Genomic DNA, 929,300 nt, shown 5'->3' with positions numbered 1-929,300 from the left:
AATGAAATGTAAAATTCGAATATAGGTGTTCATTTCTTATATATAATGTTTACAACTATCAATTTTAAGAAACCTATCGAACCCTATTTTGCTAATACCGTAAGGTTCATTTTAATTTTGTCAGTGGCTTATTGATAGAATCAAGGCTTTTCATTATTTTTCAGCAAGTAAGTACCTAAGGTTGGTATTTCACCTGTCCGTCCGATTTCTTGGTCTAATGTGCATTTGCGTCTCACTCTCTCATTAAACAAAATGTGAGACGCAAATACACATTTGACAAAGAAAAATGCTAATATAGGTATATCTAATGTTATTGAGACGTCCGTTTTGCAGCAGCCATTATAAAGTAGGCTACCACATCATGTCACCTTTCCACACCCCCAATGTTATTTATTGACCACAGTAATGTTTCCGTAACAAAATATACATAAAAACGTACAATAACAAGTTAATAAACAGTTAAAACAGCCCAGGGTCCCCGTAAGCCACGACGTTTACGATCAAACTTCACTCGTAAAGTTTTCTATAGCAGCGCCAACTTATTCATACGACGACTAAATTTGGAACTAATTCTACTTGAAATAAAAAGGTCATATCTATTGAAACCGTGTGGCCGTGTGATTTTCTTTCAAATACCCCGTATCTGATATTTTATGAATTAACTGATTGAGTTTAATATAATTAATTTATAGTTCAATTTCGAGTTCTAAGCGATTTCGGCAAACATACCATGATACCACCCATACTATAATATATAGTATCGTACTATATTTTAGTCAATTGTACTATACATATATTATACAAAAACAATATAGTACGAAAAATACTATATTTTCATAACTCAAGAAAGGGTTATACAAATGTCACCGATATCACATCGTATGCGTATTGGATTTTTAATTCGCCTCAAATCGGCGTCCTATATATTTTTTTAATACAGTTGCTCAAAAAGTGCTACTTTACGTAGCTGTTTAGCGTGCGGAAAGTTGGTTTTCGCGAATTAGTGCTTTTCAGTTTTCCAATTTTTTTAAATTTATTCTTGTTCCAATTCATGACTACTTATATTGATGAGTGTTAATATTAGTTTCCTTTAAACGTCGTAATCAACAAAAAAACCTACTATTAATGTAAGAATACGAAAAAAATACATATTTTATATTTTATTACTTACCTCTCTATCATTATAACACGTCTGTTTTTTATATATTGAATATTGAAAAACCGTTCTTAATAAATTGCCTGAATGGAACGGAACGCCTGTCAAAGAAGAGGCGTTTTTTCATTCTGCTTTAAGTTTCCAAAGGCAACATTCGATAGTTTTTATTACACAAATAATCGTAATTAACGAGATTTGGGTAATAATAGTACAATGTTTTATAAGTTATGCCGATGACATGGTACTGCTGAGCCCATCGGTCGGCGGTATAAGAATACTAATTGAGAAGTGCGAGTCTTATGCCCAAAAACATAACTTACGATATAATGTCGCGAAAAGTGAGTACATGGTTTTCAAGGCGGGGAGCAGGTGCCCATCATACGTCCCACCCATTCGTTTGAATGGCGAGCAGCTGAGGAGGGTATATTCATTCAAATATCTTGGGCACTTGATCACCGACGATTTGCGTGACGACGCGGACATTGAACGCGAACGTAGGGCATTAGCTATTAGGGCTAATATGATCGCCCGTAGGTTCAGCGGGTGTACAGCGCAAGTTAAAATAACACTTTTTCGAGCGTACTGTACTTCGCTGTACGCCTGCAGCCTCTGGACGAAGTACACGCAGCGTCCTATGAATGCCATGCGTGTACAGTACAACGACGCGTTCAGGGTACTGTTGCGTCTGCCGCGATTCTGCAGCGCGTCGGGCATGTTCGCCGACGCGCATGTGGATGGTTTCCACGCGACGCTGCGCAAGCGCTGCGCCGCGACGCTCCGAAGGGTGCGCGACAGCCGCCACAGTCTCCTGACCGTCGTGGCAGGGAGATGGGACAGTGCACTTATTAGGCACTGGACCTCCCAACATCTTAGTTTAGGTACTAACATAGTAATTTAAGTATAATTGTAACTAACAAAATATGGATTGTACTATCGTCCGAATTAAATGATTTTTTTTTTTTTTTTTATATTTACATTTGTTTCTGTCTTATAGAACATGCATTAAAAAAAACTTTCATTGAAGTGGGTTCAATATTAATAACACCCAGCTAAAAAACACCTCTTCATAATGTCAATGTCAATGATGTCACAGAATTAATAATATAAAAGTTTCGAATTCCTTACTTGTTGTTTTTCTTATTTTTTCGCAACTGTATTTAAAAACGTCGTTCGATACACGTGCGGAAATTTCATTCTTCGGAAGTAATGACATACTTTCCGCACTAGCATCGAAATGTACTATTTTCCAGTAAATACTATATTTTTTCAATATTTTGCCAAAAATACTATGTATGTATAGAAAAAAGGTGGCAAACCTACATGATGGCCGCTGATAAAAAGCCGAAAATATGGCGGAACACTGTAAGCACTATTCAATAACCTGGGGTTAACCGGTTAAACCTGAAGTTAACATGGTTACCAGTACAATTTGACACTGGGTTAACTCTAACCGGTTAACCCCGGGTTAGTGGGATGGTGCAAGTGGCCCTAGTGCCCTTACAGTTACATTTATAACATTATAATTTTTATTTTTTCTAGGTATGTTTAGTTTTAGTAGTTTCATTCAAAGTGGCTCCAGTAACAGAAAAACTCCAAGAAAGTAGGCTCCGCTGGTATGTTATGCGCCAAGATGATACCTAATCTGTGAAGACTGTACTTAACATTAATACAGGACCTAGAGGAAGTGGCAGACCACCAGCCACTTGGTGGTCAACCGTCGAAAAGGATTTGAAAGCCCACAAGTTTTCACCAGTCCAGTGACAACCCGGGATAGAATATCTTGGCGCCGATGCACAAGGAGGCCCGACCCCAGATGAACTGGGACAGAGGCAGGATGAAGAAGACTAAGATGTTTAGTTTTAGTAAATTTGCCGACACAAAGGAGAGGAAGTGGAAGACCACCTGCCACTTGGCTGACGACAGTCGAAAAAGACATGAAAGATGTTAATACAGACGCTGAAATAGCCAAAAACCGTGTATTATGGAAGAAAAGGACAAGAAAGGCCGACCCCAAGTAAATGGGAAAAAGGTCAAGGAGGAAGAAGAAGATATAGTCATAATTTTGTTTTATACAATTTATGTAAGTAACTAGTATATTATTAATCATCTTTTCAATAAAGATTTGTACCAATGTGTTACAGTGACTGTTTTTTGCCGCAAGAAGCAACGTTAATATACTTTGTCAAGCAAATTTTGTCAGTAGAAAGAGGCGCGAAATTCAAATTTTCTATGGGACGATAATCCTTCGCGCCTACATTTTTTAAATTTGCCGCCTTTTTATACTAACAAGATTTGTTTGACCAACTATAAATAAAGTTCTAAAGTCCTGTACGATTCAAAAACACGTCATAGGCCACCAATAGGGTACCAACCAATCAACGCTAAATATAATATTCCTATCCATTATGGGACGAATTTACAAAAAAATCTAGTTTTATTTTCATGAACTACCGACTGCGAACCCATTTGATGATATTAAAAAATACTCACTCTTCCCAAGCATTTCCGCAACATTACACCATGTTTTAAATATCGAAAATCCATATCGTAACCTGTGTTAAAGGCAAAATGCAAATTCCTTTTGTAAATAAATAACCCACACGTGTTCCGCCATTTTTAATATTTTCCGAAAAAATATGGAATAAAAAGGAATTTTACACGATGTAAAAAGCGGACATTTTATTTATATGCTGTTATTATTTACGAGTGCCCGGGTTGAGGGTCAGCAAAGAACTCTAATGTATGGACTGGCTTGGAACCCAGTTGAAAACGGAAATGATAACTCAGGTAAAGGTAACACTACAGGTAACCTAAGGTAATGTTGGTATGTAAGTGGTTTTGTTTACTACAGTGGCGCTGGCGCAGCGTGAATCAGCACATCTGCGAGACCATTTTCAATGTGTTTCCCCAAAATAATAAAAAGGTTGATGGCTTTGCGAGGCTCCCCTAAGTGCGAGGCCTGGGCGAAGGCCCCATTCGCCCACACCTAGCTATGCCACTGTTTACTCATCTAGCTTATTAAGGTGCGTATTCACTATAAACAATGATTGGGATACACTGTTTCTGAAACACTGCAGATATTTACAAAAACAATATTTCAGCTCACCTATGTGAGACACACTATTGTGGACGGTCTGAGATACAATGAACTTGGCGATAAACAATAGTGTTTACCGCAAAGCTGTTTCTGTGTTTCAGAAACACGTGGATTTTTGTCTCCGAAACCGTGTTTCTAAACAAAATGTTTATAGTGAATACGTGATACGTGGCTGTGTTATTGTCGTATGTGTGTGTTTTTTTCAGCAGGTTTTAAGTAGTTGTGCTTTACGTTTACTAAAACTTAAGGATTTGCCACACTGGATGCGTTCTGTGGTCAGCGGTCAGGTCAAACCCTTATGTATGAACAACATTGACAGCAACCTTGTTGAAGCTTGACCTGACCGCTGCCCGCAGAACGCATCCAGGATTTGATTTGTTTTAACTCGGCTGTATTAAAGTTGGTTATTTGCTTCGTAAAAACTAATTAAATTAAGACCAAATTTAAGATTAATTGAGTCACAAACACACGTCTTTTATCAAAGTAGCTAAATATTGGTTTTTATATTACCTTTTTCAACCTTATCTAATTGCAAGCGCTATAAGTGTAAGTTGTGGAAAATTTCCAAAAAGTTTTCGGAAATTTCAAATCACAGGAAATGAAGGAAACTTTAATTTTGAGACTGGAGAAATTGCGATCTACATTACCTACGAGTACCTATAAAAATATGTTTCCAATATTTTTCCATGTGAAAATTTCGCAATTTTAGAAACTTTCCATGGGCACATCTTTGCAAGCGCGTCCATAAGTTTCAAAGGTCTATGTGTAAAATTTGTTTTAATATCGAATGGCAAAGGGACGGGGATGAGTAAGAGCGTTTTCACATTGTACGATCCGATATCTGATGCCGAAAGGAAGTAAAATGTAAGATATAAGGCCTTTCCATCGGTTTGCCGCTGTCTTTGTCACATTTCGCAAGAAAGAACGGGAAAGAACATACGCGACAAGTGTCAATTTTGATCGAATTTTGTCGGTTTTTATTTATTTTAAAAACGTTACCTTACAATATCGAAATTCTAAAGCTATGAAATTACTATTTACGTTAAGATTGTTTTTTCTTCTTTTTTTGTTTATAGTATCACATAATAAATAACCGAGTAAAGTAGGATTAAAAGTCCGAGTTAGAGGTTACTTTGGGAATTAATTGTATCGAGCGAAGTGTCATAATTCGTGTATCGGAAGCTATGTTGTTAAAGATAATACAGTCAAGAACTACATATATTTTTTCCACGTCTACGAATATCAACGCCTCTTAGAAAAACATGATCATATAAGGAGATTTTTCGCCTTCTGGCTCAGGGAACCGCCATAAGTGTTTCTCTCTGTTTATTTAAGCATTTAATAAATCATTATTACTAAAACCGGCCAAGTGCGAGTCGGACTCGCGCACGAGGAACCCTTCGTGCGCTATTACGCAAAAAAGGCAAAAAAACCACGTTTGTTGTATGGGAGCCCCACTTAATTTTTTTTTCTGTTTTTAGTACTTTTTAGTGGCAACAGAAATACATCATTTGTGAAAGTTTCTACTGTCTAGCTATCACGGTTCATGAGATACAGCCTGGTGACAGGCAGATGGACAGACGGACAGACGGACAGCGGAGTTTTAGTAATAGGGTCCCGTTTTTACCCTTTGGGTACGGAACCGATAATAAAACGATAAATAAGGCAGAAAAGGCGGAATTAATGCCAATGGCAGTCTCCTGCGGGCGCAGCATGGTTACACTTTTTATCGCCTGTCACTATGTCCGTCACTTTCGCACTTACATACTTGTTAGAACGTGACAAGCATGGTGACAAGCGATAAAAATGCGACCGTGCTACCGCCGCAGCAGCTGTTTTTGTCATAGGCGCCTTCCGACATCAGATATCGGATCGAACAATGTGAAAACGCTCTAAGGCTGTGACCTGTGACCTTGGCTGGTAATCAAGGTCAACGTTTTGGCACAATACAGTGCTTTGTATCGTGTTTCAGCCTATTGTAAGGGAGCTGAAGTATTTCCCTAAAATGTATACCTTAATGTGAACAAAACAGGTTAAAATACAATGAAAACAAAGAATCAGTACTTACTACCTACCTACCTACCTACAAGTGTCCCAAAATTTCCATACATTTTTCAAACTTTCCTTTTTGTTACCGCCATACAAAGTATATGGGGAAATGGTAACACAATAGGAAAAAAACCTTGGGACATTTTTGTATCCCATTAGTATCGAAAGAGCTCGTGATTCTGAGTAGAAATAGAAATAACACAAAAGTTGCAAAAAAGGTCACATAAAAAAAATGTCAAAAAAAAGAAACGTTCTACTGCGGTACTATCATAGTAAATTTTGTAACCCCAGTAAATTCACTGCCATCTGTCGACACACTTTAAAACTAAAAATGAATATTTATAAAAATACGATAGAATGTATTTAAATATAGATAAAAGATTTTTTTTATTTGCATTAATTATTTTTATGATTTTGACCCATGTTCTTTCACTGATATGCGTTAAAATTGTTAAATAACAAACGAAACCGTCAACGCCATCTATACGACTGTAGGCCAAAACTAGTAGCGCCCTTTGAACGAGAATCAAATTCAAAATATTTATCAGTACGGTTTTTACTCACTATTATTTTTAGTCGCTTTTGGCGACATGTTTCGGATTCTTTGGGAATCCATCCTCAGGCACGACGAACAACCGCCGCGGACACTCGTGCCTGAGGAGGGATTCCCAAAGAATCCGAAACATGTCGCCAAAAGCGACTAAAAATAATAGTGAGTAAAAACCGTACTGATAAATATTTTGAAATATGTCTCACGATAGTTTAAGTGAGAATCAAATTTTCTTGATTTTCGAGGCACGTTTTTTCCTTAGACTGTATCCATCTATTACGGAGTTATATCTATCTTTGGTTCTACTATATGGGTGTAACAAGTATTCTTGTAATAAAGGCACAGTTTAGTATCACATTCTAGTTCCACTAAAATATTTTGTAGATAATAAATATCTACTACCTATTATTACGTTTGTAATTTTACCAATAAAGGAATATGAATATGGATATATTTACAGTTCGCGATCAAAAGAATAAATGACAAGACATAGGGGAAGGTTGCTATCATTGGACCACTTAAGTTCGCTGCCTTATAATTTTATTTACACAATTCATGTAAGAAATTAAAACAAGTTTGATAATTTTGAACCATTGAAATATATTTATTCGTTACCTTACAAAACTATGAAAACGGATTATATCGCGTATATTGAATTTATAATACATCCCGACCAAAGATAGATATAACTCCGTAATAGATGGATACAGTCTAAGGAAAAAGCGTGCCTCGAAAATCAAGAAAATTTGATTCTCGTTCAGAGGGCGCTACTAGCTTTAGCCTACTGTCGTATAGATGGCGTTGGCGGTTTCGTTTGTTATTTAACAATTTAAACGCATATCAGTAAAAGAACATGGGTCAAAATCATAAAAATAATTAATGCAAATAAAAAAATCATTTATCCAAATTCAAATACATTTTATCGTTTTTTTTTTTTAAATCTACTTTTTTAGTTTTAAAGTGTGTCGACAGATGGCAGTGAATTTACTGGGGTTACAAAATTTACTATGACAGTACCGCTCTTGTATAAGTTACTCTATGATCCCGACTAACTAACGCGGACGGAACAACGGAGTAACTATCGCAGTAACCGAAGACAATATTTCGATACCTTACAGACAAATGAATACAGTTTAATAATCTAGGAGAAAAAACGTGAAAAGGATTTTTCGCACTGTTGCCTTGTTTGGACCAGGGTCACCTTGATTGGACCACGGAGTCACCATCAAATCCATCAATGGACTTAATTTTTTTTTGCTGATGGCCCAATCAAGGAGGCTAATACAAATTGACATTTTTATTTCTTTTAATATATTTTTTATTTTTTATTTGCGTGGAAACAATTATAAGTAAATAAATATATAAATGGAAGATAAGTACATGACGTATGGCAGCCTTCTTTAGATGACATTTTAAAAACTGAAAATGAAGTTGCCATGATTAGACCGGTCCGATGATAGGACATACATGCGGTCCATTGATAGCAACTAGGTATCAAATAACAAAAAAATAAAAGTAACGAAAATAACTTGGCCAGAAACTATTATTATAAATTTAATGATTAATAGATTTCTAACCATCATACGTCAATACACTCAAACAAATGCAAATATAATGATACTTATTTACATCGCCAACGCTCGAAACACACTTGCTCACGTCACTCGTCGCCGAGAAGCGCGGCACGACGCGACTGAGGAAGCGATGGGGCCGTTCGCTCAAGGACACCTTGTACCTTGTCTATCTCTGTCTAGCATGCGTAGGTTTTAAAATATTTAGATGGTCCATTCTAAGCGCTGGTCCAATGGTAGCAACCTTCCCCTAATATATCTCCTTTTGTTAAGCTTTATAAGAACAGTAGATACTTTTGACGCATAGTCTCTACGTTACTTTTGATATTGACTGTACTTATCTACTCTGTGTTAGGTACAGTCGACATGAGTTACGGCAGTAAATTATCATCCAGGAATGCGAACGATCCGAGAGACGGAACAATTATTCCAAGGAATGCGCCGTGGAACGGGAATGCTGGCTATTCTGATAAAATACTTATTGTCATTTCTCTTGTAATGGCATCTTCAATAAGAAAATATACAAAGCATTTACTTACATAAAAGATATACAGTTATACTACTAAACTAAATTAATAACTAGCTTAAATCTAAAATAGGCCCTTGAGGCATTGTGTCAAGGATGCTGGCGGGGCGGCATTTCCTCCCCTGGTAGCAGAGTGACGTCAGCGACGTCATTATGACGTCGCTCACGTCATAATGACGTCGCTGACGACATAATGACGTCGCTGACGACATAATGACGTCGCTGACGACATAATGACGTCGCTTACGTCATAATGACGTATAACCCTAACAGCATTTATACGTCAATATGACGTCAGCGACGTCACTATGACGCCATAATTACGACATTATGACGTCGCTGACGTCACTTTGCTACCTGGGAAATGCTACCTGAGTCGTTTTATTGCAATTATAGTTTGTGCGAGGAAGCCGCCAGCTCTTCGGTCACCAGTTACGTCAACCAGACGTCATCAAATAAGACAGGAAGATATCTAAATATATAAAGTTAGTTAAGACCTATTTAATTTTAAGTCATATAATTAGTCGAAGTTCGAGTCCTTTTGAAATTAATAGAGACCTGAGTCGTGCTTTTAGAAAACTCTGAATTTATTTACAAAAATTCAAGACATAATTGTCTCCATATCAAATTTATGGGATAAAGGATGACTCACGTTAGACCGGGCCGTGTCCGGGTCGGAGCTTCCGGCGCTTCGTCTTCTATGGAAAGCATCACGTGATCACCTGTCATGTCATAGAAAAGTAAGCGCCGGAAGCACCGGCCCGGACACGGCCCGGTCTAACGTGAGTCATCCTTAAGGGTTCTCCATACAAACGTAGTTACGTTCTCATTTTAAAATAAGTAGGTAGCTAGTTTGCTCTGAAACTGTGCTTACAATAGGATAACGTATATCTATGTCTGTAATTAGTTTATGTAGCTTCAGATACATAGTTCAAAATATACAGCTAATTGAGGTTTTTCATACAAAAACTTGTTTTTGCTCTATTTCCTATCCTATTGTAAGTATAAAGTTTCAGAGCAATCTAGCTAGTCGTCTCAAAATGAGAGCGTAACTACGTTTGTATGGAGAACCGAGCTTGCCGGATGCCGGGGACTCATAAGTAGCCCTAAACAGATTTAAAAACTTGACCTTGATTAGACCGAAGAGCTGGCAGCTTCCTCGCTCAGCGTATTAGTTTAATATTCCAGCGAGGAAATGCTGCCAGCGTTTTCGGTACTATGCCGCAGGGGGGGGGACATGTACTATGAAAATAGGAACACATATCTGTGATGAACACACAAATAGATGTTCTTTTACCGGGATTCGAACCCGGGACCTTCTGCTCCGTAGGCAGGGTCCGTCTAAGCTAGGAAGCTGTTAAAAAACTTTGAAATAGAAAAAACCGGACAAGTGCGAGTCGGACTCGCACACCGACGGTTCCATAGTTTTTAGTATTTGTTGTTATAACAGCACAAATACATCATCTGTGAAAATTTCAACTGTCTAGCTATCACGGTTCATGAAATACAGCCAGGTGATAGACAGACGGACAGACAGACGGACAGACGGACAGGCGGACAGACGGACAGACGGACAGAAGGACAGACGGACAGCCAGACGGACAGAGGAGTCTTAGTAATAGGATCCCGTTTCTACCCTGGGTACGGAACCCTATAAAACTGGAGCGTTTTTCGTGGCCGGTGTCTTTATACTGGTCAAACTTTATAGAAAATGATGCTCTTTATGAACAACCAGAACACCGTCGTCACCGTGTAATAGGGAGACTAATTTATTACTGTTTACGAAGAAAACTCGCCGTAATGAATATTTCTTACCTTTCTAACTTTTTCTGGCTATGACTGAAAGCACTTATATCATCAACTCGGTGTTTGTCTGGCAGTTTATGTTCTTAGGGTTCCGTACCCAAAGGGTAAAAACGGGACCCTATTACTAAGACTCCTCTGTCCGTCTGTCCGTCTGTCTGTCACCGTGATAGACAGTTGAAATTTTCACAGATGATGTATTTCTGTTGCCGCGGAAAAGTAAGAAAAAGAAAAAGTAAGGAACCCTTGGTGGGCGAGTCCGACTCGCACTTGTACGGTTTTTTATAACTTATTTTAGCAGATAATTCAGTCGGACCATGGTAAGTCTGCATGGTATTTGCAATGACAAGTTGTGGCAATGATATGATGATGATTTAATATTGAATTTCTGTAAAAATGTTAATAAAAAATAAAAATAAATCGGACGATAATACAATCCATATTTTGTTAGTAATGATGACATTAAATGACTTACCTACTTTGTTCTCCTTCTGGGGGCCGATTTTTGAATTTTGAGCGCCTATACCTTCAATAATATCTCCACTACTATTAGGCACTTAAATTCTACTAATAGAATTGAAAACTAGTAGTCAATACCACTAGATTCCCAATATCTATTGCTCGTATTTCTAAATTATCAATTCTTCCCATAGACTTTCTAGTGACGAAATCAACCGCTCGAAAGTCAAAAATCGGCCCCCTGTTCAATTTAATATCAACAAGTTACAGTTGGTGTCTGGTACTTTATCTAATAATTTTCTAATTGTAATCTTTATCGTCCTATATCGTCAGGTGACAAGCAAAACACTAATTACTGAAAAATTATTAAACAAAAATCCACCTTATTCGAATAGGTATTCATTATTGGTAAATATATGGATTCGGAAGTAAAAATTCTGTTTATAAAGATTTTATGGCACGTGGGCGGAGGTCGAAGGATATGTATCTCTTATCATCTTATGGCCAGGCATCGTAAACTGCGAGCGAAATCCATTGAAATGACGTATGACAACCAGTACTTTAATGGATTTCGCTCGCAGTTTACGATGCCTGATATATTAGGAAAGTGACGAGTACATTCAATATTCTAAATCTAAATTATATAATTGATTACAGCGCCACCTATGGACTGTCTCAATAAAAGGTAAAGGGAGTCCCATAGATGGCGCTGTTAACACAAGTTATAGTTTTTTCAGAAACCTTGACCCCGATTCCAATTTAACAACTTGCTATAGCGTCCTAAGGCCCAGCCATACAAAGGAACAATCCAAAATTTGCTCCTGAAATTTTAACCTATAGTGTAGGAAATAGAGTTGATTTTGCGATGTTGGAAAATTGAACGAAAAAAGCAAAAGCGACTCCAATGAGGGCTAACGCGTATGAATTCGCCGCTAGGGGCGCTAGTGTAGATGGTGGTTTTTTCCATAGTTCGAAATGTCAAATGTCACTTGTCACTTCAATGACTGACCACCAGAGGCGCCAACTGGTGAGCAAAAAAACGATAGCCGATTGAATAGGATCTAAACTTCATCGAAATAAAGAGGTACTATAAGTAGGAACTTAGGCCTTAGGAGGATACTTTTGATCTTTACGACCTTTGAGATAGCTCATGCCAATTGGTGCATTGCATGTGAAATGAAGTGAAAGTCGCACGTGAGATGCGCGCCAGTCACCAAGACGATAGTCAAGGTCGTATCAAAACCATAACAGATTGTAGAATTAGAATGGACCCCTTTTATTAACACATACCTAGACCGTTTTACGTTATTAAAGAGCCTGGCAAGCTCAGCCGAATTTCACCTTCCCATACAAACGGAGTTCCATTCTCATTTTAAAACTACATTAATAGTTATTCATGAAATAAAACTATGAAAACGGATTATGTCACCCGTTGACCACGAACGCTGTAAAGGGTTCGAAACGTCGTGATGTATTATAAATTCAATATACGCGATATAATCCGTTTTCATAGTTTTATTTCATACATTATGAAACTTTGCGCATACAACGACATGAGGTATATCTAGGTCTGTAATTAGTTTTATAGCAGTTTATAAAACAAACGAAATAGAGCAAAAACAAGTTTTGTATGAAAAACTTAAATTCGCTGTATTTTTTAACTATGGTATTTGAAGTTAAAACTAATTACAGACTTAGATATACCTTATCCTATTGTAAGTACAAAGTTTCAGATCATTCTAGCTACTTGTTTTAAAATGAGAGCATAACTACGTTTGTATGGAGAAACAAGCTTGCCGGATACCCTTTATAAGTATTAAAACAGAATTCAGAATATAATTTATCATCATCATCATCATGTCAGCCGATAGACGTCCACTGCTGGATATAGGCCTTCCCCAAGGCTCGCCACTCCGAACGATCCTGTGCCTCTCGCAACCACCGAATTCCCGCGACCTTCACCAGGTCGTCGCTCCATCTCGTTGGAGGCCTACCGGCAGTTCGTCTTCCGGTACGCGGACGCCACTCCAGAACCTTCCGGCCCCACCGGCCATCAGTTCTGCGAGCAATGTGCCCCGCCCACTGCCACTTAAGGTTTGCAATTCTGCGAGCTATGTCGGTGACCCTAGTTCTACTGCAGATATCATCATTTCTGACTCTATCACGCAGAGAAAATAATATATAATAAAAACAAAATTAGTACTAAAAGTTTATCACCACGATTCTGTATAAACTTTCAATATACCTATAATATTCATAACTTGATCGCCGCTTAAAATAAACGCAATAAACTATTTCTCAATTTAAAACGAAAACATTTTCATATTTTCGTTCAAAAATATAGTTTTCAGTTAAACTTGGATGTAATAACGCGATGCGTTTAAGTTCATAAAACCCACGGCACAGACTACCCTCAATAGATACATTATCTCTCTCACAAAAGACCAAAAAAATGTTTTGGTACAAATTTTTATCGCTAACTGTATTTTTCTTTCCACAGCTTACTGATACTCATGGAGACAATACTAAAAACCCCAAACAATTAGGTTGCGTTGTTTTATCACAGTTCCTATGGCCACCTCTTGTCTTCATCATCAGATCAGCTCGATGGTACCATGCTAATTACTATTGCATTGTCACCCGACTTACATATGTATGCAAATTTTCAACTTTTTTGTAATTTTTTACAAGTTTCATAGCTTGTAAAATAGTCACGTGACTTTTTGTAGCAATGTTCATCCCAATACATTTCCCCATTTCGTTTACGTTTATAGCGTTTCTTGTAATCTTTTACAAGTTTCAAAGCTTGTAAAATGGCGCGGGTGAGGATTTCGACGTTAAAATAGTCACGTGACTTTTTGTAGCAATTTTCATCCCAATACATTTCCCCATTTCGTTTACGTTTATAGCGTTTTTAGGCCCCCATGCGCAAGGGCGCTCAGTACGGCTACCATCAGTTTGGCACTGACATAAACGCTATCGAGAACGTAATTTACTTTCTATGCATCTCGCTCGTACTCGCTTATTAGTGCGAGCGAGATGCATGGCGTTTATGTCAGTGCCAAACTGATGGTAGCCGTACTGCATTCTGAACACTGATTGGACGTTTGAGGTTGCTGTTGCATGGGATATGGGATTGGAGTTTGACGATCTCCAAGCCGATTAACTCGCTCTCTTCTTCTTTTGTCACTGAATAGATTTGATTGTATTTGTATTAGGACAATTACACAGTGTGATTTAGATGAAGGTTTAATATCTAGATTTAGAATTAAATTTACATTAAATACAATCGATCAAAAGGTACATTAAAATAAAATACATTAAAATTATCTATAAACTAAATTAAAACTAAACAAAGCCACAACCTCAACCTCATAGGGATAAGTTCGCCTTTGTACATCTTATTATTTGTACCATGTAATTTTTAATGTGTATATGTGTACAATAAAGAGTTTACTACTACTACTACAACCTAGTCAAACAACTCGTCCCGCGCCCTTCCAGACGCAAAGGTGCCCATCACGCTCGCCGCGTTGCCGCGCAGCCTCTGCATCAGGAATGACCCGGAACGAGGGTTATGACCTCTCTCCCTCAAACGCCGCCCCAATTTATGTGATTTTAGAATGAAACCTACCTAAAAACGCATTCGTAAGCCTTTATGTCATTGAACTCGTCAATTCACTTAGTCAAATTGTTAGGTAACTTTTGTAAATGTGCTCTATCTAGTGAATAAAAGCTGAGTGTTGCCAGCGAATCGCGATCATAATTAAAAAGTTGCCAGCCCCAACTTCCAGCGGCGTTTTTCTATTTTTATTCCCTAGTTGTTTACGCATTTTTTCGTCCGAAAAGCTATCACTGCCGTGAAAGTTGCGCTTTGGGCGTAATTCGAGTTTTAAATCGAATGCACTTCGTTAATTACTTGTCGAGTGTCGTATGATGACATTTAAAGTTGGTAATACTTCAGTTTTTAAATTAAATGGATTCAGTCCATTGGGATAATTTAGCCAGTGTCAAGGTATAGGGAGCTATAATATAGACGAATATTGTACGGTTAGTGCAAGACTTGTCTTACTTGACTTATGGTCCTATATCCCCTAGATGGGGCAGAAGGCATCCACAGTGCTCCGTCATCCCGTTCGGTCTTGAGCTTCGCGCTTCATTTCGCTCCACGTCTTGCCAATGGTCGCCGCCTCTGCGATGATCGTCCGCCGCCAGGATTGCTTAGGGCGACCACGTTTCCGCTTTCCTTGGGGATTCCAGTCTAGGGCTTGCCTCGAGATGTGATCCGGGCCCCTTCGGAGCGTGTGGCCGATCCAGTTCCACTTGCGGCGTTTGATTTGCTGGTCGATCGGAGTCTCACCGCAACGTTCCCACAGATCTACGTTGGATATTCTCTCGGGCCAGTACACCGAGGATACGGTGCAAGACAGTGTACGGTTATTAGCTCTTGTAAAGCGATAGCAGGACTATACAAGAGCCACTTGGAGGTACTTGGCGTTGACGCCAGAACGGTGGATAAACTCGTATCTAGAATAATTCTTCATTATCCGCACATTAGTTTATTGCATGATAAGCTATCAGTATTACACTTTAAACAAAGTTAATGAGCAAAAACAAAATAAATAATCACGACTTGATATCACCACAAATCATTTTGACAGTTCTAAAAAAAACTGATTTGACTAGTAGGAGAATACCCTATTTTGGCTGTTTACACAAAATGACATCAATAAAATGTATCCATTCGAAATAGCGTGAACAGACACTGATATTTAAAATAAATACATTTCACTGCAAGCTTAATGTCTCGTTTTGTCTACAATTCGATAAAATCACCAGCGACCGACGATTGTAATAAAATCTCTGAACTTGCGTAATAACATTTGTCGCGTTACGTCCTCCTCCACGTATATGGAGGAGTGCGCAACGGAGCAGGGAGTGTAAAGAGTGGTAAAAGAGAGAAAAGAAAATTAAAAAAGGTAGAAGTAAGAGGGGTAGGTTCTTTATTCACAGGCTTGACCTAAAGTAAAACGTCAATATGACACGCTAACAAGACAGCTTTTTGGTAGAAAATGGAGAATAAGTGTAGTCTTCTTGCAAAATGCGCACGTTTGGAGTGGCGCGCAGTTAACACGCGTCTGGAGAGGCGTGCCGGTAAGGCGCGGTGGAGCAAGCGCTTGTAGAGGCGTGCTGATAGCACGCGCAAGGTAAGGCGCGCTGGTAGAACATACTAGTAGAGGCGTGCTGATAGCACACGCAAGGTAAGGCGCGCTGGTAGCACACGCTTGTAGAGGCGTGCTGCTAGCACACGCAAGGTAAGGCGCGCTGGTAGCACACGCTTGTAGAGGCGTGCTGATAGCACGCGCAAAGTAAGGCGCGCTGGTAGCACCCGCTTGTAGAGGCGTGCCGATAGCATGTGTAAAGCGTGCTGGAGCACGCGCTTGTAGAGGCGCAACTTCATGGTAAAGAATTTAGAATAAATTAACCGTTTGACGGATTAAGTCACTCAAAGAAAATAAACATGTCAAAGAAAATTTATAGGTGAATTAGCTGCGAAATTATAATAAAAACATGAAATGCATAGAAAAACAGCAAGGTAAGTTCCAGGAATTATGGAACAGTAAGCTAGGCAGAGGTCTTAGTCTTCGCGAGAGCTTTGAGCATCTCCGTAACGTTATCCTTTGGATTTCAGATGCGGATCAAAAAAATAGTAATTTAAGGAGCCAGAGAATGCAATTTGAAAGGTTCGATCTTTTGGATTCTTACACTAAAAACTATTCTTACACTACAGATTAAATTGATCGAATTTACACTTTTTTATGGTATCTACACATGCTGTAAAAAGGAATTCGAAATTTGTATGAATACATAAATCATATATTTGTAATTGAAAGCCGAGTTAAGCAAATAAGTACCTAAACAATTTCGAACCTATGCTGAAAAATCTAAATTTAATCGAGATACTATCAGAAATTCCAGATTAAAGTTTCCCCAGTTCTTACGGCTCACGGCTTGGAGGATATAACCAAATGGAGACGCCTTGTCAGTCAATTTCTGTACAAAACAGTGCCGATTTTTGCGGGGGAGGGGCACGTCAAATGTATACGTAACGTAAAAATAGCCATGGCCCATGTCCGATAAACGTCACTCCATATACAATGTGTTTGACCAGAGGGGATCGGCTGGTAATGGCCGTCTCCGTTTGGTTATATCCTCCAAGGCTCACGGTGTATATAACCCAAGATTGGCGCACTAAAATGTTTCACAACTCCACCAGTTTCCTTACAATAATACATTATTGTATTACAATCTCTAATACTTGTTGTTAAACCAATGTTGCTCTAAACTATCGGCGCTCACGGCGTTTTCCAATAAACATAATAACCACCGTATGTGCATGAGAAAACACAATCAATTTTACACCTTGTGTTCAAGCTTTAAGGTACATATTTGAAGATTTTTTTGTGAAGTATGTGTTGTAATGTTGTGTGGTGGAGCATCTATTAGCTACTAAATACAATAAACAGATGGCCGGGCGGGGTGAAAGGAAACGAGCAATGGGGCGTTTGTGTACGGAAATAGACTTTGTAACTACTGTTCCTGTTTCATTTCTGTTTTTTATTTATATAATTTATAATAGGTAGCTGCTGGCGAGCAAATGAGGCGGTATACTACTAAATAAGTTACTGTTAATAGTACTTACTAGGTTTTTTATATATTTATTTCATATTATACTTATACGATATATAATTATATATATATTCTTATAAATAGTACTCAACCACATTGTATATACAATGTCAAACGTTTTAAATAATAGTTTAGACAGCGAGTTTTTCTCTCTCTCTTCTTCTAGCCTTTATGATTCTTTGAGTGATGCGTCAGACGTGCCTGATTTGGGTGAACGTCTGCAACACACATTTAACTCTTCAGGCAAAAACTTTAATGTTGTTCACATCAATGCGCAAAGTGTGCCGGCACACTACCATGAACTACTCTCGGCCTTCGAGTCCAACAATAATATTCACGCTATTCTCATTTCAGAGTCGTGGCTGAAACCTTCTCTACCTTCTACGTATTATCCATTGCCAGGGTTTTGTTTGATACGGAACGACCGGACCGGCACTCGTGGGGGTGGATCGGGAGCCGTCCGCGGTGGTGGTGTCGCCATTTATATTAGAAGTAACCTTGCTTGTAGGATAGTCGCACAGTCACCATCAGTCTATTCAAACTCTGCCGAGCATCTTTTTGTAGAAGTCACCTTACATCATTCCAAAATTCTTCTAGGCGTTGTTTACAGCCCTTCTTCCAACATAAATTATTTCGATGCTCTGTATGATACATTAGCTGATATAACCCCTCAGTTTGACCATAGTATTCTCATGGGCGATTTTAACACCTGCCTCCTTAAAAATGATCTCCGCTCCTCTAAACTTTATTCTCTTGCTTCGTCCTTAAACCTAAGCGTTTTACCTCTCACAGCTACACATTTCCCGCATAACGGCCCTCCCTCTTTACTAGACCTCATTATTACCTCTTCTCCAGACTTAGTTTCCTTTCATGGTCAGTTTAATGCTGCTGGCTTCTCCAACCATGATTTAATATACGCTGCTTTTAAAATCCGTCCTCCAAAACGAAAGCACAAAATTATAATGCGGCGAAACCTGCGGGACTTGGATTTGCAAGCCTTTTATGCTGACTTATCTAGTGCAGATTGGCAAGGGTTAGATCGTCTTGCAGATATAGACATGAGGGTGAGGGCTTTTAATGATATGTTGCTTGCGACTTTTGACAAATATGCGCCGTTGAAACCTATGCGCGTTAAACACTTTCCTGCGCCTTGGCTCACGCCGGATATTAAACTACTGATGGCCAAGCGAGATCGAGCCCGCGTAAAATTTCGATTATACTTCGCGCCTCGTCCTCGAGATTAGTAACTGAAGATATATATACACTTGTAGTTACGCCGGTAGGTGTCACCACTCTGCACTTAGTTTGGAGTTATTTTTAAATTTTTATTTTTTAACTAGTGGGTATGCCTAGATTCTACCTCCCGGCCGCCATCGCTCCGTCCGTTCATACGCTTTCTAGTGCTCGACCACTCAAGTCACTTCTTAGAAATTTAACTAAGTTTCTTGTTCGTGGAGTCTCGCAAAATGCCGAAACGTAAACGTATTAAGAAATACGAAGATGACATTGATCATCTACTGCATAAAGTTCGAAAATTAAAACGTAAAATACGGAATAGTGAAAGTGCTTCTTCACACAGTGGTTCCAATGAGGAATTTATACCACAAGAAACAGGTAAGTCTTTTTAATTTTCGCTTGTGCAAATTTTAAGTTGGCCAAGGTTATTAAACCTAGGTATACGTGCATTCAGATTTAGCCATTGGGGATAAATCAAAGCATAAATTGTATCGGTTGGCGTTCAGTTCATTGGGAACTGATACCTAACTAAATGATACGTATCTATTGACTGTATAGAACCACAGTACGAGTTCATACTTGTACATACATACATCAATGCACTCCGATTAGCCGTTGGGGCTAAGTCGACGCATGGTATGACGGTTGGCGTACAATTCATTGGGATTTGTAACCTAACTTTAAGATGGGATAACATGCGTTATCTGGTTCAGTTCAGATGATTAGAATATTACTATTCACTATTCAGTAATAATATATTTGAGTTTATGAGTAAAAAATAGTAATTTATATATGATTAATATATCAGTACGTTTACCTTAAATATAGTCGTGAAGATTTTCTTATTTAATTCATTTTGCTTTTTAAATAAATGAGTAAGTATATAAATATAAAAGCAAACTAAGTATTGCTTTTTGTTCTCAGCATCACCGGTTTTACGACCAGACGATTGGTTTCCGGAATACCCGGATTATGAACTGAACTACGATCCATACAGTCAGAGTGACCAATATAATGGCGCTGAGTATCTGGAAGACCCTATTGAGGCCGATAATTGTCCTATCGAGGAACCTCAGAATTCTGTTGAAAATGTGATAAAGCCTACTGAGGCTCAGCAAAGCGCTACACGGACTAACACACAGGCCGTGACAGATACAAGCGGCAATGCCGTACCCGGCACGAGCTCCAACGCCATAGCCGGCACCAGCTCCAGCGCCATGCCCGGCGCAAGCGCCACTGCCATACCAGGCACAAGCACGTCCACTGTTGAGCATGCTGACGATAATAAAGTCGCTGACACAATCGATTTGGACGATGATGTATTGCAAATTCTGGGAGATGACCCCTCGTCGGCCACAATATATGGCAAAGAGGTACGTGCAGAAATAGCTACCCGTTTTACACATGTAGCCATAGAGGGTATAACTAAAGAAATCCGTAAAGACCTCCTTAGTAAATATCTAATCCCTGCTAATTGCGTGAAAATAGGCGCGCCAAAGTTAAACCCTGAGATCAAAGCTGCCATCTCAGAAAACTTTGCTAAACGAGACAAGGGCATCGAGTCCAAGCAAAAGGAAATGGCTAGCGCGATATCATGTCTTGGCGAAATAATTACATCGCAATTAAATTCGAAAGAGAAAAATAACGACCTGTTACAAAAACTTATAGACCTCGGTCGTATTTTGTGCGACTTACAATACGCAGACAGCGTGACCAGACGCAATTTTATACTTTTCTCATTGAAAAAAGATCTCAAAGACCATCTGGCGAATACCAAGATAGACACTTGCCTATTTGGCGAAAACTTGACGGAAACGCTTAAATCAGCGAAAGCCATGATTAAATCCGGCGGAGAGATAAAAGCTCCTGTTCCTAAGCAGCCCGTAGCGCAATACAGGCGGATGAAATCCAGTGTATCGCGGCCTTTAAACCGCCGAGGCCCAGCGCCGCGCAGGCCGCCGCCGGGCCCGCCACCGCCGGCTCCGACTCCGAGGGGTCGCGCGCCTGCTCCCCGCGCGCCGCCTCCCCCGGCGCCGCCCGCGCGCTACTACAGACCGTCGTACACGCACCAGCCCCCGCCGCCGCCGCGCCACTACGGCCACTACTACTAGACACAGTTAAGTATGCCGGCCGTTTATCACTATTTCATGAACAGTGGGCGCTCATTACTAGTGACCGCACCATACTTTCATGGATAGCTGGCTATAAAATCAAATTCTCTGGCCCTGTTGTTCAACATTCTTTGCCCTCAGCGCCAGAATATTCTGATATAGAGAGGTCACATTTTGTAGATGCCATTAACAACCTTTTGCAAGCAGGTGCTATATCCGAGTGTAATCCTTGCGACGGACAATTTGTGTCCGGTATTTTTCTTGTGCCGAAGCCGAACGGAAAAATGCGTTTTATACTCAATTTAAAACAGTTAAATAAATTTATAAAAACTGATCATTTCAAGCTCGAGGATTTGCGAACAGCCGTTAAGCTTTTAACTCCGGATTGCTTTATGGCTACGCTTGATTTGAAAGATGCGTATTTTTTAATAAAAATTCACGAGGAATCAAGAAAATACCTTCGTTTTATTTATGAAAATAAAATGTATGAATTCAACGTTTTACCGTTCGGCCTCAACACTGCGCCTTATATTTTCACCAAAATCACAAAGCCTATTGTAAAACTATTACGTTCCACAGGCCTCCTCTCTACCCTGTATCTCGACGATTGGTTACTTTTCGGTCAAAGTTACGAACAGTGTCTAGAAAACGTAAAATTAACAACAGAATTATTAATTTCGTTAGGCTTTATTATCAATCAAGAGAAAAGTATACTTACACCTATGACGTCATGCAAATTCCTAGGAATGATTATCGATTCACGTCGTTTGCGACTTAGTTTACCTTCTGAAAAACGAGTGCGCATAAAATCTGAGTTAGAACTGTTTTTAAAAATTAAGCGATGCAAGATTAGACAGCTAGCAAAACTAACCGGCCTACTAGTCTCAGCGTGCCCGGCTATCGAGTACGGATGGCTCTATACGAAGGAACTGGAACGGTGCAAGTTCCTTAACCTACAAGGCCACGATAATTATAATCGTGCAATGAGTATACCCGAGTCCATCCTACCTGACATACATTGGTGGCTAATGAATATCGATAATTCCCATAGTCGCATTCGCACGGATAATTACCAAATTCAGATATTTTCTGACGCCTCAACTACGGGGTGGGGGGCAGCCTGTGGGGGTGATACGGCCAGCGGCCAATGGTCTAGTACTGAACGAGAAAATCATATAAATTATTTAGAGCTGCTGGCCGCATTTATTGCTTTAAAAATTTACGCATGCAATTTGTACAATTGCCAGATACTCCTACGATTAGATAATACTACCGCGATAGCGTACATTAACAGAATGGGTGGTATACAATACCCTCATCTTACCCAGGTTACGAGAGAGTTCTGGCAATGGTGCGAACAAAGAAAGTTGTTTGTGTTTGCATCTTATATAAGATCCCGCGATAATGTTATAGCTGATTACGAATCAAGGAGATCACATCCGGATATAGAATGGGAATTGGCTGATTGGGCTTTTAATGAGATAGTGTACAAATTTGGTTTACCGTTAATTGATTTATTCGCAAGTCGTATAAATAAGAAATGCGCAAAATACATTTCCTGGCACAAAGACCCTGATGCCTATGCGGTAGACTCGTTTACTGTAGCCTGGACAGGCATGTTCTTTTACGCTTTCCCACCTTTTTCGATTGTGCTGAAAGCTCTTCGAAAGATTATTTCAGATAAAGCTACGGGTATCATGGTCGTACCTTTGTGGCCAACACAACCATGGTACCCTGTCTTTCGAAGTCTCCTTGTTAGCGAAGTCATAACTTTTCAGCCATGCAGCAATGCTTTAATTTCTCATTCCAGTTCCCAACGAATACACAACTCGATTACCCTGGTTGCAGGGATATTGTGCGGGTCGCGCTATCGAGAAGAAGCCTACCACCATCCTCAATGGACATAATGTTAGCATCTCTATCACCAAACACGATAAAACAATATGATGTTTGCCTTAAAAAGTGGTGGCGCTTTTGTAAAAATAATTCAGTCGACGTATATGACGCGTCTATTCCGACAGTTGTCTATTTCTTGACCAATTTGTTTAATGAAGGTAGTCAATATGGTACATTAAACGCCTGTAGATCGGCCTTATCTTTAGTCTTAGGTCCAACTATATCACATGATGACAGGCTTCAGAGATTCTTCAAAGGCGTTTTTCGTCTACGACCTCCGACGCCTAAGTACAATGCAACTTGGGATACCAATCTTGTATTAAATCATTTGAGCGATTGGTTTCCTAACGATACATTAAACCTCGATAGGCTTTCAAACAAAACGGTTACATTGCTGGCTCTCACTACGGCTCACAGAGTCCAAACTATATCAAAAATTAATATAAAAAACATTGAAATAACTTCCGAATGTATATCTATTAAAATTCCAGATATTTTAAAAACATCGAGACTTGGCTGTAAACAACCTATTATATATCTACCCTTTTTCCGCGAAAACCCTTCCATATGTCCAGCGGAATCGCTTTCTGGCTACTTGAATAAAACAAAGCCCTTAAGAATATCTGACAGCCTGTTCATCGCTACTAAAAAGCCTCATAAACCAGTAGGCTCACAGACGCTCAGCCGATGGATCAAGCGCACATTGAGCGAGTGCGGGGTCGACACGGCGGCGTTCAGCGGGCACAGCACGCGGCACGCCGCCGTGTCGCACGCGCACGCGAGAGGCGTCAGCGTCGACGCCATTCGCAACACCGCAGGGTGGAGCGGACAGTCCAATACTTTTGCAAAGTTTTACCAAAGGCCAATTTTAAGCAACGAAGACTGTCTGTCTCTGGCGCTATCCGTTTTAAATAAATAATTAATGAAAAGGATATCCAACTCATCCCGTATCGGTTGATTATTAAAAAACTGCTAAGCTTTTAAGAATATGATTAGCAAATAAGAATCATATTTAAAGATCATTCATCACAGATCTTATTAATTATGATAAATGTGTTTTACATAGTCCTTGATATTGTAAGAAAATTGTACCAATTAGTATAATGACTAATTGCGACTTCAGTTTTTACTTATGTAATTTATTTCTATTTCATGCAATAAATGATTGTAATATAATGGTATTTAAGGTGTTTAAGATTGACATCCTGCCATTCCTGCCTATAGTGCCCGATCCTAGCTGATAGTAACATATCTACATATCAGTAGATTTTTTGAGTATCATATGTATAAATAAAATTATATTTTATCATGGCCGATTAGGTATTTATATAGTACCTATAAATTGTCTAATAATATATAAGAATATCGTCATTGATTGATGATCTTTTAGAAAATATTACTCTCAAAGTCTACAAGTGTATATATATCTTCAGTTACTAATCTCGAGGACGAGGCGCGAAGTATAATTAATGATTAAACGAACTTACCTGAAGTGAAGTTCTATCATAATTATACGAAGCGCCTCGTCCGAAGAGATTAGTAACATAGCTCCCTCCCACCCATCGCTTCGCTCATCCCCTTACAATGTTATACAAAATACATCAATCAATGTACTACCATAATATATGTAAAATATTTCTCTCAACTTAATGAACGGACGGAGCGATGGCGGCCGGGAGGTAGAATCTAGGCATACCCACTAGTTAAAAAATAAAAATTTAAAAATAACTCCAAACTAAGTGCAGAGTGGTGACACCTACCGGCGTAACTACAAGTGTATATATATCTTCAGTTACTAATCTCTTCGGACGAGGCGCTTCGTATAATTATGATAGAACTTCACTTCAGGTAAGTTCGTTTAATCATTAATTGAATCCCTCTGATGATAATCGCCAGAAGTATCTGTCACTGCGTAACCGCTGCAACAAAGTCTGTAGGGAGTCAAAGCGTCGATACATTCACAGCTCAATTGAAGACTGTCCCCCTGCGAAGTTATGGAAGTTTTTAAAATCCCTTGGCTTGGGCAAATCTCAATCAAGTTGCTCTAGTTTTCTCGATGTAAACGGTATTAATCAATTTTTCAGTATTTCGCCGGTAACACTTGATCCGTCAGTTAAAAGTTCCACCTTATCGCTTCTTGCGACTACTACATCTAACTCCAATTTAGAATTTTTTGAGCTCGGCTGTATTTCTGCACAAGAGACACAAGCAATCCTCAAAACTATCAAGTCGAAAGCCGTCGGTGACGATAACCTCAGTGTAGATATGCTCATGCTCGCGGCGGATTTCATCTCTCCTATCATTTCCAACATTATAAATTTTTCCCTATCCACGGGCACGTTTCCGGCTTCCTGGAAGTGTGCCCATGTCACCCCTCTACCGAAAACCTCCATTCCTGCTTCTTTCTCCCAATATCGTCCTATTTCCATTCTTCCTGTAGTATCAAAAATTATTGAACATTATGTTAATCGCCGTCTCCTATCCTATCTTAATAGAAATTTGTTATTTAACTCATTCCAATCTGGATTCCGCCCCGGGCACAGCACAGTCACCGCTTTAGTTAAAGTCACCGACGACATCCGGTTTAATATAGAGTGCAAAATGCTAACTGTCCTTGTTCTTCTCGACTTCAGTAGTGCCTTTAACACAGTGGACTTTGACATCCTTCTGGGCACACTCAGCAGTCTTAACATATCCCAAACCACTTTATCCTGGTTTCGTAGCTACCTTACTGGCAGACGCCAGCGTGTCAGAGTCGACGACAAGCTGTCCGACTGGTGTGAGCTTTCCGCTGGCGTCCCGCAAGGAGGAGTACTTTCGCCACTTCTTTTTTCTATTTTCATTAATGGTATCACGAAAGCACTTACGTCATCATACCATCTTTACGCGGACGACCTACAGATTTATGCAGCGGCTAATATAGATGATCTTGCTTCAATGATTACTCAAATCAATTCTGATTTAGAGTCCATACGGGATTGGGCGTGCAAATTCGGTTTGAAGATTAATGCCCAGAAGTCGCAGGCAATTGTCATTGGTGGCCCTTACTATGTAGCTAAGCTCTCAGACATGGTGATACCTGACATTTTTTTTGATGGGACTAAAATCCCCTTTTCCTCTACTGTCCGAAATTTGGGTGTCATCATGGACCAGACGCTTTCCTGGGAACCCCACGTGGCTGAGGTGAGTAAAAAAATTTTTGGTTCCCTACACTCTCTTCGACGACTTCAGAATTTCCTCCCTCTTCGTACCAAACTGACTCTTGCCCGCTCTCTCTTGCTCCCTCTACTAGACTATGGTGACATTGCGTTCTTGGATCTTAATGAGGAATTGCTGAATAAACTTGAGCGCTTACAAAATGTCTGTATCAGGTATGTGTATGGCCTCCGTAAATACGACCACATTTCTAATTTTCGTAAGCAGCTCGGGTGGTTACCGATCCGCCAGCGCAGGGATGTGCATGTTCTGTCGTTGCTTTTCAACATACTCTTCAACCCCTGTTCCCCATCTTACCTAACCGAGAGATTTAACTATCTGGCTGAAGGAAGTGATCACCGCTTACGTTCTAGTGCTAATCTTACGCTTGCTATCCCTTCGAATAAGTCTCGAACGTACGCAAATTCATTCACAGTGCGCGCGGTGAAGTTGTGGAACGAGTTGCCCCTGTCGCTCAAACGGTCCCGGTCTGTAGCATCACTCAAAGTTAATCTGAAAAAGCTTTGGCTTTCCCACGAACTGTGATTTGGTTGAGTGCTAATATATATATATATATTATTTATATATTATATATATATATATATATTTATTTAATATTTATTTAGTACTATATATTTATGTATGCTAGTACATATTTATTTTATTTCATAATGCAATTGATGTATTTTAGTTATTCGTAGACGTTAATATTGTAGTTTTCCTTCTTAAATATTATTGTACGTTCTGTAAGTTTGTCTATCTATCTAAATCGAATTTTCCACTCATTTACTCTAAGGTTAGCTGGAAGAAATCCCTTATAGGGATAAGCTCGCCTTTGTACCTAAATTTATATGAATTTCATGTTATCAATTTTTGTTTTGTACAATAAAGTGATTTACTACTACTACTACTTTTCCAAAAGCATAAAAGCGATCAAATTGAATGTGAAAGTCTTTATTATTCAAATTAGGTATATCATGTGAGCATGCGGTCGAATGCAGATAGCGAGCGGATTCGGCACTCGTTGGTGGTTTTAGACGGTAGTCCTCTGGTTAGTCCGTCATCCCTCCTGTACCTCTTCCATCAGTTGCCAGAGTAAATTTCACTTACTTTAAGTGAATAAACGCGCCGTACGTCACATATTTACGTCGGTTTACGTATTATGTGCCCAACTTCACTCCACTGCAAACGATGCTGTCCCTTTCTAAGTTATACTAAAAAACAGAGCAAGAATTATATCGGAGTATTGTACAGCGCCTCTAGGTGTCACCTAAAGAACTAAATATCAAACGTATGAGTAAACGGTAAATTACCTATCGAAATCCTTAGCAAACTACCAGTTTTGACATTGACATATTTACTCACGTCTACGCGGTCAACGTAATTTACTTTCTTGTATATATGTATGTGTTTATTGTTAATTTAATATTAATAATATTATTTAAGCTATCATATAATGTTTATAATTCTCTGAATTCAAAATTCTACTACTAGATATAATTATACATATATACTCATACTACTACTAGATATAATTTTACAAACATATCAGGGCCTACCGCGAACACCGAAGTTTGCAAGTTGCAGGCATTTTTCTCTGTCACACTAATTATTTACGCTTTAATTGAAGTAAAACAACAATCCCTTGTAAACGGCCGTACAGAATTTTCTCTTATGCGATTGACTTATCTGAGAATACAAAAGTCGTGTATTGATTTTGGCGCGGAAATGATATCCCGTTTTTCTACAAAGTTTAACGATTTTACCTTGCCTTCGTTGAGTAATACGTGGACACATCCCTTCCCTTCACAAGAAACGACTTCATCCATAGTTAATGTAGCCACTTTCATAAGTTTTACAAACAAATTAGAGGACAAATTGTAAGTACAAACGCGTAACTGAACAAGGCCACATCGACTAAATAATAATATACTTGAAGTTGATTATTAAACACGAACTATGCAGCTAACTTCATACCAAATAAAATTGCTATAGTTTGTCAAACATGAATCTAGATTCATGCTCATTTCAAACATAGACAGAGAGAATCATACTATCTTTGTCTTTCACTGGTACTAGCACCCAAAAGAAAAGGATGAGTATAGTTTTTTTGTTCTTATTTACTGCCAATTTGGTTTAACCAACTATAGTCGGTAAATAAGGCCCCATAACCACGAGAGTTTTTTCAACGCGCGTTAAAAAAGCGTTTGAATGACAAATGGGTAACCATGTATGTATTCACACGAAGGCGGTTTTTAAGCGCGGCGCTTTTTAGGGTTCCGTAGCCAAATGGCAAAAAACGGAACCCTTATGGATTCGTCATGTCTGTCTGTCTGTCCGTCCGTATGTCACAGCCACTTTTTTCCGAAACTATAAAAACTATAATGTTAAAACTTGGTAAGTAGATGTATGTTGTGAACTGCATTAGGATTTTCACACAAAAATAGAAAAAAAAATTTGAACTGAAACTCATTTTTTTTTTCATCAAACCCATACGTGTGGGGTATCTATGGATAGGTCTTTAAAAAATGATATTGAGGTTTCTAATATCATATCTTTCTAAACTGAATAGTTTGCGCGAGAGACACTTCCAAAGTGGTAAAATGTGTCCCCCCCCCCCCTGTAACTTCTAAAATAAGAGAATGATAAAACTAAAAAAAAAAATATGATGTACATTACCATGCAAACTTCGACCAAAAATTGGTTTGAACGAGATCTAGTAAGTAGTTTTTTTTAAATACGTCACAAATCGTAAACCGCAATTTACCTTTCACTCACATTTCACATAAAAAATACATTGTTTTTGACGACCGGTCTGGCCTAGTGGGTAGTTACCCTGCCTGTGAAGCCGATGGTCCTGGGTTCGAATCCCGGTAAGGGCATTTATTTGTGTGATGAGCACAGATATTTGTTCCCGAGTCATGGGTGTTTTCTATGTATTTAAGTATTTATATATTATATATATCGTTGTCTGAGTACCCATAACACAAGCCTCCTTGGGCTTACCGTGGGACTTGGTCAATCTGTGTAAGAATGTCCTATAATATTTATTTATTTATTATTTATTATTATTTATTGTTTAAATTGTGTAATGTACGGAACCCTCGGTGCGCGAGTCCGACTCGCACTTGGCCGGTTTTTATCGAGCACTGTTCGATTTTCGGCGTTGAGCGTTGGCCGTAAATTGAACTGACCATACGGAACTCCGTGTATCTGTTCTCACAAGCGTTATAAAAGCGCCGGCGCTGCTGTCAGATGGGTCAGATGGCTGTCGAGTGTCAATCTTTGGTGTCAATCGTCATGGCTCTGCCGAGACGCGTTTGAATACATAACGCATATCGTACCATTCGTAACAAATAACTATGTGGGAGCTCGATCCCGAATTATTAATTCAAGAAGTCGAGTCCCGACCATTTTTACCGGAATACGCAAATAAACTACTTAAAAAATGAAGCGTGTTTTTATTACTACACTTCCACAAGGCAGGGACTGCAGGGAGTAAGCGTTCATATGAACATAAATATCACAAACGGTAAAAAAGCTCCAACGTCGGGTTTTAACGCGACGCTTTTTAAGCTCTCGTGGGAATGGGGCCTAATCTAATATGTGTTCAAAACGCGAATTTTAAATGTTATACATATATACATATATATATATATATATATATATATATATATATATATATATATATATATATATATATATATATATATATATGCCTATGCACCTCTTGCTAAACCATAGTGTTGTTTTGATTACACATGATTTTCTGTATCAGAAACTGTATGTGTGAACTGGGTCTAATGACAAGCAGATTAGATCCACGTAAAACCAACCAAAAATGGTATTACTATGATAATCTAAATTATCAAATCTCATATTTATTTACATACAAGATATATACAGTGGTACTACGTAAACGAAATTAATAACTAGCTTAAATCTAAAATAGGCCCTTGAGGCATTGTACCAAGGATGCTGGCGGCATTTCCCCGCTGTATCGCAATGCTGATACGTTGTGCGAGAAAGCCGCCAGCTCTTCGGTCACCAGTTAAATCTCATATAGTCTTATTTATATACTTATATATGAAGTTAGTATGAGATGTAGTTATTACTGTTAGTTGTACATACTTACCAAATATGCTACAAACCTATTAAACAAAAAATACCACTTCATTTTATTATTATTTATTACAACCTTGGAAATATTGTTGCGTTCCAGAAGGTACATAATCTACCTCTATGACTATATAACATTTTTAGAATTTCCAGAGTTGCCTGTGGCCTGTTTTATTTACAAATTGCATTGATATGTAGTTCGAAGCGGTTAAAGTACCTAAAGATTACTCAGGTTTAGGTGATTTATCAACTATACATCTAACTTTCACTACCAACATATTTTGTTCTTATTTAGTTTTTAAAAAGCACTGTATAACACTATATTCTTCAGATATCTTCCTGTTTTTATAATTTCTGAATGTGTAATGATGTTTACTGGCCAAGTCACATCCAGAATACTGCACATTCGGCCACATCAGATGATGTGGCTGTGATCATACAGTTCCATAGCTGTTACTTAAGTTTCCAAGTTTCATCAGCTACTATCATTGTTGTTATACTCCTGAAAAAGAATAAGTTTATAGGTTACGCGTATTTAGGTGTAAGTTTACTGCTACGTACGTTAAGCATTATACACATTCATACTTTATACATTAGTCACTAATCATATGGTATATTTACCTTGCATTTTGAAAAGGTATCGAGACATCATAAAGACATCGATGGACAGACATGGCAGGTTGTCTGATAGGATTAGGCCTTACAATAACACTCCATCATTATATTTGTGGGGTTGTTTTCTTGGAGGAACAAAAGTTTTACTATAAGGCGTTTAATTCGACCGAACTTTACACAGTGTAGTTATTTATTTTAATATTATTTTCTAAACGGGCACTTGCCTCTTGTTTGACTGTTTGACACTCTTAGCGTACGTTCAAATACTTCTGTTTTTTCGTGGGTAAGTTGTGATAAAACTACAATGATTAACTAAGCATATAAATGATAATTTAATCGGAAATGCATTTGTAACATGATATAACGGTAATAAACATCCGAATAAAAATATTTCGTTCAAATATTGTTGTTTCCAAGTTAACAGAAATGTCACATCGAAAACGCACGTATTTTTCGATGACATCTGTCACGTTTATTCGCGTAAACGGCGTAAAGTATTTACCAAGAATAATTCTGGCTCAGTTTTCTTTACATAGTTAGAAAGAGAACGTTTTAGGTGTGAAGTTAGGCATGTATCGAAAACTCACGTTAAAACGTTTGTGACTCATGGTGCCAGTTGATTTTTTTAGTTTTTTACGTGACCGGTAGAGGCACTGTACAATTACTCCATACATTTTCCTTAACTTTCTCACTTTCGACTGTCATTTACGGAACTCATGGTAGCCGTACCAGGTGGCATGCGTAAACGCATTTCCCCAACGTTAAAAAAAAGGTATATCATGTGACATGTGCTACTTAATCATAATTAAGTTTTTGTTAAGATATGAATTTATTAGGATAATTATTTTGTACGTAATCCATTAAACGCTAATCACAACACGTTGTTGTTTAGCCGCTTTTCATTACATGCAAGGGGGCCTAGCCAATATGACAATGATTTGCGCCGTAGCAAACGAAATGCTCCTCTCTCTATCGCACTAATATGGGAGTGATATAGACTAAAGTTTTTCGTTCACTGCGCAAACAATCGTCATCTTAGCTAGGCCCCCTGGAAATCATGTTATCGACTACGACCGTAGCATCATTTCCTCAAAGGTTGACTAGAAGTGATCCCATATAGGGATAAGTTGGCCTTTGTTGTATTTAGTTACTCTCACCCGGTAAGGACCTTTTTTTTCTATGATGTATAGGCAGGCGTTTGACCACGATCCCACCTGGGGCCCATTTTTCAAACGGTATAAGTCTAATATTATTAGTGTGTTGCCATGGGAACTCATACGACTTGACAGTTTGTGGACTAATCATATTAGTCTAATACCGTTTGAGAAATGGGCCCCTGATGGTAAGTGATGATGCGATCTACGGTGGAGCACGCTTACCTTACACGCACTGTGCATCTCGTGTTTTTTTTCTATGTAAAATAAAGAATATACATACATACATAAAACCACCATAAAACATGATTCTTCACTTTTCTTTATAATGGAACAAAATCCTGATCTACATACAACGAATAATGAGAGACAAATAAGTACAGAATACATTAATATAAAATGAGATAACAAATAAGAAAAACCGGCCAAGTGCGAGTCGGACTCGCCGACCGATGGTTCCGTACTTTTTAGTATTTGTTGTTATAGCGGCAACAGAAATACATCATCTGTGAAAATTTCAACTGTCTAGCTATCGCGGTTCATGAGATGAGATACAGCCTCGTGACAGACAGACGGGCAGCGGAGTCTTAGTAATAGGGTCCCGTTTTTACCCTTTAAACTCTAAAAAAAAGTGTGTGCGTGTAATCTTTACGCGCGATTGAAGTACAACTTCTTTGACGATGACGTATATCGCTATGTTGGCACTTTGACGTGTTTCCTATTGTGCGTGTCACTACTGAACGTTACTTCCGTCAGAAAAATATCTGATTTACCCTCTAGTGGCGCCTAAAGAAGCTTTACTTCAAAAATCCGATTTGTAATTAACTGCGGCTTTAAAATGGCATTATCTTCATAAAGAACTCACCGAAAATCTCCAATTTGCATTACAAGAACACCGAAATCCCATGATCGGTAAATTAAATTAAACAAAATTTGTTTAACCCTCATGCCTTGAAACCCTCGCAACGACTCAAGATTCCATTTTTCGAACCAATTTAAATTTTGGAATCTTTTGCTTGCTCGGGTATCAATATGAGCACGAGAGGTCAAACAACAACTTTGCCCCCTTTGTTTTACAAATAACTATTACACGATGTCATCTTACTCACACTCATGTGGTCGCGACCCTCAGCCATGAGGAACCAATCAATCAATCAATCAATCAATCTTTAATGTCAAAAACACATACAACCGAGGAAGAAGAAGCACAAACTAAGTACCAAGTTTCGTTGTATACACACACAACCGAGGAAGAAGAAGCACAAACTAAATACCAAGTTTCGTTGTATACACACACAACCGAGGAAGAAGAAGCACAAACTAAATACCAAGTTTCGTTGTATACACACACAACCGAGGAAGAAGAAGCACAAACTAAATACCAAGTTTCGTTGTATACACACACAACCGAGGAAGAAGAAGCACAAACTAAATACCAACTAAGTACAGAATACATTAATATAAAATGGGATAACAAATAAGAAAAACCGGCCAAGTGCGAGTCGGACTCGCCGACCGATGGTTCCGTACTTTTTAGTATTTGTTGTTATAGCGGCAACAGAAATACATCATTTGTGAAAATTTCAACTGTCTAGCTATCGCGGTTCATGAGATGAGATACAGCCTCGTGACAGACAGACGGACAGCGGAGTCTTAGTCCCGCGGGGTCCCGTTTTTACCCTTTAAACTCTAAAAAAAAGTGTGTGCGTGTAATCTTTACGCGCGATTGAAGTACAACGTACAACTTCTTTGACGATGACATATATCGCTATGTTGGCACTTTGACGTGTTTTCTATTGTGCGTGTCACTACTGAACGTTACTTCCGTCAGAAAAAAATCTGATTTACCCTCTAGTGGCGCCTAAAGAAGCTTTACTTCAAAAATCCGATTTGTAATTAACTGCGGCTTTAAAATGGCATTATCTTCATAAAGAACTCACCGAAAATCTCCAATTTGCATTACAAGAACACCGAAATCCCATGATCGGTAAATTAAATTAACGTTTTATATTAAAAACAAGATAACGTTTTCCTTGAGTGGGAAATCGTAAATTACCGCCTTTGGAAGTCCACCATAAATCCACGGGGCGAATCGGCACAATAAACACCTCGGCGGTATCGCTATCGGGGTTAAAACCACTGTAGATAGGGGGAACAAACAATAAATTAATTACAGTTTAAAGTTTGCTTTGGAAGTTGGAAATAGGTTAAGTGAAAAGGTTTTTTTTAAAGAAAATTGGTACGAAAAAAGCTAGTGGAACTAAACGCAAATACCCCATGAAAAATGCCCGTTTGGTGATAAAGACAAAGCATGGCACTAACTATTTTCTCATTCCTCTTATAGGAATCGCAATAAGACTATCTTTCTCTATCAAAGTGTGTCAGGCCCTTGTATTTTTCAAAGGCTACAAAAGCTCTAAAGGGGCCCACTGACTATCAGTTCGCCGGACGATATCGGCCTGTCAATTAGAACAAAAATTTGACAGTTCCGAACAACTGACAGGCCGATATCGTCCGGCGGACTGATAGTCAGTGGGCCCCTTTAGAGCTTTTGTAGCCTTTGAAAAATACAAGGGCCTGACACACTTTGAAATTTTTGCCACCAACCATACTCCGCGTAATGGCTTTATAGGCTGGCTGGAAATTTGGCTGTTTCATACATTCCGACTGATATGCCGCTGATTTTTATGGGACAGCCAAATTTTTTTTCGCGATTTCGGCATTGGTCTCATAATAAAAGTTGTTCAGTATGACCTATAAAGTCACTAGGCTGAGTACGGCTAGTGCTTAAAATTTCAGCCTGTTAGAAAGATGTTTTTAAAATTTAACCTCTAAGGAGTTGAAATAGCTTGACAGTTTCTAAAGACCTTTAGAAAGACAAAGTCGCGGGCGTAGCTAGTTTATAATACTAAATATGTAACAATTCTGCTTCATGGAAACAGCTTGGAACTTTGGATGCAAATTTCTCTATGCGATGTTTAATACATAAGTTTAGAAGAAATCATTGGCACGTGCCAGGATTTGAATCCATGACCTCCGGATTGAAAGTCGGACGTTAAATCCACTCGGCCACCACCCATTCAGTTTATACAATGTTCAAAAAACTTACATTACTTTACATTGCACAAAGCAAACTGGAATATCTACTCCGCTCCGCTACACTCACGATATGGACTAAGAGCTAGTCCCGAAAAATGGCACGAACAATTTCATAAACATCTTTACAAGCCGTAGTTGCAAAAATGTCTTTTCACCACTCCAGGGGCCCGTTTCTCAAAAGCTTGTATCTTGAAATACAAGCGGATGTCACTGTTTGACAGCTTTTGTTAGAAAGGCTCTCATGATTGTTTAAAAACTGATAAGAAAGTTGCATTGTATTAACATGTGAGTAATCAAATGCAAATTTATCAATATTTATTAAATATTTATCATTAAAAGTAAATTCTACCAGAAAACATACTTTATTATGTTTGATTAATATGATAAATATTTAATAAAACATTCATTTTGAATCGATTTGCTTTGATTTTGATTGCGAATTTTACAGTTAGTATTTTCCTTGTGTTGGTGTGGTGAAAAATTTTGCGTTTCACTCGGTGGCAAAATTTGTTTAACCCTCATGCCTTGAAACCCTCGCAACGACTCAAGATTCCATTTTTCGAACCAATTTAAATTTTGGAATCTTTTGCTTGCTCGGGTATCAATATGAGCACGAGAGGTCAAACAACAAAACTTTGCCCCCTTTGTTTTACAAATAACTATTACACGATGTCATCTTACTCACACTCATGTGGTCGCGACCCTCAGCCATGAGGAACCAATCAATCAATCTTTAATGTCAAAAAGACATACAACCGTGGAAGAAGAAGCACAAACTAAATACCAAGTTTTAATAACAAAACTTCTGTGAGACACAGACATATTAAATATATTAATAACGGGTCACTCACGTGTTTTAAGTCGAAAACGCTCGACATGTTTCACTCCGTATCGAGGAACGTCATCACCGTCGACGCAAGCTCCTGATAACGCTCCTCGGTACGGAGTGAAACATGTCGAGCGTTTTCGACTTAAAACACGTGAGTGACCCGTTATTAATATATTTAATAAATGATTATTATTTATTATTTATTGGAAACAATGTAAGTTTACAGTTTAAAACCAATTCACTTACATGCTAGGAGTACAGATATGAGTAGGAACATCAAATACCAAGTTTCGTTGCTCTCATTACCATGTACCAATTTTTGAGGCTAGCTCTCCGTCTAATACGAGATCGCGATCGCGGGCGTGTCAAACGGACGTAGCGTTTACGCCACACGCCACACGCCGCACGCCGCACGCCACCCGGCGCCATCTTGATAGCATTGACACTTGTAGATCGCTGTGGAATTTAATTAGATCTGACGTTAATAAATGGACAGATTTGATCTGTTGGACAGATAATTAATTTTGGTGCGTCAGTTGTACGTATGGTTAGTAATAAACTGAGTACATACAATCAGCATTTATATTCGTGTATGAAACAACCAAAAGTGTCTGGACCCTCGAATTTTCCAAATAGGAATATATTTGCAGTTTTCGTTCATAGGTGTTTACAATAGTTTAATTAAGCTTAGAATAAATTTTAAAGTGGAAAAATTACTGCCCTGGGTGAGACTTGAACTCACGGCCTCTGGATAGATACTCCAGCGCTCTGCCAACTGAGCCACCAAGACCTTATCCATAGTCAGCAAATCTTCCCACTATATGGGTCTAGGGGACCCTAGCGACATCTACCGTAAGAGCGTTACACTTCTTAAACGGCCACCGGAGTTCCAAGTCATATTGGAAATTCACCAGTTACGATGTGCTACCCATTCTAAATTAATTTTTAACAAGCAGAAACGTCTGCGATCGATGCTATTAAGCTTAGAATAAATTTAAAAGTGGAAAAATTACTTCCCTGGGTGAGACTTGAACTCACGGCCTCTGGATAGTTTAATTGTTCTACATATAAATAGGTACATATATGACATCATTATATAATATTCCTAGCATTTTCCGGATTCATGACTCATGACACGACTAAAGGTCGAATCAAAATAAGATGCAAACGTTATCAAATTCATCAAATTGCTATACTAGTGTTAAACACTCGCTGCACGCGAAGCAATTAGATCGTCAAAGCCGAAGCCTCAATCCATCCATACTAATATTATAAATGCGAAAGTCTGTCTGTCTGTCTGTGTGTTACCTCTTCACGCTTAAACTGCTGAACCGATTTAGTTAAAATTTGGTATACAGATAGTTTGAGTCCCGAGAAAGGACATAGGATACTTTTTATCCCAGAACTCACCCCTCAAGGGGGTGAAAAGGGGGGTGGAAATTTGTATGGGGAATCAATAACCGCTGAACCGATTTAGATGAAACTTGGTATGGGTTTGAGCTGTGGGAAAGGATATAGAATAATTTTATCCCCGAAATCATCCCTTAAGGGTGTAAAAAATGGGGTGGAAATGTATAGTGTGGACCAATTCGGGGGTGTAAAAAGGATGTATTAAAAAGCAGATTTGTTTAAGAATTAAGGTATTGTATTGTATTGTAGTTCGGGCGATTTTCCGCAACTCGACGACTGGCGCCTATTTTGCGTGACATGGGGGTGGGCTAGTCCTGCCAGCCCAGCTCCTCGAGGAAACCTATCAAACCTTAGATGTTGAGTAGGACCTCGGGGAGGTCTCTCGGGGATCCGAGATGTTTTGCCCTGTATGGGGCCACTCCGCTGCACTCCAGCACCACGTGAGAGGCTGTTTCTTCTGTCTCCATGCATCCTCTGCATAGGGGACTGTCTGTGACACCTAAGGTACCCAAATTACTAATTCCACGCAGACGAAGTCGCGGGCAAAAGCTAGTGTGATATCAAAACAAAATCTGTCCATGAAAAATATATCTACCAGAGTATGTACGTCACTCCATACAATGCTATAATACTCAATCTAATAGGATTAATTGTAGGAAAAAAGAACACGTGTTTTTTTCTATAATTAAATATAAAAAAGCCTTTGATCCTGGCTTGGAACAATGTTTGAAATGGGAAAAACGGGACTAACTGACTGTTCTGTCATTTTCACCAAAATTTGTGACTGCCGATAATCATCAATTAAAAAGTTAAGTGATTAAGGTAAAATCGTTACAGTCCGATATTTGAATTCCGATCGCTCGATTTCGTGTATTTCGTAAAATACTATTTCCAGTACTAGGCATTTTAACTGTACTAATAGAATTGAAGAAATAAAAGAGTGGTCAATATCAGTAGATTCCCAATTTCTATCGCTTGTATTTCAAAAATAAATAGCATTTCGTCGTTATAAACAGATTTTCGAGTGACGAAATCTAGCGCTCGAAATTATATGGATATGGTAGTAGCCTTCACTGACCAATTAAAAAATCGGTCAAGTGCGAGACGGACTCGCGTATGAAGGGTTCCGTACCATTACGCAAAAAACGCCAAAAAATCACGTTTGTTGTATGGGAGCCCAACTTAAATATCTATTTTATTCTGTTTTTAGTATTTGTTGTTATAGCGGCAACAGAAATACATCATCTGTAAAAATTTGGTGACAGGCAAACGGACAAAAAGACGGACAGCGGAACGAAACCCTAAAAATAAACTTTTATACCTAATATACCTATAATCTGTACGTACATTCTCGTATGTGGGATTCTTTTAGGAAGACATATTGAGTGCTGGAAACCCGCACGACGGGTTCTCTATTCGTAGTCGCTTTCCTCTTCAGACCGGGAAAATGCTGGGATCGGCTACGAGCCTAGGGCTACGAAATCGTTAGCAACACATTCACCGCTGAGCTACGGTCGTAGCGCTACGTCGTAGCCGATAACATGAATTTCCCGGTATGTAGTGGAAAGTCGTAGAGACAAAACGACAACGTTTAGTGCTGAATGGGTTAAGCGTGGTTAGAGGGAGGTGTAGAAATGTGAGAGAGGTATAGAAATGAGAGAAAAGTATAAAAATGAGAAAGAGAGATAACAGGTTCCTTTACACGTGTCAGCAAGAGTTGTCTGCCTTTGTGCTAATTTACCGATCGCTGACTGACTCTGGTTACTCGGCCATAGACCATGTGGGGTGAGAGGGAGGGATAGAAATGAGATAGAGAGAGGTAATTCAGGTACCATTAGACGCGGTCAGCAGGAGTTGTTTGCCTTTGTGCTAATTTACCGATCGCTGAACGTTACTGGTCACTCGGCCATAGACCATATGAGGTGAGAGGGAGGGATAGAAATAAGAGGGAGGTCATTCAGGTACCATTAGAAGCGTCAGCAGGAGTTGTTTGCCTTTGTGCAAATTTACCGATCGCTGAACGTTACTGGTCACTCGGCCATAGACCATATGGGGAGAGAGGGAGGGATAGAAATGAGAGAGAGAGGTAATTCAGGTACCATTAGACGCGTCAGCAGGAGTTGTTTGCCTTTGTGCTAATTTACCGATCGCTGAACGTTACTGGTCACTCGGCCATAGACCATATGGGGTGAGAGGGAGGGATAGAAATAAGAGAGAGGTAATTCAGGTACCATTAGACGCGGTCTGCAGGAGTTGTTTGCCTTTGTGCTAATTTACCGATCGCTGAACGTTACTGGTCACTCGGCCATAGACCATATGGGGAGAGAGGGAGGGATAGAAATGAGAGAGAGGTAATTCAGGTACCATTAGACGCGTCAGCAGGAGTTGTTGCCTTTGTGCAAATTTACCAATCGCTGAACGTTACTGGCCGCTCGGCCATAGACCATATGGGGAGAGAGGGAGGGATAGAAATAAGAGAGAGGTAATTCAGGTACCATTAGACGCGGTCAGCAGGAGTTGTTTGCCTTTGTGAAAATTTACCGATCGCTGAACGTTACTGGTCACTCGGCCATAGACCATATGGGGAGAGAGGGAGGGATAGAAATGAGAGAGAGGTAATTCAGGTACCATTAGACGCGTCAGTAAGAGTTGTTTGCCTTTGTGCTAATTCACCGATCGCTGACGGCGGCTTTGCAGCTTATTCAGATGAAGAGCGTTGAAAAAGGAAAGATAAGTAATAAATAAATTAAAAACCACTGACACAACTTACGACAACCACAAGAGGCCTGAGACTGGGTAACGGTGGTTCAAACTGTTTGTCTTCTTACCCAACTATAGTTAATACTACCAATACTGAGCAGGTATTATAGAACTCATTGGTACACAGTTTCAATACATATCCAAGTATCAAAAACAATGTTCTTTTTAGTTTTGTGTAAGTTATATCTAAAAAAAATTAAAGATATTGATTTAGATCTGCGTAACTCAAGTAGGTAATAGTCGCGCCTAGATATTTATTTATTTAAACTTTATTGTACGATATAAAATTGTACAAAAGGCGGACTTAATGCCCTAAGGCATTCTCTACCAGTCAACCATTGGGTCAAACAGAAACGTGTAGTTTGTGCAGGATTGTAGAAAGCGAGAGGAAATATGAAACACAAATCAAATTATTCTAAACAATATATATTTTATTTATACACTAAAGATATTAGTTATTTTGGACCATATAGTTGCAATTTTGGACCAAAATTGGGTAATTCTACGGTATTTAAATTAAGACAACCACAAAAGGCCTGATCTGGTCTAGATTCGTTGATTTTTTTTGGCATTTGCCCTTGATGACAACGTGTAAAAATTCAATATATAAAAAGTAACATTTTTCGTTATCCCCCCCTTAATGCTGCCGAAAAGTAAACTACTTAGCTTCACCGATACTCTATAGCCGACCCAGCGCGCTGAGGCGCGAGACGGATAGTAACCTACATATTTTATTTTATCGAAAAGTGAACTAGCTTTACTAATACTCTATGGCCGACCCAGCGCGCTGAGGCGCCAGACGACATGTAGTAAGTAGAAACCTACATATTTCATATAATGCTATCGAAAAGTGAACTAGCTTCACCAATACTCTATAACCGACCCAGCGCGCTGAGGCGCGTGACGATGGATAGTAAGTAATCTACATAATACTATCGAAAAGTGAACTAGCTTTACCAATACTCTATAGCCGACCCAGCGCGCTGAGGCGCCAGACGACATGTAGTAAGTAGAAACCTACATTATTTTTTAAATTTATTTAGGAAACAAACAGTCACATACAGATAAGTTTAAACTTGCAGATATGCAATTAGACCTGTTCCATTAAATATAAACTAATGATATTGATAACAAGTAGAAACAGGGCTTGTTCGGCACTGCCTATAAATAGGAAGATACACAAAAGTAACAATTGGATATTTAATTTAATGCTATCGAAAAGTGAACTAGCTTCACCAATACTCTACAGCCGACCCAGCGCGCTGAGGCGCGAGATGATAGCGTAAACCCCGCGAACTGCTGCATCAGGCGCTGATAAACGAAAACAATTCAAAAGGATTTATTTCCTGCCCTAATTACGATGTAAAAATTGGGCCAGGTTTGCGAAACTGTGTTTTTTACGGACACCTTAATTAATATCATAGCTCGGGAAGGATAGATTTAAGCCACAGAGCGGACACGTCATAGGAACGTCGTACGGAGGCCGATTAAAGCTCGTCACAGACGGGGCGATAATATATCGGCCGATATTGTCAGATACCGACAGATACTGGCAGATATCGGCGAATATCGCTAGGAACACATACGCAACGATACCAAAATATAATTATATCGCTGTCTATATAGCACCTACATTGTGAGAGAGACGAAATTTGCGATGTTGCGATAAAATATCGGCCGATACCAAAATTATAATAAATAGGTCCACACTAATATAATACACATACACAACATACATAATACACATTTTTATATTCTCTTTTGCATCTTTTTTTTTTTTTTTTGAACCTGACTTGGGCTCTATTGCACTAGGGCAATTAGAGCGGTAGGACTGTGTGGGGGGATGGTAACCTGGGGAAAATCCAGGACCCTTCCGCATCACACGAGACGGTTTTGTTACGCTGGAATACTAAAGAGTTTTCGCTACAGCGCTGATCGTTTGAGCGGTCTCAACCTGATCTGAGGGTGTAAAGGGAATCTAGCTAATGGGAGTTTTATCGCTGGTTCGCTACAACCTAGCCTAGCCGAGAAGACTCCAGCAAGAAACTCAGCTAGGCCCGACCAGTAATAACATATACTAATCTATGGGCCCGACGACTGTCGAAGTGATGGTAACCGGTACGCGGCGGTACCGGGTTGATAACGGACTGAATGTGTCGATGTGGTCGCGTGGTGGACGTCTCCGCCGGCGGGCAAGCCTTTGTGTACGCGTTGTGTCCGCAATGGACGCCGCACGCTCAGCGGCCATCCTAGCGATGGCATGCATTTTTCTACTAATAGTGGACCTTATTGTAAGGGTATAAGGTCCACATATATTTACTTTAGGTTGGCTGTTACAGTACAGGATGAGCCAATACAGTACAGGATGAGCCAATACAGTACAGAATGAGCCAAAAATACTTTACAAAACTTTTTAGGAATAATTTTCTTACGCTTTTAAGGCCGTTCCGTCGGTTTGCCGCTGTCTCTGTCACATTTCGCAAGAAAGAACGGGAAAGATCATGCGCGCCAAGTGTCAATTATGATCGAATTTTGTCGATTTTTATTTATTTTTAAAAATGTTACCCTACAATATCGAAATTCGAAAGCTATGAAATTATTATTTAAGTTAAGATTGTTTTTTCTTCTTTTTTTATTTATAGTATCACATAATAAATAACCGAGTAAAGTTGGATTAAAAGTCGGAGTTAGAGGTTACTTTGGGAATTAATTGTATCGAAGTGTCATAATTCGTGTATCGGAAGCTATGATATTAAAGATAATATAGTCAAGAACTACATATATTTTTTCCACGTCTACGAATATCAACGCCTCTTAGAAAAACAGGATCATATAAGGAGATTTTTCGCCTTCTGGCTCAGGGAACCGCCTTAAGAAAACTTTTTTTACTCTAAGAACAAATTAAATTACTTTCTATGAAAATATTATAATTTGTGTTTTTTTTAAGTAGACACACTACTATTTAAACTATAAACTGAATTAAACACTAATAATGGACACTGGAGGCTTTGGTAATTTTTTCCTTCGTATATGACATTTATTTTAGTTTTAAACTTTTTTTTTATTGTAACTGTATAGATATTCTTCTAGGACAGTGGTGGGCAAAATTTCTTCACGGGGGGTAGGGGGGGAGGGGGGGGCAGAAAGTTTAAGAAATTTCAGAGAAGGGCCAGAATTTCAGTGAAAATGCATTTTTATTATTTTGCGGGCTATGCGGGGTGACCTTAGCCATTCGACAAACCCTGAAATCCCACGTGGGGTTACTCCTCAGGAATGCTCTAACGTTAATATTTGTGACGTTTTCAACCAAAAGGTACCACATTGTGACTTGTCGATAAGGTTGATTTCAAATTGAAGCTATATGGAAATAGCGCCTTATTGACAACCAACAAGAAGTACCCTTTTGGTTGAGCATGGCACTTTTTTTTAATAAGAACAAAAGATAAAAAAATACATTTTCAAGTTATTTCCAATAATCGACAACAAAAAGAAAACATACTGTGTACATTGGTAGTGCTTTTGATTTGTTCGAAAATATGCGGCAATGATTCACCTTTTAAGTTTTGTTCCTATTCACCCCAGCCATCCCTATTCACCCCGGTTGACGATATCTCAAGAAAGTTTAAATTCGATCACCTTGTATAATGTTTTAAGGACAATTTTTATTTTACGCGTGTCTTTATTGAGGGCGGGCGATATAAAACGTGGCCTCGCAATAAATACTTATCGATAAAATACTGAAAAATATGAATAGTATTCTAGATTTTATCGGGCTTACTATGTCCGTTTTATTCATTCTTTGTCACTTTGCGAGGAAAGTTGTAAAAATTGAGATACAATAAAAATTGGGATTGGGGGGGTAAGTAACAATGTTTTACCGTTACCGGTGTAACGTATAAAATGTAACTGCAATGATTTTGGCACGGTGTTGCCTCTCTGTCGCACTCTCTGTCGTACATAAGTGTGACAGGGAGGCAACACCTCGACGTCAACATGAAACGGGGTAATTCGGGTTAGGTCGTGTTGGCTTACCTGTGGAAATGGAAATTAAACAAAAATAATAGGTACCTACGGGAAAAATAATAGAGCGTGATAATCGAGAATTGTTGCGCCAACGAAAAAGTTTTACGAAAACGTAGTGTTTACCGGGGATAGTGAGGATGACAAACGCCAATCGAAACTTAAAAAATGTATCAATACACCTTATAAAACAAAGTCTCCCGCCGTGTCTGTCTGTCTGTGTGTATGTATGTTCGGGATAAACTCAAAAACTACTGAACGGATTTTCATGCGGTTTTCACCTATCCATAGAGTGATTCTTGAGGAAGGTTTAGGTGTATAATTTGTTAAGGTTTTTCGTAACCCGTGCGAAGCCAGGGCGGGTCGCTAATATACGATACAGAGAGGAAATGCCGCCAGCATCCTTGGTACAATGCCTCAAGGGCCTATTTAAGATTTAGGCTACTTTTTAGGGTTCCGCACCTCAAAAGGAAAAAACGGAACCCTTATAGGATCACTCGTGCGTCTGTCTGTCTGTCCGTCTGTCACAGCCTATTTTCTCCGAAACTACTGGACCAATTAAGTTGAAATTTGGTACACATATGTAAGTTTGTGACCCAAAGATGGACATGTAACGTAAACATGTTAATTTTAAACACGGGGGCCACTTTTGGGAGGTAAATGAGAAAATTAAAAAATAAAGTTTGTCAAACTATATCGTGTTACATATCAAATGAAAGAGCTTATTGTGAGAATCTCAAATATACATTTTTAAGATAAATAGTTTAGAAGTTATTCAAGAAAATAGGCAAAAAATTACCATTCCCCCGCCTTTATCTCCGAAACTACTGGATCAAAAATTTTGAAAAAAATACACAAAATAGATCTTTACCTATAGATCACCGAAAAACCTATTAGAAATGTGCAGTCAAGCGTGAGTCGGACTTAATTACTTAGTTTTTAATCCGACCCCTACGGGTTTTTTAAAGACATTTCACATAAAAAATACATTGTTTAAATTGTGTAATTTACGGGACCCTTGGAACGCGAGTCCGACTCGCACTTGGCCGCTTTTATTTCCCCTGATTACCTCCTAGATATCAAGCTGTGTGGAAACCTTTTCAGTGATACCTATTATAAAGTGTTTACATGAAAGTAAATTCTATTCTAGTCTTCCATACATACAAATGTTATTTAAAATACTTCTACCGTGTATATGTACAGTATGTAATGACAAACGTTCAGTTTGTTTGTTCGCGACACTTAAATTTATCGCGCGAATTAATTCTTAATGAGTTCCTCTCCCGTTGCGCCGACTAAAGCCTACGGCGCGTTTCCATTGACACACGTCCTCCGTCCCCATTCCCATCCCCGTGGTGCCCAGCCATGATGATAATCTTTGATAGTGTAGTGTAGTGTGTGTACTATGCCTCACCCCCGCACGTACGTAGCTGTAGGATAAATACCATGTATAGAATAGAATAGAATAGTTTTTATTCGTAAACACACAGACAATAGACATACATTAAAAGAACATAGTGAAAATAATGTGTCACGATATGTACGCGTTATTTTAACAGAATATATTCGTATTTAGACACCAACAGTTGTATCATTCACTCCACAACTCACATGGCGATCCTGCCAGTGCAGCCTTGTGCTAGACAGTTGAAATTTTCACAGATTATGTATTTCTGATGATTAGATTAGATATTTATTCTCATAATATGAAATTACATTATACATTATCCTAGACTAATCTACATGAATTTATATTATGATTGTCTTGACTAGGTATTTACTATTTACATAACATTATTTAATAAATTAATAGATACAAATCAAAAAAACTAATTTAAATTAATTTTTAATTAAATGTTGCCGCTATAACAACAAATACTAAAAACGGAATAAAGTAAATATTTAAATGGGGCTCCCATACAACAAACGTGATTTATTTTTAGAAACATGACATACATACTTTTATTCCTTACAAATATGGCACATAATGGCGGCGCGTGCACTACTTAGAAACTATAGTCACGTGACTTCTCTGTTAGCTCCGGCTGTGGAAAAAACCTGCAGTAGTTCCTAAAAAGTACCTGGACCCGGTTTGGACCCGGTTATGTCCTTAAACTACGTCCGAAAGAGAGGAATGGGCACTGTTAATGTCATCTCGGTTTGTGTGGTAGGGCACAGCACAGCGGATGCCATTCCAGATCTAAAAGCAGAGCCCAACCTTACAGAAAACTGCAGCCAAATAACACTAGAAGGGTCTACAATGAGTAGGGACTCATAGTGTTGTGTTCCTGCCGGTGAGTAAGGTTGTCAGAGTAGAATAAGTAGTGTACAAGGTTTCTAAAGGATCCTTTCACGATGGGGCACCTCTGAAGTCGCAAGGGGGCCTAGCCAAGTGACAATAGCTGAAAGAAAACGCTAATCGAAAGTGAATTAATGTATAGAAATGATCATGACTTTTCGTAGCAACTGTCATCCCAATACATTTTTTCGTTTCGTTTGGCGTTTGCCGATTTTTTTCTTCCTTATCCTAGCCTCACTATCTGTCGATTCTAATCGCCGAGGCAAGAAGCCTGACGACATCTAGTTCAAAAGGTGTCAACAGAAACTTCTCTCTGAATCTGTCAATGTGTCGTGTCGTGTGAAAATGGACAACCGTCACTCGTCTTATCGCTCCAGCCTCTCGAGATACTAACGGCACGATCACAACAACACAACTTACAACATCTCAGCATTAACATAATGTTGTAATTATTACTATCGTGGTGTAGTTTGAAGTTTGACGACAATGGTGTTGGTGCATCGCTTTTCAATTGTCTTGGAACTGACAAACATTTGATATTAAGAATTATAACCAATTGTAGATCTGTTACTATTGTTGTTGTGATTGTTGTTAATGTGTGACACTTTCAAGATCCACAACGGCCGAGTTGGGAAGTGGATCGGCTCCGCAGTATTGCAGTAGGTGACGACAATGGTTTTCTTTGCCGGCTTAAAGCCGGTATGTCGTCGTTGTACGGTCGCATTTTTATCACCTGTCACCATGCCTGTCACGTTCTAGTATGTAAGTGCGAAAGTGACAGGTATAGTGACAAGTGATAAAAATGGAACCATACGGCCACCGCTGGTCTCATTCTTTGTCTTGTATTGTCATGTCGAATTTCAACTTAAAATGTCGGCCGTTCCAAATATTGCATGTCAGCCAGCCAGTCAGTCATTCTTTGTCAGCTCACCACGGTGGTTAGAAGCCCCGGCGGCAAGGCTAATATAAGCTGGTCAAGCAAATCTTCATTTATTTACATTTATTGTCATTTATTGTCAGACCACAGGTAGAAATATAAAAGATGTTAATGGTCTTGTCAGTAGAAAGAGGCGCGAAATTAAAAAAAAAAATATGGGACGATATCCCTTCGCGCCAACATTTTTTAAATTTGTCGCCTTTTTCTACTAACAAGATTTGATTGACCAACTATATTATAATTATATCTGATCGTGATTATATATTGATAGTATAGTAGATTATTGAACACCTTTAACTAAGGTGTGAACTACTGAAATCTGAAAATATCAGGTGATTCATAGAAAACATCTCGTCACTGAAACTTATAATTATTTTACTATTAAATAGCTATTTTTTATGCTTCCGTTTTAACCTTTCACTTGATGTCTTCTCAAAACAGCATCAAAAAATCATAAGCGGTAAAAATTAACTCGCATTTGCTCATGCTTTACAAAATCGACACTCGTAATTGCCTAATTTCCACATATATGTATTCTCACATGTCAAATCAGTAAAGACTCAACACAATCTCCCCAAACTAGTAAAACCACATTAGATAACATAGTTCTCTTAACATATTTCTCGAGTTCATAATTCCCTCCGCGAATCTAACGGCACACGAATGTCTGAATGATGCATGCCTGTCGTGGCGGTGACGATAATTAGCCGCACTATGAATAGCAAACAAGTTGGAGGTGTGCTGCAAGTTACAAGCAAGAAAGTGGAGTAACTGCTTTTTAGAAGCCGGTTAAAAATGTATCAAAATTACACATCTGTCAATATTAGCTTTAATTTTGTCCACAATACAAACAAATACTTGTAAAATCATGAGGCCAAAATATAGGCCTCGTCATCCCAAAACAACATCATATATTTCATATATATGTCATATATCTTTATTGCGATCATGTTCATTACAGATGGTACAAAACATTTTGAAGTAGGTACATGATACCCCGTTAGGGCACTGCTACAATCTTAATACTAGGTACTGAACTATTTACAAATAATAATACATTATTGAACTAGGAAATTGCTAAATAAATTATGATAATAAACAAAACTTTGGTTAAATGTGCATAATTACTCATTTATAATTGTATATTTAATTCATCATAAAAGCTCAACAATAATAAATAATAACATCAAAAGCATAATTAAAACCTTTGAGTCGTATTTGTTCAAAATATACTAAACTAATATTTTAACTCTGTTATAATTCCCTTCGCGAATCTAACGGCATACGAATGTTTGTATGATGCATGCGGTCGTGGCGGTGGCGATTATTAGCCGCACTATGAATAGAGTCTTATGTCTTCTTAATTGTCTTTGATTATATTAAGTTTTTTTAAATTTAATTAAAATTGCATTCGGCTGACGCTAAAGTATTAACGGCCACTTGCGCCATCCCACTAACCCGGATTAAGCCGTTAAACCGTTAACTCAGTGTCAAATTGTACTGGTAACCATGGTAACTCCAGGTTTAACCCACCGGTTAACCACGGGTTAGTGAATGGTGCAAGTGGCCCTAAGTTGCTCAGGAGTTAACCGCAAGCATTAAAGATTTACAACACGTTATACACTATACTTACGTGGTCTCAACTAATAAAACTGCAATATGTTTGTATAAATCCTAACGCTGCGCCTTACGTAAACTAACAACTAGCGAACGCGAAGCGAAGCGGCGCGGCGGGCCCAGCGCGGCGCGGCGGGCCCACGGCATACGCGTTCGCAACGAGATCGCCCACGTAGGACACTTCTATAGGTATCAAAGGATTGATTCACCCCGCGCCGCATCGCCTACGTCGTAGTACGCTGTGTAAGGGTGGCGAGATTAAACTTGCAATAACTAGAGTGATTCAACCCCGGTGCTGTGATGGCAAAAGACTGCAACTAGTTTTGAAGTAAAATGAAATATTAAATAATTTCACGGTTTAGACTCATTCGTTTTAGTCACTCGCGCGACATGTTTCGGAGAGCCTAGGTCTCCTTTCTCCTAATACCTAATACCTGTTAAAAATATAACAAAAAGCATAAGCAAGGGACGAAAAGAAAAGCATAAAGCTTACAACAGAATAGTCGATAGTATAGACTTTTACAAATCCATCGGTGTTAAAAGCGCGTTGCCAATATTTTTCTTAAAATTCACTTTGTTGACAGGTGGTTTTTCTTGCACGCAACATACCGACTAAGTTCTCGGGAGCTTTGGTAGCCATCGGGAACACAAAACAAAGCATGTCTATCAGACAACACTACGTAAGTAGCAGTGTTATTATGTTCTTCCGTTGTGAGAGGCTGCTTCAGTGGTGTCAGCATGGTTGCATTTTTATCACCTTTCACTATGCCTGTACTACTATACTTTCGCACTTACATGAACATTGTTAGAACGTGACAGGCATAGTGACAGGCGATAAAAATGCTACCGTGCTAAGCCCGCTGATTCCATCGACTAGAAATCTCGCTGTTAATAAATATGTCACTCTTGTCCACGCGTGCACGCTTGACAAACCTAATTTATTTACTTCGAAATATATTTGCTCGATGTTTTATTTCCCTAATTTTTGTTTGACCATATTTTTCCACAAGTTAAATTTACCAAACTATTGAAAAAGGCATCCTGTAGAAGCCATGGGATTAGGTTAGGTTAGATTGGTGACCCTTCTAAAAATTCAACGGTATTTAGAAAAAACGCGTTCGGTCATTCGGTCAAATGAAACTTTCGGGATTTTAATAAACGGATTTAAAATTTATTAGATTATTTTAAACCGGGTCACTCACGTATTATTAAGTCGAATAGCTCGACATGTTTCGGTCCAATTTAAAATCCAATTTTTTATTTAGGATTTAAAATTTACGGAAATGAGATAGCCCTTGCACATACTACTTGTTTGGGCTAGTCATATAGAAGCAAAGTGAGTAATAACCACACTTTTACCTGTGGATATATATCTTTAGTCACTACAGACTATAGTATCTACAGTCACTTTAAAACCCATCACTTGTCTTAATAAATAACACACAGACTTAGGTATTATTTATTTATTTATTTACACAAAGGGTGCTTACAAACAAAATTCATGCATCGCCAAACTGTAACCAGTTTGTTGGCGATTGTATGTGTCTGATTTAACTAGTTTTTTTCCAAAATGTTTATTTTTTACTTACAATCTTATTCTTTCTGGCGGCAGCTCATCTCCTAGCTACTTTATGACTGAGTAAAATAAAATATGTTTTGCTATGATGAATTTGCTTGATGTTTCCATCTAAGTTGGGTTTTAGATTTTAGATAGACATCTGATGAAAGTAACTCAATTTTAATATTAATAGTGCTTCAATTTAATTTTATTAATCTGTGCGGTTTATTTCAGAGCCTTTAAAATTAAAAATTAAAAAAAAAATTTATTTCAGACATTGTGTCCATAAAAAATGTTAGTTGTAATACAAACTTAAAAGGCTATGTTAGTGTTACATGTGAAAGATAAAAGCAACAACAAATAATTTAAAAAATAAAATAAAAATAAAATAAAAATAAAAATAAGTGTTCCACTGACAGGGGCAAGCAGTAGATATTTTTATTCACTACCTGGCCCTGCCAATGACAACATCCACCCAGTACTTGGTTAGCGGGCAGTCCAGGCGCTCCGCTGACACCCTCAGCATACTGTTGCTGCTGCCGCGCACCCGCCTTAGCATCGAGGCAATTCTTTTCCGCCTAATAGCGAAAAAGTCATCCGCCCGCGCCTCGGCAAACATGGCTGATGCACTGCAGTGCTTCGGCAGCTTCAGCAGCATCCTGAGGATGTTGTTGTACTGCACCCTTAAGGTGTTATAGGCTCTCTGTGTAAAGCTTACCCACAGGCTGCACGTGTAAAAAGTTTGACAATATGCTTTAAAGAGCGTCAACTTTACTTGGTCGTTACAGCGTGCAAACCTGCGGGCAAGCATATTCCCCCTTACTGCCATCGCCCTTCTTTCCCTCTCTAAATCCAGATCGTCATTTAGTTCCGCAGTTAACATGTGGCCCAAATACTTAAACTGGTTCACTATCTTTAGGGGTTCGCCCCCCAGCATGATCCTAGGCGGGGTGTCTGGGTTATATTTTTTTGCCTTAAAAATAAGCACCTCGCTTTTATTCGCATTATATTTAAGACCATGCTGTAGAGCGTAGCCCTCGCACACTCTAAGTAATATCCTAATGGAGTCAACCGACGGACCCAGCAGGACCATGTCGTCTGCATAACTTATGTTATTGAAACAGATATCCCCTATATGACAGCCGACATGCGTCCTGCTGAGCCGTTCGATTAACTCATTCACATATAGGCTAAATAGGACGGGGGATGACAGCCCCCCCTGCCTTACACCACATTTCAGCCTATACACATCAGAGTCCACCCCAGCCCATCTTACGCGATTGACCTGGCTGTTGTACCAATATTTTAATAAAGCCACACACTCCCTAGGTAGATCGGTTTTCTGCAGCTTGTCCCACAATATGTCGTACACAACCAGGTCAAAGGCTTTGGACAAGTCCAGAAAACACGCATAAATAGGCGTGTTTCTGTCCTTGTAGTACCTGACAGCCTGCTTAACGCACAATATCGCACTTTCAGTCGACAGACCTGGCCTAAAGCCGAATTGAGCGTCGTGAATTTTAATATATTTACAAAGCTGCGCGTTAATCAGGCTGTCAAGCACTTTCGCTATTACAGTGGCTAGAGAAATAGGTCTGTAATTCCCCATGTCCGAAAGATCACCAGTCTTGTTTTTGACCAACGGAATTACCACTGTACTAGTAAGTTGCTGGGGCAGATAGGCGTGCCTCATACACAGAGTGAAGAACATAGCCAGTACTCGCGGCAAGTGTACCCCAGCGTACTTGAGGTGCTCGATGCTGAGCCCGTCATGTCCCGGTGATTTACCCCTTTGCATGCTTTTAATGATTTTATCAACCTCACTAGCTGTAAATCTCAGGGAGCATTCACCCGTGCCAGCCTCAGCATCTCTCACCCCTCCCACAGTTGAACGCAGCAAGGGACTTACGGCAAATATCCTGCTGAAATTATCTGCGATAGCCTTTCTGTCACTCTCCCCACCCACGTTCACAGGGACCCCAGGCTTCGTGTTAAGTTTATTTGTGTTTTTCCAGAAAGCTTTAAAGTCCTTAGCTGTCCGGTTAGAGGCAAGAATATCACTCTTAATTTGTTCTTGCCTGTCCTGACACCATTTCAGCTTGGACTTAAAAAGCTTCCTGGCTTCACACATGTCCCTGTAGACTGAACCTATTTTAGGCCTGTTCGCAGACACCCACACTAGAAATTTCTCTCTGGCATCCCTGTGAGCATGAGCCACGTACCTGTTCCAACCGGCCACATGTCTACAGCGCTTCCCCTGCTTTTTCTTGCTAGACTTTTTTGCTGCCTCCGTCAGGGTATTCACTATATAACTATGTATATTATCTAATACTACTTTATGCTTAGAGTCGCTACATAGCTTATCCGCGCACGACGTTAGCTCAGCAGGAAAGTCCAGCAATTTTAATTTGCTGTGACAGATTGTTTGGTAGAGCTCCACTTGAGCTGCTTCTCTTTCACCCCAAAATACGCCCTCATTCCGTGACGAAGAACTAGAACTATTGCATACAATCTCAATTTTTTCCAAGTCACACTCTATTATAAGCGGCAGATGAGTAACTATTTATTAATCTGTGGCAGATGGTCGGACCAATACACGTCGTATTCAACCCTGACATTTCGCACTGTTTTTCTCGCTGCCTCTGTGACAATGCAGTGATCCAACCATCTGTCACACCCGTGGGCTTCACTCGTAAAAGTATACGTCTTAGAGTCAGTGCCCAACAGTTCAAGATCTATACAATGCCACCTTTGTGTTTCACAAAACTGCAATAGTTCATTGCAAAAAAGCTCGTTAGGATGCGCATTAAAGTCACCTAAAATGTACACTGCCGCAATACCTGGATTATCCTGACTAATGGCACTAATTTCACTCATACACTCCGTGAATAACGGTAAATTATCCGGGGAATTTACTGGCATATATACACTAAATATTAGCACCTCAGTATTTGCCCTTGTTATCTTAATGGCCGCTAGCCGCACACTACCGCACTTCACCACCGATACGTCCTTAAACACCGTTTTCCTCCATAGTACAGCTACTCCTCCGTGCGGACGCCCAGTTAGTAAACCGGCTCCGCAGTCGACCGCCGTAGTTCCTGTGTACGCGAAGTCGCTGTGTACCGTACCGAGCAGTGGCAAGTCGTGCCCTAACAGCCATGTTTCTTGTAGCAATAGGACATCAGCTAATTCACACAACTCCCTTACTCCTTCTAAAGACCTCTTTAGCGACTTACAGTTAAAACTTATCATCCTCTTTGCCTTTGCCGGCAGCCGACAGCCTTTGGCGGCAGTATTTTTATAACTATTTTAGTTTTGTGATTTAAAACTAATGATGTTCCTATGGAATCTATCAGAGCTTTTTTTGAAGATTGGATTGGAAGTTTTTTTTTCTATGATTTTGAGTAATTTGACTAATGTTACGGGTGTTTTACAATCGATATATATTCATATTCATATATTTACATTGGATATATATTCATATTCATATATTTAATTGCGTCCATGTTCATTTTTACATCGCATGGTATGGTATTTACTTAGTTTAATATTTAAATCTTTTTAATTTTATTCTGTTTGACCCTTCACCACCTCAATCTTCGGTTTAGCCCACTGACCATTTGTTTCGTTATTTTTTATTATAGGACATTCTTATCTTACACAGATTGACTAAGTCCCACAGTTGTGTGTTCAGTTGTGTGTGTGTGTGTTGTAGTTGATTGTCTAAGTTTGTTATGTTTTAAATGTTTAAATAAATAAACATAAGTGCAACCAACATACGAGACACTAAAGGGACCCACTGACTGTCAGTCCGCTGGACGATATCGGCCTGTCAGTTGTTCGGAACTGTCAAATTTTTGTTCTAACAAACAGGCCGATTTCGTCCGGTGGACTGATAGTCAGTGGGCCCCTTTAACTTCTCGCCTTCAGCTAGGCCAGATCGCGTGTAACAGTCCATTAATAATGCGTCTCGTTTTACTTAACTTTGTTTGCGTATAAATATTAAATGGCGAAGGGACAGGTCTCATCTCGTGGCGTCGTGGCATCACTAAATAACCAACTAGTTTGGTGATAAGTAGCATCTCTAGTTGAATCCTCTTTATATTTTTAAAATAAGCAATATGAAACAGTTTCTTATAGATCTAGCACTATACGATAACAAGATGTTTAAGAAAAAGTTACTTTTTCTCACTGAGCGCAGTGAGCAAAATGTTTTTTTTTTAAATAGTTAACGCTATCTCTATTACTGAGCTCGTTCACTTACCTGTCATTCTGTTAAACATAAGCCATTATTTCTTTTGTGTGAGCGCGTGGCCTTTGTGCCTGAGCGCGTGGCCATTGTGTGTGAGCCTCAGGCACAAAAAGGGCACGCGCTCACACAAAAGAAATAATGGCTTTTGTTTAACAGAATGCCATTGTTAGTACGTAAGTGAACGAGCTCAGTAGAGATAGCGTTAACTATATAATGCTTCTTTTCTCGCAAATTTTGTGTGCGTATGAATATTAAATGGCGGAGGGACAGGTCTCATCTCGCAGCGTCACTAATAAATAATCAACAATTTATTGATAAGTAATCTGTAGTTGAATCTTCCTTTATATGTCGTGATGTGCCCTAGGACGAACAACAACAAATTAAAATAATCATGAAAACTTCGTTCGCATCGAAACGGATGACGGCAACTTTCAGAAGCAAAGTATTTCAACTCAATTCCGTAGCCGTATCCCAACCCAAAATAGTATAGAACTTTGAAGCGTTCATTCAAAAACTGAGACATAATTCACAAAACCTTCAAAGCTAGTCTCCAGTATAAATTGATCCCTTTATCTATAATAAATATGCGTGTTCTGAGTCCAAACTTGTACTAGCTGTGCTCGTAGTATAGAAGCTCGTGAGAAATCGCCTCATTTCTCTTTAATTACTTTTCTATTGGTTCGATGATTGATTGCTAGCAGTTTCGTGCTTCCATTGTTTATTGTAGATAAGTCTTTGACGGTTTAAATCGGCGTTAGGTAGAATTTCCATAGGGTGTTTCACTTACAGTCTATTCAATTGGTCTACCGTGGATATATGGATATACGTGGATATACGTGGATCAATAGTTAATCCATTGCTACTAGAATATGTTCATTTTAAGGTACCGACGCCATTCGTTAGAGCTACTCTCAGACCTCGCATTTCACCCATGTTCGTAATTCCTAAGACCAGCACAATGACACTAGTCACTAGTCCTCTATTTATCGCACTTAACCATATTAATAACATAATTTTACATAATCCCACTCTTGACATATTCTCGCAATCAGAACCGAAATTCCTAGCCACAGCAGCCCGCTACCTAGAATCAATATCCACGCCCACAACTATTAATATTAATTAATTTAGTGATAAGCATATTATTTTAGTTTTAAGTACATATATGTTTATAACCCATAACTTGCATGTTTGGTTTAACTGTAAATGTAAAGTTGGTTAATAAATAAAATAAAAATAAAAATAAATATTATTGTTTATCTACACACATATCATAAACCCTCTATAATGCCTTCAAAATCCGTAAACAATGGCCAACATTAAGATCTGTTTTGTTACAGCAAATTTTTTATCTGTGAAAATGTTATTATTGCTAAATAATAACATCGATTTCGATAATATTATTTTATTCAAATTTCGTACGTCTCTGAAAAACAAAGAAATTTGAATTGACCTTTATTCTAATATCAGTCGAGATGACGTTTTATTCGAAATGAAATGTCAATTGCATACAAATTTGACAAATCTCGCTTGTTAGTTGGTATCGAACGATATGGCAATCGACCCCCACTCTAGTTTGTCTCTGAATTAAAAAAAAAACTACGGATGCGTGACATGCGTGAAAAAAGTTTTCTTTGCCGCCATTTGACGTGCAGTTTATCTTTTAATTAGTTTGTAAGTAAAAAATAATTTGTTTTGTTGTTTTTAAAGTAACTCCAGCAAAAGTTTCGTGTAAAATGTGCGATAAAGATATTTCGGAGACGCCACCTCATATCCGTGAATTCCGCCAGAAAGCAGCTATGCCCCAATGTCGGCTGTAATATGATGTTAGTGAATATATCATAGAAAGTTTATAATATGTGTGTAGATAAAGCAGTGTATGTAACTGTACATAATTAGGCATTAAAACAATCGTGTGATTCTTTTATGAAACTCACTACGTTCGTTTCATAAACCCACACTCGAGCTTTAATGCCTTTCATTATGTAGCAGTCACATAAACTACTATTTATCCCCTTTTACGGTTCCGTACCCAAAGGGTAAAAACGGAACCCTATTACTAAGACTCCGCTGTCCATCTGTCAGTCTGTCACCAGGCTGTATCTCATGAACCGTGATAGCTAGACAGTTGTAATTTTCACAGATGATGTATTTCTGTTGCCGCTATAACAACAAATACTAAAAAGTACGGAACCCTCGGTGCGTGAGTCCGACTCGCACTTAGCCGGTTTTTTTACAAATACATAAGTCAAAGACAAACGATTCATAGCTAATTCGCCAGTATCGCGATTATGAAGTATGAGTATAAGTATGAATCTCATGATCATACAACATTTTCCGAGACTAGCTCTCTGTCTATACTAACAACATATCTAAGATCTCAAACAATAAACGTTATCACCTCGACTTTGACTTTCATTGTGATATTCATGCCACGAAAATTGAGGCAATTTGAGATAGGTTACAGATAAACACGAGTGTTAAGCGCTGAAGTTTGTATCGAAAAACGATTTTGATGATAGGGTGCCTTTAGTTTATGTAATCTAAAATAAGATAATAAGTGTACGGAAAAACAAACCTATTATAGTATGTACATACATTTTTGAACATACTTTTATTAGGCTTTGGGGTTCCGTATCAAAAAGATGAAAATAACCCTTAAATATGCGACTCTGTCCGTTTGTGCAAATTTCAACTCTAAAAACTTTTAACAGTAAAAAAAGTTATGGAGGAAAATGTACAAAAAAGGAAACGAGTCCGACTCATTCTTTAAATCTCAGTTTAGTTATATTTATAATTTATTTTATGAATATAAGTAATTCAAAATTTGAACTTCAATGTCACAATTTAAATAGCACATCTTAATTTGACAAGCCACAGATAAAAGGATATAATACCCCGGAAATACAACCGGGGAAATTCCTAAGCAACATCACTGGCCACTGGCCACGAGCCGAGAGTTGACCCGCGGTGACGTAATTACTTCCCGCAACCCTTATTACGAACAAGATTTTCAGGTTAAATCTAAATTTTATAAAAGTGACTATTTTTTCTGCGTTTGACATTGTTTTTAAGTCTCAGAAATAACATCAAGTTAATATAAAATTTACCTAGTACTCGAAAGGGATTTTCAGGCGCGGGGCGGGCGGGGGACCTGCGCGGTAGCTCCGGCAGTAAGCGCCTACCGCCCGTACTGAGCGCACGTCGCGTGTGTACCGCAGCCTACTCTCCCGTACAATACAACCGTGCAAAGTGCAGTGATAGTGCGTTTTGGATGCCATGTGATAAAAACAAACAGTTTTTCTTGTTAACTGTGTAACGAGGAGTTTGCGTGATTGGGAACCAATTAGGTTGGTATATGTAACCCTGTTAGGGTCGGCGACTGGTACCGGGCCCGGGGCGCCGGAAGTGGCTCGAGATGTCACGTGAGATTAACACTTAAGTGTGCTGGTTTTATAGGTTTCTGCGAGTATCTTTATGCGTTAAAATCTCTTGGAAAACTCGTGCGTGTGACGTTTTAAAGTAAAAGGGACCGCGAAATGTGCATAATTTGTTCGAAATTTAAATTAAATTCTAAAATTATTATATTGTGATAGATATGTTGATATATGCCGATTTAAAGTAGATCATAACTAGATAACAATTAAATGAAGTTGTAATACAGTTTTCTTTTTAAAAAACTGTTGAAGTTGGAGCACAATTACCCAGTGGGGAGCAAAGTAAACACATTTTAAGATTTAAAATAAATTAAGGGTAATTAAATGCTAATGTCAAAAAAGTCATTAAAAATCGATCTTATAATGCGGTACTTTACGAAAACTTGACGAAAAAGCTTTGCCTGAAAACGTTACATGTGTGTGATTTTCAGGATTTTCTTGATTTTTCAGAACGTATGTGATTTTGAAGTGAGTGAAGATATTAATGCGTGCCAGTACATACTAATACTTATAATATGCGTATACATATATGACGTTTTCAATCAAAAGGTACCACATTGTCGCTTGTCGATAAGGTTGATTTCTAATTGAAGCTATATGGAAATAGCGCCTTACTGACAAGCGACAATAAGTACCCTTTTGGTTGAAAATGGCACATATCTATATAAGTTAAATAAAAGCTGAAGGCGAGAGCGCTTGTAAATCATTAATCAAAAATGATACAAAGGTGAAAAAACATGTCTTATTGCAATACGTGCACCGTAAAGATAGCCTTCGGGATATTGATTTTCTTTCATAACACGATGATATGGGCAATCTGGATAATAAATTATACATAAATAACCCAGTTAAAATGCAGATACACGTATATCAAATAAATCAAAACACTCATAATTGTTGTGTAGGGCAGACATTTTTAAAGTGTGCTCCGCGGAGCCCTGGGGCTCCCGCAAAGCCTCTGTCCCGGGCTCCGCGAGAAAAAACGGAGAAAAATTCTATATCCAACTTTTTTTCATTGTATATCTCTGGTCCACACTCCACAGTTGAATCCACAGACTAACGAAATTTTTTATTCGTCTGTCAAATATTTCAATTTCCAAAAGGGTTCCGTCACCAAAAATGAGAACCGCTGGTGTAGGGTTTTTTTGAAACAGCCTGCGACTGATTCTGTAAATCCTAGGTATTTTGAAAGCACATATATGTGAAACACCGATTTAAACTTTCACGATTTTTACTCATTATTATTCACAACGACGGGACTTAATCACGGGTTTTTACGCGATTAAGTCCCATCGTTGTGAATAATAATGACATATATGTGAAATTCATATTTATAAATAATTAGGTATAACCAATGTTATGTTTGCTACCTTAAAACTGTTACTACATCGCTTTCCATCAGGTGATCCGTCTGCTCGTTTGCCTCCTATTTCATAAAAAAAAAAAAAAACATGTTTTTAGCTTACGTAAGCTTATAAATAAAAATCGGCCAAGTGCGAGTCGGACTGGCGCACGAAGGGTACCGTAGCATTACGCAAAAAACAGCAGAAAAATCACGTTTGTTGTATGGGAGCCCCACTTAAATATTTATTTTATACTGTTTTTAGTATTTGTTGTTATAGCGGCAACAGAAATACATCATCTGTGAAAATTTCAACTGTCTACCTATCACGGTTCATGAGATACAGCCTGGTGACAAACAGACAGACAGACGGACAGAGGCGTCTTAGTAATAGGGTCCCGTTTTTACCCTACGGAAACCTAAAAACAGTCGATAGCAATTCAATTATACTCGTAGTTAATAATTAATAGCAATACGGTAATATATGGGCATTTATGTAATGTTTTTCACATTTAGGTTATTGTTATTATAACTATATCTATTTATTATATCTTTGTGATTATTAATGGTACTCATTATATTTCTCAATTCCTTGGTATTGTCTGATGTTGACACAATAGACCGCGAGCCAGGCGCAAATTTTGTCAGTCATCGCCTCCCGGGCGGAAACTCGTATAGCGGTTAACGGCTATGTAAGGTGAACCCTCGTGAACGTCAGCTGCCGCTCCGTTGGTGGGTTGAGGAATGGCAGCCACCGAAACCGCGATACAACCGGCTGACGATTTGTTTTATTAACAATAGCATCTAAACTATCATCTGACAAAGTATCAAACGGGAGGCGATGACGCCGATGACTGAAAAGAATTTTCTTTTTTTACATGTTCATGTGACCAGCGAGTTTTCGCCCGGGAGGCGATTGGTCATGGAAATCTGTTCCTGGCCCGCGGTCTACAATACGTGTTTGTCGAGACAAGGGAAGTTACAAGAAAACATGAAAGCTTTGTTCGTCTACTGAATAATGCCTTACGGCATTAGCAGGCCAATTCGTATGCTGATATCAGAATAATAACTGAATCATGTGATTTAGTTATCGTACGGCTCGCCCGCAAAAAACATGTACGGACAAGTACGAGAGAAATCATTTTGATGTTTGTGTAAGTTCAAATCGGAAGGCATGACACCAAATGGTAACAGGTAATGGTAAGGTTGCCTGGAAGAGATCGCTTTTTAGCGATAAGACCGCCTGTTGTTTACCTCCGCTTGTGTTTATGTTTTCTTTTGTATTGTTTTCTTTTATTGAGGTGTGCAATAAAGAGTATTTTTATTGTATTGTATTGTAGACTGGTCTCCCGCGATACAGGCCTAGTGCAATTTCCATGTTTCATCTTATAATATTTCTGTAGCTTATTTTTTATCCAATATGCTTTTCATCGATCTCCCATACAAACTTCCACTCCCCTTTTCACCCCCTTACAGGATGATTTCTGGGATAAAAACTACCCTATGTCCTTCCCCGGGACTCTTAAACTATCTGTATACCAAATCTCAACTAAATCGGTTCTGCGGTTTAAGCGTGAAGAGGTAACAGACAGACAGACACTCGCATATATAACTAACTTGTAATATGCGTATACTTATATGTAAATATTTTACGTGAGTATATAAGTTCTCTCAAAAACAAACCATTTCTACAAGCTTTTTAATTACTTGCAATGTACCTAGTACCTACGTATCTAAAGGGCTTATTACACTTGGCTACATTGAGTCATCCTAATTGTAGACTGCTTAGGATAGGAAGGATTCTCCTGATTACACTGTTCTAAATTCTAATTTAGAACCTTAAATTTAGCAAAGTGCAATAAGCCCGTATTATTATACCTATCCTAACTAGGATGCTAAATCATTAGGATATCCTTACTTGCTAAACACGATTCCACGAATCCTAAATTTAGCAGTGTACACAATCATATTAAGTTTCAAAACTATATCACATACACATCCCGAAATAGTGAAAATGTTAGTATGTTATATATTTGTGATCTACTCACAAAACCCTTTCATTTAGTACCCCACATGTTTAAAAAAAAGTAAAAAAGTTTGTACCAGGGCTCGGAACCGGTATTTTTTCAAACCCCGAAATTGCCCAATATTTTGAATTTTTTTATGCTCATTACGTAGGACTGAATCATGTATTTAGGAAACAATTTTGCATTATTAAAACGTCCCATTAAAAATGAAATTATAAACAAAAGAACGAAAAAGAACGTAATAATACCGGTATTTTTGTATGGAGCAAATACCGTTTTCCGACCCCTGGTTTGTACTGCCGACTTTATGACGTCACAGCAACTACCACTTTCGCGCTTGTCATCTCATATATTTGTATTCAGGACATCATACTGAATATACTGATACCAAATATACCCATGTCAGAGACGACATGAGCGAAAAGTAACCTAAAGCCTGTTCGGCCACCCTACTAAATGTGACGCTCTTAGGAAAATGTAATAGAACCTGAACTAAATTAATTACTCAACCAAGAAACATAATTTACACAAACGATCACCACAATTTAAATTCTATTGTCAAGAGGGTAAGGTCGAGATTGAAAGTGATCGTATTAATTAAGCTAAATAAATACACGCATGGTATTAGGTTAGATTTAGTTACTATAATTATTACTAGAGGCACCCAAGATTAATAAATATGGTGAAGCGATATATTAGGGCATGTCTCCATGTGCCTACGTCATTAATAATTAAACCAACTGATAAAATTCATAATTAAAATATATAATACTAGCTTTTGCCCGCGACTTCGTCTTCGTGGAATTAGTAATTTGGGTAAACCTTAATTCTTAAACAAATCTGCTTTTTAATCCATCCTTTTTCACCCCCAAATTGGTCCACACTATACATTTCCACCCCATTTTTTACACCCTTAAGGGATGATTTCGGGGATAAAAGTTATTCTATATCATTTCCCACAGCTCAAACTATCCCCATACCAAGTCTCATCTAAATCGGTTCAGCGGTTATTGATTCCCCATACAAATTTCCATCCCCCTTTTCACCCCCTTGAGGGGTGAGTTCTGGGATAAAAAGTATATGTCCTTCTCAGGGACTCAACCTATCTCTATGCCAAATTTCATCTAAATCGGTTCAGCGGTTTAAGCGTGAAGAGGGAACACACAGACAGACAGACAGACAGACTTTCGCATTTAAAATATTAGTATGGATTAATCCGAAAATAACTGTCAGTCATTCGGCCACCAGCTATGGTGTTTCGGTTACCATTTTGGCACACCTTTCTGGGTGCGTGCGGCAGACATCCAGCCCAGTCCCACTAGCTTAGCGTTCTTGACACCTACATCTACAATTCGAGTTCTGGTGTGCAGTTTATCTCTTATTCCTCGGTCCCTCATTGCGGACCGCGACCATGTATACTTCTTCATAGTGTGCGGTCATAAGCCATATGGTTCACGCACTGCATGTTGCCGCCATCCACCCTCTTCCCAGCATCAGACCTCTCGTGGGTGCTTTTCCCCACTTGCCATCCATTTGACCCAAGATAATCTGCCTCTCTACTCATACTCATATCATCATCATATCTCATCATATCATCATATATGAGATGCATGTAATTACCTAGACTTAAGAAAAATGGAGTGCCCTTACAGGGTGTCATGTACCTACCATCCTCAAATCGTAACACCTAATGTATTATGACCATGACTGCAATGCAATACAATAAAGAATATATTTCTAGGTCATGCTTTTTAGACCGCATGATCATCATCTTCCTCGCGTTGTCCCGGCATTTAAAACGGTTCATGGAAGCCTGATGGGGTACGGTTGGCAACTAATCCCAAGAATTGGCGTAGGCACTAGTTTTTACGAAAGCGACTGCCATCTGACCTTTCAACCCAGAGCGTAAACTAGGCCTTACTGGGATTAGTCCGGTTTCCTGACGATGTTTTCCTTCACCGAAAAGCACATGTAGTTATTTAGACCGCATGATATGACCAAAAAAGCTAAGTGCGCGTTCTTTACATATTGTAGAGAGCCGTGTGGAGATTTCAGGTCTTCTAGGGTGGACTTATTGGTTCTCATAGCCGTCCAGGGTATGCGTAGGAGTCTTCGCCAACACCACATCTCAAAAGCGTCGATTTTTGCCCAGTCGCTACTTTATAGTGCAACTGTTTATAGTTTTATAACGTTTAATTGATTTGCCTTGATGATGAACTCACAAATTCTTACACAGTCTCCGAATTTCTCTGAAAATGTCAAGTGACTTTAAAATTAAGTTCTACATTCAATGACTCCTACATCTGGAAATATTGGCAGCGACAACTTAACGAATCGAATCGAGAATTTCCAAACATTTTCATAAAGTTAAGAAAGACAAGTTCCTGCCGCCTACAGAATAATTCAATTAAGGAATTGGAGTGACAATAAGTAAGTTTTCGATTTCGAGAATTATATACAAGCTATTGCTTTTAAAAATGCGCTGGGGGCCTACTGCGAATCACTTTCGACGTGTTGCCTCTCTGTCGCACTTGTAAATTTGTACGTAAGTGTGACAGAGGAGTAACACGTCGAACGTGGTTCGCGGTAGGCCCCCTGAGGGGCTTTTTTCGATTCTTAAAGGCTATATTTAAAAAGTGAAAGTTTTCTGATATCCAATATAAAAATCTTCTTAACATTTTAGCTCAGAGCAGAGCGTACGAGTAAAATCGCATCGAAATAACAAAGTCAACTAAAAACCCGCGAAGTTAATTAATTCGTTCCAAAATCATATTTACAACTGTTCTGACAGGTGTCTAAATATATACCGGCGCGGTGGCTGACAGCTATCCGTGTCAAGTCAGTGACAAGTTTGAGTTAGTCGGTCAACATCTTAGAGGATATAACCAAACGGAGACGCCATGTCTGTAATTTTCTGTACAAAACTGTCGATTTTTGCGGGGGAGGGGAACGTCAAATGTATACGTAACGTAAAAATGGGTCTCTATTGTTTCCCATGTATAGTTTTAAGTCATAAAGTATTGTTTGTCCACAGTTTAGTCAGTCATAATTTAGTTTTTCTCAGAAACGCGTAACTTTTCAGGATTGCCATAAAACAAACCTAACCTAACCTACCTAACCTATAGGATAACCCGAGGAAAATCCTGAAAAGTTAACGGTTTCAGAATTATGACTAATGATAATATGACAATCATTACATTATGACTTTCAATAATTATGTTAAACAAAGGGACCCCCGTAAAAATAGCCATGTCAGATAAACGTCAGTCCATACATTGTGCATGACCATTTGCTGCCTATTTTCGACAAAGGGGAACGCCTGTTAATGGCTACTCCGTTTGGTTATATCCTCTAAGGTTTGTGTTTGTGAATGATGAGTGAGAGGATTTCTGGTTGAACTTCAAAATGGCGAACTCGTCTCGAGAATATTTTTTATTGTTGTTTTAAGTGTAAAGGCATCCGCTAGCTGGCGCGGGTGAACGGAGCAGGCAGGCGCACGCACGTAAAGCTCCCTCCAGACTATGTGCGTGAATCGCGGAGATAAAATATATTGACGTATCACTCCACAGTCGCATAACTTTACGGCGATTTCGCAGTTTGGTTCGCGCCAAGATGGCGGAAAAGCATCAGCTGATCGAGTTTAACTGTCATGAATCTACGGCATCATACGTGCTGTAGCTATTTTTCCATTTTGTTTTGTTGTAAAACCGTAAAATATAGCCGCTTAATATAACATAATTAATATTTACCTTGTCACAGATGAGCCAACATTGTGTGCAAAGTCTTGCAAGTTCGCGCTTCGCGTCTCCTTCGACGCGGGCCAAAAAACCGACAAAAAACGGGGAACAAGGCGCGAACGCGTGAAAAATCTGCGCAATCGACACCACACTTACCTACGTCCGCGTCTGGCCTTAGAATCCATCGCACGCGTCCGCGCCATCGCCAGCGGCGTTCTACTAGCATTTTGGTTTTCATTTTGTTGGGCCTCTGTAAGTAAACATTAGGCCCAACAAAATGCCGTACCAAAATGCTACTATTAGGGTTGCTCATATTACATATTTTTCGTTAACGCGCTCACCCGCTTCGTGCAACCGCGCCAGCAAGCGGACGCCCTAATTGATAACTTATACAATGCATAACTAACGTGGAAGTGTGCAGCTAATGGAGAATTAGTCTTAAAACGCGTTTAATCATTCTTCAGTTAAGACCTGGCAATCGAGCTATTACCAGGCCTGGCTCACGCCGCTACAAGTACATGCGGCCTACACCAAGTTTGGTGTCTAGCAGTAGTAGTTGCAGCGCACCGCTACGGAACGGACGCCTGCTCGCGATTGCGCCACCTTGCGGTCATAATCTGTCGTAGATGCGTTTTGTTAGAGAGTGATCCTTCTGTACCTAGAACTATTGTTAATTCTGTGCTATTACTAAAAGCTACTACAGAACAATGTCATCAAGTCATGCTCTGCGAGTACACTTTTGGCATGCGCTAAATCATTATCAATTTCATAGAAACCATTATAAAATTATGACAACGTATTTCGATTTTTATTTTATAAATTAATTTTATCTCTATTTTAATATCTCTATGAGTTGGCGGGCTTCATCAGTTCATTACATTACAAATAAGAGCCGCGAAATGGTAAAAAAAAGTCAGATAGTATTCTTGTTTAAAATAGCACGTTGAACGTTTTATGTCACAATTTCAGTGAGTAAGCAGATATTTTAGTCGAATGGCCAGTAATTTCTCGGCTTAATGGTCTGAGAGTACCTAGAACCAAAGATAGATATAACTCCGTAATAGATGGATACAGTCTAAGGAAAAAACGTGCCTCGAAAATCAAGAAAATTTGATTCTCGTTCAGAGGGCGCTACTAGCTTTGGCCTACAGTCGTATAGATGGCGTTGACGGTTTCGTTTGTTATTTAACAATTTTAACGCATATCAGTGAAAGAACATGGGTCAAAATCATAAAAATAATTAATGCAAATAAAAAAAAACATTTATCCATATTTAAATACATTTTATCGTATTTTTATAAATCTTCATTTTTAGTTTTAAAGTGTGTCGACACATGGCAGTGAATTTACTGGGGTTACAAAATTTACTATGACAGTACCGCTCTAGTATAAGTTACTCTATGCTAGAACTATAGAGAAATATAAGTAAGGAAAGAGCGCTAAAGATACACCAAAACGCGAGTTATTTCGTAGTCGGCATCTGGCGTCAAGTAGTGGATTTATTAATACCGCTAGTTGACACTAGATGTCACGAGTATCGCGACTGACGAAAAATGTATTGCTAAAACAATTTACAACTAATGTTACAAGCAGAGCGAGTTAAAAATATAATTCCAGTTAATCCGGTTATAATATTAGCTGAAAATTGTTGAGCATTAGACTTATTTCGTCACGACATCTATTGTCAACTAGCAGTACTGATAAATTCGCTACTTGATGATAGATGTCGACTACGAAAATAACTCACGTTTTGGTAAGATAACTGATGTATGGAGTTAGCACTCTTTCCAAACTTAGATAGATTTCTCTATGCCCAGATCACACACCCACAATATTCACTAACAATGTAAACCTTATAGCAGACATATGGCCTACTTCTGCTCAGATAGAGCCAGACCAAGCTAACTCTGCAGCGATTTTGAAATCACAGACTGTGCGAGTGTTATTTTAAACGTCATAATTACATAGAAGTTACGTTGTGTGTGTTTGACGTAAAGTCAGTGTGACTTTCTCCATACATTTTTTATTCACTACAAGTAATAATAAAAAAAAAAATTTTTCTTGGTACAGTCGCCATCAGATATATCAGAGCGCCCGAGGTGCTCAAAATATCTGAACACGCACTCTAACGCTTTGACAATAGAGGCGTGTTCAGATATTTGTGAGCACCTCGGGCGCTCCGATATATCTGATGGCGACTGTACTTAAAGTCATCAAGTCAAAGGTTAAATGACCGCTGTAGTCGACCACAAGATAAGAGATTCCTCGTCCTGTTTTTTGCTCAATATTGATTCTTATGGACGTTAGAGCTTTATGGTGGCCAGACCGTTTTTTAATCAAATTTTTCTTTATAAAAATTGAGCTAGTTTTTTTTATTTTATACCACGACGGTGGCAAACAAGCATACCGCCTGATGGTAAGCAGTCACCGTAGCCTTGGACGCCTGCAATGCCAGAGATATTACATGCGCGTTGCCGACCCTTAAAAACCTGTACACTCCTTTTTTGAAGAATCCCATACTGTAAGCCCCTCGGGAAAACCTCGGCATGAGCTCATTCCACAGCCGAAGCGTACGCGGGACGAAATTCCTCTTAACCTTTAGTTTGATTGCTTGTGTTGAATAATAAATGTAAGAAGAATAGAGTGACGAACTTTCTAAAAAAAGTTTATCTAACACTGATGACACCTGCTATTTACATCTTTAAAAACAAAGATATGGCCAAGATGGTGAATAAAGTGAAGTAAGGTGCTATTAAAAAAGACAGAAAATTTCGATTATATCGAAAACCACGACTTTTACTAGATCTATAAGTACATTTTCTGGTGCCCTGTAGATGGTTAGAAGGTTATCCATAAATTTTTAGGCCCCCTTTATACAACTGTATATATATATTCCGTCGCTGGTTTCCATCAATACAGTTCGAACCGTTTTCAAGAGCTATATTAATGTATGAAATACAAATTATGCTCGTTTAATAGTAGGATTAAGTTGAGTGGCCAGTAATTCAGCAATTAAACGAGTCCAGACATGTTTAGTATCGTAATTAATCTCTCCACTGAAATCCTAATTAGTTTTGAACAGATACTCGCGAGTGAAAATTGGTTTGCTGAAAGTGCTTAAGTATACCTATTTATGATTTCATGGAAACTAGTAACATTTTGCATTTTAATTTGGCGTATCACCATTACTAGATCAAACATAATTATTTTATAAGACAACATCACATGTGTTATTTTATCCTCGTAAGTCTCATGTAAAATTTTTCGCTTTTGAATTTGGAACTTTCTTTTATTTCTATATGAGTTCAAAACTCGAATTTAATTTGTACTTGTACAAGTACACGGGGACCTACGAGGTTAACCAGCGCCAACGTTACATTGTATAGGTAGCGTAGCATATTACACACACACATATATATACATCAGGGTGTCCTTAGCCATTGGACAAAGCCGAAATGTACATGTACATTAGGTTATTTAGAATTAGTATACAAAGTATCATAACAACCGGTGTAGCGGTTACGAAGAAATTAACAAATTACGATTTTTTACTTTGGAGCAGCCTATGTATTAATAAATAGCTCTTGAGGTAATAAATAGTATGAAACCTTCTTCGACCTTATTGATTATCTTTTTTATTTATGACATTAATAAGATTCTGACTTTAGACAAAATGTCATTGCCTCACATTTTCGAATAAGTTGTTAAAAACACTGCCAATGATTAATACAGTATGTTTCTTTTTGTTGTCGATATTGGAATTAATTTTTGTTTGAAAATTTTTTTTTTTATCTTTTGTTCTAATTAAAATAATATTAACGTTAGAGCAATCCTGAGAAGTAACCCTACGTGGGATTTGCGAAAAGATTTTTTAGGACCATTGTTGTTACTTACACGTCTTTGATAACAAAATGTTATTAAAAATGAAAACTATAGTAATTTAACTAAAAAAAGTATTACCTTATAAAAAAAAAGTTGGCCTTTTTAGGGTTCCGTACCGTACCCAAAGGGTAAAAACGGGACCCTATTACTCTCATCTCTCCGTCTGTCCGTCTGTCACCAGGTCACTGTATCTCATGAACCGTGCTAGCTAGACAGTTGAAATTTTCACAGATGATGTATTTCTGTTGCCGCTATAACAACAAATACTACGAGTCCGACTCGCACTTGTCCGGTTTTTATTACTTGTCAGTCAAATTATTGACAGATTTAAGTGCTAGAGTACAAAAACTATTTTGTTGGTAAATACGATTAAAATAGTTAACAAAAAGAAATATTTTAATAACTTAATGGGGTGATATTATTACGTTTGGGAGCGACAGGAAACTTTCGATTTAGTGTTTAATCGAAAGTTAATCACATTTTAATGTCTGCCTACGCTATACCTATATATCCGTGGCCATTATTTTTCGATAAGTGCTAGTTTGTGTTATGTTACAAAACTTATTATTATATTTATCCGATGTATAAAGAAGGGAGAGTGTATATTTATTTGTTATACAGAGTGGCCAGCGACCGAGGAAAAGGTGGATGGACTGTGTGAAAGATGATATGAAACTAACGCAAGTGAATGATGAGATGACGGGTGACAGAGAGGTATGGAAGAAAAAGACATGCTGCGCCGACCCCAAGTGAATGGGACAAGGGCAAGCGAATGATGATGATACAGGGTGTCCAGCGGCAGATTACCGATTTCAAAATTTGATTTAAAAAAATCATATTTGAATATCACATTTTCACTCCATAAAGTTTTTACGCGTTTTTCGAAAGTTTGTTGGCAAGCGATACATTCGGAGTATTCGGACCAATTCGTTTTAGTTGTGCGATCTGATTTAGAGCGGTACTGACCTGTCAGTGCCAAAAGTGGTATTTCTTCAACCAAAAACGTCACTTCAGTATCTTATAGAATCAGATCGCATAACTAAAACTCGAATTAGCCTGAATATCACTAATCCGTAACACTCATTAAACTATAACACCTCAATGTCTCCCCGCACCTCGCGTTCAAAAATTATATGAATTTAAAGTCGGAAATCCGCTGCTTGACTCCCTGTATTTGTACATATCGCGCGGCATTGTATTTATATCGGAGCATCGTTAACGATGGCGTAAGCGCCATCGACACTAAGGTCCCTTTTCATAGAAAATGCCGCATATATTCTTTGGCATTCCCATTATCCTAAACGACGTAGTAATGCCGTTCGGTTTTTTCAGTTGTGGGAATGAAAGGCGTAAGTTGTATCGTCAGTGGTGTAAAAATATGAATTAATTGGTTTTGATTTTTTTTGTTCGAACTGTCCACACCTTAAATTATCTCTTCTGTCTGAAATTAGGCTAAACTCGCATAATTTGGTGACACGCCTAATTCGGTGATACAAATTTTGAAGCATGACACCCAGGAAAGCTAGTGAAATAGGGCCTTTTAAATGGGACCTCACGGCTTCACGGCTTCGGCGGCTTTGCCGTGAGGCCCATTTAAAAGGCCCTAATTCACTAGCTTTCCTCGGTGTCATGCTTCAAATATTGTATCACCGAATTAGGCGTGTCACCAAACAATGCACCAAAAAACGATAAACAGATCTCTGACTGTAAGGTATTTAAGCGCAAATTAAAGGCTTTTCTTGTAGAAAAATGTTACTACTCTATCAATGAATTTGTAAATGACATATTTTAATTTGTATCGCTATAGTAACCTTTTTTATTAAGATTAATAATTATGTTGTTTTTATTGACTATTTTATTATATTTTATGCATTGTGAATGACATACCTATAATATCAATTGTTGACATTATTATTATTATTGTATTCGTAGAAGTCATTAATTTAGTATTAGAATATTTTTTTTGTTGTTTTTTACTGTGAATGACTATTTTTAATGTGATTATTTCAAGTGTTTAATGTATGTAATCATTTTATATGCATGAATTAATATTCGACACAATGTATATTGTTAAGAATTAAATAAAAAAAAAAAAAAAAAAAAAAAAAAAAAAAAAAAAAAAAAAAAAAAAAATGCGAGTTTACCCTAAGTTACAGCGACCCGCCGCTAATAAGCTGTTTCCATACAATAGAAATTACACTATTTTAAAACAGCATTCTTAAATTACATGAAACTTTGCATGAACAGTTACGGTCCGGCCACGACATTGCGTGGCGGCGGCAGCGGCGAGCGGCGGCCATAGGTGGGAACGAAAGGTCCGATCGCTGTGTCTCGCTCCAACCTATGGCCGCCGCTCGCCGCTGCCGCCGCCGCGCGATGTCGTGGCCGGGCCATAAATGCGACATATATCTATGCGCGGCGCTGTGCGGCACAAGAATATTCAGTACAAAAACCGGCCAAGTGCGAGTCGGGCTCGCGCACCGAGGGTTCCGTACTAGTATTTGTTGTTATAGCGGCAACAGAAATACATCTGTGAAAATTTCAACTGTCTAGCTATCACGGTTCATGAGATACAGCCTGGTGATAGACGGACAGACGGACAGCGGAGTCTTAGTAATAGGGTCCCGTTTTTACCCTTTGGGTACGGAACCGCCTTTCCCGCCCTTACTGCAAAGATGTAAACTACAGTGTGATTTTAGAGCGTTCCTGACAGATAATAAAGTCAACCGATTAAAGCCTTGTAAACTTGTAAACATCCGTTTGAACATAGAGTAACTTATACTAGAGCGGTACTGTCATAGTAAATTTTGTAACCCCAGTAAATTCACTGCCATCTGTCGACACACTTGAAAACTAAAAATAAATATTTATAAAAATACGATAAAATGTATTTAAATATGGATAAATGACTTTTTTATTTGCATTAATTATTTTTATATGATTTTGACCCATGTTCTTTCACTGGTATGCGTAAAAATTATAAATAACAAACAAAACAGTCAACGCCCTCTATACGAGTGTAGGCCAAAACTAGTGGCGCCATCTGATCGAGAATCAAATTTTCGTGATTTTCGAAGCACGTTTTTTCCTTAGACTGTAAACATCTATTACGGAGTTATATCTATCTTTGGTTTGAATTACATCCTTACGAACTAAACTAACAAATAGTTTTAAACTAACAAACTCCCTTGCACCGTTTATCTTCAAGCCGGGATCATTCAAACTATACAAATATACCAAGTAGTTTCTCGCGTGATTACACCCTTAATGAGTTGTAAGTGTGAACCTTAAGTTGAGGCAAAGATCATTAAATAGACTATTATTTTCGTAGTCGACTTCTCGCGTCAAGTAGCGGAATTATCAGTACTGCTACTCGACACTAGATGTCACGTGTGTCGCGACTGACGAAAAGTGTATTGCTCAACAATTTACAACTAATATTATAAGCAGAAGGAGTTGAAAATAGAGTTCCGGTTAATCCGGTTATAATATTAGCTGAAAATCGTTGAGCATTAGACTTTCCGTTCGTCGCGACATCTATTGTCGAATTGCAGTACTGATAGAGTGAATAGACATCTTTTAGGTAAGCATGATCCATCCTAGACTGCATCGGCACTTACCATCAGGTGAGATTGCGGTCAAGTGCTTGCCTTTTTGTAATAAAAAAAAAAAAAAAAAAAATTCCGCTACTTGACACTAGATGTCGACTACGAAAATAATAGTATTTTTTTAACAATACTGATGTATGGAGCACTATGTCTACTTAATTCTCTTTTGTTGAGTAGGTAGGGGGTATATTCCAATGGCGATTTTGTGTAGTTAGTTCGAATGGGTGATTGGGTGTGCGTAAGTCCGATGATTTGACAGAAAATGTAGAATAAGTACGGGTTGATGTTATAGATATGACATAGGTTCAGTTGCCATTAGATATATCGTAGCTGCCAAGGTACTGAAAATATTTGAACATGGACTTTAAAATTTTACTAATAAGTAATAAAGGCTTTGTTCAGATATTTGTGCCACCTTGGCCGCTCCAATATATCTGATGGCGATTGTACTACAGATATCATTTATTTTACAGTGAAACTTATAGAGTTAGACCAAGAAAAGTTTGGAGAGATTTTGACAGCACACGCAGTGCATGATTTCATAGAAGTTTGATGTTTAAAATAACACCTGTACTGCGTGTGCTGTCAAAATCTCTGCAGAGTTTTCTTGGTTTAACTCTAATAACTTTCAACTCCATTTTCATTCCTACAAAGTTGATTATTAGTGGAGTAGTCATTTTTCTAATTTAATATAAGTTTGTACCTATATATTTTTGTTTAGTATTAATATAGTATATGATATATATTTTACCGGCGACACTAATTATGTGTATTACATTCCTTTTTTACACAGAATAAATAATTGATATTCTTTTCTGCTACGTATATTAAAAAACCGGAGTCGGACTCGCGCACCGAGGGTTCCGTACACTACACATTTTAAACAATGTAGTTTTTATGTGAAACGCGAGTGAAAGGTAAATTGCGGTTAACGATTTATGACGTATTAAAAATAAACTACTAGAAGTTACAGGGGGGAGGGGGGGGGGACACATTTTACCACTTTGGAAGTGTCTCTCGCGCAAACTATTCAGTTTAGAAAAAATGATATTAGAAACCTCAATATCATTTTTGAAGACCTATCCATAGATACCTACGGGTTACACACGTTACGGGTTTAATGAATTTTTTTTTTGAGTTGCAGTTCTAAGTATGGGGAGCCCCCAAAATGTATTGTTTTTTTTTTTCTATTTTTGTTTGAAAATCTTAATGCGGTTCACAGAATACATCTACTTACCAAGTTTTAACAGATAGTTCTTATAGTTTCCGAAAAAAGTGGCTGTGACATACGGACGGACAAACAGACAGACAGATATGACGAATCTATAAGGGTTCCGTTTTTTGTTATTTGGCTACGGTACCCTAAAAATGCTACAATGGAAAAAAAATCTACAATCTGATACTAACTTAATGCCTTTTCGGTTCAAAAATTATGTGATGTGTTATTTTCGTGTCACTAAACGTTCGTATATCGTTATACATAATCGGTGACAGTTAAGGTTATTTTATTTCCATACGCTAGTTATATTTACGTCGTTACGGTATTCATTTTGTATTGTTGTGGTTATTGGCTGGTTCTGTAGAGGCTATTACGTGTTCGTCGATAACGGAATGATTAATGTTTTGGTGATCGTTATGCTTTTTGTCCTTAGCTTAATACTACCGGTTTGTTTGTATGTCTTTGTTTAAATTTCTTTTAGAAACATAATAAATACAGGGTCATTTTTGACTAGTGAGCCATATTTGAATATTTTAACAAACTATTTTTTTTTGCGTTTGTGTATTAAAGCGAAAGGAGGCTATTTTGAAGACAATGATTTTTTGTTTGTCTCCACTGCGCCACTGAATTTAAATTGTTTAAAAAATATATTTTTACTACACAAAAAAAAAAAACTTTATTGCGTAAGACACAAAGCATTGATTACGAGTTTATATTTATTTTAAAAATTACTTTTGTTTATTAGTTTTAAAAAAATGTTTCGAAAGTCTGCACTTCGGGTTTTGCTTCAATATTTAGAAACATTTCTTTTTTTTTGTAATTTTTCGTTATTATTATTGCTTGTAAAAAAGTTACATTTAAAAGTGCCCCTGTTGTCTATTTGCTGAATAAATGTTTGATATGTTTGTTTGATTAGAATATACAAATAAATTGTACTGACTAAAGAAGATTTTTTACTTCGGATATTGTATAGGTATTTTGGAATGAATGACTAGATCTATTTGAAAGCGCCTAAATGTACTTAGTGTGTAGATAAGTTCTATTTACACATAACTAATTATACTAAATTACTAAAAAAAACCGGACAAGTGAGAGTCTGACTCGCCTACCGAGGGTTCCGTACTTTTTAGTATTTGTTGTTATAGCGGCAACAGAAATACATCATCTGTGAAAATTTCAACCGTCTAGCTATCACGGTTCATGAGATACAGCCTGGTGACAGACAGACGGACATCGGAGTCTTAGTAATACGGTCCCGTTTTTACTGTTTGGGTACGGAACCCTAAAAATGTTTCAACTGACAAATAGAATGAACTGTTCATATAAGTTTTTTTTCAATGTACTGAATCCTTAAAATGAAATAATTTCATATTAGCGCATAACAACATCTAAGAATTTTTTTTCACACGACGATTTGTCATAGTAATTTGAATAAGAAATACCTCAAGTTCGTTGACCTTCATATAAATTAACGTTTCACACATGAACACAACACTTTCGCTAGTTCAAAATAAATAAATCCAACTATTCTTATAACAATGTAAATTAAACCTTATTCTTACCACGTTACGATTCATTTCACTTCTCATTAAATCAGCGAAGGAATTCACATAGCGTGCGTAGAACTCCTTCGTATGATGGAGTTACGCTATATGGAACTCTATGTGTAAAGTTATAAGGTGCTATTTATTTTACGTTAAGGCTTCGTAGCGTGCGCGTAGAGGCTCGTAGCACGGTCGTTGCTACGGCGTAGCAAAGCTACGGAGGTTATTGACGTGTCACAAGTCACATTAACTCTGACGGCCCAATTCGAACAATGTTTATATCACAGCGCTACGATACCCATTTTTTGTGACATATAGAGGATAGTTCAAACTTACAATGTGACATCAAGATGAAAGCTAATTGATGTCAGTCGCCCGAGCGTCTCGTTCGCGCCAGTACATGTACAGACAAGTAAGAGAGAATGCGATGCGATGCGAGGGAGCAATATATCTATCTTTAAATTGGATGGATGGATGTGAATGCTCGGGACTGCGGATGTCATGTTTTAGAATTATAATTTTTTGTGTTTAATCGCTGAAGTCCCTAGAGAAATGCCTCAAGATTGTTAATTAAAATTTTGGCAACCGTATTGTGATCTAAAAAAGCGCTATGACTTTTCAAAAACTCCCTTCTCTTGAGCCTACTGCACCATGAGCAAGTAACGGTACCAAGAGTCGAGACTAAAAAATAGACAGCTCGCATGAGCTCAAATAAAAACCTGCCAAGCGCGAGTCAGACTCGCGCACGAAGGGTTCCGTACCATTTCGCAAAACACGGCAAAAAAATCACGTTTGTTGTATGGGAGCCCCATTTAAATATTTATTTTATTCTGTTTTTAGTATTTTATTGTTATAGCGGCAAGATAAATACATCATGTGTGAAAATTTCAACTGTCTAGCTATCACGGTTCATGAGATACAGCCTGGTGACAGACGGACAGACAGACAGACAACAAAGTCTTGGTAATAGGGTCCCGTTTTTACCCTTTGGGTACGGAACCCTAAAAAGCGCTATGACTTTTTAAAAACTCCGTTCTCTGAGCCTACTGCACCTTAAACAACTAACGGTTCCAAAAGTCGAGATTAAAAAACAGACAACGCCTCGCATGAGCTCAAAAATACGGCACCGTATCCAAATCCGGCCATTGAATATGCAAACTTTGCGGACTTGGCCCATTTTTCACGGGCAGGAAATTAAATCTCTTCATTGTTTTCAAGCGGTTTATGCGAAGGTTTTTGGTCATTCTAATGATATTAAAATGCTGGGATTCATGGTAGATTTCATTTTCAGTTATTATATAAAACGAATTTCTGTTTAACCTGTATACGAGCCCCGATGCAAATTAGTTCGTCTAGTTCCACACAACAAATTTGTTTATTCTAATAAATTTTACACATTAAGATAAAATGACCCAGTAATGGGAACCATAATAGTAATGTTTAATCTAGTTTATTTTGATCGTTTGATAAAATTGCATGACTCTTATTGTAAAAAAAAATTACTTTTCAAAAACGTTCTCCAAATCATATTGTCCTCTCCTATAGCACTGCTGCATGCATGGACTCGAAACAAAATTGTCAGTACATTGGTAGAGCTGTGCTGCTTTTCCTAGTAATAGCCCTTTTCACATCTGTTATATTCTTCCCCGTCAAATAAAAAAATAAAAAATCGTTATTTTTTTTCTTTCAGTACAAACGGTATTTCTTGTATTTGGATTTAGTTATTGGAGAATATTACCATATAAAATTAAACTACATTAGCATTGCGCATTACAAGCGCAATCAAATAATATTCCAGGGAATTTCCAGTCGCAAATGTATTCCTTCACTCGGCTCCATAAAATAAAATAAAAACATTCATGGGTAATTGTGTAAGATTTTATAATAAATAAATAAATATTATAGGACATTCTTACACAGATTGACTAAGTCCCACGGTAAGCCCAAGGAGGCTTGTGTTATGGGTACTCAGACAACGATATATATAATATATAAATACTTAAATACATAGAAAACACCCACGACTCAGGAACAAATATTTGTGCTAATCACACAAATAAATGCCCTTACCGGGATTCGAACCCAGGACCATCGGCTTCACAGGCAGGGTCACTACCCACTAGGCCAGACCGGTCGTCAAATAATAAACTTCCAAATATCATTACTGAATTGTCTGTTAATAAATTTATAAATTATGTAAAACGTAAGCTTATCTCTAAAGCCTATTATAGCACACAAGACTACATGAATGATGAAACACCGTACGATTAAGTGTGATTGAAAAGAATGAATTATTTATTATTATGTTAATAATGATGAAATTCATAATTCAATGAATACCTATATTACTCGTAGGTAATCCGTATTTTTGACATTTAGATTTATATTCTAGAAAGTTTCTAGACTAGTATTTTTTTACAATTTTTGTGTTTGACGATCCTTTTTTGAAATTCTTATTATTAAGTTAGACATATCTATAATAATTCAATGTTTTTAAGAACAATAATAACTTATTATGCATCAATAAATTGCTCTGATATTTAGATTAAGGTAATATTTGTAAAACTTGACAATTTAAAAGTGCTTGTTGCTGCGCCTATTTGAATAATGATTATTTTGACTTAGATTATGACTATGGTATGTATAGATTTTAGAACATTAATAACACATATTAAACATATTAATAACGGGTCACTCACGTATTTTAAGTCGAAAAAAAAACTTGACTCGACTTAAAAAACGTGAGTGACCCGTTATTAATATTTTTTTTTTAATTTTTTTTTTAAAAGTATAACACATTTTAAACCACTATACAAGTTTCGCCAAACTTGCGTTTAACGGCGAAATGGTGCACTCATTTTCAATGTTAGTACCTTAATCTAAATTTAATGATTAACTTATCTTACTAAGGTTAATACTTTAATATGTTTGTGTCTCACGGAAGTTTTGTTATTAAAATTAATAACACCTCTTTAAATTTATTTGCACACTTGTACTAGCACAAAGAATTTATCATAATTATCTAATAACAAGCTAGTAGCAAATATTGCACCATTGAGTCAGAAGCCTTATAGAATCACTCACGAGTCCAGATTTAAAATAACTTACAAAATGTTTTTTTTTTCTAAGAAACTGATGTGCTTTTCTGATCCAAAACGAATCGAAACACAGGCCAATTCGAGTATTAATTATTAGATATGTTGCCTATATGATACTGATCTGTCTGACAAAAGTGACATTTCTTTAACCAAAGAGGATATAATAAGATAGAGCTGCGGTACTGTCTTAGTAAATTTTGTAACCACTGTAAATTCACTGCCATCTATCGACATACTTTAAAACTAAAAATGAAGATTTATAAAAATATGTTAAAATGTATTTAAATATGGATAAATTATTTTTTTATTTGCATTAATTATTTTTATATGATTTTGACCCATGTTCTTTCACTGGTATGCGTTAAAATTAAAAAATAATAAACGAAACCGTCAACGCCCTCTATACGAGAGTAGGCCAAAGCTAGTGGCGCCATCTGATCGAGAATCAAATTTTCGTGATTTTCGAGGCACGTTTTTTCCATAGACTGTATCCATCTATTACGGAGTTATATCTATCTTTGCTTCAACCAAAAACGGGTTTTCATACTGGAAACAGATCTAATAAACTATAAACTGAAATAGATCATATATTAAAGAAAAAGTGACGAAGCCCTCCAGTGGTGAAGGCCGGATTCGAACCGGCGTCTTTAGCAATCCGGGCTAACGCCTTGAACCCCTAGGCATTAGCCTAGCGTGGCGGGGTGCCCTAGGGGTTCAGGGCATTAGCTCGGATTGCTAAAGACGCCGGTTCGAATCCGGCCTTCATTACTGGAGGGCTTCGTCACTTTTTCTTTAATATGACATCTATGGCGGTCAGCAAAATATTATCGGCGCGTGTCGATAACTTAGTATGTATAAGTTAGAGCACGCGCTGATTCGGTTAAGATAATGTCTGTACCGCCGTAGATTAGAGATGTATAAAACACTTGATTATGGTTTAATAAATCAGTCTAAGTCTACCCGTCAACGGTACCTTTTACTCACCCAACCACGTTCCTCTAAATCATCTTTCTCAGTTTATAATTAATATATTTAGTAGTAGTAGTTTGACTGCTTAAAAAACACTAATCAAAATATTTAATAAATTAAAGTTGATTTGTTCCGAAAGTTATGCGCAGATCTAATAATAACTTAAACTCGAATTGGCCCGGCAATCGGAATAAGTAAACTTCGCAACCTGTAAATGTGAACATTCCCTGAAATTACACTTTTTCAGTTGCACCTGCTCCCGAAACCTACATGTTCATTAAATGCGCGATATTGCCCGGAAATGTGTACATTTCTGGCTTGTCTGGTAAAGGTTTCATTTCCCGTTTAGTCTTGAAACAATATGAATACTTTTGTGAAACTTTTATTATTTAGCTTCTAATTAACATAATAAATGTAAATCATCAGTAAATACAAACAGTGTGTGTCAGTGTGTTTGTATCAGTAAATACAAACGTAATACTTAACAAAAAACTCGCCCACCGAGGGTTCCGTACTTTTTAGTATTTGTTGTTATAGCGGCAACAGAAATACATCATCTGTGAAAATTTCAACTTTCTAGCTATCACGGATCATAAGATACAGCCTGCTGACAGACAGAAAGACAGCGGAGTCTTAGTAATAGGGTCCCGTTTTTACCCTTTGGGTACGGAACCCTTAAAACCACTGTAGTAGGGTGGTTCACGTTTGTATGGGAAAAAATTCAAACTAGCTAGAAGAAGCGGCACCGCTTTTGATAAAATACGCCAAGTTTTGTAACCTTATCTCAACTACAAGGGGGTACTCAACCAATTTGATTTTTTTTACCGTTGTATGAAATAAAATAAAAAAAATTTTTTAGATTTTATTTAGGTAATTATATGTCTTAACATTATTTGAAAATGTGATTTACAGCTTAGTACTCGTTGCACAATGTACTATTCTTTTGTAATTGTTATAATCTAATGTTAACCAAGATACCGACTGTAGTATTTATTAGTGTTTCCTTTTTTTATGTATCAAAATGAAAGAGCCCTTACGGCCTACACAGAACAAGCATTATGTATAAATTTATTTATTATACTTTTAACATTTAAAAAGTTCAAATTATAATACATTTCTGTTATTATGATAAAACACTCATAATTTAAGCGCTCCCAAATCCCGCCCTCATAAAAGCGGTTAAAACCATAACAATTATCTGTTCAACCGCCAGTAAATTACGTAATACAATAAATCATACAATACGTCGACGGGAACGTTAATTGCCCGGGCCGTAAAATTTCCTTACCGGCCGCTGTTCACTAATACGCAAAAGCTTACTAAATTGCACGAAATGAGGGCAATAGATTGAAATAGAATACATGTCCTAAATTTAGAGGCTTCTCGGAAGAAACAGTGGGAGGTATAAAAGAGGCGATTTTCCAGGGTTTCAAGCGGGAAATTGCTAGATGAGTCCAATTCCAATGAATGAAAATAAAAATATTTTTTTCATTTCTTATGTCCTGAAATGTCATTGTTGTTCTGTGAAGTGTGCAGAAAGTGATAGGTACCTACGTTTCTGCTCTAGGGCGTTTTACTTTCCAAGTACGTTTTTAATATTTTTCTTACGATAAGCAATTAAAATTTGGTTTTAAATGGATTTGTTGTATAGTTTTCATTTTGATATTTAACTCCCCGTTCCCTAAATAACGATTTTTTTTTATTGAAAGTACCCTCAAGATACTATAAAAGTTTATACCTAGTCATGTTTTATTTTTTTAATACACATGTATTTTACTTTCCTCGTATTCGAAATGAAAAGTAGAGTAACTCGAGTGAAAAGCAACATTTCAGTCTCGGACTATCGGCACTCTCACTGCGTTCGAGTGCCAAACTACCTCGACTGAAATGAGTGCCTTTTATCCCTTTGTTAACAATCTACTATATAACACTAAAATTACAATTACTAGGTATATAATTAACTTTGGTACCCGCACTAGGCACGCCGGTATCGCAGAGAAATGGTCATCAGATAATAATACTTGAAGAACTTTGTTAAGAAAAGAGTATTTTATTATTTCATAAAGCGGGGCTCCTATAATCTGCTAAGCAAACTTTGCTGAGAACACACCTGCATTTCAGTAATCTACATTAATTTTACCTGACTTCTGATAAAAACTCTCGAGTAACATAATCGATACCCTTAAAATCACAAAGCCGACAGCAGCAGAAGAATCAGCAGGCCATACAATATTTCGTAACTTTTATTTCCAAGCAACCAAAAGTGTTAATACGAATATACAGTGGAATCCGTTTATTATGACTCCGCTTATACTGACCAACCGCTTACTATGACGTAAGTACTGTATGAAGTTTTTTCATATAAAATTATTTGTGACAAAGTCGGATAAGATGACTTCGCTTCCCAGGTAGCAAAATGACGTCAATGACGTCAGCGACGTCATAATGACGTAATAATGCCGTCATTATGACGTCGCTGACGTCATTTTACGTCATTTTGCTACCTGGGTTATAGTGACAAATCGCTTACTATGACCTATAAATCCTATTTTCATGAAATTATTTCCGGTTATACTATTGTCACATTCGCTGGTTTTCATGGTCGTCCCCATCTCTTTCCCTGCGAGGACGTCGTTTGGTGCGTGCGTGACGTGTATGCTGTTTTAGTTTTGATTCTCAGTGACAAGTTGAGTGGTACAGGGTTAATAAAACTCATCTCTTGCAAAGAAATTTGAGATTAATTTGGAAAAGTTAACAAAAATAAGAAGTTAATCCACTATGCTTTATATGACATCCGCTTAGTATGACGTTTTTGTCACTTCCCTTCGATACTTCGATGTCATTATATGCGGATTCTACTGTATATATCAAATTGAACAAATATCAAAGCGGCTTAAGATCTGAACCCGGAAAGGGTTTACACGGTTCAATGAACCCGGGAAGTGGATTTGGATTTCTTTCACTATTGTAGATAGGGTACGTATTCCATTTATGTATTATCTGTACTTGTCTTTGATGTGAATATTATACTATGTACTAGCTTCTGTACACAACTTCTGCGTAGAGCGGTGATGAAAATAATCAGTTTTTGATTTCAGTGTAATATGTTCTTTGTCACATTCTTGAAATTGACCTGAAAGTCTGTAAATATTCTACCTATTTGCATGTAATTTTTCAGTCACGTTTCGTCAATTAAGAGAGAGAATGTTTTCTTTGTTATATTTCAATAATAAGTTCCAAACTTTCTTAATACACTTAGCTAATAGTTTCAACTCTTACAACCTTTTTACAACTATTTAACAATTCTAAGGTTTCATAGGTATCTTAAAAAGGAACACAAAGTTTTCCGTATGTCAAGGACCTTTTTCAAATACAGTCTTTTCTTTACACGTGCGCTCTGATTTTGGTTTACCACCCCGTCTGACCTCAATATCACTTAACTGAAACCATAAAAAGAGGCCTCGTAGTCTAGCTAGGATAAGTACTCTGTTCCCAGGCCTCCCTATTCAGGTACGATTTTAAAAATTCATACGCTAACCAACGTAGCCAACCTCACAAAGTATAGATTATATAAAGGGACCAGGCTGAAAATCAGCGCTGGATATATGTACACTATATATCTGGCACAGGCTGAGACTGGTACCCATTGCCTATAACGGTATGAAATTTAAATGAATGTACCTACCTACTATGTTTAAAATGTCCAACTTCTTCGTATTTTTATTACTTAATTAAGGTTTAAGGAATGTAAGATTTCTAGTTAAGGCAATAAACATTTTTATCTTTATCTTTAGATATAGGCAATACCTACATACTCGTACAGTCAACAAAATAAATTTCAAGGTAGACCTTGAACCATGTCATAATGAATCAATTTGTTTTTATTCTACGACAGTCCTACGAGTGATGCATGTCATGTATCTAGTAGTTAAAGCGTCTAGGTTCCATTGTGGCCTAGAAATATTGGTTGACTGTACACGGACCATTTGTGCCATTTTCAACCAAAAGGGTACTTATTGTCGCTTGTCAGTAAGGCGCTATTTCCATATAGCTTCAATTAGAAATCAACCTTATCAACAACTCACAATGTGGTACCTTTTGGTTGAAAACGTCGCATTTATTGAAAGGTATAAACTTTTTTTTATCTGGTAGGTAATCTACTTAGAATCACAAGCTCTCACTATTGTGCACGGAGTACAACCGCCGCGGACACTCGTGCCTGAGGAAGGATTCCCGACGAATCCGAAAGATGTCGCCAAAAGCGATTAAAAACAATAGTGAATGAAACCGTGCTGATCTAAATATTTTGAAATATGTCTCACGATAGTTTAATTTCGATTAGGTTTTAAGTTTTTTTAATTTACTCCGTTTTGGAACTAGATTTCAATGCTCGATTTCCACCAATAGTCTAAAACCACAAACAATTAGATCTCTCTATTTTCCCATGAAATTGAAACCTCGTTTTTAAACTGCAAATTCACGGGCACATTTGAAAAAACAATATTCTTTTTAACACTTCACAGCACAAATTTATTTAGCTTTTTTGTATTTTTCAGTTCAGTTTTCAGGCAGTGTTTCAGCGCTCGTCTACTTTATTTTCCTTTCAGAATAAGGAATAACAAGTTCTCTCTTGCCAACTTAAAAGTAGGCTAGGAGGCGTATTCAATTGAATACGGGATGAAATCATCCCGTATAAAAACGAAATAACAATTACAAACACATTAAATATATTAAAACCGGGTCACTCACGTTTATAAAGTCGATGATTGCTCGATATGATTCGCTCCATAACGAGCAGCATTTAATTTTTCAAAGAGCGTTCGCGTTGGTGGCCCTAAACAGTTGACGATGAGGTGGTTTTATAAACGTGAGTGACCCGGTGGCCCGATGCTGATGACTGTGACGCAGATGATGAGGTGGTTTTATAAACGTGGGTGACCCGGTGGCCCGACGCAGATGACGGTGACGCAGATGATGTGGTTTTATAAACGTGAGTGACCCGGATTTAATATATTTAATGTCAGTGCCTCACGGAAGTTTTGTTATTAAAATTACAAACACGTTCGATTAAATATAGTTTGGCAATAATGCCTTGTCAGTGGAGTCCTAAGCCTTAGGAGTAGACTACCATTATCTATTTTTCTTGTGCTGCTAGTATCAGAGAAATTTAAAATTCAAACTGGTTTTTCTTAACAACGGACCTGTATAACTAGTTTCGTCATGTTCTTCTGTCAGTTTTTCTATCCCTGTAGTTTTAGTATGTGCTAGATATCAATTTAGCCCACATATAGGCAAGTGCCATTTTCAACCAAAAGGGTACTAATTGTCGCTTGTTAGAAAGGCACTATTTCCAAGCTTCAATTAAAAATCAATCTTATCAACAAGCGACAATGTGGTACCTTTTGGTTGAAAACGTCACATATTTGGTCGTAAAATAATACCTCGTTAGATCAGCGCAGGCACAGAATCGAAGATAATTCTAATATAAAATCTACATCGTGCTGCATGAACGTCGCTCCGTCTGTTATTTCAGCATCCAGGAAGCCCAATTTGAATTTACATTTCGATATCAAAATGATGTAGTTTTGTTATCATTCGCCCGCACTGCAAGAAATGATTGCATAACTGTAACAAAATATTTTGTTACTACTTATCCAAAAATTGGGAATTGCGAACTATGTGTTATACCAGCCAACAGGTCGGTTTATTACAACGAAATCAGTTGTAAGATATTGATCAAAATTAAACTTAAAATCAGTTAGTTTCTGAATACCTCAAAGAATTCGGCTATTTTTTTTTCAGTGCGTGCGCCTCGCTTACACCATTACATATACGAACAAGTATAAGTGAAATGCACACACGAAAAATAACAATATGATATCATTTTGCTATCGGAATGTAAGGTCGAATTGGCCTCCCGAAACTCCCAATAAGGTATAGAAAGATCTGAAATTCAGATGCGTTCAGGGGTGCGTATAATTGAAGGGGAGTCAGAAAGGGTGAAGGAAAACTTAACAATTTTATTGCCACGTATATTTTAGAATGTTTAAGAGCCAATTTTTAGTGTTCCGTACGCAAAGGGTTAAACGGGACCCTATTACTAAGACTCCGCTGTCCGTCTGTCTGTCACCAGGCTGTATCTCATGAACCGTGATAGGTAGACAGTAAAAATTTTCACTGATGATGTATTTCTGTTGCCGCTATAACAACAAATACTAAAAACCGGACAAGTGCGAGTGGGACTCGCCCACCGAGGGTTCTGTTCCGACCAGAAGGAGGAGCCCTTCAAACCTACCAAATTTTATCAAATTCTGTTCAAAAAAAATTATCGACTAAAGGAAAAAATCGGTAAAAAAGACAATTTGTACAACTTCAACGACTAAATCTATCAATTTTACATTTTTGCTCTAAAATCGTTACCGGGCTCTTGAAGCCGACTCTTTCACTCGGATTAACAAATACGTTTTGGCTTTCTTTCACTAGTCATTATTCAACGCCTTCAGGGTGCTGTTGCGTCTGCCGCGCTTCTGCAGCGCGTCAGACATGTTCACGGACGCACAGGTAGACGGTTTCTTTGCCACAATAACGGCCCTGCCACGACATCGCGCGGCGGCGGCTGCGGCGAGCGGCGGCCATAGGTGGGAACGAAAGGTCCGATTGCTGTGTCCTGCTCCAACCTATGGCCGCCGCGTGATGTCGTGGCCAGGCCGTAAGAAAGCGCGCTGCCGCGACGCGTCGCAGTGCTTGACATTAGCGACAGTATCCTGAGTGTGATAGCGGGTAGGCTCGATAGTCGCTATATGCAGCACTGGTCGAGCCTGCATCGTTTCCTAGCTAAGTATGTATTGTAGATATCTAGTAAGCAAAGTAATAATTAATTGTATCTAACATAGTTGTTAGATACAAAAAATAAAGAGTACATCTATGAGAAAAAACAAAGTTACAAGACGCACTAACTCAAGCCTTCAAATTAAAATGGCGGTGGGCAGGACACATCGCACGGTACAAAGACCATAGATGGACAATATTGGCAACGAAATGGAAAGGCCCTATTGGCAAAAGGAAAGTAGGAAAGCCATATAAACGATGGCTGGACGATATAAAAGAAACTGCAGGGAAAGACTGGCTAAACAAAGCGGAAGACAGGCAGAAATGGAGAGAATTGGAGGAGGCCTACACCCAAATAGGGGTCCAAATTAAATAAATAGATAGTAAATAGAATACATAAACCTAACACTAACTATTAGAAACTTACTAACCGATACGCTAAAAATTCTAATGTAAAATAATTGTAAATTGGAAATAAAAGGCTTTTTTTATTTTTATTTATTTTAACATAGTTTTTTATTATTACGTGTTTAACATGCAATGTAAGGCGAATTGACACTGTCACGGTGTAATTAAGGAGATAACGAGGCCATCATTTTTAAAAACTTGTTTTTCGCAATCATCTTCCTCGCGTTGTCCCGGCATTATTGCCACGGCTCACGGGAGCCTGGGTCACGCTTGGCAACTAATCCCAAGAATTGGCGTAGGCACTAGTTTTTACGAAAGCGACTGCCATCTGACCTTCCAACCCAGAGGGGAAACTAGGCCTTGTTGGGATTAGTCCGGTTTCCTCACGATGTTTTCCTTCACCGAAAAGCGACTGGTAAATATCAAATTAAATTTCGTACATAAGTTCCGAAAAACTCAGTGGTACGAGCCGGGGTTTGAACCCGCTACCTCCGGATTGCAAGTCGCACGCTCTTACCGCTAGGCCACCAGCGCTTGTTTTTCGCAATAATGTAATAATATCTTTAAGGAATGTTTATTCCCTACCTTACGTATTTGTACAAGCAAACATCCTTAGTAACAAAATACGTATATTTATAGTGAAGGAGAGTGTGTTGTCATTCTTATTTTTCGTAATGTGATATGTATTTACAGATTGGTATCGAATAGCAACGGTAAAGTGTGAAGGCATACGTTTGTTTATTAACGCTTTGTTAATGTAATATAAAAGTATTAACCTTAGTAATATAAGTTAATCATTAAATTTAGATTAAGGTACTAACATTGAAAATGAGTGCACCATTTCGCCGTTAAACGCAAGTTTGGCGAAACTTGTATAAGTTTAAAATGTGTTATACTTTTTTGAAAAAAAAAAAAAAAAAAAATAACAATATTATATAATACTAGCTTTTGCCCGCGACTTCGTCTGCGCGGACTTAGTAACAGCAGCTAAAGTATAGCGCCTGGACAAAATTTCATAGCAATTATTCAATTTGAGCATATTATGCACACAAATTAGCAGACACTTCATTAATTATCTCAATTCCACCCCGCTTTTTACTTTCTTAAGGAATGATTTTCGGGATAAAAACTATCCTATGTCCTTCTCAGGGACTCAACCTATCTCTATGCCAAATTTCATCTAAATCGATTCAGCGGTTTAAGCGTGAAGAGGGAACACACAGACAGACAGACAGACAGACAGACTTTCGCATTTATAATATTAGTATGGATTGTACCTAAAATAGCCAAATTAACATTAAGTATATTTACCAATCAATCTCAGAAAAGTTAAGAAAGCATATAGAAGAATTAATGTAAAAACCGGCCAAGTGCGAGTCGGACTCGCGCACCGAGGGTTCCGTACTTTTTTAGTATTTGTTGTCATAGTGGCAACAGAAATACATCATCTGTGAAAATTTCAACTGTCTAGCTATCACGGTTCATGAGATACAGCCTGGTGACAGACAGACGGACAGACGTACAGACGGAAAGACTGACAGATGGACATACGGACAGACGGACAGCGGATCCTTAGTAATAGGTTCCCGTTTTTACCCTATGGGTACGGAACCCTAAAAATAGGGTTTATTTCGCCAGAATAAAATATTTTATTTATTTATTTTATTTATATGTACGAATGTGACGTTGGATATGTGGGTAATTAAAAAAATAACAGGAAGCAAATATAATTGTCACAGATTAATTATTTAACCTTGCTTTTATAATGGATTTAATGTTTTCATTAAAAAAAATGCAAAATCGACTTGCTTTGCCAACTTTTTACAATTCGTTAAAAGTGTAAACTTTATCAACTGAACACATTAAATCGTCGGACCTTTATTTGTACAAAGTAAATAAATAAATAAATATTATAGGACATTCTTACACAAATTGACTAAGTCCCACGGTAAGCCCAAGGAGGCTTGTGTTATGGGTACTCAGACAACGATATATATATATAAATACTTAAATACATAGAAAACACCCAGACAGGAACAAATATCTGTGCTCATCACACAAATAAATGCCCTTACCGGGATTCCAACCCAGGACCATCGGCTTCACAGGCAGGGTCACTACCCACTAGGCCAGACCGGTCGTCAAACACACATAAAACTTAACATTATTTAACCTTGTAAAAATGGGCCCAAAACTGGTCCCTGTGGGACTCCATTGCAAAAGTAGCTTCCGTCACTGGTATTCCAATATTCTACTGATAGTGCCTCGCCTCCCTGTTTAATAAATATCATACACAATGCCAATGTGACTGAAAAGTAGGCCTTATTCCCGCCATCATTTTCATGCGGAAATATATTATACATAAATGTCAGTAAGGTTCATTCTTAAATGCACGTGGCATTTAAAAATGCCTGTTATCCGTGGGGAGCCAAGCTATTTTCGTACCTAGGGCATTCGGATTATTTTCCGTTTCGTGGAAATCATTATGTCAAAAAAAATATCTCAAGGGATATATTTCATTTTTTGTCTATGTTGATAGACAATTATGTACATTATATATTGTTGTACGAAATATTATCTATCGGGCACGTTTCTTCAAAGGCCTTTAACCTTTTTTAATAAATCATCCATTGAGTTTGTTGAATAAATTGGGCTTACATTTTTAATTGTATACAAAGCTCGGAGGCTCTTCATCTACAACAAGTATAGGTATAATGTTCCCTTGTATTACATTATTATTGCCTTCGCAGAATATTTACCTACCATTTTATATGAAATGTTTATTATGAATTCAATATTCCATTAATTAATGTCATTAACGGGTCTAATGCGATTAAATTTCATTATATTACCTTTTAGACCCTTTTGATGACATCAATTATGTGTACAAAACGCGAGAGTTTAAAGTGTTTAATATTTCATTATTTATCAATTTTGTATCTCATTAATACTCTTCGATTCATTGTTTATCTCTCTCTCTCTCTCCCTCTCTTTCTTTCTCTCTCTCTATTTCTTTTATATCTTATTAGGGTTCCGTACCCAAAGGGTAAAAACCTGACCCTATTCCTAAGACTCCTCTGTCTGTCTGTCTCGTGAACCGTGATATCTAGACAGTTGAAATTTTCACAGATGATGTATATCTGTTGCCGCTATAACAACAAATACTAATAAGAGTTTTGAATGATTCACGGTTAGTTTCACTAGACTTATATTGACGCCGCCGACGCGCAAGAATGAGGGTAGACAGAGCGCTGTCTACACAACTTTGACACCCACCCGCTATCTTCAGTCACCCGTGAACATGATGCATGTAACTGCGTCGAAATATCGGGAGCTCACAAATAATACAAAAGGTAATCACGGTCTATATCCCGGTCAATATAAGTCTAGTGAAATACTAATAAGTACGGAACCCTCGGTGGGAGAATCCGACTCGACTTGTCCGGTTTGTTTTCACGCCTCTGTCGTTTCGAGTGTTTAAGAGCAAATTTTTGTTGCAATAAGCATTATACCTACTACAAATTTAATAAGAAAAATAGCCGTGGAAGTGGAACATAGATCAGCTATGCGCGTGCGCCCGTAAGGGACGGAACATACGCAATGCGACGATATGATTGGTCGATTAGATTTGTAGCCCACCATAAACCATACAAATTTACGGTGGGGAATAATAAAAAATGTGAGACTGTGACAGGGACAAACAATAACAGCGCTTTCTCTGCTACTCCTACTGAAAGATACATAAGACTATCCCGTTCGGTCATTTCCCCCTACCCCTCATGCCCGATCCAGTTTTTTTTTAATACTACGTCGGTGGCAAAGAAGCATACGGCCCGCCTGATGTTAAGCAGTCTCCGTAGCCTATGTACGCCTGCAACTCCAAAGGAGTTACATGCGCGTTGCCGACCCTAACACTCCTCTCCCTCGTTGAGCTCTGGCAACCTTACTCACCGGCAGGAACATAACACTATGAGTAGGGTCTAGTGTTATTTGGCTGCGGTTTTCTGTAAGGTGGAGGTACTTCCCCAGTTGGGCTCTGCTCTAGATCTGGAATGACATCCGCTGTCCTGTGCCCTACCACACAAAGCGAAAGGTCAATCACAGTGCCCATACCTCTCTTTTGGACGTAGTTTAAGGACATACCCCGGGTCCGGACGTAGTTTAAGGACATACCCGGGTCCAGTTATACTAGTTATACTAGATTCATGCGGTGGAAGAACATAACACACTTAATCCTTCATTGACCTTGATAGGAGATATCCATCCATTGTTCAGACGAATTCCGTGTAAAGGCTTAGGTAATCAAAGCCTACTTGACTCGAGGATAAGGGTATCATAGTTACAAATTACTGCCTACGCCCTATTTTATCGATACCTTTGAATATATTGGCAAATATAACCAACGATATAACTAACGGGCCAATTCGAATACTGATCTAGATATCAACTAGATATCCACTAGATATAAAACAGAAACGATAACGAGATATTTAAGAAAACCATGTCAAATTTGACATTTCCGCGATTCCGAATGTCCTCTTGAACGATCTCTTTAAGATTTTGCTTTGATTTTTTTTTGATTTGCTGGAGATATTACTAAGACATCCAATGGATATCTAATAGATATCCCAAAACGTCACAATAATTGTAGCGTGAAATGACACTTGGTTTCTCGAATCGAACAGCAAAAGATAACTAGTTGAGAACTAAACTATAACGTATCTATTAGATCTCGTATTGTTCTCGTGTCTAGTAACTATCACGTAACTCAGTGGTAAATTACATATATTTTTAGTCCCAAATTGGGATATATTTTCAAACTTACCAAATTTTATCAAAAGGTACATATTATTATGTTTTTAATAAAACAAACTGACGGCCTGATTCGAACTTTAAGATCCGTCAAAATATTGCTAAAGATACGATATGGATCGGATATGTCAGTGTCAAAAGTGACGTTTTTGTTTGAAGAAACTGACACTGCAACTGCAATACCGAACATTCTCCTCACGTGTGAAAATCAAAAACCGACATTGGCAAATTCACCCTGTGCAAAATTGCAGGGAGTAAAAGCCAGATAGGAAAAAAAAAACTGACAAACTAAAAAAAAATTGACGTAGGTATTTTACAGTTCAAATCAGAACACTGATTTAAACTTTCACGATTTTTACTCATTATTATTTACAACGACGGGACTTAATCGCGTAAAATAAGTTTTAAATTTACCTCCAACGTTAGCCAGTCTTCTCCGAGACCACGGGGACAACGCCGTCCTCGAAACGTCGGAGGTAAATTTAAAACTTTTTTATGCGATTAAGTCCCGTCGTTGTAAATAATAATGAGTTCAAATTAGGCCGATAGAATGTGGCATCAAGTGGGACGACTGATAATTATATTGCTCCGCTCGTTGCTGTTTTAGTAATGATTTAGGTATACATATTTTTAAACAATAATCGAATTTAATTTAATTTAATATTTAATTTAATTCGTGTTGCAGGCGTCCGTAGGCTACGGTAACTGCTTACCATCAGGCGGGCCGTATGCTTGATTGCCACCGACGTGGTATAAAAATTTTTTTTTTTTATAATTTCAATTAGTAAAAAATTTTTTTTTTCCATATTCGCGCACGATTTATGTTCTTAGAATCTTACAATAATGGAGTATAGTACAGAATCTTATATGGAGGCGAAACCATCATTTTGTTCTTACATTTTCCCTTTCTTTAAAAACAATAGTCATTCCTCCTGACAAGAAAACGTAACAGATATTTCCGAAACAAGAACACTAGAAAAAACAATCAACCAACCCAATTCCCATACTGTTACCAACATAAAGTTCCCAATTCCCTTACAAAACTGTTTACCCTCATTAGGAGTAAATGGAACACCCTCTATAAGCGGGAGGGGGGCACCTGGGTAATAAAAAGCGGGGAAAAAAACTCGCTTTGTGTGGCCTCTATGAATACTATATGAGACCCCATGTGCGGGATGGATGTACACTTTATTTTGTGCAGATAGGGCTGGCAAAAGTTGGGATTTTTCTGGATGTCAGAAAGTTAAATTGTTTGTAAGGTGGCAGCGAAAAAATTCAGTTTTTTGCTGAAAAAATGTAAAATATCCAATTTTAGTTTACAAGTTTGTTGTTTTTTAAGTGATTCTTGTGATTTCTCCTTAACCACTTTGATGATGAAACAGGGACCCTGGTGTATTTAAATAAGATTTAGCTACTGTTTGTCTTTTGCGTAGCGGTTTTCAATCAAGGTATCAGCCGACGGTCTTTTACCACGACCAATGAGGATATAATAAGATAGAGCGGTACTGTCATAGTAAATTTTGTAACCACTGTAAATTCACTGCCATCTATCGACTTACTTTAAAACTAAAAATGAAGATTAAAAAAAATACGTTAAAATGTATTTAAATATGAATAAATTATTTTTTTATTTGCATTAATTATTTTTATATGATTTTGACCCATGGTCTTTCACTGGTATGCGTTAAAATTATAAATAACAAACGAAACAGTCAACGCCCTCTATACGAGTGTAGGCCAAAACTAGTGGCGCCATCTGATCGAGAGTCAAATTTTCGTGATTTTCGAGGCACGTTTTTTCCTTAGACTGTATCCATCTATTACGGAGTTATATCTATCTTTGTCACGACATAGTTGGCTGACGATTAGTACTATTGTCTGACAAAGTTTCAATGGATGCGAAGACTAAATAAATTTTTCTACGTGTTTTGGTGGCTGCCGTTCCTCAACCCACCAACGGACTGGTAACCACAAACTATACACAGATACTTACTACGCATCAGACGGACAACTTTTGTACTAAGGATTTAGCCAATAAGAAGCTTCGACTTTAGAAAGTCACAGCTACTTTTTAGGGTTCCGTAGCCGAATGGCAAAAAACGGAACCCTTATGGATTCGTCATGTCTGTCTGTCTGTCCGTCCGTATGTCACAGCCACTTTTTTCCGAAACTATAAGAACTATACTGTTGAAACTTGGTAAGTAGATGTATTCTGTGAACCGCATTAAGATTTTCACTCAAAAATAGAAAAAAAAAAAACAATAAATTTTGGGGTTCCCCATACTTAGAACTGAAACTCAAAAAATGTTTTTTCATCAAACCCATACGTGTGAGGTATCTATGGATAGGTCTTCAAAAATGATATTGAGGTTTCTAATATCATTTTATTCTAAACTGAATAGTTTGCGCGAGAGACACTTCCAAAGTGGTAAAATGTGTGCCCCCGTCTAACTTCTAAAATAAGAGAATGATAAAACTAAAAAAAATATGTGATGTACATTACCATGCAAACTTCCACCGAGAATTGGTTTGAACGAGATCTACTAAGTAGTTTTTTTTAATACGTCATAAATCGTAAACCGCAATTTACCTTTCACTCACGTTTCACATAAAAATATATTGTTTAAATTGTGTAATGTACGGAACCCTCGGTGCGCGAGTCCGACTCGCACTTGGCCGGTTTTTTTTATATTGAAGGATGGAATTGTAGGCAAAGGCGTGCATATTCTGCCATGTTATAATGGTTCATTGCTGATAACTGACATCCACGAGGGTTCATTACACGTCGCCCTTAACCACTTTATGAGTTATCGCCCCGGATGCTATTGGTCACGGAAATCTGTTTCTGAATTCGGTATTTTGTCTACATCCTGCTTTCATGAATACGACTACTACCATCCATACTAATATTATAAATCCGAAAGTGTGTCTGTCTGTTATCTCTTCACGCTTAAACCGCTGAACCGATTTAGTTGAAATTTGGAATAGAGATAGTTTGAGTTCCGGGGAATAGATAAAACGGTCACTAGATTTTTTGGAAATAAAGTCAAGATTCGATCTTAAAAAATGAAAACATGGATCGCATATGAATCACTGTCCCTTATTGCATATTATTTATTTTAACTTTATTTCCATATTATACGTCATCTTATCTCTGCCGCTGCTATTTTTGCCGCACTCTTCCTTACAATCACAATTAACTGGCAGTACTGGCACCATTAATAACGTGCTTTTGTTTTGCACAACCAAGCAATTACAATCTTTATTAACAGCCCAATAAGGTCGCCATCACATTGTAGACATTAATTTTCATTGAGTTAAAATAGTGTTTCATTTCGAGCTCTATAGCTTTGGTATAAGGTCGGAAATGGTTGAGTTTTTTCGTGTATTCCGGTGCTCTGTTTGCGGTTGCTTTAATGAGAACAATCAAAACTTGTGCTGCATCTCTCTGCAGCAACGTGGGGATTGGCTACATTGTGTGCATAAAACTGCTTTATCATTTGCCGTTTAACATTCGCATTATTTTGCTAAAGAGACATTAAAACTTATGGTGGATGCAATGATCGTAATTCTCGGCGCGGTGCTCAGGCAAAGTGGTTTATTGTGCGAAATGTTCGATCATTACTTTTATATGCATGCAATTCAGAAAACATTGCTATAACGTGGATAAAAATCTTAAAGGAGAGAATTTTCGTTGGCGCTACGTGGTCGTCGCATCTCTTGAGACTGGGAAAGGTTTTTGAACTTTTTTGTCTCAGCGGCCATCTGTTTTATGTGCTGGGGGACAGTGACTAACTGAGCTATGTCTATGAGTTCTATGACCTTGAAATTCGCTACTTTTTATCTTTATTGCCACAAATAAAAGCCCGACAGTGTGCTTTAAATTGTATTTTGTGCTCATAATGGTACTGAAAATTCAAGTTTTGTAAATACAGGCCCGAGAATTTTAAAACCTAATTATGTACCGTTTTGTACACAATATTTTTTCTATGACAGCAGCAAACACATAAAATGATGAATAAAAATTGAAGTAACTTAACCATTAAAAAAATGCAACAGTTGTACTATATATTACAGCGGGGTGCCACAGAAAACCAGCGCTGTGGTATTTATTTATACCAGAGCATATGCTGAGTGGCGTCCTTTTGTAGCCACTATAGCGGCGCCAAAATTTGTTGTTACCTTACCTTACTCCTTTTTCTATAACTACCATTGTACCTAGCTTTAAGTGTTTAGTGAGTAAGTTCTTTTTTGTAACTGAGGTGGCGCTGTTTGTAGAAGGTCTTTACAATAAATGTCTTTTCTTCTTTCTTTTTATTATTAGTACGACAAAGTAAACTTCACCACTTTTGTTCTGTTGTATTTGTTTTATCTCCTTTGTTACTTGTAAATTATATCTTATATTTTATCGCGTTGTACGGCATAGCCATTTCTTATTCTTATACACTTGTTGTTGTCAATAATGACATTGTCAAGTACTGCCATAGACAGTAGACAAGATGGCGCTGGTCGCTGCTGCAAAGGCTGCGTTCAACTTACGGTTGGGCCGTGTCGTACGGCTGCGATCGTGACCTTCGGGTCAGCATTATGCTGAGGCGAGACCATTTCGTGGTAAACTTCAACTCCTACCTATTTTATAAGTTCCTATAGCTTTAGTATACTTTTGTATGTAATTTTAGTTTTAAGTTTATCACGAATAAAACATTTGATTTGATTTGATTTGATTTGATATTATGAATAAATTAATTTTGTATCAAGTAGAAACGCTTGCGAGCGATGCTGTGAAGATTAAAAACAAATTTAAAGTGGAAAATTTCTCTGTCTTGGGTGGGACTTGAACGCACGACCACTAAATCGCTAGCCTAGTGCTCTACCATCTGAGCTACCAAGTCCTTACCCCTTCCATTATCCATTTTTCCACTTTTAATTTGTTTCTAAGCTTAATCGTATGAATATTCATAACTTTTATAAGATGACTGCTAAGCAGCTGTATTATGATTAGGGAATTCATGCAAACCGGTTTTTATTTGTATGAAATTTCGGTTGATAACCGGTTATTAACCGGTTTTTTCTTCATACAATTAAAAACCGATTTGCATTCTCTAATTATGATCCTATAGACAAGTGCCGCTAGGCCCCCGCATCGCGTTTCAAATGAAGTTGATTTATATATCACTGTCAGTCATATAATTGACAGATGGAAGTGCTGGAGTACGAAAAATAAAATACACTTTATTATAATAAACAATGAAATCTCCTTAAAAGATGTCACATAGCCTAAAATCGGCTTTGTCTTTCTTGTGGCTGAAATCCTGAAGGCCTTTCAGCGTAACACTTCATTAGCCGACGACGTGACAACAGTACTTTATTTTTTTCAGTACAAACAGAGTAGATTAATAAAAAGTAGCCTATCTTCAAACAAATATGTATATGAGAAACACGCTATGAGATCAGCGCTAGCCTGGATCACTTAGGATTTGTAAGGCGAGCAATAGTTGCATAAGAAATTTTACCGTTCAACGTGAATTCATAAAATTTCGAAGATAGATTACTGCCTTCAGTGCTTATAACTTTGTTTCAAGTGTCTCCGACATTATAAAAAGCCTCTCATAATAATAGTCCTCGTGTAAGCTATTCGATTTGGCATCTTTAATGTTTATTTTTAGGTTCGAGCCATTTTTCGTGGTTTTGAGTCGAACGTTCGGAATTTATTCTCATTGATCTTTTGCGGTATTTGCGTTGGGTAAATTCATTTTATGCCAGTTCCTGCTGGGCTTACGAAGTTAGGCTCCCTTTTTCCTGTTAAATAATATGTAAATAAACTGATAAATGATGAAAACTGTGAAGAGTGGTTGACTGGTAGATAATGCCTTTCACCTTACGTGACGATAGCGAAACGGCCAAGCCACATATTTTATCTAAGGTGTAGAGTTTGTGAAGTTAGGGCTTGTAGAGTTAGGAGCTTGGCTCTACAAGAGATTTGATAACTTTTTAACAGTGCAAGCCTTATGGTTTCATCTTGGCAAAATTTCACATTAAAATGTTTTTGGTGGGATACAATTTATAGAAAACATCTAATATTAAAATATTTACACAAAACTCAGAGAAACTGGCTAAAACTCGTCACAAACGTATAAAGTCTTGTATTTCTTACAATCATTAACAAGTCAGGCTACCCCATAACCGCCCTAGAGCGTGGAGAGACTTCAAAGGCATGCCACCTATTCCGATTGCGTACCAGAGCGCGGGCGCAGTTGATCAACGCCATACTTAATTAAACAAATAAATATTATAGGGACATTCTTACACAAATTGACTAAGTCCCACGGTAAATTTAAGAAGGCATGTGTTGTGGGTACTCAGACAAATATATGTATTATACAAATTCTTAAATACATAGAAAACATCCATGACTCAGGAACAAATATCTGTGCTCATCACACAAATAAATGCCCTTACCGGGATTCGAACCCAGGACCATCGGCTTCACAGGCAGGGTCACTACCCACTAGGCCAGACCGGACGTCATAATACGTCAAAATACCGGTCGTCATAATTTAATAATACTTGAAGTTGGACTTGTGAATTTCCTATTTTCTTTTACTACGTCGGTGAAAAATAAGCATAGAGCTAGACTATGTTAAGTGCCTTGGGGCCTACCCAAGATGACGATCGTACATCGACAAACTGATCGAAAATATCACAACATGACAACACACAACACAACACAACATAATAACATGAATAATTTTAAAAACGTACTTTGCATCCCAAAATATCCATTTTATGCCAAAAATGTCTTACATCATTATGGAAAAGAGCATACTCAACTGCTGGATTGATTTATATCTAACATAGCTAAGAACGACCTTAAGGAAACCCGCTTCCACGTTAAAAAACCGCATCGAAATCCGTCCATCCGTTGAAGACCTACGATGCCGCAGACAGACAGACATTGGCGGCAAACATATAACACCCCTTATTATTCACAACGGGACTTAATCGCGTAAAATACGTTTTAAATTTACCTCCGACGTTTCAAGGACGGCGTTGTCCCCGTGGTCTCGGAGAAGACTGGCTAAAGTTGACATCAACATCTTCTAGGCGCACTTGGTCTTGTTTGGTGTTGTTATATAACACCCCTCTTTTCGCGTAGGGGGTTAAAAATATATCGGGATGACAGATGCAACGAAGTCATGTGATCATTTCCATACAATTCACTTTCGATTAGCTTTTTCTATCAACTATTATCATTTTGCTAGGCCCCCTTGCCTTTACCTGCAGCTCCAAAGTTCTGACATGGTTACTAACCTTTTAAAAACCTTGTACTTTTTGAAAGCTATTGCAGTCCCTTGAGAAAACCTCGGTAGGTTCATTTCACAGCCGTAGCCAAAAGCGAAGTATTTCGGTAACTTTTTGTTTTGTTAACAAGGGATCCGCGTAATTTGGGAAGGAAAATCCTGAAAAGATTCTTAAGATCCTTCTATCCGACTACAAGTTTTTGTTGTACTAATGGAAGACCTTCAGGTCTTAACAACTATTCGAGAGTACCTTCTATTAACTTGAACTTAATGAAGCTAAATTACTTAAATCAATTTTGCGAAATTCAGCGCAAAGCCTTTCGTATCCTGCGGGCGCAGCACGGTTCCACTTTTGTCGTCTATCACTATGCCCGTCACTTTCGCACTTACATACTTGTTAGAACGCGACAGGCATGGTGACAAGCGATAAAAATGCGACCGTGCTACCCCCGCTGGGTTCTGTTCCGATTTATTCAATGGCTTATATCAAAATAAGACCAATAAACTTATCGCTAGTGGAATAATTTATTTACCTAAATCATGAAATGTATTTGAAAATAACGCGTATTGTCTTGAATCGCACTCATCGAGTCTTCATTGATTCATAGAGAAATGACTCAATGTTTCAATTTCAAAATGCCGTCTAAAATGAGATTAGCCTTAAAAATTAAGACTGCAAAAACTTTGGGAGGCCAAATCAACATACTCGGGGTTTTCGGTGCAGGAATGAATTAACTTTGTAAAGTAGTTATCAAACTATGAATTAAAAATAGATAGTAAGCTCCAAATGAGCTAGAAATGTTTTTACCTATTTATTTATTGACTAGTGTCAAACATTCTTGCACCCAAAACCTCTAGGTATTCTAATCAAATCGTAATTTCTTTTTATCAAACGGTTATGGCCATTGGTTGAAGAAATGTTACTGTTGACAGCTGAAATCATACCCGTAATCATTTGATAACAAGAATGTACTGTGAATAGGCCTCAAGTTTTAACAACCACTGCTTTAGTTCATCCCTCGTTCTCGGTAAGGGATCAGAATCAAACTCTAGCCAGGGTTCGGTGTATAAATAGAAATGAAGCGAGAAGCAAATGGCGAGAGATGCCGCGGCAACAGACAAGTTTATGCCAGCTATTTGGAGAATAATAACTATATTCGTTTGTCGTAAATAGCAACATGTTTTGTGAGACGTTTTCATGGAAGTTACAAGTAAGAGAAGACAGCAGATTCTGACTTTAATTTGCGAATAAGATCAACTTTGGTATGCACACCAACTTGGTAACGCTTGATATGCTTGCTTGCTTGGTATGTCGTATCTATTACAATTTTATCAATCAATGAATCAATTTATAAGTAATCAGGACAAATATATTTTTAGATTATTTGAAAACGGGTCACTCACGTATTATTAAGTCGAATAGCTCGACATGTTTCAGTGTCATGTGTGAGTGACCCGTTTTCAAAAAATCTAATATTTTTGAGTCTGACTGGAGTTTTATAATTAATTATATTTTTTTATATTTTACTTATATCAAAGATAGATATAACTCCGTTATAGATGGATACAGTCTAAGGAAAAAACGTGCCTCGAAAATCACGAAAATTTGATTCTCGATCAGATGGCGCCCCTAGTTTTGGCCTACACTCGTATAGAGGGCGTTGACTGTTTCGTTTGTTATTTATAATTTTAACGCATACCAGTGAAAGAACATGGGTCTAAATCATATAAAAATAATTAATGCAAATAAAAAAATCATTTATCCATGTTTAAATACATTTTATCGTATTTTTATAAATATTTATTTTTAGTTTTAAAGTGTGTCGACAGATGGCAGTGAATTTACTGGGGTTACAAAATTTACTATGACAGTAGCGCTCTAGTATAAGTTACTCTATGCTTAAATAATATTTACTTCAGGACACTATGGATTGGTTACATCTGTGGTAGTAAGATATTGACGCCCCGTTAAATCCAAGAATGAACGATACGCATTTACCCGAGGGCAGCGAAAAAAACGCTCAGTTTTTCCACACGGCACGGCACGACACGCACGTGTCAATTTCCTGTGCTGTCTTTTTGTTTTACGATAATAGCTAACAAGCAAACGGCTTGATGGTAAGGGATCTCCAGCGATGTAGTAAGCGCATTGCCGCCCCTAATAAAAATACTGTTGTTGACAGGTTAAGGGACAAAATAAGCGTCTCCCAGCCAACATAAGTGTATCCTGGAGGTTTAGCAAGGGGCGTAGCTAGAGGATATGACTCCCGGGGCAGTCACCAAATTTGCACCCCCTGACGACTGACAAATTTTACCCGTTTTGGCGCCCTTGCTCTTTATTCTTTATTCAAACAAACACAAGTATAAGTTTACAGCGACCTACGCCAAGACACTTATACTGTTAATACATAGTCAGTATCATAAACATGTATACATTTTTCGAACTACGAGTATCTCTAGGAACTTAAATTAAACATACATACTACAAAGTTACATAGGTAGAGTTTAAAAAAATCCTGACACTACTTTGTAAGGACGGCCACTTGTCTGCGAATATGTCTGCGTTTTGGATTGAAGCTAAGAAGTTATTTAGTAATTCTATTGCTCGGTACGTGGGTGCGTTTGAACCGTGATAGGTGCGGACATTTGGATATGCGAAAAGGTTTCTGGCTCTACGTGCGCTACGCCCTACTGCAGCTATGTAGTTGTCTGGGGTAAAAATACGCATACGCTCCAGAACAGATGGGTTGTCAATTTGATTTCTTAGAAGTAGACAGTAGTGTAAGGCAAGCGTTTGCTTACGCCTTAGCTCGAGAGACTCCAACCCTACCATTCCCAGTACAAAGGATGACGGAAATAAGTACGGGTAGTATCCATAATACCTTTTGTAAAGATGTCTAGTAAATTTACGTTGGACGCGCTCGACCATGATGTTATACTTTGCTTCCCGAGGGTCCCATGCGATGGAACTGTACTCAAGCTTGCTACGGACATAGGCATTATATAGAATTATTGCAATTTTTGGGTCACGAAACTCTGAAGTCGTTCTTATAATGAACCCTAAAATTTTGTAGGCACTTTTGCAGATATTTGTAATGTGAGAGTGCATGTTTAGCTTAGTGTCGAGTGTTAACCCTAGATCTTTTATTTCTGTTACTCGGTCAAGGGGAATGTTTGTAAGAGTATATGTCTGGAGGATAGGATCTAGAGACCGGCTAAAACTTATTACTTTGCACTTAGATTCATTTAGGTATGGTTCGTAGATTTCAAACAGTCCCCTTTCGGCTTATCCTTTGTCTATTGTTAAATGAAACCGCACGTGCTACTTACTAGCATAAAAAAATGGTATGGCCGTTTTAACCAGTTATTCAATTACCACTCTATGGAGATTGCAATAAGGTTTAAAATGAACTAATGGGAAAACATATTCCTTAGCTGTGTGGTCTTTGCGGTTACTGAGTGCCGGCAAGTCGAACGCTACAGAACCAGTCTAAAATGTGTCATCGATATGCGTAACAAAGGCGCGTTATCGGAGAGCGCACTTACACTGGTTTTTTTAGCGTTGGACTAGCCCGCGCTCGCCACGATGCACGAACCAGGTAAGGGACAGAGACGGATTGCGATTAAAACATTTTGATGGATTCATGACAAGTATGTATTTACATATTTAAAACAAACAATAATAACATTTTTTTACTAATCAGTTAAATAATAACATTAGGTAATAATCCGTTTTACAAATAATCAACTATTAAAATATTCCTCTCTAATGTTACAGACTAAAAACTAAAACTATATTTAACAAAATTAATACATATATGCCCTTTTTAAACAATATCGGCTTTTTTACAATATATAGGTATTACAGACAAATTTTTAATAAACTAAAATAACGTTTTTTTATACAATGTAAATAATAAACAACCAGTCAAACAGTAATGAGTTATACATACATAAAATATAAATTACTAACTAAAAATATAAATAAACATGCATTGGTACAATATAAATAAAGATGTAGATATATTCAATTAATAAATAACAAAAATCACGACTACTTTTTTTAACTAGTTTCTTCATCTTCGGAATCTTCTGTCACATTAATTATGACAGAGGGGTGCCCATAATCTCGTTTCATTTTCTTTTCAATCTCTACAACATGCCTGCAGCAATTTTTCCATTGGCCACTAGTGCTGTTGACGATGTCTCTGATGTGTTTTAGCACCGCCTCGCTAAATTTGGGATCAGTGTTTCTTTTCCTGACACTTGTTTTCAGATTATACTCTGATATTAGCGCCTTCCCATGGTCGAAATATGAAGGTGGTCTTAGCGCTTTCCCACGGTCGAAAGTAGACGCTGTGATTAGCGCCTTCCCACGGTCGGAACATATTTACAATCGAATTATAAATATGCGATCGAAAGTCCAGTAAAACACAGCCAGGGGTCGAACAAAACTCAGTACACCAAGGTCCAAACAGTAGCAAGCAAAATCCAAAAAAACTGAGCCAGGTCGTAATAAAAAGAGCAGTCGTAGAATAAAGAGCACATGTACTTAAAGCGTGAACTTAAGACACTGACAAAAGATACCTAATCCAGCTTTGTCCTTACACTTATCCCCAACCCCTTGGTATTCATCACCGGTCAATCAGCATTCCTCTCCAAACCTCAAATTCCTCAACAAACAAAAAATAAACCAATATTCATTAAATTTAGCTGCTTCCGCAATTTAAATACTACCTAAAACGATGTGCTCAATATGATTACTTAGGTGTAAACAACTAATATGACAACAAATATTAAAAATCATACGCTTTACAATAATAGATGCCAATTTATTATTTAGTTGCCAAACTATCATTTCAAGATCCCAATTATTATTTTTGTGGTTTGAATTTGATGCTAGTTTTTTTAATAATATGATGCTTATATTTGGAGTTAATAAATTATTGGCCTTTAAAATATTAATACACGGCCAAATTATATTATTATATATTATGCCCAATGAAAGTTCCTGTTTAATATTTTAGTTGCCCAGTGAATAATAAGCCTTAAATAAATACATACTTGTCATGAATCCATCAAAATGTTTTAATCGCAATCCGTCCCTGTTCCTTACCTGGTTCGTGCATCGTAGCGAGCGCGGGCTAGTCCAACGCTATATACAAGCGGTTTGTTTTACTCCAGCTGTCGACCTCGTTGATTGTTTGCTGTAGTACCGTACAGTCGGATGCATTTACGACCGGTTGAATTATTTTAAGATCATCCGCATAGAATAGTGATTCCACACCTGATATATTACTATAACTTCATAAGTATGGATGTGTCATCGTGTGCTTTCTTCTCATCCGATTGTCATCAAAACGCGTTTATGTACACACATAATGTGTACGTCAACAACACCGACATTAATGCGATTGAGCCGAGATTAAATCCGATTGATTGCTGCTTGCTGCCGCTCTTGGATGGCGCCCGGGGCACTTGACCCCTCTCCCCCCCCTAGTTACGCCACTGGGTTTAGCAACCTTGCTTACCAATAACCGATGCCCTATGGGCCGACTTTTGTTTCGTGATACAATTATTTTGTTAAAATATGAAAAGTTTTACCTTTGCTTCGGAATTTGCTGTGTTTTTTGATTGATGTGTCTAAAAGCTTCTCATTTTGGGCGGAATAAATGCTAAATTTAATTTTCCGTTGACATGCGAATATACAATAAAATCGCGCAAATATTGTACAGAATAGGGGAAGCGTGCGACTTTCAATCCGGAGGTCGCGGGTTCAAACCCCGGCTCGTACCAATGAGTTTTTCGGAACTTATGTACGAAATATCATTTCATATTTACCAGTCGCTTTACGGTGAAGGAAAACATCGTGAGGAAACCGGACTAATCCTAACAAGGCCTAGTTCCCCCTCTGGGTTGGAAGGTCAGATGGCAGTCGCTTTCGTAAAAACTAGTGCCTACGTCAATTCTTAGGATTAATTGTCAAGCGGACCCCAGGCTCCCATGAGCCGTGGCATAATGCCGGGATAACGCGAGGAAGAAGAAGAAAAATATTGTACAGAATAGGGAACTCTATATATCTCGTATATAGGTACCTATAATGTAGCATTTATCTACAGAGTTAGTAGCATTGCTATTATGGCTGGGGCCTTCTGTAATATGGAGTGCTTCTCCGGTTAAGCTGCTCCATATTCGAGCGAGATGATCCTTTAATCGCCAGCGTGCACTGACAGTTGTACGCTGCGCGCGGCGCCGGCGCAAGTGCTTTTATTTATAGATCATTAGGCCGGTTCACACGATCCGTTAGATTTACATTGATCGTTGGCACCCGCCTCACCATGTTTTATCCTTTGTTTACATTCCGACGGTTTTACTGGCGTATCAATGAACTGGTTAAATGTTTTGTTCGTGTGAACTGTAAATCTAAATAAGTGGGTTTATTTGTGGTTAAACGGCTCAATCGCATTAATGTCGGTGTTGTTGACGTACACATTATGTGTGTACATAAACACGTTTTGATGACAATCGGATGAGAAGAAAGCACACGATGACACATCCATACTTATGAAGTTATTAAAATCCCTGCTACCTATCCATACTAATATTATAAATGCGAAAGTGTGTCTGTATAGTTACCTCTTCACGCTTAAACCACTGAACCGATTTAGATGAAATTTGGTTTAGGGATAGTTTGCGTCCCGGGAAAGGACATAGGGTAGGTTTTATCCCAGAAATCATCCTTTAAGGGCGTGAAAAGAAGGGTGGAAGATTGTAAGGGGAATCAATAACCGCTGAACCAATTTAGATTAAATCTGGTATGAAGATAGTTTGAGTTGTGGGAAAGGATATAAGTTTCTACTTAGTTTAGTTTTTATCTCTAAAATCATCCCTTAAGGGTGTAAAAAGGCGGAGAGGGGCAAAAATTTGTATGGAGAGTTAATAATTTAAATATTAAGTAGGGAATAAAATACCTATTACACTAATTCCACGCAGACGAAGTGGCGGGCAAAAGCTAGTAAATTTCATTTTCATTAAATCTTCATTATCATCCTACGCAAACGAAGTCGCGGACAGAAGCTAGTTAAGTATAAGTACCTAATTACTTATGAAAAAATATCCAAACTGATTAGAGTATAGGCTTTTTGTACGGATTATGTCACGTATAATGATTGGAGTAGTAACCTGCGGGAAGGCATGACAAAGCACGACGACCTCTGGTTGGATCACCTTAACCAGAAACGAATTCGCAGAGCTGCTGGACCACCCCAGGAGTCAAGACACATCTGTGATCGGTGCGGCAAGAAGTGCCGATCGGCCATTAGTCTATACAGTCACCGCAGTCGATGTAGACTGTAGACTATCTCCTCAAATACCTCTAGTCGCTGCAACTATCATCTGTAAAGATGCTGTGGCCAATGGATGAATGATTAAGCTGTGTAAATCTCCCACCTGGGCAAGTCTCCCGGATGCCCCCTATGACTAAGCGACACCAAAAAAAACGCCCTAAATACAAATGTGTGAGACGTCTCTGTGTAATTATGTCTGCTGAATCACTTGGCATTCGAGAAATTTCTTAATTGGTTTGGAAGGGAAACTTTTTACTAACTATGATACACGCATCCACACATATAACTGTTGTATATCATTAGCAACGAATCTAATAAAAAATAAAATCAGTCAATTTTAATAATCGTTTTAAGTTCGTCGGAATAACAACGGATTCGGTACGGTGATGGTAACGACGGAATATATAAAGTTGTCGTCAACAATGTAAAAAACTTGCAAACAATACCTACGTTATTTTATATATTTTCTTATATAAACCATGCTACGTTTCATAAGTTCATAACAAACGCAAGAAAGAAGGAAAACGCTAATTATCTTACAAAACCACATTATTTGATAACATGTTTTATCGTGATTCTTAAGAAAAAGCCGCATTTTATGTATGCAGGGTAAAGAAATGATGAAAGAAAAATAAACGATGGCATGTGTAAAAATGTGGTAAAGATATAATAATGGAAACGTTCTCAACGTTTAAAATGTCTTGCATAATTCTGTAGATTGGTTGAAATGCGTGGGTGTTTCTAAAGATGAAAGCAATGTATTGCTTACTATGTTCTCGACAATTTTACTCTGTGATATTTACTCAAAATGCTTGTAGGTATTGTAAACGACTGGGAATGAAATACGGGTTCAACTGCGGAATTGTAAATTGTAGAAATGACATCTGATCAATCTGAGATAAAGAAGCAAAGACAATGTGGGGAAGACCGTCATAATAAAATTTAATGCAGGAATAACCATTATGGGGCACGAGTTCTCGTATTTGTATAGGGGGTACATACGTCATATTTCATATTTCATATTTATTTATTGCAACCATGGTTTTATAGGTATTACAAATTCTTGGTAGTTCCACATGGACCCCGTGGGGGCATAGCAATATTACATGCATACTTAGGATCTAATCTTAAATCTATGTGTATAATATAAAAGTAGGTCAATTTAGTAGTTTTTATACATATAAGCCGAATTGAATCAGATAATTGTCAGTGTATTAAATACAAAAATAAACGGGCAAATAATTATTATTAAGTGATGTCAAATTATATAAGTATTAAAATAATAAGAATGTAAATGTTTTAGAAATAGGATTAATATTAGAGTGCAATATGTCAATAATTTGATTCACGTCGCATTCCTTAGGGAGTTTAGAAATAATTTTCTTATTTATACATCGTTTCCAAATTATACATTGTTTCCAAAATGTCAAATATTGTTTTATATACCGGATGGGGCCTGTAACACAAGCAAATAATTAAATCATAGACTGTTCTCCTCAAACGGTGACATACATCCTATTTTTCATACAACCTACGCCATTATCATTGTCATTGAATATTCTCAATACATACATTAGACTAAACTTTAAACACGTTATTAGTAAAACTTGTTCAATATGATCTACATTGTGTATTTACCGTAAAGTATAACTAAACGAAAAAAAAACCACCATGTAACTTAATTAAGAAGTTTCAAATGATTCAGCAGCTGCAATTAGTCGGGGGTGTCTCACATTTGTTAAGATCATGTGGTATTAACATTATACATGTTTAGACTCGAGCTGTTACGGTTCTACTCTTATTTCTTGTTTATCATTATCTGTCACATGTGATAAAATAAATCACGTTCTAAACTTCTGTAGGTGACAATGCCTCTGAACTAAATTAATAAATTAAAGACAAAACACAATAGTTACATATAACAAAACTTCCGTGAGACATAGACATATTAAATATATTAATAACGGGTCACTCACGTGTTTTAAGTCGAAAACGCTCGCCCCCCCTGCCGCTACCGGCGCCCGCGCCGAGTCATCGGGCGCGGAGGGCTGCGGCCCGCAGTCTGCGCCGGTCCGTCACCGTCGACGCAAGCTCCTGATGACGCTCCTCGGTACGGAGTGAAACATGTCGAGCGTTTTCGACTTAAAACACGTGAGTGACCCGTTATTAATATATTTAATAGTTACATGCAGTCGCTATTGCATCTCTAAACATCTACAAGTTACTTACATGCTAGCTACGAGTGAAGCTGATAACACGTGTTTTTCCGCTTTGTAGCGACAAGCGCCTAAGAATAGAGAATCCGCCTAGCGGGTAACTGGCAGTGAAAGTGTTATGACTTGGCTTGTACTCTAAACTAAATGAGGTGACACTGACAGTCTTAGGCGGGTAGTAGGAATTGTACGTTCAGAAATCTGATCCAGTGTGAATTCTCGTTGATTTTTTTTTACTCTGAATGATTGCTCTAAAAGTCATGATCAAAGGCACGCTGATAGCGCCTACTTCGTTTAAGTACAACAACGTTAAGGGGATCCCATGCCCCAATGACCTTCGATCTGAATCCCTTAGTTTTCTAATGTTTTTTAGCTTATCATATTAACAGCAACGGCTTTAAGCAATACAGTATCCCATATTTACTTCAAAGTTCATTGTTTTCGAGATATTTGGCATTAAAGTTGAACAATTTTAGGTCAAAAAACTGGTTTTCTGGTCATCATTTTGTGTTAATGAGTTTAAAATTAGATTAAAACAAATTTTTAGAGACGTCAAAGATGAACCCAAATATGTAGATTTCGTATATGTAAGATCTTTCACAGCCATCGAGATACGAAAAGTGTTTTTTTTTTCAATGATAAATAAATAAGTATTCATCTTCAAAATCCGGTAGACAAAAATGGAGATAAAAGATTAAAGAACCGATATCCGTGTCTTATAATTCTATATCTGTAGTGCAAAAGTAGGAGATACGATGGAAAACTTGTCAAAAATCGATGAAAACCTCGGGTAGCCCCTTAAACTAATTGTTTATTGTCAGCTGCCGAGAAAAGGTACCCCACGTCCATACCAATTTACTGAACTTTGTATGCAGGGTGGGTGTCTTTTCTCTGCCGCTGACAATGCAAGGTAGCAAAATTGTTGTTTAACTTCTCGTGCTAATTTGAACCACGAGTGTTGCGAGTGGTTCGAAAAGTGGAATCTTGAGCGTTGCTCACAAAATTTCCCGAGAATCGGTCTAGAAATGCGACCTGTAGAGCTGAAACGAGGAATTAAAGTATGGCAGTGCCATGTTTGCCCTGCATGCTTTAATAATAAATGATGTTATTTTGTTTTTATTCCCGTGTGTATGCGCAAATACACTACCTACGGATAAATGCGAGCGCGAATGATAAAAACCATATCATTTAGATATCATTTTGACATCGAATTGTTAATCTGATTTAACCTGTGCATTGAAATGCCCCTTTCTGAAAACATCTCCCAGTTACACGTTCATGAATCATGATTATAACTTTTCAACTTTCCGTAATTTACACGCAGACCACTAATTTCGCCTGAAACTAGTTTTTCTCATCTAATTTAATATGGACCTTTCTCGCCAGGCTGTGCATTTAAAATTTAAATTCAGCTAGATAAGGAGGAAATTAAGCTAACTGGCTTAATTTCTACGTGAAGTAAGAGACTCTGGGCTCTGGGCTGTGCTTTCGTCAAAAATAAAGTTTGGATTATCGTTTGCACTTTTGCAGACATATCTGCTCGGTAAAGAATAATTTAGTATGGTTATTGCACACTGTTGAATTCCAAATATACATAATTGACTCCGGTATTATACCATTAAGACAGAACATACTTACGGTAAGTGTCGCTATGTGCCTCCCTAGGCATGTAAACAAAAGGAAGGAATGAAGAAATTCGCCCGCTTCTGGGACGCTTCGCTAGTTCAGTTAGTTTTAGAGCAATTGGACCGGTGTCAGGCGTGGCTCACTACGCGATTTCGTCGCGTCAAGTACGTGCGGCCCACACCAATTTTGGTGTCTAGCTATAGTAGTTGTCGCGCACCGTTACGGAACGGACGCCTGCTCGCGCTGGCGCCACCTAGCGGTCATACATACATACATACATACATATAATCACGCCTATTTCCCGGAGGGGTAGGCAGAGACCACGGATTTCCACTTGCTACGATCCTGACATACCTCTTTCGCTTCCTTCACTTTCATAACATTCCTCATACACGCTCGCCGGTTTAGGGTGCTCTTGACCTGGCCTTTCTTCAGGATTTCCCCGATCTGATCAGAGAAAGTCCGCCGAGGTCTGCCCCTTCCAACTCCCGTTTCTACCTCTCCCTTATACACTCTCTTTGTTAGCCTTCTTTCACTCATTCTTTCCACGTGTCCAAACCATCTCAACATACCTTTCTCAATTTTTGTCACTACATCTTCGCTCAGTCCACACTTTTCCCTTATCACACTGTTCCTAATTCTATCTTGTAATCTCACACCACACACACTTCTCAACGCTCTCATTTCCACTGCATTCACTTGGCTCTGATGCCTCTTCTGCCATACCCAACTTTCGCTACCATACATAAGTGTAGGCACCAGCACCCCTCTATGCACAGCCAACCGTGCCTTTTGCGACACCTTCTGGCTGCTCATAAAAGCGTTAAGTGCCCCATTCACGCGATTTCCAGCACTCACTCTCCTTTCAATATCTTTATCTTTGTTTTGTTAGAGAGTGAATCTTCTATACCTAGTACTATTATTTATTCTGTGCCGGTGTTCCAAACAGTTACAAGTTCGATTCTTGCCAGAAGAATCTATTTATTTAGTTGAAATGTAAGGAATCGAATGGTACCTTTTTAATATTTTTTTATCTTAGAGGTGTTGAATTTTTGAATTCTTTTTCTGTCTATAATATATTGTGACAAATTGCTCATGAGATAGTAAAATTTAACACGTGTCATCCCTATTTCATCCGAAACAGTACTCGTATTTGCCTGTAAATATAACAATGCTTTATTACCATTCCGAAGCGAAATTTACTTAGTAATTTAAACTGCGAAATGTAACTACACTGTCAGTTTGTTTTTTGCATGCAGAATATGTTAGTTTAAGCGAAGGCCGTAATTGGAGCGGGCTCCAGTATTTGGGGATCGTTTTCAGCTCTTTTATGTGAACTATTTAAACACAAAAGTAACAATTTAGGGAACAAATGAAATTGTTTTTATCATTTCATGATTTGTGTTTTTTAAGTTGTCACACTTCTATATATAAATTATTAACTGAAATGAACGTCATCTCTTAGTCTATGAAGTAAGTTTTTTAGGGTTCCGTACCCAAAGGGTAAAAACGGGACCCTATTACTAAGACTCCGCGGTCCATCTGGCCGTCTGTCCGTCTGTCCGTCACCAGGCTGTATCTCATGAAACGTGATAGACAGTTGAAATTTTCACAGATGATGTATTTCTGTTGCCGCTATAACAACAAATACTAAAAAGTACGGAACCCACGGTGCGCGAGTCCGACTCGCACTTGGCCGGTTGTTTTAATATTGGCAAGGTGCGAAGTCGGTTGAGAGATAAGTGGCGCTGATTGTCTCAAATACACGTAACGACGGCGACGAATGTCAAGCATGCTAGCGGCAGCCGTTGGAACTAATTTTACTCCATAAGATTCAACGTAGAAATGCCGACAAAATGAGGTCAGCACCAGCCTAGTAACTAGTGAATAGCCATGGAGCCCGATTCTAGGGGTTTGTAATTTTGTAATTATTTATTTATTTATTTTATTTATTAGCGTAATGCTTAATATAACGCGTTTTCGAGAGTCGGATTCGCGTACGAAGGGTTCCGTACCATTACGCAAAAAACGGCAAAAAAATCACGTTTGTTTTTGTTTTAGCTTCAATGTTTATTTTATTCTGTTTTTAGTATTTGTTGTTATAGCGGCAACAGAAATACATCTGTGAAAATTTCAACTATCTAGCTATCGACCGATCCAATCGCTCTTAACCAAGGTTACAAAGGCGTATCGTCGCTATATTTACTCAACCTCATATCTGCAACAATCATTTGATAGAAATGTCGCTTTTCTTTCATTCGGAATACGGGTGTTTTTGTCATCAAATGAGTGTTGCAGATACGAGGTTGAGTAAGTATAGCGGCGGTATGTTCCTAAAGGTCGCAAGCTCGAATCTTGACCAAACTGGTAATTTATTTTATTTTTTCTTTAATTTAAAAATTCATAACGTCTAACTCCAAAACAAGTAATTGAAATCAGAAGCTGGCCTCTTAATAATCCCTTATAACACGAAAACCTAGTGGCCCGGCCTTGTGGTACAAAAATACATTCCAAAACAACCTCATTAATACATTAACAATACTAAAAGCTTAATCCTCATTATCTGCGATCCAATCCCTGTTTAACTTAAGCGCCTCCTTCAGTACAAAAGGGATTATCTTCTTAACCAAGTCACTTACGACCTTTTTTAAAGCCCGTTTTTAACTGGGCGCAGTTAAAAATAGCCGTCTTTATTACTCCCTAGCGCTTAGCGTTTAATCACGCTATTTCTGTCTCCGTCACGCGGTGATTTATCGGCCTCGTTACACGCGCACGCGTCACTTTGAGACGCATGTCAAAAACAAAAGAGTAACGGAATGTTTGTGCGATTTTGGGCGCTGTGGGTTGGTGTTAAGGTTGAAAATTGAATGTTTTTGTGTTTTGTGTGAATATTAGGAACGGGACTAGATTAGTTCTGCAATTATGAAGCTGTTTTAAGTGCAATAATGTAATAATGGGCAACTGTTTGGTTCCAATTTCACGTTAGTTCAGCGTTACGTCTATGAGGTTACCATAAGGCAAGCTTTTAATTTCACCAACGTGGTACATATGTGGTATTTTCTATAAAAAGGGACCTTATTGTCGATGGCGCTTAGGCCATTATAAACGATAATCCGAAATAAATACAATGCCGCGCGACGCTGTGCGGCGTAAGCGCCATAGACAATAAGCTCCCTTTTCATAGAAAATGCCCCATATACTCAGTGGCGTAACTAGGGGTGGGGGGGCAGGGGGGGTGGGCAAGTGCCCCGGGCGCCATCCAAGGGGGGCGCCAATATGGGCAAAAGGCAGCAGCAGGGAAACTTTTGTCAGTCGTCAGGGGGCGCAAATTTGGTGACTGCCCCGGGCGCCAAATCCTCTAGCTACGCCCCTGCATATACTTAATCAATATAATCATATAAGTATATACTCGTACAACGAAATTGACATCCGCGTCACAGCTTCCTGAGAAACGAGGAAAGAATCTCAGAATAAATCTTGATTATGTTTGGTAGAATTAATCCTGGTCATTTCGGTGGACGGCCGCGTTTGATTGACTTTTTATTAACCGCGGGTTAGCGGTCATAACCTCTAGTTGTGTTCATGTCATTGGTTAGTAAAAAATCGGCTTTGTTGGCTTAAGAAGATTCTTATATTTTCATTTCATTTCATATATTTATTTGCGTCAAACACATAAAAATGCATGATAATACAATTTAAAAATAAAAAAACAGAGATTAAGACAATACATATTAGAAATAATAATACACACACACATAACTTAAAATTAGACAGGTAAGTTTGACAATAATACATTAATATAAGGATCACAAATAATAAAAATTATGCAAAAAAAACAATAATAATGTCAAATCAAATATCAGATTATTATAGTAAAACAAAATGCGTTAGAATTGTAATAAAAGAGATGTCAGGTACATTGGTCAAAAACTTTTGAATCCTTTAAGTGGGTATATAATAGTATATATCCTTAGCCTTACTTAATATTATAAAGCGAAATTAACTGTCTTTCTGTCTGCTGTTAGCTCATCTAATTCATGCTTAAACCACTGAATCGATTTAGATGAAATTTAATATGGAGAGAGTTTGCAGAGAACTGGGCAAGAAACAATAAATGGGGCATTATCTATGAAAAGGGACCTTAGTGTCGATGGCGCTTACGCCGCACAGCGTCGCGCGGCATTGTATTTATATCGGAGCATCGTTAATGATGGCGTAAGCGCCATGGACAATAAGGTCCCTTTTTATAGAAAATACCACAAATATTTCTTTTAATCCAGTGCGGCTGTCCCTAGCCCATATCAAATCCTTGTAAGGGACAAACTCAAAATTCGTTTTTTTATGTTATTTAAACCCACCCAGTAAGGCCTCACCCGACACATTTTATGTTTTTACGCTCTCCTGTAAAACTTGGTCTGAAGCACATGGTTGGTTGTTTGGCTTGGTTGGTTGGTGGCACTGGGTTGGTTGGTTTGGTTTGGGACATCCGAGCAGATGTCTGCAAGCGATTCAAAAATTTTTTTTGAGTAATTGGACCGCTGTTTTAAAAGTTCGTGACGTGCGTGCACAGCTTTAACGCGCTTTGATCGCTTTTGTAAAACAAACCACGAGGTACCCACCATACAAATTTTGTTTTTCTTAGGGAATAAATATGGTTTGAAAGGTCTTTATTGTCAGTTGCACTCTCCCTTCACCATATCTTGCTCCCACCAAATATTTGAATATAACGGAGATGCACAGCGACTAATATCAAAAAGAGCAATTCGTAGTCCCAATGTCACTACAGAGCTCTGCTCCATAAAACAGTAAACAGATTCATGAAATGAATACAGTTTAAGGTCGTTCCGTCGGTTTGCCGCTGTCTCTGTCACATTTCGCAAGAAAGAACGGGAAAGATCATGCGCGCCAAGTGTCAATTTTGATCGAATTTTGTCGATTTTTATTTATTTTAAAAACGTTACCCTACAATATCGAAATTCGAAAGCTATGAAATTATTACTTAAGTTAAGATTGTTTTTTCTTCTTTTTTTATTTATAGTATCACATAATAAATAACCGAGTAAAGTTGGATTAAAAGTCCGAGTTAGAGGTTACTTTGGGAATTAATTGTATCGAGCGAAGTGTCATAATTCGTGTATCGGAAGCTATGATATTAAAGATAATATAGTCAAGAACTACATATATTTTTTCCACATCTACGAATATCAGCGCCTCTTAGAAAAACAGGATCATATAAGGAGATTTTTCGCCTTCTGGCTCAGGGAACCGCCTTAAGTGTAGCAATATGGCACGCAAAACGTTTCAAACTAGCTGCTGGGTTGTTATTGCTGTTTTATTAGCGAAATGTTGTTTTAGCGAACACTAGGTTAGATTGAAGTATGAATTTGGCCTTCGCAATGTTGCGGATTTTCAGTCGTACTAATTTGATATACTGCCAAAGAGACTTTGACAACAGACGGTGAAAGTCATCGAAGGTCACCAATGTAAATGAAAAGAAGAGATTTCGCAACTATAAACTTTTTTATTACAAAAATTCTAAAAAAGATTGTCAAAGGTGCAAGAAAAAATATTTTGATTGTAGCAAAAACATTAACATTTAAAAAGGACGAAAGATTGCGTAGCATTTCAATAAACAATGTTTTGAAACTAGTAGTTTACATGACTGGCACTGACATTTTATTTGATTATACACGACGTACGCGTGTTACCCTTATCAGGCATAATATTGTTTGTCAGAAATACACTTTGTATAAACCCCCACCACCACCACCTAAATATTATGCAATACATTTATCTGCCAAATCAATATTCTTTTAAAAGACTATTATGAACATCAACATTATGCCAAAATATGGTTCTGGATTATAAAACTCTGCGAAGTGAATGTAATGCTAGATGATGCGAAAGGTAATTCTGCCAAACAACATTTCTGCCAAGTAGCATTATGCAATACAAAAATATGTCAAAAAACTTTCTGCAACAATAGTGAACCGACGTATGCATATTATTGCTATATATAATATAAATAATAATAATAAATTCACTTTTTTCATTTGATTATATGAGCTGCTTATAGCGACACTATCACAGGGCCAAATAGAATCTTGTCAAGCTTTAAATTCTTACCAAACGTTTTCGTCTCAGCAAATCCTGGTGGCATATCGTTAGTATATTCATATTCATATTCATTTTATTTGGTAATATTTAATTACATGTCAACCTTAATATAAAATATATTACACATAGCATTATTATTATTAGAGCGTCTTATACTATGTATTAGAGAATAACTCCCTATGGTCGTAAAACGCCTGCTCGAAAAGCCTTTTTTTGAGCTTAGTCTTAAGTATAGGCGCACTTGGTGCAGCAGTAATGTCAGCCGGTAGGTGGTTGAGCACCTTACGACCCATGAGTTTATGTGAGACAAGGGGCAACTTTCCAGAGCGAGCGCTGCGGGTCGCGTACCTGCGCGTAGCCACATCATTGATCCCGGGTGTCGCATTTACCTCTTCTCGCGTAGTCACTGCCATTTGCAGGATTAAAAGTGAAGGCAATGTTAAAATACCTAATGATTTAAAGTGGGGTTTCGCCGAGTCCGTTTGGGGTACGCGCACTATGGCTCTTATTGCGCGTTTTTGGAGTCGAAATGCCCTCTCCCAACCGGCTGCCGTTGCCCACAAGTCGACTCCATATTGGAGGTGCGCATGCACGGTCGCGAAGTTGCAAGATCAGAGATATAATTGCAGTTTTGAGCTTCAGGTTTTTTTTTGAGGTTCATTGCCCGGTTTTTGGACATATTGTTCTCTTCAACTCCTGTGCCTATGTCACGTGACATGATTTATTTTGCCAAGTGTCTTGTGTTCTCATATATTGCTGCGTTGTGTGCCGCGTACTTATAGCGTTAACTGGAGACGAAGTCCTAACTTCATTCCGCATAAGACCCGCAGTCATAACTCTGCCGCATGTCGCAACGCAGTATAATACTGTAATAGATTAGGTTTTTTGCGCAGAATTTACTAAACTGAAATGATGTTTACGTAAAACTGATTGGATTGAATGCTATTTTGAGCATAAAAACACAAGACTGAAAGCTAACGCTTTTGATTTACATTTAGTAGTACTGCTTAGTTACATGTATACATGGATTTTTTACAATTAGAGGTTGACCCCCGTACCAGCAAGTTGAAAATACAGATCTTAAATGATGTGCATTCTTTTAAATATACCTACTTAAAAGAAATAAACACTTTAATAAAGTAGGCACTGCTTCAAATTACACCCTTAGGGGGGTCCCTTTGTTTGACATAATTATTGAAAGTCATAATGTAATGATTGTCATATTATCATTAGTCATAATTCTGAAACCGTTAACTTGTCAGGATTTTCCACAGGTTATCCTACAGATACGTTAGGTTAGGTTTGTTTTATGGCAATTCTGAAAAGTTACGCGTTTCTGAGAAAAACCAAATTATGACTAACGAAAATGTGGATAAACAATACATTATGACTTAAAACTATATGGGAAACAATAGAGACCTATACTTAGGTTTTCTAAAAAATGTATCTTGTACGAATGTTTGTTTTCCCACGCGTTTTGCAAATGAAATATGTACGTGAATAATGTTACTTTATGTTGACAAGATAATAGCAGTATGAGGAAATTGCCGCCGAAAATACAACGAAAGAATATTTATCAAAAATACAAATTACCGTTATTCCGCAAGAAATATGGATGAGGAATATGTAGCAATAAAATTTAAAATAACCTTAGTCGAATTTAAGCCGTCGCAAGTCACACTCACTCTACTTAATATCAAACCAATTTAACGGGTGTTTTAGAATCTGAATTGGACTCACGGTCTGCTTTCGGCCTCTTCAAAACTTAGGCGTCATGTCATATTAAACTTAAAAACATTTGAAATAAAATGAAAATATTATTATTATGGCATTAATATGGGTTTCGTACCATTACGCAAAAACAGCAAAAAAATTACGTTTGTTGTATGGGAGCCCCACTTAAATATTAATTTTATTCTTTTTTAGTATTTGTTGCTATAGCGGCAACAGAAATATATCATCTGTGCAAATTTCAATTGTCTAGCTATCACGGTTCATGAAATACAGTCTGACAGACGGACGGATGGGCACCGAAGTCTTTGTAATAGGGTCTCGTTTTTACCCTTTAGGTACGGAACCCTAAAAATACTTATATTCGGTAAACTCCCTTAGATGACACTTACCTATTTCGTATTCCTTGATGATACGAACAACAATAATTCCATCTTATTTGTAAATAACCCACGTATCCCGTAATCAGGGTGCCCATAAAACCTATATTTTTTATGGATGCGCTTTATGATGGCTCTAGTGCTCGACTCAACAGTTGGCCTGGCTCGGGCTGGCTCGAGCTTTATTGGCGGTTAACGCTGGATTGAACCGGTTTACTCAGTTTATGGCCCGATACGAATGTTTATTAAAATCGGAGGCGTTGCGATCGGATTTGTGATGAAATGTATTGTTTTGGCTGCGTGGGATAAATATATTCATTTTTATTTTATTTTCATTTTTCATTTTATTTCATAAAAGCTTGTCTTAATCGTAAGTTCAATTCTGAACCTATCCGCAGCCGCTTTGACGGTTCCGCCTGTACTATAAACAACTTTAAAAATTTCGAAAAAAGGTTCTCAATATTTGGGGACTTGTTTAATGAGATTGGACCGATTTGGAAATAGTTATTTGTGCAACAAGAGAGGAAAGTTGGTTTTTCTTGCGAGTGTTTATTTTGAGTCCCGAGAAGCGAAAGATTCTATAATTGAATCACGAGCGAAGCGAGTGATTCTAAGGTAGAATCTTGAGCGTAGCGAGGGGCTCAAAAACACGAGATGTAAAATAAATTTGCTCTCGTGTTGCACACATAATTTTTCACCTCAGTAGTGAGAACATATTAAAGGTTAAAATGTATTTCGAATTACACAGAATAAACAGACAAAAAGTATTATAATATGTACGATACGATAAGATAAGATACGATACGATACGAGACCGGACCGGACCGGACCGGAGCGGACCGGACCGGACCGTACCGTACCGTACCGTACCGTACCGTACCGTACCGTAGTATTAAGTTCATGGCCTTCACTAAATTAAAAAGCTACATTGTTTCACTCCCTGGAGTGAGGAAAGTCGCACTTTCCTCACTCCAGGGAGTGACGAAAGTAGGCTTGTTCGAGCTGCTGAGGTGAAAATTATTTTTTCGTTTGAAAGTGACTATATCACAGTTGGTGCCATTATCGTTACTCATTAGGTAAGGATCTAATAATGGAATCCTGAAAACATCGAGGGAAATCTTCCTATACCTAGTTACTTCTTGTATGGTGGCACTACTTACGAAGACCATAAAATAATGGCACTGTTCCGTGTTAGGACGTGAAATATTAGTAATTTAATACCACTTGTGATTTCAGTTTTAGACTTGAATATACAATTGCAAATCCTTGGCTTTCCGTGAATAAGGCAAGAACTTATTTTCAAACGTGTGAATTTATTTTTTGCTGCGAAAACTTTCACAACAAATGCCAGTGACTCAAAAAACAATTTCAAACGAAATTCACTTTATTTTTCCTCCTCACCCAAAACGAAATTGTGAACCTAAGCTTATTGCCAGCAAATGCCTTTAGATACAAAACAAAGAAACGAAATAAACATTTCATACCCATATCACCTTTTAGCTTCAGCAGACAATAGATTTCTTCTCCCCAAGTGTTATGTGTACACACTTCACGAGTGATACATATTACTTCCTTGCTATGCTAAAAAGTCGTATCATTATATATGTTGCATAGTAACATACGACGTTTTGGTATATGATATGATATTGGGTTACGTAAGACCCTAAGCGCGAATGTTTGCCTTGAGGCATTGATACATGAGGCAAAGGGGTAAGCACATACACGTATGTACCTATCTATATAGTTGGCAGACTCAAGTGGCAGTGAGTGAGTACTTGAGCCCGATTCAAATGTAACAACTTGTTACGGATTTGATCTTATTTTGATACGACCGGGTCTCTATTGTTTCCCAAAAAGTTTTTTTGTCCGCATTTTTGTTAGTCATAATTTGTTTGGTTCAGAAACGCGTACCTTTTCCGGATTGCCATAAAACAAACCTAACCTAACATATCTATAGGATAACCTTACGAAAATCCTGAAAAGTTAACGGATTCAGTTTTAGGACTAATGGTAATATGACAAACAATACATTATGACATATGATGTGTAAAGCCTGACCAGGAATATATGATCACGCACCATGTTACGGAATTTCACTGAAACAATTTTTTTCATACTATACTGAACTGTCACCCTATACAGCGCCCAGCGCAATAGCAGCGCCCTCTTGACAGTGATCATATATTACTGGTCAGGTTTTATCTGTATATACGTATACGTAGTTATAGGGCGCCGTATATACCTATACGTAGTTATAGGGTTACTAAAATTATGAATACCCAGCAATCTTGAGGCTTTTCTCTTGTAACTTCATCGATTCAAAACCTGATCAAACAACTTTCGCTAGATAGAAAAAATCACTGGTGTAGAAGGCACCTTTTTGCCCTCTCGTTAATAAATAAATAAGCTCCAAGAAAGTCGGCTGAGGTGGTTTAGGCATATCAAAAGAAGGTCGCCCGTGGACAACAGAGCCCTTACGGCCGGCCACGACATCGCGCGGCGGCGGCAGCGGCGAGCGGCGGCCATAGGTGGGAACGAAAGGTCCGATCGCTGTGTCTCGCTTTAACCTATGGCCGCCGCTCACCGCTGCCGCGCGATGTCGTGGCCGGGCCGTTAGCTTTACTTTACCAGGCCCAAACAGGAGGGGCAAACCAAGGCAGCGGTGACGTAATGTCATTAAGATTTAAACGCCTGTGGGTTAGAGGAAACCGATGTCCAGGATAGAGCGAAGTGGAAGGAAAAAAGTTGGAAAGCGGACCCCGTCACAGTACGGGACAAACGCTAGGAACATGATGATGATTAGATCGTTATTAATCGAGTTTATAGACAATACTCGTTTGCTTTTGGTCCCCAACTAAACAAGGTCAGTCATTCATATTCTTAAGAGACAGTAGTAATCACTTTATTGTACAAAACACAGGTTTACAAAAATACAGTAAATCAGTGTACTACGTAGGCGAACAACACGCGAACGCGAAGCGGCGCGAATCGGCGCGCTGCGGCGCGGGGTGAATCAATCCTTTGATACCTATAGAAGTGTCCTACGTGGGCGATGTCGTTGCGAACACGAACGCCGCGCCGCGTCGCGTTCGCGAGTAGTTCGCTTACGTAAGACGCAGCGTAAGACATTCTTAACCTTTTCTCAAAAGTTGTCCGAACATATAATTAAAAACCCAGTTTGGTTTAAAAGCATATCGCCTTGCTGCTTCTAGTGAAGTATAAATTTTTTGTTAGACATCTACTCGCAAAATTACATTTTATTAAATTTAATTAAGGGAAAATTCAAAAGTTCACCCTCGAAACTCTCGAATGAGATTCGAAGTCGCGAACTTCTGCAGGCTCAGTAAGCTTTTCCAAATCTTGCCCAAATCTGTTCAGGATTTGTGTATGATGAGTAATAAAACAAACATTTTTTTATATAACTAAGAGGCAAACGTACAGACAAATCGCTTGATGGTAAGCAATTACCGATAACATGGACACCTTCAACACCAGAGAATGCAAAATCGTTGCTGGCCATATAATCATAAATCATAAATTAATTATTTGCATGAATAGGGTTTCAAGTTTCTCCTAAAAATCCTAGTTTCATAAAGATGGGATTACGCTCTATTCTTGAAGGTTTGAAGGTCGTATCGGTCCAGAAATACAACGAGTGAGAGTTCATTTTACAGTTCCACGTTTCAAATATTAATGGAATAGATTTTAGGTATATTGTATTAACTACTTACCAACAGGTAAATATATCACAAAAAATGCGACAAATTTTCAATCCCAAATTCCTTTTCAAATCCTAACAAACTCCACAAACAAATGGGGATTGACAACATTGTGCGACCATTTTGCTAAACCGAACCCATTAATAAAGGACGCCGCTATACATTTCACATAAGCACGTCCCTGTCACCCTTGTAGGGCTTCGTCACGTAAAAACCACGATTTATTTTCGCGAAACAAAACTTTATTGGGAAAGTTGGGGATTCATTGCGCGTTCGAGAGATCTTGAAGAGTTTCGATCGGAACCTTCAATATTGCGGAGGATATTGGTTTTTCAAAAATGGAGGCAGTTTTTTTTTATTTTAATTCATAACTTTATAGGAAACTTAATTGTTTAGAAACAAATACGATGACATTAATAATCGAGTTTATAAATATAGGAACTCTCTACCTGTCACTGTCAATAGATTTTGCCCCCTATAAAGTCCGATGTCTGGTTGTTATTATTTACTTACTTATTTATTTATTAAAACTGGCAATACATTAAAGTACCAATGGCGGACTTAAATTTTATTCTTAGTGCATCTCATACCAATATTTATGTATGATCGAGATGCACGGACGAGTTATGTAAAATGAACCAAATATCAATTAAATCGGCCTCCAAGTAAACACATGAATATTTTCATCATTCAAGCTGAAATCACAAGGCACAAAGATGCGGAGGTATTAAATATTGTCATTTCATCATTTGTACCTATTGTTCTGAAATGAAATGATAATATTAGCTAGGTACTTACCTGTATTTACTGTAGAATACAGATGATAGCTACGAAATACCAGAGTGAAATAGTTCACATTATTAAAACAAAAAATTAAATATTACAAAATATTGCGTAATTTCACAACAACCATTAGCTAGAGCGTTTTAGCTTGAAATCATTTGGTAAATAGAAAAACTAATTAGTTTACGGGGAAACAAGGCCATTAATGTTTTCACGGGAATTTTATTCAAAATTTATTGCCATGTATAAGTTAAATTTGGCTGGACTATTTCCGTCGCTAAGAAACCCGGACAAGGCCGTGTGGGAACACGCATAATGAAGGGGTCCGTACCTTTACGCCACTTTTAGTTATATACATGGTATAATAATATACTCCGCCTGGTACTCTCTTCCGAGACTCGCGAACGACGTGACTGACACAAGACTACGTCATCGTGAACCTTTTAACAGCACAATGACGTAGGCTTCTGTCAGTCACGTGGTTCGCGAGTCTCGGAAGAGAGTACCTTGTTTTATTATACCCTGGTTATATATAAGTGTGGAGGAAACAAATTGAAGGGGATTCTAACTTCAAAACTGTTTAAATTCGTGAGTCTAAAGGTACATTAAAATGTACATATTCGTTGCAATCCAATTAGAACCTTTCATGAACTAAAGGTTGTCATTGTGGACATTTCACCGGCCAAGATATTTACAACTTGAGATACAACTTCCGTCCAATTTTGTTTCCTCAAAGTTGCTATAGGTACAAATTGAATAAAACTGAATTGTCCTTCATCGTAAACTGGCAAATTGAATTTCAGGGCAAATGAAACTGAAAGCGGTTATAATATTCGTTAGCTTTTAGCTTAACAAACAGGAAGCATTTTCAAGCGAATTTTTAAACATGAAAATAGATTTTGTAACTATGATTTAAAATGTAGACGCAAACTGACTGATTGTTAGCCTTGTGTTTCTGAAAGGCCTCGCAGTTTGTTCACACTCGGCCGGCAATTGCCTGATTCCTGATCGTCTAGCATGAGTTGCGATATTGCGCGCGAGTCCATACTTAAAGTCGTGCAAGATGTATGGAGTCGTGCGTGAGATCGCAACTCATGCTAGCCGGTCGACTTAAAACTTATTAGTCTATTATTATAATTATACTACTACTTCTTTGTATACTCAAGTCTTATTTAATACTTATATCTACGAGCATAAAGGACTGTAAGCACGAAGAATTTTATACAGAAATTAGGCCAGTCCGGTTTCCTAACAATGTTTTCCTTCATCGAAAAACGACTGGTAAATATCAAATGATAATATCGCGTATATCATCATCATCATCATCATATATTTAAGAGTTATACTCTTGTCGGTGGAGCGATTTCCATATGTGTCGGTCCTCTGCCTTCTCCTTGACAGCCTGATACGACACGACGTTGAGTTTTCCCTTTACTTGATCTATGTATGTTCTCCCTTCAATTATGTTATGAAAATTTATCGGTACGAGTCAGGATTTGAACCCGCGGCCTTCGGATTAAAAGTCGCACATCCTTACCACTAAGCGACGATTATTGATTGCCTACTCAATACATTGCAATCCGCACTCAAATACTCCAACTCGCACGAGCGATCCATTAGCAGGCAACGGAACATGTCTGTCCAAACAGTGTTGCTATGGCGGATAAACAACCTGTGCACTGTGTTGCCAGATGCAAGGACAAATCGAGCAGCGATTCCGGTTTATGACAATGAGGACTACTTCAATTCAATTCAATCACCTTACCACTAAGCGACGCTTATATTTACCTAATGATTGCCTACTCAATAGATTGCAATCCGCACTCAAATACTCCAACACGCTCGAGCGATCCATTAACAGGCAACGGAACATGTCTGTCCAAACAGTGTTGCTATGGCGGATAAACAACCTGTGCACTGTGTTGCCAGATGCAAGGACAAATAGAGCAGCGATTCCGGTTTCTGACAATGAGGACTACTTCAATTCAATTCAATCACCTTACCACTAAGCGACGCTTATACCTAATGATTGCCTACTCAATAGATTGCAATCCGCACTCAAATACTCCAACACGCTCGAGCGATCCATTAACAGGCAACGGAACATGTCTGTCCAAACAGTGTTGCTATGGCGGATAAACAACCTGTGCACTGTGTTGCCAGATGCAAGGACAAATCGAGCAGCGATTCCGGTTTTTGACAATGAGGACTACTTCAATTCAATTGAATCACCTTACCACTAAGCGACGCTTATACCTAATGATTGCCTACTCAATAGATTGCAATCCGCACTCAAATACTCCAACTCGCTCGAGCGATCCATTAGCAGGTAGCGGAACATGTCTGTCCAAACAGTGTTGCTATGGCGGATAAACAACCTGTGCACTGTGTTGCCAGATGCAAGGACATATACTTAAACTCAATAGGGTATTTGACTGTATTTAAAATAAATTATTTTACACCATGCAAGTAATAAAGCACCAGAAGATTAATAGAAACACGTAGACAGCAGTTATTTTTAGACACAATTTCTATTTTAAAACCCGTATAAAACTATAAAGAGTAGATTTGATCGTGACGTCACATGCTAGTGTTTCATATAAATTCCATATTAGCAAAATCGTTTTAACAGTTCGAAATAAGATAGTGTCATACCCTATTCAATCATGTATTAATAAAATCACAATATTACACGTCACAGCATAGTTAGTTAGTTTTGCTGGGCATTTTCCGCAACTCGACATCCAATGTGCCTATTTTGCGTGAAACGAGGTAGCGCTACTCTAACCACCCCAGCTCCTCCACGAAGCCTAGCAAGGTATACAGGTTGCTAGTTGCTTCCTTTAGTGTGCATGGATTCCCTAGGTATTTGCTCCTATATACTTCTACCTGTTTACAGTCTAGGAGAATATGTTTTGTTGTTTCTTCTTCTGCCATGCACGCTCTGCACATGGGGGGCTGCACACGTCACAGCATAACTAAAGACTGTTATGTGAACGATTGAGGAATAGATTTCTTTTTCTGCAAATCTAATTCCAGCCCACTTTAACTTGAAAGATATCCCTTAAAGGGATAAGTTCGCCTTTGTCCTGCCTATCCTTTGCCATATTTTTGTTTTCACGGTTAATGAGATAAGCCTGGTGACAGACGGACGGACAGCGGGGTCTTAATAATAGGGCCCCGTTTTTACCCTTTGGTTACGGAACCCTACAAAGACTGTACCGGTGTAGTGTAGTTTGAGTTGAGTGAATCACAAAAATAAAAGTTTATAACATTATATGTATAAATGTGCCATTTTCAACCAAAAGGATACTTATTGTCGCTTGTCAGTAAGGCGCTATTTCCATATAGCTATTTCGACAAGCGACAATGTGGTACCTTTTGGTTGAAAACATCACAAATATTGGTTAATCCCTAGTTAGCATAAAGAATATTCCCGTGAGTCTCTGTCCAGTACCTACAGCTGATAAAGCGCCGAAGCTAGGGATGTAACAATGCACGATTTTGCCGATACGATACCGATTTTTGAAGTAAATAATCGGCGATACCGATAGGTACAGATACCGATATCAATGGCGTATAGTAGTTAGTTAATAAATCAAATAAATAAGGAATTATATACTTAATATGCATAAAACATACTTATAATGGACACACGATTTTGTGAAGTGTGAAAAACTGTAAAAAAATAAAGAAAATGCTAAATCAAAATCAAAGAAAACATTTATTTAGGTAACCATCAAGCAATCAAAGCAAAAGTAAATCCAAATCAGTAATTATAGTTCACTTTAGAAAGATTTTTGTTATGGAAGAACAGTTTTATTCAAATTATTAGCAGCGTCGTTTATTTCGCGAGCTTTTCAAACTGTGATATCGGCTGTATTTAAATCGGCGATGCCGATATATCGGCCTGCCGATTACATCGGCCGATATATCGGTATCGGTATCGTTACATCCCTAGCCGAAGCGTTCGCAAGACTGCCCCAAATCTCTTTGTACTTTGATTCCGGCTCTCGGTATTGCACGAAAATAAACTTTTAATTTTCTCTCTCAAAGCGAATCTGGCTGCGCATTCCCACTGCATAACTAGGCAAATGCTCAGGGTAACCAAACCAGTATTACTGGGTGTGAGCTTGAGAGCCATCCCACACTAGCGTCTCCCGAGCCACAGACTAAGTAATAGTATTATCATACAGAACGGCCACGCACCGCCCCGCCCCGACTCGAATTACCTCGCCCCGCGACAGAAATCTGGCGGACTTCTGGCGTACTCTCAGTACTATTTTTAAGCAACTTACACTATGACGCATGACGCGTGTACAGACGTGCCGTTCACACATAGAAACGCAAGTGATTTTTGATGTATAGCGTGTCCGCCCTGTGCCCGAGCGTCGGCGACTCGGCTAGTCAACTCTATGGCTGCTGCTCGACGCAACGGTGGCGCAACTGCGCAGCGACGCTATTTTCCATAGCGCTGACTGACGCTGACGCTCAAGAGACGCTGGTGTGGGGTGGCCCTGAGTTTTTGGAAGAACTTTTAATTTTCTCTCTCAATTCCCTTTGCCTTGTCAGCTACCTAAATGCTCAGGGGAGCTGTGTCTTTGACATTCACAAGGAGCCCCAGGCGCTAATATCGATTTAATAATTTACATTTGTCTTCCTTTATGTATCTTCATTTGCATGTTTGATATTGAAAAATAATTATTAATACTTGCTATGTATGATTTTATAAAATGTACTGTATGAAAAAGCTGTTTATAAAGGCATATCATCCAAGCTTCAATCAATATGAATCAATCAATCAATCAAACTTTAATTGATAAAATAGAAGTCCGGAGTCTAGAGCTTATTGTTGATTGATTGATTTAGTTCCGACGGTTCAAGGACAATTTGGTGACAAACCAACTATGTACTACACGGTCGAACTAGCTAGGTCACATTGGTCGGAAGCCTCGTTTCGTTTCGTACTTATGGTCTATACGGGCCTTTGGGTGTCACGTCGACCAATCTGTGATCTATTGTGATGGCCCTTTAAAGTTCATTGCTAATGCCCGTTGAGTCCAGAAAATTCCAGATTCTTTGGGCCGTAATGTTCTGTACCTCATAGGATTGCAGTACGTGCCGCCCTAAGTGGATACTTCTTTTTGACATTAGTTGTCACCAGGAACAGAAATGTGCATTGCAGTCTCCTCTGACTCCTGGCAGAACCTGCATGTCGCATCTTATTTCTACCCAATTTGAAACATGTGTTTGTTCAACTTACAGTGTCCAGTCAATATTCTAGTCACTGCGCAGGCTTTGTGTCTTTTGAGACCTAGAAGCTCCTTAGCAGTTTTGCCGTTTTACCCTTTAAGAGCTTACTTACCCGTCTGTTGAAAACGTCGCCCAATGGTCATATTTATTGTATGGACTGACATTTATCTGACAGCCATACATTTGACGTGGCCCTCCCCCGCAAAAACCTGCAGACTGTTTTGTACAGAAAATTACAGACAAGGCGACTCGCTAGCACTCGTTCGCCAATGGAATGTAGGCGTGGTCGGATCGCGGTCACAAAGGCGGCTAAAAGGCGGTTGTTTAACGGACTTTGTTTGAATTCGGCTATTTCAAGAGTTCTGTTTTCAAAATTGTAAATACTTACATCCGTGCATCCTGTGAAAAACGGTTATGACATCTGAAACGAGTTCACTGGGTGTCAATTTAGATTGGTGTCTGAATGAACTATTTCAGTTTGTTAGAAGAACTATTGTATATAACACGTTATAATATAGTACTTGGTAAATAGCCCATTGTAGAAAGGTCTTGTAACTACCACGAAATTGCATGATCGGTTAATTTTAATGCCATAAAACTAGGATTTAAAAAGGACCAAAGCAACTGTGTTTATGGCATCGGGTTACAAGAAAATGTTAGTGGTCTGTTAGCTGTAGACCTATAGACCTCGCAAATCTGGAAGACCACCATTTTGAAAATAAAAAGAAAAACAAACTGTCTCACCAAGAAATAATAACAAAATAAAACTTTCTCACAAAATTAGAATAGGTTGAGAATTGTAACCCGAGGAGAACATCCTTACTTACAAAAGCATATAGTCCAAACTGGAACGGAGACCTTCGCTACGCTCAGTCAATAACTTTAAGTCATCATTTTCTACATTTAAATTGCTTGTTTCTGAATGAACGCCCTAAATATATTACGCCCATTTAGTTTTCATTCTCTCGATTTAGTTTTTAGAGTTTAGCGAATCAAATGAAACGTAAATTTATTGCAAAATATCTCTATTGGACCAATAGTCACGAAATGTTCCGCTCCGCGTACGCACGAGTTAACTAAAACATCAGACTTAATATTTTTTCGCCGCGAAAAAGCTGATCGGTTTTTTCGTCAAATTATCCGTTAGCGGTCGAAAAGCCAAGGTGTCGAACAATAACTGAGAATGATGGAAATTGATGACTCAAATCGGTGACATGGGTAACAATTAAGTAAATTATATTGTAGGCTTGAAAATAAATCATTTGTTTTACTATGTCTGCCGTTATAAAAGCCGGGCCGGGAACATCAAATCACACATCAAAGTGCCAGCAGACGAAAATTTGCGCCTTTATTTGAGGCAGTCTCAAAGCTGTTGCTTATTTTTTAAACTTTACATTATGGTATGTACGTTGGTTCCAATAAATACCATTTATACACTGTCATGACTCATGACTACCACCGTATACTGGAATTAGTTGAATCGCGGGGAAACATTGATCATCGATTTTGGAGACATTTTTTGAACCAAAAACGTCACTTTTGACACTGATATATTAGTATCATATCGGAAACAGATTGAAAAACTAAAATTACACGCCTTTCATTCAAATCCCGTTTCTCCTACTTTTTAAGTTAAGGATGTCCCTGGGGCGTTTTATTAGCCCCTTGGAATTCCAATATGGCCGACGCAACTCGCCCGGCACTAATTATTTCTGCTTCGCTTCCTATTTATTTTTGGAACTCTAATTATGTGATGTTCGAAATTTGGCGAAATTAACTTGAAAGTAAATGCTAAAATAATATTAATGTATTTTGTGTTACGGGTAATTTTGATTACACAGGTCCATTGGGATTACTTCGAAGGTTTAATTTTGAAAATAGCAAATAGCTATAAAACCAGAAGCACTTTATGCCTTAACAACTCTTACGTTATTGCAACACTTACCCAAATATCTAAATAGGGGTCATCCATTAATTACTTTTCACGTTTAGGGGGGGGGAGGGGGTCAAGAAAATGTGACAAGGGGAGGGGGGAGTGACAAACTTTGTGACGTCACTTTAAATTATTTTATTCGCTGTACAGTTAAATCACAAGTTTTTGGAACGATAATCGTTTTATTCGTTTAATTTTCTTTCCTAATCAGTTTTGGGTTATAAAATTACTAAAATTTCTTTTGTCAACTATATTTTGAGAAAATATTAATAATACTTAATTCGATCTGCCGATTTTATTGAAAAAATGTGACGTCACACCAGGGGAGAAGGGGTTTGCCAAATGTGACCAAGTGTGACAAGGAGGGGGGGAGGGGTCAAAAAACCTCGAAATTCGTGTGACGTAATTAATGGATGAACCCATAGCTTACTGTGGCTATAGTACAAAGTGCTTCTAATAGTTTAGAAGATATTTGTCATTTTCAACCATTCCAATGCTTTTCATTGTCCTTCCTCTAAGCACCTTTTTATCTAAGCTTCGGTTGTATCATAAAGGAAACTCCTTTAGCAAACTCCCAAGTTGGTGCGAGCACTAGCTTTTACGAAAACTTCTACCATCAGACCTTCTACCCAAGGGGGCCAACTAGGTCTTATAAATTAGTTGCCAAGCGGACCACATGCTCTCATAAGCCATTGCATAAAGCCGGTAAAACGCCAGAAAGGTGATTATCGAAATTAAACTATCGTGAGACATATTTCAAAATATTTAGATCAGTACGGTTTCACTCACTATTATTTTTAGTCGCTTTTGGCGACATGTTTCGGATGTTTTGGTGTAGCGGATGTTTCGTGCCTGAGGAAGGATTCCCGAAGAATCCGAAACATGTCGCCAAAAGCGACTTAAAATAATAGTGAGTGAAACCGTACTAATCTAAATATTTAGAAAGGTGATTAACAAAAATACTAAGAAAGGGGACGGGAACTCAATTTGATTACATATAAGTAGCTTGTTAATTAGCGTATTATTTAACTATGTCATAATATACCATAGCTTGTATGCTTATTTGCCACCTGCGTGACATAAAAAAACAAGTTCTCATTTATTTTTCGGTCACATACTGCTTTCAAATGAATGATACATCTCTGCTGAATTGCTGGATTCTCGTCTGTTTCCGAACGTGATATCAATTTTAATAATGGTAAGCTGCGAATGACGGACTTCGGTCTATTAAAAACGTGACCTTTATAAATTGTTTACTCGCATACTGTAATATTGTAGCGGCATAATTGTAGTTTATGTGACAGCTACATAATGAAAGGCATTAAAATACATGTAGGATTACTCGCTTTCAACTTGTTTCATAGAAACATCACACGAGTGTTTTAACTTATAATACTTATGAAATAAAACTATGAAAACGGATTATATCGCGTATATTGAATTTATAATACATCCCGACTCACCTCACATCCCCGTTCGTGGTCAACGGGTGACTGAGGAAAAATTACAAAGTGCAAAAATACCCACATACTAAAATAATGAACAATCATAGACTACAAACTTTAAGGCTGGTTGTACTTGCAAAATCGGTTCATAAGGCTAGTTATACACTACAATTATTTTCAAGTAAAGATATATATATACGCGATAAAAACTACGCCGGCTCCAACCCTACACCACGGACCCGACAAGATTTAATTCCCTCCTAAATTGTAGGAGGGTATCCCAATATGGGACCGGCAACAAACTCGGCGGGACACATCTTTTCAAAACATCAGAATGTCCAGCATCATCCAACACTAAGGTCTCACAGTCTATGTCTCGCTTGCTCCTTTATCAGATGGACTACAGGATCCCAAGCTGGTGGTAGAGAAAAAAAAAAAAATTATAATACCTATTTAATTATGATCGGTTACGTACACTACTTTATCTACACACATATATTATAAGCTCTATGGATGTGTCCAAGAACCGTAAATTACGGTTAGCATAAATCCCGTCACAGACGGAGAGATAATATAAAGATACGGCATCTTACGATATCTTTAACGTACTATATGACAGTCTACACACGAAGCTGTAATATATATTTTGGTATCCTTCGATATCTTATCGCAAACCATCTTAAGTTACTTTAAGACGTTATAGTTCGATATATTACGATATACTTTGGTATATTTCGTCTTGCTTAGCGTACGTACGCTACTCGTAGGTTCGCTATCCCTTTCAAAGGGTGCCGTACCCTGCTTAGTCTTATTGACAGAGCGTTAGCGAAGGTCTCCGTTTCAACTTTGGCAATAATGCTTTCGTTTGTTCGGATGTTCTCCTCTAGAGCTCGCAATTCTCAGCCGATTCTCGTGAAATTTTGCGAGCAGTGAATTTAAGAAATGCCTGTATGAATTTTTGGTACAAAAAGCATACTATTCGATAATGGAGTATTTACTGGACATGTTTTGAATTTAAGTTGTTTTAGTTTTAAGTACGCTCTTATTTTTGTTTGACATTTAAGATACTATTTTCATTTGACATCATGTTATAAATAGTGCATGCTCCATCTCTTCTTGATTATATTTGTACGCCAAATGGCAAAACATAGTGAAACATAAATTATTGTATAAGATCTATATTTAACCTATGTTTACACATAAATAAATTTTGATCTTGCAGACTATGTTTAAATAGATTTTCTAATACAGTTGCTCAAAAAGTGCTACTTTTCGTGGCTGTTTAGCGTGCGGAAAGTTGGTTTTCGCGAACTAGTGCTTTTTACTTTTCCAATTTTTTTAAATTTTTACTTGTTTCAATTCATGACTACTTATTGATGAGTGTTAATATTAGTTTCCTTTAAACGTCGTAATCAACATAAAAACCTACTATTAATGTAAGAATACGAAAAATATGCATATTTTATTACTTACCTCTTCATCATTATAAGTATTATAAACACGTTTATTTTTTAATGTTGAAAAACCGTTCTTAATAAGTTGTCTGAATGGAACGGAACGTCTGTCAAAGAAGAGGCGTATTTTCTTACTGCAAGAATGTTTTAAGTTTCCAAAGGCAACATTCAATATTATAACTATATTTAGGTAATAATAGTACAATGTTTTAATATTTACAACTGTTTCTGTCTTATAGAACATGCATTTGAAAAAAAAAACTAATTGAAATGGGTTCAATAAAAATCTAGTCTAGTCGAATAAAAGCTAGAAAAACACCTCTTCATAATGTCAATGTCAATGATGTCACAGAATTAATAATTCGTATTCCTTTCCTTACTTGTTGCTTTTCTTATTTTTTCGCAACTGTATTAAAAAACGTCGTTCGATACACGTGCAGAAATGTCATTCTTCACTCGTCCCGAGTCTTGCCATATCTCGGTATTCGTGAAGTAATGACATGCTTTCCGCACTAGCATCGAAATGTACTATTTTTTCCGATTAATTTTCTGGAAATTTTAAGTGTTTTTGGTTTTAAGTTATGCTCGCGAGGTCTACAGCTCACAGAGCCATTACTTTACTTCCACTGAAGCTACGCTAGCTATTCAAATAAAGTTGTGCCGGCTCTAACCCTACACCTATGCCCTGAGAAGATTTAAATCCTCCCTCAATTGGAGGAGGGTATCCCAATATGGGACCGGCATCGGCAACAAACTCGGCGGGCCAGCACGTCGCAAGTTTCGCGCGGCGTGCCTATTCTTTTGTTCCTTTCTGATTTCCTGGCTTTACGCTCTTAATTATTATGCTTGAAATAATGATATGTGGTATTTTCTATAAAAAGGGACCTTATTGTCGATGGCGCTTACGCCATTATAAACGATGCTCCGATATAAATACAATGCCGCGCGACACTGCGCGGCGTAAGCGCCATCGACAATAAGGTCCCTTTTCATAGAAAATGCCCCATATAATGTTACCCATGTTGTTGCAGGTGCCGTGCCGTGTAGAGCTGCGAGCCAAGTGCGCGAGTGAGTTAGTGTAGTGACCGGGCATGTGGCGGTGAAGCGATGCGCGAACGGTGCCGCGGCGCGGCGCTCGCGCTGCTGCTGCTGACACACTTCTCTCCAGGTTAGTGTGGTTTAGTTGGTTATTATTAGCTTTAAATGTTGCTTATATGTGGGAGAAAAGATGACGACAATGATTGGTAAGAGCAAGTTTGGTTATAAATATCTTATTTCAAAATAAATATAAAACATGTAAGGTTGTGTCCGATACCTATAAAGAAATGGCATAAACCATATTTTCAGGCTAAACACCTATAAAAGGCACTTTTAAATCAAAATCTAATCAAAAAGCATTTATTTCGTTAAATAGTACATCATAACACTCACCGTATCACTTTTGAAACATAATATTTAAAATATATGTTGCAAAATGCCGATTTCTTATAATGTCAAATTTGCACATTAATCGTTTCGATATTCTTTTTAAAAATCTATTCAGAGAACGATAATTCATTATCTATTATTGTTTCGGCATATTGTTAAATAAATGATACAAATTAACTTCTTCTAAAAACGAGTTTCGTTTTGACCTACTCTTAAGTGAAACTTTTGAAGGTGTCATTTATAACCTTAACAACTTGGTTTCCACATGTTCACCCTCGGAAAGGGCGGAAGCGGTCATCCTACTACACAAATCACGTAGTATCACTAATGTCGCTATAAACGTAATGAAATAGATCCCGCATAAAGGGGCTCGCGTGCATGTAATTTACTAAGTGCCATTTCAATGTGACCAAATTGCGTCACAGCAGACGGACACGTAATATGATAATTCGTAAATTGTTTTATCCGAAAACTTTCTTGGCACTCCGATCTTTATTGAAATTGAAAAACGCGGGGCGGACCGGGTTGCATGAATAAATTCGATAAAATTTACTTAATCGTAAAAACTTGGGAACATTGCTGTTCAGAGTTCGACCCGTGTGTTTTTATCAGTAGCGCAGGCACGGGAGTCAAATTTTTGGATAATATAGTATAAGGTGGCCTCAAGATCTGTCAATCTCGTAATCCTTTATTCGTCGCACTGTTTGACATAGGCCACCATCATTTTACAAGTCCTAATTGTAGCTTATTACTGTACACCGCCCCCCCAGGTAGCACAGTAGCTGTATAGCAGCCGAATAATGTCTGGGTAACAGCAATACCTGTTACTTGCTGTTACCGAGACATTATTCGGCTGCTATACAGCTACTGTGCTACCTGGACCGTCGCTCAAGCTTTGCTTAATAACCTCCTAAGACCCAGCAATGTGCATTACAATGTCACTCCGTTGCAACCTAATTTGAACCTTTCTTAAATAAATAAAGTATCGTTTATTTTGTTTTAGGGCTTTCTTAAACAAAGAAAATGTATCCCAATTAATGCAACAAGGTTCAAATTAAAAATAGGAAATGGTGGGTTAAAAACTAATTACGTTTCAAATTTGGAGCTTGTGGGTCTGCTAGAAGTACCTTAGAATTATGATGATCGAGAGTGAGTGTGGCAGTGACAAAACTAAGGAACTTTGACGTGGAATATTTCTTAACCTACATGTTCAAATTACATGTTATTGAGAATATATCTAAATCATGTTATGCTCTATATATACGTCATTGTAAATTCAGGGTTCTAGCTTTAGCTATCACAAAATTACAGTACGTTGAAAATGGCCTGAGTGGCTTCGAGAAAAGGATGGTACAGTCGTGCCTCTTTGTTTTGCTCGACTTGGCGACTAGACAGCCAAGTCGAAGTGAAAGGCCTCATTTTTAATCATGTTGAAGTTACTTTTAACTTAAATTTTAACTGGTTCCCCTGAGGCGAATCTTCGCTGTTTCTGCCAGCAATGGGAACATTGTTTCAGGACTTTACTGACCCAATATCGTTTGAAATTTGATGATATCGCGCTCAGATATTGAATATTAGCCTCTCCCGTACAGTATTGCGGGGTGATGTGATTTAGTGACCTTTCGGACCTTTACGGGTCGCATTTCTCACGTGTTATAAGCTTGTTACGAATGTCTTTGAGCACTGGGTTCCTTCACGAAGGAGTTCAGATGTGAAGAAAGTACTATTATGGAGGTAAAAATTGTATACTAGATCAACGTGAAGGGAATCATTATCGTTGGTTACTTGGTTTTAATGAGGTAAATATTTCGAGTTATAGGGATTTTGGGGTATCAAGCGAAGGGGATAGCATTTTACTAGATCAAAGTGAAGGGAATCGTTGGTTACTTTTGGTTTTAATGAGGTAAATATTTCGAGTTATAGGGATTTTGGGCTATTAAGCGAAGGGGATAGATTTGACTTACCGAGGTTCCACTGTCTTTGAACTCACGGCTTTGCGTGGTTTTTGCCAAATTAAGGGTTAATAAAAATTTCCTTTTGTTTCGATGGAGAATTGGAGATGTAATATTGAGTAAGTAATTGGATTCCTAAAATAATTTTAACTGAGACACGACGATCTCACATCGTGTAATCGCGTTGTGGCTCTAATGAAGCAAAATACATCCCGACGTTTTGAATCCTTTACAGCGGTCTTGGTTAACGAGAGACTGATTCAAATATTATTCGTTAATATTTATTGTAATAGTAAAATACGGAACTTTTACTATGAACGTTTCAGTACCTCTAGTGTACATTCGATAGCGTGACGTGACGTACGCGTTTGCGTTAGGTCTCCTTTTGTATAGGATTTTGAGTTTCCAAAACGTCCCGCTTGGAGCGCTGTTCTAAATCCCATACAAAAATAGATATAACGTGCACGGCTGAGGAATGTTAGGAATGTTGGGCGTCATGAGAGAGTGGTGTCATTTTGTACGTACGGGTGCGGCGCATACCCCCCCCCCCACTTCCTCGACCTCCGAATGCACGGAATTGGCGCGCGGACAGTACACCAGAGCACAGATTATATTGACTAGGGTTTCTGTTGAATGAACTTTTGCTTGCGATATTTCCGGATTGATACGACCTTCAAACCTTCAAGAAAAGAGCGTACTCCCATCTCAAAGGCCGGCAACGCATTTGCAACCCCACCGGTGTTGTAGATCTTTTGGCGACGGTAAACGGTTTGAATAAATTTACCAAATATAAAAAAAAATCGCATCGCGAAAACGCACGATCGATATCTCTCATCCTAAAATAGCAAAGCTTATTAGCATCCCACACAAAGGAGCTGGTAATTATGACTTGCGATTTTCATCACAAAGACATCGTAATAAGGTCCATTGTGCGGCCAGCCGACCATGTCAGCCATCTTTTGTGGTATAATGGTATTATAAAAATATTATTCAACTACCCGTGTAACATTCTCAAGGCCGTGTATTCTCATCTAAGACACATCTAACTTTTAGGTGAACCAGTGAACTTTGACCTTGAGATCTATGACAACTATGCGTAACTCGAGGCTACTTTATACTGGACAGAAGCAGTCTTGCTTTGTTCCTTAAGCTAATATTATATCCAAGATCTCCGTAATAAAAAGGCGGCACGTCACTGTTATGAGAGTAAATGTGGTATTTTCTATAAAAAGGGATTATTGTAGATGGCGCTTACGCCATTACTAACGATACTCCGAAATAAATACAATGCTGCGCGACGCTGTGCGGCGTAAGCTCCATCGACAATAAGGTGCCTTTTAATAAAAATGCCCCAAATGAAGATCCTTTCCTCCTAAAATCTGAATTTTTATCATGTCTTAAATAGCTACGGTTGATTTTTTCGGCTAAGACTTTTCGAGTCGGTCGAGTTTTCCTTGATTACGAAAATATCATAGGTACAAAGTTGTTTAACATGTAAAATATTTCCAGTATAGATGTGTTGCCAAGCCCCCAATATCTGCCTTTACATAAGCGAACCTTTTTAACAGAATTCGAATCTTTTTCTTGATAAAACATTTGTTTTACATAATTATTTCACAACAGACGATATTGTTTACCAAAGGAAAACTTTAACAGTAATTATCTCTTTAAAACCCAATATAAAAAAACACTTAAACGAACGTTGAAAATATACCGCTCAATAACGTTTATTTTTGCTCATTACTCACGTTGTTTGAGTTTACAAAAAGTTGATTTCAACTGCTTGCCGAGCGCTATGTGAAGTGAACCCGATACCCGGGGTAATATTCCTTTTTAGGGTTCCGTACCTCAAAAGGAAAAACGGAACCCTTATAGGATCTGTCTGTCTGTCCGTCTGTCATAGCCTATTTTCTCCGAAACTACTGGACCAATTAAATTGAAATTTGGTACACACATGTAAGTTTGTGACCCAAATACGGACATGTGACGTAAACAAATGAATTTAAACATCCCACCTTTGGGGATAAGTAAATGAGAAAATTAAAAAATAAAGTTTTTAAAACTCAGAAAGAGCTCGTTGTGAGAATCTCAAATATATTTTTCTTGTAATTTTAAAATAAATAGTTTAGAAGTTATTTAAGAAAATAGGCAAAAGATTACCATTCCCCCTCTTTATCTCCGAAACTACTGGGTCTAAAATTTTGAAAAAAATACACAAAATAGTTCTTTACCTATAGATCACAGGAAAACCTATTAGAAATATGCAGTCAAGCGTGAGTCGGACTTCTTTAGTTTTTGATCAGACCCCGGATTTTTTCACTCACGTTTCACATAAAAACCGGCCAAGTGCGAGTCGGACTCGCGCACCGAGTGTTCCGTACTTTTTAGTATTTGTGGTTATAGCGGCAACAGAAATACATCATCTGTGAAAATTTCAACTATCCAGCTATCACGGTTTATGAGATACAGCCTGGTGACAGACAGGCAGACGGACAGACGGACAGCGGAGTCTTAGTAATAGGGTCCCGTTTTTACCCTTTGGGTACGGAACCCTAAAAAGTAAGACTTTAAAAATACGAAATGGAATTTCGGTGCATTGGCATTTAAATGATGAATCCAAGTAAGGAGGCCACAGTACACTGGATTGCCTGAGCCCGTGAAACAGCCGTGAACGGAAATAACGGCAAGTTCACCTACAAGTAATTATAGCGAGCGAAGTTCGAGTTGGCGGGACTTGGCTGGGAGCACTACGTGCCTACTTTTTGGGAAACTAAACAAAAATTTTATTGAACCTTTGGAAGTTGCACGGTTGCGGTGAGATGTTAAATAACGCAAATACCAATTTAAAAAAAACCGGCCAAGTGCGAGTCGGACTCGCGCGCTGAGGGTTCCGTACTTTTTAGTATTTGTTGTTATATCATCTGTGAAAATTTCAACTGTCTAGCTATCACGGTTCATGAGATACAGCCTGGTGACAGACAGACGGACAGACGGACAGCGGAGTCTTAGTAATAGGGTTCCGTTTTTACCCTTTGGGTACGGAACCCTAAAAAGATGAAATATTATATGCAAATTAGTCTCTGTGTAATGTGCTATGTGTATATTGTTCCACGCTTATAACATCAATAAAATATATTTTGTGTCAAAAATGTCACTTTTTGACAAAACGCGTATTGAAATGACAGGTCTCAAAACTATTTCCGGTGGTCAACAATAAGTAAATATCGTAATTAGTAATTACATAAAGCAAAGCATTTCACAGAATTCATTGACACCCACAGTTTTTGCCCACGCTCGTTTTCATTGAATCGTCCGCTAAAACTTTTCACTGCAATATTTGAGCTTTAAGTTTAATACACTAAGGTTGCAATTAGAGCGGCTCGTTTTACAAATCTGCTCCTAATCATTCTTAGTCCGCCAACGACACGACAGTCAACTGTCAGAGAGACACATGTAGTTATTTATTACTACCATCGTTTGCGGTTAACTGAAAGTAAACTTTATTGGAAAGTGATAAGGTCTTTGAATACCTAGTCGTTTAAGTGTTGCTTAGTACAGGGAGTCTGGCGGCAGATTTACGATAATAAAAAAACCAATAAAAACCCGGCCAAGTGCGAGTCGGACTCGCGCACGAAGGGTTCCATACCATTAAGCAAAATACGGCCTAAAATCACGTTTGTTGTATGGGAGCCCCACTTAACTAATTCTTTTATTCTGTTTTTCGTATTTGTTTTGTTGTTATAGCGGCAACAGAAATATATCAGCTGTGAAAATTTCAACTGTCTAGCAGCTATCACGGTTCATGAGATACAGCCTGGTGACAGACGGACAGACAGACAGACGTGATTTTTTTGCTGTTTTTTGCGTAATTGTACGGAACACTTCGTGCGCGAGTCCGAGTCGCACTTGGCCGGCTTTAACCTTTGGGTACGGAACTCTAAAAATATGAATGCGGATTTCATTTTGTGTAAATTACATTTATATGTTTGACGTTTTTGCTTGAAGAAATGTCACTTGTGACATTGACAGATCAGTATTATATCGAATAACTACAACTGGAATTGGCCTGAACATTCCAAAAATATATTACACGCCTCTGAGACACAAGGTCGTTTTTAGGGTTTCGTACCCAAAGGGTAAAAACGGGACCCTATTACTAAGACTGTCCGTCTGTCCGTCTGTCTGTCTGTCTGTCTGTCTGTCTGTCTGTTTGTCTGTCTGTCTGTCTGTCTATCTGTCTGTCTATCTGTCTGTCTGTCTGTCTGTCTGTCTGTCACCAGGCTGTATCTATTCTCATGAACCATGATAGCTAGACAGTTAAAATCTTCACAGATGATGTATTTCTGTTGCCGCTATAACAACAAATACTAAAAACAGAATAGAATAAATATTTAAGTGGGGCTCCCATACAACAAACGTGATTATTTTGCCGTTTTTTTGCGTAATGGTACGGAACCCTTCGTGCGCGAGTCCGACTCGCACTTGACCGGTTTTTTTAACGTTAGCTTGTATATAATGATGTTTGTGACTGTTCAGTTTTGACAGGTTTTTTAGGTGTTTCGTGGATATTTTCGGATACAAGAAACAGATCTCGAAAATGAAACGTGTCAGACGCGAGGCAGATTTAAAACAGGTGAGGTGTTAAAAGTAGATGTTTTATTTAAATAGATAAACACGTGTATGTTCTAACTTGTTAGATAAAAAGTCGTAAGTTAGGTTATTTTTAGGGTTCGGTACCAAAAAGATAAACAGCAACCCTTGTGATGCGATTGCAACTATGCGACCTTGGTCGTCTGTCTCTCACATCGATAAATATCTTGAAAACTCCTTATTCTTAATACACTCTCACATATTGTGTGTGACGGGTATATATTGGTATGTAATAATCAGCAATGTGTCAATACACTCAAGGTCTATTAACACATTGCTTATTATAACATCATTTTTGTATATGACTGTTTGTTGCCTAAATAAATAAATAAATAAATTTTCATTTTTATAAGGTACTGATTAGGCCGCCTAATAGAATAATATGGACTTGTATAGTTATGTTTCAATTGAATTGACCTTCGTGTATCGATACCGTTAATAAAAATGCATGTAGGTAATAAAGTACTTGAGTAAGTAATAAGTAGGTAAGTAAGTGGTAGGTGGCTAAGCCATTAAGTAAATTAAGATTGCAAAAACCGAACGTTTTTTACATTTTGAATATGGAATGCTTAAATCAAACACTACAGGCCAGACAATCGCCAATTTGGCCACTTTCACCAATTTTAAATTTATGGTAATATTTGAGCGCTCTAAATTAAAAAAATGCCCCCAAACGCGAATACTAGGTCACAAATTGGGATTCTTGCGTCCTCACCCTATTTTATCGGTAATATTGGTCATAATCGGAGGTCAAATTCGGCGAGCCATATTTGGCGTTTGCGTCCGCACAGCCTGATTTTATCGGACAATTTAATCAGATTGGCAAAACATTTTCCCCGTCTGGATAGGCCTTACTAATATATAATAGAAATATTAGAAATAAGACCATACTTAGCGTACAATCTATTAGAGTGTAGATTAGGCTAAGTCTTAGAGTAGATTTTGTAATTTCTTTTTTTTTTGAAATAGTTTTTTTTTTTTACTGCAACTTCATCAAAAAAATTGTACACTTTTTTCGTGTATTTCTTAAACATACTCCCCGTTAAGATAATTATTATTACTTAAATACTGAAAAATAAAGTATTTATCATAGTTTTAATACAGTAATATCACAACAGGAAAAACCGAAAAAATCACTGTCTACAGTCCTGTCAATAAGCGATAGCTTTCTCACAATGCGACCACAAATAAAAGATTCCCAAACTTACTTTGACAGTTTGAGAAGTTTGAATATATAGCTTCACTATCCCCTGTCAGCAGCACCTGGACGCTTGACAACTAACACTCCCTAAAGGGCTTATATCGTCGCTATACTTACTCAACTACATACTTACGACTAAAAAAAAAACTTACTTAACCTCGTATCTGCAACAATCATTTGATAGAAATGTCGCTTTTCTTTCATTCGGAATACGGGTGTTTTTGTCATCAAATGAGTGTTGCAGATACGAGGTTGAGTAAGTATAGCGGCGATATTCGAGTTGGAGGGTAAAATCCTCGCTTGCTTCAATGACTCACGAATTCTATCGTACATCTGACATCAGAATGATATTTGAATCATGTTATTTAGTTATCGTGCGTCTCTCTCGCACCAATAAGTACATGTACGAGCGAAATGAACGATAACTGAATGGCATTAGTTACTGTCCGCGCGCGAATTCCGTGCACGGCTGAGAAATGTTAGGAATGTTGGGCGTCATGACAGAGTGGTGTCATTTTGTACGTACGGGCGCGGCGCACACCCTCCCACTTCCGCGCCCTCCGAATGCACGGAGTTGGCGCGCGGACAGTAGATGTCATTCTGATATTAGTGCACGTTCGGATTGGCCTGTTAAACGGACTAATCAGTAAAAAAAGAGTCCTGACCGTGACCACCAGCCATGAACCCGGTTCGGTGGAGAGGGATGGACAGAGAACGCTTAGCAACCGAAATCGAGTAAAAACGTCCCCAGAGCGCAGGTGGGCGATCCAGGAAACTCCCGGACAGCCCCCAACTTCACCCACTTTGGCGAAGTTCGAGATAGTTCGCCAACTGGGACCGCCGCTGTATGGAGTTGAGGTTTAATTTTGCAGATCAATGCTTGCCACTAGATGGAGCTGTTGCACTGGGCACTAATGTAATTAGTTTACAGTACATAATAGTGCTACTTTCCCGCACTAGTGCGGGAATAAGCACTTACCGTGCCTATGTCAAAAATTTAAAGGGACATATGTACTGTAAGGCTTTGTACGATACATGTGCGAATAGGTAATTCGCAACTCGTATCGATTTAAAACACTCAGGATTCTCGTTATATCTACGGGTCTTCTTGCCGGTTTCATGCCCTCTCCGGTGAGGTACATATGTGCCGACGATCCCAAGGGCACTGGCACTGGCACTGGCACAGGCACAGCACTTGCTTCGCTTCACAGATGTCTTCGACGGTCTCGCTCGCACCAGTACATATATACGGACAAGTACGAGCGAAATGCGCGATATTTAAATGACATCAGTTAGACATTTTTCTGATATCAGTTTAACTGTAATTGGCCTGCAAGTCTTTATCAATGAGGAAGAATAATCATCTCTGATTAAAAAAGTAGAAATTTTGTTCATACTTTACGAAGCCGTATTAGCGTTGAAAAAACCGGGAAAATTTCAAAACGGCTCGTTTTTTTCAAGTTTCTTTCGAAAAAAACAATGCAAATTTCAGTTACAATACTTCCGAATAAAAGAATAAAGCTGAAAAAACCAAGTTTTTTTCAAAACTGTAGTTTTCAATATTAAGTATATTAGGAATTTAAACAGATAGGTTAAGGTTGCATGTCTAATGTGTTTGTTTATGGCATTGACACTGTCATCACTCATCAGTGGCATTGTGTGTGACGTATTAAATTTTTCTGAATAGAACTGAAAAGTAAAAAACCGAAAAGAAAGAAATTTTGTAAAATTCCCGAAAAAAACATTTTTTTTTCCGGAGTTTTCATTCCTAAGCCGTATCTAGTGGAAAGCAATCCACGTCCTGCAGCCAGTGCGAAGCGAAGTGGTTTTTTGATTGAAATGAGTTGAGGATGTTGGATGTTTAATTTGTCAGAATGTTTGCGGATGCACCGCTTTGTAGTTCGTACATTGTGCGGGGTTCGTGTAAATTAAAGCTGCTACTTCATTTGTTTCATTAAACTTTATTTGTTTCATTAAAATTTTGTAAAAGGATGTGCGAATGCTTGATTTTGACATTTTCGTATCGTAAAGGATGACTCACGTTAGACCGGGCCGTGTCCGGGCCGGAGCTTCCGGCGCTTCGTTTTCTATGGAAAGCATCACGTGTTCACCTGCCATGTCATAGAAAAGTAAGCGCCGGAAGCTCCGGCCTGGACTCGGCCCGGTCTAACGTGATTCATCCTTAAGGCTGCTGTTTCGGTTAGTGCCACAGATTAATAAATAGTTACTACTAGTGTGGACTATGCGGCCAAACAGACGCATATAAAGTAGGTACTCTGCCTTGGAACCAACGCGACACAAGACGGTTATGTAATTTCTAATATTATAGAGTCAAGAGTCAAAATATTCTTTATTCAAATATAGGCCTAGCAACAAGCACTTTTAAATTGCCAAGTTTTACAAACCTAAACCTAAACCTTACCTTAAGCTAAATATCAGAGCAACTTGTGCCATTCTCGAAAGGGTACTAATTGTCGGTTGTCAATACGGCGTGAAACGGCGCTATTTCCATATAGCTTCAATTTGAAATCAACCTTATGGATAAGCGACAATGTGGTACCTTTTGGTTGAAAATGTCACTTTTATTAATGCAGTTATTATCTTAAAAACATTGAATTATTTTAGATATGTCAAACTTAATAATAAGAATTTGTCAAAGGGATCGTCGAACACCAAAATTGCATAAAAAATACTAGTCTAGAAACTTTCTAGAATAAAAACCTAAATGTCAAAAAATACGGATTATATAGGTATTCATTGAAATCGGTTTGACTATAATTATTATCTAAAATATTATTCGATGAAATATTTATTATTTTCAGAATGTCATGAGATGTTGGATATTTACAGTTGCTAAAATAAATCATAGATTATTAGATGGATAATGAATTAACTAACACTCTTAATTAACAATTTTACTTCAAGGATTAATTACATTTGTAAGGCTAAAATGTTACTAACAAAATATGGATCGCTTTTGATCTGAAATAAAGTTTTTTTTATTATGATTCAGAAATGACAATTGCTAACACTTGAGATACCTTAATTAATCATTACCACTGAGCCACCTAAGGGCGCACCAGAGAGCGGATCAGCTACACGCTAATAACGCGAATTAGAAATTGCCTACTCCAGAGCACATAGTCGCTGTGGCCGAAATCGGTCAGCAGAGCATCATCAGCACCATTGGTACGTTTCTGTCTCCGAAACACCGGTCTAAGTTCATAATTTACTTAATCGTAACCAGTACAACGTACTGTACACGTGCCATGTTTCTAATTAGTACGGGATCCTGTAATTATTACTGCTAATAGACGTGGAATAACTCTACTGTAACTGCCCGGGGCTAATATATGCCCTCTTCTCCCAAATAGGACGCTTGTTTAGTAACGTATGATGCGATGCCAATTTGATACACTGAAAGAAATGTTTGCATAACAGGAAATAATTATTTTGTTACTTCTTACATAAAAACCGGCCAAGTGCGAGTCGGACTCGCGTTCCAAGGGTTCCGTACATAACACAATTTAAACAATGTATTTTTTATATGAAACTTGAGTTTGGGTCGGATCAAAAACTAAGTAATTAAGCCCGACTCCCGCTTGACTACAATTTCTAATAGGTTTTCCTGTAATCTATAGGTAAAGATCTATTTTGTGTATTTATTTCAAAATTTCAGATCCATTAGTTTCGGAGATAAGGGGGGGGGGGAAGGGAATGGTAATTTTTTGCCTATTTTTTTGAATAACTTCTAAATTGTTTATCCTAACATTAAAGTAAAATTATATTTGAAATTCCCATAATGAGCTCTTTCATTTGATATGTAACACAATATAGTTTGAAAAACTTTATTTTTAAATTTTCTCATTTACCCCCCAAAATTAATTTGTTTACGTTACATGTCCGTCTTTGGGTCATAAACATGCATATGTATACAAAATTTCAACTTAATTGGTCCAGTAGTTTTGGAGAAAATAGGCTGTGACAGACGGACAGACAGACGCACTAGTGATCCTATAAGGGTTCCGTTTTTTCCTTTTGAGTTACAGAAGCCTAAAAATTGGGACTGCGAACACCGGCCTACAGGTCGGTTTGTAACAAAAAAATCGGTTTTATGATATTAATCACAATTTGTGACGTTTTCAACCAAAAGGTACCACATTGTCGCTTGTCGATAAGGTTGATTTCTAATTAAAGCTATATGGAAATAGCGCCTTACTGACAAGCGACAATAAGTACCCTTTTGGTTGAAAATGGCACATCATTTAAGCGATTTCCATACAAAATTTAGGTGTCCAACTGGCGTGACTGAGCGTCCGCGAACGTGTAAAATAGTTTTAAAATTTAAAACTGTAATTCTAAAATAACCTAACTTCGCCACCCGTCCCAAACTTCGCCTATATTTTTTTTTATAAAAAATAAAATAAATCTTATTCCTAAATATGGAATTACTTATCTCCAACGATACAATTTATGATACCATAATTCGCGATTCTGAATACAGCTTTCGCCAGTAAATATATTTGCTATTTATGAACTATATTGGAATTATAACAGATTAACAGAGCCTTGTTTAATTAGTTATTGTTACGTTATAATAATATAGGTATTAATTTAACGTATTTTCAGAAAAGAGAAGGTTACCTTCCAAAAGTGTATCGTAAATACCAATATTTTAGTTAATTAATTTAATTATGAGGCCTAAATATCTTTATAGACTGAACGATAAATAAATTTACATATTTAATTTGCAATTTATTCATGAGCAATAGAAATTTGTGTTTACAAATTTATTTATACCAAAATGCTAAAGGCTTATTATTATTCAGGCAGCTGAAATATTAAACAGGAACTTTCATTGGGCATATAATAATATAATTTGGCTGCCAATAAATTTATATTAGCCTCAAACATAAGCGTCATATTATTAAAAAACCCAAAAAAATTATAGGGACCTAAGTGATAGGTTGGCGTTTAAAATAATGAGTTGGCAACTAATATTGTAAAGCGTATAATTAAATTTTTTTATTGTTATCTAGTTGTTCACACCTAAGTAATCATATTGAGCATATCGTTTCAGTTAGTATTTTAATACGAAAGCAGCTAAATTTAATGAATATTGGTCACGTTTTATAATAAAACTTCGTTTGTTTATGAAAGCGGGTAACAATGTATACATTATAATTATATATATAATTATATCCGCCAAAGGAGCAAAGCTCATCCTCACTTCTTAGACACATGGCACACCATGAATAAGCGGGCATCCCGCTCGTTTCTTCCCAGAACGTGCAGAATGTGGAATGAGTTGCCTCCTGAGGTATTTCCTTTGTGCTACGACATGGGATTCTTCAAGAAGCGGGTATTTAGGGTTCTCAAGGGTCGGCAATGCTTAAGTGGCTCCTGTGATGTTGCTTACGTCCATGGGCGACGATGACTGCTTCCCATCAGGCGGCTCGTCTGCTCGTTTGCTGACTATCACATAATAAAAAAACTATATAACGGCTTTATCTATCTTACTGCGACATATCCATGCCAAATTGCAGCTTTGTAGCACTAACGATCACGGAGCAAAGCCTCGGACAGACAGACAGATGGACAGACTGACAGACGGACATGGCGAAACTATATGGGTTCCTAATTAACTACGGAACCCTAAAAAAGGGGTATAGTAAAATAAATAAATAGATTGACTAAGTCCCACGGTAAGCCCAAGGAGGCTTGTGTTATGGGTACTCAGACAACGATATATATAATATATAAATACTTAAATACATAGAAAACACCCATGACTCAGGAACAAATATCTGTGCTCATCACATAAAATAAATGCCATTACCGTAATGCGTAATGCGTAATGCTGTACCTTAGTAATGTATGTATTGTGATAATGACATCGATGTAAAACAAATTCAAATCGGCATGATTTCGTAGTTAACCTCATTGTAAGCATACAATCTGTAATAACAATGATTTAAACGGAAAGATAGTAATCAAAATACCAAACAGGTACAAATGACAAATAGTCATGCCACTGTTACAATACGGTAATTATATCCTTACAGGTTTTTACCACGCGACCGTGGCCCATCATTTATACCTTATTTGGCCTTAAGGGTGATTTTTTTAGGGGCTACTGTCTTGTGCTTCGTTAGTAAGTTTATTAATTACGTAAATCAAGTAAGTATTAATTAGGTAATTAAAATCAAATTATATGAACTGATTATATCGAGTTTGATTTATTTAAAATACATCCCTACTATTTGAACCTTTTACAGCGTTCGCGGTCGGTCGATATAGGAATTAAGGTCAACATAGGTGTCGTTTTCAAGCAAAAGGTACCACATTGTCGCTTGCCATTAGGTCGCTGTGACAGGTTTTTCGTGTAGATACTAGCAATTTTCGTCCTTATGGTAAGCGAAAATGTGGTACCTTTTGATTGAAAACGTCACATAGGTCTAAGACGCACTTAAAAAAAATGTAACAAATTTTGCACAAAAGAGAAAAATATATAAATTGCTTCTAAAAATGCGCAATTTTATTTTTGAGGGAACTCATGGCTTTTTTTGTGTTAAAACTCACGACAAATTAAAATTCAAAAACATCATATCCATCTCACTCACGCTTACGCTCAGTGAGAGTGAGACAAGAACACAAACCTACGGGGCCTTAAGCTTGCATTCCAAAATCAATTCTCAATTTCTCAAAAATATTTGTACAATGTTTTCCCGCGATTCGAAGTAACCCCAGTTTACGCTTACGATTTAGTCGTAATAGTAGAAAAACACCGTATTTCAAAATATTTGAGTACATTTCATCTAGAATAATCAAAATCAGCACAAAAGCGATCCTTCGATAAACCCCCATGTTGAATGATTTCAGTATAATACCATTTTCATATAAAACATTGGATTAAGCAAAGATAAGCTTATTAAATTTTAAGGGATATTAACACTGTTTCAAAATATTTTATTTCGTAACCCAACATGATGTTACATCATAATTACGGTGCTTATTATGGTTTCTAATTAGGGGACTAGTGCCATTTAAAATTAAGGAAACCGGTTTTTCCTAATTACCTCTTTTCAGTGCGAATTGAAAAGGTTCGCAACGCCTGTAAGTAAAAGTGGAACAGGTTAAGACTAAAATGGTGCGATTCGGGAAATGAATTAGAGATTCACTAGATACGAAATAGTCAAGATATGTGACGTCCCACGGGTAAAGGTACCATATCGTCGGCCTAAATCGCATACCTCGTAACTCCATTTTTTTTGAAAATCATGTTTTGACACTTTTAGATAGTACTATTCTGAACGCATCTAACGGCAAAACTCTTAAATACCAAAAATAAACCGTTTACGTTTAAAAAGCAAAATAGAAAACCTCGCAACTCCCGACCGCCATTTTTGTAAAAGAAATACCTCGTATCTCCCCCCGCCGCCACTCCCATCAGTACAGTTTGCGATGGCGTTGTGACAGCTCGTCAGTTTTGCGTAAATATTTAGGAAGAAAACGGGTGCTGAATAACAGGTATGCGTAATAAGGTACTACGATTTTACTGATTGTTTATTCTTAATAGATATTTATCATATTTAAACACATTAGACTATTGAAAATGTCGTTTGGTTGCATGCCATGGACATACGAGGTTTGCTTCGCGTGGATCTTTACTCATGAAGATTAGATACGTGGTTTTCTGCTGGCAACTAGTTTCAAGAGCTTGCCTCTGGAGGCACCTTGTGGACACAAAAAAATCGCTTTTCAAGCCACGAAATCGGCTCATCGTCATGAGAACCGCTCATCATAAACCAGAAGCTTTGCCGCATAAAATGTGTGTGGATCAATGTGGCTCTACAGTCCTCATTTCGGGATCTGACTGAGATGCGTGCGAAGCGTAGGCTATAGAAGGATTTGATTTCAGAGAGAATCCCCGACCGGGAGGACACAACAGCCCCATCAGTTGTGGTCAACTTCGTCAGGTGGCTTCTTCCAAGGGACTGGACAAAAACTTTTGACCCCCAATTGCTTGCTCAATGAAGCGTGTATTGGAGCACCGGAAGTCACGTCGTACTAGTTTGCCGATCTTCTTGTTTAGAGCCCGTCGCTGTGAAGATTTCTTCCACCCTCCCTCCCTTCCTTCTTCTTCTGCCACTTGGCAGGTGGGTCTTTCCCGTCGTTCCATTATGAGCCTGAGGGTTTCCTCTGAAAGCTTCGACCTCCCGGCTTTACGCTGTATTTCGCAAGATCTCATACCTTCTTTCCTGAGGATTCCAGCCACATTTTTGAGGGTCTGGTTTATGTCAACGGCATTTGTGCTTTCCACGGCAGCGAATCGATTCTCCAGGTTCGACTGAAATGCTTCAGATCCTACCATGGTTTGGAGCAGCCTAGGTCGGAAGTCGGAGCCTGGACTTATCAAACGGACACGTTCGAGCTTATGGTTGTATTCAGAGAGCCTCTAACAAGTCGGTGATCACTACCGGTGTTGAACCTGTTGATCACTGAGACGTCTCTGAATATATATGCTTTTTGTCGGTTTCGATGAAATTGTTCTCATTTTTTGTCATAGTATCTGGGCTCCGCCATGTCCACTTCCTTTGGAGCTTTGTCTTGAATAAATAAATAAATATTATAGGACATTCTTACACAGATTGACTAAGTCCCACGGTAAGCCCAAGGAGGCTTGTGTTATGGGTACTCAGACAACGATATATATAATATATAAATACTTAAATATATAGAAAACACCCATGACTTAGGAACAAATATCTATTCTGTGCTCATCACACAAATAAATGCCCTAGAATGGTTGAAGAACGAATTCATCAAGAAAAGCCCCTCTCTCGAGGAAGTTGACAAGCATTTGCCCTAAGCCGGAATCATAGGTGATTCCGGCTACCAAAACCATGGGATCCTACTACCCACTCGCTGCAATTCTGTACTCCCACTTTAACGTGTGAAGCCAGAGGAGGCTTTTCTGTTTTTAAGTTTAATAAATATTTTTTTAATTTGCAAGTTATTTTTTTTTAATCCACAATTACCTTGTTGAGATCAAAAGATTATCCTCTATTTTTACGGATTTTTATAGCAAAACTCTTAACTCCCGATTAGCTTTCCAGAAATTTTGAAGAAAAACTCGTAACTCCAAATTTTCCAGGTTCAGGTGATTTAAAAAAAAATAGGTTTTAACAATCTGATGGCTAAATTTAACTTCACATTATCTAAAAAAATACTAAGTAAGTCTTCATGCAAAATTTTTGGTAATGAAGTTTTTTGTGCCTCCTGTAAAATTTGGTCAGATTGAGTTACGAGGTTTGCGATTTAGGCCGACGATATGGGGGTTGGAGCTTACGCTATTATTAACGCCGCTCCAATTAATATTGGATGGCGCTTACGTCGCATAGCGCCGCAATAATTTGGTACCTTTTGCCGTGAAATGTCACATATCTTTACTCTATTTCACATCTAGTGAATCTCTAATTAGCCTCATGCATGAAGTTTATATTTGAACGAAATATGTTTTATTCGGATGTTTGTTACCGTTATATCATGGTACAAATGCATTTCCGTTTTTAAATTACCATTTAATCACTTAAAATTATAAATAAAAAGTACAAAAATATGCCCGCGAAAAGCTAGTGAGCGAAACGCTCGAAACGCCACGTGACGTCACGCGTTCGACAGATTAGTGTCATTAGTAGCAAACGTCAGTTGGGCCGCCCAACGTGTGACGTCATCACGCTCTGTCGAATTCGCGCCAAAAATTATGAGCGTTTCAACCGCTCAAAAATTTTCAACATTTTAAATATTTTTTAATAAAATAATGTTAAGGTTTACAAAAGTATTTTTATCATTTCCGGTGTTCCAACGATATAAATTATGAATCCAAAAATAAAAATAAATTCATGCATGGAGCTAATTCGTTTCTCGAATCGCGCCGTATATGGGTCGGTCTTCGTTTAAATCTTCCTTGAGTTTACAGTTTAGATATTACGTTACTAGTTTCAAAACGTTTTAAATAATATTTTCTTTATCTTATCTTATATCTTGAAACGAGCAGTTCTTGTATATCTTCGTCGAGCGCCCCAGTGTCACAGTAGTATGGAACTCCTATACTAATTAGTACAATAACAGGGCGTACTGGTGTGTGCTACTGCTGTGTGATACTAGGGCGCTCCAAGGGTTAAATATAATATTTTAAGATTTTTAAGCCCTGCTCGTAGGCCGGTAGGCCGGTAGGCCTCCAACAAGATGGAGCGACGACCTGGTGAAGGTCGCGGGAATTCGGTGGTTGCGAGCGGCACAGGATCGGTCGGAGTGGCGAGCCTTGGGGGAGGCCTATGTCCAGCAGTGGACGTCTATCGGCTGACATGATGATGATGATGATGAAGCCCTGCTCGCAATCCCTTTGCGTCGACCACTCATTCCCGTGTCCTAATTTTGAACCTTTTATGAATGCTCAGTGAGTTCGGCGGAGGGAGACAATATAATCGATACTGATGCAGTCAAAGACAAATATAACCCTTCGTGTTACGGAAGTTTTTGAGTTTAATTGCTGGTAAAGACCAGTAAACTTTTCTATTTTAATTAGGTTAGTGATTTATTAGTTTGAATTATCTTTCATAACTTCAACAATTACAAACAACTAAGGCAAGTTGTAGGTTATAACTAACGAATAATTTCAAGTTTTGAGTTATATTGTATTTATACACGTCTTAATAAAAGTAAATACCATTTGAACGAAAACATGTCTCAATGTTTAGTTTTTTATCGTTACCCTGTACACCAGTATAATTTTAGTATAAAATAGTTAGCGATAACTTCGGTATAAAATTTTCTTTTTCTATAGTTTTTCTTTTTATATTTAGCTTTAATTTATTTTTAATATAGTTTTATTTTATATTAATTTAATTTTTAAGTAGATGTTAGCGATATAGCCGAGGTATCTGACGAACAAATTTTTAAACAGAAATACATTTACAGTTATTGAGGTGAAAACATTTAAAACCCGCGGAATGGTCATATCAGCCGTCGCAAGGTTATTATTCTTATTCTTATTCTTAAGGTTCGCGCGGCTAAATCTTTTGCTCTCTTTTAATTTGTTGGATTTACGCCCTTAACGATTGTGACCTTGGCTACGCCCCCTGAATGAAATTTTAATCAAAATTTGTATTTTATCTATACAATACTGCTAAGGGGAGAGCTGGCTAATAACCGAGACATAATACTGAAGCCGTAATGTCTCTTGTAAGGTTTCAGTTAAACGACACATGAAGACTTGTGTTTCTATGCCAGATTTCTTTTGAAAAGTGATATTTGTTCTCAATATGTGTTACTTTAATTATAAAACGCTGAGAGTGCTGACTCCATACGGAGGTGAAATCCGACTTTCATACACCAAACATTAAATTATATTTAGAATTTGAACCTTGTTGGTCTACTAGAAGTACCTTAGAATTATGATGATCGGTGAGTGAGTGTGTCAGTGACAAAACTAAGGAACTTTGACATGCAATAATTCTTAAACTACAAGTTCAAATTGAATGTTATTGGGAATATATTTAAATCATATTATCCCCTATATATCACCGGAAATTCAGGGTTCTAGCTTTAGCCAGCACACAATTACAGGACGTTGAAAATGGCCTGAATGGCTTCGAGAAAAGGATGGTACGGCCGTGCCTCTTTGTGTTGCCTCACATGGCGGGGGCACTGCTATGCCCACAGATTTGAGTCATAAATAAAAACTGATAATGGACATAATATATCTCCTTTTCCACCCTTTTTCGTTTGACTTGTTATATATGCCACAAATACACATATAACAGAATCCCGCTTTCCCCGGCCTCGTTTACACGACCGTCCATGCTTAAAAATTCCCAATTAAGGAAGAAAGTTGAGCAAAAACCTGTAAAAAGGGATGGATTAGGCTTTTTGGTGAAAGGGACGCAACGTTACAGGCCGATTCTGTTTTTAATTTTTTTTGTCTCACCGAGTATGTTGCCGGTCCCATATTGGGATACTATCCTCCAATTGAGGGTGGATTTAAATCTGCTCGGGGCATAGGTGTAGGGTTAGAGCCGGCGTAGCTTTATTTGACGTTCATAAGCGCAATATAATATGCATACTTGAATAATAAACTTTCTTTATCTTTTTATCTTTCTTTGCATATTTATTTGTAATTTATTTTATTTATAATTTTTCGTCCCTAATAATTTATACGAATGTAGAAATACAGCGCAAACTAGACCGCCAGAACCGATTCTTCCCCCTCCCTTTTTGGGGGCAAAGAGTTAATTTCTTAGCTAGGGCATTAGATCAGCTAAGTATGAACTAAGGAACAATCGTGCTAAGCGGCGTTGCCTGAGACAAAAGTGCATAGGGTCAAGGCGGAAACAGTGGCTCAGCTCGAACAGTGGCTCAGTCGCCCAAATGTCGCCTCTCACGTGCTGAAAATAGGTTGAGTGAGCCACTGTACCCGGCCTTTTCCTACCGAGCCACTGTTCCCTCCTTGACCCTACTGCTCCATATATTTCGGCACAAGTACTTCCCTTACTAATATGGGTTCCATCTTATTTTAATATGATTTTGAGTCAGCGTGCGCCGCTGCACCAATCAGCGTAAGCCATTAACGCTGATTGGTGCTTACAAAATGAAATCAGAAGTCGTCGCGTAAGCATACCCCGGGGGTTTAGGTGCGGAAAGCCGGGAACGTTTTACAATAAAAAATAGGTAGGTACTGTAGGTAGGTATTTTTACTTAAAAGTGTACTACTTGTTTTCAAACCATAAACTTTTGGGATATTTCTACTTAGAATAAAGAGGACTATCGATTTAAAAAGAAAAAAAAAATGTCCCCAAAAAAGTATTAGTTTTGTAACGCATCTACATTTTGTATGGATGGACCGTTACAAAACTGACACGCAATGTATGAAAACCTACGGAACTCTTTTTTCTTAGTCTCATTCAAAATAGTACTCGTGATTCTGAGTCTAAATAACCCAAAAGTTGATGGTTTTTCGAAAAAAAGTAAATGGTACCATTTTTCAAAAAAATCACAATTTTGGTTCTCTTGGACTTTAGCAGCGCATTCAACACAGTTGATTTCGACATTCTCTTAGCCTTTTTAAATCATTTTAATGTTTCACCCACTTCATTGTCCTGGTTTCGCAGCTATCTCTTTGGGAGGCGTCAGAGGGTTCGAGTTGACGATAATCTTTCTGATTGGTGTGAACTTTCTTCTGGCGTCCCCCAGGGGGGTATTCTCTCTCCATTGCTTTTCTCCATTTTCATAAATAACATTACTAAGTCTTTAAAATCTTGCTACCACCTTTACGCAGATGATCTGCAAATTTATTCAGCTGCCAACCTTGACGATTTCGATTCCCTCGTAAGCCAAATTAACGCCGACTTAGAATCCGTCTGTTTGTGGGCTTCATCTTTCGGGTTGAAAGTCAACGCCATGAAGTCGCAAGCGATCGTTTTTGGAAGTCCTTATTACATCTCCAAATTGTCTGAGCAGGTGGCACCTAGAATTTTCTTTGATGGTATACCAATTCCTTTCTCACCCACTGTCAGAAATCTAGGGGTCACCATGGATCAGACACTTTCCTGGGCGCCTCATGTCACTGAATTGAGCAAAAAGCTGTTTGGATCGCTCCATTCTTTAAGGCGCCTGCAGAACTTTCTTCCACTTGACACCAAAGCCATGCTCGCTCGCTCTCTGTTACTGCCTTTACTCGACTACGGCGACGCTGTGAATCTTGACATGACAGAAGAGCTCTTGGACAAGTTAGAGCGCTTACAGAATGTCTGTATAAGATTCATTTTCGGCCTACGGAAGTTCGATCATGTATCTTACTACCGTCATAAACTCAATTGGCTTCCAATCCGCCGCCGCAGAGATCTTCACACTCTTTCTCTTCTCTTCAATGTTCTTTTTACACCTTCTTCTCCTGTATACCTCTCTCAAAAATTTCAATTTCTGGCTGAAGGCAGTGGCCACCGTCTCCGTTCTAGCGCGAATTTATCACTTGCCATCCCCTCTCACAAATCTCGTGGATACAACAAGTCCTTCGCAGTGCGTTCAGTGAAGCTGTGGAATGAGCTGCCAGTTTCGCTCAGACAGGCGCAATCGCTTGCGTCGTTCAAGGAGAGGTTAAAGAAGCTGTGGTTATCTGATTGACTAATGTGCCTATATTTGTATTGTATGTTGCTTTATATTTTTCTACTTTTTTCCAATTTTTAGTGTATTTTCCCCATTCCTTTTTGTGTAATATATTATATGTTTATCCTATTAATTTTGTATGTATTTATATCCTTTATCTTTCTGGTACCTTGTTGTACATTTTGCTACATTTGTCACCCTCTTTTCACTTTCTCCTCTCATCTACTCAAAGGTTAACTGGAAGAGATCCCTCATAGGGATAAGTTCGCCTTTGTACATCTTATTATTTGTACCATGTAATTTTTAATGTGTATATTTGTACAATAAAGAGTTTACTACTACTACTACTACTTTTCTGAAAACCCCCAGGTACGACACCCATCTACAACATCAAAAACAGAAAACATTTCTAAGCACATTTGACCCCGACTCAATAAGAGGGGTGTTATATGTTTGACGACAATGTCTGCCTGTCTGACTGAACCACAGGGCGGACACGCTATACATCAAAAATCACTTGCGTTTCTTTGTGTGAACGGCACGTCTGTACACGCGGCATGCGTCTGTGTGTTGCTTAAAAATAGTACTGAGCGGCCGGCAAACGGCCGTCAATCTGCTGTCGCGGGGGGAGTTAATTCGAGTCGGGGCGGGGCGGTGCGTGGCCGTTCTGTATGATACTATTACTTATTCTGTGACTGAACTGTCTGTCTGTGGCATCGTAGTTCTTTAACGGATGGACCGATTCCGATACGGTTTGTTTTACGTGAAAGCGAGTTTCCTTGCGGTGGTTCTTAGCTTGTGTTTGATAGAATTTGATCCAGCAGTTTGAAGATCAGCTCTTTTATAAAAAGGATGTAAGGCATTTTTGACATAAATTAGATTGTTTTGACTTAATGCGTAAGTTAATTCAATAGTTATTAATTCATAGTTTGGTAACTTTTTTCAAATAAACAAAGATATAAACACACGAACGGCCTGATTCGAACTTTAATATACGTCAAAAATTTCAAATTATATGTCAGTGTCAGAAGACTCAGAAGTGACGTTTTTGTTTCTAGAAACATCCGATCCATATCCAAAACTCCGGGGTAAGCTCATATATATCAAGGCATTGCAGTCGCACATTAGGGCGCGTGAGATGATAAGACCAAACTCGTATCAAAGTAAGATGAAAACCATAACAAATTGCTAGAGCAGAATTGACCTCCGGGACGGCTACGTAATAACTGCCTTTAGAATTCATTTTTGAAGCGGTAGCCATGAGGGGACTCATTTCAGAGCGGCTTACAAGCCGAAGGAAAAATTGGAAAAGTAATCACAGTTTGAAAACCGACGCCAGGCTGTCTAACCAATGTATTACCTAGTTTTTTTTTTAATTTTCTGTGTCTGATCTGTAATTCTGTTTACTCTATGTCTAAGATAAGGTTTGAGGTATTTTTTCTGATTCTGACATTTAAAAAAAATGTCCTAGGTACTTGTTTTATCTTGTGTAAAACCACTCGTCATATCAATCTGTTGAGTATTAGGGATCCTGTTTAGTGTCTAATTTGTATTGTTATCTTTGTCTATTGTATTGTCATATATTATAGGAATTTTAATGTAAATTAAAGCATCTATTTTCGTTCTGCCTTAAAATTTTATTTTTATACTAGAATCTCTCTCTCTTCTTTGTCGTATCCTCATGATTGACGTGACTCGACTGTAGACACTTCACCAGTGCTCTCCAAGCCGCTTTATCCCGATATATATAGTGCATTCCACGAGAATGTCCCTTACGAAATGCCGTTCTTCTAATAGTTCTGAAAAGGCTGAGAAAATGATATTGGGTCTGGTAATATTTCATGAATTTGCTAAGAAATTGACAGTATATTCTCGAGCTTTACGGATTTAATTGAATTAGCTGCCATACAAGGCAAAAGCATTTCGTAAGGGACATTCTCGTGGAATATTAAATCACATTTAAAATCGGGTCTATCGCGAATTTAAATGTGATTTAATATATGTTCAAAACGCGAAAATTTTAAATGGTATATTCTCGTGGAATGCCCCATATGCTAGCCTGTAATGTCCACCAAATTCGCCTAATACGTCTATCCCATATACTAGGACATGTAATATGTGCAGAAGCAGATAAATTCTATTTTTCGTGAAAAATTCTATTTTTCGTTCAGCTTGGAGGTAATTTGTCTGATGAGAACTGATGGCGGCAGTTTGTACAGTCGCCATGAGATATATCGGAGCGGCCGAGGTGCTCAAAAATATCTGAACACGCATTCTAGCGCCCTTACAACAGAGGCGTGTTCAGATATATGAAAATTTCAACTGTCTAGCTACCACGATTCATGAGATACAGCCTGGTGACAGACGGACGGACAGCGAAGTCTTAGTAATAATAATAAATAAATAATAATTGGGTCCCGTTTTTACCCTTTGGGTACGGAACCCTAAAAAAGTTAAATAAAACCTTGAAGAAACTTCTTGGTCCATCTTGCAGTTGGCGGTTTCAACTTGCTATCGGTACGAAATAAGAATACTAATTTCAAAATCTCGCTGTCATTACATTATTGTGTTGTTGTGTGCGTGACTTTAAATTTCGTGGCCATACCTATACCTATGGATGGTATAAAAATAAAAAGGATGTCAATCTCTATATATGAAGTGTCCATCAAAAAACAGTAAATAGGCGGCGCCACCCAGGGACCGGCCCGCTATCCCTTATAGGGGTTTTATAAGGGTATTGCATAAGGCTTAACTCACCATACCCTTTGCCAGACAAAACCCTTTGTTTTGCTTTTAAAAACCCTTATATAAAGCTACCACATTTGAGTAATCGGTAGCCCAAATACCCTTACAACTTATCAGCCGCTCACCACCACCTTGCATATTGCTTATAAGGGTTAGCCTTATAAAGGGCTTCCCTTTTAGCATATATGCGTGCTAATTTAAGTCGTCTACCTTGTTCATAAAGCACACATTACTTCGAATCCGAGCGATCGTCGGCGGCGACGGCGGCGTTCTTTGACTAGCACGTATTTTCTTTCCTTTTCATACACTACCGTAGATATATACTAATCCTGTCTCTTTCACGCAAATAGAAACCTTTATAAAAAGCGCTTAAAGATAAGGGTAACCCTTATTAAGAGCTAGCCTTATTTTTGGTTAGCTTTTCGGTAAGGGTTAGTCAAAGGTAAGGGTATGAATGGGCTTGCAGTTCAAAAGGGAAAGTCTTTCAATGTGTTAGCCGTGTTTAAGTGTCGCCCATTGAAAGGGTTTTATCGCGAAAAGGGTTGTCCGGTCCCTGGCGCCACCATACACTGAAGTACCTAGACCATACACCTAGTATTTTATATAGATGTGCACCCGTGCGACCGTGAGGGACAGAACATACGCAATGCGGCAAAATTAAAAACACGTTTTAACATTCCTGACAGCATACCAGAAACAACCTATACGTAATTTGGTCGGGTCATTTGCTGCCCCTCCCCCATTTCATCTCTTCGATATTATACCTCTATGGTTCATGTCATAGAGTCTCCTATATAACAATACTCTTTGGTCTCAGAGCCTACCTAGCACCACCGGAGAGATTAGGAACTATTATTTACAGCTGAAAGCTGATCACTTTTGAAACAATTCTACCATAAGATATTGACATCCTTTCTATACCATCCATACCTATACCTACCTCAATATCAAATCACGAGACTCAAGAACACCAGACGAATGTCGTTGAAGACCTATAGTGCTTCATCCAACTGTAATCTAAGCTAGATTTCTAAACTTTAATCTAAATAAAGCTGCGGTCTCACTAATCGCAAATCCATGGTTTCTCAAACTTGTAACCGCTTCTCCATATAGTTAAACGTAGTCCCCATTTTTCTACCTTTAACTATATGGAGAAAGTTAATTCCCCCCGAAAGTTAAATAATTGATGCATCACCTAACAATGATGTTAGTATTATAACTGTTCTACCTAAGAGATGGCCAGGGGGCGCCACTAGCCTTCGGGAAATTGTCATATACTTGGAAATTTCGACCTATGCCACCGTGACCGGATAGCCGAGCGGTTCAGGCACCTGTCCGGTAAACGGGGTACGCTGGTTCGATTCCAGCTCTGGACACTGGAGGCTTTTAGTCACTTTTTCCTTCGTATATGACATTTATTTCAGTTTATAGTTTAAATAGTAGTGTGTCTACTTGGAAAAAACACAAATTAAAATATTTTCATATAAAATAATTTAATTAGTTCTTAGAGGATGTTAGTATTATGCTCAAATTGAATCATTGCATTTACATTTTATTAAGGCGTTAGAAGTTAGAATTGTCTCTCAAATAAGGGTAAAAAAAGAAGCTATCCAAAATACTAATTCTACGCAGACGAAGTCGCGGGTAAAAGCTTTTTTATAAAGACACTCCAATGAAGTAGCAATTTTTAAATTTCGATTGGTGTTCGTCGAATGATTGTCATATTGGCTATGGTCCCTGTGATACTGTGTTTTGTTGCGTTACAATCTGGCGAATCCGAGTATCCCAGTTTGAGAAACTGTCTCGAATTCCAATCCCTGATAAGGACACCAACACAAACTCATCTTATTTTCCACTGCCAGAGGGTTTTGCCTGATTGTATCAAATCTTTTGAAGCCGGGCGCGATATCACTGAGTAATAAAATTGGACTGGTGGTTTCGTTTGTGACTTTTCTTTCTGATTAGAGATACAGTTGTTATTATAAGACCAGCTGATTTAACTAGGGAACAAATCATATTATTTTTATGAAATATTTGGATTTGTTTTTTTAAGAGTCCCGGCAAGCTAGGCCGAATTGCACTTTCTCATACAAACTTAGTAGTGTTATTTTTAAAATTATGAGTGAAAATCGTGTTAGTTTAAATCAATAAACTATTCGCTCTCATTTTAAAACTTCTTTTTTAAAATAAATTAATATAAAAAAAACAAAAAACAAAATGTGCTAACTTAAGGTTTTAAGGCACTTTCCCTCCAGGGCCCATTCATTCTTTCCACACTGTATAGCGGTCAAACATCCACCTTTCTCTGCGTCAGACTTCAAAAACATCTGCAGAAACAGAAACATATTAGCATTAGCACTAACATAACTCATTTACCACTGAAATTCCAGCATCTTATAAAGTACAAATTTAACCTTTGACAAAAAGCCTTAACACCCTCGCCTGGCTCGAAAGTAATAGACCGCGAGCCAGGCGCAAATTTCGTCAGTCATCGCCTCCCGGGCGAAAACTCGTATAGCGGTTAACGGCTATGTATGATGAACCCTCGTGAACGTCAGCTGCCGCTCCGTTGGTGGGTTGAGGAATGGCAGCTACCGAAACGCGTAACACGGTCTTTCCACCGCGATACAACCGGCTGACGATTTGTTTTATTAACAATAGCATCTAAATTATCATCTGACAAAGTATCAAACGGGAGGCGATGACGCCGATGACTGAAAGGAATTTTCTTTTTTACATGTTAATGTTACCAGCTGACGATCTTTCCACAGCGATACAATCGGCTGACGATTTTGTCTATTCACAATAGCATCTTAAACTATCATCTGACAAAGTATCAAGCGGGAGGCGATGACTACATTTTTTTATAGACTTTATTTGCTGCCATTCCTCAACCCACCAACGGAGCGGCAGCTGACGTTCACGAGGGTTCATCATAGCCGTTAACCACTATACGAGTTTTCGCCCAGGAGCCGATTGGTCATGGAAATCTGTTCCTGGCCCCGCGGTCTATAATGTCTACAATTTTAATCGCCTGACGATAAAACGGCCGTAATTGCCGCTAAGTTCAGGGCTTGAGGGAGGGGGAGAGGGGAAGCGGGGAGGAGGGGAGGCCTCTTAGTACGGCTACAGTTTGGGAATAACAGTAAGAAAACATGCAATCATTCTTTTGGGCTGATTTACAAAAACCGGCCAAGTGCGAGTTGGACTCGCGCACGAAGGGTTCCGTACAATTACGCAAAAAACGGCAAAAAAAACACGTTTGTTGTATGAGAGCCCCACTTAATTTTATTCTGTTTTTAGTATTTGTTGTTATAGCGGCAACATAAATACATCATCTTTGAAAATTTCAACTGTCTAGCTATCACGGTTCATGAGATACAGCCTGGTGACAGACGGACAGACAGACAGCGGAGTCTTAGTAATAGGGTCACGTTTTTACCCTTTGGGTACGCAACTCTAAAAATGCGCCCGAACAATTACGAGAATAATAACTTTCAGGCCAATTCGAACTTATACTGATATCTAAATGATGTCATTCAGTTATCGTGCATTTCGTTCGTACTTGTCTGTCGTCTTAACAAATAATGGCGCGAGCGAGACGCACGATAAAAGATTCACATCATTCAGATATCATTCTGATGTTAGTAAGTAAAGTAAAGTAAATGTGGTATATTCTATAAAAAGGGACCTTATTGTCGATGGCGCTTACGACATTATTAACGATGCTCCGATATAAATACAATGCCGCGCGAAGCTGTGCGGCGTAAGCGCCATCGACAATAAGGTCCCTTTTCATAAAAAATGCCCCAAATTATTCTTTAGTGTAGATATACGTTCGAATTGGCCTGTTTGTTTTAAAGTAGTATATATAGGCATAGAGTAACTTATACTATAGCGGTACTGTCATAGTAAATTTTGTAACCCCAGTAAATTAACTGCCATCTGTCGACACACTTTAAAACTAAAACTGAAGATTTATAAAAATACGATAGAATGTATTTAAATATAGATAAATGATTTTTTTTATTTGCATTAATTATTTTTATGATTTTAACCCATGTTCTTTCACTGATATGCGTTAAAATTGTTAAATAACAAACGAAACCGTCAACGCCATCTATTCGACTGTAGGCCAAAACTAGTAGCGCCCTCTGAACGAGAATCAAATTTCCTTGATTTTCGAGGCACGTTTTTTCCTTAGACTGTATCTATCTATTACGGAGTTATATCTATCTTTGATATAGGTAAGTACCTCGCTTATCATTTACGTTACTTATAATGCTCTTATTCATACTTAAAATTAAGTTACTAAGTATTAAGTATTATATACGTACCTTGAAAATCTCCTGGGAAAGGAAATTAAGTCCTCCCACGTTGGACGCCCACAACCTTTAAATAACAGCCAAAATTTCGCCTAAAGTATATGCTTTCACTAAAGCTCGATACTCAATCATTTGTGGTATTTTCTATAAAAAGGGACCTTATTGTCGATGGCGCTTACGCCATTATAAACGATGCTCCGATATAAATACAATGCCGCGCGGCGCTGTGCGGCGTAAGCGCCATCGACAATAAGGTCCCTTGTAGAATATAAATATAAAAGATTTCAATTCATGTTACCCTGTTGGGCGCAGTCAATAAGGAAAAAGTCACTAACATACTAAATAATAGATTATAGTATACTAAACAAACAATTAAGGATGACTTATGTCAGAAAGGTCCGGGTCCGGGCGGAGGCGCTCGACACTATTTCTGTAGAAAGCATCACGTTATCACTTATAATAGAACCTCGGACCCGGTCCGGTCTACTGTGAATCATCCTTAAATCTGCGTCCAGGGTCGCAAATGGACGTCTCAGATCCTTTAAAAACCTATAATAATCTTTTTAATACAGTTGCTCAAAAAGTACTACTTTTCGTGGCTGTTTAGCGTGCGGAAAGTTGGTTTAGCGAACTAGTGCTTTTTACTTTACAATTTTTTTAAATTTTTACTTGTTCCAATTCATGACTACTTATTGATGAGTGTTAATATTAGTTTCATTTAAACGTCGTAATCAACATAAAAACCTACTGTTAATGTTAGAATACAAAAAATATGCATATTTCATATTTTATTACTTACCTCTTCATCATTATAAGTATTATAACACGTTTATTTTTTAATGTTAATAAACCGTTCTTAATAAGTTGTCTGAATGGAACGGAACGCCTGTCAAAGAAGAGGCGTATTTTCTTACTGCAAGAATGTTTTAAGTTTCCAAAGGCAACATTCGATATTGTTTTTATAAATATACGATACACAAATAATCATAAATAACGATATTTAGGTAATAATAGTACAATGTTTTAATATTTACAATTGTTTCTGTCTTATAGAACATGCATTTGAAAAAAAAACTTTCATTGAAGTGGGTTCAATAATAATAACAAAATCAATTCTAGTCGAATAAAAGCTAGAAAAACACTTCTTCATAATGTCAATGTCAATGATGTCACAGAATTAATAATATAAAAGTTTCGAATTCCGTTCCTTACTTGTTGCTTTTCTTATTTTTTCGCAACTGTATTAAAAAACGTCGTTCGATACACGTGCGGAAATGTCATTCTTCACTCGTTCCGAGTACACATATCTCGGTACTCGTGAGGTAATGACATACTTTCCGCACTAGCATCGAAATGTACTATTTTCTACTCCAGCACTCATAGATACCCTACTTTTTCCAAGAAGTCTAGGTGCTACTACTTACTGGATTCGAGAAAAATATGCAAAATCGGAATGAAGATTCACTCTGTGTTCACACTCTTCATTTCTTGTTGGATTATTTCACTAATTCATTATTCACTTTTGATTCATTTTGTGTTCAGACGTGTCAATGAGTGAAAGATGAATAATGAAACACGAAAATGAACATAAAAAAAAACCTTCTGATTTCATCTTTCACACTTTGAAAGCCACACCTACATATTAAATATAACATAGAAATCCTTATTGAAATGCAAGGTCTTTAATCACAAAAAAAAAGGTAATCACGGTCTATATCCCGGTCAATAAAAGTCTAGTGAAACTAACCGTGAATCATTCAAAACTCTAATTAGGTCTAAGCAATAAGTATTATATACACTGGAACGGTACGGGTCAGTACGTCTTTGGCGGTCAAAGGATTGTTTTGTTTTCGTATCTACAATGAATGTTTATATTGTATTGTACTGTATTAGTGACCCAGATTGACCCACGGGGGTGCGATTAATCTAATTAACGAGGTGTTTCCGTTTGTTTGTGTTTACGGAAACGGGAGACAAGCTCGTCTTCCGGTGTCGCGCGGGTTTATTAATCAAACCAAATTTATTCTGTGCCTCTGCGTATCCCGTTTTTGTTTAGATTTCTTGAAATGTTTCACTTAGGGTGCCGGATTGCTCATTCGTGTGGAACACGCTATTATATACAGGCTGGCTAAAAAATAAGTGCATTCCCGTTGCCAGGGAGGTATTGGGATTATACTGAGCAACTCGCGAAAAAAAATTACCCTCCCAAAGAAAATGGACCAGCTAAAATGTATGAAACAGTCAAATTTTTTTTCGCGATTTCGGGGTTGGTAAGTAAAAGTTGCTCAGTATAATCCCACAACTTTCCTGGACACGAGAATGCACTTATGTTTTAGTCACCAACTTCTCGCTAAGATATTTTCTTTGCATAAGAGTTTTTAGCAACTAACTACGGAAAAGAGGAGGAGGCCTTGAGGCTTGGGGGAGGCCTATGTCCAGCAGTGGACGTCTATCGGCTGACATGATGATGATGATGATGATGAACTACGGAAAAGTAGTATTAAAAAGAGCGTACTCCTATTTTAAAAACCGGCAACGCACTACAACGCATCGTTTGCCTCCTATATTTCATAAAAAAACTTGATATATGTAAGGTCAAAGAGGGAACAGTGGCTCGGTAGTAGCTCGGCAGTGTACAGTGGCTCACTCAACCTAATTTCAGCAGCAGCAGCGAAATTTGGGCCACTGATCCACTGTTCAAGCTGAGTCACTGTCTCCGCCTTGAACCTATTTAGGTATGTTACGAAAATATTCATGTGAGCTCAGCTTTGATTGTATGAGCGGCTTTTTGTCGTTGGGTTTGTGTGACTCTAAAAATAAGATCTCATTTTGATATCAGTACATCTAGCTTGCATTTGTTATACTGGAGCGAGAGAAATTCGTTAGTAATGTCAAAATTATATGATAATGATATTTATTAGCAATGCTTCAGTACACTGAGAGTTACAACTCTTGTATTGTAAACAGAAATTAGTTACATATATCTCATTGTAAAGTAGAACAAACTACCAAATAGTGCGATGGAACTATTCCTTTACACATTCACCCATTACAGGTGGCAAAATTGGCAAAGTTACGCCGTCGGCCAGCCTGCCCGTTTTACAACTATGTCGCAGTTAACTCAAAGTTGAACCATGTTTGAACATAAGGGTATTCGGACTGAAATTGGTATTGTATATTGAACTCTATTTTTTAGGTAATAAGGACGATAGTTGGTAATTAGAGCCAACTAACTCACTACTTTAATAGTAAAGTGAGTTGGTATAGGATTTTTGATGAAGGTAAACTTAATATTGTCTTCGGTTACCGCGATAGTTACTCACCCGTTGACCACGAACCCTGTAAAGAGTTCGAAACGTCGGGATGTATTATAAATTCAATATACGCGATATAATCCGTTTTCATAGTTTTATTTCAAAGGTAAACTTAATTTCGAATGCGTAACTTTATAATGCTTTGATTTCGATTGCTTGGATACTTCAAATCAATCGTACTTCGTACTACGTTTTATTACTAAATTGTCACCTATGACTTTAGTGTTTATGTTATGTACCTATTTTAATTAATAAGCTGGGTCAGGCGTGGCTCACTCCGCGATTTCGTCGCGTCTCTACAAGTACATGCGGCCCACACCAAGTTTGGTGTCTAGCCATAGTAGTTGCCGCGCACCGCTACGGAACGGACCTTGCCGTCATATCTTTCGTAATAGACGCGTTTTGTTAGAGAATGAGCCTTCTGTACCGAGTACTATTATTTATTCTGTGGCTGGGTGCCTTATATGTCCGGCTTTTAAATGTCCGGATGTTCTCCTCAACACGTTGCATTTCTCAACCAATTCCCGTAAAGTTTTTTGAGCAGTTTCATAGATGAATATGTTCTTTATCGATTCTATATTTTTTTTAATGGCGGATAAATGGGGGTTCACGAGGTCTACAGCTCACAGAGCCACTAGTATATGTGACGTCCTCAAGCAAAAGGTACCACATCGTCGCTTGTCATAGGATTTTCGTATAAAGATACAAGCAAATTTCATCCTTATGGTAAGCGACAATACCTTTTAATTGAGAACGTCACATATACTAGTGGCGTCACATATTATGGAGCTTTAATATCTTTGCTGCGGCAATTATTTAACTCGTTATAAAGTTAATCATACTTTGCATGGGGTTTTTCAACCTACCACCGTGAACGTGTAACGCAAACGAACGTGAAGCGAAGCGCGCGAAGTGAATCAATCCTTTGATACCTATAGAAGTGTCCTACGTGGGCGATCTCGTCGCGAAAGCGAACGCCGTGGGCCCGCCGCGCCGCGCCGCGCCGCTTCGCGTTCGCGAGTTATTCGCTTACGTAAGACGCTGCGTAAAACTCTGGTCTGTATAAGATGAATGCGTTTGTGCTAAATTTAAATTAAATAAGTCTATTGTATATAATCTTTCATATGAATAAGCATTATTTAATTTTCAAATAGTGTCATATGTTACACCCGGAGCGCTAAACAAAGATAACAAACCAAAACAAACAAACAAACCTTCGTCATTGGGCACGTGCCATCGCGATCATGGACACGAACACTTTTGTCAAAGCGTCTCTTAAAAACCGTTGAAAGCATAGATGGCAGGATCCTTTATGGGTTATTGTACCTCTTTGAAAGCCTCAATCGAGTGGTTTGTTTTTCCTTTTTATCCGGTGGTTTTTCTTAGCATTGTACAGCATTCTTAGTATTTCTTAGCACTTCAAACCCGCCGAAGCGGGAGCCAGAATTTCTGGTTATAAATTACAAAATAGTAGGGTGAAAATTATTTTCGTTGCCTTGTTAGGGTCCCGTACCCAAAGGGTAAAAACGGGACCCTATTACTAAGACTCCGCTGTCCGTCTGGCCGTTTGGCCATCTGTCCGTCTGTCCGTCTGTCCGTCTGTCTGCCTACCAGGCTGTATCTCATGAACCGTGATAGCTAGTTGAAATTTTTACAGATGATGTATTTCTGTTGCCGCTATAACAACAAATACTAAAAAGTACGGAACCCTCGGTGCCCGAGTCCGACTCGCACTTGGCCGGTTTTTTTTGTCCCAAAATTGTGACGGAGTGGAACTTTTTGTATGGGGTGAAATTTACATAGTTTTAAATTATTCTCAAGAGAATTATAATCTACAGCTAGAAAGACATGCAATAGCACTCAATTTTTTTTTGATAAAAGACAAAAATAGAAGCGTGACAGTGGTTAGAAACAAGACAACGAAAAGAATTTTGACCCGGTACGAGTATATTGAAGTTTGAGTGTGCAAGTAGTACAGACCTGGGTGGAGAGGACTTCATTTTTAAGGTTTTAGTTTTATATTAGGTAGGAAGTCCTGACAACTACATTGGGATTCCAACCCAAACAAAATTGAACTTGATATCGTATCGTAGGTAAAATAGGCAAGGGAAAGCCTTGTTTGAAAATTGAAACTAAGTATTACAAATTAATTATCACATCAACGCTTAAGGGTCCCCGGTAAGCTCAGTTCTCCATACAAACGTAGTTCCGCTCTCATTTTAAAACGACTAGCTAGATTGCTCTGAAACTTTCTGCTTATAATAGGATAAGGTATATCTATCTATGTCTGTAATTAGTTTATGTAGCTTCAGGTTAAAAAAAATCATCGAACTTAAGTTTTTCATACAAAACTTGTTTTTGCTCTACTTCGGAGAGTTCGGAGCTATATAAACTAATTTCAGACCTAGATATATCTCATGTTATTGTATGTGCAAAGTTTCATTAAAATCCAACACGTAGTTTTAAAATGAGAGCGGAACTACTTTTGTATAGGAAGGTGCAATTCGTCCGAGCTTGCCGGGGACTTAACCATTTGACTGCCAAATTCGTACAGCCCAATATCAACCTTCGTGCATTTCGACAAGGTTTACGATAACGCGTCGCACACAATAGGTGGCGTTTAAAGGATTCAAACTTCCGTATTTGAACAGCTAAGGCACGCAAGTTCCGTGTCTGTGTTCGTGTTGACACGTGCCGAGTGAGTTGTCAGGTGTGTTTGTGACAGAACGATGACAATCAAAACTCACGCAACACTTTATGTACGTAAATGACCCATGCCACGGAAAACTTTAAAATTAAGTCGCACGAACGTAGCCGCCGCCGCCATACAGTTACGCTCCCATTTTAAGTACACCTAGATACCAACTACGCAAAATAGTAGGATTAATAACAGGACATAACACACTAAACAACCACCTACATAATATGGATAAAACAGACAGCCCCATGTGCAGAGCGTGCAGAAGAAGAGGAAACAGCAAAACACATTCTCCTAGACTGTAAACAGACAGTCTAGGAGAATGTGTTTTGCTGTTTCCTCTTCTTCCATGCACGCTCTGCACATGGGGCTGTCTGTGTAGAAGTATACAGGAGCACTGCCAATACCTAGGGACTCCGTGCATACAGGAGGCAGTTAGCAACCTGAAGACACTGCTAGGTTTCGTAAAGGAGCTAGGGTGGCTAAAGTAGTGCACGCAAAATGGTTGTCGATTTGCGGAAAATGCCCAGTATTACTAAGTATAACGACATTCTAAAATAACATGAAATTTGACATGATCATCCAAGTAACATACATATCTACGTTTGGTACTAGTTTTCGTTACTAGAATTTGTAATACGAAAACATGAGATCGAATTGAAGTTTTTTTTATTAAATTAAATTATATTAAATTGTCATTTATTTCAGGCCTAATACACCCATATGTGTTAGTAACTTACATAGCTAATAAAAATAATGTTAGTGATATTACAAAACAAATTAACATGCAAATTAACTAATGACTAGGAGCTAACTTAGGGCTAGGACACACCGGATGAGCCTTATAAATCTAACATATTACCACAAATTATCATCATTTTTGACTAGAAAATGTAACAAATAATTAAAACTCAACACAATACAATTCAAATTAAATAATTAAATTAAAAATTCAATAAATAAAATTCAATAATAATTAAAATTACAATTATTACAATTAAAATTACAAGTATTCACATTTGTCAAATTTTATAAATTAAAAACACAAAAAATATTCAATAGATAATTAATGCTAATTAAGACAACGCAATCCGGAGTGTGTTACCAGTTATAATTTACAAAGCTGGAGTGCATATTAACCCAGCTTTGGAGCATCGGTGAATCCCATCTCTCAGCAAACTCTCTTAGGATGCTATTTGGACTCTCCTTCAGCCTACCGAGCAATGAGGCACAGCGCTTCCTCATGATCGCATGGAAGCCATCCACGCCTGTAAAACTTCTACTCACTATTTTCTATGTGTATCAATTATAGTAACAAAACCTAGTACCAAACATACTACGTAAATTTTAATTTAATTTAAGCTTGTCGTTAAAAAAGGAGAGCTTAACTTCGATTATGTATGTATATATGTATATGTATAAACTCTTTATTGTACAAAGACATAGAACACAAATATGGCACAGAAATAGGCACAGGGATAGGCATAGGGATTATTTAATTATTTGATAGATAGATTATTTAATTATTTGATAGTTTAATGTTGTTTACCAATATCTCTTTCAATTTTGCTGGGACGTCAGTCTTCCGTGACCACAAGCTAGTGTAACCTAGCCGAAACGTCGGAAAAAAGGTAAAATAATGAAATTAATCGCGTTAGACCCGTTAATAACCTTAATTATGTGTACAAAATTTCGATTGTATGGCAGCGGTCAGGTTCGTGACCCTTAATTAGAGTTCAAAGCTGCAAGATAAGTATGATTCGCATAATCTTAAATAACCTTAAATTTCCTTAGCTAAAATATTTCCATAAAGGAGGGCATATGGTGACAACCACTTAAGACCTTCGCCTATGTAGAATTACGTAACAGATTACGCTATCCTTATAACGTTCTTTATAGATCACATCTAATAGACTCCGCAACATGATGCTTTAATTTTATGTGACTTACCTCTTCCTCTTCAAAATAGCGTACCAATTAGATATGAAACTGGATGTTCCTTGGTTGCAACTTGCATGTACATAGTACTGTAGTTAAAAATGTTCATTATAAGCATTTGTGACGTTCTCAAGCAAAAGGTACCACATCGTCGCTTGCCATAAGGACGCGCTGAAAGGATTTTTGTTTAAAAATACGAGCAAATTTCTTCCTTATGGTAAGCGACAATGTGGTACCTTTTAATTGAAAACGTCACATTTAATAGAATAACATACAAAATCTTATAATGGACAATGGATAATTATTATAGGTATTGAGGCTTTATCTAAGGTGATTTAAAACACCTTAACGCGCTTTAAATCTTAAAACTCTAATTAGTGTTTTGTTGTTACTGAATCCGGACACTTGGCAGCTGTTCGGTAGGCATCTAGTATCTACCTACCTGCAGTATTACCTGGCATCAATTTATTGGTGGACTATGAGTGGAAGGTCATGTAGCTTCAAAAGGTTCGTGGACACATTATGACTAAAATACATTCACAGTGGCTAGCACTCTTGCTGTTCGGTTTACAGTAAGCTGCAGATATAATTGACCCCCTACATGGAAACTTGTTTGCAGGGGTGTCAGTTATCTCTGCAGCTTACTGTATATGTGACCGCGTTCTCCCCTTTAGGGCGTTATGCCGGATGTCCCCTAATGGCGGGACGTTATCAGCGGAAACTCATAACTCAGTTACACATAGATACATTCCAAGCATCAATAGCATACACTCCTTCTAGTGTATTACCTGGCAGCTATTTATTGGTGGACTACGAGTGGAAGGGGATACCGCCGTTTAGCCAAAATATTTTTCGCCAAATTTCACTTCCCAACAAACTTATGGCATCAGTTTCATTTCCCAAATGAAATTTTAGCAAGTTTTTTACTACGCAACCATTACATTTCCCAACCCCATATTGCGAAATGAAAATGACGTACTAGGTTAGGTTAGGTTGGATTATGAAAATTTGCGAAATGAAATTTTGCCAAATGATAATTTGCGTAAAATAGTTTGGGAAGTAATACTTTGGGAAACGATTTTTGGCAATACATTAGTAAACCGAGTGGAAGGTTATGTTCAGCTAACTCCAAAAGTGGACACAAGGTTGCCTTTTCGCGGTGTACATACGCCATCTAGTGTGTTTGTGAGCCCGTTCTCCCCTTTAGGGCGTTACGCCGGATGTCCCCTAATGGCGCGACGTTATCAACGGAAAGTGATAACTCAATTACGCGTACATCAATCATGGCGTCGCTAAATGCCGCGGTCAAAGGATACGTGCCCGGATTTTGGGGTTGCCTTAGATTTTCTTATAAATACTTACTGATACAAGATAAAAGTTGTAAAATGTGTTATGAAATGAAGTATAAGTTGTGCGTGAGAAAACCATAAAAAGCCCTTCGGCCGCGTATGTAACCGGAGTTTGGTAACCAGTTACCTAAGAAGAAAAAATGATCCTCACAGGATACTGGTATCCAAGTGATATATTTTTTTCCTTTTCTGATACCTATATGATTGTTCGTAACTAGTATCCAGTAAGGAATAAATAATACTCTTATGAAACCATGAGTGATCCCTTTAGGAACAAAATGTTGAATTCTGAACTTAACTAGACGGAGCCCCGCTTCGCGGGACGCCTATTTATCTTATATAATATGACAAAAGTAAACGCTTTGCTATGAATTATTAGATTCATCATTTAACTATACATTTATATACAGGGTGATTTCGGGGTCGTGTAGAACAAGACATCATACAGAATTTAAAGATGAGCCTAATGATGTCGTTAATTATTGTTGATCACCAATAATGATGATTATTTTTCAGATGACAAGTAGAAAAAAACATTTTTGCATACAATTTGGTCACCCTATATATATATATATATATATATATATATATATATATGTATATGTATATATATATATATATATATATATATATATAATTCATATTTTGTCATATTTGTCATTTAACTATACATTAACAAAATTACTTTTTTTTGTTTCAGGTAACCAATTAAGTAACATGGCGACCAATTAAGTAGCAGAAAATAACTCCTAAAAACCGGACAAGTGCGAGTCGGACTCGCCCACTGAGGGTTCCGTACAATTTAATTTAAACTAAATTTTTTTTTACAAATTTATAGTTTTGAGATTAAATTCATTTATAGTTTTCACATTTTTTCCTTTACTAGTAGTGAAAGACGATATTACTTGCCAAATTTCATAGTTCTAGGTCTGATAATGTGGATCATTTTACAGTCAGAGAAAGTGGTCGTGACCCAAACCCAGAAATCATCCTGTATATTTTGTTAAACCACTACCACTACCACACACTAAGCCAATGCCGCTAGATAGATAAATCAAACCACGGTTTCACTTTAAATAACTAGATTATATTTTGGTCACCTTACTTTACGATCATTTGTTCACAGTTTGCAATCCAATAACAGAATGGCACTCGGACTTCTTGGTATCGGTTACCGGTAAAACACATCCCTCCTACTTCGTTTTAATAAAAGAGCGCGAACGGAAACCGCTAACCAATTCCAAGTCAATTACAGTACTTTAGTATCATTGGAGGAATTAAATCATTTTATTCGTTCATAGAATATGTCTAAATTGATCTAATTATATTTATGATAATGTAATTTGCTATTTAACACACTTATAACTTTTAACCATTGGACAACACTTTAGTACCATATTTGCACACTAGGGGATTTCACTCGAGTTTACTTAGTCAAAATATGACTATTAATTATAAAGACGCTTACAATTTTAAGCCGCATTCACATTTGTGTATCGGTTTCATACATTTAATATGGTTGCGTTCACATTTGTCTGATGCCTGATGCATCAGAGAAATGTTAACGGGCTGTTTTTTTTCGTAAATTTAATAAAAAAATTGTAAGTTTGAAGACCACCTTCTGAACGGATTAAACACTAAATCCGATTTGGGACAAATAATGTAATTCACCGTACAATAAAATCTTTAAGTTTTTGTAAAACAGGGGAAGATTTTTTAGGACATACGGTACATATTGTAAAGAAAATGAAACTATTCACCAACTTTTACTATAACTGACTAACCTCCTCTCCACAATCGAGCAGAAAGGAAAAAAAAATCAATGCACACAGAAATAGATTGAACCCCACTTAAAAGAAACCTTTCTACTTATCTCACCCTACCAAAAGGTATTCGTGAGGCTTCCACACTGTGCGGGATAAATCACAGATATCATCACTAGATGGATTATACATTGATCTTGTTATGTCTCACTATAACTTAATCCATACTAATATTATAAATGCGAAAGTCTGTCTGTCTGTCTGTCTGTCTGTCTGTGTGTTACCTCTTCACGCTTAAACCGCTGAACCGATTAAGTTGAAATTTGGTATACAGATAGTTTGAGTCCCGGGGAAGGACATAGAATACTTTTTATCCCAGAACTCACCCCTCAAGGGGGTGAAAAGGGTGGTGGAAATTTGTATGGGGAATCAATAACCGCTGAACCGATTTAGATGAAACTTGGTATGGGGATAGTTTGAGCTGTGGTAAAGGATATAGAATAACTTTTATCCCCGAAATCATCCCTTAAGGGTGTAAACAATGGGGTGGAAATGTATAGTGTGGACCAATTTGGGGGTGAAAAAAGGATGGATTAAAAAGCAGATTTGTTTAAAAATTAAGGTACCCAAATTACTAATTCCACGCAGACGAAGTCGCGGGCAAAAGCAAATAATAAATAATTCAGCCTGTACATATACGTCCCACTGCTTGGCACAGGCCTCCTCTCACGCGCGAGAGTGCTTAAGCTATAGTCCCCACGCTAGCCCAATGCGGATTGGGGACTTCACAATTTCCCTTGAATTTCTTCCCAGATGTATGCAGCATTCCTTCACCGAAAAGCTAGTGGTAAATATCAAATGATATTCCGTACATAAGTTCCGAAAAACTAATTGGTACCTTAATCCATTGCAATAAGGGAAAAAAATGTATACATATTTATGAACTCGACTGTACGAGCCAGGATTTGAACCCTCGACCTCCGGATTGAAAGTCGGACGTCATATCCACTCGGCCATCACCGCGTTTTTTCGCTATAACTTGTTGGGTCAAAATGTGGGTAATTATGAACAACCTTAGGGTCCCAACCCCGAAAACACAAAAAAATGCGTCAGTGTCGTGGAACTGTCGATTGGAACGAAGTTAAGAAAGGCAGTTGACACACTGCTTTTCACATCACATATGAGGAAATCATTTTCATGTTCGTTTTCGTGTTGGTGTCCGTGTCCATGTCCTTGTTCTTATATATATAAATTGACGACTACTTTGCATATTTGGTAGTCCTGTGTTCGAATATACTCGCATCTTTATTCTCTACGTATCCTCGCTCATCTCTGGGAAAAACGCAGGCATATGAAATGAGTAATTATCTTGCATTCTATTTCAATAAATACAGTGATAGTGAGTCAAAACTTTAAAATGCGGGATCTACAGAAGGAAGTCTATGTAAATACGCAAATGTCAAAGCAATGTCGTCAAAGGATCTGATATGTACAATTGTACATAATGTAAAGGACAATAATACATTACGAAATTGAAATCGTAGTGTTTGATATGAGATATCGGTTGCTTTGATGTATTTGGAGTAGTTTTAATTTGAACTAGCGACCCGCCCGGCTTCCAACGGGTAACACTAAACCTTCCTGAAGAATAGCTCTATTGATAGGTGAAAACCGCATAAAAACCGTTCAGTAGTTTTCGAGTATATAACGAACATACATACACACAAACAGATAGATGCGACGGGAAACTTTGTTTTATAAGGTGTAGTGGTATAGAATATACAGGGTGGCTAAAAAATAAGTGTATTCTCGTTGCCAGGGAGGTTTGGGATTTGAGCAACTTTTACTATGGGACTAACACCGAAATCGCGAAAAAAATTTGGCTGTTTCATACATTTTGGCTGGTCCATTTTCTATGGGAAGCCCTCAAAAGTGGCCCCCATGTTTAAAATTCATTTGGTTACGTTACATGTCCTTCTTTGGATTACAAAATTACATATAGGTATGTAAATTTCAACTTAATTGGTCTGGTAGTTTCGGGGAAAATAGACAGATAGACGCACGAGTGATCCTATAAGGGTTCCGTTTTTTCTTTTGAGGTACGGAACCCTAAAAATCGTAATTTCTTCGTAACCGCTCCACCGGTTGTTATGTTTTGTTTGTATACTGATTCTAAATACCCTAATGCATAATAATATGTACATTTCGGCTGTGTCCAATGGCTAGGGACTTTCTGTATAATATTTAATAAGTTTGTTTCGCACGGTGGTTTTATTATTAAAATGTACTATAATCACTGTTATAAGTAACTCAATAAAACAGCGGTATAACATTGGAATACCCAAATCAATATCCCAATATAAGTCCCAGTAAATAAACCTAGATAAATACAAATATTGTATGACTCCAGCAATGACCAATTTTCCGACCTTAGCCAAAAGGGCTGACCACCGGGTCACTCGGTCATTTAGGTCGATTGTCTGTTCGGTAATAATGGCTATAGTTAGCTATATAGTTTATAGTTAGATTTCTAGAGACAGGTAAAATATAGAGTTTTGAATGATTCACGGTTAGTTTCACTAGACTTATATTGACCGGGATATAGACCGTGATTACCTTTTGTATTATTTGTGAGCTCCCGATATTTCGACGCAGTTACATGCATCATGTTCACGGGTGACTGAAGATAGCGGGTGGGTGTCAAAGTTGTGTAGACAGCGCTCTGTCTACCCTCATTCTTGCGCGTCGGCTGCGTTCACTTTCAACGTTACCAACGGTCGCATTCACACTTGTTGGTCCGGTCGCGTTCACAATCGTTGGTCTGTCCAAACACACTACACTCACGGTGTCACTACGCGTGTTTGATTCGGATATCACTGGTTAATACAAAAGGTAATCACGGTCTATATCCCGGTCAATATAAGTCGAGGTAAAATATAGATTGGAAGTTGCCATTCAAAGTAGGTAGGTAGAGAGTCATGGTCAATGGGCTATGACTCTCTCTCAGATATTTACAACGTACCTACCTTACAGGTGATTATGCTTTCCCTAATTAGAATAAAACAGTTAGTACCGATAAAAAGAACAAATAACATAAGCGCATTCAAGCGCATTACCCACGTGAATCGAGTACAGCCACGTATTCACCATAAACATAAACATTTTCGTTTAGAAACACGGCTTATAAACAATGTTTCTCAGAAAATGTATGTTACTCAATAAGAAATGTTGTTTATAAACTATGTTTCTAACCAAAACTAGCTACAGAGCAGTATGTTTCGTGGCCACTCTACTCAATGTGCTTGCAACACGGCACTTCAAACCATAGCGCACCTACTGCGGCCTACCGCAAACTACGTTCGACATGTTGCCTCTCTGTCGTATTTGTAAATTCGTACGTAAGTAAGGCAGGGAGGCAACACGTCGAACGTGGTTCGCGGTAGGTCCTCTGGCATGCCCTACGTCCCGATCTGAGGAACGCGACAGTCAGGGCTTTTAGCACTGTTGCTTTCTTTTCTTGGCATCCACTGTTTAAGGAAACCTCGCCACAGAAGAAGTTTGTTTGCTTTGAATCCCCGCGACACACCATCCGGCGACGAGTCATCACACCTATAACTAGGGTTCGACGGTTAGAGCTCAGAACCCGGACATCTCAACAGGTTTGTCGTGTCGCGGTGCCGCGTGCGTCGCGGGCGGCCAAAGACTTTAAAACTTTTAAACCCGCACTATAGTCATACTTGTTATGAACAAAATGCTGCACTTCATGATAAAAGCAAGCCGCTTTGCACAGTGATAGTAGGGACCAAACTGAGCGATTTGACCCGCAGCAGCGGCAGTTTCACCCCTTAGGAACAGAGATGGCGCCACTTCTTTAAAAAATATTTCAAAAAATTCTACAAGCTAAACCAATGAACCGATTTAAATGTTTAATATCTCAAATGAAAGCGCATTATATACATTACTTTTTAAAAAATACTCAATAAATATATACTCAATACTTTTGATAAAAACGGGAATTTTAAGTTTGTTTTTTTACTCGATTGATAGTTTTTACTTGATTTCTCAAAAAAATTGTATGAAATATGAATAGTTTAATGCATGTATATATTACTGAATAAATAACAAGTATTTTAAAAAAAACCCGACACCGATATCTCTCATACTTCTCGAAATATGAAAGTTTGAATGTGAGTGTAAATTTCTTCAAGATATATTCCAAATAATTCTACAAGCTAAACTATTCGACCGATTTTAATGTTTAATATCTCAAATAAAAGCTCATTATATATACTACTTATAAAAAAATATTTAAATAACATATACTGAATACTTTTGGCAAAAAATGGCATCTTAAGTTTTTTTTCTTACTCGATTGATAGTTTTTAATTGATTTCATAAAAAAAAATTATGGAATATGAATAGTTTAATAAATATATATATAGTACTGAGTATATAAAAGTATTACAAAAAAACCCGACACCCATACCTTTCATTCTTCACGAAATATTTAAGTTCAATTATGCACGTTCTTACAAATAAATTCTTTAAAAGAAATCTTCAACTGCAGTAAGTGCACTGATTTTAATATGAAATGTGTCATATGAAAAGAAATCACCCAATTTATTTTAATAAATAAAAAATAAAAAAATAAAAACTGAATAAAGTTTTTTCCTGGTGCTGAATTACAAAAAAATATAACAAATCTAAAATTAGGAATTATTTTTATTTAAAGTGACTACATTTGTAAACAAAAAACTTAAATGTCCTCTTCGGGTTCACCGGTAGATGTAAAACTGAAAAAAAGTCGTTTTGAGAAGTACTCGTACCATTTCAATACTACAAAATCACCGATCATACATGAACTGGTTGCTGTAGATTACTGTTGGAAAATTTATGTGCCTGTAGATTAACTGTTGAATTATTTTTGTGCCTAGTTGATTACCATTAAACCTATAATTTTGTGCCAGACCTATAATCAGTGGTCAGCATGCAAAATAACTGGATTGAAAATTACATTAACTTACTTTTGATTTGTACAGCCACCTTTGCATGATTTACACTGGGCTGTGCATGGTAAGCTGACGCGACGACACTCACAACGCATAGTTTCGCAGCCAGATTTGCAGCCACAATGGTCCAAGAGGTTTAATTGCGACCAAATCGCTGTAACTGCCGACCATTCCGGAGTCCAACTCTCTTTTTCCTCAGTCCATCCCCAAGAAGATGGACATGGTATGGAAACTTCTGGTTTCATAGCGTTTCCCCATATATGGCCCGCTTGGTAAGCGGCTCGAAGTTCATGTTTATAGAGAGCAGCTGATGTAGGTGGCAGGCTTGACACAAGCTTGTTTTTTGAAGCAAACAAATATTTGTGAACTTCATTTATGTTTATGTGTTCCATTTGGCCAAACAATAACACAAATCTAGGGTTACTTTATACTAAAATTAAAATATGTAGTTACACACCTGACAACCGACAAAATCAAAAACTTGAGTTGACATACTCCTATTTTCCCGTCTTTTTATAGTGGCCAGAGAAAGGCAGCTTGATCTGAACGAATTCCTTCAGTACGAAAACCAAATTTGTCCACCTTCGTTGTCAGTCAATGGAGGGCGTCTTTCAGGGAACAAATCTGATTTGGCCGAGAAATTAGAACCTGCCAACCCTGCCACCTACATCAGCTGCTCTCTATAAACATGCACTTCGAGCAGCTTACCAAGAGGGCCATATATGGGGAAACGCTCTGAATCCAGAAGTTTCCATACCATGTACATCTTTTTGGGGATGGACTGAGGAAAAAGAGAGTTGGACTCCGGAATGGTCGGCATTTACAGCGATTTGGTCTCAATTAAGCCTCTTGGACCATTGTGGCTGCAAATCTGGCTGCGAAACTATGCATTGTGGGTGTCGTCGCGTCAGCTGGCCATGCACAGCCCAGTGTAAATCATGCAAGTGTGGCTGTACAAATCAAAAGTAAGTTAATGTAATTTTCAATCCAGGGTTATTTTGCATGCTGACCACTAATTATAGGTCTGGCACAAAATTATAGGTTTAATGGTTATCAACTAGGCACAAAAATAATTCAACAGTAATTTACAGCAACCAGTTCATGTATGATCAGTGATTTTGTAGTATTGGAATGGTACGAGTACTTAACAAAACGACTTTTCTTTTTCAGTTTTACATCTACCGGTGAACCATATAATTTAACATCACCTAATAATAGTTATTTGCCCGTTTATTTTTGTATTTAACACACTGACAATTATCTGATTCAATTCGGCTTATATGTATAAAAACTACTAAATTGACCTACTTTTATATTAGTAGTAGTAGTAGTAGTAAACTCTTTATTGTACAAATATACACATTAAAAATTACATGGTACAAATAATAAGATGTACAAAGGCGAACTTATCCCTTTGAGGGATCTCTTCCAGTTAACCTTTGAGTAGATGAGAGGAGAAAGTGAAAAGAGGGTGACAAATGTAGCAAAATGTACAACAAGGTACCAGAAAGATAAAGGATATAAATACATACAAAATTAATAGGATAAACATATAATATATTACACAAAAAGGAATGGGGAAAATACACTAAAAATTAGAAAGAAGTAGAAAAATATAAAGCAACATACAATACAAATATAGGCACATAAGTCAATCAGATAACCACAGCTTCTTTAACCTCTCCTTGAACGACGCAAGCGATTGCGCCTGTCTGAGCGAAACTGGCAGCTCATTCCACAGCTTCACTGAAAGCACTGCGAAGGACTTGTTGTATCCACGAGATTTGTGAGAGGGGATGGCAAGTGATAAATTCGCGCTAGAACGGAGACGGTGGCCACTGCCTTCAGCCAGAAATTGAAATTTTTGAGAGAGGTATACAGGAGAAGAAGGTGTAAAAAGAACATTGAAGAGAAGAGAAAGAGTGTGAAGATCTCTGCGGCGGCGGATTGGAAGCCAATTGAGATTATGACGGTAGTAAGATACATGATCGTACTTCCGTAGGCCGAAAATGAATCTTATACAGACATTCTGTAAGCGCTCTAACTTGTCCAAGAGTTCTTCTGTCATGTCATATTATACACATAGATTTAAGATTAGATCCTAAGTATGCATGTAATATTGCTATGCCCCCACGGGGTCCATGTGGAACTACCAAGAATTTGTAATACCTAAAAAACCATGGTTGCAATAAATAAATATGAAATATGAACCCGAAGAGGACATTTAAGTTTTTTGTTTACAAATGTAGTTACTTTAAATAAAAATAATTCCTAATTTTAGATTTGTTATATTTTTTTGTAATTCACCACCAGGAAAAAACTTTATTCAGTTTTTATTTATATTTTTTTTATTTATTAAAATAAATTGGGTGATTTATTTTCATATGACACATTTCATATTAAAATCAGTGCACTTACTGCGGTTGAAGATTTCTTTTAAAGGATTTATTTGTAAGAACGTGCATAATTGAACTTAAATATTTCGTGAAGAATGAAAGGTATGGGTGTCGGGTTTTTTTGTAATACTTTTATATACTCAGTTCTATATATATGTTTATTAAACTATTCATGTTCCATAATATTTTTTTTAAGAAATCAAGTAAAAACTATCAATCGAGTAAGAAAAAAAACTTAAGATGCCGTTTTTTGCCAAAAGGGTTCAGTATATGTTTTATGAGTATTTTTTTATAAGTAATGTATGTAATGAGCTTTTATTTGAGATATTAAACATTGAAATCGGTCAAATAGTTAAGCTTGTAGAATTTTTTGAAATATATTTTGAAGAAATTTACACTCACATTCAAACTTTTATATTTCGTGAAGTATGAGAGGTATCGGTGTCGGGTGTTTTTTATAATACTTGTTATTTATTCAGTAATAGATACATGCATTAAGCTATTCATGTTCCATACATTTTTTTTGAGAAACCAAGTAAAAACTATCAATCGAGTAAAAAAAAAAACTTAAGATGCCGTTTTTTGTCGAAAGTAATCAGTATATCTTTTTTGAGTATTTTTTTTTAAGTAATTTATATAATGAGCTTTCATTTGAGATATTAAACATTTAAATCGGTTCAGTGGTTTAGCTTGTAGCATTTTTTGAAATATTTTTTAAAGAAGTGGCGCCATCTCTGTTCCTAAGGGGTGAAACTTGCGCTGCTGCGGGTCAAATCACTCAGTTTGGTCCCTACTAGCACTGTGCAAAGCGGCTTGCTTTTATCATGAAGTGCAGCATCCGGGCAAAAAATGGCCATAACAAGTATGACTACTACAAATGAAGCCCGGCCCGGGCGCTCCCCAGATGCCCCCTAAACTAGGAAAAATCCGGGGAAACCCGGACGGATGGCAACCCTGCCTATAACAAATAACACATCTTTCCCCTTCGACAGTCCTTACAATTAACTGGTCACTGATATCCATTGCTAGATCACATTGAATCTGCGATGCTATTGTCCAACAAAGCTAATCTAATTGTCTGGGACCGTGTTTGGGCTAGACTAACCTAATTTCATATTGTCTCACGCTATTATATTCCTAATTGAAGAAAGTTTATAACCTACAATGGTGTACAGATTTAAGTTTAGTTGTGAAGAGTTTTATTGTGGGCACTTGCATTGCGAAGTTGTAGTTTAAAGGTTTAAACCGTCAGTTGGGATTAAATGTAACCAACTAACTAATGCTATGACCATAATAAAGTTCATGCTCTTTAGAAAAGTTGATTTAAAGTACAATGATCTTGGTTAACTATGTACCTATTTATGAACTATGCATAAGCAAAACTAAAAGATGGTAACAGTATCTACATTACCAGTCACTAAATCAAATTAATCCTCGTTAAGTCAAACGAGATGTGAATTCGACTCAAATTCGAATAACAAAAGCACAGCTCGAGCCCGACTCAATTGATTGCTCTTCACTATATCACTACGGCCATAAATAACTTGCGACAAAAAGGCGCCTAGCGTGCGATTCTAAGCATCCACTGCGAGTGTAAGTATGCACATATGGATTGGACAGAAACAAACGGCCAAGGAAGTAAACTTTTATTTCACGGATTTTTTTTGGCTACGGTGATTATAATAAGTAGTTGATGATTTTTTATTTTTTTATCGAATATTTTTTTTGGTTAGATTGGGATTTAATTTGCATATTTTAAAGAGCTCCTTATTCTGATTGGAATCGAAACGAAATCCGGAAAAAAAGTAATAGTAGAAAGATTTTTCAGAACATACGGTGAAATTGAGTTTAGGTATATTGAACAGAATATTTAAGTAGGTAAGTATATGGATGCGGTCGTGGCTGCCGCTCTCGCATTGGACTTACTAGTCATTTACGTAAGTGCCGCAGTGTTAGGGACGCTGTTTGAACCATCATTTAATTGTTGAAGGCCCATAATGAAGTATATGGAACTCTGACGAACTCTGATATGGCCCAGGTCCTAAATCGTTAATTAAATCTATTGAAATCAAAGATAGATATAACTCCGTAATAGATGGATACAGTCTGGAAAAATGTGCCTCGAAAATCACGAAAATTTGATTCTCGATCAGATGGCGCCATTACCTTTGGCCTACTCTCGTATAGAGGGCGTTGACGGTTTCGTTTGTTATTTAACAATTTTAAAGCATATCAGTGAAAGAACATGGTGTCAAAATCATAAAAATAATTAATGCAAATAAAAAAAACATTTATCCATATTTTAATACAATTTATCGTATTTTTATAAATCTTCATTTTTAGTTTTAAAGTGTGTCGATAATTGGTAGTGAATTTACTGTGGTTACAAAATTTACTGTGACAGTACCGCTCTATCCTATTAAGGGGCCCACTGACTATCAGTCCGCCGGACGATATCGGCCTGTCAATTGTTCGGAACTGTCAAATTTTTGTTCTAACTGACAGGCCGATATCGTCCGGCGGATTGATAATCAGTGGGCCCCTTTATATCCGCTTTGATTGAAATTAAAGTAATAATTAACTCTTCGCCTAATACAACGTCGTTGGAACGACTTAAAAGGTGTGAAGTAAGTATGCACATATGGATTGAACAGGGTATAAATGCGCTAAGAAAGTTTTTTTACTAAGTATTTCTAGCTCATGCGGTTGATACTACCGACTTTATGAGTTCAAGAGTACTTTTAATAAGTTCACTACTTGCATTCCTGTTTGCTCAGTACTTTTGAGAAACCTCTCGTAGTTTAAGAAAAAGTTTCTCTCTTCTGACTCAGTTATTCTGCCGTACAAGTTTTTAGAGTAGAATTTCTAAGGCAGAATAATTACAAGTTAAATTTATGGTTCTAAAATATTATTATTTTTTACGCACGTAAAAGTTTTTACTTTTTATCAAATATGTTAAACTATGGTAATATTTATTTATTCATCATCATCATCATTAATTTAAGAACCGAGCTCATGTCGGTGGAGCAATTTCCATGTATCTCTTTGCTGAGCCTTTCGTTTGACCGCCTGATACGTCACGACGTTTATCTTTTCCTTTAGTTGGTCCATGTATGTTCTTCTTGGTCTCCCTCTCTTCCGCCTTCCTTCTACTTTCCCTTCCACAATATTTTTTATGAATTCGTCGTGTCGTAACAGGTGCCCAACCATCTTCCCTCTTCTGCTCTCAATGATTTGCAACAGCAAATTTATTTATTACCCCTGTCTAATCATTGTCCCTTTTGGCATTATTTGGGGGTCATAGTGGTGAAATACCTATTTAATAGTCAAGTCAATAGATTGTACTTTAGAGAGTTTACCCTATACCTATGTAGAGGTATGTCATTAGGGTTCCGTACCCAAAGGGTAAAAACGGGACCCTATTACTAAGACTCCGCTGTCCGTCTGTCCGTCTGTCTGTGTGTCACCAGGCTGTATCTCATCATGAACCGTGATAGCTAGACAGTTGAAATTTTTACAGATGATGTATTTCTGTTGCCGCTATAACAACAAATACTAAAAAGTATGGAGCCCTCGGTGGGCGAGTCAGCTAAACAATATTTCCTTTTCTAGACCCGGGTGTATTAAATTATTCCATAGAAATAGGAAAAATAAGAAAATCGAGATGTTTCTTTGTCCTCTTGTTCTATCAATAGATTTAGTAAATAAAATATTCTCGTTTAGGAAATATAAGGCCAATATCTATATGACAATGTGACGGTAATACGTAATTAGGAAGTATTATTGGGTATACATTATTCATACGAATTCGATTTGTGGACTGTTTCGTACTTTTTGCCTTATATTATTAGTGTATTAGCTTTCTAGTAATTTTTGTCGGGAATTCATCACAAACATAAAGGGCTAAAGGTCATTTAGGCCTAAGGGTTGAGTTGGGACTTTAAAAAAATGTCTTAACTTAGGTCGTCTAGGTCACATTGTCGTAACCTTTAATAAAAACCGGCCAAAAGCATGTTGGGCTAGATTCTGTTTTATTAATAGCCTCAGTTAAGAAATCGGCGCACAGTTTAAAAATCCCGAATAATTGAAAATTGAGTCAAAAATAAAACAATGCTTACCTACCTAAATTTTGATTTGTATCGTCAAAGGTAAGATGTTATTGTATATTTATGTCGTGAAAATAGTCAGAACCGTGACCCCTAAAAATTTCTTGGCCATCACTACAGAAATTAATTTAATTCCTTTTGATAAAGATTGGAAAACAATTCTAATTAACTTGCTTTTTTCGCAATTTTCTCTTTGATAATTCTTTGTAACAATCTTAGAAAATAGTTTTGCAATCCTAGGCATCATAAGTAATTAACGTTTTTCTGAAGTTTTTAATAAGTTTACTGTGTTAATATTTGCCTTTAGTACCTTTAAAGGTACTAAAAAAGTTATTTTCATTATTTAGACAACATTTAATTTGATGTTGCGTCTGAAATGTAAGGAATTATATATATTTTGCATATCATTTTTATTTGCAAATACTTTATAAACTTTTTCTTACCATATTTGAGTGTCCCACTGCTGGGCAAAGGCCTCTCCCCTGGTATGGAGATAACTCCCGATTTTGTGTTGAAATTAGTTTAAAAACTAAACCAATTTCCGTGGCAAACTGTTTAAATACATAGTATATTCCTCGAAGGTAGCCCCCAACTATCTGGATCTCGAACTACCGGCATAACTCGGGCAATTAATGCCTCCAATGAAATTCAACGCCGAGTTAGTCGAAAGCATATTCGCACTTAAAAAATCTCATCTTAACTCGTTACTTTTGATATTTTCTATACGATACTTGATATAGTATGAATTATCTCAAATGATTTTAAGGCCCAGACCCTAATCCGTTAAACAAAGGCCTTTGTTTCTTTTATGAAGAGGCGCCTTAGTCGCGTGCCGAGCGCGTGTCAAAGCAACCGTGTCGTTAAAAAGCAACTATCGTGATGAAAAATGTAACAGCTCATTCTGAGATAACGAGTTTGGGTAATGAAGGACGAACGGTTGCCTGTGTGGCCTCAGAATACATAGCTGCCACATAAATTTAAACCATATAAATAGGACGGTAAAATTTATTTTTAAACGAGTTGGTTCCTGTTCAGTCAGTAGCGGTAGCATTGGTAACCGCTGAACAAAAGAAACAAAGGCTTTTGTTTAACAGATTAGGGTGTGAGGCGTAAAAATCATTTGAGAAAATTCATACTATACCTACAACTTCAGAGGGGTTGCAAGTGTATTGCCGGCCTTTAAAATGGGAGTACGCTCTTTTCTAAGAGGTTTGAAGGTTGTACCGGTCCGGAAATACCCGGCGACACTTCATTCTACAATTCCTCAGTGCCAATTGTTTAGTAACACCTACACAGTCACCTCTCAGAGGCACATTATATATTGTACGGTGACTTTCATCCCTTCACCATATATATACTAGTGGCTCTGTGACCTATAGGCCTGGCGACTTGATACGCATGACAGATGACGTATCAAGCATGACATAATGTCCCTCTGTTGAAGGCTTCTGCAGGTGCATGGCCTCGTGCAGTTTTAATTGCACAGGTGTAGTAATTTAAGCACACCATGTAGCGGGGAAGGGCCCTGAGGTCTCATGCCTTCAACTTTTGCCGTCATTATAACTCCAGGCTATCCGGTGAGCGACGTTAGAGGTGTACGAAGAATGAGAGTATTTTGGTCTTGGAATATTGTTGACAATCGGTGTTTTATGCGTAGGTCTTGAAGTTTTCAAGTCAAGTCAAGTCAAAATATTATTTTTTCAAATAGACCTAGCAACAAGCACTTTTAAATTGTCAAGTTTTACAAATATTACCTTAATCTAAATATCAGAGCAATTTATTGATGCAGTTATTATTGTTCTTAAAAACATTGAATTATTATAGATATGTCAAACTTAATAATAAGAATTTCACAAAAGGATCGTTGTATTGACTGATTAGTACGTATTGCCATAGAGTAACTTATACTAGAGCGGTACGTACTGTCATAGTAAATTTTGTAACCCCAGTAAATGCACTGCCATCTGTCGACACACTTTAAAACTAAAAATGAAGATTTATAAAAATACGATAAAATGTATTTAAATATGGATAAATGATTTTTTTTATTTGCATTAATTATTTTTATGATTTTGACCCATGTTCTTTCACTGATATGCGTTAAAATTGTTAAATAACAAACGAAACCGTCAACGCCATCTATACGACAGTAGGCCAAAGCTAGTAGCGCCCTCTGAACGAGAATAAAATTTTCTTGATTTTCGATGCACGTTTTTTCCTTAGACTGTATCCATCTATTACGGAGTTATATCTATCTTTGGTATTGCTAAATCACCACGCACCACATCTCAAACGCGTTGATACGCTTGTTCAAGTTTGCTCGGTAAGTCCATGTCTCGAAACGTTTGAATAAATTATAAACGTGCGATCGAGACTCGGTTTTCAAAGATCGAACAGGCCTCCCGGCCTCGTATTGTTGCAATTGATTTACTGACCTTAGATATCGGTAGCTTGTTCAAACACTTTGGAATTCTATTGATACATTTGGAGGGATTTGAAATGTGTTGGTATTGGAGTATTCCTAGCTCCTAGTTTATTGACAGTTCTGTTGAATGGATGTTAAATGTAGTAATGTTTAGTATTATAGTTACCCAATTTTATACTAGATGTCGCTGCTCTTTCGGCTACTTCGCGCTATTAAAATATTGCTTTAGCCCCTTATAAGGTAAATTTGGTGTCTGAATTTATGAATATAATTAAATATGTTATGTTAGTATGTTACCCTCTGTTAATACAGCCCATATAGCATTAGGTTTTTACTTTCACCTCTGTTAATCAGGAAGAAACTGTAGTTGTAATATTGTATAGCTTAGGTCGGAGTGGCGAGCCTTGGGGGAGGCCTATGTCCAGCAGTGGACATGATGATGATGATGATGATAGCTTAGCGTTAGTTAAATTTTTTCATTTGAATTATCAATATATTTTAATTTGTAACTCGATAAAATAAAACTATCTGGTAATAAATAATACTACACAAATGTTTTGAGAAACTTGAATTTATTCTCAACCGAAGTAATTTATACTTAAGCACGTCTAAAGTGACGTTTTTGGTTGAACAAATGTGACTTTTGACACCGTCAGTTTAGATTTGATGCATATCTAATCCAGATCTAATTCATATCCTGTTATTAAAATCAGCATACGCATGTCAGTTCAAATCTCAAACTTGTTAGTTTGATAATGTCCTTATTTATTTCTTCTTAGTCATATTCTTCATTACAGAAGGACGTGCCATTGAAATTTTTAATACTATTCGAATTTAAACTATTGTGAGACATACTAACTTTAAGCTAATTTTGCTGTTTCACTCGTGTCTCTATTGTTTCCTATATAGCTTTATGTCATATTATTGTATTGTTTGTCCACATTTTCGTTAGTCATAATTTGGTTTTTCTCAGAAACGCGTAACTTTTCAGGATTGCCATAATACAAATCTAACCTAACCTATCTATAGGATAACCTGAGGAAAATCCTGAAAAGTTAACGGTTTCAGAATTATGACTAATGATAATATGACAATCATTACATTATGACTCTCAATAATTATGTCAAACAAAGGGACCCCGTATTACTCACGTATTTTTAGTCACTCCAGCGCGTCGCCCCATCAGTGGACTGTTATTGTTTGAAAATTGCGGCTCTCCGAAACATGTCGCGCGAGTGACTAAAAATACGTCTATGAAACCGCAAAATTAGCTTAGTTTTTATACTATTGTTCCAATTTGAAGTCTCCCGTCGTTTAAAAACAGGAAACTCCGCCAACATTTGTCTTACAAAGGAAAATAGGTCTTGTCAACGAAGTATCTGTTCCTATACAAATAAATATAAATTCTGCGCAAGAATGTGGGCACATGTAATTAAAGGCTTTGCAAACAGACGCCAGAGTACTATAGTATATAATACAGTAATATATCTTTAAGGCCCACGTACACCATCACACTAACCCGGGTTAACCGGTTAAACCTGGAGTTACCATGGTTACCAGTATAATTCGACACTGGGTTAACGGTTAACGGTCCCCGGGTTAGTGGTGCAAGTGGGCCTAAGTGGAAATACTTACACACTTTGGCCATGCAATGAGCTAACAACGATATGAGCTAAAATAAAAACATTGTTATATGCCTCTCTATCGCTCGAATATTGAAGACATTCAATTGTTATTATAACGTTGTTATTATACTTTTTGTATGTCATAGTTTATCACGAGAAGCGCTGGTGGCCTAGCGATAAGAGCGTGCGACTTTCAATCCGGAGGTCGCGGGTTCAAAACCCCCGGCTCGTACCAATGAGGTTTTCGGAACTTATGTACGAAATATCATTTGATATTTATACCAGTCGCTTTTCGGTGAAGGAAAACATCGTGAGGAAACCGGACTAATCCTAACAAGGCCTAGTTCCCCCTCTGGGTTGGAAGGTTAGATGGCAATCGCTTTCGTAAAAACTAGTGCCTACGTCAATTCTTAGGATGAGTTGTCAAGCGGACCCCAGGCTCCCATGAGCCGTGGCAAAATGCCGGGATAACGCGAGGAAGATGATGATGAGTTTATCACGAATAAATGCGATGATTTCTGATTTGATTTCAAGTGTATGAGAGGCAAAAAAAGAAATTTCGAATTTTGATTTTATCTGGCATGACATGGGTTCTCTCGTCATTGCAGTTCTTACCTTTTAATTGGTATTAATTTAAACAAGATGTAAAAACTATCTTGCGCAAAACATACAGGCTGCAGCATTAAAGAGACGAAATGTATTGTTTAAGAGGACGAGATTATATGTTAATGGAATACAGACGACGAAAGCCAACGTTATTCCTTAGCAGTTCGCAGAAATGATGAGACAAATCTGTTGACGCACTTGACGAGATTTGAATTTCCAGCTTAAGTACTGTCATTGTTTATTTACTCTGCAGACACGCTTGGGGACGAGGCGCAATTACAGATCCGTTTATTTTAGTAATTAAACAATCTAAGGCTTCATGTTGGAGAATATCTAGATATTCTAGAACATGTTTGATTATTCTAAACTTTTGGGTCAGTCCGGGATGGGTAGTAATTTACATTTGGTCGTTTCTGAGAACGCCTTATAGTCGGTAATTTCGGTGGCCTAGTTCATTCAGTCCCTTATCCATCCGGTAACGCCTCGAATAAGAGTCACTCCGACTCCGACACTCATCAGCTAGCTTAGTTTCTTGCTGGATTTTCTTGGCTAGGCTAAGTTTAGCGAACCAGCGACAGTTTAGCGAACTCTCATTAGTTCGATTCCCTCACCACATCCACATTAGGTTGAGTCGCTCACCTGATCTCGCTGGAGCGCAAAGTAGTATTCCAGTGTAGTAAATTGAAGTGTGGAGCAGAAAGATCCTGGTATCCCCAGGTTTCCTTTCTCCCACATAGCCCGATCACCCTGCTGCTCCAGAAGTATAAAGCCCATGAAAGGTTAAAGAAAGGTGGCCTAGTTTGTGCATCTTCTGAGTAACATGGAAACAATAACGTGCGTCCTTAGGCTATAATGCCTACTTTCCATCAGGCGAGCCGCAGGACAGTTTGCCACCGTTGTAGTTTAAAATTGTTAAATGTACTTAATTGTAAAATACTCGACTTCGAATGGATAACTATTTTTCTTACCATACACTTTTTAAGTGGCGGATACACCAATGATACTTAAGGGGTTCATTGTGATATTTATAAATACTTAACTTCGTAGCTTTACTTTTCTTTGCATGTTCATTTTAATTAATGGTTTGCTATTCAATAAAATACAGCTAAAGCCCGATTCAGATAAAAAAAAATGGTTTTGATCTCATTTTGACACGACCGTGAAGATTGCTCACTAATTGGTGCATGCAAAATAAAATTAAAGTTGTGTGGGATACGGGCCAATCACCAATGCAGTGATGATTGTCTTGGCCCAAAACGATGATCATGGTCATGTCAGAACCAACTCAATTGCTATGTAACAAAAAGGTTTATAAAAAAAATAACAATTACCATGTTAAAAGTGTTAGCACCTGAATCCCGTGACCTCCGCTGCCGGTTCCGACTGAATAAAACTACAATCATGGCGGCATTTTATAAAGTTTTTTATTGTTAGAAACTGGTGCTCAACGGATGCGAACTTTATAGCTCATTGTCCGTGGGGACCTTACACTGATGCCTTATTCGTATACGTTTTATTACGACAAACAGGACATCTAAGTCAAGACTAATCCTAGCAGTCGTGATTTCGGTGGTCTCTACATGTTATGATTAGATTTCTAAACGTGAAAGGCTTTATTATTCAAATTGGGCATATTGAATTCACTTATATATATAAGTCAGAAACTACCAGCGGTTCTAACCTTAATTAAAATTTAATGGTATTAAAAAAAAACAATAAATACAAGATAATAATAGTCATGAGAACGTCCAAAGACGCGAAGAAGACCACCCGGTAAAACTGGCCTTGAACCTGCCTGTAACCCAGCCACGCGGCCATGGAAGACCACCCGCCACTTGGCTGACGACGGGCGAAAGAGACCTTAAAGAAGCTCAAATTGATTCAAACGCCGCACGCAATCGTGCTCAGTGGAGGATGCGGACGAGGAGGGCCGACCCCAAGTAAATGGGACTACCGGTCTAGGGGAAAGAAGAATAGTCATGAGAATGTGCAAATAGAAATTTAGCAGTTACCTATGTGTATTAGATACCAATTTTTTTTTATCTGTATGATTCCGCTTCTATTTTATTTAAGTATGCTATTACTTTGCCATGCCTTCCCGCAGGTTACGATGCCACTCGGGTCTCATCTCCGCGCGTTAGCTGAAATGCTGAAGCCATTTATGTCCTGTTCATGCTCATCCCCGGCAGTGTAACCGTACCTGAATAGTAATTGATGAGTGCGCAGGTGGCGTTACATGTTCTACAACATTGTATTGCCGACAATACCCATTGCCTGCACCGTTTGTACTGAACGTGATATATGTTTAGTTTGAAGGTATTTTGAAGCCATCAATTTAAGTTAATGCCTTTGAATACGCTTTAGTAATGCTGTAGAAATTGATGCCCAATTTGAAGCAGTGACAGCAATGCACAACTTTTGTTTAATTTGAAAATGTACTTCGTCCATGGACACCTCTGGAGTTACAGGCGTCCATAGGCTACGGAGAATGCTTACAATCAGGCGCGTATCCTTGTTTGCCAGCGACGTAGAATAAAAAAATAATTCGTCCATGTAGATCTCGTTAAATACTTTTTACTCAAAACTTATATAATTTATTCATTTATCACAATAATATAATCAAATGTCAAAAATGAAACAAAAATACATAATAGTTAAAAACACACCTTAAATAAATAAAAAATCTTTAAACAAAAAAAAAAATGTAACACCTACTTAAACATATCTTGGGGTTCAACTTCAAGAATTATTTACTAGTGGAGTGTGGAGTTTTACAATACTTGATCCTACCTTACAAGGTTTACGTTAGGTGTTTTCTGTCAGTATTTATATTAAGGAACTTGAAAAGGCTGCCCAGCATCAGATTCAAAATATTCTTCATATCCAAACGCAAACGGTTTTAAAATTATCATTAATAAATATACCGCAGTAAAAATCTTTTTGAACGTATTTTTGAGCTTGCCAATATGACAATTAACATTCAACACGAAGGTCCATATTGTATCTCAATGTTGTTTAACTATTCCAACTATTACCGGCAATATTGCCCAAGTTAAGTCAGATTGCGGGCTAAACCGTTTAGTCATGAATTGTTCAACTATTTAGAGACGGTATTGTTCACGTTACGTTTAGTCGGTACACGAGTACAATAAGATAGTCTGACGAACGATTGGGTGGCTCTGAATAAATTGAAGCAGTTGCTTGTCAAATTTCAGTTTAAATTAGTTCAGTAAACACTATACACAGTATACACGCATAAGCGGTTTAAGGAGCATTTTCTGTACCTACCTAGTTAGACCAAGCTAACTGCAGTGGCGATCGATAAAAAGTAGTTTTTGCAAATCAGTTTGTGACAACACAGAAAAAAAGAATTAGATAGTCTTGATACTTGTGAATCTACCATTAACCGATTGTGAAAATGACGTTCATAAGATTAGTAGGCCTATACCTATTATTTACGAGTAAGCAATACAAGCAAAAAATCGTTGGGATGGACGTATGGTCATACACCAGGCGGACCGAATAACCTTAGAGACTAAAGCCACATTACAGTTTAGAGGGCAAAAGTGCCCACATTCGTCACGTCCGCCAGTCAAGAGTATACGACAAAGAAGAAGTGCCATAGAAGTCGGATTTTGTTATACATTCTGGTACAGCAATGGTGTCAACGTCTTTAACTCACCAGCGCCAGCGTGGTCTCTTTTACACTCTTTTACACTTTTGCTAAGAATTTTGCTTAGACATTCACTTGACCACTAATGCCTATTTTGCGCTTGAATCTAGAACAAGCCTAATCTAACCCCAAAGTGCAGATTTGGCCGCTCAAGGGCTCCTAATTCGGAATCTAAGACATTCTGAGGCGTTACTTAGTCGCAAGTGCAGGCAACTATGCCGATGTCGGCAGAGACATGGCAAAATAGAACAGCTTGTTTACTTTGGTATAATCTGAACGTTTTGTTATTCGAATATCAATGTCAATATATACCATTGAAATAATTATCTTGAATGTGACATTTGTGCTGACATAGGCATAGGTGCTGGGGACACCAGGGAAAGAGGCCGACCGCTGATAAGCTGGAATTCCGACCATCAAAAAAGACTTACTGACGCAAGGCTTGACGCCGGATATGACATACATTCCGTGCCGGCTGAATGTGATGCCGCTGATTTCTATGACACAGCCTAATTTTTTTTCGCGATTTTGGCATTGGTCCCATAATAAAAGTTGTTTAGTATGACCGATAAATTCACTACGCCTCTGCGTCTGCGTGCGTTTTTTATCAGCCATGCTCTTATGGCTGATAAAAAAAGAGTTCAACCTATATGAGTCTCCGGCAAGCTCGGTTCTCCATACAAACGTAGTCATTTTAAAACAAGTAGCTAGTTTGCTCTGAAACTTTGTACTTACAATAGGAAAAGGTATATCTATGTCTGAAATTAGCTTATGTAGCTTCAGATACCATAGTTAAAAAATACAGCGAATTTACGTTTTTCATACAAAACTTGTTTTTGCTTTATTTCGTTTGTTTTATAAACTGGAGCTATATAAACTAATTTCAGACCTAGATATACCTCATGTCATTGTATGTGCAAAGTTTCCAATCCAAAACGTAGTTTTAAAATGAGAACGGAACTCCGTTTGTATGGGAAGGTGAAATTCGGCCGAGCTTGCCGGGGACTCTTAAGACGCTCGTTAAATCCCAGACGCGTAGTTTGCCATCTCTGACAATGTTAAGAGAAGTCGGAATGTGAAGCCGCAGGCAGGATATTAAACCCTCGGATTTATGTTCTAGTAATTAACGCTCAACCTGGAGCGGATATTGCGCGGTTTCGCCTAATCTCGACGCCAACTTTGATTTCACTATTGCTAAGTTGAATATTGAGCCGCAGAATTGTAAGACAAATATATGCCTGAATGGATTGGATATGGTATTAGATATATAAAAAACCGGCCAAGTGCAAATCGGACTCGCGCACCGATGGTTCCGTACTTTTTAGTATTTGTTATAGCGGCAACAGAAATACATCATCTGTAAAAATTTCAACTGTCTAGCTACCACGGATCATGAGATACAGCCTGGTGATAGACAGACAGACGGGACAGCGGCGTCTACTTAATAGGGTCGCGTTTTTACCCTTTGGGTACGGAACCCTAAAAAGAAGCCTAAACTGGTACTGCTACACTGAAAAAAATGCTTTCATAACAGTAACAAAACATTTTGTTTATAAATATTTACACAAAATACAACATTTGATGATACCCGTCAATACCAGACTGGTTCATTATTGGGTGATGCGTAATTAACGATCGAAGCTTGCGTGTAGCGTTTGGCGTATGGCGTGTAGCGTGCTGATCGATCATACAGGGTGTCCTTAGCCATTGGACAAACCCTGAAATCCCACGCAGGATTACTTCTCAGGAATGCTCTAACGTTAATATTTTTTTAATTAGAACAAAAGATAAAAAAAAAAAACAAAAGTTATTTCCAATAATCGACAACAAAAAGAAACATACTGTTTTAATCATTGGTAGTGTTTTTGACTATTTCGAAAATGTGCGGCAATGATGACATTTGTCAAAAGCCAGAATCTTATTAGTGTCGTAAATAAAAAAGATAATCAAAAAGGTCGAAGAAGGTTTCATATTATTTAGCACCTCAGGAGTTACTAACACATACAGGCTGTTCCAAAGTCATCGTAATTTGTTTATTACTTCGTAACCGACACCGGTTGTTATGATACTTTGTATACTGGTTCCAAATACTCTAATGCATATCAAACCAATCCAATTCAATCATCGAAGCCCCGCGTAGGTACGCAACGCGCAGCGCGCGCGCCGGAATGCTGCCCCACTCGCATCGCACAAACTTGCAAAAACTAAAAAGCTAGCACATGTTATAGGTCGAAAAGTGTATAATTGCCTTCCGCGTGAAATTGTTACTGCAAAAAGTGCGTCAATGTTTAAAACTAAACTCAGACAATGGCTCCTCGAGCAGACGTTCTATGACCACAAAGAGCTTTTTATAAGTAAACCCATGTCATAGAATAAGAATAATATTGTATAATACCTACATATTATAGTACCTATTGACTTGTAATTTTATATTATTAATAAATGATGGTTATGATTATGATTATTATGTACATTTCGGCTTTGTCCAATGGCTAAGGACATCCTGTATATTTTTGAGCGTTATTAACCCCTGCGTATCAAAAGCGTAAAGGGTGTGTGATAAATTTTCACGTCATTGTTATCATGACTTTATTTTTTGTCCATGAAATATTTTGGGAGTATACTTAATAAATGTACAGTCAGAATCAGTGGTAATGGATGAGATTACGCGTCAAAAGTATGTATACACGGTGGCAAAAAAATAAGTGCATTCCCGTCGTCAGGGAGGTTTTGGGATTATACTGAGCAACTTTTACTATGGGACCAACCACGAAATCGCGAAAAAAAATTTACCCTCCCATAGAAAATGGACCAGCCAAAATGTATGAAACAGCCAATTTTTTACCGTGTATAATAACAGTACCCTCACCATGAGTTTGACGCGACTGCGTCAACTTAAGAGAGATGCACTGTGACTGTGAGTTAGTTTACGCAGTCACTTGCGAATATGACAGTCTCTAACTCGTGGTAAGGATACTTTTATCTATGAGATGTACAAAAAGATACATGTATCCATTTATGCAAAACAAATACACATCGTGGCAGTTACATTTGAAGACGTTGTTCTATATTTGTACTGTAAATACTTTCGCAAGATCTGTCATTTAAATTCTCTGCATTAATTATATGATTATGTACACCAAAGATAGATATAACTCCGTAATAGATGGATACAGTCTAAGGAAAAAACGTGCCTCGAAAATCAAGAAAATTTGATTCTCGTTCAGAGGGCGCTACTAGTTTTGGCCTACAGTCGTATAGATGGCGTTGACGGTTTCGTTTGTTATTTAACAATTTTAACGCATATCAGTGAAAGAACATGGGTCAAAATCATAAAAATAATTAATGCAAATAAAAAAAATCATTTATCTATATTTAAATACATTCTATCGTATTTTTATAAATCTTTATTTTTAGTTTTAAAGTGTGTCGACAGATGGCAGTGAATTTACTGGGGTTACAAAATTTACTATGACAGTACCGCTCTAGTATAAATTACTCTATGTGTACACTGAAGTGGTAAAATATGGGTGCACACATCATACTCAAAAATATGCCCCCATAGCTCTTACCTATGTCAGCGAATTAAGAACTATGGGCCATATTTTTGAGTAAGTTATATGCACCCATATTTTTACACTTGACTGTACTTAGGTTTGAAGAAGTCGACCTCGATTTAAAGTAAATAACCGGACAACTGCGAGTCGGACTCGCGCACGAACGGTTCCGTACCATTACGCAAAAACGGCAAAGAAATCACGTTTGTTGTATGGGAGCCCCACTTAAATATTTATTTTATTCTGTTTTTAGTATTTGTACCGAAATACGTCATCTGTGAAAATTTCAACTGCACGGTACACGGTATCACGGTTCATGAGATACAGCCTCGTGACCGACAGACGGACAGCGGAGTCTTAGTAATAGGGTCCCGTTCTTACCCTTTGGGTACGGAACCCTAAAAAGGAATTTATTACAGAGCGAGTAAGACCACCATTTTATTGTGTGTATAATTCCAATACAAATTTTATTCAAATCCGTGATATTATTCATGCCATTTCAAGTCTTATTCTTATTCTTATTATTTTCTTACGTAAAACAAAAAGAAACCAAAATAATTCATCTTAAGCTTGAAAAATCAGCCCATCACCCTTTCCATTACGAAACAAAACACACCATGGTCATAATGTAATAAACTGAAGCGGTTTAAACCCCTTGGCCCCTTGTTTACGTTAAGTAAAAATAATCTGTCCGCCATCTTGAAGCGGAAGTTCACCGAAGTAAACAGTGGCCATCGGCTGTTTGTCTTGCCAACTTCTGTTGTTAATAGAGATGCAACGGATAGTTGTTTGGCCCGATACCGGATACCGGATATTCGGCCTGACCATCGGCCGAATATTCGGTAAATGGCCGCCGAATGTTAGGCCGGCGGAATTATACCTACATTTCGGTTTTTCAGGTGCGGATTGTGCAGGTTTTTGACCTGTTTCGTAGTGAACTTTCGCGCAGACTCATTTTTAGGTTTGAAATGAGTGAGTGGAATGTTTAAATTGTTTTAAAATTATAAACGAGTACGATTATGACAGTGACTGTTTCTTAAATCCAGTTTGTTTAGGTACTCCGAAATCAAGCAAAGTTACTATCCGGCCGGATAGTGGTCACTATCCGATGTCCGGCATGATATTAAAATAAGGGCCATATAGGCCAGATACCAGATAGTAACCGAATATCCGGTGCATCTCTAGTTGTTAATGCTTAGCTTACGCGAGTCGAATATTCAGTGCACTAACGTACCTGCGCTAAACAAGGCCCGGTTCTTAAGGAGCCCACTGACTATCAGTCCGCCGGACGATATCGGCCTGTCAGTTGGAACAAAAATTTGACAGTTCCGAACAACTGACAGGCCGATATGGTCCGGCGGACTGATAGTCAATGGGCCCCTTAAAGCTTGCCTGCTTTCAAAATTTCGTACTTTTATAAGTGGGATTCAAATTTTAATGTCGTTTTTAAGGTTCCGTACCTCAACAGGAAAAAAACGGAACCCTTATAGGATCACTTTGTTTTCGATCCGTCTGTCTATCTGACTGTCTGTCAAGACCCTTTATCTCGGGAACCCGTGTATCGAGTTGAAATTAAGACCACTCAGGTATACAGTCCCTTGAAACTGAAAAAATCAAACTTTTAAGTTAACGTAAAAAAAATAACGGCCGTTTATGCCGCAAAAAACGTAAATTTCGCCACTCAAGGGAATCAAAATTTAGAGGGTTATTATTTATAGTAATATCGTCATTGTGAAAACAAAATGTGAAAACAATTAATTTGTAAAAAATAAAAAATAACAAAAAAATTGTAAAATTTTTACGGAACTCTCGGTGGGCGAGTCCGACTCACACTTGTCCCGATTTTTGAATTTAGATTATCAGATTTTGATAAAATTGGGTGGATTAAGTTCCCTATTCTGTACAAAATAAGCGCAATATCACCGTATGTCCTACAAAATCTTTCACTGAATTTCGAAAACGTATACAATTTTCGTAGCTCAATAGAAATTTTCATATTTTTTTTTTGTCCCTGGATTTCGTTATTATTCCAATCAGAATGAGGAGCTCTTCAGACCTACCAAATTTTATCAAAATCTGACAAAAAAAAAATCGACAAAAAAGCCCACAAAAAAAAGGTGGCCTTCTTTGGTACCGTAGCGGCATGAATTGTTCTGTACACGAAATGTACATTTTATTTAATAGCGTGACGTGATGCGTTTGCGTTAAGTGTCATTTTGTACGGCATTTTGAGTTTCTAAAACGTCCCGCTTGGCGCGCTGTTCAAAATCCCATACAAAAATAGACATAACGCAAACGCGAAGGCACGTCACGCTACCGAATGTTTACACTAGTTTCGGAACTGGAGGTTTGACTCACCTACGCTCTTAGGCGTGTGGAACAACGATTCTGAACTTGGCACAGTAAGTACGGAACAGTGGTATAGTTTTTGTTGACTAAAGACGTTTGCTTAAAGCTGGAAGAACAGTGCGGTGCATTGTCTACTGAACGATTTATTGTATTTTATTTACTTTACTAACACTTTCAGTGCCAGGCACCCACCAGGCGCCCCATTTACAAATACAAAATGCATACACCTAGCGTATTGACAGTGTATGTTTGGAATTTGATGTTTTTTTTGTAGTTTCCAAACGTGATTGTACTAAAATAAGTAATTTTATTTATCTATATTTTTTATCAATTGACAATGTACCTATTTAATATTGTCTTCGGTTACCGCGACAGTTACTCATGAAATAAAACTATGAAAACGGATTATATCGCGTATATTGAATTTATAATACATCCCGACGTTTCGAACTCTTTACAGCGTTCGTGGTCAACGGGTGACTCCGGGGATGTATTATAAATTCAATATACGCGATATAATCCGTTTTCATAGTTTTATTTAATGTACCTATTTATTAAAAAAAAATGAATGTGCTGAATTCCTTTCTAATCATGGTTTATAATTAAGTGTCTAAGATCTGGGGACTACACTGATTGTGATAACAGGTTATGAATTTGTTATAGATATGATCTGTCATCTGTCAACACTGACATTTATTCAGAAATTGAAAATTTTTATACTATTTAAGTCACTTTTTCAGAAATTATCCTCGTCAACTAGGGATGTGTACAAACTTTGTATAAAAAAGTACCAACTATGTATATAGTTAGAATTATTTAACGTATCCGAATTTCATTCAATTTAATTACTAAGGTTTCATGTCATGTCAATTTAGAAAATAAATAAACTTGTACATATACTGTATTTGAATGTTACCTACTTAAAAGCTCTTTCTGCAATTCGGAAACTCTTAAAATAATTCTTGACTTAGGGTCGGTTGCACTACTTAAACAGTCTGTCACTGTTAAAGCGCTCGCGAAATTTTATTGTATGGAAATTTTCATAGTTCTCTGTCGAGTGATGTTAATCAGACCTTTAATACGTGTGGTTGGTGCAACTTACCCTTACTTTACTAACTTTTATTTGATGTAATAACCTAACCTGTTCGTCAAAATCACTGGACGTCCGTAAATGTTGTTCTTAGTTAGTTTCTCCACTAAAACTAACCTTAACAATAGTTAGCTTAGTTTGTTGTTTTAGGCCTCCATTTGTTACGAAGATTGGTTTGCGTTGCTAATCGTGTAAAAACTTAATGTAAATGAAGGAAGTTTAGTAATTAAGGGACGTTTTGGTGAAAAATTACGGGAAAATAAGGCTATTTGTAAGTGTCTTAAGTTTGTCTATCTGTCTTTCTGTTATCTGTTTACTTCTCACGCGCCCACGCCCGACTTACCATCCATATTAGGGAATAAGTATCTAACCTCTGAGTGCTCACTTCATATAGGTATCACTTTTATTTTTACATATTAATATTCGTAGCATTTCTTATAAATATAAATATTTTCGTACCGATATGTCTTCCAAGAAAGACTATAGAAGTGTATACTTTAGTCGTGTTTTTTAATACACATGTGTTTTAATTTCCTCGTATTCGAAATGTAGAGTGTTTAACTCGGGTGAAAGGCACCATTTCAGTCTCAAACTACCTCGACTGAAATGAGTGCCTTTCATCTCTGTTAACTATCTACTATACCAGATCTGTCTTATTGTAAAATCAGAATTGGATTGGGTTATCTCTTTTTTTAATTGAATAAATAAATATTCATTACATAGTTGTCACACAGATCAACCTAGCCCCAAACTAAGCAAAGCACAAGCTCTATATATATTATTATGTAGTTATCTATTATAAATACATACTTATAAACATAGAAAACACCCATGACTCAGGAAAAAATATTTGTGTTCATCACACAAATAAATGCCCGTACCGGGATTCGAACCCAGAACCATCGGCTTCACAGGCAGGGTCACTACCCACTAGGGCAGACCGGTCGTCAAAACACTCAAAAATAGTCAAAATTGAAACTTAATTTCTCATACACATCAAAGGTGATTGACAGTCACAAATGTCACAATGGAAATTCCATTAAAACACAAATAACAAATACCAGTTTCATAAACCATATTGAAATTTGATCCGCCGAAAAGCCGATTTCTATTGAAAATAACAGACGCACTTTACTGTACAAATATATCATTGGTTCTGTCAAAGGGGGTATGTGGAGTGTGGAGTGTGGCAGGACTAGTGTTGTACCACATATGTAGTACCACGGGAATATTCCTGTTTTCGGGAATATATCATTACAGGCTTGCCCAAAAATTTGTTGACAAAAAAACATGGGATAGTTTTTTTCTTACACATCTTTTACAAAATGTAACAAAAATTAAAACTGCAGTTCATGTAACTGGAACAAATCGTATACTACGTATTTAAAATATTCTCCTTTGTATTTGAAACACAAACGCAACCGTTAGTTAACCCTTTACCTACGGGGACTTTGAAAACCCAGTCACCGCTCAATACGGGCATGTATTGGCGAGAGTCAGCGGTTTGACATAATTTCACTTACTTGTAACTTACAGCTACGTGCTTGAAATTTCACACACACATTAAGTATAATATGTTTTATTAATAACTAATCACTTGGTGTATTTATATTCACTAATAATTCTTATTTGACGCTTAATATTAATCACTAAGAAATTGAAGAATTTTAAGTTACTGTTAGCGAATTTCCCAAGATTAAGGTTTAAAGTATTAGTTTATTATATATGTAACACAACTAAACACTTAAATAAGGATAATTATTCAAATATTGCAAAAAATCAATCACTTAAAATGTTGCACAGAAACAGATTTCTGCTACTGATGAACAATAGTGATGTGCGCATATCGACACAATTGACGATATTTCTGTAAGTACGGGATATAAGCTTAGCAAGTTATGTTTTTAATAAAAAAAAAATATTACATTCCAATATTTGGACAAAGAAAAGTGTAAAAACTAAAAATAACATTCAAATCACCCACACGTCTCACTCTTACAACAAGTCGATGAAATATAAAACAACACTAGGTCCGCCATATTGAGTTCAATTATTTGCGCTTCTGCAGTACGGGTGTCAACCCCAGTTGACAGCAAAAATGCGGTAATTTTAAAAATATGTTTATGTCAGAGCCATCTAACGAAATATTATGATATTTTTTTCTTTGCACCTATATTAATCCCAATGCATAATATGACCGCTATTACCAAGACACAAGGTCTCGTTTCGATTAAAATAAATATTGAACATGAACCTATCTTCGATCAACTATAGTTGACACCCGTACTGCAGCAGTGATGCCTTACTGGCAACTCTGGTTGACACCCGTAGGTAAAGGGTTAAAATTATCAAATATGTACAGTAAAAAAAAAACTTAGTCAACATTTGGGCCACACTGTATGAAAGCTCTAGTTTGATATAATTACTTATTGAAGTTTCATATATTTCATATATCTTTATTGCGATCATGCTCATTACAGAGGATGGTACAAAACATTTTGAAGTAGTTACATGATACCCCGTTAGGGCACTGCAACAATCTTAATACTAGGTACTGAATTATTTACAAATAATACATTATTGAACTAGGAAATTGCTAAATAAATTATGATAATAAACAAAACTTTGGTTAAATGTCATTCATATTGCATAATTACTCATTTATAATTGTATATTTAATTCATCATAAAAGCCCAACAATAATAAATAATAACATGAAATAAAAATAATTAATTCTTTGGACTGATAATTAATCTATTGTATTATCTGATAAAAAATCCTCGACTGTATAAGTTAATATTTTATTGTGTGATATGACACATAGTAAGGTGTAAAACAATTAAAGGTACGTATTTCATTGTAAGTATTTGTATGCGTACTAAAAACGTTAGTCTAACTTAAGGAAAAAGATAATCCGTTAGTAAAATTTTGTCTACGAAACCCTCCGTGCGCGAGTCTAACTCGCATTTAACATGTTTTTGATTACGTGTCTGTATCCAAATTAAGCATAAAATGGTATAAATCTAATAAAAAACCGGCCAAGTGCGAGTCGGACTCGCGCACGAAGGGTTCCGTACCGTTACGGAAAAAAACAGCAAAAAAATCACGTTTGTTGTATCGGAGCCCCATTTCAATATTTATATTATTCTGTCTTTAGTATTTGTTGTTATAGCGGCAACAGAAATACATCATCTGTGAAAATTTCAACTGTCTAGCTATCACGGTTCATGAGATACAGCCTGGTGACAGACAGACAGACAGACAGACGGACAGACGAACGGACAGACGGACAGCGGAGTCTTAGTAATAGGGTCCCGTTTTTACCCTTTGGGTACGGAACCCTAAAAAAGAGCTAACCAATGTTATTTGTTGACGTTATTTTTTTCAAGTGTCAAAATACTGCAATGGGAATGGTGTACCTATAGTATAAATTGGAATATTATAAATGTTATAATGTGATTTATCTTTTGTTGAACACAACAAAAAACGTGACCCAGAAACGACACATGACATTATTATTAACTAAAAAGAAATTAATTGCGTTTAAAATAAATATACAATTGTCTTGCTAAGTCTCGCTTCAGTAATTATTAATGCCACATCCCTATTCTCTCAAAAAGGGCATATGGAGTATGGCACCACATTAGTATTGCTGACAGCTTTACCGTTCACTGTGAAAGCAGAAATGACGACGGAAATAGAATAGTCCATAAAAAATGTAGGCGTATACTGTTCAGGGTGCCTAGCCAAGGTGACGACAGCGAAACGCTTTGTCTCTCTATCACTCTTTCTTTAGTGCCACAGTGACAGTTGACGATTGGCATGTTGGCTACGCACCCAGGTAATATTACTTTACTATTTTTAGAACTAAGTGGGGTTTAATCGTTTTAATAATAAATATTGAAGCGTCGAAATCAATGCCAGAATGTGGTCAGGTCAATAAAGGTAAGTGTAGCTAAGTGTGGTTGGCCTTTACATTAGGATTTAGGACCTGTTTAGACGTTTATTAGTGTTTATAGCGAGTTCGTACACATGCTATTTGCGTTTAGTCACCTATTTTCGTAGTAAAATCGAAGCGTCTGTCTGTCAGATATCTCATGCCTTTCTCTTACAGAAATATCTTACTTGGAAACATAAGCTCCACAGTTTGAACCACGACCTCAAGTTTGAAATGCATTGCATGCCTCGGGTACCAGGTAAGATCTGCAGATTCGGTAGGTACTTAATAAGCTGCAGATCTGTATCTATCTGTATGTATCTGTCACCAGGGACTAGCTCAAGGTGACAGACAATATAGTTGATCCCTTCTTAGTAGATTTCTATAGAGGGGCCATGGTCTTTGTAGATTAATTAGCTTATTACAACTGTTTTTACTCATTATCACAAGACCAAGTGCGGGTAGTTTGAAAAACTCACGCAGCTAGATGTCGATGTCAACTTTAACCAGTCCTCTCCGAGACCACGGGGACATCAGCGTCCTCGAAACGTCGGAGGTAAATTTCAAAACTTAATTATACGCGATTAAGTCCCGTTTTTATAATAAATGTGGTATTTTCTATAAAAAGGGACCCTATTGTCATTGGCGCTTACGCCAGTATTAACGATGCTCCGATATAAATACAATGCCGCGCGGCGCTCTGCGGCGTACGCGCCATCGACAATAAGGTCCCTTGTCATAAAAAATGCCCCAAATAATGTGTAAATATCGTGAAAGTTTAAATAAGTAAACAGTTTTTACTGTTTGCTACTAAAAGTGGCAATCAATGTGACACGCATTACTTTTGGTGGAAGGGTTTTTGTTAAATACGTGTATCACCCGGAATCGCAGGTAGTTAGTATTAAAATTAACATGGCAGAAGCTGGTTAATTACCGAATAATTTGGAAATATTTGCGTGTCAGATGTTAAGTGCAAATTACACAAACAATTAATTATTTATGCCCAGATCGGATGACACGTGTGTACTAATTAAATATATTATTCGAGAATATTCAGGCCGCGATGTAATTATTTGTAACTTGAAATTTAATGTACTTTCTATAAACATGTTCAGAAAGTTTGATGTATGGTTGAATAAAAATTGAGATGAATTAAAATACGATTAAATTAACGTCGAATTAACATTGTCTGTAGTTGCAAAAGTGCATTTGATTTTTCGCTAGTGAATATTCACTTAATAACTAATTATGACATCGTTTTGTGTGAGAAATGTTAGCGTATTCACATTCTCATTTGTTTGGTAGTTCTGCATTAAGGGCCACTTGCATCATTCACCAACCCGGGGTTAACCCGGGGTCTTGGGGTTTGTAATTAATATTTTATATTAGAAAACTTTATCATAGGTATATCACAAATAGTGTACCTTTCTGACGGTAGTACAATTTTTCATATATCTCTTACTGAAAATTATATATTTACATAGATATTATGATTCATCCTATGCAACTTCTAACACTGATTTTGTTCAGTGTAAAAAAAAAAAAATTAGCTTTTTTATTTTTATTTTTCATTTTCATTTTATTTTATATTTATATTAATTTCGTGCAAAAAAAATCATGCATTTAAGGGATAACAAATGTAATCCAAAACGTAAGGATTTTAGCTTCTAGAACAAATTTAGTTTCTGAATCTCCCACACTCCCATTGAATATCTCGTTGTATAACTGTTACACACAGTTCTAATATTGTTACTCCTAGTTTACTGACAGTGCCTATACCATTTACGATGTTACTCTAATCAAGGCTTGCATTCACCATGCGTGTCTGATTCGCTCTCCGACAGCCCATTCTGCTGTCGACGTTGCAACGTAGCAACAGATATATATAACTCCGTAATAGATGGATACAGTTACAGTCTAAGGAAAAAACGTGCCTCGGAAATCACGAAAATTTGATTCTCGATCAGATGGCGCCACTAGCTTTGGCCTACTCTCGTATAGAGGGCGTTGACGGTTTCGTTTGTTATTTATAATTTTAAAGCATATCAGTGAAAGAACATGGGTCAAAATCATATAAAAATAAAAAATGCAAATAAAAAAATCATTTATCCATAGTTATTTAAACTTCAACCATTTGTCAAATGACTTAAAATCCTTGGATTGTCAAGGTTTTAAAACCAAATTATTTAAGTGGTGTTTACAAAAAAATGTTCTACTCGGTTAATGAACACTTTGTATCCACCAACGCCTAATAACTGTTATAATATTTTATTATTATTATTACTTTTTAGGTACTGCATTACCTTGACATATAATTGTTATGAAAATTTTGTGTTGCCACTTTTCTGTATGCATGACATTGACCTGTTATTATTATTCTCTATTATTATTATTAATACTTATTTTTTAGTCTGACATTTTTATACTTTTATTTTAATTTTATAGGTTTTAATGACATGCACATTGAGAGTCAAAGAGTATTGTACGCCAAATTCAGGCTGATTGTGATGTAACCAAATACTAACCCTACCACCATTTATAACCACTCACATTCAAACAATAAAAAAATGTATTTGTATTTTGTATTTGTATTAAATACATTTTAACGTATTTTTATAAATCTTCATTTTTAGTTTTAAAGTATGTCGATAGATGGCAGTGAGATTACAGTGGTTACAAAATTTACTATGACAGTACCGCTCTATCTTATCATATCCTCTTTCGTAGCAACAACCATTACTGTCAATAGATTGAAATATACATGTTTATTCGAACTACCATTTGATATAATTCATTGCGTGTAAGGCATAATGCTTACTATTATTATATGTTAATTCCACCATTTGTAGTATACATTATTATATTGACAATTATTATTAAAACATTTAGTTAATTATTATTAATCAGAACTGTTTGTACCTAATAACTAGATCACTCCCGTCACCCGTTGACCACGAACGCTGTAAAGAGTTCGAAACGTCGGGATGTATTATAAATTCAATATACGCGATATAATCCGTTTTCATAGTTTTATTTAACTAGATTACTATTATTAGTAAATCACTATTATTAATTATTTATTATTGACGTGTAAAATTGGTTTTATAAATAAATTATTATGATTATATTTGCAGCTGCTTCACGAAGGAAACCCAAGGAAATCTGCATACCTACAGATGTAGGATGAATACTTTATTTAAACTTACGCAGAGGGCGTACGGCGCTCTGCGTGTTCAATACAATGATGCATTTAGGATGCTGTTCAGGTTGCCGCGGTATTGTAGTGCCTCAGCGATGTTTGCTGAGGCTCAAACAGACTGTTTTTATGCCATCATGAGGAAGCGATGCGCGTCACTCCTCAATCGCAGCCGAAACAGCACGAACAGCATCCTAAGTACGCTGGCGCAGCGTTGGGACTCGCCCCTAGTCAAGCGGTACATGCAGCTACACGCACCTGTTGCTGCTCCGCCGCGAAACTTATAAATGTAATGTTCTGTTATGTAATGTTTTGTTCTGTTTGTTTTGTCCAATTGTTTGTTTTGTCTAATTAATTGTAATACTAACTCTAGATTAAGTTATTGTATGACCTAACGGTTACGGACCTATTGTATGGACGTCAAGTTCGAAATAAAGAATTTCATTTCATTTCATTTAAAGAAATATAAAGCTGTATATCTAGACGCCTATCTCTATTGTGCTTTCTTAACTCATCATAATTTTACCAGCATCGTAATCTAAACTTTATTCCTCAGATTGTTCAGTATATTTTTCTTTACTGAACAATATGTTCAGTTAATTAGGATCATCCATCAGCCCGAGGGTCTCTGATGGTCGATTGATTAAGTTGGTGTTGTCATTTTTTGCACTGATTGATCCTGTTCAAGATATAGGGTTTTGAAGGAAGGCTTTATTAATTTGGATAGCTAAAAAAATAGAAGTAATCTTACACTGAATGTGTTTATACGCCATCAAAATCGTAGCGGCCAAGGTGCTCACAAATATTACCAACACACCTATCACACTCTAACAAAGATAGATATAACTCCGTAATAGATACAGTCTAAGGAAAAAACGTGCCTCGAAAATCAAGAAAATTTGATTCTCGTTCAGAGGGCGCTACTAGTTTTGGCCTACAGTCGTATAGATGGCGTTGACGGTTTCGTTTGTTATTTAACAATTTTAACGCATATCAGTGAAAGAACATGGGTCAAAATCATAAAAATAATTAATGCAAATAAAAAAAATCATTTATCTATATTTAAATACATTCTATCGTATTTTTATAAATCTTCATTTTTAGTTTTAAAGTGTGTCGACAGATGGCAGTGAATTTACTGGGGTTACAAAATTTACTATGACAGTACCGCTCTAGTATAAGTTACTCTATGCACTCTAATCACTCTATTAACACGCCTCTGTCTCTTGACAATGCGCTATAGTGGTTCCGTACATTACACAATTTAAACAATGTATTTTTCATGTGAAACGTGAGTAAAATGTCTTTAAAAAAAGTCGTAGGGGTCGGATCAAAACCTAAGTAATTAAGGCCGACTCACGCTTGACTGCATATTTCATAGGTTTTCCTGTAATCTATAGGTAAAGAACTATTTTGTGTATTTTTTTCAAAATTTTAGACCCAGTAGTTTTGGAGAAACAGGGGGGGAATGGTAATTTTTTGGCTATTGTCTTTAATAACTTCTAAATTATTGAAAATTTATTTGTTAACGTTACATGTCCGTCTTTGGGTCACAAATTTACATATGTGTACCAAATTTCAACTTAATTGGTTCAGTAGTTTTGAAGAAAATGGGCTGTGACAGACGGACAGACAGACGTACGAGCTTTTTTTCTTTTGAGGTACGGAACCCTAAAAATCCAAAATAGCTGACTCCATTCCCGCTTAGTTTCCTTGCTGTAAGTAATAGAAACTTGCTAAACTAGATATGGCCCAGATCGAGGAGTTTAAATTCATGTAGGTACATAGAACTGAGAATCACTGATCTTGATAAAGAGTAGTTCAAAATTTATACAAATGTAAAATTATTCAATTAAATTTGATTCACTAAGTTGCAATATCTCTCCAAAGTGCTTCCGTCGGATCGCGAAGCGTTACGAGCGGAAATATCGCTTAGCACTAACTCTGTTATTACAATTACGTCGATCAAGAAATACCCGGTCTGCATTAGCTTCTTGAAGTAGGTAGTTAGATGTTTTGCTCGTGAGAATTTTACATTATATGTACTCGCTGTTTTTTAAACTATTAAGATACATACTAACAGCTCCAGAAATACTTACCCATTTTATGAATGGAATTCATTCATAAAGTGGGTGTAGACTTATACAACTCGCTGTCTCTCGGCTGGGCTTTTCACTGAGGCGAAAATGATCGGAGATGAGAGGAAACGTGTGGAGATCAACCAGTAACAATTATTGTAATCCAGCGGAGCGGAGAAATTACAACTAATGCTATTGGTTGATTCCCGCACATCTCCTCATCTCCGCCTCAGTGAAAAGGCAACCTTATTCAGTCTATAGGTACGCTTCACATCGTCCACTATATTTTTATTAGAACAACGGTAAATCCGTGATTTGTATGTTAGCGCCATCGCCGCTGTCTGCCGCTGTCTGCCGCGGTTCCGCGGCCCGGATACAAGGACGCAATTTTGGTCGCTTGCCGAGCAGAGGGCCTGCCGTGAAAATCTAAATTTTTTAAACGGCCTCTTCACTTGAAAGAAATTTATATTTTTGATTTTCGCGGTAGACCCTCAGGGTTGATCACTCAGTACCAGTCGTCGTAGGTACCGGTATAAAAGTATAATATATATTAGCTATAGTTGTAAAGGTGGGACCACATTCGTATAACTCCCTTCGTGGTAGGGTCGCTTACTGCGCTATACCTCAGAATAAATAATATTACTTGGCTACACTTAACTACGCACTTAAGGCCGTTCCCTGAGCCAGAAGGGGAAAAATCTCCTTATATGATCATATAAGGAGACGTTGATATTCGTAGACGTGGAAAAAATATACGTAGTTCTTGATTATATTATCTTTAATAACACAGCTTCCGATACACGAATTATGACACTTCGCTCGATACAATTAATTCCCAAAGTAACCTCTAACTCGGACTTTTAATCAAACTTTACTCGGTTATTTATTATGTGACACTATAGGTACCTAAACAAAAAAAGAAGAAAAAACAATCTTAACTTGAATAGTGATTTGACAGCTTTCGAATTTCGATATTGTAAGCAACGTTTTTAAGAGCCCGTAGTCGATTTGAAAACGCGCGAAGATACGACTTTTACACAGTAACCGAACGCCGGCCGCTGCTTGAAATAACGCGATCGCCTAAACAATATTGATACTTTCGCAACATTATGCGTCACTTTATAACTTTAATTAGGTTAAAATAAAACTTTCGGTAAATTTGATATAATCGTTTATTACTCTTAACAATTTACCTATGTATTCATATAATACATACAAATTATATAGCATGATGATAATGATTTGCACTAAGGCAATATCTTATATATATATATAATCATCTTACTCGCGTTATCCCAGCCTTTTTGCCACGGCTCATGGAAGTCTGCTGGGGTCCGCTTGGCAACTAATCCCAAGAATTGGCGTAGGCACTAGTTTTTACGAAAGCGACTGCGATCTGACTTTCCAACGTTCCAACCCAGAGGGGAAACTAGCCTTTTGTTGAAATTTGGTATACAGATAGTTTGAATCCCGGGGAAGGACATAGAATACTTTTTATTCAAGAACTCACCCTTTAAGGGGGTGGATATTTGTATGGGGAATCAATAAACGCTGAACCGATTAAGATGAAATGAGGTATGGACATAGTTTGAGTCCTGGGGAAGGACATAGGATAGGTTTTACCCCAGAAACGGGGGGGGGGGGGGGGGGGGGGGGGGGGGGGGGTAATGGAAATTTGTATGGGATCCAATAAAACCGATTTGGATGGAATTTGATATTATGGAGATAGTCTTAATCGTTGGGAAGGGTGATAATAATTTTTATTTCCAAAGTCATCCTCTTCTCTTCTCCACTCTTCTAACACTCGCTCAACGTGTGGTTGGTTGTACGATGAATACTGCTCAAGACCTGGAACACCTGAAGTGCTGCTGGGTGCAAAGGGTCAGGGGTAACACTCGCTCAACATGCCGCTGGTAGTGTGTAGTGTACGATGGATACAGTTCAAGACCTGGAACACCTGGAATGCTTCTGGGTGCAAAGAGTCAGGGGTAACACTCGCTCAACGTGCTGCTGGTAGTGTATGATAGGGAAAGCGCCAGACCTGGAACACCTGGAGTGCTGCTGGGTACAAAGGGTCAGGGGTAACGGGTAACACTCGCTCAACGTGCCGCTGGTAGTGTATGATGGGGAAAGCTCCAGATCTGAAACACCTGGAGTGCTGCTGAGTGCAAAGTGTCAAGGGCAAAGGGTGGGTAACACTCGCTCAACGTGTTGTGGGTAGTGTATGACGGAGACAGCTCAAAACCTGGAACACCTGGAGTGCTGCTGGACGCATCGGATCAGGGGTAAAACTCTTTTAATCTGAAGTTGGTAGAGTATGCTGTAGGCAGGTTAAGTTCTTCAAGACCTGGAACACCTGGAGGGCTGCCAGATAAAGCAGGCACCTGACCAGAGCTACCACACGTTTAACATGCAGTAGGTACTGGGGGTTAAAAGGGGGTGGAAGTTCTGATAACAATAAATGAACCTGAGTTCCACTAAGTACAGCCAGGGTTCATCATCAGCTCTATCTTGGGTACTGCTCTCCCATTTGCTCATCAAGACGTGTCAGAAGACCAAAACAGCGTGTGCCTATGTTGCACCAAACCTGCGTTCCACTAGGTACAGCCAGGGTTCAGCATCAGCTCCATCTTGGGTACTGCTCTCCTAATTGCTCATCAAGACGTGTCGAATAACCAAAACAGCGTGTGCCTATGTTGCACGAAACCTGATTTCCACTAGGTACAGCCAGGGTTCAGCATCAGCTCCATCTTGGGTACTGTTCTCCTAATTGCTCATCAAGACGTGTCGGAAGACCAAAACAGCGTGTGCCTATGTTGCACCAAACCTGCGTTCCACTAGGTACAGCCAGGGTTCAGCATCAGCTCCATCTTGGGTACTGCTCTCCTAATTGCTCATCAAGACGTGTCGAATAACCAAAACAGCGTGTGCCTATGTTGCACGAAACCTGATTTCCACTAGGTACAGCCAGGGTTCAGCATCAGCTCCATCTTGGGTACTGTTCTCCTAATTGCTCATCAAGACGTGTCGGAAGACCAAAACAGCGTGTGCCTATGTTGCACCAAACCTGCGTTCCACTAGGTACAGCCAGGGTTCAGCATCAGCTCCATCTTGGGTACTGCTCTCCTAATTGCTCATCAAGACGTGTCGAATAACCAAAACAGCGTGTGCCTATGTTGCACGAAACCTGATTTCCACTAGGTACAGCCAGGGTTCAGCATCAGCTCCATCTTGGGTACTGCTCTCCTAATTGCTCATCAAGACGTGTCGGAAGACCAAAACAGCGTGTGCCTATGTTGCACCAAACCTGCGTTCCATTAGGTACAGCCAGGGTTCAGCATCAGCTCTATCTTGGGTACTGCTCTCCCAAGTGCTCATCAAGACGTGTCGGAAGACCAAAACAGCGTGTGCCTATGTTGCACCAAACCTGCGTTCCACTAGGTACAGCCAGGGTTCAGCATCAGCTCCATCTTGGGTACTGCTCTCCTAATTGCTCATCAAGACGTGTCGAATAACCAAAACAGCGTGTGCCTATGTTGCAGGAAACCTGATTTCCACTAGGTACAGCCAGGGTTCAGCATCAGCTCCATCTTGGGTACTGCTCTCCTAATTGCTCATCAAGACGTGTCGGAAGACCAAAACAGCGTGTGCCTATGTTGCACCAAACCTGCGTTCCATTAGGTACAGCCAGGGTTCAGCATCAGCTCTATCTTGGGTACTGCTCTCCCAAGTGCTCATCAAGACGTGTCGGAAGACCAAAACAGCGTGTGCCTATGTTGCACGAAACCTGATTTCCACTAGGTACAGCCAGGGTTCAGCATCAGCTCCATCTTGGGTACTGCTCTCCTAATTGCTCATCAAGACAGACCAAAACAGCGTGTGCCTATGTTGCACTAAACCTGCGTTCCACTAGGTACAGCCAGGGTTCAGCATCAGCTCAGCTCTATGTATACCAAAACCTTCTCCAGAATGTAACACTTTTCTAAAAACCGCATCAAAATCGGTTCAGCCAAATGCGAGATAATCGCGAACAAACATACATACATACATACATATACATACAAACATACGGGTCAAACTGAGAACCTCCTTTTTTTTGAAGGCGGTTTATAAACAAGTATTTACAACCCAAGGATTAAAGTTTCTGGTCGCAGTTTACACGCACACAGTACAGCCAAACACGCAAACAAATATAACTTTTTACACGGCGAGCGACGCACACTATGATAAATAACTTCGTCGTCGTCGATGCAACGTGCGGAGCCGATCAACAAACGTCCTGCCTCTACCAGCTCCCGCGCGGGACTGAGGCCGCGAGCGCGTGTGACCGATGTTATACCAGAAAAAGGGGAAGTATTTAAAAAATCGTCAGAAAATAAAAGTTGCAATTTAAATAAAATGAAGTACAGTAACAGTTTAAGTAAACATTGCAGATTATTTGAGTATGCAATCTACGTCGAAAATAAGTAGATTTTCGGAGAAATTGTCACTTGTTTTGAGGTCATTTCTGGAGAAAATTGAATTCGTTTAACTTTCATTTCCTCGAACTCTAAGTCATATAACAACAATGTAATCTGATAAACCTAGAGTACAGAATATGTGTAATACAAATTTACCATTTTTAACAGTCCAAACTTTACGAAATTTACAAATAAGAGCATCAAAGTCAGTGCTTTACACGCGTTTACCTAAACGTCCATCAGAAAAAAATTCATTACTAATTTAGTAAGCCTTTTTTCAAAAAAATGATCTGATTAACCTAGAGATAAGAAGTCGTGCTAATAGAAACCAGTACTTGTTATTTCAATTAGGTAACAAAAGGTGTACAATTTCACAGAAGAAATCTATCAACTTTACATTTTTGCGACTAAAATCGTAACCGGGCTCTTAAAAGTCGACAAAATTCGATCAAAATTGACACTTTTCGCGCATGGTCTTTCCCGTTCCATCTTGCGAATTGTGACAGTGATAGCGGCATTAGCGGCAAAGCGATGCGACTTCACTAGCGACGTCCCATTTGTTATTTATTAGGTATGAAGTACACTGGTTCACGCATGAGAATATCCACGCACTGGATGAACCACAGGCGACCAGAATCCATCATCGGATTATTGACTGGCGGTATATCGCGACAATTACAAGCTACAGTTCGCGAAAATTGTTTTCGCCAAATATTTATTTCCAAAACATATTCTATGTGGCATTTTGAAAAAAAAAGTTATTTTGTTTTTTCAGCTAAATAATACTGTCATAATAAGGTTTAGGTAGGTGATTTGGTAACACACCTGCACAAGTGCATGCAAGTGCGTATGCACTTTTGCAACTCACTGTACATAAAACAATAAACTTGTGAAAGAGGAAAAGGTGCTGAACGTTAAGAAGAACCAGTCGCATCGAGAGGATTCCGCCATTGCTACAGCATTAAGGTTAGTCCAGTGCATGGTAATCCCATCGGCTATTCTATCTTGTTGTACCGTTTGTTACCGGCGAGTGTAGATATTTATGCTCGATCCAAATTGTTGCGAATTGGCATTGCATCTTACCCAAAACCGCGCTATTTTGCAACATTTTATTGGTGCCGAAACCAGGGAACGACCTTTTGACCTTTATTCACACTCGGCCTACCAATTACCAATTTTACTTCGTAACTTTTCTAGTCTTTCTACCATTGTCGTTCGTACTCGTTTAATATCCTTACCTACCGTGTAAACGAATTACAACGTCAATTTATCGCGTAATTACGAAGTTAAAATCAAAAAGTCTTTGGTTCATTTTATCTCGCTACCCCATCGTTTACCGGATAAAAAACTGCATAATAATTTCACTAAAACTCGAAATATACCTAATCGTTGTTATCTAAATAACAAAATCATTTCCCATTACATCATAAATAATCGATTTATTAAGTAATTCTATAATTTTTATAACGTTAACTACAACTTACAATATTCCCTACCGACGAATATTCGAGAAATCCGCGTCCCAGTGTAACGAGATCTCCGTCTCACGGAGTTTTGTACGTAGTTCAATCTTGCGTTTAGTTGGTCTTCTCCCGTGGTTTAAATAACCACATAGTCGTGAACGTGTGTTGTACTCAGGTGTTCGGAATTCGTATAACTCAACTCATTTTCTTATTTCTGACCGCTCGACTTATCGGATTAAAAATTGTCATTATATTTTTGGAAATCCAACTTATCGTATTAATAACTGTGAAGGAAAACAGGTATTGTATACTTTTTATTTATTCAGTTTGGTATTTCCAAATCTCCAAAATTTTATATTGGACTTTCTGTCATTTTTATTTTATATTGACTATTCCGATTATCGCTAACCGTACCGAGTGCCACTTGAGTGCATTTTCGTATAAATTGACTAAGTTGATAAATTTTACCACATTAATTCCGCGAACTCGGAGTGCCGGTTTTAATAGTTGCCGCGTTATACAAACATCGAAGCTAGTTTTATTTGTGCTATCACTGATAACGGATAGTGTTTTTAAATACGAGCTTGTTGTTTTAGCGTATATTATTTGCGTATTAGTAAACATTGTTTTCTAACCTTAAACAATGTCTTATCTAACGAGGCGTAAATCTAAATCCAATGTAGGTAAAAAATGTACCGATACAACTTATACTGTCAACAACCTACCGAGTTTACGACGTAAACGAACTATAGCGTATAACCGTATAGCGAAGGCTTTGGAAATAGGGACCTTAGCCAATACCGATGAGTCACAAGTCGAGTTATTTCTTTCATATTGTCAGGAGATAAAAAATATCGCTGATAGTTTTCAAGAGTCTCATCTTATCATTTCGGATCTATTAGGGGATGGTGTCGACGACACTGAGAACGAAATTGAGGAACGATTCGACGAAGCGTATTTTAACGTAGTTGCCATACAGCGTAAATTTTTACCGTGTTCGTCTCAACCACCGGATATTTCGAGACAGGACATTACAACCGGGTCGCATAGTAGTAATATGCGACTTCCAAAAATTTCGCTACCGACCTTTTCGGGTACCATTAAGGAGTGGCCCGAGTTCATCGCGACTTACAATGCGCTTATTCACGAATCGACCCTTTTGAGTGAGATTGAGAAGTTTCATTATTTAGTGTCCGTTTTACGCAGTGACGCGTTATCGTTAATTAGAACGTTTCCTGTTGCAAGTGAACATTATTTAAGTGCATACAATGCTCTTAAGTCCCGGTACGAGGACAAACGCGACTTAGCTTTTACGTGTTGGCGTGACATTTTGGATGTCAGTTTTAAAACGGCTAGCGCTCAAGATTTCCGACACGCGCTCGATACAATCGATGAAAATCTAACTATTTTAAAACAGTTGAAGTTACCGACCGAACATTGGGACTTTGTCCTTTGTTATAATATTCTGGCCAAGTTAGATACAAAGCTACGACGCGAGTTTGAGGAAAAACACGCCAACGTGGAGATGCCTCAGTACAAGCAAATAAGGGCATTTTTACACGCGAAAGGCGAAGCTTTGTTGCGCGATACGCACTTTACCGCCGTTACTTCTAAAAACACGAATACTTCTAAAGAGGCAACGGGCACCATACAGAAACCGAAGCGACATAACGTCACACTTCTCTCTTCTACCGTGGACCCCCTTCCAAAGGGTGGTGACAAACAAGAGGTGAAACCGAAAGTTTCGGGAACTCCGAAGGGTTCGGGAAGTCCGAAAGTTTCGGGAACTCCGAGGGTTTCGGGAACTCCGAAAGTTGTCAGAAAATGTTCCTTCTGTGGTGAAGAGCACCACATCTCAGCCTGTAAGGCCTTTCTAGCTAAATCGGTGGATGAACGAATGGCTGTTACCACAGAGAAGAAATGGTGCTACAACTGTCTTAACGCGTCTCATTCAGTGCGACAATGCACATCGATATTCTCTTGTCAGAAATGTCACCGGAAGCACCACACTCTGTTACACCGAGAGCAAGCTGCCAGCAGTCCCGAACCTTCTGGTGAAAAATCAAGCTCGGTCGTCTTACTCGCTAAAGAACCGTTGACTCCGTCCGATTCGCCTTCGAATACGACCGTACTACTGGCAACCGCGCTTGTTCAACTTCGTGATGCTTCAGGCGAGTTTCAGACATTCCGGGCGTTATTCGACACCGGAAGTCAAAATAACCTTCTCACGACACACGCGGCACAACGGCTAAAGTTGAAGCCTACACCGACTAGTGAGGGGCCATGCGGGCTAGGGGGTGCACCCGCAACAGTGACTGGCAAGGTCACATGTGATGTAGGTGCCGAGGACACCGTACATTTTCGTCTGAAAATGTTCGTTTCACCGCACATTTGTGACGAACAGCCAATAGGAAGACTCAATACGAATGGATGGGATGAACTCAAAACATTACCGTTAGCTGATCCTGGTTTTGATATTCCTGGTCCAATTGATGTCTTGTTCGCTGCCGATGTCTTTTCTGAGTCACTTCTCGACCAACGTTTGAAACGCTGCGTCAATAAACCGCGTGCTCTCAATTCTGTCTTCGGATGGCTGATTGTCGGAAGGATCCGACTTGCATCGTCGTCTTTATTAAGTGTACCGTCACCTAGTAAGGATGAGAGCTTAAACAATATCGTTCAACGCTTCTGGGAAATCGATACCGTTCCACAGTCTTCCCGATTAACCCCAGATGAACAACTCTGTGAAAATAGTTTCACCAACGAGCATTACCGTGACGAGACTGGTAGGTACGTAGTCTGTCTTCCCTTCAAAAATAACGCTGAGCCGGTGTTTGAAGGCTCTCGGGAGATAGCATTACGACGCTTCCATGCTATCGAAAAGCGCCTTTCTCGTGACCCAGACTTGAAACAACAATATGTTGAGTTCATGACCGACTACATCGAAAGGGGTCACATGTCATTGGTGCCTGCTAAGCACATGGGTCAAGGCAGGTATTATGTGCCGCATCATTGCATTTTGCGCCCTGAGAGCGCCACAACGAAGCTTCGCGTTGTTTTCGACGCGTCAGCTAGAGATGCGCAGTCCAAATCGCTTAACGACTCGCTATTGACAGGCCCAAAGTTACAATCCAACATTGCGGAGATTCTTCTTCACTATCGGGAGCACGAAGTGGTCTTTATGGCCGACGTGCGCCAAATGTACCGTCAAATTAACGTTGCTCCGCATCACCGGGATTACCAGCGTATTCTCTGGCGAGCTCACCCAGATGAGCCTCTTCAGGAATACGTATTGAACACCGTAACGTACGGGGTCTCCTCGGCTCCGTTTCTTGCTTGCCGAACGATCCAGCAATTGGCCAACGATGAAGGTCATAAGTACCCGAAGGCCAAAACCGTTCTAACTTCCGATATTTACGTCGATGACGTCGTTACCGGAAGTTCTTCGCTGGATGACGCTTGTGACATCAAGTCACAAATTATCGCACTTTTCAAGCTCGGCGCTTTTGAGCTACGAAAATGGGTAAGCAATCGACTCGAACTTCTAAGGGATTTGCCCTCAGAAATGTGTCTTTCGGACGCCATCGCATTTACCGAGGCCGAAGACACCACCGTTAAGGTCCTTGGCCTTAAATGGGAACCCGCTTCAGACTCGTTCGTTTTTAACGTCCAACCGTCTAATCAACCGTGTACCAAACGAACGATTCTAAGTGAGGTCGCCAGAATCTTCGACCCTTTGGGTTTCTTGTCTCCTTTAACAATCCAAGCCAAAGCCCTGATCCAAAAACTTTGGATTCTCGGCTCTTCATGGGATGAAACTCCTCCTCCGGAAATCGTTTCCCAATGGAGCAACTTCTCTCAGCAACTTCCTCAGATTAGGAAGCTGAAAATTCCTCGTAAATTCACCATCGAAGGTGCTCAATCGTATCAGTTGCACGGGTTTTGTGACAGTTCTGAGGTAGCGTATGGCGCCGTCGTATATCTACGTGTCACCGAGTCTGATGGCTCCGTTCGCATCCACCTTGTTTGCGCCAAGGCGCGAGTTTGTCCCCTCCGGAAACAATCTTTGCCGAGATTGGAACTGTGTGCAGCAGTGCTGCTTGCTGACCTCATCAAGTTCGTCAAGGACACGCTACGGCTGCCTGTCCACGAAACCTACCTTTGGTGCGACTCAACCGTTACATTGGCTTGGTTGCGCGCTCCGTCCTCTCGTTGGGTAACATTCGTCGCCAATCGTGTTAGTCACGTGCAGGACATTGTGCCTACCGCTTGCTGGAGACACGTTCCCTCTGGAACGAATCCCGCAGATATCTGTTCACGAGGCCAGTTGCCTCGGGAACTCTTAACCAATACGCTATGGTGGGCGGGCCCAGAGTGGCTCTCTCAATCGCCGTCCGAATGGCCAACAGATATATCGAAGGATCGCAACAACAATAACGTTGTACTTTCCGAACAGCGCCGTGTAACTCTCGTAACAAGCCAAACCGAACCTATCAAGCAAACCTCAATAATCGATCAGCTGTTAGAGAGATATTCGTCGTTGGACACAGTCTGTCGCATTCTAGCGTATGTTCGTAGGTTTTGTGCCAACGCGCGTGGCACTGCTTCACGATCTGAAAGCCTGTTCATAACGGACATCGAACGCCATCGCGCGCTACTAGAAATCGTCAAGCATTTCCAACATCGACATTTTTCCGATGTCATATCGAAACTTAAGTTGCGACAACAGCTACCTCGTAGTCTTCGCAAACTAAATCCGTTCCTAGACGATCAAGGTATTCTCAGGGTGGGCGGACGACTCGCGCGCTCCGGCTTAGAATTCGAACATAAGCATCCTGCCCTGTTGTCTAGAAAGTGTGTACTTACGACACGCGTAATCGAATCCGTTCATCGGAAAAACCTTCATCCTGGTCTAAATACGACTCACTATTTAGTCCTGCAACAATTCTGGATACTCGCGGCTAAGCGAGCGATACGACACCAGCTTTCGAAATGCATCCGTTGCTATCGTCTTCATCCGCAGCCTCTGCAACCGTTCATGAGCGACCTTCCTGCCTTTCGAGTCAATCAGGCTAAACCGTTTTCTGAAGTCGGCGTTGATTTCGGTGGTCCATTTCGCATCAAACTCGGGTCCCATCGCGGCGCGAAAATCGATAAGGCTTACTTATGCCTATTTGTATGCCTAAGCACAAAAGCTGTGCATTTGGAGGTAGTGTCAACGCTATCAACCGACGGCTTCATCGCAGCTCTACGTCGTTTCGTCTCCCGTCGTGGACGGTGTAACATCATACATTCGGACTGTGGTACGAACTTTGTCGGCGCGAGCTCACAACTAGCGTCATGTATCGAGCGAGCCTCGCACGCAGAACGTATCGCGTTCAAACGCAACCCCCCATCCGCTCCACACTTTGGAGGGATATGGGAGATCCAGATTAAGGCCGCCAAGACACATTTATATCGCATCGTTGGCGACCAGGTCTTAACATTTGAACAATTATCGACATGTTTCACCCAAATTGAATCGATTTTGAACTCAAGGCCTTTGTGTCCATTAAGTTCCGACCCTAACGATCTGAACGTCCTCACCCCCGGTCACTTCCTGACCCTAGAACCCCTAACAGCAGTCCCAGACTCTGACTACACGGACGTTAAACTTAATCGACTAGACCGGTGGCAACTTATCCAAGCGTTCCAACAGCAGTTCTGGAAACGCTGGCAAAATGAGTACCTACACGCCTTAACTCAGCGGGCAAAATGGACCAAAGACTCAACACCGTTAACCGTAAATTCACTCGTACTTATTAAGGACGAGAACCGACCTCCTCTTCATTGGCCGTTGGGACGAGTTGTTTCTCTCCATAACGGACCTGACGGAGTAGTTCGGGTGGCTACCGTGCGAACCGCAAAGGATAACTTAGTTAAAAGGCCCCTGGTCAAACTATGTCCTCTTCCATCCAAATAATCGCTTCCACCGAACAGCGTTCCCTAGTTTTAAGATTAGTTTCGTACATCGTAGTCTTACTAATATTTAAGTAACGTTTTCTTTTTCATTCGGGAAAATCCCATTGGTATTTTGGTGGGCGGAATGTTCCGTTCTTAACGTTTAGTTTTAAGTAATTAATCAAAATTCCACGCGCTTCAATCCGTTTATCGATGCAAAGCCAAAACGCACTTCAAAACGATACAATATAGACATTTTAGCCAATAGGATCATCCGAAATTACCCGGATGCATGCTAAGGACAAGCTCAGCAGAGCCTCTGTTGGCGAAAAGAGGAAGTAACGAGACGCCCGGAGCGTGCGGATCGACCGCTATCGATTTAATCTATTTTTATGGAATAAACCTCCAAACCTAAGTGTTTTGGTGTTAAAACGTGCGTGACAGAAGACCTAAGACGTTTAGCGTACCGCCGGCCGGTGTGTGAAAGAGGAAAAGGTGCTGAACGTTAAGAAGAACCAGTCGCATCGAGAGGATTCCGCCATTGCTACAGCATTAAGGTTAGTCCAGTGCATGGTAATCCCATCGGCTATTCTATCTTGTTGTACCGTTTGTTACCGGCGAGTGTAGATATTTATGCTCGATCCAAATTGTTGCGAATTGGCATTGCATCTTACCCAAAACCGCGCTATTTTGCAACATTTTATTGAAAATAAATTTAAATAAATGCTTGTAAAAATGAAACGAATACGCTTAGCCGGTCGCTTGATCATCAACCACTTATTTTTCTAAATACATAAATAAAAAAAATACGAAATTTACAGTAGGCACCTAACATATAAATACTGGGGGGATCAAACCAGGGACCTCAAAGGGAATATAGGTTGGAGCGAGACACAGCGATCAGACCTTTCGTTCCCACCTATGGCCGCCGCTTGCCGCTGCCGCCGCGGCGCGATGTCGTGTCCGGGCCGTTAAACTCACACCCCACAGCCCAGCCTAAGTAACATCCCTACTATACCTACCCAAGATTACACGCGTGTACACTAATGTGCAGGCGCTTCGCAATTTCCGCAATCGTTCAACGCCCGGAAGCAATAGGACGTATGTGCACACGTGCACTATTAAATCTGCATGTAGATACGGCCTTACTTATATACCAACTCTAACATTGTAACGCAAAACGGCTTATGTGACAAAGAAACTCGTATGGCGATTGCACGGTAGTTTTGGAGTTTAGTAAATGTGGATCCTTAATAGGAATATATTGGTTGTTAAGCTCTTTTAGATTGGTGTTTATAGGAAAACACGTGTTAGACTGATGTGTTTACGGAGAGGCTGGGTGGAAATGTCAATTTATGACGTTAGTTTCACGTTTACTTGAACCAGTAGTTAGATTTTTAGCGCTAGGTGCACCTTGACGCTCGTCTTGAGGATTGGAGCGCATCTCATGCACTTTCACTTCATTTTGTATGCACCAAATGAGCTTCAATATCGTATCAAAATAAGATCATAGTTGTAACAAGTTGGTAAATCTAATTTAGGCTCATGGGTCACATACTTAACAATTTTGGGTTTCATTAACTAAAAACACGAGTGACTAAAAATATGTGAGTAAAATCGCAAAGTTAGCTAAGTTAGTATGTCTTACGATAGTTTATATTCGCTTATTAATTGTACTTCCTTTCGATATTGTTGTTTTGTTTTCCAAAATAAACATTCCATTCTTACCTTCAAGACACCTAACTCCATACACTTGTAACATAAATAAACGGTATTTACAGACAAATTACTAACAAAGTCGCATAACAACCGCTTTTGCCGCCACGCCCCCAAATTACACCCTCAAACGAAATAAGTTACTGTTAACCTTTAATTTACCCCCTTTATTTATTTTAGGGTCTCTTTTAAACACAGGCTTACGTATAATGGGTTTTATTACACCGACAAATGATTCTTGTAAAGGGGCCCACTGACTATCAGTCCGCCGGACGATATCGGCCTATGAGTTAGAACAAAAATTTGACAGTTCAGAATAACTGACAGGCCGATATCGTCCGGCGAACTGATATTCAGTGGGCCCCTTTACACCGACACGTCGCCGCTCTGTGCTAAGGTTACTATAGTTGGTCAAACAAAATTGGCAGTAAATAAGAACAAAAAAACTATACTCATCCTTTTCTTTTGGGTGCTAGTACTAGTGTAAGACAAAGATAGTATGAGTCTCTCTGTCTATGTTTGAAATGAGACAGTCCTTTGACAAACTATATATACTGGCCACATATTTTCTTAGTCCTCACTTGGATGGGGCTGACGCTGACAATGTATGAAGTAAGGTCAATACGGATAAGTGTGGCTGCGAGGTAAGTGTGGGAGACCTTGACATTAGGGCCTGATTTCAATGATTAGTGTTTATTGTGAGTTCATACATTTGCCACTAAACGCAACTCGTAATAAACACTAATCAATGTGTAATTTAAAGTACACACTTATCCGTATTTCACAGTTATCCCGTATTTATCTTAGGTATAGTTAACGCTATCTCTACTGAGCTCGTTCACTTGCCTGTACTAACAATGGCATTCTGTTAAACAAAAGCCATTATTTCTTTTGTTTGAGCGTGTGGCCTTTGTGCCTGAGGCTCACACTCAATTGGCCACGCGCTCAGACACAAAGGCCACGCGCTCACACAAAAGAAATAATGGCTTTTGTTTAACAGAATGCCATTGTTAGTACAGGCAAGTGAACGAGCTCAGTAGAGATAGCGTTAACTATGTCTATGTACCTTGTATATTTTATCAACATTTATTTTCCTTCCCATTTATTTAACCGTGTAGAAGCTCTTAGAATCCTTTGTTTTAAAAGGGATTTTAGTGGCAATTTAAGTTTATGTATGATAGAAAACGGATACCTTTTATATTTTATCACGGCTAAGAAACTTACGTACAGTCGCCATAAGATATGACTGTGACAAAGCTTCTTGTGTAAATTTTGTAATTTTGGATATCAGTAAGCATTATACGCGTATTAAAGCGCTCTGATAACCTTATCGTCTCTATCCTTATACTAAAGACTCTATCAGTCCCCTTTCACCGCTCTATTACTACGCTAGTTTGCTCGCTATCGGCAGATTATGCTAATCGCCGTGTATGTAAAACCGATTAAAGCCGACGGAAACACCCTGCACATAGAAGACATGCTATAGATTCACTATGAAGCATTTACGTAACTTCGATGTCACCATACAACACACATAACTATAATATATGTTAGCACAAAGCAGCAGCAAAAGTGCTAACGTATAATATAATTATGTTAGCACTTTTATACTTTATACCTATAACAATATTTTTTTTGGAAATACATAGTTATTGCTGTTACTATCACACTATTTTAAACATGTTCAGCGGGCTTAGCACGGTCGCATTTTTATCGCCTGTCAGGTTCAAACAAGTATGTAAGTGCGAAAGTGACAGGCATACTGACAGGTGATAAAAATGCAACCGCAGATGTTCTTACAACCTGAAAAACATTGCCACTATCTGCCTCTAGCTGCCAAAATATCCTTTTTCGTGTAACATACATTATTACAACATATAATATATGTGAGGTCAATGATTAGTATTTATAGCGAGTTCATACATTGGCTACCTGCTACTTGCGTTTAGTGGCAAATGTATGAACTCGCATAAGCACTTATCAATGTGTAAACAGGCCAAAATGTGAAGGTCAGCCACACTTACCCCGCAGCCACACAATTACTTATTTCTCTATGCCCCCGTATTGACATTTACGCAATATTGTATACGTATATATAACTGTAAGTATATAATATAAGGAAGGCATAGAATTACCCGGAAATTGTGCAGGGCTACAATTCCCAGAGCTTTGAAAGCTCACGCAACCTTCATGCGAAAATTCAAATGTGAAAGTACTGTGTTTTTCTGTTATAATAAAATACTCTTTTCAACACACTTGCTCAAAACGACGTTTTTATTCCACCGATTTTTGGCTCATAATCCTAGATATTAAACACGCGTGCTCTTTCAGTGTATTATTCCACTCGTGCTTTTTCATTATATTATCCGACTGAGTTAAGAAGGTAACTGATTGCTAATAATATGCATGGAAAGGGAGCCTTCTTTAATTGGTCGGACTGGCGGGCACCGGCGCGCCCGACCGCCTGCGCGGTGGCAGTACGAGTATGACAGATGCAACACACAATACTAACTGTTTCAACTATTAAAATTTGATTAATATGAAAGTTTCTTTTTTTCTCGCAAGTGTGTTGAAAAACGTCGTATGAAACGCGTGTGCATTGGTCATTACACACATCGGCTTTCTTATTGCGCCAATAGCGCCAATATCGCCTCGTGTGTGATAACCAACTTAGCACACTTGTATCATAATGTACTATTATTACACACCTCACACAGTTTGCAATACATGTACAAAATCATATTAATACAATTGGATAAAGGTAACATCAGGCGGTCATTGTTACTTCTTCACGCTAAAACCATCTTATTAATAAAATTTTACAAGCCTCTTTTATATTGATTTAAACTAACACGATTTTCACTCGTGATTTTAAAGTTAAACCAACACGGGACTTAATCGCGTAAAAACTTACGTTTATTTATGGCCTGACGTTACGAACGTGACGTTACGTTCGTGGTCACAGGCAGACTGGCGAGGAATTGTATCAACATCTTCTTGCTGCGCGGGTTTTGCGAACTACCCGCACTTGATCTTGACAAACGTAAGTTTTTACGCGATTTAGGGTCGGTTGCACCAAACCGTCTGTCACCATTTTACCGTTCGCTAAATTTTATTGTATGGAAAGTTTCATAGGGCTTCCGGTTCGAGCGCCATCTTGATAGTTAGCATCGTGATTAATTACTTTGTTTTTTGCTCATTAATATTGTTTAAAGTGTAATATCGATAGCTTATTATACAGTAAACTAATGTGGTAGTGTGCAGTGAATGGAGAATTAATTTTGAAGCGCGTTTAACCACCATCTTGGAGTCAACGGCCGGTAGTCCACGTGCTTCTTGTAAAGTCTAGCTATCGATTTACAAGAGCTAACAAATCACCGTACACTGTCTTGTACAACCGTACAATTTTTGTCGTTTTTAAACCTCTTAATACCTTGATACTGGCGAAATAGTCCCACTGGGCTGAAGCCATAATTTTAAAAGAAGAAGAAGAAGAAGGAAAGTTTCATAGTTCTCTGCTACTTGACGTTAATCAGTCTGTTAATTGTTGTTGGTGCAACTGGCCCTAAGTCCCGTGTTACTTTAAAATTATATGCCTCTTTTAGTTAATTTATGTTTAATGCCTTTCTTACAAAAATTTGTTTTTTTCGAAATAATAAATTAGGACCAACGATAATTAGCTATTTGAGGCTTGATAAACAAGCAAAGGAGAGAAAGTACAGTCGGCAATGAAAGTGTAACGATAGTTATTTGTGCAACAAGAGAGGGAAGTTGGTTTTTCTTGCGAGTGTTTATTTTGAGTCCCGAGAAAGCGAAAGACTCTATAATTGAATCACGAGCGAAGCGAAACACGAGATGTAAAATAACTTTGCTCTCGTGTTGCACACATAATTTTTCACCTCAGTAGTGAGAACATATTAAAGGTTAAAATGTATTTCGAATTACACAGAGAGAAAAAAAAGTATGAAGTGGCAGTTTATGGCCTCCACTAAATTAAAAAGCTACTTTGTTTCACTCCCTGGAGTGAGGAAAGTTGCACTTTCTTCACTCCCTGGAGTGAGGAAAGTCGCACTTTCCTCACTCCAGGGAGTGACGAAAGTAGTCTTGTTCGAGCTGCTGAGGTGAAAAAAATATTTCTGATGTGTTTAACTCGTCAAGTGTCGCGAATTGCGTAGCTTATGAAATTTTCACGTCGTTGGAACGTAATCTCAGGCAGGTTGACGCTGTGAAGTAAGGCATAAGCAGCGTAAGGCTACGTTAAAACATTTTGTGCTTTAATATTGCTTGGTGACGCTTTGGAAGTGAAGGGATTTTAGCAAACTCGTAATTTTTAAATGTAGGTTATTTCTAAGTACTATAGGGACCATGCGCGTTGGAGGGTGTGCCATCTTGTGGCCTGAATCGGAACCATGAACATGTACATCACATGTACATTGACACTTAATGCCAAAGCAAGTGCTTCCATCTTGTGGGCTACTTTGGAAGCATAAACTACACATTTACGCCTCGCGCCAAAAATCTGACGTCTCCTGTGTGCCCCCTACAGTTTATGCACGCTGCCTATCATGGTGTAACCTTACGACAAGTAGGTCCAATATTGACTTTTATGTTCATCTGTCAAATTCCGATCTGATATTAAAAAAAAACCGTATGTTCTCAACACGTTCTCAATGCGTCCCTCTTGCAGTAGTACGAGCGAGATGCACTGAATCTAGATGTAGTTTATAAAGGTATTATAGTATATAAATATTACTAGTTTGTATATTGGCGTTAGTATTAGAATTTATATTTAGAAATTTTTTTTTTCGCATCGCACTGCAATCACCTTAACAATTTCTGTTTGGCCCAGTGGTTGACTGGTAGAGAATGCCTCAAGGCATTAAGTCCGCCTTTTGTACTTGTTCTTGTGCAATAAAGTTTAAAATAAATAAATAAATAAATCTACAATGACATCAAATTAACATGTTTCTGTTTGAATATGCTTTATATATTTCCTAATAGATCTTTGATATTAAAAAGTTACCTCGGCAAGCATATTTTCCTGTTTGTTTACTCTGATAAAAATGCTGACCTTACCATTACGTTAGAGATTTCAAGACTTTTTGTTCACAACACCGACTTTTTGTCCACAACGCCGAGTGCACGAGTGCTCCGCGCCGTCTAACGATGATTGATTGACGCGGTGTCGTTGGCCGAGTGAAATTTTAAAAAATGTCGGTTTACTCCATTGTATTAGCATTGATGCCCTAGTCCTGAGTTTTTATGAACTTTGAGTTTTATTGTATCATTTTTTAACTGCAATTGTATTCATTAAGCTTCATTTGTGTTGTGCAGATTAAAATATATTACGGCGTAATTTAACAAACTTGTAGAGCTTAGACGTAGAGCTGGGACTACAATACAACTAAATACATTATTTTATTTCGGGCTCATACAAATCCTATGTTGTTAATAACTGAGAATATCCTATCAATTTCGACTAATATCTTTGATATCAATATTGAACACTTAATCGTTAAAATAATTGTATTTAAAGCAGATTTTGCTAATTTAATTTAGAGGGTTATCATGTCATCCTGCATATATTAAAACTAAAATAAGTTATTTCCGGTGTTGCTACAATGTGTATTTATTATAATTTTTTTGTTACAGTGACAAGTGACGTCGCCGGCGGCGCGCCGATCAACTCTCTTCCAGGCGGCGTCGCCGCGCGCCTCGCGCCGTCCTTTGACGCCGCCACGCCGAGAAACGTCACAGCACTAGTGGGCAAGTCGGCGTACCTGAGCTGCCGCGTGCGGAACCTTGGGAATAGAACGGTAAGTTGAAATTAAATAAAAGTTTATTCGGAGGAACTGTACAGTATATGTTATAAATATTAAACATTGTTGTTCCGTAATTGTTAGGGTGACTGCTTTAGTTATTGGCCGTTTCTAACAAATCAGAAAGAAACAAGCCAATAAAGGTCTTATTGTTAAGAGTGGCCAGTACGAGTAACTATAACCAGTCACCCTACGTTATACCATAAATTAAGACATGTGAAAATTGTTTTTCCATGACATGACAAAGCCATGTATGTGAACATCAATTGAGTGCATGCAATTTCTAAATTATGAAGCATAATTTATTATAATAATAGTTAATGTCATAATACTTTTATGCTAAAATAATAAAGCCTAACAGTTAAGGTAATAGTCATGTTTTATAAAGATATATATAGGTAGATGCCGGCGGCGTTTGTCTTACGCCATCTTTCGGCAGCGTCGGCGCTGTTATGCTGTGATATGTTACAACACTAGTAGTAAATACATATTATAGTAGAAGTCTGGATATTTTTTAGGGATTATTAATGGAAGTAAACCTCCACTGTTCATGTGTATATCTCTTAGCGGACATGTATACATGAATCATAGTGACCAGACTTCCAGGGTTGTCCGTAACAAATGCCTGTCTGTAAATCTGAGTCTCGAAAACACATAGTAGACAGTTGAAATTTTCAACAATTGACTACAATTGAAATTTTCAAGATTGACTCGAAGTCTCATTTAAAATAAAGAGACCTTCAAGAAAAGAGCGTTATTTCAATCTTAAATGCCGGCAACGCACTTGCAACCCCCCTGGTGTTGCAGGTGTACATGAGCGACGGTAATGGCTTACCATTTGACGATTCCTCTGCTCGTTTTCCTGATATATCATAAAAAACCGGCCAAGTGCGAGTCGTACTCGCGCACGAAAGGTTCCGAATCTATAACAACAGCAAAAAAATCACGTTTGTTGTATGGGAGCCCCATATTTATTTTATTCTGTTTTTAGTATTTGTTGTTATAGCGGCAACAGAAATACATTATCTGTGAAAATTTCAACTCTCTAGCTATAACGGTTCATGAGATACGGCCTGGTGACAGACGGACAGACAAACAGACGCGTCTTAGTAACAGGGTCCCTTTGTGTACGGAACCCTAAAAAGAACATTAAACGACATTCCAAATGAGTGATTAGTTTCCAAAAAAATACTTTCTCTGCTGCGCATAAATAACGATTAATAGTTACCTTTTCCGTCTAGAAATACCTTTTATCATAAGGCGGAAAAAAATCATTTTTATCCCTAGCAATAGACAGACGCAGTTCCCCAAGTTTCCTTTCGTAACAAGCAGAGGGAAGATCGCAATTATCTCGAACAATTAGAGGGCGCCGGCCGCAACGGAAACGCAACGGAGACGCAGCGTGGGGCGGCCATTATAGGTCAGGCTTGGAAGGATATTCGCTGAGATGGGTTTTGTCAGAAGGTATTGTTATAGAAGTAGATGTGCGTGGCAAATATTTCTGTTTGTTGATATTGCACGGAAGTCTTTATGAAGTAATTATTAAAGTAAAGCTTCGTTAGGCGCGACTGGAGGATCTCAGATTTTTTTCCTGACGGAAGTAACGCTCAGTAGTGACACACGCACACGGCGTCAAAGTGCCAACATAGCGATAAACATCATCGTCAAAGAAGTTTTACTTCAATCGCGCGTAATGACATTAATTATTTGGTATAGATAAAATTTTCTCTACTGAGCTCGTTCACTTACCTGTACTAACAATGGCATTTTGTTAAACAAAATCCATTATTTCTTTTGTGTGCCTGAGGCTCACACACAATGGCCACGCGCTCCCATAAAAGAAATAATGGCTTTTGTTTAACAGAATGCCATTGTTAGTACAGGTAAGTGAACGAGCTCAGTAGAGAAAATTTTATCTATACCTAAGTTGTTCTTTAACTAAGTACACTTGACTTAGTTAAAGAATGAGATTACATATATTATCTGCCCGAACCCTTGGAAAACATTCTTAACCCTCTGCGTTAGTCTAAAATTTATTGTGCAAATACACAAAGACTCTTTCATAAGTTTAAACTTGGTTATTTCATAAATAATTATTATGATAATTCGGTAACATTTGTTGCGAAAATAAACCTCAAAAGTGAAGTTTTAAAATACCCCATACCTTAATTATTATTATTTTAAATCACAATTTACACTGAATTTAATTTGAAATTCAAAAATAATTTTAAAAGAAGTATGTACTAAAGGCCGTTGCGAATGAATGCAATTATTTTGTATTGATGATTAATGACGAAATCGAATTCAATATTCAAAACGATCAGAACATACGGAGCGCCGCTTTGTAGTGGAACGCAGCGCGTTTGGAGTTTTGTGACGATGACAAATCATTCAAAAGTCAGGGTCGTCTTTTCCTTAACAGGTTGCTAATTAGAAAAGTAATGCTGTATTACATTACTTTTTCGAAAACGTAATATTACACCGAGATAATAATGACATCACACGGTACATCGCCGGAGCGTGAACAGCGCTTGGGCGCGCGCGAAATGGCACTAACTTAGTGCGAGTGGGATAACAAAGCGATGATGGCATGGCGAACAAACATGATACTATCACAATCCGTCCGTTGGCTCGTTGGGTGGACGACATCCGGAAGATTGCGGGTCACTTCTGGATGAGATTAGCTCAGGACCGGGACAAGTTGCGTACTGGAAGAGAGGCCTATGCTCAGCAGTGGGCGATAAATGATCACAAGTGGCACTATACATTACGCGCACTCTGTATATACTTGAACTGACCATTCATATCGGCGCGTCAATCTATATAAAATCGTGCGGTCGTTCGCGCTCGCCTAATGAGTGATGTTTAAAGTAATGGTTGACTTCTCGGAGTGATACGTAATGCCATATTACGCATTCGAGAGATATCTCATTTGATATTACGAGCATTACCTACACATGTCTATAACTAATGTGATCTTACCTGCACCATAGAGAAATACGCCTGCACGAACATTAGGTATTTTCTCAATAGGGTTGATGATAAATGTTGAATTTTATAACAAAATCTAGAGAATGAGCAATTCTACACAATAATGTGGACACAAAAATTTTAAAAATACGAACCTCAAAAATTCAAAATTTCGTGTTTTGTTGCTTCCAAATAAGAGAAAAATAATGGTTACATTCGATTTAATTTTAAAAGATTGTACATAAACGCAATATTTCACCATCACAATCGTTGCAAATACGACCAGGGGCCACTGGTCGCGATTCAGTCGTGTTTTAACAAAACGCGCTACGAAATCGATGCAATAAGTCGCCGTGTGTTACTTCCTCAAAGGTAAACAGATTTTAAAACTCAGTTCGACGACGTAAACAAATAGTGCAATAATATTTCATATTAATTAAATACTCAAAATACGATTGTCGGTAGATCGAAAAAGCTCTGTTTACGACGCAGTCTGAAATGATCTGTTTTTTTTATATTTTTGTACTGAACATTATAATCCCGATTAATCTCCGTAATATTAAAGTGAAATATTATATTGTTTAAAGTGTATTTACACGTCTCGCTCGTTCAGCTGCGTAACTCGGCCCGGAACTTTAACCTGGTTTCATTTAGCGCCACTTGCACCATCCCACTAACCCGGGGTAAACCGGTTAAACCTGGAGTTACCATGGTTACCAGTACAATTTGATACTGGGTGGGTTGCGCTCCCTTTTCAGTAGGTAGGTAGGTTTCCTAGGTAGGTATTTAACCTTGTCCACCAACTTGCAATGGGCTGAAGCTCAACAAAATAGGTGGTACATAGTATGGCTTGATTTCAATGATGTCAAAGCGCAGGCCCGACGCATTCATCCAGTTTTTTTACAATTTTAAGCGCTAAATTACGTGACAATTAACCGCCGGCTGTGACTGACGGCCGCTCGTAAAAAACGCACTGATTCGACAAAATCCGAAACAGTGGCCCCGGCAGATTACAAATGGCGTCATTTTGATAAGGCCGTGTATATATTTTTACACTTTTTTCCTCTTTAATATGATTAAAATATACCGGTTGATTTTTATGACTGGGAGGTGAACGGCTGTAACTAAATTGCATAGGTTAACTTCGTGAAACTGTATTCTAAGAAGCAAAATATATACACCTCCTCCTCGAGTGGGGTCTCGGTAGCTTAGTTGGCAGTGCATGGACTCGTAATCCAGAGTCGCAGGTTCGATTCCCGCCCGAGACAGTGATTTTTCCACGTTTAATTTATTTCGAAGCTTATACTGTATAAGTACCTATTCGGTATTCAGCCGAATAACGCGCAATGCTCGACCAACCGTCACCGTTTTACCGTTCGCTAAATTTTATTGTATGGAAAGTTTCATAGTTCTCTGTTGCTTGACGTTAATCAGTCTGTTAATTGTTGTTGGTGCAACTGGCCCTTAGTCGCGTAAAACTCGCGCGCCTAGAAGATGTTGATGTCAACTTTAGCCAGTCTTCTCCGAGACCACGGGGACAACGCCGTCCTCGAAACGTCGGATGTAAATTTAAAAATTATTTTACGCGATTAAGTCCCGTCGTTTTGAATAATAATGAGTAAAAATCGTGAAAGTTTAAATCAGTGAATTGAAGAACAGAATTTTGTTTGTTCTCTCCATTTCCAATCCTCCCTGTGCTGAACAAATCCCGCCAATCCCGTTGGAACGAATCCAAGTCGTCCGGCCATCTCTTTCTCGAGATCTGGCATGTTGTACGCAAAAATATTGTCTCGTATCGCGTATAATTAATTTAGAGTACATCTCGATGCTTCGAACCTGCTGCTGTTGGTCGCTGTTGAGTAACTGTTTACCATCAGGGGATTCGTCGTAATGGCCCTCTTAGAAGTAATTTATTAAATTATTCCAGGAACAATTTCTTGCTATTTACCTAACAAATATTCACAATGACAGAAATCCAATATCTCATGAACAATAGCACCCTAATATGCTTATCTCGAGCTTAAATCAATCAAGTTCCTTTAATAAGCGTTAATTACGAGCGAGAATTTCACTCGCAACGAGTTTTGTTTTACGACTTTGTTTGTGAAAGGGGGTGGGAAATGTTTTGAAGGAGGAAAAACGCCCGTTTTTATGACAAAATTTCTGTTTGTGATAATATTGTTTAATACTTTTAATTAATTAAAGAAACTTTCCTCTCTGCACCAATTGTATTTATCTTTGGGTGGTAGAGAATGCCATTATCTTGTGTAATAAAGTTTAAATAAAGTAAATTATGGCATGTAATTAAGAAGCTAAAAATTTTAAAAATAGATACCTAGTATTGCCTGAGTAGGTATGGGAAAACGTTTTCATGCCCAAAAAAATTAAAAATGCTTGAAAATGTACTATATTTGAATGTCTGTGAGTACTAGAAGATGTCTGTCACAAACTTTTTCGTATATATTTACAGTCAAGTCAAGAGCGAAACCACGGATTCTTTGGTAAATTTCAATACAGATCGATCCACATTACTATTGACTGTATCTTTACAACGAAAGCGATGGGTTATGGGTTGAGAGCATGGGCTGCCATTTCTGGGCTCCCAAGGTATGACGTCAAAGGAAATGTGAATTGTTTGATGTTTTCGCTATAATCATTAAGTTTTAATACAGTTTCTAAAGCAATAGGTGTTTGGATGAAATTGGGAATGTTTGAAATCTTCGACAGCCTTCAATTCTGTTAATGTATAATTATGAGACCAATGGTATCTAAATAATGACATGTATTGTGTGTACATTTATTGGGCGAGCGTGACCAAAAAATCACATCATTTAGATTAGCGTTTCTTTTTTTTTTGCCTTTTTTATATTGTGACCTTTTTTGCCACTTTTGTTTTTTTTTTTACTACGTCGGTGGCAAACAAGCATACGGCCCGCCTGATGTTAAGCAGTCTCCGTAGCCTATGTACGCCTGCAACTCCAAAGGAAGTGAAGAAAGGCTCTGGCAACCTTACTCACCGGCAGGAACACAACACTATGAGTAGGGTCTAGTGTTATTTGGCTGCGGTTTTCTGTAAGGTGGAGGTACTTCCCCAGTTGGGCTCTGCTCTAGATCTGGATTGACATCCGCTGTCCTGTGCCCTACCACACAAAGCGAAAGGTCATTCACAGTGCCCATACCTCTCTTTTGGACGAAGTTTAAGGACATACCCCCGGGTCCGGACGTAGTTTAAGGACATACCCGGGTCCACTTTTGTGTTATTTCTAGTCAATATCACGAGCTCTATAAAAAATGTCCCAAGGTTTTTTTTTATTGTGTTACCATTTCCCCATATACTTTCTATGGCGGTAATAAAAAGGAAAGTTTGAAAAATTTATGGAATATTTGCGACACTTTTTTTCTCCTTTAAGGATAAAAAGGGCTCGTGATCCTGACTAAAAAGAACACAAAAGTGGCAAAAAAGGTCACATAAAAAATGGCAAAAAAAGTCCCCCCCGTTCAAAACCATGACAATATTTTTTAATATCAATCGGGCTTCTTGTCGTTTAGCTATCATTAATATGTACGCGTTCTCTCTGATCTAAAATGTATGGTTTGTAACAACTCAATCTTCAGCGGTAACCATGAATTGAGTGCACATAAATATGTAAGTGAAACTGAACGTTTCGCTTTGAACTTGACCACATTTATTTGAATTTCAAAGTCAAATTTTCGTTTTATACTATGGATTACAAAAGAGATTATGTGACTTCCGTTTCTAGAATAGATATTTTGTTTTGGATTTGAAATTTGAACCGGTATCGAGATAAGTATTTATAGATCCTAAACCGAAGCTTTGAGCTGGATTAGTATTTGTCTCCTGAACTGTGAAGACAGATTATTCATTTGTATTTGAAGACAAGGAATAATTATTGAAACGGGATTTTTTGGAAATAGTTTTTAGTTTAAGACAATAATAATATGAAGCATATATTCGTATAAAAATAATGATTATATATGTAAACACATTTGTTTGTAAAAACATTGCTTTTTGCGATTTTACGATATTAGTTTCTTATAAAGTTGTTCGCCTTGATTGCGTCCTGCGCGGTAGCATGGTCGCGTTTTTGTCGCCTATCACCATGCCTGTCACGTTTTTATCACATCAATATCTTCTAGCTGCGGGAGTTTTTCGTTCTAACCGAACTTGGTCTTGTTTATCAACTTGAACGTTTTACACACTAGATGTCACTCGGTCGACACAACTCTGAAGATAGCGATTAAGTCCCGTTTTCGTAATTATTCATACGTAAAACGTGAAAGTTTAAATAAATCAGTGTTTACGTATCATTATTAAGTAAACACTAATGATGTAACTGACGCTGATGCCATGCACTCTTATACATACATACATATAATCACGCCTATTTCCCGGAGGGGTGGGCAGAGACCACGGATTTCCACTTGCTACGATCCTGACATACCTCTTTCGCTTCCTTCACTTTCATAACATTCCTCATACACGCTCGCCGGTTTAGGGTGCTCTTGACCTGGCCTTTCTTCAGGATTTCCCCGATCTGATCAGAGAAAGTCCGCCGAGGTCTGCCCCTTCCAACTCCCGTTTATACCTCTCCCTTATACACTCTTTGCTAGCCTTTTGTTAGCACTTTTGTAAACTGAAATAAATGTCGTGTACTAAGAAAAAAATACCAAGGCAATTTTGTTATAAGTCCAAAACCAAATATACCAATGATATTGAAAGGTCAACAACCTTAGATACTCTGAAGGCATTAGAAGTTTTGAAATAAAAAAGCCAGGTCATCCCCTAATGAGTTAGATGGACGTGGGTAATTAGGTCTAACTGCCAAACTCAATCAATTAACGTGAAATGGTTCCCCTGTCGATAGGTTTTCGATTTTTACGAGCCGATTTTTCGAGATTTTTAGTTGACTAAGTAATTCATGATTGATGAGATGTTTTAGGGTTTAAATATATATTTTGATGACCGGACTGGCCTAGTGGGTAGTGACTCTGCCTGTGAAGCCAATGGTCCTGGGTTCGAATCCCGGTGAGGGCAATTATTTGTGTGATGAGCACAGATATTTGTTCCTGAGTCATGGGTGTTTTCTATGTATTTAAGTATTTATATATTATATATATCGTTGTCTGAGTACCCATAACACAAGCCTTCTTGGGCTTACCGTGGGACTTAGTCAATCTGTGTAAGAATGTCCTATAATATTTATTTATTTATTTATTTTTAAATAGCTTTTCTTGTGTCCCACTGCTGGGTAAAGGCCTCCCCTCTGCCGCCACTCATCACGGTTTCGTGCATGGTCCCGCCAGTCGCTGCAAAAAGCGTCGAGGTCATTCCGCCATCTCTTTGTTGGTCTGCTTCTGCCTGACTAGTCTGCGGTGTCCATTCAGTAGCCAGTTTAGCCCACCGATCCGGGTGCATACGGCAATTTTTTTTATCAATCAGATTAATGTGAGTAATTAAAATGAGCAGGAGGCATATTTTGCTACTGACACGTTACTGATATGATTTACTACGAATGATGAATTCAGTTGAAGAATCCAGATAAAATTCATAAACCGTTATTACAGTCAGAATGCGCGTCCTCTATAAATTGAAGATATCAAAGAATATCTTGTAACTGCGTTGGTGGTCCAACAGACAGCGACCAACGCGTGCTCTCTCTAAAATGCTCCTCGTTATGGACCGAAACATGTCGAGCAATCATCAGCGAGCAGTGCTGGCAGCGGCGAGTGAGCCAGTTTAATATATTTAATATATCAGTGTCTCACGGAAGTTTTGTTATTAAAAATATATGGAATGGTTTACGTCATCTACGAAAACACGGCACAAAGACAGTAAATCAAAGCAAGATGTTTGTTACTCCCAGACAAACTGCCTTGAAAACTTTAATAGAAAAGACAACAAACATAAATTATACTACTTATTGGAATACATTACTTTAATGCATAATGTGCTTCTTAACTTCCATTTTGTTTGTTTGTCATCAGTCTGTTTAAGACATTCAAAAAGCCGTTAGAAGTTTTAAAAGGATTCCTTGAAAGGGAAACTAAGATCGTAAATCTGAAAACTCATTTTCTTTGATACGTGAGCTACAGAGGTTGTATTTTACCGCTTTAGTTCATATTTATGCTTTAAATCGAAAGTATTAAGAAGAGGAAAGATGATGTCCATTGTATGGAGAACCAAGCTTGCCGGGGATTCTTAAGATGATCGATTACATTATTAGTATTCACTGAAAATATTTCTACCGTATTCCTCATAGGTACACAACCGGAGCTGCAAGGCCTAGTTTGCCCGTATGACCTATTTTATACTGACACTCGTATGAGTAAATAGCATAACTTTATACACGATGCCTTTATCCATTTTAATACGAATTTAGTCAAATGGGGTGAGTAGGGTTCGCGGGGAGAGTTGGGTTATGAATGGGGAGAGAAGGATTGAAATGGGGGTGAGATGGGTTTTTAAGGCTACTGCTACAAAAATAATGTATTCCAATTTAAAATAGCTATAGTAATACTCATAATTAAAAAAATCGATCCAACAATCTTCCAAAATCACCCTTGTATGAAAACCCATCTCACCCCAATTACGAGGGACTACGGGGGGAGGTGGGCTTTCCTGTTTATCGTTAAAGTTATGAAATGGAACTACCCAAAATAAAATAAAAACAAAAATACAAACGTCCGCAACACTTATTATATATACCATTCAGTTTGCATACGTAAAAATAAAATGTTATCGAGGTTTGAATGTCAGTTTTGCTCCTACTCATCCCATTTTACGGTACTCACTCAGGCACTGTTAGTGCTTGAAAATAGAGACCTAGGCTCTCCGAAACATGTCGCGCCAGTGACTAAAAATACGTGAGTGAAACCGCTAAGTTAGCTAAGTTAGTATATGTCTCACGATAGTCTTCTATTGTTATTTTATGGCCATTAAAGTATCTAAGGTTATAAAAATCTCAGATTTAACAGATGATTATGCAAATTAATTCGCAAAACATTACATTCAGTTAGCAAAACAACTTTGTTGGAAATTATAGTTTGACAAATAAACCTTGGAAGTTACATAGTATTTTGTCCATTAAAGTCAACTCAGAAAATCGAACAACTCTTTATAAACTAAACTAGATTATTGAGTACAACTTAACTGTAGCCAAAGGCACAAGTTTTAATCACTGTACTTTTACTAATAGTTCAAACTTGATAACTCTTGTTTGTACCCTTTTATTAACGGCAAACTTTTTAAGTGAGTTTTCGTACTCTGAATATGTCTTTCTTCATAATTTTATTTTTGATTTGCTGCCATCTGTATTAGTGTGTGCTTTCCGGTATAATCAATAACAAATTATCTTTTGGTCAAACTAGCCAGTATTTAATCATGTTTTGGCATTTTTAGGGTTCCGTACCCAAAGGGTAAAAACGGGACCATATTACTAAGACTCCGCTGTCCGTCCGTCTGTCTGTCTGTCACCAGGCTGTATCTCATGAACCGTGATAGCTAGACAGTTGAAATTTTTACAAATGATGTAATTCTGTTGCCGCTATAACAACAAATACTAAAAACAGAATAATATACATATTTAAATGGGGCTCCCATACAACAAACGTGATTTTTTTGCTGTTTTTTTTTTCCGTAATGGTACGAAACCCTTCGTGCGCGAGTCCGACTCGCACTTGACCGGTTTTTTGATTAAGTAAGTTAATATTTAGGCTAATAAAACAGTTTATCTCACGTATTTTTATTTTTGTCTCTTATGCGACATCTGCCGCCAGCATCGAAGTGTTGTGACAGTGTAGTGGACATACTGAGTCCGTGCTGTGTATCGTTACAAGTGTTGGGTGACCCAAACCCGCCAACGTACCCGCCTACAACGACAGCGCGACAGATCATTTCGTGATGGCATCAATTTTGTTGTAGGTATTATTAAAAGATAATTAATTGTAACTGTACTATAAGTACCTACCTATAGTTATGTAAATATGCAAAAGCAAATTTAAGCTCAATTGGACACAAATATGTGGTTAACGGCATGCACATTGAGAGTCAAGAGTATTGCACACCAAATTCTGGCTGATTGTGATGTAACCAAATACTAACCCTACCACCATTTATATCCACTCACATTCAAACAATAAATAATTTGTATTATATTGTATTGTATTGTATATTTTTAACTGTATGTATGTTTCTTATGCGAACTGCCAAGGAGTGGAACGCCCTGCCCGGGTCTGTGTTTCCGCATGAGTACAATTTGGAGCTCTTCAAGGCAAGAGTTAATAGGTATCTCATAGGTAAGCGTGCTCCACCGTAGACCACATCATCACTTACCATCAGGTGGGATCGTGGTCAAACGCCTGCCTATTCATCATAAAAAAAATAAAAAAATAACTATGTTTATCTAAGTGAACCCTAACCTTATACAATAAGACCATCGCACATAAAACTACGATTAATATATATAGTAGCTTCCTGGGTGCGGCTTTCAAAGGCGAGGTGAGAGTTTCGCAGATCCCGACAAAGAAGCGACCAAAGTACCTAGCCTCAAAGGACTGAGGCAAGGTTGATGAACTAAAGATCAAAGGGTTTAAAGGCTTCGTTACTTATGACGTCTATTTTATTTAAAAAGCCTACAGTTCCTAAGTAAGTTAGAGTTATAGAGGCACTGTTAGTGCTTGAAAATGGAGACCTAGGCTCTCCGAAACATGTCGCGCGAGCGACTAAAAACACGTGAGTGTAACCGCTAAGTTAGTTAAGTTATAGAGTGATCTGTCTTTGTCTGCTTTGATTGACGTTGGTTGAACTCACCCCGAGTTTCCTTAATTAAAATTTTAATCGAGACAAAATAGAGTCGGACCAAGCAAACTTTGCATGGCATTTCCAATGACAAAGTGTGGCCAACTGGCCATGTCATCATTAATGGCAATTTGTCACTTGACAAGTTGACACTATCTCAATTTTTTCTGTTCAATTCGGTCCAAAGTTAGCTTAGGCTGACTCTACTATGCCATTGCTATTTGGACCCTGTAAGGTTATTAGGTTAACTCGGCGCCGTCGACTGGACAGAAACGGCTTTGGACAGAGTAGCATGGCGGTCTTTGGTGTCGGAGGCCAAGATCCACTTCGGGTCGTCGCGCCACAGCAGTAAGTAAGTAAGTAAGGCTATTAGGTTAGAGCAGAAACAATTCTACCCCTAATATCCTCCTACCTCTAATTCCCGCCTTGGCCACCGGTGGACTTGGTGTATAATATATATTTCAGCTTTTCAGTTTATAAGAAACAATTCTAAACGTAGAATTTTCTCCGCTGTCCCACAAGACGGCATTTTTATAACCTTAAGGGTACAAAGGCCTTATAACTTTACTGCAGATACAAGTTATTGTATAAATTTTCACAATCTCAGAACATTAAATATAATTCGCCGAAACATAAAGCGAAATGCGTTCAAGAGTCCGAAGAGCAGGCTTTTGAACTGGAAAGGACCGTTATGTTTTATGAATGCAGTTTAACACGTTCCCTGTGTATGCATCATATGTGTAGCATTTTAGGGTATATATGATACGTGCATGCATCACGGATGATGCACGACCCCTTGTAAACTTAAAGCATTACCAAAATTTACACGTGTGAGCTAGATGTTTTTTATTTGCGTGCACATACTGGCCACGAAAACTTTGACAGAAAACACGTGTGTCCGGATGACATTTTCTATAATATTTCCTGGTTATGGCTGTTACAAATATTAACACAAAAAATATACATTTTTATTTTAAATAACAAAACACAACGAATTAATTGCATTTAAAGCACACGATAATTTAAATAAAATAATAATCAAATAAATTTGTAAAAACCTAATCAGAAATTCCTGGAATTTTTCTTTAATGGCAAACATTGTAGCATCGAAGAGACACTGCTTTTTACTCATCAAATACTGTCTGTTTGCTTCGCCTTTTTGCTAGCTTCTGTAGGTGTCCTCCCTGTTCACTGAGTGTTCAGGCATCAATTTTTAGTACTCAACGCGTTTTCTAAAAATTGTATTGTTACGGCGTGGAATTTTGGTCAGTTCATGGTGGCGGGATAAGGTAGATTTAATCGATGGTCCAGCCGAAGGTTCGGTACCTATCTTTAATGGCAAAAAGATAGCTGATGACTATTTCGTGGCCTGTCAAAAGAGACTGCATTACAAATCGCAACAGACATCAAATCAGCCGCAATTTTTTATACCAAAAACAAGTCTTGCGAACAGGTGATGAGGTGATGACTTGTCAGCTGATCAGCTAGCTATATCATGCCTTTCTTGGCGCGATTATAACCTAATACAATTTTTGTTGTCATAGTTTTCCTTTTTATGGCATAGACTAATGTAGACCACAGATATAAATCCAAGAAAAATTACAAATTGCCTTAAAACGTGTATGAATGATATGTGTGATGCACTGAGCAATGAGCTAGTACGTGCATACGTTACATTGTGGGCACCAGTTTAAAGCTCATACGTGTATGCATCACATATAGGCACCAGTTTGAAAGCTCATACGTGTATGCATCACATGTGGGCACCAGTTTGAAAGCTCATACGTGTATGCATCACATGTGAGGCACTCGGGAAAATGGGAAGATAGGAAAATCGGTCCTCATTAATGGTGTTTTTATACATAAATATATTAATATATACTGTATAAAAGGTATTTACAAAAAAAGAAAAATGCACGCGAGGAGTCGATTTCTTGTTCCCAGTTACACAGGGAACGTGTTAACCTCGAGAAATGGAGGATTTCACCCGAAAATAGGTGTTTCTTATGCAAATGGATTAGAAGCATGAGCTGTAAAGAGGAGGGTGGAACTGTGCACGGCTATCTGATTCCCAAAAATGTTTCATCTCGACTTAGGGTTGCCATACGTCAGGTATTCCCCTGACATGTCAGGATTGTTCGTCCCTTGTCAAGATTTTTAATCCTTCGTCAAGATTTTTAATCCTTCGTCAGGATTTTTGGACCTCTGTCAGGATTTTTGGTCCTTTGCCAGGATTGTTGGTTCTATGTCAGGATTTTTGATCCTTCTTCAGGATTGCGGGGGACTTGGCGAGTGTCAGGGTATTTCAGAAACCTCAACTAACCACTAGAAGCTAGCTTTTTAGCTTTTAACAGTTGGCTAGAGGAAAGGGAAGGTTATGCTAGTAACTACAACGTATTATTGTGAGTTTAGAATAAGGTATTAAATGATTTGGATTTTGAATAAATGACCGTCCAGGAAATGTCAGGATTTTTAGGGTGATATCCGGACTTTTATCAGGATATTCCATTTTTTCATCTCTCAACCCTATCTCGACTGAGTTATGTTGTAACTGGTTGTCTTGATATCAGGAGACAGCCATGCGTAAATGGGTGTTAGATTTACTCGTTGTCATTAGAGGTGACGACAAAAGTTAAATCTATAAACCCAACGTGGAACGGTCCAGTATTATACATTGTCGGATTATCTATAGAATCTACATAAAACTGAACATGAGAGCTTAATTTGTTAGTTGTGACTGGAAAATAAAACCATTATTATAATATGATGCCTTGATCTGGTGATCTTACTATCAAATTATCAGGTTATTCGGATAATACAACATTTAAAACTTTCGCGTTTTGAACATAACCACCACCACAAGTGAAACCTGTGTTGAAACGTTGGTAAATAAAGGTAACAAAATAAATTCGCATTAGACCCAGTTGTAAATGTGATGCGTGTATTCGGATAATAGGTTACAAAATTCATACACCCAAGTTAGCGAAACATTAATATTATGACCACATTGATATGATATGATATGATATGATATTTATTTATTTCATAATATTAAATTGCATTATTTATTATGTCAGTATATATATAAGAATTAATATTATGATCGTCAAGAGTACATTATAAAATACGAGATATCAAATAAAATACCGTCCAATGTTCTTTTCCAAACAGCTATATATTTTTACGACCTTATGTTGCGATGAATTATATGCCCCGTCGCCTTATATCTCCGTTACTATTAAAAGTATCAATATAGAATCTACTACCGCTTGAGACGGTACGGCTGGCCTGAGGCAGGACGTGGTATATGGAGTTTATAAAAGAAATGGGAAGTGGTTTGGCGAGTAGCTGCGGTTAAATCTGAAATATAAATAGAAGAAACAGTGAAATATAAAGAAGTAATAGAAGTTAAAAAAAAAACGAACAAGTGCAAGTCGAACTCACCTACCGAGGGTTCCGTACTTTTTTGTATTTGTTGTTGTAGCGGCAACAGAAATACATCATCGTGAAAATTTCAACTGTCTAGCTATCAGGGTTCATGAGATACAGCCTGGTGACAGACAGACGGACAGCGGAGTCTTAGTAATAGAGTCCCGTTTTTACCCTTTGGGTACGGAACCCTAAAAAACGGTGTTAGTGTTTGTTAGGTGTGAATCAAGTATAAAACAGATAACTAAAAAAGAAACAACGCAAGTTAAAACTGCTCAGGCAATGAATTTTCGTACAAATTTGCTAGACTAGGCCGGCAAAATGATCTCAAGCGCACGTCACGCTCACATTGAATTTGTACCTATTATTGGTTTCTTAAATTATACTTTCACGATTTTTTTATAGCACGGATAGTATTTGCGGGCCTTGTGTTCATGAAATGGCTCTCGCTCTTTATATCGCACTCGGCCGGCAAGACCCTCCGTCTTGGTTTTAGGGTTCCGTACCCAAAGGGTAAAAACGGGACCCTATTACTAAGACTCCGTTGTCCGTCTGTCCGTCTGTCACCAGGCTGTATCTCATGAACCGTGATAGCTAGACAGTTGAAATTTTCACAGATGATGTATTTCTGTTGCCGCTATAACAACAAATACTAAAAAAATACGGAACCCTCGGTACGCGAGTCCGACTCGCACTTGGCCAGCTTTTATAATAGTAATGTACTATTTTTTTAATTTGTTCTACAAGGAACGTGCAACACAGTTTTCCTTTTAGGTTAGTAGATAAGTACGGTAAAATCCGTTAGGTTGTCAGGAAACTCGGTCTACAGTATAAAACTTTAAATCCTTTGTAATAAACTAAAGTATTATCCATGAAATTGGATACTGGACGTTAAAGATAAAGGTAGTTTATTATTCAAGTAGGCATATTACAATGCGCTTATGAACGTCAAATAAAGCTACGCCGGCTCTAACCCTACACCTCTGCCCCGAGAAGTTTTAAATCCCCCCTGAATTGGAGGAGGGTATCCCAATATGGGACCGGCAACAAACTCGGCAACATCTTTTCAAAACATTACATCTTATAATTAACATGTATTACGAGTAAATGAGAAAGAAATACAATTTAAATTACTGTTAAAAGCACTAACTCCGTAAAAGTGAGTTTAAGGAAGTGTACCAATTAAACATCCCGACTCTAATAGGTATCGTTAGCTGCTGTTAACAAAAATTACGCTCGTTACACCGCTAAAGTAGTTGTTCCGTGTGTGTTGATGGCTCGATCAACAGGTGATGCAATTTTGTATATAATAAAATAGGGTTTTTGACTGATAGGCTAAATCCACAGTTCTGGAATGACGCTTAAGATTATTGAAGTGTGTAAAAGGGAAGCCATTACAAGCAAGAAAGAGGCAGACTACAAATAAAAAAACGTGACCACTTTTGAGCCTTATAGCGGCCACTCGAATGTACCAAAAACCAAGGAGCGAACTGGAAATGAAAAATCAAGCGTACGAAAATACGAAAACACGCGTATATACATATCGACGCGCCAAAAAAGTCAATTAAAAGTTTGCAGTCACTGAGGACAGTAATAAATACGCATAATGATATTTAGTGATATTTTCATTTTATTTATATCTGTGTGAAATTAAATAGACAATCAATAAGGCTGAATAGCGTAGGTATAACTTTCGTTTAATCCGGTCTTGTTATTTAATTTATACTCGGCAAATAATTTGAAAATCATCTTGATCGAGCTGTATAATTCATTAGTAAATGACGAGAGAATTTATTTACTCAGACCCTTTCCAAAGTTAATAAACTCTAATAGTCGATTGAATCTGAAATTAAATTAATTCTCAAACTCCGAACGGTTTACGTGAACGCAGTTGTAAATGACAGAGCAAACTGCGAGATACAATTTGCGCGGTGTTGATATTAGACAGTCGAGAGATGGTCAATGTAAGGCACGTTGGACCGTGTCCAGCCTCCCGGGGGGTGGGACTGTCCCCCTGAGACAGGACACACGGGCCGGCAATGCGAACCGATTGTTGAGGGGTTTCATACTCGAAGATCATAGCTTGAAATTTTATCTAATATTGAGTTTTTCGATTTTATTGGCATTTATCACTAGTTCAGAAAGAAATACACTTTTGAAACAAGAACTATCTAGTTCTAACATATCTATGTTTCAACAGATATATAACCTACATGTATACCTATATACCTAAGAGTTATAATCTCAGTAATAGTTCAAGATTAAAATTATTTAAAATTCAAGATTGAAAGTCTTGTGACACGAATTTTATTACACGAGTCAAGATTTACAAATTGAATCACAACTGACCTTTTTTATTTGATTAATTGTTATTTGATGCAAGAAATTAAGAGCCAACAGGAGCCGAGACCAAACTCAATTTTGAGATTTGAAAGAGAATATCGTCGTCGCGCTGACGGGGGCGGTACCGCGTACCGAGGGACTATCCCAGTGTGTGTGGTGCACGCACACCGACGCGCACGTTATTTGCGCTCCTCGCCGGCCTCACGCCGCTCGCGTTTTTAGTAACTAAATTCAATATCCTTCTACAACCTGCAATCTAATTAACATTTCGAGTTACAGAAAAGTAAAAAAACATAACATAACATGGACATACAAGAAAACATTGTTGTATAAAAACATACAAGATAACGGCTGTTAAATTAATCCAATTAAATATTTTTAAATATGATAAACAAAAATATTAAATTATAGTCGTGAGTATTTTAAAAGTAAAACTCCCTTATACCTTGATTTTAAACAAAGTATTTTACTTATAACTTACTTGGTTCGTATGAATTAGTGACATACCTAATTAAAAATGAAAGCTATAACTCCCGCGGGAACAATATAGGCCTTTTCCCTTCAGTACACCTGCATGAAATAAGATCTTTTCGAGCAAGCGTCTTGAAAAACAAATTTGCCGCTCTCCGGCTCCGTTGAATAGAAAAAAAGAAAGCCTCAGGTTAGATAAAATTATCATAATAAAGAAACATGTGACATGTGATATTTCTTACTTTGATGTAATTATACAGTTTTATTGATGGTCCGTTTTTTTATTTATGTGTCAGATTTTGATAAAAATAGGTATAAATTGAAGAGCTCCTAATTCTGATCGGAATAAATATGAAACCCAATAAATAAATAAATAATAATAAATATTAAATCAATATTATAGGACATTCTTACACAGATTGACTAAGTCCCACGGTAAGCCCAAGGAGGCTTGTGTTATGGGTACTCAGACAACGATATACATAATATATAAATACTTAAATACAAATAGAAAACACCCATGACTCAGGAACAAATATCTGTGCTCATCATATCATATCATCGAACCCAGGACCATCGGCTTCACAGGCAGGGTCACTACCTCCTAGGCCAGACGACCGGTCGTCGCCCAATATTTTGGGACAATAGTCTAGTCTACAAAAGGTTCAAGGTGGTGAAAAAAATAGTGTAAGCTGTTCGCATAAAAAAACCGCAAATCGATGTACAGGTTAGCCGTTTGGTACACGTATATACTAGTCAAAACAAAAATTTTGACCCGCAGTTCCTAAAAAAAATTCCCTTAGGAGGGGAGTGCTGAAACCTTTTTTTGTATAAAAAAAAACTTTTTTTTTAAACCTATCGTATACTTCTCATCTATCATACGAAAGGGCTTTTTGAAGCGATTCTGAAAATATACCACATCATTGCATTTTAGCCATTTTTAGGGTTCCGTAGCCAAATGGCAAAAATCGGAACCCTTATGGATTCGTCATGTCTGTCTGTCTGTCGTCCGTCCGTATGTCACAGCCACTTTTTTCCGAAACTATAAGAACTGTTGAAACTTGGTAAGTAGATGTATTCTGTGAACCGCATTAAGATTTTCACTCAAAAATAGGAAAAAAATAATTTTAGGAGTTCCCCATACTTAGAACTGAAACCCAAAAATTTTTTTTTTTCATCAAACCCATACGTGTGTGGTATCTATGGATAGGTCTTCAAAAATGATATTGAGGTTTCTCATATATTTTTTTTCTAAACTGAATAGTTTGCGCGAGACCGAGAGACACTTCCAAAGTGGTAAAATGTGTAACCCAGGGGGGGTTACACACTTGGGGGGGGTAACTTCTAAAATAAGAGAATGATAAAACTGAAAAAATATATGATGTACATTACCTTGCCAACTTTTACCGAGAACTGGTTTGAACGAGATCTAGTTAGTAGTTTTTTTTTAATACGTTATAAATCGTAAACCGCAATTTACCTTTCACTCACGTTTCACATAAAAATACATTGTTTAAATTGTGTAATGTACGGAACCCTCGGCGCCCGATTCCGATTCGCACTTGGCCGGTTTTTTCTTAAATTGAAAGAAAAAGAATTTTCAAAACATACCAAGTTTGGGCTCCTCCAGATACGATATGGCTGATTTTTTTTGTACAAATGATACGTGATATCCTCATATGTAACCCCAAAAAAGCAATAAAAATTTTATTTAGTTTTTTTTTTCAATACAAAGTGACACAGTTCTACTTAACCCTTTAACTTGACCCCAAACTTGGTGTGTTTTGAAAATTCTATTTGTTTTAATTTACAAAAAAATGGCTAAAATGTAATGATGTGGTATAATTTTAGAATCGCCTCAAAAAGCCCTTTCGTATGATACCACACACGATAGGTTTTTGGAAAAAAAATATGTTTTTTTTTTCATACAAAAAAAATGTTTCAGCATACCCCTCCTAAGGGATTTTTTTTAGAAACTGCGGGTCAAAAATTTTGTTTTGACCTCTTAGTATGCGTGTGCCAAACGGCTAACCTGTACATCGATTTGCGGTTTTTCTTTGAAATTGGGCTTGTACGGCTGCCACTAATAGAGATACTAACTCCTAAAAATACGTATGATACCTCATTGGATTCAGAATGATGTCTAGAAAAATGTATTCGAAGCGTTTATTCCCACATAAAAAAAGTTCAAAGCTATTAACAAAAAACGGCCAAGTGCGAGTCGGTTCCGTACCATTACGCAAAAAACGGCAAAAAATCCCGTTTGTTGTTTGGGAGCCCCACTTAAAAAAATATTTTATTCTGTTTTTAGTATTTGTTGTTATAGCGGCAACAGAAATACATCATCCGTAAATATTGCAACTTTTTAGCTATCACGGTTCACGAGATACAGCCTGGTGACAGACGGACAGGCAGATTGACAGACAGACAGACAGATATTATTTTAAAGGTATTAAATATTCTTTTAAAAATTAGGAAATAATATGGTGTATTTAAAACATATCATGGAATATACTACGGTTATAAATTGATGTTATGTAAAGTAATTTTTTCAACAAGTTAGGCAATTATTAAGTAATATTGTCTTCGGTTACCGCGATAGTTACTCATGAAATAAAACTATGAAAACGGATTATATCGCGTATATTGAATTTATAATACATCCCGACGTTTCGAACTCTTTACAGCATTCGTGGTCAACGGGTGTCACCACCCGTTATTAAGTAACCACATTTTTTTCGAACTTTCGTCTTTGTTGTAAATTAAAAAAAAAAGAAAATAATTGGCGTAAAAAGTATTTCGCCTCGTGGAGCCCCTTTCATGAGATCACGTCACAAAAGTTTTAATAAAATTAATACTTTGTTTAAAATAAATTTTTGAATAATAGTGAAAATTGTAAAATATAAAGCAATATAATAATACGTACTTAGAACTGATACTTTTCTAAATAAAGAATGAATAAACTAAATTGTGTAATTAATTTTTAGTGCAAATCACCACAATTTGCTTCTAAAGAGCAAATCTGTGACCAAAAATTATATATAGTTTTAATTTTTCGTTCGTATATTCAGATTTGTGTATGAAAATGTGAAACTATTATTTCTAAAATAAATTATTCGTCCCTAATTTACACAAAATTTATACCAAATTTGATCTCATATCAAGAGATAGGTAGAAATAGAGGCAAACTGGACCGCAGAAGCCGACTTTTCCCCTCCCTTTTTGGGGGGTAGCCAGGACTTAATCTCGTAGCTAGTGCGTCAGCTCAGCTTTGTATGAACCAAGGAATAATAAATAGTGTTAAACGATATCCCCTGAGGCCAAAGTGCATACTCACTTTACTTACTTCGCCTACTAAGAGGCAAATCGCGACTTTGTTATGGTTTATCGATAACTTATCACATCACTAGATTATCGACTTTCAATGTCGACTATTGCCCATCACTTTTCTGTCCGTGTACGTATTTAGAAACTTGACCCCGCCCCTAAAATTAGTGCGATAAGGACAACTGCAGCTTAGGCGAAAATTCCTGCGTAAAAATCTCAAAAATCGAGGTTTCGTACTCGACTGTTTCCTCCTCCAAAACTTAAGCAATCGTAACCAAATTTGGAAATCTAAATGATTATGAAATTGTCTGTGTCGGACTGTTTTGATTTTTTGGCTAATTGATACCAGTTTTGAATACCACGCCTCTCATTGCGGCATAGTCAGCGAGGCCATTTTTGGCCATGTTTGAAGGGCTCTAGCGCCTTAAAAAACAAAAATATCAAAAAAAGCAAAACACACCGACACAGATATTGACAATATTAATCTGTGTTGAAAAAATCATTCCTCTAGCTTCAAAAACCAGGGAGGAAACAGTCGAGTACGTTTGTATGGAGAAATGACCACTCCTGTTGGCTCTTAATTCTTGGCCCAAGATCAAGACATTTTATTTCTTGAAAGATGACATTTTCGAATTTCCATCGAAATTCGAAATGTCTTGAAACATAAATAATATTCCTTGGTTCAGACATTTTTCATCTGGGTTTTTTTGGTGAAAGAAATTATAGTCTGCATAAATCTATTAAGTAAACGATTTATATGTAAAGTTTCAGGTGTGTAAATACCAGTATGCCTAGCACATGATTGGCGCGACAATATCTCGCCGCAAGATAGAAAACCCATCTTTTACTAATTGTATGAATTAAAGGGGGACGGGTAGTCTATCTCGCGGCGAGATATTGTCTCACCAATCATGTGCTAGCCCGGCTGTGGTATGAATATAAGCTGACATTATTGTACAAAAATACATATTAAAAATTACATGGTACAAATAATAAGATGTACAAAGGCGAACTTATCCCTTTGAGGGATCTCTTCCAGTTAACCTTTGAGTAGATGAGAGGAGAAAGTGAAAAGAGGGTGACAAATGTAGCAAAATGTACAACAAGGTACCAGAAAGACAAAGGATATAAATACATACAAAATTAATAGGATAAACATAATATATTACACAAAAGGGAATGGGGAAAATACACAAAAAATTGGAAAGAAGTAGAAAAATATAAAGCAACATACAATACAAATATAGGCACATTAATCAATCAGATAACCATAGCTTCTTTAACCTCTCCTTGAGCGACGCAACCGATTGCATTGACTTCTTAAACAGATTTTATCTCCCTCCGCCGCGATATTTGTCTACATATCGCCCCGTGTGTCATCAAAATCGATTGGTCTCAACATCTTTGAATTATCGCCCAAGACTGCTAGATACACCGTCTTGTCGTTTATGTGCGTGATAAACTTGTAACTGGTCGTTTCCCGCGGTCCAGGTATGCTTTATGGGAATTATGGGTGTTCGTATGAAGGTTTAGTGTAGTGGTCCAATCACTTTCTGTTATACGACATTTACAATTGTGATGTCATCAAATTTTGTGGATGGAGAAGTTAGAGTTTTTACTTTTTAGCGTCTTGTCGTTTATGTGCGTTATAAACTTGTAACTGGTCGTTTCCAGCGGTCCAGGTATGCTTTATGGGAATTATGGGTGTTCGTATGAAGGTTTAGTGTAGTGGTCCAATCACTTTCTGTTATACGACATTTACAATTGTGATGTCATCAAATTTAGTGGATGGAGAAGTAAGAGTTTTTACTTTTCAGCGTCTTCTCGTTTATGTGCGTTATAAAACTGTACCGCTGTGCCGCTGTTAACTGTAGGCCGAGCACATGATTGGCGCGACAGTATCTCGCCGCGAGATAGACTACCCGTCTTTTACTAACTGTATGAATTAAACAGCCGGGATAGCACATGATTGGCGCGAGAGTATCTCGCCGCGACATAGACTACCCGTCCCCCTTTAATTCATACAGTTAGTAAAAGACGGGTAGTCTATCTCGCGGCGAGATACTGTCGTGTCAATCATGTGCTCGGCCTACAGGGACGGGTAGTCTATGTCGCGGCGAGATACTCTCGCGCCAATCATGTGCTAGCCCGGCTGGTCGTTTCCAGCGGTCCAGGTATGCTTTATGGGAATTATGGGTGTTCGTATGAAGGTTTAGTGTAGTGGTCCAATCACTTTTTGTTATACGACATTTACAATTGTGATGTCATCAAATTTTGTGGATGGAGAAGTTAGAGTTTTTACCTTTAGTGTTGCATTTTTTTATATTAATGTAAAGTATGAAGGTTGTAAGTGACAAATAGCGAGTTATTGAAATTCAGAGTATTAGGCGAGCTCTTAAGTTAATAGCCACAGTTTATTACATAAAGCGTGTGCTAAACGGTCGCTGACAAGCCTTCAGACCGTCTGACCTTGGTCTGACCTTGGTAATGTTTGTAAGAAATTTTGTTGGAAACAACTGTCTATACCGTCCGTCCCGACCAAGGCCACGCGGTCCGAGGGGCTTGTCGGCGACCGTCTAGCAAGGGCTTAAAATGTCAATGTCAAAAGAAACGTCAGTATGGTCAGATCATAGCCATAACAAATCCAGATCTTCATCATCATCATATCAGCAAGAGGACGTCCACTGACTGACATAGGCCTTTCCAAAGAGTGCCACAATGACAGGTCTTGCGCCACCCGCATCCAGCGGACTCCCGCAACCTTTACCAGGGCATCAGTCCACCTTGTGGGGGGTCTACCCACGCTGCACCTTCCGGTACGTGGTCCCCACTCGAGAACCTTTCCGCCCCAACGGCCATCGGTTTTACGTGCAATGTGCTCCGCCCACTGATTTCCACTTTAGTGATTCGGAGGAATCTAGATCTTATTGAGAGCCTATTATTGCAATCAGAATACGTCTCCAGCTACCATATACAGATACGTAGTGAAAGCAACCTGAACCAAATTATATACATACTACGTATACGTACTAAAATTTCTCCATTTGACTGTAATACCATAAATATATAGACTCACGCCACATAATCCGCCCTTTTTTCAACATGTTTCATAAAAGACTTCGCAGACTCAAGATAAACACGAGCACGATTTATTCCATGCAAACAGAAGGCCGATTTTGGTGCAACAATTTATCATGGTTTTCATCTTATTTCGATACGACCCTGAGCCGTGTAACCCATTGACCGCCAAAGACGTCAACTGGTTTTCGGTGACGCACGCGATAGGCGTGGCGTTCGAAGGGTTAACAGGCATCTTACGCGCACCAATAAGTGCAAGCGAGATGTCTATATCAAGCAATCAATCAATTTAATTTAATTCAGACATAAATATCCATAAGATTGTCAGTATAGATGATATAGTAACGGAAACAATCATAACTAATCATAAGATACTAACAATGACGAATCGGAGAAGACCGAGACCACGGGGACAACGCCGTCCTCGAAACGTCGGAGGTAAACTTAAAACTTATTTTATGCGATTAAGTACCGTCGTTGTGAATCGTGACAGTTTAAATAAGTGTTTTTTAATCATAAGATGTTAAAGAGAAAATTTGGAGTATTTAGTATTTCACCGATTTCTGTGAAATTTCTACCGCTTTGCGCATTAAAATTAGAATTTCCTTCTCGCGTATTGTGATTTCGACTGTTTAACGAAATATACTGCAATTAGTTTCAACATGACTAACAAATTGAAACTATGGTTTTTTTCTCCTATTATAGACAATATGGCGACATTTATTAAAAAAAACAAACAGAAATTAATGAAGCATCAAACCTAAGCAGCTCTATGACTCGTATTTATGGTTAATTGTTGTCAGTGTTTTAACCCTTTAGACGCATAATTCCAAAAACGCAAAACGCCATTCATACGCGAAACGCCAAAGACGTATATTGCCATTCTGTTAATGCCAAACACGTGGAATGCCAAAGCTGTATAAAAACCAAATAAGCATAATGCCAAACATTTAAAAAAACCAAATACGCATAATGCCAAAAGCTAATGACACCCAGCAAATTATTTGATATCATCCAAACCTTGTTTTCGTTTTTGTACGAAACCCTTCGACCCGTTCTAGACGGAGCACCGCTTCGCGGGGCTCCTATTTCTGGGCGGTTTGCCCTTCGGGCATCTGAAGCTACCTAACGAACCTAACCTACCTACCTACCTACGCTTTTTTCCACAAAGTGTAATGTTTTCACGGATGTCACACTAAATCAATAGGTCGGTAGGTTAGGTTCGTTTGGTAGCTTCAGATGCCCGAAGGGCAAACCGCCCAGAAATAGGAGCCCCGCGAAGCGGGGCTCCGTCTAGTTAAGTTGCCAAGGATATGTACTCATACAAAAATTAAAAAATCTTGGAAACAGATTGATCTGAACTCTGACAGTGATCTGGCGTTATGCGTTTTTGGCATTATGCGTTTTTTGGCATTCTGCGTTTATGGTATAAAGCGTATTTGGAGTTCTGCGTATTTTTTTTTAAATTACGCGAAACGACAAAATGGCGTTTTGCGTTTTTGGCATTATGCGTCTAAAGGCTTTTAACTGATGTTAAATATTTACTTATGGCGTTATTCATAAACGCTTATTATTATATTTATTAAAAAACAAACGTTACTGGCCTGAATTAGCTATGAATCATTTGTCTTTATCTGCGATAAAGCGCAGCTAGTCCAAATGGACGCCCTGTCTATGTAGTATTTACAAAGATAAAAATAAAGAAGCTAGTTATTTGGGCAGTCCGGCTGTTTGTAAAGCCCTTTGAAATACGACTACGCAAACGAGTTACAGCGATAATCCCTTTGCACGTAGACAGCTGCAGATTTAGGTGTATTCGTGGCATATGTCGGGATTTACTGGAAAAAGTGAACAATTTCATGTACTTCCCTAAAACGATGTGGCGAAAAACGGTCGACATTTCACACCAATATGTCCAATATTCACATTTTAAGTAAATAATTTTAAAAATAAACAATAAATTTTCTAAATAATTATTCATAAAATTAATAAACCTTTTGATTTCATACATACATACATGCATACATATAATCACGCCTATTTTCCGGAGGGGTAGGCAGAGATCACGGATTTTCACTTGCTACGATGCTGGCATACCTCTTACGCTTCCTTCACTTTCATAACATTCCTCATACACGCTCGCCGGTTTAGGGTGCTCTTGACCTGGCCTTTCTTCAGGATTCCCCCGATCTGATCAGAGAAAGTCCGCCGAGTTCTGCCCCTTCCAACTCCCGTTTCTACCTCTCCCGTTTCTCTTCTTGTAAATGTAGTATTTTCAACTAAAAATGGTAATCGACTTCTAAGTGGATTACTCGGGCTTGTCTCCCCGTATAATCTTTCGTCTATAAACCTACCTACTTAAATCTCCAGCCTACCTCTTTCATTCCAAACAAGTACTCGTATACAAAGCGAAAGTATCCAATAAGTGACTCCACTATTGTGGGTTGTGGGCACGAACGAAGCGGCCGATAAATCTCTCATCTTTATCCGCGTTGATTTATCTGGGCGCTCGAGGATTAGTTACTTCTTTTCTTATACTGGATGGAGACTGAACATTTCGTCGTAGCCGTAAAATAGGTACCTACATTTTGATGTAAAAATAAGTTTTTGGTAAAAATTTAATTTTTGGTACAAGCTTTTATCGCTCACTGTACTTTTCTTTCCACAGGCAACTAATAGTATCTATCAGAGACAATTCTAAAAGCCCCATACACGAATTAGGTTGCGTTGTTTTATCAAAGAGTTCCTATGGCCACCTCCTTTTTCCATCATCAGATCAGCTCGATGGTACCATACTTTGCATTGTCACCGGACTTACATATTTATGGAAATTTTCAGCTTCATCGGAAACCGGAAAGTGGGTCAAATTTGACTTGCAAGATTTGACCCATACAAACATAGTTACATAGGTACATACATAGATTGCAAGTTACATAAAAGCTTGTAATCATGTCATTCGCGCAAGGATTACCTTGTTCTTACATCCCGGTCAATTCGAACAACGTGATAATTACTAGATACGAGAACAGTACGAGATCTAATAGATACGTTATAGTTTAGTTTTCAACTAATTATATTTTGCAGTTCGATTCGAGAAACCAAGTGTCAATTCACGCTACATTTATTGTGACGTTTTGGGATATCCATTAGATATCCATTGGATGTCTAAGTAATATCTTAAGCAAATCTTAAAGGGATCGTCCAAGAGGATATTCGGAATCGTGGAAATGTCAAATTTGACATGACTTTTTAAATAACTCGTTATCGTTTCTGTTTCATATCTAATGGATATCTAGTTGACATCTAGATCATTGTTCGAATTGGCCCGATCTATTCATCGACGCGAGAAAGGTAACAATATGATATCAAAATGTAAGTGTCAGTTTAGGGCATGCAAAATCGTTTTCCGGAAAGGTTTCAAATTTCCCGGGACTGAGTCAGGATTAGCCCTGGGATTCGGGAAATCGGGAAATTTCGAGACCGAAAATGAAAAGTTTCATTTTGAAAACAAAAAATACACTACGTATTTTTAGATGTATCGATAGATAAGACAAACAACCTACATGGAGACATATTAGGTGACATGATGACATCATATTAAGAACCTATCCAATCAGCGAATGTGCATTCAGTAGAGAAAAACAGTGCAAATTTGCCATACGATAAATAAATAAATATAAAGGCACCATATTTCTGAGACATACTTGAGATTGGGAAGAACTATTGTAATCTAACGTATGCCGTTTCTTAACCGGGGCATAGACAGAGGTTATAGATTTTAAATCTCTAAAAATTGCATTGATACCGGTAACGACTAAAACCCACAACTGACACAGAACACCAGGGTGGGTCACAGTTTATCTTCAAGTTATCGTTGGTTTCTATAACGCAAGAGATCAAAACTCTGATTCCAGAAAATCCGCTTATTCAGCGAATTTAAATATTATGCAAAATATAAGTTCATTTCGTATCTGAATCGTGATACGTTTCACGGATAGAATGTAGAAATTGTGAAATTATATTTGATGATTCCAAATCCAAACATGAAGTTTCTTATTACTTACCTTCAAGAAAAGAGCGTACGCATCATAAAGCCTGGCATCTCACTTACAACTCCTTTGGTGTTTCGGGTGCCCATGGGCGACGATCATCGCTTATCGTCAGGCGATTCGACTGCTTGTTTGCCTTCTATATTGTAAACAGGTGATGGGCCGAAGGTGAAAATTCTCGTTACCAGTATTCTTCCATGTACTTAGAACTACCTACTATAAAAATAATAAGAGGTATCTCTATTACTTTTCTCTACTGCAATCTGTAGTAACTCGAGATGTGTTCGTAAGTGAGTTAGGTAGCAGGGCCGCGATTGGCCGTCCGTATCAACACACGGACAGATTTACGACTAAGGGGAGGGCAACCTTGAACTTTCCTTGAGGTGCTCTCCAAACAACAACGTGTTTTCATCTTCTTTTTGAGAACATTTCTGCAAATAAAAAGACGCTATTGGCACATTACTGCTTTTGATGTCTCTCGATTACATTTCCAAGATATTATAGATAGAGTGAGAAAAGACCAAGTTAAATAGAATTTGGAGCATTTGGAGTTTTAGAGTTTTTTGATCAATTGTGCACTATTGATGAATATAATAATGGTTAGCGCTTTCGGATCATTAAAGGAAGTCGCGGTTGGAATCCGGAAGCTTTACTACTCGCCTATCAATTCTCCAAATACTTCTCACAAAGCTACCAAACTGTGGTGCACACACTACAAAACTTATCTCCCATTTGTCACTCCACTAACCACAAACATGCGATTGTGCCGAATTTGCCGGCGAATTTAACAATCTCCGTCACGAACGCCAATTATTACTAACTAGTCACCAACTAAGCAATCACTCCGAATGACCGAAGACTTGTCAAATCATTCATAGTTAGTTCAGTTAAAAATGGAGAAACAATCAATTTTATATCTTATCTTAAAGCTGTAAGGTTTAAGGTTGCTCAAAGCAATGCAATTCATTCGAGTGATTTATTAGCTCGTGAAAGGCGATCGGCTGTGTCTACATCTAATTGCCATTGATAGACAATAGAAGGCTTTGCACAGAGAAAAATATGAAAATATCCTTTATAGTCTGGACAGCTATAGGTCAATTGATTTTGATCATAAATATTCTGGTAAAACTTTGATGTTTTAATTGAATTTAGTAAAGGAAAAGGAAGTGACAGTAGCCTCAAACAAGGTATTCGATGGATTGGGTATGTAACTCAATAGCGATCGCAGAAGCTAATGCATGCTGATGTATGCAGATGAATGTGTGAGGGCTATATATACACATCTATTCATTATATACATGCATTTATATGCGGAATTTAGGCATTTTTTCCTGTTCTCCCTAACAAAACGGTATAGTCGAACGTGTTGACTAAACACTTGTGTATCATGTCCAAGAAACAACAGTGACTGCAGATTTCATTGAATGTGCGAGTTCTTTCCTTCAGCTCATAATGCATGTTTTTCAAGTAACTACACGATACAAAGCATTTTTTTTCTTGTAACGTCCCCAACAAAACGAATGTGTTGGTCAAACACTTGTGTATCATGTCTTAGAAATAGGTCTGCAAATTGTCGCAGATTGAATGTGCGAGGGCTGAGGCTTTTACTTGTGCTCGTTATATGCGGACGCGTGTTGAATCGCATATGGCGCGGGTAGCGCCCAATACAACTTCCATTGTTTTTGGAAGCTTCTTCAGATGGTAAATAAATATTTTTTTATGAATAACCTTATAGTATATATATAGTATAGCACTATACGGAAGCGAAACGTGGACAATGAGGCAACGTGATAGGAAAAGGCTGGAGGCTTTTGAGATGTGGTGCTGGCGCCGAATGGCAAAGGTCAGTTGGACGGAGAAGAAAACAAATGAAGAGGTTTTACGCATGGTAGGAGAGAAGAGGAGTTTGTTGAGAACCATAGAAAATAGAAGAGGAAAGATGCTTGGACACCTGCTACGACACGACGAATTTATCAAGAACATAATTGAAGGGAGAGTTGAGGCAAGGAGGCGGAGGGGCAGACCAAGGAGAACATACATAGATCAAGTAAAGGAAAAACTCAACGTCGTGTCGTATCAGGCTGTCAAGGAGAAGGCAGAGGACCGACACTTATGGAAATCGCTCCACCGACAAGAGTATAACTCTTAAATATATGATGATGATGATGATGATGAATAACCTTAATTTTGTTTATGACGATAAAAACTAAGAATTGACAATTTTTTGGTACGACACCATAATTGGTAGAGGTCTTCCTAGTTTATTCTAGAATCATGTTTCATTAAGCAAAGTTCATCAGACTCTTAGCGCCACTTGCACCATCCAACTAGCCCGGGGTTAACCCGTTAAATCGCTAACCCAGTGTCAAATTGTACTGGTAACCATGGCAACTCCAGGTTTAACCGGTTAACCCCGGGCTAGTGGAACGGTGCAAGTGGCGCCTGGAGTATTAACTATTAGTCATTAGGAGTATTTTTGTCGAGTGACTAAAAAATCTGTAACTGTCATAAGTAATCCAGTAACTTTGTCGCCTTTTGTAATGGACTTCATTTGCATCAAGTCCGCTAGTTCTGATTGTTTGCAGACTTGTTTATGATGTTGGCTCAATGAATAATCCAAGTTTGAGACCTCGAGACGAGACGTTTTTTTTTAGATTTGGGCGATTATAACCCTAAAGGACTAGTTTTTGATAGTACCTTCTCAAGACGTTTTTAAAGTAGACTAAAATCGCTTCAATACGATACTGTACTTGTCTCTACAGATCTAATAGTTTCCGAGATAAAACCTTTCAAAAATTTTATTTTTTTGTACTTTAACTCGTAGGCTAGTTATGTGAGTATGCATTTTTGCCTCAGGCGATGCCGCTTGGCACGATTTAAGGTCAAACAAAGCTGATTTGGCCCGGTAGCCATGAGATCGTACCGGGCCTACCCCCCCAAAACGGCGCGGGGGGGGGGGAGGGTCGGCTCCCCAGGTCCAATTATATATTCATATTCATATTTATTAATAATATACACATACATTACACGTCAAAATACAAGATACAATTACAATTAGTGGAATAACAATTAAAATTTCAATTTATTTCAACATCGAAACAATAAAAGTAAAATTATTTACACATGTTCAAAAATGTAATTAACAAATAAATACTATCATATTATATTATATTCTACATTTCCAATAATTCTTGTAAGTCATAAAAGGCGTTGTCAATTAGCCATTTCTTCAATTTAATATAAAAGACATTATCATGTGATATCACAGTTATATTTTCAGGGATAGAATTATATATTTTTGGGCCCATAGCATAGGTCGTTTTGGCAGATTAGGTCAGTCTGAAGCTGGTAGTTTCGAGCGTCCCTCTGTTCCTGTTTCGTAAACATCTTAGGTTACCCGCCCTAAGAGGAAACAAGTTGAAGTTGGTTCTTACGAACTTCACGATGTTAAAAATGTACTGCGATGGTAATGTCATTATTCGTAATGATTTAAACAGTTGTCGAGCCGGCGAGCCGGGAGGGGCGTTGGCTATTACTCTTACAGCTCGTTTCTGCAGCACAAAGACACGACGCCAGTCAGCGGCGACACCCCAAAATTCGAGACTATAGTTAAGCACATAATGGAAAAGCGCAAAATAACTGCTACGCTCTTGGGCCTGTGGAAGAATAATAGACAGGGACATAATTATATTATATACCATTTTTATATCATTTTCATTTAAGTTCGATAAAATTTAAATCATTTTCATTGGTGTCGTTACTTTAAATATTCACCCAAACGAAAATTAACTTTTTTAATAAATTTAAAAATGGAAAAATTACTGCCTTGAGTGAGACTTGAACTCACGGCGTCTGGATCGATACTTCAGCGCTCTGCCAACTGAGCCACCAAGACCTCATCCATAGCCAGCGAATCTTCCCACTATATGGGTCAAATAAATAAATAAATATTATAGGACATTCTTACACAGATTGACTAAGTCCCACGGTTAGGTAAGCCCAAGGAGGCTTATGTTATGGGTACTCAGACAACGATATATATAATATATAAATACTTAAATACATAGAAAACACCCATGACTCAGGAACAAATATCTGTGCTCATCACACAAATAAATGCCCCTACCGGGATTCGAACCCAGGACCATCGGCTTCACAGGCAGGGTCACTACCCACTAGGCCAGACCGGTCGTCAAGGCCAAAGGGTCAAAGGTATTTTAGTTTACCTAATTTCATAGAATTATTTCGTTTCTGACAAAATTATAATTTAAAAGTTCATACAAATAATAACGAATCCAGACTAAATAACAAGCTTGAGTTTTACAATACCTTGAGTTTCATTGAAATTGGCGCAAATTAATTAAAATAAGGATAGCATTAGGTAGGAGAGTAAATTAGGCTCCGGGGTTTCGTTAGATTTAATTTTAAGGAATTTAGGTTTATTTATTTTTTAGGTCAAGCAATAAGAAGGTATAGAGGGAAATGCTGGGAACACAATTTTTTACTTCGTAGCTTTGTTTGGACTAGTTAGGAGATGAATATATCAAAAGTCCCCGACCGTAACCCTGGTGCTGAAGGGGTGAGGGGGGTTTGTAGGTTCAATTTTTCGGTTTTTCGATTATATCTCGGAAACTATGCGTCTGAGCGACATGGCCACTGACAGATACAGCCTGGTGACAGACAGACAGACGGACAGACGGACAGCGGAGTCTTAGTAATAGGATCCCGTTTTTACCCTTTGGGTACGGAACCCTATAAAGCAAGTAAGTAATTGCCACGAGAAACAAATTTTTTCGAGTAACTGAAGATATATATTTCTATGCTCAATGTGTGGTAGGTTCCAGGAAAAAGATGGATTTGACAAAAATGTTTTTCTATAGAAATCCTAAAGCCCTTCTAAAGCCTATGGAAAAGTAAAATGATTGTCGGAATTTCGAAACTCGCATACATAAGCAATGTTATTTGAAAAATGTTTCAAGTAACAAACGTACTTCCTAACCTAATCCAAAATTAACTTCCTGGCTCGTATTCATGGAGAAAGCGCTGACACAGTACTACATGTTGAAACAGTATCTTGACTTAGGTACTGTAAACTCAGATACCACATTAAACTAAAAAAAAAAACAACAAAAAATAATTTAATTAGTTCTTAGAGTGTCAGATACCATTAGTCCACATCACACAACTATGGTCCAAATTCAAGTTCGTGTCAAACATGTATCAATATTTTTAAAATAATATTGAGTGGGTGATATAGAAAGAAGTATATCTTAAGCTCAACAATCAATATATGTAATTCAAATAAGCTTGTCAATAATAATTAAAGTTGTTTTATACGCGAATAGCGCGAAAGGAATATAATGTATTAGTAGGGTGACGAAACAGGTTTTAGGTTACAATGCATTCAATATAATATCCTGAATACAAATATATGAGAGGATAAGCGCAAAAATGGTGGGGGTAGTTATTATTATTATTTATTGTTGGGGTGTTGAGGGCCTGTGAGTGTCACGTCGACCAAGCAGTGATCTATTGTGACGGCCCTTTAAAGTTCGTTACTAATGCCCGTTGAGTCCAGAAAATTCCAGATTCTTTGGGCCGTAATGTTCTGTACCTCATAGGGTTGCAGTATGTGCCGCCCTAAGTGGATACTTCTTTTTGACATTAGTGGTCCACAGGAACAGAGAATGTGCATTGCAGTCTCCTCTGGTTCCTGGCAGAACCTGCATGTCGCATCCTGTTTCTTCCCAATTCGGAACATGTGTTTGTTCAACTTACAGTGTCCAGTCAATATTCTAGTCACTGCGCAGGTTTTATATCTTTTGAGCCTTAGAAGCTCCTTAGCAGTTTTGCCGTTGAACCCTTTGATTAGAGCTTTCGAGTGTTCTTGTCCTTTGACGAACTTCCACCAATCGATTGCTCTCGTTTTTTCTATGTTGCTGAGCAGAGAGTATGCATCCCGTTTTGTGATTCCACAGAACGGTTCTGGGCCGACCAGGGGTGTGTCTGCGCCCTTTCTAGCAAGTTCGTCCGCTTCTTCGTTTCCGTTAATGTCGGAGTGCCCTGGTACCCATCTAAGTATGACTTTGTTGGAGTTAGCCAGTGCATTTAGGTTTGTTTTACAGTTCTGGACTAGTTTTGAGTTTGACTCGAGGGAATCTAGTGCCAGCAGAGCAGCCTGGCTGTCTGAGTTGATGTAGATATGATGGTGTCTTAGGTTTCTATCCAGGTTAAGCTCCGCACATTTGTTGATGGCGAAGACTTCTGCCTGGAAGATTGATGCCTGTGTGCCCATGCTGACGCTAGCTCTGAGCTTAGGTCTCTCACCATAGATCCCACATCCTACATCATTGCCTTTCTTGGAACCATCCGTGTACCAAATATGGCTTCCCTCTTCGACGTACATTTGGTCGTTGGTCCATTTGTCTCTAGGAGGGATTTCTACTGTGTACAGTTTGGTAAAATGACATTCGGTGTGCGTGTCATCAGTGGGCATGCTAAGGGTTCTATTTGCAAAAACCCAGGCCTTTAGTTTGGTTAGTGCTTGAGAGCGCCATTTTGGCCTGTTTAGCGTGCATATTCTGTAGACGCACTGCTTGGCCTCCTTTTGCACGTGCAGGTGGAGTGGTGTAATGTCCAGCAGTGCGTCTAGGGCCGCTCCCGGTGTCGAGGAGAAGGCGCCTGTTGCGGTTAAACAAGCCGTGCGTTGCAGGCTGTTTAGAGTATCTATCGCCGTCTTTTGGCTGGTTTTGTTACACCAGACTGCGGAGGCATAGGTGATAATGGGCCTCACTACCGCTGTGTACAACCACATAGCAATTTGGGGTCTTATGCCCCATCTTGCTCCTGCCATTCGACAGCATGACCACATGGCCATTTTTGCTTTTTGTATAATATTTCTCAAGTGAGGGTTCCAAGTTAACTTTTGGTCGAAAGTGACCCCTAGATACTTGACCTCTTCTGAGAACGGTATTATTTGTCCATTAAGTCTTGGTTGTGTAAGCTTTTCCAGCTTTCGTTTCCTTGTGAATGGTACTATTACAGTCTTGCTCGGATTAATGGACAAGTCATTTTCTCTACACCATTTGAATATAGTGTTTAGAGCTCCTTGCATTAGGTTGGAAATCGTGTGGAGGCAAGGGCCTTTGACAATGACTACCAGGTCGTCGGCATATCCCTGTGTGTCATAGTCATGGCCTGACATAATTGCAAGAAGTTGGTCCACTGCTAGGGTCCATAATAGTGGGGATAGAACGCCTCCTTGTGGACACCCTTTTGTGGTATAAAATTCATGCTCTATGGTATTGAGGGTCAGAGTGGCTACTCTGTTCGAGAGCATGCTATGTACCCATCTGGTGGTGGTTTCGTCTACTCCCTTTGAATTCATACCATTGAGTATGGTCTCTGTGGGCGTATTGTCGAAAGCACCCTCGACATCAAGGAACGCACATAGAGCGGTTTGCTTTTCCTCTAGGGTTTTCTGCACCTTGTCAACCAGGTCGAGTAGGGCAGTCTCCGTAGATTTCCCCTTTTGGTAAGCATGTTGGTTTACACTTAGTGGTCTATCCACCAGGTATTTCGCTCTAATGTGTTGATCAATGATTCTTTCCATCGTTTTGAGTAGGAACGATGTTAGACTAATAGGTCTGAAGGATTTAGGTTGTGAATAGTCCTTTTTCCCTGCTTTTGGTATGAAGCGTACCTTGACCCTAGTCCATTCATCTGGTATAATTCCCCATGCAAAACTTGCTCGGAATATTCTGGCCAGATGCGGGAGGAGGAGTTCCTGTCCTTGCTGTAAAAGCGCCGGAAATACTCCATCTTCTCCTGCCGATTTAAATGGTTTAAATTTATCCAATGCCCATCTAATTTTGTTTGGTCCGAAAATGTTAGTTGCCAAATTCCAGTCGATATTGCTTGCCCTGTGGTTTCGAGAATTCCTTTGGGCGCAAAGTTGTGTGTTACTGGTTGAGTACGAACCGGGGAAGTGGGTGCTTCTGAGCAAGTCCAGAGTTTCCTCTTCTGTGTTCGTAAATGTGCCATCTGGTCTTTTAAGAAGACCGAGATAGTTGGTTGGTGTCTTGGAGAGTATTTTGTGAATTCTCGCTCCTTTATGAGTTTGGGCAATCTCTTCACAGAACTTCCTCCATGACCTTCTTTTTGCTTTCCTGATTTGTTTATTATATTCAGTCAGCGCTCTACCATACCTTTCCCATTCATTCGGTGTGGTCAAGTGATTGAATATGCGACGTGTGGACCTACGGAGATTTTCTAGCCTTTTGTTCCACCACGTCGTTGTGTTAGTAGTTTTTGACTCTTTCAGTGGGCAGCTTTGTTCGTAGGCCCTACGTATGCCTTCAGATATTAAATTAACTGCCAAGTTGAGAGACTCTGGGGTTTTGACATATTTTGGGACATCCTTTAGACGGTATTCGAGGTCGGCCTTGTAGGCTTCCCAAGACGTTTCTTTTGGATTTCTACGCGTAAGTGGTTCCCTATCTAGAGAGCCTTTTACCCTGAACAAAATATGTCTATGGTCCGACATTGAATTTTCGCTGCTGACACGCCAGTCGGCTAGGCAGCTCGCCGCCTTTTCAGTAGCGAAGGTTATATCTAATACTTCTTGCCTAGCTCTAGTTACGAAGGTGGGCGTATTGCCCTTATTCAACAAGTGCAGGCAATTAGTAAAGATAAATTGGGATAGTAACTCACCCCTTTTGTTGATTCCAGTGCTCCCCCAGATGGTGTGGTGGGCGTTGGCGTCACATCCCACAATAAGTTCCGCCTTTTGTGCCTGAGCGTACTCTAGCACTTTAGTCAGTTCTTCTGTGGGATCTTGCTTCTCTCCGGGCAGGTAGGCGGAGCAGACTATCACCTTGCGTGCTCCTCTCCCTTTGAGATCGACGTAGGCAGCTACTTGGTCTTCACTGCATAGTTCTGTAACAGGCAAGAAGTTAATATTTTTGTGAAATACGATGCAGGCTCTCGGTTTGGCACCTTTTTCGTAGATCAGTACCTTTCCTGCCCTGTTCAGTCCTGGTGCCATGGACTTGGTGTTGATCCATGGTTCTTGAATGAGAGCGATGTCCAGGCCATTTTCGCCAAAAAGCTTTTCAACGACCGCTGTGGCCGCTATGGCGTGGTGGAGATTGGCCTGAAGGAACATCACCCCCCTACTTACTACTGGTAGTAGTACTTAGTACTGGTGGTGGGGGTAGTTACTGTGACGTCATAGTGTCGGCAGTACAAACTTTTTCTTTTAAACAAACCATGTGGGGTACCAAATGAAAGGGCTTTGTGAGTAGATCACAAATATATAACTTACTGTAACATTTTCACTACTTGGTCCAACAAAATTAGAAAACGTTCAAAATTTCACAATCCAGAGTTGACTTCGAACTGCTTTAAAATGAAAATGACTGAATGGATTATTCCAAATTTTACACCCTATGAATGTGAATATCCTCTATATAATCATCTTCTTTAGTTAATTTCGAATTATAAGTTTACTATAGCTTTGGCGTGGAAATGTAGGAATCGTGCAATAGTGCTAACCACCAATTGTTTTTGTTAATATGTAGCTACTGGTGAGAACCTGTAATTGGCTTTTTGTATCATATTTATAAAACCTATAGACATGTTAACATAACATAATAATAAATAAATAAATAATTCCTAAAAATGTATTAAAAAAATCAAAATTTATATAATCTATGTCACTATCACAATTCTGACGAATTCAACCACACATCATATGTCAAAAACCGTCCAGCCGTTTGGGCTGTAGGGCGTGCCAAATAAATGGACATATATACACACACACGCTCGAAAAACATTACCCTCCTTCTGATGTAGTGGGTAAAAATACGTTTCTAGTAAAATAATAGTAATAAAATAGTACTTTTACCCGTACGTATAACCTTCATCATCATCATAACTTAAGAGCTTTGCTCTTGTCGGTGGAGTAATTGCTTGCCAATGCTTTCTTTCCTGAGCCAGTCTTTTGATTTGCTCGTACGATGCAAAAAACATTCTGACAGCATCGAACCGCCCAAAAGTTTACAAAACCATCATACTACAGGACACACCCACAGAACAAATCATCATCATCATCATCATCATGTCAGCCGATAGACGTCCACTGCTGGACATAGGCCTCCCCCAAGGCTCGCCACTCCGACCGATCCTGTGCCGCTCGCAACCCCCGAATTCCCGCGACCTTCACCAGGTCGTCGCTCCATCTCGTTGGCAGAACAAATCAATTGGTACAAATATTTAAGAAGCGTGATAACCAATGACTAGATGCACCGAAGACATCAAGCAGATAACCTTAGCTCTTACTTAAAATTCCCCAGTCACTTAACTGCGTGAACAACGGTACTTTAACTGTGACTCAAAGTACCGTCGAGTATAAATCAAATCCGCGCAGCGGCGCCGCACAAATTATGCTACATCGCGAACATATATTATTAGAAGTTGGTTCGGCTAATTTATATCACAGGGAGTTCTATTGGATACTAATATTTTGTACGTGGGGAGATAAGGATAAAGCCTTTTAGGGTGGGCGAGTGATTACCCGACTCGGCTAAGTGTGGATGCGTGAGTGGAATTCGTTTTTAATGAGGGCTGTCGTTTTTTTGCTCACCAGTTGGCGCCTCTGTTCAATCAATCTTTAAGTAGTATGGCTCCATCGGTATTGTCGATTAATTCGCCAACGTCAAAGTGGGATCCACGTGGGATCGAATTAATATTTCTAGATTTTCTTCAGCCAGTGTACGGTAAATAAAATTATGGGCCTCTAGGGCTCTAGCCAGACACGGTTAGAGGTAAAAATACCAAATGCTCTTAGAGCACGACGTTGTTCGGTAGTTATTGTTGTTGTTGTCTCGTAAAACCGATAGCTGGATTTTACGAGAAGCACGTGGACTACCGGCCGTTGACTCCAAGATGGTGGTTAAACGCGCTTCAAAATTAATTCTCCATTCACTGCACACTACCACATTAGTTTACTGTATAATAAGCTATCGATATTACACTTTAAACAATATTAATGAGCAAAAAACAAAGTAATTAATCACGATGCTAACTATCAAGATGGCGCTAAAGAACAGCTGTCAGTCATTGACGTGACAAGTGACATTTGACATTTCGAACTATGGAAAAGACCACCATCTACATTAGCGCCCCTAGCGGCGAATTCATACGCGTTAGCCCTCATTAGCGGTTCCTGGTTACCCAATTCCAGAAGATAAGGGCATAAAGACTTAATTCGAGAATATGGGTAAATAAGTCTAACTTTGCTTTTGTTGAGTGGATGTTCAGATATTGTGAACACCTTGGCCGCTCTGATATGGGGCATTTTCTATGAAAAGGGACCTTATTGTCCATGGCGCTTACGCCGCACAGCGTCGCGCGGCATTGTATTTATATTGGAGTATCGTTAATAATGGCGTAAGCGTCATCGACAATAAGGTCCCTTTTTATAGAAAACACCACATATATTTGATGGCGAGTGTTAAAAGTTTCCGAAAAACACGACCTAATGTGATTTGACATTGTACTGTCGCCATCAGATATATCGGAGCGGCCGAGGTGCTCAAAAATATCTGAACACGCACTTAACGCCTTGACAATAGAGGCGTGTTCAGATATTTGTGAGCACCTCGGCCGCTCCGATATATCTGATGGTGACTGTACGAGATGGTACATGAGCAAATGTAATGACATCAGTCAAAAGGTTACAATTGAAAGCCAGTACAGAAATTACCTCGTATCTAAAATCTTCGTTAACGGAATATGAAACTAAGATTAAAATATAGATGTGTAATATAGTAGTTAGAAGAGTGGCAAAATAATCGAATTTAAACTATCGTGAGACATATTAATTTAACTAACATAGCGGTTTCACTCACGTGTTTTTAGTCACTCGCGCGACATGTTGAACATGTCGCGCGAGAGACTAGAAACACGTGAGTGAAACCGCTATGTTAGTTAAGTGGAAATATAGTTATATATTTTATATTTAAAATATGTTTTATTAGCACTTAACAACATACATGATCTATTTTGAACATATATTATTTGAAATAATAATGAAGGTTACTAATTTAACTTCGTAATTAGAAAATCTCTCGTTAATTATTTTTTAATTTTAAGCAAAGATCGCTTTATAAAACGTTAATTAACTTTCTGATATACATGTCATATAACATTTTAATGATTGTATATTACACAATTTTCCTTATTTAGGGCTGAAAATACAAATATAAATAAGTACCTTATATATTACATGTACGTTGAATGTAAGTAATTAAATTAAAACGAATTAATATTGGCAACAACTAATTAACTCATTATAACATAAAATTTTCAGTTAAATATACTGGGTAGGTATTAAACGTTTCAAAAAGCAAACATGAATGTCGTTATTTAAACGACTGGCCTGAATTAGCTATGAATCGTTTGTCTTTATCTGTCATTTTGACTTATGTATTTGTAAGAAAGGGACAAAACATAATTTAACTTAATCAGGCCCGTAAAGTTTTATGATTAAGGAGGAAAATGTTAAACGATTTTCAATGCCTCCCGGCCCGATTCGATCAATGCTTATAAGATGTCACAGCGATACGATACCTACTGATCTGTCAGTGTCAAGTGATATTTTTTTAAACAAAAACGTCACTTTCGTCAGTATCGTGTCCCTATGACATATTTTAAGCATTGTTCGAATCTGGCCGTCCATAATTTTATTGATCTCTTTTATTTTTTTTATACCACGTCAGTGGCAATCAAGCATACGGCCCGCCTGATGGTAAGCAGTTACCGTAGAATATGGACGCCTGCAACATGGAGAAGAGCGTACTCCCATCTTAAATGCCGACAACGCACTTACAACCCCTCTGGTGTTGCGGGTGTCCATGGGCGGCGGTAACCGCTTACCATCAGGCGATCCGTCTGCTCGTTTGCCTCCTATTTCATATTAAAAAAAAAGATATTACACGCATAATAACATTTTTCACTTTTGTATAAGGTTGGATGTTTTCTCAAAACTGAGATAATATCTCAGTTTTGAGAAAGCAAAATTAAGTGTATATTATACACTTCATTTTGCTGACGTTCCCGTGACACAAGCGAACCCGGACCCAGACCCGGACCCGGGTATGTCCTTAAACTAGGTCCAAAAGAGAGGTATGGGCACTGTGAATGACCTCTCGCTTTGTGTGGTAGGGCACAGGACAGCGGATGTCATTCCAGATCTAGAGCAGAGCCCAACTGGGGAAGTACCTCCACCTTACAGAGAACCGCAGCCAAATAACACTAAACTCGACTCATAGTGTTGTGTTCCTGCCGGTGAGTAAGGTTGCCAGAGAGGAGAGGAGTGTTAGGGTCGGCAACGCGCATGTAACACCTCTGGAGTTGCAGGCGTACATAGGCTATGGAGACTGCTTAACATCAGGCGGGCCGTATGCTTGTTTGCCACCGACGTAGTATAAAAAAAAACATACACTAACATCAGAATGAAATTTGAATCATTTTATTTGGTTATCATGCGTCTCGCTCGCAACAATTCAATACAAATACAATACATACCATTACGGAAAAGTACGAGCGAAATGCACGAAAACTGAATGACATCATTGATATCAGTTCATCAGTTTGATGTGTGTTTGAAACACTACATTTTGGTATCATAATGATGCCATCTTGTTATCATTGGCGAGTGTGCTTGTACTTATTCGTACAATTGGCACGAGCGAATAATAACAAAATCAAGGTTCTTTTTCCTCTGTAAAATAAAACCGCCCAGACCAATTTGAATTTACATTTTGCTATCAAAATAATGTCATTTTGTTATCATTCGCTAGTGCGCTTGTACTTGTTCGTACATGTATTGGCACGAGCGAATAATAACAAAATTTCGTCAAATGTGCCCCTAATGTAAATTTCATTCGAAAGCGTGACGTGACGCGCGTTTGCGTTGTGTCATTTTGTATGAGATTTTGAGTTTCCAAAACGTCCCGCTTGGCGCGCTGTGCAAAATCCCATACAAAAAAAACAACGCAAACGCCAGCGCTCGTTACTGTATCAAATGAAAACACTAGGGGTTCTGGCCTCAGCCGGGCTAGCACATGATTGGGGCGAGAGTATCTCGCCGCAACATAGACTACCCTTTAATTCATACAGTTAGTAAAAGACGGGTAGTCTATCTCGCGGCGAGATACTGTCGCGCCAATCATGTGCTCGGCCTACTGCCACAGAATAAGTAATAGTATAATCATACAGAATGGCCTCGCACCGCCCCGCCCTGACTCGAATTACCTCGCCCCGCGTCAGCAGATTGACGGCCGTTTGCTCTCGGCTCAGTACTTAAGCAACTCACTCACACAATGACGCATGCCGCGTGTACAGACGTGTCGTTCACACATAGAAACGCAAGTAATTTTTAGGGTTCCGTACCCAAAGGGTAAAAACGGGACCCTATTACTAAGACTCCGCTATCCGTCTGTCCGTCTGTCTGTCTGTCTGTCCGTCTGTCACCAGGCTGTATCTCATGAACCGTGATAGCTAGACAGTTGAAATTTTCACAGATGGTGTATTTCTGTTGCCGCTATAACAACAAATACTAAAAACAGAATAAAATGAATATTTAAGGGGGGCTCCCATACAACAAACGTGATTTTTTTGCCGTTTTTTGCGTAATGGTACGGAACCCTTCGTGCGAGAGTCCGGCTCGCACTTGGCCGGTTTTGATGTATAGCGTGTCCGCCCTGTGCTACTGCCTATCAAGCACGTATACGAGTACATGACGCCTGTAGCCGGGTAAAAGACGTCGTATTGCTCGTTGCCTCTCGTGTAATGGCCGCTACCGTTCGGAATTTCCCGAACCTCCTTTGACCTGAATACTGCCTCTAATTGTGCCTCGTACTGGGGTAACATTCCTATAGCTTGGAGAACGGACTTGTACAGAGTCAATTCGAAGTATAAAAATGTCTATCTGATACTAAAGGGGCCCACTGACTATCAGTCCGCCGGACAATATCGGCCTGTCATAACAAAAATTTGACAGTTCCGAACAACTGACTGGCATATATCGTCCGGCGGAATGATAGTCAGTGGGCCCCTAAATTATATTAACGATCTAGCATTTATGTAACGAGGCAAAATATCAATAACATATTAATAAAAGAGCAAGATGAGGTTTTAATAGTCGAACCTTAGCCGCCGCCATACAATCAGTTTCGCTCTCATTCATTCAATTTAAGAGCTGTGAGCAGGGACCGGACAACCCTTTCCGCGATAAAACCCTTTCAATGGGCGACACTTAAACACGGCTAACACATTGAAAGACTTTCCCTTTTGAACTGCAAGCCCATTCATACCCTTACCTTTGACTAACCCTTACCGAAAAGCTAACCAAAAATAAGGTTAGCTCTTAATATGGGTTACCCTTATCTTTAAGCACTTTTTATAAAGGTTTCCCTTTGCGTGAAAGAGACAGGATTAGTATATATCTACGGTAGTGTATGAAAAGGAAAGAAAATACGTGCCTAGTCAAAGAACGCCGCCGTCGCCGCCGACGATCGCTCGGATTCGACGTAATGTGTGCTTTACGAACAAGGTAGACGACTTAAATTAGCACGCTTATATGCTAAAAGGGAAGCCCTTTATAAGGCTAACCCTTATAAGCAATATGCAAGGTGTTGGTGAGCGGATGATAAGGGTTTTGTAAGGGTATTTGGGCTACCGATTACTCATATGTGGTAGCTTTATATAAGGGTTTTTAAAAGCAAAACAAAGGGTTTCGTCTGTCAAAGGGTATGGTGAGTTAAGCCTTATGCAATACCCTTATAAAACCCCGATAAGGGATAGCGGGCCGGTCCCTGGCTGTGAGCTCTTATCGGTGCAGCGTGATGAAGTTGTCTTCCGTCCGAAGCCAGCCCCTTAGTGTCCTGGTACGACACGGCCCCTACATTTCCTTTACTTGGCTCATATAGCTTTTTCTTGGTCTTCCCCGACCTCTCCTTTCATTTATTTTCCCTTCAATGATACTTCATTTTAATACGAAATTCATAAACCTACTAGTAATATTAAATTTGACGTGAACATTCAAGTAACATATTATAATTATATCTATGTCTGGTAGTAGGTTTCATTGCTAGAAATTGTCCGACCGTTTTCACTGAGGCACAGAATGAATAAATACTACCGTACAAAAAATAAACTTCCTACAAAACCGAACCGAGTTTGCCCGAAGCGAGGAGATTTGCACCCCTGACTGAGGCAGAGACGCGCTGAATCTGAGAGAAGATGAGAGGAAGAGAAGCGGAGAGAGGAATAAATCAATAGCATTGGTTGTAATCCACATCTCTTCTCTTCTCTGCTGGATTAAAACCAATGCTATTGGTTGATTCTTCTCATCTCCGAGACGGACAAGGTCTCTGTAGAAATGCAGCTTTATGCGTAGGTATTGGGACAGTTTCATTTTGCCTTTCTGTGAATAGCCTGAGTAGCCTGTTATAACGGGCACAGGGCGGACACGCTATACATCAATTATCATTTGCGTTTCTATGTGTGAACGGCACGTCTGTGCACGCGTCATGCGTCATTGTGTGAGTTTAAGTTGCTTAAAAAGCTCGTCAATCTGCTGTCGCGGGGCGAGGTAATTCAAATCGGGGCGGGGCGGTGCGTGGCCGTTCTGTATGATAATACTATTACTTATTCCGTGTCACGGGTCTCTTAGTTATTCTAGACTGGATTACCCGACACTTTGACTCGCTCTCTTCAACGAATGGAATACACCGCCTGTACTCCTATTGTCTTTTTTAACGAAACCTTTAAAGCTCTCTCAATGGCTTTTTGAGACCCCTCCCTCTCTGCAGCCCAAACACCGAGATAATGTGTTTCCTTTTGTCTATTGTGCTCCGTGATACCTATAAATCGCTTCTTTAAAAAAAGGTCTTTGTTATTTTCTCGCGATTTTTGCACGAAATTTTGCTTTTCGATAATTTTAAAAGGTTACATCGTTTAGAGTAATTAACAGAGTTGATGGGGCATGTTTTAAAAAGGTAGAATGTTTTATTTTTATCGCAAGAATTTTTTTATTCTGTTTACGTTTTATTAGCAAATATTATTAAACGCTTCTAAATGTCAACGTACTTAAGTGTTTTCCTTCATTCTTAAAATAAACTTTGTTTAAGGCACGTTTAAGGATATCCAGTAGAACCTCGATAATCCGTACACAGGCTAATCCACACGTCGCTGTAATCCGAACTTCAAGTGACCCCTTTCTTTGAGGGACAAAGCCTTGGTCAATAAATAGACGGCAGACTAAATTAGATGACTTCTAAGAACGATTTCGCACTTCACATCGCAATTATGTAGTGTTAAGGTAATATTGTCTTCGGTTACCGCGATAGTTACTCATGAAATAAAACTATGAAAACGGATTATATCGCGTATATTGAATTTATACGTCGTCAACGGGTGACGGGTGTCACCCGTTGACCACGAACGCTGTAAAGGGTTCGAAACGTCGGGATGTATTATAAATTCAATATACGCGATATAATCCGTTTTCATAGTTTTATTTCATAGTGTTAAGGTACTTTGTGAATAAGTTTCTTTGTTTTCGCAATTCTGGAGTCTCATTAAATATATTTTTAGAATATTACTTATGTTTTATACTACTTACTATAATCCGAACGCTCCGTGAGTCCGAACAGGCGTTGTTTTTATGAAGTACGCATTATCGAGGCTCTACTGTATTTTTGAAATTTGTAAAATATTTAAAGACACTCGTAAGAAATGTTATTAGATGCGATTAACTTTCTCTAATACGAAAATAATTTAATATTATTGCTCCAAGCTGTTCCAATCACAAAATTCAATATTTAAATATTTCATAATTTCGTTGCCGTTTGCAAAAAATTATACTAAATTGTAAGTTCAGTTAGATTTTGTAAAATACATCGAACATTTATTAAAAAAGTTTTTAAATTAATAAATCGGTTTTAGCAATAGGTAAAAATCTATCACGATAATCATCATTGTACGCAATATCGAGGTCAGAAGCTCGTACGAAATAATTAAGTGATTCGCATTTTTTTTATTGCACGAAAATTTGGAAAAATTTGCCGCTTCGGGCAAGTTTCGAACTTGCGACCTTTTGGAACACCGATTCAATTGCTCTTGACCAACTGAGCTACCCAAGATCACCAGCGTGCGAATTTTTCCATTCCTCGCTGCGCGTCTCCCTAAGGCTCCTAAATAAAGGATGGAATGGAAAAATTGCACGCTTCTGGTAGCTCAGGGTGCCTAGCCAACGTGCCAATCGTTAACGCTCCGTAGCGCAGTCATCTCTCTCTATCACTCTTCTTAGTGCAACAGGGACAGTTGCGATTCGTTCGCTACGGAGCGTAAACAATTGGCAAGTTGGCTACGTAGCAGATTAAGAACTGGTTGGACTGGAGTTCCAAAAGGTTAAATTCGAATGTTGCACGAAGCGGTGCGCGATTTTTAAATTCCTTGAATTTAGATTTTTTTTAGTATCGCTCGCAGACGCATCTGCTTGATAAAAATATAGTAAGTGCTTACTTACTTATTCCGTTGGCTTAGCGACCCAAAATGAGACTTGGCCTCCGAAACACGACAGCACCACTCTTCTCGGTCCTGCGTGAACTCTTGCCAATTGGTGACTCGAAGTTCGCGCAGATCAGCCTCCACCCTGTCGCACCAGCGATACCTGGGGCGTCCAATAGGACGTCTTCCTGCTGGGCGGCCCAGGTATGCTCTTTTCACGTTCCGATCTTCCATTCATTCATTCAGTAAGTGCTAGATAAAAGTATTTCGCACTTGAACATTCACACGTTCACGTATCTTTGGAAGAGATTGTCAAAGTTTCCCCCCTAATATCGATAGCGTGTCCGAAATATCACTTATTGTTTCGCAGTTGACCGAAATATCCGCCTAATTCCTTGATACGTTTGTGAGGGCTCTGGCAATTGTTTGTCTGAACAAAACTGAAAGAAAACTGAAGAACTTGAGGAGCAGGTCAATCAGTAACAAATAATAAATAGAATCAGGTGTTACTGTGCGGAAATCCATGTATATTATCTACTATGTTAATCCGTGAGATAATAACGTAGGGTAAACTTGCGTTAATTGGTGACACGCCAAATTAAGTGATACAAGTTTTGAAGCTAATCACCCAGGAAAGCTAGTGAATTAGGGCCTTTTAAATGGGACCTCACGGCTTCACGGCTTCGGCGCCTTTGCCGTGAGGCCCATTTAAAAGGCCCTAATTCAGTAGCTTTTTTGGGTGTCATGCTTCAAATTTTGTATCACCGAATTTAGGCGTGTCACCAAATAATGCGAGTTTACCCTACTAGCACGTTATTACCATGAGTGCTTACCCGTTATAATTTCTTACTTACGTATTTTTTGCATGCAATTAATGCACTGAGTTATTTATTACTATAGAAAAACCATACCAAACAATGAAATGGTCGCAATCACAACCTGTAACCACGCGATCAAAACGCGCGAGATTCACGCTCCGCTTCAATGGTTTGATGTCAAAACAACATCAACTCATAGCGCAAAATTACTGGTTCTCTGTGCCGGTTCTATACGTAAGTAATATTAGTTCATTGAATTAATGTGAAAAAAATACGCAAATAAATATAGGTACCTAACAAAACATGTATTTTTTTGGTCAGCTATGTGAGTCGATCTGTAAGTTCTGTAACGTGTGCTCTGCGGGGCAGTTTGAAACACTTACGGGGCACTTTGATTCACGTGCCAAAGTACCCCAAAATGAGGTATCAAAGTGCTCTGCAGGTGGGTCCGAATTGAACAAATCCCATTTAAATAGAAATAGGTATTTTTTGGTAAAACCCTTATCACTTTTACTACTTTTACTTTGCTTCACGTGCCAAAGTACCCCAAAATGAGGTATCAAAGTGCCCTGTAGGTGGGTCAGAATTGAACAAATCCCATTTAAATAGAAATAGGCATTTTTTGGTAAAATTTATATATCACTTTTACTGGCTACAAATTTCACAAAAAAATATATAATTTGTATACTTTAGTAAATTTGTCGTCTACCAAGTACAAAAAAATTGTATTTTAAGTTCATTTTGGGACCTAAAATCAATTTCAAAAAAAGGTGTACCAATCTGCCCCGCATCCCCCTACTGAGTGCTTCGTCGATATACATTCCCTTTCTGATTTTAGCAGAATTTTAAAAACAGATGGAACATGCTTAATACTCTTCAGGAGCAATAAAATGGCCACTTTATATGGAAATTTCCACGTAAAACTACCCCTTTCATTGCTGAAATCCCTTTGTTCTATTTTACAGAGTATTTTATTGTATATTGATTCCAGAAACACGGATTATTGTGGATAAACCTTTAACGTATAGGAGTACGTTTAAAGCCAGAAAAATATGAATTATTGTCAGTCTGAAAACTGAATCAACTTTCAAGCGATTTCCGTAGTAAGGCGTGTCGGACCACTGATACAAATTCACAGCAAGCCTTACCACACTCGAGGAGTACGTTTAAAGCCAGAAAAATATGAATTATTGTCGGTCTGAAAACTGAATCAACTTTCAAGCGATTTCCTTAGTAAGGCGTGTCGGACCACTGATACAAATTCACAGCAAGCCTCACCAATACACTCGAGGAGTACGTTTAAAGCCAGAAAAATATGAATTATTGTCAGTCTGAAAACTGAATCAACTTTCAAGCGATTTCCGTAGTAAGGCGTGTCGGACTACTGATACAAATTCACAGCAAGCCTCACCACACTCGAGGAGTACGTTTAAAACCAGAAAAATATGAATTATTGTCGGTCTGAAAACTGAATCAACTTTCAAGCGATTTCCGTAGTAAGGCGTGTCGGACCACTGATACAAATTCGCAGCAAGCCTCACCAATACACTCGAGGAGTACGTTTAAAGCCAGAAAAATATGAATTATTGTCGGTCTGAAAACTGAATCAACTTTCAAGCGATTTCCGTAGTAAGGCGTGTCGGACCACTGATACAAATTCACAGCAAGCCTCACCAATACACTCGAGGAGTACGTTTAAAGCCAGAAAAATATGAATTATTGTCAGTCTGAAAACTGAATCAACTTTCAAGCGATTTCCGTAGTAAGGCGTGTCGGACTACTGATACAAATTCACAGCAAGCCTCACCACACTCGAGGAGTACGTTTAAAACCAGAAAAATATGAATTATTGTCGGTCTGAAAACTGAATCAACTTTCAAGCGATTTCCGTAGTAAGGCGTGTCGGACCACTGATACAAATTCACAGCAAGCCTCACCACACTCGAGGAGTACGTTTAAAGCCAGAAAAATATGAATTATTGTCGGTCTGAAAACTGAATCAACTTTCAAGCGATTTCCGTAGTAAGGCGTGTCGGACCACTGATACAAATTCACAGCAAGCCTCACCAATACACTTGAGGAGTACGTTTAAAGCCAGAAAAATATGAATTATTGTCGGTCTGAAAACTGAATCAACTTTCAAGCGATTTCCGTAGTAAGGCGTGTCGGACCACTGATACAAATTCACAGCAAGCCTCACCAATACACTTGAGGAGTAGGTTTAAAGCCAGAAAAATATGAATTATTGTCGGTCTGAAAACTGAATCAACTTTCAAGCGATTTCCGTAGTAAGGCGTGTCGGACCACTGATACAAATTCACAGCAAGCCTCACCAATACACTCGAGGAGTAGGTTTAAAGCCAGAAAAATATGAATTATTGTCGGTCTGAAAACTGAATCAACTTTCAAGCGATTACCGTAGTAAGGCGTGTCGGACCACTGATACAAATTCACAGCAAGCCTCACCAATACACTTGAGGAGTACGTTTAAAGCCAGAAAAATATGAATTATTGTCGGTCTGAAAACTGAATCAACTTTCAAGCGATTACCGTAGTAAGGCGTGTCGGACCACTGATACAAATTCACAGCAAGCCTCACCAATACACTTGAGGAGTACGTTTAAAGCCAGAAAAATATGAATTATTGTCGGTCTGAAAACTGAATCAACTTTCAAGCGATTACCGTAGTAAGGCGTGTCGGACCACTGATACAAATTCACAGCAAGCCTCACCAATACACTCGAAGAGCGATTTCCGGGTTTATTAGACGAACTCAGGTCAAGGGTGTTTGCAATTAGTAGCTGGATCAATCGGCGAGCACTAACGAGCGGGGAGTACACGATCTAGTAGGGCAACTAGGGCATCAGTTTCTGTGAAAACTTATTTGTAAGGACTTGCTGATTGAAACAACGACATATTGGAGGTGTTCTTTATTCTCTAAAGCGCTATCCTACTCTAACATTATTGTTTTTACATATATCTATCCTTATCACTCTTACGGGGTTATCACATATCGATTGTGAGTACTATGGTTCGACCTGAATATCGACTTTGCCCTTTAAATGCCCTTTGAAATTTAATTTGAAAATAATATTTATATTATTTTAATTTTAAATTTCACATCTCTATTACCCTTACATATTGATTCGAATAAATGCGATCTTCCATAATATAATCCAAAAACCAGTGCTATACATTCTTTTTCATTTCTCATGCTCTGAAAGAGGGTCATTGTTGTTCTAAAAGGTGTGCAGAAAATGATACGTGTCTGCACTAGAGCATTTTACGTTCGAAGTACGATTTTTTTAATATTTTGTACGATAAACAATTGAAATTAGAGTTTAAATGGATTTGTTATACAATTTCCATTCCGATATTTGACTTTTCATTCCATAAATAACGATACTTTTGCTTTAATTGTTAATTGAAAGTACCTTCAAGAAATATTATAAAAATGTATACTTATTCATGTTTAAAAAAAACACATGCACTTTACTTTCCTCGTATTCGAAATGAAAAGTAGAGTGTTTAACTCGGGTGAAAGGCATCATTTCAGCCTCGGACTATTGGCGCTCTCACTGCGTTCGAGCACCAAAATACCTCGGCAAAAATGAGTGCCTTTCATCCCTTGGTTAACAATCTACTATTAACAGCGCATTCATGTATGGCTAAGACTTGTTATCGAATATTTCTTCCGTTGTGCATGTTCACTTGCAGTTGCCCCGAATTTTTTCCTCGGTCTTGCATTTACACAGTGCACGCAGAGATCACCATTACCAACAAAAATATTTCCGTTGGAACTGAAGGTGGAGATGAGTCTTTATTGTCACTCCGCTTGTTCAAATATTTTTGACCCGATTTGTGTAACCCATGTAAATTTTGCTGGCTGTACCTGAACGTTGCCATACAGATTGATAATAAAATTTATCTGGATTTATAAAAAAATACTTATTATAGCAGAATATGTTTACACATCAATGAATATTTACCTTTTAATCTGCACAAATTACGTGAATAAAATACGTGAATTATTTGACTGGTTTTTCAATGTATGGCATAAATCTATCCCTGTCCAGGTCATATTCTATCTAATCAAATATGAACCGCGAACTCTTAGCTACCAGTACGTACAGCAAGAAGGTTATTAGCGGATTAATGTCGCTGATTGGTAGTTATTGACATTATATTATGCATTTCATCTATTTCACAACATATGATTACAGAACAAATTACATTAGTCTCAATTTATATGAATCTACGTCAGAAATTAATTTAAATAATAGGGAGATAATCCAAATAAATTCATTTCATGAATTATACATTATATGAAAAAATTCCGCTTGGAAGGATCGTCAAATAATAACAATTATACAGTTAGGTGAATAAAATGGGTCGTCAAGCAAAAAGTTTCTCAATCGAAGATTGAATGTTGTATCGGATGTTTCTGTCCTCATTTCTGCAGGTAATCGCTCATAATGTAGGCGTAATTGTGTATTGTGTGCAAATTGTCCCGAGAATTTGAACGGTAATGTTATCAAACGCGGCTTCCATGTTTTATTTCCGTTCACTGTATTAATGTCACTCCAATATATACGAATACTCGTAGCACGTACGTCGCTAATGACCCTCGTTATCGCTCGTTCAATATTTTCCAATTACACTTCGAGTTCCTTATCATTAACGAGAGAGTTGAAGCGGCACATTCCGAACATCTCCGTTATGCATTTGTTTATGTTGGTGATCATTAGCTTATGTGTTGGAAACTTCTGACGTAGAATTATGGTTCCTATCAGTTCATTCTTATATGGAGGAGCTGTCACGTAATACTATTATGTTATACGTTAGAACAAGCTATTTGCTCTATGATAGACCTGACCTGTACAATTTTGCACCAGGGTCTCGAAGGGGAAGCAAAAACAAATACCGTGTTTAATGATAAACAGACGTATATCAAAGATATATATCTCCGTAATAGATGGATACAGTCTAAGGAAAAAACGTGCCTCGAAAATCACGAAAATTTGACTCTCGATCAGATGGCGCTAGTACCTTTGGCCTACTCTCGTATATAGGGCGTTGACGGTTTCGTTTGTTATTTAACAATTTCAACGCATATCAGTGAAAGAACATGGGTCAAAATCATAAAAATAATTAATGCAAATAAAATAAAACATTTATCCATATTTAAATACATTTTATCGTATTTTTATAAATCTTCATTTTTAGTTTTAAAGTGTGTCGATAGATGGCAGTGAATTTACTGTGGTTACAAAATTTACTATGACAGTACCGCTCTATAATATTATATCCTCTTTGCGTATATTTATTCTACTACTAAATCTCCACACACACCTCAAAATAATACAAGAAACAGCTTATACAATTATGTTGAACTAACGTTCGCTAGTTTGATGGAGGTAACAGCGCCGTCTACCGGGACATTGGGTAAACCGTTTGAAGCTTTGAACTAGGCGTTTTATACATACCTATAATTTAGACAAATAACAAATTAGAAGCGTACCTGGGCCGCGTAGCAGCTAGCTAGCAGAAGGATATGATTATTATGAGAAAAGCAAACTTCTTCTTCTTCTTATTCTTTGTCCGTCCCTGCTCTCGTTATCTGGGGTCGAGTCTCCTCACATTAATTCTGCGCCAGGCCCGTCGGCTGGATTGTCGGTTTTGGCAATTGGGTTTCCTTGAGGTCTCTCTCTATGTTAGACCACCAGGTCAATGGCGGGCGGCCGATACCTTTCTTACGTTCTGGTAAGTTTAGAGCGATTTTTACCACATGGTCTTCACTGCGTCTCATTACATGGCCATACCATCTAAGGCGAGACTCTGCCCCTTTTTGTGTGAGGAAAGCAAACAAAAAGGCTTAGTTACTGGATTAATTGCACCTAAAGTAATTTCGAAATTAGTAATTTAACTTTTTTTTTGCTTTATTCTCAATTTGTCCATGTCCATCCTAATTTATTCAGCGCAATAGTTTTACCAAGTTTATTACAATTTGAAAACATCTTGAAAAAAAAAATCAATTATTTTTCACCAATTCAATTACCAAAAAAAAACACGATAATTAACGATAAATCTCACCAATAAACCTTCCAAATAAACAGCCTCAAAATGCTAATGAGGGATGAAGATACCTGGGGGACTCAACAAGTCCATATAATGGTGGATTCAGCGCAAGGCACGTAGGACACTGGGATACCACCCATAATTAAAGTAAGGATGGAGTTAAAAGGTGAGCGAGTAGCGGCAAACTGAAATGGATGTCATATCTTATACCTTTAAACGAGCAATTCTTGTATATATCTATCTATTTATATATTTCGGGGATCTCGGAAACGGCTCTAACGATTTTGACGAAATTTGCTGTATGGGGGTTTTCGGGGGCGCATAGTTTTGAGTTTTTATATGTTTTCAGAGCAAAGCTCGGTCTCCCAGATATTACTAAAGAAAAAGTGACAACAGCCTCCAGTGGCGGCGGCAGAATTTTCTTTAGTATGTGACATCTATTTCAGTTAATAATTTACACATTAGTGTGAAGGTACTACTTAAAAAACACAAATCAAAATATTTATTGAAATAATTTGAATAGTTCCCAAGGCGGCGGAAAAACTAGAGAAAGACAATAGTCCTGTTTTTAAATATCACACAAAAGAAAGTAACACAAATGACTTTGTGTGACTGATTCCTCGATTGATGCTCTTAATAGTAGTAAGTTCAATATGGCGAATACCGTCTTCCGTTTCCGTTTCCTTTCTGACTGTATCTGACCAACGTACATACTCGTACGTATATTTATAAATAGTTCTGGCAATATGGCGGTCTTTCTAGCAATAAATTGTATATATATATATGCCGATCTTCACTAGGTACATAAACATTAAGATGAGTGGGGAATAACTTGACGTTCGTCGAGTACGAGGTATTCGGTTTCCAAACCCGCCAGTCCATCAAAGGCGTGTCCTTACCCAAAGCAGGCAACGTTATAAATGAACCGCCTATCACGCCATCTAACGGGTCCATTTGAAAAACCCCTGGACGGTCCAACAAAAGAATTGTTCTTATCTCCAGGCTAATGCAGGATTGTTTGTGAAATTAAAGCCATTTGAACTCAAGGGTCAAAGTGGCTGTGTAAGGGTAAAATAAAGGGTTTTTAAGAATGCGTATAAACAGTTCCAGTGCGTATAAAGGTAACTGAACAAGGAACCCGTATAAACAGTTCCGTTATGTCTGTTTAGACTACACTAGAAGTAAAGAAGCTCATCTTAAAGTTACAGACTATTGGGCCAATTCGAACAATGATCTAGATATCAACTAGATATGAAACAGAAACGACAACGAGATATTTAAGAGTCATGACAATATTGACATTTCCGCGATTCCGAATATCCTCTTGAAGGATCTCTTTGCTTTTGATATTACTTAGACATCCAATGGATATCTCAAAACGTCACAATAATTGTAGCGTGAAATGACAATTGGTTTCTCGAATCGAACTGAAAAAGATAACTAGTTGAGAACTAAACTATAACGTATCTATTAGATCTCGTATTGTTCTCGTATCTAGTAATTATCACGTTGTTCGAACTGACCGGTATAATTGCGAAACTATTTAGGTAATAATCCTTTATTAAAACGCTGTAAGCGTACTTATTTGAAAGATTGATCTGTAATTCTGTATTGGGGACATTCCAATAATATATATATTTTTTTACTTTTCAGGTAAGCAAAGAAGTTCTCTACAAATTCAAAACTGTGCAAACTGTGCAAAGTGTAAGTATGCGTTACTTTTTTGGGATTATACCTCGTTTTTAGGGTTCCGTACCCAAAGGGTAAAAACGGGACCCTATTACTAAGACTCCGCTGTTCATCTGTCACCAGGCTGTATCTCATGAACAGTGATAGCTGGACAAATGAAATTTTCACAGATGATGTGTTTCTGTTGCCGCTATAACAACAAATACTAAAAACAGAATGAAAGAAATATTTAAGTGGGACTCCCATACAAGAAACGTGATTTTTTTAACGTTTTTTTTTGCGTAATGGTAACCCTTCGTGCGCGAGTCAGACTCGCACTTGGCCGGTTTTTTAGCATTAAGTAGAAAAGAATACACGATCTTGACGTGTCCTATTTTTGATTATTTTAAGGCTATCATCCAAACATATGCTAAACTGAAATGAATGTGATATACTAAGAAAGGCCAAAGGCCTCCAGTGCCCCAGGCTGGAATCGAACCAGCGTCCTCTGCCATTGCGGCAGGTGCCTGTGCCATTCGGCACACAAACAAATTACAATACAATACAAATCCTCTTTATTGCACAACCTCAGAATAAATGTACATGGAAACACAAATAATACATGAAGACAGAGGTAAACAACAGGCGGCCTTATCGCTAAAGGGCAATCTCTTCCAGACAACCTTTAGGTAGTAGAGAAATGACACACATAAATTAACCAATTAGGAGGTGCAATAAACTAAGTTAAAATATTTATCAGTACAGTTTTTACTCACTATTATTTTTAGTCGCTTTTGGCGACATGTTTCGGATTCTTTGGGAATCCATCCTCAGGCACGAGTGTCCGCGGCGGTTGTACGTCGTGCACTGCCCGCGCCGCCCGCCTCGTCGCTCGTCGCTGAGGATGGATTCCCAAAGAATCCGAAACATGTCGCCAAAAGCGACTAAAAAATAATAGTGAGTAAAAACCGTACTGATAAATATTTTGAAATATGTCTCACGATAGTTTAAGTGCAACTAAGTTAAAACTAAATGGCATTAGAAAAAATACCTTAAAAATTAATGTATTTTCTGTAAATAATTTAATTTGTTCTAATACTTTTAACAAACAGATGTTCTTTCTAACAAACGTTTAACGATAGGGTAACGGTGTCATTATTGGAACCGCCTTTTTCCAAAGGCCTTGGCCAGAAACATCACGTCCCTAGTAATTGGGGACCCTGTAAAGAGCCCTTTGAAAGGCCAGCCTATAGATATATCTAAATAGGCCACACAAATAAGCCTTATTTGCCCTTGATCGATCTTCATGTATAGAATATAGGTACATAATATTTGTAAATATATGTATATGTGTGATATATTTTCTAATTTGAATTATTTTAGAAGTTAAGTCAAATGTTTTATTATACTTATTATTTGTAATTTATTTGTACTTATTTGACTACGACGTGGTATAAAAGAACTTGCAAATCATTAAAAAAATATTTTTTATCATAATATTAACATAATAGTCGTAGAATAATATTAATAACTATATTTTAGCAATGGTCCACATCATTTACGTCAGAAAAGTTATGATAAGATAAGATAAAAGATATTTATTCATAACGATCACAACACATGTACGAACATGTACAGATAACAACAGCAAGAGAAAAAAAACAAGTGTGCATCACGAAATGGACCCAACTCAGCATAATACTAGAGCTATACAGCCAGCGCTGGTCTTCTGTAGGGCCCATTCGGTGATGCCACGACAGATATGCATATAAGTTCCCACACAATTCACGGTAAAAGATATCTAGGGTCTATCTGAATATGTAGTATTTTCCATAAAAAGGGACCTTATTGTCGATGGCGCTTACGTCTTTATAAACGATGCTCCGATACAAATACAATGCCGCGCGACGCTGTGCGGCGTAAGCGCCATCGACAATAAGGTCCCTTTTCATAGAAAATGCCCTATATAATGTATGTTCTTTACCATTTGGTATTTTGGTAGGTATAAGGTAATAGTGATGTTGAACTCGCTACAAATGCACATGAACATACTAACCATCTTTTTTAACTACAGCCGATTATAATACATTCGCAATCCGTGAGGCGTCTAAATATATGTCTGTAAACCACCCCTACCGCGCTGGCTCGTTAATTCATCCCCATTAGCGCTGTAAGGGTGGATCACAATACTAAATAAGTACGAATATAGAACGGAAAAAAAATAGGTATTAATTATGCTATCGACACAATACTTGTAATTAATAAAGCGTCTCATGTTTCGTATGAAGAACGCAAAAACAATATTTTTTTATGAAAATTAACTACGTAATCGAATAAAATAAAATCATACATGAGCATAGGACAGTACGTAAGGGACATTCGGACCCATTTTTTGAGTTTCCGAGCCTGGTTCTTTCTTGGCTTTCCTTTTTATAGTGTAATATTGGTATCATCTTAAAGCTGCTTGTTTTCTTAATAAACTGTTTAATTTACTTTTACTATAATACGCAAGTCGACAAAGTAATTCGGAATTAAAGCAAATATTTCGTAAGCGATTCGCATGCAAAATACGCCAATACTTTGTCCTACACTAGGCATTGCATAAATAAAGAGTTTTGTTTAAAATAACTAGATGAAAAACTTATCGTTTTTCTGGAATGCTCCATACCGTTATCTCGCTTACACACTTCTATTTCGTAACTACGTAACAGTCAACAAAATTCTTTCAGATTCTGATAACCGCGAAACACAATCAAGAAAAACCTTACACAGAACCAAAGGACAATAAAAGTCAAATAAATTGTAGGTGAATATTCAATAATAGAGGCGTCCCAGTTACAGACAAATAGTGAATTTATTTACTACAAAAGAGAGTCGTATTTCACTTGCAGTTGTACACAATGCAGTGTGATTAGTGATGTGGGGTTCGGTCGGGAACTCGGGAATGTACCGTACCGCTAGAGATAGAAACATTCTGAGAATGTAACCTAAGCTTTCTGGAATATTCTTGTTTATATGGAGGCCAATTAGTACGTACACTTTGACATCAAAATTATGTCATTTTTAGCTATCATTCGCGCCTGCTGTTTGCCCGTACTTGTCCGTACATGTATTGGCGCGAGCGGGACGCACAGGTGAATTGGCACAAAATGACATTTTGATGTCCAATTGTAAGTTTGAATTGGTTTCATAGGCTACGTAGAAGCTGAAATTGAATAGATTTGAAATTTTCATCAGTGATATATTTTTTAATTTGAAATTATTTTCAACAAAAACCAACAACATACTCGTAGCTAAATAAAAAACAGTATTTCTATATATTTAAAATTGTAATGACATTTCGATATTTATTCTCAAAATTAATAAAAGCAAAAAGAGCATTAAGACAATAAAAAAAACCGGCCAAGTGCGAGTCGGACTCGCCCACTGAGGGTTCCGTGCTTTTCAGTATTTGTTGTTATAGCGGCAACAGAAATACATCATCTGAGAAAATTTCAACTGTCTAGCCATCACGGTTCATGAGATACAGCCTGGTGACAGACAGACAGACAGACAACGGAGTCTTAGTAATAGGAATAGGGTCCCGTTTTTACCCTTTGGGTACGGAACCCTAAAAAGTAATGTTTAGACTCAATACAAATTCAAATTCTGGTTGTTTTTCATGTCATATACGAAATGGTCCGTTGCTTGGAAAATATTCCCGGAAATGTTCCCGGGACGGGAATATACGCAGAACATTACTAGACTCAATGCAGCGTGATATTTCGCTGCACGCGGTCCGTGCCCGTTACGTTACAAATGTGTTTCGTTACGGATAAAATATTAAGAACGATTCCGTTAAAAGATTTCATGCATTTGCGAAACTCCTTGTTTACTAGTATTTGTTACGTTGAATGTGATTAATTGTTTTTCCTGCTAAGTTCAAACGGATTTTGTATAAAGTTTACGGATGAGTAAATCTGTGTGGATATTTGGATGGGCCTTCAACTGGCTGAAGTTGGTTTAAGTATTTGTTTAAATTTTGTTGAGTTTTGCGAGGCAGCGGCGCAGAAGTGATAACAGCACGTACAATTCGGCCTCTGACGGTCAGTAAAAATATGATAAAACAGAAAAGAGAATGCTTAAATAAATATTACAATTTTACACAAATTGACTTGGTTCTGCAGTAACCTCAATAAAGCTAACTAGGCTGTCAATTTTTTTTTCAGTAAGAATTTTCTTATTTATTTGACTATTTGTGTGTCATATTTATGATAAGTGTTTATGATGGTTTACGCAGAATTATGTATTCAGAATGGGTCTCTATTGTTTCCCATATAGTTTTAAGTCATAATGTATTGTTTGTCCACATTTTCGTTAGTCATAATTTGGTTTTTCTCAGAAACGCGTAACTTTTCAGAATTGCCATAAAACAAACCTAACCTAACCTATCTGTAGGATAACCTGTGGAAAATCCTGACAAGTTAACGGTTTCAGAATTATGACTAATGATAATATGACAATCATTACATTATGACTTTCAGTAATTATGTCAAACAATGGGACCCCATTCAGAATACGCTAGGGGTCCATTCGGAGGGGCGCAGTTGCTAGGTAATTTAAATTATTTTGTCGCTTCCGGGAAAAGGCTATAAAGGACATTATTCGTTATAATTTGGATGGAAGAATGGGAGTAATGCAAAGCTTCAAAAATTCGGAGAACTATTGTAAGGAAAAGGAAAAAAGGAAAGGAATTTCCTAAAAGTTCCAGTGCTCTTGTCGGTGAAGCAATCTCCCTGTATTTGACGGCCAGTCTGGCCTAGTGGTTAGTGACCCTGCCCGTGAAGCCGATGGTCCTGGGTTCAAATCCCGGTAAAAGCATTTATTTGTGTTATGAACACAAATATTCTTCCTTCTTTGTTTCTTTTTTCTAATATTTGTTCCTGAGTCATGGGTATTTTGTAAGTATTTATTTATCTACATAAGTATGTATATCGTCGCCTAGCACCCATAGTACAAGCTTTGCTTAGTTTGAGGCTAGGTAGAGCGCCTGAAAGAAAGGTGGAGGGATGCCTTGGAGGACGGCCGTTATGGAACCCGAACCATAGAGGCTATCCTCCCAGTAATGGATGAGTGGGTAGGGAGAAGGAAGGGGGCCCTGACATTTAGGGTGACGCAGGTGGTGTCCGGACACGGCTGTTTCGGACACTACCTGCACAAGATACAGAGAGAGCCGGGGCCTCAGTGCCATGAATGTGGCGCGGTGGACGACACGGCCCAGCACACTCTGGAGGCGTGCAGTCGCTGGGCCGTGGAAAGAGCTGCCCTCAGGGCAGCGACGGGGGTGGCGGACCTCTCGCTACACATCATAATAGCGGCGATGCTGTGTAGCGAGAGGAAATGGGAAGCGGTGGCCTCCTTCTGCGAGGAGGTCATGTCACAGAAGGAGGAGGCGGAGAGGGAGCGAGAAGCGGCTGCTGACGCGCTTCCTCTCCGACGCAGGCGGCAGGGTCGAAGGCTGAGAGCATATGCTCGCCTCGAGCCCTAGGAGGGCCAGCGGGTGTCGAACCCGCATTGTACGTCTGGGGGGACCAAGCGTTTCTGATCCCCCCTCCATTGTGAGGGTACTCTGGCGACAAGCCGGGGATGCCGGAGGGCGCCGTGGTGGAATGTTATCGATCCCAGTGCGCCCTCACGAACGGCCAAGAGGTTGAAACGCCGGAGTGGGTTTAGTGGGTAGGGCCAGTTCTCCCCCCCTCTCGCCAAGAGAGGGAAAAGGAGCGGCGAGTCCCACACACCGTGCGTAAGTGCATTCCCACTCCGACAAAAAAAAAAAAAAAGGGCACAGGACAGCGGATGTCATTCCAGATCTAGAGCAGAGCCCAACTGGGGAGCTCTACCTTACAGAAAACCGCAGCCAAATAACACTAGACCCTACTAATAGTGTTGTGTTCCTGCCGGTGAGTAAGGTTGCCAGAGCTCGAGGGAGAGGAGGATAGGGTCGGCAACGCGCATGTAACTCCTCTGGAGTTGCAGGCGTACATAGGCTACGGAGACTGCTTAACATCAGGCGGGTCGTATGCTTGTTTGCCACCGACGTAGTATAAAAAAAAGTCCCCTAATATTTATTTATTTATTTTTATTTTTATTTATTTCTTTCTTTTCTTAATATTTTCCTCGACAGCCTCTTACGATAGGACGTGCACTATCTCCTTTAATTGATCCATGTACGCCCTTCTTGGCTTTCCTCTCTTCCTGTTCCTTCGATTTTCTCTTATTGGAGAGGACGGGATCACCAACCTTCGACACTTGATGACCTGCCGGCTCCAGTTTTGAGTTTCTTCTTTTCGGCACATCCACACTTTATTGAGTTCACAATTCACAGGGCGGCACTGATGTCCATGGAGTACTTTTTCACATGATTTTGAGTTTATTTAGATGAGCCAACTTTTAGGCTCGCGCGCGGTGATAGGTTTAGGTGGCACTGGCGGTTGAATACGGGGAGTGGGGGGATAGGAAAGTATGTTGCCAGGTATAAATATATAATAGGTGCGTTCGAGTGGTGTGTTTGAGATAATAAAAATAAACTTAAAATTGATTAGAAAAATGTATGAAATATTCACAATGGCGTTGCCACTTATATTCTGTTGTATTACTCTAACAATTTTAAATGTGGACTAAAACTAAAACTATTCAACTAAATTCCTGAAAGCAATTTCTACGGGCCCCAATTTTGCACTCTCTTAATTTCATTAAAAATCCAAGCTCACTGACCTACTTCTGACTCCGATAAATATTACCTAAACCCAATTAACGAACTCCTTTGAGCTGTAAAATTAAAGCAACCCTCTTCACCTTTTGCGTTAAAAACAATTACAATTATCATAATGAAGTTTTTTTTGTTTACGTTTTATCTAGATCTGTAGCTACCCCTTGTGTAAATTTCATTCGGTAGCGTTAAGGGGCCCACTGACTATCAGTCCGCCGGACGATATCGGCCTGTCAGTTGTTCGGAACTGTCAAATTTTTGTTCTAACTGACAGGCCGATATCGTCCGGCGAACTGATAGGCAGTGGGCCCCTTTAAGTGTCATTTTGTATGGTATTTTGAGTTTCCAAAACGTCCCGCTTGGCGCGCTGTTTATAATAACATACAAAAATAGACATAACGCGAACGCTCGTCACGCTATTGAATGTAATTTACACAAGGGGTCAGGCGCATAGTAGAATATCATTATGCTTGATTCTGGAGAAACCCAACCATGGATGTACAGATTGCCGCGAACGTTTTTTGGGTTCCGTACCCAAAGGGTAAAAACGGGACCCTATTACTAAGACTCCGCTGTGCATCTGTCCGTCTGTCTGTCACCAGGCTGTAATTCATTAACCGTTATAGCTAGACAGTTGAAATTTTCACAGATGATGTATTTCTGTTGCCGCTATAACAACAAATACTAAAAAGTACGGAACCCTCGGTGGGCGAGCCCGACTCGCACTTGGCCGGTATTTTATAATTTTAACTTCTAGCCCCCAGACATCAAAACTTGCTAAGACAAATTTAACTTTCACTAGACTTATATTGACTGGGATATAGACCGTGATTACCTTTTGTATTATTTATAAGCTCCCGATAAGCTCAGGTTGGCCGTTGTAAGCAGAGCATGGCTGAATGGGGACTGCTTCGTGGCCACTCTACCCAATGTGGTTGCGACACAGCACCGCCAACTATGGTGCACCTGCTGGACTGCCCCGCGTGCCCGCACTCCTGCTCTGAATCCGATCTGAGAGACGCCACGGTCCGGGCTGTCAGCACCGCTGCTTTCTGGGCATCCACTGTTTAGGGGAACCTCGACACGAGAGAAGAAGAGAAGATAAGCTCCCGATATTCAATAGAAGTCAAAAATTTAAGTCTAGTGATACTAACCGTGAATCATTCAAAACTCTAAATTCAACTTTAGTTGTCAAATTAAAGATTCAAAATAGAATGGAAGACTTTTACCCGAAGGGGGTCCTCACAGATTATCTAATATTAATAATGAAACTATTACATATTTAAATTATATAATTATTAAAATTTACTATCTTTCCATGATCTTATTATTTTTTTTTTCTAATTTACTGTAATATATAACTACTATAGCATGTAAGGTTACAAATTGATATATTTTTCGCTATGTTCAATCTGTATGGAATTTAATAAAGCTTTATTCATTCATTCATTCCGGACAGACGCAATTTTATTTGTCAAATTAAAGATTCAAAATAGAATGGAATGAGATATATTTTTAGGTCTCTTGGCGGCTCGAGGATGTATACCTACCTATATATTCTAATATAGTCATATAACTTATACTGTAGGTGTGGTATTTTTATTGTGTTGATACTAATAAGAATAAAATAATTTCAATAAAAATTTAGTTATATGGTTTACTTTGTGTAACAAATGTAAAAATAATCCAATCCTGGATAAATAGGGACGAACCCCATTGAAAAAAGCAACGACACGCCTTCACTGGTAGTTGCTCCGTGAAGAGGATCCTCGTAAATTGGATCGAAACATGTCGAGCTATTCGACGTGAGTGACCCGTTTTAAAATAATTTTAATATGTTTGAGTCTCACGGGAGTTTTATAGCTAAAACCCCATTGAGTCATAATTTAATCTGTTTTTTCTTTAATCATCACGAATCGCGTTAAGGGCGTACGGTCTCGTTACCTTTTTGTTATTTAGTGGGAAACTTGACCGCGCTCTTTCCCTAGTTAACCTCGATTGATGCTGAACTGTACCGTGCCTAGTTTCCCCGCATTACCTAGGGTTGGCTCTTAGGCAGGTGTTTTTTTTATTGCTATAGACTGGGCACTTGGGAATTAGTGTTTTTATAGTTGATTGAGAATGCGTTAGGCCCAGTTCGTAGACAAAGTCGTATGACACTGCAGTAACGGGTGTATCTGGCCAACCACATTCGGGCCCATAATAGGCGTAATCCATAATTGCTGAGGTCGAAATCGACGAGGAGGACTATATATATATAGTCCTCCTCGTCGATTATGACTTAATTGGGTTTTAACTATAAAACTCCCGTGAGACTCAAACATATTAAAATTATTTTAAAACGGGTCACTCACGTCGAATAGCTCGACATGTTTCGATCCATGTATGGATTACTTTTTGATATATATATACATATATATATCACAAAGGAAAAAAATCACTGCTATTTGACCTTCCATCCTGTAAACAAACTAGGCTTTATTAGGATTACCTCGACTCACGTTTTTTTCTTTACTAAGTATCTATAGTAAGGTAAAAACTTATCTTATCATCGCCGTAACTTCCCGAATTAATGACTTCACCAAGACGTGGGCTCACTTTTAATTAAACCAGATAGTTTTTTACCGATCGATCCCCAACTTCCTCGCTTTTTGCCCATCGTCCATTTTAATTATGATTTCGTCCAACTTTTAGATTTTATGGAATCTTGAAGTTGGTTAGTTAATATTTACAGTACAGGAGTTTACTTTGCAGAACGAATAATTTTAATATAAAGGTACTAAGAAATTGTGGGACATGCTTTGCCCTAAAATAACTGTACATTATATGGTATAACTAGCTTTTGCCCGCGACCTCGTCTGCGTGGACTTAGTAACCCCAGCTAGAGTAAGAATAGCGCCTGGAGAAAGTCTTATAGCAATTATTAAATTTGAGCATATTATGCACACAAATTAGCAGACACTTCATTAATTATCTCAATTCCACCCCGCTTTTTACTTTCTTTAGGGATGATTTTCGGGATAAAAACTATCCTACAACAGGGACTCAACCTATCTCTATGCCAAATTTCATCTAAATCGATTCAGCGGTTTAAGCGTGAAGAGGGAACACACAGACAGACAGACAGACAGAGACAGACAGACAGACTTTCGCATTTATAATATTAGTATGGATTACTGTTTATTGGCCACCTCAATATAATAAAATAATACAAAAAGAAAAGCTAAGCTAACCAGCAACACGAGTACTTAGAGGTAAATAATAAGCGCTTTTATCGCTTAAAAGCTATCTCTTCCAGGCAACCAAACTTCCAGAAAATCAATAAATTTACGCATGACAGTAGGTGTATGACTATACCATATTATGACAGTTAATTTAGAGAATGATAATGTATTTAGAAAAAATGTTTTTTAACCCGAGTACACATTTAAGGCCGTTCCATCGGTTTGCCGCTGTCTTTGTCACATTTCGCAAGAAAGAACGGGAAAGAACATACGCGCCAAGTGTCAATTTTGATCGAATTTTGTCGGTTTTTATTTATTTTAAAAACGTTACCTTACAATATCGAAATTCTAAAGTTATGAAATAACTATTTACGTTAAGATTGTTTTGTCTTCTTTTTTTGTTTATAGTATCACATAATAAATAACCGAGTAAAGTAGGATTAAAAGTCCGAGTTAGAGGTTACTTTGGGAATTAATTGTATCGAGCGAAGTGTCATAATTCGTGTATTGGAAGCTATGTTGTTAAAGGTAATATAGTCAAGAACTACATATATTTTTTCCACGTCTACGAATATCAACGCCTCTTAGAAAAACATGATCATATAAGGAGATTTTTCGCCTTCTGGCTCAGGGAACCGCCTTAAGCATTTAAATTGTAACGTTGACGATTCGATTGAAGTTACAATTTACAGTGAGTAGACTTAAAATGACATAATTGCACACTGTTATACTTGTCATGAATATTATAGTTGCTTGCAGTAAATAAACTATTATTTGTATGAAAATGAAAATGAAACGAAATTGAAAATTGAAAATTGTTTTATTTCCTTGTAAGCATATTCTACAGATTGCCATCAGTGGTTGGGACTTCCTTTTAGGTGAATGAACCTGTATCAGGATGCCCCGCTCCTCTATAACTATAACAGTCTTTTTATTTTATTTAGTTTAGGATATATTATGTATACTGTATAAAATTTCACCTAGAAATTAGACTTTAGTATTCGTTACGAGAAACAGACTCATGTTGGATTTCTAGTATTGTGGTTTCTATAAATTCTGATATAATAAAATATCCTCATTTCCTATTTTGGCTTCACTCCTTTTCATTACATTTAACTTTCAAGAAAATTTCACGCTCAATCTAACCTACCACAGATAACGTAAATGTAGAAAGACCACAGATTAAAATAGACCGAAACAGATGGGCCACATCAAACGGACAGGAAACCACAGGCGCTATGATGCTCTTATCCGTGTAAACATTAAGCAACGGACCTCATTCTTGAATGTGTACTTGGGCATACGTATACAAAAACATTTACTTTTATTTCATGAAATTAGAAAAAAATATGTTGCATTAAATATCATTTGCTTCTGATTCTTGGTATAAGTCCTAAATTCGCCCGCTTTTACTAAACTGATCTTAAATTCCTATTATTAAAATTCAGGGCGTTTACTTTGCATTTTTTGGACACCACTGCAGGACACAGTGTATATTTTACAAAAAATCTTAAAAACACTTAAGTTTAGCACTATTCACATTTTCTATTGCATCTTTGTCAGTTAATAAAAACAGTAAGAGATTATTTGCCTGCACACAGGATTTCCAAGACTCGCACAAAGTGAATTTTACATTTTATCCTTCATTGTTCACAGTTTAATAAATGTTCCAAGTCCGACGCTTTCTTTTTTATAATAAAAACTATGACGTCACAAATTTGCAGCTTGTTTCCGTTGCCTGACGAGATTTTCTCATTTCCCTCTAAGTTTTCCAGAAGGCCGATTCAGATTTAAAAAATGCTTTAGTTTTCATCTTATTTTGATACGATCAAGTGAGCGCCAATCAGCGTTAGCGGCTCACACTCAGTGGTGCTGACGAAATCCAATCAGGAGTCGTTTCACAAAGCGCTTCGCTCGCTCTTAATGTTTTTTTATACTACGTCAGTGGCAAACAAGCATACAGTCCGCCTGATGGTAAGCAGTCTCCGTAGCCTATGTACGCCTGCAATGCAACTCCAGATAACACGATTCAAGGTATTAATACCTTGATGAGATTGTTCCTTTGGAAATGGGCGCTACGACAAAAGACCAGTGCTGGCTCCATATTGAGCATTATAGATTTATTAAACATTCGCTAAAAAGAAAAACTATTAAAATTACACGATATGAACAAAAAAACCAAAAAGAACATCACCATGTGTCATGGCAGAGAATTGGCGCTGCCTCAGCATGATGATGCGGCAAGCCGCATCGCTGATATTCTGCCGAGTTGGGTTAATTTTTTGAAGTACACTCAATGCTCTATTTCTATGCTCTTGTTCTCTGTACACGTTCATACATGTTTTGTGATTGTCACGAATAAATGGCTTATATCTTCTTTTTAGACAAAACTATCAAATTGTTAAAATAGAATCAGCCTCCAAGTAAATAAATCTATTTCATTTCAGGCTCAGCGATGTTCGGTTTTTAAGCCATTTTGTCTAGAATAGTGAACTAAGCATTATGGAAATGTGGGACAGGTGGATGAAAAATGAGGGTGCTTTGGGGTGATTCTGGTGTTACAGTTTCAAAATACGTTTCTTTTATAGATTTATTATTCGTTTATAGATTTATCTACAGCGATAGTATATTTTTGCCATTTTTCGAATATAATGTTCATGTAATTGAATAAGTTCATATCTTTTCTAGATATTTCTATATTTTAGTTTATCTCGATTTGTACCTGAGTAACTTGTGGTGTAGTTTCGAAATGCTGCAGGATAAATCCAAAAGACTATGCCATTTGAGAACAACTTATGAACTTTAAAAAAGATATGGAGTAAAATTTGTAGTTATTCGATTTTTTCAATCATCGAGTGTGTGTCGATTGCCTTAATCTCTAAAATAAAATATATCACTGAGGGGAGGGAAAAATCTCATATTTTGGAATTAGCCCAAATTCCCGTACGTTGATAAATTAGGTGACGTTACGAGGTACAGTAACTTTAGCCGTGCATTTTAAGGTAGCTATCAAATTGCCTCTGTGAGTTGAGTAGACATGAATTATGTGGCTGAACATAATATTTTATGTGTGTAATAAGTAAAGAAAATGAATTTAGTAAACCATAGAGTAACTTATACATATTGTGCCTATAACAGTTGTTTGACAAGTTTTCAGAGATAATAAAATATGACATTGATGCATCAAGGCAGTCTATTTACAGAGGAGCTATACTGGGAAACGCGAATACGAAATTTCTCTATCTGCCTCTTTTCGCTCGAATATGCAAGTGACAAAGATGTTAAATAACGAAATAGCGATTTTCTTGTCTCGCGATAGACCCTCAGATTATGGTAGTGGTGCCCCCTACGTAGAGTCTCGCGTAATATTCCCTATTGTCGAAATAAAGATTATAATTAGCATCGATTGACTGACCTTTTTATAGTCCTCTGGGCAGCTATCTGATAAATATTGACCTGAAGTTCTTGTGTGTGTGTCCATGCTGACGGGGCTATACCGATACCCTATCTCTGTGCATAACTATGGCGCAGCCCTGGCGGTAATAGGACACATTAATTAGACAGTAGACAGCATGTCATCCAATGAATTTATTATTTGTCCTCCGTGCCGTGTGTTGTCGCTTGTATTTCCTCGACTACGATACTTTGCACGTAACTAATAGATAACCTAGATTAGAAAATTCACTTTGTTATTAGTCTCCCCTCTTTATTTCGGCCCTGCTGCTTTTCATTTCCCACCATTCCTCCATCTTTTTTGCTGCCTTTATCCTGTCGGCCATCTGTGGTGTCCCGTCAGTACCTATTTTGGATTACTTTTCCGGATGCATGCAGCTGACATGCCCAGAGGACATAGCCATCATGACAATCGTTGAAAAAATCGCCAATAGAAAGTTAAATAATGTATCTGTCATCCCGATAGCCCATGAGGCGGACATGTTCACCTAGAGTGTCCAAAGCCTCAATAAAAACAAAAAAAAACGATATATTTTTATATTCGTTTATCTTGTATCGATGTACTATTGTCATCGTGGCGAGGCCTCTAGGCAAGTCCCAGAAGGCGTTCGAGTACATGAATTATATTTATTGTGTTAAAAATGATGATGATGATTTTTCTGGCCGATTTCGACCATGGCGACCATTTCAACTCTAACTCGACGCCCGAAGATGGCTGACGTGCGATCTTCAAGGTGAACCCCCGCGCACATTGAGGGCACGTGAGGACACCAGCCACTTAGTGATTTCTGTGTTAAAAATATTATGGCTCAGTGTAACCTAAAAGGAATTAGGTACAGTACTAAAAGCTTAAGGTGAAAGATCATCCCTCGGCTTAAAGTTGTAAGCGAAAAATACAAGATAAAGCTAAATTAAAAAACGCACACAAAAAATAAAAAGGCATTTTCTTCCAAGATAATTTTAATGTAACACTAAATGGTAGCATATTTTATTTTGCTGCATAATCTCTTTATGTCTAAAGGATGGCAGAATCATATTAAATGCAAAACTTTTGAACAAAGCTCCGGATCCGATGTGATTATGATAAATTCTCAGTTTTGGACGAACTCCAATTTAACAATCAGAATCGGGGTGCATGATTTACTCATGCAAACTAAAAGTGCTTGGATTGCACATGCTAGCAGTGATTTTTAGGGTTCCGTACCCAAAGGGTAAAAACGGGACCCTATTACTAAGACTCCGCTGTCCGTCCGTACTCCAACCGCGGAAAATGGCGAAAAATCGTATGGCAAGCAACATCTATTGCCTGATGTTAGCAGTTGACCACGACACTGCAAAGAGTATTACGACAAACAAGAGTCCATACATCTGTCACCAGGCTGTATCTCATGAACCGTGATAGCTAGACAGTTGAAGTTTTCACAGATGATGTATTTCTGTTGCCGCTACAGCAACAAAATTACTATTATTATTATTTATTTATCGTATGGCATTTACAATTACTGGATTTAAATTGAATTCTAATCTAAAGATTGAGGTTTGCACTCTTCAAATACTCGATGGCCCTTTCACTGAGGTTCGCGAGGTCTTCAATCCGTCCCTTGAATTTGGTGAGAGGGCATTCCAGAACGATGTGTTCGACCGTCTGCTCGGGGTCAACACACATGCACAGAGGGGAGTCACACCAGCCCCATTTATGCCAGTGGTAAGCACAGTTTCCAACGCCTGTTCGAATGCGGTTTAATTATCTCCATACCCGGCGCGGTTTGTTGAAGCCAGGTGGGCGTCTATTTGGGTTGAGTGTGAAAAGATGACCATTGGATTGTTGGGCATTCCACTCAGCCATCCATGAATCATGTAGGATATCCCACTCGTTGTCAGCATGCACCATACCAAGAGCTGGCGGGTTACGGGACTTGAGTCGTTTCGCTCCGAAATCACTGAGATCTTTGTGGATAAGCAGCGTGGGTTGCAAGCACTTTTTTCGCCGCAAGAACATAAACTTGGCAACTGCACTGTCCTCCAGGACCTCGCAGTGCTTACTGGATACAAATCACTCGATTATTATTATTATTATTCATTTATTGTCATAAGACACGGTACATAGGTGTTACATTGAAATACTACTGCCAAACTGCGAAACAGTTTGATGGCAGTTAGTTGAGCTCTTGTAATACATTAAATTTTGTGTCAATTAAATATAAAAACATGCTGTACTAAAAACAGAATAAAATAAATATTTAAGTGGGGCTCCCATACAACGGACGTGAGTTTTTTGCCGTTTTTTGCGTAATGGTACGGAACCCTTCGTGCGCGAGTACGACTCTCACTTGGCCGGTTTTTATTTTTAATATTTTCGTCGCGAAAGGTTGTGCGGATTAAATCATACAAATTTGTTATACAAATACATCTGATCTTTCCGATAATGGGCTTTGTTAATTCAAAAGCAGAAAGCAAAAGTTTTACGTAATTCATGTCTACTTATATCACATAGACAATTTGAACTTGGGGTGATGTTAGGATGTCAATTGCAGCTGCATTACTTTTGCGGCGTCGTTGTTGCCGCCGCTGTATCTGTGAATTTTCTTGGCAAAATGAGTGACGGAAAGAATGTCATAATGGCGGCAGTAATGCGGTGGCGAACATCAATCATTTTATCAAGGAAATCGACAAAGAAAGACGCCTGTTTATCGGAACATTTTTGAGACATTTTATCGTAAGTTGTATGGCACATACAACAGGCTATAGAATATCTTGTATGGTGTAGTAAAATTAAATAAGTGTTGCAATTAAATCCATCATCAGTATCTTTTACACCTAATATACACTCACTTCCCTGACATTACTTCCACAATTACACGTATTAATTAGATGGCATGGCAACACGAAAACAAAGGCCTCACGGGAAGTCCGGCGATACAGCAAACGTCCCACGATTAATAATCCCCGTTAACATTAATCTTGCCCTTAACTATGTCTTATTCCGTCCATTTTTTCATTTAATTAATCGCACGAGGCTGGGAATGGTGACAAAAACGGGGGATTTTTCTCCGAATGGTGAACGTTGAGTTAGGTCGACGAAGTACAGTCAGACGTAAAAGTAATATGTACTTTCTTTTGAACTGAAAAATAATTGGACAGGTAATCTTAAGGTGACATTCAGATGTAAACTTTAGCTGCATCACTGTTGCGACATTACTGCGGCGTACAGTGATGTTTGAAATTGCATGGAGAAATTATGAATGAATTCCATTCATAATTTCTCCATGCAATCTCCATGTAATATAAACTGAATGAAGTTAAAGCCTATCTTGGCTTGAGAAAGGAGACCTAGGCTCTCCGAAACATGTCGCGCGAGTGACTAAAACAAGTGAGTGTAAACCGTAAAATTATTTAATGTTAGTACGTCTCACAACAGTTTAAATTCGATTAAAATACCTATTCAAAGTGTTACCCATGAAGCAATAGTTATTTTCTGTATTGTTATTCTTGGTCGCATTTCTGCCCAGAATTTTCACATTAGGTTGTAGTTACGTTGCAATTTATATCAATCATGTAGTCAAAGGCGGAAAATATACCAAATCATAACTACATTGCCAGTACTTTGGCCTCGCAAAATGTGCTGGTATTTTCTAGAAACGGATTGAGTTTAGCGAACGCTTATCCTAACCCATAACCGTTGGGCACACACTCCTGTATACTCTTGCTATTATGTCACTTACTGTAAAACTCGGGGTTTAGACCACGAATAATTGCTTCGAGAAATTGTTCACACAAAGAGCTTGAGACGTTTTGCGAAATGGGTTTTTAAGACGCTCATAAAAATAAGACGTTATTAACAATAAGCTAAGTGAGACTTATGATTATACTGTCACAAACTGGAAATAACAATTCGAAAAGAACAGCTTTGCTGTGTATTGCAGGGTATTATGTGTTAGCTCCGTCTGAAGGTAGAATAGAATAGAAGAAATTTATTCAGAAAACGCTTAAATTTAGGTATTACATAGACAACAGAACTAATTTATTATTAATAAGCGTCACCGAAAGGGTCTCCACTCAGCTTAATGTCAAGATATTACGGATTTCGACGCTGCTGGTCTTCCGTGGAAACCCTTCCGAGAGAGCGCAACTACACGCTAAGGTACATAATATTTTACTTATATTTTTTTTTATATAAGTGCAATGTTTCAAGTAAATTTAATAAGGCATAATTATTATTATTCAATTAATATTTTGATTTGTGTTATAAGTAGTCACACTACTATATTTATAAATTGTATACTGAAAGAGATGTCATAGTGAGCAAGCTCTCAAGCGTGATAAGCCAAAAGTCAAAAAAAAGTCAAAAGCATTTATTTGTTCAACATAGGTATATGTACGTACAGGTCTCACATAATCATTGTATCACTATGCTGTGCCGTAAGGCGTACACTTTTCCATTTATGGACTGTGCATGCTCAGCACAGTTAATCGACCTTATACTATCGTGAGACATATTTCAAAATATTAGATCAGTACGGTTTCACTCACTATTATTTCTAGTCGCTCATGTCGCCAAAAGCGACTAAAAATAATAGTGAGTGAAACCGTACTGATCTAAATATTCTGAGCACAGTTACCATTATTTATCAAAATCATCTAACAAAAATTCACTAACACTATAATATGCTTTGTCAAATAAAAATTTAAACAACTTACTTTTAAAACTAATCATGTCATCTGTATTTCTTAGCTCATTTGGAAGCCGAGGCCGGAATTAGCCGGGTGGCCTAGGAGGCCATGGCTTTAGCCGGTTCGTTTCTGCCTTCCGCCACTGGATGGCTTGGTAATTTTTTCTTTAGTATATGACATTTATTTCAGTATATGGTTTCTCCCATACATTTGCACAGAATGACCTATACCCACCCAGCCTTGTTTATCTAAATACAACACGAATCGTTTTTAAAGTAATTACTTTCTCAATACTTGTTAATACTGGTGAATTCGGGTTACCCACCGGCATTAACATTTTAATCAGCAACCGGGTTCGATTTCATTACGCCAGATTACATTTCCCTTCGTGTAGACCAGGGTTTCTCAAACTTTTTATCCCGCTCGCCATTACACAGACTACTGCGAAACACTTGATAAAAAAAACAACACTATGGGCTAGTTGCACCAGCCACAATTAACAGACAGTGACAGTTGCGTTTCATTCGCTACCATCGCTAGATTGGCATGTTGTCTAAGGGGCCAGATTAACTCAGAGCTTAAGCCTGGAACGCGCAAGTGGCAATAAGGAGAAATGAAACCAAAGCTATATGTTAAGCTACGGTCTGGTTATAAAGTATAACTCTTGGCGGGAACTCCTTTACAATCGCATGCGACCCCCTGTTCGCGTTCCACATTTTGAGAACCACTGTTGTAGAACAATAAAACACGCGCCGTCGTCGTAAAACTTTTCGGTTTTTACTGTTAATACTTTCTGATTTTAAAGGGCGTAAAAGTTAATTTTGTTGATTGCAATGGGAGCTGTGATGTTTGTGTATTTAATATTACTCCCAGTTTTTATTTATTTGGATTATGTAAAGTTTGAAGATTAAGCCCTGAGGATTGAGTCGCTGAGATAAACATTAATCATAGCATACTTAGGTAAGTACATTATTTTTTTAAATTAATGAGTTTTATCTTTGTTAAAAAATATATACAATATATATAAGTTATGTTGATGAGGCAATGAATCTGACTGGATGAAATTTTTATATAAAAATATTCAAATTATACTTAAACCGATTTCAATTTGAAGAAAAAGTAGATTCTTAATTCATCGGGACATTTGGTTTCATGTTTTTTAGGGTTCCGTATCCAAAGAGTAAAAACGGGACCCTATTAAAGATAAAGATAGTTTGTTCAAGTAGGCATATTACAATGCGCTTATGAATTATTACTAAGACTCCGCTGTCCGTCTGTCCGTCACCAGGCTGTATATCATGAACCGTGATAGCTAGACAATTGAAATCCTCACAGATGATATATTATATTTCTGTTGCCGCTATAACAACAAATAATAAAAAGAGAATAAAATAAATATTAAGTGGGGCTCCCATACAACAAACGTAATTTTTTTGCAGTTTATTGTGTAATGGTACGGAACCCGGCGTGCGCGAGTCCGACTCGCACTTGGCCGGTTTTTGTATGATATGATAGGTAAACGAGCAGACGAATTGCCTGATGGTAAGTGGATACCGTTGCCCATGGTCTGAATATTTAATAAATTTAGAAAAATATTTATTTTTTGTATACTTATTGTTTCCACTATCATAATTTTAGAATCCCTTGAAATATTTTTCAGCACACCTCCTTTTGTTACTTGATTTGTGTATGCGATGCGGTCCTTTTTAGGGTTCCGTACTTAAAGGGTAAAAACGGGACCCTATTACTAAGACTCCGCTGTCCGTCTGTCCGTCCGTCTGTCTGTCTGTCCGTCTGTCTGTCACCAGGCTGTATCTCATGAACCGTGATAGCTAGACAGTTGAAATTTTCACAGATGATGATTGTATTTCGGTTGCCGCTATAACAACAAATACTAAAAAGTACGGAACCCTCGGTGCGCGAGTCCGACTCGCACTTGGCCGGTTTTTTTTGTTTAATATTATACCTTGGCTAGTTCACCAATTAAAACGCATCTACATTTTGACATAAAAATGATGGCAGCGAAATGCCCGTGTGAATAGTAACTGGATGACACATCATTTTGATGTCTAACTCTACATTCGAATTGGCCTTTAGAAGGCTTTGCAAATCTATGTATAAAGCGACTTGTATACTTATATAAAGCTAGGTACATAACAGCCGTTCTCAATATGAACAACTCAGCTGGATGTGATAATGACTCCTTGACCGCACTCAACCGATCCATTCCAAGTTGTATTTCCATTTGCTCAATTGAAAGAGCGAGTTATGGCCTTTTTTAGGGTTCCGTACCCAAAGGGTAAAAACGGGAACCTATTACTAAGACTCCGCTGTCCGTCTGTCCGTCTGTCTGTCACCAGGCTGTATCTCATGAACCGTGATAGCTAGACAGTTGACATTTTCACAGATGATGTATTTCTGTTGCCGCTATAACAACAAATACTAAAAACAGAATAATATAAATATTTAAATGGGGCTCCCATTCAACAAACGTGATTTTTTGCTGTTTTTTCCGTAATGGTACGGAACCCTTCATGCGCGAGTCCGACTCGCACTTGGCCGGTTTTTTTACTAGCTTTTGTCTGCGTGGAATCAGTAACAGCAGCTAGAGTAAGTTTAGCGCCTGGATAAAGTATAATAGCAATCATTCAATTTGAGTTATGCTCAATTATCAGGCAATTCATTAAATCTCTCAATTTCACCCCTCTTTTCACTCCCTTTAGGGATGATTTCCGACATAAAAACTATCATATGTCCTTCCCCGGGACTTAAACTATCTCTACGCCAAATTTTAACTAAATCGGTTCAGCGGTTTAAGCGTGAAGAGGTAACACATTATACACGGTAGCTAAAAAATAAGTGCATTCCCGTTGCCAGGGAGGTTTTGGGATTATACTGAGCAACTTTAACTATGGGACCAACCCCAAAATCGCGAAAAAAAATTGGCTGTTTCATACATATTCATCATCATCATCATGTCAGCATACATATTGGCTAGTCCATTTTCTATGGTTCGCGAAATCGTGGTTGGTCGTAATAAGGGGCCTTACGGGCACTACGAAGTGGTGCCTTGGTGCAATTATCGCGTTTGCACATCTTCGTTGGTGCACACATGTTCGCTCGGCATTATAGGCCTATCTTTACTTTTGAAATCTTTGGTTAAAACATTACATATTATACAGTTGTTTTGTATTATTATTCAGCACTTTTCATAGATAGGTAAATCATTTTTAGGAAATTAAAAGTCATGTCACTCTGGTTTGCTATGGTTTACTCTGGTTCGACTAAAAACTGAAGCGGGGCACATGAAGGCACGGAGAATACACAGACTGGAACAAATGAACTGAAAGAAATGAACGAACAGAAATAACTTAGGAATGCTGACCGACGTGCCAGATCGGGCAATTAAGCTAAGTTTACAAAGAAGGTTATAGAGGCTTTTCTAAATATAACGTGGAATTTTGCGCAACTATGCAACATATCTGCCGCTTATATCGGTGGCAAAAATCGGTGGAAGACCAAAATCCACATGGGGGTCCAATATTAGAACCGACCTAAAGAACCTGAACATAGCAGAAGAGACAACCCAGAATCGACTACTCTGGCGCAAAATGACAAGGAGACCCGACCCCACGTAGGTGGGATAAGGGCCATAAGGGAAGGAAGAAGATCGGTGGCAAACACGCATACGGCCCCGCCTGATGGTCAGAAGTCACCGTAGCCTATGGACGCCTACAGAGCACCCTTTAAAAACCTGTACAACTCCTTTTTGAAGAACCCCAGACTGTAGTCCCTCGAGAAAAGTTCGGCAGGGAGCTCATTCCACAGCCGAAGCGTCCGCGGGAGGAAGTTCCCTTAAACCGCCCAGTACGCGACTACTTGTTTAGGTTTTAGGATGTGAAGATGAACACCATGCCGACGGCGAGCGGTGCGGTGATAGAAAGCGGCCGTTGGCATCATGTCAAAACAATTCTTGAGAGCACAGCCCATTGTACAAGCGCTTAGATGTAATTTCTGAAAATGTCACTTCTTGACCAAAATGTATTGAATTGACAGATTTCAAAATCGGCCTTAAAAGCGATGAAGAGCAATAGAAAAAAACTTCTGATCAATTGGATTGACAAAAAATACATTGATATAAGGTATAAGTAGTTAGATAGATAGATAAATCATTAATTTGAGTAATAATAATAATTTATAAGTAACGTTTACTCTTGTTTTTATCGTGCGTGCTGGTGCAATCCGCCCTTAAAACCGTCCGGCGAGTTCGCGTCCTATATTATGAACCAACCAATTTTTCTATACCTAATAAGTGGTTATTGTTTGAGACCTATTATTTCTTTCTAGTTGTTTTTATTATTATTGCCAGCTATGCCACGAGAATTGTTGCATAAATTAAGTAGTACCTAAGCTAAATTTTATTATTTGTATTTATCAGGTAACTTTTGACGACCGGTCTGGCCTAGTGGGTAGGTGCCTATGAAGCCGATGGTCCTGGGTTCTTGTCCCGGTAAGGGCATTTATTTGTGTGATGAGGATGGATAATTTTGTTCCTGAGTCATGGGTGTTTTCTATGTATTTAAGTATTTATAAATAATTATATATTATAATATATCGTTACACAAGCCTTTATTGAGCTTAGTGTGCGGCTTAGTCAATTTGTGTAATAATGGTCTATAATAATAAAATAAAAACTTAGCCTTTCATTGTCAGGATAATATTTATTTCGCATTTTCTTGGCAGTTTTATATCTTATCGTTAGTTGCGAAGCTTATTAACTTGAGTTTTTCTTTTTTGCCAGCGGTTAAGTCTGGATAGCTGTTCAGAAGCCACTCGTGCTTAACTTAATTACAATAAACCGTTTTTAAGAGTAATTATTAAACTTTTACTAATAAGATTACCTTTTAACTCGTGAAAATTTGAAGACTCGGCCAAGACAGTACCGCCGCCTTTTTCTCGTGTTCTTTTCGTTTAAAAATCGCAACTTCATTTTTGATTTCATATAATTTGAAGTGCATTTCGCTTGGATTAATTTATGAATTCAAACGATAAGCACTATTAGAATTTTACCGCGAATTAGTGTCATGTGACATATATCCGTTTGCAAACACTGTTATCAATCCTATAAGAACAAATTAAATTATTTTCTATGAACAAATTGCTCAATCAATGTTGCGATTTATTGAAAATCAGGTATGTCAAAAGTATTTGTAGGAAATTCTAATTTCACTGTTTGTGCCCAACTTATTTTATTTTATTTTTATTTTATTTATTTGGAGCATCAACAGCAATACAAAAATTAATACAAATCATAGTGAACAGAAAACATAGCCAATAACAGATGTCCACAAAAGTACAATTAACATGCAATAACTAAGTGGAAACACAAAAAAAAGAAGGGAGTAAAAAAGCATTCTATACAAACTAGATATGGCTTGCATAACATGTGTACGTGTGTGTTTTGAGTGATTGTGTGTGCGTGTTCGTGTGTGTGTGTATGTGACTGTGACTGAGTGTGTAATGGAAGACGGAAAGATTAAGGTGTGTAATTTTTATGTTGGTATGAACTCTGGGAAGACTAAACAGGCAGCGCTCGGAATTACGCGTTCTAATAGATGGCACTGAGAAATTGATCTCCGACAGCAAATAAGGACTGTCAATGCGACCTGAGAGTATATCATATAGTGCAGTGATGTCTAATAATACTCTTCTATTCTGGAGACTCAAAAAGCGGTGACGAATACATCTGGACTCGTAGTCGGTATCCCATTGCCTAATACGGAAGCCTAGGTGGCGCAAGAAGGAGCGCTGAATTTTTTCTATTTTTTCTTTATGAATTATATACTGGGGAGACCAAACGCAGCTAGCGTATTCAAGGACGCTTCGGACATAGGCATAGTATACTACTTTGATGCACCCGACATCCTCAAATTCACCACAGACGCGAAACACGAACCGCAGGTTCTTATAGGCACGGTTCACAATATCGTCGATATGTTGAACATATGTTAACTTTGAATCCAGGGTCACACCAAGATCCCTCACTGAGTATACTCGCTCTATAGCTTCACCCTATACTGTACTGAAAATTGATTGGGCAGGGACTACGAGTAAAGGAGATCTGGGCGCATTCAGTTATGTTAACATTTATACGGTTCCTAATGTAATACTGATATAAAGAGTCCAGAATAAAATATTAAAATACCAAATAATATTATTAAGAATTACATATCTATTGAATTCACGGTAAGTATAGCTGCGTAAAATTAGTTTTTAAACCAAAAAAGTAAAAAGCTAAATAACCTAATTACGCCAACTGCCCCAACTGCGCAAAGTATTTTTTTTTATGAAAATACTAAAACTTATTCCTTAATGTTTAATTACCAATAGGGTTTCCTACGGTAGAAACATAGTTGGGGTACGAATTTGGGTGTGAATGACGGCCCAATTCGAAAAATGCTTAAAGGTTTGTGACAGCGATACGATACCGGTCAGTGTCAAAAGTGGCGTTTTTGGTTGATTTTGACGCTGGTCGGTATCGTATCGCTGTAACATCTTATAAGCATTGTTCGAATTGGGCCCTCAGTTATATTGATCTGGTAAGCTATAGGAGATATATATCCCTGTGCTACTGCGAACATCGAAAATCGGTATCTATGTCCTCGTCGAATAATGCAAGAGAGCGAGATGAAAATAAACCCCGAAGACTGCAATGGCCGTTAAGTGTTTAAGATCCATTATTAATTAACTGCGAGCGTTAATTACGATTTAAAAGTGGCAGAAATCTGTTTTACGAAGATAAGTGCCTTGAGGTTAAAGCTTTAAAGGATTTTGGTTTTTATTTGTGAACGTTTTACTAGAGAAAATTTAGTATAGAGGCGTATTATTGTCAAGTACATTTTGTAGTCACAGTAAATTTACTGCCATCTTTCGAGTCGAACGAAAGTTTCGACACACGACTAAAACTTTTGTAACGCCATTTGACTTTGGTCCTTGTCCTTTCACTGATATGTGTTAAAATTGTTAAATATCAAACGGTGTCGCCATCTACACAAGTACAGGCCGAAGGTATGACGCCATCTTTTCGAGCATAATTTTTTTTTTACCGCCAGGCGGGCCGTATGCTTGCTTGCCACCGACGTGGTATTAAAAAAGAGCGACTCCCGTCTGACCTTGTTTTTCTTTAACTATTAGGCCTTATAATGCTTAGGCTATTATTTTTAGGCTTTGTAATATATCTGTGCGTATACGGAATAAACGAATATGAATATGAATATTGGGATGAGGCTGGTTTCGTCACGATGATTTCCTTCACCGAGCGACGGGTAAATATCAAATCATATTATGTTCTGAAAAACTCATTCTGAGGTACGAGCCGGGGTTTGTAACTTTGTACCCGCAAGTTTCGGATTGAAAGTCGCACGCATCGCATCATAGAGTAACTTATACTAGAGTGGTACTGTCATAGTAAATTGTGTAACCCCAGTAAATTCACTGCCATCTGTCGACACACTTTAAAACTAAAAATGAAAATTTATAAAATACGATAAAATGTATTTAAATATGGATAAATGATTTTTTTATTTGCATTAATTATTTTTATATGATTTTGACCCATGTGCTTTCACTGGTATGCGTTAAAATTATAAATAACAAACGAAACAGTCAACGCCCTCTATACGAGAGTAGGGCAAAACTAGTGGCGCCATCTGATCGAGAATCAAATTTTCGTGATTTTCGAGGCACGTTTTTTCCTTAGACTGTATCCATCTATTACGAAGTTATGCTTCTCAAAATATATGACATATTATTATTAGTCGTCAGGTGACAACGAAAACTCACTAATTACTAAAAAGTCAACCTTATTCAGATAACGATACGGTTCACTATGGCTACTAACTTATGGTGGTAATTAGTGAGTTTTGGTTGTCATCTGACGTAGTCTTAAACCAAAAAATAAACGAGACAATTCCCACGCTCGTCCGAGACCAGTCGAGAGTTTATCAACTTATACGGAACAAACGTCATTGCCCGTATATACAGGACGCTATGAATATTGAGTATTGAGATCTTCACTTGTCGAAAATATTGTTAAGGATACCTGTTGTCAAAGAGTTTAACGGCCTTCTAGCCTGGTCAAATCCTGGTATTTGTGTGTGTAGCCGCCGTGCAGGTCTCGACGACAAATAAAAATACTTCGATTTGAAGTAAACGTATAATCTATAGGTGCTGGTTACTGCTACAGGTACAGTTGACGTAAACGGTTAAAGGGTGTAGAAGTGGTGGTAATAGTATGGAGGCTGATGCGAAAGTGATTAAGCTAATTTTGAAAGGTAAAAAGGTAGTCTAAATTTAGGTGCCTCTAATTGGCCGCGATACAGGTTATGTGGAGCGCTCCTATTGGTGCATTTAAATAAGCCTCCGCATAGTAAGCGAGCCCGACGGCTGCGTTTAGCTACTGCATGATACAAATAAAAGGTTGCGTTCGCAACAGTGTGTATAACATAATTTATTCCTGAGTTATGGATATTTCCTATGTATTGAAGTAATTATCTATATCTACCTATTATATATATTACGTCGTATAGTCCTCACAACTCAAGCCTTAATGAGCTTAATGGGGCTTTGACGATTTGTCTAAGATTATCCCATAATATTTTTGTATTTGTTTTAAGAGATGTATATTGTATAAGAGGACTAGCCTCTGCCTTTTTTCATTCTATTTCGTTCATGTAGAAATCGTTATGTACAAACTTATAACCCCGCTTTTACCTCAGTAGGGAAATATTCCGAAAAATCTTCTCTAATATTTCGTCGACCCCAAGTACCTGGAATAGGGTCAAACATAATCATGGTATGCTCTGCTTATGATTATAGAGAACGCAATACGCAAAATTATTATTTTTGTCACATTGTTTCATTTAAGTCATTATAAGCTGTGCCATTTGGACGCAGAAATAATCTACAGTTGTATAAACGACGTCTGTTCTTCTTCCTTAAATAATAATTGCACTTTCCAAACACCCTATATGTATTCGATGGAGGACATTGTTAATCTTAAATATACACGAAAAGAATCACAGTGGTAAAATCTTACTGGACACCAATCATACACTGATTACCATCGTGCGTATCGGACGTCAGTCATGAAAACCAGAAATTTTCCTTATATAAAATTATTAGTGTTCTTAATATTATGTGTAGAAAGAAAGAAGATGGTAAAGGGTCAAAACTTTGGAATAATTCAAGATTGGACGAAGAAGCACCAACGATATTTCCAGCTAACCGGACCGAGATCGCAAAGCCTTTACACATGGCAATCATTTAACCCTTCGAAACTACCGGTTCACAAAAATTATACTAAAAAACCTACAACGCGATTGCCGTTGGCAAAGTCGGGACTACCAGCTGGTTATGACTTCGCAAAAGGCGTTAAATATCCTGAATCTAATTCACTAAAACACAACACACCGATATTTCAGAAGTACCCCGTGCAAAATGTGAAGAGATCACAAAAATTGGGCGAGCCTATTGGTTTACGACCGCATAAATCGATTAGAGCAGATTCTACTGCTAAAATTGATTCATCGAATTTCAGCAATACTAATGAAAAAAGGAAATACACCGTGGGCAATGCAAATAAACTGAAAAAAGATAAGAATGGAGCTTATCGTCTACAATCTACTCGGTCTGCTTTTCCTTATCACATTAGTATCGCACCATATATATGGTTCAGAAATAAAGCATATGGAACTAAGAACACTAAAAGAACACAAGACGGAGCTTCGCCTTATTTGAATCGAGAAGTGGTTGTGTACAGTGGCCGATACAATTTAAAAAAAGCGAATTCACCCAAAAATCATCGAGCTCCTAGAAACAAGAGGAGTGATAAAACGAAAATGGACTATTATTGCACCAAATATGGGAAATTTCTGTGTCGATGCAAAAACGCTACGGACTCGAATGCTTCTCAGAAATCTGCTGCACCTAATTGCTTTTTGGATTGGGACAACACAGCGACTACCACAGAGTTGTCTGTACAGACTACAGGATAACCTTTTACTTATTTAAATAACAGTTAAATGCCAATTTCTCATTTAATGTTTGACGTGTATGAAACAGTTAAATTTTCTATATTATTTATACTTCTTTTGCGATCCAAATGCCACCGGTAAGTGACTTTTAAGCTATGACATTGACATTGACAGTGAAATTATAATTTTTTTAAAGGAACGAAGGACAATCGAATGATCCACGGAACATGGCGGATCGTGCTCCAGACATTTTTTTTGCATTCTGCTGTTTAATGTATAACTTTGATAGCATATTATGCAGTGAATGGCAAACGTGATGAGTGCAGTTAATGAAGAATTCTTCTGGAAATGTGGACACCAATTCTTAGAAATCATTCGTTCGTTCGTGGTGGTTCGTGGTCTTGGCTGCCATTATGCTGCTCCAGCTATCATCCAGTGCATCGTGAAGGCCTATTACCGAACATCATATATTAATACTTTGTATTGTGAATGTTTTTACTTGTAATTACTGTATTTTGGCAAGGGCCCATGAGGCTGCCACTTCCTCAATAAATCCATATTAATATTATAAATGCGAAAGTGTGTCTGTCTGTCTGCTACCTCTTCACGCTTAAGCCGCTGAACCAATTTAGTTGAAATTTAGTATATAGATAATTTGAGTCCCGGGGAAGGACATAGGGTAGTTTTTATCCCAGAAATCATCCTTTAAGGGGGTGGCAAGGGGGGGTGGAAGTTTGTATGGAAAATCGATAAAAAGCAGATTAGATAAAAAATAAGCTACCCAAATTACTAACTCCACGCAGATGAAGTCGCGGGCAAAAGCTAGTAATAAATAAAGGAACGAAGGAATAAAAATATTATTAACTGACTTACTGATAATATTTAGTCCGTATTTTGATTGTGCAGTACCTTTGAACATTAAAGGTAAGGTTAGTTCGTGCTTTATGTATTTAAACATTCGTATATTCAGTCAGGCATGTGCAGATTTGAAAAACTAAGATCTGTTCACACCGCAAGTAAAAGTAAATAGGTTAACGGATAACATCTATCTTTTATTTATTTATTTGTCATGTCATTTGTACTGTTACGTTCATAAACATCTTTACAAGCCTACGTTCCATAAATATATATACACGGAGACTGATAATAAGGCAATAAGGTCCATCATTATGGAGATGGTGGGGAAAGCTCTTGAGTAGCGGACGGATCTTTCCTAGGGGGTAACTGCACAAAAGATCCCTATGGGTCGAAGTGTATCCGTAAGGGCCCCCGAAACTATAAGATAAGATAAGACAATAAGGCAATAGTAAATGCATGTTGATGATGGTCATGTTATAAAATATGAAGTACGACGATTAAAGTTTAATAGAAATTAGCATTTTTCACAATAGGGTTTTCCGGTCGAAATATTTTATAGATGGCGCCAGCTTGCCCTGTCAATCCCCTAAAATTGTGTCAAATTCTTTTGGAATGTTATGACCTGGATGCCAACCGTTTAAGCCAAATCTTATAGCACAAAATTAGAGAAAGGGGCAAGCTCTGATGACGCCATCTATGCAAAACTTTGACATTTGCCAACCCCATTCAGTTCCAAAGGTAAACGTGCAACGGCAAACATTAAGTGATCGAATGCGTAATGCAACAGAGCAGGCAACAAGCAGTAAGTGCACCCCGATCTGTAATGACGACTTAGCCTGGCTAGTGATGCCTACGATGTCAGCATGGTTGCATTTTTATCACCTGTCACTATGCCTGTCACTTTCGCACTTACTTACTTGTTAGAACGTGACAGGCATGGTGACAGGCGATAAAAATGCTACCGTGCTAAGCCCGGGATTATTGCCTGTTCAGGATATTCTGCTTCTCGGGAAAAGTTGAGATTTTTGTGCTGAATTATCCCAGGACGAAAAAACTTATTTACGAACCGGTGATAATTATGTGACATTGATACTTTTATGTTCATTGATGAACATTTTATGCCGTAATTAAAGAGATCTTAGACTTTATTTCAAACAGAAAAGATTAAATGGTAATTCAGTTAAAAACATGAACGCTAAAAATAAAACCCTCATATTTAGCGAAAAATACCACATTAAATACGGAAATATAATTTTGATGTAGGTACACAAATAATTTTGGATTCCAGAAATGTTATAGGTAAATTTTAATTTCAGATCAGATTTTTTGTATTATTATGTTTTTTACATTAAAGTTTACATTTAGAAATAACCTTCTTTATAAACTATCATTTTTACGCACGCATATATTTGAAATATGAAACATTACGTACGGATAACCAAACAGCTGAAATAGTGAGAATTACTTGGCATGTATACAGGAATATTCCTGCCGGGGTGTTTTCCTAGGAACGTCACATCACTAACCGTTGCAGTGGACTAGCTGCACTGATTCTCTGTGATTTATTATGCACTTTGCCACGGAAGCGAATGCACAGCTCTAAAATCCTTAATGACTCTGAATTAGGAATTTTCTTTAAGTGGGTTGTTAATTTGGAGACTAGCCTTTCAGGTTGTTACAACTAGGCACAAACTTAGAATAGTTATACTACCATACCTAGTGTAAAAAGTAACAGTGGACAGACGCCTTTGATGTTTGCGTAACTGCCGACACCGCACAAGAACACAGCAGGGTTGTCACAGACTTTAAGGCCGCGTAATAATTTAATTAAACACGCTAGGCCTGTAAGTAGTACCGAGCTACTAACAATGGCGATGTATGCAGCTCGGGTGCGCGACCCACCCCTCGTCCCTCGCACCCCACACGACTACCCTGTCTAGACTAGTCTTTAATTTAAAAACGAATGAAGAGTCTAAGAGTCTGCAAACAAATTATTAAATTAAAGGAGAAATGCTACTTCAATTATCAAATCGAGATTAAGTCCGAATAACGGCCGGGTCTGCAGGTCGGACAACAACTCGCTCGGCAGGTGCGGAAGTTTTGATCGAACCAGGCATTAATTAGGGCAAATGTTTGTTCATAATTTAGCTTTATTGACGGTTCTATGCTAGTCACAGTGGCCTTTTGTTAATAAAACGGAAGCTATATCGACATTTGTGGACTTTTCCTCTTTATGTGTGTTCTACCGTTTGTCTTTTCGTCGGAATTTCTGTACCCCTACTATAAATTTCATTCGATTGCGTGACGCGACGTACGCGTTTGCGTTAAGTGCCGTTTTGTATGGGATTTTAAGTTTCCAAAACGTCCCGCTTGGCGCGCTGTTCAAAATCCCATACAAAAAGAAACATAACGCAAACGCGAACGCACGTCCGCGTCATGCTATTGAATGAAATTTTGATCTAGGGATTCTGATGGCCCCTTCTGGCACCTGGAAATGTAAGCGTCTATATTATAATCATTCATAGATTTAATGCTCAGTAAAAGGGGTAGCACACAAATCACTGCTTCCTGCACCAGTAACATTTATTTTATTACATCTATATCTTCTCTTCTTTGTCGTTGTACTCTTTGCAGTGTCGTGGTCAACTGCTGACATCAGGCACAGTTGTTGCTTTCCGTACGATTTCTCGCCATTTTCCGCGTTTGGAGGTCATTCTGGCAAATGCGTTCAGGTGCCCTTCCATGGCAGATTTGATTTGGCCAGTCCATCGCATAGGTGGCCTTTTACGCGCATGTTTCGTTTGCTATATCCTGCACCACTAGACGCTCGATGGAGTCATTGTTTCGCCTGGAGACATCGTGTACGATGTATTAATTATTAGATTACAAAAGATCAAATCGAACGTAACCTCGCGCGGCGGCATTCTGTCAAATCTGACAGTTCTCTATTACTAAAATGACCATAATATAGACACAACAACCAAAAAATATAAAGCCAAGTGCATACTACATATGATTATCAATATCAGGCCACATATATGATATTAAAGCCTGACCAGTAATATATATGATCATTGTCAAGAGGGCGCTGTTTATTCTCATGTATAGAGGGACAGTTCAGTATAGTTTGAAAAAAAAAAAAAGTTAATTCCGCAACATGGCGCGTGATCATATATTCCTGGTCAGGCTTTAACTATTCTGATGCTTACAATATGCTACAAAAACCGCTTAACACCATCTCTGAATACTTCTAAATAGTGACACTCTTTAACCACCATGACCATAAAAAAGTGTACATCATCATCCCACGCTGACGGAAGTCACGGGCAGAAAATACTGTTACAAAATTTCAAAATTCCACGGCTGTTAAACTTAATTTCCAATGAAAAATTACAAGGCAAATATTTCGTTGTTTACGAGATTGATATTAAAATTCCCGGTCGCAATCATTTCGCAGCGTACAATGTCAATATTAATTTGCGAAACTGAATACTAAAGATATGGCGGCCAGGAGAATGATTGTCGGACGAGGACTGGAAAATGGATGATTCCGCACGTTTGGCGGTCCCACAGTGTAATTTGTGTCGTTTTCGTTTTAACGGATATAAAAGCTTTGAAGACATTGTCAAAAATTAATTTTTAACAAGCAGAAACGTCTGCGATCGATGCTATTAAGCTTAGAATAAATTTAAAAGTGGAAAAATTACTGCCTTGGGTGAGACTTGAACTCACGGCCTCTGAATCCAGAGGCCGTGAGTTCCACTTTTAAAAGACATTGTCAAAGTTTGCAAGTTAGTCCAAATCTGTAAATATAGCGAGTAGTATAAGGTTTTTGCTTCTCATTTTAATGTATATATAATTAATTAGGTTTAATCTGTCAATTTAGTTTATAATTAGTTTTAGGGAAGCAAATTAAAAATTATTTAGGGTAAAGAGCAATAGGGCCGGGAAATTCTCCGGCCGACTCTAATTTCTGTTAAAAAAAATGTCAATTTATCAGGATATTATAAAATCTAGTAGAATAGTATAAAATAGAGAAATACGTTAGTTTACTTATTTTTCTATGATAACATCTGTGAATGCAAATTGGTCATAGAGGGCGTTTTAAAGAAAGGGTTCCACGTTCTGTAGTCTAAGGTTTAGGACTTAATCTATCTTGAAGCACCATTTATGAACTCACGGCCAATGAAAAAATACCGAAATTCAAATAAATCTAATATAAAATACATCGAATTGCTAGCGAAGTATCTGCAGTGGTAAATAAGTACAAATCTGTTAGGTATACTTGTAGGTATTGATTTAATTTTTAAATATATTTATTTTTTCATGATATTTGCATCAATGTGGAATAATTAAGCGAGATTGGAATGCAAAAAGAGTATCGTAGCAAACCAAATCAACATTAGAAGCACGAATATAAATAAGACCTTAAACTGCATAATAAGTAAATAATTTTATCAACAGAACAAGTCTAACACACGTTCAATAAATATTGGAAACATATCAAATAGAGACAGATCTATCAAAAAACCCATTAAATTTTGCATTATCTATCGGTATACGACAATGAATTGTTTCTCCCGATCTCAATAGCGCGGGGACCGGCGGTAACACAATGGCAATACTTTACCGCATTGATGGCATTGCACTCTGGAGACACAACATTCGGAGGCTTTTTCTATTTTGAGAATTTGACAAGGTTTTGATCTTATTTTGACACGACCTTCAGTGTCATGGGCATCTTACGCGTAACAATAAATGCGAGCTACTTGCCTTATGAGACGACTCCTGATTGCATTTCGTTACCAGGACCACAGCGTTGATTCAGATGACACTAGTATTACTGCAGCAGTATAGCAGCGCGATCCTGGCAGGGTCGCCATATGAGGATGGAAGTCGGGAGACGTATTGATACAACCAGATTCTAAATAAGACTACTACTTTATTTATAAGATCATCGATTATATATCATTGGAAACACTTACATAAGCATCTACACACTACAACGTTACTGCCGACTGCATTTCTGCCATAAATATCAAGGATCCGGGCAGCAACATAAAGCTTGTCCCAGAAAAAAATTCGTTTGTATTCGCACCGGTTGCACATCAGACTTCTGACTGACTTCAATTCTGACATTAGCCGCAGTAAAACAGTCGGCAGAAATGTCGCAGTATTACTGCTGCCGACTCCATTGCTGCAAGAAAAGTCAAAAATGTTATTGTCGAGAAATTTACATATTTTTGACATTTGCGGTTGCAGTCTGAATGCGAAGGGTACCAGCGGCTCGCGCTGATTGGTGTAGCGGCGCACGTTTTTTCAAGGTCGTATCAAAATATGTTGAAAGCCATAACACATTGTAAATACAAAACCGGCCTCTCGGTATCAATCTACGTTCTGTAACTGATGTCGTATTGTTTTGTTGAAAGGATGTAAATACTTTATCTACAGCCATATCGTGACTTCCCTATAATATATGTTCAGAACCGATAAGCTGTACTGTATTAACAAACCATATGTGATTGAATCGTAATTTTGAACCCACTTCAAGATTTCAAAGGAGGAGGTTCTCAATTCGTTTTTTTTTTTTTTTTTTTTTCTTTTTTTTTTTTTAATGTTTGTTACTCCATAACTCCGTCATTTCTGGACCGATTTTGAAAATCCGTTTTTGTCAAAAAGCAGTTCTGATGATGGGATCCATGAGGAATCGAGGGAACTCCTCAAATGTTAAAGGCATACATATAGTGATTTTAGTATTTTCATCAATGAATCAAGCACTTACATTTAAAAAAGTGACATTTGATGAAGTGGAACTGCTGATGATGATCAAAACGGAACTCTTCAATGACGCATAGTTCACGTTTGGTGATTTGTCCTCTTCGTTATGTTTGTTAAGCAAGTTAGGTTTTCAAGAAACATTTTTGTCAAGCTCGAGTTCTGATGATGAGACCCACGAGGAACCGAGGGAACTCCTCAAATGTGAAAGGCATACATATAGTAATTTTTGCATTTTCAACAACAAATCCAGCATTTACATTTAAAAAAGTGACATTTGATGAAGTGGAACTGCTGATGATGATCAGAATGGAACTCTTCAATGACACATAGTTCACGTTTGGCGATTTGTTCTCGTCCTTATGGACCCAGACCCAAACTTGGACCCGGACTCGGACCCGGACCCAGGTCTGGACATGGACCCCAACTCGGACCCGGACCCGGACCGAACTCTGACCCAAACTTGGTCCCGGACAGCCGGACACGGACCCGGACTCGGATCCGGACCCAGACCCGGACCCGGAAATGCTACTAGAAAAGTGGGTTAGGTGGGTGGGTGGGTTTTGAACTGCGATTCTCACAGAACAGAACTGCTATCAGAAAAGTAGGTTAGGTTAGGTTAGAGCTGTGACCCTTACAGAAACGAAATGCTATCAGAAAAGTAGGTTAGGTTAGAACTGCGACCCTTACAAAAACGAAATGCTACTAGATAATTTTTAAGAAAAAAAAACCGACTTCAATGGGGGATGCCGCTGAAAGTTCACTTATTGTTGATGGTGCACTCTTAGATTCCAGACAGCATCTTTTGCCTAATAATGTAGAAAAGGAGGTAAAACCATCCACTTTTCTAGTAGCATTTCGTTTCTGTAAGGGTCGCAGTTCTAACCTAACCTAACCTACTTTTCTGATAGCATTTCGTTTCTGTAAGGGTCACAGCTCTAACCTAACCTACTTTTCTGATAGCAGTTCTGTTCTGTGACCCACCTAAGCCACTTTTCTATTAGCATTTCCGGGTCCGGATCAGAGTCCAGGTCCGTGTCCGGCTGTCCGGGTCCAAGTTTGGGTCAGAGTTAGGTCCGGGTCCGGGTCCGAGTTGGGGTCCATGTTCAGACCCGGGTCCGGGTCCGAGTCCGGGTCCAAGTTTAGGTCTGGGTCCATAAGGAAGAGAACAAATCGCCAAACGTGAACTATGTGTCATTGAAGAGTTCCATTCTGATCATTATCAGCAGTTTCCATTTCATCAAATGTCACTTTTTTAAATGTAAATGCTGGATTTGTTGATAAAAAAACAAAAATCACAATATGTATGCCTTTCAAATTTGAGGAGTTCCCTCGGTTCCTCGTGGGTCTCATCATCAGAACTCGAGCTTGACAAAAATATGTCTTAAAAACCTAACTTGCTTAACAAACATAACGAAGAGGACAAATCGCCAAACGTGAACTACGCGTCATTGAGGAGTTCCGTTCTGATCATCATCAGCAGTTCCACTTCATCAAATGTCACTTTATTAAATGTAAGTGCTTGATTTGTTGATCAAAATACTAAAATCACTATATGTATGCCTTTAACATTTGAGGAGTTCCCTCGATTCCTCATGGATCCCATCATCAGAACTGCTTTTTGACAAAAACGGGACCAATCGGTATGTATATACTTACAAACAAAAAAAGAATTTTCAAAATCTGTCCAGAAATGACGAAGTTATGGAGTAACAAACATAAAAAAATAAAAAAATAAAAACATACAACCGAATTGAGAACCTCCTCCTTTGAAATCTTGAAGTCGGTTAAAAAGTGGGTGGTTTTACCTCCTTGTCTACATAATTAGGCAAAAGATGCTGTCTTTTTAATTTCATTATCTGGAATCTAACAGTGCACCATCAACAATAAGTGAACTTTCAGCGGCATCCCCCCATTGAAGTCGGTTTTTTTTTCTTAAAAATTATTACTTTACATTATCGATAACCCATATTTTAGTTACATTCAAATTTAGAACATCTCTGAGAAACAAAGAAATTTAATTTGGCCTCTATTCTAATTTTGACATATCTCGCATGTTTCTTGATATCGAACGAAATGGCAGTCGGCCCTCAACTCTATAGTCTGAATTTTATTCTCACGGAATTAATGTAAACAAAACAACGTTAATTTGTCTCTGAATTAAAAAAAACTACGGATGCGAGTGCGTGTCATGCGTGAAAAAAGTTTTCATTTGCATTAGATGCAAAAGACGCAAGTTGGCACAACAGTGGCTGTTAATAGCAGCCACTGGGTAGAAAGCGGGCACACCTATCGACACCCCTGAGCCGCTCAAACCAGTGTTGCCCTTGGTCGTCCTTACGACGGCAGTTCTAGGGGCCCATCTAGTCAGCGGCGAATCACCGCTTGCCTCGATAACGTGTAAAACATTGTTATGGCAGGTGACCAGACCTCTTTAAAATAGCCCAATCTCTTGACCAGCCAAACTTCAACACTATAACCGGCCCTTTTCTCCACTTTATTATCAATAGCCCCTACGCCTGTTAGGACCGATTTACGGGTATCTATTTGTACCCATGAATGGGTTCTAGCTGATGTATTACATAACATAAAAAAATGTCTAAAAGGGCATCTGGGCTGTAGGCCTCGGCCTCTCGCATGCCTCCCAAAGGTCTGGGATCCCACATGGTCCCGAGATAGGGCAAGGACAAATTAAAAATGCTAATCAGAAATTCATAAGTAGCTCTTCGACTGCTTCGACTGAAGGTCATTACGATGGAGTTAAATGTTAGACTTGACAGACTATTATGAATATAACGCCAAAAATATTTTCATGATTAATTTACTAATATTTTCTTCTATTGTTTAACCAATACTTGTCCAAGCGGGCAGTATACTCTCTAACTCAATAAGTCATTCACTTCCCTCAGTTCAGCATAACTTCTTAGTTCACTTTGCCCGGAATTCCATGGGAGTACCTGACTATTTATTCCCATTCCACTTGTGGGCGTTCGATTACTTTAGCAAACCAAAGTATCATGACCTTAAAATCTATCTTTGGAGATCTGAATGAATGGCCATGTACAGAGTATGATTTTCCTTTAGTATACGATTTGAAAGAGGATATGAGAACGAAAGAAGTAAGTGCTGAGGTGACGAAAGATAGATAATGGAAGAGAAAAGCATGTTGTGCCGACCCCACATAACGTGAGATAAGGGCAGGATTATTGTAACACGAGGAAAATATACTACATCGTATATCAAAGGGCGAATCGCTTTACCTTTATAATTAAAAGACTAATTTATAATTACCCCCTTCAACCATGAGTCCTTTATAATTAGAAGATTAGATCGTTTAGTACCGTCGAGCTAGCTAATTCTGCGGATTGCTACACCGAGTAAGGTGCTGTACGTTTTTCGCACAAAGTTGTACGAAAGTTTCATATGTAAACTGGTTACCTTGTTTGTTTGACTCGCTAGTTCAGCAATCGCAATCAAACCCCTGGTCCAGCAGGACAACTTTCAGTCAAGTTTGCTTTCCAAATGTTTGTATGCATCTGACAGCAGAACTTTATACTTCTGATACCGACTCTTTCGGGCAAACTTTGCGCGGCCGAGATGCAAATATAGGTTTGGAGAAGTCTTGGCTTTGGAGCGGGTATTTTTCTTTAAAGCAGGTCGAGAAATTGGTCTTCTATTATAGATGTTTGTTATTTATACATGTTATCACATATTTTAAATTTCATTATAAATAAATAAATAAATGTGGTATTTTCTATAAAAAGGGACCTTATTGTCGATGGCGCTTACGTCATTATAAACGATGCTCCAAAATAAATACAATGCCGCGCGACGCTGTGCGGCGTAAGCGCCATCGACAATAAGGTTCCTTTTCATAGAAAATGCCCCAAATATTTGGGGAGAATCTTACACAGATCGACCTAGCCCCAAACTAAGCAAAGCTTGTACCTACTGTGGGTACTAGGCGACGATATACATACGTATATAGATAAATACATAATTATACATATATAGAAAACGGCCATGACTCAGGAACAAATAAATGCCCTTACAGGGATTCGAACCCGGGACCATCGGCTCCCGCATCCGCATCCTGCATCGGCATCCGAAAACTCGAAAAATTGTGTGTTGATGTGTACCGCCGTGGCCGGGTAGCCTAGTGGTCCAGCGCATTAGGATCTCCCTACATATGTCGACGCGGAATTCGCAAAAGCCGATAGAAAAAAACCTTTATGTCGTCTGCGCAATAAGAGCAAAAAAGTCGTCATTCGGCTCGGCAGACATATTTTTATTGGCTTTTGCCGATTCCGCGTCGGTATATGTAGGGAGACCCTTAGCTGTCGGTTTACTGTTACAAATCTACCCAATTTCCGGAATTACCTGATAATGGACTATTTCGTGGACAAACTTTGCCGGTCGAGGTGCAAATGTAAGTTTAGAGAAGTCCTTTGGAGCGATAATATTTCTCGACGAACAATCAAAAAATATCAGTTTTGTTATACAAGATGAAATTTTAATCACATACTCTGCGTAGTGATTATAGGTCATACTATTTAAACAAATTTTATTATAGGACCAATGCGGAAATTGCGAAAAAATGTTTGGCTGTTTCATACATTCCGGCTGATGTAATGCCGCTGATTTCTGTGGGACAGTCAAGTCCCACAATAAAAGCTGTTCAGTATGCCTTTGAACACCAAGAAATCCTATAGGAGTGTTCAGTTTTATTGCGACCGTAGCGAGCAATCTAGCGTTCGCTGTCATGGTTTTAGGTAAGTTTTGTAAATTTTCTTCTCTCGTTAACCTTTTCGCCGTCATTGACTTGATATAAGAAAATAAGCTGAACAGACGTAATTTCATATAACTATGGATTCTGATCACCAAATTTCTTGCCATGACTAAGCCGTTGCCATTTATGACCAAGCTGTAGATAACGAAATCCTTCGCCCTTGCTTAGTTGATTTTTTTATGATTTTTTTTACATATGTGCAGGATTTTTACATTGTTTTCCGACCCTAAAGAAACAACTAATTTGTCGTACAAAAGTAACTAGAAACAAACATACTATTAATACGCACCGGGGCTTGAACTCGCACTAACCGCTTTGGAAACTGCACGGTTTTTTTTTTTTTTTAATTGAATAAGGAAGCAAATTACAGTTTTTTAGATCATTACAAGACCCATCGTAGGCAAAACCTTATGGAGGTTTGTGTGCCGATGGGGAGTTCGATTTAATTAAGCCGCTTATAAAAACTGCCCCAATGTAATATTAATGGTAGGTACTTCAATATTTTGTTGTTGGTCCATTTGTCTCGACTGAAAGTAAAATGTCATCCCACATTGAAATAAATGTCTTCCAAGGTACGCATCCAAAATATATTGGAGAGAATTTGATAAAAAATGGCCTGTCATATTTATTAAGCCTTTTTTAGGCAGAGGGAATATATTTCCCACCTGATTTTGAACTTTATTTCAAAGTGATAGGGTTCAATTTTGCATAATTCCCGACACCTTTATGCATTCTAAAGAGTTTACAATCTTCATCGCGTAACTTTGCAGTCAAAATATAAACAGCATTTTAATATCAAATAACGTATTAATACAGGAAGTCCAGCGGCATATTTAGGTTTTTAGAGATTCTTTATTACCCATAAGAACAATACAGTTCACTAAAAATGAGCTTAAATATTTGATTTTCTTAAAATTAACATATTATAAATAGCATTTCCTATATCAATTTCGCGTGAAGACACAGGGGGGTGTTTAAGTTTCGTAAGTGTTGCAGATTTAAGGCCTATGCACACCGGATGCGTGTGCGTAGATGCACGTGCACGCGCGCGTTGTAATTTACAAAACCTCATGAGAGACCGCACACCGTTTGAGTGACGCGTGCGTGCACGGCTCCAACATTTTAACGCACGTGCATGTCTAACTACGCACAGGCAGCCAGTTAGCTCTGGCTTTGATTAGTGACAATAGATCGCTGGCCAGCAGAGCAGTGTGCACCGTTCATGTGCTACTGAAGCGTATCTAACCAAAGGCATTTTTTTAACTCTATTACCGCAATGTGTAACGCAGCGTCTTGGGTAAACGAACAACTCGCGAACGCGAAGTGAAGCGGCGTGGCGAGCCCACGAGATCGCCCACGTAAGACACTTCTATACGTATCAAAGGATTGATTCACAATTTCGGAATATATGGAAAAGGTTGGAGAAGTGCGTACACAACGAAGGAAACACTTATGTGATTTTCGACAAACGAAATCCGTATTAATGTTCTTTTATACTTGTAGCTAATGTAGTGAAAGATTTAGTCCTTTCGAACGCGGTAGTCACGGTCGCGATAGGCAGCGCGCAAAGCGCTGCGATGGCAGGGTCGCCATATGAGGATGGAAGTCGGGAGACGTATTGATACAACCAGATTCTAAATAAGACTACTAATTTATTCATAAGATCATCGATTATATATCATTGGAATACACTTACATAAGCATTTGTACACTACACTAACATCATTATAATTATCATATTATATTATTGCTTCCAGTTACAATACTAGTGTGAATACTTTAACCGTAGTATCATCGGCAATGGACTTTGACTGATGTCGCCAACTTTGCATTCACTTCGGGCAATTTATTTGCACCATTTAGGCTTCACAGCTGTAGCATTTTAATTAACTTGGCAAAGATAAGAACTGTTTATAGCACTGTAAATGGGATCATGCTTTTAGAAGAATATAAATTATGTAGAGTATTATACTTTCGCGCTGTACGACAGTGGTTTTAGGACACCCCAGGTAGCAAAGTGACGTCAGCGACGTCATAATTACGTAATAATGACGTGATTATGGCGTCATAATGACGTCGCTGACGTCATAATGACGTATAAATGCTGTTAGGGAAAGGATTCGAGCATTCCAATAAACAATGATTTGGAAATTTCGACTTGGAAGAAGCAAGCTTAGCGCAAGGGAGACAACTCAGAAGGTAGCCATAGGTATACGTATCGGTAGTTTTTGCTTACATTCTTTGCAAACAGACTAAGCTAAGATAACAAACTTTTGCGTTTATTTTAAAACTAAAAGTGCTGTTCCTTACAATTTATCGCCGACAATTGAACAAAGAAGAGCACCCCCGTCCGGCCTTTGTTGGCTTTGTTTGTATTTTTCTCTAATATCGACTGAATTAAAGATTAAGGCCTGTGCACACCGGATGCGTGGACGTAGTAAGTAATCTTTTAATCTGTGCTGATTGTGTTATTCAGTACATTTCATACAATGTAACTAATTAAAATATACTAACACATAGTTACCGGTAGAAAATATCGTGACACGAAAACGTAAAATTCATGCCAGGTTGTGGGGGCGTGGCTAACGATAATCGTAAGCAATCAAGCAAGTTTATAAGCGTATTGTATATGCCTACTTGAATAATAATCAGTCTTAATATTACATATGAGACCGCTTTTGTTAACATATTTAAATATATTGTAATTTGCATGACTTATGTTTTAAGTACTAGTAAGTAGTTATAAGTTTAACTGTTTGTACGCCTAATGGCAAGACCGTGGTGATTCCATATCATTATGTTCCATCATTGTATATACCCATGTTCTACAGACAATAAACGAATTATGAATTAAATCTGAAACAAAATTTAATAATCTGTAGAAGCCTTGACAAATAATATATTAATATTGTCTTCGGTTACCGCGATAGTTACTCATGAAATAAAACTATGAAAACGTATTATATCGCGTATATTGAATTTTATTAATAATACATCCCGACGTTTCGAACCCTTTACAGCGTTCGTGATCAACGGGTGACTGAGGAAAAATTACAAAGTGCAAAAATACCCACGTACTAAAAATAATGAACAGTCATAGACTATAAACTTTAAGGCTGGTTGTACATGCAAAATCGGTTCATATAGGTAGTTATACACTACAATTATTTTCAAGTAAACGCGAAAATAATCCGCGATAAACGCGATACAATCCGTTTTCATAGTTTTATTTCATAAATAATATACTATTAACTTAATAATATATAAAATAGTGAGACTGATACCTCCACAGTCAAACTAAAATAAATGTAATTTTATGGAGCATTGTCTTTAACAAAAATTGTAACTTTAAACTTCTTGTTGTAATAAATAACTAAATTAAATAATTAACCATCTGCAATAGGTGATGTGGCTAATGGTGATGATGCCCTATTTACTAAAACTCCACTGTCCGTCTGTCTGTCTGTCTGCCTGTCCGTCTGTCTGTTCTGTATCTCATGAACCGTGACAGCTAGACAGTTGAAATTTTTCCAGATGATGTATTTCTGTTGCCGCTATAACAACAAAACTAAAAACAGGATAAAATAAATATTTAAGTGGGGTTCCCATACAACAAACGTGATTTTTTGCCGGTTTTTGCGTAATGGTACGGAACCCTTCGAGCGCGAGTCCGACTCGCACTTGGCCGTTTTATTATTATTAAAGCCTTAACAAATTATTAATTCAGAATTACGTTACTAATCCCAATCGAAATAAACCTTAATCCGTTTTCCGTGTGTTATTCAATACATTTGAGACAAACCAATTAAAAGTTAGCCAAAAATACGATGCCCGATGCGATGGATGGATGGTTTTGAATGTTGTTGATTACATAAGGAATTGGAATTTGTGGGTAGATATAATGTATCATTGAAGTGGAAAGCGTGACAGGAATGTGATGTGTTTGTGATTATTTTTTAAATTCCTGCTCCTTCAATTCTATTCACGAAATGATACTTATGTTATATACAGGGTGGCTAAAAAATAAGTTCATTCCCTTTCCCAGGGAGGTTTTGGGATTCTACTGAGCAACTTTTACTATGGAACCAACCTCGATATCGCGAAAATAAAATTTGCCTACGAAAACTACGATATTTTACCCCCGATTGTGCGTCTTTTTATTACAGGAACGCTCAATAGCTTATGACGTATCATGAAATTTTATGTCAAACTTTTCAATTTTTATTATTATGAAATATAAGCTATACGACCGGAGAGCTTTAAAAATGCATACGCTAGAAATTTATTTTGCACAGCAATATGCGTTATTAGTTTGCACAACGAAGGCAAATATTGGATAGCTCGCGCTTTTGAATAATCAATATAAAGTTTTAATTTGAAAAAAAAAACACAACCCGGTTCATGTATGGTTTTAAACATAAGGGCGGTTACAGACTAGCGTTTTATACGCGCTTATAAGCTCATTTTTGGGAGCGTGGCGACGCGTATAGGCCAATTGTAGCGCGCGTGTAAACGCCGAAACCAAAAACCGGCCAAGTGCGAGTCGGACTCGCGTACGAAGGGTTCCGTACCATTACGCACAAAAAAATTTTGCACGTACGATAACACAAAATGGAACGCAAAACTTTGCACACCAGTCTGTGTGCGTTAGAATGCTTTCGTGTATCAAGCGGTCTGCGGTCACCAGAACATGGAACTTTAGAACGCTCCCTGTGTGCGCCGGCCCTATATAAAAGCTTTCTCATACGCATTCTATTATAACCAAAATAAAAGTAACTAGATAAAGCTTTCACTCCGTCTATATTTAGATTTAACATGTTTTCCATTTGAACAAATTTTGGACCAGAAGGAATAAAACGGTATTTTCGTTAACATATCATCGTTATTAAGTTATCAATCCCGAGAACCGTTAATAGTGTCATTTACGTTAACTTTATTTATTTTCAGAGAAAATGTATATTTATGCCTGCTATTATTATAAATGCGAAAGTACCTAACTCTGTCTGCCTATTACCTCTTCATGCTTAAACCACTGATCCGATTTAGATGAAATTTGGTATGGAGATAGTTAGAGACCCGGGGAAGGGCATAAGGTAATATTAATCATCATCATCATCATTTCTCGCAGACGAAGTGGGACCAACGAAACACCATAGATGGTGTAGGCCGCAATGCAGGCGAAACGAAAAGGAGATTGTGGGACGACTTGAATGAACTCTACTTAAAATGGTGGGAAAATACTAACAACAAGCTCGATTGGAGAAAAGTAGGACACTTGAGGAGTGTGTTTTCAAAAGGGTTTTCATAGAGAAATAAACCCTTTTGTAAAGACACTCCTCACTTATCTTAGGATCAGTTGTATCAAGCCGTCTTTCACTGGTAAAGCATTAGTTTAATTTTATTGTATGGGAAGTTTCATAGTTGATTGCTGAGTGACGTCGATCAGTATGCTGTGTGTTCGGGCATTGTAATCTTTTTAATATGAGGGTATGCCGTTTCGGAGCAAATTCGGAGGTAGATTCAACACCTCTGACTGTCAGTCACTGCGGCTCGGGCGCGGCCTGCAACGCATGTTCCTCTGTGTGGTAATATTTCCAAAATTCGGTATTTCGGTGGTGTTTGCGAACAATCAGTTTATAAGGCGTGCGTTTTGGGATTATACTGAGCAACTTTTGCTATCGAACTCCGAAATCGCGAAAAGAAATTTGGCTGTTTCATTTTTGTATGTCCATTTTGGTCCCATAGTAAAAGTTGCTCAGTATAATTCCAAAACCGCCCTGGCAACGGGAATGCACTTATTTTATGGCCACCCTGTATATGTTCATATCTTTTAATACTTATTGTATGTATCAGTGTATACCGGGGAACTTCACAGACCATTTACATAACAAAACCAGCTGCAGTTTAAATCGCATGCAATGTTAAATGCAGATTGCAACAGATAAACAGAGTCGATGTTACCTACGCCACATTACCAGAACCAGCACAAGTGTATCCTCAACATCTATAACAGCTATATGTGAACGGGGACCAGAATTAAAATGGTTATTTAAAAGCGATGGGAACTTTTGGCAGGTACATTGTGTTCGTACTGACACTTTTATTGGGCAACGTACAATTTTATAGAATCTGTTGTGGATTTCAGAATGTACCGGTTGTGTATTTGTTGAAATGTGTTGCTGAGTTGCTGTTTAGTTTGAGGTAACAATAGTGCTTTTAAAGTAAAACTACAGGTTTCTAAGAAAGTTTTTCCTGACAATGCTATAGGTACTGCAGATTACTACTAGTAAAATAGTAGATTGTGTTACAAGGGAGCAAAATTACATATTTACGGCGAGGGCGTACATTGAATCCTAAACGAAGCGAAGGATTCTATAACAGAATCCTGAGCGTAGTGAGGGATTCAAGTGTGTTACGCCCAAGACGGAAATAATTTTGCTACCATGTGACACATACTGCTTTTCACATCACCTTCAGGTAATTATGATGTTTAAAAATATTATTTAGGTTAAAAAAATGTGCAAAAATTGTTTAAAATAGTGTCCTAGAACAGAAAAGTGTTACTTTGATCCCTCCTAGCAGGGAAGAAAAGTGCCACTTTGATCCCTCCTAGAAAACCCCTTTTTCGAATTGGTGATGTGAAAAAATATGTGTAGTAAAACGTTTGGTTTCTAACAAACCCTATATTATTTCTTGCAGTATTCTTGGTGTTGGGTACAATTTGTATGTAAGTAAGGTGCGTTGGGGTAAGTTTGAAAGGGTTTTTCATGCGGGGTAAGATGAAAAGTCGCCCGTAATGCTTCGGCATACGGACGAAATTTTGTCTTATCCCACATGAAAAACCCTTTCAATCTTGCCCCAACGCACCTTAGCAAACTTTTATGAAACCCCTACTTTCTATGTAAACAACTACTTTATTTTGAACTATGGCGAACACACACGCATCGTCTGAAATCTCACTCATCAAAATCAGTTGCTTTGCAGTTACGGTTGGAATACGAGGCTGAAACATACTCATCATATATCATAATATCATATCATTTATCCTGCGGCGGCTGCGGCAGTCATGCGGCGACCACCTGACCACATGACACAGAAAGTGCTGCACATTTACCCACCGCCGTCGGCGAGGCGAGGAAGACCCCGACAAACATGGATGGCCACTATAAATAGGGACTTAAAGAAGGCAAAAATACCAGCCCAAACGACCCGGGACAGACAGTCCTGGCGAAGAATTACTAGGAGAGCCGACCCCAAATGATGGGATTAAGGCTAGGAAAAGAAGAAGAAGATCATATCATTTATCCAACCATCTTCTACTTCTTTGTCGTATCTTCATGACTGAGGAACGTGACTGTGTACACTCTTCAGTGGTCTCCAAGTCGCTCTATCCTGGGCCCGGTGTATGCTATCCTGTTATGTAGCTTTTGTCTGACGTTATAGATCTGAGAGCGCCGTTTTGATGTTGAGTTCATTGAAATAGATGCATTTGTACCCCAACATATTCATACATAAACTGCTAAAATCATAACACTTCCGCCCATCTAAGACGGATTCGGCACTCGTTGGTGGTTTTAGACGGTAAGTAGTCCTCTGGTTAGTCCGTCATCCCCCTGGTTCCCCTGGACCAGGTGGCATGCGTAAACGCATTTCCCCAATGTAAAAAAAAGGTTAGACGGCTTTCCCGCATGCACGATTTTGAACGTTAACATACAAAATTTTGCTGTCACTACGGTATTCGATAAAATCCCGTATACGGTATACGGGAAAAATTAACGCCGTGTGAACCTAAGTCTATGAACTATGTTACTTGTCATGTTGATAAAAATATTCTACATCAAAGCACAAAGTTTGAGACCAAAAGTGATAAAAGAAAAAAATAACAGCTTAACTAAACATTTCTTACCACGTCGCTTCTAAAGGAGAACAAACAATGAATTTAAAAAAGCACATTCTACCGCTGTTATTTATTTGCTATGTCACGTAAAGCGATCTAAACCGCAATCTAGGTTACTGTTTTAAAATAAGGAAAATAACTATATATTTTTAGGGTTCCGTACCCAAAGGGTAAAAACGGGACCCTATTACTAAGACTCCGCTGTCCGTCTGTCCGTCTGTCTTCTGGCCGTCTGTCCGTCTGACCGTCTGTCTGTCACCAGGCTGTATCTCATGAACCGTGATAGCTAGGCAGTTGAAATTTTCACAGATGATATATTTCTGTTGCCGCTATAACAACTAATACTAAAAAGTACGGAACCCTCGGTGTGAGAGTCTGATTCGCACTTGGCCGGTTTTTTTCATTTGTGCGATGAGCACGGAGGGGTACTGTCTACGTTTTTTAACATTCCTGACAGCATATCAAGAAACAACCAACATAATTTGGTTGGGTTTATTGTTACCCACCAGGAACCGGTGGGTAACAACAATACGTCTGCCGTTTTGACGTGGCACTTAGAATTTTTTTAGAAGTATATGAAAATGAAAACAGACTATGACGAGAAGAAACAATAATAGCGCTTTCTCTGTTACTCCTATTCTTCCATACGACCATTATTATCCCGTTCGGTCATTCCCCCCCCCCACCCCCTCCTAGATCCTATATTCATGGGTCAAATCTATCGCAACACTTCTGCCATACAAATGCTAACAAAGGTGCGTTACAATGTAATTGATCACATACTAACCATTTTAATGCTAACTTTACATATAGGCGATAGATGGCGTGACTACTGGCCGTGCAAGTCATCACATAACCGCGTTTTATACCGTATCGCGATGTTGCGATTTTTCATTCAATTACTACAGAATTTACGACCCTGCGTTCAGCTATTAAGTTTAAAACATGGCTCTAACATGCCATGTTTAGTGTGGTTGTTTTTAATGTAGCCATGTTGTGTTGTGTTGTGGTGATTATTTTTAGACATCGGGGAAATTAGGTTTTTATTTTATGGCCGCAGCTGTATGCACGGTACAAAAATACATAAAGATTAACACAAATGCCCGACGCTCAAAAAGGTAAATATATATAGAGAATTAGCCTGAACCTGAAAGGGATTAAAGCCTATTGAACATTTAAACCATTCCATATACCCCTTTATTCCATATACGCCTTTTGTACCTTTATGTACGTGCAATAAAGTTTAAATAAATAAATAATAGTACATTATTGTCGAGGCTCGGAAGTAGCTACTTGCTGGCTGAGGATTCGTTTTAAACGGACGACCTTGGGAGTCCGTTTAATTGAATCAGAAGCCAGCAAGTAGCCTTCCAGCCGAGTCATATATAGTGCTTTTCTCAAAAATGGCGCAATAATAACAAATATAATATAAATATTTTACAGAAGCAACGCTCTTATGTATATATTTTCACAGAAAAAAGTAAAAAGATTTGCTTTGCCGCCTTTTTATTCTTTTTAATTAAAAATAGAAGTGTATTTTTCTGCTGAAAATACACCAATATATTTGAGACACCTAAATAGTCGCGGTACCAATATTATAATAATAAGTACTGATCATCTGTTTGGCTGTTTAATGGACCTATGCCTTCATTTGATATGGCCACTTCAACTTTTAAAAAGTTTGGAACTCGACAAATAATAGAATTTGTATGCAACATTGCAGTCCCGAAATCGAGACTGTAATGTTTTTAACTTTTTAATTTTTTGACGGACCATAAACTACGCCCTTCGCGACCTACTTTTTAACCGGCAACGTCGACTTTGCCGTCCATTTTTGAGAAAATATATTTACTGTACCAGAAATAAATAAATAAAATATATTTGTCTATTTTATCTATTTTTAACCTACAAACAAAGCAGCTGAAGGATATTTCGATTACAGTGTCCAAAATAAATTTCGTTAATTTGCATTCTCTTCGTAAAAAAAAACGCATTTTTAGGGTTCCGTACCCAAAGGGTAAAAACGGGACCCTATTACTAAGACTCCGCTGTCCGTCTGTCCGTCTGTCACCAGGCTGTATCTCAGGATCCGTGATTGACAGACACTTGAAATTTTCACAGAGATGATGTATTTCTGTTGCCGCTATAACAACAAATACTAAAAAGTACGGAACCCTCGGTGCGCGATTTAGACTCGCACTTGGCCGGTTTTTTATTTCAACAAAATGTTGTGTTAAACTTATTCTAACAAAAAACGGATTAAATCCCGACACGTTTTTACCAACTTGCAACTAAAGTTATAAGCCGAGGTTTTTTCGTAAAAGCGGCCTACGGCACAAGTTTTAATATTGCCTTCAGCAACTAAAATCTGAAACACTTCTGAGTTGCATGTTACGGGATCTTCCTCGGGACCAGTGATCCAGAAATTAAAGCCAAGGGATCTATCTTCGGATGTGTGCGCGGATGTTGTGTATTGCTTGTCGGACTATTGACAATAATTAACATTTACGTGTAGTGGGTGGTTTAAAATGTGATGTCTACCTCAAACTTTAAATACCCTTTTCGTCGGGTAGTCACACAAATCTGTTTTGACATTTTGCTGGGACGTCAGTTAGCCGCGACCACGACCAGTGAAACCTGTGTCGAAGCGTCGGTAAATAAAGGTAACAATAGTAGATTGTTAACCAAGGGATGAAAGGCACTCATTCCTGCCGAGGTATTTTGGCGCTCGAACGCAGTGAGAGCGCCAATAGTCCGAGGCTGAAATGATGCGTTTCACCCGAGTTAAACACTCTACTTTTCATTTCGAATACGAGGAAAGTAAAATGCATTTTTTTTAAACATGACCAAGTATAAACTTTCATAGTACTTTTTAAGTGTATTTTCAGTTAACAATTTAGCCTAAAGTGTCGTAATTTATGGAATAGAGAGTCAAATATCAAAATGGAAATTGTATAACAAATCCATTTGAACTCAAATTTCAATTGCTTATCGTAAAAAAATAAATAAAAATCGTACTTCGAACGTAAAATGCTCTAGTGCAGACACGTATCATTTTCTGCGCACCTTTTAGAACAAATATGATCCTTTTTCAGAGCATGAGAAATGAAAAATAAATTCGCGACAGACCCGATTGTAAATGTGATTTAATATCTTCCTCGGGTCAATGAACTTGAGTGTCTTTTTACTTTTAGCAAAGATAGATATAACTCCGTAATAGATGGATATAGTCTAAGGAAAAAACGTGCCTATGCTGTGTGCATAATAATAATCTAAATCAGTTTAGCGATGTAAGCGTGAATAGCAACAAACAGTTACTTATACATTTATAATATTGTTACAGATTTTAATTATTAGCGCCCTAGTTATGCAACTGACTGAAACACAAACCTAAGCTTGCTGGCGGTATCGAATCGGACACATTTGTTCCAATTTTTATTTACTGCAAAACAACTACTAAAATATACTCTACCTGGTTATAATAAGGCTGATATTCCAATGGTACTTAATGATAGGTTTGGAGAACCGGTGATAGCATTATTTGTAGTTTTTCGAGAAATTCTATTTATTTCTAGAATGCTATTCAAAGAAAACTCAATGTGTCGGGCGCCTTAGATCGTTAAACGGTCTCATTTTAACAACCTCGTATATTGTTGATGTATACAGTTTAAAGATGAACTTTATGTTGTTAGACGTTAGGTTGATTTTTAAGCAAATTGTTAGAGAAATACAGAAGTTTGAGAAATTAGTACCAATGTTCTGCCTTTGTGCGTGCTGGTATTGTGAATTAAATTTATGTTGCTCTTGCTGTAATATTGGTAGAAATGTTTCAAGAAGCTTTTCTAACAATGAAGTAATTAACATTAGCAGATTTTCTTAGTAGATACTTAAATATTTTTCTCTTTAATTCTTATTCCTTTGTAGTGTGCAATAAAGCATTTTTTTATGAGACCTCGACCCCTGTTGTAAGCCTGCAATAAGATAAACATAGATAGCCTTGGACGCGTATTTTGATTGTGATAACAGGTTACATTAAAGAATAAAATTTAAATTATATATAATAATAGTTTATGTGACTGCTACATAATGCCTAATTATGTACAGTTACATACACTGCTTTATCTACATCAATATCTTAAGCTTTAACAAAATGAAGTTATTTTATACTTACAAACTAATTGCTTTGTTGCTTTTTTTTAAATTCAGATACAAACTAGAGTCGGGGACCGACTGCCATAGCGTTCGATATCAAGTAACATGCAAAATTTGTCAAAATTGTTTGCAACTGTCACTTCATTTCGAATCGTCATCTCGACTGACATTAGAATAGGCTATTTGACTAATTTTTGAAAATGGTTTTAATTGATTGTTTATGACTTAATAATTACACTACATTGATATTTCCGTGAAATTTCCTGTATTAAATATAAAAAATCAATGTTAACGTTTATTTATTTTGAACGCGCCTTAAACGCTGTTTTTGCAAAGGGGCTAATCACGTGACACGTGTGACGTCACACGCGAGTAAACTCAGTCAATGACCTTAGTAAATCTTATGGTTTATGTGCATTGAATTGATTATTTCACTGTAAAATGGTATATAAATGGTGTATAGTGCCGCAATGTTCAAGTACGACTATAAAAAATCCAGATAAATTGTTTGTTTCCGTTCCAACGAATCCCAAAATAAGAAAAATGTGGTTAAAACTAGCGCGAAGAGACCCAAAGAGCATTTTAGCGCATACAAATGTTTTTATGTGTGAATACCACTTCGATGTAAGTTATATTTAACTGTAAATAAATATGGTAATTAAAGCAGCGGATTTTGTTGTATTTAACGAAACAAGATCTAGGTATTTAATGTATTACTACATAACCTCATAACATAGCTCTTTCAACATTAGTAGGTAGTTAGTAGCATACTTTTTCTTTCAAACTAAAGTGCAGTGATTCTCGTCATCGTATTCTGTATATATATCGTCGTCGTATTCGTATCATCGAAATCGAAATGTTCGTAAATAAACAATTTCTACGTATACTCACATAGCTGTTTTTACATTTCTAAGTTCCGCAGCATAGTAATCCGGATTATCTTTAAAGAAAAGTGCAACCATTGATGCGTCTATGTCTGGTAGGTTGCCGCTATCAGCTTTCACATATTTCGGCTCCATTTTGAGATTCTTATGAATATTGTGCTACTAGATATACGGATAAATCGGAATATATCAGAAAACTGTGGAACAATAACTAAAATTAACTAAATACAAATAAAACAGTTAAAACACTCAAGGCAATCAAGAATGTTTACGCGCGTGTGACGTCATCCGAGCGTTGACCAATCACAGAGCGTTCACGTCCCTGATGAAATTTCAAAAAATATTAAATTTTCTTTCGTTTATATTCCAAAAACTAAACATAATTTACATTCAAATATAGTGAAATATACTTTATTAGTTTATTATCTTTCAGGATGACAGCAATTCGTTATATATTTTTAATGTTGTCAAATACCCTATAGAGGCAAAGATAGATATAACTCCGTAATAGATAGATACAGTCTAAGGAAAAAACGTGCCTCGAAAATCAAGAAAATTTGATTCTCGTTCAGAGGGCGCTACTAGTTTTGGCCTACAGTCGTATAGATGGCGTTGACGGTTTCGTTTGTTATTTAACAATTTTAACGCATATCAGTGAAAGAACATGGGTCAAAATCATAAAAATAATTAATGCAAATAAAAAAAATCATTTATCTATATTTAAATACATTCTATCGTATTTTTATAAATCTTCATTTTTAGTTTCAAAGTGTGTCGACAGATGGCAGTGAATTTACTGGGGTTACAAAATTTACTATGACAGTACCGCTCTAGTATAAGTTACTCTAAGATAGAGGCCAAATCAAATTTCTTTGTTTCTCAGAGATGTTCTAATTTGAATGTATTTAAGTTATCGGTAATCGAAAACGTAAAGTTAAAATTACGATGCACCCACAGATACAGGACTTTGTTAATATAGGACGTTAGTTTCTGAATATAATATTACAAGCGTAACTCCATTTATAATTTCACTTATTAGAAAAGGAGTTCCGCTTGTAAGGAGACCTAGGCTCTCTGAAACATGTCGTGCGAGTGACTAAAAATACGTGACTAACCGTTAAATAATTTTAATGTTAGTATGTCTCACGAAAGTTTAAATTCGGATATTATAGGGAGGTTATAATATGGATGTAGATAAAATCATAGAGTAACTTATACTAGAGCGGTACTGTCATAGTAAATTTTGTAACCCCAGTAAATTCACTGCCATCTGTCAACACACTTTAAAACTAAAAATAAATATTTATAAAAATACGATAAAATGTATTTAAATATGGATAAATGATTTTTTTTATTTGCATTAATTATTTTTATGATTTTGACCCATGTTCTTTTACTGATATGCGTTAAAATTATAAATAACAAACGAAACCGTCAACGCCCTCTATACGAGTGTAGGCCAAAACTAGTGGCGCCCTCTGATCGAGAATCAAATTTTCGTGATTTTCGAGGCACGTTTTTTCCTTAGACTGTATCCATCTATTACGGAGTTATATCTATCTTTGATAAAATTAATTAATATCTAATATTTTTGTTTGAAGTAATGTCACATTGACACTGACAGATCGTAATATTCATAACAAATCCAGATCAAATCCATAACCAGTTAACAATCAGGGCAGTGTTGCATAATAAACTACAACTAATATTACAAGCGGAACTCATTTCGAATTTCACTTATTAGTAAAGGAGTTCCGCTTGTAATATTAGTTGTAGTTTATTACGCAACACGGCCCAGAATATGTCTAATGTACGCAGTTATAATGAGTAAATAATCCCATCACCTTGTCAGCTTCAATAATCAAACTATTACTTATTCCATTAATTAGTTCAGTAATTATATTACCGGCAACCGCAGTGTGGGAGTTCCAGCAGTTTGATTAAAAACACGCTGAGTTATCGACCGTAAATGTAAGGCGCCGTCTCACCTATAGCGATATTAATTTATAAAATCAGACGTTAATTTGCGGAAATCCATATTAATTAAAATAAATATATGACTAACACTTACTATAGTTACAGTTGTATAAAGGTTAGCTGGAAGAGATTCCTTAAAGGGATAAGTTCGCATTTGTACACATCTACTGTATTCTCTCTTTGTTATGTATGTATGTACTTGTTTTGTGCATTAAAGTGTTTTACTACTACTTTCCTAATCCGCGAAATAACGCGCTAGTCAATCAGTGCTATGCTAACCCGTTATTATTTACCTACTTGCGTATTTTTACATGCAAATAATTTCCTACCCTTCCAGCGCAAAAGTAAATACGCAACTAAATATGCATCAGGCAACGCCAGACCGTCAACATTTCCAGCATCTTGCCAATTTTTGCACTTTAGGTGGTGGTTTGTTACATTTTATTTGCGTATTTATTTAACAACTATATATTTGTCAAAATACACATTTTTTTAGTGTTAAACTACTTATTTAAATTGTTATTTTAATTTATAAAATGACAGCGATATTCTATTAAATTTTCAATTTCAATTCTCTCCCGCCAAAGGAGAGCAAAGCTCATTTCCAATTCTTAGATACATGGCTCACCAAGAATAAGCAGGTGTGTGAAACACACCTAAGTAAGTGTCCAGTGGTGTAGAACCTACTTTATAGCTTGAATCGCCTCCTGCGTGTGGCAACACTGTTCTCTCTCTTCCTAGCCGCCATTCTTAGCGATCACATCAAAAATGTAAGAATTTTCAATATAAATAAGAAATGCAGTAAAAAAGTGAAGTTATAGTTTTTATCTCATCCATATCAAGTCTCTCCATCCTCCAACATTTACAGCAGGTATCTCGCTCGTTTCATCCCAGAACGTGAAGAATGTGGAATGAGTTACCTCCTCAGGTAATTCCGTTGCGCTACGACATGGGATTGATGTGATTCTTCAAGAAGCGAGTATTCAGGGTTCTCAGAGTCGGCAATGTGTAAGTGGCTCCTTCGATTGCTTATGTCCATGGGCGATGGTGACCGATCCCATCGCTTGTACAGACAGACGACTCGCGAACGGAACCTTTCGGCAAATATACGGCAAAAAAATCACGTTTGTTGTATGGGAGCCATTTGAATATTTATTTTATTCTGTTTTTAGTATTTGTTGTTATAGCGGCAACAGAAATACATCAACCGTGAAAATTTTAACTGTCTATCTATCACGGTTCGTGAGATATAGCCTGGTGACAGACGGACGGACAGACAGACAGCGGAGTCTTAGTAATAGAGTGAGAAGAGGTTTTAGAAAATAAGTGTAGGTACCTCCTGTTTTCGTAAAACTAATTTTTTTTTTTTAACATGAAGTAAGGGATTAATCGCTACTCGCTAGCAGTAAGGCGTGCGCCCAAAGTCTCTGACCTAGGTTAACTACGGCGGTCTATCATAAAGGACGCACCATAAAATCTGAACTAGAGCCGTTAATTACACTTTTGGAAGACTTTTGTGTGAAATAAAACCATTAGTGCGAAATAGACTCAAGAATAATAGTATTTTATGCAATCGTTGTATAAGAAGGGTCTATAAAGGCGAGTGCCGTGGGTTACAATTTGAGCCTCGTAGGCGAACATTGTAAAGGAATACGCCACATGATTTTTTTACTTACTTAAACGTTGCATACTTTTTCTACAACTACTGACTTATAAATAAAATGAAAAATTAATATAAAAAAAAACTTTATAAGCACGGGAAACGTCAAAATGAAAAACATTGTCTATGTGAACTTTGGTTTTTATTGGCGTTCACTAGACGGTGTTGAAATTGAAATAAATTTGAAGTGGGCAGCAATGCACTTAGTTTGAAAACTGTATTAGTTTTGATTTCGTTAGGTTGGTAGCCATCAATCGCCGTTTCGTTTTAGCGGTTTTAAAGCACAAGTGCTGTTACAGCACTTGTGTAATATAGACCTTTTTTCATTTCAAATCTATTATGTATGTTCTTATATTTGTGTTCATGAATGTATTATTGACAGATAACAGTGGAGTAGAAAGAAAATATTTACAGTCTCCTTTTGACTAACGTAAAATACATGTATAATATACATTTTGTTGTTACACATGAACAGACTGACGGACAGATACACAAACTATAAAGAGAAAAACATATCTCCGAAAATATGCTCATATTAATGATTGATTGACAGATAAGATATAGAGATTTTTCTAGCACGAACGTCATGTTGTTAGTGCTTGACAAAATAAAAACATCGACAATCCTATTATCGATAAGTACCCTTTCAACGTTAATCATTTCCATATTTCTGCCATGCACCCATACGTACTAGAAAAATCTCTATGTCTACAGATAGCTTACAATATATTAACATTTTTAGGGTTCCGTACGCAAAGGGTAAAAACGGGACCCCTATTACTAAGACTCCGCTGTCCGTCCGTCTGTTTTACTGTCTGTCCGTCTGTACCCAGGCTGTATCTCATGAACCGTGATAGCTAGACAGTTGAAATTTTCACAGATGTATTTCTGTTGCCGCTACAACAACAAATACTAAAAACAGAATAAAATAAATATTTAAGTGGGGCTCCCATACAACAAACGTGATTTTTTTGCCGTTGTTTGCGTTATGGCACCCTTCGTGCGCGAGTCCGACTCGCACTTGGCCGGTTTTTTAATATATGTAATTTGAACGGCTGCTTGTAAACACAAAATAATTTTAATTATAAAATTTTGGACGGAACAAAGTATCACAAAACGGTAACAATATTAAAACGTAACAATTTGTTTCGTTTAATCCCATTTCCGATACGCTATCCTTTACAAATGAGACCTAGGTCTAGCACTAATAGCCTACGAGTAAGCCCTAAAGGCGCAGTTAGCACGTCAGGCGCTCGTTAGCGTCATCCATCATACCAAAGATAGATATAACTCCGTAATAGATGGATACAGTCTAAGGAAAAAACGTGCCTCGAAAATCAAGAAAATTTGATTCTCGTTCAGAGGGCGCTACTAGTTTTGGCCTACAGTCGTATAGATGGCGTTGACGGTTTCGTTTGTTATTTAACAATTTTAACGCATATCAGTGAAAGAACATGGGTCAAAATCATGAAAATAATTAATGCAAATTAAAAAAAACATTTATCTATATTTAAATACATTCTATCGTATTTTTATAAATCTTCATTTTTAGTTTTAAAGTGTGTCGACAGATGGCAGTGAATTTACTGGGGTTACAAAATTTACTATGACAGTACCGCTCTAGTATAAGTTACTCTAGGTATGATCATACTGATATTATCGAGTTATAAGTACAACTAAACCCTTAAGCGCCACTAACACCATCTTACTAACCCGAGGCTATCCGCGTAAACCTGGAGTTACCATGGTTACCAGTACAATTTGACACTGGATTAACAGTTTAACCGGTTAACCCCGGGTTAAGTGGGATGGTGCAAGTGCGGGGGACGCCATGGTAGAGTGTACTCGATCCCATGGCGCCCTCACAAACGGCAAAGAGGATGAAACGCCGCAGTGGGTTTAGTGGGTAGGGCCAGGTTCTCCCTCCCCTCTCGCCATTTGAGAGGGGCAGGAGCGGCGAGTCCCACACACCCCCCCATCAATGGCCTTCTCGCGGCCGGGGGGACGGTGCGTAAAAGCATTCGCCCACTCCGTGAACAAAAAAAAAGATTTGTAACATTATTTTACAGATACCAGATTTTAATGAATAACGGTGTATTTAGGTAGTTAACCCTTTGACAGCCAAAGACGTCAACTGACGCGCGCGGCTTCAGTCCAATATCAACCTTCGTGCATTGAGACAAGGCTCACGATGCACCGGGCACGATGGGCGTGGCTTCTAAGCGCTAAATCGAGCGTTACATAGTTTATATTCTATAAAACCAATAAATGAATTGTCTACGGTATCTGTAATTGTTCTTTTTGGATTCTTACATAAAATTCAAACAACCAAATTGAAACCGCTACTTTTATAGTTTTTGCTTTTAACGCGGGACATTGATGGGTCATTTATTATTTTATTGTCGTATTTTAATTTTTCTTAAATTTTGATAAAATTTTAAAATTTAGTTCCTTATTATGTACAACATAAGCGCAATTTCACTGTATGTCCTACAGAATCATGGAGACTATATAAAGGAGCCAAATCTCTATGTATGAAAAGTGTCCATCAAAAAACAGTAATTAGGCGGCGCCACCATACACCGAAATACTACCAAAAACAACCTACGTAATTTGGTCGGGTTATTTGTTGCCTTATATGGTTCATGTTATACTCATGTCCCAGAGCCTAACTAGCGCCACCGGAGAGATTAGGAACTATTATTTAAAGCTTAAAGCGGTCACTTTTGCAACAATTCTGCCATAAGAGATTGGCATTATACCATTCCATATACAGAATCTTCCACAAAGATAGTAATTTTCTATGTCTATGTTTGAAATAACAAACTGTATGAGTGAAAAGGGCATTTTTTAGCGCTGGCATTTGCGCGCGGTGACTGCGCCGTGAAGGTTTGCTATGTTACTATGTATCCGAATCCCATAAAAAAAACGCCCATGTTAGGTGTCTCAATTTACCTACACTAGAATGATTACAAATTTCTAATAAAGTTCCTTTTCCTTTCCAGGTAAGCATTCCTGCAGTAAGGTCGGGTAAGGTTGGGTCTACACGTGCGCAAGAAAGGCTGGGTTTACACCTGCGTCGGTAAAGCTGGGCAACATCTGCGTCGGAAATCGCTGATTTATAAGTAAGAATGTTGGTAATCTTCCCCTGCATACGAAACCTTTTAATAAATTTTTTTTACCCCATTACGTATAAATATGGCGGTGGTATTTGTCTACTACAGCTTCATAATGACATTGACTGTCTCTTGCTATCACGTGGTGTTCTTTTATGATTTAGGAGTCAAACAAGCAGGTGAATCGCCTGATGGTAAGTTATTACCGTCGCTCATGGAACGCCAGAGGGATCGCAAGTGCGTTGCAGGCCTTGAAGATGAGAGTACGCTCTTATTAGGGTTCCGTACCCAAAGGGTAAAAACGGGACCCTATTACTAAGACTCCGTTGTCCGTCCGTCCGTCTGGCCGTCTGTCTGTCACCAGGCTGTATCTCATGAACCGTGATAGCTAGACAGTTGAAATTTTCACAGATGATGTATTTCTGTTGCCGCTATAACAACAAATACTAAAAAGTATGGAAACCTCGGTGCGCGAGTCTGACTCGCACTTGGCCGGTTTTCTTGAAGACTTGAAGGTCGTATCGGTATGGAAATACCGCCAGGGACCGAATACCGGTATATTTTTCATACAAATTAACCGGTATTCAATTTCGGTATCGACAGATATAGAGATCTTTGTTGGTAAAATAAAATACATTTTACAAGTCATTCAAATTCTTAAGAATAAAATAAAAATAAAATTAATATTCACAATAATAAGTTGATATAAATGTTTAGAAGTTGTGTGTTCTCGGTTGTTTATGTATATTTTTGCACTTAATTCAGCTAATTTATTCAATCATTATCCTTACCTAAATACTATTCTATAATATCAGAGAAATATTGTGAATGCTATGAGATATTCTGATTTTTAGTTATACCGGTAACGGTTCCTGATTACCGCGGGTGTCACCCACTTTCATTCCACGGTTTAGCTGTGCGAGGTAGAAAGTTTTTGGCCTAACACAAAGTTGAGGACAGTCAACCATGAAGAAACCAACCACCATGATGAACCATGATGGTGAAGATGGCAATGTTGTCGCGTAGAGCCATGACAGAAAAAAGCGGCAGGGATTAATCGAATTTAAACTGTAAAAACTGTGTGTGTAACTAAGAACAGCTGTAAGAAGTAACGACACAAATTCATTTGTATTTGTTGTGAGAGAACATTAAGTAATTTCACGGTTTAGATTAATAGTGCGAGCAGCGTTCACGACGGCCGTGTATCGCGTACTCGCACTATTAGTGCTTGAGAAAGACCTAGGCTCTCCGAAACACGTCGCGCGAGTGACTAAAACAAGTGAATCTAAACCGTGAAATTATTTAATGGCAGGGATTAGTTTGAACGATCGGACTTCTCGTTAAAATGTGAGACTTGTTTCATCACGTGAATGAAGCTGTATGTACATACTTGTAGTTTTATCCTTACCTTTTCACGAAAGGTCACAGAGAAGTATTAGGTCCACGTGTGGGCGATTAATCGTTACTCATTTGCGTAGGAGGCCTAAATACACACACTTATACGATTAGGCCTGGGGAATTTTGTTACTGTGTACGTAGCGTATTTTCTCAGACTTAGGAGTTTGAAATTTTGAAACGTAATAATGCCACCTAGTAATTTTTATTGTTTTCTGTTGTTTTATATTGTGTTGAGGGTACTCGACGGCAATAAAATACTTATTTATATACTTCACTACATAGTATAAAACGAAGTTCGCTGTCTGTCTGTCCCTATGTATGCTTAGATCTTTTAAACTACGCAACGGATCTATATGCGGTTTTTTTAATAGATAGAGTGGTTCAAGAGGAAGGTTTATGTCTATAATTTGTAAAGGTTTACCCGTGCCGTACCCGTACCCGTGATAAACACAAATAAATTTCGTAGGGTTACTACCGACTACGCTATGAAGCCGTCAATAAGATGTTTAATTGATAATACTCAGTTTAGTGAATTGGCGTCTCGAGCCATTACGTCATAGTGACGTCACTGACAATTAGGAGTCAGTCGATGACAGACCGCGAAGCAGAGCAGTCGTGTCACTTGATGATTGTGTTGGCGAGCCGTTGGAAATACATTACATCGTATGATTTACTGTAGTAAATAAAGTACATAACACTGATTCATAAAATAGTGGAACGTGCACGAAGTAACGACAGGACTGTTTATGGACTTACATCTAACAGTCTGTTTTAGTTTTCTTATTAAAAATAAAAACATGAGGTCTATTCTAATTTAACTATTTGTTATGGTTTTGAGACGACCTCGATTGGTGCGCATCTCACCCACCACGACTTTAACTTCATTTCGCATGCACCAATAAGCGTGAGCGATTCAAGGTCGTCGATCTAAATAAAATTAAAACCGTTACAAGTTGCAAGATCTGAGTCGGGCTCTCAGTATATAAACTTTTCTGTGATACTGTTAGAATTCTAGTTTGATTTATAGCAAAATCGCTTTTCTGTGATACATTTTGTTACAATTATAGTTTGATATATCGCGAAAACTTACAGACTAAAATAATGTTGATAAATTGGTAAAATTCAATATTGAATCCAAATAAAAAGGTAACCTAGTCAGCCGCAAACAGTCGACAGAGCTATTAATAATATATTTTTTGTTCTAGCGTTCTCTTTCACGAGTTTCTGCCTCTCCATTAAATGGGAAATATTTCGAAGCGGTTCTGTATTAAATTAGTAATAGTCCGACCTTTAATAGAAAGGATCGGTTGTATAATATAATATAATACCTATATAATAATATGGTTTAACAGTTATATAATCCCTTGTTATTTTTAATTTATTATATTGATACTTTTAAGTATATGCTGCTATATTATTTGTGTAAACTTTATCATCGTCTCCAGAATAATACATACACAGTAATACCACAGAGCGATTTATTCGAGCACTTAGCGCCACTTGATTCAGTATAATAATTTAGGTTCACCTCGAGGATTCTAGGTAAAGGTTGAAAAACAAAACCGTACATTTTCTCCTGCCATCGCCAACCCTAGCTCATACGTCAAAACTCTACGCCCTGCCAGCTTTAGACAGCTGCAGGTTAAATTGACTACTCCGTGATTTGCATTTTTTGCAGCCTATTCTTATGTCTGAGGCATAAGAGTCAATATTGTTTAAATATTTTTTGAATTTATATTTTAATTTTTTACCTTTTGTCAGAGTAAGATATTATTTGAAGGAAATTGATGTTTCTTTTTGATATATTATTACCCTTGGCCTTGCCTTGTGGATTTAATCGTGAACTTCACTGGAGGCAAATTCTGATTTATCGATTAGTTGTTGTTTTGGTCTTTTTTAGGGTTCCGTCCCTCAAAAGGAAAAAAACGGAACCCTTATAGGATCACTTTGTTGTCCGTCCGTCTGTCTGTCAAGACCCTTTATCTCGGGAACGCGTTGATATATCGAGTTAAAATTAAAACAATGTACTCAGGTCTACAGTCCCTTCAAGCTGTGAAAAATAATCAAACTTCTAATTTAACAAAAAAAAAACGGCCATTTATGTCGCAAAAAAACCTATCCTATAACTATGACCTAGAACTATGAGATTTAGCAAGTAATATCGTCTCACACTACAAGTACAGGAAAAATACTGAAAACTATGAATTTATAAAAAAAAAAAAATTTGTTCGGAACCCTCGGTGGGCGAGCCCGACTCGCACTTGTCCGGTTTTTTAATATGACCTTGGTGCGCATCTTCACACGCACGATTTTCATATATTATAACTTCGCCTGCACCATTCAGCGCGAGCGCACCATGATCGTATCAAAACAAGATTAAAACCGTAACAAATTGTTGAATCAAAATCGTCTTTCTGGATTGGGATAACTTCGAAAGCGGGGTAATTTTGAAAAAGGCAAATAATTATAAAACCTGAAGCACTTCATACTTTAGTGACACTTACGCTACTGCAATACTTGCCGAGGCATCTTGCGTACTGTTACTATAGTAGAATGTGCTTGTTTATTACCCCAATCCACCTGTCTAAAATAAATAAGAAATTAATGATACAACAAAGTATAGTACCTCAGAAAATTTTGTTAGGCATCTTCCTCCCTGACTGCCGTAGCAAAAAAGACAATAAAACATTTCCGTGCAGACAAAAAAACGTTCCGAACATGCGATATTTTCTCAACGAATCTTTTTGAAATGCGAATCAACCGGAATAATGCCGCTATTTGGAACGAAATAAATTGCATCTATTATGCAGAAAACTTTTGGATAAATAGGTTTTATATTTAAAAACGACCATAGCTGTAAGAATTTAAGGTTTAAATTTGAATGTTGATCAGTAGATACATAGCTTCTTGAATATGTATTATAATGAAAATATCTAGTGAGTTTGTTTGTCGGTTCTTATTTGGTCAGCACAGTTTCACTACAGCTACACGCATGTCTTTCCTTTATCGTGCGCAAATTGTCTTGTGCCTGATACAAATTGGTATTGTATTTTTTTTTTAATAAATAAGTATTTAGAGACAATCTTACAGAGATCGACCTAGCCCCAAAGTAACGCAGCGTACCACGTACTCGAACAACACGCGAACGCGAAGCGAAGCGATGCAGCGCGGGGTGAATCAATCCTTTGATACCTATAGAAGTGTCCTACGTGGGCGATCTCGTTGCGAAGGCGAACGCCGTGGGCCCGCCGCGCCGCTTCGCTTTGCGTTCGCTTGTTTGCTTACGTAACAATGGGTAACAACTAGGCGACGATAATAATATATTCGACGCGCGTTGAGATATTATCAGTAGGATATATCGTCAATATGATTTAAAAGATTTCTCAACTGTTATACTCTATAAGCAAATTTCCGTCAGAATTGAGTAGATTGAATACTTAAATATCGATTCCGTAGAAATTTATACTCCTTTTATACCAAAAAACATAATTTACTTTATAAAAACTGATATAAATGTTAGACAAACTATTACCGTTGCCTCGTTGAAACTCAATAACGGATTTACGGAAATCGCCATCTTGAAAGGGTAAATTTTCTCCAAAGAATTTGTTATTTTCTAAAAAGATTTCCCATTTCACGGAAGAAAATGTTTACGGAAGCTTAGAAAAGGTAGAATTTAAAGACCTGTGGTATAGTGAATAATAACTAAGTCATCATCATCTTCCTCGCGTTATCCCGGCATTTTGCCCCGGCTCATGGGAGCCTAGGGTCCGCTTGACAACTAATCCTAAGAATTGACGTAGGCACTAGGTGAATAATAATAATAAAGTAACACTCAAAATTCCGCCCAGAATAAGGAGCTGTTTAAAATTACCTAATTTTATCCAAATCTGATGAAAAAAAACACAACAAAATAAAAATCGGCCTAAATAAAACTTTTATTTTAACATGAAATAAAAGTATGAAAACGGATTATATCGCGTATATTGAATTTATAATACATCCCGACGTTTCGAACTCTTTACAGCGTTCGTGGTCAACGGGTGACTGACACCCGCTGCTGCTGGTGGGTGCTGATATTGGGATACCCTCCTACAATTTAGGAGGGAATTAAATCTTCTCGGGTCCATGGTGTAGGGTTGGAGCCGGCATAGTTTTTTTATCGCGTATATATAATATATGTATATATCTTTACTTGAAAAATAATTATAGTGTATAACTAGCCTTATGAACTGATTTTGCATGTACAACCAGCCTTAAAGTTTGTAGTCTATGATTGTTCATTATTTTAGTATGTGGGTATTTTTGCACTTTGTAATTTTTCCTCAGTCACCCGTTGACCACGAACGCTGTAAAGAGTTCGAAACGTCGGAATGTATTATAAATTCAATATACGCGATATAATCCGTTTACATAGTTTTATTTCATGAGTAACTATCGCGGTAACCGAAGACAATTTTATTTTAACACTTGATAATTCGTTTATTCTCAGAACTTACGTCATAACTAAATACCTATCAATCTCGCATGCAAACAGAATTCTTACCTAACATACCCACCCGCAGCCTTCCACAAACTTTAAAAATAAACACCGTTTTTCCAATTTACACCTAGAGCCCCATTCAGCCTTAATAACTTGTTACGGTTTTGATGTTATTTTGATACGATCTCAAAGATAGCTCACGCTGATTGGTACATGCGAAATGAAGTGGAAGTCGTGCAAGACATTAATACGGTGGCTAAAAAAATAAGTGCATTCCCGTTGCCAAGGAGGTTTCGGGATTATACTGAGCAACTTTTACTATGGGACCCCGAAATGGGCTGGCCAGAAATGACTTTGGACCATGCATGGCGGTCTTTGATGTCGGACGCCAAGATCCACTTCGGGTCTTTGCGCTACAGCAGTAATTAAGTCAGTACTATGTGATCCCTGGCTGCTAAACGGTTGCCGACCGCTGACCCAGACGATTGTCAAGGTCGTGTCAAAACCAGTTCAAACCCGTAACAAGTTTTTTAAATCTGCATCAGTCTCCTAGCGTGTGTAAATAAAAGGTGTCGACATCGCATGCGATGCATCGCTTGTTGCGTGCCCCGGCATGCGCCGCATGCATGCATGCTAAGATAACGGTTATTCGAAACGGAAGCGAGCATGAAATGTGGTTTAACTGCATGGTTTCGTGCTTAATTATTTGTCTGTGCTGTTTATTAGGCCGGGGTTATACGGATAGATAAAAAGGTTCTGTCAGGCGTTCTCTGGTGGAGTGTAATTAATTAAAATAAGCTGCAGATATACAAGTAGGGGTAGCGAAGATGTTGCGGTTACATTTAAGTCTGTAAAGCTTAAAATTTTATCGTTGCTTTGCTCCTGGTCGTCTTCACGACGGCAGTTTCAGGGGCCCATCTAGTCAGCGGGAAGTCACCACCTGCCTCGATAACGTGTGTTAGCATTGTTATGGCAGGTGTCCGGACTTCTTTACAATAGCCCAGTCTCATTGTCCACCCAAACTTAACTATGGATTGCCATAGACCGGTATACTGTTCACTTTTTCTACAATAGTCCCAATTCCTGCTGCGACCGGTTCATTGTTGCGCCTGTGAACGGGTTCCAGGAAGCGTTCTACATTACATTAAAGCTCTCCAAGGGGCCTCTACGTGTTGGATCTATATCCCCACGCAAGCCTATCAAAAGACCGGGATTAATAGGCCCGTAAAATCCAAAGAAAATAGACTTGTAGTACTTTGCAAGATTTGCAAATTTGACACTGTTTGGCTAACACTACTTAAATATTACATGAAACATGAAGTGATAAGTCGTAAATTGTAAGTAACTAGAACGCATTCAATAAAATCCAAATGTAGCTAAACTTTGACAGCCCTGAGCTCGTAGTATTACAAAAACTCCCTAAAACCACCGGCTCCAATAAGAGTCAGTTTACCCTACGAAAGTATGACCCGAGCACACGGCAGAGTTAAAACCACGCGCCCGAAACCTGATGACCTGTATCAAACTGCCAACTAAATTTATTCAAAAGTCAACCTTCCTGCTTACATTTTAAAGTGTAAAGTTGACTACGTTAGCCTTGTTTCGTGAGTTCCAAGTTCCATAAGCTGATCTGGACTTTACTGTGTCAGTTTTAGAGTGTATGTTTGAATGTTCAGCTCGTTTGAGTGACATAGTGGAATGTGGCAAGCTCTGCAGTTGAGCCCGCTGCCAAACTATTGGCCAACATTTCGGGTGACATTTTTGCTGCCGCTTTTGCAGGGAACTTCGTAGTTACGGAATTTTGACGAGGTGAAATTCTATGTGGCTAGCAGTACCCCTAGTTAATAATGTAAAAGCAAAATTCCTTGATAAGATTTGTGAATATGACTCGATCGATGGCATAATGAAAGAGCTTAAAATTATATTTGATTAAATGAAAAACCCGTAGGCTCTCCTTAGAGCCGGAAGCTGTCTTAGATCAACTAATCCTTATAGTTGACATCAATTTTATAAAACATGCGAAGTGTGTACACTGGAATTATTTGTTGATCATATTTATTAAGAGAACCTAGAAAGTAGAAGGAAATAAAAGATATGGCTCGCTGCACGAAACTTGCGACGGCAGAAGCAGATAGTAGAATAGAAGCAGCTATCGCGTGGATTTACCTTTTACTAATAAGCTGTACTTAATAAGACCAAGACCGACTTATATCCGACTTTCATTCCCCAAGCTTCTTATCGAATTCTCTGATACTTTTGGAGGTTGACTTCAATGACCGTATTTCTTTTGATTCCTAACCAGATTATGTTCCCAACATTACGGAAGAAATCAACTGTAAACAGCATTGTTCATTTCTTTTGTCCCAAACATAATTGCGAACAATTTTTATTTAGTTCCGCCTCCGTAGGAACGCGGAAAATCGTAAATCACTGTTTACCGCAATGCCACGAAACGGCCTATGTCCACACGAAATGTGGGTCATAAATTCATAATAGTATTTTTTTTTTCTCAGAATATGTACTGGGGTTATATAGTCCCGTAGCTATATAGCTAAGGTGACAATTTTTTTGCCATGATGCCCCAGGCTCCCATGAGCCATGGCAAAAGCCGGGGCAACGCTAGAAAGATGATGATACGCCAATTGAAAAGTAAAAATTTATTGTTTATTGTCATTTATTGCTTACATGTACATTGATGCATGGAAATACATTTATCAGTATGTATCTACGTGTATGTTTACCGCAATGCCACGATGCCAATGTCCACATGAAATGTTGGACACAGAGGTCATAATGGTAATTTTTCAGAACATTTATCCATAGCCAAGATGTCTTTTTTTCGACGAATGCCATGATGCCAAGCGGCCCCAGGCTCCCATGAGCCGTGGCAAAAGCCGGGAAAACTTTTCAGAACATTTGAACGTAGCCAAAATGACAACTCCATAATATCCTATGGGCCGTGGCAAAAGCTGGGACAACGCTAGAAAGATGATGCGAAACGCCAAGCAAAAAGTAAAAATTATATCGGGATAACCAAGGGCCTGACACTCTGATAGAGAAAGATAGTCTTATTGCGATTCCTATAAGAGGAAAGAGAAAATAGTGCTATGCTTTGTCCTTATCACCGACCGGGTGGCATCATAGGTAGGAGGCGATGGCGAAATACCGAAATTTATAAGAGTGAAAGAGAAAAAATCCTATGCTGCCCAAATTTTATATGAATATTCTTTCTCTTACCCTCGGTCGCTCGGTGGCGCGTCTATAACTATTAGTATATACTATGTCTATGGGGATAACAGATGTATACAAAAACTCATTTCCATATACATTAGTATGAGCACATTAGAATCTTGTACAAATGCTTAACGGAACTGCAGAAAAACCTATATCCCTCAAAATTTTGTTTATCATAGAATCCATGAAACTTATTTTTGTATGAGGATTGTGGATTGAATAAACATACGTCTGAAATAAAACTATGAAAACGGATTATATCGCGTATATTGAATTTATAATACATCCCGACGTTTCGAACTCTTTACAGCGTTCGTGGTCAACGGGTGACTGAGGAAAAATTACAAAATGCAAAAATACCCACATACTAAAATAATGAACAATCATAGACTACAAACTTTAAGGCTGGTTGTACATGCAAAATCGGTTCATAAGGCTAGTTATACACTATAATTATTTTTCAAGTAAAGATATATATATATACGCGATAAAAAATAAAAAAAAAACTATGCCGGCTCCAACCCTACACCACGGACCCGAGAAGATTTAATTCCCTCCTAAATTGTAGGAGGGTATCCCAATATGGGACCGGCAACAAACTTAAAATTATAGTGTATAACTAGCCTTATGAACCGATTTTGCATGTACAACCAGCCTTAAAGTTTGTAGTCTATGATTGTTCATTATTTTAGTATGTGGGTATTTTTGCATTTTGTAATTTTTCCTCAGTCACCCGTTGACCACGAACGCTGTAAAGAGTTCGAAACGTCGGGATGTATTATAAATTCAATATACGCGATATAATCCGTTTTCATAGTTTTATTTCATGAGTAACTATCGCGGTAACCGAAGACAATATTAAACATACGTCTGTTTATAATTGTTTGTTTGTAACTGTGTTTGTTTCTCTTCCCCTACGATAACTGTACATGATCCTTAACGGATTGGCGTTTTTTTTTTAAACCGGCCAAGTGCGAGTCGGACTCGCGCACGAAGCGTTCCGTACCATAACGGAAAAAAAACAGCAAAAAAATCATGTTTATTGTATGGGAGCCCCATTTAAATATTTATATTATTCTGTTTTAAGTATTTGTTGTTATAGCGGCAACAGAAATACATCATCTGTAAAAATTTCATCTGTCTAGCTATCACGGTTCATGAGATACAGCCTGGTGACAGGCAGCCAGACGGACAGACGGATAGCGGAGTCTTTTAGTAATAGGGTCCCGTTTTTACCCTTTGGGTACGGAACCCAAAAAAGATTAGTACAAATATGTTTACACGAAGTGAAGGACACAGGTGTCATAATAGTTTTTAGAACATTTACTGGTCTTATCGAAAACATCGTATATAATGACGCTGTAATAAATGAAAAACGTCTTCACACATGTGGTTTTAAATAGGTACATTCAGATTTTTCTTAATAAGGTTTCTATAAACATAACAAACTGATTTAAAAGAGCATACCTATCCTTACATAGATTTAAGAATAATGTCAATAGTGTTTGGTAAGGATTTTACTTCTTTATAGGAAAACTTGAAAACTGTCGCGAATCACGAAATATGCAGTGAATACGCACTGCAGTTAGATGGAGTAATTTTCGTTTTCAGGTGGCTATCAGTCTACATGAGTGTAAAAGTAGGTTAATTAAATGGTTACAAACTAAAAGCTACAACGACATAGAAAACTTAATTCAAAATAAGTATAGCGAACGTTAGTACAGACCAAAACAAACACACACACACACACACACACACACACACACACACACACACACACACACACACACACACACACACACACACACACACACACACACACACACACACACACACACACACACACACACACAAACACTCACATCTTTTCTATATTAAGTACCCTATAGTAGTATAATTACATTGAAATCATGTTTAGTTGTTTTGTTAATGTAAAAAAAAAAATTGTAGTTAAATATACTTTATTTACTTCTAAGATAACTGTTAACTAACCGCGTGGAAGAGCGGTGCTCTCTTAGCACAAGTGTTTTCTCACTTAAAAAGAGGCACCAGCGCAGATATTGTAATTTGTGTTTTTTAAGCTACCGAATAAAAATATTTTTGATTTTTTTTTTTTTTTTTTGACCTACGTTATACGATGTTTGTTTAAAGTTTCAGGCGATAAAAAGATTAGCTATAAAGTTTTAAGGGGTTTTTGGCATGCACCAACTTTCCTATTGTGATTGAGTTTACAGTCTAACTCAGAAGTTTCAAACTGTTATTCCAAGTTATTCAAAGACAGCAGCACCGGTATTATGGTCGTGTTCTTGTCACTTGTCATATCTTGCGTCACTTTCGCACTTACGTACTTGTATGATGACAGGTATGATGACAAATGATAGACAGCCGTCCATGGTTCGCTACGCTTGACTACTACGATTACTTTTAGGTTAATTCCCTCACGTCTTGTATTATCTCCGCTCGTCTCCTCCTCAGTTTCCACTGAAGGAAAAAGGAGCAATGTCGCTTTTAAGGCTACCTTTCCAGGTAGCCTTAAAAGCGACATTGCTCCTTTAACTCTAAGGCTAGGTTGACATGACGTTAATTTTTTCCGTATACCGTATACGGGATTTTATCGAGTACCTTAGTGACAGCAAAATTTGTATGGCAACGTTCAAAATCGTTCACACGGCGTCTATGCGGGAAAGCTGTCTAGCCGTGTGAACGAACGTGTCTTCGGGCAGGGCTACTAATCAGCCGAGCTTAGCAATTACAGCTTGTTAACTTAGATTTATTTATTTATTTAGCGAACTCGGCACCGTCGACTGGACAGAAACGGCTTTGGACAGAGTAGCATGGCGGTCTTTGGTGTCGGAGGCCAAGATCCACTTCGGGTCGTCGCGCCACAGCAGTAAGTAAGTAAGTAAGTAACTTAGATTTATATCATAAGACACATTTTGTTTAAGGAGGACGATTCTGTTATAACATTTTGATATGGTTTTCATCTTATTTTCATACATACTATCTTGACCGTGAGCCCTTGCTGCCTGTGGATATGGTTGCCATATGAAAAACTGGAATATCCCGACAAAAGTTGATATCACCCTAAAAATTCTCACATTTCCTGGACAAAAATGTTCACTGCATTTATATTATAGTGGACGATATCCTTAGCATCAAATCCTACCTAGCTGCGTACGCTGTACGGTCGGTGCCCAACTAAAGTACCCACGTCACCATACTAATTGTAAAGAAACGTGGATATACTTACCTATGTTAGGACACCGACTGTACTGTAATATGTGTCTACTTTCAATCAATCAATCAATCAATCGTTTATTGATAACAAGCGTTACATGTCATTTAACATTTTCTGTTTAGCACGCCACATTTAGTCATTTAGTTTTCTGTTTAGTGTGTTTTGTTTGCTCCAGAATTTGCTCCAATTTTTTTTTTTTAGTATTATCTTTTTATTATTTATTATTATACTTATTATTTATGTGTTATTATTTGTGGCATGTTGATACATATGCCGATTTAAATTAGACCATCACTACGTCATGTTGCAACACTTAAATGAGACTTACTGTATATTATTCATTAATTTTTTATCCTCTTTCGTGACGCCACACATCCATCTTTTACAGTAGGTATGTATATGAAACATAATTATATTTACCAAAGTTAGGTCGCCAGCTTGAATGTCAAAGTAATTTAAGGGTGACGTGTGGCGGTTAGGCTAACATAAAGTTGATAGTTTAAGTGTCTGGACTTTAGAAACGTCTTTTAATCGTGTTACTGCATTTTGAGACTAATTCCTTGGAGAATAAGACGTATAGTTGTATACACGCCTGCCTGTCTAAGATGCCCTACGTAGGTACTTATGTTTATGGGCTAAGCTTACTTGCGTAGTGTTTACATATAATTTAAAACTACTATATAAAGTCTTAGTTATTAATATGTATAAGTTAATTTAAAAAACTTTAAAGGTACTTATTTTTAAAGACTCGAGTTTGCAATATTCCTATCCCCGGAGATACACGCAATGATTTATTTGTTTAAACTTAATTGCATGATTAAAATTGTACAAATGGCGGCCTTGATGCCTTAAGGCAGAAAAAACTAAATATTAACCGCAATAATTCCTAAATATAACTCCTTAGTGAGTTACCTATAAGTAGCTTTTTTTCCTAGGCCTTTGTCCTTCAGTACACCTGCAAACCTGCATGAAATAAGATCTTTTTCGAGCACAACATCTTTTTTGGCCAACAAAAACATTTTATTTTATGTTGTAGTAGAAACAATTGCTTCATAAGTCAGAAACGTGCATGTGACACCCTTTATATAGCAACATTCATACCCTACGAAAACCGCTTAGCGTTGCTTGTTAGTCTCCATAGGCTACGGTGGCCAAAATCGAGAAAAAAACTGTCTTAAAATTGAATTTAGCGCGGAGCAGGTACCAGGGCCTCATGAGTTACGAGGAGGTGTCGTTGACCAACCCGCCGGGGGCGCCGGGTCCGGCGGCCGCGGCCGGGGCGCGCACGAGTATGAAGGTATCGCGTATCTTAGCTGTATAGGTACTTTTGGTTTTGGTTTGGTTTGGTGGTATGATTCTACTAGTTGAAAGTATTATTTTTTTGTCTCGTAGAAAAAGTATTGTATACAATAGTGATATAATCAAGCTTTTCAATCTCGTACCTTAGTTAAGCATAAACACGGTACTCGACTGAAAAGCTATCTATTATATCACGATTGTATAAAATACTATTTGGGAATCGTGGACGAATGATAACAAAATTACATCATTTTGACATCAAAACGTAATTTTGAATTGGCCTCCATACTACTTATTACCAAACAAAGTTTTTAACAAATTACTAAAAGACCCATTGGACGGAAACCTGACTGGATTACTTAATTACCAAGTTCAACATCGGGAAATGGATTGGACAAAGGCAAATCTACTTAGCAATAGTAAAGGGGCGAAAACACGTGGATAGGATATATGTTGTTGCAAACTGCGAAGAGGAGTTTACATTTGGTAATTTAGACTAATAAGGAGACAATATGTAATTTTCTATTTGACGACCGGTCTGGCCTAGTGGGTAGTGACCATGCCTGTGAATCCGATGGTCCTGAGTTCGAATCCCGGTAAGGGCATTTATTTGTGTGGTGAACACAAGTATTTGTTCCCGAGTCATGGATGATTTCTATGTATATTAAGTATGTATTTATCTATCTATTGTATGTGTGGAAAAAAAAATTATATATATAAGTACGTTTTTCCAGAAACTTCTTGCCTCACAAGTAAGCTTCCCATCTTAAAAGCGGGCAAACCCCTCTGGTTTTGCGGGTATCCATGTCATCTTATAGCAAGTGGAGTTCAAAGCTCGTTAGTCCACAGGAATCACCCAGCATATCAAGGGGGCACAGTTAATGAGCCCGGACCAAGTGCAGAGCAAACCGAGTTACCTGCACTCGCTTCCGTACATTGTGGCAAGCATCTTGATGAAACCCTGCTCTCCGGTTTAAAAGAGAGTAACTTACAAGATGGTCCGGCTGACTTAGGCTTGTTTGCTTAGAGAGCTGACGAGAGAGTTCCGTGTTAAAAGGGAGTAAGTCACTGGATCTTCAAGTTGATTTAGGCTTTTTGAAGACTCGAGACCTTACGTTCGACTTTGTAAGGGCACAACTGTTTGTTGACTCGGACTGTTTGACTGAAACAGCAAAAGGGAATAACTGATTGGAGCGTCTATTGAGTTAGGCTATTTAGTGGTAGGAATTGTCTTAGGTGTCACATAGGATATATGTATACACTTTACTGAGGTAAGGGAATTGTGTCAAAGTGCACCTACATGTAAGTGGAGGACAAAACAAAAACATGTAGCATTATTTTTATAGGCTTTCATTATCTAACAGTGGGTCTTAAACGTTCAGTGATGAGAAATCCCTGATGGAAAAAATACAAAACCTTAACAAACTGTTATACTTTAATTTATATATTTGCTGCTTATTTTTTATAAATTGGTAAGTGCTCCATAAAATTACCAGCTCTTAAAAAAACTGGAAATTTGCTTTAGTTAGACTTGACGTCTTAAAAACCTAGTTGCCTATAAATCAGTTTAACTATAAAAAATACCTCACAATAAAAAAGTGGCTTTTTATGACCGAAAGCTTGGCCGTTAAAAACGAAGGCCCATACGATATTCTGTGAGGGGTTTTATACGCGCATATATCTAGTATATTTTCTAAAGGTGTGCTCTACGCGTGCGCCCGTGAGGGACAGAACATACGCAATGCGTCAAAATTATATACACGTTTTAACATTCCTGACAACGTACCAAAAACAACCTACGTAATTTGGTCGGATTATTTGTTACCATAAACCGTTACAAACAATAATAACGCGTTCTCTGCTACTCCTACTGAAAGATACATAAGACTATCCCGTTCGGTCATTTCCTCCCCTACCGTTCATGACAGATCCAGTTATACTTGATTCATGTATATTACGCGCTATATTTAAGCCACCAAATGGGGCATTTTCTATGAAAAGGGACCTTATTGTCGATGGCGTTTACGCCGCACAGCGTCGCGCGGCATTGTATTTATATCGGAGCATCGTTAATGCGTAAGCGTCATCGACAATAAGGTCCCTTTTTATAGAAAATACCACAAATTAAAATAGGGAAGTTGTAAATTTTCGCTTACCGTTTTTCGCCTTTTGTATAGTATACCCCAAGGACTTTTCGGACCAATGGTTTGCTTAATGTAATATTAAATGTTAAGGTCAATTGGTTAATGTGTAACCTGTCGATTAATGTTTTACGTTATATATTGAAATATTTAGGTTATTTATTTAATTAGGTAAAAGGGTCTTTAATGTAAATTCTAAATGAGTTTTTCTGATTGAAACATGCTCAACCTAGTTTTTGGTTGTTTCGTAATTTGATTTGATGAGTGCTGTGAAACAATTTGATTTTTTTATGTTGTATAATAGTAGTTTATATGACTGTTACATAAATATGCCATTTTCAACCAAAAGGGTACATATTGTCGGTTGTCAATAAGGCGTTATTTCCATATAGCTTCAATTCGAAATCAACCTTATCGACAAGAGACAATGTGGTACCTTTTGGTTGAAAACGTCACAAATAAAGACGACCTCCATTACGGCATTTGATCACACTCAAAATAAAACGTCATCTCGACTGATATGAGGTCAAATCACATTCCTTTGTCTTTCAGAGATGTTTGAAATTTGAATGTCATTATTAAATTTATATCGACGTTATTATTATGCAATAATAACATTTTCACAAATAAGAAATCTGTTCTAACAAATTAGTTTATCATAAAGATAAACTGGCTGTTATGTACGGTTTTTAAACGTATAGAGGGTTTATGACATGTGTGTAGATAAAAATATTTAGGAGTGACTGAAGCAATCTATTGATTTCAAATAAAAGCAAACTAAAACGTTTATTCTCAAGAAAAATTTCGTTTATTATTTCAAATATTTATGACATTGGCTTGCAATAAGCCTTTAACAAGATGAAATAAATAAAATTCCATGCTCTTGCGGGCGCAAATTGACCGCGCGAATCGAAACAGAATCGAATAAATTGAACCCCATTTCATTTGATAAAATAAAAGAACATCAGTTCAATTATGTAACTATAAAAACATACCACGATTGCACGATTGGTGTCTGATTTATTTTTCAACCAATCACAGCGATTGGTTTTCAAAGAGTGTAAAATTTTACACCGCCGATCTGTCCTTTGTTTTATTAGTCCGCTCCGAATACATTCATTATCGGTTAAAATCATTCGTTCTTTTTGAAGTTTAGTTCCTGAAAATTCCCTTAATGGAAAAGCGGATGAAATATACGTTCGTGGAAAAATGGTAGAAAATAATTGTAGTTTGATGTGATTAGCTTTTTGATTACGTACATCTAACAATATGATTTAGTTTCAAAACTGTCATGAAAGCATCTTGCTTAAGTAATTCACGAGAATATAATAAATATTTCTTTGAATAGAATTATACAATGGATTCATATATCATCCCTTTTTTGCGTCTTAAGACGCAACATAAGAAGAAGTCAAGTAGTATAAGTGCAAGAAGGGTAAACTGCTCTATTATTGACTTTCTTGGCCGCAATTATTTTTGAAAAAAAGTCACCATTGCTGCCTTATAATAATACTTAATAATATACTTTAGGGCCAACAATAATAAACTAGACCCTAAAATGAAATATCAACCTATACTTTTTTTTTATACTAAGTCGGTGGCAAACAAGCATACGGCCCGCCTGATGTTAAGCAGTCTCCGTAGCCTATGTACGCCTGCAACTCCAGAGGAGTTACATGCGCTTTGCCGACCCTAACACTCCTCTCCCTCGAGCTCTGGCAACCTTACTCACCGGCAGGAACACAACACTATTAGTAGGGTCTAGTGTTATTTGGCTTAAGTTTTCTGTAAGGTGGAGGTACCTCCCCAGTTGGGCTCTGCTCTAGATCTGGAATGACATCCGCTGTGCTGTGCCCTACCACACAAAGCGAGATGTCATTCACAGTGCCCATACCTCTCTTTTGGACTTAGTTTAAAGACATACCCGGGTCCAAAACTACTATACTTTTTAAGGTTAACCTATATTATATTTTAAGTAAAATAATTTGCCTTTGGCAAACGTTTATGTAAACTTTACTTATCAGATTTTAATGTCTCACTTTAAATCTTACGCAGTAACATTAAAACAGAATTACTTATATGTATTACCATAATCGTAGCTTAAGATTTAATCTAAGTACATTGTTCTCGAATAAAACTTCTTTAAGTCACATATTTATGAATCGTCGCATCGCAGCTGTATTTTGACGAAGGCTTATAGCTTGAAATTTGAATGTCATTATTAAATCGATATCGACGCTATTATAATGCAATTATAACACTTTCGAAGATAAGAAATTTTTAACAAATTAGTTTTCAACACACTTGCTCGTAACGTGGAAATTATTGAAGCGCTTTTAGGCTCATAATCCTAGATATTAAACCAGGGACCGGACAACCCTTTCCGCGATAAAACCCTTTCAATGGGCGACACTTAAAAACGGCTAACACATTGAAAGACTTTCCCGATTGAACTGCAAGCCCATTCATACCCTTACCTTTGACTAACCCTTACCGAAGAGCTAACCAAAAATAAGGCTAGCTCTTAATAAGGGTTACCCTTATCTTTAAGCGCTTTTTATAAAGGTTTCCCTTTAAGTGAAAGAGACAGGATTAGTATATATATCTACGGTAGTGTATGAAAAGGAAAGAAAATACGTGTCTAGTCAAAGAACGCCGCCGTCGCCGCCGATGATCGCTCGGATTCGAAGTAATGTGTGCTTTATGAACAAGGTAGACGACTTAAATTAGCACGCTTATATGCTAAAAGGGAAGCCCTTTATAAGGCTAACCCTTATAAGCAATATGCAAGGTGTTGGTGAGCGGATGATAAGGGTTTTGTAAGGGTATTTGGGCTACCGATTACTCAAATGTGGTAGCTTTATATAAGGGTTTTTAAAACCAAAACAAAGGGTTTCGTCTGGCAAAGGGTATGGTGAGTTAAGCCTTATGCAATACCCTTATAAAAACCCGATAAGGGATAGCGGGCCGGTCCCTGTATTAAACACGCGTGCTTTTTCATTATATTATAGCACTTGTTAAGCTTGTTAGGTAATGAAACTAATGAATGATAATCCGACTGACTTATATATATCCCGGTCCCGATTTCAAGATTCAAGCATTTATTCATAAAACATAGTGTTTTACATGTCAAGTTTCATAAGTATAAACAATTTGATACAATTCATTCACAAAATTGGGTAGGTACATAATAGGTACACACATAGTTATGATTAATAATATCGTACAAGGTTTAGGTTTTCAATTTAGTCACTACACGCTTCGACAAATTCGTCAATGGTATAGCAAGCGAGGTTTTTTTGTTAGTAGCGTTTTTAGACGTTTTGCAAAAGCGATATCGCTTCGTACTAGTTTTAACTCCGTAGGTAGTGAGTTATATAATCTTGCACCCGATTTTACCCTTTGGGTACGGAACCCTAAAAATGTCCATTCCTTACAAACTTAGCTCTTAAAAGCGTCATTTAAGTTAAAACTTCAAACTAAAGAAGAATGGCGCAGAAAGGGGTGAATAAAAAACATAACTCGATTGCAACAATTTGCATTGAGTAAGAAGTTCCTTTCAGCGGGCTAAAGTTCTACTTAAAGTAAATAAAGTAGTTTTAGAAACCTGACTTGGGGTCTTTAAAGTAACATCGTAACTTGGGAAATTTATACAGGGCTTAAGCTTCCTAGTAGCTAGCAAGTAAATGGGGCGAAAGGCTGGAAATTCCAAGTGCTGGCCACTGGACGGTGAACGCGATTCAGCCTGTAATAAAGGAATGGATTGGGAGACAACACGGGGTTGTGTCATTCCATCTGACACAGGTGCTCTCGGGCCATGGGTGTTTTGGCAAATACCTGTGCGAGAGGGCTATGAGGGAGCCAACGCCAGCGTGTCACCACTGCGACGGTGTAGAAGATACGGCGCAGCACACGCTGGTGAATTGCCCAAGTTGGGATGAGCCGCGTATAGATTTGGTCACAGTGATAGGAGGAGCTTTGTCGTTGCCGGCCATTATAAAGGCAATGACCCAAAATACAAGATGCTGGCAAGCTATGGCCACTTTTTGCGAGGCAGTCATGGCTGGAAATGAAACGGCAGAGCGTGCGCGGGAGGAGGATGCAGAAGCTCACCCGTTGCGGCGCAAACGAGCTAGGCGGAGGCGGGTCGCCCATGACCGCCGCCTGCCGCCATAACGGGGACCTCTGGGTGGCAGTCACAGGGACGACTGTCACCTGACAGAATCTAGGTCCTCGTGGTGAGGGGCATTCTAGGACGCCCCCCCGAAGGGATGGTTGGAGTTTTCCTCCAGAGAAGGGGCTTAACAGCCGTTCGCTGCGGGGTCATGGTAGAGTGCACTGGCGTTCCCATGGCCTCGCCTTACAGCACCGAGGCGACAGACAGGTGGTTTTAGTGGGTATACCGGACTTACGTGGTGAGTCCCACATAACCATCCCGGGTACATCCCCGCACCCGGGTGGTATGCGCAACGCATTTCCCCTGTATAAAAAAAAGGGCTTAAGCTTCCTGTTCAGTCGATGAGTTTTTTTTCTCTCTTTAAGCCCCGACGGAAAAAATGTACGTCATAAGTTTTTATCTACATTTAAAAATCGCTAATTACGGCTGTTTTGTTACAACAATTTTTTTATGTGAAAATGTTATTAATAATAACATCGATACTGATTTAATAATCTGAAAAACAAAGAAATTTGATTTTACCTCTTCATTAATTTCAGTCGAGAAGATTTTTAGGGTTCCGTGCCTCAAAAGGAAAAAAACGGAACCCTTATAGGATCACTTTGTTGTCCATCCGTCTGTCTGCTCTAATCAGACTTGTAAAGGTAGCTATTCTAGATCTTTTACCGCCAATATAGTTATTTCTTGAAAATAAATAGGTATTAAAAAAAAATATTCACTTAAATTAATATACTTAGGTTTGCATCGGAGGCTCTGCGCTCGAAGTTGTTGATGATTATGTATACCTAGGACAAACAGTCCAGTTAGGTAGGTCCAACTTCGAGAAAGAGGTCACTCGTCGAATCCGACTCGGTTGGGCAGCGTTCGGGAAGCTCCACAGTATCTTTTCGTCCAAATTGCCGCAGTGTCTTAAGTCAAAAGTCTTTGACCAGTGACATACGGATCTGAGACGTGGGCGCTAACGATGGGCCTCATAAGAAGGCTCAAGGTCACGCAAAGGGCAATGGAGAGAGCTATGCTCGGGGTTTCTCTGCGTGATAGAGTCAGAAATGATGATATCCGCAGTAGAACTAGGGTCACCGACATAGCTCGCAGAATTGCAAACCTTAAGTGGCAGTGGGCGGAACTGATGGCCGGTGGGGCCGGAAGGTTCTGGAGTGGCGTCCGCGTACCGGAAGACGAACTGCCGGTAGGCCTCCAACGAGATGGAGCGACGACCTGGTGAAGGTCGCGGGAATTCGGTGGTTGCGAGCGGCACAGGATCGGTCGGAGTGGCGAGCCTTGGGGGAGGCCTATGTCCAGCAGTGGACGTCTATCGGCTGGCATGATGATGATGGTGATGATGACTTAGGTTTGCATTTACTATTAAAACTTTTAGCAATTGTTAATTTAATTAACATTATAAAGCATGACCCGCCCTCAAGTTTAGCTAACGTGTTCGAGCATCATATTAAGCAATTTTGCTCCCACGAAATTTGCATGATACCAAAACTTATGCGACTTACGTGTTTCAAAATCTAACTGAAAATTAGTAGCGATCAAGCAAAATCTGCATTGCAAAGTACTAGCGTACATAGCGTACATATCGACACGCTTTCGAAGGCAATCTCGAATTCCTAATGAGGCAAGGAAATTTTAAATTATAAAATCACGTGAGACTGAATTTTGTTACAAACAATTTTAACATTTAAAACTTTCGCGTTTTGAACACATATTAAATTACATTTACATTCGGGTCTATCGCGAATTTATTTTGTTACCTTTAAAAACGGACGTTTCGACACAGGTTTCACTGGTCGTGACAATTTTGACAAGTTATACTAACTGATATTGAACGAAATGGCAATTGGGGCCGACTCTAGTTTGTCTCTGAATAAAAAAATTACGGTTTCGTGATATGCGTCAAAAAAGTTTTCACCTACCATTTAACTTTTAGTTTATCTTTTATCTGGTTTGTAAAGGATCAGTTTGTTTGGTTATTTATAAACTATGTATCCACTATTACACTTAAATTAGCGATAAAGATGTTTCGGAGACGCCACCTAATATTCGCGTCAGAGCAACGATAGCTCAATGCTGGTCGTAACATGCGGTTCCTAAACATATCATAGATATCTCATAATATTAATTTATGTGTGTAGATAAAACAGGGTATGTAACTATCCATAATTAGGCATTAAAACACTTGTGTGCTATTATGAAACTTACCTCGTTCGTTTTATAAACCCATACTTGTGTTTTAATATCGTTCATTATGTAGCAGTCACATAAACTACTAGTATATTTTCTAGGTTTGCTCATATTCTTGACTCACTTCTTTGTTAAAATAAAAATACGAAAACTGTTTAATTTAGTTTTCACTGTACCTTGTTTGTGAATCACGTTAAATTTCATGCTTGAAGGGTTTCATGCCATATCATACAATTTATCACATTTAATCCGTTGAAATCATCATTAATTAATGACTAAGATGTTCATTACTCACTAATTCGCTCATTAATCTAAACTAAACCATTTCCATTAGTAGTTATGCGAGGGTTAAGGACCTGTTGAAGTAGAGAGGCGAGTTACTTGCACAGTTACTTAACTGTCGAGATGGTTATTATGACTTGAATAGCGGAATATGGTATTATTTATTCTTTTTTTTTACTGTCGTGATGTTGTTCTAGAACATACATAGCTCCGCTCAGACACACCTAGCCTGGTATTAATATGGAATATACATTATTTATTTCATGTAGTACTAAACTACTTATATTTATTTATTAAAATAGCTCTAGTTCACAGATTAAAGTTAAGTCCTATGACTTAACTTTAATATGGACATAAAACATTTTTATTCAGCATCACATGAAATGGCAGAGTTAACAGATAGCGTAATACCAAAGATAGATATAACTCCGTAATAGATGGATACAGTCTAAGGAAAAAACGTGCCTCGAAAATCACGAAAATTTGATTCTCGATCAGATGGCGCCACTAGTTTTGGCCTACACTCGTATAGAGGGCGTTGACTGTTTCGTTTGTTATTTATAATTTTAACGCATACCAGTGAAAGAACATGGGTCAAAATCATATAAAAATAATTAATGCAAATAAAAAAATCATTTATCCATATTTAAATACATTTTATCGTATTTTTATAAATATTTATTTTTAGTTTCAAAGTGTGTCGACAGATGGCAGTGAATTTACTGGGGTTACAAAATTTACTATGACAGTACCGCTCTAGTATAAGTTACTTTATGGTAATACATTAGCTTATTATGCGTGATTAGCGTAAGTGATTTTGTTAGAACCCTTATACCAACGATTAACAGGCCAATTTGAGCGTACACACACTAACATTAAGAATGATAATCGAATCATATTATTTAGTTATCGTGCGCCCCCGCCAATAAATGTACGGACAAGTACGAGCGAAATGCACGATAACTGAATGACATCAGTTAGATGTCATTCCGATATCAGTGTACCATCAGCCACAAGTGCATGGCGACTTTATCAGTGAATTCATTTATATTTTCTCCATGCAATTTTGCAGCTAACTATAGGTATATTGGCCTATGTGTGATCGTACTTGACAATCTGAAGCGAAAGAAGAAGAAGAAGAAGAAGAAAGATATTTATTCCATAAAGCACACATACACAGGACAATTCGATGAAAGAAATAAGATGCTTAAAAAAGAAATACAAAAAAAGAAAGGAGAGAAATACAAATACAAATAATTTATTGAAATGCGTGACTTTTATAGGTATTGAGCATTGGTTTGATTAGACAGTAGACAATATCGCTAAGTACATATAACTTATATTTAGCAATTCCTTTTTATATATTTTTTATACTATGTCGGTGGCAATCAAGCATACGGCCCGCCTGATGGTAAGTAGTTACCGTAGCCTATAGACGCCTGTAACACCAGAGATACTCCATGCAACCGCCAACGCCGCCGCATGCCAACGTTTTAAAAACCTGTACACTTCATTTTTGAAGAACCCCATACTGTAGCCCCTCGGGAAAACCTCGGCAGGGACCTCATTCCACTCATTGCCAATGCGTCCGCGGAAGGAAATTCCTCTTAAACCGCACAGTACAAGCTGAGCGCAAGCATCACTAAAACATGTGTTTGTCACAACTATGTTCGAGAGAGACGGATACAAAGTCGTCTCGACAGTTGCTCGCAGTGTGAACGCTTCCATTTTAACCCGTGTTCTTAGTGGTTGCCGGCAACCAGTAGTCGCTTGTGCGTCACCAGTCACAACTACGCAGCGAGTCGGACAACCGGCGACTAAGTGAGTAAAAACGCCTATATAAACTATAAAAAGTCAGTCGACAGCGCGTAACGCCTCTCAATGGTAATGGTACGCCGAAATTGAATTGAACAATATAAAGGGCACTATTTCGTGCTAGACTAAGCATAAACTTACTTATCTCGCTGAACCCTAACCTACTGAGCCCCAATATTCTCTAGAATATGAAAACTGAGCTATTCTGAGAAAATATACAGTGCGGTATAAATCTACAGGGAAATATTGAAATACCAGCAATATTTGCAGGGATGTAGATTTGTATTCAACACGCGTATATCAATATGCAAAGTTTCGTGTACCACGTTAGGTTCTTTAGATGAATAATAAGACGCACATACTGGCTAAGTAAGAAGGCTGAGTAAAAGTTTGTACACAGTTTACGAGTATCACATTAGACGTACTCAAATAGACACCGCATTTTGTAGACTTTGTTTCTTTGTTCTGGCAGAAGTTGTGTTACGCCATTTTTGCAAGATTGAGAAACTAATACCTTTTTTTGATTAAATGTTTTGTTTCCGCTACCCTAAGGTTGTCTGGATGATATCGCTCTTTAAGGGGCCCACTGGCTATCAGTCCGCCGGACGATATCGTCCTGTCAGTTAGAACAAAAATTTGACAGTTCCGAACAACTGACAGGCCGATATCGTCCGGCGGACTGATAGTCAGTGGCCCCCCTTAGCGATAAGACCGCCTGTTGTCTGCCTCTATCTTTAATCAATTGTTTTATCTTTAAGCTGTATCTTTCACTGAGGTGTGCCAATAAAGAGTATTATATCTATCTCTCAATCTATACAGACTTCAAACTTCAAAGTAACCAAACTTAAAAAGTTGCGTGTCATGAATATATGTATAAATTAGACTAGGTTATCACACAGAAGTATCCGTATTAGAGGAAAAGTGGAAAAATTCACCGCCACCTCCAGTACGTCCACCTGCTATGGAAATTTGTGGTCTCGCTCGCAGATGTTTCTGCTTAATAAAAAACCGTGCGAGTCGGACTCGCGCACCGAGGGTTCCGTACTTTTTAGTATTTGTTGTTATAGCGGAAACAGAAATGCGTCATCTGTGAAAATTTCAACTGTCTAGCTATCACGGTTCATGAGATACAGCCTGGTGACAGACAGATAGACGAACAGCGGAGTCTTAGTAATAGGGTGCCGTTTTTACCCTTTGGATACGGAACCCTAAAAACAGTTTAAAACACTGAATGGGTGCTTTTTTTAATAGTAAGTAAAATACTACGCCGCAGTACACATTATTCATTTGCGTTTAGCGCCCTTTCTTTAATATATTTCATTTACTTGCGCACAGGATGTAAACGTGGGCAAATGACACGAGTAGTCACGATACAAAATTAGCGTGGGAGTATTGGGAGTGACTAAAGTCCGTCGAATACTTTTTCTAAACTAAATCAATTGGCAGCGTCAAAGTGACTTTCACATTCTGTCACTTGTCAAGCGCAGCGTTAGCTAAAAGTAGGTAAGCGTTGGCTCTTTTTGTTGCGTGCTCCGTCTATCGATAAGTGATCTGGGAAGATGTTATACTGCGTGAGCTATTAAAAAGTTTCCGAAGTTTACAAGGATATCGGCTATCGAGAAAGTTCGCCGTGTTGAGAGTAAACAGAGGGATTCACTAAGGCCCGACTGCACCTCACTAGTGTTGTGCTTTTACTGGGAAATTTCCAGAGATGGGTGGTTGTCCTGTTGTCTGTAAATTCAAAAGTTAGTATAAACAACTAACGGGCAAATTCGAGTTTTAATTGTACGATCTGATTCCGATAGAATAATGATCAGGCAGTGTCAAAAGTGACATTTCATCAACCAAAAACGTCACTTTTGACACTGAAAGATCAGTATCGTATGGGAATCATATCGCATAACTAAAACTCGAATTTGGCCCGTGAGTATTTATCCTAATATTATTTATACGTATTTATACTAAAGAAAGCTTCCAAAGCTACCGGAAAATATTTTGTAAAAAAAAAATCCTTTATTCGGTTTCAGATGTTTATTTCTCAAAAGATTACAATAATATTCCTGAATAATACATGTTTACACTAAACATACAGAGGAGGCATTTATTTCCGGACAAAATATTATAGAAAATTCCTTATGATACTAGTAATATTTCTCCAAGCATTGGCTAGTTTTATTTACATATACAATTATTGGCTCCAATATTGGTAAATACATTAATAGTGTATACTGTTATTGTGTTCAATGCACTTTTTGGTCGTAAAAACATATGCCATGTATTCAAAAATAATGCTTGCTCGTTTTTTTTTTTTCATTATAATATATATTTTATAAACCTTTGTTCCTTAAGTATTTATTGTTTGTGATCAAATCGAATTTCATACCTTTGGTGGTTTGGCTTGGCAAAAAATCATAAGTTTGGATGTAAAGCAACGTATTATCAAATACTTGATACCTTTATGTAGAGAATTACTTAAAGAATCGATCTACTTATTTAAAAAAAATGCGTTATTTATTAAAACCAGGAAAGCCTTTTTGTGGTTGTCCCGCGCGACACTGTTTTGTACATTACAGTGGACGCAAAGACGGTAGTTTTGAAGAACAGTTAATTTTCTTGAGCAACGTATTTTGGTACGGTCACCACATCTGTATGGGCTCTTATTTATTGATACACAATTGAGATAAAAATGTGTTTCGCTAAAATAACAGTTAGCAATATGGTGTAAAATATTGTGCTTAAAAAATACGTGAATCGGGTACATAATGTACGAAAGATAGCCAAAAGAACATTTTTGTCGACATTTGTACGGCTACTTTAACCACACAAATGTCGAATGTGGCATACAAATATCGACACAGTGCCATACAAATGTCGTCAGGGTCTTACAAATGCCACAAAAATAATAAGTAGTGCCATAACAATTTTGATACTGCCATAGAATGTCGAAAAAATGCCATTTAAATGTCTAAACCGCCTTACAAATGGCTGAGTAGTGACATACAAATGTCAATATTTAAACAACACAATATTTAAAGTATATTTTTTGTTGTTAAAAACCCTTCCTAAATCGCTGATTGTAAACCTGATTTTTCAAAAATAAAAAATTGCCATACAAATATTTAATATAAAGTGCTAAACAAATATGATACCTGCTAAACTATAAACAAAACATTCTAAAAATTATAAATCTTCTTAATTTTACTCGTCAATCTCTACAAATTTCGTTTCATACTTTAAAAAAGCCGGCAAACTACAAAAACATGAATTAGGTCCGTTTTCACAATAATAACATTCCGTAAGTTCGGGCCCAAAGCTCAAAGAGGAGCCGAGCTTACGAAAACTTCAGGAGCTTTCTGAAATGGGTTGTTTTTGAAACTGACGCATAATCACGGATGAGATACTTGTGAATCGGATCGTCTTTAGGGTTAATTTATGCAATGGTATGTTCGTTGCTTATCTGTTAGCTAAAGACTTACGATTAGAAAGTTTTTTTAACCCTTACGGAAGTTGATATAAATTACAAGTGGTAGTAGGTAGCCTGGCGCAACGCCGCATGAGAATTAGCCTCATGCATGAAGTTTATATTTGAACGAAATATGTTTTATTCGGATGTTTGTTACCGTTATATCATGATACAAATGCATTTCCGTTTTTAAATTACCATTTAATTACTCAAAATTATAAATAAAAAGTACAAAAATTTGTCCGCGAAAAGCTAGTGAGCGAAACGCTCGAAACGCCACGTGACGTCACGCGTTCGACAGATTAGTGTCATTAGTAGCAAACGTCAGTTGGGCCGCCCAACGTGTGACGTCATCATGCTCTGTCGAATTCGCGCTAAAAATTATGAGCGTTTCAACCGCTCAAAAATTTTCAACATTTTAAATATTTTTAATAAATGTATTTTTAGTATTTTTATCATTTCCGGTGTTCCAACGATATAAATTATGAATCCAAAAATAAAAACAAATTCATGCATGGAGCTAATTGCAGGTAAATTTGAACTTACACTGACATCAGAATTTAACAAGATAAGAACCAAAACGGTTGTTATCAGGTCCACTTCACCAATTGTCGCTTTCCTGCAATTAATGCATGAATTGCTTTAAAATACCGAAATTAATATACATGTGCCTATAATATTTGGTGAGTTCCCTCGATCTCTTTTACAACCCATCATCAAGACGAAATAAAACGAATTTTCCAATCTCCAGCCGTCTTTGATAATTTGACGAACGTCCAAAAGAAATTAATATCCCAACGAATTGAGAACCTCTTTGAAATTTGGCAGTCGCTCAAAACGCAAATTAAGAGACCTTTAAACAGTACTCAGCCACAGGGGTATTAAGTCCTCTTAAACGTAAACCCACATGTAAGAAAGGGCAGGTTTTTGTCCATTACAGGGTTCGCAATTATTCGGGTACAAAAACAGGGGGTGGGGCGGATCGGATGATTTATCTACTGAATAAAATTGGGTTGAAAAAGGGATTCAGACGTTCAGATTCTCATATTAATGATGGCAGTTTTTCGTCATCGTTTCATTAGCTAATGTTTTTAGTGATGTTTTAACAAATTACTTTTTTTTTAGTTTACTAAGGTTGTCGAAATTGTGCTAATACCTATGCTTTGCAATAATCAGTGCAACTCCACGCCAAGTGATTAAAACTAAAGCTAATGATAGCCACTATGATGCCTTGAGGATCCTTAAAGTAAATATCCTCATTAGGTTTATTATTGACGGCCTCCTAGTCTAGTCAGTAGTGAAGCTGCCTACAAAGCAGGACGTCCCAGGTTCGAATCCCGGTAAGGGCATTTATTTGTGTGTTTATCACAAATATTGTTTCCTGAGTTATATATAGCGTCGACTAGTAATATAATAGAGATCAATTTGGTTAAAATTGATTTGTTTTACAGTTGTTCGAAATTTAAATGTAATTTTAAAATTGTTATTGTAGCTATAATTATGCAATAATAACATTTTCATAGATAAGAAAATTCAAACACTACAGTTCACCTTTATGCTAGTTGTAATTTGCGTTTTTAGAACGTGTCATAGACGGTTTATATTATAATATGTGCCATTCTCAATCAAAAGGGTACTTATTGTCGGTTGTCAATAAGGCGTTATGTCCATATAGCTTCAATTTGAAATCAACTTTATTGACAAGCGACAATGTGGTACCTTTTGGTTGAAAATGTCACATATATTGTGTGTAACGTCGATTGTATGGCGGCAGCTAGGACTGTGAGACATTTATTTACAAACTCTTGACGACACAAGATAAGCACATATTATGTAGCAACGCAAGATTTGGATGTCAACATGTAATATCCTGGCAGGGTCGCAATGTGATGTCGGGATTAAGAAAAACAACTGCTTGCAATAATTTAGTAATAAAGTCAAATTATTCACGGTGTTTCATGACCCTCTGAAAACCTAAAAACAGTTTGTTAAGAATCGATAGGAGAATCGATTGTGCTATATTTTAATAGAAGTATTTTTTTTTACATGCTCAGTCTACAAGTTTGTAATGCAACAATATCAGTATGTGTAAGGCCTGAGTGGACGCTCGAGTTGGGCGTGCAGCGGGGCGGGGCGTGCGGCGTGCATATTAAACAAATGCAAGCGTATAGGAGTGGCCTTAGTGCACGCTGCTCAAATCACTTGTGAGCCCGACGCCACGCTGCACGCCCCGCCGAACGCTCCGCTTCGAGCGTCCACTCAGGCCTTACACTAACTAGCATTTGACACGTTATTTGTCAATGAGCAACACCCTTAACTGGCCATTGGTAAACCTTATGTCGTTGCAGTAAGGTATGCAAATGGTCAGTTAACAGTGTTTACGATGGTAACTAGCAATTGTTTGATGTCACTAAAACGACGAAGTATCTTGTGTAGAATTACCAGTCGAATAGAATTGTTAAAACTACTAAACGAATATATTTTTTAAATATTTATCAGATTAAAGAATAAATACTCAAGATGAGTTTAAAATAAAAGAAATCTGTTGGGGTGTCTCAGGTTTTCAGTGGCTCAAGTAACACCGTGTATATGTGTGACCTTAATTACTCTCACTGTGTATATGGGTTGTGTGAGTGAGATGTAGTTCACACTATATAGTCATAGATAGGTCTGTAGTCCTCAAAATGTTATTTTATCGTCTCTGATTAAAAGACACATCGCCTGTTTATCAAAACTCGTCAAGCAATAAACGTAAACCGTAATTATCCCGCACATGTGAACGTAAAAAACGACGTCAACCACATAAATTCACAAAATGGTAAGGGAATAAAAACGGGAAAAATTCCCGCGGCCCTCGTAAAACCTCTATATGTACTAGCTTTTATGGCCGCGTGCTTATATTATGCTTTTCGCTATTATTTTTTTACACAGAACCAAATGTGAGGGACTTGGACAAATATTTCGCTTGAATTTATGGTGGAAAAAGGCTATGGCTTTGTGCACTTAACCGAATTGCTCCTTGCTCATAACATCTCACTCATAATTCGTATTGCATGAATTTTTGGACTTGCTACTTTGTCAACTTAACACGTTCCCTGTGTATGCATCATATGTGTAGCATTTTAGGGTATATATGATACGTGCATGCATCACGGATGATGCACGACCCCTTGTAAACTTAAAGCATTGCCAAAATTTACACGTGTGAGCTAGATGTTTTTTATTTGCGTGCACATACTGGCCACGAAAACTTTGACAGAAAACACGTGTGTCCGGATGACATTTTCTATAATATTTCCTGGTTATGGCTGTTACAAATATTAACACAAAAAATATACATTTTTATTTTAAATAACAAAACACAATGAATTAATTGCATTTAAAGCACATGATAATTTAAATAAAATAAGAATCAAATAAATTTGTAAAAACCTAATCAGAAATTCCTGGAATTTTTCTTTAATGGCAAACATTGTAGCATCGAAGAGACACTGCTTTTTACTCATCAAATACTGTCTGTTTGCTTCGCCTTTTTGCTAGCTTCTGTAGGTGTCCTCCCTGATCACTGAGTGTTCAGGCATCAATTTATAGTACTCAACGCGTTTTCTAAAAATTGTATTGTTACGGCGTGGAATTTTGGTCAGTTCATGGCGGGATAAGGTAGATTTAATCGATGGTCCAGCCGAAGGTTCGGTACCTATCTTTAATGCCAAGAAGATAGCTGATGACTATTTCGTGGCCTGTCAAAAGAGACTGCATTACAAATCGCAACAGACATCAAATCAGCCGCAATTTTTTATACCAAAAACAAGTCTTGTGAACAGGTGATGAGGTGATGACTTGTCAGCTGATCAGCTAGCTATATCATACCTTCCTTGGCGCGATTATAACCTAATACAATTTTTGTTGTCATAGTTTTCCTTTTTATGGCATAGACTAATGTAGACCACAGATATAAATCCAAGAAAAAATACAAATTGCCTTAAAACGTGTATGAATGATATGTGTGATGCACTGAGCAATGAGCTAGTACGTGCATGCGTTACATTGTGGGCACCAGTTTAAAAGCTCATACGTGTATGCATCACATATAGGCACCAGTTTGAAAGCTCATACGTGTATGCATCACATGTGGGCACCAGTTTGAAAGCTCATACGTGTATGCATCACATGTGAGGCACTCGGGAAAATGGGAAAATAGGAAAATCGGTCCTCATTAATGGTGTTTTTATACATAAATATATTAATATATACTGTATAAAAGGTATTTACAAAAAAAGAAAAATGCACGCGAGGAGTCGATTTCTTGTTCCCAGTTACACAGGGAACGTGTAAGGGACAATAGTCAAACAATTTTATTAAATAAATAAAAATCCAATACCGGAGTTCCGATAATTCGACATCGATCCTCGCACTTAAACTATCGTGAGACATATTTCAAAATATTTATCAGTATTTATTTATGGAAGCCTATAATACCTAGGGTCAAGCGGCAAGTGTGTTGTGACGATCGCGGGGACATAGTGAGTGCAGTGTGCTTGACTTCGTTCGATACAGCCGCCCTACCAGACCTTCACTTGACGACTCCATCTGCGGACTGCCCCGCGCCCCCCGCCCCCGCCCCATCAGCGCGTGCGCAAAGAGCGACGAGGCGGGCGGCGCGGGCAGTGCACGACGTACAACCGCCGCGGACACTCGTGTCTGAGGATGGATTCCCAAAGAATCCGAAACATGTCGCCAAAAGCGACTAAAAATAATAGTGAGTAAAAACCGTACTGATAAATATTTCGACATCGGTCCTCTTCAATTCCGGTAAATATTAAATATGTTAACGATAACCACCTAATGCGTATATTAATTTGCATACTATGTATGCACTTTTGACATATATATCTTAAATGACTATGTGTCCTAAATAAATAAATAAAATACTTAATTGTAAATATGTACATTTATATTCATATTAATTTTTTTATGGTGATTCACAATATATTAATAAAATCAATTATTTAACAACACTTACAATTACCAATTTATAATTAAATTTACATCGATGAAAAGGTACATTAAAATAATCTATAAACTAAATTAAAACTAAACAAAGCCACACCCTAATCAAACAACTCGTCCCGCGTCCTTCCAGACGCAAAGGTGCTCATCACGCTCGCCGCGTTGCCGCGCTGAACTGCGATAGACAGCCTCTGCATCAGGAATGACATCATGACAGCATATTCATATTACAAATAACCTAACCCAAGATATTAAAGGAATAAATGAAATATGTACATTTAATGTTATCCTTCCATATTGTGTTATTCGCGAACACCAACAAACTAGTTGTTTTCCCGAAACAACCACAAACGCATGTCAATAATAGGGTAAAATACCGTCGATCACACGGGAGCTATTTGTCAGAACTGGCACTACGGCGATTGGCAAAGTTTCCATTACGGTTACCATCAGTTTGGCACTGACATAAACGCCATCGAGAACCCAATTTACTTTCTACGCATCTCGGTCGTACTCGCATATTAGTGCGAGCGAGATGCATAGAAAGTAAATAACGTTCTCGATGGAGTTTATGTCCGTGCCAAACTGATGGTAGCCGTACTGTTATTGATAGCTCTGCGCGTAACGGAGCGCTTATGGAAAGAGCTTAGGGGAAGATAGGGGAAGGTATCGTTTAGATGAAAAATAAACCTTCAACCCTTTACGAAGAAAATGGACTACTGCATCCTGAAGACTACGTTTATATGGAGTGGCCATATAAACGTCTTTTAATATTTATATTATGGAAAAAAAAAATTTCGATCAGTACGGTTTCACTCACTATTATTTTTAGTCGCTTTTGGCGACATGTTTCGGATTCTTTGGGATTCCTTCTTAAGGCACGAGTATCCGCGGCGGTTGTACGTCGTGCACTCGTCCGTACGGTTGCACTCACTATTATTTTTAGTCGCTTTTGGCGACATGTTTCGGATTCTTTGGGAATCCTTCCTTCCTTGCCTGAGAAAGGATTCCCAAAGAATCCGAAACATGTCGCCAAAAGCGACTAAAAATAATAGTGAGTGAAATCGTACTGATCTAAATATTTTGATTTTTTTTTTTACAAAATTTGATGCATTTTAACCATATCTATGCCCCTTTGGATGTTTTTCAATTGCTTTATTTCACCATAGAGTCTGTACGGAAAGAGAAGAGTTGTCGAAAGTAATGTATACATTCTATGACTCTTCTCTTTTCGCATAGACCCTAAAAAGATAGGAGCTATACACAGATAAAACATTTTTTGGAAACTTCATCCACTATTTTCTTAAGTTTCAAGAACTTTTAAAGGCGTCGTATAAGTCTTGGGTAAGTTTGATTTCTATGCCACTTTGTTCTTTGTCACAGTGCTTGACAATAATATTATATAATACCCTACTAGCTTGTGCCGAACAACCGATGAACAAACGGCCTGAAGTGTACTCGGGTAATAAAAAATGTCAAACGCTCGGTAACAAAAATAATACAAAACAAAATGGGATATCCAATGTTTCATGGTCGGTATCAAGTTATAGTCGTTGAGGTATAAAAACAGAAGTGTAACATTTAGATGTTTTATATGGAATATAAAAGAATATGGTTATTTTATTAGGTTTGAATTATCGAAAAGTCCTTTTGGATCTTATTAAATTGAGTATGATTAAGGTAAGGTACAGTGGCAGAAAGAAGAACGGAGTGGCGGTTACTCCACCGACAAGAGGATGAGTTAAGAGTTATGATGATGAAGGTAAATACGGGTAAGTACGGCTGGCCTTCACATGCCTCGGGGTTTACATATTGATTCGTGTTTATTGCGAGTTTATACATTTGCTACTTGCGTGTATTAGTATTTTGTACCTTATATTTGAGTCGGTAAATTCTTGCACAAGCATAAAACATCTTTGCAATAGCAATGTTACCTTTATCAACTTATTTACTTACTAGCGACCCGCCCCGACTTCGCACGGGTTACACAAAATCTTAACAAATTATACACCTAAACCTTCCTCAAGAATCACTCTATTGATAGGAATCTCTCTAGATTTGACGACCGGTCTGGCCTAGTGGGTAGTGCCTGCCTGTGAAGCCGATGGTCCTGGGTTCGAATCCCGGTAAGGGCATTTATTTGTGTGAGCAGAGATATTTGTTCCTGAGTCATGGGTGTTTTCTATGTATTTAAGTATTTATATCTTATATATATCGTTGTCTGAGTATCCATAACAGCCTCCTTCCTTGCTTACCGTGGGACTTAGTCAATCTGTGTAAGAATGTCCTATATTTTTATTCGATTGTATGGACACATATTTATATATCGATAAACTAAATTGTCGATGCTTTTCCTAATCATTATGCTACCTTTGGTCTGGTTCCGCAATCGTTTCCCAATAAATCTAAATGCATACTTTAATTTACTACATTCTCTTAACAATCGCATTTAAAATTTAAGCTAAATAACAATCGCAAATCTACAAATCGTAGATTAGATAGAGGTTCACATTCACAAGCGAGTGCTTATATCTATAAACTGCCAATTATAAGTAGCTTCTACTATATTAAACGTTGTACTGAATTTTCCAGTACCTTAATTCATTGCTTCGACGTCTAAAATATATTATGTTTTCAACTTTCGCCTTATTACAAACACGTTTTTTAAACTATTTTTAAAGTTGAATGTACCCACCCAAACCATATAGCCCCCACGCCCGTCACTCATGCCTTAACCGCGCGTTATTTTTATTATTTCCAAGAGCGATGGTTATGAGTGCATAAACCGGGGAAGCGGTAACGAGCGGGAGCGATAAGCGTATGCCGGGGCCTCGGGTCCAGAGTAGCCATTTACAAAAACCCAACCAGCGCTTCGCTTTAGCAAACCATTGTAAGCTTCGCCTACGGTCTAAAGGCCAGGCTTAAACTGGCGACGCGCTACGAATCGAGTATAAGAGCTTTGTGAATGGATATACGGGGGTGAAGACTGCGGGAGGGGCTTATGCATTGTCGTGCCAGCATTTTGTAACGCACACTCAAAAGAGTAACGTAATAAGTATACATGGCTTTTATGAGACACTAGTACATTTTTTCTTTGGATTTCTGCAGTGAGGTTTCGCTGGGTTGATCTTTAATGAACGTGTGCTCGGTGATGTGGTTTTTCACGTCATTATGGGATTGCTTAGGACTTTTTAATTGGGTCGAATGTCGAACTATTGAAAGGTACTTTTTAATACAGTTGCTCAAAAAGTGGTACTTTTTGTGGCTGCGTAGCGTGTGAGAAGCTCAATTTCTCGAACTAGTGCTTTTTACTTTTTAGTTCCAAACTATACTTTCGAAACGCAGTTAAAATTGAATTTAGCGCGGAGCAGGTCCCAGGGCCTCATGAGTTATGAGGAGGTGTCGTTGACCAACCCGCGCCGGGCCCGCGGCGGCCGCGGCCGGGGCGCGCACGAGTATGAAGGTATCGCGGGCTGCGGCAGCTCGCGTATCTTAGCTGTATAGGTACTTTTGGTTTTGGTTTGGTTTGGTGGTATGATTCTACTAATGATATATTAATTTATTATTTTTTCGCAATTGTATTAAAAAACGTCGTTTACAACACGTGTGAAATGTCTTTTTACCACTCGTACCGAGGCTTGCCACTCGCTTTCAGCTCGTGGCAAGATACCTTGGTACTAGTGGTAAAAAGACATTCTTTTCACACTAGTTGTAAAATGTACTATTTTATAGAGCATTGATTTTCTTGTATCTTCGCTTCTCTTCTCTTTAATACCTTGATAATGATATAATTAACCCATTCAATGGCAAATATGTAAATTTATGATGATGCAAGAACGGTGTTGTTTACACAAGTGGTCTTTAGGGGGTATTAGTTAATTTATTTCATGCGAAATGCTATACTGTTTCTGACGAATAATTTAGGTAGAGTTAAACCAAGAAAAGTCTGCAGAGATTTTGACAGCATACGTAGTGCCACTGTTATTTATATACGTCATAATTTCATAGAAGTTTGACGTATAAATAACACCTGTACTGCGTGTGCTGTCAAAATCTCTGCAGACTTTTCATGGTTTAACTCTTTCGTCATTTCACAAACCCGAATCCTGCTCCGAATTTGTTCGTCTGTTCGTCATAAAATAAAGCGATTTTTTTCTATGAAACTTAATTTTTTTTTCGTGATTTCTGTGTCAGTCCTGTTTTATCAGTTGTTCAGTATGACCCTACATATTGTAATACCCATCAGAGTATAGTTAGTTAAAAAAACCGGCCAAGTGCGAGTCGGGCTCGCGCACGAAGGGTTCCGTACCATTACGCAAAAAACGGCAAAAAAACCACGTTTGTTGTATGGGAGCCGCACTTAAATATTTACTTTATTCTGTTTTTAGTATTAGTTGTAATAGCGGCTACAGAAATACATAATCTGTGAAAATTTCAACTGTCTAGCTATCACGGTTCATGAGATACAGCCTGGTGACAGACGGACAGACAGACAGACGGACCGACAGACAGACAGACAGAGAGACAGACAGCGGAGTCTTAGTAATAGGGTCCCGTTTTTACCCTTTGGGTACGGAACCTTAAAAAACATTTTTTTCGGACAACTCGAGATCCATATATTGTTAGTAATACTAAAGAGCTTATTACACTATCCTAATTTAGTGACTAACAAGAGGGACGCCGCTATACGTGAGAAACGATAGGATGTATCTCTTATCGCGTCTCACGTATAGCGGCGTCCCTCTTGACGCCCTAAAGACTTATGTCAACACAAAGTCACACTGTATTTGAATAACCAGTTTCGAGGTGTTTCCAATAATGGTGAATCAAGCCAATGAAGATTATCAATCTGATGGGGCACATTAACCGGCTAATGGCCAGTGACGTGACGGATTAAACCCTGGAGACGGACCAGTGTATATGGAACCTCAGCATCCTGTAATTTGTAGGCGTAAACACAACATACTCGGGACTTCATCTACAAAAGTATCACATAATAAATAACCGAGTAAAGTTTGATGAAAAGTCCGAGATAAGTTACTTTGGGAATTAATTGTATCGAGCGAAGTGTCATAATTCGTGTATCGGAAGCTATGTTATTAAAGATAACATATACAAGAACTACATATATTTTTTCCACGTCTACGAATATGAACGCCTCTTAGAAAAACATTATCATATAAGGAGATTTTTCGCCTTCTGGCTTAGGGAACCGCCTTAAGTAACACGAAACAGAAACGTTATTTGCGTTTGCATTATGTGGCAATAGTAATAATTATACGGGTTATAGTTTTATCCATAATAACCCCAAGGGCGACTTTTCCTCTTTTTTGTTTGATATAACTATAATATAAACTATTAGTTACGAGTCCCGAATAGATTATTAAAAGAGAAACTATGGTGTTTGCAGTTAATATTCATACAGCTTTGAAATATTTAGTATTCGGGAACTTTCTCAACTTTGCCGAAGGGATCAGGGCGAACTGTTATGGAAGTGTTTTGAATAGTTTGATCAACCGTGATGGTAACAGGGAGTTCGGTATAATATTACTCATTTTATCTTTACAAATAATCAGTAAAAGAGTTTTATTTAGTGTTTCAAAACCTTACCTAATTTTTGTATTATGTTAGAGTTTTAGTTACCCATGAAATAAAACTATGAAAACGACGCACGAAGGGTTCCGTACCATTACGCAAAAAACGGCATAAAATCACGTCTGCTGTATGGGAGCCCCACATAAATATTATCTTACAATATATCAACATCAAAGGTTTCCTTGAGGAGTGTTAGACTCCTAGCTTACCCCCCCCCCCCCTCTTCTCACTAAATACTAGAAAGTCACGTTATTGTGAATCTCGCTTAACAAACAGTGCGTAAAATCTTCAACTTGTCAAAGGCGCAAGCTCAAATGAATAATTGAGTCAAAAAATTTACTCTGAATGCACCATAGCAAGTGTCACCAGAGACCGGTAGATAATAAAGACTCATTCGACACAGATAATCACGAACCTCACCACTGTTGAAGATGACACATACCAATGAGGGCTACCGTTTTTGGGCTCACCAGTTGGCGCCACTGTAGATGTAGTTAGTTTATCCAGAAAAACAGATCTCACAATTCTTCTATGCTTATTTTTATAAAAGCAATACGTTCTATACACAAAAGTATTTGAGTGAAACATGTCGATCATTTTTCGGCTTAAAATGCGTGAGTGACCCGTTATATATTTACTATGTCTGTGTCTCACGGAAGTTTTGTTATTATAAGTGGTGATATTTAAAAACAAAAGCGCAAAATTCACAAAGTAATTACTAGAAGCCGTTATAGACGGTGTCTTTTTCTACAATGGTGAGACACGCGATTTTCTTACTACACTAGGTCGGATCTGTCCGGATCCGGAAATACCACGTACAAGACAGTTTAGCTGCGCAGGGCAGGAAGTTTCTGTTAGAAACACGCAGTTGAGGACTGCCAATTAACCATCTAAGTGGTGATATAAATAAATTTTTGGCAAAAATTTTATCTTTGGTACAAGGTTTTATCGCTGACTACTTTTCTTTCCACAGGCAACTAATACCTATCGAGACAATTCTAACAACTCCAAACATATTAGATTGCGTTATTTTATCACAGAGTTAATTCCCATGGCCACCTCCTGTCTCCATCATCAGATCAGCTCCATGTTATCATATTATTGCATTGTCATCCAATTTACAGAATATGTATGCAAAAATTCAGGTAAATTTAGCTTCCAAGATTTGACCCACTAACATACATACTAACAGGGCAAATAAATCAAATCAAAAATATTTATTTGTATAAATAAGGGTACAAAACAGGTGGTATACAAAGTTTTCATTATCATTTCTTATTTTACCATAATCTGGCGTAATTCAATACTTAAATTTAACTAAAAAAAATAAACTTTATTTTATTTTATATAGAACAAAATTACAATTTATTTACTTAGCACTAATCTCATATCTTATTCTGTTATTAATAAGCTTGTAACAACTTACTAGCTACCGTTGAAAATGGTGTCTTCTTAAACATGGTGAGATACGCGATTTTCTATGATCAACAGTCTTTACTTCACTCGTCTCTAGAAGCGCTAAACTCACTTTGGCCTCGCAAATTGTTTATCCGCGCACCCGAGAACCGAGCTTCGCCGAGACCATGAGGAAAATTCTATTTTAACTATTAATTATGATTTTCATCTCATTTTGATACGACTTAAGGTGACTTTCGGCTTCCAACCGCAGCTGCAGTACTGCAACAGTATTACAGCGCGACAATACTGCAGGAAACGTCAATTTTCATGTGGATTTCTCAAGAAATTGCCATTATGGCATTTCCTGTAGTAATGCAGTCGACTGCAGCAGTATTGCGTGGCAATACTTCGAACTGCATTACTGCCGCAAATGTCAAAAATGATGTCGCTGCCCGGATTTACTGCCGTAATAGCAGCTGCTGCGGTCGGAATCCGAAAGTCACATTTACGCCCTCTTATAGGTGCATCCACACCGCAGTTAAATTCTGTTGGAGCAACATTGTGCAACAATAAGTAAGTTACCTAATTGTTGCCATGTTGCACAGTATTGTTCCAAAAAAAAATAACTGCGGTATAGATGCACCTTAAGTATCTCACGTGCACCAATAAGTGCGAAAATACCTTATGCGATTGAATGCTAAAAATACCTATATTTTAATGTCAAAATGTAGGCTGTTGTTTTTCCCGTGTTTTTCGTAAAAAAGTATTGCTTTTTTTTTCATTTTTCCGGCATTATAAAGTCTAAGAATAAACAACAAACTCTATATAACTTCACAAGCACAAGTAAAGCCTTAGAGACAATATATCTAGATAGACTAGATCCAGGCCAGGCCAGTTGTCTCCTAAGGGACCTAGAATTGCTTCTTTGTTACCTTATAACAGAAACTTGTTAATAATAAACATTACCCGAGTTGCCGAGAGAGATTCCTGACAGGTTTGAGTTGATGTTATTTATAACAGAGTATAGAGAAAATAACAGTAAATTATTTACGAATATTTAAGGAAGTCTGGCTGTGGAAATCAAATGCATTGTAAGTAAACGATGTTGTTATAGTGAGTTGTGTAGTCAAATTAGTAATGAAGCCCCTGTATTTAATGTGTTCCATAGCTGTCAGCACGAATTCTCACTACAATGATATAGTATGAATCTTCTTAAATGACTTTTTCGCCTAAGACTGTAAGCGGTCGTCCATTGTGTACCATTGAGTCTGAGCGCGTGCTACAGCGCGTGCCATTATCAGAGACACAATGGGCGGCCGCTCCCACAAAAAGAACAATGGCTTTTGTTTAACAGATGTTTAGAGAAAGTCATTTGAGATGATGCAGACTATGTGCCGGCTGTACCATCACGCACCGCGATTTTTGATCCATTTAGGGTTCTAGCCCTAGCTAAATTGGTTGTTCAAAGTTGAGTCTATGAAATAGAACCTCTCGCCGAGAGTCTCGGCAAAAACCAACCAATCGGAGAAGGCTGAAACGAGACGAGTACAAGCGCGACGGGAAGGGAGTTTCAGAGACATTCGTTCTTAGCCTGTCTCGGAATCTTTCGACGACAGCCGGCATTATATCAATTATTTGCACGAATTCGTCGAAGCGTTTTGTATCATCTACTTAATAATGGGAAACTAGCGAAATCTTGAGAATTCTTCAAATACTTATCATAGGCACACCAAAAGGGAGTAACTGATGTAGTGCAAAATTGTTTTCCATCGTATTTTCTCGGAAACGTTCGTACTTGTCATGCTACTTTAGTCCACCTTAGTACTTTTTGTACTGAGACTTTCCGAGTTTCCTTGAAAATACGATGGAAAATAATTATGCACTACATTTGTAGTTATTTTGTAGAACAATTTAGCAAAGTAGCTCCACTCCACCAAATTGTGCTATAAACTGAGTGCGTACCCAAGATGTCAATCGTTTACGCTCTGTAGCGGACAAAACGCAACTCTGTCTGTTGCACTAATGGAAGAGTGATAGAGAGAGATTACCGTATCGAACGCTTGGCACCTTAGCTAGGCACCTTGAATAGCTGCTCAGCTGGCCAAAGCCATAATGATGTTATTTTAATCTGCTGTCTTAAATCGGTTTAATTAGGCTGATGACCTCCGATTGTTTTCGCTTGTTTTTTACCTCGCTTGTACAGTCGCCATCAGATATATCGGAGCGGCCGTAATGCTCACCAATATCTGAACACGCCTCTATTGTCAAGGCGTTAAGTGCGTGTTCAGATATTTTTGAGCACCTCGATCGCTCCGATATATCTGATGGCGACTGTACCCTCGTAGATGGACTACTGTATAACAATCTACTCTTCTTAATCTCGATATCTTTTCAACTTCTTGACAGTTGGAGCTAATTGCAAGTTTATTTTATTAGTTTTCGAACGCTGCCCACGTAGTAATTATACGGCTTGATAACTTCAGCGTAAATTAATTTAGACGTTGACATTTCGAAGATTAAATTCACAGCAAGGCCAACTTGGCGAGATAATTAATGTAAACAAACTTTCTGGGATTCAAACTTATTTATTTAAAGATGTTATTAATCATCAGACTGAACATCCAATGTCAAACAGGAATGTATTTCAACTAGGGAATAAATGAAATATTTTCGATTTGTGTTTTTTAAGTAGTCACACTACATAGCACTACATAGCATAAAACAAAGTCGCATTCCGCTGTCGGTCCGTCCGTCTGTCCCTATATATGCTTAGATCTTTAAAACTACGAAACGGATTTTGATGCGGTTTTGTTTTAATAGACAGAGTGATTCAAGAAGAAGGGTTATGTGCCATTTTCAACCAAAAGGTCGCTTGTCAGTAAGACGCTATTTCCATATAGATTTAATTAGAAATCTACCTTATGGACAAGCGACAATGTGGTACCTTTTAGTTGAAAACGTCACATATGTATAATTCATAAAGGTTTTGTGTAAATTTGTTGAACTAGCTAGTAAATTATAAAATGACTTAAAAAAACCGCATTAAAATCCGTTGCGTAGTTTTAAAGATCTAAGCATACATAGGAACATACGGACAGACAGCGGAAAGCGACTTTATTTTATACTATGTAGTGAAGACGCGGGTTCGATGGATTTGTGCAAGATTATCCCATAATATATATTTATTTATTCATTTTGTCATCCTATCCTATCGGACGCCCCAGGTATCGCTTGGTGCGAAATGGTGGAGGCGGATTTTCGCGAACAAAGTCGAGTCACCAATAGGGAATATTACGCGAAACTCTGCGAAGGGGGCGCCACTACCACAGTCTGAGGGTCTATCGCGAAACAAGAAAATCTAAATTTCGATATGTTAGATGTTATTTTCATTTCGAGATGTTATAGATGTTATCTAACATCTCTGTCACTCTTGCATATTCGAGCGATAAAGAGGCGTGAAATTTCGGATTCGCGTTTCCCGGTAGGTCCATCTCTAAACAAACCGCCTTGATAATAAATAATAATAATAATAAAATATTTTTATTGTACATAAGGAGCACGTTACATAATAAACAATTACACAAGGGTTTGTACAAACATGACAGTATGGAGAGGTCAGACTTTCGACCCCTAAACTAGGTAAGCACCTGTGCCTTAGGGGCTAAAGTTCGTCTAAATTCGATGTCGAAACAAAAATGAAGGTCGTGTACAGCAGTAAGATAGTAAAACATTAAACTAATTGCTATAAATAAATAGTTGCTTAAGTTATTTACATTCATCTACACTTTAATTATACATTAGCTAGTTGCCTCTGCATTTGATGCATCAATGTCATATTTTATTATCTCTGAAAACTTGTCAAAAACCTGTTAAAGGTACAGTATGTATACGTTACTCTATGGTTTACTAAAAAGGCTAGTACTGCACTCTGGTGGCAGAACATTGCAGTAATATCCCCTATTGGCAGCGAGACGTCGCACAGGAGCGAGAAAAGTGGCGCTGTCTTGTGTCGGAGGCCAAGTCTCATTTTGTGTCGCTGAGCCAACAGATTAAGTAAATAAGGCATTTTATCATCGCTATCGCAACATTATTTAATAATGATCAGGTTGTTTATATTCGTTTTAATGGCTCTAATTTAGATAAAATTGTTTGGCTTGACAATCAAAATTTTAGTGCTTAGATCGGTATTCAGAGTATTTTAAAGCGATAGATTTCCAGTAGGTATTTATTTAGAACCAAAACAAACCCAAAAATACCGTTTTTTATAAAAAACCTACTCGTTAGTCTAACAATAATCTAGAATATTGACAAAATCAAATACGGGACGTATGGGCGACAGCAAACCGTACAGTGTACACGCGGGCTTTGCAAATCAAACAAACGCCAGCAGAACGCACCGCCGGCAAACATGTGTAGCCGACCGTACTAACAGCACTCGAAACTAAAGGACCTTCTGTGTTTGAATTAAGGTTTAGAATTGTGTAACAGTATGAAGGATGGTACGAGCCGCATTGACTCGTATCTATGACAATTTCTGTTATTGACGCAAAATGTTTTTTGATGCGTTTATTGTTAACTGTATTTTTCTTTGATGCTCTTCAGAATTCCACACTCGTAAAGCTGTATAACTGTTCGTGAAATAGTTTTATTTTATAACCAATAGTGTGTCTGTAGTATCTATAGTTGACCTAGTTAAGCAAAGGTCTCCATTTCAACATGAGCAAAAATGCTTTCATACCTATGTCCGTATGTTCTCCTCTACAGGTCGTATTGCTTAAGAGGCCGGTGTCGATTTTAGTCGCAAAAATGTAAAATTGATAGATTTAGTCCGTGAAATTTTACACCTTTTGTTACCTAATTGAAATAACAAGTACTGGTTTCTATTAGCACGTCTTCTTGTCTTACCTTTTATCAGATCAGTTTTTGAAAACAGACTCACTAAATTAGTAATGTTTGCTTTTCTGATGGACGTTTAGGTAAACGCGCGTAAAGCACTGATTTTGTCGATCTTATTTGTAAATTTCGTAAAGTTTGGACTGCTAAACATGGTAATTTTGTATTACACATATCTTCTACTTGACGTTTATCAGACTACATTTTTATTATTATGACTTTGAAGTAGTGTAAATTAAAGTTAGACGAAATCAATTTTCTCCAGAAATTACTTCAAAACAAGTGACAATTTCTCTGAAAATCGACTTAATTTCAACGTAATTTTGATACTTAAACAATCTACAATATTTGCTGAAACTATATTTATACATCAATTTGTATAATTTACCACCATGATTTTTTGATGAATTTTTAAAAACTGCCCCTTCTCTTCATGCATTACCGGTGACGCACGCTCGCGACCTCATTATTTAAAGGCAAGATGAGAAGACGTGCTAATAGAAATCAATACTTGTTATTTAGATATTACGTAACAAAACGTGTATAATTTCAACGACTAAATCTATCAATTTTAAATTTTTGCTCCAAAATCGACTACGGCCTCTTAAGGCGGTTCCCTGAGCCAGAAGGCGAAAAATCTCCTTATATGATCATGTTTTTCTAAGAGGCGTTGATATTCGTAGAAGTAGAAAAAATATACGTAGTTCTTGACTATATTATCTTTAGTACCATAGCTGCCGATACACGAATTATGACACTTCGCTCGATACAATTAATTCCCAAAGTAACCTCTAACTCGGACTTTTAATCCAACTTTACTCGGTTATTTATTATGTGATACTATAAACAAAAAAACCCGCCAAGTGCGAGTCGGACTCGCGTTCCAAGGGTTCCGTACATTCCACAATTTAAACAATGTATTTTTTATGTGAAATGTCTTTAAAAAACCCGTGAGGTTCGAATCAAAAACTAAGTAATTAAGTCCGACTCACGCTTGACTGCACATTTCTAATAGGTTTTCCGGTGATCTATAGGTAAAGATCTATTTTGTGTATTTTTTTCAAAATTTTTGACCCAGTAGTTTCGGAGGGGGGGGGGGGGGAATGGTCATTTTTTGCCTATTTTCTTGAATAACTTCTAAACTATTTATTTTAAAATTATAAAAAAAAATATATTTGAGATTCTCACAATGAGCTCTTTCATTTGATATATAACACGATATAGTTTGTCAAACTTTATTTTTTAATTTTCTCATTTACCCCCCAGAAGTGGCCCCGTATTTAAAATTAATATGTTTACGTTACATGTCCATCTTTTGGTCACAAACTTACATATGTGTACCAAATTTTAACTTAATTGGTCCAGTAGTTTCGGAGAAAATAGGCTCTGACAGACGGACAGACAGACAGACAGATGCACGAGTGATCCTATAAGGGTTCCGTTTTTTCCTTTGGAGGTACGGAACCCTAAAAATGAAAAATCAATTTTAACTTATATAGTAATTTCATAGCTTTCGAATTTCAATATTGTAAGGTAACGTTTTTAAAATAAATAAAAATCGACAAAATTCGATCAAAATTGACACTTGGCGCGCATGATCTTTCCCGTTCTTTCTTGCGAAATGTGACAGTGACAGCGGCAAACCGGTAATTTTGTTTGCCACCGACACCGTGTTTGCCACACAAATACCAAGAAACAAATATTCTCACAATAAAATTAACGTAACACTCAAGTCACATTGTTATTAATTCAAAATGGACGACGTAGGAAGCTCGTTTGGTAATGTATTATATTACTTTAATTAATGTCATTACTGTCACTAATTAGGGAAGCTTAGGGCATAATTGAATTCTGTTCACATTAATTGTATGGAATATTGTGTAGAGTGGCCTAATTATTGTGTATATTGATGACAATGTTAAGACCAAACACACCAGGTACTTAGCGCGGCTCGGGTTGCGTAATTAATACGAGCGTGAACCGTCCGGTTGCAATGTATGAAATTACATGAGAGATGTCAAAACTATTGTAAGTATTTTACTACCTTCCAAGTATTTTACTATGGATGGTATAAAAAGGATGCCTATCTCTTATGGCAGAATTGTTGCAAAAGTGACCGCTTTCAGCTTTAAATAATAGTTCCTAATCTCTCCGGTGGCGCTAGTTAGGCTCTGGAACATGAGTATAACATGAACCATATAAGGCAACAAATAACCCGACCAAATTACGTAGGTTGTTTTTGGTAGTATTTCGGTGTATGGTGGCGCCGCCTAATTACTGTTTTTTTATGGACATTTTTCATATATAGAGATTTGGCTCCTTTATACATATAGTCTCCATGTATTTTACAAGGCATGCAACGTAGGATAAGACAGGCGACTTATAATTTAACATTATGTCTGCTGATAAGCGGACACCTCAGCCTATGGGCACTTTTTCATTTCTTAAAAACTGGCTTCCATCAAAATTATGATGATTTTGTCAATGTTCATAGAACAAACCGTTATACGTTTTTTTGCAGTAAAAGTGATAGCTGGATTTTACAAATAGCAACAGTGGTCCCTAGTCTTGACTAAGGAATTATTAAACGCGGTTCAAGACTAATTCTTTATAAGCTGGAACCTTCCACGTTCACTGCATATTAAAGCTATTACTCGGGAACAACAGTTCCCGACAGAAATGCGCATGTTACGCTGGTCAGCGGGTGTCACACTGCTGGACAAAGTACGGAATATCCACATCAGAGGGAGTTATAAGATCGCGCCCATAATCGACAAGGTTAGAGAACGCCGCCTACGATGGTATGGACATGTACTCCGCCGCCCTGAAGACCATATGGTACGAGCTGCCCTGAGCATACCCACGACAGCGCGAGGCGCCGGAAGACGGCCCGCCACCTGGTTGACGACGGTCCAGAAGGACCTAAAAGAGATAGGAATAGACAACACCGTAGCCCAAAACCGGGAACAGTGGAAAATGCAGACAAGGAGAGCCGACCCCAGATGATGGGATAAGGCTTAGGACAAGAAGAAGAAGAGACTTGGGAACAACAGTAATGAGCAAAAATAAATCTCGAGATGAGATACAGCCTGGTGACAGACGGACAGACAGCGGAGTCTTAGTATATAATAGGGTCCCGTTTTTACCTTTTGGGGAACCATAAAAAACCATTTCTCGGCACTATCTACTTGACACTGACTATACTGCAGCATTCACATTCAAATCCACACGCATTAAAACCTGGAAGCCTGCAAGCGTAAGTAACAAATGTCTACACCGAGTCAAAAGAAATGAGAGCGGCTGGCTACATTGTGAATTGTGTGCTCGCTGTTACACAGCGGTGGAGCATAGAGTAGAACAAACTGTTTATTGAGAGGAATAAACACTGGGAAGTAACAACACACACACATTTACACTGCTCGCCCTTAGAGTTGGTCAAAGGCGTCTAGCCTTTTAATGATAGTAGCATAGGTACAATTAATTCGTGGGTACATCAGAGAATTTGGGACGGGTACCGCTGTGGCCGGGTGGTCTAGTGGTCAGTACGTTAGTCGCGTAATCTGAAGACGCGGGTTCGATTCCCGCCTCGGCTACCTATGGACTTGGTCACTTTTTCTTTAGTGTATGTTATCTATTTCAGTTTATAACTAGAAAATATTAAAGTTAAATTAAAGATTCGATTTACGACATTGATAAGTTGATAACATTGGGTATAGTGTGTTCAATACACAGCTATATGAGCAGAACGTACACTTTGACATCAAAATGACAATTATCTAAATGATATATCATTTGCACGTGCATTTCTTTCGTACATGTCCGTACATGTATTAGCGCGAGCGAATGATAACAAAATTACATCATTTAAATATCATACTAACGCCTAAATGTACGTTTGAATTTGCCTCCTGTAAGTCAAAGTCAAAGTCAAACACAAAATATTCTTTATTCAAATAGGCCTAGCAACAAGCACTTTTAAATTGTCAAGTTTTAAGAGGCCGTAGTCGATTTTGGAGCAAAAATTTTAAATTGATAGATTTAGTCGTTGAAATTATACACGTTTTGTTACGTAATATCTAAATAACAAGTTTTGGTTTCTATTAGCACGTCTTCTCATCTTGCCTTTTAATAATGAGGTCGCAAGCGTGCGTCACCGGTAATATATGAAAAGAAGGGACAGTTTTTAAAAATTCATCAAAAATGTATGGTGGTATATTATACAAATTGATGTATAAGAATAGTTTCAACAAATGTTGTAGATTGTTTAAGTATCAAAATTACGTTGAAATTAAGTCGATTTTCAGAGAAATTGTCACTTGTTTTGAAGTAATTTCTGGAGAAAATTGACTTCGTCTAACTTTCATTTACACTACTTCAAAGTCATAATAATAAAAATGTAGTCTGATAAACGTCAAGTACAGGATATGTGTAATACAAAATTACCATGTTTAGCCGTCCAAACTTTACGAAATTTACAAATAAGAGCGACAAAATCAGTGCTTTACGCGCGTTTACCTAAACGTCCATCAGAAAAGCAAACGTTACTAATTTAGTGAGTCTGTTTTCAACAAATTGATCTGATAAAAGGTAAGATAAGAAGATGCGCTAATAGAAACCAGTACTTGTTATTTCAATTAGGTAACAAAAGGTGTACAATTTCACCGACTAAATCTATCAATTTTACATTTTTGCGACTAAAATCGACACCGGCCTCTTAAATATTACCTTAATCTAAATAGATTAGATTAGATGATTTATTTCATGAAAGACAATTTACATAATAAGTTTGCATTAATGTCAAAAATATAAGAATTTCTATCATGATCGTCAAAATAAAAATAAAAATGAAAATAATAACAATACTAATGAAAATAAAATTATAGCTCCAATAAGGATTGTCAACACAATTACAATAAGAGTAAGTAGATAAACACTTACAAATCCAAAATATAAGTAAATTTATAATGTCAAAACTTACATTACCAATAAAAACACAACACACAAGAACAATAAATAAAAAGTCAATTTATCCCAAATGGGAACAGTGGTTACAGTGTCATATTAATGGAGTAGGTATAAAATAATACAAATAATATCTCCCAATAAGAATCGTCAACACACAATAATATAAAAAAAAATCTCCCAATAAGGATCGTCTTTATGATAAGGAATACAATGTAAATATAGAAAACAATGATAATTAAACAATTTCTGAATCAAAATGTCATTTCCATGAACTCATTTACTGTGTACAGAGGGTTTTCTAACAAAATATCAGAGCAATTTATTGATGCAGTTATTATTATTCTTAAAAACATTGAATTATTATAGATATGTCAAACTGAATAATAAGAATTTCACAAAAGGATCGTCAAACACCAAAAGGAATTAAGGAATTAATGCGATGAAAACAAATAATCGACCGGACCTCGACAACTAGGGGCTAAATGAAAATCGTTTGCAGAAAAACGAACCGAACCGCTATCTTTATCGCACTGTGGAAGAGTGATAGAGATAGACAATAGCGTTTCGTTACGTTTTCTGCAATCTGGCATCTTGGATGAATAATCAAAAGGAATAAGAGACGTGGTTCATTATATTGTGAATTATTATGCTTGCTGTGTTTGACGTTAGTAAAATACAGATTAGAATAGACTACACACTAAGAGAATTGAATGCTAGAAAATATGCAGGGCGCCCCTAGCCATTAGACACAGCCGAAATGTACTTATGCATTAGGGTATTTAGAACTAGTGTACAAAGTATCATAACAACCGGTGTAGCGGTTACGAAGAAATTAACAAATAACGATTTTTTTACTTTGGAGCAGCCTGTATATTTTAGTAGCTTCTGAGGTAATAAATAATAATAATAAAAGACGTTTATTCAAGAAGTTGTAACATAGGTACATAATAAAAGTACACGATAATGCTTACAAACTAATTGAAAGGGAAGGTGGCTCAGCTGATGTCTGTGCCAAAAAAGCTTCGGGGCACAGCAGCCCCAAAGGTTTGAAATAGTATGAAACTTTCTTCGACCTTATCGATTATCTTTTTTATTTATGACACTAATACGATTCTGACTTTTGACAAATGTCATATTTGCCGTATATTTTCGAACAAATTGTCAAAAGCACTGCAAATGATTAATACAGAATGTTTATTTTTGTTGTCGATTATTGGAAATCTTTTGTTTGAAAATTATTTTTTTTATCTTTTGCTCTAATTAAAAAAATCTCTTTGGTTTTCTCGTTGGGTCTGGGAGATAGGGAGCGTCTTTTTCAGCCGTGGCAGTAGACCATTCATCTTTCCACCTGTCCGAGATGTTACAGTTGTTTAGGCTTGGCGCTATAGCACAGGGTGGGTTTCGAGAAACCAAACGTTGTGGAGAAGGGTGGCAGAATTCTTTATGGGCTGGTAGCGTTGGGTTTTTCAAAAACTTCTCCGCCTCTTTTCAACATAAGTGGGGTTGGAAGGAGTCTCCCCTCTGCGAGTGCGGCGAAGAAGCGAACCACTGAGCACATATTTCGTCGCTGCCCGCTTCACTCCTATCCTGGCCCAGCTGAGGACCTGGATGCCCAGACACCCGACGTGGTTACCTGGCTTAACAACCTCAAAGCTGTACTCTGATTGCCTAAACATGCATGCCATACGATTAAATAAATTAAAAAAATATTAACGTTAGAGCATTCCTGAGAAGTAACCCTACGTCAGAATTCAGGGTTTGTCCAATGGCTAATAAGATCATTCTGTATAAATTATATTATAGTCCTCATCGTTTTCGATGACGGCGACCCTAAATAAACATTATGGATGTTGTCTAGCGTGAGCCCTAATATGGCTGGCCAGGCCGAAATTGCTCTAAAATATTCTATTGCACGCGTGACAATAAAGATGGCCAGCTGCGTTGAACGTGTACACGTAGGACGGCTTAGGTCTTTAGGTTCTAGAAAATAAACTAGGTAGCGAATATTGGTGAGTTTTGTCTGAAAAAAGGGGTTATACAAATTTTTGAAGCAGTAAATGAAAATGTACCTATACTGTAACAGTCAAGGGCATAAATATATATACATTTCTTCTTCTTTTTTTTGTGTTTCCACTTAGTTATTGCATGTTAATTGTACTTTTGTGGACATCTGTTATTGGCTATGTTTTCTGTTCACTATGATTTGTATTAATTTTTGTATTGCTGTTGATGCCCCAAATAAATAAAATAAAATAAAAATAAATAAATTCCCAAAGTTTCAAAAATATGTGTATTTACGCTCTTACACCTTAGACAATAAAGTCGTGTTCACATATTTTTGAGCCATTTGTCTGGATCGATATTGTTGCCTTCGACTGTACAAGCACAATTATACTGATATGAGACAGCTAACTGATATGATTCCAATATGATTCAAATATGAATCAAATATCGCTTTGATGTCAGGTACACATTCAAATTGGCCTGATAATCCCTTGAGAAAACCACGACATGGATTCATAAACACTGAAAACAAAATTCGATCAACAAATTCTTAATGTTGGTAATTACTCGGTATGGTAATGACAGGGGCCGGGAATGACCAACCTGGGAATCGGAGTAATGACTTCGCCAACTTTTTTGACACATTTGGTAATTAGTTTGTAATCTTGTTGGCTTTTGTTGGTTAGATTATGAGTGGGATTTGGATACGTGGAAATAATGTCAAAAGATTGAGAGGAATTAATAGGGCCCTTTCTAGGGCACACAAATATTATATGGCGAAAATGAGCACCCTATAAAATCATCTTTTTGTATTTTTATCTTATGCAGAATTTTTAGGGCTTTAAGGCGGCGATGAGGCTTGAATCGTGTATTTTTTTTAATATTGGCCGTTATAGGGTTATAACATTGTAGGGTAGTGTTAAAGGTTATAGAAAAATTCACTGCCATCATAAGCCCAATACCGATATTTCAAAATCAAATGATAATGAAAATTGAAATTTTTAAAATAAAAAAAATAAGTTAAGTATATGTTTGGATTTAATTTTGCTTTGAGATACCGTTATGGCTTATGAGAACTATATGTGTCTTTTCAAGTAAAAGGTACCACATTGTCGCTTGCCATAACGACGCTCTGACAGATTTTTCGTATAAAGATACATGCAATTTTCGTACCATACCATACCATGCAATGTGGTACCTTTTGATTGAAAACGTTACGTCTACTCCGGTACCTTATTATAGCGGCTTAGCGGCCCTAGTTGCGGTTTATCACAAGTTCAACACTCGCTTGACAATGCATAAATTGGCCATTGTTATTTAAAAAAAAATTGTCCATTCAAATGTTAATATTTTGTGATGACAAGCACACAAAGTTACGGACGTATGTATGTCGAGTTTGTAGTTAAATGGACCATCAAATTGCGACAAAATGCCGAGTCAAATCCTTTTCCTTACTACACACTTTTTTTACTGTCTGTGTGTATATAATTTTGTCTGTTTTGTATTGTTGTTGTTATCCTTTTCTTTTTCTTTTTTTTAACAATCGTTATTAATAAACTTTCATCTTTTTGTCCTGTGTATACGCATTGTCGAATAAATGACTTTTCTTCTTCTTCATACATTAGACTTATATTGACCGGGATATAGACCGTGATGACCGGTCAATATAAGTCTAGTGAAACTAACCGTGAATCATTCAAAACTCTAATTCTTCATACATGGTTGGTAACGCTAGTTTAGTTTGTGTAGGGTAAATACTAAATTGCCTAGACTAGAATTGCCTGCACTAGAAATGACATAGGTATATTTTAGGAATAACATTTATAAAATCTCCTCTCTCCCATTAATAAATTGAAATTTAAATCGTTCTAAATCTGTAGAAAGCACTCTTTTTTGACTGAAATCATACGAAACGTCTTTATGTTTACATTCCCAGGTAGCATTTATACGTCACTATGACGTCAGCGGCGTCTTTATGGCGTCATTGTTACGTCATTATGACGTCGCTGACGTCACTTTGCTACTCGGGTTGGTTTTGGGTGTCTACCGCAATCGAATCTCCTTAAGACCCTTACAAAGTCTGACCTAAGGGACCCTAATTAATCAAAGATACTATAGCTTTAAATCGTCTACGAGATCTGCCAGCTAAGACCTTAGGTTGGGACATAGCATAGCCTAGGTTGGGATACTCATATTTAGGCCTAGAAATGTTAAATTTTAGGCTGTTAGGTGTTACATTACAATTGCTAAAATATTTCCGCATTTCGAGACCAATTCAAACTTATATTTTAATGTCGAAATCATATCTATGAAAATGTCGTTTTGTTCCTGTTTTGTTTCCATTTCAGTGCATCTAGCTCGCGAAATACTCGCGCGAATGATAACTTAATGACATCATTTAACTATCATTTTAATGTCAAAGTGTACATTCGAACTGGAATCCTGTTTTCTACATGTTTCTATAACCCCATCAACCTTGAATAGTGAACCTCCGCCCAAATTTATCAATTTGTCTGGCGTCTGCCTGTACAGTTTGTTATGTTATCCTTTAAATCCTCACTAGAAATTCAGGAATATGCTTCTAAGCGCCACTTGCACCATCCCACCAACCCGGGGTTAACCGGTCAAACCTGGAGTTACCATAGTTACCAGTACAATTTGACACTGGGTTAACGGTTTAACCTCTAACTCCGGGTTAGTGGGATGGTGCGAGTGGCGCTAAGACTTCTTTGTGAAACAATAGCTGTAACGGTCTCCTATCCAAGTTGGTAGTACGAGTAACCCAGCCCATTGAAAAACAGCAAATCCCGGGTTTGAATCCAGATAAGGGCACTTATAAGTTTGTGTTTTTTTTTTCAACTTACAATTTTATTATATTAATTAGTTAGGTATCCCAACAATTATACACAGTAATATTTTCGTTGTCAACATTGTGTTTATCACAAATAGTTGTTTCCGAATTACATTTTGTTTGTAGGTATATTAGTATTCATATAATATTTTTATACACATAATCCTCATCGAGCTTACTTTGGGACTAGGTCAGTTAGTGTAACATTGTCCTATAATATATTATTTAATATCTGCATTCTAATTCCGCAACATTTAACTTGAAAGCTAGCTACGATGATACCGCACTACACCTACATTTCCAGCAAAATACAGTAACTAAGTAATTGCTTTTACAACGCTTGAAATGCTCCTAACTCTATCAAGCCAGAACCTCCGACCAAATTAATCAATGCTCTAACATTAAAGCGTCCGCGGGTAAGTGTCGCATTGAGTGTTGCCACTCGGCCCTCGTACATCTTTATTACGGCGTTGAGAATCGCACGCTGCATGCTAAGCAGGCCATACCGTCCACGGCAATATTGGTCATAGAATAAATCCGTACTCGGGCGATCCAATGTAAAATGACCTTCACATTTGTGCGGAAATCCCTCTTATATTGGCGTTCAAATTATCGGTGGCAGTGTTTGGAATTGTACAGGCTTGACGTACCAAAGAACAGCAGGCTCGATGCGGTCAACGTTATTGGTTAATGTGAAAATGGAACCGAATACTATTTAAAGCACTAACAGCGGTTTTTAGCGACGAAAAATAAGAAATGTCATGAGCAAATATCTATGTATTTCTCAAAACTCTCAAAAGGGGGAAACTCGTTTAGTGTGCGTAGGTAAATAATATTATGATTATTTTTTTTGTTAAAAAGATGACATACCGAAATAACAAAAGTGTTTATCTCATTGCTTTATATTATGTAGTCTAATCAATTACTGGACATGAGATGTATTTTATGTTTGAAAAAATGAATTAAGCAAATTAATCACGAATTCTTATTCAGGACTTCTGTTTTTTAGATACGACAGCTAATTACAAATTGGAGTTGCAGGCGTACATAGGCTACGGAGACTGCTTAACATCAGGCGGGCCGTATGCTTGTTTGCCACCGACGTTGTATAAAAAAAAATTAACTACCGTAAACGTACTGTTTCGATTCACATTGTATCAGCATTACAACATATATTTTGATATTTTGCGACATCAATGTAGTCAGCAGTAAAGATGGTATACTCTGAATCCGAACGGCACCTTTTAGGGGCTGTCAATACCCAATGTCCTTGAAATGTATGTTACTTAAGCAGTTTTCTTAAGAAAAACTAAAATACTCTAAGAACACATTAAATTATTTTCTATGAAAATATTTTAATTTGTGTTTTTTCAAGTAGACACACTACTATTTAAACTATAAACTGAAAATAAATGTCATATACTTACGAAGGAAAAAATGACCAAAGCCTCCAGTGTCCAGAGCTGGAATCGAACCAGCGTTCTCCGTTTCATATACTTGAAAAAAAAACTAAAATAATTATATTTCAAAGACCCTGGCCGTACTCGATACATGATTGAACAAAATCGGCTCGATATAAAATAATTACAAAGATTGGTCTTAAAATCAATATTAAACGGTTCTATGTCTCTATGTTTTTGCCTTATATTTAGGTCTGCAATTAAAATCACAGTTTCAAAATATTTATACCTCAATCGCTAACGAGTAATATTACACAAATAATCCACATTATTTTTATAGTTTTTAGGGTTCCGTACCTATAGGGTAAAAACGGGACCCTAATTACTAAGACTCCGCTGTCCGTCTGTCCATCTGTCTGTCTGTCACCAGGCTGTATCTCATGAACCGTGATAGCTAGACAGTTGTCACAGAGTCATCAATTTTCACAGATGATGTATTTCTGTTGCAGCTATAACAACAAATACTAAAATCCGACCCTCGGTGCGCGAGTCCGACTCGACCTTGGCCGGTTTTTTTTATTATTCCCTTGCCCAGACCCAGTTACATGCGAGAGTTATCTCATTTACTCCGATACAAATAGACTGTGCGCGTTTTAGGTATTGAAAGCCTCTTAATATATAATAAATCTATTTATAACTTATTTTTTCTGTAAATACAATGGGCATTTTTAATACGGCCAGTTTCCCGTTCAAAAAACTCAGTGTGTAGCTGACCTGCTGTACCTTTACCACTTGCTCTACTATTAGGTGAGGTAAAAGCACCAATGAGGTCGCCGGGAATTGGGAGAACGAATGGATAGTGTTTTGTCACGTAATGAATGAACATCTCATTCAGTGACCGAATGAAAGTGGGTCAATTTTAACTGGATTTACACAAACAGCTAGAGGAATGGAAATTCGATTTTAGTTCGTATTTAGTTACCTGCAGTTTTTCGGGTTTTATATGTAGGTTAAAATCGGTTATAGTTTTTCGTGTTTTGACTCGCTCTAAAATTTTCTAAGGAGCATCTGTGACTTGAATTGTCTGTAGACATTTTTTTCGTTTTTAGGGTTCCGTGCCTAAAAACGGGACCCTATTACTAAGACTCCACTGTTTGTCACCAGGCTGTATCTCATGAACCGTGATAGCTAGACAGTTGACATTTTCACAGATGATGTATTTCTGTTGCCGCTATAACAAGAAATACTAAAAATTAAATTTGTACAGAACCCTCGGTGGGCGAGTCCGACTCGCAATTGTCGGGTTTTTTGTAGTTTAGCACATACATTTATTTAGAATTTTAAAAAAACACGAATCAAAATATTTAATAAAATAATTGTATTTGTTTTCAAACTTGTTCATAGATGGCAGCACCAGTCTCTCTCGCTACAACGTAAATCCGTAAGGAGTTCGTTTAGGAGGTGCATATTATTTCAAATTAAGATACTAGAACCAAACGAGACTAGAAAGAGCTGTGATAGGAATCATAATACGACACGAGAGGTATTAAATATGTATAATGCAATTTTATGTATATTTACCAGTTTTGAATGATTCACGGTTAGTTTCATCATCATTTATCATCATTTATTTAATGCAAAAACCATGGTTATAAAAGGTGTTACATAGAGATTTGGTACATGGTCACCCTGCAAGGGCGTAGCAATGTCTTAAAAACTAGTTAAAGCTAAAAAGTGAATTTATACAAAACAAGATATGTTTAAATTGGTACTTTCAGTGGAAATATAATAATAATCAATTCGTAGTAAATATATAACATTGAATTGGTGAATTATCGTCAAGAAATAATTTTATAATTATAGCAAATTAGAATGTTATATTGTCAGTTTATTCAATTATTCCATTATAGTGTCAACAAATTGGTATTCAATTAGGTAATTAATTATGAGATAACATTATTGAGTATCATTTGTCATAAATTCTTGGTAGGAATAAAATGTTTTATTAAGTAGCCACGATTTTAGGTTATTTCGAAATATATTAAAGGTTTCGGCTTGTTTGATGGAGTCGGGGATTTTATTATATATTTTAATTGATTGGTAATAGGGCCCGTTTTTATATAATGTTAATTTAGGCTCTGGAAGAGCTAGCTGATTATTTCGACGCGCGCTTGTAACATACTGGAAGTCAGATATGTGTTTTCTTACATATAGTCCAACCTTCAGTATGTATATGCATGGTAAGGTAAGAAGCTTCAGGTTAATAAAATGTGGTCGGCAGCTTTCTGGTTGTCGGATGTTAGCTATAACGCGTACGCATTTTTTTGTGCTATAAATAAATCTTCGACGTCTGTGCTATTCCCCCATAAGACTACTCCGTACCGCAGCCATGCATAGGCATATGCGTAATATGCAGAAAGTGCACATTCTACGTTTGTGTTCCTTTTTAGAACACTTAACGCAAACAAAAAACGTGATAGTTTGTTCCTGACCTCTTCAATATGCGTTTTCCAATTTAAACTCGTGTCAATGTGTAGTCCTAATAGTTTGAATGAGCTAACCTCTTCGATGCCAAGTTGTTTTGACGTTGCCGATAAATCTAAGTCTTCTTTTTGGTACGGATGAAATTGAATTATTTTAGTTTTGCTCATATTCAGTTCTAAACTATGTTCATCTAGCCAATTCGTAATTTCTGCCAAAGTTTCGTTGATATCGCTCTGAAAGTTATGGTTTTTAGGACTTCTAAACAAGAGGGACACATCATCTGCGAACATGATGCAAGTGTGTTTAGTAATTTTAGGCAAATCATTGATATAAACTAAAAATAGGATACATCCTAAAACTGACCCCTGAGGTATAGAACAATTAGTTATTAGGGTGTCTGATTGTATGTTTGAGACTTCACCTGTTTTTTTGTCATGATGTTGGATCTGTACGCATTGCGCCCTGTCTTTTAAGTAGGATTGCAACCATTTGTGCGCACTGCCTCGAATACCTATTCCATAAAGTTTATTTAATAGGATAAAATGCGAAATTTTGTCATATGCTTTCGTCATATCTAACATTAAACCGATAGCATAATGTTTCACTAGATTTATGCATGTAACTTCGTCGAAATATCGGGAGCTCGAAAACAATACAAAAGGTAAGATATCACGGTCCATATTCCCGTCAATATTAGTCTAGTTAAAGTATATTTGTTGGGTATATGAAAAAAAATTCGTTTACAAATAATACTTGTATAGGTATAATTACTTTGTTGTATGGAGATTATTTAAAAGATTTTACTCTTAAATCAAAATATCGATAAAATAAATAATTTAATATTTTCCCTTTATCTTATTCATAAAGTGCACTGTTATATTCTTTAAATTGGAAAATAGCATTGTCTTTTTTTACTTTTTGAAAATAACTGTATTCGTTTATGTAAATGCATTTCTAAATGACAATTTTATTCATCCAGCTAAATCTCCAATTTCCAATGCAAAATCGGCTGTCTATTAAATACACTTTACATTTTTTGTGCCGTTCAATTGAATTTTCATATCTGCATATTCGTCTGTCATTTGTTTGAAGCTATTGCATATGCAGCGGGTTATCGCATGCATATTAGACTTTATGGTTGCATATTGTAGTTTTTTTCCCTTTACGATTAGACTAGCTCGAAAGTCAATCGAATTGGAGCCCTATTCATATTTTATTATCTTTTATGGTGTTGATATTGATATGATCCGCCGGTCACTTGTTTGTATTGGCGAGCGAAATGCATTGCGAGTCGTGTCATAAGGCATATACAGGTTGGCTAAAAAAATAAGCGCATTCCCGTTGCCAGGGAGGTTTTGGGATTATACTGAGCAACTTTTACTATGGGTCCAACCCCGAAATCGCGAAAAAAAATTTGGCTGTTTCATACATTTTGGTTGGTCTATTTTCTATGGGAGGGTAAATATTTTTTCGCGATTTCGTGGTTGGTGCCATAGTAAAAGTTGCTCAGTATAATCCCAAAACCTCCCTGGCAATGGGAATGCACTTATTTTTTAGCCACCCTGTATAGTCGAGCCAAAGTTTGTTGGCAGTGTAAATCGGCCTTATCATGGGGTCGATTAAATTAAAAATAAAAATGTAAGTACTTGATAGTGAAAAACACTTGTTTTCTTATTTTTTTCAGGTAAGTGTCGATGCCGGACTTCAGAGGCTTAGAATAACAATGCTATGCACTAGGTGACATATTCCCTCAACCGAGAGTATTACAGGTTAGTTTAATTAGTTGTATTAATATACTTATGAAATAAAACTATGAAAACGGATTATATCGCGTATATTGAATTTATATTGAGTTTATTGGATTTATTTTATTTATTCTGATGTTTTGAAAAGATGTGTCCCGCCGAGTTTGTTGCCGGTCCCATATTGGGATACCCTCCTACAATTTAGGAGGGAATTAAATCTTCTCGGGTCCGTGGTGTAGGGTTGGAGCCGGCGTAGTTTTTATCGCGTATATATATATATATATATATATATATATATATCTTTACTTGGAAATAATTGTAGTGTATAACTAGCCTTATGAACCGATTTTGCATGTACAACCAGCCTTGAAACATGAAAATGTGAAATTACCTTACTAAGTTGTTTCCAACAAATTTGTAACAGACTTGTCAGAAAAGTCAAAAACATGACATTATTGACGATGACGACCGGTCTGGCCTAGTGGGTACCCTGCCTGTGAAGCCGATGGTCCTGGGTTCGAATCCCGGTAAGGGTATTTGTTTGTGTGATGAACACAGATATTTGTTCCTGTGTCTTTGGTATTTTCTATGTATGTAAGTATATAAGTATGTATATCGTCGCCTAGCACCCATAGTACAAGCTTTGCTTAGATTTTAAAATCTTTTATGGTGTTGATATCGATATGATCCGCCGGTCACGTGTGTATGGGCGAGCGAAATGCATTGCGAGTCGTTTCATAGGGCATATATATAGCTTATATATAGCTTTGCTTAGTTTGGGGCTAGGTCGATCTGTGTAAGATGTCCTCTAATATTTAATTTATTTATTCATTTATTCGCAAATTCTCCTACAAGATTTACAAATCTAAACTTATTCTACCGCAATATAACCCCGAACCGTATGGAACTACAATAGCCGCAAAAACACGAATAAAAGGTTAACGATTGGAAAGTTGGGGACCGTGAAAAAATATGAAAAGTTGGAGACGATATGGCGACGATGATGACAGAACGAGCATATTGTTGGCGCGAGGAGGCGGGAAGAGTTCCGTATGTTTGGTAAATAATGTCTGAGGAGCGAAATCAATAGGAACCTTAAATAATTTTACAGTTTAGACTCACTTGTTTTTAGTTACTCGCGCGATATGTTTCGGAGAGCCTGATATAATAGGTCTCCTTTCTCAAGCACTAACAGTGCGAGCAGCGTTCACGACGGCCGTGCATCGCGTACCGTATCTCTCCGAAACATATCGCGCGAGTAACTAAAAACAAGTGAGTAAACTGTAAAATTATTTACAGTTTACTCTCTCACAACAGTTTAAATTCCATAGAAACTAATTGATAGAACTTGTATAACTTACATCGATAATATTTATTCGGGTTCTAAGCAGTGTAAGGCTATTTATTCAACGTGGTAACACCACAAGCATAGGCAATTTGTTATTTACGTCATTTATTATGGAATATTTTTGCTAAAACAGGCACTTTTAAATTGTCAAGTTTTACAAATATTACCTTAATCTAAATATCAGAGCAATTTATTGATGCAGTTATTATTATTCTAAAAAACATTGAATTATTATAGATATATCAAGCTTAATACTAAGAATTTCACAAAAGGATCGTCAAACACCAAAATTGTATAAAAAATCTAGTATTATATTCTAGTATTGTAGTCTAGAAACTTTCTAGAATAAAAATCTACATGTCAAAAAATACGGATTACCTAATATAGGTATTCATTGAATTATCAATTTCATCATTATTAACATAATAATAAATAATTAATTATTTTCAGTCACAATCCCACGGTGTTTCATCATTCATGTAGTCTTGTGTGCTATAGATATAAGTTTACGTTTTACATATTTTTTAAATTTATTAACAGATAATTCAGTGATGATATTTGGATGTTTATTATAAAATCTTACACAATTACCCATGAATGATTTTTTAATTTTATGGAGCCGAGTGAAAGGCACTGCGAGCTTATGCTTATTTCTAGTATTAATCTTATGTATGTCACAGTTTTACTTAAAACTGGCAATGTTTTTATGTACATTGCCAGTTTTACGCCGTATTTGTTTTTTTGCCGTACGACTTACTCAATATATAGGTTCCGGAACCTATATTTGATGGCTCACGATCGAGCGCCTGGTGCCATATCTACCTCCCTTTACTTACATCCATGCCCGGTAATGACATTAATTTTGCATACACATACACTACACGACACATACATATACATTACACACACACACACACACACACACACATATACATACATTACATTATTATAGATATTTCTTTTCGTTTGTTGTTTGGCCAGGCGTGAAGAGACGCAAATCACCGTTAACGTTAGTCAACGGAGCACGGAATGACTTCCAAAGGTAGCATCAGCAAAAACTGCTCACAAATTGCGATGTTTTGGCGGAACCCCGAATCTCTGTGAATGTCCGCTTGAACAAGAATAATATTCCTATATTCTACCGGCCAAATCGCCACGACTAACCAATATTATTGTGACCTCTAAGGTCCGTATTATTCAGAGCCCACTGTGTCCCACTGCTGGGCAAAGGCCTCCCCCTCTTTTTACACTCGTCTCTGTTTAGTGATATATCTGGCCAGCCTCTCAATAAGGAGTCCAAGTTATCCCACCATCGCCGACGAGGTCTGCCGGATCCCCGGTTAGACTCGTGGGGCTCCCACTCCGTGGTTAACTTGGCTCACAAGTCGTCCGGCATTCGGCAGACTTGACCAGCCCAGTCCCATTTCAACTTAGCCGCTTTCCGAGCTACATCTATTATTTGAGTCTTAAGGTCCGTAACTGGGCCGATTTTTTTTTGTTTATTTTTTTTCTCGTCAAATAAAGTTTTATGAATACGAATCCCTATTCTGTACAATATATTAAAAGCACATAGTCCGCACAACTGCGTGTAATCTTTACGCGCGATTGAAGTAAAACTTCTTTGACGATGACGTTTATCGCTATGTTGGCACTTTGACGTGTGTCTGTGCGTGTGTGACTACTGAGCGCTACTTCCGTCAGAAAAAAAATCTGAGTTACCCTCTAGTCGCGCCTAAAGAGGTTTTACTTCAAAAATAAATATTCCTTTGTGTAAACGTATGGAATTTCCGTGACTACGGAAAAATACATACATTTTTGTTGTTCCAAATTGGGATTTCGTGTTTATTCCGCCCACAACGAGCTCTTAAAACTTACGAAATTTTATCAAAATCAGATGTTACTTGTTTTTGCACTTCAGGTTACATTCAAACAACAAAAAAACCAAACAAAAAAACAAGAATTGGCGCTGGGTTGGGCTTTTGAAAGAGCCAACCCAGAGGTTAAACTAGGCCTTTTGGTAATAAGTACGATTTCTTCATGTAAATATCAAATTATATTTCGTAAGTTTCAAAAAACTTATTAGTCATTAGCATTTTGCCTTTGTAGAGTTTGAAACAAATAAATTCATTTTGAGCAATGATGTGGCTATGTTATTCCAACACTTATTCTGTATTTATACCTAAATTAAAGGTCCCTCTACGCTGGTTATCTTGAGTGAGGGATAGGAATATCCAAGGATACCTAATGAAGATGAATCTCGTTTCTCGACGTTACATTTTTTTCCCTAATACAGCCTGGAAATTTTCGGGTACGGTCAGGAATACTTACACAATTCCTCGTGAGTATAATTTAAAAAGTTGAATGGAGGACTCGATTAATTCCGTTTTAGGGAAGGAAATTAAAAAAGTTGTCATTTTTTATTCCACGTGGGTGGCCAAGCATACGGCCCGCCTGGTAAACGGTCACCGTAGACGGTCACCCATGTGATACGATAAACGCTTTATACATACTTGTTAGCCACTTTTAGTATAAAATATGTATGTAAATTCATAAAAATAAATATAATTACATAGCATTTATTTCCATTCATATTTACAATCAACTTAAGTCTTATACATAATTAGTTACGTTATGGATAACGTAACTAATACTACATAATTAGTTACGTTGTGGATAACGTAACTAATTATGTATAAGACTTAAGTTGACGCTGGAGCGTGCAGCGTCATACGGCCTGATTCTAATTTTAATAAACGTCAAAAATTTGATCTCGATACGATATGGATCGGATCTAATTTTTGACGTTTATTAAAATTAGAATCAGGCCGATGGAGGGTAAATTTAATTTAATCATTATTATTAAATTGAAATTTTTGATAACCGGAAATTGTAGGGGAAAAAAAGGCAAATAAAAAATAATACTTTGCTGAAATATACTGATATTAAAAAGATCGACGTCTAAATTCAGATAGAAATTCAACAAGAATTTACATTACCAGACGAACATTTTGTTCGGAACATATTTCGTACAATTTTGTTATCTATTGAACGAAGTAATTTTAATCTTAGTTTATTTCGGCTTAGGTATGGATAATTTCGTCATGGCAGAATGTTCGCGATCCCATGACGTCTCCCATACGATAATACGGGTAAAGCCGATGTGGGTTTAGTGGGTAGGACTCCTCCCCCTTTTCTCGCTAAGAGAAAGGAATGGGAGATGGGAGTCCCACATAACCCCCGACGCCCCTCTAGGTCACAGGGGCTATGCGTAACAGCAAATACCACATCGTTAAAAAAAAGGTATGGATAATTTATGGTTTGTAGTTATTTAGCAAGCTCAGCCGAATTTCAGCATCCCATACAAATGGAGTTTCGTTCTCATTTTAAAACTACGTATTGGATTGTAATGAAACTTTGCAAATACAATGACATGAGGTACATCTAGTTCTGTAATTACTTTATATAGCTCCAGTTTATAAAACAAACGTAATAGAGCAAAAACGAGTTTTGTAAAAAAACTTCGCTGTATTTTTTTAACTATGGTATCTGAAGCTACATAAACAAATTACAGGACTAGATATACCTTATCCTATTGTAAGTACAAAATTTCATATCAATCAAGCTAGTCGTTTTAAAATGAGAGCTTAAACTACGTTTGTATGGAGAACCGGGCTTGTTGCGGACTCTTAAGCAGAATAATATACGTATGCTTTTAACTTACTCGACTGACAACCAGTTATTTTAACTTTGATGTTGGTGCGTGATTATTTTATACACTGTACATAATAGTACATTATGATACAAGTGTGCTAAGTTGGTCATTACACACGAGGCGATATTGTGCGCGCGAGCTGTAAGCGAGCGCGCAATAAGAAAGCCGATGTCATTTACTATGATTTTATTTCTTATTTTAGGTGTTTGCCGCTGTCTTAGAAAAAAGAATGTGTGCAACGGTGCATAATCAGGTCTTAAAATTCACGGGCCTGTCTTTACAAAACTCATCTTTGTTTCGTCTTGTAACTTATGCCCTTGAATTTAAGAACCCTTATTATGTACCTGTTTCACAAAATACTATTATTTGACAGCCTACTCGGTGGTGACACTGCTTACAAACCAGGAGATTACGGGTTTGAATCTTGGTAAAGGCGTTTATCACAAATATTTCTTCCCGAGTTATGGATGTTTTCTATGTTCATAAGTATTTATACATGAATACACACACACGCCTGACTGAGCTCACTGTGGGCCTAGGTCAATCATATCCACACAAAATGATTAGATGAATAGGATAGAATTCGATATATCGATAGATATTATTTATAGCATATAAGTAGGACCGTTTCATTGATTTCTCGCTCCAATAATTTTATTGAACACGAATTTCTGTACTTCGATATAAAAAGGATCAAAAGGAAGGGAGAAGGACATTATATATGACTGGAAAATATCCATGAGCATGTAAAATATTAGTACCTAACGATAGCTTCGCTATGTGCTTGACATCGGGATAATATTAGAATTATGGAAGGTACTATTTAGTTATCGTATGTCTTGTCCGCGCCAATACATGTACGGACTAGTACGAGCGAAATGCACGATCACTGATTTTGCACTGGCAGTTTTATAGAGCTTCATTCTGATGTCAGTATTCGTTCGAATTGATGACAGTTTATAAATAGGTGCAGCCGGGCTAGCACATGATTGGCGCGAGAGTATCTCGCCGCGACATAGACTACCCGTCCCCCTTTAATTCAATACAGTTAGTAAAAGACGGGTAGTCTATCTCGCGGCGAGATACTGTCGCGTCAATCATGTGCTCGGCCTACAGCTGCCGTTTGCTACGAAACCCTCGTAATGCTACGTCAAGTCGTAGCACGCGTAGCCGGAATGGTTTTCCCGTAGCGTAAATGTTTCGTAGACGCGTAACGAAAATGTGAGTCCAGGGGCCGATTTTTGAATTTCGACCGCACGATTTCGTGTATTTCGTTCAATAATATCTCCACTAGGTACTAGCCATTTAAATTCTACTATGAAAATGGTCACTACCACTAGATTCCCAATTTATATCGCTCGTATTTCAAAAATTACCATCTCGCCGTTTTCCGCCGATTTAGTGACGAAATCGAGCGATTGAAATTCACAAATCGCCCTCAATTCGAATGTACATTTTGGTATCTAAATGATGTGATTTTGTTATCATTCGCGCTTATACATACTCATTCATGTCTTGACGCGAGCGAGCACGGTAACAAAATGACAAATTATGATATCTAAATGTACGGTCAAACTGGTTCTGTGTCGTAATTAGCGCAGCAAAGATTTCGATGACACTTTACATACTTAAACTGTTTTCACAAAATCAAAACCCACTCAAAAACATCCGGATTATCGCTTTGTCTCTCGTCTGCTCGTGGCAAAACAAATGTTCTGTCACCAATCACCTTGACCTCTGTAGGTCGAACAACAAACAGCAAAAAACCGAAATTACGAAACTTCCTGACTCACCAATTTGTCACAGATGTCGAAACGGCACGTTGAATTTGACTGCATTTTAAAAAGGCTTAAGTCGCTGCAGTTTCACAAATACTTGTTTCTTTTTGAAGCGTTGAAACAATCGCACGCCAATAGGACCTCTGGGACGCATAAGACAGACAAACTTAGCTGTAATGGTGTGTAATACTGGATAGAAACATTTTTACAGGAATGTTTGCAAAGCTAAGCAAGAATCGTTGGTAGCCTAGCGGTAAGGACGTGTGATTTACAATCCGGATAGTTTGTATCAGAATCATTTGTTTCTGAGTTACGAATGTTTTCAATGTATATACGTAGGTATTATAACATCAATGTACTATAATATATCGTTGTCTAGTAACTACAAGCCTTATTGAGCCTTAAATTAAACACACACACACACACACACACACACACACACACACACACACACACACACGCGCGCGCGCGCGCACACACACACGCACACGCACACGCGCGCACACACACACATACACACACACACACACACACACACACACACACACACACACACACACAACAGTTTAAATTCGATTAAACTGTTGTGTGTGCGGTTTGAGTAAGATGATATTATAATATTTATCACCAGCTATCTATATTATAGCATCTGTTCGCGACGTCATCTGCGTGGGATGATGATAATGATGGATACAAACTAGCCTATAACTTTTCCCAATAAGAACAACATGATAATCATTCAATTTGGGCATAAACTTAATTATTTGTCATCAATTATCAGGCAATTAATTAAATCTCTCAATTTCGCCCCCCTTTTCACTCTCTTTAGGGATGATTTCCGACATAAAACCTATCCTATGTCCTTCCCCGGTCAAACTATTTCTATGCCAAATTTCAACTAAATCGGTTCAGCGGTTTAACACACAGATGACAGACAGACAGAGTATGGATTCCGACAATTTTACTGAAAACCACAAGGAAGCTAAAAATTTAAAATACGCAAAAACGCCCGAGTTTGCAATGTATTCGCCATGTTATTTTAATGCGTGACAAAACAGGCGATATATGCAACAACAGCCGCTCAGTAGCGTGACGCTCAAATGGTTTTATGATATGAAAAACGTTCCACACGTTTAGGACTGTCGCCTTACATGATTTCGTATAACGGGGTGTACAATGTACACAGTTAAAGTAGATTAGTAGGTTTTTTTTTAACTCAAACTGTCTTCAATGAAAAAAATGAAAATGAAAAAATGAAAAATATATTTATTTTGCACACAAAGATGGGAATTTGTAGATGGAGTATGGGCACGGGGAACGTGAGTCAAAGACGAGCGCTGCTTTAAGACTGGTTTATTATTTTTCTCCAACAACCCTCCACATGCTAATATATGACAATTCCCTTTTTAATAAAAAAAAAGGAAAAAAAAAACTATTACGTTATATATAAACCAACTTAAAAATAAATTATGATCGAGTATCCATTTTACACGTAACATCAAAATATAAGTTGACATTGTAAATTATTTAGGTACTCATTGACTATAATACATTCCTTTCTGAACATGCAATAAGTTTTATATGTTATCTCCTTGCTTCATTAAATAATAATCATCAGTGTAAATAACAAAAACGCATTACAATTCATTAATAGGTAGATTCTTAACTTTGGTAAAAATAAGTATTTATTACAATAAAATGCATTTCAATTCATCTATAGGTAAAACTTTAAAATTGGTATAAATAAATAATATAAGCAAAAATTTTGGTAATTAAAAAATAAACAACTTTGAGGTAAGTTAAACATTACCATTACATGCAATTGATTTCCTATAACAGTACAGTTACCTACTTAGTCTAAACTTTTTTCGCCGGGATTGGATTCACTGGATGTAGTTCACCCTTCATGATGTGGCTGGGAATCCCCACCGATCAGGAGGTCGTACTTCCCTGCCGGAACGAGTAGTTCGGTAAGTATTGTTTATGGGAACGTTAGAACCGGTGCTGGGCGAGTGTGGAGGGGATTGCGCGGGGGCGCGGGCGTAGGAACACGTGGGCGCACTGATCAGCTGTGCGTTATTTGTACCTACTCGTATATTTATGTCATCATAATTTGCACGCGGCAATTCATTATCAACCCTAAACTGTGAATCGACAATTATGTGTTTTCTGTTTCGTCTTAATACTGTGCCTGACTGTAATTGAATAACGTAAGATCTAAAACTCAGCTTTTTCAGTATCGTGCCAGCTATCCAAGAATTGTTATGTCTAGCTTTTACTTTTTGACCAATGTATAACTCCGGTAATTGTCGAGCTCCCCTATCATAATAAAATTTCTGGATGTACTGGCGGGCCTTCAAGTTTTTGACAACATCTTTCTGTATTCTCGGCATTAACAAATTAGGTGAACATGGAACTATACTTCTTAATTTCCTATTGTAAAATAATTCCGCCGGGGAAGACTAGAAGGGTAGACTAGATGATATGGGTGTGTTTGCGTATTCCAGTAAAGCTAGGTTTAAATCTGTGTTATCAAACGTAGTTTTACGCATCATGTTTTTAATTACCTGTACGAATCGCTCGACTTGACCGTTCGATTGAGAAAACCCAGGGGATGACGTGACATGCTGGAAGGACCACTCTTTGGAAAACTGTTTAAAACTGTTCGAGCTAAACTCTGGGCCATTATCACATAAGTATTTCGGGAATACCGTGCCTCTTAAAAATAGTTTTTATTTTAGTGATGACATATTCGGTTCTTAGGCATTTTAATTTTACTACCTCTGCAAATTTGCTATAGTAATCTATTAGTAATAGGAACGATTTCCCGCCATAGTGAAAGACATCTACACCTACTTTGCTCCATGCTCGCTCGGGAACTTCATGTGGTATGAGGGGCTCCTTACTATTTTTCTTTCTATAAGTGAGGCATGCCTGGCAACGCGACAAATAGTCTAATAGTTGTGAATTTAAATTCGGCCAGTACATAATCTCACGAGCTCTTAATCGACATTTTTCTATACCTAAATGCCCTATATGAACTTTTTGTAGCATTTCTGTACGCATACACTTAGGAATTACAACGCGGTTTCCTTTCCAAACTATTCCAAAGGCAAGCGTGAGTTCATCCCTCACATCCCAATAGGGATTTAACAATGTATTTATTTTATTTTTGTGTGTCGGCCACCCGGACTTAATTACTTTAATTAGCTGCTGTAATTCATCATCCTGCTTAGTACACTTTTGTATTTCTAAAAAATGTGAATCTGTGAGTGGATTTGAAGTGGTCAGCGCACACACCTGCGCCTGCGCCTCGAGATAGTCGCGTGGGACGGAGCTCTCGCTCGCGCCCGGTGCAACTGCACGGGATAGTGCGTCCGCTATAAACAAGTACTTACCCGGCTTGTAAACAAGTTTAAAGGTATATGGCTGAAGTCTCAATAACATTCTTTGTAATCGCGCAGGTGCATTTGCTAACGGTTTATTTACTATGCTAATTAACGGTTTGTGATCTGTTTCTATAGTTACGTCACTTCGCCCGTATATATAGCTATAAAATCTTTCACACGCATAAACACAGGCATATAGCTCCTTCTCGATCTGAGCATACGATTGTTCGGCTTTTGACAGGGACTTTGAAGCATACGAGACTGGTAGGTCATCCTGAAGTAAACAGCAACCTAATCCGTGTTTACTCGCATCTACCGAGATCACTACTGGTTTATCGAGACTGTAATATTGTAAGACCGGTGGATTAGTCAAACATTCCTTTATTTTATCAAAACATTCTTGGTGTTGATGATCCCAGTGCCATTCTACAGATTTCTTTAATAGATCCCGCAAAAGGAATGTTTTCTCTGATAAGTTTGGGACAAATCTACCTACATATGTAACCAATCCTAAAAACCGTTCGACGTCTTTTGTATTTTGTGGCCTCGGGAGATTTTTTATCGCTAATATATGACTATCATCTGGCTTTATCCCTGAGTGGGTGATTTTATGACCTAGATATTTTAATTCTTTTAATCCAATTTTACACTTCTCACGATTTAATTTAATATTTATTTCCCTGCACCTCTCGAGTACCGCCTTAAGTCTCTGATCGTGAACTTCTTTTGAGTTTGCGTATACTAATAAATCGTCGACAAAAAGAATTACCCCCTCGATATCCTCAAAATGCTCATATAGTTTCCTATGAAATACCTCTGATGCAGACGAGATGCCGTATGGCATTCTGAGAAATTTGTACCTACCGAAAGCCGTATTAAATGTACATAAATCCGTACTTGACTCATGTAGTGCCACTTGCCAGAATCCATGTTTTGCGTCTAAAGTACTAAAGTACTTAGCTCCCGATAAACAAGAAGTTATTTCTTCCAAGGTTGGCAACTTAAAGTGCTCACGCCGAATAGCCTTGTTAAGGTCCTGGGGATCTAAACATATCCGCAGGTCGCCATTTGGCTTTTTTACCACCGTCATGCTATTCACCCAATCCGTGGGGCGCTCAACCTTGGCAATAATGCCCTGTTCCTGCATTTCTTGCAACTTATTTTTAATTTTATCTTTTAATGCTACCGGTAATTTCCTAGGGGAATGGACTACCGGTCTGACGTCATCTTTTAGCCTTATTTTGTAATTTCCTGGCAAACAACCTACACCTACAAAAATGTCTGAATATTCATCCAAAATTTCACTTTTCTTTTGTAACGTATATACTCTCTTAACCAAATTAAGCTCTCGACATGAGTACTTGCCTAGTATCGGCATCGAATCTGTGTCGACGACAACAAATCGTAAAACATACACATTCGTTCTATGTGTGACTTTTAAATAACATTTACCTACCACTTTTAACTGATCCCTTGAATACGCTTCCAACTTAAGGGACGTTTTAGTCAAATCAGACTCACGAATATTTAATTGTTTTAACCTACGTAAAGGAAGGACATTCACGTCAGCACCGGTATCTAACTTGAAAGCTATGTTTTTACCACAAATTTGTAAACTCTCTAGAAAATCATCTGTCTTTATATTCATATGTTTATTTACCTGATCGGAAGAGTCCTCACGCACCTCATAAATTCCACACATTCTCGAGTAGTGGTTAAATTTCTTACAACTTAAACATTGTTGTCCATATGCCGGGCACTTAAACTTTGCATGAACTCCACCACATTGTAGACAACCGCGATACATCGGTGTGTTGTGCCACTTTCTCTCCTCCCGGTAGCGTGAAGAAGGTAGGCCTCCTCTAGCACCCCTTGAGTCCTGATGCTGCTCTTGCTGCCGCGACGGACCTGGACGCGACCACTGCCCGCCCGGTCGCGTGCGCGATGACCTTGACCGCTGCGCTCGAGAAAACCGACGGTCCTTATGTATAGCATCAATCCCCTTCACTTGTGAGTTTGTACCTTGATTTTCATTAGAAATTTCATGTACATGGTGATGCTCAGTGCTCTCCGATTTCAAGGTCACAGCTTGTGCGCGAGATAATTCTGCCAAATTACCAATCTCTACAGCCTTTGTTAAAGTCAAATCTGGTTCCCTCAACAAGCGTTCTCGTAATGTTCCATCTCTTATTCCACATATCAATCTATCTCGCACTAAGTCTTGGCACAGGTCTTTGAATTCACATTTCACCGCCATTTTGTTTAATTCGAACACGTACTGTTCGACGGACTCGAATTCACTCTGATCGCGTGTAAAGAATCTGTGACGTTCAATCGTTAAATTCTTTTTTGGGTAAAAAAAATCATCAAATTTCGCCAACACTTTGTCAACCGTATCACATTTTGTTTGATCCGTAAACTGATCGTACACGTCTCTGCACTGATCACCAATGACATGAAGCAAAATATTTATCTGCACTGTGGCGTCTTTCTTCCCGATTTCACACGCTGCATAGTAAATTATGAAACTCTTTTTCCATTTGTCCCACTCTTTACTTAAATTACCAGATGTCACATTTACAAGATTATTTTCAAATATAAATGGCGGCGGTGGTTGCAAAATGGTTTCCATTGTACTTGGTAATTAGTTTTGCTTTTATATTTCACAACACTCAGTTTTTTATTACATTTATCTTATCACTTCGACTTCAAATAGCACTATTAATCTCTTTTAAAAACCGGCTGCGCCATGTTTAGTATATTAGGGCACGGGGAACGTGAGTCAAAGACGAGCGCTGCTTTAAGACTGGTTTATTATTTTTCTCCAACAACCCTCCACATGCTAATATATGACACATGAGGTTCAGGTTGCGCGCATACAGCGGTACATTTATAACAGTATGAACAGGGGTCCCCAAACTAGGCATAGCCTGTATCTTGGGCGACCAGTTAGAGAATTAAAAACTAGATTGAAAAAAAAAAAAAAAAAAAAAAGTATGTCTAAAGATGAAGATAGGTGCTAATGCTAATAACCTTAGCTACTAGGGATTTACGTTGGTCAGTCTGTCAGTCAAGTCTCTTACGGCTAAGTGTCTATACCTATAGGTTAAATGTCTAATTATGTAACATAGAGTACCACTACATATGGACAGAAATTTAGGCTTATGGCCGCGACACTTTCTCTCACTTTCACTTTCACTTTCTTCTCAATACTTTGAGATTTTATATATCTCGTCATATTTCTATATACGTTACTATTTCAAGTATTTTATTTATGTAAAGCTTTTCAAAATACCTATTCGACAAAATACCAGATCAAAAGTCCAACTATTGTAATTTTTAGTGTTCCGTGACAAACTTTGTTTTGACAAACGGAAAACTTATAGAATCACTTCGGTCTTGCAAATCAGTTAAATGCGTTTTTTTTTAATAGCCTGTAGTGTCCCACTGCTGGGCAAAGGCCTCTCCCGTTGATTTCCGTGACAAAAATTAAGTAAATAAAATAAAATATAATGGTGTTGTCGCTAATAACATTTATAAATAAATTGTATTACTGGCAACACCACATTCATTATCAAAATGCGTCAAAACAAACAAGTATTGTTAAATGGCATTTATTTGCGTGATGAGCACAGATATGTTCCTGAGTCATGGATTTTTTCTATGTATTTCTATAATTCAAATGTGATAATCGTACCTACCTAAATACTCGTGTTCAGAAGTTATTTGAATACAGAAATGTCTGCTTTATACAATGCGATTATCTGGAAATCGAGTGACTTTACTTTTTTACTACAACTTTGGCGCTCCTTATGAAATGTGGCGAAGGCATGCGATGTTCCGTGCGCATATCCTATCTGGCCGTGTGCTATGTTGGATTGGTTTATTAAAAAACTTTGCTTTATTGGACGCAGGATATTTTGATTGTTTTGATTTCAAAATACGACCTAAATACTTAAATAAAGGGCGTTTTTATTGATCAACTTTGTAGCGGGTCGATTACAATTTGGAAAAATAAAAGGTTTTGTACTATTTTGTCTCTTATTACATTCACTGCCAGCGACTCGCTAGGCGGGTTAACTGTTCGTAGGCGCTTTTTCCTACATATGGTTAATCCGTGTTATCGGCTACGCTCGTAGCGCGTAGCTGACGTGAGCAGTGAATGTGTTAAAACACATTTTCTTTTTCTCTTTGTAATAAAAAAAATGAGTTTTTATATTCGGAGAGTACATCTCTATATTTAATAATTTGATGTATATTTGATTATATTTAATCTTTACTATTTTAATGTTCATTCCCGGTAATTTTAATCGTTGGTAAAATGGTGGCGAATACCGTCGGCTGGTACTTAATTATTTTGTTCAGTAAATAGGATTTTTCTATTTTATTTTTATTTTGTGTTTAATAAAAATGCAAATATTTACAGTACAGTATAATAAAATTTGATTTTTATAAACTTTTCAAGTGACTTTCAGAGAATTTGAGCCGGGTACCGCCGTGGCCGAGTGGTCTAGTCGTCAGGAAGTTAGCCGCGCAAGCAGAAGACTTTTTCTTCCTTATATAACATCTATTTCAGTTTACAATTTATATAGTGACTACTTAAAAAAATAAACCAAACAATATTTAATGAAATAATTTGATTTGTTCCCTAGTTGAACTCCTAAAATATTAAACAAGAAATAGGATAGACAAATCAAAACCTAAATCTCTTCGAGCCCTTTCCCTCTATAAACAACTAAGTATCACTTCAACATCATAGATCTCTGAAATGTCAAAATACTCGAAAATGTGAAAGATTTTACCGGAATTTTCATCTCTTTAAATGTGCCGATATTTCCCGAACCGAAGTAGGAAAGTGTCTCGGCAATCCATTTGCGGAATAACGTTTGGAATTTTGAATTGTCATTGCGATGACAAATTTTGAAATGCGTCTTCTATGTAAAATCCTAGAAATGAGATTATTTAAATAAAAAAATACTGACCTGCCTTTGAATATGGTTTTGATAGGTCTTGTGATGTGTTTGGGTCAAATATCATATTGATAACAAATTCAGTTCAAATTGATAACAAGTTAATACAATTATACACGGTTGCTGAAAACTAAGTGCATCCCCGTTGCCAGGGAGGTTTTGGGATTATTCTGAGCAACTTTTATTATGAGACCAGCCCCGAAACCGCGAAAAAAAATTGGCTGTTTCGTACATTTTGACTGGTCCATTTTCTATGGGAGGATAAAATTTTTTTTGCGATTTCGTGGTTGGTCCCATAGTAAAAGTTGCTCAGTATAATCCCAAAACCTTCCTGGCAACGGAAATGCACTTATTTTGTAGCCAGCCTTTATGTCTTTATGCTCCCTAAAGAAGCCTTTACCCAGCAGTATTAGGTGTCTTTCTTGTCATATGGTAATGTGAAATGATGTCTCATTGTTATTTAATTCTTGTCATAGTCATAGTCATTTATTCATATAACAATATACATTGCGTTTGAATTTCACATTATATCACAATAACAATTTTATAAATAACAATTAAAAATTAAAGTATTACAACTATCTAACATAATAACAATTTGGCTTATAATAAAATAATAAATAATAATTCCTAAGTCTATGTCAATTCATCTAAATTAATTATTCGTTACTATTGATTATGTCAGAAAAAAAGAGAGAAAAAAAACGATTCATTAATACTATATTGTACTCTGAGCTGACAAAAACTCATCAACCGAATAAAAGCACTTCTTTAACAAATAAGTTTTGAGACAATTTTTAAACAAATTTAATTTAGTGACTGTCTTCAAATCGTTTAAAGCATATTACTTGAGTACCGTATTATTTAATTTAATGTCCCTTTCATTGAAATACATGTTTGCATAACATTAAAAATATATTTTCTTACAATGTTTGCAAATGAGCAGACGAATTGCCTAATGACACCCGTAACACCAGAGGGGTTGTGAGTGCGTTGCCGGACTAAGATGGGAGTACGCTCTTTTCTTGAAGGTTTGAAGGTGGTAGCTAACAAGTCGGCTTGTGACAAGAAAGCAGTTAAAAATAGTAACTGAACTTAATAAAGAAATGTACATTTCTTTATTAAGTTCAATTATAATTTTAATAACTCGGCTATAATATGTTTAGTCAGTGATTAAGCAAATCTACGTTTTCTTAATTATGCCATTACCGTAAATGTCGTGCTATTTAGGTTCCTAATTACTTAACGTAATAATAAAGCATTAATTACACTTATTCCCGTTCCTGTAAGAATCGTAATCGTCGCGAGAAATCGTGAATGTCGTAAATAATCGCAGTTAAATGAATCCATGTGTGACGTGTTTCATTAAATGCGGTGGCGTTGTTGTTTACGATTCGTGGTTGTGACGGGTTATTGCGTGCGTATATTTTACACTAATCATCATCATCATCAACATCATAATCATTTATTTGCACATAAAAAGGGTTTTACATAGATATTATAAAAGTTACATTGGTCTAGCCTTTTTAGCTGTTTTTGGCAGCATGCAAATGGGTCATAGAAACATACGTAGTTAAACTAGTTAGGTATACGGTGAAAACTGTAACAGACCAAAGTTCATATGTATACGGAGTTTAAAAAAAAAATTGCCATATTTTGAGAGATATTTAGGTTAAACTTAGCAACTTTTTGTATGGGACCAACATCGAAATAGAACAAAAAAAATTTTTTGGCTCCTATTAGATTTGTCAAAAGGTATGTTTTTTTTTTTACAGAGGTTTGTTCCGTTACTAAATTTTATGAATAAGGGTATACATTACAATAAGTTTTATTTTCAATTTCTCACATCTGCTCCGGTTTTTTACGAAAAAAATGTCTGACACGCAAAATAATCTTTAAAATTCCACTCGTTTGACTTTACTATGTATAATCCTGGAGGCTTTTGTTATGTTTTAGTTGAACCAAAATTCCAATGAGAAATATTAGACAAGCACCCGCCTAAGGGCGTGGACTAGCAAGGACTAATGTGGGGGTTTTCGGAAAATTGGTACTATTTTTTTTTTAAATACTATCAACTTTTGGGTTGTTTAGACTCAGAATCACGAGTACTGAATGAGACAAAGAAAAAAAGTGTCCCCAGTTATGCATACAAATTTTGGGTGTCAGTTTTGTAACGGTCCATACAAAATGTATGTGAAAATGCGTTACAAAACTGTTATTTTTTTGGGACATAGTTTTTTTCTTTTTAAATCTGGGTCCTCGTGATTCTGAGTAGAAATAACCCAAAAGTTGATGGATTTTCGAAAAAAGTAAATGGTACGTACACTTTTAAGTGAAAAATGCCCATATTTGTGTCTTTTTCGAGTAAAAGGTACCACATTGTCGCTTACCATAATGGTGAAATTTGCTTGCATCTCTATACGAATAACTTGTCAGAGCGTCCTTGTGGTAAACGACAATGTGGTACCTTTTACTTGAGAACGACACATTTTATGACCGTAACCGCGCTCAAATAAATGAACTCCGGGTGAAGCGAACTGGATTGCCAGCGTAATAAAAGCGAGAGACTTCTTTAAAAATTCAATACGTCAGCTGGCAACATTTCCAAAGTTAATTAATGTATTTGTTTATTGCGGGATAGGGGCCATAATGAAAACATCCATACCCGCGGGTCGGGTCTTTGTGAAGCCGACTGAATGTTAATTAGTAACAGGGCCTACTGCGAACCACGTTCGACGTGTTGCCTCCCTGTCACACTTACGTACGAATTTGCAAGTGCAACAGAGGCAACACGTCGAACGTAGTTCGCGGTGGAACGATGATCTCAGAACGCGGCATTCGCCAGATAATCTTTTCAAATCGGGCGACTTTAGAAATACGAAAGTATCTATTTTTTGATTCATAATTTTATTTAGGTCGAGCGAAAACTTATTTACATTTCAAGCCTTTGCTTACGATTTTTTTCGTATAGAAGTTATTTAAATTTCAACCTAATCTACTCCTTTAAAATCCCTTGAATTTTTACGCTGTTCTACAACATTGGATGATACCTCTAGATAATTATTTCAAATTACAAGAGCCTAACTTTAATTATTTAAGTTGTTTATTATTAATCAATAACAGCGATTAACCGGCCTCCAAGTCTTAGTCGAGTCGGTATTAGCGACCTACGGAGGAGCGGTGTCAGCATGGTTGCATTTTTATCACCTGTCACTATGCCTGTCACTTTCGCACTTACATACTTGTTAGAACGTGACAGGCATGGTGACAAGTGATAAAATGCTACCGTGCTAAGCCCGCAGGATTCGAACCAGGGATGTTTCGAAGCCTGGTACTTAAGGGCATTTATTTATAAATAAATAGACTTATATTGACCGGGATATAGACCGTGATTACCTTTTGTGTTATTTGTGAGCTCCCGATATTTCGACGCAGTTACATGCATCATGTTCATGCGTCGAAATATCGGGAGCTCACAAATAATACAAAAGGTAATCACGGTCTATATCCCGGTCAATATAAGTCTAGTGAAACTAACCGTGAATCATTCAAAACTCTAATAAATAAATATTATAGGACATTCTTACACAGATTGACTAAAGTCCCACGGTAAGCCCAAGGAGGCTTTTGTTATGGGTACTCAGACAACGATATAATATATAAATACTTAAATACATAGAAAACACCCATGACTCGGGAACAAATATCTGTGCTCATCACACAAATAAATTCCCTTACCGGGATTCGAACCCAGGACCATCGGCTTGCTTATGAGTTTATCACAAATATATTTTTCTTAGTTCTGGATACTTATATAGTATGAGAGATGCTTATAAACAATTAAAGGTAAGATATGTTTGTTTTAAATATATGACTCTTTCTGACTTTTAAGCTTAGCTTAATGTTAAATTATTTTACGGTTTAGACTCACTTGTTTTAGTCACTCGCGCGACATTTTTCGGAGAGCCTAGGTCTCCTTTCTTAAGCACTAATAGTGCAAGCAGCGTTCACGACGACCGTGTGTTGCGTACTGCCGCTGCCGCGCTGCGCGTGCGCCGAGAAAACCGGTTGGGGGAGGTCTTGCGCTATCGTTGTAGGCGGGCACAGTGGTGTGTTTGGGTTTGGGTCACCTAACACTTGTAGCGCCACACAGCACGAACTCACTATGTCCACTACACTGTCACAACACTCACCGGCATTCTGCTGAGGAATCACAGGCTTCCATGCTGGCGGCACAGCCCAGCCGCTATCCCGATTGAAATTAGGGCGCCGCCCAATCTCGATCGCTTAGCTTAATGGTTCTCCACCACCACCACGAAAACCACGAGCAAGCTACACACAAAGAGAAAGCAAAATAAATTTCGTGTCTTACAGGGACCTAAAGAACCTGCGGTGTCAGCATGGTTGCATTTTTATCACCTGTCACTATGCCTGTCACTTTCGCACTTACATACTTGTTAGAACGTGACAGGCATGGTGACAGACGATAAAAATGCTACCGTGCTCAGCCCGCAGGCCGGGGACCGAGAAAACTGGCGCATACCGACAAGAGCCATCATGCTCTTAAATTATGATGAATGGTTTTCATCATTTTGTGTCTCGTTATTTAAAATGTTAATAGGCTGATTTAAATACACATCAAGCACAGAAAAGGCTCGTTTTGACGTTCAAAGGTATATTTTTCATTTAGGGTTTTAAATAGCCTTTTTATATTAAACTAGCTTTTGCCCGCGACTTCGTCTGCGTGGACTACCCCAGCTAGAGAAATAATAGCGCCTGGAGAAAATTTTATAGCAATTATTCAATTTGAGCATATTATGCACACAAATTAGCAGACACTTCATTAATTATCTCAATTCCATCCCGCTTTTTACTTTCTTAAGGGATGATTTTCGGGATAAAAACTATCCTATGTCCTTCTCAGGGACTCAACCTATCTCTGTGCCAAATTTCATCTAAATCGATTCAGCGGTTTAAGCGTGAAGAGGGAACACACAGACAGACTTTCGCATTTATAATATTAAGTATGGATATGTGTAAACTTTATACTTACCAATTTAAAACACAAACAATGTGTAACTTTACCTGCCGACCTTTCATATACTAGACACACATATATTCCCACACACCCAACATTAAAAATTCACTTCCTTCCACGGTCACAGACACACAAAATAGAATCCTCATGTTTCCTCGACTTTACGGACCGTGCAACTAATTGAATATGTTATGTGCTTGGGGCCCTTGGCTCGGTTTTATTACTGACGGAATTAGGAGATACTCTGTCATATCGTCGGTAATTTATTATAAAGTCTGTGTAGTGGATTGTATCTTTTATTGCGAACAGACGTTTCTTCGGTAAAATTTATATTATAGAATATTTTAGGTTGGTAAATCAGGTTTTAGGTTACTTTTCGATCAAGTCATCTTGGATATGGGTATATATACTGGGCTTTTGCCCGCGACTTCGTCTGCGTAGAGTTAGTAATTTAGTTAGCTTATAGCGGACAGTTCCGAACAACTGACAGGCTGATATCGTCCGGCGGACTGGTGATCAGTTGGCCCCTTTAAGATTATTGCTTTTGTTTATATCATAGACCGTATCGGCACTTAACACTCGAATGCTTTCCTTTATTGCTGAAAAAACTATAAAATTGATTAGTCCTCTTATAACAAGTATACTTTAACATAAACTTGACAAAATCTATAACAGGTAACACATGTCTAAATATTTAACTTTCCTCTCGCCAGAAATCAAATCTAAGATCATTTCATCTTTAATAACATCAGCGGTAACAAACAAAGAGCAACCGCCACTAATCACCGTCACTATTTACCAAACATTTACCAGACGAGATTTAGCAGAGCCGGTTAACAGGCCAGACGCTACGACATGACACAAACGCTGATTGATGGTCACCACGCCGGCTTATTTATAAGTGGGTGCGACTGCGACGATAGTATGCTTGACAAGCACATGTATTTGACGACTTACATGATCGACAAGCTTTCCCGAAGTGTGCAAGCGTCAATCTTTTGACCTTATTACGTCCCAATTCGAACAAAGCATGACGTTTTTGGTTGAAGAAATGGCACTTTTGACACTGCCAGATCGGCATCGTATCGCTATGATATCTTATAAGCATTGTTCGAGTAGGGTCGTTAGTGAATTTAGGTAATAATTAATTTGAATTCAATTATTTTTTTGTCAAATGCCTTTAATGGGGTAAAGGAAGAAAATTTTAGGGAAATAAAGGATACCTATGACTCGCCTAGCAAATATTTGCGACGAGAGATATGAACACCACGGGGGTTGACATTTTATCTCACTTAACTATGAAAATAAACATCTGTTTAAAATTTATTTCGTCAGATCCCTCGGTTAAATAGCGAGGGGACTATTTAATATTACAATTATAGGTATGCAAGGTTGTATATCATAATAGTTACTTAACTGAAAATAAATGAAAAGAAGACATATTTTTACACGATTTTTTAAATTATCAATTTAAAAAAATTGAACACGAAAATTTCTATTCTAAAAATGCATGCAATATAGGTAACTAAAACTACGATGATAGCAGGACAGTGGGTATTAAATTAAATTTAAATAATTTACTTAGCAATAAATAGGCTTAGTTAATCATATAAACAGTCCCAGTCTGTAGCGTCACTCAAGGCTAATCTGAAGAAGCTTTGGCTTTCCAATCAGCGTGATCTGGTTAAGTACTAACCTTTATTTTTATTTTCTTACACTTGTGATATTTATATATATTATAATATATATTTAGTATTGTATGTATGTATGCTAGTATGTATTTTATGTATTTTAATCTTTAGTGTTATTTCTTTTTTTAAATATTAATTAATCCATCCATCCATTAATCCATCCTGTAAGTTTGTCTATCTGACCTGGCTATAGTTTTCCACTCATCTACTCGAAAGTTAGCTGGAAGAGATCCCTTATAGGGATAAGTTCGCCTTTGTACTTCCATTACTATAATTTATTTTTGTAAACCTGTGTTGTGTTCAATAAAGTGATTACTACTACTACTACTAATATCATGAAATGATCTCTAAAAATAGCAATGAGTACTCTCTTAATAGCAATTTAGAAAGCGGTACCTTTTTTCCCAATAAATAAAAAATTAAGCCTATTTGAAAGTCACACCAGCTACTACATAACACTTTAAACTCTCGCGTTTTGAATACATATTTAATTATACGAACGGGTCTACTCACCAACCACTCAACAACAACAATAACTCAGCAGAAACAACGGAATTTAAGGTAAAAACAATGAAATTAAATAACGGTAGACCCGTTCGTATAATTAAATATGTGTCACACCTACAACATCAAATTTAATTGGCAACGACATTTGCAGACATTGACATTAAATATTTCGTACTTATTCGCCAATGTCAGCGAAACAAACCTTAATACAGACGTGATAACGCTCATTTTTGCAATTGTGAATAAAATATGAAAAATACCATATATTGAATATTACCGAAGTAAAACTGCTTCATCGCATTTTCACACGTTTCCCATAATAATCTGCCCCCGAGAAAGCACGTATTGAAAGTTTGCGCATTTTCGCGGAAAAATTCGGAGAAATAGGGAATCTTTTATTAGAGGGGGGAAAGGGGTTTCACATATTACCACAAAGTAAAAAGTGCGAGATGATTCCTAAGTAAAGGGGCCCACTGACTATCAGTCCGCCGGACGATATCGGCCTGTCAGTTAGAACAAAAATTTGACGGTTCCGAACAGTGGGCCCCTTTATCGGGCGGTCTGCCGTCCTAGGCCATGCAATGACGTCCACACACATAAGCGATATTTGCCTGCAGGCAATAGCCTGCTGCCATCTCTGCGACTACAGACTAGCAGTCGTCAGTTTTCCGCCGTACGGCCTCCCGCCGGCATCGGTCTGATATAAGTTTGTCAGGGCCCTATAAATTGACAGTTCGCCGGACGATATCAGCCTGTCACTTAATCGCAACGGGCTACACATTAAATAGTGTGGCTAGCACCAGTTTGGCACTGACATAAACACTATCGAGAACGTAAATTTCTATGCATCTTACTTTTACTCGCATATTAGTGCGAGCGAGATGTATAGAAAGTAAATTACATAGACGTTGGCGTAGTTTTGACACTGTCAGTGACTCATGGTACGGGTACAGTTCTATTTCAGACCACGGACTGTCTCTTTGTAATAATTCTCTATGTAATTGTGTTTCTCGTATTTGTTTTTCTATATACAGTCAAGTGTAAAAATATGGGTGTAGACAACTTACTCAAAAATATGTCCCATACTCTAAGAACAAATTAAATTACTTTATGAAAATATTTTAATTTGTGTTTTTACAAGTAGTCACACTACTATTTAAACTATAAACGAAATAAATATCATATACAAAGGAAAAAATGACCAAGGCCTCCAGTGCCCGGGGCTGGAATCGAAACAGCGCTGCGTCCTCCGTTTACGCGACAGATGCCTCAACCGCTCGGCCACCCGGGCTCGGTGGCATGGGTCGAAATTTCCCATAGTTCTTAATTCACTGACATAAGAGCTATGGGATATATTTTTGAGTAGGTACCTATGATTTATGCACCCATATTTTTACACTTAACTGTACAATAAAGAATATACATACATACATATTCTCCTTTTGGGAGCTTTAAGGGGCCTACTGATTATCAGTCCGCCGGACGATATCGGCCTGTCAGTTGTTCGGAACTGTCAAATTTTTGTTCTAACTGACAGGCCGATATCGTCCGGCGGACTGATAGTCAGTGGGCCCCTTTAGACTATGGTTGGTTGGTCTTACGGTACCTTAGTACTAGTAGACTTGTGTATGCTCGTTCTCTGAAAAGATCGCTCCCATCTAATACAATCTCACAACTGTACTAGTTCGGTCTTTTAGTACAGTAGTACACAGAGAGAGTCGAAGTTTAGTTTTAGTTCGGTCGGATGAGTTGGATCACTCGGATCGCTTTGCTGTCATTGTCACCCCTCAGTCCTCGCTCCCATTCTGTTTCGTTCGCGTGTAGTGTACTAAAACGTACTAAGAGCAGAAGCATTAGGGAATAGTGCGGTCTAGTACAGTGAAGGGAATCATGTACGTCTTAATGATTTTAGTACATGTACTTACTATACAAGCCTAAGTACTAGCACTAGCTTCCATATAGGGGTAGAGTTAGCAAATAAACTCCCAGTGCAGTCGAAACAAGACAGATGAGCGCAGACCCCCATTAGAACTAAAACAAGCACCCAGTTCTAGCTAGTTTCGACATGTTCTATTCTGCGACGCCCGTTGTTCTCGATTTTACATTGGAGACTATTGATTTTGTCTAAGGGGCCCACTGACTATCAGTCCGCCGGACGATATCGGCCTGTCAGTTGTTCGGAACTGTAATTTTTTTATTCTAACTGACAGGCCGATATCGTCCGGCGGACTAATAATCAGTGGGCCCCTTAAGACTAGTACCGTAAAATGTGCTAATTTTGCTACAAAATTCGAAGTTTAATTGTGATAAGTATGTTGATAATATATATGCCGATTAAAGTAAATCATCAGTAATAAATGCGGTTGTGATAAAGTTTTCATACATAAAAACTGTTGGAGCACAATTTTTTTTTATTGATTCAAAACATTAACAGCATTACAGTGAACTTAACACTGTGAAATGTATAATAAACAGTTTGTATTAAGAATAGAATAGAATAGTTTTTATTCGTAAACCCACAGACAATAGACATACATTAAAAGAACATAGTGAAAATAAAGTGTCACGAAATGGCCCCATCTCAGCATGCTGCTGGCGACTTCCAGCGCTGATCTTCCGATGAGGCCATCAAGTGAAAATCACGGAAGGTAACAGACAAAAAGAATGCAACATAAGGATATTAGAGGATGACACCCAATTATAATATTTATAATAGACAACAATATTACCCATTTGGACGCAAAGTAGGCACACTATACGGTAAAAATAGTTTTCAAAACAAACAAAAATGTTTTGTCTAATGATTGACTGGTAGAGAATGCATTAAAACATTTTAGTCCGCCATTTTCTTTTTGTTTTATTGTGCAATAAATTTTGCAGATAAACTTAATAAACTGTCGAGAAATATGAAAAATAGGTAATGAAAATGTTGATAGCATCATTGTCTTTTGCTGATTTTACACAAATGTAGAACAATGATTCACAAATGTAGAACAATGTATTATATAACAATATTATATTTACTCATCAGATGCCGCAATAGCAATTTTTAAAGGAATCATGTTAAATCAAACTGAATGTTCATGAAAAATTTATAACAAAATATTTTGTAGCTTTGAACAACAATGGCGGATTCCAACATGACAGCGAATATCTCACAAAATCACAAAGCAAAAGTGTTTATCCAAGAAGTCGGACAATAAATTTTGAATAACTGAAATATTATTGTAGTGTAGACTAGCTACAAGCTAGCACGGCATTTAGATTAAAAATTGTATATTGATTTGATATTCGAGCCGATTTTCTTTGTCGTTTTTAGGATTCCGTACCCAAAGGGTAAAAACGGGACCCTATCACTAAGACTCCGCTGTCTGTCTGTCTGTCCGTCTGTCACCAGGCTGTATCTCATCAACCGTAAAAACTAGACAGTTGAAATTTTCACAGATGATGTATTTCTGTTGCCGCTATAACAACAAATACGAAAAACGGAATACAATAAATATTTAAGTGGGGCTCCCATACAACAAACGTTATTTTGTTGCCGTTTTTTGCGTAATGGGATGGAACCCTTGGTGGATCCGTATTCTATATAATATTACAAGCGCAAATACACCGTATGTTAAAAAAAAATATTTCTTTTAGTTACGAAACGTATGTTATTTCCGTAAAACAACAGATATAACATACAACTTTTGGAATACATTGAGGGTTCGCATTTATTACGACCAGATTGATGAGCTCTTTAAACAAATCAAATTTCAACCAAAATAAAAAATAAACTACATCAAAACTAAATCGCTCATAATAGTAATGTACGTCTCTTCTTGGCCCGAGTGTGACGCATAGATAGAAATATGCATATAAATTTCAAATCAACAATATATATTTAAAATCCGAATGCCTTCTAGACTTAAGCTAGAATCGTGAGCTATTGATATAGTGATGCTTTGTTCGGATAAAATGGAAATAGAAAGCTTATTAAGGTGATCTGTTTTTACTGATAAACCACTACATAAATACACAATACAATAGGTACTATAAATAATTCTAATAAATACCTTTTTACTTTTCTTCTTACAACATTTTTTACGTTTCTGTTTGGCCCGATGGTTGACTGATAGCGAATGCCATTAGATATTAAGTCCGCCATTTATACATTTGTGTTTTGTCCAATGAACTTTAAATGAATTAATAAATTTCTAAATCTTATATAGTAGGTGAATCAAGTATAATAAAATATATTTTTTTAAATTGTTAGGAGCGTATAGCGTATGGTTGTTAGGAGTAAGCGTATAGCCGTGTTTGTATGGGGCATCGGCCCCAGAAGCCAAATTGATTGCCGTTTTGCCAATTTATTAGCTCAGATGTCAAATGCTATTTCACAAAATATTAACCCTAAAATGCTGCAGGTTTTTGAGAAAAGAAAAAAAAATATGTTTTTTTTTATCTAAACAACCGATTTTTTTACCCTGCATACCGTAGCAGTAAAATTTTAGTATAAAATAGCTAGTGATATAACCGAGGGATCTGACAAGCAAATTTTTAAACAAAAGTAAATTTTTAGATTAAATTGAGTCGAAAAGACCCTTGGGGGCGAGCCTTGGGGGAGGCCTATGTCCATCAGTGGACGTCTATCGGCTGACATGATGATGATGATGATGAGTCGAAAAGTAAAAATCGACGCGATAACCATCGCAATTCACAAGTTCCGCGCGGCGCGTCATATCTTTAGCTTTATCCTAATTTCCTGACTATGGATGGTATAGAAAGGATGCCAATCTCTTATGGCAGAACTGTTGCAAAAGTGACCGCTTTCAGCTTTAAATAATAGTTCCTAATCTCTCCGGTGGCGCTAGTTAGGCTCTGGGAAATGAGTATAACATGAACCTTATAAGGCAACAAATAATCCGACCAAATTACGTTGGTTGTTTTTGGTAGTATTTCGGTGTATGGTGGCACCGCCTAATTATAGTTTTTTGATGGACACTTTTCATACATAGAGATTTGGCTCCTTTATATAGTCTCCATGTTCCTGACTTTACGCCCTTACTTCATAAGTGCCATTTCCAGATGTTCCATTGTTTCTCAGACAATATTACAAGAGGTCTGATTGGCACTCCATTAGTGTAATCGCTATACATGATTAGAGGGTTGTCATTATGTTCCACGTTTAAATAGATTTGATTGGTGGAATCGATAAAGGATTTAATCAATTTTACTTGTTAGATCTGATAGTGATGGTTTTATAATTGAAATGTAACAAGCTAGTGTAACATTGAATTACGTAGTTTTCAATTGTCGTTTTGTAATGGTTTGACCATTTTAAGTTTGAAAAAAAAATAAGAAAAAAGTATTGTACAAAAAAAAACCGGACAAGTGCGAGGCGCACTCGCCCACCGAGGGCTCCGTACTTTTTAGTATTTTTTGTTATACCGGCAACAGAAGTACATCATCTGGGAAAATTTCAACTGTCTAGCTATCACGGTTCATGAGATACAGCCTGGTGACAGACAGACGAACAGACGGACAGAGGAGTCGTAGTAATAGCGCCCCGTTTTTATTTTTACCCTTTGGGTACGGAACCCTAAAAATAGGAAATTAATTAAAAATGAAAATATAGCCTTTTTATTTATCAACAGATAGGTAAAATGTTAGATCAGGAAAAACAAAGCAATGGTTGAAACAAAAAGGTTTATTATGAAACTAACATTTAACTTTGCTTTTAAATTTGTTAAGGTAAGTTTATTACTCATGCATTATAACAGTGTGTTTAAGTTTAATAATATTATGTAAGCTGACCCAAACTCGCCTACCGTAATTTGAGAGGCTTTGCCCTAAGTAAAGGATTTAAGTAATACCCTTTGCATATTTTGTAACGTGTGCATATATTAAGATCCCGGAAGGGCCTATTCTGTTATAATGCTTTGATAAGGTTTTCACCTCGTTTTGATACGACCATGACTCGTGTCATTAGACATCATGCCTACGAATAAGAGCGAGTGACATACCTTATGAGATGACACCTGATTACGAGTAAGCACAAAACAGCGTTAGCTTACGCTGGCTTACGTGCCAATTCGAACGTAGACTGATATAAGAATGATATTTGAATGGTGTTATTTATAATCGTGCGATTCGTGCGTCTCGTCTGCGCCAATACATGTACAGGCAAGTACGATCGAAATGCGCGATAACTGAATGACATCAGTTAGATTCTGTGTGCGCTCGAATTGGCCTGTTAATGTCGTGTATGTGGGCGGCAATCCTTGATGTTTGTTTACATGCGTGTTTTTTTAAATAATTTTAATTAGATTTTTATTATTTAAGTCGATAGTTACGAATAAAAATAAAAATATTTGATTCAAAGGAAGCATAGTCAATTGACTGACTAATTATAATTTTGAAATGATAAATTGAATGTGTTTAATTAAAATAATCACAAGGTTACTGTATTAAATAAATATTATTATTAAATTAATTGTTATTTTTAGACGATCTCGGAAATATGAATAATTGGGAATTGTATAGGTATTGATAGAACAACCATACCGCAGGTGGTGTGGCGTGATCTCAGATAGCAGGTGGCAGGTGTTACCTGGAGGGGTAGGGTTGGAAAGGTTATTTAAGCGGTTGCATGCCGTTGTTTGATTCATTCTTATGCTAAGCCTCGACTGTGTAAGAGCTATCTATACCCGTGTCGTAAATAAAAGTGAGTTTTTAAGTGAAACGTCTGTTTCTTCTCTATTATCTCTATCCTAAGGGATGGTCATGAAAACGTGCCACCCGATGACCATGCAGACCATGCGAATAGTAGAACTTCGCCGACAGCAGCGGTGGGATCACAATCCCCTATACTAGGCGGGCGCCGCCGATCGCTTGTTCAACTTGAGCCTACTTTTACCATGGACCAAGTGATGAGCCTGGTAACAACAGTCTCCAAGCAAGCCGCAGCAAGTGCTGTTAATGCGGCAGTGTCCGCCACCGCCGCTAATCCACAACAGCCGGCGCTACCCCGTGAACGAGGAAATTTTTACCTACCTCCGTTCGACCCGGATGTACGATCTCATGATATTCGAGATTGGTGCGCTAATGTCGATGAAACCATTTCCGTTTTCGCTATATCACCTAAAGAAGCACGGATGAAAGCCATACTTCAGTTAAAAGGAAGAGCAAAAGTGTGGGCCGACACGTGGTCTCTACATTCAACTACTTGGGACCAGGTGAAGGAAGATCTAATCAAGACCTTCTCGAAGGAGTTCCGGTATGCTGATGATGTACAGAAATGGCGCAACTACACGTCGGACCAGGCATCGAGCTACGCCGAATACGCCATTACAGCTTGGACATTATTCAAGCGCGTGCGGCCGGAAGCTAATGATGCCGATGCTGTGGATGCGGTTATCACAGGTATTTATCCTGAACATATTAGATCTGAATTGTTACGAAATACGCCTGACTCTTTGCCTAAACTAGTACCTGTTTTGAAGACATACCGTAAACGTAAATTCGATACATTAGAAAAAACAAACAAAAATAACAATTCTCAGAAAGCTCGCGCCACTGAAGATGAAGTAGGTATTAAACCAGACTATTTGTCTATTTGCTCTAGGTGTAATAAACCTGGTCATCGCTTTCGCGATTGCAAGGCGCTTAATTATTCCGGATCTGATAATTCCACTACTGTCGGAAGCGAGTCTAAAGCCCCTAATGATACTAAATCAGTGGAATGCAAATATTGTAATAAAAAGGGTCATGTTGAAAATAATTGTTTTCGTAAAATGTTAAATGAGCGGTCGAATTCAGTCAAGTCAGTAATCCTTTGCAGTAGGTAATTTTTACCGCCAGGCCCGTAGTATTACTACAGTTAAAATAGGTAACGTTACTTATCCTTGCTTGTTTGATACTAGTGCTGATTGTTCACTGATGCGAAATCACTTCTTTGGTTCGATTCCCGGGAAGAGAAAGGCTGTTAACGCCACTTTTTCGGTGCAGGTGAACACCCATTTGATTCAAGACAGACCGTTACTAATACGGTGGAAATAGCTGGTACTTGTGTTGAGTTAGGAGTTTTATGTTGTTAAAGATACTGAGATACAACATGATATCATAATTGGATTTGACTTTTTGTCATCCAAGCAAAAAAATGATATTTCTGTAAAACGCAATTTCTTAGTAAGCGAATGCATACAAAAATAATCATGTCTTGAGCCTGATTTAAATACTGACGTAAAAGATACTGATTTACAAAAAAAAAAAAATATTACATGCATGCATTGTTGATAAATATAAAGACAGCTTTCAAAATCTAGTTTCCAAAGTAAATACCAGTAAATTGAAAACAACACTTCCTTTTAGTAGTCCAATTTTGATAGTTAAGAAAAAGGATGGTTTAGATCGATTTTGCATAGATTTCCGTGAGCTGGATCCTAGCACTTTAAGAGCCCACTTTCCAAGTTTCCATTGCCTTTGATTGCTAACCAGATAGATAGGTTAGGGAAGGTGCGTTACTTTACGCCATAAACAAAGCACTAGGCAAATATCTCTATATCCTATTGATAAAGTGGCTCCTTTCGTACCGCCCATGCGGACATAACTGGCCGTATGTATGGGACCCGAACTGAAACCGAGTCTGCATTAGTTTTTATAGACGCATTCACCAAATACGTTCATCTAGTTTATGCTGACGACCGTACAATAGATTCCGCAAAAAAAAAAAAAAAAAGGAATTATTAACTCTATTATAACAGACCAAGATAAAAGTATGACGTCGCTAGAATTTAAAGATTTTGTAATAATTTTCGTACTGAGCATTACGTTGTGGCTAAAGGCGCTAGTAGAGCAAATGGTCAGGCAGAGCAGAGCATATTACCAAGCTTCTTCAAGTTGACGATGATGAGCCTATAGAAACCTTACTTTTGTTAGAAATGTTTGTAAGCAAAGGATGGACGAGCGATCTTTTCAAAACAGTGAGGTTTGATATAGGTAAAGCGCGAGTCAAACCTTACAAAGTGGGAGATTTTGTTTTGATGCGTCGTCATGAAAGACATACTACCAAATTGGGTGCAAAATTTGAGGTCCCATGGAAATGTTAGAAATATTACTAAACTATCGTTATAAATTAAAACATGTTAATTTACGTGGAAGTACTGAAAAGATCGCCAGCCATGATTTATTAAGACCTACTCCTACGGGACAGACAGATCCATTTAATACTGAATTACTGATGATGACGAGTCTACCGTGTGGGCGGTGGATGAGACGAGTAGCAGTGTTCAAAATGAAAACTGCTCACAGACCGAGACTCAACAAACGTGGTTTTATTCATTAGATATTATTGTAAGTGTTTTCTTTTGTATTAATAAATTTATAATTATGTGTATGCATTGTTCCACCTTATCCACAACACCTTCCTTATAACGCTGGCTGGCCACCACGCGTTTCCTTTTTCCCGGTCTTGGCGGCTAGATCTCTATGTTGAGTGATGCCGATGTGGGCTAGATCCCAGGATGGGTGATGCCAGGGTCAGCGCAGGGAGCGCGCTGGAGCAGAATGGCCGTGTGGGCGGCAATCCTTGATGTTTGTTTACATGCGTGTTTTTTTAAATAATTTTAATTAGATTTTTATTATTTAAGTCGATAGTTACGAATAAAAATAAAAATATTTGATTCAAAGGAAGCATAGTCAATTGACTGACTAATTATAATTTTGAAATGATAAATTGAATGTGTTTAATTAAAATAATCACAAGGTTACTGTATTAAATAAATATTATTATTAAATTAATTGTTATTTTTAGACGATCTCGGAAATATGAATAATTGGGAATTGTATAGGTATTGATAGAACAACCATACCGCAGGTGGTGTGGCGTGATCTCAGATAGCAGGTGGCAGGTGTTACCTGGAGGGGTAGGGTTGGAAAGGTTATTTAAGCGGTTGCATGCCGTTGTTTGATTCATTCTTATGCTAAGCCTCGACTGTGTAAGAGCTATCTATACCCGTGTCGTAAATAAAAGTGAGTTTTTAAGTGAAACGTCTGTTTCTTCTCTATTATCTCTATCCTAAGGGATGGTCATGAAAACGTGCCACCCGATGACCATGCAGACCATGCAGACCATGCGAATAGTAGAACTTCGCCGACATGTACGTGTACGGTAGGGAAGCGTATTAGAGAGTACTCTCTTCAGGCCTCCCTTGGGACCAAAGTCCAAGAAGTGTTATAGTTATAGTAACTAACATTCAGAACTAAACGCGATGTAGGAAATGCTAACGCAATATGTTATCTTATGACACGACAGTGACAGGAGACGCCACGGTCGTATCAAAATAAGATGAAAACTTAATCAATTTGAAAAAAATAATAATTGCCCTCTGGGTTTCTTTGCCCTGGGACAATATTTGAAGAGCTTTTTATCTATTCTATTTTTAGTAGTGCCTCCGGACGAATTTAATTTTAAAACCGTGCTAAAAATTATATTTAACAGACAGTTTTGAGCCTCAGCACATTTTGAGTGTAACTATTTGATGGGAATGTAAAGTTTATGTAAGTTTTAATGAACTGTCGCCTGCGGTATTTCCGGATCGATACGACCTTAAAACCTTTAAGAAAAGAGCGTACTCTCATCCTCAAGGCTAGAACTCACAACCTTTCTTGTGTTGCGGGTGTGTCCATGGGCAGCGGTTATCGCTTACCATCAGGTGATCCGTCTGCTCGTTTGACTCCTATATTATTAAAAAAAGGTATTTTTATACTAGAAGCTATTTTTATTTTTTTATTTTAGCGTCTTACCTGTTGTCTGAACTTATTCACCTTGCTCTTCTATATCAGATGTTTTTTGAGGTTTATTTTCATTATTGTAGTCAAATTTCATTTTTATAACAAACTTAACAAAGCGTAAAAGTTAGACTAATATGAACTAACCTGAACTGCCTATGAGTGACTAATATCATGTTACTCATAGGCAGTTCAGGTTCTTATTTAATCAGTAGTTATTCGGGTATTACTACTTTCTTTTTTATACTACGTCGGCGGCAAACAAGCATACGGCGCGCCTGATGTTAAGCAGTTTCCGTAGCCTATGTACGCCTGCAACTCCAAAGGAGATAGTTACATGAGCGTTGCTGACCCTAAAACTCCGCACCTTCGTTAAGCTCATACGTCATACTAATAGGTACATTAATTTGGGGATAGGAGATACCTACTCAATTTAATGAAAATTCTATTACACAAATACTCGTTTAAATTTGTTACTGTTTGTTTAACTGCCAAAATGTCTTCTGCGATCGTTAGAGTTAACTGAATCGTATCTGATTTGGCACAAAATGCATCGACTAAGTGTTTCGTTGCAAACTGTTCAGCAGAATGCTTATTTTTTTTTAATACTACGTCGGGGGCAAACAAGCATACGGCCCGCCTGATGTTGATTGATTTTGTTCAAAATTTCAGAATTTAACTTAGCACGTACAAACGTAAATAAAACACAGTGTGGTATTTACGTTTACCAACTGTACGAGTGCTATCTGCGAGCTGTCTACCCGCGAACTGAGACGGGAGCCGCTATAGCCGGCGTACCGCAGTGAACATTTATTTATGTATACATTACATAAAATTTAAAGACACTGTGCTAAGTTAAATTCTGAAATTTTAAACAAAACCAATCAAAAACTATAACGGTACAAAACGATATAACTTTCTGTCAGTGCAACACACAAATAAGGCTAGCTTTTAAAGGGAGAGTCCGTCGGTAACTCCGCTGAGCCGAGCTCTTATGTAAATGCGAGTCCGTTGAGAGCACGGCTTTGGACATCAAGGTCAACGGACTCTCAACGTATTCGTGTAACATATGTATGTTTACACCAGTGAACGGAAATAAAACATGGAAGCATTCTATCCGCTCAATCATAGCCCAACGTAAACTACCTAAAAGTAAGCGGTACTTACAAACTACCCAATTGGCAACCTCAGTTCGACCGAGATGACAGTGACAGATGGCTAAAAAGTAAAGGACTAAATCAATCACAAAGTATTATTTGTAAATTTATTAGTAATTAGTTTAAATTTTTGTTAGATTGCTTATTTCTTTGAGGTACCTTCTTAATTGATCCAAGTTTAAAAACACGGAACGTCACAAATAAGTAAGGTTAGCTTAGAAAGGGAGAGTCCATTGGGTAACTCCGCTGAGCCGGGCTCTTATGCGGGTCCGTTGAGAGCCCGGCTTTGGACGTCAAGCTCAACGGACCCTCAACGTGTTCGTGTTATGCAAACATGTACATATACATGCACATATACACAGATAAGATTTTCGTAGACGAAGTTTTTACACGGGTTTTTGCTGTGGTATTTCTCGTGTTAACGTTTTGATTGTGGCTAGAGATGGCTGGAAGATGTTGACGTTGATTTAAGGATATTTGTTTTTGTTGCGTGGCAAAGATACGATAAAACATTTATATTACTTATAGCTTTTTCAATATAGACGAATAATATTTTATCTGTATGTATAATGTATATAACTCGATAAACGCGATCATCATTCCAGACTCGGTCAATAACTCAACCCGAACGGCATACTAAAAAAGTCAAAGCAATCCGAATTGTTAAAACATCGACAGTTCGCTTATCTCCATCTCCCGTATTAGTCTTTGATCATTTCACCAGAAAAAAGCACCGACATCATTCGTTTTTTATCTATCTCTCTCATTAATTTTCCCGCATCCCATTTCCCTAGCAACCCCTCTCAACAGCGTGCAAAGGTCGCGAACAAAACGCGAAAACTTGCAAAAATTAAACGCAGTACATTTAACACGTGACCGCGCATACCTAAATTGTAGCAAACAATGAAACGGAAATATTTCATTTGTATTTCGCAGTTGCTGTTTTTGTGGAAATTACGATTTATTTTTGGAACGGAATTTTTGTGACGGGTGACGGTTGATTATTATCAAATTGATTCTGGTTATTGACAGTCCATTTTTTGTAGTTACATTTGATTTTATTGAGGACTAACTAGTAACTAGTACCTTAATTAATTACAGTTAATATTTAATACTCCTAAACGATCAGGCATTAAATGCACCAGGTTTAAAACATTTGTTCTCGTTCGAAAAAGATTCCAGTCTGAAGGATTTCGTTTACGTACTGAAAAGTTCTTCCATACTATGTAGCTTACTACTAAATTATTACTTGTGCCCCAAAATTTCTCCGACGAAACATTTGACGCCTTGACTTTAAAGGAACAAAATCTACAAGATAGCGTTTAAACGTTATAAATGTTGAAAGCAAACTCAAGGGGCTATGGATAATATTTTAACAGTGAGAAAACTGCTTAAAACTTGCAAATGGACGAAGTTCAAGCCCGCGGGCGAGAGGGCAGTGAGAAGCGGAGCCTTGTTGACAATAATGTTATTAAGAAAGTAGCTAACGGGATACTTTGTTTTGTTGGGCTTCTAGCTACCTCCCATGACGTGGATTAGTTTAATTAAACGGGTAAAGCTAAACACTTTATCCTTAATTAGAGTACTTTCAAAAATGTAACGATTTTTATTATTTCTAACCTGATCATAGAACCTGTGTCACTAGATGACACAGATTTCCCAGATTTTGGGTTGCCAATGTCTTAGTTGGGTGTTTTTGTGTACTTTTAAAATTATTTATGGTGTATTTACTGTCACAATATTTAAAATGCTTTTTCTTACTTTACTCTTAATAAGGTTTCAACTTCATTAAATTTTTTACCTAAGTATATCCAATAGTAGGTTTCATTAATTTTGAAGTTTCTGTCGACGCTGCGAGCGTAAATTTAGTCATGTGCTCGATTTTCGAAAGTTGAAATGAAAACGATACACTGTTTTGTTTAAATTTTGATAGATCACGACGAAATTTACCAGCGCAACGACGCTATGTTTCATTTATTCATGTTATGGACTTGCCTGGTATTAATTTTTGATGATATTTTTTACTTCATACTTTTACTGTACAGAGCCAAGACCTCATAAAATGTTTATTCCCCCGAGCTTATTCAGGATATTTATTAAAAACCAATAGCAGTAACTCTCAACAGTAATCTGTTTAATATTGCAAGAGCCGAGTGTCGCCATTGGCCAAGCTTTATAGCATCGCCGCAGCACGTGACTTACGTGACTATCGACTAAAACTGGAACGTGCTTCTTTTGTCTCCATCTCTCGCAAGAAGATGGACAAAGAGAGAAAAACAGAGGATTTCGCAGTTGAGATTGCACGTTGTCTGCGGTCCATTGGTTAGTGTGGACTAAACCAGAGATGTATCACTGCCAAGAATCGTATTGTCAACGTGATTTGGTTCTGTATATTTTTGTTCTTGCGACCATTAGTGTACGAAAATCTTCAGAACAAAATACGTATGATGATAGATGTCACCACGAACGAAAAGTCTAATGCTCAACAATTTTCAGCTAATATTATAACCGGATTGACCGGAACTATATTTTCAGCTCCTTTTGCTTCTAATATTACTTGTAAATTGTTTAGCAATACACTTTCCGTCTGTAGCGACACACGTAACATCTAGTGTCAAGTAGCAGTACTGATAATTCTGCTACTTGACGCTAGATGTCGACTGCGAAAATAATAAGCGTTTTGGTAACTAAACTGATGTAAGTGAGCACTCTATGCTTAGTTATTTCTCTATGGTATAACACAGGCTCTGAGTTTTACGAAAGCTACCGCTGTCTGCGCTTCTTCCCCAAAGAAGAATGTAGGTCTTATTGGATAAACTCATTTCAGGATAAAATTGGAAAATAAAATGTTATATCGTACATAAATCCAATAAAATCATTGGTTCGTGCCGTTTCGTACCCACGACCTCCGGTATGCAAGCTACAAAACTTACCTGCTGAGCCAGCGGTCATAATCGCTAACTAGACCAAAATACAGATATACTGACAAAAACAGGGGTAATTAAGATTATTTAAAAACTGAATAATAGTAGAACATAATTCGATACACGGCGGGAAGAAGTTGTAATTAGAGATATAAAATTAAAGGATCCTCATGTAATTTTATTTTAAATTCAAATTTCTTTAATGTTATATCTCGAGTTATCAACTTCTTCCCGCCACGTACGGAATTATTCAAACACGTTTCCGATGTTGTTTGTAATTAGCTGTGCCGTTTAAAATGCAAAAGGCTTTCACTAAAACCCATAACGTACCTAATGCATTGTGAAAGCAGTTTAAATTATAATGTTCTTAATCTCCTTGTAGGGCAAAATTATGAAATTATACACACAATCAACTAAGTTACAATTCCCGCTTTATTACATTTCAATAAGGTGCATAATCATGCTGTCATAAAGTCACGCGATTACATCGAGAAGATTTAAAGCCTTCATTTGTTCCACGCATTTACGATTAGATCTACCAACCTGTAGTGTATCGTGTGTGGCCAGTATCGGTCTCCCTCGGGTAATAAACGGACATGACACCTGAGTTATGGAAGCATTGATTGGGGACATTGACCCTTGCTGGCATTGGCTAATTGGCTGAGTAGGGTCGATTTTGGTGTGGCAAGTGGGAATAGACGGGAGTGTAAGGTATGATAACTTTATGATTTCAACACCCAATGGTTCTCTCTAAAATATGTTGTGTTGCATGTTTCAGTCATCATTCGCTTGCCCTTGTCCCATTCACTTGGGGTCGGCGCAGCATGTCTTTTTCTTCCATACATCTCTGTCACCCGTCATCTCATCATTCACTTGCGTTAGTTTCATATCATCTTTCACACAGTCCATCCACCTTTTCCTCGGTTTTCCTCTCCTCGTACTTCCCTCCACATTCATTCTTAATACCTTTCTTGTCACATGACTTTCATCCCTCCGCATCACATGCCCGTTTCAGTATGAGATGTAAATGTTATAATGAAAAGGCGGCATAAAAACTTCGGAGGGGTATTTACAACTATTTTATTAAATTTCCTAATATCAATTCAATTTAAATATGTAACTCTTACGAGTATGCTATACAGTGTTACATTTGCACCCAAAAACATTTTGTCAATATTCGGAAAAAGTAAGCTTCGTGTTCTAAATACGGCACTCGGCTGAAAAGTTTCACTGTTATATAAAATACTGTTATTTAATTTTAGAAAAAGCTATACAATATAACCCCACATATTATAAGTTCATTACAGCTGAGTCAGTCACAAATCGATAACTGTGCAAATAAGATTATCTTCTTGATCATTGACCGTTGCAGAATCTTCAAAGACGCCATCTAGTAAGCGAGACACGAACGAATCTCACAGCTCGTTCGGTGTAAATTTGCTGTTACTATGCAAATTAATGTTTTGACCAACGCCCCCGGTGGCTACTTGAGCTCGGTCGTTGCAGTGGAGAAAGGATTGTACAAGCAGCTTAGTATACTATGACAAACAGTAGGATAAGTTTACAGTAAGCAAAGGTTTTAATCACAGATTTACGCCAATATCACGATTTGTATTGAAACCAAGCGTGCCGACTTTTTCATACAAAATTTACGCATAATATTATTTTAAAATTACTTACCTATGATAGGAAATATGCGGACGGTATAGGATGTCCGGCTGCAACAACTGACGCGCGTGGACTGTAAGAGCGACGGTCAAGCTCGACTCTTGGTCGGGGTTCGGACACGCGAAGTAGATGCATTTGCGTCATCTATAGTATTTTATATCTGTGGTTGGAATTGTCAACCGACTCCTAGCCTAGCCGGTAGTGCCCTGCCTACGTGCCTTCGTGAAGCAGCAGGTCCCGGGTTCGAAGTTATTTCATAACAATCAGTCAGATCTTTAAAATATATATTCTCATTTCTTTTAAATATAAAAAAATAGCCTATATAGGTCCCACTGCTGGGCACAGGCCTCCTCTAATGCGCGAGAGGGATTGGGTTATAATCCCCGCGCGTTTCTTTGATTCATTTTATTTTATTTTCCTTTTGTAAGAATTTGATGTTTTCTAAAAGTGCTACATATTTGTATAATTGTATGTAGGTATATATATATATATATATATATATATATTAAATTAAATGTCTATAAATAAAAGTACCTACTGTAAGTATGTAATTGCATGAATTCTATTGTATTTTTTTTTGTCCCGCCGAGTTTGTTGCCTGTCCCATATTGGGATATCCTCCTCCAATCGAGGGGGGAAAATCTTCTCGAGGTAGAGGTGTAGGGTTGGAGCCTGTGTAGCTTTATTTGACGTTTATAAGCGCATTGTAATATGCCTTCTTGAATAATAATAAATATTTATCTTTAGAATTCTGGTAAGGGCATCTATTTGTGTTTATTACAGATATTAAATTTGTTCCTAAGTAGTGGATGTTTTCTGTTTATTTAAGTATTTATCTTTAAGGATTTATTGGATATAATAATAGAGCTTACTGTAACTAGGACTAGGTTCATTTGTGTAAGATTGTCTAATAATATTTGTGACGTTTTCAACCAAAAGGTACCACATTGTCGCTTGTCGATAAGGTTGATTTCTGATTGAAGCTATATGGAAATAGCGCCTCACTGACAAGCGACAATAAGTACCCTTTTGGTTGAAAATGGCACAGTGTCAATGTAAATGGATTATTAATATTATTATTTGTATCGTCATTTTGGATTTCACGGGCCTATAAATCCCGGTCTTTTGGTAGGCTTGCGTGGGGATACAGATCCAACACGTTGAGTCCCTTTGGAGAGCTTTAATTTCATGTAGAACGCCTGCTGGAACCCGTTCACAGGCGCAACAATAGACACCCATGAACCGGTCGCAGCAGGCATCGGGACTTGTAGAAAAAGTGAACTATCTAGTGTCAATCTACACAGGATCTAGATTTTGAAATTTAAATTAGTTTCCTCAACTTAATATAGAATTAAATTGCCTTCTATTGTAAATTATTAAACTAGCTTCCATAAGCTCCTTGAAAGTAATAAGTATTAAATTCATACAACGAAAGATTATGCAGATATTGTTATACGAGCTTCATCAGAACAAGACCACTCAATTCAAATTCCAATCTGGCGACCTAACTACCTCCAAACTAGTTGGCCAACTTGTCGGTCCAACGGCTGATTGCGTCGGCTAACACGATATCCTGTATCTACTACCCTTATTAATAGAATACTATGTTTTTTTAGGCCAGTACTGTTTTACCAGTAACAAGCGAAGGGACATAATTTATGAAGTAATATTGTCTTCGGTTACCGCGATAGTTACTAAACCCGTAATCCGTTTTCATAGTTTTATTTTATGAAGTAACTTTTTTTTAATTTCTCATGCTCTGAAATAGAGTCATTGATGTTCTAACAAGTGTGCAGAAAGTGATACGTTTCTGCACTAGAGGATTTTACGTTCCAAGTACGATTTTATTCACTTTTTTAAGATAAAAACTAAAATTTGGTATTAAATGGATTTTTTATTTCCATTCTGATATTTAATTTCCCATTCCATAAATAATGATACTTTTACCTAAATTGTTAATATTACAAAATTATAACTAAAGTTAAACGTAGAAATAGAATAAAAACACAAACTATAAAATATACTTACCTATAAAAACAAAAGCAATTACACAAGAGACCCTTCTAACAAGTCGGACTGCGGCATGGACCCCATGACTCTGGCGGCGTTACCTCTCTGTATCGCAAGGGAAATACGTTGAAATAGGTACGCGCCAGCCCTGAGGTCCCCTGAGGTGTCGACCAGCCGTGCCGACAGTGCTCCCATGAATATTTTCATGTCGACCGACCAGGGACCCAAAGTCTCAACCGCGAGCGCCGCAAACTCATAGTCGTTGAGCAACGCTGAGTATTTGCGGTGCTTGAGTACTTGGGCCTGGTCAGCCGCAGCGCCGGCCCGAATGCGGATCCCCTGAATGTGGGACTGTGCAAAGGTGTCGACACATGTTGCGTCCCACACCAGGGCCCTTCCTTATATTTTCATGGCGAAATTGTTAATTGAAAGTACCCTCAAGAAATAGTATTAAACTACCTTGGCAGTAATGAGTACCTTTCATCCCTTGGTTAACAATCTTTTAACAATATAATAAAACAACTAATGACTAATGACCTAAACCTAAATTTAACTAATGACTCCTGATTTTTAAGTCGATATTGATAATTTTTGACCTATTATACCATTGTATTTTTTAAATATTAAAATCGTGATGACACTATTGTAAACGAACTAAATAATATTTTATTTTATTTAAAACTTTTGTTATAGTGATTCAAATCAATTTCTTGGGTTGGATATTTGTAGTTTCGATAAGAATAAATAAAAAAGTGTAAAAAGAGGTAATGAAAGATCTGCCGCTTCTAATGAATACTCGTAATGTTTAGTTCAAGGAGGAGTCACTTTTGTTATTATGATTTTATTTTAGAACTTGCTTCATATTGGTATTGATAAGTTTTAAGATATTTAATTAATCACTAGTACTGGTTAGGGCATTTTCCCCCCGTCAAACCGGAGTTTCTTCATATTATGTGACGTTACATTTTAGGCCGCAGCAGAAAAACGGATGATCTCGATGCGGATTTTTAAAAGTGTACACATCGACCTTCAAACGAGTGTTGTATTTAGGTTAAGTAGCAACATTTGTTACTAAATTTAAATCCACGTTATAAGTCAGGTGTGTTATCTTATTTCTTTTTTTACCTTTAAAATATTTAAAATTAAAAATATTGTTACATTAATCACCCAATAACTTCATTTATTTTGGTTTTTCTTTATATTTATACATACACATATATCTTACTTGACTTATTTATGTCATTCCCTAAGGCCTTGGCAGAATAACAACGTTGGAATTTGCCTCGTTTGCAAATTGCAACAAAATGCTGAGACAGGGCCTTTTCTCTACTGCACACATTGCTGGGCCCAAGTGTGTTTCTGATATAATGTGTAAATAATTTTATCTTTGTTTTTGCTGTTCTTATCATTTTATCGGACATATCAACACAGGACAATACTGTGTTTGTGTGATTTGTGGAATAAATGTCATTCTTCTTCTTATTCTTCTTCTTCTTCTTCTTCTTCTTCTTCATATCTGTTAACTACACAGCCAGTGATTGGTCGCATGGCGTGAAGATCTAATCGCGAATGCGTCAAATAAATTGGAGTTTTATTTGTCGCTATACGCCCGTTCCACACGAAGTCAGTCAAGCGTAACTGGAATGGTATTTTTACTTTTACCGCTTTATTCATAAAACTTTACGAGCCGCAATTAGTTACCTAGTTTGTTTTATCCATTTCTTACAAATACGTCAACCGGGGTGAATAGGTATGGCTGGGGTGAATAGGGACAAAACTTAAATGTAATTTTCCTGACAATTTCTTAAATAAAAACCGGCCAAGTGCGAGTCGGACTCGCGCACCGAGGGTTCCGTACTTTTTTAGTATTTGTTGTTATAGCGGCAACAGAAATACATCATCTGTGAAAATTTCAACTGTCTAGCTATCACGGTTCATGAGATACAGCCTGGTGACAGACAGACAGACGGACAGACAGACAGACAGACGGACAGCGGAGTCTAAGTAATAGGGTCCCGTTTATACCCTTTGGGTACGGAACCCTAAAAATACCCTAACAAATTTTATTATTCGATTGAAAATAATAGTAGATTGTTGTGATACAATTTGTGTGGGTATTTTTGAAGAAGTTGTCAGGAAAATCACATTTAAAGTTTTGTCCTTATTCACCCCAGCCATCCCTATTCACCCTTGTTGACGGTAGCCAAAATAGGTTTTTCGCAAAAAAATCATTTTTTTAACCCCAAACTCAGTTAGTTTGCGTTCCCACCAGAGTGGCCACCTCCCGTCTTAATCATCAGATCAGCTCCTTGTTATCGTAATATTGCATTGTCATCTGATTATATGTATGCAAAATCATAATATGTATATGTATGCAAAATTTCAGGTCAATCGGAAAGAAGTGGATCAAATTTAAATTCCAAGATTTGACCCAAACTAACATAATACGAACCGGGCAAGTTAAATAAATCCTTGTAATGTCATATTTAGAGCAACAATTAATAGCTAATTGTGGCCTATAGCGGACTGGTTAGCGATATAAAACTGAAATTAAATGAAAATTAGACATGTTAGCGTAATCTAGTAAGGTTTTGCTTGAAGTCCGTCCTTGCAAATACACGGTGGCTTAAAAATAAGTGCATTCCCGTTGCCAGGTAGGTTTTGGGATTATACTGAACAACTTTTACTATGGGACCAACCACGAAATAGCAAAAAAAAATTTTACCCTCCCATAGAAAATGGACCAGCCAAAATGTATGAAACAACTAATTTTTTTAAATCGCTCCCTGGCAACGGGAATGCACTTATATTTTAGCCACCCTGTATAAATATAGTTTTCGTGTGATATTTTTCATAGCATTGCCTAGTTTGGTAAAACATGTTATAAAAACGAATAATTTTTTAGCTGTCTTAATGGGTTTTGGCCATCACATTCATAGCAGATTTTGATTCGAACTTCTACTTAAAATGTACATACATATAAGCTAATAGTTTTGCTGACTGTACACAACCATGTATTTTATTCCAGTAAACGATTCTTCATGTCACTGTTCGTAACAAACAAAATTCTCGGCTTCTCACTCTAAATCTCGAACCTTTTCCTAAAACAATGCAAAACAAAACTCTTCCGTCGACTTTTATTGTAGCACTCGAAAACTTTGCTTACTGCCTCTTACTCGTTTGCCCCAAGCTTGACGGAGACGGCAATAACGACTTCCGTATCGAATTGGAAGCAAAAGCCATGAAGCCGTTTTATCCTGTTTCTTCTAAAAACGATTTATTTTCTCTATCTGACGGGGAGGCGTAGGATATTTAAAATTGTGCACGAGAAATAACCAATTGTGTATAGCCTGTCCGATTTCTAAAATCAAGTTCGCCAAACATTTACTATGGCGTACCTTCTTGATCTTAGAAAAATGGACAGACTATAACCAGGTCCATATTTATTGATCCAATTGATATAACAAAATGATTAATTGAACTACTGGCTCTGTGAGCTGTAGACTTCGTAAATCCCCCGTCGCTCCTCCATTTTGAAAAACTGCCGACTATTCTATTTAATTCTTGAACCTGCTCACAAAATTTCACGAGAATCGGTTGAGAATGAGTTGTAGACGAGAATATCCGGCTTTTTTTTGGAGAAGCTTTTTTGTCCAAGCTGAAACGGAGACCTTCGCTTACGCTTGTTCGATAAGTTTGTCAATTTATTATCATAATTTAATTTATGGATGTTATACTCTAAGAACAAATTAAATTATTTTCTATGAAAATATTTTAATTTGTGGTTTTTCAAGTAGACACACTACTATTTAAACTGTAGACTGAAATAAAAATTGTAAACGGGGTACGCTGGTTCGATTCCAGCTCTGGACACTGGAGGCTTTGGTCATTTTTTCCTTCGTATATGACATTTATTTCAGTTTATGGATGTTATTTCTAATTGTGTAGATAATATAGTAATGGCTGAAATAGTAGTAGTAGAAGTAGTAAATCACTTTATTGTACAAAACAAAAATTGTTAACATGTCATGTTAACATTCTGTGTCATACTTAGCTAACATATTATGTTAGCTAAGTATGACACAGAATTAAATTAGAATTATTATCTTTAAACCAAGAAGTACTACTGGTGTATAGCCGACAATTTATTTCCTAAAAATAAACAAATAGTAAATTCTAGAAATAAATTGCAATCCGCTCGCTCACAAACATGGGCTTAACAAAGTACATAATAAAGTGCTTAATACGAGATGAGACTGTCTGTAAGACCTATTATTGAACTGCCCTTTAAAGTAATTGAAAACCCTTTCTACCCGGGTAGATAATTAAATTTATATAAATTTAAACTGCCCTTAAACTTGAGTATTGAAAATTAATTTAAAAGGAGTTATTTCTACATTAATTAATTCCATGTTTTTTTCACGAGCAAGAATTTGACCACAATCTTTCTTGATAGGGTCGAAAACAGGGACCGGACAACCCTTTCCGCGATAAAACCCTTTCAATGGGCGTCACTTAAACACGGCTAACACATTGAAAGACTTTCCCTTTTGAACTGCAAGCCCATTCATATTCATACCCCTACCTTTGAGTAACCCTTGCCGAAAAGCTAACCAAAAATAAGGCTAGCCCTTAATAAGGGTTACCTTTATCTTAAGCGCTTTTTATAAAGGTTTCCCTTTGCGTGAAAGAGACAGGATCTACGCTAGTGTATGAAAAGGAAAGAAAATACGTGCCTAGTCAAAGAACGCCGCCGTCGCCGCCGACGATCGCTCGGATTCGAAGTAATGTGTGCTTTATGAACAAGGTAGACGACCTAAATTAGCACGTTTATATGCTAAAAGGGAAGCACTTTATAAGGCTAACCCTTATAAGCAATATGCAAGGTGTTGGTGAGCGGATGATAAGGGTTTTGTAAGGGTATTTGGGCTACCGATTACACAAATGTGTTAGCTTTCTATAAGGGTTTTAAAAGCAAAATGAAAGGGCTTCTCTGACAAAGGGTATGGTGAGTTAAGCCTTATGCAACACCCTTATAAAACCCGGATAAGGGATAGCGGGCCGGTCCCTGGTCGAAAATGAAAAGTTCTTAGTTCGTGTAAGCTAACTCAACACCAACTTTGACAGAACAAAATACCGAGTGGAAAAAATAAATGGGCCCTGGACGGAAAGTGCCTTAAAACCTTAAGTTAGCTCATTTTACTTCAAGGAATTATTCGTTAATTTTTTTTAAATAAACAAAACTGCATTGTTTTTTTTTTTCAATTTCGCTTGTCTAAAAATATTCTTGTATTAAATATCCGTTTTTATGGATGTTTTTTACGACAGACGAGTGTTCACCTAATGTTTCTTGGAGAAATTTTATCATTAACATTAACTGTATCGACTAGTAGAATAAAATAGCGTGTTTATTTTTTGTAATTTTTAGTCGCAATTTATCCGTGTAATCATTAATTAGCTTTTTTAATTTACACTTATTTATGACCCCGCAATTAATTATTAAAAATTTACCGCGTAGCAATGTAAACATAACATCACATGACATTACGAGTTACGGGCTTTTTATATTAGTAACTGCCAACAAACGTTGACAGTTACCTACTATAAAAAGCTCATATCTCGTAACCTGAGTCACCTGAGTGTTGCTTTACATTGCGGGCCGAATTAATTTGTATGATAAATATTTTACCTATTTCTAAGTTATTTTATACTTCTTAGGTCCTATGCTAACCACCTTTTAAATATTCACCCGTTTTGGATTTACACACTGTGTACTGTGACTACTTGAAAAAAAAAACCCTTAAATGCACGATTTAAAAAATTACTACTACTACTTGGCGTTTGGTTTAAAGGTGCGTTGAGAAACTTAAGCTTTTTTTCTGTGGAATCTGTGAGCTGTCCAATGCTTTATACATTTGGCAACAATATGTCTTTAAGGGTTAACTACATAGATCAGACTTAAGTGACTAAAATAGTAACTCAAAAGGTGTTTTACTATATTAAGTGCCGCCTGACAGCTCCAATGAGTCCACTAATGGGCCCGTGTTGTTTCACTGTCTGTCTGTTTGAACTGTGGTCATTACTGTAGTGTTTGTCGAGTGATTTGCGCGTGGAGGGTAAACATCGTAATGTCTGATGACACGTTTTCTAAATAGGCATGTAACGCAGCGTACTACCACAGAATAAGTTTGTTTGTGTCACTAAACGACGAAGCATCTTGTGTAGAATTGCCAGTCGAATAGAATTGTTGAGAAAACTAAACAACTAATCTTCTTCTCTTCTTTGTCCTCGCCTTATCCCGTTACGCGGGGTCGGCTTTCCTAATCTTGAGGCGCCACTTTGTTCGCTGATATGCGTCGTCACTGGACAGGCCCAACTCCTTCATGTCTCTCCGGACATTCGTCAGCCAGGTAGTTACTGGCCTGCCCCTTCCTCTGTTTGCTGCAGCCATGGAAAGGCACTTTATCGTAACTAAACAACTAATATTGTCTTCGGTTACCGCGATAGTTACTCATGAAATAAAACTATGAAAACGGATTATATCGCGTATATTGAATTTATAATACATCCCGACGTTTCGAACTCTTTACAGCGTTCGTGGTCAACGGGTGACGGGTGACGGGATGTATTATAAATTCAATATACGCGATATAATCCGTTTTCATAGTTTTATTTCATAAACAACTAATATTTTTTTAAATATTTATCTGATTAAAAAATAAATACTCAAGATGAGTTCAAAATAAATAAAAACTGGGGTGTCTGAGGTTTTCAGTGGCTCAAATAACACCGTGTATAAATCATGAACAAAACAAGCCTCAAAATACATTTGTGATTTTCATTTGTCTCTGTTTAAAACAAACATTTCTCATAGACGGCACCACAACCAATCGAACGACAAGTGTAGCTAGTTAAAAACTTCTAAAGGTATTCTTAATTGTGATTTTCATTTGTTTCTTTGCCGACAACCCACCGACCAATCGCGACAAGTGTGGCTGCGTTTTAATTGATTCTGAAGCGTCGAATACTTGAAAATAATTAGTTTTGAGTTAAAATCAGCCAAGTTAGGCGCAGAATCGAGAGCGCACGTGTTCACGTTTTAATTGGAACTGGGATAGACGATAGCTAGAATATAACATTTAAAACTTTCGCGGTTTAAACACATATTAAATCACATTTAGAAACGGGTCTATCGCGAATTTATTTTGTTACCTTTATTTACCGACGTTTCGACACAGGTTTCACTGGTCGTGGTCGCGGCTAACTGACGTCCCAGCAAAATGTCAAAACAGAGATTTGTGTGACTACCCCACGAAAAGTGCATTTAAAGTTCGAGGTAGACATCACATTTTCAAACCACCCACTACACATAAAAGTTAATTATTGTCAATAGTCCGACACACAACACTCACAACATCCGCGCAAAATAAATTCGCGATAGACCCGTTTCTAAATGTGATTTAATATGTGATAGCTAGAATATTTTACTCTAAGAACAAATTAAATTATTTTCTATGAAAATATTTTAATTTGTGTTTTTTCAAGTAGACACACTACTATTTAAACTATAAACTGAAATAAATGTCATATACGAAGGAAAAAATTACCAAAAAATGATGAGGGGGCGCCAAAAGCCTTCGGGAGATTGTCATATACTTGGAAATTTCGACCCATGCCACCGTCACCGGATAGCCGAGCGGTTCAGGCACCTGTCCGGTAAACGGTGACGCCGGTTCGATTCCAGCTCTGGACACTGGAGGCTTTGGTCATGTTTTCCTTCGTATATGATATTTATTTCAGTTTATAGAATATTTTAATTATTAGTATCAAAACTGATGTTATGATATCGTTAGTCAGTCAGTCAGGGTTTAAAGTAGCGGATCGCGTCGAAAGTATCTGTTGCAGTCTAAGAGCGTTTTCACATTGCCCGATCCGATATCGGATGTCGGATGAAAGTAAAATGTGGGACATATATGTTTTTTGTATTTATTTATTCATTTAATAAATAATTATTACTGAAAAACGATCTCGAGCCTGGCCTCTGCAATCCGGAGGTCGCGGGTTGTTGAATGAGTTTTTCGGAACATGTACGAAATATTATTTGATATTTACCAGTCGCTTTTCGGTGAAGGAAAACATTGTGAGCAAAACCGGACTAATCCCAACTAGGCCTAGTTTTCCCTCTGGGTTGGTAGGTTAGATGGCAGACGCTTTTGTAAAAACTAGTGCCTTTGCCAATTCTTGGGATTAGTTGCCAAGCGGACCCCAGGCTCCCATGAGCCGTGGCAAAATACCGGGACAACGGGAGGAAGATGATGACTAAAAAACCAGCCAAGTGCGAGTCGGACTCACGCACCGCGGGTTCCGTTCCGTAGCGGCAACAGAAATACATCATCTGTGAAAATTTCAACGTCTGTCAAATTTCATGTCTAGCTATCACGGCAGACGGACGAACAGACGGACAGCGGAGTCATAGTAATAGGGTCCCGTTTTTAACCCTAAAAACGATAGATAACTCAAAATGTCTCTCTCTTCTATCATGAGTCATCGTTTTACTAATGCATACGCCATCAAAAAAATCGAATCTTTAGCTACTTGTCCTCTATGTCGCTTTTATACAACCCCCGGAGGCCATCAAAACTAAACTTATCGTAATCAAGTCATACGGGTCACCACAGACAATACCGCAATCCCCAGTCATCGGGGACTTGGGGACGGACAAAGCGGCTCAATCGCCCGCTTTCTATTGAGATAACGTCTGGGACGTTACTTCGTGCTAAATTCATGCGTCTCAGGCTTGAATATGAAACAGTATAGACTGTTGTAGGTATATGCATTGTAGAGAATTCTTGCTATATTCATGAAGATAAAGATAGTTTATTATTCAAGTAGCCATATTAAATACAATGCGCTTTATCATTCGCTTGACCTTGTCCTATTCACTTGGGGTCGGCGCAGCATGTCTTTTTCTTCCATACCTCTCTGTCACCCGTCATCTCATCATTCACTTGCGTCATCCATTACAATGCATTGCATTGCGTGTCATTACAATGCGCTTATGAACGTCAAATAAAGCTACGCCGGCTCCCAACAGCATCCTACGAATGATAGCGGACAGGGTAGACTGTCCCTACTTGTCGCACTGTGAGGGATTGCATTCCCCCATCTGCATGGTATTATTTTAAATCTAAGCTCGTTGTACATACTAACCCCTTAGTTTGTAAGTTCTACTAATAAAAATATGTGTCCATGTGTTACACGAAATAAAAATATTCATTCATTCATTCATTAATTCTAACCCTACGCCTCTGCCTCGAGAAGATTTAAATCCACCCTCAATTGGAGGAGGGTATCCCAATATGGGACCGGCAACAAACTCGGCGGGACACATCTTTTCAAAACGTTACATCTTATTATTAACATACATTACGAGTAAAGGTTGCATTAGATTCAAGGGATATATTTAATTTCATTCATGATATTGACAGTCAAAAATTGTCGTGGTAATAACGAATAACGAGATGGAGCGACGACCTGGTGAAAGTCGCGGGAATTCGGTGGTTGCGAGCGGCACAGGATCGGTCGGAGTGGCGAGCCTTGGGGGAGGCCTATGTCCAGCAGTGGACGTCTGTCGGCTGACATGATGATGATGATGATGATGATGAATAATTTATCTTCCACCTTTTAGTGTTTATTCCACTCAGTTTTTCAAAGGTTAGCTGGAAGAGATCCCTTTTAGGGGTTTTTTCGCCTTTGTATATCCATATATTTTTTTATTTTTGCCTTGTCTTTTTTTGTGTTAACTTGATTGTTAACAATCACATAAGTGCAATAATGTGATACAAGTACATACATAACATTGATCAAGGATCGCTATGATTTTTTACCAAAGTAAGTGCTTTAAACAAATGAGCAACTAGTTTTTTGATTAGTCTCTGTTATATTGGCTAATTATTCTTATAATTAAAGGGGCGTCAAACCCGGGTAACTCCTACAAAATAATAAAATATTTTCCGAAGATACGATATATTTTTCCGAAGATTTTAATAATTATGATTTAGTGAAGTCTCCCTAACAATGCCGCTTTATTACCGTCAAGAATTAACCTGTTTAAAACAAACAGCATTAAGTATAAAATTAATATAATTACAATACAGCTTGCTACTTGTATTGTATTCGCAATACAAGCAGCATCTAATTTCAAATGAAGCCCTCTCGAGCCCATCCGGCGGAAGCAGTTCTCGTTTAGCATTTCAATGGCGGCTGTCTCGGCGTCTGTGACGGCAGCCAGGTCAGACGAGACTAGGCTCTACACAATGATGTTTTCTATAACCGAGCATGAGAATGCTTCCGTTTGGTTACGTTTAACGGACTATTGTGATGTAGAAATAGAAATACTTTATTTGGTGTAAAGCATAAAAGTTAACCTATTAAATCTTATTCTAATATATTCTAACACCAACATGGATGCCACTCAGCATATGCCGTTGACTAAGAATGTTGCCCATAGATTTCATTCGTGAAAAAGGGAAATAGCAGCAACGGAATATTTATACATAGACATACATAATAATCACGCCTATTTCCCGGAGGGGTAGGCAGAGACCACGGATTTCCATTTGCTACGATCTTGACATACCTCTTTCGCTTCCTTCACTTTCATAACATTCCTCATACACGCTCGCCGGTTAAGGGTGCTCTTGACCTGGCCTTTCTCCAGGATTTCCCCGATCTGATCAGAGAAAGTCCGCCGAGGTCTACCTCTTCCAACTCCCGCTTCTACTTCTCCCTTATACACTCTCTTTGTTAGCCTTCTCTCACTCATTCTTTCCACGTGTCCAAACCATCTCAACATACCTTTCTCAATTTTTGTAAAATGTATTTTTTATAAATGAAAATACTGCGTAAATTTACGTAAAAAATCGGAAGATTAGTTTTAATATTCAACATATATGGGAACAAATAAATTTAATTTAATTATGTATAAAAGTGATGTCTAACAGCAGGAAACGTACGGTTACGGTAGACGGGCAGATTATACACTATGTTGACGAGTATATTTACATACATACATACATATAATCACGCCTATTTCCCGGAGGAGTAGGCAGAGACCACGGATTTCCATTTGCTACGATCCTGACATACCTCTTTCGCTTCCTTCACTTTCATAACAGTATATTTAATAATAATAATAATAATAATAATAAAGCTTTATTTAATTCCACACAAGAATATACTGGTAGTAAGAAACTATACATTTAAAATATTAAGAAATAAAATAATAAAAACAAAAATTAAACAGAAATTAAATCACAAATGTGTGGACCCCTTCTGGGTAAAAGCCTCCCCCAAAGTGTTCCATGTGTCTCTGTCTGTGGCTGTATCGAGCCACTTTTGCCCTGCTGTCGCTACTATCTCGTCCGCCCACCTGGCGCGCGGACGGGCTCTGGCTCGCGTGCCCCGTGGTCCAGACCATTTTATTGCTCTGATGGTCCATCTGTCGTCGTTGTATCTGGCCACGTGACCTGCCCACGTCCACTTTCGTTTTAGTGAGAAAGTTAGAGCGTCCGTAATATTAGTTTTTTTACGGATAATCGTATTTTTCACTCTGTCCCTTAATTTTATTCCCAGGCAGCTTCTCTCCATCTTTCTTTGAGTTGTTTGAATTTTTTTTCTTGTTTTGAGATCAAGCGTCCATGTTTGGCATCCGTATGTGAGGCATGGTAGTATGTCTGAGTCCATAATAATTTTCTTATATGTCATCGGGAGTTGTGATTTAAATATTTCCTTATGAGCCCAGTATTTCCTCCAGCTGATTGCTATTCGCCGCTCTACTTCTTCAGCATTTCTTTCCTTGTTGAATGATATCATTTTACCTAGGTAGATGTATTTTTCGACGAACTCGAGGGGGACGTTGTTTATCAAAATTGGGGTAGTGTCGTTTTGTCGAAGTTCATTTCCAAACCAACTTTAATACTGGCTAGATGCAACTCATTTATCATTTTATTTAATTGTAGCGCGTTTTCAGCGAACAGTATGATGTCATCGGCAAACCTTAGATGACTTAAGGATTTACCGCTGATGTTTATGCCTTGCTTCTCCCAGGGTAAGTTTTTCATAATGTGCTGTAAGACAGCTATGAATAATTTTGGTGAGATCGGGTCTCCCTGTCTCACGCCTCTTTTTATATCGAATTTTGTTCCTGTTCTATCTAATTTCACTCTACTCGAACTGTTTGCATATATGTTTTTTAAAATATTAATGTATTTTTCGTTTATGTTTTGTGATTCCAGGGCCTGCCAAATGCTGGTATGCGATATAGAGTCAAAGGCTTTTTTGTAGTCGATGAATGCTACATAGAGCGGTCTGCGAAATTCTAGGTATTTTTCTATCACCTGATCGACAACTTGTATGTGATCCATCGTACTGAAGCCACTTCGAAACCCAGCTTGCTCGATCGGCTGGTGTGCGTCAATGACTGGTGATATTCTATCTAACAGGCTCGATGCAAACAGTTTGTATAGGCAGGGCATGAGGCTTATTGGACGATAGTTGCCGATGTCCAACGGGTCACCTTTTTTATACAGTAATATTATTTCCGACTCTGTCCATGATTTCGGAACAGACTCTTCGCACAATATTTTGTTCCATAATATCTTGATAGGCGTTAGTAACAGTGTCTTTGCATATTTGATACACTCATTGGTAACCCCGTCCGGTCCCGGACTTTTTTCTGGTTTAAGTCTCTTTATTTGCGATAAGATTTCGGGCTCTGTGAACTCTTGAATTGGTAAGGTATGTTCGTGATGGTAAATAATACGTGTTTGCTGAGATGAATCTGCTTGACTGTACAGTTTTGTGTAAAAATCTGTAGCTGTATTTATAATTTCTAGTCGAGACTTACATTTAGGGCTGGAGCCTGATTGCAGTGACGGAATCCATTTTTTTGAAGTATTCAATTCTTTATATGCCTTTTTTGCCGATCTTGATTTATCTAGATGTCTTCGTATGGTGTTCATTCTGTACTCGCTGTAGCATTTTTTAATTTCTTTATTTGTCGTTTTATAGAGATTCTTCAACCTTTCTTTTTCAATCTTATTTAGCTTGGGTTTGTTTTGTAAATTGGTTCTTTCCTTCATGAGATTCAAGACTTCCTGTGACAAAACCTTTCTTTTTTCTTTTATTTTCGTATTTTTTAAACTCAGAGATATAGAATGCATTATCTTTTTGCAGTATTCATCAGTTGTGTGACTTTCAGGTGTCGCAGTGAGGTCTGGCACGTAATTGTTCAGGTTTTCGAGGTATTTCTCCCGTTCGTTTGACGACTTCAGCATTGACGGTTTATTAGAAAAATTGCTCCTGCTTTTTTTCGTTGTTTTCAGGTTAATTGTAGCTCTTAGCATTCTATGGTCGGATCCAAAGGGGACTGAGGAGAGTACTTTGTAGTTTGAGAATAAGTTGGGTGTTGTGGTCAGGATGTAGTCAATCTCGTTCTTAGTATTTTTGTCAGGAGACATCCATGTCCATCTATTATTATTTTTTAATTTGAACATTGTGTTTATAATTTTTAGGTTATACTCAAATGCATATTGAATGAGCCGTTCGCCGCGAATGCTCCTGTGCCCGTAGCCGTGTTGGCCCGTTACTGGATGTTCATGTTTCTTAGGAGTTCCGATCTGTGCGTTGAAATCTCCCATGGAGATCAAGTGTTTCGTTGAGGTTGGGACCGAGTCGTGAGCTTTTGCCAAGTCTTCATAAAAAATATCTATGTCTTCTTGTGAAGAACTTTCCGTTGGCGCGTAGGCCTGAATTATTGCAAACGGTATATTTTCTATTTCAATTTCAAGTATGCAGACTCTCTCTGATACTCCGGTAAATGTTTTTATATTATTTTTATATTTTTTCTTTACTAAAAAACCCACGCCATATAGACCTTTGGTTTGGCCTATGTGGTAGAATATGTAATCCTCGTCCTCGATGATATTCTCTCCCAGGCGGCGGACTTCGCTCAGTCCTACTATGTCGTGGTTCAGGTTTTCTAGAGCTGCTTTTAGTTCAGTTAGTTTTTCAGCTGATGATAATGATCTAACGTTGAAAGTACATATATTTAGGGTATTTTTCTTTGGGGGGTTTTGGTCGTAACCTTCCGCGGTGACCAGCCGTGTTGGAAGTTTGGTAGAGAGGGGCCGTATTTCTAGTTGCTATAAATCATTGTTGTTGTTAGAGTTAGATGGCGTGGGGGTGCGCGACCAATATGATGTCAGAGTGCTGTTGGCGCCGGTTTTGTTCTTTTTGTTTATCTGTGTGACCTTTTCGTTGCCGGCTGGCGCGTTCGAGGTCTCTGGGGAAGATGATAGGTTACGTTTATTATTTTTGTGTTGTCCGAAATTTCCACCCGCGTGCTCGTTTTTCTTATTGTTCAGGATCACGATTCTATCGTATTTTATCACTGCGTTTTTTCCGTCGTCTCTTAATTTTTTAATCTCCTCCGATAAAAGTTTGCGTTTTTCCATAATTTCAGGGGAAAAGTCCTCCTTGATATAAATCGAAGTGTTTTCAAGGGTTTTTTTGTTTTTCAATAATTGTATTTTTTTACCAAGCGTGGTAAGGGTTAGAGCAATTGGCCGGACCTTATTATCTTCTTTCTTACCCCGCCTAGATACCGCCTCAATCTCTGATCTCGTTAAGTGTATTTTCATAGTCTCGTTGACTATACTTAAAATATTATTTTCGAGTCTTTCGTAATTTGATTCAGTTTCGGCAACACCAAAAAGCAAAATGTTTTTCTTCCTTAATTCTTTTTCGAGAAAATGCATTTTTTTATCCTGCTTTTCCATTTTTTCCTCTAATTGTGTTTGTTTTTCTTCTAAACCTTCAAATTTCTCGTCTAATTTCTTCAGAATCGTATTTGTGATCCTATTTTCCATATCTTTGTTGTCGGTTTTCATCTGGGACATATCCTCTTGAATTTTCTCAAACATTTTTTTTATTTCCTCCATCTTTAGGTGTTAGCGCCCTCTGTGGTTGTACTGGTGAACTATTTAATGTTGTGCTGGATATTGGCATGAACTATCGATCAAGTGCGGGTGTAGCCGAAGTAGTTTTTGACAAATATCATAGATGGCAGCACTCGGTTTTTGATAATAGTGCCCTCTAGCGAGATTGTTATGTACTTATTAAAGGCCGGTAAGAAATGATCAAATAAATTTAATTATTTGGTTACAAAAAAACACCTGCTAACGCTTTAAGTCTATAAGTTCAATTCGTTTATGTTCGAATTCACTGTTATTGGTTCACTCACAAGATTCACGTTCGTTGTGGTTCGCTAACGTTTGTAAATTTTACGTAAATTGTCAATGTAAACAATCACACAATTTAGACGTTTCTTCACGTTTTTACTGATTGTATCTACAGTTTTATTAGCTCACAAAGTTTTTTGCACTACACTTCGAAGATTTTACGGCTTTTTCCGGGCTTTTATCCACTAAATTATGTTTAAATATCGATAATATACAGAGTAGATGCTACAGGTGGCAAACTACCCACCTCTCTTCTATACAGTATATTTACTTGGGCCAATTAGTCTCTTTCAGCAACAGGCAAGACAAAGACATCAAACGCCGTGTCGAAAACGCCTGGAAGAGCTCCTTGTCCATGAAAGAGCTGATTTATTTATTTAGTCGTATGGCATATTACAATTCATGGTCGCTTTACAGATTTACAAATTAATAGTTAGGTTCTTCACCCAATGGGCTGCGTTGTCGCTAAGCTTAAGTAAGTCCAGAGGATCTCCTGTGTACTTCTTTTTTGGGCACTCGCGGACTATGTGGTAAATGGACTGTACAGGTGCTCCACAGTCGCACTTCGGTGTATCTCGCCACCCCAAAGAGCTGATGAAGGGTAGCCTTCCATTGTCACTGAAGCGAAAACTAGTCGACATGTGTATGTGTGCTCAAACATGGTCACTCACAGAGAGTCAGAAGTCCAAGTTGAAGGTTTGCAAACGGGCTATTGAGCGCAGCATTTTAGGTGTGAAGCGGACCGATCGTATCCGGAATACCACGCTGCGCGCAAAAACCCACATTGTCGACGTCGGCGAGAAGACTGCTAGGCTCAAATGGGACTGGGCCGGTCACGTCTGCCGCATGCATCTAGACAGATGGGCTAGCGTAGCTACCAAGTGGATGCCAGAAGAAGGTCGCGGACGGGGCAGGCCCAGACGGAGATGGCGGGACGACCCAGACACCTTTCTGAACAACTGGCCGGAGGAGGCACTATATCGGGAGTCGTGTAAGACAAGGGGAGAGTCCTTTGCCCAGCAGTGGAACGTTGTCAAGCTGCGCGCAGTGCAGTTGAGTCACTCGTGCTCGTGGCATAATTAAATACACGTAGGTTAGGATCATTGTTGAGCTTTAGTTACTCATAGTTATTCTAGTTCGTTGAGAAATAGTTTCCAATTGGTGCCTTGACCAGGATATAACTTTTTTGTATTTAAAAAGTTATGACAAATTCTAGATAATAGGCGTGTTCACATCGTACAAGGCAAGGATAAGTAATAATACTTAATTAACTATTAAAGCTGTGGCCCATAGTACTATACGTCAAAGTTCATATCAAGTACTGTGCATCAATATGTCATATTATATAAAACATTACGTAAAGAAATATTAATCTTCTCCTAAATATACACATCGGTCTTCCTCAAAGCTAAACCCTTATAAACCGAGCACATGTGCAGACCCGTAGCCGTAATAAAGACAGAACTGTTAATAAAGCATATTTCAACGTGGAACTCATCCCCTCGTAAACATAATATGCTTACGCTAGCATTTATGACGAAACAGGGGCGTAGGAAAACTGTAGTTGGCTCTGTTCACCCAGCTCAGATCACCTGGGTCAATTAAGTAAACTATAAATACACTTAGTTCACCTATGATTTTCTTGGGGGTATTAAGTAAACTTTAAGTATATGTGATTCACCCTTTGTTCACCTGGGGTGCACAAAGTTAGCGGATATTGAATTTAATGGACCTGTGACCAATTATGGGTGTATTAAGTTTGCTTTAAGTATATGTGATTCACCCTTTGTTCACCTGGGGTGCACAAAGTTAGCGGATATTGAATTTAATGGACCTGTGACCAATTATGGGTGTATTAAGTTTACTTTAAGTATATGTGATTCACCCTTTCTTCACCTGCGGTGGCTGCGGTGCACAAGGTTAGCGGACAGTGAATTTAATGGACCTGTGACCAATTATGGGTGTATTAAGTTTCCTTTAAGTACATTTAATTCACTCTTTGTTCACAATGTTACCGGTTAGTAAATTTAATGCATCAGTGACCGATTATGGGATTTATACATACATATACATATAATCACGCCTATTTCCCGGAGGGGTAGGCAGAGACCACGGATTTCCACTTGCTACGATCTTGACATATCGCTTTCCCATAACATTCCTATTGTATGAGGAATGTTATGGGATTTATGGGGGTATAAAACTACCTTTAGTGTACTATACTGTACATTAACTGTGGTGTACAAACCTATGTAGTACCTAGTAGTAAAACATTTTATATAACTGAATAATGTATAGTTATCCCCTCAAGCGGCAACGCAATATTTTAAATTTTCGCAATGCGGCGTGCTGGCCGCTCGGGAGGTTACGTTTTTTTTCCAAATTTTTACGCCCAGTAGTTTCAGAGATACATACGTACCCGTCCCTCTCTAATTAATACTGCTATGCAGTTCATACTAAACTATGTCCATGCCACAGAATATATAATAGTACTAGGACTAAGGTACTAGGTACAGAAGATTCACTCTAATAAAACGCGTCTACTACACGCAAGGCGGCGCAAGCGCGTGCAGGCGCCCGTTCCGTAGCGGTGCGCGGCAATAACTAGTCTAAGGCCTGAGTGGACGCTCGAGTTGGGCGTGCAGCGGGGCGGGGCGTGCGGCGTGCATGTTAAACAAACGCAAACGTATGCGAGCGGCCTTAGTGCTCGCTGCTTACATCACTTGTGAGCCCGACGCCACGCTGCACGCCCCGCCGAACGCTCCGCTTCGAGCGTCCACTCAGGTCTTACACTAGGGCAAAACCCTAAAATTGGGGTGGCCGCAGGTACTTGTAGCGACGCAACGAAATCGCGGAGTGAGACACGCCTCCATGCTAGATTCAATCATATTTTGTCATGAAGGTTCTCGGTAATATTAAGAGGATAGTGGACATGGGCGACCGGTTCAGTAGTAATTACGAGTAATTAATAAAAATAAAAACAACCCAACCTTACAGTCCATCAAATCATCATCATCATCATCATCATGTCAGCCGATAGACGTCCACAGCTGGACATAGGCCTCCCCAAGGCTCGCCACTCCGACCGATCCTGTGCCGCTCGCAACCACCGAATTCCCGCGACCTTCACCAGGTCGTCGCTCCATCTCGTTGGAGGCCTACCGGCAGTCCATCAAATTGCTTAAGTATATTTTCAATAATGTTAATACCCGGAGAGGAAAATGGGGACTACGCTTGTATAAAAAGGCGGTTTTGCGCAGTCGTCCTCTTTAATCTTATGTATCAAAAGCAACGTTATTTTTAGTTTTTTTTTTAAATATATGTATTTTGCATCAGGACTAAGTCATTCAAATAATAGTCACACCTAAACCACGATATTTGTGTTAATTTTAGACCACAAAATGTAAAACACTGACCACCACCACCACGAGACCACGGGGACAACGCCGTCCTCGAAACGTCGGAGGTAAATTTAAAACTTATTTTACGCGATTAAGTGCCGTCGTTGAATAATAATCACAAAATGTAAGATTTTGAACTATAATTGGGTTTAGTGTTATCTTCTAGCTTGCATGTGCTTACAAGCATTGTAGATATACAAACTGAGGAAAACGAAAAGAAAAGCCATAACATGCACTCAGGTAATAAATATTTTAAGCCAAAGTACCTTTACCTAGCCATAAATAAACGGCACATAAAAACCGCCTTCGAAAACGTGTAAAACACATAAAACATCCAAAATACTTTCACACTTCCATAAAACAGCCCGCATCGAGTAAAAATACCATAAAGTAAATACTCGAGTACATCCTATGCAAGTACCTGATGTGTTTGCTTTCAATTTCACTGAATAAACAGATAACTAGTTAAGTGGCAGCGCCGACGTGGCGTCGACTGACAAAGAGCAGGAGAATTTTATAAATATAAACAGCCTTATGCAAATAATGTCGGGGCACCTACCCTTAAACATGCTTAAAGTCAAACGCAAAACAACCTAACACGCGTTTCTTCACAATCTAAATTAGAACCTACTTCTAAGTAGTGAAGATTTATTTTCGTTTGTGTCGTTTTTTAAAGGTATTTGACTGGAGATGATAGTGTTTACATGTCGGTAGCGATGTTTGTTATTTTTTGTATAATTTCCGGATCAGTGGGCGGAGTAATACTTAATACTTACTTAATGGCGCAGCGACCCAAAATGAGTCTTGGCCTCCGACACGAGTATACGCCAGTCGTCTCGATCCTGTGCCATCTCCCGCCAGTTATCGGCATGGAGAGCGCTCAAATCTCCAACAGCATCGCCCCAGCGATACCTGGGACGTCCGATCGGCCTCCGCCCCACCTGGCGTCCCAAGTACGCCCTTTTAACGCCGCGATCCTCCTCCATTCTCATAACGTGGCCAAACCAGCGGAGACGGTGAGCTTTTGTCTCGCCTATAATGTTGGGTGCAGCCACAAGATCTTCAATCTCGACGTTTTTCCGGAGTCTAAAACTGCCATCTTCCCTTCTCACAGGACCTAGGATTTTTCTAAGTATTCTCCTTTCTGCCACCAGGAGCTAATAATAGTAATAAAGCAAGGCAGTTGAGCTAATCAGTAAATATTGGGTGGAATAAATCTTAAATCTTAAATGTAAACAAAGGTACGCTTTGTCATTTATTTTGTCGAGGTGGGAGAATTGGATATAATCGTTTCCTCTTGAACAACCCCGTTTTATTAGCAGAATATTGTTACAAGTAAGCAGCCTGTGAATTTTATTTTAAAATTATTCGGGTTTAATGAGAAAATAAGAAATAGACGACGTAATTTATATTAAATACTTTTGGACAGAATTTTTGAAGGCATTCAATTCCTGCCTTTATTTGTATTTAATTATGCAACAATAGTAGATTGTTAACCAAGGGATGAAATGATGCCTTTCTCCCGAATTAAACATTCTACTTTTCATTTCTCGAATACGAGGAAAGTATAATGCGTGGTTTTTTTAAAACATGACTAAGTATACATTTTTATAGTATTTATTGAGGTTCAATTAACAATTCAGGCAAAAGTATCGTTATTTATGGAATGGAGAGTCAAATATCGAAATGGAAATTTTATAACAAATCCATTTAAACTGAAATTTCAATTGCTAATCGTAAAAAGATCTAAAAAATCGTACTTCGAACGTAAAATGCTCTAGTGCAGTATCGTTTTCTGCACACCTTTTAGAACAACAATGACCCTCTTTCAGAGCATGAGAAATGAAAGTTCTTTCTTGTAAAGACACTCGTCAACATGTAAAGCGTTCTGTATGACGAAATAATTGACTACCCGTTTAAAAAAACCTAATAACGTGCACTGGATTAATAAACGTGCACTGCTAACTTCGAAAGCGGGGTAGTTTTGAACATGGCAAATATTTACTTTACTAGAAAGTCTACTTCTTGTAGCAACTAAGCAAGATGCGTTGAGTAAGTGTTGCTATAGTATTTTTTTTTATACCACGTCGGTGGCAATCAAGCATACGGCCCGCCTGATTGTAAGCAGTTACCGTAGCCTATGGACGCCTGCAACATCGGAGATATTACACGCGCGTTGCCGACCCTTTAAAAACCTGTACACTCCTTTTTTGAAGAACCCCATACTGTAGCCCCTCGGGAAACCTCGGCAGGGAGCTAATTCCACAGCCGAAGCGTACGCGGGAGGAAATTCCTCTTCAGCCGCACAGTACGCGACCATTTAGGTGCTGGGGTGTGAGGATGAACACCCTGCCGATGGCGAGCGGTGCGGTGATAGAAAGCGGCCGTTGGAATCATGTCAAACAGTTCTTCAGAGCACAGCCCATTGTACAAGCGGTAGAACACGCATAAGGAGGCGAAGTCTCTCCTTAGACTTAAAGGTTCAATACCGCTTGTGAGTTTGGGATCGTATGAAGTGCTTCTGATTTTATTGATATTTTATTTATCATTTCCCAAATCCCGCTTTTGAAGTTATATTTCCGTGTGGACTTAAAAAGATACCGAATAGCTGGACTTTAACTAAACAACAGGCAAAATTGTGTGGGTGGCGCCACCTTCACTATAGCAGCTTAATAATAGACTAACGCTAACTCAGCATTAAGTTTATTAAATTAATTATTAAAAGTGTGTGTGTCAGCTCCGACGCACGACTGGAGATAACTCTTTCAAACGATTATAAAATACAAAATATAAAATTTGAGATGAAACCTCCGAAAAATTGTCAGTTGTTGTTGACATTGAATAAATAAAGTGTTTAACAGCCGTTGCTAGGGGATGCGCAAAACAAGTTGCACACGAAACATAACGTAGCCTGTAACGTGTAACATGTAACATTTGATTTTACTCCCATAAATTTTCATACCCCGTGTGACTAACATTCATTGTGATATCAGTATTCAGTGTGTCAACAGTGATCCGAGGGAATTGTGCATGGCTAATGTAAGTGAAGTTCAATCATAATTATACGAAGGGTTTCGTCCCAAGATATTAGTAATTTAGAATTATAGAACACATTGTAGTTACGAGAAACCACTCATCATATGAACTTAAGGTAAACTTAGTGTGCGGAAAGGGGTCGCTATAAGGGGAGGTTGGAGGCGACTATGAAGCCCAAGTAACCAGATGGATAATCAGGTTTAACTCATGTTATACGTAGGTAACAAAGTAGGACACCAGCAATGAATTATCGTCATCTCACTAACGTCCAGGCCTCGTATAGGTATGTAGTATGTTTACATATCGTTTTTCCAGTATCAGTAAAGGCATCAGCTCATTCAGTAAAGGTATCAGCTCATTCGATAGGTTAATAAGTATAGTGAGCTTGACGACACCCCGGGCATATGTATCAAAAGTAAACTCCAAATAAAAAATTGATAAAGGTCTTATTTAAAATAATAGTTCGCTTACAAAAAGGCAAAGATAACTGCAAACTAAAACAATAAGTAAAATCCTTATCTAACAAAAAGGCAAAGCTTATTAGATAACTGCGAACTAAAACAATGAGTAAAATCCTTATCTATAAACACAGTTAATTGCTTCATTTTTCTCGGCAATAGAAATTTCCTGTTACAGGTGAATAGAGGATTTTTAAAAAGACTTATTGCATCTTCGTCGACTTTTAACTTCGACCTTAGATAGTTTATAATAGGGTTTATTTTGTCTTGATAATGGGTATGGTAATAAGCTCGTTTTATTCGTCATTCCTGAGGTTATCGTGCAATTATCAGTTCAGCAATTTGAAACCATAAAACGAATTTATGACTAGTGAGTTAAGGACATAGAATTAAATGTTAACAAGTTTTTCCCTTATTTTTGTACATTTTACCAGTTAAAGCGCTTTGAAAATGGAAAAAATCGTTTTAAATTCGTCAGACACAGTATTCACTTTGAAGGAAGAAATACAGCAATTTTATATCCGAAACTTGAAATAGTTATGAAATAAAACTTTGAAAACGGATTATATCGCGTATAATGAATTTATAATACATCCCGACGTTTCGAACCCTTTACAGCGTTCGTGGTCAACGGGTGACTGAGGAAAAATTACAAAGTGCAAAAACATATTTTCATAGTTTTATTTCATGAGTAACTATCGCGGTAACCGAAGACAATATTTTCTTGAAATAGTTTTTAAAAGTAAAGCAGTTTTTTTATATTTTGGTTTTACTCTTCAGAATTTTAGTTTTGCCTCTAGTTTGTCGAATAACAAATGCATTGTAAAAATTAGTACGTGCGCCAATTTATAATAAAAACATAGTCATGAGGGTCCACGAGTATAAACGAATAGCTTTACCACTACCTTAATATTTCAGTAAAAATAACAACTTTACCTAATACGTATTTAATATTTCTAAACCCTAATATGTGTAAGGCTATTTCGCAATAATCTGGACCACTAAAATTCAGGAACGAATTCCATCGCATACTTGTATTCATCCTTGGGCCCGATACTCGCTTATGTATGGAGGATGGGATGACCGAGCAATGGCATTTGCAATTAATATGGGGTACCACGGAAACCAGGAAAGGATCCTTTTTTCGCATTTCCGCGGCGCAAAATCCGGAACAGTGCTCGGTTCAACCCCTCGGTCAGTCCGTTTTGTGTAGGACATAAGTTGTGATAATTTCATGCGCATAATTTGTCATTGTTGTTTAGCAGGGTTTTTATTGCTTATAGCTACATTTAGGCTTGTAATTATTGGTTTGGAATAAAAGTATATAATATATACTGGAGAAATAAAGGAACTTACACCTTTGCGGGACCTTTGCACCTTTTATTTAATCTGAGATTAGCTCAGGACCGAGACAAGTGGCGTACTAGAAGAGAGGCCTATGCCCAGCAGTGGGCGATAAATGGTGGGCGATGATTTAATCTGAACGGTTAATTCACAATGATGGTTATCATTATCACCATATCATTATCAGGACATCATTATTGACATAAGTCTATAACTAAGGCTTTCCTCAATGACATATAGTATGCTGCCCTCGTCTCACGTTTCCAGTTTTTGAAGAAACCGTTGGTCCACTTACGTTGAGGCCTTTTTGCGGTTCTCAATCGCTACTCAAGAACCTTTCTGTTTTCTCATTAATGTCTGAATATTGCAAGTGTATAAATATTGTAATTAGAAAACTACCCTTTTCATCGATAGGATCAAATGCCGTGACCCCTTCATTAAGAACGACAGTCACGATCACGAACCATCGTCAAAACTTGCATCCGTAATTTTATCGTCTCTAAAGAGCCCGGCTAATACGAACAGATCCCACTTCTGATTAGCCCTATTTTAATAGAACAGAGTTTAATTTCGCTTGAGTTTTTTTCTCAGCCCGTTTCACTAACGATTTTATTATTGTAATGCGAATTTCGTTTCACCAGTCACAACCGCTAACGGTCGGGCTAAACGTTCAAGTCACTCGCCCGTGAAATTACCCCTTGACTCGACACGCAGATTCGATTTTTAAACGATTTTTTTCTTTTTTGTAATGGTCATTCGGGAATGGTACGGTTCGAGTAATTTTATTAGGAGGATAAAACGGCAAACGATATTGACAGCAAATTGCTACGACGTTAATAGTCTAGTGGCCTTTCAATTCAAGGTATGAACATTGTTCACTAGAAGTGCAACCAGCATACCTTTAGATTTGCAGTTGTGTAGGTTAACAAAGATCTTGATTGAACATAAGTGTACCGTATGCCTTGGAAATAAGATCAATGAATTGCCAGTTGTTAACAGTGTGGGTTGACGCTACCACGGTTGCTTTCTACTATAACGCCGTTCGCTAGCGGATGGATGTATGTTAATTCTCAAGCAGCGTTCAGATTTACGAATAGTGAATACGCCGCGAATTTGCTCTAGATAGTAACACACTTTATGCGAGACATGCATGAGTTGTGTCGCACAGTCCGAAGCAAACATGTGTGACCTCTAGCGTCGCATTCGCTCGATGTGGACGCGTCCCACAAATCCACACCCCAAAACGTGGTCACGCACTGTGCGGTTCCAGAAGAATTTCAACCCTTCAATAAAGAATTAACTTCTTTTTGATAAATCGTAGGTATGTTGAGACGACTACAAATTGCAAATTCACATTGCTTTTACATAACATAATACTTACTAAGTTTGACTATGTAAATCAATCATGTACACATAACATTTGTAAAAAGAATAATAATATATGACCTATCTCAAAACACGAAGACCCAGTGACATAGGTATATTTATCCTCCCAAGAGCTTTTACCTTAAGATCAAACCCGGCCTACATTTGCTACATAAAAGATAACATTACCTAACACTTGTAAGAAAAACAAAGCAAAGTCGGTAATCCAGGGCGACATAATCCAGGAGCTCTTATAGTCTACCCACTCAGAATGCCTCCTGGTACCGTGTTCGGGGCAATTTGTTTTGAAAACTTCTGCGAGGCACGAATTCGGCTTCTATAAAAGGATTGTTAAAACAGTATGCTAATAATAGGTGGTTTAAAGAAGCTATGGGATAAGAGCACATAATATATTTGGCTATAAATAACCCTGAACACATTATCAGTCAGGTTCAACATGCCGCAAATTCAACTTTTTGTAAACTCAACATTTTAGGAATTCAACTTTCTGTTTCTAAAGGGAAAAATAAACAGAGAAACTTAAAGACATTAAAAACTAAATGAAATGATAATAATACGAAGGCATAAATAGAATTAACTTAAAAATACTTACATAGATGGCACTTTCCTCATACAATTTCTCTTGTCCCCAGCAAAATAAACTATGACCACCTGACCTTAATACAAATTCGGCGCTCTGACCTTTTACTCTAAAAAATGTGGTGTATTCCCATCTGTGCCCGCCCCACGTAACTACCGCCATACAAGAGGCGAGCACAAATGGGAATGATTTGCATGTAGCGCCTATCCCCATCTGTGCCCAGCGGGGACGGATGGGAATACGCCAAAAAATGTCGTCACTTCTGGGTTCAATTTTTCATTTCACAAACGATTAAAATATATTAGACCTGTTACCGGGTTTTCCGAAGGAGAAAGCAGAAATAATTTACCCTTACTACTATGCCTGTAACCCTTTGTTTTTTCTTTTTTATCGTCCGTCCATAGAAAAGATTTCGAAAACTGAGTACAATAAACTGTCAACTACGCGCGAGTCCAATCCGATCTGACCTGATAGTTATTACACTATTATGAAAAATTTGTATTCTTTACGTTGCGTTGACGCCAATGAGTCAATGCAACTCTGCCGTGGCCAACGCTGGAATTTACGATATAACAGAACATTAACAACGGCGCGATGACGGCTTTCTTATGTTGTTGTTATATTTTATTATTGTATCAAATCTACTGCGGATGGTGTACCGAGACAAACCTTACTGGTTTAACGGTACTTTTGTAATTAAGTTGTATATTATGTGTATTTATCTGAATAAATAAATAAATAAATAATTACGAGCACGTTGCCGACCCTTTAAAATGTAAACTAGTTTTTTTTTATTTTATAAACTTGATCGGCGATTGGCCCTAGTCACACCTGATGGAAAGTGAAGACAGGGCCTAAGATGGAGCTCACCGGTTCAGTAACAGCCTATTCACTCTTGTTTTAAAGAGACCGAGGTCATATTGATCAGGGAATACAGATGGCGGGAGCGCATTCCATTCCTTAGCCGTCCGTACCAAAAAGGAGGAGGCAAAACGTTTCGTCCGAACGAATGGAATGTGGACCACGAACGGGTGCATACGCTCCCCGCGCCTGGATGTCCGATGATGGAAAGGGGAAGGTGGGATCAGGTCGTGCAGTTCCTGTGCGCACTCCCCGAAATGTATCCGATAGAACACCGATAGGCAAGCGACTCGACGGCGATGCTCAAGGCTCTGTATCCTTGACTTGACCGATGGATCATCGCCAAAGAGTCTATGAGCCCGGCGCTCTACTGAGTCCAGGGCCGCCAGCTGATATTTGGCAGAACCGTCCCATAGGTGGGAGCAGTATTCATGCACGAGCGTACCTGTGCTTGAACTAGATAATATTATACGATGCCTACTACCTATATAATATCGTCATATAAATACCAATCTTTTTCTTCTAAATCAGTGAAACATGTAATTTAATTCTTCCTAATTGTCCAATATGAATAGGTCAGACGAATTAACATTTTGTGTTTATGGCTTAGGCGGTTTTTAATAATTAGTCTAATAAATACGCACTGTTTCTTATCCTTTACTATGGCAAGAAGGCGCCGTAGCTGGCGGCTTACGATATTACTTTAGCAATTAGGTGGAACAGTTCGAATGGGGGTTACCGGTGAAGCCGGGGCATGCTTATTGGTTTTCTTGCTCATACGTTATAATACTTCGGCTGTGGAATTTACCTACTCCCTGCCTTGGTTTTACTAAGATTTTTAACAAGACTGAGGCAACACCCAGCTATGAAAGTGTTTACGCACTTATTACTCGTTATTACTCGCGCGTTATTACTCCTATTTACCAAACGAGACTCAGTCGCGTATAATAGGGAAGTTTCCTTTACTTAAAATAAATTAATTCATAAATACTAATAGTGTTGCGTTCCTGTCTGCGCATGTAACTCCTTTGGAGTTGCAGGCGTACATAGGCTACGGAGACTGCTTAACATCAGGCGGGCCGTATGCTTGTTTGCCACCGACGTAGTATTTAAAAAAAACACCATGCACGAAACACCGTCACTAGCGACCCGCCCCGGCTTCGCACGGCCAAGACGTGTTTTATATTAAATTTGATTACATAGAAACTATCTCAAACATATATGAAAAGTATGAGAACCGAAGAAGATCTAATATTAATGTCTATTTAGAACATCCTTTCATTGAACTCACGCGTGTGTAATGTGACACACACACGCGTATAATATAGCAGATATCGAATCAGGGACCCGTTCGATCGCTCTAATTAACATTTAACCGTTGTCGGCCCGCCCACGGCTCTAGATAGGCTAGGAGCTAGCCTCGGAAATGGGACCAAAATATGGTCCAAATCTAACTCGAATATCGTCTAATTATACGAACGGGACTACCGCGATTTAATTTCATTGTTTTTACCTTAAATTCCGACGTTTCAGCTGAGTTGCACCAGCTGTGGTCACGGAAAGGCTGACGGCGCGATTCGGGAAATGAATTAGAGATTCACTAGATATGAAATAGTTTCCGAAAAATCTTTTTAATTTAAGATTAGTAGTTAAGTTCTGTAAATATTGTATGTCTTTTTAATGAAATAAACAATTATTTTTTTTAAGTAAAGATATGTTACGTCCCACGGGTAAAGGTACATATGGCGGTTGGAGTCTGCGCTATTATTAACGCCGCTCCAATTAATATTGGATGGTGCTTACTTGCGGCTTGCTTAAATTATTTGCGGCACTATGCAATGCTTACGTCGCCAGCTGCCATAAAGTACCTTTTGCCGTGAAATGTCACATATATTTACTATTTCATATCTAGTGAATCTCTAATTTATTTCTCGAATCGCGCCGTGAGACTGTCGAATATCGTCGTTCAGCTGTAAATAATCACGTCACTTCGACTGTGTGAATGTGTAGGAAAGTGTAAATAAATAGAAGTAAATTTCTAAGCCGATTTTTATGATTGAAGCAACAATTAATTTAGTCTTCATGCGAAGTTACAGTTGGTTTTGATCGATGTTTTAAAACCCCTTCACTGACCTATTACTTAGAATTTTATTGATTTTCATGACGCCCGAATCAGCTAATAAAGATGATATACTAAACTGCGTTGTTCTTTCGGGTTTTGTTTGAAATTGCTTACGTTTTTTCGGGGCTAGCTCTTCGGCTACAAACGAGTTAACAGAGATTCCATTCAACTAGACATTCCACAAGGGATTTTAGCGTTGCTGGAACCGTGTTTATCGTCTGTTACTGAGAAACTAGCACGCTTTCACAGCGACATTGTCACAATAGGTCACTATTTTGAAGCTTCCAGGAAATCACTAGTGAATTGTGACGTACATACAATTATAATACACTTAAAAGCAATAATGACGAGGGGCTTTATGTATAATTTCAGATAGTGTCACCTGTATTCATTGCTTTTGTAAATAGCTTACAAGTTGTATTGTGGTGCTGAGTCGAGCGACTGAGCTCTTGTATTTTATTTTTATTTCCATATATATTTTTATAAGACTGGAATTGGTTGTGATAAATTGCTCATTTTCTATCTATTTTACTTGATTTAGTTATAAAATTCAACATGTGTCCCGCCGAGTTTGTTGCCGGTCCCATATTGGGATACCCTCCTACAATTGAGGAGGGAATTAAATCTTCTCGGGTCGGGTTGGAGCCGGCGTAGCTTTATCGATAGGTATAAATATATTTACTTGAAAATAGTTGTATTGTATAACTAGCCTTATAAACCAATTTTGCATGTACAACCAGCCTTAAAGTTTATAGTTTATGATGGTTCATTCATAATGGCATGTTGTCTATCGACGACATTCATTGCTATGCAGACGACAGTACTGGGGATGCCTATTACGCAGGCCGTGCCAACATCCCTCGTTCCGTGGTGCTAGAGAGTCGTGAAAAGCTTGTGTCGGATATTGGGGGCACTCTATCTAAAGTTTTCGTGTGGGGCCGGGACAATTTAGTGCGATTCAACCCCACCAAGACACAAGTTTACGCGTTTACCGCTAAGAAAACCCCATTTACTGTGGTCCCACAGTTCGAAGGCACAGCCCTTACCATGTCAGGGAGTATTGGGATCCTCGGTGTTGACATCTCCAGTGACGTCCAATTCCGTAGCCACCTGGAAGGGAAGGCTGATCTGGCATCCAAAAAACTCGGTGTCAATAAAGCACGGCGATACTTTACTCCGGGGCAAAGACTGCTGCTATAAATCGCAAGTCAGACCCCATATGGAGTACTGCTGTCACCTTTGGGCAGGAGCACCTGGATGCCAGCTTGGACCCTTTGACTCAGTCCAAAGGCGCGCTGTACGAATCGTCGACGATCCCAAACTCACAAGCGGTATTAAACCTTTAAGTCTAAGGAGAGACTTCGCCTCCTTATGCGTGTTCTACCGCTTGTACAATGGGCTGTGCTCTAAAGAATTGTTTGACATTATGCCAAAGGCCGCTTTCTATCACCGCACCGCTCGCCATCGGCAGGGTGTTCATCCTCACACCCTAGCACCTAAATGGTCGCGTACTGTGCGGTTTAAGAGGAATTTCCTCCCGCGTACGCTTCGGCTGTGGAATGATCTATCTGCCGAGGTTTTTCCGAGGGGCTACAGTATGGGGTCCTTCAAAAAAGGAGTGTACAGGTTTTTAAAGGGTCGGCAACGCGCGTGTAATATTTCCGGTGTTGCAGGCGTCCATAGGCTACGGTAACTGCTTACCATCAGGGGGGCCGTATGCTTGATTGCCACCGACGTGGTATATATATATATATATATTTTGTATGTGGGTATTTTGCTGTAGTTTTTCCTCAGTCACCCGTTGACCACGAACGCTGTAAAGGGTTCGAAACGTCGGGATTATAAATTCAATATACGCGATTTAATCCGTTTTCATAGTTCTATTTCATGAGTAACTATCGCGGTAACTGAACACAATACTATGTGTCAATAACCCTATTGTTTTTGTGTAGTGTCGTAAAACGCTTGGGTTCCTTTATTTTACACTACCTACCTACTTTACAGTTAAACAAACGTACTTGACGCCGACCCTTAAAAATATCTATACAATGTTTTTCCGCATCCGCATTGGGCTAGCGTGGGGGGAGGGGGGGCTATAGCCCAAGCCCTCTCGCGCGTGATAGGAGGCCTGTGCCAAGCAGTGGGAGTGAGACGTATATAGGCTGAATTATTATTCTCTTTATTATAATAATTCTTAGGTTAGGATTTTATAACATGAATATAAAAGTAAAATACAAAAACACGTGCAAAAACAATGCAAAATACTTATGAACATATTATAAAAAACCTAACCTAGTGTGCCGCCAGCAGCGGGGCAGGCCCAAACTGCCGGTGGTCAGGGCCGCAGAGAGGAACCGGCGGACTATCCGCGCCGTGTCCAAGATCACCGCCTTCTGCATCTGACCCTTGTTCCAACCACCTGTCTCTCAAGGTGTTTGTCGAGACTTCGCCGTTCGCTGAATTATTACTATTATACAATGTTTTTGTAAAAGAACTTCGGGGTTTTCCCAATTTAGGTTTATAATAAAAGTATTGTTTTAGAAATTGGAACTTTGTTAAAATTATCTATTGAAATAAGACCCTAATAAGGGCCTCAGGGACTCAATAGGTTAGATATATAACACTAGTCCTCAATTCTAATGTTACCAAGTAACATTGTATTTTCGATTTCGTTATCTGTCGGAACTATCAGATAACTTTGTTACGCCGCTCCTGTAACCTTATATCAGCACTTAGCGTCAGGTTTTCTTGTACAGTCGCCATCAGATATATCTGAGCGGTCAAGGCTCTCACAAATATCTGAACACGCCTCTATTGTCAAGGCGTTACAGCGCGTATTGAGATATTGTGAACACCTCGGGCCCTCCGATATATCTGATGGCGACTGTACATGAGATATTACAATGGCCACAATTTTTATTATTCACATAGAACCCTTAAAAATTGATGACGGAATGTTTATTCTAGTTAGGCCGCTAGTTCTTTTTAGTTAAGCCGCTCTATAATGTCATAACTGACGACTCAATAAAGACTGTATTTTTTTTTTCTTTTTATATAAATAAATATTATAGGACATTCTTACACTGATTGACTAAGTCCCACAGTAAGCTCAAGAAAGCTTGTGTTGTGGGTACTTAGACAACGATATATATAATATACAAATACATAAATACATAACAAACTCTCAAGACTCAGGAACAAATATCTGTTCTCATCACACAAATAAATGCCCTTACCGGGATTCGAACCCAGGACCATCGGCTTCACTGGCAGGGTCACTACCCACTAGGCCAGATCGCGACTCAAAAGACTGTATTTTTTTAAAGGCCTCTGTGACTCGGAGTTACACAAAATACTCTAGTCCTGAAATGTAATGTTATCACGTTGTATTTTCCATTACATTACCTATCAGAACTATCAGATAACTTTGTTACGCCGGTTTCTGTAACGCTATATCAGCACTTAGCGTCAGGACCAATCCACTTACTTATCCCAAATCTGTGGTGTTTGCTAGAAACGTATCGCTAAGGGATAACTAATTGTATATACTGTGCGAAGTTTATTAAGGACAATTAGTTCCAAATACCTAATTACTCGAGTCTTAAAAAAAAAGTAAAACCGACTTCAAACGGGTAAAAAAGTAAAATATTATCTCGCTGTATATGCGCTAGCAAACTGATACGTTTGAAGTCGGTGGTATAAAATAAGGGTGTGTAATTGAAATACTTAGGGCATACTGAAAATTCATGGAACTGGCCACTTAGAAAAAATAAGTCGTCTCATATAAAATTATCCAGATACTTTCAGTATTGCCCACGCATTGAACTATGGCGATACCTACTTTACAAGCTAATATTAGTCGTTATGACTTTATATTGTATTTTCCATTCCACTCACTACCCTAAAGCACCGCAGAGAACGCGGAGACCTAATAAAGAGTTACAAAATACTATCTGGGCACTATGACCTCAAGGATTTTTAAGAAATGTTCAAGCGCAAAAACAGCGACCGTCTGAGAGGTCATCACTTAAAGCTAGAAAGGCATAGGTCTCACAGTAACCCTTACAAACACTTTCTGAGCAACCGACTAGTAAGGGCTTGGAACAAACTCCCAGAAGACGTAGTTTCAGCACAAAATGTGAACCAGTTTAAAAATAAATTAGACAAGCATAACACTACATCTAATACTCGTTCATGATAACTACATATATTTATGATTACTGGATACAGGCCATATCAGCCGCCATAACTGCTTGCCTGCTTATTAAATAATAAATAATAATAATAAGCCCGCAGGGCAGCTTGTGGCCAGCTGTTGGGGAGTGAAGACCCCACGGACCCGAGTGATCCTGAGAGTCGGTCAGGGTCTCCGTCTCCGGCGTGTCTTCGTCGGTCGGAGTGGACCCCAAGGGGACCCGCAGGACTCTCAGCTCTGGCTTGCCTTCATTGGATGTCCAGAGGGGAGTCGTAAGAGCTATATGCTCCAGGGGTGGAAGTGTTAAAGGGCATAACGCCGCGAGTAACTTCGGAGAAAGCGCAGCACACCTCTCGACACCCCTGAGCCACTCACGCCGGTGTTGCGCCTGGCCGTCTTTACGATGGCGCATCAGGTGCCCATCTAACGAGTGGCGAGTCACCGCCTGCCTCGATAACTTGTGCAAGCAATGTTATGGCAGGTGTCCGGACTTCTTTGCAATAGCCCAGTCTTTTTTCCACCCAAACTTAAACCATAGACCAGTACTCTGTCCATATTCTCTACAATAGCTTCCAATGCCTGCTGAAACTGGTATCTATTGATGGTTCACGGGTATCTATTGATGTACCTATGAATGGGTTCCAGCAGGCGTTCTACATGACATCAAATCTCTCCAAACGGCCTCTACGTGTTGGATCTATATCCCCACGCACGCCTTATAAATGACCGGGATCGAAAGACCCGAGAGTTTTAAAACGGAGATACACATAATAATAATATTGAGTGTGTGATTAGTGATCACATGCTGCAATGGCGGTTCCTAAACACCTCATGGAGAGCTTATAAATAATTATGTGTGTAGATCAATATACATTATACATACATCATTTAGGCACTAAAACACTCGTGTGATGTATCCTCACTCTAGAGTTAGACCAAGATAAGTCTGCACCGATTTTGATAACCCACTGTGCAAGTGTTATTTTAAACGTCAAACTTCTATGAAATTATGACATGTAAATAACACTGTTCAGTCTGTGCTTACTGTGCTGTCAAAATCGTTGCAGAGTTATATTGGTCTAGCTCTATGTCATCTTAAACGGTAAACAATAAACCCATTTTATTAATTACAGTTAGAAGCATTAAACTACTATGATTTACCATTATATCTGTATACCGGTTTATAAGCGCCAATCACATGATCTTTACTAAATAAAGATATACGAAAGACATCGCATTGTTCATAATGTTATTTGGTGATTTAAACGGTTTTAAACAATAAAACAGTTAATCGTTAATTAGCTTAATTAACATAAACGCTCAAAATTACTGAACAAAAACGTTAGCTCCAAATCATTTGGATTTTGAATGTTAACATACTTAAAATTAAAAAAATTTTTTTGGGTTCCGTACGTACGTACTACTAAGACTCCGCTGTCCGTCTGTCACCAGGCTGTATCTCATGCCATGATAGCTAGACAGTTGAAATTTTCATAGATGATATATTTCTGTTGCCAAATAAATATTTGAGTGGGCCCATACAACAAACGTGATTTTTTTACCGGTTTTTGCGTAATGGTACGGAACCCTTCGTGCGCGAGTCCGACTCGCACTTGGCCTTTTTTTTCTTTATTTAATGTTAATTTCCATTATTAGACAAGCGACTGTAAAACGAGATCGGATTTTTAAAACCCAGGGCGTAGTGGCTGCGTTAGGGATTTAAAACCTGTAAATTAATGATTACATATGTATAACGTTCTCAGTTGGGTTCGTTTCATTTAACTGTGTACTTAAACAACCAATATATGGGATGAGTATGCTTACATAATGGACAAGGACGTTTGGATGCCTCAAATGTTGGATCAAATGTTGGATTAGAAGTCCAGGAGATTGGTTCTAATTTAGCAATTTGTTGGAGTTTTGAACTGGTTTTGATACGACCTGGACAACCGTCTTTTACTTAATTTTGCGTGAGATATGTTTACGGTAGCGATATTCATGGTCGCATCAAAATAAGATCAAACAACGGATTGTACGTTTTGGGTTAGCACGGCTACCACGAGTTGGCATTTGATATTCACGTTACTCACCAATACATCAGTCCGAGCGAGATGGACTTTGATCGAGTTTACGCTGTCGCTACTCGCTAGGGTAAACGTCAAGTGTCAACTCGTGATACGGCTGTAGGTCCTAATTTTATGTTCAGATACTGAAATTACACCAAATCGAAGCGCTGGTGGCTTAGCGGTAAGAGCGTGCGACTTGCAATCCGGAGGTCGCGGGTTCAAACCCCGGCTCGTAGCAATGAGATTTTCGGAACTTATGTACGAAATATCATTTAATATTTACCAGTCGCTTTTCGGTGAAGGAAAACATCGTGAGAAAACCGGACAAATTCCAACAAGGCCTAGTTTCCCCTCTTGGTTGGAAGGTCGGATGGCAGTCGCTTTCGTAAAAACTAGCTACGCCAATTCTTGGGATTAGTTGTCAAGCGGACCCCAGGCTCCCATGAGCCGTGGCAAAAATGCCGGGACAACGCGAGGAAGATGATGACTAAAATAACACCAAATGAAATTAATTTTGGGGTTATAATACTACCATAAGTACCTACCATACCTTAATTTAATGTAACAATACTAAAAACTGTAATAGATGTCATATATTAAAGAAAAAGTGACGAAGCCCTCCAGTGGTGAAGGCCGGATTCGAACCGGCGTCTTTAGCTATCGCGGCTAACGCCATGAACCCCTAGGCCACCCCGCCACGGCGGTGCTCGTCCGAATTTCTCGACTATATGCCATCTTAGTAAGACTAGGCGTCTTTGACCAGCTCTAAGGGCAATAATTTATATATAGTAGTTTGACTACATAAAAAAAACAAATCAAAATATTTAATAAAATAATTTGATTTGTTCCCAAACTTGTTCGTAACAATATTAATTAATATGATAAAGCTCACTATTGTAAAATTAATTTACATATTTGTACCTACACTACCCAAAACTGTCAAATAATGTAATCTGTCTCATGTAATTAAATTTTTGACGTGTAATATGTAATAATATTAACAATAAATTAGTATAAGTATGAACATAGAGTAACTTATACTAGAGCGGTACTGTCATAGTAAATTTTGTAACCCCAGTAAATTCACTGCCATCTGTCGACACACTTTAAAACTAAAAATAAATATTTATAAAAATATGATAAAATGTATTTAAATATGGATAAATGTGTTTTTTATTTTCATTAATTATTTTTATATGATTTTGACCCATGTTCTTTCACTGGTATGCGTTAAAATTATAAATAACAAACGAAACAGTCAACGCCCTCTATACGAGTGTAGGCCAAAACTAGTGGCGCTATCTGATCGAGAATCAAATTTTCGTGATTTTCGAGGCACGTTTTTTCCTTAGACTGTATCTATCTATCTATTACGGAATTATATCTATCTTTAGTATGAGTAAGAAAACCACAGTATGATTCGCTCTGCCTATGCTCAACAAGTGACTCTTGCCAAACTATAAGTTTCTTCAGAACCCCTGCGGTGTCAGCATGATTGCATTTTTATCACCTGTCACTATGCCTGTCACTTTCGCACTTACCTACTTGTTAGAACGTGACAGGCATGGTGACAGGCGATAAAAATGCTACCGTGCTCAGCCCGCTGGTGTCAATTTCATTCGACAGCGTGACGTGCGTTCGCGTTTGCGTTATGTCTATTTTGTATGGAATTTTGAACAGCGCTCCAAGCGGGACGTTTTGGAAATTCAAAATCCCATACAAAATGACTTAAGTCTCGGCCGAATTGCACCTTACCATACAAACGTAGTTCCGCTCTCATTTTAAAACTACGTGTTGGATTGTAATGAAACTTTGCACATACAGTGACATGAGGTATATCTAGTTCTGTAATTAGTTTATATAGCTCCAGTTTATAAAACAAACTAAATAGAGCAAAAACAAGTTTCGTATGAAAAAATTAAATTCGCTGTATTTTTAGGGTTCCGTACCTCAAAAGGAAAAAACGGAACCCTTATAGGATCACTCGTGCGTTTGTCTGTGTGTCTGTCTGTCTGTCTGTATGTCTGGACAAATTAAATTGAAATTTGGTACACATATGTAAGTTTGTGACCCAAAGATGGACATGTAACGTAAACAAATTAATTTTAAACACGGAGGCCACTTTTGTGGGGTAAATGAGAAAATTAAAAAATAAAGTTTGTCAAACTATATCGTGTTACATATCAAATGAAAGAGCTCATTGTGAGAATCTGAAATATTTTTTTTTAATAATTTTAAGATAAACAGTTTAGAAGTTATTAAAGAAAATAGGCAAAAAATTACCACCCCTCCTTTATCTCCGAAACTACAGTCAAAAATTTTGAAAAAAATACACAAAATTGATCTTTACCTATAGACCACCGGAAAACCTGTTAGAAATGTGCAGTCAAGCGTGAGTCGGACTTAATTACTTAGTTTTTGATCCGACCCCTACGGGTTTTTTAAAGACATTTCACATAAAAAATACATTGTTTAAATTCTGTAATGTACGGAACCTTTGGAACGCGATTCCGACTTGCACTTGGCCGGTTTCTTAACTATGGTATCTAAAGCTACATAAGCTAATTACAGACATAGATATACCTCATCCTATTGTAAGTATAATGTTTCAGAGCAATCTAGCTAGTCGTTTTAAAATGAGAGCGTAACTACGTTTGTATGGAGAACCGAGCTTGTCGGGGACCCTTCGCAAACGCGCGTAAGTCACGTCACGCTATCAAATGAAATTTACACTAGGTACAGTCGCCATCAGATATATCGGAGCGGCTGAGGTGCTCACAAATATCTGAACACCGCCTCTATTGTATGTATGTATGTATGTTAACACTTTATTGTACATAAGACAGATTACAAACACAATAAAAGAACATAAATATATTATATATATTATATATTGTCAAGGCGTTAGGTGCGTGTTCAGATATTTTTGAGAACCTCGGCCGCTCCGATATATCTGATGGCGACTGTACAGTTTATAACTTTGGTATTGGTGTCAAACGTTTGCGCATTGGCTCAACAGATAGCCATAGCTCATTTGTACCGGCTTTTATAGCCAACGCACCTCTTACGCGTAATCTTTATGTGCGTATAAAACGCAACACTAAATGCGCGTCTTAAATAAATTGAGTACATTCCGCCGGCAACGGTAGCCATTAAGTTAAAAACGAGCTGTGCCTACAACACAATTTACCTCAAAAAGAACGGTATTATTATGTACATTCTCGGTGGCGCTAAGGACGTTTCTGTTATAAAGCTGCTATAGACTGAACGACCAAAATGTTATGGTGGAAAATGTGAAATGTTCCAATGAATTAATGGTATCATTTAGGCACTCTGTTTGTGTGCAGGTTTGACAAAAACAGAAATAATGATAATGCTTTAGGTACGTTTCCAGGTGAGTTATTAGCTGTATTTTGTTCTGAGTTGTTTAATCTAGCTGAATAAATGTTGAAGAGGGTTGTGTAATAATTGCCCATCGAGGTGGGTTCGTGAAAAAATAGGAACCAGTTCTGTTCATACAGAAGATTATTTTATAATCAGCGATTGATTTAATGTTATATTTCATTTCATTTCATTTCATTTATTTGCACACATGGACAACATATAAAGTATTTACACCAATTTTTGTGAACATGTACCCTGGAAGGGTGTAGCAACATAAGTACTTAATACTAAAAACTACAAACTAAACTTAAAACTAAAATAATTAACTTACAATAAAATTAATTGTTTTAACATTACTATTTATATGTATATTATATGCTTTGTATTGCTAGGGCCACTTATCATTCAAGAACTCTGTTATATCGTAATACACTTTGTTCACTAGCATGTTTTTTAATTTATTTACAAACGAAACGTATTTCTCTTCTGATTTTATATCATTTGGTAAGTGGTTATAAATTTGGATGGATGTATAGTGCGGGCCTTTTTTGAACATTTCCATTTTTGGTTCGGGTAGGACTAAGTTTTGGTTACGACGAGGGTTTGTATCGTATCTAAACAAATGCATGTTTTTACGCACAAATTTTGCTGATTCCAGTATATATATAGAAGGGACGGTTAATACTTTAAGTTCTGTAAAATATTGTTTGCAGCTATTTGGTTTCTTGATATTTGCGATTGTACGAACGCATTTTTTTGCATGATAAGAGCATCAGAAGCATCTACACTGTGTCCCCAAAGCAAAATGCCGTAACTTAATACGGAATAGGCGTACCCATAGTATGCTGTAAGTGCACATTGTTGATCCGTGTTTGTTTTAAGAATGCCTAACGCGAACACAAATGACGCTAATTTGCTCTTGATCCGTGCAATGTGTTGTTTCCAATCTAGATGGGTATCTATAGTTATGCCTAGTAGCGTGAATTCGGAGACTTCCTCAATATTAAGGTTTCGTGTTATAACATTTATGTTGATAGGACGTTTTTGATGCGGTCTAAATTGGATTGCTTTGGTTTTTTTAGGATTTATATCTAGGTTGTGGTCATGTAACCAGCTGACTATATATTATTATATGTTACGGTGATCAAATCGTAAGCAACATCACTTGTGGGGCATTTAAACAGGAGCGAAACATCGTCAGCGAACATAATGCACGTGTGTTCCGTTACTCTAGGCAGATCATTGATGTAAATTAGGAAGAGTACGCATCCGAGCACACTTCCTTGAGGAATTGAGTTGTTAACGCATCGAAGGGAAGATTTATATGTTTGCAGCTGATGTGAGTGACTATTGTAATGCTCTATTTGTACATATTGCTTCCTGTTCTCTAAATAAGATTTAAACCAAGCAAGAGCTGGGCCACGGATTCCAATGTCGTTTAATTTTTTAATTAAGATTGAATGTAACACTTTATCATATGCTTTCGTCATATCTAATAACAACCCAACTCCGTAGGTTTTATCTCTAACGTGTTCGAGAATGGTTTGTATGTAGTTATATACAGCTAGCGTAGTAGAGTTGTTCTTCCTGAAGCCAAACTGATTTTTACTTAGTTGATATTTTTCAAGAAAGTTGTATATGCGGTTAGTTACACATTTCTCGAAAATTTTCGAAATTGTGGGGAGTAGGGCTATAGGTCTGTACTGGCTAAATAAAATATTAAAAGTAAATGAATGAATGAATTATACTGAATTACTAGCAGCTCTGATTTTATGCACTCGACAGACTCGACAGATTAATTAAGTTAGTGTAGTTACTTTTATGTTCATATTTTATTACTATTATAAATTGTAAATACAGATGTCAATCACAATGAAAAAAATCAACGATAATTATCTCTGGCCAATGTGGGACTCGAACCCACATCCTTGGATTGCCGGTCCAATGCGTTGATAGATAGTAATAATGTGGTGCAATTTATAGATTAATAAATTATTACTAATAATGTGGTACGTCCCACAATAAAAAATGAAAAATATGTTTACATTTTTTTTTACTTATATTTACCAGGATATGGACCGCGATTACCTTTTGGATTGCTTTTGAGCTCCCGATTATCATAATCACGGTCCATATTCCGGTCAATATAAGTCTAGTGAAACTAACCGTGAATCATTCAAAACTCTTATTTATTTTTTTACTCTTAATTACACCATATACCACTTCACTTATAAATTGTGACGTCCCACGGTAAATGTACCTTATGGCGGTTAGCGCTTACGCTTATTAACACGGTGGTATGCTATGCGACGTAAGCGCCAGTCGCCATAAGGTGCCTTTTTCCGTGGAACGTCACAATTGTATAACGAGATGTTAATTGTAATAACTCACTAAAAATAAAACAGATATTCCTTTTCAAGGTTATAGGTTTGCTTTTAAACTCACTATGCTTCGTATGATCGTAGTGAAATAATTAATAATATGTGACGTCCCACGGGTAAAGATACCTCATGACGGTTGGCGCTTACGCTATTAAGTATTAACGCCGCTCTAATACTATTAGCTCGCAGAACTGCTGGCCGGTGGGGCCGGAAGGTTCTGGAGTGGCGTCCGCGTACCGGAAGACGAACTGCCGGTAGGCCTCCAACGAGGTGGAGCGACGACCTGGTGAAGGTAGCGGGAATTCGGTGGATGCGAGCGGCACAGGATCGGTCGGAGTGGCGAGCCTTGGGAGGCCTATGTCCAGCATTGGACGTCTATCGGCTGACATGATGATGATGATGATGATGATGATGAATACTATTTGCGGTGCTATGCTTCGTGGCCTTAACACGGTACTCAACTGAAAAGCTCTCAAGCTTAGTATGTCACGATTGTATAAAATACTAGGTATTATAGAATTCTAGACGTTCTATATTTAACCTTAAATGGGACAAAGATGTAGGATGTAGATGTAGAAGACGTAGGATGTTACCAAATAACCTTATATTTGCTTCAGAAAATATACCAATACTGGAAGAGCGATCCCAATACTTAATTATGTAAAGCCGGCAAACGTGACTGAAAAGAACTTTTAAGACCATATCAGCTTTTGACATAAACTGTTCAAACAGCCCCTGTTTTAATTAAAAGCTGACTAGACATACGCATGATTAAAACTTAAAAGTTACACATAACTGACGCGTACTCTCACACACGTACCTTTAACACTAAGTGTAAAGCCTGAGTGGACGATCGAGTTGGGCGTGCAGCGGGGCGGGGCGTGCGGCGTGCATGTTAAACAAATGCAAACGTATAGGAGCGGCCTGAGTGCACGCTGCTCAAATCACTTGTGAGCCCGACGCCACGCTGCACGCCCCGCCGAACGCTCCGCTTCGAGCGTGCACTCAGGCCTTACACTAAGGCCTGAGTGGACGCTCGAAGCGGAGCGTTCGGCGGAGCGTGTAGCGTGGCTTCGAGCGTCCATGGGCTTTGAGCAGCGTGCACTAAGGCCGCTCCTATACGTTTGCATTTGTTTAACATGCACGCTCCGCCCCGCTGCACGCTCAACTCAAGCGTCCACTCAGGCCTTACATTAAGTCGGGGCCGTATTTGACTTATTAGTTTCTTCTTGTTATTGTGGGGTGCAGTGTTTAAATAAGGGGGTTAAGAAATTTGTGCACTTGTTAATCCTTAGTGAATACATAATATATGGGAACTAAGATACTCATGAATTTTACGGCTTAAGCCCCTTCTAATTTTGAAGTCTGAATAAAAAATATCTGCTATACAATTTATAAGCATTCTTATTCAACTTATTTTATAATCATGTTTATTCTATCAAGTATTTTTGCACTTTGTAGCTTTTCCTCAGTCACCCGTTGACCACGAACGCTGTAAAGGGTTTGAAACGTCGGGATAAATTCAATATACGTGATATAATCCGTTTTATAGTTTTATTTCAAATCTAGAACTGTGAATTTTTGTATCCATTTAGTTTATTCACTCCACTAAAGAAAGGACGCTTCGCGCGAGGAATTTTGTACATCGACCCGCCTGTTCCTATCTCTATTGCAAGCGCGCACTTATATGTATTCCTCTCCCGTCCATAATGCCGGGTTGTCAATGAAATTGTGCGAGCCGGACAGCTATATAATTATTATGCATGTGCCATAGAGAGGCGGGTCAGTGTACGAAATTCCGGCCTTTCTCCATCTTCAAGCCAGCTTAGCATGAATATTAAAACGTAAGTAATGATTATTTTTTAATTACAGGTAAGTGAAGGCCTGCCCTTATCAAAAAACCGAAGAAGATACCTGAATGGAACAGGTAAGCCTTTTTAAGCATTTAGGTATGTAAACACTCAAATAATCTTATATAAAACGACAAAACATTTTAGTTACTAAGACTCAGTAGAGCCCGATTCACATTTAGGAACTTGTTAAGGTTCGGTCTTATTTTGATACAACCTTTAGATCGCTAACGCTTAAGAGTCCCCGGCAAGCTCTGCCGAATTGCACCTTCCCATACAAACGTAGTTCCGCTCTCATTTTAAAACTACGTGTTGGATTGTAATGAAACTTTACACATACAATGACATGAGGTATATCTAGGTCATATTAAATATATTAATAACGGGTCACTCACGTATTTTAAGTCGAAAACACTCGACATGTTTCACTCCGTACCGAGGAGCGTCATCAGGAGCTTGCGTCGACGGTGACGGACGGACGGACGGTGGCGGCGTTTTCGACTTAAAATACGTGGGTGACCCGTTATTAATATATTTAATATGTCTGTGTCTCACGGAAGTTTTGTTATATCTAGGTCCGAAATTAGTTTATATAGCTCCAGTTTATAAAACAAACGAAATAGAGCAAAAACAAGTTTTGTATGAAAATCTTAAATTCCCCCTAGTGTTTTCATTCGATAGTGACGGACGTACGCGTTTGCGTTAAGTCTCATTTTGTATGGGATTTTAAACAGCGCTCCAAGCGGGACGTTTTGGGAACTCAATATCCCATACAAAATGAGACACTTCACGCCAGGGGTACAGTTTTAAATACTAACGTGAATAAATTCTGTGACTAAAGACTATAAATATACGTGTCAAATTAGGAGTCCGTAAATAATAGTTTTATACAAATTTTGTTACATTCATTGGCAACATTTGGAACAATGCGTTAACGGCATGTACGTCAAACGACTGCGCCTTTTCGTTTTAAAATTCAGTTTAACTTGCTCTTGTTCAGATTTTTAGGGATCCGTATGCACTTGTTTTTATTCCTTCGCTAAGACGTTGAAAATATTCAGGACCTGAAGTCACCGATAGATTAAAAACGAATTCTGAATGAGATTAGACTAGAACCCAGCCTGTCCTGTTGGTCACGCACAATGTCTTGATATTAAAATTATCCCAGAAACTGGGAATTATGTTTTTACTAACAGCAGCCAATACCTGCCGCTTCTCTCTGTCATCGCTTTCTCTTCTTCTAAGTCGGTCCCTCACTGCTGAGGATCGTGACTCCGTTTGCTAATTTTCCCTACGGCAGCTCTCCACTTCTCCCTGTCGGTTGCTTTGCGGAAAGCCTTGCTTAGTGTGATGTCCATCTGGGCGGATAATTGGTCACACCATCTCGTTGGTCTTGGTCCTCTAGGCCGTCTGCCGTCTACCTTTCCCATCACCACAAGTCTCTCCAAGTTGTCAGGGTCTCTGCGAGCTATGTGACCGAAGTATCTCAGTACTCGTTGAACACAGATGGTTTGATAGTCAGGTTTCCTTTTCCAATTTGCTATCGCTTTACGCGACAACATTTCCGTCTTCACCTCTTAGATGGTTGGCAGTCCTCAATTGTGCATTCCTCCAGAATCTTTCTGCCTCGCAAAGATTAACTGTGGAATGAACTGCGCCCGCGGTATTTCCGAACCGATACGAACTTCAAACCTTCAAGAAAAGCGCGATCCCTTATCTTAAAGGCAATGCACTTACAATCCCTCTGGTATTGAAGGTGTCCACTACTCTTATGTCAAAAAAAAGATATTTACGACAACCACCCATATAAAACTGTTATATTAATTCCCTTTGCAAGGAACCACTAGTTTCTCCCCAGCTGACACCAGGCAGTTTAAGCAACCATGTTTTTTCCGGCCGTCATCGCGAATGGAAACTCCATTGAGAATTTAATTTTGTGCTCCGCCCCTTGAAGGAATTCCTAAGCGGACTCGTAATAATTCAACAACAAGTTTCCATCGTTCCGTGCGAGTTGCTTTAAAAGCGGCCTGTTACTGGCGCAAGAACTAAACAGGTTAGTCAACTGACGAGGTAAATATTAATCTTGTCAATATGCCCTTAAGAAATTGCAACCTATGTCAAATGTAATATGAATAAATTTACAAAATACAATAGTCTGCGTCATCAGGAAAAAAATAATTATAAGTCATCCAGAACCGCCTTTGTGTCTAAAAGCATAATTGGTATGACGCCCCGAATATTTAATAACTTACCATTAAGTATCCTAAAACTAGAAAACATTAAAGAATTTAAAACTGCATTGTATACCTTTTTAGCCTCTAAGCCATATTATACTATTCAAGAATATCTCAATGATATACATTTGTAATAGAGTAGGCATAAGTAATTTGAGCATGCAATACACATGCCATTTTAAATATTTGCATTTCTTTGTGACAAAACATGTATAGTATAGTAGTTTTGATATCGCAAGTTAAAAATATTTGTAACCGTTTGAAAGATGTATATAATATAATATAATATGATGCATGGTCATTATAAATAAAAATACATAACGATGTTTTTTGGTCGGACCATTTTCCAATAGAGTTAGAATGTGTTTTGAACGTTAATATGCAAAAAGTTTTAATTAATGAATTAAAGTGTAATAATGTAAAGTGGGGTGTTAGGCAGCCCGAACAAATAGCCAAATATCGTGAAATATGTAATAGTAAACTAAAAGATATAGATTTTCCTGTAGAATTTACTAATTGTTGTGATACTTTTTGTCGTAATGGTGAGCATCGCTTGATAATCGACCGGTTATATAAACAAATAACAGATGTATTAACTGATGCCTCAAAAAGTACTTCCAAAAAAACGATCAATAGAAAAAGGGGTTATATAACTGGTTGGAACAAACATGTTAGCGAGGCTCACAAGTGGGCCAGGTTGAAGTTCCAGTCATGGGTACTTCACGGCAGACCTATGACAGGTTATGTGCATAAAGAAATGTGTGAAAGTCGGAAGCAATTCAAAGCTAGGTTGAAATGGTGTCAAAACCATCAAGACCAAATTAAGATGGACACAATAGCCTTGCATCGGTCAAAAAATGATTTTAAAACATTTTGGAAATGTACAAACGATCTGAATATTCGACCTGGCTTGCCGGCGGCTGTTAACGGAAATAGCGATGCTAAAACTATTGCGAATATGTTTAAGAACCACTTTATGGTGCAATCGCCGTTGGGGCATACGCTGCCGACGCTCGATGCCGAGGTTCCTCCGGAGGCCAAGGTGACAAGTTTTACTGTCAAAGAAGTGTCAAATATAATCTCTCACATGACTAGGGGCAAGTCACCTGGGCATGATGGTCTCAGCATCGAGCATCTGCAGATGGCTGGTGCTTACATGCCGAGAGTCTTAGCTATGTTTTATTCGATGTGTATTAGTCACTCCTATTTGCCGAGTGATATGTTAAAAGCGGTTGTTGTGCCAATAGTTAAGAACAAAACCGGTGATCTCTCAGACAAAGGAAACTATAGACCCATTTCATTGGCCACGATTATAGCAAAAGTGCTGGACGGTCTGCTTGACTGCCGTCTCGGTAAATACCTAGATTTGCACGATGCGCAGTTTGGGTTCAGGCAGGGGGTATCAACCGAGACGGCCATTCTGAGTCTAAAGCATACCGTCAAGTACTATACCGATAGGAGTACACCAGTGTACGCATGCTTCCTGGATCTCTCCAAGGCCTTTGATCTGGTGTCATATGGTATCCTGTGGGATAAGCTAGCCAGCACGAGTGTACCACGTGAGCTCATAGGTGTTCTTAAGTATTGGTACAGCAACCAGTTTAACTATGTTAAATGGAATGACTCACTGTCGGGAGCATACAGGTTGGAGTGTGGGGTGAGGCAGGGGGGGTTGACCTCCCCTAAGCTCTTCAATTTGTATGTTAACGGTCTGATCGAGGAGCTCAGCAACATGCATGTGGGTTGTCATGTAGATGGAGTTAGTGTCAACAATATTAGCTACGCGGATGACATGGTGTTGCTGAGCCCCTCGGTATGTGCGCTCAGGCAAATGCTGCAAACGTGTGAGTCATATGCGAAAAAACATGGACTTATTTACAATACCACTAAAAGTGAATATATGGTTTTCAGGTCACACAGGATGAATCCCAATGTATATCATAAAATACAACTGTACGGTAAATCACTAGAAAGAGTTACACAATTTAAATACTTGGGGCACATCCTGTGTGAAAATTTGAAAGATGACCTGGATATCGAAAGGGAAAGGAGGGCGTTGGCGGTGCGGAGTAACATGTTGGCCCGTAGATTTGCTCGCTGTTCGAAACAAGTCAAAATTACCCTTTTCAAGGCGTACTGTCAAGTATTTTACACGAGCAGTCTATGGGTCAACTATACTCAAAAGGCATACAACGCCCTTCGAATCCAATATAACGACGCCTTCAGGGTGCTGTTGGGACTGCCTCGTTACTGCAGCGCTTCAGGGATGTTCGCCGCGGAACGAACTGACGACTTCTATGCCGTCAGGCGTAAGCGAATAGCGTCTCTGTTGTGTCGGGTTCGGGGCAGTCACAACAGTATACTCAAGGTCATAGCAGATAGGGTGGATTATACATGTACCTTCCTGAAATTCTGGATTGAACTGTGTGTAAATAATTAAATCATTTAGTAGTAGTAAGTAACTAACGTAGTCATAAGCCAAACTAACAATTCTATGGATAAAATAATTATCTGAAATAAAGAATTAATAATAATAATAATAATTATAAGCAATGTATTAGGGATAGCTTTAAGCCATAGTAATTAAGTTAGATTTAAGTTATATTGCATTGCCCTACAGGGTTTCATAGCTGAACCAATAAATGTACCAAAAAAAAAAACTACTGCGAGCGTCTATGAGGAATGTTATGAAAGTTAAGGAAGCGAAAGAGGATCGAAGCAAGTGGAGTATGTTTAGATGGTTTGGACACGTGGAAAGAATGAGTGAAAGACGGCTAACAAAGAGACTGTATAAGGAAGAAGTAGAAGCGCGAGTTGGAAGGGGTAGACCTCGGCGGACTTTCTCTGATCAGATCGGGGGAATCCTGGAGAAAGGCCAGGTCAAGAGCAGTCTAAACCGGCGAGCCTGTATGAGGAATGTTATGAAAGTTAAGGAAGCGAAAGAAGTATGTCAGGATCGTAGCAAGTGGAAATTCGTGGTCTCTGCCTACCCCTCCGGGAAATAGACGTGTTTTTTTTAATTTAATTATATTTTTAACCGACTTCAAGATTTCAAAGGAGGAGGTTCTCAATTCGGTTGTATGTTTTTTTTTTTTTTTTTTTAATGTTTGTTACTCCATAACTCCGTCATTTCTGGACCGATTTTGAAATTCTTTTTTTGATTGTAAGTATATACATACAGATTGGTCCCGTTTTTGTCAAAAAGCAGTTCTGATGATGGGATCCATGAGGAATCGAGGGAACTCCTCAAATGTTAAAGGCATACATATAGTGATTTTAGTATTTTCATCAACAAATCAAGCACTTACATTTAAAAAAGTGACATTTGATGAAGTGGAACTGCTGATGATGATCAGAACGGAACTCTTCAATGGCGCATAGTTCACGTTTGGCGATTTGTCCTCTTCGTTATGTTTGTTAAGCAAGTTAGGTTTTCAAGAAACATTTTTGTCAAGCTCGAGTTCTGATGATGGGATCCATGAGGAATCGAGGGAACTCCTCAAATGTGAAAGTCATACATATAGTGATTTTTGTATTTTTATAAACAAATCCAGCACTTCCATTTTAAAAAGTGACATTTGATGAAGTGGAACCGCTGATGATGATCAGAACGGAACTCTTCAATGACGCATAGTTCACGTTTGGCGATTTGTCCTCTTCGTTATGTTTGTTAAGCAATGTAGGTTTTCAAGAAACATTTTTGTCAAGCTCGAGCTCTGATGATGGGATCCATGAGGAATCGAGGGAACTCCTCAAATGCGAAAGGCATACATATAGTGATTTTTGTTTTTTTATAAACAAATCCAGCACTTACATTTTAAAAAGTGACATTTGATGAAGTGGAACTGCTGATGATGATCAGAACGGAACTCTTCAATGACGCATAGTTCACGTTTGGCGATTTATCCTCTTCGTTATGTTTGTTAAGCAAGTTAGGTTTTCAAGAAACATTTTTGTCAAGCTCGAGATCTGATGATGGGATCCATGAGGAATCGAGGGACTCCTCAAATGTGAAAGGCATACATATAGTGATTTTTGTATTTTTATAAACAAATCCAGCACTTCCATTTTAAAAAGTGACATTTGATGAAGTGGAACTGCTGATGATGATTAGAATGGAACTCTTTAATGACGCATAGTTTACGTTTGGCGATTTGTCCTCTTCTTTATGTTTGTTAAGCAACTTAAGTTTTTAAGACATATTTTTGTCAAGCTCGAGTTCTGATGATGAGACCCACGAGGAACCGAGGGAACTCCTCAAATGTGAAAGGCATACTTATAGTGATTTTTGTTTTTTTATCAACAAATCTAGCATTTACTGCTGCCTTTTTTATTTCATTGTCTGGAATCTAAGAGTGCACCATCAACAATAAGTGAACTTTTAGCGGCATCCCCCATTGAAGTCGGTTTTTTTTTTCTTAAAAATTATTATATTTAATTATAATGTATGTATGTAAATATGTATGTACAACATGCCCGACGGATTGTAACAAATGTGTTCCAGGGAGAGTAGATAAACGATTATCACCTGAGCTTTGCTTTCTGATCATATTTTAGATTTAAAAATGTCGATTTTTTAGGGTTCTGTACCCAAAGGGTAAAAACGGGACTCTATTACTAAGACTCCACTGTCCGTCCGTCTGTCATGATTGATCTAAATTAATACCTTTCCTTATACTTAGGGTGTGAAAGAGAAATCACTCCAGTTAGGCCGCTTTCCAACTGGACGTCCAGTTTACGGAATACGGTTTTCTGCAAGATCCCGTTTTCTGTAGTATGCGTGAGTATCCCGCAAACAGAATGCTCGTGTGAACTGGACGTCAATGGGCAAAAGCTCTTAGAGGTAGGTACAGGGCAATTCCAAACGCAGCACAGACCATAACTTTGCTCGAAACCAATAAGTTGTTTTCCAGTTCCAAAGAGTTACTCGTCTGCCGTCCAAATTGCGATTTGTATCGGCGCAATAAATTACCGTTTCTTCCGCTAACGAACAATTAATTATGAATTCTATACCAGTTTGTATACGACGCATTTTGGCTTAAACTAGCCGGGTTACGAGTTGGTTCATTTGCAAAATCCAACTTAGTAATTGAGCCGGTTGCACAAGGAAATCGTGTTGAAATTGCACTTGAGTTTCAGCAGTAAATTGCGAAGGTATTTTTAACTGTGAGTTTTGAAATTGCTGAAGTAGCTTGATGAGTCCGGTCGAACAATGCTGAGGAACTTCATGGAACACAAGTAAAACTATTTTAAATATACTCAGTTGTATATTTTCGTTTTTGTACCATGATGATGAAAGGGGCCCACTGACTACCAGTCCGCCGGACGATATCGGCCTGTCAGTTAGAACAAAAAATGTACAGTTCCGAACAACTGACAGGCCGATATCGTCCCGAGGACTGATAGTCAGTGGGCCCATTAAGCCAATTATTAGCCAAAAACAATATGAAAGATGGGTTACAGGTTCAAGATCATAGGCGAGTGTTCGCGCGTTTTTATGGGGCAATAAATATTTTTGAGTCTTCAAATCAAACAAACACTGAATCAAAAAATGCCAGGTGCCGCAACTGTGGCCGAGAACCAATCTAGCTACAAAAGTACTTAGCCACTTTATAAATGAATTCCATTGTCAGTTTCACATCACATCAGACGTTAATGGGCAATTTCACTGTCAATTTAATCGATAAATTGAGTCGCTGACGTTGCCGCATTGCTGACGCCATTGATTCTTTTTTTCAGGCATGTTACGCATCTTTCGGGCCAAATGAGAATGAACACACCACAATAGATTCAACTATAACCGTAGATTTGACTGTTCATTCGCAATCTGCAGTACGCCACAATCGTCAGCCGTAAAATCCCCGTGTAGATGTTAAAGTCCTATAAAGGGCCAAATATTCCATAATGGCGGACATAGATTAAGGGTCATAGACACCGCATTACGAGTATACAGTTGTGTGCAATATAATAGCAGTCAATAAGAAAATGAAAATTAGGGGAAAACTATAACTTTAGAAAAAAAACGGTTTTTTTACTAACTCGCGGAAGTTCTTATTAAATTTATTATTTGTTGAACTCAACTTTTTTTGATATTTTTATTTTAACACATCGGTTGGTATGGATCCTGTTATTGACCGAGCGTTAACGAAGGTCTCCGTTTCAGCTAGGTAAAAATGCTTTCGTATGTCCGGACGTTCTCCTCTACAGGTCGCAACTCTCAAACGATTTTGATGAATTTCGGTGAGCAGGTTCGATGATTAGATAGATTTTATGTGTCTATGCTTTCGTATATATACATACATACATACATATTTCTACGCAGATAGAGGCAGAATATGACGCACTTATTGTAATTTGACCATCTTTGTACCATATTCTATGAAATCAACATTTGTATTTTGTATTTTGTATGATTTAGATTTAGATTTTTAGATTTATTTATTTCAGGATAAAAATAACACTATAAATTTGCATCGATGTCCTAATTATGCTTATCTTCTTATCATGATCGTCAAACATTACATACTAAAAAATACAAAATAAATTAAAATAATTTTCTCTCCCAATAAGGATCGTCAAATAAGTATGTATAAACAAAAACATGTCAAAAATAGATGTGAGAAAACGTGTATGTCCGGACGTTCTCCTCTACAGGAGGATTCTTAAACGATTAAATAGATTTTATGTGTCTATTTATATATATATATATATATATATATATATATATTTTAATGACGGAGCCATATATTTATTGACTTGAAATGTTAATAGCGTGTTCTATCTAGTGCTTAAAGTAATCTGCGACGGCGGATGATGGCGTACGCGCGCGCACTCGGAACGTCACAATTACATGGGCAGGTAATTTAATTTGTGGACGGTTTATGGCGCGGAAAGATATTCCGGGAAACGAGACACTAATGCGAGTGGGGGCGAGTTCGAGCGCGAGAAATAGGTGAGTTTTAAAAATGTCGTAAATTCTGCATATTTTGTAGTGAATTTACACGACTGTTCATAAAAAATGTTTTTACGAAACTGTTTTTAGGGTTCTGTACCCAAAGAGTAAAAACGGGACCCTATCACTAAGACTCCGCTGTCCGTCTGTCCGTCTGTCTGTCACCAGTCTGTATCTCATGAACCGTGATAGCTAGACAGTTGAAATTTTCACAGATGATGTATTTCCGTTGCGGCTATAACAACAAATACTAAAAAAGTACGGAACCCTCGGTGCGCGAGTACGACTCGCACTTGGCCAGTTCTTTTATACTTCCTTGAGAAACTCCAATACAACGACGACAAAAATACTCAATTTCACATAGAAATATAAATAAATAGATGGAATACTCTTTTTTGTACACCTGAGAAGAGAAACGTTTTCAGAACACAATTTACTATAGGTTGACGCAGACATCGGGAGGCCTTTTCGCTAAAACGCGATCTATTCCGGACAACCTTCAGACCAGAATTATTTAATGGGTGTTTCAAGATGATATGAATTTTACATCGAGATATAGATGAATTATACATCGAATGATGAATTATAGATGAATTTTACATCGAGATATATTGATATAGTCTGTGCACAAGGGTACATTGACATTAAAATTTAAATATTACCTACAGAAAAAAAAACAATGACGGTACAATTTTCAAAAGCAATTTTAAGTTAAAAAGGAAAGTATATTGTATAGTTATCAGACATAAGACTCCTTTTGATGGCTTCTGCTGTGAGCCCCATTGATGGCCTATTCTTAAGGTAATGAAGGGGCTCAAACCATAGAATGATTTATCGTCCATGACTTTTACATTCTTAACAAGTTTAGGGAGCAACTCATTATGGCGGCAGTAAATTTTTGCGGTGAAATCTTAGGGAAAAATCATCTACCACATCGCTACATACATATATGATTCCTATATTTATTTTCCTTCTTATTAGGTTAGGGTTTTTAAAAGGAAAATATAGAAACATGTAAAGTAAACAATACAAAATACATATAAATACATTATTGTGTGTGGTTTGTGTTGTGTGTTCCACATTAGTATCGAATCTATCTGAGCTGATTTTTGTTATAAATGTGGGGGATAAACCTATCACAATTAGCAGAGATCAACACAGTGAAACCAAGAAAGTGAATACTCGTAATTTATTCAGACTTTACATGAGGGCTGTTATTGACCGACTGACGTATCTAAAAGTAAACAAACAATTCTGGAACCGTTGCTATACAAATACAAATTTGACAGGGTTCCATCTACTGCCAGTACTATGGCCTCTTAAAATAGGCGCACATACAAATATCACATTAACATAATATTTCAATAACAAATACGGGCTCAATTTATTTGTTTTATAGCACGAATAAAGAAATAAGCTACAGTTTTGTTTTCTAATTCTAAACCCCTTTTACTAGCCTAATAATATTGATCTTCACCAAAAATCAGCTGCCAGGCGCCTGGAGTGTAGTAGACTAAAGAGGGGGGAAGGGGGGGTTGTAGCTCTCAAAATTGTTTACCTTTTCCGGAGCTAGCTCTTGGCCTATTACATGTTACATTAATATCCTAGCAGACGTCTGAGCACGTTTTTCCTTTTTATTTAGTCTAGCCCAATTTTCAAACTCGACAACATCTGAATTTGAACTCTAATCCCCAGAACTAAGACTGTTTTTACCTTATACACCATTCATGCTCAAAATGGAGCAGGCAAAATTACAGACTAAAATAAACGGACTTTAAGTAAACTTATATTGCCATGTTCTCTGTTTAAAAATAAAATAGCCTAATAAAAATGGCCATTAACTTTAATTGAAAATGTACTTGTATTATTACTTACACGAAATATGGCCACTTCTGTGAAACTGTTTTCACGAAAAAGGGATATAATTTAATGTTTTTGGCAGGAGCGTTTTCCTCCACTGATTTAATTTAGGCACCTTCAGGTTGGTTGAAAATTATATTCAAAATAAGTTGTCTTTAACAATGCAATACATAGTATAGGTATGTCACGCAAAATAGGCGCCAGTCGTCGAGTTGCGGAAAATCGCCCGAACTACAATACAAATACAATACATTAGTATAGGTACATGTTATTTATTATGACAATGACATTGGGTACGGGTGGCAAGGTTACGTTATTTTACATTTTGACTATTTTTACGCAGCTCATTTTATTGTGAATTCAATGGATATCCATTTCTTGGTAAAAAAAGTATGTGGGCAAAGTTGGACACTAGCGGAAAAGTTAGGTTTTTCTACGGTAGATACTTTTGCCCTGATTTTTAATTTATTTATTTTAAAATTTAAGCGCTGGTGGCCTAGCGGTAAGAGCGTGCGACTTTCAATCCGTAGGTAGCGGGTTCAAACCACGGCTCGTACCAATGAGTTTCTCGAAACTTATGTACGAAATATCATTTGAAAATTTCGCAGTCGCTTTTCGGTGAAGGAAAACATTGTGAGGAAGCCGGACTAATCCTATTATGGCCTAATTTCCCCTCTGGGTTGGAAGGTCAGCTGGTCGCTTTCGTAAAAATAAAAACTAGTGACTAAGTCAATTTTTGGGATTAGTTGTGAAGCGGACCGCAGGCTCCCATGAGCCGTGGCTAAAAATGCCGGTATAATGCGAGGAAGATGACGATGATTTTAAAATTGAATTAGGCAACAAGGCCCATATTCTATAGATAGACGAACATACATATAAATTTCATAAAGGAACTTAATGAATTTAGAATAGAATAGAATAGAATTCATTTATTCATGGTAAACTACATTTCATACAAACGTATTACAAAGAAAAAGTATATTTAAAACAAAAAAGCTAGGCTCACACACAATGGCCACGCGCTCAGGCACAAAGGCCACGCGCTCACACAAAAGAAATAATGGCTTTTGTTTAACAGAATGCCATTGTTAGTACAGGTAAGTGAACGAGCTCGGTAGAGATAACGTTAACTATACCCGTTGAATAAGTCTTTTAGTTTTTGATAGGAGACGTGGACCATAACCTAAGTCCATGCAATGAGGATATAATAAGATAGAGCGGTACTGTCATAGTAAATTTTGTAACCACTGTAAATTCACTGCCATCTATCGACATACTTTAAAACTAAAAATGAAGATTTATAAAAATACGTTAAAATGTATTTAAATATGGATAAATGATTTTTTTATTTGCATTAATTATTTTTATATGATTTTGACCCATGTTCTTTCACTGGTATGCGTTTAAATTATAAATAACAAACGAGACAGTCAACGCCCTCTATACGAGAGTTGGCCAAAACTAGTGGCGCCATCTGATCGACAATAAAATTTTCGTGATTTTCGAGGCACGTTTTTTCCTTAGACTGTATGCATCTATTACGGAGTTATATCTATTTTTGGTCCATGTAAATTAATTTCGACATTGAAAACGGGGTTCGTTTATTATTATTGTCACATATATATGATATAGTATACAGGTTGGCTAAAAAATTAGTGCATTCTCGTTGCCAGGGAAGTTTTGGAATTATACTGAGCAACTTTTATTATGGGACCAACCACGAAATCGCAAAAAAAATTTACCCTCCCATACAAAATGGACAAGCCAAAATGTATGAAACAGCCAAATTTTATAGGGAATGCAAACCGATTTTTAACCGGTTAAATGTCGGTTAAAATCCGGTTTTTTCATACAATTATAAACCGGTTTGCATTCCCTAGTCCCATAAAAGTTGCTCAGTATAATCCCAAAAGCTTTTTTAGCTACCGTTATACGAATGTATGTACAGATTTATAATTTATTTGATTTTTTATTTATTTATTCAATTACAATTATGAGCTGACAGCATAACTACTAAAGCGCCTATAATTCTAACAACAGATGATAGGTATTGGATGCTGTCAATAGGTCACTTTACCTACTGATACAGTCTGTGACAGAGCGCTAATAATTCATTACTCTCATTGCTATGCATTGATTCAATATCAATACTGTACGTTTTAATATACAGGTTGGCCCGAAATTACGTTAAAAATTTGTTTAGTAATATTTTTTTGTTCACAAACCTTTTATAAATTAAAACTACGTGGAATCATAGAACTTCTCTCTCTTTGATTTATTATATTATATTATTTTTTAATATTTTTTATGGCAAATAAAACAGTTATTATTCTTATTACAAATTCTTACAAAATTCTGAACGAGTTTCAGAATTTCAGAACGAGGTCCGTTTCCCAGTAGACGTTTTAAGTTGATTGGGTACAAGAAATAGTTGATCCACCCACTTGCGCTTAAAAGAGAAATTATTTGATATTGAATTTAATCATATAACTGAAACAAAACATATTTTCTTCAAAATATTCTCCTTTATCTTTAATTCACAAACATCAATTATTATATATTCAATTATTATCAATGCGCCGCAGTAAAAAAATAGTTATTTGTTATACAAGGGTGCAAAGTTGTATTTTACCCGCGAGTGTGGAATTGAAACACGAGCAAGCGAAAGGATTCTATAGCTGAACCACGAGCGAAGCGAGTGGTTCTAAATTAGAATCCTGAGCGTAGCGAGTGTTTAAACACACGAGAAGTAAAATACATTTGCACCCGTGTGTAACACAAAACTTTTCCCCTCACTATAGCGAGGAAAGTGCAACATCCACAGGCGTTAGATCATCTTCATCAACTGGAATCACTATTTTTTTTGCGATATTATAACAAAAAACTCTGGAAATTCTTTACTTTTACGTGAGAAGTTTTTAAGTAAAAATTTTGTTGACAATGTTGACATTTCTGACGTATGAAATGTCAATGATGCGTTTTGAAATTGCATCGACTTAACTTGTGCGTTCAGAATTATATAAAATAACATAATTATTAAAAAACAAACGTTTATTATGGAATTTTAAGGTTTATGACTTAAAATCATTAAATAAAGCTAAATCTGGTATTTTTTATTAAATTCTCAAACCATTTATTTAATGATAATTAATATCGAACGAACCATTATTATGAGCGTTTTACGTTTTGTTATCTGTCAAGCTACTTAAACACGCTCCATCCAAGGTCAAATTACTTTCCCCACTAGTGGATAAAATGCGTTTTTCCCCGCTTGTTTTAAAGGACAAAAGACGGCTTTCCGAGCTAGTGAGGGGAAAAATGTTTTTCTTATTTTTTATTGCATCGTTGATCTATTTTTGGGCCATCCTGTAGTTGAAACTATGATTTGAATAAGTATTTGATATTATAATCTGTTTAAAATGGTGATCATGTACTAGAATAATTACATACGCATACAGAATAGAGAAAACAATATTATTATGTAAAGATATTCTAGTTATTTTAGGTTTAATATGTGACCCTGTTAAGAAGAGGGCAAATACGATAGTACAAGCGCACACAAATTCACAGTTGTAAATATAGAGCTGTACCTAAGAAAGGTACATTATGCTAGTAGCGAGACAGTAATAACATAATATATAACCGTCTCGTGTGATGCGGAAGGGTCCTGGATTTTCCCCAGGCTACCATCCCCCCACACAGTCCTACCGCTCTAATGACCCTAGTGCCATAGAGCCCAAGTCAGGTAAAAAAAACATAAATATATGTAATCTATGCTAGCGACCGATCCCAATTTATCCCGGGATCAGTCTAAACTCAGCGCCGAGCCCTCTGGCACTGCACATGCTGAGATTGGTACCCATTTCCTCACCATGGATTTAAGTTATAGTTGCTATATTAAGTTGAGTTGATAAGTTTAAGTGTTCACCCGACTGCCAAAGGAGGAGGGTAATGTTTTTCGAGTGTATGTATGTATGTCTGTTTCTTTGTGGCCTCCTGTAGCTTAAACGGCTTGATGGATTTTGATGTATGAGGTATCGTTAGATTTGTCTTGATCACGGGAGTGTCATAGGATACATTTTACCCCGAAATTCCTACAGAAACATGTTAATTCTTCGTAAACGCAAGCCACCCACGCGTCAGCAAGCAATGAGCAAATAACTTGTTCTGCATCTCCCGCGCACCTCTCGCGTAGCGGTCTGGTAGCGGGCAAAGAAGGGCGTGGCCTGCCTTGTGGTGCGCGGCGCGCGGTGCGGTACGGAGGGGGATATTCTCGAGTCTACAACCCGAACGCGGGCACACGCATGAGGGCACACGTCGTTGACGGTCGACTTTTCTAAGTGATTTTTTTTGATACTTCCTCGTCCGAAGCGAAAATTATAAAGTACTTACTTACTCGTTATTACTTGTTCTTTATTTTTCAACTAAAAAGTTATAAATAAAAAATTAATTACCTATTATAAAAAATAAAAAAACAAAAAACCCGACTGCACACAAAAAAGAGGAAAACAAGCCCCACAAGAAATATTGTTTAATCAAATGCTAAAACCAAGCTATGGAATACCGTTTAAACAATATAAAATGCACTATGAAATGTTTCGTAATCGATACTTAAATAAATAAAAACTTATTCTAAATACTAACTAAATATAATTTATAAATGTTGATGGTAAGTATCGCAGGCGGGGACCTATTTTTTTTTTAATAATTATAAAATTCCAAATCGAGCTGGCGGTTACCGGTGAAAATGTTTTACTGACACTAGTTTGCTATTTATTGTTTAAATTCATGAATTATAGATGTGTGTCAACTTACCTCAGTACTTGTTTCAAGTTACCCCGGTATTAGGAGAGTTGAAACAGATCAGATTGATGCAGAAAACAAATGTTTTTAAATAGTTCCAAGTACAATATGCTGTTACTGTTTTGGGTGGTAAGTGGTTAGGAAATTTGCTATCAGATGATACAGACTTCGTAAAAATCGCAAATCTAGCTTCTAATACAACAAAGTTATGACCGAAAAAGTAAAATTTGTGTCAACTCTCCTTGGTCTCCCCTACAGAATAGAGCTTTATAAAACGTCTATATAATTCGGTAATCGGTAATTAAGTATGTAAATTTTTCATATGTATACTTATGTTACTTTCCGGTAATTATTTTATTTTATTTTATTTGAATATATGTTACATGACTTTACAGAAATCCAATGCGCCATGAAACTTAAAATTAACATTAAACAAACAGGTTATTAAAAATAACAATCAGGTACAAACAAATATTTACAAATAACTATTACTAATTAAACTTTCACGGATGTAGGCCTCGCATCCATCACCTCACAGAATCTCAGGCATTATTTTCTCAGCAGACGCCAATCGCCACGCAAACAAATTCGCCACGCAAATAAATAAATTATATCACTACTTATTAATTTCTACACTTAAGCTTTATTACCTGTACCTACTTATATACTAATGTACTTACCTATGGGTCGATTCGCGAAAATTGGCGAGGATTTTCTTTTATATATAATTTTGACAGTTCAGTACAAATCTTGCGCCGGCTCTCGTGAGTTTTACCTATACCTTCAAACTATTACTTTCCAGTACCTACCTACATTATGTTGTTGTTGTTTTATAGACTGCAATTTATATACGATAATGAAACTCCAGGATTAAAGAAATATTTGTAAACTTTGTTCGTAAACGACTGTTTGTTTCTTAAATACTTAAATAAATAATTTCGCGAACCTAACAAAAATGAGGCCACTTTTGCTCAGAAAATTCATTTTCATATTTCCCCGCAGTCTGTGATAAAATATAAAAATCAGCATATAATTTCCTTTCCATTTCCCTAGGACTTTTATTAGGATGGGCTCGTTCCCATTGTTACGCTTCGTATTGCGAGCCTTGATCGAGTCCAATATTAAACTAAAACCAGTGGTATTTCCTTTGTGCTACGACATGGGATTCTTCAAGAAGCGGGTATTTAGGGTTCTCAAGGGTCGGCAATGCTTAAGTGGCTCCTGTGATGTTGCTTACGTCCATGGGCGACGATGACTGCTTCCCATCAGGCGGCTCGTCTGCTCGTTTGCTGACTATCACATAAAAAAAAACACTAAATCGACGACTAAAGTCTGGTATTTACTACTACAGTGGAACCAATATAACTCGAACCTCGATAACACGAAATAGAACGCTTTTTGATTTCCCTTCAAAGCCTTAAACCTTCATAACTCGTAAAATCAAATTTGGTGTCTACAATTCGAAAAAAAAATACTTTGTTTTGTTACCTCTGTATATAGCATATAGCAGTTATCAGTTTCACAACGGTTACAAAAAAGTGCTTCAAGTGCCATTTTTACGGCCATGCTGCCAAAACATGCAAGCAACCAGAGCTCACCTGTGGACATTTTAGTAATCTAGGGCACTCGGTTCTTGACATCACAGTGACGATTAAGTGCCGTGTTGGTTTAAAATTATGAGTGAAAATCGTGTGTTTAAATCAATATATCACAGTGACAGATCTGTACATAACATAGTACAGTCGATGCCCTGATATAAGTATTAACTTTCCTACACAGCTATGTATTTCGATACCTACTTAAGTGCCCCAAGGCACTTTTACTATTTATCTTCTACTCTGTACCTACTGAAATTAATATCATAGTAAATTTTGTAACCCCAGTAAATTCACTGCCATCTGTCGACACACTTTAAAACTAAAAATAAATATTTATAAAAATACGTTAAAATTTATTTAAATATGGATAAATGATTTTTTTTATTTGCATTAATTATTTTTATGATTTTGAGCCATGTTCTTTCACTGATATGCGTTAAAATTATAAATAACAAACGAAACCGTCAACGCCCTCTATACGAGTGTAGGCCAAAACTAGTGGCGCCCTCTGATCGAGAATCAAATTTTCGTGATTTTCGAGGCACGTTTTTTCCTTAGACTGTATCCATCTATTACGGAGTTATATCTATCTTTGCTATTTAAAAAGAAGCGCTGGTGGCCTAGCGGTAAGAGCGTGCGACTTTCAATCCGGAGGTCGCGGGTTCAAACCCCAAGCTCGTACCAATGAGTTTTTCAGAACTTATGTACGGAATATCATTTGATATTTATACCAGTCGCTTTTCGGTGAAGGAAAACATCGTGAGGAAACCGGACTAATCCTAACAAGGCCTAGTTTCCCCCTCTGGGTTGGAAGGTCAGATGGCAATCGCTTTCGTAAAAACTAGTGCCTACGCCAATTCTTAGGATTAGTTGTCAAGCGGACCCGAGGCTCCCATGAGCCGTGGCAAAATGCCGGGATAACGCGAGGAAGATGATGATCTATCTTTGCTATTTCTTAGGCGCGCGGAATAGTTTCAATGAATGTACGTGATGAGCGTTATATTTCCTACTCAGATTATTTTTGATGAAATTAAATAATTTCTGAATTTGTACACAGAGCATAGCCGCTTTATGGATAGGTAAATTCATCAATAATGTGTCCAATTTTGCGGCTTCCTGTTTTTACAAGTGGGTCATAACATAAACACATTTGAAAACAAAAGTTGTCTGCTTTTTCTGGAAGGTATCTTTAACCGGAGCCTAATTTTAGTTTTACCGAAGTACCTATTTTTCGCCTGTAGGTACAAAAATGATGGATATTTCTTTTCCTAATGCTCTTAACCCTTTTATGGCCAGAGCTACTTTTTGGTCTGAACTGCTTTAGGTAACAGGTTAGGCTGCCTCTCTCTTTTTGAATGAGAAGGAGCAAGTTTGATTCATTGGCTCAAAAACGCCCCAATGTGCATATATGGGTTAAAGACAAATTATGTCTAAAATCAATGTATAACCCAGGTGTCATTCTTCGCATATGAATTCTACTTCTGTAATTGCAAGTGCTTCAATAATCTTCCACATTTACCGCGGATCGGAAATCGAATTACCCGGGGGAATATATCGAACTCTACTATGGTTGACTGATATCTGGGTGGTTTAAAAATATGAAACATTTCACGGTGTGTTCCGTATAAACGCATGTTATTTCGTGTGTGAGAAACCTATTCATGCGTATACCACTAAGACAGATAATTTGAAACCCAGGGAAGGACATAGGATATTATTAAATTTATCAGTCATCATTATCGTCATTCCACATAGACGAAGCTAGTCCTAAATAACTTGATATCTCATAGGTTCTCGACGTTAAATAATCATAATCATCATAATCATAATATTTTTATTCAAAATAGATTCATACAGAACACTTTTTGAAAGTCAAAAAAAAAATTTGTAGAGAATAATTAAAAACAATTAAAAATAGTTGACATTGAATATATAGGTCTATTAAAATTAGATAATATATAGGTCTATAAAATTATAACTTTTATGCCACGCTTAGCTGTACAGATAAGTTATCCGACCATACGTGTTTGTCTGTTAAATAATCGTCTACTCTGTAATAGCCTTTCTTTATTAAAGTATCTTTTATTATAGTTTTGAACTTGTTTTCTGTCATATTCACAATATGATCGGGTATCTTATTGTAGCAACGTGTACAGAGCCCCAAAAATGATTTTTGTACTTTGCTTAGCCTAGTTCTTATATCTAATAAATTATTCTTATTCCTAGTATTAAAATTGTGTACATCACTTTTTTCCGAAACTGTAAAAGATTCTTTCTCACATACATTATATTGTCATATATAAATTGACTAAGAAACAAGTTACAAATATTCATGCGTACTTAGTACTCTGTAAGATAAATATACATACTCTCAGAGTACTTACGTAATACGTGAGTAGTTTCTGCTCAGCCCACACAACAGATATTAATCAAAAACTCAGTCGCAAACTTCAACTGCTTTTCAATGTAAAATATTGTTGTTATATGCGGTAGGACAGATTTCTGAACAAAATCAGCAAACATGATAAGTTTTTTTGACAGGAATCATTTTTGATAGAAGTTTTTTCGCTGACTGTTATGTGCTTTTCTTTCCACAAGCAACTAATACTCATCGAGACAATTCTTATAACCCCAAAGTCCTCAAACACAATTAGGTTGCGTTGTTTCATCACAGAGTTCCAATCCAATGGCCACCCTCTGTCTCCATCATCAGATCAGCTTGATGGTACTATGATATGATAATATGGCACCACGGCTGAAGCCGATGATTTTTACTTTGACAAATCGCAATTCCGTCCACAGACGTCGAGTTTTCATAGGATTATAATGAAGTCAAGTATCTTGTGCCGTTTTAGGCACACTACAAGGATCTCTGGTGTCACACCAAAATCCTCAGAGTGACTTTACTTACCGACTTTATTCATCTTCACCACCAGTATAGAGCTATGGCCATGACGCATGCTGTGGCACGACACGGCTGAGAACGTTACGGCTATAGACGAGATGCCGTATCACGAGCCTCTTCAATGTATGAAGATGTATACAAACTGCGCTGTCAATATGTGACACAACTTTTATAGAAAATTCAATGTGGCAGTCCGTCCATAGACAGGGAAACATATTGTATGGGATTAACCTGTGCCACATCACGCAGTTTCATTTCAATTATTCCTTGCTTAGTGTGTGTACAAAAGATCTGATGCATAAATCATTACATGTCTCAACACAACTGTGAGGGTATTGCGATACAGTTTCGAGAATGGCGCTAAGCCCGTGCGTTCACGGGTGTTAAGACTTCCATTCATCGCTAGCAGATGTTCACCTGGTTCACACACAGGTACACATGCATCGCATATTTATAAGGTTAAACCTGCCTCAGTAATTGGAAATGCTTCAAATAATTTGTACCATTCATGGGCTTGCAAGTCACCTCGGATCGCTCTTTCCTTTTAATTTGATTCGTACTGAACGCGAGTCAACATGCTGCTCAAATATTGGCATTCGATTTGTTTGTCGTATTTAAAAGAAATTGGGCACGAAAAGATTTCGCGATCTAAATATAGCTAATTAGGTACCTACATATGAATCGATACAAATGGGGTTGGCAACTGTCAAAGGTTTGCAGAGATGGCGCCATCATAGCTTGCCCCTTTTTCTATGAGATTTGGCTTAAAGGGCTGGCATCCAGGGCATTAAAAAACAAAAATCTGACACAATTCTAGGGATTGACAGGGCAAGGTATGGTGGCGCCATCTGCTAAACACTTCGACCGGCCAACCCCATTGAAATGTCATATTTCGTATGCTTAGGAGCAGATCTGCTCCATATGTCCAGTTGAATATTCAACTTAAACATGAAGTTGTCACGATTGCTATTTAAGGGGCCCACTGACTATCAGTCCGCCGGACGATATCGGCCTGTCAGTTATAATAAAAATTTGACAGTTCCGAACAACTGACAGGCCGATATCGTCCGGTGGACTGATGTCAGTGGGCCCCTTTATATGCCAATTTTTTTAACATTCGCATACGAAAGGTTAACAGTACCCAGTAAAATTTCACCTTCCGATACAAACGGAGTTTCGTTCTCATTTTAAAACTAATGTACTTGTTGGATTGTAATGAAACTTTGCACATACAATGACATGAGGTATATCTAGTCCTGTAATTAGTTAATATACGCCATACTGCGCTTATAAATTGCGACATGTGCTCAATTTTTGAAAACCGAAATGAAACCCTGCGGTGTCAGCATGGTTCCATTTTTATTGCCTGTTACTATGCCTGTCACTTTCGCACTTACATAGTTGTTAGAACGTGACAGGCATGGTGACAGGTGATAAAAATGCGACCGTGCTACGGCCGCTGGAAACTGTACATAAGGTTTTCTTTCCTCTGACAGGTCACAATGAAATTTACAAGCGCGATGACGATACGTCTCTCTTCCGCTGTTTCGTAAAAAACATGCCTTAAGAGCAGCCATTTTACTTCGCATGATAACAGGATTATTATGTTATTTGTTTATTTGATTGAGAGTATTTTATCTCAAAAGGAAATGAAACTGAGCACTCATATTTGTATCCAAATTGATGTACTCGTATATTTAAGAAATGCTAAGAATAAGATTGAAATGAGAAATGTATCATTGGCATACTTACTTAGCACTTAGTGACTGGAGACGCCTTGTCTGTCATTTTCTTTACAAGACAGTCTGCCGATTTTTGCGGGGGAGGGGCACGTAAAATGTATGGCTAGTTGTACGTAACGTACAAATAGCCATGTCAGATAAACGTCAGTCCATACAAAAATATGCACATTTGTGCAAGGTTTTCCCCAGAGGGGTAAGCTCTTAAAGCCGACTACGGTTATTAAATGCTCTAAGTTGGCATACCCCTATTTTCGGGGGTGTAAAAACGTACAAGTGCTAGTGATTGATTAAATATCGACTCAAGTGTTATCGATATAGATATCAGGAAATTTCTAAATCACAGTATCAAGTGTTACTCATCCGTGAAGTAAATAATATCAATTAAGTTATAATATTATCTATTTGCAAATTATAATTTTATCTAACCTATCGTTGATATATTGTTATTTTGCTAATTTCTTATCATCAGCATCATCATCATCATCGTCATTTGTTAATTTACTCTTATTATAAACGTATCTATTTAATCACGAAATTTTAATTAGGCACTTATTATAACCACATGATTGAAAACCAATTTCGTTAATTTTGTTTATGCTTCAGTATAAGAGTTGTTTTCATTCTCCTCCTACGCATTCAATTAATTCAATTTAACACTGTCCTCATCTAATATTGGTTTTCAATGAATCCATTAAACAATTAATTACAAATAACAAATCAGTATAATGAGTTTTTCTCCGTCTGTTTGCGTTTCGTTTCTCATAGAGATTGTGGTTAGTTCTGTTGACGTTGCTCTTATTAAATCGTACCACTGTTTATCTAAAGAGCTTAAACACACTAGTCTCATTCTAAATTCGTTCTTAAGTCTGTATATATAAGGTACATGTACTTATTTAAAAGACTGTAAAGCGCTTTGGGAACTCATTTGTGCTTCCAATCTCTTTGTTTTCCGAGCATCGATTTGTTGGCTCATGATTTTTCAATCATTAATAATCTTCAGAAGACTGTTTGTTTTCATAATAACTCAAACCTGAAGTTTATAACGAAGATATTGTTTACATAATGACTACACTTAGCCCGCAACTTCTTTCGTAATAGTCGTCTTTTCTTAGTGGGGCTCTATAACGTTTGAATAATACAGGTATAATTTAAATTTCAATGTGGTTTTAGAGGAAAGGGGACGACGTCACGTGACTGCTTCTCCATACAAACTTAGTCTGTATTTTCCTCTCTTAATAATTACAGGAAAATAAATACGCAATATTTTTTTATACAACGTCGGTGGCAATCAAGCATACGGCCCGCCTGATGGTAAACAGTCACCGTAGCCTATGGACGCCTGCAACACCAGATATATTACACGCGCGTTGCCGACCCTTTTAAAGGGTACACCTTTTTTGAAGAACCCCATACTGTAGCCCCTCGGGAAAACCTCAGCAGGGAGCTCATTCTACAGCCGAAGCGTACGCGGGTGGAAATATGATGCTAATACAGAATAACTAATAGTACTACCGTACAGAAAATTCACTCCTTCACAAAAGTCAGATTTAGGTATAAAATTATACCTATACTCGCCGCCTGCAAGCAAAATTGAAACTTATAACCGCGCACGAACCATGAATCTTCTTTGCGCGCCGCAGTTTTATGACCGAGCTGCGAGTGCCGGCACGGGGTTGTCACTTGACAAGTTTTTGTACCTATACCTACTGATTTATTATTTATGACAATATGACAGCTATGTTTTTCATTTTATTTAATATTTTCGATTTATCAATTATTATAAGAGCTTTTAAAATTTGGTGTAGAATTGGTTTTTCGCTCCTAACTTATATAAAAATAGTAAATAATGAACGAACGGACAGGCAAAAAAGGACTATGGTTATATCCTTCATTAAACTCTGTAAAAACATTTACATAATAATAATAATGTCAATGTCAATTGTAGAAAATGGAGGTCGTCTATTAGCCTCTGAAATAAGCTGAGTAACGTTTTATTATACCTATAGGTACTTTTATCTCTAAATCTTTCCTGATATTTGAATGGTTTGCACATTGTCTCATAAGTATACTCGCAAATTTGTCGACAATCAGAACCATCGTATTTCAGTACAGAATCCATACGATACGTGCTTTGTTTAAGAAAGTACTTATTTGAGACAAAGGTTTGGGTTATGGATGGTATAGAAAGGATGCCAATCTCTTATGGCAGAATTGTTGCAAAAGTGACCGCTTTCAGCTTTAAATAATAGTTCCTAATCTCTCCGGTGGCGCTAGTTAGGCTCTGGGACATGAGTATAACATGAACCATATAAGGGAACAAATAACCCGACCAAATTACGTAGGTTGTTTTTGGTAGTATTTCGGTGTATGGTGGCGCCGCCTAATTACTGTTTTTTACGGTCACTTTTTGATACATGAACGATGACGATAATATATGCATTGGAAACTCGAAAATTTCTAAGGTCCGGGTGCGTCGCCAACGTGCAATCGTTAAAGATAGACTTCCGACTGACGCGGCGACAGAGCGATAGTATAATGCAGTATGGAAATGTATGAACTTACTTCCGAGCGCAGCGTCACTGTCGCAGCGACAGTGGCACCGCGTCAGTATCGCTCGGCGATAGCGGCCGTGCTATGTCTGCGCAAGTACTGTCGATATAATAGTAACGAAGCCAAAGATCGTCATCCTCCTCTTCTTCTCATAATTTTCATAATCTATCGGTTCATCATCAGCACTTCTGCACCGTATGGAATAACAACCGCGACTGTCGCTGCAGTCGCGCCGCTCGGAAGCAAATCTGCGTCAGTTGCCGCTGCGACACTGACATTACTACGATACGCTATGGAGCGTTAACGATTGGCACGTTGGCTACGCGCCCTGAGCCCTTAAGAGTCACACAAGCCTAACCGCCGCCATTTTAAAACGACGTTCTGAAATAACATGAAATCTGACATGAACATTCAAGTAAAATGTATCTATATCTGAATATTTCAAAATATATTAAATTGGGAAAGTAGTTAATATTACTAAACAAATATAGTTAAAATTAATGAATAAACAACTAACTTATAAAACTTAAAAACTAAAACTAAAAATAAATAAAACTAATTTTAAGATAAATAACTAAAAACTATTATCTGTATTGTTCATGTCAAGTGTCATGTAATTTAAGCTTGACATTAAAATGAGAGGGCAACTTCGATTGTTGGGTAGCAGCTTTTTACAGTCGACGTGACTTAACAGAATCTGTCAAAGCTTAGGCCAGTTAAAAATGCAATAACTACCAGGCATCGTTTATCAATCAAAGCTGATTTCTCTCAACCTAGCACCATCATCAGTGGCACGTACTCAACAAAAACTATAAAATAAAATAAAAAACTAAAACCCCTACGCTATATGCCAATAAAATCCATTTAATGCCAAAAATGTATCGTGTCATTTTAGAAAAGAGCTGACACTCTTCAAACTGCTGGATCGATTTTTATCAAATATAGCTAAGATCGCAAGGAAACTCGCTTTAACTTAAAAAACCGGCCAAGTGCGAGTCGGGCTCGCGCACGAAGGGTTCCTTACCATTACGCAAAAAACGGCAAAAAAATCACGTTTGTTGTATGGGAGCCCCCCTTAAATATTCATTTTATTCTGTTTTTAGTATTTGTTGTTATAGCGGCAACAGAAATACACCATCTGTAAAAATGTCAACTGTCTAGCTATCACGGTTCATGAGATACAGCCTGGTGACAGACGGACAGACGGACAGACGGACAGCGGAGTCTTAGTAATAGGGTCCCGTTTTTACCCTATGGGTACGGAACCCTAAAAACCGCATCGAAATCGGTCTATCCGTCGGAAAGCTACGATGCCACAGACAGGCTCCACTGGTGTCAATCATAGAACACCCCACTTTTTGCGTAGGCGTATAAGAAAAAAGATTTCGAAGCCCTTCCACCTACAATATTGTCCTCTGTTGCTCTAAATAACTGCATACCTTTACACCATCATTTTCTTTTAGTCGCTTCTAACCTTTAATCTTCCCACGATACGTGAAACATTATAGAAGTTCGCTTACTCGTTACAAATTAAAATATTGCTATAATTTGTAACTAAACTCTCAATTAACCGGCCACAGGAAATAATGAATGAAATGAAATTGTTTTATTCCAGAAATAGTTTCCATATACTGGTGCAATAAACTTAAACTATTAAACTAAAATCTATAAGTAATAATTAAATACGAATTAAAACTTAACATTAACTAACCTAGGGGCGTATCACCCTGACCTCATGGTGACAGGTTTGTGGTAATGAGACCTGCTTAGCAGCAATAGATCAAGAACCAAACCCAAACCCAACGCACATCCAACACCAGTAATCGGATGTCGCAAAGCCCTATTACAATTACGTCTCAACTCTGAAGACTTAATTCGTGATAACCATCGCCGCTTTGATTCACGGGAAGATAATGCTGTTGATAGGAGAGCAGCAGTGGAAAGTGTGTAAACGTTTGCTGCCGCTTGGTACAGCGACTGCGCGGAGCGTGAATCGATAGGGCTTCACGACCCGGTCCAGGCGTCTCATTCCAACAACTCACAGAGTGAAAAGCTTAGCTAAACCAGTGTAAGGTTACTATTTAAGGACGCATAGTTGTAAAAGACCACAGTTCAGGTTAGATCGGTCAAGTATTGAAGCGCGTTGGTGCAAGCAATTTTAATGACGCCCTGCATACATGCAGCAGCCTAGCTCGCTTGTAACCTATATCGGTGATGAATTTACGTCGTCGTTGTTAATGTTAGAAGCTGTCGTGTTCCTCGGAACATGGAAGCTTCGATTTGAGTAGCTGTATGAATGGAGTATGCCGTATCAGTTGTGTTTTGCCCCCATTTCAGGCCCCGATTGTAATAGGTTTTCATTTAGATTGATGTTGGATATTTACATATTATCACGAACATGGACGTTTTGATTGAGTTCCTGTGTTTAAATGAAACCGGGTTAGAGGGTGTTGATATGTTTATTGTAACGCGATGTTCTGTAAATGGATTGGTGTAATAGAACCTCAAGCTATACCAAATGTATAATGAGCCTAACGTCATTAAGACATAAAGATCGGACGCCTGCGATAGGCAGGGCACGTGTTACGAATGTACGAGGCCAGAGTACCGCAGGGCCGCAGAGGTAAAGGAAAGCCCAAGCTCAGATGGTTGGACGGCGTATACCAGGACATCAGGACATTAGGAGTGAAAAGTTGGAGAAGGAAAGCCACAAATAGATGGGACTGGAGAGATTTCCTTGACCAGGCTAAGGCCCACCTGCAGCTGTAATGCTTCAGATGATGATGATGTAATAAAAAACAAACATACCTATATTATGTAAATAATGTTTTTAGCGATTTTTTGGCCAAAATATACATCATCATCAACATATCAGCCTTTTATCGCCCACTGCTGAGCATAGGCCTCTCTTCGAGTACGCCACTCATCCCGGTCCTGAGCCAATCTCATCCAGAAGTGACCCACAGTCTTCCGAATGTCGTCCACCCAACGAGCCAATGGACGCTAAAGCACTCCTTTCGTCTGAAAGCGGCCACCATGCCGTTAACATTTTGTCCCACCTGCCATCACTCTGTCTGGCAACATGTCCCGCCCAGTTCCATTTATGTTTGGTTATGACAAAATATAGATGTTTAATTTAAACCCATAGTATTGTACTAATACATACGGACGGAATTAACGGACGGATACGATCTTCAAAACTTAAAGAAAAACCCTTGTTCTCAACTTAGACCCCTCTAGTGATGCAGGTGTCCATGGGATACGATATTTGCTTACCATCGGACGATTAGTCTGCTCGTTTGCCTCATATATCATAAAAAGATATGGGTGGCTTGATGCTCCTCGGTACCCTAGCCTTAGGACACTTGCAATACCAGGCCATGTGCAGCAATTGTGCATCTTAAATATCCTAAATATAAAGCTTAAAGTTAGTTACAGCTTGTTGGTTTATTCTTCTTTTCGTGAGGTTCCTTTTCATACGATGGATGCTCAGTAGGCAGCGGTGTTGACAGCCCTGGCTGTCGCGTCCCTCGGATCCAGCTCCGAGCAGTGATGTGGGCATGCGGGGCACGACAGTAGATGTGCCATGGATTGCCTTGCTGTGTCGCAGGTACATTGAGGGGTTACGGAGCAGTTGGTTGGTCTATTTACTTATCTATATATAGGTTTCCGTTTATTTAGCTATCGACTTTCCCTTCTTCCAATAGTGCAAATATCCAATCTGAAAACGTCTCAATAGCCAACATCTGAAAAATAAAAGCTTGATAGACTATTCTGTATATTGATAACGAATTCATGAGGATCTTAAAAACTAACAGAACATGAAGACCCATTACGCTCATAATTTTTTTGCCAAGAACCCATTTAACTATTACAAGTCAGGAATCATAATCAAAAGATATCAAAAGCTTAGACGTCACGTCACGAACTCTATAAAACGGCGAGTGATACTAAGACGATAAAAGTGTCCGTAGTCTCCCGGCTGTCGTTTTACGGCAGTTTCTATTCCATCATAATCGAGTGTCGCCAATATGTGACATAAAGCACGACTTGCCAATTTGTTTGGACACTTCAAACACCCGATCGAATGACGTCACGTGGCGGTGACAGCATTTTATTACTGCATTCATTGTTGCAATGGATTGTAACTTTTTGAATTCCGATATCATAGTCGCACGGGATATAAAAGTTAGTATTTATGAGGCCGATTCTAATGTAACAATGTGTAATGGGTTTGAACTGGTTTTGATACGATTTTGATAATCGCCTTTGTGATTGGTGTGCATATCACTGTCACTTTCATCTACATCTCATTCATACCTATTTCATAAGCCAGTTCGAGCAAAATAATGTTGTTAGATCGGACCCCCCTAGTTCCTTTCTGCAACCCGTGAATGCGTTCAAGATATCCATTTTTTTGGGTTCTGTACCCAAAGAGTAAAAACGGGACCCTATTACTAAGACTCCACTGTCCGTCTGTCTGTCTGTCCGTCTGTCTGTCTGTCTGTCATCAGGCTGTATCTCATGAACCGTGATAGCTAGAAAGTTGAAATTTACACACTTGATGTATTTCTGTTGCCGCTATAACAACAAATACTAAAAAAGTACGGAACCCTCGATGGGCGAGTCCAACTCGCTCTTGTTCGGTTTTTTATAATAGGATTGAAATGGTACATAATAATAAAAAACTACTGCGCTATAAGAGAAACTTGTTTATGTAAAATATACACTTATCATAATATAATACTCTCAAAATGTTGCATCCTTCTCAAGGAGCTTTTGTTATCGGATCACCATTGTTATCCAAATATTATGAGATAGAAAGTACTTGTAATATTACATAAGAACAAATTGCGAGAAGGTCGATCTTTTTAACTATAAAACTCCCGTGAGACTCAAGCATATTACATACATACATACATACATATAATCACGCCTATTTCCCGGAGGGGTAGGCAGAGACCACGGATTTCCACTTGCTACGATCCTGACATACCTCTTTCCCTTCCTTCACTTTCATAACATTCCTCATACACGCTCGCCGGTTTAGGGTACTCTTGACCTGGCCTTTCTTCAGGATTTCCCCGATCTGATCAGAGAAAGTCCGCCGAGGTCTGCCCCTTCCAACTCCCTTTTCTACCTCTCCCTTATACACTTTCTTTGTAACAAACATATTAGATTATTTTAAATTGGACCGAAACATGTCGAGCTATTCGACTTAATAATACGTGAGTGATTTAAAATAATCTAATAAGGTCGATCTTATCCAAAAATAAGACCAAAATGTACCCACGGAAATACTAAAAGTGTTCTTTATACCCTCAGCCAAAATTTGCGAGGTGGTCATGCTGAACAACTTTTACTATGCACTAACCCCGAAATCGCGAAAAAAATTTGTGTATCTCCCATACATCGACATCTTTTTTTTATTTTATTAGCCCATTTTGGTGTCCCACTGCTGGGCAAAGGCCTCCCCTCGTTTTCTCCACTCGACCCTGTCATCGGCATTTTCCCAACATTTGGGGTAGAATGCGTCCAAGTCGTCCCGCCATCTCCTTTTTGGTCTGCCTGAACCCCGGCCTGCACCGTCTATGGTGCTCCGTGGGTCCCATCGACATCTGTTCGGCCAAAATGTATGGAAATTACAATTTATTTCGCTATTTCGGCATTAGACTCATAGTGACCTATTAGTGGGTCTGTGAGCTGTAGACCTCGCGAACCCCCATGACACGAATAACAAAAAAAACCGGCCAAGTGCGAGTCGGACTCGCCCACTGAGGGTTCCGTACTTTTTAATACATCATCTGTGAAAATTTCAACTGTCTAGCTATCACGGTTAAAAAATAAAAACAGATAAATAAAAGTGTTTTATTGCCACTACCAGAAAAAAATAAAAAAATTGCACAAGAGAAAAACAAAATACACTTAATTATACAAAAACATCATAGAAAAAATGCACAAAAAGGATAAAAAATGAACAGTAAACTACATTCATGAGATACAGCCTGCTGACAGACAGACGGACAGCGGAGTCTTAGTAATAGGGTCCCGTTTTTACTCTTTGGGTACGGAACCCTAAAAAATTACATAATTGAACCTGCTCACAAAATTTCATGGGAATCGGTTGAGAAATACGACCTGTAGAGAACATCCGGACATACAAAAAGCATTCGCAGCATTTTGGGTTAAAAAATATACCCCGTATAAAGCTTGTCATAGTTTCTATCATGCAAGAAATCTTAAACCAAGTCCGCGCTTTTAAATTAAAAGCAGCAAAGCGAGATAAAGATGAAAGTATAAATCAAGCAAGTTGTAAAGTCGCTGCACTCAATGAACTCGACGTGCAGGAGGTTAAGTTGGGGCACTTACGGTGACATTACGTTCTTATGCCTCTTGTGGAATGCAAGAGCATTGGCGAGTCTGGTTTGAGGCTAAACCAGTTTAACTTTTAGTTGGCTGTAGATGGAGGATCGTTAGCCGAGCCTAATATAATAGGTGAGACTAAAGCAAGGATGGGTGAAGATCGGGCAGTTAAAAGGGCTTACTTGGGTCGACCAACTGGACGCCGTCCTGTTGGTTATTATAAATATAGTTGGGCGTATATAGTGGCGGCAGATCTCCGTGAGCTCGGCTCTGTAGTCTCTGGACAGAGCAAAGTGGCGTGCTCTTGTGTTGGAGGCCAAGACTAATTTTGGATCATCGCGCATCTGCTATTTGAGAGGAAATTAAACCGGTTTGAGTCCTCAACTCGCCCGCTCACGAAAGTACAGAATTTCATCCTGGAGAAACTTGTGCTGATTGCGGACGTCTCATTGAGGGAATTAGACCTGCACAGTGCCAGACTAAATACTCGTGGTACGATTCAAATCGATCAAGTTACTAGAGATCTGGTATTCTTTAAGGTAGCTAATATTCATATTTTTTAACTAATTACCGTGTTAAGATCTAAATAATAACCTAATGCACATTAATATCAAAAGATGTATCCATATGAAATTCACTCGAAAACAAAATGTAACACAGTCAGACTACCATATAGACGGTTACAAACTAAACAAAGCTCAGAACACTCGCGATCTTGGAGTTCTTTTCGACAGCAAATTAACGTTTATCCCCCACATAGAAAATATTGTCAAGAGGGCATCTAAGACTTTGGGCTTTGTCATGAGAAACACTAGATCATTTAGGCGCAGCGCAACCAAAATATTGCTATATAATAGTCTGGTGAGGAGTGTTTTGGAATATTGCAGCGTTGTCTGGCGGCCGCATTATGCTACTCACTCATTGCGGTTAGAGCGTATTCAAAAAAGGTTCACTCGTCACTTAGCTTTTCAGGCATGTGTTATGGCTAAAAGATCAATATCCTATCAAAGGAAACTGCAATATTTCAAGATGGATTCCCTAGAAGACCGACGGACGCTCTTAGATGCAACTTTTTTGTACAAGTTAGTGAACCACAAAATAGATTGTCCGCAACTGCTGACGTTGTTGAACTTTCGTGCTCCATCTCGTTTCCCCCGTAACGCTATCACCCCTCTTTACGCCCCGCTTAGAAGAACAGTTTCAGGCACTAACTCTCCAGTATGCAGGTTATGTAAAATTGCTAATGGTTGCTGTGACAAGGCGGATATGCACTGTGACCCACTAAATAAATTTATAACATCTGTCCGAAAATATTTCTTAAAACACAAATAATTAGAAACATAAATAATTAGAAAATAAGTTTAAATTTAGGTATTACTATAGTTGTTTACTTATATTTGTTATGCATGCGGTGTTTACCTGTAAGTAATTGTGACACCACTCCTTACATGTTTTAGCTTAGTACATTATTAATGTATCGATGTCAACAATTGTTGGTAAACCTTAAATAAAAAAAATAAAAAATAATAATACCGGCAATGTGCGAGTGGGACTCGCGCACGAAGGTTCCGTACCATTACGGCCGGTGAAAATTTCAACTGTCTGGCTATCACGGTTCATGAGATACAGCCTGGTGACAGATGGACGGTCGGACGGACGGACAGCCCCCAGTAGCATTTATACGTCATAATGACGTCGCTGACGTCATTATGACGTAATAATGCCGTCATTAAGACGTCGCTGACGTCATTTTGCTACCTGGGGCGGAGTCTTAGTAATAGGGTCCCGTTTCTACCCTTTGGGTTAGGGTTAAAGGGCTACGATTTTTGCCGGCGAACCCATTCACCTTGAACTAGTATGAGTCCTCAACTCGCGACTGCTCAGGAAAGTGCAGAATGCCATCCTGGGGAAACTTGGGACGTCTCATTGCGCAAGTTCAACCTGCATGGTGCCAGACGAGTAAATACTCGTGGTACGTTTATTCGTGAAACTAGTTTTATTAGTTAGAATCACAGACGAAAAACTACCTACTGAGAATCGTTAGTGCAAAATATATTTGCCAGGGCAACTGAATTGAAGTTAGTCGTACTAATATTACGGAGCCTAGCCAAGATGAAAATCATTGATAGAAAACGCCAGTCGGAACTTCAAATAATGTATGGATATAGTCACGTGTCTTTTCGTACCAACTCTCATTACGATACATATTTCTTTTCATTCGGTTTGTCTATGTACAATAGGGTATTTGACTGTTTTTAAAATAAATCACACCATGCATGAAATAAAGCACCAGATAATTATTAGAAAAACATAGACAGCAGTTATTTTTAAACACAAGTTCTATTTAATAGATCGGATAGAAATATAAAAACTCGGACGGTGTAAAAGTCGGACTCGCGCACCGAGGGTTCCGTACTTTTTAGTATTATTTTGTTGTTATAGCGGCAATAGAAATACATCATCTGTATCTGACTGTCTAGCTATCATATTTCATGAGATACAGCCTGTTGACAGACAGACAGACGGACAGACGGACAACGGAGTCTTAGTAATAGGGTCCCGTTTTTACCCTTTGGATACGGAACCCTAAAAAGTAGGTGAGTTTCCGTGACGTCATTGAGTAATGTTTCATATAAATTCCATATTAGCAAATCGTTTTGATAGTTCTAAAAAAGAAACTGATTTGGCTAGTAGGAGAATACCCTATTGTGAATACGTAGTACTATAAATAAAAAGTGTATTTAGATAGTTGTGAGAGACGTTAAATAGGAAACTATTCAATAGAACAGAATGCTATATTTATTTATAATAATTTTGATGGCACGCTTTGTAAAAGACCAAGGTCAGGAGACTGTAAAAGACCAAGGTCAGGAGACTGTAAAAGACCAAGGTCAGGGGACCACCCTTAAGTGATCAAATCCAATCCAACCATTTTAGCATAAAAGGCCTCCCTAACACAATACAAACGGAAAGTCCTTTCGAAAACACTCCTGTAGCCATACGGCCGCGTTACTCCTGGATAATTGCACCCGCGTCCCATGCCTCCGGTAATAAAGTTATCCTGTCCTAACACAATATTTTATGTGCACCCTACGTTTTATTACTGTTCCAGTCACGTAAAAATCACACCCAAACTTTATGGCGTTCCCAACCATATATTCATAATAAATTTTGTGTCGAAGTTGAGCCTTTTGGCTATTTTATTTGACGATTTAGTTTACACTTCTTTTTTTGAAAAGAAAAAAATGTTATTTCTACTCAGACTTTCTTTTTCTGTACCAATAGGAGAAAAAGAAAGGAGAAAAGTGTCCCATGATTTTCATTTATATCCGTTACCATTTCTATATTACGACGTCATAGTGTTATTTTTATGTATGACGGTATTTAACGGAATGGAAGAAACGAAAAATGTATGGTAATTTTAGGTCACTTTTATTTCAATTAGTATCGTGAAAATAACATTGACAAATTTAAAGAATAAGTTTAGTGTAATTTAAATTACATAGCCCCTTCATAAGTTGACCTTAAGATTTGTTATAATGGATCGGTTAGTAATAAACCCATCTCACCCCTCTTTCAAACCTCTCCCCATTCATAACCCTACTCTCCCCGCGAACCCTACTCACCCCATTTTACGGTACTGAAAACCAGTAAAACGTAGAAAACCGCAAAAGCGCGATAATATTGGATTACAATAATTTTAACTTAATCTGTATAGTATGAATCTTCTCAAATGATTTTTCTTTTATGCGAGCACTCGGCCATTGTGTCTGAGCGCATGCCACGCGCTCAGACACATTGGCACGCGCTCAGACACAATGGCCAACCGCTCCTACAAAAGAAACAATGGCTTTTGTTTAACGGATTAGGGTCTTAGGCGTAAAAATCATTTGAGAAGATTTATAATAGCTATATTTAAAATACATCTCTTTTATACATCATATTTAATCCGTTTACCTCTAAAGAACAAAAGTTGAAAAGTCATTAATTAACTCTTGCAGAAAGTTATTTAAACGCTCGTCCAACTTAAAACTAGCAGCTTCAACTGTTCTGTATTATAGACTAAGAGCTAACCTCGAAAAAGATACAGAAAAACCACCAACACATAATTTTAACAATACTCCAATATCACCCATCTATGGTCCAAAATTAATTCAAATATCGTTTTCAGTTCATAATGGAGGTCACAACTATTATTTGAATATGGTAGTTCTACGGTTAAATACTTATATAAATAGGGTCAGCCGCATTCGAGGGAAGCCAGTGCTGTCAAACTGGTTTAACTTGGCAGATATTCTGAATCAATTTATTAAAATGCAAGCAATACAATATTAACTTCAACACAATGTCTTCGGAGTATAAATTCAAGAAAAACAGAAAAAAAACAATAAGAACGTTGTTGTTAATACTTAATATTATATTGAAATAATGGATTATTGTTGTATACAGAAAGGAAGACCTACTATGAGATGGCAAGATGATATCACCAAAATTACTGGGCCAAATTGGATACAAGTGGCGAAGGACCGAGATACATGGAAGGCTTTGGAGGAGGCCTTCACCTGTGAAAACGGGGTTCTTGAATAATATTATATATATAGAACGCTTAAACAAATATGAAAAAATGTAAAAAAAGTTCAAGAAATAAGGCTTTTTTTTTTTTTTTTTATTATATAGAAAGGTAGGTAATTGGGTGGTTTTACAGTCTGCATCTCAAAAAAATCTGTTGAATACAACATACAAATGACAGTCGCACTTCCCTAAAGCATACTAGAACCCAGTGGTATCCTAACAGTCGGTGCCCTAACTTATTATAATCACAAATAAACTCCCCGACAGTATAAAACAGGAACCGAACGATAAACTGTTTAAAAATACGCTTAAAAAGCTTCTTCTAGAGAAAGCATATTACACAATAGACGAATTTCTAAATGACCAAACACTGGAATAATGCTATGTACTTACCCAAATTGAATTATTTAATTTTTATTGAAATATTATTGTAAACATTTATTGACATTCATGCATTCTCTAAAATGACTTATAGTTAATTAATATTAACTATATTGTTTCACATATTATTTAAATCTATTTATAATTTTTTTTTTTACATTACAATACTATTTTACAAACACAAATTTAAAACTATTTAACTAACCTAAGACCCGTTCTGTGACATGCCTGGTCCAAAAGTCTCCATCACACTCGCAGCGTTGCCGCGCTGTATGGCAATGGAGACTTGTTGGACAAGCCAAGACCCAGATCGGGGATCGCTCCTCCTCTCTCTCAGCCGCCGACCCAGATAAATTAACCTGGACATTTAACATTTAATATTTAGCATCATTATTTTATTATTTTACTAATTTTCTAAACGACGTTTAACGTTTATTTAACGTTGCATAAACGTCGATAAAATATACTTACTTACTTACTCCGTTGGCTCAGCGATCCAAAATGAGACTTGGCCTCCGACACAAGACAGCGCCACTTTTCTCGATCCTGTGCGACCTCTCGCCAATTGGTGACTCGAAGTTAAAAATAAAATAAAAATAAAGTAAAAAAAAATAAAAAAATCTCGATAAAATATAAAATTGTAAATATAGATTTTATTGCTGTTTGTATGAGATGCATGTAATTACCTAGACTTACGAAAATTGAGTGCCCTGACAGGGTGTCATGTACCTACCATCCTCAAACTGTAACACCTAAACATGACTGCAATACAATAAAGAATAACACACAATTTTGTGAGCAACTTTACTTTTCTAGTTACTATTTTGCCATGTGATCCTTATTTCTAAATCCGATTGTTGGCTCAAGCAAGTCATGCGTAAGATGCGCGCCAACCACCAAGACGATGGTTAAGGTCGTATCAAAACCAGTTCAAACCATTAAAAAAAAATTTTTTTTGTCCATTTGTCATAAGTTTAGTTTTTCTGTGTTGATTTCTAGTCCCACTTTTCTGCTTTCATAAGAAAGTTGTTGTAACATTTCTTGCAAAATCATCTGTGCTTTCCGAGAGCAGTATGAGATCATCGGCAAACCGCAAGTGGCTCAGCAACTTTTTATCTATTTTTAGACCATATTCGTTCCAGTTCAAGTTTCTGAATACTTGTTCTAAAGTTGCTGAGAACAATTTAGGTGATAGTGGGTCTCCTTGTCTCACTCCTTTCTTCAGTTTGAATTCCTCACCTATACTGTTTCTAGTTTTATTTTAGCTGTTATGCAGAACTATATATTCAGTTCAAACCATAACAAGTTGTTAAATCCGAATCAGCTCTAAGGCTCTCCGACTATTAAAAGACGACAATAAACTAGCTGAAATAACCGTACGACGGGTCTCGCTAAAAGTTCATTTAACTTTGCAGTTTTTATTCAAGTTCAAGAAGCTCCTTTGCAGTTCTAAGTTTAAATAGTTATGAAAATAATGAGGTGCGTTTGAGTACTAGTCCAAACTACTACGAAGCGATTTGAGGCGAAGACTGTCTTTCTTCTTCTTCGACCTAGCGTTTTCCCGGCCTAGCGTCAGGGTCCGCTTTCCTACTTAATCTTCTCCACTTTGACCGGTCTTCGGCATCCTCAAGTGTGAGATTGTTCTCTTGCATGTCCGCTATCACGACGTCCAGCCAGCGCTTCTTAGGTCTACCGCGGCCGCGTGATCTAGGGCCTTGGACAGTGAGGTTGAGGCATCTGTTTCCGACGTAGTCCACCGGTCTGCGGCTTATATGGCCATACCACCGGCGAAGACTGTAAGTAAATAGTGCTTGAGAATGGAGACCACTTAGGCTTTCGAAACATGTCGTGTGAATGACTGAAAATTTAACTTACGTTTCACTGACGTAATAACACCGTAAAATTAGCTTAAAATGAATATTATCGGGACAATCTTACAAACACCGACTTATTAAACATATTAATAACGGGTCACTCACGTATTTTAAGTCAAAAACGCTCGACATGTTTCTGTGCTGACTTACTAATCGGTGTTTTTAAGGTTGTTCCACAGTAAATAAATAAGTAAATAAACATTATAGGGACATTCTTACACAAATTAACTAATTGTAAGTCCCACGGTAAGCTCAAGAAGGCTTGTGTTGTGGGTTGTATACTCAGACAACGATATACCTATGTAATATACAAATACTTAAATACAGACAAAAGAGAAAGAAATAACATGACTTTTGAGCTTCATAGTGGCCGCTAGCGATCACGAAATTGACCCAACTCAGCATAATATAACCAGCGCTGGTTTTCCGCAGGGTCCATTCAAGGCATCATGGCAATAAATAAAGGGACGCTAAAATAGTCATTAATATGGATAATTTGGAACATTTTCATCTCACATTTGCAGCAAAAGAGCTTGTGATAAGTAGCAATAAAACTAATCAATTCTAAAAATGCAAACGTTTTTCTACCTAACACCTCTCCAGCTAGCTATTGTCCCTCTCCTCACTTGACCTACATTACCAAATCCTAACCGCAATGACATTAACAAACAGCCATTGCTATTCCGACCGAGTTTACTTTGTTACTGGGACGTGAATGCATAGAATTCGGCGCTGTCAGTTGGATAAACCAAACATGGAAATGGTTTAAGTATGACCACCATAACCATTAGCCAGGCCTGATGATTTTTTTACTTTAAAATTCTGCTTACCAACCAATAAAGTACTTACTGTTTTTTTTTTCGGCATGACGGCAGTTTTTATCGAGAGAAAAGCACAAAAACGACCATTTTCAGTCAATTTGAAATTGGCAATGACAACTAACAAAAACATCAAAGAAACATTTTTGACACATCCACAGTTTTTTGCGTTTGGCAATCGTTCCCTTTATAGACTATACGGTACCCAAAAAAATCTTACAGAAATAGAGAATTATTTAAATATGCGTAGATAACAATTCGAGAATAAGAGAAACAATGGTAGCAATTATTACAATACAAACCCATTTTAATCCTCATACACTAACTATTCCAATGCAAATTCTATCAATCCATTCGAAGATAGAACAGACAATCCTTTCTGACGGAGTAAGCCCGGATATATCGAAACTCCAAAAGCGCCATGGGAAACAGTTAGTGTACTCCCTAATCCTGCTCAATTCTGGAATATTCTCCCACACTACATACAGACCTGACCTTACCAAACCAGTACAAGCATTGTCTTTCGACTGAGAAAGATTGCTTCAAATGTGGGTTGAGTTTAAACTGGACACATGATGCAAGACAGAAGGTTTTGCCAATAGAGTTTCCCTTTTTCCAAAGCTATCTCGAGCCCGTCTTCGCCGTATATCGAGCTGGACAGGTCGACAGGCATCATTAGCATGCCCCTATCCGTCTCAGTCGGTCGGTTGTGCGTCAGCTTTATCGCTCCCCAAGGTCCGTGTGTAGACAGCCTTATAATATAGTGTGGGAAGAAAACTTGAAGTGTTTTAGGAAGTTGAGTTTAGACGTTTGACGTGGAAATAATGGTTCATGTAGTAATTTAAAAAAAATTACGAGATGGTTCGATCGTTCTCTAATCTACTGACCTAACGAAGCTCGCCTGATCCGTGTGAATTTTTCCATTTTTCCTTTCATATAAAATTTGTAATAATACTTGCAGCCGTCACTGTTTAACACTTCTTAGTAAGTATAGCCTATGGATGCAGCCCCTATTCATGCACTATTACCTCCTCACGTAAAACAATAAAAACAAGATAAAAAATGAACTAAAAAACCGGAACAATTTGCTCACTGACTTGCCGGTTTTCCTGCAACCTTACGGATATGAAATCTATTGATTTTCAATTTAGGCGTGCATGTTATTGAGGTTATCTTTGTATTTTTTGGCGATGTTTTTGTAGCGTTACTCTGTTGACTTGCAATATCCGGTGTGTACTTCAAAGATATATCGACGTCAAAGGTATATTATCAATTTTGCTCCTTACTCCTTCGTAATAAGATACTTTTGTTCACTTTTTTTTGACTAACTGTTGTACCTACAACCTTATTCAACTTTGGCATTGAATTTGCGGAGCCCATTATGTAACGTAAAGGTCAATGCCATTTTGTTTTTTTTTTTTTAATAATTCATCATCATTTTTATTAGATAAGATAAGATAAGATAATATTTATTGTATAACTGTGTACAGAGATGTTGGCAATAATACATTTAGGATTCAACAGTTTGTCCATCACGGACGTACAATATACTTAAGACTAACCTATAACTAAATAACAAAATTAATACATGCATGCACTATTGTCATAAGCGTCAAATTCTTTCATGCTGTAGAACACTCTACTAATAAGCCATTTTTTTAGAATGGTTTTAAATTGTTTGCATTCGACTGACTTTATTTCAACAGGCAACTTGTTAAAAACTTTTATTGCTGCAATGTAGGCACTTTTATCCATAAGTTTATTGTTCACCTTTGGGATACGATAATTATATTTATATTGCACGCGCAAGTTATCATTAATTGAGGACAGTTTTGTGAAATACTCTCCATTGCGCTTTACAAAGAGGCAAAGCTCGAGTATGTAGATTCCAGTTAGTCAAAATCTGCTTTTCCTTGAAAACATTTCTAACTGAGTGACGGTGGTGCAAGTGAAACATGTTTCGTAAGTATAAGTATTCGGTTCATTATTTATTGCCCTATCTAGGGGAAATAAGATAGGGGAAAGAAGATAGGGGATATTGATCCATGATTAAAATTAATCACACCGCTTGAAATCTTAGCTATGGATCGTATGATGTTATTATCGTACTTTCATTCGTGAAATTTAAAAAATCCGAACAGTTCATCCCTATAATATGCGTGTCTGTATTTATATAAAAACGTAAGATCACTTAAAAACCTGGCTGAATTGTAGCATAAGTAGTACTTTGTAGTTATTACAGATGCAAAGCGAAATTGATTCGGTTCCGTCTCTCAGTCGGAAAGGCATTCAATATTTAAGAATCTGATTTTGATTTGTTACGGGTATCACTTGAACGGAACTTCTAGCCTGGTCAGTATTGACCCTGCTTGCAAAGCAAGACGTCCCGCGATCGAATCTTGGTAAGGGTATCCCATCGTCTAGTACTCACTACCCACAACATAGACTTATTGAGCTTTATTGGGTGCTAGGCCGAGTTTTGTAAGATAGTACCGTAATAATAATTTAGCTTTCCGATGGGACATGCGTACTACAGAGATGCACTGAGAGTGATATATAAAAAAATAAAATCGACATCAGATATTTAAGTTCAAATGCAGCTACAGATAGGATGAAAATACCGGAACTTGCATTTAATAATAGCACTTATCGAAGAATTATCAAAGGAATTGGAGTTTCATAATAGGTTATTGTGCATTATTTAAACTTTCCTTTACATATTCAATAGCCATATTTTTGGCAATGAGGATGTTGAAATAAAATACCTAAGATAATATTTCACTTTTATTGTTTTTACTGCAGAGTTTGTACCTAGCTTTGAGAAAGCTATTGAATGGTCCAAAAGGCATCAGCTACACTTTTTTCCGTTTTAAGCACATGTCAAATGGTAAAAAGTAAATTCCACAAAAAAATAAATCTAATAGCTAATACAATTAAAATTATAGATGAACGTCCCAACACTGAGATAGATTATATTGTACCGCCTCCACTCCAATCATGTTTCATATTCCTACACCGTACATTGAATGGCCATTCAAACATTATAAAACATAACCAATAGGAAACAACGGAAATAAATATTGCAAACATCGATAACAAAACGTTCATTGAAACCTTTAACGTCAAATTAACCATTAACAACCCGTATGAAGTGATAAATGCAACAAAAGGATTATAAATTAACAATATGTTTGACGGCGCGAAACAAAGGGTTCATATTCTGTGCATTTTAAATAATTGAGCCGATGTCCGAATGTCCACATGGTTGATGTGCGGGTTAGATAATGGGCTTAAACGAGTTAAACTGACACTAACGGCTTTTATTAACACACGCGGACCGCTATAACCGCTAAGCGCTGGTTTTTTAGAATTGTTATCCGCATGTTACATTGTTTAATTAAGAAAACAGGACTAGTTTCGTATAATTCAGTTTTAAAATTACCTTCGAAGTTTCGAGGAGGGCTTTGTCCAATGTGGTCTCGTAGAAAGACCTCTGAGGTATACATTTTTAGGGTTCCGTACCCAAAGGGTAAAAACTTGACTTGACTATTACTAAGACTCCGCTGTCCGTCCGTCTGTCTGTCACCAGGCTGTGTCTCATGAACCGTGATAGCTAGACAGTTGAAATTTTCACAGATGATGTATTTCTGTTGCCGCTATAACAACAAATACTAAAAACAGAATTCAAAAAATATTTAAGTGGGGGTATACAACAAACGTGATTTTTGAAGTTCAGGCATTTTGAGAATGTGGAATTCTGAGAAAAAAAATGACATTCTGGGAATCAGGCATTTTGACACGTTGGGCGCCATTATTATGTGTTGTCAATTTTTCTTTAGAGTTTGAGTGTATTGCGATTGCATGCCTGTATAATTATAAGTACTATTTAATACAGAATAAATTAATCTAAGAATAGATTTAAATGACACCAGTCCGGCCACTAAAGTGTTGAACCTAACGTGATATTTTGCTGACCTGAACAAAATAGATGGAATCAAATAGACAGTTATATTGCAATTTTAACGCCATTTAAATAGATTTAAGTCTGCAAGATTGTCTAAATACATTAAAATTTCATGACAGAGGTTTCAAAGAACTATATATTTTTTGTATTGTATATCTTCTGATTGTCCTTCAAGACCCTTTCATTAAATACCCAAATGATACTTCTAATAGGGGATATTACTGCAATGTTCTGCTACCAGAGTGGAGCAGTAGCCCATAATTTTAAAACTAATACGAGACTTAATCGCGTACAAACTTCGTAACGTGGCGTTACGTTCGAAACGTCAGGCCATAAATAAACGTAAGTTTGTACGCGATTAAGTCCCGTGTTAGTTTTAAAATTATCAGCAGTAGCCCGTTTAGTAAACCATAGAGTAACTTATACCATCCAATTCCAAGAAGAAGAAGAAGAGCAGTGTACAACAAGCAGAACATACCTACACCGAGATTCAAATTAAAATTAAAATTCAGTCATACGAGAAAGTCAGTTTTAAATAGAGATGGGCACTAATTACCCCAGTCTTCCCTTTTCCAGTGTCAATGTGTGTAAGAACACACCATGAAATAAATTTCCACAATAACGAACACAAGAAAAAAATAAAACTTCAAGTCTGAATTAAGTTTTTTTTCCCGTGAAATGGAACGCACCCAGTCCTACGTAGGAGCTTCCCATTCCAAAAGGTCATAAGCGCCAAATGTCATCGAAAATTGTAGGTTGTATGAGAGCATGTTATTCAAAATTTCGATCCAGATGGGCTCGAAATTCCATTCAATAAGAATAAGGATTTGGATGCCTTTAACACTTTATGACAAGTTTTCAGAGATAATAAAATATGACATTGATGCACCAAGGCGGTTTGTTTGCAGAGAACCTACCGGGAAACGCGAATCCGAAATTTTGCTTTCTGCGTCTTTATCGCTCGAATATGCAAGAGTCACAGACATAATAGATAACTAAATTTCGATTTTCTTGTTTTGTTTTAGACCCTCAGATTGTGGTAGTGGCGCACCCTGCGCAGAGTTTCGCGTAATATTCCCTATTAAAATTAAATAAAAAAATAATAATAATCATATATTTTAGATCTTTAGAATCCATTGTCACATATTCCTTTGCTACAAATACGAACGTCGTATGTAACATTCGTTCACTGTCCATTGAGTAAATCCGCCGCGCTGAATGTTCACCGAGTTAGCTAAACCAACGGCGTGTCCATTCGATTTGCACGTTTAGACCATTAGATCACTGCGGTTGTTCTGTTGCCGAGGATCAACACGTGGTAAACGACAATTTTTTTTATTTATGAAATAAAACTATGAAAACGGATTATATCGCGTATATTGAATTTATAATACATCCCGACGTTTCGAACCCTTAACAGCGTTCGTGGTCAACGTGGTTCGTGGTGGTGGTTTTTTATTTATTTATTCACTTTAAATATTAATACAACTTTTGCCAGCATGCCACTATTGTAAACCTCTAGGGTTTATAAATAATAATAATAAATAATAATAAATAAATATTATAGGACATTCTTACACAGACTGACTAAGTCCCACAGTAAGCTCAAGAAGGCTTGTGTTATGGGTACTCAGACAACGATATATATAATATATAAATACATAAATACATAGAAAACACCCAAGACTCAGGAACAAATATCTGTGCTCATCACACAAATAAATGCCCTTACCGGGATTCGAACCCAGGACCATCGGCTTCACAGGCAGGGTCACTACCCACTAGGCCAGACCGGTCGTCAAAATTCATGTTTCGTGTGGTCGTTTATGTTTAGTATTCACACAATACTAGTTTTTTTTAAATTAGTAAATATTATGATTGGTGTTTACATTTCATTCACACAAAATTTGCCTAGTATTCACACAATACTAGTTTTTTTTTATTAGTAAATATGGTTTGTGTTTTCTTTCTCTCAATTCATAGATTTACATTGTGCATACATGTTTTTATGTTTAAATTGTTTTAAAATTTTATTTTCAAATACAGCACGTTAATAGTCTATACCTATTTCACTGCAGCGACGATACACTAAATGAATTTAGTTTATAGATTTGATTATCCTATGGGCTGAAGGTCATTCTAAAATAGTATTTAGAATAACATACAGAGAACTGACAACAGTTTCATAAAACTTATGATGTCGGCATCTTTTCGTGAACTTAAAAATGAAAATCACGAATTGTGCTAAATTCATCTCATACCCATAACGTTTATTAAACTAAATGTGGGATTAGCTTGATTTCTTTAAGATTGGCCCATAATTATAAACTGAATTAGATGTCATGTGCTAAAGAAAAGTCATACACACAAATCAAAATATTTGATAAAATAATTTGATAGTTCCCGAAAAGTTGTATTGGTCCATATTTATTTTAAAGCATTCGGGAAAAAAAGTGAGATACCTGTTGTTGATCTAGGTCATGTAACATGTTAGAACATGCCTGACACACAGTCACGTGTGGCGAGGCGGACGCCGCTGACAAATGCCGCACACACACCACAGAACAAGACAAGTAATAAATGTTACTAAAATCTAAAATTCATTCTAAACCAGGGTGTAGTAGAAAGGTCAGATAGCCGGTATTGATCTAGGTCATGTAACATGTTAGAACATGCCTGATACACAGTCACGTGTGGCGAGGCGGAGGCCACTGACAAATGCCGCACACACACCACAGAACAAGACAAGTAATAAATGTTACTAAAATCTAAAATTCATTCTAAACCAGGGTGTAGTAGAAAGGTCAGATAGCCGGTATTGATCTAGGTCATGTAACATGTTAGAACATGCCTGACACACAGTCACGTGTGGCGAGGCGGGCGCCGCTGACAAATTCCGCACATACACCACAGAACAAGACAAGTAATAAATGTTACTAAAATCTAAAATTCATTCTAAACCAGGGTGTAGTAGAAAGGTCAGATAGCCGGTATTGATCTAGGTCATGTAACATGTTAGAACATGCCTGACACACAGTCACGTGTGGCGAGGCGGACGCCGCTGACAAATTCCGCACATACACCACAGAACAAGACATGTAATAAATGTTACTAAAATCTAAAATTCATTCTAAACCAGGGTGTAGTAGAAAGGTCAGATAGCCGGTATTGATCTAGGTCATGTAACATGTTGGAAATGCCGCTGACAAATGCCGCATACACACCACAGAACAAGTAATGTTACTAAAATACTAAAGATTTAACTATTCATAGTTCATTTCGACATAATTGCTGCCATGAAAAAAACAATTGCTACAAAAAAAAAACTTTTTTTGTGGTCTTTTGCTTTGTCTTTGTTTGTATCACAAAAACAAGATCGATTGTAGTAAGTAGGGAAAACCTAGGAGGACTATGACAATTTTTAATTCTCTTCTAAGCCTTTAAACATTCAGATATTTCTTATTTTCTTTCTTGTTTTTTTTTTGCGGAAGCCCGTCGACATCTTATTCAATAATTTGATTTTGATCTGGTTTTTAAATGACCTTGGCGATCATCTTGGTGATTGGCGCGAATTTCAAGCTCGACTTACTTACTTGTTTCACATGCACCAATCAGCCTGAGCGATCTTTAGCGTCATATCAAAATAAACTTTTTTATAACAACTTTTTTTTTAAATCTGAACCGGCCTATTCTAAAAACAAACTATACTAGAAACTAGCTGACTACTTACCATCTTCATAGCACATTCTCATGATTCCAATGCCACCTTTAGAAATCAAACGCAAACCGCAACCCGCAACTTGTAACTACCATTGTCTAACATTCTCATAGCTCAAAGCGAAGTCAAACTAATTCATATTTCATATTGCCGGCAAAACAATTCCATTGACGGCGGAGCTATTAAACTTTGACTCCTGTTGAGACCTTCGATCAGATAATATCGTTTAACTATAACGGCTTTGGTTCCCAATTGTTGGGTTCGGAATATTTCTGGGCAAAGAGCACGAGTATGAGAAAGTAAGTTGAGCGCGGCGCGCCAACAAAGTGGTTGCTCCAGTTTGGCGCATTTATAGTATATAATAATGTAACTGTGTAATTGTTTTATATGAATTAATTAATTAATAATAATAATATTAATGAACTTAACTAACATAGCGGTTTCACTCACGTGTTTTAGTCACTCGCGCGACATGAAAACACGTGAGTGAAACCGCTATGTTAGTTAAGTTAATATGTCTCACGATAGTTTAAATTCGAATATTAATGAACCTTCATACATACGTGTATCGACACCGACGCTATTTGGGTATATTTTTGAATTTTTGTCATTTTCCTGATCATATTATATTTTTTAAATTTTGAGCATTTCGAATAGAATTTGAATACGTAAGACACCGGTTTCAAATAAATATTTTAAAAGCAGTAAGATATTGCATTAACTCGAGCCAGGAAAATGATACCCGTAGCACGAAAATGACGCCATAACCAAAAAAATTACGTTAACTTAACAATGGTGCCTATAATCAAAATAAACCCTTACCTATAAATACTAACCTACGCTACATAGTTATGCATAAAGCAAAAATTTAAAAAAAGAACGCCATTTTAGGTACAAAAAAATGATAATACACAAAGCAGCATTCTTGATTGTCAGTCTTTTAATATATTCCTCCTCCTCCCCCCTCCTCTTTGCTCCTGACCTGTGGAATATAGGTACTTATTCGCAGGGCTCCCATAACGCAGTAATTTGGTTGATGAAATGGTTAAGGGTACAGTTGAAACTGGTATTCAGGAAATTTATATTGTTATATGCTCATATTGGTAACCATATAAATTTCCTGCAAGCTACCAATTTGAATAGCTCTGTTAAATGTGAAGTATAATGTGAGTATAATGATACCATTAACAATTGGTATATCATTGCAGGCGTTGCAGCTTGTGTGTAATGTTTAGTTTATTGTATTGTAAATTCAATATACGCGATATAATCCGTTTTCATAGTTTTATTTAGTTTATTGTGTTAATGTGTTAATAATAGGTTTACAAGTACCATTTATTAATTTTCATTATTTCGTAAAATGCTTACTTATTTATGATGATGACGGATTAATTCAACTTGAAATCATAAAACGTGGTTTACATTATTTACGCCGTTAGGTACATGTATATATATAAGTTACATAGTACAAATGAACATACAATCAAAACGCGTTGACAGTTTAAATGAGCACGGCATCTTCTGAATTCTTGTAGATTGACATGCCTGCAATTTATAATGTAATCTGTATTATGAAATAAATGAATCTAAATCTAAATCTAAACCCATCCTTTTGAAATAATCATTAACAAAGAAGACACCGCAGTGTAAAGTTACAAAATAACGATTTTACTGCTTTAATACACATAAGCTACGTTATTCAAATCCCAATTTATTTACAGTCATAAAACTCTACCTCATGAATCACGGAACGGAAACAATATAGCGAAAAGCTAAAACGATATCTTAAGTATCCATATCGACCCGAGATTATCTCGAAAGGGTCAAAATCCCTCGGATAGCCATTAAAAAGTTTAAGCTAAACGACACTTTCAGATTTAGCATTCATCGGGGCGCTTCGATAAAATCTAACAGTTCCACCAAGCCAATTCTGTTATTACAATTTTACATAATTTTTTACATTAATTTGATACGAGTTGTGATTCGACTTTAGCGGCTCACGCTAATTACAATTACTATGTACATACTTGCTTGGCTGGCGCGTTGACCCAAAATGAGTCAACACAAGAGCACGCCACTTTGCTCGGTCCAGAGCGGTATCACGCCAGCTTTCGCCGACGCCAAGCTCACGGAGATCGGCCTCCTCTCTATCCGCCCAACTATATTTAGAATGACGGCGTCCCAACTAAGCCCTTTTGGCTGCCCGATCTTCAACCATCCTTTCGATTTCACGCTTATTAGTGCTGACGATATGCAATCAGGAGACGTTTCATACGGCATCTCGTCCGCACTTCTTGGTACGCCTGAAATGCCTGGTAACACATCATCATCATCATTAATTTAAGAGCCTAGCTCTTGTCGGTGGAGCAATTTCCATGTATCTCTTTCCTGAGCCTTTCGTTTGACCGCCTGACAACACAACTCAAGGTAATTATGAAAACCTTATCAAATTCTTACAGCGGAATCGGCGCCAGTTTCAAATTACCAGAGGAAGGTTGTCAATGAGACAAAAGACGGTATGTCCGAGCTCAAAAGCGGGATATTACGGTAAAAACGTCGATAGTGCCTGGATAACATCAATTACTCCAACTCGCTCTTTTGTTCTCGGCTGTACAGGCTGAAGTTAAAGGCTATTTTATTTAACTGCTAACTGCTATATTTCAACGTCTAGTCTTAATGAAATCGCTGTCATCCTTCTCCGATGTGGAGTACGGGTTTATTTCTGTTTTGATCATTAATTACATACTTTTTTTACCTTAATTTCTCATTTCAAGTTTTGTTATATCTTCTTGAGAAAGATTCTTAAACCTGAATTATTACTCTTAAATTGCAGTTACTATTACTTACAAGATGGGTCGGTCCTGGGCCTAGCCCTCACTATCACTCTTCCATATCAGTGCGACTGAGTCATATATGTGCTGTGCTCAGCTGTGATTGACATTTTGGCTAGGAACCCAGTTCTCTCTAATGCCGAGCTCATGGAGATCTACCTTTACTTTATCCATCCCTCAATATTAAGGATGACCTACAGGGCGGCGCCCAGTCAGCGGTCAGCGGCCAGTCATATGCTAAAACATCATCATCTTCCTCGCGTTGTCCCAGCATTTTGCCACGGCTCATAGGAGCCTGGGGTCCGCTTGGCAACTAATCCAAAGAATTGGCGTATGCACTAGTTTTCACGAAAGCAACTCTCAACTGACCTTTCAACCCAGAGGGTAAAGTAGGCCTTATTGTGATTAATCCGGTTTCCTCACAATGTTTTCCTTTACCGAAAAGCGACTGGTAATATCAAATTATATTTCTTACATAATTTCCGAAAAACTCATTGGTACGCGACCTTCAGATTGCAATTCGCACACTTACCACTAGGCCACCAGTGCCCTGATATTCTAAAACCTCGATCATTGTTATTCATGCGCTCATATACTGCTAAACAAATATAACGGTCAGCAGCACGTCCGCATATAATTGCTCAATAAACAACATACGCAACAAATAAGCTGCCAACTGTGTTTTTAACGGACTAACCGTGAAGCAAACATTTGTTAATTTAGTTACCTTTCATTATTATTGCCACACTTCTACATTGCAATATGAACCTAGCCTAACTTTGAATTGGGTTCATATTTCAACGCGCCTCAACAGACAAATACGTGCTGGATATATGGATTTTGCTAACCTGTTCTCGTGAGAAAGATGTGAATTTCATTTTTGCATTGTAAAGCTTATCTCCATTAACAGCGCTTCCATTTTGAGAGCGGCCATTTTGTTTATGTTAATGAATTTTGGCTATGGAAAAGAATATTTCTGACTGAAATATTAGTGTTTATAAGTTTAATTTTCATATTGTAACCAACATTAGGTTGGTATTCCATCTATCCAATATCTTGGTCCAAGGTGTATTTGCGTCTCACATTTTGCTTAATAAGAGAGTGAGACTAAGAAATTTGTCAAGTGAAATACCAACCTAAGTAAAGTTAGACCAAAATAGAACAGAGGCCATAAAAACATGAAAACAACTAAATTAATAACTAATTGTTAATTTTACATCAGTCGGTTTTCGGTTTAAGGATCTCTTCTGAGCTCTTTAGAAGGGAATCACTGTTATAAAACTAAAAAGTTATAGTAACCGATTATTGATAATCGGATCTGACCACAATATACGAGTACAATGATGTCTTACGATGTCTTACATCTGTCAAAAAGTTATGTAAGTAAGTAAGTAATCATACAGTATACAGATGTTACAATAGTATCTTATAATAGTAAGTGTCACAATCAACCGGTTTAGGGTATACAATAGACTTATTCCTAAAATACAATAGTAATATATATATAATAGCCAGATAAATTACATTCCAAAGACAGAGTCAATTCAATATTAGTATAGTGTATGTATGAAGGTATGTGGGCTAAAATATTAGGTACGTACGAATAAACAAACCTAGGAATAACAAACTAAGCACCTTTAATTTTAAAGCAGCAGTAGCTCCTCGTCTTATTTATATTTCAGGTCTCGCACGGAAACCTACTTTAGGTAGTAAATAATAACCTTTTGCTTCCTCGTGTCAAATTTGTCGGTCCCCGGCGTACGATTGTGCCACGTTTTAAGGGGCTCCCTAACGCCAATGACCTTCGATCTGAATCCCTTAGTTTTCTTATGTTTTTTGTAGCATAATATTAACAGCAACGGATTTAAGCAGTATTGTATCCCATATTTACTTTAAAGTTTGAGATATTTGGCATCAAAGTTGACAATTTTATGCCAAAAAACTTTTTTGGCCATAACTTTTGTGCTACTCAGTCTAAAATTAAAACCAGTTTTTCAAGACGTCAAAGACGAACCGAAATATGTAGATTTCGTATAACATATGTAAGATCCTTCACAGCATAATTACGAAAAAAGTGTTTTTTTAGACAATGATTTAAAAAATCTTAAAAAACTAAGTATTCGTTTCTTTCAAGATCCAGTACACAAGAATGGAGATGAAAGATTAAAGAACCGATAGCCGTTTATTATATAATTCTATATGTAATGAAAATGTAGGAGATACGATTCAAAACTTGTCAAAAATCTATGAAAACCGCGGGTAGCCCCTTAACGCGACCTTTTGAGCTTAGGCGGGCTTGGGATTTGTGCAAATGCTGGAACCTTTACAATATGCGTTACAATACAATGGGATACTTTGTTAACGATTTCTGATAGTATGGAATTAATATTACTTACTAACTGACATTTTAGAAATAAAACTATGAAAACGGATTATATCGCGTATATTGAATTTATAATACATCCCGACGTTTCGAACTCTTTACAGCGTTCGTGGTCAACGGGTGACTGAGGAAAAATTACAAAGTGCAAAAATACCCACATACTAAAATAATGAACAATCATAGACTACAAACTTTAAGGCTGGTTGTACATGCAAAATCGGTTCATAAGGCTAGTTATACACTATAATTATTTTTCAAGTAAAGATATATATATATATACGCGATAAAAAATAAAAAAAAACCGTTTTCATAGTTTTATTTCATGAGTAACTATCGCGGTAACTGAAGACAATATGATATTTTAGAGTTTTACGCATATAATCTCTGTATTGGTGTACCTCAAAATATTATGTAACATATAACAAGTGTTAAAATCATAAATATGCAATACACGAATTAGTAGCTATACAAAAAATTACCACCCTTGATATTCACAAAGTAGCTATTGCTCGAAAGATCAATTCGAACGTACATTTTGATGTTAAAATGATATCATTTTTGTTATCATTTACTTGTGCATCTCGCTCGCGCCATTACATGTACGAACAAGTACGAGTAAAATCCACGCGCGAAAAAAAACATGATATCAGAATGAAAATTCGAATTAGCATTCTGTATCCACATCCACGCAAACGAGATGAAAAGACGAAATCTGCGGAACATATTTTATACTTCGATTAATGTTCGATAATAAATCATCTTCTTAACTTATATTACTCATGAAATAAATAATTTCATCAGAATATTTAAATACCTGCTTTTATCAGAATATTCAATCACTATACTAAGTTAACTGCAATTAAAGTCATTGCATTCCGAACAGCTCCTAAATTAACGTAGTTCGGACACCTTGCGAATAGACTGGAATCTCTGTGACGCTTCCCCCCTTGAAAAGGTGGCATTGGGGTGGTATTTCAATTGTATTCACTCGGTCACAAGTCACAAGCACCAGTGTAAGTGTTCAAGAGGTAAACAGTTAACTATCATAACCAGCCTACGGCCCACTGCTGGGCACAGGCCTCCTAATGTGTCCAGTGTCTACATATACATGTTGGCTTGAACTATAATATATTTGTTTAAAATTAATTAATTCAATTACTGACCGAGCGTTAGCGAAGGTCTCCGTTTCAGTTTGGGCAAAAATGCTTTCGTATGTTCTCCTTTACAATTCTCAACCGATTTATATGAACATTTCTAAGCAGGTTCAATTATTAAATGTATTTTATTATCGACTCAATTTTTTTTTTCAAGATGGCCGTTCCATACATTTATTCAGTTTTAAGCTATGCTCGGGAGGTCTACAGCTCACAGAGCAACTAGTAAGAGGGAATCTCACCTCTTTGAATTTCTTCGCTTTCTTTGAATTGTGCTCATCAGAAGCCACCAAAATGAAAAAAGTTTTAAGTAATTTTTAATCGTATAAATAAGTAAATAAAATATAGTAATAATATAATATGTTAGTACTTAGCAGTCGTCTTGTGTCACCGCCTCAATTCGGGCAGGATGAAAACCAGCGCTGAAACCACGCAATAAAGGCAGGGCTTCCAGCACATTAGCTAAGACTGTATTGTCACCTAGATATATGTAATCTGAATTTATTTATACATAAATTGTCTAGTTTAAGTATCCCTTGAAGTGGCAGGAACCGCCTCGCGGACAACTAACGTCATTTAAATTTGGAATTTGATTAATTAAAATAAAATCGAAATTCCTTCAACTCAATGCCACTTGAAAGGGTATAGCATCAGTGTGTAAAAATAATTGTAAAAAAGCCCTTGTTGTGGCAATAAATTATTAAAAAAAAACAAACAAACATTATCTGCCTCTCGAGATAACGAAATGTCGTTTTTCGTTTTTCGCGGCTAGCCCTTAGGTTTCCTGGCTCCTTTCTTTTCTTACGATCGTCATCATATTCCTCGGGTCGTCCTTTGTCATCCGTCGCTTTTTGCCAAGGCTTGTTCAGCGTGGGATCAGCTATTATTTGAAGTAGGTTACTTTCCATATCGTAGTGTTACATACGTTGCGTGGTTTCTAATATTTGTCGCTTTATATTTAAGTCCCCCAAAAGGTACTAGGTCTGCATATTAAGTGCGGGCCAGCTCCAACCCCATCCTGGCTACTGTTGCGGGCCGATACGACTCACCTATAATGCGGCATTTTGAGTGTGTCATAACCGCTATTAGGTCTGTCTGTTTTTGTTATGTCGCTTTCTATTTTTTGTTCCACTAACACTTAGTTTTTAGAGTTCCGTACCCAAAGGGTAAAAACGGGACCCTATTACTAAGACTCCGCTGTCCGTCTGTCCGTCTGTCTGTCTGTCACCAGGCTGTATCTCATGAACCGTGATAGCTAGATAGTTGAAATTTTGACAGATGATGTATTTCTGTTGCCGCTATAACAACAAATACTAAAAAAGTACGGAACCCTCGGTGCGCGAGTCCGACTCGCACTTGACCGGTTTTATTAATCTTAATTGTTACTTACCATTATGGGCCAGTGTTGTCTTAAATAAATAAATTGAATTGAATTGAATAAGTCCTTAAATTCAACAGAGCAACCCGCACAGTGAGAATAACGCCCCTAAACTAATATCAGTCTGATTCGCCAGTGTTTGCTTTGCCTTTGTATGGGAGACTGGAGTCTCAACTAACATCCTATGCGAAGCGATGTTATGTTACTGGCGATGTAGATAATCTTTGTTATTTGCTTCATGTTTGCTTAAGGAAGAGACGCTTGAATGATCATAGGGTGTCGGCCAAACATGGATAGAGCCGGTTGAATGGTCCAAAGTGTAATGGATGATTTGAAATGTCAACTGCAACCGTAATGGCGAATTGATCCCGTTTTACTTGTATGAGTTACGTATTGTCTTTAGACCATTTTAATCCCACAGGGCTATGTATTAGGTATCTTTCACTCTAGCCCAACGCAAATTGGGAATTTTATACAAACATTTTACGTACAGTAAAATGTGGAGGTTTCCACGCGATGTTTTCTTTCACCGAAATCCGAGAGTATAGTACCAAAGATAGATATAACTCCGTAATAGATGGATACAGTCTAAGGAAAAAACGTGCCTCGAAAATCAAGAAAATTTGATTCTCGTTCAGAGGGCGCTACTAGTTTTGGCCTACAGTCGTATAGATGGCGTTGACGGTTTCGTTTGTTATTTAACAATTTTAACGCATATCAGTGAAAGAACATGGATCAAAATCATAAAAATAATTAATGCAAATAAAAAAAATCATTTATCTATATTTAAATACATTCTATCGTATTTTTATAAATCTTCATTTTTAGTTTTAAAGTGTGTCGACAGATGGCAGTGAATTTACTGGTGTTACAAAATTTACTATGACAGTAACGCTCTAGTATCAGTTACTCTATGATAGTACGAAATACGAAAAATGACGATATTTTGTACCTATATACTTAGGTACTCTAGCAAAACGACTTTCTCAGCAGATACTGCTTTTACTACGATTTTCTAGTTTATATTTGCTGACTAATTGTATTTTACTGTAGTTACATTACATTATAAATATTTAGTTATAGTACCTAGTCTTGAAACTAAGTATACGAACCCTACTTTATAGGTAAAGCACAGGCAAAAGTTTAATTTTGGTTATCTCAGTAAACTTTTTCGCAAGTACTTATTTTCTCAAAATATTTTTTTGTATTAAAGAAGTGTTTCGTTTTAAGTGTTATGTATTAGATTCATTATATATAAACATATTGGTTTATACCCTTGCTTTTTTTGGAAGAGCGGGGTTTTCTGTCACAAACATAATATATCTGTTGATTAAAAGAAGATCCCAACCTATAATGTAACACTACTTGTACAAAAACCAATAACATTTTTTTTTTTTTCATATCTCAAAATATCTTATTAGTGATAACAGACTCCCTCTAGTTCAGTCACCAAAATACCATTTATTTAAACCACATTTGCGGTGGACAGATAAATGACAGCTGTCAGACAGGTGAGCATAATCTGTCATGGCGGAATTTACCTAGTCTTAACCGCAGTGACAATATATGTGAATAGAATTTTCATCTATTCAAGCATTTAATCAGTGTTCTGCGAATTTTTGTAAGAACTTTCGGATTATTCCCAGCTGTTAGCACGAAGTTGTAACCAATAGTAAAAGCTATGATTTTTTATGTGTCGAATGTTTTTATTAAACGACACTTCGACACAGGCATAATTAGACGACCGGTCTGGCCTAGTGGGTACTTGGGTAGTGACCCTGCCTATGAAGCCGATGGTCCTGGGTTCGAATCCCGGTAGGGCATTTATTTGTGTGATGAACACAAATTTGTTCCTGAGTCATGGATGTTTTCTATGTATGTATTTAAGTATTTTTATATTATATATATCGTTGTCTGAGTACCCACAGCACAAGTCTTCTTGAGCTTACCGCGGGAGTTAGTCAATTTGTGTCCCTATAAAAAAAAAAAAAATTTAAACTTGTTCACTCGTACACATTGAGTTATTATTACAATAGAGACGACATACCAAACAATGAAATTCGCAATAAAAACTTGTACCACGCGATCAAAACGTCGTAAGCGCCGTAAAATTCATGGCGCGAGATTTACGCTCCGCTTCTATGGTTTGATGCCAAAACGGCAGCAACAACTGATGGCGCAAAATACTAGTTCTCTGTGCCGATTATATATGTTAGCAATAATAGTTCAATGCTCGTACATTGTTTTTTGTTGTGTTGTGATTTTATTTGTGTAAATAATTTGTTTACGAACTAACTAACAAGATGCTGACAAACATTACTGCTATTTGCACATGCAGAGCATACGCAATTTCCTTTGTACAAGTATGTTATGTCATACAAACTTGCTTAAAAATAACAGCGCAAATATGGAAGCGTCATAAGCCCACAACAACGTTATGCCGAGTTTCCTAGACTTTGTGCTCTGATGGTCCTTTATGAACGTTGTTTAAGTTGTTTTCTAGAAACTTCCTGACTGTGTGCGTATTCTTTCAGATCATAACGCATGTGGCATCTGTGAGCACAGTAGAAGGATCGTAGACAGTAAACTGTCTCGGAATTTAGGAAGTCATTTATGTCGTTAAAATCACGGACCCAACGCCTGATTGTTCATGTTTTTATCATCAATCGGCCGCAAGAGTCTAACTGTAAAATAAATATAAGCCTCTTATACTAATATGTACCTAATAAGTGTTATCTTATGCAGACCGTATCCATTAGCTCCTAGTGGTTTTTAGAAGGGCCTATATTACTTTTAACTACTTTATCAAGCACCGCCCTTTGCAGCGCTTTTCTGTCTTTGTTCTCCTATATGGTCATACTTTCTTCGGACTATTACAACCACGCAACCTTACAAGCTGTCATTTAATTGAGTTCTTCTACGAATATCTTAATTTCAGGTTCAATCTCGTTGAACTCCAAACGAGCGTCCTATAAAACTCTAGTTGATATCAAAAGACTAGCTCAAGCTGTGCACTTTTAGTTTTTACGCTCTTCAAATAACTTTGTTTAAAGATATAAATCTGCTAACAAATCTACTACTTTATATAAATCTACTCTGTCACAAGTTCACAAACATAAGGCGTCTGTGTATGTGTTCCATTTTAGCGTAGTGTGCGCGAGGGAGCACTTTATACACAGATGTGTGCGTGATTGCGCGAGCCTTAGAGAATTAAAAGTTACAACTCTGTTTATTTTACTGATATGTTTACTCGGAATATCGCAGACAGTGAATATATTAATGTGAATAGTTTCTTGAGATATTTCCTCAACAGAACTCCTGCTATAACTACCTCAAAAGTATTGGTAACTGTTTTCCTCCAAAAATGAAATCTTACGCAGATCACGCTATTCACTGAATTATTGTACTGCAATATTAGATATCATACTCGTAGGAACCCCAGCATTTCGAAAGAAATAAGTTAATTAGGTACCACTACTTTTTAGGTTAGAAAAATTGTAATCTTAAAATAATCGGTGTGGAGAAGTCTGAATGCTGTCGTTCAAACAAATAATTATATTCTAATATTGCCGCTTTTGTGACATTAAAATAGTTTAACTACCTACCTGGTTTTTTACCCCACTATGGCAAAACCAAAGAGTGAGTCTTTGTGTGTGACATAAACGTATGACGCACACTAAACATATAATTTTAATAATATATCTTTCATTGATTCATTGTAATTAAATATCATTTTCCTTTTAACTTTTCTTTAACCATTAGCAATGTGTTAGTTGGGATTAGCATCAGACTTCAAACTTAAAACTATTCTACAGTAAATAACACGGTTATCTGTTATCTTATTCAATTTTTTTACCCATTACCTCGAATTCCCAAAGCTGATTCCCTCACCTTATTGCCCAATGACGCGCTTTCTCGGATCCACCAAAATAAAATTCCACTTTAAATTCCGCTAGAAAATCCTAGGTGTGAAATCAGGGATTCACTTTGTACCGTGTTTGGAAAGGGGGTGGGAGGGGGGAGGGCAGCGATGCGTGCGGTGGCCGCACCTTAACCGCTTAAGGCTGACGTTCTATATTTCAAATAGTTTCTGGATCGCCCGCCGCGAGAGATTTTCTGGGGTTTGGGTTTTAGAAGTCTAATTTGGAGCATTTTTGAATTTGAATTTGTTTATATTGTGTATCTCACTGAGTGCAGCTTAAAGGTTCCCGGCAAGCTCGGTTCTCCATACAAACGTAGTTACGCTTGTTATCGACGACAGGTAGGTACGACATTAAAATCAGTTATCTTAATAGTTCACATAGGTAATACAACAGAAGAAGTTAGAAACTGATCTATTTAAGTGGTCTGCGTCCACACTAGAATCATCTGGCAACGATCAACCGTCGGCGTCGGCAGCACAATCGCCGGGATCTTAATAGCGCCCGCATCCCGCCTTTGTGTGGACGATGAGATTCCAGCACACCTGCCCGCAAGCTGTACCTATGATATGTAGGTAATAGACCAGTTAGACTTATATTGACCGGGATATAGACCGTGATTACCTTTTGTATTGTTTTTGAGCTTCCGATATTTCGACGCAGGTACATGCATCTTGTTCACGGGTAAAGTGAAGATAGCGGGTGTGTGTCAAAGTTGTGTAGACCGCGCTCGGTCTACCCTCATTCGTGCGCGTCGGCTGCGTTCGCTTTCAACGTTACCACCGGTCGGTACCGATCGGTCAACATAAGTCTAGTGAAACTAACCGTGAATCATTCAAAACTGTTAATAGACCAGTTAGTGATTATGTCAAATCATTTCTGGTCAATGGCTGAAAACATTCTTGGACAACCCAAGGATGAATCATAAAATCTAAGCTAACAATTTTGACGATCAGATCTAAAACCGGTGAAAACTCTGGCGAGAAAGCGGAACCTAAATTGGGAAAACACGAAACTTTCTTGAATAAAACCATCAAATCAAAAATGAAATAAGTGAGTGTACTGTACTGAATACACCAGTGTATAAGTATTATTACAGTTATTACTAAATCATGGAAATGGAAACATATTTCTTAAGCATTGCATAAATTACTGTATCATCAGCAGGCATCGTAAACTGCGAGCGAAATCCATTGAAGTACTAGGGTTGTTACTTAGTCAAGTCAAAGTACGTCATTTCAATGGATTTCGCTCGCAGTTTACGATGCCTGATCATCAGTCGCAGTGTGTATAAGATAAGGGTAGATCAGCGCTCTGCAGCAGTACATCATGCTATAAGTACCTAGTATATATTCTTTGTAGTTTTTTTAACAAGTATTTTTTCCTAGGTGTCGAATCCTCCTTTTAAGTTTGACACTTGGTTTAGGAGGTATTCGCTCTTTCATACAAAGCTGATAAAATTATAAATATGTTTGACAATACAATTAAAACTAAAACTAAGCATTAAAAGTACCTAGTGCGAGTTCTGGTGGAAGTTTTTTTAATATGGATATATAGTATATATATAGATATAGTACCGGTCAAGATTGCACAAGACTGCACGAATAGTATTCAAATCACCTGCTCTTCGTACGGGTGAATTAAATTCCTGGTTGGCGGTGTCAGGCCTGACTTATTCCGCAACCGAGGGTCTAGTTTTTGGAAATACCAGTGTAAAAAAACTTCAGACTATGTTATACCTAGTTGTGACTAGTATGTAATAGTTACATGCCCTATCTTATAAATAAGTGTCCAAGCTAACGTGATCTTTTACATTGAAACTGTGCGTTTCTCCTAAAACTTCCTGCCCCGCACAGCTAATCTGTGCAATGAATTATCCACCCGAAGTATTTCCAGACAAATGTAAGTTCATCGCATAATTTTGTGTTTTTGAGTTAATGCATCCTCAAAAACTCTGAAAACGTAACTCCCCATCAGTAACATACACGCCTGAAGAGAAGCAGCTGGTTTGACTATGGTTTCTTATAAGGTGAACGGTAAGGTAACTCAAGAAGGCTTGTGTTGTGGGTTCTCAGACAACGATATATATAATACTAGCTTTTGCCCGCGACTTCGTCTGCGTGGAGTTAGTAATTTGGGTAGCTTATTTTTTTATCTAATCTGCTTTTTATCGATTTCCCATATAAACTTCCACCCCCTTTTCACCCCCTTAAAGGATGATTTCTGGGATAAAAACTAACCTATGTCCTTCTCCGGGACTCCATCTTCCGCTATCTCCAACTATCTCTATACCAAACTAAATCGGTTCAGCGGTTTAAGAGTGAAGAGGTAACAGACAGACAGACACACTTTCGCATTCATGATATTAGTATGGATAATAAATACTTAATTACATAGAAAACAACTATGACTCAGGAACAAATATCTGCACTTATGATTGGATTCCTTTGTACGAGCCTATGTATGGACTAGGCGATCTTTGAATCGCTCCGGTATGGCGGGTCATCGCTACACACAGCTGCAAAAGTGCATATATTATGAATTGATTCCGTTCATATAGTGGGTATACACTTTTGCAGCTCGTTTTACCTAAATGTCCCTTCCACACTGAAGCAGCGGATCTACTCATGATGGTTGTATTCCTCGACTCGCTTCCTTGATCAATTGAAACGCCACACCTGTATCCTGTATACCCTGCCGAGAATTCCACTGAAAATACCGGCGATTTATTAAGAAAATGTCCCGACGTGTGCCGACACGCCTGCTTGGAAGATTTGAAACTCGAGTTTTGGGTTAACTTAGTTGGCGGGGTTCTCGCGGATGTTTCTGCTTTCTGCTCAGTGGAGCGACGCGAGATTTCGAATGGAAACATAAAACGAGTAAGCATTTTTAGTTTAGAGCGGCATTAAGGTTTAAAAATTAATTTTACATTAATAACTAAATCTATCTTACTTTAACAAGTATATTTGTATACTTTAACTTTCATATATGTAAACAATATTGAATAAAAATCAACATCCTATAGTTCCTAATCTTAAGGACTTCCCTTAACTTTGGTCCCTTAGTATAAGCTATGATTAGGAGCTCACCTTGCCTTACAATATTGCGATAATAAATTCCAACTCTTATACATCGCTATGTGTCTTTTAATTACCGGTGCCGTTATGATAGAACATTCTTACGATAGATATCGATATGCGCCTCCCTAAAGGGGCCCACTGACTATCAGTCCGCTGGACGATATCGGCATGTCAGTTAGAACAAAAATTTGACAGTTCCGAACAACTGACAGGCCGATATCGTCCGGCGGACTGATAGTCAGTGGACGTGTGCGTGGACTGATAGTCGTTAAGGCGTGTGAACAATTTTTTGTTGGAATGTATGGTGAAATTTGCACGCTTCTGGTGAACTTAGGTAACTCAGTTGGTTAAGAGCGATCGCACCGTGTCCGACAGGTTGCAAGTTCAAATCTTAACAAAAGCGGTGGTTTTTTTTTCCTTATGGATGAGTATATTGGTGCGGGCGCAATGAATAGCAATCAAATATACCTAAATGTCATAGGGTGAGTTAATATTACCAAATAAATAGGTGCTACTACACTAAATTTTATAGAAATAGGCCCCAGTTATAAATAAAATCAGATACTTTAAGGAACATTTTGCTCTAAGTTACATTTCAAGGCGTCGATATCCAACAATTTCCTAAGTTACTTACCTGAACGAAGCGTAACTCGTTTTAAAATTCCAGTACCGGCTTAATTCAATTCCAAGCACTAATTTTTATAATTACTTTTTGAACTGTTCTATTACTGTGTATAAGTAGACCTCCACAGACTTAAGAATGACAAAATGTGACGTTTTCAACCAAAAGGTACCACATTGTCCCTTGTCGATAAGGTTGATTTCGAATTGAAGCTACATGGAAATAGCGCCTTATTGACAACCGACAATAAGTACCCTTTTGGTTGAAAATGGCACAAGTGTCAAGTGATGATGATGACGTATCCGTCGACGGCGACAACCGGACAAATCAGGTATTCTGTAAATTCCATAGACATATATACAAGTAGTTATAGACATGAAACCGAGCGACCAGGGGTAAGAGAAAGACATATTCATGTATTGACAGTTTCATGTATGGCAGCATCCTTTTTCTCTTTCACTCTTATAAATTTCGGTATTTCGCCATCGCCTCCTTGCTATGATGCAATAACCCGACCATGAAAAAATGCCCGGTCGGTGATAAAGACAAAGCATGGCACTATTTTCTCTTTCCTCTTATAGGAATCGCAATAAGACTATCTTTATCAAAGTGTCAGGCCCTTGGTAAATTCTGAGGTGCATGGGCTCGAACGTGATTTGCGAAACCGAGATTTGTTTTAAACTTCGGGCCGCAAGACATGCAGTAAAGCTCGCCATTTGAGTCGTAAATGTATGTGCTGAGGGCTTAGGCGCTATTTTCTAAGCCGGCGTTCAGCGTCAAGATCTTAGACGCGTGCACTTTCGAAGTCGTTGAGACCAGGGCTATAACTGCGAAAATCGAAGTTCGCTAATTGCGGGCATTTTTCTCTGTCACTCTAATTACGCCTTCATTGGAGTAAAAGAGAAAGATCCCCGCAATTTGCGAATTTCGGTTTTCTCGGTAGCCCCACAGTGTTGATCGCAGTTCGCCAGTCCGATCTCCGTGTTGCAAGCTCCTCCCACGACACACGATATGCCGGTGGCCGACAGATGGCGTTTCAGGACGGCCTTGTACCGCAGATATTGTCCGCCGGCATATGTGTCAAAGTCTTAGTCCCTTAGTCTTATTTTGTAAGATATGATCATAGGTCATAGCCCTCTCCGACGGGCGCAAATTTAGCGAAAAGGGGCCCACTGACTATCAGTTGCTGTCAAATTTTTGTTCTAACTGACAGGCCGATATCGTCCGGCGGACTGATAGTCAGTGGGCCCCTTAACAGTTAATAGTGCGAGGACAAATGAAAGTTATTCTAAAATATTATAACCGTGGTTACAAGAATATGCATGTAATGAATATTTAATCTAATTTAAAACTTTTGTTCGTGTGATTCAAATTAATGTCAGATATTAGATTTGTTATAAAAGTGGATAATGAAAGAGCTGACGCTTTTGATTAATTACGTTTAGTTCGAAAAGGAGTCACAACATTTGTTATTATGATTTAGAAATCGCTTCATACCGATATCGATAAAAGTAGAGTCGATATTTAAGTAATCAGTAGCACTGGTGCATTTTTGCCCCCGTTAACCGAGGTATGGATATTATGATGTGTTCATATTATTGTGTTAGACTGTTTTTAGGGTTCCGTAGTCAACTAGGAACCCTTATAGTTTCGCCATGTCCGACGCCTGTCCGTCCGCGGCTTTGCTCTGTGATCCATATACATAAATCATGCATGGCAACATAACGGTAAAATAAAAACTACAAACATTTTTTTTAGGGTACCATCCATACAATTTTTCGCTTTCACCCAATGGTGTGGGGTATCCAACAACCATTTTTTGATGCAGTGAATATTTCCGGAAATATTCACTCCGAAACAAAAAAAAGTTTCCTCTAACTTTTGAACCATGGATCCAAAAAATATGAAAAAAAAAAAAAACAAAAGCTTAATAAATACTTTCAATGAAAACTATAGCGAACATGATCGGTCCAGCCGTTTTTGAGTAAAAGCAAAAAGTCTTCTCTTCTTAGTAAAAACACAAAGCGCTGCGGAGGTACTCCCTTATGAATGTAATGTACATGATACTTACTAACAGCCCCCGTTTAGCTTATTCTGACAGAATGGTAAGTAACGGAACCCTACACTGAGCACGGCCCAACATGCTCTTGGCCGATGTTTTATTACTTATTTTAGGATTGTACGTCTCATTTTTTCCTTAGTTCTTATCAATTACGCCGAGAATATTTTGAATATTCATTTCGCAACATAAATCATTGTCTCGCATTCGTCAAATTTAGGAACTCCAAACTCTGAAGGAATGTCGCTTCCGAATGAACTTATTAAATCAAAATTAATGGAATAATACCCTGTTTGTTTTAGATGTCATAAATTCCATGCTGAATTAATTGTAAAATAATAAACAAATACTTACATACCTACATATTATGGAACAATTCTACACAAATTAACTTATAATATTCCTAAGGACGGGGCTTAACCTTTTGAACGCTTTATGTCATAAACAAAAACGTCACTGTCACGCCAAGGTAACGGGCGCAAGCGAGCGAATGTAAACTTTACTTGAAAGTGTGAAGGTTACTTTGACAGCGTCCGCCATAACACCTATAGTGGTCCTTGGCGCTGACGACTAGTAACAACCACTTTAGTGGTTCTTGGCGTTCAAAGGATTAATCGCGTATCTCCGACGTTTGGAGGACTGCATTGTCCCCGTGATTTCGAAGGAAGGATGAAGCTTGCTAAGCGGAGTACCTCACGTAGGTACAACTAGCGGAACGCGAGATACAAGTATACAGCGAGTTTTTTTATATAAACTGACCGGCAATTGGTCCTAGCCACACCTGATGGAAAGTGAAGACAGAGCCTAAGATGTGGAGCTCACCGGTTCAGTAATAGCCTATTCACTCTTGCTTTAAAGAGACCGAGGTCATATTTCTTAAGGAATACAGATGGTGGGAGCGCTATCAAATTAATATCAATTTAGAAAAGATTATGTGCCGCTCCAGGACACCCGGAACAGTCCACGGGCCTAGCCAAGACGACAATGGTTAATAGAAAACGCCATACGAAACTTCAATAATGTATCGAAATAGTCACGTGACTCGTAGCATCTGTCATCCCGAAACGGTTTTTTTTTTCGTTTGGCGTTCGGTGATGTACAATTGAAGACATGTTTACAAAAACAACAGAACTAACATTTTTTGCGGATTTGAGTTTTTGGTATCATAGCATTCGTCTAAGCAGGATCTAAACAAAAGATAGTGTCCAAAAATGACCCTAATTGTCCAAAATCAGTAAATCCACTAGTTAAGTAAGATAAATCTGTACCTCTGATAGAATACAAAACATAATTTCTATAGAAGCTTGTTTTATTTTCTTACAAAAAGAACATAAGTAACAAAATTTTACAAAAACAGCATAAGTGACGAACTTATTTTTCATTTTTTTTCCAAAAATACTGGTCTTTGAAATGTTTAATCGTATATTTCGGAACTATTAACCACTTACTAAAATCACTTATACAATGTTTATGTCCAATAACTAATATATAAGAAGACATTTAGTTTTTTTCGTTTCCTGTATATTCATGTCTAGTGTAGTTATGTTGTTTTTGTAAACATGCCTTCAATTGACATTTTGGCTAGGCCGCTAGGACGAATTGTTTCACAAATAGGTTGATTACCCAATCCTGACCCAATTCCCCGAGAGCCTCCAATAATAATGTTAATTTGTATAATTCCTTCCGTCCTTGTTAAGCCCTGTCGCCTAGAATTTTGAGTAATTTCTGCACATTTACAAGGGCACGTCAAATTTTGCTTGTTAAAATTACTAATTTTGAGACAAGTTCACAAACAAATATTTAGGTCAAATCAATTTGCAAGATTTTGTCTTTTGTTCCAGAATTAGAAATTTAGGTAAGAATGAAACTTTTATATTAGCTTGAAGTAAATATGCCCGGGCAGTGTTGCTGAGCGAAATTGCATACGCCAAACGACCAGTCGGACGCCCCATGCTTCGCTATAAGGATTCCTGCAAGCGGGACATGTTGTCCTTTGGCATCGACCCGAACACCTGAGAAACGGAAGCCCTTGAAAGAGCGGGATGGCGTAACCTTCTACGTGATGGCGTAGCGAAGCATGACGAAGTCTGGCTCGATGATTTGAAGCAGAAAAGACTCCGGGCTTCACAGGAACCACCAACAGACTCGCGTTTCACCTGCGATCTTTGTGGCAGAAAGTTTCGTGCTGCGATTGGACTTTACAGCCACAGGAAGAGATGTGCCGCACCTCCGATCTCAGACGGCGCACTGACCTCTTCTTCATAATAAACTGTCGCTGCAACAATCATCTGTCAAGATGCTGTGGCCAATGATGATGATGATGAAGTAAATGTATTTGGCGTAAATAAATATATATATCCTGGAAACACAAGAGTATGGTTTGATTTAATAATAAATTAGTTACTTTTACGATAACAATTTAATTAAAAAGTATTAAAAAAAATGAATTCTAAAATCGCGTATCCATTTAAATTGTATAAGGTACCTATTAATATGACATAGACAAATTACATTTATTAAGTAAAAATTCAATTATCCGACTTATACAGGTAGCAAACAATTAAAAATATGGAGGAATTTTCCAATTTTAATTATGATCTGGATTTGTATGTTAGTCATCATCATCCTCCTTTTCTCATCCGCGTTCGTCCCGTACTGTGACATGGTCCGATTTCCTACTTTTTAGGGTTCCGTACCCAAAGGGTAAAAACGGGACCCTATTACTAAGACTCCGCTGTCCGTCTGTCTGTCTGTCCGTCTGTACGTCTGTACGTTATTACGTCTGTCCGTCTGTCCGCCTGTCTGTCTGACACCAGGCTGTATCTCATGAACCGTGATAGCAAGACAGTTGAAATTTTCACAGATGATGTATTTCTGTTGCTGCTATAACAACAAATACTAAAAAGTACGGAACCCTCGGTGCGCGAGTCCAACTCGCACTTGGCCGGTTTTTTTTCCTTCCACTTCGCTCTATCCTGGACATCGGATTGATTTGTATGTTAGTATATTTTTAATTTTCAATTTGACAACAAAATTTTCAAACATTAAAAAAACTTCAATCTATAAATCACTTTTTGTGCATATGTCGAAAGATTAAAGGGCCATATGTACTGTAAAACGTTGTTCGATACACGTGCGAATAGGTAATTCGCAACTCGTGTCGATTTAAAACACTCCCTGCGGTCGTGTTTTAATTTATCGCCACTCGTTTCGAATTTCCTCTTTTCCGCACTTGTATCGAAAATAACTATTTTAAACACTGACCTGAAAACTGAGTGTTGTCTCCATAACGGTGTCATCAATTATGATATTGCATTGAGAGATTGCCCAATTATTTTCATGGCCTAATTTAGCTGTTAGCGATCCTATAATTTATTTGTCCATGACTTTACTATAACTACGTTTGCGTGGAAGCAATATCTGTCACAGAATGAATTATTTCCAAGTTGTTTGGTTGGCTAACTACCAGTACCTGTTATGATTTATATGTTTGTTGTTTGATACCTATTTTGGGTAGTAACATCATATCAGCCAAGAAATCAGCTGCCTACTGGTTAAAACTTTCGTTAAAAAAATCTCAACAACGAAAGATGCCGCGCCTACTGCGACGCATAATAATTGATAAAAATGTAGCTGGTTGTGTGCGGCTACGGTGACAACTGGCTTAGACTAATTTAGGAATATTATATCTATGGTTTGATTCTAAAATTTACCGTTTTAATGCTTCAGGTTACAATGTCGCATGGCCTTGAGTTCGATTCAGATGTAACAACTTGTTAAGGTTTCTTCATATGATACGACCTCGAAGTTCGCTCTCGCTGAACGTAATGCGCGCCAATCATTAAACGATCGCCAAGGTCGTGTCAAACCCAGTTCAGAACCATTTCAAATTATTACATTAGAATCGTCTTGTTACTTTTATGGTTGTTAGTTGTCGCCGCTAGATCACTGCATTGCCTAATGTTAGACCACGTATCAAGCAAGCATTTTATATAAGAGATGTTGATAAAACAAACAAACGAATATTTTCCGCACTTATTTTCCTGTTTCGCCATTAGCTTTTCTCCTTATATTTAATATTCTTCGGTGTCCATTTCGTAGTGAATCTAAATATAAATGAGGCAGAGCATAATTCATGGGTGTGGAGATTTTGCGGCGCACTCGTACAATTTGTCGGAGAGTAATCTTGTTTCCGCGGCCAGCAAACAACTCGTTTGCGGCCGCTCGTGTTTTCTTGCCTTTTAAAGCTAAATACTGGAAAGTGCTTTATTTTAGTAATTATGCTCATTTTGTCTTCTTTGTTGCAGTAATTGGTATGTCAGTTGCATGTTAGCTTAATTAAGAAGATTGCTACCTTTAGCTTAACGAAGTATAGGCAAGTGGGAATCTGCCGAATATATCTTACACCGCAATTGAAAACTGGGTCGCCTACATGATTTATAGCCTATAAGATTTCAACAACCTGCAAACTTTAATTTGATAACATGATACGGTTTCTTACATTTTCTAAGGCAGGCAAGGAAAATCGGATTATTCGGACCCAATTAAATTAATTGGGTTGATATGATACCAAAATAAATAAGTTATACATATGTATGTACATTTTTGGGTTCATCATGTATTTGAAGAATATTGAATGTTAAATTTTTTAAACAATTGAGTCAATAACAATGTTAATTTATGTCAATATTGCGAGTGAAAGACAGTCCTCTCTGTGTTGTTTCTTTCCTTCAGACAGTTATATAGTTTCCTATGGTCACGCGTCTTGCTCGGTGAAAAAGGTAAATTTCGATTAGGAAAATAAAACAAAACAAACATACAATGTCAACTAGGTAACTAATTTTTCATTCAACCTTCACTACAATTGAAACTTTCGCTGAATGCAGAGAATTCCGGCACGCTGACTGGCCTTAAATTGGACCTTTGAGTTGCGTGAGTGATGTAAGCATTTATTTAAACTGTCAGCAGTTCCCCTGGGCTATGAAACTAAACTGCTTAGAAAGTAACTTGACGGATACATATTAACTTTGAGTTGAGACACTACTATGGTGGCAACGTTTCTGGCGGTCTACTACTTACTTACTTACTCCGTTGGCTCAGCGACCCAAAATGAGACTTGGCCTCCGACACAAGACAGCGCCACTTTTCTCGATCCTGTGCGACCTCTCGTCAATTGGTGACTCGAAGCTCGCGCAGATCCGCCTCCACCCTGTCGCTCCAGCGATACCTGGGGCCTCCAATAGGACGTCTTCTTGCTGGGCGGCCCAGGTATGCTCTTGGCGGTCTAGAATTTATGAAATGTTTTACTTGTCTCCGTAAAGGATATTAAAGGGGCCCACTGACTATCAGTCCGCCGGACGATATCGGCCTGTCAGATAGAAAAAAAATTACAGTTCCGAACAACTGACAGGCCGAAATCGTCCGGCGGACTGATAGTCAGTGGACCCCTTAACGAGACAGATATATTATCTACCAAGGAGCGACCTTCACCAAGGAGGAGTTTTGGCCGAAGGGTGTCAAGTTTCGGCGGTTCCGCGGCCGACTCCTTGACTGCGTAATGCATCGCAACCATAATGTGATTTGTAGTGTTTAGTTTGAAAATATATTTTTATAATATGTATGCTAGTTTTAAGGTATTTTTTTATGGGCCACTAGTCGCCTGAAAAAGATTTTCGTTCATTCATTCATTATGTATAAAATCTCTACACAAGTTACAAGTACCATTTTGATTACAACTGACTACCTATGTATTGGAGATCTATACGGATACCACGAGCTTGTCACTGACCTTACACTGACACATTCACTAACGTCTGCGTAACTTACTTTCTGTACATCTCGCTCGCACCGTACTTTCATCACAAAGGCCGGCAACGATCTTGCAATCCTTCTGATGTTGCAGGTGTCAATGGGCCACGATTATTGCTTACCATCAAGCGATTCGTCTATTCGTTTGCCTCCTATATCATAAAAACAACCTTACTCTGTCTGTAATTTAGTCAACACAATGATTGGGATTACACATTATGGATTGAACCGATTTTCAAAACATGTAAAAATAATCGGGTTTCGAAACTTTCTTTCTTTACAACGTTCATGCCTGAGAGATTCTCCTCCAAACTGGAAACTCCCTCTTTTCGTGTGTCGAGTCGTTAAATATAACCTAGATAAAAGCATGGTCCGTTTTGCGGCCGTAAATATTCGATAAGTGGCCGGCATCGACCGCCATCAGCCATCACTTATGCAGTGGCCAGGTGCAGTTCTACCCATATTATGGGTGAGGTTCTTTTCTCGGTCGGTTTTTGTCACTGAAAGGTGCAAAGTTAGTAAAAAACTTGAGTTAATGAGCCTAGAGGCCAATTCATTTTACATTTTGACACCAAGATATCAAATATTTTCGCCTATTTTCGCTCACGACAATATATCTACATACAAGGTCATACGAGTGAAGAGTACGCACAACAGTGTCATCATTTAAGAAAGAAAGAAAGAAAGAAAATACATTTTCTCAAAAATGGACGATAAAGTCGACGTTGCCGGTTAAAAAGTAGGTCGCGAAGTGCGTAGTTTATGGTCAGTCAAAAAATTAAAAAGTTAAAAACATTGCAGTCTCGATTTCGGGACTGCAATGTTGCATACAAATTCCATTATTTGTCGAGTTCCAAACTTTTTAAAAGTTGAAGTGACCATATCAAATTAAGGCATAGGTCCATTAAACAGCCAAACAGATGATCAGTACTTATTATTATAATGTTAGTACCGCGACTATTTAGGTGTCTCAAATAGGTTGGCGTATTTTCAGCAGAAAAATACACTTCCATATTTAATTTAAAAAAAAACGGCGGCAAAGCAAATCTTTTTACTTTTTTCTGTGAAAATATATACATAAGAATGTTGCTTCTGTAAAATATTTCTAGTATATTTGTATTCATTGCGTCATTTTTGAGAAAAGCACTATATATGACTCGGCTGGAAGGCTACTTGCTGGCTTCGGATTCAATTAAACGGACTCCCAAGGTCGTCCGTTTAAAACGAATCCTCAGCCAGCAAGTAGCTACTTCCGAACCTCGACAATAATGTACTATTATTTAACGCCACAACAGATTACATATCATATAGATAGATATAGATTATATTTAGATATCATTTTGATGTGATGTGACAATGTAAGCTTTTTTTTCGATTGGCATCCCATTAGTCAAACCAAAAAAAATCTGCAGAAATTTAGACAGCACACGCAGTGCAGGTGTTATTTTAAACGTCAAACTTCTATGAAATTATGACGCGAATAAATAACACTGACAGTGCGTGTGCTGTCAAAATCTGCAGACTTTTCTTGGTTTGACTCTAATGAGATGCCAATTCAACTCTATTCAACTATGTATGTTCGAGGTTTTTCTGTCACTTTAGGGTTCCGTACCCAAACGGTAAAAACGGGACACTATTACTAAGACTCCGCTGTCCGTCTGTCTGTTCGTTTGTCTGTCACCAAGCTGTATCTCGTAAACCGTGATAGCTAGACAGTTGAAATTTTCACAGATGATGTATTTCTGTTGCCGCTATAACAACAAATACTAAAAAGTACGGAACGCCCGGTGGGCGAGTCCGACTCGCACTCTTGTCCGATTTTTATATCACTAAAAGAAATATGAGTTTTAATTAAACTAATTTAGAACTTATTTTAGATTCAATTTCAGTGTATTGAGTCATTTTTTTAAATCTTTGGTGAGTGTCTCACAAAATCCCGAGATATTTGGACTCCTTCGTCAATATTAAAGGATCTACTTCACTAATTCTAACAATGCTTATAAGAAGTCACAGCGGTACGATACCGATTTTTCATTGTCAAAATGACGTTATCTGGTTGCAGAAATGTCACTTTTGACACTGATAATTATGAAATCTGTCCATCCAATTTTGAAGCTCGCTGTGCACGCTATTCTCGGTCAGTCCAAAAATGTATGATCACTCGATTAACTATATCATAAGTCAACAATAACATTTCTCTATTAGTTGTAAATAAACTGAGTCGTTAAATCTTAGTTGACGTATTCACCCTAATTTATCTATTCAATCATCATCATCATTATAGGGCCTCATATATTATTAAAGGGCTGTCACAATAGATCACTGTTTGGTCGACGTGACACTCAAAGACCCACAACGCCCCAATAATAATCATCATCATTACAATAAACACTGTGCACCGAAATCGCACAGCATTTTACAAACAAATTTTAACAAACCTTACTATCTTACATTGTCATACATTTACATTTTCCAACGTAGAATTCTAATATTGTTGGAAAAGTAAATCTTAGAAGACATAATGCGCGCTGTTTGCTAGCTTCGAGAAATCGAGTTATCTCTGTTTGTGAGACAACCAACCGACAAACATTGGGATTGTACAACTTTTGTTCAAGAGTTCAGGAGTAATTTCGTTTGAGGGGGACATGCCAAATTTGAAATAAAACAAGATACAGCGAGCTGCAAAATTGCATGGACATACACACCAGGCCAAAAGTATGGAAACAAGCTTGTATTTCAATAGAAAATTGTGATCTTTAAAGCGATGGATTTTATACACGCAGAAGGCAATGAGCAGAATAAGAGTTCAGTACAATGACGTGTTCCGAGCTCTTATGCGGCTGCCGCGGTGCTGCAGCGCATCGGGCATGTTCGCGGACGCGGGGGTCCCCGACTTTTTCGCGATAATTAGATCCCGCGTTGCCTCGTTCTGGAGGAGATTGCGCTGTTCCGACAACAAAATACTTGTGGCTGTTTCTGACGATATAAGGAGTCCGGTGTTTAAGCGCTGGATTTCTGTTCACATGGATCAGAACAGAAAATGACTGAACTAGATTTAGACTTATTTTTAACATGACTGGCACCCCTTTACAGTGTCAATTAGTTCTTAAGTAGTATTTAATTTTTGTACGCAATATGGGTAAATGCCTGAAATAAAAGCTTTTTATTTTATTTATTTATTTTATTTATTTATTTATACTACTCATTGACGATTTGGTAAAAATAATAATAGAACATTTTAAAAGTAAATTACTCTGGCTGTGATAGCTGCCAATTCAACATTTTGTCATGTAAATAAAGAGTAGGTATAATTATGTAACTTTTTCCTACTTTATTTTTTTAGCTTTTTGACAATATTTTAGGATGTTAAACAACATGAGATATTAAAGAAAACAACGTTGTTTCCATACTTTTGGCCTGGGGTGTATTGTGACTGGATTTTTTTAAATGGCCATGCACACATAGCTACACTGAGCATCAATAGTAGTGGATGAAACAACGCGCCAAAAGTATCTGCCAACCTGGAATACTTCTCCAAATAGAGATATACCGTACCGGCCAATAATATATCTTTTGATATGTTCACCTAACTAGTCCAAACAAAGTTACGAAGTTAAAAATTGTGCTCCAAGCATTTCACTCTATAACATTTTTTGAGCATTCGTTGCCTGACCTAACTACAGATTCTTTTTTTTTTTCATTTCAGGTAAGCGATTCAGCAGTATTTTGGACTTTTCGAGGACATACGGGTAAGGAATAAGGATTGAAATCGGATGGCAGATATAACGTAGTGATTATGTTGAGTAATGGGAATCCTTTTGTGCGATGATTGGACATTTAAGCTGCAAGGTTAGATTGATTGACGATTGATTGGTGTCTAGTATATTGACTGTCGTTGGTTGAACATGGTTGGGTATTTGATGATTAGTGAATACTTAATGTTTATTGGCCTGTATTGATGTTTGGTAATATCAAGCCGAGTGTTTATTTCTCTACTAAAACTTGCCGTTTTGCAGATTTGTGTATATTTAAAATGTACGGAATAGGTATTATCACAGCACTGATATTTCACTGATTCAATACAAATAAATGGGTGATTTTTTTAAGGATTACGAATTGATAGACTATAAAGATAAGTGGGATTGTGTATTTTAACTCTTGAAAATAACCAAAATTTGTACGACTTTAATCTCAGTCCAGAAAAGTGTTTTTTTTTTAACTAATAGAATGAGAATAGATATGCAGAAGTATAGAAAAATAATGATGTTCTTTAGTGCGTATAATCCTAATAGGCCTGATGTATGCTAAAGTGATTTTGACACTTCATAATATATCATGATATCTAGATATTCTGGAAAAGTGCTTTAATGTTAACGTTCTACTCCATTCCATGACACATTGTCATTACTTTTGTATTCATATTTTTTGCAAATACGAGCTCTCATTTCATCTATACTTTCACATTTCCACACGAATTCAGGTAAAATTATGTCACTCCCAGAAACATCACAAGGTAAAATAAAATGGCGCAATAACCATTAGCCGGTACGTGACGTGGTGTACAATAAATTGATATTGACGTCCGTAATGGGAGCTTAGCCGATTTGACACACGGATGCATTTGTCATGCCTGTCACATGCGGAACGGGAACTATTTTACTTACATTTGAAGATTATTGACATACGAATGTGGATTATTATGGAAAGCTGAAAACTATTGGTTAGTTTAATGAAAGTATGATTGAACCAAAATAGAGCCTTGTGCCACTCCAAATTATAAAATTGTGAAAAAGTAACACACTGAGGTGAATTAGTAACAACTGATAATGTAAAAATATCATATTTTTATCACATTTACAATTTTAGATATTTTCACAAATAAATACTGTATTTACCAAACCATGTATTCACATTTCAATGCTTTCCGTTATCCATGTAATCTAAAGCTTCGTAAAGATCACAACATTGTTAACGACAGTAATACAGACTAAAATGTAATCGAAGAGAAAATATTGGAGACAATTCATTACTTAGTACCTAAACTGTTTCTATCTCTACTGTACCTATGTATGTTGCCATGCGATTAAATAAATAAAACTAAAATGAATTTTTTTATTCAAACTTAAAAAACGACTCAATCAGTCATGTTTCAAATTCAAATCAACAGAATTACTTTATGTACGCTTGCGTGGAATGATCCTCTTAAGCTCTGAAATCAAATGTGATAAAAATATCGAAAAATAGCTAAAATACCTGAACCACAATGATATGAAATACAATAAAATCTCATCGCGTATTAAAACCTCAATCCCTCTGTACGGCTCCCTCAAGACCTCGTTTATTACTCGACCGGTTTCGATCGCAATTTTTATTTACGTTTTATTGCCAAATTTATCCATTACGTTGAATGTAAAATATTATTTTATTAGAAGAGATTTCGCATTATTGAATGTGGTATTCTGATTGATTGATATTTGATAAATATTCTCTAAAACTTTCAATCACATTGAATGAGTGTTCTAATAACTGTTATCATTTTTCTCACCTTCAAGTTGTAATGTGAGTTAGATAGAATAAAATATCAAAGAAAATTTAATACTTTTAATAAAAGTATTTCACACTAAGCTGCTTAGTGTAAAATAGCAGATCTTTCCTGGAATTCGATATGCCATATATTTGTTATATTATTATGAGTTTTTCTTCCCCTCAAATATATTTAATTTCAACGAACCGTGGTATATTGACGACTGTAACATTTTCGCTTTGTTCACAATTATTCAGCTCTTAATATATTTAGCTTTGAACGATATAAATCTTTTAATAGTATCATATCCTTTATCCTCTTATTTCATTTTCATTCAATTGTGTGATGTTAATGTCCATGTCCCGAATATATTTAGCTTTGAATGATATAAATCGTTTTTAATAGAATTCCTTCTACTAACACGTATGAGATAGTCTTTTTAGTCGCTTTTACGACTCTTTTAGAGAGAGATTTTAGATTCTAGTGCTAAAATAAAGTTACCTAGTGTTGTAAATGTCATTAAAAAAATATGTATACATTTTAATTATTTGGGTGTGGAAACTGTTCCACGCTACTACAATTTGTAATTTCAAAACGTCAAATTTAAACTTGAATGTCCGCAGTCGACCACAAAAGTAGAATTAAAGCCGTTTAAAATCCCTGTAACTAGATCGGGCCGTTACATAAAAATATACATAACATGCCTTTATAGTGCTTATTTAATTATATATTTTATTTTGTACATATGACAGCGCAGGATTTTACGTTTAGAAGTAGACAGATTCCAAACATTCAAAACTAAAATGGAAAGATAGTAAAATGGCACACGAGGAACGCGGCATAGTATAGGTTGTTCGTCTTAAATATTTACTTGTCTTTGCTAATAAGCAAAAAGTTGTAAGGCATAAACTGATACATATTACGTAGATACAGATACATTTTTTACAACCTGTTAGACTTAATTAACTTAAAAATGCCGTATGAGGCGAATCATCTAGTATCGAGATACGTCGTTCTGCGGTTAGTTTTTGTATTGATAAAGTGCAACACTCGACCCACTTCCCTCACGTTATCTCGTCCGCTAGGGTTGCCTCTACAATTATGCGTCGCTCGGCCTACTTTTGTTGGCAATCCTGATAATTGAATGCTGATATTTAGGGTTCTGTATGACTAGCCATAAATACGTGATTATCGTAGATTGTTAACCAAAGAATGAAAGGCATTCAAATCAGTCGAGGTAGTGTTAAAGTAATACACCAATCATCATCAAATAAAGGATTTAATACAATAAAAACAGACATAACTTGGGAAACTCCACTAGGCGACGCCATTACGGCGATGCTCATCTGTCAAGTCCTTGCCGCGCTATGGTGATGTATCCAGTAACTGGATTCCAGTTCCAATACCGATTGTATAGCTGCACTCGCGAAAGCCTCATTATCGGTTATTAGTAGTTATGCGCTCGGCGCACTTTAAAATAAACTCAATTTTACTTTACTTTATCTTCTTAAAGATCCATTTTATTTCATTCAGCCAAACATAAATCAAAATAAGTCTTGAACCTAATAATATTATTTGTTACAAGATCTTCTCGAATTTCGTCGTTCAAGAAATATAATGGCTTGTCAAGATCTTGGGTCAAGAATGACTTTTTCGTATCAAATAACAAATTAGGTATGAATATAAAAAGGTCAGTTTTGATTTAATATCACTACAGTATGTCTCTGACATGCCAACAATCGATTGAAAGGAGCATACTTAACATCAAACTCAGCGATAGACAAAAATGTGTAGATATCCGAAAACGTACAAACGTCATAGATGCTCTACAGCATTCCCTGCATCTGAAATGGATGTGGGCCGGACATGTGGCACGAGCACCAAACGATAGATGGACGAAAAAGGTTACTACATGGTCTGGCCCAGCCAACTATAGAGGTAAAGGGCGCCCCCGAGAACGGTGGGCTGATGACATAGAAAATACGGCAGGAAAGAACTGGAAAAGCAGAGCAGGAGACCGAAAAGTCTGGAGACTATTGGAGGAGGCCTATACCCAGAAAGGGGCCTTAGCTTATTAAGTGCGATATATATACTCTTTAAAACTAAACACAACTGTAAATATTTTTTTGTAAGTTAAGGAAATAAAGGCTTTATTATTATTATTATTATTTATGTCTCTGACCATGGGGCTTTAAATTCAGGGCTCGATTCTACTCGATAAACTGAGCTACTTTTATTACGGGACCAACCCCAAACACGCGAAAAAAAATTTGGCTTTTCCATAGAAAAAAACTTTTTTTTTTTGCGATTTCGGGGTTGGTACCATATAAAACTAGCTCAGATTAGGGAGTAGAATCAAGCCCTGAATTTAAAGCCCCTTGGTTAGAAACACCCTGTAATTTGACCCAAGTAATCAAATTCTTGTCACAAGTCTCATCTTGAATGTGGACAATTTAACAGTCTTGAACTCCTCCAATTGAGGAGGGATTTAACCCAGAGGTGTAGAGTTGGAGCCGGCGTAGCTTCATTTGACGTTCATAAGCGCATTGTAATCTGCCTACTTGAATAATAAACTATCTTCATCTGATACATTGCCTGTTGGATTATTTTATGAGGAAAAATATATTTTGTTTTTTTAGTAAAACAAAAGTTAATTCATTTCGACCTTTACTAACTACCGTTGGAAAGTGATCGTATCAAATTACACGCAGTATATATTTTGGATCAAGATAATATCAACTAAAATAAATGTCATAGATATAGGTACTAAGAAAAAGTAACCAAGGCCTCCAGTGCCCCAGGCTGGAATCAAACCCTGTGCCATTCGGCCACCGGGCCACGGCGGCATAGGTCAATTTTTTCCAAGTATATACACTTCTTAGTAGAAGTTGCGGTATGGTATTATCTTTTGGGGAAATTCCACAAATAGAGAATTAGTTTTTAAGGCACAAAAGAGGTGCATTAGAGCAATGTGTGGAATCAAAACACCCGACAGTTGCGTACCGTATTTCAGAGAATTAAAAATTTTGACGATGCCCTCGCTTATCATTTTTGAAGTAATAATGTTTGTAAAAAACAATGCAAGTTTGTTCAAAAAACATGCTGATATTTCTCATAGAAATCTGAGAAACAAGCATATACACAATCTTTGCACAATTCCTGCAAAAACATCATTGTTGCGAAAAAGCGTGTACTACTTGGCCAGTAAAATATATAATAAGTTGCCGACTAATTTTAAGTCACTAAGTATACTAGAATTAAAAAATAAGCTAATGACATTATTGATTCATAAATGCTATTATTCCATTGCAGATTATTTAAATGATGACTTAGAATGATGTGTATTACGACAATTTTTTTTATATTTTTAATAGGCATCTAATATTAATAATAATAATCTATATTTTATATTTTGACATCTACAATTCTTATAAACTATGTACCTGATATTCATTATTGATTTGTCATAGCTGTAAGTAGGATTACAAACTCGTACTTGTTGAGCATGATAGTTTATAGTTTCTAGTATTAAGTTCAATGTTTTTGTACGCCGTTTGGTAAAATATAGTGAAACTGTACATAATTATATAAACTGACCACCACTGTAATTGTACCTATATTTACAAATAAAACACTTACTTACTTACTTACTTACTGAAGGCTTATGACGCTTAATATCACTTGAGAGCTTGAGACATATCTTGTTCTTGTTTCAAATTTTTTTTTTCGGCGAAGCTGCATGGTTTTTTAACTGTTTATAATTTTAGTTCTTAATTCAAGTTGGATCTTTAACTGACTATCGTGTAAGCCTTTTCAAACCACAATCCTCATTTAAACTTGTCCCAGTCTATTTCTTCCGTTTAAATTAAAGTATCGCATTAATATCCTTTTCAAAGTCGGCTCTGAATAAATTGGCGAGCTGTCCCAACCCAACAAATGCCGACATTAACATACAGAGCAACTGTTATCCTTGTCGCAATCAGCATAAACCTCATATAGCTGTTCTACTCTTGGGCTTATATCGTGGAAAAAAAAGATGACATGATTCAGTGGACTCTGAAAAAAAAAAACTTATAAAAAGAAAAACTTATATAGTTAGAATTTCGCCCTTCCCAGGTACGCGACTGCTTCTTCTGGTTCTCCATACGAACGTAGTTACGCTCTCATTTTAAAACGACTTGCTAGATTGCTCTGAAACTTTGTACTTACAATAGGATAAGGTCTGTAATTAATTTATATATGTAGCAATATTTTTCAATAAAAAAACGTCAAGATTGTTTACCTTTTTTCTAATGCTAAAAAAAATTAACTATAACTAAAACTTGAATTGGCCCATATTATTATTAGGCAAGTCCTTTCCGTGTGTGGAGTAAGTTTCTGGTGATCTACACGAATTCAAAGGTGCTGTAGAAATCCTGACAACGCGCATGTGACCTCTGTGAATTCGAACCTAAGAAGTCCAGTTTTGTTTTTTTTTATAAAATAGGAGACAAACGAGCAGACGGATCACCTGATGGTAAGCAATTACCGCCGCCCATGGACACCCGCAACACCAGAGGGGTTGTAAGTGCGTTGCCGGCCTTTAAGATGGGAATACGCTCTTTTCTTGAAGGTTTGAATGTCATATCGGTCCGGAAATACCGCAGGCCAGTTCATTTCACAGTTTAGCTGTGCGAGGCAGGAAGTTTCAGCTTCAATCGGTAATGAGAGCCAATATCGGATAACAAAACCTGTATTTTGTATTCGTCCGATATTGGAAGTCTTTATTCTGTTAGCTTTACTAACAGGACACAGGAAGGAATTTTCATATAGTCATGACGTCGTGACGTTGTTTGACCCCTACATTATTATAAAATATCACTTTCTCCAATCTCATCTAAATAATAGTATTCAAGACGGAATGCGACGAAGCGCGACAGGCCCCAGACGACACCATTTATCTTTGCCTTATCCAAAGGGTAAAAACAAAGGCAACGTATCTGCCAGATAAGTGACCGATTTGTCCCAGACACCGGGCTTATCCATCTTACACATGATACAATTAATTATTCTGTACATATATGCGTTTGACAGTTTTCTCATGTTATCCGACGCCGCACCAAGGTGCAAGACGTCAGATACGCCATTACCAAACTTAAATGGAGCTGGGTGAGACATGTTGCCAGGCAGAGTGATGGCAGGTGGGCCAAAATGTTAAAGGAATGGTGGCCGCTTTCAGACGAAAGGATTGCCTGGCGTCCGTTGGCTCGTTGTTTGGACGACATTCGGAAGACTGCGGGTCACTTCTGGATGAGATTGGCTCAGGACCGGGATAAGTGGCGTACTCGAAGAGTGCAGTGGGCGATAAAAGGCTGATATAATGATGATGATGATGATCAAAGGGCCTACTGTGAACCAACTTCGACTTGTTGCCTCCCTGTCACACTTACGTACGAATTTACAAGTGTGACAGAGAGGCGTCGAATGTGGTTTGTATTAGGCCCTCTGCAAGTCTTCATTAACTCCTCAGATCTAATCACGCTTACGTTTTTAAAGATAACTTAAGTTTTGAAAAGGGAAGCCATCGCGCATTTCATGAGTGCGAAAGAGCCAGACTACAAATGAAACAACGTGACCACTTTTGAGCTTCATAGCGGCCGCTAGCGGCTGTTTGGGTGTACCAAAACGTATAAGGTTGTCGGACTGGAAAATACGAAAACTTGTATTTAAGAGATACGGTGTGTGCTGTCTATTAATACTACGGAATACTAAATATGAAATAAAAGTTTAACTAGCAGGGTTGTTTTCTAAACTGGATACATCAGACACAAAAGCGTTTAAAGCGAATATATTTAAGGCATACGCTCCGTTAATCCCGGCGGCAGTAATGAAAAATGCGACAAAGGCCTTTTGGATAAAGCCAACAGTGACAGATAATAATACCACAGGGCGGACACGTACGTAATAGTAGTTTATGTGACTGCTGCATTATGAAAGGCATTAAAATACGAGTCGAAACGAGCTCGAACAAGTATAAAATAAGGTGAAAGCATGTATGTATCATATATAATTGTAAGGGGTAATAAGTTCTAGGCAATTTTTTTTGGTACAGGCTTTTATCGCTGACTGTAGTTTTCTTTCCATATGCAACTAATACTCATCGAGACATTCTAACAACCCCAAATATAATTAGTTTGCGCTGTTTTATCTCCTGTTTCCATCATCAGATCAGCTCCAATGTCATCATAATATTGCATTGACATCCGATTTACATATTGTATGCAAAATTTCAGGTCAATCGAAAATCGGGAAGTGGGTCAAATTTAGTTTCCAAGATTTGACCCACACTAACTGGGCAATAAGTTAAATAAAAGCTTGTAATATAGAAATGAGAACACCGCACCAAAGATAGAAATTCTGTATTCTTTTTGTAACAGAAACAGGAAGTAAATAGTAGGTATTAAAACGGAATCCCGAAACAGTGTGAAGTAATTAATTTATATTCCATCCCTCTGCGGACTGGAAGATAACACCAATCTCTAACAGAACCTCATATATTGCATCACCTCACTTTGAAATATCAACCTTATCCTTAAACCTACAGAGTTGTTTTTCAAAGAATTGATTAGTTGAGATAGGTGGTTTTGTAAATATCGGTATGGATTCAGAAGCCTGAGACGTAGGGCTGATAAAAATCGGGTCGCAACCGCTGCGCGCTGTTCGTCGATCGATAAGACGCTGACAACCCTGGCTGTGTTGAACCCAAGATGTTGTATCCTTTGGAGTCTAAACAAATTAGAACGGAAAGTTGGGTGCTGGCTGTCATTTTACTGCATAATTTTATGAAAGTTCATTTAAGAACTTATTACTTTGAATTCAGATTTATTTGAACTGGAGAACGAACAACAATTTAGGTATCTAACTTAATATAAAACAGTGGCTTGTGGGTTTTGTTACTTTCTGTTATATTTTATGTACGTACTTTCTTGTTTTACACGCCTTAGGCAGGCTCCCAGTGACATCTCCTTTAATGGTGGTCGCACACTGGCTGTAATAAAATGTTATAATATTGTGTGACTGGGACACCATAATAAAACACTATCAATACTATCATCAATATCAGTGCGTGGAAGAGGATCTTCGAGAAATGGAAAAGTAAGCAAATTGGAGGAAGGAGGGTAAGGACTTGAGCAACTAGAAAGCAGCTGTTTTTTAAGAAGTCACTTTCAAAATCACCTGTAATACTCTCTAATTCCTTATTGTTTTGATTCATATTACAGTTATACTTATTGTTTTGGTTACCTTTGTTAATTTCCAAGGAAAACTGATGATGATTTAGTTAATAATATTTAAGAATAAAGGTTATTATTTCTATTTAAAAAAAAAAAAAAAAAAAAAAAGCACTGTAGAGGAGATCAAGACCCAAAAAGGGTTGTAATGCCACAGGAAGTAAGAAGTAAGGAATAATATCATGTTGTCAGCACGATGTTCTATAACATTATAATTATAGCTCCATAATCCGTAGCTCAGCTGGTAAGGTGCGACCCAATGTCTCAGAAGCCTATATTTCAATCTCGCACAATATGTGGTAATTGTTTTTTGACAACGCTTAGCCACGTTGTTTTAGCTGATTTCCAAAATTTACTTATATACTTATATATCCACTTATGTACTTATATATCCACGACGTGGAATTTCCACGTCACCAAAACGTTAGTCGGGTTACAATTATTGTATGAGTTGTCATGAGATTTGGCTCATTTGTGGAAGTTTTCTTGATAAGTGGTTATATCAAAACTGTTTGTAAATCATATTTTGGCATATTTGCATTTGCGAAAGGGATCTTTAATTACTTAAATTTGATTTCCTTAGTACGTATAGTATCAACTGAATATCCTAAAGACAGCATGTTCATGATGACGCTATAAAACCCGCCTGTACAGCGGTCAACATATTGTCCAGGATATGTTGTATATAAATCAGCAAAATCCCTTTTTTGCGTCGTCGCTCGGTCGCGACGCGCCAGGGAATTAATCTCTTTGTCGCAAAAACGACGGGTATTCCCATTTATGCGAGAGAATAGGCGAGTTGATTTCTCGTGAATACGGTTACGGACTTTAATCTCTGACCCACTTAGTGACGTCGCACGCGGCGACTTTTTGCAGCAACAGTCGCAAAAAGGCCGCGATAATCGCGACTGTATGTACTAATACTACTAGTAACAGTAGCAACCCGAAGTATCAAGTGAGGCTGCTTATCTACTGAGGCGGACATGAGAGGAGATGAGAGATGCGTGGGAATAAATCAATAGCCTTGGTCGTACGAGTAGTCCACATTCTCTTCTCTACTCTTCTGGATCACAGCCAAAATGCTATTGGTTGATTGCTGCACGTCTCCTCTCATCTCCGTTTATTTCCACCTCAGTGGGCTTTCAATATAAGAGAAGACCCTTCTCTTATACAAATTGTTGGCTTTAAACATTTGTGAATACGGTCGGCATGCGATGGGAATATTGGGAATACACAAACTGACCCGTGTAGCCTTCACACCTTCGGTTTACTGTTGAAAAGTTGCAGTAGAAGCTAGATTTTATCTGTCCATATAATACGGTTAAACTGGTTGACTTTAAAACATTTTCTGAATATGGTCGGCATGACGATGGGAATATACGAACTGACCCATGTAGCCTCCACGCCTTCGGTTTACGGTTGAAAAGTTACATCGTAGAAGCTAGATTTTTGGCGCTTGTTTATTTTATGTTCCTTCCACACTACGCCTTACGCTTTTTTATGAATTGATAAGTCTTTGCCACGGGTGAAATTCTCTTCACTACGTCCCGCGCAAATTACAAAGAATAAGACCTGAATAAAATCCCACGTTTTCATGCTTATCGCCATCGCCAGCAGCCGCGCCACTAAATTTCAAGCGTTTTTTTTTACAAAACCTCGATAACATCTCACCTCAAGCATTGTTCTCTAACATTCTCCTCCATTCTGTGACGTCAACAGAAAAGCTTTCCGGACCATCCACTACTCAACCGTAACTAGGAAACTACCACTTATCTAACACCCACTCTCATTCAAATATCAACTTTACACTTATTGAAGCACGGTCGTTTTCCCATAGTTCTCACTAGGAGATACAACAGATTATAAAGAAGAAGATAGCTTGTTCGATATTCGCGAACACTTTCGCTCCGCTGATGTGAAGAAGGGTTACCGGTCGAGTGTATTCACTGGAAAATTTAACTGTTGGATAAGTTTCGTTGTAACGGAGTTGACAGTTCAATGCTCATATTTATAACTTAATCGGATTTATTACGATTTTGTTCGGATGAAAGAGATTTGTATTGTGCTCGAAATATTGCGGGTCGCGAAATCTATGAGATACCTACACAGACATTCACAGTGCAGGGGTCATCAAAATATCTATGCTATCAAAATAGCTAATATGTAATCCATTTAAGTTACTTAAAGTCAATACGGGTACCTTACCTAGGTAAGTGTGGCTGCGGGGTAAATGTAACTGGGCTTTATATCGGGCCAGTTTACCTACACATTTTTTATTTATACAGACATTTATATAAATTCCATAATGACAAGGGGGCCACTGACTACCAGTCCGCCGGACGATATCGGCCTGTCAGTTAGAACAAAAATTTGACAGTTCCGAACAACTGATAGGCCGATATCGTCCGGCGAACTGATAGTCAGTGGGCCCCTTTACAGTTCAGATCTGGACCATAACTCTAAACATGTGTGCACAAAAGGAAAAGAACATTCAGATTAAAATATAACGCTAGAGAGAGGAGATGTCTAGGTAAATTATATAAACAGTAGTAAGATCTTAAGTCTACATATACGTAATTAAGTTATCTACTACTTAAACTAGGTCTAAAACTAAGCATTGATTAGTTTTTAGTGCAAGTTCATACATTTGCCACTAAACGCAAGTAGCAAACGTATGAACTCGCAATAATCACTAATCAATATTTGTATAAACAGGCCTCAAATGTGAAAACCAGCCACACTAATCCCGCAGCCACAATTACCCAATTGACTTTATATCAGGTTGTGTGTGCCACATAGTTAATGCGTCGCGTCGTCGCAAAGCGTGTGTCGCTTAACTTCAAACTCGGGTAAATCATTTCGACCCTCTCAGCAAATATCTACCCTATTACCTTTTCTTAATACCAATATAGCATAATCTGACAGAATGGGTTTACTCCAGTTTGAAGTTAAGCGACTGAAAAACGACGCAGCGTTGACGCTCCGACGAAACAACGTGACGCAACGCAAGGCAACGCACCAGCGGTGGCAGCATAGTTCCATTTTTATAGCGTGTCACTTTCGCACTTACATACTTGTTAGAACGTGACAGGCATGGTGACAGGCGATAAAAATGCTACCGTGCTAAGGCCGCAGGCCCCTCTTATTGTCCTGTCACTACTTTAAGTACTTATTACTTCAAAACGGAAAACGAAAATTACTCAGAACTGTTTGATAAAAGCCATAAATTTTACATCCCGCAAATTTATTCGTCCTTCAACCTAATTTAAACTTTTTTGCCCAGTCATACAGTTCATAATCGCTTTAAATGTAAATAAGTTTTTTTCAAGCTTCCTACGCAATCTCACTGTTTAGATTCAACTCATTTTATTTTAAAACATGTTTTATTACTATAACGTTAAAGTCTAATTTCGTAATCTTTGTGATAAAATCTACACAAACTTGACAAAAATGCGCAGATGTGAATGTTTTCTAAGTGCACTTTACACTACTATTAAACTAAAACATCTCGCTTGCCGTTTTTTTAATGGCCTTAAGATGTGCGGGAGTTCGTTTAAAGTGTATAATGTGTTTTATATTATCTGTTGTCGCTTATTTAAGTGTTGCACTGTAAGGCGCTTTTATCGTGTAGGTACTTTTTAATGTTATATACTATACTAAAATAAGGAAAGAAGACAGTTTTATGTACAGCAACTGATGTGCCATCTCACATATAATTCCATACATCACAACGGCGTGTGCAGTGTATGCAGCGAACTTAAATACCGCTTTGTGTATATCACAGGATTGGTTCGGTAGATAAGTGAAAACAGCAGGGAAACTTTTAATCTAACGATTTACATTACATAATTTTGGACTGTATTTTCCAAACCTGGCAGTCGACAATTCGAGTCGCTCTTCGTTGGATGCGTTCCAGAGGGAAAGGCTGGTAATTGCCTCCTAAATCATAAAACAACTCTCATACTACACGCAAGCATCTGTTTCGTTGTTTAATATGCCACAAAAAGTTGTCTCCCAAACTTTTATCCAATAAAGATGATTAAAAAACGAATTCCTGAAGGACGCCGCTCTTGTTTTTTGTGATAGAGCTATCGGTGCAATTTCGCCGCGCCCCGCGGGACCGATCGGACGCCACTGTATACCGCTACTTATTTGCCTATTATTTGTCATGGGAGTATCTTTTATTGTTTTTGCAAGCTTTTTATTAACTTGCAATGTACCTATGTAAGTAAGTATGTATGTAATATGTAACTATGTTTGTAAGGGACAAATCTTGCAAGTTAAATTTGACCCACTTCCCGGTTTTCGATTAAGCTGAAAATTTGCATACAAATGTAAATCGGGTGACAATGCAATATTATGGGAGCATCGAGCTGATCTGATGATGGAGTCGAGGTAGTAATAGGAACTCTGTGATAAAACAACGAAACAGGGGCCTGGTCTTCGATTGCGGAGGTCAAGCTAAGCCTTATTAAAATCAGTAATTCCCGCAAAAAGTACACAATGTAGTAATTAAACTCGTTACCACTTTACAAAAATTATCCTCCGTTTGCTGAGCGGCATCAATTTGAAAATCTCTCGTAGACAAAATTTCCCCCGTACTTTCACAAGTCAAATTAAACTTTCCTGCGCAGTCATACGGTTCATAATCAAACAGTTTACAACTGAAAATGACTTTCAAGCGCTCGTTAAAACGGTGGAGCCGAACTATTTTGAAGTAAATTAACTTTTTGATCCCTTCCCGGTGGGAGCATAGTTGTTTCATTTTCATACTAATAAAAGGGGTTGCTACTTTCAACAGATATAATTACACAACATTGGGAACAAATCAAGTTATTTTATTAAATATTTTTGATTTGTGTTTTTTAAGTAGTCTCACTATACATATAAATTATTTATAAACCGAAATAGATGTCATATTATTGAAGAAAAAGTTACGAAGCCCTCCAGTGGTGAAGGCCGGATTCGAACCGGCGTCTTTAGCAATCCGGGCTAACGCCTTGAACCCCTAGGCCACCCCGCCACGACGGAACCGGTCCCAATTTCTCGACTCATCTTACTAAGACTAGGCTGTTTTGACCAACTCTGAGGGCAAGCAGCGCTTGCACCTCCTATACGAATTCCTTACGGAATTACGATATAGCGAGAGAGATTGGTGCTGCCATCTATACACAACTTTGGTAACAGATCAAATTATTCACATCAATCAGTCATCATCCAGTTATAAATTCTTTAATTTTGGGTTATCTGTTCTCGATGATTTCCTGTTTAAATTGCCTGTAGCGTGAAAGTCGTGCGTATTCGCCCCGCGGCTCATTACAATGTTTTTTTTTTTTTTTTACGTAAGAATTAACATTCGCTTTTCGATAAATAAAAATGTAGGGAAACCAGACTAATTAGGTACAATCATTGACATATATCTAAAGACGGGCCTTACGGGCAATAAGAATGGGGCCAGTACAGCGATGTCTAACGCCATAACGCGATTGGCTGATGAGTTCGCATCACGCGCGCGATTGGTCACAACTAGTTGCATTAGACTGCACAATTGGTTCGAATTCCTGAGTGACACCGCTTAACTACTTCTTACACCATTCTTAGTGAACGTTAAGGCCCGTTTTAGATATAATGTCTCCCTTTTGAATTGGAATAATAGATGCCGATCGCTTTAGTAATTCTTGATCCAATTCTTGGATATATATATCCGAATACCTACGATGCCAAAGCGAAACAATCCTCTGTATACCACTAACACAGAATAAGTAATAGTATTATCATACAGAACGGCCACGTACTGCCCCCACCCCGACTTGAATTACCTCACCCCGCGACAGAAAGCTGGAGGACTTCTGGCGTACTCTCAGTACTATTTTTAAGCAACTTACACTATGACGCATGACGCGTGTACCTATACAGACGTGCCGTTCACACATAAAAACGCAAGTGATTTTTGATGCATAGCGTGTCCGCCCTGTGCCACTACTCTGTGATGTTATACTTTCTGTCTCATACACTGTATATACCCTAAACCCCTAATAAAACGGTTAGTCCAAGTTTTGATTAAAGCTCCCATCCCAATTGACCGGACGATAGAACTAGCAAACTGTAGAATTACGTAGAATTATGTATAATTGTGTAGAATTCAGTGTCAACGCGCTAATGCCTGTTTGGTAACAAGTTGAGTTAAGGACGGAGATAAATCCTGCGGTGACCGTACGGCGCTAGGGTTGTCACTGATGAGAGCAAATGTATACTACTTATCTATAAAACTCGCGTGAGTAATTTGAGCATGCAATACACATGACATTTTAAATATTTGCATGTCTTTGTGACAAAACATGTAGTACTATATAAATATATAGTATAGTAGTTTTGATATCGCAAGTTAAAAATACTTGTAACCGTTTAAAAGATGTATATAATATGATGAATGGTCATTATAAGCAATGTATTTAGGGATAGCTTTAAGCCATAGTTATTAAGTTAGACTTAAGTTATATTGCAGTGCCAGGGTTTCATAGCTGAACCAATAAAATGTACCAACTTGTATAACCTATGAAAGCAATAAACACACTGATTACTAATCACTGAGACTCCAACAAATTAAAATGATTTTAAACGGGTCACTCACGTATTATTAAGTCGAATAGCCACCATACCTAGTTAGGTAAATTTTTTAGGGTTCCGTATCCAAAGGGTAAAAACGGGACCCTATTACTAAGACTCCGCTGTCCGTCTGTCTGTCTGTCTGTCTGTCACCAGGCCTGTTGAAATTTTCACAGATGATGTATTTCTGTTGCCGCTATAACAACAAAAACTAAAAAGTACGGAACCCTCGGTGGGCGAGTCCGACTCGCACTTGGCCGGTTTTTTGTATCATTGTCCCCGCTGTTGGTAGACCTTTTTAAAAAAAATCTTGACGTTTCAATCCATTTTCGAGGATCCTCTTCGACGAGCAATGACTGGCCTTCACCGAAAATGGATCGAACAATGATTAAATGAGTATGAGTATGAGTATGAGTATGAGTATGAGTATTAGTATGAGTATGAGTAACATGTCGAGCGTCTACTCGACTTAATAATACGGGAGTAACCTATTAAATATATATCAAACGTGAGTATAAATATTTACCGAAAGTTGTGCCTTAGAATTAGTTTTTTACACACCTTTATTTAGCTTCACTGCGTAAATCTTGTTACTTAAAATTGAACCACTTCCCGATGTCCATAGAGTTGAAATTTGGAGTACTTTCGTATTTCGAATAACAACGCATTTTTTTTTTTATAGTATAAATATTTACCGAAAGTTGTGCCTTAGAATTAAAGTTTTTTACACACCTTTATTTAGCTTCACTGCGTAAATCTTGTTACTTAAAATTGAACCACTTCCCGATGTCCATAGAGTTGAAATTTGGAGTACTTTCGTATTTCGAATGACAACGCATTTTTTTTTCGTATGGCTTTTTGTGTTACTCTACTTCAGAGATTTGCAGTTTGTAGATATTGTACCGCTTCCTTGGACAACACAATAAATAAATAAAACATTATAGAACATTTTTAAACAGATCGACCCAGTCTTACATAGTTAGCTATAGCTATAGTAAGCTTAGTGAGGCTTGTTATAGGTACTAGGCGAAGATATAAGGTGCGTTGGGATAAGATAGAAAGGGTTTTTCATGAGGGGTAAGACAAAAAATCGTCCGTATGCCGAAGCTTTACGAGCGACTTTTTATCCAAAAAAACCCCCGCATGAAAAACCCTGTCAATCTTACCCCAACGCACCTTATTGAAAATACTTACCTACGCCTTGACGCATTTCTGTTTCGCCTATGGTTGTCTAGTAACCGCCGAATGGGAGCCGTGGGTAAGGGGCCCACAATGGAAGACTCCACACGTCTGGAGGAGGGATTGTAGCGCATTCTAATCCTTCCCTCCTTCGGCGCGGAAGCCTCTGGGTGAACCAAGGCAGCCGGGGGACGCCGTGGTAGTAGAACGTTTGCGACCCCATGGCCCCCCCATAAACGGCAGTGCGGAGAATCGCCGCAGGGGATGTTAGTGGGTATTCTCCTCCCCTCCCTCTGACTAACAGAGGGAGCAGGAGGAGCGAGTCCCACATACCACCCCCCCCTTATGGGCTTCCCTGGCCCGGGGGTGAGATGCGTAAAGGCATTAACCCCTGCGAAAAAAAAAAATGATTGTCTAGTAGGGAATGCCTAGAGGCATTGTCTACCTGTCGTACTTCTCTTATCTGCAATGAAGTTTAAAAGCATTAATAAATATATAGAAAACATCCATAGGAGCAAATATCTGTGATAAACAGACAAATAAATGCCATTACCATCAGGATCCGAACCCGGGACCCCCTACTTCGTATAGGCAGGGTCACCGACTATGCTAAGAGACAGTTAAAACCTTGCTAATAACTTCCAATCTCTGCCAGTTCTGCCACCCACACATAGACAACCCTACGCCCGTCCTTTTCGCGGTGTTGTGCGATCTTACCGAACTTTATTATCCCCCCTCCCTACCGTCCTCCCACAAGGGCTTATGTAAATCTCCCCAGTGTGTACACGTCGTTATTTTAATGCTGAGCTTGGTGGTCGGAACTGCCTATTACATGCATACTTGAGACAAGTTTAACGGTTTTGTAAGTTTGTGACCTTGGCTATGAACCTGAAGGTCCAGGGTTCGAGTAACGATAGGGCCATAAGCAGGCGTGGCTCACTCCGCGATTTCGTCGCGTCGCTACAAGTACATGCGGTCCACGCCAATTTTGGTGTCTAGCCATAGTAGTTGCCGCGCAACGCTACGGAACGGACGCCTGCTCGCGCTTGCGCCACCTAACATATGTGTCGTAATAGATGCGTTTTGTTAGAGTGAATCTTCTGTACCTAGTCCTATTATTTATTATGTGCCATTAGCACAGAATAAGTAATAGTATTATCATACAGAACGGCCACGCACCGCCCGCCCCGACTCGAATTGCCTCGCCCCGCGACAGAAATCTGGAGGACTTCTGGCGTGCTCTAAGTACTATTTTAAGCAACTTACTCACACTATGACGCATGACGCGTGTACACACACACCGCACACACGTGTGTACACAAGTACGCGTGTGTTCACACATAGAAACGCGAGTGATGTTTGATGTATAGCGGTTCCGCCCTGTGCCATTAGTTAGCGTTGCTCATACTATTTTTAGTTAACCCGCTCACCCGCTCCGTATAATTGCGCCAGCAAGCGAACGCCCTTAACGGGGACAGGCGGTTTGGTGCAACCAACCCTTATTCTTTCATCCTCACAAATATTTAAGCGGGCCCTGTAAGAGTCCGGTCACAAAGGGTCCATGCATTATGTAGGCCAATAACGCTGAGTGGGTCCCGAAACGCTGCGGGTCTACTACACTAGAGTACCCTAGGTAATTATACTAATTATACACGTGTAATCATTTAAAAGCAGGGCTTATTTACAGTTTTAAAATGGTTACTTTAATGTGTCTTGTTAGTAGTTAATAATTGTTATGATAGGTATAGATGGAATCATATCAACTGAGCTAATGCACTTACTTGTACTAACAATGGCATTGTATTATTACAATACTATTATCTGCTTTTGTTCTCGTAGCCGCCAACTAGTTGCTTACAAAATAAGTTAGAAGTGCATTGCATGTATATTGAATTTTAAACCTTATTCCTTGTTGAATGGGGTTAAAATGGTCTAAAAACATGTTGTAGCAAATGGTTTTCTACAGAGTGCATTCGTTTTGGGTGTCGACGGTTGTAAAATGCAAATAAAGTTATGTTAGCCATTATTTAGTTAGTGTATTTTATTTTATCATAGGTAAGCGTGCTCCACCGTAGACCACATCATCACTTACCATCAGGTGGGATCGTATACAAACACCTGCCTATTCATCATAAAATATATATATATATATATATTATATTGTTTAATACACTAGCAGCTGAAAGCTGATGCGTGTATATCACTGCACTTGTTTTTTTTTTACTATTAGGTCTATTAGTGTTCATTTTGTTAGTTGTTTTAAGTGTTTGTTTTGTAGCCTATTGTTAAAAAAAATAGAGTCGTTAATCTATACTAACATTTCAAGGCGGTTATAATCTGCTTTTACTACGAAGTAGTTATCCTAATTTGTGGTTTACCATCAATGGCATTGTATTCTTGAGACTCTTTGAGTAAACAGGTAAGTGCATTAGCTCAGTTGATATGATACCATCTATAATATATACTTAATTATGTACCTACATATCTATACCGCGAGCAAGCTGCAATATCATTTTAACGCTTTAAACTCTCGCGTCTTGTACACATAATTAATGTCATTACCGGGTCTGACATTAAAAGCGCTGGTGGCCTAGCGGTAAGAGCGTGCGACTTGCAATCCGGAGGTCGCGGGTTCAAACCCCGGCTCGTACCAATGTGTTTTTCGGAACTTATGTACGAAACATCATTTGATATTTATACCAGTCGCTTTTCGGTGAAGGAAAACATCGTGAGGAAACCAGACTAATCCCAACAAGGCCTAGTTTCCCCTCTGGGTTGAAAGGTCAGATGGCATTCGCTTTCGTAAAAACTAGTGCCTACGCCAATTCTTGGGATTAGTTGCCAAGCGGACCCCAGGCTCCCATGAGCCGTGGCAAAAATGCCGGGACCACGCGAGGAAGATGATGATGACCGGGTCTGACATTAATTATGATTTTAACGCATCAAAATGTGTAACATACGGATCAATAGAAGACGTCAAACATGTTTACATTTTTACAATCTATTCACAAAAGATATTTTTTATACTTAGTCTGCAGGAAATCACTTTATAAAATTATTTATATTTCTTAAATTAAAAAGACTCGTTATTTTCCAAATACAGTCCCGCCATCTTGCGTAAACAAATTAAATTTATTCCGAGCAAAACTCACCAACATTCTAATACAATCTTCATTACGACAATTTTCATAATCCTCTTTATCTCTGCCACAGCAATATAAACTTTATACGTAACACTTAAAGTTGATATTGTTTGTCATAATTCAACACATTACTGTACTCTTGGTAAAGAAAGACTTAAGTTTATAGAGAAATTGTGGGAGTTAAGACCTACTGTGAACAAAGTCATGATGCCAGTTACTCAGCAGCTAAATAAAAACCGGCCAAGTACGAGTCGGACTCGCGCACCGAGGGTTCCGTACATTACGCAATTTAAACAATGTATTTTTTATGTGAAACGTGCGTGAAAGGTAAATTGCGATTTACGATTTATGACGTATTTAAAAAAAACTTACTCTTCTCGTTCAAACAGTAGTTCATTATAAATTATTTTCATAAAGGTGTTCATTAATATACAGTATTATTTAAATAATTTAAACAAGTTTATTCCAACCAACAGAATCTGAATTATTCACCAAAATGTTCCATTTCAAAACGTGTGGAATAATAACTATAATAACTTCGTTAATTACTTCTAAGGTACGTTTTGTTTTACATCGCAACAGAACAAAGCAATTATTACTAAATCTGAGCTACGGGAATTTGGATAACTTTCTAATACTATAATGAGTCTAGGAGGCCGCTTCTAATATAACAATTTGTTATGAATTTGAACTGGTTTTGATGCGACCTTGATCCTCTTGATGTTTCGCGTATCTCACGCACGACTTTCGCTTCATTTCGCACGCACCAATAGGAGGCCATTTAAAACTTACATTTGACATCAAAATAATAACTAAAAGATGTCACCTTGGTTCTCACGGCCGTATTCGAACAAAAACGTCACTTTTGACACTGACAGATCGGTATCGTATCGCTGTGACATCTTATATGAGTATGAGTATGAGTATAAGCATTGTTCGAATACGACCATCATTCATCCGTGCGTCTCGCTCGCGCCAATACAGTCACGTACAGAGTAGTACGAGCGAAATAAACAAACGACATCATTTAGATATCATTTTGATGGCAAGTCTTCGTTATTCAAGGTCGTATCAGAATAAGATCAAAACCGTAACAAATTCTTAAATCAGATTCAAGCTCTAGATTCTAGGTAATGAAGAAAGTCCGTCTGTGTCAAAATGACTTTGTAACAACCCAGAGATGATAATTATTTTATTTATACCCAGTATAATTATATTCTTTTTCAGTATCAACGAAATTAAGCTCTAAAGCCAAAATTGTTTTTCATTCGAATATATATATTTTATGTGCCTGTATAGGATTTATCTTATCTTATCTTATAGTTTCGGGGGCCCTTACGGATACACTTCGACCCATAGGGATCTTTTGTGCAGTTACCCCCTAGGAAAGATCCGTCCGCTACTCAAGAGCTTTCCCCACCATCTCCATATGCCGGATGATGGACCTTATGGGTAGCTTTTTGAATTCCTTTGGTACCAGGTAGCCTGTTCCAAAGTCTTTCATTCTTTGTCTGGCGAGGGCGTGACATTCACACATAAGGTGTTCTATTGTCTCTTCCTCTTCGCCACACATACGACAATCGGTGTTGTCAGCGTGCGCCATCTTGGCCAGGATTCCCTTGACCCCGTAATGGCCAGTAAACACCCCCGTTATTATTTGGTTGCCGTTTGCTAAGTTTCCAAAGCTTTTTGCTCCAACCAGAGTCTACCCCTTGTATAAAGAGCTTTGAGTGCTTTAGACCTGTATAGGATTAGTTTGATATGTATATACCTTTTGTACCCCTAAGTTATGTAATATTAAAACGTTAGATCTAAAAACATGTTAATGATACGTACCTATACCGTATACGCGTAGTTATTAATATACACCGTGGGCTGGTAAAACCCGACAGATTTTAAAGAGTGTAGTTATTATTGACTGCATTTAAATACTAAAATGTCATACAAAGTTTTCTGAAATCGGTCTTGTTTTAGATATAATGAAATTCTTGTAAAAATTTGTTTCTGTAATTACCTTGGTGAAGAACGCCTTTTTGGCTGAGACGCTGCCACTATAATGTGACTTTTTTGCGACGAGATATAAAAAGAAATAAAGTGTCGTGTGCAGAAAACGTAAAATAATAAAATTTGCCGAATTTGACCAAAACATATAACAATTCTTGCTTTTTATGACTTGTGTGGTTTAAATCTGTCGGGTTTTACCAGCCCACAGTGTATATGTGTAATCATTTAGGGACCGTTACCTTATTGTCGATGGCGCTTACGCCATTATTAACGATGCTTCAATATAAATACAATGCCGAGCGAAGTTGTCGACGATAAGGTCCCTTTTCATAGAAAATGCCCCATTTTTCAGGTACTATACTTTTCAGGGTAGCTAAACCCAAAAACATTGTAGCGTATTCTGTTTTAATAACCTGATATGGTTTTTTTTTTTTTTTTTTGTTTTTTTTTTTTTTATGAAATAGGAGGCAAACGAGCAGACGGATCACCTGATGGTAAGCGATTACCGCCGCCCATGGACACCCGCAACACCAGAGGGGTTGTAAGTGCGTTGCCGGCCTTTAAGATGGGAATACGCTCTCGTAACACGGCCTAATTTCTGCAAAAACTGCAGAAACTGAAAAATGCCGAAAACTGAAACTGAACTTCGATCGGACACTATCGTTAAGTCATTTATGATAATATATAGGTGCATGTCCAGCACGATGCACAAGCATTATAACATATTCATGAGCTGCAGTGGGTCAGGTATTTCCGTCGCGACGTCCTTGTGGTTATATCCAGCCATCTTGCTCATAAACTATTTTTAAAATCAGCCTTTTATTAATACCTAAGGTCAGCTTTAAAAAGCTTTTACCTGCATCGTTAAACTTAATAAAAGTTTTTTCTACTCGTCGAGTATAATCTGTGTATTACAACGTCGCATGCAACACTACAACCTTACTCTTTTTAACGTTGGATAGTCTATGGCACTTCCGACTCAAGCATAAGAATTTTATCGATACGGTTTAGTCAATTATAAAAATTTTGAAAATAGAACTTCATACATTTCGATAAAATATTTCTTGTTTAAGGAGACTCGATTCAATGCAAATTAGCCTACTTAAACACGCGGCTGCGTCGCATCTGCTTTGTGATTGGTTAGCCAACAAAAACATTTTATTTTATGTTGTAGTAGAAACAATTGCTTCATACGTCAGAAACGCGCATGTGACACCCTTCATATAGCAACATCCATACCCTACGAAAACCGCTTTGCGGTGCTTGTTAGTCTCCATAGGCTACGGTGGCCAAAATCGAGAAAAAAACTGTCTTAAAATTGAATTTAGCAAGGAGCAAGTACCAGGGCCTCATGAGTTACGAGGTGTCGTTGACCAACCCGCCGGGAGCGCCGGGCCGGCGGCCAGGGCACGTACGAGTATGAAGGTATCGCGGGCTGCGGCAGCTCGCGTATCTTAGCTGTATACTTTTGGTTTGTTTACCTATATGATTCTACTAATTGAAAGTATTATTATTTTTATCTCGTAGAAAAAGTATTGTATACAATAGTGATATAATCAAGCTTTTCAATCTCGTACCTTAACTTAAGCAACTCAGCAAGCTTCGTTGCTTAAACACGGTACTCGACTGAAAAGCTCTCTATTATATCACGATTGTATAAAATACTATAATGGCTGTGCGGTGGGTTATTTTAAATACAAAATACCAACCATTTTTAATATATGAATAACCTTTTTTAATGTCATCAAAAATTAGAGTTTTGAATGATTCACGGTTAGTTTCACTAGACTTATATTGACCGGGATATAGACCGTGATTACCTTTTGTATTATTTGTGAGCTCCCGATATTTCGACGCAGTTACATGCATCATGTTCACGGGTGACTGAAGATAGCGGGTGGGTGTCAAAGTTGTGTAGACAGCGCTCTGTCTACCCTCATTCTTGCGCGTCGGCTGCGTTCACTTTCAACGTTACCAACGGTACGGATGGGCAGTCCGGTGGCTCCAGTGGTGGCTAACATTTGGATGGAACACTTTGAGCACCTAGCCCTTTCTGCGCCCCTAGTTCCCGTTAAAATTTGGAAGAGGTACGTGGATGATGTGTTCTGCATAATTAAGGGTGGTAAACAGGAGGCTGAACTGATGCTAGGACACCTTAATAGCATGCACCGATCTATGTCGTTTACATTGGAAATGGAACAAGAAAGGAGTATTGCGTTTCTGGATGTGAGACTGAATGTTACAGGTTGTGGCATGCTGGGACACTCAGTCTATAGGAAACCGACTCACACGGACCGCTATTTACACGCGAGCTCGCACCATCATCCCAGACAGTTAAACTCGGTTGTGGCATCACTGACTAATCGAGCACACGCTCTGTGTGACTCGCTACATCTAAACCAGGAGCTGAACCATGTTCAGAGTGTCCTGAGGATGAATGGCTACAGAGTTAACATGGACAAGCGGGACACAAAAACCAAGCGCCTTACTCATCGCGTTGAGAGACAGCCAGCGTTTATGCCGTACGTCAAGGGTGTGACAGACAAGATATCAAAAATACTAAATAACTACTCTGTAAAAACTATCTTCACCCCGCACAGGAAAATTGCACAATTTCTGCGGTCGCCCAAAGACAATTTTCCCCTGGAAAAACCTGGTGTATACAAAGTTGAGTGCAGCTGCGGTAGTTCGTACATTGGGCAGACCAAACGCACTATTGCCTGCAGAATTAAAGAACACATTGCTGCGGTCAAGAACAATGACGTTCGCAAGTCAGCTATTGCTCAGCATCTCCTTGAGTCGGGTACAAATCACTGGATCGAGTTGCATAGTCCCAAGGTCATTTCGACAGAACGCCACTATATACCAAGATTGGTAAGAGAAGCCGTTGAAATTCACAAATACAAAAATTTTAATCGTGAAGATGGGTTTAAACTGTCAAATGTGTGGAATCCTGTGATTTGTTTGGGTAAAAAACCAGTGATATCCGAATCAAACACGCGTAGTGACACCGTGAGTGTAGTGTGTTTGGACAGACCAACGAGTGTGAACGCGACCGGACCAACAAGTGTGAATGCGACCGTTGGTAACGTTGAAAGTGAACGCAGCCGACGCGCAAGAATGAGGGTAGACAGAGCGCTGTCTACACAACTTTGACACCCACCCGCTATCTTCAGTCACCCGTGAACATGATGCATGTAACTGCGTCGAAATATCGGGAGCTCACAAATAATACAAAAGGTAATCACGGTCTATATCCCGGTCAATATAAGTCTAGTCATCAAAAATATTTATATTTTATGAATTTAAATACAGTTACTACTAAAGATATTACTTACTTATTAGAATCATGTCCATATTTAAATACAAAGACCATATTACAACCATCTATTTTTATACCACATTTGAAGCATTCCATGGGCTGTCCCGCACAAACTCATTTTATTCCGTGTATCAGAATTCATTTTTAGGGTTCCGTACTTCAAAAGGAATAAAACGGAACCCTTACAGAGTCACTTTCTTGAGTTTCTCGCCCGTCCGTCCGTCTGTCAAGACCCTTAATCTCGGGAACGCGTTGAAATCGAGTTGAAATTAAAACCATATACTCAGGTCTCCCGCCCCTTGAAGGTGTGAAAAACTCAAACTTCTAAGTTAACGTAAAAAAATACAACCGTTTTAGCCGCAAAAAAAGTATATTTCAACACTCTCGAGGGAATCAAAATATTTATAAGGTACCTCCCGTTGACCTAGAACTATAACATTTGGCAAGTAATATCGTCTTACACTACAAGTACAAGGAAAACTCTGAAAACTATTAAAAAATTCTACTCGCACTTGGCCGGTTTTTCAGTATTTTAAAGCTATGATTATTTTTGTCACAAAGAAGCTATACCTGCAAATTTTCAAAAAAATCACGATTGTAATGGACAATGGTAGATGGGGGGTTTCAGAAAATGGTAAATGGGTACACTTATAACATATGCCCAGATAACTATACTATTTATCTGGGCATATTTATAAGTGGGCATATCCATTGGATACCATTGGTCACAAACCCAGACTTACACATCTAACCATAGTTAGAATAGGATCGTCTCTCAGTTAGATATGTACGTTTCTAATAACCCCTTAAAACTTTTCAATATGGTCACCTCAAGCACATACCCAAGTACACTGTAATCCCCTCACACTAGATCTCACACAGGTCCTACACGGTAGCACTCTCAATTCCCACTGTAGATCAAGTGCCTTTGATTACGTTGTCTTTGATACGGTATGGCCAATCTACTGTTAAGTGTGGATCTAGATATGCGGTCTCGAGATTGGTATTGGCTCATCTAGTGTATGAAGCTATACATATACAGAATGTCCTTAGCCATTGGACAAAGCCGAAATGTACATATGCATCAGGGTATTTATAACCAGTATACAAAGTATCATAACAACCGGTGTAGCGGTTACAAAGAAATTAACAAATTACGATTTTTTACTTTGGAGCAGCCTCTGTATGTGTTGGTAGCTCCTGAGGTAATAAATAGTATGAAACCTTCTTCGACCTTTTTGATAATCTTTTTAGGGTTCCGTACCCAAAGAGTAAAAACGGGACCCTATTACTAAGGCTCCGCTGTCCGTCTGTCCGTCCGTCTGTCCGTCTGTCACCAGGCTGTATCTCATGAACCGTGATAGCTAGACAGTTGAAATTTTCACAGATGATGTATTTCTGTTGCCGCTATAACAACAAATACTAAAAACAGAATAATATAAATATTTAAATGGGGCTCCCATACAACAAAAGTGAGTTTTTTTGCTGTTTTTTCCGTAATGGTACGGAACCCTTCGTGCGCGAGTCCGACTCGCACTTGGCCGGTTTTTTACTTCGGAGCAGCCTGTATGTGTTAGTAGCTCCTGAGGTAATAAATAGTATGAAACCTTCTTCGACCTTTTTGATTATCTTTTTTATTTATGCCACTAATAAGATTCTCCTGTGCTGACGGCTCCTGTGCTGCCCCCTATACGAGTAGTTCATGCACGCTCCCTATACATGGTACACAAACTACATTGTATTCACAATGTCAACTTTTGCAAACCTTATTTACCAACTTAACACGAAAAAAACTGTATAAACAAACAAAAATCAAATAAACACAGTAATGAAACTTTCAGCTGCACGAAACTTATAATACCGTGAAATAAAGTATCTTTGCATAAAAGGCTTTTGCTTCGCTCTTTCCATACTTTCACATATCTCTTCCGAATTTATATTGAAAGCATCTCGAAACTCGCCCGGCTTCGTAAGTTAGGTTGAGGATACACGGCCCATTGCGTCTTTTTTTTTAATCAGCATTCTATCGCCCACTGCTGAGCATAGGCCTCTCCTCGAGTACGCCACTTATCCCGGTCCTGAGCCAATCTCATCCAGAAGTGACCCGCAGTCTTCCGAATGTCGTCCACTCAACGAGCCAACGGACGCCAGGCACTCCTTTCGTCTGAAAGCGGCCACCATTCCGTTAACATTTTGGCCCACCTGCCATCACTCTGTCTGGCAACATGTACCGCCCAGCTCCATTTAAGTTTGGTAATGACGTATCCGACGTATTTCGTCGACGTATTGTAAAGCAGCGTTATGGAAACTGTTTATGAAATCGTACATTTTTTTTAAATGATGAATAGGCAGGCGTTTGACCACGATCCCACCTGATGGTAAGTGATGATGCGGTCTACGGTGGAGCACACTTACCTATGAGATACCTATTAACTCTTGCCTTGAAGAGCCCCAGATTGTACTCGTGCGGAAACACAGACTCGGGCAGGGGGTTTTATTATAAAACATAGTCCCGCACTGCGTCTGTCTGTGTGTATGTATGTTCGCAATAAACTCAAAAACTACTGAACGGATTTTCACTTATCAATAGAGTGATTCTTGAGGAAGGTTGTATAACTTGTTAAGGTTTTGTGTAACCCGTGCCAAAGATAGATATAACTCCGTAATAGATAGATACAGTCTAAGGAAAAAACGTGGCTCGAAAATCAAGAAAATTTGATTCTCGTTCAGAGGGCGCTACTAGTTTTGGCCTACAGTCGTATAGATGGCGTTGACGGTTTCGTTTGTTATTTAACAATTTTAACGCATATCAGTGAAAGAACATGGGTCAAAATCATAAAAATAATTAATGCAAATAAAAAAAATCATTTATCTATATTTAAATACATTCTATCGTATTTTTATAAATCTTCATTTTTAGTTTTAAGGTACAATAATTTTCATGGTCCGTTGTCTGACATAGTCTTTAGCGAGGAGTTCTATTTTAATTTAACTGTTTGATAATGGTTTTTAATTGGTTTTGACACTACCCTTACGATCGTCTTGGTGAATGGCACGGGTCTCATGCCCGACTTTCATTTCATTTCTTATGCACCAATGGGGTTGGCAACTGTCAAAGGTTTGCAGAGATGGCGCCATCATAGCTTGCCCTTTCTATGAGATTTGGCTTAAAGGGCTGGCATCCAGGGCATTAAAAAAACTAAAATTTGACACAATTCTAGGGATTGACAGGGCAAGCTATGCTGGCGCCCTCTGCTAATTATTTCGACCGGCCAACCCGATTAGTGTGACCGATTTTCTGTGCGAGGAGTGTCTTTTCAAAAAGGTTTATTTGTCTATGAAAAACCATACACAAATAAGCCTTGTGAAAACACACATAAGGCTTATTTTTGTATGGTTTTTTCATAGAGAAATAAACCCTTTTGAAAACACACTCCTCGTGTAACTTCTTACTAATCAGCTGATTACTGGTACTTTTTCGTGCTTCTGTATAAAAATATGTTTAATAAAAACCGGCCAAGTGCGAGTCGGACTCGCGCACCGAGAGTTCCGTACTTTTTAGTATTTATTGTTATAGCGGCAACAGAAATATATCATCTGTGAAAAATTTAACTGTCTAGCTATCACGGTTTATGAGATACAGCCTGGTGACAGACAGACAGACGGACAGACGGACAGCGGAGTCTTAGTAATAGGGTCTCGTTTTTACCCTTTGGGTACGGAACCCTAAAAATGGAAACTATAGGTCCAGATTAAGCAATTACTGTAGCAATACTTTTTTATCTAAATTTCAAGAACGTAACTAAACGTAAATTTCAACGTGGTAACGCGGCTAGTGTGATGGGCACCTTTGCGCCAGGGACAACTCGGGGGGGACTTTTTGACTAGGCTTAAGTTTAGTCATAAATAAATGGTTAGAAATTTCAAGAATAATTATTTATTGCCGACGACGACTTTCGAAAAATATAAACGTTTAACTTTTCTCGATTTTATGATTATTGTAAATTATTTTCAATAATGGTAATGAAAATGGTGACTACGAGTGTATGTAGAAGCGGCCATCCCCTTTCCTCTTAATCCAAAACACAAAAACAACATTATTTCTATGACACCTACTGAATCATTTATTGCATTTTTCACAGCAGCCATACCCTCGTCAGCTCTAATATCTCCCAATATGGCCGCCGAGCCGTCGCATCACTCGCAGCCTAATAACTGCCTGGGGCCTACCACGGAACACCGAAATCGAAATTCTGTTATCTTTCTCTCTATTACTCTTTCATATTTGAACGACAGAGAGGTAGATACCGAAATTTCGATGTTCGTGTTTTGCAGTACGCCCTCTGATGATGCCTCCGTAATATTGTTGTCAAAGTGTCCTTCAGAAATAATTGTTTTTGTCCAACAATCGTGTAACAGTGACGTGTGAGATGGAAGTAATTTCTTGTTTTTCTCGGTAATAAAATAGTGTTGAAAGGAAAACTAAATAAGGAAGTTTCCTGTTTGTAATGTTAATTTTGGTGCTAGTGATAACTGGGCATTTTCACTTAAAGGCCGGGAACGCACTTACAACCCCTCTGGTGTTGCTGGTGTCCATGGGCGGCGGTAATCGCTTACCATCAGGTGATCCGTCTGCTCGTTTGCCTCCTATTTCATAAAAAAAAAAAGTGTACCATTTACTTTTTTAGAGGGCTATCGATTTAAAAAGGAAAAAAAATGTGTCCCCAAAACAATTTCAGTTTTGTAACGCATTTTCACATACATTTTGTATGGACCGTTACAAAACTGACACCCAAAATTTGTATGAAAAACTAGGGACACTTTATTCTCACTTAATAGTACTCGTCGCCTTTTTGATTTTTAGATAGTGAAACATATCGTCTAATCTAATCTAACCTATCAATCGGCAAAGTATAGTAAGCGAAATCAAATTGGTAACAAATACCTACATATCTGTAACTAATTAAAATAATGCGTTGAAGTGGGAACATATTAAAGAAAACTGTAATTAAAGATAACACAATATTCGCCTTTCGTTCGTTGTCATAATATAATACACAATCATAATGGTATAGGATATATTAAGTAATAAGTATATACAGTGTAGAAATAGTAGATTGTGTCACAAGGGAGCAAAATGACATATTTACGGCGAGGGCGTACATTGGATCCTGAACGAAGCGAAGGATTCTATAATTGAATCCTGAGCGTAGCGAGGGATTCTAAAATAGAATCCTGAGCGTAGTGAGGGATTTAAGCGTTAACGCCCAAGGTGAAAATAATTTTGCTACCATGTGACACATACTGCTTTTCACATCACCTATGAGGAAATTATTATGTTCCAAAATATTATTTAACCAAAAAAATAGTATGCAAAAAAGAAAAAAAAAGTGGTGTCCTAGAACAGAAAAATGCCACTTTGATCCCTCTTAGCGGGGAAGAAAAGTGCCACTTTGATCCCTCCTAGCGGGGAAGAAAAAGCCCTTTTTCGAATAGGTGATGTGAAAAAAATATGGTAGGGTTAAGTGCCTTAAAACTTAAAACCTTAACTTAGCTCATTTTACTTAAAGGAAATATTCTTTTATTTTTAAAAAGAAACACAACTTAAGAATATTTTTAGTCGTGCGAATTTTTTTTTTTTTAATAAAATGTTTCCTTTAAGTAAAATGAGCTAACTTAAGGTTTAAGGCACTTTTCCTGCAGGTCCCATAATTTTTTTCCATCCTTTATAATAACAATCATACGATTTAGCGCCATGTGCTTCAATATTAACTTTATTTTTGTAGCAATCAAAAACTAGCTTTTAAATGTACCTAGTTGTCTTTAGACATCCCGATAAATCTCATGTCCTCCACTAACTCTGAGAGTAAATACTCCTAAGTTAACATGTTTCTCTAGTCCAGTCAACACAGCACATCATTACCGTCTGTTTGCGTCCCGTGTTGACTCGGCCTGCACTGCGGCTATTGTTCCTAATTCGAGGACTGAATCGGGTGTTGCGGATACTTTCATAATTGAGATGTACAGGTAAGAGGGAGCGCTAAATTATGGAAAGGAATAATATAAGTCGGTTATGTTGTTAGAGGTTTTATTATACGGGTACAATGCTGATGTATTATACATATTTCATATTTCATTTATTGCACAGTCATGATACATAATAAGAGAAAAAGATTATAATAAGACTGAGGAGATAGTGCAGTGACGCTACGGCGCACTTGTATGGAGAAAGGAAACATTGTATAATGCTCTATATTGTATAATTGTATAATGCTTTAAATATCGCGGCCATAAGCCTCAATTTCTGTCCATATGTAGTGGTACTCTATGTTACATAATTAGACATTTAACCTATAGGTATAGACACTTAGCCGTAAGAGACTTGACTGACAGACTGACCAACGTAAATCCCTAGTAGCTAAGGTTATAAGCACTAGCACCTATCTTCATCTTTAGACATACTTTTTTTTTTTTTTTTCAATCTAGTTTTTAATTCACTAACTGGTCGCCCAAGATACAGGCTATGCCTAGTTTGGGGACCCCTGTTCATACTGTTTTAAATGTACCGCTGTATGCGCGCAACCTGGACCTCATGTATACTCAATCTGCAAATTCCCATTTTTGTGTGCAAAATAAATATATTTTTCATTTTCATTTTTCATTTTTTCATAAAATAAGGTGTTACAAATAAAGTAAGTAAATTCATGACACCCTGTTAGGGCACAACAACAATGTTTAACTTACTATCTAATACCTATTAAAACATTTCATTATAATATATCTACCGTAATTTGTGTAAAGAAATAAAATAAGATAATAACCATCAAATAATAACATTGTAAAAGTGATAAAAGATAAAAAAATTAATAACATTCCAAACATTCAGATTTTGGCAATTGTAAAAGTAAAAGTAAAATAAAAAAAAAATTAATCATAATTTGAATTCAATGTCACGATAAATAAATTAAAGTATTTTAAATTCTTATTATAAGTATTTGCGGTATTTTACTTCGTCAGCTTTTCATCATTTAAAAATTCCTCAATTGAGTAATAGCATTTGTGAATTAACATGTCTTTTAATTTCGTTTTAAATAATTTGTCACTTGGTTCAAGTTTAATAGTGTCCGGAATTTTATTGAAAATTGAAATACATTTATATTGTGGCCCATTTTTAAAGATAGCCAAGTTAGATTTTGGTAGGAGTAATTTGTTTTTATATTGGCTTCTAGTTTTTGATGTTTCCGGTTTTATCGGGAATAGATCTGGGTGTTTTCGAAAAAAGACGGCCGCTTCCTTTATAAATATTGAAGGCAGCGTTAACAAATTAAGTTTAATAAAATATAAACCTTCCTCTTGAATCACTCTATCTATTAAAAAAACCGCATCAAAATCCGTTGCGAAGTTTTAAAGATCTAAGCATACATAGGGACAGACATCCATTCAGGCAGCAGGAAGCGACTTTGTTTTATACAATACAATTGAAAACTTTGTCTTCGGTTACGGCGATAGTCATGAAATAAAACTATAAAAACGAATTATATCGCGTAAACATACCGTTGACCACGAACGCCTGTAAAGGGTTCGAAACGTCGGAATGTATTTAATTCAATATACGCGATATAATCCGTTTTTATAGTTTTATTTTACAATTGAAAAGTTTGGTTTTTATTGAGAAACACAAATTGTGAAAACATATCACAGACTTAGAAAGCCATCTTAATATAAATTACTGAAATATTGTTATTGTTATTGTTATTATTTTAAAGTTTACGCCTCCTCTTACTTATGAAGGACTATAGCTACCACGCTGATCCAATGCGGATTGGACACTTTACATACATATAATATATAAATTTCATCGTGGATCGTTGGTTAGGTAAAATTAATTTTAATTTAACGATAATTAATCCCGTAGTCTAAACTACACCATTTTGATTCATTTGTTCAAATATATACTACAAACAATTTTCACGCAAAATTTTGTAAGGCTTATTTTTTTTCATATTCATCGATGTTTGGTTTAGAGTGCATCATTATATTTCCCCTCAGCTGTGGAAAAGCCCGATAGCCTCGATCAACTTTGATATATATTTATGACAAATATTAAATTCAAAATTGCTTGCCCCCTGAGCCCGTCACATTAAACATTTTGCATCATTTGTTTAATTGGAAAAAAACCGGACAAGTGCGAGTCGGACTTACCCACCGAGGGTTCCGTACTTTTTAGTAGGTATTTGTTGTTATAGCGGCAACAGAAATACATCTGAAAATTTCAACTGTCTAGCTATCACGGTTCATGAGATACAGCCTGGTGACAGACAGAGAGACAGACAAACAGACGGACAGACAGACAGACAGAGAAGTCTTAGTAATAGGGTCCCGTTTTTACCCTCTGGTACGGAACCCTAAAAAACAATGTGGTCTTGTGCCGAATTGTTCAGCAACTAGACCGACGGCGACGTGTGGACGGTCGCTACCCCGCACAAATAAAGTATGAGCACCGGAGTGGCCGCCGCACGCCGGTGAGCGGGAACCGAAATTGGGCAGAAGTTGCTTTGGCAGTTTTAATCAAAATAGTTACTCTTAAATATCGAAGCTTCCCTGTACAATAGGGACGCTACATGGTCAATAAATATAAATTTATATCTGAAAAAACCGGACAAGTGCGAGTCGGACTTACCCACCGAGGGTTCCGTACTTTTTAGTAGGTATCTGTTGTTATAGCGGCAACAGAAATACATCTGAAAATTTCAACTGTCTAGCTATCACGGTTCATGAGATACAGCCTGGTGACAGACAGAGAGACAGACAAACAGACGGACAGACAGACAGACAGACAGAGAAGTCTTAGTAATAGGGTCCCGTTTTTACCCTCTGGTACGGAAGCCTAAAAAACAATGTGGTCTTGTGCCGAATTGTTCAGCAACTAGCCCGACGGCGACGTGTGGACGGTCGCTACCCCGCACAAATAAAGTATGAGCACCGGAGTGGCCGCCGCACGCCGGTGAGCGGTAACCGAAATTGGGCAGGTTGCTTTGGCAGTTTTAATCAAAATAGTTACTCTTAAATATCGAAGCTACCTGTACAATAGGGACGCTACATGGTCAATACATATAAATTTATATCTGAAAAAACCGGCCAAGTGCGAGTCGGACTCGCTCACAAACGGTTCCGTACCATTACGCAAAAAACTGCACATAAATCAGGTTTTTTGTATGGGAGCCCTTAAATATATAAATATTTGTTTGTTGTTATAGCGGCAACAGAAATACATCATCTGTGACAATTTCAACTGTTCATGAAATACAACCTGGTGACAGACAGACGAACAGTCAGACAGACGGACAGCGGAGTAATAGGGTCTCGTTTTTACCCTTTCTGTACGGAACCCTAAAAATGGTGTGACGAAAAATAATTGGGATGATATATTGGGATATTGTCTTCTGATTCTGATTGATCTTCAAAAAAAGTATTTGTGACCTGAAACATACAATAGCGAAATACCGAACAATAGGAGATAGTGCTTCGGCATGACAGAGGGCTTATGCCCTATCGCGGCCTATTGCGTCCCTTCGCCGTCGCGATATAAGTTGTGCTGCCTTTACTAAATTATAGTACTTGCTAGTCAAGTTGCAAGCGGGTCATACACATTTGTTTTAGTCACTCGCGCGACATGTTTCGGAGAGCCTAGGTCTCCTTTCTCAAGCACTAATACACATCATACACATTTTATAATATGGTTGACTATCGCGTATTTCCTGTAGACATCGCAATGTTAAAAGATACCCTGGTCGTTAACTTATGATGTTTTGTTTACATAAGTGCCCTTTTTGTGAAATGTATTTAACTAAAACATGTTGTAAGAGAAGAATACTTCGGTTTGAAAGGGTTGGTCCTATCGTAACCTATTGTGTTCCTTCGCCGTCGCGATATAAGTTGTGCTGCCTTTACTAGAAGACAGCACTTGCTAGTCAACTTGCTTACGTAGTAAGAGAATACTTCGGTTTAATAGGATCGATATAGTTGATATAGTTCGCAATATGAGTTGAGTTGTACTGTATTTACAAGAAGACATTACTGGCTAGTCAAATAGCAATAGGCCATGTGGTATTTATGAAACGTTTTTTGGCTTGTCGCGGCCTATTGAAGTCCAGAAAGCTGAGAATCCTTTTCTACAGAATAGATAGTACTTGCTAGTTAACTTGCAAGCAAGAAGAAAAAGAGAGTGTTGCTGCATGATTATATGCAAAGCTTGTACTATGGGTACTAGGCGGCGATACAATACATACTTATATAGATAACTACATTCTTAATCACATACTCGTAACATCGGTAACTCGGGGACAATTACCGAGACGAATAAACTTGTAAATAATTACTTTAAGTTAGCTATTTATAAGCGAAATTTCTTTAATTTCTTAGACAATAAATTTCTTTAAACCGAGACGAATCTCAGGTTCGAAAACTCGGGACCTCCTGTATCGTACCAACTAGGCTAGGAGGAAGTTAAAGAGAAAACTGTCCATCTCTTTTCAATCAGTCAACCGGAATATCTTATCGTGCATGACTGGACAGATTCTCATCCTAGCCGCACAGCCGCACTTCTCTTCAATGAATCTTTTCTTGAATAAGTTATAGATTACTTGCCAGTAACCTGGCTACTAAACACCATTCCAAACACGGCTCTGCGCTATCTCCGCGGGCTCTATCGGACCCTATTGCGGCTCTTTTCGCTTTCATTTACAAAAATATCCATCAGGCGATTACAGCGCCCCCTACCCTAATCTTTATTGCTGCTTAAAGCCGAGATGATAAATGTGAGCGAGCTGTGTGACCTCAAACATTGCCTTTTAGGATTATTTAAGGTTTATTGAGGTTATGGTTACGGATAACAACCTATTAAGGCTATTAAGTCCTTTGACGTCACGTTCGGTTGTCACGTTACGTCCTCCTCCACGTATATGGACAGGAGCGAGAGGAGAGAGTGCGTAACGGAGCAGGAAGTGTGAAGAGTGGAAAAAAAGAAAAGAATGAAAAAAAAGGTAGAAATAAGAGGGATAGGTTCTTTATTTAACGGCTTGACCTAAAGTAAAATGTCAATATGACACGCTAACAAGACGATTCTGGTAGAAAATAAAGAATAAGAGGAGTCTTCTTGGAGAACGCGCACGTATGGAGTGGCGCGCAGTTAAAACGCGTCAATTTTAAATCAAAAGTTTCAGGGAGGAATTTGGAAAAAGAGAATCAGACAGGAAGACAAAACAAAACGTTAAGGAATTATAGGAATTATAGCAGATTGGAGAATCCAGAGGATCAGCCCGTGGGAGTAAGGACTGGGAGTTAGGACCCAGGTATGAGATGCTACACGGTATTGTGAAGACATAAAAACTGCGAATAGCTACAATTCTTTCGTACTCAAACTTAAAAAATACCTAGTCTCTGCTGCCTTTTACTCGTTAAACGAATTCTTCTGATAGGAATAGAATGTCACATGAGTCCTGCATATTTAAAACATTATAATATTATATATAATAAACAGTTGGTTAACAATTGTGTACCGAATTTATAATAATGCATTGTAATTTTAATAATTTAATGTATGTGAATAATAATGTAATTTAGAATAGCATTGTAAATTACTATGACGTGTAAAATTTTAATTTTATTAATAAATGATTGTATTGTATTGTATTGTATTGTATTGTATTCAATTTAACCCAACACCACGATAATGATCAAGTTTAAAATTAATAAGTTTTGGCAACAATTTCATTTTTGGTACAAGTTTTTGTAGCTTTCGGCGATGTACCGAGACCGAGTGATGAGTGATGTGATATCTCAGTGTAATATTACGTTTGTAAAAACGTGATATAGCATTACTTTTTGAAGCACTGTTTTGCGCATGTCTAGTTTTTATCCCTGCCCAAACACAATTAGTTTGCGTTGTTTTCCCATGGCCATCTCCTGTCTCCAATCATCAGATCAGCTCCATGTCATCACAATATTGCATTGTCATCTCATCCGATTTACAAATGTATGCAAAATTTCAGCAGAATCGGGAAGTGGGTCAAATTTTGCTTCCAAGATTTGACCCACACTAACAATACATACTAACAGGGCAAGTTAAATAAAATCTTGTAAAAGCAACGTCGACAGAGCCTCTTGCGTATTAAATCATTTACGTAGGTGACGAAGCCTGTAATAGCTGATTTGTTTCTGCGTTTCTGATCACGAATTATGGATTGAAAACTTGTTTTTAATACAGTTGCTCAAAAAGTGGTACTTTTTGTGGCTGCGTAGCGTGCGAGAAGCTCAATTTCTCGAACTAGTGCTTTTTACTTTTTAGTTCCAAACTATACTTTCGAAACGCAGTTAAAATTGAATTTAGCGCGGAGCAGGTACCAGGGCCTCATGAGTTATGAGGAGGTGTCGTTGACCAACCCGCGCCGGGCCCGCGGCGGCCGCGGCCGGGGCGCGCACGAGTATGAAGGTATCGCGGGCTGCGGCAGCTCGCGTATCTTAGCTGTATAGGTACTTTTGGTTTTGGTTTGGTTTGGTGGTATGATTCTACTAATGATATATTATTTTATTATTTTTTCGCAATTGTATTAAAAAACGTCGTTTACAACACGTGTGAAATGTCTTTTCACACTAGTTGTAAAAAGTAGTATTCTACTTTTTTTCCCATAACTGAATAAAATAATAAGTTTCACCCTTAAAAGTTTCGCATATTCAAAACAGCACAATCCGATTATTTCCAGTCAGTTATGTATATCGCAAAGCGAATCATGCGATGCCATCCAAACAATGCGATTTTACTTTGTTTGGTGCACAAAGGCAATATTTGGTGTTTGGAATACATGAATGAAATGCGGGACAAAATGCGGCCTCGATGTCGATTCAGATTTAACAACTTGTTACGAAAATCGCACTTAAACTATCGTGAGACATATTTCAAAATATTTATCAGTACGGTAATATTTTTTAAATAAATAACTTGTTACGATTTTGGTAAAATCACTGACGCTGATTGGTACATGCAAAATGAAGTCATCGCTCGTGCGACATGTTTCGGAGAGCCTAGGCACAGGGCGGACACGCTATACATCAAAAATTACTTGCGCTTCTGTGTGAACGGCACGTCTGTACACGCGGCATGCGTGAGTAGTGTAAGTTGCTTCAAAACAGTACTGAGCGGTCGGCAAAGGGTCTTCAGTCTGCTGTCGCGGGCGAGGTAATTCGAATTGGGGTGGGGCTGTGCGTGGCCGTTCTCTATGATAATTACTATTACTTATTCTGTGGCCTAGGTCTCCATTTTCAAGCACTAACAGTGCCTGAGTGAGTAGCGGTCACGACGAGCAGGCGTCACGTACTGCAGCGCGCCGCGTCGTGCGCTGCGCTTAAAGTTAGTACATATACCTTTACTTTTTTGTAAAATGTAATTCAGTATTGTAATAGTACATATTGTAATCAAGATAATATGGGATATTATGCAGAAATACTGACATTTTATGAGGATATATATATATAAACTTTCAGCCAAAATAATTATATTACCAGTAATGATAATACACTTATAATAAATGTTAGGTAATACGCTCAGTTTGTTTTTTTTTTAAATAAAGCCTGTAGGAATAAATTGAGAATAATGTTAATAATAAATTACTATTCCAGTTGAGTTTACTTTCGATCTCCTATTCAAAGCCGTATTCTTAATAACCAGGTTTCATCTGTAAATTCATGAATATTTCAGCATACTAATACAGATAGTATTGGAAATTTTATACCTATGTATTATTTAGTTTAGTTACATTTGTTAGCGTGGCTGGCTAAGAATGGAGGATAATGGTTTTTAGGTATAAATGGTGTATTTCTATAATTTCTATTTATCCCCGCCGGGCACACATGGGAAAAGGTGTTTTCATATAAATCATTTTCATTTATTCCCGAAGGGACAAGTGGGAATAAATAAATAAAATAAATAAATATTATAGGGACATTCTTACACAAATGAACTAAGTCCCACGGTAAGCCCAAGGAGGCTTGTGTTATGGGTACTCCGACAGCGATATATATGTTTAATATATAAATACTTAAATACATAGAAAACACCCATGACTCAGGAACAAATATCTGTGCTCATTACACAAATAAATGCCCTTACCGGGATTCGAACCCAGGACCATCGGCTTCACAGGCAGGGTCACTATATTCTGTTTTTTTATTCCGTAGACTAAAATGACATTTCATGTGGTACTAAGAAATGCCATGTCTTACAAATGAAACGTCATTTTAGTCTACGGAATAAAAAAACAGACCTTAGGTACCCACTAGGCCAGACCGGTCGTCAAATACACCGTACACCGTACCGGAATACACCGTATAAACGTTCTGTTCTACTCTTCATTAGCACAACTCAGTAAAAACTACAACTGTAAATAATTTTGTCTCTGATTTCGCCAAAAAACTCACTGAAACTCCTACGTAGCATAATTTAAGACCAAAATGAAAGCCCCTGGCGAGTTCGACGCTGTATGAAAAGCACGAACTCCATTCCATTCATTTTTGATACCCGCACCATCTCCACGCCAAATGAGCCTCATTGCTTTACAAAATCGTCATGAAAACCTTTACACATCAACCCGAAATAGACTTTGATGCTTCTATCTAAAGTCCATTTTGTAATAAAAAGTCTGTATCGCATGTAAAGGGAATCTAGTTTTCGTATTTACATTGTGAATGGACAGCGCAGCTTGTATTATTTAATATATGCTAAATGCTGAGTTGAATATTGAAATGTTATCTGGTGTTATGAAATCTTTCGTATGATCTTCAGTGTTCAGCTTTCAGTGTATTTGTTCAATAGTTCTTTGGCATCAAAAGAATGTGTAGGAATTGCATATTATCTAATTGTTATAGGTACTGTAACTTAAACTCTTTTATTTATACGTATTTCTATTTTATTTAAGCGTACAAAAACATAAAATTAAAAACGCATTTAACTGATTTGCAAGACCGAAGTGATCCCATAAGTGTTCCGTTTGTCAAAACAAAGTTTTGCACGGAACACTAAAAACATGATATCCACCCGTTCACGCACATCCATCTCGCTTACGCTTAGTGACAGTGAGAGAAGAACACGAACTTACTGGCCAGAAATTCATCAAAGTCAGCAGTTTATGGTTCCACGAAATTTGAGTTGTTGTATCGAAATGTTACAACTTATAACAGACAACTGGTGTAGGTGAGACCGAGGTAAGCTGTGACAGTGAGTTGTGATATCGTCGATTTTTTGGACTTACAGCAACGAAATGTGCCGTTTTCAACTAAAAAGGTTCTTATTGTCGGTAGTCAACAAGGCGTTATTTTCATAAAGCTTCAATTTGAAATCAACTTTATCGACAACCGACGATGTGGTACCTTTTCGTTGAAAACGTCACAAATAACAAGAATCTCTTAGTAAATATTACATAGTTTTCTCATACACATTCGTAATTTGGTCTACCAAACAGCCACTGAATAAATATGTAACCTGTTAACGTTACACGGTAAATAATTGATTGTGTACTTTGATCGAGACTTTATGGGAACGGGCGAATACTGCCTTTATTATAATTGGACTAATTTCGTATTTACAGAGAAACCTTCAATGCCTCCGTAATTGTAACGAGAGATGATTGATTAGTTACATTATGTACAGACGCAATTGCGTATGATTTGGAACAAGGTTATTAGGTAAGTAAATGAAAGTTGTGCTACCAGTAGATAATGTTTACAATGATCAAAGTTTAATTATCTATCGCGTAGTGTAATTAAATATTCAAAAGGGTTCTCAAGAAGGCAAGGATGTTAACCATACAAAACCGAATTACACAGGCAATGAAATTCTAAGCATCTAGGAAGTAGAGTTGGACAATGAAAAGTCTGCAACGATTTTGATAGCACACGCAGTGCAAGTGTTATTTATACGTCATACGTCATAATTTCATAGACTAAAATCGTTGCAGACTTATCTTGGTCTAGCTCTAATAAAGAATCGTACAAATAAGAATAAAGTTCATAGTAATAACAAACTGCATATGTTAGTTAAAACAGATCAATTATTAGTACACAATAGTGCGGATATAGCCGATATTTTTTCCAACAATTTCTAATTCGCTAATTTTCAAGTAACTGGTGAACCTAGCTTTTTAGGGTTCCATACAAAGGGTAAAAACGGGACCCTATTACTAAGACTCCGCTGTCCGTCTGTCCGTCTGTCACCAGGCTGTATCTCATGAACCGTGAAAGCTAGACAGTTGAAATTGTCACAGATGATGTATTTCTGTTGCGGCTATAACAACAAATACTAAAAACAGAATAATATAAATATTTAAATGGGGCTCCCATTGTGTGAACAAACGTGATTTTTTTGCTGTTTTTTTCCGTAATGGTACGGAACCCTTCGTGCGCGAGTCCGACTCGCACGGCCGGTTTTTTTTACTAGAATCGAGTTCCAAGAGTACGAAATAATATGGTAATTAAAAACAAAGAAAAAAAATCGAAAAAGAAAAAGACTATATCGTCATAACCACTACATATTTTATTTTTCATGGTATTGACAATTGACTTTATTTGAAATGATGATAAACAGAAAACAGTTTCTAGAAGTTAGGGGCGTTCATGAAAGACCTATTGAGGTAACACAGATCAAAATGCGTCAGCATTACAAGAGGTGTACCTCAAGGTCCTCAAGGATCTGTTTTGCGACCCATATTTTTTGTTTTATATTTAAATTATTTTATTTCTTATCTGTAAATAAATTCCAGGAATAAAATTGATAGTTTTTGCTAACGACATGAGTGCAGTTTTGTCGAGCCCAATAACTAACTAATATAATATTTATACAGTGATTTTGCATAGTACCTAACCTACACGAGAAAATTTACCAGCGACTGCGTGGCATCAATCCGCCGCTCCGATCGGCGAGCCACTGAACCGAAATAAAGTGATTGGCGAATCGCGTCGCGTCGCTGTGCCCGACGGACATTACTATACCCGATACCGATATATGACAAATTAAATACGCATTATGTTTATGCATATGCGTTGCATATTGAAGCACATTTAAATGTTCAGAAAGGAATAAAACCATTACAAAGGATTATATCGCGATTTTAATAACAAAACTTCCGTGAGACACACACATATTAAATATATTAATAACGGGTCACTCACGTATTTTAAGTCGAAAAACGCTCGACATGTTTCACTCCGTACCGAGGAGTGTCATCAGGAGCTCGCGTTGACGGTGACGGACCGGCGCATCAGCGCCGCGCGGCGGATTATATCGCCTATAATGTATTTAAAGTAAATTCTGACGTTTCGAACCCTTTACTTACGTCGTGATGCTCGGATGTAATTTTTTTTTTTTTTTTATTTATTTGGGGCATCAACAGCAATACAAAAATTAATACAAATCATAGTGAACAGAAAACATAGCCAATAACAGATGTCCACAAAAATACAATTAACATGCAATAACTAAGTGGAAACACAAAAAAAAAGGGAGTAAAAAAGCATTCTATACAAACTAGATATGGCTTGCATAACATGTGTACGTGTGTGTTTTGAGTGATTGTGTGTGCGTGTTCGTGTGTGTGTGTGTGTGTGTGTGTGTGTGTGTGTATGTGACTGTGACTGAGTGCAGCATAGCTGTTGCAGCGTCGTTGTGGCTGTCGCTGTATCTGTCAATTTCATAGATAAAATGATTGAAGTTCACCTCCGCATTACTGTCGCGATTACAACATTCATTCTGTCACTCATTCTACGACGCCGCAAGAATAATTTATCCGAAGCGGGCGGCGTATGACGCTCGCTGTATAATTTAACCATTTGTAATTTTACGCTCGCCGCTCTTCCTATTTTGAAGACCATTTCAGCTTGTCAAGGTCGAGAAAATAAACATGGAGGACAAAATTAAAAACAAAGCAGACCTAAGTAAATCCCAGGCAATGTACACTCACTTAAGTTGGGTGAGTAAATGATAAAAATAAACATTTTCCACCCATAAAGCATTCTTCAAGCTCATATTTACTTTAATTTATTCGGACTCGCCGCAAAAAGTGGTAAATAAAAACACAGATGTAGGTACTTTAATTAAAAATTCTAAGGAATGGTGTAAACATTTTGATGAATGCAACAAAGCGTCGGGTTAATATCTTATTATATTTTAAAACAATCTATGCGTTTGTGTACATATTAAAACTAAAAGAATGTTTTAGTTAAATGATTGTAGTTTCAATTTTTAATGGCATCATGTAAAATACGTGTAAGGAAAATCAATTTTAATTCCATCAAATTAGTTACCCGACAATTCTACTTGGCCAACCTGTACAAAAAAAACAATTTGTCTTGTTTGTATAGCCACACGAGTAGGTATCGTGTACATATTTTTGCTCGCTTCTTTGTGCGTTCCGTAATCCAGTTTTATTCTGTTCTTGACCACATTTTCTTATATAGTCTCAATATTATTTAAAGGTTTTGTTTTAATAACAAAAAATAATAAATTTCAACTAATGATCGTAAAAACGAAATATCAGTAGAAGCCGATAAAAGACTATAATTTTCAGCAAGCAATAATTTAAAATAGGATGCCAAAAATATCGTAAAAGCACTTGAATTATCCTTTATTTTTGCTTCGGCACGTTTTATACTGAAACTTATAATACTGCCAAAGATCAACTTTATCGTAGGGGAATAAGGTGCAAAATATATGTATATCTTTGATCTCTGAACAAACGCTTTAATGCCCCTTTTGAGGTTCTATTGCGATGCAAATCACTCAATTGAAACCAGTGGTGGCGTTATAGATCACCCCATTATTGACTTTTTTTAGCTCAAAACTAAAACATAACCATCCAATTAAATAGGCGTAAATAAGTGCTGGGCACAACATTCCTTCAAACCTTTTTGAATTTCTTCTTAGAACTCCTCGCTACAGTTTCGTTGACCAAAACACAACTGGTTAAGGTGCATTATCTTCAGCCAGCAGTTTTAGAAAAAATTGTAGCGCCTTGTAGATTATATAACGGTTGCAAAAATGTATGATGAGTAATTGGAGGCCTTTCTCTATTAATTTAATCGACTCGAAACCTGATTAAACAACTTTCCCTCGATAGAAAAAAACACAAGCGTAGGTCTTTAAAACGCACCATTAAAAAATATGTATGGCAATTTTTTTATTTCTCCCATCACGCTAAGTACGTAGTTGTGTGATTTATAGAAAACTATTCCAATAGTTGCTTTGAAAAACGCGGGCCTCATCACCATTGACCTAATTCCCGTTCGCAATAATTCTCCGTTTTACCAGTATATTTCGCGTAAAATAAAAAAGCTTTTCATCGTCCCTTTACTTCGAGGCTTACACTAAGCCCTGTCCCTTCGCCCTTTGACGACTTTACGCAGGCAATGTTTTGTGTTGTGAATACACTTGTGATGTTATTAATAATTTTGGAACAAAGACTTCGGAACGAAGTTGGAACGGTAATCAGCGCAATTAAAACCCTCGTATTTGTAAATATACTGCGTGGCTTTGGGTTGCTTCATTATGATTTATTAAAGGTATAGCTTTAATTTATTTGTGGTTTTAATGACCTAATTATATGCCCAATTAACGTAATTTTTAACTAAGTTATGAGTTCAATCATAATTACGTTTTGCCGACTAGAATACTAGATGCTTATAAAGAGACCTTCAATAGTAGATTATGTCACAAGGGAGCAAAATGACATATTTACGGCGAGGGTGTACATTGAATCCTGAACGAAGCGAAGGATTCTATAGTTGAATCCTGAGCACCTTTTCGAATAGGTGATGTGAAAAATATATTATAAAACAGGATCAGATTTACAGGTGTGAGCACTGTTTCCCTTAGAGTTGCTCAAAAATGCTTAGTCTTTCAAGACCGCATATATTTTAGAAATTGGGACTGGTACCGCCTTGACGGGGTAGCCTAGAGAGCCAGAACCCAGGACGTTAGCCGCGTAAACTGAATGCAACGTTTCTTATCTGTCCTCTGCCACTGAATGGCTTGGTCATATTTTTTTTACTATACGACATCTATTTTACTTAATATGGACATTTTTTACGGTAAGTATTTCACGTAGGTACTGAGCATCGAATCGGGCCCAAATTGAGTATATTCTCTCAAACAAATGCTCATCCGAGCGCAGCGAGCGTTCCTCTAATATTTAAGAACGAATATGAAACGGTATGGAGATTGGAAATCCATATGGCGTGTAACCGGGAGCTCTGCGGTGCTACTGCGATGGTTTACCGAGCTACCACCTCAAATTATAATTTTATTAACATATCCTCCGACATGGTCTGACAGTCTTGTCCGATATGTCGGACGAGTGGGTCATAAAGTTGGACCAAACTAGGTCTTAATGACATTTACAAAGAGTTACTTACTAGTTTGGCGCAATGACCCAAAATGAGTCTTGGCCTCCATCGCACCGGTTGACGACCGGTCTGGCCTAGTGGGTAGTGATCCTGCCTGTGAAGCCGATGGTCCTGGGTTCGAATCCCGGTAAGGGCATTTATTTGTGTGATGAGCACAGATATGCATGAAGGCATGGCTGTTTTCTATGTATTTAAGTATTTATATATTATATATCTGAGTACCCATAACACAAGCCTCCTTGGGCTTACCGTGGGACTTGGTCAATCTGTGTGAGAATGTCCTATAATATTTATTTATTTATTTAACACAAGACCACGCCATTTACCCGGTCCTGCGCGGATTTACGCCAGTTTTCACTGACGCCAAGCTCCCGAAGATCTGCCTCCACTCTATCCGCCCACCGATATTTAGGATGACCTACAGGACAAAGAGTTAGGGCAAGTATTTTTGCCAACCCCGATTTTCAATGAACACAAACGGGGTTTAGTTATAATGATCTTCAAAATAACAAGTACTATTAATATAACACCAATCCTGACCTAATTTTAGACTGAACCAAAATTGTAGGCTATTGTTTCACCAATATTTAACATTTAGAAACATAAAAGATAAACTACAACCTAAACCTCTGTTATAGCCTATGTAACATACATCAATCATTTCTTAGGCACCAGCTATCAACGCATTATGAGTGATTTCCTTCATCATATTAGAAAAGAATACTTTCTTTCTCATACCTAATACTCCTTATCTTAACGCCTCATCGTTTTCGTCCTTAGAGATTAGGATCCGCTTGGTTTAGGCTAGATTTTTTTAAAAATGTTATGAGACAATCTCAGACAAATCCACCTAGCCCTACAGTAAGATCTCTAATGCTTGGATTGGGTAGGCGACGACGTTAGAATATATAGATGTTAATACAATATATACATACATAGAAAACCTACATAATGAGTTATGGAGGTTTTCTGTAAAAAACACACAAATAAATCACTTTATCCGGAATCGAACCCGGGACCTCCTGCTGCATAGGCAGGGTCACTACCGATTAGGCTAGGAGGCCGATAAAATTTGAGCTAAGTATAATATAATAATTCATCAGACGGTGGACACAGTCTTGACCTTTAGCCCACACTTTAGCCAAAACTAGGCTTAGATAACACTGGTTATGTTATAAGTACCTATATATGTAACTTTACTTTTGAGTGGCATTATCGTGAGATACTTCATTCGGTTCTTGTCCATTTGTCTGATTTAATTTCTTGTCTTTTAATTACTTATATAACGATTAAAGTCTTGGAGACCCTTTACATCTCTAAGGATAATTTGATGATCGATCTCTAACACTTAGAGACTTTTTACATCTCTAAACAAATTTAATATTTCTCTGTTGTTTGTATATTCTTTTAATTAGTTTTTTTTGTGTAATTCGACATTTAGAGACTAGATATATGTCTAACAAATTATCTAATATTTCATTGATTCCATATTTGTAATTGTATTTTGTAATTATTGATTTTTTTTTATTGCTTGTAAAAATTTGACATGTAAAAGTGCCCCTGTATTAGCTGAATAAATGTTTGATGTTTGTTGGATGTTTGACTGGTTTCAATGTTGTTTTTGGACAGTTTCAAGGTATGCGATGAGAATGTCTCAGTATAAACGGCGCATGGTTAGCTCCAACTGAGAGTATACTTCACCGACGCATACTCTCGTAAGAACAGATGCTTCAAAATATGGTATAAATGGATTTTCGGTCATATTGGTTTAACGCGTGTTGAATGTAGCAAGTATTAGCGACAAAGCGTTGAACGAGGATGTCCGTTAGTATGAGGCTGATTCGAGCTTGAATTGATGTTCATTTCATCTCGTTTTGATATTATTAGCCAGTGCGTTGCGTTTGTGACAACTGATAGAAGGACGGTAGAATGGATATGGCGAAACTTTAAGGGTTCCTAGTTGACTACGGAACCCTAAAAACAGATGAGAAAATTGCAGTTTATCCGCAAGAGTGGCAAAGTAATTTGATGCTATTTTTTTCTCTAAATTGTTTCCTCGTGTTAGCTGGTAGAATTAACTTTTAAGTCATGATTTTGAATGATGATATTAATAACAAAACTTCCGTGAGACACGGACATATAAAATATATTAATAACATGTCACTCACGTATTTTAAGTCGAAAAACGCTCGACATGTTTCACTCCGTACCGAATAGTGTCATCAGGAGCTTGCGTTGACGGTGACGGACCGGCGGACCGGTGCGGGCGGGATTTGAATGATGATTATTTAAAAACGTTAATTGGAATATAATTTTTAACGCTTTACAGTTATTATTTTGTGTTTCTCTCTGTGGCTAAGTTTGTTTAACCCTCGTGCCTTGAAACCCTCGCAACGATCAATATATTCCACTTTTTGAACCATTCGCTTAGCTCGGTTTATTTTTGGAATCTTTCTCTTATTTGGGTGTCAATTAGCACGAGGAGCTAAACAACTTTGCCCCCTTATAAAACGAATAACTATTACCCGCAGTCTGGTTTTGGGCTATAGGTATCTAAATGTATTTTCTCTCTGTAAAATATAGTTAAGTAAGTTTTTCGATTAACTAAATTCCAAACCAATAAAACTATAACCCAGTATCTGAAGGAAGTTGGTCCTTTATCAGCGTAGATTCAACAGAAACACGCAGACCGAACAAACTAGGTTTCCCACTGCCAAATAAAACATAATAACGCAATACAGCCAGGAATTGTAAATGCTGTCCCCGCGGGATGAAATTATCCTCCCATGTGAAACCAAAAAGTTGTATCTACATCCGAATTTCACGTCGATACGCCATTTTCACAAAGAGCAACAGCTGTTTTATTTATAGAAAGTCGATTTTCGGTGACTGATTGCTTGATTCAAGCGCTGGAATATAAAGCCTCCAGAACTCAATTTGAAGGGGATTTAGTGCTTAATTTTTGGTGAAAGTTCATAAGAACTTCAACTTTGAAGTCTCTTTCTAGCTTTGCTTCTTTATATCAAACAATTTATTTTTATTTGTGCGTTAGGTATCTTGTCATTCCGTTCTTTGTGTTAAGACAGTTTCACAACTCAATTTGGAACTCTGTTATGTCATCATCAGTTCTTCGCATGATAACTGATAAGATCAGTACAGACTAAGTTTTCCGGGGTGAGGGGGGGGGGGGGGGGGGGCTAGTCAAGATGACATTCGCCAATCGCCAATCCAAACTTAAATAACCATGGAGATAGGCACGTGACTTTCTGTAGCATCTGTCATTTGGTATTATGTAAAGACGGACAAGTTTCTATTTGGCCCTTAGATAACGTCGCTAGAAGCAGCTTACATAATAAATATTCACAAAGCACGTAAGTTTCCTTATTTCTCTATTATCATAACTGAACTGCTCCAAAGAGTTGGTATGGTGGGATTGTGGGCCGATGGCGTGCGTTGCACCGGCAACCGTCACGGCACTGGCACGGTCCCACGATTGATCGGTTCATTAAGATATCGCCCCATTACCTTTCCGATTGCTGTGGCTATTCACAACAACTACCGCTGAGAAGAAAGCCAATCGTCAGGAAAATCAGCACGCTTATGATCCGACCTCACCTGAGAAAACCTGTAAACCTGTAAAACCTGTAAAAGACGCAGGAAAGATCACGTCATCAAATTGCGCTAAACCTACCGGAACAAAATTGAGGCAAAGGCCGCAAACCAGCGTGGTGGTCCAAAATAAAAGGAGGCCTCAAGCAAGCCTGATTGCCAGAACAACCGAAGACAGGACTCCTTGGCGCAAATGTTGAAAAAGCCCGACCCCAAATGGGAACTGGGATGAAGGTTGTCTGGAAGAGATCGGTCTTTGGCGATAAGACCGCCTGTTGTCTGCCTCTACATTTATAGTTTGAATCTTCTCAAATGATTTTTACGCCAAATACCCTAATCCGTTAAACAAAAGCCGTGGCCATTCACTGAACTTTATGAACAGCTACCTGCGAGTTATGTATCAGAGTTTGCTCACGCGTATGTTAAAGGCTAGGTGACCTAGATCCAAGCCCAACGCAAGCCTATTCCTTATCATGGTAAACATGCCATGGTTTATGCATGGAGCTTATCGGTAATATATAAAGCAACGCTGGTACATTTTCCGTCATAGTTTATTTACAACTTAATTAAGTACTTACCGTAAAATGGGGTGAGTAGGAGCAAAACTGACTTTCAAACCTCGATAACATTTTATTTTTACATCGTACAAAAGTCGCCATGTGTTTTTAACCTACTTTACAGGAGACACAAAAAACTGTTTATTTCGATAATTATTGGACATAAATGAATCAATATTTTTGTGACAAACGTATTTGCACTTTAACATACATTAAGGAATTACATGAAAAAATATTTCAGTTTTAATAATATGAAAAAAATACTTTTTCATAAATATGCCACATAGCGAGTTTTGTTTGGGTCATAAATAACCTCTAAGTGTCTTACCATTACATGGTTAGATTTAATTGTTAAGGGCCCTATACATTTTTTGTTCTTTATCGTCACATGGCTATTTAATAATATGATGTGGGCGTTCAATAAAACAGAAAAAAATGCTATGTAAGTCAATATAATTGAATTTTATTCGTGAATTAATAATCTACGTACTTTTTTATTATAACTATTACTTTATGATCAATTTGTTTCAGTCAATATCTTTGAACTAAATATGTTTACCTAGGTAACTCATTTAAATTGGTTTGATAATTATTTGCCCGCCCAATAAGTAATCAAATAATATACATATATACGAAGCAAGGAGAAAAACGATAAAAAACTATTTTTTCTAGTTTTGTAATCAAAATGTTGCCTTTAAAATCTTGAAATGTAAAAAGTCTCATCTCTTTAAGGACTCTCTTCTTCCTGCCCTTATCCCACGTTATGTGGGGTCGGCACAACAAGTTTTTCTCTTCCATTCTCCTCTATCTTTGGTCACCTCAGCACTCACTCCTTTCTTTCTCATATCCTCTTTCACACAACCCATCCATCGTTTTTTGGGTCTACCATCCGCTCTCCGTCCATCAGCATTCATTCCTAACATTGTTTTGCCTATGTGACATTCATCTTTCCTCGTTACATGCCCATACCACGGCGCGAACCTATATACTACTCCTCATCTTCTCCGTTACCGGTGCTACTTTCAAACTTCCCCTTATATACTTATTCAACAGTCAAATATCAGATGACAGTCTTATAATGGACTGTCATTGGTTTTCTCCTGCATTGCTTTATTAAGTAAGTAATCACAGTGAAGTTAGGTTGTTTTCATGATTCAAGTTGTCAAAAAATGGGTGATAATTAGAGGCTCTGGTACTCGCCGATGCGCACAGGGAGAGGGTCAGGTGCAGGGCCCTAAATTAATTCCCTGCACCCGATGAACTGCCGAGGACGCGTCAACAAGGGCACGAACGGATGCAGCAAAGCTAGAAGGACAAGAAGGACTTTCGCTATGGATCTCATACCATAGAGGCACACTGCAGTCAAGAATGCAATCGTTGGGCCGTAGAGTGTCGCACCATGACGGCGGCTCTTGGATTAGGGAACGTTTCGCTCGCAACGTATTAATGACTATGTTGGGCAGCGAAAGGAAATGGAACGCAGTTGCCTTCTTCTGCTACACCGTCATTTCAAGGAAGGAGGCCGCGGAAACGGAGCGTGAGAGTAGGAGCTGAAGACGCGCACCTGAACCGGCGCAGACGGCGGTGAAGAAGATGGGCACAATTTGTTGTCCGCCTAAACCCCTAGCAGGGCCAGCGGGCTGTGGGGGTCCGCACTACACGGCGCTACACGATTGGCAGTGGGTCAAGCGTCAATGACTCTCCTTTCCAGCGGTGTGGGTACTCCGGAGTAAGATAAGCCAGGGCCGCTGGAAGGAGTAGAATCTCAGGCATCCCGCACCTCCTTGAAAACGGCCAGAAGGGTGAGCGCCGGAGTGGCTTTTAGTGGGTATATCTCCTTTTCTCCTCTTACTAGGAGAGGATGGTTGCAGGAGGGTGTCCCACATATCCAAATGCCTCCCCAAGCCGGAGGGCCTTTGTCAACAAAAAAAAAAACGATTATTAAGGAATTTCAAAAAGTTGAGTTTTAAATAATTTCCGAAATAAACCTGCAATCAATTAAAAGTCGGGCTTTTGAAAATATAGGCAAAAAATATTAAGGTCAACTCTTCTTCCTCGCGTTATGCAGGCATTTTGCCACGGTTCATGGGACCCTGGGGTCTGCTTGACAACAGAACTAATCCCTAGTTTTTACGAAAGCGACTGCCATCTGACCTTCTAACCCAGAGGGGAAACTAGGCCTTATTGGGATTAGTCCGGTTTCCTCACTATGTTTTCCTTCACCGAAAAGCGACTGGTAAATATCAAATGATATTTCGTACATAAGTTCCGAAAAACTCATTGGTACGAGCGTGGGTTTGAACCCGCGACCTCCGGATTGAAAGTCGCACGCTCTTACAGCTAGGCCACTAGCGCTTCACATGAAATAATCATGATTAGTAGGGACCTGTATACAACTTGAGGGTAGATAATAGTTTAATATACGGTAGACTCGATTGTTATAAGAAAATCCCGCTATGTATAGTAAAACGCACAGTCTAGAAACATAACATCGACTGCAACTAGTATAAAAATATAGCTATGTGCGAGAAACTACATATCGGGAGCAAGTGCATCTAATCATTTTTAAATAAACTTGTAGAAAATATCGCTATGTGTCAAGCATCACATAGCGAGCACACGTCTGTAATTGCTGTTCAAATAAGCTAATGTAGTTATGTGATTTATTCCAGTTAGCGATTATAGGAAGAGCATTCATTGTATGGGCGTCACATACCTACATTTGATAAATCCTTAAATATTGAAATAAGCGCCACGCTGTTTTTGGAGCATATGCGTATAGAAATAAGGTTCAAAATGGCATCAAAACCGAAAAATCGTAAAAAATCACATAGCGACTTTTGTACGCGCAGCGACGATATGCAAATGGTGTATATAAGTTTTCCGGACGTTTGTATTTTATTTTGGGTAGTTCCATTTCATAACTTTGACGATAAACAGGAAAAACCACCTCACCCCGTAGTCCCTCGTAATTGCGGTGAGATGGGTTTTCATACAAAGGTGATTTTGGAATATTGTTGGATCGTTTTTTTTATGAGTCCTATAGCTCCATTTTTAATTGGAGTACATTATTTTTGTAGCAGTAGCCCTAAAAACCCATCTCACCCCCCTTTAAAGCATTCTCTTCCCATTCATAACCCAACTCTCCCCGCGAAACCTACTCACCCCATTTTACGGTACCATAAAACTTATTTTTAATATTTATGCACATATGTGCGCATATGCGTATTATACGTCTTTCGCTGATAGTATAAATTCGGCCTGTTATTCACACGGTAGACTTAGAACTATGACAATAATGCAGTATGCTTTGACTCGCAGCCTTTCATTTTTATGACTGGCGCAGTCAGCAGGATTCAATACTGTAAATAAAATAATAGTAGTTTATGTGAGTGCTACATACTAAAAAATATTAAAATACGAGTGTGGGTTTATAATAAGATCACATGAGTGTTTTAATGCCTAATTGTGTACAGTTACATACATTGCTTTATCCACACATATATTATATTTAAGCTCTCTATGATGTGCCTAGGAACCGTATGTAATTAAAGCTATTGCGGCATTGGTCGTCACACTGCTGGCAATTAATATTTAATCATTTCGAATTAAACGTCATCTCGACTGATACTCGTATTAAAATTGGGGTCATACTTATTACTTTTTCAGAAATGTTTCTAAATTCAAATGTTATTATAAAATCGAATTTGATGTTATTATAACATTTTCACAGATGTATATAACATCATTTGCAGAGACAAAAAAATTGTTCTAACAAAACAGTTGATGTTGCCAGCCGTAATTTTCGGTTTTGGTATGTATGATAGGGTTTATTATATTTATATTCATTTATTTCGAAATTTCTTTTGGCTGTTTCATACATTTTGGCTGATCCATTTTCTATGGAAAGGTAATTTTTTACACACACACACACACACACACTATGGTAGTTCACACTACATAAAGCTACTTTGTGTAGCAGTTGTGATCCATGACACTTTTCCTTCAAGTAACCTCACTAAAACATTTAAATCTCTTTTTCCCCAGGTATCCTGGATCCGTCACCGGGACCTCCACATCCTAACCGTAGGCGGCTACACGTACACCTCCGACCAACGGTTCCAAGCTACCCACTCGCCTCAGACTGACGACTGGACGCTACACATCAAATGGGCTCAGCAACGCGACGCTGGCGTTTACGAATGTCAGGTGTCGACGCAGCCTGTGCGGTCCTTCTTCGTGACGCTGCACGTTGTTGGTGAGTTTTGCACCTTATTTTCTAGAGCGTAAGGCTTGTTTTGGAAAGTTCATAAACTGACCACTGGAAGTTGCACATCAACTGTGAACGCGGCCCGTGCGGTCCTGCTCCTGTTTTTATTTTGTAAAAGTTAACTGTGTGCGTGTCAAAGTTTATCGACAAATGGACGACTAAACATTTATTTTTAAACGATGTAGATTTTGGAACGACTTTTTTGTCAAAAGCACAAGCAATCATCAGCGTAGGTATTCTGAATCATAATATTCTAAGATTTTAGTCGTTGTGTTTTGTTCAGTCTGATCTACGATATTTAAAAGGCAGGTAAATTTCTCTATTTGTGAAAGCGAGTAATCAAAACTAGTAACAGGTTCTGAATGAGAACATTATCAACCGGTTTTGACGACCGGTCTGGCCTAGTGGGTACCCTGCCTGTGAAGCCGATGGTCCTGGGTTCGAATCCGGGTAAGGGCATTTATTTGTGTGATGAGCACAGATATTTGTTCCTGAGTCATGGGTGTTTCCTATGTATCTAAGTATTTACATATTATATATATATATATCGTTGTCTGAGTACCCATAACACAAGCCTCCTTGGGCTTACCGTGGGACTTGGTCAATCTGCGTAAGAATGTCCTATAATATTTATTTATTTATTTATTTTATATCAAAAGAATGTGGACTATTTAATTACCAACTTCAAGGTAAAAAAGCTCAGGTTGTTCTCAGACCTATTGTTATGCCATGAAGACCTTTATTTAGGCTATGACCACCTTTGGCATGAAACCAACTACCACGTTAACATTTTAGTCCACCCACGCTTTGCAACACATAGCGCCTAGCAAAGATATAATTAGCCTATATTTGCAAATCGGTTCAGCACGTCCCATTGTGCTTGGAGTAAAAACAAACAAACGTTTGCTTGCAAATGCCCCCGTATTAGTTAAACTACTCTGCTAATGGCCCAAAAACTGCAGAGGTATTCTTATTTTAGAATTTGTTTACGTTTTGATACGATCGTACTACAGTTGAATCCGTTTATTGTGACTCCGGTTATACTGAACAACCGCTTACTATGACGTAATTACTGTATGAAGTTTGGTTTCCATGACTTAGTGCCAGTTGCACCATCCGTACTTGACAGACTGATCAACGTCACCCGGCGCGCCGCGGCGGTTTACTATGAAACTTTCCATACAATACAATTTAGCGAACTCTTTAACGATGACAAACAGTTTGGTGCAACCGACCCTTATAGTGACAAATCGCTTACTGTGACCTATAAATCCTATTTTCACGAAATTATGTCCGGTTATACTGACACATGCGCTGGTTTCCGTGGCCGTCCTCACGTCTTTCCCTGCGAGGACGTTTGGTGCGTGCGTGGCGTGTATGTTGTTTTAGTTTTGATTCTCAGTGACAAGTTGATAATTGGTACAAGGTTAATAAAACTCATCTCGCACAAAGGAATTTCAGATTAATTTGTAAAAATTAACAAAAATAAGAGTTAACCCACTATGCTTTATATGACATCCGCTTAGTATGACGTTTCTGTCACTGCCCTTCGATGTCATTATATGCGGATTCTACTGTATTCAAAAATATAGATGCCTCAGCAGAGTCAGCGGAGTTATTAGATGAACACGTTAGTTATCGTTGTAATACATTCTAATATAATAATAACATATAATCAACAAACAAAGTGTTAGTGTTACAAAATTATATAAACAACCATTTCTATAATAATAGTTTATGTGACTGCTACATAATGAAAGGTATTCAAATAAGATTCTCAAAATCACATGAGTGTTTAATGCCTAATTATTAATAGTATGAACTGTTTTAGCTACACTACAGCTCTCTATGATGTGTTCAGTAACCGCATGTTACCACCCTCAATAAAACGTCATCTCGACAGATACTAGAAATGAGGCCAAATCGAATTATTTTGCTTTTCAGAGATGTTCGAAGTTTGAAGGTAATTAAGTAATGATTAAATCGATATCAATGTTTTTATTACGCAATAATAACATTTCCAGAAATAAGACATTTGTTCTAACAAAACGGTTCAACGTTGTGTTGGCCGTAATTTGCGGTTTTTGAACGCATCGTAGATTATGATAATAATATGTGTGTAGATAAACATTTCATAAGAATAACTAATATGGCTAGCATAGGTAAGTATACTATGTATATGCAACCTCCAATCCTCTCCAACTCCTTCGCTGATTGGTGCCCGCGTCTTTTGGCATCCAGCTTGAACTTTTTGGCGACTAAGAGAAGCAGTCCGTGTTGTATTGTATCATAACAGTATCAAAAGTTTAAACTAATTGTATCATCTGAATAACGCTTCCGCTGTCGCGCGCCAAATAATTTAAATGCATGAAATGTTCGCCACGCCGACAAAACGAATTCTATTGGCGATAATATTTACGGCAACAATGCTTTTGTAAACTAATGGAAATAATTATGCAATATGCCGTTTACGGATATACGGATAATGGGAATATTGGTTATTTTCATGCAATTGGATTTAGGGATAAATTATTAATGCAAATGAGCATTTTAGAGCAATATTTCCGTTATAACCAATATTTCAACCAAAAGGGTACTTATTGTCGCTTGTCAGTAAGGCGCTATTTCCATATAGCTTCAATTAGAAATCAACCTTATCAACAAGCGACAATGTGGTGCCTTTTAGTTAAAAACGTCACATTTGTAGCTAAATGTAACGGTTCTGATTTTGGTCACAGAGATAAGAGATACAGCCTGGTGACAGACAGACGGACAGACGGACAGCGGAGTCTTAGTAATAGGGTCCCGTTTTTACCCTTTTGGTACGAAACCCTAAAAATACCTACATACTACCCAATGCAATATCTTTTTATCCATTTTAAATAACTGCTTGGTAAATTTGTATGTATTTTGTTTAAATTAATATTGTATTAGTAGTTAAGAATATTAGTAATTATTATTCGATTTGTCACTAGCTGCTGAATACCTAGTTACTGTCATTATGGTGTCTATTGTTTGTCCTGTAACGTATATGACTATTGCTCTTTTAATGTTATGTAACGTGTGAAAATATTTTGACAGAAATATCCATCCTAAAGATCGATTTAGGGACCACGAAAGGCACAGGATAATTTAAAAAATATGTTAAAAACCAGGTGGCCAATATTACATACACTTTCGACATGTAAATTAAATCAAATGATACAAGTACAAACTTAATGCACGCTCGGGTATTATCTAAATGAAGTTATTTAGATATTATTTTCATGTCAAAGCGTCGTTCGAATAAGTACCTATATTTGTTTACTGAAATTGAACAGTCACTTAAACCTCTGCAAAGATTTACACGAATACCATTAGAATATTTTAATCAACTAGTTGAAAGTGAACCTCAAATTTTATACAATACTAAAGCATTATAATGCTGAATTTTAAATTGAAATTTTGTTTATTATCAAAGTTCACCGCGCAACAAACCGCGCAGGTCTTCTTTTATTTAATGGCGGTCTGGCCAAACGAGTTGACACAAATTTGCCAATGTCAAGTATTTTGATGTCTGCACCTAAGCACAGAGGTCAGCACAAACATATACCAACACCCACACAGAACATGAAAGCACTACACGTTTTGTTATCTAGCTATCTTATCTTATCTTATCTTATAATTTCGGGGGCCCTTGCGGATACACTTCGACCCATAGGGATCTTTTGTGCAGTTACCCCCTAGGAAAGATCCGTCCGCTACTCAAGAGCTTTCCCCACCATCTCCATATGCCGGATGATGGACCTCATGGGTAGCGTTTTGAATTCCTTTGGTTCCAGGTAGCCTGTTCCAAAGTCCTTCATTCTTTGTCTGGCGAGGGCGTGACATTCACACATAAGGTGCTCTATTGTCTCTTCCTCTTCGCCACACATACGACAATCGGTGTTGTCAGCGTGCCCCATCTTGGCCAGGATTCCCTTGACCCCGTAATGGCCAGTAAACACCCCCGTTATTATTTGGAGTTGCCCCGTTGAAATTTTACGTTTTAAAAATTAAATCATCAAGATGTCGTCCGTAACGGTTGCGGCACTCTTCCAGTCTTGCTTGTAAATTTTGAAAGACTTCGTGTTAAGAGATTTCCTGGCTCCGAAACTTCACGAATCGTATGGTTACAACAACAACACATGGTTTCAGCAAGACGGGGCCACCTGCCATACAAGTAACGTGACCCTGAAAGTTTTGCGTGAAATGTTTTCTCAAAAATTGATATCGAGGCGAGGTGACATTGCTTGGCCTCCCAGGAGCCCTGACTTAACTTCGACAGACTTCTTTTTGTGGGGTTACTTGAAGAGTAAAGTGTACTCCAATAATCCGACAACCACAGCAGAATTAAAGGAGAATATTCGTCAATAAATCCAATCAATATCTCCGCAACTTCTAACGAAAGTTTTTCAAAATTTACAAGCAAGACTGGAAGAGTGCCGCAACCGCTACGGACGACATCTTGATGATTTAATTTTTAAAACGTAAAATTTATTTCTTTATCCCAAATTCTAATTATAATTTTTATTTAAAAACATAAAAATTGATTATTTATTATTTTTTTTATAAACGCATTTATCACTGGCCCACCCTGTACAAGACTACTATAGCATAATGTTATTTTTCCACAGAAACCTCACACATACAGATGTCAGTGTCAAAAGTGACTTTGTTTGAAGAATGAAGGGTGCTGCCTCCTTGGTGGTCTAGTACAATACAATATGAAATAAATTATAAGCTTTATTTTGCTGCTTTTATTAATATTTGTAAGAAATAAAGTAATTTTTTGTTTAAAAATTCTATATGTTTGATACTAGTCACTGCTATACATTATTATTCCGAATACCTACCATTTGACACACAGTTCGTGATATAATATGATATGAGTGATAATTATTATTTAGGAAAAAGTCATGATATGTGTAATAGTAATATTATACACACTAATTATTAATATTTTCGATACAAGTATATTCGTACAATTCGTATTTGGCTGAGTACTGCATGCACATATGTAGGTGTTACGAAAACTGACTTCTCAGGCTTTTCGAACGTACAAAAACGCTTTAAGTATGATTGGTTATATATTATATAACGGATTAAACAACCATTCCACACATTACCCACCCTTCAATTCATGCTTGTATAAATTAACAGGACCGTAACATTTTTTTTACGAGGACCGTAACATTTTAGCGAGTGACAACCCTAGGGCGTTGTTAATATACCGCCACCTAAATGCGCAAGATTCTCCGATAAACCAGCGAAAATATAACCCCTTTTTTCCAAGCTTTTTATTAACTTGCAATTACCTATATGTTTAGTACAAATAAGTCAGAGAATTAAGGCAAGATCCGCTGACGGCCGAATCGTTAACGATTAGTTATGACCACGACTAACTCATGGTTAGGTTACATGAAATACGTAATATTCAATACGACAATTATTATTAGCGATTAAAGGAGCTACGAATAGTTTATTTTTATTAGCAATGTTCCACAACATTTACTAAACGGTACTCGCTGGCGATTAGAAGATTAGATCATAGATTAGTATAATGTTATTACTGGTCTAGATTTCTATAATTACTTGCCGTAAGACATCACATCATACTTCACTTTAGTTCTATAATCTGTCGCTAGAAGCGATGTACCAACATAAAATCGTGTACGCTGTGGCTAGCAAGTGCGGTTACTACATAAATAAATAAATATTATAGGACATTCTTACACAGATTGACTAAGTCCCGCGGTAAGCCTAAGGAGGCTTGTGTTATGGGTACTCAAGCAACGATACATATAATATATATTTATTTAAGTATTTAAATACAAAGAAAACACCCATTACTCAACTTTAGTTCTATAATCTGTCGCTAGAAGCGATGTACCAACATAAAATCGTGTACGCTGTGGCTAGCAAGTGCGGTTACTATATAAATAAATAAATATTAAAGGTGATTCTTACACAGATTGACTAAGTCCCACGGTAAGTCCAAGGAGGCTTGTGTTATGGGTACCCAAGCAACGATACATATAATATATATGTATTTAAGTATTTAAATACAAAGAAAACACCCATTACTCAGGAACAAATATCTGTGCTCATCACACAAATAAAAATATCCTTACCGGGATTCGAACCCAAAACCATCGGCTTCACAGGCAGGGTTACTACCCACTAGGTCAGACAGGGGACAACCAAAAGTCACTTATTACTAAAAAATTAACAAAAATTGACCTTATTTTGTTCCTTATATGGTTAAAAAAAATAGCCATGGTTCACTATGGCTATGAACTTGTGGAGGTAATTAGTGAGTTTTGGTTTTCAAATTGTCACTTGACGATAATTTCTTCGTATGGTTACCAGCCTATATTGGTTTTGGTTTGCTGAGCATTCAGCTCTGTAAGTTATCGGAATACCCTGCTTGGGCGTATCGTGCCACATTAGCAACCGGCGGAACAATATTTGCTTTCATTCAAGGGGGTAGGGGGAGGGCACAGCCGATGCGGTACAGATACATCAGTGTTTACAATATATCTGTGTATAATATTCATAATTATGTCACGTTTGTCGTAAATGGAAAGGAGATGAAATGCGTGGGCTTTTAAAATTGGTTTTTGGATAATGACTGTAGATGCCGTTTTCCATGTTTAAGAAAAGTCAAAAACAACTGCAATAGGGAGGCCGATGTTGGAGTGGATGTTTAAATGATGTCATTCTGTTAACATTCGCGCATGCACGCTGTTAACATAACATACTATTATCAATCTAAAACAACGCCCCAAGTTCAAACTACATATTCTCATTCATAATTACCTTAATGTCAACAACATAAACCATCAAAGCCCGGAAACAATTCGCAGTATCCAGTTCCAGCGCATACATCAAACTGTCACTCCCGGGCGTGATTGGTTTCTCATGGCCATTTGGAGACGTCTGGCTCCTCGCCAGATCACCTCGGCGACCCCTAATCACCCCCTCCCCCTAATTAATCCCGGAACAATACCATATTCCCCCTCCAGAGGAAAGTTACGCGTAAACATCTCCACCGACGCTGAGGTGAAAAGTGTAGGCGTTGTGCTAATACAAGGAAAGTCAAAGATATGTTTACATGTTGAACCTAATTCCTTTGTAACAAGACGAGTAATGTAAATATATCTTTGACCTTTAAATAATTAAGTAACATAGTACGTTTTACTATCGTGTAGAATCTCGCGAGTTTTGATAAATGTGAGCTAAAAAAGGAGGTTGAAGTAATTTGCAACATCGATACAAACTTATAATCGAAGTGCTTGGCCTTGGGAAGTGCCAATTACTTACGGCACGTGTCTGTTCGTTTTGTAAAAGTTTTAGACGGAGATACGTACGCCATTTAGATATTTTTAAAGAACGCTTATTCAAGTAAACTTAGTCTGTTATGACTGACGCTACTTTCATTGTAAAATTGAGTAAACAAGTGATAATATGTTTACAGTTGTTGTCGATTTATACTGTTAGTATCTGTATGAGAATGGCTATTTATTTTCCAAAATCTAAGGGTGGTATTCCACCTGCCCAATATTTATTCAAATTTGTATTTGCGTCTCAAATTTTGCTCAATGACACACAATGCACATTGGATCAAATATCGGGCAGGCGGAACACCACCCTTAGCGCAATATCATAGTCTCGGAAAATCTCACGGGTGCTGCCAGGCACTTCAACAAATATTAGCTATGTCTCGAAGCGAACATTTTACTACGAAAATATTGTAGTCCCTGCTGATGCTGATGAAATTGTAAACTGCCTTCAAATTTTGGTTATTATTTTACATAACATATAAAAGCATTTGGCAAATTTTGAACTTCTTATAAGTATATATGTATTGTTCTCGATAATAAGAACAATTCATACTGATCTATTAGTATCGAAATTATACACAAAATGAACCCGGTTTCGCCTAGTCTAAACTTTTGATAGTATAACTTAGTATAGACTCTCTTTGATGTTACAATTCTTTCGTAATTTAAGTTACTAGCAGAAAGTAATCAGTATTTTTTAAGAATCTAAACTCTTTTTGTTGGTACTATCTGTGTGTTTTCTTGCTACGCCTTGAAGCTAGAATGACTTGAGGTTTATATTCGTCTGAGTCTCAGACTATATTTTGATTTCACTATTTTCCTTTGTTTTCTTTTTGTTTTACACCCTTTTTGCCTTCAAATTTTGGTTATTATTTTACATAACATATAAAAGCATTTGGCAAATTTTGAACTTCTTATAAGTATATATGTATCGTTCTCGATAATAAGAACAATTCATACTGATCTATTAGTATCGAAATTATACACAAAATGAACCCGGTTTCGCCTAGTCTAAACTTTTGATAGTATAACTTAGTATAGACTCTCTTTGATGTTACAATTCTTTCGTAATTTAAGTTACTAGCAGAAAGTAATCAGTATTTTTTAAGAATCTAAACTCTTTTTGTTGGTACTATCTGTGTGTTTTCTTGCTACGCCTTGAAGCTAGAATGACTTGAGGTTTATATTCGTCTGAGTCTCAGACTATATTTTGATTTCACTATTTTCTTTTGTTTTCTTTTTGTTTACACCCTTTTTGTTTCTACAGATTGCGACGAAATCTACCAGCGGATGTTTTCTGATGCAGGTCTGTGCGTGTGTCGCTGCCCTAATACCCCTATTCATCACGCAACTAAGTCATTTGGCGATTTTCTTGCTAACCATTTTCTTATTACACTGTCAGAAGTAATTGTGTATAGAATAGTTGCAGTAATATCGCTAAATGATTGAAACTGTTGAAGAAAGAGCTTTGTCTTTGATGTCCTAATCTAGCTGAATAAACCCGTTTTAATGAATATTTCGCTTGAAATCCCTTACTAATATTTAAATCTCATGTTGGAGGTTGGAGTATTCTTTTAACTCTGTTTTAACTATATGTTATGTTGTTATGGTACCTAATTGTTTTGGTGTTGTTTGACGGCCATCTAGCCTGTGCTCAAATCCTGATAAGGGAATTTATTTGTGTGTTTATCACAAATATTTATTTATTCCTGAATTATGGATGTTTTAATACTATATAAGTATTTATTACTATTTATATATATCTAAAGTTGCCCAAATAGGCAGTTAAAAGATTCGTAATTGATAATAGTTGTATATCAGTTTTAATAACTGAACTTATTTACTTAGTTACTTTGAAACTACAAAAAACGTATTTGCGTAGTCAAAAAACACCGAAGCTGAATGTAACAACGAGATAATATTTATATAAAACAAATAAAAAAATTCATTCATTCAAATTCATTCATTCATTCATTATATTAGTTCAAATTTTGTACCAGATTGTACGATTAATTAACCGGTCAGCCCGTACACTAAAATTACAGGAGTAATTATACGTATATCATTTTGCAAATTATATAATGATTTTTAATAAAACAGCAGGTGCACAACACTTAACTTAATAGTATAAAACTTCATTGAAATTGTAAAATAAATTCATACAACGGACAAAACCATTAAAAGATTTGCCAAAATGATCGCTGCAATAAATCTATCTTGTGGATATATCAGTTGAAAACAGGCGTCGCCCTGCGGTGCAAACAGAAACTGACGGCGACTGAAAACTAAAGAGAGACAAAAACCGGTCAAGTGCGAGTTGGACTCGCGCACGAAGAGTTCCGTACCATTACGCAAAAAACGGCGAAAAAATCACGTTTGTTGTATGGGAGCCCCACTTAAATATTTATTTTATTCTATTTTTAGTATTTGTTGCTATAGCTGCAAAAAAATAGGTAGGCATAAGACTTGAAAAACCTATTTTAAAATATTAAATTAATCACATTATGTAGGCTAAATAAGTACTATTTGCTAATAGCTACCCTCGTAATAACGTATTTACTTATCGATTTTTTCCTCAAAATTACATAAGTGACATATATCAAGGGCACGTTATAAACTAATCTCATTTCATAAATAGAAATAGACGAAAACTAAAGAAAAATTGTCAAAGCCCTCCTGTGGCCAAGGCCAGAATCGAACCGGCATCTTCATCTTAGCATCTTACGCGACAAACGCCCATCAGTTTGGCACTGACAAACGCTATCGAGAACGTAACTTACTTTCTATGCATCTCCCTCGTACTCGCATATTAGTGCGAGCGAGATGTATAGAAAGTTAATTACGTAGACGTTAGCGTATATGTCTGTTTTACCACTCTGTCAGTGTGATAAGTATGTACTTCGCAATGAAACAAGTGCGTACGATGGAAGCTCGTTTATTACTGGCGCGCAGGCCAGGATACAGCGGACGCGCGGACTGAGGCGCGGGGCCGACACATGCATACATGTCACAGTGACTCATGGTGGTGGTAGGTTATTCCTGAAAGGGATAAGTTCGCATTTGTACAAATGATGTGTTTTTTTCTTGTTTTATGTTTCTTTTTGTACAATAAAGAGTTTTACTACTACTACCTCTAGGTCACCCGGCCACCGATCTCTTTTCACTTGTACCACAACTGGCCACGGCACGCACGTTGTTTTCGCGTATAATGGAGACAAACAGCGCACGGTTAGTCACGGTAAACAACAATTAACGACAACGGATAACAGAACGAGTAACGTAACGGTTACCGGCACGGACACGAGCGGTTAATGGGCTACAGATTAACCGCGTTTAAGTGACGATGTTACTAGAGTAAGAACTAAAAACAACTGAAAAAGTAAGGGCAAATCGCCTAGCGTGGTACGGGCATGTGATGCGGAGGGATGAAAGTCATGTGAGGAGAAAGGTATTAAGAATGAATGTGGAGGGAATACGAGGAGAGGAAAACCGAGGAAAAGGTGGATGGACTGTGTGAGATGATATGAAACGAACGCATGTGAATGATGAGATGACGGGTGACAGAGAGGTATGGAAGAAAAAGACATGCTGCGCCGACCCCAAGTGAATGGGACAAGGGAAAGCGATTGATGATGATTGTTAGAGTAAGAACTATGAATAATATTTTCTTCGGTTACCGCGATAGTTACTCATGAAATAAAACTATGAAAACTGATTATTGTACCCTTTACAGCGTTCGTGGTCAACGGGTGACTGAGGAAAAGCTACAAAGTGCAAAAATACCCACATACAAAAAAAAACACATCCAAATTGACGTTTCACAAAGCAAAGTGTGACCTTTAAATTCCCTACATTTTCCTAAAGATTATTAGTTATACTACAAGCACTATCCATCCTTCACAAGTTCAAACCACCACCCCCTTAACCCCCTGACTTATATTGATAACCCGTTCTCGCCTAGCGACGCCCAATCTCCGCTGAGTGATTCGCCAAACAACCCTTCCACTGCTGTTAGGGAAATGCCTTACTTGTAAATATTTAAAGGGTTCGATCGAGGTTAGATCACTCACAAAGCTTTCAGCGTAACAAATTGTAGACTGCTAATGTTAGCTAGCTTTTTCGAGGAGGTAAACAGTGTTGAGTATACCAGCCTAATACCTATAGGTATTGTACAGTACGTCAAAGATATGTTACGTTTTCAAACAAAAGGTACCACATTGTCGGTTGTCGATAAGGTTCATTTCTAATTGAAGCTATACGGTAATAGCGCCTTACTGACAAGCGACAATAGGTACCCTTTTGGTTGAAAATGTCACATATGTTGACACTTTTACACCTTACTTCCTTTGTGATAAGGCGAAAAATGTCCATCGCTTACCATCAGGTGATCCGTCTGCTCGTTTGCCTCCTATTTCATAAAAAAAATGTATCTTCGTCGACTGTAGTGCCTACAGGCCAATTTTTTTTCGTTCTTTTTTTTTCTTTTATATGACATTTTTACACAGATTGACTAACTCCCACAGTAAGCTCAAGAAGGCGTGTGTTATGGGTACTCAGACAACGATATATATAATATACAAATACATAAAAAACACCCATGACTCAGAAACAAATATCTGTGTTCATCACACAAATAAATGCCCTTACCGGGATTCGAACCCAGGACCATCGGATTCACAGGCAGGGTTACTACCCACTAGGCCAGACCGGTCGTCAAAATTTGAACGTGCATTGACATCAAACCGATATTAGAATGGTAATATTATTACGGTTGCTATTGATAAATTAGATTTTTACGGATAAAGTACAATTTTATACGTCAAGTTTAGTTTCAAAATGATTTCGAAAAAATATATATCGAAATTAAATAACGAAACTCGATTACTAAAAGAGAAATAAATTCTTGTTTGATAACTAATTACGAAGCAGCGAAAAAAATTCATATTTCGTAGCCAATCCAGGCGAAAACAGAACAGAGGAGGTTTTTAAAGGGTCGGCAACGCGCATGTAATACCTCTGGTGTTACAGGCGTCCATAGGCTACGGTGACTGCTTACCATCAGGCGGGCCGTATGCTTGTTTGCCAGCGTCGTGGTATTAAAAAAAAACTTATTTCATAACCAGTTACGCAACTCGATAACGAAATCCAGAAAGTAAATTCTTGTTTGATAATTAATTATGAAACAGGAAAAATAAATCTTCTTTGGCAGCCAGTTACGAAAACCATAGTTATGAAAACGGACCAAAGGAAATATTTTTTATTTTATGCGCTCGCTGTCTCACTAGCACATCTTGCCGAATCTAAATTAAATTTCACCTATAAGGCAAACATTGTATCACACATAGATTTTTAATATCCTCACAATCAAATACAAACGCTATGAATAAATGGTTTCTCTATTGCAGACATGTCGCGTACATTCTGGGACGACTGAAATATCAGACGACCCATATAACTGTATTCTCGCGCTGCAACATTAATAATTCACATGCATTGATTTTGGAGTCGTTGTCCTTTTCCAGACATTTGTGACATTTTCAACCAAAAGGTACCACATTGTCGCTTGTCAATAAGGATGATTTCAAATTGAAGCTGTATGGAAATAGCGCCAATACCGACAATAAGTACCCTTTTGATTGAAAATGGCACATTTATTTTTTAATAAATGTTTAACAAGCAGAAACGTCTACGAACGATGCTAAGTTTGGAATAAATTTAAAAGTGGATAAATTACTGCCTAAAAAATACTAAATAAAAAAATACACTTTTTTTTACCTTTTATTACAAGCTTAATAACATCGTTCGCAGACGTTTCTGCTTGTTAATAACTAATTTAATATGAGTAGCACATAGTAACTGGTAAATTTCCTATATGACTTGGAATTTCGGTGGCCGTTTAAGAAGTGTAACTCTTACGGTAGATGTCGCTAGGGTCCTCTAGACCCATATAGTGGGAAGATTTGCTGACTATGAATGTGGTCTTGGTGGCTTAGTTGGCAGAGCTGGAGTATCGATCCAGAGGCCGGTGAGTTCAAGTCTCACCCAGGACAGTATTTTTTCTACTTTTAAATTTATTTTTAAGGCTCATAGATACAGTTAATCTTTTATGGCGTTTTCTAGTAATAAAAAAATTATTCTAATCATTTTATATCGTCATTTATTGCTAAAAGTACATAAAAAGTGAAATTTACCTTAAGTCATAAAAATACCATTACATAAACCACTTCGAGACAAACCTTATTTATTTCGTAAAATATGCCTGAAAAGGAGTTTTTATCAAAACTATTTTTAAAATATAATGACTAATGGGCGGTTGACGGAAGCAAAATATATATCGACATCTTTTTTATCGACATCAAATCCCTAGAATGTGCCCCGAGTTATCACAGGTTTGCAATATAAAATACGACCATTTAGATCTAACATGAGTGTCAAGGTCCATAGACCTTTCGGGATCCGTAATACATAAAAACAACAGTACCTTTCATTTGGATGGCCATTTATTTAGCCGTCCGGTTTCAAAGGGGTTATTTCCGAAACGAGGTTTTGTAAACAAGGATTCTTTGTGAATTGGTATTGAGTTTTAGGCACGTATTACATTACAAGCTTCGCATACATCCAACACCGCTTTTTTTTTTTGAACCTGACTTGGGCTCTATTGCACTAGGGCAATTAGAGCGGTAGGACTGTGTGGGGGGATGGTAGCCTGGGGAAAATCCAGGACCCTTCCGCATCACACGAGACGGTTTTGCTACGATGGAATACTCCTAAAGAGTTTTCGCTCCAGAGCAGATCGGTTGAGCGGTCTCAACCTGATCTGAGGGTGTAAATGGAATCGAGCTAACGATCCAACACCGCATGGTATGCCTTAGTTCCACCACTTTTTAGTTCCGTACCCAAAGGGTAAAAACGGGACCCTATTACTAAGACTCTGCTGTTCGTCCGTCTGTCATCAGGCTGTATCTCATGAACCGAAATAGTTGAAATTTTCACAGATGATGTATTTCTGTTGCCGCTATAACAACAAATACTAAAAACAGAATAAAATAAATATTTAAGTGGGGCTCTCATACAAGTGTTTTTTTTTTGCAGTTTTTTGCGTAATGGTACGGAACCCATCGTGCGCGAGTCCGATTCGCACTTAGCCAGATTTTTTTTAATGGTAGGACGGAGAATGCTGTCGATTTGCTATTGCTTTGAAGAATAGAATGAGCCCAACAAAGTCCAGATTTGTAAGAATCATGTTTTCAATGTTTATTTTAGAAAACGCTTGCTACTTACTTATGTTCGTCTGATAAATCTTAAGCTCTCTTCAGTTTGCCAAAATCCATCAATTTGACATTAGTATTAGCTAGAATGAGAAAAAACCGGACAAGCCCACGAGGGTTCCGTACTTTTTAGTATTTGTTGTTATAGCGGAAACAGAAAAACATCATCTGTGAAAATTTCAACTGTAGCTATCACGGTTCATGAGATACAGCCTGGTAACAGACAGACGGACAGACAGGCGGAGAGACAGTCTGTAGACAGACGGACGGACAGTGGAATCTGAGTAATAGGGTCCCGTTTTTACCCTTTGGGTACGGAAGTTTATCACGCATAAATGCGATGATTTCTGATTTCTGAACCCTTAAAATGTAGTTACGGTGTTTCTTTTTTATTATAAATAAAAAGTAATTATGCACTTCCAGCAGTGATTGCCAGCCCTGCCTAAAGTGGCTAGAAGATCGTAAACGTGATTGTTCCTTGGACACAGCTTAGCACTTAGCCACTTTATGAGCCACGTATCACACGTTTCTTGTGTGACTCACACGAGTCACACAAGAAACCCCGGGGTATGAACTTATACTTGATTTCAGGGTTGGCTCCATAGTAAAAGTTCTTTACCTACCTACTTATTCTATGTACATATGGTCAGACATAACAAAATCACTCCACCGTATCATCATCATCATCATCATGTCAGCCGATAGACGTCCACTGCTGGACATAGGCCTCCCCCAAGGCTCGCCACTCCGACCGATCCTGTGCCGCTCGCAACCACCGAATTCCCGCGACCTTCACCTTCACCGTATACACCGTGTTTATTTTTAAACACCGTTAATTTCGACGGTGCATTTCTGAGATTAAATTAAGTTACTTTCTCAAAAAAACGATATTCTAATTAACTCCATTTTGGAGATAATCAATTTCGTTTTATCTGATAAGGCCCCTACTAGTGTACACTTGCCTTAGGACCTGTTTACGTATTGATTCGTGTTTAGTATGAGCCTGAGGTTATACATTTGCTACTAAACGCAAGTAGGTACTATCTGGGACGATCGTTTTTTGAAATGATATTGATAAGTCATAGGAAGTTACTCGAGATATTTTATTGAAGAAACTTGAACTTAAAATAGAATTACATAAGGTTCAAATTTCTTCCATTTTTTCCCGCCACATCAACTTCCCGCTGTGTACGGAATTATTTGGTCGAGTTAAATAGTTATATATATGTGTTGCAAAAGCACTATATATGCAGCATTTTATTACACAACCCTGAAGTTAAAAAAAACACGGTATATAAATAGTAAAATACGAGTAAGTAAAGAAGACAGAGAAACAAAATGAACACGTGAACCCTCAGGCAGCGCAATATCCGGGTGCCTGTAGACGCCACGCGTTTAAATTGGTTTAAATTGAACACGGGAGTTACTGAGTCTTTGTATATATGTACTGCAGACGACACAGACGCATTATGAAGCGTTTACAAAGAGCACGGGGTCACCACACCACAGAATAAGTAATAGTATTATCATACAGAATGACCATTGACCACGCACCGCCCCGCCCCGACTCGAATTACCACGCCCCGCGACACCAGATTGACGGCCGTTTGCCGGCCGCTCAGTACAATTTTTAAGAAATTTACTCACACTTTGACGCATGACGCGTGTACAGACGTGCCGTTCACACATAGAAACGCAAGTGATTTTTGATGTATAGCGTGTCCGCCCTGTGACCACACATAGGTGCAGTTTTATTTTCTATAAATTATGATACAGTTTACTGTAGACACAGGTTTTTTGAGCAAATTTTCTTATACTAGTATAAAATGATGTGAAAACGATACACTAATCCCGACTTTGATTTAACACCGTTTAATAATTTAACATAATTAGAAGGCGGCATTAAAAGCAGACGATCCAAAACACGTTCTAGATGAATGAACTCAATGAAGAATACAACGTAATAAGTTAATAACATTTACCTACCAAGATTAGAAGATTATGTGTTAATGAATTTAAGACACTGGCTTAAGTTATCGCGAGAGATCTGTCAGCTTTACATGCTGATTCACAGCTTCACAAACAAAGCTTATTGAATTATGACCTTTATTCAAATTCTGTGACATGGATTATCTGAGTTATGACCTGAACATTACTGTCGGTGAGGGCAAACATGATTGCGCGTAAGTTTGCGCGATGTACTAGGGAGGTGAAATTAACTCTCTTTAGAGCATATTGCACTTCCCTCTATACGTGCAGCTTATGGACATACTACACGCAGCGGGCCTATGGGGCTCTCCGGGTCCAATATAACAACGCGTTCCGGGTCCTGGTGGGGCTGCCCGCTTCTGCAGCGCATCAGGGATGTTTGCTGAAGCACGCATTGATTGCTTTTAATACGACTATGCGCAAACGATGCACATCCCTGGTGCGCCGGGTGCGGGCCAGCCCCAACCCCATCCTGCGGTTGATAGCCGAGAGGTTTGACTGCCCATATATGAGGCACTGTGAGGACATGCATGTTTCTAGAAGTACTTATTATGTATAAGCTACTTGGGTATGTACTTCTAGAAACATAACTAAGTTCATTTCAATATTGTTTATTTTTTATTATTTATTGTGATGTTAATTTTGAGATAATAATTATTCTGTATATATAGTGATAGATATAAGCATTAACATAGCTATAAGTACTTACTAACACAAGTTATGAGTCTGTACAAGTTACTCGAAATAAATGATTTATTATTATTACTGACTTGTCTGTAGGTTAGCGGCCCAATTCGGACAATGCTAAGAGATCACTGCGGTACGATACCGATCTGTCAGTGTCAAAAGTTTAGTGACGTTTTTGTTTGAATAAATGTCACTTTTGACACTGAAAGATAGTTATCGGACCGCAGTTATCTTAGAGGCATTGTTCGAATACGGCCGTAGGTATTGATATTGGCAGCAATTCGAACGTACAGTAACATTTAGTTATCGTGCGTTTCGCTCGCGCCAATACATGTTCAAACAAGTACGAGCGAAATACACGATAATTGAATGACATCAGTTAGATGTCAGAAGCCCTAGTGTAAATTTCATTCGAAAGCGTAACGGACGTATGCGTTTGCGTTATTTTGTATGGGATTTAGAACAGCGCGCCAAGCGGGACGTTTTGGAAATTCAAAATCGCATACAAAATGAGACTTTAAAAAAAATTACACTAGGGATACAGTCTGATGTTAGTGTACGTTTAAATTGGCCTGTAAGATTGATTAGTTGTAAATTTAATACAACGAGTAAAATCCAAGACAAAAGCGGGCTTCCAAATTGACAGCTAAATGTAGATGGCATAATACCGCTCGGTTTATTATGCCGTATCCCTGTTTATCAAAAGTGCTTTAGGCTTTGTTATTGAATACTAATAACCATGGAGACTATATAAAGGAGCCAAATCTCTATGTATGAAAAGTGTCCATCAAAAAACAGTAATTAGGCGGCGCCACCATACACCGAAATACTACCAAAAACAACCCACGTAATTTGGTCGGGTTATTTGTTGCCTTATATGGCTTATGTCCCAGAGCTAACTAGCGCCACCGGAGAGATTAGGAACTATTATTTAAAGCTGAAAGCGGTCACTTTTGCAACAAATCTGCCATAAGAGATGTGCATCCTTTCTATACCATCCATACTAATAACTAAGATAGATATAACTCCGTAATAGATGTTTACAGTCTAAGGAAAAAACGTGCCTCGAAAATCAAGAAAATTTGATTCTCGTTCAGAGGGCGCCACTAGTTTTGGCACACTGTCGTATAGATGGCGTTGACTGTTTCGTTTGTCATTTAACAATTTTAACGCATATCAGTGAAAGAACATGGGTCAAAATCATAAAAATAATTAATGCATATAAAAAAATCATTTATCTATATTTAAATACAATTTATCGTATTTTTATAAATCTTAATTTTTAGTTTTAAAGTGTGTCGACAGATGGCAGTGAATTTACTGGGGTTACAAAATTTACTATGACAGTACCGCTCTAGTATAAGTTACTCTATGCTAATAACAAAACCTACAGCACTTTTGACAGATAGAGATACGTCACAAGTCACAAAAACAGCTATTGCTGATTTAAACTTTCACTATTTTTACTCATTATTATTTACTAAAACGGGACCAAATCGCGTACAATTAAGTTGTTAAATTAAAAAAATAAACCTTAGACGTTTTGAGGACAACATTACATCGGACATTTAAAAAAATCCTAATTATACGCGACTAAGGGTCGGTTGCACCAACTGTTTGTGATCGTTAAAGAGTTCGCTAAATTTCATTGTATGGAAAGTTTCATAGTAAACCGCCGCGGTGCGCCGGTTGAGGTTGATCAGTCTGTCAAGTGCGGATGGTGCAACTGGCACTAAGTCCCGTCTACTGTCTACTCCAGCTGTCAAACGTAGGACGGTCTTTTTCTTAGATTTTTACAAATACAAACACTTAATAAACATTTGATAACTATAGTACTTAATTGGTGTTACAGTAATTGTTATTTTAACAACTATATGTAGTGTAGTTGTTAGTTTTACTAGTATAAATGCGAAAGTGCGTCTGTCTGTCTGTTACTAGGAGGATATAACCAAACGGAGTAGCCAAAACAGGCGTTCCCCTCTGTTGAAAATAGTTGGCCAATAGTCATACACAATGTATACACTGACGTTTATCTGACATGGCTATTTTGACGTTACGTATACATTTCACGTTCCCTCCCCCGCAAAAATCAGCACACTTTTTTGTACAGAAAATTACAGACGTGGCGTCTCCGTTTCGTTATATCCTCCTAGGTCTGTTAACTATTAACGCTTAAACCGCTGAACCGATTTAGTTAAAATTTGGTAGAGATAGTTTGGGTCCCCATTCATTAGAAGGCTAAAAGCGGGATGGAAATGAGATAATTGATGTAGGGATCGCCTGATAATTGATATCAGCATATGCTTAAATTCAATGATTGCCATTACACCTTATCTAGGCGTTATAATTGTCTCTCAAATAAGAAAGTTTGTATGGAATCAATAAAAACCGGCCAAGTGCGAGTCTGACTCGCGCACCGACTTTTTAGTATTTGTTGTTATAGCGGCATCAGAAATACATCATCTGTGAAAATTTCAACTCTCTAGCTATCACGGTTAATTAGATACAGCCTGGTGACAGACGGACAGACAGACGGACAGACGGACAGCGGAGTCTTAGTAATAGGGTCCCGTTTTTACCCTTTGGGTCATCATCATATATTTAAGAGTTATACTCTTGTCGGTGGAGCGATTTCCATAAGTGTCGGTCCTCTGCCTTCTCCTTGACAGCCTGATACGACACGACGTTGAGTTTTTCCTTTACTTGATCTATGTATGTTCTCCTTGGTCTGCCCCTCCGCCTCCTTGCCTCAACTCTCCCTTTGGGTACGGAACCCAAAAATCAGATTAAATAAAATATTAACTAATATTGTCTTCGGTTACCGCGATAGTTACTCATGAAATAAAACTATGAAAACGGATTATATCGCGTATATTGAATTTATAATACATCCCGACGTTTCGAACTCTTTACAGCGTTCGTGGTCAACGGGTGACTGGGTGGTGACGGGTCACCCGTTGACCACGAACGCTGTAAAGAGTTCGAAACGTCGGGATGTATTATAAATTCAATATACGCGATATAATCCGTTTTCATAGTTTTATTTCAAAATATTAACTACCCAAATTACCTACTAATTCCACGCAGACAAAGTCGCGGGCAAAAGCTAGTAAATCTATATTAGCTGTCTTAATAAAATAAATGCTAGCAACATTAAAGAGCAGCGAAATAAAACGGTTCAATTAAACGAGAACGTTAACGGTAATTAGCCTCGATAAGTTGTTTCATTAAGCACTTGCTTTTAATTGAAATCTGTAAATTTACCTTTATTGTTTAGGCGAAGTAGGTTAATCAAATCGGTTCCGCAGGAAAATCAAGTAGCGCTTATATTTCAATGAAAACAACTTTTGTAAAAAATTTAAAAATGTTAGATTATATGTCAAATGCTAACAAAATCTGTCTTGTTTGTTTACATTATTTGCCATTTCTATTAAACTCCACTTTACAAAGTTCTATATCAAGCTTTACGTTAGAGATTTTCGAAAATCATTGAATGCAATCATTAGTTATAATTATGTCCATATAATCCTCATGAATCTCATGATTAAAAATCTCTTATAGTTCATAATGTGTGTACCTATTTGCTTTGCCTCTTGGTAATCAAGGTACTATCTGTGACGTCACTCCCACAATCAATAGAGGTTATTACTCCCTCGGGTTAATCGCTCCTTATCGCCGTAATAGAGTACGGGATTCAGCGTGGAATCAGCATAATCTATAATTATGCTGATAGGGGGCGCTAAATCACCAAAATATTAATATTAAAGATAGCCTAGTCTTAATACGATTGAATATAGTCGAGAAATTGGCACGGGTACCGCCGTGGCGAGGTGGCCTAGGGAATCATGGCCTTAGCCGCGGCCACGATAGCTAAAGAAGCCGGTTCGAATCCGGCCTTCACCACTGGAGGGCTTCGTCACTATTTCTTTAATATATGACATCTATTACGGTTTATAATAATTTATATATAGTAGTGTGACTACTTAAAAAAAAAACAAATCAAAATATTTAATAAAATAATTTGATTTGTTCCCAAAGATGATTAAAGATGGCCTTAAGTCTAATCCTTAACAATAAATAAACCTTCACTGAACTCTTTATAATGCAATAATTCTATGGTCTTTTTCACTATTTTCATTAAATGGTGATGATGATGATGCTTCGGAAGCAAATGCTCGAGTTGGTAAAAAAATACCGAAATCGTTATAATTATGTTTGTCTATAATTATTTGAAAAGTTCCCTCGATTTCTCGGATCCGTTCATCAGATACTGACTTGATGGTAATGGATCAAATTGTGAACTTACCTCTTCGGGAAAACATTTAAAAAAGATCCTAACGAACTGCGAACTATCTTCTTCCAAAACGGTTCATTTTTCGCCTGCAATTGTTTTTAATTTGAAAAAGTTAACTGGCAGCACTAATTGCAAATAAACCCAAAAGTTGACCCTACACCACAGAATAAGTAATAGTATTATCATACAGAACGGCCACGCACCGCCCCGCCCCGACTCGAATAACTTCGCCCCGCGACACCAGATTGACGGCCGTTTGCCGGCCGCTCAGTGCTATTTTTAAGCAACTTACACTATGACGCATGCCGCGTGTACAGACGTGCCGTTCACACATAGAAACGCAAGTGATTTTTGATGTATAGCGTGTCCGCCCCCTAAACTATGATCGTAAGAAGCTTTTTTCTTCTTCCTTGCACCTAAATGTCCTTCGGAACCATAAAGCACTACAACGTCACCTAATTGTCTTGGAGCAGATCCAAGCGATATGAAAGACTGTCCATTATTATAATGTTATGGCCGGCCTGTAAATTAGGGATGGCAATCGGCTGTTTATTCTCCGCTCGGCACCTTTACAGATAATGGACGGGCCGAAAAAATGGAAGGTGATATTTTTGTTGTTTAGGTGGTTGGACTTAATTTTTTGTTAATTAATTTTGTTTAAGTGATGGAACGTAATATGAAGAAATGATGTTGACATCTTAAAATTTTCCTTTTTTTTTAATATTACGTCAAGAAAGAATTCTTAAAATAGATTATGAGTTTGAATGACTTTTTTTTTCCTATCTGGCTTTTACTCCCTGTAATTTTGCACAGGGTGAATTTGCCAATGTCGGTTTTTGACTTTCACACGTGAGGAGAATGTTCGGTATTCTTGGGAGGATGTGGCAGTGACAGATCATATCCATAAGATATCAAGATCAAATTCATAACCTGTATCACAATCAGAATAATTCTCTTGGGTTTTTTAAGGGTGTACATGTTCACGTATTTATGAACCCTTCGATAACTCAGCTGGTCCTAGGTTCCCTAGCATATTAAAAACTGGACAGGCATTGCAATCAACCAATATGGGATAGCCACTTGAGCACACGCCGATGATTTTCGGGGATCCTGGTCCTTCTTCAGCTAGCTAGCACTTCCAGGGCCTTGAGAGGTCGTCACACACGCCTTGTAAACTGATTGTTCGCAAACACCACCGAAATACCGAATTTTGGAAATATTAACACACAGAGGAACATGCGTTGCAAGCCGCGCCCGAGCCGCAGTGATTGACAGTCAGAGGTGTTGAATCTACCTCCGAATTTGCTCCGAAACGACATACCCTCATATTAAAAAGATTACAATGCCCGAACAGTACAGTCAAGGGCATAAATATATATACATTCCCAAAGTTTCAAAAATATGTCTGTGTACGCTCTTACACCTTAGACAATAAAGTCGTGTTCACATATTTTTGAGCCATTTGTCTGGATCCATATTTTGTACTTCACAGTTGATTTCATTGTCTTTTTAATCATCAATCGGACCAGATAATGGAATCCTAAAGAAATTGAGGGTACTTTGAATTTTTTTTTAACAAGTTACGAGATCGAACTGTTTATTAGGGTGAAGGGACAAACTGTAAAATCGCTTGTTTATTTGAATACTTCCCCGAATATTATTTTATTTGATAACTTCCCCGAATATTATTATCCTGGTCTGAATAACAACGTAAAGCTCTGATTATTAGAGATTCTGACAGGGTTTGGAAACATTGTTGCAGATATTCGACAAAACTTGGTCAACTATCCGCAACACGGTTACTTACAAAACAAATTTTAAAAATGAAAAAATTGTTATCGAGGCAAGGCAAATTTACTGGCTTAGTATTAATCGAACTAGGGAGCCAAGCAAAGCGAAGTTTTTACATTTAACATAGCGGCTAGAGCGGCAACAACCTCTAGGCATTTCGAAGTTGTTTAATTTTTGATAGTTTGTTGTACTATAACTTTAGTACATTTGTTCTAATTTAAATGAAATTAAGTAAAAGCGCTGATAAGGCCATTTTGTTTTTTAACTTCTAATATGAGCAGAATTGACCAAGATCGATTTGATGAGGGGTCTTGTTATACTGATTGGTATGCGCATGACGACTCAAGCAAGTATACGTGGACATAACTATTATCTGCGACATAGCGTACAGCTATGCAACAGCTAAGTATGTAGCAGCTATGTAGTAGGGAGGTCAGGTGGACCGTTGTCTGGTGGTCTGGTGGTGTGTACGCCCAAAATTAAGTCGAGACTTTAAAATTCATCCTATAAACCGTAGGTAGTTTTAATTTTAGGTTACTTTTCATTGTAAGTTTAGAATTAATTTTGTTGTTTATGGTTTTAATAAAGTCCTATAAATAATATTGGTAATACGAGTACTAACCTTTCTGGCAGCGTAGGCGATGAAAGCTGAAACAGTAATAGAATAAAAAAGTTTCGTGTTACTTAATTAAGTTTGGACAGTGTTTTTAGGCTAAATAAGTTTAATTGTTTACTTTGAAGAGTTCCTTTAAAGTTTATAGTTGTTTGGTAATTAAATTATCATTTATTTGTAGTCAAATAGCGCTAATCATAAACGCTCTACAGGTCATAATTAACTATTAATTTGTAAGAAAGGGATAAAACATAAATTAACTAATTGAGGCTTATCTTAAGTACGCTGGAGTGCACCTGCCGCGTGTGTTAGCGATGTTTTACACAGTGGCGGTTCGTCACTCGTATCTGCCTGGCGAATGTATGAAAACGGTGGTTGTGCCAATAATCAAGAGCAAAACTGGTGATCCGACGGATAAAGCCAACTATAGACCCATATATGCCATATATGTATGTGGAATGCCATGCACATGGACAACAGGAGTGCTGTTGGGCTAAGTTAGTTATTTAAGTAGTAGTTTTATTTATTTAAGTTATTGTAATAATATAGTCTGTAAGGTAGCCGTAATATGGGCCTTGTTGCCTGATTAAAATTATTAAAATTATTAAATAAATATCTCTAGCTACCACGGTAGCCAAGGTGTTGGACAGTTTGCTTGATCGACAGCTGTGTAAATACCTCAAGCTGCATGATGCCCAGTTTGGTTTCCGAGCTGGGTTATCGACTGAAACAGCAATTCTTAGTCTCAAGCACACTGTCCGATATTACACCGATAGGAAAACACCGGTTTACGGGTGTTTTCTTGACCTATCTAAAGCTTTTGATATGGTGTCTTACGACCTACTTTGGCATAAGCTGCGTACAGAGACAGACGTCCCGGAGGAGGTAATAGGTATTTTTGATTATTGGTACAACAACCAAACGAATGTTGTCAAGTGGGGAAACGTTTTTTCTGTTGAGTACAGGTTGAAGTGCGGGGTGAGGCAGGGTGGGTTAACCTCTCCGCGTCTCTTCAACCTGTACATTAATGCGCTCATAGAAAGTCTCAGTAGTACCAGGGTTGGTTGCGCTATTGCCGGGGATATGGTAAACAATATTAGTTACGCGGACGATATGGTGCTGCTGGGGCCCTCTGTTTGTGCAGTCAGAAAACTTCTGAGCATGTGTGAGGAGTATGCCGTGGCTCACGGACTCAGGTACAATGTGGCTAAGAGTGAGATTCTAGTTTTCCAGCCGCGCGAGCATAAGGTGGATAGGGTACCGGAAATCTTGCTGTATGGTATACCTCTAAACAGAACCAAGAAATTCAAGTACCTGGGTCATTGGGTCACGGAGTGCCTCTCGGACGATCCAGACATTGAGAGGGAGCGCAGGGCGTTGGCTGTCAGGCGTAACATGGTGGCTTGCAGGTTTGCACGATGTTCAAGGGACGTTAAGATAACCCTATTTAAGGCATATTGCCAGTCCTTGTACACGTGCAGCCTGTGGGTCAACCATACTCAGAAGGCAATCAGCGCCTTGCGCGTTCTGTATAATAACATACTGAGGATGCTGTTGGGTCTTCCCAGGTACTGTAGCGCTTCTGGGATGTTTGCGGTTTCACAAATAGATGGCTTCCAAGCCATAATCCGAAAACGAACAGCTTCCATTATGCGCCGAGTGCGTGGGAGCTCCAACAGCATCCTGAGTCTGGTGGCAGACAGGCTAGATTGTCCGATAGCTGGACACTGGCATAGTCTGCATGTTAATATTTAAACTTAATTTTAGCGTTGACATTTAAATTTATTTTTGACTGCGCATAATGAATTACTATTAATTTTTAATCTTAATTTTAGTATTATTTTTAATCAGAATTTAATCAATCTATTATTATTAGTACCAGTATCCATTATTATGATCAATCTATTAAATTTAAATGTCAAGATTTATTTATTATTAATTTTAACATAGTTTTATTTTAATTCTTATTATAATTGCAACTGTTGGCTTATTGTGTTATGCTTATTATGTATATGGACCAATGTTGTCTGCAATAAATGATAAATAAATGATAAATAAATTATAAAATTTTAAGCGAGTATATATCAACAATAAAAATGTTGAGCATCATATCAGCATGACAGTTGTATCGAAGCGATCGTCAGACATACCTACTTATCCATATCGTAAACTTCATCAAGTTATCTAGCATTTCGTTGTTTGACGAATTTTCAGGTGTTTCTAGTGTCGCGGTGGACAAAAATAGTTTTTGAAGAGTAAAAATAACCACCGATGACCTGGCCGATGCCGCAGCAAGAGAAGGATTGCGTATCAACTGTGCTAAAACGAAAGTTATGCACCTGCACGCCCCAAATGCAACGCCAATACTATTGAACGGGGAGCCGATTGAACAAGTAACAAAATTCACATGTCTGGGAAGTGTTATGGACCCCCTGGGAGGTGCAGAAGCGGATGTTGAAGCTCGCATCAATAAAACCTGCGCCGTATATGCGCAGTTGAAACCCGTATGGACTTCCACAGTCATCACTCGCCGCACTAAGTTAAGAATTTTCAATTCGAACGTTAAGTGCGTCCTCCTCTATGGATGCGAGACATGGCCCGTCAAACAAGACATAACCAGTAGACTCCAGGTGTTTGTAAACAAGTGTTTGCGGCGAATCGTAGGAATCTACTGGCCAGGACCATCTCCAATATTAAATTATGGAAATTGACCGGACAAAACCCTTTAGCTAAGGAGATACTTCTGCGGAAATGGCGCTGGATAGGACATGTTTTACGAAGGCCAAATAACCAGATAAGTAAGCAAGGGCTGAGCTGGAAAATTTCACGGAAAAAGGGGACATGGTCGCCCACGTACCACCTGGAGGCGCAGAGTGGAAAACGAGGCAAACCAGTTGGCCTCGGCTGGGCGGAGCTGGAGGAGGCCGCGTTGGACCGCGAAAAATGGAAATCCCTTCTGAGAGCCCTATGTCCGTGATGAGGGATAACAGGATACCATTCATCAATCATCATCAAAATATTCTATGAAATAAACATTTGTATTTGTACTTTTTTAAATAACAACATTAAAGGTACAGTCGCCATCAGATATATCGGAGCGGCCGAGGCGCTCACAAATATCTGAACACGCCTCTATTGTCAAGGCGTTAGAGTGCGTGTTCAGATATTGTGACCACCTTGGCCGCTCCGATATATCTGATGGCGACTGTACAATTTATAAAGCATAACTAACTTAGGTAGGTACTAAGGTAGGGTCTGTGCTGAAAGAGAAGACAGAAGAGTCATAGAATATATTGGTGCTCTTATATTCCACGACTCTTCTCTTTACACACAGACTCTAAGTGATTTTTTTTATTAACTACCTACTTCATCTAAAATTACACATGTCGAATGTGATATATATCCTTATTAACTTCGAGATCTAATTTGGTTTGTCACAAATCGATTCGCCCCAGGTAAATACACAGTCAGAACCACTTTATCCGACACGGGTTTATGAAAGTCAATACCGTGCCCGGTGGAACTTAGCTGGAGTACAGTGTATTATCCCGCAATATACGTCGACATATAAGGGGATCAGACGCGACAGATGTAGGTACTTGGAGATATCAATAAACCCTTGCATTTGACCCTTTTATTCTGCTTACCAACTACCATTTATAGCAGACACAGCATACAGACAGTGAAAAACTTGTTTAAATACTCTGGAATTTATAGATCTTAAACAGTTGAATTAGTTAATTAAGGTCAATATGGTTAAGTGTGACATACGGATGTGTGGCTGGCCATCACATTGGGCCTGTTTACACATTCATTAGTGTTTTTTGCGAGTTCCTACATTTGCCACTAAGCGCAAGTAGCAATGTCGCGATAAACTAATTAATGTGTAAACAGTCCCCAATGTGAAGGCCAGCCACACTTATCCCTTACCTAAATCACACTAAGTGGTCTGACATTATCTAGAAAGTTTGTTGCTTTATACCGAGGGCAGTCCGCATAAGCCTTCAACCTCGTCATTTATGTAGGAACGTCGATCGTGTTCGCCATACTCAATCAGAGAACGACACAGATGTAAAATCAACTTTTTTGTTTTACGTAAACTATGCCAAAATAGGTAACTAATTTCTCTTTATGCAAAAAAAAGGCCAGAGTAAAACAAGATATCCTCAAACCATAAATATTCCATAACATCACATTCCCGTCAGCAAAATTCCAGAAATATCAATTATCGGACGATTTTACCGCACCGCACGCATTTACGGAATTCTGGACAGGGATAAATATGTATCCCTTCGCTAAACTATTTACATTTAACATTGTTTCAAGGGACGCCATTGAATTACGAATGTCCACTATAGCGTTATTCGATTGGGCTAGTATCGAATAGTTTCGATGGCCGTTTATCTAGGCACTTAATTAAAACCTGGGTTGGTGAAGTTAAGTTATAGTTATAGCAGAGAATAAATGTAGTGTTTGTGTTTGGCGTTTTCAACTTTGTCTCGAATTCAGTTTATTTAGACTAGTCATTAAGTCAAACCTTGAGAAGTTATACTCCTTTTTTTCATCTTCCTCCTTTCTTTCTTTCTTCTTTTTTCTTTTGTTCTTTTGAACTTGTTAGAAACCGTAGGCTTATGTAGTGACCGGAGTTCTTTCTACAGAAGGATTTTAATTTTATAAATGCGTTTTTTAATATACAAAGCTATGGTTTAGATATACAAAGACTTTTAACTTGTTTCTAGGTATGTAAGTCCTTAGGAGACGCACTTTAAAAATACTGTAATTTTACAGTTGAGTATTTTTCAAGAGCGGCTTTAAGACAAAAAGGACTGAAAAGAATGTTAAAGCCAGAATTTCGTAAAACTTTGTCGAATTCTTCTAAGACTCGAGTTTTAAACAACACTATTTCAAGGAAACATCTCAGAAAAGTTGCCAAGCTCTGGAGCCGTACAAAATTGAAAAGTTGTAAAGACATCAAAGGGTGTCTGTATCGAGATGAAACTCGTCAAAACGCTTTGTGCCAAAAACAAACGTGAGTCTCTCATAATTACACGTATGAATGTGATACAAATACGAGTGCCTTTGAAGAATTAGCGCTAGACAGCCGGAGGCTAATACAAACCAAAGAAATTATATTACATTTGAGTTACGCAAAACAATTATGAGCAGGGTAGGGAGGAGTGCGCGCTTCCACTTTGATCAGCGGCGCGCGGCCGGGCCCTGACACTACCTTACTAAGTATAAAAGCCATCGTTTCTTCTTTCGCACCTCCGAAGGAGGGGCGAATTGCCTTTCCATCCTTTCTAGGATTTTTGGCGGTTTCTATGCGCCGCCCGTTACAACGGACGGGTCTCTTGAGGCCCAAACAGTGGGCTGGCTTCTGTGCGGGCACGTATGGCCCTGTTGTTATTGATGTTTGGGGCTTCTAGGTCCATCCGGGCTGCTTAAGACCACAACGAGGTCGTCGAAGAGGTCGGCAGCCGGTTGCGTGCGGTAGATGGTTGCTGGCGCTGGCGGCGGCGTGACGCGTTTGGGGCTTCTAGGTCCGACCGGCATGTTAAGGACCTCAAGGACGAGGGCGTCGAAGGGGTCGTTGGCATCCGGGGGCGTGCAGTAGGTGGGTGCTGGAGCAGGCGGCGGCGTGGTGTGTGCGGCAGTTTCGTATAAAAGCCGTATCTGCGTACAGGTTTTATAGTGACTTACGGCCAGGGGTCGGAAACCGGTATTTGCTCCATACAAAAATACCGGTATTATTACGTTCTTTTTCGTTCTTTTGTTTATAATTTCATTTTTAATGGGACGTTTTAATAATGCAAAATTGTTTCCTAAATACATGATTCAGTCCTACGTAATGAGCATAAAAAAATTCAAAATATTGGGCTATTTCGGGGTTTTAAAAAAATACCGGTTCCGAGCCCTGCTTACGGCTTTTTAAAGCCAGAGCTCATTACGCTGCTGATGGCGTCGCCTGTAAGAGCTGCGACCGCGAGCCTAATTTTGATGAATCTGCCCGCTTGCCGGCGCCAACTAACTTTTTACATCGGGCGGAAAAATGCGAAGTTTCGCGCGCGAACGATGTATTGTGATGTAAATAAGGCTGCATTCGGGTAATCGTGTGATATATCGTGCGGAATGGCCCAACTTTGATGCGAACTTTGGTCCGGAATAAAAGTATCTGCCTTTATTGATATATGGCCGGCAAAAACGTTTATTACAAGCTATTAATCGAGTGAAATATTGCTTTATATTCCCATGTGCTCAAGCATCATTGACCTGTACCTCAGTTTGTTAAGTTTGCTTTTGTTTTGCTGTGAACTTAAGTGGAACTGGCTGATTTGTAAAATTTCTTCGATCGGCTTTCATTCTCACAATTCTAAACCTGATTAATCGTATGCATTTTCAGAGACATTTACTCTCACGAACGTTCCGACTTGAACGAAATCCCTGCCGAGGATTTCTTGAGGGACTATATGAGTTTGATCAAGAAAGTTCAAAGTTTTTTTGACTAGTCCACATACCATCGAACACACACTTAACTGGCAATTATAAATCTTGGTCTACAACGGGTCGCTATGAGTATGCGACACCTCCACAGTTGAAAACAGGAGATTCTTTACTAAAGGCACAGATCTAGTGTATAATACATGTATGCGACACCTCAGGATGTGAGTGATACCCGCAAATAGGCTTTGGTAACAGGCTGATCATTAAGCGCTACGCTTTTTGTCACCGAGATAGTATATAAAGAAGTTAAGCAAGTGTTAAGAAACCCATTTCTCGAGCGGCTGCGGCACAAAGATCACGTGTCTTAAGTATTTCAAGAAAGTTTGAACCAGTTAGTTCCGGTTTATCCCCGACACGCTCTATAAAAGTCTGTTCACGACTTGACATTAACTACTTTCAGTCCATCTCACTGGCGCTTATAAATACTGGAGAGAGATGCACTGTAAGTATTTTATAAAATCAATCGGTATCGGAGTGGCGTTCATCAGCACACTCGGGAACTTAATTTCGTACATTATGCGTTTTTAAAGGAAAGTCCTCAGCTCTAGTTGTGGAATGAGCTCCTTGCCGAGATTTTCTCAAGGGACTGGGCATGGGGTTTTTCAAAAAAGGAATGTACAGGTTCCTAAATGGTGCATATAATATGTTTTTTTGTGTGCAATAAGGTGTTTTTTTTTTAACTGACCGAGAATAACCTTTTTGTTTGTCTTTCTAAAAACGCGTATGTTATGGCAGCAATAATGTACGTAAGCGTTTAATAAAAATAGGCAAAAAACCGGCCAAGTGCGAGTCGGACTCGCGCACCAAGGGTTCCGTACTTTTTAGTATTTGTTATAGCGGCAACAGAAATACATCAATTGTGAAAATTTCAACTGTCTAGCTATCACGGTTCATGAGATACAGCCTGGTGACAGACAGACGGACAGACGGACAGCGGAGTCTTAGTAATAGGGTCCCGTTTTTACCCTTTGGGTACGGAACCCTAAAAAAGGAATTTGGTTAGAATATTTCAAACGTTTACCTGACTGACATCCCTAGCCGCATTACAGTGTTTTTCACACGGTTTTTTTTTCATCCAAAGACGTTTTTCTTATCGCGACGTGAGGAATAGCGTTTTAAACGTGTTCAGACTTCCGGGCGATCTGCCAGTTGCAGATTCAAAGCATTCGAATTTTAAAAATCTGGATTAGACGTCACTTTTCTTGTACTACGTTCATAGTCATAGTATAGCAGTAATAGACATGAAACCGAGCGACCAGGGGTAAGAGAAAGACATATTCATGTATTGTCAGGTTAATGTATGGCAGCATAATCCTTTTTCTCTTTCACTCTTATAAGTTTCGGTATTTCGCCATCGCCTCCTACCTATGCTGTCATAACCCGACCATGAAAAAAAACCCGGTCTGCGATAAGGACAAAGCATGGCACTATTTTCTCTTTCCTCTTACGGAATCGCAATAAGACTATCTTTCTCTATCAAAGAGTGTCAGGCCCTTGACCACGTTGGTGGCAAACAAGGAGCATGTCAAGAGTCACCCTCTGGGGTTGCAGGCGTGCTTACTCGTACTATATACTATAATATAATAATAATTTTAGTATAAAATAGGTAGTAATATAGCCAAGGAACCTGACGAGCAAAATTTTAAACACAAGTATATTTTCAGAGTGTATTGTTATAAGTGACTGTCAACAACCAATGTCCTTGAAATTGACGTTACTTAAGCAGTTTTTTAAGGAAAACTATTTGTTTTAATAAAACGAAAAAAAAATATGTTAAATTTCAATATATTTCAAAGACCGTGGCCGTACTCTATACATGATTGAACGAAATCGGCTCGATAAAAAATAATTGCAAAGATTGGTCTTAAAATCACCATTAAACGGTTCTATGCTTTTATTTTTTTTAGTTATGGGTCTGCAATTAAAATCACAATTTCAAAACATTTATACTTATACCTAAACCGCTAACGAGTAATATTACACAAATAATTTTCTTCTTATTACCTTGCCCAGGCCCAGTAACATGCGACAGTGCTATCTTATTTACTCCGATACAAATAGACAGTGTGCGCGTTTTAGGTATAGCCTCGTGGATTCCGTCCGCCAAAAATAATATGTTATTTAAGAGAGCTTAAGAGTTTCTTATTGCAAGAACATGCCATTTACTAGCAACTTTTGAAGTCAAATAGCAACTTTTTTCTACAATTTTATTAACTTTTTGCCTCTCATCTTGCCACTGTGCACTATTACTCCGCTATTTCGCGCTGCAGAGACACTGCAAATATTATCATCTTAATAAAATTCTGCAACGCCGCCGCCTTAGCTGCCGGTATGCGACCTCGCTCCTTTAAAATATTCTCCATCGGCATTTCAAATATATTTAGTTTAACACCAGATTTATTTTAAGGTTGGTTTTTTGACTTCTAATAAAATATAAAATTATAGAAAATATTTTTACACAATTTAATGCACCTACATATTGACCATAGCTATGCCCCTTAGTTTGTTTTTTGTATTATTAAGGGTTAGGAGCTTTTAAAAAGTAGTTAGTCCACTTCTTTACTAATACTAAAGTTTGAACTGTGATTATTAGTAATTATTGGGGTCCTTTTTAATGTTTAATGTTTTATTAGCCATGGAAACTATACATTTCTGTTAGGTATATTGTCGTAATTATTTATTTTAAGATTATTACATGGCAAACCTGCATAGTGCAACCACTGCGCGCCGCACTGGCCGGTGGTAAAAAAAAGCCATACGCCCGTCTTTTGTCCTTTCTCATCAATGTTGAGAGCGATTGAGGCGTATTTACAGAATATATTTTTAAATTTAGAATCCGAAGTTTTCGAATGTTATTACTTTTCTCTCGGGCTCAAATAGCATTGGACATTGTCATATTTCAATACAGAATGCTTTGTAACAAAAAAAAATATGTCGCAGGACCCAGGATACGACGCAATCTCTCAAACAAATCGACCACATAATTCTCAGCTACGGCCCCGCAATTTTGGCGATACTGAAAAATGGATACTCATACGTATCAACATGTTTACTTTGTGACTGGGAAAGATGCTTGATTATATTGTCATGTTTCAGTATGAATAACAAGCGGCTTAGTGTCACATTAAAATTGTATACACGGCAAAGAGTAGTATAATATATAGGATACACGGCCTAACGTTTTTACCATAAACAAGAGTCAGAGTTGCTTGACGTTTCATTAAGGCGGTTCCCTGAGCCAGAAGGCGAAAAATCTCCTTATATGATCATGTTTTTCTAAGAGGCGTTGATATTCGTAGAAGTGAAAAAAATATATGTAGTTCTTGACTATATTATCTTTAATGATATTAGCTTCCGATACACGAATTATGACACTTCGCTCGATACAATTAATTCCCAAAGTAACCTCTAACTCGGACTTTTAATCCAACTTTACTCGGTTATTTATTATGTGATACTATAAACAAAAAAAGAAGAAAAAACAATCTTAACTTAAATAGTAATTTCATAGCTTTCGAATTTCGATATTGTAAGGTAACGTTTTTAAAACAAATAAAAATCGACAAAATTCGATCAAAATTGACACTTGGCGCGCATGATCTTTCCCGTTCTTTCTTGCGAAATGTGACAGTGACAGCGGCAAACCGATGAAACGGCCTTAATTTACGTCTGTTTTTAAAAAAACCGGCCAAGTGCGAGTCGGACTCGCGCACCGAGGGTTCCGTACTTTTTAGTATTTGTTGTTATAGCGGCAACAGAAATACATCATCTGTTAAAATTTCAACTGTCTAGCTATCACGGTTCATGAGATACAGCCTGGTGACAGACAGGCAGACGGACAGACGGACAGCGGAGTCTTAGTGATAGGGTCCCATTTTTACCCTTTGGGTACGGAACCCTAAAAAATGGCGCTATGCTGCCCATGACTGGGGGGAAAAAAATTATTTGTTATTTATGTTGAAACCAATTGCAATATATTTCGTTATTATGCATTTCGCTCGTACTTGTGCGTAGATGTATTGGCGCGGGCGAGACGCACGATAACTAAATAACATGATTGAAATATAATTCTAACGTCAGTGTACAGTCAACAAAGTTATTAGCTTAGGACATGGAGACTATATAAAGGAGCCAAATCTCTATGTATGAAAAGTGTCCATCAAAAAACAGTAATTAGGCGGCGCCACTATACACCGAAATACGAAGTTTCAGGTATTGTTGTAGCGTTGAACAGCGCGGCCACTTTGGTAACAAACGCGCGTAGTTCGTAATTTATGGATGGAAGTTGGGCGCTTGTAATATCTACTGATTTTCTAAATTGCATTAATTTTGGAAGCGATTCTAGCTGCTGTAGTAGATATTTGTAATTGGTAATTGATAATGTATGTTTTTATACAACGTACCGACTCATAGGTATACCTAAGGGCCTACCGCGAATATCGAAGTTCGCAAATTTGGGGCATCTTTCTCTTTTGTCTCTGGGTTTTCCACCTATTTCGGCGAATTCCACCCCGTAAGGGGTGGTTTTCGCGTGGTAAAAGTATGGAAGACTCCGCGAAGGGGTCGAACCCGGAGGGGGCTCCAACTACGGGGCCCCATAAAGGGGCTGTAGGGGCGTATTCTCCGATCTTGCCCTACTGTGAGGAACCTATGGAGGGCCAGGACATGGCCGAGGCCGTCTCTTACAAGAGGCCCCATGAGGGGGACCAGGACCAGGAGGACCTGCACCATGAAGCTCATGGAAGAGGGCCTAAGATTAGCACCGGGCGGAGGGGTAGGGCCAAGGCCTTGGGGATGAAAGCCCCCAAATCCCACTCTACTGGCCTGTCAAAAGCCAAGGCCAAACTGAGGGCACATAAGGAGGACTTCCTTTTGGAGGTGCGGGACGCCCAAGGGGTGAAGGGGATGGTTCTCCCTCTCCCCACCTGCCGAACAAGGTCCCAGGCGGACAACAAGAAGAAGGAGGATAAGGAGCCGCGGAGGCTGTCCCCGTCCCCGTCCCCAAGCCGAGAAAGTGGAGTACGCAGCCGCAGCCCGCTCCCGTACACGGACTACGCGGACTACATTGAAATACTGCGGGATTCGACCCATATTGTCTTAGAGGCTGCCGGGAAATCCGGCAACCTAAATGGACAAGTCTGGGGTAAAATGAACCAGGCCTGCCGGGACATATTGGCGGCCACGGACTGTCTGGCGGATAGACAAGAAGGCGAGGAGTTGCGGGCCTTAAAGGCTGATAATAAGAGAATGCGGGAGCAACTTGCTCAATGCCAGACCGAGATGAAGGCCCTTCGTAGAGCCTTTTCTGAGAGGGAGACCCGGCCCCTAGCACAGGCCCCGACGGCTCAATCCGATCAGCTTCCGGCGGGCTTCGCTGAGGCCCTCGCTGAGGCCCTCAAGGAACTGAAGGAGGACCTGAAGCAGGACCTTACAATTACCATGGGGAACATGATCTCGGCCCGCACGGGCTATACCCCCGAGCCGGTCCCCCGCCCCCCTCTCGCGGCGGACAGAAGTAAGACGACTGCGAGTCAGCCCACCCCCCAGCTGGAACTGCTGCCTGAGACACCCCCAAGGACAGAGACACGTGCGCTGCCCGCTAGGCAACCTAGGACCCCTGCGGCCCAGCCTTCGACACCAGCGGCCAAGAAGAGGGCTAATTCTGCTCCCAGGCAGAAGATGGCGAAGGAGCCCAAAGCCCCCCCCTCCTCGCAGCCGGCAACTAGAACACAACAGCTTAATGAGTCTTGGACGCAGGTTATCAGGAAGGGCAAATCCGGCAAATCATCCAAGCCCTCCCCTCCCCCCGCCGCTCCGGCCCGGAAACCGGCACCTGCGGGCCCACGAAAGCTGGTTGTGCCCTCTACGGCCGCGATTGTGGTGGCCTTGAAGCCGGAGTCTGAGGCGACATACGCCTCAATCATGTCTAAAGCCACCACATCGGTGAACCTTGCTGATGTGGGTCTAGGGCACGTCAAAGTCCGCAAAACAGCTGCTGGAGCCAGGATAATTGAGGTGTCTGGGTCGGACAATGGCAGAGCGGCTGACGAACTTTGTCGAAGAATGGCGGAGGTGATCGGAGATGAAGCCCGTGTATACAGGCCCACCAAAATGGCGGACCTACGCATTTCTGGCCTAGATGAGGCGGCCACTCAAGAGGCGATCGCGGGAGCAATCGCTCGATTGGGCGAATGCCCACCGAATGAAGTTAAGGTGGGAAAAATTAGGGCCCAATATAATGGAACAGGGTCGGCACTGGCACAATGCCCTATAACAGCGGCCAAGAAAGTCACTACAGCGGGTCGACTACTGATAGGATGGTCCTCGGCCCTGGTAGTGGCGCTGGACCCGACACCGATGAGATGCTACAGGTGTATGGGCACGGGGCACACCAGAGCACTGTGCCCTTCGCCAGTGGACAGGAGCAGCCTCTGCTTTCGGTGTAGCAGGCCGGACCACAGGATAGTGGACTGCAAGGCGGAGGCTGCCTTTTGCTCTGTGTGTCATGCGGCCAAACGTCCAGCGGAGCATATAATGGGTGGTTTCTCCTGTGCGCCCCCACCAGCAAAAGGTAAAGAGGCTCTTCTGAAGACCCAAAGAGCCCCAATGTGTAACGCCGACCAACCGGCCAGTGAGGGACAAAGTATGGATCTTTAATGCCAGTACACCCGTATCTGGACATTTTACAGTGTAATGTCAACCACTGCGCTCGTGCTCAAGATCTGCTCATGCAATCCACGGCGGAGTGGGGCATCTCCATAGCGGTGGTGGCGGAACCATATTTTGTTCCTACCCAAACTAACTGGGTGGGGGCCACAGACGACAGGGTAGCAATGATGGTACCGGCGGTGGGTGACTTTCCGCCCCTTACGCCTATAGCCCGTGGCCGGGGATACGCGGCGGCAAAATGGGGTGAAACTGTAGTCGTGGCATGTTACTTTTCCCCCAATAAACCGCTTCGCGATCTTGAGCGATTCCTAGAAGAGGTCGGGAATATTGTGAGGAGAGCGAGCCCCAGCCAGGTGCTCGTATTGGGCGATTTTAACGCCAAAAGTGAAGCTTGGGGCTCGCCCCTCACAACCCCAAAGGGAGCTGCCCTAAGGGACTGGGCGGTGGCGACGGGTTTGGCTGTCCTGAACCAGGGCAACGCCAATACATGCGTGCGACGGCAGGGGGGGTCTATTGTCGACATATCGTTCGCGACCCCTGCCGTCGCCGCGCGTATAACGAATTGGCGGGTCCTGGAGGAGGTGGAGACCTTGTCCGACCACCTCTATATACAAATGAGGGTCCACAATGCACCGGTAGCCCCACCGATGCCCGGCCGAAGTAGAAGAAACTGTTTTCCTAAGTGGAAAATATCAGAGCTGGACCGCGAGATGGCGGACGAAGCCGCAATGGTTGAGGCGTGGAATAACCCTCCTCCAATAGCGCTAGGAGTGGATGAGCGTGCCTCACGCCTCCGCGAAAGTCTGCAATCAATATGCGACGCAGCAATGCCACGTGCCGGACGACCTACAGCAAGGAGGAGTGTATACTGGTGGTCGGAAGAAATCGCGGCCCTCCGTGTCACCTGTAACGCGTGCCGCCGCGCATATAATCGATGTCGACGGAGGAGGCATACTGAGGAGGAGGAAGAGGCAGCATACCAGGCCCTCAAAACGACAAAAGAGGCTCTCAACCGGGAAATTGCCAAAAGAAAGGATGAGGCGCGGGAGGAGTTTCTGGCCACACTGGACCGGGATCCATGGGGGCGACCGTACAGGCTTGTACGCAACAAAATGAAGCTTGCCCCCCCTATGGACTCCCTGGAACCGGAACTCCTCACGCGAATAGTGGAGGGCCTCTTCCCACCGGCGCCCGACTTTACACCGCCGGTAATGTCGATCCCCCTGGCGGAACCAGAGGGTCCGATGGAGATCCCCGTGATCTCTGATATCGAGATGATGAGGGTAGACATCCGCTTAAGGGGATGTAAAAAGGCTCCTGGGCCTGACGGGGTACCTGGGAAGGTCCTCCCTATCGTACTAAAGCATCTCGGAGACCGGTTTAGGGAACTATTTGATGATTGCCTGAAAGAGGGCCGGTTTCCGAGATGCTGGAAGGGGGGTAGGCTATGCCTCCTCAGGAAGGAGGGCCGCCCGCCGGACAGTCCCTCCGGATATCGGCCGTTAGTACTCCTTGACGAAGTCGGGAAGATGTTGGAACGCATCCTCGCTGGCCGCATTCTCCAACACCTCAGGAACGCCGGCCCGGACGTCAGCGACAGGCAGTTCGGTTCGGTTCGGTTTGTTCGGTTCGGTGGGAGGGTGTTGTGGCGGTGTCCCTTGACATCGCCAATGCCTTCGGCACCCTCCCGTATACTGTGATTAAGGAGGCACTTCGGTACCACGAAGTGCCTCTATACCTGAGTAAAATCGTGGAGCACTACCTATCTGAGAGGGTAGTGCTCTATGAAATGAGAGGGGGCCGTCGCGAGCGCGAAATGGCCTGCGGTGTTCCACAGGGGTCAGTCTTAGGACCTCTCCTGTGGAACATCGGCTACGATTGGGTAATAAGGGGGGCACAGCTTCCCCGCATGTCCACCATATGTTACGCGGACGACACGATGGTGGCTGTGCGGGGAAGAGAATTGGGGGAGACCCTGAGGAGGGCGGCGGTCGCCACAGAACTGACGATAGGCCGCATACGCCTGCTTGGGTTAAGGGTGGCCCTCCATAAGACAGAGGCGATAGTCTTTGGGGGAAAAGGATGGCGCCTGCCCGCCGGCTTGACGATCCAGGTGGAAAGAGAACCTGTCCAGGTCAAGGCCAACATCAAATATCTTGGCTTGGTCCTGGACAGAAAGTGGGATTTCGGGGAACATTTTACCCGACTTGCTCCCCGAATTGTGGGTGCGGCTTCTGCCCTAGGCAGGCTGCTGCCCAACGTGGGAGGACCGAGTGCCCCATGCCGCCGCCTCTTTGCGGGGGTTGTAAGAAGTATGGCCCTATACGGGGCCCCGATTTGGGCGGACCGGCTGTCGAGCGAGAACAAATCCCGGCTCCGGCGACCGCAAAGGGTGGTGGCCCTAAGAATAATTAGGGCCTACTCAACGGTATCCCATGCGGCAGCGTGTCTCCTCGCTTGCACCCCTCCGTGGGAGCTCGAGGCGCGGGTCCTAGCGGAGAGATACGTGTTGAGGGCGGAGGCCAGGGCTCGAGGAGAGCGTTTAGACCCAGAAGTGTTAGAGCGGGCAGACCGAGAGGCTAAGGTCAGGCTCCAAGAGCTATGGGAGACCGGCCTGGAGGACTCCCTCTATGGAACACGCACCATAGGGGCAATCCTCCCTCATATAGAGGCGTGGTTGAAGAGGGAACACGGGGCCCTATCATATAGGGCAACGCAGGTGATGACCGGACACGGCTGCTTCGGTCATTACCTGCACAACATAAAGAGGGAAATGGGGCCCCAGTGTCACGAGTGCGGCGACCCTGATGACACGGCCCAACACACCCTAGAGGTATGCAGTCGTTGGGAAGGGAATCGCCGCGCTCTTGCGGCAGCAATAGGAATGACGGATCTCTCGCTGCACTGCGTAGTTGCGGCCATGCTGGGCAGCGAGAGGAACTGGAAGACGGTAATCTCCTTCTGCGAGGAGGTCATCTTGCAGAAGGAGACAGCGGAGCGGGGGCGCGAAGACGCGGCCGACGCGCCCCCGCTTCGGCGCAGACGAAGAGGGAGAAGACGTGCGCAGTACGCCGCTGTAAACTGCGTCCTCCCTCGGTAGGGCTAGTGGGTTGGGGGCCCACATTGCACGGTCCTACACGTCTGGGGGGAGAATCAGAAGCGTCCCTGATTCTCCCCTCCCTTGGCGCGGGTTCCCCGGTGTAAGACCGGGAAAAGGCGGGGGGCATGGTGGAAGAATGAATGCGCGAGCCCATGATGCCCCCATACAACGTCTGAGAGGGTGACGCCGCAGGGGATGTTAGTGGGTATTCACCTCCCCATCCTCTGGTTAGAGGATGTACGGGAGGAGCGAGTCCCACATACCACCCCCCCCGGCTTCCCCAGCCCGGGGGGTGAGATGCGTAAATGCATTTACCCCTGCGTAAAAAAAAAAAAAAAAAAAAAAAAAAAGGACATGGAGACTATATAAAGGAGCCAAATCTCTATGTATGAAAAGTGTCCATCAAAAAACAGTAATTAGGCGGCGCCACTATACACCGAAATACTACCAAAAACAACCTACGTAATTTGGTCGGGTTATTTGTTGCCTTATATGGTTCATTTTATACTCATGTCCCAGAGCCTAACTAGCGCCACCGGAGAGATTAGGAACTATTATTTAAAGCTGAAAGCGGTCACTTTTGCAACAATTCTGCCACAAGAGATTGGCATCCTTTCTATACCATCCATAGCTTAGCATCTTGGCCTGTATGTGTTGTTGTGCGCGACAAAGCTATGTCAAGTTTCGTTGGGGTCGCTCTTTAGGGCGTCCGCAGCTAGCATGGGCGGGTGGATGGAGCGGGCGCAGTCACGCGGGTACATTGTAGGTGAAATCCGTCGCTCATACTATTTTTCGTTAACCCACTCACCCGCTCCGTGCAACTACGCCAGCTAGCGGACGCCCTTAAACGTTTACCTTTACCCCACTGTAGCTTCCGTAAAACGCATTAGCCCTGCTTTTAGCCGTCCTGTAAAGTGTGCCAAAGGATGTAATGAACTGACGTGTTTGCGCGTTAGCGGCGCGCGGTGACCCGTGTTTGCATGTGCAACACTATGCAGGGCAATTCGAACATGCCCCTGTAGGCCGAGCACGTGATTGACGCGACAGTATCTCGCCGCGAGATAGACTACCCGTATTTTATTAACTGTATGATTTAAATGGGGAAGGGTCTATGTCGCGGCGATATACTCTCGCGCCAATCATGTGCTGCCCGGCTGACGTCAAACCGATATTAGAATGATGTTGGAATCAGAGTGCGTATAAAAGATGTCAATCGTTTACGCTCCGTAGTTATCTCTCTCTATCACTTGTAGCCGGCTAACTAGAGCGGTATTAAGGGTCCCCGGCAAGCTCGGTTCTCCATACAAACGTAGTTCCGCTCTCATTTTAAAACTACTAGATTGCTCTGAAACTTTGTACTTACAATAGGATACGGTATATCTATGTATGTAATTAGTTTATGAATGCTTCAGATACCATAGTTAAAAAATACAGCGAATTTAAGTTTTTCATACAATAATTGTTTTTGCTCTATTTCGTTTGTTTTATAAACTGGAGCTATATAAATTAATTTAATTACAGACCTAAATATACCTCATGTCATTGTAAGTGCAAAGTTTCATTACACTCCAACACGTAGTTTTAAAATGTGAGCGGAACTAAGTTTATATGAAAGAGCGTATTCCCATCTTAAAGGCCGGCAACGCACTTACAACCCCTCTGGTATTGCGGGTGTCCATGGGCGGCGGTAATCGCTTACCATCAGGTGATCCGTCTGCTCGTTTGCCCCCTATTTCATTACAAAAAAAAAATAAAAATAAATGAAAAGGTGCAATTATTCCGAGCTTGCCGGGGACTCTTAAATGAAAACTAGGTTCTTATAGTAAAACAATATAATAGTTAAAATATGTACGGTAAAATATAATAATATCCGTACGCGAGTAGAGTTCTAACCCAATAAAATGTTAAGACATTCTCGAATTCCAATATTTCCAATTTTCGTCGAGCCGAACGATGAATTCCGGCAGCGGGTGCTACTGCGAGCTACGTCATTGGGCGCTAGCAGATAAAAACTTCATTAGCAAATATCAAGAAAATAAATAGATTCAATCATGCGTCTTCAGTTTTAAATCAGAAGAAAGGGCTGCAACAATCGTACGTTCTTAGATTTCGGGTCGGAACCTAACCCAAGCCTCATATGAGGCATTTTCTATGAAAAGGGACCTTGTTGTCGATGGCGCTTACGCCGCACAGCGTCGCGCGGCATTGTTTTTATTTCGGAGCATCGTTGATAATGGCGTAAGCGCCATCGACAATAAGGTCCCTTAAATTAATTTTTAACAAGCAGAAACGTCTGCGATCGATGCTATTAAGCTTAGAATAAATTTAAAAGTGGAAAAATTACTGCCTTGGGTGAGACTTGAATCCACAGGGCGTGAGTTCAAGTCTCACCCAAGGCAGTAATTTTTTCCACTTTTAAATTTATAATAAGGGCCCCTTTTTATAGAAAATACCACATATGATAGTTACAAGAACCAGTGACGTACAAATAAGACTTGGATTAGGTTTAATTTAAACATAAACAGAAACTTAATACTATATATACAATTATACAAATTGTACCTGCGTTAGAGGCAGCCCACTAATAACTTTTACACAAATCATAAGCATCGAGTAGTCACATTAAATAAATAAAATCAGAGCTGTGCTATTTGCAACAAAATTCGAATCGAAAATTGATGAAAAAAAAACAAAAGACGGACGTGTGGCTAAGTTTTTTTTTACCACCGGCCACTGCGCGCGAGGGCTGCACTATGCAGGTTTGCCATGTTACACACTTCCATATTAGTACGACAGGCTAGGGCCTGACACTCTTTGATAGAGAAAGATAGTCTTATTGAGATTCCTATAAGAGGAAAGAGAAAATAGTGCCATGTTTTGTCCTTATCACCGACCGGCTGGCATCATAGGCACTCATAGGTAGGAGGCGATGGCGAAATACCCAAATTAAAAATTAATTAATTTATATTAATTTAAATTAGTGAAAGAGAAAAATCCTATGCTGCCCAAATTTTATAATTATAGTTGGTCAAGCAAATCTTGTCAGTAGAAAAAGGCGCGAAATTCAAATTTTCTATGGGACGATATCCCTTCGCGCCTACATTTTTCAAATTTGCCGCCTTTTTCTACTGACAAGATTTGCTTGACCAACTATATGAATATTCTTTCTCTTACCCCCGGTCGCTCGGTGGCGGGTCTATAACTACTTGTATATACTATGTCTATGACGACAGGAGACAGTTGCGTTTCGTTCACTACGTAACGTTAACGAATTGTTTTTGATACACAGAACCCCAAAGTGCAACAGGCATATTTAACCGAAACTCAACAACACGTAACTAAGTTAGACTTCAAATTACGAGTATCTCGCAAATTCCCTGTTTTTGCGCTGTCTGCGGCTGCAATTAGAGCAGTACCACGATTAATGTCTCGCTCGTTAGCCCGAGTCACAGACCACTTGTCTGATATACTGATATCCAGAATTGAAGCGTTTTCACATTACCGATCCGATATCGGATATCGGATTCAAGTAAAATGTACAAATTGTGTTTTTCTGTGTTTATTTACCTATACCTATTAATTTAAGAAATATTTATTACTAAAAACAACTTTAACGCAAAAAGGCGGAGTTCATGCCACAGGGCATTCCGTAACAGCGGCCAACCGACATCCGATATCGAATTGGCAATTCCAATAATTTCAGCCATCTCGGATCCCCATGTCACCTGTCGGACCGATAATTTTTGTTTGTGTATGAGTAGGCATAATGTTCATCTTTTGTGCGAGCGGTCGGCCATTGTGTGTGAGCGCCGCACGCGCCGTGGCACGCGCCAACACCCAATGGCACAAAGGCCGACAAGGTCGCACAAAACAGACAATGGCTTTTAACAGATTACCGTCTTAGACGAAAAAGTAATTTGAGATGATGCAGACTATAACCATGTTACACTACACGGTGACAAATGAAGTCGGTTGGTTGCGTTACAGTTACACTATTATATCTATTTATCCACCCAAATTTAATGCTTCATAGAGTGGAGTCTATGAGTGTTACTCTAGTTCGATGCCTCCCGAGCGCGGCCGAATTAATGCAAACGGAATCGCGAATAACTCACTCCGGCCCATGACCCATGACTACTAAGGTCTCTTCGCTTACCATGTTACACTACACGGTGACAAATAAAGTCGGTCGGTTGCGTTTCACTATTATATCTATTTAATCCTCCCAAATTTAATGCTTTATAGAGTGAAGTCTATGAGTGTTACTCTATAGTTCGATGCCTCCCGAGCGCGGCCGAATTAATGCAAACGGAATCGCGAATATCTCACTCCGGCCCATGGGGAAGAGACCTTAGTAGTCATGGGCCATGACCCATGACTACTAAGGTCTCTTCGCTAACCATCATCAGTATCATGGTCGCGTTTTTGTCACTTGTCATATCATGCATCACTTTCGCACTTACATACTTGTTAGAGCGTGACAAGTATGGTGACAAATGATAGACAGCCGTCCATCTTAGCCCCGCATGTTACACTACACGGTGACAAATGAAATCGGTTAGTTGCGTATTATGTCAAAGCAGCAACATCGATTTTGACATTTGCGGCAGTAATGCAGTTGGTAATTTTGTCGCGCTGCAGTAGTAGCAGTAGTGCAATAGCAGTAGTGCTGGTGTACTCTGAATCCGAACGGCACCTTGTTTATTTAATAAATATAGTTGGTCAAACCAAATTGGCAGTAAATAAGAACAAAAAAAACGATACTCGTCCTTTTCTTTTGGGTGCTAGTACTAGTGTAAGACAAAGATATTATGATTCTCTCTGTCTATGTTTGAAATTGAGACAGTCCTTTGACAAACTATATTATAACCTATACACATTACATTATCTATCTCGGATAACATATAGGAGAGTAACATATAGGATATTTTAAGACGAAGAAACAAATTTAAGCAGTTATATTCTTATCACAAAAAACATTTACCTTTTTTCGAACTCTTCAAAACCTATCTCACTTAAAAATATGGCTATCAAATATAACTCCATCAAATATTAGACAGCCACTCAAGCGATATGCAATATTGGTACAAACACTAGTGTTCCAATTCACCAGCAACGATAGAGAATTATATCTAATATAACTAGGCCTCTAAATTCGTGTCAAATGGTAGTAAAAAGGAGTTAAAGTTATACTGGCCCATGTTATGTTAGTTAGGTATAGTTTTGTGAACAAAATTGCAAAGCAGAGTGGGATCAATCCTGGGTTGAAAGGCTCCAATTTATTTGAATGTATCGGGGTCTTCAGTTAAATTGATACTGGATTTAGGGATTTTTATGTGGTGACATTGTGACACAGACTGCATTACTTTTACAAGAGTACGAGGTCACCACACAAATGGCAGATGGTGCGTAACAGGAAACTCTACAATTGAAATTAGATTACAATCCAATCAATCAATGTGGAATGAGGTGCCTCCTGAGGTATTTCCTTTGTGCTACGACATGGGATTCTTCAAGAAGCGGGTATTTAGGGTTTTTTTTATACTACGTCGATGGCAAACAAGCATACGGCCCGCCTGATGTTAAGCAGTCTCCGTAGCCTATGTACGCCTGCAACTCCAGAGGAGTTACATGCGCGCTGCCGACCCTAACACTCCTCTCCCTCGAGCTCTGGCAACCTTACTCACCGGCAGGAACACAACACTATTAGTAGGGTCTAGTTTTATTTGGCTGCGGTATTCTGTAAGGTGGAGGTACCTCCCCAGTTGGGCTCTGCTCTAGATCTGGAATGACATCCGCTGTCCTGTGCCCTACCACACAAAGCGAGATGTCATTCACAGTGCCCATACCTCTCGTTTGGACGTAGTTTAAAGACATACCCGGGTCCAAGGTTTTCAAGGGTCGGCAATGCTTAAGTGGCTCCTGTGATGTTGCTTACGTCCATGGGCGACGATGACTGCTTCCTATCAGGCGGCTCGTCTGATCGTTTGCTGACTATCACATAAAAAAAACAATCTAGATTTGGGCTAGTGTAGCTACAAGCAAATTTACACTACTAGACTGTATCGACAAGACTCGATAAACTTGCATTCTTATCGTTGCCAACACTGGTGCCGGGCGAGTGAGGGGTGTGATGCGACGTACGGGCGCGGCGCACACCCTCCCACTTCCTCGACCTCCGAATGCACGGAATTGGCGCGCGGACAGTATACATAAACTGAAATAGATATCATATACAGAAAAATTGACCGAGTCCACCTACAGTACTACAGTATAAAATGTTCGGAAGGCCGTTGCCGTGGCATAGTTGCCTACTGATACGTTTCACACAAGGCGGAAATAGCCCATCGATTACGGCAGTCAACTACCGGGAGATAAGACAACCTTAAGGAAAATCTTTCTAGGGACTTGTAAGTTGAAAATTTATTTTCAAACTCTTAAATATTATTTATTCTACGAAGCAGGTCCCGGGTTCAAATTCTGGTAAGGGCAGTTACTTGTGTGCGTATTAAAATTAAATTAAATATTCGTTTATTTCAGGCCTGAGGCCCATAAAAAAGGTGTTAGTAACAGTGCCTTAGTATATACAAAAAGTAATAATTACATTATTAATTAAAAGAAAATTTGCTACGAAAAACGATTGGCATCTTGGGTAGGCCCTCTGCTCTCAAAGACAAATCAGGGAACAAAATATCTTTACGAATTAAGAACCTCCTTAGAAATGTTGGTCTATCACAAATTTTGACTGTTTACTTCAATTTCAGCTGCTTACACGCTTTTGTTTATCTAAAATTACGCCATTATGATTGGTTTCCTTCGTGTGAGGGGCTACGAAGAGCTGCCGTCGGGACGAGGATTTATAATCTCGTGGATAAAGGCGCTTTTCAATTATCTTGGACGGATATAATTCTCTCCATGGCGTGGCAGCTTAACGTTAAAGTTACTCTCCAAGATTGTTCAGTATATGGAACAAAGTGTTTTTTGAGTGGGAGATTCATATTCATATATTTATTCATAATAATTCGTTTTAGGATTAGGATTAGGACCGTTACTTATATTACACGTTAGGGCAATAGAAAATTAGTATTACTAAATTCTCACTAACAAAACTAAGTTCACGTAGTTCTACGGTCTTGAGGTAAAAGTTTGGTTCGATATACAGAAATCAACCATTCTATGTTGTTGTCGACACCGGTAGTCCTTAAGACTTGACGGTGATTAGTTTGACTCTGAATGAACATTATTCATCTTAATTAGTGGTAAGCGGTGTGGGCCACACATATTGTAGACATTGTAGTAATTAGTATAATATGTATTACTTGTAGTGGCTGTTTGTTTACCTAAATAAATTGAAAAAAAAAAAAAACAATAAATACGCAGAACTTCTCCGTCAATCGTCATAAACTGTAAAAGGTTTTTTAGAACGCCATATGAATTATTTAAGGTTTCGCCACGTTCTTTCACTGATGTGTTAAAACTAGATATAACACGAACTGCAAAAGGCGGATATTATGTAAATATTATCTGTAGGACGAGCTTAATGAATAAATCTAGGCCACTGTGTCCGTGCGTATGCAACCTACGTCAAGGGCCCTACAAACTCCACACGCTAAAAAGCAGTAAGTCAGCTCTAAAACCTACAAACATACGACCTTTTAGTATAGTACACTAGAGCTAAGCTCGGTAACCTTGCGCTACATCCCGCATGCAAATCCAGAGTTCCCTGCGAAGTTAAAAGGGCGTACGTTACAAGAACATTTGTGGAGTACATACGTCGTTTTTGTTTAGCGTTGGGGTGCGGGTCAGTGGGTAGTGTAGCTAACGCGTATATTTTATCTCTGTCAGTGGGAATTTTTAAATATTTTAATTATATTTGAATAGAACAGCAAAAACTATAAATTTTATAGTTAACAAACCACGTAGTAAAAAGTCTTTAGAACCATTTTGAAGGTCCAACTGATTATCGACTCTTTATGATTAAAAATAAAAAATATTTTGATCGCCGCCTGCCTGCAATACGGCCAGATCCAAAATTTATGATTATTGGAGATTCAATCATCACTTTTCTCGCGTTGTCCCGGCATTTTTCCACGGCTCATTGCTGGGAGCTTACCTATTTATGCAAATAATGCAAAAGCTACCCGTGGCATGACTTCGGATACTTTTTGTCTTGTGGAGGATGCATCTCAAAAAATGTTTACTTGATATGGAAATCAGGACTTTATTTTTGCGTTGGTCTCTGTATGCTGATTAGAGACATTAGAGCATCTGGAGGCCTATTCTAAATTTAAAATTTTAACCTGATTTTGTATTGTAATGATACAAACTTGGAGCAACTCGCAGTGCATCACTCTTGGGAGCGCTAATAAGAGCGAGCAATACCACGTCAATATCAAAACCATAAAGGGGCCCACTGATTACCATCAATTTCAAATCAAATTCAAATTTTCTAACTTAAACTTAACGACGGACTGATAATCAGTGGGCCCCTTTACTGATTTTAAAATCGTAATACCGCTCCTGCCTAATTACATGCATGCATGTCGATCAAACCGAATTTACTGCTAATGATTCCAAACTTGCTAATTTCTGCTTATTTATAACCTTATTATCTAATAATTAATCATAACGATATAAATGAGCATTTAGTAGGCATTTGGTTTAAATTAAAGTTTCAATATTTTTAAGATGAATATTATGAATTTTATTTAAGAACTATTTGATTAAAAATAACTTATACCGGTAGCATAGTAGTTTAATTTACCGCGTTATAACAAAACTTCCGTAAAGCACTGACATATTAAATATATTAAAACCGGGTCACTCACGTTCATAAAGTCGGTGATTGCTCGACATGTACCGAGTTTATAAACGTGAGTGACCCGGTTTTAATATATTTAATATACCGCGTTATAATTCAAACCTTACATTTATGAGTTTAAAAATTTCCAACCTAGTCTACCTACCTTTAAATGTATTTATGATCCTACGCCTTCATCCATACATTCTACGAAAAAAATCCCTGATCACATAGTAGCTTTCCAAACCTTAAGAGTCCCCGGCAAGCTCGGCCGAATTTCACCTTCCCATACAAACGGAGTTTCGTTCTCATTTTAAAACTACGTATTGGATTGTAATAAAACTTTGCACATACAATGACGTGAGGTATATAATATAATAATAATAATAATAATATTCTTTATTGTGCACAATGAAACATGATTAAATACAGCAAATTAACATAAAAAACTAAGCAGCAACAGGCGGTCTTATCGCTTAAAAGCGATCTCTTCCAGACAACCTTCAGGTAGTAGAAATTAGCGCAAGGAAGAAATATGTATAAGGGTAGCAAAAATAAATGGAGAACGAGTACAGGAAAAAAAATATATATCAGCACAACTAAATATATAACAATATCAATACATGCATAAATGTAATATATACAATAAATAAATATATATATATATATATATATATATATATAAACATATCACACAATACAGATAGACAGACAGAATCTAATAATTAACGAGTTTGAGGAAGGGACAGATAGTGGATTTTGAGCTGAGCCTTAAAAATGGGGAGTGATTTAGCTCGTCTTAGCTCCGACGGCAGAGCATTCCACAACCGAATCGCTTGGAAGGTAAAAGAATCGTTATAGAATTTAGAAGAAGAAGAAACTTGGGTAAGCAGATAATTCTGGGAGCATCTTAAAGAAGAGAGGTATTTGAAGCGCTCCTTCAGGTAAAGCGGGGTAGAGGGGTTGAAGAGAATACCGTATAGGTGAGCTAGAATGTGGGAATTGCGTCGCAAACGTATAGGAAGCCACTTGAGCTGCGAACGATAGTAGGAGACGTGATCATATTTTCGCAAGCCATAAATGAACCGGATGCATAGGTTTTGAAGACGTTCGAGTTTATTTAGTTGCTCTTCAGAAAGATCGGGGTAGCTGATATCCGCATAATCTAAAATGGGAAGAAGCAGAGCATGAGCAAGCGCAATTTTAGTAGCGAGCGGTAAAAAGTTACGAAGCCGCCGTAGAGATCCTGTTGCAGCAAACATTTTTCTACTAACCTCATTGATTTGGGGAATCCAAGATAGAGTACGGTCCATAATTATGCCTAGATTTTTAACTTGAAAAGAATAAGGAATCTGTATGCCGTTAAATAAAATCGTAGGTAAATTGGAAAAATCAATTCGGGAGATTAATTTCGAACTACCTATAATGATTGCTTGCGTTTTAGATGGATTGACAATGAGACCATAGCGATGACTCCAATCTAAAATGTTTTCTAAATCATTATTGGTAATATTAATAACGGATGGTAGATCGTCAAGCACACCCTGGGAATAAATTTGTAAATCGTCAGCATACAAGTGATAAGAAGAAACAATGTTGCTAGTTATAGAATTAATAAAGACCGAAAAGAGAAGTGGGGATAGAACGCCACCCTGCGGAACGCCGGCAATAGTGTTGCACCAAGAGGAATGAGAACCTTCCACCTTAATTCGCTGCCGACGGCCAACAAGGTAACTTCTAAACCATTGAAGAACCGGAGGTGATAGATTAAGGGAACCTAATACTGAAATAAGAATGTCAAAATCGACAGTATTAAACGCGTTGCTGAAATCCAACAACGTTAATACCGTCGCCATCCTTTTATCCATTCCCGCTCGGATGTCATCAGTGATTTTAATAAGCGATGTGACCGTGCTATGACCGGACCGGAAACCGGATTGGAAAGGGTTCATGAGGCTATATCTATTTAGATAAGAAGTTAGTTGTTGATGGACTAACCGTTCAAGAACCTTGGAAAGAAAAGGGAGAATGGAAATGGGGCGGTAGTCAGAAAAGGAAGAAGGTTTAGACTTTTTAGGTAAAGGAATTATATGTGCTTCTTTCCAAAGCGTTGGGAAAATACTAGAAGAAATGGAACTATTAAGGATGTGGGTAATGATAGGAACGAGGAGGTCAAGGAGCGGGAGGATCATATTACGGCTCACGTTGTCTACGCCAACAGCATTGGAGGATACCGATAGTATGTTCTTCTTAACATCACATTCGGAAAATGTTGAAAAAGAAAATTGAGACGAGGCAGAAGTTGTGAGATTAGAGAGATGGTTGAGAGTCTGAGTCTTGACTGGTCCACTGAAAGTGGCAGTTGCGGAGAAATGCTGGTTGAGTAAATCAAGATCTACATCATTATTCACAGGGGATTGCTGAGATTTACCAACTCCTAATGTCTTAAGGAATTTCCAGGTCTTAGTAGAATCGCCATTTTCAATGGAACAGTGGATGTGGCGTCTCTGGGCATCACGGCAAACAGTGCTGCATCTGTTCCGCAATGTATGGTATTTTTCCTTATTTCTGTCTGACGGATTTATCCTGTATTTAGCTTTAGCTGCGTTTTTCTTAGCAATCAAAGATCGTATACTGTCGGTCAGCCAGGGAGCCGGAAGATGCTTAATTTTAACGGGGCGGATTGGAGCATGAGTATCATAAAGCTGTGATAGAAGAGAGTTAAATAAAAGAAGCTTGTCATTGACATCACTAGCCTTAGATATCACGCTCCAATCAATCTGAAGAGCATCATCGCACAACTTCTCAACGCTCATTCTACCAAAACTGCGCTGTAATAGAATTCTAGGTTTAGATTTAGGTGGTCGAATTTTATAAGATAAGAGAAGCAAATCGTGGTAAGAGAATTCTACTGCCGGGTATTGCTCGTATTTAGCAACATGACTTGAAGAGGAAACAAGAGCTAGATCCAGTAAAGATGGAGAACAATTGGGAAAGTGGTGAGTGGGACCAGAAGGGAGAATGGCTAAGTCGCAAGCACTAGCTAAGGAGTTTAATGATTTGGATCGGAAATCATTTTTTAATAAACATGTATTAAAATCACCCATAATAATATGATGATTGAATGAGGGCTTAAGGTCTTCGAGGAGTTTTTCGAGAGAAGAAAAATAATTTATATGCATAGAAGGAGAATAAAAAACACCAAGAAGAATCTTTGAATGGGACAAGGAAATGTCAAGAAATAGATACTCTGCTTCGTTGGAACAAGGGGGTGACATACTAATAATAGAAAAAGGAATGTGAGATCGAAGATAGATGGCAACCCCACCACCGCTTCTACCATAGCGGTCATTCCGCACCAACTGAAATCCTGGCAGGGAGTATGAGGTGGACGGTAAGCAAGGCTTGAGCCATGATTCAGAAATAAGAATGGCATGTATGTTATTTAAATCAAAGGTTAATAAAAGGTCATTATAGTGGGCGGGAATACTCTGAGCGTTGATATGTACAATATTAAAGTTTTTAGGCACGTCAATTAGTTGTCCGTTAAGTATGTCATGAAGGGAGGGCGGAAGGCTGTGGAAGCTGTCGTCAACTTCGCCGGACGACAAAGAAATAAACTCATCACCACTATCACTGTCGCAAACTAAATAATGTTGTGTCATAAAAAATATATAGGTATATATATAAAAAAAAAAAATGTATATGCTTAAAATATAATGTATATATGTATATATGTATATGTATGTATATCTATGTCTGTATTAGTTTATATAGCTCCAGCTTGTAAAACAAACGAAATAGAGCAAAAACAAGTTTTGTATGAAAAGCTTAGGTAAATTGAAGCTGCGGCCTAAACATAATAATTATATGTTTTTTTTTGCAACCTCAGGCTTAGCAAATTGGATCACAAGTATAACTACGAGTAAGTATATATTACGAAATTCACTCACGATCACAGTTAAAATAGACGCAACTTAAATAAACGCACCGAAAATGCAGCGCCATTTCGTACGAGATGAAACAAACCCTAGGTATTCGCAGCAGGTAAGTTATTAAGCGTACGTGTCGCGTGAATGCAATTCCTGCCACCAGGCGGCGCCACTGTAGCCCAAAGACATCTCGAGCTTTTGGGCTTGGATATACTTACAGCGGAATTTCGCATTAATAGGGAGTTGAATTCGTAAGATGTATGAGATTTATTGCTGAAGGGAAACGTTATCATTGGACGTGTATATTGAAAAGTTAAATACAGTGTGGAATGAATGAATGGGCCCTGAAGGGAAAGTGCCTTAAAACCTTAAGTTAGCTCATTTCGCTCAAAGGACACATTCTTTCATTGTTTTAAAGAAACAAAACTGCATTCAAAGATTTTTTGAAATTCGCTTATTTCACCCGGAAATCGAACCGACTAAAAATTTAAAAAAATAAACACGCTACTCTATTCTACTATTCGATACAGTTAATGTTAATGATAACATTTCTCCGAGAAACATTGGGCGTTACACTCGTCTGTCGTATAGAATATCCATAAAATCGAATAATTAGTAGGTATTCAAGAATATTTTTAGACAAGCAAAATTGAAAAAAAAAGCTTTGAATGCAGTTTTATTTATTTTCAAAAATAAAAGAATGTTTTCCTTTAAGCAAAATGACCAAACTTAAGATTTTGTGGTACTTTCATTCCCAGGGGCCCATTCATTCTTTCCAAACTGTATATAAATTATGTATGGCATTTACCGAGATCCTAAGAGCGTCCGCTAGTTGGTGCGGGTGCACGGAGCGGGCGCACGCACACGGGTGCTCATAATATTTTTCGTCCCGCTCCGTGCAACCGCGACAGCCAGCGGACGCCTTAAGGCCGTTCCATCGGTTTGCTGCTGTCTCTGTCACATTTCGCAAGAAAGAACGTGCGCGCCAAGGGTCAATTTTGATAGAATTTTGTCGATTTTTATTTATTTTAAAAACGTTACCCTACAATATCGAAATTCGAAAGCTATGAAATTATTATTTAAGTTAAGATTGTTTTTTCTTCATTTTTTGTTTATAGTATCACATAATAAATAACCGAGTAAATTTTGATTAAAAGTCCGAGTTAGAGGTTACTTTGGGAATTAATTGTATCGAGCGAAGTGTCATAATTCGTGTATCGGAAGCTATGTTACTAAAGATAATATAGTCAAGAACTACATATATTTTTTCCACGTCTACGAATTTGAACGCCTCTTAGAAAAACATGATCATATAAGAAGATTTTTCGCCTTCTGGCTCAGGGAACCGCCTAAACCACATAATATATAATAGTACTTATAATAGTACTAGGACTACTAACTAGGTACAGAAGATCTCCATAACAAAACGCGACTACTACGCGGTCTACGCGCAAGGCGGCGCAAGCACGTGCAGGCGTCCGTTCCATAGCGGTGTCGGTGTGCGGTGTGCGGCAATTACTATGGCAAACTCTAAATTGAGGCGGCCGCAGGTACTTGTAGCGACGCGACGAAATCGCGGAGTGACACGCCTGCCTTAACCCAGAAATCACCCAGCTTTGCAGGCAAGCTCACAAACGATCACGCTAAATGGCCGTTAATATATGTGACATTTTCAACCAAAAGGTACCACATTGGCGCTTGTCAATAAGGTTGATTTCAAATTGAAGCTATATGGAAATAGCGCCTTATTGACAACCGACAATAAGTACCCTTTTGATTGAGAATGGCACATTAGCTTCCATAATTTTTTTAACTTGGAAAAAGTCGAAGTTTGTGCAAAAACTGCACCGAGTATTTTAGTAATTTACTGAACGAGAGGAATTGTTTTAAAATTGCATTCATCAAAAACAGAAATCAATATGTCGAACGTAGCAATTTAAAACGCTTTATAATTATTCCAATTGAAATAGACCGGCGCATAGCTAAAACTTTTATTAACGGTGAAATTAAATATGCTTCAGCGTTCGGTTTTCTCTACAGCTTTTTCATATAAGCCTTTCCACTCTATTTCATCCGTGTAGAAGTTAAAAAAGTCAGTCAGTCAGTAAAGTAAGGGCGCTTAACACGAAAAATTTCGTACCGTGACCCGCTATTTCCTATCTCTATTATTGAACGTGCGTATGCGATAAGCTATATATTTATTCATTCAACCTTTATTGCACAATACAAGTACAAATGGCGGACTTAATTAATTCTCTACCAGTCAATCATTGGGCAAATCAGTACAAAGAGATAAAAGTCACTATCTAAATACTACTTACTATTATCAATATACATACATAAATACGTAGTATAATACACACACACACATATACATACACATACATATAATTATTGGAAATATATATCTGATATAAGTATGCTCGTGCGCTAAGATACGAGATGGCGGATCAATGTACGAAATTTTTCGTACTTGGCGTCCTTAATATTTTACCTACTTAGGCCCAGTTACGCCAACCACATTTAACAGACTGATTAACGTCAATCAGTAGTGAAGTATTAAATTTCCCATACAATCAAATTTAGCGAACGCTTTAACGGTAACAGGCGGTTTGGTGCAACCGACCCTTACTGTGTCTCTCGAGGGGTGGCAAAATATGAATATCACGTCATTTCATTTCTCAACAAATAAATAGTAAATTTTAATAACTCATACGAGCTCATTGGAGCAACAGAAGTGTTACGAGCTTTTTCATATGAGTTTCATGTCACGTCACGTGTGAAGCACAGTGTTTGATGCTCACTGTGTGACGGTATATTTTATGTTATGGTGTTATAAGTTCATCCAGCAGTGTTTTTAAAAATCACAGCGCTTTCTTATCATAATCTGGGTGCTAAAAGCAATTTTTAGCTGCTTGCTATTTATATCTTGAGGCCTTTCTCTAGAGTCTAGTAACAACATCGATTCGCAGCCTGATTAAACAACATTCGCACTAGAAAAAAAAATACAAACATAGGTCTAAAACGCACCATTAAACATTTGTAACTATTGTTTGCACAAAAGCTATTAACGCAAGTTGCAGAACTTAAAGAACATTCTCAAAATTTCTAAAAAATTTTGTAACACGTTACGATGCGTTACAGGGCGAGAGGGGGTGTTTGAACAGAGCATTACGTAATTTTTTTTTAAATAAAATACATCCATACATATAATCACGCCTATTTCCCAGAGGGGTAGGCAGAGACCACGGATTTCCACTTGCTAACGATCCTGACATACCTCTCTTTCGTTTCCTTCACTTTCATAACATACCCCATAGCCATACAAGCTCGCTAATTTCTTAAATTTTTCGAAAATCTAAAATTGCGCACAAAACCAATAATAATTATGTAGATGACACTACATAAAAGTCACTATATTCTCCTATTTTAATCGAAAGAGTCAGTGTTTCTAGCAAAGTCCAAGTGCTTTTTTGTGTTGTTCGGAATCTTAAACGAATGCAAATCTGCAACAACTGCGTTCACTGAAGTGATGTCCAAACACAAGTTTCTCTTAATTAAAGTGCGCGGTCACTCGTCGGCAAGACTTCCTTTCCGCGTTATTTTTAGCGCGGTGACAACCCTAGCGAGCTACCCTAGCTAGCTTGATGATACAGTACAAACATAACTGCAGCACAAACAGAAACTGTTTGATATTTTTGTCAAAATATTTGATATCGATCTGTTTGTTTCTGTATCCAGTTTTATGTATTTCACGTGGGCGGCACGCGCGTGTATTTAATGTTATATGGATTTGCCAACAAAAGTCTTAAATACAATATTTCTACACATACAGTTACCATGGCGTCCATGGTTTTTATCTTTCTAGGACCCACTTGCACCATTCACTAACCCGGGGTTAACTTATTAAACCTGGAGTTACCATGGTTACCAGTACATTTTGACACTGGGTTGACGGTTACAACGGTTAACCCCGGGTTAGTGGGATGGTGCAAGTGGTACAATAATTATGTTTGAAATGTTAACAACTTTTACCGAAAGCTCTTCGGCGCCGAAATTACGGTACTTAGTGCTCATATCACTTTTTCTCATCCTGTAGCTAAAAAACATTTCTATCCCGATACATTTTTTGGGTAAGGATCCGTTCCACTCATCACAAGACTATGGAGCTACCATTTGAACTCTAAAAATCTTAATTTGATAACTAGCAAAATGTACCAATCCATCTCGATCATATTCATAATATCGGTGCGAGCGTTCTAAATGTAAGTACTAGGAGCATAGTAAAATCAATATAAAATCCTAATGACGTTTAAATTTCGAAAGCAGTGCTCCATTTGCTATGGTATTAATCGAAATGATTCGATCCAGAAACGAAGAAAAACTTAAGTTGGATTACTAAACTATGTATTTCCTCGTACTGTGTCACCAACAAGCCCGAGACCCCGCGGCGCCGCAAATAAAGTAAAAATCCCTGCTCTTTGGAAATTCAATAACTTCCAACGGATCTAGCGACGCGCGGACTTTAAAATATGATAGATGATGTCGCGAGCTAGGTGGATGCGATAGGGTTGGCATTCGCTGTTTTCGCCTTTATTTTAAGTTTCACGTGCACTAATTTAGTAATCAGAACGGGTCTAAGGCGATATATTTGCCTTATTTTTACTTTATTATGTTTATCTTACTGGCCACCCCACACTAGCGTCTCCCGAGCGCCGGCGTCTAGTCAACTCTATGGCTGCTGCTCGACGCAACGTTGGCGCAACGGTGCAGCGACGCCATTGTCCATAGCGCTGACTAGACGCTGAGAAGACGCCAGTATTACATCGCGTTAAAATCGTTCTAACTATAAAATATGTGTAAAAACGCGTGAGAATGAAGTTAAAGTGTGTTAAAAAGTGAGGTACGTAATTTTATAGCCAGGTTTTATAAATATCTTAAGAGAATAAACTTTAGGAGGTTCAAAACATCAAATATGTACAATATTTAAGGATGTATTTTGCAATGAACCAACATTAATTAAGTCCGTCTAAGGCAGTATGTATCAATGTAACAGCGAAACGCGTCATAATCTAGGAAATTAGACATTTTAAGCATGCATTGTAACATTTTGGTGCAGACATAACTTAGATACATTATAAATTAGACATACAACTATAAATTTTAAGCCCATTTTCTTGTGATGGGCGTTGATTGAATTGTATACTTACATAACTTTTTTATTTTTACTTTTTGAGAGGCATCGAAAACTACCCGTAGTTTTGCTCCATTTTCTTTTCATGGTTATTCAGCGTGAATAATTTTACTGAAAAAAAGAATTATGATAATGTATGATGACAACCCTGAAGGAGGCGATTGATATATTGGCAAGCGATGTAAAATATGGTGTAACCGCTGCAAGCACTTGAGCTATTTCCTCGTTGCAACGGCTGCATAGAAAACATACCGTAATTTTATTTTAGAGGTTTAATAGACATTAGTTTTATACGTTACTGGCATGCAGAACTGCCTGTTTCTATATATGTCAATGGGCTATTGGTAAATATTTAATGTAAATAAGTATGTAACTGGCATATGAGGAATTGGGCAGTTTGCGCACGTTAGTACCTATACTACTAAACGTATAGTACCTAGTGAACTTAAGTTTATCAATGCCTGTTATATTCTTAACGTATATAAAATTTAGTAAACGTTAGCAGATCCTGGGCATCGAAACAGTATTTGAGGACGCAGCCGGAGTCAACACTAAAATTAGAGAAAAACTCAATTTGGTAAACCTTGCTCACTACTGTGGAGTCTGTATTTATTTAATTTATCAAGATGAATAATTTCTTTGTATCTAAGTTTCTATACATTTAATAAATCTGCACAAACCTTATTGAGCTTACTGTGGAGCTTAGTCGATTTGTGTAAGAATGTCCCATAATATTTATTTATTTGTAGCGTTGTTTTAACCCACTATACAAGGAAAAATTGGTAGGTAAATTTTAATCACTGGTAGGTATAAAAAAATAGGATTATATTTGTTTTATATTAAAATCCAAAGAAATAAAACAAAAGCACTTCTGTTCTGTTTAATCATTATTTCAATTTCATTGTAGGTAATTAGTACTAGTATTAGGATGGCGTTAGTACTACATACATACCAATATGATAATATTGAGATGTCTTTGTGAAACTAATAACGTCATTACATTTCTATCACATTTTTCGAGTTTTCAAATCCAAGAACACCAATGGAAAACGTAAAACTGCATTACCTGGCAACCCTGTAGTTGATTTATTGGCAGCCGACGTGGAGAGCTAAAACCACCGAGCGCACTTGACTCACTTCCCTCGGAAACGGGGAGTGGAAGCGCTTTGTTCCATTTCTGTGCGTGCGCTCCAATGGGGATCTTGCTTGCTTGCTTCACTCGTCTTGTTGGCCCCACGTTGGGCGCCAGTTTTATTTTAGTCCACCCTTCGTACTTTTAACATTTGTGAGTTTGGTTGCTTGTTGATGTTGAATGTTTGTACGTAGGCTCTAATGAGTGTCTTACCTTATTCGCTCCAATGGAGATCTTGCTTGTTTGCTTCACTCGTCTTGTTGGCCCCACGTTGGGCGCCAGTTTTATTTTAGTTTACCGTTTATACTTTTAACATTTGTGAGTTTAGTTGCGTGTTGATTTGATGTTTAATATTTGTACGTGGGCTCTAATGAGTATCTTACCTTATTCGCTCCAATGTAGATCTTGCTTGTTGGCCCCACGTTGGGCGCCAGTTTTATTTTAGTTCACCCTTCGTACTTTTAACATTTGTGAGTTTGGTTGCTTGTTGATGTTGAATGTTTGTACGTGGGCTCGAATGAGTATCTTATTCGCTCCAATGAGGATCTTGCTTGTTGGCTTCACATGCCTTGTGGGCCCCACGTTGGGCGCCAGTTTTATTTTAGTTCACCATTCGTACTTTTGGTTGCATGATAAGATGTTGGGTCAATCTCTTATCTGGTTTTTTTATGACAGGAGGAAGAAGCGAGCAGATGAATCGCTTGATAGTAAGCAATGTCCGTCGCTCATGGAGACATGCAACATAAGAGTGTTTGCTTTACATCTCTTGTTTGCCCTACGGAGGGTGCCAGTTTTATTTTCGTTGCCCTCTCCTACTTTTACAAATACAAATTTGTATGTTTGCTTGATGGTTTTTATTGAACGTTTGTATGAGTGCTTAATTGCTGCTCAATCAGGCAAACACGGCTAAACAGATTTAAATTACATGAATAATTGTATCCCAGAATTTCTTCCTCAAAGAATGAAGGTTAAATATTATTTCATACCGATATACTTTGGCGGAAAAGGAAAGGCTGAGGAGTTTAATGACCTTATCAAAGTCACAAAGTCAAAGACAGGTTGTTAAACAAATTAATTTAACGGCATAATTTTTAAATAAGAAGAAGCTTAATAAAAAATATCTGTTACGGCCCCACGTTGGGTGCCACTATAATCTTCTTAATCCTCTTGTCAAAGATTAAATTAAAGCTATTGTAAACACCAATTTCTAAAACAAATTTATAATCCAAGAGGCATCTGAATTTGATAGGTCCCCGCCTCTGCTCTGCTGCTCTGCTATGACACCACTAACAATTAATTTTACACAAGTAGTTGAAAATTATAGTTATTTGGCATTAGGCTAATGAATAGCGTCCGCAAGCACATTAGCATCCCGTCGGCTGTTTAGCATGCATTATTGGAGGGGTGTATGGAAATGGTTTAATGCTAATTTGGATGGATACTATCGGAAAATATTATATTATTGTTGATTAGTTATGTAACTTTTCCAAAACAGGAAAAACTTTTAAGTGAAATATGTATTGAATAATGTTAATCAAATCCAATTTTTCTTGTCTAAGTCGATGTGTTAAAGCCCAAATATGACCTGAATGACGTCATATCATGACATCGGCGTTACACATGTAAGGTAAGTGTATCCTTAGTTAACATAACAATAGCTAACATGGCGACTACATCTGTACTCTCGCAAACAATGTAATAATAAAAGTAACACAAGTAAACAGAACACCTGATCTACCTCTACAATGTACATTACATATTCAAAATATGAAGTCAGAAAACCGACATTGTGTGACGCGGCGAAATATTTAGAAACAACGCAGTGTTATTGCGCCAGTATACAGGCGGCATCTTGTTTTTAGGTCCTTTACTGGGTCTGTGTACATCCTCAGTTAAACGACCTAAAAAACATGGCAGCACACCCAACCATAAGAGGAAAATAACATTTTGCTGGGAGCCGTGAGCCTGTAAATAACTACGTGAAAATCTCCCGTTCAAAGTGCTGCTTTTACCGGCATATAGTTTTTAGAGTTGCGTAGGGTTTTAAAGAATCATTCTAGACTATATGCATCTACTTCTGGATACAAGAGGTTTTAGGCTACAATTCCTAAGTAAATCAGGTATTTTATACACTTGTCTTTGAGTTCAATTTCTTGGCAAACGTATGCACGTTTTGGTATGAACACGTCCTCCGCTGTATTCTGTCAACGGACTAATTATCTTATAAACCATTATGTATTATTGCTGCAATGCAAACTCAATTAAATTAAAGTTGAGTAACTCCCTTATTTACAAAACTTACTAACTCTTACAAACTTTTATTAAAGTTTGCCTCCCTTACAAATGATTATCGTTTTGTTCGATTTGACAAACGTTTATTAATAACGCCATAAAAGATTAGGATTTAAGAAGAAACGTTTATCCATGTATATGGATTTGTTATACGGGCCTAAAAAGTATGACAGGGAACCCTTCTTAGGCAGGTACAACTCGCACTTCACCGGTTTTTATTTGTCACAAGTACGTCACGGCTTTAACGGCGAAGCCGGCCGCGTGGTGGTGACGCATCGTAAAGGCAGCCATCTTGGCCGCCATTTTGCTAAATAAATATGGCGCCCGTTGGGAGATATCTTTTGGACATATTTCACGTATCTTTATAAAGTTAGGTGCAACAAAGTTTATGGATTTTTACAAGATATACAACGGAAATTTTACAGGTTAAAGTGGAATGATATTAAACCCTTACGCCATTAATACTTGTATTCTAGAGAAGTTGCACAGTTGACCCATATGGCAACGTGCCCCAACTAACTTTTATTTTTGGGATTTCTTTGATTTACTAGATAACATTGAAATTTTTTAATTAATATTAACTACTTTGACTGTTTTAGTCTTTCTTTTCGTAAATTTTCTTGCAAAGTAGCAATCAAGATAACTTTATTACCTCAAATTCAGTTTTAAATAATAATGAAGCGGAGGTCAAGGCATAAAGAATTCAATTATTATTTTAGTGTGTTGGCGAACCTATGATGCCCATGAGGGGTATTCGAACTTTGACTGATTTTAATTTGATATTACTCTTAGGACTTAGGGCATACACGCGTGTATTTACATACTGGTACTGGCAAATTTTACTGCTAGAAATATCAAATCAAACTCAGATAATTTAAAAAACTAATGTCGCTCCAGTGCAGTTGTAAAGCTATTTAGAAACCTTATGAATCTTATATATAGTTCAATATTGTACAGATATGGAACTATAAGATTCAGACCCAGTGTTTTATATCATAGAAAACTGTATTTCTCTCATTGTAAATGCGGAATTCAACCAGGTGCGGCACTGTGCGGCACAAGCATTTTTTAGTGCATATGCTTTGTGACACACGCTGGTGGAATCCCGCCTTAACATTGTTCCAATCATAACGATCGTTTATAGTATTTCAGATTTACTTAATTTGAATATTTGGACATGACGCATACTTCCACATAGCACAACGCATTGGGCATTGGCATATTACAGACAGTTAATTAATAAAACTCTCTTTTTTCCAGGTAAGCATCATTCCTGCACGGGATATATTGTATAGACAAATGTATGTATAGTCTTATTTCAACAATATTTAGTTCGACAATCAAAAATCTAACGATGACAACAATAAGTTCACAAAACTCTGTCATGGACATACTTAAGTGCGAGTATACTATGCAGTAACAAGCACTTATGAATAGTGAATAATATGTACATATATATTATCTTTGATATTTACCAGTCGCTTTTCGGTGAAGGAAAACATCGTGAGGAAACCGGACTAATCCCGACAAGGCCTAGTTTACCCTCTGGATTGGACGGTCAGATGGCAGTCGCTTTCGTAAAAACTAGTGCCTACGCCAATTCTTGGGATTAGTTGCCAAGCGGACCCCAGGCTCCCATGGAGCCGTGGCAAAATGCCGGGACAATGCGAGGACGATGATGATGATGATATATTATCTTAAGCTAAATATCAGAGCAATTTATTGATGTTAATATTATTCCATAATAATATTGAATTAGTATACAGATCAAATTGAATACTAAGAATTTCACAAAAAAATCTAGTCTAGAATGTTAGAAGCGCGTTAAGGTTATTTAAAGCCATTTAAGAAAGTCACTGAAAGTTTCCCAGTAAATATATTTTAAACGTACAAGAACAAGTGTACAAACGACGAGATATAAATTCTAGCGGGCGACCCACATTCATAAAAATGTTGCAGTTTTGTAAAACTTTTCTGAATTTATGTTTCCAATGGTTTGTTTTGATATAGGTTGGAACCGCGTTTCTGCGCAACCGACACACAACTCATGCTATCGTGCAAACTCCTTCCTTTTCCTTTCATTTTCTTATTCCTTTAGTGTAAAAAATAGTATCGCTCGCACATTGTCTTGATAGCACATTGTTAGTGGTGAATTCTCAATGTAACTTAGAACACTCTGGCGGTAGATGACGCTATGCACCTCCCTAATAAAATAAAATAAAAAGTTTTATTGCCAATCCCAGAAAAAATATAAAACATCCCCTAAGGCATGTAGAGAACAAGGCAGGAACAGAGCTTCGGTTCCGAAAGATCGCAAGTTTGGGTCATATTTAATTTTATTTTGATTTAGACATTGATCGATATCGTTAACACTTAAGTCGATATTTAATTAATCACAAGCCCTGGTACGTTTTTGCCCGATAAACCGGCCATAATCACTAGAAGGTGTATCCACAAAAATGCACAGTAACATTATCGTATCGTTTAACAAGAATATCCACTGTAACGCATTCAGCGGCACGCCCGTGACGCATACCTGTTTCCAGTTAAACTGAAAACGTCACAATATGACGTAATGCACGTTCCCAAGCTCGGATTTCGATGCCACAAAGCTAATGTGGACGGTTAGATCCATGCGTTTTGACGCAGTTGGATGCACTTACCGAAATACACACTGTGCCATTAAGAAGAGACCTAACACAGCACAAATTGTTACTTTTCGATTAAAATTGAACCATCTGCACCAATTTTGATTAATAAGCCGTGTTTCTTAACAATTAAGGTATGTAAAACTTTATTAATTAAGCAAGAAAATAAAACAAACTAAACACAAGATCAATCCACAGCGCAGGCTTCGTCAATAATGAAAAATAAAAAACCAAAATGAAACAAACAAAAAAAATGCTATGCTAACAATTAAGCCCCGAACTGTTCCCTACCTGGCCCAAACGTCCCAAATATGCTAGCTTAACAATTATAAATCTGTCACCGTAAAAACCCGTTTTCAGCGAAAACGCGTTTTCCCTACTTAAAACTAGTTTTATTCCGTGTCGCCTCGATGAAAAAGCATAATAGTATTTCTTACAAAATAGTATTTCATACACCCCGCCCTGAATGTAATTAATTACCTTCCCTCCAGCAGCCAATTTTCTATAGATTGAAATAATTTAACACCGTAATGTTTAGTACTGTGTTGTTAAGTTTAGTGAATAACCAATTTTTATTGAAACATGTTGCCATAGTTACGACATTAGTTTCAATATTTTTTACATAGCTTGGACACGGTGGCGATTTTAATACAATTTAGCGTTTTAAGGTTATAAATTGTGTGGAGATGACAGCTATGTTATGTAAATAAATTATAATAATAAACTGACTGCCCTAAATAACACACATTGATATTAAAACTAGTTATATTTTAAAATACGTTCAAACTACAGTAGGATCCGCATATAATGACATCGAAGGGAAGTGACAAAAACGTCATACTAAGCGGATGTCATATAGGTAAAGCATAGTGGATTAACTTCTAAATGTTTGTTAACTTTTCCAAATTAATCTCAAATTCCTTTGTAAGAGATGAGTTTTATTAACCTTGTACCAATACTACCAATCATCAACTTGTCACTGAGAATTAAAACTATAACAACTAACAACTTACACGCCACGCACGCACCAAACGTCCTCGCAGGGAAAGACGTGAGGACACCCACGGAAACGAGCGAATGTGTCGGTATAACCGGGCATCGGGCACAATTTCATGAAAATAGGATTTATAGGTCATAGTAAGCGATTTGTCACTATAAGCGAAGTCATCCGACTTTGTCACAAAGAATTTTTTATGAAAACCAAACTTCATACAGTTATTACGTCATAGTAAGCAGTTGTTCAGTAAAAGCTGAGTCATAATAAACGGATTCCACTATAGTGATAAATCATTGTTGCCAAATATGAAAGTTAGAATATGAAAGTAGAGTAGGTATGTTAAAATCAAATCAGACCACCATATGTAAAAAAGCTTTTACCGATAATTTAATTTTAGCGTTAAACTGTATAATCTCGTAACATTCGGTTCTGCTTTTTTCTGTGGTTCGATTTAATTGAACATTTTTCACACGCAGAAGTTTCAATGAATATTATTGGAGTGTATAGGTTTTTAAAGGGTCGGCAACGCGCACGTAATATCTCTGGTGTTGCAGGCGTCCATAGGCTACGGTGACTGCTTACCATCAGACGGGCCGTATGCTTGTTTGCCACCGTCGTGGTATAAAGAAAAAAGAAATATGGGGCATTTTCTATGAAAAGGGACCTTATTTTCGATGGCGCTATATCGGAGCATCGTTAATAATGTCGTAAGCACCATCGACAATAAGGTCCCTTTTTATAGAACATACCACATATTATTAGTCAGTTTTAAATAAAACCGGTCAAGTGCGAGTTCGTTTAACTCGCGCACTGAGGGTTCCGTACAAACTTGAGAAAATAGAATCACGAAAGACTTGACCAAAACTACCAGAAGTATGCTAAGCGTAATTGTGTACAGCGCCATCTATCGGCAAATTTGCTAACTTATTTGCGCGACCTGTATGTATGTTGGTTTTTCAAGGATACTTAATTCTTTATCATGTCAACCAATTTTAACAATTTTTGTTTTATTTTTAGTGTAATCTCATAGACATTTCAAGACATAACAAACACCCGCAAATGGGCTTAAATTGCAAATTAAATAAGAAAATGTTTTTTCATAATAAAAAAAAGTTTTTAAGATAGAGGTGTGATTATATTTTTCCTGTAATAGTAGTAGTAGTAAGTAGTAGTAAAACTCTTTATTGTACAAAAATAAACATAAAACAAGAGAAAAACGCATAATTTTTACAAAAGCGAACTTATCCCTTTCAGGAATCTCTTCCAGTTAACCTTAATTTAATATTTATGATAATATTATTATTATGTGTAAAAATTTCAAAAAATTTCGTTGCTACACTTGGTATGATGGAAAGGCAAAAACTATTATTAGCGGCTTGTCAACTTTAGTAGACGTTTATGAATAAGGGGATAAATATTGGCATGAATAAAGAAATTAAAAAACCGGCCAAGTGCGAGTCGGACACACACGAAGGGTTCCGTACCATTAACTATAAAAACGGTCACCCATCCAAGTACTGACCCCGCCCGACGTTGCTTAACTTCGGTCAAAAATCACGTTTGTTGTATGGGAGCCCCACTTAAATCTCTATTTTATTCTGTTTTTAGTATTTGTTGTTATAGCGGCAACCGAAATACATCATCTGTGAAAATTTCAGCTGTCTAGCTATCACAGATCACGAGATACAGCCTGGTAACAGACAGACAGACGGACAGACGGACAGCGGAGCCTTAGTAATAGGGTCCCGTTTTTACCCTTTGGGTACGGAACCCTAAAAATGAATTGCTACTGAAGCTCGTGTCGTAAATGCTCGTGTAACAAGTCGTGTGAGTGCGACACGTACGTAATATCCGACTGGCACAAAGGCTGCGACGTGAATTGTCGACTAAATGCAATAATCCAAGCTAGTGATGGTGCTCGAGTCTGGAAAACTAAACTGTGAGACTCATTAAGCTACTAACTTGTGAAATAGAAATTGAGAATAATATTCTCAATTATTACTAGCGACCCGCCCCGGCTTCGCACAGGTGCATGTATTATTATAAACTATAAACCTTCCTCTTGAATCACTATTAGAAAAAACCGCATCAAAATCCGTTGCGTAGTTTTAAAGATCTAAGCGTACATAGGGACAGACATCCATCCAGACAGCAGGAAGCGACTTTGTTTTATGTAGTGAAGTTTGCAAATGTCGGTCAAAAACATAACTGGACTCGTTTTTGCTTTTTTCTTACCAGAATGATCAAGCACCCCTGCTCTCGGATAATCATTAACAAATTCGAGAATAAGGCATGAGTAAAGGTATTCCACAATAAAAGCTCACAATACGGGACACGAAAAACAGTTTAATTATCTAAAAGTAACAACACCACGTGATTTAAATATGAGAGCAGTATATACGTGTCGCGCGCGGATTGACAAGACGACTGAACCGAGCGGATTGAAAAACCGTTGGAACCTTGTCGCTGCGTCACACGTAGGTATATCTACCTTCAAATTTCAGCTTAAGACTAAAGTTGTACAAATTATTATAGTACCACCATAATGAACAAAAAAATACAAAGAAGAAGAAACCCATTTTGAGCACGTCGCTAACAGACACCATTCAACTCGTGTATCGTGTATATGTAATAAGTGTCTAAATCCAATAATACCGACTAGTGTCGGCACAGTCTCTAGTCTATGCAGCTTTTGGAGCTCTTAGCTTTGATACTCGTTTCTCGTTTATCTACAAAATTTAATAGAAATTCGAGTCGTTATTTTACTCAATTTTAATCAAATCTATGAACGTAGGTCAACAAAAGTTTTTGCAGTGTTGCTATTGGTAGAGACTAGAGTCTGAAGCGTACTTTACTTTGACGGTTTTATACTTGTTTATTGTTTATTATTCAAAAACATTGTAATTACAGCGTTCGCCAATACATTACAATCTTAATACTAACCAATATTACTTAACCTAATACATAAATTAATACATCGATTCAAATATTCGTTTACATTGTTCTATAAGCTGTGACCACTTGGATGCGAACACGTCAATGTGCGGTGCCACATTAAGCACAGAGTTGAGCAGCGTGAGTGCGGTGTGTAGCGGCGCTTGGCGCAGCAGCCCGCTGCGCGCGGGCGGCGCTGCCAGCAGCCGCACGCTGCGCAGTCGCCCCCGCGCATCATTGTTAGACATTTAAGTCTTCTGTAGAGACTCAAGCTCTTTTTAGATAATAGTAAAAGATACTGATACCCGTATTTATTAACAATCTTATTTAAAATGAACATAGATACAAAAGTAGGCATAGGCATACATCTTACTCCAATTTTTTTTTTTTTTTTTTTTTCAAATAAAACGAGTAAATATTTGAGGAATATCTTACACAGATCAACCTAAGTAGCCAAAGTAAGCAAAGCTTTGTACTACTTAAGCTTGTACTAGGCAACGATAACCTCCTGTTTCGTAGGAATGGTCACTACCGAATGCCTTAGGAGCCCTTAACAATATGTTTAGAATTCACTGAGACTCTTTAGACTCATACGACTCGATGTTTTACCATCTCTAATCCGACTAGCTTGTACGGCACTGTCTGAGTCATTTAATATTGCACTAGGAGTATAATTCAGATCGCAATAAATCTGCTACCTGTACGCATCGCTTAGCACACACTAACATTGCACTGACCCTTAGCTTGAAAAGTTTTAGAACAAATCTGTCAGTTTCAGTGATTCTACAGGAAAATTTAGAGAGAAAATGTGACCTAGATTAACGGCGCAACTGCAAGGGCGGTAATTGAGCTGCCTTTTAGTGCAGACATTCTCTTTAGTTGGAGATAGTGCTATGTAATAACTAATGACTTACCCAAAGGGCGATTCTAAATATTAAATTATACATAGGCCATTTTATATAAAAGTGTTTTTACATTTATTTTTAAGTTTGGAAATTAAAGCATCATGAGCTCTTACGATCCTAATAGGAGAAAAAAGTGTTTCAAATGTTCATGTCATACTCGTACAATAATGTAATAAATCAAATAACTACTCGTATGTATTTTTATGGGTAGAGTGAGGGTCAAGAGTCAAAATATTCTTTATTCAAATAGGCCCAGCGAAAAGCACTTTTAAATTGTCAAGTTTATTATTATTTTTCTTAAAAACATTACATTATTATAGATATGTCAAACTTAATATTAAGAATTTCACAAAAGGATCGTCAAACACCAAAATGTGACAGGTGAGGTGTCATCTGACATCTCTATAAAACTTAGAATCGCCAAATTCGCAAAATTGTATTAAGATTTGTACCCAGCGTACCCATCGAGTGAAAAGTTCTATACAAAAACTTGACAATACTTAGTACCGGCCAGAGGTAATGTTTCCCAGAAAAATCTTAACACCGCGAAGTAGGTTTTTTCACGCACGAGACAGCGACATCTAGCGGGTTATTCGACAACTGAAATTACTAATACTTATGTTTTAAGAGTTTAGACGAGGAACGGAAAAACATTATTTAAAGTTCCTGTTATATTTGTATAGAATTTGTATATGCACGTGTTTTACGGAAAACAGGAACATTTAAACTCTTTCTTCAATAGTTATGGTACGAATTGCAAAGAGCAAATTTCTTAGTATCTGATTAAAACAGAATGTCATCGTTATTTCCTCTGACTTTTCATACGAATGCAGGCAAGCTCACCATCATAATAAGTAAATCAGACATTCAGATCGCGATGTTTCTTTGTTGTGTATGTCAGTACTCCCTCGCTCGACTGACGTGTGAACTGACATGATATTGCCTTGATATTGTCGCGAAGTGCCGTCACCAGTTGACGAACACAACGGCTGATGTGTTTGATATGGCAAAGCTTTGCTGATTCTTTGTAGGAATAGTTTATAATGTAAATCTAATTCTAAATACCATACTAGAATAAGTAACAAACTGATTTGCATTGCTGATATTGGCATTTATTTATAATTACCTAATTGTGTTTGTCTAACTTTAGTCCAACACAATAATTTTATTGTCTAGCTTCAGATACTCTTTACAAAATAATAATGCGAAAATAATTTATATCTCTTAATACATATTTTGCTGATATTGAATTATTGTAACCACAAAAGGGTGATTATCGTGAAATTATGTATTTTTTCATATTCTGTTATAAAATAGTAGTATAAAGTAAAGACCGTGCCTACGAACAACGTAAACACGTATAAAACTAATGTAACTACGTATAAAATGAATAGTCTTAGGAAAAAAACGTGCCTTGGAAATCAAGAAAAATTGATTCTCGGACAGATGGCGCCTACACCTTTGGCCTATTCTCGGCTAGATGGCATTTTGGCAGTGACGGTTTTGTTTGTTATTTAACAATTTTAACAGATATCAGTGAAAGAACATGAATCAAAAACATATAAAAATTATAAATACAAATTAAAAAAAAACATTTATCCATATATTTTTTTTTGTATTTTTATACATTTATAGTTTTAATCGTGTGTCAATAGATGGCAGTAAATTAACTGTGACTACAAAATTTACTATGACAGTAACCATCTATCTTCTAGTAACTATCTATCTTATATATTCTCAATTCGAATAAACTATGATAAATGTAACTATACGCATGTATTCTATTGTATGTATTCTATTTCGAATCAACTATGACAAATTTAACTAAATTATGATACTAGAGACTCAACAAAAATGTGCTATGATTTACTAATAAGTAGACGTAAATCCTAATTAATTTGACTAACGACTATAGATATACGGACATAAATATACTCCATTGAATAAACTATTGTAAATTTAATTATAATACTAGAGACCTAGCTAAATGTTGTATAAGTTGTATTGTTATATAAATTAGTAATAAGGTAAACAGTAAGACAGCTGCAATCATATTGTAACACCCTCACAGGGTAACATGTACGCTTCCTAACAATAAGTATAACACCATGTATTTCTATGCATCAATGTACATGTAAGCAATAAATGACAATAAACAATGCTACGAATCAGGAGGTCCCGGGTTCGAAATTCGAATCCTGGTAAAGGCATTTATTTTGTATGTTTACAAGAAATATATGTTATTCCTGAGTTATGGTTTTCTATGTATATAAAGTGCTTATTATATTTACCTGTGTATATACTTCAAAGATTGATATAACTCCGTAATAGATGGATACAGTCTAAGGAAAAAACGTGCCTCGAAAATCACGAAAATTTGATTCTCGATCAGATGGCGCCACTAGTTTTGGCCTACACTCGTATAGAGGGCGTTGACTGTTTCGTTTGTTATTTATAATTTTAACGCATACCAGTGAAAGAACATGGGTCAAAATCATATAAAAATAAATAATGCAAATAAAAAAATCATTTATCCATATTTAAATACATTTTATCGTATTTTTATAAATATTTATTTTTAGTTTTAAAGTGTGTCGACAGATGGCAGTGAATTTACTGGGGTTACAAAATTTACTATGACAGTACCGCTCTAGTATAAGTTACTCTATGATATACTTATAACGTCGTCTAGTAGGTACACATCACAAGTCTTATTGAGCTTCCTCTGGGACCCGGGTAGCATTTATACGTCATTATGATGTCCGTTACGTCATTATGTCGCTCACGTCACTGCTACCTGGGGACCAGGTCGATTTGTGTAAGATCGTTATAATATTTATTTATTTCCTTAATTATGCATTATTTTAGGCAAGTTGTTTGAATCAGGTCCTTAAAAGAAAATCCAGCAAAAAACGACGAAACGTCGGTAAATAAATAACAAAATAAATTCGCGATAGATCCGATTGTAAATGTGATTTAATATAAATCCAGCAAAGACAACAGAAATTCAATTAACCCAAAGTATGCGTAATTCAACGTTTCTTCATCCAGTTCTCATCTTACAGGGAAATCTGTGTTGGGATTGCACCCCACAAGGCAGTTAAACAATAAACGTACAATGTTGTATGATAAATGTGAGAACTCCGCCGTAAACAACGCCATGTCTAGGTCGTACGATACGAGTAAACACGAGTATTCACAAATAAAACAGCCAGGCATTGCTCAAGCCCGGTTAACATTTGTCTGACGTGTTGTGTTGTGTCGTGACGCATATCGGGTTCATACATTTAATATGGTTGCGTTCACATTTGTCTGATGCACGCTGCGTCACGACACAACACAACACGACACGACAGACAAATGTGAACCGCGCTTCACTCCGCGATTTCGTCGCGTCGCTACAAGTACATGCGGCCCACACCAATTTTGGTGTCTAGCCATAGTAGTTGCCGCGCACTGCTACGGAACGGACGCCTACTCGCGCTAGCGCCACCTAGCGGTCATATCTGTCGTAAGTCGTAATAGACGCTATTTGTGAGAAAGTGACCTTCTGTACCTAGTACTATTATTTATTCTGTGACTGAGCAGGAATATGACCTCGAATGCAAACACATGAGATTTTAAGCAGAAAGGGGATAACCGCTTCTCCATAAACACCACATCGGACTACGTGTGATACGTGTCCCCATTCTCCTCTCTGGATATTACAATTATAGAACTAGTTATTTATTTTACAAGAGGCAAAGTTGTTGTTTAACTTCTCGTGCTAAATAACACTCGAGCACGCAAAAGATTCAAAAATTGAACCACGAGCGTAGCGAGTTTATCAATGTTTCATTTTCTCAAACTCGTTTTTGCCCCAAAAACGTCTATGTCTGATTATTAGTCTCTCTCTATTTTTTAAACATATATACCTCATATATTATACATAATAACAGGATCTCAAGTGATCTGACAAGTGACATTTAACGTCAAGCATATTTATATTTACACATTTTTTTAAATAGAGTTCAGACTATGGTCTGAAAGCTCGTGAGTTCAAATCTGGCCTGAAGTGAATTGCTCCATTTTCCATTTAATTTCAAATAATACTACTCGAAGTTTCTGGCGCAATTTAACTGGAATCAAATCGGATAATCCCTTATAAGGTAATATTACTATTATGTGACGTCAAGATAACGCCATGGCTCATTATACACCAACGCCAATGATAGGATTAGCCTATTCAATAGCTGTTTAGCCTCACGTATTTGAATTGACTATATGGCTGATGAGACCGCTTATTAGATCCTTTGAACGCCAAAAGGTGACGTGCGTTGTGCTTAGATATTTAAGTTACTGTTATAGCGTATACACTGCCAAAGTATCATTAATCCTTTTAAATAAGGCATTATTAACATACACAAATTATTTATACTAGGTTACTTGGACAGCGCTTGTTAAAGTAAAAGTATTTTTGGCAACACAACAGAAGGTTTTCAAATGATTAAATTACTGGGCCTGTAACACTGTTGGCCGCTAGTACTATTTGGACGGACGTAAAATGACTCCCGATTCTCCTTTACTAGACTTCTTTCTTAGTAGTAATGTCAATCAGCGAAATACCTGCATATACTTTCTTAATGGGGTTGGCAACTGTCAAAGGTTTGCAGAGATGGCGCCATCGTAGCTTGCCCATTTTTCTATGAGATTTGGCTTAAAGGGCTGGCATCCAGGGCATTAAAAAAACAAAAATTTGACACAATTCTAGGGATTGACAGGGCAAGCTATGCTGGCGCCTTCTGCTAATTATTTCGACCGGCCAACCCCATTGGGACGACCGTCATAGGTCAAGAGCTCTCGTATCTGTACCTATACGTATTTCGCCCAGACATAGTCAGAAAAGAAATCGTATCGGAATCAGATCGCACAATTAAAGCCCGGTTCACATTTGTCTGTCGTGTCGTGTTGTGACACCGAAATAAACCGATATGCGTCACGACACAACACAACACGACACGTCAGACAAATGTGAACCGGGTTTAAGACCATTTATTACATTAAATACATTTATTTTACGTGTTTATATGTAAAAGCGTGTTAAGAAATAAGTAAAGTATAATTAGAGACAAGTTTTAGTAACTATTTCTTAATCAAAGCTAGGTAATTTCTCTTCGTGTATGGAATTTATGAACCCGTCAATCTATTTAACGTTTCCCAAAAACATGCATTTTTTAATTAGGTCACTATAATTCTAAAGGTGCGATATGTCGTTAAATAGTGTCAGTAGTATAATAAACATAGGTATATAATATAATGGTACTGCTAATATACTGGTATAATAGGTATATGTGATACCATTGAGCTTCTTGCCTTAAGCCAGTATCACGGCGCCGCTGGCGTAATAACTAATTATATGATTTACCTCAAAGCCAATTAAGGTACAATATGGCTCAGTGATCAGTAAACAATATCAGCTGTGATATTCATTACACAATACAAATTAAAGCTTTGTTTCTAATTGGAACTTATTGTTGGTCTCAAATACATGAATTGTACAAATGCCATTTGCTAAATAATGTCTATGATTTTCTATAGATAAATACTTATCTCACGATTCACGGATCGCCAGTTTTACAGTAGAAAAGTACGGGAAGCTATTGAAATCAAAAAACATTGCAAGTTCAATCGGGACGAGGGTTTTAAGATCTCATCCATATGGAATCCAGTCTTTAGTTAATGTAAGCGGAAACGAATATCGACAGTCGCTAAATCGAATATCGTTAGTGTTGTGTGTCGACATTGTGTATGCTTAGATGTTTAAAACTACGATCGTCTTGGCGCCGAAGGATAAGGAGAGCCGACCCCACCTAATGTGGGATAAGGTAAAGGAAAAGAAGAAGAGATGTTTAAAACTACGCAACGGATTTTGATGCGGTTTTTTTTGATAGATATAGTGATTCAAGAGGAAGGTTTATATGTATAATTTGAAAAGGTTTTGTGTAAATTAGTTGAGCTACCCGTGCAAAGCCGGGGCGGGTCGCTAGTTAGGTTACCTATCTGTTTGTCTTTTACTCAAATCATTCCCGCACCAAAAACCCGATGTATGGTTATGACGAGCCAAAAGTTCCCCATCCCGGGTATTCCGGCACGGTCGGCTAAAACATTTGATTGACTAACTTTCATTCGGAGATGTTCTATGAAATTACTTCAAAAGTCCAAGTTTTCGAGTTGTGATTTTAGCTCCAACTCATTCCTCTACCAGATCGGAACTCCATGAGTTTATACAGGCTGTGTTTTCAACCATATTGTACGAAATGGTTAGGCAGGTCATACTGTACAACTTTTATTCTGGGAGCAAACCCGAATAAGTGAGAAAAAACTGGACAAGTGCAAGTCGGACTCGCCTACCGAGGGTTCCGTACTTTTTAGTATTTGTTGTTATAGCGGCAACAGAAATACGTCATCTGTGAAAATTTCAACTGTCTAGCTATCACGGTTCATGAGATACAGCCTGGTGACAGACGGACGGACAGCGGAGCCTTAGTAATACGGTCCCGTTTGGGTGCGGAACCCTAAAAATGGGCAGTTGCATAAATCGAAATTAAAACTATCGTGAGACATACTAACTTTAAGCTAATTTTGCGGTTTCACTTACGTATTTTTAGTCACTTAAGCGAGTGACTAAAAATACGTGAGTGAAACCGCAATATTAGCTTAAAGTTTCATAAATGTATGAACATCTGATATTTTTTTCGTAATTTCGGGCTAGGTCCTATTTGTTAGGTTATTGGTTAGGTTTATATTGAAATAGTTGAAACCGTAAACAATGACAAAATATATAATATTATTATTTCATATAATCTAAGTACCTTATCACAGTATCGTTAAGGAAAATGCCCCGTGTAATTGGCTCTCACATATGTGAATCTAACATCCTACCTCTATATTTACTGAATGGCCAGAGCATATTTTATATCAACCAACATTTTACAATTAAGGCAGGTACTAATACAATTTTTTAATCCTTTTTATTCCTCGCGTGTGAAAGTCAACACCGACATTGGGAAATTCACCCTGTGCAAAATTGCAGGGAGTAAAAGCCAGATAAGAAAAAAAATCCTTTTCATTGACTGCAATGACAAATGAGGCCTCGCAATGCAGTTGTAACCCATTTCCAGGGCACAGACGCACGTGCCAAGAGAAATAGAAGTAAAATGCACGACCAACGCTTTTCATTTTTATTAGATCAGCGGGATGTGCTGGCGCGGCACGAGCGTGAAAAATGGGAGTATCAAAACATTTCTCGTGCGGTTTGTTATGCTTGATGATGCTTTGTTTTTTAATTTAGGCGCTTTCAATAGCCAACTCTATGCTTTTAATATATTTTTGTAAAGAAGTTTCCATGTCAAGTGCTACGTCAAGTAACTGCCAAGTTTGTGCAAAGTTAGCGTGGTCAGAGTGTAGGCACTGAATAAGTAATAGTATTATGTCTAGGTTAGTGAGCCGCCTTGTCGCAAAAATCAGAAAACTTACTAAAAAAATGCAATTAGGGACTGAGGAAACACGTTTAAAGATCACCTACTGTGTAATATACAATATACAGCTTACAATCCAGTCCAGCAAGTCCACAATGCACCAGAACGGGAATGTTTGACTTTCGCAAGGGTGCTAGTGAGTGTTGCTGCAGGAATGCAATTAGTCGTGCAGTTCGAGCGCGGTGCAGAGAAATATCACTACAATGCAAGTCGAGTGCACAAAGTAACAATATTAAGGCCAGGAATGCAGGTTATGTCGTCCAGTTAAGAAGTTAATTGTCTTTTATACATAATATTGTCTTCGGTTACCGCGACCGTTACTCATGAAATAAAACTATGAAATCCCGTCACCCGAAACTCAGTCACCCGTTGACCACGAATGCTGTAAAGGGTTCGAAACGTCGGGATGTATTATAAATTCAATATACGCTATATAATCCGTCTTAGTTTTATTTCATGTCTTGTACAATTTTTATCAGGGATCGGGTGGAAAGTAGCGACAAAATTTTATATAGTATTTAGATTTTTTTGGGTTTTATTTTTTATTGTAAGTCTTAGCTTTGGTATTCATTAACCGTTAACTAACATGCTGTACCTATATATTCTGTTTTTTTTTCCGTAGACTAAAATGACATTTCATGTGGTACTAAGATATGTCATGTCTTACACATGAAACGTCATTTTAGTCTACGGAATAAAAAAACCTACCTAAGTGTTTTTTTTCATTTAAACTTTTTATTCATTTAAACAATTGACAAATTTTGTTCATTTAAACAATTGACATTTATTTTATAAAAATGTATATACCTACTTTAACTATATCAGGCAACACAACGTTCAGCGTACCAATCTGAACAATCATATTATTTATAAAACAAAAGGATTTTTCTGCAACTTAATTATATTATCTAAACAAGTGTACCTCTTGAAATAAAACTATGAAAACGGTTTTTTTTTTATGAAATAGGAGGCAAATGAGCAGACGGATCACCTGATGGTAAGCGATTACCGCCGCCCATGGACACCCGCAACACCAGAGGGGTTGTAAGTGCGTTGCCGGCCTTTAAGATGGGAATACGCTCTTTTCTTGAAGGTTTGAAGGTCATATCGGTCCGGAAATACCGCAGGCGACAGTTCATTTCACAGTTTAGCTGTGCGAGGCAGGAAGTTTATATCGCGTATATTGAATTTATAATACATCCCGACGTTTCGAACCCTTTACAGCGTTCGTGGTCAACGGGTGACGGGGTTTCATAGTTTTATTTCATGAGTAACTATCGCGGTAACCGAAGACAATATTAAGTGTACCTCTTGTTAAAGTAAAATAAAATAAATCGAAACGCAATGGGTACATAATTCAAAAGTTATTAAAATTCATAGTAAAATCAAACGAGTGAGATTCAGAATATTTCCGATATAAAAGCCCCGTGTTCAAAAGTGAGGACTACCAGGAATGGACGTGCGAGCCAGTATTTAATTAATTAATTCGCGGCCGTGGCCGGTCCCGTAATCTACCTTTACTCCCTAGAGCATGGTGACAAAACAACTTATTTCATCTAACTTTAAACCCTAATATAATATAGTATAATATTAAAAATGTCGTCAAAAGTTAAGTTCGCAAATCAAAATGTAAAAATATTTTTTTCTGAATAATACAACGTCGTCTAAGCATTCATTTTTTTTTCAATTTAGGAACTCCCAAACCGGAACCACAAAAAGTGTTATTTAGTGTCATGATTGGGTTTTATAAGTATTTTATAAGATAAACAAGATCAATCTCATATATTTACTGGCCTCTGGTTACATATGACCAAATAAATCAAAATATTTTGGGGACAATCTTACACAGATCAACCTAGCCCCAAACTAAGCAATGCTTGTACTATGGGTACTAGGCGACGACATACATGCTTATCTATTTATCTATATACATAGATATCATCCATAATTTAGGAACACAATACATAATATATTATGTGACTTTCTAAAGGTAAAGGTACCTTATAGTGGTCGGCGTTAACGCCATTATTAACGACGCTCCAATAACTACTGCGGGGCTACGCATAAGCGCCTACCACACCGTCAGGTACCTTCCAGGTAGCAAAGTGACGTCAGCGACGTACAAGTGACCTGATAATGACGTCATTTATACGTCATAATGACGTAAAGGACGTCATAATGACGTCTAAATGCTACCTGGGCTTTACCCGTGAAACGTCACATATTCGTGATGAACACTTAAATAAATGCCCTTAACAGGATTCGAACCCGGAGCCTCCTGCGTAGGGCAGGGTCATTACCAACTAGACTAAGAGGCCGTTATTTCTAGGCTAAGTTAGCGAGTTTAATTTAGTGGCGGTGTTTCAGCTCATGCGTTCGATTGCTACTCCCTCAAAGCGATTTTGAGCTGTCGGAACTCAATTCAAAGTGTGTCTTTGTGAAACTTTGTGAAACGGTTGAATAGCACTACGATCCGACCGATATATCTTCCCCTACACTATTTAGTTTAGAAAGTCGATTAACGATAACGGTAACGATAAGTTATGGTTTTGATCTGGTTTTGATATGACCTTGACGATCATCTTCACGCAAACTTTCACTTCATTTTGCATGCAACAATCAACGTGAGTGATCTTCAGGTCTTATCAAAATGAGATCAAAACTATAACAAATTTTTAATTCTTAATCGGGTTTCAGTACTTGCCAATGCCAAATGTCGCAAAATTGTATTGAATGACATCATCGTACCCTTCCGGTTTGAAAAACTTTATAAGCTAACTGAACCAACATTACAGCCACTAATACCTAGGTGTGATGTTCATACTAATGAACGTTATATTTGTATATAATGTACAAATATTTACGTACAAATATAACGTTCATACTGCGTTCATATTGGTGACATAGGTGACAGTTTTGTCATAATGCGGCGTGGGAACAATAAGTATTCATGGGACGAAATTTGTACAAGGAAGGATCAAGGCTACCGAGGGCGAAGATCAGTTGTATACAATTATGTACTTTCCCATCGCACACTTCTCTCTTTAGCACAAAATACCTCCCCGCCATAGACATAGTATATACTAGTAGTTATAGACGCGCCACCGAGCGACCGGGGGTAAGAGAAAGAATATTCATATAAAATTTGGGCTTTTAATTTCGGTATTTCACCATCGCCTACCTATGATGCCACCCGGTCGGTGATAAGGACAAAGCATGGCACTATTTTCTCTTTCCTCTTATAGGAATCGCAATAAGACTATCTTTCTCTATCAAACAGTGTCAGGCCTTTGCTCCCCGCAAACCACGTAATACCTAGCTTATTTTGCACCGTTACTTTGCAGATAAATAAACTTCTTTCGCGTAAATATTTTACAGAAACTGGGTCAACCAGGTTGACCGCGGTTGTAAAAAACTTTGCTTTCGCCCGTTAACGAGTCGCATTATCTCTGATTGAGTTCGCGAACTTACTGAGATCTCCGTTCAAATCTCCGATCATCGGCTTTGGACTTGGGGCTTGAATTTTGACAGCAAAGAACTGCGGGGGAAGTAGGGTAATAACCTCACAGATACTTTGATTAGGTACTAGATTATAGAGAAAATACCTAATTAAATTGATTTTTTTAAGTAATTTCTGATTTGTTGTGAAATGCGTCGTCCTCCCCTCATCTCTTCTAAGGTCTGCCTTATGTTTTAAGGTTATACCTTTTTTATTATTTCCATCCATTTCAGCTTTACTTATACTGTATTACAGATACTAAATGACAGTTTATTTGACCGGTCTGTCAGTAGGTAGTAAAATTGGCCAATGAAATGCTATTTTAGTATCTGGAATATAAAAACAGCTATCAGAAAGCTATACACATGTTAAATTTTAGAAACATTCTAGTATTTATTTAATTTTCCATACTTCACAGGACTCATATTCTAAAAGCATTTTATCGGCGTTCAATCGCATTATGTTTACATCACGCCATTTTGCCTTTAGGTAATCCACCATTTTGGCGTGACTACACTATCAAAGCATTTTACTGGCAAGCCGAGCTACAAAGTGCAGAGCACCGCCCGACGCGCGCCCGCATTTTAACTGAAAATTACTCTGTTTGCTCACATACTCTGTGTGCACTTACAATGTATGAGATTAGAATGTTTGGTGACTTTCGTAACGCGACTGGAGGTGAATTCGGATTTTAAAAATATTATATTGATAATAATCTGATGTTCACCTTGCTTGTACTCTATTAATTCAAGAAACGGAATAAAGCTCCTATAAAATCAAGATCGCCTATTTATGATTTGGGTGCGCCTTCGAGCTGCAATAGCTATTAATTAGATCATATTAGATCGATGCTGAGTTTTGAGTTTGGGTGCAGTTGGGAATTGGGAAACTTAGGTTTAAAACAGAAAGGTCATAATGCTCTGACTTGTATTAGTGCGAGTTGGTTGTTTTCGCTGTACTGTACACCTAGTGTAAATTTAATTCGGTAGCGTGACGTGATGTCCGCGTCATTTTGTATGGGATTTTGAAGTGTCAAAACATCCCGCTTGGCGCGCTGTTTTAAGTCCCATACAAAAATAGACATAACGTAAACGCGAACGCACGTCACGCTATCGAATACCTACTACGGGTTCTAGGGGTTCGCTTTTTGTTTATGTTTTACTAACACTTAGTTTTAAATCTTAAATGTTCCATTATGGACTACTAGCTTTTGCCCGCGACTTCGTCTGCGTGGAATCAGTAACAACAGCTAGAGTAAGTTTAGCGCCTGGAGAAAGTGTAATAGCAATAATTCAATTTGGGCATAAGCTTAGTTGCTTGACATCAATTATCAGGCAACTCAATTTCACCCCCCTTTTCACTCTCTTTAGGTATGATTTCCGACATAAAAACTATCCTATGTCCTTCCCCGGGACTCAGACTATCTATATGCCAAATTTTAACTAAATCGGTTCAGCGGTTTAAGCGCGAAGAGGTAACACACAGACAGACAGACACACTTTCGCATTTATAATATTAGTATGGATTGTTGTCTTTTTTAAATAAATAAATTAAAATTAAATAGAAAGTATATAGTATACCTATATATATAAATCTGCTTTCAGATTATTATGATTATTAGTCTTATTCTTTATGTGCCAAAAGGACCTTTCCATCAGAATTTCTGTTGGAATTTCAGATAAAAAGGACCTTATTGCACTTGAAGCATAAGGACCCTTCTGTGATGGAAAGCCACATTTAAAGTTCGGACCTCATGTATCTCAGTTACTCCTCTAGCACCTGCGCTATTGAACCGTAACTTTTCCATTTCTGTTACCTAGTTGCGTTACTTTTCACTAGAAGCAGAACTTTCAACTAATGTCTTTGTCGAACGTTTTTAGGTCCCACCTAATGTGATTTTGTCTTCAGACTTATGAGACTTGAAAGGTTTGTGACATCGCCTTTTCGATTATCTGTCTTTTTCTAATTAAATAAATAAAAATAGTCGAGCTGAAGACGAGTAACTAGTGGCAGACGAGTCGTTGTAGTCAAAATTTTCAAGATTTCCAAATGGCAGGAAGTTTGGACATTTAACGCAGTTCTAATTTTACTACCTATACGTTGGAACTAGATCGTAAGAACACTTGCTCCATCTAAAGGCTGGATTCCATCGGTTTGCGTCACTGTGCGTCTGGTGCATCACACTGGTGGAATCCCGCCTTAACACATAACTCTGTCCTGTAGATTTGCCAAGGTTGGCCCAACATGGATGACTAACTTTCGCCAAATTTGAACTAGATTTAAATTCCACATTAACCGTCTAAACCTTAAACAACAGCAAACGGGTCTAAAGTTAAAGAATGCAGGTCACTGGGGGTATTTGCAATAGCTCGGGTCAAAGGCGAAGTAACAAGGTAACTGTAATTTGACGCATACTTAATAGGACCTGCAAGCGTAACAGTAAAGAAAAGGATAGGAGGAGATCATCTAGCATTTAATAGAAGTTAATATGATGTGAAAGTTTTAGAAATTGATGTGGTGGAAAAGAAAAATCAAACCAAGAAAAATATGGATGGAGTTCGTGAGACAATATGAAAAAGAAGGGAATGATTACAAGCTACGAAGAGGTATCTAGTGACGAAAAATGCTTCGGATCTCTCTTATAATTGGTATGGACAAGAGATGATGATGAACGAAATAAAAGGCAAATTTGCCTTGCCACTACTGGCCTTTCCAAATAAAACATCAAAAGTAAAAAAAAAAAGGATTTATTTGTTCAACATAGGTAAGGTACATAAGTACAGGTCTCACATAATCACATCTTCTTCTTCTTCCTCGCGTTATCCCGGCATTTTGCCACGGCTCCTGGGAGCCTGGGGTCCGCTTGACTAATCCTAAGAATTGACGTAGGCACTAGTTTTTACGAAAGCGACTGTCATCTGACCTTCCAACCCAGAGGGTGAACTAGGCCTTGTTAGGATCAGTCCGGTTTCCTCACGATGTTTTCCTTCACCGAAAAGCGACTGGTAAATATCAAATGATATTTCGTACATAAGTTCCGAAAAACTCATTTGTACGAGCCGGGGTTTGAACCCGCGACCTCCGGATTGAAAGTCGCACGCTCTTACCGCTAGGCCACCAGCGCTTCACATAATCACATAATAACATAAAAAACTTTTCAAAATATTGATTTCAACGTTTACGATGATCATATTTTTCCAAATGGGACTTGATACTATTGTTACGTTTCTGGTCGCGATACAGCTGTCTTAAAACGTCGGTGTAAAAATCTGAAATCATGGTGCAGAAACCTGTACTTATACATCTGCAAAGAAATTCACAAGCAATGCAAAACGTATAGGCTGGCGATGAATTTTGCATCTTTCCAAATCTGTATATTGCGGAATACTAAATAGTTAAATTTTTTGTTGGTCGTTCATTCGGACAAGATCCAAGCTAATTAATGTAATTAACGAATCTAACGCGATAAAATTTCATTATTTTACCTTTTTTTTGACGTTTCAGCTAGGTTGCACTAGCTGTAGTCACGGAAACATCGAAAAAAATGGTAAAATAATGAAATTTTATCGCGTTACACCCGTTAATGACATTAACTATGTGTACAAATCGTGAGAGTTTAAAGTGTTATAAGATCCAAGCTCTCAAATAATGATGGGGAACCACAATAGCCGAATCGCACCCACCGAAATTGTTGCTTAATTTATTTGTGCCGTCCTTTATAATGGAGATTTATCGAACGAATTTAATTAAGTTGCGGCTGCACTTATCTGGCAGGGCGGGATAAACCTTTCAATGATAAAAGAGCTGTATAGTTACATGAGTTTTGTGCTGTTAATGCCTTTCTTAGTTTGGCCGGGTTATAATGTGGCATCGACTCTATTAGGGCGAGGCCATGATGCATCGGCGAATTATGCCAAGCTCTGATGAAATCTCGCTGGTAGATTTATTGATGTTCATTGGAAAATCCTGTTTAATTCTGTTGGATAGAATCAGGTTCATCCGGCCTCTTTTACCACCACGATTGTGCCACAAGGATGCCTTTGCCTTATGTATTAATAATTTTGAATTTTTATGTACAGTCAGAATTAATGAGCCAAAAATATCTGCCATCCTGGAAGACCTTTCCAAATATATATCTACAGATATACAGTGTGGAAAAAATTAATGGGCCCTGGAGGGAAAGTGCCTTAAAACCTTAAGTTAACTCATTTTACTAAAAGGAAACATTCTTTTATTTTTAAAAAGAATCTGCATTCAAAGATTTTTTTTAAATTCGCTTGCCTCGCCCGGGAATCGCACCAACTACAATTTCCAAAATATAAACGCTATTTTATTCTACTATTCGACACAGTTAATGTTAATGATAACATTTCTCCGAATACCTTACTTCAAAAACCAAGTTCAACCGATGCTCAGTTAAGAGTGATGTTAGAACATTTTCAGAAAGATAAATAAAACATAATACTAAAGAAATACTACACCGAAACTGGGCTAAATGAGCGCCTAAGCGCCCGGGGTCTTAACCGCACATTTAGTATTTCACCAGCTCATTTTTAGGCTAGGTTAAGTATGCTACTCAATTAAATACATGCCACATTTATATCTTTGGTTAAATGGATTAAGTTAATCGCCTTAGTAAATCAGCCTAGTCCTAATACAACAGCAAACCGTGTAAGCCCGCGGTGTCTGACCGACGGCAATAAACGAGTAGCAATGAGCTAAAGTTTTTTTTTTTAATTGGCCTGCGGAACAGTTGGCCAGTTTTTATTTTATTTTGGACTCAACGCCTGCGCGATGACTGCTGTTCCTCCGTCCCTGATGACTTTTACAGCAGGATTAGCATTCATATATTTTTTGCGCGAGATAGAAGTCGTTAGCTAGTGACTTTCTTGCCACCGGTCAGACAGCTGCCAAATAGCTTTAGTAAATCAACAGCCTGCTCGGAATAAAACAAACCGGGTAACCTATTCCCATTGCTTGCAGCACACAATGTTGAGAAATCCTGTCTAAGTCCAACAGTGGTCTTTCAACTGACAAAATGTGATGATGATATTTGTCTTAGGTTTGTTCATGAGTTCCGATCGATCGAGGTCGGAGAGGATTCGGAGAACGCAGCGAGACACTCCCATTTTGGACTTATGACTATATGCGCACAATTTTTGTTTTGAGTCTATGGCCAACAGTGGTCTTTCATTTTCACTTATGATGGTATAGTTGTCGTAGTTCTAGAAAATACGGGTTTGTTAAAATACTCTGATGTGCGGCCGACACGCATAGTGGAAGAATGCCATACTTGTGGTCGGACATGAGAATTTTCAGTATTTCGACGATAACTTTTTATTGTCCTAAGTCCTAACACAAATCTATGAAATTTAGTAAGGATCTTGGGAATTTGTTCGGGACTATCCCTCCCAAATATATCATTGAAATACAGAAAATTCTCATGACCAACCAGCATGGCGTTGTAGCACTGTGCGTGTGCGACCGATCTGAGTACTTTGACAAACCCAAAACTTCTAGAACTAAGGCAACTACCATCATAAGTTGAAAGACAACTGTTGTACATAGACTCACTTACAAGAAATTGTGCGCATATTGTCATAAGTCCTAGATGGGAGCCTCTCGCTGCGTTCTCCGAATCCTCTTCGACCTCGATCGATCGGAGGACTTCGACTCAAGAACTTTACCAACAGCCCAGTTATAGTTTTGTGCCGGTTTTGATACAATCTTTAAGATAGCTTACGTTGATTGGTGCAAACGAAATAAAGTAAAAGTCGTGAGATGCGTGCCATTCACCAAGACGATCGTCACTATTCTCAAGCTTGCTATTCACATTTTTTGACAATCGTATTATGACCTAAAAAAGCACTATAATTTTCAAAAACTCTGCTGGCTGAACCAACTACACCTTAAGCGGGCAAGCCGGCAACCAGCCGATTAAGCCGACCGCTAATGCTGCAATTAAGCCGCCGCAGCTAAGTGAGCCGGCTGAACTGGGCCGGAACGAAGGCTTACAAACCTAAGTCTAGGCTTCAAGTCTTCATATAAAATGTGTCTTTCGGGTAACTTAAAGGGCTGCAACCGTGCAATGATCGTTTGCAGGATCAGGTTCCAATGCTAAAGACAACCAAAAAAGCCCGTAAGACGGAATTAAGTAGACACATATTACCTATAGGGCAATTTTTTTTTCACCTCAGCAGCTCGAACAAGCCTACTTTCGTCACTCCCTGGAGTGAGGAAAGTGCGACTTTCCTCACTCCAGGGAGTGAAACAATACAGTAGCTTTTTAATTTAATGAAGGCCATGAACTTCATACTTTTATTACATTTTTTTTATGGTACGGTACGGTACGGGACGGGACGGTACGGTACGGTCCGGTCCTAACTGATTTTTCGGTCCGGTCCGGTCCGGTCCTAACTGATTTTTCGGTCCGGTCCGGTCCGGTCTCGTATCGTGTCTTATCGTATCGTACATATTATAATACTTTTTTTTTCTGTTTATTCTGCGTAATTCGAAATACATTTTAACCTTTAATATGTTCTCACTACTGAGGTGAAAAATTATGTGTGCAACACGAGAGCAAAGTTATTTTACATCTCGTGTTTTTGACTCCCTCGCTACGCTCAAGATTCCACCTTAGAATCACTCGTGATTCAATTATAGAATCTTTCGCTTTCTCGGGACTCAAAATAAACACTCGCAAGAAAAACCAACTTTCCTCTCTTGTTGCACAAATAACTATTATATATTTCATTATCAAATCATTATTGTGTACGGTTTCAACTGTGGTTACTCATAGATTACGTCTAAATGTCTGCCAAATTAAACCAGTTTGACAGCACTGGCTTCCCTCGAATCTTCAAGTGCTTCAATTCCAACCCTAGGCACATGAGGCCTTGGTAACTTTTTCTTTCATACATGACATCTCTTGAGTCGCAAAAATTACTGAGGAATAATTTAAAAGTTTTCTGTGACCTACATATTCATCCCGGTAAGGGTTGAAAAATCCCCATAGTTATGCACAAAAGGTGATATGGTTAACTGCCCTGTGTTGTATGTGTGGGGGCTGGCAACGTGTCAAAGAAAGTGCAATCCACGGTTCGTTAGGGTCAGCGCGCAATGGCGCTATTCAACACGTTTTAATGCCAGCTACATTGCTTGCAACAATACGCTTTATTAGGTGCAGGGTGGATAAATATAGGAAATTACGGAAAAAGATCTCGAAGGAAAAAACACAGAAAACAATTTGCCATATCCGTCACTGAGCATCTGGACTGGAGTTTGTGACTGTACATTTTCTGTTATATCTATAAAAAAAAGACAGCACCCTTAAGTCATTTTAGCATTCGCTCTAGTTGCTTTCTCGGTTGCTCCAGAGTCCGTAGTCCACTCAGCTCCCTAACGCCAATAATTGCCACGGGCACTAGTTTCTGCGAATAAGACGGTCATCTGACCCAGTTTAGGGAGAACCTTTTAATTATGACTCATTAAAGCCCTTTCAGTTAACATATTGGTATAATGTTCACTTAATCTATGCTTAGAACTAAAAATTAAGTTATGTCATTAAAACATCTCGAATAGAGCCTCAGCCGCTAACGATCCCTAGGATCACGCAACAGTGGACGTCGAACACTTCGCAAGTTCGCTTGAATTCAAACTTTAATCAAACGAAATAAGACCGTGTTTGGAATGACTGGATAAATAAGCCAGATATACGAGTAAACTTGGAGTAAAGACACAACGCTTCCAACGTTTGATGCTGTGCAGTCTTGTTTTGTCAATTATTTCTTAATTATCCTCTTGGATTTAAAGTTGTTTGAAACTTGCATATGGGCCATTTTTAGGGTTCCGTACCGAAAGGGTAAAAACAGTACCCTTTTACTAAGACTCCGCTGTCTGTCTGTCCGTTTGTCACCAGGCTGTATCTCAAGAACCGTGATAGATAGACAGTTGAAATTTTCACAGATGATGTATTCCTGTTGCCGCTATAACAACAAATACTAAAAAGTACGGAACCCTCGGTGGGCGAGTCCGACTCGCACTTGTCCGGTTTTTTTATTATAATTAATGTCGTTACCGGGTCTTACGCGACGTAATTTATTCATTCATTATTTTACCTTTTTTCCCGACGTTAAAGCTAGGTTGCACTAGCTGTGGTCTTCCGTGCCCGTCACCGCAGTTACGAACTACTACCAACTAGTGAGCTTCCTAATTTAGGTTGCGGTTCGATTTGTTTGGACACCGCTGGTTGCGGGATTACAATTAACTAATAGTTACAGACAACAATGTACTTTAATCAATATACATGCCGGCGGCTGATCGTAAAGTCCCTGTGTAATGTTTTGACGGCAGTCGCATTAAACCAAGGTTCGGTAGGTTGCTTCAAACTGTCCAGAAATAGGAGCCCCGCGGAGCCTGCGTGGCGTTCTGAGGGGCTAAAACTTCTTTACTTCAAGATCATTAACAATTAGCCTCATGCATGAAGTTTATATTTGAACGAAATATGTTTTATTCGGATGTTTGTTACCGTTATATCATGTTACAAATGCATTTCCGTTTTTAAATTACCATTTAATTACTTAAAATTATAAATAAAAAGTACAAAAATTTACCCGCGAAAAGCTTGTGAGCGAAACGCTCGAAACGCCACGTGACGTCACGCGTTCGACAGATTAGTGTCATTAGTAGCAAACGTCAGTTGGGCCGCCCAACGTGTGACGTCATCACGCTCTGTCGAATTCGCGCCAAAAATTATGAGCGTTTCAACCGCTCAAAATTTTTCAACATTTTAAATATTTTTTAATAAAGTAATGTTAAGGTATAAATTATGAATCCAAAAATAAAAATAAATTCATGCATGGAGCTAATTATTTGAGATTCGGAGATTAAAGATACGCGAATGACTAACGTTTCCTTGTTCGTCCTATTTAAGTAATTTCACCTGACACATTGACAGTCTGCAAAGTTGAATAAAGCCATCATTGTACGTTTAAAGCTAATCTGTTTGTAAGCTTTTGTTAAATGCGAACCGTACTTAATCTGCAGGATTTAAAACGCAATAATACACTTGTTTAATCCACCCATTAAGCTGCTACCACTTTGTAATGGAATGGAGATGTATGGAGAATGTTTACGGGTCGTTAATAGTCATGGCAGCTACAAAACGCAGGAGCCAGCAATGTGAGATTTTGCGGCTAAATTAAGATGCAGTGAATGTGAGTAAGTATTTATTTTTCTTCCCGCAAGATCGCCGAAAAGTCGTTAAACTGTCCCTCCACTTCTTCCTCTTAGTACTTTCGTACTAAACCGCATCCCCTATTACATCCTCTAAGGAGAAAATTTTCGGATTTCAAAGTATTTTATGTCATTTTCCAGGTTATACAAATTTCAGCGTTTTTGCTTGAAGGACGAACAAACATCCAGACAAACTATTACTTACAACTATAACTTTCACAAGTAATAACTTTTACGTACAATTTTTTTTTTTCGAATTTTTAAAAAGTAGCAATGGAGAATTTTCAAATATAAGGATCTTATATTAGAAAATTCTCCATTTCATATTCGTTCGAACACTGTTTTTTTTTTTTCGAAAACTTCAATTCCTTTTACGACAGTCTGATAGGCATCATCATTTTCCGTCGTCTTGGTATAAAAAATAAGTCTATTGTTTCCCATAAAGTTTTAAGTCAATGTATTATTTGTCCGCATTTTCGTTAGTCATAATATTTGGTTCAGAAACGCGTAACTTTTCAGGATTGCCATAAAACAAATCTAACCTAACCTATCCTATTTACACGTTAACCTTACGAAAATCCTGAAAAATTAACGGTTTCAGTTTTAGGACTAATGATAATATGACAAACAATACATTATGACATAAAACTTTTTGCCAAACAAAGGGACCCCATAAAAATATCTCGCCGTGACTCATTTCCTCAGAAAACATCAGTCCTTGGTTCACCAAGTTGTGTCGTATAAAACAAGCAGATAGAACGCCGAGATTTAATTAGACAACGTCATTTAAGTCGCTTGTAACGCCGTCACCTCATCCATTCGAGATCTTCAGCTAGTGTTGGTTACAACTCGAGATGAGTTTATTTTGAAAAACTCGAGGGAGTTTTACAAGACGTTTGCACTTGAAAGTTTTCCAAATTTTTACCCCTACGCATCTGTTTAAGTAGCGTCAGCCAAAATGACTCAACGCTCAAACCTTTAAAAGACGTCGTTGTCAGTTTTAAATTTAATGTAAACAATCATCGCTTTTCAAGAACGTTGTGTGCGTGTGTATATAATGACATAATTCGTCTTTTTAACCCCTTACTGCATGAAATAAAAAATTTGAACTTTAATAACTGTCAATAGAGTTGAATATCATATCCGCCGCCGTTGGCTTCGTATGCGGCAAGGGGTTAAGAAATTATCAAGTAAATGTCATTCCCATTTTGTATCCTTATTTACCCCGCCATCCCTGTTAACACCGGCTGATTAATGGACTTCAAGATATTGGTTCAACCTAGCCCCGAACACATCAGACAACATACGTATAATGTCTAAATGACGTACTTTTTAAATTAATTTATTATATGTAATTGATTCGTGTGAAGTGTGAGAACTCAAAAGGTTTGAGTTTTCTTCATCACTATCTTTAGCCCGCGTTCAACTTAAAACTTTATTAGCATTTCCTCCACTAACTAAGCTTTATTGTTCACTGCACTAATGGCTTACTTCGAAAATCCCCCTCACACATTCGAATTCCCACCTTAACAATTTAGCGGAGAGTACATTTTGCATCTGTGACAATATTTCGCGCTTAAGCCAAAGTAAACCCTGCTCTATATAGTGACGCTTACAACTGGTGTTGTATTGTAAGGGTTGTAGCTGCAATAATCTGCATTCTTAATACAAGTGTTGAAAGTCTGCATTAGTGATGGGCAGGAATATTTGGAAGTTGCCGGCGATAAAGCAATAGACAAAATTGCAAATAAGCAGACAAAAAAGGTGCGTGTTACTTATTTTTATGAAATCACATCCACATACGATCGGTTTCTAAATGATTTTTGCTTTACCTTGCCATTCTCGCAGCGATTAACAAGCTTTTATAATTTAGCATACATTTTTATCAAGTTTTAAATAAACGTAAAGTTCAAATGACGCCCTTTGGCGCCAATTGGACACATTGACAGTTGGTAGATGTCATTGATGTCAAATAATATAAAGATTCGTGCCCCTGATAGTTTATTGATCCCTATATCTGTCATGGACGTGATCCACATCACATCTTACACAATTACTTTAGATCCGTCTGAAATAAGTTTTCCATGTTGGAAAAGATTTTTATACTTTTTGAACAGACCTTAATGAACTTTTCCATGATGGAAAAGATTTTTATACTTTTTGAACAGATTTTTTTCCGTGGGAATTTTCCCGGGAACGAAAACATTTACAACTCGACACTAGGCTGCATCAGCAAAACTCAACGCGCAAAAGTGTCGTTTTGTCTATAAATTTGAAAAAGTGATCGTGGTCGGAAAGTGCAAGGCGAAAGACTTAAAGGCTACTCACCAACTTGGTGGCCAAATTAAGAATGCCACCTTAGATACTTGTAAACACCATCAATCTGTGAGGGCTACGTGAGATCGACACTGATGAAGACAAATCACAGACCAAAGACGAGAAGTTTTGACCCATCTAAAATACATAGATTTTTCCGTAATGCTTTATTTAATGTTGTAACTGTTCCCGTGGGAACTTTCCCGGGAACGAGAACATAACTCGACACCACTAGTCTGCGTCAGCAAAACTCAACGCGGCAAGAGTGTCGTTTTGTCCCCCTTAAATATTTAACAGCTGCGATAAATTCTAGCTTTGTAGTTTGAATTAAAATTTGATCTCTAGCTTGTGGAAGGTTTAGCATTTTGCATATTTTAGAGAGTTGCCTCCATTAAATAGGTGAAGACAGAGGTCCACACAATTCATGTAAATTGTATCTACCTTTTAACCTTTACTGTTTTGATAAATGTTACCTCGACCAATTTTTTATGGCATTCCTTCTTGGGGGGTCGATTCTAATTTAACAATATGTTATGGTTTTGAACTGGTTTTGATACGATCTTAACGATCGTCTCGGTCTTAATGACTGGTATTCTCACGCACGGTTTCCACTTCATTTTGCCTTTCAGCATGAGCTGTTTCAATGTCGTAACAAGATCAAAACCGTACCAAATTGTGGAATCTGAATGGGACTCCGGGTTCCCAACCAGTAGACCCGGGAACCATTCTTATTCTGAAATTCATTCTTATTTCATTCTCATTGTGTCTACTTGAATAGCCACAAATTAAAATATTTTCACAGAAAATAATTTAATTTGCTCTTAGAGCATTCTTATTCTGTTCAAAATAAGGTCTTTCTGTGACCTCGGTCATCCTTCCGTATGATTGTATTTCATTTTCTTAAGCATTTTCGTGTGCGGACGCACTGCCAAATTATAATAAAATGACATCATTTGGATCACAGTATTCACATTTCGGATCGGCCTCAGGGATCGAAAGCGCTCACGAAATAACACAAAATCTAACCTAATACCATACATACTGTTTTGGAATTGTTTAGAGTTGTTCTCATGACTTTTTTTTGTTACAGTGCCATCAGCACGCATCCTAGGCGGGCCGGATCTGCACGTGGACATGGGATCCACCATCAACCTGACCTGCCTCATTCAGTTCAGTCCTGAGCCACCAGCCTATATCTTCTGGTACCACGAGGACGAGGTGAGTGCTCAATACCGACCTGGGGGCCTAGAGGACAAAACGAAAAGAAAATAGTATCGCGATGACAGATGCTACGAAAAGTTACGTGACTCTTTGTTGTAAACTTGCCTAGGTCCACTGAAAATTTTGTGTTGGAAAAAAAACTATGATAACTTTTTTCCAGATTTAAATACTTTTAAGGCCAATCAAATTAGATACATAAAAAAACGTATGAGGAATTATTTACCAGCCAGCTGGAAATCATTTTAATACCTTCATTTGGTCCTAAATGCGTGTAATCCGAGTTTGCGCAATCCCAGGAGGTGGGCATAAATTTAATTTGGTGTACCTACTAGTCATTATTAGTGCCAAGGTGAGAGACTAGAACCATGTTAATAAACAAAGCGCCAGTATCGTTAAGTGGTATTGGAGTGCTGATATTTAAAATATTTTGTTGCTATGATGGTTCAATTCTCCCACCTGTTTATCAAAAGCTTGTAACTTGCAATACAAGCGGATGTCACTTTTTGACAACTTTAGTTAGAAAGGGACTTTCACTTGTATTACAACTTTTAATACAAGTGGAAGTCCCTTTCTAACAAAAGTTGTCAAAAAGTGACATCCGCTTGTATTACAAGTCGAGGTGTTCATAATGATCATGACGCAACCTTATTGTTAAAAAAATAAGAGCGTGTCAAGGTAATTTTGAACACCTCGCCCGCTTAGCAACCTCTGCTGCTGACTGTACAATAAGTCCTAACGTGTTATTAGAAAAGGATAAAATATATCTGATCAATCTTAAGGTAACACTCACATGGCAACTGCAGCTACATAGTACATAACTGTTGCGACATTAGTGCTGCGGCTTTGACGCGGCCGCTGTATCTGTAAATTTCCTTGCTAAAATGAGTGATGGATTGACGGTTATAATCGCGGCAGTACTTAATGCGGCGGGGTCACCCATTTTACCAAGGAAATTGACAGTGCTCGGTCAAGGCCGCAGCAGTAATGCAGTTACAATTGCCATCCGAACGTCGTAACTCTACTAATTTTGAGTGCAGAAGAAAACGTCACAAACTGAAATATGAAATAGGCTTATGTCGCCAGTCCTGACGATAGAAAAGCACAGCAGTGTAAAAATCAAGTGGTTTCGAATGGTTCTACTTCACAGAGGTGCTCTCACTCGTACTGTTGTTGATGCTGGCAGACTTCCAACTGGACTGAGTCAGAGTCAGCATCAAAGATATGTTGATAGGTACATAATGGGTTCACCAGTTCTAAGTAAGAAATTTGCAGTATGGCGTTAAAAAGAAAGAAAGTTCGTGTCGAAGAATATTTTGGAAATTTTCACTATATTAGGTATAGAAATTCATACAAGTATTAGAAACTTTTAAATGTAACTACTGGCACACTTGGCTTGGGAATGGCGGTACCTCCAGGCACAATCGAGATGACAAGTTCTAAAAAATTCAGCACTAAATAAGACATTTATAGTGGTTTACATACAGATGTATTGCATAATTATTTTCCATCGTTTTTTCACGGAGACGTACGAACGTGTCTTGCTGTTTCAGTTAGTCTCGGTACCAAAAGTAGTGAGTTGGACAGAAGTAGCATGACAAATACGAACGTTTCCGAGAAAATACGATGGAAAACAATTAAGCACTACATCTGTAGCTACTTGTATCTCAAAAAATATGTACTCATATTTTGTACCTTGAACATTTCTTAATATTTTTCCTAATTGACAGATTTCAGTACACTCTTTGTCTACAATTCCAATCACTTCTCCCGACAAAGGCCTCGTTTCCATTAAATTAAGCCTAATTGTTTTCCACGGCGCGCCTTTCATTTCCATTAAGAAAGGAAGATGTTTCATTGTCCAGACCAAGGGTTCGTCAGACTTCAAACTATTTTATTACAAGCTTTTGTTTGACTTGCCCTGTTATAGTATGTAAGTTAGTGAGTGTGAGTCAAATCTTGGAAGCTAAATTTGACCCAATCCCCGATTTCCAATTGAGCTGAAATTTTGCATACATAGGCTACCCCGTCACGCTCACGCCTGTGAATTTATCGAGTATAATTATGCAAAATAAAATATCCCAAGTTCCCAAGTACCAACCAAACTAAAAGTTTACATAATTTACGTTCAACTGTCTTCAAGTCCGCTATATTATTATATAAGCTACGAAAAGGAATCATTTATCTGCATTTATCCTAGCATATATTACCAAAGTTGTTCATTCCGTGCCAGCCATTCCAATTCTTCCAAGACTCGAAAGAACATCGATTGTAAGAGTGGTCTCCAATTCCATATAGCTCTTAAAGATCTCAAGGTCATACTGGTTAGACTTACCGTGCCAACGATTCCAATCCTTGCCGAGAGAGTCGAAAGAACATCGAATATATAACTAGTCTCCGATTACGTATAGTTGTTAAAGATCTCAAGGTCATATTATACTGGTTAGAGTAAATCTGAAGCCAATGAAATACATGGACAGCACTGGAGGTCGTAAAATTACTGGCGACGCCATTAAGAGGCTTATAGAGGTGATATTTTATGCGCAATCGAACTGAACCACCGAGATATGAATTAGGTTCTCATGAACATAAATGCTAGTGTTAATTGTTGAAATGTCACTGAATTGGTCCTTGGAAAACCCAACTCAACTCCAGAATCGAGATGAGTTATAGGCGTTTCAAAATTAAAGCGCTTAAATTGTACAAATTGTACAATTGCTCTTTGTCTTGCAAGCGAGAAATGTGCACGTACGAGCTATGGGGCTATGGCACACAACGCGTCGTTCGTTACATCTAATATTTTAAGCTTATATAAAGCCATTTTTCGTAATAATCGGATTTTCTACAATTCTAAATACCTAAACGTCTTCATTTAATAGATCCTGGAAAACCACCGAATCCTACAGTTGTATATGAAAGGTGTAATATTTATACCTTGAATACAACACGATGCCGTTTTTTATACCACATGAAAGAAGAAAGAAAATTCATTTATTAAACGCCACAACATAGTACATAAAAAAAGAAAGGCATGCAGACAAAAAAATACATTTGGACGCTAAATAGGATCCCCACTCAGCATAATGCGCGGCAATCCGTGGCGCTGGTTTTCTGTGGGGACCTGACTTAATCTAAATTTAATCGCGACACGTACGCCAACGACACAAAAATAAATAAATTAACATTGACATAAAAACACAAATATTGTACATGCGCGTAGCCGTTTCAAAAATCTCTTCACTCCAATTTTGAAGAACCCTAATCATATTATTGTCGTAAACTTGCAACATTTAAATTGTTAATAAGAAACAATCCCGTTTAATTAGACTTTGTTCCGAGGCGCGAATTTGGGGACGGCGTCATGGATTTATAGCTGTCCCCCTCTGATAATGGGGCGATTAGTACTGCTGTCCCCCTCTAACGTGTAATGAGTCGATTAGTATTCAAGCGCGAGTCAGTTGTGGGACTAATAAAGCGTGCGTCGCGAACGTTCGCGGGGATTCAGAATTTATTCGCTGTCAAAGACTTTGAAATTGTATAGACTGGGAAACATCATACGTTTATGTAAACAGATCAACTTCGTTCCTTTTTTTATATCACTTAGTACTTGTACGTGCCTTACATTATGACTGGAGCCTTTTTTAATTGATAGAAACCCATTTGACTGCTTTTCAGATCTCTCACTTTATTTACAAACAATGAAATTGTCTTCATGTTAAATTGGTGTGTAAGATACACAAGTCACTCAATAACGCCGCCTTTCTCTTAATTGTTATTTAGATATATGTATAACCTATAAAAATGCTGTCTTTATTCGGAGGCTAGAGCCTTTAGAATTGCACTTAAAATAATCAATAAAGGACTCAAATCGGAGCTTAAAAGGCTCGGAAGTTATTTAGTATAGGATAACCTTACGAAAATCTTGAAAGTTAACGGTTTCAGATTTATGACTAATGATCATCTGACAATCATTACATTATTACTTTCAATAATTATGTCAAGCAAAGGGATCTCGTCCGATTATATTTCCCATTCCGAGTACTATAAGTGTTTTATTCGACTTCTAAATATGACAGGGTGTGGGGTAGCTCCACTTTTCTCATAAACGTATTCTTACGTAGCTGTCACACCTGTCACTGGCAATTCTTGCCAGTCTTCACAGCACTCGTCTTTAATTTCCGAAGTTCCGCGCTGCGGGCGCGACCCAATTTAGATTAATTAGCGGTGTGCCGTGTAAACAACAGGGGGTTGTGGGTCGGGGATCGGCGGTAGGGGGTCCATCTACAGGTGATTAATATATTAGTATCGCCGGCAAATACATGAGACGATCATGCTGACATGACAACGGTCTTTCATCCCGTCCATTTTACATGAATCAATTGCTTCCGTCGTGATTTGTATTATTTGTATGCTTTGTTTACACGAATCTATTGCTATGGTTCATATTGTGATTGTATTTAGAATAAACCTCGTTATCAATGTTACAATTCATTGGAAATCAGGGTAGGCAAAAGTATCTACCGTAAGGAACCCTAAGGGTTCGGCCTGATACAACGCGACTACGCGATTATCGCAAGTTCGCGCAAATTTTACTCGCGTGAACGCGCTATCGTACTAATTGCCAATCGCGCGACCAATTAAGACACCTATTCGAGTTCACGGTCATTCTCAAAAATATGTCTGCGGTCTAATTGCTGCAACCCATATATTTTCATACAAAATGTATGAAAAGAGTCGTGGCAATTAGACGCAACCGCAGACATATTCTCACAGAATGACCCTTCAATATGTTTATACGCGCGTTCGCGCGAGTGAAATTCGCGCGAACTTGCGATAATCGCGCAGTCGCGTTGTATTAGGACGACCCCAAACTTCACTGTTGGTGCCCAATTCGCTCAATCATAGTTTAACCAAGCAATAGATATCCATTAAATTCATGATAAAAAGAGCTGCCGTGAGACATATTTCAAAATGTTTAGATCAGTACGGTTTCACTCACTATTATTTTCCGAAGAATCCGAAACATGTCGCCAAGAGCGACTAAAAATAATAGTGAGTGAAACCGTACTGATCTAAATATTTTGAAATATGTCTCACGGCAGCTCTTTTTATCATGAATTTAATGAATATCTATTTGCGTAAAAATAGTTTAAAAGTAAAAATAAAAATTTCGTAACCTACCTTCGTCACTATCTTCAACTTCGCTTTATCATTTCTTTAAGTATGAAAATTATACTAAAGCTTATTTCATATCCAATTTATGGTTAAAGTATAACTTAATGATAGTTAAGGCTGTACTAAAGGCGAATTTACCTATTATTGCCAGCCCTTATTTTCAATGAACTGCAATATTCATAACGGGGTTTTTAAAGTAAATTTTTGACAGCCCAATGGTCTGAATTGTCTGATCATTTGGTTTAAGCACGACTCAAACTCAACACAAATTAGTTGCTACTAGGCTTCGCAATCCGGATCCGAAATGTATGAAATTATCCGGATCTGGATCCGAATCCGCGGATCCGTACATTTCAGATCGGTCGTGCAAACCCTAGTTGTGACTGAAAGCAAACCTCGCTCAGTGATTCACGAACATCAGTGAGATGTACAGTACACTAGGGATCCTGCAACAGGAATGGTAATGAACACGTCACCGTTACTGGGCCCTAGTGGGATCCATTGTGGGATTGATTGGAAGGTGGCATAGACGCACAAAACATGGTGTGGCTTTCGCTGTTAATATATATTGTATTATTGGCTATTAGTTCGGAATATATAGGACGGTGAATATGCAGGAACTCTTGGAATTTTGATTGATTATTGAAAATTTCAGGTTTGATAACATACCATTGAGGAAATTTGGAAAATTATAGAAATAGGTCTTCTGGTCCATGAAGGCGCTATTGAAGGGCGACCTTCCCCTGTGTCTCAAGCGCAAACTCATCGACATGTGTATCCTGCCTATCCTAACCTACGGTGCTCAATCATGGTCATTAACTGAGGCGTTAAAGTCCAAACTCAAGGTTTGCCAGCGAGCGATGGAGCGCAGTATATTAGGTGTTCGCAGAACTGATAGAATCAGAAACACGGAACTGCGCTCCAGAACTCGAGTTGTAGATGTAGGTGTCCAGACCGCAAGCTTAAGTGGGACTGGGCTGGGCATGTCTGCCGCATGCACCCTGAAAGGTGGGCCAAAATGGTTACCGAGTGCTGTGAGTGAGATAGATGGTGCTGGCCGGGGTGCAGGCAGGCCGAAAAGGAGATGGCGGGACGACTTAGACGCATTTTATCCGGATTGGCGGGACACTACAAACGACAGGGTGGAGTGGAGGAAACGAGGGGAGGCCTTTGCCCAGCAGTGGGACACTAAATTAGGCTAGTAAAAAAAAAAAAAAATAGAAACTTCTCTGTTCTGAGCAATGTGTTTTTGTTTTTTGCTGCTATCGTTTTATTTTAACCTTCTTAACAGTGTACCATAGGCAATAGGCAACATCAGCAGACCTTTAATTTTATTTTTTTAACAATAGCAACAACAAGTTCGGTACAACATGTACCTACTTAAAACTTCACCTAATAATACGAAGGTGTAAAAGGTAAAAGCTGCACCACCTCCATCAAAATACTACCAGCCACGAACACGATTTTATACTCTTTAATCGCTTTGAAAAACGTTCTAAAACTATTCTAAAAAAAATAAGACAGTTCAGCAGAATCTTGTAATATAGTACGTAGCACTAGAAGCATTAAGATGAGCTATGGTTTACATGAACTTAGCGATTAATGCTTAGTACTAATCACGCTCCTAACCATGTGTGTGCACACTGCACACATAGACTGTTAACCCTTAAATGCATATTGTTGCCAAATGTATACAAAGCATTAATATATTACAAATATTAATATATTTATTTATATTTAAATGTTAATTAATTTTTGTATTTTGTGTTAACCCTTAAATCATGCATCACCGGCTACTGCAAAATATAAAAAGGCCGATATGCTTCTCTGAACAAAAAAGGAAACATCCTGCCTCGCACAGCTACACAGCACTGTGTAATGAACTGTCACTCGCGATATTTCCGGACCTATACGACCTTCAAACAACTTCAATGCAACAATTTCATATTAATACCATTTTCGGATACTAAAAACGTACATAACGGGTTAAAATATTATCCCCTAAACGTACATAATCTTCACGCGGGTTTTTCAAGCTGAGCCTAAGGCTTATTTCATCACATCACTGTAAGCTTGTGTGTTGTATGAATAAACAATACAACAATAAATGCGTACTGGAGCTACCTAAATACTTATGATACGAGTAAATACTCAACTCGTGTAAACCGCACTTTACCTCTCGCTTGTCGCAGCACTCCATAATATTACCATAGAGTAACTTATACTAGAGCAGTACTGTCATAGTAAATTTTGTAACCCCAGTAAATTCACTGCCATCTGTCGATACACTTTAAAACTAAAAATGAAGATTTATAAAAATACGATAAAATGTATTTAAATATGGATAAATGATTTTTTTTATTTGCATTAATTATTTTTATGATTTTGACCCATGTTCTTTCACTGATATGCGTTGAAATTGTTAAATAACAAACGAAACCGTCAACTCCATCTATACGACATTAGGCCAAAATTTTCTTGATTTTCGAGGCACGTTTTCTCCTTAGACTGTATCCATCTATTACGGAGTTATATCTATCTTTGATATTACATACCAATGTAGCTGCTTGCATTGCAAATGACATAGTATGTAGTTGTGGTCCTAGTATATAGCGCTGCTTGGGATTTGTGTTAACTAGCGACGCGCTTGGGTATATGTTTGGCGCTATCGTTGTCAGCGTGAAGAGTTTTAGAGGAATTGTTTCCAATTTTATTGTGACTGGAGTTATTAAATAAATCTGAAATTAATATTATACAAACAGAATTTTAGGCGAACTCAAGAATTTACATACGCTCTATACAAATGATCCGCTGCCTTTTTATGTGCCATTGGCCTTAGTTAACAGTCAAATACTTACTAGTAATATGGAATAGAAAGGACAACGTCTCAATAAAGTACTAAAATCTGATCTGGCTAAGTTTGCACTGACTTGCCATAAATGTCATATTTAGATTTTAAAAATACCAGTTAGCAGGAAAACTAAATATACTACCACACTATTAAAGTTTTACAAATTGAATCGAGATATATTAGAACACTTTAAACTCTCGCGTTTCGTACTCATAATTAATGTCATTAACGGGTCTAACGCGATTAGATTTCATTATTTACCTTTTTTCCGACGTTTCAGCCAGGTTGCACTAGCTGGTATTCCGTGACCGGATATATTAGAATGTGGCAAATTATAATATCTCTAATATAATGTGGCAGATACTTTTGGCTCGTTGTTCTCCGATACCAACTGTTTCAGCTAAACTTACATTATAGAATTTCCGATGTGTGAATGTAATTATTATCGTTGTTAAGCAGGTGATATCGTACGACTCGTCCCGCGGCGGCGTCTCCGTGGTGACTGAGAAGGGGGCGGCCACCACCAGCTATCTCCTGGTGCAGGATGCAGCTCCGGCTGACTCTGGCCGGTACTCCTGCTCCCCTTCTAATGCTGAGGTCGCTTCAGTGCGAGTTCATGTGCTCAATGGTAAGTCACTTGCTTTCATACTGCACTTACACTAATACCATAGGCATCCCTTCTAACTAAGAAAGGTACCACCAATGATCTGGTACAGGATGCAGCTCCAGCTAACCTGAGCGGTACTCCTGTTCACCTTCCAGTGCTGTGGTCGTTTCAGTGCGTGTTCATGTACTCAATGGTAAGTTAGTTGCTGATACTGCTCCTACACTAATACCATAGGCATCGCTTCTGACTGTTAGTTGCTGATACTGCTCCTACACTAATACCATAGGCATCACTTCTGACTGTTAAGAGTGCCACCACGCCACCAGCTATCTAATGCAGGATACAGCCCGAGCTGATTCTAGGTGGTTTTCCTGCTCGCTCGCGTAGCATTTTGGTTCTGAAGCTACGTATTCCTGGTTTCCACACTGCACTGGCACTGCTGGCACTTTGGCTGTCAAAAATTTTTGAGAATGTGTTAAGGGCCGGGGTTCCCCACAAGACCCGGGCCAAGGGGCCCAGGCAACCTAGCAATGGTTTTGAGATGGAGAAGGGGCCCCCCTAAATTATTAGTGCCATACCACTTGGCAGTTGCCTAATAGGGGCTCTAGGTCTCTAAATCCGGGCCTGACTGTGTTCGCACTCCTTGTCCCTATTCTCTGTGTGTGCCTAGTTACCTACTTACCAGTGATTTTCTTATTCAACGATAAATGTTAGGGTGTAATTAACTACTCATCCTTACTCGAACTACCCCAACGACACCAAGTACATAATTTAATGTCCATGGAACAAAATTGTCCATTATTAACTTGAGTCATTTTATTTCACATCACAACATTTATTATTTTTTTAAATTATATGTTTCGTAGATTTTCAATTGATATACCTGTTTTCTCCAGGCGAACGGCCAGCAGCAATGCAGACAGGCTCCGCCGGTCTCTCCAACAGCTCGCATTGCATCGCGGCGCTGCTGGCGCTGGCGGCGCTGCACGCGCGCTGGCTCCGCGCGTGTCTCGACAGCTGATCACCGCGCGGCTGAGCTCGGCCGGTGTAATATAAAACGTCGTTGTATTAAGCATAGGCTAGCGTCTGCTGAATTTTAGGTTAAGATGGGATATGTGGTTTAAAACCTCATTTTGTTTTTGAAAGAGTGAGCCACATTTGGAAGTTTGTCGGGAAAGCATTAAGCTGGCGGCGCTACATGAAGCGCCACTTAGCCTAGCTGTTATATTTTAAATCCTCATTGTAAAAAGCATAAGACAGCGTCTGCTGGACTTTAGGTTAGTGTCCCTGGAAGTTTAGATTCAGTTCTCGGTTTCTGTGTAAGTTTAACAACTTGAAATTGTAAAGGCAAATAAGTTTGTCAAGAAAGCATTTTGAAGAGAAAATTTACTTTTGAGGACTATTTTAGGCTATAATGATGTTCATTTGTTTTGTTTTCAAAAAGGTCATAGCCAACAAATGATGAGTTGAAGGTTTTAAATTGAAGAGAAGATTTCATTTCATTTGAATTATGTTTGCCTTAAATATGGTCTAAATTGCTAAGAGATCTGCACCTAATTATTTAAAGATCTAGTAATTATTATATTTATTATAGTTATTTAAAAAATATTTTAGAAAATTATATTTTTCGTGTACTTATGTCTGCATTTTAATTACCGCAAACAATTTTTCTGAAAATAGCCACGCTCGGCTAGGTATTTGATAAATGCTTACCAGGGCTCATTATCAAAACCAGACAATAGTTTAAGAGTTAAAAGTAAATGCCAAGCAAATATATTATTATAAGATTCAACGACGCTGCGCACGACGCTGTAGCGTTTTAATAGATTATTAATTTTAATCACGATCAAATTGTATTATCATTTTAATTGACTATATTACATGTAAAGACCAAACACCAAATAATTGAAAGTTCCAATCTGGTAGCTAGTCGATAAAGGTTTATCCACACCGCAGTTAACTTTTGTGGAGCAACAGTAATTCACTAGATAAGTTACCTAATATTACCGTATTAAACAGTGTTGCTCCACAAAACTTAACTGCGATTTGGATGCACCTTTAACAGCGAGCACTTCTTTTTATCCTTGTGTTTTGGCTTTCGAACGAAATGTGCTTTGCCGAGTCATGTCCGTGTATCATCTCTAGGGCGATTTTATTCCTTATAAACACTGTTTTGTAGTTAAAAATCTTCATTTCAGTAACCCTGTAGAGCTTCATCACTGCAACGTTTCCCACTCAGCTGCATCACACACGCTCATCTGACTGCTCGATTGTCTTCTATCCTCTCCATGCATGCGTGATCCGACCCTACGACTAGCTTTGACTTTTTGATCCACGTGACTGCTAAAATACTTACTTACTGTGGCGCTACGACCCGAAGTGGATCTTGCCCTCCGACACCAAAGACCGTCATGCTTCTCTGTCCGATGGACGGCGCCGAGTTCGCTAAGGTCTTTTTGCACTTTGCCACTCTAACGGTAGGTACGGACGTCCAGGTCTGGAACTGTTCAATTCAAGACAACTGAATGAAAAAGGGTAAAAGAACATAATTTTAGTCAAAGCTTTTCATAAAAACGCAAGTTGAACACGAAAGTTCTCTTGTATGGGCGTATTTTATGTAATGAGATTAAAAAGGATTTTCATCCGCGGTAATTTGAAAACTACTCTTATATCGCAGTCCCAGCAATTTTCCAATTAACTTTAGTTGCTGCAACTCTACATAAGAGCTCATAAATCGAAGGATAAATTGAATCGATTCACAGGCTGTAATTAAGTTTTCCTGAGTGGTGTCTGAACTGTTTGCTAAAGGGGTTATTACGTTACGCAATGAAACAAATTCAGACTGTTTATCAACCGTTAGCTTTAACCTTGGATTTAAAAACAGACTTTATTTATACTGAATACTGCCATCGCTCTACGCGACAACATTTCCGTCTTCACTACTTAGATGGTTGGCAGTTCTCAACTATGCGTTTCTCCAGGATCTTCCTGCCTCGAACAAAAATTCTCTATAGATTTCACGAGTTCAGGATATTTGGTTTTCGGTCAATTTTATTACGATTTCAGGGTTGGTATCATAATAAAATAACAGTTGTTTCGTACGACCAGGCGAGTCTCACTCCGCGTTTTCGTCGCGTCGCTACAAGTACCTGCGGCCGCCTCAAGTTTGAGGTTTTGTCATAGTAATTGCCGCACACCGCTATGGAACGGACGCCTGCACGCGCTTGCGCCGTCTTTCGCGTAGTAGTCGCGTTTTGTATTTTTAGACACAATTTTTATTTTAAAACCCGTATAAATATTATTCCATCCTCGTCGCCACTGTAATGTCTTAATTATTGAAACGCAAATTAATTAATATAGTTTCTTTTAATTAATAAGACACTCAATCTCAAGGCACACGAACGCCATGTTTGGCAGAGACAAGCTGCCATAGATAAAGTTAACATAAGGGGGTGTACATACACCACAGGTAATTTGATTGTGACGTCACATGCTATTCATCTCATAATAATCTCATAGTAGCAAAATCGTTTTGATAGTTCGAAAAACGAAACTGATTTGACTAGTAGTCAAATACCCTATAACTATATATTTTATGGTGCCAGTGCTTACTTACTTACTGCTGTGGCGCGACGACCCGTATTGGATCTTGGCCCCCAACACTAAAGACCCTTATGCTTCTCTGTCCAAAACCGTTTCTGTCCAGTCGACGGCGCCGAATTCGCTAAGGTATTTTTCCACTTTGTCTCTCCAGTAGGCCGAGCACATGATTGACGCGACATTATCTCGCCGCGAGATAGACTACCCGTCTTTTACTAACTGTATGAATTAAAGAGGGACGGGTGGTCTATGTCGCGGCGAGATACTCTCGCGCCAATCATGTGCTAGCCCGGCAGTGGTATCTAGGACGTCCAGACGGTCACCGCCATTACCACTACCATTTGAAAATTGAATTATAAGACTACAAATCGAAGTCACTTTGTGTTAATTAACAAAGTTAATGCCACATACGTTACGGTTGTGAAACGTTAATAACTTAGATGGAACAGATTGGGATCTGTAAGGCAAAGTGTGTGTTCCCATTTCCAACCGAGCGTAGGCGAGTCGCACTCTCATCAGAACCTGCGTTCAACTTGAAAATCCTTTAGTATTTTACAGTAATGTCAATAGTAAGTCGTTTAAATACTTAGGTTTTTAAGAATATAGGTTCCACAAGGCTGCCGTTTTGCGAACTAGTCGTTTTAATACTAAGCAGTTCATGAAGAGCAGAAGGACCAGAAGCTCGTTTTACTACCATGTCATTTTGCAAGATTTCTGCATTTGTGGTCGTTTTGCGGTCTAGTCTTTATGCCGGTTTTGTCGATTCAGTCATTTTAATCGGTATTGCGTACTAATAGTACGGACGGTAGATAATTTGGATCCAAATTCTTTTCGTTGTCTAGCTTTTTGTCTACAAAAATTGTGACGGAGTTCACGGAGTGGAGCTTTTTGTATGAGATGAAATTGTGTTTTTAATTTTTCCCGTGTAAAATATAATCTACAGCTAGAAATACATGCAATAACTTTTTTTATTTAATTGATATAAGTCACATATACAAGCGACACAGAGTGGTCAAAAACAAGTCACAAAACTCACAAACAACAAAGTGGTTTGACCCACTTACGTATACGTAGAAATAAAGAGCGCTTGAGGCGCGACTCCGACTCGCACTTGTACGGTTTTTTTATAGCGGGAAATGATATTGGTGACATTCAATACTGCGGGCAATATAGGAGAAGGGATAACTTTCAGTGATAGGTATGTGTCAGAACAGTGGTCATATGGTCCGTTTTTCGAAGTCAAAAATGTACTGAGAGTATATATTCCGTCGTTGGCGCAGAGTTAAGTATGACACGATAGAACGGTCCAGGTCCGAAGCGTCGGACGCCTCAGTTTTCTATAGAAGCATCACCTGTTATAGAAAACGAACTGTCAAAATCCTCGGCCCGGGCCCGGACCATCCCAGCGCTCATCCTTTACCTTAAACGGACTCTAAATTGGCTCGCCTAGATGGATGAGACTCGTCAACCAACTGGAATGCGAATACCCAAGTTCATCTGCCAGTAATCAAATTCCCTTCGCGCTCCACGTGTTAAAGTTTGTCTGCATTAACTGGGGTGTGATTTGATTACATTTTCTGCGTCACACACACCCTGTATCACCTGTCGCTCTAATTGACCGTAGATATTAATAGTTAACTCGTGGACCGTTTAGGCGTATGTTGAATCTTATTTGTCGCTCGTATTCCCGAAATTAAGAAGACTGCCACAGTTTTTATAGGTGCATGTCCAAATGTACCTAAGTGCTGAAATGAAACTTCTCCCCTCCATTACTTCCCTCCTCTCGTCCTCCTTACAAGCTCCTTCACTTTCGTGATCAGGGCTAGACAATCGTACATTAACAATCGTCAAACGAAAACAAAAAACGTATCGGTATGACAGATGCGACGAAATGTCACGTGACTATTTCCATAGTCTTGGCTAGGCTTCTCATTACTTGATAGTGTTTACCCAGGCTTTATGTCATTTAAGGTTTAATTAATCTCTGTTTCTTGCAGAATTTTCAAAGTTTACAGATCTGGAAACGTCCTAAGTATGGAAAATTCATAATTTCCAGATTATTATTATGAAAGATTAAAAACAGTGTCATACGAGTACATGTAATAAGCGCACATCTAGAATATATTCTCTTTTCACATTGCCTGTTGCGAAACATAAAATAAAAACAGCTCAACCATGTTTTTCAGAAAGTAAGTCTGAGCCTGATAAAATTAAACAGGCAATACCAAAATGGAATCGACCGATTTGAGTCTGTTAACTTAATTAGCTGAGTATTTTATTAATTGATTATGTAAGCTCAGTTGGGGCATTGCCAAGAATTAAAAGCAGTGCGGGTCTGCTCTTTTACTCCACTTGGCAGTGGAATAGGTCAGCTTCGTAAGTTATACCGTTACGCCATCTTCACTGTTTTGCTAAAAAGCTGGGTTTAATGGATTTTGACCGGGATATGGACCGTGATTACCTTTTGCATTGTTTTCGAGCTCCCGATATTTCGACGCAGTTACATGCATCTTGTTCACGGGTAACTGAAGATAGCGGGTGGGTGTCAAAGTGAATGCCACCGGTGGTAACGTTGAAAGCGAACGCAACAGACGCGCACGAATGAGGGTAGACCGAGCGCGGTCTACACAACTTAGGGCACATTGTGTTTTTATGTAAATAAAATAATCTTATCTTATCTTATGTAGTTCTGCTATTAAATGCGTTTACTGTGTAAAGCTTGACAAGATTCTATTTGGCCAAATAGTGTCGCTTCAGGCAGCTTCCATATGGCAATAATGTGCGTACCATCACGTCCAATACTTACTCTATAAAATGTCCAATTTTGCTAGAACCCTAAATGTAATCAAATAAAATGTCAGTACCGATCATGTCAACGATTAATTTCAAAACATTGTTTATTGGAATGCTATGCTTAAAGTGAATCTTTTGTCTTTTTATTGATGTGAATGTTCATGACAATCTTTGGTATTTTAGTGGTAAAATCGTTTATAATAGGGAAATCTTTTCATCTTGTTTACATCGGTGACATTCGATGACTTTCAACGTCTGTTGTCAAAGAGTAGTCATACTCATACTCATACTCATACTCATACTCATACTCATACTCATACTCATACTCATACTCATTATCCAGAAATATAATAGAGTACCTACTATCAGAAATGCTTTTACAACCGACCATCGACCAGTTCAAAAAGACAGGAAAGCTCAACCTTTTGCTACATTCAAACGGTCTTTATAGAATAAAGTTGGACGCTTTATTGGCACGGATCCTGGCAATAAAAGGAGTGCGGCATATCTCCTGTCTCACTTACGCCTGATCTCTTCATTGTTCACTCTGCAATGTTTCATCGGACTTTTAAAATTGGATTAGCACTTGTTGGATGAAATTGCTCGTAATGGATTAATAGTTCTTAGAAGAATCTCTGCAGATTTTTTTAAATCGAATGTAAGATTTCATAATTGTTGAGGAAGATTTATTTGTTCAAATAAAGTTGTATTTAGGAGTCAGAGCGCCTTCTTTTGTTTTTTGTTTTAAGACACAACATAGCGACATTATTAGAGCCAATTTTTATTTTGTAATCCATGATTTTTCTGCTTGGATTTTGATAAAATTTGACTTGCTTGAAGAGCTCCTCATTTTGGGGGATCATAAATAAGAAATCACAACTTGTCCCGAAAATAATATGTAATTTACCGTAGTTATGAAAATAATATATGTTTTCTTAACTCAGTACATACGCTAAAATAGCGTTTATTGATAGAATAGGGAACTTTACCTTAATATCTATCCACCAAATTTTATCGAAATATAACAAAAATAAATCGACTAAATAATGAAATGGTTGTTACATAATTGGAACAAAGACTTAAATATAATATGTAATCGAAAATTGTACAAACCGACCTGAACATACATCATAAGGTGATATATTCGTATTAATGGCCAGTACAGCAAAACGCGGTGCGCTGGCAATAACTTTAACGACAATTTATTGTTTGCGTACCTGGCGTACGAAGATATAACTTGCATGCAAAAAAAAATATTCAAATGGAAATTCCGGAGATCCTGGTTTAACTTAAATATGGAATATTTTAGTAGTTCGACTTCAATTAAGTTTTAAAAAACATTTCTATTTTACGCAATGTTTTTTTTTTTCTCCAATTATTAATAGCGGAATAAATTGCACTTCTCATTTTATTTTACTTTTTTATGTTATTTCCATGACGTAACAACCATTGAAAAACCAGTTTATATTTGTAAGTGATTGCGTGAGAATACGGTAAAAAATTCATGAGTTTGACAAAATGGCGGTATGTACCATTATTTACCGCAATACAGGGATTTGTTACTCCCCAGTTGCGTTGGTGAAACAGGCACAGACTGTTTTAGCCTGATGTATTCTAATTTTTTTCGGTTACGTCTGGTAAGGGATACATTTTATGACCTAGATGTAAGTTATGTACTATATTAAACTTGAGCACTAGCATAAGTTCGCAAAAGTTCGAAACCCGATTTTAGATACGGAATTTTATTTATTTATTATTAATTTAAATATATATATAAATGTATATCACCCTCGGTGATTGTAAATACGATATTATACTACAACTGTTTTTAAAATTGAAAATTCTAACACTAGTTCTAATGTCGTTAGAGGTATGTATTTTTACTATTAACCAAAAGGTTGCCCAAGGTACACATGGGAAATGGTCGAGGAAACTATTTGTGTATGTCAAAGAAGCTTAAAAGCAATGAAAATGGGTACATTTTAAAATCCGATTATACAGTAAGCTGCAGAGATAACTGACCCCCTGCAAACATGTTTCTATGCAAGGGGTCAGTTATCCCTGCAGCTTACTGTACATAATGTACAAACACGACTCAACAAATCCTTGTTTTTATAAAAGACACTGAAGTGAAATATTATAACGGGATACGATCGGAACTCACATTTTGGTCGTAGTCGATGATTGCTCGAAATATTTCGCTTCATAACGAGGAGCTTCAACGGGAGCTCTCGCGACGTCCGCTTCGGTCCGCCAACGCGTCCGTTGAAGCACTGAAAATAAAAGCAGAACTTAACGGATTGGTTTAGTCGTTAAATTACTTACAGTCGTACCTTACTATTATTGTCAACTCAACCATTTAACTATTATTACTAACGTATAGAACCGGCACAGAGAACCAGTATTTTGCGCCATGAGTTGCTGCCGTTTTGGCATCAAACCGTAGAAGCGGAGCGTGAATCTCGCGACCTAAACGCGTAAGCGCCATGAATTTTACGGCGCTTACGACGTTTTGTTCGCGTGGTACAGGTTGTGATTGCGACAATTTCATTATTTGGTTATGTCGTCTCTAACTCAATGAACTCAACCGACTGATTCTGTCAATGTTGACATTCTGTACGGAGGACGACGCTTCTAGTGCGTCAAGCCAAAAAAAATGTTTATATAACGACATTATTATGTTTATTAACAATTTTTTTACAGAATCAAATGGCAATAAATTGAATCGTGCAACGTGTTAAAGAGTAAATTAATGACTCAAATCATTCGGTATTTTCTAAGGGGATATACAGCGTGTCCCTAGCTATTGGACAAAGCCGAAATGTACATATGCATTAGGGTATTTAGAACTAGTATACAAAGTATAGTAACAACCGATGATCTTTTTTATTTGTGACATAAGATATTTAATGTCATCATTGTCAACATTTTCGAACAAATTTTCAAAAACACTCCCAATGATTAATACAGTATGATTCTTTTGTCGTTGATTATTGAAAATAACTTTTGTTTGATAATTTATTTTTATATCTTTTGTTCTAATTAAAAAAAACGTTAGAGCATTCTTGAGAAGTAACCCTACGTGGGATTTCTGGGTTTGTCCAATGGCTAAGGACACACTGCATCCACACCGCAGGTTTTGTGGAGCAACACTGTGCAACACGGTAACATTAGGTAACATACCTAGTAACTTATTATTGCACAATGTTACTCCACAGTTGCTCCATAAAGTTAACTGCTGTATGGACGCACTTATAATTGTAAAGACACTGAACATTTTGTAAAAAGATTAAGTGTAAACTAACCTTGATAATCTAGTTATAAGGACTCAGTTACTAACGAATAAAAGCTAGGACCTACTTTTTCTCATTAACTTTGTAATGGTATGTCCACACCTAGCGCGACTTAATTTATCTTACATTTTCAACTTAAAATTGGATCAAAGGGCATGTTTGCCATGACAACAAGCAATTTTAGAAAAGAATTGAAGATGAATGGGCGTTGGTGTGGCCATACCTTAAACAAGAGAAAATCACTAATGAATCTCACCAATCGAGTCTTAAATCTTAGACGCCATGACACTCGACAACCGACTGTAACCCTAGTGTAAATCTCAGTCTCAATTTGTAGGTATGGGATTTGTAGTTTCCAAAACGTCCCGTTTGGCGCGCTGTTCAAAATCCCATACAAAATGAGACTTAACGCAAACGCGTACGTCCATCACGCTATCGAATGAAATGTACAGTCGCCATCAGATATATCGGAGCGACCGAGGTGCTCACAAATATCTGAACACGCCTATATTGTCAAGGCGTTAGAGTGCGTGTTCAGATATTGTGAACACCTCGGCCGCTCCGATATATCTGATGGCGACTGTACACTTGGGGTTCTGTTTACCTCAGTTGTTTACGTCAGACGTCGCTGAATGTAACAATATAAACAATAATTAGCGAATTTTGTACACAATGTTATTTCCGTGTGTTTATTTGTTAATAGTCGCCGATTTGCGACTAGTCACGTAGTATCACTGCTGCTCTAGCGTAATTCGTTGTCGGTGGTGGAGGATACTGGTTGAAAATATTACAATTTAAAAAAAAAACAAAGTTGTTTTCAACCGCTCGTGCTAATATTGATACCCGAGCAAGCAAAAGATTCCAAAATTAAACCAGGAGCGTAGCGAGTGGTTCGAAAGATGGAATCTTGCGTTGCGAGGGATTCAGAGCAAAGCATCATTTAAAAGTCAATTCTACCAGCTAAATTGCCCCACAAGTGGATAAAATACAACTTTCTCATCAGTTTTTGAACAATCAAGACAGCCTTTACCGGGTGGTGTGGTGAAAAAAAAGTCCATTCCGTACACAGCAAATTCTCTCTTTGTTGTTCAAAGATTGTTATAAGTTATTCCTTATGTGATAATTTTTAGTCTGGCATATAAACCTAACGGTAACGCTAAGGTCGCTAGTTAAATGCCAAATATACGGGCACCAGGTGCATTCTTAGCTAAACTGGGTAATAATTTTAACATGCTTTGATATTACAAAGCGGAGTGCATGTAACCGCATAGAGGAACGGCTTAGAGATAGGGCAGAGTGGAATTTCATTTCGTTATAATTTCAAGCCCTATCGTACGCACACGAAAGATTTATTTTAGCCAAATACTGCCGTGTATTATACAATTGTTTTTGCTGATGACTTGATTGATGAATTAGGTTACAATTACAAGTGTCCGTCTAAGGTACAGTCGCCATTAGATCGGAGCGGCCAAGGTACTCGCAAATATCTGAACAGGTCTCTATTGTCAAGGCGTTAGAGTGCGTGTTCAGATATTTTTGAGCACCTTGGCCGTTTCGATATATCTGATGGCGACTGTACAACGCATGGACGTGCTATTCAAACATCGTATTTTCATAGAAATTTGACGTTTTCGGTGGTACTTTCCCACTGTGTCGCTCGTCAAACTTCTGACGATACGCTGTGTCTGTTTTTGACAGTAATGAATTCATCTTAAATTTCTTACCAATTTCTCCCGCCATTGATGTACCTATTAAACTAACAACTTATTGGATAATGGGTTATCCTATAGATAGGTTAGGTTGGGTTTGTTTTATGGCAATCCTGAAAAGTTACGCGTTTCTGAGAAAAACCAAATTATGAAACGAAAATGTGGACAAACAATACATTATGACTTAAAACTATATGGGAAACAATATAGACCCCTGTTATACTGGTTCACATGAGATTAGCTCGTCAGAATCAGAAAACACCCAGGATTGTCCCTGAAAAGTTAAGCGTTTCTGAGAAAAACCAAATTATGACTAACGAAAATGTGAACAAACAATACATTATGACTTAAAACTGTATGGGAAACAAATTGTTTCCCATACAGTTTTATGTGAACCAGTATAACAGGGGTCTATATTGTTTCAAACAATATAGACCCCTGTTATACTGGTTCACATGAGATCAGCTCGTCAGAATCAGAATACACCCAGGATTGTTAAATATCGCGATGTGGGTCGAGTGGTGCATTCACCAAAAATGAATTGCACTTCTTTTTCGACAGTCGATGTGTTTGCGCTCGGTGGCTGCGATTCGTTTCATTCGGTTTTATTTTCTTATTGTTGGTTGAATTTATTTTATTTAAAACGAGCTTGTTTTATTTTTATTACTAGGCAAGTGCGATCAGTTGGATATAATAATGTTTATTTTTTCAAGCATGGCTGGAAAGTATCTTTACGCTTGTCAAAACAGATTACAAATATCGCATTTTGATGCAGTGAATAGTGGGGTGCTGGTGCCTACACTTATGTATGGTAGCGAAAGTTGGGTATGGCAGAAGAGGCATCAGAGCCAAGTGAATGCAGTGGAAATGAGAGCGTTGAGAAGTGTGTGTGGTGTGAGATTACAAGATAGAATTAGGAACAGTGTGATAAGGGAAAAGTGTGGACTGAGCGAAGATGTAGTGACAAAAATTGAGAAAGGTATGTTGAGATGGTTTGGACACGTGGAAAGAATGAGTGAAAGAAGGCTAACAAAGAGAGTGTATAAGGGAGAGGTAGAAACGGGAGTTGGAAGGGGCAGACCTCGGCGGACTTTCTCTGATCAGATCGGGGAAATCCTGAAGAAAGGCCAGGTCAAGAGCACCCTAAACCGGCGAGCGTGTATGAGGAATGTTATGAAAGTGAAGGAAGCGAAAGAGGTATGTCAGGATCGTAGTAAGTGGAAATCCGTGGTCTCTGCCTACCCCTCCGGGAAATAGGCGTGATTATATGTATATGTATATGTATGTATGAATAGTGATGCGGGTAATGATTATTTTTAATTTCCTCACAATTATAGAGAAAACGCTAAAAAAGTTTGGTCTGGCTACGGGAGTGCCTGCCTCGACTTACTAATCAGTAACATTCACGCTCGGCCGTCAGATCTATGTCTCAGCGTCAACGAACTAGGATAAATATTAGTCTGACTAGATCTCAAAAATGGCCCCAAGTACCTTGGGCTCATGGTACTGTACAACGGGGATGTTGACAACGTCAAATATATTGTAATGCCACGCAAGAGATTTGACATACAGGGTGAAATTTTAACCACCAGTCACTACGCAAAGTATGGCTGATGGTAAAACTTTCACCTGTATATAATTTAAGCGGTAAATAAATTGAGTAATATTCAGTGTCATTCATTAGGACCTTTTGTAAAAGTCAAAGGTGTATTTGAGAGTTTCGTTTATAGAGTTTGTGCGGAAAGAGAAGAGTCGTAGAATGTATTTAATTGGATTCCATACATTTGTATGGAATCTAATTAAATGGCATTACATTAGTAGCCATTCTTCAGCCAGTATCCTTAAGTCACCATATAGAAATAAATAAAATATATATAATTATAATTGTTGTGACGTTTTTTAAAACGTCAGCAAATAAATTATTATACATAGCCAAGTAATTGTAAATTACTACTTTAAATGAAATTGAACACGTTTTGTATAGAATTACTTGTAAATATATAGAGTTTTACAATAAGACCGAGTTCCGTAGATCCGTGATCGCTGTATCATACGAGACTATCTATGTATAACATTCTAATATATGTATACATAACAGAATAAGTTTGTTTTCAAAATAAATTATTTAATATTAAAGTAACTGTGTGTTTTTGTTTAAGTCTGCGTCTCCCTAAGAGGGCAACCACTAGCGTCTACCGAGCGTCAGCGTGTAGTCAACTCTATAGGGCTGCTGCGCAACTGCGCAACGACGCCATTTTCCATAGCGCTTACTATACGCCGACGCTCAAAGACGCTAGTGTGGGAAGGCCCTTACCTCTCTTCAGTTTTCCTTCCTCCAAGTTCCCTTTCCCGTTTCAATTCTCTTAAATTATAAAGGTGACGATGACGTTTGAATGTCAACTGCAGATGCGTTACTATTGCGGCGCGTTGCCGCCGTTACATCTGTCAATTTCCTTGATGAAATGAGTGACATTCGCCGCCTCATTACTGCTGCGATTGTGACGTTCATGCCGTTTTTTACAGTAACTTTTTACTCTGTCGAGTCATAATTGGGGTTCACAAGGTCTCAAGGAATAAGGTAAATGCGTTTGTAAGTAGGTCATGTCTCCCCACTATCTCGGATGACTAATCTCGGCCATCAATCTCGTAACTTCGGTCGCTGCGATTTGACTGTGATTGCGTCGGGTAGATTGGATGGTCATCATTTGCACTAATGTGTCAATAAACTTTATGAGATGATTCGCTGACAAAGCTAATTGTAACGTTATATTGTATGTTTGGAATATTGTTAGGGGGTACCTACGACAGCTGTCTGTCCTGGGGCCTCCCTCTACATTCCTAACAACTTTTCTCCTAAAATCACTTGCCCTAACCGTTTTGTCCTAATGGGTATTTAACCTAATGATCAATTATACCTGCCCTAATGTACTGGAAGCCTTACTATTCATTTGTCCTAAGCATTGTTACCATAATGATCAAAAAATTTTACCATAACATTGGCTTTTATAAAAACTTTCGTTTTAAACTACTTAACCATAACTTTTTTGTCCTAATATGTTGAGCCATAATGTTCAATAGCCGTTATCATTATTTGCTATGTATTAGTTGTCCCAAGTTGTCCTAAAACATATAAGACCTAAGTAATCATTTTTGCCATAACAACCAACTAGTCTAATTTTGTGTGCAAAATTGTTGCCTGCCCCATTCCGTATTTCCATATTTAATTTGATTATAATATTTAAAAAAAAAACCTTTATTTATCAATCCAAACACAAATGAACGCAGAATATATAGTTGATTTTTAAAAAGAACTTCGACCTCCTCGAAAACATATTATTTCCAGAAGAATAGGTTAGGTTAGAAAAACGAATTGTTACTATTAGAGTATGTCTAGATTAAACCTAATTGAGATTAGGAACTTTAGGAGAAAAAACTTTTGGAATCCCGATAAAGATCATATTATCATACTCTATGTTAGCATATTATTGCATTGTCATCGGAATTACGGAAGTGTTCCAAATTTCAACTGAATCAGATACCAGTAAGTGGTTCATATTTAAGTTGTTTACAAGATTTGAAACAAACACACAAATAAATATACGCAGTGAAGATAAATAAAAGTGTGTACAAAATTCAATTAACAACTCAAAATTTGTATCAAAGTAATTTGCCACTCCCAAGAGTTTTACTTTGTGGTGAAAATTTTATCCACAAGGATAAAATACAGTTTCTTATCAGTTTTTGAAGAACAAAGAGAGCCTTTACGAGGTGGTGTGGTAAAAAATCTTATTGCATTCCACATGAATTGAATATCATTCCAACCAAATTGAAATCATCTTTGAAAAGATCTGAGAACAGATCAAAATCTACTCGAAGTAAACGAGTGCCCTTTGAGGAAGCGAACAATCTCAAGACGTTTGCTTTCCGCGATCAATCCCTGCATTACCAACAACCAGTTTACCTCCGCTAGATTTCATGTGATATCATCCTTACTAATGCTAATATACTAGTACTAAACTACAATAATGGGGGTTTTCAGAAAAAAATGGTACCAATTACTTTTTTCCGAAAAACCATCAACTTTTGGGTTATTTAGACTCAGAATCACGACTATTGAATGAGACAAAGAAACAAAATGTCCCCAGTTATTCTTAAAAATGTTGGTTGTCAGTTTTGTAACGGTCCATACAACATTTTTGGGGACATATTTTTTTTCTTTTTAAATCGATAGTCCTCGGGATTCTGAGTAGAAAAGACCTAAAAGTTGATGGATTTTCGAAAAAGAAGTAAATGGTACACTTTTAAGCGAAAATGCACTAATATATATGTCGTGTCCAGAATGAATCAAGTCATGATGTGGCAATCATTTCATGAAGTGATCAAAATGTATGGCCCACGAGATATACAAATATAATAATGGTAAATGCGATAGTAACTCTATATGTCTGAAATAAAACTATGAAAACGGATTATATCGCGTATATTGAATTTATAATACATCCCGACGTTTCGAACTCTTTACAGCGTTCGTGGTCAACGGGTGACTGAGGAAAAATTACAAAATGCAAAAATACCCACATACTAAAAAATCGCATTTTTTATCGCGTATATATATATATCTTTACTTGAAAAATAATTATAGTGTATAACTAGCCTTATGAACCGATTTTGCATGTACAACCAGCCTTAAAGTTTGTAGTCTATGATTGTTCATTATTTTAGTATGTGGGTATTTTTGCATTTTGTAATTTTTCCTCAGTCACCCGTTGACCACGAACGCTGTAAAGAGTTCGAAACGTCGGGATGTATTATAAATTCAATATACGCGATATAATCCGTTTTCATAGTTTTATTTCATGAGTAACTATCGCGGTAACCGAAGACAATATTCTATATGTCTGATTTATCTGTTACCACATTACCGCTGAACCGATTTAGATGTAAAAAAGGATAAGGAGAAAGTAACTCGAATCAAAGTTATGCTGACAGCTTTATCCTCGTAAATCCCAATGGGAATTACAATGTACACCCAGCTGCATACCCACGTAATGAATGGAATTCATTTATACTATAATGGGTATGTTGGTATGTAGGTACTTTACAGCTTCTAGTACACTACGTTTCAATCTAATTAGAACCTTTCATAAACCAAATAATGTAGCATTTCATATCATTGCTTTTTCAAATAAACAAAATTCATCCTAATTACCTATACAACAAGGTTCAAATTAAAAATATGAATATTTTGTATGGTCCGCTTTGGTTAAGTCTGACTCGACGGGTTTTTAGTTGCGTCCACAAATCACATCTACTGGACAAGTCTGTGTTAAATTAATTCCATCGGAGGGGTTTTAATTCGCACCTGCTTAAGGGAGGGGAGGGGGCACGCATGAGCGGGTTGAAAGCTTTATGCTAAACTCTTTCTAATCGCTCGTGCATAATGAGCGAGCGGCGATTGCGTAATCTGGTGAGTTGATGTTGCTGTCACAGAAGCTTATAAGTTAAAAAACATTAGATTGCACGCTAAACAGTTTGAGGGGACGAAATCTGATCGTAGTTATATCACCCATATGCTTACGGTCGACGTAACGCTTTTTTAGGGTTCCGTACGCAAAGGGTAAAAACGGGATCCTATAAAGAGAAATAGGGCTGGGAAATGTCCGGCTGACTCTAAATGAGGGCTATCATTTTTTTGCTCACCAGTTGGCGCCTCTGTTGATGGTGGTCCAAAAGACTAAAGAACAGCTGTCAGTCATTGAAGTGACAAGTGACATTTGACATTTCGAACTATAGAAAAGACCACCATCTACACTAGCGCCCCTAGCGGCGAATTCATACGCGTTAGCCTTCATTCCATGTTTAAAAAAACACAGCTAAGTGTCACCGTTTTTCGAAGACAAAAATGTATTGAGAGTTGGCCGCCAGTAGCATTTATTGCCCCCGTCAGTTATTGGCGCTTACTTTTCTATGACATGACAGGTGATCACGTGATGCTTTCCATAGAAAACGAAGCGCCGGAAGCTCCAGCCCGGACACGGCCTGGTCTAACGTGAGTCATCCTTAAGGTGAAAGACTTCATAAAATATCTAGTTAATTAAAAACAAAATCCAACACTTTAATACGACAAAGGTTATATTTACGTACACCGACAGAATCCACAAAGCCAGCAAGAAGCCATAACAAAGCTACGGGGCTTATCTCCCAATATTTTTGTTGTAAAAATGAGTTTCCCGGCGCCGATATGTTGTTCGAAAATTGTGGTTCGAGGAGCGAAATGATATCAAAAACGAATTGAATTCCTACGTGCTGGCCAGCTGGGTCAAATACCTACGTTCGGGAAAACTGGCGTACCTAATTGTAAGTTAAGGTTAATATTTTTGATAAATAGATAGATAGATTCTTTTAATATTTTTTTAGGCGCAGTTGGGCTCCCGTTTGTGAAATTACAATTAATGTTCCCTACAGTGTAGGTATCTATCAAAACTGGTATCTGGTTTGGCCAACCCTTATTTTCAATGAATTCCAACATTAATAAGGGGGTATTGTTGATTAATTTAGTTCACTCATAATTAATTTTTTATTAAGATTAATGAGATATACTTAATAATTTATATTTAAGTGGGGCTCCCATACAACAAACGTGACTTTTTTGCCGTTTTTTGTGTAATGGTACGGAACCCTAAGTGCGCGAGTGCGACTCGTACTTGGCCGGTTTTGTAAACTGTAGGTACACAACTACATGCAAGAGGGGTTTTAACTAACTTTTTACCTATAGTACGCTTACGGCCCGGCCACGACATCGCGCGGCGGCGGCAGCGGCGAGCGGCGGCCATAGGTTGGAGCGAGACACAGCGATCGGACCTTTCGTTCCCACCTATGGCCGCCGCTCGCCGCTGCCGCCGCCGCGCGATGTCGTGGCCGGGCCGTGTGGATGTGGATGTGGATGTCATATTGGAATTGCTATAACATTTCTGAACAAGCCTGTCGTTCAGTAACCACGTTATTGTTGAGATTATTGTACTGCCGGGAGGGGGAAAAGGAAATACGATATGAGTGTTATGTGACGTATGCTAGTCATTTGCAAGGGCGAGGGGTTGCTTCGATATTGAAAATATTCGATAGCCTAAATTCTTCCTGAATTTGTAACACAGGTGGCCTCCCTAACAGCATTTATACGTCATTATGACGTCAGCGACGTCATTATGACGCCATAATTACGTCATTATGACGTCGCTGACGTCACTGCTACCTGGGCTTGGACTGTACAATTTCTAAAATTCGAAGTGACCTAAATGGCCCATTCGGTTTCGGACACAGTGACTTCCAATCAAATCATACTTAATAGGTAAAGGAGAAATTCGGATGGCACGTTTAGACCTATGTTCCAAATTTCAAGGTTCTACTTTTAAAGGTTTATACTATGTATTGTACAGACGCCATCAGATATAATGGAGCGGCCAAGGTGCTTACAAATATCTGAACACGTTTCAATAGGATAGTTGACACATGTTAAATTTCATAACTAAATCCAGTTAAATAGATAGAAAATAAGCAATTTATCACAAAAAATTGGAAACTTAAAAAATACGTGAATCTGAATAATAAAAATATACGACCTGAAAGTTTCAAAAAATTTTTTTTGTTTAAATAAGAAAAAAATAAAGATACCATTCGATTCCTTACATTTTATTAAAAAAAAATATTGTATAGCAAAAATATAGATAAACGCAACATTTCGCCGACAAAATCGCAATTTCCTTGTTTTCCATACATCGAAACGGCTTCTAAGCAAAGTGACACAGTGACGTCACGATGTGTTGCCATTTTGTTAGAACGTTTGCTCAGTAAAGTGCGGGTGCCAAATTTTGACCATCATTAGTGACTTTTGTATTGCTTTAAGACAATGGATCCCATACAGACATTTGATCCTCAAAACAAACCTGATCGACTGATACCATAAAAAAATTGTCAACTACCCTATTCTCAAAAAGAAGTGCACGTTCAGATATTATAGAGCACCATAGCTGCTCTGATTTATCTGTTGGCGGTATGTACCAATTTATTTTTTATTTTCATGCTTATAAAATAGAGCTTTGCTGACCCACGATGTTGGTCAGGCTCAGGCGTCGTGCAGTGCGACATGAACGCCCACTCCGCGGTAATCGCAAAACTGTGCTGGCTCCCTGCGGCGTTACCACGCATTTGTATTTAGAAACATGGTTTGCACTATACAGTGCGGAAAACCATCGGAACATTCGGAATAGCATCGTCTGGCCTCGACGATGTGTGCGTTACAAAGAATACTGGACGGCTCGAGTTGAGGTGGCGCCGGTCCGGTGTACCTTAGATGTACTTATCTATGTAAATGTATGGTAACTTGGTAACTACTGACATTTTTATTACAAAACATAATTAGGCAGACTATGACAGTTAAACCAGTGCGAATTGAATCGAGAAACAAAGTCTAAACGCCAATATTGCACAAAGGACTAAAGATTTCAATCCTACAAAGAGTCAATAAATGCAGCGTCAAGCTATTAGGTAATTGCTAGCATTAGTCGTGCCGTATTGTGACGCAAATAGTGATGGGACGTTGAAATATTCTCCAGGCATGGGCCAAATGGAAATATTCTCTAGGTCATATAATCGACTTTAATCCCACTCAGAAAAATTTAGGTTATTATGGTTATGTAGAATATAGGTTATATATTTTTATTGCTTATAGGTTTTTCTGTCATCTTTGGGTAAATAACTATTTTGCGTATTTTGGTATTTTTTTGTCTATTTTCTTGAATAACTTCTAAACTTTTTATCCTAAAATCCTATGTTTAAAATTCATTTGTTGACGTTACATTTCCATCTTTGGGTCACAGGCTTACATATATGTACCAAATTTTAACTTGATTGATCCAGTAGTTTCGGAGAAAATAGGTTGTGACAGATGGACCGACGGACAGACAGACGCACGAGTGATAAGGGTTCCGTTTTTTCCTTGAGGTACGGAACCCTAAAAAGAAAAAAAACGTACTTAGAAAGTACAGTAATCTAGAGCAGAAACGTATCATTTTCTGCACACTTTTAAGAACAACAACGACCCACTAAAAATGAAAACTAATTTCCGATTCCGAGACATCACTAATCTCAAGCTCCTGGAACTCTCGAGAGCGCACGGCAGTCGCGCGGCTCAATTGCCACGCGAATTCCATCAGGCGCTCCAATATTTTCTGGACCCAATAACTTCCGGACAAATATATACCCAGTTTAATCCTCAGAAGTTATTTGTAGCCGTATTGTCGATTGGCAATTGAGTTGTTATCGGCCCCGGCGTTTCTTTACGCCGGATTAAGGGAGTAGCAAACAATAAGCAGCTTGAGAGGGATAACAAATGGAATTTGATCATGAGTTAGGTACTTACGTCTCAAGTTTACTTTATTATTTCACTTGCGTTGTGGGTTAAATGGAAATAACATACCTAAATATGCGTAACAGTATGTTAGACCTAATTAATTTCAGTGGTATGTTTCGCCTGTGCTAAGTGAAAATCCTAATTAATCCTAATGCCAGCTGCCGAGGAAAAGTCGGTAATTACTTAGGTATAAATAGGTACTTATAAAAAGAGTGTAGTTACGACACAATTAAAAATAGGAAATTATAATACAAAAATTACCTATTTGCACATTGTATCGTACAACGTTTTACAGTACATATATGGCCCTTTAAATTTTTGACATAGTTACGTAACGTGCTAATTATCGCACTAGTGCGGTACCTAAAGTAGCACCATATATTATGTACTGTAAAAAATTAATAAGTACCTTTGCTTTTTATCTGTACGAGGAATTTATCGCTCTATATAGAAATTTTGGCGAAAATTCCACACATAAGTACCTAAGAATTTACAGTAAGTACATGCATAGACCACTTCATACGTTTTACCGTGTTACTCACGCTCTAACACCGAAGTCTATTTAAATGACAGACGGTTCCTTACAGCAATAGCCCAACGAGGTAAGTTTGCGTGCTCGGAATCAAAGACAAGCGAGCAATAAAGACTGCTAACCTACTCACAACTAGCTTTTTGGTTTTACAAAATAAGTTAAGCAAAGGCAATAATTTTACAAAATAAGTTAAGTGCAAACTGATATAGATGTCATATAGCTACTAAAGAAAAGTGATTAAGCCCACCGGTGGCCGAGGCCGGAATCGAACCGGTGTTTTCAGCTTACGCGGCTAAGACGTACTGGCTACTAGATCATCCACAGAAAAACGGTGGCCGTTTTTTTGTTTATTTGAGTTTACAATTTATATGTAGTAGTAAAAAAAATATTTAATAAAATTATTGGATTTGTTCCCTAGTTGTACAAGTAAGTTTGTCAGTGTAAAAATCCGTGATCACTTCCAAATCTTAGGATTAGTAAGCAGGTAAAGCAGATTAGAAGCAGGCTTCTTTTTCCATTAAACTCTTTATTTACATACAAGATATATACAGTGGTACTACGTAAACGAAATTAATAACTAGCTTAAATCTAAAATAAATTTTCTTAAATATAAGGGCTTTTTTTAAATACATCCGGAATAAAAATTTCCATTCACCTATGTAATAATGCCTCGACTGAGAAGTTCTAGTTTGTTAAGATGATTGATGATTATTATTTGTATTTGTATTTGTATTAAATAGATTGATGATCTGATTTTGTTAAGACAAAAAAAAAGTTATTGTCGAAAAACAGAAAATCCACATGTCCAACAACAAGTATGGCGTCGTTCCACGATTAGCTATCTTAATTATATACAGGTCTCTGGCAAACACTCGTTCCATCTCAACTGAGCGCGACCGCTCTTTGTCCTACGACAAAGACCCGCCTCGGGCGCAGACTTGCAACTCGCAGCTTCAACTAATATAAATTACTGCGTTCAGCAGTTACATGTGACGACAGTTAATATAAATTCAGAGGCGCGTGGATGGCGACGATTAAGATGTTTGAAACCATGTATTTAATACCTAATAATAGGAATAAGTATTTTACTTATTAAGATATAAATTATAACACTGTCTATTTTATATCAATGCTACCAGCCATAGACAGTATATACAAGTAGTTATAGACGCGCCACCGAGCAACCGGGGGTAAGAGAAAGAATATTCATATAAAATTTGGGCAGCATAGGATTTTTTCTCTTTCTCTTATAAATTTTAATATTTCGCCATCGCCTACCTAATGCTGCCACCCGGTCGGTGATAAGGACAAAGCATGGCACTATTTTCTCTTTCTTCTTATAGGAAACGCAATAAGACTATCTTCGTCTATCAAAGAGTGTCAGGCCCTTGCCACCAGCCTACTTACTGGACACCCTACCGTTTTATTCAAATGGCATGACAAAATTCACACGGAACTAGACTAAAGGCCAGTCCAGACGGAAGAAATTAAATTGACGTCAATCTCCAATTTAATCACCAATTTTAGATTTATGATGGTGTTTGAACGCTCTCTAAATTAAAAAAAATACCCCCACACGCGAATACGAGTAGTAGCGTCACAAATTGTTATTCTTGCGTCCGCACCTCCATTTTATCGGTAATACTAATATCGGTCATAATCGGTGGTCGAAATCGACGAGCTAAATTGGCGTTTGCGTCCACACCAGTCACACCACCTAATTTGATCAAACAATTTAATCAGATTTGCGAAAAAGTCTGGACTGGCCTTATATGCTAGGGCAAACTCCAACCAAAACCTTAAAAGATTAAAGTAAGCTCCATAGAAAAAACCGGACAAGTACGAGTCGGACTCGCCCACCGAGGGTTCCGTACTTTTTAGTATTTGTTGTATAGCGGCCACAGAAATACATCATCTGCGAAAATTTCAACTAGCTAGCAATCACGGTCCATGAGATACAGCCTGGTGACAGGCGGACAGACGGACAGATGGACAGACGGAGAGACGGACAGACGGACAGACGGACAGACGGACAGACGGACAGACAGACAGACGGACAGACGGACGGACAGCGGAGTCTTAGTTTCCGGGCGATGGCCATATCTTCAGTCGCAAATTTCGCGCGGGTCGCCATATCTTTTGTTTCTTTCTATTGTCCAGGCTTTACTCCCCCTCTTAACTCATAATTACCACTTTTTCAGTCCCCGGCGCTAGCACGCTCGTCACGTCTGAAATGCGATTTTTCATGCTCGGACACGGAAACGCTCTAAACAGTGGGGCGCCATTACCCCCCACCTCCCACCCCACTGCCCATATTTTAGCTTCCTTGACTATGCCCACAAGAGCTCATCCAGTAATCATCAGGCACACGAACCCGCCGCTAAAAACAACATGCTGCCGGAACGCGGATCCGCGTACGAGGAAATAGGGGATATAACTGCAATGTTCTGCCACCAGAGTGCAGGCTAGCCTTTCTAGTAAACCGTAGAGTAACTTACATACTGTACCTTTAACAGGTTTTTGACGAGTTTTCAGAGATAATAAAATATGACATTGATGCATCAAGGCGGTTTGTTTACAGAGGACCTCGGGAAACGCTAATCCGAAATTTCGCTACCTGCCTCTTTATCGTTCGAATATGCAAGTGACAGAGATGTTCTTATTTCGATTTTTCTTGTTTCGCGATAGACCCTCAGATTGTGGTAGTGGTAGTGTCGCCCTCTACGCAGAGTTTCGCGTAATATTCCCTATTTCAGTTCAGATTTGGCAGTGACAGCAGTCCTGTTATGAAGGCGCCACCTGGCGTGATAAAATGTCAGCTTGCCTCCTCATTGTTGTGCTTGTGTTGTTTTATTTTGTAAAGATTTATGTCATCATGATCGGTTTTAAACCTGTAAGAATAACTTGCAAGTCAGCACGCCGGGCTATCAAGAGAAGCGTTATCAATTGTAACGATGATTCTCATTTTCGACTAAGTAGATAGCTATTAATGTAATCATTCATGAGAAATGAACGGAAATAATTTTGTAGATACATTATCATGCTAATAATTTGTTTATTTCAATATAATTATATAACCTTGCAATGAAACGGAAACCTACGAAATTAAATACGAACATACATGATTTCATTACGATGTTTCGTTTATATCAAATATATCAAAAGACAGAGGTAAACAACAGGCGGCCTGTCATTTGATATATTCTTTATCCAAATCAGTTCCACTTCACCTCAAGCACATTCATGATTTTTCACCTCAGCAACTCGAACAAGCCTACTTTCGTCGCTCCCTGGAGTGAGGAAAGTGCGACTTTCCTCACTCCAGGGAGTGAAACAATGTAGCTTTTTAATTTAGTGAAGGCCATGAACTGCATGCTTTTATTACATTTTTTTTATGGTACGGTACGGTACGGTACGATACGGTACGGTACGGTCCGGTCCGGTCCGGTCCGGCCCGGTCCGGTCCGGTCCGGTCCGGTCTCGTCTCGTCTCGTATCGCATCGTATCGTATCGTATCGTATCGTACATATTATAATACTTTTTTTTTTCTGTTTATTCTGTGTAATTCGAAATACATTTTAACTTTTAATATGTTCTCACTACTGAGGTGAAAAATTATGTGTGCAACACGAGAGCAAAGTTATTTTACATCTCGTGTTTTTGAGTCCCTCGCTGCTCTCACTTCGCTCGTGATTCAATTATAGAATCTTTCGCTTTCTCGGGACTCAAAATAAACACTCGCAAGAAAAACCAACTTTCCTCTCTTGTTGCACAAATAACTATTTCAGGGATTTCTCACATTGCCTAGACAAATAATACTATACAAATACTGAATTTGAGAAATATGGGACCAATCTAGAAAACCGATCAAATTAAATCTAGGGAGTGCGTGTCGGACCACGCATAATGGAGGGCTTCGTACCTTCCTAGGTAGCAGTGACGTCAGCGACGTCATAATGACGTCTTTATGGCGTAACGGACATCATAATGACGTCTAAATGCTACCTGGGTTCATACAATACAAAAAGCCGTACAAGCAAAAGAGCGTATCTTCGCGACACTTACATCGTTTTAATAAAGATCAGTTTTTTGAAAAAAACTCTTTAATGGCTCAACAGATCATATTCAAAATAATTTTATTGGGAAGATGGTGGAAAATATTTAATAAGCTTTATTATCTAGAAAATTTTCAAATTTTTTAACCGCCCGCCTGCCGATATTTTGAAAAAAGATTTAGGTAAGCGCAAACTGCCAGACCAGTTACTGCCTGAACATAAACCATTTATTGCTAAACCTACATCCACGATAAAAAGATTAAAAGCTTGCATATAGCTTTAGTTTGATATGCACTCACAAATACCGCACGGCTACAATCCAATAAGCTTCTTTCCTGCAGGACACGGTAGTACTATTAGTTATTCTGTGGCAGGACGCGACGCGGTTTCGAGGTGTTCCTGCAAATTCACTTTACGCTATAGGAGTAGCTTTAAGTGTTCGATTTCTACTGTGGAATGGTGAAGATGCTTTACAATATTAAAATATTATAAACCACTATAAAATTTAATATTATATACCTATTAAACTTTTAAATTGCTAAATGGACCGCACATATGCCGTCAATAACGCAGCCGGTAGCCATTCAGGCTGCAGCGCGCACACTAATCCAAAACGTCGTATCTCCATTTTATTATTTAGTGTTAAACGTCTGTTTGGTTTAGGGGTGGTGTAGCTTCTGAACAAAACACGTCCATTGTGGTATCGGTTAAGATCCGCAGATCCGCTCAGCGTAGGCGTATGCGTAAATCGGAACTAGGGCTGTGCAACGTTAGTCCCACAATAAAATACCTACTACTACCCCCTACCGTGATACCTAAGGGAAGAACATTAGGCTTTAAAGTTAATTTTAGTGTATGATGTCCTCGGGAAACACGCATAACGCTTTTAAGGGGTCGTTCTAATAAAACGCGACTACGATCTATGCAATTATCGCAAATTCGCGCGAATTTTACTCTTGCGAACGCGCGATCAAATTGAACTCGAATAGTACGGCTACCATCGACACTGATATATTCGCTAGCGTATGCGTAATTTACCTTCTATGTATCTCGCTCGTTCTCGCATATTAGTGCTCGAATATGTCAGTTTGACATGATGCCAACGGCCGCTTTCTATCACCGCACCGCTCGCCATCGGCAGGGCGTTCATCCTCACACCCTAGCACCTAAATGGTCGCGTACTGTGCGGTTTAAGAGGAATTTCCTCCCGCGTACGCTTCGGCTGTGGAATGAGCTCCCTGCCCAGGTTTTCCCGAGGGGCTACAGTATGGGGTTCCTCAAAAAAGGAGTGTACAGGTTTTTTAAGGGTCGGCAACGCGCATGTAATATCTCTGGTGTTACAGGCGTCCATAGGCTACGGTGACTGCTTACCATCAGGCGGGCCGTATGCTTGTGTCACCAACACGTAGACACCGAGTAGCCTGTAACTGGCTCCGAGTCGAGTCAACACTCAACGCAGATCAGCAAGGCGCACGGAATACAACTGTTCGCTCGATTCGGTATAATCAGCAACTAAAGTCTATTTGCACATCCAGATAGGTACCTGCCTATTAGTGACAATTCCCCTTTAGAACAGAAATAAACACAAAATGCTTTGTTCTAGCCCATCCCTAGTGAGTAGACAGAACTGCCTGTAACTGGCCACCGAGTCGCGTCGAGATCAGCCGGCTTGCGGCCGCCTCGGCGCGGCAAGCTGCTCGGAATCCGTTCGTACGATTCAGTAGCAGCAGCTAAAGTTGTTAAGCTAATGTAATTCTTCTTTGGGCCGTTTTATGCAGGAAACTTGTAAAAAATTGGCGTGCAAAATGCCTGGCTTGAAAACACAATAAATCTAAAAACCAGCCAAGTGCGAGTCGGACTCGCGCACGAAGGTTACCGTACCATTACGGAAAAAAACAGCAAAAAACTCACGTTTGTTGTATGGGAGCCCCCCTTAAATATTCATTTATTTGTTGTTATAGCGGCAACAGAAATACACCATCTGTGAAAAATTCAACTGTCTAGCTATCACGGTTCATGAGATACAGCCTGGTGACAGACGGACAGACGGACGGACAGACGGACAGCGGAGTCTTAGTAATAGGGTCCCGTTTTTACCCTTTGGGTACGGAACCTCCGTTTTGGTACGGAACCCTCGTGCGCGAGTCCGACTCGCACTTGGCCGGTTTTACCTTATCATAACTATATTTTGATAGGACACATTCTAACTGTACTACCTATGTTCACTTTTCGAATCGCTTTTGTCAGGGCAGCAAATATCCAATAGCTTATTGCGTTTACTAATTCCGCTAAATAGCATTATGAAATGCGAACGATCGGGCCTTTTATTCACTAAACATTCTATTGAAATATCAAATATAGCTTGATCCCGAATATAATAACAACTATACGTAATCCCAAACCAGTGGTACTGGTCTAGTAGCAGTATTTAGGATGGTGAATAAGATAACAAGCACCGTTAACATGCTAATAGTTGGGGGCAGATTGCGATAATTGTTAGGGTTATATTTCATACAATCCTATTGTTTCGAGGATTTCGAGTTGTCCATTTGGTTTTTGATTCAAGTAAGTATCCCAGGTAGCAAAGTGACGTAGGCGACGTCATAATGACGTAATAATGACGGCATTATTACATCATAATGACGTCGCTGACGTCATAATGACATATAAATGCTACCTGGGTATTTATGGCATTATTGGACCGCAAAGGTATGGAATTTCGCATTTACGCTTCAGGCAGCTCAGCTTTAGGCCTGCTTTTGCCGTCATATCATGAATGTAAGTTTCTAACGAGTATTATAACCGTCAATGTGACGATAAGAGTACAACTATCATCCTACTTCGTGAATAACACGACAGGTAACAACCGCTTCATTATATGGGTAGGTTTATCGACGTGATAACGACATGATAGAGTAAAGCGTGTGCTAGACGGTCGCTGACAAGCCTTCAGACCGTCTGACCTTGGTCTGACCTTGGTAAAGTTTGTATGAAATATTGTTGGAAACAACTGTCTACACGGTCCGTCGAGACCAAGGCCACGCGGTCCGAGGGGCTTGTCGGCGACCGTCTAGCAAGGGCTTAAACGTGTCGTTTTTTAACACGACAACAGTTGGAATGAGACGGCCAGACGGCCCTAATAATGCTTACGATCACTTCGAAAACCTCGTCCATCATAAGGTTGCTATTTACTTAAATAATTATTTACATAAGGGCACTTAAACGAAAGGTATGTATATATTATACTGAGTTAATTTGATGAACATGGCCTACCATGATCATGGCAGGTCCGAGTCCGGGCAAAGGCGTGCGATTGTTTTGCTTACTCTGTCTTTTTTATCTTCAACTTGTTTTTGTAAAGTGTATATTTTGGTTCTCTTCTGCCTACGCAAATACTAAAAGTACTTTACGATTACAATGTATTTTCTCCAAGACCTTGACCAATGAAAGCTCACATATATTTCAGAAGCAAAAACTATCAGTAATCGGCATGAAATTCGTATCCTGCGTACAATCGTGCACATTTGTCACAAGCCATGTGCACGCAACGCACACAATCCATTGCTTCTCCTGACGGTCATTTTTGTATATCTTTATAAGTCGCGCGCAATGTACGTCGAAATATTAATAAAATCGGTAGCAACCTCAAACGATAGCTCGAGCGAAAAACAACCCTAGTTAATCGGTTTTAAGGTTCTTTAGTTTAAAAACACGAATGTTTCAATGCGTAGATCGCAAGGCCCCTGCATTAGACGTATGTGATCAATCTCTCGCGAGTGAGAGCGTTTTTTCTTGCAATCGCTCGAGCGGACTGACATTTATTTCCTTTTCAAAGATTTCCGAGGACCAAGAAAGATATTTCAACCGCTTAGCGAGTCTTACGGTCCGGCCACAACATCGCGCGCGGCGGCGACGAGCGGCGCGCGGCGGTCATAGGTTGGAGCAAAACACAGCGATCGGACCTTTCGTTCCCTCCTACGGTTGCCGCCCCCGCCGGGCCGTAAGGTTCAGACTAATCACCCAGTAAACACTCTGAAATTACTGCAGCCTGCCTACTTGCTAGTTGCTGCTGATAATAATACCGGTATTTTTGGTATGAAGAAAACACCGGTTCCGAGCGTAAAGGTCAAATAACACTGCTTGGTTCAACTAGTAGCCCTCGCTTTCACAGCCAATATAATCGCACGGCTGAGATTTGCGCTGGACCCTAGAGCGTCGCGATTATTTTATTATCGTTTATCGTGTTATGCCTTTTTACGTTTTTCTGCTTTCTTATTATTATTTTGTTTTGTACACATTCAATCAAAAGATCCCTAATGTTACAAACACTAATCCCAGTTTTAGCAAGGAGAAGCAATTTTTGTGTATGATGCATATGCTCAGAAAGTGGTACAACATTGGCATAGAAAGTGCCACTTTTCCGCACGCGTGCGGGAAAGTAGTTATTTGATTCACTAAATAGAGTTGGTCAAGCAAATCTTGTCAGTAGAAAAAGGCGCGAAATTCAAATATTCTATGGGACGATATCCCTTCGCGCCTACGTTTTTTTTAATTTGCCGCCCTTTTCTACTGACAAGATTTGCTTGACCAACTATAGTTTTGTGTTTTATTGTCATCCTAACTAAGTATAATTAATAAAACATTTCTAAACAAACTTAAAACGCTGATAGACCATGTGTGCTCATTGGCAATAAAGAAAATAGTCCGTATCATACTATGACAAACATTAAAACCCCACTGTTTATATAATTCCAGATTATTTAGAAATTATTCATATTAAAATTATCAATATTTATTTGTATAATAACACATGAAATTTTTAATTTTCTCACGGGCTAAGTAATAGTTATTTGTATACATACAACTCATACAAGTCCACAAGTCCAATTCGGACCGAGTAAACAACGTTCTGCGCGCGCAATTCAATCCCACCATTTTATCTGCCTATTTAGATTAGATTTGTTTTGAGTTTTCAAAGTTTTGTATTGAGTTCGGCCCGATGTTATAAGTATTAAGAACAATGGAAAGTTTTAGTAATCTGACGCCGCCAGATATTCTTATGGTAGCGTAAATTGCGACTGAAAAACTCGCCCGCAAAGTCAAGAGACAAATATTTTAATACTTATGAAAACTGTCCAATGGCAAAACTAAAAAAAAACATTATTTTCAGAGAATGTTTCCATGGCTTATTTTAACGAATTAGCAGCAAAATATAATTATGCCGTTAACATCAGTCGGTATATTCTGTATTAAAATGTACACTAAAAACGAAAAATACCAGGCTGGAGTCGGTGCGAAATTAATAGCATTTTTGGAACGACAAAGTGATGGATTTAAGTCTAAAAAGGCAAAAGCGGTATGTGCAGAGACTGCAGACCACGTCAAAAAAATTATCGACGGCACACCCGATCACACATTCACACAAATATTTTATTTTAACCTTTTGGACGCCAATGACCGATATATACGCACCGTAGGTTCACCGCCAAAGACCGATTAATCGGACATAGACCACAGAGCAACATAGACCTACATGCATATGCATAAAGTTCAATTTTAATTATGACACTTCGGTGACGTGGCGTCTGGATGAGAGCTTTTGTGTTTGCCACGGCGTCGAAAAGGTTAATAAAGATTATAAATTTGTAGTTTCAAAATAGAAGCGCTTACCTTGTGACAAATTGTGACGTTTTCAACCAAAAGGTACCACATTGTCGGTTGTCGATAAGGTTGATTTCAAATTGAAACTATATGGAAATAGCGCCTTATTGACAACCGACAATAAGTACCCTTTTGGTTGAAAATGGCACAATTGTACAAGTTGCCTTTAGTCGCACCTAGGCAAGCGAGAAATGTGCACGTGCTAGCGAGCTCCCACTCATCGAAAGAGAAAGAGACAAGCTCATGTCTAACCACGAGTATGACAAAGAAGAATGGAATGGGAAAAATAATCAAAAATAACAGATTTATTCGTAGGTATAGAAATAAATATACAAGTATTTTTAGGGTTCCGTACCCAAAGGGTAAAAACGGGACCCTATTACTAAGACTCCGCTGTCCGTCTGTCCGTCTGTCCGCCTGTCCGTCTGTCTGTCTGTCACCAGGCTGTATCTCATGAACCGTGATAGCTAGACAGTTGAAATTTTCACAGATGATGTATTTCTGTTGCCTCTATAACAACAAATACTAAAAAGTACGGAACCCTCGGTGCGCGAGTCCGACTCTCACTTGGCCGGTCTTTGTTTGTGCTTCTTGTGTATATGTATAGTATAATAGAGTAACTTATACTAGAGCGGTACTGTCATAGTAAATTTTGTAACCCTAGTAAATTCACTGCCATCTGTCGACACACTTTAAAACTAAAAATAAATATTTATAAAAATACGATAAAATGTATTTAAATATGGATAAATGATTTTTTTATTTGCATTAATTATTTTTATATGATTTTGACCCATGTTCTTTCACTGGTATGCGTTGAAATTATAAATAACAAACGAAACAGTCAACGCCCTCTATACGAGTGTAGGCCAAAACTAGTGGCGCCATCTGATCGAGAATCAAATTTTCGTGATTTTCGAGGCACGTTTTTTCCTTAGACTGTATCCATCTATTACGGAGTTATATCAATCTTTGGTATAACCTGTGTTATCTTATCATTGTAGCCAGTAACCTCAATAAAACATTACTAATTACTGCCAAACATTGTTTTTTTTATTTCCTCGCATAATGCATTGTAAAATATTGTATGATACAAGTGTGGAAATTAGGTTTTTTAGGGTTCCGTACCTCAAAAGGGAAAACCGGAACCCTTATAGGATCACTTGTGAGTCTGTCTGTCTGTCCGTCTGTCACAGCCTATTTTCTCCGAAACTACTGGACCAATTAAGTTGAATTTTGGTATACATATGCAAATTTGTGACCCAAAGATGAACATGTAACGTAAACAAATTAATTTTAAACATGGGGGCCACTTTTGGGGGGTAAATGAGAAAATTAAAAATAAAATTTTTAAAACTATGTCGTGTTACATATCAAATGAAAGATCTCATTGTAGGAAACTCAAATATATTTTTTTTATAATTTCAGGATAAACAATTTAGAAGTTATTCAAGAAAATGGGCAAAAAATTACCATTCCCCCTCTTTATCTCCGAAACTACTGGGTCTAAAATTTTGAAAAAAATACATAAAATAGATCTTTACCTATAGATTACAGGAAAACCAATTAGAAATGTGCAGTCAAGCGTGAGTCGGACTACATTATTTAGTTTCTGATCCAATCCCTACGGGTTTTTTTAAGACATTTCACGCACTTTTCACATAAAAAATACATTGTTTAAATTGTGTAATGAACGGAACCCTTGAAACGCGAGTCCGACTCGCATTTGGCCGGTTTTTTGTTAGAAAGACCTACTTTCCACACTTGTATCATAATTAATAACTATTGTGTAGGTATGCTTCGTTTTCTTCTCAGGTTTCAGACTGTAAAGTGGAGTTCAATAGAAAAGATAAAACACTGTAAACAAACAAACGCACTATAGTGCCTACGTGTCATGCTGACAACATGCGCAACCTATTATAAAAAAAAAGAAAAAAAGTAATGATAATGTCTCATGATAGATAATGAGTACTTATGTCGCGATCGTTCGTAACAACAGGAAAACATTGCGAAACTGTATCATTTCAGATAAAGGACTTTATCTACACCTATTACAGCCTACCTATATTATTACACACCTCAATACAAGAAAATAATACAAAAGATATAGGGTACCTACCCCTATCTCTAGCATACAGGGACCTAAATAGGTTTTCTACGATACATGTTCGCTTACAACCTAAACAGATTATACGTTTTGGATTCAATTAAATAAACTCAAAATAAAATTATTTGTGTCAAAAATCGGACATGATAAATAGTCTATTCAAAATTCGGACTCAAAAGTATTCGGACAAGTGTATATAGGGACCGTGCGCGTTGGAGGGTCTGCCATCTTGTGGCCTGAATCGGAAACATGTAAATTGTACATTGCCAAAGCAAGTGCTACCAACCGTTCTCGTACGTTTTCTTGTGCATAGTAGGTTCTGCCATCTTGTGGGCTACATCGGAAGCATAAACAGAAACTTCACATTTATGCCTCGCGCCAAAAATCTGACGGCTTCTGTGCTGCTCCCTATGACCTATATTTTAAAACGTAGCTTTCTGCAAAATTAACATTCGTCGAAAAACAGTTGTCAAATAGGTTATGTCAGTCGCTGAAAAGCGATTTATTCCAGACAAATATTAGGTAGCGGAAATAATACATATTTATATCCTGTCAGTAGGTGTAGATGAAATGTAATTTCCAAGGTAAATGTGCCAATCATTAGGTAGTTTATTCTTTTTAATGATTGAACTCACCAATAAATGATATAGTGACAATAATTAGTAGTTTACAATAATTGAGTTCGCGTTAAAACATTAATTACGCCACCAGTGTTTCTTGAAGATCCTAAGGCCGCACGAACGTTTGAAACTTTGAACTTGATCAGCTTGGTTAACTTTGAATTCATTCATAATTGAATTGAGTACCAAACTAATTGACTGATTTAGACAGACCAATATAATTGAGATAAAATGCTCAAACCTTTTTGAATGGGCCTTTAAAATATCTGCTGAAACAAAGTAAAGCGTTTTGATTAAGTATTCATCTTTTCGAAACCGCGTCAAATTTATCTCTTTTAAAACTATGACGCGACAAAAAACGAGCTAGCGCATCCATCATAACACCCATTGTAGTGTCAGGGATAAGAAACTATGTAACTAGAGAGTATTAAGGACTCGGACACATTGGTAGGTATGTTAGTGTACAGTCGCCATCAGATATATCGGAGCGGCCAAGGCGCTCACAAATATCTGAACACGCCTCTATTGTTAGAGTGCGTGTTCAGATATTGTGAACACCCTGGCCGTTCCGATATATCTGATGGCGACTGTACTGTAAAACAGCCGTTTATAGTCAAAATGCGTTTTCCTTAGTTAAAACTATATTCCGTATTCACTAGTTTAAGTAAATTAGTTTCCCGTAAGGTCTGGGCGAAAACTAGTTTTCACTGGGATTTTTCAGCCACAACTTTCCTTTCTGGCAGTATTTTCGTTCTTGATGCTAATAAATACCAACATTTAATATGAAAATAGTTTCCACTCCGTATTAACATGTTTATACAAAAAAAACCGGCCAAGAGCCAGTCGGACTCGCGCACCGAGGGTTCCGTACTTTTTAGCATTTGTTGTTACAGCCTGGTGACAGACAGACAGACGGACAGCGGAGTCTTAGTAATAGGATCCCGTTTTTACCCTTTGGGTACGGAACCCTAAAAACGTGACGTAATAGAATAAATAAATTTGCTGCAGTAACAATCCTTAAAGGGGCCCACTGACTATCAGTCCGCCGGACGATATCGGCCTGTCAGTTGTTCGGAACTGTCAAATTTTTGTTCTAACTGACAGGCCTATATCGTCCGGCGGACTGATAGTCAGTGGGCCCTCCATTTATAATTTTAAAATCATGGAAGCTTAAGCTTGTGTAACTCTCGGGTTATGTTGAATATGGCGTCCAAAGAGTAAATAGGATGCCTCACGCTAAACCGGGCCCGGGTCGGAGCTTCCGGCGCTTCGATTTCAATGGAAAGCACCACGTGATCACCGATTAGACGTCATAGAAAATTACATGTCAGTCGCCTCGGCCCGGGCCCGGCCCGGTCTAGTGTGAGTCATCTAGCGTCAGTAGCTAAGGCACGAAGGAAGTACAATGATGAATGGCGCTTGCCACTGTGTTTTCGAGACGCGATTACACCTTGCATTTTCTTTAATCCCCTACATTACTCATGCAGTGCTGTGTTTTCATTATATTATAGTTAACTAACTTACGAGTGTTTTAACAGAAATCTTAAAAATAGGGGTGTCATAAATCTTATCTTTTTTAGATTCCTCCATATTCAAAATGGCTAGAATTTACAATTTTGATACCAAAAAAATTTACACATTTTGGATGGATATTTTAGTTTCCACTACGTTACGCACGCAGTTTGTACTTAAACGGAGCCAAAAGGCGAATCCTTATATGATCTCGTTTTTCTCAGAGGCGTTGATGTTCGTAGACGTGGAAAAAATATATGTAGTTCTTGACTATACTATCTTTAATAACATCGCTTCCGATACACGAATTATGGACACTTCGCTCGATACAATTGATTCCCAAAATAACCTCTAACTCGGACTTTTAATCCAACTTTACTCGGTTATTTATTATGTGATACTAAAAACAAAATAAGAAGATAAAACAATCTTAACTGCTTAAATAGTAATTTGATAGCTGTCGAATTTCGATATCGTAAGGTAACGTTTTTAAAATGAATAAAAATCGTCTTCGGTTACCGCGATAGTTACTCATGAAATAAAACTATGAAAACGGATTATATCGCGTATATTGAATTTATAATTCATCCCGACGTTTCGAACTCTTTACAGCGTTCGTGGTCAACGGGTGACTCCCGGTGACGGGTCACCCGTTGACCACGAACGCTGTAAAGAGTTCGAAACGTCGGGATGAATTATAAATTCAATATACGCGATATAATCCGTTTTCATAGTTTTATTTCATGAATAAAAATCGACAAAATTCGATCAAAATTGACACTTGGCGCGCATGATCTTTCCCTTTCTTTCTTACGAAATGTGACAGTGACAGCGGCAAACCGATGGAACGGCCTTAACCTTAAAGTCCACAAGCTTGTGTCACCTTGTGTGTGACTCGCGGCTTATATTTAACAGGCGTTCAAAAGTAAAGATCAGGAGTCAAGGCATGAAGGCAGTGACTACGATTAATGGCTGCTAGCGACCGTGTTTTCGAGACGCGATTACACCTTGCGTCTTCTTTAATCCCCTGCATTAGTCATGCAAAATGCAGCAGCCCGACCACAGTATACAGTATTTTATTCAACTGGCCCTCGCAAACTAAATAACATTATGTAGGGTTACTAAACTAAACTCATATAAGGCACTGAAGTACTCATTAAATCACAAAAGAAACTTGTTTCATACATTCGGCTGATTTGTCTGTTTGGAGTCTCCCACTCAGAATTTACCAGGATCAGTAAAGCATTTTCGATTAAAAAAATGTTTATATTAAAACGTGACGTAATAGAACAAATAAATTAGATATAAACTCAAAAAATCCAGATCTGCAAGAAATTGGTTTTTGAGATATTTTTTACAATCATAATGTGTCTTGCTGATCAGCTTCTGAAGCCCTGGCTAACATTGTTTGGCCTGGATTAAATTCGGTGCAATTTTTATTATAGTATACATTGTCAACCGGAAGTTTAGGTTAGCTTGTGTCCACGTCGTAAATTATAAGACCCATCTTTACTTGGTTTTGGGTCACTTCTAAAAGACAAACGAGTGTGAACGCGACCGGACCAACAAGTGTGAATGCGACCGTTGGTGACGTTGAAAGTGAACGCAGCCGACGCGCAAGAATGAGGGTAGACAGAGCGCTGTCTACACAACTTTAACACCCACCCGCTATCTTCAGTCACCCGTGAACATGATGCATGTAACTGCGTCGAAATATCAGGAGCTCACAAATAATACAAAAGGTAATCACGATCTATATCCCGCTCACTTCTAAAAGCTTTACTTGACTTCCTGTTTAAGCTATGTGCTGTGTCTAGACTAACTGCAGCGACTAATTAACACCTAACGACGCTCCGATTAAAATGCAACAATACTTCATAATGGCCCGTCGCCGCCTAGTTGTAGACTTAATAGTACACTTGCCAAAAACTGTGGTAAGCTGGGGCATGGAGAGGCTGAGATAACTAAGTAGATAACTTACCAATTGTTTGTGAAAACTACTGCTGAAGAAATGCAGCTGAATTCTACTTAAGAAAAACACAGGTTACATGGTTACAACTGTTACGACATAGTAGACTTACGTCAGTTACCTATGTTATGACCTGTGTAACGTTTATATCTATGTAATAATAAGTTGTTCGGAACTGTCAAATTTTTGTTCCAACTGACAGGCCGATATCGTCCGGCGGACTGATAGTCAGTGGACCCCTAGCGGGTTTTTTTAGCAAAAAAACAACCTAAAAGGGTGGAAAGGGTATACAAGGTGTAACAAAAATGGTGGTGATCCGTTAAGGGTATATTCGGTATCATATTCTGATTAGGAAAAACTACACGAAAAATTTTTATGACGCATAAAATGTTTGGCTTTGTATGGTGGGTTGGCTGACTTGGACGACCTGCCGGGCAGGTCCTGACTCATAGAAAATAAATTACAATACCGAATATGCCTTTAAACGGGTCACCACTATTTTTATTACACCTCTTTAGGGGATATCTTACACAAATCAACCTAGCCCCAAACTAAGCAAAGCTCGTACGTATATACATAGAAAATACCCATGACTCAAAAACAAATATTTGTGTTCATTACACAAATAAATGCCCTCAAATACCGGGATTCGAACCTAGGACCATCGGCTTCACAGGCAGGGTCACTACCCACTAGGCCAGACCGGTCGTCAATCGATTATCATCGTATATATCGGCTTGCTTGAACATATTTACTTAACATAATATTATATTATCAAATTTCAAATCACTCGCATCCCTAGCATCGCATGCGATAGGCGCTCTCTACTGGCCAGCTGAGAAAAAAACAGATTTAGAAAATTTAATATTAATGTATGACACTAACAACTATGAGGTTAAGTAAATTTATTATTATTATTTCTTTATTTATCTTTCTTCTTAAGTTATGCTTTTTACAATATGAGTATAAAAGTAAAATATAAAAACACTTACAAAACATTACAAAAAATATATAAACACATTATAAAAAACCTAACCTAGGGTGCCGCCGGCAGCGGGGCAGGGTCCAAGCTGCCGGTGGTCAGGGCGGCAGAGAGAGGAACCGGCGGACTATCCGCGCTGTGTCCAAGATCACCGCCTTCTGCATCTGACCCTTGATCCAACCACCCAGCGAGAGTCTCTCTAGGAGTTGGTCGAGACTCTTCGCAATGAGACCGTTCGCTGACACGACTATAGGAACAATGATCGTCGAGTCAACATTCCACATAGCGGAATTATTACTATTTCATTTTAGACAGGCAGCTGATGCTGGTACGTCTAAATCATAGTTCACTTAGCACAGTTAGCATAGTTTGTCTTGTGTGTTGTAAATTTTCTTGATTTTCTAAATTTAATTATTTCCCACAGTACATTCCTGTATCAGGTCAGTAATTCTTTAAGTCGTTTTTCAAGCTTTTATTAAACTTGCCCTGTTGGTATGTATGTGTGCATGTTATAATTAGTTAGTGTGGGTCAAATGTTGGAAGCAAAATTTGACCCACTTCCCGATTTCCGATAGAGCTGAAATTTTGCATACATAATTATGAAAATCGGATGGAGACAGGGAGGTGGCCATAGCAACTCTGTGATATATTAACGCAAATTAATCGTGTTTGGGGTTATTAGAATTGTTTCGGTGAGTATAAGTTGCCTGTGGAAAGAAAAGTATGGTCAGCGATAAATGCCTGTACCAAAATAGTAGATTGTGTTACAAGGGAGCAAAATGACATATTTACGGCGAGGGCGTACATTGAATCCTAAACGAAGCGAAGGATTCTATAATAGAATCCCGAGAGTAACGAGGGATTCTAAAGGAGAATCCTGAGCGTAGTGAGGGATTCTAAAGTAGAATCCTGAGCGTAGTGAGGGATTCAAGTGTGTTACGCCCAAGATGGAAATAATTGTGACACATACTGCTTTTCACATCACCTATGAGGTAATTATGATGTTTGAAAATATTATTTAAACTAAAAAAATAATGTGCAATTTTTTTTTAAATAGTGTCCTAGAACATTAGACATTTTGACATTTGCGTCGCAATACATTTATGAAAATCTATTATACGTGCAGAAAAATAAACACATGTTTAAGAAATATTGCGACATACACAACATAAATACAAGAAACAAAGAGAAACTTGTACCTACTACAACTAGACTTCAGAGGATAAGTAAATCTTTCATTGGCCAATGTGTTCGTTTTTACAACAAAATTCCTTTGGATATTCAAAGTTTGCCATTAAATGAATTTAAATCGGTCATTAAACGTAAGTTGTGCAAAAATGGATATTATAAAATATCAGACTATTTAGAAGACGTTAACCCTTGGAGTTAATAAGTATGTGCATAGTGTAACATAGATAATGTTATTTAATATTTAATTTTTAAGTAAATACAATTGTTTGACGTCATAAAGAGATTGTAAAATCCTATTATGAAAATAAACGATATGATATGATATGATGATATGAACAGAAAAGTGTTACTTTGATCCCTCCTAGCAGGGAAGAAAAGTGCCACTTTGATCCCTCCTAGCAGGGAAGAAAAACCCATTTTTCGAATTGGTGATGTGAAAATGATTTTTTTGCCAAAAACTTATTGTTTTTTGCATAAAAAAATAATAATATGTATATGCATTTATATTTTACACATATGCCTACATATTATATTTGCATTATTTGCATTTGCCAAGTCGAACTATCGTAACATGGTTCACATCTGTCCAATATCAGCTGTCGTATAATTAATGCATCCCAAAAGGCAGCAGGCGCCCGTCATGGACAAATGGACATGGACCATCGTTGACACAGTTATTTGACCTTATTGAAGCGAAATAACGTTTACTAGTGGCTTGATAAATGTATTGCTATATTTACCTACTAACTCAGCCCAGTTCTCAATAATTAAATGATTTCTTGACTTTAAATTCTGGCAACAAATTACCTATGATATTTAGAGTGAACTGCAAAAAAAATGTACGTAACACAATGGAATATTCACAAAAATATGCAAAAATTTGACACAAAAGGAAAAAACGGAACCCTTATAGGATCACTCGTCCGTCTGTTTGTCTGTCCGTTTGTCACAGCCTATTTTTTCCGAAACTACTGGACCAATTAAGTGGAAATTTGGTACTCATATGTAAGTTTGTGACCCAAAGATGAAACACATGAGAACCACTTTTGGGGGCTAAATGAGAAAATTAATAAATAAAGTTTTTCAATATATATCGTATTGCATATCAAATAAAAGAGCTTATTGTGTGTATCTCAAATATATTTTTGTTATAATTTTAGGATAAACAAACAGTTTAGAAGTTATTCAAGAAAATAGGTAAAAAAATACCATTCCCCCCTCCCCTCCTTTATCTCCGAAAATACTGGGTCTAAAATTAAAAAAAAAATACACAAAATAGTTCTTTTCCTATAGATAACAGGAAAAGCTATTAGAAATGTGCAGTCAAGCGTGAGTCGGACTCTTAATTAGTTTTTGATCCGACCCCTACGGGTTTTTTTAAAGAGAATTCACTCGCGTTTCACATAAAAAAATGCATTGTTAAAAATTGTGTACGGAACTCTTGAAACGCGAGTCCCACTCGCACTTGGCCGGTTTTCTTGTTTTTTTTAAATACTTAAAGCAATGTTTTACTATGGGATTCGCCTATATACCTTTATTTCTGTAAATTTTATGTAAACCTGTGTTGCGTACAATGAAGTGATAACTACAACTTCTACAACAAATCCAAACAAATCACAAACAAATTTGTCTAAACAAATTTTGAAAATAATAATAGGTAATGTATGTACCTATTGTATGGAGAACCGGGCTTGCTGCGGACTCTTAAGGCGTATTATAATTAGAGTGACATACAGAAAGATGCCCGCAATAGGGTATTTGAATACTAGTCAAATCAGTTTCTTTTTCCGAACTGTCAAATCGATTTTTCTACCATGGAATTTATATGAAGCAATTGAAACACTAGCATATGACGTCACAATCAAATTACCTACTCTTTATAGTTTTATACGGGTTTTAAAATTTAAATTGTGTCTAAAAATAACTGCTATCTACGTTTCATGCATGGTGTAAACTAATTTATTTTAAAAACAGTCAAATACCCAATTTACAAACTTCAGTGTTGGCGGTAGGCGTTCTGAATCTGTTAAAATTATTTACTTCAACTTTATCGCTCACTGGCAAACCTTGAGTTTCGACTTAAGTATTTATTGCACATTATCTTGAATGACGACAAAATGACACAATCCTATATGAGCCGCTTCCTAGGCTACATTGTCATATCATTACACTATCATTATCTTGCCTTGTATTCTCGTAGCTTGCAAAGAGGTTGAACTCTTAAAGCAAGCCAGTTTTACTCTATACTTGAGGTAACAAAAAAATATAGGACAATCTTACACAAATTGACCTAGTCCCATAGTAAACTCAAAAAGGCTTGTGTGACGACGATATAATCATACGTAAGTACCTATAATAGATCGATTTAGATAGATACTTAAGTCCCCGGCAAGTTCGGTTCTCCATACCACTCCATACTAACGTGTTTCGCTCTCATTTTAAAACGACTAGCTAGATTGCTCTGAAACTTTGTACCTACAATAGGATAAGGTATATATATATCTAGATCTTTAATTAGTTTATGTAGCTTCAGATACTATAGTAAAAAAAATACAGCGAAATTAAGTTTTTCACACAAAACTTGTTTCTGCTCCATTTCGTTTGTTTTATATACTAGAGCTATATAAACTAATTACAGACCTAGATATACTTCATGTCATTGTATGAGCAGTTTCATTGCAATCCACCACGTAGTTTTAAAATGAGAACAAAATTCGTTTGTATGGGAAGGTGAAATTCGGCCGAGCTTGCCGTGGACTTAAATACATAGAAAACATCCATAACTCAGGAACAAATATGTGATAAAAGCACAAATAAACGCTCTTACCGAGGAGCCACCAACTATATATTGATTACCAGAAAACACGTCCAATTGCTTGTCGCTGTCAGAATCAGAGTTTCTTTGTATCATGGGGTCCTCCCTTTGTTTGACATAATTATTGAAAATCATAATGTAATGATTGTCATATTATCTGTCATAATTCTGAAACCGTTAACTTTTCAGGATTTTCCTCCGGTTATCCTATAGATAGGTTAGGTTAGGTTTGTTTCGTGGCAATCTTGAAAAGTTACGCGTTTCTGAGAAAAACCATATTATGACTAACGAAAATGTGGACAAACAATACATTATGACTTAAAACGATATGGGAAACAATAGAGACCTGTATACCTATGTTATACAGGTCTCTATATATATACAGGCTGGCCTGCAGGCTGCAGACTTGGCTGGCTGGTATAGGCAGGCTGTTCCAGTAGATGTCATCTTTAAACACAATGGTGCTGTCGATAGGTGACAGCGAGGTGTCATCTCTTGGAGATTAGCATGTCGAGCATTAGAATGTTTACATTACAGATTTTAAAAGGCACGAGCAAAATTCCTAATTCCTTACACGTTTCCCAAAAAAAACTAGAAAATTTCTCACAACAAACTTACCGTTTCCACTACGACACACGTGTACAAATTTTCTTACTATACGTGACGTAATGGAGCAGACACTTTTGGGACACTTCTATTTTTTTAGTTAATTTCTAAAGCAACGTTTGAAACCTTCGCGCTTTGAACATATATTAAATCACATTTATAATCGGATCTATCGCGAATTTATTTAACGTCGGTAAATAAAGTTAACAAAATAAATTCGCAATAGGTAGACCCGACTATAAATGTGATTTAAAATAAATTTCTGATATTCTCACGTTAGGAGGCCTAGCCAAAATGACAATCGTTGATACTTGATAGAAATATCGTAATACGTCACTTTTCGTGTCATCCAATTTTTTTTTGTATTCGTTTGGCGTTTGTCGATGTATCAAGATAATATTGTCACCTTTGCCAGTTCCCCTGGTTACCCTACTAAATCACATGGCACTATCAGTACGGTTTTACTCACAATTATTTTTAGTCGCTTTTGGCGACATGTTTCGACCGCACCTCAGTAACCGTACTGATCTAAATACTTTGAAATATGTCTCACGATAGTTTAATTTTGATGACATGGCACTTAATTTGAATCGACAAGTTATGGCGCTGTAAGCGATTGTAATATAACAAATAGTATGATGTATGCACAATTAGGCGATACTACGCCACACGTCGACCGCAGAAGCCTCTAGAACTGCTTGATTACTCCCATCGCTCTCAGAACACGCTATCTTAATCTTAACGCTTTGGCACACTATCAGTACTTTCACCTTCAAGTATCACATACGCGTTGCCGGCCCTATGATATAACCATATAACATATTATGTGATACATCCCACACACCTATGCCACTGGATTACCACGTGGATTACACCATTGTTTTTTTTTAACCATTGTCTGCATTATCAATGCACAAGAGATGTCACTTGCGGGTAGCCCATACGAATAAGCTATGTATCTACGAAGTACGTATACTGGAGTTGATATAAAAAATCATAATAGTAGTAGGTACTTACGAGTTATACACGTTGAGTGACAGTTAACACTGTCAAACAGGTAATATGGCCCTATGGGCCACATTAATGATCCTTAACCATACTCTGCCCCAGATTAATAAATCAGGCCAATATGTAGTAGCCACGAAATCGCTTAAAATAAAATACTGTCCCATGGAAAAATGGGTGTCTGGTCAGTCAAAAGCTCCGCAATTATTTTTTTCAGGTTTTTTTGAGCACTAAAAATATATATGAGGTATTTCAGGTATTCGTACTTCACGAATTGGTGACAGGTAAGTAAGTGATAACTCGAAGCAGATTAGATAACTAATTAGCTCGCTATCTACTGCAGTAACGTCCAAAACGATTGGTTTAAAAATATAAATTTATTAAAATACAAAAGACACTTCACTAATTGAAAAAGAATTGCCAAACTACTGTCGCTATGATCCCAAGGAATATAGGCAGCTTCCAAGTGGCCAGAAAACCTTGTTCTTCTTTAACTGCAGTGACGCCAGTGACATTACTTTTACTACTGTGTTTCGGTTGGTTTTTCTCTGGCGTTTTTTCCTCGTCGACCAGCTCACCAACCCTGTATTTCTTCATTAACTCCTTAGCGTCTAAACTGTGTCCAATATCGTCGAAATCCTCCGTGGCGTCTTTACCAACAACTCTGACTAGGACCTCATGACCGCCGGGATGTTCGTCGAGGAACGCTTTGACATCGTAAACGTGGTTGCGGACGATGAAAACGTTGTTGTCTTTTTTGTTGTATGAGGAAATCTCGGCGCGCGTGAAGCGTTTCGTTTCGGACATGGTGCGAGTTTCTGACTCGGCGCGCAAGGCAAGACTGGCGAGCGCGGGCGCCGTGGACAAACACGAATGATATATCATATCAATTAGTTGCGTGAGCGCTGACGAACCGAATTTATGACAGAACCGGCATAGCGTAACCTCGAGATACGTAGAAACTATACGTAATCAAAGAGCGCACTTTATACTTGTCCACTAAAGACATAAGACCGAATTCTTGGTAAGCATTTGGAATTTATATTCGGTTCTCCTCGTACCGCGCTATGATAGCAAATTATGCTACGTCATCATGGCTCATGAGGACCGTGTATTTACGCAAAACAACACTAAACACCAGCAATTTTGTGCTGAGACTAAGATGACAACGTCAATTTATTAAACTCGTTCAAAGTTAGAGGTTATTTATGTAAGGAAATATAAGCGATATAATTGATGATATTTTAATAGTTACCTCATTTCAATGTCGCATTTATACAACCTATTAAATAAAGTGCAAATTTTCGTGATGTTGTAATTTCTCCACCATAGTGAGTGACATGTGATTTTGTTCCTAATTTCGCAGCAGCAAATTGTGCTTGTTTGAGTTCTGTGGTGGAAATACAATTATTTATCATTTTCTCGTAATATTTTTCTCGTATTTTAACTTGTTTTTAGCTTGTATAATCTAAATCCATCATCGGTTTTCCAGTCTTGTTAACTTTAAAATAAAAAATTTACAACTAAGTATGATTTTTTTTAATTAAAAGATAACTACATATGTCATGAAAGATTGCAAGTACCTATTTCTTTGCATAACCATGACTAAACATCGATATCAATAAAACAAATTTTCATGGCAAAGTAATAGTTTGCAGAAAAACAAATACAAAGAAATGCATCTATTATTTTGAATCTTTATTTTTATAAACAAATAGAAAGACGCTAGTAAGGTTTGATTAAATTACTAAATTTTTTTTCATGCATTTTGTTATTAACCTTGGACATCTGTTACGTACAAACTACACTTGCTGGTATTTCTTTGCTTTTAACACAGAATAAGTAATAGTATTATCATATTTTCAGACAGTTGGTTTATAATTTGTATTGCAGCGTTTTTCTTTAACACATTATTAAATAAATAAATAAATAGTCTGCCCTTATGGTGTAATTTTAATATTGTATTTTTTTTTTTGCAAACATTGATTATTTTTTATGATGCTGCAAGACTCTGTTTTGGATCTTCCAACAATTTTATATTCTTAGCAATTATACAAAAGTGTGTATCGACATCCTGAGCTAACTTAAGGTTTTGAGATACTTTCCCTCCGGGGCCCATTCATTCTGTATAATACTTACACCTACTTAGTTGCTCAAGTTCGAAATAAGTTTCCTAAAAACCAGTTATTAAACCAGAAGGTTTGCAAGGCCACAGCTCATCAGCTGAGCGGCCTTGGTTCAGTCGACGGCTAAAAATGTAAGTATACCTACTTAATTATTGTGCGGCGTTAAGGATGACTCACGTTAGACCGGGCCGTGTCCGGGCCGGAGCTTCCGGCGCTTCGTTTTCTATGGAAAGCATCACGTGATCACCTGTCATGTCATAGAAAAGTAAGCGCCGGAAGCTCCGGCCCGGTCACGGCCCGGTCTAACGTGAGTCATTCTTAAATCGTGATCTTCCCTTCGATAACAACAGTTAAACTAACGCCAGTCACGCTGACATTAAAATAAGGATATAACGGTTTTAAACAGAAGTAAGTATATTTAGAGTTATTGAGGTAAAACTTTAAAACCCTTTTTATTGCGCGCGGCGCGAAATACCCTTTACTTACATCTCTTAACTCATTATTGAATAACTAGGGAACTAAACAAGTTATTTTTAGAGTTTCGTACCCAAAGGGTAAAAACGGGACCCTATTACTAAGACTCCGCTGTCTGTCTGTCCGTCTGTTTGTCACCAGGCATCTCATGTATCCCAAGAGCGGACCCCCTTTGCTATACTCTGACCAGGTGAAGGCTAAAGCCTAAAAGTAAATAGCTAGAAGAAGACTATTATTTGTTTTACCCGAGCGAAGCCGGGTTCCCATCTAGTATTATCATAATGATAGCTAACTTCTCATTAGTGGAGAATGTCCATGAACTCCATTCCTTTATTTTGCCTTCTCCCTGTGCCTTTAACCTTTCGTATGCTCGTGTCAAAAACTTGCCATATAAATAGCAATCATGACAACTTCATGTTTAAGTTGAATATATACAGTACCGGCCAATAATATATCACCTTTGAGTGTTTTTGTATGAGCTTGTATAGAGTAAAAATATAGGTTAGTTTGTAGATTGCATATTTTACTAGTCATTTTATACAAATATATGAGGAATACTGCAATAAAATACTGTAAATTACAATAGGATACTCAGCATACTACTAAAAAATCTCTACAAAAAAAATGAATTTGACAATACATAAAAAAAAAACTTTTATGAAAAAACCATTATGAGGCCAATTTATCTCATCGCTTGTACAAAGGGATACTACTAGACTACCTAAAGCAGTGAGGTGGAAGTCACTCACAAATATAAAAAAAAGTTATACCGTAAAAACATGCAGGTGATATATTATTGGCCGGTACTGTATGGAGCAGATCTGCTCCTAATAAGCATACTAGTGTAGGCATGACGTAGACGTGCTATGTATGAAAAGGTTACGTCCTAATTATACAACTTAAATATTAATTATTTATTCAATTGTTAAATGTCATCTAAATGCCAACGCATGTAGATGACTAGTATATATATAAACCCTGCACATCCTCAATAAATCAGTTAGTATTGAACCAAGCTTCTGACTATCAATTACTACCCCTAACGCCGCACAACATAATACGAAAGGTTAAAAAAATCAAAAAAAACCTCACAGAATCACTAGCTAGCATATTTCCTATCTAAATGCTAAATAAATGTCACAAGTTTGTATGAAAATTTTAATTTCCACTACGTCGCACGCAAGAAAGTTGAAATTGAATGAAACACGGGCAAATCCTGGACATTTAAAAAATTGTGGGATCAAAAAAGCTAGATTCTAAGTCGGCTGAAAACAATTAACTGTTAGTTCCACCTTTGCCAGGGTACGGGGCCCTAAGAAGTCCAGATAATTGTGCAATACAAAAATATATATGTGAATCTCTTGCTACGCAATAGCCAATTTTATTATCAGACCATTGGCCTTCAGAGGTGACAATGCCGGTCAAACTTGTTATACTCGCCTGATAAAATCGCCGCATCAAATGATATACTGGCCCCGTAGACAACATGCCAATCGCTAACGATCCGTAGCGAACGAAACGCAACTGTCACTGTCACACTAATGTGATAGAAAGGATGCCAATGTCTTATGGCAGAATTGTTGCAAAAGTGACCGCCTTCAGCTTTAAATAATAGTTCCTAATCTCTCCGGTGGCGCTAGTTAGGCTCTGGGACATGAGTATAACATGAACCATATAAGGCAACAAATAACCCGACCAAATTACGTAGGTTGGTTTTGGTAGTATTTCGGTGTATGGTGGCGCCGCCTAATTACTGTTTTTTGATGGACACTTTTCATACATAGAGATTTGGCTCCTTTATATAGTCTCCAACTCTCCATGCTAATGTGGGAGAGTAGAAAAAAAACAAAGATCGTCCTGCCAGTTGGCTCATTACTTTCTATAGTTTCTATTGGTTTTTCTGGCCGCCCCCTTTTCCTATTTTTATACAATACAAGTTTAGATTCTTCAACCGATCAAGCATCTACACAGACTGGATCAAGATCTGATACTGAAATTCTGCTCTCACAACCTTGATGCTGGCAAAATTGTCCCAATGGACAGATGCCATAAGAACCAAGAACTGAACTGAACTGATAGAGATACAAAGCGATTCGATGGCGAAGCGCAAGTGATGTCACCTTGGCTAGACCGCCTGATCTTCCGCGATACAGGCCAGGCCCCGTAGACAACATGCCAATCGCTATCGCTCCGTAAACGAAACGCAACTGTCACTCTCACACTAATATGGAAGAGTGATAGAGAGACACAAAGCGATTCGAAGGCGAAGCGCAAGCGATGTCACCTTGGCTAAACCGCCTGTTCTTCCGCGATACAGGCCAGGGTGGGTAGCCAACTGTCAATCGTTAACGCTCCGTAGCATGAATCTAGTATAACTGGATCGGTCATGAGGGGTGGGGGGGAAATGATCGAACGGGATAGTCTTATGTATCTTTCAGTAGGAGTAGCAGAGAAAGCGCTGTTATTGTTTGTCCTTGTCACAGTCTCACATTTTTATTTTTCCCTATCGTAAATTTAGTATGGTTTATGGTGGGCTACAAATCTACTCGACCAATCATATTGTCGCATTGCGTATGTTCTGTCCCTCACGGGCGTATCTATGTAATGCTAGGTATATGCTCCGTAGCGAACGATACGCAACTGTCTGTCGCAGTAGTGGGGAAGAGTGATAGAAAGAGATGACTATGATAAGCTACGGAGCGTTAACGGTTGGCACGTTGGCTACGCGTCCTGGCCTAGTGCGGAGACCCATGCAATTTCCGTATTTAAACTTTTATGCGCATTAAGATTTATATCTGCCTTTAATTTAAAGCGACTTTTGTTCTCTTTTTAATGTGTGCCATAAAGAAAATGCTTACTTATATTTTTATTTTTATTTTTTTATCTAAGCCCTTTAAGTCTAAACTTTCGAACCACTTTATTAAATTTTCGCTTGTTGAGAATACAACAACTATCTCTAACTCAAACTATCTCTATACCAAATTTCAACTATCGGTTCAGTGGTTTAAGCGTGAAGAGGTAACAGACAGACAGACACACTTGCATCCATACTATAATATTCGTAGACGACATTCGGAAGACTGCGGGTCACTTCTGGATGAGATTGGCTCAGGACCAGGATAAGTGGCGTACTAGAAGAGAGCCCTATGCTCAGCAGTGGGCGATAAAAGTCTGATATGATTATGACTATGAAAGTGTGCCTGTCTGTCTGTTACCTTTTCAAGCTTAAACAGCTGAACCGATTTACTTACTTGTGGTATAGAGATAGTTTGAGTCCCGGGGAAGGACATAGGGTAGTTTTTATTCCAGAAATCATCCTTTTAGGGGGTGGAAAGGGGGTTGGAAGTTTATATGGGAAATCGATAAAAAGCAGATTGGATAAAAAATAAGCTACCCAAATTACCAACTCCGCGCGGACGAAGTCGCGGACAAAAGCTAGTTTATAATATTAGTATAGATTACTTGTCTACATATTAATACTTATTATTAGTGTATAGTGTGTACATAAAGGACAAGTCGTGACGACGTCCAAGTCACTAAACGGCTTTAATGTGGCGGATATCACCGATTTACACATTATTCGTGTGTATATATATTTAGGTATAAGGTTACATATTATCTACATACCGACTCGCATGTTATTACGCAATTTGCCGTTACGAACAGAATAGAATAGAGTATAATACCAACGATAGATATAACTCCGTATTTATTATTATATATTTATTTTTAGTTTCAAAGTGTGTCGACAGATGGCAGTGAATTTACTGGGGTTACAAATTTTTACTATGACAGTACCGCTCTAGTATAAGGTACTCTATGATAATACTAACCTATTTTATAAGTCATATTTGTACTAACAAAAATGATCTCAGTTGGTTGGTGGTGGTTGGTTGGGTAAATGAAATTGAAAATTGAAGTGAGCAACATGTAAACATTGTATTCTGGCCGTATTCGAACAATGTCAACAATGCTTATCTGGAATTGCCTATTGATTTTAAATAAACATTTATTTACATACAAGATATATACAGTGGTACTACGTAAACGAAATTAATAACTAGCTTAAATCTAAAATAGGCCCTTGAGGATGCTGGCGGCATTTCCCCGCTGTATCGCAATGCTGATACGTTGTGCGAGAAAGCCGCCAGCTCTTCGGTCACCAGTTACGTCAACCAGACGCTTCGCGATTTCTGCAAACAACTTATGCGCGCTGGGACCCCATGGACCTAGAGTTTCAACTCCAAATGGAACGAAATGATACTCTCTCTTTTCTATGATACTGCTTATTATAAGCATTGTTCAAGGCCGTTCGTAAGTTATACCCTGACAAGATTTTCCGTAACCCTAGGCCTAATGCCTTCATGTTACGGATATTACAATACTGACTTTTGCCCACGACTTCGTCTGCGTGGACTTAGTAATCGCAGCTAGATTAAGAATAGCGCCTGGACAAAGTCTAATAGCGATTGCTATTATACTCAATTTGAGCACATGCTTAATTGTTTACACAAATTATTAGGCATTTCATTAATTATCTCAATTTCACCCCGCTTTTGACCCTCTTAAGGGATTATTTTCGGAATAAAAACTATCCTATGTCCTTTTCCGGGACTCAAACTATCTCTAAGCCTTTCAACTAAATCGGTTAAGCAGTTTAAAGGATGACTCACGTTAGACCCCAGGTAGCAAAATGACGTAAAATGACGTCAGCGACGTCATAATGACGGCATTATTACGTCATTATGACGTCGCTGACGTCATTTGACGTCATTTTGCTACCTGGGACCGGGCCGTGACCGGGCCGGAGCTTCCGGTGCTTACTTTTCTATGACATGACAGGTGATCACGTGATGCTTTCCATAGAAAACGAAGCGCCGGAAGCTCCGGCCCGGTCACGGCCCGGTCTAACGTGAGTCATCCTTAAATGTTCGAACCAAACCCTCTTGTAGGCACCTATTATAGGGTTATTTGTCTGATGTTTCATTTGCAAAGAATTCATTTGACCGAATACGTTTTTAGGGTTCCGTAGGCAACTATAGTTTCGCCATGTCCATCTGTCTGTCTATCTGTCTGTCCGAGGCTTTGCTCCGTGATCCTTAGTGGTAGAAAGCTGCAACTGCTACTGCTGCTGCTGCTTAGTCTTCATATATATATATATTCATAATTTAAGAGCATGGCTCTTGTCGGTGGAGTATGCGCCAGTTTTCTTGGTCCTCGGCCAGGTTCTTTAGGTCCCTGTAAGACACGACATTTGCTTTCGCTTTCAGTTGTTGTGTGTAGCTTGCTCGTGGTTTTCCGCGGCCTCGTCTTAGTGGTGGCAATTTGACATGGATATATAAATCAATAAATCCGACAGTCATACAATCCAAGAAAAAAAAAATTTTTTAGGGTACCTCCCTATACGTAAAGTGGAGGTGGTTTTTTTTTCGCTTCAACCCCACAGTGTGGGGTATCGTTGGATAGATCTTTCAAAACGAATAGGGGGAATCCTTCGGAAATAATAGCTCCGAAAGAAAAAATATGTGTTATTACGACATTAAATGGGTTCTTAAAATTATTTGGCATTATTCATGTAAATAGAGTAAAATGTAAGATAATAATTGCTTATTTTACTCATTCTATTATTTCTCTAAAACAGTTTAATTGGCTGAACGACCAATTGAGACTATTTGATTGGGAGTTTGTGAGGCGGACCGTACGAGCATACAAACAGTGAGAGATATATATAGGTTATATTATATATATATACGCTGGCCACAGTAATACAATGTGATAACGACATGAGAGAACTTGACTTGTCGACGCTTGGTAGAAAGAGACAGACGAATTATTTTATATATAATAATAATTACGATAATTGCGTGCGACCAACTTACAACATACGCTCGCTGGTGGTGCTGACTGCTGATAATGAAATTAGCAAACTCATAATTATTTGTGCCATTTTCAACCAAAAGGGTACTTATTGTCGCTTGTCAGTAAGGCGTTATTTCCATATAGCTTCAATTAGAAATCAACCTTATCAACAAGCGACAATGTGGTACCTTTTGGTTGAAAACGTCACATTTCATCGCATGCGCGAAGATTTAATAGACAGACAGACAGTTACTTTTACATCTATAATACTGATATGAATTATAATCTAAGATTACATTTTAGGTATAAGTAGATTATCGGAAACGGATTATCGGAGCTTCGATTCTGAAATGATACAATCAATGTTAAACAAGTAATCAGCTGGCGGTTAAGGTGACGGGGAAAGTTCAAAACAATAGCATTATAACATAACCTTTAATAAAATAGTGTACAATCCTTAACCTAACCTTTAATAAAATAGACATACAAAACCTTAACAATTCCTATACTAAGCAGTCCAGTTACGTAAGGTATAGATACACGATCGAAGCAACCAGCGCAGCCAACAACGGTAAACGCAAAGCAGTCAACCATCCTGATCCACCGTCATGCTGTACATCATCCCATTTGACGTGTTTCTTCTTTTTCTCGACTCTCTCTGACTCCACGATTTCACCAACGAGATATTTCTTCATAATTTCTCTAGCGTCTAAGCTATGGCCGATATCATCGAACTCGTCAGAGGCGTCCGAGCCCCCAACGCCTACTAGGATCTCGTGGCCGCCTGGATGATCGTCTAAGAACGGAGTAACGTTGTATACATTATTGTAGATGACGAAGAGGGTGACTTCAGGCTTGTTTTGCGCCTCTACTTCGGCGCGCGTATATTGTTTTTGGTCGGACATGGCGCGGGCTCGACAGACGACGGGATACTGGCAGTAATGGCGATGCACGCGCGTATCTCTGCAATGACCCGGTTGCCGTGACTTTGGATACACTTGAGGTTATATATGCCATTTTCAACCAAAGGGTACTTATTGTCGCTTGTCAGTAAGGCGCTATTTCCATATAGCTTCAATTAGAAATCAACCTTAGCAACAAGCGACAATATGGTACCTTTTGATTGAAAACTTCACATATGATAGCGTCAGTTATGAATACTACGTACTTCTCCATACAAATAGACAAAATGTTTTTCCACTTCTAAATATTTTCCATTATCCCTTATTTTTAGTACGTTATTTATTGGCACAAAGAAAGACTAGGTTTATAGGCTTTCCTTTTTTTCAAAATTTGCAATAAAAAAAAAATTTTTTAAGCGTAACCTTTAAACCTAGAATATATTATGCTGAAGCGATCGACATCAAAATCAAAGTGATTTGTTAAGATTTAGTTAGTGGAAACCGTTTTCTCCCAAAAAAAAGTAAGCAATTGAAGATATGAAGATGACATTAATTGCTTATGTTTGTTGTCTATATTACTAATATTTGGCCTCATCTTATATAGGCTCTAAACCGCTTGGTTTTGTTTTATTAAGACGAAAGTGGCGGAGAACCCGCGGGAAATAGCCTTTTCATACAAACGTACTAGTCCTCATTTTTTTCTCTGGATATTAACGTTATTAAAAATATTTTGTCACAATTTTTTGTATATCAACCACAGCTATGTATTTTGTATTTTTATTATTTTTAATCTAAGAGTTAGGAACATTAAAAAAATTGTAGAAAACTGTTTTTCGCTCCTAGTTTTTACAGTAATAAAAAAATCGGAAAACGTCAAACGTACAGGCATAAGTTATGGTTAATATACATCATATTATGTTAAAACTAGGGGATACCGCCGTTTAGCCAAAATATTTTTCGCCGAATTTCACTTCCCAACAAATGCCATAAGGCATCGGTTTCATTTCCCAAATGAAATTTTAGCAAGTTTTTTACTTCGCGACCATTTCATTTCCCAACCCCATACTTGCGAAATGAAAATGACGTACTAGGTTGGGTTAGGTTAGGTTGGATTATGAAAATTTGCGAAATGAAATTTTGCCAAATGATAATTTGCGTAAAATAGTTTGGGAAGTAATACTTTGGGAAACGATTTTTGGCAATACATTAGTAAACCTAAAACTAGCGACCCGCCCCGGCTTCGCACGGGTGCAATGCTGATAATACGTATAAACCTTCCTCTTGAATCACTCTATCTATAAAAAAACGCATCAAAATCCGTTGCGTAGTTTTAAAGATCTAAGCATACACAAGGACAGACATCCATCCAGACAGCAGAAAGCGACTTTGTTTTATACTATGTAGTAATACTTTCCATAAAGTTAATATCCAGAGAGGAAAATGGGGACTACGTTTGTATACGAGAAACGGCCATCCCCTTTCCTCTTAAGAGCCACACGAACCTAGTCGCCGTCATAAGTTACGCTCTTATTTAAAAAAAAATATATATTTTTTTATTTTTTAGTAAAAATTCATTTATTATATACAACACATAGTTCATGATCAGCAACGATGAAGTGCTTACAACAATAAATCAGCTACAGGCTTCGTCACCTACTAACAAATGATATAATCCGCAACAGGCTTTGTCAATTTTAAAATGACATCTGCAATATTATGAAATTTGACATGAACGAAAAGTAAGTAAGTTTGTCGCTTACAACAAAGACGAAATTTGCTTGTATCTTTATACAAATAACATGTCAAAGCGTCCTTATGGCAAGCGACAATGTGGTCCCTTATGATTGAGAATGTCACAAATGAAGATTAAAGATATGGTCGTGTGGGTAGGAACCCATAAGCCCACAACTCGGTGAGGTACGAGTAGGTCGGAAGACTAGATAGATTAGATGTATGTGTGTATATCCCACAATTTTTATTATATTGAATATGTTTTAAGGCCGTTCCATCGGTTTGCCGCTGTCTTTGTCACATTTCGCAAGAAAGAACGGGAAAGAACATACACGCCAAGTGTCAATTTTGATCGAATTTTGTCGGTTTTTATTTATTTTAAAAACGTTACCTTACAATATCGAAATTCTAAAGCTAAGAAATTACTGTTTAAGTTAAGATTGTTTTTTCTTCTTTCTTTGTTTATAGTATCACATAATAAATAACCGAGTAAAGTAGTCAAGTCAGAGTTAGAGGTTACTTTGGGAATTAATTGTATCGAGCGAAGTTTCATAATTCGTGTGTCGGAAGCAATGTTGTTAAAGATAATATAGTCAAAAACTACATATATTTTTTCCACGTCTACGAATATCAACGCCTCTTAGAAAAACATGATCATATAATGAGATTTTTCGCCTTCTGGCTCAGGGAACCGCCTTAAGTATTTGTTTAAAAATGGTAAGCCCATGTCCACTCTTAACATAATAACATTGTTTTATAATATATTTAGCTTCCAATAATATTATTCGCTCTTATGTAGACATATCTATCCTATTGTTATTGACAAATTTAGTGAAGTTATCTATCTAATTATGCAAAATCATGCGCGTCGCAGTAAACACAATGGATTGTTAATATGTAGGTAATTTTTAATAATATAACTGGTACTTATACTAATCAGGAGACAAGGACGCGTGAAAGACAGCTGGGCCGTGTTGCATAATAAACTACAAGCGGAAGTCGTTTTCTAATTCCACTTATTAGAAAAGGAGTTCCGCTTGTAATATCACAATTCAATTCAATTATTTATTCATAAAATTTTATGTTTTATACGTCCGAAAACTAATAGTACTACCGTAATATTAGTTGTAGTTTATTATGCAACAGGGCCGTTGTTGGAGAATATATCGAGAACGGGAATATGAATAATGTCAATGGGGCAAATGCAACTAGGTACTCTAATAAAAATAAGAGAAGTGAGTCTAGAGCAACGTTGTGTGAGCTACCTTTATGACTGGCTAAAGTGCCATCAATATAAGTGACTTTAGCTCTAGCCATACCGACATAAAATAGTAGAAATTAAATAAAATGGAACTAAAAAAATCCATACTAAATTGTTGCCATGTTTAAGCATTTTACGTCAAAAATGTGACAGTTACGTAGGAAGTGGCATCCTCAATAATTTTCTACAATTTCTTGTCGGACTATAGATTCACTTGTATTTATAGAGTAGTTTCATTTGCCCCATAATTAGTTGCAAGTGTCCTGGCTGACCTTACAACTTCTGTTCGCAGCTTCGTTTTCATGAATTTTCGATTATTTCTGGTATCTGGGTCAAAATTCTTTTCGTTGTCTTGTTTTTTGTCCCCAAAAAATGTGACGGAGTGGATCTTCTTGTACGGGGTGAAATTTAGTTTTTAATTTTTCTCAAAAGAATTATAATATACAGCTAGAAAGTCATGCAATAGCACTCAACTTTTTTTATTTATTTGATAAAAGACTAAAATAGAAGCGTGACAGAGTGAAGCGGATCAGAAACAAGACAAAGAAGTTTTTGACCCATTTAAGCGTGAAGAGATAGACAGACAGTCAGGCAGTTACCTACTACCACAGCCATGCAAAACAACCACAAGCGATTCCAAGATAAAACTGGTTTTCGAATGTTACGATTGTTATGCGAGGTGTGGCCGGATTATCTAAAAGGGCCTAAAATAAAACGGCATCGGAGTTACTTGCCATACTCATTGCTGTGAGCCAATGACAGGCGCAACGTTAAAAAAAAAAAAAAAACAAAACGTATTAAAGGTTAAAATGTATTTCGAATTACACAGAATAATACAGAAAAAAAAAACTATTTGTAATAGAAGTATGAAGTGGCAGTTCATGGCCTTCACTAAATTAAAAAGCTACTTTGTTTCACTCCCTGGAGTGAGGAAAGTCGCACTTTCCTCACTCCAGGGAGTGACGAAAGTAGGCTTGTTCGAGCTGCTGAGGTGAAAAAGTCTCATGTACATATATAATACAAGCAAAATGATGTAGTACCTTCGAGCGCTTTGGAAGTATTTTTACTAAGAAGGGAAGACTTTGCCATAACTCAAAAACGGCTTAACCGATCATGTTCACTGTGTATTCATATTTTTCGACCCATAGTTCAGTAAACTAAAAAAAATACGGACATCAATGAACACACAACCCTTTATTCCATTATATTACAATAAAATAGCTATAAAAAATAATAATCCTTAAAAATATGGCAGTAGTATCTTGTATATATGTTGTATCGAATAAGAGGTAAATATTGTACAAGACACATCTCTTATAAATATTTATCAATCTTATGTCAATGCAAGGCTAACTTGTATTAAAGCAAGAAATTCTAATTTCTGTTTTTGTTTGTTTCGATTAGACTATCAAGCGAACTTTATACCCACAAACCATTTTTTAGGGTTCCGTACCCAAAGGGTAAAAACGGGACCCTATTACTAAGACTCCGCTGTCCGTCTATCCGTCTGACCGTCTGTCCGTCTGTCCGTCTGTCTGTCACCATATCTCACGAACCGTGATAGCTAGACAGTTGAAATTTTTACAGATTTATTTCTGTTGCCGCTATAACAACAAATACTAAAAAGTACGGAACCCTCGGTGCGCGAGTCCGACTCGCACTTGGCCGGTTTTTATAACAAAACTTCCGTGAGACACAGGCATATTAAATCCCCCCGCCCGCCCAGTCTGCACAGCTCAACACGGAGCGGATGTTTCCTTCTCAGTACGGAGTGAAACATGTCGAGCGTTTTTCGACTTATGTGATTGACTGCTGCCTAATCTGTACCATATTTTGTGTCATAATCATAATATATTCTGTATAATACAACAGAGTATACATTTACATACATGAATTAGTTCAGCGGTATGATACAAATCAGCCGAGGGACACGGCACACCTCGCCTTAAACTGTCTTACTGACCTCAGGTCAGAGGCCTGTGGGCCACGGTAGTGACGCAACACATTTAATTGTCTTAGCCAATCCAGATCCAGATGTTACGTGTGCGTCACTTAGCACGTACGAATACGAAATTATATCGTTGCTACACCTACACACTTGAAATGTAGATGATTGGACTATATAGGACTAAATGGGCCACACGGACAAAAATGGCTCTCCTGCGGCTGAGCACAGGAGCGCCGCGAGCCGCGACAGTATTCTCCAGTATCTCGCCCGCGAAATACCTTTGTAGGTAGACTAGGTAGCTAGGTACTTACCTGTCTTATTCCAACTATATTAATTAGAGAGAGACGGGTCTCTCGCGGTTGAGCACTCCTGTGCTAAACGTATGACTTTAGCCGCAAGTTAAGAGGCCGTAGTCGATTTTGGAGCAAAAATGTAAAATTGATAGATTTAGTCGTTGAAATTATACACGTTTTGTTACGTAATATCTAAATAACAAGTATTGATTTCTATTAGTACGTCTTCTCATCTTGCCTTTTAAAAATGAGGTCGCGAGCGTGCGTCACCGGTAATGCATGAAGAGAAGGGGCAGTTTTTAAAAATTCATCAAAAAATCATGGTGGTAAATTGTACAAATTGATGTATAAGAATAGTTTCAGCAAATGTTGTAGATTGTTTAAGTATCAAAATTACGTTGAAATTAAGTCGATTTTTAGAGAAATTGTCACTTGTTTTGAAGTAATTTCTGGAGAAAATTAATTTCGTCTAACTTTCATTTACACTACTTCAAAGTCATAATAATAAAAATGTAGTCTGATAAACGTCAAGTACAGGATATGTGTAATACAAAATTACCATGTTTAGCAGTCCAAACTTTACGAAATTTACAAATAAGAGCGACAAAATCAGTGCTTTTCGCGCGTTTACCTAAACGTCCATCAGAAAAGCAAACATTACTAATTTAGTGAGTCTGTTTTCAAAAAATTGATCTGATAAAAGGTAAGATAAGAAGACGTGCTAATAGAAACCAGTACTTGTTATTTCAATTAGGTAACGAAAGGTGTAAAATTTCACGGACTAAATCTATCAATTTTACATTTTTGCGACTAAAATCGACACCGGCCTCTTAAGGTGCAGTGGGCTCAGAGAACGGAGTTTTTGAAAAGTCGTAGCACTTTTTTAGATCACAATACGGCAGCTTACTTTCTACACATCTCGCTTGCACTAATATGCCAGTACGAGCGAGATGTATAGAAAGTAAGTTACCAGACGTTAGCGAATATGTCAGTGTCAAACTCGTGGTAAGGCTACAGATAGTTTAATATTTTATACCAAAACTTGGCTTAGTGAAGAAAGCGTTGAATCTGACACTACGTTTGACTCATATTTAATAGGATTATTTTTAATAAAACGAAACTCTGGGAAATTGGCAAAAAAAATCTGACATAATTATATTGGCAAGGTGCGAAATCGGTGAGGGAAAACACAGAAACACACTTCATTATCTTATGGAATGTCACACAGTGGTCACACATTAAAGCACATGTAAATTGAACTAATTTGGGGCATTTTCTATGAAAAGGGACCTTATTGTCGATGGCGCTTACGCCGCACAGCGTCGTGCGGCATTTTGTTTATATCGGAGCATCGTTTATAATGGCGTAAGCGCCATCGACAATAAGGTCCCTTTTTATAGAAAATACCACATTTTAGTCCATACGATTTAACGTAAGTATAGGTACTCCGTTTCTTTTTAAGTTTAGAATTTTTCTAACCACAAATATAATGTAATTAACTTTTTCTTCCGAAATGCTATTGCTAGGGTTCCCATGATATCTAATATTGCGGTACAATAATATGTAAACGACACTATAATTCAGTGCAGTTAAGATTTATTTTTGGAGGAAAATGTTACCACTATTTTTTGAGGTTTGAGGGAAAAGCCCACAACAGGAAGGCAGCATCACTCGTAACGTGCACCTAGCGAAGAAATGTTTTGACTTAGGTGGGTCAAAATAACGGTCTTGCTTCTGACCACTCCGTCACGCTTGTATTTTTGTCTCCGACGTTACAAGGACATGCTTAAGCGTCACCTAACTACCTGCGGTATACCACCTGACAAATGGGAGGAGTATGCTTCTCAGCGGTCAGATTGGCGTTCTTGTGTTAAGATGAGCGTAAAGAACTTTGAAGACGCTCGTCTCATTGAACTTGATACGAAACGTCAGATACGTAAGTCCCGGCCGAAACCCTCCTATAATTACACTTACAGTGATTCTGGTCAGCTTTACTGCCCACCTGCGATAGAGTTTTTAAAAATAAGTTCGGCTTTGCCAGCCATGTCAGAGCCCACGCTCGTAATTAGCTAGGGTCGCCGTTGCCGATTACGGCATGGAGCTATACATTTTTGTCTCCTATCAAATAATTAAATAAAGTCGAGTGCTATTGCATGTCTTTTTAGCTGTAGATTATATTTTAAGAAAAATCATAAACTTTTCATCTCATACAAAAAGCTCCAATCCGTCACATTTTTTTTGGGAACAAAAACAAGACAACGAAAAGAATTCTGAACCATGCAGGTACTGTTTTGGAATTCAAAACATTTTTTTCAAAAGGACCTATAAATTATATCTCACTAGCGACCCGCCCCGCACGGGTAGTTCAACTAATTTACACAAAACCTTTACAAATTATACATAAACCTTCGTCTTGAATCACTATCTATTAAAAAAACCAAATCAAAATCCGTTCCGTAGTTTTAAAGATCTAAGCATACATAGGGACAGACATACAAACAGCGGAAAGCGACTTTGTTTTATACTATGTAATGATATTGGTTTTGATGATATAGGTAATACAGAAGTAAACACATAATCTAACAATCGTACATTTTTATTATATGATATAAATTCAATATAAACAAAAAACCGATAAAATTCTTTCCAATAAACTTAGGAACCGTTAAATGTAATAATTACACATTGATTGACAACTAATTGAGCACTATTATATTATAAATATAACTTCCTATATCATAAAATAAGTAAAGTAAATATAAAATAAAAATAATGTGTTTTTAACGGTGTGTACGCCATTGAGAAACACATTATTAAACTGATTTACCGCGCTGCGCCGTCACCGCAGTCGAATGTCAACATATTGCAGTATTTTTCCTACATTACAATATCGTCAAAAACTTCTGGCTTACACGGCTACTACGAGTTGGCGTTTGACATATAAGTCAAAATTAACTGTTAACTCGCGGTACGGCTACTGAGGGTTAAAACATGTTTATCAACGGTGACAATATATGTTCACAGTGTCAATTGTAAATTCGTCGTACGTTGCTGGTCTAACAAGTATATAAATATTGTTGTTACTTATCGACCCAGAAATGGACAAGGAATTCAGTGTCAAGTAACAATCGTCACCGTGGTAAAATATTTGTTCCTCTGATTAAGAAATAACATTGTCAATGTAACCTCGTCTCAAGTTAACAGAAACAACGGGGGAAAGATATACCTAAGTACTACGGTTTCTATTAAGTGGATCCCTCAAAACTAAAAAATATTTACATTTAATAACTACAAACTTTAAGTACTTTATGTCCTCACACCTAAACCAATTATCTAACAGCATTACGGTTAAAGTTTTTTTCACCAACATATCTTTCATCTTTCTTTATATTCAGATTGTTAAATAAGATACTTAAACAGTACCCCTAGTGTGACGTGACGTTTGGTATTTTGAGTTTCGTAAACGTCTGGATGCACTGTTCAAAATCCCATAAAAAATAGACATACCTAACTTTACACTAGAGGTCCTGAAATTTGCCGGAAACGGTTTATTATCTTCGTATTACTGTATTGTTACTATCTTAAATTGTATCGCAACATCACACCGTTTTCACATCACTTCTTCAAGAAGTAACTTCGTAGAACACAACCGTCTACCCAAAGAGGTAGAAATATAAAACCGCAGACACGATCGCAAGCCCAAGAGGTGGCAATGCAACTCCTACAAGCGCTCCGAGTGAAAGAGGCTCCCTCGTGTTATCCAGCTGCTTCTCACGAGGTTCTACAGGCAACTTTTCTTCCTCCACAACCTCTCCCATAACGTATTGCTCGCGCCATGTGTATGCATCGTCGCTGTGTCCCACATCGCGAAAGCATTTAGTTGCATCGGTTCCTGCGTTGTCCAGCAACACTTCTATACCGCCTGGATGGTCATCAAGAAAACCGGTGACATCGTAAACGATGTTGTCAATGATGATGGCTGCATCTCCGCGATGGTTGCGCGCTTCGATCTCCTTCCTTGTAAAACGACGTGCGGACATGGTTTAAAGTTTTAAACACAGGGGACACAAGTTGTGTGCGCAGCGCGCGTTTAGTAACTGACTATACCGGTGTCCGGTGTCCGAACGCGAAGGGCAAGCGTCATAAGCACGCAAACCGGACAATTTGGTTAACTAATGTGATATCGAATTAAATCGGTCAGAATCCAAGGGTTACGCGAGCGGCAAATGTAGGCATGATTGGATGAAAATTTTTATACTATTACTTATTCTGTGCTTTCGTGGTAAGACAAACCGGCCGGCACGAAGGGTTCCGTACCATTACGCAAAAAACGGCAAAAAAATCCCGTTTGTTGTATGGGTCCCACTTAAATATTTATTTTATTCTATTTTTAGTATTTGTTGTTATAGTGGCAACAGAAATACATCATCTGTGAATGAGATACAGCCTGGTGACAGACAGACAGGCCGACAGCGAAATCTTAGTAATAGAGTCCCGTTTTTACCCTTTGGGTATGGAACCCTAAAAACTGACATAGCCGAGCAAAATTTTGGCTACTGTTTACACAAAGTACGCTTCTTTAAGCCGCTGAGGCAATTTGTTCTTACATACATAATATATGTTATGCTCAGCAAGCGAAAGATTCCAAAATTGAACCACGAGCGTTGAGCGTTGTGCGAGTGGTTCAAAAAATGGAATCTTGAGCGTTACGAGGGTTTCAAGGCGCGAGCGTTAAACAAATTTTGCCACCGAGTGAAACACAAAATTCTTCACCACACCAACACAGGGAAAATACTAACTGTAAAATATCAAACAAAATCAAAACAAATTAATTCAAAATGAATGTTATTAAATATTTATCATTCAAAATCATCATTTAAAAGTCATAAACATAAGAAAACAACTCAAAATTTCATTTGATTACTTTGCCTCACATGTGAATAAAATGCAACGTTCTTATCAGTTTTGGAACAATCAAGAGAGCCTTTACCAGCTGGTGTGGTAAAAAAAATAATTCTCGAATGCGCAAAAGGATAAAAAAAAATCGGTCAGTATCCCTATCATACACAGACAAATACCTATGTTTTTGCAAATTGTAGTAAGTTGTGGAACTTGATCACCTTTAGAGCGAGTAGATGAGGTACATAAATAAGCAGTCATTAGCCAGGCTGGTAAGAAAACACTGTGCATAACTGCATAAGTTATTTATCCTATAAAATGTGTTGAAACTATTGACTGCAACTATGTAGATACTTATCTACTTGCAGGTTTGAATATAGATACCCATAGCTATAGAGCTAAAAATTTGTATACTTAAAAGGGCTTTTCACAAACAACAACAAAACTCCACACTGCAGTAAAATAGGTTAATTTATACTTAGGTATGTAGGTTAAGATTAGTTTTGTAATTCCACTAACACTATTTTATAAGTTAATGTACTTAATATGTAACTAACAACTATGGATTTGTCCGAAATAAAATTCTTTTATTTATTAATTTATTTTTCATGTTCATGTGTGAGCACTGTGAGAGAGGCTTCCAGCCTCCGGCATGATGATACAGTATATTAATGATATTACGTTTCGTATGTTAATTCGAGCGAGTCGCTTCATTAACATTACAGGCTGCGTACTGATATTTTATATGCGTAATACGGCGGGGAATTAAGGGAATATTCTGACAAAATATTGATTTAACTGCGGTGTTATTAAAACTGATGTAAATGCAACCGTATACAATCATCTTTATTACAGACAAAAAATATTGAGACCGTTATCTCCTTGTCTTGCAAAATGAACTGAAAATCTCGGTAGGTGGCGTTACGAGCCTCGTTCGAAACGTCTACTTAATTCTCTTTGTTTTTATGGAACATTTTGTGGTAAAATTTTACCTATTCATTTTCACACTCGCAAGTTTCGCAACATTATTTTTTTTTACAAAATGGCCCTAGCACCAACACATGAGTGTAGAGGTTAGATTGGGTTAGCAAGTTTTTTTTTGGTGTTTTTTTTTTCAACAAGAAAATTATGCTGTGTTGCGGTTACTTAATCGATTTGATACGATACTACATACATACATACTTATGGTGAGCGAGCGTAAACCGTAAGGGGCAAGCCAGAAACCTACTGTTTATTAGCGCGAAAAATCGCAAGGTCTTTGATACAAAATAATAGTTACTTGCCTGGTAAGAGTGTGCGACTTTCAATCCGGAGGTCGTGGGTTCAAACCGCGGCTCGTTCCAATGAGTTTTTCTGAACTTATGTACATACGATATATTATTTGATATATACCAGCCGCTTTTCAGTGAAGGAAAACATCGTGAGGAAACCGGGCTAATCCCTATAGGCCTAGATTCCCCTCTGGGTTGGAAGGTCCGTCGCTTCCGTAAAAACTATTGTCTACGCCAATTCCTGGGAAATTTTACCAAGCGCCAATAACCAATACGCCAATTCTTGCCAAGCGGACCCCCTCCCGTGAGCCGTGGCAAAAGGCCGGGAGAACGCGAGGAAGATGACAAGACCCCTGGATCTGACTGGACTGGATCACTGGAATTATGTGAATTGTGTCACACAAGGAAGCAAAATGACATATTTACGGCGTGAGTATACATTCAATCCTGAACGAAGCGAAGGATTCTATAATTGAATCCCGAGCATAGCTAAGGGTTTCTAAAATAGGTGGAAATAATATTGTCTTCGGTTACCGCGATAGTTACTCATGAACTAAGACTATGAAAACGGATTATATAGCGTATATTGAATTTATAATACATCCCGACGTTTCGAACCCTTTACATTTTGCTACCATGTGACACATACTGCTTTAAACATCACCTATGACTCCTATGAGGAAATTATTATGTTTCAAAATATTGTTTAAGCTAAAAAATAGTATGCGGTAAAGTAAAAAAATTGTGTCCTAAAACGGAAAAGTGCCACTTTGATCCCTCGTAGCGAGGAAGAAAACGCCCTTTTCCGAATAGGTGACGTGAAAACAGAATTTCTATATCATTGATCGCACAACGTCCAGCGACGCCGACACCACGGCGCTTCCAAGCAATTACGCCTAGATTTACACGCCGCCCGAATTTAATAACGAGTAACGACCATTAGCCAATCCGAGAATGAAATTATGCAAACAAGTTGTTTATTTGTTTACGGCGGAGTTACGTAAGATCGCGAAGTTCGACTAGGATAAGTTTAAATAGAGTTCGGGGAGACAAAAAACAGAATAAGTTAAGGGGGGCTGGGTCTAAATTATTATCGTTGTGTCTCGTTTTTTGTCCCCAAAAAATGTGATGGAGCGTAGCTTTTTGTATGGGATTTTGAAAGTCATGTAATGTAATTCTATTTTATGTTCAAATTTCTTTAATTTTTTATTTCGAGATCAACTTCCCGCCATATATCTAGTACCGAATTTATAGTCCCCGTAGCTATCTTCGTTTAGTTGTTACTGTTATTTGAATTTCGTAGTTTTATGGCTAAATATTTAAATAAATGGAACAATCCGTCAAAACCATCTACCGCTTCTTTCCGCCGTCACTACGCTACGCGACAACATTTCCATCTTCACCACTTAGTTTTGCAGTCCTCAAATGTGCGTTTCTCCAGAAACCTCCCGTTTCTCACACCTAAACTGTATAATGAACCTGATGTGGATCTGCGGTGTTTTCGGACTCAAAGGCCGGCAAAGCAATTAGCCTCATGCATGAAGTTTATATTTGAACGAAATATGTTTTATTCGGATGTTTGTTACCGTTATATCATGTTACAAATGCATTTCCGTTTTTAAATTACCATTTAATTACTTAAAATTATAAATAAAAAGTACAAGCCCGCGAAAAGCTAGTGAGCGAAACGTTCTAAACGCCACGTGACGTCACGCGTTCGACCGATTAGTGTCATTAGTAGCAAACGTCAGTTGGGCCGCCCAACGTGTGACGTCATCACGCTCTGTCGAATTCGCGCCAAAAATTATGAGCGTTTCAACCGCTCAAAAATTTTCAACATTTTAAATATTTTTTAATAAAATAATGTTAAGGTTTACAAAAGTATTTTTATCATTTCCGGTGTTCCAACGATATAAATTATGAATCCAAAAATAAAAATAAATTCATGCATGGAGCTAATTGGAACCCCTCTATTATAGAATTTAAATGGCAAAAAACGGAACCCTTATAGATTTGTCATGTCTGTCTGTCCGTCCGTATGTCACAGCCACTTTTCTCTAAAACTATAAGAACTATACTGTTGAAACTTGGTAAGTAGATGTATTCTGTGAAGTGCATTAAGATTTTCACTCAAAAATAGAAAAAAAAAAACAATAAATTTGAGGGTTCCCCATACTTGGAACTGAAACTTAATTTTTTTTTTATCAAACCCATACGTGTGGGGTATCTATGGATAGGTCTTTAAACATGATATTGAGGTTTCTAATATCGTTTTTTTCTAAACTGAATAGTTTGCGCGAGAGACACTTCCAAAGTGGTAAAATGTGTGTGTGTGTGTGTGTGTGTGTGTGTGTGTCCCCTGTAACTTCTAAAATAAGAGAATGATAAAACTGAAAAAAATATATGATGTACCTACATTACCGTGCAAACTTCCACCGAAAATTGGTTTGAACGAGATCTAGTAAGTAGTTTTTTTTAATACGTCATAAATCGTAAACCGCATGCAATTTACCTTTCACTCACGTTTCACATAAAAAATACATTGTTAAAATTATGTAATGTACGGAACCCTCGGTGCGCGAGTCCGACTCGCACTTGGCCGTTTTTTTTTAGATCACAATACGGTTGCCAAAAATTTAATTAGCAATCTTGAGGATTTTCTAGTGATTTCATCGATTCGAATCCGATGTTTTAACTTTCGCTCGATAGAAGAAAATCAAGAACATGTCTAAAACGCACTTTAAAAAAGGGGAAGATGATGATGATATGGAATTTATTCATAATGTGGGTAAGTATAGGTAACTATATATGCACCTTTGCAACTGTGTCACAGAATAAGTAATAGCATTATCATACAAATACAAAACGGCAACGCACCGCCCCGCCCCGACTCGAATTACCTCGCCCCGCGACAGAAATCTGGCGGACTTCTGGCGTAAGCAACTTACTCACACTATGACGAATGACGCGTGTACAGACGTACCGTTCACACGTGGTTCACACATAGAAACGCAAGTGATTTTTGATGTTTAGCGTGTCCGCCCTGTAACTGTATGTACTTACACGGCTCAAGTTACACTAGCTTTAAGTATCATTTAGTGAATATATTATATAGACAGTCTGCAGCGGACGCACCGAGGCGTTGTTGTTTTAATTCAATCGCAGATGCAGTTGAAGGCTGAATTAAGACTGTTTAAGACATTTTAAATTGCAGTGTTTAGTGCGCGTCCACTGCAGGGAAAGTGGATGTTTATTACCAGGCCACGAACAAAACTACCAATGAGATAGACGGACCAGGTCAAAGCTGCAGTGGATTGGCACATGAATGTGCCAGAAGGCAGCCAACAAAGAGGAATAGCAACGTGTTCTGAAGCTCGTCAACATCTGACAAAAGTGATATGCGAAAATAATAACGCTGAGTCTTACGTTACGGCAAAAACTCGCGAACGCGAAGCAAAGCGGCGCGGCGGGCCCACGGCATTCGCGTCCGCAGCAAAGAGATAGCCCACGTAGGACTTCTATAGGTATCAAAGGATTGATTCACCGCTTCGCTTCGCATTCGCGTGTTGTTCGCCTACGTAGTACGCTGCGTAAGACTGGATACTAGTATAATAGTTTAGTGAACAGACAGTGTAAAGCGGACGCACTGAGCCGTTGTTGTTTTAATTTAATCGCTGCAACTGAAGGCTGAAAGGCTGAATTAAATAAGCCGTTCGTTAGAGACTGAATTAAGACATTTAAATTGCAGTTTTTAGGGTTCCGTTCCCAACGGGTAAAAATTATTATTAAACTTTTAAGAGACTAATATGAATCGTAACAAACTTTCTCGATAGAAATACGCTCGACATTGGGACATAATTTTATTGTTGTAAAGCTACTGCATGCATCACAGAAAAAAAATCTAAAAAAAAATAAGGTGTTACAAGGTGGTTTTTATCAGAATCAAAAGGATTACTTTTATTAAATTTACATAACTCCGATGTGCCTTAATCTCAAAATATATTTTTCCCCTCACTAGCTCGGAAAGCCGTCTTTTATCCTTTAAAACAAGCGGGGAAAAACGCATTTTATCCACTAGTGGGGAAAGTAATTTGACCTTGGATGGAGCGTTTTTAAGTAGCTTTTGACAGATAACAAAACGTAAAACGCTCATAATAATGGTTCGTTCGATATTAATTATCATTAAATAAATGGTTTGAGAATTTAATAAAAAATACCAAATTTGGCTTTATTTAATGATTTTAAGTCATAAACCTTAAATTCCATAAGAAACATTTGTTTTTTTAAATGATGTTGAATGTAATTCTGAACGCACAAGTTGAGTCGATGCAATTTCAAAACGCATCGTCAGAAATGTCAACATTGTCAACAAAACTTTTCTCACCGGCTCCGACACGTAAAAATGCACAACTTCCAGAGTTTTCTGTTATAATATCGTATTATCGTAAAAAAATTAGTGATTCCAGTGATGAAGATGATCTAACGCCTGTGGATGTTGCACTTTCCTCGCTATAGTGAGGGGAAAAGTTTTGTGTTACACACGGGTGCAAATGTATTTTACTTCTCGTGTGTTGAAACACTCGCTAAGCTCAGGATTCTATTTTAGAACCACTCGCTACGCTCGTGGTTCAACTATAGATTCCTTTCGCTTGCTCGTGTATCAATTCCACACTCGCGGGTAAAATACAACTTTGCACCCTTGTATAACAAATAACTATTTAAATCCTCCGTGTTTTCACGGGCCACTAAATACGCTAAAAGGTACCGACATATTTTCTGCAATTCACCCTTGGACCATAGTTGGGAGCTTTTGGACTATAGTTTTACGGTACTGTTAGTCTTGCCCCGAGCAAAATAAACTATGTTAGTCTTACCCCACCTTACCTTAGGCCTTTTCGCTTTACTTGTAACGACAGTTTCCAGTAAAATAAGTAAGTAAAGAAAACGTATACGGCTGTAGACTAGATTAGACCGCATTTGGACGCCCTAATCACTATGCAGAACGCGTGCTCACGGCACTTCGCGGCTTAGTTCCATCCCATCCCGGGCTGTTCTCGACCCTTACTGAGCCTTTCGTCTCGGGTTAACTTATAAAATAGAACCTTAGCCCTGGACAGATGCTGCAATCCTATTTCCAGTTAATCCAAGGTTATAGAACTATTGAAACTACGAGTACCTATATTGCTTTACGTCTAACTACAGTTTCCAGTTACATAAGTAGGTAAAGAGTAAAGAAAATGTACACTACTGAATATAGACTAGGTTAGACCGCATCACTGTGCAGAACGCGTGCTCGTGCTCACGGCACTTCGCGGCTTAGTCCCATTCCAGGTCTTCACAACCCACTGAGCCTTTCGCCTCGGGATAACCTATAAAGCAGAACCTTAATTGGCCCTGGACAGATGCTAAAATCTGAGGTAGCAGAATTACTTCTCAGGACTACAGTAACGCTGCGTCTTACGTAGGCGAATACTCGCGAACGCGAAGCGAAGCGGCGCGGCGGGCCCAAGGCGTTCGCGTTCGCAACGAGATCGCCCTCGTAGGACACTTCTATAGGTATCAAAGGATTGATTCACCCCGCTCTGCGCTGCGACACGCAGCGCCGCTTCGCGTTCGTGTGTTGTTCGCCTACGTAGTACGGCTGCGTTAAGATATTCTTTGGGACATGACATGAATGATCAAAATCTTTTAAAAAAGTTTTTCTCAACTAATTCAGAATAAATATTAAATAGGTACTCTTCTTTACATAAATTTAGACAGCCCGTCCAAAATCACACGGAATCTTTAGGGAAAGATGCAAGTGCTTTTAAGCTGCGCTTTAATCAGGCTCGGAAAAGGACTCGACAAAGACTAAGATTCGAAATTTTAGTAAATCAAGTTCCGATCCGAGTCCTGGGTTCTTACACTGAACTCTAATAACCATTCAACGGGCCATATCATACAACCCTATAACCTGTAATAAATAGGAACTTAAGTATCATACTAACGAATATAAGTAGGTCATAAGACTCATAAGTAGATATGTAGGTAGTTCAGCGAAGTTCAAGTTATAAAGGAACGAGTCGAAAGAGGTTATGTGAATTAGATGACTCAGAGTGCGAGCTCATACGTTACGCGCGTTGTCGTGATAACGCAGAGGTTGGAGGCACTTCTTCAAATTATGCGGTGAGCGGAGATTAGGAAGGGTTGCAAGACTTCAAGGGTTTTCTTGATATGTAAGAAAATTCAGCGTCAGCATTACTGAGATTTGTAATATTTGTATTATCAAGTATTATATATGTTGAAATTAAAAAAAGTTTCCTAATTCTAGTGAAAATAGTTGTTGAACGAAACAATAATAAACCGATTTCTAGTTCATTTTCTTATTTTTTTCAAGTACCCGGCTATTTAAATATCTCGTCAGGAAAAATCGTACTTAAATAGACGAGTACCTAAATGTTTCGAATATTTGCAGGTGTTTAATAGGTTTTTTTTTTTTTTTTTTTTTTTTTTATTGAAATTGAAATCATTTATTGCATATCACATAGCAGGTACAGGTGTTCTTAAATATAAGCTGTTCATGTGACGCCCTGTTAGGGCACGGCAACAGTTCCACATACGGGAAACATACTTATTTAATCTAAAATTATACATATTATTATTTACATATGTGCCAAACAATTAATTAATTATTTTACATTTAAATAAAATCTGCCATGCACAATATCAAATACAATTACAATCAATCTACGATCACAAGTATCACAAAAGAGATATTATACATCTTCAAAAAATTCTCTGATATTATAGTAACATTTATCTAACAGAAATGTTTTTAGTTTCTTGCTAAACAGGCTTAATTTACTCTCGTTTTTTATGTTATTTGGGAGGTGATTATATATTTTTATTGACATATAGTGTGGGCTAGATGTGAACAGTTTCAGTTTAGAAAAGGGAAGTTTCAGTTTATTTAAATTTCGGTCGTTTCTTTTGGGTAGTGTTTCAGGAGAATATAGTTCGCTATGTTTTTTTACAAATTTGCTGGTCTCTAGAATATATATAGAGGTAAGAGTGAGTATTTTATACTTTACAAAAAATGGCTTACAGGTTTCCATTTCGTCAATGTTGGCCATTATTCTGATGCATCTTTTTTGAAGAATAAATATTTTATCTATGTCGGTACTATTACCCCATAATACGATTCCGTAGGATAATCTGGAGTGAGCGTATGCATAGTACGCTGCAAGAGCTGTTTTTAAGTCAGTTACGCGTTTGAGGTGATTTAGGGCATAAATGAATGACGATACCCTTTTCGTCAGGTTTTGTATGTGTTGCTTCCAATTGGTACTAGTATCTATGTCGATCCCTAATAAAGTTGTTGATTTTATGCATTCTAATTTAATATTATTATAAGTAAGGCTGATTGGCAAGTCTTGTTTTTGATAAGGTTTGAATTGTATGACTTTTGTTTTATTTAGGTTAAGTTCAAGATTGTTGGCTTGTAGCCATTCCTCTGTTTTTTGTAGCGTTTGGGTTAGTATTGTGGCAGCTTCCTCAGACTGAGTGCAGGGAAATAATATTGAGATGTCATCTGCAAATAACATACAATGTACATCTAATATTTTTGGAAGGTCATTGATATAGATAAGGAATAACAAACAACCCAACACGCTGCCCTGCGGGATAGAGCCAGTTACAGGGACTCTATCTGATTTGATGTGTTGTGTTAAGCCTGTTTCGAAGTTAGTATTTGCAATTTCAACATATTGGAATCGATTTTCTAAGTACGATTTAAACCATTTTAAAGTAGAGCCTCTAACTCCTGTGTTATGCAATTTAACTAATAGACATTCATAGCTTACTCTATCATATGCCTTACTCATATCGAGTAAAAGGCCTACTGCGTATTTTTTATTGTTAATTTCATCGAAAATTGTTTGGACATATTTATAAATAGCTAAGATGGTGGAGCGGTTTTTTCGGAATCCATATTGGTTTTCGTCTAGAATTTTGAATTTTTCGTAAAAAGAAAAGAGGCGTCTTATCATTGCAGTCTCGTAGACTTTTGCTGACGTTGGAAGTAAAGCAATTGGTCGGTAATTGTTAATATCTGACGTGGCTCCTTTTTTGTGTATTGGTCTTACTACGGATATTTTTAGCGCGTCCGGAAAAATACCTTCTGAAAATGATTGGTTTATTAGGAGTGTGTATGGAATAGCTAAATTTATGGCACAATTTTTGATAAGGGTGGGGGGTATTTCATCAATGCCGGAGGATATTTTATTTTTTAGATTTTTTAATATTGACATTGTTTCATCAGGTTCTATAGGCCTTAAGAAAAAAGAGTTATTTACTACGTTATTTATGGGGATTTTTTTTGTGTAGGTAGAGTGGGCATTTGCAATGGAGGAGAAAAATGAATTGAAGGTATTTGCCACTATTTTGGGATCATTTTCAGGGCTACCATCAGCCTTTTTAATTTGAATGTTATTTGGACAATTGAATTTGTTTTTATTAGTCTCTCTGTTTATTATTTGCCACATTGATTTAGTTTTGTTTTGGGCCTTTTCAAATGTTTGTTTATTGTAGAGTTTTTTGGAGTTGTACATAGCTTTTCGTAGAGTTTTACAGTAGGTTTTATAGTGGTTTCTTAAGACCTCACTTTTTGACTTTGATACAAGTAGCTTTAGAAGTCTTTTGTTACGGCAGGAGATTTTTAGCCCTTTTGTTAAGTCTGATTTTTTTGATTTAACAACAATTTTAGTTATAGGAATGCATTTATTTAAGGCTGTTGTCAGAGTTTCGCTGAATGAGTTATAATTCTCGTTTACTGATTTTCTTGATGAAAGTACACTATCCCAAGGTACAGTTTCGATTTCTTTCTGAAATTTTAGTATGTTTGATTTTGAGAATATTCTTTTGTGGATAATCCGGTTGCGTAATATTGGGTTTATGTTTGGGATATTGTATAAAATACCTCGATGGTCTGAGAAACCTAATTCCTTAATGTCAAGATTTGCTTGTTTTGTTTTAAAATTGGTAAATATTAAATCAATACAGGTAGAGCTAGAACTAGTGATTCGAGTGGGTGCGTCGACTTTTTGACTAAAGTTATATTCTAACATTAAGTTTGACAGTCTTATTTTCTCACTTTTATCTGACATATAATCAATATTAAAATCCCCGCCGATTATTATATTTTTGTTCTTATCTTTTAGGGATATTAATTGCAAAAGGTTTTTTAGTTTTGTGTAAAATAATTCCGTCTCCCTTTTACTATTTGGCCAGTACAAGTTTATTATTATTGTATTAAATTTCGGAAATTCAATTGCACATATTTCAAAAATAGTTTCTGTAGACGTGTTTGTAAACAGAATAGGTTCTACGAAATACTAACGTTATCTAGTTTGCGTCGGGAGCAGCGACATCTTTTAAGGTAATTTGGACAGTAAACTAAACATTGTAAACATATATCGGCTTGAACACAAGGGATTGGATACTTGGCATCAAAAATGTCGCAATTCACAAATGCTATCACTGAACCAAATCCAGCATACCAAATTCCTAAATTCCTTTCTCTATGTATGAGACAAGCCGCCATAAAATTATGATCCCGCTGTGCACTGGAGGAGTAATACTATTTAATGGCGGCGCAAATTGCGGGGGCAGCCCAGATTTCCCGTGGGCACAGCGCGATTTCGGCTGACATCTGATGCCTCAGACAAATCGCAATGCTTAGGGTAGGTTGAAGTTTCATGTTTTTCAATGAAAGTGAGTCTTTATTCTTCAAACATATTGCAATGCACTTATGAATGTCAGTAATCAGTAACTACAACCGGTTCTAACCCTAAATCACAGTCCCGAGAAAATGCAAGAAACTCGGCAGCTCTTTTTAGGCTTCCGTAACCAAAGGGTAAAAAGGGACCCTATTACTAAGACTCCGCTGTCTGTCTGTCCGTCTGTCACCAGCCGTGATAGCTAGACAGTTGACGTTTTTACAGATGATGTATTTCTGGTGCCGCTATACAACAAATACTAATACAAAACAGAATAAAATAAATATTTTAAGTGGGGCTCCCATACAACAAACGTAATTTTTTTGCCGTTTTTTGCGTAATGCACGGACGAACGGAACCCTTCGTGCGCAAGTCCGATTCGCACTTGGCCGTTTATTTTTTAGGGTTCCGTACCCAAAGGGTAAAAACGGGACCCTATTACTAAGACTCCGCTGTCTGTCTGTTTGTCCGTCTGTCACCAGGCTGTATCTCATGAACCGTGCTAGCTAGGCAGTTGAAATCTTCACAGATGATGTATTTCTGTTGCCGCTATAACAACAAATACTAAAAACAGAATAACATTAATATAGTATAAGGGGGCTCCCATTCAACAAACGTGATTTTTTGCCGTTTTTTGCGTAATGGTACGGAACCCTACGTGCGCGAGTCCGACTCGCACATGGCCGGTTTTTTTTTAAATAATTTTATATATATATATAAGTACCTACAAGCGCATAGGTTAGTGCAATACAATGATTATAGTTTGTCAAAGGACTGCCTCATTTCAAACATAGACAGAGAGAATCATACTATCTTTGTCTTACACTAGTACTAGCACGTAAAAGAAAAGGATGAGTATAGTTTTTAGGGTTCCGTACCCAAAGGGTAAAAACGGGACCCTATTACTAAGACCGCTGTCCGTCTGTCACCAGGCTGTATCTCATGAACCGTGAAAATTTTAACTGTCTAGTTGACAGTTAAAATTTTCACAGATGTTGTATTTCTGTTGCCGCTATAACAATAAATACTAAAAAATACGGAACCCTCGGTGCACGAGTCCGACTCGCACATGGCCGGTTTTTTGTTTTTATTCACTGACAAGATTTGCTTGACCAACTATATATGAAATGATCGCTAACGAATAAATTGAAAACGTCCTTCGAAAATTCAGGGTGTGCTTTGTGTGCTTCCGCTAGGGTTGCCACCTTTTTTCTATACACATATAGTATTTTTGTCAAAATATTGAAAAAATATAGCATTTACTGGGAAATTTGAAAAAAAAAATAGGACGCCCATTTGAGGCGAATTTAAAATCGAAGTCGCATACGATGCGATATCGGTGACATTTGTATACCCATTCTTGAGTAATGAAAATATAGTATTTTTCGTAGTATATTGTTTTTGTATAATATACCTATATAGTACAAGTAACTAAAATATAGTACGATACTATATATTATAGCAAAGATAGATATAACACCGGGACTTCCGGTTCGAGCGCCATCTTGATAGTTAGCATCGTGATTAATTACTTTGTTTTTTGCTTATTAATATTGTTTAAAGTGTAATATTGATAGCTTATTATACAGTAAACTAATGTGGTAGTGTGCAGTGAATGGAGAATTAATTTTGAAGCGCGTTTAACCACCATCTTGGAGTCAACGGCCGGTAGTCCACGTGCTTCTTGTAAAGTCTAGCTATCGATTTACAAGAGCTATCACCGTACACTGTCTTGTACAACCGTACAATTTTTGTCGTTTGTAAACCTCTCAATACCTTGATACTGGCGAAATAGTCCCACTGGGCTGAAGCCATAATTTTAAAAGAAGAAGAAGAAGAAGATATAACACCGTAATAGATGGATACAGTCTAAGGAAAAAACGTGCCTCGAAAATCACGAAAATTTGATTCTCGATCAGATGGCGCCACTAGTTTTGGCCTACACTCGTATAGAGGGCGTTGACTGTTTCGTTTGTTATTTATAATTTTAACGCATACCAGTGAAAGAACATGGGTCAAAAATGTCAAAATCATATAAAAATAATCATTTATCCATATTTAAATACATTTTATCGTATTTTTATAAATATTTATTTTTAGTTTCAAAGTGTTTCGACAGATGGCAGTGAATTTACGGGGGTTACAAAATTTACTATGACAGTACAGCTCTAGTATAAGTTACTCTATGATTATAGTATAGGTGGCAACCCTAGCTTCCGCTAGGTACTAGTTTTCTACACAAACTCAGTCCCAGAACCGTAATTTCCGGTTCTCGCCATACACATTCAGTCCCGGGACCCCGGGAGCATTCCCTCGAAATCTTGAAGTCGGTTAAAAATAACAGTTTGATTGTCCAATGTACCCAACCCAACTAATCCGTTTATCGATTTTCTACTTAAATTTACGCAGTTTTTAATTTATAAAAATTATATCCGTTTTAACCCGAAAGGTCGGCAAGTAAAAATCCAGAAGTTGATGATTTTTAGTATGTGATTTTGAACGTTTTTTTCGGGGTTTGTCATTATTTATTTAAAAACTTTATCATAGGTATATCACAAATAGTGTACGTTTCTGATGGTAGTAAAATTTTCATATATCTCTTACTGAAAATTATATACTTACATTAATATGATTTAGCCTATGCAACTTCTAACATTTCGCAGTGAAAATAGATGTTATAATTTTTTTTAATTTTTCCCATAATCAGCAAACAATTAGGGCTAGCATTTTCTGCTCACCAGTTGGCGCCACTGTTGATGGTGGTCCAGAAAAACAGATCTCAAAATTATTCTATGCTTATTTTTATAAAATCTATACGTTGTAATATACACAAAGGTAATATTTTAACGTCTAAATTTGCCGTTTTTTCAACCTGTTTAATTTTGCATATAGTTTATAGTTGGCACTTTTAGACCTCCATCTACACTAGCGCCGCTAGCGGCGATATTGAGCGCGATAGCCCTCATTACGTCACATATTAATTTCGAGCAAAAAAATAACATGCATTAAGGGTTAATAAAACACACCTGCCCCGTGTATAGTCTGCATCTTCTCAAATTATTTTTTCGCAAAAGACCCTAATCTGGTAAACAAAAGCCTTTGTTCCTTTTGTGTGTGCGCGTGCCCATTGTTGGTGAGCGCGTGACCATTGTGTATCAGCGAGTGGTATGCGCTCACCAGCAATGGGCACGCGCACGCACAAAAGGAACAAATTCTTTTGTTTAACAAGTTAGGGCCTTTGGCGAAAAAATCATTTGAGAAGATGCAGACTATACACCGCCTGCCGTAGAATAACATCTCACGTTTACACATTGCTCACAAAAGATGCACACAATAATATTTATCAGTACGGTTTTTACTCACTATGTTTTTACTGAGGATGGATTCCCAAAGAATCCGAAACATGTCGTCAAAAGCGACTAAAAATAATAGTGAGTAAAAACCGTACTGATAAATATTTTGAAATATGTCTCACGATAGTTTAAGTGCGATTAGATGCACACAATCCCTGCAACCGCTAAATAATTGTAAGATGGATACCAAACTAACGTCTTCCGCTGAATTCATTACGCGTGATTAATGTTCCTCCCTTCACCCCATTCTCGTCCCCCCCCCTCAAAGTTTGTGTTGTTTCAAAATATTTCCCAATAATAAATGGGAGGTGCAAGTGCTTTTGCGAAGTCTGGGGGAGAAAATCAACATAGTGCTCATTGCAACTTTAACTTTAGCTTTTAGTTACAATACAAGTATACCTATGTGTTTTCAATTTTAACTTTGTGAATACATAAATTAAGTTTCTGTCGAAATCTAAGCATTTAGCGGCTACGTATTAGTTACATAGTTTTGTTTAAAATAAGAACATCGTGCGTTATCTTTCGTGCGATTCTCTAATTTTTACCCGACTTCAAGATTTCAAAGGAGGAGGTTCTCAATTCGGTTTAATGTTTTTTTTTATTTGTATTATATAATACATACAAAGATAGATATAACTCCGTAATAGATGGAAATAGTCTAAGGAAAAAACGTGCCTCGAAAATCAAGAAAATTTGATTCTCGTTCAGAGGGCGCTACTAGCTTTAGCCTACTGTCGTATAGATGGCGTTGACGGTTTCGTTTGTTATTTAACAATTTTAACATATATCAGTGAAAGAACATGGGTCAAAATCATAAAAATAATTAATGCAAATAAAAAAAATCATTTTTCTATATTTAAATACATTCTATCGTATTTTTATAAATCTTCATTTTTAGTTTTAAAGTGTGTCGACAGATGGCAGTGAATTTACTGGGGTTACAAAATTTACTATGACAGTACCGCTCTAGTAATAAGTTACTTACTCTATGATACGTATAATGTTTCTCTTGTTTACATACGCATATGAGTTCGTCTAAGCTAACCCTGCACCGAGTTTAACAGAACAAAGTGTGGGCAATTAAACATCATATTTTTATACGAATTTGACATTTCAATTTCAATATGAATGTGTGCGGAAAGATAACGTCCCGACATTGCGCGACCAGAGACGACGGCGGCGGCATGCAACTATAGGTTGGAGCGAGACACATCGATCGGACCTTTCGTTCCCACTTATGGTTGCCGCCGCCGCCGTCGCCGGTCGTGCAATGTCGTGGCCGAGCCGTAAGAGTCGTGGAATATAAGGAAACAATACATGGGTCTATCGGGAAACAAGAAAATCGAAATTTCGTTATCTAACATCTCTGTCACTTACATATTCGAGCGATAAAGACGCAGATAGTGAAATTTCGGATTCGCGTTTCCCGGTATATAGGTCCTCTGTAAACAAACCGCCTAAACTTGTCAAAAACCTGTTAATGGTACAGTATGTACAAGTTACCCTATGGTTTACTAAAAAGGCTTGTGGTGCACTCTGGTGACAGAACATTGCAGTAATATCCCCTTGGGCCGTTCGGTCCATTTCTACATTTGCCGACAGTGTAACATGGAGGGAGCGGTTGTGGAACAGATGACTTACCTACTTACTAGATGAGCTCCTCATGAGAAAGAGTTCTATCGAAATGTTGCTGTCCTATACAAGATGTCCCTAGCCATTAGACAAAGCCGAAATGTACATATGCATTAGGGTATTTAGAACCAGTATACAATAGTAGATTGTGTTACAAGGGAGCAAAATTATATATTTACGGCGAGGGCGTACAATTGAATCCTAAACGAAGCCAAGGATTCTATAATAGAATCCCGAGGGTAGCGAGGGATTCTAAAGTAGAATCCTGAGCATTGTGCGGGATTCAAGTGTGTACGCCCAAGATGGAAATAATTTTGCTGCCATGTGACACATATTACTTTTCACATCACCTATAAGCTAATTATAATATTTAAAAATATTATTTAAGCTAAAAAAATAATGCGTAAAAAAATGTAAAAATAGTGTCCTAGAACAGAAAAGTGTTACTTTTATCCCTCCTAGCAGGGAAGAAAAGTGCCACTTTGATCCCTCCTAGCAGGGAAGAAAAAGCCCCTTTTCGAATTGGTGATGTGTAAAGTATCATAACAACCGGTGTAGCTGTTACGAAGAAATTAACAAATTACGATTTTTAATTTGGAGCAGCCTGTATGTGTTAGTAGCTCCTGAGATAATAAATAGTATGAAACCTTCTTCGACCTTTTTGATTATCTTTTTGTTTATGACACTAATAAGATTTTGTCTTTTGACAAATTTTAATGTCATCATTGCCGCACATTTTCGAATAAATTGTCAAATAGAACGTAGTGGTTATATGCTCTTTGTTGTCAAAAGCACTGCCAATGTAGTATGTAACCCTACGTGGGATTTCAGTGTGTCCAATAGCTTGGGACAACCTGTATAACGTTGTAATTGTTGTAAACCAAAGACAGAGGCCTTCATACGGAGTCCCAGTGCGGAAGTCTGGTAACGGCCAGTCGGCCGCTTAATAACAAATCGCGTTGTAAATGAGGGCCGTAACTCAGGGTATTGATGGAAGATGTAGGGAACAGACGAAGACGATAGCCCGGCCACGATATCGCGCGGCGACAGCAGCGGCGAGCGGCGGCCATAGTTGGGAACGAAAGGTCCGATCGCTGTGTCTCGCTCCAACCTATGGCCGCCGCTCGCCGCTGCCGCCGCCGCGCGATGTCGTGGCCGGGCCGTAAGGCTAGCTCTAGCTAGCACAGAGTACAAATGAGCATATCGTTTTTTTGCTCACCAGTTGGCGCCTCTGTTGATGGTGGTCCAAAAGACTAAACTTCTTCTTCTTTTAAAATTATGGCTTCAGCCCAGTGGGACTATTTCGCCAGTATCAAGGTATTGAGAGGTTTACAAACGACAAAAATTGTACGGTTGTACAAGACAGTGTACGGTGATTTGTTAGCTCTTGTAAATCGATAGCTAGACTTTACAAGAAGCACGTGGACTACCGGCCGTTGACTCCAAGATGGTGGTTAAACGCGCTTCAAAATTAATTCTCCATTCACTGCACACTACCACATTAGTTTACTGTATAATAAGCTATCGATATTACACTTTAAACAAAGTAATTAATCACGATGCTAACTATCAAGATGGCGCTCGAACCGGAAGTCCCAAAAGACTAAAGAACAGCTGTCAGTCATTGAAGTGACAAGTGACATTTGACATTTCGAACTATGGAAAAGACCACCATCTACACTAGCGCCCCTAGCGGCGAATTCATACGCGTTAGCCCTCATTAATGTCACGCTGTACGCAGCGTACGGTGTAAAACGAAGACAGCCTTATGCGGAGTCTATGTGTAGCAGTCTGGTTGCGGTAACGGTCAGTCGGCCGCTTACTACAAATACTGTTGTAAATGAGGGCCGTAACTCAGGGTATTGATGGAAGATGTAGGGTACAGACGATAGCGGGTGAAATTAAGGCTAACCTATCACTGGAACGGAAACGAAAGGTCCGATCGCTGTGTCTCGCTCCAACCTATGGCCGCCGCTCGCCGCTTCCGCCGCCGCGCGATGTCGTGGCCGGGCCGTAAGGCTAGCTAGCACAGAGTACAAGGCCGCTTACTACAAAATAAATACTGTTGTAAATGAGGGCCGTAACTCAGGGTATCGATGGAAGATGTAGGGTACAGGCGATAGCGGGTGAAGTTATGGCACAGAATAGTATTCATACAGAACGGCCACGCACCGCCCCGCTCCGATTCGAATTACCTCGCGCCCCGCGACAGCAGATTGACGACCTTTTGCAGACCGCTCAGTACTATTTTTAACCGACTTCAAGATTTCAAAAGGAGGAGGTTATCAATTCGGTTGTGTTTTTTTTTTGTTTTTTTTTTAATGTTTGTTACTCCATAACTCCGTCATTTCTGGACCGATTTTGAAAATTCTTTTTTTGATTGTAAGTATATATATACAGATTGGTCCCGTTTTTGTCAAAACGCAGTTCTGATGATGGGATCCATGAGGAATCGAGGGAACTCCTCAAATGTTAAAGGCATACATATAGTGATTTTTGTATTTTTATCAACAAATCCAGCATTTCCATTTTAAAAAGTGACATTTGATGAAGTGGAACTGCTGATGATGATCAGAATAGAACTCTTTAATGACGCATAGTTCACGTTTGGCGATTTGTCCTCTTCTTTATGTTTGTTAAGCAACTTAAGTTTTTAAGGCATATTTTTGTCAATCTCGAGTTCTGATGATGAGACCCATGAGGAACCGAGGGAACTCCTCAAATGTGAAATGCATACATATTGTGATTTTTGTATTTTCATCAACAAATCCATCATTTACATTTAAAAAAGTGACATTTGATTAAGTGGAATTGCTGATGATGATCAGAATGGAACTCTTCAATGACACATAGTTCACGTTTGGCGATTTGTTCTCTTCCTTATGGACCCAGACCCAAACTTGGACCCGAACCCGGGTCTGGACATGACCCCAACTCGGATCCGGACCCGGACCGAACTCTGACCCAAACTTGGACCCGGAAATGCTACTAGAAAAGTGGGTTAGGTAAGGTTAGAACTGTGACCCTTACAGAAACGAAATGCTATCAGAAAAGTAGGTTAGGTTAGGTTAGAACTGCGACCCTTACAAAAACGAAATGCTACTAGAAAAGTGGGTGGTTTTACCTCCTTTTCTACATTATATATTAGGCAATATTATAATAATTAGGCAAGTAGGCAAAATTAGTCAAAAGATGGATTAGGATAATTACGCAAAATATGCTGTCTATTTCATTTCATTGTCTGGAATCTAAGAGTGCACCATCAACAATAAGTAAACATTCAGCGGCATCCCCCATTGAAGTCGGTTTTTTTTTCTTAAAAATTATTAAGCAACTTACTCACGCAATGACGCATGACGCGTGTACAGACGTGCCGTTCACACATAGAAACGCAAGTGATATTTGATGTATAGCGTGTCCGCCCTGTGGTTATGGCTAAAGCCGGTAAAGTCCCATTTAGACGGTTCAAAAACTTGCAAGCGGATTTCGTTACATCGCTTTATTTGGTCGATCGACTGAATTCATTGTACTCTGTAGTTAGAAATGTATGTAATATTGCATGCAACTTCTTGAACCGTCTAAATAGGGCTTAAGGCTAGCTTTGAATAGGCCAGGCAAAATTGTCTCTTCTGCACCCGAAATTTAAAAGTACATGAGCATATATTACGTAACCCAAAACCGTCCGATGTAATTTTCGGGTGAGAATGAACCTGGAGACGTGTTGTCAACAGTAGTGACTTTTAGGCTGCCAAGGGTCTAAGAGGCCAAGCTTCGACCCCGCTCCTCCCGCCCCCCACGTCCCCAAAAGTCCGACCTATGGTAGCTACCTAGGTATAGACCCGCCGGCGGAGCTTTGATTTCAGACCAAAGCCTAAAGGGGCCCACTGACTATCAGTCCGTCGGACGATATCGGTCGGCCTGTCAGTTGTTCGGAACTGTCAAATTTTTGTTCAAACCGACAGGCCGATATCGTCCGGCGGACTGATAGTCATGGCAGTGGGCCCCTGAAGAAGAACTGCGGAATTATGGCTCAGAAGAAGCACTGTTTGAAAACAGAGCAGATCGTTTGCTGCCAAACAGCGGGGACCTCAGCATGAGGGTATGGCCCGCCAGAGCTTTGAACCTGGACCAACGCCTGCAGCTCATGACTCGGAACAAGCACTGTTTGGTGACAAAGCAGATCGTTTGCTGACGAACCTTAGTTGGACGGCGCATTGATGGCGAATCATGGTACGACAAGGGCCTGACACTCTTTGATAGAGAAAGATAGTCTTATTGAGATTCCTATAAGAGGAAAGAGAAAATAGTGTCATGCTTTGTCCTTATCACCGACCGGGCATATTTTCATGGTCGGATTATGGCATCATAGGAGGCGATGGCGAAATACCGAAATGTATAAGAGTGAAAGAGAAAAAGGATTATGCTGCTATACATTAGAAAAGACATTTATTGTAAAGACCTTCTACAAACAGCGCCACCTCAGTTACAAAAAAGAACTTACTCACTAAACACTTAAAGCTAGGTACAATGGTAGTTATAGAAAAAGGAGTAAGGTAAGGGTTAATGAATAACAACAAATTTTGGCGCCGCTATAGTGGCTACAAAAGGACGCCACTCAGCATATGCTCTGGTATAAATAAATACCACAGCGCTGGTTTTCTGTCAGCATTAAACTGTCAAATATATGAATATGTCTTTCTCTTACCCGGTCGCTCGGTGTCATGTCTATAACTACTTGTATTATACCTATGTCTATGTGGTACGAATACAATACATTATGAATTTGCAGTTGAATCAAATTTTATCCTACGTATGCCCACTGCGGACAAACGTCTCCTAAAAAGAAGATATCAATACAATGGGGTCTACCTAGTGATGTGCCGCCGAGAAATTACGCACTTACCGTAATTCTCATTAGTGAAAATTACCGTAAATTACCGAGAATTTACGGTAACTTACCCATGAAGTATATTAAATTAAGATTGAATTTTGCTTACAAGTTTTGTGGTTTTAAAATATTTAAATGTTTTTTACGTTATTATTATTAAGTGTATTAATGTTTTCTGACACGTGGTTGATTGGTATAATTTATAGACTTGTTTCTTCTTATCTTAGTCCCAACTCTATTTGGGCTTCAATGTACAGCGGAGCCAAAGCGCTTTATCCTGGGTTACCATAGGGGTTAGGTTCTACTTTCATCTCCCTCTTGATGGTGAACTACCATGTGTTGGGAGGTCTTCGTCTTCCCAGAAATCTTGTGAGGATATTGAATTGTATTGTAGCACAGGCAGGTTTCCGTAACTCGACGACAGGCGCCTAGTTTTCGTAACGGGGGGTGGGAGCTAGTCCAGCCAACCAACCCAACCCCTCAACAGGAAAGGTGACCTGCTGAATCCCGGAAGGGCGACTTCGTGAGTCTTTTATTGATGCCATGCATGGCCTGTCGGTCTCCAGCCTGGTTGTGCTGTGTCTTTGTAAGTTCCAGTAGCAGTGAGCGTATCTCGCTAAAGGGCATTGGGACCTATGCTACTGTACTTTCGCGAACGTACGTACGTTGAAAATCGCTAATTACCTGCCTGACAAACTTACGAATAGTGTCACATTCTTGTAATAGTACATTTCGATGCTAGTGCGGAAAGAATGACATTTCCGCACGTGTATTGAACGACGTTTTTTAATACAGCTACGACACCTACGGGTTTTTTAAAGACACTCACCCTTGGGACGCGAGTCTGACTCGCACTTGGCCGGTTTTTCTGAATCCGATGGAAAGTTCGTTTTGAGGGTTAGGGCAGGGTGTGAAGCCAGGAAAAACAGCACTATAAAAATTATAAGCGTTCTTAAACTCACCACGTTTTTGATTAGGGCACGAATACCGAAGGTGTAACAATAACATTATCAACAATATCAATTGTTTTCACACGAGTGACACGCCCCAAAATCGCAATAGGGATCGCGAAGAGAACCCATCTATATTCAAAGTTGATGGCTCATAACGCTGCATGAAACATAAGATTACAGAAGCCGTGGAATAATAAATATGGCGGAGTCCCCAAGCAACTGAATTTTCAGGATTGCTTAATGTAAAGACTGTCCGTGTCGAGAGTTGCAAATTGTTGTTACTACAATTCAGTGTGCAGTAACGAATTAAAGACAATCCTACCCAAAGTTGAGGCTTAATATTCTGATTGAACCCTCTTATCAGCATAAAAGAGTAGGTACTTACTTATTTTTTGGCAAGGCATTTTCGTCAGTCGAAAAAAGCGGCAAATTAAAAATTATGTAGGCGCGAACGGTTGTCTTTTTTTTCTACTGACTCTAAAGTGGGTTTGCCAGAGTATCTACATACAGGCTGAAATTTTATTCACAAGCCATACATTGCATAGTGAATAGGTCATACTGAACAACTTTTATTATGGGACCAATGCCGACATCACGATTTTTTTTTGGATGAGATTGAGAATCAAATTGCCAATTTAACACTTTTCTTAAGGTTTAAGCATACGGCCCGCCTGCTGGTAAGCAGTTACCGTAGCCCATGGACGCCTGCAACTCCAGAGGTGTTACATGGGCGATCAAATCACTTCCCTCACTTCACTTAAACGTCTGATCAAACTAGCAATTTGTGACGTGTTCAATAAAAAGGTACCACATTGCCGCTTGTCGATAAGGTTAATTTCAAATTAAAACCATATGGAAATAGCGCCTTATTGACAACCGACAATAAGTACCCTTTTGGTTGAGAATGGCACATTTAATTGTGTCGTCTGAACGCCCACTTAGTGATTTGCAATATTCATAATCTTTACAGCAAGGATGTCTAAATCACTGTCTAAATCTCTGTTCTTTGTTTCCAGAAGAGGATCTGCATTATGGCGAACAAAAAGCGTTTCGCCCGCGTTTTGAATTAAAACAATGAATCGCGCGAAAACGTGAGACTTTTGTTTCTGACAGAAAAGCAGGGTCTTGGAAATGCAGCTGGTTGGTTGGTTACGAATAAGCGTGTTATTTAACCTTTATATTCACGTATATATAATATCTATTCTTACTAATATTATAAATGAGAAAGCAACTCGGTCACGTTCTGTTACCTGTTCATTTCATGCTTAAACCGTTGGAAAAGATGTCTCGGGGACATAGGATAGTTTTTGTCACGGAAATTTAAAAATAAATAAATAAAAAATTAAAATATTGTAACGCCCCTACCACCCCACGCCAACAGATGGCGCTACTAGTATCGTAAAGCACAACGCGCGGGGCAGCGCAGCCGCCGCACCGATACCAATCCACTATGGATACTAGTTACGGCGCCCACCAATAGATGGCGCAGTGATCGAGATAGATCTCGCTAACGAGTGTTCAACATAGAAACATGACCCTCGGCGGAGGCGCAAGCTTGACTAGTGAGTCTTCTACGGCAGAGACACTAAAACACTTCAGCAATGGTGAAGGTGTCTATACTGTCTAGCGTGCAGTACCGAGAAGCTACTCGTATTTCTCCTCAAATAATCATCGGCCGTGGAATGCGCCTACCTCCGCTAGGCCTGGCTCGGCAAGCAACTCAAGCAAGTGCTAAACTGTAAAATCTCTAGTTTGGTAATACATCGCCTTTTATCTTCGCCCTCACCTCCCCGTCCTATAATATAAATTATAAAAAATTAAAAACTTAAGAATAAAAATATTATAATATTTAAATTGGTATATTTTATATACTACTTGAGAGTTAGCGCCACCGAAAAAATAAAAACTGTTTTTTACCTACCATATTTTGATATAATATATGCATTTTTATATTCTATAACATTTTGGTTTTTTTTTTCAAAAATATTTGTTTGGATCAACAAAGTGATTATCACTTATATACTTCGTACCCGTTATTACGAAACAGAAAACCAAGTTTTTGAAATTCGAACCAAACACAGATGGAAGTAGTAGTTAACTAAGTTTTCGGATATTTATTACTTATTCTGTGACGAAACCCAAATATCTCACAAATGAAACCGACCTGAAACAACGATACAAATTGTGCTTTTGAATAATTCACGCGGAAATCCGACGGAGCACCGAGGCAATGCCAAACATTAAGCGAGACATTTGTAGAATTGTAGCTATTCTAGATTATTCTAGCTAGAAGTAAGGATGGAGTGAATTGAAATTGAGTAGTAAGGTCGAATTCATATTCACAAACATTTTTATAAGCCCTACCATACGTATAAACATAGATGCGTGTAAATATAATTTTGGAACGTTAATAACAAAACTTCCGTGAGGCACTGACATATTAAATATATTAAACCGGAAGTCGATGACTGCTCGACATAATATGTCGACATTGACCAATCATCGACTTTATAAGGTTTTATATATTTAATATTTGGAACGTTAGCTTGTAAAAATGTTTGTGGTTGCTAATTAATGCCTTTGCATACGGTGATACTTTTTATGGCAAGCAAATCTTGACCTTAAATAAGTTTTTAGCAAAAATGTAATTTTTGGTACAAGCTTTTATCGCTGACTGTACTTTTTTTCCACAGGCAACTAATACTCATCGAGACAATTCTAAAAACCCCAAACACAATTAGGTCGCGTTGTTTTATCACATTGTTCCTATGACCACTTCCTGTCTTCATCATCAGATCAGCTCGATGGTACCATAATATTGCATTGTCACCCGACTTACATGCGTATGCAAATTATCAGCTTCATCGGAAACCGGGAAGATGGTTAAATTACGAGTAGTTACCTTAGATTCCATTACATAGTGACTTACATACAGGTCGAGCTAATAAAAGCGTGTTAAAAATGTAGGTGCGAAGGGTTATCGTCCCATAGAAAATTTGAATTTCGCGCCTTTTTTTACTAACAAGATTTACTTGACCAACTATAAGCCGCTCCAGACCAGACCTCAGAATAATGACTAAAGAATAGAAGTAGGGCAAAAATGCTTCGCAAATATGTATACCCGTACTTTACTTCCTTACGAATTAGATAATGTGCCGAAAAGAGATGCATATATGCTTGTTATTTCTCATTTACGGCCGGTGTCATAAGTTTGATAATTTGTTAGGGATGTAACTGTGTCGACTTTTTATATCGATAAATTATGCATAAGTTTATGTGCCGTGTAAAAGAATAATCACGAAATTGGCAAATTGATAATAGTCTGGCTAATGAAAGTTGAACCTGAAAAAACGCGGCAATTTCAAGAAATCTGTAGCAGGCGGCTCGTTGAAATGAAATGAAATGCGTGGAATACAAGGATTGCATAACTTTTATACTTTTTATAATTTGCATATTCTAAAATCATTAAAAAGTATAAAAATTATGCAATCCTTGGAATCAAAGAGCCGCCTGATATGAGGATTAATGCATGTACCTAATATAGCTTTTATCTCATTTGCAGTCTACCACTCAGAACCGTCTAACTATACCTCTCGTTTTTTTATCATTAGAAAGAAGGCGAGCGATCTTAACGTGTCGTTTTATCGAAAAACACTTTGAAAATAAGTCACAACAAATATAATATACGATCATTTACATACTTTTGCTTTCATAAGTAAAATATTGCTATATTTATAAAAAAAACTTGTCAATAAAAAGACACGTGGAAATGGTTTACCGTTTTTTCTAATGCTAAAAGACTAAGTATAGTTTCTAGTCATGTACAGTCAGCTGCAGAGAAAAGGCACCCCCCCTGCATACAAAGTTCTGTAAATTAGTATGGACGTGGGGTACCTTTTCTCTGCAGCTGACTGTACCAAATAGGAAATGAAAAAAAAAAAACGTTCGTGTAATATTTTTTTTTTAATTTAATAATAGGCTATATTACGCGAAACTCGGCGTAGGTGGCGCCACTATCACAATCTGAGGGTCTATTGTGAAACAAGAAAATCGAACTTTCGTTATCTAACATCTCTGTCACTCTTGCGTATTCGAGCGATAAAGAGGCAGCTAGATAACGAAATTTCGGATTCGAGTTTTCCGGTAGGTCCCCTGAAAACTTGTCAAAAACCTGTTAAAGGTACAGTATAAATAAGTTATTCTACGGTGCACTAAAAAAGCTAGTGCTGCACTCTGGTGGCAGAACATTGCAGTAATATCCCCTATTCCTCGTCCTTTGGAAATCTGAAATAAAAAGTTGAGTTTTGTGACCAACAATATTAATAAAAGGAACATTCATCAATGATCATTAATGACTTTTTTATTAGGGTTCCGTACCCAAAGGGTAAAAACGGGACCCTATTACTAATACTTCGCTGTCCGTCTGTCTGTCACCAGGCTGTATTTCATGAACCGTGATAGCTAGACAGTTGAAATTTTCACAGATGATGTATTTCTGTTGCCGCTATAACAACAAATACTAAAAAGTACGGTCCCCTTGGTGCGCGCGTCCGACCCGCACTTGACCGGTTTTTAGTATTAAACTATAGTCTGGCAAACACAATCTGCCAGTAAGTAAGAACAAAGAAAAGTATAGGTACAGTCGAAGGCAAAAATATCAATCCAGACAAATGGCTTAAAAATATGTGAACACGGTTTTATTGTCTAAGCGTACACATATTTTTGAGACTTTGGGAATGTATATATATTTATGCCCTTGACTGTACTCATCAATTAAAATGAGACAGTCATGGGCCAAACTATAAGAAAGCTGTAAATGTCGATAGGTTATTGATCTGAGGTCGATACATCACTATGCCAATAATATAACCTTTCATACTTAGCAGAAAAGTTCGAAAATATATGCAAAAATCTATATAGACTTGAATGCAAGTAATAATTACATAAACAACATATCGATTTCTATGTTTAGGGTCAGGTCCTATAAATTAATTTCTTCAAAATTGAACAAAACTCACCGATTAAAGGTTATCGGTTCGTGCGTATTTTCTTTTCTTCCTGTATGCGATTTACAGCCCTCGATCACACAAGACATTATCACAAAGGGAACTTCAAACCATTACAAATAAAAACTCAGCACGTTTTCCAACTATCTTTCAGGAATAGCAACAATATAATTAAAATAAACCAAGATGACCGCTAAAACATCCCGAAATATTTCAACTAAAATAATACGACTATGTCAAGTTGTTACAGTTGACACCTACCTGTGAAATAACGAACATATATTTTATTTGGCTGGATTATATTATAGAACCACATAAGACCATTTGACATTTCCCTCAGTTCATCTTATGACAATACTGAAAAAAAACGAAAGAACTTGCGGATTGTTGTCTCACTCACTCATAGACAAAAAGTAATAACGTGTTGTGAATACGATATCTTTTACCAAGCTTTTATTTTTGCCCGGCTTCTTTGCTTTAGTCATTATTCTGAGCTCCAGACAACGCGGCGCGAAGCCCCGAACGAGTGTGGAGTCGATTTTGCTGATTAGCGAACTAGACTCCACACTCGCGTTCGCGGCTTCGCGCCGCGATTCGCACACGAGTGTGGAGCGAGCTTTAGACAATTTGGAGTAGTGAAGTTCTCAAATTTGAATTCCATAGACATTTCAATTTGCGATTCTATATTTAAAAACAGCTTTGTCAATCTCGAGTCGATTGCTCATAAAACCTCTTCACAATAGCATACGCATTCTGCGATCATAATTTGTAAAATATTCGTAAATAAAGATCCATAATAGGTGGTAATAGGATATTTTGTACTCTTTCAGGTTTTTCTTTACTCCCAAAGGAGCGTTCAGATTTTTTCTAATCGGGGTAATATCCGAAAGTTACTGAAACAACGCTTGCAAACTGTCATTAGTGTCAAGTGAAACTGACACTGACGTTTCGTACAAAACAGCACCAGCAGTGTTGCCAGATCGTCCCAAATAGGACGATTTTCCGTCCTTTTTAATGCCACACCGTCCCTTTGTCGTCCCTTCCGAACTACCGTCCCTTTTGGCCTTTGGGCATCAAGCGTCCAGTATAAAAGATTTTGAAAATCTTTACCGAAATACCGTCCATCGACGGGCACGGGTACCGTCCATCGAGTACCTAAGTAGCATTTGCCTATGTATTTGTCTATACATCGATGATTTGCCTGTTTTGAAGAAGCCTGATGTACTAACGACACACTAACATTGATAGTTTTGACTATTTGCGATACACATCGTCCGAAACTGGGGATACGGGCTGGTAACACTGCAAAACAGTAAAACACTGCAGACGCTTTCTAAAGAATAAAAAATAGCGTAATTTATACATAAAATATAAGAGTTTGCTCAAGTTTTAAGAGCTCTTTTTCTATTTTTAGCTATTTGCTTATATATTGCAATGGCAAACCCTTTGAATTAAAGAAAATCTATTGTTTTTGGACGTGGCTCCCGGCAGACATTCTGGGATTGCGACATCTAAGTAATCTAACCTATGTGTTACAGCGTATGTCGGGAATGATCTCAAGATGAACCAAGTATACTGGCTGCTGTAAAGCTTTAGGTTTCAAGGATTGTTATTTTTGTACTTTTAGGTTAAGGACATCTGTTCTCACCATGAAGTTGGTAAGTATATTTTTGAGTGTTACTGTCTTGAGAACTTCACTCTCTACTTGTAACCTTATCTAAAGAAGAATTTTTTTTTCATAGCATTGTATTTTATATAACAAAATTATTTGACAATGTAAAACTCATTTTGCTTTTTCTTAGTTTTTGTTGTGTATATCCTACTGTGCTATATAAGCCAAGCTACTATAACAAAGTTTTAAAAAAAAACACCACACAAATGCTCTTGAAACACCAAACAAAAATGGGTTTTTATAAAAATCATTTAAAGAACATATGTATTGGAACAAGCTGTACAAAAAGTTATTTTTCACCACACCAGCTCGTAAAGGCTCATTTTCTCAACAGAACTAATGGAAACTTTGTGCCCCCTTTAGAGCAATCTCATGTTGGCTGGTAGAATTAATTTTATATGTATGTATGTATGTATACACTTTATTGTACATAGAAATAAAAAACACAAGACAGTAGTTACAGAGTAAATGAAATACAACAAAGGCAAACTTATCCCTGAACTTATCTTATAGTGAAAAAAAAAAAAGAAGTACTTAATTATGGTGGAATAAAGGCTATTTTATTTATTTATTTTATAGTGATGGTTTTGAATGATAAATATTTAATAGTGCTCATTTTGATTTGATTTATAATGTTTTACAATTAGCATTTTAGTTGTGTCGAAGCTGGTTTAACCCTCTTAAAACCCTTGCAAAATTAATAACTATTGTTAGCGATTGTAGGAATTACTAATAATCATTTGTGATTACAGTATTGTCTGAGCAGTGATGCAGCGAAGCCATGCTTCGTACTATCGTTCAAGGAGCTACTCATTATGCTGGATTGCGGGCTGTCGGCACATTCTGTGCTGAACTTCTTGCCGCTGCCTCCAGTACCATCAGCAAGGCTTGCCAGTCTGCCTTCGTACACTCCACCGCATATTACTGATCCACTTCTAGAAGGGGTGAGTTACTAGTCTTGTCAAGGTAGTATTTGCATCATTTCATATCTGACTAAGTTCAAATATTACGTAACGCAATTTGGGGGGGAGGGGGGTCTTGTAAAACGTTACGATGCGTTACAGGAGCGGGAGGAGGGTTGGAGCAAGGCGTTACGTAACAATGTTTTTTTTTATTAAATAATATACATAATCACGCCTATTTCCCGGAGTGGTAGGCAGAGACCACGGATTTCCACTTGCTATGATACTGACATACCTCTTTCGCATAACAATCCTCATACACATTCGCTCATTTCTTAAATTTTAGGTAAAAATGATCACTTGGGTGTTACGTAACTTGTAGGTAGGGGGAGGGAGGGGGGGGGGGGGGGGGGGGGTTTACACGAAATCGTTACAGCGCGTTACACGGGGGGGAGGGGGTTAAAAATCTTCGAAAATTGCGTTCCGTATTATTTGAATGCCCCCTAAGCTGAAATTTAGCATACCTTCAACAACTATACCCTGATTTAACGATTCATAGCTTCATGACATTTCAGCAAGTTGTTTTAAAATGACTGTGTAACTTGGATTGTATGGCTAGGTTTGTGTGGCTCTTCAATTTACAGATCATTCTTTCTTTTTCTAGGAGCTAAAAGAATGCTGTGGCCGCGTGTTCGTAGATTCAGCTCCGGAGTGGGCCCCTCCGCTGGATAAAGTGGTTGATTTTGCACAACTAGACGTGCTGCTGGTGTCCAATTACACCTGCATGCTGGCCCTGCCGTTCATTGTGGACACACCTGGGTTCAAAGGGCAGGTGCTTGCTACGGAGCCGACTTTACAGATTGGGAGGTAATACCCTACAACTTAGCTTAGGTCGTATGGACCTCACAAACACACTTCTACTGGTTAGACTTCGACCCAAAACCTCCCATCAAATTATCTTAAATCTAGTTTTTATTTTATTTAACTTACATCATATGGGGCATTTTCTATGAAAAGGGACCTTATTGTCGATGGCACTTAGGCCGCACAGCGCCGCACGGCATTGGATTTATATCGGAGCATCGTTAATAATGGCGTAAGCGCCATCGACAATAAGGTCCCTTTTTATAGAAAATACCACATATTACAAACCCGCTGCACACAGCAGAATCTTTAACCTCACCGATACTTGTCTTCTATCAACTACACTACACCTGCATGCTGGTGCTGCCTTTTGTTGTGTATACACCTGGATTCAAAGGGTAAAGGTTCGAAGATTCAAAGGTACGGAGCCAACTTTGCAGATTGGGAAACCCTACAACTTAGCTTAGGTTTGTAACCTCATAAACATTTCCACTGGTTTCTAAGTAGAAGGTAGGATTTTACTCACAGTTCATAATACCAAAGATAGATATAACTCCGTAATAGATGGATACAGTCTAAGGAAAAAACGTGCCTCGAAAATCAAGAAAATTTGATTCTCGTTCAGAGGGCGCTACTAGTTTTGGCCTACAGTCGTATAGATGGCGTTGACGGTTTAATTTGTTATTTAACAATTTTAACGCATATCAGTGAAAGAACATGGGTCAAAATCATCAAAATAATTAATGCAAATAAAAAAAACATTTATCTATATTTAAATACATTTTATCGTATTTTTACAAATCTTCAATTTTAGTTTTAAACTGTGTCGACAGATGGCAGTGAATTTACTGGGGTTACAAAATTTACTATGACAGTACCGCTCTAGTATAAGTTACTCTATGATAATACAAACCCGCCGCCATACTACACAAACTTGAATCTCCTAATGTCAGGTTCTTCTTCTTCATTTCCTGATACCCCCTGCTGGGGTGTAGGGCTCGAATCAATCTCAGGTTAAGGTAGGTAAATAAAGGAAATTTATATTATAAGGTAGTGAATGAAACCTAGATGGTTACTACGAACATGGACTTTTAAACAAAGTCAATTTCCATTTCGTAGCTCGTAGCTGCAATAACACTAACACAAGTAGATGCAAAGGACTTTCCATGTCGAAAATTTAGATAACTTACAATTAAGAAGAAAGAAGAAAGACATTTATTCCATAAAGCACACAAACACAGGACAATACAATGAAAGAAAAAAGATGTTTAAAAAAGGGAATATAAAAATAATAGCAAAAACAAAAACAGAAAAAAAACAAAACAAAAAATTAAATTATTTACACATAAAAAAACATAAAAATTACACACGGGTCCAGCAATGTGTGCAGTAGGGAAGAGGCCCTGTCTCAGCATATTGTTGCAATTTGCAAGCGAGGCAAATCCCAACGCTGTTATTCTGCCAAGGCCTTATTACATATAAATATTAATAAGATGTATATAAATATATATATAAAAAAACATAATAAATGAATAGTCATTGAATGCATTGTAATATTTGTAATTTTTATAATTTAATGTAAGGATATGAAAAATGATGTCAATTTAGAATAGTATTGTAATGTAATTACTACGTGTAAAATTGTAATTTATTAATAAATAATTGTAATTGTAATGAATACTTATTGGGTGATATATGCAACATTTTTTGATATTTTAACGAAGAAAAAGAAATACTTATAACTAACGTGCAGCGGGTCCAGATTTAATTTGAATGTCAAAGCGTATTTCACGCAGTTTCCGTTTCAAACCGAATTTGTAACTAATTAGAAAGTTATGTTTATTAAACATATTAATAACGGGTCACTCACGTATTTTAAGTCGAAAACGCTCGACATGTTTCACTCCGTACCGAGGAGCGTCATCAGGAGCTTGCGTCGACGGTGACGGAAGTTATGTTTAACTGTTTCTTATCAGATTCTACCTCGAAGAGCTCTCCGAATGGCTGTCAAACTGCAGCTCCGGCGCCGCAGCGAAGCGCTGGAAGGAACTCCTTCACGTTCTACCACCACCACTGGCCCACGCGTCAAGACCTCGAGCTTGGCGTCGCCTGTATTCCGCTGAGGCGTTACAACGGGCATTGGCAAGAGTACGAGTTGTTGGTTATGATGAACGAGTGGATATTTATGGCGCTTTGGATGCTACTCCAGGTATGACCAGTATTGGTTTAAGAGATTTGAAACCCTAAGCAAGGCTGCTACGCATCACATTACGTTTCGATCACTAAACAAATCTCTCATTTTCAGTGTCATCTGGCTTCTGTCTCGGCTCTGCAAACTGGGTTCTACGCTCAGCTCACGAAAAAGTAGCTTACGTCAGCGGTTCATCTACTCTGACAACGCATCCTCGACCCATCAATCAGGCCGCGTTACGTGGGGCCGATCTGCTTCTTTTGGCCGCCCTTACACAGACTCCCGCGCATAACCCGGACAACATGCTTGGTAAGAATTTTTACAAAATGGTTATATGAGCGCTTATGTAGTAACAACTCCCTAACGAAATGGCATGGGTGAGCGTTTCGTCTACTCTGACATCGCACCCTCGACCGATTAATCGGGCCGCATTACGTGGGACTGACCTGCTTCCCGGCTAACCCGGACAATATGCTTGATAAGAGCTCCCATAACAAATGGTTATAATGAGCTCTCATCTAGTACAACTCCCTAACAAAATGGCGAAGAGAGATGCATCTACTCTGACAACGTACCCTCGACCAATCAATCAGACCGCATTACGTGGGGCTGACTCTGTTTGCCGCACTCGCACAAACCTGCACATAACTCGGACAACATGCTTGGTAAGTACTAACTCACCTACTATAATATAATGAAAAAGTCGGCACGCTTGGTTTCAATACAAATCGTGATATTTGCGTCATCTAGCGTATATATTAAATCTGTGTTCTACAACGAATATAGCTTTACCAAAGATAGATATAACTCCGTAATAGATGGATACAGTCTAAGGGAAAAACGTGCCTCGAAAATCACGAAAATTTGAATCTCGATCAGATGGCGCCACTAGTTTTGGCCTACTCTCGTATAGAGGGCGTTGACTGTTTCGTTTGTTATTTATAATTTTAACGCATACCAGTGAAAGAACATGGGTCAAAATCATATAAAAATAATTAATGCAAATAAAAAAATCATTTATCCATATTTAAATACATTTTACCGTATTTTTATAAATCTTCATTTTTAGTATTGTCTTCGGTTACCGCGATAGTTACTCATGAAATAAAACTATGAAAACGGATTATATCGCGTATATTGAATTTATAATACATCCCGACGTTTCGAACTCTTTACAGCGTTCGTGGTCAACGGGTGTCACCCGTCATTTTTAGTTTTAAAGTATGTCGATAGATGGCAGTGAATTTACAGTGGTTACAAAATTTACTATGACAGTACCGCTCTATCTTATTATGTCCTCATTGGCTTTACAAAAAAAAGTATAGTAGATTGTTAACCAAGGGATGAAAGGCACTCAATTCTGCCGAGGTATTTTGGCGCTCGAACGCAGTGAGAGCGCCAATAGTCCGAGGCAGAAATGATGCCTTTCACCCGAGTTAAACACTCTACTTTTCATTTCGAATACGAGGAAAGTAAAATGCATGTATTTTGTTAAAACATGGTTAAGTATACATTTTTATAGTATTTCTTGAGGTTACTTTCAATTAACAATTCAGGCAAAAGTATCGTTATTTATGGAATGGAGAGTCAAATGTCAAAATGGAAATTTTATAACAAATCCATTTAAAAACTCAAATTTCAATTGCGTATCGTAAAAAAATTAAAAAAATCGTACTTCGAACGTGAAATGCTCTAGTGCAGACACGTATCATTTTCTGCGCACCTTTTAGAACAACAATGACTCTCTTTCAGAGCATGAGAAATGAAAAAAATATTCTGACTAATGCTTTTCCTCGACAGGCGACTTATGCGTGCACTGCGCCACAACCCTCCGCGGCGGCGGCGGCGTTCTGTTACCGGTTTACCCTTCCGGCGTCCTTTACGATCTGCTGGAGTGTCTCGGAGCTCATCTAGAGGCGGCAGGCTTGGCGCACGTGCCTCTGTACGTGCTCAGTGAGGTCGCCGACGCGTCGCTCGCTTACTCCAACATACTGGCCGAGTGGGTCAGCCAAGCTAAGCAGGCTAAGGTAATTACTCCCCGTCTACCCTTCAGGCGTTCTCTACGACCTTCTGGAATCTCTGGGAGCTCATCTAGAGGCGGCAGGTTTGGTACGTGCCTCTGTACGTGCTCAGTGAGGTCGCCGACGCGTCGCTCGCTTACTCCAACATACTGGCCGAGTGGGTCAGCCAAGCTAAGCAGGCTAAGGTAATTACTCCCCGTCTACCCTTCAGGCGTTCTCTACGACCTTCTGGAATCTCTGGGAGCTCATCTAGAGGCGGCAGGTTTGGCGCACGTGCCTCTGTACGTGCTCAGTGAGGTCGCCGACGCGTCGCTCGCTTACTCCAACATACTGGCCGAGTGGGTCAGCCAAGCTAAGCAGGCTAAGGTAATTACTCCCCGTCTACCCTTCAGGCGTTCTCTACGACCTTCTGGAATCTCTGGGAGCTCATCTAGAGGCGGCAGGTTTGGTACGTGCCTCTGTACGTGCTCAGTGAGGTCGCCGACGCGTCGCTCGCTTACTCCAACATACTGGCCGAGTGGGTCAGCCAAGCTAAGCAGGCTAAGGTAATTACTCCCCGTCTACCCTTCAGGCGTTCTCTACGACCTTCTGGAATCTCTGGGAGCTCATCTAGAGGCGGCAGGTTTGGCGCACGTGCCTCTGTACGTGCTCAGTGAGGTCGCCGACGCGTCGCTCGCTTACTCCAACATACTGGCCGAGTGGGTCAGCCAAGCTAAGCAGGCTAAGGTAATTACTCCCCGTCTACCCTTCAGGCGTTCTCTACGACCTTCTGGAATCTCTGGGAGCTCATCTAGAGGCGGCAGGTTTGGTACGTGCCTCTGTACGTGCTCAGTGAGGTCGCCGACGCGTCGCTCGCTTACTCCAACATACTGGCCGAGTGGGTCAGCCAAGCTAAGCAGGCTAAGGTAATTACTCCCCGTCTACCCTTCAGGCGTTCTCTACGACCTTCTGGAATCTCTGGGAGCTCATCTAGAGGCGGCAGGCTTGGCGCACGTGCCTCTGTACGTGCTCAGTGAGGTCGCCGACGCGTCGCTCGCTTACTCCAACATACTGGCCGAGTGGGTCAGCCAAGCTAAGCAGGCTAAGGTAATTACTCCCCGTCTACCCTTCAGGCGTTCTCTACGACCTTCTGGAATCTCTGGGAGCTCATCTAGAGGCGGCAGGCTTGGCGCACGTGCCTCTGTACGTGCTCAGTGAGGTCGCCGACGCGTCGCTCGCTTACTCCAACATACTGGCCGAGTGGGTCAGCCAAGCTAAGCAGGCTAAGGTAATTACTCCCCGTCTACCCTTCAGGCGTTCTCTACGACCTTCTGGAATCTATGGGAGCTCATCTAGAGGCGGCAGGCTTGGTACGTGCCTCTGTACGTGCTCACTGCTCAGTGACTGTCTAATCTTTTTTTATACCACGTCGGTGGCAAACAGGCATACGGCCCACCTGATGGTAAGCGGTCGCTGGAGCCTATGGACGCCTGCAACTCCAAATCGCTTCTATCTATCAAAGATAGATATAACTCCGTAATAGATGGATACAGTCTAAGGAAAAAACGTGCCTCGAAAATCAAGAAAGTTTGATTCTCGTTCAGAGGGCGCTACTAGTTTTGGCCTACAGTCGTATAGATGGCGTTGACGGTTTCGTTTGTTATTTAAAAATTTTAACGCATATCAGTTAAAGAACATGGGTCAAAATTATAAAAATAATTAATGCAAATAAAAAAAAAACATTTATCTATATTTAAATACATTCTATCGTATTTTTATAAATCTTCATTTTTAGTTTTAAAGTGTGTCGACAGATGGCAGTGAATTTACTGGGGTTACAAAATTTACTATGACAGTACCGCTCTAGTATAAGTTACTCTATGTATCTATTAAATCGGTCGACGACAATACTATTGCATAAATAATAAGCGTGAACCGAATTCGCCCTGTTTGTTTTCATGGCCGATCCATAAATAGCTAGATCGCAGTTATAAATTGACTTGAGGGCGGTGTTGCCCGTAGCCAATGTCACGTAAAAGGGTAGGAACAAAATAAATGCTCTTAGAGCACGACGCTGTTCGGTGGTTGTTGTAGTTGTCTCGTAAAACCGATAGCTGGATTTTACGAGAAGCACGTGGACTACCGGCCGTTGACTCCAAAATGGTGGTTAAACACGCTTTGAGATTAATTCTCCATTCACTGCACACTACCACATTAGATTACTGTATAATAAAGCTATCGATATTACACTTTAAACAATATTAATGAGCAAAAAAACAAAGGAATTAATCACGAGGCTACTATCAAGATGGCGTTCGAACCGGAAGTCCTCTATAAATCCATTCTCAATGAGGGCTATCGTTTTTTTGCTCACCAGTTGGCGCCTCTGTTGATGGTGGTCCAAAAGACTAAAGAACAGCTGACAGTCATTGAAGTGACAATAAGTGACATTTGACATTTCGAACTATGGAAAAGACCACCATCTACACTAGCGCCCCTAGCGGCGAATTCATACGCGTTAGCCCTCATTGCATCCATCTAAATGTAAAATTTTCCAGGTATACCTGCCGGAAGAACCGTTCCCCCACGCGGCGCTGGCGCGCGCAGGCCGCCTGCGCCACGCGCGCCGGCTGCACGACGACGCCTTCAGCCGGGACTTCCGGCAGCCGTGCGTCGTGTTCGCCGGACACCCGAGTCTCAGGTTCGGCGCTGCTGTACATCTTGTGGAACTGTGGGCGCACAATCCCATGCACGCTGTTATATTCACTGGTAAATACTTCGTTACGAACTCAACAATTAGCCTCTTGCATGAAGTTTTTATTTGAACCAAAGATAGATATAACTCCGTAATAGATGGATACAGTCTAAGAAAAAAACGTGCCTCGAAAATCACGAAAATTTGATTCTCGTTCAGATGGCGCCACTAGTTTTGGCCTACACTCGTATAGAGGGCGTTGACTGTTTCGTTTGTTATTTATAATTTTAACGCATACCAGTGAAAGAACATGGGTCAAAGTCATAAAATCAATTAATGCAAATAAAAAAAATCATTTATCCATATTTAAATACATTTTATCGTATTTTTATAAATATTTATTTTTAGTTTTAAAGTGTGTCGACAGATGGCAGTGAATTTACTGGGGTTACAAAATTTACTATGACAGTACCGCTCTAGTATAAGTTACTCTATGTTTGAACGAAATATATTTTATTCGGATGTTTGTTACCGTTATATCATGTTACAAATGCATTTCCGTTTTTAAATTACCATTTAATCACTCAAAATTATAAATAAAAAGTACAAAAATTTGCCCGCGAAAAGCTAGTGAGCGAAACGCTCGAAACGCCACGTGACGTCACGCGTTCGACAGATTAGTGTCATTAGTAGCAAACGTCAGTTGGGCCGCCCAACGTGTGACGTCATCACGCTCTGTCGAATTCGCGCCAAAAATTATGAGCGTTTCAACCGCTCAAAAATTTTCAACATTTTAAATATTTTTTAATAAAATAATGTTAAGGTTTACAGAAGTATTTTTATCATTTCCGGTGTTCCAACGATATAAATTATGAATCCAAAAATAAAAATAAATTCATGCATGGAGCTAATTATGTGCACTGGCTTAAGCACAGATATAAATATACCATAGATGAAGCAAATGCATCTACCCCGACCGAGCGTCGAGGTTGACCGTTGCTCTTGACAGTCCACGCGCGTCAGTTGTTGCGGCCGGACGTCCGTGAAAACTTAAAAAATGTCTCGTTGCGTGATAATTAACTGCGACAGCTCAAAAATTGCGAGCACTCAAAGGCAAGGACATATTTCCTATCGCAGGTAAGTCATTCTAAAATTATGTTATGCGTAAATTTTGTATGAAAAAGTCGGCACGCTCGGTTTCAATACAAATCGCGATATTTGCGTCATCTAGCGTATACCTTTGTATATATTAAATCTGTGCAGGCTCCGTGACGTGGCCCTCGGTACACCTGATACTGTATAAGTGAAAATACTGAGAATTTAAAGTAGAGATGCAACGGATAGACCATCGGCCGAATATTCGGTATCTGGCTGACGGAACTATACCTACATTTCGGTTTTTCAGGTGCGCACGCGCATTTTTCAGATTTTGACCTGTTTCGTAGTGAACGTTCGCGAGGGCTTATTTCTATTAGGTTCGAAATGAGTGCGCGTGCAAGTGAGAGGAATGGTACGACCGTGACTGTTTCTTCAATTAATCATCAAGCAATGATACTATCCGGTATCCGGCCGGATATTAAATAAGGGCCGGATAGGCTGAATATCCTGTCTTTAGGTATATTGGTCAAAATATTGTCAATGCAAGACTCGCTGATTTCTTTTAAAGGTAACATCTAGACCGAATACCGGATAGTAACCGAATATTCGCTGTATCTCTATACTAAAGGGCGCCGCAGGCGTTCTGCATGTGAGCGCGCGCTCCGAACATCAGATCTAGTATATTGAGCGCTTTCGACATCCTGTTTGTAGGAGCGCGCAAAACGCACTCCGAATAGCCGACGGCTGTTTGTGAGAAAGCAAATCGCATTTCCAAAATACCTATATAACCTACCTATATACCTATATATCACTCTCTGCTGATAGGTTCGCGCAGAGATTCCAAGGCTATTGATAGATAAACTGTTTGTCCACAGAGCCTGACTTCCCGTACTTAGAAGCATTGGCACCGTTCCAACCGCTCGCCATGAAGGCGTTCCACTGCCCCATAGACACCTCCCTCAACTACAGCCAGGCTAACAAACTAGTCCGAGAGCTGCGGCCCCGAGAGCTGGCGTTACCGGAGCAGTATGCCGCTCCTACTGCGGGACCCGCCAGGTATTTTTACGCGTCTCGGTAGCTTAGCCGGAAATTCACTCACGAGTGAGTTAAAGCTTTTTTTTTCACAATCCATAACTCACGCGGGAACAATATAGGGCTTTGTCCTTCAGTACACCTGCATCAAAGATAGATATAACTCCGTAATAGATGGATACATTCTAAGGAAAAAACGTGTCTCGAAAATCAATGAAATGATTCTCGATCAGATGGCGCCACTACCTTTGGCCTACTCTCGTTTAGAGGGCGTTGACGGTTTCGTTTGTTATTTAACAATTTTAACGCATATCAGTGAAAGAACATGGGTCAAAATTATAAAAATAATTAATGCAAATAAGAAAAATCATTTATCCATATTTTAATACATTTTATCGTATTTTTACAAATCTAAATTTTTAGTTTTAAAGTTTGTCAATAGATGGCAGTGAATTTACTGTGGTTACAAAATTTGCTATGCCAGTACCGCTCTATAATATTATATTATATCCTCTTTGCCTGCATGAAATAAGATATTTTTCGAACTCTTAAGACGTTTTATTATTATATGAATTACTATACACTATTTAAAATTATGTGACCAAATTTAGAATGATTTGAATTTATAATTACGACTGACATGATATATTATTGTATTTCCGTTTTCGCTTTAAGATATATGTATGCTATGATTTGTTTTTAAGTTTAAACGATGTTTACTTTTGTAATCTTATTTCATGTACTCTGGACGTGTAATTTACTTTATCAATAAATATATGAATATGAATATGAATATTGGCTGTGCATAGAGGGGTGCTGGTGCCTACACTTATGTATGGTAGCGAAAGTTGGGTATGGCAGAAGAGGCATCAAAGCCAAGTCAATGCAGTGGAAATGAGAGCGTTGAGAAGTGTATGTGGGGTGAGATTACAAGATAGAATTAGGAACAGTGTGATAAGGGAAAAGTGTGGACTGAGCGAAGATGTAGTGACAAAAATTGAGAAAGGTATGTTGAGATGGTTTGGACACTTGGAAAGAATGAGTGAAAGGAGGCTAACAAAGAGAGTATATAAGGGAGAGGTAGAAACGGGAGTTGGAAGGGGCAGACCTCGGCGGACTTTCTCTGATCAGATCGGGGAAATCCTGAAGAAAGGCCAGGTCAAGAGCACCCTAAACCGGCGAGCGTGTATGAGGAATGTTATGAAAGTGAAGGAAGCGAAAGAGGTATGTCAGGATCGTAGCAAGTGGAAATCCGTGGTCTCTGCCTACCCCTCCGGGAAATAGGCGTGATTATATGTATATATATGAATGCTGTGAAGCTATTCTCGGGAGTTTAGATTATATTCGCACGTTTCAGACCGCACATCAGCGCCGACGTGCCCACCGTGGTGCTGCGGCGCGGCGGCGCGCGGGCCGTCGGGCTCCGCCGCCGCGCCGCGCGGGGCATCCTCGCCGGCGCCCTGGCCCAAGCCTTACAGCCGAGGCAGCTGCGGCCGGGCCTGAGGGCGGCGCCGCTACAAGCTCTCCTGGCGCTGAGGGATTCCAGGCTAGAGTTGCAGCCTGTCGAACCGATTCCGAGGCTGCCCGGGGACGCTCCGCCGGAACCGGCAAGGTTGGAGTGGGGAGATTTAGGTAAGCGTTTTAGTGAATGGATCAGTCGTAACCGGGAATCTGGGTGGGCGGAATGTTCATAGTGTTTGACATCTTTCAACTGTAGTCGGCACTTTCTACGTAAGTTTTATTAAATCCCTAATTCTTCCAATACGACGGTTTCTGCGGCGTCATCGTTTTACCAGACAATTCCTTTATCGCAAATACCTCCTTACCCTTCCTTACCTCCCGCCACCCGCCGCGTAAGCCGCTCGACACCAATTTCAAAGGAATACCGCAAATCGATATACAGGTTAGCCGTTTGGCACACACATACTAGAGGCCAAAACAAAATGTTTGACCCGCAGTTCCTAAAAAAAAGGTAAATATTATTATTATTTTCAAAATTGCTTTCTTTGAGTTAGACATGAGGATATCACGTATCATTTGTTGTATATTGTACAAAAAAAAATCTGCCATATCGTGTCTGGAGGAACCCAAACTTGGTATGTTTCGAAAATTCTTTTTGTTTTAATTTAAAAAAAATGCCCGAAATGTAATGATGTTATATATTTTTAGAATCGCCACAAAAAGCCCTTTCGTATGTTACCACATACCATAGGTTTTGGATTTTTTTTTTTTTTTTCCATACAAAAAAAAATATGTTTTACCACTCCCCCCGCAGCGAAATTTTTTAGAAACTGCGGGTCAAAAATTTTGTTTTGGCCTCTAGTATGTGTGTGCCAAACGGCTAACCTGTACATCGATTTGCGGTATTTTAATACGAACGGGTTAGACTATATATCCTTGTTCACTGTACAAGTATTGCTGTTAATACTATGAACCCCACGGTACTCCGGGCTGGTATTATGTACTATTAAAAAAAAAGATGTGTCATGGAACACTCGGTCCGAATGAAGTTAAGATAGGCCGGTGACGTGTTCACGTTTGTCTCATTACATATTTCGCAGTAGTATGGCTTGTGACGGCAAAATCTTAGTGTTTTTCATCTAGCGCCCATCCGCAACCCGTCCGATAAGGAACTTCGTTCCAATAATACATTTCCATTAGCATTCCTATTCTTTTCTTGATGGACTTGAAGGCGGTGTTGCCCGTAGCCAATGTCACGTAAAAGGGTAGGAACAAAATAAATGCTCTTAGAGCACGACGCTGTTCGGTGGTTGTTGTAGTTGTCTCGTAAAACCGATAGCTGGATTTTACGAGAAGCACGTGGACCACCGGCCGTTGACTCCAAAATGGTGGTTAAACACGCTTTGAGATTAATTCTCTATTCACTGCACACTACCACATTAGATTATTGTATAATAAAGCTATCGATATTACACTTTAAACAATATTAATGAGCAAAAAACAAAGGAATTAATCACGAGGCTACTATCAAGATGGCGTTCGAACCGGAAGTCCAGCATTCCTATTGATTATTTCAGACGTGGAGCGCCTGGTGCTCGAGCTGGCGCGCGAGGGGCTCGGCGCGGCGCGCGTGGAGCCGGCGGCGGGCGGCGGGCGCGCCGTGCACCTGCCGCGGCACGACACGCTCGTGGTGGCGGAGCGCGGCAGCACGCACGTCTTCTGCGAGGCGAGGGCCCGCCCGCACGTGAGGCTGAAGCTGAGGAAGGCGCTCGCGGCGTGTTTGAATCACTTGTAATGTTAACTTACAAACATTAACATCTGCCGCGCCGAGATACGGTTGTAGATAAGCGAACCCCCACATGTATTCTGCGAGGCAACACCGAGATTCAATCACCTACAAGGACATGTCTGGTGACGCATGAGCGTTCGCTGCCTTTTCGAATATTCTATAATTGTGACGTTTTCAACCAAAACGTACCACATTGTCGGTTGTCGATAAGGTTGATTTCTAATTGAAGCTATATGGAAATAGCGCCTTACTGACAAGCGACAATAAGTACCGTTTTGGTTGAAAAGTTATGACGAATTAAGTTAATCGATAAAATAACTTTCCTTTGACAAAGTTTGAGTGAATATTGTAATTGAAAATAAGGTAATATTAAGCAAAATTAAATTGAAATAAAATAAATCTCGTTTTAATGTTATCGAAATCTTACTTAGAACGATGGAAACAAGAAGTGAAACAAACAGCTGGATTAATGTTGCATTTATACCATAAATAAATATTTTAACACTTATACATTACGTAATAAGTAATAATAAAACCAACTAAAATAGTGTGATAACAAACGGCCGCGCGAGCTGGCAACAGCGCAATTAACTCCGTACCATAGTCCATAGTCTACAAATGTTAACCCTTTCACCGCCAAAGACGTGAACTGACGCACGGCTACAGATCAATATCAACAGTCCCCGGCAAGCTCGGCCGAATTTCACCTTCCCATACAAACGGAGTTTCGTTCTCATTTTAAAACTGCCTGTTGGATTGTAACGAAACTTTGCACACAATGACATGAGGTATATCTAGGTCTGTAATTACTTTATATGGCTCCAGTTTGTAAAATAAACGAAATGGAGCAAAAACTAGTTTTGTATGAAAAACTTAAATTAGCTGTATTTTTTTAACTATGGTATCTGAAGCTACATAACCTAATTACAGACCTAGATATACTTTATTCTATTGTAAGTACAAAGTTTCAGAGCAATCTAGCTAGTCGTTTTAAAATGAGAGCGTAACTACGTTTGTATGGAGAACTGAGCTTGCCGGGAACTTAAGATGGTCAGTTAAATTAAGTAAAAAATTATAATTGCCGTGGCAATTTTCTCTCGGCTTCTAAAATTAAAATTGCAATCAAAATACTCAGGGTAAACTCATTTAAAATTGTTGTATCATTATCCAATCAAATTGTTTGTAATTATAAGCAAAAAGTATTAAAAGCTTGTATATTTTTTTTTTACTTTCTTTATAAATTAAGCGGCCAATGTAGCTATACTATATTTCCGAAAGTGATGCAACATAATATCACAGCGAAGTGTTGCGGGCATTAAACTCATATCAATTAATAGCGCATCAGATACGCGTCGCACTCTGTTACATAAAATAAGAGTGAGACAAAAACAGCTCGCGCGGCGCGTTTTCGACAATACACCTACTGAATTATCGCCTACCGTGCCGCCATAACGGCCGCTCATATCATATCACCCTTGCTTTTTACAAATATAACTCGCAGTTTAGAGAGAGGCGAATGACACGAAATAATGAATGGGATACACACGGGTATAGATAAACCAAGACAATACTGCAACGATTAGCACACTGCTATCAAAATCGTTGCAGACTTATCTTGGTCTAACTCTCTTGTATGGATATAAGAATGATGGTCAAAAGCGCCTAAGATTGCATTTATCGAGTGACCGGTTGGCCTTGGAAGTTATGGCGTTAGTTATCCGCGAAAGCTCAAGATGCCGGTTTCGGTCTCGGCCACTAGCACTTACTCGTAGTCACTGTTTTTTTAGTATATGACCTTTTCAGTTAACAAGAAATATGAATTTAAATTAAGTTGATAGTTTCATATCAAGATTTGTTGTGTGTGGCCTCTCTCTAAAGTGCGATACCTAATTTTAATCAAAAGGTACCACTATTCAATGACACAAAACACTACTAGCACAAAGCAAAAAAATATTGAAAAGTGGTACCTTTTGAACAATTACAGAGAGTAGCACATAAGGCATTCGTCCCTCTCTCGAACATACTCGCTAGAAAAAGACTTACGCAGTCGACGAAGCGATATCACACAGGTAACATTAGAATAAAATTTCAACCGGAGAGATGTAAGTTGAACCAAAAATACTGTGATTTGTGTGAAAATGTAAACAAAAAAAAAACATTTTCGCATTACTACTCTATACCAAAATATTACATTACTATTTCTATTACCAGACAACACAATTTTGCGTACAATCTGACTAGATTGGCAATCGATTTTTTCGGCGCGGATGGAAAAGCCTGTATTTTTGCGCCTTTCTAAACTATTTTTGAGTATGTTGTGACCTGTATGTTGATATAAATATTATATTTTTGATTCAACTTTCTAGCCTAGTGCTTATCTGACCGGCATCAGAAAGGACATAGCAATTACAGTTCTTCAAAGACTAACTACACAATTTACTTTTTTGTAAACAGTTTTTTAAGGGCGTATAGTCCGGGTCTATAGAAATTGCTAAAGATGTCAATAAATTAGTTTAGTATCCGGCATGTCTACAGAAAGTACATTTTACTAAATCTAATCCTTTAAAATTTTGACCGGACAAGACGTCAAATAGGTCGCATTGCCTCGGACGAGGCATGTCTCTACCGACCGAAAGGCTTCGCGCGGCAATTTCCTCGCGCGGGTACAGCTCAGTGTCAACCTTCGTGCATTGAGACAAAGTTCACGATGACGCACCGCACACATAAGGTTAAACGAGTCTCATTTACAACTTTCTTCTTATTTAAATTATTAACAATCCGATATTAAAAATCCATACTAATATTATAAATGCGAATGTCTGTCTGTCTTTCTGTCTGTGTGTTCCCTCTTCACACTTAAACCGCTGAACCGATTTAGATGAAATTTGGCATAGAGATAGGTTGAGTCCCTGAGAAGGACATAGGATAGTTTATATCCCAAAAATCATCCCTTAAGAACGTAAAAAGCGGAGTGGAATTGAGATAATTAACGAAGTGCCTGCTAATTTGTGTGCACAATATGCTCAAATTTAGATTGCTATGAAAAAATTTCCAGGCGCTATTCTAACTCTAGCTGCGGTTACTAAGTCCACGCAGACGAAGTCGCGGGCAAAAGCTAGTATTTTATATTGTTTTTTGAGGTGAATTTGTAAGGTATGCATGAGGTGTAAAGAGAGTACTTTTAAAAATGTATGTACATCTTCAGCCATTTTCATTTACCCCGACTACACAGTGTAGTCTGTTACTAACATACAATTTTGATTTTTGATATGGATATTTATCTTACGCTAATGTCTCGGCGTTTCAAGATTACTCGTACAATGGGGTTGGCCGGTCAAAATAATTAGCAGATGGCGCCAGCATAGCTTGCCCTGTCAAACCCTAAAACTGTGTCAAATTTTTGTTTTTTTAATGCCCTGGATGCCAGCCCTTTAAGCCAAATCTCATGGAAAACGGGGCAAGCTATGATGGCGCCATCTCTGCAAACCTTTGACAGTTGCCAACACCATTACTATGGATGGTATAGAAAGGATGCCAATCTCTTATGGCAGAATTGTTGCAAAAGTGACCGCTTTCAGCTTTAAATAATAGTTCCTAATCTCTCCGGTGGCGCTAGTTAGGCTCTGGGACATGAGTATAACATGAACCAACAAATAACCCGACCAAATTACGTAGGTTGTTTTTGGTAGTATTTCGGTGTATGGTGGCGCCGCCTAAGTACTGTTTTTTGATGGACACTTTTCATACATAGAGATTTGGCTCCTTTATATAGTCTCCATGACCATTACATTTAAAGCCATATTCGATCGGGTTTTTGATGAATTTAAGTACTGTTGGCTAGATAAGGCCACCCACTCACGATTGCATATTGATAATAGATTTAGTAGATACCTACATATTTAGGAGTATCATCAAAAACTATGTACATTTAAAATGAGCATAATACTTAAAGGATAAATAAGAAAATTCTGTGTGAGGGGCCTAACCTAAAATTCGGCAGTAAGAGAACATGTATAGTCTGCATCTTCTACCGTAAAAATTATTTGAGAAGATGCAGAATATAAACGACCCGATCAAATTGGCACGATACGAACGATTGCAAGTTTAATTAGGAAAATAAATTAGTTAAATAAACGAGGTAAAACATCACACGACACGCGTCCACAGTATTTATACACAAATCATTTTAGGTACTGATTTGCCGTCGCAGTTTCCAATTTTTATGGCAAAATTTTCGGAACATATATTTTTGTATGGGAATCGAAATTTTCCTTTCACAAAATGTCCTTTGACACTTGTGAAATTTTCCTAAAATTTCCGGTAACTTTTCATATTTTTTTGAAATTTTCTACAACATGCTCTGCGATTTTGGGGGTAGTAACTACAACTGGATAGACACTGTCTCTCTTTAATTGTAGTCTACAGAAAGAGATAGATAGCGGTTGTAGACTTAGATGTCGAGTCTCGTATCGTAAATATACAAAATTGACCAAAGCCTAAATTTAGAGCATGAACCCGAGAAAAAATCAATAAACGATGTAATAAAATATCGTTAACAAAACTATCCAAGTATAAAAATATTTACTACAATTTGGTCAAAATATACAAATTCTAAGTGGAAAAATATAATTGACGCATCTATTTCAACATTTAGTACCTTGATTCTTTGTGATAATGTTCAGAATGTCTACACATTCAGATCGTATTTTCTCGGGTTAAAGTTGGGTAGTGTGTATGGGCTCTAATCGCCTGCATACAATGATACTTCTAAAGTCTAATGACTTAAGAAATGTTTTGGTTTGAAGTCTCAGCATCAGTTAAATACGGTGTGGTCAACGCGTTTTCACCCAGATTCAACATAACAGCGCCTTAAGGACCACATTGATGATTCGACATTCCAAATTCGAAAGAAATCAAAACTATTATCAATATATTTCGGGACAAAGACCTGGAAGGCTCTTTCCAATGAAAAAGATCAAAAAACCTAAGAACTGTCTCGCCTACACAAGTTACATAACTAACGTAAAACGATCTCGTTTGCGCAATTCAGTACTTTGATTTCTCTTTCAGTCAGACTTTTTTGTCGCAGAACACTGTGTTTTTAGTTCTAGCTGGTGAGTTTGGTCTATGTCCAGGTGTACGCATTAAGGTCGATGTCGGCAAACAAATTGCCTCGGGAGGCGACAGTAAACGCGTAGTGCGTGTGTAACTATTGCAGGTCAAGTCCAGGTCTACGCATTAAGGTCGATATAAGCAAACAATTCGCCTCGGGAGGCGACAGTAAGCGCGTAGTGCGCGTGTAACTATTGCAGGTCAAGTCTAGGTCTACTCGTTAAGGTGGATATAAGCAAACAAGCCTCGGGAGGCGACAGTGAGCGCGTAGTGCGTGTAACTGTTGCAGGTCAAGTCCAGGTCTACGCATTAAGGTCGATATAAGCAAACAATTCGCCTCGGGAGGCGACAGTAAGCGCGTAGTGCGCGTGTAACTATTGCAGGTCAAGTCTAGGTCTACTCGTTAAGGTGGATATAAGCAAACAAGCCTCGGGAGGCGACAGTGAGCGCGTAGTGCGTGTAACTGTTGCAGGTCAAGTCCAGGTCTACGCATTAAGGTCGATATAAGCAAACAAATCGCCTCGGGAGGCGACATTAAGCGCGTAGTGCGCTTGTAACTATTGCAGGTCAAGTCCAGGTATACTTGTTAAGGTCGATATCGACAAACAAATCGCCTCGGGAGGCGACATTAAGCGCGTAGTGCGCGTGTAACTATTGCAGGTCAAGTCCACGTCTACGCGTTAAGGTCGATATCGGCAAACAAATCGCCTCGGGAGGCGACATTAAGCGCATAGTGCGCGTGTAACTATTGCAGGTCAAGTCCAGGTCTACGCGTTAAGGTCGATATTAGCAAACAAGCCTCGGAAGGCGACAGTGAGAGCGTATTGCGTGTAACTGTTGCAGGTCAAGTCCAGGTATACTTGTTAAGGTCGATATCGGCAAACAAATCGCCTCGGGAGGCGACATTAAGCGCGAAGTGCGCGTGTAACTATTGCAGGTCAAGTCCAGGTCTACGCGTTAAGGTCGATATTGGCAAACAAGCCTCGGGAGGCGACAGTAAGCGCGTAGTGCGTGTAACTATTGCAGATCAGGTCCAGGTCTACGCATTAAGGTCGATATAAGCAAACAATTCGCCTCGGGAGGCGACAGTGAGCGCGTAGTGCGTGTAACTGTTGCAGGTCAAGTCCTGGTCTACGCGTTAAGGTCGATATCGGCAAACAAGCCTCGGGAGGCGACAGTGAGCGCGTAGTGCGTGTAACTGTTGCAGGTCAAGTCCTGGTCTACGCGTTAAGGTCGATATCGGCAAACAAATCGCCTCGGGAGGCGACAGTGAGCGCGTAGTGCGCGTGTAACTGTTGTAGTAGTTCACCCTCGTCCAGAGGTTCTAGGGCTTCGACGCGGGCCCGTTCTTCTTCGCCTAGCGAGCGCCATACCTGAAAAGATTCATTTCATTAGTTGCGTTGTTTTCAACCAAGGTTACTAACACTAACGATTGTAAAGGCGTGTACACACTAGCGTTTCTATTTCTACCCCTCGTTTTTTCGGCGTTTCCATACAAAATTACACGCCGCGGAGTCGTTGCGTTCACGCGGCATGCCGATTAGTATGGAACCGCCGGCAAAAGCATTTTTAGCGTCCAATGTTTTTTGTCTGTATGTTTCCTTTTTTTCATATATGTAATCTGTTGTGGCGTTAAATAAATGTATTTTCTTTCTTCTTCTTTCTTTCTTTCAAAACGCTTATAATGGCTTAAATACGCGTTTTTTTTTACATTAAAACCCGAATAGGAATAGGATATACAAAAAAATAGGGAGCCAATAGAAATCATGCCCTAAGCCCATCGGCAAAAAAGTTTAAAAGTCATTTCATCGTTAACTTCGTAAATTTTATTGCAACGTTATACTTCAGGCCCATCAACATGGTCCAGCTGTCCTGTCCTATGGTGGACTTTATTACGAAAGGCATAATAAGGTCCACCGATGGATAATTAAGTGTTGCTGTTTGTACCCGGCAACCAGTAAGCGGCCGGCCGTGCGCCCGTCTCGCCGCACCCGAGTGACCAGCTTCCGAACCTTATCACTACGTGACAAGGTCCACTATTGAGTGTGTTACAGGTGTTAGACCGCGGGCCAGGAACAGATTTCCATGACCAATCGCCTCTCGGGCGAAAACTCGTATAGTGGTTAACGGCTATGTATGTTAATAACCCTCGTGAACGTCAGCTGCCGCTCCGTTGGTGGGTTGAGGAATAGCAGCAAAAATTTAGTCATCGCCTCCCGCTTGATACTTTGTCAGATGATAGTTTAGATGCTATTATAAATAAACAAAATCGTCAGCCGATTGTATCGCTGTGGAAAGACCGTCAGCTGGTCACATGAACATGTAAAAAAAAACAGACATCGGCGTCATCGCCTCCCGTTTGATACTTTGTCAGATGATAGTTTAGATGCTATCGTTATTAAAACAAATCGTCAGCCTGCCAGCGACAGCTGACGTTCACGAAGGTTCATCATACATAGCCGTTAACCACTATACGAGTTTACGCCCGGGAGGCGATGACTGTTGAAATTTGCGGCTGGCTCGCGGTCTATGTAGGTACCGTGTCCATGTCCCAGCCGCGCGCGGTGTCGTACCCGGCGGCCAGCAGCCGGCCGGCCGCGGCGCCCGGCGCGTCCATGTGCACCTCGCCGCACCCGAGTGACCAACACTACGTGACAAGGTTACTGTCCACTATTGTGTTACTGGTGTAGGTACCGTGTCCATGTCCCAGCCGCGCGCGGTGTCGTACCCGGCGGCCAGCAGCCGGCCGGCCGCGGCGCCCGGCGCGTCCATGTGCACCTCGCCGCACCCGAGTGACCAACACTACGTGACAAGGTTACTGTCCACTATTGTGTTACTGGTGTAGGTACCGTGTCCATGTCCCAGCCGCGCGCGGTGTCGTACCCGGCGGCCAGCAGCCGGCCGGCCGCGGCGCCCGGCGCGTCCATGTGCACCTCGCCGCACCCGAGTGACCAACACTACGTGACAAGGTTACTGTCCACTATTGTGTTACTGGTGTAGGTACCGTGTCCATGTCCCAGCCGCGCGCGGTGTCGTACCCGGCGGCCAGCAGCCGGCCGGCCGCGGCGCCCGGCGCGTCCATGTGCACCTCGCCGCACCCGAGTGACCAACACTACGTGACAAGGTTACTGTCCACTATTGTGTTACTGGTGTAGGTACCGTGTCCATGTCCCAGCCGCGCGCGGTGTCGTACCCGGCGGCCAGCAGCCGGCCGGCCGCGGCGCCCGGCGCGTCCATGTGCACCTCGCCGCACCCGAGTGACCAACACTACGTGACAAGGTTACTGTCCACTATTGTGTTACTGGTGTAGGTACCGTGTCCATGTCCCAGCCGCGCGCGGTGTCGTACCCGGCGGCCAGCAGCCGGCCGGCCGCGGCGCCCGGCGCGTCCATGTGCACCTCGCCGCACCCGAGTGACCAACACTACGTGACAAGGTTACTGTCCACTATTGTGTTACTGGTGTAGGTACCGTGTCCATGTCCCAGCCGCGCGCGGTGTCGTACCCGGCGGCCAGCAGCCGGCCGGCCGCGGCGCCCGGCGCGTCCATGTGCACCTCGCCGCACCCGAGTGACCAACACTACGTGACAAGGTTACTGTCCACTATTGGGTTACTGGTGTAGGTACCGTGTCCATGTCCCAGCCGCGCGCGGTGTCGTACCCGGCGGCCAGCAGCCGGCCGGCCGCGGCGCCCGGCGCCTCCATGTGCACCTCGCCGCACCCGAGTGACCAACACTACGTGACAAGGTTACTGTCCACTATTGTGTTACTGGTGTAGGTACCGTGTCCATGTCCCAGCCGCGCGCGGTGTCGTACCCGGCGGCCAGCAGCCGGCCGGCCGCGGCGCCCGGCGCGTCCATGTGCACCTCGCCGCACCCGAGTGACCAACACTACGTGACAAGGTTACTGTCCACTATTGTGTTACTGGTGTAGGTACCGTGTCCATGTCCCAGCCGCGCGCGGTGTCGTACCCGGCGGCCATCAGCCGGCCGGCCGCGGCGCCCGGCGCGTCCATGTGCACCTCGCCGCACCCGAGTGACCAACACTACGTGACAAGGTTACTGTCCACTATTGTGTTACTGGTGTAGGTACCGTGTCCATGTCCCAGCCGCGCGCGGTGTCGTACCCGGCGGCCAGCAGCCGGCCGGCCGCGGCGCCCGGCGCGTCCATGTGCACCTCGCCGCACCCGAGTGACCAACACTACGTGACAAGGTTACTGTCCACTATTGTGTTACTGGTGTAGGTACCGTGTCCATGTCCCAGCCGCGCGCGGTGTCGTACCCGGCGGCCAGCAGCCGGCCGGCCGCGGCGCCCGGCGCGTCCATGTGCACCTCGCCGCACCCGAGTGACCAACACTACGTGACAAGGTTACTGTCCACTATTGTGTTACTGGTGTAGGTACCGTGTCCATGTCCCAGCCGCGCGCGGTGTCGTACCCGGCGGCCAGCAGCCGGCCGGCCGCGGCGCCCGGCGCGTCCATGTGCACCTCGCCGCACCCGAGTGACCAACACTACGTGACAAGGTTACTGTCCACTATTGTGTTACTGGTGTAGGTACCGTGTCCATGTCCCAGCCGCGCGCGGTGTCGTACCCGGCGGCCAGCAGCCGGCCGGCCGCGGCGCCCGGCGCGTCCATGTGCACCTCGCCGCACCCGAGTGACCAACACTACGTGACAAGGTTACTGTCCACTATTGTGTTACTGGTGTAGGTACCGTGTCCATGTCCCAGCCGCGCGCGGTGTCGTACCCGGCGGCCAGCAGCCGGCCGGCCGCGGCGCCCGGCGCGTCCATGTGCACCTCGCCGCACCCGAGTGACCAACACTACGTGACAAGGTTACTGTCCACTATTGTGTTACTGGTGTAGGTACCGTGTCCATGTCCCAGCCGCGCGCGGTGTCGTACCCGGCGGCCAGCAGCCGGCCGGCCGCGGCGCCCGGCGCGTCCATGTGCACCTCGCCGCACCCGAGTGACCAACACTACGTGACAAGGTTACTGTCCACTATTGTGTTACTGGTGTAGGTACCGTGTCCATGTCCCAGCCGCGCGCGGTGTCGTACCCGGCGGCCAGCAGCCGGCCGGCCGCGGCGCCCGGCGCGTCCATGTGCACCTCGCCGCACCCGAGTGACCAACACTACGTGACAAGGTTACTGTCCACTATTGTGTTACTGGTGTAGGTACCGTGTCCATGTCCCAGCCGCGCGCGGTGTCGTACCCGGCGGCCAGCAGCCGGCCGGCCGCGGCGCCCGGCGCGTCCATGTGCACCTCGCCGCACCCGAGTGACCAACACTACGTGACAAGGTTACTGTCCACTATTGTGTTACTGGTGTAGGTACCGTGTCCATGTCCCAGCCGCGCGCGGTGTCGTACCCGGCGGCCAGCAGCCGGCCGGCCGCGGCGCCCGGCGCGTCCATGTGCACCTCGCCGCACCCGAGTGACCAACACTACGTGACAAGGTTACTGTCCACTATTGTGTTACTGGTGTAGGTACCGTGTCCATGTCCCAGCCGCGCGCGGTGTCGTACCCGGCGGCCAGCAGCCGGCCGGCCGCGGCGCCCGGCGCGTCCATGTGCACCTCGCCGCACCCGAGTGACCAACACTACGTGACAAGGTTACTGTCCACTATTGTGTTACTGGTGTAGGTACCGTGTCCATGTCCCAGCCGCGCGCGGTGTCGTACCCGGCGGCCAGCAGCCGGCCGGCCGCGGCGCCCGGCGCGTCCATGTGCACCTCGCCGCACCCGAGTGACCAACACTACGTGACAAGGTTACTGTCCACTATTGTGTTACTGGTGTAGGTACCGTGTCCATGTCCCAGCCGCGCGCGGTGTCGTACCCGGCGGCCAGCAGCCGGCCGGCCGCGGCGCCCGGCGCGTCCATGTGCACCTCGCCGCACCCGAGTGACCAACACTACGTGACAAGGTTACTGTCCACTATTGTGTTACTGGTGTAGGTACCGTGTCCATGTCCCAGCCGCGCGCGGTGTCGTACCCGGCGGCCAGCAGCCGGCCGGCCGCGGCGCCCGGCGCGTCCATGTGCACCTCGCCGCACCCGAGTGACCAACACTACGTGACAAGGTTACTGTCCACTATTGTGTTACTGGTGTAGGTACCGTGTCCATGTCCCAGCCGCGCGCGGTGTCGTACCCGGCGGCCAGCAGCCGGCCGGCCGCGGCGCCCGGCGCGTCCATGTGCACCTCGCCGCACCCGAGTGACCAACACTACGTGACAAGGTTACTGTCCACTATTGTGTTACTGGTGTAGGTACCGTGTCCATGTCCCAGCCGCGCGCGGTGTCGTACCCGGCGGCCAGCAGCCGGCCGGCCGCGGCGCCCGGCGCGTCCATGTGCACCTCGCCGCACCCGAGTGACCAACACTACGTGACAAGGTTACTGTCCACTATTGTGTTACTGGTGTAGGTACCGTGTCCATGTCCCAGCCGCGCGCGGTGTCGTACCCGGCGGCCAGCAGCCGGCCGGCCGCGGCGCCCGGCGCGTCCATGTGCACCTCGCCGCACCCGAGTGACCAACACTACGTGACAAGGTTACTGTCCACTATTGTGTTACTGGTGTAGGTACCGTGTCCATGTCCCAGCCGCGCGCGGTGTCGTACCCGGCGGCCAGCAGCCGGCCGGCCGCGGCGCCCGGCGCGTCCATGTGCACCTCGCCGCACCCGAGTGACCAACACTACGTGACAAGGTTACTGTCCACTATTGTGTTACTGGTGTAGGTACCGTGTCCATGTCCCAGCCGCGCGCGGTGTCGTACCCGGCGGCCAGCAGCCGGCCGGCCGCGGCGCCCGGCGCGTCCATGTGCACCTCGCCGCACCCGAGTGACCAACACTACGTGACAAGGTTACTGTCCACTATTGTGTTACTGGTGTAGGTACCGTGTCCATGTCCCAGCCGCGCGCGGTGTCGTACCCGGCGGCCAGCAGCCGGCCGGCCGCGGCGCCCGGCGCGTCCATGTGCACCTCGCCGCACCCGAGTGACCAACACTACGTGACAAGGTTACTGTCCACTATTGTGTTACTGGTGTAGGTACCGTGTCCATGTCCCAGCCGCGCGCGGTGTCGTACCCGGCGGCCAGCAGCCGGCCGGCCGCGGCGCCCGGCGCGTCCATGTGCACCTCGCCGCACCCGAGTGACCAACACTACGTGACAAGGTTACTGTCCACTATTGTGTTACTGGTGTAGGTACCGTGTCCATGTCCCAGCCGCGCGCGGTGTCGTACCCGGCGGCCAGCAGCCGGCCGGCCGCGGCGCCCGGCGCGTCCATGTGCACCTCGCCGCACCCGAGTGACCAACACTACGTGACAAGGTTACTGTCCACTATTGTGTTACTGGTGTAGGTACCGTGTCCATGTCCCAGCCGCGCGCGGTGTCGTACCCGGCGGCCAGCAGCCGGCCGGCCGCGGCGCCCGGCGCGTCCATGTGCACCTCGCCGCACCCGAGTGACCAACACTACGTGACAAGGTTACTGTCCACTATTGTGTTACTGGTGTAGGTACCGTGTCCATGTCCCAGCCGCGCGCGGTGTCGTACCCGGCGGCCAGCAGCCGGCCGGCCGCGGCGCCCGGCGCGTCCATGTGCACCTCGCCGCACCCGAGTGACCAACACTACGTGACAAGGTTACTGTCCACTATTGTGTTACTGGTGTAGGTACCGTGTCCATGTCCCAGCCGCGCGCGGTGTCGTACCCGGCGGCCAGCAGCCGGCCGGCCGCGGCGCCCGGCGCGTCCATGTGCACCTCGCCGCACCCGAGTGACCAACACTACGTGACAAGGTTACTGTCCACTATTGTGTTACTGGTGTAGGTACCGTGTCCATGTCCCAGCCGCGCGCGGTGTCGTACCCGGCGGCCAGCAGCCGGCCGGCCGCGGCGCCCGGCGCGTCCATGTGCACCTCGCCGCACCCGAGTGACCAACACTACGTGACAAGGTTACTGTCCACTATTGTGTTACTGGTGTAGGTACCGTGTCCATGTCCCAGCCGCGCGCGGTGTCGTACCCGGCGGCCAGCAGCCGGCCGGCCGCGGCGCCCGGCGCGTCCATGTGCCGCGCGCCCACCTCGCCGCACCCGCGCGCGACCAAGTTGCGTATCATTACCTCGCCGAACTGCAAATACAACTTATTGCATCCTTAGCGTTCCGTACCCGAAGCACAGGGCGGACACGCTATACATCAAAAATCACTCGCGTTTCTATGTGTGAAAGGCACGTCCGTACACACGTCATGCGTCATAGTGTGAGTATTGAGTAAGTTGAAATTCGATTATTGAGTAAGTTGCTTAAAAATAGTACTGAGAGCACGCCAGCAAGTCCGCCAGATTTCTGTCGCGGGGCGAGGTAATTCGAGTCGGGGCGGGGCGGTGTGTGGCCGTTCTGTATGATAATACTATTACTTATTCTGTGCCCAAAGGGTAAAAATGGAACCCTATTACTAAGACTCCGTTGTCCGTCTGTCTGTCACCAGGCTGTATCTCATGAACCGTTATAGCTAGACGGTTGAAATTTTCACAGATGATGTATTTCTGTTGCCAAAAAACTCCTAAAGCCTAGTTTACCCTCTGGGTTGGAAAGTCAGATGGCAGTCGCTTTCGTTAAAACTAGTGCCTACGTCAATTCTTTGGATTAGTTGCCAAGCAGACCGCAGGCTCTCATGAGCCGTGGCAAAAAGTCGGAACAACGCGAGGAAGACGCTCCTGATATTCCTTATCAGAATGCACGAAGGTTGATATAAGATTGTAGCCGCGAGCGTCAGTTGACGCCTTTGGAGGTTGAAGAGATAAAATTACTGAAACATTTTTCTCTATAACTTGCCTTGTCGTCTAGGTTGCACTGTTCATACACCACCAGCACCTGCTTTGGGAACTGCTGCGCCAGAAGTCGGAGTAATCTGTAGACAAGAATAAATATGTGGGCCTACCGCGAACCACGTTCGACGTGTTGCCTCACTGTCGCACTTGTAAATTCGTACGTAAGTGTGACAGGGAGGCAACACGTCGAACGTGGTTCGCGGTAGGCCCTCAGATCAGGACCTCTCAAACTTCAAGTTTACTGTAACTTCGTCGCTATACTTACTCAACCTCATATCTGCAACAATCATTTGATGGAAATGTCGCTTTTCTTTCATTCGGAATACGGGTGTTTTCGTCATCAAATGAGTGTTGCAGATACGAGGTTGAGTAAGTATAGCGGCGTTATGGCAGTCTATTCGGTTAGATGAGGGATTAATTACTATAGCAAGTATATAGCATTAGCGATTCTTTTGGGAGTTTATTTTGTTTTATACCACAGAAGTGGCAACTGGCGACGCATCAAAAATATTTGTAGGGAATCCAGAGAGGCTGGTGGGAAATGAGTTCTTTAGACGTTTCGTCACTGTAACCCAGTATTCTGCTTTTTTGCCGACAATTTTTTTCTAATCGACCACCTTTTATTTTTTTATTGTGTTTCTCTTATGTGTCGTTTTCAAGCAAAAGGTACCACATTGTCGCTTACCATCTCGGTCGATCGCTCTGACAGGTTTTTTAGGATACAAACAATTTTCGTCCTTATGGTAAGCGACAATGTGGTACCTTTTGATTGAAAACGTCACATATAAGAGGCACAGAGCATCACTACCTCCTCGGGCGACATCCTAGCAACAACTGACTAGTGTGGACTGCCAAGTTTCAGAAACAGTGTCTACGGTAAACTTGTTGCGAAACATGATGATCAAATTCATAAACAGTTTATTAACCTTTTGGACGCCAATGACGGATATATCGGCACCGCAGGTCCAACGCCAAAGACCGATTAATCCGTCACAGACCACAGAGCAACATAGATCTACGTGCATGTGCATAAAGTTCAATTTCAGTTTTGACATTTCGGTGACGTGGCGTCCGAGTGACAGCTTTTGTGTTGGACACGGCGTCGAAAAGGTTAACAAATGTTGCCTAATGAATACCGGGCTTTATTGTTAAGAGCCCTTATTCCCTGGAGCGTTCATCGATTTCACGAAATAACACTCAATAGATGGCGTTGACGCGCGGTACGCGAGCGCCGGCAACTATAACGCGTTTTGAACGCAGTGAAGAATAATCTTGATCGTTGTCAATTTCAATAGCAAGTAACATTATTTTTATTGTTATAGCCACTCTTTTATTTTATTTTATATGCATGGTAGTAGTAATTTTAGTTTATTATGTTAAGAAAATATACATACTTGTACCCAGAGATGACCAGGGTGCCTAGCCAAGATGCCAACCGTTTACGCTCCGTAGCAAACGAAATGTAACTGTCTCTGTCGCACTAATATTGAAGAGTGATAGAGAGAGATTACGCTATTGTTCGCTTCGGAACGAACGACTGGAATCTTGGCTAGGCACTCGGGTTTAGTACCTACAGTTTACGTTAAAACCACTTAAAACCAAATCTGTAGCTGGCCACTGAAATGGGTAATAGAAACGCGTTCCGTATGTGTTTTGCTTTCCAGATAATCAGAGTACCTAGCCAAGATGCCAGTCGTTCGTTCCGTAGCGAACGATAGGGTAATCTCTCTCTATCACTCTTCCATATTAGTGCGACAGAGACGGTTGCGATTCGTTCGCTACAGAGCGTAAACGGTTGGCATCTTGGCTAGGCACCCTGGTCATCTGCAAAGCGAAACACATACGGAACGCGTTTCTATTACCCATTACAGTGGCCAGCTATAGATTTGGTTTTAATGTAAACTATAGGTACCTAAACCTGGGTGCCTAGCCAAGATGCCAGTCGTTCGTTCCGTAGCGAATGATAGGGTAATCTCTCTCTATCACTCTTACATATTAATGCGACAGAGACAGTTGCGTATCGTTCGCTACGGAGCGTAAACGGTTGGCATCTTGGCTGGACACCCTGGCCATCTCGAAAGGGAAAGACATACGGAACGCGTTTCTACTACCCATTCAGAGGCCAGCTACAGATTTGGTTTTAATGTAGACTATAGGTACCTAAACGGTTGGCATTTTGGCTAGGCACACTGGTCATCTGGAAAGCGAAAGACATAAGGAACGCGTTTCTACTACCCATTTTAGAGGCCAGCTACAGATTTGGTTTTTTTGTAAATTATATTATAGATACCTAAACGGTTGGCATCTTGGCTAGGCACCTTGGTCATCTGGAAAGGGAAAGACATACGGAACCCGTTTCTACTACCCATTTAGAGGCCAGCTACAGATTTGGTTTTAATGTAAACTATAGGTACCTAAACGGTTGGCATCTTGGCTAGGCACCCTGGTCATCTAGAAAGCGAAAGACATAAGGAACGCGTTTCTACGCCGCATTTTAGAGGCCAGCTACAGATTTGGTTTTAATGTAAATTATATTCTAGGTACCTAAACGGTTGGCATCTTGACTAGGCACCTTGGTCATCTGGAAAGGGAAAGACATACGGAACCCGTTTCTACTACCCATTCAGAGGCCAGCTACAGATTTGGTTTTAATGTAAACTATAGGTACCTAAACGGTTGGCATCTTGGCTAAGCACCCTGGTCATCTAGAAAGCGAAATACACAAGGAACGCGTTTCTATGACCCATTTTAGAGGCCAAGATTTGGTTTTAATGTAAATTATATTCTAGGTACCTAAACGGTTGGCATCTTGGCTAGGCACCTTGGTCATCTGGAAAGGGAAAGACATACGGAACCCGTTTCTACTACCCATTCAGAGGCCAGCTACAGATTTGGTTTTAATGTAAACTATAGGTACCTAAACGGTTGGCATCTTGGCTAGGCACCCTGAACAGACCCGATCGACCTAGGCGAAAAAAATTAATTTTTGTGCTATAAAATGTACCTATGATCACCTAAGGATCAAGATTTTCTAATCGCAGTATACACCACTTCTCGGAACTAGCTCGCTCGCTGGTTACGAACGAATCAAACGCCTGACGATCGAGCACAGGTCCGTCCCCTAAGCGCGCCTGGCGGAGACTGAGCGCGCAGCGTCGGTGCAGCGTGATTTATACGTCTTTTAAAAATATTTAAAATTACGGGAAAATAGGTCCTATAGTTATGATTTTTTTTTAATGGGTTCACATAAAGTTAGAGTTTGCTATAATATTATTTTGAGGGCAATATATAAGTACAATTTGCGATAAAAAAATATAATGCGACCCTGTTTTCACCGAAAAAATTAAGAAAACTCGGAAGGTATTTTATCAATTTTTTTAAACGAATCTTTGACTTTCAATCATTTCAGCCCCTCGTACAAGATATGGTGAATAGAATTGTAATCATTTATGTACCAAGTGATTCTTGTTTACTGCAAAATTGGCAACCGAAACGACACTTCTCACTGCAAATTTTGAAAAATACTCCCAGGAAAACTCATTTATTTTAGGTTTAAAAAGAGAAAATGATAACTTTAACTATTTCAGCCGCTAGTTTAAGAAATGATTATTTAAGAACGTTAACAGTTTTTGAATAAATACTAATAGTTACGTCGTAATGTTGAATGAAAAAGGAAGCATTTTGCAAAATACGCTCGTTTGTAGGAATAAGGCCTCTTAGGCCACAAGGGCACTTTTGGGTTAAGAGGCCGGTGTCGATTTTACTCGCCAAAATGTAAAATTGATATATTTAGTCGGTGAAATTGTACACCTTTTGTTACCTAATTGAAATAACAAGTACTGGTTTCTATTAACACGTCTTCTTATTTTGCCTTTTATCAAATCAATTTTTTGAAAACAGACTCACTAAATTAGTAGTTTTTTTTTCTGATGGACGTTTAGGTAAACGCGCGTAAAGCACTGATTTTGTCGCTCTTATTTGTAAATTTCATAAAGTTTGGACTGCTAAAAATGGTAAATTTGTACTACACATATTCTGTACTTGACCTTTATCAGATTCAATTTTCTTCAGAAATTACTTCAAAACAAGTGACAATTTCTCATTTCAACGTAATTTTGATACTTAAACAATCTACAACATTTGCTGAAACTATTCTTATACATCAATTTGTATAATTTACCACCATAATTTTTTGATGATTTTTAAAAACTACCCCTTCTCTTCATATATTACCGGTGACGCACGCTCGCTAGACGTGCTAATAGAAACCAATACTTGTTATTTTGATATTACGTAACAAAACGTGTATAATTTCAATGACTAAATCTATCAATTTTACATTTTTGCTCCAAAATTTACACCGGCCTCTTCGTGTCGGCGATATGAGCATACTGGATCGCGATATGTGACTAGCCACATTTACCTGTTAGCAGCATCCTCCCTGAGATACACTAGCACACACTCGGCCAGCACTAGGGTTGGCGCGTCTGGTCTTGCGCCGGCGGCGGTCAGGGCCCGCAGCACGCCGGGCTCATCGCGCAAGTCAACGCCGCACAGGTGGTAGCCATCGGCGTGCAAGTCGGCGCCACCGGCGCGGATGGCTACTTCGCCGTCTATGAAAGTGCACATAAATAAATTATATACACTGTCCAATAAGATGGTTTTTAAGGGTTCCGTACCCAAAGGGTAAAAACGGGACCCTATTACTAAGACTCCACCACGCTGTATCTCATGAACCGTGATAGCTAGACAGTTGAAATTTTCACCGATGATGTATTTCTGTTGCCGCTTTAACAACAAAAACTAAAAAGTACGGAACCCTCGGTGTGCGAGTCCGACTCGCACTTGGCCGGTTTTTTATCAGTCGGAGACGTTTTACTTCACTAAGAGACTCCCAAGAGAAAATGCGATAATCACTATGCGATTGACACATATGCGATTGATTGATTTTTTAGGCACTATGGATGTGCCTAAAAAATTATATGAATCGCCTTGATTGATCCTGTATCCCATCAATAGACCCTGACCTGGTTACAATGGTGCCAAACATGATAGAAAAAAGTTATAATCTAAATCAGCCCAACCATCTTTCACACACACTTTATACTTCTTTTTCTTAAGGAACAAAATGTTATTTAACTAGTGTTCATACCAGAAATACTTCACCTACCTTCATTTGTGATTTTCTCAAGCAGCTGCTTATTCCGCTTTATAATCTGGCACTTCTTGGCCGTGACAGTGGGAAAGTCCAGTTCAATGAAGTTACCGACTGCCTGTGTGACGTCACGGAGCCTCCAGAACAGCGTGTCGAAGCCACAGCCGAGGTTCAATACTTGGCACTTGCTGTCACATCGCTGTAAGTAAGTCTTTTTAGTCCCGTTATTAATATATTTAATATGTCTGTGTCTCACGGAAGTTTTGTTATTAGAATCCATATTTTTAGGGGAATTATAGTTTTTCTGTTAACTAAGTAAATAATATCATATTTATCTGAAAATTTAGGAAAAGCTGTTATGTTATTATGGAATAGTTCGAAAATACTAATGACATTGAGTGGAGAAAGAGGAGAGTCCATTGCCAAGAAGTATGATACTAAAAATAGACTAATAAAAAAGATGCTGTTATAAATACAATTGTTTTTCCGTTCAAAGCATTAAATAAATATTTGTGTCTGTCCTTGCATCCTTGCCAAGATTGCACAAGGGTGTAATTAGGACATAAAATGAAGTCATTAAAGTGTCCAGAATTAAGAACACTTTAAACAACTAATTTAAAATAATAATAATAAAATTATATCCATTTCCGGTTTAAAAAGTAACAGCAATACTAATTATCTATTCATGAAATACATACTATTATTAAATACATGTTCATGTTCATGGCACATCAAACGCCATTCTCATTAGCAAAGCAGTGAGAATTTACAGAATAGGTATTACAATTAGCAAATAGATAAGGATAAGTAAAGTATTGCATGTTTGATAAGAATCAAAAACACGTCTTGGTTTTCAAGTGACTCATACATCATATGTAAGCTAATCAGGAGATGTACTTGAGCAGTATTACCTCAAGAAACTGATGGATGAACACCTCTACTGCGCGCACCCGTGCATAGTATCCTCGGTGGATCTCCGGCGCCCTGCGCTCAGCGCGAGGGCGCGCGAATAGGCGCACATAAGGGTCGCTCCAGTACCCCAGCTCTACAGCACCCCGCTTGCACTCCGTAGCGTCCGAGTTCGTAGCCGCCACCGCCTCGTCTTCCTCCGACCACGACACCAGTTTATTCATGGTGCTACCATCCCCCGCCGCATCCCAGCGCGCCAGCTCGGCGCTCTGCAGCTGCCGGCACCCGCCGACCTGGACGGCTAGTCGTCTAGCGCTGTAACGAAGACCCAAAAGCTTCGGCAGAGCGTTTTCAGTGAGTAAATTAGCGAAACAATCTGACAGCTAAATCACCAGAATGACAGAACACCCTTACCACAGATAGGGTAAAATAAAAGGCTACATGCTGCATTGCCTCATTTAGAAATGCCGATTTTGGCTAATTTGAACATTGAACATAGGACAAAATTTGTCTCCTTTAAAGGTTCCTCCACACTCATGTGCGAATCGCGGCGCGTAGTCTGGAGCGAGCTTAATATTCTTCTACTTCATTTTTTTTAAATGCCTATAATCACTTACTTTGTCTTTTTCTGACAAACTGGTAGAAATAGAGACAAATCGAGATTACAAGACACAGGCTTTTATAAAACCAAAATTATAAATATTACATACTGGTATGCAAATAAAGATCTCTATATTTCTAAATATACAGTCGTGGTACAGTCTGATATGTACAGTCAAATGTGCAATCGACCTTTCATATCTACTTTTTTCAAATATGTTTTTTCTATAGGGCCCTCCACACTCGTGCGCGAATCGCGGCGCGAAGCCGCGTACGCGAATGTGGAGTCTAGTTCGCTAATCAGCGAAATCGACTCCACACTCGTGTTCGCGGCTTCGCGCCGCGTAGTCTGGAGCGAGCTTATTTACAAAGTTGGCTTGCAATGCTACAAAAAATTGTAATTGCTTCAAGTTCTTCTATTTCTTTCTCGCTCTCACTTATAGGTGCACGGTGCAGCTCTCCAAGATCGTGGTGCATCGGAACCCTTTGCCTGCTATGGAACCCCTATTACAATGTGCTTAGGCTTTGCTTCATTGTTTGATTGATTTTTGATTTTGATTATTTTTGATCATGCCGTCAGTGACAAGTACTTCATACTTCATCTTTAAATTTTTTAGTCAGTTGCTTTTGGCCTTGCCAGTTTCTTTTAATTCTTTTGTTGATTTCGCCATTAAATAATAGAAATAAATTGTTCGTGGGGTTGCAGCGGTTGCAGTTTTGATCAGCATAAATATTTACATGTGCTCACAAAAATCAGGTTACTGAGGAAAATAGAGCCACTGCTTATCAAGAACACCAGGTAAACAATAAGCCGTATACGACTTTACTTTAGGTTCGTGAGAGTAATTTATAATTATGGTTGACTACATGACTACGATCTGTCTCACATATTGCAAGAAAAAGTACGCTCAGGCCACAGAAGATTTGTTTTCATTATAAGGAAAAGGACTTGCATTTTTGATAAATGATTAGATTGATGCGGGTGATAATTTAAATATACAAAAAATCTTACTACCATTAGAAAATTATAATATTTGTAATATACCTATAATAAAGATTTTGAAAATTTAAATATTTATTAAGAATATTGTTGTTTTTAAATTAAATTTATTTTCTTTTCTTTCTTTCTTTTTTTTTATTGCATTTCACATGTACATTACAGGTTTTACAAGTACTTTAGAGTATAGGTAGGTACACAAATGACACATGAAACCCTGATGGGCGCAGCAATGTAGGTAGATAGCTAAACAATATTAATCGTTTCATTATACAATTAGGTACATTGTTTTTGTCAGGTATGGCGAGCACCTGTGAGCTGCCTCGCAGTGAAAATATCCCCGTGGATTCAGATGTGCCCACAAATGCAGGAGACACCTCAAACACTAGCGACACCAGCACCAGTGATACAAGTTCGAGTACCACACTGACTGCAGCTCAGCGGGCTCGTATTGAGCGCCAGCGGCAGAAGGCACGCGCTCTGCACGACGCGCGACTTATTAAACTTCATCCTGCGTTAGTAATCACATAAGCTATGTTCTTATTTTGCATATAAAAACAACTGCTATTAGGCATTTTATTAACCAATCACAACTTTTGTACTATTATATCGCGATATTATCACCGAAATTCGGGAGAGCACATGTGCTTACGTACCTGACAAATCCAAACTGGTTTTGTAGGGGTACCCTCATATTTCAATACACTACATGCCTTCCCCTCGAGATAGTTCACTAAAACTAACTTTCACTAATCACTGATAGTTCACTAACACTAAGTTTCACTGTTCATTGGTAATTCACTAATACTATTCAATTGTCTGTTACAAGGTCCTTACACTCTATCATATATATTTATACTAAAACTATCATTCCCCAAGACGAATAGCGGTCATCGTGGGGAATTATGACCGTAACCCTCCAACGAAAGAACCACAAATAAATCAAACAAATCATGCGCAACAAAACTCATTAACCAGTAAACCCAGCGAAATAAAACAACCAAAAACTACACAACGGAACCCTAAACAAAAAAACAATTTCAAAACAAATGAAGAGCCTGTACGCAGAAAAAAACTACAAAATGACATTAAAACAGAGACAACATTGAAAATTTGCACCTATAATGTACGTTCTCTAGCATCAGTAGAAAAATATATAGAGTTAAACAACGCACTCGGTAAAATAAACCATGACATAGTAGGATTAAGTGAAGTTAGAAGAATGGGCAGCAGTATAGAAGAATACGAAAACAATATTCTCTGCTACTATGGAGAAACCAAAGGGCTGAACGGAGTGGGGTTTATAATAAAAAAGAATCTGAAAAACCAAATCACGAATTTCATAGGACTCTCAGAAAGAGTAGCACTGCTTCAGCTCAACATAGACGGGGCAGAACTTTCAATAATTCAGGTATACGCCCCCACAGATAAATCAAACGACGATGAAATCCAAAAATTCTACAACGACATAGACAAAGCTCACTCCCTAGCCGGCAACGAAATAATCGTCATGGGAGATTTCAACGCAAAAATAGGCTACCCCAAGAAGGAAGAAAATCTAATTATGGGCAAGTATGGCTACGGAGACCGAAACAAACGAGGAGAAAGACTGTTAGACTATGCATTAGGAAAGAAACTCTTCATAATGAATACCTTTTATAACAAAAGATCCAACAGAAGATGGACCTGGATATCACCTGACCAAAACACCAGGAATGAAATAGATTTCATAATGACAAACCAACCAGCACATATCACTAATTTCGAAGTCCTGAATAATGTACTATTTCCATCAGACCACCGACTTCTGAGAGCAACATTTAACTTAAAACTTCCTAAAAAGAGTCGAAAAAACTTCCATTCCTCGTTGAAAAGCCTAAAGACAGAAGAGGAAATACAAAGTTATATCAGAGGCTTAGAGACAAAACTAGGAAACAAAACAGAAGATACAAATGTTCAAGATTACTACAATAAGATAGAAAAGTCAATAATAGACAGCGTAACACAGAAGACTAAGACTGACCACACAAAAACAAACAAAATCTTTAGCGACCATACAATACAACTCATAAAACAACGCACAGAACTAATGTATAAGAAAGACAAAGATCAAGACATGAAAAAAGAACTTACCCGGCTGTTCAAGGAAACAAAGAAATCTATAAGAATAGACTACAGGAATCACAGGAAGGAAGTAATAACAAGGAACCTAAAGAAACACAGAAGTACAAAGAGAGCTTTAAAAGAACTTAATCTAAACAAATCATGGATACAAAAACTTGGACAAGACAAAGAAGAAACAAAAACAAGGAAAGACGTAATAAATCATGCTACACACTTTTACGAAGAACTCTACAGAATGAAAGACTACAACCACATACAAGAGGAAACACCCATTGCGAATAACGTAAACTTGCCAGTAAAGCAGATCGAAGAAAAAGAAGTTTATGAGCACATAAAGCAGCTGAAAACCGAAAAAAGCCCAGGTCCTGATGGAATAACAAACGAAGCTCTAAAACATGGTACACCAATCCTGCTTCAACATATAACACATCTATTCAATATGGTACTTAATTCCGAAACCATACCAGAGCAATGGTGTACATCCGACATAATATTGCTGTACAAGAAAGGCAACTCCTTAGACATCGGTAACTATAGGCCAATCAGCTTACTGGCGAGCATATACAAACTGTTCTCCTCAATAATGTTAAGGCGAATATCCAAAACAATTGACGACTCACAACCAAGAGAGCAGGCTGGTTTCAGGGCAGGTTTCAGCACCACTGATCACATACAAGCACTAGAACAGATGATAGAGAAGTATAAAGAGTTCAATAGGAACCTATACGTCGCCTTTATAGATTATAGCAAGGCATTTGATAGCATCAATCACAGCGCAATCTGGAATGCATTGAAACAGCTTAATGTGGACCAAAAATACATTAATATTATAAAGAATATATACGCGAAAAGCACCAGCCGAGTCAAGCTCGAGACAAGAGGGAAACAGATAAGGATAGAAAGGGGAGTCCGACAAGGAGATCCTTTATCACCCAAGATCTTTATTGCTGTCCTGGAAATCATATTTCGGAATCTCAAATGGGAATCAAAAGGCATCAATCTGGAGGGCCAGTTAATAAACCATTTGAGATTTGCAGACGACATAGTCATAGTAGCTGAAACTGCAACAGAACTAAGAGTGCTTATAAACCAACTAGACGAAGAAAGCACCAAAGCAGGCTTACAAATGAACACAAATAAAACCAAAATAATGACAAACAGCAAACAAATACAAATAAATATCAATGGCAACAACATAGACTATGTAGACCAATATATATATCTAGGAAAGCAACTGTCCTTTACAACAACAAACAACGAAGAAGAGGTAGAAAGGAGAGCCAACATAACCTGGAGGAAATTCTGGTCACTGCAAGAAATCCTAAAAGGCAAATACAGCTTAAACCTAAAAAAGATAGTGGCAGATACATGCCTTCTACCGAGCCTGCTCTATGGGTGCCAAACATGGACTTTTACAGATAAAATAAAGAGAAAGATAAGAACCACCCAAAGAGCCATGGAGAGGAGCATGCTCAACATAAAAAAGATACAAAAAATAAAGAGTACATCTATAAGAGAAAAAACAAAGTTACAAGACGCACTAACTCAAGCCCTCAAATTAAAATGGCGGTGGGCAGGACACATCGCACGGTACAAAGACCATAGATGGACAATATTGGCAACGAAATGGAAAGGCCCAAGTGGCAAAAGGAAAGTAGGAAAGCCATATAAACGATGGCTGGACGATATAAAAGAAATTGCAGGGAAAGACTGGCTAAACAAAGCGGAAGACAGGCAGAAATGGAGAGAATTGGAGGAGGCCTACACCCAAAGAGGGGTCCAAATTAAATAAATAGATAGTAAATAGAATACATAAACCTAACACTAACTACTAACTATAAGAAACTTACTAACCAATATGCTAAAACTTCTAATGTAAAAACAATTGTAAATTGGAAATAAAAGGCTTTTTTATTTTTTTTTTTTTTTTATCATCGTTCATCGTCTACAAGTCTTGGTTTGAATCTTCAGTCTGTTCATAATCAGACTCTGACAGACTCTCATAGGCATCTAGGGCTAATCTCTTGGCTTCCATGTTTTGTGGTGATGAAGGTGATCTTGTTCGTTTGTTGGTTGGCGGTATGCGTTGTTGGCTCTGGTTAAACGTATAATCCTGAGGCCCAGAAACCCCTATGATATCAGCCCACTGTGAGGCCGGTGGAGTAGCATTTACTTTTACATTAATATCCTCATCCTCATCACTATCTTCACATGTTTTATTCACCTCCGTGTCCTGTAAAACTTCACGACCAGTATCTTCCGATGTATTCTGGCGGATATCTCTCGCCTCTCCCCCATGACCTTGTATCTGATTAATATGTCTTTTCATCAGCTTCCCATTCCATCTTATTATATACCTACAAATGCCTTGTCTCTTCTCTATGACTCCTTTCAACCAGCGTGGTCCTGAACTGTAATTCCGGAAATACACTGTCTGTCCCGTTTGAAATGAACGTACTTCAGTGTTTTCATTCTCCTCGCATACTTCCACTTTCTCTTGATTCTTAAAAGTGAGAGGATTTAAGTGGTCAAACTTTGTTCTGAAACGTCTATTATTCAAAAGTTCCGCCGGTGATTTGTCGCTAGTACTATTTGGTGTAGTACGTAACCCATAAAGTATTGTAGGTAATTTAACGTGCCATGGGAGTGTCGACTGTTTCCTCAATTTATTTTTAACTGTTTGAACCGTCCTCTCGGCCTGTCCATTAGACGCCGGATGGTAAGGTGGTGTCAACACTTGTCTTATCCCATTTGTTGATAGGAATTCTTTAAAGTGATCTGAAATAAAACTTCTGCCATTATCACTGACCAAGGTGTCTGGTAACCCTTGTTCTGCAAATATATCCCTTAATACATTTATTAATGTCAATGAACTCATATCCGGAACAATCTTAACTTCAGGCCATTTTGAATAAGCATCGATCAGTATGAGAAATGTTTTACCTTGAAATGGGCCCGCATAATCAACATGCAACCGTGACCAAGCCTTCTCCGGTCTTATCCACTTATGGCTCACTTGGGAAGGCATATTCCTGTTTTCAGCACAGGTTTCGCATCTTTTAACCAAATTCTCAATTTCTTTGTCTATGGCCGGCCACCAAAAATAACTTCGGGCTAAGGCTTTTGTTATTACTATTCCGTCATGATTGGAGTGTAATTCTTGTAGGATATATGGTCTCATTTTGACTGGTATAATTACCCGATTACCCCACAAAACACAATTTTTATACTCTGACATCTCATTTCGTTTCTGCCAGTACACTTTATATTCTACATCCACTTTGCTAGGCCACCCGTTCCGAATCCAGTATAATATTTTGCTCAGTGTATTATCTTTAACTGTTAGTTTAGCCACTTCATTTGCTGACAGTTCCAGGTCTGTCGGAGTTTCTTCTATAAGCAGGACTCCTAAGTATTCTTCTTCCGACGACTGGTCACGGGACGGCCACCTGCTTAAAGCATCAGCGTTTCCTAGTTTTTTACCTTCCACATATTGTATGGAGTAATCATAGGAGTTCAACAGCAAGGCCCAGCGAAGCATTCTCGGAGATATGACATTAGGAATGGGTTTTTTAGGTTCAAACAACCCCAATAACGGTTTATGATCGGTTCTGATCGTAATCTTCCGGCCACTAATAAACTGGTGGAATTTCTTAAGACCAAATACTATAGCTGCTGCCTCTTTGTCTATCTGACCATAATTCCTCTCATGAACATTCATGGTCCTTGAAGCAAACATAACCGGTCTGACAGATCCATCTTTCATCACGTGTTCCAAAACAGCGCCCAAGCCAAACGCATCACAAGACATCCTTATCTCTTTATTCACATCGTAATGGACTAGAGTGTCAGTACTCGACAACATCTTGCGCAACTTTTCAAATGCCTTCTGATGCTGTATAGTCCACTGCCATTTCACATCTTTATTTAACAACTTATACAGCGGTTCAGCAATATTAGCTTTGTGTGGTAAAAACCGATCATAAAAATTAAGCAATCCTAAGAAAGCTTGGAGCTCTTTTACATTACTTGGGGCCGGTGTACCCTCAATTGCATGTATTTTATCTTCACAAGGATGTATACCACATTCATCAATGAGGAATCCTAAAAATTTCACACTTCTTACTGCAAAATTACACTTTTCCTTGTTTACCCTTAGGCCAGCTTCTTGTAATTTCTTTAAGACCATTTCTAACCTGGAGTTATGCTCAGCAACATCTGTGCCACTTATAACAATATCATCTAGTAACACAGCTATCCCCCTTATTCCTGTAAGCAAGGAAGACATTAGTCTTTGAAAGATGCCTGGACACGCTTTAACCCCAAAAGCTAGACGTTTCATTTTATAAAGGCCTTTCGGTGTATTTATTGTTAATAGCTGTGCTGTTGCCTCGTCCACACTAACTTGAGTGTATGCCCTTTCCAAATCAATTTTGCTGAAAATCGTGCCACCCTGTATGGCTGTGAAAGCCTCATCTAGAGTAGGCAGAGGATATGTATCAGTGTCGGTCACCATATTTACTGTAGACCTATAGTCACCACAAAGCCTTACATTACCATTCGGTTTCAGAACTGGTACTATAGGGGTAGCCCACTCGGAGTGTGCAATTGGCTCCAAAACTCCTTCCTCTACTAGTCTGTCTATTTCCTTAATTACTCTTTCCCTCAAAGCAAAAGGAATGGGTCTACTTTTCAAAAACTTGGGCACCGCTCCTTCTCTCGGTGTAATCTTCACTAATGGGCCTTTATACTTTCCCAAACCTTCCTGAAAAACATCGCTATATGTCTGTAGGAGCCCTTTAATTTCCTCGTTGTTTATTTTCAGATGCATGACTCCTTGAACCCGTATTCCGAATGGCTGAAACCAATTTCGCCCTAAGAGGCTGGGTCCGTTACCTCTGGCTATATACATTATAAGATTATTTTGTAAACCCTTAAAAGAAGCTTGCACTTGAATTTTCCCCAATATTCTTAATTGGCTATCTGTCCATGTAGTCAATGCAATATCATCTTCCTCTAATACAGGTAATTTCCCTTTCCAAATGAGTCTGGCTGTCACTTCAGAAATTAGAGTAAATGCACATCCCGTATCAACTTCCATGTCAATAATAGACCCCTCAATTGACACCTTTACCATAATGGGGTCAACTTTATTTTCTCTAACATTGTTTACATTTGCATATAATCCATTACAATTTGATTTATGTCCATCATCCTGTTTATTTTTTGTAAGACAGACTGCCTCAATGTGGCCAGTTCTGCCACACGCATTACATCTACTCCAACGGAATCTGCACTCTCCTCTGTGTTGCCTACCACACCTGAAGCATGGTTTATTCTGTTTGTCAACCTTTTTGTTAGTGATTTTGTTTACTTCCATGGGTTCATCTACCTCCACATTTGGTTTAGATGGTCCTGGCACTACAATAATACTGGAATCAAATGTGGCACTCTCATGTGAAAATGCTATCTCAGTTGCTTGAGTAAATGTCAGCTTCTCACATTGTAACAATTTCCTTTGAACCTCTTTGCTCCTAATACCACATACCAACCGATCTCGTAAAGTTCGGTCTAAGTCTGTAAAATTGCAATGAATACTCATTTTCCTTAAATTTGCCACATAATCTCTAACCTTCTCCCCCTCTTCTTGATTTCTTGAGTGAAACTTAAAAGATTCTACAATCTCATTAGGTGTGGGGTGGAAATGAGCCTTCAAAAATATCAAAATTTGTTTATAGGTTATGTCCCCTATACTTATCGGAGATGACAAAGAAACTATTAAGTCAAATAGTTGAGAGCCACACACCGCCAACAAATTCGCCTTCTTCTTGACGTCATCCACAATATCATTTGCACTTAAACAGAATTCAAACCTTGTAATGTAGTTTTCCCAGCAGCCATGACCACGGAGTAGGATGGAGATGGCAAGTGGGCGTTCCCGTCTATCCGACAGTTAGTAGCGACCGACTCACTTTATGCACAGACTATGCTCAGTTGTTGTGTAAACTTCATGCTCGAATGTCATTCACGTCGTACGTACGCTCGTCTAACAAAAATTGATAATTAAATTTAAAATGCCGTATTGTGAAGTATTAAGCTGCAGAAATCACAGCGGTTTAAAAAATCTTTCACGTGGAGTTATTTCCTATCACCGGTGGTTATTTATTTAAATATAATCCGATAAATACGAAAAATCTGTTTATTTTGCATTATTTACGAATGTTCGTTAAGTAAATCTATATTTTATCAGTTAGAACTTAGAGTTCACAATCCTTTGTCACTATTCTTTACGTTTATCTGGAATATTCGCTATCCTAAATGTCAAATAACTTCGCTACTCAGATGCTGCGCAATGTCGATATTTATATCGATAAAGTTAAAGTTACGATATTTTTTCAAGTTTGATGTTTAGTTCGGTAATAAATTATTATTTTAGACACGTTTCTAATTATTATTTGGGATAATCAATGTCTTAGTAACTATGGCAGCTCTGGTCATCAAGCACTAAGTTAAGTCGGGGTCACTTCATGGCAACCTTTCAAACCTTCGTATTCCTTTACATACGTTTTTGTTTTTTACACCCATCATATTTTCATCGTTAATATAATTAGACTAGGTACTTAATGCACTTATGCGTACAATTCATGCAATGTGCCATGAATAAACGTTTTATATTTTCTATTTCTTTATTATTAATTATTGTAGGTTACCACAAGATGCCGATATTAAAAATAAATGGATCAATGCTACTGGGCAAGAAAATTAGTTTCCGCAAAAATATAGCACCATTTGCTAGGAGCATTTCTTAGAGAAAGATTTCTGGGGATAAAATTGCCATACATCTCATCTAGCGTCCACACGCAACTTAGTTACTAATTTAGTAATTATTAGTGACATTCGGGCTCACTAAATTAATAAAAAGTGTTCCGTACCACGCAAACTAGCGTCAAATATTGGAATTTTGCCGCCCCCTTTCCTGATTTGATAGGTCACAATCTTACAATCAAATCAAGTGGGATCGATGAGCCAGTTTCATGTATGCTTTCACACCATACAATTAATTTGACAATTTAATCAGGTTGTCCCGTCTAGATTGGCCTTAAATGCTGCTACAAGTAAATATATTGTTAAAGACGAATACTTACCTATGTAAGTAATTGCAGATTTGTGATTACAAAATAACAGCAATACCGAGTTAATAGACCTTTAAAGAACTATGATTTTATCTGTTTGACTAAGATATATTTAATGTTCACATTAACAACCTAGTTGGTCAATTAATAAGAAACAAATTTCTAGTTAGATATTTGTTGTACTGTACTACATATTATTTTTCATACAATCACGATTATCACTACCTATATTATAATCATAAATAAAGTATCATCTAAATGTGTTAAAACATACGGTAATGAAATATCAATACCTAACTGAACACACAAATATCGATAAAACACTCCGATTACACTGTCCCCTCCCTATATCGTCGAATGGAAAGAAGTTCCAACGGTTAGCTACTCGCAGGCGTGTAGAGATCTCGAAAACACCAGTGTAACGTGACCGTGAGATCCGTAACAAACCATGCGTAATTAGACCTTACTTATACTGGTATTTTAGACCTTTTCTCGCCTGTAATAAGTAAGTGATTTTAAAATTATATAAAATAACGCCATCTGGTGTTGAGTAGTTGTATTAGGTGAACGTTGAGCGAGCTTTTGTGAGATGAATGAGATAATGAAAGAGTCGTATGTCATATAGCTTTGACATTATATTTTAAACCGTCACTCATGTAACCTACAGTTGATATTCGTTCGAGAAATGTCCACCGGTAATAACCTTTTGGTATGGAAAGTTGCTACGAATCAGAGCAATTTTGTAAGTGTGTGACATATTTTAACGTGGCTATGAATGTGTGAGTTTAGCGACACTGGTTTTCATACTAAATAGGAGTCATTTCACATCCACTAGTTTATTAATTCGTGGCCATGACCCATATCAAATTCACCAAATTTAATACCCATTTTTTTGCACTTTGCACTTACAACTTCACAAAAAGTCACTAACACAGTCTAATACACGCTTTTACTACCGATTTGCCTCGTCGCCACTATTATATCGCGATATTATCACCGAAATTCGGGAGAGCACATGTGCTTACGTACCTGACAAATCCAAACTGGTTTTGTAGGGGTACCCTCATATTTCAATACACTACAGTACAAAAATGTCAGATAGGCTGGACAAATTGAGGCAATCAAACTAGCAACAAATGTCATTGGAATGTTTCCAAAATTGCGAAATATCTACTTGAAAAAATTTCAGAAACATGAGAAGTATCTTTGTAACTTCCCATATTTAAAATGAAAGTTGTCTTTGCAACTGGTAAAATTTTCCTGAATTTTCTGAAAAACTAGTCTGGCCAGCCATTTGTAGGTAGGATCATGGTAGGACCACAGTATACATGTACACCCCTCAGCTCCTCTTTACAACAAATACTTTGATATGCAAGCTACCTATTAATAGTAATTTCAGATTCAATATTAAGAATATCTGGAAGAGTTTTGTATTATTGGGACTGAATACCACATAACCTTTTCGACACAGTGTCAAACACAAAAGCTGCCACTCGGACACCACATCACCGAAGTGTCAAAACTGAAATTGAACTTTATGCACATGCATGTAGGTCTATGTTGCTATGTGGTCTGTGACGGATTAATCAGTCTTTGGCGTTGGACCTGCGGTCCATCATTAGCGTCCAAAAGGTTAAACCAAGTGTAACCTTCTTTGCATTGTAAAGGAAGTTGTTACAGCAAACCACTATCACCACCAGCACCACCATCACATACCAGCATCAGCTGCCTGTCTAAAATGAAATAATAAATAAATGTTTTTTTTTTCGCAGTGTAAAAGAAGCGGTATCCTCTTCAGTAGCTGGCACCCGCGCGCGCGACACAGGCGGAGGCTTCCTTCTAGAAGAAGACGAGCCGGAGACCAAGATCAAGAAGGTACAAGCGCCAGCCCCAGTGGTCCATGAGAGTGAGCAGCCACACTGCTTGGAGTGTGACAAACCATTCCCCATGTCATACCTGTTTGACACGTTCGACTACAGTGTGTGTGATGAGTGCAAGTAAGTTATCCCATTTTTAGGGTTCCGTACCCAAAGGGTAAAAACGGGACCCTATTACTAGACATGAACCATGATAGTTAGACAGTTAAAATTTTCACAGATGATGTATAACAACAAATACTAAAAACAGAATAAAATAAATATTTAAGTGGGGCTCCCATACAACAAACGTGTTTTTTTTTTTCAATGGTACGGAACCCTTCGTGCGCGAGTCCGTCTCGCACTTGGCCGGTTGTTTCATGATTCTGGTCTTATAAGCAAGTAAGGCAATATAGGTATTCTGTTTTCCCATTAAACACCCTATATTTTGACACGAAAGAGGTTGGTAACAAGTTAAGGATTTTCCAATTCTGATCAGGAAAAAATACAAAAAAGGTCAAGTGTCCATAGTCCAAAATTGTCCAATATTAAAACAAATAAGCATAAATATTTCAAATCTCATCAATCTTACCTTTACAGGAATGATGAAACCCACTCGCTGATAACCCGAACGGAGGCCAAGACGGAGTTCCTGCTGAAAGACTGCGACCTCGACAAGCGACCGCCACCGCTGCGCTGTATAAGACGTCGCAATCCACACAAGGCTCACTACAGCGACATGCGGCTCTATCTGCGGGCTCAGGTATTATAGCACACACAATTCCGTCACTGTATAATTATTATTATTACGAGCCTATTGTGTCCCACTGCTGGGCAAAGGCCTCCCCCCTCTTCTTCCACTCCTCCCGGTTTTTAGCTACATCTGGCCAGTCGCTCAAAAAGGAGTCCAAGTTATCCCGCCATCGCCGACGAGGTCTGCCGGATCCCCGGTTTGACTCATGGGGCACCCACTCTGTGGTTATTTTGGCCCACAAGTCATTCGGCATGCGGGAGACATGACCAGCCCAGTCCCACTTTAACTTGTCCGCTTTCCGAGCTACATCTATTATTTGGGTTTTAGAGCGCAGCGTGGTGTTCCGGATGCGATCCCCGAGTTTCACACCTAATATGCTGCGCTCCATACCTCTCTGACAAACCCCGAGTTTGGACTTCTGAGCTTCCGTCAAAGACCAAGTCTGAGCACTGTAGGTGAGGACTGGAAGTATGCACATGTCCATGAGCCTACGTTTGAGTGATAGAGGTAGGTCTCCCTTCATGAGGTGTTTCATGGACCAATAGCTCTTCCAGGCGTTCTCGGTCCGTCTGTTGACCTCTTTTTCTTGTCGCGCCTGGAAAGAGACTATTTGGCCCAAATAAAGGTATTCATGGACATATGCAATGTGTTCTCCGTTTACCTCAATCCTACGTTTTGTGCTGTTAGTCATGACTTTGGTCTTTGACATATTCATCTTCAGTCCAACCTCGAGGCTTGCGTAGCTAAGGTCTTCTAGCATATGATGTAGCTCGGATGCCGTTGAGGAAAAAAGGACAATGTCATCGGCGAAGCGAAGGTTGGTTAACCTTTTCTCTCCGACAACCAACCCCTTGTCTCCCCAACGCGGCGCAAGCTTCTGGAAGACATGTTCTAATGTGCTGGTTCTAATGTACTGTATAATTAATATGATAGTATTGGACTGACACTAAAAGGAACTCTTGAGATTGCTCTTTCCCACTGACGGTCAGTTTTTTGCGGGTTCGGTTTTCTGCAGGATTCCGTTTTAGTAGTATACGTGCTAATATAGTAACGTTCACACGAGCATTCTGTTTGCGGGATACTACACGCATACTACAGAAAACTGGACGTCAGTGGGAAAGAGCTCTAAGACGTCGCAATCCAAATTTTTCCACACAAGGCTCACTACAGGGACATGCGGCTCTAGTCAGGTACAGGACTAAATTTACCACATTTCTACGCAGTTCAGTATCAAGGGGCTGATTTGGCAAATTCCTGGAAAAAGGGGTAAAGGTCGCCCATGGAGGCGCACAGTTGAAAAGGAGGCATCAGCTGGCCTTGGCTGGACGGAGCTGCGCAGGACCGTGAACAGTGAAAATCTGATGAGAGACAACAGTACACCATCATCATCATCTACTCAGTTGGCTGAGTAACATTGTTCTAGTGTTAATGTTGGGGTGCCAATTATTTTTGAAGCTTTATTTGATCTACAGTCAGGTTATTATTGTTTTTGTGTTTTTTTTTACTTTGTTTTGGGGCTGACTGCAGATCCCACAACTGCTGGGTGAAAGCCTCACTTTTTCTCCACTCATCCCTGTCTTGGGCTTTTTGGAGCCAGTCTTTTCCTGCAACGGAGGAGATGTCGTCTATCCACTTCTTTTTGGGCCTTCCTGAGCGCCTCCATCCTACAGGTCCCAGGGGTGCCAATAAACAAATAAATATTATAGGACATTCTTACACAGATTGACTAAGTCATACAGTAAGCTCAAGAAGGCTTGTGTTGTGGGTACTCAGGCAACAATATATATAATATACAAATACATAAATACATAGAAAACACCCAAGACTCAGCAACAAATATCTGTGCTCATCACACAATGCCCTTACCGGGATTCGAACCCAGGACCATCGGCTTCACAGGCAGGGTCACTACCCACTAGGCCAGACCAGTCGCCAAAGATCGCCAATAGATCTCCACCAATCGCCAATAGATTACCACTGGATTTCAGACAGTTGACCAATTTTATTTTCCCTCCCTCCCTCAAGAATCTGCACAAATACTGATGGACTGCTCTCATCCATTCAGTCTATTCTCTACATCCTTTTTGAGGCGTTTTTTTGGCTTGACTACTTTAAAGAATCCTAATTTTTTAAAATTTGTCTTTTTTCTAGGTTGAGGCACGCGCGCTAGAAGTCTGGGGCAGCGAGGAAGCCCTAGAGGCCGAACACGAGGCGCGCGAAAAACGCCGCGAAAAAGCTCAAGAGACCAGCACGAAGCGGAAACTGCGCGAACTTCGCATGGCGGCCCGTTCGTCGCTCTTCGACGGGAGGAAGGCCACACACGGACATACGCATGAGTGGGGGGAGGAGACATATGATGAAGACAGTGATAGTTATAGTAGAGTGTGTAAGACGTGCGGACATACTGAGAATTATGAGAAAATGTAGGTTTTAATAGTTGCAGTGTTATAATCTCTTGCCCAGAACACAAAACTTAACAATACAAATGCAATTATGGAAGGGCGGCTAGAGGTAGTTAAAGTAGTCACAGTTTTCTTACGACAAAACTATGAAATCGGATATTAGAATATTGTGTATTAACTAGCGTCTATCGGATTCAAAGGCTTGGTGGAACAGCGCTAAATATCTAAACAGGTAGGCAAAACATTTGTTTTATATTTGTTTGTTTAAAATTTAATCTATCAAACTTCGGTGCTTAAGTTTGGTTTTCCACTGAGGCGGATTTGAGTAAAGATGAAACTCTTCTCAACTCGCCCTCAGTGGAAAAGCAGCCTTAGTAAATAAATATTTCTAATTTAAAGATCTAGACAAGATTACAAATCAGTGTTGTTCTTTTTTAAATTTTGAAGAATAATGTGTACAAAAACTGCCATTGTTATAAATTATAATCATAATAATTAGTAAATTAACTGAATGATATGTCTCATTTTACCTATGTAACATAATCATGGATCTGTCTACTTCTTTTTTTTTCTACCTCGTAGTTATAAGTATTAAGTATAGTTAGTTTTATTCTTGTAGTTTTGAATTTTACATCAATATGAAAATTGCCCAAGTGAAATGCAACCTTATGCGGAATTATGAAAGTTGCTATTAGATTTTCTCGCCGGCGAGTTATGTAATAAGCTAAAATATTAAGTGCAACTAAGTTATCTTTAGCAGTGTTTATAAATTAGTTTGGAGTATTTTTATCAGCAATAATGTGTTATTATGTTGGCCAGTGAATAACAGTAAATAAATATGTATTTGTGTAAAAAAATCGTCCTTATTTACAATTAAACATAGTTCTTCATTTTGCCTAGAAACATCACAATTTATTAGTTTGTAACACCACACGTCAACAGATGGCGGTGCCAGTACCGTAATGCACACAACTCGCGGTGCAGCACAGTTTTTTTACCCTATTTGTGTGCCTACTGCTGGGCAAAGGCCTCCCCTCTCCCTTTCCAACCCTGCCTGTGCTGGGCAAGATCCCGCCAATCCCGCTGGAACGCATCCAAGTCGTCCCGCCATCTCTTTCTCGGTCTGCCTCTGCGGTCTGTCTGCTCTGCTGTAATTAATGTTCCTTAAAATTATTTTAAACGGGTTACTCGCGTATTATTACGTTTCGATCCAGTTTTCGAGGGTCTTCTTCTCGGAGCAACTCATCTTTACTGGTCGAGGCCGCGATTAATACTATTATAGTTGGTCAAACCAAATTGGCAGTAAATAAGAACAAGAAAAACTATAATCATCCTATTCTTTTGGGTGCTAGTACTAATGTAAGACAAAGATAGTATGATTCTCTCTATGTTTGAAATGAGACAGTCCTTTGACAAACTATATTTATTCTGTGTCGCAAACGGCGCGCGGCGCAGCGAGTGGCAAATCAAGGCCTTTCATACATTTATTCAAGCCAAGTCGAGCGCAATGTATGAATGGCCTTGATTTGCCACTCGCGTTCCGTCCGCGGCCTGACGGTAACTAGAACTAGGTACTGACGTAAAGCAAAGCTATTCCATGTTTCTATTTATTATTTGAGTTGATGTGACCACGATGTGACGAATTTGCTGATAAGAAGCGTGAGCAGGAAAACTATGTTAAGATTTTAACTGTAAACTTTCACGATTTTTAGGGTTCCGTACCCAAAGGGTAAAAACGGCACCCTATTACTAAGACTCCGCTGTCTGTCTGTCACCAGCGGGGGTAGCACGGTCGCATTTTTATCATAGATTAGTATATGTTATTTTTTTATCGCTTGTCACCACAGTCACCATGCCTGTCACTTTCTTACAAGTAAGTGCGAAAGTGACGGGCATAGTGATAGATGACAAAAATGGAACCGTGCTGCGCCCGCAGGCTGTATCTCATGAACCGTGATAGCTAGACAGTTGAAATTTTCACAGATGATGTTCATGTTTGTAACATGGCTTGTCTTGAAATTGATCAACAAGGTGGATTAATTGGAATATGTTTGGATTTTTTGGGAAAACCTTGTAGATTGGTGCGGCCTGGAAAAGGTTTAAACTCGATTATGTCTAGTTTTAGTTAATAAAAGTTAACACATGTTGGGTGACTGCTATAGTTATTGGCCACTCCTAACAAATCAGAACGATACAAACTAATTGAAGCCTTATTGTTATAAGAGTGGCCAATAACTATAGCAGTCATCCTAATTTTGAAAAAAAAATCTCATTAAAAAAGATTGTATAATTTATTCTAGCCGGGAGCTGGGGGCTTGGCTCGAGTCATGTACATTAGTGGGAGATCTTAGGTCCACCACCTTGCATTTTTGAGACAAAGCAAACCGTTTGGAACAGTTGTTTCTGGGGGTGATCTGAGCTGATTTAGCCCGGTTGCCACGAGGTCCCCCCCAGCAGGTGGGCAGGGGAGAGGGGGGAAAAGTGGCTCCGGCGCGCCTCAATCTAGGCTTTATATCTGCATACATCTAGCAAATATATCAAGTTTGGTGTCTTTTTCGTATAATTCGAGGATAAAGAATTCATTTCTGTGACTAAATTTTCACTCACCCATACAAAAAATACGAGAAATTCAAAATTCAAAAATTTTCTTTACACTTTTTTTTTCGAAAATCCTCTACAAAATTAAAACTATGGCGATTTGCTCTAGAAAAAAAATACCTGTGAATAGCCCAGTTATCCTTCTATATAAAATAGTAAACTTGTCAAACATTTTTCTTTTATAACTCTGTTAAAAAAAATGTTTTGTGTCGCGCGGCGTTCCCGCGTTGTAAGAGCGGTATGCAGCTTTTCGGATTTTTAAGTATGTTTAGATGATTTTTGATGAGTTGTTATTCTTCTGTTCGTAGATTACATTAAAAAATTACTTCTGGACGTGATATATATACAAATATATAAATAAAGACTGGGAAAACTTTACTATTAACTAGCTTTTGCCCGCGACTTCGTGTGCGTGGAGTTAGTAATTTGGGTAGCTTATTTTTTATCCAATATGCTTTTTATCGATTTCCCATACAAACTTCCACCTCCCTTTTCACCCCCTTGATAATTTCTGATATAAAAACCACCTTGTGTCCTTCCCCGGGACTCAAACTATCTCTATATCAAATTTCAACTAAATCGGTCCAGCGGTTTAAGCCTGAAGAGGTAACAGATAGACAGACAGACACACTTTCGCATATATAATACTAGCTTTTGCCCGCGACTTTTATTCAATCTCCTTTTTATTGATTCCCCATATAAACTTCCACCCCCTTTTCACCTTCTTAAGGGGTGAGTTCTGAGATAAAAACTATCCTATGTCCTTCCCCGAGACTCAAACTATCTCTACACTGAATTTCAAGTAAATCGGTTCAGCGGTTTAAGCGTGAAGAGGTAACAGACAGACAGAAAGACACACTTTCGCATTTAAAATATTAGTATGGATTAGTATGGATGTGATAAAATTAACATAGTTAGATGTTTGACAAAAAATGCGGGTTGAAATAAGATATATATTGTTCGCAATTGCCACTACATGCACATAAATATGTCAGTGCATTTTAGTTTTTTTTAACGCAGTTGCACCTCCCTGCGCATTTTGTTTTGCAGCGGCAACGAATAATCTCTAAACAAGCAGCAGCCGCTGCAGGTAGGCTTGTCCATATGGGCTCCCAATAACCTGTTGCTGAGCGGCTATAATATGTCCCCAAACATAGCCTCCTTGGTAAACTGCACAGAGAATAATGTTTACGTAGCGCATCTTCCGTTGGAGGCAGATTCTCTAACTGGAGATTTCTTCGGCACTCATTTACACTCGTACTTGTACCTGATCTGAAATCAGTAACAAAATACATAGTGTTAAAATAAGTCTAGGGTTGACACCTCGTAATTCAAATCTGTTCAGACTTAATAATGTAAGACTTACTTGTCATATAAGACAATAACAATTTTTTCCAATATTGGCAACGCCTGCTCAATATTGCCTTGTTTGCCAAATTTAAATCCCTTCGTTACAGCAGGATATGCGCTCCAAGCTTGAAATACGCTTTTGTCCCCTTTCCACACAAAAAAGAAATAGTGTCGCAACCTGAAAAGGCGTGGAAGAATGGCAAGACTTCTGTCCTTTCTGGTCCTGTAAAATAAATTATACATCTATGCGTTACAAATAAAATCATATATTTAAAGGAAGTTTGCAGCACGTGACCAGTTGCCCTCGTACAGGAAGCAGACACGCGCATGATGGTCCATTATGAGGCTGATGCTGTAGCCCCAGGTCACACAAAAATTATGCTACGCACAGTGGATACTGATGTTGTTGTTCTCGCAGTTGCATGTATATCACAAATGCAGGAGCTCCAAAAGTTATGGGTACATATTGGCACAGGAAAGAATGACCAGTTCCTCTCGTGCCATGCTATTGCATCTTCATTAGGTAACTTTTGTAGTTCCTCCATGAATTGTAAATAAAATAAATAATTCACCGCAGTACGAGACAGGTCACCTGGGCAATTGGTCACGTGCTGCAAACTTTCTTTAAATATATGATTTTATTTGTAACGCATAGATATATAATTTATTTCACAGGACCAGAAAGTACAGTAGTCTTGGCATTCTTCCACACCTTTTCAGGTTGCGACACTGTTTCTTTTTTGTGTGGAAATGTGAAAAAAAGCGTATTTCAAGCTTGGAGGGCATATCCTGCTGTAACAGAGGGATTTAAATACGACAAACAAGGCAATACTGAGCAGGCGTTGCCAAATTTGCCAATATTGGAAAAATTTGTTATGGTCTTGTATCACAAGTAAGAGTCTTACATTTTTAAGTCTGGACAGATTTGAATTACGAGGTGTGAATTGATCCCTAGACAGTATTTTAACACTATGCATTTTGTTACTGATTTCAGGTCAGGTACAAGTACGAGGTACGAGTGTAAATGAGTGCCGAAGAGTACTTTATACAATAAGAAATCTCCAGTTAGAGCAGGGTTTCTTAAAGTGGGGTCCACGGACCCCTTAGGGGTTCGTAGCATGTTTATCAGGGGTCCGCAGTAAGTCAAATACCTACTGTAAACATACTTATTAGGAAATGTTGTAATAAACTTGACGAAACCTAAGTGTAATGAAACTTATAATAAAAGTAAATTTTAAAATATAAATAAGGGTTTTTATAATTTTTCTAAAATATATTTTAACCGGGGTCCGTGGAATTGTTTAAATTGTGAAAATGGTCCGTGACAGCAAAAAGTTTAAGAAACCCTTGAGTTAGAGAATCTGCCTCCAACAGAAGATGCCCTACGTAAACATATTCTCCGTGCAGTTTACCAAGGAGGAGTTTGGGGAGGAGGTTTGGGGACAGATTATACCCTCTCAGCAACAGCTACCATGCCCTGCTGACTGGGGCTGGTCCAAACAAAATGGTTATTGGGAGCCCATATGGACAAGCCGACCTGCGGCGGCTGCTGCTTGTTTGGAGATTATTCGTTGCCGCTGCAAAACAAATGAGCAAGGAGGTACAACTGCGTTAAAAAAACTAAAATGTATGGACCTATGTGCATGTAGTGTCAATTGCGAACAATAGATATCTAATTTTAACCCGCATTTTTGTCAAACATCTAACTATGCTAATTTTATCACATTTATAATAACTACTGGCAAATTTATAAAATGTAGGCGCGAAGGGATATCGTCCCATATAAAATTTGAATTTCGCGCCTTTTTCTGCTAACATGATTTGCTTGACCAACTATATATCACATCCAGAAGTAATTTATTAATGTAATCTACAATCAGAAGAATAACAACTTGTCAGAAATCATCTAAACATACTTAAAAATCCTAAAAGCTGCATACCGCTCTTACAACGCGGGTACGCCGCGCGACACAAAACTTTTTTTTAACAGAGTTATAAAAGAAAAATGTTTGACAAGTTTACTATTTTATATAGAACGATAACTGGGCTATTCACAGGTATTTTTTTTCTAGAGCAAATCGCCATAGTTTTAATTTTGTAGAGGATTTTCGAAAAAAAAAGTGTAAAGAAAATTATTGAATTTTGAATTTCTCGTATTTTTTGTATGGGTGAGTGAAAATTTAGTCACAGAAATGAATTCTTCATCCTCGAATTATACGAAAAAGACACCAAACTTGATATATTTGCTAGATGTATGCAGATATAAAGCTTAGAGTGGGGCGCGCCGGAGGCACTTTTCCCCCCCCTCCCCTGCCCACCTGCTGGGGGGAACCTCGTGGCAACCGGGCTAAATCAGCTCAGATCACCCCCAGGAACACCTGTTCCAAGCGGTTTGCTTTGTCTCAAAAATGCAAGGTCCCCTTAGAAAACGGGATCTAAGATCTCTAGCTACATTGTACGAGAACAAATATGAATGAAGTTTGTCTAGACGGTAACATATATTTTTTTACAAATCTTAAGAATTAAATAAGTGCTTTAAAACTAAATGCTGAGAAATGCAGTGTTAGATGGCCTTTAGGTCTTCGGGGAGCTCATTCTTGGGGTGCTTATTCTCGAAGTGCTGCTTGTAGGTTTTGGGATCGGGCATCTGCGCCTGGAAGTGAAATATTAACATTAACATTTAAAAACAATTTAAAAAAAAACAAGAAAACAAAATTCATATCTTGTCTACTAGGAAAGGTTTAGTGATGGTAAAGGCCTGCGGCGGGGAGCGCAAAGGACATTAAGTTTAAATTATTTTTTTAACAAGCAAAAACGTCTGTGGAAAAATTACTGCCTTGGGTGAGACTTGAACTGACGGCCTCTGGATCGATATTCCAGCGCCACCAATACCTCATCCGTAGCCAGCGAATCTTAGGGTCTAGGGGACCCCAGCGACTAGCGGAGGATTTAAAAAACCTAGAAATTCATGTGACGTAATTAATGGATGAACCCATATCATTAATAACATCCAATAGCAAAACAGCTGTCAGAATAATAAATACTCACAAATGGCCATTACAAACAGCCTGAGCAAATATTCTGAGCTCACTTGTTTATATTACATTATGTGATATCAACATTATAGGTATTCCATTGTTCAATGGAATTGGTAATACTTGTGTAAACTTTTAAGTTCACTAACATTTGGGTTAGGAGTTTTGGTCACTCATAACATAAATAATTTTGTTTTTGAATTACCATGATCATATAATGATCAAAAATATAGTCATGTATAGATGTAGTACCACGATCCCGACTATCGGGTCGTCCGGCCTGAGAATGGGATCATAAAATACCCATAGTCAGGTTTTCGGCACTGAACGTGTTAATAGTGGTGGGGCATCCATAGGACTTTATTCTCACTAGGTTACCTAATTTTATTTATAGCTCATGGAGAAAAAGCCGAGTTATCTCCGAATTGGCTAAGAATATTTTTTTTATTTTTATTATGATAGTAGCGACCGACCCCAACCATCCCGGGACCAGTCTGAAAATCAGCGCGGAGCCCTCTGGCACCGCACATGCTGAGATTGGGACCCTTTGCCTCACCATAGATTTAAGTTATAGTTATTATATTAAGTTGATATTTAAGTTTAGTTTATATTGTATTTTTAAGCTATCCTTTCACAAATTGTAGATTTTTTCCTAAGGTGTGGCAATAAAGATTTTTTTTTTTTTTTTTTAAAGGCCTTATTTTGCATATTTTTTTAGTTTTAACTAAAGCATGTTACCACCTAAGTATGTTAGTAGACAGATTAACAAATAATTTATCCACCTAACCAAATTTTTTAAATCCACAATATAAAGTTTATCACATTTGAGATAATAGATAATTATCCTAATTACAAAGAGGTTGAAGAATTATTAAGTAGTCTTATACTTAGTATTCTTATAGTAGTCCATCAGGTGATCCGTCTGCTTGTTTGCCTCCTATTTCATAAAAAAAAAACAAAAACAAAAAAAAATAATTACAAGATAACACTAGGCATTAAAAGATAAACACGGTCATGACTTTAGAGAATATTATTAATGTTTGTAAATAAATTTTATAGCACATTCTTCTAGGTACTATCTGATTTCGCATATTGCAGTGCTTTAGAATGGGTTTTCTTTAATATCATAACTGAATGTGACACAGACATGTCAGACATAATCAAGGAAATATTAGAGCATATAGTTGTGATTATGAATATGTCTACTTCAAAATAACTAAGGCTTACTGAGCAAATAACATAACTATTTAATAGTGTTATAAAGTTAAGTAGTTGATTAGTTTGTAATTTTATTGCAGTGCCCTTACAGGGTTGTGTTGAAACATAATAATAATCATAAGATCTTTTTGTACACACAAAGCAATGATTAATTGAGTATGAGTATGAGTAACAAAATAAATATTAGGAAGTGAACATTGTACAAAAAATTAGCAAAATTTTTAAGAAGTGCATGATAGTGATCAGGCAATGCCATTTATAGAAAAAGTTATATTATATGTCACATAGACAAAATAATGAGCTATTTCACCATAAGGAATTAGACAACTATACAGTAGGGACCGGCAGTGACTCCAGTTAGTAGGCTATTGTTTCTAGGTAGTGAAAGTTACCTTGCACAGCACACAGACATGTACGAGAGCCTTTTGCGCGGCCTTCTTCTGGTCGGTGGCGCTGTGCCCCTGCTGCTTCTTCATCTTGGACATCTTCTCCGCCGCCTTCGCCTGCGACTGGATCTTCTGCTGTCCGCGAGCCATCTGCGACCAAACAAAACGCGATCACTCAGCACAGCTTTGGTCAGACCACTGTCCCTTCGACTCTGTACTTAAGACAGATATTCCGAATAAATTAACGTAACGTATAACACGATCACGGATAAATTCCGATTGTACTGCATCTAATGCCACGTAAGGGCATCTTTTTTACAACAAGATATGGTTAAAACGTGGTTTACCTTTGAGGGAAAGCTGTGTCCGGTGGTAATGAACTCGGAACTGTGAAATAGGAGCTATGCACCTGCTTAAAACCCTTTTTTATTTTAGAGCGTAGTCTCGCCAGACGCTTAGCTCGTGAATGTGATAGAATCGGGGCAGAAAAATAATACTGGAGAAACGAATCTCGGAGATTACCTACAAATCACATCACAAAATTTAGACAATGGTAGATGACAGCATCATCGCCAGGCGATGAATAAGTTCCGCTTACGTTTAAAACCGCTTGAAAATACAAACAAATGTATGTCAAATAAATTGAACTCAAATAGTCATCAAATAGTGATGTGAAATTACATATTTGACATTTGAGCGATGTAAACAAAAAATAATAAAAAAAAAAAACAAAACGCCTTAAAGTAAAGCTGTCACTCTGCTGTCAGTCAGGAAAGGGTGAATGTTTGTGCAAAAGTTTTATGAAGTTTTCTCTACAAATATCACGGTAATTAAAGGTTTTAGCTGTTTTTAGGAACAATATTTATCTATTGTAATAAGTCGCCCAGTTACGATTTAACCATATTTAACGAAAAACCATGATAACAACTGTGATTCTACTTTTAGGTTAAGTTTGTATCGTACGGATGCTCTGTGCGAGGCGGGTATGGAGCGCGGGCTCGCTCCGCCGGGGTCTGGCGAGCGGTGATGAGAGTCCCCTAAAGAGGCTACTTGACGGCGCTGCGACGTACGGGGAGCCGGCTGCGCAGGGAGAGGGCGAGTTGCGATGGGCCACACAACCTTATGCGCGACGCGGTCCTGAGGCGCCGGTACGCCGGGTGGAGCCCGCGGATACTACGGTGCTTCTGTTCCCGGGACAAGGCTCGCAACGCGTTGGCATGGGCCTCAAGCTAGCGCAATTGCCTGCTGCAAGAGACCTTTACGAACTTGCTTCTAAAATACTGGGGTGCGTAATATGTCATGTTAACCCACAGACTTTTATGTCCTGACTTACAACATGTTGGTAAATTTAAGCAATTACTTAAAATCTTAGTTACCCTACCACCAACTAAATTGTGATGTCACAAATGAACGGAGCCGAGTTTGCCTGAAGTGCGGAGTTTCGCACCCCTGGTGTTAGGTTTAAACTAGCTATAAAAAATGCAATTATGTTAAAACTTATGAGTATAGCTGAAATATTGTTTTTCGGAACCAATACAAGTGTACCAACAATATTAAAAGGGATTTCAAAATTTGTCATCATGCCAATAGGGAATATTACACGAAACTCTGCGTAGGGGGCGCCACTACTACAATCTGAGGGTCTTTCGCGAAACAAGAAAAAATAAATTTCGTTATCTAACACCTCTGTCACTCTTGCATATTTGAGCGATAAAGAGGCAGATAGTGAAATTTCAGATTCACATTTCCCGTAAGGTTCTCTTTAAACAAACCGCCTTGATGCCTCAATGTATTATCTCTGAAAACTTGTCAAAAACCTGTTAAAGGTACAGCATGTATAAGTTACTCTATGGTTTACTAAAAAGGCTAGTGCTGCACTCTTGGCAGAACATTGCAGTAATATCCCCTATTGTTATCAGGTGAATTGAAACATAAATGTGTTTAGACAATTTTATTGGTGTATTATAATTATCTTTGTTTTACAGATGGGATGTCTGGCGCATGTGCACCGAGGGTCCAGCGGACGAGCTGAACGCGCGCTGCCAGCCCGCCATCGTGGTGACGTCCCTGGCGGCGCTGGAGGCGCTGCGCGACGCGCGGCCGGCGGCGCTGGAGCGGGCGCGCGCTGCAGCAGGGTTCTCGCTCGGGGAGCTCACGGCGCTGGTGTGGGCGGGCGCGCTGCCGCTCGAGCGCGCGCTGCGGCTCGCTGAGATACGGCAGACCGCTATGGCGGTGGCGGCAAAGGAACGTCCTCAGGTGTGGTAAAGGTTAAAAGCACAGATAAAAGATGCTTATATACCGCGTCTACTTAACCTTTCCTCTAAATTACCATTTGCAAGTACTTGGGTTTTATTTATAATCTATTGATCTTAGAGTGGAAATATTTGCTGTCCATGGATGAGGTTTGGTAGCTCAGACGGCAGAGCAATGGGCTAGTGATCTAGTGGTCGTGAGTTCAAGTCTCACTAGACAGTAAATTTTTCCACTTTTAAATTTATTCTAAGCTTAATTATTGATAACTCTGGTATAAACCAAATATAATGACAATGACTTCCCATATTGGCTAATGACATATTGTTACAATTTTTGTGTATATACATTTTTAACCGACTTCAATTCCAAGGGTGGAGTTTCTGTATTCCGTTGTAGATATTTGTTTATACGTATGTTCCCCCATGGTCCAATTTGAGGAATTCTTTTTAGGATTCCGTACCCAAAGGGTAAAAACGGGACCCTATTACTAAGACTCCGCTGTCCGTCTGTCACCAAGCTGTATCTCATGAGGATACAGCTATGATAGATGAGGTTCATGAACCGTGACAGCTAGACAGTTGAAATTTTCACAGATGATGTATTTCTGTTGCCGCTATAACAACAAATACTAAAAGGTATCGGTGCGCGAGTCCGACTCGCACTTGGCCGGTTTTTTGTTTGAAAGCAGTTACCTCCAAGGTTTCATATTAATTAAGAAATTCATTACTTATTTAAAAAAAAACTATAATCATGTCAAATATGTCCACAGGCTTTGCTAACAGTATGGCTGGGGGCCGACGCTAACCTACCTCACGCAATGCTCCGCGCAAGGGAGCATGCTGAGACACAGGGCCTGTCCGACCCTGTGTGTCAGGTCGCCAACTATTTATACCCACATTGCAAGGTAATTCCTATAGAAACATACTTAACAAACTTATACCATATGTCATTGCGATAAGAGTCAGTTCACTGTGTCAATAGTTCCTACATAACATCCCACAAAATAAACACCGAAAGTATTTAAGTACCTACTTATTTAAAATAAAATATTTAGATTCAATACTGTTAATTATTTTAGTTCCGCCATAGCTCTAAAGCTATAAAATTTTTCATTGTGATGTAGTTATCATAATTGAAAAGACCTCTTGCTGGTTGCACCACTTGCACGGACTGATTAATGTAACTCCCCTACCCAAAAGACTAGACTAGAAAAGTCACAAGACTTTTTATACAATATTTTACCCTATTACTAAGACTCCGCTGTCCGTCCGTCTGTCTGTCTGTCCGTCTATCACCAGGCTGTATCTCATGAACCGTGATAGCTAGACAGTTGAAATTTTCACAGATGATGTATTTCTGTTGCCGCTATAACAACAAATACTAAAAACAGAATAAAATAAATATACCTATAAGTGGGGCTGCCATACAACAAACGTGATTTTTTTGCCGGTTTTTGCGTAATGGTACGGAACCCTTCGTGCGCGAGTCCGACTCGCACTTGGCCGGTTTCTATTTACCTTTTGAACTCTTTATGTCATAAAGCGAGGTTTAGACTAGCAAGAACTTGCATGCAATTTTCATTACATTGCGGTATCTTATAAACATTTTCAATGCAGTTCTTGCTAGTCTAAACCTCGCTTAGCACAAACATCACTCAAACACTTGAAAGTGTGATGGTTACTTTAACAGCGTCTGCCATAACACCTACAGTTGTTGTCCTTGGCGCTATGGGCATGACTATAGCACAGAATAAGTAATAGTATTATCATACAGAACGGCCACGCCCCGCCCCGCCCCGACTCAAATGACCTGGCCCCGCGACACCAGATTGACGGCCGTTTGCCGGCCGCTCAGTACTGTTTTTAAGCAATTTACCAATGACGCATGCCGCGTGTACAGACGTGCCGTTCACACATAGAAACGCAAGTGATTTTTGATGTATAGCGTGTCCGCCTTGTGACTATGGTAACGACGACTTTAGATGTACTTGGCGTTCACAAGGTTAATATTCCTTTTGTTTCTAAACAAGGTAGTCGGCGGCGACGAAGAAGCTCTAAAATTTCTCGAAAAACGCGGCTCAGAATTCGGCATTCGGCGTTCAGCGCGAGTCGCCGGTGCGGCCGGCGCCTTCCATACTCCTCTCATGGCGCCCGTCACTAATGTACTGAAAGAGGCTTTAAAATCATGTGAAGCCGAGGCTCCAAGAGTTAAAGTTGTGTCAGCTGTGGATGCCAAAGCTTATAGCGACGCTAGGGCGGTAAGTTTAATTTATTTTATTAGCAAAATTAAACGGCCAGTGTCTGATTCTCTGGCACGTATTAAGTAAGTACAATTTCTTGGAACTTTGGTGAAGCAAAACATTGCGGAGAAAAGGTAATTAATTACTAAACAATAAATAAATAAATAATCACTAAAAAAAGGCCTAATCTTTTCTCTAGGTCACAAGTCAATCGCTTTTGTAATAAAAATTGAGGAGTTCTCTCAATTCCTCAGGGATCCCATCATCAGATCAAAACCAGATTAATATGGGACCAACTTGGAAGTAACTCCTTTCGAATAAAAAAAGAATTACTCAAATCGGACCACGGGTCTCGGAATAATCGGTGAACATACATAAAATAAAAAAAATAGCCACAACCGAATACAGAACCTCCTCCTTCTATGAAATTGAAGTCGGTTAAAAACTAGACCCTGCGCATTGGCGAAGGATTGCCTTGAGCCTTGGCTGATCAAATGCACAGGCTTCTTTTGGATGTTATTAACGCCTCGCCCCTCCGACGTGACAAAGTGAATAAAAATAAAATTCAAAATTTATTTCAAGGTGTTTTTTCGGTTGGAAAATTTTTACTTACATTTAGAGCAGATTGACGACCCGTCTGGCCTAGTGGGTAGTGACCCTGCCTGTGAAGCCGATGGTCCCGGGTTCGAATCCCGGTAAGGGCATATATTTATTTCTGTGATGAGATATTTGTTCCTGACTCATGGGTGTTTTCTATGTATATAATATAAGTATGTATATCGTCGCCTAGAACCCATAGTACAGTCAAGGGCATAAATATATATACATTCCCAAAGTTTCAAAAATATGTGTAGGTTTGCTTAGTTTGGGGCTAGGTCGATATATCTGTGTAAGATTGTCCCCAAATATTTATTATTTATTTATAGATTTAGGAATTACGGTTATACCGGTTACATCTCCTTTCTAAATAACGTTTTCGCCCATAGGTCCGAAAAACGCTTGCCAAACACGCAGCGTCCCCGCAGCGTTGGGAACAAACCCTCCACGCTCTATACGCCCGGCCGCAGGGCGAGCGCTTCCCGCTCACCGTGGCGCTCGGCCCGGGCACGGCGCTCCGAGCCACGCTCAAACAAGTCAACGCTAAAGCGTGGGACTCGTCCATACAGATCGATGTGTAGACTGACTTAGTTGAAATTTTCCGAGATGATTTTTTCGTCTCGGGCCCTAATCTGTTAAACAAATGCCTTTGTTTCTTTTATGCAGAGCCGAGCCTTAATCGCGATAGTATAAGGTTCAAATTTATGTAACACCTCATTCGGAGATCAATCAGCCACCCGCATGCAGATAATGTTTGGACATAACAAAACGTGTTATACGAATGGGCCGTTTCATGAATTTGAACCATATAAATATGGTAAAATTAGTTTTTAAACGGGCTGGTACCCGTTCACTTATGACGGGGTTATTAGCAGTGGTAAACACTGCATAAAGGAAACGATACCTTTTGTCGAACAAATTAGGGGTTTGAGCTCAAGATATCACCTCGGAAAACTCCAAGTATACTTTATTAAAGGTGTAAATATAGTTGTAAGAGATATACTTGTTACATTTTGAAATAAAATGTGTTTAATCAAGAAAGTATAGGTAGTTCTCATTACAAACCTCTTGAAGCTAGATTGTTTTTCTTACTGTTTTAGGTACTATGTATTTTTTTATATCGTTTATAACTGAAAACTAAACTGCACAATAATATGAATAATAAAAGAAGTTTGAACATAGGTACATAATAAAAGTACACGATAATGCTTACAAACTAATTGAAAGGGAAGGTGGCTCAGCTGATGTCTGTGCCAAAAAGGCTTCGGGGCACAGCAGCCCCAAAGGTTTTCAGCAACGGGCGCTGTTATTCTGCCATCATTGTTTATCAGTTTTTTCCCGCATAGTTTTTCATGATTTAGTGTCCAGCATGTTTTTTAGGGTTCCGTACCTCAGAAGGAAAAAACGGAACCCTTATCGGATCACTCGTGCGTCTGTCTGTCACAGCCTATTTTCTCCGAAACTACTGGACCAATTAAGTTGAAATTTGGCGCACAAATGTAAGTTTGTGACCCAAAGACGGACACGTACTGTAAACAAATAAATTTTAAACACGGGGGCCACTTTTGGGGGGTAAATGAGAAAATTAAAAAATAAAAACGGGACCCTATTACTAAGACTCCACTGTCCGTCTGTCTGTCACCAGGCTGTATCTCATGAACCGTGATAGCTAGAACAATTGATGTATTTCTATTGCCACTATAACAACAAATACTAAAAAGTACGGAACCCTCGGTGGGCGAGTCCGACTCGCACTTGGCCGGTTTTTTTTCTTGATTTAGTGTCCAGCATGTTTTTTTTAATAGTGACGTGAGTTTTCGTAGCATCTATCATTTCTGTCATGTTGGCTAGGCGTCATGTGACTAAGTGCAAAAGGAAATAGTTGAAGTATAATTTCATTTGTACAGTCGCCATCAGATATATCGGAGCGGCCGAGGTGCTCAAAAATATCTGAACACGCACCTAGCGCCTTGACAATAGAGGCGTGTTCAGATATTTGTGAGCGACTGTACTTGACCTTGGCAGGTATCCTGCATACATTTTGACTTTATTCAGATGATCAGCAAATCGAGACATATTCTTCAAAAGCCATTATAATATAGCCATTATTATATTTGTTGTTTTTTAATATGCCTACTTGAATAACCTCTTTATCTTTAAAGGTATGAAATAAAACAACAAATTATACTTAAAAATATACTATTTAAAATAAATATAACTGTCAAAAATAATACTATACAATTTACATTCACATTTACATGATTGGGTCATTCGGCAGAGTTGAAAACATCCAAACCCGAAAAGGGTCAGTCGTCCGAATGTTTTGTGCAATCAAAAAGATTGAATACAGTTGAACACATGATTTTATTAGGCTAACTTATACTAATAGGACGTATTAAGTGGTAGGTTAGGAGAATTTAAGATCTTGACACTGTTTTCTTAACTTTTATTAAGGCTGTAGGGGTTATGTTTGAAGATTGATTTTGGCTAATTTGAGTTTGATGTTGTATAGTCAAGTGTATAAGAGTATTGATTTTATATAAGTACCGTCAACTGGGGTGAATAGGGACAAAACATAAAAGGTGATTTACCTATACATTTGTGTATTTTTTAAGAAAATCTTTGATAAATCACATTTTATGTTTCGTCCCTATTCACCCCAGCCATCTCTATTCACCCCGGTTGACGGTACTTGTGCATATTTAAGAGAGATGCATATTAAACGTGACGTTTTCAACCAAAAGGTACCACATTCACATTGTCGGTTGTCGATAAGGTTAATTAATATTAAATTAGTTATATGGAAATAGCGCCTTATTGACAACCGACAGTAAGTACCCTTTTGGTTGAGAATGACACAAATATTGTTTCCATGTTACCGAGTATGTTTACATTGTCTTTTAATAGTTTTCTTTGGCAATGTCTATTATTGTGATTAGATTCAACTCTCGGCACAGACATATAGGCCGACTCAAATACTCTCTATTTTTTCGTCCCGTCAACCCTTTGAATGCCACGCTTATCGGGTGTGTCGCATCATTCGGAACCTTGTCCGAACGTACGAAGGTTGATATCGGGTTTTTTCATTTGACGTCTTTAGCGGTCAAAGGGTACTTCAATTATAGTATGAATCTTCTCAAATGATTTTTATGTCTAAGACCCTAACCTGTTAAACAACAGCCATTGTTTCTTTTGTGGTCAGCCATTGTGTCACAGCGCGTGCCATTGTCAGATACGACGGTAACAGATTAGGCGTAAAAATCATTTGAGAAAATTCATACTACTCGATTACACACTCGACTGATAAAAATACTTATTTTTAATACAGTTGCTCAAAAAGTGGTACTTTTTGTGGCTGCGTAGCGTGCGAGAAGCTCAATTTCTCGAACTAGTGCTTTTTACTTTTTAGTTCCAAACCTATACTTTCAAAACGCAGTTTTTATGTAATTTAGCTTGAGCAGGTACTGGGGCCTCACTCGTTACTCCTCGGTGTCGTTGAGCAACCCGCGCCGGGCCCGCGGCGGCCGCGGCCGGGGCGCGCACGAGTATGAAGGTATCGCGGGCTGCGGCAGCTCAAGTATCAAGGGCTGTATAGGTACTTTTGGTTTTGGTTTGGTTTGGTGGTATGATACCAACTAATGATATATTAATTTATTATTTTTTCGCAATTGTATTAAAAACTTATTTTTGTACGGACGTCCCTTTTATCACTACAAGTTAAGCGGGTTGACGCTGGGTTGGCCGGGGTGCGCGGCGACCGCGCGGCCGAGCGCGCCGAGCCGCGCGTACTGCTGCAGCGCGCCCGCCTCGCGCGCCGCCGCCAGCAGCCCGGGTACTCTGCCTATAAAACAATCAAAAATACATATATTACCAAACGTGATTACCTATAATTAGATAAGCATCAGTCATGATTGTTATATAGATTTAAGATGTATTATCTGTTGGTAATCCTAAATAAAGAAAAAAAAAAAAAAAAAAAACATAAAAAACAAAAACAGTACAGCAAGGCAGCAGTAAGGTTGTCTGGAAGAGATCGCTTTTTAGCGATAAGACCGCCTGTTGTTACCTGGTTCCATTTTTTCTTTAAATATTTCTTTGTAGTTTTACATGTTTGTAAAATGTATAATTTTGGTGCAATAAAGAATATTTACTTACTTACTTACTTACAGCAATGGAAGAAACTAATAAAATGGAAATCTAATATTTATTTATCTAATATTATCTTTAAAAAAATATTTTTCTCAAAAATGGACGGCAAAGTCGACGTTGCCGGTTAAAAAGTAGGTCGCGAAGTGCGTAGTTTATGGTCAGTCAAAAAATTAAAAAGTTAAAAACAATGCAGTCTCGATTTCGGGACTGCAATGTTGCATACAAATTCCATTATTTGTCGAGTTCCAAACTTTTTAAAAGTTGAAGTGACCATATCAAATGAAGGCATAGGTCCATTAAACAGCCAAACAGATGATCAGTACTTATTATTATAATGTTGGTACCGCGACTATTTAGGTGTCTCAAATAAGTTGGCGTATTTTCAGCAGAAAAATACACTTCCATTTTTAATTAAAAAAATAAAACGGCGGCAAAGCAAATCTTTTTACTTTTTTCTGTGAAAATATATACATAAGAATGTTGCTTCTGTAAAATATTTCTATTATATTTGCATTCATTGCGCCATTTTTGAGAAAAGCACTATATATGACTCGGCTGGAAGGCTACTTGCTGGCTTCGGATTCAATTAAACGGACTCCCAAGGTCGTCCGTTTAAAACGAATCCTCAGGCAGCAAGTAGCTACTTCCGAACTTCGACAATAATGTACTATATCTAAATAGTTACATCAATTCAAATTTAAACTTAGCTACTAACTTAAAATAGAATATGCAATGCTAAGTCACATAATCATTACATTATTTTATCTAAAAAATTCTTACAACCCCAACCACAATTAGTTTGTTATATCACAGTTGCCATGACCACCTCCCGTCTCCATCATCAGATCAGCTCTATGTCATCAAAATATTGCATTGTCAATTGTCATTCGATTTACATACGTATGCAAAATTTCAGCTCGATCGGAAATCGGGAAGTGGGTCAAATTTAGCTTCCAAGATTTAACCCACACTAACATATTAGCGCAAGTTAAATAAAAACTTATAAAATGGCACGGTGTACGTAAGTGTTCGGTAAAAGGATACCGGATACACGTGCTAAGTGATAACCTGGCGTGGATTCATTAAAAAAAATACATGGACCGCGAGCCAGGCGCAAATTTCGTCAGTCATCGCCTCCCGGGCGAAAACTCGTATAGCGGTTACAGGCTATGTATGATGAACCCTCGTGATAGTCAGCTGCCGCTCCGTTGGTGGGTTGAGGAATGGCAGCCACCGAAAGGCGTAACACGGTCTTTCCACCGCGATACAACCGGCTGACTATTTGTTTTATTAACAATAGCATCTAAACTACCATCTGACAAAGTATCAAACGGGAGGCGATGACGTCAATGACTGAAAAGAATTTTCTTTTTTACATGTTCATGTGACCAGCTGACGGTCTTTCCACAGCGATACAATTGGCTGACGATTTTGTTTATTCACAATAACATCTAAACTATCATCTGACAAACGAGTTTTCGCCCGGGAGGCGATTGGTCATGGAAATCTGTTCCTGGCCCGCGGTCTAACAGGTAAAGACAGATAAAAAAGTAAGCTTAGAGTGCTCATCCTATACATCAATTTCCTTACTTAATAAATAATAAGGTGTATGTAGTGTAAATTAATTTTTAACAAGTAGAAACGTCTGCGAACGATGCTTGAAAAATTACTGCTTTGGGTGAGACTTGAACTCACGGCCTCTATATCGATACTCCAGCGCTCTGCCAACTGAGCCAGCAACAGGCTCAGCACGGTCGCATTTTTATCGCCTGTCACCATGCCTGTCACGTTTTAATAAGTATATAAGTGCGAAAGTGACAGGCATAGTGATAGGTGATAAAAATGCAACCATGCTGATACCGCAAGACTTCATCCGCTATCGCTAACGGCATCTCGCTTAAAATGAGTTTTTATCAATGTATAGAGTGAGCACTCTAACTTAAAAATTTTCTACGGTAAACATTAAAGAAAGAGTAATGTAGATACTATACTCTAGCAAACCATATTTGTCAGTAGAAAAAGGCGCGAAATTACCAAACGACCCTTCGCGCCTACATTTTTTAAATTTGCCGTCTTTTTCAACTGACAAAGTAGCTGTGTCAGTAGGTAGGTAGCTGTGTCGGCAGGCCGAGCTTGGCGGCGCGGGACGCGCGGGACAGCACCACGGCCGTCGTGTACACGTCGATGGTATCTATTATTAGATGGTGATATGTACCTAAGGCGTCGTGGGCCCAGGCCTCTGCGAGCTTGAGCTCGTGCGCGGCGGACGGCAGGCCGAGCTTGGCGGCGCGGGACGCGCGGGACAGCACCACGGCCGTCGTGTACACGTCGATGGTATCTATTATTAGATGGTGATATGTACCTAAGGCGTCGTGGGCCCAGGCCTCTGCGAGCTTGAGCTCGTGCGCGGCGGACGGCAGGCCGAGCTTGGCGGCGCGGGACGCGCGGGACAGCACCACGGCCGTCGTGTACACGTCGATGGTATCTATTATTAGATGGTGATATGTACCTAAGGCGTCGTGGGCCCAGGCCTCTGCGAGCTTGAGCTCGTGCGCGGCGGACGGCAGGCCGAGCTTGGCGGCGCGGGACGCGCGGGACAGCACCACGGCCGTCGTGTACACGTCGATGGTATCTATTATTAGATGGTGATATGTACCTAAGGCGTCGTGGGCCCAGGCCTCTGCGAGCTTGAGCTCGTGCGCGGCGGACGGCAGGCCGAGCTTGGCGGCGCGGGACGCGCGGGACAGCACCACGGCCGTCGTGTACACGTCGATGGTATCTATTATTAGATGGTGATATGTACCTAAGGCGTCGTGGGCCCAGGCCTCTGCGAGCTTGAGCTCGTGCGCGGCGGACGGCAGGCCGAGCTTGGCGGCGCGGGACGCGCGGGACAGCACCACGGCCGTCGTGTACACGTCGATGGTATCTATTATTAGATGGTGATATGTACCTAAGGCGTCGTGGGCCCAGGCCTCTGCGAGCTTGAGCTCGTGCGCGGCGGACGGCAGGCCGAGCTTGGCGGCGCGGGACGCGCGGGACAGCACCACGGCCGTCGTGTACACGTCGATGGTATCTATTATTAGATGGTGATATGTACCTAAGGCGTCGTGGGCCCAGGCCTCTGCGAGCTTGAGCTCGTGCGCGGCGGACGGCAGGCCGAGCTTGGCGGCGCGGGACGCGCGGGACAGCACCACGGCCGTCGTGTACACGTCGATGGTATCTATTATTAGATGGTGATATGTACCTAAGGCGTCGTGGGCCCAGGCCTCTGCGAGCTTGAGCTCGTGCGCGGCGGACGGCAGGCCGAGCTTGGCGGCGCGGGACGCGCGGGACAGCACCACGGCCGTCGTGTACACGTCGATGGTATCTATTATTAGATGGTGATATGTACCTAAGGCGTCGTGGGCCCAGGCCTCTGCGAGCTTGAGCTCGTGCGCGGCGGACGGCAGGCCGAGCTTGGCGGCGCGGGACAGCACCACGGCCGTCGTGTACACGTCGATGGTATCTATTATTAGATGGTGATATGTACCTAAGGCGTCGTGGGCCCAGGCCTCTGCGAGCTTGAGCTCGTGCGCGGCGGACGGCAGGCCGAGCTTGGCGGCGCGGGACGCGCGGGACAGCACCACGGCCGTCGTGTACACGTCGATGGCGGCCGACGCTAGGCGGTTCAGGACGAACTGCGGACAAACAATGTAGGATTAAGCTTAGAATAAATTTAAAAGTGGAAAAATTACTGCCTTGGGTGAGTTCAAGTCTCACCCAAGGCAGTATAAAAGGCAAGATAAAAAAGTAAGCTTAGAGTGCTCATCCTATACATCAATTTCCTTACTTAATAAATAATAATGCGTGTATGTGGTGTAAATCATTTTTTAACAAGTAGAAACATTTGCGAACGATGCTTGAAAAATTACTGCCTCGGGTGAGACTTGAACTCACGGCCTCTGGATCGATACTCCAGCGCTCTGCCAACTGAGCCACCAAGACCTCATCCATAGTCAGCAAATCTTCCCACTATATGGGTCTAGGGGACCCTAGCGACATCTACCGTAAGAGTGTTACAATTCTTAAACGGTCACCGGAGTTCCTAGTCATATTGGAAATTCACCAGTTACGATGTGCTACCCATTCTAAATTAATTTTTAACAAGCAGAAACGTCTGCGATCGATGCTATTAAGCTTAGAATAAATTGGAGTATCGATCCAGAGGCCGTGAGTTCAAGTCTCACCCGAGGCAGTAATTTTTTCCACTTTTAAATTTATTCTAAGCTTAATAGCATCGATCGCAGACGTTTCTGCTTGTTAAAAATTAATGTAGGATTACCTACAAAGTAGTGGAAGTTAGAGATATCGTACGAATCACGTCGGGCATGTCTTCATCATAAAACTAAATCGTAATTATTATTCATATTGCGATGCAACGACAATCGAATTTAACTTCAAAATCTCAACAGAAAAAAATTACAAAACAAACAAAAAAAAACGATCTCATCCACATGGAACCCAGTCATTAGTAAGTGTAAGCGAAACCAAATATCGAAAGTTGAAAAATCGAATATTGTGAGTGTTGTGTGTCGACCCGGTAACATCCCTAGTGCGCAAAACGTTCAAGTTAATAAACAAGACCAAGTGCGGGTAGTTCGAAAAACTCGCGCGCCTAGAAGATGTTGATGTCAACTTTAGCCAGTCTTCTCCGAGACCACGGGGACAACGCCGTCCACGAAACGTCGGAGGTAAATTTAAAACTTATTTTACGCGATTAAGTCCCGTCGTTGTAAATAATAATAAACAAAAAAAATCCAAAACCAGATTAAGCAAACTTTGACAGCGATGACAGAGATTCAGAAATCGACAAAGAGTATGGTAAGTTGGATTGAAGGATGGAGTGACCTTTCTGTCTTAGCACAGCCCCTACACTTAGTACAAAGGCATCGACGAGTATTATCAACGGTTTTTACCTGTTCATCCACAACCTTCCTTCCGTACTTGACCAACGTAGATTCAATGGTCTGTCCGTACGCATCCACACACTTCGCCAACATTAGCAGCTGGACGCAATTTATCCGCTACCAAAGGACTGATGTCAGCAATTTGAGTGTATACAGAAGACTAAAAATGACCGTTCTGTCTTAGCACAGCCCCAACACTTAGTACAAAAGCATCGACGAGTATTATCAACGGTTTTTACCTGTTCATCCACAACCTTCCTTCCGTACTTGACCAACGTAGATTCAATGGTCTGTCCGTACGCATCCACACACTTCGCCAACATTAGCAGCTGGACGCAATTTATGCGCTACCAAAGGACTGATGTCAGCAATTTGAGTGTATACAGAAGACTAAAAATGACCGTTCTGTCTTAGCACAGCCCCAACACTTAGTACAAAAGCATCGACGAGTATTATCAACGGTTTTTACCTGTTCATCCTCAACCTTCCTTCCGTACTTGACCAACGTAGATTCAATGGTCTGTCCGTACGCATCCACACACTTCGCCAACATTAGCAGCTGGACGCAATTTATCCGCTACCAAAGGACTGATGTCAGCAATTTGAGTGTATACAGAAGACTAAAAATGACCGTTCTGTCTTAGCACAGCCCCAACACTTAGTACAAAAGCATCGACGAGTATTATCAACGGTTTTTACCTGTTCATCCACAACCTTCCTTCCGTACTTGACCAACGTAGATTCAATGGTCTGTCCGTACGCATCCACACACTTCGCCAACATTAGCAGCTGGACGCAATTTATCCGCTACCAAAGGACTGATGTCAGCAATTTGAGTGTATACAGAAGACTAAAAATGACCGTTCTGTCTTAGCACAGCCCCAACACTTAGTACAAAAGCATCGACGAGTATTATCAACGGTTTTTACCTGTTCATCCACAACCTTCCTTCCGTACTTGACCAACGTTGATTCAATGGTCTGTCCGTACGCATCCACACACTTCGCCAACATTAGCAGCTGGACGCAATTTATCCGCCACCAAAGGACTGATGTCAGCAATTTGAGTGTATACAGAAGACTAAAAATGACCGTTCTGTCTTAGCACAGACCCAACACTTAGTACAAAAGCATCGACGAGTATTATCAACGGTTTTTACCTGCTCATCCACAACCTTCCTTCCGTACTTGACCAAGGTAGATTCAATGGTCTGTCCGTACGCATCCACACACTTCGCCAACTCCTTAGCGGCTGGGCGTAGTTGATCCGCCACCAAAGGACTGATGTCGCCGGTGGAGGTGATCCCGACGACTCTGCCGGCGCGCTTGCCGGCCTCGCTGAAGATGAGGCCGAGATTGGCGGTGGGGTTTTTGAAGGCGCGCTGGAGTTCCTGGAGGTGGGAGCCGGCGAATTGGATGCCTGCACACAGAAACAATTTACCTTTTAAACAACAAAACTAGATACAGATATAGTTCGTCAAAGGACTGTCTCATTACAAACATAGACAGAGAGAATCATACTATCATTGTCTTACATTAGTACTAGCACCCAAAAGAAAAGGATGAGTATAGTCTTTTTTGTTCTTGTTTACTGACAATTTGGCTTGACTGACAATTAGATGAAAAAAATAGTGACCAAGACCGAATCATTTTATTCACCTGGACGCCACAATGTCACTCACAAACAGATAATTAAACACGTTAAACTTGTAACAATCTTCCTTCTTGCGTGGGAAGTTAAAAACAGGGACAAAACCGCTCTTCCCGCTGTATATATGTCTAAAGTTAGAATCATCTCTAATAGTTCCTTTATATATAGGGTGGGCCAATCATAAATGCATTTTCAATCAGTCAATACGAAAAGAGAATTTATCACTGGCCCACCCTATAGTATGAATTTTATGAAATGATTTTTTCGGCTCGTTCGTTTCGGATCTACCGAGCCAAAAAAAATCATTTCATAAAATTCATATACCATAGTTGATAATGTTGATATTAACATCGCGTATCGCGTCCGAACACGCAATGTTTTGTCCGAGTACTACGTCACGCGATATTATGTAAGCATCGTAATGTAACTGCCAAGCAGAGATGGGCATTAATCGATTAATCTTTTAGTTAACTAATCAATCGATTAAAAATATCAATCGTCATTTTTTAATCGCGATTAATGTAGTTGCGATTAAATTAGTTGTGAGAATGTTCGACTAACAACTAAATTAGTTTTAGTTTCAATCGACTTAATTTCACGATTAAATCTATATTAAAACTACGTAGTCGCCCGTTTTTGCATTTTTTATCTTGCAATATGTAACTACAAGTACTCGTATGTTGTAACTATGTTAGTTTGGGTTCCCCAGTTCTTATTTACCCATAGATAAGATAAATTTAATTCAATTTCAGAGAGATGCACTACTTTAGTAGCAAAATAATAGTGAGAACAGATCTCACTCCTTAGAAACGGTCAAAATATCGTAAGTAATACATGACTATTTTATTTTTAAACATCCGTTAAGATGTCCTAATCAGTCTGTCAACATAGCCATACCGAGGTATTCTATTCAATTTGCTTCTAACATTAGTCGCGAGAAAATAGTCTAACTAATTAGTCGATTACAAAATTTAGTTGTCCGAAATCAATCGGCAACTAATTTAGTTGCAACTAAATTAGTTGCACTCTATACAACTAAGATTGATCAATCGTCGTTTTCAATCGTCAGTCGCAATTAATTCTTGTAATCTTAATCGTTAATCGTTAGTCGATTACATTTTGCCCATCTCTGCTGCCAAGTCGGTACAGACTTAAGTGTGGTCGGAGTCTGACTTTATGTAAACTTTATTCCAACGAGGTCCAGGTTCCAGGTCTGTCAATGGTCAATTTTGTGTGTTGTTCTTACCTGTCAATGCGACGAAGAGACGCAAGATGTCATTGGTGCCCTCAAAGATACGGAAGATCCTCAGGTCACGGAGCACACGCTCCAAACCGGTGCCTTTCATGAAGCCCATACCGCCGAGGATTTGGATGGCTTCGTCTACCACCGTCCATGCTGAGTCTGATGCGAACACCTAACCAACAAATCATATTTTGATACATTATTAAGTAAAACGTACTCAAATAATGGTAAAAAAATCAGCGTTTAATGAGAGAAGACAGTGTCAGTTCGTATAATCTTTACAACGGGTGAAAATATCAATGCTAGCCCTGCAGCTACGTCTAATCCTTTGTCTAAAGTTAAGTAAAACCGCACGTGCTACTTAACTGCATGTTTCGAGGCCTGCTACAAATCGATCGTGGTAAAATGAAGAAAATAAACGAATGAATAAGGTATTAAATATATAAAAATTGATTGTTAATTAAAACTAAGAAAGTTAATTGTAATAAACGAAAAAAAAACTAATAGAATAAAATATGTATTTACCGTTAAATATATTAATAACGCGAGTGACCATATTTTAAGTCGATAAACGCTCGACATGTTTCACCGTCAACGCAAGCTCCTGATGACACTCCTCGGTACGGAGTGAAACATGTCGAGCGTTTTTCGACTTAGAATACGTGAGTGCCCCTTAAGATATTTAATAAATAAGGTATTAAATATACAGGGTGTTTGGTAAGAGGATGCAAAGCCGGAAGTAGGTGATAGTTTAGTTTAGGCCATTCAGAACATTTTAAGGAAAAAAAAAATATTTGTGCTTTCTTAGGATATTAAAATAAAAACTAAAATAGCCTTGGTTATTCAAACCGTTTTAGAAACATGCTTGGCTGGCTATTGCCCTTTTGCCCTTCCATTTAAGCTATCAAGCACGGCTGTAGCTATCGTATCAGCAAATGCTAAAACTTAAATAAAAAAAATAAAAAAATATTTGTCTAAGACATATATGCCTTAAAATGTTCTGAATGGCCTAAACTATCACCTACTTTCAGCTTTGCATCCTGTTACCAAACACCCTGTATTAATAACGTGAGTGACCGTATTTTAAGTCGAAAAACGCTCGACATGTTTCACCGTCAACGCAAGCTCCTGATGACACTCCTCGGTACGGAGTGAAACATGTCGAGCGTTTTTCGACTTAGAATACGTGAGTGCCCCTTAAGAAAAAATAGTATGAAAAAAATAACCTTATTAAATATAATATGTCTGTGTCTCACGGAAGTTTTGTTATTAAGATTGAATAAGTGTTTGCTTTAAATCTTTTTCGTAAACTATCTACTATAGTCTGTCAAGCCATTACCGTCAGTAGAAAAAAGCGGCAAATTTAAAAAATGTAGGCGAAAAGGGTTATCGTCCCATTAGAAAATTTGAATTTCGCGCCTTTTTCAACTGACAAAGTTGTTTGACAGACTATAGCTAAAGTGAGAGTAGTGAGACTAATATATAATTAACCATTTATTTGAAGCAAATTTAATTCACTAGCCAAAGTAAGCAAATTCGTATACATACCTTGCTAATAGCGGCCTCGAGGTGGTAGTCCTTAGCGCCAGTGTCCATGTTACCGGACACCATGTACGCGAGGGACTCCGTCACGTAGTGGAGCATCGCCATACGAGCTAGTTTTTCCTAAAAAAATAAACACTTATGGTCACAACATGCAACTATAAAACCACGGAAGGAAATCCATACTTAATATTATAAATGCGAAAGTTTGTCTGTCTGTCTTTCTGTCTGTGTGTTCCCTCTTCACGCTTAAACCGCTGAATCGATTTAGATAAAATTTGGCATTGAGATAGGTTGAGTCCCTGAGCAGGACATGAGAGTTTTTATCCCGATAATCATCCCTTAAGAAAGTAAAAAGCGGGGTGGAATTGAGATAATTCGCGATTTCGTGGTTGATCTCATAGTAAAAGTTGCTCAGCATAATCCCAAATCCTCCCTGGCAACGGGAATGGACTTATGTTTTAGCCACCCTGTATAAGTAGATCGTACGAAGAATTCGACAGTCTGCCGGATGTAGGATCCATATTCCCGGGAATTGCCGGTTCTCGCCATACAAACTCAGTACCGGGAGCAAACCCTAGCCGGATGGCTCAGTTGCGCGCTAATGGAGTTTTAGAGAGGTTCAAAAGTAATGTAATTAACATACCTAGATGATACGAAAAGTTCGACAATTTGTATTATGGCTAAGATTAGATTAGATATATTTATTTCTTAAAAAGAAAAAGAAAGAGAAAAAGGCACAGTATTTTACAAAAAAGATAAAACAAAGGTTTTCACTAAAAGATCGTCAACTTAAGGTTAGAACAGAAATCAAATAATAGAATATAAAATTAATAAATGAAACAAATGTCACAAAATGTGTGTGTTGTAATTTGACCATCTTTGTACCATATTCTATGAAATAAACATTTGTATTTGTATTTTGTAAAAAGAGAGAGAGAGAGTACGTTGGGCCCATACCCGTAATGTAATGGTTCGGTAGAGGGGTCACACCATTGTATGTGACATGTGACATACCTGGATGGTGCCGAACTCGATGAGCTTCTTGCCGAACTGAACGCGGGTAGCCGCGTGCTCAGCGGCCTGCTTGATGGCGGCGCGCTGCGTGCCGGCCAGGGCGGCGCCCATGCCGAAGCGGCCGTTGTTCAGGATGTTCATCGCAACCTGACAAGTAAATAATTATGTCTAAAAATTGTGGTAATTTTAAATAAGTGTTTTACAACCTGCCAATATAGTCATAATTAAATTACACGTGGAACTCAATGGAATTAAATAAATTAATAGTTTAAAAAACACTAGAAAAACACGCTTATAAATAGTGCAAACACGACTATGATACGATATTCCATGATGGAATGCCCAAACCTCGACGTGTAGCCTCTCTGTCGCACTTGTAAATTCGTACGTAAGTGTGACTGGGAGGCAACACGTCGAACGTGGTTCGCAGTAGGCCCTCATGGCTGGGATCGAACCAACATCACCATAAGCACTAGGCCAACCAAGTCGAAATTTTTCGAGTAGTATATGCAATCTTTAAAGGTTTACGGCGGCTTTTGGCCAACATTTAAAGTCAGTCTTAATTGTGTCAAATTATGTAATAAAGATAAAATATATCAAAACTTATATGTACCTATTAAAATAGTACCCAAATAAGTACCCAATTGATTATAATGAAATAAAATAAAATAATAAGTAATTAATATAATAAAATAAGTATAAAATAATAGGTGTTAGATTTTAATCTTATATGCCTTGATGAAAATGCGTTAATTTTAATTTATGTACCTAGTTATAGTTTATATAACATTTAAAACTTTCGCGGTTTAAACACATATTAAATCACATTTAGAAACGGGTCTATCGCGAATTTATTTTGTTACCTTTATTTACCGACGTTTCGACACAGGTTTCACTGGTCGTGGTGAAACCTGTCACCAGTGAAACCTGTGTCGAAACGTCGGTAAATAAAGGTAACAAAATAAATTCGCGATAGACCCGTTTCTAAATGTGATTTAATATGTAGTTATAGTTTAGTTTTAAGAAATACTTGCTGTGCCCTAACAGGGTTCATGTGTGAACGTACCCTAATGTAACATCTGTTTGTACCACATGATAATAAGCAATAAATTATGAATTAAATACAAATATGTTATGTACACATAGTAGTATCGAGATAATGTAATGATTTTACAAATCCGGTTCGAAATACATTATTTTATACATCTAGGGGCTTGGCAATGAACCCGCCAAGATAATTGTTTTCAACATCTTGTAATAATATAGATAATTTGCAGTCACCCATTATCATCTTCGTATCCGGAAGTGTGTCTACAATGCGGTAATGAATGTATTATCGCAGTATTAAACAACGTATCAGTATCAATTGCCAATAAGTCAACAAGTGCGATTATACCTACTGTTGTGTAATCTTAATTACTATAAACAGTCTACAGTACCAATCAAATAAAACAAATCTTGATTATGTTAAGGCAGCTTCTTTTACGTTAAAATTTTATAGAATTTTATACACCCCAGGCCAAAAGTATGGAAACAAGCTTGTATTTCAATAGAAAAGTGTGATCTTTTAAGCGATGGATTTTATACTACTCATTGAAAATTTGGTAAAAATAATAATAGAACATTTTAAAAGTAAATTACTCTGGTTGTGATAGTTGCCAATTCAACATCTTGTCATGTAATTACCGGGTAGGTATAATTATGTAACTTTTTCCTACTTTATTTTTTTAGCTTTTTGACAATATTTTAGGATGCTTTGATATTAAGCGTGTATTTTTAATGTTTTGGGTTTGCCTAATGTAAGTCTTAGTTTACAAATATATACAACAAAGATAGAAACATGATATATTAAAGAAAACAACGTTGTTTCCATACTTTTGGCCTGGGGTGTATCATGTAGCAGTATCCGCGTGATCTAATCTTTGTACTCGTTGCTGCGAGCTGCGAAATGGCATTGAGAAATTGGGAATAAATTCATTGATAAAATCGCTATGCACTTTTAAATCTGATGGTACATAACTACTACGTACTATTAATATAATAAAGCAACGTGAAAGTAACTCTGTCTCTCTGTTACCTTTTCACACTTATACTGTTTGAGTCCCGGGGAAGGACATTTAATTTAAAGGAATATTTTTTTAAAGATATGATATGATAAGTACAAATTCTTTGGATACGAAGTCGCGGAGAGTCTGTTTAGAGTTGGTTTGTCCATAATTTAAAATCCCTAATTAATAAAATGAATGGTCGCAAAATTGTTATTTGCGTTTTCTATACGAAGCAAACTACATCTATTTATGTTTATTATGACTAATCTAATGAGGGCAATTCATTATCTAACGATGTCTCATTAGGAAATGAGTGATGCGGATATTGTAAATTGTAATAGTCTTATTCGATTTGTTACTTAAGTATTTCACAAACTACATTCTAGTCAAATAAACATTTTCGACTTTCAGTAAGCTTGAGTTAGGCTTTATGTTTTTTTTTCATCTACTACACTATCCTCCTAACGTTAACATCAAGCTACTTCATTGAGAGCTCTCTATGAGGTTGCCTAATAATAATTAATTATGCTAAATTATATCTCGACCAGACAAAACAAACGAACAAACGTTGATTGTATTTACAAATAAATAAATAATATAAATCTGTTGAAAAGAGAATGCCTCCTTGTTCTTGACAAACAGAATACTCTTGAAGCAGTAATACAATGAACATAATATATGTCAATAGGAGCATTCCATCGTTACGTAAGGGACATTCGGACCCATTTTTCCGAGCCTGGTTCTTTTTGGCTTGCCTTTTTATGGTGTAATATTGGTATCATCTTGAGCTTACTGATTGCTATGAGAATTTTCTGAATAACTTGTTTTCTGAATAAACTGTTTATTTACTTTTACTATAACGCAAAGTCTAAATACGCAAGTCGACAAAGTAATCCGGAATTAAAGCTAATATTTCGTAAGCGATTCGCATGCAAATTACGCCAATACTTTGTCCTACACGTAGACATTGCATAAGGCGAAAAATCTCCTTATATGATCATGTTTTTCTAAGACGCGTTGATATTCGTAGACGTGGAAAAAATATATGTAGTTCTTGACTATATTATCTTTAACATCATAGCTTCCGATACACGAATTATGACACTTCGCTCGATACAATTAATTCCCAAAGTAAGCTCTAACTCGGACTTTTAATCCTACTTTACTCGGTTATTTATTATGTGATACTATAAACAAAAAAAGAAGAAAAAATAATCTTAACTTAAATAGTAATTTCATAGCTTTCGAAGCGTTGTAAGGTAACGTTTTTAAAATAAATAAAAATCGACAAAATTCGATCAAAATTTACACTTGGCGCGTATGATCTTTCCCGTTCTTTCTTACGAAATGTGACAGTGACAGCGGCAAACCGATGGATGGATGGAAAAAGATGAAAAACTTACCGTTTTCATGGAGTCGAATATGAACTCACCTTGAATCCGTTACCGACGCCTCCCAACACGTTTTCATTGGGAATGGGAACGTCTTCGTAGTACACTTCAGTGGTATTAGAGCACTTAATGCCCATCTTGTTTTCCGGAGGGCCGGATGACACGCCGCCGAAGGAGCGCTCTACGATGAACGCTGTCACCTGTCAAATGTAAATAAATATTAGGATTTATAAACTGAATTATAAGTTATATAGTCTCCATGGATATAAGTATAAACTAAAACAAATGGCATACTAAAAGAGACCGAGCCCTCCAGTGCATTCCAGTACTTTAAAATACAAATCAAAAATGTAATAAAAATTATTTGATTTTTTCCATAATTGCGAGATAGTGGTTTTTAACCAATGGCGTTACAACCGTGAAGCAACAGTGGCGGTCCTCGAATTTATATACTGAACATCCTTTTTCTGACTTTATTCATGAGCTTCGAAAATGTTTGTGGTTCTTGGCAAAAAAAAATTGTGTCGAGTGGTCCCTTATCATATCACTGTAAGAGGGTATTCCACTTATCAAAGATCTTTGTCCAATGTGTTGTTTACGCGGAACACCACCCTAAAGTTAAAATATGGAACTTGAACGCTATAAGAAATAGCAAAATTTGCTCTTAGGAGCCGCAAGGCCGAAAAAAGTAATTAGTAATGTGACTTAGTTTATCAGTCCGATCCCCCATTCATTTATAGGGTTCCGTACCCAAAGGGTAAAAACGGGGCCCCATATACTTTAGACTCCGCTGTCCGCCCTTCCGTCTGTCACCAGGCTGTATCTCATGAATCGTGATAGCTAGACAGTTGAAATTTTTACACATGATGTATTTCTGTTGCCGCTATAACAACAAATACTAAAAACAGAATAAGATAAATATTTAAGTGAGGCTCCCATACAACAAACGTGATTTTTTTGCTGTTTTGTTCCGTAATGGTTCGGAACCCTTCGTGCGCGAGTCCGACTCGCACTTGGCCGGTTTTTTCTAATGCTAAAAAAACGAACTAGGGTGTTTAATCTTATTGTGGAAGTTAGGGAATATCCTAAGCCAGTGGTTCTCAACCAATGGTGGTCCAACCCTGAAGCAACAGAAGCGGTCCTCGAATTTATATATATGTCGGAATCGTGGGCGTATCTTACTATCGGCAGCGCATCAGAACCTTCAATCGTGGATGACGAGGGCTTTCAATGAAATACGATATCCAACTCACAGTCTTTACTACACAAGACTGTTTACAAATCACAGCACGTTACATTTCTTATCCAAAGCAAACCAGTGGATTAGACCCAGGAACCGCCAACGTCGTCATCTCCTCCCGTTCGTGCTCATCAGTCGATTGATTGACAGCCTCACTTCAATTGTTCTGGATTCTACTGTTTAGGCAGCGCCGCAGCGGCAGCGCACTCTATGACGACTTGGCGGAACAACTGCGTCGAACGCCACTCAAGTGTACTGTAACACCCTAGTTTGCTCTATTTGTCAAAGATTGCGCGATAACGCCTATGAAAGGCAATAGATGGCACAATTCAGTCATTCTCCGACATATAGAACACATCCATTTGCTGACTTTATTGAAAATATACATGAGCTTCGAAAATGTTTGTGGTTCCTGGTAAAAATAAATTTTGCGTAATGGTCCCTTATCATGTCACTGTAAGGTTTATTGAATTTGACTGCGTCGAAAAAGTAATTAGCAATTTGACTTATCAGTCCGATCTCCTTTTCATTTTTAATATCCATCATTGTAGCCGCCGTGCAGGTCTCGGCGACAAATAAAAAGATTTCGATTTTAAGTAAACTTATAATCAATAGGTGCTGGTTACTTTAAAAGGTACAGTTGACGTAAACGGTTAAAGGTGAAGAAGTGGTGATAACAGTATGGAGGCTGATGTGAAAGTGGTTAAGCTTTTTTTTTTTTTTTAATAATAAATATTTGGCCGCGATACAGGTTATGTGGAGCGCTCCTATTGGTGCATTTAAATAAGCCTCCGCATAGTAAGCGAGCCCGACGGCTGCGTTTTGCTACTGCATTATACACATAAAAGGTTGCGTTCGTAACAATCATTTCGGCTCAATTTGTGGTAAATAGAAATATAAAAATATTTGACCTAGAAAGAAACGCTTGTTTATAGGTAACTAATAATAGACGTTGACATTGAACAAATCATAGGTCTAATGCAAAAATACGAATTTGTACTTGTACTATGGACTTCGGAATCGGTGCCAATTCTCGAAGCGGACTTAATAGATAAGATTATTATTGTACGTTAGTTTCGATGTTATTATTTGCATAGTAGTTTTCGAATAAGATAACATCCTTCTTCCTCGCGTTATCCCGGCATTTTACCACGGCTCCTGGGAGCCTGGGGTCCGCTTGACAACTAATCCTAAGAATCGACGTAGGCACTAGTTTTTACGTAAGCGACTGCCATCTGACCTTTCAACCCAGAGGGGGAACTAGGCCTTGTTAGGATCAGTCCGGTTTCGAATAAGATAACATATCGATCTTTTTTAGGGTTCCGTATCCAAAGGGTAAAAACGGGACCCCCCTATTACTAAGACTCCGCTGTCCGTCTGTCACCAGGCTGTATCTCATGAACCGTGATAGCTAGACAGTTGAAATTTTCACAGATGATGTATTTCTGTTGCCGCTATAACAACAAATACTAAAAACAGAATAATATAAATATTTAAATGGGGCTCCCATACAACAAACGTGATTTTTTTTGCTGTTTTTTCCGTAATGGTACGGAACCCTTCGTGCGCGAGTCCGACTCGCACTTGTCCGGTTTTTTTTGTTAATGTATGGTTTGTGAGACTTTTATGTCTGGAAGTATTATTTTCTGTAATTGTCTTCTTTTACTTGCTCGATTTCTACCAATGATACTGGTAAGCGTACCAGATTTTTTTGTTCTAAATACCCATGTGTATTTGTGCGTCTGTCTGTCTGTAAAAAGGTCTGCGGATTTCGGTAAAGGATAGTGACACACCTACAATGGTTTTTATTAGGGTTCAATACCCAAAGGGTAAAAACGGGACCCTATTACTAAGACCACTGTCCCTCTGTCTGTCTGTCAGGCTGTATCTCATGAACCGTGATAGCTAGACAGTTGAAATTTTCACAGATGATGTATTTCTGTTGCCGCTATAACAACATATACTAAACACACTCTCCCGGTGGGAGAGTCCGACTCGCATTTCTCTGGTTTTAAAGTAGATTTGAACTTTTTCACTGTAATGATTATGTCGAGGGTATATAAATTATAAATTTAAGTTTTGTAATCAGCATTTTATCTTTACCTTGTCAACGGTCTTCCCGTCCTTCTGAATAGGTGTCTGCGCGAACACAGTCATGACCTCAGCGACTCCACCGTTGCTGATCCAGATCTTGGAGCCGTTCAGCTTCCACGAGCCATCGGGTTGCTGGACTGCTCTCGTCCTGTTTACAGATTATATGTTGCAATTTATACAAGTTTATACTATTTTTTTTGGGCCATTTTCAACCAAAAAGGTACTTATTGTCGGTTGTCAATAAGGCGCTATTTCCTTGTAGCTTCAATTTGAAATCAACCTTATCGCCAAGTGACAATGTGGTACCTTTTTGTTGAAAACGTCACATTTGTTTATTAGGATCACCAACAGAAGATACAATTTACATACTAGAATTAAAAGGCCACATTAAAAGACTTCCCCAGAAGAAAGAAGTAAGATCCCCCACTTACAGGCAATCACAGCATGGATTATTATAATAATTTAAACATTAAGTCACTTAGAAAAAGACTTAGTATACATTAGAATAATTTAGAATAAGTATAAAATACTAATTAATAAGACACCTAATACTTAATATTAACAATAACTATTTCACACAACGTAACTATGATGTCAGAATAATGGGATTTCGTTAACGGAGACATATCTTAAGGTAAATCTCTTAATTCTATTGGGCATAAGTGAATTGCGATCCGACTACCAACCTAACATCTCGAATCCTACTAAGCAAAGTACGAGGGCAGTACAAAACGGTTTTGTGTAGTACAAAGCGATATTATGAACACACACGAGCGAGATTGGATCAGAAAACGGATTTTTACTATATAGAAACCTCACCCTTTTTTGTCCCATTCCCATAATAGATCATTATTGAAAACTTTTTATTATTATCAAAAACATTCTCTTGGAAACGGCAGATATTTTGAATTCTATCCAAAAATAGGTACATTACCTACAGAAATTTGAACCAAATTCTTTCGTGTCTCAGCTTAAGGGGCCCGCTGACTATCAGCTCGCCGGACGATATCGGCCTGTCAGTTAGAATAAAAATATGACAGTTCCGAACAACTGACAGGCCGATGTCGTCCGGCGGATTGGTAGTCAGTGGGCCCCTTAGAGCTCAACAGAATGCTCGTGTGAACGTTACTATATTAGCACGTATACTACTAAGACGGGATCATGCTGAAAACCGGAATGCCCTAAGCAGGAATTCACCAACGGCATGAGCAAGACTGAGGGTCAATTTATATTTCTGTTGCTGGTCTGGAGAGTACTGAACAACAGAATAAAATAACCTTTAAGCTCATGGACTGGTTGTCTCTCGCGATGCTTTAAACCGGTACTTACTTGATGGAGCCAGCATCAGACCCTGAAGACGGCTCAGTGAGGCAGAACGCAGCGTACTCCCCACCAGTTACTCTGGGGAGATACTTCTGTTTTTGTTCTGGAGTACCGAACAACAGAATACCCTTGAAGCCAATGGACTGGTGAGCTCCGAGCGTGATGCCCACACCCAAGTCGTGAGCGCCGACGATCTAGGTAAAATAGACGAATTAGACGACGGTCACTATCATCTGTCTAGATATTATTCTAAACATAGGTTGACGTTAATACTTAAATATTACTTTGCTTATTAGCGAAAAGATAACGTGCTAGGCAATCAGTGATAACCCGTTATACTTACTTGCGTATTTTACATGCAATTAATGTTCCTCCCACCGCAAATAAATACGCAAAAATATATAACAAACCACCACCAAAAGAACCAATACTCGACAAGTGTTTCGCCTCTCTACGAGGCATCCTCAGGAGATGTTGACGCTCTGAAGCCAGGCAACGAAAAAAAAATTTGCGTATTTATTTTTGCGATGGGAGGGTGGGAACATTAATTCATGTAAAAAATACGCAAGTATACGGTAGTACGGATTAGCATTGATTGACGCTAGTCAATCACTGATACCGATTGAGCAACTGACTTTTTACCAGTTTGATAAATCAAATCAGTAAATTATAGGATTGGTATTAAAATATTAAGTGATTTTTATCACATAAGTATGAACTCTGGTTACCTGGTTGGCTGGTACTTAAATATAAATGGCGAAAACTTGTCAACAAAAGTTATAGTATTTTATTGTTCTTGTCAATATACTCAGTAGACACTTACCTCAACAAGACGCGCGTACTGTGTGTTGCTAAGACCGAGGCCGCCAAGCTCACAAGGCACCTGCAGGCCGAAGGCGCCGAGGTCCCAGAGCCCGGCAAGTGTGTTTGGCTCGATCTTCGCGTCATGGTCGTTCCTCGCGGGGTCGTTCACCTGCGCACAGATAAAGTTCGTGCCATTAGGTGCCATTCATTTATTAACACGATTTAGGGGGGGAAGGGGTTCGACCATGCCCTATTTTTTCTTACAAGGGGGAGGGAGGGGGTATTGAAGAGTCCCCGGCAAGCTCGGCCGAATTTCACCTTCCCATACAAACGGAGTTTCGTTCTCATTTTAAAACTACGTGTTGGATTGTAAGATTTCCTAAAGATTATACTTTGAAAACCCAGTTATCGCTGCAGCTTACTGTACTTTTATTCTATTTTAATGTTTCATAATTAAATAATAAGAATGTATTGTAAAGCGAAGTTAATTTAAAAAAATTAGACATCAAAGGTTTCTTTAAGGCTATGTCAAGACGTGTGAACCTAGCCTAAGAAAAAAAAACCGAGCATGTCCCGCAATCTAACTACCTATTGGAAAACACTGTCATTTTTCTTTATACTATTATGGTAGTCAATAAGCATAGAGTTCGATAGAATGCGGCTAACTTAGCGTATGTACGTGTGTAACAGCAGGTGCGTGCGAGTCAACTTCTTTAACAACCTGTACACTCTTTCTTCACAAAAAAAATTTTATTAACGAAAAATAAAAATAACAAATATACCTCTTGGAAGAACTTCTCAACTGGTGGTACAAGCTCAGACAACACCTGTCTCTGGTCCTCAGACAGCGGCTCAGGGTACGGGAACACCGTGGAGGTCTCTAGGGCTCCTCGGAACAGGTTCAATGTGAATGAGTCGCTTGAGCGTGGTCCGGGACGCTCTTTCTGGGCTGACTTTGTTGCCTCTGTGCGACGTCCGCCATCGTTGCTAGGGCAAATAATTTTTGTTGATATATAATTATTGCATGGGACAGAAAATGCTCAAGGCATTGACCTGAGTATGTCTAATTTTACACTCAGTGTGCAACTCTTAGGCCAAGCGCGCACTACGATTTTAATTTTTGCGACAAGATCTTAGAATCCCGCTGTAATATAACTACTTATAGTATATTTTTGTCGTATATGCGCGCATTGACATATAAACACATATGTTGCATTTCTGCGACAAAATTATCGCACGACAAAAAATCGTAGTGCGCGCTTGGCCTTAAAGAGGTGTCTTAGATATGACCAGTGATCGGCACGGACCACCGTCCGTGTGGCACCCCACACCGCGGGATTCCGAACAATAATCTTAATATGGACATGAATGGACATGACTCAAATGCCGCAATCTTGTCCGGAAAAGTAATTCTATTGAGTGTTCTTTTAAATGAGAGGTTTTTAATAAGATTTCTACTCGGAAACCCGCGGTGAGGGACGTCCGTGCTGAACACTAGATATGACACAAAAATATTTAAAATAATGTTTATTGACAGTAACAAGTTTTTCAACAACATGAATAGAGTTCATCTAACCTCGTAAGGCTCAATATGTATTACAATGTACACTTTGTTTCAATCTAATTAATAAATACATACAGTAGTATATCTTTTGTTTCATTGTTTTGTAAAACAAACGAAAGTCACCCTAATCTATAATACAACAAGGTTCAAATTATAAATAGGGAAACTGTATGGTGGGCCTTACGAGGCTAAGCTAACTTTGCACCGATTTTGAACAGAACCCAACATTAATGATGACATGGCCACAATTTGTCATTGCAAATGCCATGCAGAGTTAGCTTAGTCTGACTCTTCAAGTGTTCAGTTGAAGCTTTCTTAAGCACCATTTTGCAAGAGAGGATATTGCTTTGGTTTGGTAATACTAACAGCAACACCCTTAACTGTCCATCGGTGGACCTAATGCCTTTAGTAATAAGGTTTACAAACTGTCAGTTAACAGTATGGGCGATGGTACAAACACTAGCATAGTATTCTTTGAATGTTATGTGAATTAAATGCTTTGACACACATAGTTGAATTCATTCAAAGGTTAAGTGACTGCATTTGTAGTGAATGAAATGATAAGCATTCACAATGGCATCAATCATTTGGAACTCATATGTATAAAACCTTTTAAATAAGCCCAGATCCAGATAATTTCATACATTTCGGATCCGGATTGCAAAGCCTAGGTATGCTCTATTACAGGGATCCGGACCGTGGTTCACCATTTGGTGACCCCCTCTATTAAATTACATGAGTATTTTACTGCAGTTTTTTAATGGCAGTTTTCTTTATGAACTATTAAAATTCAAAATTTCTATGAGTGAATTATCTCAATTTGGCAGACCTACGGCTAAAACATAGTACAAACCTTAGAAATATAAAAAAGCCAGAGAAGTCGGACTCGCGCACGAAGGGTTCCGTACCATTACGCAGAAAACGGCAAAAAAAAAAACGTTTGTTGTATTGGAGCCCCACTTAAATATTTATTTTATTCTGTTTTTAGTATTTGCTGTTATAGCGGCAACATAAATACATCGAAAATTTCAACTGTCTAACTATCACGGTTCATGAGATACAGCCTGGTGACAGACGGATAGATAGCGGAGCCTTAGTAATAGGGTCCCGTTTTTACCCTTTGGGTACGGAACTCTAAAAATGATGTCAAGATATGATCATGATGATAATATGATATTACTAATAAAATAACCAATACATTTGGATCTTTTTTTAATTTTTTTACAAATTATCTTTTTAACTTGAGATGAATGATTTTTCCATTTAAAATATCATAGAAGAATAACATTGAATTTGAAAATAACTACAAGCATTCATTCTTGGAATTGATTATAATCATCATTATAATTAGAGGTTAATTATTTTGCATGCCAACAATTTTAATTTAAAACAGGTGAAAGTATAAAACCAAATTGTGTACGTATACGTATCTACGTAACATACTAGATGGCGACTGTAAAGGGCAAATTCCAGAGTTACGGCATCTATTTGCGGCTGTATACGGATGCCAGCAGTGATAATGGCATTGAAAGGCCCTATAATAAGGTCGTGGTGCAAAGTCCAAGGTTGGTCTCCGTAGGGATCGAGGACGTGGTACTCACTTGTAACGCGGGGTAGGACGAGCATATGCTGGTGAAGCCGCGACACAGCGCCCAGCAGAAGTCAACAGCTTAGCACCTTTCATCTTCAGTCACTGAACACGAATGCTGATTTCGAAGATTACGTTTGCTTGCTTAACCACTCCTTACAGTTATATTCGTAAGATTCAGAAACAAATGTTCATCGTTGAATTAACTGCAATTAATTAATTATTTTGGCTACAGTGAGATTTTGACCTACAGAACTAAACGATAAATCATAACAAATAAAGTCTAAAAAGAACTTTGCTCTCCACCCACAACTTTTCTACTTGAAGCACTAGCACAGACTAGAGAATTCTGTTCTGTGATTTATCTGCGCTTATCACCAAAACGGGCAAAACGTGCCGTGACAGGCCGTGACGTACAGACCTCTACTTGTGGCATGAATAATGTCAAGTTTACACGTAGATTATAGTTGTCTTCTAAGAAATTTGGTAATTTGAATAAATTAACTGCTTATTTCATAAAAATATCACTAATGCTCAGCTTTAGTTTTATACGAAAAGTATTTTTTTTATTAGTTCCGTGAAAATTATACAGCTATTGTTCTAAACTTTTACCGACGTGTTTTTAAATATGGCTCAAACATGATCATTGACGTATTTAATTTTTGACATTTATTTAACGCTTCATCGCACATGACAGTGACAGTTCACAGTTTGCTGTTTGACAGTTCCGCATTGTTTCGTATCACTATGTGCTCTGGGTGCAGTGATATGAGTGATTCACTCGAACTTATCAGTATTTAGAATAGTTTTTTTCATTTCACATGAATAACTAACGTGTTCTTTTTTATTTTTTGTTTTATAAGTTGTGTTTACCGGCAGGATGTTGGGAATGTTTATGTACATGCTAGAAGCGCGGAAGGAGTTGCTGGTGGGCCTGTCATTATCTGTATTGTACATAACCTATTATCTTGTGGAAGTAGTCAAGGTAAAATCCATTATCTTAATAGTGGTAAGCCTTCGCCTCACACTGCGTCCCGCGGGTATCGATTGAACGTTAACACTTGAAGTACTTGAACTTTCTTATTAGTTTCATATCACAATAAAAGTTCAGAAGTACTTATAAAGTACTCTTACATTTTGAGTGGCTAGCGATCCATTGCCGCCCACGCTTTTCAGTTTCAGTGCAGGGCATGTATAATTCAGTTACCGGAACACACTAGATATGAGTAATAAAAAAGTTAAAAAATTGTTCTTGAACATTCCAGACTGACAATTTAATACAGCAGTGTTAGAACAAATTTCGCCTTTTCATTTTACCTACAGAATACTGAGAAAACTCCAAATTAGGAAGTATTGTGTTATATTTAATACAAGGATAAAGTATTAATTTTTCCTAGTATTTTTTGTTGATATTTTAGATATTTTGTAGTGATTTGTAAATATATTTTATTATATTGCAACAAATTTTAAGCCAAATTGAATCAAATAAGTTTAAGACCATAAGGCTAGTATACTTGCCTTATGCAGATTAGAGACTTATTTATTAAAAAAAACACAATCAAGAAATTTTAAAAAACACTATATTTAATATCATGATATTCATGATTATAGGAAAAAATGTGATTTTAATGGTAGAAGAGCCGGCAGTAAAGTTTCGAACCAACGTGATACCGCGATGAGATGCACAAAGGTTTCCCATAAAACTGATGCTAAGTCCGAATTTGATAGTCTGCCACGGCGGAACTAGCCGAAAGTACAAAAAAAATAGCCACTTCCGGTGCGAAAAAGGGGGGGTCATTTAACCCATCTGATACTGCAATAAAAGCTATGGCATCAGTTAGAAATTTACTGGTAGATACAGAAAAGCGAAATCTGCCAGTATGATTCCTGCCGGAAGTGCTTGGCATACGCTCTCAAAGGTGACCATCGGGACCCCTAAATTAACCCATCTGATACCAGCATGAAACCAATTCCAGTCGGTAGATATGAACCTTCTCTTCAGGAATATATAAGTCTGCCAGGGCGCTTTCAGCCGAAAGACCTTGACATACGAGATTATGTGAGCAACATCCGTGGTACCCGTATTTTGGAATTGTACAGATTACAGACATTTTAATTATTGCAGGCTTATGATTTATTACCTAATGCTTATATTTGTATATTTTTATGCCATTAATAACATATATTTCAAATTTATTAATATACACAATATAATTTGGGCATTAATTTAATACCTGCTTACGGCTTTGTACTTCTTTGTTTGCCTTATAAAGGTGCTAACAAATTAGCTACCGATATCTTTACAGTTGATAGTACTCGGCTCCTGAAGTATATGTAAGTATGAAACATTATAGGTTTTATGATGTTATTTTGAGAAAATTGGAAAACAAATTTGCTTTGTAAAAAGACTCTGTTAATGAGATAATTAAATGATACCTCATTGAACAGATTCTAAAACCTCTTTTAAATATAAAACTTAACTGGCCACTTCACGTTGATAAATCAAATGACATGTTGACAATGACATTTAAGACACACAAGCAGTTAAATACATGATGATTCTTTTTTAGATAGAATTATAGTATATTTATTTTGTTCGGTAAATAAAATAAAAATTATGTGAAATTTTCTTAATTTCTATTAAAAGTTAATTGTTCTAGTGTAAAGTACCATCTCGTAAAATTTCTGTAGCTAATTTGTTAGCACCATAAGGTATAAATATAAATAATACAATAATTTCAAATTACAATATTCTATATTTACCAAAATGAACAAAATTATTATTATTACATACTTATTGTAAACGGGTGTGAAAAGACAGGATTTTCAACGTCAAGGACGTTTTTTACCAATAATCCAAATATGAACATTTTACATCATTTTTAGGGTTCCGTACCCAAAGGGTAAAAACGGGACCCTATTACTAAGACTCCGCTGTCCGTCTGTCCGTTTGTCCGTCTGTCCGTCCGTCTGTCCGTTTGTCCGTCTGTCACCAGGCTGTATCTCTCATGAACCGTGATAGCTAGACAGTTGAAATTTTCACAGATGATGTATTTCTGTTGCCTGTTGTATATTAAAAACAGAATAATATAAATATTTAAATGGGGCTCCCATACAACAAAAGTGATTTTTTTGCTGTTTTTTTCCGTAATGGTACGGAACCCTTCGTGCGCGAGTCCGACTCGCACTTGGCCGGTTTTTTATTTGAGTCCCTTGTTAGTTTTTCAATTGTGCACTTGTGAAATCAATTTTTACCCGCCTAATTCAGAGAAAATCAAAGAAAACCAGCAATTTTCTCGATAACCATCCTTAAAACGGGGTCGATCGATATACATAAGAAAAGAAAGAAAGGGGTGAATAGAATTATTTAGTTTTAGTTGTCATAGACATCGAATTTATTAACTAGTATTTGCCAACAACAAACCATAAATGCAATTGAAGAAAACATATACATATATATCTCACTTTCACGATTTTTACACATTATTCTTCGAGACCACGGGGACAACGCCGTACTCGATACGTCGGAGGTAAATCTTAAAACTTAAATACGCGATTAAGTCCCGTTTCCAATTTACATTTGAAATAGACAAGGGAGGGGTAAAATTAAATGGGGAGAAAATACATTTTATACGATTTGCAGACGACATCGCGGCGTTTGCAGAAACTTCAGCTCAACTAGAACATCTAATGTCTACTGTAGGTTATAGGTTTACCTGTCTTTCAGGAAACTAAATATTTTCTTTTATGCCGTTTAGTACAGCTTTGATGTCTACCGTTCTCCAATTCTCCCTCAATTGCTCATAGGTTAACTGGAAGAGATCCCTGAAAGGGATAAGTTCGCCTTTGTACAAATGATGCGTTTTTCTCTTGTTTTATATGTTTGTTTTTGTACAATAAAGAGTTTTACTACTACTACTACTACTAATGTTAACAATGGACACAGTATTTAACTAATTAGGCTTAAAGATAAACATAAAGAAAACTTACAACTTCAAAATGCAAAACTAATCATCCTCCAATAGTTCTCAACAACATCCCAATTCAGCAGGTTGAAAGTTTTAAATATTTAGGTAGCTTAATTACCAGGGACTCCAGGTGCACACCAGACATCGTTGCAAGGATTGATATATGGCAAAAAAAGCTTTCAACCACAAGAAACAATTATTGAAATCCCGTTTATCATGTAAAAGCAAGAAGCTACTGATTAAGGTGTACATCTGGAGCCCTTTATGGAAGTGAAAAGTTCATCACACAAATATATGCCCTTATCGGAATTCAAACCCAAGACAGTCGACTTTGCAGGCAGTAAGTAGGCCAGACCGGTCGTCAATAAATTAGTTATCTCAATTTGTAGTATTATAAAACAACACCCTGAATGTTAATCTACGTCATTTTTGCGTCAACGTCAAGAAATGTACGGGAGAGGTGGGCAAGACGGGATACTTAATGTTTCAAGTCCAATAAAACTGAAAATGCTATTCTTTTTAAGTTTATGTTATTTTTAATTTTATCTTTGGTAATCAGTCTTTCATAATCAACACTTACTAGGAACTCTCTTGTTAGATAATTAAATTAAAAATAAATTAAAATGGCCGAAAGTGCCTTCTCTCCATCTTGCCCCTAGGTATGGTAAGATGGGGAACCCCTACGGGACAAGATAAGAATGATTCATAGAAATATTATATTTAGGGCCTAAACAAAACTTCAATTTTTGGCTATTGGGTCCATCGTCTGATAACTTCTCACGAACTGTTTTACTTTGATTTCTTAAGTCGTCTGAGGGACAGAAAATGTGTTTACAGCTAACATGTACCCCATCTTCCCTTTATAACAGCATCCACCGCTTTTTTCTTGGCCTCTAACCACTCTCCTCTATTTGACTTTCTTTTATACTTTTTCACCGTTCTACAAGAGAAGAATAAATAAATTCAAATCCGCAATTCTTCATCAGTTTATCACTTTAAAACTACGACCGTCAAGATGTACCCCATCTTGCCCCATGTGCCTAATGAAATGCGAAAGTTTTTTGTTAAAAAAAAAAAACCGTACTTGAAACCAAACAAGTCCTTAGCTGTTGGCGTGATTGCTGGGCCACAGGAATAAATTAATAGTATATATGTGCTGGTGATAATAAGGAAACAAACGCAAACCAAATAAACACAAAAACCGGCCAAGTGCCAGTCGGACTCGCGCACGTAAGGTTCCGTACCATAATACCATTACGCAAAAAACGGCAAAAAAGTCACGTTTGTTGTATGGGAACCCCACTTAAATATTTATTTTATTATGTTTTTAGAATTATTTAGAATCATTTATTCATCAATTGTGCATTACAGGTAATGAATACAGGTGTTATAAACAATTAGTTATAGTTTGTTATAACGGCAACAGAAATACATCATCTGTGAAAATTTCATCTGTCTAGCTATCACGGTTGACAAGATACAGCCTGGTGACAGACGGACAGACAGACAGACAGACAGAAAGCGGAGTCTTAGTTATAGGGTCCCGTTTTTACCCTTTGGGTACGGAACCCTAAAAATAACAAGGAATATGGCAAAAACAGTTTTTTTGCAAATAAATAATTAACGACACCATTTGTCTAGCCGGTCACTGTGCGAGCTGATTGCTATGATGGCGACGGGATTCTGATGGTTGGTCAGTCGTGTCGCCATATAAAGCCGCTACCCCGTCTCGTCTTGCCCCTCTCTCCCCTACATAAGATAGTGATTAGATACACCAAATAGGTGAAAAAACGCTTCAAGCGTAAAAGAAACCACCAAAAATCATTTTATGTCGCATTACAAGCCTGATTTAGCTATGAATACTAATACCCCCTTATTCGTAAAACTTTACGAGCCTGAATTAGTTAAATTATGTTTTATCCTTTTCTTACAAATACATAAGTCAAAATGACAGACAAAGACAAACGATTCATATAGCTAATTCAATGACTATTAATCATATTAATCACATTATTTAATTTATTTTAACTTAATTTATTATAAATATGTGTTATTAATAACGTAATAATATACAAATATACCTAGGTAAGCATAGAGTAATAAATTAATAAGCCTGCAGTATTTGAAATGTCCGTAATATGATTCCAAAATACGGGTTATACGGGTACCACGGATGTTGCGCCACATAATCTCGTATGTCAAGGTGTTTCGGCTGAAAGCGCCCTGGCAGACTTATATATTCCTGAAGAGAAGGTTCATATCTACCGACTGGAATTGGTTTCATGCTGGTATCAGATGGGTTAATTTAGGGGTCCTGATGGTCACCTTTGAGAGCGTATGCCAAGCACTTCCGGCAGGAATCATACTGGCAGATTTCGCTTTTCTGTATCTACCAGTAAATTTCTAACTGATGCCATAGCTTTTATTGCAGTATCAGATGGGTTAAATGACCCCCCCTTTTTCGCACCGGAAGTGGCTATTTTTTTTGTACTTTCGGCTAGTTCCGCCGTGGCAGACTATCAAATTCGGACTTAGCATCAGTTTTATGGGAAACCATTGTGCATCTCATCGCGGTATCACGTTGGTTCGAAACTTTACTGCCGGCTCTCCAACCATAATGCATTATACATTTTTATACATTCCACCAGCACAATTTATTCATTTAATTCTAATTTTATCATAATGAATGTAAGGTTAGATAAATTATGTGGCAAGAGAAACCCTTGTAGGAAAATTAAACAGATATTAAAAACTAAATTAAATTAATGCGCAACGTATTAGCATTGCAATACAGCTGGGAAATGCTGCCAGCATCCTTGGCACCATGCCAAAGGGCATGCCATGTATTTTAGTTTTATTTAATTTTTAGTTTTATTTTATTGAATAGAATAGAATAAGATTTTATTCGTAAGCACAAACAAACAAGACATTACATAATATAAAAGAAAACATAAAATAAGATTAAAGTGCCACAAAATGGACTCATCTCAGCATGTTATAGATATGTTTGTTTAACAAATGTATTGTTATTCCGATTAAATGATAATACTAAAAATAAACTAATGTATAAAATTAACTTAAAAACACTTACATAGAAGGACTTTCCTCATATCGTTTCTCTTGCCCCAAGCAAAATAAACTGTTTCTTACTAGATTTTTTTACCTACACACCTACAGCGTTCACATAATCTCTAATAATAGCCTATACTTTTTTTAATTTTTTTTTTTAAAGATTGGGATTTGTCACACAGTGACTATGTCAATTACATAACACATAAGTGACTTGTGTCACTGTTTGTATAGGTGACTGTTCAAAATTGAAGGTTTTCCTTAATTTAATAATATTGAAGATTAGAAAGAATTTTAATAAACCATTTTCAGTTTGGAATATTGAAATATGGGTTGGATTTCTATGATAAAAAAAAATCTGCCATATTTGTTCATTTAGTCTTCAATTTTTAGGGTTCCGTACCCAAGGGGTAAAAACGGGACCCTATTACTAAGATTCCACTGTCCGTCTGTCAGTCTGTCTGTCCATCTGTCTGTCTGCCCGTCTGTCTGTCACCAGGCTGTATCTCATGAACTGTGATGGCTAGACAGTTGAAATTTTCACAGATGATGTATTTCTGTTGCCGCTATAACAACAAATACTAAAAAGTACGGAACCCTCGGTGGGTGAGTCCGACTCGCACTTGTCCGGTTTTATTGTGTGGTGGACCTTCGGAGGCTGTTGCATAAATGCATATGTAGCTGTTTAAGAACCTATAAGTACATATTTTTTATTATTGGAGATCCAACAGCTGTGACATTAAATATTGTAGTAGATACAGGGAGCCAATTATATGAACGTTCAGGTAGTTTTGTAGAGTTTAAGAAATATCAAAATTAACTGCTACATGTGTTCTGCAGAGGCCACTGCTAGTATGCGCTCCGGGAGCTCTACGGTCACTTCTCGAGAGAGATGTGCCGCTACTACAAACACCGTACTGGCCGACCCCTTGGTGCGTAGAGGCACGCTTGCAGACTGTCCTAGGCTCCATAATGCGTTCCTTGTTACTGCCACACGCGCGTTACCGGCGTGAGGTATGTATAACCCATATACCATGTTATAGTTCTTTCTTTGTAGGACAGAGGCGCTCAGGAAGGCCCAAAAAGAAGTGGATAGACAACATCTCCTCCGTCGCAGGAAAAGACTGGCTCCAAAAAGCCCAAGACAGGGATGACTGGAGAAAAAGTAAGGAGGCTTTCACCCAGCAGATGGGATCCGGTCAGCCCCAAAACAAAGTAAAAAAAAACCACAAAAACAATAATAACCTGGCTGTAGAACAAATAAAGCTTTAATAATAAAATAATAAAAAGTCGTTTCTTTAAACGGGTTTAACTAAGGCATTGTTTCCTTTAATTCAGTACTGTAGGATTTCGGTAGTCAACCAATGCCATTAAGGCTTTATTTAAGAGATCAAGGTACATTCGGCCAATTAAGACAAATCGAATTCCTTAAGAATCATCAAAATTAGCCCATGCGTTTGATTTGTATATACTGATAAACAAAATTACCCTCCTTTGCGTTGCGCTGTTGAGTAAAAAGTCGTGGTTGCGGATGGTGGACTTGGTCCCTACTTTCTATAAAGCCATTTCAATTTAGATCATATTTCATTTTAAATGATCCTTTAGGATCTATACTTAAGAAGTTACAGTTGTTACTCTGTCTTTTTTTTTTTTGTCTACTGGCAAAGTTGGAATGCCAGAGTACTTTTACTTTTATAGTATGAATTTTCTCAAATGATATTTAGGCCTCACACCCTAATCCGTTAAACAAAAGCCTTTGTTTCTTATATGGAGAGGCGCCTGTCGCGTGCCAAAGCAACCATATCGTTAAAAAGCAACTATCGTGATAAGTCGTATCGTATCGTGATTAAGGTTCAAAATGTAACAGCTCATTCTGAGATAACGAGTTTGGGTAATGAAGGACGATCATGCCTGTGTGTGGCCTCAGAATACAGAGCTGCTACGAAAATTTGAACCATATAAATAGGACGGTAAAATTTCTTTTTAAACGAGTTTGTTCCCGTTCAGTCAGTAGCGGTAGCATTGGTAACCGCTGAACAAATGAAACAAAGGCTTTTGTTTAACAGAATAGGGTGTGAGGCGTAAAAATCATTTGAGAAAATTCATACTATATTATCCGTGACAGCGGAGACCTTTTGTTCTATCAGCCTATTTGTTCTAGGTCTTACGGCTAGCAGACGGCGGGCAAGTAGCCTTGGACTGGCTAGAAAACTCAGCGGTTCCGGGGGCGCCAGTATTACTCGTACTGCCGGGTCTAACGGGCGGCTCGCAGGCGGACTATGTGCGCGCGCTGTGCGCCGCCGCACAGCAGCTTGGGGCGCAGGCTGTCGTGTTTCATTATAGGGGGCTGGGCGGCATCAAACTCACGGTAACTATACCACAGGACTTTATTCAATTTTTTTTTTGTAAAATATACCTCAAATTATACCTAATATCCCCAAGAAATATTTTTTTTAATATTTAAATTTAGCATAAACCGTTATAGCCCCCGCTCACCCTCCCCTTCCTCGAGCTTACCAATCAGGACTTTTGTAATAATGAAAAATAAAAAATAAAATTAGGATATTAGGTATAATTTGAGGCCCTTCCTCGAGCTCACCAATCAGGACTTTTGTAATAATGAAAAAAAAAATTAATAAGTTATCAGGTATAATTTGAGGTACCTATATTCAAAAATTTTTGAACGGTATCGTATCTTGACTCTGGAGAAGCCCAAACTTGATATGTTTTGAAAATTATTTTTATTCTACAAAAAAAAAAGAATGAAATGTAATGTTGTGATATATTTTTAGAATCGGTTTAAAAAAACCCTTTCATTTTATACCACACACGATAGGTTTCTGATTACTAATTGTTTATTCCCATAGAAAAACAAACTCATAACTCCTCTCCATTTTTTTTAATTTTTTTGGTTCTACGGGTCAAATTTATTCAAATGACCCAAAAATCAATCCTACCGATTTTCATGCTTTTAACGCAATTTGCAGCGTTTTTTGGCGTACCGCTAGCACCACCGCCGCTTGAGTGTACCACTAGGTATGTCATCTAGTGGTGCACTCAAATCTGGGGAATGGATTCGCAAGATCTGGATCTGGACATTCTGGACGCACCTCTACAAACTCGTATACATAAAACACTATACCAATGTTTTTGTTTTCAGACACCACGCCTCTACTGCGCCGTGAGCCACGAAGACTTGGCCGAAGTCGTAGAAGCCGTGTCTGAACGGGTCGGCGACGCGCCAGTATTAGCCGTCGGCGTGTCCTTGGGTGGACTTATATTGGGACAGTATTTGGCCGCGGCGGGCGACCAAGCCAGAGTACACGCGGCGTTGATCGTGTCTTCACCGCTCGACGTTGAGCGAGGCAAGTCCCTTGTATGTAGAAGCCGTGTCCGAGCGGTGACGCGCCAGTCTTAGCCGTCGGCGTGTCCCTGAGAGGACTTATACGCGAGAGTACACGCGGCGCTAGTTGTCTTCACCGCTGGACGTTGAGCGAGGTGTCCCTTTTATAGGTATAGAAGCCGTTTCCGAACAGCGACACGCCAGTATTAGCCGTCGGCGTGTCTCTGGAAGGACTTATACTAGGAACTAGAACAGTACTTCGCCGCGGCGGGTGAACAGGCGTTAGTACACGCGGCGTTGGTTGTGTCTTCACCGCTCGATGTCGAACGTGGTAAGTCTTACGGCTGGCGTGTCCTTAAGGACTTATACTAGAACAGTATTTGGCCGCAGCGGGCGAACAGGCGACGGTGCGGGCCTGCGGGCGGCACTAGTTGTGTCTTCGCCGCTTGATGTTGAGCGAGGTAAGTTTTAACCGTTGGCGTGTCCTGGGGAGAACAGGCGAGGGGTGTCACTTGTGTCTAAAGTTAGGTAAGTTCTTTGATACGTGTAGTACCTATAGAAAATTGTTTAATAAATTTGCAAAGCCCATAAATCAATGTTTAGGTAGGTATGTAGGTAAGTATAACGAACGTATTTCGACGTACGTTAATGCCTCGTAGTGACCCCTACATTGTCAAATAAGTATGTGACCATACTTATTTGTCTTATTTGACAATGTAGTGGTCAACGAGGACAACGGTATCCATGCGGAAAATTGTGTAAGACAACACGATTGTACCTATTATCAAGCGTATAAAAACGCTTATTTATTGTAGATTTGTGTGCGATGTCACTATGTGCTTCGGTTTTAAAAATACCTACTTATCAAGGTGGAAATAAATCTAGAGGAAACTTTATCGTTAAGATAGGAAGCTATTTTCGTTTTCCACAAATTTAGCACAAATAGATTTAATTGAGCACTTTTACTACCTAGGCTTGTTTCCTAGATACCAATAATACCTAAGAATATTGAACTCTATTGAGTTCAATGAAAAATTAAGTAGGTGAGAGGATAGACGCATTCTCTCTAATGGCCTCTCCAAACATCACCGATCATTGCATTGCGGCATTTGGTCGATCGAATTCAAATTCGTTGTCTTACCATGGATGTAAGTAACTACATCTATGGTTCTTACTTAGCCAGCAATTATCTTAAGTCGCATCGCACCCCATTTGCAACGTCTGTAGTAGCCTTAATACAATAAAGTCGCATCGCACCCCATTTACAACGTCTGTAGTAGCCTTAATACAATAAAATGTTGGTTCCCAGCACAATTCCTTTTACCAAATCAAAATTATTCACCGAACATTCTTATCGTGCGTCCGAACATTCTCCTGCCAAAATTCACAAGCCATATAAAAAAAAAACAATAAAATGTTATAACCAAGGTCATGGTTGTCAATGATGAAACTGCAGGCATGTTGACGCTGTTGTTAAGCTCTTTAATGATACGATAGCTCTTACGATGTGTCTCGAATATCATCTTGACATCCAAACTTGACTTCACGTCTCATAGAAAATATTGTCTTCGGTTACCGCGATAGTTACTCATGAAGCTTTTCCTCAGTCAACCGTTGACCACGAACGCTGTAACGGCCCGGCCACGAGCGCGGCGGCGGCAGCGGCGAGCGGCGGCCATAGGTTAGAGCGAGACAGCGATCGGACCTATCGTTCCTACCTATGGCCGCCGCTCGCTGCTGCCGCCGCCGCGCGATGTCGTGGCCGGGCCGTTACAGCGTTCGTGGTCAACGGTTGACTGAGGAAAAGCTTCATGAGTAACTATCGCGGTAACCGAAGACAATATTTTCTATGAGACGTGAAGTCAAGTTTGGATGTCAAGGTGATATTCGAGACACATCGTAAGAGCTATCGTATCATCTAAGAGCTTAACAACAGCGTCAACATGCCGGTTCGAAACGTCGGGATGTATTAATATACGCGATATAATCTGTTTTCATATATGTCTCATAGTAAACTTTTTTCTGAACAGGCTCAGAATGCATGGAGCGCGGCCTAAACGCCCTCCTATCCCGGCACATGGCCCGCAACCTCCGGCGCACCGTGTGCTCCCACTCCCTAGTAACAGCCGGGTCCGACGAGCACGCCCGAGTGGAGAACGCGACATCAGTCCGGGCGTTCGACGCGGCGTTTACGACGCGCCATTTTGGATTCGGGAGCGTCGAGGCGTACTATCGCGCGGCTACGCTCAGGGATAAATTAGGAGCTGTTAGGGTGCCGTTGCTGTGTTTATGTGCGGCCGATGATCCTTTCCAGGTATAATATCCTCTAATTATTTCTAAGGGCCACTTGCACCATCGCACTAACCCGAGGTTAACCGGTTAAACCTGGAGTTACCATGGTTACCGGTACTATTTGACACGGTACGGTTTAACCCCGGGTCAGTTAGTATTAGTTAGTAAATCCTAGCGTTGTTTACTTTTAAACTAAGTGGTTACGTTCCAATTTGTTCCGAGTAAAATGACAGTGACATACGGACTGACAGACAGAAGGACATGACGAAATTATAAGTTTCGTTTTTGCCATTTTGGCTACGTAACTCAAAAAAGTAGGTGATTTAACCGTGACGTCACTTGTTTAGTCATCATATAAATTCCATAGTGGCTAATCGTATTGACCAGTTCGAAAAAAATAGTCGAGAAAAGGATCGGAGGAAGGAGGCCGTGCCTCTTTTTTTTTTGCTCGTTTTGGCGGGGGCAGTGCCGTGCCCCCAGAACAGTTGTCTAGCAGGCAAGTATCCTATTTTTTATTATTCCAGCCGCTCGAAGTCCTCCCTCTAGCCGAAGTCGCCGCCTCCAAGGCCGTAGCCTTAGCCGTCCCCGCGCGCGGCGGCCACATCGGCTTCCTGGAGGGCTGGTGGCCCGCCGGCCAGGACCAGTACATGGCGCGCGTCGCCGTGCAGTACTTCTCCGCTTTACTCCGCAACCCCGACTTGCTTCACACTCCCCCTAAGGTACAAACGCACACTGAAAAGAACATTGAAACTCCTGAAAAGCAGGAAGAGGTGGATAAGCAGGAAAAGGAAGCCTGCTGACTAGAGGTATATGACAGTATTAAGTACAAATGGCGTCGCTTCGGTTTTTTAGGCATGGAACGGTTTTCTAAAATATATATAGGTATTGTATCATGTTATATCTAAATTATATTCAGATCTCAGAGGTACTTTGAAAGCTGTTCTAAATATCCGAATGCTGCACAAATTTCGAAACTGACATACACAATAAATTAGAGGGGATTTAACTAATTAATTATGTAGTTTATAGTCCCAAATCAAAACTTCAAACTCTAAACTAAAATGCTTTAAAATAGTTGGGTAGAACAGAAAATATTTCAGTAAACCGCTCCCTTTGTGCCTTATAGCCGGGCCACGATATTACGCCAAGCGGGAGCGATGAGCGATATTCTCCGCTCGTCGCTTGTCGCTGATGTCGTGGCCCGGCCTTACGCTTCGTCCGACGAGCTTCGCTCTAAAGTGCCTTCGCTCGACATGTGATATTTTTTGCCACGACGGGATCACCCGGCTTGTAGCGTCCCTCGGAAACGCTTCGTAGTAACAGTTGCGACGAGAGTTGAACACAGCGCGTCATGTATTATAAGAGTTTTCGAAATGTTTTTAGCCTGGCATCAAACTAAATAATAAGGCGTCTTTTGGAGACCTGAAGATCAGTTTGAAATTAGATTTACATGAAAATTTAAGTACATATGCCACAAAAAATATATAGATAATGTCATATTTTATCGACTGTGTCTACTCTACAAATTTCAATAGCAAAAATACCTATACAAAGTCAAGTCCTAGTGAAAAAGTTCAATGTTTAATATTTTTTTGTCAAGTACATATTTACGGGAAACTTTTGCAATACATTGCCATCAATAGTTATACAATCCATTTCCATTAACTCTCGTTGCGACACTTATAAAAATATAAATTGAGTATTATACTAATTAATTAATATACAACGACCGTGTTGTGAGCTAAAGTTTTAAAACCGGTGCTAAATTTAGTGGCTTATTAGACTGACGAAACGTCGTTATCAGCACGCAATAGATTTCTTCAAATCATTCATTTTTCTGAAGTAGTTATTATCAACCAATAATTGATTGTAATAGAGATAAAGTCTGGTCGTTCAGACGGGACAATTTTTCGCGCAATCTTATTAAATTGACAATTTAATTGTGTTAAACGCAAAAATGAAATTGTTTTGCCGATCCCACTTGATTCTAAGATTGTGAACGATGAAATCAGAAGGCGCGGACGCAAAAAGGGTTATTTAATTTTGTCCGTGTACGCTAGACGAGATTGACGCCAATTTAACATTGATCAAATCGCCAATTTGACTGTCTCGTCTGGACTGACCTTAAGATAAAAACGTGCCCCCTAGATTGACAGTCGTTCTGCGCCATATGTTCTTGGTCACTGAATTGTCAAACGTCAACTTTTGATAATCAGAGTTACCACATCACATAATATACGGAGCCGTATAGCGCCATCTGCATGTCAAATTCGAGGCACAAATTTGTTTTAGACAACATATTTTACACAATCAGTGGATCTTTGTTATTAATCGTGTGGCGTGTTAACTATTTGTACAATACCCATACACAGGATGCTGTTGTAGGTTGTGGTCTGACCGGGGACAAAGCGAGTAGCGTAAAGAAATGCATGTGTATAGACATGACTGATAGAAAGTTGTGAATAAACCAATTTACCTTTATTATTCTGTGATATCGTACTTTTTAAAAACAAATTGTTTCAATTTATTTTTGATATCTGTTAATTATTTTTTTAAGACAGTTTTATCATATTCGCTTAGCTTTTTTGAACTTTATGTAGGTCCAGATTCAGAATATAGAACCCGTGTTGACCCTAAGGATTTAATAGAAATACTAGAAAAACTCAACGCTACTCGCTGATCGTTTACTGCTGGACAGGTGCCATGCCACGTGGCTTTAGAAATTCAAGGACCGAAAGGTATCGGATTCAAGTTATGTTTGGGCTATAAGTATTATTATTTTTACTTGCTAAATGCTTACCTATATTAAAGAAATTGTTTGTATGAAATACACGAATTGAGGTTGATTGTACCTTTTTAATTTTAGTACCTCTGTGTATGGGGTTAGGAGATGGAAAAGCAAAAACGCTAAGATTGTCAACATGCATTTCGTATAATTTAACATTAGTTCCTAAAATCACCTGACAAGCTTATAATTACAAATTTAATGTTCAATTATTATATATGTATTTATAAAAAAAACGAGTGATGTTATTGTTGTGTTTTACATGGATCAAATGAATTTATAATTGTTATTGTTAGGTCGTGGACTGGACACAAGCGAGCAGCGGCAAATCAAAACCGTTCATACATTCAGTCCACGGCCTTATTAGCGGAGCGATCAAACGACGAGATTAAAGTTGTTTTTGCAATTGAAACACAGTTATACTTGGAGTAGGGTAAGGTTAAGTTTTTATTGTATTTACATTATATTAAAATTATACATTAACATCACAATAAAGTTAGTTATTAATAAATAATGATATATATAGCGCTCGAGTGTGCGGGTTCGCGCCGATACGGACCTTGTATAATCACAGATTATATAAAAGTTTGACATAGTAAGTAGTATTGGACCTAAAGGGGCCCACTGATTACCAGTCCGCCGGACGATATCAGCCTGTCAGTTAGAACAAAAAGTTGACAGTTCCGAACAACTGACAGGCCAGAGACTGCAGGCGGACTTACTAATAAGTGGGCCCCTTTACGAGGTTATTGACATATTTTTACCAATTCCTCGCTCTTAATTTATGCGCGGCCTTGAAGTCTATATAGGTATTAAGTAAATGTATTGCATTTATTTATTTTGAATAAAAAAGTAATGGTTCCGCTTAGTCAATTTAGTCATCAGTAAATTTGAAAAAGGTCACATGTAACAAAATTATTCATTAATTAATTAAAAAACCGGACAAGTGCGAGTCGGACTTGCTCACCGAGGGTTTCATACTCTTTAGTATTTGTTGTTATAGCGGCAACAGAAATACACCATCTGTGAAAATTTCAACTGTCTAGCTATCACGGTTCATACAGCCTGGTGACTATACCTACAGACAGACGGACAGAGGAGTCTTAGTAATAGGCTCCCGTATTTAACCTTTGGGTACGGAACCCTAAAAACGTTCAGCAAAAAGTTCAAATAGAATAGATAGATTGCCCACCTTTTATCCATTACGTGGGTAGTGGGTACATTTTATCCGCGCGAACCCGCCTCACCCGAGCGTCGCACATATCTGCGTTTGTATCGTTTTTTACAAATATACGCATACAACACGAATTCGAGCGTTTTATTACCTCGCCTTATAGTATAAATTTTCTCCAATGATTTTTACACCTCACACCCAAATCTGTTAAACAAAAGCCATTGTTTCTTTTGTTCAGCGATTACCAATGCTACCGCTACTGACTGAACGGGAACAAACTCGTTTCAAAATAAATTTTACCGTCCTATTTATATGGTTCAAATTTATGTAGCAGCTCTGTATTCTGAGGCCACACGACGACTTATGAATTACAGTCAATAAGGTTGTCTATGCTGCTCAAAAAAATATATCATGGAGGGGTGACGTCACGGTTTGGCTCGCTTCTGATTGGTGTTTCAGTTAAAATGGCCGATTGGAGGAATTTACACTTATTTTATTGAAAATATTAATAATCCTAATATTTATACTGAAATTGGGTATTTTTTTAAAATCATATGAACATATATGTTTCTTTGGAACCGTTATTTCCATGCCAATATGCCAATTGTAAAGAAATAAAGGTTGCGGGGTTAAGTATCGCCTAGGCCAATTCTTAGGCTAACTCTTCATTTCAAAAACGTTTCTCTTCAATACCTATAAGGACCAGTCTGCTTAAAAACACATTTTTTTTTTTAAGAATAAAACGAAAAATTTACCGCCAAGGCGTGACTCGACCCGCTGTTCTAACAACTGAGTATTTGCCACAGACAGCTAGGTCTCAGTAGCTCAGTAGAAGCAATTGGAGAATTGTCTTAAGAGTTTCTATAAGTCCCCATCCAAGTTCAAGTCGTGCCCTAACGCGCGACAGAAAGCAACCACCAGTTGTTCTGCGTGTAACCTCCGAGCAGCGTCGTCGTCACCTAAAACAAACATAATATAATAATAAGTTTATGGCCAAAATTTAATTTTTGGTACAAGCTTTTATCGCTGACTGTACTTTTCTTTCCACAGACAACTAATACTCATCGAGACAATTCTAGAAACCCCCAAACGCAATTAGGTTGCGTTGTTTTATCACAGAGTTCCTATTACCACCTCCTGTCTCCATCATCAGATCAGCTCAATGGTACCATAATATTGCATTGTCACCCGACCTTGCAATGCAATGCAAATTTTCAGCTTTTTCGGAAACCGGGAAGTGGGTCAAATTTAACTTGCAAGATTTGACCCTTACAAACATGTTACATACATATTACATACATACTTACATAAGTACATAGCGAGTTAAATAAAAGCTTGTAAAAATAAAAGTTTGTTGTCAAATTAGAGCTCATAGACATATATATTACTTCGTAAAGACCGGCCTTAGGAGCACTACGAATGGGGCCGATACATTGGAGTCAAAATCGCATTTAGTTACACCAGCGCCCTCAGTCGTGTGGCGAATTGTGCAGTGGAAAGGCGTCGGTATTCGGTAGGAATTATATGCATACGTTTATACTTTGTTTACACCTGGTGACGCCTTTTCACTGCGCAATTCGCCACACGACTGAGCGCGCTGGTGTAACTAAATGCGATTTTGACTCCAATGTATCAGCCCCATTCGTAGTGCTCGTAAGGCCGGTCTTTACAAAGTAATATATATGTCTATGTTAGAGCTAATTAAATCTAGTCCTGAAAGTGGATGGAAGAATAACTGTTCATTGTGTGTTTATTGCTGATGTTAATATGGCCCATGACCACACTAAGAACATCTGAATGAAATATGAATGTGAAAGACGTGTCAAAAAGTCACCTTCAGCGCGCCGCGCCGGGAGCATGCCCAGTGCATCTGCAAACTGCTCAGCTCTTTCCACTGCGCCCGCCTCGTCCCCACCCATCCACGAACCCCACGATGAGGAGTCTGACGATGAGTCATCTGTAAATTGTTTATTATAAGGTACCTATTGAGATGAAATAACCCACATATTATAATCAGCAAACGCCGGTTTCGTTAAAACAGAGAAATATAACTAAAAACAATACACTCCTTTTTTTGGGCAGTCGTGTAAAAAAGGAGTGGTAACTCCATCAGATTTCGCGCCTGATTTCGTAGTCGACACCTAGCGTCAAGTAGCGAAACTCTCAGTACTGCTACTCCACAAAGGATGTAGCGGCAAACAAAGAGTCTAATGCTCAACGATTTTCAGCTAATATTATAACCGGAGTAACCATAGGAGTTGAAAATAGAGTTCCGGTTACTCTGGTTATAATATTAGCTTAAAATCTAATATTATAACCAGAGTAACCGGAAATAACAAAAATAAAATATTAGACTTTTTGTTTGCCGCTACATCTATTGTCGAGTAGCAGTACTGAGAGTTCCGCTACTTGACGCTAGATGTCGACTACGAAACTACGAAATAAGGCGCGAAAACTGATGTATGGAGTTACCACTGTTTCTTTACTTATATTTCTCTATGGTTAGAAGGACTAGAAAACAAATCAACCAAACTCGCGCGGAGAGCCTATTATTTTCAAGTGTTGAGTAGCAACCGTTGCCTGGGTAGTTCGTACGTGAGCTGCTTTTTAAAAGTGCATGAAAATGGAGACCTAGGCTGACTATAGGCTCTCCGAAACATGTCGCGGGAGTGATAAAAATACGTGAGGTAAACCATAAAATAAGTTTGATAACAATTTGGATGGCTCACGATCAGAATAGATATCAGCATGTTATAAATTTTTACTGAACATGCATGGCGTAAAATCAATAGTTTGTTTGATCCCTGCTTAAAGAGGCACTGAGTATATCTTGCCGTTCAAGTCAGGCGCAGGTGCCCTAACAGCCCCAGCGCGGCGCGTTCCCCGCCACGCGTGCGCACGAAGCGCCTCATGCAAGCGCGCTACTTCCACAAACTTCTAATGGTGTTATTCATAAATGCGTTACTGGCCTGAATTAGCTATGAATCGTTTGTCTTTATCGGTCATTTGACTTATGTATTTGTAAGAAAGGGATAAAACATAATTTAAATAAATCAGGCCCATAAAGGTTTATGAATAAGGGGGTAAGAAGATACGCTACTCCTATCCGTCTAATCGTCTCAGGGATATCCTCATTTTGTTTGATAGGTGGCGCTACTAATATTAACCTTAGTTCGTATTTCGTATACCAATCTACTCACCAAATTTTACGAGCAATAGAAAAGACCATAATAGACCAAATGCTGTCTGACCCTTTTTTTACAATTATGATTCAGATGCAAGTAATTTAAGCCACTTACCATTTAAGTCCGGCGCGGGCGCCCTAACAGCCCCAGCGCGCCGCATCCCCGGCCACGCATGTGCATGCAGCGCCTCACGCAAACGCGCTACTCCTATTGTCTCAGGGAAATCCTCATCTTGTTCGACAGGTGGCGCTAGTAGCGGCACCAGTTCGTAGTGAGAAGTGCGCGCCCATGTCGCTAGGGCGGGTGGTTCGTGGTCTATTCGCGCGGCGATGAGACGGACGGCGTTGCGGGACGCTCGCGCGGCTGCCGCGCGACGCACGCAGGCGGTGTCGTCTGAACACTGATAGAGAATTATTTTCTTATTAGAATAACTTAATGAGAAAGTTAGTGTTAACCGGAAGCCATCTCTTAAGTTTGGTTGCAATTTAGTGTTTATTATTATTGTAATTTATTGTGCTTGCTATAAAAAATTTAGTTTAAAATCAATAACTAACTTTTTACAATAACTTTGCTTTGTTTTATCTAAATAGGTCAAACCATTTGAGACAAATGAGCATTAAGTACGAGAAAAAGGCATTATTAAAATTATTTGATAATCTGTCTTTTGCTATAGAACTGTTGTAGTGGTTTAAATTAATGTAATTTATAAAAGTCATGGCCTAGTTGACCTTCAATTTTATTCACAACTTGTAAAAATAAAAATCTGTGCTGTCACATGAAACCAGAGACCATGAAAGGTGCTAATGGCCAGAAGCAAGAGTATTACAATGAAGTTATATATAATCCATATTTCAATAATTACAGGATTTGCAGGAAGTATTGATTAATCTAAACTAGATCTATTTCAAAACAGGAGTCTCCTTTGACATTCAGCTTTCTCAATTTGTAGCAGCATATTATTGTAACTTTAGGCTAGAAACTTACTAAGTGCATATTAGGGTTAGGGCAGATATAATGCTGCATCTTTTTTGTTATTTTCATACAAAGGTAAACATCTATTTAGGTACATACAGGTCAAGTAAGTTGTTATACCATGAGTTCCTCTACTGAACTGTTACCTGCAAAGTTAGAAACAAATGAATCAACTAACCTCATCCTCAGTAAGGTATATAACATGTGCCTGCACATCATCCCTAGGATCTGGTTCGCAACTGTCGGCCAGGGCCCGCAAACGCACTGACGCACTGTAGTATTTGTTAGTAAGGTGCCATATGGGCGCCGAATCCTGTTCCTCGTCGCTGTCGTGTGACACACCGTTGCACTTAGGCTCGGTGCCGGCATGCATCAACTCTGAAAAATAGTCGAAAATTTATCTGCTTTTTGCGGACCCAGAAAACTTTGTATTTTGTAAAATAAACGGTGCCTGGGGAGTTTGGATTTGCAACACGGGACCAAACAATATTATGTTCTTTCGGATACCTGATATTATTGCTGATGCGGAAGCATTATCAGCAGCGCTGACTAATATCACAGGCAAATTATCATCTCCAGGCATGATAGGTAATTAATATTCATGCAACAATGATTGTTTAATGTCGGTTCTACTGCGTTTTCTATAGATGATAGTTATCTACGTTTTATTTGATTTTGCACCGGTAAAGAAATTAAAGTGAAATGGTTTCAACATTTATGAAAATTAAAACCCCAAAACTGTCAACAATATCGATGTCAATCAATTGTCAAATATGTGTCAAATGCAAATTGACAGTAGACAAACGTTCAAAAACTTTATCAAAAATTCCTAGGGGTTCCATACCACAGAGGGGTTCCAAGTCTCACAGAGGAAAAATTACCGGTTTTCTATGATGTCATTGCATCACTTCTTGAATCCAACACTGAACGCATCCAGTTCTATATTGCACGTGTTCTTTATGATAAAAGTCTATAGTCTACAATAAGAAAATTGAAGTATCTGTATCGCTTTTGTAGTCGCGTTTTCAGCAATATCATGGTTAAAATGCTGTTATAATTGGTTAATTCTAAAGACGTGCCTCATTAATCGTCGAAAACACGTGCAGTGGAAAGACAATTAGATATTTTATACAATTATATGATTACTCGCTTTCATTTGACAAATTGCGCTAGACCGCATATTTAAAATGGCAGCTTTACCACGTAGAATAATCAAAGAGACACAGCGATTGATGCAGGAGCCCGTGCCCGGAATCAGTGCGGTGCCCAGCGACACGAACGCTCGCTACTTCCACGTAATCGTCACGGGTCCAGAGGACTCGCCATTTGAAGGTGGACTGTTTAAATTAGAATTATTCCTGCCGGAGGACTACCCCATGTCGGCGCCTAAGGTTAGGTTTATAACGAAAATATATCACCCTAACATAGATCGGCTAGGTCGTATATGCTTGGATATACTCAAGGATAAGTGGTCGCCGGCGCTGCAGATCCGCACGGTGCTGCTGTCGATCCAGGCGCTGCTGTCGGCGCCGAACCCCGACGACCCGCTGGCCAACGACGTCGCCGAGCTGTGGAAGGTCAACGAGATCGAGGCCATCCGGAACGCCAAGGAGTGGACGCGGAGATACGCCATGGACAACTGAGCGCGCGCGCCGCAGTGCCTCCCACTCGCGACCCGGGTGGACGAAACTAACAAATATATCATGTTTTAAGAGTGCAAGTTATGTTAAACACCCTAGACCGAGTAACTTGTGAAGAGACAATTGTGGAAATTTTATTATTAGTGGGAGGGCCGCGCTTGGTGCGGGCCGCCCCAGGTTATCCTCTCGCATTTCTATGTAGCCTCGCCCTTATTTGTCTTGAGCGGAGCCCCGGTCGCCCTGCTCAGCTTCGTTACGATACTAGGTACGCATATTTTTTTACCGTCATCAATAAAAATATCAAAAAAAATGTACTTGGAGACTTAAATGTATATATTTCATGGTTATCAAATTTGGTTAATTTTATACAAAGAATAGTGTGTATCGTCACAAAGTTGGATGTCTTTGTACGTGTCTTGTCTACGCCCACAAGTGCAACCTGCAATATGCTTGATACATTATATTTGTGTTAGCTGTAAACTACTGGATCTCTAGTGATACTGATATTTCATTTACTTCCCGCTGGAAGAATTTTAAGCATTATTTTCACTGATAAAGCTTCATCAACATGATTTCACTATGGATTTTTTGTGTACTATTATTGTATCTTGTATAAAAGTTATCATTAAATTGTATTTATGTAATTAATTTGGCTTTGTGAGCAAACTTCAGAATACATAATATACAAAATTGATTAATATTTTATTTATATTCATTCCTTTCACCTCATCTGTGTCTATGTATATATGTATGTATGTCTGTATTATAATTAATAACATTATCTGGCCTAACATCTTAAGAAAAAAAAAACTGGACTTCAGGAAGTAATTTGTCTTGACAGATAGTATTTAAAGTATTGTAAGTAAAATGTTATCCATATGACTTGAAATAGTTTTAGTAAAAAAGGACTGTATTTTAAGTAAATAACTAATTTCTTCGTTACTACAAAGTAAATAACTAGTCCAAGGACAGACTGGTGGTTAAAAGAACAAACAAGTTTTCTTCCATTTATTTTTTGTAACATGGAATAATTTGATATATCTGGAGCAAAGTGTTGGTTAAGTATAATAAATATAGACCATAATTTATTGAAAGATTAATTTATTTTGTAGACAGTACCTAATCCCTTATTTGTGTTGTTGTCAAGGAAAAGTTATGCTATTGCAATCAATGAATTTTGTAGCTTGTCTCTCCATTTCTATGAATCATATTAAATTCAGAATTTCAAAGTTCCTGATTGGCTCCTTTCTATCTGTGATGTGGATTAGGATCTAGTCGCTGTCCTCACTTTAGGGCAGCGAGTTTGCATCATTGCTTAAAGACACTAATATAAAATTGTATAAAAGTATAAAATACTAAATTGATTTAATTGACATTTTATTATAAAACAAATCATACAGCCCAATACCAGTGGGGAGACACTCCTCCATTCAGCTCTGCAATTATTAGGGTTGGCACAACTTGACGTACCTTTGCGTGCAAGACCAGACGACCACAGATAAGATAATGACTTGAATTTTGACAACCCTAAATAGCCGAAAGGGATAGTGCCATACATTAGAAAGGGACAGCATGATTCGTCCCTGACTCGCTGTCAGACTTCGGATTTGTAGGAAGTGTCCTTTCTGTGCCAAAACACCTTCCCCTACTTTTTTTTAAATGGCTATTACGTTAGAGTAGCCAGCGTCATATCGATTTATGAGAGAAAAAAGCCTTAAGTATTGTTATGGGCATAAGTATCGTATTTTTTTATATTTTTTATTTACTTAGGTTTCATACCAGTGGCAAAGTGGCAAATGGAAGCTCGAAATAGGGTTGTCACATGCGCCTTTATAGCCTGCTTTCTTTTATAATGCAAGGATATTTCATCTATACTTCCGACTTCGTCTTATTTGTGAACCACAGTGTTGGGCATTCAAGAATAAAATCATTATTTGAATAAGAATTCGTAAGAATAAAATCGAGTTGATTTTATTCCCGTGAAAAATATTTAAAGAAAGTGGTTAAAGAAATGTGACAAAATTTAATGGGAATAATTTGTTCTTATTCAATTAAATGTAATCATGATTTTTATTCTAAATAATAATTATGGAATGAAAATGTAGTCTGGGTACCGTACTGAACCACAGTATTTTAACTGAGGTCAACTCGCATTGACCTCTCCTATTGATGCTCCTATCTACTTACTATACTGATAGATTCGTCAAACTACTTTACCTATAATCCTATTTTATGGTTTCGTTCAACTGAAGAAAAGAACGAAATTCTTAATAGAATCCTTTATAGCGTTAAATGACTTCCGTATGGGAGCAGCGAAGCAGATGGAGTCCTATTCGACTCGTCAGAATGCCACTGTGTATAGTATGAATTTTCTCAAATGATTTTTTCGGGTTCGGGCCCTAATCTGTTAAACATAAGCCTTTGTTTATTTAGAGCGGTCGTTAGCATGTGCCAAAGCAGCCATGTCGTTTAAAAAGCAACTAGCGTGATAGTATTAAGGTCCAAATTTATGTGACAGCTCATTCAGAGAACAATCAAACGTGTTATCTCCGAATTTATTTTATTCCGGGGCTATTTTATGAATTGGAACCTTATAAATAGAATGGTAAATTTGCTTTTTAAACGGGCTTGTTCCCGTTCCTTATGCCCGTTATTAGCATTAAGCAGTGTAACCACTGCATAAAGGAAACAATACCTTGTGTTTAACAGATTAGGGCCCGAGCCCGATAAAATCATCTATACTCGCCCTCAACCAAAATGACGGCTAGGGCAATAAAACCCTTGAGCTCGCGTTATCAGTTTCCCATTGTATTGCACGGAGCGAGCGGAGACCATTAGTGCAGGTAGTAAACCCACATAAAGGAATGTAGATATTGTCGATAACTTGAGTGAGTGAATAGTTCTTGTGCATGAATTAAATATTATTAAATAATAAAAGTGGAAATACGGTGTAACATTATAATTAAAAACACGTGCATAATATTTCAAATAAATAATTTAGGTATACAATTTCTTTACTTAAGGTATAGAAGTGTAAAACTGAAGTATAAAAAGGTTTACTACGCTACTATTTACTATATTATAATATTTACACAGACAAAAATCATTAATTAATTGGGCAATTACAGTGAAACTAAAATAAAATAGAATTACATCGACGTTTAAAACACTTCGTAATCGACACATTGCCATCACTACGACCGCAGAGCTTTATTACCCCTGCCTCGAGTTTTATGGCCTCAGTCGTCTTTTTGGTTGAGGGCGAGGGTGATAATTCATACTATAGATCTTCGGCCCCAAATCGGGTGATGCGCGTGCTACGCTCCTTCCTAACTCAGCGACGCTTCCACGTGGCAGTGGAAGATGCCATCTCCTCGGAGCGCCCGATCCTCGCGGGAGTCCCGCAGGGAAGCTGCCTGTCTTCAGCCTGTTACGCCTGGTTCACCGATGACATCCCGGTGGTCGGCGACGTCAAGCTGGGACTATTCGCGGACGACGCGGCATACTATGCGACGTCCATCTCGCCCAAACACGCAGCAACCAAGATACAGCGACAGCTTGACGTCCTACCCGAGTGGCTGACCAATTGGAGGCTCTCGGTGAACGTAGGCAAGACACAGGCGCTCCTCACGGGAGCAAAGGACTACCCACCGCCACTCAAACTCTTCGGGGAAGAGATACAGTGGCAGCACACGGCGAAGTATCTGGGGGTCACAATCGACAGAGGCCTCACTATGAAGCATCACGTGAACGAGGTGGTGCGGCGGGCAAAGACCGCGCGCGCGAAACTCCGTCCAGTGCCTGAGCACTAACGGTACGCTGCTACTGATAGCAGCCTACCGTTCCGTACGAAGCTGGGGATCTATAAGGCTTACATACGGTCCAGACTGACCTATGCGACTCCTGCCTGGTACGCCAGGACGGCAGAGTCTAACCGGCGGAGACTCAGGGCTCAGGAGTCGCAAAGCCTTAGGACGATCGTCAGAGCCCCACGCTATGTGCGGAACGCGACCATATACAAAGACCTTCAACAACAGACGCTGGACGAGTTCATGGGCCAACTGGCGCGGAAAATGTTCGCCAGCGCCGACTCGTCACGCCACCAGATTCTGAAGGGGATAGCCCCTCTCCATGCCCGCCGGCAGCGAGCTCAGCCACGCGAGCTCTTGCCGCAAGAATAAGCCTCCGAAGACCTCAAAGCCGCAGACTGGCCACCATGACCACCAAGCCATGATGGCCAACCGAAATCTAGATCAGAAGAAGAAGAGAAAAAGCCAACACCAAAAGTTGGCAAAAACAGACCGTGCCGTTGTTACGGCACGCGACAGAAGCTGCCAAAAAGGGCCCCGCCCTGAAATGGCCACCTCACACCCCCCAGTGGGGGAGTGCTAGAAGACTATGGCCTCAGTCGTCATTTTGGTTGAGGGCGAGGGTGATAATTCATACTATAGATACTGTACGTAGGCAAGTTGGAGCTAGTTTGACTTTCCCTTTTCTACAGAGATGTAGGAAAAGATTTCAACTATCGGCTTAGGCCAGTGGGAATCGAACTTAATAGGTGCCAGTCACTGATACCTGAATATCTATATGCAGTCAAAAAGTTGTTACTGCGTCTTAAGTCCTGAATATGTTTTGTTTCGTTGTCGACAACCTTGCCTATCTGACCTGATAGCGTTTGATCTCCGATTCCTAATCTCAATGCAATGACCGATATTAATAGTGACGTCATCACAACGGACGCGCCAAAATAGGTGCCATTTATGGCGCGAAGTAGGCAAACGAGCACATGAATCGTAAGTTAAGAAGTAGGGATGTAAAGATACCGGTACCGGTATATCGGCCGATATAAGCGGCCAGCAGATATATCGGCATCGCCGATCGTCGATACACCCGTGGTATAGGTACCACGTGGGTCGATACACCCGTGGGTTAGGCCGGGTCCTATTTAATTTGACAGAGAACCTGTAGAGTAGACTGCGTCTCTTTACAGCGTACTTGAGAAGTACTGTACAGGGTTGAGTCGATTACTATACCTACTTAAGTACTCATACAAAAACAAACATTAATAAAAATAATAAACTAGGTAGGTTTCATTAGGGACCATTCGCAGCTAATAATAATGACGAATGACAATTTCGTATATCCGTTTTCCTTATTTAATAGAGGAAAAAAGACAAAAGGTCAACTTTAGCACCAATTACGGTTGAAATGTTATAGGCAGTTACATAACATCCGTTATTTATTAGAGAACGGCGCCAGCTCGTGTAAAGGTTATTATGGGGAGATCGAGGTAAGTTGAAATAATTGTCAATTTTGAGAAATCTGTAACGCAGCGTACTACTTAGGCGAACAACACGCGGACGCGAAGCGGCGCGACGCGGCGCGGAGCGGAGCGGGGTTAATCAATCCTTTGATACCTATAGTAAGTAAGTGTCCTACGTGGGCGATCTCGTTGAGAACGCGAACGCCTTGGGGCCCGCTGCTCCGCTTCGCTTCGCGTTCGCGAGTGTTCGCCTACGTAAGACGCAGCGTAATTTTTATCGAGCTGAAAAAAAAACGATGTTTAGCCGCTCCCCAACTTCCGGGGGTCCCTCAGTATGCATCCTAGTCTCCAGACGAGTATAGATACCCCAAAATTGGCGTTGTTTAAACTTACCACACCTCGGTCTCCCTATATGTATATTAACTAGTCCATATGAGTTTCTCCTTTATTAATTTTTTTTTTAAATAGTTATTTGTTTTACAAGGGAGCAAAGTTGTTGCTTAACCTCTCGTGCTAATATTGATACCCGAGCAAGCGAAAGATTTCAAAATAGAACCACGAGCGTAGCGAGTGGTTCGAAATATGGAATCTTGAGCGTTGCGAGGGTTTCAAGGCACGAGGGTTAAACCACGGTTAAACAAATTTTGCCACCGAGTGAAACACAAATTTTTTCACCACACCAACACAAGGAAAATACTAATTGTAAATCAAATCAAAGTCAAAGCAAAACGATTCAAAATGAATGTTGTTAAATATTTATCATTCAAAATCATCATTTAAAAGTCAATTCTACCAGCAAACATAAGTAAACAACTCAATATTCGCATTTGATTACTTTGCCTCGCATGTGAATAAAATGCAACTTTTTATCAGGTGTGGTGAAAAAATATTTGTATTTGGCCCATCATAAGGCTTATTAGGAGTTTTTGATTTCTTATTGATGTAATACGAACTTGACATTGACACGCCTCGCTGTGCAACTTGCTCGCGCTTTTTACATCGGGTTTCCCACTATAATAGCATAGAATAGAATACATTTTATTCGTAGTAATTGTACATCGTCATATTCAAAAATTATTTACAATTAGAAGAAGTAGAACAAAACAATTATTAAATTAATAATATATTTAATAAAAGTCAATACGTTTCTATTACTCGTTTGTTGATTAGACCACCAATACCATATGTTACCAGTCGTAACAACTGGGAATAACAAAAAAAAGGGTTTTTTTTCTCAGTAGGTCAATACATAAAATATTGTAATGTGCAATACCTACTGATAAAAATACCTCGATAAATATGAAATCGGAATGTTTTACGTCCACGAATCATTAATAAAAACTACATGTGTGTTTAAAAATAGCTCTTATTTTTTGCTCATAGCTTACGCTTACTGTCGTTGGAAAAATAAGCCACTCCATATTTAAGGTCAACCGGGATTAATGCGTCACTTGAGGAGTTTGAATTTTATCAAATGATTTTTAATTTTTTACGCCTCACACCCTATTCTGTTAAACAAAAGCATTTGTTTCTTTTGTTCAGCGGTTACCAATGCTACCGCTACTGACTGAACGGGAACAAACTCGTTTAAAATGAAAATTTACCGGCCTATTTATATGGTTTAAATTTATGTAGCAGCTCTGTATTCTTGAGGCCACAGGCAACCGATCGTCCTTCATTACCCAAACTCGTTCAAATGAGCTGTTATATACATATTGAACCTTAATACTATCACGATAGTTGCTTTTTAACGACACGGTTTCTTTGGCACGCGCTCGGCACGCGACTAAGGCGCCTCTCTATAAAAGAAACAAAGGCTTTTGTTTAACGGATTAGGGTCTGAGGCTTAAAAATCATTTGCGAAAATTCATACTATAAATGCGTCTTTTAAAGATTTCTCGGAACATTTTAAAACGATTGCAACCCTCTCTGTTGGAAGTTTGGTCACTGAACTTTTAATGCAGATGGCTTTAATAGTTATAATATGTTCGAAGATACATATCTTCAAAAAACGCATTTACCCCGGTTGACCTTATGTCGGTTATTATCATCAAAATATTTTGGTGGTAACAATTAAGATTAAAAATATCAATT

General features: G+C 38.5%; 15 protein-coding genes, 2 long non-coding RNA genes and 2 other non-coding genes across 19 annotated transcripts; 8 read left to right on the top strand and 11 right to left on the bottom strand.

Moving 5' to 3' along the window:
• Positions 1 to 58,197: 58,197 nt before the first annotated feature.
• On the top strand, positions 58,198 to 718,964 carry LOC134756100 (zwei Ig domain protein zig-8-like). Its single transcript, XM_063692913.1, has 7 exons — positions 58,198 to 58,361; positions 134,255 to 134,391; positions 230,031 to 230,194; positions 615,733 to 615,943; positions 708,722 to 708,849; positions 717,332 to 717,503; positions 718,379 to 718,964. Exons 2-7 carry the CDS (start codon positions 134,331 to 134,333, stop codon positions 718,501 to 718,503), a joined length of 861 nt encoding a protein of 286 aa, XP_063548983.1. The 5' UTR covers positions 58,198 to 58,361; positions 134,255 to 134,330; the 3' UTR covers positions 718,504 to 718,964.
• On the bottom strand, positions 96,742 to 96,814 carry Trnaa-agc (transfer RNA alanine (anticodon AGC)). The gene has a single exon. It is a non-coding gene; the product is annotated as a tRNA-Ala (tRNA).
• Positions 217,088 to 222,684, top strand: LOC134756181 (uncharacterized). The gene is made up of 2 exons (XM_063693008.1): positions 217,088 to 218,482; positions 218,537 to 222,684. The coding sequence occupies exons 1-2, from the start codon at positions 217,366 to 217,368 to the stop codon at positions 222,682 to 222,684; spliced, it is 5,265 nt and encodes a 1,754-aa protein (XP_063549078.1). The 5' UTR covers positions 217,088 to 217,365.
• LOC134756180 (uncharacterized) lies at positions 417,349 to 418,022 on the bottom strand (the record flags this gene model as incomplete). The annotated part of the gene is made up of 1 exon (XM_063693007.1): positions 417,349 to 418,022. A coding segment is annotated over exon 1 (639 nt), but the record flags the coding sequence as incomplete, so codon positions are not given.
• Positions 433,722 to 437,136, top strand: LOC134756179 (uncharacterized). Its single transcript, XM_063693006.1, has 3 exons — positions 433,722 to 433,729; positions 434,322 to 435,136; positions 437,060 to 437,136. The coding sequence occupies exons 1-3, from the start codon at positions 433,722 to 433,724 to the stop codon at positions 437,134 to 437,136; spliced, it is 900 nt and encodes a 299-aa protein (XP_063549076.1).
• Positions 515,957 to 589,314, bottom strand: LOC134756113 (uncharacterized). Its single transcript, XR_010129104.1, has 2 exons — positions 589,142 to 589,314; positions 515,957 to 516,025 (listed from the first exon to the last, which is right to left on the bottom strand). It is a non-coding gene; the product is annotated as an uncharacterized LOC134756113 (long non-coding RNA).
• Trnas-gga (transfer RNA serine (anticodon GGA)) lies at positions 575,771 to 575,843 on the bottom strand. Its single transcript has one exon. It is a non-coding gene; the product is annotated as a tRNA-Ser (tRNA).
• Positions 718,965 to 761,638: 42,674 nt separating the features above from the next.
• Positions 761,639 to 762,238, bottom strand: LOC134756316 (cytochrome b5-like). The gene has a single exon (XM_063693146.1). The coding sequence runs from the start codon at positions 762,221 to 762,223 to the stop codon at positions 761,741 to 761,743; it is 483 nt and encodes a 160-aa protein (XP_063549216.1). The 5' UTR covers positions 762,224 to 762,238; the 3' UTR covers positions 761,639 to 761,740.
• A 17,347-nt stretch (positions 762,239 to 779,585) lies between these two features.
• Positions 779,586 to 779,972, bottom strand: LOC134756239 (cytochrome b5-like). Its single transcript, XM_063693067.1, has one exon. The coding sequence runs from the start codon at positions 779,970 to 779,972 to the stop codon at positions 779,586 to 779,588; it is 387 nt and encodes a 128-aa protein (XP_063549137.1).
• Positions 779,973 to 809,006: 29,034 nt separating this feature from the next.
• LOC134756108 (integrator complex subunit 9) lies at positions 809,007 to 823,804 on the top strand. Its single transcript, XM_063692923.1, has 10 exons — positions 809,007 to 809,347; positions 810,114 to 810,305; positions 810,928 to 811,130; positions 813,104 to 813,336; positions 813,433 to 813,627; positions 815,119 to 815,345; positions 817,877 to 818,087; positions 819,987 to 820,167; positions 821,501 to 821,775; positions 823,182 to 823,804. Exons 1-10 carry the CDS (start codon positions 809,339 to 809,341, stop codon positions 823,397 to 823,399), a joined length of 1,944 nt encoding a protein of 647 aa, XP_063548993.1. The 5' UTR covers positions 809,007 to 809,338; the 3' UTR covers positions 823,400 to 823,804.
• Positions 823,805 to 823,859: 55 nt separating this feature from the next.
• On the bottom strand, positions 823,860 to 828,982 carry LOC134756112 (uncharacterized). Its single transcript, XR_010129103.1, has 2 exons — positions 827,875 to 828,982; positions 823,860 to 827,842 (listed from the first exon to the last, which is right to left on the bottom strand). It is a non-coding gene; the product is annotated as an uncharacterized LOC134756112 (long non-coding RNA).
• A 492-nt stretch (positions 828,983 to 829,474) lies between these two features.
• On the bottom strand, positions 829,475 to 843,778 carry LOC134756110 (leucine carboxyl methyltransferase 1). Its single transcript, XM_063692925.1, has 6 exons — positions 843,377 to 843,778; positions 842,481 to 842,664; positions 841,734 to 841,923; positions 837,315 to 837,390; positions 836,470 to 836,610; positions 829,475 to 829,878 (listed from the first exon to the last, which is right to left on the bottom strand). Exons 1-6 carry the CDS (start codon positions 843,596 to 843,598, stop codon positions 829,726 to 829,728), a joined length of 966 nt encoding a protein of 321 aa, XP_063548995.1. The 5' UTR covers positions 843,599 to 843,778; the 3' UTR covers positions 829,475 to 829,725.
• Positions 843,779 to 844,565: 787 nt separating this feature from the next.
• LOC134756099 (DNA repair protein complementing XP-A cells homolog) lies at positions 844,566 to 860,081 on the top strand. Its single transcript, XM_063692912.1, has 5 exons — positions 844,566 to 844,773; positions 845,270 to 845,486; positions 856,001 to 856,225; positions 856,685 to 856,847; positions 858,990 to 860,081. The coding sequence occupies exons 2-5, from the start codon at positions 845,272 to 845,274 to the stop codon at positions 859,263 to 859,265; spliced, it is 879 nt and encodes a 292-aa protein (XP_063548982.1). The 5' UTR covers positions 844,566 to 844,773; positions 845,270 to 845,271; the 3' UTR covers positions 859,266 to 860,081.
• A 1,431-nt stretch (positions 860,082 to 861,512) lies between these two features.
• LOC134756092 (zinc finger protein 706-like) lies at positions 861,513 to 868,384 on the bottom strand. Its single transcript, XM_063692899.1, has 4 exons — positions 868,175 to 868,384; positions 867,834 to 867,977; positions 865,637 to 865,841; positions 861,513 to 861,569 (listed from the first exon to the last, which is right to left on the bottom strand). The coding sequence occupies exons 2-3, from the start codon at positions 867,975 to 867,977 to the stop codon at positions 865,752 to 865,754; spliced, it is 234 nt and encodes a 77-aa protein (XP_063548969.1). The 5' UTR covers positions 868,175 to 868,384; the 3' UTR covers positions 861,513 to 861,569; positions 865,637 to 865,751.
• Positions 868,385 to 868,565: 181 nt separating this feature from the next.
• Positions 868,566 to 873,905, top strand: LOC134756091 (probable malonyl-CoA-acyl carrier protein transacylase, mitochondrial). Its single transcript, XM_063692897.1, has 6 exons — positions 868,566 to 868,653; positions 868,773 to 869,112; positions 869,813 to 870,083; positions 870,850 to 870,984; positions 872,110 to 872,337; positions 873,306 to 873,905. The coding sequence occupies exons 2-6, from the start codon at positions 868,793 to 868,795 to the stop codon at positions 873,495 to 873,497; spliced, it is 1,146 nt and encodes a 381-aa protein (XP_063548967.1). The 5' UTR covers positions 868,566 to 868,653; positions 868,773 to 868,792; the 3' UTR covers positions 873,498 to 873,905.
• Positions 873,906 to 875,098: 1,193 nt separating this feature from the next.
• Positions 875,099 to 899,864, bottom strand: LOC134756109 (very long-chain specific acyl-CoA dehydrogenase, mitochondrial). Its single transcript, XM_063692924.1, has 12 exons — positions 899,529 to 899,864; positions 897,146 to 897,350; positions 896,383 to 896,532; positions 895,566 to 895,753; positions 894,246 to 894,384; positions 890,944 to 891,102; positions 887,464 to 887,610; positions 886,453 to 886,569; positions 884,908 to 885,076; positions 883,171 to 883,430; positions 880,595 to 880,742; positions 875,099 to 876,757 (listed from the first exon to the last, which is right to left on the bottom strand). Exons 1-12 carry the CDS (start codon positions 899,609 to 899,611, stop codon positions 876,627 to 876,629), a joined length of 1,896 nt encoding a protein of 631 aa, XP_063548994.1. The 5' UTR covers positions 899,612 to 899,864; the 3' UTR covers positions 875,099 to 876,626.
• Positions 899,865 to 900,276: 412 nt separating this feature from the next.
• On the top strand, positions 900,277 to 916,280 carry LOC134756098 (protein ABHD1). The gene is made up of 6 exons (XM_063692911.1): positions 900,277 to 900,500; positions 907,393 to 907,566; positions 908,714 to 908,920; positions 909,713 to 909,917; positions 911,926 to 912,209; positions 912,712 to 916,280. Exons 1-6 carry the CDS (start codon positions 900,396 to 900,398, stop codon positions 912,985 to 912,987), a joined length of 1,251 nt encoding a protein of 416 aa, XP_063548981.1. The 5' UTR covers positions 900,277 to 900,395; the 3' UTR covers positions 912,988 to 916,280.
• LOC134756101 (uncharacterized) lies at positions 916,187 to 920,988 on the bottom strand. Its single transcript, XM_063692914.1, has 5 exons — positions 920,811 to 920,988; positions 920,482 to 920,681; positions 919,446 to 919,731; positions 917,981 to 918,103; positions 916,187 to 917,105 (listed from the first exon to the last, which is right to left on the bottom strand). Exons 1-5 carry the CDS (start codon positions 920,884 to 920,886, stop codon positions 917,008 to 917,010), a joined length of 783 nt encoding a protein of 260 aa, XP_063548984.1. The 5' UTR covers positions 920,887 to 920,988; the 3' UTR covers positions 916,187 to 917,007.
• Positions 920,989 to 921,271: 283 nt separating this feature from the next.
• Positions 921,272 to 922,635, top strand: LOC134756090 (ubiquitin-conjugating enzyme E2 N). Its single transcript, XM_063692896.1, has one exon. It carries the CDS (start codon positions 921,491 to 921,493, stop codon positions 921,944 to 921,946), a length of 456 nt encoding a protein of 151 aa, XP_063548966.1. The 5' UTR covers positions 921,272 to 921,490; the 3' UTR covers positions 921,947 to 922,635.
• The last annotated feature ends 6,665 nt before the right edge of the window (positions 922,636 to 929,300 follow it).

This window comes from Cydia strobilella, chromosome 3, assembly GCF_947568885.1.
Source record: "Cydia strobilella chromosome 3, ilCydStro3.1, whole genome shotgun sequence".
Taxonomy (NCBI): Eukaryota; Metazoa; Arthropoda; class Insecta; order Lepidoptera; family Tortricidae; genus Cydia; species Cydia strobilella.
Note: the sequence above shows the minus strand (reverse complement) of the source record. Positions and strands in the feature narration are given on the sequence as shown.

Excerpts from the sequence above, each read along its gene's own strand:
- LOC134756099 (XM_063692912.1), top strand. The coding sequence starts at position 845,272 with ATGGCGAGCACCTGTGAGCTGCCTCGCAGTGAAAATATCCCCGTGGAT. Across the intron at positions 845,487-856,000 it reads CTTATTAAACTTCATCCTGC|TGTAAAAGAAGCGGTATCCT; the intron begins GTTAGTAATCAC and ends TTTTTTTCGCAG. Across the intron at positions 856,848-858,989 it reads GGCTCTATCTGCGGGCTCAG|GTTGAGGCACGCGCGCTAGA; the intron begins GTATTATAGCAC and ends TCTTTTTTCTAG.
- LOC134756179 (XM_063693006.1), top strand. Across the intron at positions 435,137-437,059 it reads CGCCACTGAAGATGAAGTAG|ATCCCAGGATGGGTGATGCC; the intron begins GTATTAAACCAG and ends GATGTGGGCTAG.
- LOC134756110 (XM_063692925.1), bottom strand. The coding sequence starts at position 843,598 with ATGAATAAACTGGTGTCGTGGTCGGAGGAAGACGAGGCGGTGGCGGCT. Across the intron at positions 841,924-842,480 it reads TGAGAAAATCACAAATGAAG|ACGGCGAAGTAGCCATCCGC; the intron begins GTAGGTGAAGTA and ends GCACTTTCATAG. Across the intron at positions 837,391-841,733 it reads AGGGAGGATGCTGCTAACAG|ATTACTCCGACTTCTGGCGC; the intron begins GTAAATGTGGCT and ends TCTTGTCTACAG.
- LOC134756090 (XM_063692896.1), top strand. The coding sequence starts at position 921,491 with ATGGCAGCTTTACCACGTAGAATAATCAAAGAGACACAGCGATTGATG.
- LOC134756108 (XM_063692923.1), top strand. Across the intron at positions 813,337-813,432 it reads CGCTTTGGATGCTACTCCAG|TGTCATCTGGCTTCTGTCTC; the intron begins GTATGACCAGTA and ends TCTCATTTTCAG. Across the intron at positions 815,346-817,876 it reads GCCAAGCTAAGCAGGCTAAG|GTATACCTGCCGGAAGAACC; the intron begins GTAATTACTCCC and ends AAAATTTTCCAG.
- LOC134756109 (XM_063692924.1), bottom strand. The coding sequence starts at position 899,611 with ATGAAAGGTGCTAAGCTGTTGACTTCTGCTGGGCGCTGTGTCGCGGCT. Across the intron at positions 886,570-887,463 it reads TCGAGTTCGGCACCATCCAG|GAAAAACTAGCTCGTATGGC; the intron begins GTATGTCACATG and ends TTATTTTTTTAG. Across the intron at positions 885,077-886,452 it reads TCGAGGCCGCTATTAGCAAG|GTGTTCGCATCAGACTCAGC; the intron begins GTATGTATACGA and ends TTTGTTGGTTAG.
- LOC134756181 (XM_063693008.1), top strand. The coding sequence starts at position 217,366 with ATGTCTTATCTAACGAGGCGTAAATCTAAATCCAATGTAGGTAAAAAA. Across the intron at positions 218,483-218,536 it reads AGTTTCGGGAACTCCGAAGG|TTGTCAGAAAATGTTCCTTC; the intron begins GTTCGGGAAGTC and ends GAACTCCGAAAG.
- LOC134756098 (XM_063692911.1), top strand. The coding sequence starts at position 900,396 with ATGTTGGGAATGTTTATGTACATGCTAGAAGCGCGGAAGGAGTTGCTG. Across the intron at positions 908,921-909,712 it reads TGGGCGGCATCAAACTCACG|ACACCACGCCTCTACTGCGC; the intron begins GTAACTATACCA and ends TTTTGTTTTCAG. Across the intron at positions 909,918-911,925 it reads ACCGCTCGACGTTGAGCGAG|GCTCAGAATGCATGGAGCGC; the intron begins GCAAGTCCCTTG and ends TTTTCTGAACAG.
- LOC134756239 (XM_063693067.1), bottom strand. The coding sequence starts at position 779,972 with ATGTCCGCACGTCGTTTTACAAGGAAGGAGATCGAAGCGCGCAACCAT.
- LOC134756101 (XM_063692914.1), bottom strand. The coding sequence starts at position 920,886 with ATGCCTGGAGATGATAATTTGCCTGTGATATTAGTCAGCGCTGCTGAT. Across the intron at positions 920,682-920,810 it reads CGCATCAGCAATAATATCAG|AGTTGATGCATGCCGGCACC; the intron begins GTATCCGAAAGA and ends ACTATTTTTCAG. Across the intron at positions 919,732-920,481 it reads TATACCTTACTGAGGATGAG|TGTTCAGACGACACCGCCTG; the intron begins GTTAGTTGATTC and ends ATTCTCTATCAG.
- LOC134756316 (XM_063693146.1), bottom strand. The coding sequence starts at position 762,223 with ATGATATATCATTCGTGTTTGTCCACGGCGCCCGCGCTCGCCAGTCTT.
- LOC134756091 (XM_063692897.1), top strand. The coding sequence starts at position 868,793 with ATGCTCTGTGCGAGGCGGGTATGGAGCGCGGGCTCGCTCCGCCGGGGT. Across the intron at positions 869,113-869,812 it reads CTTGCTTCTAAAATACTGGG|ATGGGATGTCTGGCGCATGT; the intron begins GTGCGTAATATG and ends TTTGTTTTACAG. Across the intron at positions 872,338-873,305 it reads CTTATAGCGACGCTAGGGCG|GTCCGAAAAACGCTTGCCAA; the intron begins GTAAGTTTAATT and ends TTTCGCCCATAG.
- LOC134756100 (XM_063692913.1), top strand. The coding sequence starts at position 134,331 with ATGCGCGAACGGTGCCGCGGCGCGGCGCTCGCGCTGCTGCTGCTGACA. Across the intron at positions 615,944-708,721 it reads CGTGACGCTGCACGTTGTTG|TGCCATCAGCACGCATCCTA; the intron begins GTGAGTTTTGCA and ends TTTTTGTTACAG. Across the intron at positions 717,504-718,378 it reads GCGAGTTCATGTGCTCAATG|GCGAACGGCCAGCAGCAATG; the intron begins GTAAGTCACTTG and ends TGTTTTCTCCAG.
- LOC134756092 (XM_063692899.1), bottom strand. The coding sequence starts at position 867,977 with ATGGCTCGCGGACAGCAGAAGATCCAGTCGCAGGCGAAGGCGGCGGAG. Across the intron at positions 865,842-867,833 it reads ATGTCTGTGTGCTGTGCAAG|GCGCAGATGCCCGATCCCAA; the intron begins GTAACTTTCACT and ends TTTCACTTCCAG.